This window comes from Hemiscyllium ocellatum, chromosome 1 (genome assembly GCF_020745735.1).
Source record: "Hemiscyllium ocellatum isolate sHemOce1 chromosome 1, sHemOce1.pat.X.cur, whole genome shotgun sequence".
Taxonomy (NCBI): Eukaryota; Metazoa; Chordata; class Chondrichthyes; order Orectolobiformes; family Hemiscylliidae; genus Hemiscyllium; species Hemiscyllium ocellatum.
In genome coordinates, this window is record NC_083401.1 from 154,411,639 (window position 1) to 155,565,071 (window position 1,153,433).

General features: G+C 43.4%; 3 protein-coding genes and 1 non-coding gene across 5 annotated transcripts; all 4 read right to left on the reverse strand.

Moving 5' to 3' along the window:
- Positions 1–20,710: 20,710 nt before the first annotated feature.
- Positions 20,711–60,567, reverse strand: LOC132816931 (serine protease HTRA3-like). The gene is made up of 9 exons (XM_060826959.1): positions 59,844–60,567; positions 51,946–52,045; positions 50,169–50,394; positions 47,153–47,347; positions 42,883–42,915; positions 42,419–42,533; positions 35,976–36,033; positions 34,917–35,012; positions 20,711–23,820 (listed from the first exon to the last, which is right to left on the reverse strand). Exons 1-9 carry the CDS (start codon positions 60,283–60,285, stop codon positions 23,652–23,654), a joined length of 1,434 nt encoding a protein of 477 aa, XP_060682942.1. The 5' UTR covers positions 60,286–60,567; the 3' UTR covers positions 20,711–23,651.
- A 53,456-nt stretch (positions 60,568–114,023) lies between these two features.
- On the reverse strand, positions 114,024–114,384 carry LOC132818890 (translocator protein-like). Its single transcript, XM_060830053.1, has 2 exons — positions 114,197–114,384; positions 114,024–114,165 (listed from the first exon to the last, which is right to left on the reverse strand). Exons 1-2 carry the CDS (start codon positions 114,382–114,384, stop codon positions 114,024–114,026), a joined length of 330 nt encoding a protein of 109 aa, XP_060686036.1.
- A 108,550-nt stretch (positions 114,385–222,934) lies between these two features.
- Positions 222,935–755,103, reverse strand: fstl5 (follistatin-like 5). Of its 2 annotated transcripts, none has more exons than XM_060832827.1 (14): positions 754,975–755,103; positions 719,424–719,457; positions 662,573–662,821; positions 522,935–523,131; positions 493,918–494,038; positions 441,520–441,686; positions 399,715–399,835; positions 382,757–382,918; positions 356,339–356,473; positions 322,955–323,073; positions 305,076–305,225; positions 294,378–294,485; positions 289,716–289,840; positions 222,935–223,139 (listed from the first exon to the last, which is right to left on the reverse strand). In XM_060832827.1, exons 1-14 carry the CDS (start codon positions 755,101–755,103, stop codon positions 223,100–223,102), a joined length of 1,857 nt encoding a protein of 618 aa, XP_060688810.1. In that variant the 3' UTR covers positions 222,935–223,099. The 2 variants fall into 2 exon arrangements, with proteins under 2 accessions (XP_060688810.1, XP_060688805.1); XM_060832822.1 differs by lacking the exon at positions 222,935–223,139 and adding an exon at positions 275,390–277,221.
- A 147,717-nt stretch (positions 755,104–902,820) lies between these two features.
- On the reverse strand, positions 902,821–902,893 carry trnar-ccu (transfer RNA arginine (anticodon CCU)). Its single transcript has one exon. It is a non-coding gene; the product is annotated as a tRNA-Arg (tRNA).
- Positions 902,894–1,153,433: the final 250,540 nt, after the last annotated feature.

Sequence of the window (1,153,433 nt, forward strand, 5' to 3'; positions counted from 1 at the left end):
TTATTCAATTGAAGAAGATGCATAAAATATTTACAAGGATGCTACTGGGGCTGGAGGGTGTGATGTAAAAGGAGAGGCTGGATAAGCAGGGACCTTTTTCATTGGAGTGTAGGAAGTTGAGGGGTTACCTTATTAAGGTTTATAAAATCAGGAGAGGTATAGATAAGGTAAATAACAAAGGTCTTTGCTATCAGGAGTTCAAAACTAGTGGGCATAATTTTAAGGTGAGAAGAGAAAGATTTAAAAGTGACTGAAGGGCAATTTTTTTCTCACACAGTGGTTTGCGTGTGGAATGAACTGCCAGAGGAAGTGGTAGATGCAAGGACACATACGGTATTTGAAAGACATTTGGGCAGGTACATGAATAGGAAAGGTTTAGAGGGGTATGGGCCAAATGAAGGTAAATGGGACGAGTTTATTTTGTGAAACCAGGTTGGTATAGGCGAGTTGGACTGCAGGGTCTGTTTTCGTCCTATATGACTCTATGACCTTCTGTGTGAGGCATTATCAAACGCACTCAGAAAATCCAAATACCCACATCCACTTATTCACCTTTACCTATGGTACTCAAAAACTCCCAACAATTTCGTCAAATATTACTTTCCATTTTTATATAGCATTATTTTCTAAGTTCTAAATATCGTACATTTTTAATAGATTCTAACAATTTCCCTACTACTGATATCAAAATAAGAGGTCTATAGTTTTCCATTTTCTCTCATCTCTTTTTAAATTGTGTGGTAACATTTGACAGAATCATCACCAGAAACTTTAGAATCTTGAAAGATACCTATAAATGCATGCACTATATTGACAGCTAATTTCTACAACATTGTAGGAAAATATCCACCTTGTCCAGGAGATTTAACAATCCTCATTCCAGTTAAGTTTTCACATATTACCTATTCACTATTTCTTTAAGCTCTTCACTTGCAAGAGTCCATTGGTTCTTAGTATTTCGGAAAATTTTCCATGTCTTTTGTGAAGACATATGGAAAATAACTGTCTAATTTCTCCATTATTTTTTGTTCTCCATTATAAGTTTTCATGTCTCCTCCTGTAGTGGAAACATATTTGTCGTTGCTAATCTTTTCCTTTGCTCATATCTTTTACAGTCTACCTTTATGTTTCTCACTAGCTTATATTCATTGAGTCTTATCCTTCTATTTATTAGTTGTTTGATCATCACTTGCTGGATTTTAAATTGCTTGCAATCCTAGGGTTGCCACTTTTTTTCTGGCAGCTTTAAAAGTTACTTCCTTTGATCTAGTGCACTATTTAACTTCTTTAGTCAGTCATGGTTAATTCATTTCTGTTATTGGATTTTTGAGTTTTAGAACAATGTATATTTGCTTTAGACCAGGCATCCCCAAATTCATGTCTTGAGATGAAATGTTAAGAGTTTCAAGATCTAAAGCAACATAGTTACCATAGAATTCCCTGCTTCAACTCCCCCATCCCAGGCTCCCATTAATCCTCATCCACTTAACCCAACCCAAAGCTACCTGCTGTCACAGCTCACATTGAGGGGTCATGACAAATTTGATCTCTGAAGAGGAAGTCATAGTGAAAAAATCTTTGAGAAATACTGCTATAGACCATGTAATATTTCTTTAAATACTAGCCATTGTCTGTCTACCATGAAATGTTTTAATGTATTTTTCTCATCTGTCATAGGCATAGTCATACCATCACTGTTTCCCTGTTCATATTTTTGACCCTTGTTTCAGGTTAAACTGTATCACTTTCAAAATGAATGTAACATCATATAATATTATGGTCACTATTTCCTAATGGCTCCTTTACAGCATGTTTATTAGTTAGCCCTTTGTAATTACATATGATAAATCTAAAAAAGTTCAATCCCTAGTTAGTTCTTAAATGTACAGTTCTAAAACCCCATCTTGTACACATTGGCAGAATTCACGCTTCACAGCATTAGCAGTGCTTAGGTTTAGCCAGTCTATATGTAAATTAAAGTCACCCATTATTGATGTAATATATATGTTACATTCACATCTAATTCTCTTATTTATGCCATGTCCAACATTTCTACTAATGTTTGGTGGCCTATAAACAGCTTCCACCAACATTTGCTACCCTTTTCTGTGTCTTAGCTCCACCCAGGCTAATTCTACATCATGATACTTCAGTCTAAGATCCTTTTTCATTAGTGGTATTCCATATTCTTTCTGTTTTTCCTGTCCTTCATAAATGGTGAATATCCTTGAATATTCAGTTCCCAGTATTGGTCATCTAGGAGCTATGTCACTAAAAGAGCAATTAAATCATACACATTTTCCTTTCTCTTTCTACCATCTCATCATCAATATTTTTGCAGATGCTGTGTGTCACCAGGTCGAGTGCCTTTAAAATTTGTCTTTTGAATATTTTCAACATTCTGATCCAATTTGATTGTTGCCTTAACTTCATCTGTCTTCTGATTTAACTTACTGCTTCCTCCTAATCTGAGCTCCTGAAGAACAACTTAATTGTGCGTCTCCTGCCCTCATTTTAAGATTCCAATAGATATCCCATGTCCAGAAAACTGTTTACTCTGGTACTACCTCCATTACATTTGAATGTAGTCAAGTTGAAGGTGAGTTGTTATCAGGTTTGAGATTTAAGTTCCAAAATCTAACTCCACTCTAATTTCTTCGTTTTATGGGTTATGAGACTGATAAAAGAGCCCCTGTGTTGATGCATTTTGGATGATGTAGACTTGATCAGGTAGAAGTTGAGAGCAGTTGTCACCGTGACAGCCACTGACAAAGCTGTCTTTTCTCAGCTGTGTGACTGGATCCTTTCGAAGGTGATGTCTAGTTTATTGATCACCTCTTTGAAGAATTGCAAATGCCTTAGATCTAGCTTTTAACTAAGGCAGTAGAAAGAAAATTTTCCCTGAAATCAGTAGATAGGATCTTCAATAGCCTCTTTGCAGTCTCTGATCTATCTCTGTTGTGTTCAGGCCAAGAACAAAGTAGCTACGGTCCCACTGCAGTCTTTCTGTGGGAAGATCACAAAGCTCCTCTAACCTCCCTGTGAAGATACAGCAATGCACTCTCCTAAAGATCAGCCAGTTTGCAAAACTCCTCCAAAAGCACAACACACAATACATCTAAACTCTTTCCATGAACAAAAGTAAAGAGACACAGCATGTCATCTGCAAGTTGGATTGCTGACCTTCTACACAGCCAATTTTTTCAGCCTTAAGTGACAATCCAGATTGCATTTCTCGTATTCCATTATCCTTTACGTGATGTTATGTTCCAAGTATCTGGAAAAATGTGTAAACAATTAAAAAGTGCTGAACTATGACAGGGTCCTGCAAGAAGAGGTGTACAGCTACATTTGTAATAGACATTCCATGACAAGATACTCAATGGTTAATGCTGCACTACATACTTGTGTATAAGTACACAATTAATGAGTAAGGAGATCAGGTAAGAACAAAGAAAGACAGTACTATCTGAAAAGTTCTTTCCTCACTCTGTAGTTCTGAATTAGTTAATCCCCATTCTCCAATCTGCATGTATCACCATTATTTTTAACTTGTGGCTTCACCTACAAGCAGATGGGCAATTGTTAGCAAAACAGACTTGGACCACCTAAGTGGCAGTAGCATCAGCCATCTTATGAAAGTCAATGAATTTGTGTCACATAATGTTGGCAGCATGCTTGTTGTTTATTGCATGCCACCCATTACTGATGCTGCCTGGCCTGCTGTGCTTTGACCAGAAACACATTTGCAGCACCCATTACTGATCCTCCAGTTAAATGCATTTCCATATGACAGCAAAATACAGGATCCTGCTGAAATATGGTCATGTTTTTCATTGTGTCACAAAACTCAAAATTGACTAGTTTTAGGGCTTCAGCAAGGACCTCATTTCTTGGTAGGTTCTGGGAGTCCTGATGCATGCATAAAACAGCAGCATGCCAGCCTGCACATGCTCAGTGCCATTTTTAAAAGCAAACATTTAAAGGGCTCAGCCATCCAGAGTGAGATTGTGAAGCAAACAGAGGCCACAAACCTAAGACTGGTATGAAAACCTGAGAATATGTTGGAACTTGGGCTCAGCAAAAGCCCTGGGGATTCAAAGGAAGCCTGTGAACAATTAAGAATTCACCGTGAGGTAAAGAAAGCTCACAAGTAATATTTCCTCAGTGCAGCTGAGAAATAGTGGAGCACAGTAGAAGCCAAAGAGTAATATCAGAGTAAGGTTCCACATGGTAGGCTGCTCTGGAAGATTGGATTGCATGGAATGCACAATAAGCTGGGAAATTGGATACACAATTAGCTTAACGGTAGGAAGCAGATGCTAATAGTGGAAGGATGCTTGTCGGACTAGAGGCCTGTGATTAGTGGAGTGCCTCAGGGGTTGGTGCTGGACCCATTGCTGTTTGTTGTCGAAGTCAATGATTTGGATAAGAATGTCCAAGGCATGACGAGTAAGTTTGCAGATGACACTAAAATAGGTGGCCCCGTGGACAGTGAGGAATGTTCTCAGAAATTTCAGCAGAACTCGATCAGCTGGGAAGTGGGCCAAGAACTGACAAATGGCGTTTAATATGGATAAGTGTGAGGTCTTGCATTTTGTTAAATCAAACCAAGGTAGGAGTTTCATGGTGAATGGTAAGGCCTTAAGGAGTGTAGTGAAACAGAGGGACCTTGGAGTTCAGGTGCACGGTTCTCTGAAAGTAGAGTCACAATTACACAGGACAATGAAGAAGGCTTTTGGCATATTTACTCAATTTCCTGACTGATGAAGGTATCAAAGTTGAGGAGTTATGTTTGCAGTTATACAGGATATTGGTGAGGCCGCACTTGGAGTATTGTGTTCAGTTCTGGTCACCTTGCTATAGGAAGGATGTTATTAAATGGAAAGAATGCAAAACAAATTTGCAAGGATTTTGCCAGGACTCAACAGTCTGAGCTATAGAGAGAGCATAGAGACTAATGGGGGATCTTATAGAAGTGTATAAGATCATGAGAGGCATGGATAGGGTGAAAACACTCAGTCTTTTTTCCCAGGATTGGTGAACTGAGAACTAGAGGGCATCAGTTTAAGGTTAGAGGGGAAAGAATAAAAGGGGCAATGTTTTTTACACAGAGGGTGGTACGCTTAAGGAATGAGCTGCCAGCAGAAGTGGTTGAGGCGGATACAATTGCAAAATTTAAAAGATCTTTGGACAAATACATGGATAGGAAAGGTTTAGAAGGATATAGGACAAGTGCAGGGAAATGGGGTTAGTGTGGATCGACATTTTGGTCTGCATGAACCAGTTTGGGCCAAAGGACCTGTCCCCATGCTGTAGCACTCTATGACTCTGTGAAACAGTAAAAGCCAAATGATAATATCAGTTTGGTGAAGATAACTATCTACAAGTTTGAATTGTTCCCATTGTCATGGGTCAGACCAAACCCCCTTCAAAATATATGAAGAAGATAGCCTAGATCTTAACTTTTTCTTATTGTAAAGCAATGCGTTCCAGATGCAATTTGGATTGGTTAAATTACTCAATGTTAAGCAAAATACTCTATACTGCAGTGAAAATACAGACAAAATAGAAATAAAAGATAAGAATTGGCTAACTGTAACTGTTGAAATGTTAACAAAATGATACATGTACTAACTACTATTAATGAACTTTTCCAATATAGTAACATCTCAAGAACACCTGGGCAAAAAAATTCAGTAAAATAGATTGTCTCACAAGAAATTCTAGCAGCAAGAAGAGAACCCCAGTTATTAGCTGTAACAGGAAGAGGAATAAGAGCTTTCACATCCAGCTTCTAGAGCCCAGCAACTCCAGAAAGTTAAAATTAAAAATCTTGGTTCTGTCAGCGCTTGACCCCACCCATTCAGCATGCTTCTATTGTTCCAACTTTTTAAAAAAATACCTAAGGCCTCACTGTCCACATTACAGAGGAGGAAGTGCTAGATGTCTTGAAACGCATAAAAGTGGATAAATCCTCATGGCCTGATCAGGTGTTCCCTAGAACTCTGTGGGAAGCTAGGGAAGTGATTGCTGGGCCTCTTGGTATGATATTTGTACCATTGATAGTCACAGATGAGGTGCCAGAAGACTGGAGGTTGCTTAATATGGTGCCACTGTTTAAGAAAAGTGGTAAGGTTAAGTCTGGGAACTATAGGCCAGTGAGCCTGACGTCAGTAGTGGGCATGTTGTGGAGGGAATGCTGAGGGATGGGATTTATATGTATTTGGAAAGGTAAGGACTGATTAGTGATAATCAACATGGCTTTGTGCGTGGGAAATTGTGTCTCACAAACTTGATTGAGTTTTTTGAAGAAGTAACAAAGAAGGTTAATGAGGGCAGAGCAGTAGATGTGAGCTATATGGACTTCAGTAAGGCATTCAACAAGGTTCCCCCTGGGAGACTGGTTAATAAGGTTAGATCACATGAAATATAGGGAGAACTAGCCACTTGGATAGAGAACTGGCTCAAAGGTGGAAGACAGAGAGTGGTGGTGGAGGGTTGTTTTTCAAACTGGAGGCCTGTGACCAGTGGAGTACCACAAGGATCAGTGCTGGGTCCCCTATTTTTCGTCATTTATATAAATGATTCGGATGTGAGAATAAGAGGTATAGTTAGGAAGTTTGCTGATGACACCAAAATTGGAGGTGTATTGGACAGCGAAGAAGGTTACCTTAGATTACAACGGGATCTTGATCAGATGGGAAATGGGCTGAGAAGTGGCAGAGGGAGTTTAATCAAATAAATGTGAGGTGCTGCATTTTGGGAAAACAACTCTTACTAGGACTTGTACACTTAATGGTAAGGCCCAGGGGAGTATTGCTGAGTAAAGAAACCTTGGAGTGCAGGTGCATAGCTTCTTGAAAGTGGAAACACAGGTAGTTAGGATAGTGAAGAAGGTGTAGGATATGCTTTCCTTTATTGGTCAGAGTAGTGAGTACAGGAATTGAGAAGTCATGTTGTGGCTGTACAGCACATTGTTTAGGCCACTGTTGGAATATTGCGTGCAATTCTGGTTTCATTCCTATCGGAAAAATGTTGTGAAACTTGAAAGGGTTCAGAAAAGATTTCAAGGATGTTGCCAGGGTTGGAGGATTTGAGATATAGGGAGAGGCTGAACAGGCTGGGTCTTTTTTCCCTGGAGCGTCGGAGGCTGAGAGGTGACCTTATATAGGTTTACAAAATCATGAGGGTCATGGATTGGGTAAATTGACAAAGTCTTTTCCCTGGGGTGGGGGAGTCCAGAACTAGATGGCAAAGATTTTAGGGTGAGAGGGGAAAGATATAAAATAGAGCTAAAAGGCAACATTTTCATGTAGAGGGTGGTGCCTGTATGGAATGAGCTGCCACAGGAAGTGGTGGAGGCGAGTACAATTGCAACATTTAAAAGGCATCTGGATGGGTGTATGAATAAGAAAGGTTTGAAGGGATGTGGGGTGGGTGCTGGCAGATGGGCATGGAAGGGTTGGACTGAAGGGTCTGTTTCCGTGCTGTATATTTCTATGACTCTAAGCTGTTTATTGACTTTGAGCAGACTGCTTGAACCCTCTGACTCAACTTTTCTTCTTAATTAAAAGGACAAAATACATCTCTTAAAGCCATTGTATCATCATGATGTGAGTAGGAGCTGATGTGCTGTTTTCCAGAATTCAGTGGAGCACAATCCCAGAAAAGGAATGTGCCAGGACATGAGCAGCTATTGAGCAACCCATGATGAAATAGCTTTTAAGGGAGTTGCAAAGTTATGTCTTTGAAAATAAAGAATGGGAATCTCTTGTGAAGTTTTGATAAGATTTGCTAACCCATCGTATTACTGTGGACATTGTTGAGAAGTCCATGTTATGACCGCATTTTATAATTGATATTTTCTGAGGATGTTCAATCACAGTTTATCTGATACCTCCTTAATGAGAACATAAATTTAATTTATATTTATTATAGATTGTATTACTGTTCTAACTTCATTTGGTTTATTTTTGATTGTTTAAAAAACATGATCTTGTGGCTTTATTTTCTTATTAAGTGTCTGGGTATTTTGTCTGTTTTGTCTATTTGCGTGATTTTGTCTATTTTTAAAAAAACATTTACTGGTCCCTTGCCAGACTATAACATAAATTTGGCAGTCCAGTGTAGTGTCATTACAACTGGAAAAATACATGAACTGTTATGCAGATAATATTTATTCTTACTTTGTAATATTGCTCCAAAATTGAACGATGTGTTTAAAATGTTTTGAACATACATTTGAAGAACACAAGGCCAACAAATTTCTCCTTCACCCATTCTTAGGTGTGACACACCAGTGCACCTTCCATTTCAGGTTCTCCGGCCTTTAGCTTGAAAAGGAATCCTCCTCTGACAGGCCTCTTGTGGAAGCGTGTGCAAAGTTATTTCCTAGAATGAAGCTCGATTTTGTTATCTTGCTACACCCATCTCTCCCCGTTTTGTGGGACGAGAACAGCATTAAGAATGAACGTCAGTAATTTAACTCGGAGAAAGTGAGGACTGCTGATGCTGGAGATCAGAGTCAAGAGTGTGGTGCTGGAAAAGCACAGCAAGTCAGGCAGCATCCGAGGAGCAGGAGAATCGATGTTTCGTGCATAAGTCCTTTGTCAGGAATGAGGTTTGTGGGTCGGGGCTGAGAGATAAATGGGAGGGGGGGTGGGATTGGGGGAAAGATAGCTGGGAAAGCGATAGGTGGATGAAGGTGAGGGAGAAGGTGATAGGTCAGAAGGGGCAGGGATGGACGAGTCCAGAGGACGGTGTCAAATTGGAGGCTTGCGACTGAGCTATCCTGCTCCCTTGATCCTCATATATTTCCAGTGCATGACCCCACAATGTCACAACATGCCAGGAGAAATTACATTAAGGGCAGAATTTTCCCAATCCCACCATGATTGGCTTAGAAGTGGAAAGGGAGTGGGAAACTAATGGGGTGCAGTTTCATTGTGCCCACCCCCCCACCCCACCAATGCATTCTCTTTGACAGGGAATTTCTGCAGAGGCAAGCTGGAATATGGATTGTCTGCACACACAATTGAGATGGGCAACCAACTTAAATAATTAAGGGTCTAGTTAAGGGCAACTCAGAAGGCCCACTGATAGTTTATTGCTAGTGAGGTGGCCTTTGCAACATTAAGATGTTGTCAGCCCAGTGGAGGAGGCCTCTATGTGACAGGCTGTGAGGTTGCAAGGAGAACCTCAGGGCTGAAAATGTGTTGCTGGTTAAAGCACAGCAGCATCCAAGGAACAGGAAATTCGACGTTTCGGGCCAGAGCCCTTCATCAGGAATGAGGAGAATGTGCCAGGCAGGCTAAGATAAAAGGTAGGGAGGAGGGACTTGGGGGAGGAGCGATGGAGATGTGATAGGTGGAAGGAGGTCAAGGTGAGGGTGATGGGTTGGAGTGGGGTGGGGGTGGAGAGGTCAGGAAGAAGATTGCAGGTTAGGAGGGCAGTGCTGAGTTGAGGGAACCGACTGAGACAAGGTGGGGGGAGGGGAAATGAGGAAACTGGAGAAATCGGAGTTCATTCCTTGTGGTTGGAGGGTTCTCAGGCGGAAGATGAGGCGCTCCTCCTCCAGCCGTCGTGTTGTCATGTTGTGCCGATGGAGGAGTCCAAGGACCTGCATGTCCTCGGTGGAGTGGGAGGGAGAGTTAAAGTGTTGAGCCACGGGGTGGTTGGGTTGGTTGGTCCGGGCGTCCCAGAGGTGTTCTTTGAAGCGTTCCGCAAGTAGGCGGCCCGTCTCCCCAATGTAGAGGAGGCCACATCGGGTGCAGCGGATGCAATAGATGATGTGTGTGGAGGTGCAGGTGAACTTGTGGCGGATATGGAAGGATCCCATGGGGCCTTGGAGGGAAGTGAGGGAGGAGGTGTGGGCGCAAGTTTAACATTTCCTGTGGATGCAGGGGAAGGTCCCGGGAGTGGAGGTTGGGTTGGTGGGGGGTGTGGACCTGACGAGGGAGTCACGAAGGGAGTGGTCTTTGCGGAACGCTGATAGGGGAGGGGAGGGAAATATATCCCTGGGTGGTGGGGTCCGTTTGGAGGTGGCGGAATTGACGGCGGATGATACGCTGTATGCGGAGGTTGGTGGGGTGGTAGGTGAGAACCAGTGGGGTTCTGTCTTGGTGGCGGTTGGAGGAGCGGGGCTCAAGGGCGGAGGAGCGGGAAGTGGAGGAGATGCGGTGGAGGGCATCGTCGAACACGTCTGGGGGGAATCTGCGGTCCTTGAAGAAGGAGGCCATCTGGGCTGTACGGTATTGGAATTGGTCCTCCTGGGAGCAGATGCGGCGGAGACGAAGGAATTGGGAATATGGGATGGAGTTTTTACAGGGGGCAGGATGGGAGGAGGTGTAGTCCAGGTAGCTGTGGGAGTCAGTCGGTTTATAGTAGATGTCTGTATTGAGTCGGTCGCCCGAGATAGAAATGGAAAGGTCTAGGAAGGGGAGGGAGGAGTCTGAGACAGTCCAAGTGAATTTGAGGTCGGGATGGAAGGTGTTGGTAAAGTTGATGAACTGTTCAACCTCCTCGTGGGAGCATGAGGCAGCACCAATACAGTCATCGATGTAGCGGAGGAAAAGGTAGGGGGTGGTGCGAGTGTAGTTGCGGAAGATGGACTGTTCCACATATCCTATGAAGAGACAGGCATAGCTGGGGCCCATGCGGGTGCCCATGGCAACTCCTTTAGTTTGGAGGAAGTGAGAGGATTGAAAAGAGAAGTTATTCAGGGTGAGGACCAGTTCAGTCAGTCGAAGGAGGGTGTCAGTGGAAGGGTACTGGTTGGTGTTACATTTCCTGCAGTTGGAGGGAAAGGTGCCGGGAATGGAGGTTGGGTTGGTGGGGGTTACATTTCCTGCGGTTGCAGGGGAAGGTGCCGGGAGTGGAGGTTGGGTTGGTGGGGGTTACATTTCCTGCGGTTGCAGGGGAAGGTGCCGGGAGTGGAGGTTGGGATGGTGGGGGTTACATTTCCTGCGGTTGCACACCTCCTCCCTCACTTCCCTCCAAGGCCCACACCTCCTCCCTCACTTCCCTCCAAGGCCCCACACCTCCTCCCTCACTTCCCTCCAAGGCTCCACACCTCCTCCCTCACTTCCCTCCAAGGCCCCAAGGGATCCTTCCATATCCGCCACAAATTCACCTGCACCTCCACACACATCATCTATTGCATCCGCTGCGCCCGATGTGGCCTCCTCTACATTGGGGAGACGGGCCGCCTACTTGCGGAACGCTTCAGAGAACACCTCTGGGACGCCCGGACCAACCAACCCAACCACCCCGTGGCTCAACACTTTAACTCTCCCTCCCACTCCACCAAGGACATGCAGGTCCTTGGACTCCTCCATCGGCAGAACATAACAACACGACGGCTGGAGGAGGAGCGCCTCATCTTCCGCCTGGGAACCCTCCAACCACAAGGAATGAACTCAGATTTCTCCAGTTTCCTCATTTCCCCTCCCCCACCTTGTCTCAGTCGGTTCCCTCAACTCAGCACCGCCCTCCTAATCTGCAATCTTCTTCCTGACCTCTCCGCCCCCACCCCACTCCAACCTATCACCCTCACCTTGACCTCCTTCCACCTATCACATCTCCATCGCCCCTCCCCCAAGTCCCTCCCCCCTACCTTTTATCTTAGCCTGCCTGGCACACTCTCCTCATTCCTGATGAAGGGCTCTGGCCCGAAATGTCGAATTTCCTGTTCCTTGGATGCTGCCTAACCTGCTGTGCTTTAACCAGCAACACATTGTCAGCTCTGATCTCCAGCATCTGCAGACCTCACTTTTTACTCAAAGAGAACCTCAGGTTCCATTTTCTAAGAAGGGGCTGGTGACATGTACAAAAGCACCACCAAAGATTTTCTTCACCCGCTCCAAGGAGATTGTGTGCTTACACACTTGTGAATTTATATTTTAAATGTATGTCTCAGGGGGCACGTCCACTTCAAGTCACAAGCTGTATTACCTATCTGTTCAGCAGCGCTAAAAGCTGCTCAAGAATCACAGGGCTGGCAATAAAGGAGCCTGTCAGCTGAACAGGATTAGATAGCAGGGGCAGACTTGCTTAATTAGATTCCTTGCTCTGAAACAGCGACATCCCTGGTATGGCTCCCAACAAGTGCACACACTCAATTTTGGTCCTTACAATAGCCTATGAGAAAATAAACCCTAATTGACTGTTAGTGATTTTCACCCTTGTGAAATATCTTGTGAACTTGTCTGGAAGGGATGAAGTCAGAAAATTGTGCTGCTGAGCCCTATAATCCATGCCCTTGTGGACCAGTCTAGAACGAGAGGTCATAGTTTTTGGCTAAGGGGCGACAGAGATGAGGAGAAACTCCATTTTGATATGATTTGTCACACGTGCTAAGATACAGTGCAAAGTATTGTTTTGCATGCTATCCAGACGGACCATACCTTAAATCAGTACATCAGGGTAATAGAACAGAATGCAGAATATAGTGTTACAGCTACAGAGCATGTGCAGAGAAAGAAAAACACTAAGATATGAGAGGTCTGTTCATAAATCTGATAAAGACAGGGAAGAAGCTGTTCTTGAATCTGTGGTGGATAATTGGACACTGAATAAGTTTAAGAAAGAGATTAACAGGCTTTTAATTAGTAATGGGTTAAAGGGTTATGTGGAGCAGGCAGGAAAGTGGAGTTGAGGGTGAGATGAGATCAGCCATAATCGTATTGAATGTCACAGCAGACTTGAGGAGCCTACTTTAACTGCCTACTCCTGTTCCTAGTTCTTATGTTCTAATCAACCAACAACATTTTCTGCTCATGACTGGCCCACCTTGAAGCATGGAGTGAGTGTAATAATGTTCAAAATTGTTGATGTGAAAATGTCACTGGAGTTACAGGATCGAACTGTTGGTAGTTAACACTGCAAACGCACAGCAAGTAACAATGTTGGTTACAATCCTCAACACTGGTGCCCCACAAGCCTGTGTACTCCCTTACACTCATGATGTGTGGCCAAATTTCAGCCGAACTCCAAATTCGCTGACGACATCACCATAGTAGTCTGGATATCAAACAATGACAAGGCAGAATACAGGAAAGAGATGGAGTGCTTGGTGGCGTGATGTAAAGATAACAATTTCTCCCTCAACATCAGCAAATTTAAAGACCTGATGATCTTCTGGAAGCAAGGAGGGCACACGGCTATCTACCTCAATGGGGCTAAGGTGGAGATGGTCAAGAATGTCAAGTTCCTAGGAATGATGATCACTAACAATCTGTCCTTGACCACCCACATTAATGCAAGGGAAGAAGACACAACAATGTCGTCTCTTCCTCTGGAAGTTAAGAAAATTCAGCATGCTCATAAGGACTCTCACCAACTTTTATAGATGCACCATAGAAAGCATTCTATCTGGTTGCATCATTGCTTGGTACAGCAACTGCTCAGAACAGGACCATAAGAAACTACAACAAGTTGTAAACACAGCCCAATCCATTATGGAAGCCAATCTCCTATTCATTGCCTCAAAAAGGCAGCCAACATCATCGAAGACCCCTCCCACCCTGGTTATAATCTCTTTCAGCCTCTTCCATCAGGCAGAAGATACAGAAGCTTGAACACATTTACCAACAGGTTCAAGAACAGCTTCTTCCTGGCTACTTTTAGACTACTGAATGGATCTCTCAGATTTCTAATCTAATGTTGATCTTGCTTTTTGTATGACTTCTTTGTAGCCATAACTTTGTATCTCTCGATCTGTTCAATCACCCTATGATCTTTGTATGTTATGATCTGTCTGCATTACACGTAAAACTAAACTTTTTACAGTAACTAGGTACATGTGACAATATTAAATCAAATTTAAAAAATACACAAAGTATACATTAAGAACATGAAAGTGTCTTTTGTTAGTATCAGCCTAAGCAGGAAGATTTAATCTCATGAGATTGAAATGAATTATTAAACTGATTGGGATCAGTTGTCACTGGGTGTACCACACATTTCCATAGAAAAAGCTAAACAATCCTACAATTACCCATGAAGGAAATATCTTTAACAGCAACAGAGATCAGAGAGCATCATTAAATATTGACCTATTATTGACCCCAAGCATGGACATTACCAATATTACAGACATTGATTCTCAGCACCACGGACGTCATTATTTTGAGCAAACTCAGTGTTATCATTATAAAGAAATATTGCCACAAGCTTCATTTTTACCACATTTAAAATTTGTTCGTTAGTGAATTGCAGTAAGGAATTGCACAAAGCTTGCTGAAATATTATGGTAATCTGAAGAAACAAGAAGGGGAAAAGGTTCAATAGCTCATCTTTACTGAAAGGTCTAAGGTTCTTCCCCGCCATTTTAAAAATGCTCAATGTTCATAAAAAGGATATACTGGAGCTGGATCACTAACGACATTATATTGTACTCCCTGGCCAAACTGATTTTGAAGCCCAAAAACTTCAATTCAACCACATTTTAGCAAAAACAATATTTTTTCATGATAATTTGAATTAGTTCCTAGATAAGATCACAAAAAGTTCAAATTTAATATCATTGATGCAAAATATTTGCTGTGCATTATCTTTGGGAAAATAAGAGCTTTGAGACGCTATTAAGTTGAGACATGATATCAACTAACAATCGGAAAATGTGTATTGAAGTTCCATGCACTTTCTACTTTCCATCAGATAGCATTTGACATTCACAAATATTGTATAACAGGTGCCTGTTTTGGAATTTCAAGAAGGTTCAAACTGCTGTTATGAAGTACTGATGCATTCCATAAACAAATTCCTTACTGATGATAAGCCTTCATTTGTCATATTAGGAAGAAAATTGAGGAAATGGAATTTTCTGTTTGCTGCAGTTTTCGTGCTGCCGAAATGAAGCCAGGAGTTTATGTACAATGAGCCAGAACAATTGGCTCAGAGTAGGTAACGATATTAGTACTGTTTCTAATTTACACTAAGATTTGGAACAAAGTTGAATGTTTTTATGCAAATTAATCATTTTGGGCAGACCAAAGGCTGTGTTTTACCAAGCTGATGGCAGGACCAGTTGGTAGTCATAGAGGCATACAGCATAGAAACAGACCTTTCTGTCCAACTCGTCCATGCCAGCTAAGTTTCCCAAACTAAACTAGTCCCATTTGCCTGCATTTGGCTCATATCCCTTTAAACCTTTCCTGTTCTTGTGCTATTCAAAATATCTTTTAAATTTGCGACTGTACCTACATCTACCTCTGGCAATTCGTTCCACATACAAACCATCATCTGTGTGAAAAATTTGTACCTCAGGTCCCTTCTAAATCTATGTACTCTCACCTTAAAATCATGCCCTCTAGTTTTAAACTCCCCTACCCTGGGGAGAATACATTTTCTATTCACCTTATTTATGCCCCTTATGATTTTATAAACCTCTTTAAGGACCCCCCCGAACCTCCTACACTCCAGTGAATTAGTGCTAGTCTATCTAGTGTCTCCTTATAACTCAAACCCTTCAGTCCTGGTAACATCCTGGTAAATCTTTTCTGTACCGTCTTGAATTATATCCTTCCTATAGCCGGGCACCCAGAATCATTCCAAAAATAATTTCACCAACGTCCTGTACAGCTGCAACATAACATTCCAACACCTATATTAATGGTCTGTCCAATGAAGGCAAGCATGCCAAATGCCTTCTTCACCCCTCTGGCTTCCTGCGATGCAACTTTCAAAGAAATTTTCACCTGTTTATCTCAATGTCCATCAATAGGAATAGTCCATAGCGCAGAGATCTCTGCATCACATAGCTTCTCAGCATGAATATCCTTTGCACCCCTGTATTCCAAGGTGCACTCCAGAAGGAGTTTCGCAATGATATGTTCACCACCACAGCCACCTCAAAGGTGGGGTTTGGAGATGTTGAGTCTCTGGGTATGCAGAAAGGATCTCACAAACAGTTCAAGCTACATTTCGGTGCTTGTTTGGAAGATCAGCCAACATTGCATTCTACCAACTGACTTTGACAGTCTTTTCAAGGCATCATCCGACAGCATCTATCATCTTCTTTCCCTGTGGGAGCTAGAAGATAGTGCATGCAGAGTGCACTCTAATGAACGTGTGGTCAGAGCAGGTATTTTTCTGCATAATCGGTTTGTCACTACTTCCACAATTTCCTGTGTGCAAGTGGCATTGTTCTTTGGCTAGACCTTTAAAACCAAGCCAACCTCACTTTCCTTGTGTCTGTTGGCTGTCCAACTTGCACTTTCTGTAGAAGGTTACCCGTAGTTAAAAGCCATATGCTCATATTTGCTTGTGTATTTCCAGCTCTTTTCTGGACTTTGCTAAATACCCTTTATTTCTTCTGATAACAAAGCTGAAGGGAGAGTTTTGGAAGATTAACACCAATACATCCTTTAAGCCACCTCTTTTAAGGCCCTGGAATGAAGTTTATCTTGACTCAAAGACTTGTCAGTGCTGTTTGCTCAGTACCTGCTTCCCTCATGATTGTAATTTCATGAATTTCCTCTCCTCCTTCCACCCAATGTAATTTTTTCTTGTATACCCAATAGTGAAGACAGAATCAAAATATTTGTTTGTTTATTTCACCATTTCCTTTTATCTACAACTTGCCTCCCCATTCTCTCTCTAAAATGACTAACACTCAACTTTATTTACTCTTTTACTTTTCAAATACCTGTTCAAACTCTTGCTATCCATTTTCACATTTCTAACTAACTTCCCCTCACTCTAATATCTTTCTCCTGATTAAACTTTTACTCATTCTGTCATTCTTTATGCACTGACCAGACATTTGGCCTACCATTCACCTTTGTACAGTTATATGCTTTTTCTGCAAGTTTGATGTTTTCCTTAACTTAATCTTTAGTTAACCGCAGATGGTGGATCCTCTCTTTATAAGTTTTCCTTATAGTGGGAATGTTACTCTGAGAATTCTGAAATCTCTGCTTAGAAGTCTGGCACTGTCTCTATTGATCTATCCTTTAGCCTAATAAGCCAGTTCACTTTCAATAGCTCAATACCATGCCTACATACTTACCCTTATTTAAAATACTGGACTTAGCCCCAGGCTTCTCCCTTTCAAACTGGATGTAAAATTCATTCATCCTGTGGTCGAATGTACCTCAACTTTGAGGTAATTAATCAATCGTTGCACATACACTACATCATAGTATTGTATAATGTGACAAGATCAAAGTGTAATAAAACTTGTTTCTGGTTAGTTTAAAAATATGACACACTAAGAAACTAACTCAAAAACATTCATGAACTCCTCATACTCGACTATTACTGCCAACTCCACCTTACAAGGGAGATCGGTTCATGTAGTAATGAAGGGGCTTTCCCATTAATAGAGAAGTGGGAAGACAAGCATTCCACCCTACTGTAGTTTTGGAATTTCAGAACCTTATTTTAAAAGAGACTTTTTAGAGCAACAACTTTAATGTCTTTCATTACAAAAGTTTTAGTTGTCAAAGTTTATGATGGATCTTCCTCAACAGTAAAGAAAAGAAAAACAACTGAAGCCATCAACTTGATGAAGCCTCTTGTGTTAATGTTATAGTTGGCAAAAGATGAACCTGTGTGCAGTTTTCTTGCTCACCTCCCTGTCAGCAGAGAAAACAGTTCACATATTTAAAGATGTGTGCCAGAGCTATTGGGAAAACTAAACTGCCAACAGAACAAAAGAACTGTCTGAATAAATAATGAAAGCTAACCCTTAAATTCACCAACCCTCTGTGCTTTCAAAATGGAGTCCTATTTAATAAAGACTGCCACTATCATAACCCTCTCTTCAACTTATAGTCCTTTCAAGCATGGCTTCCCACTTGGAAACAGTGAATTTATCAATCCATCTGGTGTGACAGATTCAAAATGTTTAATGATAGGATTAAGTATCTTTTGCTGGTGAGCTGCAAATCTCAGTCATTTTCATATAAATAGAGGTTAAACACCCAGCAGAAGAGATGCCCTCTGTCACTCACCTATCTTCAAAGTCAGAGTCTACCTGGGAGCCAATCATATAGCTGTTCATCAACAAAAGGCCTTTGTCATCATTAACTGGTCACTCATCTACTGACCAATTAGCTACTTGTCACTAACCAAAGGTCCATTTGTACACAACTCTTTGGCTCCAAATCATTTGCAAACAACACTTCAACCTGTGTTTACAACAAATGTCTAGTGACTTGCTTTCAAAACATGCAGCAATGTGCCAGTAATCCATGGTTTTAAAAATAGGCCCTTTCACATTTTATTTCACAATTAAAAATACTGCAAAAAAAAGACACTCTTTACAGATACTTCGAGGTGGGGAGGATTCAATAGTCTTAAATTACATCCAGGCCAGTTAAAGCCTAACTTCGAGGGTGCAGTTCTGACCTTAATGTTCAGAAATGAACCCCTACAGGTGGAAGGCACATCAATAGGAGAGCATATTGGAGATAGTGATCATAACTCAGATTTAGAAGTTATGGAAAAGGACAATGACAGAGAAGCTTGTGGCAGATGGCAAGAGCTCAATCTGGCAGATTCCCTAGAGGCGTCTAAAAAGATTAGCTGCAAAAATGCCTATCACCTTCCCTCAGTAATGAAACCCTTGTCATTATTGTCCTTCCACACCCCTCCCTGAGCAGGTAGAGCTCCCAAATGCCACGCCCTTGGCTCTGACTGGCCTCCATAGAGGAACCATTGCTCTCAATCTTCCAAGGCTGAAAATGATTTGCAAGTGAGATGCACCGGAGGGATTCCCTCGCTACATGCCTGGACCCTTCTGTCTGACATTCACCCCGCCCCTTTCTTCCTGCACTTCCTTGCAGGGTGACCATGTCATGAAACATATCAAGCATGAACCACAGCCTTGTGAATGTACCATTGTGCCACCAGCTACCATTTAAGTTCCAAACTCTGGAGCCTTTCAGGTGCTTCAGCCGGAAGCACCTCTTGGACACATGTTTGTCCTAACTGCCAGGAACATCTAGGATTTCTCACAGTGCAGATCACGGGCATGAGGTCCCCAGGCGTACCTGAAGTGAATCAAATATTGAGATTTGCTTTTCTTTTATCCTTAATCCTAGAAATCGTTTGTGTATGTTCCGAGTCCTCGACCCTGTACAATCTATATGAATAAATTGAATGAAGGGACTAACTATTGTTGCCAATTTTTCTGATGATACAAGGATAGCTGGAAAAGCAAGCTGCGAGGAGACTAAATCTGCAAAGATTACAGATAGCTTACTTGAGTGGAAAGCGGATTTGTAGATGATGTGTTCCTATTTTCACGTCCTTACCTTCAGTGCATCTTGCTTGCGATCAGTCTTCAGGTCAGATTTGGATACAGCTCCACCTCACCCATCTGAAGGACAAGATGAGCACCAACACGAGCAGCACGAGGAAAAGGATTAGCACCATCTGCAGCAGCCACTTCCTTCCTCTCAGGGCTGGGCACCAAAGATCACATCTAAGCTGTGACCCTGACACAGGCCCTGCAGAGGTCAGCTCTCTCCACAGTTTTCCTTCCTTACCCACTAGTGCAGTACCTGGAGGTGTTTTATATTTACACACCAGCTTCAACAGAATAAGTTATTATTGTTGTTGATGTGAGAGCACCAGGGCCTCTGAGGCTCCAGTTTTCACAGTAGCTTGTTCTGCTGATAACTGCGGCCTCCTGAAACCAAGAGCTTTTTCCCCAGTACAATAGATTGTCAGACAGTGCTCTTTTTACTGGAAAGCCACCCCCAAACCCCAATGTTGAAATGAACTATGTGGACGAGGAACCAACACCAATGCTCTGATGAGAACAGGATAGGAGAATAGAGGGTTAAGGAAACTGATATTTGGAATGTCTTCTGAAGTGCACCTTTCTCACCTCGAGGATGTGGATCCTTTTTCATTCACATGCATAACTAAGCAGCATGCTCAAGACTGCATTTCAATCCAAACACTCAGGGTACTATCTCCAGGTTGAAGGTCACTGCAGACCTGCTGCTCACTTCCTCAGTGTCTTTCATCGACTCATGCTTGACTTGAGGTTTTCAACTTTGTCCTCACCTTAGGAAACCTCACTTCAGTCACCCAAACAGGCCCTTGAAGAGTCTAAGTCCCAGGAGCATAGCCTTCACAGGTCACTTCTCCATTTTCATGGTTGCTGTAGTGTTAAAAGTCCATGCACAGTTCATTTTTCTAATCACTGCCAGGGTCTCTTTAATTGTAATTTTTTTCTTTGAGAGGGCAAGTAGCATGACATACTGAACCTGTCAGAGTGGTGTAGTAATGTGGAAATGAGATGCTGATATTGTGGCTCAGTTAGAATGTCCCAGTAAGTCTGTTTCTTTGGTAAATGAGTTTCTCCAAATCAGCGAGGAGCCTTCCTGCTACCTGTGGATCAGGTTATGTTGAATTCCAGCTTACAGCTTTAGTTTTCTCACTATTTAATTGGTGGAATGTTTTGTTCATTCAGCACTGGATATAGTTGCAGTAGAGAAGGTAAGGAAGTAGTTATGTGGTCAAGTTAAACAGTTCTAGTGCTGAAGCTACAGGCACTACAAAGCCAAGTTTTGGTCAGTAGGTATAACAAAGAAAATAACAAACGAGGGGGAAAAAAAGGTCACGGGTGATTTGGGTAGCAGAAAGATGGCATTGTGTGAGATAACACTTCTGAATCAAAAGAAAAAAGGAAAAAAAAGGCATGTTTTGGTCTTAATGATATCATAACACTGTTTTAGTCATGTGGCAGTTTAATGGCCCAAAGTAAATTACTCCAGGGCAAAGTAAACCTGTCATGTTATCTGTTTACAACATGTCACTTCAGAAAATATACCTGCACTATTCATTGTATTTCTATTATTATTCAAAAACAGACACATTCATTCATGAACGATTACCAATTCTTCACTCTTTTAAATGGCATTTTGTGCATAAAATTGTTAATAACTCTGTTGGCACAATTGGTATAAAATGCTGCATATTCATAAGGAACATTTAATAAAATGTATTTTTCAAATGTACGATTTGCCTGAGGAAGTACAGTTTTAACCCTTTGCAGCCTGCATGAGTTTAGTGCATGACTATTATTCCAAAATTGCCCAGATTTTTTGGCAGCATAACTGCACACAAAAAAAAATTCAACTTCTAATTATTCTTCCTGAGGAATTGTTGATATAGAGTAAAATTTCAAAGCGATAGCAGGTAGAGTATGTGGGAGTCCTAAAGTGGATAGCATACCCAAATTGTCAGGGCTTTTTACTTCCATAAAATGTCCCAGAGCCCAAACTAAACGGAGTCAGTTCCATAATCTGACCAGTGGGCAAGGGTGGCATTTTGGCAGCAGGAATCCAGTAGGCAACAGATTAGCATGGAAAATGGTCCTGGCTGTTGGTGGATTAGACAATTGGTTTGGGTGCTTTGTTTATAGGTCAATTGGGAGCCACATTCTCTCAAAGCTGCGAGACTGTTGCTGAGAGGTTCCACACAGGCCACTCAGCACCAACCACTTGCAGAAGCCACCGCCAGTCACAGACCACAGAGGTCTGCGCAGTGGGAGAAAAGAAAATTACAGGGAATGTTGGTCTCGATTAGGGTGACTGGAGGGGGGAATCGGCTCGGGAAAATTATGAGTAGGGTCCTTCACGATTGGAGTGAAGATGGAAAATTCGGAGACAAAGGAAAATAAGGCTTCATTGTGAAGGTTAGAGAAGCCTTCTCTTGGTCCACAAGAAAATGTAAAGTAATATTTTCAAACTGGGGCATCCTCTGATCTACAATCCATCTCCTGGCAAGATTGCTGGGGGCGGTGGGGTCACCCTCACTACACTCCTCTATGTCTTCAACTAAACCTGTTGAACAGATCCTGATGGTGTTATTGGGCTTGAATTGTGTTGGCATTGAAAGACCTCAGTTCAATTCTGTGGATATACTGCTTAAAGGAGCAGATTATAAGAGGGCACAAAATAGAGACAGGGTGACCTGAAAGAGGGCTGATGACTGCTCTTGTTTCAAGTTCCCTCCATCCCAATTTCAGCAATAAATATTGAACAAGCCTGATGCAGTTCTACAGAAAAAAAATCTGATATGCAAAAGCAGGACTACTGCACTAAATAACAAAAAAAACTTGTCCTGAACATTTAACCTAAAAAGTGTTCATTGTTCCTCCAAAAAGTGAGGAGTGAGTAGGGGAATTGAGACTGGAAAACTTGGAAAGAAGAGCTTTCCCTCAGGCACTGCCAAATTTGACCAAAGGATCTTATTAACTTTTTTCCTTGACATTTCCTGACTGCAGCTTGATGGGTTAAGAGGCTCTAAGGATGCTAGGAACTAGAAATTTTTCAAAGTAGTAAAAATGCTGGAAATACTTAGCAAATCAGCTGCATCTGAAGCGAGAACCAGAGTTATTGTCTCATATCAACAGCCTTTAACCTCTCACGAAAGCTCTCAATCTGAAACATTAGCTGGGTTTAACTCCACACACACAGCTCCTGAATATTTCCAGATTTTAAGAGCCGGTAGGACCTTAAGCACCAGGCTATAGGATAGAATAGAGACAGGACAGTCTGGGAGAAATGGGTATCATGGTGGGTCAGTGGTTAGCACTGCTGCCTCACAGCACCAGGGACTCAAGTTCAATTCCAGCTTTGGACGGCTAAATGTATGGAGTTTGTACATTCTCCCCATGTCTGCGTAGGTATACATCCCTGGACACTATGGGCTAAATTGCCCATAGTGTCCAGGGATGTATAGGTTAGGTGCATTAGTCAGGGGTAAATATAGAGTAATAGGGGAATGGGTCTGGATGGGATATTCTTCAGAGCGTTGGTGGGGATTTGCTTGGCCAAAGGGGCTTGTTTCCACACTGTAGGGATTCTATGAGAAGTGGTACAGGCTGGCTGAAGGGATCAGAAATCTATGAAAGTGCAGGCTGGAGTGGGATCAGAGTTGTCAGATTTCAAATCTCAGGGAATGGGGTAGGCTGAGTCAAAAGCTTTTTTGGAGGTGGTCTGGGGGAGACATCAGAAGGGTCAGAGGAGCAAAATGTTAGATTACAGTGAGTTGATAAGGCAGGAATGCAGGATCTAGTAGCTAAGCAGCAAGATACTGACCTCCTGGAACCCCTTTCTTGAGTTGCTGGATTTCTCAACACTGGAAATTCCAGCCTGTCAGAGAATTGTGGATTGGTATGAAGCTGCCAGCTTCATTATGGTTAAATTGTAAACCTTCCTCCTGAGAGTTGGGCCCTCCCTCATCTCACCTCTGTCAAAACTAGAAGGGGACAGGATGACATGAAATTATACTTTAATTCCTCAACCTCCCACCCAATCCAAATCAGCCCTTTTAACCTCTGGGATTAAAAAGTTCCCATGTCTCAATTCAAATAAGTGTGAAATAAAATTACATCCTCCAAAGGCAGAGATCAATAGCATTTATCAGTTGTAAGTGCTAAAGATTTCAACATGGGATGGGCAGTGGGGCAAAGGGAAGAAAAAAGGCTTTTAACAGGGGCTCACAAGTGGGATGTAATGTGGGAAGGGGGGGGTATCACCTAAAAGGTGACCAGCAACATTACAAACAACTACCTTACTCCACTGTGCCATCTGTTCCAGCAGCTTGATTGGTCCTTAAAAGGGGAAAACAGCAATGGGGAATATCCCAGGCTGGAAAGGGTTAATTATGATGGCTACATTTCAGTTGTTAACTAAATCAGGTTCAATGTTAAAAAGTATGTCATCGTTTCCCCGGCGGACTTCAAGCAGCAGAGGGAACTCCTTCTTCACAGCTTCTTGCAAATCATTGGTTGTCTTTAAGGGAACTCCATTTACTTTGACAATAACATCTCCATCCTGGATTCCGCCCCTGCAGGTAAAAAAAAGTGGATAAATGTCAAAATATGATAAAGCTAATGTGAAAATTTCTTCAGTAGGTATAAGATGTTTTATTGTAAAATATATTCACTGTACATGAAGTTTATTCTGGATGGCAGCATCTCTCTAATCATTATATGCAGGTTTTGCTGCATTACTCCATTGCTGGGTAGAGTTTGTTCTCTGCTTGAACATTATTGTTGTTTCAGTTTGGTCAGTGGGTACCTGGATTCTGGTGTATGTTACTGATTTAATCCTGTACAACCTGGAGGCTCCCAGAATCAACACTGCACCCAAAAAGAACAGACTCCAGGACCTTGATTTTAACACCCAACCACCAAGCCCAATTGTGAAGGAAAGTTTGATGGGTTAAAAGTTAAAATTAGGATTGAGCAACTTAAGCCAGTCACTATCTCTTTACAATTTAAAGAGACACAAATCAGCCTGAAAATAAGGCAGAGGCCTAGCTAATATTCCACAGTAAAATGAACAGAAAATTAAAAGGCATCTGAATGGGTATATGTATAGGAAGGGTTTAGGTGGATACAGACCAAGTACTGGCAAATGGGACTAAATTAATTTAGGATACCTGGTCGGCATGGACAAATTGGGCCAAAGAGTCTGATTTTCATACTATACAGTTCTATGACTCTAAAACCCATCTGCTGAGATTCCTGGCAGCACATCTGGAATCGATACGATGGGCCAAGTGATCTCTTGCTGCCCTCCAATTAGCTGACTTCCCTAGTTCCCTTCTCATTGGTGGCCCTGGCTATATTCGCTCACTGCACTCACACACCAACTCGAATCACGTGCAGGCCGGAGCCTTTGTCCTGTACTACATGCTCCGGGCCATTACCTTTCCTCCTGCTGCCCACCAGCTATCATCAAGCAGGAGCCCAAAACAAAAACTCCACCAATCAAAACCTCCCTATCGCACAGGTTTTCTTCTGACTACTACAGTTCCTTCCTGCGACCTCATTAATATCAAGACCCATATTTTGGGTAAGCCTTATGGTCAGATGTCCTGTCACTATCTTTAAAACATATAACATTGCTTATAATGTTTCAAATCTTTCATGCAGATTCAACAACATTGTGGAGGTTTGGAATGTTGACAGCTTGATTGTTGCACTGTGGTCTTCTTATGACTTCAACATTTAAATTTTGCAATGTTTCTCCTTAAATTATTAATATAATTGGACACTGAAAATAGTTAACATCATTGGTCTGTTGGATAATCTGATTAACTATAGGGTACAAACACTCCTAAATATGCATACATACATAAAACAATAGTTTCAGTCACCTTGTTATAGGAAGCAGGTTATTATACTGGAAAAAGAGTGCAGAAGAAATTTACAAGGATGTTGCCAGGACTCAATGGTCTGAGTTAAATGGAGAGGTTGGACAGGCCAGGACTCTTCTCTTTAGAGTGTAGGAGACTGAAGGGGAATCTTAGAAGTGTATAAAACAATGAGAGGTATGGATAGGGTGAACGCACTCCCAGGGTTGGGGAAATTGAGGACATCAATTTAGAAGGGAAAGAATAAAAGGGAGCTTGAGGGGCAACTTTTATATAAAAAAAAAAGAGGGTGGTATGCATATGGAATGATCTGCTAGTGGACGTGGTTGAGGTATATTAACAACATTCAAAAGGTATTTGGACAAATACACCGAAAGGAAAGGTTTAGAAGGATGTGGGCCAAGTGCAGGGAAATGAGGTTAACATGGTGGACATTTTGGTCAGCGTGGACCAGCTTGGGTTTAAAGGCCTGTCTTCATGCTGTAGGACTCTAATGAATAGAAGCAAACTATTCAGTCCATCAAGCCCACTCCCTAATAACCCTAGATGCCACTGCCCATCAAGAATCTATCCGTCTTGGTCTTAAACTTTCAATAAGCCCACCACTGCCTTCTTGAGATACAGAGATCCAATGATCCACAACCCTTTGAAAAGGAAAAAAAGGGTCTCCTCTATCTTGAAAAGGTGATGTCTAATTTTAAAAGACAGTGTCCCCTGGTCCTGGACTGATCTACAAGGGAAACATTCCTTGTCAGTGTTAGAAATGTGGGTCTTTTTAACGGGTGAAACTGAACAGTTCCAGAGTCGATTGTGAGCAAACGATGCTTGTTGAACTTTGTATTTAAGAGTTGGATGCCTGGGCCATTGTGGTAATGTCCCTTCACCAGACTAGGAAGCCAAGGGTCAAGTCCCACCTACTCTGGAGGTGGGTAATTACATCTCGGAACCGGGTGATTAGAAAAATAGATTAAATTTTAAAAGTATCACTGGACTAGAAACCCAGACGCCCAGGCTAAAGTTCTGAAGGCATGGGTTTGAAGACCACTTGGTAGATGGTGAAATTTGAATTTAATTTAGGCTTCTTGTAGTGTACAGGTAGTGTCCCTATCTGTGGATCAAGAGGCCAAGGTGCAAGTCCCACCTACTTCAGAGGAGTGTAATAATAACTCTGAACAAGTTGATTAGAAAAATAGGTTAAAATATTTTTTAAAAGTTGGCTGCCTGAATGATCTTTCAGTCTGTGTTAAATCCTAGCCACGTTAGGCTTTTAAAAACACAGCTGGCCTCTTCCGCAGTAGGGAGTTGGCTTCTGGACAGGGACAAGGTCCAGAATAGAAAGTTGGAAATTGGCATTTATACTAAAGAGATTGACAGTAAATCTCTTAAGGTCTTTTGCTGCCTAATTCAACATAAGGAGATCAGATTGTTAAATGCTTTCCAAGTCCACCTTGTCAAGATCATTTAGGATCTGATACACTTCAATCAAGTCACCCCTCACTCTAACCTCAATGGAAACAAACCTAACCTGTCCAAACTTTCCTTATAAGACAACCCAGTCATTTCAAGTATCAATCTAGTAAAGTTACTCTGAGTTGCCTTCAATCCTTACATCCTTCCTTAAACAAGGAGACCAATACTACACACAGTATTTGAGATGTGATCTCACCAATGACTGTATGCTATGTTTCATACTAAAAGATATTATCCCATCAGCTTTCTCTGATTATGTGCTGTACCTGCACACTAACTTGTTCTAATTAATGAGTTACATCTCTATTTCAGATTTCTGCAGTCATCCTCCACTTCAATAATAGCAATTTTTAATTCTTCCTGTCAAACTTTTACTACATTAAACTCCATCTGCCAGACTTTTGTTTATTTCTTTACAATAATGCTTTTCTACCCATCTTGATGTTGTCTGTAAATTTAGCTGCCATGTCTCCATTCCCTTTCTCTAACCATCAACTTTAGTGAACAAATTAATCAGCTTCAATATATGTCTCTCCTCGTACACTGAAGTAGTTTAAATCTCATTTATATGTGAGAGCTTCGTGTAAGATTTGGAAAATACTGATACCTAGTGAAAGGCTGAAAGCAATGCAGAAGCAACTTAATCTCAGTGGTAACAGGAATGGTAAAATGTAGATATTAACAATCCCTTGATTCAGGGGAACACGTGGTCAGAAATTACATGATATTCCAGTTTGTTTCTTCTCCCAAATAAGTTATGCATGAAAGTTACAGACCTTGCTCTCCTGGTTACTTCAATGCCCTTGACCTGTTCAGTTTCACGTGTAGCCTTTCAGGCATTTGGCACATTTTTGAAATTCCGCATGCAGATGCACATTGACTATCAGTTATTTGCCACTAACAATTTCCTGTTGCTAAATACTTTTCTCTCCCCTATGTACTATCAAGCCAGACAACTCCTTAGTTGCTGCGCAAAAGCTGATTTTTCATTGGTCAATGTAATTCTGGCAGAACCCCTGTCCCTAACCTCTCCTAAATTTGTTCCTTTTGAAATATTGAGCTCAAATGTTTGGAATTGCACCTCCTCACAGACCAAGAGCAAGCATGTGTTTGTGTTTTTCAAACAAAAAGACAAATTTTGGGTGTTGATGATGGGGGAGACATTAAAAATGTCAAAGTGAAAATCATGCAGATGTGAAATTCCAGTCTCTTGGCTGGAAATCTTCCCCAGTGTCTGGGGCTACCCAAGCCTTCGAGGGGGAAAACAGAGAAATGAGATTAGAAATCCCAATTCTTGTCTTTAAATTGGAGGGAAGTTTTGCTCATGCGATACTGGAGATCAGATAATCAGTCTCGCAGTTTACAGATAGCCGAAGAATCAAGAACAATTGTGGTGACATAGAGCTGCATGTCAGTATTGTTGTGAAATTGACACTATTTGGATATATTACTGAGTAGCATTTCAATAAGAAGTTGGAGGACCCAAGGTGAGTGACCCATGGCAGTCACCAAGGGTAAATGTGAGGGAATGGGATTGATGGTGCCACTCCGGCCAAGGATAGACAGAAAAATGAAATCAGTGAGAGCAGTCCCATAATGATATCAACTATGTCAAAGGCTGCAAGGAAACTGATGAGGACAAGGGGTTGGAGTGAAGTAGTGTTGAGTGAGCAGTCGGTGGGTCTCAGTCAAGAGTAGATTAGATTCTGCAGTGTGGACACAGGCCCTTCAGCCCAACAAGTCCATACCGACCCTCCAAAGAGCAACCCACCCCTCCACATTTTTACTGCTGACTAATCCACCTAACACTATGGGCAATTCAGCATGGCCAATTCACCTGACCTGCACATCTTTGGACTGTGGGAGGAAACCGGAGTACCCGCAGGAAACCCACGCAGACACGGGGAGAATGTACAAACTCCACACAGACAGTTGCCCGAGGCGGGTCTCTGGCACCGAGAGGCAGCAGTGCTAACCACTGTGCCACCCACAAGAGCAGAGTAGCTCAGACAAGACATGAATGGAGGTAGGAGAAATACAAGAGAAGGAAACCAGTCCAGGGTTTGAAATGGGACAAGCTTTAGGAGGAGACTGACCCATTGGTCTAAATGAAGGGATGAACATAAAGGACGTAGGTGGTCAGTTGTTTTCAAACTAAGTGACAGAGAACTCCTCACAGTTCTCATTGGATTTGCAGATAGGTGAGAGAGGTTTAAGAATGGATTGCATTGGAGAAAAGAAGCATTGGCTTACTTTTCCAATTCAAGATCAGATGCAACAGATGAAAGCAGGGGCTGGTATTGTTTTGTGTAAATCACTGCCAGACCTGGCCGGGAGAGTGAAATTAGCCATTACCCATATTCATTCAAGCCTGTGTCTTAGATCTAACAAGCAGAACTTTTTAAAAAAGTATACATTCAAGGGTGTGAGCTTTACAGCTGGGCCAGCATTTACTACCCATCCCTAATTGCCCCTGGAGATGGTGATGGAAGCTGCAAGTTTGAATCACTGCAATCCACTTGATACAATTACATACAATGGCTGTTAAAGGAGGCAGTAGAGAGTTTTGACCCAGTGACAGTGATAGAATGGTAAATCCGAGGAACCTCAATTATCTGAATATCAATTATTCGAGTTTCGAATTATCCGAAGAATACCTCAAGAAACATTAACAGCAAAGAGATGTTACCAAAATTGATCACGCCTTTTGTTTACAATTATTAAAATTGAACTCAGCTTACTGAAATACTGCAGAGAACAGTCCTGGACATTGACGGGAGCCCAGGCACCGTCTCCAAATGACTGACCACCCGCCCTCCCTCTCTCTTTACCCCCCACACACACACTTTCCCTGGAGTTCTACACAAGGGTGTATCTTAAACCCCCTTCCCCAGATAATCTCTCCAACATTGCCCTGAACAGGGCAAAGGTGGAACCTGTCAAAAGGTTGTGTGGGGGGCTGCGGGTGTTTGTGCTATTTTGAGATTCATCCCCCAAAAGGCAGCACCAGTCTTACTGTTGGTGTCCACTCCTCCTGCTCCTGGCAGGGGAGGGGAGTGAGGTTGGGGTGGACGGGGGGGCTGATGGGGGCGGGGCCTCAAGGGGGAGCAGAGTGGCAGGGTTGGACAGGGGGCTGGGGTGCGGTTGGTGGGGAAGTGAACAGTGGGGTGGGGGCACACATGTGCTGCTGCCTAGTCTCCTGAATGGGGAGCAGACTTAGCAAGTGCTCGCTGTATTAATCCCATTGAACTAATGGGAGTGGGCCGGGGGGCGGGGCGGCGGCGGTTGCAGGAGGCTTCAGCAATGCTGCAGGTCCCTTACACACAAGCATGTGTCCGCTCAGCAACAAACCCTGAGGCAGAGAGGGGGAGCAAGGCAGGCAGAGCAAGGAAAAAAAGGAAACTTCAGAAAACTCCCAGCCCCAGAGGAAGGGCATTGAATCAGTCATCCGAATAATCAGTTATCTGAAAGAAGTAGTGTCTGCCCATCTCGTTCGGATAATCGAGGTTCCTCTGTATATTTCTAAGTCACGATGACAACTGATTTGGAGGGGAACTTTCAAAGAGTGGTGTTCTCACACATTTTATTATGTCACCCTTAGCTTTCAAATGCAAGTAGTCATGAGTTTAGTAGCTGCTGTCTAAGAAGCCTTGATGCAGATTTGTAGCGTAATTTATAGGAGCAGCAATACGTGTCATCTGTGTGTCAGTGGTGGAGGAAGTGAATGTTTTTGGATATGGTATAATCAAGTGGACTGTTTGAACTGGATGATGCCAACTTTACGTTTCAAGAGAGTTGCACTCATTGATTTAAGTGAGAAATATTCCATCACACTCTTGACTTGTAGGTGGTGGATAGGCTTTGGGGATTCACGTAGTGAGACACAGGTCCACAATCCTTTATCTGAAACACTCAGGGCCAGCTGGTTTTCTGAATTGTTCGGATTTCAGAATAAGTTACAGTTTACCAGTGAAATGGTTTAAAAATCTTACTGAGCCCGAAGACAGAACTGATGCCTGCCAGTGCTGGGCCATGCCATCAAGTCACATCTGAGTGACCTGGGTCAAGTGGGTGTGGAGTTGGGTTAACTGTTTGCATGCCAAACAACTTTGTTACAGAGAAAAAAAACTTCACAAGAAAAACTTCTGATTTCAGAGCTTTTCGAAATTCCAGATGAAGGATTGTGTACCTGTACTTGCTTTTGTATTCTGAACAGTTCTTGTAGCCATCTGCACTTATACGTCTAGTCCAGATAAGCTTCTGGTCAGTGAATGTTGATACTGGGATGGGGGTTCAGTAATGGTAATACCATTGAGCGTGAAGGACAAAGGTTAGATTGCCTCTTACTGAAGATCATCAATGCCTCGCATTTCTATGGCTGTTACTAGCCACTTATCAGTCCAAGGAGAAAGTGAGGTCTGCAGATGCTGGAGATCAGAGCTGAAAATGTGTTGCTGGAAAAGCGCAGCAGGTCAGGCAGCATCCAAGGAACAGGAGATTCGACGTTTCAGGCATAAGTCCTTCTTCAGGAAGAAGGGCTTATCTGAAACGTCGCATCTCCTGTTCCTTGGATGCTGCCTGACCTGCTGCGCTTTTCCAGCAACACATTTTCAGCACTTATCAGTCCAAACCTAGATAATGACCTGGCCCTGCTGGATATGGACTACTTCAGTATCTAACGAGTTATGAATGGTACTGAACATTTGACAGCCATTCTGGGGGAATGTCAGTGAGAGAGACAGCATGGGATTTAAATGGGAACTAGGACATGGAGGGTGGATGTTATGTTGTGGTTGTACTGCAAAAAAAAACATGCTGAATGGTGGGTCAAAGGCTAGACAATTAGAAACTTAACGTAAGTGCAAATAAAAAGTACAAATGTTTCACATCAATACTCCAATTGCATTACTAACAAATGGGCCTTTGATAGATAAGAACGGGCCTTATCTATCAAAAATATATTTAGTGATTCAAATATTAATATATTTCTTCAAGGATTTGGATTGCTAAGAATCATCCCCTTATGAATCTGGATTTTATTTGTACTGATGGGATAGATATGAACATAGTGATCAAACTATTTATTTTTAACAGATTAACAAGTTGAGACAGATTTACAAACTTTTACAGTATATTAACAGTATATTACCAGAGAGAGAACCAAGCCCTTACAAATGTTCAGATATCATCTTTCTTTCAAGTATTTTAGAAAGCTGTTTCTGTCAATATTTCATAGATCAGGGAGTCTGTCTAAATGATTTTCAAGTCAAACCACTGTATAAAATCTTCAGTGCTGGATGATGACACCAAGTCCTCTCCATCACAGTCCCGGAGGTAGCTGTGAGTAGTTCACGGTATAGGGGCAACATATTTGCACTGATAGACAATTCACTAGCTAATATGGAACAGGAAGTAGGTTTAAATTGGTAATTTTCAGATAGGCAAGATGTAATGATTGCAGGATCAGGGCTGGGCCTCAACTTTTTACAGTTTATATTAATGATTTAGATGACAGAGGTGAAGATCTCAATGCTAAATTTGCAGATGACACTAAGATATGTAGGAAAGTTAGTTGTGAAGATGACATAAGGTAGCTGCAAAGGAATAGAGATTGGTTAAGTGAATGGGCAAAGATCTGACAAATGGAGTATAATGTGGGAAAACTGTCTACTTTGGTAGAAAGAATAAACTAAAAAGCATTGTCTAAATGGTGAGATATTGCAGAACTCTAGCACATGAATTACAAAACATTGGTATGTAGGTTGAGCAAGTAATCCGGACTATTAATAAAATGTTATCATTTATTGTGAGGGTAATCAAACAAAACAAGGGAGGTTATGCTTCATTTGTACAGCGCACGGGTGAGATTACATCCTGGTATCCTTACTTAAAAAGGAAGAATGCAAATACAGTGGAAGCATTTCAGAGAAGGTTTTACTGGACTCATTCCTAGAATGGGTGGGTTGTCTTGTGAGGAAAGGTTGGAGTGGTCACTTTATCTGCTGCCATTTGGAAGAGCTGACTAGATTGAAACACACAAGAACTGGAGGAGTCTTGGCAGGATGTTTCCCCTTGTGCGATAATGTAGATCGAGGGGCTCACTATTTAAAATAAGGGATCAACCATTTAAGACAGACAAGGAGAAATGACTTTCTTCTAAAGTGTTGGGAGTCTTTGGAACTTCATTCCTCAAAATGATGATGGAAGACATTCTTTGTACATTTTTAAGGCAGAGGGAGATGGATTTTTGGAGAAAAAGTGAGGATGCTTGAGATCAGAGTCAAAAGGTGTGGCGCTGGAAAAGCACAGCCAGGCAGCATCTGAAGAGCAGGAGATTTGATGTTTCAGGCATAACATCTTCATCAGGGTAGAATCTTGACAAGCTTGGGGTTAAAAGTTATCAGGGGTAGGCAGAAATGTCAAGTCATCAGATTAGGATTTTATTGTATGGTGGAGAAGATCTGAGGGGGTTGAATGATCTGCTGCTACTCCCAATTTGCATACTGACACATTTAAATAGGAACCCTGGTCTGTCCATCATCAAATCTTTTAGTGACTTTGCCAAATCCACCACAGCCAACTTGCCCCTCATACCTGGATAGTTTTCCTGGTTTTGATTTAAGATAATCTCAGCACATCCAAACTTCAAATTAAGTTCAGATTCATACTATCATATTATTATGGTCGTTATTTCCCAAAGGCTTCTTTATGGAGTTATTAATTAGTCCTTCAAATCATCACATAATACTGAATCTAAAATAGCCTGATCCCTAGTTGGTCTTCAACATTTGTTCCCGAAACCAACCTGTGCATACTCCAGGAATTTGTTCTCCACTATATTGGTGCTGGTTAGGTTTGCCCAGAATACACGCAAACTGAAGGTGACCATTATCACTGTATTACCCACATTAGTAGTATCTCTATTTTATTAACTTGTACTATGCCCAACGTTGCAACTATTGTTTGGTGGCCCACAAAATATTTGTACAAGTGTTTGCATCCCTGATTATTTCTCATCTCCACCTAAACGGATCCTAAATCCAGCTTTCTCTATCTGAAATCTCTCTCACTACTGTACTGATCTTCATGATTAAGATTACTAACCCACACTTGCTTATTCTTTTTTGCATATCAATCCTACATGACAAATATCCTTGGATATAGCCACATCTCTGTAATGTTAATGAAATCATATCCAGTTACCTCAACCTTGTTGCGAATGCAGTGTGCATTTGAAAGCAAGGAAGTAATGCTAAACTTCTATAAGACAATGGTTTGGCCTCAATGGGTGAAAAGTGCCCAGTTCTGAGTAACAGCAAAGGTCAAAAATGCATAAGGGAGGGTGCAGAGAAGCCTCAAGAACAGTTTCCTCCGTTATGTAGATAGATTGGAGAAGCTAGGACTATTCTTCTTGGAGAAGGTTGAGGTGATATTTGATAGAACTATTTCAGATCAGCAGGGCAGTAGATTGGGAAAATATATTCCCACTTGGAGAAGGATCGAGAACCAAAAGGAGACAAATTTAACGTGATTAGCAATAGAAGCAACAGCAAAATGAGGAAAAGAAATGCAGAAAATAATTAGGACTGGATGTACTCTTGAGGGTCTTCAACAGGCCAATTCGATTATGGCTTTCAAAGAGAATTGGTTAATTAGCTGAACAGGAAAAAAGGCACATGAATTAAACTGCTCTTGCAGAGAGCCAGGAGATACAGTGGACCAAATGGGCTTCTTCTGTGCTCAATTCATTCTATGATTCTCTAGTTCCACAAAAGAATGTACAACAAGCTTATCAATGATACAAGATTAGGCCTTGACAACATTAGAAATAATACATAACTGAGCAGTCAAATGTTAACTCCCTCAAATAACTAATCTGCAGGCAGGAAATAAGCTTTGCAATAAACTGTCAACATGAAGAGGATGATACTCCTGATTTGGAAAACAAAATGACAATGAACAGACGTCACTCTCAATTAGTGTCCAAGGTAATCTCTAGACTAGTTGTACTGAACACTGCTAATATCAAGATGGATATTCTGGTTATCTATGAGGAAGGATGTTTTTGATGGAGGTGTTAATTTGTGTTTAACACACAGCAGGAGACTATGACCAAGAATATTCAGATTATTCTGTCAAATGGTCACAAACATCCCACATATCACTGAAACCCAAGTCAAAGAACATAATCAGCGACATTCCCTTTGTTTCTGTGCATTGCTCAACAAATCTGAACCTCTCTAGCACTCATTTACTTTATAGACCATTATTGAAGGTTACCTGTGCATAGTTCTGAAAAGGATGGAGCTTACCTGAACGCTGGTGAATCCGGAATCACTTCGTGTACATAAATGCCAGCATTTATATCAGGAAAATCAGGGTTTTGTTGTTTCAGTTCTTCGATTAGGCTGGGGAAGAACAGAAAAGCAGGCCTTTAACAAGAAATTGGTTAAACACTAAACCATTTACAATCAAAATAATTTAACAGAATAGATGCTGTCAGCATAAATATTCAAAATTGCTGATGAAATTATTTTAAATTAATCATCGTACCACGAGTGTGAACAATATACAAACGTGAAAATAATTTGCACCATATTACCACCATCTGACGGGAGTCACAACATGACAGATTCCTGGTGATAGTTTGCACTGATCCTCCGGGCTATGATTTTAAGGACAAGTGGATATAAACAGTTTGGAAAGCTAATGTTGCTTCCCAATCAGGTCAGTGAAATAGGAAGAGGAGTGAGGACGAGAAGAGGCCAAAAATGGTAAATCTTTTAACATCTTTTTGATTTCTACTGTGGGGCTAAGATAAATAGCACTTGGCACTGTGACAAAACATTTAAAGGACACCAACCCACAATGTAGGTTGCAACTCACATCCTCCACCAAAACAGCCAACTGCTAGGTATTTTTGAAATCTCCTCCCTGCCATTTCCTGGTAATCCCTGCGAGTTGCCACTTCCTCCTTTATTCCACTGGGAAACTGACCAGGGACTTGCAGATGATGCCGGGAGTTTGAATTTCCCAGGCCGAATACTGCCATGTTGTAGCACTTCCCTTGCCTGATGATTTCTCACCTATCTGGGACCAAAACTGGGTGTGAAGTAGAACTGCTGTGATACAAACTGCTGTGACAACAATGCTCACAGCCAAGCAGGAAGGGAGCTGCTGGAGGGATGCACGTCGGGGTCAGATGATGTAGAAAGAGTGCTGGATGCCATTCTGATCTCTGCCTGCACGTGGTGTGCTAGCTTCTCATTCTGCACTGTAAGCTCGGAGGTGGTTGTTTAAAAATGAATCATGAACCGCTCTCAGATCCAGACTGAAGTGTTTTGAAAAGCAGCATTAAAAAACAAACTTACGCAGGAGTTATGGTCAGCATCCTCACTCCAATGAAACGCTTTTTCATACCTGTAACATCTTTATTAAGCACAAAACAAAATCACAATTGTAATCTCTCTAGACTAATAATATGGCAATCAATTTATATTTTAAATAACTATCTTTATGGTAATCATCATCTACATTATTCATACATTAGTTCTGTTTGGAGGATTCCAGCCTGGTGCTGGCATTAGCTTTCCAAATGTTTTTTCTCTTTTTGCTGCTTCCTTTTCTTCTTAATGTACTGAGCTCAGTACCAACAGGGGTGGCATTCCTCCAATACGGATTCTAGCTCCTGAACACACTGATACCATCACTGGGGTTGAAAAGCATCCTGTTAATCAGTATCAGGACACACAAAGGCAGGCTGCAACGCTAAAAGTAACCTTCTGTCCACGTTTCCAATTTATCTCCCATCTCTCTTGTCAAATTTCATGATTCGTGACAAGTGCCATATAATGATCACATCTGGCAAAAGTGAATCTAACCAGTTCCCTCCACTGGCATCACCCGTGAATCACCCACTATCGACACCCTGTTGGTCAATGCTCCTTCTAAACGGTGTGGCCCTGCAGCTGCTTGGGAAGTTCCACGTATGACAATTGGAACGCTGACTCACTGATGTCCAAATGTGGAGGTCACTGCTGCATATGGACCTTGGGAAGTTTGTGCAGTGATAAAGGAATTGGGGGAACACTGCTGCTGTTCCCACTTAGCAGAAACGGAGCTGGATCAGCCATGTAATGCAACTAAAGAAGTAGGTTAGAGATGGAGTGTTCTGTGGAGAGTAACTTAATTTCTTGCCTCCTCAAAGGCTGACCACCGCCACCTACAAGGCACAAATCAGGCATCTGATGGAACAATCTTCATCTGCCTCAATTGGTAAAGCTCTGACACTTGTCATTTATTCTATCATATTCCTGGCAGTGGTCAGTACACACCTTTGGTAACATATTCGAGCCTCCAACACCATCACTACAGCCGCCTATTTCCATCTCTGTAGAATCATCCTACTTCACTCTAGAATTCCAATGCACTTCTGCCTAGTATCCTATGTTCTATCCTCAATAAACTTGACTTCATTCAATTTCTGCTGCCAAAGTAGTAGCTAGCACCACCACCACCTTATCAGCAGTCAGTGCAGGTCAGCAAGTTTAAGTATCGCTTCACAGGAACATCAGTAAGTCATTCAGCCCATCGAATCTGCTCCACCATTCAATACAGTCATGGCTGTTCAAACCTTTTATTCAACCCCTCCTGATAACCTTGTTTAAGAAATCTATCAATTTCTACTTATAACAAAGACTGAGTCTCCACAGCCCACTGTGACAAAGAATTCCAATGTTCCCAAGCCTCGGAGTAGAAGAGGCATTCTCCCAATCTCTGACCCAAGTTCTAGACTCCCAAATATGGGAAACACTTTACCTGCATCAAACTTGAAATTCTCCTTATTGTTTACATATTTCTGTGGCATTATCTCTGCCTATTTCTGTAACTTCCTCAGTCCCTACAATTCAGGGCCTCTGTATTCTCGAATTCTGAATGTTGAACTTTCCCAACTGCTAAACCATTGGTGCCAAAGCCATCTCCACCTCCCGCCTCCATTAAGAAATTCCTTAACACTTACCTCTTCAAATCGGAAGAGGGGGCATGGGGGAGGGGGTGGCAAAAGAGGGTCACAAAAACTAGAAATATTTGGATGCTATTAACATCACAGAGTCAAGACTGCAGACTATGATCACTGGATGTTCAGGAAAATGTCAACTGCCTCAATGAGTAGTTGAGACATATAGTAAGGCCATTGGAGTAGACTTCGGTGAGCAGTATCTATCACATTAAAGTAGACACACACACACTTGGTAGAATATAGAAGTATGAATTGAAATTGAGCTTCAAGGCCTTAGTATCAGTTGCATGACAAACCCCTTCATTTCCCAGAAATTAAAATGCCACAAACAAGGAAATATCATGGGTCCCTGCTGTGGTGGGAACATTTAGGCAGTCAATTCTATGTAGGCACAATGCTGGGATGCAGAGGGGACAATAATTGTGAAGTGGGGGGTGGGGGGTGCAGAGAAGAGAGATACTCAACATGTGTGCAAGGTGGGGCAGGAGATTATACTCTATTGAAATCCATGGGTTACTGATGGTCACGACCACCTGGACTTGAGAGGGACTGCACAGTTCGCTTGCAGGAACGACTAAGCTGTAGGACCAGAGCTCAGGGTAACCTAGAGACAGGAGATCATAACTCAAAGCAGTACATGGGAACATGTAGAAGCTCAGTACTGATGGGTTGAATGGAGACAGCAGGAAGGAACGTGGAGACTCTCAGATATCCCGATCCTACAACTTATTCTCTCAAGGATAACCTATGTCAGCTTCCACATACATAGTGCGCACGAAATGGGAAAATGACTGACCACACATAAAATGGACAGAGTGATTGTTATTCTTCTGTTGGAGCAGGGGATGGGTTTTGGGTTTTGGGTTTTGGGTTGGGGTAGGGGGGTGGGGGGGGGGGGGGGGGGGGGGGGGGGGGGGTAGGAGAGAGGGTCCGTGTGTGAATCATGTGAGGACCTCAACAGCACTGATCAGTCACTTTTGCAGCACTGGTCTTCTGTTAATCATCTGAAAGGCAGGCAGTGTCCAGCTGTATGGGATATAAATCCTGATCACTAACAATCTTGATCATTACAAATTGATCAAAGGCATCTTTGTGAAGGAGAAGTCATTACAATGATCTTAAACATGGTAGTTGCTGGCCACAATTCATAAAGACAATCCAAGATCCCATAGACTGCACAACAGCTTGGAGATGCCTTCCTCTCACCTTGACCTGGAAGGATTCACCTACGTGCTCTTGAATGCAGTTATCTTTCTTGAGGGGTGGGATGACAAGGTATCCCATGTTCAATCCCCTCCTATATTTGCTGCGCACATTGGAACAAAGTCTGAAAGTCCATGGAGAATCATTCCATGACGTTCCTTGACAGAGTACTCCCATGTTCCATTAGACAGAGGATTATGTTAAACCATCATGGGACAGTAAGGTAAATGCTGATTGCTTACATTACGAAGGCAGCCTTCTGTTTCGGATATTCCCCACAATGGAACCCTGACCAATGGATCCAGCTGTGGCAGAGATTGTGGTCATTGGGTCAGAGGTGCAATGAAGGTGCAGGGAAATCAAGGTGAACAGATATTCTAGCAAGGGGAGGACCAGCAGCAATGTCCAGCAGCATCTGAACAGCTTCTACATCAAGTATTGCAGCTAAAAAGGTCCTTTCAGGATGTATAGAAGACACAGGAGATCCCAGATCCACTGCTCTTAAAACCATTACCACTGAGTAAGGTGCAGTGTCGGTGCAGACGGAGGATGTCCTGGGAGACTGTTACTGAACTACGCCAACTGCTGAAACTGGAACAGAGACTGGAACAAAGTGGGTGGCCATTCGGTTCCATTGGCAGTCAAGGTGACAGCAGCAAGAACTTTTTATACACATGGCACCTTCCAATGATCCATTGTCAATCTGTGTAGGATCTTAAACATTGACTCCACAACTGTATCATGGCTGTTCCTACCGCAGTCCACACCACCTTATTTTGTTACCCGTTGGTAAGGTCAGTGCTGTAGCCGGGCAGATGGATTTGCCAAATCGCTGGCTTCCCTCAGGCACAGCGTGCATCATACTGAGGGCCACATCAGAAGGAAAAAGATTCCACTCCATCAACGTACAAGCCATCTCTGATCATCACCCCAGAGTGGGCTGTGTAATCTTTCCATACTTCACTTTGAACAACTGGGCCAGGCAGAGAGGGGGATGGAATGGATGCTGAACAGCTGGCAGAGAGGCAGCAGCAGTCTTTTGAGGGGGTAGATGAGGACATTCAGTAGGGGAAGAATATTATCTTCACTGTGGTAGGAAGGCTTCAACATTGGGCACAACAAACCAAATAGAACTTAATCTGCACCTGGTTCCAACAGATCTGGGCTGGCACAGTTATCTCATTGACTGTAAATTGGTTTCTCACCAGAAATATATGTTTGTTCCCAGCCATTTGAAGCTTTTGTTTGCTTTTCCTTTACTTTTGCTGTTGCTGTGACTGTTTACACACTGTATCTATTGAAAACAATGGTTCGGTGTTGGGCAATGCCAGATACGGGGAAAGAATGGCACTCCCCTAGACTGGTGTTTTAAGATGAGATGATACTAAGGAAAGATAACTTGTGTAGCTTGGTCCTTAAATTGCACTTCAATAACAAAGGTGTATTTCTGTATTTCTCCATGAAATGTCAACCATAGCAACTGTGTGACTGGACAGGCATTTCTTTTTTGCCCCCCTCCCACAAGGCCACAGTGAGGGAGCAGATCCTTGCTGGCAGGACATGGTCGAGTGTGCAGCTGGCCTTTAAAAATGCTGCCAAAGCCAGAAATCCTGAGAGGTCCCAACAGCAGCAAGCAGTTCTGTCTTTGATGTCAGAAAATTCACCGTGGATCACTGAGACAAACTATCCATCAAACTAAACATAAAATTCAGCCCAATGATGTTTTTTTATATATGCGAGTCACACTGCAATCCACTTTTGGTCTGTGAATATTTTCTTTGGCTAAAATACCATTATTATTACAAGGATGATAAAGGATCTTGGGTATTTTTATGATATAAAGGTGCTATATAAACAGAAAAAATCCTCCTGTTCTGCCATTTAGCTTCAATTGTCCACATTCTTTTCAGATTTTATCTATACAATTTCCCCTTCCAACCTTACTGTGATACTACCATCTCTTCATATCTACACCTGAAATAATTTAGATGTGGCCCCAAGTGGAGCACTGTTATTGCATTGTAACTTTGACAAAGTGTCCAATTCTTAACCAGTTAAAATAAATTTAAACCAGAACATGATAATCTTCCAGAAGAAAATTCACCAAAGACCTCCCAAATAAACCACAATCTCTGTGAAGAGAGAGTGTTTTTGTGGTCAGGTTACTGTCCCTACGAATTATCTAATACTGCAAGAGAAGGATACCAGATACCACTTTCACTTTTCAAGAGCAGATACATTTGTACCAGAACTTGTAACAGAAAGCTAGCACACAACTTAATCAGGAAGCCTAGTGGAATGATGGCCCTTAATTCAAGGGGGTTGGAGTATCAGACTAAGGAAGTCTTAGTACAACTGTACAAGGTGCGAAGACGATATCTGGAGCTCTAAGAGCTGTTTGGGCCCCCCTTTTTTGAAGGGAAGATATCATTTCATTGGAGGCAATGCAGAAAAGGTTCAATAGGATGATCCCTCTAGTGCAGTAATACACATATGAGCAAAGATTAAACAGATAGGGACTCTACTCACTGGAGTTTAGAAGAATGAAAGGTGATCTCATTGAAACATATCGGATTCTTAAGGGTCTTGACAGCGTAAATACAGAGAGGATGTTTCCCCTCGTGGGAGAGTCTATGATCAGAGGGCATAGTCTCACAATAAAGGAGTGCCAATTTAAGACTGAGATGAGGAAGGATTGCTTCTTTCAGAAGGTTGAACTCCTTGCCACAGAAAGCTGTGGGGACAGAGTCCTTGTGAATATTGAAGGCTGAGGTAAATAGATTCTTGATCTCATAAGGAAATTGAGGTTTACGAGGGAAAATGCAGGAAAGTGGACATGAGGAATGTCTGATCAGCCACGACCCTAGTGAATGGCACAGCAGATTCGAGGGGCCGAACAGGCGTATGTCTGTCCCTATTTCTTATGGTCTGACTAATTTTTTGAAACAAGGACTGAATACTTTTACTTCAGGGCAAGTCTAAATCAAAACTACAAATATCTGCTATTAATGGGACGTGAATGCATGGATCTTCCCACAACTGATCAGGATTTTAAAAATGCCACCTCAGTATATTCCTTAAAATACAGCGTATTGAATATGATCTATACATAGATGATTTGAAGGGTGTGTGCACGTGCGTAATTTGTTTCATGTTGCCTTTCAAATATCTGAGGCAGGAAATCAATTTTCTGCCCATTTCTTAAATTCATTTCCTTTTCCCTTTCACATTCCTACTTTGTTTGTAGGAATGTGTGTCAGCTTGTGGGTGATGTTACAAAACAAAAATCAGTCCTACTTCAGACCACACCAGCTCTAAAAAAATGCATACTTATGCTTTTGCATATTTAACCCGTACTTCCAAATTTATATCCAATCTTTTAATTGCAGAATATCCTATGCCTTTTCCTGTATTATCATTCAAAACAATTGCTTCCTGCTATAGCCTGGGGTGTCACGTTTCATACTTTTATAGCAGATTTTGCAGCTGTTGGTTTAATTTTCTTGTGGTGATCAAGATTATGCTTTCTTACTGTTATATCTGCCACTTTAGAAAATAAACCAGCTTAGTTGATGCACTTAACATTCTTACCTTTGGTGTGTTTATCGCGAGAGTCAGTAAGAAATATTGCAATGCGATCTGATGGAATTGCAAAGGAAATGCCTGCGGTGACTTTCAGTGTATTTATTCCTATAACCTCCCCGTCCTGTAGAATGATAAATGTTTTAAAAGAAGCTTAAAAATACAAACTCCAGGGTGTATTCCAAATATCATTGATAGTATTTGCTGCTGTTCAATTCAGAGGTTGATATATGCTTTGAAGTTCTGCATAGAACAATTATTTTTTTCAACAGATAAAAACCAAATTCTTAACTCTTTAACAACGTCCAGATGTTAGTATCTAATCTGCTCCGAAGAGCTAACAAAAAAAAAATGGCAAATACACATAAAGCAGATACAATAAAGTTTCATCATGGATGCATTTCTCAAGTACGTTTTAAACAAATATTTTAGTTAAATCATGGAAGAAGTTGAAATGGCATAATTGAGCTTACCAAGTTCACCAAAGGTCCTCCAGAGTTTCCATACTTCAGTAATATGTAGAAAGAAAGCAGATATTGAGTACACATATTGAATGGCTAACGACATTCAATTATACAGATTATTGCACAACATCACTAGAAAGCTACCAATTTAACAGTCTGTGAACTATGACTAAGTGTACTATTATATAGATTACAAACAAGGCAGGTAGTGTACCACTAGGACACTTACATGACATCAGAAACTGGTCTCACTTTCAGTTATCTCCATTGTACTGCCTTAAGTGTAGTTTGTTCACTCATTCATTTCTGTGCATTGAATGTGCAGTAAAAATCAGTAAGCTAGAATCCCAGATTATGTATAACTGTGATATTACAGCAGTGTAAGTAGTCAACGTTGTGAACAAACTTTAAGATATGTCTCAACAAAAATCGAATTGGTGTAATATACTGTATTTAATACAGGAGCTAACATATAGGGTAGCAGCAATCAGACTACATCATACTGGCAGCAGTATTTCACCAAGAAACCACATCACGGTGGCACATCAGGAAGTTGCATTCCACTAAAAATGTGATAATATCTTCACCCTCTTTCAATTATGATTGATCCCCCCATTTTTCTCTTTTTACTACTTCTTCCCAAAGGTAGTGACTCATGGTGGTGTACGAATCTATAAGAGATTACTCTGATGTTTGATTCTACTGGTTATTAGGCATTTACAAATCCTGACAGTTCATTGCACAGACTAACTTTAGGTCAGCACATTTAACATCAATCATCACCTCATTTGATCTTCATAACTAGGCAGCAGATTCCTTATGCAAGACCATTTACTATCATCATAGTTATTAACTTGCCAGAGGACTAATTCCTTTCCCACCCTGCTTTTTTCCAGAACCAATGAAAATTATTCAAAACTATTCCATATTTGAACTAAAATCAAGGAAATTATTCTTAGTCAATCATTGACTTTCATGTCCACAAAGTTTAATCCCCAAAGCTGTTGACCTAAAAAAAACTATCAAAAGACAATGAAAATATTAGTCACCTTTTTGAGCTTATTGGGTATGAATTTTATTGAAAACTACACGCATCTTTTGTGAATCACTAACATGGCCTACATAAATATTTGATGATAACATGCTGTATTAAATATGTAAATTAAAAAAGTGTGTTGACATTTTAGGCACAAGCTTAGACTCCCTACAGTGTGGAAACAGGTCCTTCAGTCCAACCAGTCCACACTGACACTCCAAAGAGTAATCCACCCAGAACTATTTCCCTCTGACTAATGAACCTAACACTATGGGCAATTTAGCATGGCCAATTCACTTGACGGGTCTCTGGCGCTGTGAGACAGCAGTGCTAACCACTGAGCCACCATGCCACCCATTCGTATATCTTGGCATAGCAAAGGTGCCACTGGTGTTTAAGTTAGAACACTGAGCATGAGGAATACACTGTCTTCTTACTGTAATGCTGCTAGCTCTTGTAACAGAGCCTGCTCCACCATTCAACATGATCACAGCTGATCATCCAAACTCAGTACCCTGTTTCTACTTTTCACACATCCACATAAATATAGTTCTTAGGGCTAAATGGATCAAACTACTTCTTGAAAACAATGTTTTGGCCTCAACCAAATTTCTATGATGAATTTCACAGGCTGATTACATAAAGAAATTTCTCCTCATCTCGATCCTAAATGCTACCCTGAAATAACTATAATCCCGTAACCAAGTCAGTGTTTTTTTTTAAAAACGTGTGGAGAGTCCTTGACACTGATCCAGTTTCCTCAGAGCCAGCTCTCAGTGAACAGAACCTCGGACACTCCTTTTTCTATCTGTCAGCCAGGGCTCCCTGACTGGATCAGATTAACAGGCCCAATCAGGGACTTCATTCTATGAGGTCCACCTAGCTCACCTCATTGCAATCACTACATTCCCTGTATCTCGGTCAGCAGCAACATCCTTCCTATGTTTACCTTGTTTAGTCTGGTTAGAGTTTTATAGATTTCGGAGATCACTCTCATTCTTCTAAACTCTACTGATCCAGTAGAGTACTGATCCAGTCATACCTGATCCAGTCCAAACGTTAGAGCCCCCATTCCAGGAATCAGTCTGGTAAAACCTTTGTTACACTCCCTCTGTAGCCAGTACATCCTTCCTCAGAGGAGAGCAAAACCGCACACAGTACTTCACATGTGGTCTCACAAACGCCCTTTAAAATTGCAGTAAGACATCCCTACTCTTGCACTCGAATAGTCTCATTATGAAGGTCTACATACCATTTGCCTTCTTCACCACCTGCTGCTCCTGTGTGCCTACTTTTAGTGACTGGTATCCAAGGACAGCCAGGTCTCTGTGCACCTCCATCTAATCACCATTCAGATAATGATCTGCCTTCCTGACTTTGCCACAAAAATGGTTAACCTCACATTTAGCTACATTATACTTCATCTGCCATGCATTTGCCCACTCAACTTGTGAATTGAATTTATTGTCACATGTACCGAGGCACAGTGAAAAGCTTTGTCTTGCGAGCAATACAGGCAGATCACAGAGTTAAGTAGCACGGATAAGGTGAACAGCAGCAAAACCAAAAAACACAGGTACAGGCAAATGTTAAGAGTTTGTTGGTCCATTCAACATTCTAATAATCATAGGTTAGAAATGGTTTCGAACAGCTGGTGTGCGTGTTCAGGCTTCTGTACCTTCTCACAGTGAAGCATCTCTACGTCCTTCTCACAGCACACCCTCCCACACAGTTGTGTTGTCTGGAAACATTACACGTCTAAATCATTAATATATATTTTGATTAGCAGGAGCCCATGCACTGATCCTTGCAGTACCACACTAGTCCACTGCCTGCCACTTGGGGGAAAAAAGCAGCCATTTAATACTGCTGTTTCCAGTCTGCCAACCAATTCCCTATCCACGTCAGTACATTAGCCACAATCCTACGTGCTTTAATTTTACATTGTAATCTCTTAACTAAGCCTTCTGAAAGTCCAAGTAAACACCATCAGTTAGCTCCCTCTGATCAGCTCAACCTGACATATCCTCAAAAAACTCCAGTAGATTTGTCAAGCACGACTTCCCTTTCGTAGATGCTGATCCTGTTTGACCCTTTCACTGTTTTCAAGTGCTCAGCTGTTAAATCTTTTGTCATAGATTCGAACATCTTCCTCATATCTGATTTCAGGCTACCCACTCTAGTAGGTTTTCTCTTTTCATAAATCGAGATGATACAGTAGCTACCCTTTAATCCACAGGAACTGTTTTAGAGTCTGTAAACTCTTGAAAGATGACCATCATTACATCCAATTTCTAGGACCAGACGTTGACAAATCCTCAAAGCCTGATTAGTCTGTCTTTAATTCTATCAATTTCCCCGACACCCCATCTCTGCACTAACTACGATCTACTTTGGGTCCTCCCTCTCACTGCACCACGTGTTCCCCAGCATTTATAGTCTCCTTTGTGAAGGAAGAACCAAAATACATATTTAAATTTGTCTGCCATCTGTTTGTGACCCATGAAAACCTCTCCAATTTCTGACTTTAAAAGGACCTACATTTGTCTTTTTCTCTTCACACACCTTTGGAAGCTTTCAGAATCAGTTTGTCTGTTCTGCCCAACCTCACACTCAGACTTGATTTTCTTCCTCCTAATCAATACTTTTGTCCTCTTCGAGTGAAATCTAAACTGTTCTCAAAATTTCAGATCTGTTGGGGTTTTTTAAGCCAAATTTGTCTGCCTTTTCCTTGGATCTTACACTATCCCTATTTTCCCTTGCTAGCCATAGTCAGGCCATCTTTCCCATTTTTGTTTTGTGTCAGACAGGAACGAATAATTATTACAGTTGCTCCAACGCACATTTTTACTATTGACTGTCCACCGCTATCCTTCTGAAGTAACGTTCCTCAATTGATCATAGCCAAGGATAATTGAATTTTAAAGCAAACCAATTAATGGATATGTGGAATGGGATAACCTTTCTGGAACTTGGTTACTATTGAGAACCAGGAAGCATTTATAACTTGTCCTGGAGATTAAATAAGCAGCATAAAAGCTCATGTCAGAGTGCACAAAACATGCTACATGAACTGGCCCATTATCACTTTATTTCTTATGTTCTCAGTTTTCGCTAACAAACACAGCAACTGTTTTAGTGTGCGTGGCGTAAGTGACCTGCCACAACAACTTGAACTAGACTAATGTCACTCCATCCCAATGTATTTCACACAGTGAAAAGATCTCGATACAATGTACTTACATTGATGATGGCATCTGTCTGAATGTAGTCCATATCTGAATCTCTGAGACCCAGCTCTCGTCCATCCCGTTGAGCAGAGCTGACAATTCCAGTTGTTACAGTATTTTGCAACGCAAAAGGGCTCCCAATAGCAACTACAAATTCTCCTGGCCTGAGGTCGACAGACTGACCTAGTGATAGTACTGGTAGCTTTTTCTGCAAAATATTAAATTAAAGCTCAGAATGCAATCTTACCAAATAGCGTCTGGTTTGTCAATGTGACACAGAAGTAGCTTTTTCTATGCAAAGTTGTACTAACAGTCTGGATATCATAATGGCATTTCACTCCTTATGCCAGAGACAATTACATTTTAACCTTACTACATTGGTTTTGAAGCAGTCCGGGAGGTCAAGAAAGTGAAACTTGCTGAAACACAAGGTCTTTCCTTTTTGTAACATCACAAAATATTTTGCAGCTTTAAATATGCACAGCATATTTATAGGTTTAAATATCTAACTGCGCTACAACCTAAACAAAGTAATATGACCGGGTACTTGATTCCAGTTGTGAGGAATGCATTTGTAATTTACACAGACCAGATCATTGTAAACTCACTTTCTCACTTGTGGAATAATGTTGAAATTCTAACAACATTTATCTATATCCTTAGCTGCATTTTGGTCGTGCACAACTACTAAGATTTATTTCAGCTTGTAAAATAAGACTTGATTTTGTTTGCCATTATCTATCCTAGTTACAGAAGGAAACACCTTACTGAATTGGCTGGCTGAATTTAAGACTCCATAAAAAACTTTCTCCAAGTTTGCACATGTTGTAATGTTTTGCAGTTAAAGTTTCCCAATATTGGACTAATGAAAATACGGACATGTGGACATTGAGGGCACCAATACTGGTGTTAATTGATCTCATGAAATAATTCAAGGCCAGCTTATTCACACGGTATCACTGAACTTCTGGCGATCATCTTGAAGCTAAATGTGGCAGCAACAGAACCATGTTATCGAATGGTAGCCTTGCTTTGTAGGTCCCACTGCTATGTGTGCTGCAGTAATTAGCCTCTCCCTTTTGAAATATCCTTCAAGTACAGCTGCAGTAGAGCTAACAAAAAGAGTGCTGCCTTGCCTATAAAAATGTTCCTGTGATCAACTGACTAAGAAATGTTTCAAGTCTAAGAAGGTATTTCAAGATATATACATTTACACATTGTTACACCCTGAATAGCTCTAGCACTAAGTTTCATGCAGCAGTGTGTCATGTAACTTTTCATTGAACGCACAACAGGTCTCAGCTATTTGTGTTTAGATCACCATATACGATAAATGTGCTAAGCAAAGCAATACTCGCTCCTTAGACGTCAATATTTTCTAAACCGGAAGAGGCTTCAGAAATCTGAAGCTCAAAGGGAGTTGGGAGTCCTAGTTCAGGATTCTCTTAACTGAAAGTGTGTTGCTGGTTAAAGCACAGCAGGTTAGGCAGCATCCAAGGAATAGGAAATTCGATGTTTCGGGCATAAGCCCTTTTTTACCCAGGATTCTCTTAAGGCTAACATGCTGGTCCAGGTGGCAGTTAAGGAGGCAAATGCAATGTTAGCATTCATTTCAAGAGGGCTAGAATACAAGAGCTGTTCTGCTGAAATTGCATAATTCTCTGGTTTAGATTGCATTTGGAATATTGTGAGCGGTTCTGGGCCCCATATCTAAAGGAGGATGTGTCGGATTTGGAGGAGTTCCACAGGAGTGCTATAAGAATGATCCTTTTAATGAAGAGCTTGACATATGAGAAGTGATTGAAGATTCAGGGTCTGCACTCGATAGAGTTTAGAAGAATGAGAGAGGATCTCATTGTAAATTTACAGAATATCGAGAGGCCTGGATAGAGTGGATGTGGAGGAGATTTTCTCATTAGGATAGACAAGGAGATGAGGGCACAACCTCCGCGTTAAGGGATGATCCTTTAGAACAGAGAACAGGAGGAATTCCTTCAGCCAGAGGAAGCTGAATCTGTAGAATTCATTGTTGGGGGCTGTGGGGCAAAGTCTGAGTGCATTTAAGTCAGAGACAGATAGGTTCTTGATTAGTAAGGGGATTTCAGGTTATGGGAAGAGGACAGGAGAATAAGGCTGAGAAACATTTCAGCCATGATCAAATAGTAGAATAGACTTGATGGGCCAAATGGCCTAATTCTATTATAGTGTACTCAGAACTGAAATTTGGCAATCGACACCTTTCTATAATGGTAGATTTTACTTTGGAATTGGATGTCTTGCTGTTTAGGTAATGGACCCGAGATTAGTCTTACAAGCCAGGGCAAAGCAAGGCACAACAATTCAGCAATCGGTTTTACATCCCACTCTATTCATTTTGACACAGTAGTCATTAGAAAACCAAAAAATAAAATCAGGAGGGGTTTGCCTAAAACATCTGGATGCTGCTTGACCTGCTGTGCTTTTCCAGCACCACACTCAGCTCTAATCTCCAGCGTCTGCAGTCCTCACTTTCCCCTGGAAAAACTAACTGTTGATTTGTTACTACTTATTTCATGCGACCACCAGAAAGCAATTTCATCCCTACTGGTTTTATTCTTTATGTGTTCTGACCGAATACAACATATCAGAACAAAGACCCTTTCTCACAGGTAACTGTGTCAGTCTTATCTTCTGTAAGTTTATCAGTACTCATTAGCAAAGAAATTCAGAATAGGAAGATGGTTGGCATGGGAAATGAACAAATCATGCTGAAGCAATGGGAATTTGTTGAGGAGAGTGATTTTCTCAAGTGCCTGGTTAATATATTTCAAGGATCAGACTCTGTACTGGCCTGGTTTTGGATCTGACTTGCAAGGAATTGACAGTGTCATTTAGTGCACACTAATGTATTTTTAAATGTAATTCTTCAATATGGGCACTTTGTTAATAAGAACAATGTATGTCAAAGAAAATTGTAAAAAAGTTAAATGGTAGAAAATGTAATTTTTGGCTTTTTACATTAACCAAAAAGAGTATGAGATTTCACTTACCTTAGGATTAATCTTTATTGTTGCTATGTCTGATTTCTTGTCAATATCTTTTATTGTTGCTTCATAGTTTTTCCCATCATGAACTTGCACCTTTAACTGTTGCTGACCTGACATTATAGTGTTGCTGGACACTACAACATGAGCATTCGTCACAATTAGCCCGCTATCTGATATTATAAAGCCAGAGCCACTAGACAATGGGACATTTCTTCTCAATAGAGGATGCCTGTATTGGAGGAATAAAATTGAAAAAAGGATGACAGATTCTCTGCAAACTTCAGAGTGCAAAATAAACTTTCTTCATTGCCAATGATGTCTATGTTCTTAGGAACATTTTAACTGATTAGATTAGATTCCCTACAGTGTGGAAACAGGCCCTTCGGCCCAACAAGTCCACACCGACCCTCCGAAGAGTAACCCATCCAGACCCATTTCCCTCTGACTAATGCACCTAACACATTCCTGATGAAGGGCTTATGCTCGAAACGTCGAATTCTCTATTCCTGAGATGCTGCCTGGCCTGCTGTGCTTTGACCAGCAACACATTTGCAGCGACAATTTAGCATGGCCAAGTCACCTGACATGCATATCATTGGACTGTGGGAGGAAGCTGGAGCACCTGGAAAAAACTCATGCAGACACGGGGAGAATGTGCAAACTCCACATAGACAGACAGACAGACAGTCACCCGAGGCTGGAATTGAACCTGGGACCCTTGTGCTGTGAGGCAGCAGTGCTAACCACTAACCACGGTGCCACCCCAACTGATTAGAAGAATAAAACTAAAGAAGAATACAATTAGGATACATTCAATTTCCACTGTGACCATCTATTTTATTATTTAAAAATTGTATATTACCACAATTATAATCTCAAAGAAGATAGGTATTATCACTGACACTTCTATACTGCTATGGTGGTCTTGCATAACCTTTCACTCACTGTGACAGCCAAAATGACAATAGTTAAAGAGTAAAATTAAAATTCATGTTGGGAACAGAATAAACAAACTGTATTAAACAGCTGATTGGTGGAGTTCACAGAAACAAAACAAAAATCCTTAAGAGTGAAACCTAGCTGAGAGTAAATCCATGTGCACAGCTTACTTCAAAAGGCTCTGGGAATAAACTATTAACTCATCGGTTACAGCGCAAAGTGAACTGTCAATGTTTTTTAAACAATTATTCCCTGTTAGTCAGTCATCGCCCACCGTCACTATAGAGCTATTGCAGAAATAACAGAGCCATTTGTAAAGATTGGTACAAAACAGTATCGTTGAGCTTCAAGAAACTGGAAATAAATGGTTTCGGGAGTCAATAATTTCTCGCACTTTATAATGAAGGGAAACCCTAAACCCACTCAAAACAAGGTCAGTTGTCCAGTTAAATTTTTGAGGAAATGATCCAGAAAATGAAAGCTCAAATTCCAAAACAATTGTTCAAGAATCTTAATTCAGTTTTAAAGCTCTGAAATAAAGTGATGGCATTCAGAGAGATAAGTATGAAGCTACTGGATGGTTATTGTAAAAAGCCAATTGACTCAATGAAGTTCTTTAAGCCAGAAAGGCCATGTTTATTCCTGACTCTTGTACCACATCAACAGGGTACACTGGTAGTTCAAGGTGATCATTATCACATTCTCAGAACAACTAGCAAAGAATATTTGTGGGCAGTGTCCATGTTTCAAGTAAGAGGTTTTAAAATTAAGTGAATCCATGCATGCTGTATAGTATCTTACATTTGTAGTACTCCACCTGCATCATTATGGTCAGACTTACCTCAAAAATAGCTCTATGTGAACAACTGCAGGAGCAATTTTCTCCACCACATCAGCTATAAAATTAAATTTATATCGCGGGCTGTTTGGATGTGAATGACCTATACTACGCAGAAGAAATTATGCATATTATTTATAAAATTTGAAACATTTAAAATTTGATACAATCATATAAACAAAGTCAGAGAAATGAATTCAATAATTTTAAAGTGTTCTCAAATATACATTTCAAACTTTCAGAAAATATCACCATAATAGAGTGTAAAATACCAACATTAACTATTGATATAGTAACAAATCATCTGAGTTACTGTCTATTTATATTATACCAGAATAGTTTGTTAGATATCATTGACAAAAATATGTCAAGGGGCATAAAACAGTTCATGGTAACAGTGATCCAAGTGTAATTCTGGATAACCACCATGATTAAAGGACATAAGTACATTGGTAAACCTCAAGAATGATCAAAATCTAGAGAAAAAAAAAGATTTTTTTCCATGGACTAGTGGGTGTGTGGAACATACTATAGGAGTAATGGTTAAAATGGCAATTATCTTATTTTTAAAAATCCCAACAAAGCTCTGGTTTAGAATTAGGATTGGAGGTTTAAAGGATAAGTACAGCCACAGATAATCAGATATGTTACAGTGCCATGTCTCCAAAATGACTGGTGGCACGGAAACTTCGTCCTTGTACTAGAAATAGTTGGCATTGATTACAGGTCGGAATGTTAAATGGAGGTCTTCAAATTTCACTTGGTTCACCTTCAGAGAGTAGTCAAACATTGCAGAGAACCGTTATCTGTTAAGTTTACTTAGCAGAGGTAATGCTAATTAATGTATGTGCATAAATTGTTTTTGTGTACTTTTTATAAATGCTCCATAAATAAAATTTATGAAAATTCAGCTTTTATATTAAGTTAAACCATTTTTGCCAAGTTTATTAAACCAGGTTTGTCTGTCCTTTGTCATATCCCTCAAGAGATCTTTTACAGATGTCATCATGTCAATATAACACAGGAGGCCTTTCAGTTCAAAGTCTATGCCAACTATGTAATGCATTTGAAGCAGTCCCATTCATTCTTCTATTCTTATAGTCCGCAGGTTTAAGTTTCCATCCAACTTTTGAAACCACTGATCATCTCTATTTCTATTACTTTCCAAGGTAGCAGATTCCAAAGGTCATTACCATTCACCTCATAGATAAGTTTTTTTTTCCTTCATATCCCCACTATATTTATCATCCAGAAGTTTGCATACGTCCCCTTAGCGCTTGTACCATAAGCTAAATGAACAGCTTGTCTTTCTCTACATATCTAAGCCTTTCACAATCTGGTGCTCCTCTACCAATCTCCCCTTTGCTCTAAGGAAAACAACTAGGTTCTCCCAACGAGCACAGGGAAGGTCCCTCGATCCTTGAAACACCCTCCAAAGGGCCATCACACAACAGGATCAGTCACAGCTGAAATTCGCATCGTTTTTGAAGAAAACTAGAAGTCAGAACTGTAACTCCTGGATGATTCACACCTTTCTGAAAGTTAACACATTGAAATGGGTTTTCCCAAGTCAAATACTCCATAGACAATGAGCTGATTGAGAGATATACAGATGCGACCTTTCTCTATGGCTGCTTCTGAGTAGCAAAACCATGGCACAGAACAAAAAGGGATTTGGAAGGAAAAACTTGAAAACACCCTCTGCCTGCCTGAAAAAGATCAATGCTTAGATTTTTTTTAAAAAGCACTTGAAATCAATGACCCTTCACTGAGAGATCCAAGATCTCTGCAAATGTCACTCATCAAGAAAAAAAACAGGCTGACTAAACCACTGGGACTCCGTTTTCCCACAACTCAAAAAGACTCTTTAAAAAACACATTAGCCATGACTGCCTACCTGTTCTTGCCCAAATGGACACCCTCCCTCCCACCATTTTTTATTGTTATGTGCGTATGTTGGATTTTGTATCTTCCTTATTTTTGAAATAAAGTAATAAAAAATCCACTCTCACGCAAGAAAACCTTGGAATCAGCTTTGCCTCATTTGGTTAAACTTGATCAACAAGAGGTAGAAAAGAAGAGATAGCTATGTGCTATAAAGGAAGTTAAAATATTTGTTGTGACTGACTTGGGCGGGGGGGGGGGAGAGGGGCTTTTAAAAAGAGAGAAGAACCAATCACCCCTCCTCAATTCCTACATTGAACCACTAGTCACAGCACATGAACACCATTTCCTACCATCCTCTAACCTAAAGGACCATTTACCATCATTCTTTTATTTCTGTCCTGAAGCTCTTTTTTCCCTACATTGACACTGACCCTCCTACTCCATGAGCTTCAATTTTGGTCTTCTCCCTAAAAATCACCCAATGTTCTGTTACAGTTGCTCTTATCAATTCTTGGTTCCACTTTCTCCTGACTCAACCCTCTAACCTAGTGCTAAGCCGCTTTCCAATTTTCAAGTTCTACTTTAGACCACCCTTTGTTCTGCTCCAATAACTGAACTAAATCTTATGACTTATATTGGATTTTATTCAAAACATTCCCCAAAAGAGACTTGGTCCGCATGGCACACCTCATTCTCAGCAGCAGATTCAGCAGTCCTTCCTCTTTCATTGGACCAAGAACATACTGGTAAAGGTAGTTATGAACACTCCATTATCCCAAACTAGTTTGTTAAAGACCCAAAATCTTCAGTTTTTTTTTTACATAGCCCTAAATTTGTTGCAGATTTGCTCTTTTAATTCTTCAATACTATAGAATAATCTCAGTAACATGATCATATTTTTCCTGTTTCTCAACTGTAGCCAAATAAATGTTGTCTTTGACCTAGAAGACATGCTCTTTCTAATACTACAATATGTCAAAGGCCTTTTCCTTTATAATATTTTAAAGATTTTATGTATTGGTATAGACCCCTCCTTTGACCATTGGTGTTATCTGTAGAAGCCACAGAGAAGTGTGTATTTGGGCATTTCAGTTTTTAAAGAGATAAAAACAGAAAGTGCTGGAAAAACTCAACAGATCTGGCAGCATCTGCAGAGAAACAGAGTTAATCAAGCTCACTGTGACTCTTCTTTAAAAGTCCAGAGTTTTTAAAGAGTTTCGAGTCAGATTTCAAACTAGTGGCATATGGGTGTTGTGATATTTTTGCAAAGGGGTTAAATATTAAGTCAGCCTTTCCAGAAGCATGACTTTGAGGCCAGTGTGTAATAGAGAGCAGGTGGCTGTAGGACCCTCAGGAGTATCAATGAATGTTTATTTATATAGTGGGAGTTTATGACAGGAGAGAGAAAATCTAAGTTTTAGAGTGAGCAGAATTTAACATTTGTAGTTTAAAAGAAAAACAGATTAATAAACCGTTGGGTTCAGTTAAAGTGAAACCTGACTGGGTTTAGGAGATTGTTCAGAGTAATTAGGAAATAAGTTACTTTAGTTAACAGTTTGGGTTGTGAAGCATTCGGAGGAGGAGTGATTGGTTAGAACTCTGCAGTTAAAAACCTGAGAAAGTCTAAGCTCTCAGTTGTGAATAGTCAAGGTAAAGGCCTCACGGCTCGCAGGACAGGTACTGAAAAGCAGCAGTAGAGTCAAATCTACGGATCAGACAGGCGAGGAAAAGTACTCTGGATTTTGGTTAGCTGTAATGCGATAGTGTTAGGGCGTTCATAAGACTACTTACTTTACAGTAGGTTTGAGATCTTTCAAACTGTAATTGTATCTAGATAGCACGAGTTTAATTGATGTTATTCTGTGTAATACATGTGTATTAATGTTAAAATCGAATCTGCAGCCTAATGTGCTTACATTTCTGTGAAAAACATTGTTAACTTTTTCCAAAAAGTAAACAATCCAGCCAAACTTCATTCTGGGTTCTGACATGACCCACAGTAACATCAGCTGGGATCATGACAACATACTATCTAAAACCATAGAGTAGTAGATCAGATTGCTAACGCATTTGAAAAGGACTTGTCAGTAAGTCCAGGTATCTCCTCCTTAAAAAAGGATTTATTTGCACAAAGCATAGAAGGTGTAAAGTTAATTCAAGAAAATGAATGTTTTTTCCAAACAGATACTGAATGGAGATGATAACCCAAAAAAAATTTATTAAAATTTAAAATTAATACAATGATGCCAGCCCAGCAAAAGTTAAAAACCACATTTTACATTTTACTGGTCAGCATAAGGGCAGGACCAAAAGACATAACTGCATCATGGCATAACTACAGCAAATGTTTTAGTAGCACATTTTAAAAGCTGTCATTTGTTCAAAAAGTCAAACAGAAAACTGCTGTCTCAAGATGCTTTCTATACTGAAATATTGAACTCCAAAGCAGCAATACCTCCATTTAATGGTTACGGAGACATTTCACACAGCTACTCTAGTATATGCAAATTCTCCTTGGTCTTCGGTATCCAAATATTTTTATATCTACTACTTAAAAAGTGGACTACAAAATTATGATAGAATTTAATAGCTTTGCACATCATGATGTTAAATATAAAAAGCAAGAAAATAACACTGGATGTGTGTTTTAGTTAGGCTACAATTACATATAGATTAGATTACTTAGTGTGGAAACAGCCCTTCAGCCCAACAAGTTCACATCGATCCTCCGAACAGCAACCACCCAGACCCATTCCCCTACATTTACCCCTTCACCTAAAACTACAGGTAATTTAGCAAGGCCAATTCACCTAACATGCAAATTTTTGGGCTGTGGGAGGAAACCGGAGCACCCGGAGGAAACCCACGCAGACACGGGGAGAATGTGCAAACTCCACACAGATAGTTGCCTGAGGCGGGGATTGAACCCGGGTCTCTGGCACTGTGAGGCAGCACGGTGCCACCCCAATGTACCCCTAAAGTATAGTATAGTAATGTATCCCTAAATTCCAATCACCTCTGCACAGAAGACAATGATGGCAACACAAAGGATATAGTGAAAATTAATGAGAATAAATATCAGAAAAACAAACCGTACATAAGAAAGATTTGACTTTTTTTACTTGCACTAAACGAGCGGACAATACCCGGCTATCGTTAGGGAAGGTAAAAGGCAGAGCCTAGTGGGACCCTCATTTGCTGGCACACACAGGTATGTTTTTCAGTAGAGATTATTGACCACTCTCCAACTTAGTGATCCTAAATTCAACTGTTACACCTCAATCAGCTCCCCATATAGAGCAAGATGCATTAGCCACTAGGTCATCAGAGGAATATTATTTACTAAAAGTAACAATTAAAACTTGACTGTTCCAGGCCTCAAGTTCATTTTAAAAAATACTATTTTTGATGTTTCTATGATTTTTTTTTAAAAAAAGATGGCTTGGCCAACTTGAAGAATTTGATTCTATCATTCCAAGAAGATTACTCAAACATTACTGCACTTATTTAAAACTCAATCTGATAGATGTTTTTCATCTTTGTATAGATTATGTTATGACTTCTTGAAGTCATTTTCTAGTTAGTGTATATGATTTTAAGGTTTTTATGAGCAAAAGTCTTAAGGTGTATGAATAATTTAGTTATAAGTCATAATAAAAATATTTTATGTATGAATTTTTTTTTCTCAAGTCATTTGTTCATAAGATATTTGTGTTTCATTCTATTGACAGATATAAACGATTCTTGTGAATTGTTGGAGTTTGTTCAAGACTGGTCATTTTACATTGGCTTCTTGAAAGGGAATTGTTGTGTCCCTCCAAACTATGCACCATCCTGATTCGGATGGATGTCACCATTCCTTCATAGTCAGGAGGTAAAACTTTGAAATTGCTTTCTTTACAGCACTCTGGGTACAGATACATTTTATGGACTGTAGTAGCTCAAGATGGCAGCTCTGTCAATCCTTGAAGGGCATTTAAGATACGTAATAAGTAATTGCCGTGACACCAATTCTTCCGTTGTCATAAGTAGATGAAACAAAAGGAAATGTTACGATTTCATTACAGTGGGAATAGTCAGCAGGGTACTTTTTGATTGTAGTGCCAGGGTTCCAAAATGAGGAATATAATCAGCATTAATAAGTGAAGGCCTTATTTAATATAAACTCTAGGCCATGATACAAATACTTCATTTTTTTTTAAAAAAAAGGTGTATTGTAATAATCTGCAAAACAAAAATTGAGGTCAATTCAGAAATATTACACTCTTAGAGCCCACCAATTTTAAGAAATGTAATGACTTTGATAAAATTTTATTTTAATTCCTTCCTGGGATATCAGCATCAGTGGAAACACCAAATATTTTTTGCACATTCTAATTGCTTTTGAGAAGGTGCTGCTGAGCTGCCCTCTTGAACTACTGTGATGCACACAGTATAGATTCACCTATAGATTCACACAGTATAGATTCACCTATTCCACATTTTCGACCCAGCTACTGTGAAGCATCATTGATGGAGGTCCAAGTCAGAATATTGTGTGAGCAGTGCCTGAATTGCTGACTGGATAATTACAGTCAACCCTGAGATTAATAGATATATTAAGTGTCATATCCAGCAGGAAAAACTTCTTAAAGCAAGAATTAATAATTGGAAATAAGTGTAATGGAGCTCCATTTGAAGGATCGAAGACAGATTGGACCTTTACTTGTCATCTGTGATGTTTTACCTGCTTTTCCTTCTGGTTAATTTAACCCACTTACATTCAGGTAGCTGTTTCCAACCCCAATCTGACAACTTTGCTCTTTGAAAGTGCAGTGAGCAAAACTTTAACAATTTCCCTACAGAAGATTTTCCTGATGAGGAGTGATAATCTTGATCCTATTCCCTTACTTCTCCAACCTTCTCCAGCCCTACAACCTTCTGAGATAGTCACACACCTCGAACTCCAACCTGGAGAACTTAATTGGTGGCCATACCTTCAGTTGCCTAGATTCCAAGCTCTGGAATTCTTCTCCTAATCAGAGTCATAGTCACAGAGTCAGAGATGTACAGCATGGAAACAGACCCTTCGGTCCAACCCATCCATGCCAACCAGATGCCCCAATTCAATCTAGACCCACCTGCCAGAACCCAGCCCATACTCCTCCAAACCCTTCCTATTCATATACCCATCCAGATGTCTTTTAAATGTTGCAATTATACCAGCCTCCACCACTTCCTCTGGCAGCTCATTCCATACACGTACCACCCTCTGTGTGAAAGTTGCCCCTTCAGTCTCTTTATATCTTTTCCCTTTCACCCTAAACCTACGTTCTCTAGTTCTTGACTCCCCCCAACCCTTTACTATTTATCCTATTCATGCCCCTCATGGTTTTATAAACCTCTAAAAAGGTCACTCCTCAGCCTCCAACGCTCCAAGGAAAACAGCCCCAGCCTATTCAACCCCTCCTTATAGCTCAAATCCTCCAACCCTGGCAACATCCTTGCAAATCTTTTCTGAACCCTTTTGAGTTTCACAACACTCTTCCGATAGGAAGGAGACCAGAATTGCACACAATATTCCAACAGTGGCCTAACCCATGTCCTGTACTGCTGCAACACGAGGAAACCCTGGAAGCCAGTCTTCAGAAATACTTCATTTGTTGTAAATAACTGAAACATCTAGTGGCTGTGAAAGATGCTACATAAATTCAGGCCTTTAATTTTAAATTTTCCAATATACTTTGCTCCAAAATCTCACTAAAACCACCACACTGGCCAAGTTTGTGCTGCAGAGGATGTGGTGGAGGCTGACACAATTAAAGCATTTGAAAAGCATCTGGATGGGTATATGAATAGGAAGGGTTTGGAGGGATATGGGTCGGGTGCTGGGCAGGTGGGTCTAGATTAGCTTGGGCTATCAATTGGTGGCCACACCGATTAGAAAACTCAAGCTGGTCGCTGCAAAATAAAGTTTTCAGGTGAAAGTTGCAATAAAGGCCAAGCGTTGCACATTATTAAAAGGACTTGTTTACCTGGTTTACAGGCGCCCTTGTGAACTTGAACGACGGGCGGCAGCCTGAGCTGCAGGGCTCTCCTGCTGACCAACTTGAGCTTGCACACGTTGTCATGAGTGGTGGCGTCGCTGCCGCACACTTTGTTGCTGGATTTGCAGCGGCAGATGCCCGGTCCCCTGGCCAGGCGCTTGCCGAGGACAGACTTGCATTGCATGCCGTCCCCGCAGCCGACATCTCCCGGGAGCCCGCAGCTCTGTCCCTCCCCGGCCGCGCACACCAGGCAGCAGTGACAGGCGTCGTGCACATAGCCATTCAGACAGCTGGGGCTGGGACACTTGGACACATCGCAGCGCTGGGAGCACTGGGGCTGGGGCTGCGGGGAGACTTCAGCATCGGTCAGTCCACCACTGACTGACTGCAGCCAGCAGCTCAATACAAGGGCAGCAGCTAAACTCGCCATCGCTGCAGCACAGGGACTCAACTCAGGTCATACACAATGCAAACTGACCAATTCCAAACAAGCCAATATTGTTAAGCTCCGAGAGGAAAGGGATTGTTATTCCAACTTAACTTTCCAGCCCTTGTATATTGCGACCGCCTCAAAATGTGTTAAAAGTTTACGGCGTGAAAACTCAACATAAAAATAATTGAATGAAAAGCAAAAACACGGTAACTTGAGAATTAAGAAACCGAGTGCCCCGAAATTTCCCCACTTGGAAATTTGAGCTCAGCAAAAGCAAAGCGGAAAAACACTTCTGCAAAGGGACTGAGTGAGAATGATGAACGAGACTGGAAAGCCAAACTAATGAAGAAAGCTCGTTGAGTCCCCCCTCCGTGACTCATGACTCTCCAGCCAATGTAGAGGTCCCAGCAGCTGTTGTGACCCAACCCACACAGAGAGGGTCCACTTGTTGGAGGAGGGTGGGAAAGCTCTTTCTAAACGCTTGAACCTTCCATAATCACAATCCCCACTACAGAAGTCAATTTCAAATGATCAGTGCTTTCAAATAAACACTCTGGCAATTGGAAGCTTATACATACCTGAAGGTAATATGTAATAAGGCACAACACAAAAAAAAATTAGTGTTGGAAACTGATTACATTTTAACAAGCAAATTGACCGGCTTTTGTAGAAATGTGGCTCTAAGCTGTAAAGTTGGTTTGAGGAGGATAGGGATGTTTAATGCTTGGTTGAATATAAAAACAACTGAACTTCTTCGATTTGGAGATGCCAGTGTTGGACTGGGGTGTACAAAGTTAAAAATCACACAACACCGGGTTATAGTCCAACAGGTTTAATTGGAAGCACTAGCTTTCGGAGCGACGATCCTTCACCTGATGAAGGAATGTCCCTCCGAAAGCTAGTGTGCTCCCAATTAAACCTGTTGGACTATAATCTGGTGTTGTATGATTTTTAACTTTGAACTTCTTCGAGTTCTCTGTCTGAAGGCCAGTGCTTGGTTAAAGTTCACAGAAGGTTGTGAACCCAGGTGCAAATGCAAAACTTGCGCCCACACCTCCTCCCTTACTTCCCTCCAAGGCCCCAAGGGATCCTTCCATATCCGCCACAAATTCACCTGCACCTCCACACACATCATTTACTGCATCCGCTGTACCCAATGTGGCCTCCTCTATATTGGGGAGACAGGCTGCCTACTTGCGGAACGTTTCAGAGAACACCTCTGGGACACCCAGACCAACCAACCCAACCACCCCGTGGCTCAACACTTCAACTCCCCCTCCCACTCCACCAAGGACACGCAGGTCCTTGGACTCCTCCATCGCCAGACCATAGCAACACGATGGTTGGAGGAAGAGCGCCTCATCTTCCGTCTAGGAACCCTCCAACCACAAGGGATGAACTCTGATTTCTCCAGTCTCCTCATTTCCCCTCCCCCCACATTGTCTCAGTCAAATCCCTCGAACTCAGCACCGCCTTCCTAACCTGCAATTTTCTTCCTGACCTCTCCGCCCCCATCCCCACTCCGGCCTATCACCCTCACCTTGACCTCCTTCCACCTATCACATCTCCATCGTCCCTCCCCCAAGTCCCTCCTCCCTACCTTTTATCTTAGCCTGCTTGACACATTCTCCTCATTCCTGAAGAAGGGCTTATGCCCGAAACGTCGAATCTCCTGCTCCTTGGATGCTGCCTGACCTGCTGCACTTTTCCAGCAACACATTTTCAGCTCTGATCTCCAGCATCTGCAGTCCTCACTTTCTCCTGTGAACCCAGGTGAAAGGCTGAGCTTTCAACACATCTGGACAAAGTTAAAAATCACACAACACCAGGTTATAGTCCAACAGGTTTATGCAACATAGAAAAGTACAGCACAGAACAGGCCCTTCGGCCCACGATGTTGTACCGAGATTTAATCCCAATGTAAAATATAGTAACAACATATGCACCCCTCAACTCACTACTATCTATGTGCATGTCCAGCAGTCACTTAAATTTCCCCAATGACTTCACTTCCACCACCTTAACTGGCAACATATTCTTTGAGAAGGTGACCAAGGAAGTGGACGAGGGTAAAGCAGTAGATGTGGTGTATATGGATTTTAGTAAGGCGTTCGATAAGGTTCCCCATGGTAGGTTACTGCAAAAATTATGGAGGTATGGCATTGAGGGTGCATTAGAGGTTTGGATTAGGAATTGGCTGGCTGGAAGGAGACAGAGGGTAGTAGTTGATGGTATAGGTTCATCTTGGAGTGCAGTTACTAGCGGTGTTCCACAAGGATCTGTTTTGGGACCATTGCTGTTTGTCATTTTTATAAATGACCTGGAGGAGGGGCCTGAAGGCTGGATGAGCAAGTTTGCGGATGATACGAAAGTCGGTGGAGTGGTGGACAGTGAAGAAGGATGTGGCAGGTTACAGCGGGATATAGATAAGTTGCAGAGCTGGGCAGAAAGGTGGCAAATGGAGTTCAATGTAGCTAAGTGTGAAGTCATTCACTTTGGTAGGAGTAACAAGAAGATGGATTACTGGGCTAATGGTAGGCTACTTGGTAGTGTGGATGAGCAGAGGGATCTTGGTGTCCATGTACACAGATCTCTGAAAGTTGCCACCCAGGTAAATAGTGCTGTGAAGAAGGCATATGGCGTACTGGGCTTTTATTGGTAGAGGAATTGAGTTCCGGAGTCCTGAGGTCATGTTGCAGTTGTATAAGACTCTGGTGCGGCCTCATCTGGAGTATTGTGTGCAGTTTTGGTCGCCATACTATAGGAAGGATGTGGAGGCATTGGAACGAGTGCAGAGGAGGTTTACCAGGATGTTGCCTGGCATGGTAGGAAGATTGTATGAGGAAAGGCTGAGGCACTTGGGGCTGTTCTCATTGGAGAAAAGAAGGTTTATGGGAGATTTGATAGAGGTGTATAGGATGATTAGGGGTTTAGATAGGGTTGACGGTGAGAACCTTTTTCCACATATAGAGTCAGCTGTTACTAGGGGACACAGCTTTAAATTAAGGGGGGGTTGGTATAGGACAGATGTTAGAGGTAGATTCTTTACTGAGCGGGTTGTGAGTTCATGGAATGCCCTGCCAGTATCAGTGGTGGACTCTGCCTCTTTATGGTCATTTAAGCAGGCATTGGATAAGCATATGGAGGTTATTGGGCTAGTGTAGGTTAGGTAGGCTTCGGTTGGCGCATCATCGAGGCCGAAGGGCCTCTACTGCGCTGTATTTTTCTATGTTCTATGTTCTATATTCCATGCATTCACAATTCTTTGCATAAAGAACCTACCTCTGATGTCTTCTTTATACCTTCCTCCTAATATACTTCTTGTATCAGTCAATCCTGCTCTGGGGAAAAGTCTCTGGCTATTGACTCTACCTATTTCTCGCATTATTTTGTACACCTTTATATGGAAGCACTAGCTTTTGGAGCGCTGCTCCTTCGTCAGATAACTAGTGGAGATCCTGTCCACTTTGACCTGGCAGTTGATGATGTCGATGGTAGGCATGATGTGGTGGTGCCAGTGTTGGACGGGTGGACTGGGTTGGACTAGTTACCTGACAAAGGGGCAGCGCTCCAAAGGTTTCTACAGGCCGACTGCCATATCCAGGGAATCGTTTTCCATGGTTTCAGTTCCCTGCAGTTTACAGCAGCCCAAACCTATTGTAGTGAATGTTCCAGCACCAGGGAGTGGGGGTGGCTGGGACGGTAAATTTCCCATTTAAATAAATGGGTTCACTTCTATCTATGGTTTCAGGTTTCCGTGGTAGGTCTTGGATATAGCCCTCACGAGGCCAGGGGTGAGGGAGGGGAGTTGGTATGGCAGACTACTGTACTTCCAAACAAAGCTGTTGGACTATAACTTGGTGCTGTGTGATGTTTAACTTTGTCCCTCCCAGTCCAACAATAGCACCTCCACTTCATCACTTCAATACATATGATGAAGCACCAGTGTATCTGAAGATGCACCAGTCCAGCCCAAGTACATCGATAATTAGGGAAGGCCTCAGGTCAGATAGAGATGGCGAAGGCCATTGCCTTTGTCTGTGAATGTGGCCCTGATATTTAAGATTCAGGTCTCAGGGTCACTCCAGGGATCCTCTGGAAACCTTTGTGGGATTTTCCAATCATTAGCCAATCATAGCACTGAGCAATTCATAGGGTAATAGAGATGTACAGCACGGAAACAGACCCTTCAGTCCAACTCGTCCATGCCGACCAGATATCCCAATCTTACCTAGTCCCACCTGCCAGCACCTGGTCCATATCCCTTCAAACCCTTCCTACTCATATACCCAACCAGATGCCTTCGGGCGGCACGGTGGCACAGTGGTTAGCACTGCTGCCTCACAGCGCCAGAGACCTGGGTTCAATTCCCACCTCAGGTGACTGACTGTGTGGAGTTTGCACATTCTCCCCGTGTCTGCGTGGGTTTCCTCCGGGTGCTCCGGTTTCCTCCCACAGTCCAAAGATGTGCGAGTCAGGTGAATTGGCCATGCTAAATTGCCCGTGGTATGGGTGGGTTGCGCTTCGGTGGGTCGGTGTGGACTTGTTGGGCCGAAGGGCCTGTTTCCACACTGTAAGTAATCTAAAAAAAAAGTGTGTAATTGTACCAACCCCCACCACTTCTGGCAGTTCATTTTGTAAAGGCACCACCCTCTGCATGAAACATTTGCCCCTTATGTCCCTTTTATATCTTTCCCCTCTCACCTGGCACGCACTGCTGCCTCACAGCGCCAGAGACTCGGGTTCAGTTCCCGACTCAGGCGACTGATTGTGTGGAGTTTGCACATTCTCCCCGTGTCTGTGTGGGTCCCCTCCGGGTGCTCCGGTTTCCTCCCACAGTCCAAAGATGAGCAGGTCAGGTGAATTGGCCATGCTAAATTGCCCGTAGTGTTAGGTAAAGGGGTAATGTAGGAGAATGGGTGGGTTGCGCTTTGATGAGTTGGTGTGGACTTGTTGGGCCGAAGGGCCTGTTTCCACACTGTAAGTAATCTAATCTAATCACCCTGAACTGTGCCACTCTACTTCTGGGCTCCCCCACCCCAGGGAAAAGGCTTTGTCTATTTAGCCTATCCATGTCCATCATGATTTTATAAACCTCTGTAAGGTCACCCCACAGCCTCTGATGCTCTAGGGAAAACAGCTGCAGCCTATTCAGCTTCTCCCTATAGTTCAAACCCTCCAATTCTAGCGACATCCTGATAACTGAACCCTTGTACAGTTGCAGCCTGATATTGTGGTTCTGCAAAGCAATCCCTCTACCAGTAAAACCTAACTCACCGTAAGCCTTCTTAACAGCACTATCAACCTGGGTGGCAATTTTCAGGAATCTATGTACATGGACACCAAGATCCCTCTGCACATCCACACTCCCAAGAATCTTTCCAATTGAACCAGTATTTTGCCTTCCTGATATTCTTCCTAAAGTGAATCACCTCACATTTATTTGCATTGAACTCCATTTGTCACCTCTCAGCCCAATTCTGTAGTTTATCCAAGTCCCCCTCATGTCCCCAAATACCTCATGTGTTCATATTGTTGTAAGATGCATCATAATCAAAATGCATCTACTGTGTTGGAGTCAGTTCATCAGGATTTTTTAAATAGAATTTGCTATCTAATTAGAAATACATGGCTTCAACTTCCTCACCTGTTGGCAAAGGTTTGTTATCTTCTATGTGATCATGTCCAAAGAGTTAAGCTGCTTATCATGTTGAACCACTAGCATTTTTTTCACATTGTTTCATGGAGTGTGAGCATCATTGGCTACGCCAGTATGTGTTGTCCATCCCTAATTACCAGGGGAAGGTGACAATGAGCTTCTATCTTGATCTTCTGCAGTCCTTGGGGTGTATGGACACCCACAATGATTTAGAGAGGAAATTCCTGAACTTTGACCCAGCAACTATAATGGAAAAGCTATTTAGTTCCAAGTCAGGGCGGTGTGGGGTTTTAAGTGGAATATTTACCGCTTTGTCCTTCTGGGTGATAGAGTTCGCAGGTTTGGAGGGTGCTGTCTGAGGAGTCTTGTTGAATTACTGCACTTGTATGCTGCCACAGGGCACTGCTGGTGAAGGAGTGAATGTTAAAGGTGTTAGGTGTGATGCCAGTCAAACAGGATGCATTGTCTTGGATAGTATCAAACTTCTGGGGAGTTTTTAGAGCTGCACCCATCCAGTCAAATAAAGAGCTTTCTATTTCACTCCTGACTTGTGCCTTATAGATGGGGAACAGGCAAAGGGGAGATTGGAGGTGAATCCCTAGCCTACTATATATCATCTCAGTCCCCCAGGATATCAGTTTCGTGATGACCCCATCAGTCTCTAGCTCAGACTAAGAGGAGTCAATGGTTGAGAGCTTGCAATCTCAGTATTGTCCCTGGGGATCACAGCCGTACTGTTGTGTCTACTGTCATCCATAGCTAAATGTGTGGAGTCTTTCGGGGCTTACATTGCTCTAGTGTGCACATGGATAGCCTTCTTCTGGTCTAATGAGAAGTGATTTGTTCAGTAAGAAAAATATATCATATTGTATCTCTGAAACTTCTAGGTTATGAGAGCATTGCTACAAAGACTGAGGATCTAGTTTTCAGATGTGTCTCTCACACATTCCTATTTATTCTCCCGCTGTGTTCTCAAAACATGGTCACAGTGCATAGTGTTTATTGTACCAAGCAAGTGTTCAATTCTTTCAGAGTCTTCTGGGTACAGAACTCCCTCCCCCCCAACCCCCTTCATTATGCACCACACATCAGAACCCTGAAATGCAGCATGAGGACAGGGGTAACAACATCACTGTTCCTGCCCTCCCACTCAGGATCACCTGCATGCCACTCCTCTCCCTGCCTAACTGAGTGAAGCCTCACTTTCCTCTGTGAGGTGTGGCTCAGAGTCTTCACTATGCCTCATCTTGACATCATCAGTGTCATACTGCTGACTCACTGTCACTTCTAGCTGCTGTGTCCAAAGCAGTCAGAAGAAAGCATTTACTATGATGGCCCATATTCACGCTGTGGTCAGGTGGCCAGCAGCAGGAATGATGACAAGACTGTTTAAAGAGCTACAATCAAGCATGCTGGGAATTTTGGTCAAGGTAATTTCAATTCTGACCTCAGTGAAAACTGCAGCCAGGACTTATCCTGTAAGGCTGTGATCCAGTTTCCTGAGTCAACCAAATAAGGGAGGTATCATGATCGTCTGCTAGGCATACTGCACCACTATTACCTTATATGGTGTAGATGTTGTAATAGTTTACGACCGTACAAACATTTGGGAGTTGTTCACCAGTAAACCCCATTGACTGAGATCGAACGTTGTGATCAGGGGCCAATTCATTGGCCAAATACCAGGGAAGTTTCTGGAAAGTGAGGTAAAAGTTACCAGCATAAGGAACTTTGCAGGATTAAGCCTTTGAGATCAACATTTGAGAAGCACATGTCCTGAAATTATCTTCAGTGAAGACAATGAACAAAAAGGCAAGATTTAAACCGAGAGCAAGGTTGGGAGTTTCACTCAAATCAGAATAGTATTTGTTTCAAGCCAAACTTATAAAGTTAGAATTAGAGATAAATGTGAATTGAGTTAAAACTAAAGTAAAGTAAATCAAATGAAGTGAGTTAAATTTGAAATTAGATGAATTAAGAAGTGTTACAACAAATATATGTTTATATTGAGTACTGGTATCTAAAGAGTTAAATAAGGAAGAGTTTGTTTAATTAAAATATGAGTTGACTCCATGCCTTTTATCTGTCACACAAAGGAAGAATACCTGGGTAAAAGGTTTGAGTCCTTTTGGCTAACAACATCACAAGACGGCACATCACATGCATGCTCATACTTGCTTTGAACACTCATCTGGTGACTCTGACCTTTTCTCCCCTCAGTCTCTGCTTGACCTCCACACTGTGAAATGTTACTAATTCATACCAGCTGCCTGATCCACTCATCATAAAGATCCTTCATAAGCATCAACCCCCCAACTCTGGTCAGCAGACAGACCTAGACATTATGAGATATCATACTCTAAGCAGACATGGAATTAAAATCACTTTGTGCCTCATTGTTAACTAGAGGTTAACTGGTTGTGAGACAGTTGTCATTCACTTAAACTCAACTCCACTCAGGTAAGGGATATTCATAAGCACTTAGTCAGCCTGTCTCCCAGGTAACAATGTTTTTTGATTGGGGAATGAGTGCTGCCATCAAGATCAGCATTTATTTTCACCCGATACTTGCCATTGAGAAAGTAAACTGACTTCTCGAACTGTTGCTGTCCGTGTGATGTAGGTATACCCACAGTGTTCTCTGATGGAGGGCTTATGCCCAAAACGTCAATTGTCCTGCTCCTCGGATGCTGCCTGAGCTGCTGTGCTTTTCGAGCACCACTCTCTCGACTCTGATCTCCAGCATCTGCAGTCCTCACTTATACCCACAGTGTTGTCATGAAGGGAATTTCAATATTTTGACTCAGTAACTGTGAAGGCGCAGTGATATATCTCTAAGTCAGGATGCTGTGTGGATTGTTGAGGAACTTGCAAGTGGTGAACCCACACAACTGCTAAATTTGTTTTTCAAAATGGTAGAGGTCACAGGATTGGAAGGTGCTGTCAGAGAAACCTCGGCAAGTTGCTGATAGATGGTAAACCCTCAGCCAATGTGTTTCAGTGATGAAAAGAGCAAATGTTGAAGGTGATGGATAAGGTGCTAATCATACTTTTTTCTGCATGATGTCAAGCATCTTGAGTGTTGTTAGAGCAGTACTCATCCAGGCAAGTGGGGAATATTCCATCATACCCCTGACTTAGAGTCATAGAGTCATAGAGATGTACAGCATAGAAACAGACCCTTCGGTCCAACTCGTCCGTGCCGACCAGATATCCCAACCCAATCTAGTCTCACCTGCCAGCACCCGGTCCATATCCCTCCAAACCTTTCCTATTCACATACCCATCCAGATGCCTTTTAAATACTGCAATTGCACTAGCCTCCACCACTTCCTCTGGCAGCACATTCCATGGACGCACCATCTTCTGAGTGCAAAAGCTGCCCCTGAGATCTCTTTTCTATCTTTCCCCTCTCAACCTAAACCTGTGTCCTCTATTTCTGAACTCCCCCACCCCAGGGAAAAACTTCATCTATTTCTCCTATCCATGCCTCTCATAATTTTGTAAACCTCTATAAGGTCACCCCTCAGCCTCCGACACTCCAGAGGAAACAGCCCCAGCCTATTCAACCTCTCCCTATAGCTCAAATCCTCCAACCCTAACAACATCCTTGTAAATCTTTTCTGAACCCTTTCAAGTTTCAAAACATATTTCCGATAGGAAGGAGACCAGAATTAATTGGGACTTGTAAATGATGGACAAGCTTTGGAGGGCTAAAAGGTGAGTTACACACTGCAAACCTTCTAGTATCTGACCTGCTCTTGTATCGGGATATTTATATGGCTGGTCCTGATCATTTTCTGCTCATGGTAATTTTGTTGGGGATTCAGCAACGGTAAGATCACCAGGAGCATATTTATCACAACTCCATTGGAATGGGGGGGCCATATTTTAACACGATGGCTTAGATTTTATTTTCTTTGTATTCCTACAACAAAATATTTATTCTGTGGTTCATAAAGCAAAGTTTCAGTTGTTTGTCCACTGAAGACTTTTTCACTGTAGGACTTAGTTTATCATGGCACCCGCACATTTCAAATCTGTTTCTCCTATTGAAGTAAAATCCCAGCAGGAGGAAACTCTTAAGTTAATATCACTTCTCTATTTAGGGACATCAATTCAAACCTCAAGTATGCTCATACCTCACCTTGCCAGTGGTAAAATTGGCATGAGATGGGGGGGGCAGGCATTAGGAATAGCATTGTGGCTAATTTTACTATCCACCCTTGTGCCAACTGAATTTCAACTCATTAGCCTCATTAAGTTATTCAGTCACACAACAAAACTTCGTACTTCTACTTATGATGCTTTTTAATTGAGTGTTTGCAAAGATCTATCAATTTGTTTTAGAAACTAAAGATACAAGCACACTGTTAAAGTCTGCTTGGCAAGAGCCTTAAGCCTTTGAGGAATATACAACTACACACAAGATATAGTCAATCTTCACAGTTTGCTCATGTATTGGTTTGTGAGTTCAGTTTATTGTATCTCAGCCAAATAGAATTGATGTCATGGAATACGGTTGTATGGCATATTCTGCTCTTCCAGTTAATCTCATTGCTTCACTCTTCAATCACTCCTGCATTCTTCCAGGAATTTTAAAGTGTATTTGTTGTAAAGTAACACTTTTCTCAAAGTTACATATTTCCATATCTCACAAGTCGACATTTCAAACCAGTTGAGCACAAATGAGTAATTCTGTTGCATTTCTAGCACAGTGGAGCTATGGTCAGTATAATGTTTGAACTTAAAAATAATTTACAAAGTGTCTACAAATTGTATTTAACAAAGGCACGTTCCAAGAAGTTTCATTCCAAGACAGACAACCAGAAAAACATTGACACCAAGTCAAAGAAAGAGATGTTTAGAAGAGTGAAACATAATTTTGTAGAAGGTCTCAATTGAGCAGCAGGTAGCTCAGAGATGCAATAAGGAAACTCCACAGCTTACAGTTTAAATTATTAAGTTCATAGAGTGTGGAGAATGCAGAACAGCCAAAGTTGAAGAAGTGCAGAATTGTTGGAGATTGTATCACAAGTGTAGATTTACAGGGAATAAGGGGAGAATTCTTGGAAAGATTGATACATGAAAAACAGCTTCCTTTGAGACAGTAGTTCCATTGAAAGCACAGAGCGATTTTACTATCCTCCCACAACACAATCAAAACATATCACTTGTTACATTAGTTTTTTTTTATGTGCATTTCATTTATATTTCTGACGAAATGTCAAAATGACAAAATGATGAAATTTTTGCTCAACGTCTTTGGTCCCAATCGAGAAACTAACTTAAATAGTTATGAAGGTGAGTTTTGATCCCCCCCCAAATCTGATGAATGTTGTAGTAGTTTATATTTAAATAGTGACTTTAACACAACTAAATATTCCAAGGCACTTACGCTGTGTCTTTAACAAAATTAAATATTCCAAGGCACTTTTTGACAGCACCATTACAAAACATAGCATTGCATTTAACCATATATAACATATTTGAATGGGCTGCAGATTGTTTAACACATAGAAAATGGAGAGTCAGGATTAAGGTGTCTTTTTCAAGTTGAAAGGCCATCTTACAGAGTGCCACAAGATCAGTCCTATAGCCTCAATTATGTACCATCTTTATTAATGATTTGGAGGAGAGGGCAGAGTATAATGTGTCCAATTTTGCTGGTGATCCACAAATAAGTGAGAGGACATGTCGTAATGAAGACATAAGAAATCTGCTAGGGAATAGATACAGGTTGTGTTACTGGAAATAATATTGGCAGATGGAATTTAATGTCAGAAATTGTGAGGTAATGCACTTTGGTAGGAAGAATCAAAGGCAGACTGTTATTTAACTGACAGAAATTACAAAAAAAAAGCAGCTCAGAGGGACCTCTGGTTGATTTTATGCATGGAACAGAAGAAGTTGGTGTTCAGGTGAGTCATTAAATAGGTAAGTGAGACTCGGTTTCATTGTTAGGGGTTTGGAGTTTAAAAACCAGCAGTGTGTTGGTAACGCTACACCTGGAGTATTGATGAGTGTTATACTTTATATTTAAATAGTGACTTTAACACAGCTAAATATTCCAAGGCACTTACACAGTGTCTTTAACAAAATTAAATATTCCAAAGCACTTTTTGACAGCACCATTGCAAAACATAGCATTGCATTTAACCATATATAACATATTTGAATAGGCTGCAGATTGGTTAACACATAGAAAATGGAGAGTCGGGATTAAGGTGTCTTTTTCAAGTTGGAAGGCCATCCTTGTAATTAACAAAGGATCTATTGGGATTGCTTGCTGTTCAAAAGACATTCACTACGCTGATTTCTGAAATGAAAGGGTTAATTTATCAAGACAGTCTCAACAGGTTTGGACTTTATTCATAAGAGTTTAGTAGAATGAAGGAGAATCTTATTGAAACATACAGTGAGCCTGACGTCGGTGATGGGCAAGTTGTTGGAGGGAATCCTGAGGGACAGGGTGTACATGTATTTGGAAAGGCAAGGACTGATTAGGGATAGTCAACATGGCTTTGTGCGTGGGAAATCATGTCTCACAAATTTGATTGAGTTTTTTGAAGAAGGAACAAAGAAGATTGATGAGGGCAGAGTGGGAGATATGACATATATGGACATCAGTAAGGCGTTCGACAAGGTTCCCCATGGTAGACTGGTTAGCAAGGTTAGATCTCATGGAATACAGGAAGAATTAGCCATTTGGATACAGAACTGGCTCAAAGGTAGATATCAGAGAGTGGTGGTGCAGGGTTGTTTTTCAGATTGGAGGCTTGTGACCAGTGGAGTGCCACAAGGATCAGTGCTGGGTCCTCTACTTTCCATCATTTACATAAATGAGTTGGATGTGAGCATAAGAGGTATAGTTAGTAAGTTTGCAGATGACATCAAAATTGGAGGTGTGGTGGACAGCAAAAAAGGTTACCTCAGATTACAACAGGATCTTGATCAGATGGGCCAATGCGCTGAGAAGTTGCAGATGGAGTTTAATTCAGATAAATGTGCGGTGCTGCATTTTGGGAAAACAAATCTTAGCAGGACTTATACACTTAATGGTAAGGTCCTAGGGAGTGTTGCTGAACAAAGAGACCTTGGAGTGCAGGTTCATAGCTCCTTGAAACTGGAATCGCAGGTAGATAGGATAGTGAAGAAGACATTTGGTATGTTTTCCTTTATTGGTCAGAGTATTGAGTGCAGGAGTTGGGAGGTCATGTTGCAGCTGTACAGGACATTGGTTAGACCACTGTTGGAATATTGTGTGCAATTCTGGTCTCCTTCGTATCAGAAAGATGTTGTGAAACTTGAAAGGGTTCAGAAAAAATTTACAAGGATGTTGCCTGGGTTGGAGGATCTGAGCTATAGGGAGAGACTGAACAGGCTAGGGCTGTTTTCCCTGGAGCATCGGAGGCTGAGGGGTGACCTTATAGAGGTTTGCAAAATTATGAGGGGCATGGACAGGATAAATATACAAAGTCTTTTCCCTGAGGTGGGGGGAGTCCAAAACTAGAGAGCATAAGTTTAGGTGAGAGGGGAAAGATATAAAAAAGACCTAAGGGGCAATATTTTCATGCCGAGGGTGGTAAATGTCTGGAATGAGCTGCCAGAGGAAGTGGTGGAGGCTGGTACAATTACAACATTTGAAAGGCATTTGGATGGGTATATGAATAAGAAGGGTTTGGAGGGATATGGGCCGGGTGCTGGCAGCTGGGACTAGATTGGGTTGGGATATCTGGTCAGCATGGACGGGATGGACCGAAGGGTCTGTCTCTATGCTGTACATCTCTATGACTGTATATAAGATTCTGTGGGTTTTAGATATTGAGACTAGTGGGAGAATTTTGAACTAAGCAAAAAAGAGAATAAGAGGACATTTTTTAAAAATTGAGATGCAAAGCAGAATGCCTGGAATTCTCTGCCCCAGAAAGGTGTGGAAACTAGCTCACTGAAAGTACTTAAAGAAGGTGTAGGTCAATTATTGAAACGTCAAGGAGTTGAGGGCTATTAGCAGCTGGCATAAAAGAGGAGCTGAGGCATGAGGTAGATATCCTTACAGAATGGTAGGGCTGTCTTAAGGGGCTGAAGGGTCTACTCCTGCTCCTCTTTCTTACATTCTTTTTAAGAATGATGGTCAACAGCTTATGCAACAACCAAGTCAACTCATTAAGTTTTAAAGGATTTCTTAAAGTAGGATGCAAGGTGGAGATGTTTACGGTGGAATTCCATGGCTTAGAACCTCGACAGTGATGGTTGAATTATTAAAACTGGGGATGTTGAAGAGACCAGCTATCCTACAGTGATTACGGAGCATGACAAAACCTGGACATGAGGCAAGGGTGTGGGAGTGAGACCGGGGTGGGGGGGGGGTCAAAGCCATTGGAGCCATCGAACAGATATGGGAGATTTAAAGCTGAAAAACGGGAGCCAGTATAGGTTAGCAAGCACAGGGGTGAAGGATGAATAGGATTTAATGTGGATTAGGACATGGGCAGGGAAATTTTGGATACTTTGCATTGATAAATATCAGTCTGGCATTGAAATAGTTGATGCCAGAGACGGGGAAAATATGGATGAAAACATGTGAACTGCAGCAGGAGTGGTGTTGGACGATGTTTTAAAGGTGGGTCTTTGTCGTGCCACAAAATGTGGTTGGAAGCTCAAGTCGGGGTCAAATAAGACACCTAAGTTGCAAACAGTCTGGTTCAGCCTCAGACAGTTGCCATGGAAAGAGATAGAGTCGGTAGTGAAGGAGCACAGTTTGCGGCAGGAATTGTAGACAATGGCTTCAGTCTTCCTAATGTTTATCGAGTTGGAGGAAATTTCTGCTCATCCAGCAATGGGTGTCAGACAAGCAGTCTGGCAATTTAGACATGGGTAAGGGTTAAGAGCACTAGTGTTAAAGGAGATATGGGTGTTGCCAGCTTACATGTGGAAACTGAAATGCTTTTGGATGATGTCATTGAGAGGTGACATCTACACAAGGACTAGGAAGATGCCAAGCTTAGATCCATCAGCAACATCCGAGGTAACTGTGTGGGAATAGGGAGTGAATTGAATGTAGTCGACGGTTAGGTAAGAATGAAATAAAAACACAGAGTGCTGGAAAAACCTTTCAAGTCTGGCAGCCTCTGAGACGAGAGAAGCAGAGTTAATGTTCTGTGTACAGTATTACTCATTTGTAGAGGTTCTGACAAAGAGTCATATTAGAGTTGAAATCTTAATTCTGTTTTATCTCTTTGCACAGCTTGCTAGATCAGAAAGATTTCTCCAGCCCTTTCTGTTTTTATTTCAGATCTCCAGCATCTGCAGTATGTTGCTTTTATTTAGATGAGAATGGAACCTTGTGTGGTTTTAAACAATGTTGTGAGTTTGTTGAGAAAGAGTTAGAGTCCATTTCTGTTTTGCCACCTTTTCACCTTGTAGAATTTGGTTCCTACTCTAGTATGGGGGAAGAAGCTAGCTATTTGGAACTGGTAAGTGGTTAAGATCTGTTCTATTAAAAAAGTTTTAAACAAACCAGAAACTATTGATAAGTTTGATCATTTCTTTTTCTTAAACTGAAAATAAACAATTGAATAAAACAATTAAGTAATTACTTGAAATACATTAAGGATGGCAGGACAGGTGATGTGTTACGATCACAGACTGTGAGAGCTCATGGATGTCAGTGTTCTCCAGGGTAAACATAACTTCAGTAAGTGTTTGCAGTTCAAGAAGCTTCATCTAAGAATTTATGAGCTGGAAGCTGAAATTCAGACCCTGTAACACATTAGGGAGGGGAGAATTAGCTGATTTGATTGAAGCTATGTAATGTATACATGTTACGTTGTGAGATTTGGATTTTAAAATAGGGCCGAATGGATGTAGGTCTATTCTGTGAAGGCTTTTTTTATGTAAACAGGTCAGAAAGTCATTTTAAAGTGTTCTAATTGCATCAATTCTATGAAAACGCACAACTGCAATCAAGTGCCCAATGGAATGTTTCTGCTGGTGGGTTTATAATTGACCAGAAATCCATCAGTTTCAGCTTTTGTGTAAAGTTTGGAAGAATAAGGTGTGTAGTTCAGAAGGGAGAACAGTTGCTCCCAGGCGGAAGATCAAATGTTTAGTTCAGAGGAATTTGTTACCCAGCCAAAGTGTTTCAGTTTGTATCGCTTTTTAGCCAGGACGGCTTGGATAGAAGCCTTCACATTGTCAGAACTGAAAACATTTAGGCCATCTGAATTGTGATAGGTCCATTGCCAATGGGTTCAGAAATGAATCATAAATTGTCTCCACAATCCAAGGAATGGAAACTGAGGTTGTTGTGGATAAACTCACCACAGATTATCTTTAATTCAGACACTTATTAAGAAATCTCACAGACAACCTTTTACTGAAACTTTATTACACGTAGCAGTCAAAGTAAGACCTCTCAGGTAAGCAAGCGAAGCCTCACAACTCAACCTGGCTATAACCTGATTAATGATGGAATCTGACTGGTATTTCACCAAGCAATGGTCTGTCTCTGGAAGTGTCCAGACTTACCCTAATGCAGTGTTGTTTCTTGAAGTTCTGCTACTGACTTGTGTGGATTCTGTGTTGTGTTGGATTCTTATATAATTTTTCTTCCAAGTTTGTAATGTAACATTATTGATGATTCAATAGATTCTTTCATCCCATACATTAATTATATTTCCTGCAGACCTCAAGTTTATAGCTTGCCTTATCAGAAGCAGCTCCTCTGCTCCTTTTACATGCAGGGTTACCTATCTGTTTAAATCACAGTTTTTCTTGCAATCAACTCCTTAGATTCTTCCACAGGGCAATCAGTTGGCCTCGTAGCAATAAAACATCCAGTTGAACAAGTTGGTATCAAAGCAGTTGTTATCTCCTTTCTTCCAAGAAACAGGTTGTTTATGTTGCTTCTTCTGAGAGGTGGTTAAATTGCATAACAGTCTCTCCTTGTCTCTTTCATTTCAAGAAGGTGTTTATACAAGAAAGAGTTATTGTTGATCTTTCAAATATAACAGTTATTAAAGTTGTGAAATATACATTGTCACGGTATTTCGTGAAGTAAAAGAAGTGGCATGGTGGCTCAGTGGTTAGCACTGCTCCCTCGCAGCGTCAAGGACCTGGGTTCGATTCCAGACTCAGGCGACCGTCTGTGTGGAGTTTGCACATTTTCCCCGTGTCTGCATGAGCTTCCTCCGGGTGCTCCGGTTTCCTCCCACACCCCAATATGTGCAGGTCAGGTGAATTGGTCATGCTAGAATGCCCATAGTGATAGGTGCATGAGCAGGGAAATGGGTCTGGGTGGGTTACTCTTTGGAAGGTCGGTGTGGACTTGTTGGGTTGAAGAGTCTATTTCAGCACTGTAGGGAATCTAATCTAAGCATTGAGACAGGAATGAAATTTCTTGGGAATTAAAGATCTGTTGGACAACAAGTTGAAACACTGTTTGCTGCTGGAAGAACCTTTCAGCTGGCCTCTTGAAACTTTGTTAGTTTGTTTCTTTCCCCTCTACTTTGTGTAATAAGCTGATGTTTGGTTAGTAAAAGAACATTTGCAACTTCTCCTGAACATGTTTTGGTGAGCAACCACAACTCTATCCAACTGCAAACAATGAACGTATGATCAGTCAAGGTCGGTTTCTTTCTGGGATCTGTCGTGACCAGCATTACCATCAGCTGGGATCATACCACCTTGGCACTTTATTCTAGGAGGTGGTCCCATCCCTTTGGACTAGAGTTTTTGATTAGTCACTGGAGCAGAGAATGTGGCAGTAAATGGATCAGGCAAGAGGAGCCAGAAGGCAAGAGTGCAGGGTCCTCAGACTCTGCAAATATCCAATGGGTTTGAGGATCATTAAAGCTTGCTTGGATGAGAGGGAGGACTGCAGGATGGCTGAGCTCATTGAGGGATGGCAGCGTGGAATAGGAATTTTTAAAGTTCAGGGAGTGAAAATGAATAAGGTGGTACCGAGGGTTAACACTACTCTCAACAGCAAAAAGAAGGGTACATGGTTCCAGGGTTCAGGACTCAGGGCTGGAGAAGGGTTTACATTGGAAGAGGGAGGGTCCAGTCATCATGGTTCATGTAGGTACCAATGACAATGCAAAACCAGAAAAGAGGTTTCATATTGCCAGCATAGGAGGTAGGCATGAATTAAGAAGCAGCACCTCAAAGGTAATAACAACTGAATTGTCACCCGAGCCATGAGAAAATTTCCTTTGGGAAAATCAGGTTAAGAAATAAATGCATTGTATGTGGCAGAAGTTGGTTCTGATTCACTGGGCACTGGCATTAGTACTGGGGAAAGTGTGGGCTGTACCATTGGGAAGGTCTACACATGAACCTTCTAATCCAGTTTTCCGATACTTGGCCGAGTATGGGGAAAATAAGATTAAAATACATGGATGTTTCAAGGCTGGTGCAGACATGATGGACTGAGGTGTCTCTTTCTGAGGTGTAAAATCTCTAAAACTCTTAAGAAAAAAGAACTCTAGGATCTTAGGTCTTTGGAATACTTCTTCAAATAGTGGTGAGAGGAGAATCTTTCAATATTGTTAAGGCAATGATTAAGCAAAGGGGTGAAAGGTTATTGGGGGTTAATGGGAATATGAATGATGATGTTAGGCATGATCTTATTAAATGGTGAAGCAGGTTTGAGCAGCCAAATGACCTGAACCTGCCACTAAGTCATGCATCATCGGTACCTCCATTAAGATGAGTGCAGTTCCCTCCAGCTGGACAACAGTGAACAGTTGTTTGAGGCGTATGGCGTTCTGAGCTGTGACAAAGACTGCAGAAAAGTCAAGAATGAGAAGAAACGGTTTACCTTCATCAGGAGGACAATTGTGGCTTTGATATCAAAGAACTGTGGATGCTGTAAATCAGAATCAGAAAACAGCAGTTACTGAAAAGACTCAGCAGGTCTGGCAGAATCTGTGAAGAGTAATCAAGGTGAATGTTTCGGATCCAGTGACCCTTCCTCAGACTGATTGTAAGGAAGGATCACCAGACCCGAAACCTTAACATTGATTTCTCTTCACAGATGCTGCCATATCTGATGACTTCGATACCAGTCATTTTGTTACTGGACCCATGATGGAAACCTGACTGGGTGGATTTAGCTTCGGAAAAGATTGGCATAGATTTGAGATCAGTTCGTAGTTTGTAAGCACAAAGGGATCAAAAGTTGTTATTTTGAGGAGGGGATGATGACAGTACATTTGAAGGTGAGGACAATATTTGATGAGAGTCAGCATTAACAATACCAGTGACTATGCGTGCCAGAAAAAGAAGTTAGTTGGTGAATAGTTTAATGAGAATTTTACACAGTGAAATGTGATCACTGTGGTTTCCATAAGCTTGCATTTCCATGAACTAATCCAATGTTTCAAAACCAGCATAAGCCTATCAGCGTTTATTCTACTTTAATTCAATTTTAGAAGCAGAGAAAAAAATGACATAGCTGCAGCTGTATAATATTTCCAAAGGAACTCTTTAGTTGCTGAGTAACAGTTTGGCCTCCTTCAGGATTTCTAAATCACCGAGACATCAATTTAAAGAGGAATTGAAGAATTCCAGCAAGGTTAAAAAATGTAAAGGACAAAAAAAAATTCAAGAAACATGAATCTGAAAATCTAAAGGCTGTGGGAAGGAGGAAAGATGGGGTGGTTGCCAGGGTTTTCAGAAGCTGTAGGAATGAATTGGGATTGAGAAAATGAAATGAATCTTCAGTATAATGTTCCTGGCAAACCTGCGACCTAGGCAGCTTAACTAAGTACGACTCACTGACGGAGGTGGGGGGGGTGGGGGAGTGGGGGTGGGTATTGTACTAGAAATCAAGGCCCATCATTCCCAGAACTTTGTAAACATTAAAGATTGTATAGATGAATGTAAAATTCTCTAATTTACTTGGTTTTTAGACCCAGGTTGACTGAAGCACAGTGAAGGTTCCTGTACTTAACAAAGATCACCATTTCTCAGAAGCAATAAGACTCTAGCTTCAGGACACACACACACACACACACACACACACACACACACACTCCCAATGTTCCTTCTCTGGATGCCTTCGCTGATTTAATAGGAGACATAAATTGGCTGGTTCACAATTATTAATTCAGAGTCACATCTCACACCAACACCTGAAGGGAAAATAAACTGCTTTTCTTCAGACTTGAAGTTGTGTTTATTACAGAGAACAGAGAGAACGCCTGAGCTGGTGGAGATCTGAGGGCTTCTCACTATCTGGTTCACAATCCTAAATGTTCCAATTATCCGAGAATTAATCACAAAGGTTGCTGACAAGGCAAAAGGCCTTTGTCATTGATGGCTGATCCACCAAAAAAAATCATCTATTTGTTGGCAGCTGTATCTCCATTTGTGCACAACCCATCCAGTTCCCCTGCAAACTACACTCAACTGATGCTGGAACCAATCTTTCCTCACTTAAAAGGACATCTTCTTGGTTATGTCCTTGTTCCTTTCAAGTCTTTGGCAAAAAGCTATCAGATGTTGTCTGACCTACCATCAATGAAATTACTGCTTGTACTTTACAGTACATTGAAATCACTTAAAAAAGTGGAAATGGTAGTCCATGAATGGAAATTTTTGGATCCACCCCAAACGTTTAGATGTGGGGAACTAAATTTGGAAGGAGACAAAGTATAAGTTTCAAGATGGCAGATTAAACCTTTACCAGAAAATTCTCAGGTGGGTTGGATTTGCTAATCATTGTGGTTGGGAATCTGTTTTGCGTTCTTCAGCATTTCATAAATACTCACTAACACTCCAGGCTACAGGAATTATGTTCACATGCACAATTTTGTTAGTCAAAAATAGTTGGCACATCTGTTCACAAATTTAACTAAATATATGAGGCATGAACCTGACAGGGCTGGCATTTTCTTCCAAACTCTGATGGGTACAAGCATCGTCTGTTATCTGGCTCATTCACAACCAAGCTGTTTCTTTGTGCAAAAGTTTTAGAAGTGAGTCCCTTAATGTTGACCAGTTGATGAGAAACCTCAGGCATACACTTTGGCATTGCTATTAACAGTAATGGTGAGGCCAGACCAGGCTAACAAGTCTGCAAGGCAATAAGACAGGCAAGTGCCGCTGAATTCAAAAGGTGCTCAACTCCAAAGGCTATCTTTTTATGTTTGTGTCATACCATCAAAGAGTCATAGAGATGTACAGCACAGAAACAGACCCTTCCGTCCAACTCGTCTATGCCAACCAGATATCCCAACCTAATCTAGTCCCATTTGCCAGCACTTGGCCCATATCCTTCTAAATCCTTCCTACTTATATAACCATCCATGATGCCTTTTTAATGCTGTAAGTGTACCAGCCTAAACCACTTCCTCTGACAGCTCACACACCATCCTCTACTTGAAAAAGTTGCCCCTTAGGTCTCTTTTACATCTTTCCCTTCTCACCCTATGCCATCTAGTTCTGGACTCCCCCACCCCAGGGAAAATACTTTGTCCCTTACCCAATTCAAATCTTTGGTGAAAAGGTACCAGACATCTCTGGTCCTCCTCATTGTGATGAAAGGTCAATGACTTAAGGGTACATGAGCAGTTGAGTGTTGTGGCTCAGTTTATGATTTAAGTGTGAATCCTGGGAGGTACTGTGGTACATGCAGTGCTACACTGGTAGTTCTCATGAAATGACAGGCATGGATTGCATGTGATGGTCTGACAGTGATGCCTGACTCCCAAACTGCAGAGGGGTAAAATTGAACAAAGCTTGGAATTATTTAATTCTAAGAAGTGCTATTCTTTATCTTTAAAAATTGGTACTTTACAAAACATTATGTTCAATTTGATGTATCAGCAGGCAGCTAATTGCTTATTTAATTATAAATTAAAATGAAGTTCTATTTTACCTTGCATGTAGATATTCAAACTTTTCTCCTCTGTTGCAGTCCTGTGCAGTGACAAAGTTGTAATGCAAACTCTACACTCCCGGGACCCTGGATCATTGACCCTGGCAGAATGCAGTGAACCCCAGTCATCACTTTGTGATACTGGAGCATGGGCCTTCTAAGCTGCGCATGGGTACTAACCTCCTCAGGTATCTGGGTCCACTCAGCCTTCACCAGCTGGCTGGCCTCTTGTCAATCTTGTCAAAGACGGATCTTCTCTTCTTTTCATGAGAACCTTGAAGAAGCCATGCACTAAAATATGATTCCCCTTTTGCCTGGTCTTGAGCCCATGCGGCCTGGGAGAGACTGATCAGCGGAGATTCAGTGATGCTCCTGGGTTGCAGAGTGAAGTAGTGTTCGGATGCCTATTAAACATGTTGGAGCCTGGAAGCATCTGGCAGGTTTCAGAATGTCCTACCTGTAAAGTTTGATATTTTACATTCTCCTGCATATGTCAGAAGCTTATAAGAATGCAATTGACTGGGAAAACTGTACTAGCGCCAGGGCAGATGTCCATTGCACTTTTTGAACTTACATTGACATTTAGCCTCAAGAGAAAATCCTGCCCAATATTTCCACCGTGCACTAGCTCCTCTTCTCCATACTCATGAGAGAATGGGGGTATCAGAACAAGGGCAATCTCTAATTGGGCATATTTCAAACCTGGAAGAAGTAGGACCCCAATTATTCCCAATATATGTTAATGACTTAGATGAAGGAACTAAATGCAATATCTCCAAATTTGCAGATGACACAAAACTGGGTGGAAGGGTGATCTGTGAGGAGGATGCAGAGGTGTGATTTTGACAGATTCACTGAGTGGGAAAATACATAATAGATGTTTATAATGAAGATAAATGTGAGATTGTCCATTTTCACAGCAAAAACAGGAACACAGATTATTATTTCAATGGCAATAAACTGAAAGAGGGGAATATTGAGTGAGACCTGGGTGTCCTTATGCACCAGTTACTGATGGTAAGCATGCTGGTACAGCAGACAGTAAAGAAGGCAGACTATAATTTGGCCTTCATAGCGAGAGGATTAGAGTAAAGGAGCAAGGATGTCTTATTGCAATTATATAGGCCATTGGTGAGGCCACACCAAGCTTTGTGGTGCAGTAGCAGTGTCTCTATCTCTGAGCTGGGAGGCCTGGGTTCAAATCCCACTTGGATCAGAGATGTTTAATATATGGGACAACAGAAATAAGGCTATGAATTTAGAGAGGTGTATTAGTAGAAGATCACCAAATTTGGGGTGGCACGGTGGCTCAGTGGCTAGCACTGCTGCCTCACAACTCCAGGGTCCCAGGTTTCATTCCAACCTCAGGCGACTGTCTGCGTGGAGTTTGCAAATTCTCTCTGTGCTTCCTCCAGATGCTCCGGTTTCCTCCCATAGTCTAAAAGATGTGCAGGTCAGATGAGTTGGCCATGTTAAATTGCCCGTAGTGTTAGATGCATTAGTCAGAGGGAAGTGGATCTGGGTGGGTTACTCTTAATGAGGGTTGGTGTGGACTGGTTGGGCTGAAGAGCCTATTTACACCCTGTAGGGAATCTAATCTAAACTGCAGCCTCATAAAACCAGGGACCCGGGTTTGATTCACACATCAGGTGACTGTCTATCTGAGTTTTGTCTGGGTGCTCTGGTTTCCTCCCTCAATCCAAAGATGTAAAGATGAGGTGAATTGGCCATGCTAAATTGCACAAAGCATGAGGTGCATTAATCAGGGGTAAATATAAGAGAATGGGTCTGGGTAGGTTACTCTTCGGAGGGTTGGTGTGGACTTGTTGGGCCAAAGGGCCTGTTTCTATACTGTAGGGAATCTATCTTATCACACTTGGAATAGTGTGTACAGTTTTAGTCTCCTTATCTCAGGAAGGATGCTCTTACAATAGTAGGAGGGCATCAAAGATTTAGCAAATTGATTCCTGGGTTGACAAAAACATGGAGCCAATTAGGATTATATTTAGAAGTTTAGAGAGATGATGGGGGACTAGGCAGGCTGGATGCAGGAAGGATGTTCCTGTTGGAGGGAAAGTCCAGAACCAGGGGTCATAGTTTGAGGGTAAGGGTAAACCTTTTAGGACTGAGATGAAGAGAAATTTCTTCTCCCAGAGAGTGGTGATCATGTAGAATTCACGACCACAGACAATAGTTGAGGCCAAAACATTGTGTATTTTCAAGAAGGAGGTAGATATAGTTCTTCTGGATAAAGGGATCATAGGAAAGTAGGATTAGAGTATTGAGCTCAATGTCCTGCCTTGATCATGTTGAATGGTGGAACAGGGTTTGAAGAGTTGAACTGCCTACTTGTGCTCCAATTTTCTATGTTTCTATTTTTAAACATTAGACTACCTAAGAAAAGCATTGACGATATCAATGTTGTTAAAAATAAAGGTTGTAGTAAAGAGGATAGTCGATGTTCAGGGAGAGTTTGGTTTTCTGGAAATAAGCTTCTATAAGACTGAGTGGGAGCAGAATTAGGCCATTGAACCCATCAAGTCTGCTGCGCCATTTAATCAGATGGTGGGTGATGATAATCCTTATATCCACTTTACTACAGTTTCCTCTTAACCCTTGATTTACTTACTGATTAAAAATCTATCGACCTTAGCCTTGAGTAAACTTAACAATCCAATCTCCACAGCTCTGTGCATTAGAGAATTGTGCAGGTTCCCTACTCTCTGATGGAAGACACTTCTCCTCGTTCCTCCTAACTGGGTGACTCATTCTGAGATTATGACCTATGCTCCTAGATTCTCCTACATTTCAGAATTTATTCTGTGAAGTCCCCTAAGAATCATATCTGTTTCAATTAAATCTCCTCCTAATCTTCTAAATTCTAATGAGTATAGACTTAACCTATTCAGCTTTTCCTTGTAAGGAAATCACTCCGTACTGAGGAACAACTTTCTGAACCTTCTCTGGACTCCCACCAATGTCAGTGTATCTTTCTTTAGACAAGGGGCCTGAAGCAACTTATAATATTCTGATTATGGTTTAACAAGAGCCTTACAGAGTTTTAGCAAGACTCCTTTGGTTTAAAACTCTCTTCCTTTTAAATAAAGACCAGCAATCCATTTGCCTTCCCTTTCACCTCTTGAACCTATTTGCTAGCATTTTGTTATTTATGCATGAGAATCCCCAAGTCCTTCTTTGCTGAAGCATTCTGCGGTCTTTCTCCATGTAAATAATATTCAGCTCCACCATTCCTCCTACCAAAGTGCATAACTTCACATTTTCCCACATTATCCACTCAGTTAACCTGTCCGTATCCCTCTGCAGACTGTTTATATAATCCTCACTACTTGCTTTTCCATCTTTTTTGTCATCCACAAATTTGGCAATTCGTACATTTGATTCCCTCATCCGAATCGTTAATATAGTTTGTAAATAATTAGGGCAACAACACTGATGGTAATCCACTAGCTAAAGGTTGCCATCCTGAAAATGCACTCTTTATCCCCATTCTCTGTGTTGTATTAATTAGCCAATTCTCTAACCATGTTAATACACTAACACCAATAGTTGAGAGTGTGGTGCTGGAAAAGCACAGCAGGTCAGGCAGCATCCAAGAAACAGGAGAATCGACATTTCGGGCATAAGCCCTGATTATTCCTGATAAGGGCTTATGCCCGAAAAAATCAATTCTCCTGTTCCTGGACGCAACCTGACCAGCTGTGCTTTTCCAGCACCACACTCTTGACTCTGATCTCCAGCATCTGCAGTCCTCATGTTCTCATGAACACCAGAACCATGGGTGTGCAGTTGATTATGTTTTTTGAAGAAGTAACGAAGAGGATTGATGAGGGAAGATCAGTGGATGTAATTGAAATGGACTTCAACAAGGCATTTGACAAGGTTCCTCATGGTAGCCTGGTTAGTAAGATTTGATTATATAGAACGCAGGAAGAAGTAACCACTTGGATCCAGATCTGTCCTCAAGGTAGTAAATGGAGGGTAGTGGTGGAGGGTTGCTTTTCAGACTGGAGGCTGTGACCAGCAGTGTGCCACAAGGATTGGTGCTGGGTCAACTGCTTTTTGTCATTTACATAAAGGTTTGGATGTGAACATAGGAGGTTGGTTAATAAGTTTGCAAATGACACCAAAATTGGAGATGTAGTGTACAGCAAAGGTGGTTATGTCAGGGTACAATGGGACATTGATCAAATGGGCCAATGGGCCGAGGAGTGGTAGGGGGAGTTTAATTTGGATAAATGTGAGGTGCTGCATTTTGGAAAGGCAAATCAGAGCAGAACTTATATGATTAATGGTAAGGTCATAGGGTGTGTTGCTGAACAAAGAGACTTTGGAGTGCATGTTCATAGTTCCTTGAAAATTGAGCCACTTGTAAACAAGATAGTCAAGAAAGCATTTGGTATGCTCGCCTTTATTGGTCAGACCATTGAGTGTAGGAGTTGGGAGATCATGTTGTGGCTGTACAGGGCATTAGCCCAAGTGACTATTGGAATACTGCATCCAATTCTGGTCTCCTTCCTATCAGAACGATGTTGTGAAACTTGAAAGGGTTCAGAAAAGATTTACAAGGACATTGCTAGGTTTGTAGGATTCAGACTATAGGGAGAGGCTGAATAAGCTGGGACTGTTTTCCCTGGAGTGTCAGAGGCTGAGGGGTGACCTTATAGAAGTTTATAAAATCATGAGGGGCATGGATAGGCTAAATAGGCAAAGTCTTTTCCCTGTGGTAGGGGAGTCGAGAACTAGAGGGCATAGCTTTAAGGAGAGATGGGAGAAATTTTAAAGGGACCTAAGGGGCAACCTTTTCATGCAGAGGGTGCTGTGTGTGTATGAAATGAGTTGCCAGAGGGTGGAGGCTGGTAAAATTACAACATTTAAAACACATCTGGATGGGTATATGAATAGGAAGAGTTTAGAGGGATTTGAGCTTAACAGCTTGGTAAATCTAATCAGACATCTCTTTTTGGCTCTTTAGCCTGGTTTCTAATGATGCAAAATATCTTCTACATAGTGAGGAGAGAGAATTAGTTATGTATGTGGAATTTTCTCTTGTTTATAATGCAGGGGACCTGAAATTCTGCTCTGTAACTTCCAGTCAGTACCAGGTCAGGATGTTGTGGTTAGCACCAATATAGACAGTTACTGGTGAACCACATGATATACCAGTAATAGAAAAAAGTGGTTTCAATGAATGGAGGGCATTCATTGCCTCCTCTCATTGAGGATTACTTCTAGTTTATTTTGGTCAATTTGACCATATTTACTGTGGATAACACATTCAAACCTGTTTCTCATGGTTATTTGCGCTATGAAAAGAGTATTGATCAGGCCTTCTTTTTTGTCAAAAACACTGCTTACAAGGAAGAAGGAAATTTCCCCTCTGTACTCCATGCAGCTAAAAATGGTTATAAAAATGTTTATGACTTTTTTGTGCATAATTCACAGGAAATTTGTCCTAAGGTGTTTTGAAGTGCAATTTATAAAGCAAATGATGGGCATAAATTCAAAATGTCATGGTTTTGATTTTCCACGCTCTTTTTTCATCGCTGTCCCCTCTTTCCATTTTGAGCTCACATTGTGCTAGGCCCTGGGATAACCAAGTGATTTTCACACAAACATCTGCCAATAATATTATGGCTATGAAGAAGTGTGAGAGGAAAATTGAAAGGCAGCATAGCTTTCACTTAACACTTCTGCTTGGTCACAGGAAAAGCATTGAACACAAATGCAGTGATCCCATATCAGTTCTGGGTACAGTGTGTTGGGACTGCAAATTGTCGGGGTGTCATGTTATATCAAACATATGGTTTTGCTGGGGAGTTTTATAGCTTCCTTTTGTATCACACTTAGGAAGCAGAATGTAATCTATATAGAAGTTAAAAGCAATAAATGTCAATTGAGATGTTCTGAACTCAGTTACAAGGGTAAGAAGCATGTATTTCAGATGTTTCAGCTTTTAACACATAATTCAGGGATATATTGCTGCAGCTTTTATTGCTTCTCCCATTGCTGTTCAAAAGGATCCATCCATAAAACCCATTCAAAACATGCCTACACACAAAACAAAATTTTATTAGTAAAAATATGTGACTTATTATCTGGATGAGTTGGAGCGAAGGGTCAACTCAAGGGAGTTGCCGTACAACTCTATGATCTAATCTACCTAAATTCAAGCTGGATCAGTTTAATTTACAGATGGATTAGGAAAATACAAGGCAACCTAGAAATAAAAATGATTGCAATATTGGACACTTTCAAGCAGGAAGTTGTTATGGAATTCTACGATACATCACCTCTTGTACTTTTTCTTATCATTACTGATCAGTTCCTAAAAGATTTCTGTTAAGGGTTGAAAGCGCTGAAATTTCCCATTCCGACCCCTAAATTAAATGCGTTGAAATGCGTGAGATGTTAAAACCTCTGAATTCTCAAATGCAAACCTAACTCACCTCTAACTTGCCTGTGTTTAACAGAGACATGAAAGGGGAAGCCTTGCGTAGATGGAGATGGGGAGGCGGGGGGTGGCAAGGACTAGAGGATGTTGGGCAGAAACTGAACGCTTTTTGAAGGAAAGAACTCCGAAGTGACCTTGCAAGACTTTGCTTCTTGTGTTCCCCCATCTGGCAAGTTCCTTGCCTGTCACTGAGTTAATAGTCGTTAAATTGGCATTAATTGCCTACACCATCAATTGGTGATGATGATGATGGGAAAACTCCTACTGCCCAACTTGATTAAATACCCTCACCACGCAATTTGCCATGGAGTCGACATTAAATTCTGCCCTGACTTCAAACTTGGGACAAAGGGGAAAAAAAGGCAGATATAGTTCCCGATCTGACCTTTCCCAACCTCCCACCTCCAGTAAAGCCAGGCCATCTTGACAACAGGATTAGGGTGGTACAATACACTGGATCCCTTTCCTATTAAATTAGTCCCAAAGATATTAATAATTCCACTCTAAATTACTCACCTAATCAAAGCTTGTTTTCATTCTCTTAATGAAACATGGAGAGTGGAAAATTCTGTGGGAATCAGTTTAATCGGGTTTACACTAACTTGTTGGGGTTTGAGGCAGGTCAGAGCATCATTATGTGTAAATTATGGGATAGGGGTGTATTGGTACCATTTTCCAATGTCGATCTGGTGAGGAGCTCTTGGGAATTGTTACAGATGGGAGAGTCTTTAAGGTATCTATTGCTATCTACAAGATGGCACGACTGCTCAGTGGTTAGCACTGCTGTCTCACAGTGCCAGGGACCCAGGTTTGATTTCACTTGTGGGTGACTGTCTGTGTGGAGTTCGCATATTCTCCCTGTGTCAGTGTGGGTTTCCTCCGGGTGCTTCAGTTTCCTCCCACAGTCCAAAGATGTGCAGGTTAGGTGGATTGGCCATGCTAACCATGGGAAATGCAGGGATAGGAATGAGATAGAATGGTTTTCAGAGATCAGTGCGGACTCAATGAGCCAACTAGCTTGCTTCTACACTTAGGGCATCTGTGACGATTGACATTACAGGTTAAATCCTTCTTGTATTTCCTTCCCCACATGGCATTTAGACTTTCATTGGCGTGTTGTGAGCTGGTATTCTGTGTTTTTTTTAAACCACAGGTTCATATGGTTGGCACAATGAGATGAACCAACAGAGATCCTCCGAACTGAGATGTTGGAAGGAAGAGGAACAAAAAGTGGAGGGAGACCAGGAAAATCAGCTCTGTGACCATCACCATAACTCTGATAAAAGGGGTAACACACAGGAGAGGCAGGAGGGATGAGGACAGGGAAACAGTGGGAAGGGGGCATGTGAGGTGGTGGCTGTGCTGGTAGCAGATGCCTATCTGAAAGATGGCCGCACTGTCGGACCCTCTCCCAGCTTCCCAGGAAATCATTACGAGGTGCAAATGTCTGACCAACTGTAAGACTTTTCAAAAGCACCTGAATAACATTGAGCATGCCAAGCTGTATGCTGTATTCTGCAAAGTGATGATGAAGAACGGGCATTGCCTCTTTGGCTGCCAAGGTAGCATCGATAATTCCTTCCCAAGTTGTGAGACACTGTGTTCTCAGAGTCAGTAGACAGGAATCAGTCTGGCTGTGCATCCTGTTATAAGACCGCCTACAAATGCTCTAAAGCATAGAGTTGTTCCTTGGGCAGGGACTATTAGTCAGCTGTGGACTGAAACTTGGCTGCAGCCTCTTGCTCTGACATAGACATGCCTTACTTAACAGTCCCCTTAGCGATGTAGGGAATGGCTTGATCAGCATGGAGTTACTCACAGTCTCCAATTTCTGGTGTTCATCCTGGTTCAGTATTTCATCAGGACTGAGGCAAAAGATTCATAGTCATTCAACATTAGATGTAGGGTAACCATCTCAAGCAACGCAATACACCCTCGACAGCAGAACATTCTGCTACTCTCGAGCTGTTTAGATGTAAGAGTATAGAAAGAAAATGCATGTGAAATTGTGAGTTTTTTTAATGAAATGAAGGAAAATCAAGACCTTGGCAGATATTGAAGATGGTAAAATAAATAAATTAAGGGATTAACATGACGTATGAATCCTTCTTGTTTTCATATAGTGACATAGAATATAAAATTGAGGAAGTCACGTTGAACTTAGAAGATTGTAAAATTCTAGGTAATGAACGTTGAATTATTTAAAGACTATGCAAAAAAAAGTGGAAAGTACACTATGAAGTCACTAGGATATTGCCAGAGGTAAGTTGTTAAGAGAGACATGAGAAATTGTTTCTTTTTTCCTGGAGTTGAAAAGGGTATGAAGGTGTCCTGTCAGAGATTTTCAAGATTTTGACTGGAATTTTGATAACAGAAGTTTTCTTGGCTTTTTTTCTGCTTGTTAGTGAGATGGAAGTAAGATTGTTATGAAAAGAGATGTTTCTTCACCCAGAAATTCTCTGATACAAATGTGTGTTAGGTGCATATATTCCTTTAAAGGGGATTTCTATGTTTCAAAGAGGCAGAGGAAGAAAGCAGAAGACTGGGATCAGCTGAGGTAGCTCGTATGAGGAAAGAACGCTGCACAGACTTGCCAAAGGAAACTATTAATGTGCTGTAACATTCCACGATCCAGTACCTGGATTGAAAAACTACTTGTTTCACATGAATCCATGGCTAAGGCAAAATATCCTTCGCTGACCACAGGAATGACCAAAGCCTTTTGATTGTTTGCTGCCAAGCTCCAATGTTTCGCATCTAATTTCCTTCCCACCTGTTCCCGAAATTCAGACTAGATCGTTCAATTCTGCATTTTACCCAATGCTAAATGAAATCTAAAATTTCCCATCTCTGAATATTATCAACAACAGCCTTGCCTGTGGACTACACACATAAGCAAATACCCTCCGCATTCCATTGTCTATACATTCCAACATCTTTAAGAATGAGCTGCCAGCATTGTGCCCGACATAGGTCCCATCAATCCCCTCCTTACATCCTCCAATGCAACAAATCCAAAATCCTTGTCTTTAATTACACTTTCTTCTGTGCCCTGTCCCAAACCCCTCAATTCTTTTATCCCAAACAAACACTCTCACCCTCAGAATCTGTTCTCTTTTGCAGTTCTCTCTCCACATTGAATCTATTTCAGCCACCAAACTTTGGAATGACCCCTCTTACATGCACTTGCCTTGCAGTTCTTTCCCTTTCCTTCATGTATTCTGATATCTTCAACTATTGCTTAATAGCCTCTGCCTTCTGAGGAGAACTTTGGAAGGTCTTTGACATTTAAAGGTACAATATAAAATCAAGTTGTTAAGACAAAATTTCCATCTCAGCGCTTATGTTAGGATTGTGTCACTGAATGTTCTTCTGCTTGTTTCCTGCAGCTCAGGAGAGGATACACAGAGTCAGCAGCCAACAGGCACCTGTGTCACTACATCTCAGGTACCTAGCTGCCACAAGCTGACAGGAATGCTAGCTTCTATCTCCCACTCGCAATCTTTCTTCACGTATCCTGTGAAGTTCCCTGATTGTTTAAGATACTGAATTCCCTATGATGACTTCCTGATGGTTGTGATGGATCCATTTGATTGTGGCATTGGAAAAGCACAGCCGGTCAGGCATCATCCGAGGATCAGACGAGTCGGCGTTTTGGGCATAAACTCTTCAAAATGACCTGCTGCGCTTTTCCAGCACCACACTCTTCACCTCTGATCTCCAGTATCTGCAGTCCTCGCTTTCTCCTAGCCCATGTGATTTGTCGGGGAGAGTAGATTCTGGGGATGTTGGGAGATTGGAACTGAACTCTCACCAGTGAATAGTTATCTCACTGACCTCTTCCTTTCCACAGCATCTCATGTGGAAGTGACTACATCTTCATGGAACAACTGCTGCCTATTCTCACTGTATGCTGTGCTGTACAAGACAATATATCTGAAAGGGTTAATGTTCATCTTACATTAACACCATTCGACTGACACCACACAGTCTCTGGGTGGACATGAAGTGTTCTACTTTAGTTTGGAGAGGGACCAGATGAGTTCATACCAGCTCCACTAAGGTCCAGTAATTATGTAGTTGTGCCAATTGCGGTTCTACTGTATACCTTCTTGTTATCCATGAACAATTTCTCTTTTGTAGATATTGATAGGCGCTACACTCCCTACAACTAACCCTCTATTCCTGACAAAGGGCTTTTGCCTGAAACGTCGATTTTCCTGCTCCTCAGATGCTGCCTGAACTGCTGTGCTTTTCCAGCACCACTCTAATCTAGACTCTGGTTTCCAGCATCTGTAGTCCTTGTTTTTACCTAATCACTAGATAGGCCTATGCAAAGCAAAGGAGTATTGGTGGAGGTGATGTGCACCAAATAGCCCTTACCCAGTACACATTCCGGTAAACATGGCAAATACCACAAGGTGCCAAGAGCGTTCATCTCGTAAAACACCACATGGTGGTCGACCATAAGTTCGGTACAACTTGCATTCTTGTCAAATCGCTTACTCTGCAGTCTCAAACTCAGTGATGAAGAGATTGCGCTGCAGATCTGACACACACGTGCAGATTGCGTGACAACTCAGAATACTGACTTTGTGCTGACCTTTACTACAGACACAGGATTTGATGGAGACTGCAGTAAATCTTTGGGATTCTCTTCAGCACAGATCACTGGAGGCTGGAATATATTCAAGGTTAAGTTAGACACGGGAGTCAGGGATTATGACTTGGAGCAAAAACAGTGGAGTTCATGCCACAGTCAGATCAGCTGTGACCCTATTGAAGGGCAAAGCTTGCTCAATGAGGTGAATTCCTACATTTTTCTTAAGTTCTTAGCAGGTTTATGAAGGATGTCAGGGCTTGCATCCAGAAACAGAAATTCACTCTTCATTCTTTATGTAAAGGAGCTACTGTTATCATGTTTAAACATGGAACTTATGACCTTTATTTGAATAGCCAAGGAAATTTGACTCCATTTTACCCAACATTTTTTCCAGTTACACAACGTTCGATGAAATGCAGATATACTCAAGTAAAGGTACTCACTGTAAGCATGATATTTTAAATATTTTAAAACTTCAGTAAATAAAAACAGAAAATGCTGGAGAAAGCAGCCTGCCAGCAACTGTGTGGAGAGAAAATTAGAGAAAACAAACTTTTCTTTGAAACGGGAGTCAGACTGGGCTCGAAGTAGTGACTCGTGTCTCTTTCTCCAGGCCTGCTGACTTCCTCTGGCACATTTTAATTTCATTTCCAGGTTTCCAGCATCCGCAATATTTGCTTTTATTTAAAACTTTAGTGTCGGGTTGTCTTGTCTGTTGACCTAAGTGAAGGATTGTGTTGGTATTGGCATCATTAACACAATGTTCATTTAAGGAAATATCAACCTTCATGATTAGATATCTTTTCAAGTTTCTTTCAGATAAATCCCCAGTACTTGGTCTAGATAGTATGTTGAAGGAACATTTAAGCAAAGGAAATGCCAGAACAAAAGTTATTTCAAGTTCTCAGCAAATCAGGTAAAACTTGTCAAACTTTGAATTGAAGCAGTAGTTACATCTAAGGATACAATAGAGGATGCAATGCAATGGTTATTATACATCTTCTTCCTTATGGTCTAATTCCAGTGAGGAGGTTGGTTAGCGTGGATGGCTGGTTTGTATTGAAGAGTGATATCTAACGCTGTGGGTTTGATTCCCATTCTTGCTGAGGTTACCATAAAGGGGTGTCCTTTTTAACATCTCTCTTCCCTGGGGTGTGGATGAACCTCAGTTTAAACTACCACAGGCTATGTCTCTCTAATGAGAGAGCAGCCTTACAGGACAATGGTGACTTTGCCTTTTAATTGCAATGACAGCATTTGCATATGTATTCGATTTGAAAATGTTCCACATATGAAGTTGTTGTCAGCAGCCACTCACGAATGAGAATGATTGTCCACTGAGGAAATTCCCTGTCACTGCTCATGGATTCTATAGGTCCTTATGTGGCTGATAAGCCTGATCCTGGAGCCATGTCTCTGACCACAAATTTAGGTGTTTCCAGGTAATGGAATTGATACTCAGCCTCGAGGTCACTGTCATCCCTTTCTCTGGTTCCTTTTTCTGTCCTGCCTCTGGCTGACAGGTGTTCTCAAAGAATGACGTCCTTTTTACTGAAGATTCATTGAAATTCACTTCTTTTGAGTGGTAGTATCCCATGTATTGACACTGATGTTGCATTTCGTGAGAGAAGCCTTCCTCCTCTCCTTTGTGTACACTCCTTGGGGTAAAGAAGATTTGCTTTGGTGGCCGGAATCCAGCCCAGTGGAAACGGTTTCAGGTGCCTTGACGCTGGCACTCCTTGGATCCTTCAAGGACGCTGATGCTACTTTTTCTGTCTTCCCAGCTGATGTGGAGGATCCTTCTCAATCAACTTTGATGGATAATTTGTAATGTCTTGAGGAGGCATCTATACAGAGTCCCAAGCTTTGGAGCCACATAGAAGAGTCAGAAGGATGATTGCCTTATACATAGGGTCTAGGTATTAGCACAGATGTCACGGTTGTCAAAGACTCTCGCCCATGAGGTTTCCACCCATTTTGTAGATAATATCCACACCACTGCAAAACTTGTTGTTGAAAAATGAAGAATGATGGCCATAAAGATAGAAAAAAGGTTGGGGGTGATGACACTTCCCTGCTTGAACCCTGTCTTGACTTCAAAGCATTTGCCATACTACTGACGGAGAGAACCATCACTGACATCTGATCATGAAGGAGACGGAGGATGTTGATGAATTTCAGTGGATAGCCAGCCTTTGACTGTATCTTCCATGGAACTTCCTGACTGACAGGTAGGCCATGTAGAGTGAGTTGTGCTGTTTGTGGTATTTTACTGAGAGTTACAGAACAGTGAAAATCATGCCTATTGTTCCATGGTGTGGTCAGAAGCCACACTACCTTTCAGGAAGGGCTTCCTCAGAAACTGGGAGAAAATGTCTTGCGAGGATTTGGCTAATGGTCTTCCCAGTGATGGTGAGTATTCCTCCCTGTCATTCCCACAGCCCACTTTGTCTCCTTTCTTGAAGACGGTGTGATGGCAACATCCCAGAGATCAGGAATTTCTTCTCTGTCCCGGAGTTTCAGGAACATTCCACATTACAATGGCCCATGAACTCTGTGAAAGCATTTGCTCATGTTGTGCATTTACTCATGTTGTGCTCATGTTGCTCAGTTTAAAATAGTTCAGCAAAGTAGTTAAAATTAGGCTGTATTCATTGCACACATTGACTGTTTCCTCATCTGGTATATAACATTCGCTGAATGATAATGTGAAATACACCAGCCTATTTCCCAGGAACAGGTTGAAACAGAAAAAAAAAAGCTTTCTTTGTACAACATCAGGCTTCCTCAAAGCAGTTCATAAGTTGACAATGAAGTACCGAAGACAGGTTTGAGAACCAGATGACACTGTTTTAGGATGATTGGCAAAAGAAGCTAAGGTGACATAAGAACAAACTTTTAATGCAATGAACAGTTTGAAGGTTAGAGTGTAGTGGAGATAGATTGAACTGTGGTTGTCAGAAAATAACTGGATAAAATGACAGAAATTGGAGAGCAATTACAGGGAAGGAGGGAGTGGCAGTATGTGAATTGTTCTTGCAGAGAGCTAGCATAGACACAATGGGCTGCAAGGCCTCCTCTATGCTGCAAACATTCTACAATTCTGTAACACAGCCAATTACAAACGTCAATTTGCACACAGCCAGGTCTCATATACAGCAATAAGATAAAGTAACTTCCGTGATGTTAGTTGACAGTTCAATTCCTTACCCTTCTTCAAATAAAGATGTGGAGGTGCTGGTGTTGGACTGGGGTGTACAAAATTAAAAATCACAGAACGGCAGGTTATAGTCCAACAGGTTTATTTGGAAGTGCAAGCTTTTGGAGCACTGCTCCTTTGTCAGGGAACTAGTGGGACAGGATACATATTTCAAAGAATTTATTGTAAAACATGAAAATGTCATATAACTGCTGCGGTGTATTAAACAAACCTAGATTGCTATTAAGTCTTTACTCATTTAGAATGGGGATGTAGGTTTCAATTGATTAATATGTAAAGCTCAGAATTTCTTTCCAGTCACTTCCCTGAGCTAACTTCAGGTTTTATCAGAATATGAAAAAAGGTGACATCTCAGCTCAGACAACGCATTAAAGGTGTGAGGTAAGAGTCTGTTTGTATTCCAACCTGGATTTTTCCCAAAGTAGGAATTAATAAAGAGTCACATTGACTGCCTGCCTACAGATTGTGTGCTTTTTGAACAAAATAGAATATATCTGCAAACACAAATCTGCAAATGCAAATTCACTCCATAGGCTTTTTTGTGAGTTTATGCATGCATAGAATCATAGGGATGTACAGCACAGAAACAGACCCTTCGGTCCAACTCATCCATGCCAACCAGATATCCCAACCCAATCTAGTCCCACCTGCCAGCACCCGCCCCATATCCCTCCAAACCCTTCCTTTTCATATACCCATCCAGATGCCTTTCAAATGTAACAATTATACTAGCCTCCACCACTTTCTCTGGCAGCTCATTCCATACATGCACCACCACCCTCTGTGTGAAAACATTGACCTTTAGGTCTCTTTTATATCTTTCCCCTCTCACCCTAAACCTATGTCCTCTAGTTTTGGACTCCCCCACTCCAGGGAAAAAAAACTTTAGTCTATTTATCCTATTCATGCCCCTCATGATTTTATAAACCTCGATAAGGTCACCCCTCAGCCTCCGATGCTCCAGGGAAAACAGCCCTAGCCTATTCAACCTCTCCCTGTAGCTCAAATCCTCTAATCCTGGCAACATCCTTGCAAATCATTTCTGAACCCTTTCAAGTTTCACAACATCTTTCCGATAGGAAGGAGACCAGAATTGCACACAGTATTCCAACAGTGGCCTAACTAATGTCCTGTACAGCTGCAACATGACCTCCCAACTCCTGTACTCAATACTCTGACCAATAAAGGAAAGCATACCAAATGCCTTCTTCACCATCTTATCTATCTACAACTCCACTTTCAAGGAGCTATGAATCTGCACTCCAAGGTCTCTTTGTTCAGCAACACTCCCTAGGACCTTACCATTAAGTGTATAAGTCCTGCTAAGATTTGCTTACCCAAAATGCAGCACCTTACATTTATCCGATTTAAACTCCATCTGCCACTCCTCAGCCCATTGGCCCATCTGGTCCAGATCCTGGTGTAATCTGAGGTAACCCTCTTCATTGTCCACTATGCCTCCAATTTTGGTGTCATCTGCAAACTTACTAACTGTACCTCATGCTCACATCCAAAACATTTATATAAATGATGAAAAGTAGTGGACCCAGCACCGATCCTTGTGGCACTCCACTGGTCACAGGCCTCCAGTCTGAAAAACAATCTTCTGTCTTCTACCTTTGAGCCAGTTCTGTATCCAAATGGCTAGTTCTCCCTGTATTCCAGGAGATCTAACCTTGCTAATCAATCTCCCATGGGGAACCTTGTCAAATGCCTTATTGATCACATCTACCGCTCTGCCCTCATCAATCCTCTTTGTCATGTTTATGTGTGTGTGAGACCGTGTGTATGAGAGAGGGTCTGTGTTAGTGTGTTTGTGTGTGAGAGTGCGTTTGTATGTGTGCTTGTGTGTGAATGTGAGCGTGAGACCGTATAGTGTGGTGGGGTCACTTGTAGTGTGACATGAATCCAAGGTCTTGGTGAGGCCATTCCCCATGGGTACCGAATTTGGCTATTAGCCTCTGCTCGACCACTCTGTGTTGTTGCGTATCCTGAAGTCTGCCTTCTTCAAATAATGCAGCAGGATCTTTGGCATTGAGGTGCGTGAACACAGGCTGGATGGGTATGGTTGTGTCCAGGTATATGAAGTGGTGACCATATAGAGTTGGTTCTAACAGCTTATTACACTGAGATAACCAACAATGCTGCCCCACGGATTATTGATTGTGCATCTCTTTTGGGAGATGAAGCGGAAAATTGTAGCTTAAAGGCTGTCAGCAGCCCTTAAATGGAAGGTACGTTGTGCCGAAAAGCAGCAGGCAAAGCTGGAGACTGGCAGATGTCTCAGAACAAGCTAAATACATCTATAAAGGACAACCTGATTCTCTGATGCACATTTGGAGAATCTTCTACAGGAAGACAGAAATCCCACCATCATCTGCAAACACTGGGGGAAGAGATAACTGAAGAGTTGAATACCAATAGTTTCGATCTCAGGACAGGGCTATAATATCAAAATACAGTTAAATGACTTCACTGCCACTAGAAAGTTAAGGATGCCAGCTCCACTGTTCACTGCTCATGCATGCAATCCAACCCCTAGCAACATTTCCCTTCTGTACTTACCAAAACTCTCCTACAATCATTGTGTCACACGTCACTGCAATTATTCACACACCTTCACCTCAAAATTACTCACATTCATTAAAACTGCAGAGTTATTCACCCAAGTGACTCACTCACTCACTCATTCTATTTCACAGCTTATTGTGGAATGGTCAGGTTTGCCTGCATCATTTCTCACCATCCCTCTAGGAGCAGCATTTTAGGATCCCACCCCTTTTACCCAAATCTTTTGCCCCTAAATGTTTGCACTGATTTCCATTTCTTTACATCAAATCTTACGCTCATGCAGGAGTTATGACATTACCAGAAAATTTAGAAGTAAATTGGCTTGAGCACATATGAGAACAAATAGATGTGATAGATGTAACCTCTCCCCATTATGTCCCTGCAAGACATTCTGCCACCATATGCAATAGTAGAGGTCATAAATAGTAACTATGAAAACTATGCTTTAACGAAGTTATTGTCAATCTTGTGTTCAAACTAGGGCCAAGAATATTAGATTAGATTACTTACAGTGTGGAAACAGGCCCTTCAGCCCAACAAGTCCACACCGACCCGCCGAAGCGCAACCCACCCATACCCCTACATTTACCCCTTACGTAACACTACGGGCAATTTAGCATGGCCAATTCACCTGACCCGCACATCTTTGGACTGTGGGAGGAAACTGGAGCACCCGGAGGAAACCCACGCAGACACGGGGAGAATGTGCAAACTCCACACAGTCAGTTGCCTGAGTCGTGAATTGAACCCGGGTCTCAGGCACTGTGAGGCAGCAGTGCTAACCACTGTGCCACCCACAAAACGGAGCACCCGGAGGAAACCCACGCAGACACTGGGAGAATGTGCAAACTCCACAGTTGCCCAAGGCTGGGATCGAACCTGGGACCCTGGTGCTGTGAGGCAGCAGTGGTAGCCACTGAGCTACCGTACCGCCCAAATATATCTGATATGAATAAACAAAATAACTTAAAAATTGAGAAACTAAATGAACTGCCAGACTGTTATTGGTTTGTTGATTTTTCTCATTTTTATTTGGTATTTTGAATCCAAATTCTGACATCAATTTAACTTTTTCCATTCTTTATCAGATTTGAATCTTTGACCAATGCTAAACTTCACATACTGCTAATTGTTGCAAACAAGTATTCCTTTCCAATAGTGAAATCACATTACAACACCAACAGCAAACACATTTGTTTTGATAAGACAGTGTGTGTCCCATCTTCCCAACCTCGCCCCTTCCCCTGAGGTATGGTGACCCTCAGGTTAAACCACCATCCACCATCCCTCTCTTTCTCTCTTTCTGTAATGACAGAGTAGCCCTATGTTGCTCTGGGGCTATGGTGACTTTACATTTTTATCATATTAGTGTCTCAAACCATAATGGTAGTGGTGCCACACACATACAGAGTCATAGAGGACAGAAACAGATCCCTCAGTCCAACTCATCCATGCCAGCCAGACATCCCAATCTGACCTCATCCCTTTTGCCAGCATTGGGACCATATCCCTCTAACCCCGTTCTATTCATTTTAGATTAGATTACTTACAGTGTGGAAACAGGCCCTTCGGCCCAACAAGTCCACACCAACTCATCAAAGCGCAACCCACCCAATTCCCCTATATTTACCCCTTTACCTAACACTAGGGGCAATTTAGCATGGCCAATTCACCTGGCCTGCACATCTTTGGACTATGGGAGGAAACCGGAGCACCCGGAGGGGACCCACGCAGACACGGGGAGAATGTGCAAACTCCACATAGTCAGTCGTCTGAGTCGGGAATTGAACCTGGGTCTCTGGCGCTCACAGCAGTGCTAACCACTGTGTCACCGTGCCGCCCACGCCCATATATCCATCCAGATGCCTTTTAAGTGTTGTAATTGTACTCACCTCCACCAATTCCTCTGGCAGCTCATTCCATACATGCACCACCCTCTGTGTGAAAATGTTCCTCCTTAGGCCCCTTTTAATTATTTCCCCACTCAGTTTAAACCTATTCCTTCTAGTTTAGGACTTCCCCCACTCTAGGGAAAAGACATTGTCTATTCATCCTATCCATGATCCTCATGACTTTATAAACCTCTATAAGGTCATCCCTCAAACTCCGACTCGCTAGGGAACTTAAGATCATATAAACGCTTTTTCCTTACTTTGGGGTTTGGCTTTCATGAACACTGCCTTCATTTTGTATATAGTTCCAAACACTGACTGAAGAATCAGTATTTGTGCAAAACAAAATATGAAAAATGTTCAGTTTCTGATTGTTAAATGAACATGTCCATTTCTCAAGGGCTTAATTAGTCGCACTAGTTTAAAGAGAAGACAGCAAATGAAAAAGTAACAGATTAATTCCAGACTACCTGAATGAAACCAATTGAAGCATTGTATCCATGGTATAAGTCGAAAGACTGTTCTCTATTGTAAAAAACCATCCTGTATTTCATGCTATACAGAGTAACAATACACCACCTAGTGGATGAAGTTACAAACTTCATTCAGAAATCAGTGTAATCCTGAACTACACTGGACTGAAACTGACTTTATAGATTAAGTCGAAGTTGCATTGCGCTTTTTGGAGGGATTTTATGTCGTATCTTATCAAACTTGACTCATTAACTACTCACTGCACCAGTATGACTTGCTCAAGTGCTGTTTTCAGAACAACTCACCATTCATTAGCTATCCACCAATAGACTGGCACATCTTGCACTGGTGCCATCTTTAAGAAGCTGCTGTACACGCTGGCATCACCGGCAGCATAACGACACAACAACCACAAAGTCACGGCACATACCCGAAACGCCGATTCTCCTACTTCATGGTTGCTGACTGAGCAGCTGTGCTTTTCCAATGCCACACTCTCAACACGGCTGACACTTCCTCCCATATGTGACTCCCATCCTCTCACCCTTGTTGCCATTTAACGATCAGGGCACACACTTTACCTGTCCTTTTGATACATCCCATCTGAAGACCTTCTCTGGGTCACCACTACTCTGTCCTCAATTCCCATTGGCTCCCTGTGCCTTATCATTATGCAGTAGGAGAACATCACATAGATCTCCAGCGTCTGTAGTCCTCACTTTCTCTGAACATCACCTGGAGGCAAGCAGTCAGACCGGTCTAAACGTGAACTTTTACTCACAGCCAGCAGAGTGAACACAAAAGGAATGAATATGGGCTGCAGTTCATCCCAACAATGAGAACAAAATATTGACACAACAGCCTTGACAGTCCATGATGGTCTTCTGCATACAGCTCATATTTACTGGAACTGGGTGACAATCAGGTCCTATCCACCTTCTGGGGCAAATGTCACCGATCCCCATCAAACTAAACGACTCAATGTCACCTACAACTCAACGTCCTCATCCATCAGCTCCCAGACCGTACACAACCTCATCACCTCAGGGGATCTCCCACCCACAGCTTCCAACCTCATAGTTCAGGAACCCCACACCACCCATTCTACCTCCTACCCAAGATCCACAAGCCTGACCACCCTGGCCGACCCATTGTCTCAGCCTGCTCCTACCCCACCGAACTCATCTTCAGATACCTCGACACTGTCCTATTCCCCCTAGTCCAGGAACTCCGCGCATACATTCAAGACACCACCCACATCCTCCACCTCCTCCAAGACTTCCGTTTCCCCGGCCCCCAACGCCTCATCTTCACCATGGACATCCAATCCCTCTACACCTCCATCCGCCATGACTAGAGCCTCCAAGCCCTCTGTTTCTTCCTCTCCCAATGTCCCCAACAGTACCCTTCCACCGACACTCTCATTCGTTTGACTGAACTGGTCCTCATCCTCAACAATTTCTCCTTCGAATCCTCCCACTTTCTCCAGACCAAAGGGGTAGCCATGGGCACCCATATGGGCCACAGCTATATAGAATGGTCTATCTTCTGAAGTTACACTGGCACCATTCCCCACCTCTTCCTCCTCTACATTGATGACTGCATCGGCGCCACCTCGTGTTCACACAAGGTTGAACAGTTCATCAATTTCACCAACACATTCCATCACGACCTTAAATGCACCTGGACCATCTCTGACACCTCCCTCCTCTTCCCAGACCTCTCCATCTCCATAACGGTGACCGACTCAACACCAACATTTTCTACAAACTCACTGACTCCCACAGCTACCTGGATTATATCTCCATCCACTCTGCCTCCTGCAAAAATGTTATCCCGTATTCCCAATTCCTCCGCCTGCTGCATCTGCTCCCAGGAGGACCAGTTCCACCACAGAACATACCTGATGGCTTCTTTCTTTAAAGACCGCAATTTCCCCTCCCACGTGGTGATGATGCCCTCCAGCACATCTCATCCACATCCTGCACCTCCGCTCTCGAAACCCACCCCTCCAACCACAACAAGGACAGGATGCCCCTGGTCCTCATCTTCCACCCACCAGCCATTTCAGCCAATTACGAATGGACTCCACCACCAGGGATATATTTCTCTCCCCACTCTTATCCACTTTCTGTAAAGACCATTCCCTCCGCGACTACCTTGTCAGGTCCACGCACCCCAACAACCCACCCTCCCGTCCTGGCACCTTCTCCTGCCACCGCAGGAATTGCAAAACCTGCGCCCACACCTCCTCCCTCACCTCCATCCAAGGCCCCAAAGGAGCCTTCCATATCCATCAAAGTTTCACCTGCACATCCACCAATATCAATTATTGTATCTGTTGCTCCCGATGCGGTCTTCTCTACGTTGGGGAGACTGGTCGCTTCCTAGCACACCGCTTCAGAGACCATCTCTGGACACCCGCTCCAACCAAACCCACCGCCCTGTGGCTGAACACTTCAACTCCCCCTCCCACTCTGCCGAGGTCATGCAGATCCTGGGCCTCCTCCATCGCCACTCCCTCACCACCCGACGTCTGGAGGAAGAATGCCTCATCTACCGCCTCGGGACCCTTCAACCCCATGGCACCAATGTGGACTTCACCAGTTTCCTCATTTCCCCTCCCCCCACCTTACCCCAGTTCAAACCTTCCTGCTCAGCACTATCCTCATGACCTGTCCTACCGGCTTATCTTCCTTTCCACCTATCCGCTCCACCCTCCTGTCCGACCTGTCACCTTTACCTTCACCTCCATCCACCTATTGCATGCTCAGCTACCTTCCCCCAGCACCCCCCCCTCCCATTTATCTCTCCACCCTGAAGGCTCCCAGCCTCATTCCTGATGAAGGGCTTTTGCCCGCACAGTCAAATTTCCTGCTTGTTGGATGCTGCCTGACCTGCTGTGGTTTTCCAGCACCACACTCTCGACTCTAATCTCCACCATCTGCAGTCCTCACTTTCAACCTCGTCCTTTTCCTCAGCTGACTGCTCTCCCAGTCCCCGAGTTTCTCAGCGTCAAATGCATCACCTTATGGCCTGCTCCAGTTGTGCAGAGAACACCACACCAGGATAATGTGGCACATACTGTCTGGTCTGTGCTGGAGGACTCCCACTTCCACCCCCTTCCCCTGCTGACCCCTCACAGGGAACTGCACCTTCAGCAGCCCCTACTGTCTGCTCCATCACGGCCCTGCTCACTGCATTAGTGAGATGCGTTTGTGCTGCTAAGAAAGAGTTTCACGTGAAATATCCCACTTAAACTGGAAAACATCCCACTGTCAAGTGAGCACTTCATCTCACTGCATAACAAAGCACAAAATATGCAGAGAAATGTCCCAACATTGAGACAGACCCTCCTGGACTTCTCATCTGATTCAGACACACATCGCACCTTAGTTAGACCCTTATAAGATTCCGCCTACTGTTACTCCAGAGTTTCAGCTCTTCTGTATATCCATTCTGGTTATATAGAATCCTTACAGTAAAGCAGCAGGTCATTCTGCCCAGCGGGTCACACTGACCCTTTGAAGAGTATCCCACCAGGACCCAACCCCCTATCCAATTCCTGTTATGGCTAATCCACCTAACCTACACAATGGAATTCAATGTAGCTAAGTGCGAAGTCGTTCACTTTGGTAGGAATAACAAGATGATGGATTACTGGGCTAATGGTAGGCTACTTGGTAGTGTGGATGAGCAGAGGGATCTTGGTGTCTATGTACACAGATCTCTGAAAGTTGCCACCCAGGTAAATAGTGCTGTGAGGAAGGCATATGGTGTACTGGGCTTTATTGGCAGAGGAATTGAGTTCCGGAGTCCTGAGGTCATGTTGCAGTTGTATAAGACTCTGGTGAGGCCTCATCTGGAGTATTGTGTGCAGTTTTGGTCGCCATACTATAGGAAGGATGTGGAAGCTTTAGAACGAGTGCAGAGGAGGTTTACCAGGATGTTGCCTGGAATGGTAGGAAAATCTTATGAGGAAAGGCTGAGGCACTTGGGGCTGTTCTCATTGGAGAAGAGAAGGTTTAGGGGAGATCTGATAGAAGTGTATAAGATGATTAGGGGTTTAGATAGGGTAGATACTAAGAACCTTTTACCGCTAATGGAGTCAGGTGTTACTAGGGGACATAGCTTTAAATTAAGGGGTGGTAGGTATAGGACAGATGTTAGGGGTAGATTCTTCACACAGCGGGTTGTGAGTTCATGGAATGCCCTGCCCGTATCAGTGGTGAACTCTCCTTCTTTATGTTCATTTAAGCGGGCATTGGATAAGCATTTGGAAGTTATTGGGCTAGTATAGGTTAGGTAGGACTCGGTCGGCGCAACATCGAGGGCCGAAGGGCCTGTACTGCGCTGTATCCTTCTATGTTCTATGTTCTATGTTCTATCCCTGAACGCCATGGACAATAAAGCATGGCAGATCCACCTAACCTGCACATCCTTGGACTGTGGGAGGAAACCCATGCAGACACAGGAAGAATATGCAAACCCCACACAGACAGTCGCCCGAGGCTGGAATTGAACCCAGGTCCCTGCTGCTTGAGCTTAAAAATGTGTTGCTGGAAAAACGCAGCGGGTCAGGCAGCATCAAAGGAACAGGAGAATCGACACTTCGGGCATAAGCCCTTCTTCAGGAATGAGGAGGGTGTGCCAAGCAGGCTAAGATAAAAGGTAGGGAGGAGGGACTTGGGGGAGGGACGTTGGGAATGCGACAGGTGGAAGGAGATTAAGGTGAGGTTGATAGGCCAGAGTGGGGGTGGGGGCAGAGAGGTTGGGAACAAAGAGGATTTATGCGGGCAGAGCAGTGGACGTGATCTATACGGGCTTCAGTAAGGCATTCAACAAGGTTCCCCCCTCAGATCACAGAATACAGGGAGAACTAGCCACTTGGATACAGAACTGGCTCAAAGGTAGAAGACAGAGGGTGGTGTGGAGGGATCTTGATCAGATGGGCCAATGGGTTAAGGAGTGGCAGGTGGAGTTTAATTGAGATAAATGTGAGGTGCTGCATTTGGAAAGGCAAATCAGGGCTGAACTTATACACTTGATGGAAAGGTCCTGGGGACCTTTGCTGAACACAAAGACCTTCGGGTGCCAGCTCCTTAAAAGTGGAATCGTAGTTAGATAGAAAAGTGAAGAAGACGTTTGGTATGCTTTCCTTTATTGTTCAGAGCATTGAGTACTGAAGTTGAGAGCTCATGTTGCAGCTGTACAGAACATTGGTTAGGCCACTGTTGGAATATTGCGTGCAATTCTGGTCTCCTTCCTATAAGAAGGATGTTGTGAAACTTGAACGGGTTCAGAAAAGATTTACAAGAAAGTTGCCAGGGTTGGAGGATTTGAGCTGTAAAGTGAGGCTGTATAAATTGGTGTTGTTTTCCCTGGAGCATTGAGCAGTGGGCAGCCAACATAGTTGCTCCAATAAATGGAGTGGGCATTTCAAAGGGAGAAGCTGTTGAGGTGGTTACCCTAACACTGGTATTAAGATGCCATTGAGTGTCTGCAGGTTGGGGGCAGGCTGTTCAGTACAGGAGAGTCATCACTGTCTGGGCATTGGTATGGTTGGGAGAGGGATGGCAGGGGTGGAGGGGTGGCAGTGAGGGATTATGGACAGTAGAGAAGGTGGTGCCAACTTACCGAAGACTCATCTATTTCTAATAGAGAAGAGAGAACAAAACTGTTCTGTTCCATCAAGTTTTATATTTCAGACTATTCAGTATTGAAGTGTTGTTCATAAAATATGTTTTAACTGCTCTTGATAGGTTTGACACTTCCTGACAGGTTTGATACTTTGTTGACAGCTTCAGCATTCCAAAGGGATGGCACCTTTTGGGAACAGTCTTCTCCCAACCCCAATGGCACTTGTTCTCCCCAACAGTCCCAGGATTGTATTCAGAGGGTGACCACACCATTTAAAAGGGGTACAGAAACAAACCAACACAGTTCAGACTTGCTCTTAGCAGGTTTTATAAACCCACTTCAGGTTCCACATTACAGGGCAGCCAACTTCAGTGGAGGCAGCTGGTGACTTAACTTGCTAGTTTCCTCTCTGAAACACACGTGTGCAAAATCTGGTCTGACTCCACTCCTGAAGTGGAGTCCAGGATCTGGGGATAGGACTTGCAAAATTAAGCCCGTTTTTGTTAGGTTTGGTTTGCTATGGTAGAGAACCTCTTCCCCACAGTGAAATTTTGGGCCTATGGTTTTGAACCTCTTTACCTTGGGATCTTTCCAAAGATCAGCCGTGGACTTTGTCGGTGTCTCATAATCAAAGTATTGCGCCTTGCACCTCTCTGAAGCCTACTTTGCAGAGGTTGGAGAGTTTATCCAAATCACAACTGGCACAAAGGGTAGCAGGATTCAACTCCATTGCTGGATTCTATTAGGTGCAGGGGATCTTTGACTTCAGTCATTATCACACTCAATCACTGACCAAGTAGGTTCATCAACAGGAAAGATTTCCACTCCCTCAACATCTGGCTGGTGTGTAGCCATAACAGGAGCTTCCTGCATGTCTGCATTTCACTCCCCTGGCGTTAATATTACCCAGGGAGGTGTAGATGAGTGGCACATGTTGGATGGACACAGGTTTCCTGAGAAAGATGTAGGACGGAGGAGCCCTGCTACACAGGTAGGACCCAGTGCTGGCTGGGAGGGTCTGTCAGAATGCCAGTGACACTACAGATCATCTCATTCCAAGACGTGTCATCCCTGAGCACCTCCAACCAGAGAAGAACAACATGATCTGAAATGACTTTCCAATACCTGTGAGAGCATTTCAACAAAGGCACAGCCTGCTCCAGCTCATCTCTTCCCTATGACCAGAGAGGCAGTGGAATCTCGAGGCTTAACTGGTACTGTTCAGTGACTCTTGGTCTGCTTTGTCCATTTTTTATATACCATTATTTTTAAAAATCAAGATCACGTTGTCTCTTTTCATGTGTTTATATGTACACGTGCCTCCAAAAGACAAATATGGACCCTCACAGGGAGTTGATGCCCCAGTGATACACTCAGTACACTTCCTGATCCAGGGATCTCTGAGCTCAGCTACTTCAGTCAGACCGTTCCCCTTGTGGCCCCAGATGAGGTTCAGGAGGTCTGTCCACTTGACCTGGCTTGCAGCCAACGTGGCAATTGTCCTCGGCATGGGGACAATATTCCAGCATCATTGCAGATATACCGGGCCTTATTGCTCAGGGAACAAAGCTATCAAATTATTATGACCATGCCCCATGGGAGTTGGTATCCTCATCCTCCTCAGTGACTGCCTCCACACTTGGATGGTCCATCAGTTGGCTAGAAGAGACTAGCAGTTGGGTGTATCACTGAGATATCCCCTCCAGACATCCAGGCGCCACCAGAGACATTGAATGCCACAGTCTACGGCGTGGCATCCCTCCTGTAAATATCATGGACAGTTCTTGCACTCTGAGTGTTGCTACTTATCCAGGAGGGTGGCTTGTCTCTAAATGGAGGAGCTTACGCACTCTGAACCATTGTGATAAGCCATGACTAGATGGTGTCCTGTGTGCATGAGGACTCATTGAGGTGACTATCAGTGCTGGTGGAAGATGCACTTTTAAGGTGTGTCAGTGAGCTCTGCTCTGGTTGCCCACGACTGGAAATGGTGACAGTGATAGTCTCAGTGATATCTGAACCTGTGGGAGACACAAGAAGTAGCCTTGGAGATTAGAAACCTCTGCTGTGCTTAGGCTTCCCAATGCAGTTCTGTCTTCAGCATGTGCTGAATAGACTGGGAGTGTAATGTAACCCACAATTCACACAGTTAGAAAGCAGCGATCTATGTTCATGTTGAGAAATGATGCTAACTGTTGGGACAAACCATGTGACTGATGGTGAACTAACTGGATCTTTGAAAGGCATTTGCTGGCAGAGAACTGTCAAAGGACTGCAATTCTCGAAGCTGCAAATTTGGTCTGTCCAGATAACAATAAACGTTTGTAAATACCCAGTCTGCAACAAAACTTTTGTTGAGAGAATCAATTGTCTCCATGTTAACCCCACTTCTCCAAGAAAGGTGAGTGAGGATCACACACTCACCAAACTGTTTTAATGTTGTTGATTGATACCTTAGAGTCCAATGGTGCAACTGGGGTGAGCTGGGTCACTTCATAAACATGTTCATTACAAACTCTCACCATGCATTTGGGAATCCAGATCTACAACTGACTGTTCAGCACGGGTCTCCCTGATGTCAGGAATTCAAAATTGAAAGGGAGGTGAAAAGCCTTGGGTCCAGAACACGTGCCCACCTACCACTCCTTACAGACCCCTGCTGTCATTCCACAGCTGCAATTACCTGGGTTTCTCTCCAGCTCACAGTGGCCCACTTTCCCCAGACCCTTGGTCCTATTTGCTGGGCCTTTCCCAAAGGAGAGAGAGAGAGACAGAGAGAGAGAGACAGACAGAGAGAGAGAGACAGAGAGAGAGATAGAGAGACAGAGAGAGAGATAGAGAGACAGACACAGCTGCCCAGCTCACTCTCAGATTTTCTCTCCTGCTACTGTCGCGGGCCTGTCCAACTGGGGAAACAAGACAAACAGCCAACTGTAATGGGGCACTGTCATTGTGTTCACCAGGACTTCCAGGTTCCAGACTTTGCTACGTTAGCAGCTGTTCCAACCTTTCCACAGTATTCCCGTAAATATTTGGACCAGCTGAGAATGTGAATGGCTGCTCCAAGCACTTTGCATCTTTATTTCAAATCCAGTGGATGAATGATTTGGAGATGCCGGTGTTGGACTGGGGTGTACAAAATTAAAAATCACACAACACCAGATTATAGTCCAACAGGTTTAATTGGAATCCCTGGCTTTCGGAGTGCTGCACTTGATGAAGGAGCGTCGCTCCGAAAGCTAGTGCTTCCAATTAAACCTGTTGGACCATAACCTGGTGTTGTATGATTTTTAACTCAGTGGGTGAAAGCAGTGATGTTACTAATGCTACCACATCTATTCAGTGAGCTGAAGAGAATCTTTTCAGGCCAGAGGGGCGTGTAGAATTGGTGGTGACCTCTTGGATAGCTCAGCGAGTGGTTTGAAAGTATCCGATATCAACCAGAAAAAAGCTGCTTATCTGACCAAAAAGAATACACACTCAGTAGTGAGTATGAAAACAGTACTCTGGCAAAATTGAAACTAAAATTACAAACTCTCACTCCAAATCTGTATTTAAGTTATTTGTAACAGCTATTTTTTTACATCAGAAACATCTGTGTAACAAAGATTGGAAAATGTTGTGAATATTTTTATTAAAGTGATATGTTTCTGTTGAAATAGTGGCCTCAAACACCAGCTGTGTTACAAGAATGTGAAGATTGAGGAGCAGTTTTAGAATTTTTTTTTGAATTGCTTGCTGAAAGGGAAACATATTGATGCTCTTGTTTGCAAACAATATTGTAGAACACCTAAACTTAACAGAAGCGTAATAAACAAGTAGCAGAATACAAGATAGTACCCTTACCTCCTAGCTAGGAGGCCCAGGATTAAGGCCCAGGTGCTCCACCAGGTCATCCCATCATATCAGGCAATGGCACCTTGTTTGAAAACATCTCTGGCTATGTTGAAGGCATCTTGAAACCCATTGTACAGGGGATCCCTAGCTTCTGTCGCTACACTACAGATTTCTTATAGAAATTCAGCACCCATGGACCAGTCGAACCGGGAACATTCCTCGTCACAATGGACGTTTCCGCACTCTACACTAGCATCCTCCACAATGATGGCATCGTGGCAACAGCCTCAGTACTCAACACCAACAACCGCCAATCTCCGAGTACTGTCCTATAACTCATTCGCTTTATCCTTGATCACAACTTCACCTTTGACAACCAGTTCTTCACCCAGACACATGGAACGGCCATGGGGACCAAATATGCACCCCAATATGCCAACATTTTCATGCACAGGTTCAAACAAGACTTCTTCTCTATGCAGGACCTCCAACCAACACTATACACCAGGTACATTGACAACATTGTCTTCCTCTGGACCCATGGAGAGGAGTCACTGAAAAAACTACACACTGATATCAAATTTGCCACGGACTACTCTCTACTATCTGTCTCATTCTTGGACATTTGCATCTCCATCAAGGATGTGCACCTCATCACCACACTCTACCACAAACCCATGGATAACTTCACGATGCCACACTTCTCCAGCTTCCACCCGAAACATATTAAAACAGCCATCCCCTATGGATAAGCCCTACGCATACATAGGATCTGTTCAGATGAGGCGGAACATGACAGGCACCTGGAAGAACTCAGGAATGCCCTAATAAGAACAGGGTACGATGCTCAACTCATCGACTGCCAGTTTCGATGTGCGAGAAACCATAATGGCCTCCTCAGGAGATAAACACGTGCTGCAACCGACAGGGTACCCTTCGTTGTCCAGTACTTCTCAGGAGCTTAAAAGCTACACCATGTTCTTTGCGGCCTGCAATACATTATCAATGAGGATGAGTAACTATACCTTCCCCACACCTCCACTCCTCGCCTTTAAACAACTGCCAAATCACAAACAGATCATTGTGCGTAGCAAACTGCCCAGCCTTCAGGACAACACCATACAACTCTGTCACAGCAGGCGCTGCAAGACATGTCAGAGTGTGGACATGAGTACCACCATTACACGTGGGGACACCACCCACCGTGTACGCAGCAGGTACTCATGTGATTCGGCCAACATTGTTTATCTCATACACTGCAGGCAAGGATGCCCTGAGGCATGGTACATTGGTGAGACCGAACAGAGAATATGGCAATGGATGAATGGACACTGCACAAAATAACCAGGCAGGAGTGTTCCCTCCCAGTCAGGGAGCACTTCAGCAGTCCGGGACATTCAACCTCGGACCTTCGGGTGACCGTTCTCCAAGGCAGAGCTTGGGACAGGAAACAATGCAAAGTGGCCGAGCAAAGACTGATAGCCAAGTTTGGTACCCATGGGGATGGCCTCAACCGGGACCTACATGTCACACTACAGGTGATCCCACTGCACTATACACACAGACAGACACACACAGACAGACAGATACAGGCAAACAAACACTACAACTGGATACATCTACTACACACTCACATTCTCCTACAAATACACGCTCACGCAGACTGTCTCTCATATGCTGACACACACACTCCCACACACATCCTCTCACAGACTTATATCTCTTTACACTCACACTCGCACACATACATACGCTCTTTCACACACACTCATAAACTCCCCCACCAACCCCCTCCCCCTCCCCAGCACACACACACCCACATACCCACATGTACACATACACATATAAGTTTGTGGGGTGAATTTGTACTTGCTGAATTACATTTTACTTTGCTCAAAAACTGCATGAATCCATGTAAGATTCTCTCAATCTGTTTTTAGGTTAGAATCAGTCTGACCATTGTGACACAGACAGCCTCACACAGAGCAGCTCACACCTTCAATACATTATCTGGGCCAACATGACACCAATTGTTAAAATTCACTTGAGAATGTAACTTTTAAAAAAGGTTTTGCCATTTACATATGAAAGAACTGAAGCCAACATGGTTATTCAAGTAGATGAGAGACTTAACAAACAATCCAGGTCTTGTTCAATATATAATTTCAGTTACATCCCACTGTCAACATTTGCTATAAAATCTGTGTCCTGCAATCTTATTCTCCAAAACCATCTGATGAAGGAGCGCCGTTCCAAAAGCTAGTGTGCTTCCAATTAAACCTGTTGGACTATGACCTGGTGTTGTGTGATTTTTAACTTTGTACACCCCAGTCCAACACCGGCGTCTCCAAATCACAGCTACGGGTCTCTAACAGGCTGATTAGAAAATACCTACAAGAGAAAATGTGGACCTTTGAATTGAAGCTTTAATCTATGGGAGAAGATGTGTCCCAGACTAACTGCCTTGAACTCATTGCGTGGCACTTTTGGAAATCAAGGTCTTGGCACTGCAAGTGGTCAAGGCCAAAAATGATGAACTGTAAAAGGAATTTGAAGAACCATGAAAGAAACTTGGAATCTTCATTACAAAATTATCTGTCAATCCTTAGGATGTACAAGTTGAACTCCAAACAGAATTGCTGTTTTTTTCAAAGGACAGGTTTTGCAAACATCTGGCACTAAATTATTTCAAACTGAAGTCTTATGCAACTAAAATTCTTTCCCTGCTTGGCAGTACGCATATGTCTGAACAAATATTTTCAGGCATAAATTTTTTCAAGTCTAACCCACATCCTCAACTTCACAAAACCAGTCATAAACAGAACCCAATATTTAAGACAACTTCAGGCCAGTTGTTTACTCTAAATACTGATGTTTCAAAATATGCAATACCACATATTAAGAGTAATGACACAATAAATAAGTAGATCTAAATATTTGTAAATATATGTAAGTTATGTTTATTTAAGATTATTTGAATAACGTTTTCTGAAGATGGACATAACCAGGACGTTAGATCTGTCTCAGTCATTTCTTACAGCATAGAAACAGGCCATTTGGCCCAACAAGTCTATATTGATCCTCTGAAGAGTAACCCTCCCAACTTATTCCCCTACCCCATATTTACCCCTGACTAATGCACCTAACACTATGGGTAATTTAGCACGGCCAATTCACCTGACCTGCACATCTTTGGATTGTAGGAGAAACTGGAGCAGCCGGAGGAAACCCACACAGACACGGGGAGAATGAGCAAACTCCACACAGGCAGTCACCAAGGCGGGAATTGAACCCGTGTCCGTAGCGCTGTGAGGCACCATGCCACCCCTTTCTTTTTATTTTTATTTCTTTTTAATCGGTATAAACCAAAGGTTTAATTGTAATCTTGAATTCTTTAGACACAATCAACAGAAGAACAACATCTTATTCTTGGATTTGCCAGTATAGTTTGACAGGCTGAATTCTAGATTTTCCACAGTAATTAATCATTTGAATCATCCTTATCCTTGCTGTCCCTCCAGACACAGCAGTTAAGAGCAGAAGCCAAACTTAACCAGGCCAAATAAGGAACCATTAGATAAGCAGCTGTTTTGATGATGGGGTACCAGTCACAGGTGTAGCTGCTGTTGTAGCATAAATGGAGACTAGGTCAACAAAAGCCCCCAACTTGTGTATACCGTTGTCCATATGGGACTAAAAACCCAATTAGGGGGGCACCAAGATGGTTTTTTTGAGAGTTGCATACCAACCAGCAATCTCTTTCCGTGTAACTGAGACCCAAAAATTACTCCCACATTTGGCAATAAAGTGAAACCAAAAGCATCGACCCAAGTTGATAGCATGTTGTTAATCGGAGATGTGAAGCCCAATTTCTCTTCACCTTCTCACTCCACACCCGAGTGCTGTGATCTACCTTCTAAATCTGGAACTCAAATTCTGGGCAGTTATCCTGCCTTTTGCATGCTTAAGAACTAAGTCAACCTCACCAGCCATTCCCCATGACATTTCACTAATCTGATTGCCAAACCAAGTAATTCCGTACTACGCCAGCATGCCCATTCCAAACGGAGATATCCAAATGGACCACCACAACATGCAAATCTATGAAATCCCAAAATGCAGTGCATGAATGAAAACTAATGGAGGAGATAGACAGATTTTTAATTAGTAACGAGGTAAAAGGTTGTGGAGATTGTGCGCAAAAATGGAGTTGAAACCACACGAGATCAGCCATCATCAAATTGGGGTGGCACGGTGGCTCAATGGTTAGCACTGCTGTCTGACAGCACCAGGGTCCCAGGTTTGATTCCCACCTTGGGCGACTGTCTGTGTGGAGTTTGCACATTCTCCCCGTGTCTGTGTGGGTTTCCTCCGGGTGCTTCGGTTTCCTCCCACAGTCCAAAGATGTGCAGGCCAGGTGAATTGGCCATGTTTAATTGCCCATAGTGTCCAGAGAGAAAAAAGGGTCTGGGTGGGTTACTCTTCGGAGGGACAGTGTGGACTGGTTGGGCGGAAGGGCCTGTTTCCACACTGTATGGAATCTAATCGAATCAAAACTTAAATGGTGGAGAAGACTCATGGGGCTGGATTGTCAGGCTTAGGGCCGGTTATAAAGACAGGGAGAAGTGTGAGGTTTAGGACACGTTATACACATAGGGAGAGGTGTCAGGGTTAGGACAGGTTATATAGATAGGGAGAGGAGTCAAGGTTAGGACAGGTTATATAGAACGGGAGAGGTATCAGACTAGGACAGGTTACATAGATAGGGAGAGGGGTCAGACTAGGAAAGGTTATATAGACAGGGAGAGTTGTCAGATTAGGACAGGCCGTACAGAAAGGGAGAGGGGTCAGACGAGGACAGGTTTTATAGATAGGGAAAGAGTCAGGTATAGGACAGGTGATATAGATAGGGAGAGTGCCAGGGCTAATGGAGGTTATATAGATAGGGAGAGGGTTATGGCTGATGGAGGTTATATAGATAGGGAGAGTGTCAGGATTAGGTCAGATTATATGGATATAGAGAGGTGACAGGGTTAGGACAGTGTATATAGATAGGAAGAGGTGTCAGGGTTAGGAGAGTTTATATAGATAGGGAGAGGGTCAGGGTTGGGAGAGGTTATATAGATAGTCAGAGTGTCAGGGTTAGGACAGGTTATATAGATAGGGAGAGGTGTCAGGGCTAATGGATGTTATATTGATAGGGAGAGTGTCAGGGTTTATGGAGGTTATATAGATAAGGAGATTGTCAGGGCTAACGGAGATTATATACATAGGGAGAGTGTCAGGGCCAATGCAGGTTATATAGATTGGGAGAGTGTTAGGGCTAATGGAGGTTATATCGATATGGAGAGTGCCAGACTAATAGAGGTTATATAGATAGGGAGAGTGCCAGTTGTAATGGAGGTTATATAGATAGGGAGAGTGTCAGGACTAATGGAGGTTATATAGAAAGGGAGAGTGCCAGGGATAATAGAGGTTATATAGATTGGGAGAGTGTCAGGGCTAATAGAGGTTATATCGAGAGGGAGAGTGTCAGGGCTAATGCATTATATATAGATAAGGAGAGTATCATGGCTAATAGAAGTTTTATAGATAGGGAGAGTGTCAGGGCTAATGCAGTTTATATAGATAAGGAGAGTATCATGGCTAATAGAGGTTATATTGGGAGGGAGAGTGTCAGGGCTAATAGAGGTGATATAGATAAGGAGATTGGCAGCGCAAACAGAGGTTATGTAGATAGAGAGCGTGTCAGGTCCAACAGAGGTTATATAGATAAAGAGAGTGCCAGGGCTATTGGAGGTTAGATAGATGGGGAGCGTGTAAGCACTAATAGAGGTTATTTAGCTAGGGAGAGTGTCAGTGCTAATGGAGGTTATATAGATAGGGAGTGGGGTCAGAGTTTTGACAGTTTATATAAATATGGAGAAGTGTCAGCATTATGACAGTTATACAGATAAGGAAAGTGTCAAGATTAATAGAGGTTAAATGGATAAGGAGAGGCATCAGGGTTAGGACAGTTTACATAGATGAGGAGGTGTGTCAGGTTTAGGGCAGCGTACATAGTTGGGGAGATGTGTCAGGATTAGGACAGGTTACCTAGACAGGTGTAAGTGTAAGTGTTAGGAGAGTTTATGTAGATATGGTGAGTTTTGTCACAGTTGGGAGAGGTTAAGTAAATAGAGAGACATATCGACCTAGATCAATAAGGACAACTGTCAGGGTACGAGAAGCAATTTTGATAGGGAGAGGTGTCTGGGCTAGATTGGGAATAGAGTCAGGATGAGGAGAGAGTATACAGATGGGTGTAGTGCCGGCGCCAGGAGAGGTGATGCAGATATTGAGGAGTGTCAGTGTAGAAGTGGTTATATAGTTAAGGAGAGGTGTCAGGGCTAGGAGAGGTTATGTAGTCAGGGAGACGTGTCAGGGTTAGGACTGTTTAGGTAGATAGGGAGACGTGTCAGGGATAAGAGATGTTGTACAGGAAGGGAAAAATGTCAGCATTGGGAGAGGTTATATAGTTAGGGAGAGGTGCCAGGTTTAGGACAGGTTGTATAGATAGGGGGAGGCGTCAGGGTTAGGACAGGTTATATGGATAGGGAGAGGCGTCAGGGTTAGGAAAGGTTGTATAGATAGGGAGAGGTATTAGGTTTAGGATAGGTTATATAGATAGGGAGAGAGGGGTCAGGATTAGGACTGGTTATATGGATAGGGAGAGGTGTCAGGGTTAGGGCAGGTTACATAGATAGGGAGAAGAGTCAGGGTTAAGACAGGTTATATGTAAAGGAAGAAGTGTCAGGGCTAGGCCAAGTTATATAGAAAGAGAGTGTTGTCAGTGTTAGGACAGGTTATATAGATCGAAAGAGGAGTCAGGGTTAGGACAGGTTGTTTAGATCGAAAGGGAAGTGAGGGTTAGGATAGGTTATATAGATAGGGAGAGATGTCAGGGTTAGGACAGATTATATATATATAGGGAGAAGTGTCAGGTTTAGGACAGGTTATATAGATCGAAAGAGGAGTCAGGGTTAGGGCAGGTTATATAGAGAGGGAGAGGTGTTTTAGGACAGTTTATATAGAAAGAGAGAGGTGTCAAGGTTAGGACAGTTTATATAGATAGGGAGAGATGTCTTGATTGGAGCAGGTTATATAGATCGGGAGAGATGTGAGGGTTAAGAGAGGTTGCATAGATTGGGAGAGGTGTCCGGGTTAGGACAGGTTATATAGATAGGGAGAAATGTCATGGTTAGGACAGGTTATATAGATAGGGAGAGGAGTCAAATTAGGACAGGTTATATAGATAGTTAGAGGTGTCAGGGTTAGGATAGGTTATATAGAAAGAGAGAGGCATCAGGGTTAGGACAGTTTATATAGTTAGAGAGAAGTGTCAGGGTTAGGACAGGTTATATAAGTAGGGAGAGGTGTCAGGATTAAGACAGGTTATATGTATAGGAAGAAGTGTCAGGGCTAGGACAAGTTATATAGAAAGGGAGTGTTGTCAGGGTTAGGACAGGTTATATAGAGAGGGAGAGGTGTCAGGGTTAGGGCAGGTTATATAGGTAGGGAGAGGTGTCAGGATTGGGACAGGTGATATGATCGGGAGAGGTGTCAGGATTGGGACAGGTGATATGGATGGGGAGAGGTGTGAGGGTTAAGACAGGTTGCATAGATAGGGAAAGGTGTCAGGGTTTAGGACAGATTATATAGATAGGGGGAGTGTCAGGGCTAAAGGTGGTTATATAGTTAGGTAGAGTGTCAGGGCTAGGACAGACTATGTAGATTGGGAGAGGTGTCAAGGTTAGGACAGTTTATGTCAATAGGGAGAAATGTAATGGTTACGACAGGTTATTTAGATCGGGAGAGGCATCAAATTAGGACAGATTATAAAGATAGGAGTCAGTGTTAGGACAGGTTATATAGATAAGGGGAGGTTTCGGGGCTAATGAAGGTTACATAGATAGGGAGTGGTGTCAGGGCTAGGACAGGTTATATTGATAGGGAGAGGTGTCAGGACTAATGGAGGTTAAATAGATAGGGAGAGTGTCAGGGATAATGGAGGTTATATAGATAGGGAGTGTGTCAGGGCTAAGGAAGGTTATATCAATAGGGAGAGCTGTCAGGATTAGGACAGGTTATATAGATAGGGTGCGGTGTCAGGGTTAGGACCAGTTATATAGATAGGGAGAGGTGTCAACGTTAGGACTGGTTATATAGATAAGGGGAGGTCTAAGGGCTAATGAAGGTTACATAGATAGGGAGTGGTGTCAGGGCTAGGACAGGTTATGTTGATAGGGAGAGGTGGCAGGGCTAATGGAGGTTAAATAGATAGGGAGAGTGTCACGGATAATGGAGGTTATATAGATAGGGAGTGTGTCAGGGCTAATGGAGGTTATGTAGATAGGGAGAGTGTCAGGGCTAAGGAAGGTTATATCAATAGGGAGAGCTGTCAGGATTATGACAGGTTATATAGATCAAAAGAGGAGTCAGGGTTAGGGCAGGTTATATAGAGAGGGAGAGGTGTTAGTGTTAGGGCAGTTTATATAGATAGGGGGAGGTGTCAGGGTTAGTACAGTTTATATGGATCGGAAGAGGAGTGAGGGCTAGGACAGGGGATATAGATAGGGAGAGGTGTCAGGGTTAGGACAGCTTATACAGATAGTAAGAGGAGTGAGGATTTGGACAGGTTATATAGATCGGGAGAGGGGTCAGAGTTAGGACAGGTTATATAAATCAGAAGCAGAGTGAGGGTTAGGACAGGTTATATACATCGAAAAAGGAGTCAGAGTTAGGACATTTTATGTAGATAGGGAGAGGTGTTAAGGTTGGAACAGGTTATATAGATCGGGAGATGTGTCAGGGTTAGGACAGGTTGCATAGATAGGGAGAGTTGTCATGGTTAGGACAGGTTATACAGACAGGAAAAGGTGTCAGAGTTAGGACAGGTTATAAAGACATGGAGAGTTGTTATGTTTAGGACATGTTATATAGATAGGGAGAGGTGTCAGTGTTAGGACAGTTCATATAGATAGGGAGAGGTTCCAGGATTAGGACAGGTTATACAGCTAGGGAGAGGTGTCAAGGTTGGGACAGGTTATATAGACCGGGAGAGGTGTCAGGGTTACGACACGTTATATAGATAGGGTGAGGTTTCAGGGTTGGGACAGGTTATACATATGGGAAAAGGTGTCAGGGTTAGGACAGGTTATATCGATAGGGAGAGTTGCTAGGTTTAGGACAGGTTATATAGATAGGGAGAGTTGTCAGGTTTACGATAGATTATATAGATAGGGAGAGGTGTCAGTGTTAGGACAGTTCATATAGATAGGGAGAGGAGTCAGGGTTTGAAAAGTTTATATAGATTGGGATAGGTGTCAGGGTTAGGATAGGTTATATAGATAGGGAGAAGTGTCAGGGTTAGGACAGATTATATAGATAGGGAGAGGGGTCAGGGTTAGGACAGGTTATGTAGATAGAAAGAGGAGACAGGGTAAGGACAGATTATATAGATAGAAATAGTTGTCAGGTTTAGGGCAGGTTATGTAGATAGGGAGTAATGTCAGGGTTAGGACAGGTTACATTGATAGGAAGAGGTGTCAGGGTTGGGGGAGGTTATGTAGAAAGGAAGAGTTGTCAGGATTAGGACAGACTATGTAGATTGGGAGAGGTATCAAGGTTAGGACGGTTTATGTCAATAGGGAGAAATGTCATGGTTAGGACAGGTTATATAGATAGGGAAATAGGAAGAGGTGTCAGGGTTAGGACAGCTTATACAGATAGGAAGAGGTGTCAGGGTAAGGACAGGTTATATAGAGAGGGCAAGGTGTTAGGGTTAGGACAGTTTATATAGATAGGGAGAGGTGTCAGGGTTGGGTCAGGTTATATAGATAGGGAGAGGTGTCAGGGTTGGGTCAGGTTATACAAATAGGGAGAGGCGTCAGTGTTAGGACAGGTTATACAGATAGGAAAAGGTGTCAGGGTTACGACAGGTTATATAGATAGGGAGAGTTGTCAGGTTTAGGACAGGTTATATAGACCGAAAGAGGAGTCATGGTTTGGACAGTTTATGTCAATAGGAAGAGGTGTCAGGGCTAGGACAGGTTATATGGATAGGGAGAGGAGTCAGGTTTAGGACAGTTTATATAGATACGGAGATGTATCAGTGTTAGGACAGTTCATATAGGTAGGGAGATGAGTTAGGGTATATAGATAGGGAGAGGTGTCAGGGTTGGGTCAGGTTATATAGATAGGGAGAAGGGTCAGGATTAGAACAGGCTTTCCAGATAGGAAGAGGTGTCAGTGTTAGGACAGTTCATAGAGATAGGGAGAGGAGTCAGGATATATAGATATAGAGAGGTGTCAGGGTTTGGACAGTTCATACAGATAGGGAGAGGAGTCAGGTTATATAGATAGAAAGAGGAGTCAGGGTTAGGAGGGGTTATATAGATAGGGAGAGGTGTCAGGATTAGGACAGGTTATATAGATAGGGAGAGTTGTCAGGTTTAGGACAGGTTATATGGATAGAAAGAGGAGTCAGGGATAGGAAAGGTTATTTGGATGGGGAGAGATGTCAGGGTTAGGACAGGTCATATAGTTAGAAAGAGGAGTCAGAGTTCGGACAGATTATATAGATAGGAAGAGATGTCAGGATTAGTACAGGTTATATCGATAGGGAGAGTTCTCAGGGTTAGGACAGGTTATGTAGATAGAAAGAAGTTTCAGAGTTGGGACAGATTATATATCCAGGAAGTGTAGTCAGGGTTTGGAGAGGTTTCATAGATAGGGAGAGGTGTCTGGGTTAGGACAGGTTATATAGATTGGGAGAGTTATCAGGGTTAGGACAGGTTATATAGATGGAGAGAGGAGTCCGAGTTAGGACAGTGTAAATAGATAGAGAGAGGAGTCAGGTTTAGGACATTTTTTTTTACATAGGGAAGGAGTCAGGTTTCAGACAGGTTACATAGATGGAGAGAGGAGTCAGTGTTATGACAGGTTTTACAGATAGGGAGAGGTGTCAGGGTTAGGACAGATTATATAGATAGGGAGGGGTGTCAGAGTCAGGACAGGTTACATAGATAGGGAGAGTTGTCAGTGTAAGGACAGTTTATATAGATAGGGAGACGTGTCAGGGTCAGGACAGGTTTTATATATATATATTGGGAGAAATGACAGGGTTAGGACAGGTTATATAGATAGGAAGAGGTGTCAGGTTTAGGTCAGGTTATATAGAGAGGAAGTGGTTTCAGGGTTAGGACAGGTTATATAGATAGGGAGAGGTGTCAGGGTTAGGACACTTTGTATGGATAGGAAGAGGATTCAGGGGTAGGACAGGTTACATAGATAGGGAGAGGAGTCTGCATTTGGAGAGGTTATATAGACAGGGTTCGGACAGATTATATAGATAGGGAGAGGTGTCAGTATTAGGATGGGTTATATAGATAGGGAGAGGAGGCAGGGTTAGGATAGTTTATATTGATAGAGAGAGGTGTCAGTTTTATGACAGGTTATACCTATAGGAAGAGTTGTGAGGGTTAGGACTTGTTATAGATATGAAGAAGTGTCAGGGTTAGGACAGGTCTTGTAAATAGGGAGAGGAGTCAGGGTTAGGACACGTTATATAGAAAGGGAGAGGTGTTAGGGTTATGACGTGGTATAAAGATAGGGAGAGTTGTTAGGGTTAGGACAGGTTATATAGTTAGGAATAGTTTTTAGGGCTAGGACAAGTTATATAGATAGGGAATAATGCCAGGGTTAGGACAGATTATATCGCTAGGTAAGGGAGTCAGGTTTAGGACAGGTTATATAGATAGGTAGAGGAGTCAGGGTCAGGACAGGTTATATACATAGGGAGAAATGTCAGGGTTAGGACAGGTTTTATAGATCGGAAGAGGTGTCAGGTTTAGGACAGGCCATATAGATAAGGAGAAATGTCAGGGTTAGGACAGTTTGTATAGATAGAGAGAGGTGTCAGGGTTAGGACAGATTATGTAGTTAGGGAGAAATGTCAGCGTTTTGAGAGATTGTATAGATAGGGAGAGGACTCAGGGTTAGGTCAGGTTATATAGATGGGGAGAAATGTCAGGGTTAGGACAGGTTATATAGATAGGGAGAGGAGTCAGAGTTCGGACAGTTTATATAGATAGGGAGAGGTGGTAGGATTAGGACAGGTAATATGGATAGGGAGATATGTCAGGGTTAGGACAGGTTATACAGACAGGGAGAGGTGTCAGGATTAGGAAATGTTATATAGGTAGGGCGAGGTGTCAGGTTTAGGACAGGTTATATAGATAGAAAGAGGAGTCAAGATTAGGACAGATTATATAGATAGGAAGAGATGTCAGGAATAGTGCAGGTTATATCGATAGGGAGAATTCTCAGGGTTAGGACAGGTTAAATAGATAGAAAGAAGTTTCAGGCTTGGGACAGATTATATAGACATGAAGTGTAGTCAGGGTTTGGAGAGGTTACATAGATTGGAAGAGATGTCAGGGTTAGGGCAGGTTATATAGATTGGGAGAGTTATCAGGCTTAGGACAGGTTATATAGATAGGGAGAGGAGTATGGGTTAGGACAGTGTATATAGATAGAGAGAGAGGAGTCAGGTTTAGGACAGTTTTTTTTAGAAAGGGGAGGTGTCAAGTTTAGGACAGGTTACGTGGATAGAGAGAGGAGTCAGTGCTATGATAGGTTTTACAGATAGGGAGAAGTGTCAGGGTTAGGACAGGTTCTATAGATAGGAAGAGGTGTCAGGTTTAGGACAGGTTATATAGATATAAAGAGGTGTCAGCGTTAGGACTGGTTATATAGATAGGAAGTGGTTTCAGGGTTAGGACAGATGATATAGATCGGAAGAGGTGTCAGGTTGAGGACAGATTATATAGATAAGAAGTGGTGTCAGGGTTGGGTGAGTTTATATCGATAGGGAAAGGTGTCATGCTTAGGACAGGTTACATAGATAGAGAGAGGTGTCAGGGTTAGGACACTTTGTATAGATAGGGAGAGGATTTAGGGATAGGACAGTTTATATAGATAGGGAGAGGATTCAGGTTTAGGACAGGTTACATTGATAGGGAGAGGAGTCCACGTTTGGACAGGTTATATAGATAGGGAGAGGCGTCAGGGTTCGGACAGATTATATAGATAGGGAGAGGTGTCAGTGTTAGAATAGGTTATATTGATAGGAAGAGTTGTCAGGGTTGGGAGAGGTTATGTAGACAGGAAGAGGTGTCAGGGTTAGGACAGGTTATCTAGATTGGGAGGTGCCAGGGTTAGGACAAGTTATGAAGCTAGGGAGTAATATCATAGTTCGGACAGGTTATATCGATAGGGAGAAGGGTCAAGGTTAGGTCAGGTTATATAGATAGGGAGAGGCGTCAGGGTTAGGACAGGCTATATAGATAGGGAGAGGTGACAGGATTAGGAGAGGTTATATAGATAGAAAGAAGTTTCAGGGTTGGGACAGGTTATATAGACAGGAAGTGTAGTCAGGGTTTGGAGAGGTTACATAGATAGGGAGAGGAGTCAGGGTTAGGACAGTGTATATAGATAGAGAGAGGAATCAGGTTTAGGACATTTTCTTTAGATAGGGGAGGAGTCAGGTTTCGTACAGGTTACATGAATAGAGAGAGGAGTCAATGTTATGACAGGTTTTACAGATAGGGAGAGGTGTCAGGGTCAGGACAGGCTGTATATATATAGGGAGAAATGACAGGGTTAGGACAGGTTATGTAGATAGGGAGAGGATTCCGGTTTAGGACAGGTTACATAGATAGGGAGAGGAGTCTGCGTTTGGAGAGGTTATACAGATAGGAGGAGGTGTCAGCGTTAGGACAGGTTATATAGATAGGGAAAGGTGTCAGGGTTCGGACAGATTATATAGATAGGGAGAGGAGTCAGGGTTAGGATAGGTTATATTGATAGAGAGAGTTGTCAGTGTTATGACAGGTTATACCGATAGGAAGAGTTGTGAGGGTTAGGACTTGTTATATAGATAGGAAGAAGGGTCAGGGTTAGGACAGGTTATATAGATTGGAAGAGGTGTTAGGTTTAGGACAGGCTATGTAAATAGGGAGAGGAGTCCGGGTTAGGACAGGTTATATAGAAAGGGAGAGGTTTCAGGGTTATGACAGGTTATAAAGATAGGGCGAGTTGTTAGGGTTAGGACAGGTTATATTGATAGGAATAGTTTTTAGGGCTAGGACAGGTTATATAGATAGGGAATAATGTCAGGGTTAGACAGGTTATATAGATAGGTAAAGGAGTCAAATTTAGGACAGGTTATATAGATAGGTAGAGGAGTCAGGGTCAGGACAGGTTATATATATAGGGAGAAATGTCAGGGTTAGGACAGGTTATATAGATCGGAAGAGATGGCAGGGTTGTGAGAGGTTATGTAGATAGGAAAAGGTGTCAGGTTTAGGATAGGTTATATAGATAAGGAGAAATGTCAGGATTAGGACAGTTTGTATAGATAGACAGAGGTGTCAGGCTTAGGACAGGTTATGTAGTTAGGGAGAAATGTCAGCGTTTTGAGAGATTATATAGATAGGGAGAGGACTCTGGGTTAGGACAGGTTATATAGATGGGGAGAGGTGTCAGGGTTAGGACAGGTTATATAGATAGGGAGAAATGTCAGGGTTAGGACAGGTTATATAAATAAGGAGAAAGGTCAGGGTTAGGGCAGGTTATATGGATAGGGAGAGGAGTCAGGATTAGGACAGGTTATATAGATGGGGAGAGGTGTTAGTGTTAGGACAGTTTATATAGATAGGTAGAGGTGTCAGGGTTAGCACAGTTTATATAGATAGGGAGAGGTGACAGGTTTGGGACAGGTTATATAGATCGGGAGAGGTGTCAGGGTTAGGACAGGTTGCATAGATAGGGAGAGCTGTCAGTGTTAGGACAGGTTATACAGATAGGAAAAGGTGTCAGGGTTACGACAGGTTATATACATAGGGAGAGCTGTTAGGTTTAGGACAGGTTATATAGATAGGGAGAGGTGTCAATGTTCGGACAGTTCATCTAGATAGGGAGAGGAATCAGGGTTAGGACAGCTTATACCGATAGTTTGAGGTGTAAGGGTTATGACAGGTCATGCAGATAGGGAGAGTTGCCAGGGTTAGGACAGGTTATATAGATAGGGAGAGGTGTCAGGGTTAGGACAGCTTATACCGATAGTTTGAGGTGTAAGGGTTATGACAGGTCATACAGATAGGGACAGTTGCCAGGGTTAGGACAGGTTATGTAGATAGGGAGAGGTGTCAGGGTTAGGACAGGTAATGCAGATAGGGATAGTTGTTCGGGTTGGGACAGGTTATATAGATTGGGAGAGGTGTCAGGGTTAGGATAGTTTATATAGATAGGAAAAGGTGTCAGGGTTTGGACAGGTTATATAGATAGGGAGAGTTGTTAGGTTTAGGACAGGTTATATAGATAGGGAGAGGTGTCAGAGTTAGGACAGGTTCATAGATAGGGAGAGGAATCAGGGTATATAGATAAGGAAAGGTGTCAGTGTTAGGACACCTTATACAGATAGGAAGAGGTGTCAGGGTTAGGACCGGTTATAGAGAGAGGGAGAGGTGTCAGGGTTTGAAAAGTTTATATAGTTTGTGATAGGTGTCAGGGTTAGGATAGGTTATATTGATAGGGAGAGTGTCAGGGCTAATGAAGGTTATATAGATAGGGAGAGTTTTCAGGGATAGTATAGGTTATATAAATAGGGAGAGTGTCAGGGCTAATGGAGTTTGTATAGATAGGGATAGTGTCAGGGCTAATGTAGGTTATATAGATAAGGAGAGTGTAGGGCATGGAGATTATATAGATAGGGAGAGGTGTCAGGGCTAGGACAGGTTATATCAATAGGGAGAGTGTCAGGTCTAATGGAGGTTATATAGATAGGGAGAGTGTCAGGGCTAATAGAGGTTATATAGATATAGGGAGTGTCAGGGCTAATGGAGGTTATATAGATAGGGAGAGGTGACAGGTTTGGGACAGGTTATATAGATAGGGAGAGGTGTCAGGGTTAGGACAGGTTGCTTAGATAGGGAGAGTTGTTAGGTTTAGGACAGGTTATATAGATAGGGAGAGGTGTCAGAGTTAGGACAGGTTCATAGATAGGGAGAGGAATCAGGGTATATAGATAAGGAAAGGTGTCAGTGTTAGGACACCTTATACAGATAGGAAGAGGTGTCAGGGTTAGGACCGGTTATAGAGAGAGGGAGAGGTGTCAGGGATTGAAAAGTTTATATAGTTTGTGATAGGTGCAGGATTAGGATAGGTTATATTGATAGGGAGAGTGTCAGGCTAATGAAGGTTATATAGATAGGGAGAGTTTTCAGGGATAGTATAGGTTATATAAATAGGGAGATTGTCAGGGCTAATGGAGTTTGTATAGATAGGGATAGTGTCAGGGCTAATGTAGGTTATATAGATAGGGAGAGTGTAGGGCATGGAGATTATATAGATAGGGAGAGGTGTCAGGGCTAGGACAGGTTATATCAATAGGGAGAGTGTCAGGTCTAATGGAGGTTATATAGATAGGGAGAGTGTCAGGGCTAATAGAGGTTATATAGATATGGGGAGTGTCAGGGCTAATGGAGGTTATATAGATAGGGAGAGGTGTCAGGATTAGGACAGGTTATATAGATAGGGAGAGGTGTTAGGTTTAGGATAGATTATATAGATAGGGAAAGGGGTCAGGATTAGGACAGGTTATATGGATAGGGAGAAATGTCAGGGTTAGGACAGGTCATACAGATAGGAGAGGTGTCAGGATTACAACAGGGAATATAGATAGGGAGAGATGTCAGGGATAGGAGAGGTTATATCAGTAGGGAGAAATGCCAGGATCTTGAGAGGTTATATGGATAGGGGGAAGTGTCAGTGTTAGGACAGTTTATATAGGAAGGGAAGGTGTCAGGGTTAGGACAGTGTATATAGATAGGTCGTGGTGTCAGGGTTAGGACAGGGAATGTAGATAGGGAGAAATGCCAGGATCTTGAGAGGTTATATGGATAGGGAGGAGACTCAGGGTTAGGACAGGTTATATAGAGAGGGGGAGGTGTCAGGGTTAGGACAGTTTATATAGATAGGTAGTGGTGTCAGGGTTAGGACAGGTGATAGAGATCAAAAGAGGAGTCAGGGTGAGGGCAGGTCATATAGAGAAGGAGAGGTGTTAGGGTTAGGACAGTTTATATAAAAAGGGAGAGGTGTCAGGGTTAGGACAGTTTATATAGATAGGGAGAGGTGTCAGGGTTAGGACAGGTTAAACAGATAGGAAGAGTAGTCAGGGTTAGGACAGGTTATATCAATAGGGAGAGTTGTCAGGGATAGGACTCATTATATAGATAGGAAGTGGTGTCAGGGCTAGGACAGGTTATATGGATAGGGAGAGGAGTCAGGTTTAGGACAGTTTATATAGATAGGGAGAGGAGTCAGGGTTCGGACAGTTCCTATAGATAGGGAGAGGAGTCAGGGTATATAGATAGGGAGAGTTGTCAGGGTTAGGACAGGTTATATAGATAGGGAGAGGGGTCAGGGTTAGGACAGGCTATACAGATAGGGAGAGGTGTCAGGGTTAGGACAGGTTATTTGGTTGGGAGAGGTGTCAGGGTAAGGACAGGTTATACAGATAGGAAAAGGTGTCAGGGTTAGGACAGGTCATGTAGTTAGGAGGAGGTGTCAGGAAGTAGGGCAAGTCAGAAAGATAGAGAGAGGTGTCAGGGTTAGGACAGGTTATATAGATAGAGAGAGGAGTCAGGTTTAGGACAGTTTATATAGATAGGGAGAGGAGTCAAGGTTAGGACAGTTCATATAGATCGGGGGAGGTGTCAGGGTTAGGACAGTTCATATCGATATGGAGAGGTGTCAGAGTTAGGACAGGTTATATAGATAGAGAGAGGTATCAGGATTATTCTGGCTATTCTGGACCTAGTGCTTTGCAATGAACCAGACTCTATAAAAGATCTTAAAGTAAGGGAACCCTTAGGAAGTAGCAATCATAATATGGTAGAGTTCAGTCTGGAGTTTGAAAGAGAGAAGGCAAAATCGGATGTAATGGTGTTACAGTTAAATAAAGGTAATTATGAGGGCATGAGAGAGGAACTGATAAAAATAGACTGGAAGCAGAGGCTAACCGGAAAGACAGTAGAGCAAAAATGGCAGGAGTTTGTTGGTATAATTGAGGACACTGTACAGAGGTTCATCCCCAAGAAGAGAAAGATTATCCGGGGAGGGATTAGACAACCATGGCTGACAAAGGAAGTCAGGAAATGTATTAAAGAAAAAGAGAGATCCTATAAAGTGGCCAAGAACAGTGGGAAATCAGAAGATTGGGAAGGATACAAAAACAAACAGAGGATAACAAAGAGTGTAATAAGAAATGAGAAGATCAAATATGAAGGTAGGCTAGCCAGTAATATTAGAAATGATAGTAAAAGTTTCTTTCAGTACATAAGAAACAAACGACAGGCAAAAGTAGACATTGGGCCACTTTGCCTAATGGATAAAGCACTGGCCTCCTAAGCCAGGGGTTGTGGGTTCAAGTCCCATCTGGGGTGTCTAACTCTTCCTTGTGTGTCCTTAATCTGCTTTGCAAACAACTGCTTATCGGCATTCAGTTGATGGGATGGGGTGTTCCCTGTCGCCTTACGCAGCACTTTTGGGCGGCACAGTGGTTAGCACTGCTATCTCACAGCGCCTGAGACCCGGGTTCAATTCCCGACTCAGGCGACTGACTGTGTGGAGTTTGCACGTTCTCCCCGTGTCTGCGTGGGTTTCCTCTGGGTGCTCCGGTTTCCTCCCACTGTCCAAAGATGTGCGGGTCAGGTGAATTGGCCATGCTAAATTGCCCGTAGTGTTAGGTAAGAGGTAAATGTAGGGGTATGGGTGGGTTGCGCTTCGGCGGGTCGGTGTGGACTTGTTGGGCCGAAGGGCCTGTTTCCACACTGTAAGTAATCTAATCTAATCTTCAAACTGATGCAGGAAGCCTAGTGATGGGAGATAAGGAAATAGCAGGAGAACTTAACAAGTACTTTGCGTCAGTTTTTACAGTGGAAGACATGAGTAATATCCCAAAAATTAAAGGGAGTCACGGGGCTGAGTTGAGTATGGTTGCCGTTACAAAAGAGATAGTGCTAGAAAAATTAAAAAGTCTTAAAATTGATAAATCTCCTGGCCCCGATGGGATACACCCTAGAGTTCTGAGAGAGGTGGCTGAAGAAATAGCAGAGGCATTGGTTGAGATCTTTCAAGAGTCACTGGAGTCAGGAAAGGTCCCGGATGATTGGAAGATGGCTGTTGTAACCCCCTTGTTCAAGAAAGGATCAAGACAAAAGATGGAATATTATAGGCCAATCAGCTTAACCTCGGTTGTTGGTAAAATTCTAGAATCCATCATTAAGGATGAGGTTTCTAAATTCTTGGAAGAGCAGAGTCTGATTAGAACAAGTCAACATGGTTTTAGTAGGGGGAGGTCATGCCTGACAAACCTGTTGGAATTTTTTGAAGAGGTAACAAGTAGGTTAGACCAGGGAAACCCAGTGGATGTGGTCTATCTAGACTTTCAAAAGGCCTTTGATAAGGTGCCACACGGGAGGCTGCTGAGCAAGGTGAGGGCCCATTGGGTTCGAGGTGAGCTGCTGGGATGGATTGAGGATTGGCTGTTTAACAGAAGGCAGAGAGTTGGGATAAAAGGTTCTTTTTCAGAATGGCAGCTGGTGACGAGCGGTGTCCCGCAGGGTTCAGTGTTGGGGCCACAGCTATTCGCATTATATGTTAATGATTTGGATGAGGGGACTGGGGGCATTCTAGCGAAGTTTGCCGATGATATGAAGTTAGGTGGACAGGCAGGTAGTACTGAGGAAGTGGGGAGGCTACAGAAGGATCTAGACAGGTTGGGAGAGTGGTCCAGGAAATGGCTGATGGAATTTAACGTGAGCAAGTGCTTTTTGCACTTTGGCAAAAAGAATAAAAGCATAGACTACTTTCTAAATGGTGAGAAAATTAGTAAAGCCAAAGTACAAAGGGATCTGGGAGTGCTAGTCGAGGATTCTCTAAAGGTAAACATGCAGGTTGAGTCCGTGATTAAGAAAGCGAATGCAATGTTGTCTCTTATCTCAAGAGGGTTGGAATATAAAAACAGAGATGTGCTATTGAGACTTTATAAAGCTCTGGTTAGGCCCCATTTGGAGTACTGTGTCCAGTTTTGGTCCCCACACCTCAGGAAGGACATACTGGCACTGGAACGTGTCCAGCGGAGATTCACACGGATGATCCCTGGAATGGCAGGTCTAACGTATGAGGAACGGCTGAGGATCCTGGGATTGTATTCATTGGAGTTTAGAAGATTGAGGGGAGACTTAATAGAGACGTACAAGATAATACATGGCTTGGAAAGGGTGGACGCTAGGAAATTGTTTCCGTTAGGCGAGGAGACTAGGATCCGTGGACACAGCCTTAGAATTAGAGGGGGTCAATTCAGAACAGAAATGCGGAGACATTTCTTCAGCCAGAGAGTGGTGGGCCTGTGGAATTCATTGCCACAGAGTGCAGTGGAGGCCGGGACACTAAATGTCTTCAAGGCCGAGATTGATAGATTCTTGTTGTCTCGAGGAATTAAGGGCTACGGGGAGAACGCTGGCAAGTGGAGTTGAAATGCCCATCAGCCATGATTGAATGGCGAAATGGACTCGATGGGCCGAATGGCCTTACTTCCACTCCTATGTCTTATGGTCTTATGGTTAGGACAGGTTAAATGGATACAAAGAAATTTCAGGGTTGGGACAGGTTATATAGACAGGGAGAGGTGTCAGGGTTGGGACAGGTGATATAGATTAGATTACTTACAGTGTGAAAACAGGCCCTTCGGCCCAAGAAGTCCACACCTACCCACCGAAGCTCAACCCACCCATACCCCTACATTTACCCCTTACCTAACACTACGGGCAATTTAGCATGGCCAATTCACCTGACCCGCACATCTTTGGACAGTAGGAGGGAACTGGAGCACCAGGCCGAAACCCAAGCAGACACGTGGAGAATGTGCAAACTCCCACAGTCAGTCGCCTGAGTTGGGAATTGGTAAAGGAGTCAGGTTTAGGACAGGTTATTTAGATAGATAGAGGAGTCAGGGTCAGGACAGGTTTTATATATATAGGGAGAAATGTCAGGGTTAGGACAGGGTATATAGGGTATATAGATTGGTAGAGGAGTCAGGGATAGGAGAGGTTATATAGATAGGGAGAGTTTTCAGGGTTAGGGCAGGTTATATAGTTGGGCAGAAATGTCAGCGTTTTGTGAGGTTATATAGATAGGGAGAAGAGTCAGGATTAGAACAGATTATATAGATAGGAAGAGGTGTCAGGGTCCGGACAGGTTATATAGATTGGGAGAAATGTATGGGTTAGGAAAGGTTACATAGATAGGGAGAGGTGTCAGATTTAGGACAGGCTATATAGATAGGGAGAGGTGTCAGGGTTAGGACAGGTTATATAGATAGGGAGAGGTGTCAGGGTTAGGACAGTTTATATAGATTGGAAGAGGTGTCAGGGTTAGGACCGGCTATACAAATAGGGAGAGGAGTCAGTGTTAGGACAGGTTAAATGGATAGGAAGAGGTGTCAGGTTTAGGACAGGCTGTATAGATAGGGTGAAGTGTCAGCGTTAGGAGAGACTACACAGATAGGGAGATATGTCAGAGAAGGGAGAGGTTATATAGATAGGGAGGGGTGTCAGGATTAGAACAGGTTGCATCAATAGGGAGCAGAGTCAGGGTTAGGACAGATTAGAGAAATATGGAGAAGTGTCGGGGTATGGGAGGTTATATAGATAGGAAGAGGTGTCATGGTTCAGAGAGTTTATATGGGTAGGGAGAAGTAACAGTGTTAGGTGAGATTATATCGATCGAGAGAAAGGTCAGGGTCAGCACAGGTTATGTACATAGGGAAAGTGATTGGGTTAGGACAGGTTATCAATGTAGGGAGAGAAACCAGGATGAGAACCTCAGGGTCCATGGTTTTTTAATATCTTTTTTAATCATGTTTCTGTTAGCTTATCAGCATGTCCAACTAAATTAATCAAAGTACCTCACACTAGCTTCACAATAAACCAGTGATGTTCATTCCCATGATCTCTTTCGTTGTACATTCTGCTTAATGTTATTCTAATGTCACGGTTAGATATTTATTATCACCTCTGCTACAGTGATCTTCCATTCCAGACTAATCTGCCATGAATAGATATTTAGCTATTCCATCTATTATAATAATCTCCTGTCTCAAGCCAACTATACTAACTACTAATTAGGTATTTAATGCCATGTCCCAAATATTTATTGTCCCAATCTTGTCATAATGATACTGAACACGGAGACTAACTTTACTGACTGTGTTATCTCATCTCACCATAGTGACCTTTCAGCCTCTATCTTACTCTGCTAATTGGTGTAAGAATATTCCACTATTCTCATCCCATCTTGCGTTACACAGACCCTTTGCAATGGATTGCCAGTGAACTTCATGCTTTAACCCTTCCCATGCTCTCGTGCTTTTTATTCTCCATACTTCACTCTTTACCACTGAGAGTGGCCCTTTCAGTGTTTACTAGTCAACACCATACTGCTGACAGTGTCTCACTACGGGTTTACCAGACCAGACTATACCACCGAGAGTATCCCCCTCTCCACATTTGTCAACCTCACAGTATACACTTGAGAGGGTCCACCTCTGTGTGAGTATAAGCCCAATACTGTACCGCAGAGAGTATCCCACACTCCAGATAATTCACACCAAACTAGACCGTAGGGAGTGTACCATTCCGGATTTATCAGCCCCAAACTCTCCTGCTGAGTGTGTTTCAATCCCGGTTTATTAACTCCACACGGCATGACTGCGATTTCATATTTTGGGTTTATCAGATCCACATTATATCTCTCAGAGTGTCTCCGACACTGGTTTTATCTGCTCCACACTATACCGCTGAGAGTGTCCCCCACTCCAGGTTTATCAGTCCCACTCTATACCGCTGAGAGTGTCCCACTCTGGGTTTATCAGCCCCACACTGTACCACTGCGGGTGTCCCCCACTCCGGGTTTATCAGCTCCACCCTATTCAGCTGAGAGTGTCCCACTCCGGATTTATCAGCCCCACACTATACCACTGAGAGAATCCCACTCCGGGTTTATCACCTTCAAACTATACTACTGAGAGTGTCCCATTCTGGGTTTATCAGCCCCACACTATACCACTGAGAGTGAACCTCACTCCGGGTTTATCAGCCCCACACTATACCGCTGAGAGTGTCCCCCACTCCGGGTTTATCAGCCCCACACTATACCACTGAGCGTGTACCCCCACTCCGGGTTTATCAGCCCCACACTATACCGCTGAGAGTGTCCCCCACTCCAGGGTTTATCAGTCCCACTCTATACCGCTGACAGTCTCCCATTCCGGGTTTATCAGCCCTACACTATACCGCTGAGAGTGTCCACCACTCCGGGTTTATCAGTCCCATTCTATACCGCTGACAGTCTCCCACTCTGGGTATATCAGCCCCACACTATACCGCTGAGAGTGTCCCCCACTCCGGGCTTATCAGCCCCACACTATACCACTGAGAGTGTCCCCCACTCCGGGCTTATCAGCCCCACACTATACCACTGAGAGTGTCCCCCACTCCAGCTTTATAAGTCCCACTCTATACCACTGAGAGTGTCCCCCACTCCGGGCTTATCAGCCCCACACTATACCACTGAGAGTGTCCCCCACTCCGGGCTTATCAGCCCCAGACTACACCACTGAGAGTGTTCCCCGGTCCGGGTTTATCAGCCCCACAATATACCACTGATAGTGTCCCCCACTCCGAGTATATCAGCCCCACACTATACCGCTGAGAGTGTCCCCCACTCTGGGTTTATCAGTCCCACTCTATACCGCTGACAGTGTCCCGCCACTACGGGTTTATCAGCCCTACACTATACCGCTGAGTGTCCCCCACTCTGGGTTTATCAGCCCCACACTATACCACTGAGAGTGTCCCACTCCGGGTTTATCAGCCCCACACTATACCGCTGAGAGTGTCCCCCACTCTGGGTTTATCAGCCCCAAACTATAGTGCATTTATTTGTAATATGCACACGGACTGCCATTCTCAGTTATATAAACAAGAACCGTGGTTCTCTGTAGTGTGGACAGGCACTGCTATTATCTGTAATACAGACAGGGACTGCTGTTATCTCTAATATTGACAGGGACTGCAGTTCTCAGTTATATAGACGGCGGCGGTGTCCACCACTCCGGGTTTATCAGTCCCATTCTATACCGCTGAGAGTGTCCCCAACTCCAGGTTTATCAGTCCCACTCGATACCACTGAGAGTGTCCCCCCACTCCGGGTTTATCAGTCCCACACTGTACCACTGAGAGTGTCCCACTCCAGGTTTATCAGCCCCACACTATACCGCTGAGAGTGTCCCTCCACTCCAGGTTTATCAGCCCCACACTATACCGCTGAGAGTGTCCCTCCACTCCAGGTTTATCAGCTCCACACTATACCACTGAGAGTGTCCCCCGACTCTGGGTTTATCAGTCCCATTCTATACCGCTAAGAGTGTCCCCCACTCCAGGGTTTATCAGTCCCACTCTATACCACTGACAGTGTCCCTCCACTACGGGTTTATCAGCCCTACACTATACCGCTGACAGTGTCCCTCCACTACGGGTTTATCAGTCCCACTCTATACCGCTGAGAGTGTCCACCACTCCGAGTTTATCAGTCCCATTCTATACCGCTGACAGTCTCCAACTCTGGGCATTTCAACCCCACACTATACCGCTGAGAGTGTCCCCCACTCCGAGCTTATCAGCCCCACACTTTACTGCTGGAGTGTCCCCCACTCCGGGCTTATCAGCCCCACACTATACCACTGAGAGTGTCCCCCACTCCGGGCTTATCAGCCCCACACTATACCGCTGAGAGTGTCCCCCACCCTGCGTTTACCAGCTCCACACTATACCACTGAGAGTGTCCCACTCCGGGTTTATCAGTCCCACTCTATACCACTGAGAGTGTCCCCCACTCCGGGTTTATCTGCCCCACTCTATACCGCTGAGAGTGTCCCCCACTCCAGGTTTATCAGTCCCACTCTATACCGCTGAGAGTGTCCCCCCACTCCGGGTTTATCAGCCCCACACTATACCGCTGAGAGTGTCCCACTCCGGGTTTATCAGCCCCACACTATACCACTGAGAGTGTCCCACTCCGGTTTTATCAGTCCCACTCTATACCGCTGAGAGTGTCCCAATCTGAGTATATCAGCCCCACACTATACCCCTGAGAGTGTCCCACTCCAGGTTTATCAGTCCCACTCTATACCACTGAGAGTGTCCCACTCCGGGTTTATCAGCCCCACACTATACCGCTGAGAGTGTCCCCCACTCCGGGTTTATCAGCCCCACACTATACCCCTGAGAGTGTCCCCCACTCCAGGTTTATCAGTCCCCCTCTATACCGCTGACAGTGTCCCCCCACTCCGGGTTTATCAGCCCCACTCTATACCGCTGAGAGTGTCCCCCACTCCGGTTTTATCAGTCCCACTCTACACCGCTGAGAGTGTCCCCACTCCAGGTTTATCAGTCCCACTCTATACCGCTGAGAGTGTCCCCCACTCTGGGTTTATCAGCCCCACACTATACCGCTGAGAGGGTCCCACTCCGGGTTTATCAGTCCAACACTATTCCCCTGTATGTGTCCCCCACTGCGAGTTTATCAGTCCCACACTATACCACTGAGAGTGTCCCCCACTCTGTGTTTATCAGCCCCACACTATACCACTGAGTGTGTCCCACTCCGGGTTTATCAGCCCCATTCTATACCGCTGAGAGTGTACCCCACTCTGGGTTTATCAGCCCCATTCTATGCCGCTGAGAGTGTCCCACTCCGGGTATATCAGCCCCACACTATACCCCTGAGAGTGTCCCACTCCGAGTAGATCAGCCCCACACTATACCATTGAGTGTCCCCCACTCTGGGTTTATCAGCCCCACTCTATACCGCTGAGAGTGTCCCACTCCGGGTTTATCAGCCCCACACTATACCGCTGACAGTGTCCCCACTCCAGGTTTATCAGCCCCACACTATACCGCTGAGAGTGTCACACTCCAGGTTTATCAGCCCCACACTATACCACTGAGAGTGTCCCCCACTCCAGGTTTATCAGTCCCACTCTATACCGCTGAGAGTGTCCCCCACTCCGGGCTTATCAGCCCCACTCTATACCGCTGAGAGTGTCCCCCACTCCGGGCTTATCAGCCCCACACTATACCACTGAGAGTGTTCCCCACACCTGGTTTATCAGTGCCACACTATACCACTGAGAGTGTCCCACTCCGGGTTTATCAGTCCCACTTTATAACGCTGAGAGTGTCCCCCGACTCTGGGTTTATCAGCTCCACACTATATCGCTGAGAGTGTCCCCCACTCTGGGTTTATCAGCTCCACAATATACCACTGAGAGTGTCCCCCACTCCGAGTATATCAGCCCCACACTATACCGCTGAGAGTGTCCCCCACTCCAGGGTTTATCAGCCCCACACTATACCGCTGAGAGTGTCCCACTCCGGGTTTATCAGCCCCACACTATACCGCTGACAGTGTCCCCACTCCAGGTTTATCAGCCCCACACTATACCGCTGAGAGTGTCACACTCCAGGTTTATCAGCCCCACACTATACCACTGAGAGTGTCCCCCACTCCAGGTTTATCAGTCCCACTCTATACCGCTGAGAGTGTCCCCCACTCCGGGCTTATCAGCCCCACTCTATACCGCTGAGAGTGTCCCCCACTCCGGGCTTATCAGCCCCACACTATACCACTGAGAGTGTTCCCCACACCTGGTTTATCAGTGCCACACTATACCACTGAGAGTGTCCCACTCCGGGTTTATCAGTCCCACTTTATAACGCTGAGAGTGTCCCCCGACTCTGGGTTTATCAGCTCCACACTATATCGCTGAGAGTGTCCCCCACTCTGGGTTTATCAGCTCCACAATATACCACTGAGAGTGTCCCCCACTCCGAGTATATCAGCCCCACACTATACCGCTGAGAGTGTCCCCCACTCCAGGGTTTATCAGCCCCACACTATACCGCTGAGAGTGTCCCCCACTCCAGGGTTTATCAGTCCCATTCTATACCGCTGACAGTCTCCCTTTCTGGGTTTATCAGCTCCACACTATACCGCTGAGAGTGTCCCCCACTCCGGGCTTATCAGCCCCACACTATACCGCTGAGAGTGTCACACTCCAGGTTTATCAGCCCCGCACTATACCACTGAGAGTGTCCCCCACTCCAGGTTTATCAGTCCCACTCTATACCGCTGAGAGTGTCCCCCACTCCGGGCTTATCAGCCCAACACTATACCGCTGAGAGTGTCCCACTCCGGGTTTATCAGACCCACACTATACCACTGAGAGTGACCCCCACTCTGGTTTCATCAGCCCCACACTATACCACTGAGAGTGTCCCCCACTTTGGGTTTATCAGCTCCACACTATACCACTGAGAGTGTCCCCCACTCTGGGTTTATCAGCCCCACTCTATACCGCTGAGAGTGTCCCACTCCGGGTTTATCAGCCCCACACTATACCGCTGAGAGTGTCCCCCACTCTGGGTTTATCAGCCCCACTCTATACCGCTGAGAGTGTCCCACTCCGGGTTTATCAGCCCCACACTATACCGCTGACAGTGTCCCCACTCCAGGTTTATCAGTCCCACTCTATACCGCTGAGAGTGTCCCCCACTCCGGGCTTATCAGCCCCACACTATACCGCTGAGAGTGTCCCACTCCGGGTTTATCAGCCCCAGACTACACCACTGAGATTGTTCCCCACTCTGGGTTTATCAGCCCCACAATATACCACTGAGAGTGTCCCCCACTCCGAGTATATCAGCCCCACACTATACCGCTGAGAGTGTCCACCACTCCGGGTTTATCAGTCCCACACTATACCGCTGAGAGTGTCCCCAACTCTGGGCATTTCAACCCCACACTATACCGCTGAGAGTGTCCCCCACTCCGGGCTTATCAGCCCCACACTATACCACTGAGAGTGTCCCCCACTCTGCGTGTACCAGCTCCACACTATACCACTGAGAGTGTCCCACTCTGGGTTTATCAGTCCCACTCTATACCACTGAGAGTGTCCCCCACTCCGGGTTTATCTGTTCCACTCTATACCACTGAGAGTGTCCCCCACTCCGGGTTTATTAGTCCCACTCTATACCGCTGAGAGTGTCCCCCCACTCCGGGTTTATCAGCCCCAGACTATACCACTGAGAGTGTCCCACTCCGGGTTTATCAGTCCCATTCTATACCACTGAGAGTGTCCCACTCCAGGTTTATCAGCCCCACACTACACCGCAGAGAGTGACCCCCACTCCAGGTTTATCATCTCCACCCTATTCAGCTGAGGGTGTCCCACTCCGGGATTATCAACCCCACACTATTCCCCTGTATGTGTCCCCCACTGTGGGTTTATCAGTCCCACACTATACCACTGAGAGTGTCCCATACGGTTTTGATCAGACGCACATCATACTGCTAGCAGTGTCACACTGCGGGTTTATCAGTTCGGCTGAGAATGTCTCCCACTCTGAGTTATAGAGAACAGCAATTTCTGTTTACCTCATTGGAAAAAAACAGGTCTTGTATATATTACACAGCTCAACAGTTCCAGTGCAGATTCACTGCAATATACACAGGAAGTGCATTTATTTGTAATATGCACACGGACTGCCATTCTCAGTTATATAAACAAGAACCGTGGTTCTCTGTAGTGTGGACAGGCACTGCTATTATGTGTAATACAGACAGGGACTGCTGTTATCTCTAATATTGACAGGGACTGCAGTTCTCAGTTATATAGACGGCGGCGGTGTCCACCACTCTGGGTTTATCAGTCCCACACTGTACCACTGAGAGTGTCCCACTCCAGGTTTATCAGCCCCACACTATACCACTGAGAGTGTCCCCCGACTCTGGGTTTATCAGTCCCATTCTATACCGCTGAGAATGTCCCCCACTCCAGGGTTTATCAGTCCCACTCTATACCGCTGACAGTGTCCCTCCACTACGGGTTTATCAGTCCCACTCTATACCGCTGAGAGTGTCCACCACTCCGGGTTTATCAGCTCCACACTATACCGCTGAGAGTGTCCCCGACTCCGGGATTATCAGCTCCACTCAATACCGCTGGGAGTGTCCCCCACTCTGGGCATTTCAACCCCACTCTATACCGCTGAGAGTGTCCCCCACTCCGAGCATATCAGCCCCACACTATACCGCTGAGAGTGTCCCCCACTCCGAGCTTATCAGTCCCACACTATACCACTGAGAGTGTACCCCACTCCGGGCTTATCAGCCCCACACTATACCACTGAGAGTGTCCCCCACTCCGGGCTTTTCAGCCCCACACTATACCGCTGAGAGTGTCCCCCACCCTGCGTTTACCAGCTCCACACTATACCACTGAGAGTGTCCCACTCCGGGTTTATCAGTCCCACTCTATACCACTGAGAGTGTCCCCCACTCCGGGTTTATCTGTTCCACTCTATACCACTGAGAGTGTCCCCCACTCCAGGTTTATCAGTCCCACTCTATACCGCTGAGAGTGTCCCCCCACTCCGGGTTTATCAGCCCCAGACTATACCACTGAGAGTGTCCCACTCCGGGTTTATCAGTCCCACTCTATACCACTGAGAGTGTCCCACTCCGGGTTTATCAGCCCCACACTATACCACTGAGACTGTCCCACTCTGGTTTTATCAGCCCCACACGAAACCACTGAGAGTGTCCCCCACTCCGGGTTTATCAGCTCCACACTATACCACTGAGAGTATCCCACTCCGGGTTTATCAGCCCCACACTATACCACTGAAAGTGTCCCACTCCGGGTTTATCAGCCCCATACTATACCGCTGAGAGTGTCCCCCACTCTGGGTTTATCAGCCCCACTCTATACCACTGAGAGTGTACCCCACTCCGGGTTTATCAGCCCCACACTATACCACTGAGAGTGTCCCCCCACTCTGGGTTTATCAGTCCCACACTATACCGCTGAGATAGTCTCCCCACTCTGGGTTTATCAGTCCCATTCTATACCGCTGAGAGTGTCCCCCACTCCAGGGTTTATCAGTCCCACTCTATACCGCTGACAGTGTCCCTCCACTACGGGTTTATCAGCCCTACACTATACCGCTGAGAGTGTCCCCCACTCCAGGGTTTATCAGTCCCACTCTATACCGCTGAGAGTGTCCACCACTCCGGGTTTATCAGTCCCATTCTATACCGCTGACAATCTCCCATTCTGGGTTTATCAGCTCCACACTATACCGCTGAGAATGTCCCCAACTCTTGGCATTTCAACCCCACACTATACCGCTGAGAGTATCCCCCACTCCGAGCTTATCAGCCCCACACTATACCGCTGAGAGTGTCCCCCACTCCAGGGTTTATCAGTCCCACTCTATACCGCTGAGAGTGTCCACCACTCCGGGTTTATCAGTCCCATTCTATACCGCTGACAATCTCCCATTCTGGGTTTATCAGCTCCACACTATACCGCTGAGAATGTCCCCAACTCTGGGCATTTCAACCCCACACTATACCGCTGAGAGTATCCCCCACTCCGAGCTTATCAGCCCCACGCTATACCGCTGAGAGTGTCCCCCACTCTGAGCTTATCAGCCCCACACTATACCACTGAGAGTGTCACACTCCAGGTTTATCAGTCCCACTCTATACCACTGAGAGTGTCCCCCCACTCCGGGTTTATCAGCCCCACACTATACCACTGAGAGTGTCCCACTCCGGGTTTATCAGTCCCACTCTATACCACTGAGAGTGTCCCACTCCGGGTTTATCAGCCCCACACTATACCACTGAGACTGTCCCACTCCGGGTTTATCAGCCCCACACGAAACCACTGAGAGTGTCCCCCACTCCGGGTTTATCAGCTCCACACTATACCACTGAGAGTATCCCACTCCGGGTTTATCAGCCCCACACTATACCACTGAAAGTGTCCCACTCCGGGTTTATCAGCCCCATACTATACCGCTGAGAGTGTCCCTCCACTCCAGGTTTATCAGCTCCACACTATACCACTGAGAGTGTCCCCCCACTCTGGGTTTATCAGTCCCACACTATACCGCTGAGATAGTCTCCCCACTCTGGGTTTATCAGTCCCATTCTATACCGCTGAGAATGTCCCCCACTCCAGGGTTTATCAGTCCCACTCTATACCGCTGACAGTGTCCCTCCACTACGGGTTTATCAGCCCCACACTATACCGCTGAGAGTGTCCCCCACTCCAGGGTTTATCAGTCCCACTCTATACCGCTGAGAGTGTCCACCACTCCGGGTTTATCAGTCCCATTCTATACCGCTGACAATCTCCCATTCTGGGTTTATCAGCTCCACACTATACCGCTGAGAATGTCCCCAACTCTGGGCATTTCAACCCCACACTATACCGCTGAGAGTGTCCCCCACTCCGAGCTTATCAGCCCCACACTATACCGCTGAGAGTGTCCCCCACTCCGAGCTTATCAGCCCCACACTATACCACTGAGAGTGTCCCCCACTCCGGGCTTATCAGCCCCACACTATACCGCTGAGAGTGTCCCCCACCCTGCGTTTACCAGCTCCACACTATACCACTGAGAGTATCCCACTCCGGGTTTATCAGTCCCACTCTATACCACTGAGAGTGTCCCCCACTCCGGGTTTATCTGTTCCACTCTATACCGCTGAGAGTGTCCCCCACTCCAGGTTTATCAGTCCCACTCTATACCGCTGCGAGTGTCCCCCCACTCCGGGCTTATCAGCCCCACACTATACCACTGAGAGTGTCCCACCCCGGGTTTATCAGCCTCACACTATACCGCTGAGAGTGTCCCCCACTCCAGGTTTATCAGCCCCACACTATACCGCTGAGAGTGTCCCACTCCGGGTTTATCAGTCCCACTCTATACCGCTGAGAGTGTCCCAATCTGAGTATATCAGCCCCACACTATACCCCTGAGAGTGTCCCACTCCGGGTTTATCAGCCCCACACTATACCGCTGAGAGTGTCCCCCACTCCAGGTTTATCAGTCCCCCTCTATACCGCTGACAGTGTCCCCCCACTCCGGGTTTATCAGCCCCACTCTATACCGCTGAGAGTGTCCCCACTCCAGGTTTATCAGTCCCACTCTATACCGCTGAGAGGGTCCCACTCCGGGTTTATCAGTCCAACACTATTCCCCTGTATGTGTCCCCCACTGCGAGTTTATCAGTTCCACACTATACCGCTGAGAGTGTCCCCCACTCCAGGTTTATCAGCCCCACACTATACCGCTGAGAGTGTCCCACTCCAGGTTTATCAGCCCCACACTATACCGCTGAGAGTGTCCCACTCCGGGTTTATCAGCCCCACACTATACCCCTGAGAGTGTCCCCCACTCCAGGTTTATCAGTCCCCCTCTATACCGCTGAGAGTGTCCCCCACTCCGGTTTTATCAGTCCCACTCTATACCGCTGAGAGTGTCCCCCACTCTGGGTTTATCAGCCCCACACTATACCGCTGAGAGGGTCCCACTCCGGGTTTATCAGTCCAACACTATTCCCCTGTATGTGTCCCCCACTGCGAGTTTATCAGTCCCACACTATACCACTGAGAGTGTCCCCCACTCTGTGTTTATCAGCCCCACACTATACCACTAAGTGTGTCCCACTCCGGGTTTATCAGCCCCATTCTATACCGCTGGGAGTGTACCCCACTCTGGGTTTATCAGCCCCATTCTATGCCGCTGAGAGTGTCCCACTCCGGGTATATCAGCGCCACACTATACCCCTGAGAGTGTCCCACTCCGAGTAGATCAGCCCCACACTATACCATTGAGAGTGTCCCACTCTGGGTTTATCAGTCCCATTCCATACCGCTGAGAGTGTCCCCCGACTCCGGAATTATCAGCCCCAGACTGTACCACTGAGAGTGTCCCACTCCGGGTTTATCAGCCCCAGACTACACCATTGAGAGTGTCCCACTCTGGGTTTATCAGTCCCATTCCATACCGCTGAGAGTGTCCCCCACACCAGGTTTATCAGTGCCACTCTATACCACTGAGAGTGTCCCCCACTCCAGGTTTATCAGTCCCACACTATACCGCTGACAGTGTCCCGCCACTACGGGTTTATCAGCCCTACACTATACCACTGAGAGTGTTCCCCACACCAGGTTTATCAGCTCCACACTATATCGCTGAGAGTGTCCCCCACTCCGAGTATATCAGCCCCACACTATACCGCTGAGAGTGTCCCCCACTCCAGGGTTTATCAGTCCAACTCTATACCGCTGACAGTGTCCCGCCACTACGGGTTTATCAGCCCTACACTATACCACTGAGAGTGTCCACCACTCCGGGTTTATCAGTCCCATTCTATACCGCTGACAGTCTCCCATTCTGGGTTTATCAGCTCCACACTATACCGCTGAGAGTGTCCCCCACTCCGGGTTTATCAGTCCCACACTATACCGCTGAGAGTGTCCCCAACTCTGGGCATTTCAACCCCACACTATACCGCTGAGAGTGTCCCCCACTCCGGGCTTATCAGCCCCACACTATACCACTGAGAGTGTCCCCCACTCTGCGTGTACCAGCTCCACACTATACCACTGAGAGTGTCCCACTCTGGGTTTATCAGTCCCACTCTATACCACTGAGAGTGTCCCCCACTCCGGGTTTATCTGTTCCACTCTATACCACTGAGAGTGTCCCCCACTCCGGGTTTATCAGTCCCACTCTATACTGCTGAGAGTGTCCCACTCCGGGTTTATCAGCCCCAGACTATACCACTGAGAGTGTCCCACTCCGGGTTTATCAGCCCCAGACTATACCACTGAGAGTGTCCCACTCTGGGTTTATCAGCCCCACACTATACCCCTGAGAGTGTTCCCCACTCCGAGTAGATCAGCCCCACACTATACCATTGAGAGTGTCCCACTCTGGGTTTATCAGTCCCATTCCATACCGCTGAGAGTGTTCCCCACTCTGGGTTTATCAGCCCCAAAATATACCACTGAGAGTGTCCCCCACTCCGAGTATATCAGCCCCACACTATACCGCTGAGAGTGTCCCCCACTCCGGGTTTATCAGTCCCATTCTATACCGCTGACAGTCTCCCACTCTGGGTTTATCAGCTCCACACTATACCGCTGAGAGTGTCCCCCGACTCTGGGTCTATCAGCCCCACACTATACCGCTGACAGTGTCCCGCCACTCCAGGTTTATCAGTCCCACTCTATACCGCTGAGAGTGTCCCCCACTCCGGGCTTATCAGCCCCACACTATACCGCTGAGAGTGTCCCACTCCGGGTTTATCAGTCCCACTTTATAACGCTGAGAGTGTCCCCCGACTCTGGGTTTATCAGCTCCACACTATATCGCTGAGAGTGTCCCCCACTCTGGGTTTATCAGCCCCACAATATACCACTGAGAGTGTCCCCCACTCCGAGTATATCAGCCCCACACTATACCGCTGAGAGTGTCCCGCCACTGCGGGTTTATCAGCCCTACACTATACCGCTGAGAGTGTCCCATTCCGGGTATATCAGCCCCACTCTATACCGCTGAGAGTGTCCCCCACTCCGGGTTTATCAGTCCCATTCTATACCGCTGACAGTCTCCCATTCTGGGTTTATCAGCTCCACACTATACCGCTGAGAGTGTCCCCCACTCTGGGTTTATCAGCTCCACACTATACCGCTGAGAGTGTCCCCCACTCCGGGTTTATCAGTCCCACACTATACCGCTGAGAGTGTCCCCCACTCCGGGTTTATCAGTCCCATTCTATACCGCTGACAGTCTCCCACTCTGGGTTTATCAGCTCCACACTATACCGCTGAGAGTGTCCCCCGACTCTGGGTCTATCAGCCCCACACTATACCGCTGACAGTGTCCCGCCACTCCAGGTTTATCAGTCCCACTCTATACCGCTGAGAGTGTCCCCCACTCCGGGCTTATCAGCCCCACACTATACCGCTGAGAGTGTCCCACTCCGGGTTTATCAGTCCCACTTTATAACGCTGAGAGTGTCCCCCGACTCTGGGTTTATCAGCTCCACACTATATCGCTGAGAGTGTCCCCCACTCTGGGTTTATCAGCCCCACAATATACCACTGAGAGTGTCCCCCACTCCGAGTATATCAGCCCCACACTATACCGCTGAGAGTGTCCCGCCACTGCGGGTTTATCAGCCCTACACTATACCGCTGAGAGTGTCCCATTCCGGGTATATCAGCCCCACTCTATACCGCTGAGAGTGTCCCCCACTCCGGGTTTATCAGTCCCATTCTATACCGCTGACAGTCTCCCATTCTGGGTTTATCAGCTCCACACTATACCGCTGAGAGTGTCCCCCACTCTGGGTTTATCAGCTCCACACTATACCGCTGAGAGTGTCCCCCACTCCGGGTTTATCAGTCCCACACTATACCGCTGAGAGTGTCCCCAACTCTGGGCATTTCAACCCCACACTATACCACTGAGAGTGTCCCCCACTCCGGGCTTATCAGCCCCACACTATACCGCTGAGAGTGTCACACTCCAGGTTTATCAGCCCCGCACTATACCACTGAGAGTGTCCCCCACTCCAGGTTTATCAGTCCCACTCTATACCGCTGAGAGTGTCCCCCACTCCGGGCTTATCAGCCCAACACTATACCGCTGAGAGTGTCCCACTCCGGGTTTATCAGACCCACACTATACCACTGAGAGTGACCCCCACTCTGGTTTCATCAGCCCCACACTATACCACTGAGAGTGTCCCCCACTTTGGGTTTATCAGCTCCACACTATACCACTGAGAGTGTCCCCCACTCTGGGTTTATCAGCCCCACTCTATACCGCTGAGAGTGTCCCACTCCGGGTTTATCAGCCCCACACTATACCGCTGAGAGTGTCCCCCACTCTGGGTTTATCAGCCCCACTCTATACCGCTGAGAGTGTCCCACTCCGGGTTTATCAGCCCCACACTATACCGCTGACAGTGTCCCCACTCCAGGTTTATCAGTCCCACTCTATACCGCTGAGAGTGTCCCCCACTCCGGGCTTATCAGCCCCACACTATACCGCTGAGAGTGTCCCACTCCGGGTTTATCAGCCCCAGACTACACCACTGAGATTGTTCCCCACTCTGGGTTTATCAGCCCCACAATATACCACTGAGAGTGTCCCCCACTCCGAGTATATCAGCCCCACACTATACCGCTGAGAGTGTCCACCACTCCGGGTTTATCAGTCCCACACTATACCGCTGAGAGTGTCCCCAACTCTGGGCATTTCAACCCCACACTATACCGCTGAGAGTGTCCCCCACTCCGGGCTTATCAGCCCCACACTATACCACTGAGAGTGTCCCCCACTCTGCGTGTACCAGCTCCACACTATACCACTGAGAGTGTCCCACTCTGGGTTTATCAGTCCCACTCTATACCACTGAGAGTGTCCCCCACTCCGGGTTTATCTGTTCCACTCTATACCACTGAGAGTGTCCCCCACTCCGGGTTTATTAGTCCCACTCTATACCGCTGAGAGTGTCCCCCCACTCCGGGTTTATCAGCCCCAGACTATACCACTGAGAGTGTCCCACTCCGGGTTTATCAGTCCCATTCTATACCACTGAGAGTGTCCCACTCCAGGTTTATCAGCCCCACACTACACCGCAGAGAGTGACCCCCACTCCAGGTTTATCATCTCCACCCTATTCAGCTGAGGGTGTCCCACTCCGGGATTATCAACCCCACACTATTCCCCTGTATGTGTCCCCCACTGTGGGTTTATCAGTCCCACACTATACCACTGAGAGTGTCCCATACGGTTTTGATCAGACGCACATCATACTGCTAGCAGTGTCACACTGCGGGTTTATCAGTTCGGCTGAGAATGTCTCCCACTCTGAGTTATAGAGAACAGCAATTTCTGTTTACCTCATTGGAAAAAAACAGGTCTTGTATATATTACACAGCTCAACAGTTCCAGTGCAGATTCACTGCAATATACACAGGAAGTGCATTTATTTGTAATATGCACACGGACTGCCATTCTCAGTTATATAAACAAGAACCGTGGTTCTCTGTAGTGTGGACAGGCACTGCTATTATGTGTAATACAGACAGGGACTGCTGTTATCTCTAATATTGACAGGGACTGCAGTTCTCAGTTATATAGACGGCGGCGGTGTCCACCACTCTGGGTTTATCAGTCCCACACTGTACCACTGAGAGTGTCCCACTCCAGGTTTATCAGCCCCACACTATACCACTGAGAGTGTCCCCCGACTCTGGGTTTATCAGTCCCATTCTATACCGCTGAGAGTGTCCCCCACTCCAGGGTTTATCAGTCCCACTCTATACCGCTGACAGTGTCCCTCCACTACGGGTTTATCAGTCCCACTCTATACCGCTGAGAGTGTCCACCACTCCGGGTTTATCAGCTCCACACTATACCGCTGAGAGTGTCCCCGACTCCGGGATTATCAGCTCCACTCAATACCGCTGGGAGTGTCCCCCACTCTGGGCATTTCAACCCCACTCTATACCGCTGAGAGTGTCCCCCACTCCGAGCATATCAGCCCCACACTATACCGCTGAGAGTGTCCCCCACTCCGAGCTTATCAGTCCCACACTATACCACTGAGAGTGTACCCCACTCCGGGCTTATCAGCCCCACACTATACCACTGAGAGTGTCCCCCACTCCGGGCTTTTCAGCCCCACACTATACCGCTGAGAGTGTCCCCCACCCTGCGTTTACCAGCTCCACACTATACCACTGAGAGTGTCCCACTCCGGGTTTATCAGTCCCACTCTATACCACTGAGAGTGTCCCCCACTCCGGGTTTATCTGTTCCACTCTATACCACTGAGAGTGTCCCCCACTCCAGGTTTATCAGTCCCACTCTATACCGCTGAGAGTGTCCCCCCACTCCGGGTTTATCAGCCCCAGACTATACCACTGAGAGTGTCCCACTCCGGGTTTATCAGTCCCACTCTATACCACTGAGAGTGTCCCACTCCGGGTTTATCAGCCCCACACTATACCACTGAGACTGTCCCACTCTGGTTTTATCAGCCCCACACGAAACCACTGAGAGTGTCCCCCACTCCGGGTTTATCAGCTCCACACTATACCACTGAGAGTATCCCACTCCGGGTTTATCAGCCCCACACTATACCACTGAAAGTGTCCCACTCCGGGTTTATCAGCCCCATACTATACCGCTGAGAGTGTCCCCCACTCTGGGTTTATCAGCCCCACTCTATACCACTGAGAGTGTACCCCACTCCGGGTTTATCAGCCCCACACTATACCACTGAGAGTGTCCCCCCACTCTGGGTTTATCAGTCCCACACTATACCGCTGAGATAGTCTCCCCACTCTGGGTTTATCAGTCCCATTCTATACCGCTGAGAGTGTCCCCCACTCCAGGGTTTATCAGTCCCACTCTATACCGCTGACAGTGTCCCTCCACTACGGGTTTATCAGCCCTACACTATACCGCTGAGAGTGTCCCCCACTCCAGGGTTTATCAGTCCCACTCTATACCGCTGAGAGTGTCCACCACTCCGGGTTTATCAGTCCCATTCTATACCGCTGACAATCTCCCATTCTGGGTTTATCAGCTCCACACTATACCGCTGAGAATGTCCCCAACTCTTGGCATTTCAACCCCACACTATACCGCTGAGAGTATCCCCCACTCCGAGCTTATCAGCCCCACACTATACCGCTGAGAGTGTCCCCCACTCCAGGGTTTATCAGTCCCACTCTATACCGCTGAGAGTGTCCACCACTCCGGGTTTATCAGTCCCATTCTATACCGCTGACAATCTCCCATTCTGGGTTTATCAGCTCCACACTATACCGCTGAGAATGTCCCCAACTCTGGGCATTTCAACCCCACACTATACCGCTGAGAGTATCCCCCACTCCGAGCTTATCAGCCCCACGCTATACCGCTGAGAGTGTCCCCCACTCTGAGCTTATCAGCCCCACACTATACCACTGAGAGTGTCACACTCCAGGTTTATCAGTCCCACTCTATACCACTGAGAGTGTCCCCCCACTCCGGGTTTATCAGCCCCACACTATACCACTGAGAGTGTCCCACTCCGGGTTTATCAGTCCCACTCTATACCACTGAGAGTGTCCCACTCCGGGTTTATCAGCCCCACACTATACCACTGAGACTGTCCCACTCCGGGTTTATCAGCCCCACACGAAACCACTGAGAGTGTCCCCCACTCCGGGTTTATCAGCTCCACACTATACCACTGAGAGTATCCCACTCCGGGTTTATCAGCCCCACACTATACCACTGAAAGTGTCCCACTCCGGGTTTATCAGCCCCATACTATACCGCTGAGAGTGTCCCTCCACTCCAGGTTTATCAGCTCCACACTATACCACTGAGAGTGTCCCCCCACTCTGGGTTTATCAGTCCCACACTATACCGCTGAGATAGTCTCCCCACTCTGGGTTTATCAGTCCCATTCTATACCGCTGAGAATGTCCCCCACTCCAGGGTTTATCAGTCCCACTCTATACCGCTGACAGTGTCCCTCCACTACGGGTTTATCAGCCCCACACTATACCGCTGAGAGTGTCCCCCACTCCAGGGTTTATCAGTCCCACTCTATACCGCTGAGAGTGTCCACCACTCCGGGTTTATCAGTCCCATTCTATACCGCTGACAATCTCCCATTCTGGGTTTATCAGCTCCACACTATACCGCTGAGAATGTCCCCAACTCTGGGCATTTCAACCCCACACTATACCGCTGAGAGTGTCCCCCACTCCGAGCTTATCAGCCCCACACTATACCGCTGAGAGTGTCCCCCACTCCGAGCTTATCAGCCCCACACTATACCACTGAGAGTGTCCCCCACTCCGGGCTTATCAGCCCCACACTATACCGCTGAGAGTGTCCCCCACCCTGCGTTTACCAGCTCCACACTATACCACTGAGAGTATCCCACTCCGGGTTTATCAGTCCCACTCTATACCACTGAGAGTGTCCCCCACTCCGGGTTTATCTGTTCCACTCTATACCGCTGAGAGTGTCCCCCACTCCAGGTTTATCAGTCCCACTCTATACCGCTGCGAGTGTCCCCCCACTCCGGGCTTATCAGCCCCACACTATACCACTGAGAGTGTCCCACCCCGGGTTTATCAGCCTCACACTATACCGCTGAGAGTGTCCCCCACTCCAGGTTTATCAGCCCCACACTATACCGCTGAGAGTGTCCCACTCCGGGTTTATCAGTCCCACTCTATACCGCTGAGAGTGTCCCAATCTGAGTATATCAGCCCCACACTATACCCCTGAGAGTGTCCCACTCCGGGTTTATCAGCCCCACACTATACCGCTGAGAGTGTCCCCCACTCCAGGTTTATCAGTCCCCCTCTATACCGCTGACAGTGTCCCCCCACTCCGGGTTTATCAGCCCCACTCTATACCGCTGAGAGTGTCCCCACTCCAGGTTTATCAGTCCCACTCTATACCGCTGAGAGGGTCCCACTCCGGGTTTATCAGTCCAACACTATTCCCCTGTATGTGTCCCCCACTGCGAGTTTATCAGTTCCACACTATACCGCTGAGAGTGTCCCCCACTCCAGGTTTATCAGCCCCACACTATACCGCTGAGAGTGTCCCACTCCAGGTTTATCAGCCCCACACTATACCGCTGAGAGTGTCCCACTCCGGGTTTATCAGCCCCACACTATACCCCTGAGAGTGTCCCCCACTCCAGGTTTATCAGTCCCCCTCTATACCGCTGAGAGTGTCCCCCACTCCGGTTTTATCAGTCCCACTCTATACCGCTGAGAGTGTCCCCCACTCTGGGTTTATCAGCCCCACACTATACCGCTGAGAGGGTCCCACTCCGGGTTTATCAGTCCAACACTATTCCCCTGTATGTGTCCCCCACTGCGAGTTTATCAGTCCCACACTATACCACTGAGAGTGTCCCCCACTCTGTGTTTATCAGCCCCACACTATACCACTAAGTGTGTCCCACTCCGGGTTTATCAGCCCCATTCTATACCGCTGGGAGTGTACCCCACTCTGGGTTTATCAGCCCCATTCTATGCCGCTGAGAGTGTCCCACTCCGGGTATATCAGCGCCACACTATACCCCTGAGAGTGTCCCACTCCGAGTAGATCAGCCCCACACTATACCATTGAGAGTGTCCCACTCTGGGTTTATCAGTCCCATTCCATACCGCTGAGAGTGTCCCCCGACTCCGGAATTATCAGCCCCAGACTGTACCACTGAGAGTGTCCCACTCCGGGTTTATCAGCCCCAGACTACACCATTGAGAGTGTCCCACTCTGGGTTTATCAGTCCCATTCCATACCGCTGAGAGTGTCCCCCACACCAGGTTTATCAGTGCCACTCTATACCACTGAGAGTGTCCCCCACTCCAGGTTTATCAGTCCCACACTATACCGCTGACAGTGTCCCGCCACTACGGGTTTATCAGCCCTACACTATACCACTGAGAGTGTTCCCCACACCAGGTTTATCAGCTCCACACTATATCGCTGAGAGTGTCCCCCACTCCGAGTATATCAGCCCCACACTATACCGCTGAGAGTGTCCCCCACTCCAGGGTTTATCAGTCCCACTCTATACCGCTGACAGTGTCCCGCCACTACGGGTTTATCAGCCCTACACTATACCACTGAGAGTGTCCACCACTCCGGGTTTATCAGTCCCATTCTATACCGCTGACAGTCTCCCATTCTGGGTTTATCAGCTCCACACTATACCGCTGAGAGTGTCCCCCACTCCGGGTTTATCAGTCCCACACTATACCGCTGAGAGTGTCCCCAACTCTGGGCATTTCAACCCCACACTATACCGCTGAGAGTGTCCCCCACTCCGGGCTTATCAGCCCCATACTATACCACTGAGAGTGTCCCCCACTCTGCGTGTACCAGCTCCACACTATACCACTGAGAGTGTCCCACTCTGGGTTTATCAGTCCCACTCTATACCACTGAGAGTGTCCCCCACTCCGGGTTTATCTGTTCCACTCTATACCACTGAGAGTGTCCCCCACTCCGGGTTTATCAGTCCCACTCTATACTGCTGAGAGTGTCCCACTCCGGGTTTATCAGCCCCAGACTATACCACTGAGAGTGTCCCACTCCGGGTTTATCAGCCCCAGACTATACCACTGAGAGTGTCCCACTCTGGGTTTATCAGCCCCACACTATACCCCTGAGAGTGTTCCCCACTCCGAGTAGATCAGCCCCACACTATACCATTGAGAGTGTCCCACTCTGGGTTTATCAGTCCCATTCCATACCGCTGAGAGTGTTCCCCACTCTGGGTTTATCAGCCCCAAAATATACCACTGAGAGTGTCCCCCACTCCGAGTATATCAGCCCCACACTATACCGCTGAGAGTGTCCCCCACTCCGGGTTTATCAGTCCCATTCTATACCGCTGACAGTCTCCCACTCTGGGTTTATCAGCTCCACACTATACCGCTGAGAGTGTCCCCCGACTCTGGGTCTATCAGCCCCACACTATACCGCTGACAGTGTCCCGCCACTCCAGGTTTATCAGTCCCACTCTATACCGCTGAGAGTGTCCCCCACTCCGGGCTTATCAGCCCCACACTATACCGCTGAGAGTGTCCCACTCCGGGTTTATCAGTCCCACTTTATAACGCTGAGAGTGTCCCCCGACTCTGGGTTTATCAGCTCCACACTATATCGCTGAGAGTGTCCCCCACTCTGGGTTTATCAGCCCCACAATATACCACTGAGAGTGTCCCCCACTCCGAGTATATCAGCCCCACACTATACCGCTGAGAGTGTCCCGCCACTGCGGGTTTATCAGCCCTACACTATACCGCTGAGAGTGTCCCATTCCGGGTATATCAGCCCCACTCTATACCGCTGAGAGTGTCCCCCACTCCGGGTTTATCAGTCCCATTCTATACCGCTGACAGTCTCCCATTCTGGGTTTATCAGCTCCACACTATACCGCTGAGAGTGTCCCCCACTCTGGGTTTATCAGCTCCACACTATACCGCTGAGAGTGTCCCCCACTCCGGGTTTATCAGTCCCACACTATACCGCTGAGAGTGTCCCCAACTCTGGGCATTTCAACCCCACACTATACCGCTGAGAGTGTCCCCCACTCCGGGCTTATCAGCCCCACACTATACCACTGAGAGTGTCCCACTCTGGGTTTATCAGTCCCACTCTATACCACTGAGAGTGTCCCCCACTCCGGGTTTATCTGTTCCACTCTATACCACTGAGAGTGTCCCCCACTCCGGGTTTATCAGTCCCACTCTATACCACTGAGAGTGTCCCCCACTCCGGGTTTATCAGCCCCACACTATACCGCTGAGAGTGTCCCACTCCGGGTTTATCAGTCCCACTTTATAACGCTGAGAGTGTCCCCCCACTCTGGGTTTATCAGCTCCACACTATACCGCTGAGAGTGTCCCCCACTCTGGGTTTATCAGCCCCACAATATACCACTGAGAGTGTCCCCCACTCCGAGTATATCAGCCCCACACTATACCGCTGAGAGTGTCACACTCCAGGTTTATCAGCCCCACACTATACCACTGAGAGTGTCCCCCACTCCAGGTTTATCAGTCCCACTCTATATCGCTGAGAGTGTCCCCCACTCCGAGTATATCAGCCCCACTCTATACCGCTGAGAGTGTCCACCACTCCAGGGTTTATCAGTCCCATTCTATACCGCTGACAGTCTCCCATTCTGGGTTTATCAGCTCCGCACTATGCCGCTGAGAGTGTTCCCCACTCTGGGTATATCAGCCCCACACTATACCACTGAGAGTGTCCCCCACTCCGGGTTTATCAGCTCCACACTATACCGCTGAGAGTGTCCCCCACTCCGGGTTTATCAGTCCCACACTATACCGCTGAGAGTGTCCCCAACTCTGGGCATTTCAACCCCACACTATACCGCTGAGAGTGTCCCCCACTCCGGGTTTATCAACCCCACACTATTCCCCTGTATGTGTCCCCCACTGCGGGTTTATCAGTCCCACATTATAACACTGAGTGACCCCCACTCTGGGTTTATCAGTCCCACACTATACCACTGAGAGTGTCCCCCACTGCGGGTTTATCAGTCCCACACTATAACACTGAGAGTATCCCCGACTCCGGGTTTATCAGCTCCACACTATACCACTGAGAGTGTCCCACTCCAGTTTTATCAGCCCCATTCTATTCCGCTGAGAGTGTCCCCCATCCGGGTTTATCAGCCCCATTCTATACCGCTGAGAGTGTCCCACTCCGAGTATATCAGCCCCACACTATACCATTGAGAGTGTCCCACTCTGGGTTTATCAGTCCCACTCCATACCGCTGAGAGTGTCCCCCACTCCGGGTTTATCAGCCCCACGCTATACCGCTGAGAGTGTCCCCCACTCTGGATTTATCAGTCCCACACTATACCACTGAGAGTGACCCCCACTCCGGGTTTATCAGCCCCACACTATACCGCTGAGAGTGTCCCCGACTCTGGGTTTATCAGTCCCACTCTATACCGCTGAGAGTGTCCCCGACTCTGGGTTTATCAGCCCCACACTATTCCCCTGTATGTGTCCCCCACTGCGAGTTCATCAGTCCTACACTATAGCACTGAGAGTGTCCCCCACTCTTTGTTTATCAGCCCCACACTATACCACTAAGTGTGTCCCACTCCGGGTTTATCAGCCCCATTCTATACCGCTGGGAGTGTACCCCACTCTGGGTTTATCAGCCCCATTCTATGCCGCTGAGAGTGTCCCACTCTGGGTTTATCAGTCCCATTCCATACCGCTGAGAGTGTCCCCCACTCTGGGTTTATCAGCCCCAAAATATACCACTGAGAGTGTCCCCCACTCCGAGTATATCAGCCCCACACTATACCGCTGAGAGTGTCCCCCACTCCGGGTTTATCAGTCCCATTCTATACCGCTGACAGTCTCCCACTCCGGGTTTATCAGCTCCACACTATACCGCTGAGAGTGTCCCCCGACTCTGGGTTTATCAGCCCCACACTATACCACTGAGAGTGTCCCCCACTCTGGGTTTATCAGCCCCACTCTATACCGCTGAGAGTGTCCCCACTCCAGGTTTATCAGTCCCACTCTATACCGCTGAGAGTGCACCCCAACTCCGGGTTTATCAGTGCCACTCTATACCGCTGAGAGTGTCCCACTCCAGGTTTATCAGCACCACACTATGCCGCTGAGAGTGTCCCACTCCAGGTTTATCAGCACCACTCTATACCCCTGACAGTGTCCCGCCACTGCGGGTTTATCAGCCCTACACTATACCGCTGAGAGTGTCCCCCACTCCGGGTTTATCAGTCCCATTCTATACCGCTGACAGTCTCCCACTCCGGGTTTATCAGCCCCACACTATACCGCTGAGAGTGTCCCCCACTCCAGGGTTTATCAGTCCCACTCTATACCGCTGACAGTGTCCCGCCACTGCGTGTTTATCAGCCCCACACTATACCACTGAGAGTGTCCCCCACTCTGGGTTTATCAGCTCCACACTATACCGCTGAGAGTGTCCCCCACTCCGGGTTTATCAGTCCCACACTATACCACTGAGAGTGTCCCCCACTCCGGGTTTATCAGCTCCACACTATACCGCTGAGAGTGTCCCCCACTCCGGGTTTATCAGTCCCACACTATACCACTGAGAGTGTCCCCCACTCCGGGTTTATCAGCTCCACACTATACCGCTGAGAGTGTCCCCCACTCCGGGTTTATCAGCTCCACACTATACCGCTGAGAGTGTCCCCCACTCTGGGTTTATCAGCCCCACAATATACCGCTGAGAGTGTCCCCCACTTCAGGGTTTATCAGTCCCACTCTATACCGCTGAGAGTGTCCACCACTCCGGGTTTATCAGTCCCATTCTATACCGCTGAGAGTCTCCCATTCTGGGTATATCAGCCCCACACTATACCGCTGAGAGTGTCCCCCACTCCGGGTTTATCAGTCCCACACTATACCACTGAGAGTGTCCCACTCTGGGTTTATCAGTCCCACTCTATACCACTGAGAGTGTCCCCCACTCCGGGTTTATCTGTTCCACTCTATACCACTGAGAGTGTCCCCCACTCTGGGTTTATCAGTCCCACTCTATACCACTGAGAGTGTCCCCCACTCCGGGTTTATCAGCCCCACACTACACCGCTGAGAGTGTCCCCCACTCCGGGTTTATCAGCCCCAGACTATACCACTGAGAGTGTCCCACTCCGGGTTTATCAGTCCCACTCTATACCGCTGAGAGTGTCCCACTCCAGGTTTATCAGCCCCACACTACACCGCAGAGAGTGACCCCCACTCCAGGTTTATCATCTCCACCCTATTCAGCTGAGGTTGTCCCACTCCGGGTTTATCAACCCCACACTATTCCCCTGTATGTGTCCCCCACTGCGGATTTATCACTCCCACACTATACCACTGAGAGTGTCCCCCACTGCGGGTTTATCAGTCCCACACTATAACACTGAGTGACCCCCACTCTGGGTTTATCAGCCCCACACTGTACCACTGAGAGTATCCCCGACTCCGGGTTTATCAGCTCCACACTATACCACTGAGAGTGTCCCACTCCGGGTTTATCAGCTCCACACTATACCACTGAGAGTGTCCCCCATTGCGGGTTTATCAGTCCCACACTATAACACTGAGAGTAACCCCACTCCGGGTTTATCAGCTCCACACTATACCACTGAGAGTGTCCCACTCTGGGTTTATCAGCCCCACACTATACTGCTGAGAGTGTCCCACTCTGGGTTTATCAGCCCCATTCTATACCGCTGAGAGTGTCCCCCATCCGGGTTTATCAGCCCCATTCTATACCGCTGAGAGTGTCCCACTCCGAGTATATCAGCCCCACACTATACCCCTGAGAGTGTCCCACTCCGAGTATATCAGCCCCACACTATACCATTGAGAGTGTCCCACTCTGGGTTTATCAGTCCCACTCCATACCGCTGAGAGTGTCCCCCACTCCGGATTTATCAGTCCCACACTATACCACTGAGAGTGACCCCCATCCGGGTTTATCAGCCCCACACTATACCACTGAATGTGTCCCACTCCGTGTTTATCAGTCCCACACAATACCACTGAGAGTGTCCCCCACTGCGGGTTTATCAGTCCCACACTATAACACTGAGTGACCCCCACTCTGGGTTTATCAGTCCCACACTATACCACTGAATGTGTCCCACTCCGTGTTTATCAGTCCCACACAATACCACTGAGAGTGTCCCCCACTGCGGGTTTATCAGTCCCACACTATAACACTGAGTGACCCCCACTCCAGGTTTATCAGCCCCACACTATACCACTGAGAGTATCCCCCACTCCGGGTTTATCAGCTCCACACTATACCACTGAGAGTGTCCCACTCCGGGTTTATCAGTTCCACACTATACCACTGAGAGTGTCCCCCACTGCGGGTTTATCAGTCCCACACTATAACGCTGAGTTACCCCCACTCTGGGTTTATTAGCCCCACACTATACCACTGAGAGTATCCCCCACTCCGGGTTTATCAGCCCCTCACTATACCACTGAGAGTGTCCCCCACTCCGGGTTTATCAGTCCCACACTATACCCCTGAGAGTGTCCCACTCCAGTTTTATCAGACTCACACTATAATGCTGAGAGTGTCCCATACTGTTTTGATCAGACGCACATCATACTGCTAGCAGTGTCACACTGCGGGTTTATCAGTTCGGCTGAGAATGTCTCCCACTCTGAGTTATAGAGAACAGCAATTTCTGTTTACCTCATTGGAATAAAACAGGTCTTGTATATATTAGACAGCTCAACAGTTCCAGTGCAGATTCACTGCAATATACACAGGAAGTGCATTTATTTGTAATATGCACACGGACTGCCATTCTCAGTTATATAAACAAGAACCGTGGTTCTCTGTAGTGTGGACAGGCACTGCTATTATCTGTAATACAGACAGGGACTGCTGTTATCTCTAATATTGACAGGGACTGCAGTTCTCAGTTATATAGACGGCGGCGGTGTCCACCACTCCGGGTTTATCAGTCCCATTCTATACCGCTGAGAGTGTCCCCAACTCCAGGTTTATCAGTCCCGCTCTATACCACTGAGAGTGTCCCACTCCAGGTTTATCAGCCCCACACTATACCACTGAGAGTGTCCCCCACTCCGGGGTTATCAGCTCCACACTATACCACTGAGAGTGTCCCACTCTGGGTTTATCAGCTCCACACTATACCACTGAGAGTGTCCCCCACTGCGGGTTTATCAGTCCCACACTATAACACTGTGTGACCCCCACTCTGGGGTTATCAGCTCCACACTATACCACTGAGAGTGTACCACTCCGGGTTTATCAGTCCCACTCTATACCGCTGAGAGTGTCCCCCATCCGGGTTTATCAGCCCCATTCTATACCGCTGAGAGTGTCCCACTCCGAGTATATCAGCCCCACACTATACCACTGAGAGTGTCCCCCACTCCAGGTTTATCAGCCCCACACTATACCGCTGAGAGTGTCCCCCACTTCAGGTTTATCAGTCCCACACTATACCACTGAGAGTGTCCCCTACTGCGGGTTTATCCGTCCCACACTATAACACTGAGTGACCCCCACTCTGCGTTTATCAGCCCCACACTATACCACTGAGAGTGTCCCACTCTGGGTTTATCAGCCCCACACTATACCGCTGAGAGTGTCCCCCACTCCAGGTTTATCAGTCCCACACTATACCGCTGAGAGTGTCCCCCACTTCAGGTTTATCAGTCCCACACTATACCACTGAGAGTGTCCCCTACTGCGGGTTTATCCGTCCCACACTATAACACTGAGTGACCCCCACTCTGCGTTTATCAGCCCCACACTATACCACTGAGAGTGTCCCACTCTGGGTTTATCAGCCCCACACTATACCGCTGAGAGTGTTCCCCACTCCAGGTTTATCAGTCCCACACTATACCGCTGAGAGTGTCCCCCACTTCAGGTTTATCAGTCCCACACTATACCACTGAGAGTGTCCCCTACTGCGGGTTTATCAGTCCCACACTATAACACTGAGTGACCCCCACTCCGGGTTTATCAGCCCCACACTATACCACTGAGAGTGTCCCCCCACTCTGGGTTTATCAGCCCCACACTATACCGCTGAGAGCGACCCCCACTCCAGGCTTATCAGCTCCACCCTATTCAGCTGAGAGTGTCCCCCCACTCCGGGTTTATCAGTCTCACACTATACCACTGAGAGTGACCCCCACTCCAGGCTTATCAGCTCCACCCTATTCAGCTGAGAGTGTCCCCCACTCCGGGTTTATCAGTCCCACACTATACCACTGAGAGTGTCCCCCACTCCGCGTTTATCAGTCCCACACTATACCACTGAGAGTGTCCCCCACTCCGGGTTTATCAGTCCCACACTATACCCCTGAGAGTGTCCCACTCCAGTTTTATCAGACTCACACTATAATGCTGAGAGTGTCCCATACTGTTTTGATCAGACCCACATCATACTGCTAGCAGTGTCACACTGCGGGTTTATCAGTTCGGCTGAGAATGTCTCCCACTCTGAGTTATAGAGAACAGCAATTTCTGTTTACCTCATTGGAATAAAACAGGTCTTGTATATATTAGACAGCTCAACAGTTCCAGTGCAGATTCACTGCAATATACACAGGAAGTGCATTTATTTGTAATATGCACACGGACTGCCATTCTCAGTTATATAAACAAGAACCGTGGTTCTCTGTAGTGTGGACAGGCACTGCTATTATCTGTAATACAGACAGGGACTGCTGTTATCTCTTTTATTGACAGGGACTGCAGTTCTCAGTTATATAGACGGCGACTGCACTTTTCTGTAATACAGACAGGGACTGCTGTTATCTCTAATATAAACAGGGAGTGCTGCTCTCAGTTATATTGACAGCGACTGCGCTTTTCTGTAATACATACAGGGACTGCTGTTATCTCTAATATAGACAGGGACTGCTGTTCTCAGTTATATAGACAGTGACTGCGCTTTTCTGTAATACATACAGGGACTGCTGTTATCAGAAGGAAGTCAGGGCCTGCTGTTCTCCATGACATTCCCTGGGACTGATGTTCTTTACAGTATGCAGAGGAACACAATATTCTCCATAATGTAAAAAATGGTTTGCTCCTCTTTTCAGAATGCACAAGGACTACAGATCTCTGTAATATACACAGGTCCTGCTTTTCTCTGTTATGTGGACAGTAAATGCTTCTCTCTATAATAAACAATGGGACTCCTGTTCTGCTTCATATCCAGAGACTGAAATTCACTACAATATGGACAGGAATTTGTTGTCTATGATGTACACAGAGACTTCTGTATTCCGCAATTTAAGTTGGAAGTCCTGTTGTCTGTTATATAAAAAGGAACTGCTATTCTCTGTGATGTACAAATCATCTGCTTTCTATGCAATATATACAGGAACTGCTGTTCTCTATAATATACACAGGAACTGTTCTTCATTACAACATAGACAGCAACTGCTGTTGTCAATGATATAGTCAGGAAATATTGTATCTCTATAATAAAGATGGGGAATGTTGTTCTCGACAAAACCTAAAAGAACTGCTGTTCTCTATAACATTCGCAGGGACTGCTACTCTTCACCATATACACAGGGAGTGCTGCACTCTCAATGTACACCGGGACTGCAGTTTTCCATAATATACACTGGAACTGATGCCCTCTTTAATATAGACAGGACTAATGTTCTCTATAATATACACAGGAACCGATGTTTTCAACAAGAATATCGATGGGGAACTGCATGTCACAAAAATATCAACAGGTACTGCTTTTCTCTACAATATATGCAGGAGATGCTGTTCTCTGCAAGAGACATGGGAACTGCTCTTCTCTAAAATATCCACAGGGGCTGTTATTCTCAGTAATACACACAGGGTCTGCTGATCTCTATAATATACATAATGACTGCTGTTCTGATTCATATACAGAGACTGCTGTGCAATATAATATAAACAGGGACTACTGTTCTCTATCATATGCATGGGGACTGCTGTTTTCTATAATATACAAAAAATACTGCTGTTCTTTGTAATATAAACACGGACTGCTCTTCTCCACAATATACATATGGACTGCTGTTCCCTTCAATAGAAATAGGAACTGCCCTTCTCGTTAATACAAAGAGAGAATGTTTTTCCTTGTAATGCACACAGAGTCTGCTGTTCTCTATTTTCCACATGGCAATTGCAGTTCTCATTCATATGCATAGAGACTGCGGTTCAACATAATATAAACATGGACTATTGCTCTCTGCAATGTGCACAGGGACTGCTGATTTCTCTAGTACAGGCAGTGACTGCTGTTCTCTGAAATATGGACAGGGACTGCTGATCTCTGTAATAGTCAGGGACGGCTCTCTCCAACATTACCTGGGACTGCTGTTCTCTAGGATATTAACAGTGATAGCTCTCCTCCACAATATGCACAGGGTCTGCTGTTCTCCCCAAAATACACAGAGACTGTTATTCCATTTAAAATGCACAGGAACTGCAATTATCTATAATCTACACAGGGACTGCTGTTCTGGTTCAAATGCACAGACACTGCTGTTCTCTGTAACTTAAACAGTGACTGCTTTTCTCCATAATATATACGTGATCTGCTGCCTTCTATATGGACAGGAACTGGTATTCTCTGTAAGATACACAGAGATTGCTTTTCTCCATAAAGTGTGCAGGGATGCTGTTTTCTGTAATATAGGCATGGCCTGTTCTTCTCTACAACATTCCCTGGGACTGCTCATCTCTGCAACATACAAAGGAACAATTATTCTCCTCAATATGCAACAGGTCTGCCATTCTCACCCTCTCCCTTCAGGACCCCAAAGATACGATCCAAGACATCACAGACCCTGGCACCTGGGAGGCAACACACCAACCGTGAGTCTCGTTCGTTCCCTACAAACCTTCTATCTGAGCCTCTAACTATTGAGTCCCCAATGACTAACACTCTCCTCCTTTCCCTCCTTCCCTTCTGTGCAACAGGGACAGACTCTGTGCCAGAGACCTGGGCCCCACTGCTTGCCCCTGGTAAGACATCCCCCTCAACAGTATCCAAAATGGTATATATGTTTTTCAGGGGAACGACCACAGGGGATCCCTCCACTGACTGACTTTTCCCCCTTCGTACAATCCCTCAGCTTTCTTCGTGCATTGGAGTAACTACTTCCCTGTAACTCTTACCTATCACAGTTATCCAAAGTTCATCCAGCTCCCGCTCCAGTTCCCTAACACGGTCTTGGAGGAGCGAGAGTGGAGTGCACTTCCTGCAGATGTACTTGGATGGGACACTAATGGCGTCCCTGACCTCAAACATCATGCAGGAGGAACATTGCTCTCCCTGCACTGCCACCCCTGCTAGTCCCCTTATCACAAAGTAAAAACAAAGAGACGCTTACTTGATATGTCCCTGGTCTTTAAGGTTAGAGGAGGTGGCCGGGTGGGAGGCCCTTACAAAGGTAGGGTCTCGGGTTGAGAAAACACTGACTTATATAGCAGGATGGAAACAAAAATAAGAAGTCACTCCTTTCCCAGAAACCTCAGCTCTCTGACTTCAAATATAAAAGCACAAATCAGTGACTCACCCCTCCCAGCAGGCCCCTGGTCCAGCTCCCACCCTTCGAGTTGCTGCTGCCACTGAAAAACAGAAAGACAGTGACCAGCCTCCAGTCATTGTCCATGTAGGTACCAAGGACATAGGTAGAAAGAGGGATAGGGATGTAAGGCAGGACTTCAGGGAGCTAGGGTGGAAGCTGAGAGCTAGAACAAACAGAGTTGTTATCTCTGGTTTGTTGCCCGTGCCACGTGATAGCGAGGCAAGGAATAGGGGGAGATATCAGCTGAACACGTGGCTGCAAGGATGGTGCAGGACGGAGGGTTTCAGGTACTTGGATAATTGGGTCTTATTCTGGGGAAGGTGGGACCTGTACAAACAGGACGGTCTTCACTTGAACCCGAGGGGTACTAATCTCTTGGGTAGGAAATTTGCTGGTGATATTCAGGTGGGTTTAAACTAGCTCAGCAGGAGGATGGGAACTGAAGGTGTAGCTGCAGTGCACAGGAGGATGAGAGTAGGAAGGACAGGATTTCAGGGTCACAGGAATGTGCTGGCAGACAGCGAAGTGGTTTGAAGAGTATCTACTTCAACACCAGGAGTAACCGATAGGTGAGCTTGCAGCATGGATAGGTACCTGGGACTTTAATGTTGTGGCCATTTCGGAGACATGGATAGAGCAGGGTGAGGAATGGATATTGCAGCTTCCAGGATTTAGATCTTTCATTAAAAAGGCAAGGTGGTAAAAGAGAGGGAGGTGTGGCCTTGTTAGTCAAGGATAGTATAATGGTGGCTGAGAGAACGTTTGATGAGGACTCGTCTACTGAGGTAGTGTGGGCTAAGGTTAGAAACAGGTGAGGAGAGGTCACACTGCTTGGAGTTTTTTTAAAGGCCTCCACAGTGTTCCAGGGAGGTGGAAGAGAGGATTAGCAACATTATTCTGGGTAGGAGTGAAAGGAACAGGGTGGTCATTATGGGGGACTTTAACTTCCCCAACATTGACTGGAAATGCTATAACCCTAGTATGTCGGATGGATCAGTTTTTGTCCAATGTGTGCAGGAGGGTTTCCTGACACAGTATGCCAAAGGGCTGACAGGAGGGGAGGCAACATTGGATCTGGTGCTTGGTAATGAACCAGGCCTGGTGTTTGATTTAGTTGTAGGTGAGCACTTTGGAGAGAGTGACCATAATTCAGTTATGTTTAGTTTAGCAATGGAAAGGGATAGGTACATGCCACAGGTCAAGAGTTATCAATGGGGAAAGGGCAATTATAATGCGATTAGGCAAGAATTAGGATGCATAGAATGGGGTAGCAAAATGCATGGGATGCAAACAATGGAAATGTGGAGCTGGTTTAAGGAACAGATATTGCGTGTCCTTGATAGGTATGTCAAGGAGGAAGTGATAAGGTAAGGGAACTGTGGTTTACTACGGAAATTGCATCTCTTGTTAAGCAGAAGAAGGAGGCTTATGTGTTGAAGAGGCAAGATGGTTCAGATGAGGTGATGGAGAGTCACAGATCAGCTAGGAAGGATTTAAAGAGAGAGTTAAGAAGAGTAAAGAGAGGACACGAGCAGTCATTAGCAAATAGAATAAAGGAGAACCCTAAAGCTTTCTATAGTATGTGAGAAATAAAAGGATGATTAGGGTAGGAATAAGGCCAGTCAAAGACAGAAGTGGGAAGTTGAGTGTGGATCCTGTGGAGATCGTAGAGGTGCTAAACGAACATTTCTCATCGGTTGTTACTCAGGAAAAGGAGAGTATTGTAGAGGAGAAGAATGAGGTACGAGATATCAGATTAGAAAGGATCGAGGTTAGTTACGCACAGGTGTTATCAATTCTAGGAGTGAAAGTAGACATGTCTCCTTGGCCGGATGGGATTTATCCGAGGATTCTCTGGGAATCTAGGAAGGAGATAGCAAAGCCTTTGGCTTTGTGATTTGAGTCGTCATTGTCTACAGGTTTGGTACCAGAAGACGGGAGGTTTGCAAATGTTGTGCCCTTGTTCAAGAAAGGCAGTAGAGATGACCCAGATAATTATAGACCAGTGAGCCTTACTTCTGTTGTAGGAAAAGTTTTGGAAAGGATTATAAAAGATAAGATTTATAATCATCATGCAAACAACAACTTGATTTCAGATAGTCAACATGGTTTTGTCAAGGGCAGGTCTTGTCTTACAAGCCTCATTGAGTTTTTTGAGAAGGTGTCCAAGCATGTAGATGAGGGTAGGGAAGTTGACGTGGTATATATGGACTTCAGTAAAGCCTTTGATAAGGTTCCACATCATAGGCTGTTGGAGAAAATGCAGAGGCATGGGATTGAGTGTGATTTAGCAGTTTGGATTAGAAACTAGTTTTCTGAAAGAAGGCAGCGAGTGATGGTTGATGGAAAATATTCAGCCTTGAGTCTGGTTACTAGTGGTGTGCCACAAGGATCTGTTTTGGGACCACTGCTGTTTGTAATTTTCATAAATGACTTAGGCGCAGGCATTGGTGGATGGTTTAGTAAATTTGCAGACGACACTATAGTCGATGGAGTAGTGGACAGTGTGGAAGAATGTTACAGGTTGCAGGGGGATTTGGATAAACTGCAGAATTGGGCTGAGAGGTGGCAAATGGAGTTCAGTGCAGCTAAATGTGAGGTGCTGTACTTTGGGAAGAATAACAGGATGGCAGAGTACTGGGTCAATGGAAAGATTGTTAGTAGTGTGGATATGCAGAGGGATCTTGGAGTCCATGTATGTAGATCCCTGAAAGTTGCCACCCAGGTGAATAGAGCTGTTAAGAAGGCATACGGTGTGTTAGGTTTCATTCATAGAGGGATTGAGTTCCAGAACCGCAATGTCATGCTGCAACTATACAAAACACTGGTGCGGTCACACTTGGAATATTGTGTACAGTTCTGGTCCCCATATTTCGGGAAGGATATGGAAGCATTGGAAAAGGTGCGGAGGAGATTTACCAGGATGTTGCCTGGTCTGGAGGGAAGGTCTTATGAGGAAAGGCTGAGAGACTTAAACCTGCTCTCATTGGCAAGAAGAAGGCTAAGGGGGGATTTGACAGAGACATACAAGATGATCAGAGGATTAGATAGGGTAGACAGTGAGAGTCTTTTTCCTAGGATGATGATGTCAGTATGTACAAGGGGGCATAACTACAAATTGAGGGGGTGATAGATTTAAGACAGATGTCAGAGGCAGATTCTTTACGCAGAGAGTGGTAAGGGCATGGAATGCCCTACCTGCTAATGTAGTTAACTCAGCCACATTAGGGAGATTTAAACAATCCTTAGATAAGCACATGGATGATTTTGGGGTAGTGTAGGGGGACAAGCTGAGAATAGTTCACAGGTCGGTGCAATATCAAGGGCTGAAGGGCCTGTTCTGTGCTGTATTGTTCTATGTTCTATGTTCTATGTACAAGGACTGCCATTGTCTGAAATATACTCAGGGACTGCTTTTATCTGTAATATGGACAGTCACTACTACTCTCTATAATATTATTGCTTCATATCCACGGAGAATGCTTTTCAGTATAATACACACAGGAAATGCTATACACAGAGTCTGCTATTTGCTGTAACATACATTAGGACTCCTGTTCTCTGTCTTAAACAAAAACAAACTGCTGTTCTCTGCAATTCACACAGGAACTGCTGTTCTCTATAATATACACAGGGACTTCTCTTCACTACAATATGGGCAGGGACTGTTGTCCTCTGTAATATAGAAAGGAACTATTGTCCTCTTTAGTATAGATAGGGACTGCTGACCTGTATAAAACAGAAAAGGACTGCTATTCTCTATAATATTCCCATTGACTGCAATTCTCTACAACATCAACCGGGCCAAATCTTCTCTGACTGCATGGATCACTGTACTCCTCAATATTCACAGGGACTGCAGTTCTCCATAATATATGCTGAAATGGCTGTCTCTGTGTATATTAAACAGGAACTTATGCTGCCTATACTTATCATACACAAGGACTTTTCTCAATGAGAAAGACAAGGACTCCTGTTCCTTCTAACATAAACAGGACCAGTTGTTCTGCATGACGTATGCAGGGCCTGCTGTTCTCTATAATATATAAAGAAACTGCCGGTCTATGTAATGTACACAGGGACTGTTGTTTTCTGTAATACACACATGGGCTGCTGTTCTCTACAATATACAGAGGGACTGCTGTTTTGTACAATGTATACAGAGACTGCAGTTCTCCCCAAAACATACATGAACAGCTGTTCTCTACAAGACACACAAGAACTGATTTTCTCTGCAATGAGGACAGGAACTGTCATTTTCTATAATACCCACGTTGACTGCTGTTCGGATTCATATACACTGAGACTGCTGTTCGCTGTAATACAGCCACTGACTGCTCTTCCCTGTAATATAGACAGGGACTGCTCTTCTCTGCAATACATGCTGAGTGAGTGCTGTTCTCTTCAAAATACATAGGAATTGTTGTTCTCGCTAATGTGCATAGAGACTGCTATTCTCAGTAATACACACAGAGTTTGCTGTATTATAGAGTTCAGCATAATACAGCAATATACACGGCAACTATTCTTCTGATTCATATACACAGAGACTGCTGTTCAATATAAAATAAACTGGGGTTACTGTTATCTGTAATATGCACAGGCACAGCTGTTCTCTGTAAGAAAGACACTAGCTGCTGTTCTTTGTAATATAGACAGGGACCACTGATCTCTGTAATTTGGTTAGGGACTGAACTTCTCTACAACATTACCTGGGGCTGCTGTTCCCTATGCTATAATCAGCGACAGCTGTCCTCCACAATGTGCACAGGGTCTGCTGTTCTCCTCAATATACACAGGGACTGCTGTTCTCTTTAATATTCGCAGGAACTGCCATTTTCTATAATCTGTTCTGTCTCATATGCATAGAGCCTGTTGTCCCCTATAATATAAACACTGACTGCTTTCCTCTATATTATACACATTGACTTCTGTTCTCTGTAGTAGTCAAGGATGGCTGTTCTCTAAACCATAGGTAGAGCGTGCTGTCTCCATACTATACACATGGACTGCATTCTTCCATACTGTTGAAGGGGCTACTGTTCACTGTACAAAACACAGGGACTGCTATTGTCTAAACGATAGACATGGACTGCAGTTCGACAAACTATAATCAGTGCTGTGCTCTGTAATATAGGCAGGGACAGCTGTTGTGTTTAAGAACGACAGGGACTACTCCCTTCTGCAATTCTCAAAGGAGCAGCTGTTCTCCACAATATACAAACAGTCTGTGCTTCTCAATATACACAAGGACTGCTGTTCTCTGAAATATACACAGGGACTGCTTTCCTCTGTGTTATGGAATGTAACTGCCACTCTCTATAATATATACAAGAGTGTACTGCTGTACTGCTTCATATCTACAAAGATTGCTTTTCAGTGTAATATACACAGGAATAGCTGTTCTCTATGATATACGCAGGGACTGCTGTACTTTGCAATATACCTCACAACTTGTACTCTGTGTCACATACAAAGGAATAATATACAAAGCATCTGCTGTTTACGCAATATACACAGGAACTGATCTCAATAAGAAATATAGGGACTGCTCTTCACTATATTGTAGACAGGGACTGGTGTTTTCTGTAATATAGTGAGGATCTGCAATTTTCTATAATATAGATAGAGACAGTGGTTCTCTATAAGCAGAAGAGAACAGCTATTCTCTTTAATATCTCTGGAGATAGCTGTTCTTTACACCATTCCCAGGCACTATTATTCTTTACAATATAAACTGGGACAGTTCTTCTCAACAATTCACAGAGACGGCTGTTCTCCTCAGTATTCACAGGAACTGTTCTCTATAACCTGCACAGAGACTACTATTCTCTGTCATACGTACAGGGTCTGCTGAACTCTACAATATACATAGCGACTGCTGTTCTGATTCATAGACACAGATACTGCAAATCAATCTATTATAAATAGGAACGACTGTTTTCTGTAATATGCACAGGGACTGCTGCTCTCTGCAATAAAGCCATGGACCGGTCTTCAATGACAACATTATCTGGGACTGCTGTTCTCGACAACATACATTCAAACTGCTGTAATCGTCAATATACACAGGGTCTGCAGTTCTTTGTAACGTCTCTCTAATCTAATCAGAACCTGATCTTCTTTGAAAAATAAACAGGAACCGCTGTTCCCTACAAGAAAGAAAGTGACGGCTGTTCTATTTCATATAATCAGGAAAAGCTGTTCTGCATGACATATGAAGGGATTGCTTTTAAGAAAATAGACCAGCACAGTATAGGTCCCTGGGCTCTCAATGTTGTGCTGACCATTTATCCCACTCTAAGATCAAACTAACCTACATACCCCACATTGTACTATCACCCATGGGCTTTCCAAGCATCGCTTAAATATCCCGAATGTATGTAACTTTACTAACACTGCTGGCAATGCATTCCACGCATCCACCAATCACTGTGTGAAGAACCTACCTCTGACATCTCCCCTAAACCTTCCTTCAATCATCTTCAGGTTATTCCCCCTCGTGATAGCCTTTTCCATCCTGGGAAAAAAACTCTCTGGCTATCCACTCTATGTGCCTCTCATTGTCTTGTACACCTCAATCTACATGAGAGGTAGCCAGGAAGGAACTGAAGAATGGACACAGGAGAATGAGCAGGGAGGCTTAAGAAGCTGCAAAAGCCTTGGCTGGTAAGATTAAGATGTTCTAGACTTATGCGAGGAACAAGGGGATGGCCAGGGTGAGAGTAGGGCCAATCAGGGATAATGGAAGGAACTGGTTCATCAGGATGTTGCCTGGTATGGAGGGCACTGGCTATGAAGCAAGGTTGAGTAGATAAGGATTATTTTCATGAGAAACACAGAGGTTGAAGGGGACCTAATTGATGTCTACAAAATCATGAGTTGTATAGACAGGGTGGATAGCAAGAAGCTTTTTCCCAGAATGGGGGACTCAATTACTAGGGGTCACGAGTTCAAAGTGGGAGGGGAAAAGTTTAAGGGAGATATGCGTGGAAAGTTCTTTACGCAGAGGGTGGTGGGTGCCTGGAACACGTTGCCAGCGGAGTTGGTAGAGGCGGGCACGATAGCATTATTTAAGATGTATCTAGACAGTTACATGAATGGGCAGGGAGCAAAGGGACACAGACTCTTAAAAAATAGGCGACAGGTTTAGATAGAGGATTTGGGTTGGTGGAGACTTGGAGGGCTGAAGGGCCTTCTCCTGTGCCGTAATTCTCTTTGTTCTTTGTCATTGTTGTGCCTGGAGCCAGAGGAGATAGTGAAGAGACTGACAGTTCCAATGTACATACTTTATGCAATATACAGAGGGACTGTTGTTCTCTACAATCTCACAGTGACTGATGTTCTCTACAGGAATGGCAGTTCACTACAATACAGAAGGTTCAAAGTTTGGGAGAAGATTTGTAGCTCAAGTGCTCGTTGTTGTGGTTCTGTTCGTTCTGTGGTTCCGGACAACCAGAAGCGGCAGAGACAAACCACAATAAATGCCGGAGGAAACATCACAGAAGCGCGTTACAGGAGGCTCCCAAGCACTGAGGATGTCACCTAGACAGGGGACGAAACGTTTGAAACACAAATTCCCAGCTCGGCAAACAGAACCACAACAATACAGAGGGTGACAGTTGTTCCCTGTATTACAGACAAAGACTGTTGTTCTGTATAATATTCCCAGGGACTGCTGCTTTCTACATATACAGGGACTGCTGATCTCTGCGATGTAAACAGGCACTATTCTTCTCTTCAATTTATACAGGAATTGCTGTTCTCTGCAAGAGACACAGGAACTGCTCTTCTCTGTAATATGCACAGGGACTGCTATTCTGTGTAATACAAACAGGGTCTGCTGTTCTCTATAATATATTCAGCGACTGCTGTTCCATATTGTTTAAGCAGGAACTACTGCTCTCTGTAATGTCGACTGTTGATATCTGTGATATAGTCAGGGATTGATCTTCAACATCTCCTGGGACTGCCATCCTCTGCAATATGTACAATGAGATGGAATCAGTTTAGCTCAGTTTGACTGGATTGTTGGTTTGCAGAGCAGTTGATGCCAACATCGTGGGTTCAATTCCCGTCACTAGTTTGAAGTTCCCATGAAGGGCTCTTCTTCTCAACCTCTTCCCTTGCCTGTGGTCTGGTGGCCCTCAGGTTAAATCACCACCATATTTTCATTAACACCAAATCAGACATATGTGATATGTTGAGATTTCAATAGCTTATTTGAATGCAAACTGATAAATAAACTGGCAATGTTGAAAGAGCACATGCTCTCAATATGGAGCTCTTATATTGTCTTAGTGAACATGAAAGAATCCATCACTGCTGATTAGATTCCCTACAGTATGGAAACAGTCCCTTTGGCCCAACTAGTCCACACTAACCCTCTGAAGAGTAACCCATACCCCTAAACTATATTTACCCCGACTAATGCACCTAACAATAGGGGCAATTTAATATGGCCAATTCACCTGGTCTGTGAATTTTTGGATTGTGGGAGGAAACTAGAGCACCTGAAGGAGACCGACACAGACATGGGGAGAATGTGCAAATTCCACACAGATAATCCCCAAGGCAGGAATCGAACCCAGGTCCCTGGCCCTGTGAGCCACCGTAGCCGCCCACTAATGTTCTCTGTGTATGTTGAAAACTCATTTAGACATGATTAAAACAGTTTCATACAACTATTTGCTCAAAAACTGCATGAATGTATGTAAGATTCTGTAAATCCCTTTTTTTGATTAGAATCAGTCTGAACATTAGGCACAGGCAGCCTCACACAGGGCACCTCACACCTTCAATGCATTATCTGGGCCGACATGGCACCTATTGTTAAAGTTCACTTGAGAATGTAACTTTAAGGAAGTTCTTGGATTTACATATGAAAGAACTAAAACCAACATGGCCATTCTAAAAGATGAGAGACTTATGGAATGCGTTGCCAGCAGCAGTTGTGGAGGCAGGGTCATTGGGGACATTTAAGAGACTCCTGGACATGCATATGGTCACAGGAATGTGAGGGTGCATTCATGAGGATCAGTGATCGGCACAACATCATGGGCTGAAGGGCCTGTTCTGTGCTGTACTGTTCTATGTTTAACAAACAATCCATGCCTTTTTCAATGTATAATTTCAGTTACATCACACTGTAAACTTTTGCTATAAATTCTGTGTCCTACAATCTTATACTCCACAAATACCTGATGAAGGAGCAGCGCTCCGAAAGCTAGTGCTTCCAAATAAATCTGTTGGACTATAACCTGGTGCTGTATGATTTTTAGCTGGTATTATAGTTTACGATACTGTCGATCACCTTTGTTGCAACATGAAGGGTGGGGGTAAGGTGAATAGCCAAGGTATGTCATCCACAGTAGGGGAGCCCAAAACTATAGGGCATAGGTTTAAGGTGATGGGGAAAAATTTAAAAGGGACCTGAGGGCAACTCTTTCAGAAAGAAGGTGGCGTGTGTATGGAAAAAGCTGCCGGAGTAAGTAGTGGAGGAGGGTATGATTACAACATTTAAAAGGCATCTATTTAGGTACACGAATAGAAAGGACTTAGAAAGATATGAAACAAATGCTGGCCAATGGGATTAGATCAGTTTAGGTTATCTGGTCAGCATGGATGAGTTCGACTGAAGGATGTGCTTCCATGCTGGATAACTGTAAGAGTCTAAACTCCTCAATTGTATCTGCCTCTACCACATTCTAGGAAGTGCATTCCATACCCTAACTGCTGATGAACTGAAGAGGTTTTTCTTTGCTTCACCCTTGTTTCATTAACTGAATGCTTTAAATCTATGCCTTCTTGTGGTTGTTCCTTTTATGAGCCACCAATTGTATGGGCTTTCCGTGGATGCTTGAAAGTGTCCCCAGCTACTCCTCCAGCTCACAAACACCAGGTTCCTGGAGAGACACCATCCACATGCCCTGATACTGGGCACACCGAGCAGAAAGAGCAGACTACAGCCTTGGGATCTCTTGGGTCCCCCCTTAAATCAAACCCTTAGATTGCTCTTAAAATCATGTTACTTCCCAATTTATCATTGCCAGCTCGTACCTTAGAACATTGTAGTTTTACAGTATTTTAGGGCAATAGAGCAGATATCTTAAAATCATGTTACTTCCCAATTTATCATTGCCAGCTCGTACCTTAGAACATTGTAGTTTTACAGTATTTTAGGGCAATAGAGCAGAGAAGAAGAGCACTTGAGTAATAAATATTATTTGCTTTTGTGGACAGCTGAAGGATTTGAGTTAAAAGGGGGAAAAATATGGGTCGTGGGTTTGGAAGGTGCTGTCTGAAGAACTTTGGGCAATTTCTGCAGTGAATCTGGTAGATAGTACACACCGCTGCTACTGACAGTCATTGCTAGAGAAAATGGATGCTTGTGGATGCAGTGCCAATCAAGCCGGCTGCTTTGTCATGGATAGTGTTAAGCTTCTTGAATGCTGTAGTTTTAAAGATCAGAAGGAGGTATTTTGACGCATCATGTCAACTCCAAGTTGTCAAACGTTACCTTGTGCCAATCTCCTGTTTTTGCTACTTGCACATTGTTGCCTGGGGACAAGGAGAATTAGGAGTGCAGATTGCTATGGACCAGACCAGACTCCCCTCAAAACATTTTCAGGAATGTAACTCCGACCCTAAACATTTCTGGTTGTTTTAAGCAGGTGCAGAGTGGATATGCCTGGAGTGGACCAACCACTCAGTGTTAACCGAATCAGAATTTATTTACAGATAACTGAATGAAACACAAGCAAAAGAGAACCAAATTTCCAAGAACTTAACCTATTTGAAAACCCCTAATTGACTCTATCGCAAATTAATGATGCTGTTCCAAATACTCGCAACATGCCCATAAGCGTCCCTTTGGCAACAAGGTAAAATCCAGCACATGTTCTTATAAGAGATATGTTACAGAGAGAGAGAGGATCAGCTTGGAACTGCTGCTTTGTGACTCTCTGGGTTCACAGCTAAGATTTGGCCAGTAACTACAAACAAAACAGCTTGCGAAAACCCTCGTCTGGGAAAACCAGCCACTCCTGTTCCATTGCACAAATGTTTTTAAAGGCTTTCTGAAATAGATATTTCCAGACATATCAGAAACTTTGCCTTTACAAAAAAGCCGGCAGAACAGAATAACCTTGTTAAAGAAGTAACTTTCTCATACTTACCCCACCCTTGAAAAAAATAAAACATCAATATCCAAGGATGGCTTCATTTTAAATCCCCTTAATCTTAAATTGTTAGTATACTACATCACACATATACATTGAGTAAAAACATATAAGCATGCATAACTAGAGTAAGTTTCAATCTTTTTCCTCTTGTATTTCTCATCCAAGTCTCAACAATGCATCGGAAATCATGTTTTCTTGTCCTGCCACACGCACAATTTTCAAACTGAGGGCTGTAACGATAAGCTCCACCTAAATTGTTTGGAACTTTTATCCTTAAATTTCTCCACAAACTTCAATGGATTATGACTGTGTATATGACTGTCTCAGATATATATTACTGGTAGCATAGAACATAGACCATTACAGCGCAGTACAGACCCTTCGGCCCTCGATGTTGTGCTGACGTGTGGAACCAATCTGAAGCCTATCTAACCTACACTGTTCCATTTTCATCCGTATGTTTATCCAATGACCATTTAAATGCCTCAAAGTTGGCCACACTACTACAGTTGCAGGTAGGGTGTTCCATGCTGTTACTACTCTCTGAGAAAAGAAACTACGTCTGGCATCTATCCTATATCTATCACCCCTCAATTTAAAGTAATGTCCCCTCGTGCTAGCCATCATCATCTGAGGAAAAAGGCTCTCACTGTCCACCCTGTACATGGACACTGAGATCTCTCTGCACATCTACACTACCAAGAATCTTACCATTAGCCCAGTACTCTGCATTCCTATTGCTCCTTCTGAAGGGAATCACCTCACACTTTTCCACATTAAACTCCATTTGCCACCTCTCAGCCCAGCTCTGCAGCTTATCTATGTTCCTCTGTAACCTGCAACAGCCTTCAGTACTGTCCACAACTCCACCTGCCTTAGTTTCATCCGCAAACTTACTAACCCATCCTTCTATACCCACATCTAGGTCATTTATAAGAATGACAAACAGCAGTGGCCCCAAAACAGATCCTTGCAGTATATCACTAGTAACTGAACTCCAGGTCGAGTATTTCCCATTAACCACCAGCCGTCTTCTTCCAGCTAGCCAATTTTGGATTCAAACTGCTAAAATACCCTCAATCCCACGCTTCCGTATTTTGAGCAATAGCCTACCATGGGGAACCTTATCAAACGCCTTACTGAAATCCATATACACCACATCAACCACTTTACCCTCATCCACCTGTTTGGTCACCATCTCAAAGAACTCAATAAGGTTTGTGAGGCATGACCTACCCTTTACAAAACCATGTTGACTATCCCCAATCAATTTATTCCTCTCTAGATGATTATAAATCCTATTTCTTACAATCTTTTCTAACACTTTACCCACAATCGAAGTAAGGGCTCACTGGTCTATAATTACCAGAGTTGTCTCTCCTCCCCTCCTTGAACTAGGAAACAATGTTTGCTATCCTCCAGTCTTCTGGCACTATTCCTGTGGACAATGACGACATAAAGATCAAAACCAAAGGCTCTGCAATCTTCTCTCTGGCTTCCCAGAGAATCTTAAGATAAATCTCATCTAGCCCAGGGGACTTATCCATTTTCACACTTTTCAGAATTGCTAACACCTCCTCCTTGTGAACCTCAATCCCATCTAATCTAGTAACCTGTATTTCAGTATTCTCTTCGATAACATTGTCTTTTTCCAGTGTGAACACCGATGAAGAATATTCATTTAGCACTTTTCCTATCTCCTTGGAATTCATGCACAACTTCCCACTACTGCCCTTGATTGATCCTAATCTTACTCTAACATTCTTTTATTCCTGATATACCGATAAAAAGGCTTTAGGGTTATCCTTGATCCTACCTACTAATGACTTCTCATGTCCCCTCCTAGCTCTTCTTAGCTCTCCCTTTAGGTCCGTCCTGGCTAGCTTGTAACACTTAAGCACCTGAACTGAGCCTTCACATCTCATCCTAACATAAGCCTTCTTCTTCCTCTTGACATAATTGTTGAAATGTTGTAACGCCAACACCAAGCTCAAAGTCACCTTCTCAAATGTCAAATATTTCTGTTGATGAATGTTTAATTTCCTGGAGAAGTACCCAATAGGTCTTTCTATCTTCTTGTAATCTTCCTGTAAGAGCACAGCACCAACGCTCACATCACTCGCATTGATAGCCATCTTGAATGGCTTTATGTAATTAGGTGTGGTCAACACGTGGGGCAGTGGTTAGCACAGCTTTCAGACTGTCAAATGCCTTCTGACAGTCTGCTGTCTGTTGAAACTTCTTACCTTTCTTTAGTAACTCATTGAGTGGAGCAGCCACACAGCTAAAATTTGATTTGAATTTCCAATAAAACTCATTCAACCCCAGGAGTTGAAATACTGCTCTTTTTGTCAATGGTGTGGGAAACTCTCCAATTACCTTCGTTTTTTTTGCAGTCTATGGGGCCATTTGACCATGCCCAATAACATGGTCCACGAAGTTGACTTGGGCTTTGGCAAATTCACTTTTAATCAGCTTTACAACTAAGCCTGCCTTCCGAAGTTGATCAAACAATTCTGATAAATGTTAGAAATGTTCCTTCCACGTGTGACTAAATATTACCAGGTCATCAATATAAACTACACAATTGGGTAATCCAGAAATGACCTTATTGGTTATTCTCTGAATTGTGTGCTAGTTCAATTTTCATACCAAATGGCATGACTTTAAACTGATACAGTCCATTTGGCAATGCAAAAGTTGAAATTGTCTTCACTCTTTTGGAAAAAGGTACCTGTTGGTACCCTCTGATCAAGTCCAACTTAGAAAAGTAAGTTGCTTGTTCCACCTTTACAATACAGTCTTCCATACGTGGAATCGGATATGCATCAGTCTTTATAACTGCTTTGGCTTTGCAATAGCCCACACATAACCATTGGGTACCATCTGGTTTTGACACCATTACTATGGGTGAGCTCCAGTCACTGTAACTCACTTCAATTATGTTGACTTGGAGCATGCGTTCAATCCCCTTTGGAACCTGTGCTAACTTTAGACAGTTGTGCCTATAAGGATGCTGCTTATAGGCAGAACAACATTTCCAATATATCTACATCATGCATAATTAGGTTTGCACTTCCCACCTTATTTCCACATATCTCCCCATGGGATAGCAAAATGCTTTCAGGTCATTTTGTTCTTCCTCTGGAAGGTAACTCAAAAATTTATCCCAATTTTTGATAACTTTCTCATTGTCCAATTTAATTTGAGGAATGTCCAATTCAGAAGGCTCTGAACTTGGTTCTTCACTCTGCGTTGTAACCAATAACACAGTCTCCTTTTGCTTTCCTTCCCTGTCAAAGTAGCTTCTGAGCATATTCACATGACACACTCTGTGAGATTTCCTTCTGTCTAGAATCCTTATCAAATAATTCGCCTCACTCAATCTCCTTTCGACTTGATAAGGTCCACTAAACCTTGCTTTTAAAGGATCATTATCACTTGGAAGGAACACTAACATCGTAACTCCAACAGCAAAATTGCAAGCTTTTGATTTCTTTTCTGCTTCCTGTTTCATTGTATGCTGAGATATTTATAAATGCGGTCTAGCCAACTTCCTTGCTTTATTTAACCATTTCCGACAACTTGACACATAATCCAAATATGTGGTCTTTGAATCCTGACTTATCAATTTGTCCTTAATCAATTTTATTGCCCCCTCATTTCATGCCCCAAAACTAATTCACATGGACTGAATTTGGTCAAGTCATTTGGTGCATCTCTGATGGCAAAACGTACAAATGGAACTCCCTTATCCCAGTCATCTGGATAGCAATGTGGTCTTTAACATCTGCTACTACCCTTCTAGTGCTCCCTGCGATTCTGGATGGTATGCAGTAGATTTGAATTGTTTTATTCCTAAACTGCCCATAACTTCCTTGAATAATTTTGATGTAAGGTCTGATCCTTGACCTCCGTGGGTAGTCCATATCTTGTGAATGATTTGAGCAACTCGTCTAGAATCCTTTTAGCTGTGATATTGCATAATGGAATGGCCTCTGGAAATCTAGTGGACACATTCATTATTGTTAACAAAAAACTGATTCCCACTTTTTGTTTTAGGTAAGGATCCTAGACAATCCATTAAGGCTCTTGAAAAAGATTCCTCAAATGCAGGAATAGGTATTAAAGGTGCAAGTGTTTTTTTGTGTTTGTGGTTTTCCAATTACCTGACAGGTATGACATGTCTGGTAAAATTCAACAATATCCTTGTGCATTCCAAGCCAAAAAATGACATTTTTGTGTTTTAGCTTGAGTTTTCCTTACCCCTAAATGACCTCCTACTAGTGGACCTTAAATAAAAAACCCTAAATGACATCCTACTGGTAGTTTATGTGCTACCCACAACACTTCCTTTCTATAACCCATTGGCAATGCAACTTGATGAACTTCTGCCCATTTCTCATCTGCCTGAAAAAATGATGGTCTCCATTTCCCCATCATTTTTAAGATAATAGATGATCAGGATACATTCAGATAATTTTTCTGTTTATGCCTTTGTCACAATTGCTTTCATTTCTCACCTATCTGCTGTAACTGAAGGTGTTTGCTTTGTCATCTATTTGCTCTTGTTTGGTCTCAACCATCTGATCAAGCAGGGTCTCTGATAATTCCACTTCGACTTTCTTCTCTGTGCCTTATGATCTCTCCTGTTTCAACTGTTGACTTTGTTACCACACAATCAGGAACAATCCCAGGATATGCTTCCTGCAATAGTTCAGTTGCCTAAATTTCCATTGGCTTTTCAACCACAGTAGGCAGCACTCCAACTGTGAAGTTGTTTTGCCAATAATGAACCAATGAGACAATCTGATGTTGGGAATATAAGAATACAGACATTTTGAAAATTGTCAGAGTGCAACTGCTGGAGAGTTAATTGCCCATCTAACATCTTGCTTTCAAATAAATGAGAAAACACTCTATCAAAGGTACCCTTTTATGTGAAACATACTCACTGGAAAAAGAAAGAAGACGGCCCAGGGAGATCAGCAGCAGGAAAATTGAAGACAGCGGAGAAGACAAAGACTGTGTCATTTGATATTAAGCTGATATAATTTTAATGAGTGGTTTATTGGAACACATATTGTTCTAGACCTGGAGTCAGATAGTAAGCAATTAAGATGTGTGAATAGTTTTTTGTTGAATGTTCACTTTTTCAGTTTGAAAATAAATTGATGCAATTTTCCATAAATAGCGTAGTTTAGGAGTTCTCTGTCACACATATTTTAACAGATTATGAAGTGACAGTGAGTTTTTGTGGGTGTTTCTTTTAATTAACAGAAAAGGTTTGCCTCCATATCATAACAGTTTGGGGACTCATTGTCTGAAATTTGGACAGATTTGGATGGGTTGAGATAGATCCAGCATTAAACTTGGACAGAGTTGGACAGATTCAGACAGATTTGGGAAATGAAAGATCTCAACAGATTTAAACACTTGCCGATTAGTGTCCTAGATCTTTAACTAAAACCTAGGTAAGAAAATGTATTTCGTTTTGGTTACTTATGGTTGGTTAAGTTAAAAATGAGGGAAATTGATCTGAAGATTGCTAAAGAGGTTCTGGGGTTTGAAGATGCTTCCCAAATTTACCAAGAACATTTGGAAAGACAGAGGAAGGATATACTTTTGCAATCAGCAAGCAGGTTTAACCAGCGACTAGAAAAGTTGAAATTTTAATACAGTTGGTCAATAGAGTTTGGTGTATCAGAGAAACAGACAAGTGTAGTAGAGTTATAACATCTTAAATTGCAAAAGAAAGAAGTGGAGTTAAAAGATTTTTAAAAACGGGAGATAAGGTTGTTAGCTGAGAAAAAAAGTCAGAACTTGAACTCCAGAAGTTGCAAAGTAGTCAGGAAAGTCAAGTTAACAGGTTGGAGATGAAGAGAGAAGGTAGTGATGTACACAAATATGTTAAAACATTGCCAATTTCTAGATGTTCTCCTTTTCAAAAAAGAAATGGAGTCAGGATTTTTTTCCAAGATTGATGTTGAGCTGACTCATCTATAATTCTCTGGACATATTCTGTCACCTTTCACAAAAATGGGAATTGCTTCCCTCTTTGACACCCATCTGGCTCTACAACTTCATCAGACCAGTTAATATATCTTTATAAAAGTTTACAAATTCATGAGGACCATAAATAAGGTGACTCTCCAAAGTCTTTTTTTCTCTCCCAGAGTGAAGGAGTTAAAAACTGGAGAGCACAAATTTAAGCTAAGAAGGGAAAGGCTGAAAAGAGTTCCGAGAAGCAACCTTTTCATCCAGAAGGTGATAAGTGTAGGGAATGAGCTGCCAGAGGATGTGGTAAATGTTGGTACAAAAGACATTTGGACATGTACATGGACAGGAAAGGTTTCGCAAGTCTGTGGGCCAAACACAGGCAAATAGGATAAAAACTCAGTCCCTGTGTCTATTGTAGAGGACAGCAGACCATGGGAATATTATAGAGAACAACAGTCCCTGTCTATAGTATGTAGAACAGCAGTCTCATTGATAATATATAGAACAGTCCCTGTGTATATTAAATAGAGAACACAAGTCCTTGCGATATTGTAGAGAGCATCGTTCTTGTGCATATTACAGAGAACAGCAAATCCTGCATATATCATATGGAATAGCCATCCTTAGCATAAAAGGGAGCACGTATCCCTGCCTACCTTGCAGAGAACAGCAGTTTCTGTTTATATTACAGAGAACACCAGCTCCTTTATATATTAGAGAGATCAGTTTTTTTGGAAGATATTCCCTCAACTCATTAAACTTGCAACCCCTCTGTTTTAGCTGAGTTTCTAATACAAAAAAGGTGATCAAATGTACCTCAATAATCTGAGCATTTCCATGAAAACTGCATCAGCAATATTGCTCACACATAGATAGAAACTTATCCCAATATTTTTGAGAACATTGCAAAAGGTGTTGAAGTTTTGGATATGCAATGGGAAGAGAGTGCTGATTGGCTGGGCCATCATTATATAGAGCTGCAGCAAAACAGTTAGCTGTCAATCTTAATTCTCAGACCAGACAGGTAGACTCTAATTAGTCAAGGTGACGCCATGGGGATTCAGCAGAATTTGGTTGTCTCTATGATACCTTTCTTATTAAAGAAGTGGAATGTGTATACAAATTCCTTTTGTCCACCAAAGCCGCAGCCCAGTGTAGATATTTGTGTAGCTTCTACCTCATGAACAAATGCACCACACTGTGATCCCAGCTGATGATCTTTAATTGGTTTCCAGTTTAATTCCTTGCACAGTCAGATTATTTAATAAATCATTTCCAAAGCAGAATCACTTCTAATGGTGGATATGCTTTTCTGAGGTTGGGGCTGGTTGAGCACAGGCAGCCTGCTGCCAGAGGAGAATGTTCAATTGGACATGCTATGTGGCATGAGTTCACCAGTGGTCAGGCTGTAGGGCCTACCTATCTGGCACCTCACCAGCACCAAATTACCTCACCCCCTGCCCAGATGTTTCACGAGTTATCCTTTGCTGAGATTTTGAATAACGGTACTGGAGCACACTGGCTGTCCTCCAGTCCTCTGGGATTGTTATTGCACTGTGTTTACATTGGTAGGAATTATTATTGACCACAGAGATCGTTAATGCTGTGTGCTAAATTGTAGATTGTAGATCTTTATACTTACTATGGAGAACAGCAGTCCATGTGAATAGTATGGAAAACAACCAACCCTGCGTGTATTAAAGTGAAGTGTAGTCTCTATGCATCTGAAACTGAACTGCACCCCATGTGTGTATGTGAGAAACCAACAGGAGCTGTGCATATTGTAGAAAAGCTCATTTCCTGTGTGTATTACAGAGAACAGGAGTCCCTGGCAGATTATAGAGGAGAGCAGCTATTGTATATACTGCACAGAGCCGCAGTTCCTGTGTACATCATAGAGAACAGGAGGCCCTGTGAATCTGAGAGAGGAAAATAGTCCCTCAGTATATTACAGAGATTAGCAGTTTGTGTGTACATGATTGAGAACAATAGGCCCTGTGTACATCAAAGAGAACCGCAGTCCCTATGTAAATTATAGACAACCACAGTCGTTACTGTGTATTATAAAGAACAGCAGTCCTTGTTTGCATTATAGAGAACAGCAGTTCCTTTTTATAATATGGAGGACACCAGTTGCTGTATATAATAGAGAGATCAACAGTTCCACTACATCTAACAGAGCACAACAGTGCCAGTGTATATTGTGGAAAACAGCTGTCTCTCTGTATATTGTTGAAAACACTCGTCCCTGTGTATATTACAGAGAACAACAGTTGCTACACTGATCAGCAGTCTCTGTGTATTTGAAACAGAGCAGTTGTCTATTCTAAATAACAGCAGTTCATGCACACGTTACAGAGTACAGCAATTCCTGTGTATTTTACAGAGAACAGCACTCCATGGGAATATTTTGGAGGACAATGGTCCCTGTGTATTTCATACTGAACAGCAGTTTCTGTGTGTATGAAACAGAACAGCAGTCCCTGTGCATATTAGAGAGATGACCAGTTCCTGGGCATATTGTAGAGAACAGTTCCTGTGTACATTTAGAAGAATAGCAGTATGTGCATATCTTATTGAGAATAGCTGTCCAAGTGTATCCTGTAGATAAAAGCAGTCCCTGAGAATTTTATGAAGAGCAGCAGTCTTTGTGTTCTTTTTATCAAAAACAGCAGTCCCTTTCATCCTATGGAGAAGACCAATTCCTGTCTATATTGCAGTGATTAACACTCTCTGTGTATGTCACATAGGACTGCAATCCCTGTGTATATTGTACTGAATGGAAGTCTCTGTGAATGAAACAGAACAGTGATGTGTCTGTCAATTATAGATAACAGCAGTTCTTATACATATTTCAGAGAATGGTAATATTTTAGAGACTTTTCCCCAGGTCAGAAATGGTTCTCAACGTGGGGTCGTAATTTTGAGGTGATTGGAGAAAGGTTTAGGGGAGATTCCAGAGCTAGGTTCTTTATGCAGAGAGTGGTGGGTGTGTGGAATGCACTGCCAGCGGTGGTTGTAGAGTCGGAGACATTAGGGACATTTAAGTGATTGTTGGACAAGCACATGGATGGCAGTAAATTGAGGGTGTGTGTAGGTTAGGTTGATTTTAGATGAAGATAAACACTCAGCACAACATCATGGGCTGAAGGGCCTGTACTGTGCTGTTCTATGTAGTCCCTATTGTTGTGAAGTTGAATGTGTGTACTGTATCTTTAAGAGAGAATGAATGCTATTCTGAACTGAGAGATTACTGTGTATATGACTAAATGGCATAGAGTAGATATGGAAAATTGAAAACATGTAACGTTTGTCTATGAAATAGATAGGTAAAAACAATGACTGCAGATGCTGGAAACCAGATTCTAGATTAGAGTGGTGCTGGAAAAGTACAGCAGTTCAGGTGATTTCAGGTATTCCTGATGAAGGGCTTTTGCCCGAAATGTCGATTTTACTGTTCCTCGGATGCTACCTGACCTGCTGTACTTTCCCAGCACTACCCTAATCCATGAAATAGATATCTGAGTTCTGGTTGCTGTTTTGACAACAATTCAAATTTAACCAATTTGAATTTGAATTATTGAATCCGTTTAAATTATGCCTCATGATACTAAATGCTAATCGAGTTTGAATTGATTATTTTGCCAACATCAAACCAACAAGCAATCTGATGTTGAGGAGTATAAGTATGCAGACATTTTGAAAATTGGTCTGTAGAGCCAAAGAGCTAATTGCCAATTTAACATCCTGCTCTCAAAGAAATTAGAAAACAGTTATCAAACCTACCCTTTCAAGTGAAACATACTTACAGTGAAAAGAAAGAATTCGACCCAGGGAGATCAATAGCTGGAAAAGTGAAGACACAGAAGAAGACAGAGACTGTGTGGTTTTGAAATGCAGCTGATGTAAATTTAATAAGTAATTTATTGGAACAGCGTATTGTTATAGACTTGGAGGCAGATAGTAAGCAGTTACGAGAAAGCGTGGCTTTGATTTGTGAATAGATTTTGTTTAACGTTCCCCTTTAGAGTTAGAATATAAACTGATGATATTTTCTTTAAATAGTGGAATTTGGGAGTTTTCTGTCACTAATATTTTGACAGATTATGAAGTAAGATGAGCTTTTCTGGGTGTTTGGTTTAGTTAACAGAGAGGTTCATCTCAGTGTGTAACCCTGTGTATATTAAAGAGAACATCTGTCCCTGTGTACATTGTAGTGTACAGCATTGCCAGGGAATGTTGTTAAGAAGATGAATCCCTGAGTATATTACAGAGAACACCAGCCACTATCTTTATTAAAAAGAACAGTAGGCTCTGTTCATATTATATTGAACAGCAGTCTCTGAGGATATGTGTCAAAACAGCAGTTACTGTGTATATTATAGACAACAGAAGACACTGTCTGCATTAGAAAGAATTGCAATCTTTCTGCATATTACAGAGAAGAGCAGTTCCTGTATCTGTTACAGAGACCAACAACTGCATATAATGAGGAAATCAGCAGTTCCTCTATATATTGCCAAGAACAGTAGTTTTTGAGAATATTGTACAGAACTGCACTCTCTGTCTATATATTAGAGAACAGCACTGTCTGCTTATAATATAGAGAACAGCAGTCCATCTTTGGTACAGAGAATAGCAATCCCTGTCTTTGGTACAGGGAACAGCAGTCCCTGCCTACGTTGTGGAGAACAGCAATCACTGGGATATTTTAGAAAACAGTAATCCCTCTATATATTGAAGTGAACAGCAGACCATATGTATGTCATGCAGAACATCTGTCCCTGTTTATATTATAGGGAATAGCAGTACTTGTGTTTGTCATTGAGAACTGCAGTTCCTGTATAAATTACAGAGAACATCAGTTTAAGTTCATTTATGACAGCAGTTCCAGTGTATATTACAGAGAACTGCAAGCCCTGTATATATTGGGGAGCAGAGCAGTCTTCGTCTATATTGTCGAGAAGAGCTATTCCTGTGCCTATTATAGGGAATAGCAGTTCCTGAGAACGATGTAGACAACAACAGTCCCTACCTGTATTATAGACAACAGCAGTTCCTTTCCATATTACAGAGAACAGCAGTCCTTCCATATATTGTGGTGAACACCACTCTTTGGGAATATTATAGAGAACAGAAGTCTAAGTCTATGGTATGGAGAACAACAGTCCTAGTGATAGAGTGGAGAACAGCTCCCACTGTCTTTTGTCTGGAGAACAGCAATCCCTTTTTTCAATCCAAAGAGAAAATGCTGAAAAGTCTCAACAGGTTTGGCAGCATCTGTAAGGCGAGAAAAGAACTGACGTTTTGAGTCTAACTGACCCTGTGTCAAATCACTCGAAACGTCAGCTCTTTTCTCTCCTTACAGATGCTGCCAGACCTGCTGAGATTTTCCAGCATTTTCTCTTTTGGCTTCATATTCCAGCATCCACAGTAATTTGCTTTTATCACTTTTTTTTATACAGAGAACAGCAGTCCCTGTGATATTGTAGAGAACAACAGTCACTATATATTGTACAGACCACCTGTCCCTTTGATGTTGGAGAGATCAGCAGTCTCTTTATATTACAGATACGGTTCTTGTGTATATTACAGAGAACAGCAGGTTCTGCATATATCATATAGAATGGCTGTCCCTGCTTGTATTATGGGGAGCAGCATGCCCTGAGTATCTTGGAGAGAACAGCAGTTTCTGTTTATCGTGGAGAGTCCAGCAGTATCTGTGCATATTGTGGATAACAGCTGTCTCTGTGTATGTTGCAGTGGTCAGCAATCCTTGTGTATATTACAGAAAATAGCAGTCCCTGTCTATTTCATGCTGAATGGCAGCCTCTGTGTCCATTACAGGAAAGGACAGTCCCTGTGAATCTGATGGGGAACAGCAGTTCCTATCTGAGTATAGAGAACAGCAGAGAACTGACCATAATACAGAGAATGGTGGTCCATGTGCATATTATAGGGAAGAGCACTCACTATTCATACTATAGGAACAGCAATCTCTGCATATATGAAACAGAACAGCAGTCCCTGTGTAGATTAAAGATATTAGCAGATCCTGTGCATATTAAAGAGAACAGCAGCCCTTGTGGAGGACAGCTGTCGGTGTGTATATTGGAGAGAACAGCAGCCACAGGAAATATTGTAAAGAAGACCAGTTCCTGACTATATTGCATAGAACTGCAGTCTCTGTGTATATGAATCAGAACAGCAGTCGCTATGTATATTACAGAGATGAGCAGACCCTGCATGGATTACAGCAAATAACAGTCCCTCTGTGTATTGCAGAGAGAAACAGTTCCTGTGTACATTGAGGAAATCAGCGATGCCTGTATATGTTGTAGAGAACAGCAGTCCCTGCGATTATTGTAGAGAACAGCAGTCCCAAGGAGTATTATACAGAACAGCAGTGTCTAGGAATATTATACAGAACAGCAGTCGCTGTCTTTGGTATAAAGAACCGTAGTCCCCATCTATATTGTAGAGTGGTGGGTCTAGATTGGGTTGGGATATCTGGTTGGCATGGACGGGTTGGTCCGAAGGGTCTGTTTCCGCGCTATACATCTCTATGATTCTATAACTGCTGTCCCTGCCTTACTGCACAGAGCAGTAGTTACTGTGATATTGCAGAGAGCAACTGTCTCTCTGTATATTGTACAGAAGAGCAGTCCATGTGTATATACAAAGGATAGCAGTTCTATTGCATATTAGAGAGACCAACAGTTCCAGTATATATTACAGAGTATATTGAGGAGTACAGCAGTCCCTGTGTATATTGTCGAGAAGAGCTGTCCTGGTTTACATTGCTGAGACAGCTGTCCTTGGGAGTGATGTAGAGAACAGGAGTCACTGGGAATATTATAAAGAGCAGCAGTTCTTTTCTGTGTTATCGAGAACAGCAGTCCCTAGGTATATTTCACAGAACAACTGCTCCTGTCTATATTGTAGTGATGAGCAGTCTCTGTATATATTATAGAGAACAGCAATTCCTTTGTATATTGCATTGAACAGCACTTCCTTTGTATTTGACAGAGAACAGGAGTCCCAATGTATATTGCAACATACAGCAGTGATTAGAAATTCCTGTGTATATTATACTGAACTGCAGTCTCTGTGGATATTAAATAGAATAGGAGTCACTTCATGTATTACAGTACAGAGAGTAGTAGGTTCTGTTCACTTTACAGAGAACAGCAGTTCTTGTGTGTCTTTCAGAGAACAGCAATCCCTGTTTATATAATACTGAACAGCAGTCTCTGTGCATAAATAGAGAACTACAGTCCGTGTTAATATTATAGTGAAGTTCAGTCCATGTGTATATGAAACAGAATAGCAGCCCCTTTGTATATGAGAGAGAGCAACTGTCTTTGTGTATGTTATGGAGAGTAGTCAGTCCTATACACATTGCAGAGAACAGGTGTTCCTGTATATATTTTAGCAAATAACAGTGCTTGTGTATATTGAGGAGAAAAGTAGGCCATTTGTTGCTTGTGGAGAACAGCTGTCTCTGAAGGGCTTTTGCCTGAAACGTTGATTTTCCTGCTCCTCGGATGCTGCCTGACCTGCTGTGCTTTTCCAGCACCACACTAATCTAGACTCTGGTTTCCAGCATCTGCAGTCCTTGTTTTTACCTTTTTCTTACAGGTAACATGAGTCCCTGTCTATATTACAGAGAACCACAGTTCCTGTCAGTATTACAGAGAATGGTAGTCCCTGTGCATATTGCAGAGAAGATCAGTTCCTGTGTATCTTCCAGTGAGCATTAGTTCTGTGTGCATTATGTAAAACAGGAACTTTTGACTTTATTATATTGAACAGTACTCCAAAATTATTTTAAAGAAAACAGCAGTTCCTCCTTACATTGTATGAAACTGCACTCTCTGGATATGTGACACTAAACAATAATCTCTGTTTTTTATTACAAAGACCCTGTTTCTCTGACAGAGATCAGCACTCCCGCTTTATATTATACTGAACAACAGCCTGTCTGCATATGATGCAGAACTACAGTCCCTGTTAATATTAAAATGAAGTGTAGTCTGCGTGTGTATAGTATATAGGTAAAAACAAGGACTGCAGATGCTGGAAACCAGAGTCTAGATTAGAGTGGTGCTGGAAAAGCACAGCAGGTCAGGCAGCATCTGAGGAGCAGGAAAATCGATGTTTCGGGCAAAAGCCCTTCACCAGGAATAGAGGCAGAGTGCCTTTCAGGGTGGAGAGATAAATGAGAGGCGGGTGGGAGTAGGGAGAAAGTAGCATAGAGTACAATAGGGTGAATGGGGTGGGGATGAAGGTGATAGGTCAGGGAGGAGGGTGGAGTGGATAGGTGGAAAAGAAGATAGGCAGGTAGGACAAGTCATGGGGACAGTGCTGAGCTGGAAGTTTGGAACTAGGGTGAGGTGGGGGAAGGGGAAATGAGGAAACTGGTGAAGTCCACATTGATGCCCTGGGGTTGAAGTGTTCTGAGGTGTTCTTTCTCCAGGCATTGGGTGGTGAGGGAACTGCGGCAAAGGAGGCCCAGGACCTCCATGTCCTCAGCAGAGTGGGATGGAAAGTTGAAATGTTGGGCCACAGGGCAGTGTGATTGATTGGTGCAGGTGTCCCAGAGATGAGCTCTGCTAGGAGGCGTCCAGTCTCCCCATTGTAGAGGAAAGCGCATCAGGAGCAACGGATACAACAAATGATATTGGTGGATGTGCAGATAAAACTTTGATGGATGTGGAAGGCTCCTTTAGGGCCTTGGATGGAGGTGAGGGAGGAGGTGTGGGTGCAGGGAAGGTGCCAGGATGAGAGGGTGGGTTGTTGGGGGGTGTGGACCTGACCAGGTAGTCACAGAGGGAATGGTCTTTGCGGAAGGTGGAAAGGGGTGGGGTGGGAAATATATCCTTGGTGGTGGGGTCCATTTGGAGGTGGTAGAAAAGTCGTTGGATGATTTGGTTTATGCAAAGGTTTGTAGGGTGGAAGGTGAGCACTGGGGGGGTTCTGTCCTTGTTATGGCTGGAGGTGTAGGGTCTGAGGGCAAAGGTGCGGGATGTGGATGAGATGCGTTGGAGGGCATTTTTAACCACGTGGGAAGGGAAATTGCGGTCTCTAAAGAAGGAGGCCATCTGGTGTGTTCTGTGGTGGAACTGGTCCTCTTGGGAGCAGATACGGCAGAGTCAGAGGAATTGAAAATTCGGGATGGCATTTTTGCAGGAGGTGGGGTGGGAAGAGATGTAATCTAGGTAGCTGTAGGAGTTGGTGGGTTTGTAAAAATTGTCAATATCAAGTCGGTCGTCATTAATGGAGATGGAGAGGTGCAGGAAGGGGAGGGAGGTGTGAGAGATGGTCCAGGTAAATGTAAGGTCAGGGTGGAATATGTTGGTGAAGTTGATGAATTGCTCAACCTCCTCGCGGGAGCACGAGGTGGTGCCGATGCAGTCATCAATGTAGCGGAGGAAGAGGTGGGGAGTGGTGCTGGTATAACTACGGAAGATGGACTATTCTACAAAGCCAACGAAGAGACAGGCATAGCTGGGGCCCATACCAGTGCCCATGGCTACCCCTTTGGTCTGGAGGAAGTGAGAGGGTTCGAAGGAGAAATTGTTAAGGGTGAGGACCAGTTTGGCCGAACAAATGAGAGTGTCGGTGGAAGGGCACTGTTGGGGATGTTGGGAGATGAAGAAACGGAGGGCTTGGAGGCCCTGGACATGGTGGATGAAGGTGTAGAGGGATTGGATATCCATGGTGAAGATGAGGAATTGTGGGCTGGGGAAATGGAAGTCTTGGAGGAGTTGGAAAGCATGGGTGGTGTCTTGAATGTATGTGGGGAGTTCCTGGACTAGGGGGGATAGGACAGTGTCAAGGTAGGTAGAAATGAATTCAGTGGGGCAGGAGCATGCTGAGACAATGAGTCGGCCAGGTTGGTCAGGCTTGTGGTTCTTGGGAAGAAGGTAGAACTGGGCAGTGAGGTTGGCAGCTTCCAACCTCATAGTCTGGGAACCCTGCACTTAAAAGAAATTCTGGGATCTGCATATTAATCAATAAAAAACCTGCACTTGCATTCTAACTCTTTAAAGATTTAAGAGCCATCTTCAATGTGTTCAATTCGTTCGCATAAGTTGAATGACCCTTTGATCTTTTCCTGATAAATTCTGTGTCTAACGTCTTCGTCTCTCTCCTGATGAAGGAGTAGCGCTCTGAAAGCCAGTGTTTTTAAATAAACCCACAGGACTATGATCTTTAACCTTTGCTTACAGATAACATCAGTCCCTGTTGATATTGCACAGAACCCCAGTCCCTACCTGTATTGCAAAGAACAGCAGTCCATGACCATGTTACAGAAAACATCAGTTCTGTGGACTTTGTTTTTATTACAGAGAACAGCAGTCCCTGTACACATGAGCCAGAACTACAGTCCCTACTAATATTAAAGTGAATTGCAGTTTGCGTGTACATGAAACAGAACAGCAGTCCCTTTGTTCATGAGAGAGGCTAGCATTCCCTGTCTATGTTACAGAGAATAGCAGTTCCTGTGCATATTACAGAGAACAGTAGTTCCAGTGTCCCTTGCAGAGAACAGCATTTCCTGTGTATATTACAGAGAACCGCAGACCTTGTGTACATCAAGGATTAAAGCATTCCCTGTGTATATGGTACAGAACAGCCATCCCTGTGAATGTTGTAAAGAATAGCAGTCTGTGTGTGTATTACAGAGAAGAGCAGCCCCTATCCATATTACAGAGATCAGAGAAGAGCAGTTCCCGTATACAATGCACAGTGCAGGGGTTTCTGTGTATATTGCAGACAGCAACAGTCCTTGCGAATTTTATGGAGAACACCAATCCCCACCAAGAGTACAGAGAACAGCAATCGCTATCTATACTATATGGAAAAACAGTCCCTGACCAAAATATAGACAACAGCAGACCCTGGATATAATTTTGCTCGCTGAGCTAGTAGGTTCGTTTTCAGACATTTCATTACCATGTTCGGTAACATCATCAGTATACCTACGGTGAAGCACTGGTGTTATGTCCCACTTTCTATTTATGGGTCTTGCTTTCTTAAAGTAAAAAATGAGGTCTGCAGATGCTGGAGATCACAGCTGCAAATGTGTTGCTGGTCAAAGCACAGCAGGTTAGGCAGCATCTCAGGAATAGAGAATTCGACGTTTCGAGCATAAGCCCTTCATCAGGAATAAGAGAGAGAGAGCCAAGCCGGCTGAGATAAAAGGTAGGGAGGAGGGACTAGGGGGAGGGGCGATGGAGGTGGGATAGGTGGAAGGAGGTCAAGGTGAGGGTGATAGGCCGGAGTGGGGTGGGGGCGGAGAGGTCAGGAAGAGGATTGCAGGTTAGGAGGGCGGTGCTGAGTTGAGGGAACCGACTGAGACAAGGTGGGGGGAGGGGAAATGAGGAAGCTGGAGAAATCTGAATTCATACCTTGTGGTTGGAGGGTTCCCAGGCGGAAGATGAGGCGCTCCTCCTCCAGCCGTCGTGTAGTTGTGTTCTGCCGGTGGAGGAGTCCAAGGACCTGCATGTCCTCGGTGGAGTGGGAGGGGGAGTTAAAGTGTTGAGCCACGGGGTGATTGGGTTGGTTGGTTCGGGCGGCCCAGAGGTGTTCTCTGAAGCGTTCCGCAAGTAAGCGGCCTGTCTCACCAATATAGAGGAGGCCACATCGGGTGCAGCGGATGCAATAGATGATGTGTGTGGAGGTACAGGTGAACTTGTGGCGGATATGGAAGGATCCCTTGGGGCCTTGGAAGGTGGGTGATTATCATTTCTCAGAGGGTGGTAGATGGGGTCCAAATTGATGTCTTTATTGATGGAATTCTGGTTGGAAAGCCAGGCCTGTAGGAATGCCTGTGTCTCTGTTTACCTTGTCCTAGGATGGATGTGTTATTATCGTCAAAGTGGTGTCCTTCTTCGTCTTTTTGCAAGGATACTAGTGATGGTGGGTCATGCCTTTTGGTGGTTAGATGGTGTTTATGTAGCTTGATGGGAAGTGGTGGAGACTGGTACAATTACAATATTTAAGAGACATCTGGATGGGTAGGAATAGGAAGGGTTTGGAGGGACATGGGCCGGGTGCTGGCAGGTGGGACTAGATTGGGTTGGGATATCTCATCAGCATGAACCAGTTGGACTGAAGGGTCTGTTTCTGTGCTGTACAACTCTATGACTCTAAAACCCAATCAAGCTGAATTTATTGTTTTGCCAATATTGAATCAATGAGACGAGCTGATGTTTGGGGTATGAAAAAAGCTGGCACTTTGAAAGTCAGGTAGAGTAACTGCCATCCGGAAAGACTGCCAATCAAAGACACTTTGTATCAAAGATGACTGTTTTTATCTGAAACATCTTCATCATAAAAAAGAAAGAAGACAACCAGGAAGATATTCAGCTGAAAGAAGAAAGATGCCGGATATGAAAGCTGCTATATGGTTTTGAAATTAAGTTGATGTAATTTTAATAATGGTTTTTTATTTGAACGGTATATTGTTAGAGTTGGAGGCAAATAATAAGCAGTTAAGAGAAAGGGGGTTTAGAGTTGTAAATAGTTATTATTTAACATTCACTTTTAGAGTTAAAGAATAAATTGATATTATTTTTCTTTAAACAGTGGAATTTGGGAGTTCTCTGTCACTCATGCTTTAAGAGATTACGACACAAGGTGAGCTTTTCTGGGTGTTTGGGTTAATTAACAGAAGGGTTCACCACTGTGTCATAACAATATTGATGTAGAACAGCAGTCCCTGGAATATTATACAGAACAGCAGGCACTATATATAATATAGAGAACATCAGTTCCTGTTGATAGTATCAATAACTGCAATCCCTGTCTCTTTGTAGAGAACAGCAGTCGCTGTGACATTATAGAGAACAGCAGTCCATATGTGTGTGATAGAGAACAGCAATCGCTCTGGACATTACATAGAACAGCAGTTGCTTTGTGTATTACAGACAACAACAGGCCCTACGCTTGTCATACAGAACAGCAGTTGTTGTTTATATTATAGGGAGCAGCAGGCCTTGTACCTGTCATTGAGAACAACAGTTTCTGCATATATTACAGGGGAGATTAGTTTCTGTCTATGTTAGAGAGACCAGCAGTTCCAGTGTATATTACAGAGAACTGCAGTCCCTGTGTTATTGTCGAGAAGATCTGCCTGGCTTGACATTGTAGAGAGCAGCACTCCCTGGAAATGTTGTCATGAAGAGCAATCCCTGCCCATGGAGGAAGATTTGCCATATGAGGTAGTTTGGGCTGAGGTTAGAAATAGGAAAGGTGAGGTCACCCTGTTAGGTGTTTTCTACAGGCCTCCCAATAGTCCGAGAGAAGTAGAAGATAGTATTGCGAGGATGATTCAGGAGAAGAGTGAAAGTAGCAGGGTTGTTGTTATGGGGGACTTTAACTTCCCAGATATTGACTGGGAAAGCTATAGCTCCAGTTTGTTAGATGGGTTGGTGTTTGTCCAATGAGCGCAGGAGGGTTTCCTGACACAATATGTAGACAGGCCAACAAGAGGTGAGGCTATACTGGATTTGGTTCTAGGTAATGAACCAGGCCAGGTGTTAGACTTGGAGGTAGGTGAGCACTTCGGGGACAGTGACCACAACTCGGTGACTTTTACTTTAGTGATGGAGAGGGATAAGTGTGCACTGCAGGGCAAGAGCTATAGCTGGGGGCAGGGAAATTACGATGCGGTGAGGCATGACTTAGGATGCGTGGATTGGAAAAACAGGCTTCAGGAGAAGAACACTAATGATATGTGGAGATTGTTCAAGGAACACCTATTGAGTGTCCTTGATAAGTATGTACCAGTCAGGCAGGGAGTAAAGGGTCTTGTGAGGGAGCCGTAGTTTAATAGGGAATTGGAATCCCTTGTGAAAGGGAAGAGGGCGGCCTATGTAAGGATGAGGCGTGAAGGTTCAGTTGGGGCGATTGAGAGTTATAAGGTAGCCAGGAAGGATCTGAAGAGAGAGCTAAGAGCAGCGAGAAGGGGACATGAAAAGTCCTTAGTTGGTAGGATTAGGGAAAACCCAAAGGCTTTCTATAGGTATGTCAGGAATAAAAGGATGACTAGGGTAGGTATCGGTCCAGTAAAGGATAGTAGTGGGAAGTTGTGCGTGGAGGCGGAGGAGATTGGTGAGATACTAAATCAATACTTTTCGTCAGTATTCACTCAGAAACGGGACTCTGTTGCTGGTGTGAATATTGAGTCACAAGTGATTAGAATGGATGGCCTTGAAGTATGTAGGGAGGAGGTTTTGGGAATACTGGAAAGGATGGAAATAGATAAGTCTCCTGGGCCTGATGGCATTTACCCTAGGATCCTCTGGGAAGCTAGGGAGGAGATAGCAGAGCCATTGGCCTTGATTTTTATGTCGTCATTGTCAACGGGAATAGTACCAGAAGACTGGAGGATAGCGAATGTGGTCCCCTTGTTCAAGAAGGGGAGTAGGGACAGCCCGAGTAACTATAGGCCAGTGAGTCTCACTTCTGTTGTGGGCAAAGTCTTAGAGAGAATTGTAAGGGATAAGATTTATGAACATCTGGATGTGAATGATGTGATCAAGGATAGTCAGCATGGTTTTGTGAAGGGCAGGTCGTGCCTCACAAACCTTATTGAGTTCTTTGAGAAGGTGACTAAGGAGGTGGATGAGGGTAAAGCAGTAGATGTGGTGTATATGGATTTTAGCAAGGCGTTCGATAAGGTACCTCATGGTAGGTTAATGCAAAAACTACGGAGGTATGGCATTGAGGGTGCATTAGAGGTTTGGATTAGGAATTGGCTGGCTGGAAGGAGATAGAGGGTAGTAGTTGATGGACTAGGTTCATCTTGGAGTGCAGTTACTAGCGGTGTACCACAGGGATCTGTTTTGGGACCGTTGCTGTTTGTCATCTTTATAAATGATCTAGAGGAGGGGCTTGAAAGCTGGGTGAGCAAGTTTGCGAATGACACAAACGTTGGTGGAGTTGTGGACAGTGAAGAAGGATGTGGCAGGTTACAGCGGGATATAGATAGGTTGCAGAGCTGGGCAGAAACGTGGCAGATGGAATTCAATGTAGCTAAGTGTGAAGTAATTCACTTTGGTAGGAGTAACAAGAAGATGGATTACTGGGCTAATGGTAGGCTACTTGGTAGTGTGGATGAGCAGAGGGATCTTGGTGTCCATGTACACAGATCTCTGAAAGTTGCCACGCAGGTAAATAGTGCTGTGAGGAAGGCATATGGTGTACTGGGCTTTATTGGTAGAGGAATTGAGTTCCGGAGTCCTGAGGTCATGTTGCAGTTGTATAAGACTCTGGTGCGGCCTCATCTGGAGTATTGTGTGCAGTTTTGGTCGCCATACTATAGGAAGGATGTGGAGGCATTGGAACGAGTGCAGAGGAGGTTTACCAGGATGTTGCCTGGCATGGTAGGAAGATCGTATGAGGAAAGGCTGAGGCACTTGGGGCTGTTCTCATTGGAGAAAAGAAGGTTTAGGGGAGATTTGATAGAGGTGTATAAGATGATTAGGGCTTTAGATAGGGTAGACACTGAGAACCTTTTACCGCTAATGGAGTCAGCTGTTACTAGGGGACACAGCTTTAAATTAAGGGGTGGTAGGTATAGGACAGATGTTAGGGGTAGATTCTTTATGCAGTGGGTTGTGAGTTCATGGAATGCCCTGCCAGTATCAGTGGTGAACTCTCCCTCTTTATGGTCATTTAAGCGGGCATTGGATAGGCATATGGAAGTTATTGGGCTAGTGTAGGTTAGGTAGGATTTGGTCGGCGCAACATCGAGGGCCGAAGGGCCTGTACTGCGCTGTATTTTTCTATGTTCTATGTTCTATGTTCTATGTTACAGAGAGTAGCAGTCTCTGTCTATATTACTTAGAACACCAAACCCAGTCTTACACACAGAGAAGAACAGTCCCTGTATATAATGCACCAAACAGGAGTTTCTGTGTATATTGAGGAGACTAGCACTCCTTGTTTATATTGAAGGTAGCAGTAGTCCCTTTGAATATGATAGAGAGCATCAGTCCCTGTCAATATTACAGAGAACAGCAGTCGATGTCCAATTCAGAGAACAGCAGTCCCTGGAATATTATACAGAACAGCAGGCACTATTTTCACATGCACAGAGACTGCTCTTCTCTGTAATATACATTGGGAATACTGTTCTCTATAATAAAAACAGAGATCACTGTTCTCCATAATATACAAAGGACTGATAATCTTTGTAATACTAATGGGAACATTTTGTCTCTGAAATATGCACATGGACTGCTGTTCTTTGAATTGGACATTGTTGGCTTTAGAGTCATAGAGTTGTACAGCACAGAAACAGACCCTTCAGTCCAACTGATTCATGCTGACGAGATATCCCAACCCAATCTAGTCCCACCTGCCAGCACCCGGCCCATGTCCCTCCAAACCCTTCCTATTCCTACCCATCCAGATGCCTCTTAAATATTGCAATTATACCAGCCTCCACCACTTCCCACCAAGCTACATAAACACCATCTAACCACCGAAAGGCATGACCCACCATCACTAGCATCCTTGCAAAAAGACGAAGAAGGACACCACTTTGATGGTAATAACACAGAATGCCTTCAAGGAGGAGGGTGAACAGTTAGAAGTCACTGTACACTTGGCACAAATGACATTGGTAGAAATAATAAAGAGGTTCTACAGACTGATTACAGAGAGCTAGGAAAAATTTCAAATATCAGCACTTTATTGATGATAATCTTCAGATTGCTTTCAGTGCCACGTGCTGATGAGCATAAGAACAGGACGACATGGCAGATGAAGTAATGGTTAAAGATTTGGTGCAAGGGACAGGGATTCAGAGTTTTAGATCTTTGGGATCTTTTTCCGGGGCAGAGGAGACGTGTTCAAGAAGGATGTGTGTTGCGCCTGAACTGGAGGGGGGCCATTATCGTAGTGGCCAGTTTGCTACTGCTGCAAGGGAGGGTTTAAAATAGATAGGTGTGGGGAGTGCTGGGGGGGAGGTGGAAGGGGGTGGGGTTGGGAATACTCAATAGCAGGGAGGCAAGTACAAGGCTCAAAGGAGATACAATAATCAGGAATAGTAAGTTGAACAGGCTGGAACACGACGGGTAGCAAGGAATGCCTGTTGGATTAAATCACATTTATTTCAAAGTAAAAGGACCGACAGGTAAGGCCAATGAACCCAGGGCATGGATAGTTATGTGGGACTGGGATATTATAGCCATTACAGACACATGGCTAGGGGAGGGACAGGACTGGCAGCTTAATGTGCCAGGGTATGGGTGTTTTAGACAGGACAGAGATGGTGGAAGGAGGGATGGGGAGGTGCATTTTTGATTAAGGTCAGTATCACAGCAGTGATCAGAGATGACATAACTGAAGGATCATCCAGTAAAGCTTTGTGGGTGGAGCTAAGAAATGAGAAGGGGATGGTGACATTATTGGGGTTGTATTATAGACCCCCAAATAGTCAATGGGAATTAGAGGAACAAATACGTAGGGAGACTGGGGGAGACTTGCGGTAGCTATAGATTTGTCATAATAGGAGATTTTAATTTTTCTAACATAGACTTGGACGGCCAGAGTGTTAAGGTTTAGACATTTGTTCAGTGCATTCTGGAAAGTTCCTCAACCAGCATATAGAGAGCCCTACTTAGGAAGGAGTGAAACTTGACCCATTCTTGGGAAATAGGGCAGGACATGTTGGAGATGACAGTAGGAGAATATTTTGAGACCATTGATCATAGTCCTATTAATTTTAAAATAGTTGTGGAGAGGGACAAAACTGGTTCACAGGTTTAAGCTCTAAATTGGGGCAAGGTGAACTTTGATGCAATTAGACAGGAGCTTGTAGGGGTTGATTGGAGTAGTTTGTTTGCAGGTAATAGGATTCTGAAAGTAGGAGGCCTTTAAAGGTGAGATAGCTGGAGTTCAACGTCTATATGTTCCTGTGAGGGTGAAGGACAAAGTTGGCAGGAATAGGGAACCCTGGATGACAAGAGATATTGAGACTTTGATCAGAAAAAAAGAAGGAGCTGTAGTTCAGGTACAGGCAGCTGGGAGCAAGGGAATCATTGGAAGTGTATTGGGGAAAGAAGGAAAGCTGGAGTGTGAAATGGGGGCATGAAATAGTCTTAGCTGAGAAGATTAAGCTGAATCCAAAGAGGTTCTTTAAGTATATCAAAGGAAAAATAATAACTATAGAGAGAGAATAGGGCCCCCTCAAGGACCAAAGTGGAAATGTATGTGCAGAACCGTAAGAGATGGGCAAGGTTCTCAATGAAGATTTCTCCTCTGTGTTTACCGTGGAGAAAGACATGAAGACTTGGGAACTTGGGGAAGTCAGTGGTCATATCTTGGGGGCAGTAGAGGAAGTGTTAGATGTATTATCATGTATGAAGGTGGATAAGTCTCCTGGTCTTGACTAGATATATCCAAGAACACTGCAAGAGGCTAGAGAAGCAATTGCGAGGGCCTGTAGTGATATTTTTGCATCATCGTTAGCCACAGGTGAGGTCTGTGGTAAAGGAGTGAATGTTGTGTCCTTATTCAAGAAAGGCTGAAGAGAAAAGCCTGGGAACTTAACATCTGTGGTGGGTAAGTTACTTGAGAAGATTCTGAGGGATAAGATATACTTGCATTCGGAAAGGCAGGGTTTGATTGGGAGCAGTCAGCATGACTTTCTGAGTGGGAGTTCACGACTCCTAAATTTGTTAGGCTTATTTGATGAAGTGACCGGGAAGGTTGATGAAGGCAGAGTGATAGACATAGTCTATGTGGTTTTTTAGTAAGGCCTTTGATAAGGTTCCACATGGTAGGTTGCTCTGGAAGGTTAGATTACATGGAATCCAGGGCGACCGGGCAAATTGGATCAAAATTGTCTTGATGGTAGGAAGCAGGAGGTAATAGTGGAAGGAAGCTTATTGGACTGCAGGCCTGTGACTAGTGGAGTGTATCAGGGATTGGTGCTGGGCCCTTACAGTTTGATATCTATATCAATGTTTTGGATGAGAATGCACAAAAGCATGATTATTAAATTGCTGGTGGCACGTAAGTAGGCAGTTACCAGAAATTGCAGCAGGAACCTGATGAACTGGGGAAGTGGGCCGAGAACCAGCAAATGAAGTTTAATAGGTAAGTGTGAGGCTTGCATTTTGAAAAGTCAAACCAAGGCAGTAGTTTCATCGTGGATGGTAGTGTCTTAAGAAATGTAGTGGAACAGAGGGATCTTGGAGTTCAGGTTTACAACCCTCTGAAAGTGGCATCACAGGTAGACAGGACAGTGAAGAAGACCTGCCTTTCTTACAAATAACAGCAGTCCTTGTCTATATTACAAAGCATAGATGTCCTTGTCTACATTTCAGAGAACGTTAGCTCTAGTCTATATTATACAGAACAAAGAAGAGCAGTTCCTGTATATATTGCACAGAAGAGGATTTTCTGTGTCTGTTGAGGAGAGCAGCAGTCCCTGGGAATATTGTTGAGAATAGCAATCCATATTATGATCCATGTCTATAGTATAGAGAACAACAGTTCTTGTGTCGAGCATGGAGAACAGCAGTCCCTGTCTATAATATAGAGAACTGCAGTCCCTGACCGTATTACATAAAACAGCATTCCATGTGTATATTAAAGTGAACATCTATTCCAGCTTGTATTCTAGACAACAACAGTCCCTGGGAATATTAGAGAGAACTGCAGTTCTTTTCTGTTTTACACAGAAGTCCCAATCTATATAATAGAGAATAACAGTTCCTGCATATATTACGGAGAACAGCAGTCCTGGCTTCTATTTTAGTGATGAGCAGTCCTTGTGTATATTACAGAGAAGAACAGTTCTCTAAATATCGTGTAGTCGAGCAGATCCTTCCTATTTTGCATGGAGTAGCAGTTCTTTTGTGCATGACAGAGAACATGAGTCCCAATGTATACTGCAGCATACATCTATCATAGAGAACAGCAATTCCTCTGTACATTAGACTGGACAGTTGTCTCTGTGGATTTGATATGTATGTTATCTCTGTATGTTATTGGGATTACCAGCTACTGTCCATATTATGGAGAAAATCAGTCCCTATGTATATTACAGAGGCCTTCAGCCCCTGAGAATATTAGAGAGAACAGTAGACATTTTGTATATGGTAGAGAACACCTGTCCCTTTATCCGTTGTGGAGTACAACAGTACTAGACACTGTTATCTAGAAGAACAGCCCCTGCCTTTCTTATTGATAACAGCAGTCCCTGTCTATATTACAGTGAACCACAACCCCTGTCTGTTTTTCAGAGAACAGAAGTCTGTGTGCATATTACAAAGAAGAGCATACCCTGTGTATATTACAGAAACCTCAGTCCTGTTTATATAAAGAAGAACAGCAATCTCTTTTTATTACAGAGAATAACATCCCCTCTTTACATTATAGAGAACAGCAGTCCTTGTTTACCTGGTACTGAATAGCAGTGTCTGTGTATGTGAAACAGAGCAGCAATCTCTGTTTTTATTACAGAGAACTGCATTCATGTTTATACAACAAAGTTGAGGAGAAATTACTTTTCCCAAAGGGTTGAGAATTTGTAGAATTCGCTACCTCAAAATGCTGTGGATGTTGGGAAAGTGAGTAAATTTAAGGAGGAGGTAGAGAACTGCAATTTCTGTCTTTATTGTAGAGAACAGCAGTCCCTTTTTATATTACAGAGAATAGCAGTTCTTTTGTGTAAGATGGAGAACAGCAGGCCTGCATATATCATGCAGAACAGTCGTCCCTGTTTATATTATTGGGAACAGTGGTCTCTGGGTTTCTAGTTGAGAAGATCTGTTCCTGCTTATATTATAGGGAGCAGCAGTTCCAATGTATTTTGTGGCAAACTGCAGTCCCTGTGTATATTGAGTCAGACAGTGGTCCTTGTGTATATTGAGGTGGACCTCAGTCCCTGTGTGTATAATAGAGAAGAGCGGTTCCTGTACATAATGCATAGAATAGCAGATCCTTGGTAGTTTGCAGAGAACAGCAGTTCTGGTAGATACGACAGAGAATAGGAGTCCCATTGTATATCATTTAGAACAGCAATTTTTGTGTATATCATACTGAACAGCAATCTCTGCGGATATGATACAGAACAGTAGTCCCTGTATATATTATACAGAGTAGCAAATTATAGAAAAAAAATCTGTGAATATCACAGAGAACAGCAGTCCTTGTGTATATTGAGGAGAACAGCAGACCCTTTATATATTGTGCAGAGCAGCTGTTCCTTTGTATACTGTAGAAACAGCATTCCCAGGAAATGCAGGTCCTGTATTTCTCCCAGATAAACGTTTTCCCTCTCTACAGTACAGAGAACAGCAGTCCTGTGTATACTACAGAAAACAGCAATTTCTCTTTTCATTACAGACAAAAGCTTTCCCCATGTATACTGCAGAGAACCACAGGCCCTGTGCATACTACAGGATGTTGACATTGTACTGAACAGCAGTCTCTGAGTATTTGAAACAGAATAGCAATCTTTAATTTTTTATTCCAAAGAACCACATTCCCTGTTTATATTACAGAGAACGGCAGTCTCTGTGTATATTGTACTTAATGGCAGTGTTTGTGCATATAAGATAAAACTATAGTCCCTGTAAATATTAAAGTGAAGTGCAGTCTGTGTGCATATGAAAAAAAAACTGCAGTTACTTTGTATGTGAATGAGAACAGCAGAGTATGTTATAGAGAATAGCAGTTTTGTGTTTATTACAGCGAACAGTGTAGCCCCTCTTTCGCAGTAAAAGTAGTTCCTTTATATATTACAGACAACCACAGTTCTTGTGTATTTTGAGATGAAAAGCAGTCCCTGTGTATAATATAGAGAACAACAGTCCCGAGGAATGTTGTAGAGATGAACAGCCTCTAACTATATTTCAGAGAACAGCAGTCCCAGTCTACATTATAGAGAACAGAGAAGAGCTGTTCTTGTATATAATGCACAGAGTAGGATTTTTACATATATTGTAGACAGCAAGAGTCACTGCCTATGGTATGGAGAGCAGAGTCCCTGCCTGTTGTGTAGAGAATACCTGTCTGTAACTTTAGTATTCAGAATTGCAGTCCCTGGCTATATTGTCGCTGTGATAGTTTAGAGAACAGCAGTCCCAGGTATTATTATAAAGACCAGTCACTGTTTATATTACAGAGATCAGCAGTCCCTGTCAATATTATGGAGAAGAGCAGTCAATGTCTCTATAATCATTGATGGCAGTCCCTGTGTATATTAGAGGGAATGGCAGTCCTTCATTATTATATCAAACAGCAGTCTCTGTGTATATGGATCCGACACCGGCATCTCCAAGTCAGGATTATAACCTGGTGTTGTGTGATTTTCAACCTTGTCCACTCCAGTCCAACACCAGCTCCCCCAAATCATGACTTATTTTGTATCGAGAACAGCAATCCCTGACTATAATACAGAGAGCAGCAGTCCATGTATATACAGGAGCGACACGGAGGCTCAGTGGTTAGTACTGCTGCCTCACAGCACCAGGGACCCGGGTTCGAGCCCAGCCTTGGCAGACTGTCTGTGTGGAGTTTGCGCATTCTCCTTCGGGTGCTCTGGTTTCCTCCCACAGTCCAAAGATGTGCAGGTCAGGTGAATTGGTCATGCTAAGTTGCTGTTCAGAGGTACGTAGGTTAGGTGCATTAGTCAGGAGGAAATGTAGAGCCATAGGGCAGGGGAGTGGGTCTGGGTGGGTTATTCTTTGGAAGGTCGGTGTGGGCTTGTTGAGCCAAATGGCCTGTTTCCACCCTGTAGGGATTCTAAGATTCTATAGAGAATAGCAGTCATCTGTGCAGATTGCTGACAATAGCAGTTCCTGTGCATATTAAAGAGAGCAGCAGTCCCTGTGTATATTGAGAAGAACAGCACATTCTATGCCCATTGTTGAAGACAGCTGTCACTGTTTATATTGTACAGCACAGCAGTCCCAGGTGATGTTGCAGTGAAGACCAGTCCCTGACTACATTATAGGGATCAGCAGACAGCAATCCCTGTGCATATTACAAAGAACAGTAGTCCCTGTTTATATTATAGTGAACAGCAGTCTCTGTGTATGGGAACCCGAATAGCAGTCAGTGTGCATGTCATAGAGAACAGGAGATCCTGCTTGTTTACAGAGAATAGCAGTACCTGTGCATACTGGAGAATAGCTGTTCCTGTGTATATTGAGGGGAACTACATTCCCTGAATAAATTGGAGGGAATAGCAGTCAAAATATTTTAGAATTAGAATTAGAATTCCTACAGTGTGGGAATAGGTCCTTCGGCCCAAGAAGTCCACACCAACCCTCCAAAGAGTAACTCATCCACACCCATTCCCTCTACCCTATATTTACCCCTGATTAATAAGCTAACTTTGGGCAATTTAGCATGGCCAATTCACCTGACCTGCATATATTTGGACTGTGGGAGGAAACCGGAGCACCTGAAGGAAACCCACGCAGACATGGGGAGATTGTACAAACTCCACACAGCTAGTCATGTGAGGCTGGAATCAAACTCAGGTCCCTGGCGCTGTGAGGCAGCAGAGCTAACCTCTGAGCCACCGTGCTGCCCATGTATATATTGCAGTACTTGTATATATTGTACTGATCAGCAGTGTATGGGAATATTTTGCAGAATATCAGTCCTTCTCTATAATACTGTATAGAGCACAGCAGTCCCTGATTACAGTAAAGTGAACTGCAGGCCCTGTCTATATTGTTGAGAACAGCAGCTCCTGAGATATTGTAGACAAAAACAGTTTCTTTTTATATTGTAGAGAACAGCAATCTATGTGCATATTGCAGTAGTGCCGGTGTCTATTACATAGAACAGCAGGTCCTTTGTATATTAAAGAGGACAGGGTAAAAACAATGACTGCAGATTCTGGAAGCCAGATTCTGGATTAGTGGTGCTGGAAGAGCACAGCAGTTCAGGCAGTATCCGAGGAGCAATAAAATCGATGTTTTAGGCAAAAGCTCTTCATCAGGAATAAAGAGAACAGCTCACCCAGCATATGTCATGCAGAACAGCTGTCCCTATTCATACTTTATGTGTTTAGAGTCATAGAGTCATAGAGATGTACAGCACAGAAATAGATCCTTCGGTCAACCCGTCCATGCCGACCAATATCCCACCTACCAGCACCTGGCCATACCCCTCCAAACCCTTCCTATTCATATACCCATCCAAATGCATATTAAATGTTGCAATTGTCCTAGCCTCCACCACTTCCTCTGGCAGCTCATTCCATACACGTATCACCTTCTGAGTGAAAGATTTGCCCCTAGGTCTCTTTTATATGTTTTCTTCTCACTCTAAACCTATGCCCTCTAGCTCTGGACTCCCCCACCTCTGGGAAAAGACTTTGTCTATTTAACCTATCCATGCCCCTCATGATTTTATAAACCTCTATAAGGTCACCCCTCAGCCTCCGACGCTCCAGAGAAAATAGCCCTAGCCTATTCAACCTCTCCCTATAGCTCAAATCCTCCAACCTTGGCAACATCCTTGTAAACCTTTTCTGAACCCTTTCAAGTTTCACAGCATCTTTCTGTTATGAAGGAGACCAGAATTGCACACAATATTCCAACAGTGGCCCAACCAATGTCCTGTACAGCCGCAACATAACCTCCCAACTCCTGTACTCAATACTCTGACCAATAAAGGATAGCATACCATACCAAACACCTTCTTCACTATCCTATCTACCTGCAACTCCACTTTCAAGGAGCTATGAACCTGCACCCTAAGGCCTCTCTGTTCAGCAGCACTCCCTAGGACCTTACCATTAAGTGTATACGCTAATATTTGCTTTCCCAAAATGCAGCACCTCTCATTTATCTAGATTAAGGTCCATCTGCCACTTCTCAGCCCATTGACCCATGTGATCAAGATCCCGTTGTAATCTAAAGTGACCCTCTTCGCTGTCCACTACACCTCCAATTTTGGTGTCATCTGCAAACTTACTATATGTACCTGTTATGCTCATCTTCAAATCATTTATATAAATGATGAAAAGTAGTGGACCCAGCTCTGATCCTTGTGGAACTCCACTGCTCACAGGCCTCCAGTCTGAAAAACAACCCTCCACCACCACCCTCTGTCTTCTCCCTTTGAGCAGGTTCTGTATCCAAATGGTTAGTTCTCCCTGTATTCCATGAGATCCAACCTGGCTCACCAGTCTCCCATAGGAACCTTATTGAACACCCTACTGAAGTCCATATAGATCACATCTACTTCTCTGCCCTCATCAATCCTCATTGTTACTTTTTCAAAAAACTCAATCAAGTTTGTGAGACATGATTTCCCACGCACAAAGCCATCCCTCATCAGTCCTTGCCTTTTCAAATGCATGCACATCCTGTCCCTCAGGATTCCCTCCAACAACTTGCCCACCACCGAGGTCAGGCTCACTGGTCTATAGTTCCCTGGCTTGTCCTTACCACCTTTCTTAAACAGTGGCATCACATTAGCCAATCTCCAGTCTTCCAGCACCTCACCTGCGACTATCGATGATACAATTATCTCAGTAAGAGGCCCACCAATCACTTCCCTAGCTTCCCACAGAGTTCTAGGGTACACCTGATCAGGCCCTGGGGATTTATCCACTTTTATGCATTTCACGATAGCTAGCACTTCCTACTCTGTTATATAGACATTTTTTCAAGATGTCACCATCTATTTCCATACATTCTATATCTTCCATGTCCTTTTCCACAGTAAATACCGATGCAAAATACTCGTTTAGTATCTCCTCCATCTCCTGCAGCTCCACACAAAGGTTGCCTTGCTGATCTTTGAGGGACCCTATTCCCTCCCTAGTTACCCTTTTGTCCTTAATATATTTGCAAAAACTCTTTGAATTCTCCTTAATTCTATTTGCCAAAGCTATCTCATGTCCCCTTTTTGCCCTCCTGATTTCCCTCTTAAGTATACTCCTACTGTCTTTATGCTCTTCTAAGGATTCACTCGATCTATCCTGTCTATACCTGACATATGCTTCCTTCTTTTTCTTAACCAAATCCTCAATTTCTTTAGTCATCCAGCATTCCCTACACCTACCAGTCTTTCCTTTCACCCTGACAGGAATATACTTTCTCTGAACACTCATTATCTCATTTCTGAAGTCTTCCCATTTTCCAGTCATCCCTGTACCAGCAAACATCTGCCCTAATCAACTTTTGAAAGTCCTTGCCTAATACCATCAAAATTGGCCTTCCTACAATTTAGAACTTCAACTTTTGATCTGGTCTATCCTTTTCCATCACTATTTCTTGTTGAGAACAGCATTTCCTATGTATATTACAGAGGACGTCAGTTCCGGTTTATATTAGAGAGACCATCAGTTCCATAGTAAATTACAGAGAACTGCAGTCCTTGTGTATACTGAGAAGTCTAGCAGTCCCTGAGTATATTGTCGGGAAGATCTGTCCTGGTTTACATTGTGGACAATAGCAGTTCGTGGAAATGACGTAGAGGGCAGCAGTCTCTGGGAATCTTATAGAGAATAGCTGTTCTTTTCTGTTTTACAGTAACAGCAGTCCCTCTGTATATTATAACGAATAACAATTCCTCTCTTTTTACAGAGAACAGCAGTCCCCATCTAGATTGTAGTGAAAAGCAGTCCTTGTGCATAATGTAATGAAGAGCAGTTCCTGTGTAAATTGCACAGAATAGCAAATACTTTGTATATTGCATGAAACAGGGATCCTGATATATATTGCAGACTACAGCAATCCCTGTGTATATAATAGAGAACAGCCATTCTTCTGTGTATTATACTCAACAGCATTCCCTGTGGATACTAAACAGAGCAGTCATCCCTGTCTATATTATAGAGAACAACAGTCCTTGAGTATATTTAAAACACCTGACCCTTTGTGTATTGTTTAGAACAGTTGTCCCGGGGAATGTTGTCAAGAAAAACAGGCCCTGTATAAGTTACTCAGAAAGGCAGTCCCTGCCTATGTTTCAGAGAAGAGCAGCCTGTGTACACATTACAGCAGAGAGCAGTTCCTGTGCATATTACAGAGAGCATCGGTCCTGTGTCTATAAGGAAAACAGCAATTTCTATTTTTACTGCAGAGAACAGCATTCCCTACATATATTACAGAGAACAGCAGTCCCTGTTTACATTGCACTGAGCAGCAGTTTCTGTGTGTGTGAAACCGAATGGCAATCTCTGCTTTTATTCCAGAGAATCACATTCCCTGCTTATATCACAGAGAACACCAGTCCCCGTCTATATTATGAAGAACAGAAAAGTGCAGTTACAGTACGCAATTCACACAACAGGGGCTTCTTGTATTGAATAGAACCGCAAGCCCTGTGTACATATAGTAGAGAGCAGCAGTCTCTGGGAATATTACAGAGGGCAGCAGACCCTGCATATATTAAAGAGAACAGCAACCATGTTGTTAGTATAGAGAACAACAGTTCCTGTATACAGTATGGAGAACAGCACTCCCTGTCTATAGTATAGCAAACAGCAGTCCCTGACTATACCATAGTCCATTCCTATAGTATAGAAAACGCCAGGAACCATTCATGTTATAGGGAACAGCAGTCTGTGTGCACATGAAACAGAATAGCAGTCCCTGTGTAGATTATAAATAATAACAGTTCCTGTGCATATTGAAGAGAACAGCAGTTCTCTGTATACTGAGAACAGCAAACCATGTGCATTGTCTGGAGCACAGCTCTCACTGTGTATATTGTCAAGGACATCAATCCCAGGTGATGTTGGAGAGAAGGCTAGTCCCTGTCTATGTTAGAGAAATTAGCAGTCCCTGTCTACTTTACAGAGAACAGCAGACACTGACTATATTACAGAGAACACCATTCCCTGTGCATATTACAGAGAACAGTAGTCCCTATTTACAATATGTTTAACAGCAGTGTCTGTGAATGTGAATCAAAACAGGAGTCGCTGTGGATATTATAACGAACAGCAGACCCTGATTATAATACAGAGAAAAGCAGTTCCCATAAATATTATAGAGAAGAGCTGCTCCTGTGGATCTTGTAGAGAACAGCAGTCCCTGGGAATATCATACAGAACAGCAGTCCCTGTCTATAGTATAGAGAACAGCTGTCCCTGTCTATAGTATAGAGAACAGCAGTCCCTGTCTATAGTATAGTGAACAGCAGTCCCTGTCTATAGTATAGAGAACAGCAGTCCCTGTCTATAGTATAGAGAACAGCTGTCCCTGTCTATAGTATAGAGAACAGCAGTCCCTGTCTATAGTATAGTGAACAGCAGTCCCTGTCTATAGTATAGAGAACAGCAGTCCCTGTCTATAATATTGAGAACAGCAGTCCCTGTCTATAGTATAGAGAACAGCAGTCCCTGTCTATAGTATAGTGAACAGCAGTCCCTGTCTATAGTATAGAGAACAGCAGTCCCTGTCTATAGTATAGTGAACAGCAGTCCCTGTCTATAGTATAGAGAACAGCAGTCCCTGTCTATAATATTGAGAACAGCAGTCCCTGTCTATAGTATAGAGAACAGCTGTCCCTGTTTGTAGTATAGTGAACAGCAGTCCCTGTCTATAGTATAGAGAACAGCTGTCCCTGTTTATAGTATAGAGAACAGCTGTCCCTGTCTATAGTATAGAGAACAGCTGTCCCTGTTTATAGTATAGGGAACTGCAGTCCTTGTCTAAACTGTAAAGAACACTACTTCTTCTGAAGAGGTTAAAGAACACAAGTCTCCTGTGTCCAACACACCAAACAGCAGTTCCTTTATATATTACAAAGAATATCAGGCCCTGTACATATCATGCAGAACAGTTGTTCTCATTTGTATTTTTTGAGAACAGCAGTTCATGTGTATATTACAGAAAATATCATTTCCTCTTTATATTGGAGAGACCAGCAGTTCCAGCATAAATTGCAGAGAAGTGCAGCCTCTGTGAATATTAAAGAGTTCGGCAGTTCCTGTGAAGACTGTTGAGACCTGGTTTATATTGCAGAGAACTGCAGTCCCTTGGAATGTATCCTGGAGCATTATAGAGAACAACAGTTCTTTTCTATTTTATAGAGATCTAAAATGTTTCCTGTATATAGTACAGAGAACAGCAGTCTATGTCTATATTTTAGTGAAGAGCAGTTCCTGTGTATATTGCATAGAACAACGCATCCTTTGTCTATTGCAGAGAACAGCAATTCATTTGTATATGACAGATATCAGGACTCGCAATAAATATAGCAGAGGATGGAAGTCCATGCGTCCATCATGGAGAACAGAAATTCCTGGGTATATTATACTGAACAGCAGTTTCTATGGTTATGAAACAGAACAGCAGTCCCTGTGTATATTATAGAGAGTAACAGTTACTGTCCATATTACAGAGAAATTCGATCCCTGTGTATATTACAGAGAACAGTATTCCTTGTTATATGGAGGAGAAAAGCAGGCCCTGCAGATTTTATAGAGTATAGCAGTCCCTGGGAATGTTGTTAGGAAGACCCATTCCTGACTACATTACAGAGAACTAACAATGTTCAGTCCAGTGAACAGAGAAGAACAGTTCGTGTATATAATGCACAGGACCACAGTCCTTGTGTATATTGAGGAGAAAATCAGTCCTTGTGTGTATTATATTGAATAGTAGTGTCTGGGAATGTTGGCGAGAAGAGCAGTCTCTGATCATATTACAGAGAATATCAGTCCTTGTCTATATTACAGGGAACACCAGTCTCAGTTTATATTACAGAGAACAGAGAATATAATGCAAAGAACAGGAATTTCTGTGGATATTGAGGAGAATAGCAGTTCCTGTTTATATTATAGAGCGCAGTAGTCCCTGGGAACATGAAAGCAAACAGCAGTCCCTATAGTCTTCACAGGGACTGCTGTTCTCTATACTATTGACAGGGACTGCTGAAACTCAGACCAGACATGGGCACTGCTGTGGTCCAGACAATGCACAGGGATTGGGAGAGGGACCGCTGTTCTCTGTTCTCTCGTTAGGAACTACTGTTTATGATACGATAGCCAACAATTGCTGTTCTCTATACTACAGACATGGAATGCTGTTCTCTATATTGCAGATGGGGAATGCTGTTCTTTATAAGAAAGGCAGTATATAGTATAGAGATTAGTAGTCTCTGCCTGTAGTGTAGAGATTAGCAGTCTCTGTCTTTGGGGTAGAGAACAGCTGTCCCTGTATATTGTATAGGGAACAGCAGTCCCTGCCGGTAGTATAGAGAACAGCAGTCACAATATATAGTATGGAGAACAGCACTCTCTGTGTATAGTGTAGAGAACAACATACCCTATAATCCCTGTCTATAATATAAAGAACAGCAGTGGCTGTAATATTACAGAGAACAACTGACCATGTGTGTATTATAGAGAGCAGCAGTCCCTGTATATATAACATAAAACAGCAGTTCATTTGTATATTGCAGCGAACAGCAGGCTCTGAGTATTTCATGCAGACCACTGTCCCTGTTTTAAATATAGGGAACAGCTGGCCCTCTGTTTCTCATTGAGAACATTAGCTCCTGTGTATATTATCCAGAAGAGGTCTCCCAGTTTATATTGTAGGGAACAGCAGTCCTTGGGAATGATGTAGGGAACAGCAGTCCCTGGGAATATTATATAGAACAATTTTTTTGTTTTAAAGGGAAAATGAGTCACTGTCAATATTATAGAGAACGACAGTTTCTGTTTATTTTACAAAGAACAGCAGTATATGTCTATATTATAGCGAAGAGCCATCCCTGTGTGTATGCAGATGTTTTGCATATTGCATAGAACAGCAGAAACTACAGAAAACAGCATTCTCTGTTTATATTACAGAAAACAGCATTCTTCGTTTTTATTACAGAGATCAGCTGTCCCTGTTTATATTGTAGAACGGCACTCTGTTTGCTGAAGGACAGGTTCCTGTTTTTTTTAGATTCTCTACAGTGTGGAAACAGGCCCTTCAGCCCAACAAGTCCTCACTGCCCCTCCGAAGAGAAACCCACCCAAACCCATTCCCCTACCCTCTATTTACCCCTGGCTAACGCACCTGTTTATTAAAGTGATGTGCAGACTGTGTATATATGAAACAGAATAGCATATATATGAGAGAGAACGACAGTCCCTGTGCATACTACAGGCAACATGAGTTCCTATGTCTCTTGCAGAGAACCATGGTCATAGTGCATACTGAGGAGAAAAGCAGTCCCTGTGTATATTGAAGAGAAGAGCTATCACTGGGAATGTGGCAGTGATCAGCAAACCCTGGGAATATTATAAAGAACAGCGGTCCCTGCCATTCCCTGTCTGTAATATAGAGAACAGCAATTGTTGTCTATTGTATCATAAACGGTAGTTCCTGACAAGAGAACAGAGAACAGCAGTCCCTCTCCCAATCCCTGTGCATTGTCTGGACCACAGCAGTGCCTATGTCTGGTATGAGTTTCAGCAGTCCCTGTCAATAGTATAGAGAACAGCAGTCCCTGTGAAGATTATAGATAATAGCAGTTCCTGTTCATATTAAGGACAAGAGCAGTCCCTGTGGAAATTGAGGCAAAAAGGAGACGCTGTGCGTATTGTAGAAGGCAGCTATCTCTCTGTGTATTGTACAGAGCAGTCTCAGGTCCATACAGCTGTGCCAGTGGGTGGGACGGTGGCACAGTGGTTAGCATTGCTGCATCACAGCGCTAGAGACGCGTGTTCAATTCCTGCCTCAGGCGACTGACTGTGTGGAGTTTGCACATTCTCCCCGTGTCTGTGTGGGTTTCCTCCGGGTGCTCTGGTTTCCTCCTACAATCCAAAAATGTGCAGGCTAGGTGAATTGGTCATGCTAGATTGCCCATAGTGTTAGGTGTAGGGGAATGGGTCTGGGTGGGTTGTGCTTCGGTGGGTCGGTGTGGACTTGTTGGGCCGAAGGGCCTGTTTCCACACTGTAACTAATCTAAAAGTGTTGAAGAGAAGACCAATCCCTTACTATTATACTGACATCAGCAGTCCATGTCAATATTACAGGGAACAGCACCAACTGTCTTTATTACAGAGTATAACAGTCCCTGTTTTTATTATGTTGAACAGTTGTCTCTCTGTATTTGAATCAAAGCAGCAGACACTGTATATACTATAGCAAACAGCAGATCCTGTGTGAATTACAGAGAATAGCAGTGCCCGTGCATATTCCAAAGAATAGCAGTTCCGTGTCTCTTGCAAAGAACAGCAGTTCCTGTGTAACTTGGGGAGAACAGCAGTCCCTGCATATATTGCAGAGAACAGCAGTCCCTACGAATATTATTCAGAACAGCAGACACTGTTGATGGCATAGACTGCAGCAGTCCCTATCTATAGGATAGAGAACTGCTGTCCCTCTTTATATTGTATAGAACAGCAGTCCATGTGTATGTTACATAGAACAGCAGTTGCTGAATATTTCATGTACAACAGCTGTCCCTGTTTATAGGTTACAGCAGTCCATGTATTTGTCGCTGAGAATAGCAGTTTCTATGTATATTATGGAGAACATCAGTTCCGGTTTATATTAGGGAGACCAGCAGTTCCCCTGTCTTATACAGACAACTGCAGCATCTGTGTCTGTGAAAGTACAGCAGTTGCTGTGTTCTTTGTCAAGAAGAGCGCTTCTGTTTTATATTGTGGAGGAAGGCAGTCCCTGGGAATATTATAGACAACAGCAGTTCTTTTCTGTTTTATAGAGAACAATAGATCCTATCTACAGTTCAGAAAACAATAGTCCCTATCTATAATAATGTAGTGAAGAGCTGTCCATTTGCATTTTCTGGAGAAGAACAGTCCTTGTGTATATTGAGGAGAACAGCTGTCCCTTTGTATACTGTAGAAAAGAGTAAGCCCTGTCTTTCTTACAGATAACAGCAATCCCTGACTATATTACAGAGAACAGCAGTCTGTGTGCATAATACTGAGAAGAGGATTTATTACATTCCTCGGTCTATTACAGAAAACTGCAATCTCTGTGTTTATTGCAGAGAACAGCATTCCCGGTTTAAATCGTACTGGACAGTTATTTCTATGTATGTAAGACAGAACTCCAGTCCCTGTTAATATCAAATTGAAATGCAGTCTGCTGTATATCAAACACAAAAGCAGTTCGTTCCTTTATGAGAGAGAACAGGAGTTCCTGTGTGTGTTATTGAGAATAAAAGCCACTGTGCATACTACAGAGAACAGTAGTTCCTGCGTATCATGCAGACTAAAGCAGTTCCAATATATGTTACAGAGAACCTCAGTCCTTGAGTGTGTTGAAGAGAAAAGAAGTCCCTGTGTATGTTGTAAGGAACAGCAGACTCTGAGAATGACCTAGAGAAGAGACGTCCCTGACCTCATTTCAGAGAACAGCCGTCCTGTCTATAATTCAGAGATCACCAGTCCCAGTCTGTATTACAGAGAACAGAGATGGGCAGGTCCTGTATATAATGCAGAGAACAGGGGTTTCTGTGAATATTGCGGGGAACAGCAGTCCCTGCTGTCATGACATGGGTTAAACCCCTCTGCTAAATTAAACCAGCCACACAGAAAAGATTCACCCCATGTGTAATCTGTTAGAATTCGAGAGGCAAAGAAGCATCCCATTTAAAGTAAAGATTAACAACTTTATTCTTTAAGTCCAACAGAGAATATTAAAACCAACAACTATTTACAATCCCTTTCTCTTAAACCTAGCTTTTACCTTCCACTCTACAATATTAATCCAATAAAAAAAATCCCGATTAAGATTTACAAAAAAAAATTAAGTTTCAAAAGTCACCTTTGTAGACTCTCCTTTGTGGAGTTTTCTCTGTAGATTGTCTCCAAGTCAGGCTCGATGTTCTGCTGCACAAACTCCCCACAGACAGGTACCTTTCAGAGAGCTCCTCAGCTAGCAGTCTACATTTGTTGGTCTTTTGGGAGTTCTCTCTCTAGCTGTTCAAAATGTCCAGCTTTATACCCCAAAACATCAGATTGTTTCATTGATTTTAACATTATCAAAATACTAAATTCAAACTTGATTGGCTTCTGGTATCTTGTGGTATAATCTAAACTGATTGGCCAAATTTGAGCTTTTCTTTTGTTTCATGGCAACCCAGGTGCTGCTAGCTGTTTCAACCAAATGTCACGTTGTAACCTTGTTCCAGATCCTCTGTGCTTTGTCAGTCCTTGCTAGCTTTTCAACTCTCTTAAAGGTACAGTAGTTCTACACCTTCATAACGCTGTGCATATTATAGAGAGACACACTCCATGTGAATGTTATAGAGAAACAATCACTGCTAATGATATAGGGTACAGCACTCTCTGTGTTTATGAAACAAAACAGTAGTCCCTGCATTGATTATAGATTGGGACCTGCTGTTCTGGATACCATAGACAAGGATTACTGTTCTCGATAATATTTCTAGAGACTGCTGTTCTCTGCAATACATACAGGGAGTCATGTTCTCCTCAACATACACAGAATCTCCAGAAAAACAAGTAGTGCTGTTTCCTGTAATACGCAGGGTCTGTTGTTCTCTGTAATAAAGAAAGGAACTGCTGTTATATATTATATACACAGGGACTGCTGTTCTCTACAATTTATACAGGGACTGCCCATCTCTGTAATATGCACAGGGACTGCTATTCTCTGTAATACACACAGGATCTGCTGTTCACACAGCATATACACATAGAGAATTATGTTCAATATAACATAATCAGGGACTACTGTTCTCTACAATATGCAGAGGGACTGCTGGTCATTGTAAGAGAGACAGTGGCTGCTGTTCTCTGCAATATAAACAGGGACTGCTGAGCTCTGTAATACAGTCAGGGTCTGGTCTTCCACACAGCATTTCTTAAGACTACTGTTCTCTAAAACATGCACAGTGATAGCAGTCCTCCATAATATGCAGAAGGTCTGCTGGCATCCTCTGTATATACAGTGACTGTGTAGAACATAGATAATATCAGCTCCTATGCATATTAAAGAGGACAGCAATCCCTGTGCATGTTGTGGAGGACAGCTGTAGCTGTGTATATTGCAGAGAACAATAGTCACAGGTAATGTTGTAGAGAAGACCAGTCCCTGACTGTACTCCAGAGATTAGATTAGATTACTTACAGTGTGGAAACAGGCCCGTTGGCCCAACATGTCCACATCGACCCGCCGAAGCGCAACCCACCCATACCCCTACATTTGCCCCTTACCTAACACTACAGGCAATGTAGCATGGCCAATTCACCTGACCCGCACATCTGTGGGAGGAAACCAGAGCACCCGGAGGAAACCCATGCAGACACGGGGAGAATGTGCAAACTCCACACAGTCAGTTGCCTGAGGCGGGAATTGAACCCGGGTCCCTGGCACTGTGAGGCAGCAGTGCTAACCACTGTGCCACCGTGCCGCCCAGTAAATTGCAGAGAACAGCAGTCAGTCTATACGACAATGATCAGCAGTTCTTCTGCATATTGTAGAGAACAGTAGTCCCTAATTATGTTATATTGAATAGCATTCTCTGTGTCATAGACTCATAGAGTCATAGAGATGTAGAGCACAGAAACAGACCCTTCGGTCCAACACGTCCATGCCGACCAGATATCCCAACTCAATCTAGTCCCACCTGCCAGCACCTGGCCATACCCCTCCAAACCCTTCCTATTCATATACCCATCCAGATGCCTCTTAAACGTTGCAATTGTCCTAGCCTCCACCACTTCCTCTGGCAGCTCATTCCATACATGCACCACCTTCTGCTTGAAAAAGTTGCCCCTCAGGTCTCTTTTATATCTTTCCCTCTCACCCTAAACCTATGCCCTCTAGTTCTGGACTTCCCGACCTCAGGGAAAAGACTTTGTCTATTTACCCTATCCATACCCCTCATGATTGTATAAACCTCTGTAAGGTGACCCCTCAGCCTCCGACGCTCCAGGGAAAACAGCCCTAGCCTATTCAACCTCTCTCTGCAGCTTGAACCCTTCGACCCTGGCAATATCTTTGTAAATCTTTTCTGAACCCTTTCAAGTTTCACAACATCCTTTCGATAGAAAGGACAGTATATGAATCAGAACAGCGGTTGCTGTGTATATTATGGAGAGCAGCAGATCCTGCATGAATGTCAGAGGATAGCAGTCCCTGTGCATATTACAGAAATTGTGGAGAACAGCAGTCCTGATATATATTGTAGAGAACAGCAGTTCCTGTGACTACTGTACAGAACAGCAGTCCATGTGTACATTACAGAGAACAGCATGTCCTGCCTATTATAGGGAACAGCGGGTCCTGCACTACACTAATCTACACTATTCCATTATCATCCATATGTTCATTCAATGACCATTTAAATGTTCTTAAAGTTGCAGGCAGTACATTCCATGCCCCTACTACTCTCTGAGTAAATAAACCACCTCTGACATCTGTCCTATATCTATCACCCCTCAATTTAAAACTATGCCCCTGAATGCTAACCATCACCATCTGAGGAAAAACGCTCTTGCTGTTCAATGTATCTAATTGTCTGATTATCTTATATGTCGCTATTAGTTAATTCTCAACCTTCTTCTCTCTAATGAAAACAGCTTCAAGTCCCTCAGCTTTTCCTCATAAGACCTTCCCTTTAAACCAGGCAACATCTTGGTAAATCTCCTCTGAACCCTTTCCAAAGCTTCCACATCCTTCCTATAATGTGGTCACCAGAACTGTACACAATACTCCAAGTGCGGCTGTACCAGGGTTTTATGCAGCTGCAGCATGATCTCATGGTTCCAAAACTCTATCCCTCTACCGATAAAAGCTAATGCACTGTATTCCTTCTTGGCAACCCTCTCAACCTGGGTGGCAACTTTCAGGGATCTATGTACATGGACACTGAGATCTCTCCGCTCATCTCCACTACCAAGAATCTTACCATTAGCGCGGTACTCTGTATTCCTGTTACTTCTTCCAAAGTGAATCACCTTACACTTTTCTGTATTAAACTCCATTTGTCACTTCTCAGCCCAGCTCTGTAGCTTATCTATGTCCCTCTGTAACCTACAACACCATTCAGCACTATTCACAACTCCACTGACCTTTGTGACATCTGCAAGTTTACTAACCCATCCTTCTACACCCTCATCCAGGTCATTTTTAAAAATGACAAACAGCAGTGGCCCCAAACAGATCCTTGTGGTACACCACTAGTAACTGAACTCCAGGATGAGCATTTCCCATCAACCACCTCTGCCTTCTTTCAGCTAGCCAATTTCTGATCCAAACCAGTAAATCACCCTCAATCCCATATCTCGTTATTTTCTGCAATAGTCTCCCATGGGGAACGTTATCAAACACCTTACTGTGATTCATATACACCACATCATCGGCTTTACCCTCATTCACCTGTTTGGTCACCTTCTCAAAGAAGTCAATAAGATTTGTGAGGTGCAACCTACCCTTCACAAAACCGTGTTGACTATCCCTAATCAAATCATTGATTATGAATCCTTTCTCTTATAATCCTTTCCAATACTTTACCCACAATCAATTATTATTACCAGAATTGTCTCTACTCCCCTTCTTGAACAAGGGGACAACATTTGCTATCCTCTAGTCTTCTGGCACTATTCCTATAGACAATTACCGACATAAAGATCAAAGCCCTGCAATTTCCTCCCTGGCTTACCAGAGGTTCCAAGGATAAATCCCATCCGGCCCAGGGGACTTACCTATTTTCACATTTTCCAGAATTGCTAACACCTCCTCCTTATGAACCTCAAACCTGTCTTGTCTAATATTCTGTACTTCAGTATTCTCCTCGATAACATTGTCGTTTTCCAGTGTGAATACTGATGAAAAATATCCATTTAGCACCTCGCTTATCTCCTCCAACTCCACGCACTACTGTCCTTGATTTGCCCTAATCTTATTCAAGTCATTCTTTTATTCCTGATATACCTATGTTGGGAAGGCAAATTAAGCATTTAAAACCTTCCCACAATTATCATAGGTGGGAAGAAAGTGAGGTCTGCAGATGCTGGAGTATCAGAGCTGAAAATGTGTTGTTGGAAAAGCGCAGCAGGTCAGGCAGCCCTGATGAAGGGCTTATGTCCGCAATGTCGAATTTCCTGTTCCTTGGATGCTGCCTGACCTGCTGCGCTTTTCCAGCAACACATTTTCAGCACAAATATCATAGGCCTCCATTTTTTGCAACGGGAGCAAGGACCAGAGGGCTGCCAGGAAGGTAAATTTACCTCAGATATAGGTGGAGCAGGAGTGGGCATGGGGCGGATGGGTAAGTGTGCAGTTTTGGTCTCTTTATCCAAGTTCTGGTTTGTCAGGCTGAGTCCGGGGATGGCAGGACTGACATACAAGCAGAGTTTGGATTAATTAGGACCTTATTCACTGGAGTTAAGAAGAATGAGGAGAGATCTCGTAGAAACGTATAAAATTCCAACCAGATGAGGAGGGTAAATGCTGGGAGGAAGTTCCTGATGATCAGGGAGTTCAGAACCAAGAGACATAATTTAAAGATATGAGGTAGGTCATTTAGGACTGAAATGAAGAGAAATTTCAGCAAAACGTGGGTGAAGGAAAATGTGTAAAATCTCGACAACTGTTGTTCCTAGTGGCAAGGTTAGTGACCAAAGGAGACATCTTTGATCATTGAAAAGAAATCCAGGGATGAAATGAGGAGATTATTTTAACAATGAACTTGAAATTTTGGTGGTCATTACTTAGACTAATCTCTATCCAATTTCCCAGAAATTTTCAGAGACATTAGGTCCTTGAACTATGTAAAGAAGCCTGAGGCCTCTCTTAAGTGGTAGCCATCCTATCACTTAGAAGAATCGGGTGACTTTTAATTGTATATCAGGCTCTGAAACTGACCATTTGACTCTGATCTCCAGTCCTCACTTTCCCCTAGCCATTTTAATTTTATAGATGTAAATGGGTCTCACGAATGGAATTGTGTCCCTGAAAATTAGAAAGGATATGGGAGGATAACTAGAGATGCCAATGGGAATATATTACAGCTTGTGTGTAGATTTATTTAAAATGAAAGGATAAGATGAAAGGCAAGATGAAAGTGGACCATAATAGCTAATGAGCTGTTGAAAAAAAAGTTGAGGTGCGGCACGTAGCAAAGTATTGCATAGAATAAACTGCATCAACTCCAAAAGCAATAATGAGTCTTACCTACCCAATGCAGGTTTATCAACATGATCAAGTCTGTTTAAGCTAGGATGCAGCCAAATAGCGCTTTGAGCACGTTTAATTGGTTAATTTCTGCATTTCAGCAGTTGAAGCATTGATAAAATTACCGGTGCCCCACCAGATGGCACTCTGCCATCACACACAGAGATCAAAGTTTGTCAGAAACAAACAAAACCAGAAGTTGCTGGAGAAACTCAGCAGATCTGACAGCATTTATGGAGAGAAAGCAGAATTAATGTTGAGTCTAATGACCCTTCTTCACAACTGAAGTCACTATTAAAATCCATTATTCCAAGTCTCAAATGTTTCCTTCAGGCTATTTTAAAAGATAAAACTCAGAAAGGGAACATCGTTTATACTGTGTCCCATTCTGGTCATACATCAAGGCTAGGGCAGCAGATGAAGAGGACCCTTGTTAGGTTCCATATCAGTTGCCTTCATGAGTAAGTACTGGCTTCCTCCCTACAATTAGACACTAATTGGCGAGTGACCACTGGTGTCCACTTAGCACTGGGAGCTTAACTGAGTATAGTATATGGCCCTGCCATAAAATAGCTTCAACTGCTGAAATGCAGAAACGATCCTATTGAATGTGCTTATAGCTCCACTTGGCTGTCTCTTAGTAAAACAGACTTTACAGTCTGAAAATGATAAAATTCATTGGATAAGACTGAACAACCCATTCATCCAGACTAAAATCAACAAATTCAGGGAAGAGCACATTAATGCTTCAAAGGTGGATGTATTACTCATCCAATCCCAGTCGTTGCACAGCAGAGCAACCTGGCCACACAGGAGCATGGGGCTTCATTTCAATGGTGCAGCTATAGTGGTATGCCAATTGTATCTGAGAGAATCACATGTCTGAGCTTTGGATCTGGGTTGCTTTAGATCTTTAAGAGAGGAATCATCTACATGCAAAGGACAATTAGCTTTCACAGAAACCTGGATAACATCCACACACAATGTGTCAGTTATAAAGCAACAATGACAAAATGAATGCTTACACCAAACACAAATACAACAGCAATATGCTATGGTGATACTTCTTGAATAATTTACCTATAAGATCAAAATGGCAAGGACAGCAACTACACCTGAACTCTGACTGGGTTAGAGCAACCATACAGAACATGAGACAGACAGATCTGTCTTCCATGGGTGATATTTGATCTTTGCTCAATGCTACTTGGTGACAGACCAGCAGAAATGGGAAACTATACCTTATCATGATGGTAACATGCATCAGTGCTTTAACATATTCTTCAGATTAATTTTTAAGCTGAGGATATGTTCCAGGAGATATTAAGAATGTTATAAGATTAGAGACAGACTTACAGCATGAAAACAGGCCCTTCGGCCCGTGTTGTTAATGTTGCCCAGTTTTCACAATTAAACTGGTCCCATTTGCCTGCATTTGGCCCCTATTCCTCCACACCTATCCCATCTACGCCCCTGTCCAAATCTTTCTTAAACTACAAAATTGTACTCACCTCCACCATTACTGCTGGCAGCCTGTTCCAGACACTCATTACACTCTGAGAAAAAATTACCCCTCTGGAGTCTTTTGGATTTCACCTCTCTCAAACCTATGCCCTCTTGTCTTCAACTCCCCTACCATGGGGAAAAGCTGCTGACTATCTACCTTATCTATGCCACTGATGACTTTAGAGACCTCAATAAGGTCACCCCTCAGTCTCCTACGCTCCAGGGGGAAAAAAGTCCCAGCCTACCCGGCTTCTCCTTATAACTGTCATAAAGGTTTACATTGTTTGATGAGAAGGTATGTCCTAGTCAAGGTTCCTCCTTCAATCAATTCTACCAATAAAAGACCAAGTGGTCATTTGTTGGATTACAGCTCAGGGGACCTTGCTGAACTATCAGCCCAGAGTTGCTGTAATTCACAGTAATTCACTACAAGGTGCCGAGAGACACCTAGTAAAGGACGAAGATAAAAAGGATGTTGTGAAACGTGAACGGATTCAGAAAAGATTTACAAGGATGTTGCCAGGATTGGAAGATTTGAACTATAGGGAGAGGTTAAATAGGCTGGGCTTGTTTTCCCTGGAGCGTGGACGCTGAGGGGCGACCTTATAGAGATTTATAAAACCATGAGAGGCAAGGATACAGTGGGGGGGTCCAGAACTAGAGGGCATAGGTTTAGGATGAGAGGGGGAAAATTTAAAAGGGGCCTAAGCAGCAACGTTTTCATGTAAAGTGTGGTGCGTGTATGGAATGAGCTGCCAGTGGAAGTGGTGGAGGCTGGTACAATTACAACGTGCAAGAGACACCTGGATGGGTATATGAATAGGAAGGGTTTGGAGTGATGTGAGCCAAATGTTGGCAAATGGGAGAAGATTAGATTGTGGGTGGCATGGTGGCACAGTGCTTAGCACTGCTGCCTCACAGCGCCACAGACCCGGGTTCAATTCCTGCCTCAGGCAACTGTCTGTGTGGAGTTTGCACATTCTCCCCGTGTCTGTGTGGGTGCTCCAGTTTCCTCCCACAGTCCAAAAATGTGCAGGTTAGGTGAATTGGCCATGCTAAATTGCCTGTAGTGTTAGGTGAAGGGATAAATGTAGGAGAATGGGTCTGGGTGTGTTGCTATTTGGAGGGTTGATGTGGACTTGTTGGGCCGAAGGGCCTGTTTCCACACTGCAAGTAATCTAATTTAATGTAACTAGCTTAGGATATCTGGATGAGTTGGACCAAAGAGTCTGTTTCCCTGCTGTACATCTCTATGACTATCGACAAACTTGCAATTTTCTTCTGCTGATCAGTTCTATTAGATATTTACAATCATCTCCATGACAACTGAAGGATTTCACAAAAATAGCTGGCTAAAAGTGGTTTCTTGCTGAGTGACCAGTGCTTGTGGTAGAGTACAAAAAAAATGCTTAAAAAGAACATTTGGTGAACATTTTAATTTGCCAGAGTTAGAAATGTCATCAGATACTTAAAAAAAGTTACAAATTTGCAGGCTGAATCCCAGCCAACTAAATTGATGTTAAGTAATAAGTCATTGCCAGAAAGCACTTGCACCCATCAAGGTACATTAATATATGGATTCTACAGATTTTCAATCACCAGAATAGTATGATACAAAGGCCAAGTTTTATCTTTTACAACGAGGAGATTAATAAAAAGCTGCAAATAAAGTATTCAGCTGTAGAATTAACTTCTACTGCATGTAATAACATGGAGATGGCATCTATCTCATGATAATAAAGCTAATCCCATCAATTTAATATTAGGAAAGACAAGAATACTATTTAAGCATTTCTGGCCATCTCAGTAGTAGTAAGCTGTGTGTGTGATCCAATTGGGTTTTTCCTCCCTTCAGCACTTAGCTGAGCTATGAGATGTGAAGATGGATTTATAAGCCTCCGATTTCTCTCCAGTTTCTGTAAAAGATCGTTTGGTGATGCCAGAAACAGGTTTACCAGGTTTCTCAGCTTTCTCACCTGTAGTGGATGTAGATGATGACGACTGTGCATTTGCTAGAAAGAAAACCAAAATCAAATCATTAATCATTTGCCTTGCATGTCACAACAGTAGTTTGTTTTTACCCTCCCAACAATACAGACTGAGAACTAGTGTACGTTGTGATAAGATTGCACTCCTGGACTGATGTACATAATTTTTACTGTAAATTTCTCCACAATATAGCCTGCATCTCTGCATCTTTGAACTATTCAGATGTTTAAGTTGAGCAAATCCCCCACACATCAAATCATGATCAGTTCTCAAATGATCACTGTTAAACTGTAGAAACATAGAATGAACAGCAGTAGGGCATTCGACCTCTAGAGCTTTCTTCGCCATTCGATATGGTGGCGGCTGATCATCAAGATCAATACTGTAAAACCCCTCCCCCACATCGCTTGATTCCTTCAGCCACAAGAGCTACATCTACCTCCTTTTTGTAAAGACAACATTTTGGCACCAATTATTTTGTGGTTGTGAATTCCACAGGCTCACCATCCACTGGATGAAGAATTTCTCCTCACCCCAGTCCTAAAATGTTTACCCCTTCGCCTTAAGCTATGATCCCTGGTTCTGAACTGCCCCACCACTGAGGTCATCCTTCCTGCATCTAACCCGTGTATTCATTTTACAGGTGCTTATGAGATTCCCTCATTCTTCTATACACCAGTGAACTCAATCTCTCCTCATATGTTAGTTCTGCCGTCCCAGGAATCAGTCTCGTAAATCTTCATTACACTCCCTTTATAGCAAGAGCATCCTTCCTCAGATCAATAGATCAAAACTGCTCACAATATTCCAAGTGTGGCCTTACCAATACTCTATATATCCGTGTTCCTGACCTTGAATTTTCTCTTGACTGCCTGCTACACCTGTGCACTTACTTTCAGCAACTGGTGCATAAATACACTCTCTGAGAATTCCCCTCTCAATTTACAGCCATTCAAATGAAGCTTTATCTCATATTTATCCATATTATACTGCATCAGTATTGGCCCATTCACTCAGCCTGTCCAAATTATATTGCAACATCTCTGTATCCTCCTCGCAGCTCACCCATACACAGAAAGAAAGCTCTAATCTCATATCAAACTCAACAAAGGGCATTGTCTTCTGAACATCCTGAACTAGTTTGACATCTATTGTTGTTTCCTGAAAAACAGCAGAGAACAGTCAAAACTATTCTGTTCTAATGATGTGTTGGTCTCTCATTAAATACAAACATACAAAAACCATTTTAAAAACCGGAAACGCTGGAAATCTCAAACAAGAACGGCAGCACGGTGGCACAGTGTTTTGCACTGCTGCTTCACAGCGCCAGAGACCCGGGTTCAATTAACGCCTCAAGCAATTGTCTGCGTGGGTTTCCTCCGGGTGCTCTGGTTTCCTCCCACAGTCCAAAAATGTGCTGGTTAGGTGAATTGGCCATGCTAAGTTGCCCCGTAGTGTTAGATGTAGGGGAATGGGTCTGGGTGGGTTGCTCTTCGGAGAGTCGGTGTGGACTTGTAGGGCCGAAGGGCCTGTTTCTACACTGTAAGTAATCTAAATCTAATCTAATCTAATCTAAGTAATCTAATCTAACTATAAAAGAACAGAAATACCTGAAGAAAGTCAGCAGGTCTGGCAACATCTGTGGACAGAAAGCAGAGAAAATATTTTGGGTACAGTGACTTTCCTTCAGAGCTTCATACGAAAACCATTCGAGACAAGAGCCAGGAGCAAGAATCAGCAATTCAACCCCTTGAGCCTGCTCTGCCATCTGATATGATCACAGGTGATTTCACCTCTTTTTGCCCACTTAATACTTAATTTCTTTATCTCTGAAAGTTGCCACCTAGGTAAATAGTGCTGTGAGGAAGGCCTATGGTGTACTGGCTTTTATTGGTAGAGGAATTGAGTTCCGGAGTCCTGAGGTCATGTTGCAGTTGTATAAGACTCTGGTGCGGCCGCATCTGGAGTATTGTGTGCAGTTTTGGTCGCCATACTATCAGAAGGATGTGGAGGCACTGGAACGGGTGCAGAGGAGGTTTACCAGGATGTTGCCTGGCATGGTAGGAAGATCGTATGAGGAAAGGCTGAGGTACTTGGGGCTGTTTTCATTGGAGAAAAGAAGGTTTAGGGGTGACTTGATAGAGGTGTACAAGATGATTAGGGGTTTAGATAGGGTTGACCATGAGAACCTTTTTCCAAGAATGGAGTCAGATATTACAAGGGGACACAGCTTTAAATTAAGGGGAGGTAGGTATAGGACAGATCTTAGGGGTAGATTCTTTACTCAGTGAGTCGTGAGTTCATGGAATGCCCTGCCAGTAGCAGTGGTGGACTCTCCCTCTTTATGGGCATTTAAACGGGCATTGGATAGGCATATGGAGGAAAGTGGGCTAGTGTAGGTTAGATGGGCTTGGATCAGTGCAACATCGAGGGCCGAAGGGCCTGTACTGCGCTGTAGTTTTCTATGTTCTATGTTCTATGTTCTTAAATAATCCTTCAACCCATTACTAACTAAAAATCAATCTTCTCCTTAAAACTACTCAACTTCCCAGCATCCACTCCTACTGAAATAGTGAATTCCACAGATTCATGACCCATTGACACAAGCAATTTCTTCACATCTGTTTTAAATCTGCTACCCCTTATGCTTAAACTATAACCCCTCATTCTAGATTGCCCAACCAAACATCCTTTCTGTAACTACTTTGTCAATCTCCTTTAGCATCTTACAAATTTGATGGACTGAATGTATCTAAATGGTACATGATTTCATGTGCTGAACACGTGTCCACTGAAAACAGCCAGAACTATTAGATAGGTATCGGTGGATGAAGAACTATTTTCTGGGAAAGGGACTGGTTAGTAACCACAGTTTGGATCAATTTACAGGTTTAACTAATGAGGGACATGAATTAGCAGTTATTGCCAGGTATGTTGGAGCTAACATTGACAAAGTACCAAAAGGGTGGCATGGTCGTTCCGTGCTTAGCACTGCTACCTCAAAGCGCGAGGGACCTGGATTCGATTCCAGCCTCGGGCAATTGTCTGTGTGGAGTTTGCACATTCTCCCAGTGTCTGTGTGGGTTTTCTCTGGATGCTCTGAGTTTCCTCCCACCATCCAAAGATGTGCAGGTTAAGTGAACTGGCCATGCTGAATTGTCCATAGTGCCCAGGAATGTATGTACAGGTGGGTTAGCTATGAGAAATGCAAAGGTACAGGGATAGGGTTGGGAATTGGGTTTGGGTGGGATACTCTTTAGAGGGTTGGTATGGACTTTATAGGCTAAATGGCCTGCTTCCACACTGTATGATTCTTCTGCCATCTCCCTGTAACCCTTGATCAAGAATCTACCTATCTCAGTATAAATAACCTGGCCTCCACAGCCTTCTGCAGCAATGGGTTTCATAGATTAACCACTCTCTGGCTGAAGAAATTCCTCATCTCAGTTTTAAGGGGTGATCCCTTCATTCTGAGGCTATGCTAGTCTTTTCTACCAGCAGAAACATCTCTCTCCACTCTGTCCAGGCCTCTAAGTTTCAATCAGAACACCTCTTCACCCTTCTAAACTCCAGCAAGTACAGATCCGGAGTCTTCAAACATTCCTCAAAGACAAGCCCTTCATTCTCTGGGAACATTCTTGGAAACCTCCTCTAGACCCTTCCAACACCAACACGTCCTTCCTTAGATTCGGGGCCTAAAACGGCTCACAATATTCCAAATGTGATTTGATCAGACCCTTTATACAGCCTTATGCAGACTGTATTCTAGCCCTCTTGAAATGAAACATTTCATTTGCCTTCCAAAATGCCACCTGAGCCTGCATATTAATCTTAAGAGAATCCTGAAGTAGGACTCCCCTTTGTGCTTCAGATTTCCAAAGCCTTTCCCCAGTTAGAAAATAATCTGCACCTCTATTCTTTCTACCAAAGAGCATAGCCTCATATTTTGCAACTTTGGATTCCACCTGCCATTTCTTTGTCAATTCCCCTAGCCAGTCCAAGTCCTGCATTCTCCCCACTTCCTCAACACCACCAGTCCCTCGACCTATCTTTGGATCATGTGCAAATTTACGTCCTCAGCTGTTCAGATTTTCAATGTATAATGTAAGTAGTTGCGACCCAACACGGACCCCTGCAGAACTCCACTAGCCATTGGCTGCCATCCTGAAAACACCCCTTTAGCCCCACTCTCTGCTTTCTCCCAGTCAGCCAATCCTCTATCCATGAGTACATTGCCCCTAACACCATGGGCTCTTATTTTATTAAGCAGCCTCCAGTGCAGTACCTTGTCAAAGGCCTTCTGGAAATTCAAATAGATTACATTCGCACACCAGCACTTCTTTGCCTAACTTCCTCGTTACCACCTCAAACAAATCGATTTGTCAGGCATGAACTCCCCTTGATGAGGTTATGCTGACTCAAAACTATTTTACTACGGACTTCCAAGTACTCCACAATCTCATCCTTAATCATAGACTTTCTCCTCCCTCCCTTCTCGAACAGGGGTTTTAGGGCAGCAGATACGTGCAAACACCACCACTTTCAAGATCTCCTCAAAACCACACACCATGCTGACTTGGAAATCAGGGTATAATTTCAGAATGTCACATGCTAGTGAGGCGAGGAACAGGGACAGAGTGCAGCTAAGTATGTGGCTACAGGGCTGGTGTAGGACGGAGGGCTTCAGATACTCATTTCATTGGGGTACCTTCTGGGGAAGATGGGACCTGTACATGAAGGATGGGTTGCACTTAAGCTTGAGGGGCACCAATATCTTGGGCAGGAGATTTGCTAGAGCATTTCAGGAGGGTTTAAACTAGTTTGGCAGTGGGCTAGGAACGAGCGCTACAGATTAGAGAGAGGGTAGTTGTTGAACAGGCAGAAATAGAATCCAAAGAGTCTGTTAAGAAGGATACACAGTTGATAGGGCAAAGGGATGGGTTAAAGTGGGTCAGTTTCAATGCAAGGAGTGTCAGGAATAAGAGTGATGAACTTAGAGCATGGATCAGTACTTGGAACTACAATGTTGTGACCATAACAGAGACATGGATTTCACAGGGGCAGGAATGGTTGCTGGATGCTCTAGGGTTTACATCTTTTAAAAAGAACGGGGTGGCGGGGGGGGTAAAAGAAGAGGGGCAGTAGCATTATTAATTAGAGAGTGCATTACAGCTGCAGAAAAGCAGGTTGTAGAAGAGGGTTTGTCCACTGAGTCAATATGGGTGCAAGTTAGTATCAGAAAGGAGCTGTTTGGGTACACTTTATTGGGTATTTTCTATAGACCCCCCAATAGCAGCAGACAGATGGATGAACAGGCTGGACAGCAAATCTTGGAAAGGTGCAGATGTAACAGAGTTGTCGTTATGGGCGACTTCAAATTACCCATTGTTGATTGGAACGTCCTTAGTGTAGATGGTCTGGATGGAGCCGATTTTGTCAGGTGTGTCCAGGAAGGATTCCTGACTCAATATGCAGGTAGGCTGACTCGGGGGAGGCCATATTGGATTTGGTGCTAGGCAACAAGCTAGGCAAGGTGTCAGATTTCTCAGTGGAAGAGCAATTCAGTGGTTGACCACAACTGCTTCACCTTTGCATTGCCATGGAGTGGGATAGAAATAGACAGGATGGGAAGGTATTTAATAACAAGTTATGCTGTTATTAGACAGGAGCTGTGGACTATAACAGACCCTTAGGTCCAACTTGTCCATGCCAACCAGATATCCTAACTTTCTCTAATGCCAGTTGCCAGCATTTGGTCCATGTCCTTCTAAACCCTTCCTATTCATATACCCATCCAAATGCGTTTTAAATGTTGTAACTATACCAGCCTCCTCTGGCAGCTCATTCCATACAAGCGCCACCCACTGTGTGAAAAAGTTGCCCCTTTGGTCCCTTTTAAATCTTTCCCCCCTCACCCTAAACCTATGCCCTTTAGTTCTGGACAAACCCACCCCAGGGAAAAGACCTTGTTGATTTATCCTATCCATACCCCTTATGATTTTATAAACCTCTATAAGGTCACCCTTCAACCTCCGACGCTCCAGGGAAAACAGCCCCAGCCTATTCAAACTCTTCCTGTAGATCAAATCCTCCAACCCTGGCAACTTCCTTGTAAATATTTTCTGAACCCTTCCAAGTTTCACAACATCCTTCCAATAGGAAGGAGACCAGAACTGTACACAATATTCCAAAAGTGGTCTAACCAATGTCCTGTACAGCCGCAACATGACATCCCAACTCCTGTACTCAATACTCTGACCAATAAAGGAAAGCATACCAAATGCCTTGTTCACTATCCTATCTACCTGTGACTTTACTTTCAACTCTTTTACTCAATGCTCTGGCCAATGAAGGTTAAGAGTGTTGGATAACTTTGTCCCACTGAGACAGGCAAGGAATGGTAAGGTGAAGGAGCTTTGGATGAGAAGACAAGAGGAGCTTCTCGTCAAGAGGAAAAAGGAAGCTTACTTAAGGTTGAGGAAGCATGAAACTGGTATAGCCTTAAAGGATTTCAGGGTAGCTAGGAAAGAAGTCAAAAATGGACTGAGGAGAGCAAGTCCATTGAAAAAGCCTTGGTGGGAAAGATTAGGAAAAACCCAAAGACATTCTACACTTACATGAGGAATAAGAGAATGATCAGAGAGAGAGAGTAGGGCCTATTAGGGACAGTGGAGTCTGAGGTGGTAAGGATGGCTCTAAATGACTTTTTGCTTCAGTACACACTAGAGAGAGGGACCTTGTTGACAGAACATCGTGGATCAGGTTAGCATACTTGAACAGATTGATATTAAGAAAGTCAATGTGCTGGAAATTCCTTGAAGCATCAAGATAGATAGGTCCCCAGAGCTAGACCAGACAGATCCAAGATTACTATGGGAAGCAAGGAATGAGATTGTTGCGACTCTAGCGATGAACTTTGCATCCTCACTCTCCATGGGAATAGTACCGGATAATTGGAGGGAGGAGAATGTTGTTCCTCTGTTCAAGAAGGCAATAGGAATATCCCTGGGAATTGCAGACTAATCAATCTTATGTCTGTGGTAAGCAAGGGACTGGAAAGGACTCAGAGATAGAATTTATGACTATTTGGAAGAACATAGTTTGACTAAAGATAGTCAGCATGGCTTTGTGAGGGACAGGCCATGCCTCATAAGCCTTGAGTTCTTTGAAGATGTAACAAGTTGATGAACGCTGAGCAATGGATGTGTTGTATATGGAATTCAGTAAGGCATTTGATAAGGTTCCCCGGTAGGCTCATTCAGACAGTTAGGAGGATTCAGAGAAATCTGGCTGGATACAGAATTGGCTGTCCGAATGATGACAGCAAGTGGTAATGGATGGAAAGTATTTCGTCTGGAGGTCAGTGTTGAGTGGTGTCCCGTATGGCTCAGTTCTTGGGCCTCTGCTCTTTGGAGTTTTTATAAGTGACTTGGATGAAGAAGTGGATGGGTGAGTTGGTAAATTACTATGTAAATAGTAAATGGAACAGCATTCCATATGTTTTTTAACACATAATAGCAGTTCCTTTCTTTATTTAGGTATGTGAGGACTAAAAGAATGACTAGGTTAGGAATAAGGCCAGTCAAAGAAGTTGTGTGTGGACCCTGTGGAGATTAGAGAGGTGCTAAATGAATATTTCTCATCTGATTTCACTCAGGAAAAGGAGCATATTGTAGAGGAGAAGACTGAGATATGGGCTATTAGACTAGAAAGGATTGAGGTTAGGAAGGAGAAGGTGTTATCAATTCTAGAGGAATGAAAGTAGGCAAACCACCTGGGCCAGTTGGGATTTATCTCAGGATTCTCTGGGAAGCTAGGAAGGAGATGGCGGAGCCTTTGGTCTTGATCTTTGAGTCGTCATTGTCTACAGGTTTGGGACCAGAGGACTGGAGGAATGTAAATGTTGTGCCCTAGTTTAAGAAGGGCAGTAGAGATGACCTAGGTAATTATAGACCAGTGAGCCTTACGTCTATCGTAGGAAAGATTTTGGAAAAGATTATAAGAGATGGGATTTATAATCATTTAGCAAGCAACGATTTGATTTCAGGTGGTCAACACGGTTTTGTCAAGGGCAGGTCATGTTTCACAAACCTCATTGAGATTTTTGAGATGGTGACCAAGCATGTGGATGAGGGTTGGGCAATTGATGTTGTGTACATAGACTTCAGTAAAGCATTTCATAAGGTTCCACATGGTAGGCTTTTGGAGAAAATGTAGAGGCATGTGTTTGAGGGTGATTTAGCAGTTTGGATTAGAAACTGACTTTCTGAAAGAAGGCAGCGAGTGGTGGTTGATGGAAAATATTCAGTCTGTAGTCCAGTTACTAGTGGTGTGCCACAAGGATCTGTTTTGGGACCACTGCTGTTTGTCATTTTTATAAATGACTTAAACGCAGGCATAGGTGGATGGATGAGTAAATTTGCAGACGACACTAAAGTCGGTGGAGTAGTTGACAGTTTGGAAGAATGTTACAGGTTGCAGGGGGACTTGAATAAACTGCAGAAGTGGGCTGGGAGGTGGCAAATGGAGTTCAATGCAGCTAAATGTGAGGTGATGCACTTTGGGAAGAATAACAGGAAGACAGAGTACTGGGTCAATGGAAAGATTCTTGGTAGTGTTAATGTGCAGAGGGATCTTGGAATCTATGTACATAGATCCCTGAAAGTTGCCACCCAGGTGGATAGTGCTGTTAAGAAGGCATACGGTGTGTTAGATTGTGTTGGTAGAGGGATTGAGTTCTGGAGCCATGATATCATGCTGCAAATGTACAAAATACTAGTGTGGCCTCACTTGGAATATTGTGTATGGTTCGGGTCACCCCATTACAGGAAGGATGTAAAAAGGAGCAGAGGAGATTTACCAGGATGTTGCCTGGTCTGGAGGGAAGGTCTTATGAGGAAAGGCTGGGGGACTTGGGTCTGTTCTCATTGGAGAGAATAAAGCTAAGAGGGGATTTGATAGAGGCATACAAGATTATCAGAGGATTAGGTAGGGTGGACAGTGAAAGTCTTTTTCCTAAGATGATGACATCAGTGTGTGGGTGTGTGTGGGTGTGTGTGTGGGGGCGGGGTGGGGGGGGGGGGGGGGGGGGGGGGGGGTGCACAGCTGAAAACTGAGGGGTGATAGATTGAAGACAGATGTCAGAGGAGGGTTCTTTACTCAGAGAGTGGTAAGGGCATGGAATGCCCTACCTGCTAATGTAGTTAACTCTGCCACATTAGGGAGATTTAAACATCTGGATTTATGAACATCTGGACAAGAATAATGTGATCAAGGATAGTCAACATGGTTTTGTGAAGGGCAGGTCGTGCCTCACAAACCTTATTGAGTTCTTTGAGAAGGTGACCGAGGAAGTAGATGTTGCCTGGCATGGTAGGAAGATCATATGAGGAAAGGCTGAGGCACTTGGGGCTGTTCTCATTGGAGAAAAGAAGGTTTAGGGGAGATTTGATAGAGGTGTACAAGATGATTAGGGTTTAGATAGGGTTGACAGTGAGAACCTCTTTCCGCGTATGGAGTCAGCTGTTACTAGGGGACACAGCTTTAAATTAAGGGGGAGTTGGTATAGGACAGATGTTAGGGGTAGATTCTTTATTCAGCGGGTTGTGAGTTCATGGAATGCACTGCCAGTATCAGTGGTGGACTCTCCCTCTTTATGGTCATTCAAGCGGGCATTGGATAAGCATATGGAGGTTATTGGGCTAGTGTAGGTTAGGTAGGCTTCGGTCGGCGCAACATCGAGGGCCGAAGGGCCTGTTCTGCGCTGTATTTTTCTATGTTCTATGTATGTTCTATGTAATCCTTAGATAAGCACATGGATGATGATAGAATAGTGTAGGGGGGATGGGCTTAGATTAGTTCACAGGTCGGCTCAACATTGAGGGCTGAAGGGCCTGTTCTGCGCTGTATTGTTCTATGTTCTATGTTCTATTACAGAGAACAGCAGCCCTATAAGGAACAGCACTACTTGTGTTTCAGGACTTTCTGTGTATGTTGAGGAAAACCTATGGCCCTGAGTGTATTGCAATGAGTAGCAGTCTCTGGGAATATTACAGAGCACAGAAGTCCTTGTCTATAGTATCGAGAACAGCAGTCCTTGTCTATAGTATTGAGAACAGCAGACCCTGCCTATCATATAGAGGACAGCACTCCCTGTCCATAGTATGGAGAACAGCAGGCCCTGGCTGTACTAGAGAGAGGAGCGGTCCCTATATATAGTATAGAGAGCAGTAGTCTTTGTCAAGGATGGAGAGAACAGCAGTCCCTCTGCACGGTTTGGAGAGCAGCAGGCCGTGTCTGTGGCATTGGGACTAGCAGTTCTTGACTACATTCTGGAGAGCAGCAGTGACTGTTTATATTATAGGCAACAGCAGTCTCTGTGTATATGAAACAGAACAACAGTCCCTGTGTAGAATATAGATAATAGCTGCTCCTGTGCATCTAAAGAGGACAGCAGTCTCTGTGCAAGTTGTGGAGGACAGCTGTCGCTATGTACAGTATATTGCAGAGAATAGTAGTCCCAGGTAATGGTGTAGAGAAGACTACATTACAGAGTTTGCCAGTCCCTGTCTATGTAGCTAAACAGCAGTTCCTGTGTATATAACAGAGAACAGTAGTCTCTATGTATATTGCATTGAATGATACTCTCTGTGTACATGAATCATAACAGCAGTCACTGTATACATTATAGACAGCAGCAGAGCTTGTGTGTATTGCGCAGAATCTTAGTCTTTGTGTATCTTATAGAGAAGAGCCATTCTTGTGTCTCTTGCAGCGAACAGCAGATCCTGTGTATCTGTACAGAGAACAGCAGTCCTAGGGAACTTTATGCAGAACAGCAGTCCCTGTCTATAGTACAGAGAATTGCAGTCTCTCAGGGCACAATTCTTAGCTGCAAACTGAACACCCCCTCCATGAACACTGGCATCGTCCATCTGCCAACCCAGCATGACTATCCAATCAATTCCACTGTGTACTGGAAATGGTCCCTGAAAGCACAGACTCACATTGCAGGGAGCACCAGTAACTGGCAGTGGAAGGCAGCAGAGGTGGCATTTTTTGCACAGGGGCAGGAAATCGTGGCACAGATTGGACGAGGTTGCATCTTGGGTTGGCTGGTGGTTCCACACTTCTGCAGTTCATGGAGTAGGCCCCAGTCAGTCCACTGGCTTCAGTGCAGCAAGACTGCAAAGGCAGGCCTAATGTAGTGAGGTAGATATATAGGCACCAGCCAAGTGTTAGGGCACCTTGAGACTGTGCAGTCATATTGGGTGAAGGGTCATTCCATTGATGTGTACAAAGAAATGCAAGGAGAGGAGAGAGGCAAGGGCAGCCATTGCTATGGTATTGAGCCTTAACAGTTTCTGGGAATTGTCTTATGCGGCACCTTGTCAAATCCCTTTTAGAAATCATGATACACCATAACTACTGGGACCCTTTGTCCATCCCGCTCATAGTTTCTTCTTCGAATACCAGTAAATTAAGTAAACATGATATACAGATTATAGATATTAGTAGTTCCTGTGCATATTAAAGAGAACAGTAATCCCTTGCATATTGAGGACTACTGTTGCTGTGTAGTCTGTAGAGAAGACCAGTCCCTGACTATATTACAGTGATCTGCATTTCCCCGTGTATGTTACAGATAACAGCAGACACCATCCATCTTCCATAGGACAGCAGTCCCAGGTAATGTTTGTGGAGAAGACCAGTCCCTGACTATTTAACAGAGAACAGTAGTCTTTGTTTATTGCATGTTGAATTGCAGTTTCTCTGTATATGAATCAGAACAGCAGTCGCTGTGTACGTTATAGAAAGCAGTAGACGCTGTATGATTTACAGAGAATAACAGTCTCTGTGCACATTAGGAAGAATAGCGGTCCCTGTGAATGTTGAGTAAGACAGCAGATCCTGTGCATATTGTGGAAGACAGCTGTCACTGTGTATATTGTAGAGAATAGCAGTAGCAGATAATATTGTTGCGAAGACCAGTCCCTGACTATATTAGGAAACAGTAGTCACTGTCTATATTATATAGAACAGCAGTCTCTGTCTATATTATATTGAATTGTGGTCTCTGTGTATATGAATCAGAACAGCAGTGTGTAGTTGACTTCAGTCCCAATTGCACCAGGTATGCCCAAATAGATAGTGTTACTATGGGATATTCTCTCGGTCAAACTTTTGCTAACATCTTTTTTGGTAACCATAGAAAACATATCTTCGATGGCATGATAACTAGCCTATATCCTCTTGCCTATTTCCAACATGCAGATAAGATGCTTGCAATATTTGAATTGCATTAAAGAATTTCTCTATGAATTTCTGTGATCTTTATTCTGAGCTCAAATTTACTACGGAAACAGAGTCCTCTTGATTTGATATATTCATTGTGAAATTGGCCAGATTGGTAATCAGCTTCTATTTACTGAAAGCCTACATTCATTAATCAGTTAGTATTTCTACAGTGCCGTGAGAGCAATCTTATTTGCAACAACAGTATTCCCAGGGATTGCTTCCCTACAATGTACACAGGGCTGTACAAGAACATGCTTGTGTATATTCTTGTACTCAGTATACACAAGAACAGATGTTTTCATAAGAGACTCTGGAACTGCTCTTCTCTGTAATATGCAATATGTAATATTCCCTGTAAAACACATCGAGCCTGCTGTTCTCTATAATATACACTGCAATTGCTATTGCGATTCACAAATAGAGAGCACTGGTCATTATAATGTAAACAGGGACTACCAATCTCTATAATATGCACAGGGACTGTTGTCCTCTATAACATTGACTGTTGATCTCTGCAATGTAACAGAGAGTGATCTTCTCTCCAACATTCCTTGGGACTGCTGTTCTCTCTAATATACACAGGGGACTGCGGTCCATGCAATGTTTACAGTGACTGCTTTCTCTGTAGTATGCACAGGAACTGCTATGATCTGTAATCTACATAGGAACTGCTGTTCTGTTTCAGACATACAGAGATTGCTATTCAGTATAATATACACAGGGATTGCTGTTTTTTTATGAAATACATATGGACTGTTGTTCACCACAATATAGGCAGGGACTGCTGTTTGATTTGATACAGACAGGAATTCCCCTGCTCTCATTATAAATATGGACTGCTGTGCATGTTTGATAGAGTGTGCACATGAATGTGACGGACTACAAGCTTGTAAGAGGGTGTGCACATGGGTGAGAGTGTGGGGGCAGGGTGTGTGTGTGTCTGAGAGGGTGTGTGTGTGTGTCTGAGAGGGAGTGTGTGTATAAGAGAGGGTCTGTGTGAGTGTGTGAGTATATAAGAGTGAGAGTGAATGTGTGTGTATCTGTGATTGTGTGTGAGAAAGTGCGTAGTGTTGTGTGACAACACCTGTTGTGTGACATGAACCCAAGGTCCCGTTTGAGGCCATCCCCATGAGTACGGAACTTGGCTATCAGCCTCAAATCGGCCACTTTGCATTGTTGAGTATCCTGAAGTCTGCCTTGGAGGATGGTCACCTGAAGATTCGAGGCCAAATGTCCCTGAGTGCTGAAGTGTTCCCGGACTGGGTGGGAACATCCCTACCTGGCGAATGTTGTGCAGTGTCCATTCATTCATTGCTGTAATGCCAATGTACCATTATTTGGGGCATCCTTGCCTGCAGCTTATGAGAGAGACAATGTTGGCTGAGTCACATGAGTACCTGCTGCCTACATGGTGGGTGATGTCCCCTTGTGTGATGAACTTACCATTACTGCAAGCAATGGTCTGTTTAAGGGTTGTTGGTGGTTTAAAGGTGAGAAGTGGAGGCATGAGGAAGGTATTGGTGAGGTGCTCATCCTCATTGATAATGTGTTGCTGCCTGTGAAGAACATGGCGTTGTTTCTCCATGCCCCGGAAGTGCTGGACAAGCAAGGGTATCCTAATGGTCGCATCCCGTGTTTGTCTCCTGAGGAGGTCATTACGGTTTCTCGCTGTGGTACATTGGAACTGGTGATCGATGAGTTGAACATCATATCCATGAGAGTGTCCTTCAACAGCTTGAGGTGTCTGTCATGTTCCTCCTCATCTAAACACACTTATACACAGTCACACATATACACACACACAACTCACACACACTCACACATAATCACATACACACTCATGCACACACACACTCACAGAAACACACTTGCACACTCACACGTACTCTTGCTTGCTCACACATTCTTGCTTACTCACACTCTCACATGGTCTCTCTCAGACATGCACACACACACCCTGACACTCACACACATGTGCACATTCTCTTACAAACATATATCCATCACACTCATGCACGTACTCTATCAAGCATGCACACACACTCTCACATACACACACACACTCTCTTTCTCACATGCAAGCACATATACACACAAGGACTGCTGTTCCGTTTCGTACGCACAGAGAATGCTGTTCAGTTGCCACTGTGCCTACCTCACTGAGCTCTGCATTTTAGTATGATATACACGTTAGGATGATTCACATACTATTTCATAAAGTTTGATTGAATGTTTTGATATTCAAAGTTGCTCTTCTCACTGTGATGTGCACATTAGTGTAACCCTCATTAAGTTTTAAAAAGTTTGCTCAATTTACAGATTTCAATATTCTAATGTGCTCTTCTCACTGTGATAAGCACTTTTGAATGAACTGTATCAAATTTTAAGAAGGTTGATGCCCTTAGGGATTTTGATGTGCCAATGTGCTGATCTCACTGAGTTATGCACTTTAGTATAATTAGATTAGATTAGATTACTTACAGTGTGGAAACAGGCCCTTTGGCCCAACAAGTCCACACCGACCCGCCGAAGCGACAACCCACCCATACCCCTACATATACCCCTTACCTAACACTACGGGCAATTTAGCATGGCCAATTCACCTGACCCGCACATCTTTGGACTGTGGGAGGAAACCGGAGCACCCAGAGGAAACCCATGCAGACACGGGGAGAACGTGCAAACTCCACACAGTCAGTCGCCTGAGGCGGGAATTGAACCCAGGTCCCTGGCGCTGTGAGGCAGCAGTGCTAACCACTGTGCCACCGTGCCGCAGTTGAACATCATATCCATGAGAGTGTCCTTCAACAGCTTGAGGTGTCTGTCATGTTCCTCCTCATCTAAACACACTTATACACAGTCACACATATACACACACACAACTCACACACACTCACACATAATCACATACACACTCATGCACACACACACTCACAGAAACACACTTGCACACTCACACGTACTCTTGCTCGCTCACACATTCTTGCTTACTCACACTCTCACATGGTCTCTCTCAGACATGCACACACACACCCTGACACTCACACGCATGTGCACATTCTCTTACAAACATATATCCATCACACTCATGCACGTACTCTATCAAGCATGCACACACACTCTCACATACACACACACACTCTCTTGCGGCATCTGCAACAGATTTTAAGAAGGTTGATCCCAATTGAAATTTTGACGTGCCAATGTGCTTATCCCACTGAGATATTTTTAACATCAGAATGTAAGAAACCTGATGTTAAGGATTTTGATGTTCAAAGTTGCTTATCAAACTGGGATATGCACCTTTGAATGATCTGCACCAAATTTCAAGAAGTTTGGTTCAGTTGAATGTTTTGATGTTCAAGGTTGCTCTTCTCACTGTGATATGTATTTTATTATGATTCTCATTAGATTTTTAAAAGATCGATCAATTTATGGATTTTGATTTTCAAATGTGTTTTGCTCACTGAGGTCTCCGCTTTTGTATGATCTTCATCAGATTTTAAGAAGGTAGAAGTCCTGAGGGATTTTGATGTGCCAATGTGCTGATCTCACTGCGTTGTGCACTTTAGTGTAATACCGGAAGAAACATCAAAGCAGCGCTTCTCACGAGGCTCCAACAGCACTGATGATGTTCCCTAGCCAGGGAACGAAATGTTTGCAGCAAAAGCTTCCAGCTCGGCGAGCAGAACCACAACAGCACTTTAGTATAATCTAAAACAGATTTTAAGATCGGAGTTTAAGAAGTTTAGTTGAATTGGATGTTTTGTTGTTCTAATTTGTTCATCTCATTGAGAAGCGATGATTTAAATCAGGCTCAAGGAGTTACACTGAAGTTGATGTTTATCTATTCAAAACTGCAAAACTCACTGAGCTTGATCCACACCAGTGTTTAAGATATTTGATGGACTTATGGATTGCGATGTGCAATGTATTTAACTCACTAAATTATGGTCTTTAGAATGATCTGCCTCAGATTTTAAGAAGATTGATGTGCCAATGTGCTTTTCCAACTGAGATATACATCTTAGTATGGCCTACACCACAGTTTGAGAGAGGGTTAATGGACTGAGGGAAGTTGATGTTTTCTCATGGAGATATGCACTTTAGTTTTTAAGAACTTTGATGGACTTCAGGATATTGATTTGTTAATGTACTTATCTCACTGAGATATGGAGCTTCGTATGATCCACATCATGGTTTAAGAGGTTTGTTGGACTCTGGAATTCTGATATGCTGATGTGCTTATCTCACTGAGACATGCGCTTTACTGTAATCTGCATCAGAGTTTAAGAAATTTGATGGGCTTTGGGATTTTGGTACGCCAATGTGCACAACTCCCTGGGATCAGTATGACCTGCATCAGATATTAATCAGTTTGATGGACTCAGGGACTTGAATATTTCAATGTGACTTCAGCCCTGAAATATGCACAGTTTGGCACACTGGCCTTCCATCAGTCAGGGCATGGATGTGTAGAAGTTGGGAAGTTATGTTACAGTTATACAGCACATTGGTGAGGCTGCACTTGGACTACTGTGTTCAGTTTTGGTCACATTGCTATCAGAAGGTTGTTACTAAACTGGAAAGGATGTAGAAAAAATTTACAAGGATGTTGCCAGGACTCAGTAATCCAAATTAAAGGGAGGGGTTGGACAAGCTAGGACTTTTTCTTCAGAGGTACGATTCTGGGAGGGATTTTATAGAAGTGTATACGATCATGAGAGGCATGGATAGGGTGAGTGTACTCAGTCTTTTTCCAGGGTTGGGGAATCAAGGACTGCAGGTCATCACTTACAGTAAGAGGGGAAAGAATGAAAAGGAATTGAGGGTCAACTCTTTTTACACAGAGGGTGGTATACATATGGAATGAAATGCCAGTGGAATAGTTGAGTCAGGTGCATTAACAACATTTAAAAGATATTTGACAGATACATGGATGGAAAAGGATTAGAAGGATATGGGCCAAGTGCAGGGAAATTAGGTTAAAATGGATGAACATTTTAGTCGGCATGGACCAGCTTGAACCAAAGGACCTGTCTCAGTGCTGTAGGGCTCTATGACTCTATGACTATGATCTACATCAGAGTTTAAAAAGTTTGATGGGCTTTGAGATTTTGATTTGCTAATATGCTTATCTCACTGAGACAAGCAATTCGTAATTATCTAAATTTTAATAAATTTGATTGAATTGAATGTGTAAAAATTAAGTTACTGATCACACTGAAATGTACTCTTTAGTATGACCTACATTCGATTTGAGAAAGTTTGATAAATTTACAAATTTTGATGTTCTAAAGTGCATTTCTCACTGAGATATGCATTTTACTATGATCAATATCACAGTTCAAGAAGTTTGATGTGCTTTGGAATTTTGATGTGCCAATCTGCTTCTCTCACTGAGGCATGCACTTTTGAATGATCTGTATCAAATTTTGACACGTTTGACAAGTTCAAGCTGGTCCATGCCGACTAAAATGTTCATCCATTTTAACCTAATTTCCCTGCACTTGGCCCATATCCTTCTAATCCTTTTCCATCCATGTATCTGTCAAATATCTTTTAAATGTTGTTAATGCACCTGACTCAACTACTTCCACTGGCATTTTATTCCATATGTGTACCACCCTCTGTGTAAAAAGAGTTGACCCTCAATTCCCTTTCATTCTTTCCCCTCCTACTGTAAGTGATGACCTGCAGTCCTTGATTCCCCAACCCTGGAAAAAGACTGAGTACACTCACCCTATCCATGCCTCTCATGATCGTATACACTTCTATAAAATCCCCCCCAGAATCGTAACTCTGAAGAAAAAGTCCTAGCTTGTCCAACCCCTCCCTTTAATTTGGATTACTGAGTCCTGGCAACATCCTTGTAAATTTCTTCTACATTCTTTTGACAAGTTTGATTCAGTTGGAAGTTTTGATGTTCAAAGTTGCTTATCTCACTGAGATATGCACATCAGTATGATCTTCATTAGATTTAAGAAGTTTGAGTAAATTGAATGTTTTGCTGTTCAACATTGTTTATGTTACTGTGATATCCATTTTAGTTTGATCAAATTCAGGTTTCAAAAAATAACACTGTAGTTGATATTTGTCTTTTCAAAGATGCTTTTCTCACGGAGATATGAGCTGTAATATGGTTAACCTCAGAGTTTAAAAAGTTTGATGGACTTAGGAATTTTGATATGCCAATGTACATATCTCCCTGGGATATGCACTTCAGTATGATCTATATCAGATTTTAAGCAGTTTGATGAACTTGCAGATTTGGATGTTCCAGTGTGCTTTACAAAGTGATGTATGCACTTTACTTTAATCTACAGAGTTTTAGAAATTTGATAGGTTTGGGGATTTTGATGTCCCAATATGGTTATCTCACTTTTGAACGATCTACATTAAATTTTCTGAAGTGTTATTGAAATGGATATTTTGGACGTTCAAGTTTGCTTATCTCATTGAGATGTACACTTTATTATGATCGTCATAATCAAGGCGTTTGATTAAGTTAGATGTTTTGATGCACAAACTTGCTTCTCTCATGGAGACGTGCACTTTAGTATAATTCTCATTAGATTTTAAGAAGATTAATAGATTTATGGATTTTGATGTTCCAATGTGCTTTTCTCACTGAACTATGCATTTTTGTATAATCTAAATCACAGTTTAAGATGTTTGATAGATTTAGGGTTTTATATGCCAATATGCTTATCTCACTGACTTGTATACTTTAGTATCATCTAAAACAGATTTTAAGAATGTTGATGCCATTCGAAATTTTGATGTGCCAATGTACTTACCTCACAATTATATGCATTCTAGTCAGATCTACATCATCGTTTAAGATATTTAATGGACTTAGGGGTTTTGATGTGCAGATGCGCTTACCTCACTGAGATATGCCTTTTTGAATAATCTAAATCAAATTTTATGAATCTTGATTGAATTGGATGTTTTGATGTTCAAAATTGCTTATCTCACTAAGCTATGTACTTTCGTATAATTCTCATTAAATTCTAGAAGTTAGATGAATTTATGGATTTTTATGTACCAATGTGCTTTTCTCACTGAGTAATGAAGCTAGTATGACCTTCATCAGATTTTAAGGAGGTTGATGCCCTTAGGGATTTTCCTGTGCCAATGCACTTATTTTACTGAGATATGCATTTTAGCATGATCAACATCACTGTTCAGAAGTTTTGATGGACTTTGGAATTTTGACATGCCAATGTGCTTATCTCACTGAGAAAGCACTTTAGTATGAAGTACATCAGAGTTTAAGAAGCTGCATGGAGTTAGTGATTTTGATGTGCCAATATGCTTATCTTATAGATGTATGCATTCTAGTCAGATCCACGTCACCATTTAAGAAGTTTGGCAGACTTTTGGGTTTTGAGGTGCCATTGTACTTTAGTATTATTACTATCAGAGTGTAAGGGGTCTGATGGGTTTAGTGATTTTGATGTGTAGATGTGCTTATCTCACTGAAATATGTGCTTTTGGATAATCTACATGAAATTATAAGAACCTTGATTGATTTAGATGTTTTGATGTGCAGAGTTCTTATCTCATTCAGACATACACTTGAGTATGCTCTTCATTAGGTTTTAACAAGTTAGATAGATTTACGGATTTCAAAGTTCTAAAGTGTTTTTCTCACTGAGATATGTACTCTCCACTTTGATCTACATCAGATTTTAAGAAGATTGATGGACATTGGAATGTTGATGTGCCAAGCTGCTTACCTTACTGAGTCATGAACTTTAGTACGATCTTCATCAGATTTTAAAGAGGTTGATGCCCTTAGAGATTTTGGTGTGTCAGTGTGTTTATCACACTGAGATATGCACATTAGTACGATATACATCGCAGTCTAAGCGGTTTGATGGACTTGGGAATTTTGATTTGCCAATTCTCACTGAGAATGTCCTGTAGCATGATCTACACCAGAGTTTAATAAACTGGATGGAGTTAGGAATTTTGATGTGCTAATGTGGTTAGCTCATTGAGATCTACATTAAATCGTGGGACATTTGCATGAATTCGATGTTTTGATATTCAAAGTTGCTTGTCTAGCTGAGATGTACACTTTCATATGATCCTCATTAGATTTCAAGAAGTTTGATTGAATTAGATGTTATGATGTTTCAATTTGCTTCTCTCAGTGTGGTATGCACTTGAATATAATCCTCATCAGATTTTAAGACGTTAAACAGGTGTACAGATTACGATGCTCCAACGAGCTTTTCTCATTAAGATATGTAATTTTGTATGATCTACATCAGAGTTTAAGAAGCTTGATGGCTTTAGGAGGGTTTTGATGTTCCAATGTGTGAATCTCAGTGAGATGTGCACTTTAGCATGACCTATACAAACCTTTAAGAGGTTTGATTGACTTTGGGCTTTAATGTGCCAATATGCTGATCTCACTGAGAATGCACTATTGTATGATTTCCATCAGAGCTTAAGAAGCTGGATGGAGTTAGGGATATTGATGTGCCACTTTGCTTAACTAACTGAGGTATACATTTTGCTATGGTCAGCATCAAAGTTTATGTAGTATCACGATCTTAGGGATTTTGATGTGCCACTGTGATATGCACATCTGAATGATGTACATCAAATTTTAAGAATTTTGATTCAATTGGATGCTTTTTCTGTTCAAGTTGCTTATAACTCATGTTAGTATGATCCTCATTGGATTTAAAAAGTTCAACTAAATGGAATGCTTCACTGTTCAACATTGCTTAACTCACTGAGATATGTACTTTGGGATAATATACATTACAGTTTAAGAGATTTGAGGAGTTCAGAATTTCTATGTGCCAATGCGCTTATGTCAGGATGAATGTGTGATTGGGCTTTTGAATGACTTAGAGATTTGATGTGCCAATGTGCTTATCTCATTGATAATACAATACAGTATGATCTGTATCAAAGTTTATTTCACTGAGATATGCACTTTTGATTGATCTACATACAAAATTAAAAATTTTGATTGGATGTTTTGATGTTCATATTTGCTTATCTCACTGGAATTTGGAATGGATGTTTTGATGTGCCAATGTGCTCATCTCAATGAGAATGTACTGTAGTATGGTCTACATCAGAGTTTAAACAGTTTGATGGGCTTCAAGAATTTGATATGGCAATGTGCTTTTCTCATTGAGACACACACTTTTGAATGATCTACATCAAATTTTAAGATGATTGATTGAATTGGATGTGTTGAAGTTCAAAGCTGCTTATAACACTGTGATATGCACTTTGGTATGATCTACATCACAGTTTAAGAGGTTTGATGGACCATGGATTTTTGCTCTGCCAATGTAATTTTTTCACTCAGATATACATTTTACTGTGATCCATATTACAGTTTTGGAAGTTTGATGGACGAAGTGATTTTGATATGCCAATGTCCTGATCTCACTGAGATATGCACTTTTGAATGAGCTATAACAAGTTTAAGAATTTTGATTCAATTGAATGCCTCACTGTTCAACATTGATTATCGCACTGAGATGCACTTCAGTATGATCTAAATCTGGTTTCAAGAAATAACACTGAAATTTGTGTTTCTCTCTTCAAAGCTGCTTATCTTACTCAGTTATGTACTTTGATATGATTGACATCAGACTTTAAAAGGTTGATTCCCTGAGGGATATTGATGTGCCTAATGCATTTATCTCACTGAGTTATGCATTTATTATGATCTACTTTACAGTTTACGAGGTTTGATGGACTATGGAATTTCAATGCACCAATGTGCTTATCTCACTATGAACGCACGATAGGACATTTGATGAACTTAGGGATTTTGTTGTGCCACAGTGTTTATCTCACTCATATATGCACTTTAGTATTGTTAACATCGAGCTTTAGAAATTTAATGGGCTTAGGAATTTTGACCTGTCAATGCTCATATCTTACTTAGATTTGCTTTTTAGTATGATGTATATCACAGTTTAAGACTATGGCTGCAACTGAATCCTCAGCTTCAGACGCACTGACCACAATCAGTGAAGATAGATAACTGCACCTGCTACACAATAACACTCAACACTGGAGACCATGACCCCCTCCCCCAAGCATGTGTCCTCCGCCCCCTACTGTATTCCCTGTAGATTCACGGACTGTGTTGCCAAATTCCAATCAAATGCCACCTACATGGTGGCTGATGATACCACCACAGTTGGGCAGATATCGAACAATGACGAATCAAATTACAGAGGAAGATAAAGGGCTTGGTGACATGGGTGCGGTGAGAACAACCTCTCGCTCAACCTCAGAAAAACTAAAGAACTGATCATTGACTTCGGAAAGAAAGGAGAACACATCCCCTTCTACATTAATGGAACTGAGGTTCAGAGGATGAAAGGCATCGGGTTCCCTGGAGTGATGATAACTGACAATCTGTCCTGGACCTCCCATGTAGATGTGATGGTCAAGAAAGCATAACAATGCCTCTTCTTCCTCGGGTGGTTCACAAAATTTAGCATGTCCATAAGGACCCTCACCAATTTCTACAGGTGATCCATTGAAGCCATACTGTGCAGGTGTATAATGGCCTGGTACAGTAACTGCTCGGCCCAGGATGATAAGAAACTACAGAAAATGGTGTCATAGCCCAGATTATCATAGGTGCCAACTACGGACTCTATTTACACACCCACTGTTGTAGAAATGCTACCAACTTCACCAAGGACCCATCGCACCCTGATAATAATCTCCTATAACTTCTTTTGTCAGGCAGAAGATACAAAAGCCTAATCACATGCACCAGCAGGTTCAAGAACAGCTTTTTCCTGGCCACTATTAGACTGATGAATGGACTCTCCAGCCTCAAATAATTTTGACCTTTCTAACATTGCCCTGTGCTGAAAATGTGTTGCTGGAAAAGCACAGCAGGTCAGGCAGCATCCAAGGAGCAGGAGATCCGACGTTTCAGGCATGAGCCCTTCTTCAGGAATTGCTGAGGAAGGAGATGTGGCTGTGGTAGTGAGTTTGTTTGAGAACGTGGCTGAAGAGCTTCTGGGCAGAGGAGCTGACTGGGGTGTGCAGTGAGAGAGGAACTCACTGAAATCCTTGTAGATGGCGGAAGAGAGCTTCTTCAAGGAAGACATCCTTGCAAAAGGATTCACAGTAGGTTAAAATCTTTGAGGAGAAAGTGACGACTGCAGATGCTGGAGATCAGAGCTGAAAATGTGTTACTGAAAAAGCGCAGCAGGTCAGGCAGCATCCAAGGAGCAGGAGAATTGACGTTTCAGACATGAGCCCTTCTTCAGGAATGCTGCCCTGTGTAATACCTGGTGCAATGCAACCTGTATGCTTCTGTCTAAGTCTTCTGATCTGTGCATCTTTGCTTACTATGATCTAGTTGTGCTGCTCATAAATAAAGCTTTTCACTGTAGTTCAATACATGTCACAATAAAGAAATTAAATCAAATCAAGTTTGATGGATGCAGGGATTTTGATGTGCCAATGTGCTTATCTCACTAAAATATGCATTTTAGGTTGATCTACATCACAGTTTTCCAAGTTTTACTGACTTAGAAACTTTGATGTGTCAATGTGCTTAACTCACTGAGATATGCACTTCTAAATGACCTACATCATTTTTAAGAAGTTTGATTAAATTGAATGTTTCGCTATTCACAATTGCTTATCTCACCAAGATATGCACTTTATGATGATCTAAATCAGGTTTCAAAATGTAACATTGAAGTTGATGTTTGTCTTCTCAAAGCTGCTAGTCTCACTGAGATATGCATTGTAGTATGATCCACACCAGACTTTAAGATGTTTGATGTGTTTAGGGATTTTGATGTGCCAATCTGCTTATCTGATTGAGATATACTCTTTACTATGATCTACGGAGGTAAAGAAGTTTGATAGGCTTAGAGATTTTGATGTTCTAATATGCTTATCTCACTGCAATATGCACTTTTTAATGATTTACATTAAATTTAAAAAGTTTGAATTGGATGTTTTGATGTTCAAAGCTGCTCATCTTACTGAGATGTACATTTTAGTTCCAACCTTATTAGATTGCAAGAAGGTTGGCTGAATTGGATGTTTTATGTTCAAAGTCACTCATCTTGTTGAGATGTACACTTTTGTATGAGCTTCATTAGATTCCAAGAAGTTTGATTGAATTGGATGTTAATATGTTCAAAGTTGCATCTCTCACTTCAATATGCACTTTAATGTAAACCTCATTAGTTTTAAAAAGTTTGATATATTTGCAGATTTCAATGTTTCAATATGTTTAAGAAATCTGATGGGCTTAGCAATTTGGATGTGACAGTGTGCTTATTTCACTGAGATATACACTTTGGAACGGTTCACAGCAAATTTCAAGAAATTTGATTGTATTGGATATTTGATGTTCAAAGTTGCTTATCTCACTGAAAGATGCACTTTAAGAAGATCCTCAATATAATTTAAGAAGTTTAATTGAATTGAATACTTCACTGTTTTATTATCTCACTGAGATATACACTTGAGTATGATCTAAATTGGTTTCAAGAAGTAACACTGAATTTGATGTTTATCTATTCAAAGCTCCTTATCTGACTGAGATATGCACTGTAGTATGAGGTTCTGTTCGCCGAGCTGGGAGTTTTTCTTGCAAATGTTTTGTCCCCTTTCTAGGTGACATCTTCAGTGCTTGGGAGCCTCCTGTGAAGCGCTTCTGTGTTGATTCCTCCGGCATTTATACTGGTTTGAATCTGCCGCTTCCGGTTGTCCGTAGCTGTCCGCTGCAGTGGCCGGTATATAGGGTCTAGGTCGATGTGTCTGTTGATCGAATTCGTGGATGAGTGCCATGCTTCTAGGAATTCCCTGGCTGTTCTCTGTTTGGCCTGTCCTATAATGGTGGTGTTGTCCCAATTGAATTCAAGTTGTTTGTCATCTGAGTGTATGGCTACTAGGGATAGCTGGCCGTGTCGTTTCGTGGCCAGTTGGTGTTCATGGATGCGGGTTGTTAGCTGTCTTCCTGTTTGTCCTATGTAGTGTTTTGTGCAGTCCTTGCATGGGATTTTGTAAACCACGTTGGTTTTGCTCATGCTGGGTATCGGGTCCTTTGTCCTGGTGAGTTGTTGTCTGAGAGTCACTCTCAGACAACAACTCACCAGGACAAAGGACCCGATACCCAGCATGAGTAAAACCAACGTGGTTTACAAAATCCCATGCAAGGACTGCACAAAACACTACATAGGACAAAGAGGAAGACAGCTAACAACCCGCATCCATGAACACCAACTGGCCACGAAACGACACGACCAGCTATCCCTAGTAGCCATACACTCAGATGACAAACAATATGAATTCGATTGGGACAACACCACCATTATAGGACAGGCCAAACAGAGAATAGCCAGGGAATTCCTAGAAGCATGGCACTCATCCACGAATTCGATCAACAGACAGATCGACCTAGACTCTATATACCGGCCACTGCAGCGGACAGCTACGGACAACCGGAAGCGGCAGATTCAAACCAGTATAAATGCCGGAGGAATCAGCACAGAAGCGCTTCACAGGAGGCTCCCAAGCACTGAAGATGTTACCTAGAAAGGGGACAAAACATTTGCAAGAAAAACTCCCAGCTCGGCGAACAGAACTACAACAACGAGCACCCGAGCTACAAATCTTCTCACAAACTTTGAACTGTAGTATGATCTATATCAGGTTTCAAGAGTTTGATGAACTTAGGGATTTTGATTTGCCAATGTGCTTGTCTCATTGAGATATGCACTTTAGTGTTCACGTCAGAATTTAAGAAAATTGATGGGCTAAGTGATTTTGATGGGTAAAAACAATGACTGCAGATGCTGGAAACCAGATTCTGGATCAGTGGTGCTGGAGGAGCACAGCAGTTCAGGCAGCATCCAACGAGCAACGAGCAGTGATTTTGATGTGCCAATGTGCATATCTTATGGAGATATGCTCTATTAATATGATCTACATCATAGTTTAAGAGGTTTGATGGACTTTGGAAATTCAATTTTCCAATGTGCTTATCTCACTGGGAATGCACGAGAGTATGATCTACATGAGAGTTTAACAAACTAGATGGAGTTGGGAATTTTGATGTGCTAATATACTTATTGCACTGAGATATGCATTTTATTGTGATATACATCACAGTTTTATAAATTTGATGGACTTAGGGATTTTATTGTGCCAATATGTGTGTCTCACAGTGAAATTCACAGCTGACCTTGGAGGAACATGTATGAGAGAGCTCGAATCACAGGAGCAGATATGTGCATGGTTTTTAAGTATAATCTTGCTGTCTTTTATAATTAGTGAACCAAGTGGGGTTTTGTGGTTATATGTTTTATTGATATCTATCTGTTCATTAAAATTAAAAAAATACAAAGCATAGGTACTCAGTTAGCCTGGAGCAGAGTTTCTTAGAGCAGTAAGACTGTATTCTAGATTGTTATGATGCAAAGATGGTCTTTAGCAGAGTGATGTGCTCTTCCTGTGAGATGTGGAAGATACGGGAGGCTTTCCATGTTATTGGCTGCAGTAAGTGTGATTGGTTGCAAATCAGATCAGATTGCATGGATCAGTTGGAGTGGCAGTTAGAGGCAATGAGGAAATCACAGGAGCTAACAGATAAGATGGATGGCAGATAGGATAGGAGAAAAAACACAGATACAGTCAGGTAAATGGGTTACCATCAGGAAAGATAGGAGAGGGAGGCAGGTAGTGCAGGAATCTCCTGTTGCTATCCTCATCTCAAACAAGTATGGTGTTAGGGGGCGATGACCTCTCAGGAATATAGCATGAACAGCCACGCTTCTAGTACCGAGGCTGGCTCTAATATAATGAGGGGTACGTCAGGTTCCAAGTGATTGACTGCGATTGGGAACTCTGTAGTTAGAGTCACAGACAGCCGTTTCTGCAGCCAACAGTGAGAAATCAGAATGATATGTTGTCAGGATCAAGGATATCTTGGAGACAGCTCAGGATATTGTCAAAGGGGAGTGGGACCCACAGGAGGTTGTTGTACACATTGGAACTAACGACTTAGGAAGCAAAAAGGATGAAATTCTAAAGGGCGACTTCGGGAAGTTAGGCAGGAATTTAAAAAGCAAGTCTTTGAGGGTAGTAATACCAGGATTACTCCCAGTGCTATGAGCTAGTGAGGATAGGAATAGGAGGATAAAGCAGATGAATGTGTGGCTGAGGAGCTGGTGCAGGGGAGGAAGGTTCACATTTCTGGATCATTAGAATCTCTTCTGAGGTAGAAGTGACCCATACGAGAAGGATGGATTGCACCTGGATTGGAAGGCGACTGATGTACAGGCAGGAAGATTTGCTAGAGCTGCTTGGGACGATTTAAACGAGGAAAGATGCGAGAGGAAAGATAATAGGGGGGCAAGAGAGGAGGGGACGTTGCATTTTTGATAAGGGATAAAATTACGGATGTACTTAGGGAGGATATTCCTGTGAATATGCACAGGGGAAGTTATTTGGGTGGAACTGAAAATAAGAAAGGAATAATTACCTTATTTAGATTGTTCTATAGACCACCCAATAGTCAGCAAGAAATTGAGAAACAAATTTGTTAGGATATCTCATTATCTGTCAGAATAACAGAGTGGTAATGATAGGGGATTTTAACTTTCCAAGCATAGACTGGGACTTCCATAGTGTTAAGGGTTCAGATGGAGAGGAATTATTTATGTGTGTACATGAAAATTTTCTGATTCATTATGTGGATGTACCTAGTGGGGGTGTCAAAACTTGACCAATTCTAGGGAAGTAAGGCAGGGCAGGTGACTGAGGTGTTAGTGTACTATCACTTTGGGGCCAGTAACCATAATTCTATTAGTTTTAATATAGAGATGGAAAAGGGTAGACAGGATCTAGAAGTTAAAGTTCTAAAATGGAGGAAGGCCAATTTTGACAGCATTAAGCAAGAACTTTTAAAAGTTGATTGGGTGGAGATGTTCACAGGTAATGGGACAGCTGGAAAATGGGAAGCCTTCAAAAAATTAGATAACATGAGTCCAAAGACAGTATATTCCTGTTAATCTGAAAGTCAAGGCTGGTAGGTATAGGGAATGCTGGATGACTAGAGAAATTGAGGGTTTAGTTAAGAGAAAGAAGGAAGCATATGTCAGGTACAGACAGCAGAGATCGAGTGAATCCTTGGAAAATATAAAGAGGGTGGGAATATACTTAAGAGGGAAATCAGGAGGGCAAAAAGGGCACATGAGATAGCTTTGGCAAATAGGATTAAGGAGAATCCAAAGGTTTTTATAAATATATTAAGGAGAAAAGAGTAATTAGAGAGAGAACAGAGCCCCTCTAAGATCAGCAAGGCAGCCTATGCGTGGAACCGCAGGAGATGGGGTAGATACCAAAGTATTTTGTATCAGTATTTACTGTGGAAAAGGACATGGAAGATATAGACTGTAGGGAAATAGATGGTGACATCTTGAAAAATGTCCATGCTACTGAGTAGTAAGTGTTGGATGTCTTGAAATGCATAAAAGTGTATAAGTCCCCAGGACCTGATCAGGTATATGCTCGAGCTCTGTGGGAAGCTAGGGAAGTGATTGTTGGGCCTCTTACTGAGATATTTGTATCATTAATAGTCATAGGTGAGGTGCTGGAAGACTGGTGGTTGGCTAACATGGTGCCACTGTTTAAGAAATGTGGTAAGGACAAGCCAAGTAACTATACACCGGTGAGCCTGACGTCGGTGATGGGCAAGTTGTTGGAGGGAATCCTGAGGGACAGGTTGTTCATGTATTTGAAAAGTCAAGGACTGATTAGGGATAATCAACATGGCTTTGTGCGTGCGAAATCATGTCTCACAAACTTGATTGAGTTGTTTGAGGAAGTTACAAAGAGGATTGATGAGGGCAGAACGGTGGACATGATCTATATGGACTTCAGTCAGGTATTCGACAAGGTTCCCCATGGTAGACTGGTTAGCAAGGTTAGATCTCATGGAATACAGGGAGAACTAGCCATTTGGATACAGAACTGGCTCAAAGGTAAAAGACAGAGAGTGGTGGTAGAGGGTTGTTTTTCAGACTGGAGGCCTTTGCCCACTAGAGTTCCACAAGGATCCGTGCTGGGTCCACTGCTTTTTGTCATTTATATAAATGATTTTGATGTGAACATCAGAGATATAGTTAGAATTAGAACCCATACAGTGTGGAAACAGGCCCTTCGGCCCAAGAAGTCCACACCGACCCTCAGAGGTATATAACCCAACCAGACCCATTCCCTGAACCTATTACTCTCCATTTACCACTAACTAATGCACATAACCTCTGCCTCCCTGAACAGGATGGATACTTTAGCATGATCATTTCACCTGATCTGCACATGTTTGGATTATGGGAGGAAACCGGAGCACTCGGAGGAAACCCACGCAGACACGGGGAGAATGTGCAAACTCCATACAGATAGTCACCCGAGGCTAAACTAGGAACCCAGGTCCCTAGTGCTGTGAGGCAGCAGTGCTAACCACTGAGCCACCGTGGCACTCCTCTTAGTAAGTTAGTAAGTTGCAGATGACACCTAAATTGGAAGTGTAGTGGATAGTAAAGAAGGTCCCCTCAGAGTACTTAAAGATTTTGATCAGATGGACCAATGAGGTGAGGAGTAGCAGATGATGTTTAATTTCGATAAATGCATTTTGGAAAGGCAAATCAGGATAGGACTTATACAGTTAATGGTCAGGTCCTGGGAAGTGTTACTGAACAAAGAAACCTTGGAGTGCAGGATCATAGTTCCTTGAAAATAGATAGGATAATGAAGAAGTCATTTAGTAAGATTTCCTTTATTGGTCACAGAATTTAATATAGACATTAGGAGATAATGCTGTGGCTGTACAGGATACTAGTTAGGCCACTTTTGGAATATTGCGTGCAATTCTGGTCTCCCTCCCATAGGAAGGATGTTGTGAAACTTGAAAGAGTTCAGAAAAGATTTACAAGGATGTTGCCAGGGTTGGAGGATTTGAGCTATCGGGAGAGGATGAACAGGCTGGGGCTGTTTTCCCTGGAGCGTCAGACGCTGAGGGGTGACCTTATAGAGGTTTATAAAATCATGAAGGGCATGGATAGCGTAAATCAACAAGGTCTTTTCCCTGGGGTGAGGGTGTCCAGAAATAGAGGGCATAGGTCTAGATTGAGAGGGGAAAGATATAAAAGAGACCTGAGGGGCAACCTTTTCATGCAAAGGGTGATGTATGCATGGAATGAGCTTCCAGAAGAAATGGTGGAGGCTGGTACAATTGCAGCATTTAAAAGACATTTGGATGGTACATGAATAGGAAGAGTTTAGAGGTATATGGGCCGAGTACTGGCAAATGAGACCAGATTAATTTAGGGTATGTGGTGGTATGGACGAGTTGGACCGAAGGGTCTGTTTTGGTGTTGTATATCTCTATGGCTCTATGACTTGCTGAGAATTGCATTTTAGTATCACCTACATCAGAGTTTAAGACGTCTGGTGTACTTCGGGAATTTGATGTGCTTAAATTAGTGAGGTATGTGCTTTAGTATTACTAACATCAGAGTTTAAGAAATTTGATGGGCCTAGGGATTTTGATGTGCCAATGTGCTTATCTCACTGAGATGTAGACTTTCATACGATCTACATCAAATATTAAGAAGTATGATGAGTTGTATGTTTTGATGTTGCAAGTTTGTTATCTCACTGTGATATACATTTTGGTATTGTCTAAAAGTAACATTGAAATTGATGTTGTCTTTTCAATGCTGCTTTTTTCACTGAGATATACACTGCAGTACATCAGAGTTTAAGATGTTTGATGGTCTTAAGGGATTCGATGTGCCAATGTGCCTATCTAACTGCCTTAAGCACTTTAATATGATCTATATCAGAGTTTAAGAATTTTTGTGGGTTTGGGATTTTAATGTGCCAACATTCTTATCTTACTGAGATATGCACTTTTGAATGATCTACTGTAAATCTTGAAAAGTGCAAATTGTATGTTTTGATGTTCAAAGTTACTGATCTCATTGTGACCTACGCCCCTCACTAGATTTCAAGAAGTTTCATTGAATTGTATAGTTTGATGTTCTATGTTGCTTCTCTCATTGTCATATGCATCTTTGCAAAATTCTCATTAGGTTTGAAGAAGTTTGATGAATTTACAGATTTTAATATTCTAAAGTACTTTTGCTTGGGATATGCATTTTTATGATCAATGTGAGAGTTTAAGACACTGATAGACTTTGGAATTTTAATGTGCCAATGTGCTTATCTGACAAATATGCACTGTAGTATGATCAGAGTTTAAAAGCCAAACTGAATTGGAGATTTTGATGTGCCAATGATGTAACCTCCTTGTAAGTTTGCTCGCTGAGCTGGTAAGTTTGCTCTCAGACATTTCATCATTATACTTGGTGACATCATTAGTGAGCCTCTGGTGAAGAAACGCTGGTGTTCTGTCCCACTTGCTATTTGTGTCTCTTGGTTGGTTGTGGTGGGCGATATCATTTCTGGTTCTTTTTCTCAGAGGTTGGAGAATGGGATCTACATCGATGTATTTACTGATGGAGTTCCAGTTTGAATGCCAGGCCTCTAGGAATTCCCGTGCGTGTCTCTGTTTAGTATGTCCTACGATGGATGTGCTGTCCCAGTCGAAGTGATGTCCTTCTTCATCTGTGTGTAAGGATACTAGTGATAGTGAGTCATGTCTTTTGGTGGTTAGTTGATGCTCGTGTCTCCTGGTAGCTAGGTTCCTGTCTGTCTGTCTGATGTAATGTTTGTTGCAGTTCTTGCAGGATAATTTGTAAATGACATTCGTTTTGCCAGTTGTTAGTACAGGGTCCTTTAGATTCATCAGTAGCTATTTCGGTGTGTTGGTAGGTGTATGGACTACCATGATGCCATGGGGTCAGAGTAGTCTGGTAGTCATCTCTGAGATGTCTTTGATATATGGTAATGTTGCTAGAGTCTCTGGGTGTGGTGTGTCTTCTTGTTTGGGTTTGTTGTTTAAGAATCTCCAGACTATGTTTATCGGGTACACATTGTTCTTGAATACGCTGTACAGGTATTTTAATTCTGCTGCTCCAAGTACCTGGGAGCTGCAATGTGTTGTGGCCCATTTAAATAATGTCCTGATGCAGCTCCATTTGTGGGTGTTGGGATAATTGCTCCTGTAGAATAAAGTGAGGACTGCAGATGCTGGAGATCAGAGCTGAAAATGTGTTGCTAGAAAGGCGCAGCAGGTCAGGCAGCATCCAAGGAGCAGGAGAATTGACATTTCGGGCATGAGTCCTTCTTCAGGAGTGAGGAGAGTGTGCCAATCAGGCTAAGATAAAAGGTAGGGAGGAGGGACTTGGGGGAGGGGTGTTGGAAATGCGATAGGTGGAAGGAGGTCAAGGTGAGGGTGATAGGCTGGCGTGGGGGTGGGGGCAGAGAGATCAGGAAGAAGATTGCAGGTTAGGAGGGCGGTGCTGAGTTCGAGGGTTGGGACTGAGGCAAGGTGGGGGGAGGGGAAATGACGAAATTGGAGAAATCTGAGTTCATCCCTTGTGGTTGGAGGGTTCCTAGGTGGAAGATGAGGCGTTCTTCCTCCAGCCGTCATGTTGCTATGGTCTGGCAATGGAGGAGTCCAAGGATCTGCATGTCCTTGGTGGAGTGGGAGGGGGAGTTGAAGTGTTGAGCCATGTAGTTAAGTTGCTCCTGTAGTTAAGTGTTTGGTCTGTGTTTGTCATTTTCCTGTAGACACTGGTCTGCAGTTCTCCATTAACTGTTTGTTCAATGTGACATCTAGGAAGGAGAGTCAGTTGTTGTTCTCTTCCTCTTTGGTGAAATTTATGCCAGTAATGATGTTGTTAATGATATTGTAGGTTTCCTCTAATTTGTCCTGTTTTGTGATGAAATCGGTGTCATCCACATAGTGGACCCAAAGCTTGGGTTGAATAATTGCAAGGGCTGTTCATTCTAGTCTCTGCATCACTGCTTCTGCTAAGAATCCTGATATTGGTGATCCCATGGGTATCCTGTTGATTTGTTTGTGGGTCTTGTTGTTGAAAATGAAGTGGCTTGTGAGGCACAGGTCTACTCGTTTGAGGATTCTGTCCTTGCTAATGGAGTTGGAACTGTCTGGTATTGTATCCTTGGTTCGTCTAGCAGTGAGCCCAGTGTTTCTTTGGGCAAGTTGATTTTAATTGATGTGAATACGGCCGTTACATCAAAGGAGACCATGACTTTGTCCTCTTCTATCTTGCTTTCTTTGATAATGTTCAGGAATTCTTGAGCGGAGTGGATGGAGTAGCATGAGTCTTCTACAAGGTATTTCAGTTTACGGTGAAGTTCCTTGCGAGTCTATTTGTTGGTGTGCCAGGGAGGAGACTATGGGTCTGAGGGGGGCTCCTGGTTTGTGTACCTTCAGTAATCCACAGAGATGGGGTGTGTTGGATCCATCAGGTTTTGTTTTTGGAGATCTGTCTTGCTAATTTTGCCTGTTTTATGGAGTTTCTTCAGAGATGCTGTTATACGGTTTTCTAGTAGAGTTAGGTCTACAGCCAACTATTGGTAGGTGTCAGTACCTGTGAGTAGTGAGTTCACCTTTTCAATGTACCGTGCTCTGTTTAGCATGATGGTCATGCACCCTTTGTCTGCTGGCAGGATTACAATACTTCTGTCTTTTCTGAGTCCTTCTACAACTTTCCTTTCCTGGGTGTTGATGGTGTTCAAAAACCACAATCACTGAGGTATATACTGTAGCATGACCGACATCAGATATTGAGAATGTTGATGCCCTTTGGGATTTTGATGTGCCATGTGCTTATCTCATGGAGATATGTACTTTAATATAATCTAAATCAGGTTTCAAGACGTAACACTGAAGTTGATGTTTGTCTTTTCAAAGCTGCTTATATGACTGATGTGTGCACTGTAGTCTGATCTACATCAAACTTTAAGCATTTTGATGGAATTAGGTGTTTGCATGTTCCAGTGTGCTTTTTGTACTGAGATATGCAACTTAATATGATCTACCTCGGAGTTTAAGATGTTTCATGAACTTAGAAATTTTGAAGTGATCTAAGATATGCATTTTTGAACAGTCCACATTAAATTTTAAGAAGATTGATTGAATTGAACGTTTTGATGTTCAAAGTTGCTTTCTCACTGAGATATACACTTTATTATGATCCTCATTATTTCAAGAAGTTTGATTGAATTGGATGTTTTAATGTTCAATGGTGCTTCTCTCACTGATATTCACTTTAGTATAATCTTCAACAGATTTTAAAAGGTTTGATAGGTTAATGGATTTTGATGTTCTCATGTACTTTTCTCAATGAGATATCTTCTTTGCTATGGTCTACCTGAAATTTTTAAGAAGCTTAATGGGTTTTGGAATTTTGATGTGTCAATTTGTTTATCTCACTGCACAATATGGGTTTCCATATGATCTACATCAGAGTTCTAGAAGCTTGATGGACTTAGGCAAGGGCGGCATGGTGGCTCAGTGGTTAGCACTGCTGCCTCATGGCACCGGGGTCCCAGGTTCGATTCCAGTCTTGGGTGACTGTCTGTGTCACGTTTGCATGTTCTGCTTGCACGTTCTCCCTGTGTCTGCGTGGGTTTCCACCCACAGTCCAAAGATGTTCAGGTCAGGTGAATTGGCCACACTAAATTGCACATAGTGTTAGGTGCATCAGTCAGAGGGGAATGTGTCTGGCTGGGTTACTCTTCGGAGGGTCAGTGTGGACTGATTGAGCCGAAGGGCTTGTTTCCACACTATAGGGAATCTAATCTAAATGTTATAATCTGACTGGGTTATCCACTTTAATACGATTTACATTGGAGTTTGAGAAGTTGGATCAACTTAGGAATTTTGATGTGCCAACCTGCTTATGTCAATGAGATATCCACTTTAGTATGATCTACATCAGAGCTTAAAAAGCCCGATAGAATTAGGAATCTTGATATGTCAGTGTGCATGTCTCACTGAGACAATCATTTTAGTATGGCCTACATCAGATTTTAAGTAGTCTGAAGGATTTAGGGACTTAGATGTGGTGATATTTGCAAGGGGACTATAATAAAAGAATAAGCAGGTATTGTGAGAGATTTGCAGGTCTGTGATGAAGCTACACCTGGAGTATTGTGTTCAATTTGGGTTTTGTTTTTAAGGAACAATATAACTATTATAGAGGCAGTACATTAACATTCACAGGGTTAGTTCCTGAAATGAAAAGGCTGTGTGTATATGAAAATAAGCTGATTAAGTTGTGTCTATGTTCTTAGGGCATGAAGATTTAGGAGCGATTAAGATTATGATTGGGACTTGACAGAACAGAAACCGAAATACTTCCCATGGGTCGAAACCCAGATCAAGTGGACACAACTTGAGGATTGGGGCTGATGAGTTTGGACTGAAATGAGAAATTGCTTCTCTAAAATGGTTGTGAATACTTTACCCTGGAGTCCTGTGGATGCACCAACATGGGATATGTTTGAAGCCAATTTGCGGTATCTCATAAATCTGGGGATGGGGAGCAGAGTGGAATGGATTGAAATACAAGATCAGCCATGATCTTTCTGCAAGGTAGTGCAGGATTGATTGGCCGCGTATGGTCTGTTCACGTCCCTGTTTCTTATGTTGCGATGCCCATTAATATCCTTTTCAGCCCCCTGTGATGGCTGACATTATAATGGTTAATTGCTCTTAGACACTACCTATCCTTCTTTCAGCTGATATCCCATCCTTAGCCTTTGCAGCTATTATTCCATCTCCAACATTTCTTTCCCCTCTCCTAGGTCTTTGAACATGTTAATGACTGTGATGAGTGTCTTGCCAACGGTGACCTTGGTGCTCAGGTTTTTTGTCTTGCTTTGAACGTCTGTGCTTCGTATGTATTTCGTTTTCCTATTCCCAAATAACAAGCTTTGTTTCCACACACTTCACAATTTTTGTTTAAAAGTATTATTCTTCTAACAATTAGCTGACATAGTGTCAAAGAAGACTAATAAAAGGCCTAAATCACAGCTACCATGTTATCATCTATCAAACAGACTTACATAGAGCATAGCAGTGAAATCAAAATAGGATAATTGAGGTTGAAAAGTGTTGGTAAATTGCATGATAAATAAACTACCCTGTATATATCTGCTTTCTGGAAAATCTTTGTATTCCATTAGCAAAATAGATTAAGATTAATTGTGAAATCAAATCACATTCCAGTACAAAAGACCTATTTGCTGACTTACTTATTTTGCTTCTGTGTACACATAGGGATAGTTATCCTCATCGCAAAGATGGGGAAGATATTGAAATGAAAGCTGCAGATGTACCAGCAAAGAATTTGGAACATAATGAGGAAACAATGGTAATTGTGCTTTCTTCTGGTTTGTGTCATAAAACTCTGCTACACCAGTAATAAACCCTATCACCCTACACTCTGACACAATGCAATACGGCACCGTTACTTCAGCAATAGCTATGAAGCTAGATGAGTGGGAAAGGTGACATTATCGTCAAAATGACAAATTCAGTATCCATATTCTTGTTCAAAGTATATCCCCTTTTAAGCTATGTAAGTTGCTTAAATGAGTAGAATTGGGTCAGTGATATCACAGCATCAGTAATGGAAAATATTACACTAGAAATGGTTTCCCATCTTCAACCCATCCCGCTCCACCATCTCTTATCCCTGCTGTCTCCCTTCCTGTCACCCCCACTGACTCTCTTGGGCCCAGCATTACATCCCCCATCCCGCTTCCCACCCTACCATCTCTCTTGATCCATCCTGCCGTCTCTCCACCTTACGCCCCGTCTCTTCTCCCCAATCCTGCAGTCTCTCTAACCCCTCGTCATCTCTCTCCTCCCCACTGCCACCTTTGCTTCTGCCCTCCAGTTGCCTCTCCTTCACCCTGCCATCTCTCCTCCCCTCCACAATCTCTCCTCCCCTTTCTGTCAATGGGAATATTTACTTCTCATCTACTATCGTTAGACATCGACTAATTTTCTACACTTCGATCAATCTCCTTTCAATCTTCTCAATGGAGATTGACCTCAGCTTCTCCAACCTACCCTGAAAACATTCTCAATTACTTCTTAAACATCTCTAATGCCTTAACATCCTTCCTGGACTATGGTAACCACAGCTGGATGTAACTCTCCAGTTAAGGCCGAACCATCACTTTACAATATCCCACTTTAACTTCCACATCTCAATGAAGAAGTTTTACCCTTGTGTGCTTATGGCACTTTCAGTGTTTACAATCATATCTTTATAATTGTTGCTTCATTTACCTTCCTGCCACTGTGATAATATGGGAATAAAAGTTGTTGGTGGTGATTGGTCATTACTAGTTGCTCTTCTCTTGGTGAGCTAGCTTCTCATTAATGATGTTTGCAATGGCCAGCTCCTGGAAAACATTTGTCAGTACACAGTTGTTGTGCTTTCTACCTATTTGTTTGGATTCCAAATTCAGTGTGTCATTACTCTGTCTCTCTCCATTCCTGGTTCTGAATAACAACACACTGAGCTGGGAACAGAGAGACACAGAGTGACAACACACTGAACTGGGAATAGCCAATGCCAGTGAGACAACACACTGAATTGGGAATTGGGAATAACAGAGTGAGAACACACTGAACTGTGGAGCAGTTTCAGGGCAATCCCCAGTTTCAAAAGGAAAGACTGAAAGAAAATAGCATTTTGTGAAAAAAACTGGTCAACCTGGCATCAGTGTGGGCAGGATTTCCCAGCAGGCCTGCCAGAATATGGACACACCTTCTTCTGGGGACATAGCTCCTCAGAGATATGAGACAACTCAACCAACAAAATGGCACCCGCCAGACATCGTTCCAAGGGACAGGTGTAGAAATGGTAATGAACTCCAAAAACTGTGAACAATGGAGCCTATCTAGTTAATGGGACAATGATTTACTCCAATCTGAAAACAAGTTTGGGAAGCTCCATGAAGTCATCTACACTTCAGTTAAGTAAATTTGGGATGGATGATGAGATTAAACGGGCCCCAGCAATCTCTGGAGATGCTTTTTGAAATGGAATGACCTGAGGGGGGGAGCTGGCTGGCCCTTTGGAATCACAAAGGTAAAGGGGGCAGCAGGGCCAGCTATCGGGGGTTCTGTTCCTTTCTCACTCTCCTCGCTCTGAGCTCACTGCGTCTCTGGATGCCAACCCTTTGGGGCTGATGACATTGACCCTGTCTGCATCCTCAGACTTTGGAAGTTCACAATAACACCCAAGGCAGAGAGGGCGCCTCACTGCTGAGACTATAAGGACCCTTTTCAGGCCTGGGACACTCATACTCTGGAGTGGTTGGTTAGGCATAGGGGGGAGGGTAGTTGTGTAATTCTTAAACCAGGAGTACCCTGTAAACCGTGTAAGGTTAAAGATTTACATTGTGTCCGCTCCAGTTTTCTTATATTTTCTATCATTGTATAGAGTTTCATCGAAGTATTGTACGGATTGGGCAAGTTGAATTTTTTTTCTGTAATAAAGTTCACTGGTAATTTTGAACTCATAGTTGAGTCCATCTGTGCTCCTTCTGGATATGCCAATTCGGTCTGAGTTCACAGCAGGTCCCAGACTGGAATTCCAGTGTCAAGGACCAAAGGGTGGTCTGGGTGATTCGAACCACCCACTCAACGGGGATTGCTGGCTAAGGTGAGCAGTTTGATCTCTCTCTTTCTCTCTCTTGGGGATACTGCCCAAGTGCGGAGGTACCAGGTGGCCGTCGTTCCACCAACAAGAGAGGGAGCCACCCAGTCATTAGTGGTGGTCGCGATTACCGTGTGGAGATAAGTTCCAACTCGCTGGTCAGGCTATAAACAGTGAGTTCGGTTCAGCCCTCTCTCTCCAGTGGAGTTGCTCTAGTGCAGCATTCTAGGTCTTTGACGTTTCAGAGCTTGCTGGAGAGAGACCACCACAGTAATCGGCGAACCCCAGACACCGGCCTGAGTGCGGAGTAAAGGAAAGAGGCCCTTCCACAACTGGGAATAGAGTGACAACCCACTGAACCTTAAATGATAGAGTTGAAGAGACAACATTGCACTGGGAACAGGGAGAGACCTGTGGGAGGAGAGAGGAATGGGGATGGTTCGGGGGAGAGGGAGGGAGAGAGATCGAAAGAGGGAGAGATGGGTCGAGAGAATTACTAATCTTCCACTACTCCAAATCTGTAAGAAACAAAAGGCTAACTGGGAATGGTCAAATGCCCAGTACTCACCAATCCAGAGCCGTTCCATCATTTTGATGTTATGTGCACTTCCCTGCAGTTCACCTGTTCCTGTGTCCATCCTTCCCAAGAGGCAACTGCTGCTACAAGAACCCTGTAAAATCTAGGCCTGCATCTGCACCGACCTAGATGTATAGTCTTGCCAGCTACTGTATCCCCTCTCCAGACATTACCAATAAGTGTCTGGCATATAGTCCAACAGGTTTATTTGACATCACAATTTGAATTTTCACTTGAGGAAGGAGCAGCATTCAGAAAGCTTGTCATTTCAGATAAACATACTGGTCTGTAACCAGTTGTCGTGTGACTTATGATTTTATCCTGTCCAGTGCCGTTCAACACCAGCATCTCCATATCATGTAAGGTAAAGACCACACAAAATTTATAGGGCTACCAGTTATGGTGTTCCTCCCCGCCTCATAGTGCTCGAGGGAGGGAGAGGGATAGATGGGAGGGATACAGGGCGTGGGGATGGAAGGGGAGAGGAATTGAGAAGGAAGGACAGGAGGTGTGGTGGGGGCGTAAGGGGAGGGAAAGAGAGGATGGGGCAGGTGAACCATCTCTCTCTATACCCTTGTCCCCGGCCCAACCCCCTCCCTTCCTCCCTCTCTCATCTGACCTGTATCTCCCTATTCCCACTTCAGTGTGGTGTCTCTTCATCTCTGTTCAAAGTTCACAATGTTCTCACTCAATTCCTCTCTATTCCCACTTCACTGTGAGTTCTCACTCTTGGTTTCACTTTTCCCATTTCAGTGTAATGTCTTACTGGCATTCTCTATTCCCAGTTGAGTGTGTTGTCACTCTCTCTCTCTGTCTATTGCCAGTTCAGTCTGTTCTGTCTCTCTCTGTTCCCAGTTCAGTGCATTGTCACTCTGTTTTTCCCAATTCCCCGTTCACTGTTTTTTCTCTTTGTCTCTATCCCCAATTCAGTGCGTTGTCACTTGGTCCACACCTATTCTCAGTTCGGTGTGTTGTCACTCCCTCTTATTTTGCTGTTCGTGGTGCAGCATCTTGTTTAACTGTGTTTCATCCCAATAACTATGTTGTCTCTCTCTCTCTTTCCAGTTCTTCATTCCCAGTTTAATGTGCTGTCATTCTTTCCTTCTCTATTCCCAGTTCAGTGTATTGTTACTCTGTCTCTCCCTCTTCCTAGTTTGTGTGTTTTCACTGTATTTGTTTGTATTCCCAGTTGAGTGTGTTGTCCCTCTGTCTCATTCTATTCCCAGTTCAGTGTTGTCACACTACATGCTTCCCTCTTCCCAGTTCAGTATGTTGTCACTCTACCACTCCATTCCCAGTTAACTATGTTGTCTCTCTGTATTGCAAGTTCAGTCTTTCCCTTTATTTTCATTTCTGCATATTGTCACTTGGTCCCTCTCTATTCCCAGTTCAGTGTGATCTCTCACTGTGTCTACTCCCAGTTCAGTGTGCTGTTACTCTCCCTCTCCCTCTTCCCAGTTCAGTGTGTTGTCACTCACCCTCTCCCTCTTCCCAGTTCAGTGTATTGTCACTCTCCCTCTCCCTCTTCCCAGTTCAGCGTGTTGTCACTCTCTCTGCATTCCCTGTTCAGTGTCTCATCAACCTGTCTCTCTCTGTTTGCAGTTCCATGGTGGATCTCCATCTCTCTGTCTATATTCCTAGTTCAATACGTTGCCACTCTGTCTGCTTCCCTCTTTCCAGTTCAGCGTGTTGTCTCTTTCACTGTCTTTATTTCCATTTTAGTGTGTTGTCATTTTGCTCTCTCTATTCCCAGTTCAGTTGTTACTCTAAGCTGGGAATAGAGAGACAATGTAACAACACAGTGAACTGAGAATAGAGAGAAACAGTCTCTCTCTCTCTTCTTCAGTTATCATCCACCTTTAGCCCTTCTGTCTTTGCAACTATCATTCCATCTCCAACAGTTTTTCCCCTTTGCATGAATCTTGAGCACGTTAACGTCTGCGATGAGGAGAACAAATAATATCTGAGCAATGGTAACCTTAGTGCTAAGGCTTTTTGCCCTGCTTGAATTTCTGTGCTTCAGAGATATTTTAGATTCCTATTCCCAAACAATAAGCTTTGTTTTCACACATTTCACAATTTCTGTTTAAAAGAATTATTCTTCTAACCATTAGCCCACATGGTGTCAAAAAAGTCCAATAAAGTCTAATCAATGAAGGCCTAAATCACAACTACCCATCTTGTCACCTGTCAAACAGAGTTACATAGAGCATAGTCAGTATAGAAATCAAAGTTGGACAAGTTTAAGAGATTTGTTTGCCATGGTAGGGTTGGGCTGACAGAGTCGGTTTTAGTTGCAAATGTGTTGCTGGTCAAAGCACAGCAGGTTAGGCAGCATCTCAGGAATAGAGAATTCTCTGCAGATGCTGGAGATCACAGCTGCAAATGTGTTGCTGGTCAAAGCACAGCAGGTTAGGCAGCATCTCAGGAATAGAGAATTCTCTGCAGATGCTGGAGATCACAGCTGCAAATGTGTTGCTGGTCAAAGCACAGCAGGTTAGGCAGCATCTCCTGCAGATGCTGGAGATCACAGCTGCAAATGTGTTGCTGGTCAAAGCACAGCAGGTTTTAGTGTTGGATATCCACCTGGGTGTTATCGACTTTGTCCAGTTTGTTCAATGGATTTGTTTTAAACTTTATGCAATATCTTCCAGCTCGTCTTATCAACAAACGTCATGTCTATCTATCCTGTCCACTTGGTAACTACAAAACAAAAATACTTACTCAAAATTCTAACTAGACCTGTCATTACCTATGGTTTACTGAGTCCATAATTGTTTTAGTTCCATCACCATCTTCTATTTTATACTAATCTACCTGTAAAATATTTCACATTCCTTGATAGTTTCATAGTTTCTCTTTGTCGACTTAATTATTTGATTTCTCGTCTAATTTCATCTCAATATCTTACCCTGTGTTCTTCTGATGTCTATGTTATAGAGTCATAGAGATGTACAGCATGGAAATATCAGTCCAACTTATTCATGCCGACCAGATATCCCAACCCAATCTAGTCCCACCTGCCAGCACCCGACCCATATCCCTCCAAACCCTTCCTATTCATTTACCTATCCAGATATCTCTTAAATGTTGCAATTGTACCAGCCTCCACCACTTCCTCTGGCAGCTCATTCCATACACGTACCACCCTCTGCATGAAAACTTTGCCCCTTAGATCTCTATTATATCTTTCCCTCTCAACCTAAACCTATGCCCTCTAGTTCTGGACTCCCCTACCTCAGGGAAAAGACATTGTCTATTTATCCTATCCATGCCCCTCATGATTTTATAAACCTCTATAAGGTCACCCCTCCACCTCCAATGCTCCAGAGAAAAGAGCCCTAGCCTATTCAACCTCTCCCTATAGGTCAAATCCTCCAACGCTAGCAACATCCTTGTAAATCTTTTCTGAACCCTTTCAAGTTTCACAACATCTTTGTAATAGGAAGGAGACCAGAATTGCACACAATATTCCAATAGTGGCCTAACAAATGTCCTGTACAGCCGCAACATGACCTCCCAACCCCTGTACTCAATACTCTGACCAAAAAAGGATAGCATACCAAACCAAATACCTTCATCACCAGCCTATCTACCTGCAACTCCACTTTCAAGGAGTTATGAACCTGCACTCCACAGTGTCTTTGTTCAGCAACACTCCCTAGGACCTTACCATTAAGCATATAAGATTTACTAAGATTTGCTTTCCCAAAATGCAGCCCATCACAGTTATCAAAGTTAAAATCTGTCTTCTCAGCCTATTGACCCATTTGATCAAGATCCTGTTGTAATCTGAGGTAACCTTCTTCGCTGTCCACTACACCTCCAATTTTGGTGCTCTTAATGTACATCTGTTTTCTTCCTAATGTTCAGTTGTAACCCTTGTATGTTCATTCCTTTTCGCAAAATACATTTTTTCCTGCACTCTGAACACCATTTAAATATTCTTCTAAGCAATTGTTTGCCAAAATAGCTGCCCATTTGATTTCCCAAGTTCTATTGTCAACCCCTTAAAATCAGTCTATATCCAAGCTTCTAATTTGATTTTTGTCACACTTCTCTCACTCTAGTATCAACCTAAGAATGTTCTATTACCATTGCTGGTTCCTAGATGCTCTTCACTTTCTCTTATTTGGATTAGTTTGTTCCCCATTAATGAATATTCTCATGTTAAAAGTTTTTGCATATTTGATGAACAAGGAGACAAGTACACATTGTAGTTTCTCCATTGTCTTATCCACTTAACCCCTTCTTCTGTCTAGTTATTAATGGAGCAGTTAAAATTCCTCATGATTATTTTGGAGTGCTTTTCACTCCTTTGCATATTCCTTCCTTCTATGAATAAGTAATCTGTAAGAGACATCTATTAGCCTAGTGGACCCTTTATTATCTTTTCTCAATCTATAATAACCCTATTATCATTCTTTTTTTCTACATCTATAATGTGATTCTACGAAGCATCACTATTCCAGCTCTCAATCCCTTGTCTCAGCCTTTTCTAAAGATGTTTTAGTCTGGAATATTTAACTCCACCCTAATTATTTATTCATTTCTCAGTGATTCCCACCATATTTGGTTCCTTCCAGTAGACAATTGCCTCCTGACCTGCTGTTTAATTATGTATATTGTCTTGCTGTAATGAATTTTAACTAATTGAACTTGTTTTTACAGACTTTAACCACATTATTGAACTCTGTTCTATAATTGTATTTCCTTGTAATCGATGTCTTCCCTACGTGTATCTACTCTGTTCCATTTACATTTCGTTTGCTTGCATTTCTCACAGGTTCCTTTTTGGCACCTCTTTCTTTATCCCTTCTGTTTAGAGAGTATTTTTCTTTTTTGGGGACTTCTCTAAATATTATTGCTCTGATACAATGACATGAAGTGGATTTTTCTCTCTCTTTGAGTTCCTCTCTAGCTGCTGAGATACGCCATACTCTGGTACAAGGTGGACAACACAGCCTTTGGCATTCTTGTGCATTGCTTTGGAGGATTTATCTATCCTCTTGATCATCAAGTCCCCTTTACAACTATGTTCCTATTCTGATCTTCCCCCACCCTGGGCGGCTGTGGTGCCCCTTTCTGCAGTTTGGCTATCTTCTCCTTGGCTCTTTTTTTGTCTTCAGATATTGACCTTAGTATACCTGTTGGAGAAAACCAATGTTGGTAGGATTTCCACCTCAATCTCTTTATCATTCCCACAGGAAGTAGTTGTTGCCAAAACATTGAATGTATTCAAGAGATGCCTAGACATAGCACTTGGGATGACTGGGATCAAAGGTTATGGGGACAAAGCAGGATTAGGCTCTTGAGTTGGATGATCAGCCATGACTGAAGATGAACGAAGAGCTCAATGTTCTCCTCCTGCTCCTACCTTCTATGTTTCTATGTTTATCATCCCATGATACGTGGCTCCTGATTATTTATATCTCTATTCCTGAACATGTGTTTTCCCTGGGGTGTATTACCTAAGTGGAAATTCTTCCCCCACTCTGATATGTTGAAGTTTGTCCATTTCTTACTCCAGAGTAAATTGGAGACTTCTAACATTTTACTTCGGGAGGTACTCTGTCGATAGATTTGCGTGTTCATGTTTTATTTAATTAAAGCCTTGTTTTAATGTTTTGTGGGGAGGGTGTTGCTGTCAGTATTTACTGCCCACTCTCAACTTTCTGAGTCAACTGAGTCCGGTCGGAGTGCATCTGGGAAAATTAACAAACAGTGATATTCACAACTAATCTTGGAGGAACTGTTGGGCGAAGTTCACAACACAGAATCAGCTAAGTTAATCGTTTCAAGTCTGTCCAAGAGAAAGGCTGCAGCATTGAGTATAGTGGATTCTTTCTTGATTATATGTTTTTGGAAATAAGTCTCTTGATTAAACTTAAAATATAAGCCGTAACTATTAACTTAACCAGGGGCAGTGTTTGTAAAGGAATAGGGTGGTGTTTTTTCTGGGTCTGTAGATTGTGAAGGAGCAAAAATGGCCTTTGCCGTGATATGCACTTCTTGTTAGATGTGAGAGTTTAAAGAGAGTTTAAGGGTTACTGCGGATTATATCTGCCATAAATGCTGTTGGATGCGAATCTTATCAGATCGAGTGGATCGGTTGGAGAGACAGATAGAAGCGATGAGGAATTTGCAACAGCAACAGTATGTGATGGATGGCAGTTATAGGAAGGGGGGAAAGTCTCACATCCAGTCACATAGACGGGTTAAATCCAGGAAGGGTAAGAGAGGTAGGCAGCTAGTGCAGGAGTCTTTTGTGGATATGGAAAAGCGCAACAGGTCAGGCAACATCCAAAGAGCAGGAGAATTGACGTTTCGGGCATGAGCCCTTCTTCAGGAAGAGCTCATACCCGAAAGGTCGATTCTCCTGCTGTTTGGATGCTGCCTGACCTGCTGCGCTTTTCCAGCAACACATTTTCAGCTCTGATCTCCAGCATCTGCAGTCCTCACTTTCTCCTCTTTTGTGGATATACCCATTTCAAACAGGTAGGCAGTTTTGGAAAATGTAGAGGATGATGGATTCTCAGGGGAACGTAGCACGAACAGCCAAGTTTCTGGTATCGAGATTGGCTCTAATGCAATGAGGGGTACGTCGGCTTCCAAGAGATCAATTGTGTTAGGAGATTCTGTAGTCAGAAGAACAGACAGACATTTCTGTGGCCAGCAGAGAAAAAGCAGAATGGTGTGTTGTTTCCCTGGTGCCAGGATCAAGGATGTCTCAGAGAGGGTGCAGAATGTTCTCACGGGGGAGAGGGGCCAGCAGGAGGTCATTGTCCACATTGGAACCAACAACATTGGAAGGGAAAAGATTGAGATTCTGAAGGGAGATTACAGAGAGTTAGGCAGACATTTAAAAAGGAGGTCCTCGAGAGTAATAATATCTGGATTACTCCCAGTGCTACGAGCTAGTGAGGGCAGGAAGAGAAGGATAGAGCAGATGAATGCATGGCTGAGGAGCTGGTATATGGGAGAAGGATTTACATTTTTGGATCATTGGAATCTCTTTTGGGGTAGAGGTGACCTGTACAAGAAGGACGGATTGTACCTAAATTGGAAGGGGACTAATATACTGACAGAGAAATTTGCTAGAACTGCTTGGGAGGATTTAAACTAGTAGGAGGGAGGGTGGGGGTGGGACCCAGGGAGATAGTGAGGAAAGAGATTAATCTGAGACGGGTACAGCTGAGAACAGAAGTGAGTCAAACAGTCAGGGCAGGCAGGGACAAGGTAGGACTAATAAATTAAACTGCATTCATTTCAATGAAAAGGGCCTAACAGGGAAGGCAGATAAACTCAGGGCATGGTTAGGAACATGGGACTGGGATATCAGCAATTACAGAAACATGGCTCAGGATGGGCAGGACTGGCAGCTTAATGTTCCAGGATACAAATGCTACAGGAAGGATAGAAAGGGAGGCAAGAGATGAGGGGGAGTGGCATTTTTGAAAAGGGATAGCATTACAGCTGTGCTGAGGGAGGATATTCCCAGAAATACATCCAGGGAAGTTATTTGGGTGGAACGGAGAAATAAGAAAGGGATGATCACCTTATTGGGACTGTATTAATTGAAAACAAACTTGTAAGGAGATCTCAGCTATCTGTAAGAATAATAGGGTAGTTACGGTAGGGGATTTTAACTTTCCAAACATCAACTGGGACTGCCATAGTGTTAAAGGTTTAGATGGAGAGGAATTTCTTAATTGCGTACAAGACAATTTTCTGATTCAGTATGTGGATGTACCTACTAGAGAAGGCAGCAAAGCTTGACCTACTCTTTGGGAAATAAGGCAGGGCAGGTGACTGAGGTGTCAGTGGGGGAGCACTTTGGGGCCAGCTACCATAATTCTATTTGTTTTAAAATAGTGATGGAAAAGGATAGACTAGATCTAAAAGTTGAAGTTCTAATTTGAAGAAAGGCCAGTTTTGATAATATTAGGCAAGAACTTTCAAAAGCTGATTGGAGTCAGATGTTCGCAGGTAAAGGGACGGCTGGAAAATGGGAAGCCTTCAGAAATGAGATAAAAAGAATCCAGAGAAAGTATGGTGAAAGGGAAGGCTAGTAAGTCTTGGGAATGCTGGATGACTAAAGAAATTGAGGATTTGGTTAAGAAAAAGAAGGAAGCATATGTCAGGTATAGACAGGATAGATCGAGTGAATCCTTAGAAGAGTACAAAGGAAGTAGGAATATACTTAAGAGGGAAATCAGGAGGGCAAAACGGGGACATGAGATAGCTTTGGCAAATAGAATTAAGGAGAATCCAAAGGGTTTTTACAAATATATTAAGGACAAAAGGGTAACTAGGGAGAGAATAGGGCCCCTCAAAGATCAGCAAGGCAGCCTTTGTGTGGAGCCACAAAAAATGGGGGAGATACTAAATGAATATTTTGCATCAGTATTTACTGTGGAAAAGGATATGGAAGATATCGTCTGTAGGGAAATAGATGGTGACATCTTGCAAAATGTCCAGATTACAGAGGAGGAAGTACTGGATGCTTTGAAATGATTAAAGGTGGATAAATCCCCAAGACCTGATCAAGTGTATCCGCGAACTATGTGGGAAGCCAGAGAAGTGATTGCTGGGCCTCTTGCTGAGATATTTATATCATCGATAGTCACAGGTGAGGTGTCGGAAGACTGGAGGTTGGCAAACGTGGTGCCACTGTTTAAGAAGGGTGGTAAAGACAAGCCAAGGAACTATAGACTGGTGAGTCTTACCTTAGTGGTGGGCAAGTTGTTGGAGGGAATCCTGAGGGACAGGATGTATATGTATTTGGAAAGGCAAGGACTAATTCTGGATCGTTAACATGGCTTTGTGCGTGGGAAATCATGCCTCACAAACTTGATTGAGCTTTTTGAAGAAGTAAAAAAGAGGATTGATGAGGGCAGGGCAGTAGATGTGAACTATATGGACTTCAGTAAGGCATTTGACAAGGTTCCACATGGGAGACTAATTAGCAAGGTTAGATCTCATGGAATACAGGGATAACTAGCCATGCAACATTTAAGAGCCATTTGGATGGTATATGATTACAAAGGTTTGGAGGGATATGGGCCGGGTGCTGGCAGGTGGGACTAGATTGGGTTCGGATATCTGGTCAGCCTGGACAAGTTGGACTGAAGGGTCTGTTTCCATGCTGTACATATCTATGACTCTATAAGAAGCATGTGAACATCAGCAACAGGGGTAGGCCATCTGGCTCATCGAGCCTGATCTGACATTCAATAAGTTCATGGCTAATCATTTCATTGGCTATAGAGAGTGGCTGAACAGGCTGGGGCTGTTTTCCCTGGAACGTTGAAGGCTGAGGAGTGACCTTATAGCTCCCACTCACCCTAAACCTTAGTTTAGATTAGACTTTAGATTAGACTTACAGTGTGGAAACAGGCCCTTCGGCCCAACAAGTCCACACCGACCCGCCGAAGCGCAACCCACCCATACCCCTACATTTACCCCTTACCTAACACTACGGGCAATTTAGCTTGGCCAATTCACCTGACCCGCACATCTTTGTGACTGTGGGAGGAAATCGGAGCACCCGGAGGAAACCCACGCAGACACGGGGAGAACGTGCAAACTCCACACAGTCAGTCGCCTGAGTCGGGAATTGAACCCGGGTCTACAGGCGCTGTGAGGCAGCAGTGCTAACCACTGTGCCACCGTGCCGCCCACAGTTCTTTTACTGTTCAAAACACTACCTTTGCCTTAAAAACAATCAATCAATGAGGTAGCCTCAACTGCTTCTCTGGGCAGGAAATTCCACAGATTCACAACTCTTTGGGTGAAGAAGTTCCTCCTCAACTCAGTCTTAAATCTGCTTCTCCTTATTTTGAGGCTGTGCCCCTTAGTTCTAGCTTCACCTGCTTCTATCTTATCTATTCCCTTCATAATTCTGTGCCTCTAAGATTCGACCCCCAGTTTTATAAATACCAATAAATATAGTCCCTGTCTACACAACCTCTCCTCATAAGCTAACTCTCTCAGCTCTGGCATCAATCCAGTGAATCTCCTCTGCACCCACTTCAGTGCCAGGCTATCCTTTCTAAGTAAGGAGACTAAAACTGTACACAGTGCTTCAGTTGCAGCCTCACTAGTACCCTATGCAACTTCAGCATAACCTCCATATTTTTAAACTCCATCCCTCTCACAATCTGCCTTCTTAATCTCCTGCTGCACCTGCAAACCAATTTTCTGTGATTCATGCACAAGGGCATCGTCTGCACAGAGGCACGCTGCAATCCTTTATCATTTACATAATAAACCACCTTGCTGTTATTCCTATCTCACATTTGCCAACATTGTACTCCATCTGCCAGACTCCTTCCCACCCACTTACTTTGTATCTCTGCATGTTTTGTTCTACTCCTTATCCTACTCTCATCTGACATGCTATACTAGATCCCTAACTCTTAATCATCCATATAAATTGTAAACAATTGTGGTTCCATGACTGATTTCTGAGGCACAGCTCTGGCCAGTGATAACCAACAAGAAAAAACACTTATTTATCCCCACTCTTTGCTTTCTGTTAGTTCACCAATCTTCTATTCATGGTAATTTATCCCAATTTTTGAGAACTTCTCCAATGCCCAATTTAGTTTGAGGAATGTACAACGCAGAATGTTGTGAATTTGTTTCTTCACTCTCTTTGTAACCAGTAACATAGTCTCCTTTTGCTTTCCTTTTGTAGCTTTTCTTTTCTCCCCCGCCCCCCTCCCTCACCACCCACCCTACCTGGAGAGTGCTGTTGAGGAGTGGAATGAACAGGCTGTGTTCTGTGGTGGAACGGAGCGATGGGTTCGTGTCCTGCGGCTGAGTGGAGTGAGCGGGCCATGGGCTTGCAGTGGAATGGAGCGAGCAGGCTGAGCACCAACAGCAGAACGCAGTGAGCACAGGCCAGGTCCCACTGTGGAACAAAGCAAGCACGGGCAATTCCTGGTGTGGCAGTGGACTGAGTGCTGGATGGATGCCAGCACGTGAAGGTAGCATGGTTCCTGCTCTGGCGCTTGCAAGCACGGACTGGAACTTAAGTATTTTTGCTCACTTATTATCATTCTGGAATTTTTCGCTGTTTCATGCTAATCTACATTCATTTTTATTTTGTAACAACACTTTTTTTTTACTCTCTAAGATTTGTACCTAGGTACTTGTGCCTGAGATGGTGCCATTAAAGGCAGCCATTGTAAAAACTTTTCACTCCCACATTTTGTTTTAGGTAGAGGTTCTATCCAATCAATTGTAACAGGTTCCTCAAGTGTAGGAATAGGTATTAAGGATGCTGGTTTTATCACTGTCTAAGGTTTTGAGTTTCCCCTCATGCTGTCCAGGCCAATAAAAATATTTTTGTATTTTGGTTTGAATTTTCCTTACTCCCAAATGACTGCCTACTTGCTTATTCATACACGACCCTCAACACCTCTTTCAATAATTCACTGGTATTGCAACTTGATGAAATTGTAGCCAATTCTCGTCCACCTGAATGCATGATAGTCTCCATATTCTCAGAAAGACATCATTTTTAAGATAGTAACATTCTGGGATACACTCAGATTCTTTGTCTATGTATGGTTTTTGCTTTAGTTTTTCATCTTCCTGTTGTAACATAGCCAATTTCTCTGAACTAAAAATTTAACTTCCACATTTTCTTGTTTTTTTTCTCAAACCTTTGATCAAACATAGTCTCTAATAATTTACCTTCAACTTCCTTATTTATTCTTTGATTTCTCTTCCTGTCAATTGGAATCAAGGGAAAACAACCTACATTTTGGAGTCATATCTTGTACCAAAGCTGTTGTTGTTGAAGAATAACAGAAAAGGATAGGGAAGATTTAACTTAGGTGCGTAAAATTATTGGGTAGGAAAGATTCATCTCATAACAGAGAGCCCAATAACCAGGTGGCATTATTCAATGTGATTGTTAGATTTATCCGATAGTTGAGTTGAAATTTTTCAACTGGAGATGAAGTAGTTCTGGAACTGTTTGATACAGTGGAAGACCATTATCCTGACATTGAGATGATAATGTCTAACATGACTATGCTAATTTCTGAAAGCTAGTCCTTAAATTTTCAATTCTGGAAATAGTGACTGGGAATGTCCTTGGAGCTCTCCCTGGAATTTCTATGCACTCAGGTGCTACACTCGCTGGAAATTATGTGGATAAATTTGTTTTCTGCTGCAAAGTCTCACTGATAAAACAAGAGATTCCATGGAATCTCTACAGTGTGAAACAGGCCATTTGGCCCAACAAGTCCACATATATCCTCCAAACAGTATCTCACCCTGACACAGCCCTTGACTCTCTCCCTGTAACTCTACATCTCCCATGGCTAAAACACCTAACCTACACATCCCTGAACATCATGGGTAATTTAGCATGGCCAATCCATCTAACTGACACATCTTTGGGCTGGTGAAAACTGGACCACCAGCTGGAAAACCCATGCAGACACAGGGAGAATGTGCAAACCCCACCCAGACAGTCACCCAAGAGTGGAATTGAACCTGGGTCTCTGGCGCTGTGATGTAACTATGCCCAATATGGAGATCCTCCAATAACAACATGGACAGTCTATGTTTGGGCTTGAGAGTTACTGTGGATCAATATCAATAATTTGAGTCCTTAAAATGCATACAAAAATATTTTCAGAAACATTTCCAATATTCCCTTACATTTTCAGAGATTCATACTGAGATGGCAAAATGTAAAATCTTTATTTGCCTCCAATGTCAAGTAGATTTCTACATATACAACATTCAGAAATTATTACACAGAACAATCTATGTTTGACAGACAGGTGTGTGCCAAAGAGATATGCCACGTTGTTGATGACCACAACATTACTGTTAAAACAAGAGAAAATTTTAGTCACTACAAAATAAATATCCATTAGCTGTCAAGGAGCAGAGATTCTTCCTACACACCATATTTTCCCAACTAAATGCTGACATTCACAGAGCCTAGCAACTGCTATATCCCATAATCATGGGTCTAAAGTCCTGTTCACAAAACATAACTTATTGAATAGGAAGACAATCCAGAGTAACTCAGGAAATCTAAAAATATTAATGGACTTTACTGGAGCACTGCATAACTTGCCATATTTATCTACAGTTGATTGACTGAGTCCTATAATATTGTGCAACAGGAGTTAATAATTTGACGTAGGCTGGTTTAGTATCAGTACTTCTGCTGAGGAAGAGATTGGTTGCTTCTTTCTATGCATAATAAACTAATATTGAAGGCTCATTACTTTTACAACTATTATTATTATTATGAATTACTTGGACCCACTTATGACATGAATTTTGGCATTGTAGATGCTTAGTTCTGAGCAGCTTTTCCTCATGTGACTAACAATTATGCAACCAAAATGGGTTAAACCACAATGGTTAACAATTAACCCTCTTCCTGGGAATTAATCTGTTCAAGGCACAAATAATTCTGGGAATTTGAAAGGTTAATGAGGAAAACTTTTGATTTTGGAACCCATAAGCAAAAGTCAGTCATAAAAGCAAAAACAGAAATGGACAAGTGGGTTTTATTATAATTCCTTGCAGCTTTTAGATTCTATGTCGCTAAACCCTTTTGTAGCTATAAAGAAAAAAATACCTTCTTGTACAAGTTAAGGTAACATTTGCAACCTCTTGGGTAACAGCACTAAGAAATTAGGAAATTCCAATTAATGTCATTAGCGTGCTATATCAGTTGAAAGTTCCTGGTCTTCATAATTGCAAATTTGTTTTACATTTAATTGTGAATGTTATAGAGTGGATAAAACTGAGTTGTTTCCACCCAAGTTGCAGCTTAAGAGCAATGGAAAACTCTGTATCAGGAATCTTTAAAAAAGTAATCTTTATGCTTCACCAACCCAAATTATTGTGTTCCCTTTCTCCACCTCAGTGATCTCACAGTTTAATTTACTAAGCCTTCCATCCAGAATAAACAAAGATTCTTTTGAAGGTGTCATGAGATACTGGCCAAACAAGTCACTGGCCATAATCACTCGGTTTTTACTGTTCCACGGCCACTCTTCTGTCTTCATGGGTTCTTTTAGGTTCTTCACCATCTTTACTTTCCCTGTGGAGAGCTCCACAACGAGCACATTGGTTTGCACACTGGAGCTGGCGAAGATATTGTACTGATTGGCTTCAGTGAAAGAAGGCTGAAATGTGGTATCCGAAATATGCAGGTTGGTGCGTATCTCAAAGGATTCTCGGATTTCCCCTTGGATGGTGATGTACTGAACTCTCATGAGACCCCTTTGACCATCTACACTGACCAAGTAATGTCCGTCTGGAGAAATATAAGGAACACCTGATATATCACCATTGTAGCCTATCACAGAATCAGTGACACTGTCAACTATGATTTGTGGTTCAGTTGCTCCTCTAATGCCTGCACTGCAATGAACAAAATAATATCCACCAAGATGAGTGTAAGCGAGTGACTGTGGGACACAATTATAGTCTTTCAAACTGATGGTCTTCACATATGTCATTGTTTCAAGATCAATTTTGTGAAGGGCTGGTTCACCTTTGTGAAGAATAAATCCAAACCTATAAATAAAGGTACAGAGAGTAGCATTGATTATGTGCCATTCTTCCAAAGTTGAATAAATATTAGATATAACTACTTAAAATAGAAAAATAACAAAGGCATAGACTAGCACATCAGGAAAGTGTCATCCACATGTGCATAATGATTGAAACATGTAAAGCATTACCTCGCTAGCCACAGATGTTGTACATGGTAAAAGGTCAATGATGAACCATGTTAAAATAATTAAGAAATAAAATCCTCAGATTGTGGTTTGCAATTGATGGCATCCTTAAATTTCAAACACCACAGTCCACAATGTCCAGGTCTCGCTAACAGAAAACTAACTTCCTGGTGATGAGACTAAAAAAGCTTCGCTTTGCAACCTATTGTAAATCTAGCTCTTTGAGGGGATACTGCAACAATTCTGAAGTATGATCAGGTGGCCTCTGGTTCCATCCAGGATACACTTAAGGAGTGAAAAACCTCTTCTTCCCCAGGCCTGCTTCATTTATCTTTAGACAAGCCAATCATGTCAATTATGAATTATTCTTTTGTCAATAACTTGCACGGTTCTCTCTAACTGTGTTTACATTATATGTGTGAGATAGAATGACAGAGGCAGTGATGTTGTATTCGACTTTTGGGGTGAACATGCAAATCCTTTTTATCTAAACTTGTGAAAAGCATGCTGCTGATCATTCAAATTGTCCATTAATTCAGGGGTTAAGAAACAGATGCTACTTCATTTTCAAAAACACACAAATCCTGGGAAGGGAATGTGACTTTGTTGTTTTTTCTGAGTTGCAATAACAATGGAAATAAGAAAAATAAATTATGTTCTATTATTCAGCCTGATATGCTTTATTAAGAAATACTCACTAGGGTGAAAGGATGATTACAAGGCAGGACGAGGCAAATTAGCTTGTCCTATCTCTCCTTCCTGTAACGCTGCAATTGTTATTTCTTTGTAATTATCTAATTACCTTTTCAAAGTGACTCCTGAATTTGCCTTCATCAGATTCTCAACAACAAATTGTGAGCTGCAACACTCAGATTTCTGCTGACAGATATGTGGCCTGTAAGCTGTGGAGCTCCAAGCAAGTCCTAATATTTGCAAGGCTCCCTGAAATCACACGACTTGTTAAACAGCAGACGTGGCCTAAATCTTGAAGGCCTGAATCCTTACGGAGATCTAGATAAAACTATACAAGACAGACCACAGCTGGAAAACTGTGAACAGTTTTGGTCCATTGATCTAAGGAAAGATATTCCGGCTCTGGACGCAGTCCAGAGAAGGTTCACTAGCTTTCCCCTATCACAGGTTGGTTCCAGGTACAAGGGAGTTTCGTATGCAGTGAGGTTGATTAGGTCAGGCCTGTACTCATTGGAGTTTAGAAGAATGAGAGGACAACGTATTGAAACATATAACGTTCTTTGAGGACTTGACATGGTTGATGAGGCAAGAGTCTGGGACGAGGGAAGTATCCTTAATCACTAAGTCAGATGAAAGGACCCTCTGATTATCTTATATGTCTGAATTAAGTCACCTCTCGACCTTCTTCTCTCTAATGAAAACAGCCTCAACCCCTCAGCCTTTCCTCGTAAGACCTTCCCTCTATACCAGGCAACATCCTGGTACCACAGAGACCTGTAGAGTTTACTAACGTTGTCAGGACTGAGACAGGCACATTTCCCATCATGAAGGGAATCAAGGATTGTAAGTCTATCAAATCTTAAAGGATGACCACCTGGCCACTTCCTTAAGTATTTTTGAGCCCTGGGGATTTATCAGCCTTTAATCCTATCTCATGAGGTTTATGTCTGTGTTCCTCAACATTTTGGAGATTTTATTTGTGTCCTCATTTGTGAAGACAGAACAAATGTATGTATTGAATTGGTCTTCCATCTCCTTGTTCCTCATAGTAACTTGCCATTTCTGACTGGAAGGGACCTACATTTGACTTAATTAACCTCTTCTGCTTTTACAATCAATGTGTTTGGTCCCTGCAAGCTGACTCTACTTACTGCTTAGATAATCCTGTGTTGCAGAAATCCAAATGCCCCTGCTGCTTTCTTTTTGCCTATTTGTATGCCCTTTTGGCAGGAAGAACAGAGGAACTGAATACTATTCAAATAGAGAAAGAAAGCTACATTTCAGGGATTTAGGAGTGCAAAACGTAGCATCCAACAGTCATCATGGCTGTCTCAAGGGCACATCATATCTGACAAGTTTAGCTGAGCTCTTTGATGATGTGGCACAGTCAATAGATGAGAGCACTGCTGTGGATGTTCTCTATTTGGACTTTCACAGAGTATTTGATACATAGAGTCATAGAGATGGACAGCACGGAAACAGACCCTTTGGTCCAACTCGTCCATGTTCACCAGTTATCCTACTTTATCTAGTCCCATTTGTCAACAGTTGACCCATATCCCTCTAAACCCTTCTGATTCATATACCCATCCAGATACCTTTTAAATGTTGCAATTGTACCAGCCTCCACCACTTCCTCTGGCAGTTCATTCCATACACGTACCATCCTCAGTGTGAAAAAGTTGCCTCTTAGATCCCTTTTATATCTTTCCTCTCTCACTCTGAACCTATTCCCTCTAGTTCTGGACTCCCCCACCCCAGGGAATAAAAAATCTTGTCCGTTTATCCTATCATAGAACATAGATCATTACAGTGCAGTACAAGCCCTTCAGCCCTGTGGAACCAATCTGAAGATCATCTAACTTACATTATTCCACTTTCATCCATATGTTTATCCAATGACCAATTAAATGCCCTTAAAGTTGGTGAGTCTATTATTGTTGTAAGCAGTGCGTTCCACGCCCCTACTACTCTAAGTAAAGAAACTACCTCTAACATCTGTCTTATATCTATCACCCCTCAATTTAAAGCTATGTCCCCTCGTGCTAGCCATCACCATTGGAGAAAAAGGTTCTCACTGTTCACCCTATCCAACCCTCTGATTATCCTGTATGTCTGAATTAAGTCACCTCTCAATCTTCGTCTCTCTAATGAAAACAGCCTCAATCCCTCGGTCTTTCCTTGTAAGACCTTCCCTACATATCAGACAACAGTGGTTAGCACTGCTGCCTCACAGCGCCTGTAGACCCAGGTTCAATTCCCGACTTAGGCGACTGACTGTGTGGAGTTTGCACGTTCTCCCCGTGTCTGCGTGGGTTTCCTCCGGGTGCTCCGGTTTCCTCCCACAGTCCAAAGATGTGCAGGTCAGGTGAATTGGCCAAGCTAAATTGCCCGTAGTGTTAGGTAAGGGGTAAATGTAGGGGTATGGGTGGGTTGCGCTTCGGCGGGTCGGTGTGGACTTGTTGGGCCGAAGGGCCTGTTTCCACACTGTAAGTCTAATCTAATCCTGCTGAATCTCCTCTGTACTTTTTCCAAAGCTTCCACATCCTTTCTATAATGCAGTGACCAGAACTGAATGCAATACAGTTCTCTTCCACCCACTCCTGAACCATCCTTCTTCCCACTAGTCCTGTGTGGGTGTTGTCTGTGGAAACAGACTTTTCGAAGGTTTTCCTCATTAGCTCAGTGGGATGCAAGACTAGCATTCAGGTCCAATTTGCCCTGTTTTGTGGTGTCAGCACAATCAAATCTAAGTTACCGAAGACTCCTTTGGAAGACTCATGTGAAAGTTTCCTGTGTACTCTATCCCTAGGCACCTGGCAAATGCAATTGGGTGTTCTCTCTTTCCCTGCTTCCAGTTATTTAATGCTCCCAGGGGGTCTCTCTTACCATATCCTACAGCAGCTAGGACTGCCATCTCTATGGCCTGTAACTCCCCCTTCCCATTTTCTAAAGATTGGGTAAGGCAGAATCGATCACAGGACTCAGGAACATCGATATTAATGTTACCTCCTCAACATTGTTGAGTCTGCGGAGGACATTCTAGTGTTTGGTGCTGTGGAAAAACATACTGGGGTGAATTGGACACCCATGAATCTTTTTTGCTATCACTGCTAATTGCAATGAGGGTTGGGTTATTGTTCTGGTCGTCCTGATAGGTTGTGGTCAGTAGGTTGATGGGGGGCACAGTAACATCCTGGGAGGGGCACCAAAGGTTCAACTGTCTCCAGAAAAGGAGGTGGCAATCCTCAATCATTGCCACTCACAGCATGTCAATGGGCTCGTATTTCCACTTCCTCCCAGCCTATCCCATAATCGCTGTCCCCATCTAATTCGATTGTCCCATTCACATATTCCCCTTTAAGCAGAAAGTTGGGACTTTAATTTTTCAGGTTTGTGCTGGCATTTCAAATGGTCCATAGCACAGGCTCTGTTTCCTTGCCTGCTTGGTGTAGGGCTCTGAGCACAACTTGGAGGGCTTTGCTTTCCTCGATCAGCTTGTCCACAGCTTTTTGGGTTGCATTCCAGTCACTGACAGTGAACTGCACCTCCTGGTACACTCTATCACTCAGAGTCTGAAACTGTCCCGAATGTACAATATTCACTTAGTTCTTGATATTCTCACCTTCAGCATTTCAGGGCAGCCTACTCACCTTCCAGCTCTCAGCGTGGCCTAGATTAGATTAGATTGCCGGCAATGTGGAAACAGGACCTTCGGCCCAATAAGTCCACACCGACCCTCCAAAGAGTAGCCCAACCAGACGCATTTCCTTCTGACTTAAGCACTATGGGCAATTTAGCATGGCCAGTTCACCTGACCTACACATCTTTATATTGTGGGAGGAAACCCACGCAGATGCGGGGAGAATGCGCAAACTCCACACAGTCGCCCGAGGCTGGAATTGAAACCGGGTCGCTGCCGCTGTGAGGCAGCAGTGCTAACTACTGAATCATCATGCCGGCCTACTCACCAACCAACTCTCGGGATGGCCTACTCACCTTCCAGCTCTTGGGATGGCCCACTCACCTTCCAGCTCTCGAGACGGCCTACCCACCTTCCAGCACTCGGGATGACATACTAACCTTCCAGCATTCGGGATGGCCTACTCACCTTCCAGCATTCGGGATGGCCTATTCACCTTCCAGCACTCGGGATGGCCTACCCACCTTCCAGCATTTGGGACAGCCTACCCATCTTCCAGCACTCAGGACGTTCTACCCAACTTCCAGCATTCGGGACAGCCTACCCATCTTCCAGCACTCGGGATGGCCTACTCACCTTCCAGCATTCGGATGACCTACCCATCTTCCAGCATTCGGGATGGCCTACTCACCTTCCAGCACTCGGGATGGCCTACCCACCTTCCAGCATTCGGGACGGTCTATCCACCTTCTAGCACTTGGGACGGCCTACCCACCTTCCAGCACTCGGAATGGCCTACCCATCTTCCAGCATTCGGGATGGTCTATCCACCTTCCAGCATTCAGGACGGTCTATCCACCTTCCAGCATTCGGGATGGCTTACCCACCTTCCAGCTCTCGAAATGGTCAACTCACCTTCCAGCTCTTAGGACGGCCTACTCACCTTCCAGCACTCGGGGCGGCCTACTCACCTTCGAGATCTCAGGATGGCCTACTCACCTTCCAGCTTGTGGGACAGCCTACCCACCTTCCAGCTCTCAGGACGGCCTATTCACCTTCCAGCTCTCGGGATGGCCTATTCACCTTCCAGCTTGTGGGACAGCCTACCCACCTTCTGGTTTTTGGAGTGATGGTTTTTGGGATGACCTATGAATCATCTGGCTTTTGGAACAACCTACTCACTTTCTGGCTCCTGATAAGGCCTCCCGGACTCCAGGATACGCATGAGAAAATGCAAGTGAAGCAACCAACCATCAAAAAGGCGGAGTCCATTTCCAATACAGGTCTACTCCCAAAGGCAGTGCCTGCACCCAAAGGCAGAGTCCACTTCTGAAGGTAGCAAGTACACACCTACAGCATACATATAGGTGTTCAGTCTCCACAGAGGTCTGGTTCACCCACAGAAACCCAGGCCCGCCCAGAGAGACACAGCCCATTTGCAAAAATGCAACTGACTCACAGGGGCTCAGTCCAAACAAAATAGGTGAAAACTCATGCAAACATAAAGTGAAACACTAAAGACTGTGGTGCAAGGACCGAACCCTGCCACAAAATCATCATTGTCCTTGTTTCAAAAAATAAAAGAGTAACACACAGGCTGCAATTCACCAGTTAAATAAAAAAAGCAACTCATTCATGAGAACTAAAATCCATCAGTATCCGTTGGCTGTGTGGCCAGTCAGCTCAGAAATCAGTTCTCAAAAATAGCAGTAACGCACTGGCTGTGTCACCAGCCAACATCCTCCACACACAACTCCTTACCTTGTCACCACAAGAGGTGTAAAACCTCCCACCTCGCCTCCATCCAAGGCCCCAAAAGATCTTTTCACATCAGGCAGACATCTTTCTGCACATGCACCCACCTCACCTGCTGTGCCCATTGCTCTCGATGTGGTCTCCTCTGCATCAGGGAGACAGGGCACCAACTCACAGAGCTTTTCAGGGAACATCTCTGGGACACACGCATCAGACAACCCCACCATCCTTTGGCTGGCCATTTCAACTTCCCCTCCCATTCCTGCAAGGACGTGCAAATCCTGGGCCACCTTCACCGCCAAATCAAATCCACTTGCCAATTGGAGGACGAACGCCTCATCTTCTCCCTTGGGACCCTTCAAGCACAGGGCATCAACATCAACTTCACTCGTTTCCAAATCTCCCCTCCCCCCACCTCATCCCAGATTCAAACCTCCAACACGGCACCGCCCTCTTGATTTGTCCTAATCATCCATCTTCCTACTCACCTATCAGCTCCACCCTCTGCACCGACCTATCACAATTACCCTACCTGCATCCACCTATCACCTTCCCAGCTACCTTCACCCAGCCCTACCCTCCACCCCTCCATTTATCTCTTCTCCCCCTTCCTGCTCCACATTCCTGATGATGGACTGATGCCTGTAATGTCGACTCTGGGACGCCAACACCACCCTTTTCAACTCTGACTTGCCAGCATCTGCAGTCCTCACTTTCTCTTCAGCGAACACTGAGCAAGGAAGGTAAAGGAAAAGTAAGATTCTTCCATCTTTAAAGGGATGGACTTGGTAGTTGGGTCAGTAGTTGCTCCTCCTGCCAGGTGTGGGAGAAATGGGGTTAATCGAGCATTCCCGATGATAGCGTTTGCAGGAAATGTGACTAGCTGCAGCTCCTCACAGACCACGTTGTTCAGTTGGAGTGGCAGTTGGGCACACTGGGGAGCATATGGGGACGGAGGATGTGATAGACTCTAGTTACAGGAAGGTGGTCACACCATAGATTCAGTCAGGTAGATGAGCGACCACCAAGAGAGGATACTGCAGGAGTCTTCCAGGGTTATTTCCTTGTCTAACAAGTGTGCCGTTTTAGGTACTGTTGAGGGTCCCTAACCTCTCAGGGGAGTATAACAGCAGCAGCCAGGCCTGTGGTAGCACAACCGGCTCTGCTGTAGGGCAGGGTTGGGCAAGATCCAAGCAAGCGATGGTGGTCACAGGCTCGCTAGTTAGGGGCACCGACATTTCTGTGGCCGTGTTTGAGACTCGAGGATGGTGTGTTGCCCCCCCGGTGTCAGGGTCTAGGAAGTCTCTGAGGGGTTGCAAGAAATTCAGAAGGCAGAGGGTGAGCAGCCAGAGGTGTTGGTGCACATGGACACCAAGAGGGATGAGGTCCTGTGGAATGAGTACAGGGAGCGAGAAAAGAGGCTGAGGAGTAAGGACTCAAGGATAGTAATCTCAGGGTGACCGCCAGTGCCATGTGCTAGCCAGGCAAGGAATAGAAAGATAGAACAGATGAACGCAGGGATGACCTGTACAAGAGGACGGGTTGCGGCTAAACCGGAAGGGAACCAATATCTTTGCAGGGCGGTTCACTAGTGCTACTGGGGAAGGTTTAAACTAGAGAGGCAGGGGTCTTAGAACTAGAGCAGGTCAGCAATAGGGGGATTGAGGGGAACATAGATGCTAGGACCAGTAAATCAGAAAGAAAAGATAGGCAGAGACAGGTAAATGAACATGATGGTATCAATGAACTGAAGTGTGTTTACTGCAAGGTAAGGCAGATGAGCTTAGAACCTGGATCAGTCCATGGGACTATGATGTTGCGGCCATGACAGAGATTTGATGAGAGAGGCGCAAGACTGGCTGCTCAATGTTCCTAGGTTTCATTGTTTCAAATGAGATAGATAGGAAAGTAAAAGAGATGGTGGAGCTGCACTACAAATCAGGGAGAATGTTCCATCTGCATTCAGAGAGGACATACTGGAGGAGTCATCCATTGAGACAAGATGGGCAGAACTCAAAAGTAAGATGGGTGCAGTCACTCTGATAGGTCCCCCAGCAGCCACCGAGAGGCTGAAGACCAGATATGTCAGCAGATTATGGAAAAGTGCAATATAAAGAATGACATAGTGGTGACTTTAACTTCCCCAATATTGACTGGGATTCCTTGACAGCAAAAGGCTTACGGGGGCAGAATTTGTCATGTGCATCCAAGGGGATTTCTTGAAACAGTTAACTGGCTAGTCCAGTTAAAGGAGGGACAATAGTGAACCTTATATTGGCTGATGAGCCTGGACAGTTGAGTGACATTTCAGTGGGCCATCATTTTGGAAAGAGTGATCACAATTCCTTACATTTTAAGCTAGCTATGAATAAGGATATTTCAGAACTTTGTGGGAAGGTACTAAATTGGGGGAGGGCAAATTGTGTCAGTATTAGGCAGGAGCTAGGGAATGTTAATTGGGAGGAGCTGTATTCAGGCAAGTCCACATTTGGCATGTGGGAGTAGTTTAAAGACCAGCTGATGAGAGTTCAGGACTGGCAAGGAGGAAGGACAAGGATGGCAAGATAAGGGACCCTTGGATAATGAGGGAGGTTGTGAATTTAGCCAAAAGGGAAAAAGAAGCATATTACAGTATAATGTTTAGGAAGCTAAAATTGGACAGGGTCCATGAAGAATATAAGGAAAGTAATCAAGCAAGAATTTATGAGGGCAAGAAATGAGTCATGAAATGACCTTTGGCAATTGGGTTAAAGAGAATTGCAAGGTATTCTACAGGTAAATTAAAAACAAGAGGATAATGAGGGAGAAGGTAGGACCACTCAAGGATAAAGGCGGGAACTTGTGCTTAGGGACAGAGGATATGGGTGAAAGCCTTTGAATCAGTATTCACCCAGGAGAAGGGTGTGGAGGATAATGAGATTTGTGTAGAGCAAGCTAATACGCTACAGCATGTTGACATCAACAAAAAAGAGGTGCTGGGTTTCTTGAAGAGCCAAGTGGAAAATCCCCAGAGCCTGATAGTATCTAACGCAGGTTATTGAGACAGGCAAGAGAGGAGATTGCTTGGCCCTTGACCAAAACATTTGCATACTCGCTAGCCACTGAACAGGTCCCAGAGGACTGGCAATTAGCTAATGTTGATCCTCCGTTCAAGAAGGGAAGTAGGGATAATCCAGGAAACTCTAGACTAGTGAATCTCACACTGTGTTTGGAAAGCTATTGGGAGAATTCTTGGCATGACCTAATGAGGGACAGTCAGTATGGCTTTGTGCAGGGCAGATCATGTCTTCCTAACTTGATTGAATTTTTCGAGTAGGTGACGAAGATGATTGATGATGCGTAGAGCAGTGGACGTTATTTACACAGATTTTAGAAAGGCTTTCAACAAGCTCCCAGAAGATTAGGATGTATGGGATCCACTGTGACTTGACTGTGTGGATTCAGAATTGGCTTGCCCATCGAAGACAATGGAGGAGTGGTGGATGAGTGTTTTTCAGGCTGTATGATAGTGACTACTGGTATTCTAAAGGTATCCATTCTGGACCCCTGCTGTTTGTGGTATACGTAAATACCTTAAATGAAAATATGTATGGATAGGGTAGTAAGCTTGCAGATAATACAAAGATCAGCGGAGTTATGGATAGTGTAGAAGGTTGTCAAAAACTACAACAGGATATGGATCAGTTGCAGATATGGGCAGAGAAATGGCAGGTGGAGTTTAATCCAGGCAAATGTGAGGTGCTGACCTTTGGAAGATCAAATGTTAAGGAAAGGTATACAGTTAATGGCAGGGCTCTGAACAGCACTAGTGTGCAGAAGAAGCTTGGGGTTCAAGATCATAGCTTCCCCTGAAGGTGGCCACACCAAGTAGATCATTGAGAGTGTGGTGCTGGAAAAGCACAGCAGGTCAGGCAGCATCCGAGGAGTAGGAGAATCATCTTTCAGGTATAAGTCCTTCATCAGCACGATTCCTGGCGAAGGGCTTATGCCCGAAACGTCAATTCTCCTGCTCCTCGGATGCTGCTTGACCTGCTGTGCTTTTCCAGCACCACACTCAACTTTGATCTCCAGCATCTGCAGTCCTCACTTACACCAAGTAGATAGGATGGAGAAGAAGGTACAGAGGAACCTTGATTATCCGGCATTCAATTATCCGAATTTCAGATTATCCGGACAAGATCACAAGGTCCTGATACTTGGCTAAACTCTGTTATCTGGCATTCAATTATCCAAACAAAATACTCGCCACCTGTGTCTTTTGGATAATTGAGGTTCCTCTGTATATAAAATGCATGCCTTTATTGGTCAGGGAATTGAGTACAAAAGTCAGGATGTCATGTTGCAGCTTTATAAGACTTTGGTTAGCCCACATTTAGAGTATTGTGTTCAATTCTGGTCGCCACATTACAGGAAAGATGTGGAGGCTTTGGAGAGGGTCCAGAAGAGGTTTACTAGGGTGCTACATGGATTAGAGGGCATGAGCTGTAAGGAGATGCTGGAAAAACTCAAGTCATTTTCTCTTGATTGGCAGAGGCTGAGGGGAGACTTGGTAGAAGACTATGAAATTATCAGATAGAGTTGATGGTCAGAATTTTTTTCCCACAGTTGAAATGCCTAATACTAGAGGACATGCATTTCAGATAAGAAGGTGAAAATTGAAAGGTGTGAGGGGCAAAGTTTTTACAAGGCAGTGGTAGGAGTCTGGAATGCACTGCCAAGTGTGATGGAGGAGGCAGATACGATAATGGCATTAAAAAAACTTCTAGATAAGTACACAAATATGTAAGGAATGGAAGGAAAGGGACCAAATAGTTACATTTGCCACTATGTTTGTCACAACATTGTGGACAGAAGGGCCTATTCCTGTGCTTAGAGTTCTATATTCTGTGTTCTATGATCTTTTTTGGAGAGTCTTCTATTGCTGGCTTGAAAGACTCTCCTGGAGGCAATTGAAGAACTCCACGCTCTAAATATGTTTGAGAAGTTGAAATCCTCTACTATGACCAGCCTATTATTTTTCTACTTGTCTAAAATTTGCCTACATATCTGCTTTCTCTTGTTGTCAGACCAATGGGGGAGCTTGCATGCACTTCTCTTAACCCTTTTGTTGGAGGTGGTCATTGTGTGGCCCAATTGAATGTTCTTAGTCACTGAACAGCCTCTGTGAACAACTTCTCAGGCATGAACTAGTTCAGTATATGAGGAGTCATGGATCGCACTAAACATTGAGCTGTCATCAGCAAACATCCCCAAATTTGAGCTTATGATGCAGGGGAGGTTATTCATGAGGTAGCTGAAAAAGGTTGGACTTGCTTCATTACCTGAGAAGCCTGTCCAGACATGCTCTGAAACTAAGATGTTAGATACTTTCATGTTTTTGCTCAATATAACCCCTAACATTGGGGATGCCTACTGATTCGAGTAGGTTCGGGGCTCATTGATGCCCATGCTCAGTGAAATGATCCAATGCTGCTCACTGTCACCTTCGCTCTTGAGTTCACACTTTTGTCCGTATATGGACCAAGGTTATATTGAGACCTGGAGCTAAGTGGGCCTGGTGGAAGCAGAACTGAGCATCAGTCAGCAGTGTATTGCTATCACTTTACTGAAGCTGAGATGTGACTATAAAATTGTTATAAAGCTATTTTTCATGGCTGGTACCTCAAGGCAACATTATACTAATTGCAATTGATATGTAAAATTAAACATTGCCATGGTAACGAGATACCAGGGTTAATTGAATGATCTCACACCACCCGGCTCACTCAAAAGTAGTCCCTGTCAAAGAATCACTGCTACAATACTGTCACTTCAAATGTGATCTACTTCAGCAAGAATAACCGCTGGGACAAAGCATCACTGAAGTTTTCCTGTCACCACCTATCTTAACTTGTAAAGGAACTTCTTGACAAATTTTGGTAATTACATTTGCAAAGATCTGCAGACTTTTCTTCACTATACTTGGTTATACTAAATATTAATACACAAGGTGGGAATATACCAATACAACGGGCAGGAGATTCAATGCGGATGTGAGATTTTATTTCACTTGGATGGTGGTGGGAATCCAGATCTCACTGCCTGTAAGTGTGATAGAAGCAGAAACACTCATAACATTTAAGAAATACTTAGATGTGTGGACTTGAGGCTTAAAACAGACAAGGCTATGGTTCAAGTGCGAGAAAATAGGATAGTTATTTGGGTTTTTTTGACTGACACAGACTCGATGACACACCTACCTGATGTGATTAATGATGAGCGTAGTAGATGGAATGAAAAAATCATCTACCCTGTCAAATTGTTTTCCAACTGGTTGGGTATGAACAGTGTGATGGGCTGCACTCTCACTGGCTTGATTAATTACCTGCAGAGAAAAAAAAGTATTGAATGACACAGAAAATTTGACCAGTACAGGTTTTTGAAGAGACCAATGGTAAAGTAAAGCTGAGGCTTTTAATAACTTTTGTGGTTCAAAAGGCCACAAAATTCTTTGCCCTGATGAATGACTTTATACTTGCTCTTCAACTGAAAAAAGCAATTTGTTGCTGATTGTAAGAGGTCATGTATATTTTCCCCTATTTGATTTGCTGATCATTAGAAAGTTGTAGATTACTAGTTCAATTTCACTGCTTGATCCTTGAGATAAATTTAAAGTTATGAACTGTCAGTCATTTGAAAAGGACTTCATTTGGCATCACATAGATTATGAAAAACATAATATTGCTCTGACAAAATTTTCAATACCTTACATTATTGGCCTAAATACTTATAATGTACGATTACTTGGAAACTATTTGCGCTTAACCTTGTGTGTGTGGAGATGCTGGTGCAGTACTGGATTAGCCAAAGTCACATGGCACCAGGTTATAGTCCAACTGGTTTATTTAAATCACAAACATTCAGAGCACTCCTTCATCGGGTGAAGGGGAGGGAAGTGCACAGGCTCAGGATTTATATGGAGAGAGATAATGGCGAGGTAATTCCAGGTAATTAAGAGTGTCAAAAGATAAGACAGGCTGAATAACAGTCTTTGCAGGCAATCAAAAGTGTCAGACGGTGTGAGTAAAGTGTCAACAGTTGAATATCAAGTGACGGGATGACCTATAACCCGATTTCTTAAGGCAGAGAGATAGTTACAAAAAAACACAAAAATAAGGTTGTGCGAGAGACAAACCAAATAAGCATAAGGTATAGGATTCGCATGACGAGGGGCTAACCAAAGTAACAAGTAATCCAACCTGCACAAACTGACTAAATTAAAAATCACACAACACCAGGTTATAGTCCAACAGGTTTATTTGGAAGCACTAGCTTTTGGATCGCTGCTCCTTCATCAGGTGATTGTGGAGCATAAGATTGTAGGGCACAGCATTTATGGCAAAGGATTACAGTGTCTTGCAACTGAAATGATATATTGAACAAACCTGGATTGTTGTTCAGTCTTTCATCTTTTCGAATGGGTTGCAGGTTTTGGTTCATTAACATGTAATCCCAGAATTTATTTTAAAAGAACTTCTTTTCAATTCTGTATCTTACAATCTTATACTCCACAACCATCTGATGAAGGAGTGATGCTCTGAAAGCTAGTGCTTCCAAATAAACCTGTTGGACTATAACCTGGTGTTGTGTGATTTTTAACTTTGTCCACGCCAGTCCAATACCGGCTCTTCCACATAAAACTAACTAAGGTAGAGAGATAATAACAAGTTACCAAGGTGATTATGTCAAAACAACAGTAAGGAAGATTTTATGTGACATGAACCCAAGATCATGGTTCAGGCCATCCTCATGGATATGCAATTTGGCTCTCAGTTTCTGTTTGGCGATTGTGCTTTGTTGTGTATCTTGAAGGCTGCCTGGAGAATGCTTACTCAAAGACTGGAGGCTGAATATCCTTGACTGCTGAAGTGTTCCCCACCTGGGAGGGAACATTCCTGCCTATTGAATAGGTCAGTTCACCTATTGTCATAGTGTCTGCATGGTTTCACCGATATGTGCCTTCGGAGATTCCTTTCCTGTAAGGTATGAGGTAGACAGCATTGACCTAGCCAAATGAATACGTACCACGTGTGATGGTGGTATCTATGTTGATAATCTAACATGCCTTGCAGAGGTTGCCATGGCAATGTTGTGTGATGCTATGGTTGATGCTCTCTTGAAGGCTTGGTAGGTTGCTGTGAATGATGGTCCACGGATAACCTCATGATAATTCACTTCTTCAGCTTCAACCTTAAACATGCTAAAGCAGCCATCCCCTATGGACAAGCCCTGCATACACACAGGATCTGCTGAGATGAGGAGGAACATGATGGATACCTCCTCATGTGCTCAAAGGAATGGGATACAATGATCAACTCATGAATTGCCAGTTCTGACATGCCACAGCGAAAACTGCTGTGACCTCCTCATAAGACAGATGTGGGACGCGGCTGTTAGATTCCCCTTCACCATCCAGTACTTCCCTGGAGTGGAGGCCTTGTTCTTTGCAATCTTCAATATGTCAACAATGATGCTGAACATCCCACCAAGGCCATCCCTACGTCTTCATTTCTTGCCTTCAAACAACTGCCTAATCTGAGACAGACTATCATTCACAGCTATGTAAACACTGTCAAGTGTAAAATTGTTTACTCGGGGGATTCCTGGGCTCTTGGAAGCAATCCAGATATTTAAATATGTTTCTAAGCACTTGACAATAAACAGAGGTTCTCGAATTTTTAGGAAAACATTAAAAGTTAGATTGCTTCAAAGGTCCATAAGTCTCTCGAACAAACCTTAGGCCTGTTAATCCTAACAAGTCTGAACTAATAACATAAGGACTGCGTCATAGAGCCAGAGAGTCCTACAGCATACAGACAGGCCCTTTGACCCAAACTGGTCCACGCTGACCAAAATGTCCATCCACGCTGACCTCATTTCCCTGCAGTTGGCCCACATCCTTCTAATCCTTTCCTATCCATATATTTGTCCAAATCCCTTTTAAATGCTGTTAATGTACCAGCCTCAATCACTTCTGCTGACAGCTCATTCTGTATGCATAACACCCGCTGGGTAAAAAAAAGTTGCCCCTCAGGTTCCCTTTTATTCTTTCCCCTCTAACACTAAACTGATGTCCCCTAGTCAATGATTCCCCAATCCTGGGGAAAAGGCGGAGTGCATTCACCCTATCCATGCCTTTCATGGTCTTATACACTTTTATAAGGTCCCTCCTCAGTCTCCTCTGCTCTAAAGAAAAAGTCTTAGCTTCTCCAAACTCTCCCTATAACTCAGACCCTTGAGTCCTGGCAACATCCTTGTAAATCTTTTCTGCACTTTTCCAGTTTAATAACATCCTTCCTATAGCACGGTGACCAAAACTGAACACAATACTCCAAGTGTGGCCTCACCAATGTGTTGTACAACTGCACCATGACTTCCAAACTTCTATACCCATGGCCCTGATTGATGACAGCCAGTGTGCCGAAAGCTGCCTTCACTGCTCTCTCTATCTGTGGTGCCACTTACAGAGAACTGTTAACCTGAACTACAAGGTCCCTCTGTTCCCCTACACTCCTTAAGGCCTTACAGTTCACCATGAAACACTTACATTGATTTGATTTTCACACTTAATCTATATTGAACTCCATTTTCCATTACGCAGCCCACTTTCCCAGCTAATCAAGGTCCTGTTTCCGTTTTCTGATAACTGTCCTCACTGTCCATGATACTGCCTATTTTAGTGTCATCTGCAAACTTACTAATCATGTCTTGATTATACTCATCCAAATCATTGGTAGAGATAACAAACAGCAATGAGCCCAGGACCAACTCCCGAGGCACTCCACTGATCAAGGCCTCTAGTCCGACAAGCATTCTTCCACTATTACCATCTGTTCCCTACCATCAAGCAAACTGTTTGTGCAATTTGCCACCTCCTCCTGGATTCCATGTGATCTAACCTTCCAGAGTAACTACCATGTGGAACCTTATCAGAGGCCTTACTGAAATACATATAGACTACGTTTACCACCCTGCCCTCATCAACCTTCCTGGTCAATTTATCAAAGGATTCTGACATTTTTGTGAGGCATGATCTCCCACACGTAAAGCCATGCTGACTACTCCTAATCAAAACCTGTCTTTCCAAATGCATGTATATCATATCTCAGAACTTTCTCAAGTACCTTACTTACCACAGATGTTAGGCTTACTGGTCTAAAGATCACAGGTGTTTCTTTGCAGTCCTTCTCAAATAATGGCACAATATAAGCTACCCTCCTTCCTTCCTGGACCTCACCCGCGGCTAATGAAGATGCAAAAATATCAGCCAGGGCCCCTGCAATTTCTTTCCTTGCCTCTTACAGTGTTCTTAGGTATTCTCTGGTCCAGATGTTAAAAGGTATTTCACTTTTAAAATGTTTCCTGTCTCTATATGGCTGGCATAAAGCTTGACAGTTGCTGAACCCTTATCAGCTTACAAAAGATCCAAAAAGGTTTCCCAAGATGGGAGCCCGTAGTGTTAATTAACTTCTGAAAAGAAGATGGTCTGCTTGCCCTCCATTTTCTCCCTTGATCACAGGAAAATGGAGGCAACTGGAAACATTGGCAGGAATTTTAGTCACTCTGCTGATTGGCCTTTCTCTTTGCTGTTCTATCTCCCTGCCAACCTGATTTAGGGAAGTAAAATTTCCAGTCAAGCTGTGAATGCTACTGAATAAGCCTGGTTAAATATTTCGGGGAGTTTGATCTTTGTTCAGTCGTCAATAGCCAGTGTTAACAGTAAACTCAATAAGTCTGCTCACCTTCACAAATCAAGAGCACTAATTACACACAATTAGAAAATATTACTATCATGTATTTGTGTAACTTGCAATTTTTAATGGATTTCCACCACTTCTTCTGCTGGAACTAAAAATACTTACTTGCAATGTCGGCGAGCTTTTTTCATCATCACCCCAGCTAAGAAGCCAGACTTGATCATGTGATTTATCATAGTGAAGTTTCACTGGAATGGGATCAGTCATTACAATCTGTAATGGAGAATGGAATCAATGTGATGTACAAACTGAATTAATAACAAATTAAAGATCCACATTATTTTAAGAGTCAATAAAGGTTTATTAGAGAACATAATTATCTAGTCAGTGGTGGAGCACAATCACTGTCTGTGATTTCAACTACCCGCTTAATTCTTTATGTAGAAACCTGGAGTGAAAGAGGTGGGGCAAAGTTAGTGTTTGCTCTAGTTTAAGTCCAATAAAGGATAGACTTTCATTGGTGAAGGACACCTGCAGTGAAGAAAGACATTTTTGAGACATCATTGAAGATGCATTCAATCTCTTTGAAGGATTTTAAGGACTGTATTCAGTTCATCGAGTTGCAGTGTTTTGAGTTGGACTTGTTACCCCTGGACAACGTAAATTCTTTTCCTATACCTTCACATCCCTTCTTTACCACTCTATCTACTTTGTGTAGCCCTTTCACAGAGCTATGGAATTGAACCCAAAGATTCCCCTGCACATCAATGCCGTTTAGAGTCCTGCCAGTAACTGTATCCTTTTCCTTGCCATTTGATCTCCCAAAGTATAACACGTCAAACTTGCCCAGATGAAACTCCTTCCACCATTTCTCTGCTCTTTTCTGAAACTGGTCTAAATCCCGCTATAACCTTTGACAATCTCCTACACTGTCCACAACTTTACTGATCTTTGTGTCATCTGCAAATTTACTAACCACCCAACTACATTTCTAATCAAAGTCATTTTTATATATCCCAAACAGCAAAGGTCCCAATATGGATTCCTGCAGAACACTATTCATTGGAAAAACCCTTCCACTGCTACCCACTGTTTTCAATGGGCAAGCCAATTCTGAATATAAGTAGCCAAGTCACCCAGGGCCCATGCATCATCTGGATGAATCTATCATGAGGGACCTTGTTTAAACCTTACTGAAACGCATGTAAAAAACATCCACTGCTGTACCCAAACTGATCATCCTCATCATCTCTTGAAAAATACAATCAAGTTACTGTGGCAATGCTGTCACTTTAACAAGGTGATTTTGTCCTTGGGATTTGTTGAGAGGTCATAAAGGCAGAGGGGTCTACAAAGAGCTGAGTTTAACAATGGCAGTGGACTGGTTAGTTCCCCCAGTTCAGGTTTTTTCTTGTTTGGTTTAACTGTGGCAGTCACAAGATGTTGGAGTCCAGGAAAGATTGCAGCTTCAGCAAATGATTCCTGACTGACTCTTTCTCTGAAAACTATTTGGATGTTGTTCCCTCCTGCATGTAAGAATTTGTGTTTCAATTTACCTTTTTGCCAAGGGGTATGTTTACGGGATGTTCCTGGATTGGAACATTTCCTTAGTTAAGTTGTTGTATCGGGTTGGTTAAGTTTTTCAATAGTTATGTTACCTTAAATTCCATTTTCCTTTGCTCATGTTACAACTGTAATGTTTACATAATTCTGTTTTGCTTAAAGTCGAGTGGTTTGACCAGCTGCATTATACCTGGAATATCCCCTTCACAACTGCCTTTAAAGTAAGAAAACAATTAGGGTCCAGGCCACCTTCTGAAAATATTTTGAGGGGTTTGACATGATCCGTAACAGCTAGTAAGACGTGATCTGGCCTGCATAGGTGGCACAGTGGTTAGCACTGCTGCCTCACAGCACCAGAGACCCGGGTTCAATTCCCGACTCAGGCAACTGACTGTGTGGAGTTTGCACGTTCTCCCCGTGTCAGCGTGGGTTTCTTCCGGGTGCTCCGGTTTCCTCCCACAGTCCAAAGATGTGCGGGTCAGGTGAATTGGCCATGCTAAATTGCCCGTAGTGTTAGGTAAGGGGTAAATGTAGGGGTATGGGTGGGTTGCGCTTCGGCGGGTCGCTGTGGACTTGTTGGGCCGAAGGGCCTGTTTCCACACTGTAAGTCTAATCTAATTACTAATTAGGTCACGCATTTCCAAATGTGCACAAATCCTATCCCTACAAATTCTCTCCAATAGCTTTCCAACCACCAATATCAAACGCACCAGTTTATAGTTTCCTGGATTATTCCTATTTCCCTTCTTGAACAGAGGAATAATATGAGCTACTCATCAGTCCTTTGGGACCTCCCTAATGGCTCATGAGGATACAAAGAACTTACAGCAATATGCTCTCTTGCTTCTCTCAATGATCTTGGGTAGATACCATTAGGCGGTGGGGACTAATACCCCCAATTCTCTTCACGAGATCCAGCACCATGTATTTATTGATCTCAAAATGCCATAGTATATTAGCATGCTCCACATTGATCTTACTGTCCTCCATGCCCTTCACCCAGGTGTACACCAATGCAAAGTATTGATTTCGGATCTCACCCATATTCTCTGCTTCCAACCACAAGATCCTTTACTTATCCTTGAGTGGATCCTATCATCTCTCTTGTTGTATTCTTGTTTATAAGCTATGCATAGAATGCCTTGGGATTCTTGTTAATGCTACTTGCCAAGGTCATTTTACGGCACCTCCTTGCTCACCTAATTCCCTGCTTGGGATTTTTCCTACATTCTTCATATTCCTCATGGGACCTGTCCAATTACAGCATCCTAAACCTTACATGATGCTCCTTTTTCCCTTTTGACTAAATGCATAATCTCTCTCAATAAGCAAGGGCCCCTTACATTGCTATTCTTGTCTTTCCTTCTTAAATGCTTTACCTGAATTCTGATCAGTAGGTTTCTAACCAACTCCCACATGTTAAATGTGGATTTGCCTGGTAATAGCTGCTGCTGCTTAACTCTCCCAGGGTCTTGCCTAATACTATCAGAATTTGTTTCCTCAAATTGCAAGGTTGTGACTTATCCTTATTTGTAGCTATCTTAAAACTTCAGGAATTGTGATCACTATTTCTAAAATGCTCTCATATTAAAAGATCAGTCACCTGGTCAGATGCATTTGTCAAGATAAGGTCCAGCATGGCTCATATTTGGACTATCCACACACTGTTTCAAGAAACCCTCTTGGATGCATGTCACAAATTCTGCCTTGTCTCAGCCTCTTGCTCTAAGGAATTCCTAGCCAATACTGGGGAAGTTAAAGTCACCCATTGTGACAACCCTGTTGTTAATACACCCTTCCATAATCTGCCTACATACTTGTCCTTCAATACCTCAGTGGTGGTTGGGTGCCTGTAGTATAATCCCATCAGATTGCACCCTTCTTATTTTTGAGCTCCACCCATATTGTCTGTACTTGCACTTTCCAATTGCATTCCTAGTGCTCAGTCTACGTTCTCCATTCAAGGAGAAAAATATTCTTCCTGTGAAGTTATGTGAATTTTCAAAATATGTTGGCTCAATTTTTCATAGGTGGCAGATGTTTTGCCACTGGGGCTGAACATATTTGGCAGGTAAGGGACAAGGATTAGATTAGAATTTTTAGCGTAGAATCTTTACAGTATAGAAACAGGCCCTTCGGCCCAAAAAGTCCACACTGACCCTCCGAAGAGTAACCCACCCAGACCCATTCCCCTGCCCTATCTGTACCCCTGAATAATGCACCTAACACTATGGGGCAATTTAGCATGGCCAATCCACCTGATGTGCACATCTATGGATTGTGGGAGGAAGCCCACGCAGACACGGGGAACACGTGCAAACTCTACATAGACAGTCGCCCAAGGCTAGAATTGAACCTGGGTCCCAGGCGCTGTGAGGCAGCAGTGCTGACCACTGAACCACCGTGCCAGGAGAATAGAAATTGTGGGCAGGCAACATTATTGACTGCAGACCAAAGAATTTCCCAAAAAGAAATACCTCCACCAGTCCAGTGGAGGCTCACCAGGTTTTACAAGACAGATTGTTTTGATACATGGTGCCAAATGTACACAGAGGTTGGAACTGGTGTTCCATTATCTAATTGACTCAATTGAACTTTGTGTGGATGGCTGTCCTGCTGTTGACAAAATTACATGGTTGTGGGAAATCATGCCTCTCAGGACGCTATGCTCCAATTTGCCAGCCTTCCTGTTCCTTTGACCATACCTAAATGACGGGCAATATTCAGCCCAATGTTTTGTTCTGTCATCAATTTTTAATCTTATATTAAATATTTTACTAAGCTTTTAAAAACAAAACACAGCAACTTATGAGATGGCTTCCAGAAGTCACATGACTGCCACTGTCAATTCATTTTTATCCAAAAATCAATCACAAATGAAGCCACGCAGATTTTGATTTCTCCTTTGACCACATAATGGATTTTTTAAAAAGGCATTGGAATTTTAAGCTGGGAAGGACCCACAAAGACAGATTTTTGACTTTATTTCCACACAACGATTTGTGAAAGCAGCCACTTTCAGTTTGATTTGTACATGAAACTGTTATACACCATTTCAAAGCAGATCTCCCCAAGAGGTCTCTGAATCAGAGATAGAGCTCTCAGTTCAAAAGAGAAATCACCCATAATTTTGCTGAAAGACTCCTAGCAATCTGTAAATGCCATAACCACAGAACCAGCAAGGAAATGGAAACCTTTTCTCCCTCGCCCCCTGTCTAAATTTGTTATACATTCTGGGACTACCGGCGCAAGAATTCTCCAACTATTCAATTACAAAAACAACCGCAGCTGCTGATTTCTGATTTAAAGATTTTAAATCCTTTAGAAAGAATCTACAAACAATCAATAAGTCAGAACTGGCAATGGACTTACTTTCACCTTTATAAATATATTTCATCAATATTTTCTCTTAGTTGTTGTATCTGTAATTCATCTGATAACTAAACTTTGACAGTATTTAAAACCAAAGCTCTGCGGGCTATTTTTAGTTTGAAGTGCATGGATAAATTAAATCAGTGTTAAATGAGTTAGTTCACTGTTCACTGACCATGCTGCAGTATAACACCTGATGGTCATGAAAGAACAAAGATCAATTATTACTTACCCCACCAACCTTACTTCTTTCAAATGACTACACAAGATCTTTACTGTTTTAGAAATTTAACTCAATCTCTCATAAGTGGAAGGAAGGAATCAATATCCTTGAAAGATAAATAGCAGAAAATGCTCTAATATCAAAGTCAGACTGCAATTTATGTTATGTGAATGGGCCGGTGGTGGACTGGGGTGGACAAAGTCAGAGGTCATACAACACCAGGTTATAGTCCGACAGGTTTATTTGAAATCAAAAGGATTTGGAGCATAGCCCCATTGTCAGGTGGAGTGAGAGAGAGACACACAGATACAGAAGTTCAGGGCAGGGAGAGATGGAGGACAGAGAAATGAAAAGACCACACAAATGGTGTGAGTGGAGTGCTGAATAATAAGTCCCTGCAAGCAATCCAAAGTGTTAGACGGTGTGAGGAAAGTGTCATCGGCTGAATGGGATGACATACGATCCAACTAAATGAAACAGAGAAATAATTACAAAAAAATAAAAATAAGGTGGTGCTGGAGATAAACTAAATGACTGGAATAATATGACAGGTATGCTGAAGGTCTAACCAAATTCATAAGTAATCCAAACTGCACAAAATAATCAAGATAGAGATATCATGAAATTTATCCAGGAGATGTTGTCAAAATAGGACAGTAAGGAAGATTGTACAGATATAGAAGTGTGATACGGTCACACTTATCGTGAAATGAACCCAAGATCACAGTTGAGGCTATCTTCATTGGCTATCAGTTTCTGCTCGACAATTCTGCGTTGTGTATTGTGAAGGCTGCCTTGGAGGACACTTGCCTTGAAGGTTGAATGGAAGGTTGAATGTCCATGACCACTGAAGTGTTCCCTGACTGGGAGGGAACATTCTTGTCTGGTGATTAATGCGCGGAGTCCATTCATCTGTTGCCGTAGCGAATGCATGGCCTCGCCAGCATGCCAAGCCTCAGGCATCCTTGCCTGCAGTGTATGGGATAGACATTGGATGAGTGACATGAATATCAGTTGTGTATGTGGTGGGTGGTGTTTCCATGTGTGACATTAGTCTCCATGTCAATGATCTGACATCTTGCAGAGGCTGCCATGTCAGGGGTGTGTGGTGTTGTAGTCGATATTCTCCTGAAGGCTGGGTAGTTTGCTGCAAGCAATGGTCTGTTTAAGTTTTGGCAATTGTTTGAAGGTGAGAAGTGGAGGAGTAGGGATGATCTTGGAGAGATACTCCGCATCATTAACAACATGTTGAAGGCTGCAAAGAACATGGCACAGTCTCTCCGCTCTGGGGACATATTAGATGACAAAGGGCACTGTATCAGACATATCCTGTGTCTGCCTTCAGAGGAGGTAGTTGCAGTTTTTCACTGTCGCATGTTGGAACCCGCATTCGATGAGTTGAGCATCATATCCCATTCTTATGAGGTTCCTTCAAAATTTTTAGGTGTCCATCGAGTTCTTCAGGTAAGCATCCTACAAGGCAACCTTCAAGTTACATACCAATGCAGAATCGCAAAGCAGAAACTGATTGCCAAGTTCTGCACACATGAGGACTGTGATCTTGGGTTCATGTCACACTACATAAATAATGGAGTAATACAAGTTTTGGCGTAGATTATTCAAAGATTCCGTCGTTGCAAAACATTCTGGAACTTACTGTGCTATTACAATGAAGTTAATAACTTTTTTAACATAAATGGCTTAACAACTTTATTAGAATAGCAAACAAGGGTATTTGACCTGAATGTGTTATCAGAATTATAGAATCGTTACAATGCAGATATGGCCACTTGGTCGCATCATGTCTGCATATTGAGTTTCTGAACACTTTGATTTATGTTGTGGTTCTGTTCGCCGAGCTGGGAATTTGTGTTGCGGACGTTTCGTCCCCTGTCTAGGTGACATCCTCAGTGCTTGGGAGTCTCCTGTGAAGCGCTTCTGTGATGTTTCCTCCGGCATTTATAGTGGTTTGTCCCTGCCGCTTCCGGTTGTCATTTCCAGCTGTTCATTGCAGTTCTGGCATTCATGCAGGAACCGGAGTTGTTCGTATGTGGTGCACAGCTGGCGTACTGCAACGGACAGCTGGAACTGACAACCGGAAGCGGCAGAGACAAACCACTACAAATGCCGGAGGAAACATCACAGAAGCGCTTCACAGGAGGCTCCCAAGCACTGAGGATGTCACCTAGACAGGGGACGAAATGTCTGCAACACAAATTCCCAGCTCGGCGAACAGAACCACAACAACGAGCACAAATCTTCTTACAAACTTTGAACATTTTGATTTATTGCTAAATTCTGCCTTTTCCCCATAGTACATTGTCTCCATTTTTTAAAAAAATCTAATGCCGGCCTGAATAACTTAATTGAATTTACCTCCACCGCACATCCTGGCAACACATTCCTAACACAGATCACTTCCTGTGTAAAGGAAGCTTTTTCACCTTTTTTTACTTTTGCAAACTTTTTCAAAAGAACGCCCTGTGGATCTCAATTTAGAAAAACATAGAAGCAGTTTTTCGCTATTGTTATGATGCAGGGGTTGACCCCTCCCTCTGATAAAACCGAACCACCCAGACAAGGGTAGTTTGCCTCATAAATGTGACAAAGGGGTATTACCTACCTGTCACCGTCCAATCTGTTGTAAAGGAGTAGTTAAATAAAAGGAATCCCTTTATCAGCAACAAGTAACAATTTATTTATTTAACCCTAACAGTGAAAAAAATTAACAGAATTACTAACATACTGAACAATCCTCCCTAATCACTAACTATTCCTTAACCAAACTACATTCTACTGCTATGCTGTTCCAATAAACACAAGTAATAAGAAAATCAAACTAAAACTTAGACTCTCAAAGTCCACATAGGATGTGTCTTCTGGAATGTACCACTGCCTCTCCAGTCAGAAACACCTTTCTTCTGCTGATCCTTCTTTCACATTGTTCTCTGTGGGAATTCTTCTACCCTGAACACCTCTCTCTGTTAAATCCTGGTGTTAGGAACATTACCTAAGACTGCTGTGTACATTTATGGACAGATGATGCTTGTTTAAAGATCATGGATATTTCTGTGAGAACAAGGTGTTTGTCTCAGATGGCAGTTTGCTTTCCCTTTTGATAGCAGGTTGCTCCCACTTCAACTGGCTGTTGGCTCTCATCCTGATTTTGTAAAGGTCCCCTTTTTGTATCTTTGATGACCTATTAATTTCGTTATAATCCAATTGATTCTTAGTTGTCAAAATCACCAAACTGAAAAGCTTTGTGGTAGCTAAGGGCCTGGTTCAAATTGATTGGCTGATTTCAAGCTTAAGGTTTCTAATCACACAATGATTCAATTTTAGAATTGCATGTAATCTGCAGCTGATTATAGATACAGTCTCTATGTAAAGCTCTACGCTTATAAAAGGACTTTATCCATTAAAGGGACCACACACTCTTTCCTCCTTCATCTCTCCGAGGAAAACAGTCCCACTTATACCAATTAGTCCTCAAAACCGCTGTGTGCCATCCTTGGCAACATTCTTGTAAATCTCCAATTATCTCCAATATCCACTCATATCCTTCCTACCGTGTGGCATCCAGAACTGTTTGCAATACTTTAGCTGAGGTGCTTTTTTTAAAAACAACTCTCACTACTGTTCTGCCTCCTGCAATGACCTATGCACAGATACATCCAGGACTCATTACTCTTGCATATCTTTCAGAACATCCATGATACCAATTTGTATCATCTCACACTTGTCCACATTGAACACAATTTTAGATAGATCCACAGTGACATTATGCAGGGATTTTCACTGATATGCCGCAGATCCACCCACTCTATCAACATGTCAATTTAGGTTCTACACAGTATTCCCTACAGTTCACAATTCTTCCACTTTTTTTGCAATTCACAAACTTTGAATGGTCCCATGCACACCAATGTTAGGAAAAGCAAGTGTCCCAGTATCAACAATTCCTGAAGAGCTTATATTCGAAATGTTGACTTTCCTGTTCCTCAGATGCTGCCTGACCAGCTGCACTTTTCCAGCACTACACTTTTTGATTCCCAGTATCAACCTCTGAGGAATTCCACTACAAACATTCCTGCAGTCCAAAAAGTACCCATTACTTTCTGTTTCCTATCACTTAGCCAATTTTACATGTATATTGTTAATGTCCTTGTGGTACTTAAAGGCATTTGGATGGGTATATGAATAGAAAGGGTTTGGAGGGATATGGGCCGGATGGTGTCAGGTGGGGCTAGATTGGGTTGAGATATCTGGTCGGCATGGACGGGTTGGACCGAAAAGTCTGTTTCCGTGCTGTACATCTCTATGACTATAATTATTGGAAGCCCGTGTGCACCATAGAATCTCTACAGTACAGAAACAGGCCATTTGGCTCAACCAGTCCACACCAAATCTCCGAATACCATCTTACCCCCCTGACCCAAACCTGTAACTCTACATTTCCCATGGTTAACCCACAAAACTGACACATCCCTGAACACTATGCACAATTTTGGCATGGCCAACCCATTCAACGTGCGCACCTTTGGACTGTGGGAGAAAACTAGATCACCTGGCATAAAGTCATGCAGACACGGGGAGAATGTGCAAACCCCACACAAACAGTCACCCGAGGCTGGGATTAAACCTGGGTTCCAGGTATTGTGAGGGAGCAGTGCTAACCACTGAGCCACCCTGCACCACGTTAACGTCCTTTGCCTCATCAAACCTCTTTTTACCTCTTCAAAACCTCGAGAAAGTTAGTTGTTCATGGTTATTCCTTCACAATTCAATGCTGACTCTTCAAATTAGTCCACAGTTTTCCATATGACTATTAATTGTATCTCAAATAATGGTTTATAGAAGTTTCTCAAACTGAACTATAATTGCTGGGTGTATCTTTACAAACTTTATTTAAACAGTGGTATAATCCTTGCAATTATCCAGTCCTTTGGCATCAATTGGAATCCATGGAAGATTATCACCTTCGCCTTTGGAATTTCCACTCTCATCTCTTTATTATCTCTGGGTGCATCTCATTCAGACATGCCACCATATCAACTTCAAGCACTGACAGCTTATCCAATAGCTCTCCTTATCAATTTTAAGCCTTTCTACTGACTGAGCTTCCTCAAGAGTAATTATGTCTTGGGCAGCATCTGTCTCATAGGGTAAACACAGATGCAAAGTATTCATTTAATACCTCATTTAATACCTAATTCCACTTTTGGTCCCTATTTGGCCTCACACCTCCTTTTACACGCTTTGTATTAACTATTACACTAAATGTATGCATGGGGGATTGTCAAACTCTCAGATTCGATATTTAGACTAAATTTTCCTCTAAAGGAATTAAGAAAACAGGAAACAATAAAGATCATGATAACACTGTTATAAACTTGTCACAACACATCAATCAGCAGAATACTGAATAAACACAAACATATTAAGTAATTATTATTAGAAACTAAGCATTTCAATGTTTTTGTTCAAATGCTTCACGTGCACATACTTAGTAAGTTAAAAAATATTTTTACATGACTTCTTGAGTTGTTCTCGACCATTCATTTCATAAAGCTGTTTTTAATGCAAAACTTAATATTTAATATTGTAACATTTGACACTGTCAACCATGTTTACCTTTTAAAGTACAAAACTATATTCTTATTCACTTAGACTATGTAACTGAGAAACGTAAAACTAATAAAAACCTGAACTGCTTTCTGAGATTGAATATCAACAATCAGCACTCTGTTCAGCTTCGGTTGTGTCACATAGATGTACTTGTCTTTAACGTTCACTGCAGTCGCCCACACACATCGCTGGATTGCTTCATCATCAGCTTTGGGACAGACTTCACCCTAAGAAATAATACGGGAAAATCTTCAGTAACCAATTAAGATTAGATTACTTACAGTGTGGAAACAGGCCCTTCGGCCCAACAAGTCCACACTGACCTGCAACCCACCCAAACCTATTCCCCTACATTTACCCCTGCCCCTCACACTACGGGCAATTTAGCATGGCCAATTCACCTGACCTGCACATTTTTGGACTGTGGGAGGAAACCGGAGCACCCGGAGGAAACCCACGCAAACACGGGGAGAATGTGCAAACTCCACACAGACAGTCGCCTGAGGCAGGAATTGAACCCGGGTCTCTGGCGCTGTGAGGCAGCAGTGCTAACCACTGTGCCACCGTGCCGCCCACTAAAACTAATAGCAGATGAAATTTCAGTGTGAATATCAAAATAAAGTTATTAAGTTATAAAAATTCAAAAATGCTTGGGCAGCAGAAAATTTGTGGTAGTTATATGTTTTTGCAGTTCTAAAATTTCACACCTTATGAATGTATTTTACATTCCTTATTGAGTATTAAGCTGATTAACTGGGCAAAAGTAGCCTAGGGGATGAGTGATTTAATGATAACTGATGCTGGTGAAAGCAACTTGTCACCTCTTTTTAGGCAGGTCTGCCAAGTTCAATGCCAATCAAATACTTAACAGGCAGCAATGATCCTTCCCTGGGATCAAGGATCCAAGGGAGTAAGTCCAACCTGACAAGAACTGCCAGTCAGTCAGAGCTTCCAATTGGTGGGCCATATCCTTGGGACAAAAGGGTGGCTGCCAGTGTTCACTTGAAGCAGTGGAGGACTGCCAGGGGAATTTGCCCAGTACAGCGGAGACCACACAAACCAGGTCGGGTGAAATTGACATGTTGTTCATTACAAGCGATGTCGCTGGACAAGAAACTGACTAGGCTGACACAGAACTGACAGTCTGTACAGGTAGATCAGAATTTCTCTTCCACGAGTTGAGAAAGAAGACAGTTTTTACAATAATCCTGTACAATGAGGCTAATTAGAAATGGGGAAAATACAATGTATCTGGAAATGGAGTGATCTAGTTACAATGATGCTAATCGGAAAACAGTTATCGGAGGAATGTTCTAATTCTCTACACAAAGCAACATCCTGACAGTATCGATGGGTTCAGAGCTTCCATTCCTCTTTGCGGGTAGGTGCTAATGTCTCCTCTGAAGCGGTGAGGTGCTCCCAGATCCTGCCCTGGGAGTATTGCCCTTGCTGGTGCTTCTCTGTCTGACCTGTTCTTTGTGTGGCTTTGGTATTGCTGGATTGTGAAGCAGCCATTGGGACTTTGGGTTAGCTGTGGTGCTCTGTCATTGTTAGTGGGTGCTTGAAGTGTATTCTCTTGTCTGCGAGTGCTGCCTAGTTTCACTTGTCAGCCTGCTCGATCCTTGCTGAGGCATTCTGGGTGTTTTTGGTACAGTTTGGCCATGTTTGCTTTTGTGCGTGTATTATGGGTTGGCAGGGTGGCAGATCTTTTCCCACAAAGACACACCAATTACTGGTAAAATATCATCAATGGAAGCCCCAATTAGGTACACAAGATATGGGCTATTTCCAGAGGGAGCAAAGTTGAACAACCTATCTCCATTCTTGACTGTTCCGAATTACATTGGCCCAGATGTTTGACAAGACTACAAAATCTAATTGAAGGTATTTTTAAAATACTTCAATATCCTGATTGCCCTCAACCACCATACAACCAGCTCCTTTAACCAGAACCTGATTGCTTTCTTTATATTGCCATTGGTCTTTGATGCTGTCTCTATTCTCTGATAACAACAACGCAGCGAATAAATAATGGTTTGGAAACGCCAGTGTTGGACTGGGGTGTATAAAGTTAAAAATCACACAACACCAGGTTATAGTCCAACAGGTTTAATTGGAAGCACTAGCTTTAGGAGCGACGCTCCTTCCATCAGGTGGTTGTGCACCTAATGAAGGAGCAGTGCTCTGAAAGCTAGTGTGCTTCCAATTAAACCTGTTGGACTATGACCTGGTGTTGGGTGATTTTTAACAGCGAATAGATAAGCTCACATGAATGCTCGATGAGATTATGAAAATTGCATTACCCTTTTCTAATTAAACAACTGGTGGTGCATTACTCAATAATGTGGCACACTTCTACTTCAAGCCACTATGTGAATCCAGTATTTAACCATGGCTTCTTCTGCCATGGTTAAACATCACACAACGCCAGGTTATAGTCCAACAGGTTTATCTGGAAGCACTAGCTTGCTTCTGCCATGGGAATACGAAAAAGATAAATGCTTCAAAAGCATGGTTTGCAATTGTGCTTCTGAGCACTGCATATATCCCAGCAGAGAAATATTACGTTACAACAATATAGTCGAAAAATAAATTCATATTAAGAATGTTGTGGTTCTGTTCGCCGAGCTGGGAATTTGTGTTGCAGATGTTTCGTCCCCTGTCTAGGTGACGTCCTCAGTGCTTGCGAGCCTCCTGTGAAGCGCTTCTGTGATGTTTCCTCCGGCATTTATAGTGATTTGTATCTGCCGCTTCCAGTTGTCAGTTCCAGTGACTGGTATATTGGGTCTAGGTCGATGTGTTTGTTGATAGAATCTGTGGATGAGTGCAATTCTCTAGGAATTCCCTGGCTGTCCTCTGTTTGGTTTGTCCTATAATAGTAGTGTTGTCCCAGTCAAACCCATGCTGTTTGTCATCTGTGTCTGTGGCTACTAAAGATAGCTGATCGTGTCGTTTCGTGGCTAGTTGGTGTTCATGGATACGAATCGTTAGCTGTCTTCCTGTTTGTCCTATCTAGTGTTTTGTGCAGTCCTTGCGTGGGATTTTGTACACTACATTGGTTTTGCTCCTGCTGGGTATCGGGTCCTTTGTCCTGGTGAGTAGTTGTCTGACAGTGGCTGTTGGTTTGTGTGCTGTTATGAGTCCTAGGGGTCACAGCAGTCTGGCTGTCAGTTCAGAAATGCTCTTGATGTATGGTAGTGTGGCTAGTCCTTTGGGTTGTGGCATGTTCTCATTCCGTTTTCTTTCCCTTAGGCATCTGTTGATGAAATTGCGTGGGTATCCGTTTTTGGCGAATACATTGTATAGGTGTTCTTCCTCTTTTTGCAGTTCTGGTGTGCTGCAGTGTGGTGTGGCCCTTTTGAACAGTGTCTTGATGCAACTTCTTTTGTATGTATTGAGGTGGTTGCTTTCGTAGTTCAGAACTTGGTCTGTGTGTGTGGCTTTCCTGTATACCTTTGTGGTGAAATCTCCAAACCAACAGCCACTCTCAGACAACAACTAACCAGGACAAAGGACCCGATACCCAGCATGAGCAAAACCAACGTAGTGTACAAAATCCCATGCAAGGACTGCACAAAATACTACATAGGACAAACAGGAAGACAGCTAACAATCCGTATCCATGAACACCAACTATCCATGAAACGACACGACCAGCTATCCTTAGTAGCCACACACACAGATGTCAAGCAACATGAATTCGACTGGGACAACGCTACTATTATAGGACAAACCAAACAGAGAACAGCCAGGGAATTCCTAGAGACATGGCACTCATCCACAGAATCTATCAACAAATACATCGACCCTGGACTCAATATAATGCAGCGGACAGCTGAAACTGACAACCGACAGCGGCAAAGACAAACCACTATAAATGCCGGAGGAAACATCACAGAAGCGCTTCACAGGAGGCTCCCAAGCACTGAGGATGTCACCTAGACAGGGGACGAAACGTCTGCAACATAAATTCCCAGCTCGGCGAACAGAACCACAACGCTGGAATACAAGCACTGTGAAGAGTTTTGGGCGGCACGGTGGCACAGTGGTTAGCACTGCTGCCTCACAGCGCCAGGGACCTGGGTTCGATTCCTGCCTCAGGCGACTGACTGTGTGGAGTTTGCACGTTCTCCCCGTGTCTGCGTGGGTTTCCTCCGGGTGCTCCGGTTTCCTCCCACAGTCCAAAGATGTGCGGATCAGGTGGATTGGCCATGCTAAATTGCCCGTAGTGTTAGGTAAGGGGTATATGTAGGGGTATGGGTGGGTTGCGCTTCGGCGGGTCGGTGTGGACTTGTTGGGCCGAAGGGCCTGTTTCCACACTGTAAGTAATCTAAACAACAACGAGCACCCGAGCTACAAATCTTCTCACAAACTTTGATCATATTAAGAATCAATGGTTTAATGGAATGTAAAATTAATAAATGGAGGACTCTAACTACATAGAATTTACAGCGCAGAAACAGGCCATTTCCCAACAGATCTATGCCAATGGTTATGTTTCTCATTGGCCTCCTTGCACTCTTCTTCATCGAACCTAACTGAAAACATAACTGGAGAATAAAATGCAAGTATAAGATTAAAGTTGCAATGATCTATTTCATATATCAAAACTAACACAATTCAAAATATGAAGGCAATGAATGTTAAAATGAATCATAGACACCTGACAGTGCGGAAGCAGTCCATTCGGCCCTTTCAGTCCACACCGGCCCTTCGAAGAGCATCCCACACCCTCCCGCCGTGTCTCCATAACTCTGCATTTTCCATGGCCACTCTGCCCAGCCTGAAGATAGTTTACACTTTAATTTACAATGTAATCTACTATTAATGCAAACAGTGTGTAAAATTTAATATCGCTTCCCATGATGTGTTTGGAGGCAAGATCAACAGGGAGGCTGTTGAGGTGGGAAGGCTGATGGATGGTCTCCCTGCCTTCTCACCATTAATTAATTAAGTGAATACACTCGTAGGGATCTTACCCACCACTTCTATTACAGTAAGTCAGACTGCCTGCTCTTGGCATAAAGGCAGCATTTAACCAGGTACGGTGTGCAAAAGCCCTGGAAAAATTGAAGCCAACAGGAATCAGGAAGTCATAGCTGGTTGAAGTCAGAGCTAGCACAATGGTAAATTATGGGGTTGCTGGGCATTAATCACTTTGGTCCCAGTGCATCACTGCAAGATTCTCCCAGGCACAACCATCATTACCTGTTCCATCAGTGACCATTCTTCTATCATGGAGTCAGAAGTGGGGTTCAAAGAGAGTGAATATACAAGTTCTGCTAAAATTATTGAAGCCATTAATCAGACCATAGCTGGAATACAAGCACTGTGAAGAGTTTCCGGCCCCGAAGGAAAGATATACTGATGTTTTTTGAGGCAGTCCACAGATTTGATGCTGCGTGGAGAAGGATTGTATATAATTTATATAAATTATAAGGATTATATAAATAATAAGCATTTATATAAATGATTTGGATGTGAGCATAAGAGGTATAGTTAGTAAGTTTGCTGATAGCGCCAAAATTGGAGGTGTGGTGGACAGCGAAGAAGGTTACCTTAGATTACAACGGCATCTTGATCAAATGGGCCAATGGGCCAATGGGCTGAGGAATGGAAGATGGGAGTTCAATTTAGATAAATGTGAGGTGCTGCATTTTGGGAAAGCAAATCTTAGCAGGACATATACACTTAATGGTAAGGTCCTAGGGAGTGTTGCTGAACAAAGAAACCTTGGAGTGCAGGTTCATAGTTCCTTGAAAGTGGAGTTGCAGGTAGATAGGATAGTGAAGAAGGTGTTTGGTATGCTTTCCTTTATTGATCAGAGTATTGAGTATAGGAGTTGGGAGGTCATGTTGTAGCTATACAGGACATTGGTTAGGCCACTGTTGGAATATTGTGTGCAATTCTGGTCTCCTTCCTATCGGAAAGATGTTGTGAAACTTGAAAGGGTTCAGGAAAGATTTACAAGGATGTTGCCAGGGTTGGAGGATTTGAGCTATAGGGAGAGGTTGAATAGGCTGGGGCTGTTTTTCCTCGAGTGTCGGAAGTTGAGGGATGACCTTTTATAGGTTTATAAAATCATGAGGGGCAAGGATAGGATAAATAGACAAAGTCTTTTCCCTGGGGTGGGGGAGTCCAGAACTAGAGGGCATAGGTTTAGGGTGAGAAGGGAAAGATATAAAAGAGACCTAAGGGGCAACTTTTTCACGCAGAAGGTGATATGTGTATGGAATGAGCTGCCAAAGGAAGTGGTGGAGGCTGGTACAATTGCAACATTTAAAAGGCATCTGGATGGGGGTATGAATTGGAAGGGTTTGGAGGGACATGAGCCAGGTGCTGGCAGGAGAGAGTAGATTGGGTTGGGATATTTGATTGGCATGGACGGGTTGGACCAAACGGTTTGTTTCTATGATTCTATGACTCTATTGTCTTACAAGGAGAGATTGAGTAGCTTTGACCATTACTCATTGGAATATTGTAGAATGAGAGCTGATTTGACTGAAACGTACAACATTCTTAGAGGACTTGACACAGGAGGTTATTATCCCTTGTAGGAGAGTCCACGAAGAAAGGACTCTGAGAATAAGTTAAACGTCACACCATACCAGGTTATAGTCCAGCGGGTTTATGTGGAAGTACAAGCTCTCAGAGCAATGCTCCTTCATCAGGCAGCTAGTGGGGCAGGATCATAGGACACAGAATTTATGGTAAAAGGTCAATGTGTCATACAACTGATACAATGTATTGAACAAACCTAAATTGCTGTTAATTGTTTAATCACTTAAAATGGGGTTGCAGGTTTTGATTGGTTAATGCGTAAATCCCAGAACTTCTTTCAAGTCACCATCCCAAGACAACTTAAGGTTTTATCAGTATAAAACAAAGGTGACATCTCAGCTCAGGCAATGCATTAAAGGTGTGAGGTTAGAGATTGACTGTATCCTAATGTTGAATCAGACTAGTTCTACTTCCAAGTAAGAATTGATAAAATATCGTATGGACTGACTGCAGATTGTGTGCTTTTTGAACTAAATAGAATATATCTGCAAATACAAATCTGCAGATGCAAATTCACCCCATTGACTTATATATGTGTGTGCGTGGGGGTGGGAGGGTAAGGAGGGGTGGTGGAGGGGAGTATGTGTGAGTGCATGTGATAGTGTTTGTGTGTGTACGTGCTCAATAGAGTCTACACGCGAGTGTGACAGAGTACATGCCTGTGAGAGGGTGTGTGCCTGAGTGTGAGTGTGTGAGACAGCGTGTGCATGGGAGAGGGTCTGTGTGAATGCGTGAGTCTGATCATGTATATGAGTGTGAGTCTGTATGTGTGTATGTATGTATGTGAGCTTGTGTGGGGTGTATAGTGTAGTGGGGCCTCTTGTAGTGCGACATGAACCCAATATCCCATTTGGGTACCGAACTTTGCTATCAGTCACTGCTCAGCAACTCTGCAATGTTGTATATTACAAAGTCCACCTTGGATCTTCAGGTGACTATCCTCCAAAACAGTCCATATGACATTTAATAAATTCCTACTTTGGAAATAGAACCAGTCTGACTCAAGTTTGGGAGACAGACAGACTCTAACCTCACACCTTTAATGCATTGTCTGAGCTGAGATGACAAACATCAAGTTATCTTGAGATTGACTTGAAAGAGGTTTTACATATTCATCAATCACACCAGAATCCCCATTCTAAGTGGCTAAAGACTTAACAGCAATCTAGTTTTGTTAAGTGCATTGTATCTCTTCTATGACACTTTGATCCTTTACTATAAATTCTGTGTCCTATGATCTTGCTCCAACAGTTACCTGATGAAGGAGCAGCTTTCCGAAAGCTAGTGCTTCCAAATAAATCTGTTGGACTACAGTCATAGAGTCATAGAGATGTACAGTATGGAAACAGACCCTTCGGTCTAACCCGTCCATGCCGACCAGATATCCCAACCCAATCTAGTCCCATCTGCCAGTACCCAGCCCATATCCCTCCAAACCCTTCCTATTCATTTACCCAACCAAATGCCTTTTAAATGTTGCAATTATACCAGCCTCCACCACTTCCTCTGGCAGCTCATTCCATACACGTACCACCCTCTGTGTGAAAAAGTTGCCCCTGAAGTCTCTTTTATATCTTTCCTCTCTCACCCTAAACCTATGCAGTCTAGTTCCGGACTCCGCCACCCCAGGGAAAAAACTTTGCCTATTTACCCTATCCATGCCCCTCATGATTTTGTAAACCTCTATAAGGTCACCCTTCAGACTCCGACGCTCCTGGGAAAACAGCCTTAGCCTGTTCAGCCTCTCCCTGTAGCTCAAATCCTCCAACCCTGGCAACATCCTTTTCTGAACCCTTTCAAGTTTCACAACATCTTTCCGATAGGAAGGAGACCAGAATTGCATGCAATATTCCAACAGTGGCCTAACCAATGTCCTGTACAGCTGCAACATGACCTCCCAACTCCTGTACTCAATACTCTGACCAATAAAGGAAAGCATACCAAACGCCGCCTTCACTATCCTATCTACCTGCGACTCTACTTTCAAGGAACTATGAAGCTGCACTCCAAGGTATCTTTGTTCAACAACACTCCCTAGGACCTTACCATTAAGTGTATAAGTTCTGCTAAGATTTGCTTTCCCAAAATGCAGCACCTCACATTTATGTGAATTAAACTCCATCTGCCACTTCTCAACCCATTGGCCCATCTGGTCCAGATCCTGTTGTAATCTGTGGTAGCCCTCTTCGCTGTCCACTACGCCTCCAATTTTGGTGTTATCAGCAAACTTACTAACTGTATCTCTTATGCTCGCATCCAAATCATTTATGTAAATGACAAAAAGTAGAGGACCCAGCACCGATCCTTGTGGCACTCTGCTGGTCACAGGTGTCCAGTCTGAAAAACCCTCTACCACCACCCTCCGTCTTCTACCTTTGAGCCAGTTCTGTATCCAAATGGCTAGAGCTCCCTGCATTCCATGAGATCTAACCTTGCTAATCAGTCTCCCATGGGGAACCTTATCGAACGCCTTACTGAAGTCCATATAGATCACATCTACTGCTCTGCCCTCATCAATCCTCTTTGTTACTTCTTCAAAAAAACTCAATCAAGTTTGTGAGACATGGTTTCCCACGCACAAAGCCATGTTGACTATCCCTAATCAGTCCTTGCCTTTCCAAATATATAGACATCCTGTCACTCAGGATTCCCTCCAACAATTTGCCCACCACCGAGGTCAGGCTCACTGGTCTATAGTTCCATGACTTGTCCTTACTACCCTTCTTAAACAGTGGCACCACGTTTGCCAACCTCCAGTCTTCCGGCACCTCACCTGTGACTATCGATGATGCAGATATCTCAGCCAGAGGCCCAGCAATCACTTCTCTAGCTACCCACAGAGTTCTCGGGTACACCTGATCAGATCCTGGGGATTTATCCACCTTTACCTGTTTCAAGACATCCAGCACTTCCTCCTCTGTAATCTGGACATTTTGCAAAATGTCACCATCAATTTCCCTCCAGTCTGTATCTTCCATATCCTTTTCCATGGTAAATACTGATGCAAAATACTCATTTAGTATCTCCCCCATTTTCTGTGGCTCCACACAAAGACTGCCTTGTTGATCTTTAAGGGGCCCTATTCTCTCCCTAGTTACCCGTTTGTCCTTAATGTATTTGTAAAAATACTTTGGATTCTCCTTAATTCTATTTGCCAAAGCTATCTCCTGTCCCCATTTTGTCCTCCTGATTTCCCTATTAAGTATACTCCTACTTTCTTTATACTCTTCTAAGGATTCACTCGATCTATCCTGTCTATACCTTAAATATGCTTCCTTCTTTTTCCTAATCAAACCCTCAATTTCTTTAGTCATCCGGCATCCCCTATACCTACCAGCCTTCCCTTTCACCATGACAGGAATATACTGTCTCTGGATTCTCATTATCTCATTTCTGAAGGCTTCCCATTTTCCAGCTGTCCCTTTACCTGGAACCTCTGTCCCCAATCAGCTTTTGGAAGTTCTTGTCAAATACTGTCAAAATTGGCCTTTCTCCAATTTAGGACTTCTACTTTTAGATCTGGTCTATCCTTTTCCATCACTATTTTAAAACTAATAGAATGATGGTCGCTGGTCCCAAAGTGCTCCCTCCACTGACACCTCAGTCACCTGTCCGGCCTTGTTTCCCGAGAGTAGGTCAAGTTTTGCACCTTCTCTAGTAGGTACATCCACATACTGAATCTATAACCTGGTGTTGTGTGATTGTTGATGTTGTCCACCCCAGTCCAACACCAGCTGCTGCACATCATTACAGATTTAAGACAGTCATGATTAGGAGTTTCTTCTCTCAGATGGTAATGATTCTGTGGAATTCTTTATCGCAGAGAACCGTCCATACTGGGTTGTTTGGCATATTCAAGGCTGAGACAGAGCTTTAATCAGTGAGAGAAACGCAGAACAATTGGGAAAATGCACCTAAGTGTTGCTGAGGACTAGCAGATCAGTCATGTTCCCATTGAATGGTGGATTCGACTTGATGGGATGAATGGCCTACGTCTGCTCCTACAATCTATGTCCTTACAGCTACGGAAAGGACAAGACGCAATCCTGACTGAAGATACTTGACTTGAAGGGAGTCAATTTTAGTCGTCCAAATCAATCAGAACTAGAACTTGGCACAAAAATGTTACTGAACAATTGACATCCTTAAAGGAAGGATAATTCAAGTCGAATGAAGATACATCACCAAGGGAAGAAAATGTAGGGCAACCACATCATGTTAGATGTTGAAAGCGTTGAACAATAATACAAACCAGAACAAAAGGGGCATAAAACAGATGCCAGCATGCTCATACAAACCTGGGTGAAAACCAGTCTCAGTGGAGTCAGCTCAGAATTGACCAGTTCGATCTACTCCTGGTGAATACTTTGCATCAGTTTTTACCCTGGAGAAGGGTATAGAGGATAGTAAGATTTGGATGGAATGGACTGATATGCGATGGCACTTTGAGATCAAGAAAGGAGTGGTGCATATGTCTCCAGGGCCTGATGGTATCCACCCTGGTTATTGAGAGTGTCGAGAGGGAATATTGCTGGAGCCTTATATCTTCATTAGCCAGTGGAGTTGTCTTGGAGAACTGGCATGTAGCCATTGTTGTTCTCCCATTCAAGAAGGGAATTAGGGATAATCCAGAATACTATAGGCTGGTGACTCTCACATCGGTGGTTGGGAAAATTTTGGAGACAATTCTTAGGCGTAGGATTTTCACAAATTTGGAAAGGCATGCCCTAAAATCTGATTGAAGATTTGTAGCTCGGCTATCCGTTGTTGTGGTTCTGCTCGCCGAGCTGGAAGTTTTTGCTGCAAACGTTTCGTTCCCTGGCTAGGGAACATCATCAGTGCTGTTGGAGCCTCGTGTGAAGCGCTGCTTTGATGTTTCTTACGGTATTTATATTGGTTTGTTCTTGCCGCTTCCGGGTGTCAGTTTCAGCTGCAGTGATTTGTATGTGGGGTCCAGGTCGATGTGTCTGTTGATGGACGTTCTTGCCGTTTCCGGGTGTCAGTTTCAGCTGTAGTGGTTTGTATATGGTGTCCAGGTCAATGTGTCTGTTGATGGAGTTTGGGGATGAATGCCATGCTTCTAGGAATTCTCTGGCTGTTCTCTGTCTGGCTTGTCCTATGATAGTGGTGTTTTCCCAGATAGACTGAGGAACGAGGACATGCCACAACCAAAAGGACTAGCCACTCTACCATATGTCAGGAGCGTCTCAGAACTGACAGCCAGACTACTGCGACCCTTAGGACTCATAACAGCACACAAGCCAACATCCACGCTCAGACAACAACTCACTAGAACAAAGGACCCAATACCCAGCATGAGCCAAACTAACGTAGTTTACAAAATACCATGCAAGGACTGAACAAAACACTATATAGGACAAACAGGAAGACAGCTAACAATCCGCATCCATGAACATCAGCTAGCCACAAAACGACACGACCAGCTATCTCTAGTAGCCATACACTCAGACAACCAGCAACATGAATTTGACTGGGAAAACACCACTATCATAGGACAAGCCAGACAGAGAACAGCCAGAGAATTCCTAGAAGCATGGCATTCATCCCCAAACTCCATCAACAAACACATTGACCTGGATACCATATACAAACCACTACAGCTGAAACTGACACCCGGAAATGGCAAGAACGTCCATCAACAGACACATCGACCTGGACCCCACATACAAATCACTGCAGCTGAAACTGACACCCGGAAGCGGCAAGAACAAACCAATATAAATACCATAAGAAACATCAAAGCAGCGCTTCACATGAGGCTCCAACAGCACTGATGATGTTCCCTAGCCAGGGAACGAAACGTTTGCAGCAAAAACTTCCAGCTGGGCGAGCAGAACCACAACAAGGCATGCCCTAATTAGGGACAGTCAGCATGGCATTGTGCAGAGTAGGTCATGTCTTACTAACTGGATTACAGTTTTCATGGAGATGACAAAGGTGATTGATGAGTGTTGAGCAGTGGATGTTGTCTACATGGACTTTAGTAAGGCTTTTGACAAGGTCCCTCATGTTACGTTTATCCAGAAGATTAAGATGCATGAGATCCACGGTGACCTGGCTGCGTGAATTCAGAATTGGCTGGCCAATAATGGCACAGGGTAGGGTAGTGATAGCAGGTTGTTTTTCAGGCTGAGGGTCCATGACTAGGAGGTATTCTACAGGGATCTGTACTGGAACCTCTGCTGTTTATAAATTACTTGATGAAAATGTAGATTAATTAGGTTAGTAAGTTTGCAGACAACATAAAAATCGGTGGAGTTGTGAATAGTGTAGAAGATTGTCAAAACACACAGAGGGATATACATCAATTGCAGATATGAGTGGAGAAATACCAGACGGCGTTGAACCTGGGTAAGTGTGAGGTGTTGTACTTTAGGAGATCAAATGTTAAGGAGAAGTATACAGCTAATGGACCCTGAACAGCACTGATGTGGAGAGAGACATTGGGGTTCAAGTCCATAGCCTACTACAAGCAGACAGGGTTGTAAAGTAGTCTTGTGGCATGCTTGCCTTTATTGGTCAGGGGATTGAGTACAAGAGTCAGGAGGTCATATTGCAATGCTATAAGACTTTGGCTACACTTAAGAGTATTATGGTTGCCACTTTACAGTGAGGACGTGAAGGCTTTGGACAGGGTGCAGAAGAGACTTACCAGGATACTTCCTGGATTAGATGGTGTGAGCGATAAGGAGAGTCTAGTAAAACTCAAGTTGTTTTCTTTGGAGTGGTGGAGGCTGAGGGGAGTATTGACAGAAGTCTAAAAAATTATGAGATACATAGACAGTACTGATGGTCAGAATATTTTTCCCAGAGTTGAAATGTCTAATACTAGGGGGCATAAGGTGAGGGGGGTGGGGGGGGAAATGGGGGAGATGTGAAGGGCAAGGTTTTTAACACAAACATCAGTGTGGATTGTGCTGTCAGAGATGATGGTGGAGGCAGATATGATAAGGGTGGTTAAAAGACTTTTAGATAAACACATGAGTATGCAAGGAGTGAAGGGATATGGGCCAAGGGCAGGCAGAACAGAACGTTTATTTTGGCATCACGTTCAGCACAACACCATGCCCTGAAGTGCCTGTTCCTGTGCTGTACAGTTTGATGTTCTATGGTACACAAATGACCTGACTCAGTAAAATGCAATGCAAATGATGCAATGGATTCAGGCACGGTGGAATACAGTTCTCTGCTTAGATGGGAGAAGTTGGAGCTGTTCTTTTTACAGCAGAGTAGGTTGAGAGGAGATGTGGTGTAGAGACTCAAAATCAAGGGACATCTAGATTTTTTCTATTAGTTCTGCAAGAGACATGGGTGTTGCTAGATAAATTGGCCTGTGTTGTCTGTCCCTAGAAGCCCTTGAACTGAGCATCTATTTCAAAAGATAGATTTGCTTTGGATCTGGTGTCACATGTTGGTGAGACTGGATAAAACTAGCAAACTTCTTCCCCTAAACAAGCTGGACTTTTACTACAATTGACAATAGCTACATGGTTGTGATTAGGCTAACATTTACTCCAGACCATTATTGATCTCAAATTTCAACTGGTGTTCCCAGAACCAATGTCCCCAGAACGTTATGCTGGGACCTCTGGAAAGGGCTTATGCTCGAAACGTCGAATTCTCTATTCCTGAGATGCTGCCTGGCCTGCTGTGCTTTGACCAGCAACACATTTTCAGCAATGATATTATCACAACTAGCACTTCCTCATGTAGAGAAAAACTGTTCCCAATGGAGAAAAGATCCAAGACCAAAAAGGACATTGGCTATTTGTCATTCAATTTAAATCAGAATTGATATGAGGAAAATGCAACGTCAGATCAAATTACTGCAGTTGCCGAAAGAAAGTTCTGGAGACCATAGCAGCTCAGGCAGCATCCATGGACAGAAAGCAAGCTAATATTTCGAGTTGTAATGACTCTTCATCAGAGCTGAAGTGAAGTGTGGAGGGGATAGCATTTATGCAATAGTTGGGGGTGGGGGTGGGGGTGGTTAGAGAGTGGTGAGAAAGAGAATAGTCATTGGTATGTGCAGATGGCAGAACAATGTGTCTTACTGTAAAACCAGAAAGAACAGACCATCCCATTGTGGCGAGGGGAGGGATGACAGAAGGTGCTCGAGAATGTAACAAGCAAAGCGAAAGGAAAGGGAAGGAATAGATTCACAGTTTGAAGCTGTTGAACTCAATATTGAGTCCAAAAGTTTGCAAACCGCCCAGTTTGAAGATGAGGTGTTGTTTCTCCATTTCAGCTGTGATTTGCCGAAGCATTGCAGCATGCCAAGGACAACACGTTGGATGACTTCACGTGGTGCCCTATACGTTTCAGCAAACAATGTATTGGCAACATATATCAATAATGACAAAAAAAAACCCCACAATTGACAACCATTGTGTGAAATTCAAAACAACCCAATGCCTGTTTGAAACAGTGGCAAAACGAATTGTCTCTGTATTATAAGATATGCAATTTATTAACATTTCTCAGTGGTTATGTTACTGGATTAGTAAGTTAGGAAAACTCACTTCAAATGCTACAATGGCAGCTTGAGAACTTGAAACCAGTTTAAAGACTATCTGGAAATCAAAAGGCTTGAGTCAATAATAGAAGCCATAAGGTGGATTTTCCTCTTTAGCACATACCTGGAATTCTGCTGGGATTGGGTGAAGTAAGAATTTGGGCAACAGAGTTTCAAACACACCTCACCATTTCAGAACATGGCATCTTTCCCCGAGTCAGGAACTGTGTCTGAAAACACTTTGCATAAATGTTCTGTGGTGACTCTGAAGGGCTGAGAGAAATTTGATTTCATATCCCAAACTAATCGCAACAAAACGGGAGGGATATGGAAATTTGCAATTTTTGAGAAGATTTGTAGCTCAAGTTGCGGTTCAAGCTGTAAGTTTGCTCGCTGAGCTGGTAGGTTTGGTTTCAGACATTTCATCACCATGCTAGGTAACATCAGCAGTGAGCCTCTGGTGAAGTGCTGGTATTCTGTCCCGCTTCTATTTATGTGTCATGGTCTGTGGGAGGTGATATTATGAGTTGGTTGTGGGCTTCATTAATCATTTCTTGCAACATTCTGCGGCTGTTCTGTTCTGCCATTCTCTGATTTATGAGGTGTTTGATTAAGAACCTGTCGGACCGACCACTAACAGACACGGAGAAAGCTGTGCTAATATGAGGGATGAACTACAATGACAGAGATGTGGAAAAAATGGCCTTACTAGCAGCACTGGAATCAACCCTGAATCGTCACAGTGGAACGAACAGTCAATGCAGTACTGCAGACCAGTGTCTCAAGGAAAGCAACGCACACGGACCAGACACTTAACTATGGGAGCAATCATCCCAACACCCACAAATGGAGCTGCATCAAGACATTATTCAAATGGGCCACAACACACTGCAGCTCCCAAGTACTTGGAGCAAAAGAAGAAAAATACCTGTACAGTGTATTTATTGACAATTTGTACCCGATAAACACAGTCCACAACCCAAACAAATAGACACAACGAGCCCAGAAACTCTAGCCACACTACCATACATCAAAGACATTGCGGAGATGATGAGCAGACTGCTCCGACCCTTTGGCATTATCGTAGCCCACAAACCTACCAACACAATGAAGCAGCTCCTGATGAACCTAAAGGACCCTGCAAGGACTATAGCAAACACTACATTGGACAGACAGGCAGGAAACTAGCCACCAGGATACTTGAACACCAACTAGCCACCAAAGGCCATGACCATCACTAGTATCCTCACATACAGATGAGGAAGGACACCACTTTGACAGGGACAACACATCCAACCCAGGCCAGGTTAAACAGAGACACACAAGGGAATTCCTAGAGGCCTGGCATTCAAACTGGAACTCCACCAATAAACACATCGATTTGGACCCCATTTATCAACCTCTCAGAAAATGAATCGGCAATGATATCACCCACCACAACAGACCAAGACACACAAATAGGAAGCGGGGACAGAACAGTGCTTCACCGGAGGTGCACTGTTGATGTTACCTAACATGATGACGAAATGTCTGTGAGCAAACCTACCAGCTCAGTGAGCAAACTTGCAACCTGGCTATGGAAATCTGTAAAACCCCATCAGGTAAGTTTGGAAATTCTGAGAGAAGCATACTGAGGAGTCAGGTACATTTGGACAAGAAAGTTTAAAAGGCTTTGCCAATGCCCTCTCAGAAACGTCACAACTGCTGAATGCTCGCACATATCCCATTCATATCCTTACACCCCATCAATATCCCTTCAATACTGCAATGCACCTTGAGTGCCAACCGTGACAGCACCCGCTATGTGTAGAATCAATGGGTTATAATAGTGGCATGTCATTGTCAACATTTCCTTCATCATGAAAATCATAAATAAGTGTTGGAGCTTGGCCATAATGCGCAGTGTAGCTATCTGGTAACTAGATCAACAGGTATCTGTTTTCCAAAATTTCTTCATTATGAATATTTGGCTGATCTTCAAGAATGGCTAATGGAGTCATTTCAGTCGGGATCTGTTTACATGGTTTGAATGTAAAGCCATTCTTTACATCCAAGCTTGAAAGGCAGCACTTGATGAACAGATACAAGAGATCAGAATAAGTTATGACACCTTTGAAGTAGTTTATCAATTCCTACTTGTTTACTTGGATGAAATTTAAAAAAACAGGGTTAAAGATTTATCTATGGACACTATGAATGGTTGTAGTAGATTGACACTTTTATAGAGTACCAGGATGAGCAGTTATCATTTTTCAAAGTCTCTTCACTTATTATTTTTAGGTGCATTTTAGACTCGTTAATGACTCAATGCTTCTGCACATGGTGTACACTTTGTGAGTAGGTATGGAGGAGACATGGACCTAATTAAAGAGGTGTGAAAGTGACGTGGGGGTCATGAAAGGAAAATGGAGGGATTTGAAATTGGAGAGTATGACAGAATACAAAAGGGGCAAGGGAGGATATGAATAAGGATGGAGATGACTGAGAACTGATACAGGATGTGGATTGAGGGCGAGGAATGCCTAAAAATTAAGAACTGGAAAATTATAATGCTGAAACCAGTTTTATGCTTTACAACTACCGGATCGTGCTAGCAAAGCCATCCTCAAAACAAGATGTGATTAACTTTATAAAGTGGTTATGTTGATATTTACTGCAGTTCTGAGGTGAGTTTTTGAAGACATAAAGGTGAAATTTTAGCTCATCTGACATCATAGAAGAAAATTAATTTGCAGTATACCTGGAGTCAGGGATAGGACTAACCAAAGGGAATTATGAAATGTTTTAATTTTGACAATGATCTATATTTCTGTATAGATTAACCAATTCAAATGACTGCATTTGCATAAATGTGCTCACCTGATTTCCTAGGATTTTCTCTGAAGGTTTAATGTGTCGTTGAATCTCACATTCTGTTGGTTGAATTACCTTGATTCCATCCTCATAAAAAATATAGAACATGTTTCCAACTCCCAATCCTAGCAAAAGAAATATGACAAGTTTGAAGAAAGAAAAGAAAACATTGGAAGGGCAGAAAGTCAAAATGAGAACAAATAATATAAATGCATAGATGTCAAACAGCATATAAGAGAGAAAGGTAGGTAACATTTCAGATGGTACCTCTATGGAAAGGATTCTGATAAAGGATCTGCAAGACTTTTGGCACATTTGTCTTCATTGCTCAGTCCTTTTGAGTATTGGAGTTAGGAAGTCATAGTGATGTTGTATAGGACATTGGTGAGGCCTCTTGTAGAATATTGTGTGCAGTTGCTCAGTTATAGGAAGGATAGTATTAAGTTGGAAAGGGCTCAGAAGAGATTCACCTAGATGTTGCCAGTTTTGGAAGGTTTGAGTTATAAAAGAAGGCTGGGTAGGCTGGGACTTTTCCACTAGAGCTTAGGAGGTTGAGAGGTGATCTTATAGAAGGTTATAAAATAATGAGAGAGTACAGATTGAGTTAATGGCAGTTTGCTTTTCCCTAGACAGGGAAATTTCAGGGCTAGGGGCATGTTTTTAAAGTGACGGGAGGGGCAAATGTTTTACATTTGCCCGCGTAGTCCGTGTGTGGTGGATTTGGGTAAAACTACAATGTTTAAAAGACATTTGGATAAGTACATGAGTAGGAAATATTTGGTGGGATGTGGGTCAGGAGCAGATAGGTGGGACTAGTTTAGTTTAGGATTATGTTCGGCCTGGACTTCTCCCTTATCAGCCTTCTGCAGGTCTGTTACCTCTGGAACAACCTGGTCTATTCCCCCTTCACTCCCAACACCACCCCACTTGGCACCTTTCCTTGTAATTGCAGAAGGTGTAGCACCTGCCTGTTTATCTCCTCCTTCCTCACTATCCAAGGCCCCAGACACAGCTTCCAGGTGAAGCAGTGATTTACCTGTACTTAAAGAACAAAGATCAAAACAGCACAGCAAAAGGCCCTTCGGCCCTCCAAGCCCGCGCTGATACAGATCCTCTATCTGCTGTCTGTTTTGTAAGGATCTGTATCCCTTTTGCTCTCTGCCCATTCATGTACCTGTCTAGTTCATTCAGTTTAATCTCCTGTATTTGCTGCTCACAATGTAGTCTCCTGTACATTGGGGAGACGAAACACACACTGGGTGACTGAAATTCCTGTTGCCTGCCACACCACCTTGTTCCCTAGATCGGATCTCTCTCTCAGGCTTGCTGCAGTGCTCTTGCGAAGGTCGGCGCAAGCTTTCTTATCAGAATTGCATTTTTCTCCTTGGGAACCCCGCAACCTTTAGGTCTCGATAAAGTTAGGGCCGAAGCACCTTCGCCCATGTCTTTACCCCAGTGCCCCATACATCAGGCTTTGTCATCACATAGCCTGCTGCCCCAATTGTTCTATTGTCAGCTACTAATTGTCTAAATTAGTAGCTATTGATTCTCCCAGGTTGACTTTTATCCATTCCTTTGTTTGTCCAGAGATTGTTCTCTTTCTCTGGCTTCATCTCCACCCATCTCCCCTCCTCCTCCCTTCTCTCCCCATCCCACCTTCAGCATGTATATTAATGATTTCCTAGCTTCAATAAGTTCTGGAGAAGGGTCACTGAAAACAAAATGTCAACTCTGTTTTGTCTCCAAACATGCTGCCAGACCTGCTGAGTTTTCCGTGCAATCTCTGTTTGTGCTTCTGATTTCCAGTGTCGGTAGTCCTGTGATTCTTTCCTGGGCCAATCAGAGGCCTTAAAGTTTGACAGGAACAGAATGTGAAGTGAAAGGTAAATCTCAGAGAGGTGTATTAACATGAAGGTGTCCTCACTACGACAACATTTAAATCTTTAGTTAAGGAATATTTTGAGCAGTCAGTCCATCATAGAGTTTGGAGATTGGAGAGTCAGGAATCTGTATAGAGGATGCTTCGAGGTTGTCCCAAGCAGGCAAGGAGGATGTCTGGCCCTATCAGGATATCTGGCACCTTGAGCTGCTGCCAGAGCCATGTCCAGACACCAAACCTGGCACCCAGCTCATGCAAGAGACTGGAGATTTTCAAGGTGATCTGAATTAATTGTACTCTAAACTCTCCTGCTTAATTTAAACCAGCAATGCAGACAAGATTCATCCTGTGGTGCAATCTGATAATTCGAGACGTCAAGACCTATTTAAAGTAAAAATTAACAACATCATTTCTTAAAGTATAACACAGAATAATTAACTAACAGCTATTCACAACTCCTTCCTCTAACCTATTTTTTACTTTCCCTTCTATAATACTAGTCCAATAAAACCCCCGAGTAAGATTTACCAAAAAAATTCAAATTTCAAATCCAGCCAATGGTCGTATATTCCTTGGTAGATTTGCTCTCCAGGTTGGCATTGATGTTTTTTTTTCTCTGTATAAACTCCTTCTCTAGACAGGTACCTCTCTAACAGGTCTGACTAGCAGCCTTCATCTATTGGTCTTTTGACAGTTCTCCCCCAACTGTTCGATTTCCCCCAAGTCTTATACCCCCAAAGCATTGGATTGTGTCATTGGCTTTTAATGTTGTCAATATACTCAATTCAAACTTGATTGGAGTTTGTTTTTTTTTGGAGGACATATAATTTAAACTGATTGGGCTAATTCGAATTTGTTTTTGTCTCCAGGCAACCAGCTCCCCTTGCTGCTGGACCACATGTTACATTGTAGCTTGTTCAGAACACTTGGTGATGTCAGGTAGTTCTGCTAGCTTTTAACTCTTAAAGACACAGTAACCCCACATCTTCATAACACACTTGCTCTTAAAAATATCAAGATCATTACTTATTGATGGTATTTTATTCAGCAGTTTGAATGTAGAGAATGTTAATAATGATAGTTTTACAAGTATATAAATACAAGACAAAAACTTGCTTCAATACCTTCCTCCTGCCACAGTACATTTGCAACTGCAGCATCAAGAAAAGAGAGAGCCAGAATATAATTAAACGGTTGTGAACATATTAGTTTCAAGAATAAGACAAATGCTACAATAGACACGGCACCATATCAAATATAACTTTTAAAAAGACAAAATGAGACCATGCAATAAGTTTTCCTAAAAACCATTTTGGACAGTGGGGAAGATCCCAAAAGAATATAAAGGATACTGAAATACAACAGTTGAGTCACTATACTTACCTGCTGTCTGATTATTTTTTGTTTTAGATGTCTGATCTTAAAAAAAAGTTTAGCAATTTATGAAGACCACTTTACGAACCATCTTTAATCTTTGTTCAAAATATTACAAGGTTAATACTTTGAGCATTTGCAAACACGTCATCTAATTTCTGGCAGCAAGTTGAATCACCTGCGGTCTTAAATTATAACAGCCAACATTCAAACCAAATTACAACAGATTAGTTGCAACTTTAACTTAAAATGTCTAAATTACAGTCAGTTTAATAATACATGTACAGCGTCATTGAGCAACAGAGCACTGAACTACCATCAAGTTCTTCCATGTCCTTATATATGAATCTCTGTTGATTGATATGCTGAATAGCACTTCTGCACTGGAGAGTAATAATCACGTTTATGACTGACGGCAGTAAGTTGACTTCCATAGAAAAATAGCACATGGGGCCTCTCATAATTTTATTTACTTCAATCAGATCTCCGCTCAATCTCTTGTGCTCTGGGGAAAACAAACCCAGTCGATCGAGTCTCTCCAAATAGCTGAGATTTTCCATCCAGGCAACATCCTGGTGAATCTCCTCTGCAATCCCATCTTTCCGATAATGTGACAACCAGATCTGCACAGATTATTTGATTTGTGTCCAAACCAATGCTCTATAAAGAAGCAACAACACTTCCCTGCTACTATGTTCGACATCCGGCTAACAAAGGCAATTATTGCATTTGTCTTCTTCACTGCCCTATTTACCTATGTCGACACTTTCTATGGTCATCTATGGACTTGCTTACCAAGATCCCTTTGTTTCTCAGCATTCTCTAGGGACCATTGTTTAAATTCTTTCCTTATTAGACCTTAAAATGCATCAACTATATCTGTCCTATTTTAGGCTACTTTCCTCCCAGAATGTGAGAGAGGCTGGTACCATGAGAAATGAAAATGGATAGTGTAGCTGCAAATTTTGATGCAGGTGTCCTGGGCCAGTGTGAATTGGAGAAGATGTTTCAGACAACAGTAGATCATGAATCTTGTAGGGGCTTGGTACAGTAGTAGAGAAAGAGAGAGTGTGAAGTATTGGAGAGAAGGTGATGGCACGTTTGCAACAGGGTGGAGAAGGACATTGGAAGTCTTCCTGTAGACCTGAGCTTTCTTCAGATTGTTGAGACTGCACTAGCCTGGGTGACAACCTCAGGTCAGGCTGCAAAGGTCTGGTATCGTGACCTTCATTGTTGATCCTGGTGGAAGAGCAAGTCCCATCACTTCTTCATTCTGTTCAGCAAGAGTCACAGTTCCCTGCTGCACAAAGGTACTAATTTCTCCCTGTCTGCCATGCCTGGGACAAACACGAGGAACTCTTCAGGACAGACTGGGACTGACACTGCTTTATCAGTTGCCCAACGACATTTTAAATATGGTGCAGGTGATGCAAATCTATCAGCAGATATTCAGTGGACATGACAACCAAGAGAAGGAATAGGCAATTCAGCCCCTCAGGTCAGCTATGCTATTTCATACAATCATGGTTGTCTCATCTCGGCTTTAAATCTGCCTTCCTGCTTGGTCCCTATAATCCTTTAATACATTAAGAATAAAAAAAAATCTGTCTATCTCCTCCTTAAATTTACTCAAGCTCCCAGATTCCACTGTGCTCGGGATAATGAATTCCTCCTTATCTCTGTTTAGCCTAAAATGATGACCTCTTGTTCTAGATTGCTCTACAAGGGGAAACATTCATTCTACATCTATTTTGTTAATCTCCTTTAGCATTTTATATGCTTAAATTAGATCTTCTCTCACCTTTCTAAGCTCTAGCCTGAATTGTTCAACCTCTCCTTGTAAGACAAGTCTTGCATCTCTGGAGTTAATCTCACAAACCTTCTCTCTCCTTAAGTAAGGGCATCAAAACTGTATGTAGTGCAGGTGTGTGCTGAAAGGAGTTGGGAACAGTAGCAAGGGCTTCGCGAGGCACAGAGAGTCAGAAACAAGGTAAGAATGTAATGCTTGCTCAGAAGTTACTGGGTTACTAGGAGACAAAAACAAATTCAAATTCAGCCAATTAGTTTCAATTATGCACCAAAATACCAAACTCCAATCAAGTTTGAATTTGGTATTTTTTACAATATTAAGACCAATGAAATGATCCGATGCTTTGGCGTATAAGACAGAGGAAAATTAATCAGTTGGAGGAGAACTGCCAAGCTACCAGCAAGTACAGATTGCCCATAGAATATCTCTCTTAAAGGTACCTTCATCTATCAATGATCTGATTAGATTAGATTAGATTAGATTCCCTACTGTGTGGATCTGTGAAACAGAAATCCCTAAGAAGAAGAAAAGAAGACAGAGGAAGATACAAAGAGAAGCTTAGACAGCTGTCTGGTTTTGAAATTTGAATTTTTTGTTAATTCTTAATCAGGGGTTTTATCGGACTAGTATTGTAGAGGGGGAGGTAAAAGTTAGGTTAGAGAAAGCAGTTGTAAATAATTGTTAATTATTTATTCTCTGTTAGACTTTTAAAAATAAAGTTGTTAATTTTTACTTTAAATAGTGGCTTTTGGGAATAGTTCCTTGCCTCTCGAATTTCATAGATTACACACAGGGTAAATCCTTTCTGTGTGTCGGGTTTAAATTAGCAGGGGAGGTTTACCCCGTGTCATAACAATGCTAAAACTTTATCTCCTACCTCAAGTGCTTTACTTCTGCTAACCAACCTCCAATATAGAACCTTGTCAAAAGCTTTTCGAAAATCTAGTTATACTACATCCATTCACTTCTCTTTGTCAATTTTGTTTGCAACATTCTCAAGAAACCCCAACAAGTTTGTCAAAGATAATTCTCCAATGCATTGACTCTCTTTATCACCACCACTTCCAACTCTCTGAGATGTAGGCTATTAGGGGCAGGGTAGTTAATGACTTTCAGCCTCATGAATTTCTCCAGTACAACCATTTTACTAACATAATTTCCTTCAACTCTTTATTCTCCTGCTTCACTTGGATGTTTAATTCTGGGAGATTTCTTCTATCTTCTTCAGTGAAATGATTTAGCTTCTCTGACATTTCTCGACAGCCCATTATAAATTCTCCTGATTCTCTTTCAATGTTTTCTTATAATGGATTGTATTTGTATCCTGTTCTTCCTTTCTGTATCAGTTATTAGATTCTCATTTGTTTTTTCTTTCTAAAAACTTCCCAATTCTCAGATTTCTTACAATTTCTGGTCACTTTAAAAGCCTTTTCTTTTAAGCTTATATAATCCTTATCTTCCTCTGTCAATCACAACTGGCTGATACTTTTTGACTTTTTGCCCCTTGCAGAATGCAGAGTCGATGTGGCCATTTAATACTCCTTTAAGGATAATCCATTGCCTAGGTATGGTCATGCCTCTTAATGTATTTTCTGAACCCAGCTCATTCATAATGTGCCTCATGCTTTCATAATTGTTATTAAAATTTAACACTTGCTTCTGCTAGAACAACTTTACTTTTAAATATATTGTAAAATCTATGAGATCATGCTCACTTATACTTAAAGGTTATTTTATAGTAACTTATTAATTAGTCTGCAGAAACATAGAATCCCTACAATGTGAAAACAGGCTATTCTGCCCATCAAGTCTACACTGATCCAACAATGTGCACCCTACTCGGATCCAACCCCTACACTATTCCTCTAAACCTGCAATTCCCACAGCTATTTCACCTAACCTACATATCCCAATTCAGAGTGGCCAACCCACCCAGCCTGCATATGTTTGGAATGTGGGATGTTGCAAAGTTTGGTAAACGAATTATAGATTGGGGGCAGCATGTTAGAATTTGGTGTTTGTAAAACATTAGTGTTTGCAAAATGCTAGGTGTGGAAGCTTTGTGTGGTCGCTTTAAAAGATTGTGCTTTTTCACTGCTTAGAGATTTAAAATGCATGTCTGTGAGCAGCATTTTGAAAGTTTGCAGGTATACAGAGAGCATCTGAATTGAAACATTTATAATGAAAAGCTGTACAGTTAACAGACCAAGCAGCATTTTTACCAAGACAATAGGCTCTTGAATTTAGCTAATCAATTTGAATCAGACCCTTAGATACCAAAAACCCATCAAATTCAAATCTGATGGTTTTGACAATCTGATTGTAAAACTAATGATATGTCATCAAGGATATAAAAGAAGGGGGCAATTGGAAAATTGGCAGAGCTAACTGCTATTTGCTAGAGATTTCAGCTCTGGCTCTTAGAGGAAGCACTATCTATTTACAATGGTACCAACAACAGAAGGAAGAAGGAAAGACAGAATGAATAACATAGAAGGCACAGAACATTCCGGAAGATATGTAACCTGGCTGTAATCTCAAGAGACTAAATTCTATTGAATTTCATATATGTGGGACTTATATTTATTAGAACAGCATACCATTAGAATCTTGCTCTATTTGAGAATGGTTAGTAGTTAGAAAGGATTTATTCTGTTTGTTAAAAGTTAATTAATTTGTTCGCTGTCAAGAGTTAGATAAATAAGTGTCAAGGATTTATTTTATTTAACCACTGGAAGTTGCAGAAAGGCAGGTTACACCACTTTTACAGATTATAAAGTGAGGTGCTCCTACTTGAGTAGTTTGGTTTTAGTTCTCGGAGTGAGGGTGATCAACCTCTACTTTATAACACGCAGACACAGGGAGAACATGCAAACTCCACACACACACACACACACACACACACACTCACCTGAGGGTGGAATCAAACCCGGTTCCTAGAGCTGCAAGGTAGCAGTGCTAATAACTGAGCCAGTATATCACCTTTCTTCTTCTCTGTACAACTGAGATGTGCTTGTTGCTTTGATCTTGTGCCTGCCTGCACTCCCCTGAGGAACCATGGCCTTGAGTAGTTTCCAAAATGAAATATCGATTGGCAAGAATGATTAACTCAGGCGACTCTTGCCCTACCTGCCTGGCGTGTTGGACTGCCTGGACTCACCTTTTCCCTCTCTGCCTACACACGTCTATTCTGGAGTATGACCACCTCCTTATATGTGCCTACCATGTAGTTCTCTGCAATGTGGATGATCAACAGTAGCTCCAGCTGCTACTCAAGTTCGGAAAACCAAAGGTCAATCTTGTGTAACTGATGGCAATTAATTTAGTGTGTTTGGCTGTGAAACCGCCACAGGATACCCCATTGCCTTGCCATGCCATAACTCCTTAAACTATTTGTTACTCTTAAAATCAATATAAATTTACAATAAAAAACATACTAGTAACTTTATTTTCCTTTGTTTTGACATTTGGATAAGATCATGAATGGAGAGGGTTAGAGGGATATGTGCCAAATGCAGGTTAATGGGACTAATTTAGTTTTGGAAAGCTAGCCAGCATGATGAATCGGTCTGTTTCCATGCTGTATCTCACCATATGGCTCCTTTTGAGTTTTTAATGTATTTTGTGTATAAAATTGCATTGAATCGCAACTTGATACTGACCCTTTTGTTCATTTCACATGTATCATACCCAAACGATTTTACATTGAAATTGGATGGACTGACCAAAGCATGGACAACATTGGCATCCCTGGATGGCCCACTGATAAGAAGTGGCCAATGGTTAGTCTGAAGTTGAACCCAACTAGTCTTGCATTCCTGAACATCCAGTTTGAGCTTGATTTGAGAACATCTGCACCCTGTGAAGGCCAGTGACGTATGACAATAGAAGTGACTAACCAGTAACTGGATTATATGCTGGGTCTGTGCAAGTTGACAAATAAAACAGCATGATCTTCACGGAGGAAGGGCAAACTCTCCACCTTTATGTGGCATGCAGGGCTGCTTACCTTTTGGACATTGGACTCAGATGGACTTAGCATAAGCTGGTCACCTACCCCAATTTCTGCCCTCTCCCTTATAAGAACACAGGAGAGCAAAAGTATGGCAATCTGCTCAGAGTGGGAGAAAACTTCAAATATTGGAGTAGGAAATGACCCAAATAGGCTGAACACTGTGTAAAAAATGAGGTCCTGATGAAGGGCTTATGCCCGAAACGTCGAATTTCCTATTCCTTGGATGCTGCCTAACCTGCTGTGCTTTAACCAGCAACACATTTTCAACTGAACACTGTGTAAACTGAGTCTCGGGTCTGGGATGCAAAAAGTAAAATTGTTGGGTGGGGGCACATAAAAAGTTAAGTCAATGAGCTCCCATGTTAAGGCTATTAATGATTTCCAGCTATATGAAACAAGTATAAGGGAGAGAAGCTGAAAAATGTAAAGCTTTAAAAAGAGCTACGGAATGGAAAGAAAAGTGAGCAAATGCAATTCGAAATGACTTGAGAACAGGAACAGAGGAATCAAGTGAATTTGTTGCACATGGGATCATTTCAGGCCCAAGGAGGGAATCCCTACCAAAGGGAACAGTGTACAATCTGGGACTGTGATGTACCCCACAAAAGCTGTGATTAATCTAGCCAAGAAATATCGTAATTTATAGGCAGTGGTCATGGCTCTATTCCAAGTAAAACAAAAACATAAAACCTACACTGTAGGTCACTCGAAGTGCCAGCATGAGATCGAGGGATTAAAGTCCCAATTTGAAGTTCAGAAAGAGATAATGTGCTCATTCTGGACAACAGGGACAGAAGAGGAGAACAGCAATGAGGTGGACTGGGGGGATTTGGGGAGGAAACACATTGGTATGCTGAGATCCCCATCCCCTTTCCTGAAGGAACCCAAGCCCCCAATATCCACATCATCCTCAGTAACCCCAGCCTCGTTTCCCCTCCCCAAAGAATGTAAATCCCAAATAACCACAGAGCCCTTTCCTGCCCCGATGAACCCTGCAACCAGAGATAGGGAAGGATGTGCTATTCACGAAGGCACAACTGACACAGATAGCTAAAAAATTGCCAGGCTTTGCACCTACCTCAAATCCCTATGCATTCTTTGACAATTTAGAGAATTTTGCATGGGCTCAGGAACCCCGGGAATATCAAGCCAGCATTGATGTGCTTAAGTCCTCCAGCTCACTCTGCTTTGCCCTATCTTCCTATGGGCCAGGTATAACTCCAACCAGCAGCAAGCTTGTCCCCAATACCCATTGATTCCAGTTTTCCTGGAGTTTGTGCAAGTCACACTTGATCGAATGCAGCCTTGAGATCAAGGGCTTAACTCTCACCTCACCTCTGGAATTCGGTTCTCTAGTCCATATTTGAACCAAGGCTGTAGTGAGGTGGGGAGCTAAGTGATCCTTTGAGGAACCCAAACTGGGCATCACTGAGCTCGTTATTACTGAGCAAGTGCTGCTCAATAGCACTATTGATGACATCTATCACTTTACTGATGATCAGGAGTAGACCGATGGGGTGGTAGTTGGCTAGGTTGGATTTGTCCTGCTTTTTATGTCTAGGATGCACCTGGGCCATCTTCTGCATTGTTAGGTAGATGCCAGTATTGTAACTACACTGGAAGAGCTCAGATAGGGGAGTGGCAAATTCTGGAGCACAAACCTTCAGTACTATTACTAGAATGTTATGAGACTCCATAGTCTTTGTCTTATCTATTGATTCCAAACATTTCTTGATATTATGTGGGGTGTACCGAATTGTCTGAAGATGGTACTGGTAATGCTGAGACCCTCTGGAGGAGGCCGAGATGGATCATCCATTCACAATTCTGGCTGAATATTGCTGCACTGCTTCAGTCTTATCTTCTGCACTGAGGTGTTGGGCTCTCCCATCATTGAGGATCGGGATATTTTTGGAGCCTCCTCATCCAGTGAGTTTGTTAATTGTCCCCCACCATTCATGGCTAGATGTGACATGATTGCGAAGCTTAGGTCTGATCCAATGATTGTGGGATCCATCAGTTGCTGCTTATGCTGTTTAGTATGCAAGTAGTTTGGTTTGGTAGCTTCACCAGGTTGACACCTCATCTTCAGGTAAGCCCAGTGCTGCTCCTGGCATGCCCTCCTGCACTCTCCAAGGTTGATCCCATAACTTGATTGTAATAGTTGAGTGGGGGACTACGCTGGGCCATGAGGTACTGGGGTACAATTCTGCTCTTCTTCATGACCCACAATACTTCATGGATGCCCAGCTTTGAGTTGCTATGTCTATTCAAAGTCTGTCCCATTTCACATGATGATAATGCCACACAACATGATCAAGGTTATTCTCAATGTGAAGGCAATACTTCACAAGGACTATGTTATGATCACTCTTACCAATACTCTCATAGGCAATTACATCTGCAGCTGGAAGATTGGTAAAGATGAGTCAAGTATGTTTTTTTTCTCTTGTTGATTCCCTCACCACCTCAATCTGACTCAATCTAGCAGCTATGTCCTTTAGGATCTGACCAGCTCAATCACTAGTACTGCTGCCACGCCACTGTTGTTGGTTAACATTGAAATCCCCCACCCAGAGTACATTTTGTATCCTCGCCAGCCTCAGTGCTTCCTTCAAATATTGTTCAAAATAGAAGAGTACTGATTTCTCAACCAAGGGAGGATGGTATGTGGTACTTAGTAAGAGGTTTCTTGCCATGTTTAGCCTAAAGTCATGAAACTTCATGATGTCTGTGGTTAATGTTGAGAACTCCCAGGGCAACTCCTCCCTGACTGTATACCACTGTATCGTCATCTCTGCTGAGTTTGTTCGTGGATAGGACAGGACATATCCAGGGATGGTACTGGAGGCGCCTGGGACATTGACTGTAAATATGATTCAGTGAGCGTGATTGTGTCATATGGTTGCTTGACTAATCTATGAGACAACTCTGAAAATGTGTTGCTGGAAAAGCGCAGCAGGTCAGGCAGCATCCAAGGAGCAGGAGAATTGACATTTCGGGCACAAGCCCTTCATCAGGAATGAGGATAAAAGGTAGGGAGGAGGGACTTGGGGGAGGGGCGTTGGAAATGCGATAGGTGGAAGGAGGTCAAGGTGAGGGTGATAGGCCGGAGTGGGGTGGGGGCGGAGAGGTCAGGAAGAAGATTACAGGTTAGGAAGGCGGTGCTGAGTTCGAGGGATTTGACTGAAACAAGGTGGGGGGAGGAGAAATGAGGAAACTGGAGAAATCTCACACTGTCCTATGAGACAGCTCTCCCAATTTTGGCATGAGCCCCGAGATTTTAGTAAGGGGGACTTTGCACTGTCAACAGACCAGTTTCTGCCATTGTCTTTTCCAGTGCCTAGGTAAATGTCAGGTGATCTGTCCCATTCCATTGCTAGGCCATTTCAAAGGGCAATTGACAGTCAACCACATTGCTGTGGCTCTGGAATCAAATGTAGGCTAGACTGGGTGAGGAGGTCAGATTCCTTTCCCTGAAGGATATCAGTAAACTGGATGGGTTTTCCTTCAGTAATTGACAATTATTTCATCATCAGTAGCTTCTTAATTCCACATTTTCTTTCTATTATTGAATTTAAATTCCACCATCTGCCGTGGTGGGATTCGAACCCAGGACCCCAGGATAATACCACTAAGCCTCCCCATAAAGGAATTATGTTTGCTGTTTTCAAATCTAATGTGACCATTCCTTAAATCTCAGGAATAATGGAAAATTAAAATCAATACATCAAAAATTTCACTGAACTTTTTTTACAACTTTAGGATGAAATACGTCTGGACCTAGGCATTTGTTAGCCAACCGCTCCAACAGTTTACTTAATAGCAGTTCTCTGGTGATTGCAACTTTCCTGACTTCCTCCATCCATTCCATATGCTAATTCATATGTGCCCATGTTAATGTCTCTTAATGTTTCTCTCATGCTATGAGATATTTTCCCTACAGTGTGGAAACAGGCCCATTGGCCCAACCAGTCCCCACCGATCCTCTGAAGAGTAACCCACCCAGACCCATTTCCCTCTGACTAACTGACCTAACACTATGTGGCAATTTAGCCTGGCCAATTCACCTAACCGTCACATCTTTGGATTGTGGGATGAAACTGGAGCACCTGGAGGAAACCCACGCAGACACGGGGAGAATGTGCAAACTCCACACAGACAGTTGCCCAAGGCTGGAATTGAACCTGGGACCCTGGTGCTGTGAGGCAGCAGTGCAAAGGGAACATTTCTATGCTGAAGGGGAGGTTAGCTACCTGAAAGTATTTAGTGGGAAAGCCTCAAATCGGCTACTCAGACCTTCACATTTTGGAGCAACATTCACTGAAACCTTGGATAAGGATGGTGGCTTGTAATGCTAACAAATCTTTATTTGTTTCTATGTAATATTTGAAATCTACTCTCAAGTCAGGTCCAGAAAGAGACCCAGCACAAAGCCCCATCTCTATCAGTCCCTTGAACCTCTGAAGAGGAACTTGCGTGAGCCTCAGAGGATGGGTCATCACGGTTTTTCTCTCTATCCACTCCCCACCTCCCCCCAACCACCACCACCGAGCCATTTATTCAGAGGCTAATCTACCCAGAGTAGGGTGGACGTCATCCCCATTCTGGTAAGCACAGCACTGACATGGGTCCATAGCTAGAGGAGGAGGAAACAGCTGTGGAGTCTGTGACACTCATATCTGCTGGAGCAGTGGCCCCTGCTCAGCCCAATACTGATATAGATTTGATGGAAATGCAGGAGAGACATGGGCACAGATGCCAGATATTGTACGCAAACTGAAGTAAAATTTGATGTCTGCTGTTTGGCTTTGCTGTGCAAGTGCTCGGCTGTCTCCATGGAATGGATGGCTGCTATCAAAGAGAATGAGGTATGGCAGAAAAAATCAGCATTTGCGAGGGACATGTTAGGCCTTCACTCCATTGCTTCAACCATAGATGCATTCATTCAATACTTACACAAGAGGCAGCACGATGGCTCACTGGCTAACATTGCTGCCTCACAGAACTGGGAAATGGGTTCAGTTCCAGTCTTGGGTGACTTGTCTGTGGGGAATTTGCACATTTTCCCCTGTGTGGGTTCACTGCAGGTGCTCCGATTTCTTCACACCACCCAAAGATTAGAGTAGATTCCCTACAGTGCCAAAGCAGGTGCTTCGGTCCAACCAGTCCACACCAGCCCTCTGAAAGGTAAGCCACCCAGACCCATTTCCCTCTGACTAATGCACCTAACACTATGGCAACATAGCATGGCCAATTCACCTGACCTGCACATCTTTGTGACTGTGGGAGGAAACCGGAGCACCCGGAGGAAACCCACACAGACACGGGGAGAATGTGCAAACTCCACGCAGACAGTTGCCCAAGGCTGGGATCGAACCTGGGTCCCTGGTGCTTTGAGGCAGCAGTGCTCACCACTGAGCCACTATACCGCCCTTAAAGATGTGCAGGTTAGGTAGACTGGCCATGCTAAATTGCTCCACACAGTATCCAGCAATGTGTAGGCTAGGTGGATTAACTATGAGAATACGGGGACAGAGTCAGGATGTGTCTGGTGTCATGCTCTTCGGAGGGTCAGTGTGGACTCGATGGGCCAAATGGCCTGTTTCCACACTGTAGGGATTCTATGACTTCTCAGAAATGAGTAGAACCAGGTCTGGGGCCACAGTACACCTGTCAATGCCAGTGAAGGCAAGTTGGCAAAGCAATAAGCAGGCTTCCTCAAGGTCAGCTGGAGTTGCCAAGATAGCTCCAAAAGGTAGTCTTCTTAAAAGAAAGATTAAACAACATTGTACAGAAGGTGCAACCAAAGTGAGTTCAATCTGACATTTAACACAGACACAACACTTGGGATGACAGTCTTGTGGTCTCTTTCAATTCTGTTAAGGATCTAAAAAATTATGTTTCCATTATAGGCTATCTTGATGGGCGCTGAAATGCCCGCTCAAATGTGCGGTATGTGGCTGATGCTATCATTCTCCGCTATTCTCTAGAAGGAACATAACCCCTGGAAAGTAGGAACTTAAGCTGGACGCTTGTGTTTTGGAGTCAATCAGCAGGGTTTAGGCTCTCTGAAACTCTGCAATAGATGAACACCCCTTGCAAACAGACAAGATTCTTTGGGGGCGGGACAGGGTAAATGGCGAGAGGTTGTTTCCCATTGTGGGAAATTTTAGGCCCAGAGGGCATAATTTCAGACTAAGCGGTCACCGATTTAAGTCAGGTGACAATTTTTTCTTTTGGAGGTTGGCCAATCTATAACATTCTATCACGTTTGAGTCACATACACACAGTTCTCATGGAATTCTGCATAACTCAATGAAGAGTGCAGAGCAGCACCAGGCATATCTAAATATGAAGTGTCAACCTGACAAAGCTATAAAACAAGACCACATATATGCCAATCAAAATAAGCAGCAACTGATAGACAGTGCTAAGTGATTCAACAACCAATGGATCAGCTCTAAGCTTCGCAGTCATAAAGTCAGAGAGTCACACAGATTGCCCAGTCCTACAGTCGATGCTGAATGTAATCTCAAACCAAACCAGTCCCATCTGCCTGCGCTTGATCCATATGCATTCACAAATTTCTTATCCATGTACTTATCTTCTGTCTCTTAAATGTTGTAACTATACCTGCATCCATCACTTGGTCTGGAAGTTTATTCCACATACAAACCACTCTGTATTAAAAAAAAGTCCCTCACGTTTTTTTTAAATCTTTCTCCTTTCACCTTAAAAATATGAACTACAGAACACCAAGTTCTAGTCCAACCGTTTTATTTGGAAGTACAAGATTTTGGAGCGCTGCTGCTGCTTTGTCAGGTAGCTAATGGGGCAGGATGATCAGACACAGGGTATATAGTCAAAGATCAAAGTGTCATACAATTGATGCAATGTTTTTTTGGAGCAAGGTGGCGCTAGACATGGTCAACTCCTTGCGAGCTCCTGTGTGCAGATCTAAGTTTCCTATTTCCTACAATCATTCTACACTCTTTAAATTTAACAGACTGTACCTGGGTTTTTGCTTTTACCACTGTTCACCTTATCCATGCTCCTTAACTCTGTGATCTGCCTGTATTGCTTGCAAGACAAAGCTTTTCACTGTGCCTCGGTAGATGTGACAATAAATTCAATTCAATACAATGCAATGCATCGAACAAACCTAGGTTACTGTTATGTCTTTAATCACTTAGAATACCTTCAATGCATTGTCTGAACTGAGATGCCACCTTTATTTAAATAAAACCTTAAGTTATCTCAGAAATGTAACTTGAAAGCAGTGTTGGGATTTATATATTAACGAATCAAAGTCTGCATTCCCATTCTAAGTGATTAAAGAGTTAACAACCAACTAATTTTGTTCATTACATCACGTCTGTTCTATGACACCTGTGATTTTTGCCATAAATTCTGTATCCAAGATCCTGCCCCACTAGTTACCTAATGAAGGAGCTGTAATCTGAAAGCTTGTACTTCCAAACAAACCTGTTGGTCTATAACCTGGTGCTGTGTGATTTTTAACTTTGTCCACCCCAGCCCAACAACGGCATCTCCAAATCTTAAAAATACGTCCATAGTCCTGAAATCTGCCACTCTACAGAAAAGACACCTACCATTATCTGTACGCCTTATGATTTTATAAACCTCAATGCTCCAGTGAAAAAAACTCCCAGTTTACTTAACTTCTCCCCATAACTCAAACCCAACATACCCAGCAAAATCTTGGTAAATCCTTTCTGAACCTTTCATTTCATTTTAATAATATCCATCCAATAACAGGATGATCAGAACTGAACAAAGTACTTCAGGTGAGGTCTCATCAATGCTTTGCACAACATCAACATCATGTCCCAACTCCTATACTCAAAAGTCTGAACAATGAAGGCAAGAATGCTAAATGCCTTCTTATTTATCGTATCACTGATGCAATTATGTTCCTGAATCCTGAGTATCTCGGTTCTACAACACCATCCAAGGTCCTACTTTTAACTGTATAAGTTCTGTCCTTCTTTGTTTTATCACAGTGCAGTACCTCATACTTATCCAAATTAAACTCCATCTGCCACTTTTCAGTCTATTGACCCACCTGATCAAGATCTCTTTGTAATCTTAGAAATCCTTCTTCATTGCCCAGACTACCCACCAATCATGGTGTCATCATCAAACTTCCTATCCATGCCTTCTATGTTCTCAACTAAATCATTTTATATAAATGATGACCAAACATGGGCCTAGTACCTGTGGAACACTGGTAGTCTCAGGTCTCCAATCTGAAAACCCCCCACCATCACCTCCTGTCTCTTGCCGTTAAGCCAATTTTCTATCCAATTGGCCAGCTCACCCTGAATCCCATCTGATCTAACTATGGCCTGCGCATCGAGTCATGAACAGAGGTGGACAATTAAAAACTCACACAAGCAACCCTTTTCTCTATAATAAAGGAGTCCAGCATACTCATGCAAAATAACAGATCTGATAACCCTCAACTCCACTTCACTACTTTATCTATATAAACCTGGATTCCCATACACATTAGAAATCTATCTCTCAGCCTTGAATATAATTAGTAATGCAGCCTCAACAATTTTCTGGGTTACGAATGCTATAGATTTATAATCCTCAAAGAGAAAAAAACAACCCTCATCTGACTCTCCCCTTACTTTGAGATTACGGCCTCTGGTCCTAGACTTCCCTGCATAATGAAACAGCCTCTCCACATCTATCCTGTCAAGTCAAGCATTGTGTATTTCAACAAGGTTTCACACATTCTTCTCAACTCCAATGAGTACAAGCCTAACCAGCTAATTCTCACCCTTACAAATATTTCCCTCCACACCTGGAATCTACTTCATGAACCTCCTGGTCTACAATGCCACTATATCTTTCTTTAGATAGGCACCTAAAATTGTTCTCAGTATTTCTTCAGGTGGTGTCTGGTTCGTGACTTCTATAATTTTAGCAAGGTGTCCTAATTACTGTCTTATTCATGGCTGATTTGTCTATTTCAGATTCCCACCAACACCTGATAGACAAATTGACCAAACGTTATCAAGAATCTAATGATATTTGTCTTAAAAGTTATTCAAATACTAATGTTCAACATTTTTTGAAGAAGTGAGTCTCAAAGACTTGCCACCTTTTTGAAGTAAAATATTTAATCTCTTTCTTAAATGGAGAGTCCTTTACTTTTAAAGGGAATGTTTAGTTCCAGAGATACTCAAATATAAGTTTATGTAAATGCCCATTTTAATCAGGTTCAGCATGTTATTCAGTGAAGTTTGAAATGCCTGGGGCACAGCGTTGTCAGGAGTCTTGGAAAGTCTCTCTATGAAATAGGAGATAATTTTAGATTAACAATATGAAAAAGCTGACAAGACTTCAGTGAAATTGTGTGTAAGTACAATTTGGCAAATCAGTGAGTAGTTTTAAAATGGAGAAAAAAGTGGGTTGGATCAGTCACTGCATATTCGAGGCCGACAGCACAGAAAAAGTCCCTTTACCCATCGCATCTGTGTGAGTCAAAAACCACCATCTAAATATTCCAATCCCACATTCCAGCATTATCAATTGTGATAGGGATTCCTGTGTTATCCCACTAGTCACTGGCTGCCACTTACGAAATGACACGTTTATTCCTAATCTCTGTTACCTGCCTGCCAGCCAGTTCCATAGCCATTTCATTTGAAAAGTATGGTGCTGGAAAAGCACAGCAGATCAGGCACCATCTGAGGAGCAGGAGAATCGACGCTTTGAGCATTCCTGATGAAGAGGTCATGTTTGAAACATCGATTCTCCTGCTCCTCGGATGCTGCCTGACTGGCTGTGCTTTTCCAGCGCCACACTTTTCGACTCTGATCTCCAGCATCAGCAGTCCTTTCTTTCTCCTATAACCACTTCAGTTGACTACCTCAATCTCATGTGCTTTAATTTGACATGCTGATCCCTGAGGGAACCTTAATGAAAGCGTTTAGAAGGTAGAAGTAAATCTCATTGATTGGCTGCCCCTTATCAACTCAGTTATTAACGCAGCCAGTGAAACAGTGTCACCTACCCCAATAGCCTCGGGTGTACCGGTTTCTTCAGTCACTGTTACAGATGCGCAGAGGCCATGTCCCGCAGCGGCAGCACAGTGAGCATGGGCCGGGCCGAATTCCAGACCAGGGGAATCCCGAGTCCCGGAGTGGCATGTGGGATATCCCAAGTCTTGAAGCAGTGCAAGGGAAATCCCGGTACAGCACGACTTACTTTATTGCTGCTGAGTGCCGGTGAGCAGCAGTCTGAAGGCTGGATCAATGCAGGACAATTGTTGGGCTTGGGTCTGGCACCATATGCTGAGTTAATGCTATTTGGAATTTTTACCAGACGGTAATGTAAATCCTTTTGCACAATGCCATAACTAAATCACATCTAATTCATTCTCAGACTCTGTAAGTAATGCTACTGCTTTCTTTTTAATCCACTTTTGTTTAAAATTACGATATGTTTCTATTCTAAGATTTGCACCTTGGTACTTGTACCTAAGATGGCGCCAAAGAAGGCAGTCAGTGTAAAAGCTTTTCAGTGTACAGGCCATTCTGCTACAGTACGCGTTTTGTTAACACAAATTTGCTATAACACGGCTGGTGAATTGGAGACACTGTTTCTAAAGCATGAAGTTTTGCAGCGTATATTAACCATAATGTGATTCTGGCCTCATTAGTTTCAACAGCCCTGCTATTATGTGATTTTCTTAAAACAGGGGATTGAACAGGATAGAACTACCACCTTACGGCAGAAAACTAACTGTAATTCTGTCCTGGAATAAAAGTGACAATATTGGTCACCCCCAAGAAAACCCATACAGCATGCCTCAATGACCACTTACATCAGGTTCCTACTTATTCACTGCAGCTCCACCATCAACATTATAATTCCAAACAAGCTAACTATCAAACTCTAAGACCTCTGCTCCACCCCCTGCAACTGGATCCTCGACTTCCTTACTCAGACAGCAATCAGTGAGAATAGACAACAGCCACATCAGCTCTTTACTATACTCCTTGTACACTCATGACTGTGTGGCCAAATTTTGCTCTTATTCTACCAACGAGTTCACTGATGATACCACCATTGTAGGGTTGATCTCAAACAATGATGATACAGAATACAGGAAAGAGATAGAGTACTTGCTGGCCTGATGTAAAGATACCAATCATTCCCTCAATGTCAATAAAAGGGAATGATTTGGAGATGCCGGTGTTGGACTGGGGTGTACAAAATTAAAAATCACACACCAGGCTATGGTCCAACAGGTTTAATTGGAAGCACACTAGCTTTCGGAGCGATGGTCCTTCACTATCACCTGATGAAGGAGCGTCACTCCGAAAGCTAGTGTGCTTCCAATTAAACCTGTTGGACTATAACCTGGTGTTGTGTGATTTTTAACTTAGTAAAAGGGAAGACCTGGTCATTGACGTCAGGAAGCAAGGTGGAGGTCATGCCCCTATCTTCATCAATGGAGTTGAGGCCGAGGTGGTTAACAGCGTAGAGTTCCTTGGAGGTACAATATTTAGCAATTTGTGCTGGTTTACCCAAATTGACACGACAGCCAAGAAAGCACAACACCATCTCTACTTCCTCAGGAGGCTTAGAAATTTCAGCACACCTGTAAAGACTCTCTTCAAGTTTCAAGATGCACCAGGCAAAGTATTCTATCCGGATGTATCATGGCTTGATATGCAACAGCTCTGCTTAGGACTGTAAGAAACTACAGAGAGTTGTGAACACAGCCCAGTCCACCATGCAAGCCAACCTTCCATCCATTGACTCCATTTATACTTCTCGCTGCCTTGGAAAGGCATCTAATATAATTAAAGACCTCTCCCACCCCACTTAAAATCTCTTCCAAGCCCTTCCATCAGGCAGAAGATACAAAAGTGTAAACACTTGAACCAACAGATTGAAGAACAGCTTCTTCCCTGTTGTTATTAGAGTTCTGAACGGACCTCCCAGACTTTACATTTAATGTTGATTTCACTGTTTGTGCATGTTCTCAACAGCTGTAACACTTCACTCTGTTCTATTACCCCTATGTATTTTGTATGATGTAATCTGCCTGGACTGCATGCAAAACAAAAAATTTTCTCGTACCTAGATACATGACCGTAATGAATTAAATCAAATCAATCAATCAATCTTTACTTGTTAATGTTTTCCACATAGAAATTAAATTGACAGAAAGGGACAAAAAAATGGATTAAATCCAAAAACATAAAACAGAACTCTGGCTGCTGGAGATCTCAAACAAAAACTGGAATTGATGGAGAAACCCAAAAGGAGTGGCAGCTTCTGTGGAGAGGGAAAGTGTTAATGTTTGCCCTTGTGTGAAGAGGATGAGAACTCCTTGATAGTTTCTACTGTGTTTTCTAAAAGCAGCAACATATACTACCAGAAACAAATTAGGTAACCAGGTACATAAAATATGAGATTAGACAGATTGATTCCATTATAGGTACTTGAAGCAGTCAGAAGAATTATTGGCAATAAATCAGATTCTGAACGCTTCCAGTTATATTTCAAGCTCCAAACAAGAGGTGACTATTCACTCCTGATAAGCATAAATCTGTCAGGCCATAGATCAGATTACACTCCTGCTTGTTGTATGAACAATCTCTGACAGCAAACACAGGTACTACACTAGAAATACATCCACTTAATAGCAAGGAAAATGCATATAATACTTTAAACCCAACCCCAAAACACAGAATACTCTTGGTGAATGGTCGCACAGTATGGATTATTTAGTTTCAGACAGCAGACTGCTGATAGATAATTTGAAAAATTAACTTCCTGGAGTAAGCCCCATGGGAAGCTAGTACATTTCCAATTTTACATTTCTAATAGGAGAACAAAACAATGAAGAGAATAAATGTGAGATGACAACATTTATTTCTCAACCCAGGTCTCACAATCTTGCATTCGCCTACATTAAATGTAATTTTCAACATTCACTGTTCCACACTATATAGATTTCTTTCAGTTCGTCTGTCTACTTATTTGTTGCTTCTAATCTTCCTCCAATTTAGTGTCAAGTACAACCTGCTTTGTTTCTATACTTAGCTCTTCAAAACAACAATACATGATAATTTATCCTTATGTGGTGCCTACCTAATGTCAACAGATATCTACTCACAGCCACCCTTTGCAACTTACATGCAAGCACAATTCCCCCAAATGTCATTCTCTTAAGTCATAACAATTGATCTTTATCTCACAAAGGAAACAATTCTGTAGCAGACATGTTACAGGTCTAATATTCCAAGGCAGGTGATAGCCAAGTAGTATTATTGCTACCCTATTAATCCAGAAATTCAGTTAATGTTAAGGGGGCTAGTGTTCAAATCCTGCCATGGCAGATGGTGGAATTTCTCTGTAGCAGTCCTGTTACAGGCCTCATACACCAGGGGAGGTGATGGACAAGTGATATTATGGCTACACTATTAATCCAGAAATTCAGTTAATGTTCTGGGGACTCGGTTTTGAATCTCACCATAACAGATGGTGGAATTTAAATTCAATTCAGAATATCTGGAAATAAGAGCCTGCTCCTGACTGTGAAATCATTCCCAATTGCTGCAAAAGCCCATCTGGCTTACTAACGTCCTTCAGAGACTCACTTGCTATCCTCATCTGCTCTAGCCGACATGTCAATCTAGACCCATAGCAATGAGGTTAATTCCAAACTGTACTCTGAAATAGCTAGAGAGCTCCTCAGTTGTATCAATCACTATAAAGTCTCAACAAAGACATTAAACCAGATAGACAAGCTGATGTCGACCTAGGCATCGGAAAAGACAACAGCAGATTCGCCCCATCCATTTAGCCAAGTCATCCGTGGGACAGCTGTCTTATAGATTAGTCAAGCAATAAACTTTCACAGAAATACTCATGACTACGTCCCAGAGACTAGGATGATCATTCCTGGAAAAGTCCTGCCAGGACAAATCTGGAAGAGGTAGCAGCATAATGGTATTCAGTCGATTGCCCTCAAACCCCTCATCAGTGATTCCAGACCCCATGAAGTCTCTACGCTTCAGATCAAACTCGGACAAGGAAACCCATTCTGGTTACCGTATACTGTCCCTCTCTCAGATGATGAAAGAGTACTCCTCCACTTGGTTGCAGATATTGAAATCTATAAGTATCTTCAATATCTACAACCAAGAGTGGCTTGGCAGCACTACTGATCAAACTAATCGGGTACGAAAGGACATCACTGCTAGATTAGATCTGTAACAGGTGATGAGGGAACCAACAAGAGGGAAAGATATAATTTCTCTCATCCTTACTAATCTGCTGCTACAGATGCATTTGCCCATGGTAGTATCGGGAAGTGAGACCACCCCACAGTCAGTGTAGAGACAAAGGCTTTTCAAATTGAAAATACCCTCTGAAGTGTTGTGTGGCACTGGAATATCCTCCACTCAATCATCATCATGAAACCAGGGGATCAAACCTGGTTCCATGGAGATTACAGGAGGTCATGCCAGGAGCAGAATAAGCAGCAAGACAGGAGAAGAGCTAAGTGAGTCCTCAGCCAACAGATCAAATTAAAGTGATGCAGTCTGTTATATCCAGTCATGAATGGTAACAGGCAATTAGACAACTCACAGGAGGAGGAGGAGGCTACAGAAAATCCTCAGCCTCTGATGAAAGAGCCCAACAACGTCAGTGCAACAGATAAGTCTGAAGGACACGAAGCAATCTTCAGCCAGAAGTGCTGAGTCGATGGCCCATTCTTGGCCTCCTCCAGTGGTTCCCTGCATCACAGTTACCAGTCTTCAGCCAATTCAGTTCACTCCATATAACATCAAGAAAGGCTCTGGGCTCTTACAACATTCCAGCAATTGTCCTGAAGACCTCTGCTCCAGAATGTGCTGCTGGTATTGCCAAGCTCTTCCAGTATAGGTACAACACTGGCAATGTGGAAAATTGTTCAGGGAATATCCTGTACATAAACAGTCAGACAAATCCAACCCAGCCAATTATCACCTGGTCAGTTTACTCTTTAACATCAGTAAAGTGATGGAAGGTATCAACAGCAGTACTATCAAGCAGCACCTGCTCAGCAATAACTTGATCAGTGTCGCCAGTTTGCCTTCTGCCGAAGACACTCAGCTTCTGAGCTCACTATCCCCTTGTTTTAAAGGGCTGACAACCAGAGGTGAGATGACAGTGACAGCCTTTGACATAAAGATTGCATTCAACTGAGTGTGGCATCAATGAGTCCTGGCAAAAGTGGAACTAATGTATAATGGGAGAGAACTCTCTGCTGGTTGGAGTCATACCTGGCACACAGGAATATGGTTGTGGTTGTAGGACGTCAATCGACTCAGCTCCAGAACATCTCTGCTAGAGTTCCTCATGCTAGTGTCCTAGGCCTAACCATCTTCAGCTGCTTCATCAATGACCTGCCCACCACCATAAGGTCAGAAGTGGGGATATTCACTGATGATTACACAATGTTCTGCACGACTTGCAACTTCTCTGATGCTGAACCAGTCCATGTTCAAATGCAATAAAATCTGGACAATATTCAGGCTTGGGCTGACAAGTGCGACAACACAGGCTAAACTCTCCTGCTTAATTTGAAACCAGCAACACAGAAAATCTGTAATCTGTGAAGACTTGAGTGGCCAAGAACTATGTAAAGTAAAACTTAACAATTTTATTTCTTAAAGTATAACAAAGAATAATTAACTAACCACTATTTACCATTTCTTTCTTTAATCTATCTTTTACCTTCCCTTTTATAATACTAGTCTGATAAAACTCTCAATTAAGATTTACAAAACAACACTTCTTATCCCAAACCAGGCAGCAGTAGGTTTTTGGCTTTGGATCTTCCTGGGACTCCTTGTTAGGAATTTCTGTGTCACAAGTTACTGATCAAAAAGGTACTTTTGAGAGAGATATTTTTTCAAGCAATTTGTTACATGCTAGGACTTGCAGTTCTCCTCTCAACTGTTTAATATTTCCCCAGTCTTATACCCCAGAGCATTGGATTGCGTCATTGGCTTTTAAGATTGCCAATATACTCAATTCAAATTTGATTGGAAATTGATACTTTCTTGGGGTTTAATTTGAACTGACTGGCCAAATTCAATTTGTTTTTGTTTCCAGGCATTGAACTAATCAAGTTGTTCGACTCTGTTACATTGTTGCACTGTTGAGAATACTTATTGCTGTGTCCAGTAGTTCTGCTGTTTTTAACTCTCTTAAAAGTACACTCACATCTTCATAACACAATTGGCAAGTAACATTTACACCACACAAATGCAGACAATAACCATCTCCAATAAGAAACAATATAATTACCACCCCTTAACATTCAATAGTGTTACAAATATTCTTGGGATTACTATTGACCAGAAACTCATGGACCCACCACATAAATACAATGGCCACAGAACTTGGAATACTGAAAGTGTAACTCACCTTTTGACTCCTAGAGCCTATCATCTACAAGTCACATGTCAAGAGTGTGATGAAATACTGTCCCCTTGTTGGAGGGTACAGCTCCAATGACACTCAAGAAGTTTGCCAACATTCAGGACTAAACAGCCCACTTGACAGCCATGACATCCACAATATCCACTTCCTCTACCACCAACACACTGGACCAGCAGCATGTACAATCTACAAGACATGCTACAGAAATCAATTGAAAATTCTTAGACAGCACCTTTGAAACTCAAGATAACTTCTATCTAGAAGGTCTTGGGCAGCAAATAAATGAGAACATCACCACCTGCAACTTCCCTTCCAGGCTACGTAACTTCCTGACTTGGAAATATATCATCATTCCTTCACTGGCACTGAGTCAAAATCCTAGAATTACATCTCTTACCTTTATTGTGGGTCAGCCTACACAATGTGGACTGAAGCAGTTCAAGAAGGTAGCTGGCCACCATGTTCTCAAGAGCAACTAGGGACAAACAATAAGTGCTGGCTGACTTGCAACGTTCACATCCCGCGAATGAATATAAAACAACGGGTTGAAATATTATGGTGGTGATTTAAGAATTGAACTCTTTTATGAAAATCAGGCAATAAAATACTGATGTCAGTAAAGTAATTGGTTGGGTTGTTGTCAAAACTCAATCACCATACTCATTTCCCTTTGGGGGAAAAAGTTTCTTCCTTCAGTTTGAACTTGAACTGGCTTTTATATCCAGGTTATCCACTGTCCCTTTTACACCATAACCTGTGAGTCTCCTCACATGCTTGTTGTGAGACATTGTATCGTATGCCTTCCAGAAATCCAGTAATAGCATGGTCATAAATATTACCTTCATCCATCTTGTCTGTTTCCATTTCAAAAGTTCCAAAACATTAACCACAATTTTCTCTTTAGAAATCTATACTCTTCTTCCTCATCAACTTAGCTTTTATCCTTTGCCTGTGGGTTCCATCCCAAATAATTGGTCCCCCATTACTTAAGTTCAATAGGTCTGTAATTGCAGGCATTAGTTTACTATATTTTTGAACAAGGCCATACTGTTGGCAATCTTCCAATCTTCTGACACCTCAATGGAGTCCAGGGAAGACTGAAATATTACCGCTAATACCTCCATACTTTCTACCTCCACTTGCTTTAAAATCTTTGGGTGCATCTCATCCAGTCCCGTGACTAATTGATTATAATTGCTGAGTGTTAGGAAACACAGAGTAATGATAAATGGATATGTTTTGGGCTGAAGGAAGGTTTGTACTGGAATTCCCCCCTGATCAATATTCGGACTCTCACTTTTCCTGATATCATAATCTAAATTTCGATGTGAAGGAAACAATTTGTTGTGGTTCTGTTCGCCGAGCTGGGAGATTTTCTTGCAAACGTTTCGTCCCCTTTCTATGTGACATCTTCAGTGCTTGGGAGTCTCCTGTGAAGCGCTTCTGTGCTGATTCCTCCGGCATTTATACTGGTTTGAATCTGCTGCTTCCGGTTGTCAGTAGCTGTCCGCTGCAGTGGCCGGTATATAGGGTCTAGGTCGATGTGTCTTTTGATAGAATTCTTGGATGAGTGCCATGCTTCTAGGAATTCTCTGGCTGTTCTCTGTTTGGCCTGCCCTATAATGGTGGTGTTGTCCCAATCGAATTCATGTTGTTTGTCATCTGAGTGTATGGCTACTAGGGATAGCTGGTACCAACATCACCGTTATAGGCCAGGCCAAACAGAGAACAGCCAGGGAATTCCTAGAAGCATGGCACTCATCCACGAATTCGATCAACAGACACATTGACATAGACCCTATATACCGGCCACTGCAGCGGACAGCTACTGACAACCGGAAGCGGCAGATTCAAACCACTAAAATGCCAGAGGAATCAGCACAGAAGCACTTCACAGGAGGCTCCCAAGTACTGAGGATGTCACCTAGAAAGGGGACGAAACGTTTGCAAGAAAAACTCCCAGCTCGGCGAACAGAACCACAACAATGAGCACCCGAGCTACAAATCTTCTCACAAACTTTGGAAACAATTTCAAAGTTTGCAGATGCCACAAAACATGAACGAATTACAAAATATGATGAGTTCAGTGTGGAATTCTAAAAAGACAAGTTGGTGAAATGGATGGATTGGTGGCAGCAGAACTACAATGCAGAGAAAGTGATGCATTTTGATCAAAAAGCAGTAACCCAATATAAACTAAGGTGCTGCAACTCTAAAAGGGGCGCAGGAGCAGAGGCACCTGGCTGTACATGTACACATATCACTGAAGATGACAAACAGAAGGAGAAAGCTGTAAATAAAGCAAACGGCGTTTTGGGCTTTATTAATAGAGGCATAGCTTGCAAGAGCAAGGGGATGACATTGAATCTATATAAGACATGCATTATACCTCAGCTGCAGGATTGTATACAGTTGCACATGCCACATTGTTTGGTCCCAGAACCTCATCGGTGAGGGTGATGCAACATGAACTATGGTACAGCGTGGATGGATGTGGGATGGTGCCAGACAGTGATGACACTGTTCCAGCAGTGGTGGCATGGTGAAGTATGGTTGCAGTGGTCTAGTCGGTTTAGCAGCAGGGACTTATAGAATCAGGGTGAGGAATGTGGATTCAATTCCATGTTTGAGTGATAAGCAGGCGTTGTTCCAAAGACCACTTCACTTTATTGTGTTAAGACTCTAAGATGAACTTTACTGTTTTATTTTTCTGGCTCTATATTTTGTGTTTCACTTTATTTTCTGTGTTTTAAAATGGCAATGCTAAACAACACTTTTCACTGTATTTATAAAAGCAACATGGAACAATAAATTAAATCATATCAAATTATAGGCGTTCCAGTACCGCAAAGGATCCAAAATTGGAATGCAAAGCTGACCCATTGGCCATTTATTCATCAATGGAAAGAAAATTACTTTTGTCTTACTGTTACATTTACAGTGCAGGTTTCTGACAAAAGCAAGACTAAAGAATTTACAGATGTTGGAAATCCGAAATAAAGACAAAAATTGCTGGAAAAACATAGCAGGTCTGGCAATATCTATGGAAAGAATGCAGAGTGAACACTTCCATTCCGGAGACACTCCTTCAGAATAGCTGCGAGTTTCTGGCCATCATTTGACTCTTGATGCCTGTGTCCAGAATGTTTCAAACTTTCTTCCAGTGACAAAAAGCTTCGCTCCTTGGGACTCGGACTAACAGGAACATTTTTTGTGTTGTTATCAGGAAGCGGAATTAGGGACAATTTTCTCGCTTCATGCTGCTACAGACACATCTATCACGACTGCTCCTTGTGATGTTGATGCACGGTGAACTGATTTCCTGAACTATTCTTTTTCATTTGGGGAAAGTCATATGGAGAGCTCACGTGTGCAGTTCAGGCTCCCCAATAGTACTGTGGGAAAGTTGTCAAAATTGCCCTTAATATTTGAAGTAATTGTTTTTTATATTTCACTAGCAAGACAGCATTTACTACTCATTCTTGATTGTTCAGAGGGCATCAACTGTCAGCTACACAATGCAGGGTCAGAGATGCAAACAGAGCAAACTAGTCAGGAATAATAGACCATTCCTATAATACATTATTGAAAAAATGGGTACTTCCCAGCAATTAGGCAATTCATGGTCATTTTCTGGTATCATCCATAATTATTGTGTTTATTGAATTCAATTTCTTCAACTTGGCAGAATTTATCTATCAGAAATCTATTATTGTAACTAACAGTTTAGATCAATACAGCGAAATGTTATATTATTTTAATTCAACAACTGAAGTCCACAGCACAGGAGGTTGTGTTTCTGCTGGCTGTTTATTAGGCCAAGTCAAATCTACTCCCACTGCCCCGTACTTTCCTCACAAACTTGTATCTTCCTTTGCCTTCAATGTTTTTCTTTCAACCAAATGCCTCAATCATTTTTTTCAGTCATTTTACAAAGGGGTTTGTCATGATTGCCAGCAGACCTCAGAGAAAGCCTTTTCCAGAGCCAGATTTAGACTCTGATACCAGTACAGGGGCTTGGAAAGGGTCAGATCGACACTCAGGGTGATCAGAGTCAGGGTATTCTCCACATAACAGGTGAGGAGTTGAAAGATGGCTGTCTAACACTGTCTTTATTCTTTTTGCCCTACTGGGGGCTACTTTCCTCCTGAAATGAGAGAGAGAGAGAAAGAGAGACAGGTTTTTAGGAAAGATGAAAGTGGGTGCACAGCCATTTCTTTTCACGTAGGTGGGAAGTGTCTTGAATGAGCGATGAGGCAGCACAAAGGGCATGTAGGGTTAGTGTGGTCAAGTTGGAGTGAGCATGTGGGGGAGATGTTGCAGGCATTGGTGACAGTGGTAGAGATTGAAGCTTGGTGGGAGGTGAGTACAAAAGGAGAGATGGAGTGAGTTTGAGATAGTAGAGAGAAGCTGGTGGCACGGTGGCTCAGTGGTTAGCACTGCTGCCTCATAGTACCTGGGTCCCAGGTTTGATTCCAGCCTCAGGTGACTGTGTGGAGTTTGCATGTTCTCCCCGTGTCTGTGTGGGTTTCCTCCCACAGTCCAAAGATGTGCAGGTTAGGTGAATTGGCCATGCTAAATTGCCCATAGTGTTAGGTACATCATTCAGAGGGGAATGGGACTGGGTGGGTTACTTTTCGGAGGGTCAGAGTGGACTTGTTGGGCCGAAGGGCCTGTTTCCGCACTGTAGGGAATCTAATCACTTACACTGAGGGAGAAAGTCATTAAAATAAAACAAAAGAACTGCAGAAGTTGAAGATTTGAAACAAACACCCTGAAAGGTCACTGGACTTGAAACATTAACTTGGTTTTCTCATCACAGATTCTTTAGAAATTTCGATTTTTGTGTGTTGGAGAAGGTTATTGATCTGTGCTGGACAATGCTCTGCATTTCTCTGTGAGACTTCATCTCCAAGAAGCAACCTTGGACCAGGACGGCATGAACTGGTATCCATTAGACCACGATTTGTAGAAGCAGAATTAGCCCATTCAGACCATCGTGTCAGCTCCATTGTTCCATCATGGCTGGTTGGTTTCTAAACCTCATTCTCCTGCATTATCCCTATAACCCTTGACCCTCTTAGTAATCCTATTGCCTAGCCATCCATGTCTTAAAGACACTCAAAGACTTGGCCTTTACAGCCCTCGGTGGCAATGAGCTCCACAGATGCATTACCTTCTGGCTGAAGAAACTCTTCCTCATCTCAGCTCTGAATGCTCCTCCCTTCGTTCTGAGACTACGTCCTTAGGTCCTAGTCTCTCCTACGAGTGGAAACATCTTCTCCATAATCATTTAACCGAGGCTTTTCAGTAATTTGTTTCAATGAGATACTGCCTTGATCCTTTTAAACTCTGAATTCAAAACTAGAGTCCTGAACTGCTCCTCTTGTGACAAGTCCAACACTATGGCCTCCAATGCTCGTTCAGTGAAAAGACAAAGTCTTGCCTCTATTACTACATCCACCAGCACCCCCAGATGCCTGTCTGCAGAGCTGTGTGTTGAATTCACCAGTCTCGGGCAGATGGAAGGAACAGACAGGGCAGCTCCAGACCTGACAGGTGCACAACAAGATTTAAAGATGGCATTGTAGAATGGATGCCACCGAAATCTGGGATGCTCTCTGATTGGCAAGTTGTTCTGGAAATGACATGTAGGAAGATGGGACTAGAATCAGGTGTGAGGGAAACCAGAGAGAGCAGGGTAAGTGATTTATGAGGAGACAGTGAGATCTGCAGATGCTGGAGGTCAGAGTTGAGAGTGTGTTGCTGGACAAGCACAGCAGGCCAGGCAGCATCCGAGGAGCAGGAGATTCAGTGTTTCAGGCCAGAGCCCATACGTAGTTCATGAATCAGGTTTGGTAAGATGCAGCATAAAAACTTGGCCTGGCAACTGAAATCCCTCCAAAAAACTCATTCAACTTTAACCTAGCCAAATAAAATGCAGGATGCAACCCCTAATCTCTGATTTGCTGATGTAGTCACAAGATTCATACAATGAATCCAGTTCAGTTTGTGGTCATCTTGGAAATGCTCAAGATGTTAATAGTGGGGTTTCAGTGATAGTATGACCATTGAACATCAATGAGTTAGATGGTAGCTTTTTTCCACCAACATCCAAACACATATTGCTATAGTTTTGTGTCATTAAATCCAAATCATTGATACAGATTGTGAAGTGACAATGGCTAACTTAGTCTTATTGACCTCACAAAGTCCAGCTAAGCAACATTTGTGGGCTAGTGCCATAATTGGGAGAGCAACAGGCAAACAACAGCCTGACAGATATACCCAAGACATCATATCCCAGAAAGCACTATCACCAGCTATGGGGATTTCCTGTTCCAGTGGCAAGGAAGACCCACAAAGGTCCATGGATTACAATTGAGAGGGAGTTGCCCTAAGAGCCCTCAGCAATGGCCCTGACTCCATGATATCTCACTGCATCATGTCAACATGGGCCATGAAAACTTCCTGCTGATAACTACATTCTGCACTGCTTTACCAAGCCCCTCCTTCACCACTTGTAGGCAACACTGAGTGAGGATGGCAAAGGTGTAGAATAAATTCTTTATGGGGGACTTCATGTCCACCGTCAAGAGTGGTTCATCAGTACCACTGTCTACCGTGCTGATCAAGTCCATGGGTTTGCAAAAGGGCTGAGCAAACCGACTACACAGAAAAATGCACTTGACCTTACTCTCACCAATCTGCTTGTCAGGTGACAGTAATCAGAAGAAGAAATAGGAAGAGGTGTGGCTCTCATGTGGGAAACCTGAACACATTTGAATGCAGAAGCCAGGAGTGTTGCAGCTTGTAAGTCCCCAAAGGCCTGTCCATTATCTATAACAGACGAATCAGAGGGGTTATGGAACAATCTCCACTTGTGCGGGTGACAGCACCTTCAACAACAGTCAAGAAGCTTCAGGATAAAGCAGTTGGCTCGATTAGCACCACATCCACAAACATCCACTCCCTTCCCTTGGACAACGCCTTCCAATATCACAACCACTTTCATCCAGAAGGACAGCAGACACGTAGGAACATCACCTTCTGCAAATTCCCCTCCAAGCTACTCACCATTCCTGACTTGAGAAAATATCATTGTTCCTTCACTATCACTAGGTCAAAATCCTGGCATTCTCTCCCTAACAGCCCTGTGGATCTACAGACAGCAGACAGACAGCAGCAGCTCAAGAAGGCAGCTCACCACCACCTTCGCAAGAGCAACAAAGGATGGGCAACAAATGCTGGCCAGCCGGAGACACCCAAGTCCTGCGAGTGAATAAAAAAAATTGTGCCCTTTGTGTGAACAAATAAAAATTTTCCAAGGATTCAATTCACTTTAGTTGAATGTTATATCATCTCAGAAATAACTGCATGAAAATTCCCATAAAGTGAACTGTTTTGAGGTAGGGTTATTTTCATGTAATTTATTGTGATACTTTCAATGCAAATAATTGCAGCAGCTAGTTTTCACAATCAAAGATTCCCACAATAAATTCATATGTTCCTTCTTTTGTCTACTTGACAAAGAAAACTCTCTCCTCCTCAATTCTGCTGTCAGACTTTTAATGACATTCTGACAGACAAAAGTTTTGCTTTGATGACTTATTCATTAATGTTTCATAGCACTTCACACAACAGAAGACTGGCATGAAGTTCAGGTTAGCTGCTCCATTGCCACTGTTAGTGAGACTCAGAGTTTTTTCACTTTGAATGAAAACTTCATGCATTTCAGCATCCTTTCACATTCTTTGAAGCACTCAAAATCCGTGCTGATAAGGCCAATAATAAAATGTTTCCAAAAGTTTTACATACGTGTCTTTCTGGCTGAATCTTCCACGAAAAGTGATGAAATATCTTCATCCACTCCCGCATCATTTTTGGCAATGCAGGTGTAGGCACCAGTATCTTCATAGCGCACGTTACTAATGTGCACTCCACTCCCATTTGCTGCAAAATACAAATCAATATTTTATATGCTCCTTTTACTTAATTTTCAAACAAAATCAACATTTAGATTGAAAAGGAATACCAATATTTATATATTATATATTTCAGAAATATTCTACAATAATTCAGATGGAATGAATTGTTTTGAGATAAAAATTATTGTGTTAATGTAACTAATTATAGCAGCTAGTTTGAATAATCCAATTTCCCACAGCCCAGAAGATAAACTGCCAATTCATTTGTTCAGTTTTTCTGATAATTTTAGTGCTGGAACATTTATTGCCAATAACTCCAGGAGAAATTTCTGCTCTTCTCTCAACCCTGCCAGAGATTTTAGATGATCTTCTGTCACTCGGGACATTGGTTTAATGACTTTGTTATTCGTATCTCCCAGCATTTCATAAGATATCACATTAGCATAAAGTGTCAGTAATATGCTCGAGTCCTTGAGCTGGTTTGGACAAATACGTGGCAAACATTTGAATAAGTAATATCAAATGATCTAAGCTGACATTCTGGCACATTAAATGAACAAAAAGGATCCAACCAACCTGAACGATTAAAATCACTCATGACATGTTCACTCCTATTATAATTTTAAGAAGGACTATCACAGAATCACTGAAGTGTTACAGCACAAAGGGAGGCCTTTCAGTCTATCATGTCAGCACCAGCGATCCAATGAGCATTGTAAATTTGTTCCACTCTCCGGCTCACCTCCACAATACTTCTAGGCAGCGCATTCCATTCAAGTGAAACGTTTTTTTAAAATCACATTGTTTTTGCTACTTTTGCAAACCACTTTAAATCAGTGTACTCTCACTCTCGAGCGCTTTACAAGTGGCAACAATTTCTCCCTACCTATTCAGTCCAGACCTCTCATGATTATGAAAACTTCCGTTAGATCTCACTTCTTATCTTCAGGGTGAATCTCTGCAGTCTAGCCTCACAACTGATAATTTCCATCACTAGAACTATTTTATTCAATCTCTTCTACATTCTTTGAAATGTGTTCATATCCATTCTATACAGTGGCACCAGGATGGTACACTTCTCAAGCTTTTGCAGGAGCAGCAGCGGCAGCATTAATACAGTCATCAATATAATAAAGAGGTGAGGGGTGGTGTATCAAATGCCTTTTGAAAGTTTGCATTAACCACATCAACAACATTATCCTCTTTGATCTTTCCCATTACCTCTTCCGAATATTCAAGCAAGTGGGTGGCATGGTGTCTCAGTGGTAAGCACTGTTACCTAACACTGCCAGGGACCTGGGTTTGACCCTAGCTTTGGATGATAGTCTGTATGGAGTTTGCATGTTCTCCCAGTGTCTGTGTGGGTTTGCTCCCACAATCCAAAAAGATGTGCAGGACAGGTGAATTGGCCATGCTAAATTATCAAGTCAGGGGTAAATATAGGGTAGGGGGGTGGGTTGCTCTTCAGAGGGTCAGTGTGGACTTGTTGGGCCAAAGGTCGTTTCCATACTGTAGGGAATCTAATCTAATTTACTTTTTAAAAAAGTTAGTTAAACAAGATTTTTCATTCAGAGACTGTGCTTTTTTTCTTAGACAATCCATTTTTCTTCATATTTTGACTAATTCTGTCCTGAATAAATGTTCCTTGGAGATTTTTTGCAAGTGACATTAAGCTGACTGATTGATAACTACTGGGCTTAAGATTAGAATGGTGCTGGAAAAGCATAGAAGGTCAGGCAGCATTCAAGGAGCAGGAAAATCGACATTTCGGGCAAAAGCCCTTCATCAGGAATCTTGATGAGCATTCCTGATGAAGGGCTTTTGCCTGAAACATCGATTTTCCTGCTCCTGAGATGCTGCCTGACCTTCTATGCTTTTCCAGCACCACTCTAATCTTGACGCTAATCTCCAGCATCTGCAATACCTACTTCTGCCTAACTACTGGCTTATCCTAACAATCTTTTGTGAACAAGAATGTGCAGTTGCAATTCTCCAGTCCTCTACTACCTCCCTTAAGTCTGAAGAAGGACTGACACATTATGGCCAGTCCCCTCTATAAATTTCACTTTTATTTCCTTCAGATCCTTGGATGCTTTTCATTCGTACAGTGTCTGGCAAATGTAAACGTCGATAGCCTACTTAACACTTCCTCTTAGCGATTTTGAGCTATGTTAGTGACAGAGCTTTTTGATTCCTACTCATCCTTTTTTTGCTACAGATGTGCCTGTCAAAGACCTTGGGTTTCCCCTTTACCTTGGTTGCCAATCGTTTCTCATAATCTCTCTTTGCTTCTCTGATATACAGGTTTACCTCCTCTGAATAATCCGCATTTCTCTTGTTTCCCAATTGTATTTTCTACCTGACACTTGTAATCTTTTTAAATTTATTTATCTTAATTTCCAACTTCTTCTCCATCCAGGGAGTTTTAGTTCGGTTTGACTACCTGTTCCCATTTGTGACAATATACCTTTACTTGATCGAGCCCCTCTTTCAAAGTCACCCACTGACTAATGAAAGTATTTAAACATTTTTAAGGGACAAGCTACTGTAATAGAAATATTTAAACATCTTGAAGGAATAGGGTATGGGAATAGTGGACAAAATGCCAGGAAATGTTGTGTGTGAAGTTAAAACAATTTTCTGCCAATTATTATAAACTCAAACATTAAGCATAATAATTTTCCTTTTTAGCAGCATAAACAGAAGAATACATAATCCAAAATATGTCACTCTTCTCTTTCAGTTCCATTCTACCTCTATTTAGAAGTCAATTGGGTGGTCCAGTAAGTAAGCAGGGAATTGGGTGTGTTTGCTCTGAACATTCATGATTGGTTTCAAAGGCTCCTACCTGAGAGGGATCTAGAGCATGTGGTCCCTTGCATGTCTCCAACAAGAGATCCAGACTCAGAAATTGGCCTCACTTTTCAAAATAGTATCAATGCTGAACTAATTATTTTGTTGAAGTATCAATAGCAAGGGGACACATTTTTAAAGGGAAAGGCATCAGGTTAGAGTGGTTTTGAGTAAGATGTTTTTCACCCAGAGGTAGTGATCTGGGATAGAGGCATAGAGTCATGCAACATGGAAACAGATCCTACGGTGCAACCAATCCACACCAACCATGTTCTCAAACTAAACTAACTCCACCTGCCTCCGATTCGTCCATATTCCTCCAAATCTTTCCTATTCATGAACTTGTTCAAATGCCTTATAAATGTCTATTTTTTATATCTCTAACCCTGCGTTACTGGTGTTAGAGCTGTCCATATTTGAGAGACACAAAATGAATGACAAAGTGATTAAAACAGAATTAAAAGCCTTCTCCAGCATTTAGACACAAAATGGCAGATAAGTGATTCAAGCAGAATTAAAAGTCTGCTCCATTTTTTAACTATCTTTCAGAAGGGATTATTCTGAGGCAAATGCAGTATTGCATGAACTACAGGTGTAAGGAGTGTTGGTAGAGACAGTCCTGATAAGAAATGTTCAAGAACAGACAGTCTGAAGATTTGTTACAAACATTGAAATAAAGAGGTAAACTTCTGCTATAACAAACACAGATGAACTAGTGGCTCCATAAAAAAACTGAGAGATCAAACAAGTTCATGAAACTATGACAGGTGATCAATTCCAGCCTCATTAATCAAAGGATGCTGTCCCATTAAGTAAAAAAACATCAGTCAGAGCAAGGACAATAAATCTCAATCCCAAAGTCAGTCAGCCGAACTCATCATGCAGCTGTGAAAATGGCAATAAAGTTATTTTGCAGTAGTTAGGTTATTTATTTATTTACTTTTTAAAAACATTATTCTCAATATTAAGAAATAGGTAAAGATTCTTCAGATAATCACAGGGATAGATTCCAATTTAATTACAGATACTTATATTCCACGACCACACTTTGAAAGCTAGTGCTTTAAAATAAATTGATAGGATTCTTAGAAAGATCTCAAGGCCTGGAGTGTATAATATCTGTTAAATACCACGTGATCATGGGAACGTATGGCTGTCCAAAGGAATTTATGCCATTGATTAGATGGAGTTGGATGCACGGAATAAGAGGAAGGGCAGAGTAACAATATTGTGTTTGGTTACAGTAATGTAATCAATGTACTTCACACAGCGGGTTGTGAGTTCATGGAATGCCCTGCCCGTATCAGTGGTGAACTCTCCTTCTTTATGGTCATTTAAGCGGGCATTGGATAGGCATTTGGAAGTTATTGGGCTAATATAGGTTAGGTAGGATTCGGTCGGCGCAACATCGAGGGCCGAAGGGCCTGTACTGCGCTGTATCCTTCTATGTTCTATGTTCTATGTATAAAATGTATAAAATATTGCATCTCACATAAAATCCAGAGTGTCATTGATTTGTCTTCTAATGTGAGCTAAAGGTTAATGGAACAACTGTGTTTTCATATTGAGACCAGACTTGTAGGGGGTATGGGAGGGGGAGGGACAGGGGTCTTTGGCCCTCTCCCTGCACAAACCGGTGACTGTTTGAATATAAATAGAAACTGCCAAAGTGCCTAAATTCTGTCTGCCACCTGAATCTTTGTCCTTGGATGAAGTTGGGGGAGGGGGGGGGTGGGTTTGGTCCTACAACTTATCATATCCTGATAGATCTTTTCTGAATCCTCCCCAACATAATAATGTCCGTTGTATAACTGGGCAACCAAAACTGCATACAATACTCCAGACAAGGCCTCATTAATGTCCTTTACAATCTCAACATGAGATTTCAACTCTTAGACTCAATGTTTCAGCAATGAAGGCAAGCATGCTAAACGTCTTAACCATCCTGTTTTCATGTGATGCAAATTTCAAAGAATTATGCACCTGAAACCCTAGGTCTCCCTGTTCTCCAACCCTATCATTAATTATATAAACCCTGTCCTTTTTTGTATTACCAAACTGCAATCCAAATTAAACACCATCTACCACTCCTCAACCTATTGACCCAGTTGATCAAGAGTCTGGGGTGGTTGTTGATGTGGGCAATCTTATAACTCTTAAAAAGTGCCTAGATGAGCATTGAAATATCATAACACTTAAGGTCACAGGCTCAGTGCTGGAAAGTCAGACTAATGTAGCTTTAGTATTTTTTGTGATATAGACTTCAAGCGCCTTTCATGATTCTAGACGAGACATATGATTAGATTACAGTGTGGAAACAGGCCCTTCGGCCCAACAAGTCCACACCGACCCGCCACCCACACAGACAGACCCATTCCCCTACACCTAATACCATGGGCAATTTAGCATGGCCAATTCATCTAACCTGCACATGTTTGGACTGTGGGAGGACACCAGAGCACCCGGAGGAAACCCACGCAGACAACGTGCAAACTCCACACAGACAGTTGCCTGAGGCAGGAATTGAACCTGGGTCTCTAGCACTGTGGGCAGCAGTGCTAACCACTGTGCTACCGTGCCGCCCAAATGCGAGTTTTGTATCTCCAAGCAATTTCAGATCTCATATTCTTTCAGTATATTTTTCTCTTAGATTTTTATTGAAGTAAATATATTCAGTCAACTAACACTGATGAATAACTGACTAGATTTTAGCTGCGCTGATGACTTTGACATATTGCAACTTTTCAAAATTGTGCATACTTTAAACATCGCTGGATATATCATTAAATTTTCATGTGTTCTGCAACAGTATTTTTATTTCCGCAAAATATTTGCTCTTTCAATTTAATAATTTATGATCTGAATTTCATATAAATGATTGTTTGGATGCAATGCAGCTTAATGTCATTAACAGCCTTTTTCTGGCACTCATTAAAATCCGGATGTGTACTTAGATTACACCAAATATTCTAGCACTTGTAATTGCAAACCTAACAACACTTTTTTTTTATGCTGAGAAGATGTTCCCCTCATGGTAGACTTTAAGTTGAGAAAGCATTGTCACAGAATTAAGGAGAGCCAACTTAAGACTGAGATGAAGAGGAAGAATTTTTCCTCTCAGAAGACTGACAATCTTTGGAACTCCTTGTCACAGACGGTTAGATTAGATTACTTACAGTGTGGAAACAGGCCCTTTGGCCTAACAAGTCCACACCGACCCGTCGAAGTGCAACCCACCCATACGTTTATCCCTTACCTAACACTACAGGCAATTTAGCATGGCCAATTCACCTGACCCACACATCTTTGGACTGTGGGAGGAAACCAGAGCACCCGGAGGAAACCCACGCAGACACGGGGAGAATGTGCAAACTCCACACAATCGCCTGAGGCGGGAATTGAACCCGGGTCTCTGGCGCTGTGAGGCAGCAGTGCTATCCACTGTGCCACCGTGCCACCCACAAGGTGTGCATTTAAGTCTGAGATAGACAAATTCTTGATCAGTCAGGGATCAAGCATTATAGGAAAGGACAGGAAAGTGCAATGATGTGGAGGTGCTCATGTTGGACTGGAGTTGGCAAAAATCACATGACACTAGGTTATAATCTGACAGGTTATGTGGAAGTTGAAGTTTTGGAGCCCTGCTCCTTTGTCAGATAACTAGTGGGGCAGGATCATAGGACTCAGACTTTATAGTAAAAGATCACAGTGTCATGCAACTGATGCAAAGTATTGAACAAACCTAGACTTGCTGTTAAGTCTTTAATCACTTAGAATGGGGACGCAGGTTTTGATTGATTAATATATAAATTTTTCTCTCAAGTCACAGTTCCAAGATAACATAAGGTTTTATTAAAAAAAAGGGACCACTCAGCTCAGACAATGCATTGAAGTGTGAGGTTAGAAACTGTCTGTATCCTAACCTTGAATCAGACTGGTTCTATTTCCAATGGACTGACTGCCTGTAGGTTGTGTGCTTTTGGAACAAATAGAATGTATCTGCAAATACACATTCACCCCATTGTGTGTGTGTGTGTGTGGTGTGATGAAATATATGCCTGTGAGTGGTTTCTGCATGAGTCTGAGTGTGGGTGTGTGTTTGTCTGAGAGAGAGAGCATTGGGAAGCTAGGGAGGAGATAGCAGAGCCATTGGCCTGGATTTTTATGTCGTCATTGTCAACGGGAATAGTACCAGAGGACTGGAGGATAGCGAATGTGGTCCCATTGTTCAAGAAAGGGAGTAGGGATAGCCCTAGTAACTATAGGCCAGTGAGTCTGACTTCAGTGGTGGGCAAAGTCTTAGAGAGAATGGTAAGGGATAAGATTTATGAACATCTGGGTAGGAATAACGTGATCAGGGATAGCCAGCATGGTTTTGTGAAGGGCAGGTCGTGCCTCACAAACCTTATTGAGTTCTTTGAGAAGGTGACTAAGGAAGTGGACGAGGGTAAAGCAGTAGATGTTGTGTATATGGATTTTAGTAAGGCGTTCGATAAGGTTCCCCATGGTAGGCTAATGCTAAAACTACGGAGGTATGGCATTGAGGATACATTAGAGGTTTGGATTAGGAATTGGCTGGCTGGAAGGAGACAGAGGGTAGTAGTTGATGGATTATGTTCATCTTGGAGCGCAGTTACTAGCGGTGTACCACAAGGATCTGTTTTGGGACCATTGCTTTTTGTTATCTTTATAAATGATCTAGAGGAAGGACTTGAAAGCTGGGTAAGCAAGTTTGCGGATGACACAAAAGTCGGTGGAGTTGTGGATAGTGAGGAAGGAAGTGGTAGGTTACAGCGGGATATAGATAAGTTGCAGAGCTGGGCGGAAATGTGGCAAATGGAATTCAATGTAGCTAAGTGCGAAGTCGTTCACTTTGGTAGGAATAACAAGATGATGGATTACTGGGCTAATGGTAGGCTACTTGGTAGTGTGGATGAGCAGAGGGATCTTGGTGTCCATGTACACAGATCTCTGAAAGTTGCCACCCAGGTAAATAGTGCTGTGAGGAAGGCATATGGTGTACTGGGCTTTATTGGCAGAGGAATTGAGTTCCGGAGTCCTGAGGTCATGTTGCAGTTGTATAAGACTCTGGTGAGGCCTCATCTGGAGTATTGTGTGCAGTTTTGGTCGCCATACTATAGGAAGGATGTGGAAGCTTTAGAACGAGTGCAGAGGACGTTTACCAGGATGTTGCCTGGAATGGTAGGAAAATCTTATGAGGAAAGGCTGAGGCACTTGGGGCTGTTCTCATTGGAGAAGAGAAGGTTTAGGGGAGATCTGATAGAAGTGTATAAGATGATTAGGGGTTTAGATAGGGTAGATACTAAGAACCTTTTACCGCTAATGGAGTCAGGTGTTACTAGGGGACATAGCTTTAAATTAAGGGGTGGTAGGTATAGGACAGATGTTAGGGGTAGATTCTTCACACAGCGGGTTGTGAGTTCATGGAATGCCCTGCCCGTATCAGTGGTGAACTCTCCTTCTTTATGGTCATTTAAGCGGGCATTGGATAGGCATTTGGAAGTTATTGGGCTAGTATAGGTTAGGTAGGATTCGGTCGGCGCAACATCGAGGGCCGAAGGGCCTGTACTGCGCTGTATCCTTCTATGTTCTATGTATATGGAGGTGGTCTGTGTGAGTATGTGAGTGTGATCATGTGTAAGTGTGTGTGTATGTATATGTGTGTACATGTGCTTGTGTGTGAGGTCTGAGGTGTTTGTTTAAAGGCGAGCAGTGGAGGCATAGGGAAAATCTTGACAATGTGCTCACCCTCATCGATAATGTGTTACAGGCGGCAAAGAACATGGTTTCTCTGTTCCTGGGAAGTATTGGACGATGAAGGGTCGTATCCTGTATCTGTCGCCCGATGTGGTCATTATGGTAGCTCACTGTGACACGTCAAAACTGGCGATCAAAGAGTTCGTCATAAAGTCCCTACAGTGTGGAAACGGGCCCTTCAGCCCAAAGAGTTCACACCGACCCTCTGAGCAGTAACCCACCCAGACCTGCTCCTGACCTTATTACCCTATATTTACCCCTGACTAATGCACCTAACCTACACATCCCTGAACACTATGGGCAATTTAGCATGGCCAATTCACCTAAGCTGCACACCTTAGGATTGTGGAAGGGGACCAGAGCAAACCCCACACAGACCGTCACCTGAGGCAGGAATTGAATCTAGGTCCCTGGTGCTGTGAGGCAACAGTGCTAATCATTGTGTCACCCCACAGAGTTGAGCATCATACACTGTTCTAACAAGGGTGTCCCTCAACACCTTCAGTGGTCCATCACATTCCTCCTCATCTGAACAGATGCTGCGTATGCATAGGGCATGTCTGTAGGGGACAGCTGTTTTAAAATGTTTGGAGTGGAAACTAGAGAAGAGCAGGCTATCGTGGGCCTGCGGAAGAGTGAGGTACTGAAGTGCCACCCTTGATGGAGATGCATGTTTCCAAGAATGAGACTGATTCTAAAGAGCAGTCCATGGTAAGTCTGGTAGTGAGATGAAACTTGTTGATACCACTATGTAGTTGTTTCAGCACATCTCACCATGGGTCCAGAGGAAGAAAATGTTATCAATATACCTGGTGGATAGTGTTGGTCGGAGGTCCTGTGCAGCAAAGAAGTTTTGTTCGAACCTGTGCATGAAAATATTGACATATTGGGGTGCAAATTTGATCCCCATGGCTGTTCCGTGTGTCTGGATGAAGAACTGGTTGTCAAAGGTGAAGAGATGGCCGAGGATGAAATAAATGAGTTGAATGGTGCTTGGTGATTGGCAGTTATTGGTACTGAGTATTGAGGCTGTCATAGCAATGCCATTGTCATGGGGAATGCTGGGGTAGAGTGCTGAAATATCCATTGCAATGAGAAATGTTCCTAGTTTGACTTGTCTGTGGGTGCTGAGATTGTGTAAGGAATCTGTGGTGTCACGACAGATGTTGGTGGTCCCCTATTCAATGGGTTTCAAGATACCCTTGACATAGCCAGAGAGGTTCTCATACAGGATCCCAATGCCTGATATGATGGGACATCCATGTGTGTTGGCTTTTGTGTATCTTTTAAAGGCAGTACAAGTGCCCCATGCAAGAAGTAAGTGCGGTAAGAGTGCATAAGGTACTCTGAAGGACTGGATCAAAAGTCTTAATCAATCTGTTTAGTTGATAGTTGCGTTTTTTGGTCAGATTGGTAGGTAACTGAAATAGTATTTCTGGTTGTTCAATTGTCAATATACTTCCTTGTAGTTGTTCATTCTATTCTGAATGACAATGGCTGCTGTTTTGATGGCAATGTTGGAATTGGATGGCATTGTGTTATGATTGGGTGATGTTCTGGTCTACCTTGTGGATGTGGCTGATGAATCTGGCATTCACTTATTTCCTGACAGTTTCAGCGCATACATGTCAACAAAAATGAAAGTGAGGAATGTCAGATCAGCCATATGATCCTACTGAATGGTCAAGCAGGTGTGAGGAACCGAATGCCCGATGCCTGTTCCTAATTCTTCCGGTCTTCGAAGCATTTTCTCACCTTTTAAGTCTATGTGTGCCCCACACATTTTTGGTTAACACTGCAAATTGGTACTAGACCTTGTACAATAATATGCTTCAACAAACTGCAAGAAGTTAGTGAAGTAGCAGCAAGGACTAGAACTCACTGACTGACTTTGCTCTAAGTTTATTTACTCTAAAAGCATTTCACTCTTAACACGTGACGTTACTGGAATCAAGTGGTCATAATATCAGGAAATCAAAATTTTCTATAAGTTGATTCATTATAATTTCCAAAAGGACTACACAATTCCAGATTTCAATTCAACCTGGTTTAAATAACGTCAAAAGATAAATTTCAGGAATGAATGAGGAATGACTGTCCTTGTCTTCAGAAGAGCACTTGACTGAGTGTGGGATCAAGAAGGCCTGGGAAAACTGAAGTAAAGGGGAATTGCAGAAACAGGTAGGAGTCATACCCGGTGTAAATGAAGTTGGGTGTGGTTGTTGAAGGTTAGACCATAAGACATAGGAGTGGAAGTAAGGCCATTCGGCCCATCGAGTCCACTCCACCATTCAATCATGGCTGATGGGCAATTCAACTCCACTTACCAGCATTCTCCCTGTAGCCCTTAATTCCTCGTGACATCAAGAATTTATCAATCTCTGCCTTGAAGACATTAAGCGTCTCGCCCTCCACTGCACTCTGCGGCAATGAATTCCACAGGCCCACCACTCTCTGGCTGAAGAAATGTTTCCGCATTTCTGTCCTGAATTGACCCCCTCTAATTCTAAGGCTGTGTCTCCTCGCCTAACAGAAACAATTTCCTAGCGTCCACCCTTTCCAAGCCATGTATTACCTTGTAAGTTTCTATTAAATCTCCCCTTAATCTTCTGAACTCCAATGAATACAATCCCAGGATCCTCAGCCGTTCCTCGTATGTTAGACCAACCATTCCAGGGATCATCCGTGTGAATCTCCGCTGGACACGCTCCAGTGCCAGTATGTCCTTCCTGAGGTGTGGGGACCAAAACTGAACACAGTACTCCAAATGGGGCCTAACCAGAGCTTTATAAAGTCTCAGTAGCACAACGGTGCTTTTATATTCCAACCCTCTTGTGATAAATGACAACATTGAATTCGCTTTCTTAATCACGGACTCAACCTGCATGTTTACCTTTAGAGAATCCTCGACTAGCACTCCTAGATCCCTTTGTACTTTGGCTTTACGAATTTTCTCACCGTTTAGAAAGTAGTCTATGCTTTTAGTCTTTTTTCCAAAGTGCAAGACCTCGCATTTGCTCACATTGAATTCCATCAGCCATTTCCTGGACCACTCTCCCAAACTGTCTAGATCCTTCTGCAGCCTCCCCACTTCCTCAGTACTACCTGCCTGTCCACCTAACTTCGTATCATCGGCAAACTTTGCTAGAATGTCTCCAGTCCCTTCATCCAGATCATTAATATATAATGTGAACAGTTGCGACCCCAACACTGAACCCTGCGGGATACCGCTTGTCACCGGCTGCCATTCCGAAAAAGAACCTTTTATCCCAACTCTCTGCCTTCTGTCAGACAGCCAATCCTCAATCCATACCAGTAGCTCACCTTGAACACCATGGGCCCTCACCTTGCTCAGCAGCCTCCCGTGTGGCACCTTGTCAAAGGCCTTTTGGAAGTCTAGATAGACCACATCCACTGGGTTTCCCTGGTCTAACCTACTTGTCACCTCTTCAAAGAATTCCAACAGGTTTGTCAGACATGACCTCCCCTTACTAAATCCATGTTGACTTGTTCTAATCAGACTCTGCTCTTCCAAGAATTTAGAAACCTCATCCTTAATGATGGATTCTACAATTTTGCCAACAACCGAGGTTAGGCTAATTGGCCTATAATTTTCCACCTTTTGTCTTGATCCTTTCTTGAACAAGGGGGTTACAACAGTGATCTTCCAATCATCCAGTGACTTTTGAAAGGTTAATCATGTCCCTGGCTCAACACCTTCAAATGCTTCAACAATAATCTTTCCTCCCATCACAAGGTCAGTGGAAGAGATAAAACATTTGTGACAAAACATGTTTCATTTCTATTTGTAACTCCTTCAAGAATAATAGCAACTAATGCCTACTGCAATGTCCAGGCTTGGGCTGAAAAGTGGCAAACATTTGTGCAAGGCACTGCTGCTCTATCAAGGGAGAAGCAATGGTTTAGGATTATGTCAGTGGGCTAGTCATCCAGAAGTCAAGATTAGAGTGGTGCTGTAAAAGCACAGCAGGTCAGACAGCATCCAAGGAGCAGGAAAATCGATGTTTCAGGCAAAAGCCCTTCATTATTTTTGCTCGAAACGTCGATCTTCCTGCTCCTCGGATGCTGCCTGACCTGCTGTGCTTCTCCGGTACCACTCTAACCTTGACTCTGATCTCCAGCATCTGCAGTCCTCACTTTTGCCTAGTCATCCAGAAGTCCAGGCAAATTATCAGGGAAGGTAGGTTCAAATCTCACCATGACAGTATAATTTTTATTAATTTTATAAATCTAGATTGGAAAGGTAGTCTCAAAATTGTAGAAACTCATTTGATTTATGAATGCCATTTAGAGACAGAAGCCTTGCCAACCTCACCCAGTCTGATCTACCTGTGCCTCCGCAGTAATGTATTGACTCTTAACTGCCCTCTAAAGGAACTGAAACCACTGAACAAGACACTTGGCGCAAGATCAATTAGGGATAAACAACATAAGACAGCAATGTCCACTTCTCATGAAAAATAAAGAAAACAAACTTCCTTTTGACATTTTATGTGGAGGCTTCAGTGATGGCAATACACACCATCAACATCCTGAGGCGATAACATTGATAAAAAACCTGACTAAATTAGTCCTGTAAATACTGTGACAAATAGCATCAGAGAGGAAAGGGATTCTGCAGTGAGTAGCTAACCTCCTGGGTTCAGTAAGAGGTCCAAAAATTATTCAAGATGATTGTAAGCAAAACAGGAATCCACAGAAAGGGAATTACAGTACAATTAGACAAGATTTTGGATGTATAGGATGGGGAAGGAAACTGCAGGGGATGGGCACAATTGAAATGTGGAGCTTATTCAAGGAACAGCTAGTGCAGTCCTTGATAAGTATGCTCCTGTCAGGGAGCCATGGTTCATTAAGAAAGTTGAATCCCTTGTCAAGAGGAAGAAGAAGGCTTATGTTAGGATGAGATGTGAAGGCTCAGTTAGGGCACTTGAGAGTTACAAGTTAGTCAGGAAAGATCGAAAGAGAGAACTAAGAAGAGCCAAGAGGGGACATGAGATGTCGTTGGCAGACAGTATGAAGGAAAATCCTAAAGCTCTCTGTAGCTATATCAGGAATAAAAGAATGATGAGAGTAAGATTAGGACCAATTAAGGATAGCAGTGGGAACTTGTGCATGGTGTCCGAGGAAATAGGGAAATCACGAAATGAATGTTTTTCATCAGTATTCACACTAGAAAAAGACAATGTTGTTGAGGAGAATACTGAAATACAGGCTCTGAGACTAGATGGGATTGAGGTTCACAAAGAGGAGGTGTGAGCAATTCTGGAAAGTGTAAAAATAGATAAGTTCCCTGGGCCAGATGGGATTTATCCTAGGATTCTCTGGAACGTTAAGGAGGAGATTGTAGAGTCTTTGGCTTTGATCTTTATGTCATCATTGTCTACAGAAATAGTGCCAGAAGACTGGAGGAGAGCAAATGATTTCCCCTTGTTCAAGAAGGGGAGTAGAGACAACCCTGGTAATTATAGACCAGTGCGCCTTATTTTGGTTGTGGGGAAAGTGTTGGAAAAGTTTATAAGAGGTAGGATTTATAATCATCCAGAAAGGAATAAGTTGATTAGAGATAGTCAACATGGTTTTTTTTTAAGGGTAGGTCATGCCTCACAACCCTTACTGGGTTCTTTGAGAAGGTGACCAAACAGGTGGATGAGGGTAAAGCTGTGGATGTGGTGTATATGGATTTCAGTAAAGCATTTGATAAGATTCTCCACAATGGAGGCATGGGATTGAGGGTGATTTTATCTGTTTGGAGAAATTGGATAGCTGAAAGACAGAGGGTGGTGCTTAATGGGAAATGTTCATCCTGGAGTTCAGTTATTAATGGTATACCACAAGGATCTGTTTTGGGTCCACTGCTGTTTGTCATTTTTATAATCAAACTGGATGAGGGTGTGGAAGGATAGGTTAGTAAATTTACAGATGACACAAAGGTTGGTAGAGTTGTGAATAGTGCAGATGGACATTGTAGGTTACAGAGGGACATAGATAAGCTGCAGAGCTGGGCTGAGAGGGGGAAAATAGAGTTTAATGTGGAAAAGTGTGAGGTGATTCCCTTTGGAAGCAGCAACAGGAATGCAGAGTACTGGGCTAATGGTAAGATTCTTGGTAATGTAGATGAGCAGAAAGACCTCAGTGACCATGTCCATAGATCCCTGAAAGTTGCCACCCAGGTTGACAGAGTTGTTAAGAAGGCATAAGGTGTGTGAGCTTTTATTAGTAGAAGGATTGAATTTCGGAACCATGAGGTCACGCTGCAGCTGTACAAAACTCTGGTGCAGCCGCACTTGGGAGTATTGCATACAGTTCTGGTTACCGGATTATAGGAAGGATGTGGAAGCTTTGGAAAGGGTTCAGAGGAGATTTACTAGGATGTTGCCTCGTATGGAGGGAAGATATTCCAAGGAAAGGCTGAGGGACTTGAAGCTGTTTTCATTGGAGAGAAGGAGGTTGAGAGGTGACTTAATTCAGACATAAAAGATAATCAGAGGGTTAGATAGGGTGGACAGTGATAGCCTTTTTCCTCTGATGGTGATGGCTAGCACAGGGGAACATAGTTTTAAATTGAAGGGTGATCGATATAAGACAGATGTCAGAGGTAGTTTCTTTACTCAAAGAGTAGTCGGAGCATGGAACGCACTGCCTGTAACAGTAGTAGACTCACTAACTTTAAGGGCATTTAAATGGTCATTGGATAAACATATGGATGAAAATGGAATAATGTAGAATAGGTAGGCTTCAGATTGGTTCCACAGGTCGGCGCAATATTGAGGCCGAAAGGCCTGTACTGCCGGTAAAGTTCTATGTTCTATATTCTTGGTATCTAGTTATGTTTTTTTCTACGTGAGGAAACATTGTCTCGTGAGACAGTGTTTCAATCAAAATCTTAAATAACTTAAATAACTTCAACCTTCTGTTCTCTTTTTCCAAGATTAAAAGAAGACCAATCTGTTAATCTTTATTTGACATGATACAATGCAGTCCTGATAACATACTTGTCAATTCTCTTTGCGTGCTCTTTGATGTTTTCATATCATGTTCAATATAGATTTAGCATCAGCCCTTGGTCTAAATGGAATGGAAACATTAGTGGAGAGGCATCAGATTTAACTTCCCTAGTGGTCTACTGGTTAGGATTTGGCACTCTCACTGCTATGGCCTGGGTTCGATTCCCAGTCAGGGGATGTGAATTTTGGGGTGGCATTGTGGCTCAGTGGCCTCACAGCGCCAGGGACCCAGGTTCAGTTCCTGCCTCAGGCAACTGTCTGTGTGGAGTTTGCACGTTCTCCCTGTGTCTGCATAGGTTTCCTTCGGGTGCTCTGGTTTCCTCCCATAATCCAAAGATGTGCAGGTCAGGTGAATTGGCCATGCTAAATTGCCCATAGTGTTAGGTGCATTAGTCAGGGGTAAGTATAGGGTAGGGATATGAATCTAGGTGGGTTACTCTTCGGATGGTCGGTGTGGACTTGTTGGGCTGAAGGGCCTGTTTCCATACTGTAGAGAATCTAATCTAATCTAATCATTTCCCAGGTTGCACCTTTATGAAATTGAACAAAAAGGGCTATCTTGGGAGTCACATGTGTAGTCAGCTTAGTCTCCCAAATACTGATACACTGGTAGGGAAGTTGTAACATCTCCTCAACCAACTGCTTGCACAGGCTTTGATGAGTGGTGCCACATACCGATACTGCTCATCAAAGCCTTAGAGTCAAAGACAATCATAGAGACCTACAGTACCGTGACGGGTCCTTCAGTCCAAACTGGGCCACGCCAACCAAAATGTCCATCCATGCTAACTCCATTCCCTGCCTTTGGCTGATATTCTTAAACCTTTCCTATCCATGTATTTGTCCAAATTCCTTTTAAATATTGTTAATGTAACTGTGTCAACTACTTCCACTGACTGCTCATTCCATATGCGTACCCCCCTCTGTGAAAAAAAGTTGCCCCTCAGGTTCCCTTTTATTCTTTCTCTTCTAATCTTAAACTGATGCCCTCTAGTCCTCGATTCCCCAAACCTGGGGAAAAGACTGAGTGTATAAGATCACTCTATCAATGCCTATCGTGATCTTATACACTTCCGTAAGATCCCCCCCTCAGTCTCCTATGCTCTAAAGAAAAAATAGATTTTCCAACTTCTCCCGATAACTCAGACCATTTAGTACAGGCAACATCCTTGTAAATTCTTTCTGCACTCTTTCCAGTTTAATAACATCCTTTCTATAGCATGGTGACCAAAACTGAACACAATACTCCAAGTGCGGCCTCACCAACATCCTGTACAACTGCATCATAACTTCCCAACTTCTATACTCAATGCCCTGACTGATGAAGGCCAGTGTGCCAAAAGCCGCCTTCACTGTCCTGTCAATCTGTGACTCCACTTTCAGAGAACTGTGAACCTGAACTCCAAGGTCCTTTTTGTTCCACTACACTCCTTAAGGCTCAACCATTCACCATGAAACTCCTGCCTTAATTTGACTTTCCAAAATGCAACTCCTCACACTATCTATATTAAACTCCATTTGCCATTTCTTGGCTCACTTCCCAGCTGATCAAGGTCTTGCTGCAATTTCTGATAAGTGTTCTCTATGTCCACGATACCATTCATTTGAGTGCTATCGGCAAACCTACTCATCATGCCTTGTACATTCTCATCCAAATCATTGATCTAGATGACTAACAGCAATGGGCCCAGCATCGACCATAAGGCACACCTATCATCATAGGCCTTCAATCCAACAATCATCCATCTACTATTACCCTCTGCTTGCTACCAGCAAACTAATGTTTGTATCCAATTTGCTAGCTTCCCCTGGATTCCATGTGCTCTAACCTTCCAGGGCAGCCTACCATGTGGAACCTTATTAAAGGTATTACTGACATCCACATGGACTACGTCTTCCGCCCTGCCTTCGTCAACCTTCCTGGCCACTTTGTCAAAGAAGTCTAACAAATTGCTGATCACTTCAGCAGGGTCAGGGTCAAACATAATCTGGTGCAATTGCTGGCATTACAACTATAAACATTTTATAGTTACTAAAATTACATAGTTTCACTGGTAACTATTTGTAACAAAATAGTATTCACAATGAGATCCACAAATAGCACTTCAGGTGGTAAGCTTTTATGCAAAACACGTTGCAAGCTAGTGACTTTGATATAAATCGTACTGAGATCACAGAAGAGTATACTACACACAATAACTTAGGGCATAAGTTTCTCCTCCCAGATATTGCAGAGAAGGGGAAATAATTGAGTGAGTTGGCACTAGAGAGTTACTTCATCCCTTCTTGGCAACTCTCTAGGCTTTGGGTGAAAGATCTATGAATAACCTTCTTTACCTGTCACCAATTTATTCTGTTAAGTGGTTAACTAATGGTACTGAAGGGCCTCAAATTGGCACAACCTCAATTGTGTAGCAATTGATCCTTTCAATAAATTATCCTTGAGAGGAGCATATGACCTGCTGGTCCAATCAGGTATGGAGTGCGAATTCTACATAAGACATTAGTGGACTTGCCCAGCAATTGAATCAGGGAGTTAGGCATGTAAGGACTGTGCAATGTACACTGTAAATGAGTTGTAATAAATCATTGTTTTATGTTAATCAACCAACTCAGATTTTAAGAAAATAAGTCAGATTACAGAGTCCAGATATGTCCGGCCTGCAAAGCAAATGAAAATTAGAGTTGTTCAATTTGGCACCAGAAGGTTGGGTACATTTATGGAATGCCTAAAACTCTTTCTCCCTGCAAATGAAATAGCATGAGAGGAAAAACAGAGAGTGATTGTGTTAAACTACATGTGCAGCACAAACACACAAATCACATTCAAGTTCAATGTTCTTAAATGCCCTGATACCAAAATATTCATAAAGATCATAGAGTTACTCAAAGGGCACTACTCCTCCAAGGCCCCTGTTAATTTTACAGTTGTACCAGTGGATGATCCACCTCAACCTATACAGTGAAGCTCAGGGAAGTGACACAACTTTGCGATATTGGAATCACATTAAATGAGATGCTAAGACGTTCTGGATGTAGGTTTGCTTGCTGAGTTGGAAAGTTCATTTTCAGATGTTTCATCACCATACTAGGTAATATCATCAGTGAGCCTTCAGTGAGGCACTGGTGTTATGTCCCACTTTCTATTTATGGGTTTAGGTTACCTTGGGTTGGTGATGTCATTCCCTGTGATGGTGATGTCATTTCCTGTTCTTTTTCTCAGAGGGTGGTAGATGCGGGTCCAAATCAATGTGTTTGTTGATAGAGTTCCTGTTGGAATGCCAAGCTTCTAGGAATTCTTATGCATATCTCTGTTTGGCTTGTCCTACAATGGATATGTTATCCCAGTCCTTCCTAAAATGTATGTCAGGATACTAGTGATAGTGGGTCATGCCTTTTTTTGTGGCTAGCTGATGTTTATGTATCCTGGTGGCTAGTTTTCTGCCTGTTTGTCCAATGTAGTGTTTGTTATAGTTCTTGCAAGGTATTTTCTAAATGACGTTTGCTTTGCTCATTGTCTATATTGGGTCTTTGGAGTTCATTAGCTGCTGTTTTAGTGTGTTGGTGGGTTTGTGGGCTACCATGATGCCCAGGGGTCTGAGTTGTCTGGCAGCCATTTCCGAGACGTCTTTGATGTAGGGGAGAGAGGCTAGGGTTTCTGGACGTGTTTTGTCTGCTTGTTGGGGTTTGTTGCTGAGAAATCAGCGGACTGAGTTAATTGGGTACCCGTACTTTTTGAATACACTGTATAGGTGATTTTCCTCTACTTTGCGTGGTTCATCTGTGCTGCAGTGTGTGGTGGCTGGTTGAAATAATGTTCTGATGCAGCTTCATTTGTGGGTGTTGGGATGATTGCTTCTGTCGTTCAGTATTTGATCCGTATGTGTTGTTTTCCTGGAGACCCTGGTTTGAAGTTCCCAATTGGCTGTTTGCTCTACTGTGACATCTAGGAATGATGGTTTGTTGTTGTTTTCCTCCTCTTTAGTGAATTTATGCCAGTAAGGGTATTATTGATGGTCTTGAAGGTTTCCTATAATTTTTTCGTTTAGTGATGACAAAAGTGTCATCCACGTAGCGGACCCAACATTTGGGTTGGATGGTTGGCAGAGCTGTCTGTTCGAGTTTCTGCATTGCCTCTGCTAAGAACCCTGATATCGGAGATCCCATGAGTGTTCTGTTGGTTTGTCTGTAGGTTTTGTTGTTGAAGTGGATGGGAAGGACTTGTCTAGCAGTTAAATTGAGTAGCTTGGTATGTAAGGGCTGCATTATATACTCTGCAATTAAGGAGTAATAAATTGCTGTGCTATATTAATCAATCTATTGAGCCAAGCTTAAAGTTGCCACACATACCTTCCTGGCAGGTAAGAAAGGGGCTGGCATTCTGGACAGGAAACCAGAACAATCTGCAAAATGGTTTGGGGGTCTCTCTCATTTCTTCATTTCGGGGGTAATTTGATGAACATTTTGGTGGGGGAGCAAGGTAAAGGAACCTACAAAAACCATTTATCTACCCTTGTCTCTAACCGCTCCCCATCTCCTCTCCCCACACCCCTCACCCCCAGAAGAGTATCAAGATGACTTATCCTGTCACTACTGGATCCCCTGAGGAAAAGGCCTCTGAAATAACTCCACAGAGACTGTTATTCCATCACCCTGTCATCTTTTATTTACCCATGGAATATCGTTGAGACTAATCCAGGTTCTTCAGAGCCAGCTGTCAGAGTGAGCAGAACCTCTGACACTTCTGTTTCTATCTGCCTATGTCTATTTCCATCCATTCTACTGCCCCCACCCTTACCCTGCAAATCTGGGACAATCAGATTTAATTTAGTGTGGAGCCCTCTCTCCATTAGCAACTTTGGTGGAGCTATCACTGTAGTCAGAGAACATCTCCGGACACCCAAACCAACCAACCCCACCACCCCGTGGCTGAACACTTCAACTTTCCCTCCCACTCTGCTGAGGACATGCAGGTCCTAGGCCTCCTCCACCGCCACTCCCTCACCACCCAATGTCTGGAGGAAGAATGCCTCATCTTCTGCCTCAGGACTCTCCAACCCCATGGCATCAATGTGGATTTCACCAGTTTCCTCATTTCCCCTCCCCCAACCTTACCGCAGTTCCAACCTTCCAGCTCAGCACTACCCTCCTGACCTGTCCACCTGTCAATCTTCCTTCCCAGTAAAAAGTGAGGTCTGCAGATGCTGGAGATCAGAGCTGAAAATGTGTTGCTGGTTAAAGCACAGCAGGTCAGGCAGCATCCAAGGAACAGGAAATTCGACGTTTCGGGCCAGAGCCCTTCATCATCATACCTGATGAAGGGCTCTGGCCCGAAACGTTGAATTTCCTGTTCCCTGGATGCTGCCTGACCTGCAATCTTCCGTCCCACCCATCCGCTCCACTCTCCTCTCTGACTTATCGCCTTCACCCCACCTCCATCCACCTACTGCACTCTCAGCGACCTTCTCCTCAGCCCCATCCCACTCCCATTTATCTCTCCACCCTGAGGCTCTCAGCCTCACTCCTGATGGAAGGCTTTTGCCCAAAGTGTCAATTCTCCTGCTCCTCGGATGTTGCCTGACCTGCTGTGCTTTTCCAGTACCACAGTCTTGACCATCACAGTAATTGCATGAGGGATGGTCGTACAGTCACATACGAACCAGAACTTTTTGGTTTCTGGTGAAGCTGTCGGCGGTCTCTTTAAGCCTGCTTTCAAAGTTTGGACTGCTCTTTCTGCCAGACCATTGGGTGACGGATAGTAGGGAGCTGTCCTTGTACGTCCAAAACCATTTCACTACAGGAAATACTCGCAATCCCTACTGGTAAAAAATGGCAATATCTTCTGGGAGTTCATGTATCACAAAAAATGTGTGCAGTTTTTCTATCGTAGTCCCAATGTTTGGCGAATGAACGCTATGCATGTCCAGCCATTTTGAGTGGGGGTCCACAATGACTAAGAACTTTGACCCTGCGGAAGGACCTGTGTAGTCAGTGTGTGACCAAATACAGGGTTTACCTGCTCGTTCCCACGAATTTGGGAGAGCTGCTGGCAGTAGTTTTTTATCCTTGGTGGCACTCTGGGCACTGCCCACCAATGCAGCTATGTCTCCATCCAATCCTGGCCACTAGACATAACGTTTTGCCAACATCTTGATTTTGGAAACCTCTGGATAACCTGATGAAGTTCAGCCAGTATCTGGCAGTGACCTTTGCTCAGGACAATCACTCCTGCTTCCCATAGTAACATGCCATCCTCTACTGTGACCTAGTCTCTTCAAAACATGTTAATTCTTGCTGTGATTGCCCTTTGGTTTTCCACAACACCATTAGCTGTTTCAGTTTTGCCAGTTCCGGATCTTTCTGTATGAAAAGTCTGATATTATCAGCAAGTGTCTCCAGAAAATTAAAAACCAGTGTGGAGTATCTCTCACCAGGAGGTGGCTCAATGTATCTGCATTTGCTATTTGGCTTCCTGGAAGTTGTTCCAACTTGTAATTAAATGCACTTGGTACTAGAACCTAGTGGTGAATTCTGCCTGAAGCGATGTGCAGCACTGCCTTATCCGCTTGAAGTAGAACTAGCAGGAGTTTGTGGTCCATTAATATTTTAAAGTAACATCCATAAAGTATTGACAGAACTTCCTTACTCCAAATATGATCACCAAACCCCCCCTTCTCTATCTGGACATATTTACACGTTGCATTAGCCAAAGTCCTGGATGCATACGCTATTGGGTGTTCCTCTCCATTGAGTCACCTATGAGATAAATCCACCTCGATGGGGTGGGGTGGGACATCACATATCAATACCAGATCTCACTTGGGAACATAGTGTACAAACACTTTACAGCATGATAGCAGTTTCTTCACTCGCCTGAAAGCTATGGCTTCACTAGGTGACCGTTTCTAAGGCTGACGTTTTTTAAGAAGTTGATATAAAAGTGCCAAGATGGAGGCCAAGTTATGTATGAACTTTCCAGAATAATTTGCCAGCCCAAGGAAAGACCAAGCTCCAGAACTGACATGGCAGCTGGGGCACTTCTGATCATCTTTCGATAGGCGTAACCCAGTCTTGCTGACTCTGTAGCCCAAATAGGTCACTTAGGGTGCCTGGAACACCCATTTTCCCTTCAGGCTACTTTGGAGAAATGCCGAAGGAACTATGTCCAAGTTCTTTATGTGCTCTTTATTGGTCTTCTCTGTTAATAGCAAGTCAAGTAAGTAAGCAGTGACCTTCTAAAATGTTTTCCATTGTTCACTGATAAGTTGAACAGGCTGATGAGATTCCAAATGGCAGTTTCAAATATTGGCACAACCTTTTTGCTTATTCAATGTATACTTCAGTGAATCCTCATCTAACCATAGTTACAAGTACACATAGCTCATGTCCAGCTTAGTGAAGTACAGCTCCCCTGACAGCTTTGTGTATAAATATTCTATGCAAGGGTTTGGGTATTTATCCAGCTGCAAAAAGTGGTTTACAGTTTGTTTAAAATCCCCACAAAGGCGAACCATCCATTGGATTCCATAATCAGTCTGACCAGCGCTGCCCATTCCGCGAACTGGACTTGTGAGATGATTCATTCACTTTCCAACCTTCTGATTTCTGTTTCTACTTTTATATTTAAGGCAGGCAGTGCGAGATGAGCCTTGCAGAATCATGGAATTGCTTCCTGGTCAACATTCAAGCATAAGAGGTACAGTGAGTAAGTTTGCAGATGACACCAAAATTGGAGGTGTTGTGGACAGCGAAGAGGGTTAACTCAGATTACAAAAGGATCTGGACCAGATGGGCCAATGGGCTGGGAAGTGGCAGATGGAGTTTAATTCAGATAAATGCGAGGTGCTGCATTTTGGGAAAGCAAATCTTAGCAGGACTTATACACTTAATGGTAAGGTCCTAGGGAGTGTTGCTGAACAAAGAGACCTTGGAATGCAGGTTCATAGCTCCTTGAAAGTGGAGTTGCAGTGGATAGGATAGTGAAGAAGGCGTTTGGTACGCTTTCCTTAATTGGTCAGAGTACTGAGTACACGAGTTGGGAGGTCATGTTGCGGCACTGTTGGAATATTGCCTGCAATTCTGGTCTCCTTCCTGTCGAAAAGATGTTGTGAAACTTGAAAGGGTTCAGAAAAGATTTACAAGGACGTTGGCAGGGTTGGAGGATTTGAGCTATAGGGAGAGGCTAACAGGCTGGGGCTGTTTTCCCTGGAGCGTCGGAGGTTGAGGGGTGATCTTATAGAGGTTTACAAAATTATGAGGGGCATGGATAGGATAAATAGGCAAAGTCTTTTCCCTGGGGTTGGGGAGTCCAGAACTAGAGGGCATAGGTTTAGGGTGAGAGAGGAAAGATATAAAAGAGACCTAAGGGTCAACTTTTTCACACAGAGGGTGATACGTGTATGGAATGAGCCGCCAGAGGAAGTGGTGGAGGCTGGTACAATTGCAACATTTAAAAGGCATTTGGATGGGTATATGAATAGGAAGGGTTTGGAGGGATATGGGCCGGGTGCTGGCCGGTGGGACTAGATTGGGTTGGGATATCTGGCCGGCATGGACTGGTTGGACCGAAGGGTCTGTTTCCATGCTGTATATCTCTATGACTCTATGCAAGTTGGCCTCGGTCCTTCCATTTTCTCTAGATCTTCCTGAAAAGCTTCCAGGTATTTCATCAGAATTTCACTCAGGTAGCCATTTTCTAATCGAAACATGTAGAGACAATCTAAATGAATCTTTCTCAACCAATTTCACCCCATCAAGCCTTTTACTACAATCAGTGGTAACTGAATCAGTTGCTTCTCATAAGAGATCAGAATTAAAGTTGCATCCCTAATCTGTACAGATTCCCTGGTATAAGTTCTCAGTCTTACTGAGATCTTGCACAGACTTAAGGGTTGGAGTCCAGTGTGAAATTTGTTAAAGACTAGTTCTGCGATCACTGAAATGACTGCGCCAGTACTGATTTGGATGTTGTTCAGCATTTTAACTGTTTCGAACCAGATACAGATGAACTTTCCAAGTGTACACTGTCGTGTACGAGTTCTCTTACTCAGTTTAAGTCTAGTGGGACTGTTGCTATCTTCAGTCCACATACTGGCAGTATGCAGGCCGGATTCTGAGGAAAGTTTTAAACATTTGGTTGAGACTTGACTTTGTTTTGGGGTTTTGCTGTGGGCTGACCTAGAGTCCCTGTGTTCAGGATATTTCCTATGTGAAGCTATGCAATTGTCTGCATTAAAGTGGTGTTCCCCATCTCAGCCTGGAGAGGGTGACTACTTCCAACAGCATACTCTGTAACCTATGAGCTCCACTTGCCACATTTTCTAATGACAAAGCCAATTGTAATGTCTGTTTGAAGTACGGTTGGACTTAAGCTACCAGGCGCTTTTGCATGGTTACTTGTTAATCCCACATACCAAACAAGGTCTCAGCATCTAATTAAAGTCACATTCCTCTGCCTGCCATCCTAACCAGCCAAAAATCCTGATCCAATTTCCTTGGTTCTCGAATTGCTGAGTAGAACTGTCTCACAATTAGAGAGGGTTGCGGTCATAACATTCATAAACCGAACCCATCAATTCTTGAAAGGTTTTAGTAAGGCTCCCAATAACTGAAAACGTTGCGGGTCCACAAGCTGTCGGGAGAAGTACTTGTTACTTTTCATTCTGGCTCAATGTCCTTTTCCCAGAGAAAATAACATTCTACCCACATACCGGGCCCAGTCTTTGATGGCGGGATCGAATGAGTCAAGCTTCCCAAATAACTGCCAGAAATACTTTATCCAATTCAAAGACAAGGGCGAGGGAATTTTTTCAGGAACATGTTTTTCTCTTGTCACCACTGAAATAACACCACAACTTCAACTGGCGGTCCTTAGGACCCAGAGGCTGCTGGCATGTTCTGGTGACCCAGGATATTTGTCTTGAAACCAGTGATTTGCCAGGAAGCTTGCAATTCTCACCTGTCAGCCCTTAATGAGCTGATTGTCACGTGAAAGATGTGGTTTTTCACAGCAGTGGGATGGCAGATTAGTCATTACCTAACAAGGCCCACCCTAACACTTCAAGCTATATTGGAAAATCTCGCAACAACACATTTTGTTTCATTAAGCAGTTAATTCTCTTTGTTCTACAAGGTGTTCATCTGGAGACCTGCAGAAGACACAGACATAAACTTGGCTAAGACATAGATACTAGATCCTGGCAGTAGGTATTTTGTTGTTAAAGTACTTCTATTGGAGTGGAGGCCCTGCTCACTTCTTTTTGCAAGGCCTTCAAGATAACTGGCCAAGCCAAGCCTAAAGCTATTACAGTATTATACCTGTCTTACCGGTGGGCAAGAACGGTTGCTAGGATCCCAACTAGAAAACCAAAACAGCCTACCAGATGGCTTTGGGATTTTTCTAATTGGTTTGTCCAAAAATAATAAAAAAGCAGCAACAGATGGCATCTAAAACTGTGTCATGTTGTCTTCCGTCAACACACAAAGTGCAAACCTGTATATTTTCTTGACGAGCATTAAATTGTGCAGTTAGATTTTAATTAGAAGCACTAGACAAACAATGGTTTGTTCAATGAATCAAGCTGTGCGATATTTTGCACATTGGCTGATGTTGAAGCGCCTGTGCAGTTTAGTCACAAATAACATGTTACCTTGCAAGGTTAGCTGCTTTGATAGTTTTGTCATGATGTCAATGCCATTTTTCAACCAACTGATGGAAGGATTTGGAATGCCTTCAGCATGACACCTGAGACTGGCGGTCACCCCTGGTTCACGAGCTTGACTTTGTGGGTACACCCGAATAACTGGAGGAACTGCACGTGAAGCAGAAAAATAACAAATCAGGATGTGGCTAAGATTCTATAGCAATAATAAAATATGATAGATTTATTACATAAAAATGTTGTCCATGGGACAATCAAAATAGACCTCGAGAACCCATCTCTTGATATTGATTGAATGCACAGGAGATGTCTTAAAGAGGTTTCGTGCTTCATTCAGATCTATGTTCTACTGTGCTTGAATCTTTAAAATGTCTTGTGAAAGTGAATCAGTCACAAAGCATACAACTATAACATTCATTCATAGAATCACAGGACTAAATTTTCCCAGCCACTGAATGACACGGGTTCTGGTGAAAAAGCTTGGAAAATTGCATGAGATTGGCAGGAAGAAACATTTTTGTTGAGAGCATGTAGTCTAGTGTTGAATAGTGAGACAGCATTCTGCCTTGAATGGTGAACAGCCTATTTGCACGGATTAACATATCATTATTAGTTAATCTCATCACAGATATTGTGGAGGCCCTCACCATTGCTCATCAATTTTGTACTGCCTAGATATTGGAGAGAAACACAGTGAGAAACACATGAAATATGACATACGTGAATCAGAAGGTTCAGGTGCCAATAAACAGGTAGCTCACTTGGTCAAAACTGCATAAAGATGTAGTGCAGTTTAAATATTACACCATACTGGACAAATTGTAGTTATACCCCAGTGTGCGATGAAAGCAGCATCTCTGATTCCCATATCAGTTCTTGAGGAACCATTCGGTCATAAATTAGTGCACTGTGAGGACCAGTATCTAAATCAAAAGTTGGAAATTAATATATTCCTACAGTTCTGGATATGCACACTCTACTTCCAGGAGCCATTCCTCTGAGGAGAATCAGAGGTAAGGCAGTAGTGGAAAAATGAACATAGTTTTTCATTTGTTCTTGTCTACCAATGTCCACTCTGATCGAGGATAAAAAATTACGTCAGAAGTTTTTAAGCATTTAGATTAGATTCGTTACAGTATGGAAACAAGTCCACACCGACCCTGTCGGCCCAACAAGTCCACACTGACCCGCCAAAGAGTAACCGTCCCAGACCCATTCCCCTACCCTGATGAATGCATCTAAACACTCCGGGCAATTTAGCATGGCCAATTCACCTGGCCTGCATATCTTTGGATTGTGAGAGGAAGTACACACAGACACAGGGGGAATGTGCAAACTCCACACAGAGAGTCGCCCAAGGCAGGAATCAAACCTGGGTCCCTGGATCTGTGAGGCAGCAGTAAAAAGAAAAATACCCTGGAAATTTTCCCACAACCATACATCATAGCAGGAAGCAAAAACGAAAGAGAAAGACAAAGGAGTTGAGGTTCATTTAGCAGACACCCTGTTTGTTGGAATGGTATAGGAAAACCCTGAACAGGCAGAGTCAGACAGAAGTGTTTAGCCCTAAAAGGCTAATGGATTTACAACAGAAAGACGAGACATAAAAGATATTTCTGTTGAGGCATACTTAGAAGAGGACTCAAAATGTATTCCTGAGGACTATTATCTTAAAGATGGAATCCTAAGATGGAAATGGAGACCATGGAATGTTAGTGGAGAGGAGTAAAGGGCAGAGGTGCACCAGATTGTGTTGCCAGTAGCATACAGACAGGAAATGTTGGGGTAGCACATGAACTACCTGTAGGAGGTCACTGAGGTGTAAGGAAGACTCAGGCTAAAGTACAAAAGCATTTCTATTGGCCTGGAATGTACAAGGATGTGGTTAACTTTTGCTGTATGTGTCATACATGCCAATTGGCAGGTAAACCACAGGCGGTAGTAAAACCAGCCCCTTTGTTGCCAATTCCCACATTTGAAGAACCTTTCACATGGGTTCTGATTGATTGTGTAGGTCCCCTCCCTAAAACTAAAAGATGGACTGGTACATGTGAACCATAATGGATATGTCTACCAGATTTCCAGAGGCAATTCCATTATGGAGTATCAAGGCAAAAAAAGGGTGATAAAGGAGTTAGTAGCTTTCTTCACATGGTATGGGCTAGCCAGAGAGATTCAGTCAGACCAAGGGTCTAATTTCACTGCTAGGCTGTTTCAGGAAGTCTCGAATAGCTTAGGCAAAAAGCACTTTAAATCTAGTGCTTATCATTTTGAGTCCTAGGGAGCTTCAGAATGGTAGCATCAGACCCTGAGGACCTTGTTGAAAGCATACTGTCAGGATTACCTGAATGACTGGGATAAAGGTATCCCATTCATATTGTTTGCCATTAGAGATGCCCCAAATGAATCTACTCAGTTTACTCCTTTTGAGTTAATATTCAACATGATATGAGAGGGCCTTTGAAATTAACTAAAGAGAAATTGACTGGACCGAAGTCAGAGATATCACACTTGGATTATGTATTGGAGGTGAGTGCGAGATTAAACCAGGTAGGTGAGTTAACTCAGCAGCACCTGAAGAGGGCACAGAATGAAGCAGGTGGCAGATAAAAACACTAAAATTTGGATGTTTTCCTTTGGGGATAGCATATTTGTATTGGTATCAGTGGTAGGAGATCCCTTCAAAGCCAGGTTTAGTGGTCCCTATCAAATTGAGAAAAGGTTGAGTCAGATAAACGATCTGTTAAAGATGCCAGATAGGAAAAAACTGTATCGGGTAAATCATGTGAATACGTTGAAACCCTTTGATAACAGAGACAGGGAACTGGAGAAACGGGTGTTAGTTACTTCCCCATAGAATGAAGAATCATAGCCAAATGTTGTGGAATTTGACGTGCCTCAAAATACATTAAACAATGAGGAAGTCCTTAGGGGGTGGGATATGTTAGTGAATGATCTGTCTCAGGAGCAAAGAATGCAGTTGAAACGTCTGTTGCAGCGGAATGAGGACATATGCAGGAATAAGATGTGAAGGTCTAATGTTCTTGTGCATGAGGTAGAAGTAGGGAATGCTGTACCAATAAAACAACATCCCTATAGGCTTAATTCTTTCAAAACCACAGAGGTCTAGAAGGAAGTGGATGCAATGCTGAACAAAGATATCTTCGAAGTAAGTCAGAGTGAGTGGAATTCACCAAATGTGTTAGTTTCCAAACCTAATGGGACTCAACGATTTTGTGTGGACAATCGGAAGGTCAACACTGTAACAAAATCACTCATACCCAATACTGATATTGGAGGACAGTATAGAAAGAGTCAGACAAGCCAGTTGCATCACAAAGTTGGACTTATTGCATGGTTATTGGCAGGCACCTATATCAGAGAAAGCAAAAGCACTTTCTGCATTTGTAACCCCAAATGGGCTATATCAATTTAAAGTGATGTATTTTGGGATGGAGAACAGATGAGCCACATTCCAAAGACTCATGAAGAGAGTTGTGGCTGGGTTGACAAACTGTGCAATTTATCTGGATGATGTAATGATCTTTAGCGAGTCATGGAAAGATCACTTGGTACAGTTGGCAGAGCTTTTTGAATGATTATTTGAAGCAAAACTGGTAATAACCTAAATAAAAAAAAACAGAATTCATTAGAGCAGAGGTGACATTCTTGGGACATAACATCGGTCATGGCAGGTTGACAAGGAACGCAAAGACGAAGGCCATTGAGGGATTTCCATGACCGACCTCGAAGAAAGAGGTGCATGGATTTTTGGGACTAAGCATATTCTACTGGAAGTTTGTTCCAAACATCAGCAGCGTCATGGCCCCATTAATGGATTTACTGAAGAAGAACACAAAGTTTCAGTGGACAGAAAAATGCCAGGAGGCATTTGACAATTTAAAAGCAGCGTTAATCACTGCACCAGTTTTAACTACACTAATTTTTTTGCAGTCCTTCAAGGTTGCAATCGATGCTAATGATATAGGAGTTGGAGCTGGACTGCTACAGGAAGGTGATGACGGAAGTGAATGGCCTATTGGCTATTTTTCAAAGAAACTCAACACCCACCAGAGAAAATACTCTACCATTAAAAAGGAATTGTTGAGTTTGGTATTGGTCTTACAACATTTTAATGTTTACGTGACAAACAATTTGTCAGAGATAGTAGTGAACACAGACCACAATCCTCTTACATTCCTGAAATGATTAAAAGACAGGAATATGTGACTATTTCATTGAAGTCTTATGTTACAGACTTCTGATTTACAAATTGTACATGTTGCGGATCGTAAAAATGTGATAGCAGGTGTGTTATCACGGATTTAACAAATAAAGTATAGATAATATTGAACAGGTACCAATGTTATATAATTTGTGTGTGTGTGTGTGTGTGTGTGTGCAGAAATTAATATGAACTTAGATTAAAGTCTTTTATATTTCATTGTAATGGGGTTAAGACTTAAAAAAATGAAGCCAACTTTTCATTATGATAGTTCATTTTTTCTTAAGGGGAGAAGTGTAATGAATTTGAAGGCATGTACTGTACTTTGATGAGAGAGTGAATGCTGTTTTGCACTGAGAGTTTACAAGCACCTGTCATATGACTAATTAGCAGTCCCAGAGTCTACTAGAAAATTGCAAATATGTAACATTTGGCTGTGAAACCGATACCCGAGTTGCTTGCTGTTTTGACAACAATTCAAATTTAACCATTCAGTTTAAATTATGCCCAGGATACTAAAACCCAATCGAGTTTGATTTATTGTTCTGTCAACATTGAACCAATGAGATGATCCGATGTTTGGGGTACAAAAAGTCAGCCAGAGAGAGACTGCCATTTAGTGAGACTGTTATTCAAAACTCTCTCTATCAAAGGTATGTATTTCTTTTTCATATGAAACATCCTTTCAGTGCAAGACAGAAGATGACCCAGGAAGATCGTCAGCAGAAAGAAGAAGGTCAACAGAGATGATAGCTGCTGTGTGGTTTTGAAATTAATATGCTTTGATCCAATAAAAAATATTGATGTAGAGTTGGAGGCAAACAACATGCAGTTAAGAGAAAGGGGGACTTAGAGTTATAAATAATTTTTGTTTCATGTTCACTTTTAGAGTTAAAAAATAAATTGATATTATTTTCTTTAAATAATGGGATTTGGGAGTTCTCTGTCATTCATATTTTAACAGATTAAGAGGAAAGGTGAGCTTTTCTGGGTGTTTGATTTAATTAACACTGCTGTGTTGTAACAAGCCCCTCCAAGGCGAATACATCCATGCCCATATGTTGCCTCTCTGGTGCGAGGGTAAGGGATGTCACAGAATAGCTGCAGACCATTCAGAAGGGGGAATGCAAATAGACAGAGATCATGGTATAGAATGGCACCAATGACATGGGTAGAAAAGGGGATGAGGTCCTGAAAGCAGAATTTAGGGAGGTAGGAGGTAGATTATCATTTAAAGCTGGATTTGGAACATGACCGAAAGATAGTAATCGATGAATTACATCTGGTGCCATGTGCAAGTGAGTACAGATTTCCAGTTAGATCATATTAAATGAGCTAATCAGATCTAGTTCAGATGAATGGGTGGCTGGGTAGCTGGTACAGGAAGAGATCTTTAGAATTCTGTGACATTCTGAATGACAGACAACTCCCAAATTCCACTAATGTGATCGTTTTTAGGAGCAGTGGGATCTGTAGAGGTTGCGTCTGAACCTGAATGGGACAGCATCTTTGCAGGGACTTTCATGAGTGCTGTTGGGGAGATTTGAAATTAACCTGGTGGGGATAGGATCAAGGTAAGGATCAGCAAAAGGAGATGAATAGCCAGTATTAGAAGGGACAGCAAGTGAGTCGGGGAGGTATTGAGATTAGAGACCAGTTGAGGCACAACGGAACTTGATGAAGTTGGATGGTATTTATTTTAACTCAAGGAGACTGATGGATAAGGTAGATGAGCTGAGGACATAAATTAAAACATGGGAATATGATGCCATTGCTATCACAGAGACATGGTTGAGAGATAGGTTGGCAGCTCAGTATTCCAGGATATAAGGTATTCAGGTGAGACAGGGAAGGTGTTGAAAGAGGATGAGTTGTTTCAGTTTTGATCAGGAAATCTATGACAACTATAAGGAAAAAGGCCATTCATGTTGCTGTGAGTATATCATGGGGGCCATGGCAATCTGAGAGACAGAGAAGAGCGGATATACAGACAAATTTTGGAGATGTAAAAGGAATAGAGTGATGATAGGGGATTTCAACTTTCCCAAAGTAACTGAAGCAGTAATAATATGAAAGATTTAGAGGGAGAGAAATTCTTAAAATGTATATGGGAGAGATTTTTAAGCCACAATGTAGAAGGCTATACAAAAGTGGTGTTTGTTGATTCCTGATTCCTGGCTTGATTGTATGGTATAAAGACGGCAAGTAGCTCAAGTATCAGTGGAGATAATTCAGACAATGATCACAACTGTTAGATTCAAGATTATTGAACAGGTCAAAGATTGGCCTGAAATCAAATCTCTAAATCGGGGAAGGGTGCTTCTAATAAGGTCTGGTACGATTTGGTCAGTGTGGACTTGGAGCAAAACCTTATATCTGTTTCAGAGCAGTGGAACACACTCAAGAAGAAAATAGGGAGAGTATAGTGCTAACATGTTCCAATAAGGATAAAGAAGTGACCAACAAATCCACTGAATCCTGGACATCGAGGGATACATCGGACTGGATAAAGAGAAAATGGGAGGTTGATATCCTTTTTACAGCAGAGAGTGGCGGGAGCTGGACGGAAGTGAAGTCGGAGCACAGAGCTGGTCGGGAAGGTAAGTGATTGTTATTTGAGTGGAGAAGGAACCCGAGACACTACACATGTAGTGTCTCCCACCCTCCCTCCTCCTCTAACCAAAAAAAAGGACTCAGTTGGCTGAACAGGTAAGCTACTTGGTGTTCTTGTTTTGGAGACGAAGTGTAGTGTTATGGCAGCGCAGGCAGTGGAATGTTCCTCCTGCAGGATGTTTGAGGTAGGAGTGACCACCGATGATCCTGCCGACTTCATCTGCAGGAAGTGCAGCCAGCTCCAGCTCCTCACAGACTGCGTTAGGGAACTGGAGCTGGAGTTGGATGAACTGAGAATTATTCGAGCGGCTGAAAGGGTGATAGATAGAAGTTACAGGGACATAGTTACGCCAGAGAACAGAGGTAGCTGGGTAACAGTTAGAGGTGGAAAGGGGAGGAAGCAGGCAGTGCAGGGATCCCCTGTAGTGATTCCCCTCAACAAAAGTATACCGCGTTGGATACTGTTGGGGGGGACGGCCTAGCAGGGGTACGCTGCAGTGACCGGGTCTCTGGCACGAGGTTCGGCTCTGAGGCTCAGAAGGGAAAGGGGGAGAGGAGGAGAGCGCTGGTTAAAAGAGACTCTATGGTTAGAGGGACAGACAGGCAGTTCTGTGGACATGGGCAAGACTCTCGGATGGTTTGTTGCCTCCTGGGTGCCAGGGTCCGAGAAGTCTTGGACCGTGTCTTCAGAATCCTCAAGGGGGAGGGTGTGCAGCCAGAAGCCATGGTGCACATTGGCACCAACGACATAGGTAGGGAGAGGGGTGGGGAGGTCATTCAGGAGCTCAGGGAGTTAGGCTGGAAGCTAAAAGCTAGGACGGACAAAGTCGTCATCTCTGGGTTGTTGTCGGTGCCACGTGACAGTGAGACAAGGAATAGGGAGAGAGTGCAGTTGAACACGTGGCTGCAAGGATGGTGTAGGAGGGAGGGCTTCAGGTATTTGGACAATTGGACTGCATTCTGGGGAAGGTGGGACCTGTACAAACAGGACGGGTTGCACCTGAACCTGAAGGGCACCAATTTCCTGGGAGGTAGGTTTGCTAGGACTCTTCAGGTGGGTTTAAACTAATTTGGCAGGGGGATGGGATCCGGACTTGTAGTCCAGCAAGTAAGCTAGCTGTTTGCCAGTATGTCCAAGAATGTAGGGAGGCTGTGGAGAAGGTAGCACTGACAGGGAATACTTGCGGACACAGAGATGGGTTCAAGTGTGTATACTTCAACACAAGGAGTATCAGAAATAAGGTGGCTGAACTTAAGGCATGGATCGGTACTTGGGACTACAATGTTGTGGCCATCACGGAAACGTGGATAGATGAGGGACAGGAATGGTTGTTGGAGGTTCCTGGTTACAGATGTTTCAGTAAGATTAGGGAGGGTGGTAAAAAAGGAGGGGGGGGGGGTTTGGCATTGCTAATTAGAAATGGTATAACGGCTGCAGAATGGCAGTTTGAGGGGGATCTGCCTTTGGAGGTAGTATGGTCTGAAGGCAGAAATAGGAAAGGAGCAGTCACCTTATTGGGTGTTTACTATAGGCCCCCCAATAGCAGCAGAGATGTGGAGAAACAGATTGGGAAACAGATTTTGGAAAGGTGCAGAAGCCACAGGGTAATAGTCACGGGCGATTTCAACTTCCCAAATATTGACTGGAAGCTCTTTAGATCAAGTAGATTGGACAGGGCGGTGTTTGTGCAGTGTGTCCAGGAAGCTTTTCTAACTCAGTATGTAGATTGTCCGACCAGAGGGGAGGCCATATTGGATTTGGTACTTGGTAACGAACCGGGACAAGTGATGGGCTTGTTAGTGGGTGAGCATTTTGGTGATGGTGACCACAATTCTGTGACTTTCACCTTGGTTATGGAGAGAGATAGGTGCATGCAACAGGGTCGGTTTTACAATTGGGGAAGGGTAAATACGATGCTGTAAGACAGGATCTGAGGAGCATAAGTTGGGAGCATAGGCTGTCAGGGAAGGATGTGGTGGAAATGTGGAACTTTTTCAAAGAACAGATACGACGTGTCCTTGATATGTATGTACCTGTCAGGCAGGAAAGAGATGGTCGTGTGAGGGAACCTTGGTTAATGAGGGAGGTTGAATGTCTAGTAAAGAGGAAGAAGGAGGCTTACATAAGGTTGAGGAAACAGGGTTCAGAAAGAGCAGTGGAGGGATACAGGATAGCCAGAAGGGACCTGAAGAGTGGTGGTAGATGGTAAATATTCAGCCTGGAGCCCAGTTACAAGTGGAGTTCCGTAGGGATCAGGGTCCTCTGCTGTTTGTAATTTTTATTAATGACTTGGAAGTGGGAGTCGAAGGGTGGGTCAGTAAATGTGCAGACGATACGAAGATTGGTGGAGTTGTGGATAGTGAGGAGGGCTGTTGTCGGCTGCAAAGGGACTTAGGTATGATGCATAGCTGGGCTGAGGAGTGGCAGATGGAGTTCAACCCTGTCAAGTGTGAGGTTGTCCATTTTGGAAGGATAAATAAAAATGCGGAATACCGGTAGGGTTCTTCGAAAGGTGGAGCAGCAGAGGGATCTTGGTGTCTATGTTCATAGCTCTTTGAAAGTTGCCACTCAGGTGGATAAAGCTTGTAAGAAGGCCTATGGTGTATTAGCATTCATTTACAGAGGGATTGAATTCAAGAGTCGTGAGGTGATGTTGCAGCTGTACAGGACCTTGGTAAGGCCACATTTGGAGTACTGTGTGCAGTTCTGGTCGCCTCATTTTAGGAAAGATGTGGAAGCTTTGGAGAGGGTGCAGAGGAGATTTACCAGGATGTTGCCTGGAATGGAGAATAGGTCGTACGAGGATAGGTTGAGAGTGCTAGGCCTTTTCTCATTGGAATGGCGAAGGATGAGGGGTGACTTGATAGAGGTTTATAAGATGATCAGGGGAATAGATAGAGTAGTCAGTCAGAGACTTTTTCCCCGGGTACAACAGAGTGTTACAAGGGGACATAAATTTAAGGTGAAGGGTGGAAGGTATAGGGGGAATGTCAGGGGTAGGTTCTTTACCCAGAGAGTAGTGGGGGCATGGAATGGGAGTGGCAAAGTCAGAATCATTAGTAGCCTTTAAGTGGCAATTGGATAGGTACATGGATAGGTGCTTAAGCTAGGACAAATGTTCGGCACAACATCGGGGCTGAAGGGCCTGTTCTGTGCTGTATTGTTCTATGTTCAGATCCTGAGGACTTAAATTAGCAGAAGCCTTACAACAGTGCAGATGTGCAAAAGGAGACATGAAAAGGAAATCAGGAGACCAAAAGGAATATCAGAAAATAATGGCTGGGAAGTTATTTTACAACGGGACAAAAGGATAAGTAGGAAAAGAGTAGAGCTCATTAAGGACCATAGTGGTAATTTGTGTGTGGAGTCAGAGAACATAGACAGGGATCTGCATGAATATTTTGCTTGTGTTCAGTCGTGAAAGTAACACTGAGAATTTAGAAATCAGGAATAAGTACAGTAATATGATTAAATAAATAACATAGACAGGGAGGAGGTTCTGATTGGTCTGGCAGACTTAAATAGGTAAATCTCTATGGCTGGATGAAATATTTCCAGGCTGTTGAGTGAGATAAGGAAGGAAAGAGCAGGATGTTTGCAACAGAATTCAATTCCCCTCTGGCCACAGGAGAGATTCCAGAGGACTGCACAGCAGCCAATGTGATACTACTATTCAAAAAAAGGAGCGAGAAATAAACTAGGAACCCTCAGGTCATTCAGTCTAACCTCAATAGTGGGGAATCTATTGGAAGCAATTCTGAGGGACAACATTTGGAAAGGAAAGGATTAATAAAGGACAGTCAGTATGGCTTTGTTAATGCGAGGTCATGTCTGACAAACTTGACTGAAATTTTCAAACAGGTAAACAGTTAATATATTCTTTGTTGTCCATTTGGGCTTCAGCAAGGCTTTTGATAAGGGGGACTGAGAGCAAAGGTAAGAGCCATGGGAAGAAAACTGGATCCAGAATTGGCTAAGTGTGGCAGAAAGCAGAGGGGAATGGTGTAAGGGTGTTTTTGTGACAGGAAGCCTTTTCTCAGTGGGATTCTGCGGGGATCAGTGCTGGAGCACTAGTTGTCTGTGGCACAGAGAAATGGTTTTAGACTTGATTGTAGGAAGGATCATCAGGTGATACAAAAATTGGTGGGGTGGCTAATGTGAGGGGTTAGCCTTAAATTACAGGAGGATATAGATGGACTTGCTAGATGGGTTTTCAGTAGCAAATGGAATTCAATTCAAATATGTGTGAGGTGACACATTTGGGCAGGCCAAGGGAATACATGATGATTGGTAGGACCCAGTGGAGCACTGAAGGTCAGTGGGACCCTTGTCCACTGGTCCCTTAAAGTAGCAGAGCAGGCAAATGAAATGGTTAAGAAAGCGTGTGGGATACCTGCTTTTATTAGCTGACGCATAAAGTTTAAGATGAGTATGATTCCGCTGGAACTGTAGAAAACATAAATTTGGCCACAGTTAAGAGTATTGTGTGCAGTTCTGGAATTCACATTACAGGAGAGAAATAACTGCACTGAGGAGGGCGCAGAGGAGATTTGACCAGAATATGGCTTGGGCTTGCAGAGATCTTATTCCGAAGAGTGAGTGGATGGATTGCTTTCCTAGGAGCAGAAGAAACTGAGGTGGGACATGATTGAGGTATGAAATTGTGAGGGGTATAGACAGGGGTAGAAGCAAAGAATCCTTTCTCCCTCTTTGAGGGATCAATGACAGGGAGTACAGGTTTGGGTTGTGAGGCAGCAAATTTAAAAGATATGTGAGGTTTTATTTTAAATCCAGAGGCTGGTGGGAATCTGGAACTCACTTTGTTTAGGGTTGAAAGAAACAGAAACACATGTAACATTTCGGAAGTACATACATGTACATTTGTGGTCCCAAGGTATACTAGGCTGGAAAATGGGAATAAAATAGTTAGGTGGTTATTTTGGACAGGTACAAATTTGGTGGCTGAAGAATGTTTCTATGATTCCATATCGACCTTGATGTTGCAATGACTATGACTCTAACTCATCAGGTGCACCCTCACAATGAAATTCTCCCTCCAGGAATAATTATCTTTTGCAACATTATCCATGACTTCTCACCACTAGAAACCCCAACATGTAGACCGTTCCAAAAAAAACACACATACGGCCACAATATTTGATCTGAACACAACATTGGTGAATAGAAAGCCTTCAGGAGAAAGTTAAAGCCGTTTTGATCGAGAAAAATAAGAGCCAGGACTGAGTTAAGAAAGAACCAAATTATGACAGTCTGCCTAATGTATGGACCAATTGGAAAATCATGCCAAGACTATCGATAAACTCATCAGCCTCTATTGAGGCTGCCTGAAAAGATGCATGTGCCTCCAGGTTGCTGGAATAAGTCCCTGAAAACAGGAGACAAATTTATGAAGAGTAAGTGTCTTCTTTGATGTAAAGTAGCCTTTTTGAAAGAATTGACAGGAAATGTGAAAACAACATTAAAATGCATCAGCTCACACGTTTGATATGAGTAGGGACTGTTCTGATAGACTGTAAAAGGAAAAATCTTAAAGTGATAGATTTTTTTTAAAAGACGAGATTCCCTACAATATGGAAACAGGCCCTTCGACCCAACAAATCCACACCAACCCTCTGATGGTTAACCTACTCCCCCTATATTTAACACTGATAAATGCAACTAACACTATGGGCAATTTAGCACAGCCAATTCACTGACCTGCTGATCTTTGGGTTGTGGGAGGAAACCAGAACACCCAGACAGTCATCCAAAGTAGGAATTGAATCCACGTCCCTATCAGTGGGAAGCAGCAGTGCTAACCACTGAGCCACCATGCCATCCAGGATTGGGCAATTATTTTTCAGAAATACCACATGAGGTAACATTACTTCAAGATGCAGGGTTGAGAAAATCATGGTTTTAAAGGGGGACAGCCATTTGCAGTATTATGATAACCTCTGATGTGTAGTAAACTTTAGCGATTATTTAATGTGGAGAGGTGCAATATTTAAGGGGACTTTGATTTTTAGTAGTTTTGCAAAGTACTACCACATTTAGTTGAACAACACTGAAGTTGTGTGCCACTGATAACTGGGCCATAACCTTTAGACCAGGGAAGGGATCACAAGATAGTTTGCTCCAAATTTCAGTCACACCTGTTGGAGGAACATTTGTGCAGACTAAAATTGGTATTATCAACAAGGCACAGTCTAACGGTGTTCTGGGTGAGATAAAAAACAAAGCTTATTCAAAACGCACTTGGTCCCTGTGAGGAACAAAAAGTATAAAGATTGTGGCAAGTAGCAAGAATGTGGACCATGGCAACTTGGAGCAGGAAGTTATCAAAACAAGGGAAGGAAAATAAGGGAGCGAAGAGTAATGTGATGGGAGTCAGGAATTCACTAATTCCATATGTTGCAGAGGGAATGGGTAGATCTAGACATTATAACCCACACTGAGACCAAGGAAGCCACAAAGGAAGATGGTTGTGGTTGTTGGGAGTCAGTCATTGACATGTAAAGCACGGAAACAGACCCTTCCGTCCAACCTGTCCATGCCGACCAGATATCCCAACCCAATCTAGTCCCACCTGTGAGCACCCGGGCCATATTCCAAACCCTCCAAACCCTTCCTATTCATATACCCATCCAAATGCCCTTTAAATGTTGCAATTGTACCAGCCTCCACCACTTCCTCTGGCAGCTCATTCCATACAAGTACCACCCGCTGTGTGAAAATGTTGCCCCTTAGGTCTCTTTTATATTTTTCCTCTCTCACTCTAAACCTATGTCCTCTAGTTCCGGACTCCCCAATCCCAGGGAAAAGACTTGCCTATTTACCCTATCCATGCCCCTCATAATTTTGTTAACCTCTATAAGGTCACCCTGAAAATGTGTTGCTGGTTAAAGCGCAGCAGGTCAGGCAGCATCCAAGGAACAGGAAATTCGACGTTTCGGGCAAAAGCCCTTCATCAGGAATGAGGAAAGTGTGTCCAGCAGGCTAAGATAAAAGGTAGGGAGGAGGAACTTGGGGGAGGGGCGATGGAGATGTGATAGGTGGAAGGAGGTCAAGGTGAGGGTGATAGGCCGGAGTGGGGTGGGGGCGGAGAGGTCAGGAAGAAAATTGCAGGTTAGGAGGGCGGTGCTGAGTTCAAGGTTATCGACTGAGACAAGGTGGGGGGAGGGGAAATGAGGAAACTGGAGAAATCTGAGTTCATCCCTTGTGGTTGGAGGCTTCCCAGGCTGAAGATGAGGTGCTCTTCCTCCAACCGTCGTGTTGTTATGTTCTGGCGATGGAGGAGTCCAAGGTACTGCATGTCGAATTTCCTGTTCCTTGGATGCTGCCTGACCTGCTGCGCTTTAACCAGCAACACATTTTCAGCTCTGATCTCCAGCATCTGCAGTTCTCACTTTTTACCTATAAGGTCACCCCTCAGCCTCTGACACTCCAGGGAAAACAGCCCCAGTCTGTTCAGCCTCTCCCTATAGCTCAAGTCCTCCAACCCTGGAAACATCCTTGAAAATCTTTTCTGACCCCTTTCAAGTTTCATAACATCTTCCCAATAGGAAGGAGACCAGAATTGCACGGAAACAGACCCGTCTGGTCTAACCCGTCCATGCCGACCAGATATCCCAATCCAATCTAGTCCCACCTGCCAGCACCAGCCCATATCCCTCCAAACCCTTCCTATTCATATACCCATCCAAATGCCTTTAAGATTTTGCAATTGTACCAGCCTCTATCACTTCCTCTGGCAGCTCATTCCATATACGTACCACCCTCTGTGTGAAAAGGTTGCCCCTTACATCTCTTTTATATTTTTCCTCTCTCACCCGAAACCTATGCCCTCTAGTTCTGGACTCCCCCACACCGAGGAAAAGACTTTGCTATTTATCCTATCCATACCCCTCATAATTTTGAAAACCTCTATAAGGTCACCCCTCAACCTCTGACACTCCAGGGAAAACAGCCCGAGCCTGGTCAGCCTCTCCCTATAGTTCAAAACCTCCAACCCTGGCAACATCCTTGCACATCTTTTCTGAACCCTTTCAAGTTTCACAACATCTTTCCCATAGGAAGGAGACCAGAATTGCACACAATATTCCAATAGTGGCCTGCCTAACCAATGTCCTGTACAGCTGCCACATGACTTCCCAACTCCTGTACTCAGTACTCTGACCAATAAAGGAAAGCATACCAAACGCCTTCTTCACTATACTATCTACCTGCAACTCCACTTTCAAGGAGCTATGAACCTGCACTCCAAGGTCTCTTTGTTCAGCAACACCCCTTAGGACCTTACCAAGACGTGTATAAATCCTGCTAAGATTTGCTTTCCAAAATGTAGCACACTTTGCATTTATTTAAATTAAACTCTATCTCCCACTCCTCAGCCCATTGGCCCATCTGATCAACATCCCATTGTAATCTGAGGTAACCTCCTTTGCTGGAAAAGCATAGCAGGTCAGGCAGCAACTGAGAAGCAGGAGAATTGAAGTTTCTGGCATAAGTCCTTCATCAGGAATGAGGCATCCAGGGCATTTCATACCCTTACTACTCTCTGGGTAAAGAACCTACCTCTGACATCTGTCCTCCATCTATCACCCCTTAATTTAAAGTTACATCTCCTCATGCTAGCTGTCACCATCCGAGGGAAAGGGCTCTGTCTAATCCTCTGATCATCTTGTATGTCTCTATTTAATTACCTCTCAACCTTCTTCTCTCTAATGAAACCAGCCTCAAATTCCTCAGCCATTCCTCATAAGACCTGCCTTCCATACTAGGCAACATCCTGGTAAATCTCCTCTGAACCCTTTCCAATGCTTCCACATCCTTCCTATAATGCAGCAATCAGAACAGTATGCTATACTTTAAGTGCAGCCGCACTAGTTTTGTACATCTGCAACATGACCCCATAGCTCCGAAACTCAATCCCTCTACCAATAAAAGCAAATACATCATAAGGCTTCTTAACAACGTTATCAACTTGGGTGGTAACTTTCAGGGATCTATGCATAGGGACACCGACACCTCTCTGTTCATCCACATTACCAAGAATCTTAACAGTAGCCCATTACTCTGTATTCCTTTTACTTTTTCCAAAGTGAATTACCTCACACTTTTCCGCGTTAAACTCCATTTGCCATCTCTCAGCCCAACTTGGCAATTTATCTATGGCCTTCTGTAACCCGCAACATCCTTCTACACTGCCCATAACTCCACTGACTTCAGAGTCATCTGCAAATTTACTAACCCATCCTTCTATGCTCTCATCCAGGTCATTTATAAAACGGCAAACAGCAGTGGCCCCAATACAGATCCTTGTGATACATCAATAGTAACTGAACTCCAGGATGAACATTTCCTATCAACCAACCTCTGTCTTCTTTCAGCATACCATTTCTGATCCAAACTGTTAACTTACCCTCAATCCCATGCTTCTGTATTTTGTGCAACAGCCTGTCATGGGGAACCTTACCAAACACCTTACTGAAATACATTTACAACACATCAACCACTTTACCCTCATCCACCTGTTTGGTCACCCTCTCAAAGAACTCAATAAGGTTTGTGAGGCATGACCTACACTTCATAAAACCTTGCTGACTATCCCTAATCAAATTATTTCTTTCTAGATATTTATAAATCCTATCTCTTACAATCCTTTCCAACACTTTATCCACAATCGAAGTAAGGCTCACTGGTCTATAATTACCAGGGTTGTCTCCACTTCCTTTCTTGAACAAGGGGACATTTGCTATCCTCCAGTCTTCTGGCCCTATTCCTGTAGACAATGATGACATAAAGATCAAAGTCAAAGGCTCCACAGTCTCCTCCCTAGCTTCCCAGAGAATTCTGGGATAAATCTCATCCAGTCCAGGGGACTTATTTGTTTACAAACTTTCTAGAATGGCTAACACCTCCTTATGAATCTCAATCCCATCCTATTTAACTTTCAAATATTGAAAATATCATGGTTGCTATAGGTTGCATAATGTAAGCCAGCCACATTTTCATGGCTCACTATCCTTTGATTGAACTCCTACATGGAACAAGATACCATGGGTTATGATATTATATGCAATCATACTGACAGATCATATTTACCAATTACTTGCAGGATATGAGTCTGATGGAGCTTTTCATAGCCATCGGCATAACAACTATAGTTTCCCATGTGAGTTGTTGTAACCTTGGTTATATATAGAGAACCATCATCTCCAAAATCCTGTGGAACAGAATCAATAGTTTAGTGGAAATTATTTAATTAAAATAAGCATCACAGTTTTACACTTATTGCAGTACATGTATTTGCAAAACAGATAAATCATGTAAAAACATTCCTGATATAAATGAAAGTGATATTACTTAAAAATACAATATTTTGTTCACCTCAAAAATGACATTTAGATAAATCTGGGCAACTATTCTACCAACAATAAAAAAATGGCAAATGTACAATCCAAAGTGTTGAAAAAGGTTCAACAAAGCTCTCCATTTATAGCTGTCATTAATCACAGTGGTTACGAATCCACTAATTGTTTTAATGTTAAGAGTTAAAGCAATGATTTTTAAATAGCCACTTTGGTGACTGTATATCAATGGAAAGGACTTGCAGAAAAGAACAAGGTGCTGTAATAGCTGATGGCAAACCTTTCACAAACAGAGAGAACATATTTTTTCTGACAGTATTGGATTGTTTTCAACAAAATTATTTTTTGAGTCAAGCATGTCAGCAGAAAGATATAACACTAATATATAGATCAAAGAAAATAAAGAAAAATGTAACCATTTTGTTTTCCATTTATTCAAATGAAATGTTTAAATAAAATCTTTTCTGTCTCCATTTCCTTTTCCGTACATTTCTGAAACATACAAACAAAATAACTAATTACTGAACTTACATGCAAAATTTAGAATACAGAAATGGGATGGGAAGCAATTTTTTAGATGTGTCCAGGAAGATTTAATGAAACAGTATGTGGATAGTCCAATGAGGGAGGGGGCCATATTGAACCTGGTATTGGTACCGAAGTTACAGTGGTCGAGGACTTAGGGAATAGTGACCATAATTCCATGAGTTTTCAGATACTTTTGACAAGGACACGAGTGGACCTCAGACAAATGTTTTAAACCGGGGGAAGGCCAACTACAACTGAATTAGGCAAGGATTGGAGCATGTACCTTGGAAGCAACTGAGGGACAATCGACATTAACATGTGGGAGTCTTTTAAGGAACACTTGATTAGAATCCAGAACATGCAGGATTCCTTTGAAAATACCTATAAGGACAGGAAAGGCAGGATTGGAGAATCTTGAATAACAGAGGAAATAATTAGCATAGTCAAAAAAAAAAGCATACCTAATATCTTGGCAACTAAAAACTGATGAATCAATGGAGAATATAGAGAAAGTAGAAAGGAGGTCAAACAGTGAGTTAGGAGGAGGGCTAAAAGGGGCTATGATATCTCCTTGACCAGCAGTGTTAAGGAGAATCCCAAGTATTTTAAGCATATATTATGAGGAAGAGTGAAGTTAGGTAAACAGTAGGCCTTCTAAATGATAAAGTAGGGAGGTTATGTGTGGAGCCAGAGGAAATGGATAAGATCCTTAATGAATGCCTTACATCGAATACATAACTGGTTTCAACACAGAAGACAGACAGTAGTAGTAGAAGTAGCAGACACGAGTGGTGTTCCGCAAGGATCAGTGTTGGGACCTTTGTTGTTCATAAAGAAATGTAGGTGGTCTGTTTAATAAGTTAGCGGATGACACTGAAATTGGTGGAATTCATCAATCTTGATCAGTCAAGGTACTGAGTATCAAAGTTAGCGAGTTATGTTGCAGTTTTACAGGACATTGGTGAGGCAGCACTTAGAGTATTGTGTTCAACTTTGGTCACCTTGTTAATGGGAGGATGCTATTGAAGTGGAAAAAGTACAGAAGGAATTTACAAGGATGTTGCCAATATTCAACGTGTGAGTTATAGGGAGAGGTTAGACAAGCTAGGACGTTTTTCTTTATAATGTAGGAGACTGAGGGGGACCTTAGAGAGGTGTATAAGATCATGAGAGGCATGGATAGGGTGAATGCACTCAGTCTTTTTTCCCAAGGTAGGGGAATAGAGGACTAGAGGTCATCAGGTTAAGGTTAGAGGGGAAAGAATAAAAGAGAACCTGAGGGGTAATGTTTTTACATAGGGGGTGCCATGCATATGGAATCGGCTGTTGGTGGAAGTACTTTAAAGACATTTAAAAGGGATTTTGGGCAAATCATGGATAGGAAAGGTTCAGAATGATATGGGCCTACAGCAAAATGGTGTTAGTGTCAGTGAACATTTTGGTCAACATGGACCAATTTGGGCTGAAAGGGCTTCTCCATTCTGTAGGCTCTATGACTCTGTAGATAGTGAGGAGGTTTGTCAAATGATACAGCAGTATATATATATATATATATTATATTATATATATATTGCAGACTTGGGCAGAGAAATGGTAGATGGAGTTTAATTCAGACAAATGCAAGACTATAAGTTTTGGAAGATCAAATTCAGGTCCAAATTATCCAATAATGGCAGAAACCTTTGGAGCATTGATGTTCAAAGGGATCTGGGTGTTCAGGTTCACAGATGCCTGAAAGTGGGAATACAGATGGATCAGGTGATCAAGACAGCATTCAGCATGCTTGCCTTCATTGGCTGGGTCATCAATCATAAAAGTTGGCAAGTCATCTTACAGCTGAACTAAACTTTAGTTAGACCACATTTGGAAAATTGCATGCAGTTCTGGTTGCCACACTACCAGAAGGATGTGGATGCTTTGGAGTGGATGCAAAGAAGGTTTACGAGGATGTTGTCTGGTCTGGAGGATTTTAGTTATGAGGAGATGTTGGATAAACTTGGATTGTTTACACTGGAAAGATGGAGGTTGAGGGGCGACCTGATAGAGGTTTGCAAAATTATGGTTCCAAGGACAGGGTAAAGCTATTATCCCCTGACACCACTGGCATTTAACATAGTGGGGAAGGTGAAAAATTATCTACTTGAGGGGCTGTTTCCACCAATACTAGTAGCAGCAACTGAGTATGTCAATAGATTGGCAGAATGCTAGGTACATCCTGGCTGTCTCCTTGTGGATTTGGAGACTTACCTGACTAGGAACTCTGTGGACCATGAATGGCCCCAAAAGCAGCAAGAACTGCATGGCTGAAAGAACCTAATGATGAATCCCACCCATTTCCATGGAGTCTGGCAAAACCTGTTCTAGTGATCCTCACAAAACGAATTCCTCCATTTAGCTAGAAGTGGCCACCAGTTTCAGCATTAATATTGGGATTGAAGAGCTGTTGGACTTCTTATTGATTGGCAGTTCTTCATTTCTTCAACCTGCATTGTCGAGGTCAAAACTCCCCACTGGCTAATGGGAGTTTTTGGCTTGTGACTGATCAAAATGGAGAACTGCGGATGCTGGAGGTCTGAAATAAAACCAGGATGTGCCAGAGAAACTCAGTAGGTCTAGCAACATTTGTGCAGAAAGAAATAAAGCTAACTTTCTGTGTTTGATCTGACTCTTCTCTGGAATTGAAGCGGGCTGGAAAATGGTGGTTTTACACTGTTGACCAATGGAGAGGAGGCTGCAAATGTGTTGCTGGTCAAAGCACAGCAGGTTAGGCAGCATCTCAGGAATAGAGAATTCGACGTTTCGAGCATAAGCCCTTCATCAGGAATAAGAGAGAGAGAGCCAAGCAGGCTGAGATAAAAGGTAGGGAGGAGGGACTAGGGGGAGGGGCGATGGAGGTGGGATAGGTGGAAGGAGGTTAAGGTGAGGGTGATAGGCTGGAGTGGGGTGGGGGCGGAGAGGTCAGGAAGAGGATTGCAGGTTAGGAGGGTGGTGCTGAGTTGAGGGAACCGACTGAGACAAGGTGGGGGGGAGGGGAAATGAGGAAGCTGGAGAAATCTGAATTCATACCTTGTGGTTGGAGGGTTCCCAGGCGGAAGATGAGGCTCTCCTCCTCCAGCCGTCGTGTAGTTGTGTTCTGCCGGTGGAGGAGTCCAAGGACCTGCATGTCCTCGGTGGAGTGGGAGGGGGAGTTAGAGTGTTGAGCCACGGGGTGATTGGGTTGGTTGGTTCGGGCGGCCCAGAGGTGTTCTCTGAAGCGTTCCGCAAGTAAGCGGCCTGTCTCACCAATATAGAGGAGGCCACATCGGGTGCAGCGGATGCAATAGATGATGTGTGTGGAGGTACAGGTGAACTTGTGGCGGATATGGAAGGAGCCCTTGGGGCCTTGGAGGGAAGTGAGTGTGGAGGTGTGGGCGCAAGTTTTACATTTCCTGCGGTTGCAGGGGAAGGTGCCGGGGGTGGAGGTTGGGTTGGTGGGGGGGGTGGATCTGACAAGGGAGTCACGAAGGGAGTGGTCCTTGCGGAACGCTGATAGGGGAGGGGAGGGAAATATATCCTTGGTGGTGGGGTCCGTTTGGAGGTGGCGGAAATGGCGGCGGATAATACGTTGTATGCGCAGGTTGGTGGGGTGGTAGGTGAGAACCAGTGGGGTTCTGTCTTGGTGGCGGTTGGAGGAGCGGGGCTCAAGGGCGGAGGAGCGGGAAGTGGAGGAGATGCGGTGGAGGGCATCGTCGATCACGTCTGGGGGGAATCTGCGGTCCTTGAAGAAGGAGGCCATCTGGGTTGTGCGGTGTTGGAATTGGTCCTCCTGGGAGCAGATGCGGCGGAGACGAAGGAATTGGGAATATGGGATGGCGTTTTTACAGGGGGCAGGGTGGGAGGAGGTGTAGTCCAGGTAGCTGTGGGAGTCAGTCGGTTTATAATAGATGTCTGTGTTGAGTCGGTCGCCCGAGATAGAAATGGAAAGGTCTAGGAAGGGGAGGGAGGAGTCTGAGACAGTCCAGGTGAATTTCAGGTCGGGATGGAAGGTGTTAGTAAAGTTGATGAACTGTTCAACCTCCTCGTGGGAGCACGAGGCAGCGCCGATACAGTCATCGATGTAGCGGAGGAAAAGGTGGGGGGTGGTGCCAGTGTAGTTGCGGAGCACGTGGGACAGATGCTGAGAGTGTCCAGAGCAAAAGAGAAAGGGAAATAGAGGATGGCATGGAAATAAAGGATATAGGTGCATAATAAGTATTAATGGTCAGCATCAATAGTCAAAAATAGTTTAGCTTTCCACAGGGCAAGCCAATGCAAAGAAGGTGTATGTGTGCATGTGTGTGTGTCTGTGTATGTGTGTGTGTGTGTATGCGTGTGTGGATGTGTGTGTGTGGATGCGTGTGTGTGTGTGTGTATGTGTCTGTACCTGTGTGTGTGGATGCGTGTGTGTGTGTGTGTGTATATACCTGTGTGTTTGTGTGTGTGTGTGTGTGTGTGTGTGTGTGCACGTGTGTGTGTGTGTGTGTGTGTGTGTGTGTGTGTACCTGTGTGTTGTTGGTTGGAGGAGGGAGGGGAATGGTGATGATGTAATCAAAATGGAGGGAAATATCCTTGCTCTGAAGACAGTGAAATAGAAAAGGTTTCTTTGGGAACACGGAGAAGCAACCTTGAGGGATAGAAGAGAGTGCTCAAGCTGGTATATAGTGGCATTCAGAATACGGTACTACAAATCATTGGTCAGATCACATTTGGCCTACAGAGGGACCTCGATTATATGACATTAGATTATCCGAATATTGGATTATCCGGCAAGATCGAAAGTCCCAATGCTTGGCTAATCTATGTTATCCAGCATTTGATTATCTGGAATTCAATTAACCAAATTAAATACTCCCTGCCCGAGTCCTTCCGATAATCAAGGTTCCTCTGTATTGTGTTTTCAGGAAGGACATTAAAGGCGTGGAGAGATTTCAAAGGAGATTTCCTAGAATGAAGAGTTTTGGACATTAAAAAGAATTAGAGCAAGTAGAAAATTAAGAGGTGACCTTATTGAGGTGTTCAAAAATATGGACAATTTTGACAGATGAGTGATGGATATTCTGTTTCCACTAGCTGGTATGTCAGTAACTGGAGGTAACAATTTCAAGATTGTTAGCAAGAGAGCTAAGACTGAAATGAGAGCATCTTTACTCATAGAGCTGTTAGGATTTGGAATGTGCTGCCTGGAAGACTGGTGGAGGCTTCAAAACAGAACTGGATATATATTTGAAAGTGATTAATTTAAACAGCTACCTAGATGGGCTGGAGAGTGGGACTAACTGGTGGCTTTTTGGAAGCCAGTACACAGACACAACAGGTCAAATGGCCTCTTTCTGTATTTTAAAACTCTATGATTCAATCTTCCCAATTACTCATCTACACGATCCTCCAATCACCACTGGCCCTGCATATGGTAGAGTCTCCACATTCTGCACAGGACTATCAGTCAACTCAGAACCCATCAAATCAGAAAGGAAGTAAATTACCCTTCATGCCAAGGTATTCCCAAAGATTGAAAAATAGGAAGTCTTGAGTACAAGCAATTAAGGAATGACTGAGGAGCATAAAACCCAGTTGGGATTCCATGATGAACCAAAGTTTACGAGATCTTCTTGGTCTCAACTGAACCAATTAAATCTTGCCCTTTCGTCCTTTTATTCCATGATCACTTGTTCTAGATTCTATCCTACCAAATTTTATAAGCAACACCTTTCAATCATCTAAACTCAAGAGCATTTTAATTCAAACCATATTTATTGAATTGATCATTTTATATAATCCTTCAAGTCTCAATGCTATTACGATCATTCTGCACTCTACATCTTACTAAGGTCACTCTGCTTTGACAAGCATGCTCTGTCAAAGTAGCACTCAGTTATTTTGTGAACACAACTGTCATTCTGATTCTAAGCATGTTCACATTATCTCCATTTATCTATCCACCAGTCTTTCCCAGGAAATAAAGTACACAGTGTTGTTCTGAGGCAAGGGAATGGCTTCTCTGGGACTACTTAGGGTCAAAGGACTGGGCCATGTTCAAGAACTCAGTGGCCAACCATAAATAAGTACTCCACTACTGTCACAGTTTTCATAAGTAAGTGCCGAAGAAATAAATCTGAATGTTTCCCAACCAGACATGATGGATCCACTCCCTACTACTCAGCCTGGAGCTCGGTGACCACTGGTACTCTGCAGGGATCGGTTCTGGAACCTCTGCTCTTTGTGATTTTAATAAATGAGTTGATGAGGAAATGGAAGGATTGGTTAGTACGTTTGCCGATGACAGGAAGGTTGGTGGAGTTGTGGTTAGTGTGGAAGGCTGTTGTAGGTTGCAACAGGATGCAGAGCTGGGCTGAGAAGTGGCAGATGGGAGTTCAACCTGGAAAAGTGTGAAGTGATTCATTTTGGAAGGTTGAATTTGAATGCAGAATACGGGGTTAAAGACAGGTTTCTTGGTAGTGTGGAGGAACAGAGGGATCTTGTGGTCCAGGTCCATAAATCCCACAAAGTTGCCACCCAAGTTAATGGGGTTGTTAAGAAGGGGTATGGTGTGTTGGTTTTCATTCATGGGGGGATTGAGTTTAAGAGCTGTGAGGCTATGCTGCAGCTCTATAAAGCCCTGGGTACATCATGCTTAGAATATTGTGTTCATTTCTGGTTGCCTCATTATAGGAAAAATGTGGAAGCTTCAGGAGGGTAAAAAAAGTGATTTACCAGGATGCTGCCAGGACTGGAGGGCATGTCTTCTGAAGAAAGCTTGAGGGAGCTAAGACTTTTCTCATTGCAGCGAAGGAGGATGAGAGGTGACTTGATAGAGGTATACAAGATGATAAGAGGCATAGATAGAGTGGATAGTCAGAGACATTTTTCCAGGACGAAAATGGCTATTACGAGGGGGGCATAATTTTAAGGTGCTTGGAGGAGAGGTTTAGGGGGGATGTCAGAGGCAGGTTCTTTACACAGAGAATGGTGGGTGCATGGAATGCACTGCCAGCGGTGGTAGTAGAGTCACATACATTAAAGACATTGAAATGACTCTTGGATAGGCACATGGATGATAGTAAAATGAAGGGTATGTAGGTTAGTTTGATCTGAGAGTAGGACGAAAGGTCGGCACAACTTCGGGAGCCGAAGGGCCTGTACTGTGCTGTACTGTTCTCTGTTCTACTGAAGTCCAAGTCTGAGGCAACCATATTGGGTAACTCTGACCTATACAGGAAATGCAGATACGACCTTCGTATGGCCATCAGAGACACCAAAAAGCAATACCAAACTAAGCTTGAAACCCAGACCAACCATACGGACACTGATCATCCGTGCCCAGGGTTATGTGACTTAATGGGCTCCAAAGTGAAGTTGAACAGAATTGTAGTCAATAGTACATCCCTACCTGATGCGCTCAATGCATTCTACACTGGCTCTGAACAGAAGGTCAGTGAAATGTCACCTATCCCATCACCCTCAGATGCACCTGTATCCATGGTCACTGCCACAGATGTTAGATTGGCCTTCTTGCGAAAGAAAGAAAGTGACCCAGACAGAGTCCCCAGCCATGCACTCAGATCCTGTGTGGAAGCATTCACAGACATGTTTAACCTCTTCTTATTACTGTGACGATACTTTGGCTTTAAGAGGCGCATTTTGAAGATTCATTTGAAGAGCCATTTTAAGATAGTTATTGAGCAGTCTACCAAAGCTACTAAACAGGCTTGTGCGGCCCTGGCTCTTCTTTTCAAAGTTAGAGCAATAGAAGTAGACTGAGTGGGTGTGGTCGAGCTCCCACACAATCAGGAATTTTAGTTTTAATTTTCAGCAGTTGTTGCTGGGGACTCAGTAGGGTTGGAAGCAGTAGTAAATCTCTCTAGGCCAATACTCTCTCTCAGAGTTTTCTCTTGATTTTTTTTGTCTCCTGGATTGCCGGACTTGCATATGAGACAATCTGTTTTCTGAATTTGCCTTTTGCAAGGATGTGTTTATGGGACATTACTATGTTGGAACAGTAACTTAGTAATAGCTACAATATCAAGTATTCCCCTAAGATATCTAACAGCATTGTCATTCTAGTTCCTTCTTTCTTTTGTTGTATTTTAATTATAGTGAATGAATAATTTTTTTAAATTTTGCTTTAAATCAAGTAGTTTGACCAATCGAATTAAATCTGGAATGCAGTATCTTACACTTTCCTTTTGAAATAAGAAAATGTTAGGTTCTAATAAATAGTTACAGTGTCTATTATTCTGTTAAATTTTCCAGTTGTTATTCCAATTTCATCTTTATTTTGTTGTATTTTAACACAGATTTCAGCAAAATAAGCATTTCCAATGTTTAGGATGGCACAGTGGCTCAGTAGTTAGCATTGATGACTCACAACACCAAGAACCCAGTTTGATTCCAGCTTCGGGCAACTGTCTGTATAGAGTTTTCGTATTCTCCCTGTGTCTGTGCAGGTTTCCTCTAGAGAGAGGTGCTCCGGTTTCCTCACACAAACCAAAAGATGTGTGGGTTAGGGTGAATTGACCCTAAGTCACCCCACAATGTCCAGGGTTGGAAGGATTAGCCATGGGTAATGTAGGTTCACAGGTGTAGTGCAGGTCTGGGTGGGTTTGTTGTTTGGAGGGTAAGTGTAGACTTGATGGGCTGAATAGTCTCTAACTGCACTAGGGATTCTATGATCCTCTGATCAACCCTAGTGGATGAATGAAGTGATTTTTGCTTTAATGGTTTCACCAATCAAATTATACCTGGAATGCAACATTTTATATTTACCTTAAAAATAAGACAACATAGGGTCCAGACTATTTTGTGAGCATTTGGAGGGGATTTGGTGTGGTCCATAACAAATTGGGTGCTCTTGTTGGGGTCAAAATTTCTAATTCCGAGTTGAATTTTGGATTATTGGACACAGAGGCAATGGTCAGTGTTCGGGTCTATGATTTCGGGTGCGGAACCCGTTTGGTTTAAATAGGATGTGCCTCGTGTAGTAATGGCTCTTTCATTCAGAGTTTCCTGGAGGTGGAAGAGGTCACTTCGAGAGTTTTACAGAAAGTGAGAAGGCAAGGCTTTCAGAATCAGCAAACAAGCTAGAGTCGGAGTTGTCTGTGTCAGAAAGGAACGGGGCTGGTTGTGGCAACCATGCAACATTTATAATTGCCAGGACTGCCAGCAGAGTCTGCGGAAATGGCTGACATTCGACTGAAAATGAGGCAGCTTGAATTGTGATTAAAAACAGAGGAAGAGCAGAAAGAGATTATGCTTGAACTTCAGAAGCTGGCAATTCGAGAGGAAGGTCGAATTAAAAGTGCAGTGGTGAAGGTAGAAGGTCGGCTTAGTGTAGAGGGTAGTGTAACCATTGGCCAAGTGGGGATCTGTCTAAATATGTCTATGCTGGATGAGAAGGATGTAGAAGCTTTCTTCATTTCATTTGAGAAAGTGATTAAATGAATGAAATGGCCGGTGACCATGTTGGTATTGTTAATCCAAACAAAGTTGGCAGATCGAGTGAGGTATTTACATAACCATCAGAGAGGATATCTGCGGAGTATAATGAGATGAAAAATGCCATCTTAAGTGCACATGAGCTAGTACCAGAAGCCTACGGACAACATATCAGGAGGGAACCTGGTCAGATGAACACTGAGTTTGAAAAGATCAGAGCTGAAAATGTGTTGCTGGAAAAGCGCAGCAGGTCAGGCAGCATCCAAGGAACAGGAAATTCGACGTTTCGGGCATAAGCCCTTCTTTTCTGCAGACCTCACTTTCTCCTTTGAAAAGATCAAACAAAGTAATTTTGATAGCTAGATCAAGGCATTGAAAATAGGTCAAAAGACATAATGCGTTTAGAGAGAGATCATTTTGTATGAGTTCAAATATTCACTTCTTGAAGTAGTGAGAACTCATGTGGAAGAGCAGAGAGTTAAAGCTGCAAGATTAACAGTGGAAATGGCAGATGATTGTTGGTTGGTTCACAAATCAAAGTTTGACTTCTACATCAATTACAGTCTGTGAGAGATAGTAACTGGGAAAAATAAAAATTCTCAGGTGATCAGGGAACACGCGATCTCATTGAAGATAAGAAAGATAGATTACCACAGGGTGAAAAGGAAACCCATGAGGGGGAATGAGAAGTAAAAATGCTCAGGTGTTTTCAGTGCAACAAAGTCGGCCACATAAAGTTGCAGTGCTGGTAGTTTATAAAATACACTGGGAAGATGGATATGGCAAAACAGGAAAAGCCAGTGAGCTTTGTTGAAGTGGTAAAGGAAAGTATAGTGGAAGCTAAAAAGCTGTAAGACATGAGCAAGGGTTGGTTGAGAAGTAAGTGCCAGATTTCTTCAAATAATTTACTTGAGGGGGGACAAGGTTTACTCATATATGCCAGAAGGAGCAGGTAAAGAAGTTAAAATTTTAAGAGATATGGCAGTGAATGGCCAGGTTGATCTCATTGACTATGAGATTCTTGACTGGGGTCATTAACCTGGACTAATTAGGGAGGCCTGGCTGACAGACATAAACAAGGGGATTCAAAAGGTCTCCCCAGTCTAGGGACTGGCTCTGAGCTGGCTGGTCACAGCCCATGTACAGTGCACATGTAAAGAAAGGGTGACTTGGTGACAGGATACTGGACCATGTGCAGTTATGTCAGGGAACAAGTCATTCTTTGATGTCAAGTGGTGAGGAGATGTGTAATTCAGAATTATTATTGTCAGAAAAGCTGGCAATGCATGGAATTCATGGTCAAATGAGTTGTGTTCTCATTATATGGAGTGAGGTTGGAGAGTCTGGTGAAAACTCCTGAAATGGTGATAGGAGTAATGGGGAAATTCCCAGTTCCGGGAACACCAGTTTATCCTTAGCAATGATACAATTGAATCACAAGTGAGAGTGGTTCCTACTGTGATAGAAGCCCAGTGAAAAATCAAGCAACTGAGGTGTAACATGAAAAATGTCCTGGGATGGTGAAAAATGCATGATAACAACGTAACAAAGCCACATGTTGAAGCAGGATGTGAAGTCAGAGAAATAAAGATAATTAAGTTGAAGTTTAATTATCAGAGACAATGTTTGATCAAATGATTCAGGAAAAAAACAAACAAGAACAGATGGAAGACAAAGTGGATATTTTTAGTTTAGATAAATTAATTAAATTACAACGGTAAGATGAAAAACTAAAGCAGTTGTATCAAAAATCGCACACAGACCAAGAATCTGAGTATATCTTAGAATGATACTATCTTAAAATCAAATGTTTGATGAGGAAATGGAGACCATCAGATATTCAGATAGATACAAATTGCCAGAAGTTCATCAGGTTGTATGACCAGTGGATTATAGAAAGGAGGCGCTGCAGGTAGCACATGAATTTAAACATAGGAGATCATTTGTGAGTAAGGAAAACTCAAGCTAAAATACAAAAATGTTTTTATTGGTCTGGTCTGCATGAGAACGTGGTTGAATTTTGCTGGACATGTCATGCATATCAAGTAATTGGAAATCCTCAGGTGTGATAAAACCACCACCCTTAATACCTATTCTCACAATTTACAAGGGATTAATTGCGGAGTATCCCTACCTAAAACAAAAAGTGGGAATCAGTATTTGTTGACCAGAGTGATGTGTCTACTAGATTTCCAGAGGCCAGTCTATTACACAATATCCTTGCTGAAAGGATTGGAGAAGAGTTACTCTTTTTTTTACTGGATACAGACTGTCCACAGAAATACTATCAGATCTAGGGTCACAGTCTGCATCAATGTTATTCAAGGAAGTCATGGATCGCTTAGGAATAAAACAATTCAAATCCACTGCGTACCATCAAGAATCATAGGGAGCATTAGAACAGTGGCATTGAACTTTAAAAACTATGTTGAGAGCTTACAGTCAAGACGAACCAAAGGATTGGGATATAGAAATTCCATTTGTACGTTTTGCAATTGGGGATGCACCAAATTAATCTATCAAGTACAATCGATTTGAGTCAGCTTTTTTGGGTCCGGCGGGGAGAGGACCATTGAAGCTAATTAAGAAGAAATTGCTGAGTCACAGTTCAAAGGTCACACATTTAAATGATGTGTCAAATTTTAGGGTAAGATTAAACAGAGTGGGTGAGTTGGTGAGACAGCATTTAAAAGTATTCCAGCATGTAATGAAACAGGAAGTAGACAAGAAATCAAAAATTTGCAATTTGGGTAGTGGAAATAAAGTCTTAGTGTTACTTGAGGTGGTAGTTGAACCTTTAAAAGCAAAGATTAGTGGGCCTTATCAAGTCAAAAGGAGATTGAGTGAGGTGAACTATTTGATAAGAATGCTAGGTAGAAATAAATCTCACAGAGTATGTTATGTGAATCTGCTCAAAAGGTATTTTGACAGGGAAGGAAAGCAAAAGGAGACTGTGCTATTGGTTACAACGCAGAGTGAAGGACCAAGTTCAGAGCCTTCTGAATTGGACATTCCTCAAATTAAATTGTGTTATAAAGATGTGGATGTACTGTACCTTTAAGAGATTTAAAAGCTGGTACAGCTACCTGACAGCACCGAGTGTTCTCAGTAAAATAACAATGTAACACTTGGTCGAAAGTTAAGTTAGTTGATTGCCTGGAAATGACAAAACAGATTTGAATTTGGCCAATCAGTTTGAATTATACTCTGAAAAATGCCAAATTCTGATCGAGTTTGAATTGAGTATATTGACAATCTTAAAAGCCAATGACACAATCCGATACTGGGAGTATAAGACTGGGGAAAATTGAATAGTTGCGAGGAGAACTGCCAAGCTACGAGCATATAAAAAGATTGGCTGAAAAATAGCTCTCTTAAATTTTCATTTATTGATTACCTTTATTAAATTACCTTTATTGATTAGTAACCTGTAAAGCAGAATCCCAAATACAGGGGATAGCCGAACGCTGCCTGGTTTTGAGATAAGAAGTTTTGTTTCGTAAATCGTAATTGGAAGTTTTATCGGACTAGTATTGTAGAAGGGATGGTAAAAGATAGGTTAGAGTTTGGAATTGTAAATAGCTGTTAGTTAATTATTCTCTGTTATACTTTAAGAACTAAACTTGTTAATTTTTACTTTTAAAATAGTTCTTGGCCTATCGAATTTTCACGGATTACTGCACGGGATAAATCTTTTCTGTGTTGCTGGTTTTAAGTCGGAGAGTTTGCCCCATATCGTAACAATTGAACAATGAGGAAGTTCTCAAAAATTGGAATAAGTGACTGAGTTAACTTGTAGAGGGAAATTGAAATGACCTGAAAGAGGTATTAGAATCATATGGGGAAATATGTGGGAAGAAGGCTGGGAAGTATTAACCTAATTACACATAATGTAGATAGAGGAAATGCGGTTCAATTAAGTGACGTGCTTCTAAACTTGATCCTCTGAAGTTGGCACAGGTTGAAAAGGAGATTGAACACATGCTCAAAAACAACATAATTGAAGTCGATTGCAGCAAATGGAGCTCACCCATAGTAATGGTGCCAAAACCAGGTGGTACCCAATGACTGTGTGTGGACTATCGCAAAGTCAAGGAATCAGTTACAAAATCTGATTCCTATCCTATTCCATATTTGGAAGGCTGTTTTGAGAAGGTGGGACAAACAACTTATATTTCTAAGTTGGACTCACCGGCAGGGTACTGACAGGTACCTTTATCCAAAAGAGCGAGGATAGTTTTAGCTTTCGTTACTCTGAATGGTTGGTTGCCACTTTGATGAAGGAACAGGGAGGCATTCAAAGGCAGGATAAGAATGAACTGAAAACGACATTAGTAGTGAATGTTTGAATGCTTAGACTCAATGTAATTCTGAGAGAAGTTGAAGATTTGCCAGGGTGTCAGTGGTAGAGGGTGTGAATCTTTATAATAATGGATATAATGCCAATCAAGTAGCTGCTTTGTAATGTATGATGCAAGGTTTCTTTATTGCTGTACTTATCCAGCCAGACGGAGAGCGCTCCAACAGACACCTGACTTGTGCTTTGCAGATGGTGGAGTAACTTTGGAGTCAAAAGATGTATTACTTTCTGAATACCCAACTGCTAACCTTCTCTTGTCATGTTTATGTGGCTGGTCTAGATAGATATCAGGCATTCTAGATTAACAGAAACCTCAGCTTATTGATGGTGGGGGATACAGCAATAGTAATGCAGGTATACATCAAAAGAAGGTTGAGTTTGTACATTCACGTTGTGTCTGCACAGGTTTCCTCCTGGTGCTCTGGTTTCCTCCCACAGTCTAAAGATGGGAAGGTTAGGTGCACTGGCAATACTAAATTGCCCATATCGTTCAGGGATGTGCAGTTACATTGGGTGTGGGTCTGGATGGGATGGCCTTCAGAGGGTCAATGTGGACTACATGGGCCGAATGGCCTTCTTCCACACTGAAGGGATTCTGTAAAAAGAAAGGTGACTAGCCTCTTTTTTGTTGGACTTGTATTGCACAAGTATTTTTACCACAAACTACATGTCTAGATCAAATTACATGTGAGAAAGGACTAATTTGTTGTCTTAAGAATCATAAATGGAAGAGAGCACCACGCATTAGCAGTAAAATTTGGTCTCATGGAAATGAGATAAAGCAGATGGACATGATTGGGCCTCGGATACTGCCTTAAAAAAACTCCAGTAGCACTGTTCTTGTGTTGACATGATTGAAGTTCAGCAAACACCATCATATTACCCAGTGTTTGATTCCCATTGACTTCAATTTTATAAGAGCTGTTAATGACGCACTTGATCAAATGCAACCGTGAATGTGAAGAGCAATCACTCTTTTCTTTCTCTAAGGAGTCAAATCAATGAATATAAAGATAGGATTAGGAAGAAGCCACTCAGCCTTTCGAGCCTGCTCTGCTATTCATCACGATCATGACTGATCATCCAGTTCAATAACCTGATCCTATTTTCTCCCCTTAACCTTTGAACCCATTTGCCCCAAATGCTGTATCTAACTGCCTCTTGAATACATTAAATGTTTTGACATTGTTTTAGGGACAGCATGGTGGTTCAGTGGTTAGCACTGCTGCCTCACAGCACTGGGGACCAGGGTATGATTCCAGTGTTGGGCGACTGTCTGTGGAGAGTTTGCACATTCTCCCCGTATCAGCGTGGATTTTTCTCCAGGTGCTCAGATTTCCTCCCACAATGCTAAGATGTACAGGTTGGGTGAATTGGCCATACTAAATTGCCCATAGTGTTCAGGGACATGTAGGTTAAGTGCATTAGTCAGGGGAAATGTGGAGGAATAGTGTTGGGGAATAGGTCTGGGTTGGGATACTCTTCGGACGGTCGCTGTGGATTTGTTGGGCCATTCCTGATGAAGAGCTTATGCTCGACACATCGACTCTCCTGTTCCTTGGATGCTGCATGACTGTGCTTTTCTAGCACCACAATCTTCGATTCTGAACTCCAGCACCTGCAGTCCTCACTTTCTCCATGTTGGGCCAATGACCTGTTTCCACACTGTAGGGATTCAACTCCTTCCTGTGGTAATGAATTCCACAGGCTCACTACTGTTTGGGTGAAGCATGTGTCCGAAGTGGTCCTCAGACTGTGATGCCTGGTTCTGGACATACCCACCATTGGGAACATCCTCCCAGCATCTACCCTTTCTCTTCCTGAATGTGGCCCTTTATAACATTGCCAATGTCACCTGGTAAAGTCACCACAGTCCCAGAGGCACAGTGCACAGTTCTCTTTCCTCAGAGATATCGCGATTCTTCAGGTTGGCGGGAGTGGGGATCGGTGGGGTTGAGAAAGAGGGACTTTAATTAAAATTGGGAAGGTACCTGGGAGCCACTGAGGGCCTAAAGGACTTTGGTGCACATGTACACCAATCCCTTAAGGTAGCTCTTAAGAAGGCATATGCTATTTGCCTTTATGAGCTTTATTTATGTTTAAGGTCAAGGAGATTGCACTGGAATTATCTAAAATATTGATCAACTATTACATGAAGTCTGGAATTCACATATGGGAGGGATTTGATAGCTTTGGAAACTGTTCAGAGAAGGTTTACAAAGATGTACCCTGGGGTATGAAGATAGATTGGACAGACTGGGTTGCTTTCCTTAGAGCAGAAGAAATTTTAAAAAGGTGCAGAAGTAACAGGATTGTTGTCATGGGTGACTTCAACTTCCTTAATATTGATTGGAACCACGTTAGTGCAAATAGATTGGATGGAGCAGATTTTGTCAGGTGTGTCCAGGAAGGATTCCTGACTCAATGTGTAAATAGGCTGATTAGAGGGGAGGCCATATTGGATTTGGTGCTTGGTGACGAACCTGGTCAGGTGTCAGATCTCTCAGTGGGAGAGCATTTCGATGATAATGATTACAACTCCCTGACCTTTACTATAGTCATGGAAAGGGATAAGAGCAGATGGCATGGGAAAGTTTTTAAATTGGGAGAGGGGAAATTACAATGCTATTAGGCAGGAATTGTGGAGCATATATTAGGAACAGATATTTTCAGGGAAATGCACGACAGAAATGTGGACGTTGTTCAGGGAGCACTTGCTGTGAGTGCTGGATAGGTTGGTCCGACTGTGGCAAGGAAGGGATTGTAGGGTGAAAGAATCTTGGATGACAAGAGATGTGGAACATCTCATTGAGAGGAAGAAGGAAGCTTATTTAAGATTGAGGAAGCTAGGATCAGACAGGCCTTTAGAGGGTTACAAGGTAGCCAGGAAGGAACTGAAGAATGGACTTGGGAGAGGTAGATGGGGGAATGACAAAGTCATGGCAGGTCAGATAAAGGAAAACCCCAAGGCATTCTACATTTTTGTGAGGAACAAGAGGATGGCCAGAGTGAGGCTAGGGCCACTCAGGGATAGCGGAAGGAACTTGCGACCGGAGTCAGAGGAGGTTGTTCCTGAGTACGTTGCTTCAGTGTTCAAGAGTGAGAAGGACAGCGTCATTTGTGAGGACAGTGTGTAATAGGCTGATATGCTTGAACAGGTTGATGTTAAGGAGGAGGATGAGCTGGAAATTTTGAAAAACACGGGAATAGATAAGACCACTGAGCCAGATGGGATATACCCAAAGTTACTTTTGGAAACAAGGGAAGAGACTGTTGCGCCTTTGGCGATGATCTTTGGGTCCTCACTGCCCACTGGAGTAGTACCAGGTGTTTGGAGGGTGGCAAATATTATTCTGTTGTTCATGAAAAGGCATAGGGATAACCCTGGGAATCTCTCCATCCCGCAGAGTCCTTGCCTTCAATCCTGATGAAGGGCTTTTTCTGAAATGTCCATTTTTCCTGCTCCTTGGATGCTGCCTGGCCTGCTGTGCTTTTCCAGCACCACTCTAATCTAGACTCTGATCTCCAGCAGCTGCAATCCTCACTTTTGCCTGGGAATCACAGAGCAGTCAGTCTTATGTCAGTGCTAGACAAATTATTGGAGAGGATTCTGAGAGACAGGATTTATGATTACTTGGAAGAGAATTGTTTGATTAGAGATAGTCAGCATGGCTTTGTGAAGGTCAGGTCATGCCTCACAAGCCTTACTGAATTCTTTGAGGATGTGACAAAACACATTGATCAAGGTAGAGCAGTGGATGTGGTGTACATGAATTTTAGCAAGGCATTTGATAAGGTTACCAATGATAGGTTCATTCAGAAAGTAAGGAGGCATGGGACACAGGGAAATTTGGCTTTCTGGATACAGACTTAGCTTGCATATGGAAGACAGAGGGTGATAGTAGATGGAAAGCATTCAGCCTGGAGCTCAGTGAACAGTGATGTTCTACAGGGATCTGTCCTGGGGCCTCTACTCTTTGTGATTTTTATAAATGACTTTAAAGAGCAAGTGGAAGGCTGGGTTAGTAAGTTTGCTGATGACATGAAGGTGGTGGAGTTATGGAAAGTGTGGAGAACTGTTGTTGATTGCAACTAGACATGGGCAGTGCAGACGAAAAGAGGGATCTTAGGGTCCATGCCCATAGATCCCTCAAATTTGCCACCCAAGTTGATAGCGTTGTTAAGAAGGTGTATGGTGTGTTGACTTTCATTAGCAGAGGAATTGAGTTTAAGAGCCACAAGTTTATGCTGCAGATGACACTAAGGTCAGTGGAGATGTGGATAGTTCAGAAGGATGTTGTAGGTTACAGAGTGACATAGACAAGCTGCACAGCTGGGCTGAGAGGAGGCAAATAGAGTTCAATGTGCAAAAGTGTGAGGTGATTCACTTTGGAAGGAGTAACAGGAACGCAGAGTACTGGGCAAAGGGTAAGATTCTTGGTAGTGTAGATGAGCAGATGGAGCAGAGTGTCCATGTACATACATCCCTGAAAGTTGCCACCCAGGTTGACAGGGTTGTTAAGAAGGCATATGGTGTGTTAGCTTTTATTGGTAGAAGGATTGAGTTTTAGAGCCATTATATCATGCCACAGCTGTACAAAACTCTGGTGCAGCCACGCTTGGAGTATGCGTACAGTTCTGGGCACTGCATTATGGGAAGGATGTGGAAGCTTTGGAGAGGGTTCAGAGGAGATTTTATAGGATGTTGCCTGGTATGGAGGGAAGGTCATACAAGAAAAGGCTAAGGGACTTGAGGCCGTTTTTGTTGGAGAGAAGAAGGTTGAGAGGTGACTTAATTGAGACACATAAAGTAATTAACAGGGTGGACAGTGAGAGCTTTTTTCCTCAGATTGGTGATTTGCTTTAAATTGCGGAGTGATAGATATAGGACAGATGTCAGAGGTAGTTTCTTTACTCAGGGAATAGTAGGGGCGTGGAATGGGTTATTTCCAACAGTAGTAAACTCGCCAACTTTAAGGGTATTTAAATGGTCATTGGGTAGATGTATGCATAAAAATGGAATAGTGTATGTTAGATGGGCTTCAGATTGATTTCACAGGTCGGTGCAGCATCAAGGACCGAAGGGCCTGTACTGCACTGTTGTGTTCAATGTTCTATAAAGCCCTGGTTAGACCACACTTGGAATATTGTGTTCAATTCTGGTTGCTTCATTATAGTAAGGATGTGGAAGCTTTAGAGAGGGTGCAGAAGAGACTTACCAGGATGCTGCCTGAACTGGAGGGCATGTCATGTGAAGAAAGTTGGAGGGAGCTCAGGCTTTTGTCACTGGAGTGAAGAAGGATGAGAGGTGATTTGATGGAGGTGTACAAGATGATGAGAGGTATAGATAGAGTGGATAGCCAGAGATTTTTTTCCCAGGGTGGAAATGGCTACCACAAAGGGGCATAATTTTAAGGTGATTCGTGGAAGGTTTAGGGGAGATGTCAGAGGAAGGTTCTTTACTCAAGAGAGTGGTGGGTGCAAGTAAAGTGAAGGTTAGTTTGGTCTTATAGTAGGATAAAAGGTCAGCACAATGTCGAGCACTGTACTGTGCTGTGCTGTTCTATGTTCTATGAGACTGAGAAGGGACATAATCAACATGTATAAAGTTAGAGGATCAGAGATATAATAGAACTTTGCCACTAGATGGGGTGGGGGGGGGGGGATCAATGACTGAGGGGATCCTTTTGGGGTAAGGGGCAAAACACTTTGAGGAAATCCTTTTCAAGGGACCCAGGATGTGGGCCAACTGTTTGAAAATTAGATTAGAATAGCTAGATGGCTGTTTTTGACCAGCACAGATGCGATGAGCTGAAGGGTCTTTTTTCTGTGTTGTAGATCTCGGTGCCTTGTTGACTAATCTCAGCCAGCAGGGCAATAAAATCTATATTGTTGGTATCACTCTCCTTTGCAAACCTGCAAAGTGAACAACCAAAACTGGTATCGCTGATATCACAATACAGGTTATTAAGAGTAAATAAATTGGCCAGTAATTTCCCAGATAAGATTTATTATTTTTTTAATGTGCCCAACATAATTAAGAAATTATCTAGATTCCAGTGTTTTTGCTGCACTGGAACTGTTCAGCTCGACTACTTGTTGGGTTGCATTAATTTTCATATAAAATTGAAACAGAACAAGGGATGACCTTTGAAGTAATGTTTCAAGGCAGGGCCTTGTGGCCACTTCGGCACCTCTGCCTTTACAACCTCTCTTCAAAAACACCCAGGAAAAGGTCACCTTTTTAAAGTGACAGCATTGTCACAAAGTACCTCACGCTCATCCCCAAATGAGTTCCACTTGCCACTGATCAGCTCGACTGACCGGCTCAATATCCTCCTGCAAGCTAAAGTTATCCTCCTCACTACCAAGACAATTTTCATGTCATCCCCCAACTTACAAGATCAACCCTCCCAAAACTAAGCCCAGTCCTCTGGCATTGCCCCTGTTGCCAGAGTGGAATTGAAAATTATTGTCATCCACCCCTGCCATTTTTTTTTCCCTTGTCTCACTCAACAGCCTGGGATATGATTCATCCGGCCCTGGATATTTTAAGGTTGCCAGACTGCTGAGAAGGTGTGCTCTCATTCTTTTTTAAACCTCGCACAGTACTTTTCCTTGATTTCTACGCTCACATCATTTCCCCCATTAGCCGGAGATTCATGTCCTCTGGTTGCATGCACAAATTACCTCAGTGTTTCTTCACGAACACAGAATGTAGAAAAGTACAGTGCAGGAACAGGCCCTTCAGCCTATCATGTCTGGACTGACCATGATGCCATTCTAAACTAATCCCATCTGTCTGCACATGGCCCATATCCCTCTATTCCTTGTCTGTTCACCTGTCTGTCTAAGTCCCTGTCTAAACCATGGATGACAAGAGATATTGAGGCTTTGACCAGAAAAAAAAGGAGGCATGCCTAAGGTACAGGCAGCTGGGATCAAGGGAATCCCTGGAGGTGTATAGGGAATATAGGAGTTTACTGCAAAAGGAAATCTGGAGGGCAGAATGGGGGCACGAGATAGCTTTGGCTGAGAAGATTAGCCCGAATCTCAAGAGATGTTTTGTTGAGCAAAGGAAAAAGAATAATTAGATAGAAATAGTCAAGAACCAAAGTGGGCATGTATGTATGGAGCTGCAAGAGACAGGCGTGGTTCACCATGAATATTTCTCCTCTGTGCTTAATTTGAAGAATGATATGAAGACATTGGAACTCAGCAAAGTTAGTGGTAATATCTTGGGGACTGTCCATATTACAGTAGAGGAGGAGTTGGACATATTAGAAGGTATGAAGATAGATAAATCTCCAGGTCCTGACCAGATATAATGAAGAACCCTGCAAAAGGCTGGAGAAGAAATTGAAGGGACCCCGGTTGATATTTTTGCAGCATCATTAGCCATAGGTGAGTTCCTGGAAGACTGAAGGGTAACAAATGTTGTGCCCTTATTCAAGAAGGGCTGCAAGGAAAAGCCTGGGAACTATGGAGCCGTAAGCCTAACATCTATGATGGGTAAGTTACTTGAGAAGATTCTGAGGGATAACATAAACATGCATTTGGAAAGACAGGGTTTGATGAGAAAGAGTCAGCATGGCTTTGTGCGTGGGAAATCATGTCTCATAATTCTGTCGGAGTTCTTTGATGAAATCACCAGGAAGGTTGACGGGGGCAGACAGAGTATAGATGGATTTCAGAAAGGCCTTTGATAAGGTTCCACATGGTAAGGCTGCTCTGGAAGGTTAGATTGCACAGAATCCAGGGACAGCTGGCAAATTGGATACACAATGAGCTTGACGGCAGGAAGCAGAGGGCAATAGCGGAATGATGCTTGTTGGATTAGAAACCTGTGACTAATGGTGTCCCTCAGGGGTTGGTGTTGGGCCTATTGCCATTTGTTATCTATATCAATGATTTGGATGAGAATGTACATGGCATGATTATTAAGCTTACAGATGACGCTAAAATAGGCGATATCGTGGACAATGAGGAAGGTTGTCAGAAATTACAGCATAGAGTCAGAGAGTAATACAGCATGGAAACAGCCCTTCAGCCCAACCTGGTCCATGCTGACCATGGTGTCCACTCAGCTAGTTCCAATTGCCCAATTTTGGTCCATATCCCTCTAAACTCTTCCCATCCATGTACTTACACTTTTTAAATGTTGCTCTTGTACCTGCTTCAACCACTTTCACCCATAACTTCCACCCCGCTCTCAAATTCACTTGATCCATCTTAGACATTTCCCTCCCCTTTCTTGACCTCACCATTTCCATCTCTGGTGACATTTTCCATCTGGACGTCTACTACAAACCAACTGTTATGACACGGGATAAACCCTTCTGTTAACTTAAACCAGACACACAGAAAAGCTCACTTCGCCTCGTAATCTGTAAAAGTATGAGTGACAAGGAACTATTCAAAATTCCACTATTTAAAGAAAACATTAACAATGTATTCATTAACTCCAAAAAAAAACATTAAACAACAACTATCTACACTGCAAAACTCCTTTGTCCAAGTGATTTATATACCACCCACTCTACAACAATCTACTGATTTGATAAACCCCCAGTAATATTTACAAAAACATCAAGTTTCAAAACCTGTCGATCTTCCCTTTCTAGATTTTCTGGTTTCTTCTAGTGGGGTGACATGGTGGCTCAGTGGTTAGCAATGCAAACTCACAGCGCCACAGACCTGAGTTTGCATCCAGCCTCTGGCGACTCTCTGTGTGGAGTTTGTGCATTCCCCCCCGTGTCTGCGTGAGTTTCCTCCGGGTGCTCCGGTTTCCTCCCACAATTCAAAGATGTGTAGGTTAGGTGAATTGGTCATGCTAAATTGCCTATAGTGTTTGGGGGTGTGTAGATTAGGTCCATTTGTCAGGGATAGTAGAGTAATGGGGAATGATTGGGTGGGCTATTCTTCAGAGGGTCAGGTCGGACTTGTTGGGCTGAAGGGCCTGTTTTCACACCATAGGCATTCTACGATTCCTTCCTTCAGCCTTCAGCTGCTCAGGTCTTTCATAGATACAGGTACCTTTCAGAGAGTGGGCCTGTGGGCAGTCTGTATTGGTGCTCTTTGCTACTCTGGCTAACTGTTCTAAATGCCTGATTTTTGAACCTCAAAATGTCGGACCGTCTCATTGGTTTGATGCCGTCAAAATAGTAAAATTCAGATTTGATTTGATGTTAGTATCCTGGGGCATAATTTAAACTGATGGGCTCAATTCGAATTTTTGTGGGACATAGCAACCCAGCTCAGCTATTTGTTTCACAGCTATATGTTACATTTTTAAAGTTGTTAGCACACTCTGCACTTGCAGTCAGTCATATGACAGGCTTACCAGGTTTCCAACTTTCTTAAAGATACAGCACACACCTCCGACACGCCACTCTCACCACCGAACCCCCAGCTTACCCTTCCCCTGCAACCGGAAAAAATGGAAAACGTTTTGGCACACCACTCCCCTCACCTCCAGCCAGAGCCCCTAACAGTCCTTCCAAGTGAGACAGAGGATCACCTGCCTCTCTTCCAACCTGGTTTTCTGCAGCAGTATGGTCCCAGTATGGTCTTCTCTACATCAGGGAGACTGAATGTTAACTTAGGCAATGGCTCACTGAGCATTGCAGCCGGGCCCACAGGGGTCGACCAGACCTCCCAGTCACCATCCATTTCAATTCCTCCAATCACTCCCTTTCTGACATGACCATCGTTGGCCTCCTCCATTGCCAAAACTAACCTCAGCTCTAATTGGAGAACAGCAACTTATCTCCCACGTGGGCACCCTACAGCCCAGAGGATTCAAAATTAAGTTCTCCAATTCTAAATAACCTCCCGCCCCAATCCCCAACTCCCTTCCTCTCTCCCCGCCTTCCACTGCTCCCGGGCCACCAAGCCGATTCATCCCTCCCACTGACCAAATAAGTCGTACCTTCTGCCTGTCTTCACCTATCCCCACTTCACCAACCTGTCCCTGCCTCCTCCTGTTTCCGCAGCTTACCAAACACCCACCCCCAGTCCTGAAGAAGGGTGACACCCGAAACGCTGACATCTCCACCTCCTGATGCTGCCTGGCTTGCTGTGTTCTTCCAGCCTCCTCTCCTGCCTGTCTACTGCGGATTCCAGCATCTGGGCTTGTTTTGGTCTCTAACCACTTTTCCTGGCAGCCCTTTCCATACACAGGGTACAAACCATGCTCTGCGTGGGAAGTTGCCTCTCGGGTCCTTCTTAAATCTTTCCCCTCTCACCATAAACCTATGTCTTCTTGTTTTCAATTCTCCATCCCTGGGAAAAAGATATATACTCATTCCTTCTTTGGTCCACATGATTTTATACCACTCAATAAAGTCACACTCATTCCCTACATTTCAAGGAATAAAGTCCTACTCTGGCCAACCTCTCCCCTTACCTGGCAACGTCCTCTAAATTTTCTTTGCAGTTTAACTATGTCTTTCCTATAACAGGGTGACCAAAACTGTACACGATCGTCCACGTGAGGTCTCAGCGATGACTTATACAACTGTAACATTACATCCCAACTCCTGTACTCAACGTCTCGACCGATGAAAGCCAGCATGGTAAATGCCTTCTTCACCACCCGGTCTACCTGCGACGCTGCTTTCAACAGACCATATGCTTTTACTCTTCAGTCTCTCTGGATCTTGATCAGCTGGGGAAGTGGGCTGAGAAATGGTAAATGGAGTTTAATTTGGATAAGTGTGAGTTGTTGCATTTTGGCACGGTAGGAGTTTCATGGTGAATGGTAAGGAGTGTAGTGGAAGAGGGGGGCCTCGGTGTTGAGGTTCACACTTCTCTGAAAGTGGAGTCACAGGTAGACAGGACAGTGAAGAAGGCTTTTGGCACACTGGCCTTCAGCAGTCAGGGCACTAAGTATAGAAGTTGGGAAGTTATGATGCAGTTGTATAGGATGTTGATGAGGCAGCACTTGGAGCATTGTATTCAGTTTTGGTCACCTTGTGATAGGAAGGTTGTTATTAAACTGGAAAGAGTGTGGAAGAAATTTGCAAGGATGTTGCTAGCGCTGAAGGGATTGAGTTATAGGGAGAGGTTGGACAAGCTAGAATTTCTTCTTTAGAGCATAGGAGACTGAGGGGGGGATCTTATACATAAGTATAGATCATAAGAGGCATTGAAAAGGTGAATGCACTTAGTCTTTTTCCCAGGGTTGGAGAATTGAGGACTAGAGGGCATCAGTTTGAGGTTACAGGAGAAAGAATAACTGGGAACCTGAGCAGTTACTTCTTCACACAGAAGGTGGTGTACAAATGGAATGAGCTGCCAGAAGAAGTGGCCGAGGCAGGTACACTGACAACATTTAACATTAGCGTGGATGGACATTTTGGTCTGCCCCAAGGGCCTATATCTGTGCTGTAGGACTCTGACTCGATGGCTCCACAACTGTACCCTTCAACATCGAGCCAAATTTGCATTTGACCAATTACACACTGAATCATGACTCACAAATTGTCATGCCCAAGGTACCGATTCCTTCATTATCACTTCCCTCTACTGCGACATCATTTCCCCCAAGTAGCCCATCCCTTCTTTTTCACCAACTTTGTTTTCTGCTTTCCTGAAACTCAAGGCTTTGCCTCACTCTTAAAATGAACACAATCAATACTCAATTATCCCTGAGCTAGTTAAACTTGATTCTCTCACTTCAACACAACTAATTATTCCTGAATTTAATCAATAGTTTGATGTGACGAGATGCACTGCACTTTGAAGATCAGTAATGTGTCCTTGATAAATGCCACCACCCCATGGTATTTGGATAATTAAATATTCACCAATAAATAGCATTAGAAACCACCAGCAGACTGCTTCCCACAGTAATTACATCTCGAGCTCTCTCTAACTTAGTACTCTGTCAATATTTGCAAATCCATTGTGGACAACTGAATGATAATTTGGGTGTATATATGCAAATAGATGTCCAGCCCATGGTTCATGCACAAGTCAGTGCACTATCACACTAAACAGATGGAAAGATGCCAACTAAGTTTATTTTTCCCAGAAATACAGTAATATTAATTATCACTGTAAGATTACAATTTACACATGCATGTATTTTAAATTAGATTCCTTACAGTGTAGAAACAGGCCCTTTGGCCCAACAAGTCCACACCGACCCTCTGAAGAGTAACCCACCCAGTCCCATCTTCCCTCTGACAAATGCATCTGACTCTATGGGCAATTTAGTGTGGCCAATTCACCTGACCTGCACATCTTTGGACTGTGGGTGGAAACCAGAGCACCCAGAGGAAACCCATGCAGACACAGGGAGAACATGGAAATGCCACACAGACTGTTGCCCGAAGCTGGAATCAAACCTGGGACCCTGGAGCTGTGAGGCAGCAGTGCTAACCACTCAGCCAGCATGCCACCTGAGGTGCATGCATTTATATCATACCAACAGATTTGAATTCTATTTCCTTCCTTTGCTTTCTGTTTATCTTCATAGTTGTGATAAATCTGTGGCTTGTTCAAAAACTCATCAAAATTAAAACATCACTGTTAAATTTGTTCAAAATCCTTGTGCTGACTGCATTCATCATGAGTTGGAATGAAAAGTCCAATGCACCAAGAGTTTGCATTGTTTAGCTATTATAGTTATACATGTGCTGCTCCGTATGATTGAGACATTCAAAATCCTCAATCTGAAACTTTCTACATTTTGTGACCTAAATTCACATAAACTGAACTATTTTAACAATGGCATATATCTACTCGGTCTCATCTGTTATCTCATTCTCTAATAAATGGGGATACAGTACATTACAGTAGTTTGCAGTTGCATTTCTCTGATACAACTGTGTTAATAGTAAGCTTATTGAATAATCCCCACAGCATTGTAAACCCTCACTCCAACCTCCCCATCTATGCATCCCAATTTCCCTGTCCCTGCCACCATTCTGTGATGGGTTAGAAGGCAACCAAAGACCTCTTGAAAGCTCAGTTTGGTAACGTAAAGGACAGGTGATATGAAGCACAGGCTACCTATTAAAGGGTCACTGACATGCAAAATGTTGTGATGCGGAAGTGCTGGTGTTGGACTGAGCTGGACAAGGCCAGAAGTCACATGATATCATGTTATAGTCTAACAAGCTTTTTGAGCACTACTCCTTTGTCAGGTGACTTCACGAAGGAGCAGCGCTCCAAAAGCTTCCAATTTCAAATAAAGCCAGTGGACTATTTTGATTAGGGTCAGGTCAGATTAAGAATTATCCAGTTGCTTTTAAACAACTTCTGTGCAGGAGCTTCCCGTTACAAACCTTTCCAGGAATCCATGAATTGGCAGTGAAGAAAATTATAGAAACCATGCCTTTTTTAAACAGCAGTCAGTTGGCATTTTCTGAGACTTAACTGTGTAGTAGCACAGTCTGTGAAAAGCAAAGTATGTTAGTTAAGTGTGTGTTAGTTATGGTGCCTAGTAGACAGGGTGCAAAGTGAATATGTTACTGCAATTAACAAATATATTGCCACATTAGACAAAATTTCCAATTGGAAGCAAAGTCATAGCAGCTATGACCATCCTTAGAAAAAAGATTCTGACATAGAGTCATAGAGATGTATAGCATGGAAACAGACCCTTCGGTCCAACCCGTCCATGCCGACCAGATATCCCAATCCAATCTAGTCCCAGCACCCAGCACCCAGCCCATATCCCTCCAAACCCTTCCTATTCATGTACCCATCCAAATGCCTCTTAAATGTTGCAATTGTACCAGCCTCCACCACTTCCTTTGGCAGCTCATTCCATACACATACCACCCTCTACGTGAAGAAGTTGCCCCGTAGGTCTCTTTTATATCTTTCCCCTCTCACACTAAACCTATACCCTCTAGTTCTGGACTCCCCAACCCCAGGGAAAAGACTTTGTCTATTTATCTTCTCCATGCTCCTCATGATTTTATAAACCTCTATAAGGTCACCCCTCAGCCTCACTTGTTCCAGGGAAAACAGCCACAGCCTGTTCAGCCTTTCCCTGTAGCTCAAATCCTCCAACCCTGGTAACATTCTTGTAAATCTTTTCTGAACCCTTTCAAGTTTCATAACATCTTTCTGATAGGAAGGAGACTGGAATTGCACGCAATATTCCTTTACAGCAGATATTTGGAAAACAAAATGAAGACCAGCTGGACAACAGAGAATTTGGACAGACAATAGCATCACTTTCTCAGAGAATAGACAGTGATACAGGTCTGTGGATAAGGCAATGACCACCAACAAGATAAGTCATTTTAAGATATAGCAAGTGTGCATCAATTTGTTGAAGAAAAATCTTATGCCTATCATCTTGTACCCATTTAAATACTGTACTCTGTATGAAGTTAATGTTTTCTTTGTGTGTCATACCTTTACGTTTAATGGAGATTTGGGGCATCAATTTAGTTCAGTTGGCTGTTTTGTTGGTTTATAGACTAGTGCGATACCAACAGTGTGGGCTCAACTCCCATCACTGGTTTGGGATTACCATGAAGGACTTTCCTTCTCAACCTCTTCCCTTACTGAGTTCTGGAGACCCTCAGGTTAAATCACCACTTGTTGCTTCTCTCTAATGAGACAGCAGCCCCTATGGTCTAGTAAGACTATGGTGACATAACAATAAATAGAAAATTGATAATAATTGAGGGTGCTGATGAATTATCTTAATTCAGCTTGTTAACAAGTCCAAATGTCCTACATGTCAATACAATTACTTTTGATATTAATAACACTAAATATTAAAAGTGACAGCATAATTTAGGGAAAGGGCTAGAAATCACAAATCCTGGTGCTGCTGCTGGTCCATGGTGACCACAAAGCCCTCCTACCTAACTCAGACACAGTGACCATACCCTACCCTTTCATCTCAGCACACAGGGTCACTGCCTCCAGCCCAGGTAGAGGCTTCCCTTTATTGCCTTGAGCTACAGATGTCGAGCCCTGATGTAGCCTGTACCCGGTATCGCCTAATAAAAAGTCAGCAAGAGCTGAAGATATGGCTTTCAAATACAAAAACATAGCCTTTGAAAATCAGGGAGTATCCCTCAATAAAATCCCATGAAGAGCTCTTGTGAAAAAAAATTATTGTCTTGTACTCTGTTTCAACCAGTGGCCTGTAAATTGAGAACTCAACTCAAAAATGTCACTTTTTATAACATTTATAGACTTTTTAAAGATGTGGAATAAAGTAAAATTAAAGATTAAATTTAGCATTTGATTGGCATTTTGAAGCAAATGATCATACAGAAGAGAAAGATTATACATCAAAGCCAGCAGTAAATTGATTTAATTGGAAGCACACTAGCTTTCAGAGCGATGCTCCTTCATCAGGTGATAGTGGAGGGATCAATCGTAACACAGAATTTATATCAAAAATTTACAGTGTGATGTAACTGAAATTATACATTGAAAAATTGATTGTCTGTTAAGCCTTTTATCTGTTAGAATACAATGATAGTTCCACTTCTTTCATATGTAAATCACAAAACCTTTTTTCTTAAAGTTGCATTCTCGGGTTAGCTGTCAGGTTAACTATCACCGTATTCTAACAGATGAAAGGCTTAACAGACAATCAATTTTTCAATGTATAATTTCAGTTACATCACACTGTAAATTTTTGTTATAAATTCTGTGTGTTAGGATTGAGCCCTCCACTATCACCTGATGAAGGAGCGTCGGTCTGAAAGCTAGTGTGCTTCCAATTAAACCTGTTGGACTATAACCTGGTGTTGTGTGATTTTTAACTTTGTACACCCCAGTCCAACACCAGCATCTCCAAATCACAGCAGTAAATTGTATAGTCTTCCAGGCCAGCTCAGGTGTTTGCCTTAGAATGAAACCATTGTGCCTGATTCCTGGAAAATGTTTTTGCATGATATTTTTGATTTCAATGACTAACAACACATAGATCCAGTGTAATAATTCTGAGCTACTTGAGATAATGGAAAACTATTGCTGATCAATAACAATCTTCAATAAAATAACCACATACATATCGACTCTAGGAAACTGATAAAATTGGTAACTATCATATGATCTTTCCTGTTCAGTCAGGCATTGTACCACAGTGAACTGTTCAACATATTCAAGAATTCTACCATGCTAACATTATAAATGTCTCCTAGAATGTCCTGGGTGTAGAGAGAAGATAAATGTTGAAGGTAATTGAAATAGTGCCATAGAGGCCAGTATCCCATCACCAAGTCACCCTTTACTTGGACTTGAAGAGTCCTTAACACTGATGCAGCTTCGTCGGAGCCAGACCTCAGAGTGAACCGAACCTCTGACACTCCTGTTTATATCTGTTAGCCAGGGCTTCCTGGTTGGACTAGATTAACATCCCCAATGCATATCGTACGAGGTCCACTTGGCTTACCATATTACAATCACCACATCCCTCGCTCTCTGAGTCCAAAGGTTCCTCTAACTCAGCCTCTGATTATGGGTGTCAAGTAACACATAGTAGATTACTTCTTACGCCTCCGAAGAAAATCATTATCCCCTTCGGCCGGAAAGGCATCGAGGTGGCAACATTCACTGTGTCCACCTCAGATTCTGAGGTCATCTTCAATGCTTGACAGAGTGGGTTTCAGAACAGAAAAATGTGTTGCTGGAAAAGCACAGCAGATCAGGCAGCATCAACGGAGCAGGAGAATCAATGTTTCGGGCACAAGCCCTTCTTCAGGAATGGATGGCCTTATGCCTGAAACGTCGATTCTCCTGCTGCTTGGATGCTTCCTAACCTGCTGCGCTTTTCCAGCAACACATTTTTCAGCTCTGATCTCCAGCATCTGCAGTCCTCACTTTCTCCTGGGTTTCAGAACAGCCAGAAAGGCAGTCGAGGAGCCAGGCACATTCTGCTCCTGCAACTATTTGCAAGTTTACAGCTTTCCTTTTGGTCCACTTTTTCAGAACTATCACACCTCCCTCAACTTTGTAAGTCACTTGACCTCACATCAACCATGGCACTTAACCCTGCAACGCCATTCCTGTTGTTCCTACACCAAATTCTGTTTCCTGAAATAAACTATCTGTCTCGTCTCGAGGAGTCTTGTGTCTGGCATTGATATTCCTGATGCTGTTCCACTCTATCGCGCACACACACACACACACACACACACACACACACACACACACACACACACACACACACACACACACAAGATGTGTGGAGTCTTCACCCCCATTAGAAATTCTGCTGGAGCTAATGAGGGTTGGTCCTATAACCAAATAGGATCTGGGACAATTCAGTGAATCTGTAGGCTATTTCTTTAAACTTGGCTTTAAAGTTGGGATTGCTGTTTCTGCCAGACCATTGATGATGGATCGTTTGGAGATGTCCTTGTGTGACGAATACCATCTGACTTTAGGAAATACTCAAATTTCCTGCTGGTAAATGATGGCCCATTGTCTGTGACCAACACTTCCAGGAGTCTGTGTATTGCAAAGGATGTGTGTGGTTTTTCTATTGTCACCCATATGTCTGATGAATTAACTCTATGCCTGTTCAACAAAACTGAACGGGTGCCCACAACGAGTTAGTTCTTTGAACCCATGAAAGGACCTGCATAACTGACGTGTAACTGAGTGCAGGATTTGCCCGTCCATTCGCATGATGGTGGGGGAGCAGCTGGTAGTATGTTCTGTCGTTGTTGGCATTATGGGCACTGCCCACTAACTCAGCTATGTCTGTATCCAATCCCAACCACCAGATCTATCTTCTCACCAACATTTTCATTTTGGAAACTCCTGGATGACCCTAGTGGACATCAGCCAGTATCTGGGGAGGGGGTCCTTTGCTTGGGACAATCTCTCTTGCTCCCCATAACAATATGCTGTCCTCTACTGTGATCTGGACTTTCTGGGTTCAAAAACATTTCAGATCTGGTTGTGACAGCCCTTTGGCATCTCCCATCACCACCAGTTCTTTCAGCTTTGCCAGGATTGGATATTTTTGTGTCCCAAGTCTGATATGATCAGCTCTGATTGGCAGTGCATCCAGAAAATTAAAACCATTACAGACTCTTCCATTGATAGTACACTTGATGGTGTATCTGCCAGTGGGAGGCAACTCAACGGATCTGCATTTGCTACTTAGCCTTCTGGACGATGTTCCAACTTGAAATTATCCACCCTTAGTATTCGAGCCCACTGCTGAATTCAGCCTGAAGCCATGGGTGGCACTGTTTTGTCCTCTTAATGTAGACTTAGCAGGGGTTTGTGGTCCATTATTATCACAAATTTACTTTCAGAAAGTTACTAGTAGAACTTCCTGACTCTGAATACGACTGTTAAACCTTCCTTCTATATTTGGGGGTATTTACACTCAGCATTAGCCAAAGTCCTGGGTGCACAAGCTATTAGATGTTCCTCTCTATTGGGGGACCTATGTCCTAATACTACCCCGGTGCTGTAATGGGAAGGCATCGCATGTCAATACCAGATCTCACTTGGGATCATAATGTGTCAACACCTTAGAGATAGTAGCTGTTGCTTCATTTCCCTGAAGACTATGGCTTGGCTATGCCACCATTTCCAAGGTGGACTCTTTTTTAAAAGTGGATGCTAAAGTGCTGGGATGGAGGCCAGGTTATTTTTAAATTTTCCTTAGTAATTCATCAGCCCAAGGATAGACCTAGGCTCTGGTACACATGTGGGAGCCAGGGCACTTTTGATCACCCCCACTTTATCTTCCAACAGGTGTCACCCAATCTGGTTAACTCTGTAAGCCAAGTAGGTCATTTAGGGTGCCTGAAACACATATTTCTCCATTCTAAGGCACACGTCCTCCTGGGAGAAACATCTAAGGAATATGTCCAAGTTCTCTAAGCGCTGCTTTTTGGTCTTCCTGTCATCTAGACAAATGGTGACCTGGAGTAGACCTTGTAAAATGTTCTCCATCATCTGCTGAAAACTTACACAATATCCTAAATGGTATCTCATATATTGGTACAAGCCCTGAGGGTATTAATTATCGTATGCATCTGAGAATCCTCATCTAACCACAGATATAAGTAGACAATAGACGATAGACAATAGGTGCAGGAGTAGGCCATTCTGCCCTTCAAGCCTGCACCACCATTCATTATGATCATGGCTGATCATCCTTAATCAGTATCCTGTTCCTGCCTTATCTCCATAACCCTTGATTCCACTATCCTTGAGAGCTCTATCCAGCTCTTTCTCAAATGAATCCAGAGACGGGGGCAGAACATTCCACACAGCCACCACTCTCTGGGTGAAGAGGTTTCTCCTCATCTCTGTCCTAAATGGTCTACCCCGTATTTTTAAGCTGTGTCCTCTGGTTTGGCACTCACCCATCAGCGGAAACATGTTTCCTGCCTCCAGAGTGTCCAATCCTTTTTTAATTTATATGACTCAATCAGATCCCTCTCAGTCTTCTAAACTTAAGGGTATACAAGCCCAGTCGCTCCAGTCTTTCAGCGTAAGGTAGTCCCACCATTCCAGGAATTGACCTCGTGAACCTACGCTACACTCCCTCAATAGCCAGCATGTCTTTCCTCAAATTTGGAGACCAGAACTACACACAATATTCCAAGTGTGGTCTCACCAGGCCCTGTACAGCTGCAGAAGAACCTCTTTGCTTCTATATTCAATTCCTCTTGTTATGAAGGCCAGCATGCTATTAGCCTTCTTCACTATCTGCTGTACCTGCATGCTTGCCTTCATTGACTGGTGTACAAGAACACCCAGATCTCTTTGTATTGCCCCTTGACCTAAATTGATTCCATTTAGGTAGTAATCTGCCTTGCTGTTCTTGCCACCAAAGTGGATAACCATACATTTATCCACATTAAACTGCATCTGCCATGCATCTGACCACTCACCTAACCTGTCGAGGTCACCCTGTAATCTCCTAACATCCTCCTCACATTTCACCCTACCACCCAGCTTAGTATCATCAGCAAATTTGCTAATGTTATTACTAATACCATCTTCTATATCATTAACATATATTGTAAAAAGCTGTGGTCCCAGCACTGATCCCTGCGGTACCCCACTGGTCACTGTCTGACATTCCAAAATGGAGCCGTTTATCAGTACTCTTTGTTTCCTGTCAGCCAACCAACTTTCAATCCAAGTTAGTACTTTGCCCCCAATACCATGCACCCTAATTTTGCTCACTAAAGTATGTGTGGCTTGTGCTCAGCTTCAAGAAGGACAGCCCCCTTGCCAACATTGCAAATAAATCTTCCATGCGAGGGACTGGGTGTTTATCCAACCATTAAAAGTGATTTACCATTTGTTTAAAATGCCCACAAAGGTGAAATGACCACATCTGGCTTCACAGTTGCAACAACTGGTGCTGCCCATTCTGCAAACTGAGATAGTGTAATGATTCATTCACTTTCCAGTGTTCTGATTTCTGCCTCTACTTAGAACACAGAACATTGAATAGTGCAGCACAGAACAGTCCCTTCGGCCCTTGATGTTGGGCCGGCCTTTTATCCTACTCCAAGATCAGACTAACCTACATACCCTTCATTGTACTATCTTCAATGTGCCTACCAAGAGTTGCATAAATATCCCTAATGTCTTTGACTCTACTACCACTGCTGGCAGTGCATTCCACGCACCCACCACTCTCTGTGACATCTCCCCTAAACCTTCCTCCAATTACCTTAAAATTATACCCCTCACGATAGACATTTCTACCCTGGGAAAAATTCTCCGGCTATCTACTCTATTTATGCCTGTCAACATCTTGTACACACCTATCAAGTCACCTCTCATCCTTTTTCACTCCAGTGAGAAAAGCCCTAACTCCCTCAACCTTTCTTCATAAGACATGCCCTCCAGTCCAGGCAGCATCCTGGTAAACCACCTATGCACCCTCTCTAAAGCTTCCACATCTTTCCTATCATGAGGCGACCAGAATTGAACACAATATTCCAAGTGTGGTCTAACCAGGGTTCTATAGAGCTGTAACATAACCTCGTGGCTCTTAAACTCAACCCTCCGTTAATGAAAGCCAACACATGATATACCTTAACAACCCTATCAACCTGGGTGGCTACTTTGAGGGATCTATGGACATGGACCCCAAAATCCCTCTGTTCCTCCACACTGCCAAGAATCCTGCCTTTAATCCTTTATTCTGCATTCAAATTTGACCTTCCAAAGTGAACGACTTCACACCTTTCCAGGTCAAACTCCATCTGCTGCTTATCAGTTCAGTTCTGCATCCCGTCAATGTCCCATTGTGACCTGCAACAGCCCTCCACACTATCCACAACTCCACCAACCTTCATCTCATCAGCAAACTTACTAACCAACTCTTCCAATTCCTCAACCAAGTCACTTACAAAAATCACAAAGTGCAGAGATCCCAGAATCTATCCCTGTGGACCATCAATGCTCACTGAACTCCAGGCTGAATACCTTCCATCTACCACCACCCACTGTCTTCTATGGACCAGCCAATTCTGTGTCCAGACAGACAGATTTCCCTATATCCCATGCCTTTTTATTTTCTGAATGAGGAAACCATGGAGAATCTTATCAAACGCCTTCTAAGATCCATGCACACCACATCCACTGCTTTGTCACATCCTCAAAGAATTCAATAAGGTCTATGAGGCATGACCTGCCCCTCACAAAACCATGCTGACTATCTCGAATCAAACTATGGCTTTCCAAGTAATCATAAATCCTGTCTCTCAGAATCCTCTCCAATAAATTGTGCACCACTGACTTGTGCACATAAGGCAAATAGCACTGACCGGGTCTTGCAGAATTGTGAAATTGCGCCCTCGTCAACATGTAAGTTGGCCTTCGCTCCTTGATAGTGCCTCAACCTTCCTGAAAAACCTCCAGGTATTTAATTAGGACCTCAATCAGGCACCCATTTTCTAATTAAAAAATGTTGAACCAATCTGAGTGAATCTTTCTCAACCAATTTTGCTCCATTAAGCTTGGTCCTGAGTCTTTTATTACACTCAGTGGTGACTGACCCAATTGTTTATTAGAAATCAGAATACAAATTGCACACTCAACCTTTGGGAAGTCATGGTGGCTCAGTGGTTAGCACTGCTGCCTCACAGTACCAGGGATCCCAGTTCAATTCCAATCTTGGGCAACAGTCTGTGTGGAGTTTGCATATTCTCCCTGTGTCTGCAAAGTTTCCTCTCACAGTCTAAAGATGTGCAAGTTTGGTGATTGGCCATTGCAAGTTGCCCACAGTTTCCAGAAATGTGTGGGTTAGCCATGGGGAATTCTGGGTAGGATGTTCTTTAGAGAGTCGGTTGGACTTATTGGGCCAAATGGCCTGCTTCCACACTATAGGGATTTTATTTTTAAAAAACTGTAAAGTTCCCTGGTGTAAGTGCTCAGGTTACCTGAGGTCTTTCGCAAACCTAAGGGTTGGAGTCCAGAGTGAATTTTGTGAAAAACTGGCTCTGCAATCACTGAAATGACCATGCTGGTATCGACCTCCATTATATACCAGGTGACTCTATAAAATCAGATGTTTATTTTGATTGGTTCTGATTTGGATGTTGCTAATCAATTTAATTGTTCCAAATCAGACGTAGGTAGACTTTCTAGGGCATGCATTCCCTTGGATACCAGTGTATGAGTTCTCATATCAATTTAGGTCTTGTTGCACTCTTTTGCTGTCTCAAATCCACAAACTAGCATTACCTACAAGCAGTCCAGTTCCTGAAGGAAGTCTTAACCATTTGGTCAAGGTTTGGCTTTATTTTGGGGTTTTACTCTAGGCTGACCTAGAGTCCCTCTGTTCAGGATATTCCTGAGTGAGGCAATGCAATTTCCTGCTCTCAAGTGATGTTTCCCAAGCTCAGTTAGACAGGGTGTTCACCTCCATCAGAATACCCTTCAATTCATGTGCTCTCACTTTTTCCAGCTATCCTGCCAGTTTGAAGAACAGTTGAGCTTCAGCTAGTAGGTGCTTTTGCAATGGTTACATCATAAATCCCATGTACCAAAGAGTCTCTCAGCATACCATTAAGGGTTAAACCAAAGTCACCTGCTTCTGCCAGTCATCCTAACCTAATCAAAAATCCTGAGACAGATTACTCTGGTTCTACAATTGCCGAATAAAACCGATAGCATCTCAGGATTAGAGGAGGCTTGAGGTCGTAATGTTCCTTAACTATGTCTTTCAACTCTTGATAGACTCCCGTGTCTGGTGCCTCAAAGAAAGTTAGACTCCTTATAACCAAAAATGCTGCAGAACCACGGGCTGCCAGCAGAATTACTTGCTGTTTTTCATCCGCCCCAATGTCATTCCCTCAGAAAAAGTAACACATTTTTTTCATATGCTGAGCTCAGTCTTCATTGACAGGAATGAACGGCATGATGCCAGAAATCCTTGTTCCAACTCAAAGATGACAGTTGTGAGTGAATTTCTTCAGTTGCGTACTTTTCTCTCATCGCCACTGACATAACTCCGCAGTGGCCTATATCCAGTCACCCTTTATTTACATGTGGAGAGTCCTTGACACTGATCCAGCTCCCTCAGAGCTAGCTTTCAGAGTGAGCAGAACCTCGGACACTCCTGTTTATATCTGTCAGCCAGGACTCCTTGATTGCACTGGATTAACAATCCCAATCAAAGAACTAATTTTCTGTGATGTCCACCTTGCTGACCTCGTTACAATCACTACTGACATGATACCATTTTCTATAATGTCCAAACAATTCAAGATGGCTTCTCTGCAGTTTGCAAAAACTGTCTGCCTGGCTAGAGACCAGAAACTCTGATTCTGTCAGGTGTGAATACTTGGGTTATAGAGATTGCTGGCAGTGTCTGTGGGAAATATTCTCTCCTAACATCTCTTCTTTCTTTTAGAATCATACAGCACCTTGGTATATCATTTGATACATAGTGCTTGTCCCAGTTCATTGAAAGTGTGATACAATTATATCTGATGGCTAGCACTCTTTCTCTAGTGTTGTAAGTGTGCCTTTTTCAAATAATTATCTACTTCCCTTTTGAAGGTTATGACAATCTTTTTCCACTACCCTGAGGCAATTCTGCTGTTCCAATTTTCTCAGGCTGTTAGAGGCCCTGTTGTTCACTGACATCAATGTAATTGCTCCTTTTTGGCTTGTACGTTCTCAATATATGGCTTCATTTATTTCTAAAATACCATTTCTCATTTCTGCTGTAAGTAATTCAGAAGTTATTAAAATCACATGTTCAAAATATTTTCTACCTTGGCAATGCAGACCAGCACCTCCTCTTAGCTATGTAGCAGCCCAAATCCCCATACAGATAAAATGCACAATGTTGCAACACCTTCCTCTTTTACCTCCTTTCCCATCTTCCTTGATCCTATATCCTGGAATATTGAACCGCTGATCCTGTCCCTCTCCTCTCCTTGTCTCAGTGACAGCAATGACACCATACCCCAATGTTTTAATATCTGCCCTCAACTCATCTCTCTTGTTTGTCAGATTATTCATATTAAAATAAATACCATTCAGCCTTGCCAACTGTGCCTTAAAAGCCTATAATTTTCATGGTTTCCTGACTCATTTGCTGTCTCTTTTCATTTTGTCCATTCATCTCCCCTTGCTGGCCCTTATCTCAGGATCCCATGCCACCTGCCAAGTTAGTTCAAACCCTCCCCAACTGCATTAATGAACCTCCCCACAGAGCTGCTGGTCTCATTCCAGTCAGGTGCAACCCAATTGTCCACTGTGCACAGAAATGGTCCCTGTGTCCCAGAAATCTAAAGTTATCCCTCCCTCCTGCACCATCGCCCATTCATATGCACTAAACTTGTATTTGTACACTCACTGGCATGTGACATCGGAGTAGTACAGAGATTACTAGCTTTAGGGTGGTGTTTTTTAATCTACTTCTGAGCTCCATAAATTCTGCTTGCAGTACCCTATTCCTCTTTCTAACTGTATTGTTGGTACCAATGTGTACCACTGCGATCTCCATAGGTCTTTCCTCAGAGATAAAATACAATGTGTGAGTATGCATCTTCTACTCACATAGAACAGAAGCCCAAATTTGAATAAGTGCAACTTCTAGAACATACTGATTACGTTAAATTGGTTTCAGTATTATTTACTAACTATTGCTCATTAGTACTGTTACATCTAATGTTGGCCACTATGTGCTGAGGATGATCAATGATGGGCTGGTTCAGCATTGTTCGCACACTGACCACCATAGACATTCAAGGTCATGTGCTGTTCAGTATAATCTGCCAGTCATTGGGACATACAACTTGGCATCACACTGGCACAGCACTTATATGTGAGCTGTGTAAAATTTTCATTTGGCTTGGCAACACTGTTAATGGGGTAAACACTCCACTGATGTGTTTACTACAAACTAGCAGTGTGAGGCGACCAGTCTTTGGGGCACCCTTCTCTTCCAGGACAATCAGGGGTAGACAGGACACTTTTGAGAGGCAAAAATTGTTGCTTTAGGCTCTTCCAGAAGTTTGCATGATATACAGTAAACAATGATTTCATCAAAGTAGCTGCTATTGTGCGAAATAGTTCTGTATGTATGCGATCTTAGCATTCAGCTTAGACAGTGAACAGATGGGTGGGGTTCTAGTTGCAAGTTTGCTGATAAGGCTGATCAGAGTGTGACACTGTCAGAATACTAACACATATACTGACCATTCAACATAAACTTATAGTATATCATAGCAGAAAGAAGCAGATTTTTTAACTGGCTGATTGAGGAAAAGGAGCTTCATTGACTGCTGTATTTTACAGGTCTATTTAAGTTCAAGATGGAGGTCATAAAGGTACACAGTGAAATATACCTTCAATATATCTATGGATTCGAATTTGGAAAATACGTCATTTAGTATGCAAGGGATATGAAGGGGCCTACCCATTTTGGCATACATGATTTGATGAATTGGAATCCAAGTGCATGCATTGTTAAGTTCACATTTTTGATGATACAGATTCAGAAAGTAGATGATTCTATGGTACAATGATCGAGTGCATGTAAGTGGTATATTAGTGAACAGCAATGTTGAAAGAGAACACAGACAAAGTATTGATACTGATACTTAGGTCTTACACTATCTTTGCAATAGAAGTGAAACTCCTTGATTAAACTGGTAGCAGCAGCTTGCTCAACCATTTGGCCAAATCATGTTGTGCAAAACTAGTTACAGATAAAATAGGGCTTTGTGACTTGGGCAGCCCGTACATGGGTGGCTGCAGTGAACCGTGAAGAAGCTTCTTACCATGTACACCTCAAGCAGGCCAGCACCTCCAAAAATATCACTGCAAAATGCTCTGAGTTTGGATATGTGTAGTGGTTAGTCCTTTCAATATGAGCTTGGACTATTCAATGATGACAGTGTGCACAATGCTGATGTAGATTTGTTTGCCGGTATGACTACTTCGCTTTATTTGTCAGGCTTGCAGATACGTATGACAGAGTTGGCCTGAATTTCATGCAGTGCTACTAGACATTTGTGTTGCATATGTAAACCTGCCAGATTCCACGATATGCATGCATTGCATTTGCTTTCAGGGCTTCAGCATCCTTGTTAAACTGTGAAGTATCTGGTAGCAAAGGAATTTGCACACAGCAGTTACTTATTCTCATTTAATGGAGAATGTGAACACGCAAAGATAGAAACCATGTGCAAGAATAGAATCGCTTTCAGGCATTGTATGTGAGAGTAACAAACAATCATGATTTGAGATAGAAAGAGCACCCAGTGACATATTAGGACACAAAATGCTGAATGTCATTCACATGAGTAAAATTATTTTACCTTAGTATTTTTTTGATAAATATTTTACATCAGATAAAATAATTACTTGTGTAAAACAGGAAAACAGAAGAAACTTTCACAAGTTCAAAGTCTTTTTCCCAATTTCTATTGTAATAGAAAATATCTGCTCTGTAATGAAATTGCTAAACATAGATACAAAGAGAAATTTTATATATTATTTTATGTAACTTTCATTTTTAAAGAACAGTATTCACAGCTAGAGGCCTGACTTGCCAGTAACCCAGGTCAGAAAATCATCCTGCATTGGATGTAAACCTATGGGGCATGTGCCAGAAACATACATTTTTAAAACTGACCCAACATCATGCTAAACAAATTTCTTTCATGAGGTGATTGAAAGGACATTATAAATTTCAATGGGAACTCAGTGTTTGCAAAGCAGAGAGGCATTATCTTAGGCAAATTTATTACTTACGCTTATATCTTCCAGATCCAAATGGTTGAGAATAATGTTGTTGCGTTTCCAAATGATTGGAGGCCTTAGGATCCCCTGAATGGAACATGTTAGGACTGCACTTTGTCCTGCTGTTGCTGAGGTGATGCTCACTTTCTGTCCTTCTGCCAGTTTCAGTTGAATCACCTCTGGAAGAGTGACAATGTTTTTTAGGGTAAGTAATATCGCCTGGCCAAATCATCAAAACTTTCTATCGTTTTTGGCTAGGTTATATTGCTAGCACAATATACTGGTATTTGCTGCACTCTGAATGATTAAACTGTACTGGAAATACATGTTGAAGTTAATGTCTTTACTCCTGCACAACTCTCCATCTGAAGTAATATGTTTTCACAAATGATGTTAATTAAGCAACACAAAAATTTTAAACTGACCACGGCTTCAAGCTTTTGGAAGTTTTCTGCTGTCCTTTGGGTATAATACAGAATCGTAGTCTCCCTACACTGCGGAAGCAGGCTTTTTCACTATCACACCAATCCTCAAAAGAGCATCTCACCCATACTATGGGCAAGTTAGCATAACCAGTCCATGAAACCAGCCATTTTTAAACTGTGGGAGGAAACCAGAGCACCCGGAGAGAACACCGTCACTGGGAAATTGTGCAAATTTCACACAGTTACCCAAGGTGGCACTGAAATGGGATCCCTGACACTGTGAGGTGGCATTGCTAACCACTATGCCACCCCTCTCTACCTGAAGCAAAACGTTTTCAAATATTATACTGGTTTGGCAAAACAGAAACAACATGTGGGGGTTAGGAGGATGAGCCCTCAGAAATGTAGGGTTACAGTGAAGGGGGTAGGTGTGGGTGAGATTCTCTTTGGAGAGTTAGTGTGAACTTCATGAGCAGAAAGGCTTGCTTCCACTCTGTAGGGATACCATGATGCCAAACCACATCTAGAAAACTTTCAAAAGCTTGAAGCAGTGATCAGTTTAGAACTTTTGTTTTGTTAAATAAATATCACTTCTGAAAGCATATTGCTCAGATGTAGAATTGCGGAGGAGAGAGGAAATTAATTCCAACACATAATTCTAGTACAGTTTAATCATTTAGAGTTGCAGCAAATTCCACTAGCAATGTAAATTAACAAAATTCTGACTTGCGAAAAAAACAGGGAAAGCAAGCAAAACCAAATCAGCGTCACAATCACTGGATCAGTAACACAGTGAAATTAAAACATTTAATGACCTTCAAAATTGCTTCAACAATAACAGCTCTTTGACACCAAGTTTATAACTTTTTAAAAAATTACAATTTATTATTAAGAATGTAACTTTATCAGAACAAATTGCTAGTTTGAGGATGGTTTTAGCGATGAGTATCAGGTCTTCTTGAAATACTTTGATGACGGGTTGTATTCAATAGGGAGGACCGTATCCTGCTGGAATTTTGAAATCGCCAGTTAATGAAAATAACTTCAGCTTCCAGATACTTTTGCTTATTTCTGATAGAGTCATAGAGTCATGGAGATGTACAGCATGGAAACAGACCCTTCGGTCCACCTCGTCCATGCCGACCAGATATCCTGACCTAATCTAGTTGCATTTGCCAGCAGTTGGCCCATATACTTCTAAACACTTCCTATTCATATACCCATCTAGATGCCTTTTAAATTTTGCAAATGTACCAGCCTCCATCACTTCCTCTGGCAGCTCATTTCATACATGTACCACCCTCTGTGTGAAAAAGTTGTCCCTTTTACACCATTTCCCCTCCCATCCTGAACCAATGACCTCTAGTTTTGGACTCCCCCAATCCAGGGAAAAGACCTTGTCTATTTATCCTATCCATGCCTCTCATGATTTTATAAACCTCTACAAGGTCACCCATCAGCCTCCGATGCTCCAGGGAAAACAGCCCCACTCTGTTCAGCCTCCCCCTATAGCTCAAATCCTCCAACCCTGGCAACATCCTTGTAAATATTTTCAGAACCCTTTCAAGTTTCACAACATTCTTCCGATAGGAAGTAGACCAGAACTGCACGCAATATTCCAAATGTGGACTAAACAATATCCTGTACAGCCGCAACATGACTTACCAACCCATCTACTCAATACTCTGACCAATAAAGGAAAGCATACCAAATGCCTTCTTCACTATCCTATCTATCTGCAGCTCTAGTTTCAAGGAGCTGTGAACCTGCACTCCAAGGTCTCTTTGTTCAGCAATACTCCCCAGGACCTTACCATTAAGTGTATAAGTCCTGCTGTGATTTGCATTTCCAAAATGTAGCACCTCACATTTATCTAAAATAAACTCCATCTGCCACTTCTCAGCCCATTGGCCCATCTGATCAAGATCCCATTGTAATCTGAGGTAACCTTCTTCACTGGGCCCTGCACGTCCAATGTTGGTGTCATCTGCAAACTTACTAACTATACCTCCTATGTTAACATCCAAATCATTTATATAAATGATGAAAAGTAGAGGACCCAGCACCGATCCTGTGGTACTCCACTAGTCACAGGCCTCCAGTCTGAAAAGCAATCCTCCACCACCACCCTCTGTCTTTTCCATTTGAGCCAGTTCTGTATCCAAATGGCTAGTTCGCTTTGTAATTCTTGAGATCTAACCTTGCTAAAACAGTCTCCCATGGGGAATCTTGTTGAATGCCTTAATGAAGTCCATATAGATCATGACCACCTCTCTGCCCTCATCAATTGTCTGTCGTTTCTTTATAAAACTCAATCAAGTCCATGAGACATGATTTTCCATGTACACAGCCATGCTGACTATTCTGAATCAGTCCTTGTGTTTCCAAATACATGTGCATTCTGCCTCTCGTGATTCCCTCCAACTTACCCACCACTGATGTTAGGCTCATCGGTGTATAGTTCCCTGGCTTTCCATTATCATCTTTCTTAAATAGCCAACCTCCAGTTTTCTGGCACCTCACCTGTGACTATCAATGATTCAATTATCTCAGCAAGGGGACAAGTAATCACTTCCCCAGCTTCCCACAGAATTCTAGGGGACACCTGATTAGCTCCTGGGGATTTATCCACTTTTATGTGTTTGAAGATATCCAGCAGCTCCTTCTCTGTAGTATAGACATTTTCCAAGATGTCACCATCTATTTCCCTACATTCTATACCTTCCATGTCCTTCTCCATAGTAAACACTGATGCAAAAATACTCATTCAGTATCTCCCCCATCTCCTGCGACTCCACACAAAGGTTGCCTTGCTGATCTTTGAGGGGCCCTAATCTCTCCCTCATTACCCTTTTGTCCTTAACGTATTTGTAAAAACCCTTTGGTTCTCCTTAATTCTATTTGCCAAAGCTATCTCATGTCCCTGTTTTGTTCTGCTGATTTCCCTCTTAAGTATACTCCTACTGCCTTTATGCTCTTCTCAGGATTCACTCGATCTATCCTGTCTATACCTGACATATGTGTCCTTCTTTTTCTTAACCAAAACCTCAATTTTTCTAATCATCCAGCATTTCCTATACCTACCAGCCTTTCCTTTCACGCTAACAGAAATATACCATCTCTCGTTATCTCATTTTCCAGCCGTACCTTTACCTGCGAACATCTGCCCCCATCAGCTTTTGTAAGTTCTTGCCTAATACCTTCAATTTCTCCAATTTAGAATTTCAACTTTTAGATCCAGTCTATCCTTTTCCACACTATTTTAAAACAGAATTATGGTCGCTGACCCTAAAGTGCTCCCCCACTGACATCTCAGTCACCTGCCCTGCCTTATTTCCCAAGAGTTGGTCAAGTTTTGCACCTTCTCTAGTAGGTACATCCAAATACTGAATCACAAAGTTTTCTTGTACACACTTAAATTCTTCGCCATCTAAACCCTTAACACTATGACAGTTAAAATCCCCTACCATAACTACCCTATTATTCTTAATAATAATGGAATTCTCCTTAGAAGTTTGTTTCTCAATTTCCCTCTGACTATTAGGGGGTCTATAAAACAATCCCAATAAAGTGATCATCCCTTTCTTGTTTCTCAGTTCCATCCAAATAACTTCCCTGGATGTATTCCCAGAAATATCCTCCCTAAGTACAGCTGTAATGGTATTCTTTATCAAAAACACCACACTCGCTCCTCTGTTGCCTCCCTTTCTGTCCTTCCTGTAGCATTTGTATCCTGGAACATTAAGCTGCCAGTCCTGTCCATCCCTGAGCCATGTTTCTATAATTGCTATGATATCCCAGTCTCATGTTCCTAAACATGCCCTGAGTTCATCTGCCTTTTCTGTTAAGTCCCTTGCATTGAAGTAAATGTAATTTAAGTGATCAGTCCTATCTTGTTCTCTGCTTTATTCCTGACTGCCCCAATTGTTTGACTCACACCTTTTTCCAACCGCGCCTGTCTCAGATTAAACTCTTTCCTCACTATCTCCCTGGGTCCCACACAACTCCGCCACCTCCCTCCCAATGTTACTAGCTTAAATCCTCCCAAGCAGCTCTAGCAAGTCTCCCTGCCGGTATATTAATTCCCTTCTAATTCAGGTGCAATCCATCCTTCTTATACAGGTCACTTCTACTCCAGAAGCAATTTCAATGATCCAAAAATGTGAACCTCTCTCCCATGCACCAGCTCCTCAGCCACACATTCAACTACTCTATCCTCCTGTTCCTACCCTCACTAGCTCGTAGTACAGAGAGTAAGCCAGATATTACTACCTTCGATGACCTTTTTAAATTCCTGCCTAACTTTTAATATTCTACCTTTAGAATCTCAACCTTTCCCCTTCCTATGTCCGTGGTTCCAATGTGCACAATGACCTTCTCCCTTTGAGAATATTCTGCACCCTCTCTTTGGGGTTCTTTTCTCAGAACCTTCAACAAGTTCATAACTGGAGAATAATAGCTTCCCAGTTCAACAGCTTCTAAAGCAAAACTGCCTCCTTCCTAAACCCAGTCAGGGCCATTGTTTTCTCTCTTCTTTTCAATAGTCTCTGTGGTTGGCTGGTCAGTACTTGTCTACTTTGACCGACCATTTCAACATCCAAAAGACTGCCAGTCTATGTGCATAATAACATTCTGATATTAAATCATCTACAGTGTCCATAACTCGGCAATCAATCTGCAATATCTTTCCAGGCTAGTTCCAAACAGGGAATAACAATCTCCAGCATCAGGGCAGTGAGAGATCCCCTGTTCAAATGATTTGAATTTATGGATCCTTAAAAAGTTCATTAGAGCATTATATTGATCAAACCACTTCCCTCTTGCTGTGATTACAAATCCAAAGTAATTTTCAGTCATCTTGTGAATTCCTTGATTTGTCGAACGCGATGTCTATAGTTTGATACCTTCTATGAAAAGCTGACTCCAGAGACTTACTATTATCTTCCAAATTGGTGGTCACATGGACAACAGCAATCTGTTGTTTCTTTTTGAAGTTCAAATCTGGTTTCCAAAAATGACCTTCATCATCCTTTGACTGTGACTCAATCCACCCAATTCTCCCAATATATTGGTTTAATTCAGCAACAATCGTACTGTGTCTCTTAATCCTTACATTCTTGGTGGATCAGCAAAGATGTGAAATGTGTAAAATATTTTCAAAGGGGAACTTGCATCATCTACAATCTTTCTGGATATGTGGCCTACCTCTGGACACTGTCATTCTAGTAAGGTATAAATTACAACGTAGCAATAATCCATTGATATGTTTGGATAACTTCATACAATAGATAGACTGTATCCAAGAATAGGAGACTATATCATTCTTAAAATAACTGACCCTAAATCCTTGACTTGTTAACTTAATCCATGTTGCCATCTGCCGTAGCCAAAGGCTGATTCATCTTTGTATATTAGTTGTTCCACACTAGGCTGTGCCAGCAGATTGACTATCACTCTTGGAGAATTTATATTCTGTTAAAGATTAAAAGTTTTCACCTTTTTCAAGATTTTAAGCTCTCTTTATTTTTAATAGCTTCTATGTTACTTAGCTTTGAGAACTGAAAAGAGGCTTCAACTACCAAATCCTTAATGATTCCCTTTTCCTAATAATGCAATTGGGATTTGCACTTCTAACTTTAGTGAACCCAGTCCTTCATCTCCATTTCAGGTGTACAGAGTTCTGTCTGATGTATGAGGTGGAAGATGGAGGTCTTTTGTATTCTCCACTGTGTTTTTTTTTCAAAAATGCTGTGGTTCAAATGCTTAACTGCAACTTACAGTTTCAAATTTTAAAAAATGAGAAAAATAAAAGAAAAATAATAATGGTCTCAACATGCATCCACCCTCAAGAGAATGAAACACTATTTCAATAATGTATTTCATGACATGGTTAATACTACTTGATTGACACAGAAGACGCAAATCACATAGCCATCTAATTTTTGCTCCCATCAGATTCTTAACTGCTATAGCACTTTTCTAGTTACATTCTTAAATTTTCAGCAGTTTGCATTCAGAACAAAGCATCAGCAATTACATTTTCTTTCCCTGAAATACTTATCATTTTTATGTTAAAAGGCTGCAATAACAAATTCCAATGGAACAATCTTAGAGTTTTAGTTTTAAATCTCTCAATAAAAGTTAACAGATTACGATCTGTAAAATTTGAAGTGTCATGGCTTCCATGTTAAATACAACTTCAAATTATTGAAGAGCGGCCAATACTGCCAATGTATCCATTTCCACCATGGAATACCTTTTCTATTGTTGGTGCAAGTTCTTTGTCATCATGTTGGAGAACTGTTCCAATCCTCAAATCACTAGCATTTACTATTAGCTTAAACATCTTGTTAAATTGTGGTTAATTCAGGTTCATTCGTTAAGACTGCTTTCAGGTTTTCATAGGCTGCCTAGCATTTTGTTGGCCATACCATTTTTGTCTGTTATACAGTCATAGAGTCATAGAGTCTGACAGCATGGAGACAGGCCCTTCCGCCAAACTGGTCCACCTGAGCTCACCCCATCTGCCTGTATTTTGCCCATATCCTTCTAAACCATCCTTATCCATGTATTTGTCCAAATACCTTTTAAATGGTGGAACTGTACCTGCCTCAGCCCCTTCCGTTAACAGCTCACTCTCTGTGCATATCATACACTGTGTAAAAATGTTGCCCCTCGGGTTCCCATTTATTTTTTCCCCTTGAACCATAAACTGATGCTCTCTTGACCCTTGATTCCCTAACACGGGTCAAAAAGACTGAGTGCATTCACCCTATCCATCCCGATAATGACCTTATACATTTCTACAAGAGCTCCCTTCAGTCTCCTACACTGGAAAGAATGAAGTCCTAGCTTGCCCAAGCTCTCCCTATAACTCAGTCTCCATCTTAAGAACACGGCTACTGTACTAAAATCAGGCACAAAATTCCAATAAAATACGCATACTTCCAAAATATCTCATTATTTCATTTTAGGAGTCAAGAAGTCAATCAAAATTCTCAATGTTGCTGTTTTGGATGATATTTGTCCTTTCACTACAAGATGTCACAAATTTAGCACTTTTGCTTCTGAAAATTTATCTTTGTGTTGGATTTAATACCAACCCAGCCAACTATTACTGTTTCAACAAGTTTTCTAACTGTTCTACATGCTCCTTCTAAATATAATTGTACACAATATCAAGTAAACTATACTTTAGTTATAAGGCGAAAATGAGGACTGCAGATGCTGGAGATTAGGTCCAGACAACGGTCTATGGAGAGGGTCATTATGGCCAATAGCCTGCCCTTTTCTGTGGTTATGTCCTGGTCCAGGTATCTCTGGAGAAGGACCATGCAGTGTCTACCAATACCTTTGATGTTTTCAGGGAACGGAGGGCACTGCGGTGAGGAGAGTGTTTAATTTGCCCTTCTGATTCTACTTTGATTTAATCTCTGCCCTTCCCTTCACTTTTTCAATCACTTAGGCATTGCCCTCTGGTGAGAAGGGCACTGCTTGTCACGGGCCACCCTGGTGTTTCTTTTCTTCCTGGTGCTAGAATATGAATAAAGTTTCTGACACTCGTTGTCTCTTCACTAGGGTCCTACCCCTACACGTACACGACATGGGTGTTGGGGAGAAAACATCACTACTGCTATTGGTGGTAGTGTGGGAGTTTACAACAAATTTACATATATAACCAGGAGATTAGAGTCTCCTCAGTTCAGGAGACTGATTCTGAACTGGCTGGCACAGGCAGTGTGTACTGCTGTTGGTTCCTGTTCTTTGGGGGAAACCTGATTCCTGAACTGGCTGATTTACATATCCAGTTTGTTAACTGCTATTTCTTTATTACGGACTGATTTCTGAACTGGCTGATTTTCAGAGACAACATGTTACAGGTGTATTTCAGTTCCCATTAGGAACTGGCTGGATAAGGCCTGTGTGTTACTCTTTTTGTGTTTTATTTTGAGAAAAGGACAACTCTGACTTTGTGGTAGGGGTTAACCCTTGCAGTCTGGTTTTTAGTTCTTGCACTTTCCTTTTTGCATGTTTTTTTCTCTATCTGGTGTTTGGACTGAGCCCCTGTGAGTCAACTGTACCTTTCCAGATGAACTGGCCCTCTGTGAGTAGGCCTGGCCCTTTGTGGGTGGCCTATGCCTTTGTGAAGACTGTGTGGATGCTAGGAGGTGAGCATTTGCTGCATCCAGGAGTGAACTCTGCCTTTGGGAGCCCCTGTGAGTAAACTGCATCTTTGCAATGAACTATATTCCTGTGAGTGGGCCTGGGCCTCTGTGGATGGACCAGGCCTCAAAGGACACTGAACACCCAGGTGCGTGTGCTGTGGGGTATGCATTTGCTGCCTTCAGGAGTGAAGTCTGCACACGGAGTGGACACTGCCTTCAGTTGTAGACTCTGTTTCTGATAATGGACTCTGCATACTGAAGCGAACTCTGTCCCTGGTAATGGACTCTTGTGTCCCAGAGGGGACTCTATTTGGTAATTGTTCTCTGCATTTTTGCTTGTTGGGCTAATCACCTGCACTGTCTTGTGTGTCCCTGGGTCTGGCAAGCCTTACTGTGAGCCAGGCAGCTCATAGGTTGTCCCGAAAGCTGTCACCCTGAGAGCTGGAGGATGAGTAGGCTGTCCTGTGAACCGGATGGTGAGTACGCTGCCCCGAAAGCTGGAAGGTGGGTGTGCCATCCCGATGACAGTAGCCCCAAGAGTCAGAAGGTCAGTAGGCCTTCCTGAGCACTGTCGCCCCAATGAAAGGATGGGATGGGCTGTCCTAAAGGTGGTCAGAAGGTGCGTTGGGCTGGCGGATAGCCAGAAGATGTGTAGAGTCAGGCCGCGGGGCTGGAAGGCGTGTGGGCTGCCCCGTGCGCAGTTGTCCCAGGGAGGGGGATGGGCTGTCCTAGAGGTGGCCGGAAGGTGTGTTGAGGTAGTTCATAGGTTGGATGATGCTTTGGGGTGGATGAGAGACAGTGCATGGGGGTGAACTGAGAATCCGGAAGTGGCTTGGGGCAGACACATGGGGGCGGGCTGCCTTTGAGTGGCCAGAAAGTGGGAGGATTGGGTGGCTTGCTTTGTTGTGGGGGGGCGGGGGTCTGTTATTTGCTTGGACTGTCTTGTCTGTGTTTGTTACTGTTACCTCTTTGACAGAAAATAGCATTTGAGTTTGAGCTCTTGGGGTTTGGAGTTTAGCCTTGCAGCCCCTTCCCCTGTAAATAGTGTTTTTTTTTGTGTGAACTGCTGCATTGTGTTTATTGTTAACTGTTTGCAATTTGCACCATATCAAAAAGTTTTGAAAAAATCTAACCAAGAGACACCCCACGCGGTGAAGCGAGAGGAGGTCAGAGGCTCTCCTCGTGGGTTTGCTCCTGGACCTGGCCAAACTGGCCATAAACAGGTCCAGGCAGCGGGCCGTGGAGGGGGTCATTAGGGCCGACTGCCTGCCCCTCTTCCGCGGTTACGTTAGAGCCCGGGTGTCTCTGGAGAAGGAGCACGCGGTCTCCACCAACACCCTTGAGCTGTTCAGGGAGTGGAGTGTCTCATTTCCCCCTCCAACTCTATTTTAATTTAATCCCTGCCCTCCCCCTCCTTTTTTTGATCACTTAGGCATTGTCCTTTGATAAGAAGGACCCTGCCTGTCACCGGCCACTCAATTGTTTGTTCCTTTTCCTGGTGGTAAAATATGAATAAAGTTTTTGACACTCGTGGTTTCTTCCCAGTGTCCCACACCTACACGACATAAGTGCTGGGGAGAAATCATCACGACTGCTGTTTGGCAGTACTGTTGGGTTTACAAAAAAAAATACACTGAGGTGTATAAAACACTACTAAACTAATATTAGGATATTTCTATTACCCAGCATTATTTGAGATAATCATAGTATACAAAGTTTAGGAGAGACAGATTTCTTGAAATGTATTCAGGAGATCTCCTTATATGAACAGCGAGATGCGTTTACAAGGGATGGTATTGTGCGCAACCTAATTCTGGCGAATGAAGCTAAACAGATGTTTGAGTGATCATAGGGGAGCATATCAGTGATCCAACCACAACGAACAGTGTGTTTTCCGTCTGTTAGAGGAAAGGAAAAAGGTGGACTGCAAAAAAGGGTTTAGGTTAGGGGAAGGCAGATTTTATTCAAACAAGGGAGGATCTAGCCAAAATAAGCTGGAACAGCTACTTCAGGGCAAATCAACAGCAAAACAATTATACAATACGATACAGACAGTCCGGCAGAGGAACAGGCTCTTTGGCACTCCAAGACTGTGCTGATTCTTAATCCTTTAATTTAGAACTGCTCCTTATTGCCCATATGCAGCTTCTATCCCTCTATTTGTTTATTGCTTATGCGACTATCGAGATATGTTTCGAATGCTGCTAACGTGCCTGCCTAAATCACATTCCGGCACTCACTAGCCTCCCCTAAACCTTGGTCCTTTTCACCTTGAACTGGTGCCTTCTTGTGGTGGACTTTTCCAGCCTGGGAAAAAGCCTCTGACTGTCCACCCTCTCAATGCCTCTCATAATTTTGTAGATCTCTATCAGATCAGTCTCGGTCTTTCCAATGAAAACAATCAACATTTATCTAACTTCTCCTCATAACTAAAGCCCTCCAGACCAGGCAACAGGCTGGTAAATCTCTGCACTCTCTCAATGCTCTCCTACAACCTCTTCTGTCAGGCAGAAGATATAGAAGCTTAAACACATGCATCAGAAGGTTCAGGAACAGCTTCTTTCTGGTTGTTATTAGAGATGAGTGGACTCTCTCACTTCAATAAGCAATGTAACCTGTGTGTCTTTATCTAAGTCTTTTTGATCTGTACATCCTTGCTTACAATGATCTGCCTGTACTACTTGTGAACAAAGCTTTCCATTGTACTTGGTACACATGACAATAAGTAAATAAATCATTTGAAGTATCCATGTTATTTTTCTGGTGGTGTGGTGACCAGAACTGCGTGCGCTACTCCAAATGTATGCGAACTGAAGTTTGATACAGCTGTAACATAACTTGCCAAACTTTGGAGTTGATGCCCTGGCTGATGAAGGCCAGCATGTTGTATGCATTATTGATCGCTTTAGAATATAGAGCATAGAACAGTACAGCACAGTACAGGCCCTTCAGCCCACGATGTTGTGTTGAGCATTTATCTTAATCTAAGACCAACCTAAACTACACACCCCTCGATTTACTGCTGTCCATGTGCTTGTCCAGCAGTTGCTTAAATGTCCCTAATATCTCTGACTCTACCACTACTGCTGGCAGTGCATTCTACACACCCAACACTGTCTGCGTAAAGAACCTACCTCTGACATCTCCCTTAAACCTTCCTCCAATCACCTTAATATTATGACCCCTCATGACAGTCATTTCTGCCCTGGGGAAAAGTCTCTGGATATCTAATCTATTTAAGCCTCTTATTACCTTGTACACCTCTATTAAGTCACCTATCTTCCTCTTTCTCTCCAGTGTAAAAAGCTCTAGCTCACTCAACCTCTCTTCATAAGACCACCCTCCAATCCAGGCAGCATTCTGGTAAATCTCCTCTGATCCCTCTCTGAAGCATCTACATCCTTCCTCTAATGAGGCGACCAGAACTGGACACAATATTCCAAGTGTGGTCCAACCTCAATCCTCCTGTTAATGTAAGTCAAAACACATACACCTTCTTGACAACCCTATCAATGTGGACTCCAAGATCCTGCTGTTCCTTCACATTGCCAAGAATCCTGTCCTTAACCCTGTATGCAGCATTCAAATTCAACCTTCCAAGATGAATCCCTTCTCATTTATCCAGGTTGAACACCATCTGCCACTTCTCAGCCCAGCTCTGCATCCTGTCAATGTCTTGTTGTAGCCTGCAACAGCCCTTGACATTATCTACAACACCACTGATCTTTGTGTCACTGGCAAACTTACTAACCCACCCTTCCATTTCTTCATCCAAGTCATTTACAAAGAGCAGAGGCCCAAGAACAGATCCTTACAGGACACCACTGGTTACTGACCTCCAGACAGAGTACTTTCCATCCACTACCACTTGCTGTCTTCTTTCAGCCAGCTAATTTGAGATCCATCCAGCCAAATTTCCCTGTATCCCATTCCTCTTAACTTGCTGAATGAGCCTACCCTGGGGAACCTTATCAAACGCCTTAATGAAATCCAAGTACACCACTTCTTGACTTGTCATGTCACATCCTTAAAGAACTCAATAGGGCTTGTGAGGCATGATCTGCCCCTCACAAAGCCATGCTGGCTATCTTTAATCAAACTTTGTTTTGGCAAATAATCATAAATCCCACTTTCCCTATAACCTACAAGGATATGGTCTGTTTTTAGTTGCCTAGAGCTTAGCTAGGCTTCCTTTTTTTTTGACTAAGCTGATAATTTCCCCTGTTATCCATGGTCCTAAGGTTCCCAAGATGGAGATGTTCAACAAGGAATTGAGTAGTGTAAACACCTAACACTTTCCCTTTGGAGTGAAATGTAGGAGTAATAAACTCAGAGAAGCTTAATGCCTTGGAATATTGAGAACTGGATAAACAGGAAAAGGGAGACTTATAAAAGGGAACAAATCAATGGAGGCCTGAATGGAGTACAGAATAGTACATTGTACCACCATAGTCTTACCAGATCATAGGAAATGCTCTCTTATTAGAGAGAAGTGACTTGTGATGACTTAACCTGAGGGCCACCAGACCTCTGGCGAGGGAAGAGGTTGAGAAGGAGAGTCTTTCATGGTCACCTCAAACCAGTGATGGGAATTGAACCCTCACTGTTGGCTCTGTAAACCAAAGATCCAGCCAACTGAGCGAAATCAATTCCCTAGAATAGTATTTAGGCCGTTATGAAAGCAAACAAAGATCCTGAAAAAAACACTGACACGGAAAATTAGGGACATTCCCAAGATATTCTACAAGTACATCAGGGAGAAGAAACTAGCGAGGGAAAAAAAGTGAAGCTGGAGGACATTGGTAGAGTGTTAAACAAGTACTTTATATCTGTTTTCACTTGGAAAGAGAAAGATGTAGGTACAGAATTCAGGAAGATGGATAAAAATGTTTTTGAGTAGATTGATATCAGGAGTGAAGAGGGATTAAAGGTTTTGATGGGCTTGAAAGAAGCCAGATTCCCAGGACCGGATGAGTTGTATCATTGGATGCTGTGGGAGACGAGACAGGAAATGACAGGAGCTCTGACCCAAATTTTAATTCCTCCCTGGCCACAGAAGACTGGGGGACAGCTAATATGGTTCCACTTTTTGAGAAGGACAGTGGAGATAAACCAGCGAATTACAGACCCAGGTCTCAAATCAGAGGTAGGCAAACTACTGGAGAAAATTTGGAAGGAGAGAATTAGGTGCCACTTAGAGGTAAGATTTTATCACGGTTAGTTAGCATAGCTTTGTCAGAGGTGGGTGATAGTTAACAAAGCAAGTAATCCAAAATGGAGGAGGGAAAAAATTGTGGATGTAAGGGCTGTTCCTTTTTTAAGGTATTTTAGGTGTTGGCGGTGATTTCCTTGAATTCCAGGAGTGGTAAGGACTGCTTTATAAGCTGTTGCTTTGTTTTGGAACTTTGAGGAAAAAAAGATCAAAACAACAGCACTTTTAAAAAGGTGGAAGACAGACAAAAGTAGACCACATGGTCAGAGAAAGCAAACTACACAGCAGTGAATCTGCACAGTTACTGGTCTTTTGCTGTTTGAGTTCAAGCATCTCTGGACATTGTAATACATCTTGGAAATATTAACAAACAGCAAAATTCATAACTGACCTTGCAGTGGGAAAGGTCACAGCGCAGGAGAAGTTAAGTGGATAGTTTTTAAGAGTAATCATGCTATAAATTGACAGTGGAGAGTAAAGTGGGTTCTTTTTTGATTATACATTTTATTGAAATTTGTCTCTTGATTAAATTTTAAAAATATAAAACAGAGGCACTAAATTAGCCTGAAGCAATAAGATGGTGCTTTTTTCTGTGTCTACAGATTGTTAAAGTGCAAAGATGGCCGTTAACAGAGTGATGTGGGAGGTTTGTGAGAGTTTCCATCTTACTGATGATTATGTCTGCAGGAAGTGTCTTTAGTTGCGAATAATATCAGATCACATGGATCTGTTGGAGCAGCAGTTAGACGTAATGAGGAATTTACTGGAGTTAGGGATGTGATGGATGGCAGTTAGAGGAAGGGAAAAAATCCACAGATACAGTCAGGTAGAAAGGTTACCTCCAGGAAAGGTAGGAGATGGAGGCACGTAGTGCAGGAATGTCCTGTGGCTATCCTGTGGGGTGGGTCGGTTACTGTTTGTTATCTATATCATTGATTCGGATGAGAATGTTACAAGGCATGATTAATATGTTTGTTGATGACACAAAAATCGATGGTATTGTGGACAGTGAGGAAGGTTACCAGGAATTGTGACAGGACCTTGATCAGCTGGAGAAGTGGACTGAGAAATGGTAAATGGAGTTTAATATAGATCAGTGTTACGTCATGCATTTTGGAAAGTCCAATCAAGGTAGAAGTTTCATGGTGAATGGCAGGGCCTTAAGGAGCGTCGTGGAACAGAGGGACCTTGGAGTTCAGGTTCATAGTTCTATGAAAGTGGACTCACAGGTAGACAGAGCAGTGAAGAAGGCTTTTTGGAGACTGGCCTTCATCAGTCAGGGCATTGATAATAAAAGTTGGGTTATGTTGCAGTTAGAGCTGAAAATGTGTTGCTGGAAAAGCGCAGCAGGTCAGGCAGCATCCAAGGAACAGGAAATTCGATGTTTCGGGCATAAGCCCTTCATGCAGTTATACAGGATGTTGGTGAGGCCGTACTTGGAGTATTATGTTCAGTTTTGGTCACCTTGTTACAGGAAGGAAGTTATTAAACTGGAAAGAGTGCAGAAGAAATTTACAAGAATGTTGCAAGGACCCAATTGTTTGACTTACATGGAGAGGTTTGACAAGTCAGGACATTTTTCTTTCCAATGTAGGAGACTGAGGGTGGACCTTACAGAGATGTATAAGATCATGAGAGGCACGGATAGGATGAATGCATTCATTCTTTTTCTCAGGATTGGGGAATGGAAGAGGACAGACCATCAGTTTAAGAGTTAGAGGGGAAACAATAAAAGAGCACCTGAGGGGCAACGTTTTCACAAAGAGTGGTACACATGTGGAATGAGCTGCCATGGGAAGTGGTTGTGGTGGGTACATTAACAACATTTAAAACACATTTCGACAAACACATGGATAAGAAAGGATTAGAAGGATATGGCCAAGTGTAGGGAAATGGGGTTAGCGTTGATGGATATTTTGGTCGGTATGGACTAGTTTGGGTCAAAGGGCATGTCTCCGTGCTGTAGGACCCTCTGACTCTATTTCCATCTCAAACAAGTATGTTGTTCTAGAAAACATAGGGAGTGATGGACTCTCAGGGGAATGTAGCATGAACAGCCATGTTTTAGGTACTGAGACGGGCTCTAACATAACGAGGGGTACGCCATTGCCAAGCCATCGATTATGATGGGGGCTCTCGAGTCCGAGGCACAGAGAGACGTTTCTGCTGCCAGTAGTGAGAAATCAGAATGGCATGTTGCCTCCCTGGTGCCAGGATCAAAGATATCGCAGAGAGGGTGCAGAATGTTCTCAAAGGGGAGAGGGACACACATTAAGGACTAAAAGGTAACTAGGCAGAGAATATGGCTACTCAAAGATCAGCAAGGCAGCCTTTGTGTGGAGCTACAGGAGGTGGAGGAGATGCTAAATGAGTATTTTGCATCAGTGTTTACTGTGGAGAAGGACATTGAAGATAAAGAATGTGTGGAAATAGATCTTGAAAAATGTCCATATTATAAAGGAGGTGGCGCTGGATGTCTTGAAATGGGTAAAAGTAGATAAATCCCCAGGATCTGATCTGATGTGTCTAAGAAGCTAGGGAAGTGATTGCTGGGCCTCTTGCTGAGATATTTGCATCATCAATAGTCACAGGTGAGGTGCCGGAAGACTAGGGGTTGGCTAAGTTAATGTCACAATCTAAGAAAGGTGTTAAGGGAAAGCCAAGGTACTATAGACCAGTGAGCCTGACATCGGTGGTGGGCAATTTGTTGGAGGGAATCCTGAGGGACAGGGTTTACATGTATTTAGAAAGGCATGGATTGAACAGAAAAGATTTGCAAGGATGTTGTCAGGGTTAGAGGATTTGAACTATAGGGAGAGGCTGGGGCTGTTTTCCCTGGAGTGTCGGAGGCTAAGAGGTGACCTTATAGAGATTTATAAACTCATAAGAGGCATGGATAGGGTAAATAGACAAAGTATTTTCCCTGGGGTAGGGGAGACCAGAACTAGATGGCATTGAGTTAGGGTGAGAGGGGAAAGATATAAAAGGGACCTAGATTAGATTGCTACAATACGGAAACAGGCCCTTCGACACAAAAAGTCCACACTGACCCCTCAAAGAGTAACCCACCCAGACCCATTCCCTCTGAATGATGCACCTAACACTACAGGCAATTTAGCATGGCCAATTCACCTGACCAGCGCATCTTCGGATTGTGGGAGGAAACTCACACAGACATAGGGGGAATGTGCAAACTCCACACAAGCAGTTGCAGGAGGCAGAAATCGAACCCGGGTCCCTGGTGCTGTGAGGTAGCCGTGTTAACCACTGAGCCACTGGGCTCCCACCTAAGGCGCACCTTTTCACACAGAGGGTGGTGCATGTATGGAACAAACTACCAGAGGAAGTGTTGGAGGCTGGTGCAATTACAGCATTAAAAGACATCTGGATAGGTCCATGAATGGGAAAAGTTTAGAGAGATATGGACCAAGTGCTGGCAAATGGGAATAGATTAGGTTGGGATATCTGGTCAGCATGGGCATGTTGGACCAAAGGGTCTGTTTCAGTTCTGTACATCTCAATGACTCTATGATTCTATGGCTATCAGGAGGTCATTGTGCGATTTGGAACTAATGATTACGGAAGGGAAAAGGATAAGATTCTGAAGGGACAATACAGAAACTTAGGCAGGAATTTAAAAAAGGAGGTCCTCGAGAGTTGTAATATTTGGATTACTCCCAGTGCTGCAAGTGAGAGTAGGAACAGGAGCAAAGACCAGATGAATATATGGTTGAGGAACTGGTGCATGGGGCAAGGGGCTCACAGTTTTGGATAATTGGAATCTCTTCTAGGGTAGAAATGACCTGTTGTGGGTGTGTTCACTGAGCCAGGATGTTGATTTACAAACATTTTGTCTCCTGCCTAGGTGACATCTTCAGTGCTTTGGAGTCTCCTGTGAAGCCCTGCATTACTGTGTCTTCTGGAATTGATTTGGCTCTGTTCCTGGTGCTTCCAGTTGCTGGTTCCAATGGTTTCTTGTAGTGGCCGGCATTTTGGGTCTAGGTCTATGTGTACGTTGATGGAGTCTGTGGATGAGTACCATGCTTCTACACACTCTCTGGCCATCTGCCTTTTGGTTTGTCCTACAATTGTTGTGTTGTTCTAGTTGAATTTGTGGTCCTTGTCATCTGTGTGAGTGGCTACCAGGGACAGCTGGTCAAGGCATTTATTGGCTAGTTGGTGTTCGTGGATGTGGATTGCTAGTTGTCTGCCTGTTTGTCCTATGTAGTGTTCCATGCAGTCTTTGTTTGGAATTTTATCAATTATATTTATCTTGCACATCACAGGTATCAGGTCTTTTGTTCTTTTGAGATGTCATCATGGCTGTCAGTTGAGTGTGGCTGTTGGTTGATGTGCTGTCATCAATCCCAGTGATCTAAGAAATCTGGCCATGTGTTGTAGCCCTTTTTTGAGCAGGGTCTTCATGCAGCTTCTCTCCTGTGTGTTTTGGTGATTGCTGTTGTAATTCAGGATCTGGTCGGTTTGTGTGTGTGGCTTTCCTGAACACTTTTGTGGTGCATCCACTTTTCTGTGTTCTTTCTGCCATCACACCCAGGAATGGGAATTGATTGTTGGTTTCTTCCTCTCATGTAAATCTGATCCCTGTGAGGATGATGTTGATAAACCTGTGTGTGTTCTCGATTTCTGTTCTCTTAATGATAACAGAAGTGTCGTCCACATATCTGAATCATAGTTTGGGTTGAATCTGTGAGAGGGCTCTTTGTTCCAGTCTTTGCATCACTGCTTCTGCTATGAGTCCAAAGGTGGGTGAGCCCATAGTGTTCCTTTGATCTGTTCATATATTTGGTTATTGAATGTGAAGTGTGTCGTCAAGCACAGGTCTAGTAGTTCAAGTATGCAGTCCTTGCTGAAAGGATCCCCATCATGTTCTCTATTCTGCCTGTTCAGGGGGCTGCCCACAGTCCCTCTGGCTAGAGTTTTGTCAATCAAAGTGAGCAATGCTGTGAACATCGAATGAAGCCATTGCTTCTTCCTTGTCTATATTTATGTTCTCGATGGTGTCTTGGAATTCCTGTGACGATTGTACGGAGTGTTTGATTTGGCTAAAGGGATGCTCTTTACTCAGCGAGTCGTGAGTTCATGGAATGCCCTGCCAGTAGCTGTGGTGGACTCTCCCTCTTTATGGGCATTTAAACGGGCATTGGATAGGCATATGGAGGGTAGTGGGCTAGTGTAGGTTAGGTGGGCTTGGATCGGCGCAACATCGAGGGCCAAAGGGCCTGTACTGCGCTGTATTTTTCTATGTTCTATGCTTCAGTGTTTGTTGGAGTTCTTTTGCCAGTTTATGCGATGGCATTCCAGGGAGTTCCACAGTGAGCCGAAGTGGTACATGAGGTTTGTGTGCTTTGGGTAATCCGTAAAATCTTCAGGTGTTGTTGCTTGCTGGTTTCATCCTTTGTAGGTCAATCCTGGTTATTTTTCTGTTTTGTTTTGTAGGTTCTATAGTGTGTTGTTTATTCTATTGGTTCGCTGTGGCATGGGGTCACACTCCCTTTGTAGGTAGGTGTCAGTACCTGCAAGTGGTTTCTCTGCTTTCTGAATATATTCAGTCTTCTCCATGGTAACTGTCATTCTGCCCTTGTCCACGGGTCCTATGATTATGCTCTCGTCAGTTTTGAGTGTTTTTAAGAGTGTCTCTCTCTTTGGTGTTGAGGTTGTTCATTTGCCTTTTCTTTATTAGTATAGGGACAATGGTTTGTCTGACTGCTTCCTGTGTCTCTTTGGTTAGTCTGTTAGTTCTGCGAGTACATTCTAGTGCAGCTAGGAAGTCTGTTGTTTTATTGTCCCTGTGGTTGCAGTTGAGTCCCTTGGCTAATATGGCTTTCTTTCTGTGACTGTAAGCTGTCTGCTAGAAAGGTTTCTTCCCCAGGTGTCTGTTATGTTGTCTTCCCTGCTATTGGTAAGCTTAGTCATTTTGTCTTCTAGTGCCATTCTTCTTCTGTTCTGTTCTGTCCTACAGTGATGGCCTGTTTAAGTGTCATGGTCCACTTCTGGTTGGTTGCTTTTTTACTCACAGGGAGATTTACAAGAGAGGAAGAAACCAACAATCAACTCCCATTCCTAGATGTGATGGGAGAAAGTACACAGAGTGGTGAATGCGCCACAAGAGTGTACAGGAAAGTCACACATACTGACCAGGTCCTGAACTACTACAGCAATCACCTGAACACACACAAGAAAAGTTATATCAGGACCCTGTTTAAAAGGGCTACAACACACTGCAGCACTCCCAACCTAAGAAGGAAAGGAGAAGAACACTTCTACAGAGTCTTCACCAAGAAGGGCTATCCCTGCAACTTCATCTACGGATGCCTAACAGACAAACAACGTGATGAGGACATGCCACGACCTAACTCCCTAGCCACGCTACCTTACATAAAAAAAATCTCAAAACTGACAGCCAGACCTCTCCACCCACTGGGATACATGACAGCTCATAAACTGACAGGTACACTCAGACGACACCTCACCAGGACAAAAGACCCCATACTCATCATGTGCAAGATAAACATAATTGACAAGATTCCATGCAAAGACTGCATGAAACACTATATAGGACATACAGACAGACAACTAGCAATCCATATCCATGAACACCAAACAGCTACTAAACGCAATGACCAGCTGTACCTAGTAGCCACCCACACAGAAGACAGGGCCACAAATTTGACTGGGACAACACAATGATCATAGGACAAGTCAAAGAGAGAACAGCCAGAGAATTTCTGGAAGCATGGCACTCAGTTAACAAGCACATAGGCCTGGACGCTATATACCAGCCACGACAATGAGTTACTGGAACCGGCCATCGGAAGCAACAGGAACGGAACCAAATAAATTCCAGAAGATGCAGTAATGCAGTGCTTCACAGGAGACTCCAAAACACTGAAAATGTCAACTATCATGGGGGCAAAACTCCTGCAAATCAACTTGCCAGCTCAACGAATGAGTTGGACCATAGGATCTGTTTCTGTGTTGTACATCACTATGACACTATGATTCTCAGTTGAACTTTTTGAGGTGACCATGTGTGTGGATGAGGGTCATGCAGTCGATGTAGTTCATGTGGATTTCAGCAAGGCCTTTGACAAGATCCCTCATGGGAGACTAACAAGAAGAATAAAAACACACGGGATGCAGGGTTGCTTAGCAAGTTGGATCCAAAATTGGCTCAGTGATAGGACACTGTTGGTGTGAGTGGAGGTTGTTACTCAGTGGTATATCAGAAGAAAGAGGTATTAGCTCTGGACTGCTTAATGTTCTTGATATAAATAAACAATGTAAATTAGAATGTGGGTGGTAAAGGGGGTGTGGAATGATACATAAGTTTGTGGATTACACAAAGATTGGCCTGATGGTTGACAGTGAGGAAGAATGTCCTAGGTTATAGGAGGATATCATCGGATTGGTTAGATGGGATGAGCAGTGGCAGATGGAATTTAGAACTGTTAAGTGTGAGGTGATGCACTTTGAAAGAAGTAACAAGACAACAGAGTACCCTATGAAAGACAAGACATTAGGAAGCTCAGAGGACCAGAGGGATGCTTGCCCACAAATTACTGAAAGTGGCACAGCAACTTAACAGGGTAATTAAGGTATACTGGACACGTGTGTGTATCAGTGAAGGCTGAGATTATATCGGCAATGAGATTATGTTGGAGCTGCACAGAATTTTGGTTAGGTCAAAGCTGGAGAATTGTGTGCAATTCTGACCATTGCACTGTAGGATGGATGTGACTGGCTAGCCGGGTGCAGAGGAGATTCACCAAGATGTTGCCTGGAATGGAACATGTCAGCTATACAGAGAGGGTGGATAAACTTGAGTTTCTTCCTTTTGAGCAGAGAAGGTTGAAGTGGGGTGATCAAATACAGCTAGCCTCCCTAGTTAAAAGGTTAGTATTGAGGGGGAACACTTTTAAGGTGGAAGGAAGAAGGTTTTAAGGGTGTGTTCACCTAGATAAAAACAATGACTGCAGATGCTGGAAACCAGATTCTGGAATAGTGGTGCTGGAAAAGCACAGCAGTTCAGGCAGCATCCGAGGAGCAGTAAAATCGACGTTTCGGGCAAAAGACCTTCATCAGGAATACAGGCACAGTGCCTGAAGGGTGTTCACCTAGAGGCTGGCGAGGGTCTGGAATCTGCTGGAATAGTTGAGGCAGGTAACTTCACAATGTTTATACAGTAATTGATGAGCACTTGAAATGCCATAACCTTCAAGGCTACAGGCCAATGGCTTGAAAGTGGTACTGTTGTAAATTTAATATAGTACGATTCAATGTGCCGAAGGGTCTCTTCTATACTGTATTGAGACCTTTCATTTTCTTTTTATAATCTTTGGTTTGGAGTTGTGAACTATGAGCCAAAGGTGACTTTGAACTGCAACTTTACCTCAAACAACATAGGTAGTAAGTTGGAGAGTGGACAGTGACAAAGGTTATCTCAAATTACAGTGGGATCTTGATCAATCAGGTCAATGGGCTGAGGAGTTGCAGATGGAGCTTTATTTTAATAAATACGAGGTATTGAATTTTGGTACAGCAGACAAGGGCAGGACTTATGCGGTTAAAGAAGTAGGACCTTGGATAGTGTTGTAGAACAGGGGCTCTAGGACCTAGGTGTTCAGGTTGATATCACATGTAGGCAGGGTGGTTAAGATGGGAGAAAGTGACGACTGCAAATGCTGGAGATCAGAGCTGAAAAATGTGTTGCTGGAAAAGTGCAGCAGGCCAGGCAGCATCCAAGGAGCAGGAGAATCGACGTTTTGGACATAAGCCCTTTTTCAGGGTGGTTAAGATGGCATTTAACGTGCTTGCCTTTATTACTCAGACCTTTAAGTATAGAATTGGGACATAATGTTGAGGTTGCAGGATGTTGGTGATGCCTCTTCTGGAATACAGTATCCAGTTCTGGTTGTCCTGTTATAGGAAGGATATGATTAAGCTCGAGAGACTTCTTGAAGGATTTGCCAGGGTGTTGCCAGGGTTGGAAGGTTTGAGTTATAAGGAGAGGCTGGACAGGCCAGGGCTTTTTCCACTCAAGTGTAAGAGGTTGGAGGGTGACCTTATACAGGTTTATAAAATCATGAGGAGAATAGATAAGGTGAATAGCAGGTGGCATTTCCCTAGGGTGGGGGATTTTCAAGTTGGGGGCATATGTTTAAGGTGAGAGGAGAAAGATTTAAAGAGGACATGAGGGACAACATTTTGTTTTTTTTACAGAGTGGATCGTGTGTGGAATGCATTTTCAGAGGAAGTGGTGGATAACAGGTCGAGTTACAATGTTTAACATACAGAAGATAATTAGACGAGTAAGAAATGTTTGTAGGGATATGGGCCAAGCATAGGCAGATGGGACTAGTGTAGTTTGCAAACATGGTTGGCATGGACTGGTTGATCTGAAGGATCTGTTTCTGTGCTGTATGATCCAATGATTCTGACTATGCTATTCATTTAAGAAGCCAGGCCTGGACATTAATCACCTGTGGAATTTTGTTCAAATTACCTCCTTGATATTTTGATACCTGTGAGGCATTATGCTCAAATTGATGGCAGACCTTTTGATGTTAACAGGGCTCTAAAGCAAGGTTAGCCCCAAGAATGTTGAAATAAAAATGAAAAAAACAGGAAAAGAAACTCAATCTTGCATTGGTTTCAATCTACCTGTTTCTGGTCAAAGCTTTGTGGCTAGCAAAAGGAGGTTTAGTTGCTTCCTAGTTGTCCTCCCATTATCAACTTATTATGAAAAGATTATTTACAAGAATGAAAAGATTATTCCTCTGAGCCTAGTGGAAACTATTTGCATTCACTGCTGTCAAAAACCAAGCAAGAAAAAATCCTGTCTACTGATATTATATGGCATGGTGACTCAGTGGTTAGCACTGCTGCCTCACAGCGCCAGGGACTCAGTCGCTCGAGCGACTGTCAGTGTGGAGTTTGCACGTTCTCCCTGTAACTGCGTGGGTTTCCTCCGGTTTCCTCCCACAATCCAAAGCTGTGCAGGTTAGGCTAGGGGAATTAGCCATGTTAAATTACCCCTTGGTCAGGGGTAAATATAGGGTAGGGGGAATGGGTCTGGGTGGGTTACTGTCTGGAGGGTCAGTGCGGATTTGTTGAGCTGAAGGGCCTGTTTCTACACTGTAGGGATTCTGTGGTTCCATTACAGATTGTGGAAACTGCTTAGGTGAAGTTGCACATCTCTCATTTGGTTTGGATATTCCCTTAATTGCATCTGTTTGGCTGTCTTTGTGTGATGGACGCTAGAATCAAAGGAAATTGGATTGAAATCACAGACATTAATTAGATTACCTTGTTGTCTAATTTTGCTTTGTTAAAGCCACTGTATTAATTTCAAATTGGTGAAGCTTAAAATGTCTTATTTGTAACTGCCAAACCAATGGAGACCACAGTGTACTGATTTTAAGAACAATAAGCCGGACTACTTTCACAGGTAATCGATCAGTCACAAGTTATCAGGACCCAAATCAATAGCCCATAGATAAAACGTGTCAAAAACTATAACTGTGACAGTTACAGCAGCTGTGCACTGTGGGTTTATGTCTCCATCATCCTCTTTTGCCAAAATAACATGCACTGTTGGAAGCTAAACAAATGTGTAAAACAGGCTTTTGAGTGCATTGCTGCTGATCATCTTTAGGTTAGACTAGATTCTCTACAGTGTGGAAACAGGCCCTTCAGCCCAACAAGTCCACACCGCCCCTCCAAAGAGAAATCCACCCAAACCCATTCCCTTACTCTATACATTCCTGTCCATTAGAACATAGAACATAGACCAATACAGCGCAGAACAGGCTCTTCGGCCTTCGATGTTGTGCCGACCTGTGAACTATTCTCAGCTCGTCCCCCTACACTACCCCAAAATCATCCATGTGCTTATCTAAGGATTGTTTAAATCTCCCTAATGTGGCTGAGTTAACTACATTAGCAGGTAGGGCATTCCACGCCCTTACCACTCTCTGCATAAAGAACCTGCCTCTGACATCTGTCTTAAATCTATCACACCTCAATTTGTAGTTATGCCCCCTCGTACACACTGACATCATCATCCTAGGAAAAAGACTTCCACTGTCAACTCTATCTAATCCTCTGACCATCTTGTATGTCTCTATCAAATCCCCCTTAGCCTTCTTCTTGCCCACGAGAACAGGTTCACGTCTCTCAGCCTTTCTTCATAAGACCTTCCCTCCAGACCAGGCAACATCCTGGTAAATCTCCTCTGCACCTTTTCCAATGCTTCCACATCCTTCCCGAAATATGGGGACCAGAAATGTGCACAATATTCCAAGTGTGGCTGCACCAGCGTTTTGTATAGTTGCAGCATGATATTGCGGCTCCAGAACTCAATCCCTCTACAAATGAAACCTAACACACCATATGCCTTCTTAATAGTACTATCCACCTGGGTGCAACTTTCAGGGATCTATGTACATGGACTCCAAGATCCCTCTGCACATCCACACTACCCAGAATCTTTCCATTGACCCAGTACTCTGCCATCCTGTTATTCTTCCCAAAGTGCATCACCTCACATTTAGCTGCATCGAACTCCATTTGCCACCTCTCAGCCCAATTCTGCAGTTTATCCAAGCCCCCCTGCAACCTGTAACATTCTTCCACACTGTCCACTACTCCACTGACTTTAGTTCATCTGCAAATTTACTAATCCATCCACCTATGCCTGCTTTTAAGTAATTTATAAAAATGACAAACAGCATCCTTGTGGCACACCACTAGTAACTGGACTCCAGGCTGAATATTTTCCATCAACCACCACTCGCTGCCTTCTCTCAGAAAGCCAGTTTCTAATCCAAACAGCTAAATCACCCTCAATTCCATGCCTCTGCATTTTAGATGATTATAAATCTTATCTTTTATAATCCTTTCCAAAATCTTTCCTACAACAGAAGTCAGGCTCACTGGTCTATAATTATCTGGGTCATCTCTACTGCCCTTCTTGAACAAGGGCACAACATTTGCAATTCTCCCATCCTCTGGTACTAAACCTGTAGACAATGACGACTCAAATATCAAAGCCAAAGGCTCTGCTATCTCCTCCCTTGCTTCCCAGAGAATACTTAGATAACTCCCATCAGGCCAAAGGGACTTGTCTACTTTCACGCCTTGTAGAATTGATGACACCTGTTCGTAACTAACCTCGATCCTTTCTAATCTAATATCTCGTACCTCATTCTTCTCCTCTACAATACTCTCCTTTTCCTGAGTGAAAACCGATGAGAAATGTTCATTTAGCACCTCTCCAATCTCCACAGGGTCCACACTCAACTTCCCACTTCTGTCTTTGACTGGCCCTATTCCTACCCTAATCACATTATTTCTCACATACTATAGAAAGCTTTAGAGTTCTCCTTTATTCTGTTTGCTAATGACTGCTCGTGTCCTCTCTTTGCTCTTCTTAACTCTCTCTTTAAATCCTTCCTAGCTGATTTGTAACTCTCCATCGCCTCATCAACACATAAGCCTCCTTCTTTTTCATAACAAGAGATGCAATTTCTATTTTAAACCATGGTTCCCTTACCTTATCACTTCCTCCCTACCTGACAGGGACATACCTATCAAGGACACGCAATATCTGTTCCTTAAACAGCTCCACATTTCCATTGTCTGCATCCCCTGCATTTTGCTACCCCATTCTATGCATCCTAATTCTTGCCTAATCGCATTATAATTGCCCTTACCCCATCGATAATTCTTGACTTGTGGCATGTACCTATCCCTTTCCATCGCTAAACTAAACGTAACTGAATTATGGTCACTTTCTCCAAAGTGCTCACCCACAACTGAATCAAACACCTGGCCTGGTTCATTACCACACACCATATCCAGTGTGGCGTCCCCTCTTGTCGGCCCTTCGACATACTGTGTCAGGAAACCCTCCTGTACATACTGGACAAAAACTGATCCATCCGACGTACTAGAGTTATAGAATTTCCAGTCAATGTTGGGGAAGTTAAAGTGCCCCATAATGACCACTCTGTTCCTTTCACTCCTACCCAGAATAATGTTGCTAATCCTCTCTTCCACCTCCCTGGAACTCTGTGGAGGCCTATAAAAAACTCCAAAGACTTACCTCTCCTCTCCTGTTTCTAACCTCAGCCCATACCACCTCAGTGGACAAGTTCTCGTCAAAAGTTTTCTCAGCCACCGTTATACTATCCTTGCCTAACATGACCATACCTCCCCCTCTTTTACCACCTGGCCTGCTCCTAATGAAAGATCTAAACCCTGGAACCTGCAACATCCATTCCTCACCTTGCTCTATCCATGTCTCCGAAATGACCCCAACATTGAAGTCCCAGGTACCTATCCATGCTGCAAGCTCACCTACCTTATTCCGGTTACTCCTGGCGTTGAAGTAGATACACTTTAAACCACTTCGCTGTCTGCCAGCACATTCCAGTGACCCTGAAATCCTGTCCCTGTCCTTCCTACTCTCATCCTCCTGTGCACTGCAACTGCACCTTCGGTTTCCATCCCCCTGCTGAGCTAGCTTAAACCCACCCGAATAGCACCAGTAAATTTCCCACCGTGGATATTAGTACCTCTCGGGTTCAAGTGAAGACCGTCCTGTTTGTACAAGTCCCACCTTCCCCAGTATGAGACCCAATTATCCAAGTACCTGAAACCCTCCATCCTGCACTATCCTTGCTGCCACGTGTTCAGTTGATATCTCTCCCTATTCCTTGCCTCGCTATCACGTGGCGCGAGTAACAATCCAGAGATAACAACTCTGTTTGTTCTAGCTCTCAGCTTCCACCCTAGCTCCCTGAAATCCTGCCTTACATCCCTATCCCTCTTTCTACCTATGTCCTTGGTACCTACATGGACAACAACTTGAGGCTGGTCACCCTCTCCCTTCAGGACCCCAAAGATACGATCCGATACATCACGGACCCTGGCACCTGGGAGGCAACACACCAACCATGAGTCTTGTTCGTTCCCAACAACCCTTCTACCTGAGTCTCCAACTATCGAGTCCCCAATGACTAACACTCTCCTCCTTTCCCTCCTTCCCATTAGCTTTTGGAAAGCTCTTGGTTCAGCTTACAAATGGAGAATGCAGTTGGTGCTATTCACAATGAGATGGCATGTTGTGTGTGAGAAAATATCAATGTAATATGAATAGTTTAATATATTTTCAAAATGTAAATAACATTGCAAAGTACTCAGTTACCATTAAAAGTCATTGCTTTGAAACAGCACTTGGCTCACTGTAACCCCGTAACTTATAGCATACTTTTGAAAGTGCAACTGACAAAGGCTGATTGGCTTGTAAGAGAAAAAGCGATAATTGTTTTTCACTCTTTAAATTTTATCAATACTTTTCAGCTAACCTTAGCTAATGAATGGAAGAGCTGTAATATTGAAGTAACGTTGCCAAAGTAAATTTTCATTTATATCACTGACAAAAAGTAACAAACTTATCAGTTGCAAATTTACAAAAGTTAATTAAACTAATTCAATGTGTTTGACAAGAAACAGAACCTGAAATGACAGATCATCTTCATATTTTACTTCACCATTAATTGTTCCACAGGTATACAGACCACAATCAGTGTAACAGCACATCCTACATGAAAATCCTCAACACTGATGCCCCACTGTGCTTTCAATCCCCTGCTGTACTCCCTGTATAGACACAACTGTGTTGCCAAACTCCAGATATTTGCTGACAACATTGTGGTAGGATGGATATCAAACGACAATGAATCTGAATACATACAGGAGGTAAAGTGCTTCGTCAAGATTAGAGTGGTGCTGGAAAGGCACAACAAATCAGGCAGCATCTGAGGAGCAGGAATCAGTGCTGATGAAGGGCTTTTGCTCGAAACATCAATTTTCCTGCTCCTGGGATGCTGCCTGACCTGCTGTGCTTTTCCAGCACCACTTTAATCTTGACTCTGATCTCCTGCATCTGCAGTACCCACTTTCGCTTGGTGTCATGGTGCAATGATAATAACCTTTCAATGTCAGCAAAACAGAAGAACTGATTATTGACTTCAGGAGAAAAAGGAGAAGGACATATCCCGAGCTACATAAATGGAGCTGAGTTGGAGAAGCTGAGTCTGTCATGTTCCGAGCAGTTATGATAACTGACAACGTAGACGCAACTGTCAAGAAGGACAACAATGCCTCTTCTTCCTCAGGAAATTCAGTATGTCCCATAAGGACCCTCACCAGCTTTTACAGATGGACCATAAAAAGTATAATGGCCTGGTGCAGCAACTGCTCTGCCCTGGACCATAAGTAACTACAGAAGATGATCAGACCATCATGAAAACTAACCTTCCACCCATGGACTTCTCGATGCTGCCATCAACTACAACAACCCTTCCCACCCCTGTACTGCTCACTTCCAACCTCTTCCATCAGGCAGACGATACAGGAGTTTGAATACATGCACCAACAGGTGCACGAACAGTTTCCTCCCTGCTGTTATTAGACTGCTGACTGGACCTCTCTAACTTCAAATAACGTCGATCTTGGTAATGAGGATCTTGCTGTTGTGCACCTCCTGTGCAGCTGTAACTTTGTATGCCTTATTCTGTCTCAGAACCCTATGATCTGCCTGAATTGCTCGCAAAACAAAGCTTTTAATTGTACTTAGGTACACGTGACTACAATAAATAAATCAAATAATTTTATGAAATCCCTACAGATCCCAGCAAACAAAATTTCATATATAAAGATCTTGCCATTCACCGATTGGAAAGTACAGTATCCAAGTTAACTCTGCAGTGACTTCAGCTAAAACTCTGGACAGGAGAAATTGTTTCCCTTTATGACAGTACACTGAAACAGCAATACTCCAGACTCTGACCTACCCACACATGCAGATTGGTCAGATACCAGTCAAAGGTGGAATCTTTCATCTCAGAAGAGGTGGGAATGACTTTACAAAAGGTAGGATGAAGGTGTATCTGAAGTCTGCTGCCTTCCTGTCTCAACCTGAAGTAAGATTCATCGTGAACTTTCCAACCGCTCCTGTAAATGAGGACACTTGGTGGCTAGTGAAGGTGTCAGCCTATTGCCATGGGAATTAACCAAGCTGCAAGTGGCCCTGCCGACAAGTGGCTTTTTAGGAAGTAAGAGAGGACTGGGCCTGTCAGCTGTGCAGTCTTGATCAAAGGCAAGTCGACTCAATCTTGATTCCCAACCTTCCCCCCTTCTCCTCACAACTCCTGGAAATCCCTCTCCCTCCATACATTACTTGCTTCAGGATCTTTGGATTTTGAGTTGCTCTCTTAGCATCAGCCGTAGCATTAAGCACTTCAGCATAAGAGCTGCCATTCATTGATAGATTGTCAACCAACTCCTCTTAGCAGGATTTATGCCTCTTGGGTCCTTGTTCCAGTCACAAAGGCCCATAGCTGTCTTTGAACTGACTGATTGGTAGGAGATGTGTTGCTGGAAAAGCGCAGCAGGTCAGGCAGCATCCAAGGAACAGGAGATTTGACGTTTCAGGCATAAGCCCTTCTTCAACACATTTTCAGCTCTGATCTCCAGCATCTGCAGACCTCACTTTCTCCTGATTGGTAGGAGATCCAATTGACCTTCCTCAGAACATTCAACACGGGTTTCTGGTTGATTCTGGTTGTGACCCATGCTGCCGAGGGGAGATTCTGCTTCAAGAGTGGGAACTGTTCTAATTCTCAGCTATTTTTTCTAACCAACCTGCTCAGCAATGTTAGTACATACTTCTGGAGCAGTTGGGACTTGAACCTAGGCTTCCAAGTCCAAGGATAGGGACACTACCACTGCACCATAAGAGCGCCCCTTCTACTTCTCAGCTGGGTACTGCATCCAAATGAAATAACTAACAGCATTTTAATCTAAGCAATCATACTGAACAATTAAAGTCAGAGGTTTGCTCATCTATATTGCTCAGCTTGATAGCTGGAACAGCATTGAATATGTGAACCATTAGGGAGTTAATTTTAAAAGCACAATATGGGGGCAGCATGGTGGTTGGGTGTTTGAGTGGTTAGCACTGTTGCCTCACAGCATCAGGGACCCATGTTCAATTGCAGCCTCAAGCAACTGCCTGTGTGGAGTTTGCACATTCTCCTTGTGTCTGTGTGGGTTTCCTCTGGGTGCTCTGGTTGCCCTCCACAATTGAAAGATATGCAGGTCAGGTGGATTAGCCATGCTGAATTACCTATTTGGCTTGGATTAGCCATGGGAAATGCAGGGTTACAGGGATGGGGTTGGTCATGGATTTGGGTGGGAAGCTCTTTGGAAAGTCAGTGTGGAGTCAGAGAGCTGAATGGGCTACTTCCATACTATATGGACTCAATGAATATTATCAACTGCTCTCACCTTCACTGTGGATAATAAAATGTGATTTTCTAGCTCAGCACCGTCCCCATGACCTGTCCTACCTGCTTATCTTCTTTTCCACCTATCCACTCCACCCTCCTCTCTGACCTATCACCTGCATCCCCACCCCATTCACCTATTGTACTCTATGCTACTTTCTCCCCACCCCCACCCCCCTCTCATTTATCTCTCCACTCTGCAGGCACCCTGCTTCTATTCCTAACGAAGGGCTTTTGCCCAAAACGTTGATTTTCCTGCTCCTCAAATGCTGCCTGACCTGCTGTGCTTTACCAGCATCACTCTAATCCAGACTCGGGTTTCCAGCATCTGCAGTCCTTGTTTTTACCTAATAAAATGTGATTGTTTAAAAAGTAGCCTTTTGTTCACATCTGTGATCATCACAACCTACTTCTCCACATGAGTCTAAATCAACAATAAAAACAGAAATTGTTGAGAGAAACTCAGCAGGTCTGGAGCATCCATGGGGAGAAAGTGTTAACATATTGAGTCTGGTGACTCTTCATTAAAACACCAGCAAGGGAAGGCAGAGAAAGAGTGAAATGATTCATAAATATGAAGGAAGACAATTATAATAATAGCTGGCTTAATATAAATATATTAAGCAGCATCATGGTTCTATGGCTAGTACTGCTACCTCACAGTGCCAGGAACCCCAGTTCGATTCCAGCCTCAGGCGCCTGTCTGTGTGGTGTTTGCACATTCTCCCCATGTCTGCGTGGATTTCCTCCAGTTTCCTCCCACAGTCCAAAGATGTTTCCTCCCACAATCCAAAGGTGTGCAGGTTCGGTGAATTAGCCACATTAAATTGTCTATAGTGTTCAGGGATGTTTGGTTAGGTGCATTAGTTAGGGGTAAATGCGGGAGGAAATGGGTCTGGGTCAGTGTGTACTTGTTGGGCCAAAGGGCCTGGTTCCACACTGTAGGGATTCTTCAATGAAATATAGAAACTATTGGTGCCTGCTCCTTCCTTGCCCATTCTAGTGAAATCATCAAATTTCTTGTGGTACTGCAGGGTTATTGACAGGTGTGCAGTCACATGTGTCTTGAGTATGCTCACTGCTCCAGTCTCACTGATCTTTCTGAAAATATGTGGCATTTTGCCCATTGCAATTCTTGCATTGTTAGTTTGATTGTCCCATTGTAAAATGAGGACCATTCTGCCTTATTTGACCCACTCAACAGCCAACCAGCTGCCAGTCTGTGAGCAACACATCTCAGTGCTGAAAAGTCTGTCATATTCTGTCAAGCAGAAATCACACTGTAATCATCTCTCCAGGCCAGTCCCATAAAGAAACATGAGATTGTGTGTTCCATTGTGTCTGCTCAACTTCTCCTTGAGGTGGCAGAGGTCACAGATTTGGCAATTAATGTTCAGGAAACTGTAGCAAATTGCTAAAGTGCATCTTTGTATGTGGTATTGGTGCTACCATCGTGCATTGGTGGTGGAGGGGATGAATGATGAAGGAGGTGGATGGGATGCGAGTCAAATTAGTTGCCTTGTTCTGGATGGTGATGAGTTTCTTTTAAGTGTGTTGGGGCTGCACTTGTCCACTCAGCACTTCTAGCTGGAGATGGTTTCAAACACTTTGAGAAGATGGCGGTGAGTCATCTTCTTGTATTACTGAGTCCTTGTGTTGTCAGATTACCCACAGTCCTGTGGAAAGGGCCAGCAACAGTGAAGGAATGGCATTGTTGTTCCAAGCCAGCATAGTCTGGAAGGAAAACATGCAGATTGTGGGTGGCACATTGGCTCAGTGGTTAGTACTGCTGCCTCACAACGCTAGGTACCTAGATTCCATTCCAACCTCTGGTGACTGTCTGTGTGGAGTTTGCACGTTCTCCCCGTGTCTACATGGGTTTCTATCTGGTGCTCCAGTTTCCTCCCACAGTCCAAAGATGTGTGAGCTAGGTGAATTGGCCATGCCAAATTGCCATAGTATCCAGGGATGTATAGATTAGGTGCATCGTTCAGGGGAAATGTGGAAATGAAATAGGGTAGGGGGCATGGGTCTGGGTGGGACACCCTTTGGAGGGATGATGTGGACTTGTTGGGCCTAATAGCCTGTTTCCACACTGTAGGGATTCTATGATTCTCTCTTTCTTTCCACAACCAGCTGCTGGTCGAAGGTCAAAGTTCAACTTCAACTCAGTTCCAAACCAAAAATGAAAATGAAAGTTATAAAAAGATCTCAATTGCTTTTCACCAAGTGATCCATTAAATTAAACTTCAAATTCCCTCCTAAAACCCCTGCAATCTTCCACCTCTCAAAATTTTCCTTGGTGGAATTTTCTCTTCTTTGCAATGACAAGGAAGGAAAATAATGAGTAAAAAATGAGGTCTGCAGATGCTGGAGATCACAGCTGCAAATGTGTTGCTGGTCAAAGCACAGCAGGTTAGGCAGCATCTCAGGAATAGAGAATTCGACGTTTCGAGCATAAGCCCAAAATAATTGGGCAAGTTTGCCTTGGAGAGAAAACTCAGCCACTCTAAACTTCAGTTAGGAGCAAGAAGGTCCATGAGTTAATTTATTAACTCACTAACAATGAACAAGGTGGGTAGTTCCTGATTGGAAAACTGTGATGAACTGTCTGCCAAGTTTTGGACTCCAACTGGCCCAATCTGGGTCAATTAGAGTCAGAAGTGAGGACAACAATGTAACCTATGTAAGCCAACCCTCTGCCCTTGACTAAGGTCCCCTGATCTCCCTCTCTGTGTCCCCCTCCCTACATCCTGTGAGGAGAAGACAGGAAGACTTGCCATTTTGCAATCAGATCCTCTCCAGAGTAGGCATCGACTGGCAGTCTTTTGGGTCCAGAGACTGTCCAACATGCCAGCTTTGAGACACCTGATTGTGCAAGAAACTCATCTGCGTGCTGAATTTTAATGTCACGTTTTATGAGAAGTTAGCTTGGCAGTGGATGCACAATGTTAGAGCAAAATGGGTAAATAAGTCATTTGACACCCAGGTCCACCACACAATGTGTATTGTTTTACACTGGTGAGGATAAAGCCCCAGGAATTTCTCTAAGGAACAAACAGAAAAATACATTGTGTTCCTTTTTTAAGCCTGCCTTTGACTGTTATGAATCAGTTATATCTTTAATTGATTAAATGTACATCCAAATAGGTTAGTCATGTGACTGCCTGATCAATCCATGCATAGCCATGCACAGAATTAGGCCATCCCTGGATCTCATGATGTTTACCAGACTCACTTATCATTGGGACTTCACAACATATCTTATTCAATCATATTCCAGGCTTTAATCCTACATAGCAATTCCTTAATGACAGGATGGTGTGGTGGCTCAGTGATTAGTATTACCAGGGACCCAGATTCGATTCTACTCTTGGGTGACTGTGTAGAGTTTGCACATTTTCCCTGTGTCACTGTGGGTCTTCTCTGAATGCTCTGGTTTCTTCCCATAGTCCAAAGATGTCAAGTTTAGATTGATTGACCATGCTTCAACTGTCTTCAGTATCCAGGGATGTGTAGCCATAAAATATGCAGGCTTATAGGGTGGGTCTAGGTAGGGTGCTCTTTGGAGGATTGGTGTGAACTCAATAGGTTGAATGGTCTGCTTCCAAACTGTAGTGATTCTATTCTTTTATCTGCCTGAGACTGAACATCCACAGGAATCCTTTGATTCCTAAATACTGACAAGTCCATTTTGATGGACAGCCAGAATCAAATGAATCCCTTGAGGAGAACAGTGTATTCCTACACCCTCTAAAGAGCCAAATCAGGAGGCCAAATAGGGCACATGTAATAGCTTCAGCAGGTAAGTTTGACAATCCAAAGAGATTCTACAAGGATATCAAACGCAAAAGAGTATAGTACACAGTGAAGAAGGTTAACTGAGAGTACAACGGGATCTTGATCAACTGAACCAGTGGACTAAAGGCAGATAAAGTTTAACACAGATAAACGTGAGTTGTTGTATTTTGGTAAGATAAACCAGGGTAGGACCTAAAAATGTGTTGCTGGAAAAGCGCAGCAGGTCAGGCAGCATCCAAGGAACAGGAAATTCGACGTTTCGTGCATAAGCCCTTCATCAGGAATCAGGAATTGGGAAGTCATGTTCCAATTGGAATGCCCGAAACGTCGAATTTCCTGTTCCTTGGATGCTGCCTGACCTGCTGCGCTTTTCCAGCAACACATTTTCAGCTCTGATCTCTAGCATATACAGACCTCACTTTCTCCTCCAGGGTAGGACCTACACAGTTAATGGTAAGGCCTTGGGGAGTGTTATCAAACAGAGACCAAAGGGTGCAGGTACATAGTTCCTTGGAAGTGGTATCAGAGGTGGACAGGAGAGTGAAGACGCCATTTGGCACACTTGCCTTCATCAGTCAAAGCACTGAGTACAGGAATTGGGAAGTCATGTTCCAGTTGTACAAGACATCAGTAAGTCAATACAGTCACAGACCTTTGGTCCAACTTGTCCGTGTTAAACAGATATCCTAAATTAATCTAGTCCTATTTGCTACCATTTGGCCCATATTATTCTGAACCCTTCCTATTCATGTACCCACCAAAATGCCTTTTAAATGTTGCAATTGTACCAACTTCCGCAACTTCTTTCATACATGCACCACCCTCCTTAGGTCCCTTTTAAGTTTTTCCTCTTTCACTTTAAACCTATGCCCTCAGTTTTGGAATATCCTACTGTGAGGAAAAGATCTTTGCCATTCATCCTATCTGTACCCCTCATGATTTCATAAACTTGTATAAAGGTCACCCCTCAGCTTCCAATGCTCTGGGGAAAATAGACATAGCCTGATCCAGCCTCTCCCTATAGCTCAAACCCTCCAACCCCAAGTGATATTACACAAAACTCTCCAGTATTAGAAATATATGGACTGAGCTCTGAACCTTTTAAAATATTTCTTAAGAAGTATTGGGTCTGCAGATGATGAAAGGAAACTACAAGCAGGTGGTTCGATTGACCTGTGAATCGGGTCTGGGTACACAAAGAAATGACTGTCTAATGGGCAACAATGACTCAAGAATCTTGCATTTATAATTAAAACTGTGCATCCGAGATAATTAACTCGAAACCAAAAGCATCCAGCCCAGAGATGGCCTTCACGTGACTGGCCACACAGCCCATAGAAGATATTGACTCACGGAGAAAGTGTGGGGTCAAAAGGGCTATTTTAAGAATCGCCTGGTATCCAACATCAATCAAAATCATTAACACGTCTTCAAAGCATCGGAAGTCCAACTAAAGCCAATCAAGCCTACAAGGCAGGGATCAAAAGGACAAGAGGTCTAGAGGCTGCCACAGAGATTCGGGAGGCGCTGCAACTATAGACCCCAATCTCACGGCCAGGAAGTTCAGAAACAGAAGACAGAAACACCAATGGTGAACCTCAACAAACATCGTGACTGACTACACCAAGAAAAAAGGTAAGCCTAACAGCATTCAAAGTACCAACTAACCTGACTGGTACTACTGAAGTGAAGACTAAACAAAGTGAAGACTAAACAAACACTCACCTGATGGATCCAATACATACCTAACCATATAAACAGACTCAATCTTGACTGAGTGGTTGCCCAGCAAGACGTCCCCTACCACATTCAAGGTACACTGAGCTAGGAAAACCCAATCAGTGAATTTTGGAGTGGTGAGATAATCCCAGAGGTTCAACTTCATAGTGGGAGCTGGGTGGTATCAACATATCATAAGTTTGCAATATTGGGTATTCTGCACAACAGTGTAAAATTGTTACCTTTCTTGGACTGTTTATATCAACATACAATATGTTTGCCCTCAAACATCTGTCTGTGCCTTTTCATTGCAACCTGATTAATAAGTCTAGTGTCTAAAACCAAGAGCTTGAAGCAATTTGAATCACCTGGAAGTAGAGATAAAGCTGACTGGAAACCAAAACCAACAACTTTATAAAACTTCTCTGAATCCTTTCAAGTTTTGCAACATCTTTCCTATGGCACAGATACAAGAACTGAACACAGTATTCCAAAAGTGGCTCAACCAATGTCCCGTGCAGCTGCAAAATGGCATCACAACTCCTATAGTCAGTGACACTGACTGATAAAGGAAAGTGTACCAAAAGCCTTTTTCACTACCCTATTTAGCTGCGACTCCACTTTCAAGGAACTCTGGACTTGTACCACCAAGGTCTCTTTGTTCATCTGCATTCCCTGGAAGCTTACCAATAAGAACATAAGTCCTGTCCTGATTTGTCGTACCAAAATACAGCACTTCACATTTATCTAAAATAAACTCCATCTGCCACTCCCCGGTCCATCAGCTCATCTGATCAACATCCTATTTCATGCCGAGCTGTTTTAGTCAAACAAGTTAAGGATGAAGAGAACCTGGGGGTGGGGGACACAGAGGCTACAATCACTTATATGCAGGAACAACTGGGCCCTACCCTGACTATTGTTTCAGAGGGTCCTGTGGTCACCATCACCCCTCCCCCAGGAAACTGCAAGAGTCTAATTAGCCTCAATTGGCAGTCCAGTTGCCTCTCTGCTGTGCTTTTCCAGCACCACTGTAATCCAGAATCCGGTTTCCAGCATCTGCAGTCATTGTTTTTACCTCGTTGATTTTATCCCTACTGCGAATCCTCTTGCAAGGATGCCTGCCTTGAAGAAGTTTTTCTCCTCTCTGTACAAGAATCTCAGGGAGTCCCTCTCCCACTGCAACTCCCAAGTCATTTCCTCCACCTATCCACTCCACCCTCCTCTCCGACCTATCACCTTCATCCCACCCCCATTCACCCATTGTACTCTTTGCTACCTTCCCCCACCCTCCTCCCTGACCTATCACCTTCTTCCCCACCCCCACTCACCTATTGTACTCTGTGCTACTTTCTCCCCACCCCCACCCTCCTCTCATTTATCTCTCCACCCTTCAGGCTCTCTGCCTGTATTCCTGATGAAGGGCTTTTGCCCGAAACATCGATTTTCCTGCTCCTCAGATGCTGCCTGAACTGCTGTGCTTTTCCAGCACCACTCTAATCTAGAGTCCAGTTGCCTCAGGCAGCCATGTCCTAACCTGCTGCATAACGCACAGATTCCAAACAATTTTATCCCAATGCCCAAAGGCAGTAGTTACTGGCAGCAGGTAGGCCACGGTTAGAAAGGAGTAATAAGGAAAGGGTTTAGATTCCAAACAGTTCCAGGCCCCAGACTGTAAATTACAGTCACTCACTCGTTGTGTTCCGTCCCCGAGTTGTTAGTGTCCAGGCTTGAATGCCCCAACTGAAGAAGTTGGGACGTGGGGGCACGGCAGCACAGGAGATCAGTGGTTAGCACTGCTGCCTCATAGCACCAGGGATCTGGGTTCAATTCCCGCCTCAGGCGACTGTCTATGTGGAATTTGCACGTTCTCCGTGTCTGCATGGGTTTCCTCCGGGTGCTCCGGTTTCCTCCCACAATGATGTGCAGGTCAGGTGAATTGGCCATGCTAAATTGCCCATAGTGTTAGGTGCATTAGTCAGAGGGAAATAGTTCTGGGTGGGTTACTCTTTGGAGGGTCGGTGTGGACTGGTTGGACTGAAGGACCTGGTTCCACACTGTAGGGAATCTAATCTTATCTAATCAAGTCCACGTTCCTCGGCCGTGACTAAAAAAAAATAAAAGCGATCAGACTTCTCAGGGCAACAGCAGCAGCATCAAGTCCCAGGCTTGAGTCCCTCTTGGCAGGCTGAAGTATCCAATCAGCAGCAGTAGCAGCTTCTCTTGGTGCAGCAGATGTTATTGCAGCAGTCTTCAATACATTAAGGCAAAATACAGGCCACCGAGCTTCCAAATGCAAAAGCAGCAGAGAAACCAGGTTTGATTTCCTCCAGGTAGGCGGACTGCAATATCCGAAGTTCCAGGTTCTAGGACTCAATCAGCTCTGTTACTGAAGTACAAGGTGTTGTCACTTCAGCCTGTAAGTTCCTTGACAGCACCAGCAGAGTGTATACTGCTGATACACTGCTTTCAACAGGGAAAGCAACCCTCTACCATCACCCTTGGTCTCCTACCTTCCAGCCACCTCTGTAGCTCTCCCTGTATTCCATGTGATCTAAACTTGCTAACCAGTGTACTGTGCAGAACCCTGTCGAATGCCGCAATCCTGGTCACCTTGCAATAGGAGGAATGTTTGAAACTAGAAAGGCCGGTGCATATATAGAACAACTGACCAGAGGAAGCGGTCGAAACGGATACAGTTACAACATTTATGAGACTTTTGAACAGATCCATGGATACGAAAGATTTAGATCGATATGGGGCCAAGATTAGAGTGATGCCGGAAAAGCACAGCAGGAATAAGGGCTTTTGCCTGAAACGTCGATTCTCCTGCTCCTCGGATGCTGCCTGACCTGCTGCGCTTTTCCAGCAACACATTCTCGACTCTAATGTCCAGCATCTGCAGTACCCACTTCCACCTGAGGGGGAGATGGGCCAAACGGGACTAGTTCACTTCCGGAAACCTGATTTGAAATCGATAAGTTAGGCTGAAGGATTTGTTTCCATGTTGTGTGATTCTATGATATATCTCAAGAGGTTTAGCTGATATGAGTCAGACTGTCCCCTTCTATCCCATGATAAGTACCAGATTTTGGATTAGTACTGAGCGTTTATATTTGAACATTCTATAAGCATTTTTCAAGGACACACCTTATCAAAGTGTTTTTTTTTAAAAGATTAGACTTACAGTGTGGAAACAGGCCCTTCGGCCCAACAAGTCCACACCGACCCGCCGAAGCGAAACCCACCCATACCCCTACATTTACCCCTTACCTAACACTATGGGCAATTTAGCATGGCCAATTCACCTGACCCACACATCTTTGGACTGTGGGAGGAAACCGGAGCACCCGGAGGAAACCCACGCAGACACGGGGAGAATGTGCAAACTCCACACAGACAGTCGCCTGAGTCGGGAATTGAACCCGGGTCTCAGGTGCTGTGAGGCAGCAGTGCTACCACTGTGCCACCGTGAAACTGCAACTCCTTCTGTTTCCCAGGTGTCTTCTGTTAAGGTGTTACCCTGAGTATACTCCTCCTTTGAAGACAGCTATTTAGTCTAATTTATAGTTTAACTTCAAACATTAAACTGTGGAAGCTGCTTTTTTTTTTAGCTAAAAACGTTTCTCAGTCATTTTATGCTATCTTCCCCAGTTATTTTATGTCAACTGAGAACCACTTTCAGCAAGTTTATACTTCTTCAAACATGGGCAGTTGCCACCAAACACGCTCAACCCTGCACTTTGAAAAAAATCCGAAAATCTTGGCCCTTGCTTCACTTTCCCACTCTTTCACTATCGCTGAGAGTTCATTCTTTATTGTCCTTTGGTTATGTTGGTCATATTTTACTGGAATGTACTCCTTTTGATGAACTTGTGTTAGGTTTTTAAACTGTTCTGCTCATAGGGTGCTGGAGTTGGTGTTGGTGGTGAATCTGCTGCCCTTGTCTTTCTAGGTGAACGTGGTCATGGGTTTGGAAGGTACTGTCTAAGGAGCCTTGGTGAATTTCTGCAGCAGACATTTTAGAGATAGTTCATACTTCGATTACAGAGCAGTGGTGCTGGAGGAAGAGAATGTTTGAGGATGTGCTGGACTGAATTGAATTGAATTTATTGTCACATGTACCGAAGCACATTGAAAAGCTTTGTCTTGAGAGCAATACAGGCAGATCACAGAGTTAAACAGCATAGATAAGTAAATAATAGGTAAACAGCAGCAAAAACAAAAACACAGGGTACAGGTGAATGTTAAGAGATTGCTGCCACATCAAGTTTCTGAATGCTGTTGGAGCTGCACTCATCCAGGCAAGTAAGGAATATTCCATCACACTCCTAATTAAAGCCTCGATAGTGGACAGGCTTTGGGAGGTCAGGAGATAAATTACTTGCTGTAGGATTCCATGCCTCTGCTCTTGAAACCACAGTATTTATATGGCTGGTCCAATTCGGTTTCTGGTCAGATTGTTCACAGTATTAACATATCCACTCTAACCCCACAGCCTTTTGAAAATGTCCACGTTCTTGAGCCTTATACCCTCTTCCTGTGGAGGCTAGAGTGACTGTGACCTCTGAGAAAACCACCTTTAAGAACTCTGTAATGTGGCGCCACCCTTCTATCTAGAACGTCTTCCTTTCACTGAAACAATTTCCTCAGTGATCCAATGCAATGAATTCCACACACAGAAGTAAATTGCCTGGTTTCCCCAATGGATTGCTCCCTGACCAGCCCCCTGACTATTATTGAGCAACCCCCCCATTACCGACCGGAGCCCAGCCCTGGACTGACTTGTGAGGACAGCCTGGCAAAGTCAACCTATCCTATGGGCTGATATTTTCACAGCATTCTGATTGGCCTATGTGTAACATCCACACTGATTCGACTTGACTTGGGGAACAGACCAAGTGCCTGACTGAGTATGGCCAACACCCTGTACTAGAACTGAATCAGCCCTTTGACTGACTGTGGTGGCACATTCTGAATGACTGCATTTCACTCGTTTCAGCTCATAGGCTCTCATAGATGGCCATTTGTTTAAAGCACATGTGATGTGTTCACCATGAAAACTGGTGACACATGTTGCAGGTGTGACGTTGACATACAAACAGAGATACAGCATGGTGCTGCACGGTGACATGTCCAACCTGTCGACTGTTCATTTCTCCCCATCATTATAAGTTGCCTGCCTCTCTTTCTACACAAATTAACAATGCAAGAACAGAGACTGACAGCCTGTAACTGAATACCTTGTGCACCAAACAGCAATGCAAGGCACAGAGAGGCTGGAAGTCGAGGAATCAGTGCTGAAATCAGTGAGTGGGTGCAACGAAGAAACGTGTAGTAGACATAAGCTGACATTCTCGGGCTTTTGCCGGAAACATCGATTCTCCTGCTCCTCGGATGCTGCCTGACCTGCTGTGCTTTTCCAGCACCACTCTAATCCTGACTCTGATCTCCAACATCTGCAGTCTTCACTTTCTCCTCGTTGACTTTACCTTCAAGGAGAGGCAAAGTGAATCAGCGCTAAGAAAGTGAGCCGAGAGCCAGAAGATGTGTGTGTCCGTCCATGTGCTCAATGCAGCTTGGCAGAATCATGCACGCTATTGGTGTCCCTGAGCTCCAAAGTAAACTTTTGAAGGCCTGAAGTAGTGTATGAATGTTTCTTAAGAGGAGACATGATGAAGTTGCAAAGCTTGTGCTTTGTCAATGTCAACCCATATAAGGAAGGGGTTTGGGATGATGGTATACTTGGAAGACAGTTGATTCATGGCCAGTACAAGCAATGGGTAGGCAGCACCCTCTATATTCATCAAGGAATTCACCTTATCCTCCCTTTTGTGTCTCTTTCTTCATCTTCAAGAATTTCATGCAACTGTTCAGAGACATCCTTGACCCTGCACAAGCGAAGCAACACACCAGCCTGGAGTCTCGCTTGTGGCCATGGCAACACCTGTCTGTGCCCTTAACTAACAAGCCCTGTACTATTAATACTTGCTTGGACTTTGCTTGACCCTGGTCTAAGGCAGAACCAGTCTGGTGCCAGCGATCTGGCTGTTGTTGTTGTACTCCCCTGATAGGCTGTTCCCCCAACATTATCCAAACCTGTATACCTGTTGGAGACGGGAATAGCCCAAGGAGACACTTGCACTGCCTGCCAGCGTCTCCTGGAGGTCACCCATCTACCCTACTGAACCTGTGGTGTGACCACATCACTGTAACTAGTGGCTATCACATTTTTTGCCGCCTGTATACTCCTCAGTGTGTCTTTCCAATCAAACAATGCATTCTGTGAGGCAATACAGCCGGTCCCACTTTCTGTAGATACAGTCATCAGGGACGCTAGACTATTCCCTGATCTCCCACAACGGGCATAAGGAGTACAACACTGCCCTTAACTGTCCCTTTACAATAAGACAAATACCATAATCTTACCTTACCCACACCAAGTTGCTCATCACCCTCCTCACCGAAGCCCAGTATTCACCAAAGGCCACATTTAAACCTCCATTGGCACTTCAACCACAAAGCAGCCCTTCTCAAAATGGCCACTCCGCTATAGTTCGCTTCCCCTTTATTCACCTCTGGGCTATTGCTGCTTACTGAACCGGCTCCTCCTCAGCCATTTCTCAGCAGGGTCCTCTGTGGTCCACGCTGAGGCTGGGAATCGAGTGCACAGCGAGACCGGGAGTTTGAGTCGACCCTGTGGCCAAGAGTTTGAGTCCACACTGGCTTTTACTCTGGACATCATGAATGCCACCCATGGAGGGGAGGTAGAAAGATGAAGAAAGAGACACAAAAGGGAGGAAAAGGAAAAAGAAACAGATTGACCAGACAAGCTACTACTTACCAATTTAAAAGTCATTCAGTCAATCAGCATTTGAGTGCTCCTGCAAGACTTAGATAATCTACTCCTTACTTTTCTTGGTCTTAGCCGTTCTTGAGCATAATGATTCATATGCAATGCTTTACATGCATTTTGGAGTGGCTTTGCGGCAACTCAATTTTGGGTGGGCTCTTGACTATCCCATGTGCAGAGGTTGGGCAAAAGGGTAGTTGGACAGAGTTAAAGGAAACAGACAATAAATAGCTTTGTGAAAGTGGGTACTGCCGATGCTGGAGATCAGAGTCAAGATTAGAGTGTTGCTGGAAAAGCGCAGCAGGTCAGGCAGCATCCAAGGAGCAGGAAAATCGACGTTTCGGGCAGGAGCCCTTCATCAGCAAACTATGATGGGCTGCTGTCCGAAACGTCGATTTTCCCACTCCTCAGATGCTGCCTGACCTGCTGTGCTTTTGAATCTAATCTTGAATAGATAGCTTTGTGCTTACTACATCGCTTGAAAAGATTTAAAAAGAAGTGTTTTACTTTTTTGAACACCTGCAATCATTTTCTAATTGGATTTGAGACCAAATTACATTTCACAAGGCCTCAGGTATTAAGTGTTCAAGTTGTTTTTTTGTTTTCCTTTGTTTCAAGGTTGAACTCTTATGAACCTTGCAAAAATGGGTTTTGGTGAGGAAAATGCACATTGCGCATGGACGAAGACCGAGAGTTGTTAAAATGCCTGCACAAAGGCCAATGTCCCATCATCAATTCACCCTTTATTTAATTCGAACACACTACACTGACTGTGGCCAGCTAGCTTGGAGTCAGCTGGTTGGGAGATGTGAGCTATAGGGAGACGCTGAAGGCACTGGAATTATTTTCCTTGAAGTTTCAGAGGCTGAGGGGTGATGTTATAGAGGTTAATACATTCATGAGGGGCAAGGATAGGGCGGACAGCCAAGATCTTTTCCCCAGGGCAGGGGAGTCCAAAACTAAAGGACATAGGTTGAAAGTGAGAGGGGAAAGATTGAAAAGGGATCTAAGGGGTAACTCTTTCATGTGAAGGGTGGTCCATGTATGGAACGAGCTGCAAGAAGGAGTGGTGGTGGTTAGTACAAATACAACAGCTAACTGGATACATGATTAGGAAGGATTTAGAGGGATATGGGTCAAAAGCTGGCAGAAAGGATTTGATTAAGTTCTGATATCTGGTCAGTGTGGATAAGTTGGATGGAAGAGTCTGTTTCCTTACTCTACAGTTCTATGTCTCTACAGCTCTAATGTAGCAAATGATGTAAGTGATTGTCTTTACTACATGGTAAATTCATTTTAAAAGTGATTTCTTTTATTCATATTGAATGTACGCTCATACGGAGCATCAATAGCAACAGAGGTATATTGGCTGATTTGCCTGTTTCTGTCCTGTATAATTCGATGTAATTCTATGTTGACGGGAGTTTAGACTCAAGAGTGTGGTGCTGGAAAAGCACAGCACGTCAGGCAGCATCCGAGCAGTAGGAAAATCAATACTTTGGGACTCGTCAACTTCATTTGCAACAAGGATCATCAGAAGGTATTTGACAAGTAAAAATTGCTGCTTATTTATTCAAAAATTTCCTGCATGTTTTTCAAATTGAAATTAAGGATCACATTGTCAATGTTATAACAGAACAGATGAACTGTTCACTGCTCACCTGTCCACTTACAAATTATTGACGGGTTCAAACATATTTATCAGTTATGTGTTTATAAATCTTTGTTATAGGATTAGTTTTTCACTTGTGGAAATGCAGAAAGACACGTCAAGAGAGATTTGAATATCTGCGTTGGACAGCATTTGGAAATGCCTAGGCAATGACCCTATCAGCAGATGTGTGCCGAAAATTGTGTGCGTTTTTGCACTTCCATGTGATAATTGAAGTAAAGCACTGCAATCCAAGGCTGTAGGTGAAGATAAGACTAGAGAAGGCATGGAGGACCTCTAGTGCCAAGTGATTTGTAGGTGATCAGAATTTCACACCAGTAAAACAATGGGTTTAATTTTAAGTACTCATTATAAGTTTTCTTTTATTGAATGGGTTCGTGTATTCATTTCACAGGTTAATAGTGAGAGAGGAGAACTCAGAACTTCCTGCAACTACATGGAATGGTGTCAGACATAACCTTCCATGACAAGTTACTCTATTGGTCAAACATGAGAATTATGAAGAATAATGAGACAACACTCAACGTCCAACTTAAATATGATTGGCAACGCATCCATCAACAACGCATCTGTTAGTCAAAAGGAGTTAGACAAACTTGTACAATAAACAGATAACATCCTGTTACTCATGTTATTTTAGTAACTAAACAAATTGCCTGACTAAAGTTCCAAATTACAATATTTTAATATATTCCTTTCCAAGATGGGAGGGATGTTTTGTTGACAGCTTCATGCTATCCTATCAAGATCTATCTTAAGCTACTGTTGCCCCATGAGGATTTTAATTATTTGTTCAAATATGACATTAGAGAGGTCTTGATATTGTACATTGGTTTTAAAACTCTTTGCTATATAGCAGAGGTTGACCACCCTCTGAGAACTAAAACCAAAACACCCCAAGAGGTGCATCTCATCTTATGATCTGTAAAAAGAGTATGGAAAATGGTGTGACCTGCTTTTCAGTAACTTCTAGGGGTTAAATAAATCAAACCCTTGACACTCACTTTAAAATCAACAAGTAACAATTTATTTATCTAACTCTAACAGTGAACAAATTAACTAAACTATTGTCAAACAGAATAAATCATTTCGAACTACTAACTATTCCCAAATAAAGCAAGATTCTAATGGTATGCTGTTTCAATAAATACACGTCCCACTTATATTTAAACAAAAATAGAATTTAGTCTCTTAAAATTACAACCAGACTACGTGTCTTCTGGAATGTTCTGTGCCTTCTCCGTTGATTCTTTGGTTAGGAATACCTTCTTCTTCAATTCTTTTGTCAGGAATGCTTTCTGTGTTAATTCTTCTGTCAGGAATATTAACCAGTTGTGCCATTGGTATCATTTTTATTTAGATGGTGCTTTCTCTCAGACATAGAGGCTCTTGCAGATGGCAGCTAGCACTGGGGCTTTATCTAACTGCCCCTTTCTGCTAGACTCTGGATGATGTATCAACATTTCTACAATTGGATTGATCCTATGTTGTCAAAACCATCAGATTTAAACTTATAGACAATAGACAATAGGTGCAGGAGTAGCCCATTCGGCCCTTCGAGCCAGCACCACCATTCATTATGATCCTGGCTGATCAACCATAATCAGTATCCTGTTCCTGCCTTATCTCCATAACCCTTGATTCCACTATCCTTAAGAGCTCTATCCAACTCTTTCTTGGAAGTATCCAGAGACTTGGCCTCAACTGCCTTCTGGGGCACAGCATTCCATATACCCACCACTCTCTGGGTGAAGAAGTTTCTCCTCAACTCTGTTCTAAATGGCCTACCCCTTATTTTTAAACTATGTCCTCTGACTCTAGACTCACCCATCAGCGGAAACATGCTTCCTGTCTTCAGAGTGTCCAATCCTTTAATAATCTTATACATCTCAATCAGATCCCCTGTCATCCTTCTAAAGTCACATGTATACAAGCCCAGTCGCTCCAATCTTTCAACATATGATAGTCCCGCCATTCCGGGAATTGACCTCATGAACCTACGCTGCACTCCCTCAATAGCTAGAATGTCCTTCCTAAAATTTGGAGACCAAAACAGCACACAATACTCTAGGTGTGGTCTCACCAGGGCCCAGTACAACTACAGAAGGACCTCTTTGCTCCTATACTCAATTCCTCTTGTTATGAAGGCCAGCATGCTATTAGCTTTTTTCACTGCCTGCTTGCTTTCATTGACTGATGTACAAGAACACTTAGATCTCGTTGCCCCCCAATACCATGTGCCCTAATTTAACAGGCGTTTGGTATCTAAGTTAAAATTGATTGGCTAAATTCAAAGACTTGTTATCGTGGTACAAAGTGTGGCTTGGTCCGCTAACTACACAGCCTTCTGGTACAAGTTTCAATTCGGGTGCTGTCTGCACTTGCAAACTTTCAGGCTGCTCACAGACATCTATTTTAAATCTTTAAGCACAGACAATGCCCCTGATCTTTTGAAATGGACCACACAATGCCTTCCCCCCAGCATTTTACAAATACCAAATGCTAACTTCCTGCATCCCAATCCACAAGTATTCATCCTAACTTCACAACAGTAATTCACTTATTCCTTCAATCATTGATGCTCCTGAGCTTTAAGATCATACAGCAGTAATTTTCTGGTCCCTCTCATCACATAATTTCAAAATTAAACAGAGTCCTTCAAATGACTAAATTCTTGCAAGTTATTAATTAATGAATTAAAGACAGAACTTATCTGATCAAACACACCGAAACATGGCTTTTAATGACATCAGTGTCAAAAGAAGTCAAACTATGATATCATCAATCATCACGAGTAGTTTCTACTATTTTCAAAACATTCTCTGGAGTATGTGAGACAGCTGAATTAGCATATTTGAAAACCTACAACTTCAGGGTCATGCAGCATTGAAACAGGCCATTCAATCCATCATGTCCATGCTAACTGAGAAACACCAAACTACACTAATCCCATCTACCGGCACCTGCTCCATTGCTGACTTTGCCCTTGCATTTTAAACATTCATTCTGATGCTTCGAGTCACGGAGTCATACAGCATGGAAACAGACCCTTCGGTTTAACCAGTCCATGTTAAGCACAATCCCAAACTAAACTAATCCTGCTCCGGACCCATACCCCTCCAAACCTTTCCAATTCATGTACTTATTGAAATGTCTTTTACACATTGTAATTGTACCAACAGCTATCACTTGCTCTGCACGTTCATCCTGTGTGTCAAAAATGTGCCCCCTCATTACTTTTTAAAACCTCTCTTCTCTCAACTTAAAAATGTGTCCCCTAGTCAGCACGGTGGCACAGTGGTTAGCACTGCTGCCTCACAGCGCCAGGGACCTGGGTTCAAGCCCCACCTCAGGCGACTGACTGTGTGGAGTTTGCACATTCTCCCCGTGTCTGCGTGGGTTTGCTCCGGTTTCCTCCCACAGTCACAAAGATGTGTGGGTCAGGTGAATTGGCCATGCTAAAGTGCCTGTAGTGTTAGGTAAGGGGTATGGGTGGGTTGCGCGTCGGTGTGGACTTGTTGGGCCGAAGGGCCTGTTTCCACACTATAAGTAATCTAATCTAGTCTTGAAATTCCCCATCCTAGGGTAAAGACAACTACCATTAACTCTATCTGTACTCGTTATTTTAGTGCAAGAGTATTTGCTTCCATCATCCTTTCATGCAGCACATTCCATATACAGGGGAACCTCAATTATCTGAACAAGAAGGGCTGACACTATTTCGTTCGGATAATTGATTATTCGGTTAATTGATTCAATGTCTCTCCTCTGGGGCTGGGAGTTTTCTGAAGTTTCCTTTCTCCTCGCTCTGCCTGCCTTGCTCCCTCTCTCTGTCTCAGGGTTTGTTTCTGAGTGGACACACTTGTGTGTAAGGGACCTGCAGCATTGCTGAAGTCTCCCCGCTCCCCCCCCCATCAATTCAATGGGATTGACACAGTGTGCACTTGGTAAGTCCGCTCCTCGTTCAAGAGATTAGGTAGGAACATACTGCGTGTGAGACCCCGGCTCCACCCATCTGCCCCCACCCTTGATCCGCCCCCATTCTCCCCCAACCCTGCCCACAGTCTGTTCCCCCCAAACACCCCACACGCCCCTGCCACTACCCCATAACTCCTTGTGCCCTCAACTCCACCCCCGGCCAGCTGGACTGGAAACCAACAGTAAGATTGCTGCTGCCTTTAGGGAGTGAGTCTCAAACACAAACACACACACACAAACACACACAGCCACATATATAAATTTTTCTTGCAACATTTTGACAGGTTCCACCTTTGTCCTGTACAGGACAATGTTGGAGAGATTATTTCGGGAAAGGGGGAGGGTTAGGGTACACCCCTGTGTAGAATTCCAGGGAAAGTGTGGGGAGGGAGAGGGAGAGAGAGAGAGAGTGAGTGAGTGCGGGTGGTCAGTCATTTGGAGATGGTGCCTGGGCTCCCATCGATACCCAGGACTGTTCTCAGCAGCATTTCAATAAGCCGAGTTAATTTTTAATCATTGTAGACAAAAGACGTGATCAGTATTGGAAGCACCTCTTTGATGTAATGTTTCGATTGGATAATCTTCAGGTAATCCCAAATTCGGATAATTGATATTTGGATAATTGAGGTTCCTCTGTATCTACCATCCGTGGTGCAAACATTTTCCTCAGATCTCCTCTGAACCACTTCATCATCAGTTTGAAATTACGTTCCCTGTTCCATTATATCAATATTTATACAAGCATTACATCTTCATGTTCTTTGTATATGCATTGCTATTTATTAGTTTTAACCTGATTTTATGACTTTTGAACCCCTTTGTCCATTGCCTCAAAAGTGTTATTTTCTGTCATAAGGTCATGTCTACAAGTGATGAAAAGCAACTTTTAATTGTTACTTCAGTTTGAAAAATCTATGGCTTTTGTAATACCACGGATGATATTCTGTCAGTCTTTGGGCATTTACGCACAAAAAGCAAGATTCTCCCATTCAGTTAACTTACTTTTGCTCCCCTGAGTTGGATAGTTTTTCCTAATTTCAGTTACAAATGTTGCTGTTACAATAGAGTGGTCAGCATACAGCGTGTGCAAGGAATCCACTCAGTCCTTCCTCAGTAACTTAGAAGTAGGAAATTTGGATGCAGCCTCTTACGGGATTAGACTTAGACATTTCACGGTACTCAGGGCCATTTATTGCAGACCCATCAAATCACCCAGTAGACCATAAGAAGTAGGAACAGGAGAAAGACATTCCGCCCCTTGAGCCTTCTCTGCCATTTGGTAGGATCATTGGTGATCTGCCATTCTTAACAACCCCTTTCCTGCCCATTACCCATAACCCTCGATACCCCTACTGATCAAGAATTCATCCACGGCAGCCTTAAATGGGCATAAAACATTTCCCCCTTCGGCTCTCTATGACAGGGAGTTCCAAAGACTTATAACCCACTGAGAGATGAAACTTCTCCTCATTTCATTTTTAAATTAGTGCCCTATATTCTGAGCCTATGCCCTGGACTTCCCCGTGAGGGAAATCATCTTCTCATCATTTACCTTGTCAAGCCATTTAAGAATCCTCTATGTTTCAATGAGATCATCACTCATTCTTTTAAACCCCAATCAGTAGAATTCTAATCTGTTTATCCTTTGCTCGTATGATATTCCCTCCATAGAGGGGCTAATCTGTGTGAACCTTCCTGATCTGTCTCCAAGGAAATAATATATTTCCTTAAATAAGGAAATGTGATCCCATTGCGTAATGTCCAGGGTTCATTGTCACAAACATTTTGAACTCTGAAGTACTTGGGTAGGTGTGGCTGAAGTAGATTCTGACTCTGTCATGATGTAAAATTAATACAGTGAATCAATAGCTCATTTTCACTTCTGTAGCATGACAGCCTCTGAGTTAGAAAATTGTTGGTTCAAGTCCAAACCCAAGGATGAGCATAAACATTCTTGCTGATTGACAGCACCCTTCGCACTGCACTGAGATGTTGGCTTTCAGGTGAGATGTTAATTCAAAGTTCTACTCAGCCTCTCAGGTGGGTACAAAAGATTCATTAATTCTGTTTTCACAAGAGCAAACAAGTTCTCTGAATGGGGAGAGGCTCCTTGTGTTGAAATAGACAACACTTCAGCTTATCAGTACCACCTTGTTCATTTACCTGTCTCTGTGCTTCCTTTCTGACTGAAGATATATTTCATATTTTCCAAAGTTTGTTTCCAACAGGGTTGTGGAAGCTCAGGTGTTGAATATTTTAAAGACTTATTTTCTACATGTTAAAAACATCAGGGTCAGAGGATAGTGCAAGAAAGCAGTGCTTATGTGGATGATCGGTCATTATATCAGTAAGTGTTGGAGGAATGAATGCCTACTCCTTTGCTTATTTCACATGATCTGACACTGTCCTGGTATCAGTGAATGGCCAGCTGTGTGTTTTAATGATTTGCTGTATGAAATCCATGGAAGATGTATATTGTGTTCATTGTTGGATGGGTATGCCTGAGGCAAATAGCAGGACTGGAGATGGTTATGATAGCTCGATGGGCAGTAGATTGGAATAAGTTGATCAGCAATACATTGTGGAATTAAATCATCTGCAAACCATCTGCACAAAATACTATTGATTGGTGTAATCATACCAGATTCTTTAACGTGTACACGTGCATCTACAAGCATTTTCACATACTTCAGATGCTGTGAGGAGTTTTTAGGACTGGGCTGCTACTACTTGTTTGTCACGGTGTACTGTTGTCCTCCAGGGAGAATATTTGCAACTTCCAAATAGAACAACTCTCTTTACACCGACCTCATACAACTCCATGTCACCACATTAATACAGGAGGCTGTGGCTGGGGAAGGGAGGGGGGGGGGGGGTGCAGTTGGTGCTGGTGGTGGAGGAAAGCACCATTCCAGACAACACACTCTTCAGATTTCCACTCTGAATTTTCTGTTATGTTCTCACTCACCATTTTCCCCCTTTAGATTGCTTTCATAATTGTTTTTGAGCCTTTAAAAAGTCTTCAGATCTTTAATCGTAATATGAGATACTAACGTTTAAGAGAGTGCATCTTATATGTGAATTACAGCCATTGAAGGGCTAGAAGCTTGCTAATATTTGCATTGTAAACATATATTAATTCATCCCGAGTAATTAGCTTTCAGTTTCACTCTTCTGACCATATAATGTAACTGATGATTTTAGACTTACGAAATGCTCTGTAGAACTCCTCCTGTGTTAGGTGTTTGTCGCTATTATAATCATCATATTTCAGTAGATCAAATAATGAGCACTGAGAGAGATCCTTTCCAAGTCTATCCTGTTTAATTACCTGTTAAAATAAAAGCTTTTATCAGTCATCATCAATTAGTAGAGGTTCAAGCTGATTACTGTATTTCTCTGAAATGCACAATTACAATACAGGAAGGATCAAGCTTTGTTAAACAGAGTTCAAAATCTACTGTAATATCGTGACATAGCTGATGTAATTTCTAGAAAAAGTGGATGAGAGATTGAAAATACTGACAGGACACCATTTGTAGTAGTGTCAACATTGTAAATGTCAACTTGCTCATCAGCTTTCCCAACTTTCTGTACAGCTGACTGTGTGACTTCGTAACAGATAGTCATTAACCTCTGGGTCTAGCCATAGCATCCACGTTTTTAAATTAGTTCTACTATACATCAAATCTAATTACTTTTGTGGCCCAGATGGGCCGCTCAAATTGATAACGTTTATGATGGATTTGATGAAGAACGGACAATGACTAAAGCATGCTGGGAAATGCAGACCAGCCTTGACCAAAGTGACTGTGCTGGTCAACGTGCTGCAGAATCCAGACAGGTTGCTGCTACCCACAGACAGTTTGCAACAAACCTCATAGCTGCAGGCTCGACAATACATACCTGAATATGGGTTTGAATTGAGTCAACGGAATGTCATCCTAAGGGCACTAAGAAACATAGAAGTGTGCATCAGACATAGGACACAACACACCCTTATTTGGAGGAGGAAATGTGTGCCCAGCACCCTGCCATCAACAGGTTAACACCTTGTTGGGTCCGATCGATCAGGGTGGTTGGGCAAAGACTTTGGAGTCTGAGAATTGCTCCAACACTACATTCAGTGCTGCAACTCGAGAGTGGTAACTTGAGACCAACCACTGAGAAGAGAAGGCATCCCAGAGATCATCAGGAGAAGACCACAGGACAGCACCATATGGAGCATGGTGGTCATCCAGAGTTATGTTAAAGCAAAAGATAGCATTTGTAGTGTAAGCTGTTGGTTTATAGTGTATTTTGTTGTGACAGTATTAATTGTGCTAAATAAATAAATATTATTGTTTTGTTATCAAGAATCAACTCACAGTTCTTTTGCTAGATATAAGAGTTAAAACAGTGTTCAGGCGCAGCACTGTTGGCTGTAGTCCTCTCATTGTACATACATTTTTCATCCAAACACATACACCTTTTTGAAAATTTGCTGTCACCATCAGATTTTATCACATTAATATTACTCCCCCCTCATTACATGATTTTTCTGAAATGAAATCTGTCCAATGTTATCCTTCATAAGTGCAAGGACAAGTATAATATAATGCTTTAATATTATATTTCAATATAATATATATATTTGTAATATAATAAAATATAATGATTTATTTCTGATTTACTGTTAAGTTACTAAACCACTGTTTTAATATATAACCTTGTCACATTGTTTAAAACTTTGGTCAAGATTTTCTATTTTACAGCCTAGGAGTGATGGGGGGTGGGGTGGGGTGCTGTGTCCTGTAGTGGATAGATTAATTGTGTCCATCAACAAGAAAGCTTGCCAAATTGAGCACCAATCAGCCTGTTAAAAGCTGATTGATGTTCCTCTCAGAAAATTTCAAGCCTTGACATTGAAGTCCAACCTTGTCAGAGGCTATCAGCCAACAGATTGTTGGTGGAGGCCCAGTCTTCAGTGAATCCGACAGCAAGTGGTATGGCTGATTTCTTTTCAGGTCTCAGACAGTGGGAAACATGGGTCAAAGGATATCAATATGAGAAAGGATATCAGTGGGGTTGGAAGCAAAGCAGAGAGTGGTTTTCAGCAGCAACCCCTTTCCGCCCTCTTTTCTCTCGATTAGTCCCACAATGGGACAAATATTGTGACCCTCAAACATCGACAGCAGATCGCAACCATTTATTATGCCTGTGGCCTGTGGCAAGTTGATTTTAATTGTTAAAGTAGTAAGTATCTTTCCAGGGCCAATCTTTCCAATTACTTGCCCTCCTCGCCACCTCCAAGGAACAGTTTGTACTGCACCCTCATTTTGAACATAGACAACTTCATAAAATGGCATCTTACAAAATACATCCCATAATTAATACTGCTACTTCCTCCTGGATAATTTTGACCCTTCCCGCTTGCATGTTTGTTTAGACCAGTCATAGACATGAGTGGAGAAATGGCAGATGGAGTTCAATCTGGGCACGTATGAGGCATTGCACTTTGGGAAGTCAAATGTTAAGGGGGCAACTTTTTCACACAAAGGGTGGTCCATATATGGTACGCACTACCAGAGGAAGTGGTAGACGCTGGTACAATTGCAACATTTAAAAGGCATCTGGATGGGTATATGAATAGGAAGGGTTTGAAGGGATATGGGCTGGGTGCTGGCAGGTGGGACTAGATTGGGTTGGGATATCTGGGTCAACATGGATGAGTTGGGCCGAAGGGTCTGTTTCCATCTCTATGACTATATGATTGTATAAAAAGTCCACAGTTAATGGCAGGACTCTAAACAGTACTATGTAAAGGATCCTAGGGTTCAAGTTCATGGCTCCCCGAAAGTGGCCACACAAGTAGACAAGCTGGTAAAGGAGCCATATAGCATGCTTGCCTCTATTGGTTGGGGAACTGAGTACAAGAGTTGGGATATCATGACGCAGCTTTATAAGACTCTGATTAGGCCACACGAAGTATATTGTGTTCAGTTCTGGTCGCTACATTACAGGAAGGATGTGGAGACTTTGGAGTGGGTTCAGAAGAAGTTTGCCGGGACACTGCCTGGATTAGAGGGTGTGAGCTATAAGGAGAGGCCAGAAAAACTTGGGTTATTTTCTCTTGAGCAGTGAAGGCTAATGGGAGACTTGATAGAAGTCTATAAAATTATGAGATGCATGGGTAGGGCTGACGGTCAGAACTGTTTTCCCAGAGGTGAGATGTTTAATACTAGGGGGCATACATTTAAGGTTAGAGAGGGAAAGTTCAAAGGAGAGGTAAGGGGCAAGTTTTTTGCACAGGGTATGGTAGGAATCTGGAACATGCTGCCAGGGCTGGTGCTGGTCCTGGATACGATAAGGGTGTTTTAGATAAGCACATAAATATGCAAGAAGTGGAGGGATATGGACTAAGGAAAGGTTTAGTTTAATTTGGCGTCCGGTTCAGCACAACATTGTAGCCAGCTCATCTCTTTCTGAGAAGGCTTGGAGCAATCCTCATCTCATGTTTATTTTTACACCTTGATGAGAATGTTCTCATGCTGGGACTGAAAATATTATCTACAATTTACCAGCTTGGAGAAACTAACTCACAGAGGTACATTCATAAATGTTTTATTTCAAGGAGCTGCCTTTGGTAGAGAAAAGGATGCTATGAAAGACGCAGAACTGAAAGGTGGTGGGGGCAAAGCTGACACTCTGCCCAACAAACAGAAAAAAAAATCAGGGTGATGATGTGGATTAAAAAGGAACATCAGAAGACTGAGAACTAAAAAGGTTCAAACACCCCAAAAGACTGAACTGAATGTTGTTTCAAGTTCCTTTTGGTTTGAACCTGTATGTGCATCCACATAATCTCACATGGTCCGTATACTCAATGCTCAATCTAAGAACAAAGAGAATTACAGCACAGGAACAGGCCCGTCAGCCCTCCAAGCCTGCACCGATCCAGATCCTCTATCTAAACCTTTCACCTATTTTCTAAGGGTCTGTATCCCTCTGCTCCCTGTCCATTCATGTATCTGTCCAGATACACCTTAAATGACGCTATCATTCCCCATTCTACCACCTCCACTGGCAACGCACTCCAGCACCCCCAGCACCCTCCGTGTAAAGAATTCCCTAAATTTTTCCCCTCTCACTTTGAACTCGTGACCCCTAGTAATTGAGTGCCCCACTCTGGGAAAAAAAAACTTCTTGTTATTCAACCTGTCTATACCTCTCATGATTTTGCAGACCTGAATCAGGTCCCCCTGTCAACTTCTGTCTTTCTCATGAAAATAGTCCTAATCTACTCAACCTCACTGCATACCTAGCGCCCGCCATACCAGGCAATATCCTGGTGAACCTCCTCTGCATCCTTTCTGTAGCATCCACATCCTTTGGGTGATGTGGCAACCAGAACTATACGCAGTGTTCCAAATGTGGCCAAACCAAAGTCTTATGCAACTATAACTTGACCTGCCAACTCTTGTACTCAATATCCGTCTGATGAAGGAAAACATGCCACATGCCTTCTTGACCACTCTATTGCCCTGCATTGCCATCTTCAGGGAACAATGGACTGGAATACCCAGATCTCTCTGTACATCAATTTTCACCAGGACTTTTCCATTTATTGTACAGTTCGCTCTTGAATTGGCTATTCCAAAATATATCACCTCACATTTGCCTGGATTGAACTCCATCTGCCATTTCTCCATCCAACTCTCCAATCTATTTTTATTCTGCTGTATTCTCTGACAGACCCCTTCAGTATCTGCTACTCCATCAATCTTAGTGTCATCTGCAAACTCGCTAATCAGACTACCTATACCTTCCTTCAGATCATTTATGTATATTACAAACAATAGTGGTCCCAACACGGATCCCTGTGGAACACCAGTGATCACAGATCTCCATTTTGAGAAACTCCTTTCCACTACTACTGTCTCCTGTTGCCCAGCCAATTCTCTGTCCATCAAGCTAGAACACTCAGGACCTCATGCAACTTCACCTTCTCCATCAACCTACCATAGGGAACCTAATCAAATGCCTTACTAAAGCCCATGTATATGCCATCTACAACCCTTCACTCATCAATCAAATTTGTCACTTCCTTAAAGAATTCTATTAGGTTTGTGAGACATCACCTTCCCTGCATAAAACCATGTTGCCTATCACTGATCAGCCCATTTTATTCCAAATGGGAATAGATCTTATCCCTCCAGCAGCTTCCTATCACTGACATCAGGCTCACCAGTCTGTAATTACCTGGATTATCCCTCCTATCCTTTTTAAACAAAGCAACAACATTAACAATTTTCCAGTTCTCTGGGACCTCACCCATGTTCAAGCATACTGCAAAGATATCGCTTAACGCCCCAGCTATTTCCCTTCTCGCTTCCCTCAGTAACTTGGGATAGATCCCATCTGGACCTGGGGACTTGTCCACGTTAATGCCTTTTAAAATACCCAACACTTCCTCCCTCCTTACACCAATTTGACCTAGAGTAATCAAACGTCTATCCCTAACATCAACATCTCTCATCTCACTCTTGTCTCAGTGAATACCAATGCAAAGTACTCATTAAGAATCTCACCCATTTTCTCTGACTCCATACATAACTTTCCTCCTTTGTCCTTGAGTGGGACAACTCTTTCTCTATTTACCCTCTTGTCCCTTCTATATGAATAAAAGGCTTTGGGATTTTCCTTAACCCTGTTTGCTAAAGATATCTCATGACCTTTCAGCCCTCTTAATTCCTTGTTTTAGATTGGTCCTACGTTTCTGATATTCTTCCAAAGCTTCATCTGTCTTCCGTCGCCTAGATGTTATGTATGCTTCCTTTTCCCTCTTAGCTAGTCTCACAATTTCACTTGTCAACCATGGCTCCTTAATCTTGCCATTTCTATTCCTCATTTTCACAGGAACATATCTCTCCTGAACTCTAATCAACCTGTCTTTAAAAGTCTCTCAAATATCAAATGTGGATTTACCCTTAAACAGCCACTCCCAATCTCCATTCCCCAGCTCCTGTTAAATTTTGGTATAGTTGGCCTTCCCCCAATTTAACACTCTTCCTTTAGACTACTCTTGTTTTTGTCCTTGAGTATTCTAAAACTTACCGAATTGTGATCACTATGCCCAAAGTAATCCCCTCCTGAAACTTCAACCATCTGGCTCGGCTCATCTCCAAACACCAGGTCCAGTATGGCCTCTTCCCAAGTTAGACCATCCAGCCCCTCAAGCCTGCTCAATAGGATCATGGCTGAGCTGAAATTCCTCACATCCAGTTTCCTGCAATTTCCCCATTATCACTGATTGGTCAAGGGTTTATCTACCTCAGCCTTAAATACACTCTTTTCCCACAGGTCTCTGAGGCAATGAGTTCCAAAGACTTCTTCTGAAGTCTTCTGAATGAAGAAATTCCTTCTCATCTCAGTTTTAAATTTATTCTGAGACGATGCTCCCTAATCCATGAGTGGAAACACCCTCTCAGCATTTACCCTATCAAGCCCATTAGGAATCCTAAATGTTTCAGTGAGATTGATCTCCTCTCATTCTTCTAAACTCTATTGAATAGAATCCCAACCTGTTTAGTCTTTGCTTGTAAGACAACCATATTTTTTTAACTTTCTCTGAACTGCCTCCAATGAAACAACATATTTCCGTAAATAAGGGTACAAAACTGCTCCCAATCCTCCTGACGTGGTCTCACCTGCACTTTGTAAATTGTATTAAGACTTCCTTGCTGTTATTATAGACTAGATCAGACCCCCTCAAAATGTTTTAAGAAGGTAGTCTAGATCCTAACTTTTTGTTATTTTAAAGGTAGATGTGCAGTCCATAATCCAGAAGTGATGCGACTGGTCAAACTACTTGACATTAAGCAAAATACAATTTATTTAAACACTATAGTTAAAATACAAACAGGAGAAGGAGCAATTTAGAGCAAGAATCCCTACAGTGTGGAAACAGGCCCATTGGCCCAACAAGTCCACACCAACCCTCTGAACAGTAACCCACGCAGGCTCATTCCCCTACCATATATTTACTCCTGACCTACACATCCCGGAACACCACGGCCAATTTAGCATTGCTAACTCACCTAACTCGCACATCTTTGGATTTTAGGAGGAAACCCATGCAGACACAGGGAGAATGTCCACACAGACAGTTGCCCAAGGCTGGAATCGAACCCGGGTCCCTGGTGCTGTAAGGCAGCAGTGCTAACCACCGCCAAATAATTGATCTATTACCTATTAATAATTAACTGCTCCAATATAGTAACTTCCCACAATCACACCCTTTTGGCAAAAAGGTAAATTCTAACATGGATTCTTATATATATTTATCCAGTCCAGGAGGAAAGAACATCAAGAGTGATTTCAGAGAAGGTAGCAGCTTGGAGTCATTCACTGAAGTTTCTATCACTTCTGGATTAGACTGATTCTAATCTAAAACTTTGCTCAAGAACTTCATGAATCCATGTCAGACTCTGTTAACTCATTTTTAGATTAGAATTAGTCGAAACATCGTGGCACAGAAAGTAGCACACAGGGGGCTAACACCTTCAAAAAAGTATGTGGTTGACACCAATTGTTAGTTAACCTGAGAATGTAACATTTTTAAAAAAGTTTTGTGATTTACATGTGAAAGAAGTGAAACTATCATGGTCATTCTAACAGATGAAAGACTCAACAATCAAGGTACTTTTCAATGTATAATTTCAGTTATATCACACTGTAAACTTTTGCTATAAATTCTGTGTCTTACAATTGTGTACTCCACAACCACCTGAAGGAGCACTGCTCCGAAAGCTAGTGATTCCAATTAAATCTGTTTAACTATAAACTGATGTTGTGTGATTTTTAACTTTGTAGACCCCAGTCCAACACTGGCATCTCCAAATCAGATCAGCTATGATTTCATTAAATGGTGTAGCACACTAAAAAGGCTGAATGGTCTGCTTCTGCTTCTACATCTTATCGTCTTGTGGGCCTAATCTTGCAGATGCAGCCTTAGCAAATGTCAAGCAGACTGCTGAATGTTTGATTGGACCAGTAGCTTTTGATGGCAGGCCACTATCCTCAATGACTGCTGCCTACTGCAGCCATTATAATTGCTGTCTCCAACAAACTGCAACAGGTCCCACCATCTGCTCAGGTAGGATTAACTTCTGACAAGCCTAACAACTCTTCAGAGTGAGTGGTCAACCTTATTTGTGCTTCAGCTCCATAACATTTTGCCTATTTTTGAGAAAACTATTGTCAAAAAATACCGATGAAATTCGCAATCCTTTTCACCAATACTCACATGCTTGACCAAATCCATATGAAAGTTTAAATTCTTCATGAGAAAAAAGGCACAGCCTTTGCAACACATTGTTGAATCCTTGCACTTAAGCAATTTCTATTTCAAAGTTGTTTCACAAACAGCCTGTATACTATGTCAATACAAAACAATACAACAAGTACACATAGAATATTTCTCCTGTCTGCTCTCTCTCATAATATCCTCCTCTATCACTGAAGTGATCATATAAATCTTTAAGGTTTCTCTTGCCTCAACCATTTTTTTGATTTATTTGCTTACTGTGGGTCCTGTTGATCCAAAGCAAGTTAGTAGACAGGGCTAGTGAGGTATTTGCATCACTATCTGAGGAGGTTTCTTGGGAAATGTGAAGAGGTGAAAAAGCTATTTTAAGTGCAGAGGAACTAGTGCTAGAAGCCCATGGACGATGATTTAGGAATCTCAGGAGGGAACCTCGTTAGATTTGCATAGAGTTTGAAAGGTTCAAACAAAGTAACATTGATAAGTGAATAAAAGCATTGAAAATAGATCAGATATATGATAATGTTACAAAGACCATTACAATCATAGAGTCAAAGAGATGTACAGTACAGAAACAGACCCTTCAATCCAACTCATCCATACCGACCAGATTCCTAATCTAATGTAGTCCCATTTGCCACCACTTGACCTACATCCCTCCAAACCCTTCCTATTCATATACCCATCCAGATGCCTTTTAAATGTTGCAATTATTCCAGTGGAGTTAAAACAAATCACTTCCTGAAGTCTTAAGGACTCATGTGGAAGGGCACGGAGTTATGGCTGTACCTAAGTACAGTGAAAAGCTTTTGTTTGCGAGCAGTACAAGCAGATCATAGTAAGCAAGGACAGACAGAGTGTAGGGTGCTTAGACAGAGTGAGGCACACAGGTTACACTGCATAGGAGGTGCTCTGGATAAGATCAACATTAACAAGGTCAACATTATTCAGTTACAGAATCCATTGATCAGTCTAATAACGTCAGGGAAGAAGCTATTCTTGAACTTGTTGGTGCATCTGTTCAAGATTCTGTATCGTCTGCCTGACAGAAGAGGTCACAAAATTTCCTGAAAATCTTAAAAAACTTGGTATATATAGTTTCCAATCCTGAACATCTTGCACCCGCACCTCCATAATGCTCACCATATTAGACCATCCAGAATAAGTCTGCATCTGCACTTATTCCTTATACTCTGTCAAAATGCTTAATTGAGTCACAGATCCTAACCTGTCCTTCAACTTGTTAATGGACCAGACAAATCTCCTCAAAATACATAAGCCTAGGCAATTCAATTCTGCTCTCTCCACAGTAGGAAAGATGTTGTTCAATTTGAACGGATTCAGAAAAGATTTATAAGGATGTTGCCAGGGTTGGAGGGTTTAGCTATAGGGTTAATAGGCTGGAGCTATTTTCCCGAGAGTGTCGCAGGCTGTGTGGTGACTTTTAGAGGTTTGTAAAATCATGAGGTGCAGGGATAGGGTAGAATAGTCAAGATGTTTTTTTCCCAAGGCAAGTAAATCCAAAAACTAGAGGGCATGGATTTAAGGTGAGTGGGGAAACATTTAAAAGGGGCCTTAGGGACAAGTTTTCATGCCAAAAGTGATATGTGTATGGAATGAACTGCTAGAGGTAATCACAGAATCAGAGAGTCATAGAGCTGTACAGCACGGAAACAGACCATTCGGTCCAACCTGTTCCTGCCGACCAGACATCCTAAATTAATCTAGTCCCATTTTCCAGTATTTGGCCCATATCCCTCTAAACCCCTCCTATTCATGATCCATCCAGATGGTTTTTAAATGTACAATTGTACCAGCCTCCACCACTCCTTCTGGCCGCTCATTCCATAAACCCCTATACCCAATAAAGGCAGGCAACAATATTTCTGTTGAATAAAGGAAACTATGGAGCAATGAGGGAGGAGCTGGCCAAAGTTAGGTGAGTGGTCAGATGCATGGCAGATGCAGTTTAATGTGGATAAATGTATGGTTATCCACTTTGATGGCAAGAACAGGAAGGCAGATTACTACCTAAATGGAATCAATTTAGGTAAAGGGGCAGTACAAAGAGATCTGGGTGTTCTTGTACATCAGTCAATGAAGGTAAGCATGCAGGGTACAGCAGGTAGTGAAGAAGGCTAATAGCATGCTGGCCTTCATAACAAGAGTATAGAAGCAAAGAGGTTCTTCTGCAGTTGTACAGGGCCCTGGTGAGACCACACTTGGAGTATTGTGTGCAGTTCTGGTCTCCAAATTTGGGGAAAGACATTCTGGCTATTAAGGGAGTGCAGCATAGGTTCAATTCCTGGAATGGCGGGATTACCTTACACTGAAAGACTGGAGTGACTGGGCTTGTATAGCCTTGAGTTTAGAAGACTGAGAGGGGATCTGATTGAGACATATAAGATTATTAAAGGATTGGACACTCTGGAGGCAGGAAACATGTTTCCGCTGGTGGGTAAGTGCCGAACCAGACAACACAGCTTACAAATACGGCGTAGACCATTTAGGACAGAGATGAGGAGAAACTTCTTCACCCAGAGAGTGGTGGCTGTGTGGAATGCTCTTCCCCAGAGGGCAATGGAGACCCAGTCTCTGGATTCATTTAAGAAAGAGTTGGATAGAGCTCTCAAGGATTGTGGAATCAAGGGTTATGGAGATAAGGCAGGAATAGGATACTGAGTAAGGATGATCAGCCATGATCATATTGAATGGTGTTGCAGGCTTGAAGGGCAGAATGGCCTACTCCTGAACCTATTGTCTACCATATGTCATCTTTACTATCCTGTCTATCTGGGATTCTACTCTCAACCTGCACACCAAAACTCTCCAGCACCCTACCATTAAATCTATAAATCTTCCCTAATTTGCCTGCAGAACCTCACATGTATCTAAATTAAACTCCATTTGCCACTCCTCAGTCCACTGGCCCATCTGATCAATATCCCGTTGTAATCTGAAGTAATCTTCTTCGCTAGCCACTAAACCCCAATTTTGGTGTCATCTGCAAACCTACTAACCATACCTCCAATGTTCACATCAAAATCATTTATGGAGTGATGGAGGCTGAAAAAACTGCAACAGTTAGAAGGCATCTGGATGGGTGCATGAACATGAAGGGTTTAGAGGGATTTGGGGCAAATGTTGGCAAATGGGATTGGATTAATATATATTCTCTGGTCTGCATGGGCCAGTTGGGTCAAATGGTTTGGTTCCATGCTGTACATCTCTATGACTCTCTAGGACTCTAAATTTTTCCTATATTTAAAGGCAAGTTTAGGGCACTTTGTTCTGGATTCAATCCCATTGGTCAAACTACCAGGCGTGAAGCAAAACAAGATGTTATTCTTATGCTAAAGTTAAAATACAAACAAAAGAAAGAAGAATTAACTCTATTGGAAAACTGAACAGAATAATAGGTTATATAATTACTAAATAGCAACTGTTCCAATATAATAACATCCCATAAACACACACATAAATACAAGCAATAGATTGTCTCACATGAAAATCTGGCAGGAGGAAGAGAATCCCAAGCAGTAGCAGAGAGATGAATAACAGCTTCCACATCCATCTTCAAGACCTCAACAACTGCTAAAAGTTAAGCTGAACTCCAGGTTCTGTGAGAGCTTGACCTTACCCCTTCATGCTTCAGGTTTCATCTTTTTAAAAAAAAGGCTTCACAATTTGTTTATTGGCTTAAAACAGACCACGCTGTCTCAACCTCTCTCCATAAAAAAAAGGACAAAATACATATCTTAGATCCAAGGTATTGTCACACCTGCCCCCTTATAAAAGAACCTTCAATATGCAAGTATGTCCACATTTTTAACAACCTTTAGTTTTACTCCATTAGTACACTTCAATACATTTACCTTGCGTTGACTCTAAGCATGCAAACATTCAATACTACAATCTACTTCAGTCTGTTTCTTCCCACCACCAAATGGCTCCATCTTCACTCATCAAAGTTGAGCAATAAATAGGTGATTACATTCTCTTGTCTTGCCACCTTTACAGTTTTCAAATTGAATAGCTGCACTAATAAATTCCATCTAAATAGTCTGAAATTGTTGACCTTAAATTTTTTGAAAAACTTTAAGGGGTCGTTATTTAGTATATACAAATATATTAGCCACATTATTGGCCACATAATTATTGAAATTTTGCCAAATTGATAGATTGATTGGATGATTTATTGTGCTAAAATACAATCAGTTCTGATATAACGCAGCAGTTCCGTTCACATACGATCGTGCATTTTAAGAAAATAGCACAATAGCTACGCCATTTAAACTAACGAGACTGAAAATGCATTATAGCCACTACAGGTAAGGAAAGTTAGTGTTCTACAAATAACGGCCTAATTTCTTCAATCATGTTAAAGCTAATTTGCATTGAATAATCATTGTTGTGCCCTCTTGACTGTTGCATTGGTGGTGTCCTTCTCACTTTGCAGGAGTACAACACCAACAACCACATCATTTGCATCGATGGCCAACTTGAATGGCTTTGTATATTTAGGTATGGCTAGCACTGGGGCAGTGGTTAACACAACTTTCAAGTTATGAAGTGCCTTCTGACACTCTTCCATCCACTGAAAGTTTTTGCACTGCTGCAATAGCACTACAGCAGAACTGAGTGAAAGGCTTTGTTTATGAGCAGTAGAGGCAGACCATTGTAAGCAAGGATGCACAGATCAAAAGGCTTAGACAAAGGAATACAGGTTACATTGCTTATTGAGGCTAGATCGTCCATTCATCAGTCTAATAACAGCCAGGAAGAAGCTTTTCCCGAACCTGCTGGTGCATGTGTTCAAGCTTCTATATCTTCTGCCTGACGGAAGAGGTTGTAGGAGATTATTGGGTGGGATGGTCTTTGATGATGTTGGCAGCCCTTACACAGCAGCAAGCCATGTAGATGGCAGTCATGGAGGGAAAGTTGGCTTCCACGATAGTCTGGGCTCTGTACACCACTTTCTGTAGTTTCCTACAGTGCAAGGTAGAGCAGTTGCCATACAGACTGTTACGAACCCAGACATTATGCTCTCAACGATACATCTGTAGAAGTTGGTGAGGATCTTTATGGCTTGCCAAGTTTCCCAAGCTGCCTGAGAAAGAAGAATCATTGTTGTGCCCTCTTGACAGTTGCATCGGTGGTGTCCTTCTCACCTTGCAGGAGTACAACACCAACAACCACATCATTTGCATCGATGGCCAACTTGAATGGCTTTGTATATTTAGGTATGGCTAGCACTGGGGCAGTGGTTAACACAACTTTCAAGTTATGAAGTACCTTCTGACACTCTTCCATCCACTGAAAGGTTTTGCACTGCTTCAATAGGTCAGTCAATGGATCAACCACACTGTTAAAATTCAGTGCAAACTTTCAATAACAACCACTCAGTGCTAGGAATCATAGAAATTCCCTTTGTCAGTGATATGGGAAACTCCCCAATGACCTTTGTTTTCACGTCATATGGGGCTGTTCATCCATGTCCAATTAAATTATCCAGAAACATGAATTGAGCGGCTGCAAACTTACTCTTCGACAGGTTGATCTTCGAGCCTGCCTCCTGAGGTCAGTCGAACAATGTGGACAGACATTTCAAACGTTCCTTCCGTGTATGACTAAACATCACCAGGTTGTCGATCTACATCTCTTATTCCTGATGAAGGGCTTATGCTCGAAACGTCGAATTCTCTATTCCTGAGATGCTGCCTGACCTGCTGTGCTTTGACCAGCAACACATTTGCAGCTGTCGATCTACACCACACAATTAGATAATCATGAAATGATTTCATCGATTAATCTTTGAAGTATGGCTGGCACATTCTTCATACCAACTTTGTTCGGATCAACAATACTCATAAGATCACCAGCCATTTCATTTGTTAGCCACTTTGTCAAATGAAATGAAAAAGACTTCTTTGTCCTTCTTGTTGAATGTAGGCAGCACTTGGACATATTTAAACAGATCCCCATCAGGCCTTTAGCTATGAGGTGATTGCTATCCATCACTGCAATATTCCTTCTGAATTATATTTTTCACCATTAAAGTTTGCCTTGCACCTACATCTTTTAAATTTTTTATCTGCTCCTCTTGGCATACATGAGTAAATCTGGCCCACACATGTAAATTCTTTAAACAGATCTGACATTTTCATTTCAACTAACCTCTGACCAGGCTACAGATTCTTAGCTTCCACTGGGATCTCCTTTACCACATTAATAAGTGTCATTGACTTATCTTATATACCATTTCTGTTTTCCCAGTACTATTCTTAAACTACCAATGCTGCAACTTCATGTGTCTTACTGTATTACAGTGAAAACACCTGAGCTTTTTTACTTCTCTTTTCCCCTCATGGGCAATTTTTTTAAACCTGTGGTAAAACTGTCTTTTCTATCTTCATTAAGATCGTCTTTTGCCTTACCACCTGAGGATTTCTCTTTTCTCCAATTTCTATCTCTCATGGATTGAAATTGACATCACAAGCCAAACGTTGATTTAAGAGCTATCTGTATTTCTGCTCCTATTCTTGCAACCTTAACTCTCTGCCCTTCCACATTAGTCCTTAAGACTTCAGGAAGTGAATGTTTTATCTCCTCCAAATTAATCATATCTATAACAGCATCATATGTCTGATTTATTTTTTATGCTTTTATCCACTTATCAAAGTCACTTTACTCGAACCTTTCAAACTCTGTATCTGCCACTAGTTCCCATGCACTTAATATTGTTTTATTTTTACCTCATCATACCCGCCTTAAAAAAAACCTCCTCTGATAGTGATGCAAATACCTCACTAGCTCTATCTACCAGCTTTGTTTGCATCAACAGTACCCACATGATCAAAAGGACATTTCATTTGTTTAGCCACTTTCTCAAATGAAATGAAAAAGACTTTGATGTCCTTCTTGTTGAATTTAGGCAGCAGTTGGACACATTTAAACATATCCCCACTAGGCCTTTGGCTACAGCACGATTGCTCTCTATCACTGTCCTCATCACTATTCTTACATTTTACCTCAACTTCTGCCATTTGAAATCAACTTTGAATTCCAACCTCCAAAGTTCAAAAATTCGATCTTTCACCCTTTCTTCTGACCTGTCCTTTGTTTCCTTTACTATTTCCTCTGCTTGAGCTATTTCCTCATTCTGATTTTCTTCAGTTTTCAATTGTAATTCAAACAGTTTTATTTTCTTTTCATGGCTATCTGGCAGAGTTAGCAGTTACTGCCTTTTGCTGTTGAATTCATGTTGCGCTGGACATCGGGAGTGCATCTGGGAAAGTTAAAAAACAGTGAACTTCACAAATGATCTTGGAGGAACCTGCCTGGGAGCAGTCTCAGCACAGAAGCAGATAAGTGGATTTTAAGCGCGGCCTTAAAATAAGTCTGCATTAGTGAATAGAGTGGGTTCTTTCCTGATTATATGTTTTATTGAGCTACGTCTCTTGGTTACACCTGAAATATAAGCCATAAGTATTAATTTAACCTGGAGCAGTGTTTTTCAGAGGAATAAGACAGTGCCATTTTCTGGGTCTGCAGATTGAAAGAAGCAAAAATGGCCCTTAGTAGAGTGTTATGCTCTTCTTATCGGATGTGGGAATTTAGGGAGAGTTTATGGGTAACAGGATTATGTCTGCAATAAATGCCATTGGTTGCGAATCCTACTGGATCGAATGGATCGGTTGGACAGACAGTTAGAGGCAATGAGGAATTCACAAGAGCAAGGCGATGTGATGGATGGCAATTATAGAAAGGGGGACAAGTCTCAGATATAGTCACATAGATGGGTTAACTTCAGGCAACGTAACAGAGGTAGGCAGGTAGTGCAGGAGTCTTCTGTGTCTATCCCCATTTCAAACAAGTATGCTGTTTTGGAAAATGTAGAGTGTGATGGATTCTGAGGGAAATGTAGCACGAACAGCTAAGTTTCTGGTATTGAGCTTGGCTCTAATGCAATGAAGGGTACATCAGGTTCAAAGCAATCGATTGTCTTAGGGGACTCTCTAGTCTGTGGTTCAGATGGACGTTTCTGTGGCCAGCAATGAAACATCAGAATGGTGTGTTGTTTCCCTGGTGCCAGAATCAAGGATGTCTCAGAGAGGGTGCAGAATGTTCTCACGGGGGAGAGGGGCCAGCAGGAGGTCATTGTCCACATTGTTGTACAATGACATTAGAAGGGAAAAGGTTGAGATTCTGAAGGGAGATTACGCAGAGTTAGGCAGGAATTTAAAAAGGAAGTCCTTAAGGGTAGTAATATCTGGATTACTCCCAGTGCTATGAACTAGTGAGGGCAGGAATAGGAGGATAGAGCAAATGAATGCATGGCTGAGGAGCTGGTGAACTGGAAAAAGATTCACATTTTCGGATCATTGGAAACTGTTTTGGGTAGAATTGAGCTGTACAAGCAGGATGGATTGCACCTAATTGGAAGGGGACTAATATACTGGCAGGGAGATTTGCTGGAACTGCTTGGGAGGATTTAAACTAGTAAGGTGGGGGGGGGGGGGGGCGGGGAGAGGGGGGGACCCAGGGAGATTTAAATCTTAGACTGATACAGTTAAGAACAAAGGTGTGTCAAACAGCCAGGGCAGGCAGGGACAAAGCAGAGAACAAGTTAGGACTGATAAATTAAACTGCATTTATCTAAATGCAAGAGGTCTAACAGGGAAGGCAGATGAACTCAGGGCATGATTAGGAACATGCGACTGGGATATCATAGCAATTATGGAAACATAGCTCAGGGATGGGCAGGACTGGCAGCTGAATGTTCCAGGATACAAATGCTAAAGGAAGGATAGAAAGGGAGGCAAAAAGAGGAGAGGGAGTGGCATTTTTGATAAGGGATAGCATCACAGCTGTGCTGAGGGAGGATATTCCCAGAAATACATCCAGGGATGTTATTTGGGTGGAATTGAGAAATAAGAAAGGGATGATCATCTTATTGGGATTGTATTATTGAACCCCCCAATAGTCAATAGGAAATTGAGAAACAAATTTGTAAGGAGAACTCAGTTGCCTGTAAGAATAATAGGGTAGTTATGGTAGGGGATTTTACCTTTCCAAATATAGACTGGGACTGCCATAGTGTTAAGGGTTTAGATGGAGAGGAATTTGTTAAGTATGTATCAGAATATTTTCTGATTCAGCATGAAGATGCACCTACTAAAGAAGGTGCAAAACTTGACCTACTCTTGGGAAATAAGGCAGGACAGATGACTGAGATATCAGTGGGGGAGCACTTTGGGGCCAGTGATCATAATACTATTAGTTTTAAAATAGTGATGGAAAAGGATAGACCAGATCTAAAAGTTGAAGTTCTAAACTGGAGAAAGGCCAATTTTGACAGTATTAGGTAAGAACTTTCGAAAGCTGATTGGAGGCAGATGTTCGCAGGTAAAGGGACGGCTGGAAAATGGGAAGCCTTCAGAAATGAGATAACAAGAATCCAGAGAAAGTATATTCCTGTCAGGGTGAAATGGAAGGCTGGTAGGTCTAGGGAATGCTGGATGACTAAAGGAATTAAGGGTTTGGTTAAAAAAAGAAGGAAGCATATTCAAGGTATAGACATGATAGCTCGAGTGAATCCTTAGAAGAGTATAAAGGCAGTAAGGGTACGCTTAAGAGGGAAATCAGGAGGGCAAAACGGGGACATGAGATAGCTTTGGCAAATAGAGTTAAAGAGAATCCAAAGGGTTTTCCAAATACTTTAAAGACAAAAGGGTAATTAGGGAGAGAATAGGGCCCCTCAAAGATATCCTTTGTGTGGAGCCACCAGAGAGGGGGGAGATACTAAACAAGTATTTTGCATCAGTATTTACTGTGGAAAAGGACATGGATTATATAGAATGTAGGGAAATAAATGGGGACATCTTGAAAAATGTCCATATTAAAGAGGAGGAAGTGCTGGATGTCTTGAAACACATAAAATTGGATAAATCCCCTGGAATTGATCAGGTGTACACTAGAACTCTGTGGGAAGTTAGGGAAGTGATTGCTGGGCCTCTTACTCAGATAATTATATCATCGATAGTCACAAGTGAGGTGCCAGAAGACTGGGCGTTGGCTAATGTGTTGCCACTATTTAAGAAAGGTGGTAAGGACAAGCCAAGGAACTATACATCAGGGAGCCTGATGTCGGTGATGGGCAAGTTGTTGGAGGGAATCCTGAGGGACAGGATGTACATGTATTTGGAAAGGCAAGGGCTGATTAGGAATAGTCAACATGTCTTTGTGCGTGGGAAATTATGTCTCACAAACTTGATTGAGTTTTTTGTTGAAGTAACAAAGAGGAGTGATATGGGAAGAGCAGTACATGTGATCCATATGGCCTTCAGTAAGGCATTCAACAAGGTTCCCCATGGGAGACTGGTGAGCAACTTTAGATTTCATGGAATATGGGGAGAACTCTGTTGGAATATTGCGTGCAATTCTGGTCTCCTTCCTATTGGAAAGATGTTGTGAAACTTGAAAAGGTCCAGAAAAGATTTACATGTTACCAGGGTTGGAGGATTTGAGCTATCGGGAGAGGTTGATCAGGCTGGGGCTGTTTTCCCTGGAACGTCAGAGGCTGAGGGGTGACCTTATTGAGGCTTATAAAATCATGAGGGGCGTAGATTGAATAAATAGACAAAGTCTTTTTTCTGGGGTAGGGGAGTCCAGAACTAAAGCGGATAGATTTAGGGTGAGAGGAGAAAGACATAAAAGAGCCCTACGGGGCAACCTTTTCACTCAGAGTGTGGTGTGTGTATGGAATGAACTGCCAGAGGAAGTGGTGGAGGCTAGCACAATTGCAACATTTAAAAGGTATTTGGATGGGTATATGAATAGGAAGGGTTTGGAAGAATATGGGCCGGGTGCTGACAGGTGGGACTAGATTGGGTTGGGATATCTGGTCAGCATGGATGAGTTGGACCAATGGGTCTGTTTCCATGCTGTACGTCTCTATGACTCTATGTGCAAGCTGTTTTAGTTCTTTTGCTCGTTTTCTCTGCTGCAATTATCTCTCTTTCTTTTGCATATGCTTCCCTTTTTCCCTTGCTATGGCCTCCAATTCAAGCTGCTTCATTTGTAATTGAATTGTAGCCATTTGCCATCACTCCGATGACGTTTATTGTAATTATATATGTTGAATTATTGATGCAATTGTTGCTTATTGCACAGACAAAGGCAACACCAATTCCAGCTGGTCTGCCAGTTTTAAAAGCTAAGCCTTATGTACATCTGTGAACTGCCCCAAATGACCTCGTCCAAACAGAGTAAACTCTTAGCCTCTGAAAGAGCCATTATTATACATAGCACACTTCATTTCAACCAACTGCATTCAACACATAGAAAGAGAACACCAGCACTCACCGTCTTTAAGTCCAATAGCCCTAAACCCAGCCAGGAATTAGAAATTTTAATCCCGACAAAAGCCCCTGTTTCTTATTGATCATACCGAACCTCGTCAATATAGTCTCAATCCCAACTTTTTCTCATTTTTAAAAGTAAGTGTCTTGCACTGTATGACACAGATGGAATTCAATTATTCAAACTATTGGGCTTGAAGCAAAACACACTTTGTTCTAACATAATCACTAAAATACAAACAAAAGAAAGAAGAATTGGAATAACGTAAATCTAAGGAATACTAAAAGACAAATAGAGTATTTATTTACTAAACAGTGACTGTTCCAACGTAGTAACATCCTGTAAATGCATTCAAGGCAAAAGTAAATGCAGTAAATAGTCTCACATGCAATTCTAACAGCAGGACAAGAACCCAAGGTGCTAGCTGTAGCAGAGAGAGGAATAGGAGCTTCCATGTCAAACTTCAAGACCCCAGACACTGCTGAATGTTTCACTAAAATCCTTGTTCTGTGGGATTCTTGACACCACCCCTTCATGCTGCTACTATTGTTCCAACTTAAAAAGAAATGTTGAAGTTTAAAATTGTAGGAAGGCTAATTTTGATGGTATTAGACAAGAACTTTCAAAAACTGATTGGGGGCAGATGTTCGCAGGTAAAGGATGATTGGAAAATGGGAAACCTTCAGAAATAATATAACTAGAGTCCAAAGACAGTATATTCCTGGCAGGGTGAAAGGAAAGGTGGATAAGGTATAGGGAATGCTGGATGATGAGAGAAATTGAGGGTTTGGTGAAGAAAAAGAAGGAAGCATATGACAGACATAGACAGTAGAAATCGAGTGAATCCTTAGAAGAGTTTAAAGGCAGTAGGAGTATACTTAAGAGGGAAATCAGGAGGGCAAAAAGGGGACATGAAATAGCATTGGCAAATATGGTTAAGGAGAATTCAAAGGATGTTTACAAACACATTAAGGACAAAAAGGAAACTAGGGAGAGAATAGGGCCCTTCAAAGATCAGCAAGGCGGCCTTTGTGTGGAGCCGCAGGATAAGGGGGACATACTAAACGAGTATTTCGCATCAGTGTTCACTTTGGAGAAGGACATGGATGATATAGATTGTTGGGAAATAGATGGTGACATCTTGAAAAATGACCATATTACAGAGGAGGAAGTGCTGGATGTCTTGAAACGCATAAAAGTGGATAAATCCCCAGGAGCTGATCAGGTGTACCTGAGAACTCTGTGGGAAGCTAGGGAAGTGATTGCTGGGTCTCTTGCTGAGATATTTGTATCATTGATAGTCACTGGTGAGGTGCCAAAGACTAGAGGTTGGCTAACGTGGTACCACTATTGAAGAAAGGTGGTAAGGAAAAGTCAGGGAATTATAGACTGCTGAGCCTGACGTCGGTGGTGGGCAAGTTGTTGGAGGGAATCCTGAGGGACAGGATTTACACGTATTTGGAAAGGCAAGGACTGATTAGGGATAGTCAACATGGCTTTGTGCGTGGGAAATCATGTCTTACAAACATGATTGAGTTTTTTTAAAGAAGTAACAAAGAGGATTGATGAGGGCAGAGCGGTGGATGTGATCTATATGGAACTCAGTAAGGCGTTCGACAAGGTTTCCTATGGGAGACTAGTGAGCAAGGTTAGATCTCATGGAATACAAGGAGAACTAGCCATTTGGATACAGAACTGGCTCAAAGGTAGAAGATAGAGGGTGATGGTGGAGGGTTGCTTTTCTGACTGGAGGCTGGTGACCAGTGGGGTGCCACAAGGATTGTTGCTGGGTCCACTACTTTTTGTCACTTATATAAGTGATTTGGATTTGGACAATAGGAAGTATAGTTAGTAAGTTTGCAGATGACACCAATATTGGAGGTGCAGTGGACATTGAAGAAGGTTACCTCAAGATTACAATGGGATCTTGATCAGATGGGCCAATGGGCTGAGGGGAGGCAGACATTTAGATAAATATGAGGTGCTGCAGTTTCAAAAAGTAAATCAGAGCAGGATTTATACACTTAATGGTAAAGTCCTAGGGAGTGTTGCTGAACAAAGAGACCTTGGAGTGTAGGTTCATAGCTCCTTGAATATGCAGTCGCAGGTAGACAGGATAGTGAAGAAGGCATTTGGTATGCTTTCCTTTATTGGTCAGAGTATTGAGTGCAGGAGTTGGGAGGTCATGTCACAGCTGTCCAGGACATTGGTTAGGCCACTGTTGGAATATTGCAATTCTGGTTTCCTTCCTATCGGAAAGATGTTGTGAAATTTGAAAGGGTTTAGAAAAGATTTACAAGAATGTTGCCAGGGTTGGAGGATTTGAGCTATAGGAAGAGGCTGAACAGGCTGGGGCTGTTTTCCCTGGAGTTCGGAGACTGGGGAATGACCTTATAGAAATGTATAAAATCATGAGGGACGTGGACAGGGTAAATGGACAAAGTCTTTTCCCTGGGGTTAGGGAGTCCAGAACTAGAGGGCATAGGTTTAGGGCGAGAGGGGAAAGATATAAAAGGGACCTAAGGAGCAATGTTTTCACGCAGAGGGTGGTACGTGTATGGAATGAGCTGCCAGAGGAAGTGGTGGAGGCTGGTACAATTACAACATTTAAAAGGCATCTGGATGGGTATATGAATAGGAACGGTTTGGAGGGATATGGGCCGGGTGCTGCTAGGTGGGACTAGATTGGGTTGGGATATCTGGTCAGCATGGACGGGTTGGACCAAAGGGTCTGTTTCCGTGCTGTACATCGCTTAGACTCTAAAAGACTGCTCAACATCTATGTCTCAAGCTTTCTTCATCAAAAAAAAGTACACCGCTTAATGCCAATAGTATTGTCACAAGCTTGCATGATTTGCTCTTCTGTTTTTATTCCTCTTTCTTGGTTTAACTATTTTGCATCTTTGAATTATCCTTTCACCTCTAACACCTAAAAGGTGAATTTCTAACTCTGAAATAGAACAGTTGGGTGGGTAGAAGATGATGTCTTGCTGACAGGAAACCCAAGTTGAGATGAAGATCTGGGGAAACCTAAATCTCACAGGTGATTGTGTTGAAGAAAATATTCAGGCTGATCAAGATCATTAGGTCAGCAGTGATTAACTTCTCTCATGATGCAGTTAATCTGAACATCCATGAAATCCCTGACTTGGACAATGATGTCATCAAGCAGATGTTAATTTCCAAAGTGAGGGTGCTGCCATAGGGTCTTGTATTTGTCCCTCTGATAGAATAGGGCAGTTCTGAGGAATGGTCACGCGATCCAAAACATTAACTCCTTTTCTCTCCCAAGATGCTTTTCCAGTAATTTCTATGTCTCTGATTTACCTCATCTATAAGCTTTTCCAGCAACACATTTTCAGCTCTGATCTCCAGCATCTGCAGACCTCACTTTCTCCTCGAAGATTTTAGCCTACTGCGAATCCTCTTGCAAGGATGCCTTCCTTGAAGAAGCTCTCTTCCTCCCTCTACAAGGATTTCAGTGAGTCCCTCTCTCACTGCACCCCCCAGGTCATCTCCTCTGACCTATCACATCTCCATCGCCCCTCCCCCAAGTCCCTCCTCCCCACCTTTTATCTTAGCCTGCTGAACACACTTTCCTCATTCCTGATAAAGGGCTTATGCCCGAAACGTCGAATTTCCTGTTCCTTGGATGCTGCCTGACCTGCTGCACTTTTCCAGCAACACATTTTCAGCTCTTACCTCATCTATAGTTCTTTTAGCGTTTTTTTTAACAATAGGGCGTTTGTTATGATTAGGCCATGCTCCAAGCATTTTTTTGGGGTGACTAACTGTTGACAGGTAATGATTCTTTTAAGACCCTGGGATAATCTCAGATCATTTCAATTGATTGTTTTAATTTCCTCTTTCCTTTTCACCTCGTGACTTTCAGGCATTTTTCAAAGTATGCCACAATGAAGATATTCACCCTTTCTCTGTGCTCCATTATCAATTTGTTAGTCTCACTCACTTGGCAACAAACATTCACTTTAGTTAACAAACGCAGAAAATGATGGAGAAACTCAACTGGTTTGGCAGCATCTGTGGAGAGAAAACAGAGTTAACATTTCCAGCCCAGTGACCTTTCTTCAGAACTGATAGCAGCTAGGAATGGGTAGATATGTGGTATTTATGCCCTCCTAGGGTGGGGGGATTAAATGGATAGGCGCAAATGGAGCCCAGAGAGATACAGGAACAAAGGCTCGGAAGATAAAGGAATTTTTTTGATAGCAAACTAGAAGAGAAGATAGATGATAATAGGGGCTATGAGTAGTTGAAAATGGGCTGGGTGTGTTGAAAGTGAGGGCTGGGGGACCTTACCATTGTTGTGTGAGGAAAGGGAAGGGGTGAAGGCAGAACTGGAACAAGCTGAGTGGACAGGTGGAGCTGGAGCCCAGACAGAGGGATATATGAAAGGGGCAGACAGAAAAGAGAACTATTTGGACTAAATCAGGACAGAAGAGAAGCAACCCATGTTATGGCAGGGCCAGGATGAGGGGGTAAGTAAGAAAAAAAATGGAAGAACATGATCGGGTTCAATGTTGAACCCTCAACACAGCAGGGACCCCAAGCAAAAGACGAGATGCTGTTCACAGAATCCCCAATGGGCAGGAAGGAGCCAGTCAGGTCATTGAGATCCAATGATCCTCCCCTCCAGAACCACTACATCCCTGTAACTCCACGTTTACCACGGCTAATCCTCTTAACCTGCACATCCCTGGATACTATATGACTCTTTAGCATGGTCATTCTGCATTAACTTCATACTTTTAGACTACGGAAGGAAACTGGAGCACCCAGAGGAAATTTGAAGTTACCCAAGGTTGGAATTGAACTCGGGTCCCCTGTGTTGGGAGGCAGCAATGCTGACCATTGCACCTTCATGCTGATTGACTGGAAATTTTACTGTTTGTCTCTTTATAGATTTGCTCGACCCACTGAGCATTTCCAGCAGCATTTATTGATTATTACAGATTTTTCTGTGGTTTTCTTTTGTATATGGTATTTAGCATTTTGTTGGGAATTATCCTTCAGGTCACCAGATTTATTTGTAACTATTCTTCTCCAAGGAGCCATGTTTGTCCTAGAATCAGCGTTAGTTGCTGTGGTTTAGTATAAAACTCGGGACTGTGGTGTGGTATCACAGTGTCAATCTGCTTTTGGTTGCATGGACAACTTATCCCTGTTCACAGTCAACTGCAAGTACTGGTACATGAGAGACTCACATGCCCAATTAACAGAAAATAACATCTTTGTACCCATTTCTCATGAACCACCAGTATGGGACAATGATTCTGCTTGGCTGCTGACTTGTCATGAACAGAACTAATATCATATGAAAAGCACATTAGATTTTGATCTGCAGGTTCCTGAATTATTCTAAATGCTGAGTTCAATAAGTAAAACAATGAAAGGATGGTTCTATGCTCCAGAACTCTAAGCCAGCCAGGACTCTATGAAAGACAGATGTGAGTTAAGTGCAGACTAACCATAGAGAATGGGTAGTCAGGGGGCACATGCAGTTTATGCTGGGACAGATGTGTTTTTCAAGAGTGACAGTCCAAAAAAACTGTGTGGCCTGCCAAGTGCCATGGTTCAGCACATTTTCATCGCAGCTAGTCACGACATCCAGAGTGTGGCAGGAAGCAATGAAGTTTACAAACAGAAGATTGCACCAGTTGATAAAGGAACGACAGTGGAACAGCAATGGCTGGAGTTTCTGGGAGTAATTCAGGAGACACAACAGAGATTCATCCCGAAGAAAAAGAAGCATGGTACGGGGAGGATGAGGCAACCATGGCTGACCAGGGAAGTTAGGGAGAGTATAAAAGCAAAAGGGAAAGCATATAATGTGGTAAAGGGCAGTGGGAAATCAGAGGATTGGGAAGCTTACAAAGAGCAACAGGGGGCAACAAAGAAAGACATAAGGAAGGAGAAGATTAAGTTAGAGGGTAAGCTAGCCAGTATTATAAAGGAGGACTGTATGAGCTTTGTTCGATATATTAAGGGCAAACGACAGGTAAAACTAGACTTTGGGCGATTGGAAAAGGATGCTGGAGAGATTATAGTAGGGAACAAGGAAATGGCTGATGAATGATTACTTTGCATCAGTCTTCATGATGGAAGACATGAGTAATTTCCTAAAAACTCAAGGGAATAAGGGGGCAGAGCTGAGTATGGTGGCCATCACCAAGGAAATGGTGCTAGAAAAACTGAATGGCCTGGGGGTGGATAAATCACCTGGAGCAGAGGGACGACACCTCAGAGGTCTAAGGGAGATAGGTGAAGAGATAATGGAGGTGTTACTGGCGATTGTTCAGGCAATGCTAGAGTCAGGGAGGGTCCCAGAGGATTGGGAGATCGCTAATCTGAGATCCCTGTTTAAACAGGGAGTAAGGCAAAAGATGGAAAATTACAGATCAATTAGCCTAATCCTGGTCGTGGGTAAGATCCTGGAACCCATTATGAAGAATGAGATTTCTGAATACTTGGAAGTGCCTGTAAACTAGGGCAATATCAACATGGTTTCATCAAGGGAAGGTCATGTCTGACAAATCTGCTAAAATTCTTAGAGGAAGTAAAGAGCAGGTTAGACGAAGGGGAGCCAATGGATGTTATCTACCTGGACTTCAAGAAAGCCTTTGTCAGGGTGCCCCACAGGAGACTACTGAGTAAGATAAGGGCTCATGGTGTCAGAGGCAATGTATTAGTATGGATAGAGGCCTGGCTGTCTGGCAGAAAGCACAGGATAGGGGAAAAAGGGTCTTTCTCAGGATGGCAGCCAGTGACAAGTGGTGTTCCGCAAGGCTCAGTGTTGGGACCACAACTTTTCATTTTATATATTAACAATCTAGATGAAGGAACTGAGGGCATTCTGGCTAGGTTTGCAGCTGATACAAAGATACATAGAGGGACAGGTAGCACTGAGGAGGCAGGGAGGCTGCAGAAGGATTTGGACGCGTTAGGACAGTGGGCAAAGAAGGGGCAGATAGAAGGCAACATGGGAAAGTGTGAGGTCATGCACTTTGTCAGGAAGAACAGAGCATTGGACTCTTTTCTAAATGGGAAGAAAATTCGAAAGTCTGAAGTGCAAAGAGATTAGGAGTTCCCGTCCAGGAGTCTCTCAAGGTTAACTTGCAAGTTGAGTCAGTAGTTAGGAAGTCAAATGGATGGCATTAATTTTGAGAGGACTTGAATATAAAAGCAGGGGTGCAGCTTTAAGACTCAATAAGGCTCTGGTCAGACCACATTTGGAGTGTTGTGTGCAGTTTTGGACCCCATATCTCAGGAAGGATTTACTGGCCCTGGAGCATGTTCAGAGGAGGTTCATGAGAATGGTCCTAGGAATGAAAAGCTTAACATATGAGGAACATTTGAGGACTCTGGGTCTATCCTCGATGGAGTTTAGAAGGATGAGGTGGGGGGAATCTAACTGAATCTTACAGAAAACTGAAAGGCCTAGACAGAATGGATATTGTGCAGATGTTTCCATTGGTAGGAGAGACTAGGACCCGGAGGAATTGCCTAAGAGCAAAAGGAAGACATTTTAGAACAGAGATAAGGAGAAACATCTTCAGCCAGACAGTGGTGAATCTATGGAATTCATTGCCACAGAAGGCTGTGGAGGCCAGGTCATTGAGTGTATTTAAGACTAAGATAGATAGGTTCTTGAATATCAAAGGGATCAAGGGTTATGGGGAGAAATGAGGAGAATGGGGTTGAGAAACTGATCAGCCATGATTGAATGGCGGAGCAGACTCGAAGGGCTGTATGGCCTAATTTCTGTTCCTAACTCTTTTGCTCTTGTGGTCTTATGCCTTCACAAAAGATTGCAACCATAACTAGGACCCAATGCATCTCAATCCCAGAAACACTTGAACTGTTGCCATATTGTACTGGACAGCAAAGGAGATTACATTCCATCATTGTCCAAACTTTCCAAAAGTGGCAATCTTGGGAGGAAGGAGGAGAAAGTGAACTAAGATCAAATTCTAGGGCCAGGGACACATGTTGTGTGCGCGTGTCTTGAGATAAGTGTAGGGTCAAGGGTTATATTATGTTTTTCACAGGCTAACATTCCTTATGATTTGGAGATGCCGGTGTTGGACTGGGATGTAAAAAGTGAGGTCTGCAGATGCTGGAGATCAGAGCTGAAAAATGTGTTGCTGGTTAAAGCACAGCAGGTCAGGCAGCATCCAAGGAACAGGAAATTCCTGTTCCTTGGATGCTGCCTGACCTGCTGTGCTTTAACCAGCAACACATTTTTCAGCTTGGACTGGGGTGTACAAAGTTAAAAATCACACAATACCAGGTTATAGTCCAACAGGTTTAATTGGAAGCACGAGCTTTTGGAGCGATGCTCCTTTAACAGCTGATGAAGGAGTGACGCTCTGAAAGCTAGTGCTTCCAATTAAACCTGTTGGACTATAACCTGGTGTTGTGTGATTTTTAATATTCCTCAGTAATTATTTACCTCAGTTTATCAGACCTCTCTGAATCCTCTAGATTAAATGGAGACCTTCAGATAGTTCTGAAAGGGGAACTGAACAGCAGAATCTTCAGCTTTGCAGGAAATTCCTTTGCAAGGTCTCCTTGAACAATCCCACTGGAATAGTAACTGGCGGGTCATTGAAAAATCCAAGGCCATTTTGTGTAACACCAACAAAATCTCAGCATTATCTGTACCAACATGACAGAAGCTATGAAAGTAGATCCTTTCACTTTCAATAATTCCCATTTGCAATCTTATTAATGAACGTTCAGAATGGTTTAGATAGTGCCCAGGGCAGCCAGCTTTGGCTGCTAGCTGAGTTTTGTGGAGTATAATATTGATCTATAGTGACCAAAATAAATGGCAGGTGGCAGTTGCATGTTAATGTGATGAGCCCCTACAAACATTAAATAGTGTATCATCACTTACAGGCACTGAAAGGCAACAGGGTCAAAGGGGAAGCAATAGCCTCTTGCTCTTGCTAATAAGAGTTAACATGGAACAAGACCGATCAATGGTTTGTCAGGATTTAACCCAAAGAACTTCCATAATTTCCAAATTATTGATTAAGAATTGGGAGAGGGGTAAGTTGTTTGAAATGCAAGAAGGACAGAATTTGCAGCAGTGACTGACAAATAAATCTCTGACTGGAATTCTAGTTCACAATCAGTGATCGTTAACAGTAAAAGGAGAATAGCTCAAAACAGACATAGAAAGATCTACTGCACAATTAAAATGCATATGGTGCAAAGACCTAACTGAGCTCCCAAATTTTTTTTTTAAGTGTCATCCTTAAAATCAAATCTTTTGTTACTGGAAATTAGTGTTATTTTCCCAGTGTATATGTCAAACTATAGTGGGACCATTCCAATGGTGGAGATTGTAGCATTTTATTGCTGAGATTCACCATTACTTTGTGATTCAGATTGAATTCTCGAGGAATAGTAAATTTATAACAGATCTAAATTGACAATGACATCTACTGCCTGCCATATGCCTTTAAATTCACACTTGTGAATTCTTACAATATTGATTAAGGATTTTATTCTCTTTGACACTCCACCTACCTGAGCCAATTCATTGCTGTCAACAAACCCATCTTCGTTTGAATCAAAATATTTAAACATGTTATCTACCAACATCTTTTTGAGAGACATTTTGTCTTCATTCTCTTTGTTATTTCGTTGTCGGATGTATTTTTGATTCTGGAGATCTAGAAGCATGTTTTTCAGTTTGCTGTATTCAATCAATTTGCATTTGTCCCCTGGAATAAAAATAAACACTGGAGTTCAGGAAATGTTCACTTCCAAAGAATGCCATAAAGTCAAAATAAAAATGCAGCTAGAGGTTATGCTTTCTTTAATGACATAAAAATGGTCCGTACGTTTCGCATTAACTATTACTGTAACCCCCTAAAATAATGAATTTGACAGAAAAGCAGATAAAACAAAACATGGTGGGAATACTCAGCTGATCAGGTGGCATGTGTGGGCAGAAACAGTTAATGTTTCAGATCAAGATTATTTTTCATCAGGTTAGATGGGCTTCAGATTGCTTTCACAGGTCGGTGCAACATTGAGGGCTGAAGGCTCTATACTGCGCTGTAATGTTCTGTGCTCTTAAAAGTAAATTTAATGCAAGTATGCTAACCAATTGGCTCAGTGGTTAGCCCAGCTGTCTCACAGTGCCAGAGACCTGTAGGGAATGCTGGATGACCAGAGAAATTGAGATTCTGGTCAAGAAAAAGAAAGAAACATATGTCAGGTATAGACAGTAGAGATCGAGTGAATTCCCAGAAGAGCATAAAGGCACTTAAGAGAAAAATCAGGAGGGCAAAAAGGGAACATGAAATAGCTTTGGCAAATAGGGTAAGGTGAATCCAGAAGTGGTTATACAAATGTATTCAGAACCAAAGGGTAACTGGGGACAGAATAGTGCCCCTCAAATATCAGCAAGGCAGCCTACATGTGCAACTGCAGGAGTTGGGGGAGATACTAAATGAATATTTTGCATCAGTGTTTAGTATGGAGGAGGATATGGAAGATAGAGAACTTGGGGAAATAAATAGTGGCATCTTGAAAAATCTTCATATTACAGAGGAGGTGGTGCTGGACGTCCTAAAATGCATAAAGGTGGATAAATACCGGGGACCTGATCAGGTGTGCCCTAGAACTCTGTGGGAAGCGAGGGAAGTAATTGCTGGGCCCATTGCTGAGATATTTGTATTGTCGATAGTCACAGGTGAGGTGCCGGAAGACTGGAGGTTGGCAAACGTGGTGCCACTGTTTAAGAAAAGTGGTAAAGAAACGTCAGGAACTATAGACCAGTGAGCCTGACATTGGTAGTGGGCAAGTTATTGGAGGGAATCCTGAGGGACATGATGTACGTGTATTTGGAAAGGCAAGGACTGATTAGGGATCGTCAACATGGCTTTGTGCGTGGGAAATCATGTCTCATTAACTTGATTTAGTTTTTAAAGAAGTAACAAAGAGGACTGATGAGAGCAAAGCAGTTGACGTGGTCCATGTGGACTTCAGTAAGACGTTCAGCAAGATTCCCCATGGGATACTGGCTAGCAAGGCTAGATCACACGGAATACAGGGAGAACTAACTATTTGGATACAGAACTGGCTCTGAGGTAGAAGACAGAGGATGGCGGTGGAGGGTTGGTTTTCAGACTGGAGGCCTCTGACCAGTGGAGTGCCACAAGGATCGGTGCTGCGTCCACTGCATTTTGTCATTTACATAAATGATTTGAATATGAATATAGGAGGTATAGTTAGTACGTTTGCAGATCACACCAAAATTGGAGGTGTAGTGGACAGTGAAGAAAGTTACCTCAGAATACAACGAGATCTTGATCAGATGGGCCAATGGGCTGAGAACTTTAATTTAAATAAATGTGAGGTGCTCTAGTTTGGAAAGGCAAATTAATGGAGGACTTATGCACTTAATGGTAAGATTTTGGGAGTGTTGCTGAATAAAGGGACTTTGGACTACAGGTTCATAGTTCCTTGAAAGTGGAGTTGCAGATAGGTAGGATAATGGTATGGTTGTCTTTATTGGTCAGTGCATTGAGTACAGGAGTTGGGAGGTCATGTTGTAACTGTACAGGACATTGGTTTGGCCACTTCTGGAGTATTGCATGCAATTCTGGCCTCCCTTCTACAGAAAGGATGTTGTAAAACTTGAAAGAGTTCAGAAAAGATTTACAAGGATGTTGCTAAGGTTGGATAGCTTGAGCTTCAGGGAAAGAGTGAATAGTCTGGGGCTATTGTCGCTGGAGCATCTGGGTTTAAGGGGTGACCTTATAAAGCCTTATAAAATCATGGGGCATGGTTAGGCTAAATAGGCGAGGCCTTTTTCCTGGGGTGGGGGAGTTCAAAACTAGACCACATAGGATTCAGATAAGAGGGAAAAGAGTTAACGGTCAACATATCCATGCAGAGGGTGGGACATGAATGGAATGAGCTGCCAGATGAAGTGGTAGAGGCTGGTACAATTACAACACTTAAAAGGCATCTGGATGGATATATGAATAGGAAGCGTTTGGAGGTATATTTCAAGGGGTAATGCTGGCAAATGGGACTAGATTTATGTAGGAAATCTGGTCAGCATGGACGAGTTGGACTGAAGGGTCTGTTACCCTGCTGTATATCTCTATGACTCCATGAGTCTGTGCTGCCGTTCAGAGAGCTGGTGGTTAAGTAAAGTTGGTTGCCTTTACTGCTCATAAAACAACTAATGCTGTGATTTCTGGTGATGTTGATAAATAGGATGGGGTCTGAGAGACTAGACGTAGGGGCGCAAGTGTAGAGAGAGAAGCTATTTCGAGTGAATCTCTGGCTACACTTAGGCAGGTATGAATGGTACCAGTTGAGAGCACTCCCATGCAGCTAGATGACAATGGAGAAATGTTGACAGAGGAATGTTTGCTCTACTGTGTCAGAAGCAAAAATGAAAATATTAGATGAAGAATGAGGGAGTACAAAGTTGACTCCTTCCATTGTGATGGTGGATGTTTTTGTGACGTGCGTAAGACTGACTTTGTTGTTGTGGCAAAAGCAAAAACCAGATTGGAAGTATTCAAACATGACTGTTCTCAGAAAGACAGAGACAGGTTTGGGAAGCGGCAATACATTCCAGGGCTATAGAAAGGGAAGGAAGATTTCAAAGCGGTTTGTAAAAACAGGCAAGGGTTGGCTTTTTGAGGAGAGGTTGATAACAACAGGTTTAAAGCACAGGGACAGAGCGGTCTACAAAATCCTTGGTATCAGGAGCAGTCTTTGGTCAAACAGCAGTTTAAACAGATGTAAAGGGGGTTTCTGCAACAGCATTAGTTCATTATAACATATGAAGTAATTTGAAACAGGTTTATGAGGCAAATGTCAGGAAATTGTACATCACAGAAATCAAGAGCACAGAAACAGCACTTTGGCCCACCATGTTTGGGCCACTCAGAAATAACCAGCTAACTACTCTAATCCCATTTTCTAGCATTTGGCCAATAGCCTCAAATGCATCTGAAATAATGTCCGAGTTACCACATCTATCATCCTTAAATGCAGTGAGTTCCAAATTTCCACCGCACTCTGGGTTAAAAAAACCTTTCCCTCACATCTTCATGAAACCTTCTGCCCGTAAATCCATACACCCTGGTTGTGGATGTTTCCATCGTGGAGAAAGGTTTCTTCTTATTTACCCTATTGATGCCCCTCATAATCACGTATCCTCTTTATCTCCTCCGCTATAAGAAAAACAGCCCCAGTTTGTCCAACCCCTCTTCATAACTGAAACTCTCTAGCCCAGCCAACATCATAGTTAGTCTCCTCTGCACCCTCTCCTGTGCTAATATATTCCTCCTATAATGTGGGTTCCAGAACTGCACACTGTGGAGGCCTAACCAATATTTCAAACTGTTCCAGCACAAGTTCTCTGCTCTTAAACTCTATTCCTCGACCAATAAATTCAAGTACATCATATATTTTCTTCACCACGTTATCTCCTTGTCTTGATACCTTCAGGAATCAGTGTACATGAACACCAAGCTCCCATTGATCCTTGCTGTTTCCCAGGGTTCTACGTTCAATCTCTTTCCTTGTTAGCCTATCAAACTGTGTCACCTCATATTTATGTGGCTTGAATTCTATTTGCTACTGATTACCCCAGCTGACCAACCCATCCATTTCCTTTTGGGGACTGAGGCTATCCTCCTCACTATTTAGCCCCCACCATTTTTTTTTATCATCTGCAAACTTACTTATCGATTCCCCCTATATTCAAGTCTAAATCATTTGTACATATCTCAACCAGCAAGGGCTCCAATACTGACACCTGTGGGACCCCACTGGACACAGATGTCCAGTCAGGAAAACACCCCCTTACCTATCACCCTTCACTTCCTGCCACTCAGTGAATTCTGGCTCCAATTGGCAAAACCTCCTTGGATCCCATGGGCTATTTATCTTTGCTACCAGTTTCACATGTGGGATGTGAACAGCTCACTGAAGTCCAAATATATCTGAAGCACTGCCCTCACCTATACACTTCGTCATCTTTTTGAGAAATTCAATCAAGTCTGTCAGATATGACCTCACCCGAACAGAACTAGGCTGAGTGTTCTTGATTAAACTCTATCTCTGCAATGCAGATTAATTCTATCCATCAGAATTGCTTTCAATAGTTACTCCAACACTGAGGTCAGACCAAGAGGCCTGTAGTTTCCTTGTTTATCCCTTTCTCCCTTTTGAATAACAAATTTGGTTGACCTCCAGTCTTCTGGCATCCCTCCCATCGCCAGAGACAAATTGAATATATTTGCAATCACTCCTGTAGTCTCTTCCTTTGCCTCATGAATGAATGAATGAATTTAGTTTATTGTCACGTGTACCGAGGCACATCATTGAGTAGCAAAAACACAGGTACAGGCAAATGTGAAGGGTTTGTGAGCCCATTCAGTGTTCTAACAACACTAGGGTAGAAACTGTTATGAAACCAGTTGGGCGTGTGTTCAGGCTTCTGTACCTCCTCCCCGATGGTAGATATTGTAGAAAAACATTGCCAGGGTGGGATGGATCTTTGAGAATGCTGGTGGCCTTTCCTTGACAGTGGGCCTGGTGGATGGATTCTATAGAAGGGAGGTTGGCCTTTGTGATTGTCCGGGCTAAGTTCACCACTCTATGTAATTGCCTCTGATCTTGAATGGTACAGTTGCCATACCAAGTAGTGATACATCCAGACAGAATGCTCTCTATGGCACACCTATAAAAGTTGGTAAGGGTATTCGCCGTCATGCCCAATTTCCTCAGCTGCCTGAGGAAGCAAAGATGTTATTGGGCCTTTGTAACCAGTGCATCCACATGAAGAGTCCAAGAAAGCCTATTGTGGATGGCCACTCCCAGGAACTTGACACTTTCCACTTGTTCCACCTCTGTGCTGTTAATGTGTAGGGGAGCATGAGTAACATGCTGCCGAAAGTCAATAGTGAGTTCCTTGATTTTGCTGGCATTGAGAGCTAGGTTGATCTCAGTGCATCATTTTTCCAGGTCTTTCACCTCCCGTCTGTAGTCTGTTTCGTCGCCATCTGAGACTCAACTGACTATGGTGGTGTCTTCAGTGAACTTGTAAATAGCATTAGTCTGGTGTTTGGCGACACAGTCATGGGTATACAGTGAGTACAGCAGGGAGTTGAGTACGCACCCTTGGGGAGCTCCAGTGTTGAGTGCTAGTGAGGATGAAATACTGTTCCCAATTTTCACTGATTGTGGCCTGTGGGTCAGGAAACTGAGGATCCAGTTGCAGAAAGTTGGACTTAGTCTGAGACCACTATGTTTAGTAATCAATCAGTCTCGAGGGGACAATAATGTTGAAGGCTGAACTGTAGTCAATGAGTAGGATTCTTACGTAGCTGTTCTTGGTGTCAAGAGCCTGGGATACATTATATCTGGCTATCCACTTTTAAGCCTGCCAGATTACTCACAACCTTCTCTCAGTCTGTGCCAATTCCTTTAATTGTATAAGAGATTTTCAATGCGTTCTACACCCATATCGTCCCTTTCACTAGTGGTTTATTCCCCCCGGGCATCTGCTGTTTTGAGTCCTAATGCTATATATTCCTTTATGTCCAGGATTCACAGGATTTGATGGTTCAACCTTTTCCTTTATCAGAATATGTTAGCCCCGTATTTCAGAGAAACATAAAAAATAGGAACAGCCCATTTACTCCTTCAAGTCTGCATCACCATTCAATATGATCATGGCTGATCATGAAATTTCGCTATCCCATTCCCATCCTCTTCCCATACCTCTTGGTCTTTCCCATACTCTTGATCTTTCCCATACCTCTTGACCTTTCCCATACCTCTTGACCTTTCCCATACCTCTTGATCTCTCCCATACCTCTTGACCTCTTTCGCTGTAAGGGCCTTGCCCAGTTCTCCCTTTTTGAATGTGTCTAATGAACTGGCCCCAATAGCTTTGTGTAGGAGACAATTCCACAGGTTCACAACTCTCTGAGTGAAGAAATTCTTCCTCACCGCAGTCCTGAATAGCTTATCCCTTATTCGTAATAATGTGGAGGAGCTGATGTTGGACTGGTGTCGACAAAGCTAAAAATTCCACAAAACCTGGTTTTAACCAACAGGTTTATTTGGAAGCACTAGCTTTTGGAGCATTGCTCCTTCATCAGGTAGTTGTGGAGCAGGATAATAAGACACAGAATTTCTTGCAAAAGATGACAGTGGCATGCAACTGAAATGGTATATTGAACTGATCTAGATCTGCTGGAGAAACCAGAATGGACTGAAGTTGGGGCAGTGTTAGGAGCAGATGATGTTTGGAGAAAGGAAGGTAAGGGGATAGTTACCACATTCTGTCAACAGACCCTATGCAATGTTTACCATGGATTAGCAAACGTCGGGAAGAGTGAAATGATACAACTGATATCCAATTGCTGGTGGTGGAAAGGAAAGCGAAATTTTTGTCATCGATGTACTGCATGTGCACAGAGAGAATCAGGACAAGGAATTAAAATTAAAATGAGTCACCAACCCAGTCCATGGGGACTATGGGAACACATACAAATGGATTTTACAGGATCACTCCCACAGTTCACTAGATGGATTGAAGCCTTTCCCACAAGGGATTGTACAACAACCACAGTAGAAAAATACTTGCCACAGAAATACTACCTGCATGAGGAGTTCCCCTACAATTAGACTCAGACCGAGAAATTCATTTTTCAGGCAGATGCCTGAAGCATGCAAACTCTTGAGAATAAGACAGAACTATCATATCCCCTACCACCCACAAAGCCCAGGTTTGGCAGAGAGAATGACTAAAATTCTGAAAAATGCCATGACTAAGGCAATGGTCAAGGGAGTTAAATTGGATCCCACCCCATCAGCCATTTTAATGGCCCATAGAGTAACGCTCTCAAGGGCTACTGGGCAAACACCCTTTGAGGTCATGACAGGACGGGCAATGACACTCCCCCAGGACCTGATCACTGAGGGAGCATAATTCACCAACAGCAAGGGACAAATCTGGGATTATATGAATTCCCTTGGTAGGTATTTACACATACTTTATGGACAAGCACAAGATCACCAGCTTGTGAAAGACGAGGAGTCGGAGGGTTGCCCAGGACAAACAGGAAGGTGAGCCCCAGGATCCTGGTGAAAAGAATCTCGGGCAAGGGAGCCCCATCACCGTAATGGGATGGACCTCATGAGGTAATATTAACAGGTAATAGGAATCAGCCTGTTTATTAAAAAAAATGGAATAAATAAATGGAGACGTTCTACAAAATTAAAGTGTATAGAAACTAACAGCTGCCAGCAAGCATGTTCTCTTTCTCTCACTTCTCAGATCACAGAAAGACTCCAAACAACATCATCTCAGAACTTCACCAACAATGAACATAACACTGAGGACCTTGAAAAAAAAGTTTGTGATGTGGCTGTGCTGAAGTAACTACAATTAAGAATAATCCTGATAGTATAAGCATGAAAATGCTACTGCTCTCTGGGCTTCTCTCGGCTATGATCCCACTGAGAAGAGGTAGGCAAGTGGTAAAATAGGAACTTAATTTAACACGTTTATATATATATGTCCTATACTTATGTCAAACATATTAATGTCTCCAGTTGCTTGGTTTGTTCACACATCCCAATACATTCAAAGGGCAGAATCCCTCTGAGATCAATTCCTTTCCTCACATCTGAAGAGGCAGAATGGATCACTCTCCAGAATGAATCCCGAATGCTGGGGTTCACATGGCTGACCAACATTGTGTTGGGACTAGGTTGAAAAATGTGGTGCTGGAAATGCGCAGCAGGTCAGGCAGCATCCAAAAAGCAGGAGAATCGACGTTTCGGGCATAAGCCCTTCTTCAGGAATGAAGGCTCTTGCCTCCTGAAGAAGGGCTCATGCCTGAAACATTGATTCTTCTGCTCTTTGGATACTGCCTGACCTGCTGCACTTTTCCAGCAACACATTTTTCAGCTCTGATCTCCAGCATCTGCAGTCCTCACTTTCCCCTTGGGACTAGGTTGTACTGGATGGACATTACTGGTATCCAAGTTAAGTGAGAATCTTTTGAAGGCTGTTACCAACCACAATTTAACACCTTCCACATACCATCATTTGTTACTGTTAACCATTACATCAAGGTTAGAAAGACCAAATTCTTTGATTTGCCTTATTAAATCCAAGCCAGGGGGTTGGGCTGCGGGTGAGAGTAGTTGCATTCAATATTTTAAGTACAAGCTGTGTCTTTCTTAGACTGGAGATGAGTTGAAAGTGGTATCCCACAGGGATCAATGTTTGGACCTTTCCTTTTTCTGATTCAAATGATTTAGAGATGGGTGTTGAGGGCAAAATCTCTAAATTTGCAGATGACATGCAGCTAGGCAGAATAGTGAATTCTAAGGATGATGCTGAGTAACTTCAGAGACACATTGACAAGTTGGCCAGTTGGACAGACACCTCGCAGATGAATTTCGATGCAGACAAATTTCAGGAGAGGCAACATGGAAAAACAATACAGGTTTAATGGTACAATATTGAACTGAGTACTGGAATTGAGGGATTTCGGGGTTCATGTGCATAAGTCTCTGAATGTGGCCAGGCAAATTGAAACAGTTGTTAAGAAGGCTTACATGATCCTTGGATTTATAAATAGACGCACACAGTATAAAAGCAAGGAAGTGATGTTAACATCGACAAATCATTGAACAGAGCACATATGGAGTATTGTGTTCAGTTCTGGACACAGTATTTAAGGAATGATGTTAAAGTCCAGGAGAGATTTCAAAGGGGATTTATTAGAATTACATCAGGAATAAAGAATTTTTGATACATGGAATGATTAGAGAGATTGGGGTAGGCTCCATGGAGCAGAGAAGATTAACAAGTGATTTTATTCAAGTGTTCAAAATTATGAACGGTTTTATCAGGGTAAAGAATGATGTTCTGCTTCCATTAGTTGGTATGTCAGTAACTAGGGATCACAATTTCAAGATTGTCAGCAAGAGAGCTAGGAGTGAGAATAGGAGAAACTTCTTCATTCTTTACTCTTTACTGACTGAGGATCTGGAATGCACTGGGAGTGTGATGGAGACTAATTCCATTTGGGGTTTCAGACGAGAGCTGTATATATATTTGCAAATGATGAATTTTGAAGGCCACTATGATAGGGTTGGAGAATGGGCCAGTTTGGTAGCTGCTTTGGAGGCCAGTAGAGATGTGGAGCAAATGGCCTCCTTCAGTGGTATAAAATTCTCTGACTCTGTAATTCATGTGTTGGAGTAACTATAGATACTCTACCCATATCCCAACTGTCCAATTCATCAGCCTCATTTGACTCTTCTCAACTCGCTTCTTCCTGGACGTTTGATGAACAAGATCTGCATATACAAACATTGTCCAGCTTCTGAATCAATTATATTTCTTCCAGCTTGTATCTAACATTTGTTTAGCAAGAGGACACTTAACAATTTATACTGTGCACACTCCTGGTCCATTCAAGGCAAGACAATACATTGAAACTCTGGAGTATCTTCTCCCATTCATTCTCAATAAACTGGGTGTGTTGTCAGGGGACAATTCCTTCTGGGAATCCAAAAGCAGGGACAAAACTATGCAAATTTTAAGAAGTTTTGCATGTTGTTTATTCGTCGGGAACACCTAAACTCACTTTGAATGACTATCTATTACAAAGAACTCTGCAAAGTAAATGCTAAGTCTCAACCAATCTTGAGTTGGCCATCTCCATGGTTGCAAAAGTATTTGTAGTGGCTTCTTTCTCCATTAACCTTTTCAAACACAGAAAGTTTTTGGGTGGAAGGATTTAGATTAGATTACTTACTTACAGTGTGGAAGCAGGCCCTTCGGCCCAACAAGTCCACACCGACCCTCCGAAAAGCAACCCACCCAGACCCATTCCCCTACATTTACCCCTTCACCTAACACTACGGGCAATTTAACACGGCCAATTCACCTAACCTGCACATCTTTGGACTGTGGGAGGAAACCAGAGCACCCGGAAGAAACCCACACAGACACGGGGAGAATGTGCAAACTCCACACAGACAGTTGCGTGAAGCAGGGAATGAACCTGGGTCTCTGGTGCTGTGAGGCAGCAGTGCTAACCACTGAGCCACTGAGATCTAGGCTAATGGGAGAGTAGAAAAGTACTGGGAGTCTGTTGTTTATGGAATTGTGTATTAGGTACTTTTTTTTGTGAGAATCTAACACTCAAGCGCAATCTAGTTGGTTGTAAAGTAATTTAATGGAAATGTATTTTTCATTAAATAGTTGCTAGAGGGTAGAAATGGCAGTCAGAGAAGCTTCATGTTTCTCCTGGTGAACGTGGCAGGAGGCAGACAGATGGGTGCCTGCTGGATGTGGCAGGCAGACAGTGAAGAAATCCCCTTTGGCAAGCCTCCTCTCCAACAAGTGTACCATTCTGGACACTGTTGAGCGGGGATTGTTTATCAGGGGATGGCCCTGTTGTACAACAATGAACGGTCGAAGTGCCATAGAGCAGTAGTAATAGGAGAATCCATAGTCTGGAATGCAGGCAGTCTGTGGCCACAAGGCAGACTCCAGGATGGCACGTTGTCTCACTGCTGTCAGGACCAAGGATCTCTCTGAACATGAGTGGCATAATCTTAAAAAGGAGGTTGACCAACCAGAGGTCTTGGTACATGTTAGTACGAAAAACATGGGCAGGAAATGTGACACATTGCCACAAAGGTTCTTCAGGGAGTTAGGTAGTAAATTGAAATGCAGGACTGTCAGGTTTGTAATCTTGGGATTAATTCCTGTGGCATGTGTCAATGAGGCTAAGATAGGAAGATACTAAAGTTAAACATGGGGTTAAGGAGCTGGTGTAGGCGGGAAGATTTCAGATATGTGGACCGTGAGCATTACTTCTAGCATAGGTGGGATCTGTACAAGAAAGATGGATTGCACTTAAACTTGTTTTATTTATTCATTTGTGGAATATGGGCGTTGCTGACTGGCCAGCATTTATTGCTCGTCCGTAATTGCCCTCAAGAAGATGGTGGTGAGCTGCCGTCTTAAATAGCTGCAGTCCCTGTGCTATGGGTTGACCCACAATGCCATTAGGGAGGCAATTTCAGCATTTTGACCCAATGACAGTGAAGGAACGGTGATATATTTTCAAGTTATAATGGTGAGGGGCTTGGAGGGGAACATGAAGGTACAGGTATTCCCATATATCTGCTGCCCAAGTCCTTCTAGATGGAACTGATTGTGGTGTAGAAGATGGTGTCAAAGACCTCTGATGAATTTCTGCAGTGCATCTTGTAGGCAGCACACAATGTTGCTACTAAACATTGTGTACCATCCACAATGTGGTGGATGCTTGTGGATGTAGTGCCAATCAAACGGGCTGCTTTGTCCTGCATGGTGTCAAGCTTCTTGAGTGTTTTTGGGGCTGCACACAGGATTCTCAGCCTCTGACCTGCTCTTATAGACATTATGCTGACATGGTGAGATCACTTGAGTTTTTGGTCAACGATAAGCCCTAGGATGTTGATACTGGGGGATTCAATGATGGTAACACCATTGAATGTTCAGGGACGCTGGTTAGATTGTCTCTTATTGGTAATGATCAGAGCCTGCCATTTGTGTGGCATGAAGGTTAGCTGCCACTTTTCAGCCCAAGCCTGGATATTGTCCAGATCTTGTTGCATTTGGACATGGACTGCTTCAGTATTTGAGGAGTTGCAAATGGTGCTGCACATTGTGCAGTCATTGGCAGACATCCCACTTCTGACCTTATGATGCAAAGAAAGTAACTGATGAAGCAGATGAAGGTGGTTGGACCGAGGACATGACCCTGAGAAATGTCCCGGAGTGGAGACGATGGACTTCCAACAACCATGTCCACAGCGGTCTTCCTATGTGTTGGATATGACGTTAACCACCAGAGAGTTTGTCCCCGGCATCCATTGATTCCAGTTTTGCCTGCAGTCCTTGATGCCACATTCGGCCAAATGTAACCTTGAGGACAACGGCTGTCACTCTCTGCTCCCCTCTGGAATTTAGCTCTTTTGTCCATGTTTGAACCAAGGTTGTAATGAGGTCAGGAGCTAGTGGCCCTGGTGGAATCCAAACGGAGTGTCAGTGAGCATGTTATTGCTGAGCAGGTGCTGCTTGATCGCACTGTTGGTGACACCTTCCATCACTTTACTGACGATCAAGAGTAAACTAAAGGGGTGCGAATTAGTTGGGTTTGATTTGTCCTGCTTTTTCTGTACATGATCGGGTCGATGCCAGTGTTGTAACTGTATTGGAACAGCTTGGCTAGGGGAGCAGTAGGTTCTGTTTCACAAGTCTTCAGGACTATTGCCAGAATATTGTCAGGGCTCATAGCCTCTGCAGTATCCAGGGTCTCCAACTGATTCCCGATATCATGTGGAGTGAATCAAATTGTCTGAGGACAGATTGATGTGTTGTCAGGGACCATTGGAGGAGGCCAAGATGGATCATCACTTAGTGCTTCCGGCTGATGATTGCTGTGGATGCTTCAGCCTTGTCCTTTGCCCTGATGTGCTGAGCACCTCCATCATTAAGGATGGGAATATCCAGGGAGTTGCTGGATCATCCACAAGCATTCGTGGCTGGATGTGGTAGGACTGCGGAGCTTAGATCTGATCCGTTAGCTGTGGGATCGCTCACAGCTTATGCTATTTGGCATGAAAATAGTCTTGTGTTGTGGCTTCAATGGGGTTGACACCTCATCTTCAGGTATACCTGATGCTGCTCCTGGCACGAGTGGGGGATATGCCAGGCAATGAGGTTGCAGTTTGTGCTGGAGTACAGTTCTGCTGCTGTTGATGACCCACACTGCCTCATGGATGCCCGTTCTTGAGTTGCGAGATCCGTTTGAAGTCTGTCCCATTTAGCATGGTGATACTGTCACGCAACATAACTGTGGTTATTCTCAACATGAAGACAGGATTTTGTCTCCACCAGGGCTGTGAGGTGTCACTCTTACTGATACTGTCAAGGATAGATCCATCTGCAACTGGCAGATTGGTAAGGATGAGGTCAAGTATATTTTTCCCATTTGTTGGTTCCCTTACACACCTGCTGCAGAACAGTTCTGCCTGCTATGTCTTTTAGGACCCGACCAGCTCGATCAGTAGCACTGCTGCCGAGCTACTCTAGGTGGTGGACATTTAAATCCTCCACCCAGGGTTCTTTTTGTGCCTTCAGCATCCTCAGAGCTTCCTTGAAGTTTTGTTCAACATGGACAAGCATGAAGTCATCAGCTGAGGGAGGACAGTACATGGTAATCATAACTGAAACCATGAGACTTCATGGGACACAGAGACAATGTTGAGGACTCCCAGAGCAAATCCCTCCTGACAGTATACAATAGTTCTGCCACCTATACTATGTCTGTCCTGGTGGGACCAGTCATATCCAGAGGTGTCTGTGAGGTATGATTCCATGAGTATGACTATGTCAGGCTAAGGCTTAGCTAGTCACTGAGACAGCTCTCCCAATTTTGGCACGATGTTAGTAAAGAGAACTTTACAGTGTCAAGAGGGCTGTTTTTGCCATTGTTTTTTCTCGAGCCTAGATTGATGCCAACTGATCTGTCCAGTTTGATTTCTTTAAGATTTCGTATAACTTGTACAACTGATAGTTTAGGGTGAGAGGGGAAAGATATAAATGAGACCAAAGGGGCAACTTTTTCACGCAGAGGGTGGTACGTGTATGGAATGAGCTGCCAGAGGAAGTGGTAGAGGGTGGTACAATTGCAACATTTAAAAGGCATTTGGATGGGTATATGAATAGGAAGGGTTTGGAGGGATATGGGTCATGTGCTGGCAGGTGGGACTTGATTCGGTTGAGATATCTGGTCAGCAGAGACGAGTTGGACCAAAGGGTCTGTTTCCATGCTGTACATCTCTATGAAGGGTGTGCTAGGCCATTTAGAGGACACTCGAGAGTTAACCACATTGCTGTAGGTCTGGAGTTACATGTAGGCTAGACCAGGTATGGATGGCAGATTTCCTTTCCTGAAGTGAACCAGATGGGTTTTCCAACAATCGACAATGGTTTTATGGTTCCCGGTAGATTCTTAATTCCAGATTTTTTAAAAATTGAATTAAAAATCTACCATCTGATGTGGCAGGATTTGAACCCAGGTCCCCAGTACATTACTGAGGTCTCCACATTAATACTCTAGTGAGCCCTGAAGGAGGAGCATCAAAGGAACGGGGATGTTTGCTAATGTCACTCAGGAAGGTATAAACCAGTGTGGAACAACATATCAGCAGTGAAATAACTGAGGAGGACTTAGAAACCAGGGCAAGTAAGGCCAAGAGGCAGAATAGAGGTGTGGTTACTGATCATGACAGTACTGGCAATCTGAAGTGTACTTGTTTTAACATGAACAGTAGGACAGGTATAGCCAATGAATTTGGAGCATGGATTCATACATATAACTATGATGTTGTAGCTACTACTGAGTCTTGGTTGAGACAGGGACAAGACTGGCAGTATAACCTTCTGGGCTTTGGATCTTTCAGGCAAGATAGCGAGGGATAGAGAATCTCACAAATTTGATTGAGAGTTTTGAGGAAGTGACAAAGAGGACTGATGAGGATAAGGTATTATTGTTTACATGGACTTTACTAAAGGATTTGACAAGTTCCCTGATGGTTGGCTGCTCCGGAAAATCAAATCACATGGAATCTATGGTGAGTTGGTCAGTTGGAGTACAAAATTGGCTTGGCCATAGAAAGCAGAGGATAAGGGTGGAGGGTTTTTTTTTGACTAGAGATCTGTGACTGGATGAAAATGTTGGTGATCTGATTAGTAAGTTTGCAAATGACATGAGAATTGGTGGAGCTGTGGATCGAGAAGAAGGATATTAAAGAATGCAGCAGGATATAGATCAGCTGGAAAGTTGAGTGAACAATGGCAGAGACCCGGGTTTAATCCCCACCTCAGGCGACTCTCTGGGTGGAGTTTGCACATTCTCCCTGTGTCTGCGTGAGTTTCCTCTGGGTGCTCCGGTTTCCTCCCACAATCCAAAAATGTGCAGGTTAAGGTGAATTGGCCATGCTAAATTGCCCGTAGTGTTTGGTGAAGAGGTAAATGTAGGGGAATGGGTCTGGGTGGGTTACGGATGGGTGTGGACTTGTTGGGCCGAAGGCTGTAAGTAATCTAAAAAAAAATCTAAAATTGTGAGGTCAATTTTGGGAGGTCAAATGCAAGAGGGAAGCAGTTCTGGTCACCACACCAGAAGGGGGATGGGGAAACTTTGGAGAGGCAGCAGAAGAGGCTAACACAATGTTGCCTGGATTAGAGGGTAGAGGTATAAGGAGAGGTTGAACAAATTTGGATTGTTTTCACTAGAGCATCAGAGGCTGAGAGACGACCTGAAGTACAACATTAAATTATGATTACCACCTTATCTGTGCCTATCAGAGTCTCTTTGTCATGGTAGAAATGTTAAATACTAAGGGTCATAGGTTTAAGGTGAGAGGAGGAAACTGCTGTCAAAGCAAATAATAGAAGTGGATATGACAGCAATGTTTAAGAGACATTTAGACAGAGACACAGGCAGATGGAGAGCACAGGGATATGATCCACATGCAGGCTGGTTAGGTTAGAATAGCATCATATTTTGCACAAACATGTTGAGTCGAAGGGTGGGTTTCTGTGCTGTTCTGTATTCTGTAGATGTGGCGGAATTGCTTTACTGGTTACAGAGAATATCGCAGATGTACCAACAGAGGACACCTTGGAGAGTGCTCACACTACCAGAAGGATATGGCTTTAGAAAGGGTACAGAAGAGCTTTACCAGAATGCTGCCTGGTTTGGAGGTTATTAACGGTGAATTTGATTGAGGGTCATAGGATCATAGGATGTACAGCACTCATATAGACCCTTCGGTGCGACTCGTCCATGCCGAGCAGATATCCTAAATTATTCCAGTCCCATTTGGCAGCACTTGGCCCATATCCCTCCAAACCCTTCCTATTTATATAACCATCCATATACCTTTTAAATGTTATAATTGTATCAGCCTCCATCACTTCCACTGGCAGCTCATTCCATACACGTAACACCTTCTGCATGAAAAAGTTGACCCTTAGGTCCCTTATTAATTTTTCCCCTCTCATCCTAAACCTATGCCCTCTAGTTTTGGACTCCCCCACCCCATGGAAAATACCTTGTTTATTAACCTTTTCCATGACCCTCATGATTTTATAACCTCTATAAGGTCACCCCTCAGCCTCCGACGCTCCAGGGAAAACAGCCCCAGCCTGTTCAGCTTCTCCCTGTAGCTCAAATCCTCCAACTCTGGCAACATCCTTGTAAATCTTTTCTGAACCCTTTCAAGTTTCACAACATCCTTCCAATAGGAGGGAGACCAGAATTGCACACAATATTCCAAAAGTGGCCTAACCAATGTCCTGGACAGCCACAACATGACCTCCCAACTCCTATACTCTATGCTCTGTCTGTTAAAGAAAAGCATACCAAATGCCTTCATCACTATCCTATCTAACTGCGACTCCACTTTCAAGAAACATGCACTGATTTAGTTTGAGTTTGAATTATTGCTATCACATGTACCAAGATACAGTGAAAAGTTTTGGTTTGCATGTCAGGTTGTACCATGCAAAGCGCATCAGGTTAGCAGAATTGAGGGCAGAATACAGTGTTACAATGCAGAGAAGATGCAGACAGAAGAGATCAAGATTAACATTTGTAAGAGGAGAGATTGAACAAACTTGGTTTGTTTTCACTTGAATGTCAGAAGCTGACTGGTGACTTGATTGAAGTTTACAAACTTATGATAGGCATGGATAGAATGAATATGCAAAGTCTTTTTTTTCCCCAGGCTCAAAACAAGGGGAGTTGGTTTAAGGTGAAAAGGTAATGTTTAAAGGAGATGTGAGAGGCACGTTTTTCACACAGAGTGTGGTGTGTGCCTGGAATGCGCTGCCAGAGGAGGTGGTAGAAGCAGACACAATAGCAACATTTAGAAGATATCTTGACATATGCAGGAAGAGACAGGCAATGTGGACTGGCAGAGGCAAAAGGTTTTGTTTTTGAAAAGCAGCATGTGTTGGTGCAGGCCTGAGGGATGACCTTATAGAGGTTTATAAAATCATGAGGGGCATGCTGTACTTGTTTATTTTCTTCAGAAGGAGTCATATCAGGTTTGAAACATTGCTTCTGTTCCTTCTCCACAAAATGCTGAGTTTGTCCAGCATTTCTCTTTGTTTCACATTACCAGCACTTGCAGAATTTTGCCTCTATCCTTTCAATCAAGCTTGGTTTTTGATCCTTCACTACGATATTGTGCTATTTCGTCTATTTCTCTTGTTGGTGGCTGGAATGTCAAAGCTTCACATTTTGAGGATAGTCTCTCCTTTACAATTTCTTAATTCATAGATTCACAGATTCATGCAGAAAAGGCCTATTGGCCCATTGACTCTGCACCAACATAACGACCATCCCAAATTCCTGCACTTGTCCCATATCCTTGAATATTTGAAGTGCTTGTCCAAATATTGTTTAGAGGTTGTCAGCTTTCCGGCCAACACTACCTTCCCAGGTAGTGCATTCCAGATTCCCACCACCCACAGGACGAAAATGTTTTTTTTCCCAAATCCCCACTGAATCTCCTACCCTTATCCAAAAATTCTCTGTAATTGACCCCTCAATCAAGGGGAACTGCTGCTCTCTTATAACCCTGCCCACACCCCATATAATCTGAAATGCCTCAATCCATACCCCACATAATCTTATATGCTTCAATCAGATTCTCCCACTTCCCCCCCCCCCCTCCCCTGACCTGTGTACACACGACATAGGTGCTGGGGGAAAATAAGCACTACCGCTGTTTGACGGTCGTGTGGGGGTTTAAGAAGAATTTTTTTAAAAAATAACCAGATTAGAATCTCCACAGTTGAGAACTGACTCTGAGCTGACTGGCCCCGCAGCCAATGTACAGAGGGGAGAAGTTCTCTTGATCTGAGACATTGCTTTCCTTTTTTGTTTTGTTTCTCAAGAGATAAAATAAAACAAAAAAAAGCCAGATGATTAGAATCTCTGCAGTTGATGGCCGACTCTGAGCTGGCTAATGTGACTTGGTTGAAACTGTGTTGCTGGAAAAGCGCAGCAGGTCAGGCAGCATCCAAGGAACAGGAAATCACCCATACCCCTACATTTACCCCTTACCTAACACTACGGGCAATTTAGCATGGCCAATTCACCTGACCTGCACATCTTTGGACTGTGGGAGGAAACTGGAGCGCCCGGAGGAAACCCACGCAGACACTGGGAGAACGTGCAAACTCCACACAGTCAGTCGCCTGAGTCGGGAATTGAACCCAGGTCTCAGGCGCTGTGAGGCAGTAGTGCTAACCACTGTGCCACCGTGCCACCCACAACAGGAGCTGGCCTCTGAGCAGTTATATCAGCAGTGACAGGACAAAACAGGAAGTGTCTGAAGAATATTCACGTGCAACAGCTATCACGGAGTTGGAGTAAGCATTTCTGGCATCACGCCTCTCTTTGGGAAATTTGACTCATTTGACCCAGTATGATGAAAGAATATGACTTTTTTCAGACAAATGACATCGGCGCAGATGAAAAGCAATGAGTAATCCTTCTAAGTGTGTGGACTCACAGTATTTTTTATTATAAGAGGCTTTACCTTTCCAGAGGCAACAGACACTGAAACCTTCTAAGAGTTGACAGAGTTGGCTAAGGAATATTATGAACCCAAGTCTCCTTTAATCCTGAGATGCTTATCGGTTCTTGTCGGCCTTTAAGGAATCCAAGGAATCCATATCTGGATTTTTGGCAATGTTACAAAGACTGCTGGAAGCAAGTGAGTTTGGGTTAACCTTGAATGAATGCTGAGAGACCATTTGGTATGTGGGATTAATGACATAACCACACAGAAACACAATGGGACTTCAAACAGATGGCGTTGTCATGAGAAGTTGTGGGAAGTCAAGCATGGGTCATCTCAATGGAAATGGGCACTCTCACCATTTCAACTGAGCTTGGGGTATGCCATGCGAGTGTAGGCAATCGCAGAGCCTCACACAGAGCATATTCTGAGCAGAGGGACCCTAGGCCGACCCACAGCAGAACCCCATAACAAAGCTGAGCCTCAACCAAGTGGCTAAACGGCTCTTCAGGATCTGGGCCGGCAAGGTGGTATGCAGACTCAAGACAGCAAAGGAATCCTGCAAGGCCGGACTTCTGTTGAAAAACTAGGAGGCTGGTACCCAGGAGATTACACACTCTGGAAAGTTCGCCTACATACGCATTGGAACAATTAAATTGTTTAGTGACACCCAAATCTGAGGCAATTAAAATTAACGTTAAATGGTCACCCAGTTCCCTTGGAGTCTGATATCGGTGCAGCTGTACCTGTGGTTGCAGAAGCTGTCTTTAACAAGATTTCTCAGGGCCTCCAACCTTTAGAGCTTGTCCAAGACCTCAGCCAGACTGAGAACATACACCGGGGAACCATTGAAAATTAAAGGTACAACGTCAGTTCTGGTTTCCAATGAGAACCAGTTGGTGTAGTTACCACTGATGGTAGTAAAAGGCTTGGGCTCAAGCCCATTGGGGCAGAACTGGTCAGAAGAAGTCACGTTGATTGGCTCAACATTTTTTGATTGGAAAAGAGATGTCTTAATGATGTCCTAGTGAAAACATCATTATAGAATGAAATACCCAGGGGCTTTTCAAGAAGAGCGTGGGATTATCAAAGTCACTTCACATGTTGAACAGGACGCAACTTCAAGCTTTTGCAAGGCCCACCTGGTGCCATTTGCCTTGCAGGTAAAAGTAGAGGTGGAGATACTGAAGCGGGAAAGTGAAGGAACCATCAAACCAGTGCAGTTTGCAGAATGGGCAACACCGGTCATCTGGAATGTGAAGCTGGCAGCTTGGTTATTGTGGGGATTTCGAGTAAACAGTTGAATTGAATTGAATTTATTATCACGTGTATCAAGGCACAGTGAAAAACTTTGTCTTGCGAACAATACAGGCAGATCGCAAAGTAGCCTAGATAAGTAAATAATAGGTAAACAGCAGCAAAAACAAAAACACAGGTACAGACAAATGTGAAGAGTTTGTGAGTCCATTCAGTATTCTAACAACAGTAGGTTAGAAATGGTTCGAAACCGGCTGGTGCGTGTGTTCAGGCTTCTGTACCTTCTCCCCGATGGTAGAGGAAGTAGAAAAACATTGCCAGGGTGGGATGGATCTTTGAGAATGCTTGACAGCGGGCCTGGTAGATGGATTCTATAGATGGAAGGTTGGCCTTTGTGATTGTCCGAGCCAAGTACCACTCTCTGTAACCGTCTCCGATCTTGAATGGTACAGTTGCCATACCAGGTAGTGATACATCCAGATAGTATGCTCTCAATGGTGCATCTATAAGTAAACCATTTCTTGAAGCTGGATAAATACCCAATCCTTCGCATTCAGGACTTGTACTAATGTTGGCTGGGCTGCTGTTCTTTATGAAGCTACGCATGGGCCACGCCTACCTGCAGTTGTGACTGGATGAGGAATCCCAGAAGTCTGCTATAATTAATACCATTTGTTTTTTATCAATATACAAGGCTGCCATTTTGGGGTATCTTTGGCCTGCACGCTTTTCCAGTGGGCTACCCCAGATTGCCATTTATCCAACTGACATTCTATTAACAAGGAAGCACTTGGGAGAACTTGGAACTAGTGCTTAAACATTTCTCCCAGGCAGGCGGATGCCTTAGTTGGAAAAGATGTGCATTCCAAGCGCCTCCCCCTCCCCCCCCCACCCCCCGCCAAGTGACCTACTTGGGTTACAGAGGCGACAAAATCAGGGTACGCCTTTTAGAAAAGAAAGGGAGAGCAACTAAAGGAGCCCTGGCTCCTCTGTCTGTACTGGAGTTAGGCCTTTCCTTGGGTTGGTGAATTATTACGGAAAATTCACACGTAACCTGGCGTCCATCTTTACAACCTTACACTCACTATTGAAAGAGAATCAGATGAAAGTGAGGACTGCAGATGCTGGAGATCAGAGTCGAGAGTGTGGTGCTGGAAAAGCACAGCCAGTCAGAAAGCATCCGAGGAGCAGGAAGACATCAAGTTTTGGGTATAAGCCTTCATCAGGAATGAGGCTTGTGGGCTGGAGGCCAGTGAGATAAATGGGGTTGGGGGAGGGGTGCTAGGGGAAGGTAGCTGGGATGCAATAGGTAGGTGAGGGTGGGGGCTGAAAGTAATAGGTTGGAGAGGAGGGTAGAGCAGATAAATGGGCTGAAGAGCTTCAGGGCAGAGGAGATGACCTGGGAGCTGCAATAAGAAAGAGACACGGAGATCCTTGTAGAGGGAAGAGAACTTCTTCAAGATAGGTATCCTTGGAAGAGGCTTCGCAGTAAGGTTTATTACAAACTCACCGACTCTAACAGCTACCTGCACTACACCTGCTCCCATCCTGCCTCGTGTAAAACACCATCCCTTGTTCCCAATTCCTCTGCCTCTGCCGCATCTCCTCCCAGGAAGACCAATTCCACCATAGAACATCCGAGATGGCCTCCTTTTTCAAAGATCTCAATTTCAGTAATAACCTGAATGTACACAGGCAGTAACAACCTGAATGTACACGGGCAGTAACAACCTGAATATACACAGGTCATAATAACCTGAATATACACGGGCAGTAATAACCTGAATCTACACAGGCAGTAATAATCTGAATGTACACGGGTAGTAATATTCTGAATGTACACGGGCAGTAACAAACTGAATGTACACAGGCAGTAATAATCTGAATGTACACGGGCAGCAATAATCTGAATGTACACGGGTAGTAATAACCTGACTGTACATGGGCAGTAACAACCTGAATGTACACGGGCAGTAATAACCTGACTGTACATGGGCAGTAACAACCTGAATGTACACAGGCAGTAATAATCTGAATGTACACAGGCAGTAATAATCTGAATGTACACGGGTAGTAATAATCTGAATGTACACGGGCGGTAATAATCTGAATGTACACGGGCAGTAACAACATGAATGTACATGGGCAGTAATAATCTGAATGTACACGGGTAGTAATAATCTGAATGTACACGGGCAGTAACAACCTGAATGTACACGGGCAGTAATAATCTGAAAGTACACGGGCAGTAATAATCTGAATGTACACGGGCAGTAACAACCTGAATGTACATGGGCAGTAATAACCTGAATGTACAGGGGTAGTAATAACCTGACTGTACACGGGCAGTAATAATCTAAATGTACACAGGCAGTAATAATCTGAATATGCACGGGTAGTAATAACCTGACTGTACACGGGCAGTAACAACCTGAATGTACAGGGGTAGTAATAATCTGAATGTACACGGGTAGTAATAACCTGACTGTACATGGGCAGTAATAATCTGACTGTACATGGGCAGTAATAATCTGACTGTACACGGGCAGTAACAACCTGAATGTACACAGGCAGTAATAACCTGAATGTACAGGGGTAGTAATAACCTGAATGTACAGGGGTAGTAATAACCTGAATGTACACGGGCAGTAATAATCTGAAAGTACACGGGCAGTAATAATCTGAATGTACACGGGCAGTAACAACCTGAATGTACATGGGCAGTAATAACCTGAATGTACAGGGGTAGTAATAACCTGACTGTACACGGGCAGTGATAATCTAAATGTACACAGGCAGTAATAATCTGAATATGCACGGGTAGTAATAACCTGACTGTACACGGGCAGTAACAACCTGAATGTACAGGGGTAGTAATAATCTGAATGTACACGGGTAGTAATAACCTGACTGTACATGGGCAGTAATAATCTGACTGTACATGGGCAGTAATAATCTGACTGTACACGGGCAGTAACAACCTGAATGTACACAGGCAGTAATAACCTGAATGTACAGGGGTAGTAATAACCTGAATGTACAGGGGCAGTAACAACCTGAATGTACACAGGCAGTAACAACCTGAATGTACGCGGGCAGTAATAACCTGAATGTACAGGGGTAGTAACAACCTGAATGTACACGGGCAGTAGTAATCTGAATGTACACGGGTAGTGATAACCTGAATGTACACGGGTAGTGATAACCTGAATGTACACGGGCAGTAACAACCTGAATGTACACAGGCAGTAATAATCTGAATGTACACGGGCAGTAACAACCTGAATGTACACGGGCAGTAACAACCTGAATGTACACAGGCAGTAATAACCTGAATGTACACAGGCAGTAGTAATCTGAATGTACACGGGTCGTAATAACCTGAATGTACATGGGCAGTAATAACCTGAATGTACACGGGCAGTAACAACCTGAATGTACACGGGCAGTAATAATCTGAATGTACATGGGCAGTAATAATCTGACTGTACACGGGCAGTAACAACCTGAATGTACACAGGCAGTAATAACCTGAATGTACAGGGGTAGTAATAACCTGAATGTACAGGGGTAGTAATAACCTGAATGTACAGGGGCAGTAACAACCTGAATGTACACAGGCAGTAACAACCTGAATGTACGCGGGCAGTAATAACCTGAATGTACACGGGTAGTAATAACCTGAATGTACTCGGGCAGTAATAACCTGAATGTACACGGGCAGTAATAACCTGAATGTACACAGGCAGTAGTAATCTGAATGTACACGGGTAGTGATAACCTGAATGTACACGGGCAGTAATAACCTGAATGTACACGGGCAGTAACAACCTGAATGTACACGGGCAGTAATAATCTGAATGTACACGGGCAGTAATAACCTGAATGTACAGGGGTAGTAACAACCTGAATGTACACGGGCAGTAGTAATCTGAATGTACACGGGTAGTGATAACCTGAATGTACACGGGTAGTGATAACCTGAATGTACACGGGCAGTAACAACCTGAATGTACACAGGCAGTAATAATCTGAATGTACACGGGCAGTAACAACCTGAATGTACACGGGCAGTAACAACCTGAATGTACACAGGCAGTAATAACCTGAATGTACACAGGCAGTAGTAATCTGAATGTACACGGGTCGTAATAACCTGAATGTACATGGGCAGTAATAACCTGAATGTACACGGGCAGTAACAACCTGAATGTACACGGGCAGTAATAATCTGAATGTACATGGGCAGTAATAATCTGACTGTACACGGGCAGTAACAACCTGAATGTACACAGGCAGTAATAACCTGAATGTACAGGGGTAGTAATAACCTGAATGTACAGGGGTAGTAATAACCTGAACGTACAGGGGCAGTAACAACCTGAATGTACACAGGCAGTAACAACCTGAATGTACGCGGGCAGTAATAACCTGAATGTACACGGGCAGTAATAACCTGAATGTACTCGGGCAGTAATAACCTGAATGTACACGGGCAGTAATAACCTGAATGTACACAGGCAGTAGTAATCTGAATGTACACGGGTAGTGATAACCTGAATGTACACGGGCAGTAATAACCTGAATGTACACGGGCAGTAACAACCTGAATGTACACGGGCAGTAATAATCTGAATGTACACGGGCAGTAATAACCTGAATGTACACGGGTAGTAACAACCTGAATGTACACGGGCAGTAGTAATCTGAATGTACACGGGTAGTGATAACCTGAATGTACACGGGCAGTAACAACCTGAATGTACACAGGCAGTAATAATCTGAATGTACACGGGCAGTAACAACCTGAATGTACACAGGCAGTAATAACCTGAATGTACACAGGCAGTAGTAATCTGAATGTACACGGGTCGTAATAACCTGAATGTACATGGGCAGTAATAACCTGAATGTACACGGGCAGTAACAACCTGAATGTACACGGGCAGTAATAATCTGAATGTACACGGGCAGTAATAACCTGAATGTACACGGGCAGTAACAACCTGAATGTACACGGGCAGTAATAATCTGAATGTACACGGGCAGTAATAACCTGAATGTACAGGGGTAGTAACAACCTGAATGTACACGGGCAGTAACAACCTGAATGTACACAGGCAGTAATAACCTGAATGTACACAGGCAGTAATAACCTGAATGTACAGGGGTAGTAATAACCTGAATGTAAACAGGCAGTAATGGCCTGGATGTACACAGGCAGTAATAACCTGAATGTACAGGGTTAGTAATAACCTGAATGTACACGGGCAGTAATAACGTGAATGTACACGGGTAGTAATAACCTGAATGTAAACAGGCAGTAATGGCTGGATGTACACGGGCAGTAATAACCTGAATGTACAGGGGCAGTAATGGCCTGAATGTACACAGGCAGTAATAATCTGAATGTACACGGGCAGTAATAACCTGAATGTACAGGGGTAGTAATAAGCTGAATGTACACGGGCAGTAACAACCTGAATGTACAGGGGTAGTAATAACCTAAATGTAAACAGGCAGTAATGGCCTGGATGTACACAGGCAGTAATAACCTGAATGTACAGGGTTAGTAATAACCTGAATGTACACGGGTAGTAATAACCTGAATGTACAGGGGCAGTAATGGCTGGATGTACACGGGCAGTAATAACCTGAATGTACACAGGCAGTAATAACCTGAATGTACACGGGCAGTAATAACCTGAATGTATACGGGTAGTAATAACCTGAATGTATACGGGTAGTAATAACCTGAATGTACAGGGGCAGTAATGGCCTGGATGTACACGGGCAGTAACAACCTTGAAACAGGCATTAGCCACTACTCCCACCCTAAAAAAAACCAAATAGTGAGGGACCATTCTCATTAGAAGTAGCGGGAACAGACTCTACATCCATTGCTGTGCTATTACAGGGCATACATGGAAAATTAAGGGCATTGGCATACGCTTTCTCGCACAGTGACCCCAGTGGAACAAGGGTGTGATAAACCGTCTTCTGAGCAGTACAGCACTTCACTAACAGAGTGTCGCTAAACCCCCTCACTATTCTGATGGAATACGCACCTCGTCAGTTGTTATTAGATGGAAGGATAAAAATTGGATCAGTGAGCCAATATGGATTTGCCAGATGGATCTTACTATTACAGGGCAGGAATGTAATAGCATCCAAGGAGCAGGAGAAGCGACGTTTCGGGCATGAGCCCTTATTCAGGAATTCCTGAAGAAAGGCTCATGCCCGAAACATCAGTTCTCCTGCTCCTTAGATGCTGCCTGACCTGCTGCGCTTTTTCAGCAATGCATTTTCAGCTCTGATCTCCAGCATCTGCAGTCTTCACTTTCTCCAGGAATATTACTACTGAAAGGAATACAAACCAGCACAACGTTAGCCGATAACCTGATCTTTCTAGGGAACAAACATGTGTGTGCAATAATGGTAACAAATGACTCCTAGGGGCCACTTGTGTCAAAACAAAGAGGAGGGAGGAATGGGAGGCAAAATAATAAAGATGTGCAGAGAAAAGGGAAAATGGAGGCATAACAAAATCCTACACAATGTTTTTTATGCATGGATTCTTGCTGGTGAGTGAACTGAAGAGGGTGTGCTATCTATAGAGAAGATGAACAGGGACAAAGAATATTAAGCATGGCCTGAAAATTACCAAAGACAATGAGCACTGAGGTGGCAGTATTGGCAGTAGTGGCATGTGCGGTTATATATCCAGATGTTTTTTTCTCCCTGGAGCAGACATATATCTGACAGTACATACGTGTGCAACAGTCTCACAAAGAATATACCCCAATGGGAGGCTAGAGCATTCGTCTTGGTTGATGGAAGACCCCGACTATCTGCACTATTGCTAAGATATATCCTTGATAAAGCAAAGGGAAAGGAACATGGGGTAGTTAAGATAGCTCCGCACACAAAACTATCACCTGAAAGGAACAAAAAGGCAGACTATTTGAATTGAATTGGTACTTCAGATCTGTGTTCACTGGGGAAGACACAAGCAATCTCCCTGAGTTAACAGTGGCTAAAGGACCTGAACTGAAGGGAATTTATATTTGCCAGGAATTGGTGTTGGAGAGACTGTTAGGTCTGATAAGTCCCCGGGGCCTGATGGTCTACATCCCAGGGTACTGAAGGAGGTGGCTCGAGAAATCGTGGATGTGTTGATGATTATTTTTCAGAGTTCGATAGGTTCGGGATTAGTTCCTGCGGATTGGAGAGTGGCTAATGTTGTACCACTTTTTAAGAAAGGTGGGAGAGAGAAAGCAGGAAATTATAGACCAGTTAGTCTGACCTCAGTGGTGGGAAAGATGCTGGACTCTACTTTAAAGGATGAAATTACGACACATCTGGATAGTAGTAACAGAATAGGTCAGAGTCAGCATGGATTTATGAAGGGGAAATCATGCTTGACTAATCTTCTGGAATTTTTTGAGGATGGAACTCTGAAGATGGACGAGGAAGATCCAGTAGATGTGGCGTACCTGGACATTCAGAAAGCTTTTGGTAAAGTCCCACATAGGAGGTTAGTGAGCAAAATTAGGGCGCATGGTATTGGGGGCAAAGTACTAACTTGGATTGAAAGTTGGTTGGCTGACAGGAAACAAAGAGTACTGATAAACGGCTCCATTTTGAAATGGCAGGCAGTGACCAATGGGGGTACTGCAGGGATCAGTGCTGGGACCGCAGCTTTTTACAATATATATTAATGATATAGAAGATGGTATGAGTCATAACATTACCAAATTTGCTGAAGATACAAAGCTGGGTGGCAGGGTGAAATGTGAGGAGGACGTTAGGAGATTACAGGGTGACCTCGACAGGTTAGGTGAGTGGTCAGATGCATGGCAGGTGCAGTTTAATGTGGATAAATGTATGGTTATCCACTTTGGTGGCAAGAACAGGAAGGCAGGTTATTACCTAAATGGAATCAATTTAGGTAAAGGGGCAGTACAAAGAGATCTGGGTGTTCTTGTACACCAGTCAATGAAGGTAAGCATGCAGGCACAGCAGGTAGTGAAGAAGGCTAATAGCATGCTGGCCTTCATAACAAGAGGGATTGAGTATAGAAGCAAAGAGGTTCTTTTGCAGCTATACAGGGCCCTAGTGAGACCACACCTGGAGTATTGTGTGCAGTTCTGGTCTCCAAATTTGAGGAAAGACATTCTGGCTATTGAGGGAGTGCAGCGTAGGTTCACGAGGTCAATTCATGGAATGGCGGGACTACCTTACGCTGAAAGATTGGAGCGACTGGGCTTGTATACCTTTGAGTTTAGAAGACTGAGAGGGGATCTGATTGAGACATATAAGATTATTACAGGATTGGATACTCTGGAGGCAGGAAACATGTTTCCGCTGATGGGTGAGTGCCGAACCAGAGGACACAAATTAAAAATACAGGGTAGACCATTTAGGACAGAGATGAGGAGAAACTTCTTCACCTAGAGAGTGGTGGCTGTGTGGAATGCTCTTCCCCAGAGGACAGTGGAGGCCCAGTCTCTGGATTCATTTAAGAAAGAGTGGATAGAGCTCTCAAGGATAGTGGAATCAAGGGTTATGGAGATAAGGCAGGAACACGATACTGATTAAGGATGATCAGCCATGGTCATTTTGAATGGCGGTGCAGGCTCGAAGGGCAGAATGGCCTACTCCTGCACCTATTGTCTATTTGGCCAAACAAGGACAAGAATGGAAAGCCACAATAGTTGGTGCAGGTGCACATAAAGAAAAACCCATAAAGGTACTGGATTTGGGTGAAGAACAAACAATGAGGAACTGAAGGAATTTATTGACATCAGAGATATGGATGGGGTGAAAGGGATTAATGTCCAGGACGGAATTGTGCTGTGTGAAGGGAAGATTGTGGTACCTGAGCGGGAAAGGAATCAAATGACTCACTGGTACCATGTCTTGTGTGGATACCAAGGAATGGGCAACACCTAAAGAAATATAAAGGATGTAGATGGCCAAAAATGAAAGAGGATATGGAACATATGTGAAAATGGTCTAATTTATGCCCAATATAACCTTGATCAAATGCATGAAAAGGGACTAGACATCAAGGGGCCTGATCAAATCTGCAGATTGATTATGTAGAGCCTCTACCCTCCCCCCTCCCCACCTCAAGTGGCTATAAATACATATTAATAAAAGTGGATAGGTTTACTAAGCGAGGGGAAATGTTTCCAACCCAAATCAACACTGCCAAAGCAACTGCCAAGGTGCTGTTGGAGCAAGTATTTACTTGGCAGGGATTACCACGCAGCATTAAGTCCAACAAGGAAACCCATTTCACCATCCAAATAACGCAGAATGTTATGGCCCCATTGAGAATAAGATTGAGATTCCTTATTGACTTCAGTCCAGTGGGATACGAGAGCAAATGAATAGAACATTGAAAACCATGATGGCAAAAATTGACAACTAACACAAAACCTTTGTTGTGATAGTGTGAAACACAGAATCAGCCCTGACAGGGTACACCCTGATAAGCTGATGATTGAAAAAGGTATGAGAGGGATGGCCAAGTTGACATATCAGAACCTGAGGGTGATGGGAGTGTATCTGAGAACTGGGTACAATCAAAACCATCAGAGGCAAATTGTACAGTCGCAGATCAAAAGGGAAGAGAGAACAACAAAATCAAGCTTACTTTGACGCTAAAACAAACCCAACTGGACATAAAATAGGAGATAAAGTACTCATTAGACTCATTTTGAGTCCAGAATTTGCAGGTTCCAATGAGATAATAGATAAGGCCACCTCATGGCACCCGGAAAAATGGGATGGTATCACATTAATCAGTTAAAATTAATAGAAGGGAAACAGGCAGATCGCCCTCACTATCTTACGACTGATGCCTTGGAATCTGAACCCAGACCACTGCCACCTCAACAATAGCAGCAGCTACCATAACATATTGTGGAGACTACAGGGGGTATTCCAAACCAAACAATAGGTAGGGTTCCCACTTCAGAAACTAGGAAGCAGGGAAAATCGCCTCGACAAACGAGTAGGGAAAGGAAATAAACGAAGGCAAAATGGAGATGATTGGAAGGTTGGCTGACTTCTGATAATTCGAGAGATTATTTAAAAGGGGCATTGGACAGGTTGAAAGTATCACAAAATTGACAAGAGAAATGTAAATAAGAGCATAGGTTACATTTGCTTTGTAGGAAGAAGATTCATCATGTGAGGATGGACAGTCATTATCATTGTCTTCAATGGAATTGTAATGAGTGTAGCCACGGGATCTCAGGATAGGCAGTTCATGGACATGTATCATGGGAAGAGGATAGCAACAGTTGATTTTAAGCATGAAACTTTAAGTATAGGAACAAATGTCATGATAACATTCACATGTTGGGTCACGATTGGAGACTGGTTATCAGCCCATAAGGGAAGAAACCAACCCTTCCTATACTGTGCAAGGTTGGCTGGAAGAGAAAATACTTTTTACACGGTCTATGTCTTGAGGAATTTTGTAATGAGTTCCCTATAGCCTTTCATGGTCCAGTTGAGTGGGCTAGAATAGAGTGTTAAGTCCAAACTCACCACAAACCCTAATGTACCCAGGAAAGGTAGGAACAATTTGGCTAGATGTTGTGGGCTGGGACCTTTCACATTGTACAGAGACAGCCCACCAACTTCCACTGTCATGACCCCTGGAACCACCCAAGAGCCACAATCTCAGAGAGATGTAGGAAGATTGGGGCTAGTTTAGAAGAAACGGAAGAGATAGTTACTCTGGTACTGGAATATAGACATGTACAGGTTGTGTTTAATCGAACAGACATACAGATATATCCTGGTGTGATAACAAGATCTGACATCTCTTTAATCACTTGCTCCAAATGCAAATTAGCCATAATGACTTTACATCAGAATGGAAAAGGAAGAAAAGAGAATTGATAGAATTTGCAGGCACAGGTAATGTGTCAGGAGTAGCTACTGTTAACACCCTTGACATGGCAGAACAAGATAAATTCCCTACCGGAGAAGGTGAGGATTTTAATGGGACAAGAATACCAGTCCCAGTAGAAAGCAAGTGGAATAGGACGACATGCAGTACAAGTAGTCGTGAGCACCACAAAATTCCTGGGGCCCTTTCAAGATATTTCCAATGAGATTATTGATAAGGTAGCTCAGGGCAAGTCACGCAACAATAAGGCAGCATTCGGCTCAATCTATACAAGCTGGCTTTGATCTAGGATCAGCGCAAACATGCAGCAACTACAGAACCATAGGGTAGCAAATTGGGTGTCCGATGGACAACTGAGAACATGGGTAGGGGAGAAATCGTCTTTATGTCTCAGAAGCCTAACATCCACTAATCAGGTTCTGGGTACCTGGGACAACAACAAAGGTTGGTTTTACATTGCTGTGGTGCCGTAAATATCTAAACATGGAGACAACATAACACATCTCCCTAATGCGAGTTCAAAATGGGCAAATACCATGAAGGAAACTTGGATATTGTTAAGTAACCTACCAACTCATGCTATACGTAGAAGGATGAAAACAATTGGGGGGGATGGGATTTGTCCCAATTCCATCAAAGAGGAAACCATTGGACATGTCCAGAAGAAATAATTAAGGAAGTGCTAACTCAGTGTGGTTTTGCCACCTTTGATAACTGTTCATTATCTATCATGCCAGTAAAGTTTTATATGTCCCATAGGAGGTGACACCTATTAAGTCACCAGAGCAGCCTCTGAATACAGAAAAGGGACAGACTTGGTGTACCCTACATAGACAGAAAGTGGCCTTTAGTAATATCTCTTCTGACTTAACCATTCATCACTGAATTTTGCCCAACCCAGAATCCATTGGAAAACTGAACATAATCTTATCTGTCCACCCAAATGATACCCAAGAGGACAGAACTTCCTCCATTCCATCATTTCACCGCAGACCAAGCAGACATCATTCTACAGGAAGGGAAAATCATCCATAAATGGACAAAACATAATAAATAGATTAAAATTCATGTGGAAGAGGCAGATGGAAACTGGCAGGCTTTGAGGCTTTGGAGTAACATCTGGAATTGGGGACTGAACACTCAGGTCCACCCAAATTACACCTCATATCTTATTTATAGTTATATTCAAAATCCATCCAGGGTGGATGCAGACCTATCAAGATTGTTGTACTGCAACTGATTGTACTTATTGCAGTGATAATCTCATTCTGTTGGTTCAAACAATAAGTTGAAAATGGAAAGGGGTAACTATCAGTCTTGAATACCAGAAGGCAGCCATAGAGAGGGTTTAATGATGTTTTGCTTATCACAGTGATGATGAATGCATAAGCTGACTTTGCTATGCTGTCTACTGTAATACTTGTTATCTGATGATTATATTAACTTTAATCCAATGTTGTTTTAGTTACTGAATTGCACAGAACAATTCAAAGTGTAATTCACATGCATAAAATTGTAATACAGGATGCATAAATGCTTTTTTAAAAAAACATATTCCTTTCCACTTTGTATTATGAATTTATACTCACGTAAACTTAACAGATTGAAATTAGTATCATGAGGGGAATTATGTTGGACCATTCATGTGGTCGTGCAACAACAGCAGGACCAGAGAAGAAGGGCTCCCAAGAAATACTGACATGAGGAAGGGGTAAACAAAACTCCACAAAGACTGTTGGCACAGGCCTGCTCATACAGGCAGGAGACAAAACTGACATCAGATCTTCACTCGTATGTCCACAGTAAAGATAGGTAATGGATGGAGGTCAGCCCAGCACATCAACGCCAGGTCGCTGCAGTAAAATTCAGCCAATTATGAACAGACGCAGATTTAGATGCTACGGTTAGGCATGTTAAAGATCATATAAATATCAATGAAGTTTGGAACTTTGGTGGTGTAAACTCCGGAGACCAACCTATAAGTCAAGAGGTGTGCCCTTCGAACGAGATAAAGTGAAGGAGCCATGCAAGATTGATCAGACTGTGACTGGCCAGCACGGGCCCTCCTCAGTAACAGGTAGCATATCTCTACGCAAAATATGAGCAGATTTGGGAAGTGCTAAATAAAGTTGTAAACTCACAGTCGAGTAGTGTTAGTGTTATTACTGTTATCTATGGACCCTTCAGGGTACAGGTCTAACAAACTCCACCATTCTCCCATCACGGGATCTTTCTTTTCCATCACTATTGTTCTTCAGATAACAAGGTCCAATTCTTGAGCCAGCAAAAATGAAGAGAGAGAGTCCTACCGTTAACTGCGTAAGTTTTGCCTTGGTTGGTCTAACCAAAACGCAACACCTCACATTTATCTAAATTCAACTTCACCTGCCATTCCTTGACTCATTGACCAAATTGATCAAGATCCTCTCCTCTTGTACTCTGAGATATCCCTCTTCACTGTCCAGTGTACCACCAATTTTGGCGTCATCCACAAACTCATTAATCACGGCTCCTATGTTGTCATCCAAATCATTGAAAGAATGACAAAGAACAGTGGACCCAGCACTGATCCTTGCGACAAAGTGCTGGTCACAGAGTTTTTAAGTCTTACAGGAGGTGGGAGAGATATTAAATGAATATTCATTTTACTCTGGAGAAAGAAATGGAGTCTATAAAATGCAGAGAAATAAATTTTGGCATTTTAAAAATGGCTCACATTACAGAAGAGGAAGTTTGGGACGAATCACAGAATATAAAGGTGGGTATCTCTGGGACCTGATCTAATATATCCCAGAATGGTGTGAGAAGTAAGGGAGAAAACTGCAAGACCTCTTGCAGAAATATTTGCATCACCTCTAACTATGGGTGAGGTGCTTGATTACTGGAGGGTGGCTAATGTTGTGTGTTTGTTTTAAAAAAGTTATAAGGTGAAACCAGGGAACTACAGACCTCCGAGTCTGACTTCAGTTGTGGGTAAATTGTTGGAGGTGATTACAAAGGATAGGATTTATGGACACATAGAGAGGCAAAAATTGATTAAGGATGGTTTTGTGTGAGGAAAATTGCATCTCATAAACTTAACTGAGTTTTTGAGGAATTTACCAAAATATTGATGATGGCAGAACAGGAGATATTGTTTATTTGGATTTTAGAATAGCCTTCGCCTGATTAGTAGGCTAAATAGTAAAGTTAGGTCACATGGGATTCAGAGTGAGCTTGCCAATTGGATGCATGATTATATTATTGGTAGGAGACAGAGTGCAGTAGTGGAAGGTTACTTTCTCTGTAGGGGGCAGTGCATTGGGAGCCTACATTCTGCTGTCATTGGAACTTGAAGGCTGGAGTGGAAACCCCTGTTGTGACTGAGAGCATTTGAAGCTGGTTGAGCCAGGAGTCTCAGGTGCTTTAGCCTGCCTGCATGGAGCCACTTAAACCTGTGATTCTCTGTTCTTGTGGCCTGTATTTTTCCTCGGTGCGTTGAAAACCGCTGTAATCACAGCTGCTGGGCCATGCAGAAGCTGATCTGGGCCCAGAGCTTGGGACCTTGGGTGTTGCAGGCTGTTTGGAAGGACTCAAGCTTGGGACTTCATCATAGAATCCCTACAGTGTGGAAACAGGGATTTGGCCCAACAAGTCCACACCGATCCTCCCAAGAGTAACCCACCCAGGCATATTCCCCTACCCTACATTTTACTCTACATTTTACCCCTGACTAATGCACCTAACCTGCACCTTCCTGAACACTGGCAATTTAGCCTGGCTGATTCAGCTGACCTGCATATTTTTGGATTGTGGGAGGAAACCAACGCAGATACGGCGAGAACGTGCAAACTCCACGCAGGCAGTTGCGATTCAGCTTGCAGTTAGCCCAGGTACCGGTGAGAAACTAGATGATGCCAATTGCTGAATTAGAAGCCTGGGTGGTTATCTCAGGGACCAATGGCTTCACTGGGCCTCTATGTTGAGCATCATTCCCCATAACCTCATGGCACACTCCATGGACAGCATGGAGTGCAATCACTTTCAACCTATATGGACTGAAGTCAACAGTGGCAAAGGCTTAGCTTTACTACATCATCGTGATGGACCTTGGAATGATATATAATACACTTCAGCAATTCACCACTAAAGACTACAGCTCACAGATACATTATGTCATTTGCTAATGTCACGAAGGCTGGAGGAGTTGTGGATAGCGCTGAAGGATGTTGCAGGTTACAAAGGGACATAGATAAGCTGCAGAGCTGGGCTGAGAGGTGGAAAATTAAGTTTAATGTGGAAAAGTGTGAGGTGATTCACTTTGGAAGGGGCAACAGGAATGCAGAGTACTGGGCTAATGGTAAGATTCCTGGGAGTGTAGATGAGCAGAGAGACCTCGGTGTCCATGTACATAGATCCCTGAAAGTTGCCACCCAGGTTGATAGGGTTGTTAAGAAGGCATTCGGTGTGTTTGCTTTTATTGAGAGAGGGATTGAGTTTCTCAGATAGAGGGGAGGACAAACACTCATTTCATGAGGGGAAATGTTACCTGGATACTTTACTCCAGGAGGCAATCAGAACATTTAAATGAGGCAATTCAAACTTGTTCTGAGATCAAAGAGAGGAGGATGTTATTGTAGGTGAAGCAATTATGGGCATCAAGAGGGCAGCTCTCGAGAAGCCTTAGTCCCTGCAATTGTACAACAGCAGTGAACCCCTTGCAAGTGGAATGGATGAGAGTGAGACTGTGCAGAGGGTGAGTGAGTGGGCCACAACACTGTTGTTCAATGAGTCATTCAGCTGGTGGGAGGAAATAGGAACATACCAGTAGTGGTAAAGGTCTGCATGATTCGGGGTCTGCACAGACAGTGTCATCTGAAGCAGTCAGCGTGAGTTCTGAAGGGTGTGTTTGCTGCTTGGTGCATGGTTAAGGACATTTCGCCAGGGTTAGAGAAGAACTTGGAGCCAAACGGGACAGATCCAGTTACTGGCATCCATATAGGACTGGAAAGGAGGCTCTTCTGAAAGATTTGGAGCAATTAGAAGCTAAGTTAATATGCAGAGCCTTCAAGGTGATAATCCTCCCCCACCGGTGCTCAGTAACAGCAGTGTAGACTATCTACAGGAAGCACTGCAGAAATTCAAAGTTCCTCAGATAGTAGCTTCCAAATGCATGACCACCTCTATCTGGAAAGACAAAGGCAGCAGATATATGGGAACACCACTTACCTTCAAGTTCTCCTCCAAACTATTCACCGTTCTAACTTACAACATAGAACATTACAGTGCAGTACAGGCCCTTCAGCCCTCGATGTTGCGCTGACCTGTGGAACCAATGTGAAGCCCATCTATCCTACCCTATTCCATTATCATCCATACATTAATCAAATGACCATTTAAATGGTCTTAAAGTTGGCGAGTCTAATACAGTTGCAGGCAGGGCATTCGACACCCTTACTAGTCACTGAGTAAAGAGCCTACCTCTGACACCTGTCCAAATCTATCACCCCTCAATTTTAAGCTATGTCTCCTTGTGCAAGCCATCACCATCGGAGGAAAAAAGGCTCTCAGTATCCACCCTATCTAATCCTCTGATCATCTTATATGTCTCAATTAAGTCACCTCTAAACCTTCTTCTCTCCAACAAAAACAGCTTCAAGTTAGTCAACCTTTCCTCATAAGACCTTCCCTCAATACCAGGCAAAATCCTGGTAAATCTCCTCTGCACGTTGTCTTAGGCTTCCATAATGCGGCGGCCAGAACTATATGCAATACTCCAATTGCGACTGCACCAGAATTTCATATAAATGTAACATGACCTCATGGCTCCAAAACTCAATCCATTTATCAATAAAACCTAACACACCGAATGTCTTTACAACAACCCTCTCAACATGAGTGGCAACTTTCAGGGATCTATGTACATGGACACAGAGATCTCTCTGCTCATCTACACTCCCAAAAATCTTACCATTAGCCCAGTACTTTGTATTCCTGTTACTCCTTTAAAAGTGAAACACCTCACAGTTTTTCATATTAAACTTCATTTTCCACCTCTCAGCCCAGCTCTGCAGCTTATCTATGTCCCTCTGCGACCTGCAACATCCTTTGGCATTGTCCACAACTCCACCGACCTTCGTGACATTCACAAATTTACTAACCCATCCTTCCACGCTCTCATCCAGGTTATTTAAAAAAGTGACAAGCAGCAGTGGCCCCAAAACTGATCCATACAGTATATCACTCATAACTGAACTCCAGGATGAACACTACCCATCAGCCACAACCCTCTGTCTTCTTTCAGCTAGCCAATTTCTGATCTAAACTGCTAAATCACCCTCAATCCCACGCCTCTATTTTCTGCAATAGCCTACCATGGGGCACCTTATCAAATTCTTTACTGAAATCCACACACACTATGTCAACCATTTTACCCTCATCCACCTGTTTGGTCCCCTTCTCAAAAGGTTTGTGAGGCACGACCTACCCTTCATAAAACTATGTTGACTATCCATAACCAACTTATTCCTTTCTAGATAACTATAAATCCTTTCTCTTATAAAATCCTTTACAACAATTTACCCACAACTGAAGTAAGGCTCAGTGGTCTATAATTACCAGGATTGTCTCTACTCCCCTTCTTGAACAAGGAAACAAGCTATCCTCCAGTCTTCTGTCACTAATCCTTAGACAATGGTGACATAAAGATCAAAGCCAAAGGCTCTGCAATCTCCTCCGTAGCTTCCCAGAGAATCCTACTATAAATGCCATCTGACCCAGGGGACTTACATATTTCCACACTTTCCAGATTGCTAACATCTCCTCCTTATGAATCTCAATCCTGTCTCGTATAATAGCCCGTATCTCAATATTCTCATTGACAACTTTGTATTTTTGCAGTGTGAATACTGATGAAAAATATTCATTTAGCACCTTTCCTATCTCCCCTGACATACCTATAGAAAGCTTTAGGGTGTTCCTTGATCTTACCTGCCAATGACTTCTCATGTCCCTTCCTGGCTCTTCTTAGCTCTCTCTCTAGGTCATTCTGAGCTAATTTGTCACTCTCAAGTGCCTTTAATTGAGCCTTAGTGTCTTACCTTTACAAAAGCCTCCTTCTTTCTCTTCACAAGAGATTCAACTTCTTTAGTAAACCACGGCTCCCACGTTCAACCATTTCCTCCCTGCCTGATAGGTACATACTTATCAAGGATACTCAATAGCTGGTCCTTGAATAAGCTCCACATTTCAATTGTGCCCATCCCCCGGAGTTTCCTTCCCCATCCTATGTATCCTAAATCTTGCCTAATCGCATCATAATTGCCTTTCCCGCAGCCATGCCTCTTTCCCTGCAGTATATACCTATCCCTTTCCATCGCTAAAGTAAACGTACCTTGGAAATATAGAACATAGAACAATACAGCGCAAAACAGGCCCTTTGGCCCCCGATGTTGCGCTGACCTGTAAACTAATCTGAGCCCATCCCCCCACTCTATCCCATCATCATCCATGTGCTTCTCCAAGGATTGTTTAAATCTCCCTAATGTGGCTGCGTTAACTACATTAGCAGGTAGGGCATTCTACGCCCTTACCACTCTCTGTGTAAAGAACCTGCCTCTGACATCTGTCTTCAATCTATCACCCCTCAATTTGTAGCTATGCCCCCTTGTGAAAGCTGATGTTATCATCCTAGGAAAAAGACTTTCACTGTCCACCCTATCTAATCCTCTGATCATCTTGTGTGTCTCTATTAAATCCCCTCTGAGCCTTCTTCTTTCCAATGAGAAAAGACTCAAGTCTCTCAGCCTTTCCTCATAAGACCTTCCCTCCAGACCAGGCAACATCCTGGTAAAAATATATTTCCCTTCCTTCACTGTCACAGAGTCAAAATCCAGAAACTCCCTCTACAATGGTGTCATGAGTCAACCCACAGCAGATGGATTACAACAGTTCAAGACGGCAGCTCACCACCACCTTCTCAAGGGTAACTAGGAATGGGAAATAAATGTTGCCCAGCCAGCGACGTCCCCATCCCACAAATACATTTTGAAAAAAAAATCACAGGATTACTATGTGAGCTACAGGCAAACTGGTATAGATTAAATAAAGTGAAGGGGTCAAATGTGTAACTTAAAGATTGGAGTCTGAGGAATGAGTTTCAGTTTATGGGTTATTGCCATCACAACTGGATAAAAGGAAGCTGTTCTGGTTGAATAGACATCACTTGAACCGTGCTGGGACCAATGACCTGAAGCATCAAATGACTAGTGCCATGGACAAGCATTTAAACTAATTAGAGGTTTGCAAAGTCAAAAGTCTATGGAAACATTACCCAGCAACTCTTTTGACAATCAAACCCAGAGTGGGACTGGAAGGGGTAGAGCATGTAAGTTAATAAAGAGGCAGCAGACAGGAAGAAAGGGGAAAATAAAGGGTAGCAAAGCAAAATTAGTAGCTTTTGAATGCACATAATGTTAAAAAAAACATAGATTAATGGCATAAATAGAAGAGACATTGGATAGACCGTGATTTGGAGATGCCAGTGATGGACTGGGGTGTACAAAGTTAAAAATCACACAACACCAGGTTATAGTCCAACAGGTTTAATTGGAAGCACTAGTTTTCGGAGCGCTCCAATAGCGACTGCTTCTAATTCAAACTGTTGGACTATAACCTGGTGTTGCGTGATTTTTAACTGGATAGACAGTGGTTATTCTTCTTTGAGAAGGAGGCGGGAGTGGGAGTACATCTTTGAGGAGCCTGTGGTGAAGATGTGGGTGCACTGTACCTTTAAGAGAGTTAAAAGCTTACAGAACTACCTGGTTGCCTGGAAACGACAAAACAGATTCAAATTAGGCCAATCGGTTCAAATTATACCCCTAAAAAACGAAACTCTCATTATGTTTGAATTGAGTATATTGACAATCTTAAATGCCAATCTGAAGCTTTAGGGGTATAAGGAAACAAGGGAATGGACAATCAAAGAGAAACAGGCAGATTGGAGAGGAGTCCCCTAGAGTCCCACTCACTTGAATTTGGGGTTTTCTGTTCTGAAAGCTGAGAAGGGCACTGGTACTTTAAGGGAGTGCCAACACAGCCAAGCTTTGGCACCATAAACAACTTAACTTTACAGAAGGGGAGAAAGAAGAAATCACGGGCAAAATTGAGAGGGGCTTCATTAGTTAGGGGAACATACAGGCATTTCTGTTTTGCCTTCCTGGGATCAAACATTTCACTGAGTGGTTGTAGGCATCTGAAGGGGGAAGATGATAAAACCGATGTCATAGTACACATAAGTACCTGTGGAAGCCATTTTCTTGGTCATGGCTTCCCTCCCTGTTAAGGAACCATTTTGTTGAAGTGCCCCTCACTCTGCAGAACAATAGTACTTGGCATGTAGCTATGCAAGGCTGTCTTGCAGCCTCCCATACATAATTTAGTTCCTCTCTCACAAGGATGTGGTATATTGCTGGTGTGTGTAGCTTAATTGCTCAAAGATGCCTCCTCTTGTCAATTCGCTTCTCTCTCTCTATGATGTATTGCTAATGTGTGTTGTCCCTTTACTTAAGGTCATTTGTCCTACATTTGTTATGGATCTCTGTCAACAGCATGTTAGGTAATAACTTTCAATCCTGTCCACTTGTGGAATATGTAGCATCAATTAGGGCTGATCCTGAGAGTTGACCCCTGTTTTGGTACCCCCTCAGACCACCCTGACACCTCGTGATTAATGGTCAGTCTGTGTCTCAGCCCGGGTCTTGATTTCTGTATAATCCTGTGACCTTTTGCTGTACTTTGGAGTCTCACCAAGCCACTGTGTGGGACAATGGCTCCCCCAATGATGCATCATGCAATAAACTGGTTTATACTCGAGGTCTACCTCACGAGATTTTCTTCAGCAGTACCAATGACAGAGTTTGAGGCATGAGGTCTTGCAACAACAATTCAGTGAACTACACAGTAGATTAGAAAGCACGGCCTCAAAGGTTGTAGTTGCAAGATTATTCCTCCTGGCATGGGCTAGGCAGCAGAGAAATAGAGCAGATGAATGCATGGATCAAGCGTTGGTGCAGGATGGAACGTTCTAGATTCCTGGATTACTGTTTCTGAGAAAGATGGGACACCTACAAGCAGGATCATCTGCAACTGAGCCAGAATGGGACCAACATCCTTGTGGGAGGGTTTACTAGCACTTTCAGGAGGACCTTAAGCTAGTTCAGCAGGGGATAGGGTCACAGTGCATTCATTCAATGTCAACACTGCACAACTTAGAAAAGGACACAGGGACAGCAGGTTTGGCCATGTGGTCCCTCAAAGGAGTAAGGCGAGACTGAATGGCCTCTGCTTTAATGCCAGGAGTATTAGAGGCAAAATAGGGCATGGAACTGCAATGTTGTTGCCATCACAGAGATGTGGTTGAGGGAAAGACAAGACTGGCAACTTAACATTAAGCATTATGGGATCTTCAGGCAAGACAGGAAAAGGTGTAAAAGTGGAGCTGGTTTCGCATTTTTATTTAGGGACTCAATTACAGCAGTAAGAAGGGAGGTATCTCGGAAGGATAGTCAAATAAGAGTAGAATTTAGCAATAAAGAGGGGTCTTTCATACACTGTTGGGAGCTTATTATAGACTCGCAAACAGCAGGCAGTTGAGGAGTAAGTATATAGTTAATTCATTCAGGGCATGTAAAAACAATAATCAGGTAATTATATTTGGGGATTTTAACCATCCCACTACTGTGGGCTGTATGGTGCTCAGTGCTTAGCACTGCTACCTCACAGAGCCAGGTATCCAAGTTTGATTCCGGCCTCAGGTGACCTGTGGAGTTTGCATGTTATCCCTGTGTCTGCGTAGATTCCCTCCCACAGTCCAAGGATGTGCTTATTGATTGGCCATGCTAAATTGTTCATAATATCCAGGAATGTGCAGGCTAGGTGGATTAGCCATGGGGAAATGCAGGGTTATAGGAGTGGTGGATCTGGGTGGGATGCTCTTCAGAAAATCAGTGTGGATGAGATCAGCCGGATGGTCCAAAGAGAGTAAACAATGGCAGACCTCTGGGAAGTGCAATTAGGAGAGCAAAGGAGGAGCATGAGAAAATATTGCCAGGCCAAAATTAGGAAGAATCATAAGATATTCTCCAAGAATCTCAAAGGGAAGCCAATAACCAGGGAAACAGCACGGCTGTTAAGGACCATTAGGACAATGCATAAAATCAAACAAATTTGGTAGAGTGTTAAATAGGTATTTCACATCTTTCTTTATCTGGGAGAAGGAGGAAGTAAATATAGAATTTGAAAAAATGGACTATGAAATTCTTGAGCAGATTGATATAAAAAGCAAAGATATATTGGAGGTTTAGACAGGTTTAAAAGTGGACAAATATCCAGGTCCAGATGAGCTGTATCCTAGGCTGCTATGGGAGAAAAGAAAAGAAATTACAGAGGGTCTGACTCAAATTTTTAAATTATCTTAGGGCACAGGGCAAGTGTCAGAGGACTGGAGGATAACTAATGTGGTTTGACCTCACAAGAAGAGTGATAGAGATAGACCAAGGAACTATAGAGCAGTGAGTCTATTATCAATGATAGGGAAATAACTGAAGTATAAAATTAATCTCCATTTAGAGAGCTGAGGCTTCTCAGAAGGAAGTCATGCTTAACAAATCTGGTGCAATGTTTTGGGGGAGATGACCAACTGCTTGGATGGGGGTTGAGCAGTGGATAGAGTTCATCCATTTTTCAGCAAGACGTTTGACAAGGTTCCATATGGGAAACTGATAAAGAGGGTAAAATCCCATGGGTCCAGGGTGACATGGCAAAGTGGATCCAAGGTGTCCAGACAGTGGGTAGTGGTAGAAGACTGTTTATGAGATTTGAGCCCAGTGTGCAGTGGCGTACCTCAGGGATCAGTGCTAGGCGCCTTATTGTTTGTGATAAATGACGTAGATGATAATGGAAGAGAATGCTAAGTAAGTTTAAGGATGACACACAGCTGAGCCAGGGGGAGGGAGGGGGTGTTAAATTACATGAAGTTATAAATGATTGGTCAGATGGGTAGGTCAATAGCAGATGGAATTTAATCCTGATAAATGTAGGGTGATGCATATTGGAAGAAGAAACAAGGCAAGGGATGGGCAAGATATGAGGATGCTCAGGGGGACAGAGGGATCTTGGGGTGCTTGTCCACAGATGCCTGAAGATGGCAGGTTAATGGGGTAGTTAAGAAGGCATAAAGGACAACTGCCTTTATCTCTGATAGCACAGATATAAGAGCTAGGAGATTATGTTGGAGTTGTACAGAACTTTGGGGGTTGGGCCACAGGTGAAGGACTGGAGGGGTTACAAAGGAGATTGGCGAGGATGTTGCCTGGGAAGAAGAATTTAGCTATAAAGAGAGGCTGGATAAGTCCAGGTTGTTTGCTGCAACCTGTTATTTGTAAGCACTGGTGATTCGTTTGCTTGACAGCATGAATAGGTATTTCCACAGAGATGCTAATTTGCAATGACAAAAACTAAATACTGAGGAGTAACAGTACGTAATTCAATTTGTTAGTCATCTTATTCAATTTGTTTATCATTTTGTTACTTTAATCAAGTTTCCCAGATCATTATATACAATTTTCAAGGCCAGCTGTGCAGAAGTAGACTTGATCCCACGACACTAAAATAGCTAAAGATTTTTACTCTGATGGATTATGAGATCCAAGGTGAATGTTGAAAATAAGAAACAATCACTGCTAAACACCATTGGAATATTTTGTCTTGCAAGATAATTAGAAGTTTTCTGAACAGTGGGTTTCTAAATTACCAACATCTGTTTTTGGATCGAACCGTGTACAAATCTCTCATAGCTTTGACCGATTTCTTCCATGTACACTTCTGAAGTCCTTCAGTGGGTAGAAAATGTTTAGCAATGTCACATGGTTGAGAAACACACTGTAACATAAAATGTGATAGGGTTTATAATGTGGCACCTTGCTCTAACAAAGAGCAACCTCGGAAATTGCAGGCCTACCAGCCTTATGTCAGGAGTGGGAAACCTGACGGAAGCTTCTATATAGCCACACATCACAGAAAAGACCCTTCAGCCCATCAAGTCTGCACTGACACAGCTACCACCAAAGGCACACTAATCCCAATTTCCTGCACTTGACCCACATCCTTGAATGATATGATATTTCAAGTGCTCATCTAAATATTCTTTAAAGGTTGGAAGATTTCCAGCCTCCATTTTCTTCCCAAGCAGTGCATTCCAGATTCCCACCACCCACTGATTCTGTATATTTACTCGTCAAATTTACTCTGAATCTTATTCCCCTTACTCTAAAACAATGCCCCCTCATGATTGTCCCCTCAACCAAGGGAACAGCTGCTCTCTATCCATCCTCTTCATTACCCCTCATAATGTTATACATCTCAATCATGTCCCCCCTCAGTTATCTCTGCTGTACAGAAAACAATCCAAGCCTAGTTAGCCTCTCCTTACGGATCTATTACTCCATCCCAGGCAATATGCTAGTGAACCTTGTCTGTATACCCAGTAGTGCTATCATATCCTTCCTACAGTAAGCTGATCACAAATCCACGCAGAACTCCAGTTCTACCCCAACCAACACTCTGTGAAACTCTAACATTACCTCCTTGCTCTATGCCAAAACTGATGAAAGCAAGTGTCCCATACCTCTTCCCATTATCCAATTCACATGCCCTGCCCAACTTCACTCCATTCGACATGCAATAGAAAGTGGCTGAGAGACTTTGCTGAAGAGCATTCTGGGAGAAGTTGGCTCAGTCACCACAACTGAACAGCAGATCGCACAAGGACCCGGTCTCAAGAAATATTAAGCCCCAAACATTGCAATATTGTTGTGTTTTCATCCTCCCCTCCTCCCCTAATCAAAACAAAGACAAAGAAGTTGACAGAAAGATTGTTACTGCCTAGAAGGTATTAGGTCTGTTTGAAAAAATTGCATTCGTATATAAGTAATTAGTTAATTAGTAATTACCAACAAAACAGTTTGAGAGGGGCTACTGCGTGATGGAAGTGTTGCTGGTTGGTATGAGTGCGGGTTTAGGTGGAATCTGGGCTTCATTGAGAAAGACAAGCAAGGTAAAAGCAAGGTCAGATTCTTTTGTTTTTTAGCGTAAAGGGGCAGAGATGGCAGTGCTGTGTTCCTCCGGCTAGATACCTGATGAAAATGTTTGCAGGAGGTATGACCAGCTGCAACTGCTCAGTTGTTTGATTAGAGTGGCACTTGGATGCACTGAGGAGCATTCAGGAGGGAGAGAGTGTGATAGACACTAGTTATGGGGAGGTGGTCACATCACAGGCTCCGTTAGGTAGAGGGTTGACTGGCAGGAGAGCTAGGCAGGTAGTGCAGGAGTCTTCTATGGCCATTCCCCTCTCGAACAGGTATACTGGTTTGCATGCTGCTGGGATTGACAGCCATTCAAGGGAGTATAACAGCACCGGCCAGGTCTATGGCACCATAACTAGCTCGTCTGTACAGCAGAGTTGGGAAAAGTTCAAGTGAATAATAGTGGCAGGGGTCTTGCAAGTTAGGGGCACAGACAGGTATTTCTGTGGCTGCTTTCAAGACTCCAGGATGCTGTGTTCCCAACTTGGAGCCAGGGTCAAGGACATCTCGGGGCAGTTGCATGAAATTCTTAAGTTAAAAATCACACAACACCAGGTTATAGTCCAACAGGTTTAATTGGAAGCACACTAGCTTTCGGAGCAACGCTCCTTCATCAGGTGATTGTGGAGTGCTCGATCGTAACACAGAATTTATAGCAAACATTTACAGTGTGATGTAACTGAAATTATACATTGAAAAATTGATTGTCTGTTAAGCCTTTCATCTGTTAGAATACAGTGATAGTTTCACTTCTTTCATGTGTAAATCACAAAACCTTTTTTTTAAGTTGCATTCTTGGGTTAGCTGTTAACGATGATGATAGCTAGACAATATGTTGAAGGTGTTGCCCCCCTGTGTTCTCTGTCTATGCCATGATGTTTAGATTGATTCTAATGTAAAAAGTGAGATAACAGAGTTTTACATAAATTCATGCAGTTTTTGAGCTCAGAGCTCTACATGAATGCATGCAGTTTTTGAGCAAAGTACAATGTAACCTTGCAAGTACAAATTCACCTCACAAAGTATATGTGCGCATGTGGGTGTGCATCTGTCTGGGATGGGGATTGTGAGTGTGAGAAAGTGTGTGTGTGTGTGTGTGTGTGTGTGTGTGTGTGTGTGTGTGTCTTAAGTCTGCGAGGAGGTGCATGTCTGAGTGTGGGAGTGTCTGTGTCTATAAGGGTGTGTGTGGGTGTCTGTGTGTACACCTCTGTCCGTGTGTGTGTGAGAGTGTGTGTGTGTAGGAATATCTGTGTGTGTGTGTGTAGTGCAATGGTGATCACCTGTAATGTGACATGAACCCAAGGTCCTGGTTGAGGCCTTCCCTAAGGGTACTGAACTTAGCTATCAGCCTCTGCTCGGCCACTTTTCTCTGCTGCCTGTCAGAAATTCTTAAAGGGGAGGATGAGCAGCCAGAGGTTGTGCTCATTAATACCAATAGCATAGTTAGAAAGATGGATGAGGTCCTGCTCAGCAAACATAGGGAATTGAGAAAGAGGCTGAAAGCAGAACCTCGAGAATAGTAATCTCTGGGTTACTAACAGTGCTAAGTACTCGTGAGGCAAGGGATAGAAAGACAGGACAGATGAATGCGTAGCTAAATAGCTGGTGCAGGGAGCAGGGTTTCAGGTTCTTGGATCATTGGGACCTCGTCTGGGGCAAGGGTGACCTGCACCTAAAGTGGAGGGGAACCATTACCCTTCTAGGGAGGTTTGTGAGTGCTACTCAGGATATTTTAAACTAGAGTGGCAGGGGGTGGGAAACCAGAGCAGCAGCACAGCAAGTACAGAGATTATGGGGTAAATAGATGTTAGGACCAATAAGTCAGAAAGGAAGGACGGGCAGAGATGGGTAACTAAACACAATGGTACTAAGAGCCTGAAATGAGTTTATTTCAATGCAAGGAGTATCAGAGGTAAGACAGATGAGTTTAGAACCTGAATCTGTATATGGTACTATGATGTTGTGGCCATCACACAGATTTGGTTCATACAGTCATAGAGTTTGACAACATGGAGACAGGCCCTTCAGCCCAAACTGGTCCATACCGACCAAAATGTCCATCCACGCCAATCCCTGCACTTGGCTCATATCTTTCTGAACATTTCTTATCCATGTATTTGTCCAAATGCCTTTTAAATGTTGCTAATGTACCTGCCTCAGCCACTTCTACTGGCAGCTTATTCCATATGCGTACCACCCTGTGTGTAAAAAGGTTGCTCCTCAGGTTCCCTTTTATTATCTAGTCCTCAATTCCCCGACACTGGGAAACAGACTGAGTACATTCACCCTATTCATGCCTTTCATGATCTTATACACTTCTGTAGCATCCCCTTTAGTCTCCTACACTCCAAAGAATATAGTCCTAGCTTGTCCAACCTCTCCCTACAACAAGGGGACAATGTGAGGAATTCTCCAGTCCTCCAGGACCTCACCTGTGTTCAAGGATGCTGCAGAGATATCTGTTGAAATCCCAGCTATTTCCTCTCTCGCTTCCCTCACAAACTTGGGATTGATCCCATCCGGATCTGGGGACTTGTCCACCTTAATGCCTTTTAGAATGCCCAACACTTCCTCTCTCCTTATGCGACTTGACCCAGAGTAATCAAACATCTATCCCTAACCTCAAATCCATCATATCCCTCTCTCAGTATAAAGTACGTGTTAAAAATCTCACTCATTTTCTCTGACTCCACGCATAACTTTCCTCCTTTGTCCTTGAGTGGGCCAACCCTTTCTCTAGTTAACTTCTTGCTCCTTATACATGAATAAAAAGGCTTTGGGATTTTCCTTAACCTTGTCTGCTAAAGATATCTCTTGACCCCTTTTAGCCCTCTTACTTCCTCATTTCAGATTGGTCCTGCATTCCTAATATTTTTCCAAAGCTTCATCTGTGTTCAGTTGCGTAGACCATATGTACGCTTCCTTTTACCTCTTTGCTAGTCTCACAATTTCACCTGTCATCGTAATCTTGCTACTTCGATCCCTCATTTTCACAGGGACATGTCTGCCCTGCACACTAAACAACCTCTCTTTAAAAGCCTTCCACATATCAAATGTGAATTTACCTTCAAACAGCTGCTCCCAATCCATAGTCCCCAGCTCCTGCCAAATTTTGGTATAGTTGGCCTTCCCCCAATTTAGCGCACTTCCTTTAGGAACACGCTCGTCTTTGTCCATGAGTATTCTAAAACTTACAGAATTGTGATAATTATTTCCTACTGAAAGTTCAATCGTCTGGCCCGGCTCATTCCCCAACACCAGGTCCTGTATGGCCCCTTCCCAAGTTGGAGTATTTACATACTGCTCGAGAATACCCTCCTGGATGCTCCTTACAAATTCTGCTCCATCTAGACCTCTAACACTAAGTGAATCCCAGTCAATACTGGGAAAATTAAAACCTCCTATCACCACCACTGTGTTGCTTCTACTGTGGAATTGTGGGAAACAGTTAAGATTGCCTGATTGAAAAACTGGCCAACTCCTGGGTTATAACAGAATAAGTTAAAGATCTATGGTAAAAGGTCAGAAACAGTGCTGAACTTAGCAAACATGACACTGGCTGAATTCACTAACCTTGGCAAGCCTTTTTTTAAACAGCTCCTCACATGTTTTGAAATACTACTTTTAATCTAAAGTAAACATTTATGTATAAAAACAAAGTTATAGATGACTTGTGTAACTCTGTTTTGGAAAGTCAATAGGACAATACATATCAATGTTCAACTGGCCTTGCGAAAGATGAACATCGAATGATAAAATATATCAATATCTGACAGAAATTTATTATAAAAAATCTTGTCTTCCTCTTTGTAAAGCACAAAACTTATAAAATAAGTTGAGAACTATTGGTATCTCCCTCCTTTACAAGTTTTAGCCAAACTGCTGCATTACTATTGTCAATAAAGTTTGATTGTTGTCAGATCACGCCGTCATAATTCTTTTTGTCAAGTTTGTCATTTCAGCTCTCGCGGATCCCTGCTAATTTTAATCCAATTCGACATTTAGCGCTGCGAGCAAAAACTAGACATCCTACAGTAGATTCTTTGAGGGACTGAGACAAAACGATTCAGCCAGAACCAAGGGACTAGAGACCGAAAGGTGCCACAAGGTGACCTTCCAACCTGGGTCTATCTCTCTCCCTCGGCTGCCTGCTGCGACCCCTTGTCTCTGGTAAAGGACACTAACAGGTGATGGTTTCCGAATCTAAATTCTAAATTTTTACAGTGCACTGTGATTTAAGGAGAGTGGATCAGGAAGTGCGTGGAGTTTTTTTGAGATTCTTTTTATTAGAAACCAGAGGCACCTTTAGCTTTCAAATTGGGCTCAGATCTCTGGTTGTTTTTTTTGTTACCAGAAATAATGAAGCACTGTAGACTATCCTATGGGGCAGGCCTTAGATAAGACTGAAGGCAATTCGCACTCGTTGTATATGTGTTCGAAGTTTCCAGAAAATCAAAAAAACTTGGGTCGACTGTCAATAACATTACACAATAGATTGGGTAAAGACATTTGGCCACTAGGAGGCACCTAGGACCTAGAAAATTGCAAATATGCCAGGCGTCTGTTCAAAGGATACCAATTCTAAATGGAAAAATATGTCTTCACATTGGACACAAGAATCTATTTGGTGCCACAAGAACTTGCGATTAGCGAGTTGAAGAGATAATGCTCATAAATGGGGAATTGACGAGTACACAAACAGTCAAATGAAAGATTAGGAGACTGTCAAATTTGAATATGCACTATGGAATTTGAAAAATCCGAACTAAAAAACAACAAAACAATCAGTTAAAACTACGAAGCAGGCAGGGCCAGATAGGAAGGTTGCAATACAGGAAGATTCCCTTGGTTGTTATGGCATGTCAATCTTCCCTGATTCATGTGATACAGGTGAGGACCCCCATTCACCTTCCCCCAGAGCCTTGTCCTTACCTCCTTCTTCTGCTTCGGCTGCTGTAGCTCACCACATTAGATCCCATCTTGACCTCTCATCGGAACAACAACCCTACATCTCCCTAGTTCACTCCCTTTCTAATATTTCTCTTCAGCCTGCAGACGAAGGGCCCCTCCCTTCGTAGCCACCACCTGACAGTTATCCACTTTGGTCTGTTGTTAATCCCCGAGCTGCTGCTGAGAACCAAGCAGAGCAATTTATTTAGATCTGGCAAGCCTTTAACCTCAGGACCTGTTTAATAATGGCCCACTCTCCATCCTACAAGGATGGCCCTGAAGGGTTTCTTAATTATTTCAGATGCACCATAACCATGTATGGTGCTAGTACTCGGGATCAATATTCCCTTACTTACAGCTCTACTGATATGGGAGAAAGATGGAAGGCTGAATTGGGTACAAATGGGGACACATGAGATATGTTTAGAAACGCACACCAAAATGAGGATGATCAACGCACGCTGATGTTCACCTCACTACAACACGCACTCTGTAAACCTATGGACATCTCCAAGCTCCTTGACTGTACACCCATCCCAAAGGAGGAAGGTACTTCACTTTTTGGCCACTTCTGTGGGGTTTACGCCCTCTATTCTGGGGATATTGCTTTTACCGAAGGGGGACAATCTTCTCAGTTCAGTGCAATGCTCATGCAGGTCTTGCCTGACAAGGTGCCATCCTGGATAAAAACTAATAACATGGACTAGTCAGATCATTCAAAGGCCCAGATGTGATGTGTGGTGTCCTACTACTGGAACATTGCGCTTACCTGGACTTGACATTGACACAGGGTGCAAACATGAGTTTATGCAAAGATCTGCTCACCACCATTCTTCTAGGCCCACGATGGAACAGGGACACCAGGCTGACTGACACAGGTACAGATCATTTCCGACTGACCCCTGCACCCACCACCAAGTTGCCCTTTCCATAATGATTATTTTAGCTGTGGGAAGGTGGGCCACTATGCCAGAGCTTGTCCATTACCCTGCAAACAGGGCCAGGGCTCTCACTGTAAGCAGACATCCTTCACAACCTCTAACTCTCTCTGAGTTAGCATGTGCTAACGACCCAGTCCATTCACATGCTAGGACTTTTTGTACGTTGCCCTACATTGCTGGAGGGTGACATTGGCTATTCTGTATTGTTCCTGTAGTACAAAGAGAGCAGGCTCGGTAACTTTCTCACTCCGTGGTATTGATATTGCCGGTGAAAATTTGTTAATAGCAGAGTAAGGAGTCATAAGGTATAATAGGACTATCCCTATATGTGGTTAGGAAGGTGGACTATATGTGAGAAAATATCTGATCAGGAAAATGGTTATAAGGGTTGCAGGCCCCTTTGAGAGATTGAATGTTTTGTTAAATTCTTTGTGTGAATTGGATAATTCAATAAATTGTTATATGCAAATTAAAAGATGTCCAGTTTAAATTGTTGAACAGTTGTAACGGTGGGTGTGTGGTGTAAGCTTTCAATAGAATGGGGAATTGTTTCCAAAAGTATGACTTTGTCAGCAAATGGGTGACATGGAGACAGAAATCTGACAAGCCATTTCTACCTGATAGCCCTTTTAATTCGGATTGCGTAGAACAATTGGCAGAGATTTGTAAAGAGAACTTTAAATAGGAGAAAGGAACAGAGAGAGACATGGAGAGAAACAGAAAGAGAGAGGGAGACAGGCTGTTGGTTCTTGTATTCACTGGTCTGACTGTTAACTCTTTGTCCACGTATGGAGTCAGCTATTACGAGGGGGCATAGCTTTAAATTAAGGGGTGGTAGGTATAGGACAGATGTTAGGGGTAGATTCTTTACTCAGCGAGTCGTGAGTTCATGGAATGCCCTGCCAGTAACAGTGGTGGACTCTCCCTCTTTATGGGCATTTAAGCGGGCATTGGATAGGCATATGGAGGATAGTGGGCTAGTGTAGGTTAGGTGGGCTTGGATCGGCGCAACATCGAGGGCCGAAGGGCCTGTACTGCGCTGTATTTTTCTATGTTCTATGTGATCTGTTATGAATATACCTTTGTTCATTGGTGGTTACATGTAGTCTTATGTAATCTTTGTTTTCTTTATATCCTAGAACTCAAGGTCCAGGAGTATTTTTATTTGGTGATTTTAAACTGTTGTCTGTGCCTTTTATTACTTTAGATCATGCATAGTTAATGTTATTTCCCTTTGAGGGACTTTATGTACTGATTTACACAGGGATCTCAATTATCCGAAGAACACGGGCAGGGAATATTTCGTTTGGATAATCGAATGCCAGATAATTGAATGCTAATCAGTCCTTGCCTTTCCAAATACATGTACATTCTGTCCCTCAGGATTCCCTCCAACAACTTGCCCACCACCAATGTCAGGCTCACTGGGCTATAAATTGCTGGCTTTTCTTTATTATCTTTCTTGAATTGTGTTACCACGTAAGCCAATTTCCAGTCTTCTGACACCTCACCTGCAACTATCGATGATAAAAATGTCTCAGTAAGGGGCCCAGCAATCACTCTCCAAGCTTCCCACAGAGGTCTAAGGTAAACCTGAACAGGTCCTGGGGATTTATCCACTTTTATGCATTTTTAAGACATCCAGCACATCCTCCTCTGCAATATGGAAATCTTTCAAGATGGTTACCATCTATTTCCCGACATAGGGCGGCACGGTGGCACAGTGGTTAGCACTGCTGCCTCACAGCGCCAGGGACCTGGGTTCAATTCCCACCTCAGGCGACTGACTGTGTGGAGTTTGCACGTTCTCCCTGTGTCTGCGTGGGTTTCCTCCGGGTGCTCCGGTTTCCTCCCACAGTCCAAAGATGTACGGGTCAGGTGAATTGGCCATGCTAAATTGCCCGTAGTGTTAGGTAAGGGGTATATGTATGGGTGGGTTGCGCTTCGGCGGGTCGGTGTGGACTTGTTGGGCCGAAGGGCCTGTTTCCACACTGTAAGTAATCTAATACTATATCTTCCATGTCCTTCTCCACAGTCATCAGTTAAGTATTGTGCCTTTGGTGATTGCATGAGAAGGTGCTAGGGAGTTGTTAGGAAATGGAGGAAGAGTGGACCAGGGTATCCTGGAGGTCACTGTAGAACACTGACAAGACAAAGAAAGGATATATAACTCTGTGGTAGTAGCAGCCCGCTGAGGGAAATGGAAATAGTGGCTTATGTTCTTGTGGATGCAGATTCTGACAGGGTGTAAAGTGAGGCTCAGGAGGACCTTATCTGGGTTGTGGGAGGGAAGAGAATGGATGAGTGGAGAGGTACAGGAAATAGGCAGAAGTGGCATAGAGCACTATCAACCATGGTGATGAGTACTCCTCATTTGAGGAAAAAAATTGGACATTTCTGAGCTTGCAGCTGAAAATGTATTGCTGGAAAAGTGCAGCAGGTCAGGCTGAAGAAGGGCTCATGCCCGAAACGTTGATTCTCCTGCTCTTTGGGTGCTGCCTGACCTGCTGCGCTTTTCCAGCAACACATTTTCAGCTCTGATCTCCAGCATCTACAGTCCTCACTTTCTCCTCCATTTCTGAGCTCACCCCCACTAACACTGAGGAAAGTGGCATCATCGGAACAAATGTAGCTGAGACACAGAAACTGGGGAAATGGAATGGGTTCTTCCAGAACGTAGTGTGTGAGGATGTATAGTCAAGATAATTGTGGGATTGATAGATTTGTAATGGATATTGGAAACAGATGTTGAGGAATGAAAGAGGAGCCAGAGATGGAACAGATGAAGTGGACAGCGGTGGAGATTAGAAACAAGAAATTGTTTTTCTAATTCCAAACAAGAGAAGAAAGCAACACCAATGATGTCGTCAATGTACCAGAGAAAGAGTTGTGGGGAAGGACTCAAGTAGAACTGAAATAAGAAATGTTCCATATAGCCCACAAAGAAATATGCATAGCCAAGGCCCACACAGGTACCTGAAATGCCTCCACAGAGACTGGTATCCCAACAGCAAGTCAGCCTTTATTTACACAAGAACAGTCCTTGACTTTAGTACTTCTTCTTCAGAGTCAGCTATCAGAATGGCAGCACCAGACACTCCCCTTTTTATATGTCAGCTAGGGCACCCTGATTAGACCAGATTAACAGCCCTAATCAGGGAGTTTATATTCTATGATGTCCAGAGTGTTGACAGTCACTACATCCTTCCCCCTCTCAGTCTGAGAATATAGGCTGGTCCCTTTTCCTGAACAGCATCCCAGGTATTTTAGCACCATGTCAGATTCTCCGAATGCAGCATCGGACATGGTGAAGTGTAATGCATGGGAGCTCACCACTTGTACAGGGAGTGCCTCGGTAGAATTTCATTCTGTTTCAATGGCAAAGGCATTGAAGCCATTCTATCCATCCTGTCCACCTCAGATTCAGAGGACTCATCACTGCTTGACAGAGAAGGTGAATGCCCAGGTTCTGGCAGCTTCTCTAACTGTTGAGGGGCAGGGCACATGTTCACACAGAGTTTGTGAATTTTCAGCTTTCATATCGCCCACATGATTTAATATATAATGACAGCCTCATACGACACGTCATCCAATGGGCTGGCAGAAAAAGCAATCCAAACTTGGAAGGCAGGCTTGAAGAAACTGCCTGCAGCCTTGCTAGATACCAAGTTGTCACATTTCTTATTTGATTAGAGGTTTGCTGCAGTGGTCCAGCGAAGCTCTGCGCAAACCGGAAGAACAGCACTTCATTTTCCACTTGGGAACTCTACAGCTTTCTGGACTCAACATAAAGTTCAACAGTTTTTGGGCTTGAGCTCAAACCACACAGACCAGGCCTTGTTATCACACGGCCTGCTATTACACACAACCAACTGTTAGTCCCATTAACCGTTATTCACCCTCGTCACCTGATTGTTATCCATTCTTTTGTCTGTCTAAGTGCTCTTATCTCTCTTTGGGTTTTATCTCAACCTTTCATTTACTCCTTTTCCTCTCCATCTCCTTCATTAAAAAAAAAATTCCCAGCTGCCATCAGTTCTGAGCAAGGGCCACTGTACCGGAAATGTTAACTCTGATTTATCTCCACAGATGCTGGAGACGTGCTGAGCTATTCCAGCAATTTGTTTTTGTTGTTATCGTAGTTAGTCACCATTCCTGTCCCACTGGAGGCCGTGGCAAAGTGGTTTACATTCAGGCAGTTCTCACATTTACTCTGGAACCTGTGGTTTCACATAGTATTTGATCAAAGAAAGGCAAGGAAGCTGATTTCTACCGACTTGACCATTACTGATAAATGATGAATACCAGATAGAAGAAACATTGAGCAGGGCAAAGACACAGAATATAACCTACGCAGTGAACTTCAAAGTGCTACAACAGGGCAGTGAACCCTTCCGTAATCAAACCAAATGCTCAAAAAAGCTCACCTCGCCTCGTAATCTGTTAAAATATGAGTGACAGAGAATTCCCAAATTACACTCTTTAAAGAAAATAATACCAATTTATTCTTTAACTCTAAAAGTTAACCTTAAACACAACTATTTACAACTCAATGCTCCCCTTTCTCTTAACTGCTTGTTATCGGCCTCCAACTCTATAACAATGCACTGTTCCAATAAAAACACACATTAAAATTACAGCAACTTAATTTCAAAATCACACAGCAGCTGTTGTCGTCAGTGTCTGTCTTCTTTCAGCTAAAAATCTCCCTGGGTAGTCTTCGGTCTTCTACTACAAAGGTGCTTCCTATGAAAAAGGTACTTTTGATAGTATTTTTGAATGGCAGTTCTTCTTGATGGCAGTAACCCTGACTTTCAAAATGCCTGCTTTTTCATACTTCAAACATTGGATTGTCTCATTGGTTTGGGGTTGGCAAAAACCTAGACTCTGGTTTCCAGCATCTGCAGTCCTTGTTTTTAACCTGTGCACATACCAGTCTGGCATCTGATACATGGTAAAGGAACAAGCAAAAAGGTTGACCACTCCTTCTACTTGTTAAAGACACATCTTCCCATGACAATACTGATCAGAGTGCCCATTGCACAGTCTCATTGGACATGTAATATTCCAGCATCACAATGAGGAACTATCTCAGGTGCTATGTAAAATCACTGCCATGTTAAATAGCATTGATTTAACAGTTCAAGCCAGAGCACCAATGAGGTGCTGTGGGTCATCAGCAGAAGTGTAATCAGCAATGATCTGTAACCTTTTGGCCCAACATAACTCTCACTACCATGACTATCAAGCTTCAGGCATTCAATGCTCGCTCAATGAGGATTACAGCATTCTTAACAATGAGGGAATTACTAGCATACTGAACAGAGAAAATTGTTTATGTTCCCCAGAATAAAGCAATCCCACAGCTAATGGATCAGTTCAAAGCTTCAGTGTATCTACACCTAGCGATTTGTGCTGATTAAAAATTAAACGAGTCAGGAAAGGAGCTTCTGTGAATATCCCCATACTCAACAATGGCGCAGCGTACTGTAGCAATGCAAAAGACAATGATGGAATAGATGCAACCAGAGTCAGTCAGAAGTAGTGAGTGGATGATTAATTTCGGTCTCCTTTTGAGGGGACTCAAATCATGTGCCCGTCTTCAGCCAATTCCATTCACCCCATGAGCTACCAGGACATGTTTAAACTAGTTAAAATTAGAAAGTCTTTGGATTCAGACAATACCATAGCAATAGTATTAAAGCTGTGGAACCAGCCATTCCCTACCTTAACTGTTCCAATTCTGTTTTTTTTTAAATGCATCATTGACCTGACAATGTGGAAAATGAAGGGTGCCTGTGCTCTGTGAACATAAGCTATGGCCTTTCACCACAATTACTCTATCACATTTTCGGACAGAATACAAATGGTTTCAATTTTGTATCTTATATTGACTAATTAAATAATTGGCTAGCAATTATATACATGAAATACCCTGATCAACACACAAGTAATCCTGTATATAAGATTCTATGAAAAAACAACCACAATGTAGGATCTATCCTTGTCCTTTTCCTATTTCTCATCTATGTGCTGTAACATTAGCAATATCATCACAAGGACACAGAACTAATTTTTATGTCTATATTGATGACACCAGATCTATTTCACCACCATCTTTCTCATCTCTGCCACTGTTGCTAAATCTTATCGGACATTCTGTATAGTATGAGCAGAAATATCCTCCAGCTGGATTCTGGAAAGACTGAAGCCATTGTTTTTATTTCACAGTCAAAACTCCACTTTCCAAGTGGTTACACTATCCCTCACCTTGGCAACAATCCAAGATCAAAGTAGTCTGTCTGCAACATTGAATTCTAGCTTCCCACCTCAAATTTGTGCCATTAGCAAGGCTACCTCTCTATCTGCTTCCCTTCTTTCATAGACTTAACACCTATTTCTCTGAACAAGCTTTAGATGTGCTGACCCAACATTTCCTTTTGTGGGTTGGATCATTCTTGTTTTATAAAGCTTCAGTGAAGGGCCTTGGAACATTTCATTACATTACAATGACATCCTATATTTGTAAAGTATCTTCACTGTTCCCTACGGTAATAAGTTAGCTGCAGAATAATTTTACTTATGGAACTGCAATGTTGTTTTTTTAAATTGTTCATGGGATGTGAGTATTACTGGCACAACCATCATTTATTCCCATCCTTATCTGCTCTGGAAAAGGTGATGGTATGCTGACATCTTGAACTCTTGCAGTTTTGGGGGTGTAGGGACGTCCATTGTGCTGTTAGAGTGGGGTTTCCAGCAATTTGACCCGGTGAATATTATATTTCAAAGCTTCAAGCACCGGCTCAGGAAAAATTGAGAGAAAACTAATCAAAAACAAAACACCAAGTAAACGTTTTACATAAAAAGGTTAAGACTTGTTTTTAAAACGACGGACAGATTAATAAATTTGGTGGAATATACAAATAACGCAACTTATACATAAATTAAATTCATTCCTGATTGTTTGCTTTCCAAAACACTTATACATTATTTAGTCATTATTTGTTGAAAGGAGTTAATTCTAGTTCCTCTGCCAAGGAAATTATTTTAGAATGGCTTTAACAGATGGAACTGCTGCCTTACTATTTATTTATAGTTTGATATCATTCACAGCAGTAGGAACATAGGAAACAGGTATGAACGACTACTGAAATAAAACCAGAAGGTGCTGCAAATATCACCTCCCAGAAAAGTCATGGCATGAACTGTTCATTCTGTTTTTCTCTCGACTGTTGATGCAATATCCAACAATTTTCAGCAATTTTTTAAAAAAGTAACATTCCCAGTATTGCAGTGTTTTGCTACTTGGTGAAAAATTCATTGTCTGGTTTGTTAATGTTGGTTATAGAGTCATAGAGTCATAGAGATGTACAGCACGGTAACAGACCCTTCGGTCCAACCCGTCCATGCTGACCAGATATCCCAACCCAATCTAGTCCCACCTGCCAGCACCCAGCCCATATCCCTCCAAACCCTTCCTATTCATATACCCATCCAAACGCCTCTTAAATGTTGCATTTGTACCAGCCTCCACCACTTCCTCTGGCAGCTCATTCCATACACGTACCACCCTCTGTGTGATAAAGTTGCCCTTTAGGTCTCTCTTATATCTTTCCCCTCTCACCCTAAACCTATGCGCTCTAGTTCTGGACTCCAGGATCCCAGAGAAAAGACTTTGTCTATTTATCCTAACTATGCCCCTCATAATTTTGTAAACCTCTATAAGGTCAACTCTCAGCCTCCGACGCTCCAGGGAAATCAGCCCCAGCCTGTTCAGCCTCTCCCTGTAGCTCAGATCCTCCAACCCTGGCAACATCCTTGCAAATCTTTTCTGAACCCGTTCAAGTTTCACAACATCTTTCCGATAGGAAGGAGGCCAGAATTGCATGCAATATTCCAACAGTGGCCTAACCAATGTGTTCTGCAAGAAACAATGGACAACATGAAGACCTGCAAAATTTCACAATTCGATCATTTGTGAAAACTTAAATATTAAAAAAACAAATTATACTGCTTCGAAGTTTTTAATTGAATTGAATTCGCTTTTCTACCACATGCTCAAATGAGTACAGTTAAAAAGTGTACAAGTCACTGCTTACGGTGCCATCTTAGTTACAACTTCTTCAGTTACAGTTCTTGCACAAATAGAAAAGTGAAAAGTCTAGCATTGCAGATTTTAGGAATACATTATAAATTGGAGAAAAAAAAAGGGTTCAGAACAGTGGTCTTCGAACCCAGTCTTTGCTGGCACCCAGCTTTCAGTCGACACCAGGCCTTGCTTCCAGTCAGTACTGGGCTCCACCTCAGAGTTCATGAGGCCGGGAGATCACTCTGGGATCATCTCAAGACCAGAATTTTAAGAATGTCATTTGTTATACAAAAGCCTACTACATCTTCAACATTATACCTGTATATGAGCAAACCAGGTACAAATTGATTATGCATTGAGATCAAGATGAGTGAGGCAGCTGCGGATTTCTCGTAAGTAAAAGGGTACACTACATTATGCTGAATTTTAATACATGACCTAATTGCAACATGGAATCCAAGCAACCACAGAATCACTAAGTGATTCCACAATAATATTAAAATATCATCACTTTTATGTACTTAAACTTTGTCCTGTACTAATTAGTAGCTATGAATCATGTTGATGGCCACTTCTTGCTGCTTTAAGTGGTGATCAAATTCACGCTTTATTTTTGAGATCGTGTTGAAACTTCCAGATACAAATTAATCCCTATGTTCTTACTGATTCTTTAGCTACTATTATTAATGATATGAACATTTAAAGAAACATGGAAATCCTCTGAACTATCCAAATCTTACACCTTAAAAAGGCGTAAAATATCCACAACATTGTCAAAAGAGGAAGAACAGAACTTTTCTACTCAATATTTATCCCTCAACGAATAGTTAAAATAGATAACTCAATAAGGCAAGCGATTGTTGTTTCTGGTAGTTAGCTGTGCACATATTGTCCACAGGATTTTCTGATCACAGATGACGTGAATATCGACTTGCAAAAGTGATTGCTGAAATACCACATTAGGTTTGCCTGCACAATTAAGTCTACGGATAAATCTCACAGCACCAGGGTCCCAGGTTCAATTCCAGCCTCTGGCGACTGTCTGTGTGGAGTTTGCACATTCTCCCGGTGTCTGCGTGGGTTTCCTCCGGGTACTCTGGTTTCCTCCCACAGTCCAAAGATATGCAGGTCAGGTGAATTGGCCATGCTAAATTGCCCATAGTGTTAGGCGCATTAGTCAGAGGGAAATGGGTCTGGGCGGGTTACTCTTCGGAGGGTCGGTGTGGACTGGTTGGGCTGAAGGGCTGTTTCCACACTGTAGGGAATCTAATCTAATCTAAAATATGGAAAACAAGAGAGTTATGCTGAACAGTAAATTAAAGCCAGCAAATGTGCAGGCCACTGCCTTCCTCTGCAGAAAATGCAACAGGAGTACCATCCAAATAGGGCTACAATAAGCAATGCCACAGTGATTGAAGAAATTGTGAACACCAGAATTCTGCAATTGAAGTTTCAGAGCTGGAAATATGCAGCAGGTCTGAGAGCATTAATGACGACACGACACCCTGAAGTGTTAATCTATCTTTCCAGTTTTGATGCACCTGGCATGTATTACCTCAAACCAAATGAAGAGAAAAAGCATCAAAAACATTGCATAGCTTTAAAAAAAAACTTACAAATAGTTGCTTCTGCTTCTCACGTGATTAATGCACATACTTAGCAGAGACTGAAAGAAGTGAAGTAATCTGTTTTGAGTCTTGGATACACAAGTCCTGATTAACATTAATAAAGAAGCAGACGTTCTACAAGAGATCCCAGTAAGTTATTCATTCCACTGCCATTCTAGTGCTGGCCTAAAAGTATTTTTTAAGATATTTAAATATGATTAGATCATAAAATGATAAGATGTAGGTGTACAACTAGGCCATTTGCCCTACTGAATCTGGTGCACTATTTAACAATGGCTGTTATGCTTCTCAACCTCATTCTCTTGCTTTCTCCCTGAAGCGCTTGGTCTGACTAATCAGGAACAACTCTCTGTATTAAAGACACTATAACCTAGCTACCACAGCGCTCTACAGCAATGGATTCTATAGAGTTATCACCGTCTGGTTGAAGAAATTCCTTGTCAACTCAGTTCTAATGGGTCGCCTCTTCATACTAAGGTGGGGCCCTTGGGTCTAATCTCTCTCACACTTGGAAACATCTTTTCCATATCCACTTTATCCAGACCTCTCAGTATTCTGTAAGTTTCAATGAACCCTCCCCCCTGCCATATCCTTCCAGACTCCACTGAGCACAGACTCACCATAAAATCATTTGTGTAATCCTCCTCTGGATACCCTCTAGCACATCTTCCTTTAGATCCCAAAAATGCTCACGATATTTCAAATGCGGTCTGACTCCTGCCTTACAAAGCCTCAGTCATATATTGAATCACAAAATCATAGAATCCCCACAAAATGGAAGCAGCCTTACGTGAACAGCATCCTTCCCAGACCCATCCCAATTGCTATGACCCTGTATTTCCCATGGTTAATCCACCTAGCCTGCATAACCCTGGACACTATGGGCAACTCAGCATGGCCAATCGATCTAACCTGCACATTTTTGGACTGTGGTGGAAATATGGGGAAAATGAGCAAACCCCACACAGACAAGTCTGGTCTTGTGTTACAGTTCACTTGAAATGAACACTAACATTGCATTGGCCTTTCTAACTGCCAAATGCAAATATACGGTAATCTTAAGAGAATCCTAAACTAGGGTTCCCGAGTCTCTTTGTGCTTCAGATTTCTGAAATCTTTTCCATTTAGAAAATAGTCTACGTCACTCGTGTTCCCACCGAAGTGCATAACATCACACATTTTCATATTACATTCCATCTGCCACTTCTTCGTCTATCCTCTTATGCATGTCCAACTCTGTCTGCAGCCTTCCCACATCCTCAATACTACCTATCCCTCCACATATCCTTTTGTTGCTAAATTTGCAGATGACGCAATGTCCTCAGAAACTTTTTCCAGATCGTTAATGTGTCATGTGAATAGTTGTGGTCCTAACATCGATCCCTGCAAACTTCCACTCGTCACCAGCTGTCAATCTGAAAAAGATACCTTTCTCCCCCACTGTCTGCCTTCTGCTAGCCAGTCAATCCTCTGCCCATGCAAGTTCCTTGCGCCTTACACCAAGGACTCTCATCTCATTCAGCAACCTCTTGTTGAAGGCCTTTTTGAAAGTTAAATGGATCATGCCTTCTGGGTCCCCTTTGTCCAGCTTGCTCATCTGTTCCTCAAACAATTCTAAAACACTTGTCAAGCACGACCTCCCCGTGACAAAGGTGTGCTCACTCAGTCTTTTTCTACCATGCATTTTCAAGTACTCCACAATGTCATCTTTAATAGTGAACACTAAAATTTTATCAATGGGCTGTTTGTAATTTTGCATCTTCTGCCTCCCTCCCTTCTTTAACAGGGATTAGCCTTTTCCCAGTCCTTTTGGATCGTCCCTGACTCCGATGATTCCTGGAAGATCACCACCAATGGTTCCACATTCTTCTCCAGAAAGGTAAGGTTGAGTGAATCAGTTTGGGTGATTTATCCACCGTTAGACCTTTCAGCTTCCCCAGCACCTTTTACTTAAAGAACATAAAACAGTACAGTGTGTTACAGGCCCTTCGGCCCTTGATGTTGCGCCAATCTATGGAACTAACCTACACTATTTCATCTTCATCCAAATGTTTATCCAATTATCATTTAAATGCCCTTAAAGTTTGTGTGTCCACTACTGTTGCAGGCAGAGTGTTCCATGCCCCTACTACTCTGAATAAAGAAATTACCTCTGACACCTGTCCTATATCTATCGCCCTTCAATTTAAAGCTATGTCCTCTCATGCTAGCCATCACCATCCAAGGAAAAAGGCTCTCACTCTCCACCCTATCTAATCCTCTGATTATCTTATATGTCTCAATTAAGTCACCTCTCAACCTTCTTCTCTCTAAAGAAAATAGCCTCAAGTCCCTCAGCCTTTCCTCGTAAGACCTTCCCTCCATACCAGGCAACATCCTAGTAAATCTTCTGAACCCTTTCCAAAGCTTCCACATCCTTCCTATAATGCGGTGCCCAGAATTGTATGCAATACGCCAAATGTGGCCACACCATGTACAGCTGTAACATGACCTCATGGCTCTGAAACTCAATCCCTCTACCAATAAAAGCTAACACACCATAAGCCTTCTTAACAACCCTTTCAACCTGGGTGGCAAATTTCAGGGATCTATGTACATGGACACAGAGATCTCTCCAGTCATCTACATTCCCAAGGATCTTACCATTAGCCCAGTACTCTGCATTCCTGTTGCTCCTTCCAAAGTGAATCACCTCACACTTTTCCGCATTCAACTCCAGTTTCCACCTCTTAGCTCAGCTCTGCAGCTTATCTATGTCCCTCTGTAACCTGCAACATCCTTCCGCACTGTTCATAATTCCACCAACCTTAGTGTTATCCGCAAATTTACTAACCCATCCTTCTACACCCTCATCCAGGTCATTTATAAAAATGACAAACAGCAGTGGCCCCAAAACAGATCCTTGTGGCACACCACTAGTAACTGAACTCCAGGATGAACATTTCCCATCAACCATACACCATCTGTCTTCTTTCAGCTAGCCAATGTCAGATCCAAACTGCTAAATCACCCTCAATCCATGACTCTATATTTTATGCAATTGCCTACCATGGGGAACCTTATTAAAAGCCTTTCTGAAATCCATATACACCACATCAACTGTTTTACCCTCATCTCCTGTTTGATCACCTTCTCAGAGAGCTGAGTAAGGTTTGTGAGGCACAACCTACCCTTCACAAAACCATGTTGATTATCCGTAATCAACTTATTATTTTCTGGATGATTATAAATCCTATCTCTTATAACCTTTTCCAACACTTTACTCACAACCAAAGTAGTGCTCACTGGTCTGTAATTACCAGGGTTGTATCTACACCCCTTCTTGAACAAGTGGACAACATTTGCTATCCTCCAGTCTTCTGGCACTATTCCTGCAGACAACGACTGATATAAAGATCAAAGCCAAAGACTCTGCAATCTCCCCCTGGCTTTGCTGAGAATGCTGGAATAAATCCCATCCAGGCTAGGAGACTTAGCAATTCTGGAAAAAGTGTGAAAATAGATAATACCTCCTCCTTGTGAACCTCTATCTCATCATTCTGGTAGCCTGTCTCTCAGTATTTTCCTCAACAGCATTGTCTTTCTTCAGTGTGAATACTTACAAAAAATATTTATTTAGCACTTTTCCTATCTCCTTGGACTCCACGCACAACTTCCTACTACTGTCCTTGATTCGCCCCAATCTTTCTCTAGTCATTCTTTTATTCCTGATCTACCGACAGAAAGCTTTAGGGTTTTCCTTGATCCTGTCTGCCAATGACTTCTCATGTCCCCTCCTGGATCTTCTTAGCTCTCTCTTTAGGTCTTTCCTGACTAACTTGTAACTCTCAAGTGCCCTTACTGAGCCTTCACAGTTCATCCTAACATAAGCCTTCTTCTTCCCCTTGACAAGAGATTCAACTTCCTTAGTAAACCATGGATGCCTCCCTCAACCACTTCCTTCCTGCCTGACAGGTACATACTTATCAAGAACACACAGTAGCTGTTCCTTGAATGAGCTCTACATTTCAATTGTGCCCATCCCCTGCAGTTTCCATCCTCACCCTATGCATCCTAAATCCTGCCTAAGCACATCATAATTGCCTTTCCCTCAGCTATAACTCTTGCCCTGTGTTATATACCTATCCCGAGTTGTGGTCACTATCATCAAAGTGCTCACCTACCTCCAAATCTAACACCTGGCCAGTTTCTTATCCAGTACAAATCCAATGTGGCCTCGCCCCTTGTTGGTCTGTCTGTGTCAGGAAACCCTTCTGCATACTTGGACAAAAACTGACCCATGTAAAGTACTCGAACTATTGTATTTCCAGTCAATATTTGGAAAGTTAAAGTCCCCCATAACAACTACCTTATCTCTCTCATTCCTATCGCGAATCATCTTTGCTATCCTTCCCTCTACATCTCTGGAACTATTTGGAGGCCTATAGAAAACTCCCAACAGGGTGACCTCTCCTTTCCTGTTTCTAACCTCAGCCCATACAACCTCAGTAGACGAATCCTCAAATGACTGTAATACTGTCCTTGACTAACAATGCCACACCTCCCCTCTTCTACCATCTTCCCTGCTCTTACTGAAACATCTGAAGTCTGGAACCTGCAACAACCATTCCTGTCCCTGCTCTGTCCATGTCTCCAGAATGGCCACAACATCGAAGTCCCAGGTGCCAACTCATGCTGCAAGTTCACCCACCTCATTCCAGATGTGCCTGGCATTGAAGTAGACACACTTCATACTACTTTTCTTCCTCACTTAGTGATGACCATGACACTCACTCTGCCCTTTGACATTCTTGAAGTTCTGGTGTGCTACTGGTGTCTCCCACCACAAAGACTGATGCAAATTACCTATTCAACTCTTCTGTCATTTCCTCGGTTTCCATTACTGCTTCATTCCCCAGCAATACAACGTCCACTCTTGACTCTCTCTGATAGAATGATGGAGTCATACAGCATGGAAATGGACCCTTCATTCCAACCAGTCCATGCCAAACATAATCTCAAACTAAATTAGTTCCACCTGCCTGTTCCTCACTCATATACCATCAGGTCTTTCCCACTCATGCACTTATCCAAGTGTATTTTAAATGTTGTTATTGTACCTGTGTCCACTTCCTCAGGAAGTTCATTCCACATGTGATCCACCCTCAGTGTAAAAAGATTTGCTCACTTTTTTTTTAAATCTCTGTACTCTCACCTTTAAAATGTCTTGAAATCCCCTAATCTTGAAAGGAAAAATGCCATTAACTCTATCTATACCCTTCATTATTTTATAAACTTTTAATAGGTCACCTCTCAATCTCCCACGCTCAAATGAAAAATTCTCAGCCTATCCAGCCTTACTTTATAACTCAAACCTTCCATGCTCAGCAATATCCTGGTTAATCTTATCTCAACCCTCTCCAACTTAATAATATCCTTCCGAAAACTGCGTGACCAGAACTGGAATTCTGGAAGAGACCTCATCAATGTCCTGAGAAAGTAAACAGATGTTGGAGATCAGAGTCGAAGAGTGCGGTGCTGGAAAAGGACACCCGGTCAGGCAGCATCCGAGGAGCAGGAGAATTGACGTTTCGGGCATAAGCCCTTCATCGTTCCTGAATCTTGTCTAATTGCATCATAAGTGCCTTTCCCTCAGCTGTTCCTTTTGCCCTGTGGGATATACCTATTCCTTTCTAATCACTAAAGCAAACATAAACTGAATTGTGTTCACTACCACCAAAGTCTTCACCTACCTCCAGATCTGACTGGGTTCATTACCTAGTACCAAATCCAATGTGCTTTTCCAGCATCACACTCTATGACTTCCCAACTCCTATATTCAAAGGGCTGAGCAATGAAGGCAAGTGTACCCAATATCTTTTTAACCATCCTGTCTGTATGTGATGGAAGAATTACGTACCAGCACACCTAGGCTCCTCTGTTCTACAACATTACCCAAGACCCAACCATTAATAGTATAAGCCCTACCCTTGTTTATTGTACCAAAATGCAAGAGCTTGCATTTATCCAGATTAAACTTGATCTGTCATTTTTCAGCCCATTGACCCATTTGGTCAAGTTCTCTTTGTAATCTTAGAAAACATTTGTCACTGTCTACTATTCCACCAATTTTGGTGTCATCCTCAAACTTACTAACCATGCCTACTGTATTGTCATCCAAATCATTCATATAAATGACAAAGAAGAGAGGACCCAGAACCGATCTTATGGAACCCTGCTATGGATCAGCTTCTAGTCAAAAAAGCAACCTTCCACCACCACCCTCTGCCTCCTGCAGCTAAGACAATTATGTACCTAATTCATGTATCACTGGACATCAGAGTGCGTCTGGGAAAATTAGCAAATAAATTACAGAGATTACAGAGTTAGGCAGGAATTTAAAAAGGAGTTCCTCGAGAGTAGTAATATCTAGATTGCTCACAGTGCTACGAGCTAGTGAGGGCAGGAATAGGAGGATGGAGCAGATGAATGCATGTCTGAGGAGCTGGTGTACAGGAGAAGGATTCACATTTTGGATCATAGACGTGACCTGTACAAGAAGGATGGTTTGCACCTAAATTGGAAGGGGACTAACTTACTGGCAGGGAGATTTGTGAGAGCTGCTCGGGAGGATTTAAACTAGTAAAGTGGGGGGGGGGGGGGAATGGACCCAGGGAGATAGTGAGGAAAGAGATCAATCTGAGACTGGTACAGTTGAGAACAGAAGTGAGTCAAACAGTCAGGGCCGGCAGGGACAAGGTAGAACTAATAAACTAAACTGCATTTATTTCAATGCAAGGGGCCTAACAGGGAAGGCAGGTGAACTCAGGGCACGGCAAGGAACATAGGACTGGGATATCATAGCAATTACAGAAACATGCCTCAGGGATGGAGAGGACTGGCAGCTCAATGTTCCAGGATAAAAATGCTACTGGAAGGATAGAAAGGGAGGCAAGAGAGGAGGGGGAGTGGCACTGTTGATAAGGCAAAGCATTACAGCTGTACTGAGGGAGGATATTCCCAGAAATACATCCAGTTAAGTTATTGGGTGGAACTGAGAAATAAGAAAGGGATTGATCACCTTATTGGGATTGTATTATAGACCCCATAATAGTCAGAGGGAAATTGAGAAACAAACTTGTAAGGAGATCTCAGCTATCTGTAAGAATAATAGGGTGGTTATGGTAGGGGATTTTAACTTTCCAAATATAGACTGGGACTGCCATAGTGTTAAGGGTTTAGATGGAGAAGAATTTGTTAAGTGTGTACAAGACAATTTTCTGATTCAGTATGTGGATGTACCTACTAGAGAAGGTGCAAAACCTGACCTACTCTTGGGAAATAAGGCAGGGCAAGTGACTGAGGGGGAGCACTTTGGGGCCAGCGACCATAATTCTATTTGTTTTAAAATAGTGATGGAAAAGAATAGACCAGATCTAAAAGTTGAAGTTCGAAATTGGAGAAAGGCTATTTTTGACAGGATTAGGCAAGAACTTTCAAAAGCTGAATGGGGGCAGAGAAAGTATATTCCTGTCAGGATGAAAGGGAAGACTGGTAGGTATAGGGAATGCTGAATGACTAAAGAAATTGAGGGTTTGGTTGAGAAAAAGAAGGAAACATATGTAAGGTATAGACAGGATAGATCGAGTGAAACTTTAGAGTATAAAGAAAGTAGGAGTATACTTAAGAGGGAAATCAGGAGGGCATAAAAGGGGACATGAGATAGCTTTGGCAAATAGAATTAAGGAGAATCCAAAGGGATTTTACAAATACATTAAGGACAAAAGGATACCTAGGGAGAAAATAGGGCCCTTCAAAGATCAGCAAGGCGGCCTTTGTGTGGAGCTACAGAAAATGGGGAAGATACTAAATGAATATTTTGCATCAGTATTTACTGTGGAAAAGGATATGGAAGATATAGAATGAAACAAAATAGATGGTGACATCTTGCAAAATGTCCAGCGCTTCCTCCTCTGCAATGTCTTGAAACGGATAAAGGTGGATAAATCCCCAGGACCTGATCAGGTGTACCCGCAAACTCTGTGGGAAGCTATGGAAGTGATTGCTGGGCCTCTTGCTGAGATATTTGTATCATTGATACTCACAGGTGAGGTGCTAGAAGACTGAAGGTTGGCTAACTGTTTTAGAAGGGTGGTAAGGACAAGCCAGGGAACTATAGACCAGTGAGCCTGACGCCGGTGGTGGGCAAGTTGTTGGAGAGAATCCTGAGGGACAGGATGTACATGTATTTGGAAAGGCAAGGACTGATTAGGGATGGTCAACATGGCTTTGTGCGTGAGAAATCATGTCTCACAAACTTGATTGAGTTTCTTGAGCAAGTAATAAAGAGGAATAGATATGATCTATATGGTCTTCAGTAAGGCGTTCGACAAGGCTCCCCACGGGAGACTGATTAGCAAGGTTAGATCTCACGGAATACAGGGAGAACTAGCCATTTGGATACAGAATTGGCTCAAAGGTAGAAGACAGAGGGTGGTGGTAGAGGGTTGTTTTTCAGACTGGAGGCCTGTGACCACTGGAGTGCTACAAGGATCGGTGCTGGGTCCTCTGCTTTTTGTCATTTACATAAATGATTTGGAAGAGAACATAAGAGGTACAGTTAGTAAGTTTGCAGATGACACCAAAATTGGAGGTGTAGTGGACAGCGAAGAAAGTTACCTCAGATTACAACAGGATCTGGACCATATGGGCCAATGAGCCGAGAGTGGCAGCTGAAGTTTAATTCAGATAAATGCAAGGTGCTGCATTTTGAGAAAGCAAATCTTAGCAGGACTTATACACTTAATGGTAAGGTCTTAGAGAGTGTTGCTGAACAAAAAGACCTTGGAGTGCAGGTAGATAGGATAGTGAAGGCGGCGTTTGGTATGCTTTTCTTTACTGGTCAGAGTATTGAGTACAGGAGGTGGGATCGCATGTTGTAGCTGTACAGGCCATTGGTTAGGCCACTGTTGGAATATTACATGCAATTCTGGTCTCCTTCCTATCGGAAAGATGTTGTGAAACTTGAAAGAGTTCAGAAAAGATTTACAAGGATGTTGCCAGGGTTGGAGGATTTGAGCTATAAGGAGAGGATGAACAGACTGGGGCTGTTTTCCTTAGAGCGGAGGCTGAGGGGTGACCTTATAGAAGTTTACAAAATTATTGAGGTGCATAGATAGGATAAATAGACAAAGTCTTTTCCCAGGGGTGGGGGAGTCTAGAACTAGAGGGCATAGGTTTAGGGTGAGGGGGAAAGATAAAAAAGGGACCTCGGGCAACTTTTTCACGCAGAGGGTGGTACGCGTATGGAATGAGCTACCAGGGGATGTAGTGGAGGCTGGTACAATTGCAACATTTAAAAGGCATCTGGATGGGTATATGAATAGGAAGAGTTTGGAGGGATATGGGCCTGGTGCTGGCAGGTTGGACTAGATTGGGTTGGGTATCAGTCGGCATGGATGGGTTGGACCGAAGGGTCTGTTTCCATGCTATACATCTCTATGACTCTAAGTCATATTAACATCAGGAGAGCAAAGTATTACTTAATGAAATATAGAAGACCATCTAGAAACAAGAAAATAGAGTGAAAGTCATCAAGTATTTCAAAAAGGAACATTGCTTGAGCAGCTGAGAATGGTATTGAAGTAAATGTCATTTAATTGGATTTTCAAAAGGCCTTGTTTGCAGCTTTCCATCGTACAGATTAATATATCCGGTCGCGAAGTCAATGAGCAAGTGACAGAACAAATTGCCAATTGATGTCAAGGCAGATGCTGTGAAATGGTTTTCAACAAAGATCAGTACTGAAGCCACTTCTGTTGACAGTTTACAGTATGAATAAGAGATAATCGAATCACCGCCCCTTGAAATTCAATTGTGTTAACATCACTGAATCCACCACTATCAACGTGTTGAGGATTACCACTGACCAGAAACTCAACTGGACTCACCACATAAACACAGCGGCCAAAAGAGGCTGGGAGCTCCAAACACAGCAACGAGTAACTCATCTCTTGATTCCCTAAAACCCGTCCACCATCCACAAGGCACAAGTCAGAGTGCGATGGAATACAGGGCGACCCCTTGTATTCCGTGGAATTGTTTCCCACGGTTTCAGTTACCCATGGTTTCCAGCAGGCTGAACATATTATCGGGAATCTTCCGGAACTAGGGACTAGGACGCTGCTGGGAAGGTAAATTTCCCATTGAAATGAATGAGTTCATTCCTATCTGCGGTTTTGGGTTTCTGCGATAGGTCATGGAACATATCCTCCGCAGGTACGGGGGGAACTACAGTACTCCCCACTTGCCTGGATGAATGTAGCTCTAACAACACTCAAGAAGCCTGACACCATGCAGGATAAAGTAGCATGTTTGGCACTACACCCATAAATATTCACTTCCTCCACCACTGGCCCCCAGTCGCAGCAGTGTATACTGTCTACAAGATGCACTGCAGGAACTCACCAAAGATCATCATACAAGCACCTTCCAAACCGACGACTATTTCTATCTAGAAGGACAAAGCTAGCAGATGCAGGGGCTCACCACCAATTTCAAGTTCCCCTCCAATCCATTCACCATGTAGACTTGGAAATACATGAACATTGCTTCACTGTCTCTGGGTCAATAACCAGGAATTCCCTCACTAATAGCATTGTAGGTCAACCCACAACAGGTGGACTGCAATGGTTCAAGAAGGCAGCTCACCCTCACCTTCTCAAGGGGCAACTAGGGACAGGCAATAAATACTCATCAGCCACTGACGGCCATATCTCACAAATGAAATTATAAACTTGAGAATGCATAAATATCATTTATAGGTTTGTGATTAACATCAAATTGGAGAGTCAATCAATCTTGAGAAGGTGAATGTTATGAAACGATCAAAACGGGCAAATATTTCACAAAAGATATTTAACATAAATGTGATTCTGGCAGAAATGTAAATTTTGATCAGAAGAATGAGGAAGTCACCACTGACTCAGAAGCTGCAAGTTTAGATGTGATAAAGACACCTTCGTTTTTCTGAGTGCAAGTCTGTCAAACATACAGGTGAGCAGGGCCATAAATAGAGAAAATCAAACACCTTGTTTTATTTGATTAGGGTTGTTGGAAAGTAGGGAACTTATATTAACATTTTGTCAAACCTTAATAAGACCTCGTCTACGAAGCTATGTGCAGTTCTGGTCATAATGTTATATAAAAACTAAAGCTGATTTACAAGAATCAGATCAGGATTGTGTAGGTATAGAAACATGAAAAGATTGACAGGCAGGGTTCCTGTTCCCTTGAAAACTGGAAACTGAGGCACTCTGCCTTTGAAGCCCAACCCTCCAACCGCAACAAGGATAGAAACCCCCTGGTACTCATCTTCCATCAACTAATCTCCAGATACAAGGCATTATCCTCTGCCATTTCTGCCACCTACAATCAGACCACACCACCAGAGATATATTTCTCTCTCCAGCCCTATCAGTGTTCCATGAGACTATTCCCTCCATGACTCCCTCATTAGGTCCACACTCCTCACCAATCCACCTTCCACACCTGGCACCTTCCCTTGCCATTGCAAGAGGTGTAAACCCTGTGCCCACAACTCCTCACTCAACTCTGTCCAAGACACCAAAGGATAATTTTTCATCTGGCAGAGATTTTCCTGCACATCCAAACACCTCATCTACGGTGTCCATTGCTCTCCATATGGTGTCCTCTACATTGGAGAGACAGGATGCCAACTTGTAAAACGTTTTAGGGAACATCTTTGGGACACACGCACATCAAACAACCTTACTGCCCTGTTGCTGACCACTTCAACTCCCCCTCCCACTCTGCCAAGGACATTCAAGCCTTGGAGCTCCTCCACCGTTAAATCCAAGCCATCCGATGCCTGGAGGAAAAATCACTCATCTTCCGCCTTGGGACCCTTCAGCCACATGGCATCAATGTTGACTTCACTAGTTTTCAAATCTCCATCTTATCCTAGATCCAACCCTCCAACTTGGCGTCACCCTCTTGACCTGTCCTACTTCCTTCCCACCTAACCACACCACCCCTCCCCACTGACCCATCCCAATCACCACCCACCTGCATTGACATATTGCCTTCCTAGCTACCTTCCCCACACATCCACCTTCCTATGTATTGCTCAGCCGCCTTCTCTCCTCTGACATTCCTGATGAAGGGCTTATATCTGAAAAGACGACTCTCCTCGTCCTCGGATGCTGCCTGACCTGCTGTGCTTTTCCAGAGCCACACTTTTTGACCCATGTCCTTCTAAACCTTTCCTATCCATTTATTAATTTCAAAATGTCTCTTAAATGTTGTTAATGTATCCACCTCAAAGACTACAGCTGGCAGCTCATTCCATATGTGTACCACCCTCTGTGTAAAACAGTTGCCCCTCAAGTTTCCTTTCAGTCTTTCCCCTCTAACCTTAAACTGATGCCCTGTAGTCTTCGATTCGCCAACCCTGGGAAAAAGACCATTCACCTTATCCATGCCTCTCATGATGTTATATACTTCTATAAGATCCACACGCACACCCCAACTCAGTTTCCTATGCTTCAAAAGGGTTTTTAGCCTTTCCAACCTCTCCCTATAACTCAAACCCTTGAGTCCTGGCAACATCCTTGTAAATTTCTTCTCCACTCTTTCCAATTTAATAACATCCTTCTGACAGCAAGGTGGCCAAAACTGAGCACAATATTCCACGTCTCACCAATGTCCTGTACAACTGCAACATAACTTCCCAACTTCTGTGCTCAATGCCCTGACTGACGAAGGTCAGGATACCAAAAGCCTTCATCATTGCCCTGTCTACCTCTGATTCTGGATGAGTGGTGTTGGAAGAGCACAGCAGTTCAGGCAGCATCCAAAGTGCAGCGAAATCGACATTTCGGGCAAAAGCCCTTCATCAGGAATAAAGGCAGTGAGCCTGAAGCATAGAGAGATAAGCTAGAGGAGGGTGGGGGTGGGGAGAAAGTAGCATAGAGTACAATGGGTGAGTGGAAGAGGGGATGAAGGTGATAGGTCAGGGAGGAGAGGGTGGAGTGGATAGGTGGAAAAGAAGATACGCAGGTAGGACAAGTCCGGACAAGTCATGGGGACAGTGCTGAGCTGGAAGTTTGGAACTAGGGTGAGGTGGGGGGAAGGGGAAATGAGGAAACTGTTAAGTCCACATTGATGCCCTGGGGTTGAAGTGTTCCGAGGCGGAAGATGAGGCATTCTTCCTCCAGGCGTCTGGTGGTGAGAAAGCAGCGGTGAAGGAGGCCCAGGACCGCCATGTCCTCGGCAGAGTGGGAGGGGGAGTTGAAATGTTGGGCCACGGGGCGGTGTGGTTGATTGGTGCGGGTGTCCCGGAGATGTTCCCTAAAGCTCTCTGCTAGGAGGCGCCCAGTCTCCCCAATGTAGAGGAGACCGCATCGGGAGCAACGGATACAATAAATGATATTAGTGGATGTGCAGGTAAAACTTTGATGGATGTGGAAGGCTCCTTTAGGGCCTTGGATAGAGGTGAGGGAGGAGGTGTGGGCACAGGTTTTACAGTTCCTGCGGTGGCAGGGGAAAGTGCCAGGATGGGAGGGTGGGTTGTCGGGGGGCGTGGACCTGACCAGGTAGTCACGGAGGGAACGGTCTTTGCGGAAAGGGGTGGGGAGGGAAATATATCCTTGGTGCACCTCCAAAAAGACCCCACCACCAGGGATATATTTCCCTCCCCACCCCTTTCCGCCTTCCGCAAAGACTGTAAAACTAAACTCCTTACAATGGGGTAATCTATTTCTTAACAGTTCTCAATTATCACCTTCCTTCAGGAGAAACTAGCTTATACAGTCAGCTTTAGGAAGGGCATTGGCAAAACTGCCAAACACAAACACAAAACTTTTCTTCAAACTACAAGTGTTTCCCCTAATTGAAAGAAAAAGAAACTCAAAATGCACAACATTTATCTTGTTTGTTTGTAAAAGCTTTTGCGATGAAAACAGATTCTCGTTTTCCTTCAAGAACTCACACAAATGTTTTTAAAAGAAATACTGCTGCAGAAATACTTACAAGTTAATCATTAGATCCCATCATACACACAGAGCAAAACCCACTGGTTGAAATCCAAATACTGAAGTAAATGATATTAAAACATAGATACATTACATACCCTACATCACAAGTCACTTGTACCTCACAAAAAACCAAACACAGTCTGTGCAGAAAGCTCGCAGCGACCCTCCTCATCATCACTGGAACTCAGTATCATGGAGAAAAGGAGCATTTGTAAGGTTTAAGAAGCTAATATCAGACAGGAGCCATGACAAATATAAAGAAAACAAGAACAAACTCAAACAGGGAGTTAGGAGAGCAACAAGGAGCTATGAAATAACCTTGGCAAAAAGGGATAAAGAGAATCCCAAGGCATTCCGTACATACATTAAAAACAAGAGGATAATTAGGGAGAAGGTAGGACCATTCAAGGATAAAGGAGGGAACTTGTGCTTGGAGGCAGATGGTGAGCTCCTAAATGAGTATTTTGTGTCAATCTTCACTCAGGAGAAAAATATACAAAAACAGTCCAACACAGGAACAGGTCCTTCAGACCTCCAAGTCTGCACTGACACACTTTACCCTTCCAGACTAAAACTGTCTTCATTTACAGGATTTGTATCCTTCTATTCTATCCCTATTCATGTACATGTCCAGGTGTTTCTTGAACAGTGATGTTGTGTCTGCTTTCACCACCTCCTCTGGCAATGTGTTCCAGTCACCCCTCACCACCCTTTGTGTGGAAATCTACCTTGCCCAACTTTTTTGAACTCTCCGCCCTCAATGCACCTTTAACCTGTGCCCCCTAGTAATAGGCCCCGCTACCTTGGGAAAATGCTTCATATTTTCAACTCGATCCATGCCATTCACAAATGTATGAACTTTGATCAGTTTGTCCCTCAACCTCCTGTGTTTTAATGAAAATATATCCAGTCTATCCAACCTAAAATGCCCCATATTAGACAACATCCTGGTAAACCTTGGGTATGGGGGAGAGCAGAATAAGTTTGGGGCATGCTAATATGCTAGGACATTTTGAGATCAAGAAAGACACGGTTTTGGGTCTCTTAAAAAGCATTAAGACGGATGAATCCCCAGGGCCCGATGATATCTACCCCGGATTATTGAGAGGCATGAGAGGAGATTGCTGGGGTCTTGGATATCATAAAGTGCACTAAGGTAAACATGTCCCCAGGTCCAGATGGGATCTATGCCAGGTTACTATAACAGGCAGAGGAAGAAATTGCTGGGGCATTAGCAGATATCTTCACAGCCTCTTTAACCACAGGTGAGGATCCAGAGGACTGGAGATTAGTCAATGTTGTTCCCTTGTTTAACAAAGGAAGCAGTGGTAATCCAGGAAATTATAGGCCAGTGAGCCCGATGTCTGTGGTGGGGAACTCTTGGAGAAGATACTGAGGGACAATTGAAGAAATTGGACTAATTAGTGACAGGCAGCATGGTTTTGTACGGGAAAAGTCATGTCTCACCTACCTGATTGAATGTTTTGAAGAGGTAACAAATATTATTGATGATGGAAGGACTGTCGATGCTGTTTATATAGACTTTGACAAGGCATTTGATAAGGTCCCACATGGCAGATTGGTACAAAAACTGAAATCATGTGGGATTCGGGATCGGCTGGCTAGATGGATATAAAACTGGCTACACAGAGAATATTGGTGGAAGGGTGTTTTTCAGAATGGAGACTGGTAACTAGACATGTTCCACATGGATCAGTCTTAGGTCCTCTGTTGTTTATAGTATATAAAAATGATCTGGATGAAAATGTGAGTGGTCTGATTAGTAAGTTTGAGAATGTCACGAAGACTGCTGATAATGCTGATGATTGTGAAAGGATACAACAGGATATAGATAGATTTGTGACGAGGGCACAGAAATGGCAGATGGTGTTTAATTCAGACAAATGCAAGGTGAAGCATTTTGGAGGATCAAATTTATACTGTAAATGACAGAATAACGTTAGGAACGTTAACATACAAACGGATCTGGGTGTACAGGACCACTTTTACCTAAAAGTAGCAACAGAGGTGGGCCAAGGTGATTAAGAAAGCATATGGCACGCTTGCCTTCATCGGTCAGGGCATGGAGTACAAGAGTTGGCAAACCATGTTGCAGCTATATAAAACCCTTGTTAGGTCACATTTGGAGTATTGTGTGCGGTTTTGGTTGCCACACTATATGAAGCCCTTGTTAGGCCGCATTTGGATTGTTGTGGACATTTTTGGTTGCCACACTACCAGAAGGACTTTGGAAGCTTTGGAGAGAGCGTGCAGAGAAGGTTCACCAGGATGTTGCCTGGTCTTGAGGGCACTGGCTATGGGGAAAGGTTAAAAAGACTGGGATTGATTTGACTGGAGCACAGCGGCTGAGAGGAGACCTGACAGAGATCCACAAAATTATGAGAGGCGTAGATAGGGTGGTTAGTCAGATACTTTTCCCCAGGGTTGAAGTTTCAATTACAAGGGGGCACAGGTTCAAGGTACGGGGGTTTGGGGGGGGAGGTTTAAGGGATATGCGTGAGGGAGGTTTTTCACACACAGAGTGGTAGGAACACACTGCCAGAGGTGATGGTAGAAGCAGATATGTTGGTGACATTTAAGAGGCAACTGGATGGTTGCATGAATAGGGAGGGATTAGAGGGATACAGACTGAATAAGAGCAGAGGGTTAGTTTTTTTGTTTAGTTCGGACGTGAGGATCTGCACAAGGTTGAAAGACCAAGGGGCACATTCCTGTTCTGCACTTCTCTTTGTTCTTTGACCAGTATCTTTGATCCCTCATTAGCCACTGGAGAGGTCCCGGAGAACTGGGAAGTAGCTAATATTGTTTTCCGTTAATAACGGATACAGGGGTAATCCAGGAAACTGTAGACTGATTAGTCTCAACTGTAGAGCATCTGAAATCATCCTTCAGTCACGATGGTATTCCAAATACTTTGAGCAACAATGGCTGTCTGGTCATGAGTGATAAATTCAGACGTTTCATAAGTGAATGAAAAGTTCAAAACTTAACACCACCACCACACAAATGGAATGTTGGAATCCACAGTGGAAATTGAGAAGGGGTTCATCAAAAACTAAAGGAGATCCAGCACAAACGAGCACAAGGTCATACTAGAGGGGAGGAATGCACCTGCTAAAAACATGGGACGCTAAGTAACGTGCCTGAGCCAAACTATTCCTTTTATACATTTTTTTTAAGGCCGTTATGACAGGAGCGAGAGAAAGCCAAATTTCATATTGACAAAGCTGCCAAATTATGGCCATAGTTGACTACTGGAGTGTAGTCAGATTTAAGTATTCAATCTTCTCAGGAAGTCAGTCTCCTTGATATGTTGGAACCTGTGTAGAGAAGTTGTCATCTTAGCTCTACATTCTGAAAGTGAACAAATGATCTATCACCATAAACACAGAAATATACTTTCAATAGGAAAGCTTTCTCCTTCAATGCAGACAACTGATGAGGATATGATTTTACCAACTACATAAGGAACTGAATGGCCATCAGTCCCCAGTGGCCAATTGCTCCCCAACAGAGGCAATGAATCAAAGGCAACAATTATCACAGGAGCAACTCACAACAGCAGTATTTTCTGAAGAGGTAACATAGCTGCAGGAACAAAGGGACACAACAATCAGCCAACACAAACCTGTACTGTATGTTTTAAAGATTACACCCAAAATACACACGGATGGGCACTTAAGGTTGAACAAGACACAAAAAAACTGAAAGAATTGTGGATGCTGGAAGTTTGAAACAAAAACAGAAATTGCTGGAGAATCCCCGCAATGTCTGTGGAGAGAAATCAGAGTTTATGTTTCACATCCAGTGACCCTGCCTCAGAATTGATGGTAGCTGGGAAAAATTATATGTTTTCTACAGAAGACAGAGTTGGGGAGGGGAAGGAGTAAACTATAAGTGGGCATAGAAACCAAACAGAGAAAAATGGTTGGACAGACAAAAGTGTTGATGAAGACCATTCTAGGAGAATGAATAGCTGCTGATGGGATCAATTCGTAGATAACGGCTTGTGTATGATACAGCATAGTATCCCTGCAGCCTGGAAGCAGGCCATTCAGCCCCTCAAGTCCGCACCAACCCTCCAAAGGCATCCCATCCAGATCTACCCTCCTACCCCATCCCTGTAACCCCACACTTCCCATGGCAAATCCATCTAACTTGCATGTCCCTGGACACTGTGGGTGATTTAGCATTGCCAATCCACCTAACCTGCACACCAGTGGGAGGATACCAGAGCACTGGGAGAAAACCCATATCAAGAATGTGAAATCTCCACAGAGATAGACACCAGAGGCTGGATCGAATCAGAGCCCCTGGCATTGTGAGGAGTTAAAAACAGAAGGACAAACCCAGCCAGGCAGAGAAGGATAGTAGTTGTTGGGGACGGTTCAGAAAGAAGCTGAAAGCCTTGAGACCATCCTGATGGGCGAATGGGTGAGTAAAGGGATTGCACGTCTGTGGTAAAGAGGGGGCAGCTGAGCCTTTGTACTGGAAATTCCGAAACTGACAAAGTGTCGAAGGACTGGACAAGTGGAGAAAACATCGAGCTGAGATAAGGAGAGATGGATTCTGTGGGACAGGAGCAAGCAGAAACAATCTGTCCACTACCGCAGTTAGCTTTGTGGTCTTAGGGAAAGAGGTCAAAGCAGCCAGTGGGTTGGGAGACTATGAGCTTGGAGGCAGTGGAGGGGAGATCACCAGATGAAATAAGGATAGTGACCACTGTAGACGCAATGGCCCAATGCTCCACAGTGGGGTCATGCTCCAGAGTGAGACAGGAGGAGGTTATCTGAACAAATTCTGCCTCACCTCAGTCTTAAGTGGGTGAGGAGGTGCTCACAGGTCACTTTGAGGCTCTTAAGCAACAACAAAGTGACCTCATTCCATCGCTGCGAGGACTCTTCATTGCAGGTTTGGTCCTGAGTCCCTTTTGATCGTGCAGCCTGTGGCCTAGTAAGCTCACGAGAAGGTTTCCACGATCCAACAAGCCCATCCTGCTCCAATCCTTGAAGCCGAGTTGAATAGCCACAGTAAACTTGAACCCACTTCCCTTGGTGTCAGGTGGGATCCATGATCAACTGGATAGCTGCCAGCCCTGGAAATAGAATCCATCCAAGGAAAAAGGCTCTTCCTGTCCACCCTATCGAGCCTCTGATTATCTTGTACATCTCAAATGAAAACAGCCACAAGTCCCTCAGCCTTTCCTCATAAAACCTTCCCTCCATACCAGGCAACATCTTAGTAACTCTCCTCTGAACCCTTTCCAAAGCTTCCACATCCTTCCTATAATGTAGTGACCAGAACTGTACGCAATACTCCAAGTGCAGCTCCACCAGAGTTTTGTACAGCTGCAGCATGGCCTCATGGTTCCAGAACTCAATCCCTCTACTAATAAAAGCTAACACACCGTATGCCTTCTTAACAACCCTATCAATCTGGGTGGAAACTTTCTGGGATCTATGTAAATGGACACAGAGATCTCTCTGCTCATCTCCACTATCAAGAATCTTACCATTAGCCCAGTACTCTGCATTCCTGTTGCTCCTTTCAAAGTGAATCACCTTACACTTTTCTGCATTAAACTCCATTTCCCACTGCTCAGCCCAGCTCTGCGGCTTATCTATGTCCCTCTGTAACCTACAGCATCCTTCAGCACTGCTCACAACTCGACCAACCTTAGTGTCATCCGCAAGTTTACTAACCCATTCTTCTACACCCTCATCCAGGTTATTTATAAAAATGACAAACAGCAGTGGCCCCAAAACAGATCCTTGTAGTACACCACTAATAAGTGAACTCCAGGATGAACATTTCCTATTAATCCTTTGTCTTCTTACAGCTAGCTAATTTCTGATCCAAACTGTAAAATCACCCTCAACCCCTTGCCTCTGCATTTTCTGCAATAGTCTCCCGTGGGAACCTTATCAAACACCTTACTGAAATCCATATACACCACATCAACCACATTACCCTCATCCACCTTTTGGTCACCATCTGAAAGAACTCAATAAGGTTTGTGAGGCATGATCTACCCTCCACAAAACCATGTTGACTATCCTTAATCAACTTATTCCTGTCGAGATGATTACAAATCCTCTCGCTTATAACCTTTTCCAAAAAATTACTCACATCCAAAGTAAGGCTCACTGGTCTATAATTGCCAGGGTTGTCTCTACTCCCCTTCTTGAACAAGGGAACAACATTTGCTATCCTCCAGTCTTCTGGCATTATTCCTGTAGACAATGACGACATGAAGATCAAAGTCAAAGGCTCTGCAATCTCCTCCCTGGATTCCCAGAGAATTTGAGGATAAATCCCAATTGGTCTATTTTCACACTTTCCAGAATTGGTCACGCCTCCCCCTTGTGAACCTCAATCCCATCTAGTCTAGTAGCCTTTATCTCAGTATTCTATGCGACAACATTGTCTTTTTCCAGTCAGAATATTGATGAAAAACGTCCATTTAGCGTTTTCCCCATCTCCTCGGACTCCATGCACATCTTCCTGCTACCATCCTTGACTGGCCCTTTTCTTTATTCATTCTTTTATTCCTGCTATACCTATAGAAAGCTTTAGGGTTTTTCTTGATCCTACCTGCCAATGGCTTCTCATGTCCCCTCCTAGCTCTTCTTAGCTCTCTCTTTAGGTCTTTCCTGGCTAACGTGTAACTCTCAAGCACCCTAACTGAGCCTTCATGTCTCATCCTAACATCAGCCTTCTTCTTCCTCTTCACAAAAGATTCAACTTCTTTCGTAAACCACAGCTCCCTCACTCGACCGTTTCCTCCCTGCCTGACAGGTACATACTTATCAAGCACACACAGTAGCTGGTCCTTGAATAAGCTCCACATTTAAAATGTGCTCATCCCCTGTAGTTTCCTTCCCCATCCTATGCTTCCTAAATCTTGCCTAATCTTATCATAATTGCCCATTCCCCAGCTATAACTCTTGCCCTGCCTGTCCCTTTCTATTACTAAAGTAAACATAACCGAATTGTGGTCACTATCACCAAAGTGCTCACCTACCTCAAATCTAATACCCGGCCAGGTTTATTACCCAGTACCAAATCCAATGTGGCCTTGCCCCTTGTTGGCCTGTCTACATACTATGTCAGGAAACCCTTCTGCACACATAGGTCAGTTTTTGTCCAATCTAATATACTCAGATGTTTGCATTTCCAGTCAATATTTGGAAAGTTAAAGTTCTCCATGACAACTACCCTGTTACTCTTACTCCTATCCAGAACTATCTTTGCTATCCTTTCATCTACATCTCTGGAACTATTCAGAGGCCTAGAGAAAGCTCCGAACAGGATGACCTCTCCTTTCCTGTTACTAACTTCAGCCCATACTACCTCAGTAGACGAGTCCTCAAACATCCTTTCTGCCACCGTAATACTGTCCTTGACTAACAATATCACACCTCCCCCTCTTGTACCACCTTCTCTGTTCTTACTGAAACATCTCAATTCTGGAACCTGCGTCAACCATTCATGTTCCTGCTCTATCCATGTCTCCGAAATGGCCACAACATGAAATCCCAGGTACTAACCCATACTGCAAGTTTACCCACTTTATTCCGAATTAAACACACTTCAAACCACCTTCCTGTTTGCCAGTGAACTCTTGTGACCTTGAAACCTTATTTCTGACCACACTACTCTCAACCTCTTGGATACTGGAACTATAATTTAGGTTCCCACCCCTTGCTGAATTAGTTTAAACTCTCCCGAAGAGCATTAGCAAATATTCCCCCAGGATATTGTTACCTCTCTGGTTCAGGTGAAGACCATACTATTTGTAGAGGTCCCACCTACCCCAGAATAAGGCCCAATTATCCAGGTATCCAAAAGTCTCCCTCCTGCACCATCTCTGTAACCATGTGTTCAAATCCTTTGTCTTCCTATTCTTCACCTCGCTAGCACATAGCATGGGTAACAAACCAGCGATAACAACTCTGTTTGTTCTGGCACTAAGCTTCCAACCTGGCTCCCTGAATTTTTGCCTTAAATCCCCATCCCTTTTCCTACCTATGTCGTTCATACCTATACGGACCACAAATTTGAGTTGCTCCCCCACTCCCTCCCCATCCAGGATCCCAAAAACACAATCCGAGACATCATGAACCCTGGTATTTGGGAGGCAATATACCAGCCATGAGTCTCTTTCATTCCCACAGAACCTCCTATCTGTCTCCCTAACTATGGAGTCCCTAATGACTAAAGCTCTATTGCTCTTACTCCTTCCCTTCAGAGCAACAGGGACAGACTTTGTGCCAGAGACCCGTACCCCATGGTTTACGCCGGTAAGTCGTTCCCCCCAACATTATCCAAAACAGTGTACTTGTCATTGAGGAGAACAGCCACCAGTTTCCCTTCACTGCCTGCCTGCCGGTTCCCTTTCCTGTAACCTATCTGCCTTTTTCTTGTACCTGAGTTGTGACTACCTCCCTGTAACTCTTCTCAATAACCCCCTCCACCTCCCGAATGATCCGAAGTTCATCCAGCTCCAGCTCCAGTTCCCTAACGCAGTTTTCGAGGAGTTGGGTGCACTTCCCGCAGATGTGGTCAGCAGGGACGTTGGTGGTGACCCTTACCTCCCACATTCTGCAGGAGGAACATTCACCTGCCCTAACCACCATTCCCACTGTTCTAAATTCCCAAAAAAAGACTGTAGAAAAATAAAAGAGTAAAATAAAAACTAGTTACCGTACCAATCCGGCGCACAGAACATGTTTTTTTTGGTTAGAGGAAGAGGATTGGTGGGAGACACTACCTAAGTAGTGTAGAGCGTACGACACAAAGCATAGTATGCCCATAAATCATGAAATTTATTCCAAGTATGGACCCGAGCTTCAAGGGAATAGAGAAATCTACTCAACTTCTCTAATAAAGAGATACCTCTGTAATCCATATGTTTGCATTGAATGATAAAGATTAGACAGCACTGACCCTTTACTTTTCTCCCATTGTTTATCTCAGCCTTTTAGGTCGAAATCATAGTCACAAATGATGGGAGCAAAGGAGGAAGCCATTTGACCTGCCATAATGTGTGTCTGCTCTCTGAAAAAGTAATTGACCTTTATTCCACGGCATTGCATACCTTTTCTCTTTAGGTAAATTGCTATTTACCTCAGTTCCAAAATTTCACCATTATCATCATGGAGAATTATTTTGAATTTCCCGTTTGATTTCTTTGTGACTATCTTATATGGATGGCCTTTAGGTCCACTCTTCAGATTTAGACCAATTCACAGAGGCTTTCTAACCGAGAAAAAAATAGCAGTGCCACCCTCAATCACAGCATTTCCTATTTTTGCTGAACCTGACAGGGGAGCAGGCCAAGTTTCACTTGCATGACGTTTGCAGAGGAAGCTGGCTATTTCAATCACCAGCTACCTCCACTCAAATCAGACTCTGGCAATCCTTTAGCGTCAAACATCAGACATCTGTGAGGGGCAGGGCCAGTGTGAAAGCAAAGTGCTTTTCGGGGAAGGTCAAGTATCTATTGGGATTGTAGGTACAAATCTGCATAAATGCATTATATGCAAGATCATTGGAACTATCAAATGACTCATCAAAACCATCAGTCAAAAATATCAGAAATATCTGTCAAAAGTGTCAAAAGGAGCTTTCAAGGAACCTCTCAAACAGACCTATCAAGAGACACTGATCAAAGGGAGCTATGAAAAGTATGAAACCATTTGGAAATAGTGCAGCCCTTAAAATCTTAGGTAAAAATGTGAAATGTTAAAAAAACTTACTGTTTTGCACTGAGTTCATACAATCCAGTAAGCGAAAGTGAGTACTGTAGATGCTAGAGATCAGAGTTGAAGAGTGTGGTGCTGGAAAAGCACAGCACATCAGACAGAATCGAGGAGCAGGAAAATCAATGTTTCAGGCAAAAGCCCCTCATCAGGAATCTTACTGAATTACTGCTACATGATTGATTCCACAATCAGCCATTATCAAAGTGGGATATCTGCCATTTCACAGTTTGACTGAAAGCCACAAAAGGTTTCTCACTCTTTGTGACATTATGAATTCAATATTTGTTGCACTTGTGGCAACCATGATTAGTACTGCTGCTTCATAGCACCAGGGACCCGGTGTTATGAAGACGTGGGTGTACTGTATCTTTAAGAGAGTTAAAAGCTGGAAGAGCTACCTGACAGCAACAAGTGTTCTCAATAAGATAACAATGTAACACTTGGTCGAACAACTCAATTAGCTGGGTTGCCACGAAACGACAACAGATTTGAATCAGACCAATCAGTTTAAATTATCCCCTGAAAAATACTAAACTCCAATCTAGTTTGAATTGAGTATATTGACAATCTTAAAAGCTAATGACACAATTTGATGCTTTGGGGTATAAGACTGGGGGAAATTGAACAGTTGAGGGGAGAACTGCCAAGTCAATGACATCTGCATACTGTCCAGAAAATAGCTCTCTTAAAGGTACCTTTATCAATCAGTAACCTCTGAAGCAGAATCCGCAAGAAGAAACAACAAAGACAGGAATACAGAGAAAACTGAAGGCTGCCTGGTTTTGAGATAAGAAGTGTTGTTTTGTAAATCTCAATCAGGGGGTTTTATCAGACAAGTATTGTAGAAGGGAAGGTAAAAGGCAGCTCTGTGGAGAGAAACCAGAGTTAATGTTTCGGATTGAGAGACCCTCCCTCAGAACTGAAGAGAAGAGAAAATCTACTTACTAGTCATGAGCCAATCATTTATCTGATGGCTGTGATGTCCTAGCTCAATTACTTCTCATTTGCATGCAGCAGCTACGATGGTTCATTGCTCCTCCAATTGCCTTACCTTGTTGCTGATCATCCTCTTCATCAAAGTGCAGTATTCATTCACCAAAGCCTGCACTTAAACCTCCAGGGGCACTCCAACTGCCAAGCAGCCCTTCTCAAAATGGATGCTCAATCACTTGCCTCCCTTTCATTCAGTTCTGGATGGCTGCAGGTGTCTGTGTCCAATCTTCCCAGAATCCATCTCAGTCCCTTCTCGGAGCGTCCTCTGTTGGATGCTCTTGCATCATCTGCTGACCGCGGCTCTCCTCCTCCGTTGCTGTCACTTAGCCGACTCGTCCCAGAATCCTCCTCAGTAGCACCCTCTGTCGGACGCTCTTGCCCCATTTACTGAAAGTGGCTCTTCTGCTATCCCCTCCTCGGAATCCACCTCCATTGCTTCTCAGTATCGCCTTCTGTCGGTACTCAAACACCAGCCTATCATCATATCAGGAGTTTTATTTTAACTGCACTCAATGAGTCTGACCATACACGTCTCAGGAGGAATGCACAAATTTCCAAACATTTTTAAGCAGATCAGAGGGTGCCTACTACTCAGCTATTATGTTATGTTCAACATATAATAACAGTTTTCCAGTCTGCTCTTACTGTTACAACAGAGCAGTGAGCCATTCTGCTAATTAAACTAAATGCCCAGAAAAGCTCACCTCGCCTCCTAATCTGTTAAAGTATGAGTGATAGAGAACTCCAAATTCCAGTATTTAAAAAAAATAAATTTATTCCCTAACTCTAAAAGTGAAGATTAAACAAAGACTAATTCACAACTCTAAGGCCCCCTTTCTCTTAACTGCTTGTTATCTGCCTCCCACTCTATAACATTATACTGTTCCAATACAAAGCTGTATTACAATTACATCAACTAAATTTCAAAACCACACAGCAGCTGTCATCTGTGATACCTTCTCCTCTCGGCTGAAGATCTCCTTTTGTTCACTTTCTGTCTTTTATTGCAACATGTTTCATGTGAAATAGGTACCTTTGATGGAGAGTGTCTTGAATGGTAATCTTTCTCGATGTCAGTTACTCTCTGTCTAACTTTCAAAATGCTTACTTTTATTTTTAATCCTCCCAAACATTGGATTGTCTCATTGGTTCAAGATTGGCAAAAAAAATTCAAACTCAACTAGGTCTTGTTGTCCTGGGACATAATTTAAATTAATAGGTTAAATTTGATTTGTTGTCAAAACAGCAATCAAGGAGGAGAAAGTGAGGACTGCAGATGCTGGAGAGCAGAGTAGAAGAGTGTACGCAGTAAAAGCACAGCCGGTCAGGCAGCATCCGAGGAGCAGGAAAGTGATGAAGACGCTTATGTTCAAAACGTCGACTCTCCTGATCCTTGGATGCGGCCTGACCAACTGTGCTTTTCCGGCACTACACTCTTCAAAACAGCAACCAACTCAGGTATCCATTTTACAGCCAAATGTTTCATATTTTCAATTTTCCAGTCCCCTCTAAGACTGCTAGCAAGTCAAATGCCAGGTGCTTGTAAGCTGTCAGTGCAGAACAGCATTCACTCTCTCTTAAAGATACAGTACATGCCTTCAACTTCATAACATTATCACAAATTTTCAGCAGAGTTTAAGGAGCCAATTTCTGCATTGATCAGAACTTTGAATGAAACTTGTTGTCAGGTGGAAGTCTTGTCGTGTTGGACAGCCACAATAATTGGCCATTTTAAGTTCTACTTTAAATAACAACATGTTATTAAAATTTAGTCTTTCTTCTCACGAAACATTCAAAGGATTTAAGGACTTCAAATATTCCCTTTTCCCAACATCCTTGCACTATTCTGTGCAGCTCGTTTTAACAAAGATTCTACAGATTTTTAGTAAGCTATTAAATTAATTTCAGTGAGCAAATGTTTAGTAAATCTCTATTATAGTAAAAACGAGAGGTCTTCACTTCACCTAATGAAAGGGCAGCGCTCTGAAAGCTTGTGATTTTAAATAAACTTGTTGGACTATAACCCAAACTAGTAAAACCAAAAGTGAGGCATAACTTTCTAATCAATTCACTCATTGTTAAAGTTGACTGAAAAGCTAAATTTTAATCAGTCAGTCTTTATCCATTGTGAAATGGAGCCATACAGATCCAGAATGATTCAGGTTAAATCCCAGATTATGTGGTCCATTAGCTGTTATAGTAACAGCAGGGAGTAGCATAATCAAGCAAATCTGCATTTCCTTTACACACAGAAACAAACCCAACAATTACAGACTCTCAGATATGCTTATGCACATGATTATAGAAGCACGTGCACATGACAAGTGCGTACATGCCCAGACAGGAGGTTCTTTGAAATACTGACACCGATTTAGGCATGGAGAATATCCAGATGAACAAGGCACTATTACGTGGTTGAGAATACCTCGACGGTTATTCATCAAGAGACAGTGATTTTAAGAATAATGTTCCATTGAAGTTTTATCCTTTGGTCATAGTTTATTCATTGCACTGCATGGTACATTTCCAATTGATGTTCAACTATGAGCCCAGGTACCCAGATATCCTAAAGGGAACGTTGGATATACATGACCTTTCCATTATGTTGTCTGGTACGATGCTAACTGGACAAAAAAAAAGGAATATTATAAAGGAGCAGATGAAAAATCATTAAAGCAGTTAAAACAAATGCAGCATGATCACAATCTTCATGTGAAAGCTTTGATATTGATTAAATTCTGCACATTATTAGTTTGTTTTCTTTACAGCAGGGAGCTTCATTGTGGGAACAATAACAATCCACATCTAGAATCCAATTAGGCAGAAAAATCACAGCACACAGCTGGCAGCTGCATAGCAGACAGGTTGAGGAAAAAGTCTTATCACTGATTATTAAAACCCTGAATCACAAAACATTCCGTTTAGATTAGATTAGATTAGATTAGATTCCCTACAATGTGGAAACAGGCTCTTTGGCCCAATAAGTCCACACCAACCCTCCGAACAGTAACCCACGCAGAGTCATTCCCCTACCCTACATTTAATTCAGTTCGGAGGAAGGATCACTTGACCCAAAAAGATAATTCTAATTTCTCTGCACAGATGCTGCCAGACCTACTAAGCTTATCCAGCAATTTCTGTTTTTGCTTCTGATTTACAGTATCTGCATTTCATTCAGTTTTTATTCACTTTAATGTGCCTGGAGTCAGGAAATCAGCACTGATGCATTAACGTCTTCCTGTCATAATGCCCAAGACATTTACAGAAGAAACTTAAAAGGAAGAGTGATTTCAGAATTTCTTTTTTGTTTCTGGTTTGCAAGCACCATACTAAAAATGAAAACAGATAAAAGATTAGGTCGGACAGCATCTGTTGACAAACTGAAATCGATCCACTGACATTTAGGTCAAATTTCAGAGGAGTTAGAAGGATTTGAAAATCGGTGCAAACTGATTCCATATCCTTGATACCCATTGGCGTCAGATAAAGGTGTGGATGGTGAGCCCATATTTTGCACACTTGACACAGCTGGCTCCATTCATAGGGTTGGCACCTAATAATTCTGAATAATGTTTACAGAGTAATGGCCTACTTGTGGTGCTGGTTTTCTTAGCGAAATCATGTACCATGATCTGGATTCAGTAACCTTTGGAAAGGTCCGGTCTAAATTCATCCTCCGCTATGCCAAATCATGTCCTCACATCATACCTTCCATGTCAACTCGCATCTCCCATCTAACCCCAATGGTCCTCAGCATACCATACCTGTTGTACACTCACTACAGAGCCAGTGAACCGCATAACCATGGTATGGAATTACTTTTAAAATACTATTGTTTCTTTTAAACAAACTGCTCTTGCCATAAGTGTGCATAATGAATCTTGACTCAGAGTCCAGGTTCCCATAAAAGGGGCATTTTTAAACAGGTGCAGAGAACTGAAAACTACCTTCTTGGTTTAAAGCTTTGTAATGTTAGAGAAAGCTGGGTTTTCTGTGATGTCTTTTGTCAATGTCAGTCTTACAGGGGTTTACTTCAGAGACGGGAGCAGTGGGAGTGGGGAGATCTGGGAACTGGTAAGGGGCATCAATCAAGCGCAGTGTAGATTTCAGGCCTAGTCTGAGAGGGACTTTGGAGCTAGGGGCAGTTGGAAGGTGGAGACTTGGCAACTAGTAAGGGGAGGGGGAGGCAATTTAGAAGGTAGTAGGAATCTGATTGGTTGGTAAGGAATTGACGTTTAAACAGCTGAAGGTATTGTTCCAGTCTCAGGGTTAATTATAAATTTAAGAGATGTCAGGAGAGGCCAGGTGAGTGGAATGTGTGGCTTGCCACATGGGGAAACATGGATGCTGCCAGTGTCCGAGATGACCACACATGCAGGAAGTGCTCCCCGTGCAGAAACTGGAGCTCAGCGCCTTGAGGCTTGAGGAGTAACTGGAGACATAGCTGCGAAGCTGAGAGTTATGTGAACAGCACATTTACAGAGTTGGTCCACGGAGGTGGTCACACCACAGCTCATGGGGCAAGGGGAAAGAAGGGGATAGGTGATCACCAAACAGTCCAGAAAGAACAGGCAGGTAGTGTAGAAGTCGCCTGGGATCCCATTCTCTGATTTGTACTCCATTTTGGAAGCTGATGAGGGTGCTGGTACCTCAGAGGAATGCAGTCAGAGCCAAGCTTCTCGCATCACAAGGAACTTGACTGCAAATGGAGGGAGAAAAAGAGGAAAAGGAGTGTAACAGTGACAGGGGATTCTTTAGCTGGGGAGCAGATTGGGGTTTCTGCAGCCGAAGGTGCAACTCGAGGTTGGTGTACTGCCTCCCTGGTCAGAGATGTCACTGAACAGCTGCAGAAGTCAGGAGGGTGATGAGTTAGAGGCAGTTCTACATGTTGGTACCAATGATATGGGCAAAGTGACAAACGAGGTCTTCACCAAGTATTCAGGGAGCTAGGCAGGAGGTCAAAGAGCAAGACCTTAAAGTTTGTAATCCCTGGATTTCTCTTGGTGCCACATGCTAGTGAGTATAGAGATAGGAAAACAGAACAGATGAAAGCATGGCTAAGGAGCTGGTGTAGGGGACAGGATTTCAGGTTCTTGGATTATTGGGATGTCTTCTCCGGGCAGAAGAGACCTGTACAGGAGGGATGTTTTGCAACTAAACTGGAGGGGAAACCAATATCCTCACAATGAGGTTTGTGAGTGCAACTCGGGCGCGGCTGAAACAAGAGTGGCAGAGGGGTGGGAATCGGAACAGCAGGTCAACAAGTGAATGGATTGATGGGAAGGTAGATGACCTGAACGCCTGAAAGGAAGGTAACACTGGGACAAGGTTAATGAATACAATGGGGCTAATGGGCTGAAGTGTGTTCATTTCAATGCAAAGAGTATCATGGGTTAGGCAGATGAGCTTAGAGCGTGGATCAGTACTTGGGACTATGATGTTGTGGCCATTACACAGATGTGGTTGAATAGCAGACAGGACCAGTTGCTAAGCACTCCAGGGTTTTGAAGTTTTAGATGAGATAGAAAGGGAGGTAAAAGGAGGTTGAGGAGTTATTTTACTAATCACAGAGAATGTCACTGCTGCACTAGGATAGAGGACATACTGGAGGGCTCATCCACTGAGGCACCACAAATGGCAGACAGACAATGACCATCGAAGAGAAAGTGAGGTCTGCAGATGCTGGAGATCAGAGCTGAAAATGTGTTGCTGGAAAAGCGCAGCAGGTCAGGCAGCATCCAAGGAATAGGAAATTCGACGTTTCGGACATAAGCCCTTCATCAAGGGCTTATGCCCAAAGCGTTGAATTTCCTATTCCTTGGATCCTGCCTGACCTGCTGCGCTTTTCCAGCAACACATTTTCAGACAATGACCATCACCAATAAGAGACAGTCTAACCACTGCCCTTTGACATTCAACAGTATTACCATCACTGAATCCCCCACTGTCAACATCCTTGGGGTTACCATTGACTAGAAACTAAACTGGACTCACCATATAAACATAGTGACAAGACCAGGTCAGAGACTAGGGATACTGCAGCATGTAACTCGCCTCCAAAGTCTCTCCACTATCTGCAAGGCACAAGTCAGGAGTGTGATGGAATACTCTCCACTTGCTTGGATAGGTGCAACTCCGACAACACTAAAGAAGCTTGACACCATCCAAGACAAAGCAACCCGCTTGGTTGGCACCACATCTACAAATATTCAATCCGTCCACCACCGGCACTCAGTGGCAGCAGTGTGCACTATTTACAAGATGCAGTGCAGAAATTTACCAAAGGTTATTAGATGGCAGCTTCCAAACCCATGACCACTTCCATCCAGAAGGACAAGGACAGCAGGTACTTGGGAACATCACCACTGCAAGTCCCCCTCCAAGCCACTCACCAATCCGACTTGAAAATGCACCACTGTTCCTTCAGAGTTGGGTCAAAATCTTGGAATTCCCTCCCTGCCGGCATTGAGGGTCAACCCATAGCAAGTGGACTGCAACGGTTCAAGAAGGCAGCTCAGCACCACCTTCTCAGGGGCAAATAGGAATGGGCTATTAATGCTGGCCAGCCAGTGGCACCCAAGTCCCACAAATGAGTCAAAAAACAGAGTAGTGCTCAAAAATAGGAAAGGTGCAACGACTCTGATGAGATTATGCAATAGGCCTCCCAACAGGACATTGAGGAACAGATTTGGAGGCAAATTATGGAAAGATGCCAAAACAACAGGTTTATCACTGTGGATGACTTTATCGCCCACAGTGTTGACTGGATTGTCCTTAGAGCAAGAAGCTGAGATGGAGCAGAATTTGTTAGGTGCACCCAAGATGATTAAGAATATAGAACACAGAACATAGAACAACGCTGCACAGGAACGGGCTCTTTCGCCCATGATGTCGTGCTGAACATGACACCAAATTAAATGGATCCCTCCTGCCTGCCCTTAGTTCATATCCCTCCATTCCTTGCATACTCACGTACTTCCCTAAAGGTCTCCTAAATGCCCCTATCGTATCTGCTTCCATCACCATCCCTGGCAGCGTGTTCCACATTCCTACCAATCTCTGAAAAAAAGCTGTCTCTCGCATCTGCTTTGAACGACTCTCCTTTCAGCTTAAACATATTCCTGCAGTCCTGACTCTCTCCTAGAAGATAGGACCACCCATGGATAAAGGAGGGAACTTGTGCTTGGAACAAGATCCGAAATGGGTTTTTCGTGTCGGTATCCACCAATGAGGAGGTCATGGAGGATAGTAAGATTAGTGTGGGGCATGTTAATATGTTAGTGCATTTTAAGATCAAGAAAGAAGAGGTGTTAGTTCTCTTGAAGAGTGCATCTGACTACTGGCACCACTGGCAGTGCATTCCACACACCCACCACTCTCTGTGTAAAGAACCTACCTCTGAATCTCCCCTATACCTTCCACCAATCACCTTAATATTGTGCCCGCTTGTGATAGAAAGTTCTATCCTAGGAAAAAGTCCCTGGCTATTCACTCTGTGTCTCTCATCATCTTGTACACCTCTACCAAGTCACCTCTCATCCTTCTTTGCTCCAACGACAAAAGTCCATCTCCCTCAGCCTTTCTTTGTAAGACGTGCCCTCCAATCCAGGCAGCATCCTTGTAACTCTCCTCTGCACTCTCTCTAAAGCTTTCACATCCTTTCTATAATGAAGCGACCAGAACTGAATACAATACAGGTATCCCCTGCTTTTCGAATGTTCGCTTTATGCCACTTCGTTTTTTATGAAAGACCTACATTAGTATCTGTTTTTGTGAATCCGAAACCATTTTCGCTTTTATGTGAAACGGCGAAGCCTTTCCCATATAAATCATGCATTTTCGCTTTACGCCATTTTGGGCTAATGAAAGCTTTCCTGGAAATGCGGACAGTGGGGGATACTTGTATTCCAAGTGTGGTCTAACCAGAGCTTTATGGAGCTGTAGCATAACCTCACAGCTCTTAAACTCAGTTCCCCTGCTAATGAAAGCCAACACGCCTTCTTAATAATCCTATCAACTTGGGTGGCAACTTTGAGCAATTTATGGAGATGGACTCTGGGATCCCTCTGTTCCTCCACACTGCCAAGATTCCTTCCTTCAATCCTGTAATCTGCATTCAAATTCGATCTTCCAAAATGAATCATTTCACACTTTTCCACGTTGAACTCCATCTGCCACTTCTCAGCCTAGCTCTGCATACCATTACCTTACTCAGGAAACTCGATGCTGCCTATGGGGAGTTAATCCTCCATGTTGACATGAGGTAGTTAATTTGAGGGAGAATCCAGCAAAGATTCTTAGATCTGATGTTTGAAATTGTCACTTTTCTTAAATTAAGCAAAGAAATGTGTATGGACCTGTCACACAATGTATGGTTGCATGACTTCTAGTTCGGTTTACACAGTATCAAAACTGAACAAGCTGAACGATGAACTACCGGGGAAGGACAAAAACTGGTCACATACAGTCAGTGTGGATAATGCAATTAATTCTAAGCTGAGTCTGTCATCCACCCAAATTGAATCTAAAATGCTGTAATACTTCAAATGTTTGGACAAACTACTCAAAAAAAAATCAAAAACAAAAAAAATTGTTCCACACAAAAACTTCTGTGCATAACCATGGAAGGTTCGCAGAGGAATCGAACAGGCAAATTCTGAAATTAGATGTGAGGGAACAAATTGTCATGTTTGTCTTAAGTGCAGACCATCAAGTAGACATTGATGGATTGGCTACCAAATTCCTCAAATGTTCAATATGTAAAATAGTTCGATATGGAGATAATTACTGTGCAAAATAACCGTGAGGTGAAAGAACAAAAGACAGTGATTTTTTTTTGTTAGCCCAGAAAAATACCCACTTCTATCATCTTGTGCTGTTAAAGTGAAAACTTGTTTTCCTCAATGAAGATACTGTATACAACTCAAGAGTCGCAAAATACAAGACACTCACAGATGATGTGAAATGGCAGGCAAGCCATAAGTGGACAGAGGAAACACTTCAGTGATACCTTCAAGGCCTTGTTGGCAACACGTGGCATTTTGACAGACACCTGGGAATCACGAGCCCAAGACCATCCAAAGTGAAGGAGGAGCATCCAGGAAGGTGTCAGGCACCTTGAGACTTGCTGTCGGGACAAAGCGAAAGCCAGGCGAAAACGGCACACTACCATACCAACATCCCACTGAGCTCTTCCCACAACCACCTTCTGTTCCAAATGTAACTGAGTCTGTGGATGCCACATTGGTCAGTATAAACAAATAAGAGGCTGGGAGACCACAGCAAGCCTGACGGCAACAGGAGTTGGGGAACTCAACGTTTTTGGTATAACCCTTCTTCAGAACCAATGTGGCTTCCCCAGGCTCTGGTACATTTGGAACAGAAGGTGGTTGGGGGAAAGCGTGGGTGATGTGTTGCTGTGGCAGTGCACTCCTTATGCTGTTTTTTTCCTGACTTCTGCTTTTTCCTGACAGCAAACCTCAAGTTGTCTGATGCCTTCAGGACCTGAAGAAGGCTTATCGCCAAAATGTTGACTTCTCCACCTCTTATTGCTGTCTGGCTTGCTGTGTCCTTCCAGCCTCTGTCTGTCTACTTTGGATTCCAGCATCTGCACTCTTTTTGTCTCTACGTTAATCAGTATAAGCCACCTACTAATTCGCCCTGAAGGAAGAGAGTCATCCTCATCTGCTAGGGACTGCCAATAATAATAATGATGATGACTGAGACTTGGGTCAGTATAAGACAAAACAAATAAGTACGTGTGTTTTAAAGTACTAAAAGCAAGCTGTTTATATATTCTCATCATGCATTCAAAGTCAAAAAGTGATCATGATCTCAAAAATGTAGGAGACCAGTAGGCAAAATGGTTAGCAAATAACTTGGTTGAAATGCCAACAAGCACATGATAACTTCTAATCTGTATGTCGGGGTAGGAGACCCAACTCTATCCAACCTGTCTTCCACGAGCAAACACTGGGTTTGACTTAAGCTACCAAACACATCAGTAAACATTTAGTTCTGAAATCCCTTATGGAAGATGATTATTAGATTGGTTAGATCAACAAACAGATCATGGAGTAAGGTTTTATAGCAGACAAGATACCTAAAAGAATTCCAGAAATAGCATCATTTTAACTTGTATGAGTATAAATGCTAGTAGAAAGTGAGGACTGCAGATGCTGGAGATTAGAGTCGAGACTGTGGCGCTGGAAAAGCACAGCAGGTCAGGCAGCATCCGAGGAGCAGGAAAATCTACGTTTCGGGCATAAGCCCTTCGTCCTGAAACATCTATTCTCCTGCCCCTGGCATGTTGCCTGACCTGCTGTGCTTTTCCAGCGCCATTCTCGACTCTCAAGGGAAGGTGTCTGAGAATGCGATAGGTAGATGAGGGAGAAGGTGATAGGTTGGAAACGAGAGTAAAGTGGGTAAATGGGAAAGGTGATGGACAGGTCAGGAGGGCAGTGCCAAGTTGGAGGCTTGGGGCTGGGATAATGAGTTGGGGAGAAAATGAGGAAACTGTTGAAATCCACATTTATCCTGTGTGGTTGCAGGGTGCTAAGGTAGAAGATGAGGCGTTCTTCCTCCAGGCATCAGGTGGTAACTGTTTGGCGATGGAGGAGGCCCAGGACCTGCATGTCCTTGGCAGAGTGGGAGGGGGAGTTGAAGTGTTCAGCCACGGGGTGATGGGGTTGGTGGGTGAGGGTGTCCCAGGGATGTCCTCTGAAATGATCTGCAAGTAGACGTCCTGTCTCCCCAATTTAAAGGAGACCACATTGGGTGCAACAGATACAGTAGATGACATTGTGGAGGTACATTTAAAGTTCTGTCAGATGGGGCCTTGGACGGAAGTGAGGGGGGAGATGTGGGCGCAGATTTTGCATTTCCTGCGGTGGCAAAGGAAGGTGGGGGTGGGTGGACTTGACGAGCGAGTCGTGGATGAAATGGTCTCTCCAGAACGCTGAGTATAAATGCTATCAAACTTGCATTTAATGTTTTGAAAAATTATATTAAATTGGTACGCTGTTGGAGTTTAGGGATGAAGCCAGGTCATTTTCTCTGAAAAACTTCACCTGTCAGTCAGAGACTCATAAATAATGCTCTATGCACATTACACGACGGGATATATATTTGGATCTTCTCCAGTTCACGCGCCACAGTGACATTAGCAAACACAGTAGCGATACCTTAGCACTTGCATCATTTCATAAATGCTATTGATATTTGTTTCAGCAGGTGCAGTGCAGAGACAATATCAAAGGTTGATATTAGTATAAGGACCACGCCATCACAGTTTATAAATAAAACCAGTATTTTACTTCTAAGGCCCCAAACCCCACCCCACCCCGGACAGCTCTTGCACAAACAGTTGAGTGTTGTAGTATAAAATAGATTAATGTGGTGTTGACATCTAGAGTAGCTGCTTCACAGTGTCATCATTCGAGGATGCCATCTGGATCACAGCAAAATAAAATTAGAGCGTGGGCAGAGATTGTCCTGCTCAGCAGACCTGACATCCAGGCATGCAGCCTACACTTTAAAATAAGTGCAGTTTTATCATGGAATAATACATATGAATGAATTGTTTCAACATGTTAGCAGAGATAGTAAACTTTTATTTAAATAAGAATTTCAGAAGAAAGGTATCTACAATACTGTGTTCAATCACTTTTGGAATACGACATTCAGTTCTGGTCTCCCTGCTATAGGAAGGTGTATTGAAATTTGAAATGGTTCAGAAAAGATGTGCAAGGATGTTGCCAGGGTTGGAGGGTTTGAGCTTTAGGGAGAGGTTGATTTGGCTGAGATTATTTCCCTGGAGCGTAGGAGGCTGAGCAGTGACCTAATGGACGTTCATAAAATCATGAGGGGCATGTACCATGGGGTAGCATTTGTGGCTCAGTTGCTAGCACTGCTGCCTCACAGCACCAGAGACCTGGGTTCGATTCCAGCCTTGGGTGGCTATCTATGTGGAGTTTGCACATTATCCCCGTGTCTGTGCGAATTTCCTTTGGATGTGTAGGTTAGGTGGATTGGCCTTTGGAAATTGCTCATAGTGCTCAGGGATGTGTAGGTTAGATGCATTAGTCAGGTGCAAATGAAGCGTCATAGGGTAGGGAAACAGGTTTGGGTGAGAAACTCTTTTGAGCGTCGGTGTGGACTTGTGCCAAAGGACCTCTTTCCACACTGTAGGGATTCTATGATTCGACCCTTCAAAGGGAATACAAGAGGATTAACTTCAGGGAACACTTATTGTCTAGAACAATACAAGACTGGATGAGTTGGGTGGCATGGTGGCTCAGTGGTTAGCACTGCTGCCTCACAGCGCCAGGGACCTGGGTTCAATTCCACCCTCAGGTGACTGTCTGCGTGGAGTTTGCACATTCTCCCATTTAACAAAGATGTGCAGGTTAGGTGGATTGACCATGCTAAATTGCCTATAGTGTTCAGGGATGTGTAAGTTAGGTGCATTAGTCAGGGGTAAATATGGAAGAGGGGTATTGGGTTTGGGTGTGTTGCACTTCAGAAGGTCAGTGTGGACTTGTTGGGCTGAGTGGCCTGTTTCCACAATGTAGAGATTCTATGATAAGAAGAAAAAAAGCAAGATTTTAGCACATCCAAGAGGAATATAGGGAGTACAAGAGGAAACTTGAGAGCAAAAAGTGGGTATGTAATAGAAATAGGGATATTTATTTATAAATACATTTGTAATTAATTACATTTATAAATAAATACATTTTCCCTGTGAACCAGGGAAAGAGTAGGGTCCATTGGGGACCAAGTGAGTATTGTGTGTGAGAAGCTGCAGGATATTGGAAGTGTTAAATGAATACTTCTGTTTGGTCTTTACAGAAGAAAAGGGACAGTGATTTTAGTTTATTAATGTCACCTGTTCTAAGATATAGTACAAATCACACCATACCTAAGTACATCAGGGTAATAGAACAGAATGCAGAATACAGTGTTAAAGCTGCAGAGAACTTTGATATGAGAGGTCCATTCAAAAGTCTGATACCAGTGGGGAAAAAGCTGTTCTTGAATCTGTTGGTACATGCTTTCAAACCTTTTGTGACTTTTGCCTGATGGAGGAGGGTGAAAGAGAGTATAACTGGGGTGGGAGGGATCTGTGATTACATTGGCTGCTTTCCCAAGGCAGCAGAAAGTCAAGACAGACTCTGTGGCTGTGGCAATGCACTCTAGATTCCTAACTCCCTCTGGGTGAAAAAAGTTTTTTCTCAAAGCATCTCTGCACCACTTATCTTAAAACTATGGTCTTTCATGACTGACCAAGGGAACCACTGCTCTGTACTCACCCTGTCCATTATCCTCACAATCTTATGCACCTCAATCATGTGCTCCCCTACGTTTTCTCTTCTCTAAAGAAAACAATCCAAGCCTAACTAGTCTCTCCGTGTAGCTCAATTGCTCCATCCCAGGCAATATCCTGGTGAACTCTCTCTGTACCTGTAGTGAGGCGACCAGAACTGTACACAGTACTCCAGTTGTGGCCTAACCAACACTCTTTACAATTCCAATATTACCTCCTTGCTATGCCATGACTGATAAAAACAAATGTCCCACATCCTTCTCAACTATCCTATTCATGTGTCCTACCAATTTCAGCATCTGTGAATAATTAGCCAAAGATCCCTTTGTTTCTCAAGCTTCCCAGAGACATGCCATTCATTAAATACTCCCTCATGTTATTTCTTCTTCCAAAGTGCATCGCCTCACACTTGTTAGATTAAACAACATCCGCCACTGCTCTGCCTATTTGACCAACATATCTACAGCTTCCTGCAATCTATAACCATCCTTTTCACTATTAACCACTAATAACCTTGGCAAGGCCTTACTCAGTCTACGTAAACGACATCTATTGGATAACCTCATCAAGATATGCCACTTTTCAAAAAGGTCTCAATTAAATTAGCGAAGATCTCTCTCTCTAGCAAATTCATGCTGACCATGCCAATCCAAGTGTTAATTATTCCTGTCTCTCTTTTCCAAATAATGTCCTGACCACTGACATCAGACTAACTGGTCTGTAATTATCTGGCGCATGGGTGCTGCATTTGAACAAAAGAACTACATCAGCAATCATCCCATCCCTAGCAGTTCAATTCTGGTCAACGAAGTATTCAATATCTTCACTAGGGCCCTAGCCATCTTCAGCCTTACCTTCCATTGCACTCTGGGATACATCTCATCAGCGCCTGAGGATTTGTGCACCTTTATATCTGCTAAACACCTAATACCTCCTCATTGTTAATTGTAACATGCTCTGGACAATTTAACAACTCACTGGAGGAGGCAGCTCCACAAATATCCCCATCCTGATTGATGGAAGAGCTTAACACATCACTGAAAAAGATAAAACTGAAGCAGTCGCATCGATCTTCAGTCAGGAAGCATCACAGATACCAATCCTCAGACAATTAGGTTCACTTCACATAAGATTAAGAAACAATTGGAGGTTCTGGAGGTTATGGGTCCTGACAACATTCCAGCAACAACACTGAAGACTTTGTGCTTCTGAACTTGCCACTCCCTGAGCCAAGCTCTTCCAGTACAGTTACAACATTGGCATTTACCCAACAATGTAGAAAATTGCCTAGGTAAGCCCTGTACACAAAAGCAAATTCAAATTAGCCAATTGATAAGTTGGAAATAGATATAGTGACCATATAGAAAGTGGAGCTCAGAAATGTTAACTAAAATGGCCCCGGCATATTGGCTGTATTTCCCGGCATCCTAAGCGACAGGCTAAGTGAAACTAATTGCTAACATAGCAATTTGTAAGAAGCCAGCCTAGCTGTATAAACAATCCTCCCCAACAGATTCGAGAATGATATAGTACATAGCACCAGGTCAAAGGGCAGCCATCAGAGGAGTACTGGTGCCTCATGGTCTAGCTGTAACACAGTAATAAGGTTTGAATGTTTACATTTAAGAGCATCTCTGAGATCTGACTGCTACCTTGAAGAGCAGGAGAAGAATAATGGGGGCTAATGTCTGACTTTAAAGATAGTGTTAATATCTTAACCAGATGGCTGCTGGTGTCTGTGTGTTAGATTTAGAGCATTTTTTGATGTGTAAGCTTACAATTAAGTATACTTTGATTAATATACTTTTCGATAGCCTAATGACACGGGACTCTGTATTGCGTGAGAAGTTATGTATAAATGTAACAACTTTCCCTATCGAGAGTGAGAGAATCCACTCTTTAGTACCCGACGTGGTCTAAGGTGGCTTTTCTCCCAAGCCTTGTTTGTATATTCGTATACTGACAGTCTTGAATAAAAACAGTGCTGTTGAAAGGTATTAATTAAGTGGTGGTTCTCTGTTCTTGGACAGGCATTCACAAGAAGCCCAGGAGCTCAAGGCTGAGCTTCCACACAATTACCGTTCCATCAGTCGACTCTCTATCATCAGTAAAATGATGGAAGGTGTCATCAATAGTACTCTCAAGCAGCACTTATTCAGCAATAACCTGCTCTCTGATGCCTAGTTGGGCTCCACCAGGGCCACTCAGCTCCTGAACTTTTTACGACCTTGGTTCAAACAAGGACAAAAGTCCTGAATTCCAAAGGTGAGGTGAGAGTGAAAACCCTTGACACAAGATCTCATTCGAATGAGTGTGGCATCAAGGAGCCTGAACAAAACAGAATCTATGGGCACTAGGGAGCAAACACTTTGCTGGTTGGAGTCATACATGGCACATAGAAAGGGGTTGTTAGAGGTTAATTACTTCAACTCCAGGAAATCTCTGCAGGAGTTCCTCAGGGTGGTGTCTAGACCCAACCATCTTCAGCTGCTTCATCAGTAACCCTCTTCTGCACCATTCATGACTCCTCAGATACTGAAGCACTCCATGTTCAAATGTCACAGGACCTGGACAATATCCGGACTTGGGCTGACAAGTGGCAAGTGGGTGGAAGGGTCAGTTAGAGTCATAGAGAAACATGCCCTTTACTCCATCAAGTCCATGCTGACCATAATCCCAAAATAACCTAGTCACACTTGACTGTGCTTGGCCCACATCCCTCCAAACATTGCTTATTCATTTACTTCGCCAAATGTCTTTGAAATGTTGTAACTGTACCCACATCCACTACTTCCCCTGAAAATTCATTCCACACAGCAATCACTTACTGTGTTAAAACAGTTGCCCCTCATGTCTTTTTTTAAATCGTCCTCCTCTCATCTTAAAAATACCCCCTAGTCTTGAAAATTTCCACCCTCGGGGAAAAAACACCTGCCATTTATCATATCCATACCCTTCATTATTTTATAAACCTCTATAAGGTTACCCCCAACTTCCTGTGCTCCAGTAAGAAAAGTCCCAGCCTATTCAGCCTCTCCTCATAACTCAATCCCTCCACTCTCGGCAACATCCTTGTATATCTTTTCTGAACCCTCTCCAACGCAATAATATAGAATCATAGAGATGTACAGCACAGAAACAGACCCTTAGATCCATCTTTCCAATAACAGGGCAATCAGAACTGCACACAGTATTCCAGAACAGGCCTCACCATGTTCTGTACAACATCAACAGGACATCCCAATCTTTATACTAAAAGATCTGAACAATGAAGGCAAGCATACTAAATGGCTTCCTAACCACCTTGTCAATATGAGCTGCAAACTTCGAACACTAATGTTCCTGAACCCCTCGGCTCCTCTGTGCTACAACACTACCCAAGGCCCTACTTTTAACAGTACAGGTTGTGCCCTTGTTGTCTCACCAAAATGCAAAACCTCACAATTTTCCAAATTAACCTCCATCTACCATCCCGAGCCCATTAACTCATGATCTCTTTGCGATTTTAGATAACCTTCATTGTCCACTATCCCACCTATTTTGGCACCATTTGCAAATGTACTAACCATGCCTTTCATATAGTTATCCAAATCATTTATATAAATGACTAACAAAAGTGGACCTAGGACTGATTCCTGTGGAACACCGCTGGTAACAGGCTTCCAGTCCATGGAAGACGACTCCACCATTACTGTCTCCTGTCGTTCAGCCAATTTTGTATCCAAATGGCAAGCTCAACGTGAATCCTATGTGATCTAACTTTAGTAATTAGTCTACCCTGCATAACCTTGAAAAGCTTTACTGAAGTCCAAGTGATATCTGTAATAAGAAAAACACACATCTAAATCTTAAACAAGACGAACCACTTAAATGAACAATCAAACTAAAAATGCCTCCAGCAGACAGTTTTCAATCCTCTGATTTTAAAAAAAATCTCACTCCACGGCTTCTCCAAAAGGTCTGCAAAAACTACTGCTTAAATCCCCACGATTAAAAAAAATCTCTTCAGTTATATTACAACAAAACTCTCCTATGTATATAATTTATTTTCAGTGTATAAATTGAGAGAAAAAAATAACTTGAGTCATCCATATGTAGGCCTCTCCAAAAGCTTTGCTAACACAACTGTTTGGAAACAAAACATGCTTTTTTTCCCTTTTTAAGGATAAAGGAACCAAAAATGAATCAAAATAAACATCCAATACTACTGAAATGTAATCATTCTAAGATACTTAGAAGTAAGTTTGCAATCTCAGGAGTAGTTGCAAAATCCATGTTACATTCAGTCCCTCATTTTGTCTGTTCCTGTGCTGTTCACTAATACTTATGCCACACAAATGACAGGCAATGATCAGAAAACCATAAGACTATAAATAATAGGAGTAGAAACTAGGCCATTCAGCCCATTGAGTCTGCTCCACCATTCAGTCATGGCTGATAAGTTTCTCAATGCAACTCTCCTGCTTTCTCCCCGAAACCCTTGATCCCCTTTACAATCAGAACCTATCTATGTCTTAAATATGTCTTCAATGACCTGGCCTCAACAGCCTTCTGTAACAACAACTTCCATAGATTTACCATTCTCTAGCTGAGGAAGTTTCTCCTCATCTCCATTCTAAAAGGTATTCCCTTTACCCTAACAATGTGCCCTTGGGACCTGACAAAGGGCTTATGCCTGAAACATCAATTTTTCTGCTCCTTGGATGCTGCCTGGTCAGCTGTGCTTTTCCAGCACTACACTCTTGACTCTGATCTGAAGTCTTCACTTTCTCTCTTGGGACCTAGTCTCTCCTACCAATGGAAACATCTTCCCAACATCTACTGTGTCCAGGCCATTCACTATTCTTATGTTTCAATTAGACTTCCCCAAAACCTTCTAAACTCCATCAAGTATAAACCCAGAGTTGTCAAATGTTCCTCATATGTTAAGCTTTTCAATGGTGGGACCATTCTTGTGAACCTCCTCTGAACCCGTTCCAGGGTCAGTCCATCCTTCCTGAGATATGGGGCCCAAAACTGCACACAATACTCCAAATGTGGTCTGACCAGAGCCTTATGGAGCCTCAGAAATACATCCCTGCATTCATAGATGGAGTTTAATTTTGATAAATGTGAGGTCCTGCATTTTGAAAAGGCAAATCAAAGTAAGACTTATAAGCTTAATGATAAGGTCCTGGGGAGTGTTGCTGAACAAAGAGAACTTGGAGTGCAGGTTCATAGCTCCTTTAAAGTAGAGTTGCAGGTAGATAGGATAGTGAACGTGGTGTATGGAATGCTTTCCTCTATTGGCCAGTGCATTGAGTAGAAGTTAGGAGGTCATGTTGCGTCCGAACAGGACATTAGTTAGGCCACTTCTGGAATATTGTGTGCAGTTCCCTCCTATCAGAACGATGTTGTGAAACTTGAAAGGGTTCATAAAAGATTTACAAGGATGATGCCAGTGTTGCAGGATTTGAGCTATAGGGAGAAGCTCAATAGGCTGGGGCTGTTTTCCTTGGAGTGTTGGAGGCCGAGGGGTGACCTTATAGAGGTTTATAAAATCATGAAGGGCATGGATAGGGTAAATAGACAAGGTCTTTTCCCTGTGGTGGGGGTGTCCAGAACTAGAGGTTTAAGGTGAGAGGTGTAAAATTTAAAAGAGATCTAAGGGGCAATGTTTCACACAGAGGGTGGTACGTGTATGGAATAAGTTGCCAGTGGAAATGGTACAACTACAACATTTAAAAGGCACCTGGATGGGTATATGAATAGAAAGGGTTTGGAGGGATATGGGCTGGGTACTGGCAAATGGGATTAGATTAGGTTGGGATATCTGGTCGGCATGGATGAGTCGGACCAAAGGGTCTGTTTCCACGCTGTACATCTCTGTGACTTCATGATATATTCAAGTCCTTTCAAAATAAATGTCATCATTGCATTTGCCTTCCTAACTATTCACTCAACCTGCAAGTTTACCTTGAGAGAATCCTACACAAGTCTCTTTGCACTTCAGACTTCTGAATTTTCTTCCCATTTAGAAAATAGTCCTTGCCTCTATTTATCCTACTGAAGAGCATGACCTCACACTTTCCCACTTTGTACTCTATCTGACACTTCTTTGCCCACTCTCCTAACCTGTCCAAGTCATTCTGCAGCCTCCCACCTCCTCAATGGTACCTGCCCCTCCACCTATCTTTGGATCCACTGCAAACTTAGCCAGAATGCCCTCAGTTCAGTCATCCAGATCATTAATGTATACAGTAAAAAGTTGTGGTCCCAACACTGAGCCTTGCAGAACACGGTTTGTCACCAGCTGCCATCCTGAGAAGGACCCTTTCATCCGCACTCATTGCTTTCTGCCAGGCCTCTATCTGTCCTAGCACCTTGCTTTTGACACTATGGGCCCTTATCTTACTCAGTAATCTCCTGTGCGACACTTTGTCAAAGGGCTTCTTGAAGTCCAGGTCAATAACATCCATTGGTTCTCCTTGGTCTAACCTGCTTGTTACTTCTTCGAAGAATTCTAACAGATTTGTCAGGCATGACAAATGCTGAGATTTCTCTATATTGCCATACATTTCCAACTATTCAGGAAGCTTATCCTTCATAATGGATTCCAGGATCTTACCCTTGGCTGAGGTTGGGCTAATTGGTCTGTAATTTTCTGATTTTTGGCTTACTCCCTTTTTAAACAGTGGGGCTATGTAAGCGATTTTGCAGTTGTTTGTAACCCTCCCTGATTCTAGTGATTCCTGCAAGAGCACCACTAATACTTCCACTATGTCTTCGACTATCTCCCTTAGAAATCTGGGGTGTATTCCATTTGGTCCAGGTGATTTATCCACCTTCAGCCCAGTCTGTTTGTCTAGCACCTTCTCCTTTGTGAAGGCCACCATACTCAGTTCTGCCTCTCACTCTCTTGAACTTTTGAAATATTACTCATGTCTTCCACCATGAAGACTATGCAAAGTAATTATTCGGTTCCTCAGCCATTTCTTAGTTTCCCACTACTATCGCTCCTATGTCATTTTCCAATGCCAATGTCCATTTTTACCCTTTATATATCTAAAGAAACTCTTACAGTCTTTATGTTACTGGCTAGCTTACCCTCATATTTAATCTTCACTTTCCTGATTTATTTCTTTGTTGCCCCCTGTTGGTCTTGTAAGCTTCCCAATCCTCTGGTTTCCCACTGCCCTTTACCACATTATATGCTTTCCCTTTTGCTTTTATACTATCCCTGACTTCCATCGTTAGCCATAGTTGCCTCAGCCTCCCTGTACCATGCTTCTTTTTCCTCTGAATGAATCTCTGCTGCATCTCCTGAATTACTCCCAGAAACTACTGCCGTTGCTGTTCCACTGGCTTTCCTGCTCGGCTCCTCTCTCAGTCAATTCTACTCAGTTCCTCCCTCATGCCTCTGTAGTTGCCTTTATTCAGCTGTAATAACGTTACCTCTAATTTTATCTTCTCTCTCTCAATTTGCACAGTAAGTTCAATCATATTATGATCAGTGCCTACTAAGGGTGCCTTCACCTTAAGCTCCCTCATGTCACAACACTAAATCCAGTATTGCCTTTTCCCTAGTGGGCTCTACCATAAGATGCTCCTAAAAGCCATCTCGTAGACATTTCACAAATTCCTTTTCTTGTAATCCATTAACAACCTGAATTTCCAGTCTGCCTGCATATGAAATCCCCATGATCACTGTAACTTTGCCTTTCCTACACATCTTTTCTATTTCCTGATGTATCTTGTGTCCCTAGTCCTGACCCCTGTTTTGAGGCCTGTACATAACCCCAACAATGTTTTTTTTTTACCTTTGCAGTTCTACATCATCTCTAACAAAAGATAATCTAAGTAATGCTCTATGACATTCAGTTGTATTACCATCACTGAAGTTGCAACCATCAACATCCTTGGGGTTACAACTGAATGAGAAGCTCAACTGGATTTGCTACATGAACACAGTGACTACAAAACCAAGTCAGAGGCTAGAATACCACGGCGAGTAACCCATCTCTTGACTCCCCAAAGCCTGCTCAGCATCTACAAGGCACAAGGTAGGAGTGTGATAGAATACTTCCCACTCACATGAACAAGTAACCACTCTCTTCCACCCATACCTAGTTACTGCAATGTGTACTATCTATAAGATGCAATGCAGAAATTCACCAAAGATCCTTGGACAGCACCTTCCAATTCCCTAACCACTTCCATCTAGAAGGTCAAGGGCAGCAGGTACCTCCACCAGCAAGTTCCCCTCCAAGTTCCCTCACCATTCTGACTTGGAAATAGATCATTTCTTCTTGACTGTCACTGAGCCAAAATCCTGGAATTTTTTTTTCCCAAAGGAGGGATTATAGATCAACCTACAGAACATGGACTGCAGCGATCAAGAAGGCAGCTCAACACCACCTTCTCGATGACAACTACAAAGGGGCAATAAACGCTGACCAGCCAGTGGCATCCTCATTTGAGTGAGTATATCAGAAAAATAGGGCAAATGGAGGATGGATATTCCTGATGACTGGGAGGGTGAACCAGGGCATCACAATCTAAGGATACTGAGTGGGCTACTTAGGATTGAGATGAGGAGAATTCTTCCCTTCCGGAAAGTGGTCAGACTGTGGAACTCTCTATCACCGATAGTGGATGAGGCCAAAACATCAAATGGTTTCAAGAAAGAGTTGGATATAGTTATTTGGCATAAAGAGGTCAAAGGGTATGAGGAGAAAGAGGAAAACGTGTACTGGGTTAGATGATCAGCCATGATGGTATTGAATGGTGGAGTTGGCTTGAGGGGCCGAATGGTCTATTCTTGCTCACATTTACTCTGTATTTACTCAGGAGCTTCTTTTGTGCAAAATAGCTGCTGTATTTCTTGTAATCACTGCAGTTAAAAATAATTTACTACACACAACCAACAGAAACAGCAAGGCCTCATGTTAATATAAATCTTTCTTTGTACAAGCACTCTCCTTCATTGTTCGAACATTCTAACAGTTCTCAATGCAGTGTGGGAGCTTTCAAAAGTTTCCATTTCACTGGAATAGGCCATCATGTTTTCATTACTGCAGTGTCAACATAAAGTCCCCAGGGATGAAATCTCATTTTTGTGTGTCAGAAATTATGTGCACAATACATTAAAAGCTGTCACAGGTCAAATTCAACTCTTTACTCATTGTATTTTCGCAATCGCCGCTTTTGTGATAAGGCAGCTCAGCTTTTCCTCCTATGCAGTAATCTGCAGTTTGAAATGAATTATGCAAGCCTTTTCCAAGGTATTGACCTTAAACATCACACTGATGCATGTAGAAATGGGATATATAATAATAGACAAATATCTTAACCATGTCTACATCTGACATTCCTGTAATTTACTGACAGAGTTCAATTTGAAATCATCAAGGACTGGAGAATACACTACAACTGCAATATACAACACAGAACAGAGAACATAGAATAATGCAGCACAAGAACGGTCACTTCAGCCCATGATGTTGTGCCAACCATCATGCCGAATTTAGCTAATCCCTTCTTCATGCCATTGGTCCATATCCCTCCATCCCTTGCACATTAAGTGCTTATCTAAAAGTCTCTTAAACACCCCTATCATACCTGACTCCTTCCACTTTCTGTGTAAAAAAGACCGGGCCCTCACCTCTCCTTTGATCTTTTCCCCCTCACCTTAAAGGCATGCCCCCTAGTTTTAGACACTTCAACTCCGAGAAAAAGATTCTGACTGTCAATCCTATCTGTGCATCTCAAACTTTAATAGACTTATCATGTTTCCCCATAGCCACTCCAAAGGTAACAACCTGAGATTTTCTAGCCTCTCCTCATAGTTCATATCCTCCAGGCAGCATCCTCTTCTGCACCCTGTCCAAAGCCTCCACACCCTTCCTGTAATGTGACAACCAGAATTGAACACAATACTCTGAATATGGCCTAACCAAAGTCTCATAAAGCTACAGGTTGTGTTGCCTGCCTGGCGCTCGGGTTCGGGATATCTCATCTGGGCTGCAGAGGAACTTGGAGTGCGAGGGTAAAGATCCAGCAGTCGTGGTCCACATAGGTACCAACAACATAGTTAAAACTAGGGTAGAGGTACTGCTGAGGGAATATGAACAGACAGGAGCCAAATTAAAAAGCAGAACCAAAAAAGGTAATAATCTCTGGATTACTACCTACACCATGGGCTCAGGGTCAATAAGATTAAACAGCTAAATGGCTCTAAGATTGATGTGGGGAAAATGGGTTCCCATTTCTGGGACATTGGCACCAGTACTGGGAAAGAAGGGACCTGTTCTGATGGGACGGTCTTCATCTTAACATCAGGAAAATTTGAAAGCCCCAAATAAAAGAGAAGACAAGAGTGCAGAACTCAGGAGAGCTTATTAAAATCTTCAACACAGCCACAAATAGGGCAGAGTAAGTGAGAAGGGTTAGCAAGCAAACTTCACATACACTGGACAAACAAATGACATTGAGAAGTGGGACAGTTAATACAGGACGCAAAGTGTTATATTCAAATGGTGGGCATCACTGAGACATGGCTGCAAGGGGATCAGGACTGGGAGCTGAATATTCAAGGATATATATCCAATTGAAAAGGTAGGCAGGAGGGCAGAGGGGCTGGCATTGCCCTGTTAATAAGACATTACATCAATTTTTAAGAAAAGAAGTGGGCGGCATGGTGGCACAGTGGTTAGCACTGCTGTCTCACAGCGCCGGAGACCCGGGTTCAATTCCCGACTCAGGTGACTGACTGTGTGGAGTTTGCATGTTCTCCCCGTGTCTGCATGGGTTTCCTCCGGGTGCTCCGGTTTCCTCCCACAGTCCAAAGATGTGCGGGTCAGGTGAATTGGCCATGCTAAATTGCCCGTAGTGTTAGGTAAGGGGTAAATGTAGGGGTATGGGTGGGTTGTGCTTCGGCGGGTCGGTGTGGACTTGTTGGGCCGAAGGGCCTGTTTCCACACTGTAAGTAATCCAATCTAAGTAGGGTGAGATGGTTAGGATCTGTGTGCATAAAATAGAGAAACCGCAGAGTTTAAACAAAACATCGTAGTCGGAGTTACGTACAGACCTCCAAACAGGGGGCGCTAGATACATCAGGAGATAGAAAAGATGTGTGGGAAAGGCAAACTTACAGTGATCATGCGGGATTTCAATATGCAGGTGGACTGGGAAAGTCAGGTTGGTAGTGGATTGGAAGAAAAGGAATTTGTGGAATGTCTATAAGATGACTTTTTGGAGCAGCTTGTGGAGAAGCCCACTAGGGAACAGGCAATAGTGGATTGCAAATGTGCAATGAGGCAAACTTGATAATGGAGCCTACGGTAAAGGAGCCCTTAGGAAGCACTGATCATAATATGATTGAGTTTACTCTGCAGTTTGAGAGAGAGTAGAAATAGAAGTAACGGTATTACACCTACAAAGGCATGAGGGAGGAGCTGGGTAGAATTGACTGGGAAAGGAGACTAGCAGGAAAGATACTGGAATAGCAATGGCAGGAGTTTCTAGGAGTAATTCAGGAGACACAACATAGATTCATCTCGAGGAAAAAGAAGCATAGTACAGGGAGGATGAGGCAGCCATGGCTGACTAAAGAGCAAAGAACACAGAAAACTACAGCACAGGAACAGGCCCTTCGGCCTTCCAAGCTTGTGCTGATCCAGATCCTCTATCTAAACCTGTTACCTATTTTTGAAGGGTTTGTATTCCTTTGCTCCCTGCCCATTCATGTGTCTAGGTGTGGTGCTGGAAAAGCACAACAGGTCAGACAGCATCCGAGGAGCAGACGAATTGACGTTTCAGGCATAAGAACTTCATCATGGCTATTCCTGAGCATTGTCAGAGCATTGAGTATAGGTGTTGGGAGGATGTGTTGTAGTTATACAAGACATTGGTTAGGCCACTTCTGGAATATTGTGTGGAATTATGTTCTTCCTCCTATCGGAAGGATGTTATAAAACTTGAAATGGCTCAGAAAAGATTTGCAGTGATGTTGCCACAATTGGAGGGGTTGAGTTAGAGACAGGCTGAATAGGTTAGGGCTGTTTTTCCTGAGCAGCAGAGGCTGAGGGGTGACCTTATAGAGATTTATAAAATCATGAGGGGCATGGATAGGGTAAATCGACAAGGTTTTTTTTTCCCCTGGGGTGGGTGAGTCCAGAACTAGAGTGCATATGTTTAGGGTGAGGGGCGAAAGATTTAAAAGGGACCTAAGTGGCAACTTTTCATACGAACGGTGGGTTGTGTATGGAATGAGCTGCCAGAGGAAGTGGTGGAGGCTGGTACAATTCTTTAAAAGACATCTCAACGGGTACATGAATAGGAAGGGTTTAAAGGGATATGGGCCAAATGCTGGCAAATGGGACTAGATTAGAATAGGATATCTGGTCGGCATGGACGAGTTGGATCGAAGAATCTGTGACTGTTTGACTCTATGTTGTCTGAGATAAAAAGTCTTGATAGGCTGGGTTTGTTTTCTCTGGAGCATAGGAGAGGCAATGGTCTCATGGTATTATTATTGGACTTTTAATCTAGAGACCCAGGTAAATGTTTTGGGGAGCTGGGTTTGAATGCTGCCATGGTAGATGGTTGAATTTGAATTCAATAAAAATCTGGAATTAAGAATCTAATGAATCCACTGTTGATTGTCAGGGAAAATCCATCTGGTTCACTAATGTCCTTGAGGGAAAGAAGCTGTCATTCCTACCTGATCTAGCCTGATGTGACTCCAGACCCACAGCAATGTGGTTGACTCTGAACTGCACTTTGGGTAATTAGGGATGGGCAATAAATTCGGCCCAGCCAGCCACACCCTCATGCGAGTGCTTTAAAAAAGGAAGCATCATAGAACCCCTACAGTGTGGAAGGAGGCCATTTGGCCACACCGAACCTCCAAAGACTGTCCCAACCAATCCCTCTAACCCCACATTTCCCCTGTCTAACCCACACATCCCTGAACACTATGGGCAATTTAGCATTCCCAATCCACCTAACCTGCCCAGAATTGGACAACAGGAGGAAACCAGAGCATGTGGAGAAACCCATGCAGTCACAGGGAGAACATGCAAACTCCACACAGCCAGTCACCAGAGGGTAGAATCAAACCTGGGGCCCTGGCGCTGTGAGGCACCATTGTTAACCGCTGAGCTACCATGCCACCCACTGAGCAGATGAGACTGAGATGGATGGAGGGTAGGGGAGTTGAGGAAATCTGATTGAGATTTCTAAACTACATTGATAATGAAAATCTTTTCCCCATGGAAGACATGTCTAAGACCAGACGGGACAAATTTAACGTGAGGAGCAAATAGTTTGAAGTGGATCTGATAAAAGCCTGAGATGTACGGAACATGCTGGAGAGGGTGCTGGAGGTACTCTGGCAACATTTCAGAAGCAGCGGGACGAGAATCTAAAATGCCACCGCACAGTCAGCTGTGGAACAAGTGCAGGTAAATGGATTCGCGTGTTATGGCATTTGTTTGTTAGCATAGACGCGGTGGACTGAAGGGCATGTTTTTATGCGGTATGCCTCTATTACATTCCTAGATTTGTAATACTGTTTTCCAGCCACACTTGAACAATTACCTTAATTTTAATGATCGTCCAAAACTTTATACCACTTAGATTTAATTTTTTTCATCAGTGGTTGGTCACTTATTGATGAAAAGTAAATCATGAGCACTAACTCAGTAGCTGTAAGGTTAGACTCTGACCTTCCCTACTGACTGATATTCATATTTGTGTTTTCATCACAGACTGAATTTTAGCAAGAATGCTCAGGATTTTAGCAGGAAAAGGTGAGCCATCTGAAGTTGGATAAGTCTAGTTGACGGAGCCGACATTTTCTGAGCTAGTGTCTTCATTAACTACCATAACATAAGGCGAGATACAGATCATGCAGTAATAAGGAAACTGGATGAGTAATTCAAGACGCAGGCTAATTCTCTGGGGTCAGGGTTTGTATCACAATAGCAGTAGGTGGAATTGAAATCATCAACATCTGGGATTAAAAACTAAAATGTTGGCAACCATTTAACTACTGCTGAATGTAATTTTTAAAAACCCATTTGGTTCGCTTTTGACACTGAGAGAAAAAAATTTTGTAGTCTATACCTGGTCGGGCCTACACATAACTCCAGACCCACAGCAACATGGTGACTTTTAATTTAACTTGCAACCAACTCAGTTCCGGGGGCTATTAGGGACAGGCAATAAACGTCGACACAGTCAGTCAGTGATACCCCCCACACCTCAAAAGCCAACATATATGGCTACAGATCATTATTTCAATGCCTATATAGAAGTTAACCAAGCAACTAAGTGAAGATTTTCACTTTCATTTGGCAATCCCAAGTCCTCACACCTCCCATTCGGCAGACAAACTGTAAGGCCTTATGTAAAGAAGCTGGTACACATCTACAAACATTAAAAAAAACAGTATTTTTGAACACTTAACCAATCTTAAACTTTTAATGCTCAAATTAATCAAAACTATGTTTACAGAATTTAATGGAAATAAAATGCAAACTGCATCGATCACAAACAAGTGATACGAAAACCTCTGAGGGAATTATTTCACTCCACCTCCCCCAAGGTGCCAACAGAAGGGAAAATAATCAGGCACGTTGGCCTTGAGCAAGAAGATCTATTGGGAAAGTTCTCAACCTACCACCAGTTAAGGCCTTAAGATAACAATTAACAGCTACTGAATTACAGGAAAAAACATGATTGCAGTGTAGACAGGCAGAGGCAAGGATTGGAGAAGGGGGGAGGGGGGTGTGGTGGGGTAATGGGGGAGACTTCTAGAGGCTAACACTTTGTCTTCAATCTGTGGTTCCAATTGTTCCAAGAATTGGGAAATTGGAAGTCACCCCAATTGGGTAGGAAGGTTGTCCGTGTTGTCCAGTCAGGAAGCTAGCTACTCTTCCCACCTGCTGGAAAGGCAAGGAATCATTCTCTTAGCCCTGTGACCCACCAGCCGCAGTCCTGATGAAGGGCTTTTGCCCGAAATGTCGACTATCCTGCTCCTCTGATGCTGTGCCTGACCTCTCCTCTGCCTGACCTGCTGTGCTTTTCTAGCACCATACTCCTGACTCCGAGCTACGTACGTACTTCAATTTTCCACCTCCCTGATTCCTTGTCAGGTCAGGCAGAGACAAAGCAGCGAACAAGGTAGGGACTGATAAATTAAACTGCATTTACTTTGATGCAAGGAGCCTAACAGGGAAGGCAGATGAACTCAGGGCATGGTTAGGAACATGGGACTGGGCTATCATAGCAATTACAGAGACATGGCTCTGGGATGGGCAGCTCTGGCAGCTTAATGTTCCAGGATACAAATGCTACAGAAAGGATAGAAAAGGAGTCTGGCCAAGGATAAGGGATTTTTGATAAGGGATAGCGTTACAGCTGTACTGAGGGAGGATATTCCCAGAAATACATCCAGGGAATACATTTGGGTGGAACTGAGAAATAAGAAAGGGATGATCACCTTATTGGGATTGTATTATAGACCCCTTATAGTCAGCAGGAAATTGAGAAACAAACTTGTAAGGAGATCTCAGTTATCTGTAAGAGTAATAGGGTAGTTATGGTAGGGGATTTTAACTTTCCAAACATTGACTGGGACTGCCATACTGTGAACAGTTTAGATGGAGAGGAATTTGTTAAGTGTGTGCAAGAACATTTTCTGATTCAGTATGTGGACGTACCGACCAGAGACAATGCAAAACTTGACCTACTCTTGGGAAATAAGGCAGGGCAGGTGACTGAGGTGTGAGTGGGGGAGCACTTTGGGGCCAGCGACCATAATTCTATCAGATTTAAAATAGTGATAGAAAAGGATAGACCAGATCTAAAAGTTAAAGTTCTAAATTGGAGGAAAGATAATTTTGACGGTATTAGGCAAGAACTTTCAAAAGCTGTTTGGGGGCAGATGTTCGCAGATAAAGGGACGGTTGGAAAAAGGGAAGCCTTCAGAAATGAGATAATGAGAGTCCAGAGACAATATGTTCCTGTCAGGGTGAAAGGGAAGGCTGGTAGGTATAGGGAATGCTGGATGATGAGAGAAATTGAGGCTTTGGTCAAGAAAAATAAAGAAGCATATGTCAGGTATAGACAGGAGAGATGCAATAAATCCTTAGAAGTGTATAAAGGCAGTAAGAGTATACTTAAGAAGGAAATCAAGAGGGCAAAAAGGGGATATAAGATAGCTTTGGCAAATTGCGTTAAGGAGAATCCAAAGGATTTTTACAAATACATTAAGGACAAAAGGGTAACGAGGGAGATCAGCAACACAGCCTTTGTGTGGAGCCGCAGGCGATGGGGGCATACTAAACGAGTATTTTGCAACAGTGTTTACTGTGGACATGGAAAATATACAATTTAGGGAAATAGATGGTGACATCTTGAAAAATGTCCATATTGCAGACAAGATGGTTCTGGACGTCTTGAAATGCGTAAAGGTGGGTAAATCCCCAGGACCTGATCAGGTGTACCCTAGAACTCTGTGTAAAACCAGGGAAGTGATTGCTGGGCCCTTTGCTGAGATATTTGTATCATCAATAGTCACAGGGGAGATGCTGGAAGACTGGAGATTGGCTAACGTGGTGCCACAATTTAAGCAGGGTGGTAAGGACAAGCCAGGGAACTACAGACCAGTGAGCTTGACATTGGTAGTGGGCAAGTTGTTGGAGGGAATCCTGAGGGACAGGATTTACATGTATTTGGAAAGGCGAGGACTGATTAGGGATAGTCAACATGGTCTTGTGGGTGGGAAACGCATTTTTGAAGAGGTAGCAAAGACAATTGAGGGCAGAGTGGTGCAATGGTCTATATCGACATCAGTAAGGCGTTCGACAAGGTTCCCCATGGGAGATTGGTTAGCAAAGTTAGATCTCATGGAATGCTAGGAGAACTAACCATTTGGATACAGAACTGGCTCAAAACTAGAAGACAGAGGATGGTGGTAAAGGGTTGCTTTTCAGACTAGAGGCCTGTGACCAGTGGAGTGCCACAAGGATTGGTGCTAGGTTCATTACATTTCATCATTTATATGAATGATTTGGATATGAACATAAGAGTTATAGTCAGTACGTTTGCAGACGACACCAAAATTGGAGGTGTAATGGTCAGCAAAGGAGGTTACCTCAGATTACAATGGAATCTCGATCAGATGGGCCAATGGGCTGAGAAGTGGCAGATGGAGTTTAATTTAGATAAATGTGTGGTGCTGCCTTTTGGGAAAGCAAATCAGAGCAGGTTTTATACACTTAATGGTAAGGTCCTAGGGAGTGTTGCTGAACAAAGAGACCTTGGAGTGCAGGTTCATTGCTCCTTGAGAGTAGATTCACAGGTATATAGGATAGTGAAGGTGGTGTTTGATATGCTTTCCTTTATTGGTCAGAGTATTGAGTACATGAGTTGGGAGGTCATGTTGCTGCTGTATAGGACATTGGTTAGGCCACTTCTGGAATATTGCGTGAAATTCTGGTCTCATTCCAATCGAAAGGATGTTGTGAAACTTGAAAGTGTTCAGATTTACAAGGATGTTGCTGGGGTTGGAAGACTTGAGCTATGGGGAGAGGCTGAATTGGCTGGAGCTGTTTTCCCTGGAGTGTCAGAGGCTGAGGGGTGACCTTATTGAGGTGCATAAAGTCATGAGGGGAATAGATAGGATAAAATGACAAAGTCATTTCCCTGGTTTGGGGGAGTACAGAACTAGAGGGCATAAGGTTAGGGTGAGAGGGGAAAGATATAAAAGGGACCTGAGGCAACCTTTTCACACAGAGGGTGGTGCGTGTCTGGAATGAGTTGCCAGAGGAAGTAGTGGAGGCTGGTACAATTGCAACATTTGAAAGGCATTTGGATGGGATGCGTCCTATATAAATAAGAAGGGTTTAGAAGTATGTGGGCCAAGTGCTAGCAAATGGGACTAGGTTGGGATATCTGCTTGGCATGGATGGGTTGGACTGAAGAGTCTGTTTCCCTGCTGTACATCTCTATGGCTCCATGACTCAAACTGCATTAAACAAATGAAAAAGCAAAAAAAAGACAAAAAAGAAATTGTCACAACTGCTCAGTCTAGAACAGTTAAAAAGACAACATCCTTAGCATATGAAAAAAAAATCCCATTTTCTTGTAAATTTGTCAGAGACGCCAGATAAGGATTATAATTTTTTTTCTAATTCAAGAAACTATAACCCTTCTCTAACCCAATGTGTATGAGAAGGCGGAGTTAGGGATTTCCATTTTAACAATATCAGTCTTCTGGCCAATAGGATTGTGAATACCATCATGTCTTTTTTTACAGGAAGAAGGATGGTGACACTCCAAACAAAGCAGTAATAGCTTAGAAGTAAGATTTTCAGTCGATACCTTAGATAAGCTGTCAAAGATATCAGTCCAATATCTACTTAAAGAAGGACAAAGCCAGAATGTGTGCATAGAATTTGCTGGGATTTGTTGACAGGGACCACAAGACGGGGAAAACATCCTCATATATTTTTGCAAGCTGCGTTTTGGTGTAGTGGGCGCAGTGTAGGATCTTGCATTGAATAAAACAATGTTTTACACAGATCTGTGCACCCTTTGTAAAATCTCATCCCACACATCACCCTGAATCACCTCTTCCAGATTTGCCTCCCAGTTAGCTTTAACAGAATTAGGAGAATTTGAGCATACCTTATGAATGTTTGAAGATAGCCCCCTTTAATGAAGAAAGCAGTTCTGGAAAGATGTCAAAATCAGAATCATTAGGAGGGGCGGAGGAAACCTGAAATGAACTATGGACAAAACTGCAAACTTGGAGATATCTAACAAAGTGGCTTTTTGGAAGTGAAAACTTATTAACTGATTGTTGAAAAGATGCAAAAATGCTATCAACATATACATCTTTCACGGTTTTTATTCCTAACTAGAAAGGGCACTGTCCATTAAAGACGGGGGGAAAATATGATTTGCCACCATCAATGCCTTAGTGAAAAATGACTGAAAGCCAAAGTAACGTCTAGATTGAAACCAAATTTCAAGACAAGATAAAACAAGGTTTGTGAAGGTTTGTAGTTTAGGTTGAGGTTTAGGGTGTAGGTTTGCTCGCTGAGCTGTAGGTTTGATATCCAGACGTTTCGTTACCTGGCTAGGTAACATCATCACTGGCGATCTTCAAGTGAAGCGAAACTGTTGTCTCCTGCTTTCTATTTATATCTTTCTCCTGGATGGGGGTTCCTGAGGTTTGTGGTGATGTCATTTCCTGTTCGTTTTCTGAGGGGTTGATAGATGGCATCTAGATCTATGTGTTTGTTTATGGTGTTGTGGTTGGAGTGCCAGGCCTCTAGTAATTCTCTGGCATGTCTTTGCTTAGCCTGTTCCAGGATAGATGTGTTGTCACCGTCGAAATGGTGTTTTTTTTCCTCCGTGTGTAGGGCTACGAGGGAGAGAGGGTTGTATCTTTTTGTGGCTAGCTGGTGTCCGTGCATCCTGGTGGCTAACTTTCTTCCTGTTTGTCCTACATAGTGTTTGTGGCAGTCCTTGCATGGAATTTTGTGGATGACCCATGGTTTTGTCCATGGGTTGTACTGGGTCTTTTAAGTTTGTTAGTTTTTGTTTGAAAGTATTGGTGGGTTTGTGTGCTACTAGGATTCTGAGGGGTCTGAGTAGCCTGGCTGTCATTTCTGAAACTTCTTTGATGTATGGTAAGGTGGTTAGGGTTTCTGGCTGTGTTTGGTCTGCTTGTCGTGGTTTGAATTTTTGGAGTCTCCGTTCTTCTTGAAAACGTTGTCACTTGGAGGTCACCACTGATGATGTGACCTCGCCAGGTAATGAAACGTCTGGATATCAAACCCACAGCTCAGCGAGCAAACCTACACCCTAAACAAGATAAAACCTTTACATTATTCATGTAAATTGAAGCTGAAGAAAGGACAGGTGAATGTAATAAAGCCTTCAACGTTACCAGATGGATAGAATTTGCCTCAATAGTCAACCAATTTGAGACAGAATCAAGGTTCTCATATTGGAACCAACAGTTCAAATTTCTAATGTTTGCTGCCCAACAATAAAACAAAATATTCAGCAGTGCCATTCCACCTAGTATGTTGGGCCTCTGCAACAACTGTTTTCGTAACCTTGGGGATTTTTTTATTCCAAATAAATTCAAGAATAAATTCAAGTTTGCAGATGACACCAAAATTGGAGGGGCAATAGACAGCAAGGAAGGTTACCTCAGATTACAACGGGATCTTGATCAGATGAGCCAATTAGCTAAGGAGTGGTAGATGGAGTTTAATATGGATAAATGTGAGGTGCTGCATTTTGGGAAAGTAAATCTGAGCAGGACTTACACACTTAATGATAAGGTCCTAGGGAGTGTTGCTGAACGAAGAGACTTTGGAGTGCAGGTTCATAGCTTCTTGAAAGTAGAGTTGCAGGTAAATAGGATAGTGAAGAAGGCATTTTGTATGCCTTCTTTTATTGGTCAGAGTATTGAGTACAGGAGTTGGCAGGTCATGTTGTGGCTATACAGGACGTTGGTTAGGCCACTTTTGGAATATTGCTTGCAATTCCGGTCTCCTTCCGATCGGAAGGATGCTGTGAAACTTGAAAGGGTTCAGAGAAGAGTTACAAGGATGTTGCCAGGGTTGGAGGATTTGAGCGATAGGGAGAGGCTGAATAGGCTGGGGCTGTTTTCCCTGGAGAATTGGAGGTTGAGGGGTGACCTTAGAGAGGTTTATAAAATCATGAGGAGCATGGATAGGATAAATAGAGAAAGTCTTTTCCCTGGGGTCGGGGAGTCCAGAACTAGAGGGCATAGGTTTAGGGTGAGAGGGGAAAGATTTAAAAGGGACTGAAGTGCAACTTTTTCACACAGAGGGTAGTGTGTGTTTGGAATGAGCTGCCAAAGGAAATGGTGGAGGCTAGTACATTGCAACATTTAAAAGGTATCTGGATGGGTATATGAATAGGAAGGGTTTGGAGGGATATGGGCCAGGCGCTGGCAAATGGGACTAGATTGGATTGGGAAGTCTGGTTGGCTTGGACGATTTGGACCAAAGGGTCTGTTTCTGTGCTGTACGACTCTATGACACTAAGAATGATACTATCAACTTTACACCAAAAGGAAAGAGGGAGAGAAATTGGAATGCCTTGAAATAAATAAGGAAGTTGTGCAAAAATATTCATTTTAATGGAATTAATTCTAGCAACAACAGACAAATTAAGGAGGGACCATCACTCCAAGTCTCGTTTAATTTGTACCAGTAATGGTTCAAACATTTTCCTGTACAAATTACCTAGTATATCTGCCACGTGTACACCAAGATAAACAAAACCAGAGTTGGCAATTTTAAATGGTAAATTATCCAATGGGTATTTCCTGACAGGCTTATTGATAGCAAATATCTCACTTTTCCTTATACCCAGAGAGATCTTACTGAAAGATTCTAAAATTAAAAGTGCAGAGGGAATGGAGAGAGAAACTTAACTTCACTATCAACATCACTAACACTCTTCATCCCGACCTCAAATTCACCTGGACCATCTCAGACACCTCCCTCCTCTTCCTGGACCTCTCCATCACCGTCTCCGGTGACCAACTCACCATGGGCATCGACTCCCACAAATTACTAGGCTACACTTCCTCCCACTCTGCCTCCTGTAAAAACACCATCCCTTATTCCCACTTTCTCTTCCTCTGCTGCATGTGTTCTCAGAATGACCAATTCCACGTCAGAAAGTCCCAGATGGCCTCCTTCTTCCAAGATCGTAATTTCCCTTCACACATGATCGATGATGCCCTCCAGCACATCTCTTCCTCTTCCTGCACCTCCACCCTTGAACTCCACCCCTCCCAACACAATAAGGACGGAACCCACCCCCCCCCCACCCCCACAACCTCACCTTTCACCCCATCAACCTCCGAATACATCACATCATCCTCTCCCACTTCTGCCACCTACATAAAGGTCCCACCACCAGAAACATATTCCTCTCCCACCCCTATTAGCATTCTGGAGAGACCATTCCCTCCGCAACTCCCTCGTCAGATCCATAACCCCCACCAGCCTACACCCCACTCCTGGCACCTTCCCTTGCCACCCACTGCACCCACAACACTCCCCTCACCTCCATCCAAGGCTCCAAAGGATCCTTTCACATCCAACAGAAATTTATCTGAACCTCTACTCACGTCACCCATTGTATCTGTTGCCCCCAATGCGGTCTCCTCTACATTGGAAAGACAGGATGGCTATTTGCAGATCATTTCAGAGAACATCTCTGGGACACCTGCACCAACCAACCCCACTGCCCCCTGGCTGAACACTTCAACTCCCCCTCCCACTCCCATTAAGGACATACAAGTTCTTATGTAATGCCTCCTCCATTGTCAAACCCTAACCACCCAATGTCTGGAGGAAGAACACCTCATATTCCACCTTGGGACTCAGCAACCACACGGGATCAATATGGATTTCACTAGTTTGCTCATTTCCCCTCCCCGCACATTATCTGAGTCCCAAGACTCCAACTCGGCATCACCCTCCTGACATGTCCATCACCTTCCCCATCAATCCACTCCAACTTCCTCTCTGACCTATCACCTTCTCCCTCACCTTCATCTACTTATCCCATTCACAGCTACCTTCACAGCCCCCCAGCCTCATCCCCCCTCCCATTTATCTCTCAGCCCCAAGCCCACAAGCCTCATTCCTGGTGAAGGGCTTACGCCCAAACGTCGACTCTCCTGCTTCTCAGATGGTGCCTGAATTCATATTATTGGTACTAACAGAGGCCTGTGGTGATGCACAGGGTAGTTTGACCCAAGAATTTTTTTCCCCCAAAGACAAATTTCTCCAAATTAAAAAAAGATAATTCCATTCCATGCTATCAAAGGCTTTTTCTGCATCTAAAGTCATCAAAGCCTCAGAGAGAGTGGATGAAGAAGAATTGTAAACAACATTAAATACCAACTTAAGATTTAAAAAAGGGTGCCTGTTGCAATTAAACCCCGTTTGATTCAAGGATATGATAGATGGAAGGATGGTTTCCAAATGTCAGGCTTTGTCAATAATTTAAAAAGTCAACATTTAGCATACTTATAGGACGATATGAACCACACATTAAAGGATTATTAAAAGCAAAGAAATTGACGCCTGAGTCAAAGTTTGAGGAAGAGAGCCAGAATTAAACGCTTCAATAAACACAATTACCAAAAGCAGAGCCAGCTTTTTCCAAAACGTTTTATAAAACTCGGGTCCAGGACTTTTACCACTTTGTAGTGATCTAGCTGCAGCCTCAAGTCCTATTGCTGTAATTGGTTGTTCCAATTACTTCGCCACATTTTGATCAATAGCCCGAACATTAATCTTACCAAAAAAGGTCCCAAAACCTGCTGGAGCAGAAGAACATTCAGGTGAACAAAGTGAAATGTAAAATTCCTTGAAATCCTGGTTGATTTCTAATGGCTCTGGCATGACACCTGGAGTAGCCTTAATTTGTGGGATTAATTGTGAGGACGACATTTGGCACAACTGACGTGCCAACAGTTTACTAGTTCTATCTCCTTATTTGTAAAATTTAGACCTAGAATGAAGTAAAAGCTCAGTGGGGTATTGTGACATTATGACATTACAACATCATACTCGGCCTGTAGGGATATGCGTTCTTTATATACTTCTGGAGACTTAGAGGTTACATAACAAGAGTCTAATTGAGACAGACATTGTGTTAACCCTGTCAATTTCTCTTCCCTAAGTATATTCTGATGTGCTACATAAGGCATTATTTCCACCTCTGATGAATGCCTTCAGGGTTTCCCACAGCAAGGAAGCTGAAAAATTTTGAATAAATTCTATCGACTGAGAGACAAAATGAACAAATCTTCCTCTAAGAATAAGCATGTATTGAGATGCCAAGGTGGGTATGTTTTAAGAAACTTCTGAAAGCAAACATTCATAGAGATAGATGCATGGTCTGATAAAACAATTGCGTCATATTTGCAATCAGAAATGGATGTGAGCAGAGTGTCATTCACCAAAAAGTGTTAAAGTGTGGTGGACATGCAAAAAAAAAAGTCCTTTTTAGAGGGATTAAAGAACCACTAGGGATCCATAAAGGTCTTAATTATTTTAGCAGATTTGGACTGGGCACTTGGAACAGAGAAAGAACGGTCTAAGTGAGGATTCAACCAATAGTTAAAATCTCTGCCAAAGATTGACTGGTGTGAAGTTGAATCCCGTAACATTGAAAAAAGCCTCATCATCCTAGTCAAGCATAAACATCAGCCAAGATTACATCAATGTCAGAAATCTGCTCAGTAATAATAATAAATCTGCCAGTTCAGTCAGAGATAGTTTTAGTGTGGGCAAAAGGAATAGACTTATGTAAAAGCATCACAACTCCTCTAGATCTGCTGGAAAAGGAGGAAGAGTGCACTCGTCCAATCCAATCTCATTTCAACTTAGGACTGTGCATATTTTTCAAGTGCGTATCTTGTAAATAAATTATATGGGCATTAAGATGGCGTAAATAATGTAAACCTTACTGTGTTTAATTGGATTGTTCAGGCCTTAGCAATTCAGACTGGCAAACTTAATGTCCGCGCCAACCAGAGGTGGTGAAGCATTAACCTGTGTCGTACGTAATAATCACATGTAAAGTCCCAAATGGGCGGTATTAGATTAACAAATGAAAACCGTGTAAACGTGAGGCATGTGCCACACCACCCTCCCGATCCCCATCGGAACAAAACAAACAACACCACCCCCCATAGCAGTACTCCCCCCCCCCCCCCACAAATGGAATACCTGCCCACCAACCCCTCCCCTCCCAACAGATGGGTGCATACTCTCTTCCCCTATAGTAGAAAAAAAAACTGTTGTCTTGTGTAGCTCAAGCAAACTACACAGGGAATGTAAACATTAACTGTACAAAAACTGCAAAGCAGAAAGGAGTAAAAATCCAAGTAGAATAAAAATATATACTATATACAGTTAAATGATTAAACTCTACATTCTTGAGTACCAATAGTGCAACCTTCAATAAAACAAAGTCTTGACTAAGAAAACATGTACTTCTTGACAAATATAAGAAGAATACCAAATTCAAGTCTGTAAACACAGCATACCGTCCACCTTCATCTCTACAGTGGGAAATGTAGTCTTTGTCTGTGGTAGCATAAAGCTAATCTCTAAATGGCCTAGTTAGGCTCAACCATCCACCTGGCTCTGTAACAGTGATTTTTTTAAGGTTTTTATTTACAAAGTCCATAGCCGGACCCGGGTCATCAAACCTAAGTTAGGCCACTTGACAAGGTAATATGCAGTATCGCTGGATAACAGAGGCCAAATTTAATGTTAGGACATGAGTGTAGCTCCTTCTTTAGCTTGGCAAAAGCCACATGCTGCTTAGCCACAGTCGGGGTGAAACCCAGAAAACTGTATACTCTCTTTCCATTATATACAAGGGAAGAAGCATCTCCAACACAGCATAGAATGTGATTTCTCACTTGAAACTGGTTCACCCTGACAACTATCGGGCAAGAAAATATGCCTTCTTTCCATTTAACACTCAGCATGTGATGGGCCTTATCCATCACAGGTTCAGTCTCAAGTCCTGTAGAAGTTGGGCCATAAATTCTGCGCGACGAAGACCCTCCAATCCTACAGGTAAATCCACAAGTCGAATATAATTTCACCTGGAGTGGGCCTCCAAATCTTCACATTTCTTAGTCAGAGACTCAACCGTAGCAGATAACACGCTAACATTAGCTGGAGGCTAGCTACCTGGCTATCCTGCTCATTAGCTGAATGTTTCAGGTCCAAAATAGTCCCACATTGTGGAGGAACGTTCTCCTCCAACGGCTACAGAGCAGTTGCTACCTCTTTATTAACTGTCTCTGAAATTATAGATTCAACCTTGGTGATTATTTCAGCCTGCATATCGTCTATTAATGCTACGTAGCTTGGCTTCATAAGTATCTGGCTTCTCCGGAGATTTGGCCTCAGGTAAACGACGCGGCATAGCAGGACAGGACTCGACTGACTCGGTTTTCATTCGAGAAGTCGCCATTAATAGGATGCAGGTAAAAATAGGTTGCGTTTTTCTTTTAAACGGAGTATAGCGGGTGTGTAACGACCAAATTTAAGAAATTAAAATTATATAAATTTACTATAGTCCTGAGGAACGACTCCAAACTACATTACCCATCCTAACTATTGTTTAGATTACTTACTGTGTGGAAGCAGACCCTTCGGCCCAACAAGTCCACACTGACCCGCTGAAGCACAACCCACCCATATACCTAACGCTACCATGGCCAATTCACCTGACCTGCACATCTTTGGACTGTGGGAGGAAACCCATGCAGACACGGGGAGAATGTGCAAACTCCACACAGGTAGTCGTCAAAGGCAGGAATTGAACCCAGGTCTCTGGCGTTGTGAGGCAGCAGTGCTAACCACTGTGCCACCGTGCCACCATACCCTTAAATCTCAGCTCCCCAAGACAGATGTGAAGCAGGTTTGTTTAAGGAATGGGAGGTGATTGCGGGTCCAGGCTAATGGCGAGCAGCCTTGGCCCCAGGATCCCTCTCAGCCCTGGCCAGCTCAGTCCGGTACCTGGTAGGTTGAAACTTCGGGCTGCTCCAGGCACAAGGTATAGCCCAGTACTGAGTACAGCCTCTCCACCAGCTTGTGCTCTGCACTGGCCCTTGGCCATCGCCCACCCACCGCCTGTGGCTGCTGAACCCGAGCCCGTACCAGAGCCAGCCACCAATCCGGCCTCCAGCCACGGACCCATTTTTTTGGAGCTCAGACCTCCTTTCAGCTCCGCTGGTTGTTGAGCTCCTAACCTAACACACCCACCAACACATTTAATCCCAAAAAGGGAAAATCATGTAGTAAATAATTGTTTCTGAAGTTATCCCATAATCTCATTTCCACTGCACCACCTTCAGTTGCTCCTTCAACCATGTCGGTTCTCATGTCTGAAATTTCCACAGGATCCCAACCATGTCACCAATTATTAGCTTTTAATTGTGCTGGAATACAAATTATTTCAAGTTTTCTTTGAGGAAGAAAATGAAACTGAGGTTTAAACTACTCACCTGGTGATATTACCAAATCAGATCCTGCCAACATGATAGTGTCTCCCATTTATTAGATTACTTACAGTGTGGAAACCGGCCCTTCGGCCTAACAAGCCCACACCAACCCACCAAAGCGCAACCCACCCATACCTCTACATTTACCCCATACCTAACCCTATGGGCTACTTAGCCCAGCCAATTCACCTGACCCGCACATCTTTGGACTGTGGGAGGAAACCCACACAGACACAGGGAGAATGTGCAAACTCCACACAGTCAGTCGCCTAAGGCAGGAATTGAACCCGGGTCTCTGGCGCTGTGAGGCAGCAGTGCTAACCACTGTGCCACCGTGTCGCTCACTAAGCTTCTTTGATATGAACTTGATTGTCCTTAGCCATTTGAGAGGATTCATTTACTATTGTTCTCAGGAACAATATTTTGCTTCAACATTTACACATACAAGGTACAAGCTCCTGTATTATTGCAAAAGTGATGACATCATCACAACAATCCGTTCAATAATTAAGAAATGATTGAGTTTGTCTTAATGTGTAGCTTGAATTTCCAATTTATCACACATAACCAAACAGCTTTTCCTGTCAGCTGTGGCAATTTTCATCTATTAAGCACAGATTGACCTTCCAAGATGTGCCATTGTTATTAATGAAAAGAAGCTATTTAAGGCCTCCGTGTGTATTTGAAGTGTTGCAACTAAATTAGATGTCAAGCAGCACATGGAACAAAATTTTACATCTTGATCTGAAGCTGCGTATCACAATCTCTAAGCATCATTACCATGGGAAGTAGTTGATGCTAAAACATTGAATGTATTCAAGGGGTGCTAGATATAGGACTTGGGGTGAATGGGATCAAAGATTACAGGGTGAAAGCAGGATTAAGCTACTGAGTTGGCTGATCAGCCATGATTGTGAGGAAGGGTGGAGCAGGCTTGAAGGGTCGATCATGTTCCTATGTTTCTATGTAAACCATGTGGGTACAAGAAAAGGTATTTTTCACAGATAAGTAGTAAATTTTCAGTCACCTCACTGTTTGCAATGCTATACCGTAGATACTGTATTCCAAATGCACTTGAACAACTGGACACAAATTGTGATGAAAATTGAGCTTGTTTTTAGATTTCCATTTCTACTTAGGATGTGTTTTTCTGTTCAAATTCATTTGCAGTTTGTCAAAGGCAAAATTTGTCATCAACAAGCATGATAGGGCGATGGTTTTGAAGGTAATAGGAGTTGCAACTTGGTGCAATTCGCAAAGCAGCTGAAAACTTGTTTATCACAAAAAGCGTTTGTAATTGGTATTTGCCTGTGAGTAAATGTTCTGTTTTACTGTGGAAGAAAATTTGACAAGTTTTTATTCCCTGATACAAATACGCGTCAAAGCTATTTTGTCACAAAACAATCTTTGCAGTAAAATGCAGACTGCTAATAATGTGTTTTTACAAACTAAGCTGAGGAATGTGTTTTGCCAGGATGACCTTGCAGCTGCAAGCTGCCTCAGTTACTCTGGCCCTGAGACACAGTTCTGCTTCATAGATGATGTACTGTCCATTATGCCGCTTATCTGTTTCTGTCTAGCTTAAACCTGCAGGACAAGATAACATTCAGTTGTGTAGACCTTGAGAAATGTAGGTCTGTGCAATGTATGTAGTAGATGTACAAACTGACCGTTCACCTTATGACTGCCCCTAACTTGCATCATTAATGGTCAGTGGGCTTATGAAATCATACATATCTTGTAAAACTTCATTTGTCTTCACTGGACTTCTCTGACGGAAGATGTGCTCCCCATTGCCATGAATAAAGCTTGTTAATACTCAAGGTCTCGACTCCCAATGATTTTGTATAAATAATCTGGCACAAGATTTATTTGCTAATAGTTTATGTATATAGCATACTTTCTACAAACCAGCATCTGTGTGACTAGGAGGGTGCAGATTGATGAAACAATTCCAGATAATCAACAGCTACACATCATCAATGTAAAAACACACGAATTAATAGAAATATAATGCAGGGGTATACACATCACTGTTAGAATTTAGCTACAGCATTACTCACCTAAATAATATTACAACTTTGCTTTAAATAGAACTTACCAGTAAAAAGACTGCTCACTTGCACCCTCAACTAACTACTCAGACATTGTGGTAGATTGTGATATCGGACTTGAAATTGAGTCAACTGTTGATTTTGTATGGCCATTCAATTGAACAACAAGCATATTTACATGAACATAAATATATTAAAACCTATAATAATTGATCAGAATAATATAGTAAACTTCATGGCATCTGAGGCATATAGCTTTTGCTAGTACAGTGAGCGTGTCACTTCATAATGTGCCAGTTTAAAGATGTGTTTGTCAGGTTGATGTGTGAGGCATTTGGGGGGTGGGGGAGAGAGAGAGAGTAGCAGACAATTCCTCTGTACATAGGAGAGGGTCAGGATTGGAAGACAGCCAACGTGGTACCACTTTTCATGAAGGGAGCAAGTGACAATTCAGGAAACTGCAGGCCAGTCACTCTAATCTCGGTGGTACAGCAACTATTGGAAACAATTCTAAAGGACAGAATTACTCTGTATTCGGAGTGGCAGGGGTTAATCAGGAACAGTCAGCATGGTTTTGTTAAAGGCAGACCATGCCTGACTGACTTGATTGAACTTTGTGAAGAGGTGACCAATGATTTCAATGATTTTGATGTAGTCAATTTGGACTTCATGAGACATTTGATAGGGTCCTGTGTGGGAGACAGGTAGCAAAAGATAAGAGCCCATGGGATCCAGAGAAATTTGGGAAATTGGATCCATGATTGCCTGAGTGGCAGGAAGCAGAGGGTGATGGTTAAGGGGTGTTTTTCTGACTAAACGTTTATGTCCAGAGGATCCACAGGGGTTGCATTGGGGCCCTTGCTGTATGTGGTTTCTATGCTGTAGACTTGAATGTAGAAGAATTGGTCAATAAAGTTACAGACAATACAAAAATTAGGGTGGTAAATAATGAGGATGATAGTCTTAGAGGACATATACAGGCTGATTAGTGGCAAAAGGAATTCAATCTGGATAAATGCGAGTTGATATACTGGTTAGGACAAACAAGGCAAGGGGAATGCATGACAATTGGGAGGACCCTGGCAAGCACCAGAGATCGCAGGACCTTAGTGTGCATATACACCGGTCCTTTAAGGTACTGGATACAGGTAAATCAAGTGGTTCAGAGATGTTATTACACATTGCTAGAGCAGGTTGGACTGGCTTGGCATTGAGTTTAAGAGCATGGGGATTATTTTAGAAGTATTGTCACAGACACTGAATTAATCGCAGGGGCAAACAGTGGAGAACAGCACGCCTGTAACATGTGACAAAAGTTTTGTGAAGTTATTGCAATAACTCCTGCCAACGTTCTACAAAGACTTCTGACGTAGTTATTCCTGTTTTACTTAAAATAAACAATTACTACGAAAAGAATATTTCAAAATTCTAGGAAGGGCACTGACACAAACTTTTAAAAATAAAAGGTAGCCTGAAGTCATTGTGCTTGAGCTGAAGACAACTTCTATTAGTTTTCATCTCCTCTCGTCACTGTCACAGGCTAAAATACATTGTGCAGAACTTTTTTATTCTACTTAATCCTAAAGTGAATTTGTCGAGTTTGCAATCCCTCCACCACCTACTTTTGCAACATTCCTTCCTTACGTTATATTTGCTGAAACACTCATCCATCTTTCTGATTTCTCCAAATTCAATTGTTCTAATATTTCATGGTCAATTTCCATCTTCTACCCTCCACAGACCGGAACTAATTCTCTTCCCTATATTCTAGCCCACAGACAGGTTCATTTAATCAACACTTCTGCACTCATTGATCTACATTTAGACTTAGACCATTAATACCTTAATGTTAAAATTCTCTGAACTATCTACATGACTTTGTGTAGCGCAACATCCTTTACCTTCTTGTGGGGAGCTCAGATAGCATCAGTTGCACTCAGGTGCAGGAAATAGAGGAGATGTGGTTAGGTCACTGTTGATCACGGGGGGAGGGGAAATTGCAGACCTTGAAGTAGGACGGCACCTGTGATGTCTTGCAGTGGGATCCCTCATCATGGGAGCAGAGGCGGAGGAATTAGGAGTATGGGATCCCATTTTTGCAGGGGTAGAAGGAGGTGTAATTGAGGTAGCTGTGGGAGCCGGTGGGTTTGTAATAAATGTCAGTGCTGAGTCGGTTGCTGGATGGATATAGAGGTCCAGGAAAGGCAGGGAGGTGGCAGAGATGGTCCAGGTGAACTTGAGGTCAGAGTGGAAGGTGTGAGTGAAGTTGGTGAACTTTTCAATTTCCTCGTGGGAGCACAAGGCAGCACCGATAGAGACATCAATGTTGCAGAGGAAAACGTGGGGGTTGATGCTGGTGTACCTGTGGAACAGGGACTGTTCCACATCCCTTCAGATGATGCAGACATAGTTCAGATCCAAACGGGTATCAATGGTCACCCCTCTGGTTTGTAGGAAGTGGGAAGACTGAAAGGAAAAGTTGTGAGGCTGAGGATCAATTCCGCCAAGTGGGTGTGTGTGTGTCAGTGGAGGGCTACTAGAGGGAAAGGAAGAGACAGAGAGCCTTGAGGTGTAGAGAGATCATTATTTAAGAAAAAGCCTTACCTCTTTTAATGATTTGGATGAGAATATACAAGGCTTGATTGCAGTAAGTTTGCAGGCAATATCATGGACAGTGAGGAAGGTTATCATAAATTGCAACAGGACCTTGATCAGCTGGGGAAGTGGGTCGAGAAAATGGCAAACGGAGTTTAATATGAATGTGAGGTTTTGCATTTTGGAAAGTCCAGTCAAGTTAGGAGTTTCATGGTGAATGGTAGGGCCTTAAGGAGTGTTGTGGAACAGAGGGATCTTGGAGTTCAGATGTACGGTTCTCTGAAAGTTGAGTCATAGAGAGACAGGGCAGTGAAGGCGGCCTTTGGTATACTGACCTTCATCAGTCAGGGCACCGAGTATTGAAGTTGGGAAGTTATGTTGCTGTTATACAGGACATTGGTGAGGTCGCACTTGGATTTTGTGTTCAGTTTTGATCACCTTGTGATAGGAAGGATGTTATTAAACTGGAAAGAGTGCAGAAGACATTCACAGGGATGTTGCCTGGTCTAAACAGTCTCAGTTATAGGGAGAGGTTGGACAACCTAGGATTGTTTACTTTAGAGCATAGGAGAGTGAGGGGGGACCTTATAGAAGCATATAAGATCATGAGAGACACGGATAGGGTGAATGCACTTTGTTTTCTTTTCCCAGGGTTGGGGAATCGAGAACTAGAGGGCATCACTTTAAGGTCAGAGAGGAAAGAATAAAAGGGAACCTGAGGGGTAACATTTTTTACACAGAGGGTGGTACGCATATGGAATGAGCTGCCAGCGGAAGTGGTTGAGGTGAGTGCATTATCAATAATTGAAAGACATTTGGACAAACACATGAATAGGAAAGAATTAGAAGGAAAAGGGCCAAGTGTAGGGAAATGGGGTCAGCGTGGATGGACATTTTGGTTGACATGGACCAGTTTGGGCCAAAGGGCCTGTCTCCATGCTGTAGCACTCTATGACTCGATAATGACTGACTGGTGAGCCTAATGTTGCCAATTAATGTGGTTAAGTTGTTGCAGGAGATTCTGAGAGACAGAATCTACATGCATTTGGAAAGGCGAAGATTGATTATGAATAGTCAGCATGGCTTTATGTGCGGGAGATCCTTTTTCACAAATTTTTTGAAGAAGTGAACAGAAAGCTAGATGAAAACAGAGTGGTAGAACGTGTCGACATGGACTTTAGCAAGGACTTCGACAAAGTTCCGCATGGTAACCTGGTCAGTAAGATTAGATCTTATGGGATCCAGAAAGAGCTAGCTCGTCAGAGGCTAATGGTAGAGGGTTGTTGTTCAGACTAGAGGCCTGTGACCAGCAGTATGCTCCAAGAATCGGTGCTGGGTCTACTCTTTGTCATTTATATAAATGACTTGGATGAGAACATGGGAGATAAGGCCAGTAAGATGGGCCAGTGGGCAGAGGAATGGCAGATGGTGTTTAGTTCAGATAAATGTGAGGTATTGCATTCTGGAAAGATAAACCGCGGCAGGACTTTCACAGTTAATGGTAGGGCCCTGAGAGGTGTTGCTGAACAGAGACCTAGGGTGCAGGAACATGGCTCCTTGAAAGTGGCTCACAGGTAGACAGGAAGATGATGTTTGGCATGCTTGCCTTCATCGATCAAAGCATGTCACATTGCAGCTGCACAAGACATTGGTACGGCCACATTTGGAGTACTGAGTACCATTCTGGCTGCCCTGCTATAGGAAGAATGTTATTAAATTGGAAGGTGTGTAAAGAAAGATTTACAAGAACGTTACCGAGTCTGGAAAGTCGGAGAGTATAAAGTGAGGTCTGCAGATGCTGGCGATCAGAGCTGAAAAGGTGCTGCTGGTTAAAGCACAGCAGGTTAGGCAGCATCCAAGGAACAGGAAATTCGACGTTTCGGGCCATCCTGATGAAGGGCTCTGGCCCGAAACGTCGAATTTCCTGTTCCTTGGATGCTGCCTGCCCTGCTGTGCTTTAACCAGCAACACATTGTCAGCTGGAAAGTCGGAGAGACAAGAGAGGTTGGATAGGTTGGGGCTTTCCTCCCTGGAGCAGAGGAGGCTGAGGTGTGACCTTACAGACATTTCTAAAATCATGAGGGGCATAGATAAGATGAATATTCAAGGTCTTTTCCCCAGGGTAGGGGAGTCCAAAACTAGAGGGCATAGAGTTAAGGTGAGGGGAAAGCAGACACGGAGGCTTGTGGGTGTATGGAACAAGCTGCTAAATGAAGTGGTAGAGGCAGGTACAATTATAACATATACCTGTCCAAATGTCTTTTACTTAGATAGGAGTGGTTGAGAAGGATATAGGCCAAATGAAGGAAAATGGTTCGGTGTAGGAAACCTGGTCGGCACGGACTAGTTGGGCCGAAGGTCCTGTTTCCTTGCTGCTGGCTCTGCGATTGTGATATTTGAAGCATACCTCCCAATGAGATGCACTGGTGTCAAGCAAAACAATCACATTAATTACTTAATTACCTTTCTCTTTCCTCTCTGAAGGGAAATCTAGTTCACTTGATAAATTACTGAACAATTGCTCCAGATGACCATGTAGAGTTTGTCATTTCCATGTCTAATGGCATGCAAAACAGAGAAAGCGTGTTCTTAAGACCGTTTTTGTGGCCATTTCATCCTGGAACAGGATAATAGCCTGTCACAAAAGGGTGTAGTTTGCAGGTTGTCATTCCACATCAAGTGTGCCTAACCTAGACACACAGCCATTCTTTTTGTCTGCCATTGGTGTGCTGGAAGGATGCACAGGTTGATAATCAACCAGTTTTGACACATTACCAGTGCAACTTTCATAGCCATGAGATTCTGGATTAGTCCTTAAACCCATAGCTTCAGCTTAGGGTTGCAACAAGAGCTCTTCATATTTATATTATTGATTTAAATTGATATTGAAATAATTGAGCTTTTGATTGTGGCATATACTGTACTGTGTGCGAGTTTTATGTTATCTGTGATATAACTTACCTTATCATTCCAGATGAAACCACTAAATTTATATTATAACATGGTTAGGGACCAGTAACTTATTATTGATTAAAAATAGAAAAAAGTTTGAGATTCCATGTGCTTTCTAAGATGTTAAAACCAAGCACTGACATATTTTGAACAAATAAAATGAACAGACAAATTCATGAATGTAAAACAACTTACACACATATTTTAACATCCAGAATTAGCACCAAAAGTTAACTGTGTATTAAAATATATATTGGGGTTCAATACCCTACAGAGCGTAATGAAATAGCTCAGGCATCCAGGACAAATCCCACAACTTTCTCAGGTACTTGTGACATTATGGGTCACCACATCATATTTAAATTTTTACTCTATTTCAATTCAGACTTTCTCAAAGGCTGTTCAACTCCAAGTGTTTCATTTCTCACCTTAAAGCGGTGGCCCACTGGATTCCTGAGACTGAACTCCAAAGTCTTCACGGAAAACTCCTCCTCCTTCAATGACAGCTAGCTTCCCTTTGCTGGCACTATCCTCTTCAATCTCCAAATAACAGTCTTCCAAGCTACACTAAGCAAATACTGCTCACGGTAGTTCCAACTGGACTTATACAGTTACTGGTAGGGCCTTGGGTAGTGTTGTAGAACAGATGTTCTGGTACAGAAATCTTTGAAATTTCTGTCACATAGAGACAGAGTGGTTAAAAAGGCATTTAGCACGCTTGCTTTCATTGCTCAGTCCTTCAGGTATAGGAGTTGGGACTTCGTGTTGAGATTATACTGGACATTGGTGAGACCGCTGCTGGGGTACTGTGTCCAGTTCAGATCACCCAGTTATCAAGAGAATATTATTTAGCTGCAGGCAGTTCAGAGGAGATTTACCAGGATGTTGCATGGAATGAAGATTTGCGTTATAAATAAAGGCTGGATAGGCTGGCACTTTTTCCCTGGAATGGAGGTGATTGAGAGGTGACATTATAAAAATTATGAGGGGTATAGTTAGCATTAATGATAGGTGTACGTTCCTTAGGATGGGGGATTTCAAGATGAGGAGGCATATTTTTAAGGTGATAGGAGGCATATTTTTAAGGTGATTTAAAGAGATTTTTTAAAACATACATAAAGGGCATTTTTTGTACACCAATTGGAAGTGGTGAATGTGAATAATAAGTGTACATTATCGATTGCAGTTTGCTTTTCATACAAAGTTGGGTACTGTATATGGATCATAAGAAAGGAAGGCGTTGCTAAGAGATCTGGTTATGTTAATTGCCTGTGAGGGGCAGCAAGATGGCAGATGAGGTATGATGGGGGAATTAACATTAGTGTCTTTGGCAGGAAGGGTAGGAAAGTGGAATATGCCTTCGATGATGTAAAGGTGCTGCATTCATTCATGGAACACAAAGTTATTCCATAGGTTCAAACAGCAATGGTGAAAGTAAATGGCATGATGGCCTTTATTGCAAGGGGATTTGAGGGAAATACGGTGGTTCAGTGGTCAGCACTACTGCCTCACAGTCCCAGGCACCCGGGCAACTATCTGTGTGCAATTTGCATATTCTTCCCATGTCTGCCTAGGTTTTCTTCGGGTGCTCCGGTGTCCTCCCATATTTCAAAGATGTGGATTAGCCATGCTAAATGCAGGATTGCAGGGATAGGGTCGGGGGGGGTGTCGGGGTGGTGGGGTGCTCTTCTCAGGGTCAGTGTGGACATATTGGGCTGAATGGTCTGCTCCCACTCTGTAGGGATGCTATGATTCTGCCACAACCTATTTTAAAAATTCTGAGCCAGTTGGAAAGATTGAAAGAAAAACGAATATCTTTTCTTTTGAGAAGTGGGATTATTGACTTCCTCAGTCTTACCACTCTCATTCTACACCCAATGCTATGGGTGCTTTCTATATATTGTACGTCAATTAAAACCCTCTGCTTTTCCCCTCAGACTTAAAGACATGGTCAAACCATCAAACATGTTTAACTTGACTTTAACACAACACTCAGCTGCACAAAATGGCCTGGAGAACCTGAACCCAAACAGCAACAAACAGAACTTTGCCTGATAACCAACTGAGAACAGCTACCAAATGGATTCTGGGAGTTCAACAAACCCACTTCATCACAGCCAATGGCAGCACTTCAAGATATATATTCTCTGGCTCCATCTCTGAATGACTAAAACTAACCGATCCTTAAACTGTTGTTGGAGACTGTAAGGACTGCAGATGCCAGACATCAGAGTCAATAGAGTGGAGCTGGAGATGCACAGAAGGGCAGACAGGATCGGTGGAGCAGGAAAGTTGACATTTCAGGCTAAAACCCTTCATCCTGTGCTTCTCCAGCTCCATATCTATTGGCCTAAACTGTTGTTATTTGCTGACTCTTGACCTAATTTGAGTGACTATTAAACATCCCACAGAAGTTCCACCCTTGGTCTTCACTAGGGACAAATAAACAGCATTGGAACACTTTTTGCTTTCAATTTTTTAAAATTTTCATCTAAAGTAATTCTTCACAGTGGTCAGCTTTGGAAGACGGACACACACAGAGGGACACAAAAATGGATTATCACACAAAAGTGAAAGTTGATCATCAAGGTTGTGTGTTTTAATGACTTTAAAATGTGAGCAGCCCATCTAACACAGAACAACTATAAGAATGGTAATCCTACACTCTTTTATCAAGCTTTTCATCAACTATTGCCATCTACTTGAATAGTTCAATATCAAACTTATTTCACCTCCTGACTCATGGTTAATCTGGTGGACTGGAGCACCCATTCCACATTGGACCTTTTAAACAACGAAATGAAAATCAAGCAGGTTCTATACAAGGTGAGTTGCAAATATTAAAATTTGTCTCAATAGTCCACGAATGCAAATTTAAAATTAGAAAAAAAATGCACACCAATCCAAATATTGTTTGTCCATTTGATAAATACATTAAGGTTTAAAATGACAAAAAACAAAGATGGAGTACATCAGCAAATTCTCTCATATTTTGGCAAACAGTTTATCTCATAATCTGCTGATTTTACTAATTCCCAAATGTGCTTTGTTAGAGTTGAAGACAAAAGGGGATTGATAAACTATATCCAACATTAAGCATGTGCAGCTGCTTGCCACCGCAGGCACCAAGGTGTGTGTGGCTTTGCAGCATCGAGATAGTAATCCAGAAGAGTTAGCTTACAAGGCCTCGACTAGCTTTGTCTTTGAATCAGTAACACTAAATGAGACTTCAATAAAAAGGAAAGGGCAGAAAATGACAGATTACGCAGGCTCCAGCATCGTCAAGAATTCTCTTTCTTCAGGCTCACGGGGACCCAGAACCTTTTGGGTCACTGACTAAAGTGAGGCAGATTGGCCTTTACAAAGGAACACATTAATTCCAAGTGAAATGCCAAAATGTCTTTTTTAAATCTAGTGAGAGTCAGTCATTGATGTACAGTGGGCGACACCTGAGATTACAGGCAATGCAAGAATATTCAGTTTTACATTTAGCTACTTTTTATTGTTAAAGAGAAGTACAAGAACTTACTTTGATAATATGGTCTTCACCTTGGAACCATATGATATCCACAGAGATGTTATAAAACTGTGGACATCTAAATACAAGAGCAGCAATGTAGATTAGATTACCTACAGTGTGGAAACAGGCCATTTGGCCCAGCAAGTCCATATAGACCCTCTGAAGAGTAACTAACCAGACCCATTCCCCTATCCTATATTTACCCCTGACTAATGCACCTAACACAATGGACAATTTAGCACGGCCAATTCACCAAACCTGCACATCTTTGGATGGTGGGAGGAAACCGGAGCACCCAGAGGAAACCCACGCAGAAACGGGGAGAATGTGCAAACTCCACACAGACAGTCGCCCGAGGCAGTATTCAAACCCAGACCTTGGCGCTGCGAGGAAACAGTGCTAATCACTGAGCCTCCGTGCTGCCCTCTGGATTCAAAAGCACATCAAGGTACTTTCAAAAATTCTTAAGAAAGTGAGAGATATGAGGAGTTGGATTAATTTAAGAAAATAATTCCAAAGCATGGAGCTCTCTGGCAAAATGTAGTGCCACCTTTGGAGAGGATGTTGGGAGCTGCGCAAGAAGGATGAGGAGCTCCAAGTGTTTTGGTGGAAGTGGTAAGTGGAGGAGAGCCCTGCACTAATGAGAATGTTAGACTTGAGGTTTTGAGGAACGGAGAACCATTGGTAAGTGTACATGGGATTGATGGGTGATACATATTTGATGATGAATGATATACCAAAAGCAGGTAGGTAAGTCATTGGCAAACAGAACATCCAGGGATTAAGGGAGAGAGAGAGAGAGACAGATGATGAGGACAATAAAGGTAGTATTCATGAATTATTTAATTCATTGGACATTTCAGTATGACAATACTTAAAGTTTAAGTACCTTATCTGTTTTGTTAAGGTTAGCCATGGGCAAAATAATTCTGAATTTACCTGTCCTTTTGCATTTTCTGTATCGGAGACAGAATCAGTTAACAGATTCAAGAAACAAATAGATATCCCTGATGAAGTGCTGGGTAAAGAGCTATGGGAAGCAGGCAGGAAAGTGGCATTGAGACCAGAATAAGACCAGCCATGATCATGACAGAAGAGGTTTAAAGGGCTGATTTGCTTTCACCTACCCCCACTAATTCTTATGTTCCTATTTTTTCCCAATGAATTGACAACAAAAACTGATTCAAAGATCCTTACAAAAAATTCATGAATTTTTCAATTTTGTTCTCTTGAACTTCTGATTTTTCATACTGAACAGATTTCAATCAGTAAAGGGATCAAGGGCTATAGAGAAAAGATGGCAGAGTATTGATGGTAATCAGATCAGACGTGACCTCCTGGAACAGCGACTCATACCCAGTGGCTGAATTATGCTCTATGGTCTGACATGGGGAGTTGTGCCTTCAAATGCCAAGGCCCAAATCTCTTGAATTTCCCTGCTGAACCTCCCCATCTTTCTTCCCCTTAAAATTTTAAACTTTCTTTTTCGTAAAACCTCTCTTTTTGACCAACCTTTGGGTCTGTTCTCAAATCTCTTTCTGTTGTTCTGCATTAAAGTTTATTTGACAACAGTCCTGCAAAATAACAGAAACGCTGGGAAAACTCAGCAGATCAACTAGACGTAGAAGAAAGCCAAGTTAACATTTCAGGTTGATGATATTTCATTAGAACGTTCTGAAATGTTAATGGTTTCTCTCCATAGCGGAGATTTTCCATTAACTTTTGCTCTGACGTCAGAAATCTGGCAGCTGCAATATTTTGTTCTCAAAGTACTTCAGAGCATTTTATTAAATTACAGGTGTTTTCGTCAAGCAAGTTGGTGGAACCATTGCTCTATAAAATGAGCTCATACCCAACTCCAATCACAGACGAGAAAATTAGAATGTTGTTTATGCTCGCTGTGGTCTTATAAACAGTACATTTATCTCAAATAACCAAAAAATAATCCTTCAATTCACTTATGGATCCTGTAATCCATTTCCTTAGAAACAGTCTTAAGAAATACAATCTTCTCAAAGCTCTTATTCAGAACCACGAAACAGAAAATGTTCACAAATAAAAAAACAGCTACTCTTTCTGTACTGCACATCACGTGTGTTCTTCCTCCCTCATAGCTCATTTCCGACATCCAGTTAAGTCACAGGCAAAATAATACATTTTGACTTATTTAAATTCAGAAACATAACTTTGCAACTTATTGATTTTTATAGGTTCCTACCTTTGAAAAAGCAGTCTTCATTGTGGACAACTGAATTCTTTTGTTTCTTCAAGCAAGCAGCACGATGAAGCTCACAGTGGTTTTCGTAAAGTTCCCCATCGGACCCACACACAGGTTTGTAATTGGGTTTACATCGTTCCAAGCATGCACAGTCTGCCTGGCCTGTCTCCTTGTTCACAACACAGTGCCGGCCAAGCCCACAGTACTTGTTTTCACAGGGTCCAAAATGACCATCCTGCCCATAGTACACTGAAAAGTAACAAGAACCAGATTTACCATTATTTTCCAGTAAGTATCATGTGAAAGACAACTAAACATCACATCACCTTCAACCATTAGGAGTAAGCAGTTAATGACTCATACGCTTTTTAACAGATTTGCAACATAACTGCAAAACAAAGATTTTATTTAATTTGTAGCTTGGTAATCATGATAAAAAGGCAAAATATTTTGACATATTGCAGCTGATTGATCAAAATATTTCATATGAAGCAAAAAAAATCCAAAAATCATTTGTATAAGCATGTTTGTTTTCTTAATTTTTCCTCAGTCTTAATTAGTAGAATTGTTCAGACTTTACCTCCTTTTCTTTGCACAATTTGTGAGGTATTCCTTGTAGCTATTGTACGACAGTTTGTACAACACCTACTTTTATGCAGGATTACAACTTCAGGGTATAGAGAAAACCATAATACCTTTTGCCTGCAATGTTATCATCACATTCACACAAATGCCAGGTGCAGGGTACAGTGTCTCTTGTTTTATAATTGGTGGCACATATTTATTTTTTAAAAAAAGAAGAATCTCCTACAGCATCTATGCAAATGTTCAGCTCTTACAGCAACCATTATCATACTTATTCTGAACAAATTTGGCAATTTTGTGTCATTCAGTTTTGGACCAAAGGTAATTTGTTGATGTAGATCCTCAACTACAAGGAAGTATCTCGAACCAGCTTAATGTAACACCGACAATCTGCCTGCTACATTTATCCTGATATAGAATCTTGAAAGTGATGGGGTAATTTTGATTCATAAAATGAAAAAAAAAGTGATAATAATTTAGCTGCTTGCTATACATCACTCCCAATTTTCATTTTTACTATCAACCATTTTACATACCATTTAAAATCAAAATGAACCCTTGGATGTTGATCCTATTCTGATTGAGAATCTGGAGATTAGCAGATTAGATTCTAACCCACAGTTCCACACACACACCTCGACTGCCAATACAGCATTAAATAAGAACAGCCTTTATCATACATCAAACACCAATCTTTTGTGATTTTTCTTGACACAACTTCACAATACAATTCATTGCGTTTTTGGATGTTAATGCCACTGTGTATATTTATTCATTTTATGTCTGCCTTGTCGTATAACTGCATATTCTTTAATATAATTGCAATATGAGGTAACCTTCGCTGACCACTACATCTCCAACTTTGGTGAATTCTGCAAACTTACTAACTATACCTCCTATGTTTATATCCAAATCATTTATGTAAATGACAAAAAGCAGTGGGCCCAACACCAATCCTTGTGGTACACCAATGGTCACAGGCCTCCAGTCTGAAAAGCAAACATCCACCACCACCCTCTGTCTTCTACCTTTGAGCCAGTCCTGTATCCAAATGGACAGTTCTCCCTGTATTCCATGATATTGCTAACCATGATATTCCATGAGAGATTGCTAACCAATCTCCCACGGGGACCCTTGTCGAACGCCTTACTGAAGTCCATATGGATAACGTCTACTGCTCTGCCCTCATCAATCCTCTTTGTTACTTCTTCAAAAAACTCAATCAAGTTCTCGAGACATGACATCCCTTGCACAATGCCAAGTTGACTATCCCTAATCAGTCCATGTCCATCCTGTCCCTCAGGAGTCCCACCAACAATTTGCACACCACTGACATCAGGCTCATCAGTCTACAGCTCCCTGGCTTGTCCTTACCACCTTTCTTAAACAGTGGCAGCATGTTAGCCAACCTCCAGTCTTCCGGCACCTCCCCTGTGACTATCAATTATACAACTATCTCAACAAGGAGCCCAGAAATCACTTCCCTGGCAGGGGTAACCTTATAAAGTTTAATGAAATCATGAGGGGCATGGAAAGGATAAACAGACAAGCTCTTTTCCCTGGGGTGGGTGAGTTCAGAACAAGAGGGCATAGGTTCAGGGTGAGAGGGGAAAGACATAAAAAGGTCCTAAGGGGCAATGTTTTCATGCAGAGGGCGATGGGTGTATGGAATGAGCTGCTGGCTGGTGGAGGGTGATATAATTACCACATTTAAAAGGCATCTGGATGGGTATACGAATAGGAAGGGTTTAAAGGGAGGAAGTGCTGACAAATGGGACTGAATTGGGTTGGGATATCTGGGCAGCATAGATGAGTTGGATCAAAGGGTCTGTTTCTGTGCTGTACATCTCTATGATTCTATGACTCTAATTGCTCGTTATGCTAATACTAATCTGATCAATGCTAAGCACCAACTACATTTAAGAAACAAAGAAAATTGTTTGTCCTTAAACCAGCATTACAATATGCTCCACATTAATAAGCAGGGCAGATTTTAATTTCACCACACTTCACTTGTCACTGGCTCATTATCATTCAAATGAGGGCTGAATGAGCTTGAAATCTAGCCTTTGTTCATACAACCAATAAAGTGCATTGCTGATAAATCAGTGAGTTTCTGATTTCAGTGATTCACTATAAACGCAGGTGACAAAAGTAATCGTCCTTCTTACTTGTTAGTAACAGTTATCAATCTGCACTGATAGTCCCACTGTTACTTTTACAACAACATCTGAGCCAATGTTGTATCTTTACTTTCTGATGAAACTGTCCAGTAGATGTTATTTCCTTGGGTGACTGTATGTGGAGGTTGAACATTATCCCCATATTTGCATGGACATGCTCAGGTTCTCTCTCACAGTACAAAGATGTGCAGGTTAGCTGGATTGGATGTAGTAAATTGCCCGTGATTTGCAGGCTTGGTGGGTTAGCCTTGGTAACTGTGGGGTTACAGGAATGGGGAAAGAGAGCTCCTTCGTTTTCCACCTCTGGTCACCTAACAGCCACGCCTCTGTAATCTTCACTACATCAAAACAGTTTGTATCCACTTAGATGATAAATTCATCAACTTAATTGCAAATGCTCTGTATAAGCTTGTCTCATGCTCATTAAGATTTCATTTTAGCCTTGATTTCACGACCTATCACTTATTATTCTTCTGTCTTTTGTTCTGGATTTTGTTTCTCCTTCACCGTCTCCTTGCATTGGTGCCCATCCCATTCCATCCCCCCCTGCCATTTTAGTTTAAGGTCTCTCAACCACTCAAGCAAAAACTCGACCCAGAACATCCGTCCCAGTCCGACCCTGGCAGAACCAGTCCAGTTTGTAATGGCCCAACCTTCCCAGAACTGCTCCCAATGCCTCAGGAATCTGAAGCCCTCCTCCAATCACCATCTCTTCGGCCATGTGTTCAGATGATACATTCTGCTATTTCTACTGACTCCCACAAGCACTGGCAATGATCCCGAGACTACTATTGTTGAGGTCCTGCTTTTCAATTTCTCCTAATGCCCTATCTTCTGCTTTTGATACTACATCGGGTTTTTTTTTTGTAAAAAGTTCTGTTGTTTATACAAATGTGTACCATGACCACCAGTTGTTTACCCTTCCCCCTCTCAGACGTTCTTGACCATAGCATTAGGGAGGCAACATACTATCCGAGAATCCTGTTTGCAGTGAAAGAAATGACTACCCTTACAACTGAATCCTCTATACCTACTGCATTCACACACTTTCTTATTCCTCCCCTGTGCAACAGCTAGAGACTCCTGCACTCCCTATCCTTCATGCTTGTGGAGACATAGTCTAGATGAACATCGATTAAAAAAAGGATACAAAGACAATGACAGTGGTTTGAAGCAGATCTCAGAAAAAAAAGTGAAATAACTTGAGAGTTTCTGAAACAAGTGAAAAGATTCACACGTCTGAGGTAAATTATCACACATGACAGAGGGTACAATTGTCAGATATGAAGGAATAGTAAGGTAGCCAAAACCAACTTCGTCAGAATAAAGGACATGTAATTAGTAAAGAAACTGAACATGAATCACGGTTCCATGCCATGGTTACCGGAAGATACAGATGAGTGGGTCAGACAGGAGAACAGTGGCAGATAGTTAACCCTTTTAGCTAACCCTTAACCCTATTAAGTATAAGGTGCTGCACTTCGGAAAGGGCAAGAAGACAAGGAAGAATAGAAGAAGTAGCAACACTCTAGGAAACTGAACGGAACAAGGTGTTCCAACAGTGCTTATTCACAGATCCCTGAGGGCAGCAAGGCAGATTGATAGTGTGGTTAAGGCAGCACATGGAACACTTAGCTTTATCAGCCATGGCATAGATTAAGGACAGAGAGGTTAAGATGAAGCTGTGCAAAGCTTTGGTTAGGCCACAACCAGAATGGTGTGTGCAGTTCTAGTCAGCGCATTACAGGAAGGATGTGATTACACTAGGGGATGTGCAAATGAGATTCACCAGGCTTTATCTGGGATGGTGGAACTCAAAATGAAGAAGGTTAGATAGGCTCATGTGGTTTCTGTTCACAGCAGAGAAGACTGAGGGGGTACCTGATTGAGGTGTATAAAATTATGAGAGCATGGACAGGAAGCGACTATTCCACTCGGTTGAAGGGGCAATAACAAAGGGGCAAAATGTTAAGATGAAGGGCAGGAGGTTCAGTGGAGATTTGAGGAAACATTTTCATCAGAGAGTGATGAGAATTTGGACTGCACCACCTGGAAGGCTAGTAGAGGTGGGAAATCTCAACCTTAAAAACATAGGTGGGCGGGCACTTGAAATGTTATAATGTCCAAGGCCATGAGTCAAGTGTTGCAAAGTGGCATTAGTGGAGAAAGAATTCATGGAGACGCGATGGGTTGAAGGGGTTGTTCTGTGTTATGTCACTCGATGATATGTCAGCTGCATGATGGACATTGTCTAACGTGACATCATTTTTGGAACTTAACTTGTTTATTTTAAGAAAGATAAAGAAGAGGCAAATAATTATGGTTATGGCTATGACGATTTGTTTAAATGCCAGCAAATCATTCTGGAAAAGTGAACTAAAATCAGCACTGCTCAGAAAACATATGACCACAGACTTTAATGGTGTTAAAGGCTTGAAATGCCTCTTCTCTACTCATCATAAATCCAAAAGTAAACAGTACAAACCATCTGATTCCATTTTAACTTTACTTTCAACTCAGAATCATCAGACTGAATTCAAAAACAATCTTTACAGTCCAGTTCAGAAAACAAAACATTTTGGAGGTCATAGCAGGTCAGACAGCATCCATGGGGAGGGAGAGAGAGACAGACAGAGACAGACAGACAGACAGAGAGAGAGAGAGTGAGAGAAAGAGAGACACACAGAGACAGAAAGAGACGGGGGTGGAGAGAGAGAGAGAGAGAGAGAGAGAGAGAGAAAGAGACAGAGACAGAGACAGAGAGAAACAGAAGGGGCTGGAGAGAGAGAGAGCGAGCGAGAGAGAGCGAGAGCGAGAGAGAGAGAGAGAGAGAGAGACACACAGAGACAGAAAGAGACGGGGGTGGAGAGAGAGACAGAGACAGAAACAGAGAGAAACAGAGGGGGCTGGAGAGAGAGAGAGAGAGAGAGAGAGAAAAAGAGAGATGGGGAACAAGCTGACGTTTTAAGTTCACGGAAGCAAAATGTGGAGGTGGCAGCATTTATGCTATTGTTAGACTTCTACATATTTGTAGCAATGGTGGAGGTGTAGAGTCCAGGTGAAGATAAGATGTTGATAGTTCAAATGAAGTAATCATTGTGAGAATGACAGAGCAGTCACAAAAGAGAAGACAGTCCCATTGGGGTGGGAATGATGGAGAAAGGACATGGTGACAAAGAACGTAACAAGTAAAGATAAAAGGAATGGGAAAAATGGGAGTCGGTTCACAATTTTAAGGTGTTGAACTCAATATTATGCTCAGAAGGTTGTGAAGTGCCTCGTTGTTCCTCCAGTTTGTGCTGTGATTCACTAGAGCATTGCAGCATGCAGGGGACAGCTAAATAGGCATGTGGCAGAACGGTCCGTTGAAATGACCGACAATGGGAAGGTCAGCGTCATGCTTGCGCACACACCAGTGGTGTTCTGCAAAGTGGTCACCCAGTCTGCATTTGGTTTCTCCAGCGCACGTAGACCACACGTGTATTGGGAGAAAGTGAGGACTGCAGATGCTGGAGACCAGAGCTGAAAAATGTGGTGCTGGAAAAGCGCAGCAGGTCAGGCAGCATCCGAGGAGCAGGAGAATCGATGTTTCGGGCATAAGCCCTTCTTCAGGAATGAGGCTGGTGTGCCAAGCGGGCTGAGATAAAAGGTGGGGGGGGAATTTGGGGGAGGGGCGCTGGGAATACGATAGGTGGAAGGAGGTGAGGGTGAGGGTGTTAGGTCGGAGAGGGGATGGGGGCGCGGAGAGGTCGGGAAGAAGATTCCAGGTCAAGAGGGCGGGGTTGGGACTGAGATAAGGTGGGGGGAGGGGAAATGAGGAAGCTGGAGAAATCTGCATTCATCCCGTGTGGTTGGAGGGTTCCTAGGCGGAAGACGAGGCGCTCTTCCTCCAGGCGTCATGTGGCCAGGGTCTGGCGATGGAGGAGGCCAAGGACCTGCATGTCCTTGGCGGAGTGGGAGGGGGAGTTAAAGTGTTCAGCCACGGGGCATTTGGGTTGGTTGGTGCAGGTGTCCCAGAGGTGTTCCCTGAAACGTTCCGCAAGTAGGCGGCCTGTCTCCCTAATGTAGAGGAGGCCACATCGGGTGCAGCAGATGCAGTAAATGATGTGTGTGGAGGTGCAGGTGAATTTGCGATGGATATGGAAGGATCCATTGGAGGGAAGTGAGGGGGGAGGTGTGGGTGCAAGTTGTGAACTTCTTGGGTTGCAGGGGAAGGTGCCAGGAGTGGAGGTTGGGTTGGTGGGGCTGTGGACCTGATGAGGGAACCGCAGAGGGAGTGGTCTTTCCAGAACGCTGTTAGGGGTGGGGAGGGAAATATATCCCTGGTGGTGGGGTCTGTTTGGAGATGGCGGAAATGACGGAGGATGATACGATGTATCTGGCGGTTGGTGGGGTGAAGGTGAGGACCAATGGTGTTCTGGCCTGGTGGCGATTGGAGGGGCGGGGTTCAAGGGCGGAGGTGCAGGAAGTGGAGGAGATGCGGTGGAGAGCATCGTCGGAGGGGAAATTGCGGTCTTTGAAGAAGGAGGCCATTTGGGTTGTTCAGTAGTGGAATTGGTCCTCCTGGGAGCAGATGAGGCGGAGGCGAAGGAATTGGGAATATGGAATGGCGTTTGGAATGCTGCCTGGCCTGGTGTGTTTTTCCAGCATCACATTTTTCAACACGTGTATTGGGTATAGTGAATACCAAGATTGGAGAGAATCACCTAGAAATACCACTTCACCGAGAAATACTGTTTAGGCCCTTAGAGGGTGAGCAGGGATGAGGTGAACGGGCAAGTATTTCACCTTGTGTGGTTATGTGGGAAGGTGTCGTGCGAATGGGGGTGTGTGGTGCTTGTAGATGAGGAATGGACTAGGGGGTCTTGGAGGGAACAATACTTGCAAAATTCAGATGGGGAAGTGAGGGCAAGATGTGTTTGCTAGTGCCATTCTGCTTGGAGTTGTCTGAAATAGCAGTGAATAATCCTTCGAATATGGAAGCTGGGCGGATGAAAAGTGAGAAAGGGGACCCAATCACACTGTTGTGAGTGATGCGAAGGGGCAAGGGCAGAAGCATGGGTGAGACGTCAAATATGGTTGAGGGCCCTATCAACTGCAGTGGGTGGGAAACCCCGGTTATGGAAGAAGTAGGCCATGTCAGCAGCACCATTTCGAAAGTTGGCATCATCTGAGCAGATGTGATGTAGGCAATCTATGGGCAGCACGGTGGCACAATGGTTAGCACTGTTGCCTCACAGCGCCAGAGACCTGGGTTCAATTCCCGCCTCAGGTAACTGTCTGTGTGGAGTTTACATGTTCTCCCCGTGACTGCGTAGGTTTCCTCCGGGTCCTCTGTTTCCTCCCACAATCCAAAAATGTGTAGGTCAGGTGAATTGGCCATGCTAAATTGTTAGGTAGTGTTAGGTGAATGGGTCTGGGTGGGTTTGCTCTTCGGAGGGTTGGTGTGGACTTGTTGGGCCGAAGGGCCTGTTTCTACACTAACTAATCGAATCTAATCTAACTGGGAGAATGTGATGGAGTCTTTGCAGGACTTGGGTTGTGAAGAGCTGTAGTGAAGGTAGCTGTGACAGTCAGTAGCTTGTAGTGGATGGCAATGGACTGTTTATTCCCTGAAATGGACCTTGAAACATTTGGTCATTTTGCCGTCAATTTCCACCTCTCCATAACTTGCACAATGTCCGTTTCTGACACTTCCTTTCCTTGACATTTCTGTCTCTATTTCCAGGAATAACCTGCCCACTGTCACCCACTGCAAAGCCACTGACTCCCATAATTATTTTCACTAAGCTCTTCACATTTGAAGTCCTTTGTGGAAAAATAATTATATAACTACAATAGATTCTATAGATGTGTGAAGAGAAAAAGACTGGTAAAGACAAATGTCTTGCAGTTAGAATCAGGTGAATGCATAATGGTCAGCCAAGAGATGGCAGATCAGTTGAACAAATACTTTGGATCTGCCTTCATAAACAGTGGGCACAAATAATCTTCAGGAAACGTCAGGGGACAGAGGGTCAAGCATGAAGAAGGAACTGAAGGAAATCATTAGTCAGGAAATGGTATTGGGAAAACTGAGAGATTAAAACCCAATAATTCCCCAGGGCCTGATGCTCTGCATCCCAGAATACTTAAGGAAGTGGCCCTAGCAATAGCGGATGCAGAGGTGATCATTTTCTAGCATTTTGTAGTCTCTGGAACAGTTCCAACGGAGTGGAGGGCAGCTAATGTAACTCCACTCTTCAAAACAAAGAGGGAGAGATTAAATGGGGAAATATAAGACCATAAGACAGTGAAGCAGAAATTAAGCCATTCAGCCGATCGAGTCTGCTCTGCCATTCAATCACGGCTGATAAGTTTCTCAACCCCATTCTCCCTCTTTCTCCCTGTGACCTTTGATCCCTTTAACAATCAAGAACCTATCTATCTCGGTCTTAAATATACCCACTGACCTGGCCTCCACAGTCTTCTGTGGCTATGAATTCCACTGATTCACCACTCACAGGCTGAAGAAGTTTCTACTTTTCGTCATTCTCAAGGATCTTCCCTTTATTCTAAGGCTGGACTCTCAGGTGCTAGCCTCTCCTACCAATGGAGGCATCTTCCCAACATCCACTCTGTCCAGACTCTTCAGTATTCTAAGTTTCAATTAGAACTCCCCCCTCCTTCTAAACTTCATTGAGTATAGACCTAGAGTGCTCAAAACATTCCTCATATCTTAAGGCTTACATTCTTGGGATCATTCTAGTGAACCGCCTCTGGACCCACTCCAGGGCTGATATATCCTTCCTGAGGTGTGGGGCCCACAGTTGCTCACAATACTCTAAATGTGGTCTGTCCAAAGTTTTATAAAGCCTTAGAAGTACATCCCTGCTTTTATATTCTAGTCCTCTCGGAATAAATGCCAACTTTATATTTGCGTTCCTAGCTACTGATTCAACCAGTAAATTTATCTTAAGAGAATTGTGGACTAGAACCCCCAAGTCCATTTGTACTTCAGATTTCTGACCTATCTCCCCATTTAGAAAATAGTCCATGCCTCTATTCCTCCTCACAAAGTGCATGACCTCATACTTTCCCACATTGTATTCCATCTGCCATTTCTTCACTCACCATCCTAATCGGTGGAAATCCTTCTGCAGCCTCTCTGCCTCCTCAATACTACCTGCCCCTCCACCTATCTTTGTATCATTTGCAAACTTAGCCAGAATGCCCTTAGCTCCTTCATTCAGATCATTAATGCGAAAAGTTATGGCCCCAACGCTGGCCCTTGTGGAACATCACCAGTCACCGGCTGCCACTCTGAAAAGGATCCATTTATTCCAGCTGTCTGCTTCCTCCTATCTGCCAAACAATTCGTTATATATTAGATTTTCTTTTTGTTAAGTTTCTCTAAATTCTGCTTACTTTTGTTCGTGTTTCAGTGGTAATGTTTGAATAAATTCTGTTTTGCTTAAAGCCAAGTGGTTGAGCAGTTGCATAAATCTGGAACACTCACTTCACACCTACTTCTAAAATAAGGAAAAGTTACGGCCTTGTCTACCTTCTTAAAATATTTTGAGGGGATCTGGCCTGGTCCATATCACATTGGAAGACAGAATGGATCAACTGGGCTTGTATTTGATTGAGTTTTAGAAGAATGAGGGAGGTTCTTACTGAAACATATAAAATCCTGATAGGACTGGACAGCCCAGATGCGGGAAGAATGTTCCCGATGTTGGGGAAGTCCAGAACAAGGGGTCACTTCTAAGAATAAGGGGTAAGCCATTCAAGACAGAGATGAGGAAGTATTTCTTCACTCAGTAAGTTGTGAATCTGTGGAATTCTCTCTCACAGGAAGCTGTCGGAGCCAATTCATTAGATACATTCAAGAGGGAGCTGGACGTGGTGCCTTGGAGCTAAAGGGATCAAGGGGTATGGGGAGAGGGTGGGAATGGAATACTGAGAATGCATGATCAGCCATGATCGTATTGAATGGTGGTGCAGGCTCGAAGGGCTGAATGGTCTACTCCTATTTTCTATGTTTCTTCCCTTCCTTTTATCTTTACTTGTTACATTCTTTGTCACCATGTCCTCTCTCCCCATCAGTGGGACAGTCTTCTCTTTCAAGTCTGAAGTAGACAGGCAGGAGGCTGAAAGAACACTGCAGGCCCGGCAGCTTCAGGAGGTGGAGAAGTCGACGTTTCGGGTGTAACCCTTTTTCAGGATGTGGCCTGCAGTGTTCTTCCAGCCTCCTGCCTGTCTATTTTGGATTCCAGCATCTGCAGTTTTCTTGTCTCTTCTCTTTCAAGTCTGGCAGTTGTTCTGCCATTCTCACATTCTGATCACTTAATCTGAATGCTCTACATCTTTTCTCCATCAGAGCTCTACACGGCTATCGTCACAACCACGCACCCACCCACACCCCCCTTTCCCCAACTTTAGCATACTTGCTGTCCCCTCTGCACTTCAGCTCTGATGAAGAGTCATGTGGACTCGAAACGTTAGCTTGTTCTCTCTGTCCGTGGGTGCTGTCTGACCTACTGTGATCTCCAGCATTTCTGGTTTTCACCATATATTCCACTATCTGCAGTAATTTGCTCCTACCAGAGTTAAGGTCAGGAGGTTTCCCCCAAGTATTTCAGTTCAGTTCAGCAAAAGCCAGTCACCCCAGCAAAAGTCTGTTGTGCAGTTACCGAGCCAGTAGAGTTTGGATAGAAATCTGAAAGTTAGTGGAATTGAGAAAGTCTAGATCCTCAGATTTGTGAACTGCTCATATCAGCTAGCTTAGAAACGAACCGTGAAATCGTACTCACGGTCAACAGGAAAGAATCTGGAAGGAGTCAGTTAAGTAGAAACTTCGAGTGGAGATGGAATGTAATTTCTCTAACCTTGAATATCTTACAGACAGCGTTAAGAAACAAGTTAAAACTTAATTTTAACGTTCCTATTAAGATTTTTCTTGGTTTGTTTTCTGACTTTAGTGCACTAAGCTTATATTCTCTTCTTAAAAAGTTAAAAATCACACAACACCAGGTTATAGTCCAACAGGTTTATTTGGAAGTACAAGCTTTCAGAGCGCTGCTCCTTCATCAGGTAGTTAGTGGGGCAGGATCATAGGACACAGAATTTATCGCAAAAGATCATAGTTCATGCCACTGCTGCGATATATTGAACAAACCCTCCTGCAAGTTGTTTAACTCCCAATATATCGCACCAGTTGTATGATACCATGATATTTTGCTATAAAGTCTGTGTCCTATGGTCCTGCTCCACTAGCTAACTGACGAAGGCTTCAAAAGCTACTGCTTCCCAATAAAGCTGTTGACCTGGTGTTGTGCGATTTTTAACTTTGGCCACCCCAACCCAACAGTGGCTCCTCTGCATCATGGCTTCTTAAAAAGGGCCCCTGCAGTGTTGTGACCTGTTTCATTAAAGGCCATGACAAACAAAAAATAATTTTAAAATTAAATGACCATGACAAACAAAAAATAATTTCAAAATTAAATCAATTATTTAATTAAATATGAACTAGCAAGCAAGATTCCACTCTAAGCTGTCTAGTAGTACATTAGTTCAGATCGTAATAGCTATTGATTATTAATCTAAATCATTCCTCAATTATTTTAAAAATATGAAAAACATTAATACACAAACAGTGCTGAAATAAAGTGCATTTAAGAGGTATCTTCAGGAAACCCATTATCGAAAATCACAATGAGTATGCTCAGACGCTCATAAAGTATTACGTATCCTTTACAGTGCAAGACACCACATCAGCAACATGCATTCATCTATTTAGTATTTAAGGTCATAAGAAATTGGAACAAGGGTAAGGGATTTGGCTGGTTAAGCAGAAAGTGCAATTGAATAAGGTCATGGCTGATTTACAAGTCATTTAACTCCCATATAGATCCAAAACCTGTCTTAACTCAGCCTTGCATACATCTAATGACCCAGCATTTAATGCCCTTTGTGGAACTCTCTGCTACTAGCCACCCTCAAAAACAAATGTCATCAACATCTGATATGGGGAATGCATGATTTTAAACTGTCCCTTTTTTCTACATTTCCTCAAGAGGTAAACCCGTTTCAGTATCCACTGTCTAGCCTCCCTCAAAATCTTATATGCTTCCATAAAACCATAGGAAATAAAAATAGAAGCAGGCCATTCAGCCCTTCTAGTCTGCTTCACCATTCAATAGGAACATGGCTGACATTCTCCATGTCCACTTTCCTGCCCTTTCTCCATAACATTGGATTCCTGATCAATAAGGGAATCAGTCTCAGCCTCATTTGCACATAAAATGTACCCCTCCCCACCCACCACTCTTTCTCTGTTGAGAATTTTCAAAGACTCAACTTTCTGAAGAAGATGTTCCTCATCATCTGTCTTTAATACGCACTCTTTTGAGGGGAAACATCTACACAGCATTTACTCTGTCAAGCTCCTGAAGAATCCTTATACATTTCAACAGATCACCTTCCAATCTTCTAGATTCCAATTTGTGATTAGCCATTGTTCATAAGCCAATCCCTCTGTACTAGGAATTATCCCCATGAACTGTCTTCAAACTGCCTACAATAAAATGGGGTCCTTCCTTCGGGGACCAAGACTGCTCACAAGTACTCTAGATATGGTCCCACCTTCATTGCAGTAAGACTCTGTTACTTTTATATTTCAATTCTCTTAAATAAGGCCCCTTAGGGCATGTGGTATAACTCTATATATTCCACTTGCCTTCCTGATTATTTGCTGTACCTGTGTGGGAGCTTTGGGTGTTTCTTACACCGGTACCGCAAATTCATTTCTATTGCCGTTCTCTGCAGTTTTTCATCATTTGAGATACTGTTATTTTGTTTTCAGAGGCAGACAGCATGCAAACAGACCCTTTGGTCCAACTAGTCCATGCCAACCACATTCCAAAACTGAAGTAGTCCTACTTGCCTGCATTTACCCACTATCCCTCCAAAACATCCCTATTCATGTACATATCTTAGAAATTCAACATTTCCTTTGGCAGTTCATTCCAGACATAAACCACAGTTGAAAACAATTGTTCCTCGTGTCTTTAAAATCTTTCTCCTCACATTAAAAATATGATCCCTAATCTTGAACTCCCTTACCCAAGGGGATAGGCTGTTGCAATTTACTTTATCTATGTGTTTTATGAATTTATAAAACTCTATCAGGTCACCCCTCACCCTCCTATGCTTTAGTGAAGGTGGTTCAAGCCTCTCCATATAACTCAATCCCTCCATCCCAGCAACATCCAGGTAAGTCTTCCCTCTCCAATTTAATATTATCCTTCCTATAGCAAGGCAAGCAGAAGTGCACACAGCACTCCAGAAGAGGCCTCGCCAACCTCCTCTGCAATCTTAACATGATTCCCAAATCCTATATTCAAATGTGCGAGCAATTAAGGCAAGCATGTCAAATGCCTTCTTAAGATTACCATATACCTGTAATGCAAATTTCAAAGAATTATGTACCTGAACCTTAGATCTCTGCTCTCGAACACTACCATTAATCGCGTAAGTCCTGCCCTTCCTTCCAAAAATGAACAACTTCACATTTTCCAAATTATGCTCCATTTGTCAACTTTTTGTCCACTTACTCAACCTATCAATATCTCTCTAAACTGCTTCTCCCCCTTCACAACTTGCCTTCCACTGATTTTTGCATCACCTGCAAATTTGGCAACAGTACGATCACTTCCTTTTTCCCAGTCATTAATAAACCATGGTGGATTCTTGCCCATTTGCCACTTTTCTATCCACACCACTATACTACCTTCAACACATTGAAAGCTTTCTGCAAGTCAACAAGATATCTGACAAAAGGTGAAGTCAGCAGGACCAAAGTTCAACCCATCTACTGCTTCTACTCTGTCCACTCTGGTGGAGATGTCTTCACACTAACTTGAACCAATTAGTCAGACATGATTTCCCTTTTGTGAAACCATACTGACTTTTTTGATTATATTATGAGTTTCCAGATATGATATTACTTCCTTACTGATTCCAACAATAGATGTTAGGCCAATTGGTTCAGTAAGATCACTTCTCTTTCTAAGATGTTTAGGACCAATCTGCTGTTGTCAGTAAATCACCATAACTTATCTTTAATTTGGCTCCTTAAGCAACCTCACTGATAATCAAGTACTGAATCAATGATTCTAACTTTATTGCTTGGAACCACCAAATAAGACCCCTCAAGTAAGCAAGTGAAGCCTCAACTCAGTTTGGCTATTGCACACTTAATGGTGGAATTTAGCAATATATCCAAATCATCAATGTCTCCAAAAGTGTCCAGGATCTGACCCTTGTGAAGCACCGTTCTAAGTTTTACGGCTGAATTATTCTGGTGTTGGATTCTTATCCAATGTTTGCATCTCTCAGGTCCATGACATGATATTATTGACAGTTCTTTAGATTTTTTTATCCAAGGTATTGACTGCTTCTCCAAAACCATGTCTGCAGAGTGTCTTCTGAGAAGAAGTAGCTTCCTTGTTCTATTTGGCATTGACTACCTGTTTGAAGACACAGTTTCCTGTGATTACCTCCTTAAATGCTTCTACAAGGTTATCAGTTGTCCTGGTGGCATAAAGCAGCCAGTTCTCAAGCAGACGTCAAAACAGTTTTGTTCCTGGTGTTTTGACTTTTTTCAGATGCGGCTAATTACTTTCAATTCCTGCATAAAAAACAGTCTGATCTTGCCTTTAATAGTTTATTACCAAAAGAATTATTTCTGTTTTTTTTTGAGCAACAGTTTATCTTTGTTGATTCCTTCAGTCCATGAACAGTTATTAAAGTACTGAAGCCTATAGTATCACACTGCCCAAAGATTCCTCATAAGAAAGCCACTTTCTCGTAGGAATCAGCCAAGTGAACCTCTTTGTGAGGGCTTTAAATGTAAGTATATCCCACTTTAAGTCAGGAGACCAATATTGTTCATCATTAACTAGGTGTGGGCTCACCAATGCCCTGCACAGTTGTGATGAGATTTTCCTCATTTTATACTCCATCTTCCTTGTAACAAAAACCTTTGTTAGCTTTCCTTAACAGAAAACCTTCACTCACATTGTGAGGGCAAGGATGAACTCTTTAGCAATGAGATAACAAAATTAGTTACTAGAAGCTGCAAAATTAAATACTTTATTATCATGATTCAGTTTTTTAAGACTTTGCCTCTTCTCTGAAGTGTTTTTGCAAGTAACAAGTCTTATTAATTGCTTCTTTTAAAAAATATTTTGGGTCACATTCATGCTAAAATCACAACCTATGGTCTCGTTTTTTTTTGACAAACAGAATTCAATCTGGTGCAACTTATTAAATATGGTGTCAAGTTTAACTAATGCATATTTGTTTCAATATATGATTGTTAATGGAAAGGCCAGTCTTGGAAAATCTAAAAAAAATAAGGTTGGGCGCAGTGGAAGGTTTTAAAAAACACAGTTAACAGGTTAGACAGATTTTATTTATTTCACTGAATTTACACAGGCAAACTGAACATAGACTAAAAGCTGTATTGGATTGTGGTCACGGTACATCAGCTTCAGGGATCACCTTTTACATGAAAGATAGATGGGTGAACTATACTTCCAACCTGCAGTTCTACTTCTAACCCAAATAGTATTAACTTTGAAAAATCTAACCTCATTTTCAGATATCCCTGAGTCAACCAGCTCTGCTCATTCCAGAGAAATCTAAGATTTACAATAGATGGGACAAGATCTCCAACAGACAGGGATCAGCCACCCATCATACTGTTGGTAATGTGCTTGAACCACAAACATTCCCTGTGAACAGAAGTGGAGATGTTGGGAAGATACAAAATAGCTTAATTGCATATAGCCACTGATTAGATAAAATAGAATTCCCAACAGTGCGGAAACAGGCCCTTCGGCCCAACCAGTCCACACCGACCCTCTGAAGAGTAACCCACCCAGACCAATTTCCCTCTGACTAATGCACCTAACACAATGGGCAATATAGCGTGGCCAATTCACCTGACCGGCACATCTTTGGATGATGGGAGGAAACCGGAGCACCCGGAGGAAACCCACGCAGACACGGGGAGAATGTGCAAACTCCACACAGACAGTTACCCAAGGCTGATAACTTTCTAAACATGGCAATTTAGTTTGCAGGGCTTTTATGCAGAATGCTGTTTATGATGCAAAAATAATGCAATTAATTTTGTGCTAATCGGCTCTATGTACTCCTGTAACTCTACTTGGATTTTAAGTGCTGTAATGAAGAAATTCTGAAACTACTTAAAGAAGAATGACACAGAAACATTGCAGAAACTTCCTGGTCTTTTTCAGTGTGAGATCAGCAAAATCCTACAAAAATGGAGAATGCTGTAGAACTTCCAGGATAATGAACAAAATGTTATTGCTGAATACGTGGTTCATTTTGGAGTACATATTGGAATGTTTCACTTGAGGAATTGAAGATATAACGTAAATTGAAATTTCAGTGTGATAGAGTAGAAACACTGCCCATCCTTTAGATGAGACAAAGAGGGTCATTTCAGAACCCTTAAATCTAAAAAGTGCAGATTAGAGATAGATATTGGAGTTCTTGGCGGACTTAAATTTGGACAAATTCCTAGGTCTAGATGAGTTGTATCCCAGGCTGCTGTGGGAGATGAAGGAGGAAATTATATGGGCTCTGACCCAAACGTTTAATTGCTGTCTGGCCACAAGGGAGGTGCCAGAGGATTGGAGGACAGTTAATGTGGCTCCACTTTTAAAACGAAAACATGGCTGAGATAAACTAAGGAATGACAGATCAATGAGTCTAACATAAGTGGAAGAGAAACGATTGAGAAAGTTCTGAAGTACACAATTAATTGCCACCTGAAGAGGCAAGGTTCAGCATAGTAGTCTGGCTTTGTCCATGGTAAGAGTCCATAAAAGGTGGAGTGGGGGAAAACACATCAGGTCAAGCACTGTCAGGGCAGCAGGAGCGTCTATGTTTCGAGCAGGACCCTTCATCAGTGAGTGGCATGTCAGAGCTAATAAATTTGATTGAATTTTTCGATGAGTGACCAGGTGTGCCAATGATGTTGTACAGTTGACTTGTATCAATGGATTTCAGTGAAGCCTTTTACAACGATCCTCTTGGGAGACTCATAAAGAAGGTAAAAGTACATATGATCCAGGGTAACTTGAAATGTTGAAACCAAAATTGGCTTAGTGATAGGAGGCATAGGCTGGTGGTGGAAAACTGTTTGTATGGCTGGAGACCACACAATCACATACTACAAAGATCAGTGCCAGGTCCTTTCTTATTTGTGATTTATATCAGAAAACGTAATGAGGATGATAAGTAAGTTTGCGGACGACACAAAGATTGGCTGGGTGGTTGACAGTGAGGGAATAGGTCTTAGAAGGACATGGGTGGATTGGTCAAATAGGCAGATCAGTGGCAGATGGAATTTAATCCTGATACATGTGAGGTGTGCAAGAATGAACAAGACAAGGAAGGACTTTATGGGTGGCTCAGTGGTTAGCACTGCTGGCTCACAGCACCATGGTCCCAGGTTCGATTCCAGCCTTGGGCGACTGACTGTGTGGAGTTTGCACATTCTCCTTGTGTCTGCGTGGGTTTCCTCCAGGTGCTCTGGTTTCCTCCCACAGTCCAAAGATGTGCAGATCAGGTGAACTGGCCATGTTAAATTGCCCAGTGTTTGGTGAGCGCTAGGTGCATTAGTTAGAAATGGGTCGGGTGGGTTAATCTTCAGAGGGTCGGTGTGGACTGGTTGGGTTGAAGGGCCTGTTAGATGGGGCCTTTAATTGTCACTGGCAAGTGGGACTAGTGTAAATATAAAGCAGCTTTCTGTTAATGTTGACCTGATGGGTCAAAGGACCTCTTCTTTAATGTATCATTCTATGGATTCTCTGTTTTGTACTTCCACAAATGCATGGAATATTAGATTTGAGATGTTTCTAGGAGATGGAGGAAGTGAGGACTGCAGATGCTGGAGATCAGAGTCAAGAGAGTGTGGTGCTGGAAGAGCACAGCAGGTCAGGCAGCATCCGAGGAGCAGGAGAATTAACGTTTCGGGCATAAGCCTTTCATTAGGAATTTGTATTTTGGATGCTGCCTGACTGGCTGTGCTTTTCCAGCACCACACTCTTGATTTCTGGGAGATGTAATGTAATGCTACAAAACACAACTTCTGTCTTTCATAAAAAAAACTCCCCTGATAAGTTGCAAGATAGTCATATGTTCTACCAAACGTTATGATTTCACGAGAAAAATGAAACTACAAAAACTTGCTGTTTTACTGTCAAAAACATTTGAAACTAAAGTCAACATTATCTTCATTATAACTACTAGTTTCAATAATTCAACAAATTCAACAATTATGTTCAGTTAAATTCAGAGTAAAGAGGTAACAGAATTAGGATGGCAAATGCAAAGAAACATTGCATTGAAGGAGCTGGAAATGCAGTCAGATAGGAAGGGAAAAGATTTCAGATCTGTGGAGATCTGAGCTTATGAAATATCATCTAACTGAGAAGGTGACCAAACAAGTGGATGAGGGTAAAGTGGTTGATGTAGTGTGTATGGATTTCAGTAAGGTGTTTGATAAGGTTCCCACGGTAGGCAATTGCAGAAAATACGGAGGCATGGGATTGAGGGCGATTTAGCGGTTTGGACCAGAAATTGGCTAGCTGAAAGAAGACAGAGGGTGGTGGTTGATGGGAAATGTTCATTCTGGAGGCCAGTTACTAATGGTGTACCATAGGGATCTGTTTTGGGGCCACTGCTGTTTGTCATTTTTATAAATGACCTGAAGGGGGGCGTAGAAGGATGGGTTAGTAAATCTGTGGATGACACGAAGGTCGGTGGAGTTGTGGACAGTGCCGAAGGATGTTGCAGGTTACAGAGGGTCATGGATAAGCTGCAGAGCTGGGCTGAGAGGTGGTAAATGGAGTTAATGTGGAAAAGGTGAGTCATTTTAAAAGAATAACAGGAATACAGAGTACAGGGCTAATGGTAAGTTCTTGGTAGTGTGGATGAGCAGAGGGATCTCAGTGTCCATGAGCACAGATCCCTGAAAGTTGCCACCCAGGTTGATAGGGTCGTTAAGAAGGCATACGGTGTTTTAATTTTATTGGTAATGGGATTGAGTTTTGAAGCCACGAGATCATGCTGCAGCTGTATAAAACTCTGGTGCAGCTGCACTTGGAGTATTGTGTAAAGTTCAGGTTGCTGCATTGTAGGAAGGATGTGGAAGCTTTGGAAAGGGTTCAGATGAGATTTACTAGGATATTGCCTGGTATGGAGGGAAGGTCTCATAAGGAAAGGCCAAGGGACTTGAGGCTGTTTTCATTAGAGAGAAGATGGTTGAGAGGTGACTTAATAGAGACATACAAGATGATTAGAGGATTAGGTAGGGTGGACAGTGAGAGCCTTTTTTCCTCGGATGGTGATGGCTAGCACAAGGGAACATTGCTTTAAATTGAGGGGTGATAGATATAGGACAGATGTCAGAGGTAGTTTCGTTACTCAGAGTAGTAGGGGCATGGAATGCACTACCCGCAATAGTAGTAGACTCATCAACCTTAAGGGCATTCAAATAGTCATTAGATAAACATATGGATCATAATGGAACAGTGAAGGTTAGATGGGCTTCAGATTGGTTCCACAAGTCGGCGCAACAGCGGGAACTGCACAATACTGTAATGTTCTATATTTCAAATAATATGAAGAGCATGAAAATATCTCAGATTCTGAAACAAATGATATTAATTTCATGTGAAAAGAGGGGGAGGGACAATTGTTGTGGGACTCTACTGATATTTAGTTCCTTAGGCAACAGAGAAAAGAAAGTGTTACTATATTTGAGTTATGTCAAGAATGTATTTAACATTCTTGTCTTTGGGCTGAATTTTACAATTCCCTGGGCAGGTTGGCAGGCAGCTGGGGAGGACGTAAAATGTGGCGTGATACCACAGACACTATTCCCAACGGTTACACATCATGAGTGGCATGGTAGCTCAGTGGTTAGCACTGCTGCCTCATAGCATTATGGATCTGGGTTCAATTCCACCTCAGGCAACTATCTGAGGAGTTTACAAAGTCACCTAGTGTCTGTGTGGGTTTCCTCCAGGTGCTCCGATTTCTTCCCACCGTCCAAAGATGTGCAGGTTAGATGGATTGGCTGTAGTGAATTGCCCACAGTACCCAGGGTTGTGTAGATGAGGTGGATCAGCCGTGGGGAATGCAGAGTTACAAGGAGAGGCTGGATCTGGGTGGGATGCTCTTCGGAGGGTCAGTGCGGGCTTGATGGGTTGAATGGCCTGCTTCAATACTGTAGGAATCCTATGATCTTTACCCCAACTACAATTTAGCAAGTTGTTGTGGTTCTGTTCGCCGAGCTGGAAGTTTTTGCTGCAAACATTTCGTTCCCTGGCTAGGGAACATCATCAGTGCTATTGGAGCCTCCTGTGAAGCGCTGCTTTGATGTTTCTTCCGGTATTTATAGTGGTTTGTTCTTGCCGCTTCCGGGTGTCAGTTTCAGCTGTAGTAGTTTGTATGTGGGGTCCAGGTCGATGTGTCTGTTGATGGATGTTCTTGCCGCTTCCGGGTGTCAGTTTCAGCTGTAGTGGTTTGTATATGGGGTCCAGGTCCATGTGTCTGTTAATGGAGTTTGTGGATGAATGCCATGCCTCTAGGAATTCCCTGGCTGTTCTCTGTCTGGCTTGTCCTATGATGGTAGTGTTTTCCCAGTCAAATTCATGTTCCTGGTTGTCTGAGTGTATGGCTACTAGGGATAGCTGGTCGTGTCGTTTTGTGGCTAGCTGATGTTCATGGATGCGGATTGTTAGCTGTCTTCCTGTTTGTCCTATATAGTGTTTTGTGCAGTCCTTGCATGGTATTTTGTAAACTACGTTAGTTTGGCTCGTGCTGGCTATTGGGTCCTTTGTTCTAGTGAGTTGTTGTCTGAGTGTGGAAGTTGGCTTGTGTGCTGTTATGAGTCCTAAGGGTCGCAGTAGTCTGGCTGTCAGTTCTGAGACGCTCCTGACGTATGGTAATGTGGCTAGTCCTTTTGGTTGTGGCATGTCCTCGTTCCATGGTCTATCTCTTAGGCATCTGGTGATAAAGTTGCGTGGGTATCCGTTTTTGGCGAATACCTTGTATAGGTGTTCCTCTTCCTCTTTTCGCCGTTCTGGTGTACTGCAGTGTGTTGTGGCTCTTTTGAATAGTGTCCTGATGCAGCTTCGTTTGTGTGTGTTGGGGTGGTTACTTTCATAGTTTAGGACTTGGTCTGTGTGTGTTGGTTTCCTGTGTATCCTTGTGGTGAATTCTCCGTTGGGTGTTCTCTCTACTAACACGTCTCGGAATGGGAGTTGGCTATCCTTTTCCTCTTCTCTCGTGAATCGTATTCCTGTGAGTGTGGCGTTGATGATTCGGTGTGTTGTTTCTATTTCTGTGTTTTTGATGATTACAAAGGTGTCATCGACGTATCTGATCCAGAGCTTGGGTTGGATTTGTGGTAGGGCTGTATGTTCTAACCTTTGCATAACTGCCTCTGCTATGAGTCCCGAGATTGGTGATCCCATGGGTGTTCCGTTGATTTGTTCGTATATCTGATTGTTGAATGTAAAGTGTGTGGTGAGGCACAGGTCTAGTAGTTTAAGTATGCCGTCCTTGTTGATAGGTTCCTGGTTGAATTCCTGGTTGAATTCTTGGACATCATCAGGAATACACACATAGACAAAGAAGAAACCATGGTATCATTCGACGTGACGGCACTGTTCACATCGATTGACAAAACCCTAGCCAGAGAAACAATAGCCAACCTACTGGACATACATAACAGAACACAGGAGGCCGAACCTATACACCCGGAAGCGGCAAGAACAAACCACTATAAATACCGGAAGAAACATCAAAGCAGCGCTTCACAGGAGGCTCCAATAGCACTGATGATGTTCCCTAGCCAGGGAACGAAACGTTTGCAGCAAAAACTTCCAGCTCGGCGAACAGAACCACAACAACGGACACCCGAGCTACAAATCTTCAACCAGACTTTAATTTAGCAAGTATGAAAGCAAATTACTGCGGATGCTGGAATCTGAAACCAAAAGAGCTGACGTTTCGAGTCTAACTGACCCTTTGTCAAAGCTCGTCAGCTCTTTTCTCTCCTTACAGATGCTGCTAGACCTGCTGAGATTTTCCACAATTTAGCAAGTGACAGTTGAGACAACGGGAAGCTCATCTGTCCGTTAAGTGCCATCAAAGATCTCTTCCTATTTCTGTCACAGTATTTCCCTTCCTGGTCACAGGACAGCACCAAATGTGAAGCTTTCATGGTGTGGAGATGTTGGGTGTACTTACTTTATAGGTACATGGATTGTTCTGGAAATAGCCTTGATCCTAACTTTGATGTATTTTTTTTTAAAGGCATGTGTAAGCTTCTGTGTTTCAGAACACACTTTATTCTAACAACACAATTATAATACAGGTAAAAGGAAGAACTGACTTAGGTTTATGGAAATACTTAAAAAGATAATCCATTATTCAAGCATTCATTATCAACCATTGCAAAAAAGACACATTCCATAAACACGCCCTTTGGCAAAAATGCAATTCAGCAAAACAATGATGATTGTCACGTGCAGTCTCTCTCTCCAATCAAGAAGAAAGAAACAAATGATAATGCTGATTTCGAAGTTTGAAAAGAAGCCTCTCTGTCTAAGGCTTCACTCTGGCAACCGAGAACTCGAGGTTTTAGCTCCAGCTCAACCAACTGAGTAACACCTTTCCTGAATAAAAACCAAACATCTGCGGCGGCTATAAATCAGAAACAAAAATAGAAATTACTGGAAAAGCTGAGCAGGTTTGGCAGCACCTGTGGAGGGAAATCAGAGTTAATATTTCAGGTCGAGTGACTCTTCCTCAAATTGTTCCTTGTCCAGGTTTTCTAAGGAAGGGTCACTTGACCCAAGTTGTTAAGATGGATGGCTCTCCACAGATGCTGCTGCCAGACCAGCTGAGGTTTTCCAGCAATATCTGTTTTTCTAAAAGTCTTCCTGGATCTGTTTGACCCCTGACCTCACACACTCATAATTCTTTTGTCTTATTACCACCCAGGGATAACTCAAAGATGTTTACCAACTGTGTATCTGAAGGATGGGAGCGTGATGAAGGAGCATCGCTCCAAAAGCTAGTGCTTCCAAATAAACCTGTTGGATTATAACCTGGTGTTGTGTGATTTTTAACTTTATCTGAAGGTGACATTTTGACACCACTGTGATAACAGTGCTTGCAAGAGAAACAGGACAGAACACATCTCTCTCTTAAAGGCACAGTCTCATCACAACATCAACTATATTCATTCATTTGTGGGATGTGGGTGTTTCTGGAAGGCCAGCATTTATTGCCTATCCCTAGTTGTTCTTGAAAAGGTAGAAGTAAGCTGCCTTCCTCAACTGCTGCAGTCCACCCGCTGTGCGTTGACCCACAATGCCAATAGGGAGGGAATTGCAGGATTTTGACCCAGCAACAGTGAAGGAATGGTGATATACCCTGCATTTCCAAGTCAGGATATTGAGCAGCTTGGAGGGGAACTTGGAGGTGGTGGTGTTCCCATATATCTGCTGCCCTTGTCCTTCTAGATGGAAGTGGTCATGAGTTTGGAAGCTGCTGTCTGAGGATTAGATTAGACTTACAGTGTGGAAACAGGCCCTTCGGCCCAACAAGTCCACACCGACGAGCAACCCTCCCATACCCCTACCTAACACTACAGGCAATTTAGCATGGCCAATTCACCTGACCCGCACATCTTTGGACTGTGGGAGGAAACCGGAGCACCCGGAGGAAACCCACGCAGACACGGGGAGAACGTGCAAACTCCACACAGTCAGTCGCCTGAGTCAGGAATTGAACCCGGGTCTCTGGCGCTGTGAGGCAGCAGTGCTAACCACTGTGCCACCGTGCCGCCCCAAATCTTTGGTGAATTTCTGCAATGCATTTTGTAGCTAGTACACACTGCTGCTACTGAGCACCGGTGGGTGGAAGGAGTGGACGCTTGTGGATGCAGAGCCAATCAAGAGGGCTGCTTTCTCCTCGATAGTGCCAAGCGTCTGGAGTGTTGTTGGGCCTGCACTCATCCAGATGAGTGGGGAGCATTCCACCACACTCCTGACTTGTGCCATGTGGATGGTGGACAGACTTTCAGGAGTCAGGAGGTGAGTTACTCACCGCAGTATCCCGAGTCACTGGCCTGCTCTTGTAACCACTGTGTTTATGTGGTGAGTCCAGTTAAGCTTCCATTCAGTGATAACCCCCAGGATGTTGATGGTAGGGCTCTCAGTGATAGTAACATCATTGAATGCTGGGGGGGCAGTGGTTAGACTGTTTCTTATTGGTGATGGTCATAGCCTGGCATTTGGGTGATGCTAATGTTACTTGCCACTTGTCAGCTCAAGCCTGGATTGTCCAGATCCTGCTGCATTTGAACTCAGACTACTTCAGTATCTGAGGAGTTGCGAATGTTGCTGAACATTGCACAATCAGCAGCAAACATCGCCACGTCTGACCTTTTGATGGAGAGAAGGTCGTTATGAAGCAGCTGAAGATGGTTGGGCCTAGGACACTACCCTGAGGAACTCCTGCAGAGACGTCCTGGAGCTGAGATGACTGACCCCCAGCAACCACAACCATCTTCCTGAGTCAGGTATGACTGAAACCACCAGAGAGTTTGCTCCGAGACCCATTGATTCCAGTTTTGCCAGGGCTCCTTGATGCCACACTCAGTCAAGTGCAACCTTGATGACAAGAGCTGTCACTCTCACCTCACCTCAGGAAACCATGATGTGGAGGAGCCGGTGTTGGACTAGAGTGGACAAAGTTAAAAATCACACAACACCAGGTTATAGTCCTACAAGTCTATTTGGAAGTAGAAGCCTTCAGAGTGCTGCCCCTTTGTCAGGTTGCTGACTCATGGCACATAGTATTTATAGGAAAGATTTTCTGCTAATTTATCTTGTCCACTTCCATCCAACTCCATTGATGATCACTGTTGGGGACTGGATGCTATGTCAGCAGTGCACTATGACATCAAAGCACTTCAGTAACTCCTCACCATCGTAGTACTGTCCCCCAAGGACTGGTACTGGGGCTTCAACTACGCATGATATTTGTGTATGATGAAGATGATACAGAAGGGAAAGAGACTTGCCCAAATTTTCCAACAATGTAAATGCAGGTGACATTTTAAGCTTTACAGATGGACATTATAGACATTAATCGATATCAAATGAATAGTCAAGGCTGTGTCAAATGGACTTCAAAAGCATTAATGGGGCATCATTTACCTCGGACCTTTAAAAAAATGTACTTTTAAAACAAAAGCTAGGAACAGTGGGGGTCAAAAGTGTATGATGGTCTAGGCATTAATATAGTCAGAAACAAAATCAACAAGTTATCAAATGCTCTCATGTAACCTGGTCCTTTATATCCAGACAATCAGTTTGCATGTGGGTAGGAGTTATCACTCCATTAGCTAGGCCCAGAGAGAGTGCAAAATTAAGCTCAGAGGTGAGAAATCTACATAATTCAAATACTGTATCACTTTTGTTCAGTGTTTTAGTTAATAAATTTAGTTAATAAATATTACCAGAATATTGCATGCAATAAACTATGACATGTTCAATACAGGAGCCTTTTCCAGATCGATAAGGAAGTGGCATTCCTCCACGACATTAGACCAACCAAGCTCTGCAGGTCTCTGCACTTAAATCAATTAGTGATGACAGACCTATCGGGTGGCGAAGCGCAGATTTGGTTTCACTGCACATATAATAAAAATCATATCTTACAAATGATACACTGATCTTGGAGGCAGTATAACAGATTTACTGGAATTACTTCAGAACTCAAAAGCATTAAATCGCAAAGGAAAGATTACACAAATTAGTTGGGACTTAAAGGATCAGTTTGAAGGTATTAAGGACAACAGGCAGACAGCACAAATACTGAAAACAATCAATTGTTGAAATCAAGGCAGGAGTGTTGCCTAAAACCTAGAGTCACAATTTGCAGGAATGAAATTCAGAAACACTTCCACAAATGACCAATAATAGTAGATCAATTGTTAGTTTCAAAAGGGAGTTTGACTGACTTTTGTCGAATTAAGGTATTTAGGAATCGCTACCTAATGTTTCTTCACAAAGATGGTCTTGCTGTATTATCCCAGCACTTCCTTCTCTTCCAGCACTGTCTGGCTATTTCACAGGTGGGTGAAAGGAGAATAGGGTTGTTTTCTTTTTCAGGAAGTATTGGGGGGGGGGGGGGGGATGAGGGGGTGCACTGGAAATGAAGGGTGTATTCTTGCACTATTTATAGCCTACATACAGAGTCATAGAGATAGACAGCACAGAAACTGACCCTTTGGTCCAACTCATCCATGCCGACCAGATATCCCAAATTAATCCAGTCCTACCTGCCAGCACTAGGCCCATATCCCTCTAAACCCTGCCTATTCATATACCTATCCAGGAGCCTTTTAACTGGTGTAATTGTTCCGGCCTGTACCACTTCCTGTGGCAGCTCATTCCATATACGTACCACCCCCTGCATGAAAAGGTTGCCTTGTGAGTCCCTATTAAATCTTTGATGACAAGAGATATTGGGGTAAGGAAGGTATGGGATGTATCGAGGCGAATTAAGCGCAAGCATATTGTCACATTCGTTCTTTTAAACCTTGCCATTGGCCAAGGGCTTATTCACAGTTGTCCCATTGATGGAGAGAGCCAGTTCCTCCAACAAGGTTAAAATATTTATCTGCAATCATTTTCACTGGTTAGCGCCTGCTGCCCAGTTTTATGTCATTTGTCCTGTAGGTAAAAGGAAGGTTTATCCATTGATGTGATGCAGTCTAGATAGGTGGCATGGCTGACATGTTTGAGTAGCTGGTAGTGTAAGCAGTTTAGACAGGTAGGTATAGGATTTGTCGTAGTGCTAAGTAGGTGAAGATGACATGAGGCAGTGAATGTGAACCATGAGCCCTAATTAATGGAAATATTTAGTAGGTGAGTGATGGCATTGAGCAGCTTGTGAGGTTAAGTGTCCAGTTGATGGAATGTGACTTTTGATGGTTCAATAATCACCGTGATGACTCACGTCACTCACATTGAACCACATCAACTGACACATCTCCCTTTTACCTGCAGGACAAATGGCATAATACTGGGCAGCAGGAGCCAGTTGCAAGTAAGTATCTTCGCCCTGATGGAGGAGTTGTCATTGCACCGCACCTCGTTCAGCACAGTGTGTAGGTCTTTACGGTGACAAGGCGAAAGTGAGGACTGCAGATGCTGGAGATCAGAGTCGAGAGTGTGGTGCTGAAAAGCACAGCAGGTCGTGCAGCATCCGAGGAGCAGGAGAATCAATGTTTTGGGTAAAGACCCTTCATCATGAAAAATGAAGCAGCCTTCCTGATGAAGGGCATTTGTCCAAAACGTCGATTCTCCTGCTCCTCGGATGCTGCCTGACCTGCTGTGCTTTTCCAGGGACACACTCTTGACTTAACGGTGACAATGTCTGCTAGTAGTCCAGGTATCTGTGGACAGATTGCTCTCTCTTCCTGAGCTTCCAAACCAAGATGTCAAAAAAATCCTGGAAGCTGCTCTTGCCCCTGTTGCGCTACTTCATATTATGTGCAGGTTAGATACTTCTTCAACTGCTCCCAGCAGATGCTCCAGTCAAAATCCATCTGTCCTTTAACTTGAAATCATGCCAGCCTCTCTCAATTCTGATCCCTTGCTAAGACGTGCAACCACTCAGCAGGATGCTTACCATTGGCTGCACACAGTAACCTTGGGAACAACTAGAGAGGCTGAGGTTTGCCTGCTGCATGGAAGCAAAGGTCACAAATTAATGGTATCAATCTATGTGTGTAATTGTGAACTTAGGTCTGTTTTCAGAACTCATTGAATTCTGATTAGTAAAGCAATGAGGGCTGACTTCACCGATGTTTCACGCTGGATTATGCCCTCAGGTTGCTGGAGTGGAGCTTCAAACCATATGTTGTTGCTCAGTGATGAAAATGCGACCCAATTTGAAACAGAGTGAGTCGCTGAATCATTCTTGGATCATCAGCGATAAACAATGGCCTTTGTGTTCAAATAGAGTATGTATGGGAAAATCTTCTAGGAGAAAGGGAGGACTGCAGATGCTGGAGATCAGAGCTGAAAATGTGTTGCTGGAAAAGCGCAGCAGGTCCGGCACCATCCAAGGAGCAGGAGAATCGACATTTCGGGCATGAGCCCTTCTTCAGGAATGAGGACAGTGTGCCAAGCAGGCTAAGATAAAAGGTAGGGAGGAGGGACTTGGGGGAGGGGCGTTGGAAATGCGATGGGTGGAAGGAGGTCAAGGTGAGGGTGATAGACCGGAGTGGAGGTGGGGGCGGAGAGGTCAGAAAGAAGATTGCAGGTTAGGAAGGTGGTGCTGAGTTCGAGGGTTGGGACTGAGACAAGGTGGGGGGAGGGGAAATGAGGAAACTGGAGAAATCTGAGTTCATCCCTTGTGGTTGGAGGGTTCCTAGGCGGAAGATGAGGCGCTCTTCCTCCAGCCGTCGTGTTGCTATAGTCTGGCAATGGAGGAGTCCAAGGACCTGCATGTCCTTGGTGGAGTGGGAGGGGGAGTTGAAGTGTTGAGCCACAGGGTGGTTGGGTTGGTTGGTCCGGGTGTCCCAGAGGTGTTCTCTGAAACGTTCCGCAAGTAGGCAGCCTGTCTCCCCAATATAGAGGGGGCCACATCGGGTGCAGCAGATGCAGTAAATGATGTGTGTGGAGGTGCAGGTGAATTTGTGGTGGATATGGGGTGCAGAGAAAAATGGGAGGCGGGTGAAGTTGGGTAGAAGGTAGCTGAGAGTGCAATAGGTCAATGGAAGTGGGGTAAAGGTCATAGGTCGGAGAGGACAGTGGAACGGATAGGTGGGAAGGAAGACTGACAGGTGGGACAGGTCATGAGGATGGTGCTGAGCTGAAGGATTGGAACTGGGATAAAGTGGGGGGGAGGGGAAATGAGGAAACTGGTAAAGTCCATATTGATGCCCTGGGGTTGAAGTGTTCCAAGGCGGAAGGTGAGGCGTTCTTCCTCTAGGCGTCGGGTGGTGAGGGTGCGGCGGTGGAGGAGGCCCAGGACCTGCATGTGCTCAGCAGAGTGGGAGCGGGAGTTGAAATGTTCAGCTACGGGGCAGTGGGATTGATTGGTGTGGGTGTCCCAGAAATCTTCACCCTACTCAGAGGCATAACTGCTGAAGTACAGAACTGGGAGAAAGTGAGGACTGCAGATGCTGGAGATTGGAGTCAAAATGTGTGGTGCTGGAAAAGCACAGCAGGTCAGGCAGCATCCGAGGAGCAGAAGAGTCAACGTTTCGGAATGATGATGACGAGTCCATTACTGATGAAGGGCTGTGCTTTTCTAGCAGCACACTCTTCGACTGAGTACAGAACAGGACGTAGTCACCTGCCTCAGTGACCTAGACCAAGAGAAGGCCTTTGTCAGAGTGGCACATCTATATGATGGGTGTATTCTTCAAAATGAACTTTGGCAGGAAATTCGTAATTGGATACAACTGCTCCACACAAACATTGGTAGTTCAGTTACAATCAATGGGTGGGAAACAAAAGCTTTCTGGTAAATCACAGGTAAGGCAGAGCTGCCCTCCCTCCCATGTCCTGTTAGTGTGTTGTACAGTAAAAAGCATACACAGTGCAGTGTAGCCAGGTTCTGCACATGGGATGCTAAAATGCTAGGGCATTTTGAGATCCGGAAAGAAGTAATGTCGGGTCTCTTGAAAAGCACTAAGGTGGATAAGTCCCCAGGGTCCAATGGAATCTACCCCAGATTATTGAGAGAGACCTTAACCAAGATGTCTGTATTCTCATTAGACACCGGAGAGGTCCTGGAGAATTGGTGGGTAGCTAAAAGTTGGTTCTCTGTTCAAGAAGGGAAATAGGGATAATCCAAGCAACTATAGATTGATGAGGCTCACATTGGTGGTTAGGACGCTTTTGGAAAGAATTCTTAGGGATAGCATTTACATGCATTTAGAAAAGCGTAGCTTAATTAGCATGGCATTGCACAGGACAGGTCATGTCTTACTAACGTGATTGAATTTTTTGAAGAGGTGACAAAGGTGATTAATGATGGTAGTCGATGTGGATTTTAGTACGGCTGTCAACATGGCAGGCTCATCCAGAAGCTTTAGTTGCATTGGATCAATGATGGCCTTGGCCACTTGGATTCAGAATTGGGTTGACCATGGAAGGCAAAGGGTAGTGGTGAAGCAGTGTCTTTTTTTCTGGCTGTAAGTCTGTGACTAGTGATGTTCCACAGGGACCCATACTGGGACCTTTGCTGTTTGTGTTATATATATAAAGGACTTGGATGAAAATGTAGATGGGATGGGCTAGAAAGTTTGCAGATGACACAAAGATCGATAGAGAACTGTGAAATGTGTAGAAAGCTGTCAAAGAATAAACAGGATTTAGATTGGTTGCAGATATGGGCATACAAATGGCAGATAGAGTTTAATCCAGGTAAGTGTGAGGTACAGCACTTTAGGAGATCAAATGTTAAGGAGAAGTATACAGTTAATGGCAGGACCTTAAATAGCATTGATGCACATGGGGATCTTGGAGTTCGAGTCCATAGCTCCCTGAAAGTGGACACACAAGTAAATAGGATGGGAAAGAAAGAAAGTATGCCTACTTTTACTAGTTGGGAATAAAGTACAAGAATGAGGATTTCATGGTGCTGTTTTATAAGACTTTGGTTAGGCCACACTTAGAGTGCTGTGTTCATTTCTGGTCACCATATTACAGAAAGGATCTGGAGGCTGTGAAGAGGGTACAGAAGAGGTTTCCAGGATGCTGCCTGGATTAGAGAATATAAGATATAAGGAGAGACTAGAAAAGCTCAGGTTGCTTTCTCTGGAGCGGCGGAGGCTAAGCGGGGGGCTTGATAGAAGACTATGAAATGATGTGATGCATAGATAGGGCTAATGGTCAAAATCTTTGTTCCCCAAGAGTTAAAATGTCTAAGACTAGGGAGCATGCATCTAAGGTGAGAGGGGTAAATTTTAAAAGAGATGTGAGAGGCAATTTTTTTTTTACACAGAGAGTGTTGGGAGTCAGGGACACACTGCCAGGGTAGCGATAGAGACAGATACGATAGGGGCATTCAAGGGACTTTTAGGTAAGCCCATGAATATGCACAGAATGGGGAATTTGGATCAAGGACAGGTAGAAGTAAAAATTGGCATCATGCTTGGCACAACATCGCTCCTGTGCTGTATTTTTATATGTTCTATGGTATTAACATAAAAGGAGTTACTATCTCCAGTAGTGGAGACATTCATGTAAAGGTATCCCTGTACATAGATGACATCACCATTTCCTACTTGGATCTACTGTCACTACACAAACTGGATAGCATCTGCAGTGTGAACTGTTACATGTTGAGTGTTGCTAGTGGTGAACTCACCCAGCCAACTGGGGAGTATTCCATCACATTCTCGACATGTGTGTTATAGATGTTCGAGAGGCTTTGAAGTTACGGGCATGACAGGTTTCCGAGCTTCTGACTTGCTCTTGTAAACAAAGTATTTACATGGTCAGACCAGCTCAGTTTCTGGTCAATGGTAACTCCAGGATGTTGAGAATGGGGATACAACATTGGTAATGGCATTGAATATTCTCGGACCTGCTCTTGTAGATATAGTATGTTTTCTGGCTAATCCAGTTCAGCTTCTGGTCAATAGTAATTCCAAGGATAATTGGGGATTCAGTGATGGTGGTATTGTTGAAATCCAGGGGGCAATGGTTAGATTTTATCTGTGGAACATAAGAACAGGAGTTGGCCGTTCAACTCCTAAAGCATATTCCACCATTCAGTGAGATCATAGTTAATTTGTGGCCAAACTCTATATCTACCTTTGGCCCATTGTTCTTAATGTATTTACAAAACAAAGAATTATTCAGCTCAGATTTAAAATTAACAAATCATCGGCTTCCACTGTCAGTTGTAGAAGAGAGTTCCAAACATCTATCACCCTTGTGCATGGAAGTCATTCTTAACATGGCTCCTAAATAGTCTGACCCGAATTTTCAGAGTATGCACTCTCGTTCTAGAATCTCCAAAAAGTGGAAATAGTTTATCTTTATCCACCCTGTCTTTTCATGTTAGCATCTTGCAGACTTCGATCACATCAACCCCCACTTCACCTTCCAAGTTCTGAGAAAACAGGCCTAATTTACATCTTCATACCTAGACTTCAGGTGTAAATCTAGCATTCTTGTAAATACATGTTGTACACGCTCCAATATATTCTCCCTGATGTGTGGTAGCCAGATCTACTCACAGGTTTCCAAGTGGGATCTAATCAGGAGTTTGAATAACTGCAGCACTCCATAGTTTCTTAATTAGTTTTAAAGGTCTCTGCACCAGAGCCCCAAAGCTGTGTTGGATATCCACCACATTTAACTTCATACCATCTAGAAAGTATTCTGATCTATCCTTTATCAATCCAAAATGGATAACCGCGCATTTGCTTACATTAAAAGTCATCCATTGCAGTTTTACCCATTTTATTAAGTTTATTAATTTCTGTAACTGATACAGATTGTGTCATTATACAATTACAAGCTGTAATTCTATGCTGTCATTTACACTGCTTCATTCCCACCTAACTTTGGATATATCATTTCCGGCACTATTATCAAAGTCATTAATAAATAACGTGAGTATTTGAGGCCCTAACACAGATCCTTGTGGGACACCACTGCTCACATCCTGCCAATTTGAGTACTCATTATCCATACTTCCTGTCATCTGCCACTCAACTAAATTTCTTAGCCATGTCAGTAGTTCTAGCTGTGATAATAGTCAGGGTTTATCAAATGCCTTCTGAAAGTCCATATAAACAACATTCATTGACATTTACTTGTCCGCTACCTTAGTCATATCTTCAAAACACTTGATGAGACTTGTCAGACATGACCCACCTGTCATGAATCCATGTTGGCCCTTCCTGATTAAATGAAATCTTATAAAATGTTCTGTTACCCCATTCTTGATTACAGACTCCAACAATATCCCCATCAGAGACAGTCACCTAACTGTTCCCTGGTTTTCGACTTTTGCCCTTCTTAAAAGGTGAAGTAACAAATGCGATTTTCCAATCTAGAAAGACGACTCTTGTAACAAGGGAGCTCAGAAAGGTTACAGTTCCCTCCCCTCCTTCCTTTAACACCCTTGGATAGAAACCATCGGGGCCCCGAGGACTTGTTGGAATTGCCTGGCACTTACTTGCAGGGCATGATTGTCACTTGTCCCTTGTCAGCCAAAGTCTACATTTTGTCCTGCTCTGGATACATTTTGACAAAGATATCTTCAGTGTTTAAGGAATCATGAACTGTCCAGAACTTTTTGCAATTATCAACAAATATCTCCACTTCTCATGGCTGGGAATGTCAATGATGAAGTAGCTGAAGATGGATGGGTATAACTGCCCTGAGGAACACCTACAGCAATGTCCTAGGCGTAGATGACTGATATTCATTAACCACAACCATCTTCCTTTGCATTTTAGTTAAGTTGGAAGTGCAAGGGAAAAAGCCTGATGAAGTTCTGATGAAGAAGGGATGGAGTGGGCATGTTTGACCTTGCTGACCTAAGATCAATTAAGGATCAAATTGCAGCTCCACATTCTACAGGGTGGAAGTTAGGAGTGGGAAGCATCACATCAGCCGGCCACAGTGATACCCTTTGATAAGATTGAATCACACTGGAGATCCTGGAAATTGGCAGGTGGGATTGTGTCAGAGCATTGGCTCTAAGATTCAGCTTCATGTTTTGTCTTTCCTTCTGAAAAACAAGTTGGAATTTATTCTTGCAATGGAAAACATTGCGTGCTGGCAATGACTCGATGGAAAATTGCAAGTGCACATCTTTAATTTTCTAATAATGCAATCAGTAGATAATGATGCTCAGCACCAGAACAGATTTAGGAATATAAGTCAGTAATGTCATCCTTACTCGCTGCAGTTAGCACTGCTAATAAATCCATTTTTCTTATGTCACAGGTGACGCCTTGCCTGCTTTGTTCTACGTCAATGAGGTGGCGAAAGTTAGTTTGGAGCGTGAGACTTCATCCAGGTTATCAAACATGCATTATTGCTCCAGCTGAATCCTGAATTTCTATCATGAGAGAGTCAATAAATATTAAGATAGAGCAATATTTGAACTAACTTGCACCTTTCACGCTTTACAAAATATCTCTGCAACGTTAAACTATTAAGTTTTTTTTGTACTCGAGAATCTTTCTGAAATGTTCAATGGTGCTTCAAAAGTTTTGCATTTCACATTACTAGGCAGGGGCTGAACATTGCTGAACATTTCTTGCTCCAATGATTCACTAAGATTTACACTTGCTTTACTTCTGCTCTGAAAGTCAAGAGTCAGCAGCACATTGAAGGTGAGAAACTGGTAGCTCTCCCATGTGCTGACAAGTAGCTCACATTACTATTTGGAAAAGAACAAACAGAATTCAAATCATGCGATTAATTTTCTTCCACCAATCAGTGAACTAATTTGGCAACCAACTGCCACCAATCCTGAACTGGCGCAGGCAACATTTAGGGATGTGTACTAAGGGAAGGATGCACAGTTCACTCCGAGGGAGTACTGAGGAACAAAGGGACCTAGGTGTACAAGTACACTGGTCCCAAAAAGTGTCAGTACAGGTAGACAGGGTGGTGAAGGCATATGGAATGCTTACCTTTTTTAGCTAGGGCATAGAAAAAGGAGCAGGGAAGTCTTGCTGCAACTTTACAGAGCATGCATTTGGCCACAGACGGAACACTGTGTGCAGATCTGGTTGCCATATACTGGAAAGACATGATTGCACTGGAGAGGGTGCAGAGGAGACTCACCAGGGTGTAATCAAGGATGGTTTACAGTCTCAGTTATGAGAAGAGACTAGATAAACTGGGTTTATTTTCTCTGGAACAGAGGAAGGCATTTGATCAAGATATTACGAGATGCACATATAGGATAGATCATGAGAACCGTTTCCCTATGGCAGACGCGTTGAAGAACAGAGACCATAAGTTGAAGTTGAGGAGTAAGTGATTTACAGAGATTCTGAGAAAGAATTGTTTCATTCAAGAGGGTAGTAGAAATATCGACTGTGCTGCCTGAGAGGGTGATGGAGGCAGGTATTGTTACAATATTTAAGAAGCTCCTGGCTGAGCACTTGTTGTAGGCTATGGACCAAGTGCAGGAACATGGGACTAGTATGGTTAATATTTCTTAAAAATCACAACACCAGGTTTTAATCTAAAAGGTTTATTTGGAAGTACAAGCTTTAGAAGTACAGCTCCTTCATCATGAAGCTAGTGGTGTTTGGAAGTACAAGTGACTTCACTTGAGGAAGGAGCAGCTACCTGAAAGATTGTGATTTCAAATAAACATGGTGGACGATAGCCTGGTGTAGTGTGACTTCTGACTTTGTCCACCCCACCACCAGTTCCTCTTTATCAAGATTGGATAAGGAAAAAAAAAGGGAAGCAGCTGTCAAGAGCCCAAAATTGCAGAATCCCTGGAGGCATTTGGAAAATGCAGGGGATGCTTAAAAGGAAATTATGAAAATGTAGAGGGGGAAAGAAAAAAAACATTTATTGATAAAATAAAAGATAATCTGAAGACCATGCAATAGCATTTTAGCACAAGACGATGACCATGAAAATAGTTAAGTTGCAAACTGTGAGTGGAAACAGAAGATAATAATAAGCAAATGATTACTTTACAGTTGTACTCACAATAGAGATGAACAATCTAGGCATAGAAATAAGGAAAAGATAATTGTGGTATACTCAAATAAATTATAATTGAGAGAGGGAGGAGGTATTTGCATATTTAGCTGTTTTAATATTGGATAAATACCTAATGAGATGTATCCCAGACTGCTGTGAGAGGTAATGTCAGAGAGGGCAAGGTCCCTGACATTAACTTTCAAAACCTCTCTGGTCACAGGAGAGGTAACAGAGGAGTGGAAGTCAAGACAGGCACAGGAACAAGCCAGGGGAGTATAGGCCTGAGTTTTGGGGTATTAGGGAGCAGTTGTAATGTCTCTATCTCTGAGCTAGGAGGGCACGGTTCAAGTCCCGTCTGCTCCAGAGCGTGTCATAACATTTCTGATCAGGTCGATTAGGAAATATCAAGGCCGGTGAGTCGAACAAAAAGGTAGGGAAACTATTACAAAAAAAAAATTGAGAGTCAGAATTAATCTCCACTTGGAGGAGGGAAGGATGAATCAACGATAGTCAGCGTGGATGTATCAGGGGGTGATCATGCCTGACAGGTTTGATTGAATTTTTGGAACAGATGACTTAATCTGTGGATAAGCATAGCAGTAGTATATTTGGACTTCAGAAAGGCTCTTGACAAAGTCTTGCATGGAAGGCTAGTCAAGAAAGTAAGGCACAGTGGGTTCCATGGCATTTTAATAAATTGGATCCATACAGAGTTAAGTGGCAGGAGGGTTGAAGTTTGTTCTTGATACTGAAAACCTGAGTCCAGTGATATACCACAGGCTTTGGTGCAGGGTTCCTTGCTGTTTATTGTGTCCATGTATGATCTAGACATGAATATAGGTGTAATTTCAGTAAGTTAACAGATTACAAAATTTGAACGCGTAGTAAATAGTGAGGAGGAAATCTGTAGACTTCATAATAATATATATATACGGGCTGGTCAGATGGGCAGAATAATGGCAACTGGGAATTACTCCTGAAAAGTGTGAAGTGATATATCTTTGGAGGACTAACAATGCATGGGAGCACAAGTAGACCTCAGACGTACACAAGATCAAAGGGACCACTTTGGCCCCTTCAACAGATCCTGAAGGCACAGGGCAAGTGAATAATGGGCAGCACGGTGGCTCAGTGGTTAGCACTGCTGCCTCACAGTGCCAGGGACCTGGGTTCGATTCTGGCCTCAGGCTGTGTGGAGTTTGCGCATTCTCCCCATGTTCCAAGTGGGTTTCCTCTGGGTGCTCCAGTTTCCTCACACAATCCAAAGATGTACAGGTTAGGTGAATTGGCCGTGCTAAACTGCCCATAGTGTTCAGGGATGTGTTGATTAGGTACATTAGTCAGGGTATATGTAGAGTGATAGGGAATGGGATGGTTACTCTTCGGAGGGTCAGTGTGGACTTGTTGGGTTGAATGGCCTGTTTCCATACTGTACGGATTCTATAATTCCTCTACTATAAAGTGGTTAAGGCATATGGATATTTGGTTTTATTAGTTGTCGCACTAAATACAAGGCAAAAATGAGGACTGCAGATGCTGGAGATCAGAGCCTAGATTAGTGGTGTGCTGGAAAAGCACAGCAGGTCAAGCAGCATCCGAGGAGCAGGAAAATCAGGAGCAAGGGTGTAATGATGGAGCTATATAAGATTTTAAGCCACAACTTAAGGATAGTGCGCAGCACACTCCAGGAGGTATTTGATTGCACTAGGGAAGGTACAGAGGAGAGTCATCAGGGTGTTGCCTGGGCTGGAGCTTTGAGAAGAGTCTAGATAGGCTTGTGGCTGCTTTCCTTCAAGCAGAAAAGGTTGAGGGGGGTACATAAGTACAAAATTATGCGGGCATACATTGGCTTGAAAGGAAGAAACCATTCATTTTAGTCAATGGATTCATCACCGGGGTGCGGGGTAACGTAGATTTAAAACAAAAGGCAGAAGATGTAGAGAAAATGTAAGGAAGAGCTAAAAGAAGGCAGGAACCAAGAAGTATTTAAATGACCCAGGACTAGAGTAGATAGGTGCTTGATAACTGACACAGAGACAGTAAGTCAAAGGGCCTCTTTCTGGGCTGTGAAACTCTACGAAAACTAAGCAGAAGAAACGAATTGACACAAAAATAAAACCATTTCATTTGCTAACTCTGTCCCTTTATATGTCATTGCTGTGTACGATTGTAAGCTGCCTCAGAGCCCGTTAAACTATGGCAGGAAGAATAATATACCATTGTCGATGTCATGAACGCAGAGACAAGTCCATCTGTGTGAAGGCAAAAGACACACTACTTGCATGAAGAGTGAGGAAAGATTTCTTTGTTCACAGGTATGTAGGATTAATTTGAACAGTGAACTGTATGGCTGGAAAAATAGAGCAATGTCAAAAGGCACATTGCAACAGTGCACAAACATCTTGAGGAATTTTCCAACAGTTAGCAGTCATGGCTCACAAACAAAGTAAGTTAATGAATAAACTGTGTTGAAGAGACAGCAATCTTTTTTAACAAATCACCCAATAAAGCTGATGCTGCAACAGAGGCATCTTTCAAACCTTCTCATTATTTGACCAAGAATAAGGAAACATTTGCAAACAATAACTACCAACAGTGCCTCAAAGACTACTGCCCAATGGCTCTGACCTCAATAATCATAAAGTATTTCAAAAGGCTGGTCATGGTCCACATCAACTCCAGTCTCCCAGCCTGCCTTGATCCCCTACAATCTGCCTAATGATGTGACAAGTCCACTAGCAGATGCCATATTCCTAGGCCTACACTGATCCCTGGAATATCTGTAAAAGGACACCTACGTCTGCTATTTGAAGGTGGGGCCGTAGTCAATACCATTGTCCTCTCCAGACTGGTGTCAAAACTCCATGACTTTGGTCTCAGCTCCACCCTCTGCAATGGGACACTTAGCTTTCTAACCCATAGACCACTCAACAAAGGAGACCCCAATGATGCGTCCTCAGCCCCCTCCTGTACTCCTTGTACACCCACGACTCTGTTGCCAAATTCCAAATTAACACCATCTACAAGTTCGCTGACAACAACACCATAGTTGGACGGATATCTAATAACAACGAGTCATAACAAGGAAGGGAGACAGAAGATTTGGTGATGTGGTACAATGAGAACAAACTCTCTCTCAACATCAGCAAAATTAAAGAACTGATCATTGACTTCAGAAAGAAAGGAGGAGGACACATTTCCATCCACATCAATGGAATTGAAATTGAGAGGATGCAGAGTATTAGGTTCCCCAGAGTGAAAACCAACAACCTGTCCTGGACTTCCCACGTAGATGCGATAGTCGGGAAGGCAGGAAGGCACAACAACGCCTCTTCTTCATCAGGCGGCTCAGGAAATTTGGCATGTCCATAGGAAACTCACCAATGTCTACAGATGCACCATTGAAAGTAGACTGTCTGGTGCGTAATGGTCTGGTATGGCAACTGCAGAAGACAGTGTACACAGCCCAGACCGTCACAGAAGGCAATCTTCCATCCATTTACACTGCTTGCTGCCATGGAAAGGCTGCCAACATCAAAGACCTATTGCACCCAGTAATAGTCATCTACAATTTCTTCCGTCAGGCAGAAGGCACAGAAGCCTGAACGCATACATCAGCAGGTTCAGGAACAGCTTCTTCTGGCCATTATTAGACTGATAAATGGACCCTCTATGTTCAGATAATGATAATCTTGCGAACATTGATCTTGCCTCTTGCACATCCTGCGTAATGTAACATACATACAATGTAACCTATGTGCCTCTAAGTCTTTTTGATCTGTACGTCCATGTTTACTATGATGTACCTTTACTGCTCATAAACAACATTAAGCTGCTCCTTCATTAGGGAGCTGTGGAGCAGGATCGTAAGACACAGAATTTATAGCAAAAGATTACAGTGTCATGCAACTGAAATGATGTATTGAACAAACCGAGATTGCTGTTAAGTCTTTTAGAATGGGTTGCAGGTTTCAGTTCATTAATATGTAAATCCCAGAATGTCTTTTAAGTCACATTCTCGAGATGACTGAAGGTTTTATATTTAAAAGAAGTGACATCTCAGCGCTCCGAAAGCTAGTGCTTCCAAATAAATCTGTTGGACTATAACCTGGTGTTGTGAGATTTTTAACCTTGTCCATCCCAGTCCCACACCGGCACCTCCACATCTCTGAACACAGAGGCAGAGCTCCTGAGGTAAACATCAGGATTCAAACAGTGACGCAGGGCATGGGGAAGGAGCTGATCAGGTAATTAAGGTTAATTAATTAAGGTTGGTTGAGTAGTTCTCTTACTTCTATAACTTATAAGATTGTAAGTTTAATTTTGTTTTATAATTTTTAAGGACAATCGTCCAAAGATGCAGAGAAGAAGGGCCCTACAATAATTAATACCACTTGATTTTAAGCGCAATCTAAGGATTTAATTTAAAGGAGTAAGACATGTAGGGAGAGCTCAAGGCTGTGGGTGTGCTCTTCAAGATCTGTGTGCAAGGTTGGGCACAGTATCAGTGCCCGAGGTCAGAACATGTGCAGAGCTTGTATCCTCAAGAATTTGATTTTTGGAAGTACAGTAGTAACTGAGGACACTGTGGACCATTCACGTGACTGAGAGTATCATGTGCACAAAAGTAATCACTCTGCAGGCTAAGACACCACAGGTAGAGAGGGAATGGATAACCACCAGGCAGAATAAGAGGACAAGTCAGGTAATAGCAAAACAGTTATGATGCTTTGGATATCATTGTTGGGGGTGAATGTCCTGTCAGAAGAAAATAGCAACAGCCAAATTTGCTGTATGCGACTGGAGGTATAAATGTGGGAATGCCACAGTAATTGGTGGAATGGTCGATTGTAAAGGAAATAGATTGACATTTATGTAACTCCAAAGAAGACTCCAGAATGATATGTTACCTCCTGGGTGCGAGGGCCAAGGATGGTTCAGGGCCATAACACAGCATTCCAGATTGGCAGAATGACCAGCCAGTCATCGGGATACACATCAGTAACAATGACATAGGTAATAAAAAGAGATGAGGATATTAGGGAGCTAGAAAGCAAATTTAAACGTACACTTCAAACGTAGTCGGAGTACCAAAATTTATCAAATCAGGACATGGTTGGAGAGATGTTGCAAGGGGTAGGCTTTCAGATTCCTGGGACACAGAGACTGGTTCTGGTGAAGGTGGGACCAATACAAACTGGATGGACTGCACTTGGACAACACCAGAACTGATATCCTAAGGGAAGTATTCGCCAGTGTAATCAGAGAGGGTTTAAAATGGCAGAGGGAATGGGAAATAAGGAAATTGATGGGCAATTCGAGAGCAAGAATCACAGTGCGAAACAATGCAACAAGATTAACAATGTTATAAAGAAAAGCCTTCAGATTTTATGTCTTAATGTGTCGAGTGTTCACAATAAATTGAATGAATTAGTTGAGCAAATAAACATAAATGGATATGACATGGTTGGCATTACGGAGATATGATGGCATGGATGAAAGCTGAATTTCCAGGTACATTCAGTGTTTAGGAAGGAGGGACAAAATGAAAAGCGAGGTGGGATATCATTGCAAGTTACAGAGAAAATTAAAGCAATAGTGAAGATGGACATTAATGAATTAGAGTGGTGCTGGAAAAATACAGCAGTTCAGGCAGCATCTGAGGAGTAGGAAAATCGACGTGTCGGGCAAAAGCCCTTCATCAGGAATACAGGGACATTAACTTTGTTGAAGTGGAATCTGTATGGCTAGATCTTAGAAACGCCAGGGGATAGATAACAATAGTGGGCTGTATACTGACTCCTAAACTGCAGTTGTAATGTTGGGAAAGGGATTAAACAGGAAATTTGAAATACAAGCAGTAAAGATGACTTTAACCTGCATATAGATTGGACAAATCAAATCAGGAGAAATCCTAGATTGTGCTTAGGATGGTTTTCAGAATTAATACATTGAGAATCAATTAGAGAACAAACCATTATAGACAGGGTATTATGCAACAAACAAGCAGTAATTGACATTCTCGCTTATCTAGCCTCTGGGGTAAGAGTGACCGGAATATGATGGAATTCTGAATGAAGATGGAGAGTGACATAATTGATTCAGGGTTTCTGAATATAAAGGAAACTATAATGGTATAAGGTGCAAGCTGGCTATGAAGAAATGAGAAAGATTACTTAAAGGGACGAATAGGATGATAGATTGGCAATGATAGATATTTAAACAGTGCATGGATAAATTGCAAAAATTGTTTATTCAGGTCTGGCACAAAATAAAACCGGAAAAGTGGCTAGTGAATGGAAGGAACTGAAGAACATCAGACCATTAGCAAATACGTGCTGGGGAAACTGCTGGGATTAAACTGCTGATGAACCCTCAGAGCCCTATTATCACCATCCCAAGGTACAGAATGTGGAGGTGCCGGTGTTGGACTGGGGTGGACCAAGTTAAAAATCACACAACACCAAATAAACCTGTTGGTCTATAAGCTGGTGTTGTGTGATTTTTAACAGGGTGCACAAGGAAGTGGCCAGAGGAATAGTGAATGCATTGGTGGGTATCTTTCAAGATTCTAGAGTGTCTGGAAAAATTCCGATGGACTGGAGGGTTGCTAATGTAACCCATTATTTTAAACAGGAGAGAGAGAGAGAGAGAACAGGGAGTGCAATACTGGTTAGTAGTGGAGAAATGAGAGAGTCCACTATGGAAGACTTAATAGTAACAGTGAAAATGTGACAAAATTGGAAAAGGATAGAATAAAAACTAAAAGGGGACTAATATACTGGCAAGGAAATTTGCTAGAACTGCTTGGGAGGATTTAAACTAGTAAGGTGGGGGGAGGGGGGGGGACCCAGGGAGATAGTGAGGAAAGAGATCAATCTGAGATGGGTACAGCTGAGAACAGAAGTGAGTCAAACAAACAAACAGTCAGGGCAGGCAGGAACAAGGTAGGACTAATAAGTTAAACTGCATTTATTTCAATGCATGGGGCCTAACAGGGAAGGCAGATGAACTCAGGGCATGATTAGGAACATGGGACTGGGATATCATAGCAATTACAGAAACGTAGCTCAGGGATGGGCAGGACTGGCAGATTAATGTTCCAGGATACAGGATACAAATGCTACAGGAAGGATAGAAAGGGAGGCAAGAGAGGAGGGGGAGTGGCATTTTTGATAAGGGATAGCATTACAGCTGTGCTGAGGGAGGATATTCCCAGAAATACATCCAGGGATGTTATTTGGGTGGAAATAAGAAAGGGATGATCACTTTATTGGGATTGTATTATCGACCTCCAAATAGTCAGAGGGAAATTGAGAAACAAACTTGTAAGGAGATCTCAGCTATCTATAAGAATAATAGGGTAGTTATGGTAGGGGATTTTAACTTTACAAACATCGACTGGGACTGCCATAGTGTTAAAGGTTTAGATGGAGAGGAATTTCTTAAGTGTGTACAAGACAATTTTCTGATTCAGTATGTGGATGGACCTACTAGAGAAGGTGCAAAACTTGACCTACTCTTTGGAAACAAGGCAGGGCAGGTGACTGAGGTGTCAGTGGGAGAGCACTTCAGGGCCAGCGATCATAATTCTATTTGTTTTAAAACAGTGATGGAAAAGAATAGACCAGATTTAAAAGTTGAAGTTCTAAATTGAAGAAAGGCCATTTTGATTGTATTAGGCAAGAACTTTCAAAAGCTGATTGGAGGCAGAGGTTCGCAGGTAAGGGACGGCTGGAAAATGGGAAGCCTTCAGAAATGAGATAACAAGAATCCAGAGAAAGTATATTCCTGTCAGGGTGAAAGGGAAGGCTGGTAGGTATAGGGAATGCTGGATGATGAGAGAAATTGAGGGTTTGGTTAAGAAAAAGAAGGAAGCATATGTCAGGTATAGACAGGATAGATCGAGTGAATCCTTAGAAAATTATAAAGGAAGTAGGAGTATACTTAAGAGGGAAATCAGGAGGGCAAAATGGGGACATGAGATAGCTTTGGTAAATAGAATTAAGGAGAATCCAAAGGGTTTTTACAAATACATTCAGGACAAAAGGGTAACTAGGGAGAGAATAGGGTCCCTCAAAGATCAGCAAGGCGGCCTTTGTGTGGAGCCAAAGAAAATGGGGGAAATATTAAATGAATATTTTGCATCAATATTTACTGTGGAAAAGGATATGGAAGATATAGACTGTAGGGTAATAGATGGTGACATTTTGCAAAATGTTCAGATTACAGAGGAGGAAGTGCGGGATGTCTTGAAACGAATAAAAGTGGATAAATCCCCAGGACCTAATCAGGTGTACCCGAGAACTCTGTGGGAAGCTAGAAAAGTGATTGCTGGGCCTCTTGCTGAGATATTTGTATCATTGATAGTCACAGGTGAGGTGCCGGAAGACTGGAGATTGGCAAACGTGGTGCCACTGTTTAAGAAGGGCGGTAAAGACAAGCCAGGGAACTATAGACCAATGAGCCTGACGTCAGTGGTTGGCAAGTTGTTGGAGGGAATCCTGAGGGATAGGATGTACATGTATTTAGAAAGGCAAGGACTGATTAGGGATAATCAACATGGCTTTGTGTGTGGGAAATCATGTCTCACAAACTTGATTGAGTTTTTTGAAGGAGCAACAAAGCAGATTGATGAGGGCAGAGCAGTAGATGTGATCTATATGAACTTCAGTAAGGCATTCGACAAGGTTCCCCATGGGAGACTGAGTAGCAAGGTTAGATCTCATGGAATACAGGGAGAGCTAGCCATTTGAATACAGAACTGGCTCAAAAGGTAGAAGAGGGTGTAGTGGAGGGTTATTTTTCAGACTGGAGGCCTGTGACCAGTGGAGTGCCACAAGTTCAGTGCTGAGTCCTCTACTTTTTGTCATTTACATAAATGATTTGGATGTGAGCATATGAGGTACAGTTAGTAAGTTTGCAGATGACACCAGAATTGGAGGTGTAGTGGTCAGCAAAGAGGGTTACCTCAGATTACAACAGGATCTGGACCAAATGGGCCAATGGGCTGAGAAGTGGCAGATGGAGTTTACTTCACATAAATGTGAGGTGTTGCATTTTGGGAAAGCAAATCTTAGCAGGACTTATATACTTAATGGTAAGGTCCTAGGGAGTGTTGCTGAACAAAGAGATCTTGGAGTGCAGGTTCATAGCTCCTTGAAAGTGGAGTTGCAGGTAGATAGGATAGTGAAGGCAGCTTTTGGTATGCTTTCCTTTATTGGTCAGAGTATTGAGTACAGGAGTTGTGAGGTCATGTTATGGCTATTCAGGATATTGGTTAGGCCACTGTTGGAATGTTCCATGCAATTCAGGTCGCCTTCCTACCGAAAAGATGTTGTGAAACCTGAAAGGGCTCAGAAAAGATTTCCAAGGATGTTGCCAGGGTTGGAGATTTTGAGCTATAGGGAGAGGCTGAACAGGCTGGGGCTGTTTTCCCTGGAGCGTTGGAGGCTCAGGGTTGACCTTATAGAGGTTTACAAAATTATGAGGGGAATGAATAGGATAAATAGACAAAGTCTTTTCCCTGGGGTCGAGGAGCAGAACTAGAGGGCATAGGTTTAGGGTGAGAGGGGAAAGATATAAAAGAGACCCAAGGGGCAACTTTTTCACGCAGAGGGTGGTTTGTGTATGGAATGAGCTACCAGGGGATGTGGTAGAGGCTGGTACAATTGCAACATTTAAGAGGCATTTGGATGGGTATCTGAATAGGAAGGGTTTGGAGGGATATGGGCTGGGTGCTGGCAGGTGGGATTAGATTGGGTTGGGATATCTGGTCAGCATGGATGGGTTGGACCGAAGGGTGTGTTTCCATGCTGTACGTCTCTATGACTAACTACAGATGCTGTAAATCAGAAACAGAGTTCTAAGGACGGATCACTGAACCCAAAATGTTAACCCTGATTTCTCTTCACAGATGTCAGCCCCACCGAGCTCTACCAGCAACTCATGTTTGTGTTTGTTGGAGAAAGTCAGCATGGATTTACAGAAGGGAAATCATGTGCAGCAATTCTATTGTAATTTTATGATGATATAACTAATAGAGTTGATAAGAGAGGGCCAGTGAAGGTGATTTACTTGGACTTTTAACCACCTCAACTACTCTCCGAGGATGTGCATTCCAGACCAAACCACACTCCTGGTGAAAATCACTGTCCTCAAATAGCATCAAAACTTCCTACTTTTCATTTTAAAATTATGCCACCTTGTTCTTGATCCTTGGATTCAGGAGAACAGCAGCTTTCCATCTCGTCCGTCCATGCCCTACAGAACCTTACAAGAATCTCCACAAACGTCCATTTCAACAAAAAGAACCCAGGCTTATCCAACCTCTCTTCATCGGTGAAACGCCCATTCCAGGCAATGTACTGATGAATCTCCCCCTCTTTGCATTCCTACTAGCACATTCATCCAGAACATAGACCATTAGCTTAAAAATATGGGGTAGACCATTTAGGACAGAGATGAGGAGAAACTTCTTCACCCAGAGAGTGGTGGCTGTGTGGAATGCTCTGCCCCAGAGGGCAGTGGAGGCCCAGTCTCTGGATTCATTTAAGAAAGAGTTGGGTAGAGCTCTCAAAGATAGTGGAATCAAGGGTTATGGAGATAAGGCAGGAACAGGATACTGATTAAGGATGATCAGCCATGATCATATTGAATGGCCTACTCCTGCACCTATTGTCTATTGTCTATTACAATGCAGTACTGGCTCTTCGGCCTTCAATGTTGTGGTGACCTATGGAACCAATCTGAAGCCCATCTAACCTATACTATTCCATTTGAATCCATGTTTATCCAATGACCATTTAAATGCCCTAAAAGTTGGCGAGTCTACTTCTGTTGAAGGTCAGGCGTTCCACCCCCGACAACTCTCTAAGTAAAGAAACTACCTCTGACATCTGTCCTATGTCAATCACCCCTCAATTTAAACCCCTCATGCTAGCCATCACCATCTGAGGAAAAAGACTCTCACTGTCCACCCTATCTAACCCTCTGATTATATGTCTCAATTAAGTCATCCCTCAACCTTCTTCTCTCTAACGAAAGCAGCCTCAGTCCCTCAGCCTTTCCTCATAAGACCATCCCTCCATACCAGGTAACATCCTGGCAAATCTCCTTTGAACCCTTTCCAAAGTTTCCACACCCTTCCCATAATGTGGTGACCAGAACTGTACACAATGCTCCAACTGCAGCCGCACCAGAGTTTGTACAGCTGCAGCATGACCTCATTGCTCTGAAACTCAATCCCTCTACCAATAAAAGCTGACACACCGTATGCCTTCTTAACAACCCTATCAATCTGGGCGTCAACTTTCAGGGATCTATGTACATGGGCACTGAGATCTCTCTGCTCATCTACACAACCAAGAATCTTACCATTAGTCCAGTATGCTGCATTCCTGTTGCTTCTTCCAAAGTGAATTACTTCACACTTTTCCACATTAAACTCCATGTGCTACCTCTCAGTCCAGTTCTGCAGCTTATCTATGTCCATCTGTAACCTACATCATCTTTCGGCACTGTCCACAACTCCACCGACCTTCGTGTCATCTGCAAATCCATCCGTCTACACCCTCATCCAGATCATTTATAAAAATGACAAATAGTAGTGGACCCAAAACGGATCCTTGTGGTACACCACTGGTAACTGAACTCCATGATGAACATTTCGCACCAACCAATACCCTTTGTCTTCTTTCAGCTAGCCAATGCTGATCCAAACCATTAAATCACCCTTAATCTCAGGCCTCTGTATTTTGTGCAATAGTTTATCATGGGGAACCTTATCAAGCACCTTACCGAAACCCATATACACCACATCAACCACTTTACCCTCATCCACCTGTTTGGTCACCTTCTCAAAGAACTCAATAAGGTTTGTGGGGCATGGCCTACCCTTCACAAAACTGTGCTGACTATCCCTAATCAACATTCTGGATGATTATAAATCATATCTCTTCCAATCTTTTCCAATACTTTACCTATAACTGAATTAATGCTCATTAATCTATCATTACCAGGGTTGTCTCTACTCCCCTTCTTGAACATTTGCTCTCCTCTAGTTTTCTGCCACTGTTCCTACAGACAATGATGACATAAAGATTAAAGCCAAAGGCTCTGCAATCTCCTCCCTGGCTTCCCAGAGAATCCTAGGATAAATCCTATCCGGTCTAGGGGATCTATCTATTTTCACACTTTCCCAAATTGCTGACACTTCCTCCTTGTGAACCTCTAGTAGCCTGTATCTCAGCGTTCTCCTTGACTACATTGTGTTTTTCCAGTATGTATACTGACAAAAAATACTTATTTAGCACTTCTCTTATCTCTTCGAACTCCACACACAACTTCCCACTACTGTCCTTGACTGGCTCTAATCTTACTGTAGTCATCCTTTTTTTCCTGATATACCTACAGAAAGCTTTGGGGTTTTCCTTGATCCTATCAGCCCACGACTTCTCATGTCCCCTCCTGGCTCCTCTTCACACTCTCTTTAGGTCTTTCCTGGCCAACTTGTAACTCTCAAGCGTCCTAACTGAGCCTTCACATCTCATCCCAACATAAGCCTTCTTCTTCCTCTTGACAAGAGACTTACCTTCTTTAGTAAACCATGGCTCCCTCACTCGATCACTTCCTCCCTGTCTGACAGGTACATACTTATCAAGTACATACACGCAGTAGCTGTTCCTTGACAAAGGTCCACATTTCAATTGTGTCCATCCCATGCAGTTTCCTTCCCCACCCTATGCATCCTAAATCTTATCTAATTGCATCATAATTGACTTGCTATAACTCTTGCCCTGAAGTATGCAACTATCCCTTTCTATCACTAAAGTAAACATAACCAAATTGTGGTCACTATCACCAAAGTGCTCACCTACCTCAAATCTAACACCTGGCCAGTTTCATTACCCAGTACCAAATCCAATGTGGCCTCGCCTCTTGTTGACCTGTCTATATACTATATACCCAGGAATCCAAAACCTTCCCTCCTGCACCATCCCTGTAGCCATGTGTTCAACTCCTCTCTCTCCCTATTCCTCGTCTCGCTGGCATTTAGCACGGGCAATAAACCAGAAATAACAACTCTGTTTGCTCTAGCACTAAGCTTCCATCCTAGCGCCCTGAATTTCCGCCTTAAATCCCCATCCCTTTTCTTACCTATGTGGGCCATGACTTGGGGCTGCTCCTCCTTCCCATCCAGGATCCCGAAAACATGATCCGAGACATCACAAACCCTGGCACCTGGGAGGAAACACACCAACCGTGCATCTCTCTCATTCCCACAAAACCTCCTGTCTGTTCCACTAACTATGGAGTCCCCAATGCTCATCTCTCCCTTTCCCTTCTGAGCAACAGGGACAGGTACTGTTCCAGAGACCTGTACCCCATGGCTTACCCCGATAAGTCATCCCCCCAACAGTATCCAAAATGGTATACTTCTTATTGAGGGGAGCAGCCACATGGGATCCCTGCACTGCCTATCGGTTCCCTTTCCATCTTCTTGTATCCTTCCCATAGCTTGGTAAGTAGACTTGAAAAATCCTAAGTTGTTTCACAACAGTGAAACTCATAAAGAGTAAGTGACATGGTGGCTCAGTGGTTAGCACTGCTGCCTCACAGCACCAGGGACCCAGGTTCGATTCGTGTCCTGGGCGACTGTCTGTGTGGAGTTTGCATATTCTTCCTGTGTCTGTGTGGGCGTGCTCTGGTTTCCTCCCACAATCCAAAAGATGTGCAGACCAGGTGAATTGGCCATAGGGGAATGGGTCTGAGTGGGTTACTCTTTGGAGGGTCAGCATGGACTTGTTGGGCTGAAGGGCCTGTTTCCACACTGTCGTGAATCTAATCTAACTTCTAAAGAGTAAAGGATAATAAGGCCCATTAATGACCACAATGATAGTTTGGGTGTAGGTAGGGATTTAAATGAATACTTTGTGTTGATGTTCATTCGTGGGATGAAAAATATAGATTATAGGAATCATGGAGAAGGTCTGTGATACAATTAAATAATTAGCACTGACAGACAGGAGATGCTGAGTGGTCTAGCTGGCTTAAAAGTAGATAAATCTCCAGGGCTGGATGAAATGTGTTCCAGGTTGTACAGTGAGGCAAGGTAGGAATAGCAGGAGTGTTTGCAAAATGTTTGAATTCTTCTCTGGCCACAGGAAAGATGCCAGAGAGCAAGAGGACAGCCAATATGGTACCTTTATTCAAGGAGGGAGCAAGGGATAAAATCAGGAAACTACAGACCAGTCACTCAGCTTCAACGGTGGGGAAAGTACTGGATAAAATTCTGAGGGACAGAATTAACTGCAAATGGAGAGGCAGGGATTCACCAAGAACCAAGGTTTTGTTAAGGGGTGGTCATGTCTGACCAACATGATTAAATTTTTTTGAAGAGCTGGCCCAGTATGCAGATGAGGGCAACGCTTTTGAGATAGTTTTCTTGGACTTCAGCAAGACTTTTGATAAAGTCCTGCATGGTAGGCTAATAGCAAGGGTGGCACAGTGGTTAGCACTGCTGCCTCATAGTGCCAGAGACCCAGGTTCAATACCCACCTCAGGTGACTGACTGTGTGGAGTTTGCACATTCTCCCCGTGTCTGTGTTTCCGCAAAAATATGCAGTGTTGGGGTCCTTGTTGTTTGTGGTTTTTATATATGATTTAGACTTGAATGTTGGAGGAATGATCACTAAGTTTACAGATGATACAAGAAGTGGTGAGATTGTAAATAGTGAAGAGGACAGCCTTACACTACACACAGGTTGGCCAGATGGGTTAATAAGTGGAAAATGGAATTCAATCTGGAAGAACGTGAGGTGATGCACTTGAGCAGAACAAACATAATGAACAACAGGACTTTGGGAAGCAACGAGGGGGAACCTTGGTGTGTATGTGCATCAATTTCTTAAGTATCAGGACAGATGGATGACGAGGGTAAGAAACCAAATAGTAAACGTGCCTTTAGTTTGAGAGCAGAGAGGTTATGATGGAACTGTATGAAACATAGTACCCTAGCCATGCTCAGACCAGTGTGCATTTCTCGAAACCACGTCATAGGATAGTGAGCTGCCTGTCTCAGGAGCAAAGAGCACAGGTGAGAGATTTGTTGCAGTAGGAATATATGTAGGAATAGAATAGGGAGGACTAATATTATTGTGCATGAGGTGAAAGTAGGGAACAGGGGGCTGATTGGTTCATAAGTCATGATAATATTGAATTGCTCAAATAGCTTACTCCTGCTCCTATTTTCTCTGTTACAAAGTCTCTATGCAGGAAAGATGTTTCCCCTAGTGAGGAGCACAATATAAGGGGCACAATTTAAAAATAAGGGGGATGCCATGTAGGACTAAGATGAAGAGAAATCGTTTTATTCCTCAAGGGTAGTGATTCTGTGAGTTCTATGACCTTAAGGGATGTAGAAGCTCAGTCTTGGAGCAGTTTTAAAGTAGATCTTCATAAATATTTGATGATCAATTGTGTACAGGGAAGGTAATGGCTTAGTGGTATTATCACTGGACTGTTAACCTTTTGACTCAGATAGTGTTCTGGAGACCAGGGTTCGAATCCCATCATATCAGATGGTGGAATTTGAATTCAATAAATTACCAGAATTAAAAGTCTAATGATGACCAATTTATTTCTTCCACTCTGTGCTGCTCACTCTCAGGTTCTCTGCCTTTGTGACTCTCAGGTAAGAGATTATAAAAACTTACCTCGTGGATTTGGGGCCTGCACTTCAGAACTGGAGCTGAATGGGAGAGTGAACGGAGAGCAGCCTGGGAAGATAAGTAATTATAAAAACTTACCTCATGGAGTTGGGGTCTGCATTTTGGAACATTGTGATCATTGCATCTGTGATCCACATAAAAGACCCTGAGCTTTCAGTTGCCTGCCACTTCAACACACCACCCCATTCCCTGGCCTACATACACACCACCCCATTCCCTGGCCTACATCTGTCTCAGGCTTGCTGCAGTGCTCCAGAGAAGCTCAGCACAAGTTGGAAGAACAGCATCTCATTTTCCACTTGAGGATCCTGCAGCCTTCCGGACTCAATATCAAATTCAACAGCTTCCAGGCTTGGAGTTCTTCCACGTCCTTATCCTAACCTCCACACACCAGGCCTCATTATCTCACACAGTCTGTTATTACACACGACCGATCGTTAGCCACTAACAGACCCTATTTATAGCCAGATCATTATCTACTTTGTCTGTCCAACTGTTCTTCTCTGTCTTTGGGCTCTATCCCCATCTATTGTTTACTCCTTACCCACTCTCTCCCCCACCCCACCTTACCTTCTGTATATAAACCAACATTTTCCTCACTACTATCAGTTCTGAGGAAGAATCACTCTGAATTCTCTCCAGTGATCCTACCAGACATGCTGAGCTTTTCCAGCAAATTGTGTTTTTGTTTCTGATTTAAAGCATCTGTAGTGCTTTCGGTTTTTATTATGGACTGTCAGGAAAAAGCCATCTGGCTCATGAAGGCCTTTCAGGGAAGGAACTGCCATTATTACCTGGTCTGGCCTACTGGTCACTCCAGACCCACAGCAATGTGATTGATTCTTAACTGCCCTCTGGGCAATTAGGGATAGGCAATAAGTGCTCGTCTAGCCAGTGACACCCTCCCTCTGTGAATGTTAAAAACAAAAGATTAACAGAATAGGACGGATTAGAAGGCATTGAGGCAATCAGTCAGTCATGATAGTGGAAATGGCAGGATAGGCTCAACAGGTTGAATGGCCTACTCCTGTTCTTCTGTTCCTTCATTTCCTGCAAAGGCCAAGCAACACCAACGTTTCAAGTCATTTCTTGATTAACTGTCATCCAAGTATGGTAATATTTTGTTGCATGCAGGCTTAGAAGGGGAAAAATAGTACACTGATTTCTTTTCTATCAAAGTTTTCATTGGTAAATTCATGCTGGCACCAATACCCCACAATTCTTTGTAAACTCCCTACTGCAGATCTAATTATAACATTACTTATAACCATTCTACACTTCAACTTAAATTCTAAATGTGTAAAAAATTACTCAATCAGCAATGCCTCTGTCAAAGTCTTTTTGATCTGCACATCCTTACTTACTATGACCTGCCTGCACTGCTCGTAAACAAAGCTTTTCACTGTACTTCGGTACATGAGACAATAAATCAATTACTTTTGTCATAAATCATAGCTTTAATGGCTTCAAGAAACAAAGACGACAGAGAACTTGAATGTCCTGACTGTAAATTGCAAGTGAAACAGAAGACAATTGCTGACATGATTAGTGCAGTGAGAGCCTTAAAGCTGAAACTTAAGTCTTCCGCTAGAGCAAGTCTAGGTACCGGAAATGCAGGCAGAAAATGAAACTACTAATGGAATCCTGGACACTGACAAGTACAAAGATTCCTTGACCAGACTTGGCCAAGACTTCAGCAGCAGAATTAATCTGAAGCCCTGTAGAACGTTGACTTCAAACCCTTTCATGAAAGTGGTCATGAGTGACAGTCCAGAAGAAATTAATGTGCTGTATAGCCTTGGTTGTTAGTTGGGAAATGGAGATTGTCAGTCTTCAAAATGACACTCAGTTGAAATCAAAGCAAATTTCTGCAGTCTCATGGATACTGAAAAGTACAGTAACATCTGCAAATAAACAAGGGAATTGCTCTCAGGTATTAGCATTTTAAATACTGTGTTAAGTGGATATTTAACTTCTATAATGTCCTGTTTTCCTGAAATGCTGCTTTCTGGTGAATGTAGCCTTTTTTGTGGAGAGAATGGAGCTAACCAATTACTGGTGAGTTCACGTTTTGCTTTTCCCTACCTTTGTGAATTTTATGAAATGAACTTCATCAAAATCCAAACGTTGAACCTGCCTGATCAACAAACATCTATTTGGCTCGATCAGAGTTGCCCTCCCAGTGAGTCTCACATCAGTGGTGGGGAAAATATTGGAGAAAATTTTGAAGGAGGGCATCTGTCTCCACTTGGAAAGGCTTGATCGGGGATAGCCAGAGGGAGGAGAACGTGAGGACTGCGAATGCTGGAGATCAGAGTCGAAAAGTGGGGCGTTGGAAAAGCACAGCAGGTCAGGCAGCATCTGAGAGCAGGGGACTAGGAGAAAGTGAGGACTGCAAATACTCATGAAGGGTTTATGCCTGAAATGATGATTCTCCTGCTCCTCGGATGCTGCCTGATCTGCTGTGCTTTTCCAGCGCCACACGTTTCGATTTTGTCAGAGGGAGGTCTTCCAAATTAGATTGCATCTTTTGAGAAGGTAACCAGGCATGTAGATGAGGAAATCACAAGTGATGTTGTATTCAGCTAAGCCTTTGATAAGATCCAACATAGGAGATTTATCAAGAATGCAAATGCACATGGGATACAGGATAATTTGATAAAGTGGATTCAAAATTGGCTCAGTTGTAGAAAGCCAGTGTCCAGTGTGTACTCCAGAGGCCTGTGCTGGGTTCTCTATTAGTCATCAATTGTATAAATGTCATAGATTACTGTTTTGGGGGTTAAATTAGTAAGTTTGCAGATAATAAAAAGATTGTTTGGATGTTTAACAGTGAAGTTGAGTGTTTTGAGTGACAAGATGATATAAAAAGGATGGCCAAATTGGTAAATAAATGGCAGATGGAATTCAACTCTGAAAAGTGAGAGGTGTTAACGCTTTAGTAGAAGTAATTTGACAAGAAAGTATTCAATGAATGGCATAACACTAGGAAGTTCTGTGGATCAAAGGAATCTTGGCATGTTTGTTTACAGAAGGCAGAAGGGCAAGTCAGTAGGGTGGTGAAAAAGGGATGTGGGACCTTCATCAGGTGAGACATGGAAGTCATGATGGAATTGCATAGAACTTTGGTGAAACCGCAGGTGGAGTACTGTGTGCAGTTCTGATTGCCACATTACAGGAAACAATTGCAATGGAGGGGATGCAGAGGAGATTCACCAGGATGTTGGTGTGATAAAAAATTAAGTTATAGGAAAGGTTTAATAGGCTTGGGTTGCTTTTGTTGGAGCAGAGAAGCCTAAGGGGCAATCTGTTTGAGGTACACAAGATTGTGAGGGACACGGATAGAAGCAGCTATTCCCCTTAGTCAGTCATGAGGGGACACGGGTTCAAGGTGATTTAGGGGGAGGATGGGATGGAAAATCTTTTTACCCAGATGTGGTGACAGGCTAGAATGTACCACAAGGGAGGGTGGTAGAGGCAGATTGTTTCACATTGTTTGAAAAGTACCTAAATGAGCACTTGACACATTGTAACATTCAAGACTATGGGCCAAATGCTGGTAAATGGGATGAGGTTGAGATCAGCTATTACTCATGTGTCAGTGCAGACCTGGTGGACTGATAGGCCCCTTCTACTCCGTATGATTCTATGATGAACAACAGATACCCAATACTACTAGGCAGCCTGCACTGTCAAGTTTCACAGCGAAATAAAGGTTTATAGCAATTTTCCTTTCATATATAATTCAATTGTAATAGCAAAATATATTTCCCATATGTACTTTAGATTTTAATTAATCAGAAGCAGCTTTCTGTAAGATACAGGTTGACAACCCTTAGTGTAAAATAGCCTATGTAAAAACGATGGTGAGTATAAAGCAAACAGCCATAGCTCTGGCCAGCTGGACTCACTGTTGTGGGAACCACAAAGTAATCTGGCAGGGTAAATCCACCAGTTGGAAATTTAACCTTCTTGTGCAAATTCAGGGATATGCGCATGTCCAGATTTCCTCAGGGTCCCAACGCGCATCAGGTACAAAGCTACCTCTGAGACACTGCACTGAATTGGGACATTTGAACCACATGATTTGTTGTGGCGTCTATATACCAGCCAGGAATTGGTTGGCTCCATTCCCACCACAAAAAAGGCTACATTCACCATAAAGCAGCATTTCAGGAAAACAAGACATTGCACAAGTTAAATATTCATTTGACGTAGTATTTAAAATGGTAGTTCCTGAGATCTAACATCTTTCATTTTGTCTACAGCAACATCTTTCATCCGAAGTGACAAACTAACAGAGAAAACTGTTTGCCTATTATAAAACACACTTGATTTTCATTTCCATTAATTTGCAGATGAACTGAAGAGATTCCATTCTCAATACATCTTGATAAACTAAAATTAATTGCTCCAGAAGTACAAAAAGCAAAGATACAAAGACAATGGCTACTAATACATTTTGGTTTTCTTATCAGGACAACATTAACAGAAATCTATGAATAAAATGAAAACTCACCTTTTAGTCTTACGCTGTCTGGACTTCCATCTTGCTACAATAAACAGGAAATAAAATATTACTTTCAGTAAAAGAGCACAGGGCTCACATGTTCTAAATCTGCTTTAGTTGGACATGAGAAATACACATTTAAATCTCACAAGATTCATTGGCTAACACCCCCTGCCTGATTCACTGCATGAAAAACATCAAACATTTACCTGTTTATACCAATAACACGATGATATCAATATGGAAATTTTTGGCATATTTTAGAAGTAAAACTCTTAGTCACATTTGAAATGACATTTAATTCAAAGTTGCTTCTTCTTCCAAAACAGATGATGATAGCTGATAAGTGCATGATTTCAGGTTTTGGAAGAAAAAAATTAGAATTGAAAACAATTGGTGAAAAAGATATGAAGCACTGTGTTATAAAAACAAGATTCAGTAAGATCAGGATCCGGGAAACACAGATCAGAACGATAACACTTTTAGTTTTTAATTTAAAAGTGTATTTGATGTTTATGATGTTACTGTAAAGCTGTGCCTGATTGTTTGGTAACTTTATTCTGATATTATTGTTGAGACAAGGAATTTCCTGAAACTGCCAAACTCTAAAATAACCCAGTTTCCCAGATCCCTTAATGGATTTTCCTTCCTCATTTGGAAGAACTGACCAAACTGAGTCACATGCTAATCCCATATGTTATAGAGTCATAGAGTCATAGAGATGTGATGTGAAAATTAACATTAAAAGGGTAATAGTCGAACGCACTGTACTGTTATCTCAGCAAAACTTTCTAATTTCATAGAACTCCTATTTGGCCCAACAAGCCCACACGGACCCTCCAAAGAGTAACCACCCAGACCCATTCCCCTACCCCTATTACTCTACACTTACCCATGACTAATGCACCTAACCAACACATCCCTGAACATTAGGCAATTTAGCATGGTCAATTCACCCTAACCTGCCATCTTTGGACTTTGGGAGGAAACCAGAGCATCCGGAGGAAACCCACACAGACATGGGGAGAACGTGCAAACCCCACACAGACTGTCCCGGGTGCCTGGCACTGTGAGGCAGCAGTGCTATCCACTGAGCCATCGTGCCACCCATTTGACCAATTAGAACAGAACTACTTTGAAGACTGGTCTATTGTTAGTTTTTGTTTTGCTAAGAGAAATCTTAATATTCTTTGACTAATTCCAGTCTTCGAATTAATTATTTGTTCAAGCCAGTTTGCTAACATCAGTGATAGAACCAGACTTAAGATTAGATTACTTACAGTGTGGAAACAGGCCCTTCGGCCCAACAAGTCCACACCGACCCGCCGAAGCGACCAGCCGCCATACCCCTACATTTACCCCTTACCAAACACTATGGGCAATTTAACATGGCCAATTCACCTGACCCGCACATCTTTGGACTGTGGGAGGAAACCGGAGCACCCGGAGGAAACCCACGCAGACACGGGGAGAACATGCAAACTCCACACAGTCAGTCGCCTGAGTCGGGAATTGAACCCGGGTCTCAGGCGCTGTGAGGCAGCAGTGCTAACCACTGTGCCACCGTGCAACACAAGAGAACTGCCCTAACATATACAATTTAACAACTAAAACCACTGAAGTGCTCATGTTTAATGTTTTCTAAGACAGGTGAACAGTGGATTCATTTCCATTGAGAAGATGATAAACATGGTGTCACTTGGTCAAATCTGTTGTGACCAACCTCTTTTCTGAGCAGAGTCAGTTAATTTCCTGGATTATGCTCTACACTGGGGATTTGTTACTACTTAGGAGAAAATTCGTACACTGATGTAGCATTACCTTTACAGAAATAGCTGAAAAGGGTTTTGCACCTACTACCTGGCCAGCAATAACATTAAAAATCCAAGTGAATACAACTTAAATGACAGAAAGAGGAAGCTTCTAAACTGAGGTGATGCATTTTGCTTGGAAAAACATTGAAAGAAAATCTATAAAAGGGAGTTCAATTCTAAGGGGGCTGTAAGGGCAGAGGGACCGCCGTGCATGTGTGCACAGATTCTTGCAAGTGGCAGGACAGGTAAAAGCAGTAACTAAAGCATTGGAGACAGCAAGGACTGCAGATGCTGGAAGTCAAAAGATGTGGAGCTGGGAAAAGATAGCAGGCCAGACAGCATCTGAGCAGCAGGAAAGTCAACGTTTCAGACCAAAACCTTTCATCAGGACTGGGGAGGGGGAGGGGAGCCCATAAATAAATAGTGGGGGGGGGCAGGGCTGGGGGAAGGGTAGATGGGATGTGACAGGTGGATGCAGGTCGGGGGTTATTGTGATTGGACACTGGGAAGGGTGGAGAGGGGAGATGAGTAGGAAGATAGACAGGTGAGGTCATGTCAGGAATGCGGGGAGGAGAGGGAAGGGCTGGATATGGGATGAGGCTGGAGGGATTTTGATGCTGGTGAATTCAATATAGAGGCCACTGGGCTGTAAATTCCCCAGGCGAAATAGGAGGTGTTGTTCCTTCAGCTTATGTCTGGCCTCACTTTGACAATGGAGGATGCCAAGGATGCAGATGTCACTGGGGGAGTGGGAGCAGGAATCAAAATGGATGGCAACCAGAAGGTCAGGGTGGTTGATGCTGAATAACTGAAGTATACAGTATCTTTGCTTTATTAATAGGAACATGGATTACAAGAGCAAGGAGGTTATATTGTTATGTTTATGATTCACTAGACCACAGTTGATAGACAGTAATACGGAATAGGGAATATTATATTATGTGTTCTCTCAGCTGCACAGTTGAGGTTTTAAGTGCCTCTCGTAGCTCCTTCCTCCGGGTTACCAGACTCTCTCTCAAAGGGATAGCACACATCCAACTACATTGATAACACCCTTCACTTCCCCTTTTATTTCAAATTCCCCTTAACAATATACTCAACAATGACAACTATTAAGCAGGCGTTGTAGCCAGTAGATGTACATTGTCAGCAATAGTTACAAAAAAAACATGGAAAATGAAATAACCCTTCCAAAGTCTATATTGACACGATCAGGCTCTCAGGGGATGGCAATTCCACTGAGTCTGTCTCCCCATTTCAGGAACCTTTTCTAGTGCAGTCTCCCGGACTTTGGAGGCTCCTATTGTTCAGCAGACATATCCCACTTTGATTGGCTGCTGCTGCCATTGTCTCCACCCTGGGAGCGGCCAACCTGACTTGGAGACAGATGATTCTGTCAACACCACTGATCCCACCTGGACCGGCTCATCTCTGGTTGGTGAGGTGCAGTGATCAGCCATATCTCCTCTAGCTGTGTTCATTCCGAGGCTGCACCACATATATGGTAACAGTCCTGACTGAGCCAGCACCACCACTGGGATCCATTTCTCCACAGATGTATTATTCCGGGCTAACATGCTCTCTCTTTTTTGGAACAGCCTTGACCTTGGGTTTCTTGCCCTTCTCACCAGCTGTGCTTCCTAACTTCACTCTCCCACCCCTCTGGTCTATTCAAATATGGTTTTCAGGTGGCATTTGAACATTAAAGGCTTCAGTGAGCACTGGATCATTGAAGTGTAGCAGGGCAACACGAAGATTATCTCACATGTCTGACTCTGGGATTTTCCAGATACTCTTTGAACTCTTGTGCCACAAGCCGTGGGGCATTGTCACTCTTGACTTGTTCTGGGATTCAGAACCTGGCAAATATTCCATCCCGTCAACTATTGTGTCCTCAAATGTAGACTTCATGACCATCATCTCAGGTCCCATGAAGTGGCCATCTATTTTTCCACTGGTTGTAACTGACGAGAATTTACCACATTGGTGATTGAGGCCATTCCCATGGATGAAGAGGTGGCAATGGCGATGCCTTCCTAACTAATGTGCATGATTCACATGATCCTGATTATTCCTCTATCTGGGAGTCCACCTTCAGCCACCAAAACTAGCTCCTGGCTGTTTCTTTCATTTGCTGGGGTGCCCTTGAAGCAATTAGTCCAGCAACGTTCCTCTTAACAGGGGAGGGAAGAACAATTCTCATTCCGCACATTAAACACCTGCCTGATATGGATAACGTCCACCTCCTGGACAGCTCAGGATGTAACTCTGGATGGTTTCTCTCAGGACCAAGTTCACCCCTTGGCTCAAGACCAGGTCATTCCAGGAGGTGTTCCACACCTGGCCTTCCTGGGAAAAGTACTAAGTTTCAGATTCCAATCAGGAACATCCTGATTTGCCACTAGTGGTAATCTTGACAAAACATCTGCATTGACAGAACCAGTGCCCATATTAGATGAGATCAGATTCCCTACAGTGTGGAAACAGGCCCTTCAGCCCAACATGTCCACGCCGACCCTCCGAAGAGTAACCCACCCAGACCAATTTCCCGCTGACTGATGCACCTAACACTATGGACAATTTAGCATGGCCAATTCACCTAACCTGCACATCTTTGACTGTGGGAGGAAACTGGAGCACCCGGAGGAAACCCACGCAAACGTGGGGAAAATGTGCAAACTCCACACAGATGGGAATTGAACCTGGGTCTCTGGCACTGTGAGGCAATAGTGCTAACCACTGTGCCACCCTTAGGTATGCTGCTGCCATTGACGGACTTCCCTTTTACAGGCCAAATATAGGGGTATGATGGGTTGCGCTTTTGCAGGTCGGTGTGGACTTGTTGGGCCGAAGGGCCCGTTTCCACATGGTAAGTAATCTAAATGCGAGGTGCTGCATTTTGGGAAAGCAAATCTTAGCAGGACTTATCTCTTAATGGTAAGGTCCTAGGGAGTGTTGCTGAACAAAGAGACCTTGGAGTGCAGATTCATAGCTCCTTGAAAGTGGTGTCGCAGCTAGATAGGATAGTGAAGATGTTTGGTATGCTTTCCTTTATTGGTCAGAGTATTGAGTACAGGAGTTGGGAGGTCATGTTGCGGCAGAACAGGACATTGGTTAGGCCACTGTTGGAATATTGCATGCAATTCTGGTCTCCTTCCTATCGGAATGATGTTGTGAAACTTGAAAGGGTTCGGAAAAGATTTACAAGGATGTTGCCAGGGTTGGAGGATTTGAGCTGTAGGGAGAGGCTGAACAGTCTGAGGCTGTTTTCCCTGGAGTGTCGGAGGCTGAGGGGTGACCTTATAGAAGTTTACAAAATTATGAGGGGCATGGATAGGATAAATAGGCAAAGTCTTTTCCCTGGCGTCAGGGAGTCCAGAACTAGAGGGCGTAGGTTTAGGGTGAGAGGGGAAAGATATAAAAAAGACCTACAGGGCAACTTTTTCCCACAGAGAGTGGTATGTGTATGGAATGAGCTGCCAGAGGAAGTGGGAGAGGCTGGTACAATTGTAACATTTAAAAGGCATCTGGATAGGTATATGATTAGGAAGGGTTTGGAGGGATATGGGCCAGGTGCTGGCAGGATGGACTAGATTCGGTTGGGATATCTGGTTGGCATGGACGGGTTGGACCAAAGGGTTTGTTTCCATGCTGTCCATCTCTATGACTCTAAATCAAGATAGGAGTTTCATGGTGAATGTTAGATCTTTAGGAAGTGTAGTGGAGCACAGGGACCATAGAGTTCACGTGTATGGTTCTCTAGAAGTGGAGTCATAGGTAGACAGAACAGTGAAGAAGGCTTTTGGCACACAGATCTTCATTAGCCAGGTCATTGAGTGTAGAAGTTGGGAAGTTATGTTGCAGTTGTACAGGATGTTGGTGAGGCCGCACTTGGAGTATTATGTTCAGTTTTGGTCACTTTGTTAAAAGAAGGATGGTCTTAAACTGGAAAGCATGCAGAAGAAATTTACAGGAGTGTTGCCTGGACTCAGTGGGCTGAGTTACAGGGAGAGATTGGACAAGCTAGGACATTTTTCTTTAGAGCATAGGGGACTGGGGTGGGGAGCTCTTATAGGGATATAGAAGATCGGGATCGGGTGAATGCACTCAGGTCGTTAATCCAGAGTTGGGGAATCGAGGATGAGAGGGCATGGACCAGTTTGGGCCAAATGGTCTGCCTCTGTGCTGTCGGACTGTGCGACTAGGACTCAAAGACATCTTGGAGGAACCCTCCGAATTTGCAATGTTCTGCTAACCTCTTGAAGTTAGTCATAAATTGGCCAAAGATTTTCCTTCAAGCTTGTACCCATTTATAAAAATGGAAATATGCCATGAGCAGTAGCAGCTTTGGTGTAAAAATACTTCCCAACACTTCACATAGTTCTTGATATGTCTTCTCCCTGGGCTTTTCTGATTGCACCAGACTCTTTAGAAGGTCTTGTTCCCAATGCTATTCAAGAAAACCAGTACCATTAATTTATATGCCTTTAATTATGCATTAAAATATTTTGTGCACAGAATCCAACTTTCTGTCTCATCAGCAAATTGTCCCATCACTCCAAATTGGCCTGCCATTTTGTTTTCCTGCTGGCAGGGATTTTTCTCATCATTCGAATCCAGTAGCCATTCACAGCCCAATCCCCTTGATGATCGGAGACCAGCCATGTCTATTGCTCCCTCACTGACTCTGTTAGCATACCGTTCTTCACTAGCATCAGCTGCAGCCCTTTCCGTGATGACTTCAGCGCACTCCCGGCTGAGCACTCCTCCTTTCAACTGCCCGCGACAGCCTAATTCCTCTGACGACCCGCCGTACCTGGCTCACTCCTCGGTGCACGCTGATCTTCCCTGGCAGAGACTGCAGCCCGAATCCCTCACAACTGCTTGCCTCAACTTTACTTCCACAATCCTGCTTCAGTCCTTCCTCCCAGCATAAAGAAGTGGCACCCGCACACAACTTATGAGCTGATCCGACTCTCGTCGCCAGTTTCTCTAGAACCATCTACAGAATGTGAGGTACACAGGGGGCAAACTTGAATAGGGAATATTTATTGTAGGTGTCTCAGGTCGACAGTCAGTTTTTAGGCTCCAGGTCACCTGACTCACTCAGTATACATAAATCCACCGACCTGTGGTAAATTTGTATTAGACACTTGTTAGGCCTCAGCTGAAGTATTGAGTACAGCTCTGAGCGCCACATTATCTGGAGATTGGAACACATTGGAGAGAGTGCATAAGAATGGTTTGCAAGAATGGCTCCAAGGATGAGGACTTCAGTTGTGAGGATAGATTTAAAAGTTTGGGAATGTTCCACTTGGAAAGGAGAAGGGTAAGAGAAGTTCTGATAGAGGTTTTCGAAATTGTGAGTGGGCTGGAGAGACTAGATAGGGAGAAGCTGTTCCTACTCTTAAAAGGTACATCAGGGCACAAATTTAAGGTAAGTAGCTGAGGTGAATTGAGGAAAAACATCTTTACTCAGTGAGTGGTTGGGGTACTGAACACACTGCCTGGACGTATGGTGAGGTAGATTCAATTGAGGCATTCATGAGGGGACTAAATGATTATTTCGATAAAAGTAATCTGCAACGGGATGGGAAAAAAAAAGAGGATGTTGACACGAGGTAATGATGGCTGAAAGGCCTCCTTCTGCGCCATAACACTTCTGTGATTCTGTCGTTGTATTCTGCGATAAAATAATTTATCCTGCTCTCCTCACCATTTGGTTCCTTGTGGTTATAGTTTCCCCGTTGTTTTTCCCTCCGTCTCTGTCATTCCCTTTGCGATGCACACACACACAAACAGAGAAAAGAAAATCACCAGAATCCTCAGTAATCAACTCCACTGTCCATTGTTATGTATGTAGGTTGAGACGGTGGGTGATGGAGAGTCAATTTTGGCTTGGGAGTCCTATTCGCCTTAATTCCCTACCCTGAGCCTGCAAGTTTGCAAGGTGAATGAATGAGGCAACTGGACAAATTGTGAGGTCCTACACCAGTCTCTTTCCATTCAGATGGTATGAAATGTTCATTCCTCAAAATTAATCTTTAATAACCACTTGTCAAACAACTTCAGAAGCCTGTTAATTACTAAGATTGCAGCTTGCAAAAGAAAACCACTTCTGACCATTTTTAGTCAATTACAAAGAGGAAATACCTTGGTGATATTTTCTGATTTCAGTGAAACACAAATTTCCTTCATTATTTGTGAGCAGGGAAGGTAATTAAATTAAAAAAAAAATAAGCCAGGCCTTGGTCATATAACTGCTAACATTAATAGGAATGAAAAGGCTCTGCCGGAATGCTCTTTATTCAGATTTTGATTTTTGAGACAAGTTGTTGGGACCACTGTAGAAAATATTGTGAAACTGCTTGGTTTTTCCTCAGGGGTGGATTAGATTAGATTCCCTACAGCGTGGAAACAGGTCCTTCGGCCCAACCAGTCCACACCGACCCACTGAAGAGTAACCCATCCAGACCCATTCCCTCTGACTAATGCACCTAACACTGTGGGCAATTGAGCATGGCCAATTCATCCTGAACTGCACATCTTTGTGACTGTGGGAGGAAACTAGAGTACCCAGAGGAAACCCACACAGACATGGGGAGAATGTGCAAACTCCACACAGACAGTCACCCTAGGCTGGAATCGATCCTGGGACCCTGGTGCCGTGAGGCAGCAGTGCTAACCACTGAGCCACTGTGCCACCCCAGTTAGATACAATTCAGCCTGCCAAAGCCAGAATTAGAGTGTAGGAATATGAACGATGTCTCCAATTGTAAGGGGCATAGATAGGGAAGACAGAAAGAAACCTTTCCCCTTCGTGCAGGGATCAATGACGAGGGGCCTAAATTTAAGGCAAGGGGCATGAGATGTAAGGAAATACTTTTTTATCTAGACGCTGCTGGGAATGTGGAACTCACTGTCTGTAAGGGTGGTAAACATAGAAACCCTCATAACAGTTAAGAACAGTTTTAGATGTGTACTTATGACACCAAGGTGTACAAGACAAAGTGCTGAAAAATAGGATTAGAATAGGTAGGTGGCTGTTTTTGACCAGCATGTAAGACCAAGTGCCATTTTGCTGTGGACCCTCTCAATGACTGTGACTTACTGGGATGGAGTAAGTGCTGAGGCAGGATCGTTTGTAGCCCCTCCTCAATTCCCTGGCCCACTATTCCAGTTGCTTTAGAAAACGTACAGCTTTCCAGACAACCACATCATCTCATCTCCCCACCTAGCCGATGGCCCCAAAATGTTCCATGCTAATTCAATGCCAACTTGTACCTCCAAGTCCCATAGCCCCTCACAGCACACATTTTGCCGATGTGGCCACTCATCAACATCCACTATGGGTCGAAAAGTGTGGCGCTGGAAAAGCACAGCAGGTCAGGCTGCATCCCAGGAGCAAGAAAGTCAACGTTCCGGGCATAAGCCCTTGATCCTGATGAAGGGCTTATGCCCGAAATGTCGACGCTCCTGCTCCTCGGATGCTGCCTGAGCTGTCGTGTTTTTCCAGCGCAGCACTTTCCAACTCGGACTCTCCAGAGTCTGCGATCCTCACTTTCTCCCAAGACCCACAACGAACAGACCTCAGGTGGTAAGGGGAGACGAGGGGAAATAAAATGCTAAATCGGGTAATACAACTCATACCTAACATAAAAAAAAAATAATTGAATTGTCGTGATTGTAACGAGGCTAGCTGGCTGGACCTGCTAAGCTTTGGATTAGAGTGGTGCTAAGTTTTGATCGGATTTCCCCTCATCTCCTGCTGACCAGTGGTCTCATGTCTCTCATGAAGCTTATGAAGCTTTTCTGAGGTTTCCTCCATCTGAGGTTTCATGGGGCTTTTCCAATACCAGTCAATGCTTTCAACGTTTTGCTGCATCTTTCCTGATTTCTTCATGTTTTGTTTTATATAAGCCATGATTCACATTTCACGAAGAGGAAGAGGCTTCTGTGGCTCCTGCTGTTCCTATTTCATCTACATGAATGACTAAATGGTCACTTAATTATGCTAAAATGTAGTGCCTACTGTTTTTTCTCCCCACTCTGCTGCTAAAATAATCAGCAAGCCAAGTTATTTGATGGCTGCACTTTAAATTTCCAATCATGCAAGTATTCTGATGTTGCACTGGAGTTGTTTCCAGTTGAGTTAAGTGGTTTACAAACAAGTGGAACCATTATGCAAGGTCAGTGTGAGACAGGATTGTTGTGAAGTCTAGGCTCAGCACATCAACCATGAGGCAAATGGCGATGTGGAATGTTGCAGCCCATCTTCCTGATGATTAAAGCTATTGTGTTAATATTGTTTTTCCTTCTGATACCAGACTCATCTTAAATCTTTATTCCGTTCCTCTTCTTGCGTTAAAATGTCAGTGCGAGCTTTTTTGAAAAATATTGCAGAAAATCAGAAGTCATTCTTGCTCAGCAACAAACTTGACAAATTGTATCAGAAAACGAGAAGTCATTCTTATTTTCTTTCCAATCTGTCAAATCTGTTGGTAAGCAACACAGGGATGAAGTACTTGCCTTTAGGAGACATTCCTGAATCTTAAGTTGTGTCTTTACATGACATAATTCTTCTAAAACCCTTGAACTTCACTCAGCGCTACAGAAATCCCATTAATAACAATTGTTATCAAAATTCAAACCTCAGAAAGCAACTGTACTACAACAAAATATTCTTTTCTTTGAAAATAAAAGGATTATCATGCTTTTGAAAAGTTTAATTGAATGTGCAGAATTCTAATATAATTTCTCATGATACTACCATTTCTTTCAATCTTTATTCTGTTCCATGTTTGCATTCTCTTGTTTGTCATCTTTTGCAAATCATGCTTTATTCAAGGTCCATATTTTTGATTTCTTTATTTGTTTCTTCTTTCACATGGAGAGAGAAACCACTGGAGGTAATTTCAGGGGCACAGTGTGTAGCATAACAACTGAGATATCAAGCCACAGGATATGAATCACTCAAGATCAGTTTGGCTGGGATAATAATGCAGAGATGATTCACAGAGGAGTACAGTACAGAAACAGACCCTTTGCTCCAACTCATCCATGCCGACTAAATATACTAACCTAATCTAGTCCCATCTGTCAGCACTTGGTCCACATCCCCTTCGTATACACATACCCATCCAGATGTTGTAATTGTACCAGCCTCTATCACATCCTCTGGCAGCGCACTCCTTACACGCACCACCCTCTACGTGAAAAAGTTGCCTCTTCAGTCCCTTTTAAATCTTTCCCCTCTCACTCTAAACCTAGTTCTACTTCTAGACTCCTCCACCCCAGGGAAAATACCTTGTCTATTTATCCTATCCATGCCCCTCATGGTTTTATAAACATATAAGGTCACCCCACAGTCTCCAATACTCCAGGGAAAACAGCCACTGCATCTTCAGCCTTTCCCTATAGCTCAAATCCTGAAACCCTTGTAAATCTTTTCTGAACGCTTTCAAGTTTCACAACATCCTTCCTTTAGGAGGAAGACCAGAACTGCACACAATACTCCAAAAGTGGCCTATACAGTGTCTCCTCCCCCAGACCCTCCCCATTTCCCCCCCCCCCCCCCCCCCGCCCAGTATTGAGTATAGAGAGCATCCAGACTCAATGCTCTCACCAATAAAGGAAAGCATACCAAATGCCTTCTTCATTATCCTATTTACTTGCAACTCCACTTTCAGGAACTATGATCCTGTACTCCAAGGTCTGCTTGTTGGTCTCCAGGATCTTACCATAAAGTGTATAATTCCTGCCCTGATTTGCTTTTCAAAATGCAGCACCTCACATTTATCTAAATTAAACTCCATCTGCCACATCTCAGCCCATTGGCCTAACTGAATAAAATCCCATTGTACTCTGAGGTAACCTTCTTCACTGTCCACTACACCTCTAATTTTGGTGTCATCTGCGAACTTACTAAGTATATCCCTTATGTTCACATCATAATCATTTATATAAGTGATGAAAAACAGTGGACTCTGCCCAAAAGTCTGAGTGCTGCCAAAGTATCACCCACACATCTTCTGTCCCATCAGATGACCGAACATTCTGGAACACTGCTACACAACCATCAAAGATGCCTACTGCTCCAATCCCACCCACACTTTGGAAAATCTGACCATGGTGATGTGTTCCTCCTCCCAGCTTATAAACTGAAGCAGAACAGGAGGATCCTTCACAAAAGGATGGTTCGAGGTCGAGGAAGATTGCTTGGAATTAGTGGATTTGACTGTATTCAAGTACTCAGCAAAAACGTAGACAGGTATGCCACCAACATCACAGACTTCATTAATAAATGTGTGGAAGACCGTACAACAAAGAAGTCAATCTGAGTGTTCCACGACTGTAAACCTTGGATGAACGTAGAGCATAGAACATAGAACAATTCAGCACAGAACAGGCCCTTCAGCCCTTGATGTTGCGTCGACCTGTGAGCTATTCTCAGCTCATCCCGCTACACTGTCCCAAAATCATCCATGTGCTTATCTAAGGATTGTTTAAATCTCCCTAATGTGGCTGAGTTAACTACATTAGCAGGTAGGACATTCCACGCCCTTACCACTCTCTGCGTAAAGAACCTGCCTCTGACATCTGTCTTAAATCTATCACCCCTCAATTTGTAGTTATGCCCCCTCGTACACACTGACGTCATCATCTTAGGAAAAAGTATTTCACTGTCTACCCTATCTAATCCTCTGATCATCTTGTATGTCTCTATAAAATCCCCTCTTAGACAGGTTCAAGTCTCTCAACCTTTCCTCATAAGACCTTCCCTCCAGGCCAGGCAACATCCTGGTAAATCTCCTCAGCTTCCACATTCTTCCCGAAATATGGGGACCAGAACTTACACAGTATTGCAAGTATGGCCGCACCAGCATTTTGTATAGTTGCAGCAGGAACCAGGAACTCCACTTTCTGCTAAAGACTAGGCGGGCAACATTTATGTCAGATGGCCCAGATAATTAAAGAATTCCAGGTATGACTTCCACAAAGCCATAAGGAATACCAAGAGGCAGTACCAGACCAAGTTAGAGGCCCAAACCTACCAGACTCCAGCCGCCTACGGCAAGGCCAGACAGCATTACAGGATACAAAACGAAGCAGTGCAGGATGGGACAATGCTGCTCCTTTAACATTGGTTGGGAAACCAGCCATCTTTCTCACCCATCAGGAAAGTGTGTCACTGGGGAGTTGGTGAATTAAGTAAGGACTGTAAGTGAGCGGTAATTGGCCACTTCGGGGCCTTAGTTGGTAATGAGTCATGGAAGTCCTCAATGGGACTTCTTCCCAGATCTCTCATCTAATTCCTCCTCCTCAATATAAATAAGTGTATATGTAGCAATTTGCAGCAAATAATCCACTTACAGCAGGCTGAGGACAACATTCAAACTGAACTGAATGGATTTGAACTCAAAATGTCATAACATTCAAGGCTGTAGGCCAAGGGCTAGAAGTTGAGACTCGTGTCGATTTACTGTAGCTTTGGCAGGACAGACTTCATAGAATCATAAAAGCATTCAGCCTATGAATAATTAGGATGATAAATAGGCATTAAACAAATAGGAAGGGAGGAAATGTTGAGATCAGAAGAAATTTGCAAGTCTGGAAAGAAAAGTCAAGTTTGTCAGATAACAACTTGAATAAAAGCAACTAGTATTTCTTTCTCTATCGTTTTGAGGATAGACAGAGGGGAAACATTGTTGGTGTAACATCATTTCAAGCTGTGAAATGAGCATCAGTCCCCATGATAAAATCCTAATTCTACAAGCTGCTACCCAATCGATTGGTTGGCAGCTCTCATCCCACAGCAGCACCACACCCTGAGTGCCATCCCACCCAGGGGATGGCAGAGGGAGTGTAACATTAACTGTCTTCATAAGCAAACAAGGGGGCTGGGAGCCGCCATGTGCTCAGCGGGATGAAGGAGAAAGCTGTCAGAAAATTGGGACTGCACTGCAAATTAAACACTGCAGGTTCTCACACATTTGTAAAAGAGAAAGAGGGAAAGTGGGAGGTAATGCCAAACTAATAGATTATAGACGTGTTGATTATGTGCAGGTGAGATGAGAACATAGCAAAGTAAAATGACACCCCTGGTTGTTCCCTGTCCTAACAGCACCAGATGGAGTACAGCATTTCAAGAAGGCAGGTCACTATTTTGCTCACAAGGTAAATTAGAGATGGGCGATAAATAGCAGCATGGTGACTCAATGGTGAACACTGCTGCCTCACAGCACCATGGTCCTGGGTTTGATTCCACCCACGAGCAGCTATGTCACGTTCTCCCTGCATCTGCATGGGTTTCCTTGCAGTGGACATTTTTTTTCCCACCATCCAAAGATACGGAGGTCAGTTAGATTGGCTGTGCTAAATTGCCCATAATAATGTCCAGGGATGTGCAGGCTGGGTGGATTAGTCATGGGAAACAGAGAGTCACAGGGATGAGGTAGGTATGGGTGGGATGCTCTTCAGAGGTTGGTGGGACTCAATGAGCTGAATGGCCTGCTTCCACGCTGCAGGGGTGCTATGAAATAACCACAGTGTGATAGAATGTGATCATAGCATGATAGCATTATCTTTGAAAATCAAGCAGTTCAATCTGACTTTGGGTATTAAATTTGAACAAAGGGAAGTATAAAGGCATGAGGAACAATTGGCTGATGTAAATTTGGAAAATACATTAAAACGCATGACTTTAAACAACTATTGTATGACTTAAGCAATGATACATTCCTTTAAGGTCTAAAAACTCAAAAACGATTTTAACCATGGCTAACAAATTTCATTTGGGATTGGATAAGATCAAAATACAATGCTTAAAAATCTGCTAGAAAAGTCTGTAAATCTCATTGGGAGCGATTTGGAATACTGCAAACTGGAAGCAAAAACACTGATAAGGAAAGTGAGACTAGAATATGAATGTAGTCTAGCAAAAAACATGAAAACAGACTGTAAAACTTTCCATAGATAGGTAAAAAGGAAATGTTTGGCTTCAACAAATACAGGCAGATTCAGGAGAATTTATAATAGGGAATAGAGAAATGTCACAGATGCTAAATGATTACTTTGAATCTGGTTTCACTGGGAAGGATACAAGAAATCCCCTCCAAATAGCGATCCAAGTGGCTGGGGAGAATAAAGAATTGAAGAAAATTAGTATAAGTAAGAAGATTCTATTAGAGAAGTTAATGGGAGTGAAACTTAGTAAGTATCGAAAGATTAATATTCTACATTCCAGAGTCTCGAAAGAGATGGGTATAAAGAGAATTGATGCAATCTTTCGAAATTCTACAGACTCCAGAATGATTCCAGTTTATTAGAAGGAGGCAAATGTTACATCACTATTTAAGGGAGCAACAGATATGCTAACCTTATATCAGTAACAAAGAAAATGCTAGAATCTAGAATTCTAGAAATGCTAGAAAATGCTAAGAAAATGACAGACACTAGGATAATAATGATCTGACTGCAGGGAGCAAGAATAGATAGATGAATGGAAAATAGTGTTTGATGCACTTGCAGTTTTTCAAGAGGTTACTAAAAAATTGATAAAAGAGAATTGATATATGTAATATATGTAGATTTTCAGAAGGCTTTTGATAGAATTCCCAACAGAAAGCTGGTTAGAAAAGTTTAAGCACATGAGATAGACGGTGATATATTGACATGGATTAAGAAATAGCTCACAGACAGAAAACATCAATCAGAAACAAATTTGTTAGCAAGCTGTGACTACCAGGGTACGTATGGATCAATACCTAGACCTCAGCTGTGAGCAATGTATATCAATGATTACATTATCAATAAAATAAATCCAGTCCACATTCCCTCTCTGAACAGGAAGGATTAATCCTGCATTACACTCAAAGTCAACCCAATGATTACATATTTAGTATGTAACTTAATTTACCAGAAATTGTCTGGCCAATTAACAACACTATTTTCCCAACCCAAAAATACCATTTTCATACATATCCTGTGGAAAAGTTGACTTCCCTTTTCAGCCATTACTGCTATACACTTAAATTTATATTGCCTCAAATGCATGTTTCACTCCCTAGTACTTGAAACTGAGCACAAACACATCCAACAGGACATTATGGGCTGTGTTGCAAAAGTATTCCCTCAGAATCCTAGTAGCACACAAACCCACTAACACTCTCAAACAAAAACTAACAAACTTAAAAGACCCAGTACCACCCATGGACAAAACCAATGTCATCTACAAAATTCCATGCAAGGACGGCCACAAACACTACGTAGGACAAACAGGAAGAAAGTTAGCCACCAGGATACACGAACACCAGGTAGCCACAAAAAGACATGACCCACTCTCCCTGGTAGCCCCACCATTTCAACTGGGACAACATATCTATCCTGGGAAGGCTAAGCAAAGACATGCCAGAGAATTCCTAGAGGCCTGGCACTCCAACCACAACGCCATAAACAAACACATAGATCTAGATACCATCTACCAACCCCTCAGAAAATGAACAGGAAATGACATCACCACAAACCCCAGGAACCCCATCCAGAACAAACATATAAATAGAAAGCAGGAGACTACAGCTTCGCTTCACTTGGAGGTCGCCACTGATGATGTTACCTAGCCAGGTAATGAAACATCTGGATATCAAATCTACAGCTCAGCGAGCAAACCTATACCCTAAAGGTATAGAAAAATTTAAGAGATTCCCACTCTTTATATCAGAATCAAATGGCAATGTATTGACATGGATAGAGAACTGATTGGCAGACTGGAAGCAGAGAGTTGGAATAAACAGGTCTCTTTCAGAGTGGCAGGCAGTGATGATTGGGGTGCCCCAGGGTTCAGTGCTGGGACATCAGCTTTTCACAATATGCATTAACGGTTTGGATGAAGGGATTAAATATAATATCTCCAAATTTGCAGACGACACTAAGCTGGATGGCAGTGTGTGCTGTGAGGAGGATGCTAAGAGGCTGCAGGGTGACTTGGACAGACTGGCTGAGTGGGCAAATACCTGGCAAATGCAATATAATGTGGATAACTGAGGTTATCTACTTTGGTCACATAAATATGAAACCAGATTATCATCAGAATGGTTGCAGTTTAGGAAAAGGTGAGGTACAACGAGACTTGGGTATCATGGTGGAACACTCGTTGAAATGCAGATGCAGTAGGCAGCGAGGAAAGCTAATGGCATGCTCTCCTTCATAGCCAGAGGATGAGAGTATCATCGTAAGGATGTCTTGCTGCAGTTATACAGGGCCTTGGTGAGGCCACACCTTGAGTGTTGAGTGCAGTTTTGGTCTCCTAGTCTGAGGAAGGACATTCCTGATACTGAGGAAGTTTAACGAAGATTCACCAGACTGATTCCTGGGATGGCAGGACTGACATTTAGAGTCTTAGAGCTGTACAACACGCAAACTATCCCTTCAGTCCAACTCGCCCAAGCCGACCAGATATCCTCAATTAATCTGTCCCATTTGTTGGCATTTGGCCCTTATCCATCTAGACATTTCTTGTTCCTATCTCCATCCAGCACAAGAATCATCTCAGCAGCCCTTGTGAACAGGAACCAGTGAGCTGCTTTCCCATTTTTTCCAATGTTTGTTTTCCTGTGTGCCTGAGTGCATGTTGCATGCACTGGGATATTTATAATAGGACTACAGTTTTAATTAGTAGTTATACATTAACGGTTTATTGCCTTTAACTGTAGATGGAGTCTATTTTTTGGTAATGAATAGTAATTTTTGTCAAGAACAGAAACCTGGCCCATGGTCAGTCAACTCTTATTTAAAAGGAAAGACTGAATTGACTGGGCTTGTGTTCTCTGGAACTTAGAAGAATGGGGGGGTGGGGGGTAGAATTTGTAGAAACATTTAAAATCTTGATGGGACTGAACAAGCTAGATGCGTTAAGAATGTGCCCAGAATTGGGGAAGTCCAGAACAAGGGGTCACAGTCTAAGAGTAAGGGGCAAGCCATTCAAAAGTTCATAAGATTCAGGAGCAGAATTAGACCATTCAGTCTGTTCCGTCATTCCGTCATGGATGACTTGCTCCTCATCCTCATTGTCCTGCTTTCTCCCCACATATCCCTTCAACCCATTACTAATTAAAAATGTCGAACTCCTTCTTAAATTTACTTACTGCCCCTACAATACCTGCACCGAGATAGCAAATTCCACAGATACACAACCCTTTGGGAGAAGTAGTTTCTCCTCAACTCTGTTTTGAATTTGCTACCCCTAACCTAAGACTATGACCTCTTGTCCCAGAATGCCCCACAACAGGCAGCATCTGCCCCATGTCTATTTTATCCACACCTTTTATCATCTTGAATACCTCAATTTGATCTTCCCTCATTCTTCTAAATTCCAGAGAGTATAGGCCTAAACTGTTCAATCCCTCTTCATACGACAAATCCCCCAATTTCTGGAACTGACCTAGTGAACCTCCCCTGAACTGCCTCCAATGCCAGGACATCTTTCCTCAAATAAGGGGATCAAAACTGTGCACCATACTCCAAGTCCAGTCTCACCAATAACTTGTATAGTTGCAACAATACGTCCTTACCTTTATATTCTATTCCTTTAGCTATAAGAGCCAGCATTTCATTCGCTTTCCTTATTACCTGCTGTACCTGCACGCTAGTTTTCTGTGACTCATGAATGAGGACACCCAGATCCCTCTGCACTGTAGCACCCCATTTATGGGTCACCTTCCCATTTTTCCAACCAAAATGCATGACCTGACACTTATCCACATTAAATTCCATCTCGCATACTTTGGTCCACTCTCCTAAACTATTTATATAGTAAGGTTCTTGTTTCCTTAACTCCTTTTTGTGTCATCTGCAAATTTGACTCTAGAGCCTTCTATCCCTGTATCCAAGTCATTAATGTACAATATAAATAGCTGGGGCCCAAGGACTGAACCCTGTGACATCCAAATACTTATTTCTTGCCATCTATGGAAAAATAAATTATCCTGACTCTCCATTTTCTGTCCATCAGACAGTCTCCTATGCAAGCTAATAAATTACCCCTAATCCCATATGATCCAACCTTGTAAATTAACATTATGTGCAGCACCTTATCAAACACCTTCCAGTAGTCCAGATACATTACATTGGCAGGATCCCTATTATCCACTTTGCTTGTTACACCTCCAAAGAATTCTAGCAAATTAGTCAAACATGATTTTCCCTTCATAAAACCATGCTGACTTTGCCAGAGAGCGTTTTGACTTTAAGTGACAGCACAGGAACAGACCCTTTGACTCTCCAAGCCTGTGCTGATCCAGATCCTCTATCTAAACCTGTTGCCTATTTCCTCAGGGTCTGTATCACTGTTCCCTGCTCATTCATGTATCTGTCCAGACAGATCTTAAATGATGCTATCGTGCCTGCCTCTACCATCTCCGCTGGCAACATGCCTCAGGCACCCACCAGCCTCTACATAAAGAACTTTCCACGCATATCTCCCTTGATCTTTTCCCCTCTCACCTTGAACACATGACCTCTAGTAATTGAGCCTCTGACTCTGGGGAAAAGCTTCTTGCTATCCACCCTGTCTAGATCGCTCATGATTTTGTAGACTTCAATCAGGTCCCTCCTCAACCTCCATCTTTCTAATGAAAATAATTCTAATCTACTCAACCTCTCTTCATAGCTAGCACCCTCCATACCAGGCAACGTCTTGCTGAACCTCTTCTGCATCATCTCCAAAGCATCCACATCCTTTTGAAAATGTGCTGACCAGAACTGTACACAGTATTTCAAATGTGGCTGAACTAAAGTCTTATACAACTGTAACATGACCTGCCAACTCTTGTACTCAATACCATGTCCGATGAAGGAAAGCATGCCGTATAGCTTCTTGACCACTCTATCAATCTGTGTTTCCACCTTCAGGGTACAATGGACTTGAACACCCAGATCGCTCTGTACATCAATTTCCCATTTAGCGTATAGTTCGCTCTTGAAATGGATCTTCAAAAACACATCACCTCACATTTACCCGGATTGAACTCCATCAGCTATTTCTCAGCCCAAATCTCCAAGCTATCTATATTCTGCTGCATTCTCTGACAGTCACCTTCACTGTCTGTTACTCCACAAATCTTAGTGTCATCTGTAAATTTGCTAATCAGGACACTTGTACCTTCCTCCAGGACACTTGTACCTTCCTCCAGATCATTTATATATATCACAGACAATAGTGATCCCTGCATGGATCACTAGTGAACATTACTGGTCACAGTTCTCCATTTTGAGAAACTCCCTTCCTCCACTACTCGGTCTCCTATTGCCCAGCCAGTTCTTTATCCATCTCGCTAGGACACCCTGTGCCCCATGCAACCTTACTTTCTCTATCAGCCCACCGTGGAGAACCTTCTCAAATGCCTTACAGATGACTTCCTTCATCCAGGATTGAGATGAGGGAGAATTTCTTCACTTAGAGTTCTTAACCTGTCAGGAAGCTGCTGGGGCCAGTTCATTCGATATGTTCGAAAGGAGCGGGACATAGCCCTTGTGGCTAACGGGATCAAAGGGAATGAGGAGAAGATGGGAATGGGATACTGAGATTGCATGATCAGCCACGATTGTGTTGCATGATGGAGGCTCGAAGGGCTAAATCGCCTTCTCCTGAACCTATTTTCTCTGTTCGTATGTTTCTATGTCAAGACAGTAATCACCAACACCTGGTTTTACATTTTCACATCAGTGTGTTCAGAGATGTTACTATATGGCTCTGGAGCGGATGAAACTTGAACCCAGGTCTCCTGGTTCAGAGGTAGTGACACTACCACTGCATTACGAAAACCTATACTATGATGATATACTGCCATTATAGCCAGAGGAACAAGACTCATCCTACATATTTTTAAATAACTGGTTCAAACGCAACATTACACACTTCTGGAGCAGGTGAGAATTGAATGTGGGTCTTTTGACTCAGAGACAGGGACACTACCATTGTGTCATGAGTCCCATTACCCACTGGTTTTATATTTGGACTGCAAGTCAACCCTTTTTTGGAAGAGGTTTTGAGACTGCAAAGTTCAATTTACATACCAACATTTATGCCATGCAATAGGGAAACAGATGCTCTGTGCATACTAATATAGAAATACAATGTTGGGATTTGACTTTTCAATATGTTCAAATTAATTGTGCACCTCCTCCTCCCCCCTTTCTAACGTTGTGCTTTGAACAGCATATTTAAAGTCTCGCTGTCAGATGGAAATCTTCATCTGACGTCGTCCTGGGAGACTTTTTTTTGGGCAGAGTGCTTATGAAGCAGAAGACAAAGAAAGCTGCTGCAATCGTGCAGAGTGATATAATGGGACCTGCAGCATGTGTGGCAGTTACTCATTGCTCCTCTGGGAGAGAGGCACTGCAGCACAGAGCCCCATCTGAGCTGATCAGTGCAGCTGACGAAAGAAGCTGACAAGCAGCGTGTATCTTAATCAGATCTCCAAATCCCAGGGACCTCATTTCACTGAATCATTTGCTTACAACGACCATTGCTAAGCACTCTCTGTGGCTATTTATTTATAATCTAGTTAGATCTCAGGAGATGATGACGCTCTCAGTAAGCCTCATAGATTATTTTCTATTTATTGGTCAGAATCCAGATTTGAATCCACTGGGACATTTCAGTGGAGCACCTGCTCAACTGAAAAAAAGAATCATTAAATAACGTACTTATCCTTCAACTTATGTAAGTGATATTATACCCCGTGTCACTTACCCAGCCAACATGCCCTAATATTTTCCTCCTCCTGTGGATTCTGCCACTTACAAAAATGCATTTTCATGGTTGCTTACAAGCCTGTTGCGTATGACCACCCTTCATGACCATGTCTAGCCAATGAATGCAGAGGTGTTGAGGTACCACTATTGGACTGGGGTGGACAAAGTTAGAGGTCACAGGTTATCATCTAATGGGTTTATTTAAAATCACAAGCTTTTAGAGGATAGCCCCTTCCTCAGGTGAAGTGAGAGAGAAACACACAGAATACAGAATTTAAGGACAGAGAGAGAGAGAGAGAGAGAGAGAGAGAGAGAGAGAGAGAGAGAGACAGAGAGAGAGAGAGAGAGACAGAGAGAGAGAGAACGCAAAGGCAGAAAGGTCAAATGACTATATAAATGGTGTGAGTGCAGAGCTGAATAATGAGTCCCTGCATGTGATCCAAAGTGTTAGACGGTATGAGGAAAGTGTCAACAGCTGAATAACAAGTGAATAGATGATGCATAATCCAATTAAATGAGACAAAGATAATTACAAAAAATTTTTTAAAAACTGGGGACAGACCAAATGACTGGAATAACATTGTCGGTGAAAAAGTTCCATGCCGAGGGTCTAACCAAAGTCGTAAGCCCAGAGCGGAGAGACCACACCATGTGCTTCGCAGCCTTCAACAGCTCATCGATGATGACCGGCATCTTGCCAAGGTCATTCCTATGCCTCCATTTCTCACTTTCAAATAACAGCCAAACCTTAAACAGACCATTGCTCACCGCAAACCACTCAGCCTTCAGGAGAAAATCGGCCACAACGCCTGACAACCTTGACATCCCAACCTCTGCATGACACATCAGATCATTGAAATGGAGACTACCACAAGTGGGAATACCACCCAGTACATACACGGCAGATACTCAAGTGACTCGGCCAATGTTATCTATCTCATATGCCCCAAGATATGGTATCCTGGCAAATGCATACGGTACAACAATGGATGACTAGACTTTGCCAGACAGGAATGTTCTCTCCTAGTCAAGGAACACTTCAGTGGTCAAAGACATTCAGCCTCTGATCTTTGGATAAGCAACCTCCAAGGTAGTTGTCAAGATACACAACAATGCAGAATCACTGAGCAGAAACTGATAGTCAAGTTCCGTACCCTTGAAGATGGCTTCAACAATGATCTTGAGTTCATGTCGCACCACATGTGACCTCAACACGCTCTTCTGTATCTGGAAAACCTTCCTTATTGTCCTGTTTTGTCATCATCACCTATAAATTGTTAGAATCTCTCTACTATTATAATGTGGGAATTGACACCCCTCTGAGAACAAAAACCAAATTACCCAGAGTGGAGCACCTTGCCCTATAATGTGTGAAAGGAGTGTGTAAAGGGGTGTAACTTGCTCTTCAGCAATTAAATAATTCCCTGACACTCACTTTAAAATAACAAGTAACAATTTATTTATCTAACCCTAACACTGAACTAATTAACTAAACTATTAACAAACAGAATAAATCCCTTCTGACTACTAACTATTCCTGAATAAAGCAAGATTCTAATGGTAGAAGATTCCAATAAATACAAGTGCCATTTATATTAAAAATAAAGTAGAATTCAGTCTTTCGAAATTACAGTCAGGTTACATGTCTTCTAGAATGTTCTGTGCCTTCTCAATTGATTCTTCTACCAGCAATACCTTCTCCAACACTTTTTCTGTCAGGAGCATGACATGGTCTCATTCTCCCGTCTCCAATACACCTCATCCTTCTGGGCACCCCGGGCTGGTCCATTACCCACCCTTGATCTCATTTCCAACTGTCTCAACTAGCCCACACACCTCCCCGCCTCCAACCTCTCACCCTTGCAACACTCAGCCCTCCACTCCCTCTGTTCCAACCCCACCCTCACCATCAAACCAACAGACAAGGGAGGGCACAGTGGTAGCTTGGCACACCAACATCTATACTGCTGAAACCAGGCACCAACTTGAAGACACCACCTCTTACTGCCCCCTCGACCACCAACCCACTTCCCATCACCAAACTATCATCTCTCAGACCATCCATAACCTCATCACCTCTGGAGATCTCCCACCCACTGCCTCCAACCTCAGAGACTGAGAACCCTGCAGCGCTTGGTTCTACCTCTTAACCAAGATCCACAAGCCTGACTGCCCCAGTTGACCCATTGTCTCAACCTACTCCTGTCCCACCGAACTCATCGCTGCATACCTTGACATTGTCGTGCCCTCTCTTAGTCCAGGAAGTCCCCACCTACATTCGTGACACCAACCATGCCCTTCAACAGCTCCACAACTTTAGTTTCCCTGCCCCCCCAATGCCATATCTTCACCATGGACATCCAGTCCCTGTACATATCAATCCACCATGATGAAGGTCTCCAAGCCCTCCGTTTCTTCCTCTCACACCATCCCAACCAGTACCCTTCCACCAACACCCTCATCCGCCTGGCTGAACTGGTCCTCACCCTCAACAACTTATCCTTCCAATCTACCCACTTCCTCCAAACCAAAAGGGTTGCCATGGGCACCTGCAAGTGCCCCAGCTATGCCTGCCTCTTTGTCGGGTACATGGAACAGTTCATCTTCCACAGCCTCACCATGACCATCCCTCACCTTTTCCTTTTCTACATCAATGAATGTGTCTGAGCTACATCGTGCTCCCACAAGGAGGTTGAACAGTTCATCAACTTCACAAAAATCTTCCACCCTGACCTCAGATTTACCTGGACCATCCCGGACATCTTTGTCCCCTTTCTGGACCTCTCCATCTCCATCTCTGATAACCGACCAGACACAGACATCTACCTGGACTATACCTACTCCCACCCTGCCTCCTGTAAAAATGCCATGCCTTACTCCCAATTCCTCCACCTCCATCGCATCTGCTCTCAAGATGACCAATTCCACCTCAAAGTCCGGACGACCTCCTCCTTCAAAGACCACAATTTCCCTTCCCACGCGGTCAACGGTGCCCTCCAGTGCATCTCCTCCACTTCCCTTACCTCCACCCTTGATCCCAAACCCTCCAATCGAAAGAAAGAGAGTCAGAAGCCCCTTGGTCCTCACCTTCACCAAACCAACCTCCGCATACATGGCATCATCCTGCCCCACTTCTACCACCTACAAACAGACACCATCAGTAGGGATATATTTCCCTTCCCACCCCTGTCAGCGTTCTGGAGAGACTATTCCCTTCGAGACTCCCTCGTCAGATCCACGCCTCCCCACCAGCCCACCCCTAACACACCCGGCATCTTCCCCTGCCACTGCAAGTAGTACAAAATCTGTGCCCATATCTCCCCCCTCACCTCCATCCAACGCCTCAAAGGATCCTTCCACATTCAACAGAAATTTAGCTGTATTCTCACACACATCATCTACTGTGTCCGTTACACCAGGTGTGGTCTCCTCTACATCAGGGAGGCAGGATGCCACCTTGTGGATTGTTTCAGAGAACATCTCTAGGACACCCGCACCAACCAATCCCACACCCCATGGCTGAACACCAACTCCCCCTCCCATTCCACCGAGGACAAGCAGGTCCTGGGCGTCCTCCATCACCAAACCATAACCACCCAACGCCTAGAGGAAGAATGCCTCATCTTCCACGTTGGGACCCTACAACCACAAGGGATCAATGAGGTTTTCACCAGTTACCTCACTTCCCCTCCCCCTACCTTATCCTAGTCCTAAGCCTCCAACTCGGCACCACTTTCTTGACCTGTCCATCATCTTTCCCACCTATCAGCTCCAGCCTCCTTTCTGAGCTATCACTTCCACCTCCACCTTCCTCTGCCTATCACATTCCCAGCTACCTTTTCCCCAGCCACACCACCTCCCGTCTATCTTTCAGCTTCCCCCCACCCCCAGCCCGAAAGCCTCATTCCTGATGGAAGGCTTAAGTCCGAAACATCAATTCTCCTGTTCCTCAGATGTTGCCTGACCTGCTGGGCTTTTCAAGCACCACACTCTTGACTCTGATCTCCAGTCCTCACTGTCTCCTAGTTTAAGTTATGCCCCAAGATACTAAAACGCAATCGAATTTGAATTTTACTGTCTTGACAACAGTAAACACGATCCGGTGTCTTGGGGTATAAAAATCAGGCATTTTGAACATCTAGCCAGACAGGCCAATAGTACCTACCACCATATAAACTGCCCACAGATTCGCTCTCTATAAGGTACCTTTTTCATATGAAAGGTCTGTACAGTAGACGACTAAAGAAAAGACCAGGAAGATACAGAGAAGAATCCACAGCAGGCTGGTTTTGAAAGTTGATTATCTTTTGTAAATTTATCGGATCAGTATATTTTTAGAGTGGCAGATAAATAAATCATTAAGATAAAGGAGGCTTACAGTGTAGATAGTTGTTGTTTAATTTTTTTGGGAGTTGAAGAATAAATTGTTAATTTTTCCGTTAGATAATGGAATTTAGGGAGCTCTCTGTCACTTGTACTTCAACGAATTACGAGGCGAGGTGAGCTTTTCTGTGTGTTTGGTTGAAATTAACAGAAGGGTTTACCCCATGTCATAACAGCTCTCTTTTGTCACCATGATTTGGCGCCATTTTGAATAATTTAAGAAGGAGGAGAGAAAACTGCAGCTTAAAGAGCGATCATCAGTCTGGAACCAGCTAACCATGATCAACCAGACCTGCACTGCCATTCCTCCTCCACTGTTTTGTTGTTTACTACACCAAACCCAACCAACATTGACCTCACTGATCCTCAGGCACTGTCTGTCACTGCTGGGTAGATGCCTCTCTGCCACCGTTGTACTGCCACCTGCACTGGACCAACCAACATCAGAGTCATGTCTCTCGCTGCTGGCCCATCTCATTAATGTCACTGTGATGCCCTTCCACTATCACTTTGCCACTGCCAGCACCAGGCCCAATCAATCAAAGGCGAAATCACTGATTGGCAGGCACCACATTTTGGTGCTTGGCCTATCTGCCTGATGTCACCCTTGTTTGTGAAGCAGCCTCCATTTCTGAGGCCAGGTCTGGTGCTCACCCTGGAGAAGCGAATAAGGGCGCAATGGAGGTCCAAGCTGGGCCCACTCTCCTTCAGGCTGGATTCTATTGAGAGGGTCGATCAGCCTCTATCAGAGAGGTTTTGTTTTTATCATTCGCTGTCTTCATTTGCAGCATGGTCTCGACCAGTCCAGGCCTGAGTGTGTCAAGTCCAAAGGGCTGCTTCTGGTGACTTTAGGCTGAATGGCCATTCTGACTATCTCGATCTCTGGATTCTCTGACTATCACACAAATGAAAAATGTGATACATGAATTTCAGTGCCAGCTTGACACTAGATATATAGACCCTCCATCTCAAAAACTGAAAAGGAGCTTCCATGGTTTTGGGGGGGGGAGGGGGGGTGGTTCCAGAGCTTAGAATGGAGAAACTAAAAGCATGGCCACCAAGGAAGAGAAACTAAAACAGGTTGTATGCAGGAGGTCAAAATAGTAAGAGTACAGGCCTCTCAGAATGTTTTAGGGCCGGAGGACATTATAGAAATAGCAATGGGCAAAACCAAGAAAAGATTTTAAAATAAAGGATCATATGTCCAAAACCAAGGCAAAACAGAGTTTAAGGTTAGATGGATGAAAGAGACATGGCACTCATCCACAGATTCCATCAACAAACACATCCACCTGGACCCAATATACCAGCCACTGCAGCGGACGGCAACTGACAACCGGGAGCAGCAGATACAAATCACTATAAATGCCGAAGGAAACATGACAGAAGCGCTTCACAGGAGGCTCCCAAGCACTGAGGATGTCACCTAGACAGGGGACGAAACGTTTGCAACAAAAACTCCCAGCTCGGCAAACAGAACCACAACAGTTTTGAATAAGTTTAAATTTGTGGATGAATTCATTTAGCTGGCTGGGAGAGAGTTAGAATAATCAAATCCAGAGGCACCATAGACTTGAATGTTTCTGCAAAAGATTATATGACAGGTGATATTGCAGCGATGCAGTTCGGCTTTTTTTTTTAAAATGGAGCTGGTGTGTGAAAGATCACTTCAGGGTCAAATAGGATGGCAAGGTTGTGAAAATAATTATTGAGTCTCAGACTGTGACCATGGAGAGCGATGAAGTTGGGTATTTAAGAACAATGTGTGCACTATGTGGGAGATAAAGCCCAGCTGCAACAGAACTGCTCCAGATTCCAGACATCCGGGAGGACTATTGTTCTGGGGATATAGGTTCACAATCTCAATATCCCACCAGAGGAATTTAAATTCAGTTCACAGAATCTGAAAACTAGTCTGTATAATGGCAACTGTGAAGCTATCATTAATTGTTAAAAGGAAAATTATCTCGATGACTGATGACCTTCGGAAAGGAAATTGTCATCCATTTCTTATCTGTCATGATGTGGAGGTGCCGGTGTTGGACTGGGGTGGACAAAGTTAAAAATCGCACAACACCAGTTTATAGCCCAACAGGTTTATTTGGAAGCACTAGTTTTCGGAGGACTGCTCCTTCATGAGGTGGTTGTGAACTTTAAGATCATAAGACAGAATTTACAGCAAAAGTTTACAGTGTGATGTGACTGAAATTATATATTGAAAGGACCTGGGTTGTTTGTGGCTGGAGCGTTTTTGTTATGAAGAGAGATTGAACAGACTAGTTTCTTTGAGAACGGAGAAGACTGAGGGGGGAGATAACTGAGACAAATAAAATGATGTGGGGAGTAAATATGATCAACATGAACAGATTTTTCCCTTTGGTGAAGGAATCAAAGTCAGTGGGCACGGATTTAAAAGGGACAGAATGTTTAGACAGAATATCAGGAAAACCATTTTCATCAAGAGTGTGGAATCTAGAACTCACTGCTTGACAGAATGATAAAAGCAGAAACCTCTGCAACTTTTAAGATGGATGTGGTTGCGCACTTACAGTGCCAGTGCATACAAGGCTATGGGCCATGTGCTGGAAAATGGAATTACAACAGTGAGGTGTTTGTTTTTAACTGGCGCAGACCTGCACAGGGCCATTTTCTGTGCTAGAGACCGCTCTGACTCAAGACCCACCGTAATGTGGCTGACCCTTAACTCCTTTTGAAATAGCTGACCAAGCCACTCGGTTCAAAGGCAACTATAGATGAGCAACAAACACTGGCACATCCCATGAAACAGGATTTTTTTTGTACAATTAAAAACCATCAGACAGTTCACCAATAGGTATTCAGTCTGCCCAACAAATATGAGAATCATGCCACACAATTCATTTCACATTCTGATCCTGTCATATAGATTCATACAGTTAGTCCAACAGATGTGAAGTTACTGTTAATTGAGTAAAGTGAAAGTATTCAATCTAATATTCTGTATGTAATTAACTGTCTCGAAGTCATGACATATTGGCTAAGTGCCAATGAGGTGAAATGCAAGGCCCTCTTGATATTGAACGTTGGGCTTTGCTATTTCTGAAGGACCCCATCAACAATGTTCAGAGGGAGGACAAAGAATTCAGGCCAATGCTGCAAATAACAACAGCCCACAGTTAGTAGATCCAAGGGTTATGTCCATGAGAGAATCAACACAATGCAAATTCAGCATCCTGGTTGGAGATCTTTCTGTAGTCATGGGGACAAGAGTAGAAGATTTGGGATCAAGGCAGGAAGAAAAGGGCTCAAGGGCATGAGATCACAAGGTAATCTGGTGCCTCGTGATCTGAAGCTGGACGATTTGATTATCTGATGAACATATGGAGTATGATTTTGTTCTCAAACTTCTCATTTTCTTGTTTGTTTTGTGATATTCACAGGCTACTTGAATGGAATTGGCTTGTTTCTTCTGTGGGCGAATTGTGTTTCTTAGGTACGTTGAATGCATGGTGGGAGACCAATGCTACAGAGGGAGCACAAGGGAGTGAAGAGTTCAACACTTCTGAACATTTTCAATCTTGAATTATATTCCTTAGTGCACTTATCTGCAAGTTGTGAACTTATACTTTACAAAGAATTCAAGTTGAAGGATTAACTGACAGCAATCATTGACTTTGATTAAGTAAGTTAGCTTCACAATTGATTATTTTCCATACTGCCACTCATTTGAATGGTGGTACATTATCGGTGTTTCATTATAGAGTCACAAAAGATGTACAGCACGGAAACAGACCCTTCGATCTAACTCGTCCATGCCAATCAGATATCCCAACCTAATCAAGGTTTGCCAACACTTTACCCATATCCCTCCAAACCCTTCCTATTCATGTACACATCCAGATGCCTTTTAAATGTTGCAATTGTACCAGGCTCCAACACTTCCTCTGGGAGCTTGTTCCATACACACACCACCCCCTGCATGAAAAAGTTATCCCTTAGGTCCCTTTTAAACCTTTCACCTCACACCCTGAAACTATGTCCTCTAGTTCTGGACTCCCCCACCCCAGGGAAGAGACTTTGTCTATTCATCTTATCTGAGCCCTCAAAATTTTATAAATCTCTATAAGGTCACTCCTCAGCCTCCAGCGCTCCAGGGAATATAGCCCCAGCCTGTTCAACCTCTCCCTGTAGCTCAAATCCTCAATCCACAACATCCCTGTAAATCTTTTCTGAACCCTTTCAAGTTTCACAACATCCTTCCGATAGGAGGGTGACCAGAATTGCACTCAATATTCCAACAGTGGCCTAACCAATGTCCTGTACAGCCACAACATGACCTCCCAACTCCTGTACTCAATACTCTGATCAATAAAGGAAAGCATACCAAACGCCGCCTTCACTATCCTATCTACCTATGACTCCACTTTCAAGGAGCTATGAACCTGCACTCCAAGGTCTCTTTGTTCAACAACACTCCCTAGGGCCTTACCATTAAATGTATACGTCCTGCTAAGATTTGCTTTTCCAAAAATGCAGCACCTCACATTTATCGGAATTAAACTCCATCTGCCACTTCTTAGCCCATTGGCCCATCTGGTCCAGATCCTGTTGTAATCTGAGGTAACCCTCTTCGCTGTCCACTACACTTCCAATTTTGGTGTCATCTGCAAACTTACTGGCTATACCTCCTATGTTCATGTTAAAATCATTTATATAAATGACAAAAAGTAGTGGACCCAGCACCACTCCTTGTGGCACTCCACTGGTCACAGGCCTCCAGTCTGAAAAACAACCCTCCACCACCACCATCTGTCTGCTACCTTTGAGCCAGTTCTGTATCCAAATGGCTAGTTCTCCTTGTATTCCATGAGATCTAACCAGTTTCCCCATGGGAAACCTGTCGAACGCCTTACTGAAGTCCATATAGATCACATCTACTGTTCTGCCCTCATCCATCCTTAAAGTCTGGTTGAAGATTTGTAGCTTGGGTGTCCGTTGTTGTGGTTCTGTTCGCCGAGCTGGAAGTTTTTGCTGCAAACGTTTCGTTCCCTGGCTAGGGAACATCATCACTGCTATTGGAGCCTCCTGTGAAGCGCTGCTTTGATGTTTCTTCCGGTATTTATAGTGGTATGTTCTTGCCGCTTCCGGGTGTCAGTTTCAGCTGTAGTAGTTTGTATGTGGGGTCCAGGTCGATGTGTCTGTTGATGGATGTTCTTGCCGCTTCCGGGTGTCAGTTTCAGCTGTAGTGGTTTGTATATGGGGTCCAGGTCCATGTGTCTGTTAATGGAGTTTGTGGATGAATGCCATGCCTCTAGGAATTCCTAGAGGTTGCAGCAAAAACTTCCAGCTCGGCGAGCAGAACCACATCATCCATCCTCTTTGTTACTTCTTCAAAAAACTCAATCAAGTTTGTGAGACATGATTTCCATTGCATAAAGCCATGTTGACTATCCCTAATCAGCCCTTGCCTTTCCAAATACGTGTACATACTGTCCCTCAGGATTCCCTCCAAACTTGTTGCCCACCACTGACGTCAGGCTCACTGGTCTACAGTTCCCTAGATTTTTCTTACCATCTTTCTTAAACAGTGGCACCACATTAGCCAAACTCCAGTCTCCCGGCACCTCACCTGTGACTATCGATGACACAAATATCTCAGCAAGGGGCCCAGCAATCACTTCCCAAGCTTCCCACAGAGTTCTGGGATGCACTTGATCAGGTCCTGGGGATTTATCCACTTTAGTGAGTTTTAAGACATCCAGCACCCCCTCCTTCTCTAATATGGACATTTTTCAAGATGCCACTCTCTTTTTCCCCCACATTCTATACCTTCTCCACAGTAAACACGGATGTAAAATACTCATTTATTATCTCCCCCATCTCCTGTCGTTCCATACATAGGCTGCCTTGCTGATCTTTAAAGGGTCCTATTCTCTCCCGAGTTACCCTTTTCTCCTTAATGTATTTATAGAATCCCATTAGATTCTCCTTAATCCTATTTGCCAAAGCTATCTCATGTCACCTTTCTGTTTTCCAGATTTCCCTCTTAAGTGTACTCCTACTGCCTTTATAGGCTTTTAAGGATTCACTCGATCTATCCTGTCTATACCTGACATATGCTTCCTTCTTTTTCTTAACCAAAACCTCAATTCCTCCAGTCATGCAGCACTCCCTATACCTGTTATGTACCTTGATGCAGTTTGTGATTTACTGTAAGGGTAAAAAATGAGGTCTGCAGATGCTGGAGATCACAGCTGAAAATGTGTTGCTGGTTAAAGCACAGCACATGGCTTCATTCCTGATGAAGGGCTTATGCCCGAAACGTCGAATTTCCTATTCCTTGGATGCTGCCTGACCTGCTGTGCTTTAACCAGCAACACATTTTCAGCTGTGATTTACTGTATATTGGTCTGCAAAGGTTATACTAACAACTGATAATCAAGATCAGTTGTGTTGGATAGTTTGAACTTTATTTGCAGCATTAACTACTTATAAGACCATGGTATCCCAAGTTGCACGTACATGGTCAGGATTCTCTGCTTAACCAACTGACTCCATTACACAGATAAAGTAAACGCAGGTGATGAGGTACCTTTGTATGATAATATCATCATATTATACAACAGTATCAAAGGTATATGCAACTGTTGTCTGAAGTGTATGCCACATGTCATAACACACCTGAGAAAGTATGCTGACACACAAGTCTGACTACTTCCAAAGTCATCACAAAGGTTTAAGGCTTATTTCAATTACTCAAAGTCCTCCATTTCCCTGTCTGATGACCTCAAGTTAATGAAAAACACTGACCAGGTTTTTGATCTTAACTTAGTTCCAACTACAGGCAAGCAAAACATGAGTTATCAACTTAACTCTGCCCCTTCTCAACATCAACAGGTATAAATATGGTAGGGTAGAACATAGAACAGTACAACCTAGAAATGGGCCCTTCAGGTCACCATGTCTGTGCTGACTACAATGCCATTTTCAAACATGACCATCTGCCTGCACATCATCCGTACCATGCTTTTGCCTGGCTGATCAGGTGTCTGTCTACATTCTTCTTAAACATTGTTATCCATCTTCCCTGGTAGTGCCTTGGACATCTTCTTGAAATACTTTTCCCCTTTCACTTTAAACCCTAGCATTTGAAATTTCCAATGTCAGAAGGCAGACGACGCCTGGTTTTAGTCCAACAGGCTTATCTGAAATCTCAAGTTTTCGGAGTGCTGCTGCTTCACCAGATGAAGTGGAAAGAAAAACACAAGCACAGGATATACACGTGGAGAGAGAATGGCAAAATAATTCCAGGTAATTAAAAAAGTGTCAACAGGTAAGTGCAAATAGTATGAGTGAACACTGGGGATAGGTATTCAGTAACACTTGGTGTTTGCTTACCGTGGGTCTATGCACAGTTTGGTGCATTCATACACAAAGGTGGCCATCAGGATGAGGTTGTGTTGGGTACACTCCTTCTGGAGTTTTATACCTGGCGCCCCTTTGGACCCACTTCATTTTTGACTTCCAGATGAAGTGGAAGATGGCTTGAGTAAGTGCAATGGCACAGGTTCGGGGAATAGGCCACACCTATGCGAATAACAACAAAGCCAAGAGTACCTCACACTCGATGACCTGGATTTTATCTGCAACTGAGAGGTAGCAGCTTTTCTATCTGCCTGTGCTGACCTGTCACTTTGATTTTCAACCCAGGGCAGCATGATGGCTCAGTGGTTAGCACTGCTGCCTCACAGTGCCAGGGTCCCAGGTTCAATTCCAGTCTTGGGCAAAATGGCTGTGTGGAGTTTGTACATTTTCCCCGTGTCTGTGTGGGTTTGCTCTGGGTGCTCTGGTTTCCCCCCAACTTCCAGGTTAGGTGAATTGGCCATGCTAAATTGTCCATAGTGTTAGGTACATTAGTCAGAGGGGGGTGGGTTACTGTTCAGAGGGTCGGTGTGGACTTGTTGGGCCAAAGGGCCTGTTTCCACACTGTAGGGAATCTAATCTAATCTCCTGCTATTACGACATGGGGCAAACTCTCCAGCTTAATTTAAAACCAGCAACACAGAAAAGATTTATCCCGTGCAGTAATCTGTGAAAATCTGATAGGCGAAGAACTAGTTAAAATAAAAATTAACAACTTTACTTCTTAAAGTATAACAGGGAATTATTAACTAACAACTATTTACAACTCCTTCCTCTAATCCATCTTTTACCTTCCCTTCTATAATATTAGTCCGATAAAACTCCCAAATAAGATTTACCAAACACTTTTTATCTCTAAACCAGGCAGCTATCAGTTTTCTCAGAATTCCTGTCTTCTTCTTCTTGGGAACTCTGATTCCTAGGTTAGTGATCGAAGCTATTAAGAAAGCTATTTTCTGGGCAGTGTGCAGATGTCATTGGCTTGGCAGTGCTCCACCCAGCTGTTCAATTTTTTCCAGTCCTTATACCCCAAAGTATCAGATTGTGTCATTGGCTTTTAAGTTTGTCAATAAAACAGGATTGGAATTGGGCATTTTTTGAGGGATAATTTAAACTGATTGGCCCAATTCAAATCAGTTTTGTCATTTCCAGCCAACCGGCTACATGGCAAAATAACTTTTTCCCATAGACGCTGCGTGATGTGCTTAGAGTTTGCAGCATTTCATGATCTTATTTTTAATAACCAACATCTGCAATTTTTTATTTTTGGGTTTGCTCCCGGGATTTATATCTTATTTTGCAACCACTCTTGGATTCATATAATAAATCAGAAACTAGTTTTATCACACTTTCAAGCAAGTGACCCACTGAACCAAGACTGCATTCTCAGAACTCAGCAGGTTGATTAAACAATTCATTTTGTGTATTCAACTCGTATTTGATTTTAATGTTTTTTGGGGGGAAAACGACAGCATCATTTGGTGTGATCTTTTCCTGCTGTAATTGTGAGCACCAGACGTAATGGATTGTGCATTTTACTAAGAATTTGGCTCAGCACTTTATGGACTTTGGGCCATACTGGTTTCTTCTCTAAGTATTTTGTTGCGTACCAACTGGTTTCCATTCTTTTATAGTTTGCAAGAATTTGTACATCAGTCTTTCCCAAATGCGTGCCACATGTGCATGGGCATGTTAAATACGTTTTCAATAACCTAAGGTAGTTACAAAGTCATTGTACATTGCATGACAAATCATGATGACAGCAGGTTTCATGTGATAAATAGCTTATTTGTAATGTCACAATGAGCTGTGTAGCAATGCAATTTGATTTCCCATTTCTGGCCCCAATACATTCCCTGAGATAAACATGAAAAAGTATTATTAGTTATCATATTATATTGAAAAATAAACTAGTAAATGAGGTTTTGTGCAGCACAATGGCCTTTCTTTCACACTGAAGGATAAAATGCTTATTTTAATGAATCAATACCACTTGAGGATATAATCGGAATGATGCCAATGCAGGATCTTATTGTACAACGGTGAAAGTTTCTGAACTGAACAGTTCAGAATAATATTCTATCTAATACAAAGAAGAATATTGTCAACTCAGGACGTTTTTAGTTCTTTCAGAACTAAAAATAATGCAAACCTTGGCACATAAAAAATACACTGAAATAGCAATAATTAAAACAGAATGCAACAAATACCTTATGTCGTAAACGCACCAACGGTGGATAATGTTTTGGACCATTTCCTTCTTTAGTCGGCCATCCCTCAACGTTCAGTAAGATATTGTTAAGCAATAAAAGTAATGACCATGCCTCTGGTGTCATCATTGATCTATTCCTTGAAGAGAAAAGATAATAAATATAAGTCAATAATTTATCACAAATACTTTTACAAGAGCCAGCGATGAAGTGAATACCTATCATAAATAAAAAAGGTATTGACTGTAAAAGCAGGGAAACAATACTTCTACCTTTAAGGAGGATATGACAGTTCTTAAGAGGATGCAGAGATTTCCAGACTGGATTGGGATTTCAGCTTAAGATTCAGTACTAGACCATCACCTTCCTTCCTTGCATCTCTGTGCCCAGAGTTTTGAAATCGTACACAAATGTAAAACCAGTTTTTAAATTGACAACAGCCTAACCAAGCCATTTCTGCCTCTGGGAACTCTCCCTCTCTCCTCCTTCCTCTACTGCACTTCTGCCCCCACCTACCAAGCTCCAGTCTTGCTCAGTTACATTAAGCAAATACTGCTTGTGAGTTTTCAAACATCACTCTCTCTGCTGCAGCAAAGCATTAATACTTGCAGGCTTATTCCTCATGTCTTACTTCAGCAAGCAGCCATTGACTTTCCCACTTTCTCAGCTTTGCGAGACATCTTCTGAGTCCTCAGAAGACAGTCTCCTTACCCCAGCAACCACTTTTAGTGGTCGCTTAGGCTTCCAGAAGCTTCTGTTATTCCACTGATATGTCCCTCTCTGGTTGGTTATTGATGCCCAGGGAAGCTGCTGTTGTAGCCTCCCTGGGTATGGTCAAGCCTAGCTTGGAAACTTGGTCGACACCACTTGCCCGATCTGGACTGGCTCATGGTCTGAAGATAATCTCTCCGTTGTGAGGTGTAGCAAACAACTGGTCAGCATGTCTCCTCCAGACCATTTCAATCCTAGGCCGCACTGTATATGATAATGGACCAGGTTGAGCCACCATCACCATTGGGATCCAATTTTCCACAGATGTATGATTCCAGGTGAACATGGTCTCTCATCTTTGGGATACTCTTGGCATTGGATTTCCTGACCTTCTGACTACACGTGCTTCTTAACTTTGCTCAACCAACTTTCCCATCTCATCCGGACACATTAGGTCAATCATGGCGCCAGTTGAGCTGCCAGTTAAACATTAAGGAGAGGAGTGAGTATTGGGTCATCTGGTTTGGCATGGTCCTGCACACGCTGAAGAATCTATTGAATGCCCATCCTAGTGAACCCTCCCCTAGTGAAGTCTTTAGGACCCACTTCAAGATTTGTACAATTATCTCTGAAGGCCATTTGTCACAGAGAGATAAGGAGCTATTCTCACATATCTGACTGTGATTTTCCAGGTACTCTTCAAACTCTTTCACCACATACTAGGGAAATGAGAGACTGCTGTCACTCATGACTAGATTGGGGTTCCTGAACCTAACAAATATTTCATTGGGTCAGTCCATTGTTGCTCCAGCTGATATTGACTTCATGACCGCCATGATGACTGAGGCCATTCCCATTGGTGCAGGGGCAACAACAGTGGCATAATCCCGCTCTCTCCTCAATCTGGAAGTCCACCTTCAGCCACCAAAAGTATTTCCTGGCTATTTCCTTGCACCACATCGTGTGCACACATTCCAGCATCTTTCCTCTTAATGGGGACGAATAACAAGTCTCATTAAACACTCATCTGATAAGGCCAACTTCCACCTTCTGAAAAGAGGACACAATTCGGAGTGGGTTCTGTAACAAGTGCACCATTAGGCACTTGTCATTCCAGGGAGCATTCCACACCTTACTCACTGACACCAATATATTGTCTTCCTGGGAAAACTACATAATTTTCAATTTCCAGTTGGGAACATCCTTATTTTCCGGCAGTGGTAACCTTAACCTGTCTGCATTGCCATGCTTCTCCAGCTGTTGCTGTTTGATTTCATACAACTTTTTAACACAGGTCATGATGCCCAACACTTCCTTTTCCACTGGGGCCTACTTGTCCTCGGTCTTTGTTCGTGACCTCAATGCAGCACCAACTCCATCGAACACCGACGGCAATGGGAACCTCAGGTTGAAATGATTCAACAGCCCTGACCTTTTCAGGGCAAGTTTCATCACCTGGTAAGTCTCCTCACAGTCCTGGGTCCATTTCTATGGGTGCACATTTCCCAGCAGCCAATGCAGGAGTTTTAGCACGGTTGCCAGAGCTTACATAGTAATTAACGTCCCAAGAACAACCTCAGCTGTCATAGATTTGCTGGTCTTGGGTCCTTCATGTCGGCCTCCATCTTTTTGGGTGCCTTATGTAGTCCTTCACCATTAAGTAGATGGCCCAGGTGCTCTATGGAGTATTTTAAAAGCTTACATTCTTCTCTTCTGTGGGCTATGCTCCTGCAATCCTTTTAGGGTTTCCGCTAGATTTTTCAAATTCTCCTCTTCAGAGGATCCAATAACCAAAATATCCAGACAACATTGGACACTTAAAATGTGGGTCTGGGTCCTCTGGAATACAGCCGGTGCTGATGTGATGCCAAAAGGAAGTCACTTGTAGAGGCACAGTACCCTGTGCGTCACTATAATCAGAAGGGGGGGCTGTGTCTCCATTGCAACCCCATCAGCGACACATCAATCCTTAAAGAGTTTGCTTCTCCCAGCCAGTGCACTGAAAAGGTCCAGTGACTGAAAGTTGGTCTTGATCCGCACACGGGACTGGGTTAACTATGACCTTAAAGTCACCACAAATCCTCACAATGCCATCTGTCTTTAAGACTGGGGTGATGAAGTTGGGTGTTACTGGTTCCAATGCTCCCAAGTCCGTTAGTTGTTCCAATGCTGTCTCTTCTTCAGTCCGATGGCATGCGGTCCTGGATGTGGCTTCAGACTCCTTGGACAGGTCTTCTACTTCAATCAAAGTTAAAAGTTCTACTCCTTTCATTTCCCCTCAGGTTCTCTCGAAGACACCTTTATACCTGTCCAAAGTCTCCTGCAAACTCATTTTAGAGTCCACCAGTCGACTAACCACACACCCCGATTTAACTTTAATACGAGGCCTAATAATGCAGGGCAGTCACTTTTTGGCACGTTGACCCCTTAGCTGCACTTTTACCTGTAAATAGCTTCTGCTAATGGTGACTTCATGACCACTTGCTCAGTGTATGTCCATAGTGTAATCCTGGCAGGTTTCAATGGCACTGCTTTTCACATTTCCCTATCTGTTGAATTGGGATTCAGAGACACCGCTGCATCTATACCCACTTCCATCTCTACTACCTTCTCGTCTAATTTGGGAAGGACCCAGAAATTAGTTTCAACTTATACGGACAGAATGTTTAACTGAAACTCTGATGACTTTGGGCCTTCTGCTTGTCCTGCAGACCCAAATGACTCCCAGTCTAGTCCCTGGCTGACACTTGTGACCTTATCCTCTACGTCTCCTTTAGATAGCCTTTCGCTTGCGTGTGATGTACCTGGCAAATCTGAGCAACATGGCCGACTGTGTACACCGGCAGCACTGCGTTTCTTTTGCCACAACGGCAACATTCTATGGTTAGTGCTGCACTTTGCTGAGTTTTGGCGACTTCTGCACCCCAGGCGTCATCAATCGTGCTGCTTCACTGGTGGTCAGCTCTATTTCGAAAGCTGCCTGAAATCCAGATCTCTCCTCATTAGCAGTTTGAATTCAATGGCTTTTTTTTTGGAGGCCCCAAAATAAACAGTCCTGAAAGGCTTCTTGGGAGTTCACAGCGTTCCACTGACCTCTTGAAGGTGGCCGTAAATTGTGTGAGGACTCTCCTTCGTGCTGTACCTTCTTATCAAAATGGAGATGTTCCACTATCATCAATGGTGCAAAATAATTCAACACTTCGAGTAGCTGTGCACAGGTTTCTCAGGATTCTGTTTCAGAATCACAAAGGTCTTGTTCCCAAAGTTATTCCAGGTAACCAGCATCATTATGTCTTTTTCCACCTTGTTCACCTTTAAATATGAATTAACGCACTCGGTCAACAGAATCTAATTTTCTGTCCCTTTGTTAAATGGTGCCATCCCTCCAGATTGGCCCGCCATTTTGTTTACCCACCTCTCAAGTCCAGCAGCCATTCAAGGCCTGAAGTCTCTCAGTGAATGCTCTCCATGTTAGCAGCAGCCTTACTGTGTTCGCCTACCATTCTTTCCACCAGAGTCCACTCACAACTGCTCTCCGCACTGAATTCGGGAACTCCCAGGTGAGTCCACTCCTCTTCAGCCATTGGCTGCAGCTGGAATTGCCTCATGACTGCTGCTTCTCTTGACCCACTGTCCAACTCAAACCATTCTTCCCTGGAGTCAAGCACAGCCTGAGACCCCTCTCGACCAACTCCCTTGGTCTTACCTCCTCAATTCTGTGTAATTTTCAAAATCCAGGTGACATTCTCCCTCCTGACAAAAACACAGCTGGACGGCTGATTCCTAGTCTCGTTGCAAGTTGGTGTGTTTATGGTTCACTGGAACCCTAAATAGAACAGGACAGTAAGCGTGAACAGGGAGTCCTTTATTGTGCATCCTCTCAGCTCCAGTCAGTCTTAGTCTGCCTCCCCTCGCTCCACCTCCAGGTCGCCTGACCTGGTCTCAAACAGGCAACACATGCCCAAAGACACAGAGGGTAGTTTATCTTTATCGACCCTGTCTTTTCCTGTCAATATCTTGAACACTTTGATTATACCATCCCTTCCACTTCCCTAATTCTATCGAAAATAGCCCTAATTTGTATGATCTCTTTGCAGAACCTCTGGAATTCAGATATCATTCTTCTGACCATAAGTTGTACTCCCTTAAAAGGACAATATATCCTTCCAAGTGGGGTCTAATTGGGGTTTTGTTAAACTATAACATGCTGTACTTCAGTCCCTTAGATATAAAGGCTCCCATTCAATGTGCTCTCTTGATTATTTTCTGCACCTCATTGTGATATTTTAATAATAACCTGAATCCACAAATCTGTTTGGACATCCATTGTATTAAACTTTATACCTTCTAAAAAGACCCCTGATCGTAGTAATTGAAACAAGGGTCACGTAGATCTCATTCACTATGTAAAGGCATTAAATTGGCATTATGGATCAACTATTCCTAATAGGAATTATTGAAATAAAATTTAAAAGCTGACAATTTTTGTAATGAACATTCAATCTGTGATTCCAGTTTAATGTCCAGGTAGTAAAATGGAAATTTATCACGCTGATTTCCCTTCTTGCTTTTGCTTTACAAGTTGTTCAGATTGAAGGAAAAGAGCTCAGTCTTCATCTTGACTCCTCAATGTGGTATTTAACAACCACAAAATTTCAGATGTGATGAGTCCAGGGGAGGACAAAATGTCCCAATTGAGCTAAAACTTCTCAAGGTTATCATGTTTCTGAAAGTACAATGCCAGATGTGGATAATGTTCACTGCTGACCTTAACAAACATTGATGTCAGGTCAATGTCAATTTTTGTCTGGCCAACTATTAGCTGCTGTGCCAAATTTATCTGAGGTAGGAGTGCAACGTGAGCAATAAATCTGACTGTGTATAAAATAAGCTGAATTGTTATGACAGCTGTCTTCCACTGTTGAAGCCAAATATCATCAGTTCTTTATTAACATGAATTTGTCGTCTACAATATCTGGCCTTTCTTTATCAACATTTCCCACTAAACGTTCACATCCATAGTTTTGTACCTAATTTCTGATAGTAAAATCATGATTTTTTGATATAATTCACTCAGAATACTTGACAAGATAACCTAGTATGCACCATTTTCTTAGTAATTGAAATTTCTAGATTTGCATTTTCCTCTTCTAAGTCTGTTTATGCTCAATAGTCTTAACAGCTACTAATTTGGTACTGGGAATGACCCATCATAGCTGGATATCTGGGAGAAAAGCAATCAGCGAGTTTTGAGAAGATTTGTAGCTCAGGTTGAGGTTCTGGATGTAGGTTTGCTCACTGAGCTGGAAGATTAATTTTCAGATGTCTCGTCACCCTACTGGTAACATCTTTAGTGGGCCTCAGGCAAAGCACTGCTGAAAATGCAGGATACATGAATGCCAACTAGTCACAAAACAACATGACCCTCTCTCACTAGTATCCTCACATATGGATGAGGAAGGACACCACTTCAACTGGGACAACACATCCATCCTAGGACAAGCCAAACAAAGGCATGCACAAGAATTCCTAGAAGTATGGCATTCCAACCGGAACTCTATCAACAACACTGAGTTAGACCCATCTGCCATCCCCTGAGAAAAAGAACAGGAAGTGACTTCACCACAGGAAATAACATCACCATAGGAAATGACATCACTGACCCAAAGAAACCCAAACATATAAGTAGAAAGCAGGAAATTTCAGCAGTGCTTTACCTGAAGCCCACTGAAGATGTTATCTAGTAGGGTGATGGAACGTCTGGAAATGAACCTTCCAGCTTAGTGAGCAAAGCTACATCCAGAAAAGCAATTGTGATAGTAAGGAGAAAAGAGGCTAGGTGTTAATAAGTAAATGAACAATGGAACTTATAGAAGGCTGGGGTTGGCAAACAGCTTGTAAGAACAAGCTAGAAGAGTCTGGGTACGGCTCATCAGATTTTGTTTCAGTATTGAATTATTTTCCAATGCCTTCATAGCCATCCATTATTTCCATAATGTTCACCTCACACAACTTTATCAGTATTCCTTTCACATCAAAGCGAGCACTTTCACATCTTCAACAACCCCATCCTGCAATTTTTGCGATGTAAGCAATAGCCAGAAATACTCATTTGCAAGGAATTGGACAGAGTCAGAAACCCTGGTATTCTGTGAGCACAGTGACGAGTGACAAATTGAGAACGAAGTAAGGAAAATGCCATTTTTCCAAGGAGAAGGAATTCTACCTCCAATTTCATTCACTGTCAAAGTGTAAAATGGAGCACAAAGTTGTCCACTCTAATTCTTCAGAACATTGAATTTTAACTATATACATTGGCATATATAGTTCTTTCATATTTAAATTCCACAACTTTTTTTTAGTATTGTCTTTAACACACTTTCCTTAAATGTTTATTTCTTTTTGACTGTTGTCTTAACTGGAAGCACAAAACAAAATCGCAAATGCAAATGAGCAAGGAAAATGACAGGATTGAATTGAATTGAATTTATTGTCACGTGTACCGAGGCACAGTGAAAAGCTTTGTCTTGTGAGCAATACAGACAGTTCAAAGTAGCATAAATAGTAAATAATAGGTAAACAGCAGCAAAAACAAAAACGCAGGTACAGGCGAATGTTAAGAGATGGTGCGTCCATTCAGTATTCTAACAACAGTAGGGTAGAAACTGTTTCAAAACCGGCTGGTGCATGTGTTCAGGCTTCTGTACCTTCTCCCCGATGGTAGAGGCTGTAGAAAAACTTTGATCAGAGGTAAAAATCTACAAAAATATTTTTATTAAGGTAAGTGGAGGACTTCAGAAAGAAGGTTCAATCTAAGTTGGATGTTGGATTGTAACAGACTGGTTACAGATGAGCTACCGTGGATGACAGCGGATGGCCTCATGGAAGTAGCACTAAGGCAGCAGATAATGCTTCGAGTAAAAACTGTCATTTCCAATGAAATCTCAGCCCTTTCAGAATTAGTTCGCAAAAAGTTTGTCACTCTTGGTCGGGCTCAGATTTGTCTGATATCGTACTGGTTGCTTCTACGACAGCCCTGCACTGCTTCCTGATTTGCCAGTCTAATGCTTCTTCAAACATTTTGCTGTTTCACTTGACCATTGGTGGCTGCCAAATTTTTTGACACCTCCTCTACCCTTGTTCTCTGTTCCTTCACTTTTATTCTGTCCTCTAATTTTCCCCACAGGCTCAAACCCTCATCTGCTTCCCTCTTCCACCAGCCTCCAAAACACACAGTTATCGTTCATGTCCAATTTTTTCCCACTCTCTCGGCCTGCTTGATTTGAAGACTTTGTTTTGTCAATGTACAGCATACTACCTTAGAAGACTAATTAGTTAATAAAGGAAACAAAAAAGCTTATTTTGGTTTCATGGATTACTGTTGAATTTTAAAAATGCAACATTTTCCAGAATGGCACTTTCTAGTTTTCCTAGAATATGGGATCGCTTCCTATTTTCAAAACGGAATTAGGCCCCGAGATTCCTATCAGGGGAGGGCATTGGCCTAGTAGTATTTTTGCTGGACTGATAATCCAGAGGCCCAGATAATGTTCTGGGGTTGCAGGTTCAAATCCTGCCATGGTAGTTGGTGGAATTTGACTTCAATAAAACAAAATCTGGAATTAAGAGTCTAATGATGACCATGAATCCATTGACGATTGTCAGAAAAACTCATTAATGAACCCAATGTCCTTTAGGGAAGGAAACTGCCATCCTTACCTGGTCTGGCCTACATGTGACTCCAGACCCACAGCAATGTAGTTGACTCCTAACTGCCCTCTGGGCAAATTGGGATGGGCAATTAATGCTCGGCCTAGCCAACGATGCCCTCATCCCATGAATGAATGTAGAAAAAAAGAAGATCCTGGAACCTTTTCCAAGGAACCAGTGCTGTGATAATAGAGGGCTGAAATTTCCCATTTTTCAGCCAAGTGTTTTTTTGAATGAGATTCATAGTCGGTAATCCACCATGTTCCTGTAATCTTTCCTCACCTCTTCTTCACAACACAAAGGTAAGTCTCACCATCTTCTCTCTGCTACCTCTCATTCACAAGGCCACGACTCTCTCTACCTCGGTTGCTGCACACCATACGGTTCACATACTACAACGTGCATTATTCTGTGTAACAGATTCCCTCAACTAGACTCACACACCTCATTCTCCCAAACTGTTCATTCTTCCCGTCTTCTGCAATTAATACTCAATCACTGGGGACATCATCCTGCTCTACCACTGACAACTCTGCCATCCACTTCCATCACACTCAATCCTTCCCTTTGTCTCAATGCAGGGCCATCTTCTATACTGGCATCTTTACAGCACCCTCACTGATGTACCTGTAATCCCTTGACTTACTGTGGCAGTAGCCCTTGGCCCTGTTCAGGGCTTTGACATTTACACATAGAAGTACATACACACAGTTTCCACATAAACTGCTGACACGTGCTGTACTTATAACATTGACCTAGCTCAGTGCCATCCAGCAATCTGTCCACCTCCTTGACTGCTCAGCACTCCAAACCACGGCAATCTGCCACCTCTCCCTATGTACTAAAAATAAAGCAATGCTTACCGCGGAGGCAGGTAGCCTCCATGTACGACTGCAGTGAGTGCTAGAAAGTAGGTTACGATGCACCCTTTGTGCATTAGATGCACATTGGGGATCCATGCATTGAAGGTGACCTGGGAGAATCATGAAAGTCATAAATGTCCCTGATTTTCAAAGAAACTTGCTGGAAGGCTCAAGTGGATGGGAGGTGGTCGGAGAGCATTCATGGTAATCTTTCTGTGGATTCTGGTTGGGAAATGCTCACTTACATGGATGAAGGGTAGAAAAGAATGGTACCCATTGAGTAAATGGGGTAATTATGGTGAAGGCAATTGTCTGAAGGCCCAAAATAGCAAGTGGTAAGCTGCTACCACCAGTTCCCCATTCTGATTTTCACACTGTGACTTGGTGCTGTCCTGTATCTCAGGGAAGGAGACAACAATTGGGAGCTCCATAGAAATGAGTCGAGCTTAGTTAATAATGAAATGCAAATGCCTAGAGGTAAGGTTGTTACTACTCATTAGGGAGCCACCAAATTCTGATTTTCCCATTTTTGCTGTATTTTCACCAACTTTCAACTCTGGCCATACCTCTCAAAGCAGTTGGGATTCTGCCTGGGGTCCTACTAATACACTTGGCAGAACAACTCAGTTCTTACAAAATTCCTGACCACCATATGATGATCCATTTAGTTCTAAGGTGCAATTTATTTTATTTATTCGTGGGATGTGCCTCTGATGAGATTAGATTACCCACAATATGGAAACAGGCCCTTCAGCCCAACAAGTCCACACCAACCCTCTGAAGGGTAACCCACCCAGACCCATTCCCCAATATTTACCCCCAACTAATGCACCTAACACTATGGGCAATTTAGTATCACCAATTCACTAACATGTGGGAGGAAACCCACGCAGACAAGGGGAGAATGTGCAAACTCCACACAGATGGAAGTGGGAATCGAACCCGGGTCCCTGGTGCTATGAGGCAGCAGTGCTAACACTGAGCCACCATACCGCCCCAATATGAGGTCAGCATTTATTGCCTATCTCAAATTTCCCTGGAGAATGTGGTGGTCAGCTGACCCTCTTAAAGCTCTGCACTCCATAGCATGAGTTTTTGGAAGGGAATTCTATCATTTTGACCCAGTAACACTGAAGGAACAGCAATATATTTCCAAGTCCTGACAGGTGGTGGAGGTTGTGGGTTGAGAAGGTGTTAGTGGAGGAGCTGTGGTGAGTTACTACAGGAGGACCTGCAGTTGTACACACTGCTGTTACTATATATTATGTTGAAGAAATTAATATCAAATGTGGTGAGTTGGCTGCTTTTTACTGAATGGTTTGAGGCACCTAGTTGGAGCTGCACTCATCCAAGCAAGTGGACAGTATTATATCACACTCCCAACTTGTGCATTGTTGATGGTGAACAAGGCTTGGCAAAACAGGAAGTGAGTTACTCTCTGCAAAATGTATAGCTACTTAACTCCTTTTGTGGTGACAGTATTTATATGATTGATCACCAGCAACTCCCAGGATGTTGACTGTCGGGGATTCGGGAATGGTAATGCAATGGACACCAAGGAGCAATGATCCAATTCTCTTTGATTGGAGATGGTCACTGCTTCACATGCCTGTGGTGTGTGAATGTTACTTTCCACTTCTCAGCCCAAGCCTTGGTGTTCTCCACATTCTGCTGCATATAGACACTAACTGCTTCAGTAACTGAGGTGCCATGAAAGATGCTCAACACTGTGCAATAATTAACCAACATTTCCATATGATGGAGGGAATGTCATTACTGAAGGAGCTGAAAATGTTGGGGCCAAGGACTCTAGTCTGAACTGCTGGAGTGATGTCCTAGGACTGAAATGATTGATCTCCAGCAACAACAACCATCTTTCCTTTGTGCAAGATCTGATTTTAACCATTTTGTCCCAGATTCCCAGTGACTACATTCTTGCTCAGACTCCTGATGCTCCACTTGTTCAATGCTTCCTTGATATCAAGAGCAGTCACTCTCATTTCACCAATAGAGTTATGTGTTTGTCTATGCTTGGCTGAAATGAGATTCTAGCCAACCCAAAGGAACAGTTTGCTCCTTTATATGACCATTTGATAGTATTGCTAATAATCCCTTCCATCACATTGTTGATGAAGAGCAGAGTGATAGGATGTTAATTGGTCAGTTTGTCCTGCTTTCTCAGCAGAGGAGATACCTAGGGTGGCACGGTGGCTCAGCAGTTAGCACTGCTGCCTCACAGCACCAGGCACCCGGGTTCGATTCCAGCCTTGGGTAACTGTCTGTGTGGAGTTTGCACATTCTCTCTGTCTGCGTGGGTTTCCTTTGCGTGATCGGGTTTCCTCCCGCAGTCCTAAGACATGGAGCTTGGGTGAACTGGCTGTACTATAGTGTTCAGGGATGTATAGGTTCGATGCATTAGTCATGGGTAAATATAAGATAATAGGGAAGAGGAGCAGGTGGATTATTCTCTGGAGGGTCAGTGAGGACTTGTTGGGCCGAAGGGTCTGTTTCCACACTGTAGGGATTCTATGAAAATTCTGCCAGTGCTGTAGGTATACTGGAACAGCTTGACCAGGAGCATAGGGACTAAAGTTCCAGTCTTCAATACTATTGCTGGGATGCTGTCAGAGTCATATGCCATATCCAGTCCCTTCAACCACTTCCTCACATCACATGGAGTGAACCGAATTGGCTAAAGACTGGAATCTGGGATGCGGGTGACCTCAGGGTGAGGCCAAGACAGATCATTCACTTGATACTTCTGACAGAAAATGAATGAAAATATTTTCTTTTGCACTGACGTATTGGGTAAGCCAATAGTTTATGATTGAGGTATGATAGGGTCTTCAGCTGTCATGAACAGGTCTGTTTCCCATTGTCATTTCCAATGCCCAGGTCATTAGTAGGCAATGAGTTGCATTTTATTCCTTTCTTGAAGGGTGGACAGTCTGGAGTTAAGTTTGCTGCAACAGTAGAGACAGAGCCAAGCCAATGTCAAATCATCCAGGTTCAAGGATTGGTCTCTGTTCTCCAAAACATCAGTCAGTCTTCAGTCACGAATAAAGCGTCTCTCACCCTCACTGCTTAACCCTCCAACCCCTTCAGCCCCCAACTCCCTCACCTTCCTATACACTCTCTCTCTACAGTCAGCATCCACTTTACAAACAAACCTCACAAACCACACATCTGCAGCCAATGAAAAACTCAAATTCGACAAAAAATGTACAAGCAGTTCAAAAGACCTTCTGCACAAATAAATGATGTATCAGCAGAAAGGATTGTGGAAGTGAACTTTTTCATGCTGTGGCAAAGTGAATGGAGTTATCTTGGCCCTCAGTATGAATCAGAACATATAGAACCTGCTAAAAACCACCAGTGAGGCCTTCAGATCAGGAGACCCACTCAAATATAAGGAATCCAAGAATGACCTTCACAGAGCCATTAAGACCACCAAGGACTAATACCGATCCAAAACTAGAGACCCAGACAGAGACCTGGCGACTATGGCAAGGACTGAATGAAATCACAGGTTCTAAAAAGAGACAGCAGACAATAATACATCCCTCCCAGATCGTCTCAGCGCCTTTTACGCTCTGTTTGAGCAAAATTTCAGTGGAGAGGTAACACCTATTCCAACAAGTCCTGATGAACCTATCCCAACAGTCATTGCATCAGAGGTCAGATCAGTTTTCCTTCGTGTGAATCCAAGGAAAGCTACGAGACCAGAGGGAGCACCAGGCCGTGCACTCGGAGCATGCGCAGATCAACTGACAGAGGTCTTCTCAGACATCTTCAACCTCTCCCTGCAGCAGGCCACTGTCCCTGCCTGTTTCAAGAGGGCCAACATCATCTCTGTGCCTAAGCAGGCTCATAGAGCACGTCTCAATCACTACCGCCCAGTGGCCTTACCTTCAATGGTCATGAAGTGCTTTGAAAGGCTGGTCATGGCATTAATCAACTCCAGCCTCCCCACTACTCTTGACCCACTCCAGTTTGCCTATCAGACCAACAGATCCATGTCAGATGCTATATTATTTGCCCTTCTCTCCTCCCTAGAACATCTTGACACTAAGAATAGCTACGCAAGAATCCTACTCATTGACTATAGTTCAGCCTTCAACATTATTATCTCATAACTACACGAAACCCCACTCTCTGCAACTGGATCCTTGGTTTCCTGACCCAAAGCCACAATCAGTTAAGGTTGGGGACAATGTTTCATCATCACCAACCCTCAACACTGGAGCCCCCCACCCCCACCCCCAGGGGTGTGTATTCAGTCCCCTATTGTACTCACTGTATACCCATTGACCATGTTGCCAAATACCAGACTAATGCTATTTACAAGTTCACTGATGACACCACCATAGTCAGTGGAATCTCAGATGGTGATGAAACAGACTACAGACGGGAGGTGGAAGGCCTGGAAAAATAGTGCACTGAGAACAACCTAGCTCTCAATGCCGGCAAAACCAAGGAACTCATTATTGACTTTCAGCAGGATGTTACTCATGCTCCCCTACACATTAACAGCACACAGAGGTGGAACGAGTGGAGAGTGTCAAGCTCCTGGGAGTGGTCATCCACAACAAGCTTTCTTGGACTCTTCATGTGGACGCACTGGTTACAAAGGCCCAACAATGTCTCCTCTTCCTCAGGCAGCTGAGGAAATTTGCCATGATGGCGAATACACTGACCAAATTTTATAGGTGTGCCATTGAGAGCATTCTGTCTGGATGTATCACTACCTGGTATGGCAACTGTACCGTTCAAGATCAGAGACAATTACAGGGAGGGGTGAACTCAGCCTGGACAATCACAAAGGCCAACCTCCCTTCTATAGAATCCATCTATCAGGCCCGCTGTCAAGGAAAGGCCACCAGCATTCTCAAAGATCCATCCCACCCTGGCAATGTTTTTCTACAACCTCTACCATCGGGGAGAAGGTACAGAAGCCTAAACACACGCACCAGCCGGTTTCGTAACAGTTTCCACCCTACTGTTGTTAGAATACTGAATGGGCTCACAAACTCTTAACACTTGCCTGTAACTGTGTTTGGTTTTTGCCACTGTTTACCTATTAACTTATTTATGCTACTTAACTCTGTGATCTGTCTGTACCGCTCGTAAGACAAAGCTTTTCCCTGTGCCTCAGTACACATGACAATAAATTCAATTCAATTCAAGCCACTTCAGTACACAGAGGATATCTATTATCTTTTTCAGAACTTATAAATCTGTAAATCAAAAGAACCAAAAATATTTAAACAGGCTCCCAGATACAGAATTCCAGAAGGTCTGAAATTCCTGCTTTTTGGGATAGCAGCAATATTTTAATTGTAGCGTGAGGAGATCTTGACACATTCCCCTTTCCTAGGCAGAGGTGGGTACTGCATATGCTGGAGATTAGAGTTTAGATTAGAGTGGCTCTGGAAAAGCACAGCAGGTCAGACAGCATCTGAGGAGCAGGAAAAATTGACATTTTGGGCAAAAGCCCTTCATCAGGATTTATCCCTTTCATCTCACATTCCCCTGGTTGACTGAGACTCGGATGTGGGATGCATATACCCATCACTTTGTGGCAAACGTATTTTTATTAAATACCCAACACCCACGCAATCCTGAAATCCTGGCTGACTACATCTGAATGCATTATCAGTAACATTTGTTGGTAGTGCTGTGATGTTATTTGAAGATAATTTGAAACTGGATACAAGTCAACAGAAAGCAATTCAAATACAGACGAACACAAAGAGCTTCTCTTTTGTCAAAAAAAATCAGTGATAAAAACCTATCGAGCGCAACTTACAACTAATAAAAAATGTTTAAAATGAATTACCCAAAAAATGTAGATATTGAAAAAAAGTGAAACTACTACATACAAATCTAAAGTTAGAAATACACAATATAGTAATGGACAAGGAGAACAATTCTCTGTCCATTTAAGTTCATCGGCTGAAAATCTACCAGGCTCCCTTCTCAGGGTCCTGCTCATTTAACTTCCCTTGTATGTGCTGAGCCTAAAATAGTCCATTTCATTTATCCTCATCCACAAGGATTTTGGATCGAAAACCTTTCTTGTTGACAAGTCGCACATGTATGCAAAAGGTGTTTTGTTTTTGCTGACATCTCTGTGGGACTCCAGAGTACATGCAAAAACATATGCCATGTGATAGCCAGATAAATGATTTTAAAAACAATCATGAAATACATGGAGGAAGAGGAAACCGGAAAAACATTTTTCAATATTTAATGTATTAAAACATTCAGTAAAAAGGTCTAAGTTAAAGGCATCCATTGAGATGAGATTTTTTTCTCTCATTGCAAATACAAATCCTGCTGAGCAAAGATATCTTTGTAATATATTGTGTTGTTGATTTTAGATACGGTGATTGCTGTTTTGTTAGACTAGACCATGGCCAATGGCAATCACTTCAAGGTGCCTGCCACTGGAGATTCAACAGTACGCATCTGGCTCGTTTTTTCTAACAGAGAAAAGTAGTATATTTTGAATCACGGGGAATACATGGGGAAATAAAATCCCTTTAGGTGTGCGGGAGATAAATGATAGATAAACAATTTGTATCTAAAGCAAATCCTGAATGTGGTGGGAATTTTAATGCCTCCCTGTAGTATCAAAACGATCAGAACTTTAGTTTAAGTCCTCATGTAAAAGGGGCACCAATGAGAAATATTTTGTCAATGCAATAAGAAGCCCACCTTAAGTCAGGAGATTTCGACAGTGAGGAACGAGCTCCCAAAGATGTATTACATCATCAGATTTTGCATTGAACTGCATTATACAAACACCAAAAGCATTGGTCTCACAAATTCTATCCTGGACGGAATGAGCGACAAAAATTCAACCAATCCGTTTACTGCTCTGTGGGTCTACTCTCGGTCGTCAGTAAAATGACGGAAGGTGTCATCAACAATGTTGACAAGCAGCATCATTCAGCAATCAGTAAAAACAAAGAGCGAGGGAAACTCAGCAGGTCTGGCAATACTTGTGAAGAGAAAAGCAGACTTAAAGTCCAGTAACTCCTTGTCGAAACAAACATAGAAACTTAGAAGGTGGGAGCAGAAGTAGTCATTTCACTCTCAAGCCTGCTCTGCTATTCAATATGATAATGGTTGATCATCAAGCTCAAAACTCTAATCCCACCATCCCAACATATCCCTTTAACCGTAACAGCTAGAAAGCACAATGTTTTGGCTTCAACTTTCTGGGCAGTAATATTCCACAGGCTCACAACTCTCTGGATCAAGAAGTTTCTCTTCATCTCAGCCCCAAGAATAAAAGGAAGAAGTTTGAGAATGGAGATAAGGAGAAACTTTTTCAGCCAGAGTGTAGTGAATCTGTGGAATTCAGTGCTACAGAAGGCTGTGCAGGCCAGTTCATTGAGTATACAGGGAGAATGGGGTTGACAAATTTATCAGCCATGATTTAATTCCGGAGCAGACCCGATGGGCTGAATGGCCTAATTTCTCCTCCTACTTCTTATGGTCTAAAAGTTTTATCTTTATCCTTAAGTTATGACCCCTAGTTCTGGGCTCTCCCACCTCCATTAGTCATTGCCTGCTATGCAGAAAGACAGGGAGATGGCAGTGGATGGGAACATATGCAAGGAGGCAAAAGAGAGGACTGCAGATGCTGGAGTCAAGTGCGGTGCTGGAAAAGCACAGCGGGTCAGGTAGCATCCGAGGAGCAGAAGAATCGATGTTTCGGGCAAAAGCCGTTTGAAAGGAGTCAAATGAAGGGGAGTCAGGGATAAGAACAGAAAACAGAAAGGGAAATAAGAGAAATGATAGGCAGAGGAATTAAAGGCCAGTGTCAAGGCCTCAGTTAAAAAGGTGGGAATGGGACAACTTAAGATTTTGTGCATGAACACATGGACCATTTGAAATAAAATTAACGAATTAATCATGCAAATTGGTGTAAAAAGCTACGATATAGTTGGGATTACAGAGACATGGCTGAAGAATGACCAGGGATGGGAACTGACTCTTCTGGGATATTCAGTATTCAGGAAGGACAGTCAAAAAAGGAGAAGGCAGTGACTTGGCACTGCTGGTGAAAGAGGATATAAAGGCAATGTCGATAAAAGAAATTAGCCCAGACAATGTAGAAGCTGTGTGGGTAGAATTGAGAAATACTGGGGGCAAAAAAAAACAGTGGTGTGCTGGTATATAGGCCGCGAAACTGCAGCGGTGACATTGGGAAAGGTATTAAACAGGAAATCAGAGATGCATGCAGTAAAGGAACATCTATAATTGCGGTGACTTTAATCTGCATATAGATTGAGTGAATCAAATTAGAACAATTAGGAGCTAAATAGAAAAGTAGAATCTTCAAGACACTAGTATTAATCCAGCGACCCAGACAATGTTGTGGGGACCCAGGTTCGAAGCCTGCCATGACAGATGGTGGAATCGGAATTCAATAAATGCCTGAAACTCACACTCTAAATTTTGTTTGTATCACTAATTGCCCAAAGAGCAGTGAGAGTCAACCACATTGTTGTGGGTCTGGAGTCACATGTAGACGAGATGAGGTAAGGGTGGCAGTCTCCTTCCCTAAAGGACATTAGTGAACTAGATGAGTTTTCCCACAAATTGTCAATTGATTCATGGTCACTGTTAGATTTTTAATTCCAAATATTGAACTCAAATTTCACCATCTGCCATGGCAGGATTCAAACCCAAGTCCCCAGAACATTATCTGAGTCTTTAAATTAATAGTCCAGCTACCACTAGTAATTGCCTCTCCTAATGATGACCAGGAAACAAGTTTCCAAGGTCAGATGGGATCTATCCCAGGTTTCTGCAAGTGGCAAGGAAAGAAATAGCTGGGGCATTAGCAGATACCCTCACATTATCTTTGGCCACAGGACCGGAGATTAGCCAATGTTATTCCTTTGTTTAAGAAAGGAAGCCAGGGATAAGTCAGGAAATTATAGGCAGTGAGCTTGGCATCTACGGTGGGGAAGCTCTTGGAGAAGATACTGAGGGACAAGAAATATGCACATTTGGAAGAAAATAGACTAGTTAGTAACAGGCAGCATGTTTTTTGTGTGGGGAAGATCATGTCTCATCAACCTGATTGAATTTTTTGAAGAGGCGACAAAGATGATTGGTGATGTGAAGGCTGTGGATGTAGGTTTTATGGACTTTAATAAGGCAATTGATAAAGCCCTACATGACAGATTGGTACAAATCGAAAATCACTTGGGATTCGGAATGGGCTGGCTTGATGAATACATAACTAGCTTGGTCAGAGAACAGCAGCGGTGGAGGGGTGTTTTTCAGAATGGAGATGGGTAACTAGTGGTGCCCACAGGGATCAGTCTTAGGTCCTCTGTTGTTTGTAATATATGTAAATGATCTGGAGGAAAATGTGAGTGGTCTGATTAGTAGGTTTGCAGATGACATAATGATTGGTGGAATTGCAGGTACAGCCGACGATTGTGAAAGGATACAACAGGATATAGAGAGATTGGAGATGTGGGCACAGAAATGGCAGATAGAGCTTAATCCAGACAAATGTGAGGTGATGCAGTTGAGGATTACATTTAGGTGTGAATTATACTGTAAATGGCAGAATCCTTTGGAATATTAACATAAAGATGGATCTGGGTGTGCAGGCCCACAGTTCCCTAAAAGTGGCCGCACAGTTGGCCGAGGTGATTAAGAAGGCATTTGGCATGCTTGCCTTCATCGGTCAGGGCATGGAGTACAAGAGTTGGCAACCCATGTTGCAGCTATACAAAGCCCTTGTTAGGCCACATTTGGAGTATTGTGCGCGGTTTTGGTTGCCACACTACCAGAAGGAAGCTTTGGAGAGAGTGCAGAGAAGGTTCACCAGGATGTTGCCTGGTCTTGAGGGCATTGGCTATGAGGAAAGGTTAAAAAGACTAGGATTAATTTCACTGGAAAGACAGCGGCTGAGAGGAAATCTGATAAAGGTCTATAAAGTTATGAGAGGCATAGATAGGGTATATAGTCAGAGGGTTTCTTTCCCCCCAGGGTTGATGTTTCAATTTCAAGGGGGCACAAGTTCAAGGTGAGAGGGGGAAAGTTTAAGGGAGATGTGTGAGGGAAAGTTTTCACACAGAGAGAGGTAGGAGCCTGGAATGCACTGTCAGAAGAGGTGGTGGAAGTGGGCATGATGGCGACATTTCAGAGGCATTGGGATGGTGACATGAATAGGGAGGGAATAGAGGGATACAGGCCAAATAAGGGCAAAAGGTTTCTTTTTTTAGTTTAGTGAGGGCATGATGATCAGCACAGACTTGGAGGGCCGAACGGCCTGTGTCCCTGTGCTGCACTTCTCTTGTGTTCTTCTGAAATGATTGTCGAGAAAAAAACTCATCTGGTTCAATCATGTCCTTTAGGGAAATAAACTGCTGTCCTTACTGGGAGAAAGTGAGGACTGCAGATGCTGGAGATCAGAGTTGAAAAGTGTGGTGCTGGGAAAGCACAGCCGGTCAGGCAGCATCTGAAGAGCAGACGAGTCGACAGTTCGAGCATTAACTCTGATGAAGTGCTTATGCCTGAAATGTGGATTCTCCTGATCCTCGGATGCCGCATGATTGGCTGTGCTTTTCCAGCGCCACACTTTTCAACTGCTGTCCTTACCTGGTCTGGCCTACATGTGACTACAGACCCACAGTAATATGCTTAACACTTAGCTGCCCTCTGGGTGATTAGGAATGGGTAATTAATGCTGGCTGGCCAGTGATGCCCACATCCTGTGAATGCATAATTTTAAAAATATAGTTTTTATAAAGATACTCAGAATGGGACAGAAGGGGACAGAGTATATAAACATAGAAAGCCAAGGGTAAATTAGGATAGGGCAAAAAGAATCTGAAGGTGTTAGATGCATGGCTCAAAGATTAGCATAGGTGAAAAGGATTTCAGTTTTTACTGTGTAGAAAGACATGGAAGATATAGAATGTGGAGAAATAGGTGGTGACAGGATGTGAACATAGGAGGTATAGTTATTAAGTTTGCAGATGATACCAAAATTGGAGGTGTAGTGGACAGCGAAGATGGGCCAATGGATTGAGAAGTGCCAGATGGAGTTTAATTCAGATAAATGTGAGGTGCTGCATTTTTGGAAAAGCAAATCTTAGCAGGACTTATACACTTAATGGTAAGGTCCTAGGGAGTGTTGCTGAATAAACAGACCTTGGAGTGCAGGTTCATAGCTCCTTGAAAATAGAGTTGCAGGTAGATAGGATAGTGAGGCGGCGTTTGGCATGTTTTCCTTTATTGGTCGGAGTATTGAGTACAGGAGTTGGGAGGTCATGTTATGGTTGTACAGGACATTGGTTAGGCCACTGTTAGCCTATCACATGTAATTCTGGTCTCCTTCCTAACGGAAAGATGTTGTGAAACTTGAAAGGGTTCAAAAAAGATTTACAAGGATGTTGCCAGGGTTGGAGGATTTGAGCTACAGGGAGAGGCTGAACAGGCTGGGGCTGTTTTCCCTGGAGCGTGGAGGCTGAGGAGTGACCTTATAGAGGTTTACAAAATTATGAGGGGCATAGATAGGGTAAATAGACAAAGTCTTTTTCCTGGGGTGGGGGAGTTCAGAACTAGAAGACGTAGGTTTAGAGTGAGAGGGAAAAGATATAAAAGAGACCTAAGGTGCAACATTTTCATGCAGAGAGTGGTACGTGTATGGACCAGGGGAAGTGGTGGAGGCTGGTACAATTGCAACATTTAAAAGGCATTTGGATGGGTATATGAATAGGAAGGGTTTGGAGGAATATGGGCCAGGTGCTGGCAGGTGGGACTAGATTGGGTTGGGATATCTGGTCAGCATGGACGGGTTGGACCGAAGGGTCTGTTTCCATGCTGTACATCTCTGAGCATGATGATCTTTGTACTCAAGAGGGTTGTGAAGTTTTGAAATTCTCCATCCAGAGGGCTGTGGAAGCTGAGTCATTGAATATATTTGAAGTAGAGATGATAGATTTCTAAATACTAAGACTTCATTGCATTTATTGTATAGCAGAAATGCCTATGTACCTTAAGCCTAACATTGGAAAAGCATTAATCTATTTAAAATAGATGGATTAATAACCCTTTTAAAATAGAAGCCAAAGAATTTAATATGATCAGGCGAAAGATTATTGGACAAAAGACACAAACATTCCATGAGCACATGTTAAGTATTTGATTCAATTTACAAGATTAGAAACACAATCCGTACAGAAACAAATACCATAAAAGAAACATTATTTCACTGAATTTCTTAATGGCACTGACAAACTTTACAGCACCTTTGCTAGCACAATAGTATGTCTATGATAAACATGTTCTTGCTCTAAAGAAAATGCCACGGCAGGAATTACAAAACCTTGATTCATTGGATCGATCAATATATAGGTTTTTTACACGTGGCTACACATTTTGTAACAATGCTATTCTACCTGACTCGTTAACCCATCTTGTTATGGCTGGTTTTTCTGTTCCCTTGGAGATCTCACACACACAAACTGTGTCAACTGTTGAATCTGAATATTAAAGATAAGCTATTCATCCTTTTAAATCAGCATGTTTTAACTTAAGCATGGAAAGCAAGCCACATCTCTTTATACTGTTTTTGTTCAAATTTGCATGTTTGTAACAAATCACATGACAGCTTTGTGGCCCAGGCAAAAAATATAAATACTAATATATTAGATTAACAAACTAGACTATTGCTCAATTACAGATCCATTTGTGTTGCATTTGTAGAACTGAAATCATCACTTTAAGACATTAGCTGTACTATATAAAACACATTAAACCTCTAACAACCTTAGTTAATGATTGAAATTTCTGAGTTTTATAATTGGCATCAGCAAATACTGGAGAAACAACTGTTTGTTCTCCCTTAGAAACAGCATGCTGACAATTAGATGGCACACCTTTAATTCTAGCACTTGATAATCAATCCTCTTGGGTAAACATTATCATGCACATGAAACTTAGCATACACTCTGAAGTAGATGCTCGCGCAAAAACTGAACAGAGAAAAACAAACTGAATTGTAAAGCCAATACCAAAAGCTAATACTTCCAAGCTAATTATCTTCAGATAAAGTGCTTGAACCTTCAACCTATCACATACAATGTCATTTGATCATTTCAAAAAGGTATAGTTTTGGGTATATTCACTAATACGCATTACTGATATAACACATAGCATTGAAATTTCCCATAAGCCATCCATTATTCCATGATATTGGATTTCCAAATGGCTTAACACTCTCCTATTCACTGACATTATTACTGAGCACAGTATGTAAAAAGTCAGCAGTTCTCAACATTTTTGGGTGGAATTTTCTCAGGCAAGTGGAGGCAGGATTAAGGGCAGAGCAGCAGGAAAAAAATATATATGAACGGTCTTCAAAAACCAATGTTTTCCCACTCATTAAGTAGACTTCAGATTATATTACTATTCCTTCACTGTCCCAGGTCAAAATCATGGAACATCTTCCCTAACAGCAGTATGAATATATCTACACCATTTTGACTCCAACAATTCAACAGAATAGCTTACTTCCTTAAGGGCAGTTAGGAATGGGGAATAAGTACTAACCTAACTAGCAACCGTCACACGCTGTGCACAAATAACACAAAAAAGGTTTCCACACTCTCTGACTCCTCTGTGGTGCCGTACTTGTGATTTCAGTAGAATTGGAGGTAGCCAGCTAAACTCCCTGGCTTTCAGGAAAGTTCCCGATTGGATCATCTCTGTCTAATCTTTCTGCACCTCGCTGTTAACCAAGTGTGTGAGGTCACTTGGTTGTTTTAAATGCAGTGTTCAACCATCAAGTATCTTTGATCAATGCTCTCAAGGGCTCGTTAAACTGTTCCCTCAACTGGATCTATCTCTTCTGCACAACATTCAAATTGTTCATCTCCTTTGTGACCTCCAGCCATACCTACTTGGTAAAATTGTCTGACAGCCAGCTGTCATCCTCTGAATAAATTGACTGTTTCCATTTCACTTTCTTGTCTGCTAACCTTCAGACTTGTGAAATATGACAAAAGTACATGATTCTAATTTCCAGTGATACCACAGAGAGGTGCAGCATTTCATTTCTTGAAAATTGACTCATGGAATTTTAATATACACACCAATATGAATGACTTATTTTAATATAATTCAGCTCAAGTAACAAGCCCTGTCTTCACCAGTGCTTTTCCAATAAAATAACACATGCACAGTACGGATATCTGAAACATTTTTAAAAATCATTTTCTAAAACTGGGCTTTCACATATTGACTCTAACCATTCATTTCATCCAAGGCATTTGCAAGCTGCTGCTTTACAAACAACAAAAAAATTAAAAATTAAAAACAAGGACACGATTTGTTTTGTGCCTGACACATATCTTTCCAATCTTCCTTCCAGCAGCAAACACAAAATGCTGCCACAATTTCACACATGGGCAAGTTTAATTTTGTTGCCCCTTTCCCACACCTCAACAGAAATCTGTGAGAACACCAAGCTCCCTCATCCCTAATTCATGCTCATTGAATACTACTCCAAATTAACAAGGATTTTCAGCTGTTGTGTGTCCCAATATCAATTCTAATTGGTTATGATCTATGCTACTTAACTCTGTGATCTGCCTGTATTCCTCGCAAGACAAAGCTTTTCACTGTGCCTTGGTACACATGACAAAAATTCAACTCAATTCAACTTATCATCATGTCAACAATTCATACTTTGTTGAAACCTTGGTGTACATCCTTAGACAGCCTATGATTCCTGATGTAGGTGATGTTAACAGTGGTATCAACAGGCATTAGAACATAAACTTATGCCCAATGTGTCGAAAGTCATAAACTTTAGTTGGTCTTTAACTACTGAGGTCATTCTGGGAGAGTGAGTAGAGGCAACTTGCAATGTTGTTCACTGATTGATATTCACTCTAAATAATAACTTAATTCTGGAGCTCAATTCATCCTCAAAATGTTACTGGATACCTGTACTATTTGTAATTTCTCCTCATGTTAGCCTTTGTACTCTGCTAGTTTTATTAAATTTTGAATTTAAATCCAACAGTATAACATCATTACATTACTGTTAGGTAAGCTATCATTTCACATGATTTGGAGGTGCCGGTGTTGGACTGGGGTGGACAAAGTTAAAAATCACACAACACCAGGTTTGTTTGGAAACACTAGCTTTCAGAGTGCCGTGCCTTACTCCACAACCACCTGGTGAAGGAGCAGCGCTCTGAACGCTAGTGCTTCCAAATAAACCTGTTGGACTATAATCTGGTGTTGTGTGATTTTTAACTTTATCATTTCACAAGTTACAAACGTGACCTTCAATGTGCATCAATGCCTTCAGCATCCTGCTCCTGGCACTTTAACGCTGTAAGCCACTTTGTGTAACCCTCAACTGACCAGGAGAGTGCTATCAGCCTTCACTCGGTATGTTTTACGCAATGCTCTGATCAGTGATTCTCTTCAAAGAGACAATGCAATCATTTTCAGAAAAGAATGGTATCTTCCTGTCACATAAAAGAGATCACACATTATATGTAAAGTTTCACCTTTTGTCCTATTTTACTTGGAAAACTCAGTCACCATAATCAGATTAGATTCCCTACAGTGTGGATACAGGCCATTTGGCCCAACAAGTCCACACCGACCCTCCAAAGAGTAACCCACCCAGACCCATTTCCCCTCTGACTAATGCACCTAACACTATGGGCAATTTAGCATGGACAATCCACCCTGACTTGCACATCTTTGGACTGTGGGAGGAAACTGGAGCACCCGGAGGAAACCCGCACAGACACGGGGAGAATGTGCAAACTCCACATAGACAGTCATATAACAGAAACATCAAGATGATTGTACCCAAAACATAAACGATGCCACAAAATACAAACTGAAATGGTGTGGGGTGGAGTGGTAAATGATCAGAATATCAAGCAAATTAAGATTTGTTTTCCTCTGGTAATGCACCTAAACCTCAAACCTTAACTTATTTTCCTCTCGTGATATGTTGATGAACCTTTTGAACTTTTTCTGTTTTGCTTCTGTTTTTTAATATTTATGAGCTAGTTTCTCTTTTCACGTCTATTATAGAGAGCTCAGGGTGAAAAAGGAGATAGAATGTAGTGCTGGGAAAAACACAGCAGGTCAGGTAGCATCTGAGGAGCAGTAGAGTCAACATTTCAGGCAGAACTCTTCATCAGGACTGGGGAGGGGGAAGGGGGCTGAGAAATAAATAGGAGAGGGAGGGTGGGGCTGGGAGAGAGCTACATGGGATGCACTTAGGAGGTGATTGTGATAGGTCGGTGAGAAGGGTGCAGCAGATAGGTGGGAAAGAGGGTGGGCAGGTAGGTCAGGTCAAGACGGCAGTGCCGAGTCAGAGGGTTAATTCTGGGGTGGGGTGGAGGGAGTGGAGATTTGGAAACTTGGTGCATTCAATGTTGAGGCCATGTGGTTGTTGGCTCCCTCAGCAGAAAATGAGGTGTTCCTCCTCCAGTTTGCGGATGGCTTTGTTCAGGTGGTGGAGCAGGCCCAGAATGGACACGTCATCAGAGGAGTGGGAGAGGTATTTGAAAGAGATGGCCACTAGAAGGTGGGGTTGGTCAGTGTGTAAGGACCAGAGATGTTCCTTGAGCCATTCTGCAAGTTTGCGCTCGGTTTCTCCAATATTGAGGAGACCACATTCACCTCAATAAAACAAGAAGCATTGCAGATAAGTAAGAAGTCCATGGAAAGTGATGATCATGTAAATAAAACCGAACAATGCTGTTACTACTATTTTTCAGCTTTTTAGAAAATACAGAGTCATAGAGTCCTATAGCACGGATTCAAAGCCTTTGGCCCAAACTGGTCCACGCTGAGAAAAACGTCTTTCCATTTTTGACTTTCCAAAATGCAAGACCTCACAGTTATCCATACTAAACTTTCTTTGCCATTTGTCGGCCCACTTCCCCAGCTGATCAAGGTCCTGCTGCAATAATTGATAACCTTCCTCACTGCCCATGGTACCGCCTTCCTTAGTGTCATCAACAAACATACTAATCATACCTTGTACATTCTCACCCAAATCGCTGATATAGATAACAAACAGTAATGGGCCCAGCACTGACCCCTGAGACACTCCACTAGTCACAGGCCTCCAGTCCGACAGGCATCCTTCCACTCTTACCCTCTGCTTCCTAACATCAAACCAATTGTGTATCCAATTTGCCAGCTGTCCCTGGATTCCACGCAATCTAACCTTCCAGAACATTCTACCATGTGGTACCTTATCAAAGGCCTTAACTAAAATCCATATAGACTACATCTCCTGCCTGCCCTGGTCACTTCATCAAAGAATTCTAACAAATTTGTCAGGCATGATCTCCCACTCACAAAGCCATGCTGACTACTCCTAATCAAATCTTTTCTTATCCATCAGAATCTTCTCAAGTAACTTACCCGCCACAGATGTTAAGCTCACTGGTCTATAGTTCCCAGACTTTTCTTTGCAGCCCTTTATTAGATTAGATTACTAGATTCCCTACAGTGTGGAAACAGGCCCTTCGGCCCAACAAGCCACACCGACCCTCCGAAGAGTAACCTACCCAGACCCATCTCCCTCTGACTAATGCACCTAACACTATGGGCAACTTAGCACAGGCAATTCACATCTTTGGATTGTGGGAGGAAACCCACACAGACACAGGGAGAATGTGCAAACTCTACACAGTCACCCGAGGCTGGAATCAAACCTGGGACCCTGGTGCTGTGAGGCAGCAGTGCTAACCACTGAGCCACCATGCTGCCTCCTCTTGAGTTATGACACAACACTCACTACCCTTCCATCTTCCAGGAGCACACCCATGGCTAATGATGATGCAAAATTATCAGCCAGAGGCCTCGCACATTTTTTTTAACACCTGCAGTTTTCTTAGATATATCTGGTCAGGACCAGGAAATTTATCCACCTTCATACATTCCATAATGTCCAACATCTCCTCTACTGTGATATGGACTGATATCACCACATACTTCCTAAAGTTCCTGTGTCTTCCTGTCTTTCTCCATGGTAAACACAGAGGAGAAATATTCAATGAGAACCTCACCCACCTCCTGCAGTTCTATACATACATGTCCACTTTAGCCCTTGAGGGGCTAGATTCTCTCCCTAGTTATTCTTTTTTTTCCTTTAATATACTTACAGAACCTCTTTGGATTCACCTTAATCTTCTCAGCCAAGGCTATCTCTTGCTCCTTTTTCACCCTACTGATTTCCTTCCTCAGTAAACTCCTGTATCCTTCATATACCTCCAGGGATTCCCTTGATCCCAGCTGCCTGGACCTGAGCCACGCCTCCCTTGTGCTGCTCAAAACCTCAATATCTCTTGTCATCCAGGGTTCCCTATTCCTGCCAACCTTACCCCTCACCCTCACTGGAACATTAGGACCTTGAACACTAGCTATTTCACTTTTAAAGGTGTCCTCCACTTGCCAGACGTCCTTTTACCTGTAAACAAACTTCTCCAATCAACCCCTGCAAGCTCCTGTCTAATTCCATCAAAATTTGCCTTCCCCTAATTTTGAGCTTAAACCTGTGAACCAGTTTTGTCCCTCTCCATAATACTCCCCCACTGTCACTTCCTTCATCTGTCCTGCTCTGTTTCCCAAGAGTAGGTCAGGTTTTGCCCCTTCCCAAATAGGACTCCCTATATACTGCTTGAGGAAACTTTCCTGAACAAACTTAAATTCCACCCCATCTAACCCCTTAATGTTCTGGCAGTTTATGTCCATGTTAGGAAAATTAAAATCTCCTACAATGACAACCCTATTGCTCCTGCAAGTCTCTCCAATCTCTGCATATTTGTTCCTCTAATTCTCATTGACTACTTGGGGGGGGGTCTATAATATGACCCCAAAAACGTCACCATCCCCTTCTTATTTCTTAGCTCCACCCACAAAGCCTCACTGGATGATATTTCAGTTATGTCATCTCTGATCACTGCTGTGATACTCCCCTTAATCAAAAATGCAACTCCCCCCTCCCCTCCTTCTGCTGCGTCTGTCCTGCCTAAACCAGCTGTACCCTGGCACATTAAGCTGCCAGTGCTGTCCCTCCCCTAGCCATGTGTCTGTAATGGCTATAGTGTCCCATTCCCACATACCTATCCACACCCTGAGTTCACTGCCCTTACCTGTCAGCCCTCTCGCATTGAAGTAAATGCAATTTAATCGAACAGGCATTCCTTGCCACCTATTGTATTCCAACCTGACCTGTCTCTTCAACTTAATGTTTCTGATTACTGTATCTCCGTCGAGCCCATTGTGTCAGCTTCCATCACCTCCTCTGGCAGTGCGTTCCAGGCATTTACCACCCTTTGTGTGAAAAACTTGCCTTACACATCTCTTTCAAAAACCCTATCTCTCCACAACCATCGCACCTTGAACTTGTGTCCCCTGGTAATTGACTCCTCCACCCTGGGAAAAAGCTTCATACTTTCCACTCTATCCATGCAATTCACAATCTAATAAGCTCAGTGATGCGCACTGCTGCCTCACAGCACCAGGGTCCCAGGTTCGATTCCAGCCTTGGGTGACTGTGTGGAGTTTGCACGTTCTCCCCGTGTCTGTGTGGGTATCCTCTGGGTGCTCCGGTTTCCTCCCACAGTCCAAAGATGTGCAGGTTAGGTGAATTGGCCATGCTAAATTGCCCATAGTGTTAGGTGCATTAGTCAGAGGGAAATGGGACTGGGTGGGTTACTCTTTGGAGGGTCGGTTTGGACTGGATGGGCCGAAGGGCCTGTTTCCACACTGTAGGGAAACTTAAAAAAAACATAACTTCCTTACAGTTCCGATCAATCTTCAAATCATTAGTTGGTAACCGGTAATATCAAAGGAAAATCACTCCAACTTCAAGGCTCAGTATGATCCTTCAAAACCCCACTAACACATCCACACGCCATTTAGTAGTAGATAGAGACAGCACTGCACGGACATTTGGAATTAAGACAGCTTTTGCAAAATCAGCGGCCCCAGCCAATTAACCGACGTGGAGGTTAATCATTTCGGGAACAGAAATCGATTCTGGCCAAAACAAAACTTGTTTCTGTCTGAAAAATGTATATATCCATGTCTCAAATCGTCTGGAAAGCAGTCTCGTCTTAAATGTTCACGCCCATAAATACTGAGCTCCACAATTATTTTTTTAGTTACAGCGTACATCTTCAGCACAACCTCGGAATGCATCTTTCAGCCTAACTTCGGAATTTCACTCGCCCTCTCCGACAATGGCTGTTAATTTTGTGTGGGTTTCTTCTTTAATGCTCTCTACATGGACTTGTACGCTCGGCAGGGGCTGGCTCTCAATGATTTGCCCGCAAGCATGTGTAATGTCGCTAGGCAACTGGCCCGAAGATGGAGTTAAGTAACCTACCAACTGGCGACAGTTGTGGCAAATCTCTTCACAGGAGATTTAAGAGCCTGACGCGGTGTGGATTTTCAACGTATTTCTCCCGAAAACTCGGTTCAATAAAGAAGGAGGGGGAAGAGCTCGGTTGATTCACATGGAAACTAAGGGCGAACTTCATCTCGTAGCACAACTCTCAATAACACAAGCCTGCTTTTCACAAATGGAGCTCTGTACCAACCCCACTGCATTTGCAATCGCTCAGAATGCTCGCAGGTTAAAGCCAGCTCCATTTAAAAATAAAGCAGAAGAGGGGATGGTGGCGGAGGGAACAATTGCAAATGCCTTGAAGTTTTATACGTCTCAGTGACTTACTAACTGCTGTTGGATGTTAGGCAGTGCGAAAGCGCTCGAAAACAGACCCACACACACAAAAAATAAATAGCCACCTTCCAAAATCCACAAGGTACAATCCCAGCCTTTCACCGAACCGCAAAATCTGTCATTTATTTTTATCGATGCACAAGTAGAAAGTGAGGTCTGCAGATGCTGGAGATCAGAGCTGAAAATGTGTTGCTGGTTAAAGCACAGCAGGTCAGGCAGCATCCAAGGAAGAGGAAATTCGACGTTTCGGGTCAGAGCCCTTAGCCAGCCTCGGGTGTCACTTTGGGCACTATCCCCAAATCAGTGTTAAGCCAATCGTTCAGATTTTAATGCTTTTGAATTGGTGTGTGAAGTACGTGCCGGACAGACCTCCCATCTCATCAGGGGGACCCATGCAATACACGGTAAGCGCCACTTGCTGTAACTGTTATTAAAAGTGTGTGTTTTTATTCCCCCTGTGGTGACAACACAGCGTTTGTTCACTTTAGACCGTCCACTCTGAATGTTCTCTCCTTCCTCCCACCACCCTGTCCCTTTGTTGCTCGCTTAATCAAGAAAATAAACTCTAGACGTGATTGCCTGGCAAACATCAGTTCACGGACAAAGAAATATTTCCATTTTCAGCTCATGCTTTATTCCTCCCCCACCCCTCCCCTAAAATAAATGCATCTTCTCACCTGTTCGACACCACTTCGTGAAGCAGTCTGCTGTAATCCGGGTTCGGTTCAAGCCCCTCAAGATAAACCGGGGGAGAGGGGGGGAGTGGGTAGGAGAGAAGAAATAGACGCGTCAACTGAATTTCTCCAACAAAATCAAACTGGCTCAGTGTGTGCAATGAAATGGAGAGAAATACACCAGCGGTTGCTGATGGGAACTGTGGTCCTGGCTGGGACAGACAGCCTTGCAACTGCCTGCTGTTTGGTCCAGTTTTGGGTGCAGTGAGAGCTCCGGAAGGATCTGCCAGAGTGAGAGAGTACCCAAGGAAGATGAACAGCTCGCAGCGCCCCGCCTGCACTCTGCCGCGCCCCGACTGCCAACCCCGCCCCGTTCCTGATCTTATCCCCAGAGCCTCCACCCAGATCCCTGGGCACAGTGTGCCTCCTCTGCCGCTTTGTATCTGCCCTCTCCTACAGTACCCCTCCCCCCTGGTTTAGATTAGATTAGATCACTTACAGTGTGGAAACAGGCCCTTCGGCCCAGCAAGTCCACACCGACCCTCCAAAGAGCAACCCACCCATACCCCTACTTTTACCCCTTCACCTAACACTACGGGCAATTTAGCATGGCCAATTCACCTGACCCGCACATCTTTGGACTGTGGGAGGAAACTGGAGCACCCAGAGGAAACCCACGCAGACATGGGGAGAACGTGTAAACTCCACACACACACACAGTTGCCTGAGGCAGGAAACCGAGCGTCATTCACTTACTCTTGGCCCTGCTCCTTCCAGTGCCCAGACCTTGCACTGAGTCAAGGTAAATAGACAAGGTCTCCCCCTCCCCCCATCCTCCCCGGGGTGAGGAGTCCAGAACACAAGGGCATAGGTTTAAATTTTAAAAAGAGAGATTTAAAAGGGGCATCCTTTTTGACACAGACGGTGTATGGAATGAGCTGCCAGAGGAGGTGGTGGAGGCTGGTACAATTGCAGCATTTAAAAGGCATCTGGATGAGGATATGAATAGGAAGGGTTTGGAGGGATATGGGCCGGGTGCTGGCAGATGGGACTAGATCGGGTTGGGATATCTGGTCGGCATGGACGGGTTGGACCGAAGGGTCAGCGTACAGCTCTATGACTCTCCTCTGACATGTCCGCCTCCTCAGAGGTGTCCCAGAGATGGTAACTCACTATGGTTAACCAGTGAAGCAGAACAGGAACATCCAAGGGAAATTATTGCGGATGCTGGAAACCGAAATTTGAAAACAGAAATGCTGAAAATGTTTGGCAGATCCAGTAGCATCTGGGAGGAAAAGAAGATGTAGCTAACCAGCAAGATGTTCTTCAAGTTGAGATTACTCTCATAAACATCTGTCCAATTCTCCCACTCCTCTCACTGAAACCCACATGGCTCATATCTTGGTAAGATCCCACCCTCTATTTCTGATGTGATGAATTCTTCATCTGTTTCTCTCTCCACAGATGCTCCCAGACCTGTCAGGTTTTTTTCCAGCATTTTCTGTTTCATATTGGACAAATCACATGTTTTTTTTCCCCCAAAAATCCAGAATTAGCTGTTGGCAGGTTAATGTCAATACATTGCCAGTTGCTGGAAAACTATCCTGCATACACACTGTGGGGCAGCACTGCTGCTGAGGGTTCTGGGTTCAATTCCTGCCTTGGGAGACTGTCTGTGTGGAGTTTGCACATTCTCCCCATGTCTGCGTGAGTTTCCTCCGGGTGCTCCGGTTTCCTCCCACAGTCCAAAGATGTACACATTAGGTGAATTGGCCATGCTAAATTGCCCGTAGTTTTCAGGATTGTGTACGTTAGGTGCATTAGTTTGGAGTAAAAATATAGCATAATAGGGTAGGGGAATGGGTCTGGGTGGGTTATTCTTCAGAGGGTCAGTTTGGACATGTTGGGCCAAAGGGCCTGTTTCCACACTGTCAGGAATCTATGAAATTCAATTCTATGAGTCAACTCCAAGAGTGAACAGAACCCATAAGCCATTGGAGCACAAATTGGGCCATTCAGCCCATCAAGTCTGCTCGGCCGTTCAATCATAGCTAATAAGTTTCTCAATTGCTTTCTCCCCATAATCCTTGGTCCTCTTGATATTCAAGAACGGAACTATCTCAGTCTTAAATATACTCAATGACCTGGCCTCCACAGCTTTATATAGCGATGAATTCCATAGATTCACCCCTCTGTGGCTGAAGGAGTCTCTCTTTATCTACGTTCTATATGGTCTTCCCTTTACTCTCAGGCTGTGACCCCAGGTCCTAGCCTCTCCTACCAATGCAAACCTCTTACAAACATTCACTCTGTCCAGGCCTTTTAGTATTCTGTATGTTTTAATTAGTTCCCTCCTCAACCTTCTGAACTTACCCTAACCTTTCCTCCCTCAGTATGAGCTCATGACCCCAAGTAATTGAATCCCCCATTCTGGGAAAAAGCTTCTTGCTATCTACCCTGTCTACACCTCTCATGATTTTGTAGACCTCAATCAGATCCCCCCTCAACCTCCATCTTTCTAATGCAAATAATCCTAATCTACTCAACCTCTCCTCATAGCTAGCACCCTCCATCCCAGGCAACACCCTAGTGAACCTCCACTGCACCCTCTCCAAAGCATCCATATCCTTTTGGTAATGTGGCGACCAGAACTGTACGCAGTATTCCAAATGTGGCCGAACCAAAGCCTTATACAACTGTAACATGACCTGCCAACCTTTGTACTCAATACCCCATCCGATGAAGAAAAGCTTGCCATATGCCTTCTTGACCAGTTTACTGCCCTGCGTTGCCATTAGATTACTTACAGTGTGGAAACAGGCCCTTCGGCCCAACAAGTCCACACCGACCCGCCGAAGCGAAACCCACCCATACCCCTACATTTACCCCTTAATCTAACACTACGGGCAATTTAGCATGGCCAATTCATCTGACCTACACATCTTTGGACTGTGGGAGGAAACCGGAGCACCCGGAGGAAACCCACGCAGACACGGGGAGAACAATGGACTTGAACACTCAGATCTCTCTGTACATCAATTTTCCCCAGGATTTTTCCATTTACTGTATAGTTCATTCTTGAATTGGATCTTCCAAAATGCATCATCTTGCATTTGCCCAGATTGAACGCCATCTGCCATTTCTCTGCCCAACTCTCCAAGCTATCTGTATTCTGCTGTAATCTCTGACAGCCCCCGTCACTATCTGCTACTCCACCAATCTTAGTGTCATCTGCAAACTTGCTAATCAGACCACCTATACCTTCCTCCAAATCATTTATGTATATCATAAACAACAGTGGTCCCAGCACGGATCCTTGTGGAACACCAGTGGTCACATGACTATATTTTGAGAAATTCCATTCCATTAATACTCTCTGTCTCCTGTTGCCTAGCCAGTTCTCTAGCCATCTTGCTAGGACATCCTGGACTCCATGCAACTTCACCTTCTCCATCAGCCTATCATGGGGAACCTTATCAAGCGCCTTACTAAAGTCCATGTAAATGATATCTACAGCCCTTCCCTCATCAATCAACTTGTCCCTTGCTCAAAAAGCTATTTTAGGCTTATTAGACATGGCCTTCCCTGCACAAAACCATGTTACCTATTACTGATAAGCCCATTTCCTATCCTTCAGAGTCTTGCCCAGCAGCTCACCATTCTATAACTACCGGGATGATCCCTGCTACCCTTCTTAAACAAGGGGACCACGTTAGCAATTTGCCAATCATTTGGGACCTCACCCCTGTTTAAGGATGCTGCAAAGATATCTGTTAAGATCCCAGCTATTTCCTCTCTTGCTTCCCTCAGTAACCTGGGATAGATCCCATTCGGACCTGGGGACTTGTCCACCTTAATGCCTTTTAGAATACCCAACACTTCCTCCCTCCTTATGCTGATTTGACCTAGAATAATCAAACATCTATCCCTAACCTCAACATACATCATATCCCCCTCCTCAGGGAATGTCGATGTAAAATACTCGTTAGGAATCTCACCCATTTCCTCGAACACCATGTCTAACTTCCCTCCTTTGTCCTTGAGTGGGCCAACCCTTTTTCTAGTTACCCTCTTGCTCCTGATATATGAATGAAAGGCTTTGGAATTTTCCTTAACCCGGTTTGCTAAAGATATGTCATGACCCCTCTTAATTCTTCATTTCAGATTGTTCCTACATTCCTATTATTCTTCCAAAGTTTTGTCTGTCTTCAGTTGCCTAGATGTTATGTATGCTTCCTTTTTCCTCTTAGCTAGTCTCATAATTTCATCCATGGTTGTCCAATCTTGCCATTCCATCCCTCATTTTCACAGGAACATATCTTTCCTGAACTCGAGTCAATCTCTTCAAAAGCCTCCCACATATCAAATATGGATGTACCTTCAAACAGCTGCTCCCAATCTACGTTTCCCAGTTCCTCCCAAGTTTTGGTATAGTTGGCTTTCCCCCAATTTAGGATCACTCTTGGCTTTGTCCATGAGTATTCTAAAACTTACGGAATTGTGATAATTATTCCCAAAGAAATCCCCAACTGAACCATCAACCACCTGGCCAGCTCATTCCCCAACATCAGGTCCAGTATGGCCCCTTCCTGAGTTGGACTATTTACATACTGCTCTAGAAAACCCTCTTGGATGCTCCTTACAAATTCTGTTCCATCCAGACCTGTAACACTAAGTTAATCCCAATCATGTTGGGAAAACCAACATCTCCCATCACCACCACCCTGTTGTTCCTATATCTTTCCATAATCTTTCATATAGTTGTACCTCTATCTCACGCTCACTATTGGGAGGCTTAACAGTGAGACCGCACCCTTCCTATTTCTGAGCTCTGCCCATATTGCCTCACTGCTCGAGTCCTCCATAGCGCCGTCCTTCAGCGTTGCTGTGATATTCTCTCTGACCAATAATGCAATTCCTCCACCCCTTTTACCTTCCTCTCTATCCCATCTGAAGCATTGATATCCTGGGATATTTAGCTGCCAATCATGCCCTTCCCTCAACCAAGTCTCAATAATAGCAATAACATCAAGCCCTAAGTTCATCTGCCTGACCTACTACATTTCTTGCCTTAAAACAAATGCACCTCAGACCACCAGTCCCTTTGCATTCATCATCTGCTCCCTGCCTACTCTTCCCCTTAGTCACACTGACTTTATTATCTAGTTCCTTACAGGCTTTAGTTACTACCTCCTGACTGTCCACTGACCTCCTCATTTGGTTCCCATCCCCCTGCCGCATTAGTTTAAACCTTCCCTAACAGCATTAGTAAAAACACCCCAAGGACATTGGTTCCAGTCCGGCCCAGGTGTAGATTGTCCAATTTGTAATAGTCCCATTTCCTCCAGAACTGTTCTCAATGTCCCAAAAATCTGAACTATTCCCTTCTGCACCATCTCTCAGGTCACACAATCATCTTGCCTATTCTTCCATTTCTACTCTGATTAATGCATGGCACTGTAGTAAGCCTGAGATCCTACTTTTTAACTTGGTTCCTAACTCCCTTCATTCTGCTTGTAGGACCTCATCCCATGTTGTACCTACATCCTTGGTGCCTATGCACACAATGACAACTGGCTGTTCACACACCCTCTTGAGAATTTTCTACAGCGGCTCCGAGATGTCCCTGACTCTTCTGCAACCTCACTACCTCCTCAATGTGACCTATCTTTATATGATCTGCAACCATAACCAAAATCCCCTCAGTTCCTTCATCTAGATCATTAATGTATAAATTGAAAAGTTATGGTCCCAACACTGAACCTTGCGGAACACCAATTGTTACCAACTGCCATCCTGAGAACGACCCTTTTATCCTCACTCTCTGCTTTCTGCCAGACACCTAAGCTTCTATCCACCTTGCCTCTAACACCATACACTCTTATCTTACTCAGTAGCCTCTTGTGCAGCACCTTGTTGAAGTCCAGGTATGTAACATTCATTGGCTCTCCTTGGTCTAACCTGCTTGTTACTTCCTCAAAGATTATAGCAGATTTGTCAGGCATGACTTCCCTTTGATGAAACCATGCTGACTTTGTCCTATTTTACCATACACTTCCAAGTATTCAGAAATCTCATCCTTCACAATGGATTCCAGGATCTTACCCACGATCGAGGTTAGGCGAATCAGTCAGTAATAGGGTGTCATATCAATGATGTCCCCATCCTCTGGCACCCTCTCTGATTCTAGCCATTCCTGAAAGATCACCAAAACACCTCCACTATCTCTTCAGCTATCTCCTTCGAACTCTGGGATGTAGTCCCTCTGGTCCAGGTGATTTATCCACCTCCAGGACATTCAATTTTTCGAGCACCATCTCCTTGTGATGGCCACCATACTCAGCTCTGCCCCCTCACTCATGTGGATTTTTGGGATATTACTCGTGTCTTCCACCATGAAGACTTACACGAAGTAATTATTCAGCTCCTCAGCCATTTCCTAGTTCCCCGCTACCATCTCTCCAGCATCATTTTACAATGTTCACGTTTGCCTCTCTTTTGCTTTTATACATCTAAAGAAACTCTTACAGTCATCCTTTATATTACTGGCTGGCTTAACTTCATGTTTAATTTTCTTCCTCCTTATTTCTTTTTTTGTTGCCCTCTGTTGGTCTTTGTAAGCTTCCCAAGCCTCTGGTTTCCCATTGCCTGTCACCATATTATATATTTTCTCTTTTGCCTTTGTGCTATCCCTGACTTCCCTAGTCAGCCAAGGTTGCCTCATCCTCCCTGTACCATGCTTCTTTTTCCTTTGGATGAATCTCTGTTTTGCCTCCAGAATTACTCCCAGAAACCCCAGCCATTGCTCTTCCACTGTCTTTCCCACTTGGCTCTGTCAATCCTACCATACCTCTGTTGGTATACATTCAGCTGTGGAATCATAGAGTCATAGAATCCCGATACTGTGTAAACAGGCCCTTTGGCCCAACAAGTTCACACTGACCCTCTGAACAGCAACCCACCCAGACCCATTCCCCTACCCTATTATTCTATGTTTACCCCTGACTAATGTACCTTTCATACACATCCCTGAATACTACGGGCAATTTAGCATGGGCAATGCACTTGACCTGCACATCTTTGGACTGTGGGAGGAAACCGGAGCACCCGGAGGAAACCCACACAGACACGGGGAGAATGTGCAAACTCCACATAGACAGTCGCCCGAGGCTGGAATTTAATCTGGGGTCCTGGTGCTGTGAGGAAGCAGTGCTAACCACTGAGCCTGTCTTCTTCCTCTCACTTTGCAGAGTAAATTCTATCATATTATGATCCCTGTTTCCTAAGGGTTCCTTCACCTTAAGCTCCCTTATCAAGTCTGCCTCATTGCACAACACTAAACCCAGTATTGCCTGTTCCCCAGTGGGCTCCTCCACAACCTGCTCCAAAACGCCATCTCATAGACATTCAACAAATTCCTTTTCTTGCAATCCACTACCAACCTAATTTTCCAAGTCCACCTGCAATTTGAAATCTCCCATGATTACCGTAACTTTGCCTTTCCTACACATAGAGTTATAGAACTCATAGAGATGTACAACACAAAAACACACCCTTCAGTCCAACTCGTCTATGCCAACCAGATATCCCAAACCAGTCTAGTCCCACCTGCCAGCACCCAGCCCATATCCTCTAAACCCCTCCCTGATGCCTTTTAAACGTTGCAATCGTACTAGTCTCCACCACTTCTTCTGGCAGCTCTTTCCATACATGTACCACCCTCTGCCCCTCAGTTCTCTTTTATATCTTTTCCCTCTCACCCTAAACCTATGCCCTCTCATTCTGGACTCCCCCACCTCAGGGAAGAGACTTTGTCTATCTATCCTATCCATGCCCCTCATGATTTTATAAACCTCAATAATATTTTCTATCTTCTGGTGTATCTTGCACCCTAGATCCTGACTACTGTTTGGAGGCCTGTACATAACTCCAACTATGTTTTATTCACCTTTGTGCTTCTACCCAAACAGATTCTACACCATCTGACCCTACTTTGTTTCTTACTATTGATTTAATTGCATTTCTTGTCATAAGGCCATTCCACCCCCTCTGACCACCTACTTGTCTTTTCGATGGAATGTATATCCTTGAATATTTGGCTCACAATCCTGATCCCCTTGCAGTCACCTTTCTGTGATACCCATCACGTCATACTTGGCAATTTCGATCTGAGCTGCAAGCTCACTTACCTTATTCCTTATAGTGCGTGCATTCAGATATAATACCTTCAGCCCTGTATTAAACCTTGACACTCATGTTTCTCCCCGTCATCCATGACTCCTTGATTGGACCAGGTTAACAGCCCCAATCAGGGAACTCATATTCTATGAGGTCCACTTGGCTGACCTCATTCCAATCATTACAGTTTTACGGTGAAGAATTTGTTCAATATATTTAAGAAAATATTCTTCATCAGGATGTAAATGTTCCCACTAGAGAAAGAGCAAGAATATTCTACAAATACGTTAACAGCAACTGGAGAGAGAAGAGGATGCCTTAAAGATAAATGAGGTTTGCTTTGCGTTAAACCTCAAGAGATGGGAGAGATATTGAATTAATACTTCATGTCAGTTTTCATTGTGCAGGAAGAATTGGAGGCTAGAGAATTCAGGGAAATAAATATTGATGTTTTGAAAGCATACATGGATAAATCTCTGAGATATGTTCAAGGGTATCCCAGGACATTGGTGGAAGTTAGGGAGGAAATTGTGGGCCCGCTAGCAAAAATATTTGTGTCGTCTATAATCAGAGGTGAGGCGCCAGAGGACTGGAGGGTAGCTAATATTGAGCCTTTATTTAAGAAAGGCTGGAAGGAGAAACCCAGGAACCAGAGACCTGAGTCTGGCATCAGTGGTGGGTAAGTTGCTGGAGGTGATTCTGAAGGATAGAATTTACATGCATTTAGAAAGGCAGGGAATAATAATGGATAGTCAGCATAGTTTTGTTCGAGACAAATCCTATCTCACAAACTTGATTGAGTTTTTTGAGGAAGTAAGCAAAAAAAAAATTGATTGAGAGCAGAGTTGTAGACGTTGTTTACCTGGACTTCAGTAAAGCCTTTGCCAAGGTTCCACATGGTAGACAAATTAGGTAAGTTAGACCACATGAGATTTGTAGGGAGCTTGCCAATTGGATACAAAATTGGCTTTAACATAGCAGACAGAGCGTGATGGTGGAGAGTTGTTTTTCGGACTGGAGACCTGTGACATGGTGTTGTCAGGAATCTGCACTGGATCCACTTTTGTTTGTCATTTATATAAATGATTTGGATGAGAAGATAATAGAAATGGTTAGCACTTTTGCGATGACACTGTAGTTAATGGTATAGTAGACAGTGAAGAAAATGAGACCTCAATCAGTTGGGTCAATGGACTGAGGAGAGACAGGTGGAGTTTAGTTTGGATAAATATTAGATATTGCATTTTGGTTAAACAAACAAGGGCAGAATTGTACAGCTAGAACATAGAACATAGACATAGAACAGTACAGCACAGTACAGGCCCTTCAGCCCACAATGTTGTGCCAGATTTTATCCTACTCTAAGATCAACTAACTTATATTCCATTGTTATGAAAGCATAAAGGTGTACTGCTCCCTTAAGGGAGTGAAGGACTGAGCAAGCACACAGAGTGCTGGAGAATTTACAATGTAACATTTGGTTCAGCAGCTAGTACTGCCTAGGTTGCCCTGAACAAAATCAAATTCAAATTCAGCCAATCAATTTAAATTATACCCCAAAATACCAACCTCCAAACAAGTTCGAATTTAGTGTCTTGACAATATTAACACCCAATGAAACAATCCAATTCTTTGGGGCATAAGTCCGGGAAAAAATGAACAGTTGGGAGGAGAACTGCTGAGCCACCAGCATGTACAGACTGCCCGGAGAATGGGTCTCTTAAAGGTATCTTTATCTATCAATGACCTGCCAAACAGAAATCCCTAAGAAGAAGAAAAGAAGACAGAGGAAGATACTAAGAGAAGATTCGACAGCTGGCTGGTTTTGAAATTTGAATTTTTGGGTAAATCTTAATTGGGGGGTTGAATGAACTAGTATTGTAGAGGGAAAGTAAAAGATGGGTTTGAGAAAGGAATTGTAAATAGTTGTTAGATAATTATTCTCTGTTAGACTTTTTTTTAAAAAGTTGTTAATTTTTACTTTAAATGGTGGCCTTTGGGATAGTTCTTGACTCTCAAATGTTAATGGATGACTGCACAAGATAAATGTTTTCTGTGTTGCTGGTTTAAATTAGCAGGTGGGTTTGCCCTGTGTCATAACACCATTAATTTTACTATCATCCATGTTCCAATCCAACAGTCACTTAAATGTCCGTAATGTATCTGAGTCTGCTACTACCACTAGCAGTCCAGAAAGAACCTATTTCTGACATCTCCCCTAAACCTTCCTCCAATCACCTTCAAATTATGCCCTGGGAAAAACAAATCTCTGACTATTTTATCTATGCCTCTCACCATTTTATGCACCTCTATTACATCACCATCATCCTTCTTCACTCCAATCAGAAAAGCTCTAGCTTCCTTTACCTTTTTTAATAAGACATGCCCTCCAGTCCAGGCAGCATCCTGGTGAATTTCCTCAGCTCCATCTCTAAAGCTTCCTCATCCTTCCTATAATGAGGTGACCAGAACTAAATACAATATTCCAAATGTGGTTTAACCAGGGCTCTATAGAGCTGCAGCATAACCTCACAGCTCTTAAACTCAATTCCCCCGCTAATGAAAGCCAACACACCATACACCTTCTTATCAACCATATAAACTTGGGTGCCAACTTTGAGGGATTTATAGACCTGGACCCCAAGATCCCTTTGTTCCTCCACACTGCCAAGAATCCTTCCTTTAATCCTGTATTCTGTATTTAAATTTGACCTTCCAAAATGAATCACTTCATACTTTTCCAGGGTGAACTCTATCTGCCACTTCTAAGCCCAGCTCTGCATCCTGTCAATGTCCTGTTGCAACCTACAACAACCCTCCACACTATCCACCATTTCACCAAACTTTGTGTCATCGGCAAACTTACTAACCCACCCTTCCACCTCCTCAACCAAGTCATTTATAAAAATCACAAAGAGCAGAAGTCCCAGAACAGATCTCTGCAGAATACGACTGATCAGTGAGCTCCAGGCTGAATACTTTCAATCTACTACCCGCTGTCTTCTATGGGTAAGCCAATTCTGTATCCAAACAGCCAAACTTCCCTGTATCCCATGCCTCCTTACTTTCGGAATGAGCTTACATTATCAAATGCCTTGCTAAAATCCATGTGCATCACATCCACTGCTCTGCCTTCATCAATGTGTTTTATCATGTCCTCAAAGAATTCAGCCAGGATTTTGAGGCATGACCTGCCCCTCACAAAGCCACGCTGACCATCTCTGATCAAACTACAGTTTTCCAAGTAATCATAAATCATATGTCTTAGAATCCTCTCTCATAATTTGCCCACCACCGATGTAAGACTGACTGGCCTGTAATTTCCAGGGTTATCTCTATTCCCTTTTTTGAACAAGGGAATAACTTTTGCCACCCTCCAATCATCTGGCACTACTCCAGTAGAAAGTGAAGACACAAAGATCATCGTCAAAGGTGCAACAATCTCTTTGCTCACTTCCTGTAGTAATCTGGGTATATCCCATCTGGTTGATGGGACTTATCATTCCTTACGTTTTTCAAAATTTCCAGTACATCTTCTATCTTAACATCAACCTATTCGACCATATCAGCTTCACACTGTTCCCACAAACGATAGGATCCTTCTCATGACTGAGTGCTGAAGCAAAGTATTCATTAAAGACCTCCCCTACCTCCTCTGACTCTAGTCACATGTTCCCCTCACTATCCTTAATCAGCACTACCCTCACTCTGGCCATCCTCTTGTTCTTCATGTTAGTGTAGAATGCCTTAGGGTTTTGGTTAACCCTACTCACTGAAGCTTTTTCATGCCTGCTTCTGGCTCTCCTAAGTTTATTCTTCAGTTCCTTCCTGGTTACCCTGTAACCCTCTAGAGCCTTGTCTAATCTTTGCTTCCTCAACCTTAGCAAGCTTCCTTCTTCATCTTGACTAAATGTTCCACATCTCTTATCACCCAAGGTTCCTTCACCCTACCATCCCTTCCTTGTCTCAACGGCACAAACCTGTCCATCATCAAATGCTCCCTGAAGAGCCTCCACATTTCTGTTGTGCATTTCCCTGAGAACACCTGTTCCCAGTTTAGGCACCCCAGTTCTTGCCTCATAGCATTGTAATTTTTGCCTGCCCCAATGAAATACTTTCCCTCTCCGTGACTACAGAAAAGATCAGGAAGTTCTGATCACTACCACTGAAATGCTCTCCCACCCAGAGATCTGATACCTGACCTGGTTTGTTGCCAAGCACCAAATCCAATATGGCCTCCCCTTTAGTCCACCTATCTACATATTGAGAGTGGGTGGCTGCTCCATCCAGTCATAGACTCATGCAGCACGGAAGCAAGCCATTTAGTTTACCGTGTCTATGGGAGGAATCCTTCCTGGACACACCTGACAAAAACTGTTCTGTCCAAACTATTTGAACCAAGAAGATTCCGATCAATATTAGGGAAGTTGAAGTCACCCATGACAACAACCCTGTTACTTCTGCACCTTTTTAAAATCTGCCTCCCAATCTGCTCTTCCGTGTCTCTGTTACTATTGAGGGGGTCTGTAGAACACTCCCAATAAAGTGACTGCACCTTTCCTGTTTCTGAATACAACCCATACTGACTCTTTAGATAAACCCTCCTCAATGACCTCGCTTTCTGCAGCTGTGATGCTGTCCTTAATTAGCAATGGCACTTCCCCACCTCTTATTACCACCCCTGCTATTCTTTTTGAAACCTCTAACCCTGGGTCATCCAACAATCATTCCCACCCCTGTGATATCCAAGCCTCCATAATGGCTACATCATAGCTCCGAGTACTGCTCCATGCTCTCAGTTCATTACCCTTATTCCTGATACTTTTTGTGTTAAAATAGACACACTTCAACTCATCACACTGACTGTAACTTTGCCCCTGTCACCTGTCTGTCCCTTCTCACAGACTCTCTCATGCTGTTTCTGACTGTTCACTAGCTCCTCCATTCTCTGGTTCCCACTCCCCTGCCAATCTGGTTTAAACCTCCCAAAGAGCTCTAATAAACCTCCCACCCAGGTTATTGGTGCCCCTCCAGGTCAGTGCAACTCGTCCTTTCTATACAGGTCCCACCTTCCCCCAATGATCGAGATATCTGAATCCCTCCCTCTTACACCAGCCCTGCAGCCACCTGTTCACCTGCAGTCACTCTGTCCCTTGCCTCACTAGCCCGGAGCAATCCTGAGATTGCTATTCTGCTTATCCTGCCTTTTAGCTTTCATCCTAACTCCCTATGTTCTCTTTTCAGGTCCTCATCCCTTTTCCTAGCTATGTCATTGGTACCAAAGTATACCATCACTTCTGGCTGCTCACCCTCCCCCTTAAGAATCCTGTTGACCCAATCAGAAACACCCCTAACCTTGGCACAATACCATCCGGGAGTCTCGTTTGTGAACACAAAATCTCCTGTCTGTTCCCCTCACAATTGATGGTAGGGCACTGAATGATAGAGCACTGGGTAGTGTGATAGAACAGAGAGACTTAGAGGTTCAGGTATACCATTCTTTGAAATTTTCAACACAGGTAGAGAGGGTGGTTTAGAAGACATTCCGCATGCTTGCCTTCATTGCTCAGACCTTTGCGTACAGCAGTTGGGACATCATGGTGAGGTTGTACAGGACTCGTCTGGAGTACTGTGTGCAGTTCTGGTCACCCAGCTATAAGAAGGATATTGTTATGATGGAGAGGGTTCAGAAAAGACGAATCAGGATGTTGCCAGGGACGAAGAGCTTGAGTACAAAAATGTATTGGAAAACTTGGGACTTCTTTTACTGGAACGTATAAGGTTGGGGTGACCATATAGCGGTTTATGAGGGGAATAGATAAGGTGAATTGCAAGTCTTTTTGCTCAGGTGGGGGCATTCAAAACCAGGGGGGCATATTTTTAAGATGAGTGGAGAAAGATTTACAAAGGACATAAAGGGCAACGTTTTTACAGAGAGACTGGTTAGCATGTGGAATGAACCATCAAAGGAAGTGGTGGATGCAGGTATAGTTACAACATGTAAAAGACATTTAGGGATAGTGGCCAAATACAGGAAAGGGGGACGAGTTTAGTTTGGGAATATGATCGGCACGGATTACTTGGACCAGAGGGTCTGGTTCCAAGCTGTCTGACTCTCTTACTCTGATCTGATTGAAACATCTAAAATTATGAGAGATACAGACAGAATAATTTGTGAGAATCTCTTCCCCTTCCACTGAGACGTGTACATACAGAGGTTTAGCTAAGGAGCAAGTGGGTTTGGGAGAGAATTTTAGAAAAATAATTTTTTCACTCTGTGATTGATATGTACATGGAACCTGCTGCCTGAGAGGGGGGTTGGAGGCAAATCCTCTTGCCATATTTAAGAAGCATCTGGATGAGTATGTAAAATGCCAGGGCTTGGGAGACTATGAAGCAAGTTCAGGTAAATGGGATTAGTGTTGTTTAGTGCAGGTTGGTCAGCATAAACATGGTAAACTAAATGACTTGTTTCTGTGCTCCATGAGTCTATGATTGGATGGAGCAGCCATCCATTCTCAAATTCCACTCCCTGTTAATGAGAATGGGCACTGACCTCAACTGTATGAAGTGAACGTGGAAGAGTTTCAGAGCTATAATGTCACAGCACACAAAGAAATGAGCTCCGGGATTCAGATGGTCAAATTGAGTGTGATCATCTTCATATTATGAGTGAAATGTACTGCATCATCAACTGCTCCCTTTAAACATAAGAAAACGTGAATTGGAGTAGGCCACTCTGTCCCTTGGATTCTTTTCCACTTTTCAATAAATCATGAATGATCTGATTACCATAGGGGTGTGATAGACAGTAATGTGGAGTAACTTTTGACATCCTTTCTAATCAAGAGGCAAGTTTGTAGATGACACCAAAATTGGAGGTATAGTGGACAGCAAGAAGGTTACCTCAGATTACAACCGGATCTTGATCAGATGGGCCAATGGGCCGAGGAATGGCAAATGGAGTGTAATTTAGATAAATGTGAGGAGCTGCATTTTGGAAAGGCAAATCAGGGCAGGGCTTATATGCTTTATGGTGAGGTCCTAGAACAAAGAACAAATAAAGTTGACAGTCCAGGGAGTGTTGCTGAACAAAGAGACCTTGGAGTGCAGATTCATAGCTCCTTGGAAGCAGAGTCACAGGTAGATAGGATAGTGAAGAAGGCATTTGGTATACTTTCCTTTATTGGTCAGAGTATTGAGTACAGGAGTTGTGAGGTGATGTCGCAGCCCAAGACATTGGTTAGGCCATTTTTGGAATATTGTGTGCAATTCTGGCCTCTCTCCTATAGGAAGGGTGTTGTGAAACTTGAAAGAAAAGATTTACAAGGATGTTGCCAGGGTTGGAGGGTTTGAGCTATAGGGAGAGATTGAATAGGCTGGAGCTGTTTTCTCTGGAGCATCAGATACTGAGGAGTGACTTTATAGAGGTTTATAAAATCATGAGGGGCATGGATAGGATAAATAGATAAGGTAATTTCCCTGGGCTTGGGGAGTTCAGTACGAGAGGGCATAGGTTTAGGGTGTGAGGGAAAAGATTTTAACAATAACCAAGGGGCACCTTTTTCACACAGAGGGTGGTGTGTGTATGGAATGAGCTGCCAGAGGAAGTGGTGGAGCTTGGTACAATTACAGCATTTAAAAGGAATCTGGATGGGTATATGAATAGGAAGGGTTTGGAGGGATATGAGCCAAGTGCTGGCAAATGGGATCTAGATTAGGTTCAGATATCTGGTTGGCATGGACAAGTTGGACCGAATGGTCTGTTTCCATGCTGTACATCTCTACGACTTTATGACTCTAGCTCTAGTTTACAAATATTCAAAGATTCTGCTTCCATCACCTATCGAGGCTTTGACTTCCAAAGACTACTGACCATCAGTGAAAAAAAAATTCTATTTAAAAGGTAGTGCATTCTTGATGAAGGGCTTATGCCCAAAACATCAACTCTCCTGCTCCTCAGATGCTGCCTGATCTGCTGAACATTTTCAAGCATCACTCATTCCAGGTATTAGTCTAGTAAAGCATCTTTGAACGGCTTCTGACATATTCACAGCCTTCCCTAAATAAGGAGAACAATACTGGACAGAATACTCCAGATATGGCTTCTTCAATGTCCCAAATAACTGAAGCATGACGTCTTTGCTTTAGTGCTGAATTCCCTCACAATTAACACAAGTATTGTATTAACTTGCACAATTACTTGCTGCGCTAACTGACCTTTTCTGATTCATGCGCTTGGACACTCAGACTCATTTATATCTCAGGACTCTGCTGTCTCTCACCATGTAGATACTTTGTTGCTTTTTCCATACTTCTTGGCAAAATGGACATTGTCCCACATTATACTCTGCCTCATCTTTGCCCACTCATTCAACAGACGGAATTCATGAGATCCATGTTTAAAGTGATGTCAGGTCAGATACTTCCAAGCTGCTCACAACCCAGGTATGTAAATAGATTGCCAATCCTTCCCGTTTCTTTGGGTCAAAATCCTGGAATTTCCTCACGAGCACATTGTTAGTTTGCCGACAGCAGCAGTGCAAGAGGGCGGCTCCCCACAGCCTCCTCAGGGATAGTTAGGGACAGGCAATGGCTGTCGGTCCAGGCAGTGGCACCCAAGTCCCACGAGTGAAGGACAAAACAAAGACAGCTCCAATCAGGATGCAGACCTTCGTGCTTAAAGGCACAGGCCTACCCTCACAATGTGCGCTCAACAGATTACTGGGATCAAAGCCAGAAATTACTGGAGAAAATCATCAGTCTGGAAACATCTGTGAGTCTGCTTTCTGTCGACAGAAGTGCTGAGCTTCTCCAGCAATTTGTTTCGGATTTCCAGCATCCACAGTTCTTCAGCTCTGATGAGGAGTCATCCAGACTTGCAACATTAGCTTGCTTTCTCTCTGTGGATGCTGCCTGACACGCATCTCCAGCATTTATTTTGTTTCCAGCACAGGTTCCGGCATCTGCAATAATTTGCTCCTGCACCCGCAGTTCCTTTTCTTTTTAAAGATGAGTAGGATTGTAGAGGTGCCGCCTACACATGGGAGGCAAACTCATCTGCCTTTTCTCATGCAGCGATGTGGAGGTGCGAGTGTTGGACTGTGGTGGGCAAAGTTTAAAAATCACATAACATCAGGTTATAGTCCAACAGGTTTGTCTCAAATAAACCTGTTGGGGCTATAACCTGGTGTGGCGTGATTTTTAATTTTCTCATTGTGAAAGCTCTTGTCCTCCAAGTATTGCGACTTGCTGTTGCTTCTTAGGCAGGTCAGCTCAGAGGGCTGTTGTACATGTCAAGTTGGCTTGGTTTGAATCTCGGCACTGCAAACCAGCCACAAAAGCTGCAATGTTCAGTGTTCTTTTTGCAACTGGATACAAAGATATTCTGTCATGATATTCTGTAAAGATATTCTCTGATAATGCTGGCTGAGAGCTTTTTTAACGCACATTAGCCAGGAGGAGGTTGTGATATGAATGGTAATGAAGGACACAGGTGAATTGTGTTTCTGTCGAAGACTAAGTAAACCCCTTCAATTTACCTTTTGGCAGGGCCCAAGGTGTTGCAAGCATCATTTTTGTGTGTTGGAGATAGTAAGGACTGCAGATGCTGGAAGTCAGAATCTATAAAATATGGAGCTGGAAAGGCTCAGCCACATTCAAAGGAGCAGGAGAGCCGGCATTTTGGGTCACGTCCCTCCACCAGGACTGAGAAAGGGGAAGGGAACTAAGAAGTAAATAGAGGGAGGGGTTGGGGCTGGGACAAAGGTAGGTGGGATTGTGATAGGTGGTGCAAGGGGGGATTATTGTGATTAGTCAGCGGGAACAAAGAACAAAGAATAAAGAAAATTATAGCACAGGAACAGGCCCTTCAGCCCTCCGAGCCTGTGCCAATCCAGATCCTCTACCTCCAGCCGTCACCTATTTTCTCAGGATCTGTGTCCCTCTGCTCCCTGCCCATTCATGTATCTGTCTAGATACTAGGCAAAAGTGAGGACTGCAGATGCTGGAGGTCAGAGTCAAGATTAGAGTGGCGCTGAAAAAGCACAGCAGGTCAGGCAGCATCCGAGAAGCAGGAACATCCTGTTCCTCAGATACTGCCTGACCTGCTGTGCTTTTCCAGCACCACTCTAATCTTGGCTCTTTCTAGATAGATCTTAAATGACGCTACCGTGCCCGCCTCTACCACCTCTGCTGGCAACACCTTCCAGGCACTCACTACCCTCTGCGTAACGAACTTTCCATACATATCTCCCTTAAACCTTTGCCCTCTCACCTTCAACACATGACCCCTAGTAACTGAGTCCCCCACTGTGGGAAAAAGCTTCTTGCTATCCACCCTGTCTATACCTCTCATGGTTTTGTAGACCTCAATCAGGTGGTCCTTGAACCTCCATCTTTCTGATGAAAATAATCTTAATCTATGAGGTCATGAGGTCTCCAGGGAGCAGCGGAGCCTGTCAGGCTATGTGAGTATGCGGTTTAAATGTCTTTTAGTTCTGTTTTTACTTCAGTTCCTGGACACAGTTGGAGGGGTCACGAGGTCACATATTTGAGAGGTTGCTTTACCCGAAACACTGGTCGGGTAGTGTCTCCCACCCATCCTCCTCCTCTAACCAAAAAAAAGTTCTGTGCATCTGTTGGTAAGGTGAGAAATGTTTTCTTTTTTGTTTCATTTGTTTTTGTTTCCGGCAGTCTCTTTGGGAACTTAGAATAGCAGGAATGGAGGTGAGGGCAGTTGAATGTTCCTCCTGCGGAATGTGGGAGGTAAGGGTCACCACCAGTGTCCCTGCTGACTACATCTGCGGGAAGTGCAGCCAACCCCAGCTCCTTGAAAACTGCGTTAGGGAACTGGAGCCGGAGCTGGATGAACTTCGGATCATTCGGGAGGTGGAGGGGGTTATTGAGAGGAGTTACAGGGTGGTAGTTACTCCACAGTCACGTGAAGAAGGTAGATGGGTTACCATCAGGGGTTGGTAAGAGAACCAGCAGGCAGTGCAGGGATCTCCTGTGGTGGCTCCCTCAACAACAAGTATACTGTTTTGGATACTGTTGGGGGTGGGGGTGGGTGGAATCTTACCAGGGGTAAGCAATGGGGCACAGGTCTGTGGCACAGCGTCTGTCCCTATTGCTCAGAACGGAAGATTGGAGAGGAAAAGAGCATTAGTCATTGGAGAATCCATTGTTAGGGGGACAGATAGGAGATTCTGTGGGAATGAGAGAGACTCATGGTTGATGCGTTGCCTCCCAGGTGCCAGGGTTCGTGATGTCTTGGATCATGTTTTCGGGATCCTTCAAGGGGTTGAGGAGCAGCCCAAGTCATGGCCCACATAGACACCAATGACATAGGTAGGAAGAAAGGTGGGGATTTAAGTCAGAAATTCAGGGCGCTGGGGTAGAAGCTTGGAGCTGGGACAAACAGAATTGTTATCTCTAGTTTGTTGCCCATGCCACGGGCTAGTGAAACGAGGAACAGGGAGAGAGTGGAGCCGAATACGTGGCTGCAGGGGATGGACACTCTTGAAATGTGGAGCTTATTCAAGGAACAGCTCTTGATAAGTATATACCTAAGAGGCAGGGAGGTAGTTGTCGAAAGAGGAAGCCATGGTTTACCAAAGAAGTTGAAGATCGTGTCAAAAGGAAGAGGAAGACTTATGTGAAGATGAGGTGTGAAGGCTCAGTTGGTGGGCTTGAGAGTTATAAGTTAGCCAGAAAAGATCTAAAGATAGGGCTAAGAAGAGCCAGGAGGGGACATGAGAACTTGGTGGTGGATAGATCAAGGAAAACCCTAAGGCCTTCAGTAGGTATATCAGGAATAAAGTAATGACTAGAATATGATTAGGACCAACCAAAGGTAGTAGTGGAAAGTTGTGTGTGGAATCTGAGGACATCAGGAAAGCGCTTAATGAATAATTTTTGTCATATTCACATTGGAAAAGGGCAATGTTAGTGAGAATACAGAGATGCAGGCTACAAGATTAGATGGGATTTTGAGGTTGACAAAGAGGAGGTTTTAGCAATTTTGGAAGATCTGAAAATAGATAAGACCCTGGTGCCAGATGGGAATTATCCTCAGATTCTCTGGGAAGCCAGGGAGGAGATTGTAGAATCTTTGGCTTTGATCTTTATGTCATCGTTGTCAACAGGAGTAGTACCAGAAGACTGGAGGATAACAAATGTTATTCCCTTGCTCAAGAAGTGGAGTCAGGACAACTCTGGTAATTATAGGTCTTTGAACTTTCTTCAGTTGTGGGTAAAGTGTTGGAAACGGTTATAAGTGATAGGAGTTATAATCATCTAGCAAGGAATAAGTTGATTAGGGATACTCAACATGGTTTTGTGAAGGACAGCTCATGCCTCACAAACCTTATTGAGTTCTTTGAGATGGTGACCATCGAGATAGCTGAGGGGGTCAGTGGGTTTGAAATGGATGTCGGTGCTGAGTCAATTACCGGAGATGGAGATGGAGAGGCCCAGGGAGGGAAGGGAGGTGTCAGAGATAGTCCAGGTGAATTTGGGTTCAGGGTGGAGGGTGTGGGTGAAGTTGATGAACTGTTCAAGCTCTTCATAGGAGCATGAGTCAGTGAAGATACAGTCATCATTGTAGTGGAGGAAAAGGTGAGGGGTGGTGATGATATAGCTGCGGAAGATGGACTCTTCCATGTAGCCTATGAAAAGGCAGGCATAGCTGGGACCCATGCGGGTGGCCAGAGCCACCCTTTTGTCTGTAAGAAGTGGAAATAGTCAAAGGGGAAATTTTTGAGGGTGAGGACCAGTTCCACCAAGCGAGGGTGAGGACTAGTTCCAGAGAGGGGAACAAGTTGGGCCTGTGGGAGAGGAAGAAATGGAAGGCTTTTAGACCCTCCTCAAGGGGGAGATATGTTTAGGGAGACTGAATGATCATGGTGAAGATGTGGTGTTGAGTGCAGGAAAATTGAAAGTCTTGAAGAAGGTGGAGGGCATGGAATATGTCCCAAATGTAGATAGGGAGTTCCTGGACCAAAGGGAAGAGGATGGAGTTGAGATCGGAGGATATGGGTTCAGTAGGGCAGGAGCAGGCAGAGACAATGGGTCGACCAGGGCAGTCAGATTTATGGATTTTGGGTAGGAGATAGAAACAGGCGGTGTGGGGTTGGGGAACTATTAGGTTGGCAGCTGTGGATGAAAGATTTCCTGAGGTGATGAGTTAGTTGATGATCTGGGCAATGATGGTTTGGTGATAATAGATGGGGACATGATTGAGATGATGGTAGGAGGAGGTCTCAGAGAGTTGATGTCACAACAGCAGTTGGAGATGAATATGCTGCAGGGTAGTATCCAGGAGGATGGAGTTTGTTGGAGGCGGGAGAAGGGAGGATGGGTTGGATTCTCATTGGAATAAGTCAGCATAGAGATGGGAGCAGCAGGAAAGGTGTTCAACATTGAGATGCGCATGAAATTTGTTGACCTGTGGTCACATGGGAATGAGGGTGAGTCCTTTGCTAAGGACTGACTGTTGTCCTCAGTGACAGGGAATTCTGGGAAGATGGTGAATACCCGACAGGGCTTGTGGTGGGGGCTGAGTATTAAGCTGGAGTTGGGAGTGGAGGTAGATACTGCTTCTGGTGGGGGTATGTGTGTGGAAATGGTCACATGGGCGGCAGTGGTCATCACATGGTCGCCTTTTTTTAAAATGATTAGATTAGATTCCTTACAGTGCGGAAACAGACCCTTCAGCTCAACCAGTCCACATCGAACCTCTGAAGAGTAACCCACCCAGACCCATTTCCCTCTGAATGCTGCACCTATTACTATAGGCAATTTAGCACGGCCAATTCACCGGACCTGCACATCTTTGGAATGTGGGAGGAAACCTGAGCAAACCCACACAGACATGGGGAGAATGTGCAAACTCCACACAAACAGTCATCGGAGTTTGGAATTGAACCTGGGACCCTAGTGTTATGAGGCAGCAGTGCTAACCACTGAGCCACTGTGCCAACCCATGTTGGGCTATACTCAGGTGTTGTGTGAATTTTATCTTTTTTTTACAGTTGGTGGCTGGGGACTTGAAAATATCTGATCTACTCGCTTACCTAGTGAGACTCGGTTTCCACTAATAATGTGATGTAGTTTACCACGAGACGTGGTTTATTATCATTGAAACACAGGATATATGTATACAGGCAATTAGAAAAAACCTGTTTTTCCCTTTAATTTCTCAAGTAACATTTCAGTTCTTAAAATACCTGTGTTGTCACACTGGTGTAAAATCTGCAAGATGGTAAAAAAGTTACATTATCCTGATTATAGCTGGTTGAACTGAAGTTGACACTGTTCTTCCTGGTCCTCAGATTCCTGTTTTTTTGGTGTTGATGCTCTCCCTGGAGTGTGTGAGAGACTCTTCCAATACAACAATACCCCCTTGGTCCTCACCTTCCACCCCACCAATCTCCATATACAACATATCATCCTCCACAATTTCCGCCATCTACAGTCAGACCCCACCACCAGAGATGGAGTTCCGTCCCCCACCCCTATTAGCATTCCGTAGAGACCATTCCCCCCCGAAATTCCCTCGTTAGGTCTATGCCCCCACTAATCTATCCTCCACTCCCAACACCTTCTTTTGCTGCCATAAGAGGTATAAAGCCTGCGATCACACCTCGCTCTCTCCTTCATCCAAGGCCCCAAAAGATCCTTCCACATCCTGCCCCTCCTAACACCTCATCTACTGTGTCCGTTGCTCTCAATGTGGTCTCCTCTACATTGGGGAGACAGGATGCCAACTTGCAGAATGGTACAGAGAACATCTCCGGACACATTCACCAAACAACTCCCATGGCCAACCACTTCAACTCCATTTTCCACTCCCTCAAGAACATGCAGATCCTGGGCCTCCTCCACCGCCAAACCCTAACCACCAGATGCCTGGAGGAAGAACACCTCATCTTCCGACTTGGGACCCTCCAACCACATGGCATCAATGTCGATTTCACTAGTTTCCTCATCTCTCCTCCTGCCTTATCCCAGATCCAACCTTTCAACTCGGCACTGCCCTCTTGAACTGTCCTACCTGTCTATCTTCCTTCCCACCTCCCCACTCCACCCTTCACTCTGATCTATCACCATCGCCCTCCACCTTTATCTACTTATTGCCTTCCAAGTTACCTTCCCCAAACCCCACCCCCACCCCCTCCCGTTTATTGTTCAGACGCCTAGGGGCCCCCAGATTCCTGAGGAAGAGTTTATGCCCGAAACATCAACTTTCCTCCTCCTCGGATGCCACCTGATGTGCTGTGCATTTCTAGTGCCACACTTACTCGTAGAGTCATACAGCATGGAAACAGACCCTGCAGTCCAACCCTTGCATGCCGATCAGATATCCTAATCTAATCTAGTACCACTTGCCAGCACTTGGCCCATATCCCTCCAAACCCTTCCTATTCATATACCCATCCAGATGCCTTTTAAATGTTGCAATTGTACCAGCCTCCACCACATCCTCTGGCAGTTCATTCCATACACGTACCACCCTCTGTGTGAAAAAGTTGCCCCGTATGTCTCTTTTATATCTTTCCCCTCTCACCCTAAACCTATGCCCTCTAGTTTTAGACTCCCTGACCCCAGTGAAAAGACTTTGCCTCTTTACCCTATCCATGCCCCTCATAATTTTGTAAACCTCTATAAGGTCACCCCTCAGCCTCTGATGCTCCAAGGAAAGCAGCCCCGCTCTATTCAATTTCACTATAGCTCAAATCCTCCAAACCTGGCAACATCCTTGTAAATCTTTTCTGAGCACTTTTAAGTTTCACACCATTCTTCCGATAGGGCGAAGACCAGAATTGCACGCAATATTTCAACAGTGGCCTAACCAATGTCCTGTACAGCCGCAACATGACCTCCCAACTCCTGTACTCAATACTCTGGCCAATAAAGGAAAGCATACCAAAAACTTTCTTCACGATCCTATCTATCTGTGACTCTACTTTCAAGGAACTAATAACCTGCACTCCAAGGTCTCTTTGTTGAGCAACACTCTCTAGGACCTTACCATTAAATGTATAAGACCTGCTAAGATTTGCTTTCCCAAAATGCAGTACCTCTCATTTATCTGAATTAAACTTCGTCTGCCACTTCTCAGCCCATTGACCCATCTGATCAAGATCCCGATGTACTCTAACATAACCGTTTTTGCTGTCCACTACACCTCCAGTTTTGGTGTCATCTGCAAACTCACTAACTATACTTCCTATGTTTGTATCCAAATCATTTATGTAAATGATGAAAAATAGTTGACCCAGCACCAATCCATGTGGCACTCCACTGGTCACAGGCCTCCAGTCTGAAAAGCAACCCTCCACCAGCACCCTCTGTCTTCTACCTTCGAGTCAGTTCCGTAACCAAATGGCTAGTTCTCCCTGTATTCCATGAGATCTAACCTTGCTAATCAGTCTGCCATGGGGAACCTTGTCAAACGCCTTACTAATGTCCATATAGATCACGTCCACTGATCTGCCCTCACCAATCATCTTTATTGCATAACATAGAAAATAGAAACATTACAGGGCAATACAGGACCTTCGGCCCTCACTATTGCACCAACCTGTTGAAATAATCTGATGCCCGTCTAACCTACACCATTCCATTATTATCCATATGTATGTCCAATGCCCATTTAAATGCCCTTAACGTTGGTGAGTCTACTACTCAGGCAGGCAGGCTGTTCCATGCCCCTACTACTCTCTGACTAAACAAACTACCCCTGATATCTGTCCTAAATCTATCACCCCTCAATTTAAAGCTATGCCCCCTCGTGCTAGCCATCACCATCTGAGGAAAAAGGCTCTCACTGACCACCCTATCTAACCTTCTGATTGTCTTATACATCTTGATTTAGTCACCTCTTAACCTTCTTCTTTCCAATGAAAACAGCTTCAGTTCCCTCAGCCTTTCCTCGTAAGACCTTCCTTCCATACCAGGCAACATCCTGGTAAATCTCCTCTGAACACTTTTCAAAGCTCCCACATCCTTCCTATGATGCAAGGGCCAGAACTGCATGCAATACCCCAGGTGCGGCCTTACCAGTGTCTTGTACAGCTGAATCATAACGTCGTAGCTGTGAAACTCAATCCCCCTACCTATAAATGCTAACACACCATTTACCTTCTTAACAGCCCTATCAACCTGGGTGGCAACTTTCAGGGATTTATGCACAATGACACTGAGATCTATCTGTTCATCTACACTGCAAGATTCTTTACCATTAGCCCAGTACTCTGTATTCCTAGCTCCTTCCAAAGTGAATCACCTCATACTTTTCCGAATTAAACTCCATTTGCCACTTTGCAGCACAGCTCTGCATCTTATCTATGTCCCTCTGCAACCCATAACGTCCTTTGGTACTATCCACAATTCTGCCTACCTTAGTGTCATTTGCAAATTTACTAACCCATCCTTCTACACCCAACTCTAGGTCATTTATAAAAATGACAAACAGCAGTGGCCCCAAAACAGATCCTTGTGGCACACCACTGGTAACTCAGCTCCAGGATGAACTTTTCCCATCAACCACCACCGTCTGTCTTCTCTCAGCTCGCCAATTTCTGATCCAAGCCACTAAATCACCTCGATGCTGAAACTCTGTATTTTGCGCAATAGCCTACCGTATGGAACCTTATGATATGCCTTACTGAAGTCCACATATACCACATCAACCGCCTTACCTTCATCCACCTGTTTTGCCACCTTCTCGAAGAAGTCAAATAAAATTTGTGAGACATGAACTACTCTTCACAAAACCATGCTGACTATTCCTAATCAAATGATTCCATTCCTTCCTCAAAAAACTCAATCAAGTTTGTGAGGCATGATTTCCCATACACAAAGCCATGCTGACTATCCCTAATCAGTCCTTGCTTTTCCAAATACATGTAAACCCTGTCCCTCAGGATTCCCTCCAACAATTTGCCCACCACCGATGTCAGGCTCACCACTGGCTCCCTGCCTTTTCCTTATCACCTTTCTTAAATAGTGATATCACGTTGGCCAATCTCCAGTCTTCCAGCACCTCACTTGTGACTATCGATGACACAAATATCTCACTCAGCAAGGGACCCAGGAATCACTTCCCTAGCTTCTCACAGAGTTCTAGGGTACACCTGATCAGCTCCTGGCAATTTACCCACTTTTTGACAGTGTGAGAGACCTCTGATTTATTGGTCTCTTTTAATTAGTTATCCAGGTCATTCCCAAGTTCGATGTAACAGTGTAATTAGATTAATTCAGTTATACCATATTAATTGAGTGTTTGTCATAGGCAGTGTATTACAAATGACAGTATTGGATATTGTAACTACATTTTGATAGAAACTGGTCTGTCTCAATACAACAGTTTCTACTGATAGTCAGGTCTTTTGCTGCACCCAAAACCTTGCAGCAGTTTCTCATTAACACCTATTGAATAGTCAATCAAGGTGAATGGCTTGCATTTCTGTCTGGATTATCCACTTTGTCAATGAATGTTGCATGCCTCCTGGCTTAATATGTCTGTTTAACACCTAATCATTATAATCTATCAAGATTAAATTCTTTGCATATTTATCTGTCTGGTCTGACTCAATTCCCAGCATGCTGCCCAATTGGTCAGTTTTCCCACATGCCATTTAGTTGGCCAATGTTGCTTTCGTATTGTAAAAGAGCTTTTATTCTATTTCGAAGAGACATTCCACTCCCTACTCTTAACTTCCCTCTCCGCCTTTGTAGGCTGGACACGTGTGATAAAAGTTCCAAAACCGTATGGAAACAGGCCCTTCAACTCAACAAGTCCACACCAACCCTCCGAAGAGTAACCCACTCAGACCCATTCCCCCTACCCTATATTTACCCCTGACTAATGCATCTAACACGATGGGTAATTCAGTATGGCCAATTCACCTGACCTGCACATGGATCGTGGAAGGAAACCGGAGGAAACCCAAGCAGACATGGGGAGAATGTGCAAACTCCACACAGACAGTCATCTGAGGCAGGAATCGAAGCCAGCTCCCTGGCACTGTGAGGCAGCAGTGCTAACCACTGAGCCACCATGCCACCTCAAGCATTTTCCTCAAGTTGCTACTATCTCCTCCAAAGTGTCCTCAAAGTAAGTTACTCATATCGCAGCGATACCACTTGGATGTGGCAATTGTACGTTGGGATTACTGTTCTTGAAAGTGCATTTGCGATGATTAGATTCCCGACAGTGTGGGAACAAACCCTTTGGTCCAACAAGTCCACACCAACCCACTGAAGAGTAACCCGCCCAGACCCCTTTCCCTCTGACTAATGCACCTAACTCTATGGGCAATTTAGCATGGCCAATTCATCTGACCTGCACATTTTTTTGGACTGTGGGAGGAAACCGGAGTACCCGGAGGAAACCCACGCAGACACAGGGAGAATGTGCAAACTCCACACAGACAGTCGGCCAAGGCTGGAATCGAACCTGGGTCCCTGGCGCTGTGAGGCAGCTGTGCTAACCACTGAGCCACCATGCCTCCCCGTCAGTGGCATAGCTCTTCCTCCAGGAAATGACAGTGAGTCTCCATCAAGAAAGGACATCACTGTCTCCACTTCCGCAGGAGGCTAAGGAAAGTCAGCATGTCCAAAACAGATGCACCACAGAAAGCATCTGATCTAGATGTAACAGCATGGAATGGCAACTGCTGTTCCCCAGACCACAGGCTTTATGAAGGTGTGGGTGTCTACTGTACCTTTAAGAGAGAAGGGAGTGACTGAAAGTACAGAGTGCTATGAACAAGGTAAAAATGTAACAATTGGCCGAAACAAATAACTGTGTTGCCATGGAACAAAAACAAATTCAAATTTGGTCAATTAGTTTAAATTATGCCCCAATATCAAAATCCAATCGGATTTGCATTTTACTGATTGGGAGGAGGTCAAACCAATGTAATGATGCAAAGCTATGGGGTATAAAAATATACATTTTGAACAGTTAGAGGGGGAACTACAAAGAGCTGCCAAAGAGCAACAGACTGCAAGCAGAATAACTCTGTGAAAGGTACCTGTCGATAAGAAATTTATGCAGCAGAACACCAAAGTCAATCTAGAGGAATCGACAGAGCAAGTTTGACATCCGAAGACTATATCTGGGTTTGAAATTGATTTTGCTGCAAATCTAAGAGGGAATTTATTGGACCAGTATTGTAGAGTGGGAGGTAAAAGATAGGTTTAAGAGAAAGGAGTTATAAATAGTTATTGGTTTTAGTAGTCTCTGTTGGACCTAAAGAATAGAATTGTTAATGTTTACTTTAAATAGTGAAATCTGGGATAGTTCTTTGCATCTTGAAATTTAACAGATTACAGCACGAGGTGAGCTTCTCTGTGTGTCGGGTTTAAATTAGCAGAGGGGTTTACTCCATGTCATAACACAAGAAATATGGAGTTGTGAACACAGCCCAGTCCATCATGTAAACCAGCCTCCCATTGACTGACTCAATATGCACTTCCCACCGCCTTAGAAAAGCAAAGAACATAATCAAATGCTGCTCCCACCCTGGTTATACTCACTCCCACCCTTTTCGGTCAGACAGAAGATATAAAAGTTTGAATGCACATACAAAACAGATTCAAGAACAGTTTCATCCCTGCTGTTATCAGACATTTGAAAGGACCTCTCAAAAGTCAATGTTGATCTGTCTCTCTGCACCTTCTCTGTGTTCTGCACTCTGTTTCCCTACCCTGATGCACTTCTTATGATATGATCTGCTTGTATAGCACTATTCATTGTACCTTGGACATATGACAACAATAAATCAAACACAAACTCTTAGCACCACTCTGGTTCTCAGTCAAGAATAATCCAGGAATTTAGAGGCTGGTAGCTTTCCATCATTGGTGGGGAAATCATTGGAGAAGATACTTAGGGGAAAAAAAATCACTTGCATTTGGGAAAGACTGGTCATATTAGGGGTAGTCAGCATGGTTTTATGCAGGCAAGGTCTTGTTTTATAAACTTGATTGAATTACCAGAAATGATTGATGAGGTTAAGGCAGTGGATGTTGTCGATATATACTTTTCTAGATAATTTGACAATGTCCTTCATGGTAGGCTGGTCCTGATGATTAAGTCACACTGGATCCAAAGTGAGCAAATTGGATACAAAATTGACGTGGTCTCAGAGGACAGGGGATAATTGTGGATGGGTGTTTTTCTGACTGGAGGCCTGTAACCAGCAGTGTTCCATAAAGATCAGTGCTGACAAGTCTTTTGTTTGTCATATTGTTATATAAATGATCGGGATGGAAATATAGGTGGTCTGATTAGTAAGTTTGCAGACATCATGAAAACTAGCAGATTTGTGCATAGTGAAGAAAGTTATAAAAGGATACAACAGGATATTGACCAATTGGAAAGTTGGGTGATAAATTGGCTGATAGAATTTACTTCAGATAAGGGTGAGGTGTTGCATTTTGGGAAGCCAGAAGTCAAATGTGAGAGGAAATGAAATAGCTGCACAAAGGCCGGTATCCCATCACCAAGTCATCTATTATTTACAATGCATAGTACATAATACAGACCCAGCTAGCTCAGAGCCAGCTGCTAGAGCGAACAGAACCACTGACACTCCTGTTTATACCTGTCAGCCAGGGGTCCCTCATTGGGCCAGGTTAACAGCCCCAATCAGGGAACTCTAATTTTATTGAGTTCATCTGGCTGACCTCATTAGAAACACTACAGGAAATGATGTAATAAATGGCATGACACTTTAGAGCATTGATGTACAGAGTGAATTTGAGGTGCAAGGCTGTAGAACATAGAACATAGAACATAGAACAATACAGCACAGAACAGGCCCTTCGGCCCACGATGTTGTGCCGAACATCTATCCTAGATTAAGCACCCATCCATGTACCTATCCAATTGCCGCTTAAAGGTCGCCAATGATTCTGACTCTACCACTCCCACGGGCAGCGCATTCCATGCCCCCACCACTCTCTGGGTAAAGAACCCACCCCTGACATCTCCCCTATACCTTCCACCCTTCACCTTAAATTTATGCCCCCTTGTAACATTCTGTTGTACCCGGGGAAAAAGTTTCTGACTGTCTACTCTATCTATTCCTCTGATCATCTTATAAACCTCTATCAAATCACCCCTCATCCTTCGCCGTTCCAACGAGAAAAGGCCGAGAACTCTCAACCTATCCTCGTACGACCTATTCTCCATTCCAGGCAACATCCTGGTAAATCTTCTCTGCACCCTCTCCAAAGCTTCCACATCTTTCCTAAAGTGAGGCGACCAGAACTGCACACAGTACTCCAAATGTGGCCTAACCAAAGTCCTGTACAGCTGAAACATCACCTCACGATTCTTGAATTCAATCCCTCTGCTAATGAACGCTAATACACCATAGGCCTTCTTACAAGCTCTATCCACCTGAGTGGCAACTTTCAAAGATCTATGTACATAGACCCCAAGATCCCTCTGTTCCTCCACCTGACTAAGAACCCTACCATTAACCCTGTATTCCGCATTCTTATTTGTTCTTCCAAAATGGACAACCTCACACTTGGCAGGGTTGAACTCCATCTGCCACTCCTCAGCCCAGCTCTACATCATATCTAAGTCCCTTTGCAGCCGACAACAGCCCTCCTCACTGTCCACAACTCCACCAATCTTCGTATCATCTGCAAATTTACTGACCCACCCTTCGACTCCCTCATCCAAATCATTAATAAAACTTACAAACAGCAGAGGACCCAGAACTGATCCCTGCGGAACTCCACTTGTAACTGGGCTTCAGGCTGAATATTTACCATCTACCACCACTCTCTGACTATCCAATTGGCCAAATTTCCCTCTATCCCATGCCTCCTGACTTTCCGCATAAGCCTACCATGGGGAACCTTATCAAATGCCTTACTAAAATCCATGTACACTACATCCACTGCTCTACCCTCATCCACATGCTTGGTCACCTCCTCAAAGAATTCAATAAGACTTGTAAGGCAAGACCTACCCTTCACAGATCCGTGCTGGCTGTCCCTAATCAAGCAGTGTCTTTCCAGATACTCATAAATCCTATCCCTCAGTACCCTTTCCATTACTTTGCCTACCACAGAAGTAAGACTAACTGGCCTGTAATTCCCGGGGTTATCCCTATTCCCTTTTTTGAACAGGGGCACAACATTCGCTACTCTCCAATCCCCTGGTACCACTCCCGTTGACAGTGAAGACGAAAAGATCAATGCCAACGGTACTGCAATTTCCTCTCTTGCTTCCCACATAATCCTAGGATATATCCCGTCAGGCCCGGGGGACTTGTCTATCCTCAAGTTGTTCAAAATGTCCAACACATCTTCCTTCCTAACAAGTATCTCTTATAGCTTACCAGTCCGTTTCACACTCTCTGTGTGTCCCTAAAAGTGGGAACGTAAGTTGTCAAGGAAGTATACAGAAAGCAGTTAGGGCACTGAGTATAAAAATTGGCAAGTCATGTTGCACCTGTATAAAAATTTATTTAGGCCATATTTGGAGTATTTAGTGCAGTTCTGGTCATACCACTATAGGAAGGACGTGGAGTCTTTAGAGAGGGTGCAACAGAGATTTACTGGGATGTTGCCTGAATTGGCTTATATCAGTTATAAGGAGAACTTGGACAAACTTGAGTTATTTTCACTAAAGCATCAGAGCCTGAAGGGTGATCTGATAGAAGTAAGTAAAATTATTAGAGGCGTGGATAATGTTAATAGTTGGAATCTGTTTTCCAAGGTGGAAATATCAAAGACTCAGGGGCATAGATTTAAGATGAGAGGGGAAAAGTTCAAAGGTGAAGTGCAAGGGAGTTTTCTTGGGCGGTAGGTGCCTGGAAAGCACTGCCAATGGAGCTGACAGAAGCAGAGGCAATAACAATGTTTAAAAGGATTAGCAGGGAATAGAGGGACATGGCCCACATGCAGAGGGTGGTGCATGTTTGGAACGAGCTGCCAGAGTAAGTGGTGGAGGTGGGTACAATTGCAACATTTAAAAAGCATCCGGATGGGTCTATGAATAGGAAGGGTTTAGATGGATATGGACCAAATGCTGGCAAATGAGACTAGATTGTGTTGGGATATCTGGTTGGCATGACTAATTGGACCAAGTGTCTGTTTCCATGCTGTACATCTCTATGACTCTAGGTTCAGGACAATGGGATTAGTTTAGGATGAGATCATGGTTCGCAAAGACTTAGTGGGTTAATGGGCCTGTTATTTTGCAATACACTTTGTTCCGTGTTTACCCAAGACAACCTAAAGTTTTATTTAAATCAACAATCATTTGGTAAGCCATTATGAAAATGGCTCCATTGCTTCCTATTTCAAAGTGCTTAAAATTTCCTGTAAATTGAGGATATGGAAGCTGAAGAATTTGGAAAAAATAAATAGTGATATCTTGAGAAGTGTCCGTATTACAGAGGAGGAAGTGCTGGACTTAAAATGCATAAAGGTGGATAAATGCTCGGGGCCTAATCAGGTGTATCCCAGAACTCTGTGGGAATCTAGGGAAGTGATTGCTGGGCACCTTGTTTAGATTAGATTAGATTAGATTACTTACAGGGTGGAAACAGGCCCTTCGGCCCAACAAGTCCACACCGACCCGCCGAAGCGACAACCCACCCATACCCCTACATATACCCCTTACCTAACACTACGGGCAATTTAGCATGGCCAATTCACCTGACCCGCATGTCTTTGGACTGTGGGAGGAAACCGGAGCACCCGGAGGAAACCCACGCAGACACTGGGAGAACGTGCAAACTCCACACAGTCAGTCGCCTGAGGCAGGAATTGAACCCAGGTCCCTGGCGCTGTGAGGCAGCAGTGCTAACCACTGTGCCACCGTGCCGCCCTCAAATGTTGAGACATTTGTCTCATCGATAGCCACGGTTGAGGTGCTGGGAGACTGGAGGGTAGTTAATGTGGTATTATTTAAGAAAGATGATAAGGAAAAGCCAGGGAACTATAGACCAATGAGCCTGACATCAGTGGTGGGTAAGTTAAGGGGACTCTGAGATACAGGATTTACATTTGGAAGGGCAAGTCAACATGGCTTTGTGAGTTGGAAAAAGTGTCTCACCAACTTCAGTTTTTTGAACAAGTGGCAAAGAAGGTAAAGTGGTAAATGTTGTCTATGTGGACTTCAGGAAGGCATTCAACAATCTTCCACATCTTAGACTGCTGAGTAAGGTTAGATCACATAGAATCCAGGAAGAACTAACTATGTAGTTACAAACAAGTTTTGAGAAGATTTGTAGCTCAGGTAGAGGTTCTGGATGTCATTTTTATCATTTACAAAATACCGTGCAAGGACTGTAACAAACATTACATCGGACAAATAGGCAGAAGACTAGCCACCAGGATACATGAACATCAACTAGCCACAAAACAACATGACCCTCTCTCACTCATATCCTTACATACAGATGAGGAAGGACACCACTTCGACTGGGACAACACATCATCCAAGGACAAGCCAAACAGAAACACACATGAGAATTCCTAGAAGTATGGCATTCCAACTGGAACTCTATCAACAAACACGTCAAGTTAGACCACCTCCTGAGAAAAGGAACCGGAAATGACATCACCACCGGAAATGGCATCACCACAGGAAATTACATCACCAGCACAACGAAACCCAAACATAGAAATAGAAAGCAGGAATCAGCAGCAGTGTTTCGCCTGGAGGCCCACTGAAGACGTTACCTAACAGGGTGACAAAAAGTCTGGAAATGAGCCTTGCAGCTCAGCGAGCAAACCTACATCCCCATGTGGTTACAAAATTGGCTTGATGGCTAGAGGCAGAGGGGAGTGGTGGCAAGGATCGGTACTGAATCCATTGCTTTTTGTCATTTATATAAACTGTTTGAATGTGAACATAGGAGGTATAATTAATTAGCTTGCGGATGGCGCCAAACTTAGTGATATAATGGACAGTATAGAAAATTATCTCAGACTGCAATGGGACCTTGATCAAATGGATGGATGGATGGACTGTGGAGTGGCCGATAGAGTTTAGCCTAGATAAATGTGAGATGTTGCATTTTGGTAAGGCAAATCAGGGCAGGATGGATACACTTAATGGTAAGCTCCTGAGGCATGTTGCCAATCAAAGACCTTAGAGTTGAGGTTCATAGCTCCTTGAAAGTGGAGTCGCACTTAGATAGTATAGTGAAAAAGGTGTTTTGGTATGCTTTCCTTTATTGGTCAGTGTATTGAGTATAAAAGTTGGGAGGTCATATTGCAGCTCTACAGAACATTGGTTAGGCCACTTTTGGAACATTGCATGCAATTCTGGTCTCCCTGCCATTGGAAGGATGTTGTGAAACTTAACAGGGGTCAGAAAAGATTTACAAGGATGTTGCCAGGGTTAGAGGGTTTGAGCTATAGGGAGATGCTGAATAGGCTGTTTTCCCTGGAGTATCGAAGGCTGAGGGGTGACCTTATAGAGGTTTATAAAATCATGAGGGGCATGGATAGGATAAATAGACAAGGTCTTTTCCACAGGATAGGGGATTCCAAAACTAGAGGACATAGATTTAAGGTGACATGGGAAAAATTTAAACAGGACCAAAAGACAGATTTTTGATGCAGAAGATGATGTATGTATGGAATGAACTGCCAGAGGAAGTGATGGGGGCTTGTACAATTATAACATATAAAAGGCATCTGGGTGGGCATATGAAAAGGAAGAGTTTAGAGGGATATGGACCAAATGCTGGCAAATGGGACTAGATTAATTTAGGATATCTGGTTGGCATAGATAGCATAAATAGACAAAGTTTTTTTCCCTGGGGTGGGGGAATCCAGAACTAGAGGGCATAGCTTCAGGGTGAGAGGGGAAACATATAAAAGGGACCTAAGGGGTAACATTTTCATGCAGAGAGTGGTGTGTGAGAGGAAGTGGTGGAGGCTGATACAATTACAACATTTAAAAGGCATTTGGATGGGTATATGAATAGGAAGGGTACAGAGGGCCAAACGCTGGCAACTGGGACCAGATTAATTTCGGATATCTGTTTGGCATGGACGAGATGGGCCGAAGGCACTGTTTCTACACTGTACAACTCTCTAAATTTTGTGGTTGCTGAACTTAACATGGTTAACAAACAAAACCTGCTGACATGTTCTATTTGTTGTGAAACTTCTGCAACTCACCCCAGAAACATCCCATTAAGTCTATCCATCCTGCACTGATTTGCCTTACCAAAATGCAACATCTCACATTTATCTAGGTTAAAGTGAAAGGCTCAACTGAAAGAGTGGTATGTGTACTATTCAATAAGGGCACTGTGGGACTGTGTGTTACAATTACTGTACATAGAAATTCTTTCTGAATTAAGCATAAAAGAAAGACTAAAAAAAATTGAAGTGATACATAATGGCCTTAATTACCACAGAGTATTAGAGACAGTACATTCATTATTTTAATGTTGTCTTTTCAATTGTGTAATTCCACATGTGCTATATTTCATTCTTGTTTCACAAAATGCTCCAGAGACCATTCAATAAATTCAACATATATTTAAAGTTCAGAATGTGCATTGAAGCATTTTGTTGGTGTAGTTTTTGATAACTCCCAATTAAAGTCTCATGTGTGCTTTTGCATATATGCTATTTCCATTTCATACATTGCCTATATTTTAACTGGTTTTTAAATCAGCTGAAGGTGCGATAAGAGATTGAGAAAGAAGCAGAAAAAAATAATGTTCACAAAATAAGCTCTATTGAGTCCTTCATGATGAAGGTTGAGGGCAGAATGGTAGATGTGATCTATATGGATTTGTCATGGTAGACTGGTTAGCAAGGTTAGATCACATGGAAGACAGGGAAAATTAGCCATTTGGGTACAGAACTGGCTTGAATGTAGAAGACATTGGACTTTCATTGGGAGTTATCACAAACTACACCAACAAAAGTCTTCAATGCACAATCTGAGCTTTAAATATATGTTGAATTTATTGGCAGAGGTATGTGGAGGGTTGCTTTTCAGATTGGAGGTCTGTGGCCAACAGTGTGGCACAAGGATCAGTGCTGGGTCCACTGCCATTTGGATGTGAACACAGGAGATCTGGTTTGTAAGTTTGCAGATGACACCAAAATTGAAGGTATAGTGGACAGCAAAGAAGGTTACCTCAAAGTACAATGGGATCTTGATCAGACGTGTCAATGGCCTGAGGAGTGGCAGATGGAGTTTAATTTGATAAATGTGAAGTGCAGCATTGTTGAAAGGCAAATCAGGGCAGGACTTAAACACTTAATGGTAAAATCCATTTAGGGAACGGTAAGGGAGTGTTGCTTAACAAAGAGACCTTGGAGTGCAGGTTCACAGTTTTTTGAAAGTGCAGTCGCAGGTAGGTAGGATAGTGACGAAGGTCTTTTGTAAGCTTACATTTATTCCTGAGTGCATTGAGTACAAGTTTATGCCACTTTTGGAATATTGTGTGCAGTTCTGGTCTCCCTGCTATAGGAAGGACCCTGTGAAACTGCAAAATGTTCTGAAAGGAGTTACATGCATATTGCCAGGGTTGAAGTGTTTGAGCTATAGGAAGAGGCTCAATAGGCTGAGGCTATTTTCCTTGGAGCATCGGAGGATAACGGATGTTCTTACAGAGGTTTGTAAAATCATGAGTGGCATGGATAGGGTAAATGGACCAGGTCTTTTCCCTGGGTTGGGTAAGTGCAAAACCAGAGGGCACAGGTTTGAGGTGAGATGAGAAAAACTTAAAGGAGACCTGGCGGCAACTTTTTGACATAGAGGGTGGTGTGTGAGTGGATTGAGCTGCCAGAGGAAGTGGTGGAGGCCGGTACAATTACAACATTTAAAAGGCATCTGGATGGTCATATGAATAGGAAGGGTTCAGATAGGCCACATACTGGAAAATAGGATTAGGTTAATTTAGGATATCAGGTTGGCATGGACCAAAGGGTATGTTTCCATGTCATACATCTTGCTAACTCTATGACATATTAGGTTCTATATCTTTTTGATTTTTTTTGTCATATCCCTCACAATGAGAGAGACCAAGGTCCACTCTCAGGCGTGTTTCATATCGGATATTAGGGTTGACTGGGCGCCATAATCACCCTGTAGTTCCTGGTGTCTGGAAGTTGGGATGATTGCATTCAGGTTTTCACTGGGATCCATTTTGGAGGGAATCCCTGAGCCATCAATGTAAATTTTCTTGTAGTATTGCTTCCATGGGATTGCTGTTTGGGGGCCAGATTTTCAGATGGTAGATTGGATGAAGTAGTAATTGATCTAGCAGCCACCAATATCTGTGATGACGCAGACATTTTCTTCAGCTCTATGGTTCTTTGCTCGAACAATGACATGGTCAAATAAATTGCAATGTTTGAATCACATTGTAGATGTCTAACAGAGGGAAGATCCCATTAGAGTTTGCCTTCCTCTGAGCTTTTTTACCCAACACATCCTCCCAGAGATTTGAGTACCTCCAGACACTTGCATTGAAATCTTTGTTGAGGATTCATTTATTTCCTGCGTGGATTCAGTCTAGTGACTGCTAAATGTTTGCAAAGTTAAAATCCACCCAACACCAGGTTATAGTCGAACAGGTTTATTTGGAAGGTCTAGCTTTCAGAGCGCTGCTCCTTCATCAGGTGGCTGTGGAGTATAAGATTGCATCCTTGAACTTGTCTGTTCCCTCAATTGTGGGAATGAAAGCACTGCTTCCTTGTTGCAGTCAGTCGGGCAGCCATGAGACACTTACTTATCCAGGTGAGAGAGTCACTGAGGCACCAGCCACCTTCATTTGTGATGGAAAACTCCAACCTTTTGAAGCTTATACCTCTTCTGGAGAGTCTTCCAGAAAAAGGGATAGCTGACACCTGGTTCCTCCATTTGGCCTTCTCCTGCATGTCATGTCTCACTTACAGAAGCAAGATGGAAGCTGAGGTGCCAGGATTCCTGAGCAACGATGGGGTGAACAGGTCCAGGTCTGTCACAGCTGGGATGTCCTTGAGCGTTCTGGTGTAACAAACCCGAAACTTTATTTTGGTAAGGTTAAAATGTAACTGTGTGATTTTCTTAAACACGGGTGGGTTTTGCACACTGATGACCACAATACCAGCACAGCAGGACCTTGGTTCATTTGCAACGGGCTTTGAGAATTGGAAGCCAGGCTATACTGTGAGATGCTAGCACATTAATCATAAGCAGTTATATGTAAAACATATGGCTAGATGTAGACTGAAGCTTAATAACAAATTAAATACCAATGACAGACAAAAACTTGGTAGTAAAGTTAAGCCTGCCAGTCATCGTGGAAGGACAATAAACAAACTTGAAATACATTTAAGTATCACAAAAGATCAATAAGAATAGAGACAGAATTTAGGTCTCATAGGTCAGTGAGATAAGTCTGATTGTAATAACTCAGAGGAGTTACTCTGTTATCACCCAAAGAGAAGATCTTTGCAAAAACTTTCAGTGGTCAAGGAAAACTTTCCTGAGTTACCGTGTGGTTTCCGGCTCTAGCGAGGGATCACAAAGTTTTTTTTTTATTCATCATTCATGGGACCTGGGTATTGCCAGCTGGCCAGCATGTATTGCCATCCCTGGTTGCTCTTGAGAAGGTGGTGGTGAGCTGCCTTCTTGAACTGCTGCTGTCCACCTGCTGTGGGTTGACCCACAATGTTGTTCAGGAGGGATTTACCGGATGTTGACCCAGCGACAGTGAAGACACGGCAATACATTTCCAAGTCAAGATGGTGAATGGCTTGGAGGGGAACTTGTGGGTGATGATGTTCCCTTGTTTCAGCTGCACTTGCCTTTCTGGATGGAAGTGGTCACGCATTTGGACGATGCTATCTGAGGTTCCTTGGCGAATTTCTGCAGTGTATCTTGTAGATAGTACACAAGGCTGCTACTGAGCATTGGTAATGAAGGAGCTGGATGTTTGTGGATGTGATGCCTCCTGGGTGGTGTCAAGCTTCCTGAATGTTATTGAAGCTATGCCCATCCAGGCTTGTGCCTTGTAGATGATGGACAAACTTCTAGGGAATCAGGAGGTGAGTTACTCTCCTCAGTATTCCTAGCCTTTGACCTGCTCTTGTAGCCACTGTGTTTATGATCTTCAGTAAATGAAAATATATGATAGCGCAAGAAGTAATGCCAACCACTGCATATGATTTTTTTGACCTTGTCAAAAGCAAAGGCTTATGGAGTATTGTCCTCAAATTTAACTATTTGCACAACTTTGTCACTTTACACCATTCACTCAAAATACTTACCAAACCTGATCTTTGCCAACAAACCAGCATCAACTCTTTCTCAGTCAAAACTGAGCTCAAACACAGCAGTGTTATTAAACCATCTTTTCTATTTGCTTTGCCACAATCTCACCCCCAGCAAATTATTCACAGGCATCAAAATGATCTCTGGAACAGATAGTAAATTGTTCTAGGAGAAAGTGAGGACTGCAGATGCTGGAGATCAGAGCTGAAAATGTGGTGCTGGAAAGGCGCAGCAGGCCAGGCAGCATCCAAGGAGCAGGACAATCGACGTTTCTGGCATGAGCCCTTCTTCAGGAATGAGGAAAGTGTGCCAAACAGGCTAAGATAAAAGGTAGGGAGGAGGGACTTGGGGGAGGGGCGTTGGAAATGCGATAGGTGGAAGGAGGTTAAGGTGAGGGTGATAGGTGGAAGATGAGGCGCTCTTCCTCCAGCTGTTGTGTTGCTATGGTCTGGCGATGGAGGAGTCCAAGGACCTGCATGTCCTTGGTGGAGTGGGAGGGGGAGTTGAAGTGTTGAGCCACGGGGTGGTTGGGTTGGTTGGTCCGGGTGTCCCAGAGGTGTTCTCTGAAACGTTCTGCAAGTAGGAGGCCTGTCTCCCCAATATAGAGGAGGCCACATCTGGTGCAGTGGATTCAGTAAATTATGTGTGTGGAGGTGCAGGTGAATTTGTGGCGGATATGGAAGGATCCCTTGGGGCCTTGGAGGGAAGTAAGGGAGGAGGTGTGGGCGCAAGTTTTGCATTTCTTGCGGTTGCAGGGGAAGGTGCCGGGAATGGAGGTTGGGTTGGTAGGGGGTGTGGACCTGACGAAGGAGTTACAGAGGGAGTGGTCTTTTCGGAATGCTGATAGGGGAGGGAAGGGAAATATATCCCTGGTGGTGGGGTCCGTTTGGAGGTGCCAGAAATGATGAAGGATGATACGATGCATATGGAGGTTGGTGGGGTGGTAGGTGAGGACCAGTGGGGTTCTGTCCTAGTGGTGATTGGAGGGGCGGGCTCAAGGATGGAGGAGTGAGAAGTGGAGGACATGCGGTGGAGAGCATCGTCGATCACGTCTGGGGGGAAATTGCGGTCTTTGATGAAGAAGGCCATCTGGGTTGTTCGGTATTGGAACTGGTCCTCCTGGGAGCAGATGCGGCGGAGACGAAGGAATTGGGAATATGGGATGATCAACCAACCCAACCACCCCATGGCTCAACACTTCAACTCCCCCTCCCACTCCACCGAAGACATGCAGGTCCTTGGACTCCTCCATCGCCAGAACATAACAACACGACGGTTGGAGGAAGAGCGCCTCATCTTCCTCCTAGGAACCCTCCAACCACAAGGGATGAACTCAGATTTCTCCAGTTTCCTCATTTCCCCTCCCCCCACCTTGTCTCAGTCCCAACCCTCGAACTCAGCACCACCTTCCTAACCTGCAATCTTCTTCCTGACCTCTGCGCTCCCACTCCCACTCCGGCCTATCACCCTCACCTTAACCTCCTTCCACCTATCGCATTTCCAACGCCCCTCCCCCAAGTCCCTTCTCCCTACCTTTTATCTTAGCCTGCTTGGCACACTCTCCTCATTCCTGAAGAAGGGCTCATGCCCGAAACGTCGATTCTCTTGCTCCTTGGATGCTGCCTGACCTGCTGCGCTTTTCCAGCAACACATTTTCAGCAGTAAATTGTTCTAGCCCGGTCACCTTCAATCCAAAACCATGCCAAAACCATTCCAACCTGACTCCAGAGCTTCAGAGTGTTGATGACACTTATCCATGCGCTCAGAAACTGAGCCCCAAGTCATTGTCAGCTCCGTCTCCAAATCATATGAGAAAAAGTGGTTTTAACTGAACACCTGGAAAGCTGAGGGAAAGTGAGGACTGCAGATGCTAGAGATTAGAGTCGAGAGAGCACAGCAGGTCAGGCAGCATCCGAGGAGCAGGAGAAACAACGTTTCGGGCAAAAACCATTTCTACACAACTACTACATCAAAATACTTCAGCAATGATGGACCTGGATCATTTTCCATACTTTGGAGCCTCCTCGTGAGAAAGACAGTTATAAACAATGACACTCGTCATGGCACCCAACCATTGAACAACAGAGAAGAGTATTTGATGACCAGAATAACCCATCCTATATTGAGGTCATAGATTAGCCATAATCCCTTGTGCCTATCTACTTCTGTGAAAGGGACAACCTACAGCACGCGCCTCAAAACACTAGAGAAGTGCCACCAGTGGTGCCAACACAGAACCATCAAATCCAGTGGCAAAAGAACAGTCCACTGACATCACCCACCTGAAGCCCACTTGCCCAGTATCATAAGACCATAAGAAATAGGAGTTGGAATAGGCCTTTCAGCACCTTGGTCCTGCCCCACCACTGAATAGGATCACAGCTGATCCAACCCACCTCACGTCCACTTCCCTGACCTTTCCCCTTCACCTTTGTTTCCCTGACTGATCAATAATCTATCTAACTCAGCTTTGAATATACGCAAGGACTCTCTGTGGCAAGGAGATCCAAAGATCCCTAACGCTCTGAGAGAAGGAAATTCTCCTCCACTCAGGCGAGATGTTAACTGCTCCAATCCAGCACCTCTAAGTAGGGCTCATATGCCTAACTCCAGACTCTCAAAGCAACTGCTTGACACAGAATGTAGTCAATTCAAGGGTATCATCAAAGCATCGCTAAAGAGATCATAAATACTTAGTGACCCACAGGAGATACTGACAGAAATAGATAAAGCCTATTTGGGAAAAGTTCCAGAAATACTTTGTCAGGAGAATGGAGAGACAAGGTGAAGGTGAAAACCTCCAAACAACTTATTAATCCACCTGTCAAAGTACCAACTGCTCCATATGTGTATGTATCGCACATTGAATTTATCAGCTATCACAGAACTGGAGTACAAGCAAGTGATACTTTTTTACAATGGACTGCTGAAAAGAGAAGATGATATTAGTTATGAGATACAGGTTATGTTTGAGATTCAGGACTGAGCTTACAACATTTCTGTGGGTGTGCTGATTCACTTATGCAATTTTTGTTTTTAGTAGGGCAGTGTGAGGTTAGATTAGAGTCCCTACAGTGTGAAAACAGGCCCTTCGGCCCAACAACTCCATACCATGCTGAAGAGCAACTCACCATTCCCCTACATTTATCCTGACTAATGCACCTAATACTATGGGCAATTTAGCATGGCCAATTCACCTAACCTGCACTTCTTTGGACTGTGGGAGGAAACCGGAGCACCTGGAGGAAACCCACGCAGACACGGGGAGAATGTGCAAACTCTACATGGACAGTTGCCTAAGGCTGGAATTGAACCTGGGTGCCTGGCACTGTGAGGCAGCAGTGCTAACCACTGAGCCACCACACTGCCCTCCTGAACTAGAGGAAAAAAGGAGTACAACCCAATGGCCACAAGAATCCTAGATGATTCAGACAAAATGGAAAATTGTAAGACGTTATGAAAGCTTTGTATTAAGAGGTTTATTTGAAATCACAAGCTTTCAAAGTGCTGGCCCTTCATCAGATAAAGTGGCTTCACCTGACAAAGGGCCAACACTGTGAAAGCTTGTGATCTTTGAACATATATAGAAAAGCACATTGTTGCATGAGAGTCTGCTTCTAAGAAATGAAGAGATGCATCAGTACAGAATAGCGACGTCAGAAGCTGGTTTTATTGTTATTATCAGCTGCCCTAGGTTGACCAGGCACTTATTGTGTGCACTTTCCTCCCTCCTCACTGACAGATTTTCATATCACAGTGCTCCAGGGCTGCTTCGATATTTACATCTCATTCCTTTTCCCTGGTCTTTCAGAAATGAGGTGAATATTTCCAATTTTCTGAAATGCACAACAATGGTATCTATTAAGAATTGTAACGTAACCACAATTTATTTTGCTTTTCACTTTTGAGATACAAAAAATAAGTCGCCTAAGCTGAAAACTGGACTGCGGCCTCTGACATGGAGGTAAGAAGAAATACTGCACAGCACACTGAGTCCATCAGTCCATTATGAAATGCAAATTCAAAGCTCAATTTAAACAATTAAAGCTATAGTCAAATGTGACCTTGAATGAATGTACCACTAAACGATTAGAAATGCAACCATAGCATTGTATTTATTTGAAGGAATTCAGACTCAGAATCAAGCGCAAATCCCCATGAACTTGAGCTACAGTTTGGTGGTCATTAATTTTAATGAATTAAATTGGGAGAAAGGTCATGAAAACTTTACTTCTGACCTTGCTCAGGAACTGGTTACATCATTTGCTTTTCTCTTGCTGATGAGAAGGTTATCGATTTTTGTTTGGATGGAACAAGCTTGGTCCGACAGCAGGTACGAAAATGAGTGAAATCTGAGATGGTTTAAAATGTACATTTGCCTGAACTGAACAGTTTTGAGTGTTTCTGCAGATATCCTTGGCACTGGCTGCCTTCCTGTCCCATTGACAACGCAATCCCTTGAGGGGAACAAGTACCACAAAAAAGCAAGTGCAGCAATAAATGTGGCTAGACCAATTTTAGCATTCTAAAGCACGGACTGAAAACCAACAAACCCACCTTTGTTTTGCAAGTTGTGATCAGTCAGATTGATTTCTCCATCTATTTAGATGCAAACTATTGTAAATAAAGCGCTTTCTAAGGCTAATCATGGTATCAGATTACTGAAGGCATTCCCACTTGTTTCTTTGGAAGGTCAGTCTTTTTGTATAAAGACTTCCAGTAAATGGAAACTGAAAACTTTTATTCCTTCCTAAAAAACTTAACATAACTCATTCTACATTATCATTATTCTATTTATTATTTGTAATAACTTATCTAGTTTAATATGGTTAAAGACTGAGGAACTCTATGACCAGATGCTCAAACATTACCATGTAATAGTCTATCAACTAGGTTACAGGAATTACTTTGCATTTATATAGTACCTCAGAACATCCCAAAATATTTTAGTTAACAAATATTTCTGAAGTATACTGTTCTTGTACCCATAGTGCAATAAATTAATTACAGTAAGGACACCCAGATAGCAATGAGATCAGTAATCTGATAATCTGACTAATTGAGTCAGAGCGTCATCCAGCATAGAAATAGGCCCCTTGGTTTACCATACCTTTGCCAAAAAAAACCCACCAAACTATACAATCTGTATTCGTTCCATGGCCTACACTGCCCTGGAATTTTAAGTGCTGGAGATGCTTCTTAACTATTGTGTGAGTACCTATCCATCATCCACTCAAGCAGCAGTCTCCACATTTCCACAACCCTCTGGGCGAAGGGGTTTTCCTCAGATCCCCTCTAAACCACTCAGTCTTCACCTTAAACTTGTGCCCTCTGACCTTAGACACATCTGCCATAAGATTCTTATGATCTACCCTGTCGATGCCTTTGTATAATTCAACCAGATTTCCCCTCAGTCTCCTCTGCTGCATGAAAAACAGACCTAGCTTATCCAATCTCTCCTCATAACTGAGACTGATAACCATCCCAGGCAACATCCTACTGAATCTCCTTTGCACCTCTCCAGTGACCAGAACTGCTTACTGTATTCCATCTGTGGTCAAACTAATGTTTTATAAGGTTGTAAGATGGCTTCATTGCTCCTATGTTCTACAGCACAGCTAATGACACAAGCACCCTTCACCCGTGCTGACATCTTCAGAGATGCATGGACTTGTAGACAAGGTCTCTTTGTTGTTCAGTACTTCCTAAGGACTGACCACCCATTGCCCATATCCCTCCCTTATTAGAACTCCCAAAATGCATCAGTTCACACTGATCAGGATTAAATTCCATCTGCCATTTCTCTGCCTGATTTACCAATTGATCAATATCAGACTACAACCTGAGACCGTCCTCCTCACTATCAACAACACCACCAATTTTCATGTCATCTGCAAACTTACTAATCATACCTTCTACATTTATATGCAAATTGTTAATGTATGTGACAAATAGCAACGGTCCCAGCAACAATCCCTCCGAGACACCCTCGCTGGCTATTGGCCTCCAAATACAAAAGCGGCCCTTCATCTGCCACTGTGCCCCCTGGTTGTAAGCCAGTTTCGGATCCAGGTTGTTTTGGATGCCATGGGCTCTTCTCTTTTGGACTTTGCAGAGAGAGCTTCTTGAAGACCTTACTGAATTCCATCTAAGTCACATCGATGTCATTGTCCTCATCAATATATTCAGTCATCATTTCAAAAACATAATTAATGGACAGGATGTCCCTCCAACAAATCCATGCTAACTATCCCTGATGAATCCCTGCTGTTCCAAGCACTGATCAATCCTATGCCTCAGATGTTTTCCAATAAGTCCCCCACTACTGACATCAGAGTACCTGGCCTAACCCTGCTGCTGCTCTTGAACAAAGGTACCACATTAGCTATCTTCCGATCAGCTGGCACTTTAGCTGTGGCTAGCAAATTATTAAATGACTCCATCGAGTCCTCAGCAATCTCTTGCTTGTCCTCTGAAGCGGCCTGGAATACATAGAACATAAAACTGTACAGCACAGGAACAGGCTCTTCTGCCCACAGTGTTGTGCTGAACATGATGCCAAATAAAACTAGTCCCTTCTGCCTGTCCTTGGTCCATATCCCTCCATTCCTTGAACATTCATGTGCTTATCTAAAAGTTCCTTAAATATCCTTATTGTATCTGACAGCGTGTTTCAGCGCCCCTCCTCCAAATTCCCCCCCGCCCCCCAACCTTTGATCTCAGCAGCTCTTCCTCTCTGCCCCCCACCCCCTCTCCGGCCTATCACCCTCAACGTCACCTCCTTCCACCTATCATATTTCCAGCGCCCTTCCCCCAAATTCCATCACCCCCTTCAACTTTTATCTCAGCCCGCTTGGCACACTAGCCTCATTCCTGAAGAAGGGCTTATGCCCGAAACGTCGATTCTCCTGCTCCTTGAATGCTGCCTGACCTGCTGAGTTTTTCCAGCACCACACTTTTCAAGTGTGTTTCAGACGCCTACCACTCTCTGTGCAAAAATCTTGCCCCTCACGTCTCCTTTGAACTTTTAGCCTCTAACCTTAAATGCATGCCCCCTAGTATTAGATGCTTCATCTCTGGGAAAAAGATTGCGACCATCAACGCTACCTATGCATCTCATAGTTTTATAGACTTCCACCAACTTTCCCCTCAGCCTCTGCTGTTCCAGAGAAAACAATGTGAGTTTTTCTAACCTCTCCTTATACTCATACCCCCAATTGAGACAGCTTCCTAGTAAACCTCTTCTACACCCTCTAAAAAGCATCCACATCTTTCCTGTAATGTGGTGACCAGAATTGAATGCAAATGAAGGGTCGCCAAACTAATGTCTTAAAGCTGCACACGACATCTTGACTCTTGTACTCAATTCCACGACCAATTAAGGCAAGCATGCCATACGCCTTCTTGACCACGCTATCTCCTTGTGAGGCCACTTTCAGGGAGCTATGGACTTGTACCCCAAGATCCTTCTGTAAATCAATGCTGTTCAGAGTCCTGCCATGAAGTGTATACCTTTCCTTAATGTTTGATCTCCCAAAGTGCAACACCTCACATTTACACAGATTAAACTCCATCTGCCATTTGTCTGTCCATATCTGCAATTGATCTATAATCTGCTATATCTTTTGACAAATTTCTATTCACGATTCCACCAATCTTTGTGTCATCCGCAAACTTACTAACCCACCCATCTGCATTTTCATCTACGTCATTTACATATATCACAAACAGCAGGGGTCCCAGTACAGATCATTGTAGAAGACCACTGGCCAGACACCTCCAACCTATTAAGTATCCTTCCACCATTCCCCTTACCTTCTATGGGCAAGCTAATTCTGAAAACAAATCTTCCAGGTCAGCAAGCTAACTTACATACTGGTCTTACCTTCTCCCTAGTTAGCTTCTTGTTTTAATTTATCTCGAATGCCTTGGGGTTCTCTTTAACCCAACTTACCAAGGTCATTTCATGACCCTTCCTGCTCTCCTGATTCCCTGCTTGAGAACCTTTTTGCATTCCTTCTATTCCTCGTGGGCTTCTTTCTGTTGTTAGCATCCTAAACCTTACATATGCTTCTTTTTCCCTTTTGACTAAATTCACAAACTCTGTCATTAACCAAGGGTCCCTTGGAACCTGTCCTTCCTCCTTACGGGAATATGCTGGGCTTGAATTCTCCCCACCAGGTCTTTAAACAATTCCCAAGTGCCAAATGTGGACTTACCTGATAACAAATTAACACTCCCTAGCTCTGCCTAATACAGACATAATTTTCACTCCCCTAATTTAGTACTTTGCCGCACAGTCCTGACTTATCCTTGTTTATCTTAAAACATAAGGAGTTGCAATCACTATTTCCAAAATGCTCTCCCACTGAAATGTCAGTCTCTTAGCCAAGCTCATTAACCAATACAAGGTCCAGTGTGACTCACCCTGCACTTGAACTATCCACTCACTGTTTCACTAAACTGTCTTGGACGCACTTAACAAATTCCACCCCATCTGAGCCTCTAGCTGTAAGGGAATCCCAGTCAATATTGGAGATGTTACTCACTTACTGTGAAAAATCTTGCTTTATTCCATCTTTCCATAATCTGTCTATATATTTGTTCTTCAATGTCTTGGTGCCTGTTGAATGGCCGAACGTACAATCCTATCAGAGTGATTGCATCCATTTTAGCTTTGAGCTCAACCCATGTTGCCTCAATGGATTAGCCCTCCAGCTTGTCCCTTCTGAGTGCAGATGTAACATTCTCCCTGATTAGTAATGCAACTCCTCCACCTCTTTTACCTTCCTCTCTATCTTGTCTAAAACAATGAAACCCTGGAATGTTGAGCAGTTGGTCCTGTCCCTCTCTCAACCAAGTCTCTGTAATAGCCACAACATCATCGACCCATATACTGATCCACGTTCTAAGTTCATCTGCCTTACCTATATTACTCCATCAATTGAATTAAACACACTTCAGCCCATTAGCACGATTGTGTTCATTTACCTGTCTCTGCCTGTCCTTACCTTCTGATTTACTGGTCTTAACATCTACCTTCCCCTCTTGCTGACCCACTGCTCTGGTTCCCAGCCCCCTGCCACTCTAGTTTAAACCCTCCTGAGCATCAGTAGTGAACCTCCCTGCAGGGATATTGGTTCTGGGATTTATGTGACGTTGTGCCTGCTAAAACATGGAGTATCTCCTAAATAAATTAACATGCTTTAGAACCTCACATCTGAACTGAAATCTCTTTCTCCTTTGTGAATACAAATGAGAAAGTTTCATTCAAGTCTTTATCCATGTCCTCTTTGGTTTCTAATATGTCTCTAGTATTCCCTGGTATACCCTTACTTTCAATGAGGTTACGTGGAAGTTTTCCCTTAATTCTTTCTGCCTTACTTCATGGTCGCTGTTTTCCCTCCTAATTTTGTTTCTAAGCATCTCTCATCACTGTCCCTTGACATCCAGGATTCCCTGGACTCTTCTCTCTGAGAGGAATATGTTGACCCTGAACTCTCAATACATTACTTTTAATGGACTCCTCCTACTTTCCAAATGTAGATCAACCTGTAAGTAGTCTCTCCTAGTCTATATGTACCAGATCCTGTCTAATGATATTGAAATGGGCCTTCCTCCAATTTAGACACGTAACTTCTGCACTATCATTGTCTCCATAACGGCTTTGATACTTACAGAGCTATAGTCACTATCCCCAAAATGTTCCTTAATTGAACCTTCAACCACTTGGCTGGCTTCATTCCCTCAGAGTAGATCCCACAATGCTTCATCTCTTTAGAACTATCCATGTATAGCACAAAAATTACTCTTGAGTGCGCTTTAAAAATTCTATCCCAACTACTCCTTTCATATAAGATGAGCCCAGTTAACGTAAGCAAATTTGAAAAACCTACAGCTATAACACCACATCTTTCTGTGATTTGGCTACATGTTTGCTTTTCTATCCCCTTCTGACTGTTGGGAGGCCTGTAGGTATAATCTCAGCAAAGTGACCATCCCTTTGGTATTTTTAAGCTCTATCCAGATGGCTTAATTTAAAGACACTTCTAAACTTCCCTCATTACATAGAAATATAGGATCCCTACAGTACAGATGGAGGCCATTTGGCCCATTGAGTTCTCATCGACGCTCCAAAGAGCATCCCACCTAGCCCACATCCCCACTCTATCCTTGTAATCTTTACTACAGTGATGGTTTCCTTTATCAATAATGCAGTGCCCCTACCTCTCTTACCTTGAGCCTCCATCACACCTAAAATTTCTATATGTAGGAATATCCAGCTGTCTGTCTTTTCCAGTCTTCAACCATTCCTTAGTGATTCCAGGAATATCATGTTACCACATGCTGGACAACACTCTTAGTTCATCTGCCTTACCAGACAAGGTCCTTGCATTAAAATGGATGAAGTGTAGCTTTCCATTCCTCTCATGTGCCTGATCATGACCATGTCTTCTCTGCCTGTCTTGGTACTCATTCTAGAGTCATAGAGTCACAGAGATGTACAGCACAGAAACAGACCCTTCAGTCCAACTTGTCCATGCCAACCAGATATCCGAACCCAATCTAGTCCCACCTGCCAGCACCCGGCCTATATCCCTCCCAACCCTTCCCATTCATATACTCATCCAGATGCCTTTTAAATGTACCAGCCTCCACCACTTCATCTGGCAACTCATTCCACACACATAATAGGTCTCTTTTATACCTTTCCCCTCTCACCCTAAACCTATGCCCTCTAATTCTGGTCTCCCCCACCCCAGGAAAAAGACTTTGTCTATCCATCCTATCCATGCCCCTCATGATTTTATAAACCTCTATAAGGTCACCTCTCAGCCTCTGATGCTCCAGGGAAAACAGCCCCCGCCTATTCAACCTGCTTTAAATCAGAAACAAAAACAGAAGTTGCTGGAAAAGCTCAGTAGGTCTTGCAGCAGCTGTGCAGAGAAATCAAAGTTAACATTTCGAGTCCTGTCCGAAGGAAGGGTCACTGGACCCTGAAACATTAACTTTCATTTCTCTTCACAGACCTGCTGAGCTTTTCCAGCAACTTCTGTTTTTGTTTCTGCCATATTGATTGTTTTTCTACCAGGCATAACATGTATTTAATATTAATGGTTCATGGGATATGAGCTACAGCAGCGCAAACCATTTTTTTCTCATTTATTTCTAACATTTCTAACATTTTTAAAGTAAAAGTAAAAATGAGCAGAACTAATCTCATTCAATTGACAGATTTGTCATCCATAATTTATAACTGAATAAACAAAAGTAAACAGAGATGTCTTGAACAAAAGAAAAATCTGAACTAAGTGGATAAACAATTTGAGTTGCTTAGAAAAGGTGGTGGTGTTGTGATAATATCACTGGATTAGAAAACCAGTCAATCTCATGCTCATGGCCTGGGGACAACTGGTTTGAATCTCACTGCGGCAGTTGGTGCAACCTGAATATAATTGTGAATCATATTGTAAAATTATACAGTACAGAAGGAAGCAATTCAACCATCATGTCTGTACCAGATCCTAAAAGGGATACCCAGCTCGTCCCACTTAGTAGCCCTGTAACTTCATCATTTTCAAATATATATCCAGCTCAATTTTGAAACCTCCTTTGAAATTCAACTCCACCACTCTCCTAGACATTTATTTCAAATCCTAAAAACTCTCTGAGGAGAGAAGTTTCTCCTCATCTCACTCCTAGCTCTTTTGCTGACAATCCTGAAATTGTGACCCCCAGTTACTGACATATCAATTGGAGAAACAGAAAACCCTACGTCACACTGTCACAATAGTTCATAATTTTGAACATCTCAATAATGTCACTTCTTAATCTTCTCTGCTTGAAGGAGAATATTTCCAATTTCTCTAATCTTCCCTTGTATCTAAAAGCCTTCAATCTTGGTGTCATATAGTAAATCTCCTGTGAACGTAGATTGGTTGGTGCGGCAGTCAGAGGCAATCAGCAGTTAACAAGAGCAGGAGTTGCGATTGTTGGCAGTTTCAGGAGGGTAGGGAAACCACAGATACATTCAAATGGTTAAGTGTTAGGGGTGGTTGGCGAGGTAGCCAGGTAGTACAGGAATCTCCTGTGGCTATCCCCATCTCAAACAGGTATGCCTTTTTGGATACTGTAGAAGGGAATGGCCTCTTAGGGGAGTACAGCATTGGCAGCCAGGTTTCTGGGACCATGACTTGGTACATCAGGTTCCAAGTAATCATTGTAATAGGGACTGTCTAGTATGGGACACAGACAGACATTTCTATGGCTGTCAGTGAAACATCAGGATGGTGTGTTACTTCCCTGGTGCCAGACGTCTCAGAAAGGTTGCAGAATATTTTAAAAGGGGAGAGTGATCAGCAGGCAGTCATTGTGCACGTTAGTACCAACAATGTAGTTAAGGAAAGAGATAACGTTCTGCAAAGAGAATACAGGAAACTAGGCAGGAGGTCAAAAAGTTGGCCTTTGAGGGTACTAATATCTAGACTGCTACTGGTGCCATGTCCTATGACAGTAGGAGTAGGAGAATAGAGCAGATGAATGTGTGAGTGAAGAGTTGGTACAGGGATGAAAATGTGTTGCTGGAAAAGCGCAGCAGGTCAGGCAGCATCCAAGGAACAGGAGATTCGACGTTTCGGGCATAAGCCCTTCTTCAGGAAACGTCGAATCTCCTGTTCCTTGGATGCTGCCTGACCTGCTGTGCTTTTCCAGCAACACATTTTCAGCTCTGATTTCCGGCATCTGCAGACCTCACTTTCTCCTCGAAGTTGGTACAGGGAGCAAGGATTCGCATTTTTGGAACATTGAGATCTTTTCAGGGGTAGAAATAACCTGTATAAGAGGGACAGGTTCCACCTAAATTGGAAGGGGACCAATAGCCATGCAGGGAGAATTGCTAGTGCTGGTCAGGACTGTTAAACAATTAGGGGATGAGGTGGAAATGGAAGTGATAGTGACAAAGAGAAAAGGTGAGGTTGGTACAGTGGATAAGGGGCGCAAGTCAAATAGTTAAGGTGACAAGAACTTGGCAGGTAAGACTGATCAATTAAACTGTAATTACTTTAATGCAAGAGGTCTAATAGGTAAGGCAGATGAAATTAGGGCATGGGACTAAAATATCATAGCTATTACAGAAACATGGCTCAGGGAGAGACAGGACTGACTACTTAATGTTCCTGAGTATCGATGCTACAGGAAGGATAGAAAGGGAGGCAAGAGGGGAGGGGGAGTGACATTTTTGGTTCGGGATAAGTTAAAGTTCCAAATTGCAGTTCCACATTTAGACAGTTTGACACAGGAATTTTCAAAAGTTGATTGGAGGAGGCTATTATTAGATAAAGGGACGGGTGGGAAGTGGGAGGCCTTAAAATGAGATAATGAGAGCTTCAAGACAGTACATTCCTGTTAGTATGAAGGGCAATGCTGGTAGATGTAGGGAATGTTGGATGATTAGAGGATTACAAGGGTAGTTAGAGAGTCATAGAGTCTTAGAGATGTACAGCACAGAAACAGATCCTTCAGTCCAACTCATCCATGCTGGCCAGATATCCTAGATAAATCTAGTCCCATTTGCTAGCATTTGGCACATATGCCTGCAAACCCTTCCTATTCATATACTCATCCAGACGCCTTCTAAACGTTGTAGTTCAACCAGCCTGCACCACTTCCTCTGGCAGCTCATTCTATATGTGTGCCACCCTCTGTGTGAAAAAGTTGCCCTTAGATCCCTTTTAAATCTTCCCCCTTTCACCTCAACCCTATTCCTTCTAGTTTTGTACTCCCCCACTTTGGGGAAAATAGCTTGTCTATTTACCTTTGATGATGTCCCACATGATTTTCTAAACCTCTATAAGGTAACCCCTCATCTTTCAGATCCCTAAAGCCTGCTCTTCTCCAGTCTGGGATCTTAATCATTGTTATGACATGGGGTAAACCCCTCTGCTAAGCTAAACCAGCTGCACAGAAAAGATTTACCTCGTGCTGGAATCTGTTAAAACTCAAGAAGCAAAGAACTATCCCAGAGGTCACTATTTAAAGTAAAAATTAACAACTTTATCCTCTAAGCCCAACAGAGAATAATTAAGCTAAAAACTATTCACAACTCCTTTCTCTTAAACCTACCTTTTACCTCCCACTCTACAATACTAGTCTGATAAAGAAATCATGTTTCAAAACCAGTCAGCTTTGCCAGTTCTCCTTTGTGGCTTTTCCTGTGTCGATTCTCTCCAGGTCAGCTTCACAACATGTACGATATGTAAATTAGAAGTCTGTAACACAAGACTCCAACGAAATAGTTGCATACTCTTGTCTTTAAAGTGTTCCAAGGAGGATTGTGATCCCTGTACATGGCCGCCTCTGACACATTGGTCATGACATACACGTTAAAATATTGTAAGGCCAGTACCAAAGTCAGTAGTACTTTTTTGATCGTGGAGTATTTCCTCCGCTAGATGTTGAGTCTCTTCAACGTGCAGTTTTCAATCCCATCATCATCTTCCAATAGCAGTACAGCTCCAACTCCTATGTCACTAGTGTCAATAGTAACTTCAAAAGATTTTCAAAAATTTGGCGTAGCTAAAACCAGTGCGGTGGTTAACATTGCTTTCAAATGGCCATTGTTCAGTTCACCAAAACTTTGTGTTATTCTTCAACAAATCCGTTAATGGTGCCACTACACTGCTAAAGTTTGGTACAAATTTAAGAAAGAATCTGCTTTGTTCCAAGAATTGAAACACCTCTTTATTCAAGGTTGGTCGTAGAAATCCTTCAATGGTGTTTGTCTTTGCGTTCCATGGAGTCAACCTTCCATGACCGATGTTACATCCCAAGAACGTCACCTCGGCTTTCGCAGATTCACTTTTGTTTAAGTTTATGACCAGTTTTGCTTCTCGTGGTCATTCAAAGAGCTCTGCCAACTGTACTATGTGATCTTTCCAGGACTTAGTAAAGATCATTACATCATCCAGATGGACTGCACAGTTTGTTAACCCAGCCACAACTCAGTTCATGAGTCTTTGGAATGTGGCGGGTGCATTCTTCATTCCAAAGGGCATCACTTTAAACTGATATCGCCCATTTGGGTTACAAACGCAGAGATTTCTTTCACCATCTCTGATAAAGGTATCTGCCAGTAACCACGCAGTAAGTCCAACTTGGTAATGTAATCGGTTTATCCAACTTTCTCGATACAGTCCTCCAATCTCGGAATTGGATACAAGTCTGATTTTGTAAGGGGGTGACCTTCTGATAATCCATGCAGAATCGTTGAGTCCCGTCCGGTTTGGGAACTAAGATGATCGGTGAACTCCACTCGCTCTGGCTTGGTTTGATGATGTCCTCGTCGAACATGGTCTCCACCTCCATCTGGACCTGTCTGGCTTTGAAAGGATGAAGCTGAGAGGGGTGTTGTTTTATTGGAGCAGTATTCCCTACGTCTACTTCATGTACAATAGCATTAGTCTTCTCCATCTGTTCTTACGGATATCCTTATGGTGAAGTAACAAACCTTTTAACTGTGTTCTATGCTCCTGAGACGGATAGCTGACTAACCTACCCCACTCCTTGAGGACTTTTTCATTGTTTAATCTATTTTGAGACACATCAAAATCCATATCATCTGGATTTGATTCCTCACTCTGCGGGACAGTAACTAACACCCGTTTCTCCAGTTCTTTCTCTCTAGTATAATACGGATTCAAAATGTTCACATGACATACCCGATTCTATTGATTCCTATCTGGCATCTTTACTAGAGAGTTCACCTGACAACTTTTTCTTAATTTCATAAGGACCACTAAACATAGCTTTGAAGGGATCTCCAATCACTGGTAACAGTTCTAACATGTCATCCCCTCAGGAAAACGTACAAATCTTAGAGCTTTTATCTGCCACCTGCTTCATTCTACACTGTGCCCTCTTTAGTGAACTGTGGAGACTTGGGACATCTCTACTGGCAAACAATACGAATGGGATACCTTAATCCCAATCATCCGGGTGATCCTGACACTATGCTCTCAACATGGTCTTCAAAATTTGATGCTACCTTTCCAAAGCCCCCTGGAATTCAGGATGATATGCACTAGACTTAAAGTGCAAACTTGATTGAGTTTTTGAAGAAGTAACAAAGAGGATTGATGAGGGCAGAGCGGTAGATGTGAGATCGATATGGACTTCAGTAAGACATTCGACAGGGTTCCCCATGGGAGACTGGTTAGATCTCAGGGAATACAGGGAGAAATAATCATTTGGATGCAGAACTGGCTCAAAGGTAGAGAACAAGGTTGGTGGTAGAGGGTTGTTTTTCAGATAGGAGGCCTGTGACCAGTGGAGTGCCATAAGGACCGGTGCTGGGTCCACTACCTGTCATCATTTATATAAATGATTTGGATGCAAGCATAAGAGGTACAGTGAGTAAGTTTGCAGATTACACCAAAATTGGAGGTACAGTGGACAGCGAAGAGGGTTACCTCAGATTACAACAGGATCTGGACCTGATGGGCCAATGGGCTGAGAAGTGGCGGATGGAGTTTAATTTAGATAAATGTGAGGTGCTGCATTTTGGGAAAGCAAATCAGAGCTTGACGTATACACTTTTGGATGTAGGCTTGCTCTTTGAGCTGAAAGGTTCTTTCCGGACATTTTGTTATCTTACTTGGTAACATCTTCAGTTGACCTCAGGCGAAGCAATGCTGAAAATTCATGCCTTCTATTTATATGTTTGGGTTTCTTTGGGTTGGTGACGTCATTTCCTGTGGTGATGTCATTTCCCGTTCCTTTTCTCAGGGGATGGTAGATGGGGGTCAAACTCGATGTGTTTGTTGATAAGAGTTCCGGTTGGAATGCCATGCTTCTAGGAACCCTCGTGAGTGTTTTGTTTGGCTTGGCTAAGTACGGATGTGTTGTCCCAGTTGAAGTGGTGTCCTTCCTCATCCGTATGTGAGGATACTAATGAGAGAGGGTCATGTCTTTTTGTGGCTAGTTGGTGTTCATGTATCCTGGTGGCTAGTTTTCTGCCTGTTTGTCCAATGTAGTGTTTGTTACAGTCCTTGCACGGTATTTTGTAAAATGATGTTAATTTTGCTCATTGTCTGTATAGGGTCTTTCAAGTTTACTAACCCCTTTCACCTCAACCCTATTCCTTCTAGTTTTGTACTCCCCCACTTTGGGGAAAATAGCTTGTCTATTTACCTTTGATGATGTCCCACATGATTTTCTAAACCTCTATAAGGTAACCCCTCATCTTTCAGATCCCTAAAGCCTGCTCTTCTCCAGTCTTGGATCTTAATCATTGTTATGACATGGGGTAAACCCCTCTGCTAAGCTAAACCAGCCGCACAGAAAAGATTTACCTCGTGCTGGAATCTGTTAAAACTCAAGAAGCAAAGAACTATCCCAGAGGTCACTATTTAAAGTAAAAATTAACAACTTTATCCTCTAAGCCCAACAGAGAATAATTAAACCAAAAACTATTCACAACTCCTTTCTCTTAAACCTACCTTTTATCTCCCACTCTACAATACTAGTCTGATAAAGAAATCATGTTTCAAAACCAGTCAGCTTTGCCAGTTCTCCTTTGTGGCTTTTCCTGTGTCGATTCTCTCCAGGTCAGCTTCACAACATGTACGATATGTAAATTAGAAGTCTGTAACACAAGACTCCAACGAAATAGTTGCATACTCTTGTCTTTAAAGTGTTCCAAGGAGGATTGTGATCCCTGTACACGGCCGCCTCTGACACATTGGTCATGACATACACGTTAAAATATTGTAAGGCCAGTACCAAAGTCAGTAGTACTTTTTTGATCGTGGAGTATTTCCTCCGATAGATGTTGAGTCTCTTCAACGGGCAGTTTTCAATCCCATCATCATCTTCCAGTAGCAGTACAGCTCCAACTCCTAAGTCACTAGTGTCAATAGTAACTTTAAAAGATTTTCAAAAATTTGGTGTAGCTAAAACCAGTGCGGTGGTTAATATTGCTTTCAAATAGCCATTGTTCAGTTCACAAAAACTTTGTGTTATTCTTCAACAAATCTGTTAATGGTGCCACTACACTGCTAAAGTTTGGTACAAATTTAAGATAGAATCTGCTTTGTTCCAAGAATTGAAACACCTCTTTATTCAAGGTTGGTCGTAGAAATCCTTCAATGGTGTTTGTCTTTGCGTTCCACGGGGTCAACCTTCCATGACCGATGTTACATCCCAAGAACGTCACCTCGGCTTTCGCAGATTCACTTTTGTTTAAGTTTATGACCAGTTTTGCTTCTCGTGGTCATTCAAAGAGCTCTGCCAACTGTACTATGTGATCTTTCCAGGACTTAGTAAAGATCATTACATCATCCAGATGGACTGCACAGTTTGTTAACCCAGCCGCAACTCAGTTCATGAGTCTTTGGAATGTGGCGGGTGCATTCTTCATTCCAAAGGGCATCACTTTAAACTGATATCGCCCATTTGGGTTACAAACGCAGAGATTTCTTTCACCATCTCTGATAAAGGTATCTGCCAGTAACCACGCAGTAAGTCCAACTTGGTAATGTAATCGGTTTATCCAACTTTCTCGATACAGTCGTCCAATCTCGGAATTGGATACAAGTCTGATTTTATAAGGGGGTGACCTTCTGATAATCCATGCAGAATCGTTGAGTCCTGTCCGGTTTGGGAACTAAGATGATCGGTGAACTCCACTCGCTCTGGCTTGGTTTGATGATGTCCTCGTCGAACATGGTCTCCACCTCCATCTGGACCTGTCTGGCTTTGAAAGGATGAAGCTGAGAGGGGTGTTGTTTTATTGGAGCAGTATTCCCTACGTCTACTTCATGTACAATAGCATTAGTCTTCTCCATCTGTTCTTACGGATATCCTTATGGTGCAGTAACAAACCTTTTAACTGTGTTCTATGCTCCTGAGACAGATAGCTGACTAACCTACCCCACTCCTTGAGGACTTCTTCATTTTTTAATCTATTTTGAGACACATCAAAATCCATATCATCTGGATTTGATTCCTCACTCTGCGGGACAGTAACTAACACCCGTTTCTCCAGTTCTTTCTCTCTAGTATAATACGGATTCAAAATGTTCACATGACATACCCGATTCTATTGATTCCTATCTGGCATCTTTACTAGAGAGTTCACCTGACAACTTTTTCTTAATTTCATAAGGACCACTAAACATAGCTTTGAAGGGATCTCCAATCACTGGTAACAGTTCTAACATGTCATCCCCTCAGGAAAACGTACAAATCTCAGAGCTTTTATCTGCCACCTGCTTCATTCTACACTGTGCCCTCTTTAGTGAACTGTGGAGACTTGGGACATCTCTACTGGCAAACAATATGAATGGGATACCTTTATCCCAATCATCCGGGTAATCCTGACAGTATGCTCTCAACATGGTCTTCAAAATTTGATGCCACCTTTCTAAAGCTCCCTGGGATTCAGGATGATATGCACTGGACTTAAAGTGCAAACTTGATTGAGTTTTTGAAGAAGTAACAAAGAGGATTGATGAGGGCAGAGCGGTAGATGTGAGATCGATATGGACTTCAGTAAGACATTCAACAGGGTTCCCCATGGGAGACTGGTTAGCAAGGTTAGATCTCAGGGAATACAGGGAGAAATAATCATTTGGATGCAGAACTGGCTCAAAGGTAGAGAACAAAGGTTGGTGGTAGAGGGTTGTTTTTCAGATAGGAGGCCTGTGACCAGTGGAGTGCCATAAGGACCGGTGCTGGGTCCACTACCTGTCATCATTTATATAAATGATTTGGATGCAAGCATAAGAGGTACAGTGAGTAAGTTTGCAGATTACACCAAAATTGGAGGTACAGTGGACAGCGAAGAGGGTTACCTCAGATTACAACAGGATCTGGACCAGATGGGCCAATGGGCTGAGAAGTGGCGGATGGAGTTTAATTTAGATAAATGTGAGGTGCTGCATTTTGGGAAAGCAAATCAGAGCTTGACGTATACACTTTTGGATGTAGGCTTGCTCTTTGAGCTGAAAGGTTCTTTCCGGACATTTTGTTATCTTACTCGGTAACATCTTCAGTTGACCTCATGCGAAGCAATGCTGAAAATTCATGCTTTCTATTTATATGTTTGGGTTTCTTTGGGTTGCTGACGTCATTTCCTGTGGTGATGTCATTTCCAGTTCCTTTTCTCATGGGAAGGTAGATGGGGTCAAACTCGCTGTGTTTGTTGATAAGAGTTCCGGTTGGAATGCCATGCTTCTAGGAATCCTCGTGAGTGTTTTGTTTGGCTTGGCTAAGGATGGATATGTTGTCCCAGTCAAAGTGGTGTCCTTCCTCATCCGTATGTGAGGATACTAATGAGAGAGGGTCATGTCTTTTTGTGCCTAGTTGGTGTTCATGTATCCTGGTGGCTAGTTTTCTGCCTGTTTGTCCAATGTAGTGTTTGTTACAGTCCTTGCATGGTATTTTGTAAATGATGTTAATTTTGCTCATTGTCTGTATAGGGTCTTTCAAGTTTACTAACTGCTGTTTTAGTGTGTTGGTGGGTTTGTGGGCTACCCTGATGCCAAGGGGTCTGAGTAGTCTGGCAGTCATTTCCGAGATGTCTTTGATGTAGAGGAGAGTGGCCAGGATTTCTGGATGTGTTTTGTCTGCTTATTTGGGTTTGTTGCTGAGAAATCGGTGGACTGTGTTCATTGGCTACCTGTTCTTTTTGAATACACTGTATCGGTAATTTTCCTCTGCTCTGCGTAGTTCCTCTGTGCTGCAGTGTGTAGTGGCTCGTTGAATTAATGTTCTGATGCAGCTTCATTTGTGAGTGTTGGGATGATTGCTTCTGTAGTTCAGTATTTGGTCAGTATGTGTTGTTTTCCTGTAGACACTGGTTTGAAGTTGCCCATTGGCTGTTCGCTCTACTGTGACATCTAGGAATGATGGTTTGTTGTTGTTTTCCTCCTCTTTAGTGAATTTATGCCAGTAAGGGTATTATTGATGGTCCACTGAGGATGTTACCGAGGAAGGTAACGAAATGTCTGGATATGAACCTTTCAGCTCAGCGAGCAAACCTACATCCAAAACCTCAACCTGAGGTATGATTAGATTAGATTAGACTTACAGTGTGGAAACAGGCCCTTCGGCCCAACAAGTCCACACCGACCCGCCGAAGCGAAACCCACCCATACCCCTACATTTACCCCTTACCTAACACTACGGGCAATTTAGCATGGCCAATTCACCTGACCCGCACATCTTTGGACTGTGGGAGGAAACCGGAGCACCCGGAGGAAACCCACGCAGACACGGGGAGAACGTGCAAACTCCACACAGTCAGTCACCTGAGTCGGGAATTGAACCCGGGTCTCAGGCGCTGTGAGGCAGCAGTGCTAACCGCTGTGCCACCGTGCCGCCCACGGTGAGAATCTTCTCAAAACTCACTTATCCACTTAATGGTAAGGTCCTGGGGAGTGTTGCTGAACAGAGAGACCTTGGAGTGCAGATTCACAGCTCCTTGAAAGTAAAGTTTGTTAGATGGGTCCTGGACAGTTTATTTTTGAAACAACATACTAATGGTCAAACTGGGGAAAGGACCATACTAGACCTGGTATTCGAGAATGAGCCAAGCCAAGTGATTGAAGTTTCAGAGGGGGTGCATTTCAGGAACAGTGACCATAATTCTGTATGTTTTAAGTTACTTGTGGTAAAGGATAAGAGTAAACCTCGGGTGAAAGTACTGAATTGGGGGAAGGTCAGCTACCACAGTATCAGGTAGGAATATAGGCTGTGTGGAGCTGTTTGGGGGCAAATCCTCACTGGCATGTTAGAATCTTTTAAAGACCTGTTGATTGGCATTTAGGACCAGCATATTCCTGTGAAAATGAAGGATGAGGATGGCAAGATTCAGGAATCCTGGAGAACAAGAGAAATGGAGAGCTTCATCAAAAAGGTCCTGCCCGTCGATAGAAATGGAAATAAGGTACTCCCACAGAACTCTGCCAGCATCCTCATTGGATGGATCTGGAGAGAACAGAGCCGTGTAATAGGATTGAAATTGGGCCCTGATACCTCCGGATGCAAGATGAGGGACCCGTCGTCAGCAAGCAGCACAAGGAGCTGATGATGAGTGCTGCACCTTTTTTTCCAGTGAGTAGAAGAAAAGGAGCCGTGGTCCAGGTCCTGGAGGAACCAGATCCGCGACCTCACATATGCGCTCTAGAACTTAACTAGATGCAGGTCCCGGAGCACAGTCTTGTTCTCTTTGGGCATCTCCCAACAACACGCCACCTCCCCCACTCCTCAACTTCCCCACAGGGCTGGGTCCACATCGGGTTGACCAAGACGTCCTTCTCTAACTCCTCGATCCTAGATTTCCACCTCTTTACAAACCCCCTCGCGTACTCCAGACAGGACGCAGATCTGAGTATTGCCCACATCCCATCAGAGCCTCAAGTAGGAGAAGTCCCCCTGCTTCCATCTCCAGCCAGTCTGCAAGTGATGAAATGAGTCCCCGGACTGCTCGTCCTCTGGTATGCGGATGCGAGCCGGGCGCCAGATGGAAGGAGCTCTGCCCACGCCTGGGTGATGCTCCAAGGCTTATGCTCGTGAAATGTGCAAGCGTTCGATCCTCGATGCTCCAACCCCAAGCCTCATGAAGGTCAACGTGATGGAGTTAGGATGGCGATTTCGCCAGAAGGACTGGGTCGAAGGACTGGACTAAGTCACCCAACCTGCTCCCTGATGGCAATGCTGACCAGGCACTGCCATGATCCTGGTCCTTGAAGATGCAGGTAAAATCCTCACCCACCCCACCCCCTGTCAATGGATCTTGACCTCTCTATAGGAATGCGTTTGCCTCAGCCTGACCAAGGGGAGTGTAGACGTTCGCCAAGTGAAGCATTGCATTCCCCCGCCACACCGCCAGGTGAAGCAGCAGCCTGACACAGGTTCCTTGATCCCCAACACCTCTGCCTGAAAATGTATGGCCAACAGTCATAGCCAACCCACCGAATCTGTGGGTGAGATGACTTATCTAGACTCCTCCCTGCCACTCCAGGAGTCATGTGGCTTCATCCCCTGGGGCAGTATGGATTGATTGCAGGAGGTACACCACATACCTCCCATCCTGAAGGACTGAGAGGCTCGAGAATTTGAGTCCTTGCTCCTGTTGATGTTGAGACTTGCATCTTCCATATCAGTAGTAGCGTGGAACCACTGCCAGTGGAGCGTTAAAAACACTTACTGGGAGGATGGGGAAGGGGCACACAGGTTCCCTGCCCTCCTCTGGAATGCATCGAGGAATGTTGGAAACTGCCATCAGTCATTCCGGTCTAGCCCGGGTGTGTGATGAGCAGCCTGGGTGGGCCAGAAGACCAGTCCAAAATCTTCGCAGTCATCAAGAGCCGGCCAGACTCGATCATGGAGAGCAAAAGTACCTTTGATTTAAGTCCCAGGGTTCCACAGCTGGGATGAGGGGAACCTCGGTGGGGAAACCAAGGAGTATAAAGCCTTGTTGGAGACTGACACTGTGTCATCCTCAGCGCCCACCACTGAGCCCAAACCCTCTTCTGGAGGGGACTCAACCTCAGCCACTGGTCCCTCCCCTAGGGTGAGAGTGGGGGCTAGCCCAGCCCTGTCAGCTGCCTCTAATCCCCCAGTGACACCACCCCCAAGGTCACCAGCACTAGGGTCCTCAGTGCACCCCTTCCAGGGCTGTTCTGGATTTCAACATTGGGCAGCAGAGCCTGGGGGCCTTGCTCCTCTCCCAACACTGGGACACCCGGCTCCTCAGGGAAAAGGTCCTCCGCCAGAGCCAAGCCTCCCAGGAAAACAGCCTGGGAGGGGGAGATCAGGAAAACACCTTCCTCTTCTCCACCACTCGATGACCCAGTGGCATTTACATTTACATGGCCAGCTTGGGGCTCAGGCACATCCCTGGGGGCCGACGGAACTGCGGCTACTGTACCCCTGGGACTCCGGAGAGGACAGGCTGTGGTATGGGAGGGGCTCGAGGCACCGTGTGCTCACGGGTCTGAGAGAAAGAATTATGCTTTACCCTCAAGAGACAGAGAAGTTGTCTCCCTGCAGGGAGTAGCAGCTCTTCAATGTTGTGGTGGTCATGGTGGCAGTTGTAATGTCCGCTCCTCCCTCACCTGCGCTGGTGGTTATGGGGTTCAAAGGTTCCCCCTCCCTCCAGCCTCCCCAGGAGCACTATTGCCAGGGGAAGTCAATGGTGCGGCCAGTTGTATCACTTCCTGCATAGCCCCTTGGCTCTCAGGTGACTCTCAGGGTAGGGGCCAAGCTTCTAACCCAGATACTCAAGTCTGGGCCAACGCAGGACGTGGCGCAGCAGCACAGCTCCAGAGGTCAGGTGTCGAGGGAGAGGATTGGGCCTAGAGTCTTGGGGGGAGGAGTCTGGATTCCCAGAACAGGATGACACTGGTGCAACGATGGGACATTATCGCAGCTGGGCCCTGAGATTCCAACTTGTGAGGGGGATGATAGGGTAACCGCAACAGGAGGCCAGGGGCAGGGGGGTGTGCGTCCACGGGGGCAGCAACAAGCTTCTTAGTTTTCCCTGTGCCTTCTTTCTGTCTGGACGCCCCTACCCCTGCAAGCGGCCACAGTGACAATGGCCTCTGGCATAACCCCCGATTTAGCTTTGAGGGGTGGGGGAGGGCGAGGGGGAGTGGATGTGGTGGTGCTACCTGTGACCGCTGGTGTGGGCTGGGCAGCCTTCCTTCAGGGCAGGGCAATTCTTCCTCGTATCCTACCTCATGACAATGGTGGCACCATGCACCATCCACCGTCCAGGAGATGTGGTAGACCACACCCTCAGGGAGCTGAGTGAATGTTCTCTTGATCACCTCCTCCCGGGCTAAACAAATAAAAACCTGGCGCTCTAAGAAGTAATGTTTTCAGGCAGGGCCCTTTAGTCCAAGCAGGAGTAGGGTGACACATAACTGGATCTCCCCCAATGATTGGAGATAGAACATAGAACATTACAGCACAGTACGGGTCCTTTGGCCCTCGATGTTGCGCCAACCTGTGAAACCAATCTGAAGCCCATCTAACCTACACTATTCAATTATCATCCATATGTTTATCCAATGACCATTTAAATGCCCTTAAAGTTGGCGAGTCTACTACTGTTGCAGGCAGTGCGATCCATGCCCCTTCTACTCTCTGAGTAAAGAAACTACCTCTGACATTTGACGTGTATCTATCACCCCTCAATTTAAAGCTATGCCCCCTTGTGCTAGCCATCATCATCTGAGGAAAAAGGCTCTCACTGTCCAACCTATCAAACCCTCTGATTAAGTCTCAATTAAGTCACCTCTCAGCCTTACTCTCTCCAATAAAAACAGCCTCAAGTCCCTCAGCCTTTCCTCATACGACCTTCCCTCCATACCAGGCAACATCCTAGTAAATCGCCTCTGAACCCTTTCCAAAGTTTCCACATCCTTCCCATAATGCGGTGACCAGAACTGCATGCAAGCATGACTTCATGGTTCTTAAACTCAATCCCTCTACCAATAAAACTAACACATCATGTACCTTCTTAACAACCCTATCAACCTGGGTGGAAACTTTCAGGGATCTATGTACATGGACACTGAGATCTACCTGCTCTTCTACGCGACCAAGAACCTTACCATTAGCCCAATACTCTGCATTCCTGTTGCTCCTTTCAAAGATAATCACCTCACACTTTTCTGCATTAGATTCCATTTGCCCAGCTCTTCAGCTTATCTATATCTAGCTGTAACCTACAATGTCCTTCTGCACTGTCCACAACTCTCCTGACCTTAGTGTCACCCACAAATTTACTAACCCATCCTTTTACACCCTTATCCAGGTCGTTTATAAAAATGACAAATTGCACTGGCCACAAAACAGATCCTTGCGGTACACCACCAGTGACTGAACTCCAGGATGGACATTTCCCATCAACCACCACCCTCTGCCTTCTTTCAGCTGGCCAATTTCTGATCCAAACCACTAAATCACCATCAATCCCATGCCTCGGTATTTTGTGCAATAGCCTACCATGGGAAACCTTATCAAACACCTTACTGAAATCCATATACACCACATCAACCACTTTACCCTCATCCACCTGTTTGGTCAACTTCTCAAAGAACTCAATACGGTTTGTGAGGCACAACCAACCCTTCGCAAAGCCATGTTGACTATCCCTAATCAACTTATTCCTTTCTAGATGATTATAAATCCTACCTCCAATATCTTTTTCCAATACTTTACCCACAACTGAAGTAAGGCTCACTGGTCTATCATTACCAGGGTTGTCTCTACTCCCCTTCTTGAACAAGGGAACAACATTTGCTATCCTCCAGCCTTCTGGTACTATTCCTGTTGACAATGATGACATAAAAATCAAAGCCAAAGGCTCGACAATCTCTTCCCTGGCTTCCCAGAGAATCCCATGATAAATCCCATCCGGCCCATGGGACTTAGCTATTTTCACACTTTCCAGAATTGCTAACACCTCCTCCTCGTGATCCTCAATCCCATCGAGTCTAGTAGCCTATATCTCAGTATTCTCCTCGACAACATTGTCTTTTTCCAGTGTGAATACTGACGAAAAATATTCATTTAGCACTTCTCCTATCTCCTCAGACTCTACACACAACTTCCCACCACTATCCTTGATTGGCCCTAATCTTTCTCTTGTCATTCTTTTATTCCTGATATACCAATAGAAAACTTTAGGGTTTTGCTTGATCCTATCTGCCAACGACTTCTCATGCCCCCTCCTGGCTCTTCTTAACTCTTTCTTTAGGTATTTTCTGGCTAACCTGAAACTGTCAAGTGCCCTAACTGAGCCTTCATGTCTCATCCTCACATAAGATCTTCTTCCTCTTGACAAGAGATTTAACTTCTTTTGTAAACCACAGCTCCCTCTCTCAAGCACTTCCTCTGTACCAGACAGGTACATACTCATCAAGGACACACACTAGCCATTCCTTGAATAAGCTCCACATTTCAATTGTCCCCATTCCCTGCAGCTTTCTTCCCCATGCTATGCAGCCTCAATCTTACTTAATTGCATCATAATTGCCTTTCCCCCAGCTATAATTTTTGCCCTGCAGTATATATGTACCCCCTTCCATCGCTAAAGTAAACAAAACCGAATTGTGGTCACTATCACCAAAGTGCTCACCTACCTCCAAATCTAACACCTGGCCAGTTTCATTACCCAGTACCAAATCCAATGTGGCCTCGCCCCTTGTTGACCTGTCTACATACTGTGTCAGGAAAGCCTCCTGCACACATGGGCAAAAACTCACCCATCAAAAGTACTTGAATTATAGTATTTCCAGTCAATATTTGGAAAGTTGAAGTCCCCCATGACAACGACCATGTTACTCTCACTCCTATCCAGAATTATCTTTCCTATCCTTTCTTCTACATCTCTGGAACTATTCAGAGGCCTATCAAGAACTCCCAACAGGATGACCTCTCCTTTCCTGCTTCTAACCTCAGACAATACTACCTCAGTAGATGAGTCCTCAAACATCCTTTCTGCCACCATTATACTGTCCTTGACTAACAATGCCACACCACCCCCTCTTTTACCATCTTCTCTGTTGTAACCGAAACATCTAAATCCCAGAACCTGCAACAACCATTCCTGTCCCTGCTCTATCCATGTCTCCAAGGTGGCCACAACATTGAAATCCCTGGTACCAATCCATGCTGCAAGTTCACCCACCTTATTCTGGATGCTTCTGGTGTTGAAATAGACACACTTCAAACCACCTTCCTCCTTACTGGTGGCCTCTTGTGACTTTGAAACTTATTTCAGACGTCACTCTGAACCTCCTGTGTACTCGAAATACGGTTTGACTTCCCATCCCCCTGCTGAATTAATTTAAACTGGCAGTAAATGGTGGGATGTTGGAAAGTACATAGCCGCAACAGAACAAAAACAAAGAAAATTACAGCACAGGAACAGGCCCTTCGGCCCTCCAAGCCTGCGCCGATCCAGATCCTCGATCTAAACCTGTTGCCTATTTCCTCAGGGTCTATATCCTCAGACTCAGGAAAAAAGCTGCTTGCTATCCACCCTGTCTATACCTCTCATGATTTTGTAGGTCTCAATCAGGTCCCCCCTCAACCTCCATCTTTCCAACGAATATAATCCAATCTACTCAACCTCTCTCCATAGCTAACACCATCTGTACCAGGCAACCTCCTGGTGAACCTTCTCTGCACCCTCTCCAAAGTATCCACATCCTTTTGGTAATGTGGCGAACAGAACTGTACACAGTATTCCAAATGAGACCGAACCCAAGCCCTATACAACTGTAACATGACCTGCCAACCCTTGTACCTTTTACCCCGTCCGATGAAGGAATTCACGCCATATGCTGAACTGACCACTCTATTGACCTGCATCGCCACCTTCAAGGAACAATGGACCTGAACACATGGATCTCTCTGAAAGTAAATTTTCCCTAGTTTCCATTTCCTGTACAGTTCGCTCTTGAATTGGATCTTCCAAAGTGCATTATCTCACATTTGTCAGAATTGAACTCCATCTGCCATTTCTCTGCCCAACTCTCCAATCTATCTATATTCTGCTGTATTGTCTGACAGTCTCCTCACTTCCTGCTATTCCACCAATCTTAGTGTCATCTGCAAACTTGCTAATCAGACCATCTATACCTTCCTCCAGACCATTCTTGTATATTAGAAACAACAGTGGTCCTAGCACAGATCTTTGTGGAACACCCCTGGTCACAGTTCTCCATTTTGAGAAACTCCTTTTCACTAATACTCTCTGTCTCCTGTTCCCATATAGTTCTCTATCCATCTAGCTAGTACATCCTGGACCCCATGCGACTTCACCTTCTCCATCAGCCTACCATAGGAACCCTTATCAAATGCCTTACTGAAGTCCATAGACATGACATCTACAGCCCTTCCCTCTTCAATCAAATTTGTCACTTCCTCAAAAGAATTCTATTAAGTTGGTAAGACATGACCTTCCCTGCACAAAAGCATGTTGCCTATCACTGATAAGCCCATTTTCTTTCAAATGGGAATAGATCCTATCCCTCAGTATCTTCTCCAGCAGCTTCCCTACCACAGACGTCATTACTTGGATTATCTGAGCTATCCTTCTCAAACAAGAGGGTAACATGGACAATTCTCCAGTCCTCCAGGACTTCACCTGTCATCAACTGTGATGTGCAGTGGGTCAACCGACAAAGATGTCCCACCCGCAATGAGCCCCTTCTGTATGATCAGGTGCACAGCCTGCATGGAACGAAGGAAGAATATGGCCTTACGGTACATCTTGGCTGCAGCAACAATGGCTGGCAGGTTGACCTCAGTCACCAAGGCCTTACTGGAGGCTTCAATGGTCATATCCGGGTAGGCCTTGACCCCTAGGCCCTTTGTATGGGAGCAGTGTCGTTGCTATTCCAACATAGGTATGGCCAGGCCCTGCCACCTTAGGGCATGTCATTGGGGGAGAGAGTGGGTTGGAGGGGGAGGAGTAGTGCTGCCAGATACTGAAGGTACTCAACCCCTCAGTGGGACCTGGGCAGCAGCGGCAGTCCACAGGTAAGCGGGCCTTCATCAGCAGTGACAGGTCGTAGGCAGGTCCAGGCAGCAACAACAGGACTTGGGTGGCACCTGAGGTAGGAGGTCACAGCAGTGGCATAACTGGGTAGGCCTAGGCAGTGGCAGGTGTTACAGCAGCAACAGTATTAATAGAGTTTAACAGAACCAAAAAAAAAGCACAATCCAACAGGTGTCTATTCTACACAGTAACCCTGTGGTCAGCCAGCTCAGAGTCAGTCCTCAATTGAGAAGATTCTAATCTCCTGGTTATTTTCTTCCTCCCCAGCACCCATGTTGTGCGTGTGCAGGTGTAAGACGCAGTGAAGAACAGCAAGTGTGTAAATCTTTTATCTATATTCCACCATCCGGAAGAAAGGAAACACCCGAGTGGCCACTGACAACCATTGCCCTTCTCAACAAAGGGCTATGCTGCGTGATCAAAAAAAAAAGTAAAGGGGAGGGCAGGGATTAAATCAAAATAGAGTTGGAGGGGAAAATAAATCACTCCACTCGCTGGGGTGCCCACCTGTCCCTGAAAAGCTCAAAAATACGGCCTTCCAGTACATCCGGGCTACAGCGACACTGGCCAGTGGGCTGGCCACACTAGCCATGGCCTTACTGCAGGCCTCGATGGTCATGGTGTGATGGGGATAAGCCTTAACCCCCAGGTGTTTAGTCAGATGCCTGAAAGGGGTTAGGGTTATAACCGGGGTTGGAGCAGCCGAGCCTAAGGCAGCGGCTACTTTGGCGTAAATGCGTCTGGGGCCTGCAGTCTTGGGGTTCGCCATGTTGACCTGTTTCTCAGGTGGTCTTCCTCTTTACAGGCCTTGGGTGACGATGACAAATTGGATAGCCTGAGCAGAGCAGCAGCAACAGTACCCAGGTCTAGGCAGGCCCCAGGCAGCAGCAACAGTGTTCAGGTGTAGGCAAGGCCCAGGCTGCAGCAGTGGGAGCAGGCCCAGAGCAGCAGCAGCAGCAGCAGCAGCGGTGGTGGTGTTAGCTGCTTGTGCAGCTAAACACAGCTCAAATTAAAGGAAAAGAAACACAGAAAAACAACACAAAAAAAGTGATAAAAAAAATTAAAAGTTAAATGTCTACCTTTGACAGGGGGAAAGGGAAAGAAATTCTCCTCCTTAACAGCGACCCCACATTACCACTGAACAGCGGTAGTGCTTGTATTTTCCCGAGCAGCCGTGTCGTGTGTGTGCGGGTGTGAGACACAGTGAGAGACACAAGGTGCACAAACCTTTATTCATTTCCCACCACCAGGAAGAAAGGAAACACCCGAGTGCCTTCACATCAAAGGGCAATGCTGTGTGATCAAACAGTGAAGGGGAGGGCAGGGGTTAGATCAAAATGGAGTTGGAGGGGGAAATACAGCCCTCCACTCCCTGCGGCACCCACCTCTCCCTGAACAACTCCAGGGTGTTGGTGGAGACCGCGTGCTCTTTCTCCAAGGACACCCGGGCTCTCACGTAACCACGGAAGAGGGGCAGGCAGTCGGCCCTAACGACCCCTTCCACGGCCCGCTGCCTGGACCTGTTTATGGCCAGTTTGGCCAGGCCCAGGAGCAGACCCACGAGGAGGTCTTCAGACCTGCCCTCCCTCCTCCGCACCGGGTGCCCGAAGATCAGGAGCGTGGGACTGAAGTGCAACCAAAAGCCGAGGAGGAGGATTTTAAGAAAATTAAAAAGGGAGTGCAAACGCCCACACCCAATATATACACGGTCCACAGACTCCACAGCACCACAGAACAAACAGTTGGGCTGGGAGTCCGTGAACCACCGCAATCTGTGGTTGCAGGGAACCGCTGCGTGCAGCAGCCCCCACCCCAGATCCCCGAGAGAAAGGGGGAGGACTCCAGCATAGAGAACCCTCCACTGGGGATCCCCACCGCCCGGTGGCAAATGGACATGCCAGGGCGTGTCCGGATGGTGGATGAGGGAGAAGAGGTGGATGGTGTGCAGCAGCAGTCTATACAGGGCCTGCCTTTTTACGTCCTTAAAAGGGATAAAAATAACATTCCGGAGGCGGCTCAGGTTGTGGGGCACAGGTTCCTGGGTGAAGAGTGGGATCTTGGGGCCAATGTGAAATTCCCTCCGGGCTGGGGTGGGCGCAGACGGTATCCCACCGCACACCTGAGCATCCTCCAACTGGTGCACTACATCGGGTCCGAGCACAGCTGTTTTAAGGCGTCGGATGGCAGTGGCCACGTACCAGACGTCTACCGCTGCCCTGCTCGCTATGTCCTGCAGCAGCGCCCAGCCCAGGGCCCCGGCACCCAGCACGTCCCCGGCCCTGGTCACCCTCGCCGCCACAGCCCTCCCCTCTGACAGCCACTCAAACCTCCGAGTACAGAGGTGCGGATTCCTGAGCAACGACTCCCTGATGACAGCCGCTACTCCTGCCGGAGGGTAGACATGATGCGATTCGACCATGTTCCAGACAGTGATCAGGTCCTGGTAAAAGACAGGCAACATCTTGAGGGCGACCTCCAAACCGTCACAGTCGACGAACAGGAGCACTGGGAATACAGCTGGCCGGAGAGGGGGCAGCCTTGATGTACTCCTCTCCCAAAGCGAAGGGGCGCCATCAGGGACCCATTAACTTTAACCAGACACGATGAGCTGCAGGTCCTGGAGCGCGGCCTTCTTCTCTTTGTACATCCCACGCAAGGCCGGGTCCGCGTCGGGCTGACCGAGGCGTGACTCCAGGTCGAGCATCTCCCTCTCCAACTCCCCGAACCTGGATTTCCACCTCTTTGTCGACCCCCTCGCGTACTCCTGACAGAAGACGCGGACGTGAGCCTTGCCCACGTCCCACCATAGCCTCAGGGAGGGGAAGCTTCCCCACTTCCTTCTCCAGCCGGCCCAGAAACGACGAAACGAGTCCCGGAACCGCTCGTCCTCCAGCAGCAGGTTGTTAAAGTGCCAGTACGCGGAGCCCAGCCTGGCGCCGAATGGAAGGAGTTCCGCCCACACCAGGCGATGGTCCGTGCACGACACCTGCCGCGTGGAGGCCTTCGGAAAACAGGAGGCGTACGTCTGCGAAACGTACAGGCGGTCGATTCTGGACGCTCCGACCCCAGGCCTCACGAAGGCCTCCCCAATGCCCAACCTGTGCGGGCACCGCCATGGTCCCTGTCCACGAGGACGCAGTTAAAATCTCCCCCTCGGGCAGCGCACTGGCTCTCGTCGATGGAGGAGAGTTGAGCGGACACTTCTCCAAAGAAGCTCGCTTGCCTCGGCCTGGCCAGGGGAGCGTAGACGTTCACCAAGTGAAGCACCGCGCCCCCCAGCTGAACAGTCAGATGAAGCAAACAGCCTGGCACGGGCTCCCTGACCCCCAAGATCTCCGGCTGAAAATGCGGGGCCAACAAGATAGCCACCCTGCCATATCTGTGGGTGAGGTGACTCATGTAGACCCCACCTTGGCACTCCAGGAGCCAGGTGGTTTCATCTCCTGGGGTAGTGTGCAGGAAGCACACCGCATACCTCCCGTCCCGGAGGACTGAGAGGGTCTGGAATCTGCGCTGTGACTCCCTGCTGCCTTTGATGTTGAGGCTGACTATAGTTGTCTCCATGTCAGCAGTACTGTGCAACCACCACCAGTACAGTTACAAAACTCTGTACATTTACTGGGAGGATGAGACAGGGGCACAGAAATCCAAGTAAATTCCTGATGCTGGTTTGTAACCAGCCCAGGTGCCTGGTGAGCAGCGCGGACTGACCAGTACACCAGCTCGAAGGAGCTCCAGCAGTTGAGTGCCACTTCGGCTCTATCCCAGCAACCCCAAGTTTCCCGGGGAGGATGAGGGGATCTCACTTGGGGGCACCTGGGTCTCAAAACTTTCGTTGGAAACGGACTATGCGCCATCCCCAGTGCCCAGCACCGAACCCAAACCCTTCTCAGGGAAGTCGTCGTCAGTTGCCGGCCCCTCCCGCACCGTGAGAGTGGGGATTGATCCAGCCAACTGGCCTCAAATTCCCAGCGATCCCACCCCCAGGGTCACCGGAGGGAACTTCCTCAGCACATCCCTTCCCAGAATGCCCCAAGGTCAGGTCATCGGGCGGCAGATGCTCGGGGCCCCGCTCCTTTCCCGACACCGGGATGTCCGGCTCCTCGGGGAAAAGGTCCTCCCCCAGGGCCAAGGCCCCCGGAAAAACACTCTGGGAGGGAGGAGCGAGGATAACACCTTCCTCCCAACTACCACTTGATGACCTAGCCGTGATAAAAATATTACGACCCGCAAAGCAGCACACGTTGGTTTCTAGTTCATCCCCAGGGGCTGGTGGAACGATGGCAGAAGGACGGACTACAGCCTCTGCTACCTGATGACCCGACCCCGGGGCATTCTGGGAAGGGATCGATGCTGGGGGTCGGGGTTCAGTCAGGATAGGTCAGGGTGCGGGACAGGCGGGAGATGCCGTGGGCTGATCCCCTGGAGAGGGACAATGCCACCAGCATGCCACCGGGAGGTCCCTCCCCTCTTGGGGCGGGCGTCCCTTCCCCAGGCAGACAGAGGGTACTTTATCGGCCCTCCCTTCCCCTCCCCTCCCACCCGAGGCTCCTTCCCACCCCAGCCTCACAAAAACCAAAAAAGAAAACCAAAAACATAAATGTCTTCCCTGAACAAGGGGAAAGGGAAAAAAAAATCTCCTCCTCAATATCAGGGGCAGGCTGGCTGGGGCCCAGCCAGCACAGAATCAGTCCCCTAAACTGAGGAAATTCTAAATCTCCCGCTTATAATTTTTTTCTTATTTGAAAATGTATTCAGAAGATTCGAAATCTCCTGGGTATATTTTTCCTCCTCCTTTTCCCCACATTACTGTCTAATGGAGGTAGTGCTTATCTTTTTCTCCAGCACCCATGGGGTGTGTGTGTGTGTGTGTGTGTGTGTGTGTGTGTGTGTGTGTGTGTGTGTGTGTGTGTGTGTGTGTGTGTGTGTGTGTGTGTAAGACAACAGGTGTATAAATCTTTATTACTGAACAAGCTATTTGTCAGAAAAATCAGAGACAAAATGTCTACAGACAAACAAAAATTAAATATCCAACGTTCACTTTAACGATTGGAAATACTGAGCAACCCTACTCACCAATCATCAGCTTTCTCTGGTGTTGTGATGTCAAGTCGCTGTTCATCTCACTACATGTAGACACCTTGAAGTGGACCTTTTAACCGCTTCCACTCACCTCTCACTCCGGAGAATCTATTTCTTGGAATAAATTTTACTTCAAACACATTCCTTTCCCTCAGCCTGAATTCCCACGTTGACTCAAATTTCCAGTTTATTTTTGCAATAACAATTGATATCAGGCAAAAAATAAATTTTAAATGAAACCTCTTCATGGAATGTCACTAATAGTCAACAACATTGTGGGCGGCACGGTGGTTAGCACTGCTGCCTCACACCACCAGAGATCCAGGTTCAATTCCTGCCTCAGGCGACTGACTGTGTGGAGTTTGCACGTTCTTCCTGTGTCTGCGTGGGTTTCTCCTGGTGCTCCGGTTTCCTCCCACAGTCCAAAGATGTGCGGGTCAGGTGAATTGGCCATGCTAAATGGCCCGTAGTGTTAGGTAAGGGGTATGGGTGGGTTGCGCTTTGGCGTGGACTTGTTTCCATACTGTAAGTAATCTAACTCTTGTTAGTCTGAGGGTTGAGAACCACCTTTCATTTTTCAAGAAATTAAGGAAAATAATTCCTTTCTCTCCATGAAATTATATGCTTTGTAAACAATTCCTTTCTCCCTATAAATTTATATTCTTTCTTTTCTTATCCAGATTATTGCAAATCTTAAGAATGTGCTGTCAGAAATATGACTTGTCAATACAAGATCAGTAAGAAATACTGACTCTGATGTGAATTGTCAACCTTCCAAGTTGAATGGGAGCCTTCTGGATTGAAGTCTGTTTCAATTGTGTGAACAGCTTGGGGAAGTGGTTCGCAATGTCACCTCGTCTTTTCCAGCACCACTCTCATCTTGACTCTCAACCTCACCTTGTGTCTAGCACTTCTGAGCATTAAAGAGGCATAATGTACTTTCCAGGATGCCTCTTGAAGCAATACAGCTATTTCCACAGACAGAATGCACCTCCACTCTGCTCTTGAAGAGATTTTTGTGGCTTAAGGTATTACAAATTTTCCATTGCAGTCTTGCTGATTTTATAGGTATTACAAAGAACTTTTCGGACAATGTGGGTGTGGAAAGAAACAAAAAAAATTGGAAACCAGCCAGGCCAGCGTTCATTGTCTATCGGTAATTGCCCTGGAGATGATCATGATGGACTGCCTTCCTGAAGTGTCGTCCATTTAGTGTAGGGATACTGACAATGCTCTAATGGAGGGAGCTTCAAGATTTTGACTCAAGAATACTGAAGGAATGGTGATATAATTCCAAGTCAGGATGGAGAATGGCTTGGAATGGAGCTTGCTGGTAATGGTATACCCGTATATCTCCTGCCTTTGTCCTTCTAGATGCAAGTGGTTTTAAGTTTGGAAGATGATGTCTGAAGAGTCTTGGTAAATGTTTGCAGTCAATCTTATAGGTGCTGCAACCTGCTCCCACTGAGCCCTGATGGTGGAAGGAGTGAGTGCTTGTGGATGTGGTATTGATCAAATGGGCTGATTTATCCTTGAGCTTTGTTGCTGGCCATTCACAATTATGTCTATAACTACACACATTGTTAAAAGTTTGTGTTTTTCTTTTTCTTCCTGTATCTTTTGTCTCTCGCTCTTATTCTTTCTTCGAACCTGCCACTCCCTCATTCAGGAGAAGGATGCTTCCACAAATTTGAAGAATAGATGCACAGCTGCTTACAGTTACGACCCAAACCAGATCCCCTCAAAATATTGTAAGAAGGTAACCTAGATCTTAGCTGTTTATTTAAACGTTTTAGTTAAAATATAAACAAAGAAAGAGAAATTTAGAATAATGCAACTCTATTGGAAAACATAACATAATAATAGATACAGTAACTATTACTAATTAACTGTATATAATTAACTAATTAACTGTACTAATATATAGTAACATCTCATCAGCACACCTGTTGGCAAAAATGAAAATTCAGAAAAATAGATTTGCCTGACGGGAACCCAGCAGCAGAGAGAAATCCCGACTTCTAGCTGTAACTGGGAAAGGAAAAATTACCTTCTACTTCTTCAAGCCCACAAGAGCAACTGCTTAACGCTAAACCTAGAAACTAAAACAAAACTCGAAATCCTGGTGTGTGGGAACTGACCACACCCAGCCAGGCCCCCTCTATTGTTGCAACCTAAAAATAAAAAGTCTCACAAGCTGTTTACTTCCTTACAGATAGCTCAATATTTCATGTTCAACCTCTCTTTCAAAAAAAAGCAAAATATCTCCTTAAAGCCCTAGCTTAATCTTAAGCACCTCTGTCCTTAAAATAAACTATCAAAATGCAAGAATGGTTTCATTTTAAAATCCCTTAGTCTTACTCTGTTGGTACACTACATTATATATGCATTACATTGACTGGAATTGTGCAAACATTCACTTCTGGAGTCTATTTCAGTTCATTTATTCTTGCTACCGAACACCTCCATTTTCCTTCATCAAAGTCATGACAATGTGTCAGCAATTACATTCTCTCATCCTGCCACGTGTATCATTTACAAACTCAATGGATGAAATAATAAGCTCTAAAGAAACAGTCTGGAATTTTTGTCCTGAAATTTGTCCAAAAACACTTAATGGGCTTTGATCAATATATACAATCGTCTCAGAACACATTACTGGCAATATGAATGTTGAAATGTTGCCATGCCAACACCTAGCTGAACATTTCCTTCTTAATAGTGGAATATTTCTCTAGATGGATTTTTTTTTAAAACTATCAACATTGTGGCTTCATTGCAGTGAAAATACTTGAGCTTTTATATTTCTCTTTCCCTTTCATGGGTTTCCTTTTCACTTTGTGGTCAACTAACTTTCCCATCTTCAGTGAGATCTCCTTTTCCCTTACCACCTGAAGATTTCTCTTTTCCCCACTCTCTATCTCTTATCGATTGAGATTGATGTCAGAAGCCAAACTTTGATTTATGAACCAACTCATAATCCACTACCATTTCCGCTGCTAACCTTGCTGTTTGAACTCTTCCACATGAATTCTCACTACTTCAGGAATTTTTGAAGTCCAAAATAATTGTCTCACAAAGATTTTATTAATGTTTAATCTATTTTAAATGCCTGAAGCCACGTATCAAAATTACTGTTTCGATGCTAACCAGGGTCCACCTTATAATCCTTATACATTATCTGTAGGCTTCTGGTATGAGGCCATATGCTCTTAAGATGGCGTTCTTCACCTCGCTATACCCAATTTCCCCCCTCTGATGATGATGTAAACACCTTACTGGCTCCACCTCCCAACGTTGCTTGAATCAACAAAGCCCACGTGGTCACTTGTCACTTTATTTGTTCAGAGTCGAGAATGTGTGGTGCTGGAAAAACACATCAGGTCAGGTGCCATCCGTGGAGCAGGAGAATCGACATTTCGGGCATAAGCCCTTCAGCCGCTTTCTATTCAGCAGGGAGATGGGAACCTCAATAGTCGTTCCAGTGTGGAGGAAGTTGAGAGCAGTGAGGTTAGAAATAAGGTTTCAAGGTCACAAGAGTGCGCCAGCAAGCAGGAATGTGGTTTTAAATGTACCTACTTCAACATCAGGAGCATCAGGAATAAGGTGGGTGAACTTGCAGCATGGGCTCTTACCTGGGACTTCAATCTTGTGCCCATTTCAGAGACATGGATAGAGCAGGGACAGGAATGGTTGTTGCAAGTTCTGAGATTTAGATAAGAGGGGGAGGTGTGGCATTGATAGTCAAGGACAGTATTACTGTGGCTGGAAGGACATTTGTCGACTCTTCTACTGAGGTAATATGGGCTGAGGTTAGAAACAGGGAAGGAGAGGTCACCCTATTGGGAATTTTTTATAGCCTCCAAATAGCTCCAGAGACATACAGGAAAGGATAGCAAAGATGATTCTGGACAGGGTAATTGTTATGGGGGCTTTAACTTTCCAAATATTGACTGAAAATACTGTAGTTTAAGTACTTTAGATGAGTTAGTTTTTGTCCAATGTGTGCAGGAGGGTCTCCTAACACAGTATGTCAACAGGCCAACAAGGGGCGAGGCCACATTGGAGTTGGTACAGGTACGCAATCCTTTATCCAAAATGCTTGGGACCAGCTGGCATTCAGAATCTTTTGAATTTTGGAATAAGTGACGGTTCACTGGTGAAATTTTAAAAAGTCTTACTGAACAGCAGACTCACAGTGAGTACTAGGGGCCCTGAGGCAGAATTGAGGCCTGCCATTGCTGAGCCATGTCCACCCACATCATATCTGAGTGACACACATCGAGTGGGTGTGGGACTTCCTCCCACAGTCCAAAGATGTGCAGGTCAGGTGAATTGGCCATGTTAAATTGCCCATAGTGTTAGGTGCATTAGTGAGAGGGAAATGGAACTTGGTGGTTTACTCTTCGGAGGGTCGGTGTGACCTTGTTGGGACAAATGGCCTGTTTCCACACAATAGGGAATCTTATCTATCTGTACTAGGTAATGAACCCAGCCAGGTGTTAGATTTGGAGGTCAGTGAGCATTCTGGTAAGAGTGACCACAATTCAGTTATGTTTACTTCAGCATTGGAAAGGGACAGATATATATTGCTGGACAAGCGTTCTGACTGGGAGAAAGGTAATTATGATGTGATTAGGCAAGATTCAAGATGGATAGGATGGGGAAGGAAACTGCAGGGAATGGGCACATTCAGGGCTTATTCAGGGAACAGTTACTATGTGTCCTTCCTAAGTATTTACCTGTCAGGCAGGGAGGAAGTTGTCAAGCAAGCGGGCTGTGGTTTACTGAAGAAGTCGAATCTCTTGTCAAGAGGGAAAAGAAGGCTTATGTTAGGGTGAGATGTGAAGGCTCAGTTAGAGCACTTGAGAGTTACAGGTTAGCCAGGAAAGACCTAAAGAGAGAGCTAAGAAGACCCAGGAGGGGACATGAGAAGTCGTTAGAAGATAGGATCAAGGAAAACCTTAAAGCTTTTTACAGGTATATCAGGAATAAAAGAATGACTTGAGTAAGATCAGGGCCAATCTAGGATAGTAGTGGGATGTTGTGTGTGGAGTCTGAGGAGATAGGGAAGTACTAAATAAATATTTTTCATCAGTATTCACACTGGAAAAAGACAATGTTGTCGAGGAGAATACTGACGGAGTCTACTAGACTGGATGGGATTGAAGTTCACAAGGAGGAAGTGTCAGCAATTCTGGAAAGTGTGAAAATAGATAAGTCCTCTGGACACAATGTGTGTGTGTGTGTGTGTGTGTGTGTGAGTGAATGTGTGACAGTGTGAGTGAGTGTGAGTGTGTGAGTGTGAGTGCAAATGTATGCGAGTGTGTGTGACTGTGTGTGTGTGTGAGTGTGTATGTGTGAGTGAGTGTGTGTGAGAGTGTGAGTGTGTGTGATTGTGTGAATGTGTGAGAATGTGTGAGTATGTGAGTGAGTGTTATGCGTGTGTGTGTATGTGTGAGAGTGAGTGAGTGTGTGTGTGTGAGTGAGTGTGTGAGTGTGCGTGTGACTGTGAGTGTGAGTGTATGAGCGTGAGTGTGTGTGTGTGAGTGCGTGAGTGTGAGACTGAGTGTGTGTGTGAGAGTGTGTGATTGTGTGGTGTGTGTGAGTATGTGTGTGAGTGTGCATATGTGTGAGAGTGTGAGTGTGAGTGTGAGTGCGTGAATGTGTGAGTGTGAGTGAGTGTGCGAGTGTGAGCAGGAGTGAGTGAGTGTGTGTGTGTGAGTGTGTGTTTGAGCTGTTAGTGTGTGAGGGTGTGTGTGAGTGTGTGTGTTGGTGTATGTGTGTGTGAGTGTGAGTCTGTGAGTGTGTGAGTGTGCATGTGTGAGTGTGATTGTGTGAGTGTATGTGAGTGTGACTGTGTAAGTGTGTGTGAGTTTGAGTGTCTGAGTGTGTGTGCGTTTGTGTGTGAGTGTGAGAGTGTGTGTGTGAATATGAGTGTGTGTGTGAGTGTGAATGTGTGAATTTGAGTGAGTGTCAGTGTGAGTGTGAGTTTGTGAGTGTGTGTGTGAATCAGTGAGTGTGAATGTGAGTGTGCCTGCGTGTGTGTTGGTGTATGAGTATGTGAGTGTGTGTGTGTGATTGTGTGAGTGTGATGTGTTTGTGTGAGTGTGAGTGTGTGAGTGTGCGTTTGTGAGTGTGAGTGTGCATGTGAGTGTGGGTGAGAGTGTGTGAGTGTGTGTGTGTGAGTATGTGAGTGTCAGTGTGTGTGTGTGTGAGTGTGTGATTGTGTGAAGAAGAGAAAGTGAGGTCTGCAGATGCTGGAGATCAGAGCTGAAAATGTGTTGCTGGAAAAGCGCAGCAGGTCAGGCAGCATCCAAGGAACAGGAAATTCGATGTTTCAGCTGTGATTGTGTGATTGTGTGAATGTGTAAGTGTGTGAGTGTGTAAGTGTGAGTGTGTGTTTGAGTGTATGAGTGTGTGTGAGTGTGTGTGAGTGTATGTGAGTGTGTCTGTGTGTGTGAGTGTGTGATTGTGTGAATGTGAGAGTGTGATTGTATGTGAGTGTGTGTGATTGTGAATGTGTGAGTGTGAGTGTGTGGGGGGTTTGTGAGTGTGTGTGTGAGTATGTGAGTGTGAGTGTGTGAGTCTGAGAGTGTGCTTGTGTGTGTGAGTGTGTCTGAGTGTGAGTGTGACAGTGTGTTTTTGTGTGTGAGTGTGAGTGTTAGTGTGTCAGTGTGTTTTAGTGTGTGAGTGTGAGTGCAAGAGTGTGCGTGTGTGAATGTGAGTATGTGTGTGAGCGTGAGTGTTTGAGTGTGTGTTTGTGTGTGTCTGAGTGTGTGTGTGAGAGTGTGTGTGTGTGAGTGTGTGTGAGTGTGTGTGTGAGTATGTAAGTGTGAGTGTGTGAGTGAGTGTGTGAGTTTGTGAGTGTGTATGTGTAACTGTGAGTGTGATGTTGGTGTGAGTGTGTGAGTGTGCCTTTGTGAGTGTGTGAGTGTGGGTGTGCATGAGAGTGTGTGAGTGTGAGTTTGTGTGTGTGTAATTCTGAGTGTGTGATTGTGTGAATGTGAGAGTATGTGAGTGTGTGTGAGAGTGCATGATTGGGTGAGTGTGAGTATGTGTGAGTGTGAGTGTATGTGTGTGAGTGTCAGTGTGTGAGTGAGTGTGTGAGTTTGTGTGTGTGTGTGAGTATGTGAGTATGTGTGGGAGTATGTGAGTGTGAGAGTGTCAGTGTGTGAGTGTGTGTGTGTGAGTTTGAGTGTGTGAGTGTGAGTGCATGTGTGTGAGTGTGAGTGTGTGGGTGTATTAGTGTGTGAGTGTGAGTGTGATGTGTGTGAGAGTGTGAGTGTGCATTTGTGATTGTGTGTGTTAATGTGAGTGTCTGAGTGTGTGTGAGTGTGAGTGTATGTGAGTGTGTGTGTGTGAGTGTGTGAGAGTGTGTTTGTGTGTGAGTAGGTGCGTGTGTGAGTTTGTGTGTGTGTGAGTGTGTGAATGTGAGTATGTGTGTGAGTGTGTGTGTGAGTGTGATGTGTGTGTGAGTGTGAGAGTGTGAGTGTGCATTTGTGAGTGTGTGAGTTTGAGTGTGCATGTGAGTGTGTGTGTGTGAGTGGGTGTGTGAGTTTGTGAGTGTCAGTGTGTGAGTGTGTGTATGTGTGTTGAGTGTGTGTGTGTGTGAATATGTGAGTGTGAGTGTGTGTGTGTGAAAGTGTGTGTGCGTCTGTGGGGTGTGAGTGTGTGCATGTGATTATGTGAGAGTGTGTTTGTGTGTGAGTGTCTGCATGTGTGAGTGTGAGAGTGTGTGAGTGTGAGAGTGTGAATGTGCGAGTGTGTGTGTGAGAGAGTGTGTGAGTGTGTATGTTTAACTGTGAGTGTGATATGTGTGCGAGTGTGTGAGTGTGTGTTTGTGAGTGTGTGAGTGCGTGTGAATGTGAGTGTGCGTATGTGTGTAAGTGTGTGTGAGTGTGAGAGTGCGAGTGTGTGCGAGTGTGTGTGTGTGCAAGTGTAACTGTGGGTGTGATATGTGTGTGAGTGTGAGTGTGTCAGTGTGTGTTTGTGTGTCAGTGTGTGTTTGTGTGTGAGTGTGATTGTGTGTGAGTGTGTGTGTGTGTGAATGTGTGAGTGTGAATGTATGAGCGTGATTGTGTGTGTGTGAGTGTGTGTGTATGAGTGTGTGTTTGTGAATGAGTGTGTGAGTGTGTGTTTGTGTGTGAGTATGTGTGAGTGTCTGTGTGAATGTGAGTGTGAGTGTGTGATTGTGCGATTGTGTGAGTGTGTGTGAGAGTGTGAGTGTGTGTGAGAGAGTGAGTGTGTGTGTGAGAGTTTGTGAGTGTGAGTGTGTGTGTCTGAGTGTGTGAATGTGAGTGTGACTGTGAGTGAGTGTGTGAGTGCGTGAGTGTGTGAGAGTGTGTTTGTGTGTGAGTGTGTGAGTGTGGGTGTGAGAAAGTGTGTGAGTGTGAGTATGTATAACTGTGTGTGTTGTGAGTGTGTGTTTGTGAGTGTGAGTGTGTGCGTGAGTGTGTGAATGTGAGTGTGTGTGTGAGTGTGTGTGTGAGAGAGAGTGTGTATGAGTGTGAGTTTGTGAGTGTGAGTGTGCGCGTCTGAGTGTGTGAATGTGAATGTGAGTGTGACTGTGAGTGAGTGTGTGAGTGCGTGAGTGTGTGTGAGTGTGTGAGAGTGTGTTTGTGTGTGAGTGTGTGAGTGTGGGTGTGAGAAAGTGTGTGAGTGTGAGTATGTGTAACTGTGTGTGTTGTGAGTGTGTGTTTGTGAGTGAGTGTGTATGTGAGTGTGAGTTTGTGAGTGTGAGTGTGCGCGTCCGAGTGTGTGAATGTGAGTGTGACTGTGAGTGAGTGTGTGAGTGCATGAGTATGTGTGTGTGAGAGTGAGTGTGTGAGTTAATGTGAGTGTATGAGTGTGTGTGTGTGAGTGTGTGAGAGTGTGTTTGTGTGTGAGTAGGTGCGTGTGTGAGTTTGTGTGTGTGTGTGTGTGAGTGTGAGAGTGTGGGTGTGAGAAAGTGTGTGAGCATGTATGTGTAACTGTGTGTGTGTGATGTGAGTGAGTGTGTGAGTGTGTGTTTGTGAGTGTGTGAGTGTGAGTGTGCGTGTGAGTGTGTGAATGTGAGTCTGTGTGTGTGAGTCTGTGTGAGTGTGAGTTTGTGAGTGTGTGTGTGTCCGAGTGTGTGAATGTGAATATGAGTGTGACTGTGTGTGAGTGTGTGCGTGCGTGAGTGTTTGTGTGTGAGTATGTGTGTGATGTGAGTGTGTGCGTGTGTGTGTGTGAGTGTGAGTGTGAGTGTGTGTGAGAGTGTGAGTGAGTGCGAGCATGTGATTGTGAGTGTGTTTGTGAGTGTGCGAGTGTGAGTGTAAGTGTGGGTGGGTGTGTGATTGTGTGTGTAAGTGTGTGTGAGTGTTGGTATATGTGTGTGAGAGTGTGAGTCTGTGGTGTGTGAGTGTGAATGTGTGAGTGTCTGTAAGTGTGAGTGTGTGTTTGTGTGTATGAGAGAGTGTGTGTGTGAATATTTGTGATTGGGAGTGTGTGATTGTGTGTGTGAGTGTGTGTGTGGGTGTGTGAGTGTGTGTGTGAGTGTGTGTGTGAGAGAGTGTGTTTGTGTGTGAGTGTGTGCGTGTGAGAGAGTGTGTGAGTGTGTATGTGTAACTGTGAGTGTGATGTGTGCATGAGTGTGAATATGAGTGAGTGTTTGTGAGTGTGTGAGTGTGAGTGTGCATGTGAGTGTGTGAGTGTGCGTGTGTGTAAGTGTGTGTGAGTGTGTGTGAGTGTGAGTGTGTGTGTGAGAGTTTGTGAGTGTGGGTTTGTGAGTGTGAGTGTGTGTGCCTGAGTGTATGAATGTGACTGTGAGTGTGTGAGTGCATGAGTGTGTGTGAGTGTGTGTGGGAGTGAGTGTGTGAGTGTGTGTGTGAATGTGAGTGTATGTGAGTTTGTGTGTGTGAGTGTGAGTGTGTGAGTGTTGGTGTGAGAAAGTGTGTGAGTGTGAATATGTGTAACTGTGTGTGTTGTGAGTGTGTGTGAGTGTGTGTTTGTGAGTGTGAGTGTGCGTGTGAGTGTGTGAATGTTCGTGTGTGTGTTTGTGTGAGTGTGGGTGTGCGCGAGCGTGTGATTGTGTGTGTTTGTGCGTGTGTGAGTGTGAGTGTAAGTGTGGGTGGGTGTGTGATTGTGTGTGAGTGTGAGTGTGTGTGAGTGTTGTTATATGTGTGTGAGAGTGTGAGTCTGTGGTGTGTGAGTGTGATTGTGTGGATGTCTGTAAGTGTGAGTTTGTAAGTGTGAGTGTGTGTTTGAGTGTATGAGAGTGTGAGTGAGTGTGTGTGAGTGTGAGTGTGTGTGTGGGTGTGTGAGTGTGTGTGTGTGAGTGTGTGTGTGTGAGAGTGTGTTTGTGTGTGTGAGTTTGTGAGTGTGAGTTTGTGAGTGTAAGTGTGTGTGTCTGAGTGTGTGAATGTGAATGTGAGTGTGACTGTGAGTGAGTGTGTGAGTGTATGTGTGTGAGTGTGTGTGAGAGTGAGTGTGTGAGTGTGTGTGTGAATGTGAGTGTATGAGTGTGCATGTGAGTGTGAGTGTATGAGAGTGTGTTTGTGTGTGAGTAGGTGCATGTGTGAGTTTGTGTGTTTGAGTGTGATTGTGTGAGCGTGGGTGTGAGAAAGTGTGTGAGCATGTATGTGTAACTGTGTGTGATATGAGTGTGAGTGTGTGAGTGTGTGTTTGTGAGTGTGTGAGTGTGCGTGTGAGTGTGTGAATGTGAGTGTGTGTGTGTATGTGTGAGTGTGTGAGTGTGAGTTTGTGAGTGTGTGTGTGTCCGCGTGTGTGAATGTGAATGTGAGTGTGACTGTGAGTGAGTGTGTGAGTGCGTGTGTGTGTGTGACAGTGAGTGTGTTAGTGTGTGTGTTAATGTGAGTGTATGAGTGTGTGTGAGTGTATGTGAGTGTGTGAGTGTGTTTGTGTGTGAGTAAGTGCGTGTGTGAGTTTGTGTGTGTGTGTGTGAGCGTGAGAGTGTGGGTGTGAGAAAGTGTGTGAGCATGTATGTGTAACTGTGTGTGTGAGTGTGAGTTTGTGAGTGTGTGAGTGTGAGTGTGCATGTGAGTGTGTGAATGTGAGTGTGTGTGTGTGTGAGTGCGAGTTTGTGAGCGTGTGTGTCCGAGTGTGTGAATGGGAATGTGAGTGTGACTGTGTGTGAATGTGTGCGTGCGTGAGTGTTTGTGTCTGAGTGTGTGTGTGATGTGAGTGTGTGTGTGTGTGCGAGTGTGAGTGTGTGTGTGTGAGTGTGAGTGTGTGCGAGCGTGTGATTGTGAGTGTGTTTGTGAGTGTGTGAGTGTGAGTGTGGGTGGGTGTGTGATTGTGTGTGTGAGTGTTATATGTATGTGAGAGTGTGAGTCTGTGGTGTGTGAGTGTGATTGTGTGAGAGTCTGTAAGTGTGAGTGTGTAAATGTGAGTGTGTGTTTGAGTGTATGAGAGTGTGTGTGTGAGTGTGTGAATTTGTGAGTGAGTGTCAGTGTGAGTATGAGTTGTGAGTGTGTGTGTGAATGGGTGAGTGTGAATGTGAGTGTGCCTGCATGTGTGTTAGTGTGTGATGTGATTGTGTGTGGGTGTATTAGTGTGTGAGTGTGTGTGTGAGTGTGTGAGTGTGCTTTTGTGAGTGTGTGAGTGTAAGTGTGAGTGTGCATGTGAGTGGATGTGTGAGTATGTGAGTGTGTGAGTGTCAATGTGTGAGTGTGTGTATGTTTGTTGAGTGTGAGTGTGTGTGCGTGTGAGTATGAGAGTGTGAGTGTATGTGTGTGAGTCTGTGTGTGTGAGTGTGCGTGGGTGAGTGTGTGAGTGTGTGAATGTGAGACTGTGTGAGTGTGAGTGTGTTACTGTGAGTGTGTGTGTGAGTGTGTGAGAGTGTGAGAGTGTTTGAGTATGTGTGTGTGTGAGTTTGTGTGTGTGAGTGTGTGAATGTGGGTGTGAGAAAGTGTGTGACCGTGTATGTGTAACTGTGTGTGATGTATGAGTGAGTCAGTTTGTGTTTGTGAGTGTGTGTGTGTGTGTGTGTGTGTGAGTGTGTGTGAGTGTGAGTTTGTGAGTGTGAATGTGTGTGTCCGAGTGTGTGAACGTGAATGTGCGTGTGACTGTGTGTGTGTGTGAGTGCGTGAGTGTTTGTGTGCGTGTGTGTGTGTGTGATGTGAGTGTGTGAGTGTGTGTGTGAGTGTGTGTGTGAGGGTGAGTGTGTGTGAGCGTGTGATTGTGAGTGAGTGTGTGTATGTGAGTGTGTGAGTGTGAGTGTAAGTGTGGGTGGGTGTGTGATTGTGTGTGAGTGTGAGTGTGTGTGAGTGTTGGTATATGTGTGTGAGAGTGTGAATCTGTGGTGTGTGAGTGTGATTGTGTGAGTGTCTGTAAGTGTGAGTGTGTGTTTGTGTGTATGAGAGTGTGTGTGTGTGAATATTTGTGATTGGTAGTGTGTGATTGTGTGTGTGTGTGAGAGTGTGAGTGTGTGTGTGTGTGTGTGAGTGTGTGTGTCAGTGTGTGTGTGTGAGAGTGTGTTTGTGTGTGAGTGTGTGCGTGTGTGAGTGTTTGTGTGCGTTGGTGTGTGAGGGTGTGTGTGATTGTGTTGTAAGAGAGTGTGTGTGTATGTGTTACTGTGGGTGTGATATGTGTGTGAGTGTGCGTTTGTGAGTGTGTGTTTGTGAGTGTGTGAATGTGAGTGTGTATGTGAGTGTGAGTGTGTGAATTTGTGAGGGAGTGTGAGTGTGTGTGTGAGTTTGTGAGTGCGTGTGTGAATGGGTGAGTGTGAATGTGAGTGTGCCTGCATGTGTGCTAGAGTGTGAGTGTGAGTGATTGTGAGTTTGTGAGTGTGAGTGCATGTGTGTGAGTGTGAGTGTGTGTGTGGGTGTATTAGTGTGTGAGTGTGTGAGTGTGATGGTTGTGAGTGTGAGTGTGTGAGTGTGCATTTGTGAGTGTGAGTGTGCATGTGAGTGCGTATGTGTGTGAGTGGGTGTGTGAGTACGTGACTGTGTGTGTGAGTGTCAGTGTGTTAGTGAGTGTGTATGTGTGTTGAGTGTGAGTGTGTTTGAGTATGTGAGTGTGAGTGTGTGTGTGTGTGAGTGTGTTACTGTGAGTGTGTGTGTGTGTGAGTGTGAGTGTGTGTGAGTGTGATTGTGTGTGTGGGCATGTGAGTGTGTGAGCGAGTGTGTGAGTGTTGATGTATGTGTTTGTGCGTCTGTGGGGTGTGAGTGTGTGCGTGTGAGTATGTGAGAGTGTGTTTGTGTGTGAGTGTCTGCGTGCGTGAGTGCGAGAGTGTGTGAGTGCGAGAGTGTGAGGGTGTGAGTGTGAGTGTGTGAGAGATTGTGTGAGTGTATATGTGTAACAGTGAGTGTGATTTGTGTGTGTGTGAGTGTGCGTTTATGAGTGTGTAAGTTTGAATGTGTGTGTGAGTGTGTGAGTGTGCATGTGTTTAAGTGTGTGTGAGTGGGTGAGAGTGTGAGTGTGAGTGTGTGTGAGTATGTGAGTGTGAGTGTGTGAGTCTGAATGTGTGTGTAAGTGTGTGATAGTGCGAATGTGAGAGTGTGTGAGTGTGTCAGAGTGAGTGTGTGTGTGTGTGTGTGTGAGTGTATGTGTGCGTGTGAGTGTGTGTGTGTGAGTGTGTGTGTGTAAGTGTGTGTGTGTGAGTGTGACTGTGAGTGTGTGTGAGTATGTGAGTGTGAGTGTGTGAGTCTGAGTGTGTGTGTGATGTGCGAATGTGAGTGTGTGTGTGTGAGTGTGTGAGTGGGTGTGTGAGTGTGCGTGTGAGTGTGAGCGTGTGAGTGTGTGTGATTGTGTGAATGTGAGTCTGTGTGAGTGTGATTGTGTTACTGTGAGTGTGGGCATGTGAGTGTGTGTGTGCGAGTGTGTGAGTGTTGATGATTGTGTGTGTGCGTCTGTGGGGTGTGAGTGTGTGTGTGAGTATGTGAGAGTGTGTTTGTGTGTGAGTGTCTGTATGTGTGAGTGTGAGAGTGTGTGAGTGTGAGTGTGTGAGTGTGAGTGTGTGAGTATGTGTGTGTGAGTGTGTATGTGTAACTGTGAGTGTGATGTGTGTGTGAGTGTGAGTGAGCTTTTGTGAGTGTGTGAGTGTGAGTGTGTGAGTGTGTGTGTGTGAGAGTGTGTGTATGTGTAACTGTGGGTGTTATATGGGTGTGAGTGTGTGAGTGTGAGTGTGCATGTGAGTGTGTGAGTGCGTGTGAATGTGTGTTTGTGTGTGTGAGTGTGATTGTGTGTGAGTGTGTGTGTGTGTAAATGTGTGAGTGTGAATGTGTGAGTGTGATTGTGTGTGAGTGTGTGTATGAGTGTGTGTTTCTGAATGAGTGTGTGTGTGTGAGTGTGTGTGAGTGTCTGTGTGAATGTGTGAATGTGCGATTGTGTGAGTGTGTGTGAGAGTGTGAGTGTGTGCGAGCGTGTGATTGTGAGTGTGTGAGTGTGGGTGTACGTGTGGGTGGGTGTGTGATTGTGTGTGTGTGTGAGAGTGTTATGTGTGTGAGAGTGTGAGTCTGTGATGTGTGAGTGTGTTTGTGTGAGTGTGTATAAGTGTGAGTGTGTAAGAGTGAGTGTGTGTTTGAGTGTATGAGAATGTGCGTGTGAGTGTGTGTGAGAGTTTGAGTGTGTGAGTGAGAGTGTGCATTTGTGAGTGTGCGAGTGTGAGTGTGCATGTGAGTGTGTGAGTGTGTGAGTGCGCGCGTGTGTGTAAGTGTGTGTGTGAGCGTGACTGTGAGTGTGTGTGAGTATGTGAGTGAGAGTGTGTGAGTCTGAGTGTGTGTTAGTGTGTGATTGTATGAATGTGAGTGTGTGTGAGTATGTGTGAGTGTGTGTAAGTGTGAGTGTGTAAGTGTGAGTGTGTGTTTGAGTGTATGAGAATGTGCGGGTGAGTGTGAGTGTGTGAGTGTGTGTGTGAGTGAGAGTGTGTGTTTGTGTGTGAGTGTGAGCGTGTGAGTGTGCGTGTGTGTAAGTGTGTGTATGTGTGTTGAGTGTGAGTGTGTGTGTGAGTATGTGTGTGTGAGTGTGTGATTGTGCGAACGTGAGAGCGTGTGAAAGTGTGTCAGTGTGTGTGTGTGCATGTGAGTGTGAGTGTGTGTGTAAGTGTGTGTGTGAGTGTGTGTGAGTGTGTAAGAGTGTGAGTGTGTAAGTGTGAGTGTGTGTTTGAGTGAATGAGAGAGTGTGTGAGTATGAGTGTGTGAGTTTATGTGAGTGTGAGTGTGAGTGTGTGATTGTGTGAATGTGAGAGTGTGTGAGTGAGTGTGTTTGTGTGTGAGTGTGTGCATGTGTGAGTTTGCTTGTGAGTGTGTGTGAGAGAGAGTGTGAGCGTATATGTGTAACTGTGAGTGTGATGTAAGTGTGAGTGTGTGAGTGTGAGTGTGCATGTGAGTGTGTGAGTGTGTGTATGTTTGTGAGTGTGTGAATTTGAGTATGTGAGTGTGTGATTGTGTGAATGTGAGAGTGTGTGAATGTGTGAGTGTATGATTGTGTGTGAGTGTGTGTGATTGTGAATGTGTGACTGTGAGTGTGTGTAAGTGTGTGTGTGTGGGTGTTTGAGTGTGTGTGTGAGTATGTGTGTGAGTGTGTGAGAGTGTCTGTGTGTGTGATTATGTGTGAGTGTGTGTGTGTGAGCGTGATGTGAGTGTGAGTGTGCGTTTGTGTGCGTGTGAGTGAGTGTGCATGTGAGTGTGTGTGTGAGTGTGTGACTGTGCATTTGTGAGTGTGTGAGTGTGAGTGTGTGAGTTTGTGTGTGTGCGTCTGTGTAAGTGTGTGTGTGAGTGTGTGACAGTGTGAGTGTGTGTGAGTGTGTGAGTCTGAGTGTGTGGGTACGTGTGTGATTGTGCAAATATGAGTGTGTGTGAATGTGTGATTGTGTCAGTGTGAGTGTGTGTGCGTGTGAGTGTGTGTGTGAATGTGTGTGTAAGTGTGTGTGTGTATGAGTATGTGAGTGTGAGTGTGAGTCTGAACGTGTGTGTGTAAGTGTGTGATTGTGCGAATGTGAGAGCGTGTGAATGTGTGTGAGTGTGTTAGTGTGAGTGTGTGTGTGAGAGTGTGAGTTGGTGTGTGAGTGTGTGTGTGAGTGTTGGTGTGTGTTTGTGAGTGTGCATCTGTGGAGTGTGAGTGTGTGTGTGAGTGCGATTGTGTGAGTGTGTAATTGTGAGTGTGTTTAAGTGAATGAGTGTGTGTGTGTGAGTGTAAGTGTGTGTGATTGTATGTGAGTGTGAGTGTGTGATTGTGTGAATGTGAGAGTGTGTGATTGTGTGTGTGTGTGTGATTGTGAATGTGTGAGTGTGTGTGAGTGTGAGTGCGAGTGTGGGTGTGTGAGTGGGTGTGAGTGTGTTTGTGTGTGAGCGTGTGCATGTGTGAGTTTGTGTGTGTGTGAGTGTGTGTGTGGGTGTGAGAGAGTGTGTGAGCGTGTATGTGTAACTGTGAGTGTGATGTGAGTGTGAGTGTGCATGTGAGTGTGTGAGTGTTAGTGTGTGAGTGAGTGTGAATGTGCAAGTGTGAATGTGTGTGTGAGTATATGAGTGTGTTTGTGAGTGTGATTGTGTGTGACTGTGTGTGTATGAGTGTGTAAGTGTGAGTGTGTGTCAATGTATGAGTTTGAGTATGTGAATGTGAGTGTGTGTGTGAGTATGTGAGTGTGAGTCTGAGTGTTATGCGAGTGTGTGATTGTGTGTGTGAGTCTGAGTGTTTATGTGAGTGTGTGATTGTGTGAGATTGTGTGTGTGTGAGTGTGAGGGTGAGTGTGAGTGTATGAGTGTGAGTATGTGAGTGTGTTTGTGTGCTTGTGTGTGTGAGTATGAGTGTGAGTGTGTCAGTGTGTTTTTGTGTGAGTGTGAGTTCGAGTGTGTCAGTGTGTTTTTGTGTGTGAATGAGTGTGTGTTTGTGTGTGAGTGTCTGCGTGTGTGTGAGTGTGTGTGTGAGTTTGTGTGTGAGAGAGTGTGTGAGTATGTATGTGTAACTGTGTGTGATGTGTGTGTGTGAGTGTGTGAGTGTGTGTTTGTGAGTGTGTGATTGTGAGTGTGTGTGAGTGTGTGATTGTGTGAGTCTGAGTGTGTGTGAGAGTGTGTGATTGGGTGAGTGTGAGTGAGTGTGAATGTGAGTGTGTGTGAGAGTGTGAGTGTGTGTCTGTGCGATTGTGAGTGTGTGTGTGAGTGTGTTAGTATGTGAGTGTATGTGTGTGAGAGTGTGAGTGTGTGAATGTGAGTGTGAATGTGAGTGTGTGTGAGTGTGAGTGTATGTGTGTGAGTGTTTTTGTGTGAATGTGAGTGCGAGAGTGTGAGTGTGTGAATGTGAGTATGAGTGTGAGCATGTGTTTGAGTGTGAGTGTGTGTGTGTTTGTGAGTATGTGTGAGCGTGAGTGTGTGAGTGTGTGTGTGAGTGTGTGAGTGTGAGTGTTCGTGTTTGAGTGTATGAGTGTGTGAGTGCGTTTGTGAATGTGTGTTTCTGTTTGTGTGTGAGTGTGTGAGTGTGAGTTTGTGAGTGTGTGTTTGTGAGTGTGAGTACAAGTGTGAGTGTGTCTTGTGAGTGTGTGTGGGTGTGTGAGTGTGTGTGTGAGTCCTTGTGTGTGCATGTGCGAGTGTGTGTGAGAGTGCGAGTGTGTGAGGGTGTGTGTGTGAGTGTATGTGTGAGTGTGTGTGTGAGAGTGTGTGAGTGTGAGTTTGTGAGTATGAGTGTGTGTGTCTGAGTGTATGAATGTGAATGTGAGTGTGACTGTGTGTGAGTACGTGAGTGTGTGTGTGGGGGGCGAATGAGTGCGTGAGTGTGTGTGAATATGAGTGTGTGTGTGTGAGTGAGTGTGTGAGTGTTAGTGTGTGAGCGTGTGTTAATGTGTAAGTGAGTGTGTGAGTGTGAGTGCGTGTGATTGAGTGTTATTGTGAATGTGTGCGTGTGAGTGTGAGTATGTGTGAGTGTGTGATTGTGAGTGTGTGTGTGAGTGTGTGTGAGTGTATGTGTGATGTGTGTGAGAGTGTGTGAGTGTGAGTTTGTGAGTGTGAGTGTGTGTGTCTGAGTATGTGAATGTGAGTGTGACTGTGTGAGTGTGTGAGTGCGTGAGTGTCTGTGGGGGGAGTGAGTGTATGAGTGTGTGTGAATATGAGTGTGTGTGTGAGTGAGTGTGTGACTGTGTGTGAGTGTGTGTGAGTGTAAGAGCGTGAGTTAATGTGTGTGTTTGAGAGGTTTTGTGAGTGTGAGTGTGTGCGTGTGAGTGTGTGTGTGACTGTGTGATTGTGTGTGTGTAAGTGTGTGTGAGTGTACATGTGAGTGAGTGTTAGTGTGAGTGTTTTTGTGAGTGTGTGTGTGTGAGTGTGTGTTTGAATGTGCGTCTGTGAGTGAGTGTGTTTGAGTGTGTGTGCGAGTCTGAGTGTGAGTGTGTGCCTGTGTTTTTGTGTGTGTGAGTGTGAGAGTGTGAGTGTGTGAATGTGAGTGTGAGTGTGTGTGTGAGCATGTGTTTGAGTGTGAGTGTGTGTGTGTGTTTGTGAGTATGTGTGAGCGTGAGTGTGTGTGTGTGTGTGTGAGTGTGAGTGTGTGAGTGTGAGTGTTTGAGTGTGTGAGTGCATTTGTGACTGTGTTTCTGTTTGTGTGTGAGTGTGTGAGTGTGAGTTTGTGAGTGTGTGTTTGTGAGTGTGAGTACAAGTGTGAGTGTGTCTTGTGAGTGTGTGTGAGTGTGTGTGGGTGTGTGAGCGTGTGTGTGTCATCGTGTGTGAGTGTGCGTGTGCGAGTGTGTGTGTGAGTGTGTGAGGGTGTGTGTGTGAGTGTATGTGAGTGTGTGTGCGAGGGTGTGAGTGTGAGTTTGTGAGTAGGAGTGTGTGTGTCTTAGTGTATGAATGTGAATGTGAGTGTGACTGTGTGTGAGTGCGTGAGTGTGTGTGTGGGCGGCAAATGAGTGCGTGAGTGTGTGTGAATATGAGTGTGTATGTGTGAGTGAGTGTGTGAGTGTGTGTGTGTGAGTGTGAGTGTGTGAGCGTGTGTTAATGTATAAGTGAGTGTGTGAGTGTGAGTGCGTGTGATTGAGTGTTTTTGTGAATGTGCGCGTGTGAGTGTGAGTGTGTGTGAGTGTGTGATTGTGTGTGTGTGTGTATGAGTGTATGTGTGAGTGTGTGTGAGAGTGTGTGAGTGTGAGTTTGTGAGTGTGAGTGTGTGTGTGTCTGGGTGTGTGAATGTGAGTGTGACTGTGTGAGTGTGTGAGTGCGTGAGTGAGTGTATGAGTGTGTGTGAATATGAGTGTGTGGGTGAGAGTGAGTGTGTGAGTGTGTGTGTGAGAGTGTGTGTGAGTGTGTGAGCGTGAGTTAATGTGTGAGTGAGTGTGTGAGTGTGAGTGTGTGTGTTTGAGAGGTTTTGTGAGTGTGAGTGTGTGCGTGTGAGTGTGTGTGTGACTGTGTGATTGTGAGTGTGTGTGTAAGTGTGTGTGAGTGTACGTGTGAGTGAGTGAGTATTAGTGTGAGTGTTTTTGTGAGTGTGTGTGTGTGAGTGTGTGTTTGAATGTGTGTCTGTGAGTGAGTGTGTGTGAGTGTGTGTGTGAGTCTGAGTGTGAGTGTGTGCCTGTGTTTTTGTGTGAGTGCGAGAGTGTGAGTGTGTGAATGTGAGCGTGAGTGTGTGTGTGAGCATGTGTTTGAGTGTGAGTGTGTGTGTGTTTGTGAGTATGTGTGAGCGTGAGTGTGTGTGTGAGTGTGAGTGTGAGTGTGTGAGCGTGAGTGTTTGAGTGTGTGAGTGCATTTGTGAGTGTGTGTTTCTGTTTGTGTGCGAGTGTGAGTTTGTGAGTGTGTGTTTGTGAGTGTGAGTACAAGTGTGAGTGTGCCTTGTGAGTGTGTGTGTGTGAGAGTGTGTGAGTGTGAGTGTGAGTGTGTGTGTGAGCATGTGTTTGAGTGTGAGTGTGTGTGTGTGTTTGTGAGTATGTGTGAGCGTGAGTGTGTGTGTGAGTGTGAGTGTGTGAGCGTGAGTGTTTGAGTGTGTGAGTGCATTTGTGAGTGTGTGTTTCTGTTTGTGTGCGAGTGTGAGTTTGTGAGTGTGTGTTTGTGAGTGTGAGTACAAGTGTGAGTGTGTCTTGTGAGTGTGTGAGTGTGTGTGAGAGTGTGTGAGTGTGAGTTTGTGAGTGTGAGTGTGCGTGTCTGAGTGTGTGAATGTGAGTGTGTGAGTGCATGAGTGTGTGTGGGGGGAGTGAGTGTATGAGTGTGTGTGAATATGAGTGTGTGGGTGAGAGTGAGTGTGTGAGTGTGTGAGTGTGTGTGTGAGTGTGTGAGTGTGTGAGCGTGAGTTAATGTGTGAGTGAGTGTGTGAATGTGAGTGTGTGTGTTTGAGAGGTTTTGTGAGTGTGAGTGTGTGCGTGTGAGTGTGTGTGACTGTGTGATTGTGAGTGTGTGTGTAAGTGTGTGTGTGAGTGTACGTGTGAGTGAGTGAGTGTTAGTGTGAGTGTTTTTGTGAGTGTGTGTGAGTGTGTGTTTGAATGTGCATCTGTGAGTGAGTGTGTGTGAGTGTTTGTGTGAGTGTGAGTGTGTGTGTGTCTGTGGGTGTGTGAGTGTAATTGTCAGTGAGTGTGTGAGTGTGAGTGTGGGAGTGTGAGTGTGTGTTTATCTGTGTGTGTGCGTACGAGTGTGTCTTTGTGTGAGTGAGTGTGTGTTTGTGTGTGAGTGTCAGTGTCTGTGAGTGTGTATTTGTGTGTGTGTATGATTGTGCGAGTGTGTATGTGTGAGTGTGTGTGTTTGAGTGCGAGTGTGTATGTGACTGTGTGAGTGTGCGTTAGTGTGTGAGCGTGAGTGTGTGCGTGAGTTAGTGTGAGAGTGTGTGAGTGTGAGTGTGTCTGAGTGTGTGAATGTGAATGTGAGTGTGACTGTGTGTGAGTGTGTGATTGCGTGAGTGTGTGTGGGGGGAGTGAGGGTATGAGTATGTGTGAATATGAGTGTGTGAGCGTGAGTTAATGTGTGAGTGAGTGTGTGAGTGTGTGCGTTTGAGAGTTTTTGTGAGCGTGAGTGTGTGCTTGTGAGTGTAAGTGTGTGTGAGTGTGTGATTGTGAGTGTGTGTGTGCGTGTGAGAATGTGAGTGTGAGTGTGTGAGAGTCGGTGTGTGTGTGAGTGTGGGAGTGTGAGTGTTTGTTTATGTGTGTGTGTGCGTGCGAGTGTGTCTTTGTGTGAGTGAGTGTGTGTTTGTGTGTGAGTGTCGGTGTGTGTGAGTGTGCATTTGTGTGTGTGTATGATTGTGCGAGTGTGTATGTGTGAGTGTGTGTTTGAGTGCAAGTGTGTGTGTGACTGTATGAGTGTGTGTTTGTGTGTGAGCATGAGTGTGTGTGTGAGTGTGTGTGTGAGAGTGTGAGTGTGAGTTTGTGAGTGTGTGTGTCTGACTGTGTGAATGTGAGTGTGACTGTGTGTGCGTGTGTAAGTGCGTGAGTGTGTGTGGGGGGGAGTGAGTGTATGAGTATGTGTGAATATGAGTGTGTGTGTGTGAGAGTGAGTGTGTGAGTGTACGTGTGAGTGAGTGAGTGTTAGTGCGAGTGTTTTTGTGAGTGTGTGTGTTTGAATGTGCGTCTGTGAGTATGTGTGAACATGAGTGTGTGTGCGTGAGTGTGTGTGTGTGAGTGTATGTGTGAGTGAGTGAGTGTTAGTGTGTGTTTTTGTGAGTGTGTGTGTGTTTGAATGTGCGTCTGTGAGTGTGTGTGTGTGAGTGTGTGTGCGAGTCTGAGTGTGAGTGTGTGCCTGTGTTTTTGTGTGTGTGAGTGTGAGAGTGTGAGTGTGTGAATGTGACTGTGTGTGTGAGCATGTGTTTGAGTGTGAGTGTGTGTGTGTGTTTGTGAGTATGTGTGTGAGTGTGTGAGTGTGTGTTTGTGAGTGTGTGAGTATGTGAGTGTGTGTATGCGTGTGAGTGTGTGCGTGAGTGTGAATGTGCAAATGAGAGTGTGTGTGTGAGTGTATGAGTGTGTGTTTGTGAGTGTGATTGTGTGTTTGTGCATGGGTGTGCGTGTGTAAGTGTGAGTGAGTGTATGAGTGTGTGTGAGTGTGAGTGCATGTGAGTTTGTGTGTGTGAGTGCATGAGTGTGAGTGCATGAGTGTGAGTGTGTGAGTGTGTGTGTGTGAGTATGTGAGTGTGTGTGTGCACGCATGAGTGTGTGAGTGAGTGTGAATGTGCAAATGAGAGTGTGTCTGTGAGTGTATGAGTGTGTGTGAGTGTGTGTGTGTAAGTGTGTGAGAGTGTGTTTGTGTGTGAGTATGTGCGTGTGTGTGAGTGTGTGAGAGTATGAGTGTGAGTGTTGGTGTGAGAGAGTGTGTGAGCGTGTATGTGTAACTGTGAGTGTAATGTGAGTGTGAGTGTCTGTTTGTGAGTGTGTGAGTGTGAGTGTGTGTGTTTGTGAGTGTGTGAGTATATGAGTGTGTGTGAGTGTGCGTGCGTGAGCGTGTGAGTGAGTGTGAATGTGCAAGTGTGATTGTGTGTGTGAGTATGAGTATGAGAGTGTGCGAGTGTATGATTGTGAGTGTGTGTTTGTGAGTGAATTTGAGCATGTGAGTGAGTGAGAGTGAGTGTGAGTGTGTGTGGTTGTGAATGTGTGAGTGTGAGTGTGTGTGTGAGTGTGTTTGAGTTTGCGTTTGTGAGTGTGTGCGAGTGTGCATGTGAGTGTGTGTGTGTTTGTGAGTGTGTGAGTATGTGAGTATGTGAATTTGTGTGTGTGCGCGTGAGTGTGTGAGTGAGTGTGAATGTGCAAATGAGAGTGTGTGTGAGTGTATGAATGTATGTTTGTGAGTGCGATCGTGTGTTTGTGTGTGTGTGCATGTGTAAGTGTGAGTGAGTGTATGAGTGTGTGTGTGAGTGTGAGTGCATGTGTGTGTGAGTGTGTGAGAGTGTGTTTGTGTGTATGTGCGTGTGTGAGTTTGTGTGAGTGAGTGTGTGAGTGTGAGTGTGTGTCGGTGAGTGTGTGAGTGTGAGTGTGCATGTGAGTGCATGAATGTGAGTGTTTGTGAGTGTGTGTGAAAGTATGTGAGCTTGTGTGAGTGTGTGAGTGTGAGTGTGTATGTGTAACTGAGTGTGAGTGTGAGAGTGTGAATGCGCGTTTGTGAGTGTGTGAGCGTGAGTGTGCGTGTGAGTGTGTGTGTTTGTGAGTGTGTGAGTATGTGAATGTGCGTGCGTGAGAGTGTGTGAGTGTGAATGTGCAAGTGAGAGTGTGAGTGTATGTTTGTGAATGTGATTGTGTGTTTGTACGTGAGTGTGCGTGTGTATGTGTGAGTGAGTGTATGAGTGTGAGTGTGTGAGTGTGTGTGTGAGTATGTGAGTGTGAGTGTGTGAGTGTGTGTGTGAATGCGTGTTTGTGAGTGTGTGAACGCGAGTGTGCATGTGAGTGTGGGTGTTTGTGAGTGTGTGAGTATGTGAATGTGTGTGTGTGAGAGTGTGTTAGTGAGTGTGAATGTGCAAGTGAGAGTGTGAGTGTATGTTTGTGAATGTGATTGTGTGTTTGTGCGTGAGTGTGCTTGTGTATGTGTGAGTGAGTGTATGAGTGTGAGTGTGTGAGTGTGAGTGTGAGTGTGTGTGTGAGTATGTGAGTGTGAGTGTGTAAGTCTGAGTATTTGTGTGAGTGTGTGATGGTGTGAGATTGTGTGTGTGTGAGTGTGAGAGTGTGTGTGTGAATGTGAGTGTATGAGTGTGTGTGAGTGTGAGTGCATGTGAGAGTGTGTGTGTGTTTGTGTGTGAGTATGTGTGTGTGAGTTTGTATGTGTGAGTGTGTGAGTGTGTGAGTGTGAGTGTGGGTGTGAGAGAGTGTGTGAGCGTGCATGTGTAACTGTGAGTGTGATGTGAGTGTGTGAGTGTGCATTTGTGAGTGTGTGAGTGTGAGTGTGCGTGTCAATGTGCAAGTGTGAGTGAGTGTGTGAGTGTAAGTGTTTGAGCGTGTGTGAATGTGTGAATGAGTGTGTGATTGTGAGTGTGAGTGTTTGTGTGTGAATTTGAGCGTAAGTGTGAGTGTGTGAGTGCGTCAATGTGAGTGTGTATGTGTGAGTGTGTGTTTGTGAGTGTGTATGTGTGGGTGTGTGAGTGTGCATTTGTTAGTGTGAGTGTGTGACTGTGTGATTGTGTGTGTGTGAGAGTGTGAGTGTGTGTGTGAGAGAGTGTGAGTGTTTGTGTGAGAGTGTTTGAGTGTGAATTTCTGAGTGTGAGTGTGTGTCTGAGTGTGTGGATGTGAATGTGAGTGTGTGATTGTGTGTTTGAGTGTGAGTGTGTGCGTGTGATTGTGAGTGTGACTGTATTAGTGTGTGTGAGTGTGTGTGTGCAAGTGTGTGAGTGTGTGAGTGTGAGTGTGTAAGGGTGTGTGTGAGTGTGTGTGTGAGACAGTATGTGATTGTGTATGTGTAACTGTGAGTGTGATGTGTGTGTGAGTGTGTGAATGTGCGTTTGTGAGAGTGTGAGTGCGTGAGTGTGTGAGTGTGTGAGTGTGTGTCAGTGTGAGTGTGAGTGTGTGTTTGTGTGTGAGTGTGAGTGTGAGTGTGTGTGTGAATGTGTGAGTGGGATTGTGTGTGAGTGTGTGTGTGAGTGAGTGTGAGTGTGTGTGTGTCTGGGTGAGTGTTTGAGTGTGAGTGTGACTGTGTGAGTGCGTGAATGTGCTATTGTGTGAGTGTGCGTCTGAGAGTGTGTGTGTATTTGTGTGTGAGTGTGAGTGTGTGTGTGTGAATGTGTGAGTGTGATTGTGTGTGAGTGTGGGTGTGTGTGTGAGTGTCTGGGTAAGTGTCGGAGTGTGAGTGTGACTGTGTGACTGTGTGAATGTGCTATTGTGTGAGTGTGCATCTGAGAGTGTGAGTGTGGGTAAGTGTGTGTGGGTGTGAGTGAGTGTGAGTGTGTCAGTGTGTGTGCGAGTGAATGTGAGTGTGTGTTTGTGTGTGCGCGTGAGTGTGTAAGTGTGAGTGTGAATGGGTGTATGAGTGTGAGTGTGTGTGTGTGTGTGAGTCTGAATTTTGTGCGAGTGTGTGATTGCGTGAGATTGTGTGTGTGTGTGAGTGTGAAGGTGAGTGTGTGTGTGAGTGTGAGTGTGTTTGTGTGTTTGTGTGTGTGAGTCTGAGTGTGAGTTGGTGAGTGTGTTTTTGTGTGTGAGTGCGAGAGTGTGAGTGTATGAATGTGAGTGTGTGGGTGTGAGTGTGTGTGTGTGTGTTTGAGTGCGAGTGTGTGTGTGTGAATGTGTGAGAGTGTGTGTGAGTGTGAGAGTGTGAATGTGCGTGTGTGAGCATGTGTGAGCGTGTGTGTAAGTGTGTGATTGTGAGCGTTTGTGTCTGAGTGTATGAGTGTGTGAGTGTGTTTGTGAGTGTGTATTTCTGTTAGTGTGTGTCAGTGTGCAAGTGTTTGTGTGAGTGTGTGTGTGTGTTTGTGAGTGTGATTGGTTGTGAGTCTGAGTGTGTGTGTGAATGTGTGAGTGTGATTGTATGTGAGTGTGTGTGTGTTTGTGAGTGTGAGTGTGTGTGTGAATGTGTGAGTATGATTGTGTGTGAGTGCGTGTGTGTTTGTGAGTGTGAGTGTGAATGTGTGTGAGTGTGTGTGAGTGTGTGAGTGTGTGTGTGTCTGTGTGAGTGTGTGAGTGTGTGTGTGTGTGTGTGTGAGTGTGTGATTGTGAGTGTTAGTGTGTGAGTGTGGGTGTGAGAGAGTGTGTGAGCGTGTATGTGTAAATGTGAGTGTGATGTGAGTGTGAGTGTGCGTTTGTGAGTGTGTGAGTGTGAGTGAGTGTGTGAGTGTGTGAGTGTGAGTGTGTGTGTGGGTGCGTGAGTGTGTGAGTGAGTGAGAATGTGCAAGAGTGAGTGTGTGAGTGTGAGTGTATGTGTGTGTGTTTGTGAGTGTGGTTGTGTGTTTGTGCGTGAGTGTGTGCGCGTGAGTGTGTAAGTGTGAGTGTGAGTGAGTGTGTGAGTGTGAGTGTGTGTGAGTGTGGGATTCTGAGTGTTTGTGTGAGTGTGTGATTGCGTGAGATTGTGTATGTGTGAGTGTGAAGGTGAGTGTGTGTGTGTGAGTGTGAGTGTGTTTGTGTGTTTGTGTGTGAGTCTGAGTGTGAATGGGTAAGTGTGTTTTTGTGTGTGAGTGTGAGTGCGAAAGTGTGAGTGTATGAATGTGAGTGTGAGTGTGTGTTTGTGTGATTGTGTGTGAGTGTGAATGTGTGAGTGTGGTTATGTGTGAGTGTGTGTGTGTTTGTGAGTGTGAGTGTGTGAGTGTGTGTTTGTGAATGAGTGTGTGAGTGTGTGTTTGTGTGTGTGATTATGTGAGTATGTGTGTGAGTGTGATTGTGTGTGAGTGTGAGTGAGTGTACGAATGTGCGATTGTGTGAGTCTGTGTGAGAGTGTGTGAGTGTGAGTTTGTGAGTGTGAGTGTGTGTGTCCGAGTGTGTGAATGTGAATGTGAGTGTGACTGTGTGTGAGTGCATGAGTGTGTGAGTGTGTATGGGAATGAGTGTGTGAGTGTGTGTGAATGTGAGTGTGTGTGTGTGTGTGTGAGTGTGAGTGTATGAGCGTGTGTTGATGTGTGAGTGAGTGTGTGAGTGTGAGTGTTTTTGTGAGTGTGAGTGTGTGCATGTGAGTGTAAGTGTGTGTGAGTGTGTGATTGTGAGTGTGTGAGTGTGAGCATACGTGTGAGTGAGTGTTAGTGTGAGTGTGAGTGTGAGTGCGTGTGTGAGTGTGTGTGTGTGAGTGTGAGTGCGTGTGAGTGTGTGTCTGTGGGTGTGTGAGTGTGAGTGAGTGTGTGAGTGTGTGTGCGTGTGAGTGTGTTTTTGTGTGTGAGTGTGTAAGTTTGTGTGTGAGTGTGTGAGTGTCAGTGTGTGTGATTGTGTGAGTGTGTGTTTGTGTGTGAGAGTGAATGTGTGTGTGAGTGTGTGCGTCAGTGAGTGTATGAGTGTGTGTGAATGTGTGAGTGTGTTTGTGTTTGAGTGTATGAGTGTGTGAGTGTGTTTGTGAGTGTGTGTTTCTGTTAGCGTGAGCGTGTGTGAATGTGTGAGTGAGTGTATGATTGTGAGTGTGTGTCTTTGTGAGTGAAGCTGAGTGTAAGTGTGCATGAGTGAGTGTGAGTGTGTGAGAGTGTGTGAGTGTGAGTTTGAGTGTGAGTGTGTGTGGGTGTGTGAGTGCGTGAGTGTGTGTGTGTGTGTGTGTGAATGTGAGTGTGTGTAAGTGTGAGTGTGAGTGAGTGTGTGAGTGTGAGTGAGTGTGTGAGTCTGAATGTTTGTGTGAGTGTGTGATTGCGTGAGATTGTGTATGTGTGAGTGTGTTTGTGTGTTTGTGTGTGTGAGTCTGAGTGTGAGTGGGTGAGTGTGTTTTTGTGTGTGAGTGTGAGTGCGAAAGTGTGAGTGTATGAATGTGAGTGTGATTGTGTGTGAGTGTGAGTGTCTGAGTGTGTGTGTGTGTGTTTGAGTGCGAGTCTGTGTGTGTGAATGTGTGAGAGTGTGTGTGAGTGTGTGAAGGTGCATGTGTGAGCATGTGTGAGCGTGTGTGTGAGTGTGAGTGTGTGATTATGTGCGTTTGTGTCTGAGTGTATGAGTATATGAATGTGTTTGTGAGTGTGTATTTCGGTTAGTATGTGTCAGTGTGCGAGTGTTTGTGTGAGTGTGTGTTTGTGTGTGTGTGAGTGTGATTGTGTGTGAGTGTGAGTGTGTGGTGTGAATGTGTGAGTGTGATTGTGTGTGAGTGTGTGTGTGTTTGTGAGTGTGAGCGTGAGTGTGTGTGAGTGTGTGTGTGTGAATGTGTGAGTATGATTGTGTGTGAGTGTGTGTGTTTGTGAGTGTGTGTGTGAGTGTGTGTATGAGTGTGTGTTTGTGAGTGTGAGTGTGTGTGTGTGTGAGTGTGTGTATGAGTGCGTGTTTGTGAATGAGTGTGTGAGTGTGTGTGTGTCTGTGTGAATGTGTGTGTGTCTGTGAATGTGCGATTGTGTGAGTGTGTGTGAGAGTGTGAGAGTGTGTGAGTGTGAGTTTGTGAGTGTGAGTGTGTGTGTGAGTGTGTTAGTGTAATCGTACGTGTGAGTGAGTGTTTGCGTGAGTGTGTGTGTGTGTGTGAGTGTGTGTTTGTGAGTGTGTGTCTGTGGGTGTGAGAGTGTGAGTGAGTGTGTGAGTGTGAGTGTGGGTGTGTGTGTGCGAGTGTGAGTGTGTGTTTGTGTGTGAGTGTGTGTGTGCGTGCGAGTGTGTCTTTGTGTGTGTGAGTTTGTAAGTTTGTGTGAGTGTCTGTGTGAGAGTGTGCTTGTGTGTGTATGATTGTGTGTGTGTGCGTGAGATGTGTGTGTTTGAGAGTGAGTGTGTGTGTGACTGTGTGAGTGTGTGTTTGTGTGTGAGAGTGAATGTGTGTGAGTGTGTGTGTGTTGCAAGTGTGAGTGTGAGTGTTTGTATTTGAGTATATGAGTGTGTGAATGTGTTTATGAGTGTGTGTTTCTGTTAGTGTGTGTGAGTGTGAGTGTGTGTGAGTGTGTGTTTGACTGTGCATCTGTGAGTGTGTGTGTGAGTGTGTGTGAGAGAGTGTGTGAGTGTGAGTTTGTGAGTGTGAGTGTGTGTGTCCGAGTGTGAATGTGAGTGTGACTGTGTGTGAGTGTGTGTGTGAGTGTGTGTGGGAATGAGTGTGTGAGTGTGTGTGAGAGTGTGTGAGTGTGAGTTTGTGAGTGGGAGTGTGTGTGTCCGAGTGTGAATGTGAGTGTGACTGTGTGTGAGTGTGTGTGTGAGTGTGTGTGGGAATGAGTGTGTGAGTGTGAGTGTGAGTTTGTGAGTGGGAGTGTATGTGTCCGAGTGTGTGAATGTGAATGTGAGTGTGACTATGTGTGAATGTGTGAGTGTGTGTGTGTGTGTTTGTATGTGAGTGTGTGTGTGTGCATGCGAGTGTGTCTTTGTGTGTGCGAGTGTGTGTATTTGTGTGTGAGTGTGAGTTTGTGTGTGAGTGTGTGTTTGTGTGTGTGTATGATTGTGTGAGTGTGTGTGAGAGAGAGTGAATGTGTGTGTCTGAGTGTGTGTGTGTGAGTGTTAGTGTGAGTGTGTGTGTGTTTGAATGTGCGTCTGTGAGTGTGTGTGAGTGTGTTTGTGTGAGTGTGTTTGTGTGAGTGTGTGTCTGTGGGTGTGTGAATGTGAGTGTAAGTGTCAGTGTGAGTGTGAGTGTGAGTGTGTGAGAGTCTAGATTCCTGAGAGGTGGGATGTGGCTGGTGGTGAAATGGCAGCATCAAGGAGAATATCGCCTGTGGCTGGGGTCCGAAGCACCTATGCTGGGGTAGCTGCTACTGCTTCACCACCAATGGCTGCTGCCCCATCACCCTACAGTCTCTCGATGAAGGGCGAGGGAGTAAAAGGTTATGCCTAACTGGACATATCCATTGGGGCTTACATTAAAATGATGGTTGACGTCATCAGTTTGTCATTCACCTTCACAGTGTCTAAAATGTATGGTACGGCTGTGTTTTCCCTTTGGTCTAAGGGGAACGGTGCACCTGGCTGACTGTGAGTGGGGCCTACCTGTTGGTAGATCCTTGGAGAATACAGGACAGAGGCTGATGACCTCCATTGTCTCACCCTTTATTGCCCGTGAGATCCTTGCAGCAGCTGGGGGAAGGGAAGTCAGGTGTAGCACCCCTCCTGCTTGGGCTGAGGAATTGCAGCCTCCGATGCACCTCCTTCTAGTCCCAGGCCTTCATCAGCTTGGCACAGGAGAAGATGGTGGCACGGTGGCTCTGTGGTTAGCACTGCTGTCTCACAGCACCAGTGACCCGGGTTCGATTCTAGCCTCCGGCGACTGTCTGTGTGGAGGTTGTACATTCTGCCCGTGTCTGCGTGGGTTTCCTCCGGGTGCTCCGGTTTCGTTGATGTGCAGGTTAGGTTGACTGGCCTTGCTAAATTGCCCGTAGTGTTCAGGGATGTGTAGGTTAGGTGCATTAGTCAGGGAAAGGTAGAGTAACAGGGTAGGGGAATGGCCCAGAGGGTGGGATACTCTTCGGAGGGTCAGGGTGGACTTGTTGGGCCCCCTGCTTTCACCTGATAGGGATTCTATGAACCTTAGAGGATCTGACTAGTGCCCTTGCCTAGCTGTCATGGGGCAAGTCCCTGTGGCAGGACAGGCTGACCGTAGAGTTTTTCTGGGGAGTGACTGGGGGAATATTTTTGCTGCCAGAGAGCTGGCCCTTTCTTGGCACATGTGGCCAACGTCATGCTGCCGAAGAAAATCCACATCAAAATATTTCTTAAATGTAAGGAGGGTTTCTGCTTCATTAACCTGGTAAGGATACTTCAGGACTCCTGAGGTTATAGACCAGAGAGTTTATCTCTACCACCCTTCATGTCAAGTGGAACCGCATTAGCTGTCTTTCAGACCGCTGATATTTCTCCTGTGGTCGGAGATAAGTTGAAACTTTTGGTCAGGACTCTTGTAATGTTCTCCCTTATCTCCCACAGTAACCTGGGATACAACCCTTTCAGAGCTGGGGATTTGTCTATTATTAAATCCACCAGAACTTCCTCTTCACTATATTTTTGCTTCTTAGATCAATCTGATCAAGAACGTCACAGTCCACCTTCTTGAATTCTGTACTTGCAACCTCCTTCTTTCTCTCTCATACACTCTCTCACACACCCACTCTCTCACACACACATACACACATTCTCTCTCTCATACACACCCACTCTCTCACACACATTTACACACATTCTCTCTCTCTCACACACACTCTCTCTCAGACACACACTCTCTCAGACACACACACTCTCTCTGTCTCAGACACACTCTCACACACTCTCTCTCTCTCTCACACACAGTCTCACACACATACATTCTCGCTCTCTCTCTCGCTCTCTCTCTTGCACACACTCTCACACACACACTCTCTTTCACACACACACACACACACACACACACACACACACACACACACACACACACACACACACACACACTCTCTCTCACACACACACACACACACATTCTACTTGCATCCTCCTTCTCTCTCTAATGGTCTACAAATGTCCTCTGGCTTCACTCACCGATCATCCCCTTGATGCCGGTCAGGCCCTACCCATTCTCTGGTTATTCTCTTCCCCTTGATATTCTTGTAGGATAATTTGAGATTCTCTCTAGTCTTGCCTAGCTGACCTGGGGAGGATGTGTGAGTGCCAGGCAGTGTACTTGGCCATGTCTTTCATCAGGATCACTGGGCCAGATGTTCTGGATTCCTGGGGGGCCCATGTGGGTGGATTCTTTGCCAGACAGTTGTTGGGGTTCAGCTGGAGCACTACACCTCTCGTTTTTCTGGGCAGCTGAGGAATCTTGGCAAGTGATTTAGCAGGAGCTGGGGACCAAAGTGTGTGTTTGTGTGTGTGTATGTGTGTGTGTGTGTGTGTGAGAGAGAGAGTGTGTGTGTGCATGTGTGTGAGAGAGAGGGAGTGTGTGTGTGAGAGAGTGTATGTGTGAGAGTGTGCGTGTGTGAGAATGTGTGAGAGAGAGAATGTGTGTGTGTATGTGTGTGTGTGTGTGTGAGAGAGAGAATGTGTGTGTGTGTGTGTGAGAGAGTGTGTGTGTGAGAGGGAATGTATGTGTGAGAGAGTGTATGTGTGAGAATGTGCGTGTGTGAGAGAGAATGTGTGTGTGTGTGAGAGAGTGTGTGTGTGAGAGAGAGTGTATGTGTAAGAGAGAATGTATGTATGAGAGAGAGTGTGTGTGTGTGAGAGAGAGAGGGAGAGTGAGAGAGACAGAGAGAGAGGGAGAGTGAGTGTGTAGTGCAGTGGGATCATCTGTAGTGTGACATGAACCTAAGGTCCCTGTTGAGGCTATCCCCATGGGTACCGAACTTAGTTATCAGCCTCTGCTCGGCCACTTTGTGTTGTTGTCTGTCCCAAAGTTCACCTTGGAGGATGGTCACCTGAAGGTCTGAGGTCAAATGTCCCAGACCGCTGAAGTGTTCCCCAACTGGGAGGGAACCCTCCTGTCTGTTGATTGTTGTGCGGTGCCCATTCATCCGTTGTTTCATGTGGTATATTGATGACATTTTCTTCCTCTGGACCCAAGGTGAGGAGTTACTGATAAAACTACACAGTAATATCAATGAGTTTCATCCCATCATCCAACTAACTATGGACTACTCTTTAGAATCAGTCTCATTATTGGTCATGTGCATCTCTATCAAGGATGGGCACCTCAGCACCTCCCTCGACCGCAAACCCACAGATAACCAGAAGATTAGACAGGGTAGACAGTGAAAGTCTTTTTCCTAAGATGATGACGTCAACTTGTATGAGGCAGCATAACTACAAATTAGTGTTTAAGACAGATGTTAGAGGCAGGTTCTTTACACAGAGAGTGGTAAGGGCGTGGAATGCCCTGCCTGCCAATGTAGTTAATGCAGTCACATTAGGGGCATTTAAACAATCCTAGAATAAGCACATGGATGATAATGGGATAGGATAGGAGGATGAGCTTAGAATAATTCGCAGGTCAGTGCAACGTTGAGGGCCGAAGGGCCTGTTCTGCGCTGTTGTTCCATGTTCTATGTTCTATGTTCTAACCTCATGATACTATACTTCTCCAGCTTCAACCCGAAACATATTAAACAGCCATCCCCTATGGACAAGCCAGATGTATAAACATGATCTGTCCAGATGGGGAGAAATGTGAGGGAGACTTGGAAGTACTCAGGGATGCCCTCATAAGAATAGGGTACGATGCTCAACTCATCGACCACCAATGCCGACTGGCTCCAGCGAGACACTGTAATGACCTCCTCAGGAGACAGACAAGAGCTGCAACTGACAGGGTACCCTTCGTCGTTCAGTATTTCCCAGGAGCTGAAAAACTATGCCAAGTTCTTCGCGGCCTGCAACGCATCATCAATGAAAATGAACACCTCACCAAGAACTTCCCCACACCTCCACTACTTGATTTTAAACAACCACCAAACCTCAAACAGACCATTGTTCATAGCAAACTGCCCAACCTTCAGGACAACACCATACAACCCTGTCACGGTAGACATTGCAAGATATGTCAGAGTGTGGACTCAGATACCACCATTATGCGTAGGGACACCGCCCACCATCTACGCAGCAAGTACTCATGTGACTTGGCCAACGTTGTCTATCTCATACGCTACAGACAAGGATGCCCTGAACATGGTACATTGGTGAGACCGAGCAGAGGCTACGGCAATGGATGAATGGTCACTGCACAACAAACACCAGGCAGGAGTGTTCCCTCCCAGTCGGGGAACACTTCAGCGATCAGGGATATTTGATCTTGGACCTTCGGGTGACCATCCTCCGAGGTGGACTTCGGGACAGGGAACAACAAAAAGTGGCTGAGCAAAGGCTGATAGCCAACTTTGGTGCCTATGGGGAGGGCCTCAACCAGGGTTCATGTCACACTATAGGTAACCCCACTGTACTAAACACACATACACATGCGCACGTGCACATACAAACACACACACAAACTCCTACAGACCCATACAGGCCCACAGACCTTCTCTCATACACAAGCTCTCTCATATGCTCACACATACACACCCACACTCACACCCACACACGTACACTCTCACAGACGTATACCTCTTTACACTCACATACATACACATACGCACACACCCACATGTACGTAGACATAAATAAGTTTGTGGGGTGAATTTGTACTTGCAGAATTACATTTTATTTTACTCAAAAACTGCATGAATCCATGTAAGATTCTGAATATCCCTTTTCTTAGATTAGAATCAGTCTGAACATTGGGGCACAGACAGCCTCACACAGGGCACCTTACACTTTTAATGCATTATCTGAGCTGAAATGGCACCTATTGTTAAAGTTCACTTGAGAATCTAACTTTAAAAAGAAAGTTCTGGGATTTACATCTAAAAGAACTGACACCAACATGGTCATTCTAAAAATGAGAGAATTTACAAACAATCCAGATCTTTATCAATATATCATTTCAGTTGCATGACACTATAATATTTTGCTATAAATTCTGTGTCTTATTATCCTGCTCCACAACTACCTGATGAAGGAGCAGCGCTCCGAAAGCTAGTGCTTCTAAATAAATCTGTTGGACTATAACCTGGCATTGTGGGATTTTTAACTTTGTCCACCCCAGTCCAACACCAGCTCCTCCAAATTGTGTTCAGTTTTGGTTGCCATACTACAGGAAGAGTGTGGAGTCTTTAGAGAGGGTGCAGAAGGGGTATACTTGGATGCTGTCTGGATTAGAGGGTGTGAGCCGTAAGGAGGGAATAGTAAAACTTGGGTTGTTTTCCATGGAGCAGGGGAGACTGGTGGGGGGAGGTGGGGTGGGGGGGTTGGGGGGAAGGGGGGTGACTTGGTATAAATTAAAAATCGCGCAACACCAGGTTATAGTCTAATCGGAGCAACATTCCTTCATCAGGTGATAGTGGAGGACACAATCCTAACACACAGAATTTATAGCAAAAGCTTACAGTGTGATGTAACTGAAATTATACATTGAAAAATACATTGATTGTTTGTTGAGTCTTTCATCTGTTAGAATACCGTGATAGTTTCACTTCTTTCATGTGTAAATCACAAAACCTTTTTTTAAAAGTTGCTTTCTCGGGTTAGCTGTTAACAATGGTGATAGCAGGACAATATGTTGAAGGTGTTGGTCCCCTGTGTTCTCTGTCTATGCCATGATGTTTAGATTGATTCTAATCTAAAAGTGAGATAACGGAGTTTTACATGAATTCATGCAGCTTTTGAGCAAAGTACAATGGTACACAAAGGTATACAAAGCCAACACACCGGGACGTCCCATCATGTTGGGCAATGGGACCCTATGTGAGAATCTCTCCGGCTATGTGGAAGGCATCTTGAAACCCATTGTACAGGGGATCTCCAGCTTCTGTCGCGACACTACGGATTTCTTACAGAAACTCAGCACCCATGGACCAGTCGAACCGGGAACATTCCTCGTCACAATGGACGTTTCCGCACTCTACACCAGCATCCTCCACAATGATGGCATCGCGGCAACAGCCTCAGTACTCAACACCAACAACCGCCAATCTCCAAACACCATCCTATGATTCATCCACTTTATCCTCAATCAGAACATCTTCACCTTTGACAACCAGTTCTTCATCCAGACACACAGAACAGTCATGGGGATTAAATATGCACCCCAATATGCCAACATTTTTATGCACAGGTTCGAAGAAGACTTCTTCTCTGCAGGATCTCCAACCAACATTGTACACCAGGTACATTGACGACATTTTCTTCCTCTGGACCCATGGCGAGGAGTCACTGATAAAACTACACAGTGATATCAACAAGTTTCATCCCAGCATCAAACTCACCATGGACTACTCTCGACTACCTGTCTCATTCTTGGACACATGCGTCTCCATCAAGGATGGACACCTCAGCACCACACTCTACCGCAAACCCACAGACAACCTCACAATGCTACACTTCTCCAGCTTCCACCCAAAACATATTAAAACAGCCATTCCCTAGGGACAAGCCCTACACATACACCGGATCTGCTCAGATGAGGAGGAACGTGACAGACACCTGGAAGTACTCAAGGATGCCCTCACAAGAATGGGGTACGATGCCCAACTCATCGACCGCCAGTTCTGATGTGCCACAGCAAGTAACCATAATGATCTTCTCAGGAGACAGACACGAGCTGCAACCGACAGGGTACCCTTCATTGTTCAGTATTTCCCAGGGGCTGAAAAACTACGCCATGTTCTTCGTGACCTGCAACACATTATCAATGAGAATAAGCACCTCACCAAGACCTTCCCCACACCTCTACTACTTGCCTTTAAACAACCGCCAAACCTCAAACAGATCATTGTTCGCAGCAAGCTGGCCAGCTCTCAGGACAACTCCATACAACCCTGTCACGGTAGGCGCTGCAAGACATGTCAGAGTGTGGACATAGATACCACCATTACACATGGGGACACCTCCCACCTTGTACACGGCAGGTACTCATGTGACTCAGCCAACGTTGTCTATCTTATACGTTGCAGGCAAGGATGCCCGGAGGCATGGTACATTGGGGAAACCGAGCAAAGGCTACAACAACGGATGAATGGGCACTACACAACAATCAACAGACAGGAGGGTTCCCTCCCAGTTGGGGAACACTTCAATGGTCCAGGACATTCAGCCTCGGACCTTCGGGTGACCGTCCTCCAAGGCGGACTTCGGGACAGGCAGCAGAGGAAAGTGGTCGAGCAGAGGCTGATAACTAAGTTCGGTACCCATAGGGAGGAAGGAGGTCAAGGTGAGGGTGATAGGCCGGAGTGGGGGTGGGGGCGGAGAGGTCATGAAGAAGATTGCAGGTTAGGAAGGTGGTGCTGAGTTCGAGGGATTTGACTGAGACAAGGTGGGGGGAGGGGAAATGAGGAAACTGGAGAAATCTGAGGTAATCCCTTGTATTTGGAGGGTTCCTAGGCGGAAGATGAGCCGCTCTTCCTCCAGCCGTCGTGTTGCAATGGTCTGGTGATGGAGAAGTCCAAGGACCTGCATGTCCTTGGTGGAGTGGATGGGGGAGTTGAAAGATTGAGCCACGGGGTGGTTGGGTTGGTTGGTCCGGGTGTCCCAGAGGTGTTCCCTGAAGCGTTCCGCAAGTAGCTCCCAGCCTCAATCCTGATTAAGGGCTTTTTTTCCCGAAATGTTGATTTTCCTGCTCCTCGGATGCTGTCTGACCTGCTGTGCTTTTCCAGCACCACACTCTTGACTTTAATCTCCAGTACCTGCAGTCCTCACTTTCACCTATATACATTAAAATGACTTGGTACAGTGGTAGGATTAGCTGAAAGCCTGTTTTTAATGTAATGAAGTTTGGAGATGTCTGGGTCTAACTTGGTGCAGAGCTTCACACAGGACCTGGAACCTTCATTTCCAGTGTGAAGGTGCCAACTCTGTTCCAACACTTACAGATTCATAGAGATATACAGCATAGAGACAGACCCTTCGGTCCAACCTATCCATGCCAACCAGATATCCCAACCCAATCTAGTCCCACCTGCCAGCACCTGGCCCATATCCCTCCAAACCCTTTTTTTAGATTAGATTAGACTTACAGTGTGGAAACAGGCCCTTCGGCCCAACAAGTCCACACCGACCCGCCGAAGCGCAACCCACCCATACCCCTACATTTACCCCTTACCTAACACTACGGGCAATTTAGCTTGGCCAATTCACCTGACCCGCACATCTTTGGACTGTGGGAGGAAACCGGAGCACCCGGAGGAAACCCACGCAGACACGGGGAGAACGTGCAAACTCCACACAGTCAGTCGCCTGAGTCGGGAAATGAACCCGGGTCTACAGGCGCTGTGAGGCAGCAGTGCTAACCACTGTGCCACCGTGCCGCCTTCCTATTCATATACCCATCCAAATGCCTCTTAAATGTACCAGCCTCCACCATTTCCTCTGGCAGCTCATTCCATACACGTACCACCCTCTGTGTGAAAAAGTTGCCCCTTAGGTCTCTTTTATATCTTTCCCCTCTCACCCTAAACCTATGCCCTCTAGTTCTGGACTCCCCGACCCCAGGAAAAGACTCTGTCTATTTATCCTTTCCATGCCCCTCATAATTTTGTAAACCTCTATAAGGACACCTCTCAGCCTCTGACACTACAGGGAAAACAGCCCCAGCCTGTTCAGCCTCTCTCTGTAGTTCAAATCCTCCAACCCTGGCAACATCCTTGTACATCTTTTCTGAACCTTTTCAAGTTTCACAACATCTTTCCGATAGGAAGGAGACCAGAATTGCACGCAATATTCCAACAGTGACCTAACCAATATCCTGTACAGCCGCAACATGACCTCCCAACTCCTGTACTCAATATTCTGATCATTCAAGGAAAGCATACCAAACGCCTTCTTCACTATCCTATCTACCCGCGACTCCACTTTCAAGGAACAATGAACCTGCCCTTCAAGGTCTCTTTGTTCAGCAACACTCCCTAGGACCTTACCATTAAGTGTATAAGTCCTGCTAAGATTTGCTTTCCCAAAATGCAGCACCTCGCATTTATCTGAATTAAACTCCATCTGCCACTTCTCCCTGACCCTAGGGAAAATACTTTGTCTATTTATCCTGTCCATGCCCCTCATGATTGATGCTGTTTTTTGATGACTAACGTTTTGAGCTTTCTTTTCAATGCAGACAGAACCACCCATTGTCAGAATATTCCATGCGGATGTTCGGGGTGAGATCAGGAGGTCTCTGCTTGCCACCATGCTGTCAGCATGGCTTTGGATGCCAATGATCAAAGAGATGCATGAGCTCTTGGTCAAGTTTGATGTTCTGTCTTAATTGCCAGGGTTGCTGTGGCGACATTCTGGAGAGGCAGCTGTAGCTTGGTGCAATGTTGAGATACCACCCTCTCTCAGGATGTCAGCATTCATGCTCCCAGCATGCCATTCCCCAAAACACCTCTATTGTTGGCTGTCAGTCAATCAGCTCAAAGTGCTAATATCCATGATGCTGAAGCCAAGCTCTCAAGACCAGAACTTCTCAACATCATCCTGCAAAGTCTCCCAGTAAAAGGGCAGCAGTTTTACCCTCAGCATGCTGCACTCACTGGGGCAGTGCTGAGCAAAAGTACCAAGGTGGCCAAAGGAACTAGATAACAAGCATTAAAAAAAGATATAAGGTGAATAATTGAGTGCTGGAAGTTGCTGAATGAAGTTGGTGTGAAATTAATGTTTTGGGCTATTCCTCATTTCAGTCAAAGGCTGTGAACATCTGTGACAAAGGCATAGAAAGGTGAAGAAATTATGAAAAATTAGATTAGATTCCCTACAGTGTGAAAACAGGCCATTCAGCCCAACAAGCCCACACCGACCCTCCAAAGAGTAACCCACCCAGACCCATTTACCTCTGACTAATGCACCTAACACTATGGGCAATTTAGCATGGCCAATCCACCTGACCTGCACGTCTTTGGACTGTGGGAGGAAACCCAGGCTGACACAGGGAGAATGTGCAGACACTTGCCCAAGGCTGGAAGCGAACCCAGGTTCCTGCTACTGTGAAACAGCAGTGCTAACCACTGAGCCACTGTGCTGCCCCGAAAATGGTGATCTCAATGTTTTCAGGGGAACTAGAGACAGATGAACAGCCACTGACAGTTCTTCCTTTTCTTCCACCTTTCCTTCACACACTCCTCCTTCTCCTGGGTTAGTCACGGAAAATCTGGTGACAAAGTTCGTTAGGTTGGACCTCCTCAAGCTAGTAGCAGAGGGTTTCCCCTCTCCAACTCAGGCGATGTTTGATCATTAGTTCAGGATTCCAATAGTTTGCATCATGACATTCTTTGTTACTGCACATATCTTATTGATGGAGCCATGTTTTTGTGTCGTCGAGTGTGAGGAGGAGTAATTACTGGAGCGGTCAGGGTGGCAAGTGGTTAGCATTGATGCCTCATGGTGCTGGGCATCTGGGTTTGACTCCAGCTCTGGGTGAATGTTGGTGACCTTTGAAAGAATGTCTTCTTCCTGCTCTGTGGCTGCAGGTCTGGTTTGAAGAGATGGTACAACACAGTGGCAGTTTGCTTATTGAAGTGTACTGCTGCATTAACTGGTCAGGTTTAAAGGGGAGGTAATTGAAAATCTTAGCTGAGTAATAGCCTTCTATTTGAAACCTTTGTCTGCTATGAGTACTTTATAACTCCATATCATGCTGTAGTCCAAGAAGTGGGGCAATTATTATTTCTACAACTGGAGACAAGTTTTATCCTCACGGGCTTGTTGGTCAAGGACAGTATTACAGTTGCAGAAAGGATGTTTGGGGACTCATCAACTGAGGCACTATGGGCTGAGGTTAGAAACAGGAAAGGAGTGGTCACCCTGTTGGGAGTTTTCTATAGGCCTCTGAATAGTTCCAGAGATGTAGAGAAAAGGATAGCAAAGATGATTCGCGATAGGAGTGAGAGAGACAGGGTAGTTGTCATGGGGGACTTCAACTTTCCAAATATTGACTGGGAGCACTATAGTATGAATACTATAGATGGGTCAGTTTTTGTCCAGTGTGTGCAGGACGGTTTTCTGACACAGTATGTAGACAGGCCAATAAGGTTCGAAGCCACATTAGGTTTGGTACTGGGTAATGAGCCCGGCCAGGTGTTAGACTTGGAAGTAAGTGAGCACTTTGGTGATAGCGATCACAATTGTGTTATGTTTATTTAGTGATAGAAAGGGATAGGTGTATACCACTGGGCAAGAGTTACAGCTGAGGGAAAGGCAATTACAATGCGATTAGGCAAGATTTCGGAAGCATAAGATGGGGAAGGAAACTGCAGGAGATGGGCACATTAGAAATGTGGAGCTTATTCAAGGAAAAGCTCCTGAGTGTCCTAGATAAGTAAGTACCTGTCAGACAGGGAGGAAGCTATAGAGCGCGGGAGCTGTGGTTTACGAAGGAAGTGGAATCTCTGGTCAAGAGGATGAAGAAGGCTTAAGTTAGGATGAGCTGTGAAGGCTCAGTTAGGGTCCTTGGGGGTTACAAGGGAGCCAGGAAAGACCTAAAGAGAGAGCTCAGAAGAGCCAGGAGGAGACATAAGAAGTTGTTGGCGGTTACGATCAGGGTAAATCTTAAGGCTTTCTATAGGTATTTAAGGAATAAAAGAATGATGAGAGTAAGATTAGGGCCAATCAAGGATAGTAGTGGGAAGTTGTTTGTGGAGTCAGAGGAGACAGGAGAAGCACTAAATGAATATTTTTCGACAGTATTCACTCTAGATAACGACAATGTTGTCGAGGAGAATACTGAGATACAGGCTACTAGACTAGGTGGGATTGAGGTTCACAAGGAAGAGGTATTAGAAATCCTGCAAGTGTGAAAATAGATAAGTCCCTTGGGTCGGATGGGATTTATCCTAGGATCCTCTGGGAAGCCAGGGAGGAAATTGCCGAGCCTTTGGCATTGATCTTTAAATCATCATTGTCCACTAGAATAGTGCCAGAAGACTGGAGGACAGCAAACGTTGTTTCCTTGTTCAAGAAGGGGAGTAGAGACAACCCTGGTAATGATAGACCAGTGAGCCTGACTTCAGTTGTTGGTAAAGTGTTGGGAAAGGTTAGAAGAGATAGGATTTATAATCATCTAGAAAAGAGCAATTTGATTAGGGATAGTCAGTCGGGTTTTGTGAAGGGTAGGTCATGCCTCACAAACCTTATTGAGTTCTTTGAGAAGGTGACCAAACAGATGGATGAGAGTAAACTGGTTGATGTGGTGTATATGGATTTCAGCAAGGCGTTCGATAAGGTTCCCCACAGTAGGCTATTGTACAAAATGCGGAGGAATGGGATTGTGGGAGATATAGCAGGTTGGATCAGTAATTGGCTTGCTGAAAGAAGACAGAGGATGGTGGTTGATGGAAAATGTTTATGCTGGAGTCCAGTTACCAGTGGTGTACCACAGGAGTCGGTGTTGGGTCCACTGCTGTTTGTCATTTTTATAAACAACCTGGATGAGGGCGTAGAAGGGTGGGTTAGTAAATTTGCAGATGACACTAAGGTCGGAGCTGTGGATAGTGACGAAGGATATTGTAGGTTACAGAGAGACATAGCTAAGCTGCAGTGCTGGGCTGAGAGGTGGCAAATGGAGTTTAATGCAGGCAAGTGTGAGGTGATTCACTTTGGTCGGAGTAACCGGAATGCAAAGTACTGGGCTAATGGTAAGGTTCTTGGTAGTGTAGATGAGCAGAGAGATCTTGGTGTTCATCTACACAGATCCTTGAAAGTTGCCACCCAGGCTGACAGAGTTGTTAAGAAGGCATACAGTGTTTTAGCTTTTATTAATAGAGGAATCAAGTTCTGGATCCATGAGGTTATGCTGCAGCTGTACAAAACTCTGGTGCGGCCGCACTTGGAGTATTGTGTACAGTTCTGGTCAGCGCAGTATACGAAGGATGTGGAAGCTTCGGAAAGGGTGCAGAGGAGATTTACCATGATGTTGCCTGGTATGGAGGGAAGGTCTTACAAGGAAAGGCTGAGGGACTTGAGACTGTTTTTGTAAGAGAGAAGAATGTTGAGAGGTGACTTAATAGAGACATACAAGATAATCAGAGGGTTAGATAGGGTGGACAGGGAGAGCCTTTTTCCAAGTATGGTGATGGCGAGCACGAGGGGGCATAGTTTTAAATTGAGGGGTGATAGATATAGGACAGATGTCAGAGGTAGTTTATTTACTCAGAGAGTAGTAAGGGTATGGAATGCTTTGCCTGCAACGGTAGTAGATTCACCAACTTTAAGTACATTTAAGTCATCATTGGACAAGCATATGGACATACATGGAGTAGTGTAGGTTAGATGGGCTTCAGATTGGTATGACAGATCAGTGCAATATTGAGGGCTGAAGGGCCTGTACTGTGCTGTAATGTTCAATGTTCTATGTAAATCAATAGCATTTCTTCTGACGGTCCAATAATTATTCTGATTCTCAATAACTTCTTTTAACCAGGTGAAGGAATGTCAAAAACTCTTCACCAGAAAATTGAATGGCAATCTCTTTATGCCTGCATCTTCATAGTTAGTGTAAATTCAAGCAAATTATCCAATATTTTCTCCTCAAATTCACTTGTACAATTACAAACGCAAAATTTCACACACATCAGGACAATCTAGCAGGACTCTGGAAAATAAATGTTTATTTATTGCAAGAAGGGGAAGGGGGTCCCACACGCTGTTGGACACACGTTCAGCCCCTTGGGCTTTAACAGATTAGATTAGACTTACAGTGTGGAAACAGGCCCTTCGGCCCAACAAGTCCACACCGACCCGCCGAAGCGCAACCCACCCACCCCCTACATTCACCCCCTACCTAACACTACGGGCAATTTAGCTTGGCCAATTCACCTAACCCGCACATCTTTGTGACTGTGGGAGGAAACCGGAGCACCCGGAGGAAACCCACGCAGACACGGGGAGAACGTGCAAACTCCACACAGTCAGTCGCCTGAGTCGGGAATTGAACCCGGGTCTACAGGCGCTGTGAGGCAGCAGTGCTAACCACTGTGCCACCGTGCCGCCCACTAAAGTGCTGCATAAGGCGACAGGGAACACCACACCCCATCAACTGAATGCAGATAAGCGGTTGTTGGCAAAGCAGATTAAGGACACACCAGGAAGAGTCAGACACCCCAGATGGGACTTGAACCCACAACCCCTGGCTTAGGAGGCCAGTGCCTTATCCATTAGGCCACTGGAGCTGCACAGGATGTGAAAGATTCAAAATGGCAGGTAGTGCCTCAACGTGTTGGTCGTTGCTGACTGACATCACAATCTGCACACTTCCTGTATGGGCATTCTCATTGGACACTTTCAAATATGCCAATTGGAACATGGCCACTGTTTTGTCTGCTAGTTCCTCCAGTGTAGGAATACTGTCAGGGCTTTAGGCTGCTCAAGATGTTTGAAGAGATGAGATAAGTTGAATGTGAATCACTAACATTATTGCTTCTGAACTGTCCACACAAATGTGATAGAGTAGGAGTGAGCTAGTGCCTCCTCCATCAGGCTTCAGTCCCATTTCATCTGACATCATAACATATGAACTGATTAAAGTCTGGTTGAAGATTTGTAGCTCGGGTGTCCGTTGTTGTGGTTCTGTTCGCCGAGCTGGAAGTTTTTGCTGCAAACGTTTCGTTCCCTGGCTAGGGAACATCGTCAGTGCTATTGGAGCCTCCTGTGAAGCGCTGCTTTGATGTTTCTTCCGGTATTTATAGTGGTTGAATACCGTTTGCAGCAAAAACTTCCAGCTCGGCGAACAGAACCACAACATATGAACTGATGCATATACTGAGTATTTGTTTTGAGTGTATGGCTAGGCCTAATGCTTTATGTGACACATACCACGAACAATGCTGCAGAAACCTCAGAACAAGGGGCTGTAACCACACAGTTAGTTCAGCCGATGTATTGAGATGACGTTTTCACAAAAAAAAGGAATGAGAAATCTAGAATCCTCTTTGTGGATGTTGAGTCAATTGAAATATTGAAGACAGAGAAAAGTAGAGCTTTGTTAGGTAAAGGTGTCAAGGTTGGAGAGAAATGAAACTCATCTGATTGCTTCATGTTCTGTTTTTCTATTGAACCATTGGAAATCACTGGCCCTGATCAGTATTATATTGCATGAAGTATCTGACTCCCAATGAAAAACTTCACAGATGTGTTCGAGTCTTGATCCAAGTTGAAGCTTGATGATGAACTAAATACCAAATTTACTGCAAAAATGTTTAAGCTTCTTTTCAGCTGCACCAGTGTCCTGCTCCAAAATATAGCAATGATTTTTCTTGCAATAAATAAACATTTATTTTCCAGAGTCCTGCTAGATTGTCCTGATGTATGTGAAATTTTGCGTTTGTAATTATACAAGTGAATTTGAGGGGAAAATATTGGATAATTAGCATTAATTTACACTGACTTGAAGATGCAGGCATAATTAATGCTCTTTTTATTTATTAAAAGTCTAAAGGTGCAATCAGATAGAGATATTTCTCCCCTACATCAGGTATGTGAAAAGCAGTTAAATAAGGTTCCAGATTTAGGAAGAACACGGGACAATAAAGGAGGTCAGAGCAACTTCTAGTTGCATAATTTTCCCTGTTCCTCGGATGCTGCCTGAACTGCTGTGCTCTTCCAGCACCACTAATTCAGAATCTGTCCAGTGGTCCTCTAATATGACAATCTTCAAAGCTGAATGTCTTGAAGAACAGTTATTGACACATTTATTTATTATTTATTATTATTTATTATTCTGTCATTTGTCTTTCAGGTGTCTAAGATTGAACTAGAGGTGTAATGGGCTCAGATAATGAACTATTGAGGTGAACGTTATATATGGAAGTGGGGATGGGATAACATAGTGATAGAGTAATACTGATTTTTCATTTGCACTAAATGCTGCCAGAAATAATGAAATTCAGTGAGTGGCTCATAGTTATTTGAAATTTGAATTGTTTCTTGCTTTGCAAAATCTGAAGAGAGCAGCTGCAAAGGAAACGCTAGAACAATTGCACACTTGTTAAATTCCAGATGGTTTGTGAAATGAGATGGTGATAGTTTTATTCGTTTTGAAACCCTTTCGTTTCTCATCACTTGTTAACCATTTTTTTTCATATTATCCTGTTTCGGTATTTACAATGCCAATTCTTGCCAATTGATGGCATTTTGAAGGAGCGTTCATTCAGCATTATTTCCTCCTTCCTTTCAGTATCATCACAGATCTATCAACACTGATTTGTAACTCAGAAGGGATGTTGGCCATGTTACGGACTAAGACCAGACACTCAAAACATTGTTAAGCAGGCAGCCCCAGACCATAACTTTGCAATTTGTTTTGGTAAGTGTACAGTGAAAATTACCCGGAGTAAGATAGTGAGGTTGACTACTAGATTTTAAAACAGACAAAAAATGTATTCACAAAATTACACAATGAAACACAAAGGACAGAATAAAGAACCCGTACAGAAATCAACCTATCCAGCTCGACTTGATTATGCTGTTCCGAATACACATAACAGTCCCAATAAGCAAACTTCCTTAAAAACCCAGTGTAAATGGAACACATGCTTACAGGTTAAATTTGAAGGGAGAAAGAGAGAGAGTTTCCACACAGTTCCCTGTTGAACTTCCCAGTTCAAGACTGAACTACAACTGCTCAGCTCAGCCCAGCTAGAGAGCTGACCACTCCCGTCTCTTTATACAGATCTCTTCTAAAACATGACCACTTTGGTCTGAAGTCTCATCTGTTTACATATAAACAAAAGACCTCTCGAAATCCTTTTCATCTCTGCACCAAACCAGACTGATCGGAGCCCGGCCTGGTTTGTTACCCATCTGAGAAGAATCGAAGGCAGCGTCTCCTTGAGCCAAGGAACAGCTTTTAGGGAGAACAAAAGGACTAGCTTTGTGACAGCCAAAGATGGAAAAGATTATACAAGTGAATCTGTAGTTCAAAGACTAGTGTGGCAGAAAGGGAAATTGGTTTGTAGGACAATAGCAGCAGGAGAGAGGATCTATTGTGGGATGGACTATACCTGACCCTTTCTGGGATTGGTCATAGACTCAGAGATCCATAGCACAGAAAAAGGCAATTTGACTCAACACATCTGCTCCTGTTGAAAACCATCAGCTAACTATTCTAATCCTATTTCCCAGCACTTGTATGCCTCGGCATTGTAAGTGCACATCTAAATACTTCTTAAATTATACAAAGGTTTCTGCCTCTTTCATCCTTACAGGCAGTGAGTTCCCGATTCCCACAGCTCTAAGTGAAAAACCACTTCCTCACATCTCCTGTAAACCTTCAGCCCCTTACCTTAAATCTATGCCCCAGATCATTTCTTCCTGTCTCCCCTGTCTATGCTCCACAATTTTATACATTCAACCTGTCCCCTCTTAATTTCCTCTGCTCCAAGGAAATTAATGCCAGTCTGTCCAATCTCTCTTTCACAACTGAAACTCTGCAGCCAATATCCCAGATCACTTCAGCTAGTTCAACTCCATGGCCATACAATTGTCCGTTTTTAAGCTTAAAATGCTCGCGTTAGACTATTCTTCCTCATTTCAAGCTGAATGTAAAATTCAATCTCAGTATGATTGCTATTACATAGAGGTGCATTTACTCTGAGGTCATCAATTAATCCTGTCAAATCACACAATACCATGTCTAATTTCTCCTGCTCTCTAGTTTGTTTTCATGCTAAATGTCTGGAATGGCTATCAAAGCATATTTATTTACCTCAACATGTGCTTTCAATTCATTAATATGTTATGAATGCTGTGTATGTTCAGATAGAAAACCTTTTGTTCTTTTTAACTTTGCAGCATCTAGTCTTCACACTGGTGTATTCTTAAGCTTTCATCTCTGACCTTTTCTGTCATTCTCTGATCTTAATCTTCCACATCCATATTTTATGCATCTGTCTCAACTCTATTCCATGACTTTCATACAAAACTTGCTCCCTTATCGCCCACCACCCTTTGTTTATCTTAAAGCCCTCTCTACTTCCCTAGTTATGCAGCTTGCCAGAAGATGAAGCATCCCAAGTTATTGATTGAGGAAATAGCTCCTGCAAAAATGTTCAATTACTACTGGCCACAGGCAAGGAGCCAGAGGACTGGAGGACAGCCATTGCTCAAGAAGGGACCAAAAGATAAGCCAAGAGATGAAAGGCCAGTCAGTCTAACCTTGGTAGTAAGGAAGCTACTGGAAACGAGTCTGAGGAATAGTATTAATCTGTATTTGGAGAGGTAGAGATTAATCAAGAATGGTCAGCATCATTTTGTTAAGGAAAGGCCATGTCTGACCAACTTGATAGGACTTTGCAAAGAAGTGATTAGTGTGTAGATGTGGACAGTTCTTTTGATGTGTAGTCGACATGCACTTCAGCAAGTCTTTTGATGAGGATCTGCATGAGAGACTGCTGGCAAAGGGAAGAGCCCGTGGGATTCAAGGAAATTTGGCAAATTAGATGGACAACTGGCTGAGTGACAAGAAGCAGGAGGTGATGGTTGAAGGGTGTTTATCTAACTGGAAATCTGGGTCCAGTGGGGTCCAACAGAGATCAATATTGGGGCTCTTCCTATTATGTTTTACCTAAATGATTTAGACTTGAATGGAGGAGAGTTGATCAGTATGCTTACCGATGATACTAAAATTGGCGGGATAGTAAATAATGAAGAGGATAACCTTAGAATGCAAGAAGATGCAGTTGGGCTGATCATTGGCAAATGGAATTCAATTGGAATCTATGTGAAGTGATGCTCTTGGACAGGACAGACAAAACTGGAGAATACATGATGGGAATTAACTGGAATCAGAAGGACCTTGATGTCTCGGTACCTCTGAGATGGCACATGGGATATTCACCTTTATTAGTCATGGCATAGAGTTGAAAAGTAGGGAGGAGGTTCTTTTGGAACCTTATAAAATGTTGATTAGGCCACAGCTAGAGAATTGTGTGCAGTCTGGAATCCACATGATAGGAGGGAAGTGATAGCACAGGAGAGGGTGGAAAAGAAAATTATTAGCATATTGCTTTGGCTACAGAGTTTCAGAAGGAATAGAGGATAAAAGTCAGGACATGTTGCTGCAACTGCATTAATGAGACCGAACTTGATGTATTGCATACAATTTTGGTACCCGTTCTTGAGGAGGGTCGTACTTCAGAGGAGATTCACTAAACTGATTCCAGAGGCCGATGTTCTAAGGAGTGGTAGATGGAGTTTAAGTTAGGTAAATGTGAGGTGCTGCATTTTGGAAAGGCAAATCAGGGGAGGACTTTTACACCTAATGGTACGATCCTGGAAAATGTTGCTAAACAAAAAGACCTTGGAGTGCAGGTTCAGAGTTCTTTGAAAGTAAAATTGCAGGTCAACAGGTTAGTAAAGAAGGCATTTGGTATGCTTGTCTTTAATGGTCAGTGCATTGAGTAAAGGAGTTGGGAGGTCATTTTACAGCTGTACAGGACATTAGTTAAGCTACTTTTGGAAGATTGCATTCAATTCTGGTCTCTCTCCTTTAGGAAGGATGTTGTGAAACTTGAAAGGGTGCAGGAAAGATTTACAAGGGTTGCCAGGGTTGGAGGGTTTGAGCTATTGGGAGAGGCTGGATAGGCTGGGGCTGTTTTCCCTGGAGCGCCGTAGGCTGAGAGGTGACTTTATAAAAGCTTATAAAATCATGTGGGCCATAGATAGGGTGAATAGCCAAGATCTTTTCTCCAGGGTGGATGTGTCTGAAACAAGAAGGCATAGGTTTAAGGTGAGAAGGGGAAGATTTAATAGGGACCTGAGGGATGATGTTTTCATTGGCAAAAGTGAGGACTGCAGATGCTAGAGACCAGAGTTTAGATCAGAGTGGTGCTGGAAAAGCACAGCAGGTCAGGCAGCATCCAAAGAGCAGGAAGTTTTCATGCAGAGGGTGGTGTGTGTATGGAAGTGTTAGAGACTGATACAATCACAACATTTAAAATGCATTAAATGAGTACATGAATAGGAAGGGTTTATGGATCAAATGCTGGCAAATGGGACTAGGTAAATTTAGGACATCTGGTCAGCATGGACAAGTTGGACCAACGAGTCTGTTTCCATGCTGGACATCTCTGTGACTCTATAAAGGGCTATCTTATGAAGCAAGAATGAGTAGTTCACTCCTATGCTCTCTAGAGTTTAGAAGAATGAGAGAAGATCTAATTGAGGTGTATAAGGTGCTGAAGAGGCTTGACAATGAAGATATAGGAAGGATGCTTCCTCATGTAGGGCAATCAAGGACAAGAAGTCATTGTCTTAGAATAAAGGGTAGCAGATTTAAAACAGATGAGGAAAAAGTGCTTCCATGATACTGTGGAATTCACTACCCAACAGTATTGTGAATGCTGGTACATTGAGTAAATTTAGGGGATAGATATTTTTAAATTAGTAATGGGTTATGGAGAGTGGGCATGAAAGTGGATTTGAAGCCGTGATAAGGTGAGCCAAGATTACATTATCTAGTGAAGCAGGCTTGAGTGTCTGAATTGCTTCCTCCTGTCCCTGGTTCCTATGTCACCAGCTTTGAATGATCAATCATACATGTACCTTGATACAGTTGTCAATCATTGGGTCGACATACCCGACATCATATTGGCACTGGAACAGATATGTCACATTACGTATTTATATGGTAAGCAAATTTTGTTTTTGTCTTGATGGCAGCATTCAACTTTAAATGGAGAAAATCACTAATGGATTTATTGCACAATAGCAGCATGAGACTGCACCTATTATTCAAATTTGAGATATCTTCCCCTTGACATTGAGATAGGAAATATCAAAATGAGCCTGCGTGATAACAGATATTCTGAACAAGTCAGTGATCATTAAATATCATGAAAACTCATTGAAGTGCCTACATCTACCACTTTTGGCTTCAAGCAGGACCTGTCTATTTCATGTTACCCTAGAAGGGAATAGTGTCCCAAAAAGATTTTCAACAATGTGTGAACTTAGCTGTCCCACAGTCCTACGATGCAATAAATCCAGAAGTGGTTTCCCCATGACAATGCTGTGACCAATCAGAATCCAGCTGTCTGTGAGAGAATTACGAATGATTTCCCCCTCCAACTCCATTTTGATCTAACCCCTGCCCTCCCCTTCACTGTTTGATCACACAGCATTGCCCTTTGTGAAGGGCACTGCTTGTCACTGGCTACTCGGTGTTTTCCTATCTTCCTGGTGGTGGAAATTGAATAAAGATTTGTGCATTTTGTGTCTCTCACTGTGTCTCACACCTGCACACACACAACATGGGTGCTGGGGGGAAAAAAAAGCACTACCGCAGTTCGGCGGTAGTGTGGGGGGGAAAAAAAGAAAGAAAAGAAGAAAAAAAGAATTACGAATGATAGATAACTGCTCTTGCTGTATCGCTATGCCACTGGTGGTTCAACTAATCAATTCCCTCTTTTCATCCTGGCTAAAATAACGTCTCTTTTACGAGCCTGTTTCTTGCCTCCTAGCTGTGATGAGTGCAAGACAAAGAGCTACAATTTATTAACTTCCTTTAGCAATGTTTAAGATCTGTCCTACCAAGCATTTATATATACACCTGAGACAAAAGTACATCAAAGACCAAATTAAGGACATCAATAATACACAATAAAAGTAAGAACTAGCAAATTAACTATTTAATTTCTCCAAAAGTGCATTGGATTCAAGGTCTTGTAGAGTCCAAGATTTATTTCCAAGTGTATTGATAAAGCTGAAGTAAGACACAGTCTCATAACTATGTGGGATTTTATGCTAGGTATATTAGATTAGTAACCATGCTACCAATCCATTCTATGTCATGGTCTGCACCACACTTGGTCTGAAGTGTACAGGCTTTATCAACTCTTTGAGTTAATCCACATCTACAGCTATATTGCCTCTTTAGTTAGCACCATAAACAATACCTGCTGGAACACATGCACACTCTCAATTAAACAGAAACAGTTTGATAGCACAATTAAGGATCATGCTAAACATGTGATAAATACGTCTGGACACATTCTTTCTGTAAACAAGGAGATTGTTGTTGCTCATGTGTTTAATTTTGGCATGGCCTCATCCCAGAATAAACACACACCTGCCACATGCATACTCTGAAACAGACAGATCTGTAGTGGAAAGCGAGGATTGCAGATGCGGGAGATCAGAGTTGAGAGTGTGGTGCTGGAAAAGCACAGCAGGTCAGGCAGCATCCGTGGAGCAGGAGAATCGACGTTTCGGGCATAAGCCCTTCATCAGGAATAGAGGCAAGAAGCTTCCAGGATGGAGAGATAAATTGGGGACGGGGGGGGGGGCGGGTGTAGCTGGGAGAAAGTAGCAAAGAGTACAATAGGTGAATGGCTGACTGACCTGCTGTGCTTTTCTAGCACCGCCTCAATGTTCTTAGTTATTGTGGCCACCCCACTCAAAGTGGCTGGACGTGCATGGAGTTCATTTATCAAACACTGGGACGATGATAGAAAAATTGCACACATCTTTTGCAATAATGGACTCTTGGAAGTGTTGGCCACAGATAAAAGGCCTTTTTTTTGACCAGGGAATTTGAGTAGTTCCTAAAGTGAAATGGTATTCAACGTATAAGGACAGCTCCATACATTCAATCATCATACGGTCTGGCAGAAAGAGGAATCCAAGCTTTGGAGGCAGGCTTAAAGAAACAGCATCCAGCTTCACTAGATACCAAATTGTCCTAGTTCCTATAGGATCACCCCTCATGTAACTGCAGCAGTGTTGCTAATGGGGAGAAGATTCTGCACCAGATTCAATGTGACCTTCCCAGACCTGGGTGGGCCAGCAGGTGAAACGCCAACAGTGGATGCAAAACTCCACTAAGCATGAGACAGTTGACTTCAGGGGGTGAACTTTGGTATTGGAACCACTGGAATGGACCTGCATGGGTAAGAGGTATGATTGACTTGAGGTCAGGTTGAGTGACATAATGTTCGGGGAGGTGTGATGATCCCGTACAAGCATGTGGAACATATGAAAACTGTAAACAAGCAAACGGTACTGGAGCAAACCCCTTCAACAGTCCTTCTGACTATTCTAGAACCCATGGGTTCTCCCTCTCTATCAAGCATTGACCATACCTCCGAACCTGAAATGGGCAGATTGGATGTCTCTGCCTTGATGCCTTTGCTGCCTGAAGAGATGAATATCTCCCAAGATACTCTGGGTACATGAGGTGAGCTACTATGGATTATCCACCACCCATATCAGAGGCAGAGTTGGAAGAGCCTGAGCCACTGCTAAAACACTCAAGGTGGAGCTATGAGAGAATGAATTGACCTAGGCCCTCATATCAGTGCGGGAGAGATATAGTGATTGTAATGAGGTCAGCCAGGTGGACCTCCGAATGAGTTCCCAGACTGGACCAGACTAACTGCCCCAATCAGGGAGCCCTGGCTGTCAGAATGAAGAAGAGTGCCAGACTCCCTGTTCACTATGTGAGCTGGCTCTGAGGGAACTGGATCAGTGTCAAGGTCTCTCCATGTGTAAAGAAAGGCTGACGTGGTGACAGGATACTGGTCCCTGTGGACTTATTTCATAATTATTTTGCCACTTTGCTGTCAGAAGTTGGGTATCATTTTGTTGACACTTTTTTACCATCCGGAATCTCCTGGGTTTAATTTATGTATGTCTCTGTACAGAACCCTCTATATTGCTTAATAATGCCTTGTTTTGCCTTTGGATCTGCTTTCCTCATTTTCTTTGAGTGCTTTATTTTCCTTTCTCTTTCCCTGTTGTCAAACAACTCATGATCTATTTGTTCATTGCTCGAAGTTTTCTTTCGCTTACGTTTGATATTATCTGTTGATTCATCAATAGTGCTTCATTGCTGGCTGGTTTTTTCCAGTTCTTTTTACTCAAATGTATTTATTCGGGATTCTCTTGATTAACTTGTAATTCCTTTTCCATTACTGTCCTTTTTCTTTCACATTAGTTGTCCTTGGTTCTATTCTCAACTCTTCAAAATTTACATTTTTCCAATTAATTACTTATATCTTTGACCTTATCTAAGTCTTTTTCAGTCATTATCTTGAATAATATTATGATGTGATTGTAATTATTTGGATTTTACCCCAAGTCTGAATTTTCCTATCTGCTTTGATTCATCCCCCATTACTAGATTCAGCAGGGATCAGTGAATAGCTGGCTTGCTGACACGCAGAGGGGCTGCTGATTCATGACCAACGTCGGTAATTACATTCGCAAGACATCCCTGAGCACACACACACAATGAATTTCAAAGATTGTATAGGAGTACATGTCAACCCTCTCTATACAAATGCTGGAAACACTTTTGCAGCTCAAGTACAGTGTGGAATGGTTGGGGCTAACGTGAACTACCAGGGCAATAATTTTATCCTTTGGTCATGTGTGGAAGTAAGGAATGAAACTGAAATGATTAGGACAGGGATCCCCAGCATAGTGTTTCCCTGCCCCCTTATGAATCAATTTTAGTTTTGTATGCTCCCTATTGTCCCTTGGATGATATCCTTGACAGCTAACAATGAACTTATTTATCATTTAACATGCCCAAATAACACCATCTCACAGGCAAGTACATAATTGCTTTTTTTTTCCCATATCAAATTTACAGGTTGTTAAGAGTATACAAAGGGCTAAAGATGAACTAATATGCACTAATAATTAGATTAGATTCCCTACAGTGTGGAAACAGACTCTTCAGCCCAACAAGTCCACACTGACCCTCCGAAGAGCAACCACCCAGACCCATTTACCCCTGACCAATGTACCTAACACTACGGGCAATTTAGTATGGTCAATTCACCTAACCTGCACATCTTTGGACTGTGGGAGGAAACCGGAGCACTTGGAGGAAACCCACGCAGACGTAGGGAGAATGTGCAAACTCCACACAGATGGTAACCCAAGCTGGGAATTGAACCTGGGTCCCTGGTGCTGTGAGGCAGCAGTGCTAACCACTGAGCCACTGTGTGGGATCTAAATATCAATTTATGCCTGGCTAGCCCAGAAGGTTTCGTCACCACAGTAACATGAATGAAGCATTTACTGTACTGGTCCTGGAGCGTGTTCAGAAGAGGTTCAAAAGAATGGTCTCAGGGAAGAAAAGCTGAACACATGAGCAACGTTTGAGGACTCTTGGTCTATACTCAATGGAGTTTAGAAGGATGAGGGGAGACTAATTGAAACATACAGAATACTGAATGGCCTGGACAGAGTAAATGTTGGGAAAATGTTTGCATTGGTAGGAGAAACTAGGACTCATGGGTTTAGCCTTAGAATAGAACATAGAACATCGAAGAATACAATGTCGAACAGGCCCTTCGGCCCTCGATGTTGCACAGACCTATTAACTAATCTAAGCTCATTCCCCTACACTATCCCATCATTATCCATGTGCTTCTCCAAGGATTGTTTAAATCTCCCTAATGTGGCTGTGTTAACTACATTAGCAGGTAGGGCATTCCACGCCCTTACCACTCTCTGTGTAAAGAACCTGCCTCTGACATCTGTCTTCAATCTATCACCCCTCAATTTGTAGTTATGCCCTCTCGTACATGCTGACATCATCATCCTATGAAAAAGACTCTCACTGTCTACCCTATCTAATCCTCTGATCATATGTCTCTATCAAATCCTCGCTTAGCCTTTGTCTTTCCAATGAGAACAGACTCAAGTCTCTCAGGCTTTCCTCACAAAAGCTTCCCGCCAGACAGGAAACATCCTGGTAAATTTCCTCCGCACCTTTTCCAATGCTTCCACATCCTTCCAGTAATGGGACGACCAGAACTGTACACAATATTCCAAATGCGGCCGCAACTAGAATTTTGTACAGTTGCAGCATGACATTACGGCTCCGGGACTCAATTCCTCTACCACTAAAACCTAACACACAGTGTGCCTTCTTAAAAGGGAATAAAGGGAAGACTTTTTTGAACAGAGTTAAGGAGAAATTTCTTCAGCCAGAGACTGGTGAATCTATAGAATTCTTTGCCACAGAAGGCTGTGGAGGCCAGATCATTGAGTATATTTATGACTGAGATAGATAGGTTCTTGAATATCAAGGGGATCAAGGGTAATGGGGAGAAATCGGGAGAATGGGATTGAATGCCATGATTGAATGGCGAAACAGACTTGATTGGCTGAGTGGCCTAGTTTCTGCTGATAGTCATTTTCTGCACCCAATTCCCAATTATGTATTACCCTCTTATTAAGCATTGCTGTGACTGTTCAGAACACCCATAGTCAGTTCAGAGAGTCAGATGGTGTCACTTATCTTGGCACATTACTTTTTTGAACACTAATGACCAATTTATCATGGAGACGTTATTTTTTTTTCCCCAGCTCAGCATCTCAGTCTTCTTTTGCTGGGTGATACGGGAGAACATAATAGAATATATTAAAGGGGTGAGATGAGGAAGGGTGAGCAGAGTTTGGTGGAGAACATCAATATTGGCATGGGCATGTTGAGTGGACTGTTCAGTTTCAGCATTGTCAATTCTGAATAAATCAGAAACTAATTAACTATTTCGAAAACTTTATTTTCCAAAAGAGTGCACTAAACATCAATAATAGTTAAGGATGACATTGCTTCTCATTCAGATGAGTAAATTCCTCACTTTCAATCAGTAACACGCCATTAAATGGATTAGAGGTGTCATTCTTTTGAATCAGACTATATGAAATATGGTGTTTTGTGAGAAAATCTGAGTAAATGCTCATAGTTTATCATCACACAGAGCTTGGTCTCAGTTAGCAATTACAGTTTGATAGATAAAACTCTAAATGTAACTGGGGGGTGGGGGTGTGGGGGTTGGGGGTGGAGGGCATGAAATTGGCCAACATCTCAAAGGCAGGACGATTGCTGTACATAACTCAGGCAGCGCGGTGGCTCAGTAGTTAGCACTGCTGCCTCACAGCACCAGGAACCCAGGTTCGATTCCAGCCTCGGGTGACTGTCTGTGTGGAGTTTGTACATTCTCCCCGTGTCTGCGTGGGTTTCCTCCGGGTGCTCTAGTTTCCTCCCACAGTCCGAAGATGTGCAGGTCAGGTGAATTGGCCATGCTAAATTGCCCATAGTGTTAGGTGCATTAGTCAGAGGGAAATGGGTCTGGGTGAGTTACTCTTCGGAGGGTTGGTGTGGACTTGTTGGGCTGAAGGGCCTGTTTCCACACTGTAGAGAATCTAATCTAATCTAACTGATACATGCTAAGTAATTGTGAAATAAGCAGCGCTTTTAAACACAAACAGCATAAATGTAATGCTGCAGCATATTGTCACTGCCACCAACATAGATCAGTGACTGCATGCTCTAACAGGAAACCAATATCATGCATGGCTAGCATTACTTAATGGTGGTCTAAACCTCAAAAAGGGAGATGGATTGTAGTTTCAAGAGGAGATGGAAGTTCTTTTTGGAAAGGTGATCTATTCTGTGATATTTTAAGGTATGACTCAACATTCAAGATACTGTGCACCGTTGACTTCTGACAATGCACTTGTCAGAACACACGGGGCGAAGGATGCAAGGGTTCGGAGGGTCACTTGATGTTTGTTCAGGAATTAATGATAGATTCAGTGGTGGAATTGTTGCTGAAGATGGCAGCATAGATAGATAAGGTGGTTAAAAAAAAGGCCTATGGTACGCTTCCCATCATTGGAAAAGGCGTTGAGTATAAGGACAAACAAGTTATGCTGCAGCTTTGTAGAATATTAGGCAGGCCACACTTGGAATATTGTGGACAGTTCTGGTCACCACTCTCCCAGAAAGATGTGGATGCTTTGGAGAGGGAACAGAAAAGGTTTGCCAGGATGTGGCCTGGTATGGGGGATTTTAGCTATGAAGAAAAGTTGGGATAGACTGATTTGCTTTCACTGCAACGCAAGATGTTGATTGGCGCCCTAATAGGGGTTTATAAAATCATGAATGGCATGGATAGAGTGGAAAGTATGAGGTTTGTTCCCAGGTTAGAGGGGTCAATTACTGGGGGACACAGTTCATGAATGGAAGAGCCTTGGGAAAAGTTGATGGGCAGAGAGATGTGGGAGTTCAGGTCCTATGTACCCTGAAGGTTGCTGCACAGGTGGATAGAGTGGTCAAGAAGGCATATGGTATGTTTGCCTTCCTTGGACGGGGTATTGAGTATAAGAGCTGGCAGGTCATGTTAAAATTGTACAAGACATTGGTTTGGCCGCATTTAGAATACTGTGTACAGCTCTGGTCATCACATTACCAAAAGGATGTGGACACTTTGGAGAGGGTGCAGAGAAGGTTTACGAGGATGTTGCCTGGTATGGAAGGTGCCAACTATAAAGAGAGGTTGAGTAGGTTAGGTTTATTTTCACTAGAAAAAAGGAGATTGAGAGGGGAACTTATTGAGATTTACAAAATCATGAAGGGTATAGACAGGGTGGATAGATTAGATTACTTACAGTGTGGAAACAGGCCCTTCGGCCCAACAAGTCCACACTGACCCGCCGAAGCGCACCCACCCAGATCCATTCCCCTACATTTACCCCTGCACCTAACACTATGGGCAATTTAGCATGGCCAATTCACCTAACCTGCACATCTTTGGACTGTGGGAGGAAACCGGAGCACCCGGAGGAAACCCACGCAGACACGGGGAGAATGTGCAAACTCCACACAGTCAGTTGCCTGAGGTGGGAATTGAACCCAGGTTTACTGGCGCTGTGAGGCAGCAGTGATAGAGATAAGCTTTTTCTCAGGGTGAAGGATTCAATAACAAGAGGTCACGCTTTCAAGGTGAGAGGTGAAAAGTTTAAGGGGGATACACACGGCAAGTGCCTCACACAGAGAGTGGTGGGCATTTGGAATGCGTTGCAAGCAGAGATAGTAGAGGCAGGCATGGTAGATTCAGTTAAGATGCGTCTGGACAGATGCATGAGTAGGTGGGGAGCAGTGGGATACAGATGCTTAGGAATTGGGCGACAGGTTTAGGCAGTAGATTTGGATCGGCTCAGGCTCGGAGGGCCGAAGGGCCTGTTACTGGGCTGTAAATTTCCTTTGTTCTTTCTTCTATGCATAGAGGGGAAAAGGTTAAGCGAGGCAAGTTTTTCACACAAACTGGTGAGTGACTGGAACACGCTGCTAGAGGATGTGTGGAAACAGACACAAAAGCAGCATTCAAGAAGCACTTAGGCAAATACATGAACAGGAAGGGAATAGAGAGATATGGATCCTATATGTGCAGACAGTTTTAATATGGGAGGGAAAAATGTGACAGCACAGGCTTGGAGGGCAGAAGAGCTTGTTCCTGTGCTGTATTGGTCTTTGTTCTTCTTTGTTCTTAACACTTGTCTGTTTTTCTTTTCCAATAGCTAAGAACTGGAACCCTCCATGTCAGTAAGGAAAAGGATGATTGTGTAGACGATGAGATACTGTGAATTAACTCTGCATTCATATCCACTAGCTCAGAGATTAAAATTGCATCTATTTTACAGGATGTGATAGAGGGTGAATTTTTCAGGAGGTGAGACATTGGGCAAACTGCTATTGGTTTGGGGTGAAGCGAATGCATTTGATATCTATCACTGCAACAGTAGATAAGATTGGATACTAATTATGCTACAGAGGGTCAGGTGAAGAGTTTGGTAGACCAAGGGGGAACAGTCCAGGTCCATTATGATCCCTTAAGCATGAACTAGAGGAACAAAGAGCGCAGAGAACTGTGGATGTCTATGAATATTCGAGGCTAGATTTAAAAAAGACATGTACAACTGCTAGAAGGGAACAAATAATCTCCTAGTGGAGTATAGAAAATGCTGGAGGATATTAAAGAAGCAATTTTGAGCACCATGACAGAGCATGAAGAAACATTGGCGGGCAAGATAAGGGAAAATCTTTATATCAAAGGGAAGAGGAGAAATTGGGAAGGAAAATTTTCAGTTTCAGTTTAAACAGGATCTCACGAACAAACTGGGTGTAGCCATTTGCAGGTAAGTCTACATTTGGATTGTGGGATTCTTTTTAAAAGTAGCATAATGAGAGTTCAGGTCTCATATGTTCCTCTAAGATTGAAGGGCATGGTCTGAACTTACAGGGGCCCCCTGATGCCAAGAGCTCTAGACTATTTTGTCAAGGAAATGGAGAAAGCAAGTGTTCATATAGAGCATTAAAAACAGGGGGAGCCCTTCAGGAAGTGACTGTGAGTGTGCATTTTTAGGGAGGGAATTAGATGGGCAAAGAGGGATCACAAAATATATTTGGCAGATAGGATTAAGAAAAAACAAGCCATTTTATAATATATCAAGAGCAAAAGGATTTCGATGGAGAGATTGTGGTCTTATTAGAGACTGAAAAGGCATTCTGTGCATGGAACCAGAGAGGATGGGGGAGTTCTTGAATAAATATTCATCATTTGTGTTCACAAAGAAGAAAGGCATTGTAGCTGGAGATTTCAATTTGGTTGAAGAGTATGTTGAGAATAATAAAGAAGCAGTATTAAATGTTTTAGCAGGCATAAAGGTGCATAAATCTCCAGGGCCTGGTGAGATGTATTCTGAAATGCTATGGAAGGGTAGGGAGGAGATTGCTGATGCCTTAGCAGGGATATTTAATAGGTGAAAGTGAGAACTGCAGATGCTAGAGATTAGAGTCAAGATTAGAGTGGTGCTGGAAAAGCACAGCAGGTCAGGCAGCATCCGAGGAGCAGGAAAATCGACATTTCGGCAGGAGCACTTCATCAGGAATCAATTTAATACGTTGCTGGCAGCAGAAGAAATGCTAGATGACTACAGGATACTTAATGTGGCTGTTGTTTTCAAAAAAGGCAGCAGTGATAGGCCAGTAATTACAGATCAGTTAGTCTGATAGTACTGGCGGTTGGCTAATGTGATACCACTATTTAAGAAAGGTGGTAGGGAAAAGCCAGGAATGAGAGACTGGTGAGCCTGACATTGGTAGTGGGCAAGTTGTTGGAGGGAATCCTGCTGGTTAGGATTTACATGTATTTGGAAAGGCAAGGACTGATTAGGGAGAGTCAACATAGGTGTGTGCGTGGGAAATCATGCCTTATGAAATTGGTTAAGTATTTTGAAGAAGTAACGTAGAGGATTAATGATGGCAGAGCGGGGGGACATGATCTATATGAACCTCAGTAAGGCGTTCGACAAGGTTTCTCCTGGGAGACTGGTTAGCAAGGTTAGATCACATGGAATATGTGGAGAATTAGCAATTTGGAAACAGAACTGGCTTGAGGGTAGGGTGGTGATGGAGGGTTGCTTTTCAGACTGGAGGCCTGAGATCACTGGAGTGCCACAAGGATCAGTGCTGGGTCCAGTGCTTTTTGTCATTTACATAAATGATTTGGATGTGAGCATAAGAGATATAGTTGCTAAGTTTGCAGTTGACACCAAAATTGGAAGTGTAGTGGACAGCAAAGAAGGTTACCTCAGAATAGAATAGCACCTTGATCAAATAGCTCAATGGAGATGGAGGTTAATTTAGATAAATGTGAGGTGCTGCATTTTGAGAAAGCAAATCAGAGTAATTCTCATAGACATAATGATAAGGTCCTCCAGAGTGTTGATGAACAAAGAGACCTTGGAGTGCAGGTTCCTAGCTCCTTGAAAGTGGAGTCGCAGGTAGATAGGATAGTGAGGAAGGTGTTTGGTTTGCTGTCCTTTATTGATCAGAGGATTGAGTACAGGAGTTGGTAGGCCATGTTGCATTGGTTAGGCCACTGTTGAAATATTGCGTCTCCTTCCGATCAGAAAGGTGTAGTGAAACTTGAAAAGATTCAGAAAAGATTTACAAGGATGTAGCCAGGGTTGGAGGATTTGAACTATAGGGAGAGGCTGAACAGGCTGGGGCTGTTTTCCCTGGAGCGTCGGAGGCTGAGGGGTGACCTTATAGATGTTTATAAAATCATGAAGGGTATGGATAGGGTAAATAGACAAAGTATTTTCCCTGGGGTGAGTGGGTACAGATTTAGAGGACATAGGTTTAGTGTGAGCAGAAAAAAATTTAAAAGGGACCTGAGAGGCAACTTTTCTCATGAAGATTGTGGTGCCATAGGCTGGTACAATTACAACATTTAAAAGACAGCTGGATGGGTACATGAAGAGGAAGAGTTTAGAGGGATATGGGCCAAGAGCTGTCAAATGGGATTAGATCATGTTAGGACGTCTTGTCAGCGTGGACGAGTTGGTCTGTTTCTGTGCTGTACATCTCTATGACTGTATGGTGGGGAAATTATTGGAAAACATTCTGGGGCAAAGGATCAATCTACACTTGGAAAGGTGGGTATTGATCAGGGATAGTCAGTGCAAATTTGTTGGAGGGAGATCATATCTGACTAATTTATCTGAGCCTTTTGAAAAAGTGACTAAATATATTCATGAGTGAAGTGCAGTTGAAGTGGTCCACATGGACGTCAGTAAGGCCTTTGACAAGGTCTTATGTGGAAGACTGGACATAAGGGAAGAGCTTATAGGATCCAAGGCAAGTTAGCAAGCTGGATCCAAACCTGGCTTGCAAATAAGAGGCAAAAGGTAATGGTGGAGGGTTGCTTTTGTGTTTGTTAACCTTTGACCAAAGGCTGGAACCTTTGATGTTTGCAGGTAAATTATGAAAATCATTGCCTCAAAGCAAATGTATCTAAGACCAGATAGCATCAGTTACAGGTGAGGAGAAAGTGATTTTGAGGGGATTTGAGGAAACCTTTTTCACCCAGAGGGTGGTGGAAGTGTTGAGTATGCTGCCTAAGGGTGGTCAAAGCAGGTACTCTTGCAACTGTTATGAAACATCTAGATGAGCAATTAAAATGCCAGGGTATAGTAGTCTACGGAACAAGAGCAGGTAAATGAGATTAATGTAGATTGTGTTTTTGTTGGTTGGCATAGGCATGGTGGGCAAAAAAGACTGTCTGATGAAGGAAAGATACCAAGAGCCTATTCCTGTATTGTTCTGTTCCTTGCACCTCATTTTGAACATTCTCGAAATATGGGTGAAACAATTACCTTTGGTCGTAGCAAAACATTCGCCAGAAGTAACTCTATTCCCTCAGAAGATGGTAATGTCATTCCTACTTCAACAATTAAGTCTCCTGATAACAAATCAGATTTTACTTGTATTTTATATAATGGAACTGTAATGTAATATATTCTCCACTAATCCCACCTTAGTTCCCATCAAGCTCTTGGAGAGAAAGTCAAGTTCAGTTCACCCTTGTATCGCATAGTATCATTATAGGTTTAACTACCTCACATGAAAAGAAAGGAGTAATCTTCCCTTTTGACAAAAATCCTACGTATCTCTTATCTAACTTGAATATTTCTTTATTAATGGCAGATTTTACCTCCAGCCTTTTTGTTATTATTATAGCTACACCTTGGTCCATGTTGTTGTCTTTTTGTGTTGTCTTCTCATTTTTACTAACTTCTGGAAGCCCAGTGGTTCTACTTCTCAACTTCTAACATTCTGATTTAACATGGCCAACTTACAATAATAGAAATATTTAAGCTGATGAACTTCACCTCCACCTTCAGCAATTCCCTTCTTAATCTGAGGAGCTATTTTTGGGACATCACCTACTGTCCATTCTCTACCCTGGCTTCTTGCCTTCCTTTCTCTCTCATGCTTTTTATTTTCTTCTCAAGTGTCTGGAGATGATATAAAACAGTTTATTGACCAGTTCATAATCAGGTGCTTGTATTACCATTACTTCCATTTTGATTTTCCACATGAGACCTGATTAGAGGTGAGGATGTTTTAAATTCTGCCAAAGTAATAATTTCCCTGATACCACACAAGTATTCTTCGATGCTTTTAAAGCCTTTAATGCTTTTATCCACCTAACAAAATTGTTTGTTTAAACCCTCTCAAACTCAATACAAGCTTGTCCAGGTGGTTTCCATAAGTTATGAAGCTTGTGCCTGTATGCTTCTGGGGCCAACTCATATGTGACTAGAATAGCTGTTTTTACCTCACATAATTCCGAGAACATTCTTCCAATGAGTATGCATTAACCCCTTGGGCTTTACAAGTTAATTTACTTTGCATGAGCAAGGACCAATCTGCTTTTGGTCACCTCGTTTGTGCTGCTATCTTCTCAAATGGCATGAGAAATGCTTCCACATCCTTCTCTTCAAATTTTGGCAAAGTACAATCTTAAATATCTCTAGACTGAACTGTGGATTTTGATTAGAAGCTTCCTCTTTCAAGTCTTCCCCATCAGCTGGTTCGACTTGCCTGAGCTGTTTTTAAATTAAATTCCCATTCTTTCTCTTTGTAATCCATGTTTTTTCTGCCCTTTCTTTATCTTTTTTTCCTCCCTTTCTTTCTGATTGTCTGCACTTCAAAATTCCAGCTTTTGTTTTAAGTCTTACCTCTCTTTGGAATGCTGTCTCCAATTTTATCATTTCCATTCTCCTGAACTGCTGCTAAAGATTCACTGATGCATCCAATGCACTGCTTGTACCATCTGGCCTCTCTACGTCCACTAAACTGAACTGTTTCATCACCAAATCTATGATATCTGCCTTCTTAGTTTGCTGTGGCAACTATATCTCCAGTCTGTAGGTGAACTCTACCAGCTTAGTTCTACCCCACAACCATAGCAGCGAAACATTTGACACTTTCAAAAACTCATCAACAATTTCCACTGCCATCTAAAATCTGAGCAAAATCCTGGTATTTTGTTACCCAATGTACATCTCAAAGTCCAATTTCAAATCTATATTTTCTGCATTTCCAAGATCCAAGACTTGAGTTCCCAAATTTGTTACAAAAGCCAAGCCAAGTTGGCTCTTCTACCTCGGAATTTGCAGGGCAGTAAAATTAAAAACTTCAAAGACTCTGAAAATCGACCTGAAGTGTTGTGAACCAGACTTTTGAATAAGCAGTTCAAGATGCTATGAATTCTCAAATTCAGACATTGGTTTGAGTTAGCAATGTTTGAGAAGAGCGAGCTCACTGACATCCATGTTGATTTGAATCTTAAACAAAAGCTGTTGCAAAAGCTATTATGTTTTTAGTATACTGCTGAGTAAAATTAAACAATTATATAATCTAATGGTCAATACTTTCAACCCAAAAACCTTTGTTATCGTCCCCATTCACCCAAGAAGACAGACAAACAAAGATAAATCAGGGATAAATAAAGAATATAACAAAATTGGCCTGATTACTTCAGTAGATTTCATGATGTATTGTTTCACAGACATAGACGATGGTTTCTTGTTTGATTTTCTGAAGATGTTGTTCAGGGAGCTATTTTCAGGTCACTCAGATAAAGGCAGTATTACTTATAAATTACCATTCTATTTTCTGACCTACCACACACTGGTAATGGAAGGTTAGGCTGGGAGCTTTCAAACCACAAAAAAGGCATGCTGCTAGTCCACACGGGCGAAGACACCTGCTTCAGACAGAACATTACTAAGAACTGTAGCTGGGGGGTTGGCTACAATGGGATGCAAAGTGTCTACAATCTGATTGATACGGGGGAGGTCTTGGACTAAGTGCCATTCAGATGGTCGTCCGATTTTCGGAACCAGGAGGATTGGCGTGTTGCAAGTGAGCGACGTGGAATGAAAATTCCCTGTGTAAGGAAAGACTGTATCATGTCAGAGACTCCTTGCTCAGCCTCGATTCTGCAGTATCCCTTGCGTCCAGGCTGAGCGAGGAGTCTCTGACACGATCCAGAATGACACTTGGTCTAAGACCTCCACCGTATCAATCAGATTGTAGAACCTTTGCATGTCATTGTACCCAACCGGCTACCGTTCTTCGTAGCATCCCTGTCTTCACCCTTGTTGATTTGCAGCATGCCTCTTTTGCGATTCCCCTCGCCTCTGACTCACAGTATTTGTTTTCCTTCCCCTTTAAAGGCAACCAGTACACTTGGGCTCGACTCCCACAGGGCTTCGTTCATTCTCCTACTCTCATTTCGCAAGTACTACACTCCCAATTGGCAAGCCTGACACCTCCGGGAGGATCCACTATCATACAGTACGTGGGTAGCTTACTCCTTGCTAGCCATGATTTGGTTAATAACCAGAAGGACTCTGTTTACCTCCTTACACATCCCCTTTCGTAGGGATATGTGGTCCTGCCCACTAAGGTTCATGAAGGTCAATCACAAGTTAAATTCTTGGGTGCTTTAATTAGTGCTACTGACCGTTCCCTCACACAGGAGCTGATTACTCCCATCTTGCGAACCCTACTCCATACCTTACCCAAGCAGATGAGAGCCTTTTTGGGCCTGGTCAATTATTGCAGGCAGTGGCTTCCAAATGTTACAACTAACACTAAAGACCTTACTCCTTATTCCTCTTTGAATGTTCCCGTCTGATCGGTCATGCAGTTATTTTTACCCTCAAAGACACCTTCATTACAACTCCAACACGAGGCCACCCGCTGTATGACAGACCCTTTCAGGTGTATGTTAGTGTGAGAGGTGAACATGCCACTGGTGTCCCAATGCAATAACATTCCGACTGTTGTCATCTGGTGGCCTATTACTCCACCAAATCGATCCTGTTGCTTGTGGCCTCCCTCCCCGCACCCAAATCCCTACTGCTATCCACCTGTTAGTACAGGCAGCTTCTAATCTGACCCTTCACTAGCCCGTACTGGTGTACACCTCGCACTCTACCTTGGCCCTCCTTATGTCTCAGCAGACCCAACACCTAACACAAGCTTGACTGAGCCACTCTGAGATTTGGCTATTACAGAACCCTCACCTCTCGTTTCACTATTGTTCCTCTTTGAATCCTGCTATGTTCCTTGAGCAAACCCCTGATGATGTCCCTGACCCCACCCCCACCCCAACCCTGCATGACTGTTTGTTTTGGAATCATTTCCTGACTGCCCCTCGCCTGGATTTGACTGAAATCCCAATTGAAAAATCTGACCGCCATTTTTATGTTGATGGTACTTCCTCTGTTTCCCAGAACGGTATCCGGTCAGTCAGGCTATGTTGTTGTAAGACACTGCTGTTCAGGAGTCTGCTGCCTTTCAGACCTCTGTCTCGGCACAGAAAGCTCAGCTTTTTGCCCTCAACAAAGCTTGGATTGTAGCCACTGATTAAACTGCCAGTGTTTATACCGATTCCAGAGATGCATTCGGTGTTGCCCAGGATTTTGGCCTCTTCAGGCAGCAACGAGGCTTCCTTACTTCTATAGGGACTCCCATTGAACATGCTCTTTGGGTTAAAAATCTCCTCAATGCCACTCTGCATTCTCAACATTGGGCTGTTATTAAATGCACTGCACACACAGGGAAGGACAGTCAGGTACAATGAGGAAATGTCCATGCTGATTTGGCTGCAAGAAAAATAACAAAGGTAAAGATATTAAATGCCCTTCCGGGACCATCCCCCTGCCAGATGGTCCTTTTGCCTGTATACAGCTTGATTTTATTGAATTACCTCAGGTGCAATGTTATAAATACTGTTTAGTGATGGTCGATGTATTTAGCAAATGGATTGAAGCCTCCCCCCACCACTACTTGTACATACGGTGGTGAAAATATTGTAGACTGAAGTTATCCCCCACTTTGGGTTACCTAAAATAATAAGGTCAGACAATGGACTACATTTCGTGGTTCGAATCAACACTGAATTATGTGAATCCCTCTCAATAAAACAGCAGCAGCACAGCGCGTATCACCCGCAGGCAATGGGTATTGTGGAACGGGCGAACGGAACTTTAAAAGAGAGATTATCTAAATTAGTTAAAGAAACAGGGTTAAATTGGCTCAAAGTATTGCCCTTGGCACTATTTCACATGCGAGTGACTCCTCATTTGCCGACTGGACTGTCAGCTGCAGGGATAGTTTATGGTCGGTCAATGAGGACTCTGAGGGAGTCCCATGCTGAACCCCCAAGAGGGCATGGAACTCCATGTGATGGGTGAGCAAATGCAGAACTACTTAGGACAGTTAACTCTTTCTCTGACGTTTCTTCATTCGCAGGTCTGACAGTTGCATTGCCGACCTGAGGAAGAGACAATTCCATATATCCATGAGTAAACCCAAGGGATTGTGTATTGGTCAAGAATTGGGAAAGAATCAAACTGGGACAACGTTGGAGTGGCCCCTTTCAAGTCCTACGAACGACACCAAATTGAAAATTGAAGGATGCTTGAACTGGATCCATCTATCTAATTGTAGAACAATTACTCCTCAATCAAGAGAGGATACAGCATGAACATCTTTTTGATACTCTTTGGACTTTCTGAATTCTTTGACAAAGGTGAATATTTGACATTAACAAACCGGCCTACTCAGGAAATGAATGCTAGCACCTATCTACATATGTCATATATGAATGCTGAGAAATGGAATATAAGTAATTGTTGGGTTTGAACCCATGTCCCCATCCATTCAAAGGAAGGAATACCTTTGCAACCCCTCCCTTTCTATGTATCAGAAACAGTGGAGTGGATGTTATGTTGGAATCACACCGGGATTGATGGGGAAATGAGAATATGGGAATCAGCAGGGGATGAAATGACTCAATTCTCGACATGGTATCAGCCCACATTTAATCACGACTCAGTTCTGCCTTCCCTTCCAGTCCTTTCAAATAACACTACAGGTTCCCTAGGTTTTAGAAAATCATGAAAGGGAAAGTAAATGGGGCAAAGCAAGTGTAACCTTATATTCGATTGACAAGGTCCAGGAGTGGACATTTCTGACGGCGCAATGTTTTACTGTAATTGGTCCAGAGTATGGAATATAACTTCTAATAGTTCATGGGCCTAATCCACCTTGCAGCCTTGGATGACATTGGCTTATGATTTCACAGCTTATAATGGCACATACTTTATATATGGCACCAAGCAACCAATGGCTTCCTACCAATTGGATAGGATCCTGATATCTGGGTTATGTTGTACCCTACATGCATCACCTGACCTCCCCTAAGCACCACCATCCATGGGCCAAAAGAGCCATTTCTAAAACAGACCAGTTCCTCATGATGTCCTTTCCACTGTATGGCAACCGTCGAATTGGTTCACATGGCTGCAGCACAGAACACCTAGGCAATGAGACAGCTTTACAAGTCAAGGCAACTGGACAAGCACTGACTGAGGTCTCAGCTGAGCTAGTGACTGTCCAGACTGTGGCATTGTAGAAGTGACTCACAAGGAGGAACGTGTACTGTCACAAGTCATGAATGCTGCACTTACATTCCAAATGCCTCTGAAAATATCACCAACCTGGCTGAACATGTTAAGCGACATGCTGATCACATAAAGAAACATTGGCAGAGAATTCCATGATTACAGCCCACTGAGTTGGTGGGTTTAAACGAATCCAGCAGGTGGATGGAAACCTAAATTGTAGTTCAATTACACTGGAGGTTGAGAATAGTGAGGTCCGAAATGAGGTTTCAAGGTCACAAGAGTTCACCGGCAAGCAAGACGTTGGTTTGAAGTGTGTCTACTTCAATACCAGGAGCATCCGGAATAAGGTGGGTGAACTTGCAGCATGGGTTGGTACCTGGGATTTCGATGTTGTGTCATTTCGGAGACATGGATGGAGCAGGGACAGGAATGGATGGTGTAGGTCTTGGCTTTAAATGTTTTAGTAAGAACAGAGAAGATGGTAAAAGAGGGAGAGGTGTAACATTGTTCATCAAGGACAGTATTACTGAGGCAGAAACGACATTTGAGGACTCGTCTACTGAGGTAGTATGGGCTGAAGTTAGAAACAGGAAAGGCGAGGAGAGGTCACCCTGTTGGGAGTTTCCTATTGGCTTCTGAATAGCTCCAGAGATGTAGTGGAAAGGATAGCAAAGATAGTTCTGGATAGGAGTGAGAACAACAGGGGAGTTGTTATGGGGTCTTTAACTTTCCAAAAATTGACTGGAAATGTTTGAGTACTTTAGATGGGTCAGTTTTTGTCCAGTGTGTGCAGAATGGTTTCCTGACACAGTAAAAAGACAGGCCAACAAGGGGTGAGGCCGTATTGAATTTGTTACTGGGTAATGAACCCAGCCAGGTGTTAGACTTGGAGGTAGGTGAGCACTTTGGTGATTGTGACCACATTTCGGTTATGTTTACTTTAATGATGGAAAGGGATAGGTATACACTGCAGGGCAAGAGTTATACCTGGGGGAAAAGGCAATTACAATGCAATTAGGCAAGATTTAGGATGCATAGGATGGGGATGGAAACTGCAGGGGATGGATACAATTGAAATGTGGAGCTTATTCAAGAACCAGCTACTATGCGTGTGTTGGGGAGAATACATCATCAGAGGGCCTAGAGTGGGGCTAGGGAGGGTAGCACTATTGCTACAGCAGACATTACCAGTTCCAGTCCCCAAACAGTTAACCACAGCCATGGGGGAGAACCTAGCAACTGCAGGGCTACCTGTCTGAAGTAACATTCCTCGCTGATTAGATCATGTCAGCCAGTATCAGACTACCCCATTGAGAACTCATGACTAATAAAGGAACCGGTAACTGTCGAACGGTGTGAATTGCGCTATCGGAGTACATGATTGTTAAAGCATCTGTTAATGTACCTACTAGAACGAATTCCCATCGAAACCCATGATAAATAATAATGATTGTTAATTCGCTTGCGGAAAATCATTGACTCTGTTACAGAAAACACCTAGCCTGTCAGACACATAGTAATGAGATCGATACTCTGAACAATGGACTATTGATTGCAGGGTCGGAACTGCCGACCCCAGGATGGCTGTACCATTGTCCGGCGCAGCGGGAGCTGGACAGGCACCTCGATGCAGCCAATAGAGGCACAGACCCCCTCGCTCTCAGGTGTACTGACCAATGAGGGGAACGAACGAGGGAGAACTGACCGGGAACTCCTGGCGGCGCGAAGTATAATTGAGCCAAGTCCGAAGGAGAGGACAGAACGCCTTCTCCAACGAATTGCATGCTGTAGAATTCGTTGTATAGTTTGCCAGTTTTGATTCTGTAAAATAAACGGTGCTCTGCTCCAAACTAAAGAAGCTGGTGCAGTCTCTCCTTCCAAAGAACTCGCGAAGACTGGAACCCCGAGGTTCCGGCCTAACACGTGCTTGATAAGTATGTACCAGTCAGGCAGGGAGGAAGTGATCAAGCGAGGGAGCCGTTGTTTACTAAGTAAATTGAAACTCTTGTCAAAAGGAAGAAAGTTTATGTTAGGATGTGATGTGAAGGCTCAGTTCGAGCACTTGAGAGTTAGACTTTAGCCAGGAAAGACCGAAAGAAAGAGCTAAGAAGAGCCAAGAGGGGACATGAGGTGTCGTTGGCAGATAGGATCAAGGAATACTGTAAGGCCTTCTGTAGGCATAACACAAATAAAAGAATGACTTGAGAAAAATTAGGGCCAATCAAGGAGAGTGGTGGAAAGTTGTGCTTGGAGTCTGTGGAGATAGGGGAAGCATTAAGTGAATATTTTCGTCAGTAATTACACAGGAAAAAGACAATGTTGTCAAGGAGAATGCTGAGACCGGCTTCTAGACTAGATGAGATTGAGGTTCATAAGGAGGAGGTATTAGCAACTCTGGGAAGTGTGAAAATAGGTAAGGACCGTGGGCCAGATGGGATATATCCTAGGATTCTCTGCGGAAGCCAGGGAGGAGATTGTAGAGCCTTTGGCTTTGATCTTTATGTCATCATTGTCTACAGGAATAGTGCCAGAAGATTGGAGGATAGTAAATGTTATCCCCTTGTTCAAAAAGATGAATAGAATCAACCCTGGTAATTATAGACCAGTGAGTCTTACTTCAGTTATGGATAGAGTGTTGGAAAAAATTATCAGAGATAGGAATTATAATCATCTGGAAAGGAATAAGTTGATTTGGGATAGTCAACACGATTTTGTGAAGAGTAGGTCATGCCTCACAAACCTTATTGAGTTCTTTGAGATGGTGACCAAACAGGTAGAAGAGGGTAAAGCAGATGATGTGGTGTAAATGGATTTCAGTAAGGTGTTTGATAAGGTTCCCCATGGTAGGCTATTGCACAAAAATTGAGGCCTGGGATTGAGGGTGATTGGTTAGCTGAAAGAAGACAGAGAGTGGTGTTGATGGGAACTGTTCATCCTGGAGTTCAGTTACTAATGGTGTACCACAAGGATCTGTTTTGCAGCCATTGCTGTTTGTTATTTTTAGAAATGACCTGGTTGAGGGTGTAGAAGGATGGGTTAGTAAATTTGCAGATGACACTGAAGTCAGTAGAGTTGTGGACAGGACTGAAGTATGCTGCAGTTACAGAGAGACATAGATAAGCCACAGAGCTGGGCTGAAGGCGGCAAATAGAGGTTAATGCAGAAAAGTGTGAGGTGATGCACTTTGGAAGGAGCAACAGAAATGCAGTGCACTGGGCTAATGGTAAGATTCTTGGTAATGTAGATGAGCAGAGAGATCTTGGTATCCATGTGCATATATCCCTGAAAGTTGCCACCCAGGTTGATAGGGTTGTTAAGAAGGCATATGGTGTGTTTGCATTTATTAGTAGAGGGATTGAGTTTCAGAACCATGAGGTCATGCTTCAATTTTACAAAACTCTGGTGCGGCCGCGCTTGGAATATTGTGTGCAGTTCTGGCCATCGCATTTCGGAAGGATGTGGAAACTTTGAAAAGGGTGCAGAGGAGATTTACTAGGATATTGCCTGGTATGGAGGGAAGGTCTTATGAGGAAAGACTGAGGGACTTGAAGCTGTTTTCATTGGAGAGAAGAAGATTGAGAGATGACTTAATTGAGATGTAAGATAATCAGAGGGTGAGATCAGCAGGAGAGTGAGAGCCTTTTTCCTCAGATGGTGATGGCAAGCACAGGGGGACATAGCTTTAAATTGCGGGGTGATAGATATAGGACAGATGTCAGAGGTAGTTTCTTTACTCAGAGAGTAGTAGAGGCATGGAACACACTGCCTGCAATGGTAATAGACTCACTATTTTTAAGATATTTACATGGTTATTGGATAAACATATAGATGAGAATGGAATAGTGTAAGGTAGGCTTCAGATTGGTTTCACAGGTCGGCGCAACATTGAGGGCTGAAGGGCCTGTACTGCACTGTAATGGTCTATGTTCTATGAGTTGCTTGAGTTGTTTGGATCATGGAATGTTTGATTGGATCTTAAAGGCCTTTTTACTGATATCTAATTGCTCCTAGGAATCGGATTGCTTGTGCCAATATATTTACAATCGAATTATCAATATACCTGTGTAACTGATTGATATAACAAAAGAGGGAATGTGGAATTGTGGGAAACAGTTAGGATTGCCTGATGGGAAAGTTAGCAAACTCCCAGGTTATAATCCAATCAGTTAAAAAGGACTGTGGTGAAAGGTCAGAAATAGTAAACATGGCACAGGCTCAATATGCACAAATTCTCTAACTTTCTCTAAGCTTCGCTGATGGCCCCTTGTATATTCTGAAATGCAGATTTCAGCCAAAACAAAATGTTCATCTGCACAAACAAGATTATGGAGTGGTATGCGTTACTCAATGTTTTGGAAAGTCAGTAAGGCAACACAGATCAAAGGTCAGGGTTACTAGTATAATGAATGTCAAACATCTAATGATGTAATATTTGATAACTGACAGAAATTGAGTTTAGAAGTCCTATCCTTTTCTCTGTAAAGGCACAAAAACTTAGAGAAATAGAGAATGCCTTGTATCTCTCTCTCTCTCTCTCTCTCGTATTTGGCCAAACTGCTGCAGTACTATTGTCAATAAAAGTCAGATAGTTGTCAGATCACGCTGTTGTAATTTTTTTGATTTCAGCTCTCACAGATCCCTGCTAATTTTAAACCAATTTGACAGGATCAACAAAGAAAACACAGTTCAAAAACCAATTCCGATCCCTCTTTGACTGTCTCCTTCATAAGTCCAAGTTCCTCTGCAGGGGCATGGGAACCTAGACTGTAGCTTTAGGGTGCAGGACCTGGAGTGTAGGGAGGTTAGGAACATGGCATCAATCTCAAAGGAGGGTGCCTGTAAACAGGAAGGTGGCTTGAAGTGTGATTACTTCAATGAGAGAAGTATACGAAATAAGATAGGTGAACTTGCAGCGTGGGTTGGTACCTGGGAGTTCAATGTTGTGGCTATTACGGACACATGGGTAGAACAGGGACAGCATTGGTTGTTGCAGGTTCCAGGGTTTAAATGTTTTAGTAGGGTCAGAGGTGGGGGTAAAAGAGGGGGAGGTGTGGCATTGCTTGTCGAAGATAGTATTACAGCAGTGGAAAGGACGATGGATGAAGACTCGCCATCTGAGGTAGTTTGGGCTGAGCTTAGAAATAAGAAAGGTGAGGTCACCCTGTTAGGAGTTTTCTACAGGCCTCCTAATAGTCCTAGAGATGTAGAAGAAAGGATTGTGCGGATGATTCAGGAGAAGAGTGAAAGTAATAGGGTGGTTGTTATGGGGGACTTTAACTTTCCAGATATTGACTGGGAAAGCTATAGCTTGAGTACGTTAGATGGGTCAGTGTTTGTCCAATGTGTGCAGGAGGGTTTCCTGACAAAATATGTAGACAGGCCAACAAGAGGTGAGGCCATACTGGATTTGGTTCTGGGTAACAAACCAGGCCAGGTATTAGAATTGGACGTAGGTGAGCACTTTGGGGACGGTGACTACAATTCGGTGACTTTTACTTTAGTGATGGAGAGGGATAAGTGTGCACTACAGGGCAAGAGCTATAGCTGGGGGCAGGGAAATTATGATGCAGTGAGGCATGACTTAGGATGTGTGGCTTGGAAAAGTAGGCTTTAAGGGAAGGGTGCAATCGATATGTGGAGCTTATTCAAGGAGCAACTATTGAGTGTCCTTGATAAGTATGTACCTGTCAGGCAGGGAGGAAAGGGTCGTGTGAGGGAGCTGTGGTTTAATAAGGAATTGGAATCCCTTGTTAAAGGGAAGAGGGCGGCCTATGTAAAGATGAGGCGTGAAGGTTCAATTGGGGCGATTAAGAGTTATAAGGTAGCCACGAAGGAACTAAAGAGAAAGCTAAGAGCAGCAACGAGGGGATATGAAAAGTCTTTGGTTGGTAGGATTAGGGAAAACCCAAAGGCTTTCTATAGGTATGTCAGGAATAAAAGAATGACGAGGGTAGGAATCGGTCCAGTCAAGGATAGTAGTGAGAAGTTGCGTGTGGAGGCTGAAGAAATTGGGGAGACACTGAATGAATACTTTTCGTCAGTATTCACTCAGGAACAGGACATTGTTGCCGATGTGAATATTGAGTCACAATTAATTAGAATGGATGGCTTTGCGATATGTAGGGAAGAGGTGTTGGAAATTCTGGAAATGGTGAAAATAGATAAGTCCCCTTCGCCTGATGGCATTTATCCTAGGATTCTCTGGGAAGCAGGGGAGGAGATTGCAGAGCCATTGGCCTTAATTTTTATGTCCTCGTTGTCTACAGGAATAGTGCCAGAAGACTGGAGGATAGCAAATATGGTTCCCTTGTTCAAGAAGGGGAGTAGGGAAAACCCTAATAACTATAGGCTGGTGAGTCTTACCTCTGTTGTGGGCAAAGTCTTAGAGAGAATTATAAGGGATAGGATTTATGAACATCTGGATAGGAATAATGTGATCAAGGATAGTCAGCATGGTTTTGTGAAGGGCAGGTCGTGCCTCACAAACCTTATTGAATTCTTTGAGAAGGTGACTAAGGAGGTGGACCAGGGTAAAGCGGTAGATGTGGTGTATATGGATTTTAGTAAGGCGTTCGATAAGGTTCCCCATGGTAGGCTAATGCAAAAAATACGGAGGTATGGCATTGAGGGTGAGTTGGAGGTTTGGATTAGGAATTGGCTGGCTGGAAGAGGACAGAGGGTAGTAGTTGATGGTAAAGGTTCATCTTGGAGTGCAGTTACCAGCGGTGTTCCGCAAGGATCTGTTTTGGGACCAAGGATCTGTTTGTCATTTTTATAAATGACCTGGAGGAGGGGCTAGAAGGTTGGGTGAGCAAGTTTGCGGATGATACGAAAGTCGGTGAAGTTGTTGACAGCGAGGAAGGATGTGGCAGATTACAGCGGGATATAGATAAGCTGCAGAGCTGGGCAGAAAGGTGGCAAATGGAGTTCAATGTAGGTAAGTGTGAAGTGATTTACTTTGGTAAGAGTAACAAGAAGATGGAGTACTGGGCTAGTGGTCGGATACTTGGTAGTGTGGATGAGCAGAGGGATCTTGGTGTCCATGTACGCAGATCTCTGAAAGTTGCCACCCAGGTAAATAGTGCTGTGAAGAAGGCATATGGCGTACTGGCTTTTATTGGTAGAGGGATTGAGTTCCGGAGTCCTGAGGTCATGTTACAGTTGTATAAGACTCTGGTGCGGCCGCATCTGGAGTATTGTGTGCAGTTTTGGTCGCCATCCTGTAGGAAGGATATGGAGGCACTGGAACAGGTGCAGAGGCGGTTTACCAGGATGTTGCCTGGTATGGTAGGAAGATCGTATGAGGAAAGGCTGAGGCACTTGGGGCTATTCTCATTGGAGAAAAGAAGGTTTAGGGGTGACTTGAAAGAGGTGTACAAGATGATTAGGGGTTTAGATAGGGTTGACCATGAGAACCTTTTTCCACGTATGGAGTCAGCTATTACGAGGGGGCACAGCTTTAAATTAAGGGGTGGTAGGTATAGGACTAATGTTAGGAGTAGATTCTTTACTCAGCGAGTCGTGAGTTCATGGAATGCCCTGCCAGTAGCAGTGGTGGACTCTCCCTCTTTATGGGCATTTAAACGGGCATTGGATAGGCATATGGAGGAAAGTGGGCTAGTGTAGGTTAGGTGGGCTTGGATCGGCGCAACATCGAGGGCTGTATTTTTCTATGTCCTATGTTCTATGTTCCCATTCAACAACTGCCATATGCTGGAGTATATGGTGTCTCCCAGACTTGCTGGAATCAACTTGCTACTGCCTGAGCCAACCCAGTCCTGCTATTGATGCTGCCTGGACCTCCCCAGATCTGCTGCTGCCACCTGGATCTCCCTGAGCTTGCTGCTAAACTGGGCCTCCCTGGACCTGTTACTACTAACATGGGCCTCCCCAGATCTCCTGCTACTGAACTGGGCCTCCCCGGATCTGTTACTGCTAAACTGGGCTTCCCTGGACCTGTTACTGCTAAACTGGGTCTCCCTGGACCTGTTACTGCTAAACTGAGCCTCCCCAGATCTGCTACTACTAAACTGGGCCTCTCTGGATTTGCTGCTGTTGCCTGAGCCTCCCAGGATGTGGTGTTGCTAAACTGGGCCTCCCCGGATCACCTGCTGCTAAACTGGGCCTCCCAGATCTCCTGCTGCTACACTGGGCCTTGTTGGGTCTGCTGTTGTTGCCTTAGCTTCCCCGGATGTGCTGCTGCTAAACTGGGCCTCCCCAGATCTCCTGGTGCTAAACTGGATCTATCCGGATCTGCTGCTACTTTTGGCTGGGGGCCACTCAAGAACTGGTGTTGTTGCCTAGGCCCTGCCCTGGGCTGTCCTCCCTGTGGACTGTCACAGACTTTACTACTTCCTGAGGCCTGTTGACAAAAAGCCCTGTGGACCTACTGCTGCGTGAAACTGTTGTTGCCTGGGCTCCTCTACCAGAGCATCTGGCAGCACTATTCTAACCCCCTGCCCCTTTTGTTTATTCCCCCTTTTCTGTTTTCATCCATCCCAATATGGCAAGCCCTAAAGTTGTAGGGCCAAGCCACACCAATGCTGCTGCCTCAGGCCCAGCTGCTTCAGCCCTGTCATCTTTTAGGCTCCTTACTAAGGGCCTAGGGGTCGAGGCCTATCCCCAGTGGGACATGATCATCGAAGACTGCAGAAAGGCCGTGGCTAGCATGGCCAACCCGTCAGTCATTGTCGCTGTGACCAAGATGTATGGCAAGGCCGTGTTATTCCTACCCTGAGTGGGTGGTGCACCTTGGAGAGGGGACTCACTGAGGGTGGGGCATCTGTGTCAATCCTCTGAAGGTCACAGACAAGACAGTCGTGATTTCCAACATTCTGTCATAAAGTCATAGAGTCATAGCGATGTGCAGTATGGAAACAGTCCCTTCGGTCCATCTCGTCCATGCTGACCAGATATCCCAACCCAATCTCGTCTCACCTGCCAGCACGCGACCCATATCCCTCCAAACCCTTCCTATTCATGTACCCATCCAAATGCCTCTTAAATGTTGCAATTGTACCAGCCTCCACCACTTCCTCTGGCAGCTCATTCCACACACGTCCCACCCTCTGTGTGAAAAAGTAGGTCTCTTTTAAATCTTTCCCCTCTAACCCTAAACCCATGCCTTATAATTCTGGACTCTCCCACCCAGGGAAAAGACTTTGTCTATTTATCCTCTCCATGCGTCTCATGATTTTATAAACCTCAGCCTCCGATGCTCCAGGGAAAACAGCATTAGCCTATTAAACCCCTCCCTGTAGCTGAAATCCTCCAACTCTGGCAACATCCTTGTAAATCTTTCCTGAATCTTTTCAAGTTTAACACTCAAAAGGGTTTGTACCAATATACAAGACTGCCGTTTGGAGTATCATCAGCCCCTGCCTTTTTCCAATGGAGAACTTGGACATCGTGCATAAACATTTCTCCCAGGCGGGCATATGCCTTAGTCAGGAAAGATGTGTGTTCCAGGCACCCCAAAGGTCACAGAGTCAAAAAAACACAGATTACACCCATTTGAAGATAAAGTGAGGGCAATAAAAGTTGACAGACTCCCATGCTTGTAGTGGAGCTCAGCACTTTACTTGGATTGGTGTTTCCTCCGGATGCTCCAGTTTCCTCCCACAGTCCAAAGACGAGCAGGTTTAGTGAATTGGCCGTGCTAAATTGCCCACAGTGTTAGGTGCATTAGTCAGAGGGAAATGGGTCTGGGTGGGTTACTCTTCGGAGGGTCGGTGTGGGCTGGTTGGGCCGAAGGGTCTGTGTCCACATTGTAGGGAATCGAATCTAATCTAATACCATGACCTCCATCTTGGCACCCTTACACCTCCTATTGAAAAAAAGGTCAACCTTGGAAATGGTCACATAGCCAAGAAGTAGCCTTTAGGGAAATGAAGAGAGCAGGTATCATGATTTAAGGTGTAGGCCCATCATGATCTGAAGTGAGAGGTGAGGCTGACGTGCAATGCCTCCCTGTATGGTATTGGGAAGTGTTGGTTCACTGGTAAGGAATGCCCAATAACGCATGCTTCCTAACCTTTGGCTGATGCCAGACACAAATACACTCAGACAAAGAAGGAAGGTTTAGCAATCATCTTTGGTGTGAGAAGATTCCACCAATACCTTTATGGATGTGAATTTGTCATTGTAACAGACCCTGCTAGCACTAATTAAAGAGGACAGGATGGTGCTTCCCATAGCTTCTGGTCAAATTCAGCAGTATGCCCTTCTACGCACGACCAAGTGACTAATGTGGATCTTGAGCTGCCTCTAACTAGCATATACCTCACAGGCGATGCCTTCCCTGGAACAGTCCATTCTGGCTTTTAACTTTCTGGACACCCGGAATTATAGCAATGACCCTGCATGGGTCTGCAGCAAAGGCACTGTGAGGCCAGGTCCCGAGACGTATAAGGTTTGAGTCAGTGAGGTAGTCCTGAACAAACATGTGGATCACCTGAAAGCTGCTACTTCACAAACTGCGCTGGAGCAAAATATACCTGGCCCCTCAGAACACCTAGAAAGCCTGTCAGAAACTGTGTGTTCTCCTCCTCCACCTAGCTTCGAGGAAACCTCTGAGATAGATGCAACCTCGATACTGTTGCTCCGGGAAGAAGAGGAGGAAACTCTCCTGAGACACTCTGGACGCAAAAGACAGGATATGGTCCAGTACATGGCACCTGCATCCACGTTTTAGATCAGAGTGGTGCTGGAAAAGCACAGCAGGTCAGGCAGCATCTGAGGAGCAGGAAAATCGACGTTTCAGGCAAAAGCCCTTCATCAGGAACTCTGGTTTCCTGCATCTGCAATCCACACTTTTGCCTACCTGTATCCACGCCTGAGTCAGAGGAACTGGGCACGGGTGAAAACATCCCAGGAGAAGCTACCAGAGAAAGACTAAGCCTAAATCTCTGAATTTGGGGTGGGGAGACGTACTGATTGGAACCACATAGACCTTACTGACAATGAAATCCTTGATTGGGGTTGTTCACCTGGACAAGTGAGCCCTCGCTGACAGATGTAAATAAGGGATTGGGGGTTGAGTGCTTTATATCCCCCCCATTTCTATTTTAATTTAATCTTTACCCTCCCCCTCACCTTTTCTTTCATGGAGGTATTGCCCCTACCAGGACTCCACTTGTACCTGGTCCCTTGGCCACTTGGGTGCTTTTCCTGGTGGTGGAATATTAATAGTTATTTACACAACTGCTGTTTTTATACAACTCAGGTGCTGGGGAAATTGAGGCAGTCCTGCTATATGGCAGCAGTGTAGTGGTATATTAGAAAGAATTTTCAAAAAATAAAATAAATAAATAAATAAACAGGGGAGTCAGACTTCGAGCTGGATGGTCACAGCTAATGCACTGTGCACATATAAATAAAGGGTGACTTGATGACAGATACCAGGCACTGTGCGATCATTTCATCAAGTTACAGTTAACGTCCTGGGTTCAGGTAGAACATAGAACATAGAACATAGAACATAGAAAAATACAGCGCAGTACAGGCCCTTCGGCCCTCGATGTTGCGCCGACCGAATCCTACCTAACCTACACTAGCCCAATAACTTCCATATGCCTATCCAATGCCCGCTTAAATGCCCATAAAGAGGGAGAGTTCACCACTGCTACTGGCAGGGCATTCCATGAACTCACAACCCGCTGCGTAAAGAATCTACCCCTAACATCTGTCCTATACCTACCACCCCTTAATTTAAAGCTGTGTCCCCTAGTAACAGCTGACTCCATCAGCGGTAAAAGGTTCTCAGTGTCTACCCTATCTAAACCCCTAATCATCTTATACACCTCTATCAAATCTCCCCTAAACCTTCTTTTCTCCAATGAGAACAGGCCCAAGTGCCTCAGCCTTTCCTCATACGATCTTCCTACCATGCCAGGCAACATCCTGGTAAACCTCCTCTGCACTCGTTCCAATGCCTCCACATCCTTCCTATAGTATGGCGACCAAAACTGCACACAATACTCCAGATGAGGCCGCACCAGAGTCTTATACAACTGCAACATGACCTCAGGACTCCGGAACTCAATTCCTCTACCAATAAATCCCAGTACACCATATGCCTTCCTCACAGCACTATTTACCTGGGTGGCAACTTTCAGAGATCTGTGTACATGGACACCAAGATCCCTCTGCTCATCCACACTACCAAGTAGCTGACCATTAGCCCAGTAATCCATCTTCTTGTTACTCCTACCAAAGTGAATGACTTCACACTTAGCTACATTGAATTCCATCTGCCACCTTTCTGTCCAGCTCTGCAACCTATCTATATCCCGCTGTAACCTGCCACAAATGCAAAGGTAGATGCAAAGTTCATTTGCATTGTTTTACTTTGGTCAACACTGTTAACCACAGTTAGAAAATCCTCACACTTCCCAATTCACAACTTCAAGCCAAAGCTTATAAATGGATAAATTATAAGTCATGAAAGATCAGTGAGGTTTCACATAAAACATTACAGTTCCACTTTGAGAAGCAAGGCTTGATCAGTGATAGTCAGCATTGCTTTGTCAGAGAGAGGTCATACCGAATAAATCTGATTGATTTTTTTTCCCAAAGAGCTGACCAAGTGTGCAGATGAGGCAAATGCCATTGATATAGTCTAAGGGCAATCCGACTAGTTGAAAGTGAGGACTGCAGATCTGGAGATCAGAGTCAAGATTAGAGTGGCAGCTTTATTTTCGGTTCTAAAGGAGAGGGGTGTGTTTGTTCTGTGTTTCATCCAGTGCTGTCCCTATCCCAGGAGTGTCTGATGGGGGCGGTGTTGGGGGAGTCTTAAGCTTTTTTCTGTTTACACCTTTTGCTTAAAGAAAATGGAGGGGTGCTTTTCCCTGGGAAAAGGGCTGTTTTATTTTTCCATTTGTTCTGATGTTGGACCCTTTGGAAGAGTCAAGGGGTGTTTATTTTAGCTCTATACTGTCCCTGTCCCAGATATGCTTGGTCGGGATTAGTGCAAGGAGAATTTTGTTTTTAGTTCAAATGAGCAGGGGAACTTCCTCTGGATATTAAACTAATATTGTCCCTGTCTCAGGAATGTTTGATACACATGGTGCAGAGGCGATTCATTTATTTAGTGGTTTGTTTCTTTATTTATTGGACGCCAATTCTTTAACAAACGCACATCCACCTTCTGAGGCAATTTAGTGATGACAGCCCTGCACCAAGAAAGGGGCATCTCTCCAGTTGTGATACACTCCTCCAGGATTCACATGTGGTTGGCCCCCCAGATGTCCCAGAATGCCCTGAAGAACTCCATGGTCAGCCCATCCAGCCCCAGAGTCTTGCCCCTGGAAAGACAGTAGACTGGTCAGCTCCTCTCAGCTCGGAGGAGCGTTGAGCCCGTGACACCCGCTGGGGCTGAGCTGTGGCCAAACCTCCCACAAAAAATTGCAAGCTTCCTCGCTGGATGGATTCAGACAGAGGAAAGTCCTACAATAAGTCCCTCATCTGGGCCCTGATTCCCTATGGATGCAATGCGAGAGATCTGTCAGCGGCCAGCAGCACAAAGAGCCTTTTGCCCATTGAGTAGAAAAAACAGGAGCCATGGTTGAGATCCCAAAGGAATTGGAAACCCTATCTCAGGTATGCACCGCAGGATCCAATGAGACGCAAATCCCAGAGGGCGGCCCTCTTTTCTTTGTACACCTCCCGCAGGGTCCGGTCCTCATCAGGCTGACCGAAACATGACCTCAGGTCCAGCACCTGGTTCTCCAAATCCTTGATTCTGGATTTCCGCCTCTTCATTGACACTCAAGTGAATTGTTGACAGAAGACACGGATGTGAATCTTGCCCACATCCCACCATATCCTCAAGGAAGGGAAGACTGCACCCCCCCCCCCTTCCTTATCCAGCCAGTCCAGAACTGATGAAACAAGTCCCAGAACTGTTTGTGCAGTAGGAGCACGTCGTTAAAGTGCCAATACATCAACCTTGCCCAGGCACTGAACAGAACAGGCACCACCCCTACCAAGTTGTGATCGGAAAATGGCACCTGCCCAATGAAGGCCTTTGGAACACAGGAGGAGTACACCCTGCAAATGTAGAGGGAGTCAATTCTGGACACTCTGACACCCCTGCATCATAAAGGTGAAGGCAATGGAATTGGGATGGAGATTTTGCCAGTCTACCAAGTTAAGGACCTTAACCAATCCCTCAGCCTCTCCACCAATGCTGAGTATCACCAAGGTCCGGCTTCTCAAGGGTACAACTGAAATTTCCCCAGGAAGGATGAGTTCTCCCTCTCTGATGGAGTTAAGAGTAATCAATTCCTCGAAGAAGCACATCAGCTCAGATCCCATCCAAGGTACGCACATGTTCACAAAGTGCAGCACCCAGACTCCGAAATGAACCATGAGTTAGAGCAGATGGCCTGGCACATGCTCCTTTACCCTCAAGATCTCCAATCGAGGATAAGGGTCAACAGGATAGCCACACCTCCAGAACTAGAGGCCAGGTGATCCACGAAGACCCTTCCCCGCCACTCCAGGAGCCAAGTAGTTTTGTATCCTGAAACAGTAAGAGTTTCTTGCAGGAGGCTTACTGTATACTTATGGAAGAGTTGGGTTGGGCCTTCCTGCTGCCATTGACATTGAAGCTAGTGATGGATGTCTTCATGGTTGCAGTATGTCTTACCACCACTAGTTCAAACAATGAAACCCAACCTAATGAGCAGACGGAGGGGTTCTTTGTCCCTTACACTCCCTGAGGATGATGCAAAGGAATCCCTGGCTCCGCTGAATCATGTTCCTGTCCATTCCCAGGGCCGTCAATAGCTGCCAGGCAGACATGACAAGAGGCAATGGAGGATTCCACCGATCCATAGCCAACCTGACTCTGTCATGGTGACCAAGCACTGCTTGCAGAATTCCTGAAGTTCCCCAATGGTGACGATGGACCCTTTTCTGCGAACACCATGCCACTATTAGCCTCATTTGCTTCCAAATGATACCCTGTCCTCCTCCAGGTCATTGCCTCCGGCCTCTGACCCCATCCCCCACGTCGAGTGCAGGGGCTGGTCCGGGCTCACCAGTCAGATACACCCCTGCCTCGACCCCCACCCCCCCGGGGCAACAGCAGGAGGATTCTTCGCAGGAGCCTCCAACATCAGATTCGGCCAGACTCAACTCAAACCCGAGGGGAAAGTGAGCACTGCAGGTGTTGGAGATCAGAGTTGAAGAGTGTGGTGCTGGAAAAGCACAGCCGGTCAGGCAGCATCCCAGGAGCAGAAGACTCGATGTTTCTCAAACACTGACTAAAATGTCAAACTCCGGTTCAGAAACCTGCTCCACTCCTGGCCCCGGGTCATCTTCCATATCTGGGAAAAGATCCCCAGTAAGGGCAGAAGTGCTCAACATAGGGAGTGAGGATGACTGCTCCCTCATCGGTGCTACCCAGGGTGCCCTCAGGATAACTATGCCCACCAGGGTCCCTGGCCAGCACAGGCAGCACCTCAAGGCCTTTCAATTTGTATAACAAAGGCAAGACCTGAGTACCATACCCACCTCAGCCTCTGAGTTGCCCTGCTCCAGTTGCGATGGATTGCATGGGCAGGTTTGCGTCCCCCTCCCTTAACGAGGAGCAGCAGAGATTCCAGGCTCTAGCCCTCAACCAGCTCCAACTGCTCTCAGTTGCAAAGGTGATGCCACTTCAGCCTCCAATTTCCAATCACAGCAGCAGCAGAGTCCAGACTCTCAGCACACTGCCCCCTTGAGGGAAAGTGACCCTCCTCCACCACCAGCACACTCTGTCTCCAACCTTCAAGGCAATTTTGTAGCCAGATAGCTAACTCTCCCTGTGATCTAACCTTGCTAACTAGTCTAACATGCGGAGCCATCTCAAACACCTTGCTGAAATCCATGCATGATGTGGAGGAGCCGGTCTTGGACTGGTGTGGACAAAGTTAAAAATCTGATGAAGGAGCATCGCTCTGAAAGCTAGTACTTCCAAATAAACCTGTTGGACTATAACCTGGTGTTGTGTGAAATCTACATAGACAGCGTCCACCCAGGTCTGCCTTCATCAATCTTCATTGGCACTTCTCCGAAAAACTTAATCAAGTAAGGGGTGGGGGGGGGGGGCAATCTGAAATAGGCTGCTTGGGAGGGTAATTGAGGCCGGTAATGTTCATGTTTAAATGTGCTTAGATGAGTACTTAAATTGTCATAACATTCAATGCTATGGGCCTATACACTTATACTGTCATAAGACAGAGCAGCATTCAATTGACACAGGCTTTGACATCAACCTTGGACACCATATCTCCTATTTCTATTGGCATACCCATGATGCAGCAACTAATTAATAACTTCCATTGCACCACAAACAGTAACCACTGTATACCTGAGTGCTGGAGTGGATGTTCATTAATGGTCCCATTACTGTTCTGGATATCAGAATTGAAACAGGCTGCCAGCATGTCCCAGCAGTGCAGCAGAACCTTCCAGAAGATTACTGAGGTGTTCTTCAGCCTACCAGCCGGCTTGGACTGCTGCAGAGTTGAAGATTGTGAAAAAAACACAGCAGGTCAGTCAGCATCTGAGGAGCAGGAGAGTCGATGTTTTGAGCATAAACTCTTCTTTGGGAATGAGGATAAGAGCCAAATTGTCCTGGGGAAATCCAAACATGTTAGTGAGCAAGTTACTCCTTCTCAAAATGAGAGCACTTTTTGATGGCCCCTTTCATCATTTTACTGATAGCATAACTCGAAGGGCATTAATTGACTAGATTGTTTTGTCCTGTTTTCTGAGCCTCTTGACGTTGCATGGAGTTATGATAGCTGAATCCCCCATTATCAGTATCCTGGGGATTACCATTGTCTGAAAACTGAACTACCTCCGCCTTATAAATATTGTTGCTCCCACACTACATCGGAGGATAGGAATTCAGTCATGAGTAACCCACCTCCTGTTTTCTGTCCATCTTCAGGAATGTGGTGAACTGCACCCCATTTGCTTAGATGAATGCATTTCCAACAACACCCAAGAAACTTGACACTATCCAGTATAAAGCAGCTTACTTGATTTACACCATCTCCTAATTGTATTCCATTCACCACCAACAGCAGTGCAAATCTTCTGCAAAACACATTCAGTAATTCACCAATATTCCTCTGACAGTACTTTCCAAATCTGCAACCTCTACCACACAGAAAGACAGAGGCAAAGAGTGCATGGGAACACAATTACTAGCAAAGAAAGAACAAAGAACAAAGAATCCTTACAGCACAGGAACAGGCCCTTCGGCCCTCCAAGCCTACGCCGATCCAGATCCTCGATCTAAACCTGTCTCCTATTTTCTAAGGGTCTGTATCCCTCTGCTCCCTGCCCAATCATGTATCTGTCTATACACATCTTAAATGGCGCTATCGTGCCCTCCTCTACCACTGGCAATGCATTCCAGGCATCCACCACCGTCTTCCACGCATATCTCCCTAAACTTTTCCTCTCTCACTTTGAACTCGTGAACCTCAGTAATGGATTCCTCCCCCTGGGAAAAAGCTTCTTGCTATTCACCCTGTCTATACCTCTCATGATTTTGTAGAACTCAATCAGGTCATCCCTCAACCTCCATCTTTCAAATAAAAATAATCCGAATCTACTGAACATCCCTTTATAGCTAGTGCCCTCCATAACGGGCAACATCCTGGTGAACCTCCTCCGCATCCTCTGCAAAGCATCCACATCCTTTTGGTAATTTGGCAACCAGAACTTACGCAGTATTCCACATGTGACCGAACCAAAGTCAGATACAACTGTAACATGACTTGTCAAGTCTTGTAGTCAATACCCATCCAATGAAGGAAAGCATGTCATATGCCTTCTTGACCACTCTACTGACTTGCCACCTTCAGGGAACAATGGACCTGAACCAGATCTCTCCATACATCAGTTTCCCCCAGGTCTGTTCTATTTACTGTACAGTTTGCTCTTCAATTGGATCTTCTAAGATGCATTGCCACGCATTTGCCCAGATGAAACTCTATCTGCCATTTCTCTGCCCAACTCTCCATCTATCAAATTCCACCCAAACTCTGGGTCAGATATGTGGATGATACCTTTGTAATCATTAAACACACACCAGATCATCAATGCCACACTCACAGGAATCTGATTCACTAGAGAGGAAGAAAAGGGCAACCAGCTCCCATTCCTGGACGTGATGGCACAGAGAACTCCGAACGGAGAATTCACCACAAAGGTATACAGGAAAGCCACACACACAGACCAAGTCCTGAACTATGAAAGCAACCACCCCAACACACACAAAAGAAGTTGCATCAAGACACTGTTCAAAAGAGCCACACCACACTGCAGTACACCAGAACTGCAAAAAGAGGAAGAAGAACACCTCTACAATGTATTCACCAAAAACAGATACCCGTGCAATTTCATCAACAGATGCCTAAGGGAAATACAATGGAATGAGGACATGCCACAACCCAAAGGACTAGCCACTTTACCATACATCAAGAACATTTCTAAATTGATAGCCAGGCTACTACGACTACTAGGACTCATAACAGCACACAAACCAACAGCCACTCTCAGACAACAACTCACCAGGACAAAAGACCTGATACCCAGCATGAGCAAAACCAATGTAGTATACAAAATCCCATTTAAGGACTGCACAAAACACTACATAGGACAAACAGGAAGACAGCTAATGATCCATACCCATGAACACCAACTAGCCACGAAACGACACAACCAGCTATCCTTAGTAGCCACATACGCAGATGACAAGCACCATGAGTTCGACTGGGACAACACTACTATTATAGGGCAAGCCAAACAGAGAATAGCCAGGGAATTCCTAGTGGCATGGCACTAATCCACAGATTCTATCAACAAACAGATCGACCTGGACCCAATATACCGGCCACAGCAGTGGACAACTGGAACTGACAACTGGAAGCGGCAGGTACAAACCACTCTAAATGCCGGAGGAAACAACACAGAAGCGCTTCACAGGAGGCTCCCAAGCACTGAGGATGTCACCTAGACAGGGGACGAAACGTCTGCAACAAATACCCAGCTCAGCGAACAGAACCACAACAAGGAGCACCCGAGCTACAAATCTTCTCCCAACCTTTGAATGTCCATCTATCTATATTCTGCTGTATTCTCTGACAGCCCGCTTCACTATTTACTACTCCACCAATCTTAATGTCATCTGCAAACCTGCTAACCAGGCCACTTATACCTTCCTCCAAATCATTTATAAATATCACAACAACAGTGGTCCCGCATGGATCCCTATGGAACACCTGGCCACAGGTCTCTATGTTGAGAAGCTCCATTCCACTATTACTCTCTGTCTCCTGTTTCTCAACCAGTTCTTTATTCATCTTGCTAGTACACTCTGGACCCCACGTGACTTCACTTCCTCCATCAGCCTACCATGAGGAACCTTATCAAATGCTTTACTGAAGTCCATGTATATGACATCTACAGCCCTTCCCTCATTAATCAACTTTGTCGCTTTCTCAAATAATTCTTTTAGGTTTGTAAGACATGACCTTCCCTGCACAAAACCATGTTGCCTATCACTGATAAGACCATTTTCTTCGAAATGGGAATAGATCCTATCCCTCAGTATCTTCTCCAGCAGCTTCCCTACCATTGACATCAGGCTCGCAGGTCAATAATTGCCTGGATTATCCCTGCTACCCTTCTTAATCAAGGAGACAACATTAGCAATTCACTAGTCCTCCAGGATCTCACCCATGTTCAAGGTTGCTGCAAAGGTATCTGTTAAAAAACCCCAGCTATTTCCTCCCTTGCTCCCCTCAGTAATCTGGGATAGATCCCATCTGGACCTGAGGACTTGTCTACCTTAATGCCTTTTAGAATACCCTACACTTATTCCTTCCTTATGCTGACTTGACCTGGAGTAATCAAACCTCTACCCCAAACCTCAGCATCCACCATGTCCCTCTCCTCCGTGAATACCGATGTAAAGTACTCGTTAAGAATCTCACACATTTTCTCTGACTTCAGGCATAACTTTCCTCCTTTGTCCTTGAGTGGGCCAACTTTTTCTCTAGTTACCCTCTTGCTCCTCATATATGAATAAAAGGCTTTGGGATTTTCCTGAACTCTGTTTTCTAAAGATATCTAATGACCCCTTGTAGCCCTCTTAATTCCTTGTTTCAGATTGGTCCTACATGCCCAATATTCTTCCAAAGCTTCGTCTGTCTTCAGTCACCCAGACCTTATGTACGCTTCCTTTTTCCTCTTTGCTAGTCTCACAATTTCACCTGTCATCCATGGTTCCCTAATCTTGTCATTTCTATCCCTTATTTTCATATTAACACATCTCTACTGAACTCTAATCAGCTTCTCTTTAACAGCCTCCCACATATCAACTGTGGATCGACCTTCAAACAGCTGCTCCCAATCTAGATTGCCCAGCTCCTGCTGAATTTTGCTATAGTTGGTCTTTCCCCAATTTAGCACTCTTCCTTTAGAACCACTCTCGTCTTTGTCCATGAGTATTCTAAACCTTACGGAATTGTGATCGCTATTCCCAAGTAAGCCCCTGCTGAAATTTCAACCACCTGGCCGGGCTCATTCCCCAACACCAGGTCCAGTATGGCCTCTTCCCATGTTGGACTATTTACATACTGCTCTAGAATACCCTCCTGGATGCTCCTTACATATTCAGCTCCATCTAGATCTCTAATACTAATTGTTGGGAAAATCAAAACCTCCTGTCACCACCACACTGTTGCTCTGATATCTTTCCATGATCTGTCTCCATATCTGTCTCTATCTCACGCTCACTGTTGGGAGGTCTGTAGTACAGCCCCAACATTGAGACCGCACCCTTCCTATTTCTGAGCTCTGCCCATATTGCCTCACTGCTCGAGACCTCCATAGTGCCCTCCTTCAGCACAGCTGTGATATCCCCTCTGACCAATAATGCAACTCCTCCACCCCTTTTACCTCCCTCTCTATCCCGCCTGAAGCATTGATATCCTGGGATGTTTAGTTTGACAATCATGCCTTTTCCTCACCCAAGTCTCAGTAATACCAATAACATTATGCTCCCAGGTACTAATCCAAGCCCTAAGTTTATCTGCCTGACCTACTACACTTCTTGCCTTAAACCAAATGCACCTCAGACCACTTATCCCTCTGCTCCCTGCCTATTCTTCCCCTTAGTTGCGCTGACTTCATTATCTAGTTCCTTCCAGGCTTTAGTTACTACCTCTATTACTGTCCATTGACGTCCTCATTTCATTCCCACCCCCCTGCCACATTAGTTTAAACCCTCCTCAACAGCATTAGCAAAACCACCCCATAGGACATTGGTTCCAGTCTGGCCCAGGTGTAGACTGTCCCATTTTTAATACTCTCACCTCCCCCAGAACTTGTCCCAATGACCCAAATATCTGAACCGCTCCCTCCTGCACCATCCCTCAAGCCACACATTCATTCGCCTATTCATCAGCCCCTCCCCAAATATATCAGTTCATGCACCTTCCCAGGGTGCAATTCGTCCGCTCCCACTCAGCTCCTCACTCTCACTGCTGCTGCAAATGGAGGTCTGTCACTTGAGGTAAGTCCCTTGTAAGTGGCAAATTTACCTTTCTGGCAGTCCCCTGGTCCTCTCTCTCTCTCCTCGCTGCTCCAGGGAAATGAAGGTAAGTCCCTTTTAAGTAGAGCAAGGTCCCCTTCAAGCCAACACCATCCAGACTTGAAGTGTATCACATTTTCTTCATTGTCACTGGGTCAAAATCTTAGATCTCCCTCTCTGTGACAATACCATCAATTTCCCTGTGACCCAAAGACTGCAGCAGCTCAAGAACCCAGCTCAACAGTCGTTTCTCCAGTTCGATTTACAGACAGCGTTACGACACAGGGTAAGCCCCTCCACTAATTTAAACACAACACACAGAGAAACTCACCTTGCGCCGTAATCTGTTAAATTTTGAGAGGCAAAGAACTATCCCAGATTTCAGTATTAAAAGTAAAAATTAACAATTTTATTCTTTAAGTCCAACTGAGGACATGCAAACACCAGCTATGTACAACTCCTTTCTCTTAAACCTATCTTTTACCTCCCACTCTAAAATAAAAAAAACACCCTGATTAAGATTAACACAAAAAATACCACGTTTCAAAACCAGCCAGCTTTCTCGACTCTCCTTTGTAGATTTTCCTCTGGATTTTCTTGGGTTGTCTCTTCTTTGGTGTTCTCCTGCACAACTTTTCTAATGGACAGGTGCCTTTCAGAGAGCTATTTGGCTGGCAGTTTGTTTTGTTGGTGCTCATCACAATTTTTCCCCTAACTGTTCAAAATGTCCGGTTTTATACCCCAAAACATTGGATCATTTTTTTGGTTTGATGTCATGCCAAACAGTAAAATTCAAATTCGATTGGATTTTGGTACCTGAGGTATTATCTAAGCTGATTGGCTGAGTTTAAATTTGTTTTTGTTGCATGGCAACACAGCACCAGTTATTTGTGTCAACCAAATGTTATGTTTTTAAATTGTTCAGCATACTCTGTGCCTTCAGTCAGTCCTTGCTACCTTCCTCTCTCTCTTAAAGGAATAGTACACACCTACACTTTCATAATAACAGGCAATAAATGCTGGTTTAACCAATGACAGCTACATCCTATGAATGAAATGAAAAATGTCCTCTATACTAACACGTGTCAGCAATTCTAGCAGAATTGGTATTTTGACATTTAAAGCTTCACCTTTTAGCTAGTTTTGAGGACTCTATCAACAAACACATCGGGTTAGATCCCATCTACCACCCCTTGAGAAAAAGAACCGGAAATGACATCACCACAGGAAATGACATCACCAACCCAAAGAAACCAAAACATATAAATAGAAAGCAGGAATTATGTACACTGTTTCACCTGAGGCCCACTGAAGATGTTACTTAGTAGGGTGATGAAACATCTGGAAATGAACCTTGCAGCTCACCAAACAAACCTACATCCAGAGTTTCAACTTTTCATTCTTGTTTAGTCAGTCACAATGCATGTCTGGGCTTGAATTTTCTCTCTAAAACCGGAAGTGCAGGTTGGGGACAATTCCATGCTCCACAAGATCTGATCTGGGAGAAGTACACAGGAAGTTAAGATTTTTATTTAGTGTAAAAGTTTTCTGAGAGCCATACTGCCTGACCTGCTGTACTTTTCCAGCACCAGACTCTCGGCTCTGATCTCCAGCATCTGTAGCCCTCACTTTTTCCTTGTTGGTTTCATCAGTTGTGGTATAGAGTATAAGAGTGCGGAGATAATGTTGGAGTTGTACAGAGTGTTGGTCAGGCCACAACTGGACCAGTGTGTGCAGTTTTGGTCACCTCACTAAAGGAAGGGTGTGATAGCATCAAAGAGGGTACAGGGGAGGTTCATCAGGATATTGCCTGGGATGGAGCAATTAAGCTACAAGGAGAGACTACATTGGCTTGGATTGTTTTCTTTAGAGCAGACAAGACTGAGAGAGGACATGATTGAAGTGTCTAAGATTATGATGGGTATGGACTGAGTGAATTGAAAGCAACTGTTGCTCTTGGTTGAGAGGTCAAACACGAGAGGTCAGAGTTTTAGGGGAAGGGGCAGGACATTTAGAGGGGATTTGGGAAAAAAATAATTTTCCCTCAGTGGGTGGTGGGAATCGAGAGTGAACTGACTGGAAAGGTTGTGGAGGTGAGAAACCTTACAACTTCTAAAAACCTGCTTGGGTAAGTACTTCAAATATCATAATATTCAAGGACAAGGAATAAGTGCAGGAAATTGGGATTGGTGCACTTTTAGTGATAGTTGTGTTGATGCAGGCGAGATGGGTAGAAAGGCCTTTTCTGTGCTGTATGAATTTACCATTAGGCCATAATTCCCATTTGCAATGGAGGCAGAATACTCTGACCAAACAGTTTTGGATACCTTGATTTTCTTTCAGTTGTGTGGTGCCATTTACGCAGTTTAATTACTTTAGTTGTTTGATTAGTACAGAAAGGTCATGAAATAAAGACAGAAAAAGTTTCATATTGATGTTTTAAAATGTATCGCAATACATAGGAGGTCATAACAATGCATCCCACTTATTCATAATCATTGAATATGTTTCCTTTTAAGACAAAAGTAAATACACAAAATACACATTCATTATAAATTCAACATGTGGTGGAATAGTCTTTCACTGAACCATGATACAGAACATGATGTTGCTGCTAATTTTATTTGAGTCACATCACACCAGGAACAAAAAGTGATTAATTGAGTCCTCTTTCAAAAGAATTTTAACAGCCTATGTTGCTTATGAGTGCACTCACTGACGCAAGTCATTGGCTTTGTTTTGTTAATCGACAGTCACCATTTCAGTTACGTTACATATGGTTCATAAATTCACGACTGAAAAGAACGTTTATGCTGCCAGCATTGTCTGGTCTCTGTGGGGTGATTATGCAGTTATCTCACGCGCAAATGAGTTGAATTGGCAGTGCAAGATTACTGATGCATAGCTAATGGGTTATTTCTCAAGTACTGCATTTTTTAAAAAAAATGGACGTGGCAGGAAGCCAATTAACAAAGTAGAGTAGCATAGTCAGTTTTCTAAGAGTGCCCTTGAATGTCTTGTTGAGTGCCTGCAGTGTTTCTCCAGAAACTCTCAATAGAATTGTCCATTAAAGAAAAGATCTCAAGGGTCACAATATCAAGCATGTGTCCTTGCCAGTTCATAATATCTTTTATTGTTCTATTCAGTGTCTGTTGCATGTACTATTGGAAGAAAATGTTAATAGCTACTGGAATAATTACTCCAATGGCAGCAAGTCACAGATGATACACACTGTCTCTTTGCCAAATCTTACAGGATACTCTGAACAAAAATCTACAAATCTGCATATTTTTGTGATTGAATGTTTGAGATATTGGAAGTGGTCTACTATTGCGTGGACAGTCTGGGCTTTCTTCAGCGTGTCCCACATGGTTCGGAATATGGTTTCCGCCCAAAATAAATCTTCTGATCAGTACAACTTTGTCAGAGTAGCTTTGTGAGATGGCGATAAATGTAGTCACGCAGGTGAAGCAAATACTGTGACAGAGGAATGAGGGGATTAAATGCTATTAGAAACTTTTTTTAATAAGTTCCTGTAAAGGTATGAGGAGAATTGCCATAATCTTACCAGATAATAGAGCGTAGGAGACTGAGGAGGGATCTTATAGATGTGTATGAGATCATGAGAGGTATGATAGGGTGAATGCACCCAATCTTTTTCTCAGGGTTGGGGAATCAAAGACTAAAGGGCATCAGTTTAAAGTTAGAGAGGAAAGGATAAAAGGGAACCTGAGGGACAACTCTTTGACACAGAGGGTGGTATACATATGGAGTGAGCTGCCAGTGGAAGTGGTTGAGCTGGGTTCATTAACAACATTGAAAAGGCATTTGGACAAATACATGGATAAGAAAGGGTTGGAAGGATATGGGCCAAGTGCAGGGAAATGGGGTTAGCGTTGATGGACATTTTGGTCGGCATGGACCAGTTTGGGCCAAAGGACCTGTCTCCATGCTGTAGGACTCTATGGCTCTTTTAATTGGACTGCTCTCTCATTAGACAGAAATGACTGGCTGTGGGTCACCCAGAAGGTCAGCACACTTCAGATGAGGGAAGAGATTGAGAAGGAGAGTCCTTCATTTTAACCTCAGTTGTGGCAGGAATGAAACCACACTGTCGGTGTCACTCTGTGTTGTAAATCCCTCATCCAGGCAACTGAACTAACTGACCTTCAGGCTCTAACACATGCTGCCATTGGAGGAATGAGATGGTTCTGGCATCACTCACCTTGTGACTGACCCAAACCAAATTCCTGGTGCACGAATACCACCACAGCTGGGAGATCAAGACACTTGCAAAAAAAAAAGTCTCTTTAAGGTAGCAACAGAAAGAAGCGTAATGGCAATTTCCTGTGCAGCAGAAAACTAGCATTACACAATGTTTGGATCCCACTTTCTGTTCCTTCAAAACACAGTACATCTGGTTGCTCAGCAGGATAATGTGTAAGACTTACCCACTGAAAGCTTTTTTTTTAGATTAGATTAGATTACTTACAGTGTGGAAACAGGCCCTTCGGCCCAACAAGTCCACACCGACCCGCCGAAGCGCAACCCACTTCAGTGTCCAATTGGTGTCCAATTTAGATGATGGCATTGTGATCCACAGACAATTTTTACACTGGCAAGATTAGAGTGGTGCTGGAAAAGCACAGGTCAGGCAGCATCAGAGGAGCAGGAAAATTGACGTTTCGGGCAAAAGTCCTTCATCAGGCTTCTTGATGAAGGGCTTTTGCCCGAAATGTTGATTTTCCTGCTCCTCGGGTGCTGCTGGACCTGCTGTGCTTTTCCAGCACCACTCTAATCTTGACTTTGATCTCCAGCATCTGCAGTACCCACTTTTGCCTAATTTTTACCCTGCTCCAAGCTTGCTACAATCAATCCAAATGCCACCTCCAGCCCCTCATATATCTTCCACTCCCTTTGACTGTATGCATTCTGCATGGACGTTTGTTCTCCGGTACTCTGGTCGATTCCTCCATTATAGCTAACTCTTTGTTACTCTCCCGTGACATCTTCTTGTGCCATTTCAGAAGGTGTAACTCTTGCCTATTCAGTTTCTTCATTCTCACTGTCTAACCTGAAACATACTTAACAAATGAAACAATGTTTTAATTGTACTGCCTTCAGTCTGGTCTGCTGCATTTGCTCCACAGAATGTGATAGGTGACTGCTTTCTGGAAGACCTCTGCTCTGTCTGTAGGAATGACCATGGCCTCCAAATTGTTTGACATTTCAACAAACCATCTTTCTCTCGTGCTAATATTTCTATCCAAGGCCTTCTGCAAGGTTCCAACAAAGGACAATGCAAGCTTGAGGAACACTTAGTTTTCCATTTAAGCCTGTCACACCCTCAAGGACTCAATACTGAATTCCGTAAATGCAGAAACTGACCTCACTACGTCTGTTCTCCATTTTCCTAACATTATTTCCCTGCTCCTCCCCCACCAGACCATTATCTTGTTTGTCCCTTGTTCACCTTGCAATGAGTAGAGAGGACCAATTCTCTCTCTTCAGTGTCCATTTTAAATCTCTTTTTCTCTTTCACCATGATTAACAACCCCTTTTCCTTTTGTACTGAGCCTCTCCATCATTTACACCTTGTTTTTCCTCTACCTCTGTCAAACTATGTGCAAATATTTTAACACCTTAGAGCCTGAAGGAGAGATAGACTTATCTTAAGAAGTTAACTTTTTCTCTGTAGCCAGACCAGCTGAATTTCTCCTACATTCTCATGGGTTGGACAATGTCCTACAATGTCCCACAATGCTCTATTCTGAGGCAGCCATTAATTTCTTGGAAATTGGGTTCATGTGTCAAGGAGATCTGAAACTCAGAAAGAGGAACTTCAGTCCATTAAGTCTCCAATAGTCAAAAACAACCAGCCAACTATGTTCATCCCATTTCTAGCACTTTGCCTATAGCCTTATAAGACTTGGCATCGCAAGTGCACAGCTAAATACATCGAAACATAGGATCAGGAGTTCATCATTCAGACTCTTGAGTTTCTTCTCCCATCTCATGAGAACATGGCTGTTTTTTTTTGCCAAACTCCGTATACGTGCCTTTGATCCATATCCCTCAATATCTTGGCTTAACAAAAAAAAATCTCAGATTTAAAACTAATAACTAATCTAGCATTAACTACCCTTTGTGGAAGAGAGTCCCAAATCTGCCATTTCTTCCTAACATCGCTCCTGAATGGTCTGCCCTGAATTTTTAGACTATGCTCCTTGTTCTAGAATCTCCAAATAGTGGAAATATCTTTATACAAAGAGAAGAAGAACAAAGAAAATTTACAGCCCAGGAACAGGTCCTTCGGCCTTCCACGCCTGAGCCGAGCCAAATGTACTGTCTAAACCTGTCAGGCAATTCTGTACTCATGCATCTGTCCAGACGCATCTTAAATGAATCTACCATGCCTGTCTCTACCACCTCTGCTGGCAATGTATTCCAGGCGCCCACCATCCTCTGTGTGAAGTACTTGCCGCATGTATCCCCCTTAAACTTTCCACCTCTCACCTTTATCTACCCTGAATTTTTTTTTTCTGTTTATATCTTTTATGATCAGGTCACCAATAAACTTCTAAATTCCAGAGAAAGAAGCCTAATTTGTATAATTTCACCCCATGAATTAACCCCTGAAGTCAAGGTATCATTCTTATACTATATCCAAAGCCTATACCCACATATCCTTCCTCAGGCATGGTGTCCTGACTTGCTCACGGTACTCCAAGTGGAATATAACCAAGGTTTTGTATAGCTACAGCACAACATCTGTGTCATTATGCTCCATTCCTCTAGCTATACAGACCAACATTCTGTAAGCCTTCTTGATTATTTTCTGCACCTGTTTGTGGCATATTAAAGATCTATGCCCCAAAACCCAAGTCTCTTTGAATGTTCATTAGAGTCATAGAATCATAGAGATGTACAGCATGGAAACAGACCCTTTGGTCCAACCCGTCCATGCCGACTGGATATCCCAACCCAATCTAGTCCCACCGGCCAGCACCCGGCCCATATCCCTCCAAACCCTTCCTATTCATATACCCATCCAAATGCCTCTTAAATGTTGAAATTGTACCAGCCTCCACCACTTCCTCTGGCAGCTCATTCCATGCACGTACCACCCTCTTCGTGAAAAAGTTGCCCCTTAGGTCTCTTTTATATCTTTCCCCTCTCACCCTAAACCTATGCCCTCTAGTTCTGGACACCCTGATCCCAGGGAAAAGACTTTGCCTATTTATCCTATCCATGCCCCTCATAATTTTGTAAACATCTATAAGGTCACCCCTCAGCCTCCGACGCTACAGGTAAAACAGCCCCAGCCTGTTCAGCCTCTCCCTGTAGCTCAGATCCTCCAACCCTGGCAACATCCTTGTAAATCTTTTCTGAACCCTTTCACGTTTCACATCTTTCCGATAGGAAGGAGACCATAATTGCACACAAAATTCCAACAGTCGCCTGACCAATGTCCTGTACAGCCACAACATGACCTCCCAAATCATATACTCAATACTCTGACCAATAAAGGAAAGCATACCAAACGCCGCCTTCACTATCCTATCTACCTGTGACTCCACTTTCAAGGAGCTATGAACCTGCACTCCAAGGTCTCTTTGTTCAGCAACACTCCCTAGGGCCTTACCATTAAGTATATAAGTCCTGCTAAGATTTGCTTTCCCAAAATGCAGCACCTCACATTTATCTGAATCAAACTCCATCTGCCACTTCTCAGCCCATTGGCCCATCTGGTCCAGATCCTGTTGTAATCTGAGGAACCCTCTTCGCTGTCCACTACACCTCCAATTTTGGTGTCATCTGCAAACTTACTAACTGTACCTCTTATGCTTGCATTCAAATCATTTATGTAAATGACAAAAAGTAGAGGGCCCAGCACCGATCCTTGTGGCACTCCACTGGTCACAGGCCTCCAGTCTGAAAAACAACCCTCCACCACCACCCTCTGTCTTCTACCTTTGAACCAGTTCTGTATCCAAATGGCTAGTTCTCCCTGTATTCCGTGAGATCTACTCTTGCTAATCAGTCTCCCATGGGGAACCTTGTCGAGCGCCTTACTGAAGTCTATATAGTTCACATCTACTACTCTACTCTCATCAATCTTCTTTGTTACTTCTTCAAAAAACTCAATCAAGTTTGTGAGACATGATTTCCCACGCACAAAGCCATGTTGACTAGCCCTAATCAGTCCTTGCCTTTCCAAATACATGTACATCCTGTCCCTCAGGATTCCCTCCAATAACTTGCCCACCACTGAGGTCAGGCTCACAGGTCTTTAGTTCCCTGGTTTGTCTTTACTGCACTTCTTAAACAGTGGTACCATGTTTGCCAACCTCCAGTCTTCAGGCACCTCACTTGTGACTATCGATGATGCAAATATCTCAGCCAGAGGCCCAGCAATCACTTCTCTAGCTTCCCATAGAATTCTTGGGTACACCTGATTAGGTCCTGGGGATTTATCCACTTTTAACCATTTCAAGACATCCAGCACTTCCTCCTCTCTAATCTGGACATTTTGCAAGATGTCATCATCTATTTCCCAACAGTCTATATCTTCCATATCCTTTTCCACAGTAAATACTGATGCAAAATATTCATTTAGTATCTCCCCCATTTTCTGTGGCTCCACACAAAGGCTGCCTTGTTGATCTTTGAGGGGCCTTATCCTCTCCCTAGTTATCCTTTTGTCCTTAACATATTTGTAAAAACCCTTTGCATTCTACTTTTTAGACAATGAATTCCAGATTCCTACCACTCTCTGGGTGAAAAAATGTTTTCTTATATCCTCTTTAACTGACCCTCTTTTTTCTCATACCTATGCTCCTGGTCATTGGTCCCTTAATTAAGCAGGAAAAATTATTCCTGTTTACCTTATGTCCCTCATAGTATAATACGTCTCAATCATACCCTTTGCAGTCTCCATTGTTCCAAGGTAAACAAGATACAATCTTAATGGCTCAGTAGTTAGCACTGCTGCCTCACAGTGCCAGGGACATGGGGTTCGATTCCAACCTCAGGTGACCGCGTGTGTGTGTGGAGTTTGCACATTCTCCTCACGTCTGGACTGGTTTCCTCCCACAATCCAAAGATGTACAGCTTAGGTGAATTGACCATGCTAAATTGCCTAAAGGGATGTGTTGGTTAGTTGCATTGAGGTCCTTAATGAACATTTCATATTGTTCTTCACCAAGGAGAAAGACATGGATGACGGCAAGATTAGGGAGAGGAATGTTGGTATTCTAAGGCATGTTGAAATTAAGAAGGAGGCAGTGTAGGCTTCTTTAAATTCATAAAGGTAGATAAGTCCTCAGGGCCTGTTAGGACCTATCCTAGGATATTGAGGGAGGTAAGGGAGGTAACTTGATAGTAGTTTTTGCATCTCCTTTAGCTACAGGCAAGGTCCCAGAAGACTGGAGAGTAGCCAATGTTGTTCTTTTATTTAAGAATGGCAACAGGGGTAACCCACAAAATTATAGGCCGGTGAGCCTTACATCAGTGGTAGGAAAAGTATTGGAGAAGATTCTTGGAGAAAGGATTTGCTTGCATTTGGAAAATAATGGACTTATTAGACAAAACCAGCATGGCTTTATGCAGGATGTCTCGTCACACAAATTTGGTTGAGTTTTTAGAGAAAGTGAAGAAGATGATTGATGAGGGAAGGGCAGTGGATGTTGTTGACATGGACTGTACTGACGTATTTGATAAGGTCCCTTATGGTAGGTTGGACCAGAAGATGACACCAAATTGAATCCACAGTGAGTTGGCAAATTGAATGCCGAATTGATTTGGTCATAGAAGATTGTTTTGGAGGTGTGTTTTTCTGACTCAAGACCTGTGATCGATGGCATCACTGAAGGACAAGTGCAGGGATGTCCATATACAAGTGATATAGATGACAGTGTTGGTGCGCTGATCGGTAAGTTTGCAGACAACATGAAATTGGTGGAGTTTTGGCTAGTGAGGAAGGTTGGCTGGGGATACAACAGGATATAGATCAATTGGAAAGTTGGACAGCGAAATGGCAGGTGGAGTTTAATCTGGATAAGTATGAGGTGTTGGATTTTGTGAATCAAATGCAAGAGGAATTTATACCATCAATGGCAGGACCATTCGGACCATTGATATAGAGAGGGAACTCTGTATAGCTCCCCGAAAATGGCAAAACAAGTGGATACGATGATAAAGAAGGTCAATGGCAATGCTTGTCTTCATCACTGAGTATAAAAGTTGGCAAATCATGTTGCAGCTGCATAAAACTAATTAGGCCACATTGGAAGTATTGTGTACTGTTCTGGTCACTATACTGATAAGAAGATGTGGAGGCTTTGAAGAAGGTGCACAAGATGTTTATAGGGATGTTGCCTGGATTGGAGCGTAAGCAGAGGTTGGACAAACCTGGATTCTTTTCATCAGAGCATCAGAAGCTGAGGGACGACCTAATGGAAGTATATAAATTATGAGGGGCATGGAGAGGGTGGACGGTCAGAGCCTTGTTCCCAGGAAGGTACTGTCACCTATTCAGGGGCATAGATTTAACGTGAGAGGGGACAAGTTGAAAGTAGATGTGCAAGGCAAGTTTTCTTTTACACTGTATGTTCTCAGAGAAGGTGGATGAGACTGATGTTTATTTGCAGAATGTGGGCATTGTAGGATATGACAGCATATATTCCCCATCCCAGAGGGCAGTTAAGAGTCAACCACATTGCTGCAGGTCTGGAGTCACACATAGGCCATGGTAAGGATGGCAGTTTCCCTCCCGAAAGGACATTAATGACCATTCCAGATTCTTTTATTGAATTCAATTTCCATCATCTGCCATGGTGGGATTTGAAACCAGGTCCCCAGAACATTACCAGGTTTTCTGTATTAACATTACCTCAGCCATCACCTCCCCTCAGATATAATCACACTGTTTAAGAGGCAGCTTGACAAATTTATGAACAGACAAGAAATAGAGTGATATGGATAGCATAGAGGCAAGAGTTTTTTTTAGTTCAGAAAGGTATCATGTCTTTGCACAGTATTGGTGGGCCAAAGGGTCTATTCCTGTGCTGTACTGTTGTTTGTTCATGCCTACACATATTGAGTCACTCCACCAACAACACTCAATAGCAACTTGTACCATCGACAAGATACACTGCAGAAATGTACCAAAAACTCATGACCACATCTATCTAGATGGAGAAAGGCAGCAGACACATGGGAACACCATCAGCTGAAAGTTCCTCTCCAAGCCACTCACAATTCCGACTTTTTAAAAATTCATTTGTGGGACTTGGGTGTTGCTGGCTGGCCAGCATTGATAGCCCATCCCTAGTTGCCCCTGAGAAGGTGGTGGTGAGCTGACATCTTGAACCGCTGCAGTCCACTTGCTGTGGATCAGCTCACAATGCCGGTAAGGAGGGAATTCCAGGATTTTGACCCAAGGACTGAGAAGGAACTTGGAAATATGCCATTGTTCCTTTACTGTCACTGGGCCAAAATCCTGGAAATTTCTCGCTAAGGAGGGATTGTGGGTGAACCTAGTGATCATGAACGGAATTGATCGAGAAGGCAGCTCACCACTGCCTTCTCAAGTATAAATAAGGATGGGCTATAAGTAGTGATCGACTAGCAATGCCTGCACCTGAGTGAATAAAGAAAAGTCATTTTAAATGATTTACTATCTATCTTTGTTAAACAATCAGCCAGAAAACATCTCACATGCATTGTGTTCTTAAGGACAGTTTTGTTTCAAGGATTTATATTTTTAAAAATTTTCTACTTAATGCCAACAAGGACGGTAATGTATAACTTTTAACCTTGTTTCTTTTTATTTTAACTTTGTACCGAGGTATCTTTGTACCCAAGGTAGCACCGGGAATGGTGACATTATATACGTTTCACCGTACTCCCTTACTTCCAAACTTCAGGGTACGTGACAATAAAATTTAATTCTAAAATTTCTGAACAAGAGATTATGTATAAGTTCAGTTTATAAAGCAATCAAGACCTTAGGAAGACAGAAGACTGGAAAGGACTGCACTCCATCTGGCCTGTTCCTAGTCCATTAATTCTTGAGTTCATGCTGCAATCTGAAGCATTCTGCTCAACACGTGAGTTGTTAACATGTTCTGTGCTGTGCTGAGGACGTGACATTATTTCTGAGACTGCTTTGACTATGAGAAAAATGGCTGGGAGGCTATATGTTCTAAATGCTACTTGTTTTATAGTGCAAGTGTAATTCATTTCATTTTATACTCTATAGAGGTAATTTTGTCTTTTACATAGAATTTGGAACATAGAACATAGAACAGTACAGAGTTGAAAAATGTGCTGGAAAAACACAGCAGGCTGTGATTTTCCAGCACCACATTTTTCAACTCTGATCTCCAGCATCTGCAGTTCTCAGTTTCTCATAGAACAGTACAGCTCAGGCCAATGTTCTGCCGGCCTTGTATCCTATTCTAAGATGAGACTAACCGACATACCTTTCAATGTACTAACTTCCATGTGCCTATCCAAAATTTGCTTAAATGTTCTGAATGTGTCTGACTCTACTGCCACTGCTGGCAGTGCGTTCCATGCACCCACCATTGAGCACAGAACATTACAGCGCAGTACAGGCCCTTCGGCCCTCAATGTTGGGCTGATCTGTGGAACCAATCTGAAGCCTACCTCACTTACACTAGTCCACTTTCATCCATATGTTTATCCAATGACAATTTAAATGCCCTTAAAGTTGGTGAGTCTACTACTGTTGCAGGCAGTGTGAACCATGACCCTACTACTTTCTGAATAAAGAAACTACCTCTGACATCTGTCCTATATTTATCACCTCTCAATTTATAGCTATGTCCCCTCATGCCAAACATCACCATCTGAGGAAAAAGGCTCTCACTGTCCACCCTATCTAACCCTCTGATTATCTTATATGTCTTAATTAAGTCATCTCTCAACCCTCTCTCTAATGAAAACAGCCTCAGGTCCCTCAGCCTTACCTCATAAGACCTTCCCTTCATACCAGCCAACATCCTAGTAAATCTCCTCTGAACCCTTTCCAGCGCTTCCACATCCTTCCTATAATGCGTTGATCAGAACTGTATGCAATACTCTAAGTACAGCCACACCAGAGTTTTGCACAGCTGCAGCATGACCTTATGGCTCAAAAACTCAATCCCTCTACCAATAAAAACTAACACACCATATGCCTTCTTAACAATCATATCAACCTGGGTGGCAACTTTCAGGGATCTATGCACATGGACACTGAGATCTCTCTGCTCATCTCCACTATCAAGAATCTTACCATTAGCCCAGTACTCTGCATTCCTGTTACTCCTTCCAAAGTGAATCACCTCACACTTTTCACATTAAACTCCATTTGCCACCTCTCAGCCCAGCTCTGCAGCTTATCTATGTCCCTCTGTAACTGCAACATCCTTCGGCACTGTTCACAACTCAACTGACATTAGTGTAATTTGCAAATTTACTAATCCTATCCTTCGACACACTCATCTAGATCATTTATAAAAATGACAAAACAGATCCATGCAGTACCCCACTAGTAACTGAACTCCAGGATGAACACCTCCCATCAACCACCTCTTTCAGCAAGCTAATTTCTGATCCAAGCTGTTAAATCACCCTCAATTCCATGCCTCAATATTTTCTGCAATAGCCTACCATGGGGAACCTTACCAAACACCTTACTGAAATCTATATACGCCACATCAATCGCTTTACCCTCTTCCACCTGTTTGGTCACCATCTCAAATAACTCAACAAGGTTTGTGAGCATGACCTACCCTTCATAAAACTGTGTTGACTATCCCTAATCAACTTTTTCTGCTCTAGATGATTATAAATCCTATCTCTTATAATCCTTTCACACACTTTAGTCACAACCAAAGTAAGGGCTCACTGGTTTATAAATACCAGGGTTGTCTCTACTCCCCTTCTTGAACAAGGGAACAACATTTGTTCTCCTCCAGCCTTCAGGCACTATTCCTGTAGATAATGATGACATAAAGATCAAAGCCAAAGGGACTGTAGCCTGGCTTCCCAGAGAATCCTAGGATAAATCCCATCTGGCCCAGGGGAGCTGTCTATTTTCACACTTTCCAGAATTGCTGACACCTCCTCCTTGTGAACCTCAATCTTATCTAGTCTAGTAGCCTGTGTCTCAGTATTCTCCTCGATAACATTGTCTTTTTCCAGTGTGAATATTGAGGAAAAATATTCATTTAACGCTTCTGCTATCACCTCGGACTCCACACAAAACTTCCTACTGCTATCCTTGATTGGCCCTAATCTTACTCTTGTCATTGTTTTATTCCTGATATACCTCCAGAAAGCTTTAGGGTTTTCCTTGATCCTATTTGCCAACAACTTCTCATCCAGAGGCTCACTGATGACGTTACCTAGTATGGTGACAAAACGACTGAAAATGAACCTTCCAGCTCAATGAGCAAACTTACATCCACAACCTCAAACTGAGCTACAAATATTCTCCAAACGTGCTGATATTATATTCTGTCTTTCACGACTGCAGATTCTCCCACAGCACTTTAAACTGACGAAAGTCTTTCAAAGTATAGCTACTACTGTAATGAAAGACACGGGGCAACTGTTTACACACAATGAACCCACGCAAACAGCAATGTAGTAAGAACCAGATCATCTGGTTTTCAGATGTTGATTCAGTGCTGCATACTGGCCTGAGCACTGGGGGTAACTCTCCCAGTCTTCTTCCATTTAATATTATGAGATCTTTGATGGAAAGGACAGCTATAGCCTCAGTTTAAAATCTCATCCAACAATACAGTATTCTCTCAGTCCTGGAAGCAAGGCCCAGCATTTGCATTCAAGTCTTGAAATGAAACTTGTAGCCATGACCCTCTGATTCTAAGGTGAGATTGCCATCAACAAGTTGCTAATAACAGCTGATATCCAGACAGATCTTCAATGTAAATTAGTCCTACTAATCAGATCCTTGCAATCTTACTCCAAGTTAAATCAGTTCAATTTTAGCTGGTCAATAAATGCTCTCGAGTCAGTGACACACACATCCCATGACTTAATTAAAAACCCTTCAGTGTGTAGTTAAATACAATTTCCACTTTAGAAATCCATGTGGGCTCTTCTTAACTGGCCCAACATTTTCCATCAGACTATTACTAAATCTCTGAAAGTTGTTCCTAGATTCCCTTACAGTTGAGTACACTGACTGATCTACAATTATTGGGCTTTTCCTTTCAAGATTGTTTGAACAAGGACATAAGACGTGCAATTCTTCAGGTCCCTATACAGCCACAGAGGCTGAATGGTAATGACCAGGACCCCCTCAAATTCCACTCTCACTTTCTTCAATATCTTTGGATAGGTCTCAACCAGCCCAGGTGCCTTGTCAATTTTTAACACTTCCTTCCTTATCAATTTTGAACCCTTCTAGTAACCAAGTTTCCTTCTCTGTCACCATGGCCTGAGTGGCATCCACCTCTTTGACAAGAACAAATGAAAATTTAATGTTTCATAGCTCAGCAATGCCCTCACCTTTTACTCATCCGTCAGCTACACCCCTTCTTTTAGCACCCTTTTACAAGTTATAAATCTATAGAAGAATCGCTTCTTTAGTATGCTTTTTTTTAGGCCACTCCTCTGAATGTTCCCTTTATTCTCTTCCATGTTAATTATATTTCCTACTTGACACCAGTCATAAGCATACCTCTCCTTCTTTATCTTAATTTTCATCTCCATTGTCATCCAGGGGGCTCTGGATTAGTTTGTCATATCTTTCCCTCAAAAAGAATTCCATTATTCAGCTACAGTTATTCTCATCAGCCTTTTGTTCCAATCGATCTGGCCCAGCCTCGCTCATGCCCATTAAAGTTAGCTCTACCCCAATTCGTTATTCGGCCTCTGGATTGCCTACTGTCCTTTTCTATCGTGATCCAATGATCACTGTCACCCAAATGCTCCTCATTCTCACTTGATTAGTTGGCTCACCTCATTTCCATAAACATAAATAAGCAAGTCCATTCTTGTTAGAATGGATACATAGTGCTGTCGAAAAATTTTCTAAACATAATCAAAGAAAATTGCTCCTCCTTACCATTTACGAACCATAATCCCAGTATTCCTGTAGTTAACGTTCTCCATTTTAAATACTCTATACTGCGTGTGTCTCTCTGTAGTATCTATTTATATTTGTCCTCTACATCCTTCTCGCTAGTTGGCATGCTAAAGACTACACCAAGCATTGTAATTGCACTCTTTTTGTTCCTTCACTCGAGGTAAATTAATTTTGTCCTTGAATCCTCTGGGACATTTTCTTTCTCCAGTAATACAACACTCTCCTCAATCTACACCACCACCCCTTCTTCTTTCCTATCTTTTCTGAACAACTCAGCACCCTGCTCCAAATTTCTTTCCTCTCCAATATCCTTGAACGTGCTGTTACCTCCCAAAATCTTTTCCATTTTCCTAGAAATTAATGTTTGAATCCTACACAAAGATTTCCACCCCTTTGATAGCATTATACAACTCTTATCAAAGTCACAATTGATATTTTAAATGGTGGCGACTTTGATAATTCTATTACTACGCACCTAACATAGCCAGAGATTTACTTGCAACAACTTTTCTTTCTGCTCTCACTGTCTCACAAATATCTATCCTTGGTCCCCTCTGATTTCCCATCTGCATGCTACCCCTCAGCAACATCATAGGCAGGCACTACATTAAGAATGTAAGAACATAAGAACCAAGAGCTGGAATAGGGCATCTACCCCTTTGAGCCCACTTGGCCATTCATTAAGATGATGGTTGATCTTTTTGTGTCTCAGCTCCACTTAACTACCCGCTCACCATAACCCTTTAATTCCATTACTTTTCAATAACTATCTAACTTAGCTTTAAAAACATTCAATGAGGTAGCCTTAACTACTTCCCTGGGCAGGGAATTCCACAGATTCACAACCCTTTCCATAATAAATTCCTTCTCAATTCAATTCTAAATCTGCTCCCAGATTTTGATTCTATGCCCTCTTTTTCTAGTTTTACTTACCATGGAAACAACCTCCTTGCGTCTATCTTATCGATTCCCTTCATAATTTTATTTGTTTCATAAGATTCCCCCCTCATTCTTCTAAATTCTAGTGAATATAACCCCAGTCTACTCAGCCTCTCCTCATAAGCCAACCCCCCTCAACTCCAAAATCAGCCTAATGTACCTCCTCTGTACCCCCTCCAATGCCATTATATCCTTTCTCAAGTAAGGAGATCAAAACTGCACACAGTACTCCAAATGTGGCCTCACCAGCATAACGTAGAGCTGCAACATAACCTCCCTGCTTTTAAAACGTTGGGTGGCACGGTGGTATTGTGGTTAGCACTGCTGTCTCACAGTACCAGAGACCTGGGTTCAATTCCTGACTCAGGCGACTGACTGTGTGGAGTTTGCACATTCTCCCAGTGTCTGCGTGGGTTTAATCCGGGTGCTCTGGTTTCCTCCCACAGTCCAAAGATGTTGCAGGTCAGGTGGATTGGCCACGCTAAATTGCCCGTAGTGTTAGGTAAAGGGGGGAATGGGTGGGGTGCTCTTCAGAGGGTCGTTGTGGACTTGTTAGGCCGAAGGGCCTGTTTCCACACTGTAAGTAATCTAATCTAATTAAACTCAATCCCTTTAGTAATGAAGGACAAAATTCCATTTGCCTTCTTAATTACCTGTTGCACCTGCAAACCAACCCAGTTCCCTCTGCACAGCAGCATGCTGCATTTTTTATTATTCAAATGATAATCCTTTTTAATGTTATTCCAATCAAAATGGATGACTTCACATTTACTGCCATTATATGCTCTATCTGCCAGACCTTCACCCACTCACTTAAAGTATCTATAAGAACAAGATCTTTCTGACATCGAGGAAGACACAGCCAGAGTTCTTTGCTGATTCTGCCACAGATTTTGCCATAGCTCATGTTCCTGAGACTCCTATAGGATTTTACTTACCATGTTTTCCAATAATATTACCAAGATACGCACACAGATGAAAAATAGACATGGACCATAGATCACTACTTGACAACAGTGGTAATGCTGCAGCAGGAAAAAAAAATGACCATTACAGATGATTCACTGGCTGCACTAGAATAGAATGGAAGCAGGTGAGTATAGAGCATAGAGCATAGAACATTTCAGCGCAGTCTAGGGCCCTCAGCCCTTGATGTTGCGCCGATCTGTGAAAATAATCTGATGCTCATCTAACCTACATCGTTCCATTATTATCCAGGTGTACATGCAATGCCCATTTAAATGCCCTTAATGTCAGCGAATCTACGACTGTTGCAGGCAGGCCGTTCCATGCCTCTACTACCCTCAGAGTGAAGAAGCTACCCCTGATATCTGTCCTAAATCTGTCACCCCACAATTTAAAGCTATGCCCCCTGTGCTAGCCATCACCATCCGAGGAAAAAGGCTCTCACTGTCCACCCTATCTAACCCTCTGATTATCTTATTTGCCTCAATTAAGTCACCTCTCAACCTTCTTCTCTCCAATGAAAGTTCCCTCAGCCTTTCCTCATAAGTCCTTCCCTCCATACCAGGCAACATCCGAGTAAATCTCTTCTGAATTTTCTAAAGTGTCCACATCCTTACTATAATGCGGTGACCAGAACTCCACGCTATACTCCAGGTGTGGCCTTACCAGTGACTTTTCCAGCTGAAGCATGGCCTCATGGCTCTGAAACTCAATCCTCCTAACAATAAACGCTAACACACCAAATGCCTTCTTAACAACCCTATCAACCTGGGAGGCATCTTTCAGGGATTTATGCACCTGGACACCGAGATCTCTCTGTTCATCTACACTGCCAAGAATTTTACCACTAGCCCAGTACTCTGCATTCCTGTTACTTCTTCCAAAGCTAACTACCACATTCATTCCCGTCCAGCTGGAGAGCGGTGGAGATGCATCAAAGGAAATTACAGTGATCAGCCATGTCAAAGGTCAAAAAGGAGGAAAAGGGGTGATTCGTCTTTGTCACATTCACATTGGGATACAGGGTTTAGCATGACTTTCAAATGCTTGAACATCACCCCAGAACATTTTAACTTCCTCACTGAATAATTTTAGAAATTTGTAATCTGCCTCTAGACCTTTAATTTCAGTTGGTGAAATTTTTGTGGCACATTAACAACACAGTAATTTGTAGAGTTATCCTTGACTGGCTTTGGAAGGATAAAGAATGAGTGAAGTTTAATATCTACCATACCTGTGAGTCTTTAGAGCAATTGTGACAGTTGTGCACATGGTTATTCGAAGAGTTGGGAATAAATTCCGATATGTTTTACATCAAAAAAAGCATGAAAACAAGACAGTGACAACAAAGGGGAAGAGATTAAATGTTAAACAGAACACCATGTCCCCAGAAACAAACGCCTCTGTTCCAAATTATCATGATTGGGAGGTGCAGGTGATGGACTGGGGTGTATAAAGTTAAAAACCACACAACACCAGGTTATAGCCCAACAGGTTTAATTGGAAGCACTAGCTTTCGGAGCGTCACTCCTTCATCGGGTGGTTGTGTGATGAAGGAAAACCACCTGATGAAGGAGCGTCGCTCCGAAAGCTAGTGCTTCCAATTAAACCTGTTGGACTATAACCTGGTGTTGTGTGATCTTTAACTTCAATTATCATGCATTTACTATCTTGTTTACAAAGGAAATGAGGGATATATATCTAGATATAGCTTAGTCATAGATGTTATGATACAACTGTAAGTCTAATCTAATTCAATGGAAGCTAGGTTATTGTCATGAATTATTTCTAATAAGAAAAATTGCCAAATTTTAGTTTAGGCTTTTCATGCTTGCAACATAATAGTAGAACAAAGAGTGTGACAGATAGTGAACCCTTTCAGACAACATGGCAAATGATGATTCTGTTAATAGGGAGGAACATGACCTTGATGAATTTGGATGGTCAGAAAATTCAACTGGGATGATATAATAAACACACCATATTTTGCACTGTATGCCACGTGAACATCTCCATACATAACACTACGAAAATAATTCAATTGATGACAATGCATTAACCGAATGAGTAAGTGTGATGACCTCTGCCCTGTTTTCCACCTGCTCTCCTTACAGAACAAAGAAAATCTCCAGCTGCGGGGGGATCAGTTAGCAGCACACCCACCATCATTCAACGCAAGAAAAATTAACATTATTGATAGGTGGTGATCAACATAATATTCCTGAGTGATACTGAAGAGCAAGCAGCAATTAGAGTTAATGAAGGGTGTTTGGACCGGAGACAAGACTGTATATAGGAGCAGATATTTAACTCTGAATTTAAAATGAGCACCTTCTGTTCTTTCCTGTCCAGAAAGCAGTCACTGTGCAGACAGCCGCAGTAATTGACTGTGCTTAGCTAGTTTCAAGTGTTAATGAGCTTCAGCACAGTAGGTGTTCCTGAGAATACACAAGCGAAGCTATAATAACAAATTGTTCCTTTTGGTGTGGTCTTAGGTTTGTTGAAACATGTTGATAGGATTTCGAGTATTATAAATGCAGATCTTTTTCTGATCATCAACGATATAGAAGGTTTTATTACATGGTGAGAAGTTAATTTTTTCCCTAATCGCTGTAATATACAGGGGAACCTCGATTATCCGAACATGATGGCGGGCACTATTTCGTTCGGATAATCAATTATTTGGTTCATTGATTAAATGCCTTTCCTCGGGCTCTGAGTTTTTAAAGTCTGCTCCTTGTTCAGGAGACTGCAGCAGGACACAGCGCACGAGGCCCCACCCCCAACACCATGCAACACCGCCCCCCGCCCCAACGCTGCCTCCCTCTCCGGTGCAGCTGGATTGGACACCAACAACAAGATTATTGCAGCTGCCTTTGTGGAGGAAGTCTCCAAATAGCATGTGCGTGCACACACACACACTCACAGCCGCACACACACTCACAGCCACACACACACACACTCACAGCCGCATACACACACACACACACACAGCCACACACACACACATACACACACACACATACACTCCCCCCCCCACACACACAGACATACACACACATAGATATACACACACACACTCACACACACACAAACATAGACACTCACAGCCACACACAAATACACATCCCCCCACACACAGAAACAGCCACAGCCACACACACACACACACACGTTTTAGATAGGTTCCACCTTTGCCCTGTACAGGACAATGTTGGAGAGATTATCTGGGGAAAGGGGGGTGGGGGGGGTTGCTGCAGGTGGGAGTGTTACGGTGCATCCCTCTGTAGAACTCCAGAGAAAGTGTGTGGAGTGAGAGAGAGAGCGCGGGAGGTCAGTGATTTGGAGACGGTACCTGTTTAATCACTGTAAACAAAATCCCTGTTGGAAACACCTCCTGGATGTAATGTTTCTATCGGGACCTTGAGATTTCCTTCGGATAATCCGATTTTCGGATAATTGGTATTCGGACAATCAAAGTTCTCCTGCATTTGACATTACATCAACTCTGAGGACTGCATAATGAGAAGGTGACTATTTAGGATAAACATGAGACATATAGGAGGCTTGAGTTGGCATGGATGATCTGAGGAGCTATGGGGAATACTTGAGGCAGTGAGGTGGAATGAAGTGGCAAGTTTGTTTTAAAAAGTCATGGACTGGTTGGGGATGGGTGAGGAATGAGGTTTATGGACTCTTTAAGCAATGGAATACAGTGTTGATAAACGAAGGCAGAATTTCTAACCAGATAACCTCCCAAGCCCCACACTTACATCATACACCCCAGGACGGCTTACATCACACACTCCAAGATAGTTTACAAATTGTACTGCAATCTGACCCCAGTGTTAAAAGGCAGAAATGCTAAATGTAGTTGCACAGGGACTGTGTGTGCAGTTTGCACATCACGCAAGTGAACAGGAAAAAAGCTACCAGTTGCTTGGTTCTGAAGTTGGCTATAGCCTTTTAGACATAAGACCACAAGGTAGTAGATCATTCATTCATTTCAGACTCCTGCCTGCTGCTGGTGCAAAGAGAGAAGCTGGAAGCTTATTGCTACTTCTAATACAGACTGCTTACAGCAGATCCGTAAGAAAAACTTCATACTGTTATTGGCAACATCATAACTTGGCAACGGGGGATGTTGCCAGGATTGGAGGGTTTGAGTTACAGGGAGAGACTGAATAGGTTGGGGCAGTTTTCCCTGGAGTGTTGGAGGCTGAAAGGTGACCTTTTGAGGTTTACAAAAAAGTGAGGGGCATGGATGGGGTAAATAGACAAGGTCTTTTTCCCTGGGGTGGAGGAGTCCAGAACTAGAGGGCATACATTTAGGGTGAGAGGGGAAAGATTTAAAAGGCATCAAAGAGGCAACTTTTTCACGCAGAGGAAGGTGTGTGTATGGAACGAGCTGCCAGAGGAAGTGGTGGAGGCTGGTACAATTACAACATTTAAAAGTCATCTGGATTGGTACATAAACAGGAAGTGTTTGGAGGGATAGGGGCTAAGTGCTGGCAAACAGGACTACATTAATTTAGGATATCTGGTCAGCATGGACGAGTTGGACTGAATGGTCTGTTTCCATGCTGTACATCTCTACAACTCGATGACAACAATTGATTTGATAGCGTGTATCTCCTGCAATTTCTCAATATTTAGTATGAATGATAGCTGAACAAGGAGAATGGTGAATTCTTGATTGGATGTTTTTATTTTGTTGGAAATATAGGAGCATAAGATATAGGAGCAAAAGTATTTCATTCAGTCCATTGAGCCTGATCAATCATTCAATGAGAACATGGCAGATCTGATCTGTAAACTGAACTTTCTTGCCTTATTGGATTACCATTGATGCCCACACTAATTAAAAATCTGTCTATCTCAAACTTACTTACACTTAATGACCTGGCTTCAATAGTATTTGTGGTTATGAATTTGACAAATTCAAACTCCTCTGAGAGATGAAATTGCTCCTCATCTCTGATGAGAATTCCCGATAAAGAGCTTTTGCCCGACACATCGATTCTCCTGCTCCTTGGATGCTACCTGGCCTGTCGAGTTTTTCCAGCACCGCACTCTCATCATTTCTGTCTTAAATGTGTGATATCTTATTCTGAGGTTATGCCCATTGAACCTAGCAAAACCTTTCTACTTTATACAATACTTTTCGTGAAATAAAGACCAATATTCCATTGCTTTCTTTTTTACCTGCTGAACTTGGATGATAGCTTTTTTTGTGATTCATGCATGAGGACTTCCAAATCTCTCTGTCCTGTGGATTTCTGCTATCCCTCTACATTTATAATAATATTCAGTTATTTTATCCTCCCTGCCAAAGTTCATAACCTCACATTTTCCCACATTATAATCCCTCTGTAAAGTACTGCCCACTTATTTACTGTCTCTATCCCTCTGCAAACTCATTGTGTCATCCTCACCATTTAATTTTCCGCCCACTTTTGTGTCATCTGCTAACCTGGCTATAGAACATTAACTATCCTCCTCCAAGTCATTAATATGTATTGTAAATAATTGTGGTCCCAGTACAGGTCCCTGTGACACTCTAATAGTTACAGGTTGTCAGCATGAAAATGCCCACCTTAGCCCAACTCTCAGCCTTCTATCCATTAGCCAATCCCCTAGCTATTCTAATATGCTACCTTCAACATCTTATCTTATCTTATAAAGTACCCTAATGTGTGGTACCTTATCAAATGCTTCCGAGTGCATTGCATCTACTACCTCTCCTTTATCTTTCTTGCTGTTACCTCCTCAAAGAATTCAAATTAACTTTGACGACTATGATCTCCCCTTCAGGAAGCCATGCTGACTCTGTCCGGAACCTGTATTTTCAAATATTCTGCAATTACATCTTTTATGACAGACACGAACATTTTCCCATCAGCAAATGTGAAGTGAATTGCCCATATTGGTCTCTTTCCCTTTTTAACTTAAGGTACTACACTGGTAGATTGCCAATCCTCTGGGACTTTTCCAGAATCTAAGGACTCTTGTACATTTACCAACAGTGCGCCCACAATCCCTGAAGCCAGTTGCTTTAATATCCCGGGATGCATTCCACCAGCTCTAGGGGCATTATTGGTCTCTAGCCCCATTAGTTTCCCTCGCACTTTTACTCTAGTGATAGATATTGTGTTCATTTCCTCACCTCCTTAGAATTAACAATATTGAGATAATTTAGTCATTTTGGAATGCTATTAATTTCTTCTATTGTGAAGACTGATGTAAAGTACTTATTCAACTCCTCTGCCATTTCCTCGTTCCTCAGTATGATTTACCCAACCTCATTCTCAAAGGGGCTTATGTTCAATTTGTTTTCTTCTTCTCTTTTTAAATGTAGAAGAAGCTCTCACAGTCTTGATATCTTGAATTACTTGCTTTAAATATAATCACATCCCCTTTATTTTGGTCATCTTTTGTAAATTTTTAAGAAGTTTTCCAATTCTTTGGCACACTTTAAGTTTTTCCATCATTTATGTTTTATTTTCTTTTAATTCCATGCTATCCTTAAATTCCTTGGTTTAGCGTGGTTGGCTTATTTCATTCTGGAAAAACTTTTTCCTCACTGGGATGTATCTGTATGATTCATGGGAAATCTGAAGCAATGATAAAAGTTCTGTTCCCTGAGCGAAAGGATTACTCTTGTGACCTTCTCTGTATGACGATCAGAACATGGATATCTTCAGGGCCAGAACTGTGTACTTTATTCAATGAAGAATAAAGAAGTGTTAAGCACAGGGACAGGTCCTTCGGCCCACCAACACATAATGCCTTTCTAAACTGGAAACCCTTTTACTTGTACGCAGTCCATAGTCCTCTATTGATCAGGATGTCTCAAATATTGCTATTGTATTGTGCTGGATGTAGGTTTGCTCACTGAGATGGAAGATTCAGTTTCAGACGTTTCGTCACCATACTAGGTAATATCATCAGTGAGCCTCTGGAGGGTCACCGATGATGTTACCAAACCTTCCAGCTCAGCGAGCAAACCTACATCCAGCACCTCACCCTGAGCTACAAATCTGCTCAACACTCGCTAATTGTATTGTGCCTTCAAATGTGTGGCAGCACATTTGAAGCACCCACCACCCTCTGCGTAAAAAAACTTTGTCTCTCACATCTCCTTTAAACATTTCCACTTTTACCTTAAACCTATGCGCCCTAGTTACTGACATTTCTACCCTGGGAAAAATACTCTATCTGTTCTATCTATGCCTTTCACAATTCTGGAAGCTGCTGTCAGGTGACCACCCTCATTCAATGTCCAACCTCTCCTCATAGCTGTTACCCTCCAAACCATCTTGATGTACCATTTCTGTACCTTTTCCAAAGCATCCCCACATCCTTCTTGTACTGTGGCTACAAAAACTGTGCGCAATATTCCAAATGTGGCCTAACTAAAGTTCCATAGAGTGGCAAATTGATTGCTATTTTTTATACTCAATGCCGCAACTGAGTAATGCAAGTGTGCTATATGCCATCCTGACCATTTTATCCACTGGTATTGCCATTTTCAATGCAATGAGGACCTGTACGCTTAGATCTCTCTGTATGCTGTTGCAACTAAGAATTCTCTATTTATTGGGTACATCGTGGGCGGCACGGTGGCACAGTGGTTAGCACTGCTGCCTCACAGCGCCTGTAGACCCGGGTTCAATTCCCGACTCAGGCGACTGACTGTGTGGAGTTTGCACGTTCTCCCCGTGTCTGCGTGGGTTTCCTCCGGGTGCTCCGGTTTCCTCCCACAGTCCAAAGATGTGCGGGTCAGGTGAATTGGCCAAGCTAAAATTGCCCGTAGTGTTCGGTAAGGGGTAAATGTAGGGGTATGGGTGGGTTGCGCTTCGGCGGGTCGGTGTAGACTTGTTGGGCCGAAGGGCCTGTTTCCACACTGTAAGTCTAATCTAAAAAATCCGTCCTCCATTAGATTTTCCAAAATACATTACCTCACATTTGTCTGGATTAGGCTCGATCTGCTATTTCTCCCTTTAACTTATCTATTTCCTGCTGTATCCTCTGACAATCTACAGAGTCCCAGTACTGATCTCTGCAGAACTCCACTAGTCACAGATCTCCAGACAGAATAACATCCTTCCACTTCTACTCTCTGTCTTGTATGACAAAGCCAGTTCTGTATCCATCTTACCAGCTCATTGTGGATCCCATTTGACTTCACTTTTTATATCAGCCTGCCAGGAAGGACCTTGTCAAAGGCCTTGCTAAGTCCAATTGGACAACATTTACTGCCCTGCTCTCATCATCTTTGTCACTTCCTCAAAAAATGCAATCAAGTTTGTCAGAGACAGACTTCCCTGCACAAAGCCATGCTGTCTATCACTAATAAATCCATGTTTTTCCAAATGTGACAAAACCCTATCCCTACAGATCTTCTCCAATAATTTCCTTACCACTGCTGTAAGACCCACAGCTATGTAATGTCCCAGATTAGCCATATTGCCCTTCTTAAATAAAGGAGCAATGTTGGCTGTTCTCCTGTCCTTTGGGACTTCCATGACTAAAGAGGATCCAAAGATTTCATACAAGGCCCCAGCAATATCCTCATTTGCCTGCCTCAGCATTCAGGGATGGATCCCATCAGGTCCTGTTGACTTGTTTACCTTAATGTTTTTTTCAAACAGCTAACACTGTCTCCTTTTTAATATTGACACACTGCAGAGAATAATCATACTCCTCATGAGACTTACCATCCACCATGTCTTTCTCCTTTATGAATACAGATGCAAAGTATTTGTTAAGGATCTCACCCACTTGCACCAGCAATATGTATAAATGTGTCCTTTGTCCTTGAGTGGACCTATCCTTTCCCTAGCTATGCTCTTGCTGCTTATATGGGCATAAAACACCTTGGGATTTTCCTCAATATTGTTAACAAAGATATTTCATGATTTCTTTCAGCCCTCCTAATGCCTTGTCTGTTTCCTGCTATCTTTGTATTCCTCAACAGCTCTGTCTGTCTTCAGGCTCCGATGTCTCATGTAGGCCTCCTTTTACTTTTTGACTGAGAACTCAACTTCTCCTGTCATCGAAGCATCCCGAACCTTTCCAACCTTATCCTTCATTTCCACAGGAACATGCAGATTATTAACTCCAATCAACTGGCCTTGAAAATATTCCCACATGCTCGTCGTGAATTTATCTTCGAACGACTGCCTCCAATATACATTCCCCAGTTCTTGCCTAACACTTCCCTTGCATCAGTGCTTTCACTCAAGTACTACTCTTATCCTTATCCATAAGCAACTTAAAATTACAGAATTATGGCAATTGTTCCAGGAATGCTCCCTCATTGAAACTTTGATAATGGTCAGACTCATTCCCAATTCCAGGTCGAACGTGCTCCCTTCAATAAACCATCCTGACTCAAACTAACAAATTCTCCTCCATCCAAGCCCCTGGCTCTAAGTGAGTCCCAGTCGATGTGGGAGAAGTTAAATTCAACTACAACAACCCTCTTGTTTTCAAACTTTTCCTTAATCTGTCCACATATCTGTCTGCTATCACCTGCTGGCTGTTGGGAGACCTGTAGTACAATCCCATCAAATGATTGCACGTTTCCTGTTCCTGAGCTGTACCCATAAGTCTTTGCTGGATGAGCTCTTCAAGGTGTCCTCCCTCAATGTACCTATGATTATTTCTCCATAATCAGTAATACAATTCACCCACCTCTTTTACATCCCTATTACATACCATGCCTGAAACATCTACATTCTAAAGCTGCCAGTTTTGTGCCTCTCTCAATCATATCTTTATAAGAGTCACAACATCAGAGTTATGTGTATTAATCCAATTTATCTGCCTTGGATGTCACTCTCCTCCCATTAAAACAAATACACTTCATGCCTTGTTCAGTCACTCCCTTGTTCAGTAACCCCCCGCCCCTGTCTGTATTTCCTCAGTCTTTCTGGCTATAGGCACAGAGTCCTCCTTGGTCGTTTCACTTGCTGGCTCCCATACCCCTGCCACACTAAGTTAAACAGACTCAAAATGCATTAGCAAACCTCCCTCCTGGGATATTGGTGCCCCTCCATCAGGTGCAACTCATCCTTCTTGTCCACCTGGCCTGGAAGACATCCAATGCCCTGGAAGGTCCACGTGAAGTCCTCCCTTCTACACCAGCTCTTTAGCCATATATTTAACTGTCTAAGCTTCCTATTCTAAGGTGCAAATTTAATCATTGCGTGCTAAACAATACCAGGATGAGATTTGATTTGTATCTCACTAAAAACATTCTGGAGCAACTCTACAGATCAGGGAGCATTTCCAGAGAGAGAAACAGAGTCAACATTTCAAGGCCTGTAGATGCTTTTTACCTGAGGCAGCCAGACCTGCTGAGTCTTTCCAGTGTTCTCTGTGTTTCCTTCAGATTTCCAGCAGCCACAGTATTCTGCCTATGGATTTCACTAATTTATCAAAAGGATTTATCATTTCTGGGGTTGAATTCCTTTTTATCCAGAATTTGTATGTCTCCACTGCTGGTCTTATAATCAAATCCAGTTTGGAAATCGTATGTGCAAGAGCTCATCCTACTGGTCAGAAGGCAAAGTGAGGAAGACAGCTTAAAACACGAGTGCAGTTCATTCTTGAGAAGAGATAGTGGTGAGGAAACATAGGCATAAATAAAATATGCCTTGGAACTGTAAGGCTTTATCAAGGTAAACTGTTATTCCAAAACAAAAAAATTAAACGCAAAATATATCGTCAGCAAATACATGACTGATGTGGATGAGCATTTTCTCATGGAAAATGTGAATAAATGAATGTTTTTTCCAATTAAAAATTTGGAGGCAACATTTCTAAAAAGCTGGATACTGTGGAAGAGTTTCTTGAATGAATGAAAACCCGACAGCCAAAATAGCCCCCTTTGTTTGCACTTTGGTGATGGAGGAAAAATAATCGTATAATTAATTTCCATTTGGACACCTTTGAAGAATTAAATATTTTGTGATTGTGCGCCCTCCCTCCCTGAATTACTGCAGATCGAACACAGAAAATAATTCGCAAAGAGTTGCCAACCGAGATGACAAACAAGAGAAAAGTGAGCAGATCCCACATATCATTTGAAGCTGTTAAGAATATGACTGGATCTAATTAGGATCATAGAAGAAGAAACCCCGAGCATGAAAAATTACAGGAACAGATACCATCAAATCCCTCACTTCAGTCATCGTTGTTGGCAGCAGCTGCTGCTTTCCTATACCCATTCTGTCCCAGGAGAGTAATTGTGATCTTTTGTGGAATGAGTGAACCAATTAGGAAAACATGATCAAATGCTTGTTATGTTAGTTAATATTCGATGATGTTACAAGTGACATTTACGGTTAGTTCATTGTGGCTGTTACACTGAGCATTTTCCAAGAGTAAAAGGATCCAGCAGACTGGGGTTTATCTGCCCCTGAGGTAATATAATTAACAAACATTAACAGCTGTCAGGAAATGCATAACGGAAAAACAAAACAATAATCATAGGTATAATTGTTAAAATGTGTTTTAAAATCATTATTAGGATAACTATTGCATTATGTTTTTATTATGCACCAAATGCAATTGTAAAATTAGCCTCACAACTCTGGAAGTAACTAAAATACAACAAAATATTTTGGATGGTGGAACAAAACCAGCAATTGCTGGAGGAACTCAGCAGGTCTAATAACATTTGTGGAGATGAAACAGAGCTCATGTTTGGCTTCTGGAGAAGAGTCACAGTTGGGGTAGCACAGTGGGTCACAGTACCAGGAACCCAGATTCCAGCCTTGGGCGATTATCTGAGAGGAGTTTGCACATTCTCCCCATGTCTGCGTGGGTTTCCTCCGGGTGCTCCAGTTTCCTCCCACAGTCCAAAGATGTGCAGGTCCAGTGAATTGGCCATGCTGTTGTGGGATGTGTAGGTAAGGTGTATTAGTCAAGGGCAAACGTAGAGGGATGGATTTGGGTGGGATAATCTTTGGAGGGTCGGTGTGGATTTGTTGTGTCAAAGGGATTGTTTCCATACTGTAGTGATTCGATACAAACTTCATTCATGGACATCAACTTTACTTTCTCTCCACCAATGCTGCTAGACCTGCTGTGTTTCTCCAGCAATTTCTGGCTTTGTTGTGAGAGTAACAATGTATTGTTGGTTGATACTGAAACATTTCACTCAACTCAAGGCCATGAATATAGATTAAAGAGTATAGATTAAAAAGTAAGTCCAGTGGGCCTGTGCTTCTAACTGAAGCTGTCGCTAAAGGAAGCATGGATCAAGTAAATGTCCAACATATTCTTCAAAACATGAATGTGGTTTTACCATTGTGAATTTAGGATTATTGAATTTAGTTTTCCACTCAATATGAGACCATAAAATGATGCACAATGACTGGAGTGATCCCACTTTTAGTTAAAATATTTTATTGAGTCAGATTCTTGGTGTCCATTTTATCATGGGGCAGACTAATGTTTTCTCTTCCATTCTTCCATGCGTGTAACGGAACTGCTTGGCATATTCCTTAGCCAATCGCAAAGACAAAGAGATGGAAGTGTCTTGACACAGCTGGAATCTTCTGGCATTGACAGCACTGGCACCACATTTAAAGTTCAGCTACACAACATAGAGGTTAAAACAATGACTGCAGAAGCTGGAAACCAGATTCTGGATCAGTGGTGCTGGAAAAGCACAGCAGTTCAGGCAGCATCCAACGAGCAACGAAATCGACGTTTCGGGCAAAAGCCCTTCATCAGGAATAAAGGCAGTGACCCTGAAGCGTGGAGAGATAAGCTAGAGGAGGGTGGGGGTGGGGAGGAAGTAGCATCGAGTACAATGGGTGAGTGGGGGAGGGGATGAAGGTGATAGGTCAGGGAGGAGAGGGTGGAGTGGATAGGTGGAAAAGGAGATAGGCAGGTAGGACAAGTCTGGACAAGTCATGGGGACAGTGCTGAGCTGGAAGTTTGGAACTAGGGTGAGGTGGGGGAAGGGGAAATGGGGAAACTGTTGAAGTCCACATTGATGCCCTGGGGTTGAAGTGTTCCAAGGCGGAAGATGAAGTGTTCTTCATCCAGGCGTCTGGTGGTGAGGGAGTGGCAGTGAAGGAGGCCCAGGACCTCCATGTCCTCGGCAGAGTGGGAGGGGGAGTTGAAATGTTGGGCCATGGGGCGGTGTGGTTGATTGGTGTAGGTGTCCCGGAGATGTTCCCTAAAGCGCTCTGCTAGGAGGCGCCCAGTCTCCCCAATGTAGAGGAGACTGCATCGGGAGCAACGGATACAATAAATGATATTAGTGGATGTGCAGGTAAAACGTTGATGGATGTGGAAGGCTCTTTTAGGGCCTTGGATGGAGGTGAGGGAGGAGGTGTGGGCACAGGTTTTACAGTTCCTGTGGTGGCAGGGGAAGGTGCCAGGAAGGGAGGGTGGGTTGTAGGGGGGCATGGACCTGTCCAGGTAGTCACGGAGGGAACGGTCTTTGCGGAAGGCGGAAAGGGGTGGGGAGGGAATTATATCTCTTGTGGTGGGGTCCGTTTGGAGGTGGCGGAAATGCCGGTGGATGATTTGGTTTATGTGAAGGTTGGTAGGGTGGAAGGTGAGCACCAGGGGCGTTCCGTCCTTGTTACGGTTGGAGGGGTGGGGTCTGAGGGCGGAGGTGCGGGATGTGGACGAGATGCGTTGGAGGGGATCTTTAACCATGTGGGAAGGGAAATTGTGGTCTCTAAAGAAGGAGGCCATCTGGTGTGTTCTGTGGTGGAACTGGTCCTCCTGGGAGCAGAGGAATTGGGAATAAGGGATGGCATTTTTGCAAGAGGTAGGGTGGGAAGAGGTGTAATCCAGGTAGCTGTAGGACTTAGTGGGTTTGTAAAAAATGTCAGTGTCAAGTCAGTTGTCATTAATGAAGATGGAGAGGTCCAGGAAGGGGAGGGATGTGTCAGAGATGATCCAGGTAAATGTAAGGTCAGGGTGGAATGTGTTGGTGAAGTTGATGAATTGCTCAACATCCTCGTGGGAGCATGAGGTGGTGCCAATGCAGTCATCAATGTAGCGGAGGAAGAGGTGGGGAGTGGTGCCAGTATAATTACGGAAGATCAACTGTTCTACGTAGCCAACAAAGAGACAGGAATAGCTGGAGCCCATACGTGTGCCCATGGCTATCCCTTTGCTCTAGAGCAAGTGGGAGGATTTGAAGGAGAAATTGTTAAGGGTGAGGACCAGTTCGGTCAAACAAATGAGAGTGTCAGTGGAAGGGTACTGTTGGGGACAGCTGGAGAGGAAAAAACAGAGGGCTTGGAGGCCTGGTCATGACAGATGGAGGTGTAGAGGGATTGGATATCCATGGTGAAGATGAGGCATTGGGGACCGGGGAAACGGAAGTCTTGGATGAGGTGGAGGCCTGGGTGGTGTCTCGAACGTATATGGGAGTTCCTGGACTAGGGGGGATAGGACAGTGTTGAGGTAGGTAGAGATGAGTTCCATGGGGCAGGAGCATGCTGAGACAATGGGTCGGCCAAGGTGGTCAACTTGTGGATCTTGGGAAGGAGGTAGAACCAGGCAGTGCAGGGTTTCCGGACTATGAGGTTGGAAGCTGTGGGTTGGAGATCTCCTGAGGTTCTGTATGGTCTGGGAGATGATGGTTTGGTGATGCGGGGGTGGCGTCATGGTCAAGGGGGCAGTAGGAAGAGGTGTCCTCGAGTTGGCGTTTGGCTTCAGCGGTGTAGAGGTCAGTGCACCAGACTACCACTGCACCCTCTTTATCTGCTGGCTTGATGGCGAGGTCAGGATTGGAGCAGAGGGAGTGGAGGGCTGCGCGTTGTGAGGGTGAGAGTTTGGAGTGGGGGAGGGGGGTAGACAGGTTGAGGCGGTTAATGTCTCGGCGGCAGTTGGAAATGAAGACGTCGAGGCAGGTAATAGGCCAGCGCGGGGTGCCCAGGTGGATGTAGTGTGTTGGAGGTGGGCGAAGGGGTCCTCGGAAGGTGGGCGGGAATCCTGATTGTGAAAGTAAGCTCGAAGGTAGAGGCGACGGAAGAAGTGTTCGATGTCACGGCGTGTATTAAATTCATTGATGCGTGGATGGAGGGGGATGAAGGTGAGTCCTTTGCTGAGGACTGATCGTTCGTCTTCAGTGAAGGGGAGATCTGGACGGATCATGAAAACTCGGCAGGGCTGGGAGCTGGGATCTGGTGTGAGTGTGGAGTTGGGAGTGGGGGCGGAACCTATAACTGGACTGGGTGTGGTGGTGGGGGAAATGGCAGTGGAGTCATGAGCAGGGCTGGTGTTCCCCTCAGGGTTCTGGGGGGTGGGGATAGTGACAGTGGGGTCTGTGGGGGAGGCGTGTCAGCAGAATGCAAGTGAGTGGCGCTGGTGGGGGCGGAAATGGTGGTGACCACGGCAGTAGGGGTGGCGGAAGTCACTGAGCATGTAGCATCAGCGATGATGTAAGTGCAGAAGTGATGTCACGTGTGATGCATGAGGAATTGTGAGGGGCAGAAGTGGTTGTGGGAGTGGCCATGATGGGGGCAGAAGTGACTTCATCAATCAGCGTGGGGATGGTGGCTGCATCAGCCTCATGGCTAATGGAGTCCAAGTAGTTGCAGAGGCCAGGGGAATCTTCTGGAATTTTTGAGGAGCGTTGGTTATGGAGGTGGGTAGATAAAAGTTTGTTGTACTTACAGTTTTTGATGTTTGAGATGGAATTGAAATACTGTTTGTTGAGAGTATGAATTCTCCTGAGAACATAGTAAAGGAGGGGTCCTTTGCAATTCTGAGAGAGTGTGGCCCTCAGCTGAGGCAGGGCTGACTGTAGAGAGGTTAGGTGCCGGCGCATTGCTGCAAGTGTGGAGCGGAGGATCTTGAAGGAGAATCATTGCTGGGGTTTTTGGATCTGTAGTCTGTACTGTTTGTCCTGTTCGGGTCCGAACTCTGCTGGTTTAAAGGTGTTTCGGAGTCCGTGTGGGATGAGTTGGTTACGGAGGCAGGCACTGAGGAAGCAAATGTGGCAGTGGTAGCGAGTCTGTTTCAGGACATGGTTGAAGAGCTTCAGGGCAGAGGAAATGACCTGGGAGTTGCAGTGGGAGAGGGACTCCCTGAGATTCTTGTAGAGAGAGGAGGAAAACGTCTTCAAGGCAGGCATCCTTGCAAGAGGATTCGTAGTAGGGTTAAAATCAATGAGGTAAAAACAATGACTGCGGATGCTGGAAACCAGATTCTGGATTCCCAATTCCTCCGCCTCCGCCGTATCTGCTCCCAGGAGGACCAGTTCCACCACAGAACACACCTAGATGGCCTCCTTCTTTAGAGACCGCAATTTCCCTTCCCACGTGGTTAAAGATGCCCTCCAACGCATCTCGTCCACATCCCACACCTCCGCCCTCAGACCCCACCCCTCCAACCATAACAAGGACAGAATGCCCCTGGTGCTCATCTTCCACCCTACCAACCTTCGCATAAACCAAATCATCTGCCGACATTTCCGCCACCTCCAAAAAGACCCCACCACCAGGGATATATTTCCCTCCCCACCCCTTTCCACCTTCCGCAATGACCGTTCCCTCCGTGACTACCTGGTCAGGTCCACGCCTCCCGACAACCCACCCTCTCATCCTGGCACCTTCCCCTGCCACCGCAGGAACTGTAAAACCTGCCCCCACACCTCTCTCACCTCCATCCAAGGCCCTAAAGGAGCCTTCCACATCCATCAAAGTTTTACCTGCACATCCACTAATATCATTTATTTTATCCGATGCTCCCGATGCGGTCTCCTCTACATTGGGGAGACTGGGCGCCTCCTAGCAGAGCACTTTAGAGAACATCTCCGGGACACCCGCACCAATCAACCACACCGCCCCTTGGCCCAACATTTCAACTCCCCCTCCCACTCTGCCGAGGACATGGAGGTCCTGGGCCTCCTTCACCGCCGCTCCCTCACCACCAGATGTCTGGAGGTAGAACGCCTCATCTTCCGCCTCGGAACACTTCAACCCCAGGGCATCAATGTAGACTTCAACAGTTTCCTCATTTCCCCTTCCCCCACCTCACCCTAGTTCCAAACTTCCAGCTCAGCACTGTCCCCATGACTTGTCCGGACTTGTCCTACCTGCCTATCTCCTTTTCCACCTATCCACTCCACCCTCTCCTCCCTGACCTATCACCTTCATCCCCTCCCCCACTCACCTATTGTACTCGATGCTACTTTCTCCCCACCCCCACCCTCCTCTAGCTTATCTCTCCACGCTTCAGTCTCACTGCCTTTATTCCTGATGAAGGGCTTTTGCCCGAAACATCGATTTTGCTGCTCCTTGGATGTTGCCTGGACTGCTGTGCTCTTCCAGCACCACTGATGCACAACATAGAGTATTCATAAAGAGTTAACCATTTAAGCCTTCCACAAATGTAAAGAGAAAACTGGCTGGCTTTTCACATACTTAACAGCTCATTGTTGATATATTCATTTCATGTAAGGTGCAAGAGGCCCAGTAAAGACAGAAACTGTTGCCTAGACTTAGAATATTGGGTTCCAATTCAGAATCCCTCCAGCACCTTCTTTACTCTGTATTCTTCCAACTTCAACCTCTTGCTAATCTCTGACTTGAATGACCCAGCATTCTCTTAGAGCAAAAGGCTTTAATGGAGCAGAATTTGTTAAGTGCATCCAAGAGGGTTCAATACGCGGATAGTCCAACCAGAGGAGGGACCATGCTCTATCTTATATTGGCTAATGAGCCTGGCCAAGTGACTGACCTTACAATGAGAGAGCATTTTGGAAACAATGATCACAACTTAGACTCATAGAGATATATAACCCAGAAACAGACCCTTTGGTCCAACTTTGAAGAGTGTGGTGCTGGAAAAACATAGCCGGTCAAACAGCATCTGAGGAGCAGGAGAATCAATGTTTTGAGTATAGACCCTTCATTAAGAATGAGGCACTTGGCCCAAGGGCGCTGAGAGATAATTGGAAGGGGAGGGTGGGGCTGGTGGGAAAGTAGCTGGGAATGCGATAGGTAGGTGAAGGTGGGGTTGATGGTGATAGGTCGGTGAGGAGGGTGGAGTGGACACATGGGGCAGGTCAAGGGGGCGGTGATGAGTTGAAACGTGGGATCTGGGATCCGGTGAGTGGAGGGGAAATTAGAAAACTGGTGAAATTCACATTAATTCCATGTGGCTGGAGGGTCCCAAGGTGGAAGATGAGGCATTCTCCCTTCGGTCCAACTTGTCCATGGCGACCAGATATCCTAAATTAATCTAGTCCCATTCGCCAGCACTTGGCCCATACCCCTCCAAACACTTCCTGTTCATTTACTGTTTCAGATGACTCAATATCTTGTATTTGTACCAGCCTCCATCACCTCCACTGGCAGATCATTCCATTCAAGCATCACCCACTGTGTGAAAACATCCCTTAGGTCCTTCTAAATCTTTCCCCTCTCACTCTAAACCTATGCCCTCTAGCTTTGGACTCCTTCACCCCAGGGAAAACACCTTGTCTATTTATCCTATCCATGCCCCTCATGATTTTATAAACCTCTATAAGGTCACCCCTCAGTCTCCAACGCTCCAGGGAAAACAGCCCCAGCCTGTTCAGCCTCTCCCTATAGCTCAAACCCTCCAACACCGGCAACATCCTTGTAAATCTTTTCTGAATCCTTTCAAGTTTCACAACATCTTTCCTACAGCAGGGAGACCAGAACTGCATGCAGTATTCCAGTAGTGGCCGAACCAATGTCCTGTACAGCCGCAACATGGCCTCCCAACTCCTGTACTCAATACTCTGACCAATAAAGGCAAGCATATCAGATGCCTTCTTCACTAACCTTTCCACCTGCGAATCCATTTTCAATGAATTATGAACCTGCACTCCAAGGTCTCTTTGTTCAGCCACACTCCTCAGGACTTTACCATTAAGTGTATAAGTCCTGCCCTGATTTGCCTTTCCAAAATGCAGCACCTCGCATTTATCTAAATTAAACTCTCCAAGATGGAAGGCTGGAAAAATTGTGGCTGTCAGAGCCGTACCTTTTTTTTGAGGTATTTTTATCTTGGGGCTGATTTCTTTGAATTCCAGGACCAGTAATTACTGTTTTACAAGTTGTTGCATTGTTTTGGAAATTTGATAAATAAAAAGTCCAAACAACAGGGCTTTAAAAAGGTGAAAGGGAGACAAAGGAAGTGACCCCCATGGGAAGTGATTCAAGCAGAGAAAGCAATCTACACTGCTGTCTGACCCAGCAGTGAACCTGCACAGCTCCTGTCTTTGCTCTTTGGCTTCAAGTATCTCTGCACATCGGATTTCGTTCTAAGAAGTAATCTTCTTAGTTTTAAGATAAGCCAGATAAATTGAGAGAGGGCAACGTTAATTGGGAAGAGCTGTTACGGGAGAAAGTGAGGAAAGTGTGGAAACAGGCCCTTCAGCCCAACAAGTCCACACCGACCCTCCGAAGAGCAATCCACCCAGACCCATTCTCCTACATTTACCTCATCACCTAACCTAACACTGTGGACAATTTAGCATGGCCAATTCACCTGACCTGCATATTTTTGGACTGTGGGAGGAAACCGGAGCACTCGGAGGAAACCCACGCAGACACAGGGAGAACGTGCAAACTCCACACAGACAGTACCTGAGGCGGGAATTGAACCCAGGTCTCTGGCGCTCTGAGGCAGCAGCGCTAACCACCGTGCCACTCACTAAGAAATAATCTTGTTAGTTTTAGTGATAATTTGTGGCACTGGAAAAAGCACAGCAGGTCAGGCAGCATCTGAGGAGCAGGAGGGTTGATGTTTCGGGCATCAGCCCTTCATCAGGAATGTGGACAGGGAAGGGGGCGGAGCGATAAATAAGGGGTTGGAGGGGAAGGTAATTGGGAAGGCAATAGGTAGGTGCAGATGGGAGGCAACTGTGATAGGTCAGTGGGGAAGTTGGAACGGATGGGTGGGAAGGAAAATAGCTGAAACGTGTTGCTGGAAAAGCGCAGCAGGTCAGGCAGCATCCAAGGAGCAGGAGAATCGACGTTTCGGGCATGAGTCCTTCTTCAGGAATGAGGAAAGTGTGCCAAACAGACTAAGATAAAAGGTAGGGAGGAGGGACTTGAGGGAGGGGCATTGGAAATGCGATAGGTGGAATGAGGTCAAGGTGAGGGTGATCGGCCGGAGTGGTCAGGAAGAAGATCGCAGGTTAGGAAGGTGGTGCTGAGTTCGAGGGTTGGGACTGAGACAAGGTGGGGGGAGGGGAAATGAGGAAACTGGAGAAATCGGAGTTCATCCCTTGCGGTTGGAGGGTTCCTAGGTGGAAGATGAGGCGCTCTTCCTCCAGCCATCGTGTTGCTATGGTCTGGCGATGGAGGAGTCCAAGGACCTGCATGTCCTTGGTGGAGTGGGAGGGGGTGTTGAAGTGTTGAGCCACAGGGTGGTTGGGTTTGTTGGTCCGGGTGTCCCAGAGGTGTTCTCTGAAAGGTTCCACAAGTAGGCAGCCTGTCTCCCCAGTGTAGAGGAGACCACGTCGAGTGCAGCGGATATAGTAAATGAAGTGTTTCAAGGTGCAGGTGAATTTGTGGCGGATATGGAAGGATCCCATGGGGCCTTGGAGGGAAGTAAGGGAGGAGGTGTGGGCGCAAGTTTAGCATTTCTTGCGGTTGCAGGGGAAGGTGCCGGGAGTGGAGGTTGGGTTAGTGGGGGGTGTGGACCTGACGAGGGAGTTGCGGAGGGAGTGGTCTTTTCGGAACGCAGATAGGAGAGGGTTGGGAAATATATCCCTGGTGGTGGGGTCCGTTTGGAGGTGGCGGAAATTACGATGGATGATACGATGTATATGATACGATAAGATGATACGATATCGCCAGACCATAGCAACGTGACGGCTGGAGGAAGAACGCCTCATCTTCCCCCTAGGAACCCTCCAACTACAAGGGAAGAACTCAGATTTCTCCAGTTTCCTAATTTCCCCTCCCCCCACCTTGTTTCAGTCCCAACCCATCGAACTCAGCACCACCTTCCTAACCTGCAATCTTCTTCCTGACCTCTCCGCCCCCACCTCCACTCCGGCTTAACACCCTCACCTTAACCTCCTTCCACCCATCGCATTTCCAACGCCCCTCCCCCAAGTCCCTCCTCCCTACCTTTTATCTTAGCCTGCTTGGCACACTTTCCTCATTCCTGAAGAAGGGCTCATGCCCGAAACGTCGATTCTCCTGTTCCTTGGATGCTGCCTGACCTGCTGTGCTTTTCCAGCAACACATTTTCAGCTCTGAGCTCCAGCATCTGCAGTCCTCACTTTCTCCTGGGAAGGAAAATAGCCAGGTCAGGCAGTTTAAAAGGGTGGTGCTGAGCTGAGCTGGAAGGTTGGATCTTTGATGAGGTGGGGGGTAGGGGAGATTTGGAAACCGATGAAGTCAATATTAATGTCTTCTGGTTGTAGGGTCCCAAGGCGTAAGATGAGACGTTCTTCCTCCAGTCGGTGAGTGATTTTGATTTGATGGTGGAGGGGTGCATGCCCTTGGGGAAGTGGGAGGGGGAGTTGAAGTGGTTGACCACAGGACAGTGAGGTTGTCTGGTGAGTGCATCCAAGAGATGTTCTCTGAACTGCTCTGTGAGTTGGTGTTCTGTCTCCAGATGTAAAGGAGACCACTTCGAGAGCAACAGCCACAGTAGATGAGCTGGGTGGATGTGCAGGAAAATCTGTGCCAGATTTTGAAATTATCCTTTAGGGCCTTAGATGGAAGTTAGGGGGGGAGATGTGGGCACAGGTTTTACCCCTGGATTGGAAGGTGCCAGGTCTTGAGGGTGGGTCGGTGGGGGGTGTGGACCTAACGAGGGAATCGCAGAGGGAATGGTCTCTGCAGAATGCAGATAGGGGTGGGGAGGGAAATATATCATTAGTGTGGGGTATGATAATAGGTGGCAGAAATGGTGGAGGATAAAATGCTGTTTCTGGTGACATGTAGGGTGGAAGGTGAGGACCTGGAGAGTTCTATCCTTGTTGCAGTTGGAGGGGTGGGGGTTCGAGGGCAGACGTGCGGGAAGTGGAGGAGATATGCTGGAGGGTATTGTTGACCATGTGTGAGGGGAAATTGCAGTCCTTGAATTAGGAAGCCACCTGCGATGTCCTGAGGTGAATTTGCTCCTCCTGAGGGCAGATACAGCAGAGGCGGAAGAATTGGGAGTAAGGGACAGTGTTTTTTAGAGGAGAGAGGTTGGGAGAAGGTGTAGTCAAGGTAGCTGTGGGAGCTGGTGGGTTTGAAATAGAATATTGTGTTATGTTGGTCACTGGAGTCAGAGGTGGAGAGGTCCAGGAACGGGAGGGAGGTGTTGAGATGGTGCATGTGAACTTGAGAGCAGCATGGAAGGAGTTGGGCAAGTCCACACTTGATATAGAGTTTTAGAGACAGACGCCACAGAAACAGACCTTTCAGTTCAATATCCACGTCGATCAGGTATCCAGGTAAGGTGGCTCAGTAGTTAGCACTGTTGTCTCACAGTGCCAGGGACCTGGGTTCAATTCCGGCCTTGGGTGGATGTCTGTGTGAAGTTTGCATATTCTCCCCATTGGTTTTCTCCCACAATCCAAAGAGATGCAGGTTAGGTCAATTGGCCACTTTGAATTGCCCATAGTATTAGGAATCCTAGTCCGGGGTAAATATAGAGTAGGGGAATGGGTCTGGGTCTGTTCAGAGGGTTGATGTGGATTTGAAGGGCCTGTTTCGATGTTGAAACATCGACTCTCCTGCTCCTCAGATGCTGCCTGCCTGGCTGTGCTTTTCCAGCACCACACACTTTTTGACCCCGATTAGATTTTGTCAGTTCTGGTTCTGCATATCACCTCAGCATAATTTCTAAGTGATGGATCATTGGTTGCAGCATTGGTGGTGCCCAGAGGAGGTAGGTGGCAGGCCCTGAGCATGGACTCAGGGCCTCAGTGGGTCTCTGGTTACAGCAGTGACGGTGGCTGTAATGCGGACTCCTGGCTGCAGTAGGCCTGAGGCCTAGACTTCTGATGGGGCTGTCATTGTTGTATCCAGACCGGGAATTCCTTGAAGCCCAGGTAACTTTGCAGAGACATTGCGGAAGTCCCGTGTCTGTATTTGAAGACCTCTCATGCAGAGGATGAACTCTGTTACTGTAATTCTTTTTATTCTTTTTGTAACTCAAAATGGAACTAGATTGTGGCAACAAAACACTTTCCATTGTACCTTTCTCAATATATGTGGCAATAATTCTATACGTATGTCAGGAATAAAAGAATGTCTATAGGTATATCAGGAATAAAAGGATGACTAGGGTAGGAATAGGTCCAGTCAAGGATAGTAGTGGGAAGTTGCGTGTGGAGGCTGAAGAGATTGGGGAGACACTGAATGAATACTTTTCGTCAGTATTCACTCAGGAACAGGACATTGTTGCCGATGTGAATATTGAGTCACAATTAATTAGAATAGATGGCTTTGAGGTATGTAGGGAAGAGGTGTTGGAAATTCTGGAAAGGGTGAAAATAGATAAGTCCCCTGGGCCTGATGGCATTTATCCTAGGATTCTCTGGGAAGCAAGGGAGGAGGTTGCAGAGCCATTGGCCTTGATTTTTATGTCCTCATTGTCTACGGGAATAGTGCCAGAAGACTGGAGGATAGCAAATGTGGTTCCCTTGTTCAAGAAGGGGAGTAGGGATAACCCTAGTAACTATAGGCCGGTGAGTCTCACTTCTGTTGTGGGCAAAGTCTTAGAGAGAATTGTAAGGGATAGGATTTATGAGCATCTGGATAGGAATAATGTGATCAAGGATAGTCAGCATAGTTTTGTGAAGGGCAGGTCATGCCTCACAAACCTTATTGAATTCTTTGAGAAGGTGACTAAGGAGGTGGACGAGGGTAAAGCGGTAGATGTGGTGTATATGGATTTTAGTAAGGCATTTGATAAGGTTCCCCATGGTAGGCTACTGCAAAAAATACGGAGGTATGGCATTGAGGGTGAGTTGGAGGTTTGGATTAGTAATTGGCTGGCTGGAAGAAGACAGAGGGTAGTAGTTGATGGTAAAGGTTCATCTTGGAGTGCAGTTACTAGCGGTGTTCCGCAAGGATCTGTTTTGGGACCATTGCTGTTTGTCATTTTTATAAATGAACTGGAGGAGGGGCTAGAAGATTGGGTGAACAAGTTTGCGGGTGATACGAAAGTCGGTGGAGTTGTTGACAGTGAGGAAGGATGTGGCGGGTTACAGCAGGATATAGATAAGCTGCAGAGCTGGGCAGAAAGGTGGCAAATGGAGTTCAATGTCGCTAAGTGTGAAGTGATTCACTTTGGTAAGAGTAACAAGAAGTTGCAGTACTGGGCTAATGGTCGGATACTTGGTAGTGTGGATGAGCAGAGGGATCTTGGTGTCCATCTCTGAAAGTTGCCACCCAGGTAAATAGTGCTGTGAAGAAGGCATATGGTGTACTGGCTTTTATTGGTAGAGGAATTGTGTTCCGGAGTCCTGAGGTCATGTTGCAGTTGTATAAGACTCTGGTGCGGCTGCATCTGTAGTATTGTGTGCAGTTTTGGTCGCCGTACTATAGGAATGATGTGGAGGCACTGGAATGGGTGCAGAGGAGGTTTACCAGGATGTTGCCTGGTATGGTAGAAAGATCGTATGAGGAAAGGCTGAGGCACTTGGGGCTGTTTTCATTGGAGAAAAGAAGGTTTAGGGGTGACTTGATAGAGGTGTACAAGATGATTAGGGGTTTAGATAGGGTTGACCATGAGAACCTTTTTCCACGTATGGAGTCAGGTATTGCGAGGGGGCATAGCTTGAAATTAAGGGGTGGTAGGTATAGGACTGATGTTAGGGGTAGATTCTTTACTCAGCGAGTCGTGAGTTCATGGAATGCCCTGCCAGTAGCAGTGGTGGACTCTCCCTCTTTATGGGCATTTAAACGGGCATTGGATAGGCATATGGAGGATAGTGGGCTAGTGTAGGTTAGGTGGGCTAGGATCGGCGCAACATCGAGGGCCAAAGGGCCTGTACTGCGCTGTATTTTTCTATGTTCTATGTTTCTATGTTCTAATTAACTCATTCACTCACCCAAATGAAACTTGAGCATTGAAATGGCTCATGCTTTGCTTGGATATTGTTAGATGCCCCTTGAAGTCCCTTGTATATCTAATTAAGTTAGATACATGGTGATATGGCCCATAAAACGTGCCAACCAAATTTAATGAAAAATGCACATCATTCTCTTCTTTATGTAATTGAGAAAATATCTCATAAAAAATAACCACAGAATATAACTACATCAAACAATACGGGTATGGTCTCATACATTTTCCAGTAAATAAAAAGTTCTGTAGGCCAGTGAAAACATATTGCAAATTGAAAGAAAATAACTGTTTTTTTAAATTTACGATTAGCCTCCAAAATTAAATTCCCCATGTGGAAGAACATAGCGCAAAGATATATTGGCAAAGTCTGACATGGTTATATTTTGTGAAGCACATTGAATGTTTTTCCTAATTAATTGTCAAGAAGTAATCAATAGTGTGAATTCTCATATAATTGTTTGCAGTCTAATATTCTGGGTGGCTCTGCATCATTGATAACATCAGCAACAAAACGGTGGTGTCTGCAGAGATAATGAAAATGCCTTGTATTTTAAAATGTAACAGATTAACACCTGAAGGGCAGAGATAATTTGGGATTCAGATTGATTCACAAACACCTAATCTGCACCATTTACACAGTTAATAGCAAGTGAAGGAAACCTAGCTAAGTGTGCTGAATTAACATTTATTCACAGTACATTCTTATACTTCAGTGACATGCATCTAGCAAATATATATCAATTTGACCACACGATGTTTGCTTTTCAGGCACCTATTAGTTTACTAAGCCTTCGTAATGTCAGGTATGAAGCATGCTAATATTTTCAGCACAACTGGTGCCTATCCCTGAAAGAGAAATAGGCCCATTTCACATGCTAAAAAGATCCTGACAGTGTTTAGAGTTTTCCACATGAAGTTCAGTTTGCCCTGATGCACTAGTAATTGGATCCAAAAGTTAATCTCTTATCTTGTATTTTCTAGAACATGAAATAATCAACAAAACAACTCTGGCCAATTTTCAACCAAACTAACTCCATTTTTCTGTTCTCAGCTGTTTAATGTTGAATAAAATGCTTGATTTGGAGATGCTGGTTGGACTGTGAAAGTTAGGATTGATGCTGCCTGACCTGCTGTGCTTTTCCAGCAACACATTTTTTCAGCTAAAAATCATACAACACCAGGTTATAGTCCAACAGGTTTAATTGGAAGCACACTAGCTTTCAGAGCGACGCTCCTTCATCAGGTGATAGTGGAGGGCTCAATCCTAACACACAGAATTTATAGCAAAAATTTACAGTGTGATGTAACTGAAATTATGCATTGAAAAATTGATTGTCTGTTAAGCCTTTCATCTGTTAGAATACAGTGATAGTTTCTCTTCTTTCAGGCCTTCCTGAAGAAGGGCTCATGCCTGAAACGTCGATTCTCCTGCTCCTTGGATGCTGCCTGACCTGCTGCGCTTTTCCAGCAACACATAGAAAAGACTGTTCCAGGGAGGACCTGAGCAGTTGTTCTAAATCGCAAAACCTGCCCTCGTGCTAAATCCATGCAGCTAACAGTGATGTGTATTTAACCTTAAACCGAGACTGATGTCTCACAGGAGATTATCACGTATCTCACGTGTTCTGTATTGAGTACTATGCAATCAATTTATCTCAAGATCAGAGTGGTGCTTGAAAAGCACAGCATGTCAGGCAGCATTCGAGGAGCAGGAAAATCAACGTTTGGGTAAAAGCCCTTCATCAATTTACTCTGTCGGGTCTATCCTCATGTGGCACAGTGATACCCCAGAACCGAGAGACCTGGGGTTAAGTCCTATCTGTTCCAGAGGTGTGTAATGACATCTTTGAAAAGGCCGATTTTAAAAAAAGGCCATCGTCCTCTGTTTATCAAGATTGAGCCTTCTTTTGTATACTTCCTACTAAGTAGCAGTAATTTGGACTAATACTAATAAGAATAATCAGTGGCAGTGAACCCAGCCAAAGCATCTCAGAAGGCTCCAGTGAAAATGACCACAATAGATACTATGCTGACAGAGAGACGGATTTCTCCATATACACCATGGTAGCAGATGGGCACATAAAATTATCTCATAAAGAAGCAGTGGTGATATTTCAGTTCCATAAAAGTCACAGACATCAGTGAGAAGAAAGAAGGAAAAAAAAACTATCAGAAACCTTTGAATTTATCTTTAAACGTTAGCAGCTTAAATACATACAGAGTCAGCATGCTTTTGTGAATGCAGCAAATACCTGTAGAAACTGTGCAGTATTAATGACATGTAGAAGTGACATGCCGGCTCAGTGGTTAGCACTGCTGCCTCACAGTGCCAGGGACCTGGGTTCGATTCCAGCCTTGGGTAACTGTTTGTGTGGAGTTTGCACGTCCTCCCTGTCTCTGTGTGGGTTTCCTCTAAAGATGTGTAGATTAGGTGAATTGGCCATGCTAAATTGCCCTTAATGTTCAGGGATGTGTGGGTTAGGTGCGTTGTTCAGGGGTAAATGTAAGGGAATGGATCTAGTGAGTTACTCTTTGGAGGGTCGGTATGGACTTGTTAGGCTGAAAGGCCTGTTTCCACACTGTAGGGATTCTATAGCCAGAAATTGTGAAAATTACAGCAAAAACCCATGCAGACTGCAGAGAAAGAAACCCTTGGGAAAGATTTCAAATTATAAATGCCAGATGAAGTGGTCAATATCAAACATAAAATAGTTTAAGACCCTTAGAGTGAACATTCTTAGATTTAATGAAAAAATCCTCAGATGAGAAGCCAAAAGAAGGTTTAACTCGCTATATTTAGTAGATAAGCATTGTTCTAATCACTTCAAATTGTTGGGAACAGCTGTGCCAAAACCTTTTAAGTAAACTCATTAGAAAAATGCTTAACAGCAGTGTAATTTGATTAATTAAAGTAAAATTGTCAGAAACAGAACAAGAGTTATCAAAAGCAGGTTTTGAAGCAAAAGTTTATTTTTGTTGAACAATTGAAAGGGTGGCTCCGTGGCCTCACAGCCCCAGGGACCTGAGTTTGATTCCTCCATTGGGTGACTGTCTGTGTGGAGTTTGCACATTCTCCTTGTGTCTGCGTGGGTTTCCTCTGAGTGTTCTGGCTTTCTCCCACAGTGTAGGTCAGGTGGGTTAGCTATGCTCAATTGTCCAGAGATGTATATGCCAGGTGGATTAACCATGGGAAATCCAGGGATAGGGTATGGGTGGGATGCTCTTCAGAGGGTCAGGAAAGGGAATATAACATTAAAATGCTCATTACGACTGAATTTCTTAATTAGGAAGTTTTTTCAGCAAGCCATCTTCAAAATGCAGCATTTAAAGCAACTGCTGTTCAGGAATGTGCATTGATTAATTAGTGGAGTAACATTTATCGATAGCTGATAGGTTTATTAATTTAAGGCCAAATAAAATAAAGTTAATACAAGTAAATCACAGAAAAACACATCTACAGTTAACAGAAGGGAAGAAAACCTAAGACATGGCAAGTCAGTTTGATCATGAGAGATGTGACTCTTGTCAGGGGTTGTAAGTCGTGGATGTTACTGGTAACCTGGATAGCCACATGTTCAGGAAATGCCGCAAGCTTCAGAAACTCAAGCTCTATGTTTCAGAGCTCGAGTTGTAGTGGGAGTCTCTGTGGTGCATTCCTAAGCCCAAGAACTAAGTGGATGGTATGATCAAAGATGTTGGTCTACTGCAATAGAGGGGAGTATGGAGGCAAAAAGATAACTGGCCAAGAGAATCAGTTTGATAGTCACGAATCACCGGTCACCAGTTTTCCATTTTGGGTATTGGGGAGGTTATTGTTACCATAAGATAGAGGAGCAAACATTAGGCCATTTCACCCAGAAAATCTGCTCTGCCATTCACTCCACCCCATTCTCCCACTTTCTTCCAATAACCTTTGACTCCCCTTGATACTCACGAACCTATCTATCTCCATCTCAAATATATTCACTGACCTGGCCTCCGCAGCTAACTGTGCCAATGAATTCCATAGACTCCCCACTCTCTGGCTGAAGAAGTTTCTCCTTATCTCCATTCTAAAAGGTTTCCCCTTTACTCTAAGGCTGTGTCCTTGGGTCCTACCAATGGGAAACATCTTCCCAACATCTACTCTGTCCCGGTCATTTGGTATTCTGTAAGTTTCAATTAGATCCCCCTCATCCTTCTAAAGTTACCTCTGTGGTTTACTGGAAACATAATGAGAACACGAGGTAGATGGAGAGTAAACTTGCACGGAGAATACTTTATTGTAGGTCTCTCAGCTCCACAGTTATTTTATTTTCAGCCTGCCTCCCCTAGCTCCTGCCTCTAGACCATCTGACATGTTCTCTTAAAGGCAGCGCTCACCCAACTCCATACACACATTAATTCCTTGGAGGAGTGCAGTCAGCTGTGACACCATGGGCAGTTCAGCCATACAGGAGGGGAGATAGAAGAGGGAAAAAGCAAAAACTATGTGGGATATATTATTCAGGGAATCAAAAAGGTATTCCTGTGGCTGTGACTCCAGGATTGTATGTTACTTCTCTGTTGCCCTCAAGGGTAAGGAATATCATGGAATGGCTACAGGACATTCTTCTGTAGAGGACAAATGGCCAGAGGTTATGATTCATGTTGCTCCCAATGAGCTAGGTAGGAATGAGCTACTGAACGCGATTAAGAAACTAATAAGAAGAATGAAAAGCTGAATCTCTAAAGCACAAATTTCAGAATTAGTCCCAATCCCTTTTGTGCTTTTGAGTGCAGAAATAAGAGAAGTTAACAACAGAACATATCGTTGGAGACGAAAATAGAAATTGCTGGACAAACTCAGCAAGTCTGGCAGCAACCATGTAGGGAAATCAGAGTTAACGTTTTGGGTTGAGCGTTCCTTCCTCAGACCCTTCCTTGACCTGAAACATTAACTCTGGTTTCTCTCCACAAATCAGTATTTACTGAGGAAAAGGAAATGGAAGATATAGACTGCAGGGAAATAAATGGTGACATCTTGCAATATGTCCAGATTACAGAGGAGGAAGTGAAACAGGTAAAGGTGGATAAATCCCCAGGACCTGATCAGGTATACCCGAGAACTCTGTGGGAAGCTAGGAAAGTGATTGCTGGGCCTCTTCTTGAGATATTTGTGTCATTGATAGTCACAGGTGTGGTGCCGGAAGACTGGAGGTTGGCAAACGTGGTGCTACTATTTAAGAAGGGCGGTAAAGACAAGCCAGGGAACTATAGACCGGTGAGTCTGACCTTGGTAGTGGGCAAGTTGTTGGAGGGAATCCTGAGGGACAGGATGTACATTTATTTGGAAAGGCAAGGACTGATTAGGGATAGTCAACATGGCTTTGTGTGTGGGAAATCATGTCTCACAAACTTGATTGAGTTTTTTGAAGAAGCAACAAAGAGGATTGATGAGGGCAGAGCAGTAGATGTGATCTATATAGACTTCAGTAAGGCGTTTGACAAGGTTCCCCATGGGAGACTGATTACCAAGGTTAGATCTCATGGAATACATGGAGAACTAGCCGTTTGGATACAGAACTGGCTCAAAAGTAGAAGACAGAGGGAGATGGTGGGGGGTTGTTTTTCAGTCTGGAGGCCTGTGACCAGTGGAGTGCCACAAGGATCGGTGCTGGGTCCTCTACTTTTTGTCATTTACATAAATGATTTGGATGTGAGCATAAGAGGTACAGTTAGTAGGTTTGCAGAGTGACACCAAAATTGGAGGTGTAGTGGACAGCGAAGAGGGTTACCTCAGATTACAACAGGATCTTGACCAGATGGGCCACTGGGCTGAGAAGTGGGAGATGGCGTTTAATTCGCATAAATGCGAGGTGCTGCATTTTGGTAAAGCAAATCTTAGCAGGAGTTAATGGTATGGTCCTAGGGAGTGTTGCTGATCAAAGAGACATTGGAGTGCAGGTTCATAGCTCCTTGAAAATAGGATAGTGAAGAAGACATTTGCTATGCTTTCCTTTATTGGTCAGAGCATTGAATACAGGAGCTGGGAGGTCATGTTGCGTCTGTACAGGACATTGGTTAGGCCACTGTTGGAATATTGCGTGCAGTTCTGGTCTCCTTCCTATTGGAAAGATGTTGTGAAACGTGAAAGGGTTCAGAAAAGATTTACAAGGATGTTGCCAGGGTTGGATGATTTGAGTTATAGAGAGAGGCTGAACAGGCTGGGGCTGTTTTCCCTGGAGCGTCGGAGGCTGAGGGGTGACCTTATAGAAGTTTACAAAATTATGAGGGGCATGGATAGGATAAATAGGCAAAGTATTTTCCCTGGGATCAGGGTGTCCAGAACTAGTGGGGATAGGTTTAGGGTGAGAGGGGAAAGATATAGAAGAGACCTAAGGGGCAACTTTTTCATGCAGAGGGTGATGCATGTATGGAATGAGCTGCCAGAGGATGTGGTGGAGGCTGGTCCAGTTGTAACATTTAAAAGGCTTTTGGATGGGTATATGAAAAGGAAAGGTTTGGAGGGATATGAGCCGGCATGGACGGGTTGGACTGAAGGGTCTGTTTCCATGCTGTACATCTCTATGACTCTACAGCATCCGCAGTTCTTTCAGATTTTACATGGCTGGAGTACTGGTGTAGGTGGGAGGGGTTGGGTCTCTGAAGTACTGGGGATGAATTCTGGGACTTTAACAGCCAGATGGTCTATAACTGAACAGGACTAGGATGAACGTCCTCATAGAGACATTTGCTATGACCTGTTGGAGAGGGCTTAAACTAGATTGGCAGGTAATGGAAACCTGGGGACAGATTTATTTTGGACAAATTCAGAGTGGAGAACAGGAGACAGAAAATTAGTGATTATCTCTGAAATACAGAAGCAAACATTAAAATGTTTACAATACGGCAATTCTGCAATCGTAGAAGTTAAATATGCAAATACAAGTAGTAGAGCAAAGGAAACCAATAAATTGAGGACACAGCTGGACAAGTAGAATCCTGATATCCTTGCTATACCAGAAACTTGATTGAAGGAGGGGTAAAAATTTCACCTCAACATATAGAATTCAGGGTAAAGAGGGGAATAAGAAGATGGTGGTGTCGCATTATTAATTAAGGAAACAATGATAGCTACAAGGAGGGATGTGAAAAATCAAATGACACCATATGGGATCAGTTCAGAAACAAAAATATGGACAATCACATTGCTAGGAGCATTCCATTTACCCCCAAATAGTAAGAGAGAGATAGAAGAGCAAATATTTGACAAATTTCCAAGTGCCAAACCATAGCCAGTAATTCAAATACTCTCATATCAATTGGGATACAAACAGAAACTACAAAGTTCTTGAACTACATTGAGGATAAATGTTTTAGCCAGCACATAATAAGGCCAAAAAGAGGGAGCGCAATTCTAGGTTAAGTCTCGGGGAAAAAATGCTGGGCAAGTGAGCAGCTCTCCCTTTCCCCTGCCTCCTCCGTCCTCACCTCTGGCAACAAATATGAAGAGATTGTGGAGCGACAGTGTCACGAAAGATTGAGACAATCCGATCAGCTGCTTCTATCGCTGCCTCCCTTTTATTGGGTGACCCTTGACCCCACTATCCTTGCAACCACATGGAGGGAGAAGCATCTCACTTTCTGGCAGCTGATTGGAGGCCTCTGAATCCGACCCTTTTATCCCCTCTCAGTTTGTGTTAAAATGTTACTTTGAACCAATCCGAAAGCAGTTGCTGAGAAGTTTTTAGCTTCAACCCAAAGACAGCTGGTGCTAGCACGCCTCAAAAGAGAACATCAGACTCCAGCTTTTAAAGCAATTAGTTGCCATGATGTAACTCCAATAAGGGTCCAATTCTGCTTTTTCTTTGAGTTGTAGTGAAACAAAACTGGTCCATCCTCTGCAAGTAATGAGAGACTATTTAAATGCCCAGACTTTGGGAAGTGCTATGTGAGTTTTGGGGACTCATCGGCGTGTTCTCACTGGGAGACTATTCATTGCTGTTGGTGTTGCTGTACGACTAGGTTTAAGCAATCATCAGACCTCACTGTACATTAGCACACTCACACTGGAAAGAGTCAGTTTCCTTCTCTGTGTTTGGGAAGAGATTCAATTAGATAGTGCAGGTTCGGTGACTTGGCTATACCATAGTGTTCACCCGGAGGATACCCACACAGACACGGGCAGAATGTGCAAACTCCACACAGACAGTCGCCCGACGCGGGAATCAAACCAGGGTTCCCTGGCACTGTGAGACAACAGTGATAACCGCTGAGCCACTGTGCCACCCCCATAGTCTTCTGGGGCATGATGATCAGACAGTGGCCATGATCCATGCACCAATGTCTTAAGTAGGAAAGAGAATGTGGTCCAGCAAACAGAGCTTAGGGAGTTAAGCAGAAGGTTAGCAGCAAGTAAAACCAAAAAGATACCAATCTCCAGATTACATTAAAGTAAAATGTAAGTGAGTACTGAAATGAGAAGATAAGACTGACGAAGGTGCATTTAGAAAGGTGGTCAGAGGGAGTTCTTTAAATTCCTGGGACACTGGAACTGGCTCTGGGTAAGGTGATACCAGGACAAGCTTGACAGTTTGCATCTGAACTGAACTGGGACTGAGATCCTTGCAGGAGAAAGTGAGGACTGCAGGTGTTGGAGATCAGAGTCGAAAAGTGTTGTGCTGGAAAAGCACAGCAGGTCAGGCAGCATCCGAGGAGCAGGAGAATCAATGTTTTGGGCATAAGCCCTTCAACAGGAATGAGGGGGTGGCCCAAGGGGGCTGAGGGATAAATGGGAGGGGGTGGGGCTGAGCAGAAAGTAGCTGGGAATGCGAGAGGTAAATGTGGATGGGGACGAAGGTGATAGGTCAGAGAGGAGTGTGGAGTGGATAGATGGGAAGGAAGATGGACAGGTAGGACAGGTCATGAGGGCGGTGCCGAGTTGGAAGGTTAGAAATGGGATAAGGTGGGAGGAGGGGAAATGAAGAAACTAATGAAATCCACAGTGATGCCATGCGGTTGGAGGGTCCCAAGTTGGAAGATGAGGCGTTCTTCTTCCAGGCGTCAAGTGGTTAGAGTTTGGCGATGGAGGAGGCCCAAGACTTGTATGTCATTGGTGGTGTGGGAGAGGGAGTTAAAGTGTTCAGCCACGGGGCAGTGGGGTTGGTTAGTGCGGGTGTCCCAGAGATGTTCTCTGAACCAACCACAAGTTGGTGTCCTGTCTCCCCAATGTAGAAGAGACCACATCAGGTGCAACGGTTACAGTAGATGACATGTGTGGGAGTAATGGAAAATTTCTGTCAGATGTGGAAGGATCCTTTAGAGCCTTGGATGGAGGTGAGGGGGGAGGTGTGGGCACAGATTTTGCACTTCTTGCGGTGACAGGGGAAAGTTCCGGAAGTGGAGGGTGGTTTGGTGGGGTGCGTGGACCTGACAAGGGAATCATGGAGGGAATGGTCTCTCTGAAATGCAAATAGAAGGAAATATACCTCTGTTGATGTAGGCTGTTTGTAGGTGGCAGAAATGATGCAAGTTGATGCGATGTGTTCAGAGGTTGGTGGGATGGAAGATGAGGACTGGGGAGGGGGGTGGGGGTCTGTTATTGTGGCTATTGAAGGGAAGGAGTTCAAGGGCAGGGGTGTGGGAAATGGATGAGATATGCTGGAGGGCATGGTCAACCATGTGGATGGGGAAATTGCAGTCTTTGAAGAAGGGGGCCATCTGGGATGGTCTATGGCAGAATCCAAGGAGGAGCCATTGTCATTCAGAATAGAACAGATTACTGCAAGGAAGTGTACCGACAACTGAACAACCAGGAACACTACAGGCAACTACCAGCTGATCCAACCAAAGAACACACCCGAGAATTAAACACACTGATCAGAACTTGGGCGGCACGGTGGCACAGTGGTTAGCACTGCTGCTTCACAGCACCAGGGACCTGGGTTCAATTCCCGACTCAGGCGACTGACTGTGTGGAGTTTGCACGTTCTCCCCGTGTCTGCGTGGGTTTCCTCCGGGTGCTCCGGTTTCCTCCCACGGTCCAAAGATGTGCGGGTTCAGGTGAATTGGCCATGCTAAATTGCCCATAGTGTTAGGTAAGGGGTAAATGTAGGGGTATGGGTGGGTTGCGCTTCGGCGGGTCGGTGTGGACTTGTTGGGCCGAAGGGCCTGTTTCCACACTGTAAGTCTAAACTAAACTTTGGATCCAGTCCTTCAGAGTTCTGTACGCGCCCTCATCCCACGTACTTCTCGTGTAGGCGACTTCTACTGCCTTCCAAAGGTACACAAAGCCAACACACCGGGATGTCTCATCGTGTCGGGCAATGGGACCTTATGTGAGAATCTCTCCGACTATGTGGAAGGCATTTTGAAACCAATTGTACAGGGGATCTCCAGCTTCTGACGTGACACTACGGATTTCTTACAGAAACTCAGCACCCATGGACCACTTGAACTGGGAGCATTCCTCGTCACAATGGATGTTTCCGCACTCTACACCAGCATCCCCCACAATGATGGCATCACGGCAACAGCCTCAGTACTCAACACTGACAACTGCCAATCTCCAAACACTGTTGTTGGAGGCAGCAGGTGGGAGATCTCCAGAGGTGATGAGGTTGTGGATTGTCTGGAAAATTATGGTTTGGTGATGGGGGGGTGAGGTCATGGTTGAGGAGGCAGTAGGAGGAGGTGTCCGTGAGTTGGCGCATGGCTTCAGCAGTGTAGATGTTGGTGCGCCAAACTACTACTAAACCCCCCCTTTGTCCGCAGGTTTGATGGTGAGGTTGGGGTTGGAGCAGAGGGAGTGGAGGGTTGCACGTTGTGGGGGTGAGAGGTTGGAGTGGGGGAGGGGGGTGGACAGGTTGAGGCAGTCAATGTCTCGGTGGCAGTTGGAAATAAAGAGATCGTGCAGTAGGCCAGCACAGGATGTTCAGGTGGATGGAGTGCATTGGAGACAGGAGAAGGGGTTGTTGGAGGGTGGGCGGGAGTCCTGGTGGAAAAAGTAAACTTGGAGGTGGAGGTGGTGAAAGAAGTATTCGATGTCGCAGTGTGTGTTGAATTCATTGATCCAGGAGGGTGTTCCTTGCAGGGTGTTTTGGTAGTAACATTGGGGAGGCTTCAAAATAATTTGGCAGTAGTATGGGAATCAAGGGAGAATAGTGGAGCAGACCAGCATTTCCAAAATACTTAACGATGCATTTGGCAGGAGTATTCACATCAGCAACTCAGCAGATGAAGTCAGAGTAATGGAGAAAAGAGAAAAGAGGAGTCTAACTCAGGGTTAGCATACACGTATGCATGGAGCATATTCAATAAAGTTGGGAAATTACAGACAGAAATTGCGATGTGGAATTTTGATTTTGTGACGTTATACTGATAACAGAGAGCTGACACAAGGAAGAGTGAGACTGGGTGTTAAATATTCCTGGGGACAAGGTATTCAGAAAAAATTTGAAAAAAATTGTGTTTAAGCTTTCTTTTTTTTCTCTTTTCTTTCCGTCTCTCTCCTCAATATCTTCGTCCAATATACGGTGCTGAATGTTATTTGATCACCATTCCTGTGAATGCACCGTTTGAAAATGGAAGGTCTCCCAAAACTAACCCGAGGAGAAAGTGAGGACCGCAGACGCTGGAGAGGCAGAGTCAGGAAGTGCTGCTCTGGAAAAGCACAGCAGCTCAGGCAGCATCCGAGGAGCAGGAGAGTCAACATCTCGGGCATAAGCCCTTGTTCATTCCGAAACATTGACCCTCCTGTTCCTCGGGTGCTGCCCGATCCGCTGCTCATCCCCAGCGCGACACCCCTCCACTCCAAAACTAATGGAAGGAAACTTTTGTTTTCTCTCTGAGTGTTTCGTCAGTCTGTGGAATTCTCTTCCTTATTAAGTACTGGGTGAAATAACTCCCGCCACCAAATCACCCTTCATTCACTCGAAGAGAGTCCTTGACACTGATTCAGCTCCTTCAGGGCCAGCTCTCAGGGTGAACAGAACATCTAATATTCCTGTTTATTTATTTTTTATAAAATCCCCACACTATTGCACCGTGGGCGGCACGGTGGCACAGTGGTTAGCACTGCTGCCTCACAGTGCCAGAGACCCGGGTTCAATTCCCAACTCAGGCGACTGACTGTGTGGAGTTTGCACGTTCTCCCCGTGTCTGCGTGGGTTTCCTCCGAGTGCTCTGGTTTCCTCCCACAGTCCAAAGATGTGCAGGTCAGGTAAATTGGCCGTGCTACATTGCCTGTAGCAGGTCGGTGTGAACTTGTTGGGCTGAAGGGCCTGTTTCCACACTGCAAGTAATCTAATCTGCTGCCTAACAGCGGTAGTGCTTATATTTTCCCCAGCACCCATGGTGTGTGTGTGTCAGTGTGAGACACAATGAAAGACAACAGCTGTACAAATCTTTAGTCAATTCCCACCATCAGGAAGAAAGGAAACACCTAAGTGACCAGGGACAAGCAATGGCCTTCTCATCAAAGGGCTGTTTAAGCTTTTCTATCTACCCAATGGAAGAGGTTATAACCGGGGTGGGACAGGTCTTTGATCATGCTGGCTGCTTTCCCGAGAAAGTGAGAAATATAGTTAGGGTCAATGGTTAGCTTGCATGATGGACTGTACTGAGTTCACAGCTCTGCAGTTCTTTTACAGTCCTGGGTAAAGCAGTTGCCATATCAACTCGTGATGCATCCGGGAGGAGGTGGTTTGGGTACAGTAAAGGCATAGTCTAGAATCCCTACCGTGTGAAAACAGGCCATTCAGCCCGACACATCCTCATAGAGGCTTCAAAGAGTAACCCACACAGACCCATTTGCCCCTGACTAATGCACCTAACACTGCAGGCAATTCACCTGACCTGCACATCTTTGAAATATGGGAGGAAACCAGAGCACCCAGAGGAAACCCACACAGACAAGGGGAGAATGTGCAAACTCCCCACAGACAGTCACCTGAGGCAGGAATCGAGCCCAGGTTCCTGGCACTGTGAGGCAACAGCGCTAACCACTGAGCCACCGTGCCACCCCAAATGGGGAAGGTAGAACAAACAAATCCAGAGTTCTCTCAGTGACAAAGAAGATAGCATTTTAGATGTAGAAAAATGTCTGCTCAAATAATGTCAGGTAGAAAATAAAATTGACAAGCAAGAGGAATACAGAAAGTTTGAAGGGAAGGAGAAGCAAATAAGAGAAACAAAGAGGGATTTTGAGTAAAGGCTGGTGGCCAACGTAGAGAGGTATCTCAACGTCTTCAATGGCCACATCAATTATAAAAGGGTGATAGAAGGAGGAGTAGGGCTGATTAGGGATCAAAAACAGATTTATCCCTGGAAGATGGGTCATGGCTGAGGTGTTAAGTGAATACTTTGCATCTGTCTTTAGCAAAGAGAGATTCTACACAGGCCATGGTGGCAGAGGAGGGGACTCAGATATTAAGAACGGTTCAGACTTGAGAGTGTTGCGTGGGCCAAATAGTTATAGATTGGTCAGCCTGACTTCCATGGTGGGCAAATTATTAGATTCAATTCCAATTGAATAGTGAAGATAAGATTAGATTAGATTACTTACAGTGTGGAAACAGGCCCTTCAGCCCAACAAGTCCACACCGACCCGCCGAAGCGCAACCCACCCATACCCCTACATTTACCCCTTACCGAACACTACGGGCAATTTAGCATGGCCAATTCACCTGACCCGCACATCTTTGGACTGTGGGAGGAAACCGGAGCACCCGGAGGAAACCCACGTAGACAACGTGCAAACTCCACACAGTAAGTCACCTGAGGCGGGAATTGAACCCAGGTCCCTGGCGCTGTGAGGCAGCAGTGCTAACCACTGTGCCACCGTGCACTTGGAAAGGCATGGGTTAATCAAGAGTGGTCAGCTGGTTTAGTGAAGGGAAGCTGGGTGTATCACTAGTCTAGTTGATGTTTTTGAGGAAGTAACAAGAAGATTGAGGAGGGTAGGTCAATGGACGTTATCCATCTGGATTTGAGTAAGACATTTGACACGGGTTGCATCTGGCACATTGGTTTAATAGGTAGAAGTGCATGGGAAACAAAGGAATGTGTTGAATTGGAACCAAAACTGGCTCAGTTACAGGAGACAAAGGGTAATGGCCAATGGATGCTTTTGCAAGTAGTAAACAGCTTCCTGTGTTGTTCCACAGGGATCAGTGCTGGGTTGCTCTTTGTTTGTTCTGCATACTAATGACTTGTACTTAAATGTGGGAGGCATGATAAGGCAAATGCCACAAAAGCTGGTTGTATCATTAATAATGAAGAGGATGGCTGTTGACTCCAGAATGATAATAATAGTTTGTTTGAGGGGGTGGAAAATTAGCAAATGGAATTCAATCCAGAAAAGTGTGTAGCAATGCATTTGACAAACTCACTAAGGGAATACACAGTGAATGAGGGGATATGGAGAGAGGCGGGGAGAATGAGAGACGTTGGATTGCATTTCCACAGATCCTTGAAGGTGACAGGACAGATAGATAAGTGGTAACGGCAACCTTTGGATTTTATTCCTTTTTTTGATTATGTATAGAATGCATAATGTTGGAACTGTGTAAAATGCTGGGTAGACCAGAGGTGGAAGTTTGTCTAAATTTCTCATCTCCACCTTGCAGGAAGAGTGAAGTTGCTCTGGAAAGATTACAGATGGGATTCAGAAGGAAGTTACCAGGGCTTGCAGCTGTGAGGAACTATTTGTTAGACTAAGATTTAATTTTCCTTAGAACAGGAAGCTGATGATGAGTTAATTGAAATGTACAAACTTATGAGATAGAGTGAACAAAAATGGCATATTTCTCATAGCAGAGAGATCAATGACCAAGGTTAACTACAGAATTAAGATAATTGGGGGAAGACTCAGAGTGAACTTAAGGAAAACATTTTCACCCACAGAGTGGAGGGTATCAGGGTGTGAGGAACTAAGTGCCCAGCTTGGTGGTGCAGACAGAAACTCTCAGCTTGTTTAAAAAGATCCTGGACCTGGACCTGAAATGTTGTAATCTGCAAGGGTACAGATGCTGGAAAGTGAGATTAAAATGGGTGTCTTACTTTTATATTTGCAACTGGTAAAGACAGGGATGGCATAGTGGTTCAGTGGTTAGCACTGCTGCCTCACAGAGCCCAGACCCAGATGTGATTCCATCCCTGGGTGAGTGTGTGTGTGTGTGGTTGTGCGCAGTAGGGTGGGGAGTGGTGGTTTCCTCAGGGTGCTCCAGTTTCCTCCCACAGTCCAAAGAACATAGATGTGGACAATATAGGAACAGGCCCATTGGGCCATGAAGTTGTGCCAAACATGACATCAAATAAAGCTACTCTCTTCTGCCTGCCTGGGGTCCATATCCCTTCATTCCTTGAATATTCATGTGTTTATCTGAAAGCCCTGAAACGTTCTTATCGGATTTGCCTTCACCACCACCACTGGCAGGATGTGCCAGACTCCTGTGTAAGAAAGATCAGCCCCTTATATCTCCTTTTGAACTTTCTATGTCTCACCTTAAATGCATACCATTAAATGTGCAAGTTAGGTGACTCGATAAGCTAAATTGCCCATTGTGTCCAAGGATATGCAGGCTAGGTGGATTAGACATGGGAAAAGCAGGGTTATGGGGATAGAGTAAGGGGTATGTCTGGGTGGGATGCCCTTTAGAGGGTTGATGTTGACTCGCTGGGGCAAACAGCGTTTCCACACTGTGGGGATTCTGTGATAGAGAAACCATACGACTGTAAGGTATTGGAGGAGAATGAGATTAGTCGAACCATCAAGTCAGCTCAAGCACTTAATTGAAGGCCCCTTTGGTCCCTTTTAAATCTTTGCTCTCTCACCTTAAACCTATGCCCTCCCTCACCACACAGGGAAACGACCTTGTCTATCCACCATGTGCTGCTCATAATTTTATAAACATCTATAATGTCATGCTTCCGCCTCCGACATTCCAGGGAAAACAGCCCCAGCTTATTCAATATCTCCCTATACAGCTCAAACCCTCCAACCCTGGTAACATCCATGTAAATCTTTTCTGAACCCTTTGAAGTTTCACAGCATCTTTCCTATAGCAGGGAGGCCAGAATTGCACACAGCACTCCAAAAGTGGCCTAACCAATGTCCTGTACAGCCACAACATGACTTCTTATACTCAATGCACTGACCATTAAAGGCAAGCACACCAAACACTTTCCTCAACATCCTATCTACTTGCGACTCCATTTTCAAGAAACCTGCACTCTAATTTTAAGGGTTGCAGCGCAAAGTGACTTAGCTGCTTGGTGGCTCAGTGGTTAGTACTGTAGCCTCCCAGCGCCAGGGACCCAGGTTCAAGTCCAGCCTCAGGTGACTGTCTGTGTAGAGTTTGCACATTCTCCCCGTGTCTGTGTGGGTTTCCTTCAGGTGCTCCAGTTTCCTCCCACAATCCAAAGATGTGCAGGTTAGGTGAATTGGCCATGCTAAATTGTCCATAGCTTTCAAGGATGTGTAGGTTAGATACATTAGCCAGGGGTAAAAATAGGGTGATGGATTACTCTTCTGAGGGTTAGTGTGGACTTGTTGGGCCCAAGGGCCTATTTGCACACTGCAAGGGTTTATACACACTTTCAGGTATCAATGAAACCACTACCCACCTCCCGGTTTGCTGTTCAGCAATGGCCAGTATATTTAAATACAGCTCCTCTTCGAACTGAGTCTAGGCTTATCTAATGCTTATGTATGAATCCGTGCCCTTTTTGTATTATGTATATTTTCTTCTTGTCATTTAGGTTTCCGGACTTCTGCAGTGTGTTGTTCATTTTTCTTCCTCAAACACACTTATTCAATACACCTGAGGCAGGCAGACAGCATGCCTAAGGGAAACTGAGGCAAGCTGTCAATATCTCCATACAGAGTCTGAGACAGGCTGTCAATGATGCCTAGAGGAGGCCGAGACTGGCAGTCAGCAACATGCAGATGACCCCAAGCTGGCATCTAAATGATCCTGTGATAGACTGTCAGCAAAAACTAGAGGAGACTGAGGGAGGCAATCATAGTGACTAGAGAAGCTCATAATGGACAGTCAGCATCACCCACAAGAACCATAGACTATCAGCAGCACCCTGGAGTGGGCGAGGCAGGCAGTCAGCAGCACCCAGAGAAGGGCAGGACAGACAGGCAGAGCCTTGAAGAGCCCAGGACAGATAGACAGTGTAACCTAGAGGAGGATAAAACAGGAGGTCAGCATCACTTAAAGGGACCCGAGATACGCAGCCCCATAGAGGTGTCTGAAACATGCACTGTCCTCCATGTTGTGAAGAATGGTACTGGCCTTGCTGCAGTAGAATGCTCCAAGTAATTGGACCGTTCTGCATCACCTGTCCTTCAGGGAGAATTTTGCAAAGAAGAACACCTTTGACCACAAGTCCATTGGGAAGTGGTCAGCACGTAGGGTCCCTGAGACCCTGTGAGAACGGGGAGATGGTGAATCCCATGTGTTGCTCCCTGAGCTGACTGTAGAAGCCGTTCAGCAGAATGCCTCATCCCCAGAATGTTCCAACAAGCTCCAAGACATTGCTTAGCTGGTAGTGAGAAGAGCACTCCCTCCGAGATCCTATTTGTACGTCCGATCGGTAAGCACCGCTGCAAGGTGACCTCGAAGCAGCTGTGTGGGGATGTTGAGACTGTCGCACATCTCCTTCTGGAATGTGCCTTTGCAAAGGAAGTCTGGAAAAAGATGCAGTGATTTTTGTCGAAGCTCATCCCAAACAGCTCTGTGACGCTGGGCTCTGTGCTCTAAAGTCGGTTCCCCTGGACGCACACTGAAACAAACATCAGCTGCGCTTGGAGGACAATCGATTTGGCGAAAGACTTGCTCTTTGGTATTCCAGAACAAGGAGTTGACCTCGACCGAGTGTTGCAGACTGGCACACTCCAAGTTCCCGGACTATGTACTGAAGGACATGAAGCTTGGGGCAAATGCCAGAAAGGTGCAATGGGCAAAGACCAGTGTCTGATGTCTTCCCGATTAAGTTAAATGGGGGACTGTTCAGTTATTGGACCCTGCTGGAGCCTCAAATGCATGTCAGTACAGTCTGGTTCAAGTAAGAGATGCCATTGGTTTGTTTGGATGAAGTCAAACTCCAATATCCGTTAGTTCCCTTGATGTGCTACCATACAGAACTGAACTGCACTCACGACTCCTTATAAAAAGATCTTTTAATGAATAAAGCACGTTTTGAAATAAAACTAAGTCAGCAGAACCTATATCACCCTGTTGCTCCAGACATTAGTCAGTTATCAGCCCAGAGTTGAATATTGCTCAAGTCTTGTTGCTTGCAGACATGGATGGCTTCAGTACCTCGTGGATTGCAAATGGTACTTAACATTGCAATCATTAGTATAAACTCACGGAACAGTTCAGGGGAACATCTCTGGTCCATATGCAACAAACGATCCCACCTTCCGGTGGCCATCCATTTAAACTCCACCCCACCCCACCCCCCATCCCAACACCACTTCCCCGATGTCCATTCTGGGCTTCCTCCACTGCCAAAACTTGCCACCCACAAACTCATCTTCCACGTTGGGAGCCAGCAACCACATGGCCACCAGTTTCCAAATCACCCCAACCCCCCACCCCATCCCAGATCCAACCTTCCGACTCGGCACCAACCTCTTGACCTGACCTACCTGTCCATCTTCCTTCCCACCTATCACTCCATACTTCCCACCGACCAATCACAATCACCTGCTACCTGCACCCCCCCATTGCCATCCCATCTACCTTTCCCCAGCCCCAACCCCCCATTATTTCTCAGCACCCTTCCCCGTCCGCAGTCCTGAAGGATTATGTTCAAAATGTCCACTTTCTTGCTCTTCGGATGCTGCCTGACCTGCTGTGCCTTATCTCATACCACACCTTATAACCTCTGACTCTCTAGTACCTGCAATCCTCATTATCATCAGTGAACCTCCCCACTTCTGACTTCATGATAGAAGGAAGGTCATTGATGAAGCAACTGAAAATGGTTTGATTTAGGATAGGATCCTGAGGAAATCCTGTCACATTTCGAGAAGGCAAAAGTGGGTACAGCAGATGCTGGAATTAGAGTCAAGATTAGAGTGGTGCTGGAAAAGCACAGCAGGTCAGGTAGCATCCGAGGAGCAGGAAAATCAATGTTTCGGGCAGAAGCCCTTCATCAGCCCTTCATCTGGCCTGGTTGCTATTTATGTGTCCTGGTTTGCTGAGGCATGTGATATCAATTCTGACTTTGTTTCTTAGTGGCTGCCATATGGGTTTCAACTCTATGTGTTTGTTAATGGAGTTCTGGGCTGAGTGCCAAGCCTCCAGGAATTCCCGTGCAGGTGACTAACAGAACTGATGTTATATATAAAATACCATGTAAAAACTGCCGCAAGCATTGCATAGGGCATACCAGACGAAAACTAGGTGACATGAACCCCAACTAGCTACCAAGAGACATGATCAACTATCACTTGCGTCCATGCACACAGACAAAGATGGACACTAATTCAGCTGGGACTATGTATCCATCCTAGGCCAAGCCAAAACAAAGACATGCACGGGAATTCCTGGAGGCCTGACATTCAACCTGGAACTCCATTAACAACCATGACCTCTTACAGCAACCACTAAGAAACAAAACCGGAAACGATACCACCCACCTCAGCAAACCGGGACACATTGATAGCAAGTAGGACAGATCACCAACTCTTCACCAGAGGCCCACTGATGATATTACCTTGCATGGTGATAAAACGCCTGTGAACAGATTTACCAGCTCAGTGAGCAAAATGGCAACCTCATCCACAACCCGAGCTGCAAATCTTCTCAAGAACTTCAAACTTCCTGCTTCTTTTCCTTTACCTTGTGTTTTCCCTTGCATTTCCTGGACACAGTGTAGCTATTGAGGAATTTCCTCATGACATTGACTGAAAGATAAATGCGGAAAATGTTCATTAAGGCATTGTTTCAGCGTGTCTTCTTTTGTTACTTTTACCCTGTGTTCCTCAGAAGTGGATATATTTACTCTTGATCTTCACCTGTTCCACAATAAGGAACCAAACCACGTTACACTGTCTGGTGAAGTGCAGAGAACCTGAGATAAGCTTCAGGTAACTGGAAGGAAGCAGCAAAAAGGGTAAGGAAACCTGATTGGGAGAGCTGTGGAATCAAACAAACTCATTTGTTCTTCCTAGTCGCACTGAAGTTTTAGAAATAACTTTTATGACAGTAGTCATTCCTTACATTCCATGCACCTGTCCCTCACTGTGAAGTCCAGTTTGATGGAGCAGATTGAAATTGGTCTTTCGGATCTTCATTTATATGCGAACAATCTGACCAATCAAAAGTAGTAGAGGAATCAACACAGGAGTAATGACACAGGAGAGGGTGAATATTTGGAGAAATATAATGGGAGAGATTGTATTAAGGACTTGAGAGATCTGGAACCGGATGTAAAGGTATTGTGCAATAAAATTAAAGTCACAGAGAAAGACAAGTGCGATTTTGATCTTGATTGTTTCCGATTCTATTCGGGGACAGGGACAGAAACTTAACTGGAAATTTTTAAACAGTGACATAGAGGAAAAACAGCACAGGTCTGAGGAGAATTAAATGATTTCTGCATGCATCCAATCTGAGTTAGTGGCAGGCTGAGTGCAATTCATTTAGAGTTTAGTCCTAAAGAATAGATTTGTTTGTGTGGCTATGGATATTCACAGGCAAAACATTAGAATTTTTCTTCTTTGCAGGATTACAAATTGGAGAAAACAAAATAATGCTGGAAATCACAGTCGGTTACAGAGAGTGGTGAACTCGGCCTGGACAATCACAAAGGCCAACCTCCCATCTATGGAATCCATCTACCAGGCCCACTGTCAAGGAAAGGCCGCCAGCATTCTCAAAGATCCATCCCACCCTGGCAATGTTTTTCTACAACCTCAACCATCGGGGAGAAGGTACTGGAGCCTGAACACACGTACCAGTTGGTTTCGTAACAGTTTCTACCCTAGTGTTGTTAGAATACTGAATGGACTCACAAACTCTTAACATTCGCCTGTCCCTGTGTTTTTGTTTTTGCCGCTGTTTACCTATTATTTACTTATCTATGCTACTTCACTCTGTGATCTGCCTGTATTGCTCACAAGACAAAGCTTTTCACTGTGCCTCAGTACACGTGACAATAAATTCAATTCAATTCAATTCATGTCAGGCAGCGACCGTAGGCAGAGTACAAACATGTTTTGAATCTGGATAACTCTTCATCAGAGTACCTAGGCTTGAAAGGTTAACTAGCCCTCTCTCTACAGATGCCGCCTGATTGGCTGTGATTTCCAGCAATTTTTGTTTTCAATACACATTTCCGCATCTGCGATAATTTGCCCCTGCATTGTAAATTGGAAATATACCTATGCAAACATTATAGTCTAGAGAGACAACAAAAGGACATTTTACTGGAATGTGTTTGAGAAAGCGATTACAGTCAGAGATAACAGAATGCTGCAATTTTGAGATCCTTTGTAAATGCAAAAGATTCTTGTCCACAGTTTAGAAAGGTTTATCATTGACAAGTTGGAGACAATTCTTGTCTCTCAGAAGTGGAAAGAGACTCGGGAAAGGTTAAACATAACAAGATTAGCAGTAAAGCATACTCTATGTGAGTTAAAACTATATTGTTGAAAAAAACCTAAAAAAAAATCAGGAAGAGATAAAAATTACCTCACGATACAAATCAAGAGAAATTGCAGGTGCATGAGGAAAGACTGGGACTAATTGGATAGCTCTTAGACGAGCACAACAGGCTAAATGGCATCCTTCTGTGTTAGAACTCAGCCACGTACACCACAGGGGCAGGTAACCTTTGATATGAATCATTTCTATGCCAACCATGATGTCATTGTTGTATGATTCTCTGATTCTATGAACAATAGGGGTAGTTAATACTACATCAAATTCATTTCGCGTGCAATAATCGGGTTAGAAAATAATAAGCTACTTAGCAAAGAACGAATGCGATTTTGTGATTCTGTGATTTGACTCTGTTATTCATTAAAGTTTCGCGTGAATTTAATTGTCGCAGTGGCGAGTTAGAAATATGAATTATTATGACATTCTTGACCTAAAGCTTATGCTATTACAAAAGAAAGCCCACATTAGACCCAATATCAAGCACAGGGTCATGGCTGTAACCTAAATCCTACACTCTACATACTTTCCTGTTGAAACAAGAGCAGGGAAATGTTTGAGTGCTTTTTTAACTCCAAGTTTACAGCCTCCAGCCCACTGACGTGCTACAAATTAAGCAGGGGTCCTGCGGATGGTGTGAATAGCATGATATACATACTGCTGATCCTTTGCCAGAAGAAGCTGCATTCATTACACAGCACCTGCCAGAAGTCTTTGGTGCCATGTTCAGAAAAATAAATTAAGCAAAATTGCAAAAAAAAACAGGACTCATGCTTTCTTGGATGTTGTATAGCACAGATTGGAGAAAGAGGCCGAAAGGTGGAGAACTGTCCTGTTTATCTAGTGAGCCAGGTAATCCTCAAGATGCACCTTGATAAGAGAATGACAGCAGAGGGTAACAGAGACTAATTTTTAGATTATGGACCAAGGATCTGATTGCAGTTATAGGTGAGGCTCAGTGACATCAAATAGATATGACTTGCAGGAGCCGGTATTGGACTGGGGTGGACAAAGCTAAAACTCACACAACACCAGGTGAGATCAGGCAGATACTATGACAACGGATGAATGGACAGTGCACAACAATCACCAGGCAGGGGCATTCCTTCCCAGTCGAGGACCACTTCAGCAGACAGGGACATTCAGCCTCGAACCTTCGGGTGACCATCCTCCAAGGCGGACTGTGGGATAGGCAACAACGCAAAGTGGCTGAGCAGAGGCTGATAGCCAAGTTCAGTACCCATGGGGCTGGCCTCAACCAGGACCTGGGGTTCACATCACACTACAGGTGACCCCACTGCACTACACACACACACACAAACACACACACACACTCATGCAGACCCTCTCTCATACACAAGCTCTCTCATGCGTATGCACATATACCCCCCCCACTCACTCCCACACATGAACCCACTCACAGGCTTATACCCCATCACACTCACACATGCACTTTACCAAACTTGCACACACACAAACACATACTCTATCGCGTGCATCCTACTCACAATCACACACACACACACTCTATCTCTCTCCTGCACGTGTGCACATATATACATCAATGGGGCGAATTTATATTTGCAGAATTTTATTTGCGGAGACGTTCTATTTTGCTCAAAAAATGCAGAACTTGCAAGCTGTCAATGCAGGCTGTCAATCCATGTAATATTTTGTAAATTCAATTTTGGAAAAAGAGCCAGTCTGACTCAAGATTGGGATACAGACAGACTCTAGCCTCATACCTTTAAGGCATTGTCTGAGCCAAAATGTCACCTTTTGTTAAGAGACCTTAAGTTACCTCGAGAGTGTGACTTAAAAGAAGTTCTGGGATTTAAATATTAAAGATCCGAAACCAACAAACCCATTCTAAAAGATGAAAAACTTAACTATCTAGGTTTGTTCAATGTATCAATGTGGAACAGTGGCTCAGTCGTTAGCACTGGTTTGTCAGGGTTTGATTCCAGCCTCAGGCAACAGTCCGTGTGGAGTTTGCACATTCTCCGTGTGTTTGTGTGGGGTTCCTCCCACAGTCCAAAGATGTACAGGTTAGGTGAATTGGCCATGCTAAATTGCCGATAGTGTTCAGGGATGAGTAAGTTAGCGGCATTAGTCATGGATAAGGAGAGAGTAGGAGAATGGGTCTGGGTGGGTTGCTCTTCAGAGGGTTGGTGTGGGCTCATTGGAGCTGAAAGGCCTGTTTCTACGCTGTAGAGGAATCCAACTCCAGTCATTGTAATTTTTTGCTCTAAATTCTGTGTCTTATGGTCCTGCGACACAACCATCTAAGGAAGGAACAGTGCCCCGAAAGCTCGTGCTTCCAAATAAACCTGTTGGATTATAACCTGTTGTGCAATCAAATAGAGAAGCATTGTCGCTGAAAGACTTTCAATTGACATCTCTCAACCACATCAGCAGCTTTCAGCCGGCTCAATGCATCATAGTCCTGACATCCCCTCATTAGCAAAAAGAACCCTCATGCCTGATATTTGGGTCTGATTCCACCTGATTCTCACACACTTACCACTGCTGCCAACCCTGTGCTCTTTGCTTTCCCATCTCCAGTTATTCAACCAGATACAAAGTGATTGTCTCTTGTTGAGCACTCAGCACTTGGTTCTTCACAGTCCACCAAAGATGATGAAAACATCTAACCATCAAAGAATGAACGTGCTGTTGCTGCTTTGAATAGAGCAAGAAATGTGATCTTCCAACATGGCAATAAATACACCTTTAGGGGGGGTGCAGCCTTTCACACTGTTATGAATTGGAAGAATGGAGTTGCTTTTCATGCGTTTACGTTTTCACTAAGCTACGAATCACACAATAATCTCCATGATGTAAGATTGAGCAAAAATCCCCAAATATCAAAACTTACAGACAAAACACTGAATATTTGGGCAGTGCACAAAACTTTTAAAAGAGAAGGGACAGCTGGATTGAGTCCGTGGTAAACACACAACACAAACATCAGGCCTGGGAATGAAGATTGCTGTTTGGGACTATCGTTCAGCCCCGAATCCTGATCTATATCTCCTCTCTGAACAAGCAACTGAAACCATCAGATCCTAGCCTGTGTCAACTTTAACACCTGGGGCAAGACAGTGCAGAAAGTAGGGGGACTATAGAAACACTTGACGTTCGCACATACTCTAATAACCCGAAAGCCAATTATCCTCAGAGGAGAACAGCCTCGAAACCAAGAACCATGCATCCTGAACCAAGATCAGGGAAGCAGAACCAAGGGCCTCATTGGAACATTTAAGAGCTGGAAAGCCAACCAAGAGATCCAAAACTGACCTGGCCGAACACCCGTCTACTCTCACTTGAGAACATCGACAGCAAGAACTTCAACAATCGGCCATGACCATCTGAGCCAGACACCGACAAATCCAATCAATCACCAACCCCACCGAAGCCGCAAGTCCTCAGTCACAAACTGAGGTGGAAACCCGTTCACAAAACACATCAAGTGGGAAGGAAATCGGGGACTCACCAGATAAGTCCAAAATCCGCCTTACCACATCAGCAAACTCAACCCAAATTGCGAAAAATCCTATGCAGTCTGGAGTCTTCATCCAGTACAGCAAACCAGAATGGCCATTGGGACTTCAAAACCGAGTTCTGGATGGTAAGACCCAAGACCCTGAAATTTAGACCGAGCTAGCGGAGAAGGGAAGGTGGGTGGTGCCAGTACATTGGGACTCTATTGGGAGGAATTCTGGTAAAAAGTATAAATTTAAACGCTGTTTGTTTTTCTCTGTGTCAGTAAATCATGTCTAATAGTGGTAATATCTTTTCATTGTGTATTTTGAAGTACTAGTATGTTACTGTGTATTCATTGCATTGACTTCTTAGATTTTACTGAGTTATCCGTTTCTTGCATTATAATTACTTTTTTGTACCTAAATAAAAACAGAGATTCTTTTACCCTTAGACACTTATCTACCGTCTCTTCATTCACATTCCCATAGATAAGTAGAGTACCAGAGATCTGGCAGTGATTTGAACGGCTTAAAGATCAGGAGAATAACCAATTGTAAACCAGAACCCTATACTGACCAAGCTCCTGATATTCAGACACATCTGAACATTACTGACAAAATATATCTCTACATCTTTATCCTGGCCTTTAATTGCTAATGGATTTGAGAGAAGAAAATTGAAATTAAGGATTGAAGTTAATGAAGGGCTTGGTGTAAGAAAGTAGCGAATGTTGAACATGATAGAAGATATTCATATAAGAACATAAGGACGAGGAGCAGGAGTAGGCCGTTTGGCCCTTTGAGCCTGCTCCATTCATTTCATGGACTCAGCTCCACTTACCCGCACCCTCACCATATCCTTTAATTACTTTACTGTTCAAAAAGAAATCTATCTTAGCTTTAAAAATTTTACAGAAGTAGCATCAACCACTTCCCTGGTCAAGGAATTCCATAGATTCCCAACCCTCTGGGTGAAGAAGTTCCTTCTCAGTTCAATTCTAAACCAGCTTCCTCTAATCTTGAAACCATCCCCTCTTGTCCTAGTCTCACCTGCCAGTGGAACCATCCAGTCTATTTCTATCTTATCGATTCCCTTCATAATTTTAGAGATTCTTCTGAATTCCAATGAGTATAATCCCAATCTACTCAGTCTCTCCTCATAAACCAACCTTCTCAACTCCAGAATCAACCTAATGAAACTCCTCTGCTCCCTCGTCAATATATCCTTTCTCAAGTAAGGAGACCAAATCTGCACACAACTCTTCAGGTGTGGCCTCACCAGCACCCTATACAGCTCCAACATAACATGCCTACTTTTAAACTTAATCCCTTTAGTAATGAAGGACAAAATTCCATTGCCTTCCTAATTACTTGTTGTACATGCAGACCAACCTTCTTGTGCATCAGGCACAAGGACACCCAGGTCCCTCTGCATAGCAGCATTAAAGGCCAGGGTAAAGATGCAGGGATATATTTTGTCAGTAGTATTGTGGACCATTATGATTACGGACCATATCCATCACAAGTTCACCTGCACCTCCACACACATCATTTACTGCATCTGCTGCACCCGATGTGGCCTCCTCTATATTGGAGAGACAGGCCGCCTACTTGCGGAACGTTTCAGAGAACACCTCTGGGACACCCGGACCAACCAACCCAACTGCCCCGTGGCTCAACACTTTAACTCCCCCTCCCACTCCACCAAGGGCATGCAAGTCCTTGGCCTCCTCCATCGCCAGACGCCTGGAGGAAGAGCGACTCATCTTCCACCTAGGAACCCTCCAACCAAAAGGGATGAATGCAGATTTCTCCAGATTTCTCATTTCCCCTCCCCCCCACCTTATCTCAGTCCCAGCCCTCGGACTCAGCACTGCCTTCTTGACCTGCAATCTTCTTCCTGACCTCTCCGCCCCCACCCCCTCTCCGGCCTATCACCTTCACCTTAACCTCCTTCCACCTATCGCATTCCCAATGTCCCTCCTCCCTACCTTTTATCTTAGCCTGCTTGGCACACCCTCCTCATTCCTGAAGAAGGGCTTATGCCCGAAATGTCAATTCTCCCGCTCCTTGGATGCTGCCTGACCTGCTGCACTTTTCCAGCAACACATTTTTCAGCTCTGATCTCCAGCATCTGCAGTTCTACAGTTACAAATAAATTCACCATAATCCTACTGGACCATCATACTGCTCTCTCACTCGTGAGAGGCGACTGAAGGTGGTTTAGCCTGAGGGTCACCACACCTCAGGCAAAGACAGAGTTTTTCATGATAATTTCACATGGTGCAATACCCTGATTCCTGAAGAAGGGCTCATGCCCGAAATGTCGAATCTCCTGTTCCTTGGATGCTGCCTGACCTGCTGCGCTTTTCCAGCAACACATTTTCAGCTCTGATCTCCAGCATCTGCAGACCTCACTTTCTCCCTGTATCACAAACCAGTTATCCAGCCAATTAGGTTAACAGACACCCACAATGCTTAACATTGGACATTGCTCTTGTCTCTGCTAAAAGCCTTGCACAGACGGTGCCTGAAGAATTATATAGGGCAATTATCTCATGACCACTTTATGCACCAATGCATCCATGACAGCAGCTATGAGAGAGGTGATTGGTTGTTGTGCTATTCTATAACTTAACGGGTTGGCTCTGCTATAACTTTACATTGGCCATTTCTTCCTATGCTTGAACTGCCATTGCCTTCTGCATAAACTTGGCACTGTCTAACAATATTCAGTTTTAAGGAAGGCTATAACCATTTTACTGCACTTGCTTTTGTTAAGTTCCAAGAAGGATCAGAAAGCTGAAGTGGTCAACAACAAATGTGTCAGTTTACAAAGCATCAAAGTTAGACTAAGCCATTTCCTGGTCAAAATTGCTGATGATGTTAGCATTACATAACGTGGTAAGACTCTTAAAGTGACAGTCCATCATAGTTGCACAAACACAGCATCTCTCCTCCTTTACATCATGCGTTCCTGTAATGGAAACATTCACAATATTTATAATCAGTTTTGTAGCCAGACAGAATATAAGACATTCGAGAGGACATTGATTCCTGTGTGGTTGTCAACTGTATCTGTTTATTTTTCTCATTGGCTTTTATCCTTTGATGTTTTATGCATACTAGGAACGTCATCTGTTGTTATCTTTTCCGGGGATGACTGAATATTCTGAGGTTTTCAAAATGTCGCAGAATTCTCCACTAAGATACTGACTCCCTCAGATGTTTCAGTTACTCTTCTGTCCTCAGATATATGCAGGTGTTTATTTGGCATTTACTTGTGGGTCTTGAGTTAATATTGTCTCTGGCACATTTGTTCTGGTGGTCAAGAGTTGCTCTGATGTCTTCTCCATAGCACATCACATCTGTGAACAGTGTAGGAAACTGGTCCAGTCTGTGTTAAAATGATGGCTGATACCTACTCCTCAACAATATTGTAATTCCTCGCCTATACTTCTTTACATTTATAGTTGACACAATAATCGGACATGTTTTTCATTGGAAAACCTGATTTTGTTGTTACTTTTTTTTCCTATAGGACACATCCTGCTTGTACAGTTAGTTGTGGTTTCCATGTGATATATGGTTTCAGTTCTGGGGTCACTCCTGTGATCTTGATGTGAAGTTGCAAGTTCATCACATTTCATAGCAGAAGTTTTAATATATTTCTTCACTTGTCCTGCTGTTACTGCTTGTGTGAAGGAGAAAATGTCTACTTAAGGACTGTTTGTAGTTGACCCTTTGGCAAAGGAAATCTAGAGAGCTCTTCAGTATTCCCACGTAATCTACAGAGATGTACAGCGTGGAAACAGACCCTTCAGTCCAACGCGTGAATGCTGACCAGATATCCAAAAATAATATAGTCCCATTTGCCAGCACCTGGCCGATGTCCCTCTCAACCCTTCCTATGCATATACCCATCCAAATGCCATTTAAACGTTGCAATTGTACCAGCCTCCACCACTTCCTCTGGCAGCTCATTCCATACATGCACCACACTCTGCATGTAAAAGTTGCCCCTTAGGTCCCATTTAAATCTTTCCCCTGTCACCTTAAACATATGGTCTCTAGTTTTGGACTCACTCACCCCAGGAAAATGACCCTGTCTATTTATCCTATCCATCTATTCATGTTGTGCGTGGAGTCTGAGAAGATAGGAGAGGTGCTAAATGAATGTTTTTTGAAAGTATTCACACTGGAAGAAGACAATGCTCTCAAGGAGAATGCTGAAATAAAGGCTATTAGACTAAACAGGATTGAGGTTCACAAGGGGGAGGTGTTAGCAATTCTGGAAAATCTGAAAATAGGTAAGTCCCCTGGACCGAATGGGATTTATCCCAGGATTCTCTGGGAAGCAAGGGAGGATATTGTGGAGCCTTTGGTTTTGATCATTACGTTGTCATTGTCAACAGGAATAGTGCCAGAAGACTGGAGGATAGCAAATGTTGTCCCCTGTTCACAAAGGGGAGTAGAGTTAACCCTGGTAATTATAGACCAGTGAGCCTTACTTCGGTTGTGGGTAAAGTGTTGGAAAGGATTGTAAGCGGTGGGATTTATAATCATCTAGAAAGGAATAAGTTGATTCGTGATAGTCAACATGGTTTTGTGAAGGGTCGGTCATGCCTCACAAACTTTGTTGAATTCTTTGAGATGGTGACCAAACAGATGGATGAGGGTAAAGCGATTGGTGTGGTGAATATGGATTTTAATAAGGTTCCCCATGGTGGGCTATTCTACAAAATGTGGAGGCATGGGATTAAGGGTGATTTTGTGGTTTGTGTCAGAAATTGGCTAGCTGAAAGAAGCATTGGAAAGGGTGCAGAGGAGATTTACTAGGATGTCGCCTGGTCTGGAGGGAAGGTCTTTTGAGGAAAGGCTGAGAGACTTGAGGCTGTTTTCATTCGAGAGAAGAAGGTTGAGAGGTGACTTAATTGAGACTTATAAGATAATCACAGGGTTAGATAGGGTGGGCAGTGAGACCCTTTTTCATCAGGCGGTGATGACCAGCATGAGGGGGCATAGCTTTAAATTGAGGGGTGATAGATATAGGACAGATGTCAGAGGTAGTTTCTTTACTGAGAGAGTAGTAGGGACGTGGAATGCACTGCCTGCAACAGTAGTAAACACGCCAGCTTTAAGGGCGTTTAAATGGTCATTAGATAAACATATGGATGCAAATTGAATATGTAGGATAGTTGGCTTCAGATTGGTTCCACAGGTTGGTGCAACATCGAGGGCCGAAGGGCCTGTACTGTGCTGTAATGTTCTGTGTTCTATTCGCCTCATGATTTTATAAACTTCTATAAAGTCACCCCTCAGTCTCCAACACTGCAGGGAAAATAGCCCCAAACTATTCAGCCTCTCCCTGTAGCTCAAATCCTCCAACCCTGACAACGTCCTTGCAAATCTTTTCTGAACCCTTTCAAGTTTCACAACATCTTTCTGATAGGAAGGAGTCCAGAATCGCACGCAATATTCCATCAGTGGCCTAACCAATGTCCTGTACAGCCGCAACATGACCTCCTAACTCCTGTACTCAATATCCTGACCAATAAAGGAAATCATACCAAACGCCTTCTTCACCATCCTATCTACCTGTGACTCCACTTTGAAGGAGCTATGAACCTGCACTCCAAGGTCTCTTTGTTCAGTAACACTCCCCAGCACCTTACCATCAAGTGTATAAGTCCTGCTCTGACTTGCCTTTGCAAAATGCAGCACCTCGCATTTATTTAAATTAAACTCCATCTGGCTCTCCTCAGCCCATTGGCCCATCTGATCAAGACCCCATTGTCCTCTGAGGTAACCTACTTTGCTCTCTTAAATTGTTGAAAGCTATATAATCATTGCTGATTCCCATTTTTGAAGTTGACTTTTATCATCCCTTAGCATCAATGACAGGACCTAAATATTCGATGAAAGATTTTTACAAATCCCATCTATCTTGCCTCATGCTTTGGCCATGCTCTTCAAGTCAGAGTTGGATTGAATCACGTTTATGGTTCCATGCACTCATTGAATGCAGTGAGAAGCGTGAAATGTCAACTCTTGGCACCATCTTTGGGGCAGTTTACCTCGGTATAGATACTTTCAGCATTGTTGCAGATTAGTAAAATAATATAGGATAACATGGAATAGATATTAACGGTGCAGAATGATAAATAAAACTCACTGTTCAGGTCCAGGCAGCCGGCTATGGAGGGGGTCGTTAGGGGCGATTGCCTGCCCCTCCATCTCCAGCCCATCATCACCCTGTCACCATTCCTACATCTCCACTCCATCCTCACCCTGCCACCATCCCTCCATCCTCACCCTGCCACCATCCCTCCATCTCCTCTCCATCCTCACCCTGCCACCATTCCTCCATCCTCAGCCTGCCACCATCCCTCCATCTCCACTCTATCCTCACCCTGCCACCACCACCCCGTCTCCACTCCATCCTCACCCTGCCACCATCCCTCCATCCTCACCCTGCCACCATCCCTCCATCCTCACCCTGTCACCATCCCTCCATCTCCAGCCCATCCTCACCCTGCTACCATCCCTCCATCCTCACCCTGCCACCATCCCTCCATCTCCACTCCATCCTCACCCTGCCACCATCCTTCTATCTCCACTCCATCATCACCCTGCTACCATCCCTCCATCCTCACCCTGCCACCATCCCTCCATCTCCACTCCATTCTCACCCTGCCACCATCCCTCCATCTCCAGCCCATCCTCACCCTGCCACCACCCCCCATCTCCACTCCATCCTCACCCTGCCACCATCCCTCCATCCTCACCCTACCATCATCCCTCCATCTCCACTCCATCCTCACCGTGCCACCATCCCTCCATCTCCACTCCATCCTCACCCTGCCACTATCCCTCCATCTCCAGCCCATCCTCACCCTGCCACCACCCCCCATCTCCACTCCATCCTCACCCTGCCACCATCCCTCCATCCTCACCCTACCATCATCCCTCCATCTCCACTCCATCCTCACCGTGCCACCATACCTCCATCTCCACTCCATCCTCACCCTGCCATCATCCCTCCATTGCCGCTCCATCCTCACCCTACCACCATCCCTCCATCTCCAGCCCATCCTCACCCTGCCACCATCCAGAATCTAAACCGTGGAGACCGCTGCCCGTCTCAGGGCCCTCCATGTCCTGCCACCTGCCTATGCTGGCCTCCTCTATAATGCTGATTGTGGCCTTTCTTGTGGTCACCTAGTTGCTGCTGACCTTCTATTTCAGGTTCCTGTAGATGCTGTCGATGGCCTGACTCTTGGTGAGGCTGTCTGCCTGACTTGGGCTCCTCCAGGCTCTGCTGACTTCCTGTCTAGGGGGTCATCTCAATTTTTTTTGTTCAGAATCTCTGCAGTGTGGAAACAGGCCATTTGGCCCAATAAGTCCACACCGACCCTTTGAAGAGTAACCCATTATCCAACCCTATTACTCTACATTTACCCCTGACTAATGCACCTAACTTACACATCCTAGAATACTATGGGCGATTTAGTATGGCCAATTCACCTAACCTGCACATCTTTGTATTGTGGGAGCAAACCGGAGCACCCAGAGGAAACTCACACAAACATGCGGAGAATGTGCAAACTCCACACAGACAGTCACCCCAAGGTAGGAATCGAACCCAAGTCCCTGGCGCTGTGAGGCAGCAGTGCTAACCACTGAGCCACCGTGCCACCAAGTCATTCTGCTGACTGCCAGTCTCAGGCTCCTCCAGCTGCTGCTCATTGCCTGTCTCAGGATCCCCTGGGTACTACTAACAGCCTGTCTTGTGCTCCTCTAAGCGTCATTCACTGCCTGTCTCAGGGTCCTCTGTAGAGCCACTGACTGCCAATATCAGGCTCCTCTAGATGGCGTGAACTTTATATCTCAGTTTTTTCCAATTGTTGCTGACTGCTCATCCCAGGGTCCCCTTGTTATTGTTCCCTACTTGTCCTGATATCCTCAAGGTTCTGTTGCCTGTCTGTATTAGGCACCTGAAGGCATTGCTCAATGCCTTTGTCAGGGTCCTTTCAGTGCTGCTGATTTTATTTCGTGCACTTTTCCAGGTTCCGTTGACTGTGTGTCTCAGGGTTGACAAGATGCTGTCGGGTGCTCACCAGGATCCTGGAGATGCTGCTGACTGAAGGTTCTCTTGGCACTGCTGAACTCCCATCGCAGGTTCCTACTGCGGATGCTGACTACCTATCTCGGGCTCCTCTTGGTGCTGCTGACTGCCTGACTTACGTTTGCTTATGTGTCCCTGACCGCCTGTCTTGGGCACCTTTATCTGTTGCTGACGTCCTGTCCTGGGCACCTCACAGTGCTTCTCCCTGCCTGTCTCAGCACCTCTGGTTGTTGCTGACTGCTTGTCACAGGATCCTCAAGGTACTGTTGACTGTCAGTCTCAGTCTCCTGTAGGCACTGCCCACTGCCTTGGCGGTGATGCTTACATCCATAAAAAGTGACTTGTATTAATATTTGAAGGTAGTTTAAAGCAGCGTGAAACACATGCTATCCAAAATGCACATGCTTAGCACCCACCAATAACAGAAAATAGTAGCATGTTGTCCTGCATTTGTTAAGGTTAATTGACCTTTGACACTGTTCCAAAATGTACTGTTTGAAGAAGCTAATAATTGTCAATCTATGTTCATGTCTATGGTCTACAGGTTCAGTGCCACTGACACCTTAACCTGTCTCACTTGGTCTGAGGAAATTTAAGAAGGTAGCCATTGATTAGCTTCATGTCCTTCACTTGTATACTATTATCTTGATAGAGAACCGATTGGAAGATCAAATATAAAGGGTTATGTACCCATAACAGATGCTTATGTTAGCTTCCATAGCATAAGAAATAGACCTGGGTGATGTGGCACTGAAAGTTTCAGGAGACATTTTATCCAGCTCTCGATAAATACATATGTCATCATCACAATCACTTCAGTCCAGGCCAAAATTAAGCCATTCAGTTACAAACGGTAATTTGTAATTGCAGAGGCCCTGGCTGATATTTTTGCGCCACTGTTAGACACAGGTGAGGTCCCAGAAGACTGGAGGGTAATGAATGTTGTGTCAATATTCAAGAAGGATTGCAAACAAAAACTTGGGAACGATGGATCAGTAAAAGCCTAACATCTGTGGTGGGTAAGTTACTTGAGAAGATTCTGAATGATGAGATATACATGCATTTGGAAAGACAAGGTTTGATTGGGAGTCGTCATCATGGCTTTGTGTGTGGGAGATTATGCCTCACGAATTTGTTAGACCTCTTTGCTGAAGTGATCAGGAAAGTTGATGAGCTCAGGGCTGTAGACGTAGTCTATATGGATTTCAGTAAGGCCTTTGATAAGGTTCCACATGGTAGGCTGCTCTGGAAGGTTAAATCACATGGAATCCAGGGGGAGCTGGCAAATTGGATACAAAATTGGCTTGATAGTGGGAATCAGAGGGTAACAGTGGAAGGATGCTTGGCGGACTGGAGGCCTGTGACTACTGGAGTGCCTCAGGGGTCAGTGCTGTGTCCATTGATGTTTGTTACCTATATTAATGATTTTGGATGAGAATATACGAGGCATGATTAGTAAGTTTGCAGATAACACTAAAATGGGAAGTATCATGGTCAGTGAGGAAGGTTTTCAGAAATTGCAGCAGGACCTTGATCAGCTGGGGAAGTCGACCAAGAAATGGCAAATTTCTGTTTAATATAGATAAGTGAGAGGTTTGGCATTTTGCAAAGCCAAATCAAGGTAGAAGTTTTATGGTGAATGTTAGGGCCTTAACGAAAGTCATGGAATAGAGAGATTCTGAAGTTCAGGTTCACAGTTCTCCGAAAGTGGAGTCCCAGGTAGACAGGGCAGTGAAGAAGGCTTTTGGCACACTGGCCTTCAGCAGTCAGGGCACTGAGTATAGAAGTTGGGAAGTTATGTCGCAGTTATACAGGTCATTGGTGAGGCCGCACTTGGAATATTGTGTTCAGTTTTGGTCACCGTGCTATAGGAAGGATGTTAATAAATTTGAAAAAGTGCAAAAGAAATTTTACAACGATGTTTCCGGGACTCAATGGTCAGAGTTATAGAGAGAGGATGGACAAGCTAGGACATTTTTCTTTAGAGCGTAGGAGATTGAGGGGGCACTTCATAGAGATGTATAAGATCATGAGAGGCATGGATAGGTAAATGCACTCAGTCTTTTTCCCAAGGTTGGAGAATCAAGGATTAAGGTAAGAGATGAAAAAATAGAAGGGAACCTGATGGGGCAACTTTTTTACACAGAGGGTGGTGCGCACGTGGAATGAGCTGCCAGAGGAAGTGGTTGAGGTGGGCACATTAACAGTATTCACAAGCTATTTAGACAAATAAATGGACAGGTAAGGCTTAGAAGGATATAGGTCAAGTGCAGGGAAATGGGGTGAGCATGGATGGACATCTTGGTCGGCATAGAACAATTTGGGTTTGTCTCTGTGTTGAAGGTCTCTATGACTCGAAAAGGAAAGTTATCTTTGAGAAATGTATTAGAATCTTTTACAGATATAACTCATTGTATAGATAAAGGAACACCAGTAATTCTAGTCCATCTGGATTTCACATAAAAATGATATGATAAGGGATCGCGGAGTTGAGTATCATTTTAGTATGGATATGTTTCCCGCGGTCTCTTTCATACTAATCTTTCTATATTCAAAGAGATATATTACCCTTAATACCGAGAGCTCTTAGCTTGCCAATTAAAACTTTGAGAAGTTAGACCTGAATAGGGAATTTCAAATTGGCAGATGTGATGAGAGGAATATCTAAGGATCAATGCTGGGGGCTGAACTATTTATTATAAATAAATGAATTACTTTGACAAAGGGGTGAAGGGTAATGTAGCATGAATTGCTGACAGTCCATAGTTGTGTGGGAATGTATGTTATGAGGAGGGTACATGGAGACTGTGAAACTGATACAGACAGGTTAAAGGTGTAGATGACAAGGCTTTCCTAATCTGGAAAACTGATGTTATCCATTGTGATCATCCAATTAGAAAAGGTGTGAAGCTTTGAATCGTTAATATTTGGAGAAATGTACGTAATACTTTACCTCTTGGATTTATACCAAATATCTCTGGTTTTGCACGGTGGTGTATTTTATGTCACAATGCTACTGTGATGTGCGTCAGGACGATTTATTATGTAAATGCAGGCTGGCTGCGTACAGAGAAACTCAGAGATGGCAACACCACTTCTGCGTGTTCCCTTGCCAAATGGACTCGGCGACAATTGTAATCCTCATACCCAAACATGGGTATATGTGAATTTTAATCACCTTGTGATTTCCACGTCTTAGACATTGTTTCAAATAAAATCTAAAATAAAGAGTACTGTAGATTGCAGCGTGTGGATTTGAGCTGGTATATAAGGCGACCTCGTTTCAGTTTTGCCAAAAAAAGCTGAACGTTTATGCCTGTGTTCAGCATGTAAGTCAACATCAATTTTTTCAGTAGTCTCCCGAAACCTTGGGGGAAATGTTCCAGGATCTATCGTGGAAGCCTGAAACCGCAGATAGGAGTGAACCCATTCACTTAAATGGGAAACGTACCTTCCCAGCAGTCTCCTGGTCCCTAGTTCCGGAACGTTCCCATTTATTTGTCCGTGCCACAGTAGACCACGGGTAAGTGAAACCATGGTAACCACACCAACAGACACGTGGGTTACCCTGTATTTTGGTCTCGGCTTACATTAGTGGTAGACCATTCAGCACAGAAATACATGTTTAAAATTATGTTATGGGCCAGGCCAGACCCCCCTCAAAATATCTGAAGAAGGTAGCCTGGACCTTAACTTTTCTTATTTAAAAGGCAGAAGTGGATATTCCAGCTGGTCAAACCACTCGGCTTTAAGCAAAACAGAATTTATTTAAACACGTCAGTTGAAACACAAACAGAAGAAAGCTGAATTTAGAGTAACTTAACTATTGGTAAACCTAACCGGCCCGATCAAGCAACTTAATGAAGGGACTGTTCCACTCTAGTAACATCCCATAAACATAGCCCTTGTGAAAAAGTTTATTGAAACACATATTGTTATAAGCAGGAGGTATCAACATCCATACAGATTTCAGAGAGAGAGAGAGAGAGAGAGACAAGAATTATTTACTGAAGCTTGGAACCTTTCTGGACTGCAGCATCTTGTGACTGCCACAGCTAAACCAAACTAGAAAATTCCCTGGACTGTGAGAACTGACCATTCCCCTGTCATTGTTAAACCAGGCGCTTTCTAGACCCCTTGGCACCCCTGCCTTTACGACCCCTCTTTAAAATAAATCCCAAGGACAAAATCACCTTGTTAAATTGATAGCATTGTCACAAATAAACTCACATTATTCATTCGGGCATGGGACCAAGCAAGTGACATGGACTGTGTTATCAAAAGGACATGTCGATATTACACAGATGTGGTTAGAGATAACAAACTGCAGATGTTGGGAATCCTATTGCAGAGATGAGATATGCTGACTGATGAACAGAGCTGGATCTATCGATACCAACACGGTGCAAAAATGCACCCCCATTTTTCAAAGAATTTTAAAGCTACAAAGGCATGTTCTGTGATCTATATTGAATCAAAATTTTGGAAATGGGGTAGGATGTAAACTAATCAAAACATAAATACAGGGTGACGGTCCTTTATCCGAAGTTGCAAATTCCGAAAAGCTCCAAAATCTGAGGGTTTTTCGTGATTTTTTTTCTCATTAACAAGATTGTTTGGCATGTAAACAGTTAACCCAAGTCGACACCCACTTGATGTGTGTCAGTCAGATGCGAGGTGGATGTGACCCAGCACTGGCAGGACTGGATTCTCTGTCAAAGCCCGTTTTACTCAGTGATTCTGCTCCTCCCGCAAGATTTTAAAAAAAACTTTCGCCATCAAATTGTCACTTGTTCTGAAATTTGAAAAAGTCCGAGTTCCAAAAAAACAGCTGGTCCCAACGATCTTGGACAAATGTGTAATATGAAAATGATCATGATTTGAAGATGCCAATGTTAGACTGGGGTGTACTAAGTTAAAAATCACTCAACACCAGGTAATAGTCCAACAGGTTTATTTGGAAGCACACTAGTTTTCAGAGCGCTGCTCCTTCATCAAGTGGTAGCGGTGTATACCACCTGATGAAGGAGCGTCGCTCCGAAAGCTAGTGCTTCCAAATAAACCTGTTGGACTATAACCTGGTGTTGTGTGATTTTTAACTTTGAAAATAATCAAGCTGTCTGGAACAGAGCTCTATTCTCTATGTTAGAAGTGCAAACACACTAGAAAGTGTAAATTTATGAAAAAACAATCCATTTCAATCAGTGGAGTTTTACCAGGATTTGGGTGATGTTAGCTGAGGTGAGATGTGTAGTAGAATCAAGCAAGACGTTCAGTGTTGCTCACCTGAACATCAAGCCCACCTCGTCGCATCTTGTTCACTTTTGTCAAGCAGTTTGGCAAGTTTCTTCCCAGCAAATTCCCAATTGACATTCATCATCGCTTGCCAAAAACCTTATTAATCAGCCAACTCACCACAGGTCGCAATCTTACCCAATAAACCATGCAAACTAGCCACTGGGGAAATCCGACATGGAAACCAATACGGGGTTTTAGGCTCTTCAACTTGTTGCTTACTCCAAAAGACCTCCATGTGGAGGCTGATCATCAACATCTCTGCCATTGTCCATGGCCACACCCACGCCACATGCACAGACATTGGCATCCAACATTTGCCATCCTCCACAAACCCACATGGCATATCTTCAATTCACTTGCAAAATGCTTCCACACTTCAGTTTTTCACCTCAGTCTGCACTGGTAACTATGATGATGATACCACAGCCAAGATACTTTGTGCTCAGCTCATGGACTGAACCAGGCTGTGCCTTCAACCTCTTTGCTCACTATCATTGTGCACACTGCCTGTGAGTCTAGTTGGATGCTCACAGCATACGTACCTTGCCTTTTCTAGATTTCTTATATTTTGCCCCTTCAGACATAGAAACTAGGTTCAGCTCAGTACTGTCCTGCCACACCATTTCATGCTTGTCACACTTGTGAGCTGGTTTCAGCCCAGTCAAGGGGGGTAGCCTTCACTCAGGGGTTCTTGGTACTGTAAATTGAGGACAACTTCTGAAATCAGTCATTGTCCAGTTTAGCATAGTCAAAGTCAAGATCCTTTCCTCATAAGGAGTGAGGAGTCAAACGATGGACTGCACTCCACCCATCTTGACTTTTTCTGACTATTGTGGCCTGTTACCATAGAATCTCTACAGTATAGAAAGAGGCCATTTGGCCTATCAAGTCTGCACTGATCCATCAAAGAGCATCCCACCCAACCCCAGACTATTAAATGGCCAACCCACCTAACCTGCATATGTTTATCCTCAGAGAATGATAGAGAGGTAGGCATCATGGAAGGTGAAAGAGGGTCAAACAGCTATTCATGTTGGTACAGATGGGAAGGTAACTTGAGCTTTTGACTGGGCCACACATAAAGCATGCAGGATTAATGGGTGAGGGTGAGTGGGGCATATGTTACAGGTAAGAGAGGTGAAGCATGAGGCTTGGTGGGAGGTGAGCAGAGATAGAGCAAATTTGAGGTATCAGAGACAACATGGTGACACTTCAGCTGGTGGAGGCGAGAAGGATATTGGTCTTTCTCCCACACTGCTGGGTGTGCCTGCAGGTAGTTGCGACTGCTTTAATCTGGGTATTTACTGTAAGTGAGGCTGGTGTGGGTCTGGTATTGGGGCCTCTGCTGTTGGTGTGAGTCTGGTATTGTGGCGTCTCCTGCTGGTGTGAGTCTGGCACTGTGGCCTCTGCTGTTGGTGTGGGTCTGGTATTGTGGCCTCTCCTGCTGGTGTGGGTCTGGCACTGTGGCCTCTGCTGTTGATGTGGGCCTGGTATTGTGGCCTCTCCTGCTGGTGTGGGTCTGGCACTGTGGCCTCTGCTGTTGATGTGGGCCTGGTATTGTGGCCTCTCCTGCTGGTGTGGGTCTGGCACTGTGGCCTCTCCTGCTGGTGTGGGTCTGGCACTGTGGCCTCTCCTGCTGGTGTGGGTCTGGTATTGTTGCCTCTGCCATTGGTGTGGGTCTGGTACTGTGGCCTCTGCTACTGGTGTGGATCTGGCACTGTGGCCTCTGCTGTTGGTGTGGGTCTGGTATTGTGGCCTCTCCTGCTGGTGTGGGTCTGGTATTGTTGCCTCTCCTGCTGGTGTGGGTCTGGTATTGTTGCCTCTGCCGTTGGTGTGGGTCTGGTATTGTGGCCTCTCCTGCTGGTGTGGGTCTGGTATTGTTGCCTCTGCCGTTGGTGTGGGTCTGGTATTGTGGCGTCTCCTGTTGGTGTGGGTCTGGTATTGTTGTCTCTGCCGTTGGTGTGGGTCTGGCACTGTTGCCTCTGCTGTTGGTGTGGGTCTGGTACTGTGGCGTCTCCTGCTGGTGTGGGTCTGACACTGTGGCCTCTGCTGTTGGTGTGGGTCTGGCACTGTGGCCTCTCCTGTTGGTGTGGGTCTGGTATTGTTGCCTGTGCCGTTGGTGTGGGTCTGGCACTGTGGCCTCTGCTGTTGGTGTGGGTTTGGTATTGTGGCCTCTCCTGCTGGTGTGGGTCTGGTATTGTGGCCTCTCCTGCTGGTCCTAATGTAAGAGGAAGATGTAAGATCTGTGCATCCCTTGGTCCAGCAGGATCTCCAGCACCATGCCCGTATCGTGGAGTGCCAGTTACCCCTTGTCTGCCATTTCCAGGGCTTGTGCCCAGAGTTGTACAGGGCAGTTCCAGGCTGACAGTACTTGTTGAGATACATAACAGCCTTTTACATATGACACTAAAGCCAGGGATACCAGTCAATTTCAGGACCTCCACTGAGTGGTGAGTTTGTCTGGGAATGGTGATTGATAAGGTGCATGGAAATAGAACATAGAACATGGTATAATACAGCGCAGAACAGGGTCTTCGGCCCTTGATGTTGCGCCGACCTGTGAACTATTCTCAGCTTGTCCCCCTACACTATCCCAAAATCATCCATGTACTTATCTAAGGATTGTTTAAATCTCCCTAATGTGGCTGAGTTGACTACATTAGCAGGTAGGGCATTCCACGCCCTTACCACTCTCTGCATAAAGAACCTGCCTCTGACATCTGTCTTAAATCTATCACCCCTCCATTTGTAGTTATGCCCCCTCATACACACTGACATCATCATCCTAGGTGATATCAGCATGATATTCACCCTGAGGGCTGAAATGTAAATTAATGCAGCAAGTTTGGTAATACATAGAGAGAAAACTCTTCACACTCATAATGAGAATCATTCCACAAAACTCGGTGTGTACGTCGCTTAGGGACAAAACTAGGATTCTGCCAGTAAATCAGATTCCACCTGTTAGGACGGAGCTACCGTCCCCGGTGTTCGTTTGAAGGAGAGAGACACTGGATCTGATTCAAAATATAAGCTTTTACTGAGAGAGAGAGACGTACGCAATACAGTGAGATATTTACTGCTCACTGGAGAAAGCGCCTTCTGAAATCTTTCCAAAAACCCCTGCTTGATATATTGTTTGCTAAGCTAATGCTACGTAATCACTCACACACGTGATCTCTCACAGACAAAGGCTTCCTGTGAACAGGCCTCGGCCTTGGCAGGTATCCACGAGATGGTCTGTCTTGTAAACAAGGTCTCCGATTAAAGGCTGCCATTGTATTGGTCTGACCTTGGTAGTCCAGCTGCACAGGCAGTTTCGGTAAACAGTCCAAACAGCAGCTCCGCAGCGCCCCCCGATTTCCCAAGCAGCAACTACAGGTCTACCCTCCCTAGGCGTATAGATATATTACATAAATAGGAGAGCTGCAATTAGGAGATGTGGAAGGTAAGAATTCAAACAATCATCATTTTTATGTCTGAGTAGAAGTAATCTTCCTCACAAAGTAATCCACATGTATTTTACCAGCTGTCTGCAGGAAGAAAGAATACTGCATGATGCTGTACTCACAGCTGCTCTCTAACCTTCTGGCTGCAGCATTCTCCGTTTTTGTCATGAAATTACAACAGATAATGATTTTGATGCGATTCTTTTTCTCTCTTGTTGTTATGAGATTGACTAGATAGAGTTAAAAATCACACAACACCACGTTATAGTCCAACAGGTTTATTAGGAAGCAGTAGCTCTTGAAGCACTGCCATTTCATCAGGTGGTTGTGGAGAATAAGACCATAAGACACAGAATTTATAGCCACAGTACAGTGTCATGGAGATGTAATGATACGTTAGGCAATTTTAGATTCAGTCTTTCATCTTTTAGAATGGGATGTGCTGCTTTCTGTTCTGTGGTATCTCTTATATGGCTTAGCTTTTTAACAATAGGTACCATCTCAGCTCAGACAGTGCATTAAGGTGTGAGGTCTGTCTGTGTCTCAGTGTTGAGTCAAACTGGTTTTGTTTCTAAAGTGAGATTTACAGAGTCTTACATGGATTCATTCAGTTTTTGAGCAAAATAAAATGTAATTCTGCGTAAACAAATTCACCCCATAATGTGTGTAATAATTATATGTGTGCACATGTAGGAGAGACAGAGTGTGCGCGTGTAGGTGTGAGTGCATGTGGTAGAGTGTGTGTATGTGTCAGTATGAGAGACCTTGTGTGTGAGAGAGAGTGTGTAGTGCAATGGGTTCACCAATAATGTGACATGAACCAAAGGTCCTGGTTGAGGCCATCCTCATCGGTACCAAACTTGGCTATCAGCCTCTGCTCGGCCACTTTTCTTTGTTGCCTGTTCCGAAGTCTGCCTTGGAGGATGGTCACCCGAAGGTCCGAGGCTGAAAGTTTCTGACTGTCAAAGTTTGCCCCAACAGTGACGGAACATCCCTATCCAGTGATTGTTGTGCGGTGCCCATTCATCCGTTGTCATAGCCTTTGCTTGGTTTCCCCAATGTACTATGCTTCTGGGCATCCTTGCCTGCAACATATAGGATAGACTACATTGGCTGAGTCACATGAGTACCTGCCATGTACAGGGTGGGAGGTGTCCCCACGTGTAATGGTGGTACTCATGTCCACACTCTGACATGTCTTGCAGCGTCTGCTGTGACAGAGTTGTATGGTGTTGTCCTGAAGGCCTGGCAGTTTGCTGCGAACAATGATCTGTTTATGGTTTGGTGGTTGTTTAAAGGTGAGAAGTGGAGGCATAGGGAAGGCCTTGGCGAGGTGTTCATCCTCATTGATAATATGTTGCAGGCCGTGAAGAACATGGTGTAGTTTTTCTGCTCCTGGGAAGTACTGGACAATGAAGGGTGGCCTGTCAGTTGCAGCTCGTGTCTGTCTCCTGAGGAGGTCATTACAGTTCCTTGCTGTGGCACGTCGGAACTGACAGTCAATGGGTTGAGCATTGTACCCCGTTCTTATGAGGGCATCCCTGAGTACTTCCAGGTGCTTGTCACATTCCTTCTCATCTGAACAGATCCTGTGTATGCACAGGGCTTGTCCTTCGGGAATGTCTGTTTTAATATGTTGATGGAAGCTGGAGGTGTGTAGCATCATGAGGTTATTCATGGGTTTGTGGTAAAGTGAGGTGGAGAGGTGCCTGTCCTTGATGGAGATGCATTTGTCTAAGAATGAGACAGATAGTCGAGAGTAGTCCATGGTGAGTTTGATGCTGGGATGAAGCTTGTTGATGTCACTGTATAGTTTTATCAGTGACTCCTCGCCATGGGTCCAGAGGAACAAAATGTCATCAATGTACCTGGTGTACAATGTTGGTTGGAGATCCTGCATAGAGAAGAAGTCTTGTTCAAGCCTGTGCATAAAAATGTTGGCATATTGGGGCACACATTTGGTCTGCATGGCCGTTCAAAGTGTATAGATGAAGAAAAGGTTGTCAATGTGTGGTCAGGGATGAAGCAGATGAGTTGTCACACGGTGCTTGGAGATTGGCAGTAGTTGGTTTGAGTACTGAGGCTGTTTCCCTGATGGTGTAGAGTGCTGACATGTCCATTGTGATGAGGAATGCTCCCGGTTCAACTGGTCCGTGGGTGCTGAGTTTCTGTAAGAAATCTGCAGTGTCGCGACAGAAATCTCGACTAGATAGGCGTGTCAGTTGTAACAGTAAACAATTTGTTCTCTCTTCACTGTTCAGAACAAAATCAAGAGCATTGTCACCTTCCATTAAAGCAGAGCAGTATCAGTTTGGTTTAACAGGTTACCTTCACTGATGGGATCAGAGGTTTGTGGGTCAAACAATCCTCCCTGACTGATTGAACAAAGCAACATTGTAAATACAATTCACAATGAGATCCAAAAATGTGTTTTAATTGCAACATCTTATTCCATAGTTCCCTTAGTTCAAAGCAGTATCACTTTCCCACTGGTCCACAGTCCAAAAATGAGGAAAAATAAAATGATATGGTCTTTTCAACTAAATGATTGCTAATGATTAGGACTCATCTTTGAAACTGCCACTACTGTAAGCACCTTTTAGTACAAACTAGCTCCCACCATAATTGACTTCTGGGCAAAATGCCACTGCCACAATAAAATGGCCTGCGTACTCCTGAGATATTAGTCCTTGTAACATATAGAACACTGACTGAGGTTGTGTTGGGTGAGAGGTCTTGATCTTCATGATACATACTAATTACTTACACTGCTATGAGATCTCTGACTTATGCATAGTCAGGTCTTTGCTTACTGATTACACAGAGCAGAAGTGCAGTGAACCTAAGCAGGTTACTACTACAGGCTGTTGAAGGCGAGGTTGAGGCCTTTATATTGGAAGGTCACACTTTTTGATGTCATCTAATTATCATAAAGATTGACTTCGCATCTGGTCCAGGACCTATGCAATAACACAACAAAGTCCATGTTTTATATTGTGTCAGTGAAATGCAGCATGCAGCGTTTCACCAATAGTTATAAATCATTGTGAGAGAAGATGATAAGAACATCATCCTTCGTTTTGAGACCTTTAATGTTAACTTGAACTACCAGAGTAAGCAGAGTATCAGTGCAATTTCCATTCTAGTGATGGCACGTCAAACAACACAGAAGTAGAACATCAAGTACAAAGTCTCAAAGTAATGAAAGCAGACATATCGACCTTGCTGGAAAAGACAATAGCAGAAACAGCCTCGTTGACCCCACAAAGTCCTCCTTGTGAAAATCTGGAAATCAGTGCCAAAGTTGGGTGGCTGTCTCACAGACCAGTTATGCAACAACCTGACATGGTTATGGAATCATATCTTACAGGCAATGTCCCGGACACCACCACCACCACCATCCTATACATTGTCTTGTATCACACCATTACCGTGCTAAATGGGACTGACTTTGAAAAGATCTAGCCGTCAAGACTGGGCATCCGTGAGGTGACAAGGCCATCAACTGCGGCAGATGTCGATGTACTCTGTAACCTCATGGCCCAATATATTCCCCATTCCACCGTTACCATCAAGCCAGGGGATCAACCCTGGTTCAGTGGAGAGTGCAGGAGGGCATGCCAAGGGGAGCACTCGGCATACCGCAAAATGAGGTGTCAATCTGGTGCCTACTTGCAATGTAAAACAGAATAAGCAGCGAATGATAGACAGAGCTAAGCAATCCCACAGCCAATGGATCAGATTTAAGCTCTGCAATCCTGCTGCATCCAGTCATGAATTGTCATACAGTCATAGAGTTATAGAGATGTACAGCACCGAAACAAACCCTTTGGTCCAACTCATCCATGCCGACCAGACTTCCCAATCCAATCTCATCCCACCTGCCAGCACCTCTTCTCTATCCTATCTATCTGCAACTCTACTTGTGTTGGACAATTAAACAACTCAGTGGAGGAGGGGCTCAGTGATGGCAAAGCCCAGCATATCATCGCAAAAGGTAAAGCTGAAGTATTCATAGCAAACTTCTAGGAAGGTCAAGGATACTACGGCTCACCTCCTAACATCCCAAAGAGTGTCTATCATCTACAAGGCACAAGTCAGGAGTGGAGTGGAATACTCCCCACTTGCCCGGATGGATGCAGCTCCAATCAAACTCAAGAGGCTTGACACCATCCAGGACAAAGCAGCCTGCTAGATTGACATGACATCCACAAGCATCTACTCCCTTTACCACTGACGCTCAGTTAGCAGAAGTGTGTACTATCTACAAGATGCAATGCATAAATTCACCAAAGCTCCTCGCACAACACCTTCCAAAATCTCAACCACTTCCATTTAGAAGGACAAGGGCAGCTGACACATGGGAACACCATCGTCTTTCCCCTCCAAGCCTCTCCCCATCCCGACTTGGAAATAATCTCCATTCCTTCACTATCACGGAGTCAAGCTCCTGAAAACTACTTCCCTAATAGCATTGTGGGTCAACCCAGAGCAGGTGGACTGCAGCAGTTGGAGAAGGCAGCTCACCCCATCTTCTCAACAGACGGTGGCCAACTAGTGACACCCAGATCCCACAAATGAATTTTAAAAAAGGAAGAAGCAAAAGAACACCTCATTGAATTCAAATCACTCAAAGTCCTCAATTTTTCTGTCTGATAAATTCAGGTTAACAAAAAGCCCTGAGTTTCTATGTTTAACAATACTATTTAGACTCATAGAGTCATAGAGATCTACAGCACGGAAACAGATCCTTCGGTCCAATCCGTCCATGCCGACCAGATATTCCAACCCAATCCAGTCCCACCTACCAGCACCCGGCCCATATCCCTCCAAACCCTTCCTATTCATATACCCATCCAGATGTCTCTTAAATGTTGCAATTGTACCAGCCTTCACCACATCCTCTGGCAGCTCATTCCATATACGTGCCACCCTCTGCGTGAAAAAGTTGCCCCTTAGGTCTCCTTTATATCTTTCCCCCCTCACCCTAAACCTATGCCCTCTGGTTCTGAACTCCCCGACCCCAAGGAAAAGACTTTTTTTACTTATCCAATCCATGCCCCTCATAATTTTGTAAACCTCTATGAGGTCACCCCTCAGCCTCCGACGCTTCAGGGAAAACAGCCCCAGCCTGTTCAGCCTCTCCCTGTAGCTCAAATTCTCCAACCCTGGCAACATCCTTGTAAATCTTTTCTGAACCCTTTCAAGTTACACAACATCTTTCCAATAGGAAGGAAACCAGAATTGCATGCAATATTCCAACATTGGCCTAACCAATGTCCTGAACAGCCGCAACATGACCTCCCAACTCCTGTACTCAATACTCTGACCAATAAAAGAAAGCATACCAAATGCCTTCTTCACTATCCTGTCTACCTGCGACTCCACTTTCAAGGAGCTATGAACCTGCACTCCAAGGTCTCTTTGTTCAGCCAAAAGTCTTTCAGACTGATATCATACCTACATCTTGCGCCATTTCTCACAAAACCAAAATAGGAAAAACAGGGCGACACTCCCTAGGACCTTACCATTAAGTGTATAAGTCCTGTTAAGATTTGCTTTCCCAAAATGCAGCACCTCGCATTTATCTGAATTAAACTCCATCTGCCACTTCTCAGCCCATTGGCCCATTTGATCCAGATCCTGTTGTAATCGGAGGTAACCCTCTTTGCTGTCCACTACACCTCCAATTTTGGTGTCATCTGCAAACTTACTAACCGTACCTCTTATGCCTGCATCCAAATAATTTATGTAAATGACAAAATAAATAAATCCATTCTAATGACAAAGAAACGAAATATGAATAATCAATTCATGATACTACCCTACACACATGTAGGCAGACATCTATCAAAAGACTTTCAAGTTGAAGGAAATGATATTAGGAAAACACAGTTCAATAGCACCAGTCCACAGGATTCAATGAGCTATTCTTTGGCTTCTTCCTTTTCTTTCAAAATTTATTTGTGGGATGTGGTGTCACTAGTTGGCCAATGCCCATTGTTTCTCTTGTGAAGATTGTGGAGAGCTTCAGCCCACCCGCTGTGTGTTTGCCCACAATGCTCTTAGGGAAGGAGTTCCAGGTGATTGACCCAGTGACAGTGAAGGAATGGAGATTATTTCCAAGTCAGGATGGTGAGAGGAATTATAGATTCCCTACAGTAGAGTAGGGAATCTATGATACAGCAGAGTTATTCCTAAAGGATAACTCACCCAGACCCATTCCTCTACCCTATATTTACCGCTGACTAGAGCATCTAACCTACACATCCCTGAACTCTGGGCAATTTAACAGCACTTACTTGGATTGTGGTAGGAAACTGAAGCATCTGGAGGGGACCCACACAGACATGATGAGAATGCGTAAACTCCACATAGACAGTGGTCTGAGGTTGGAATCGAACCCGGGTACCCGGTCCTGTGAGGCTGCAGTGCTAACCACTGAGCCACCGTGCCGCCCTGTTTTTCCTATTTTGGTTTTGTGAGAAATGGCGCAAGATGTATGTATGATATCAGTTTGAAATACTTTTGGCATCAATCCACACCTAGGCACAACATTCTGACTTTTATGCAGCAATAAAATATGAAACTAATAAAAATAAAAACCCAACAACAACCCTTGGACCATTCCCTCATTCCAGATGAAGGACTTAATCCCGAAATGTCGATTCTCCTGTTCCTTGGATGCTGCCTGACCTGCTGTGCTTTTCCAGCACCACACTTTCAACTCTGATCTCCAGCATCTGCAGTTCCTCACTTTTTCCTAGTTGATAGTTTTGCATCATCGTTAGCCACGGTTGAGGTCCCAGAAGACAGGAGGTTAAGGAATGCTGTGCTATTATTCAAGAAGTGCTGCAAAGAGAAGCCTAGGAACTATAGACCAGTAAGCTGAACATCTGTGGTTGTTATTCAAGATGATTCTTAGGGATAAGATATACATGCATTTGGAAGGACAGGGTTTGATTTGGAGTAGTCAGCATGGCTTTGAGAGTTGGAGATCATGCCTCACAAATTTGTTAGAGTTCTTTAATGAAGTGACCAGGAAGGTTGACAAGGGCATGGTGGGAGATGGAGTCTACATGGATTTGAGTAAGGCCTTTGAAAAGGTTCCATGTGGTAGGCTGTTCTGGAAGGTTAGATCACAAGGAATCCAGGGCGAGCTGGCAAATTGGATATAAAAGTGACTTGATGGTAGGAAGCAGAGGGCAATAGTGGAAAGATGCTTGTTGGACTAGAGGCCTGTGACTAGTGGAGTGCCTCAGGAGTCAGTGCTGGGCCCATTTACTGTTTGTTATCCAAATCAATTATTTGATTTAGAAAGTACAAGGCCTGATAAGTAAGTTTGCTGATGACACTAAAATAAGCAGTGTCATGAGCACTGAGGAAGATTATCAATTATTGCAGCAGGACCTTGGTCAGCTGGGGAAGTGGGCCAAGAAATGGCAAATTGAGTTTAATATTGAGCGTGAGGTTTTGTCTTTTGGAAAGTCAAATTGAGGTAGGAGTTTCATGGTGAATGGTCAGGCCTTAATAATTTAGCGGAACAGAGGGACCTTCGAGTTCAGGTGCACGGTTCTCTGAAAGTGGAGTCACAGGAAGACAGGGCAGTGAAGAAGGCTTTTGGCACACTGGCCCTCATCAGTCAGGGTGCTGAGTGCAGAAGTTGGAAAGTTATGTTGCAGTTACACAGACGTTGGTGGGGCCACACTTGGAGTATTGTGTTCAGTTTTGGTCACTTTGCTATAGGAAGAAATTTACAAGGATGTTGCCCACACTCAGTGGTCTGAGTTATAGGGAGAGGTTGAACAAGCTAGCATTGTTTTCTTTCGAGCATAGGAGAAAGGATCTAGATGTGTCTAAGATCATGAGAGGCATGGATGGGATGAATTCACGCATTCTGATTCCCAGGGTTAGGGAATCGAGGACTAGAGGGCATCGGTTATAGTGGAAAGAATAAAAGGGAACCTGAGGGGCAGTTTTTTTACACAGGAGTTGGTACACATATGGAATGAGCTGCCAGCAGAAGTGGTTGAGGCAGGTACATTAATAACATTTAAAAGGCATTTGAACAAATGCATGTATAGGAGAGAATTAGAAGGATATGGGGCAAGTGCAGGGAAATGGAATTGGTGTGGACGGACATTTTGGTTGGCATGGACCAGTTTGGGGTAAAGAGCCTGTCTCTGTGCTGTAGGACTCTATGACTCTATTAAATTGTTTTTGCCTATGTAAAACAGGGTCCTGTGTATTAATATATATGGCTTTTTGGCTTAATGGAAGCATTCATTAGTTCAAGGAGAAAATTATTTGTGCATTTACTGCAGAATAGTATTGTGAGACAGTGAGATCCACCTACTGTTCAAGTTTGTGAGAAGCCATTCCTTTCCAGGCTAATGATCTAAGCTAGACCAGGCACAGCCAAAGATTGATTTTCACAACATGTAAGGCATGATGATATTCTTCAGGATAGCCATTATAATGCAGAATTGTCTTGAAATGCCCTATTTCAGCTTCAAGCTTACACATTGAGCAGATGTCTTGCACCCTATTCATGTGGCTGGCGGTAAGATAGATCTTGTTGCATATGGAATTGGAGGAGTCCCAAAATGTATATTGACCAACAAATGTAGGCTTTTGGTAAACAGTAATGGGAAACCCACTGGCAAATAATTCAAACACATCAAGAAAAGGGTAAATTTACCATTTCACTGGTAAATTTTAATGCAGAATGGAATTCGTTAAGCTGCATAAAGAAATTATTTCCAATTCACATATCATACCTGTCTCACCTACATGTTGAAAATATGTAAAGGTAGAAGGTTAGTGTTAATGTTATCAAAGTCCTGCTTCTTATGGTAACCATCAATTATTTTAAAGGAGATCCTTTGGCAATGCCATCTTCTTTAGTTCACCTTATGCTGTTAAAACTGAACTCAACAATGGCAAAAACGCTAACTTCATAACTTTAATGGACAAATTGAGATACCAGTGACGCATATGGATTGCCATGATATAGCAACTTAGTACAAATGTCAATGGCTTCCTCAAGTAGTATGTTGGTTGACAAGTGATTTATGTTGAAGGAGCACATAGAGATGCTATGTTCTCAATATGCATATCATGTATGGTTTTCAAGGTATCTGACTTTGATACCAGAATCACAATCATGGCATATATTATCATAGATCATAGAATCTTAGATTCCCAACAGTGTGGAAACAGGGACTTGGCCAAACAAGTCCACACTGACCCTCGAAAGAGTAACCTATCCTACCCTATTACTCTACATTCATGCCTGACTAATGCACCTAACCTACACATTCCTGAACACCATGGGCAATTTAGCATGGCCAAATCACCTAACCGGCACATCCTTGGATTGTTGGAGGAAACCGGAGCACCCGGAGGAAACCCATACAGACACGGGGAGAATGTGCAAACTCCACACAGACAGTTGCCTGAGGCTGGTTTTAGAAAGTATGACAGTGAAAAACATGTTAAGGAATGCATACCACCTTTTTAAAAATCTATTAAGGACAGAAAATGGATCAGAAGACAAATGCTCATGCAGGACATGTGCAAACTTACCAACAAATGGTGAATTATTTTTTCAGGCAGCTGAAGTTTTCCATTATCTTCCAGAGGCCCTCTTGGCTGCCTGTGCAAAAGGCCTCGGTCAGGTTAATAACGTAGTGAAGATGCTCACCTTCTGTTACTGGTGTTACCACACGGGGTAAACCCTCCTGCTTAATTTAAAACCAGTAACACAGAAAAACGTTATCCTGTGGCCAAGAACTATTTCAAGTAAAAATTAATAACTTTATTTTTTAAAGTATATCAGAGAATAATTAATTAACAATTATTCACAAGTCCTTACTCTAACCTATCTTTTACCTTCCCTTCTATACTACTAGTCCGATAAAGCTCCCAATTAAGATTTACAAAACAACACTTCTTATCTCAAAACCAGGCAGCTTTCGATTCTTCTGTTTGGATCTTCTTGTGTCTTCTTTTCTTCTTCTTAGGGATTCTGCTTCACAGATCACGGATCAATAAAAGTACTTTTAAAAGAGGTATTTTTCAGGCAGTGTATTTACATGCATGGGGCTTGGAAGTTCTCCTCTCAACTGTTCAATTTTCCACTGGACTTATACCCTACAGCATCGGATTGTGTCATTGGCTTTTAAGATTGTCAATAGACTCAATTCAAACTCAATCAGAATTTTGCATTTTTTGGGGTATAATTTAAACTGATTGACCTAATTCAAATCTGTTTTTAGTCATTTGCAGGCAACCAGCTACCCCAGTAGCTGGAGCACATGTTACACTGTGTCTTATTGAGAACACTTGGTGCTGTCACTGCTAGCTTTTACTCTCTTAAAAGGTACAGTTCATCCACATCTTCATGACACTGGACTTTCTTCTGAAGCTGTCTAACTACAAACACCATTTTTTTGAAACTGCAATTAAACTCTGGTAGCATTTGTTGTTCACCACATTGGACCAAATGGTTCCAAAATATTCTGATGAAGCCCATGCCAGCAATGGAGACGAATGAGATTCCTCCATGATTGTTTCTTGATTGATGAGGTTTTTTTGTTTGTACAGGTGATACAATCTTTGTATTCTTACAGAATTTCTTATACCAGCGTAGACTGAAAATATTCACTGATTTTCTTGACTCACATTGATGTCCAGGCTTATTCGTCCCAGTTGGTATGGCATCAGCACTGTGTATTACCATTCACTATGGATTGCTCCCTCACTTGAACAAGCTGGTCTCCTGTTAAGTCACATTGCACACACACTGGGAGGGGCGGGGGGTGGGGGCGGGGGTTAACCCTCCAGACAATGTGGGTGAGCTTCAATTTTGTGTTTCTCAAACCCTAGTAGCGTCAATCACACCTTTTGTCTCCACTGGCACTGTGTGCTGTAAAGGCAAAATTCTCCCCACTGGTCCTGACATGATGGAGATTTTGTTAACAACAATGAAAGATAATGAAGTAAGCTGGCACCTTTTCTGAAATTTTGCCTTTTTGATCAAAACAAATTGATCAATGAAACTCAGATTTGCTGTGATGGTTGTAATTGTCCTGTGTAAAATGGCAACACCTTTGAGCAAATCTCAGGACGGATTCTACTGTCCATTGACTTCCAATCGAAAAGCACCATGAATCATCAGAGATTGTCGATCTCATTATTATCAGGATGCTGATGTGAAAAAGAGGAATAATTGTTAAGTGCGGTGAGACATCTGTTCCATCTGCCATGGCTTAATTCAAATGCAGATCCCTGGAGTAACAAAGCAGTGTGTTAATCCATTGTGTCATCGTTTTCATTTGACTAACAAATTTATAGAGATGATAATCCTCTTTTAAATAATTAAAACACTTGAACATGCATTATCATAATAAATGAAATCATGTATATTTTAACTTGAATTTATTTAACTTGAAAGCTCTGAAGATTAAATATAAGAAAACATTAATACAAAATTGTCATATTGTTATATTTGTAAAAATTTTGAAAACAAGTCTATTTTTCAAGTAGTGCAAACATTTTCACCAATTAAATATCTGCATAAGCTAAAAAAATAGTTACTGTTAGCATGTTGAGTGCATGCATTTCATTGAGAGTGGAGTTAATTACATTAACTTCTAAATTTGCAAATCAAAATAGAGCTCTTGCTAAACTACAGTAATGTGGTAGATGATCTTCCGTGGTCTATTTTTCAAGTGAGCTGTGTTTATCAGTGTTTCTGAACCATATGGATTGTTTTGCTAATGGATAAGTCTGAGGTGAACCTGGCTTATATTTTAATCATGGAAGTATTTACCACAGTTTTTAAAATTCACACATTTTATGAAGCAATTGTTATAGTATTGATTTTCTATCAATCTTTGATGAAGGTGATTCTTGAAACTGAGAACAAAACCAGAACAATTTGTGTGGAATGCATTTTCATTTGCATTGAATACTTAATGCCAGTAAACATGTAACAGATTGTAATTTTTTTTATGATTCCTGCAGGGGAGGAAACCAAACCACAAGCCAAACAAACAAATTTACTGAATGTTCTCCTAATAAAGAAATTACTAACAAGTTTACATATTTTTGGCTTTTACTGGATCATGAATCAGTACCCTTGCAAATTACACATGAATTAGCCTAGAAATTCTACTTCAAATAAAACCAATTTTGCAGAATCTCAGATTCTTCATATCTGCACCAAGTCTCCAAATGAGCAGAAAGAGTCAGAGTGATGTACAGCGCAGAAACAGACCATTTGGTCCAACGCATTCATGCTGACCAGATATTCTAAATTAATCTAGACCCATTTGCCAGCACTTAGCCCATATCCCCCTAAAACCTACCTATTTATATACCCATCCAGATGCCTTTTAAATGTTGCCTCCACCACTTCCTCTAGCAGCTCATTCCATACACGCACCACCCTCTGCGTGAAAAGGTTGACCCTTAGGTCCCTTTTAAATCATTTCCTTCTCACATTAAACCTGTGCCCTTTGGTTCTGGACTCCCCCAACCCAAGGAAAGGACCTTGTCTATTTACCCTATCCATGCCCCTCATGATTTTGTAAACCTCTATAAGGTCACCCCTCAGCCTCTGACACTCCAGGGAAAACAGCCCCAGCCTATTCTGCCTCTCCCTATAGCTCAAACCCTCCAACCCTAGCAACATCATTGTAAATGTTTTGTGAACCCTTTCAAGTTTCACAACATCTTTCTGCTACGAAGGAGACCAGAATTGCATGCAATATTCCAAAGATGGCATAACCAATGTCCTGTACAGCTGCAACTTGACCTCCCAACTCCTGTACTCAGTGCACTGACCAATAAAGGCAAGCATCCCAAACACCTTTTTCAGTATAAAGGTAAAAAATGTTCCACTGACACCCTCCTTCGACTGACTGAACACCTCCATCCCCCGTCACGAAGGACTCAAAGCCCTCCGCTTCTTCCTTTCCCGCCGCACCAACCAGTACCCTTCCGCTGACACCCTCCTTCGACTGACTGAACTGGTCCTCACCCTGAATAACTTCTCTTTTCAATCCTCCCACTTCCTCGAAACTAAAGGAGTTGCCATGGGCACCCTCATGGGCCCCAGCTATGCCTGCCTCTTCGTAGGATATGTGGAACAGTCCATCTTCCGCAATTACACTGGCACCACTCCCCACCTTTTCCTCCGCTACATCGATGACTGTATCGGCGCTGCCTCGTGCTCCCACGAGGAGGTCAAACAGTTCATCAACTTTACTAACACCTTCCATCCCGACCTGAAATTCACCTGGACTGTCTCAGACTCCTCCCTCCCCTTCCTAGACCTTTCCATTTCTATCTCGGGCGACCGACTCAACACAGACATCTACTATAAACCGACTGACTCCCACAGCTACCTGGACTACACCTCCTCCCACCCTGCCCCCTGTAAAAACTCCATCCCATATTCCCAATTCCTTCGTCTCCGCCGCATCTGCTCCCAGCAGGACCAGTTCCAACACCGCACAGCCCAGATGGCCTCCTTCTTCAAGGACCGCAGATTCCCCCCAGACGTGATCGACGATGCCCTCCACCGCATCTCCTCCACTTCCCGCTCCTCCACCCTTGAGCCCCGCTCCTCCAACCGCCACCAAGACAGAACCCCACTGGTTCTCACCTACCACCCCACCAACCTCCGTATACAACGTATCATCCGCCGTCATTTCCGCCACCTCCAAACGGACCCTACCACCAAGGATATATTTCCCTCCCCTCCCCTATCAGCGTTCCGCAAAGACCACTCCCTTCGTGACTCCCTCGTCAGGTCCACACCCTCCACCAACCCAACCTCCACTCCCGGTACCTTCCCCTGCAACCGCAGGAAATATAAAACTTGCGCCCACACCTCCTCCCTTACTTCCTTCCAAGGCCCCAAGGGATCCTTCCATATCCGCCACAAGTTCACCTGTACCTCCACACACATCATCTATTGCATCTGCTGCACCCGATGTGGCCTCCTCTACATTGGGAAGACGGGCCGCTTACTTGCAGAACACTTCAGAGAACACCTCAGGGACGCCCAGACCAACCAACCCAACCACCCCGTGGCTCAACACTTTAACTCTCCCTCCCACTCCACCGAGAACATGCAGGTCCTTGGACTCCTCCACCGGCAGAACATAACAACACGACGGCTGGAGGAGGAGCACCTCATCTTCCGCCTGGGAACCCTCCAACCACAAGGGATGAATGCAGATTTCTCCAGTTTCCTCATTTCCCCTCCCCCCACCTTGTCTCAGTCAAATCCCTCGAACTCAGCACCGCCTTCCTAACCTGCAATCTTCTTCCTGACCTCTCCGCCCCCACCCCACTCCGGCCTATCACCCTCACCTTGACCTCCTTCCACCTATCGCATCTCCATCGCCCCTCTCCCAAGTCCCTCCTCCCTACCTTTTATCTTAGCCTGCTTGGCACACTCTCCTCATTCCCGATGAAGGGCTTATGCCCGAAACGTCGAATTTCCTATTCCTTGGATGCTGCCTAACCTGCTGTGCTTTAACCAGCAGCACATTTTCACCTTTTTCAGTATCCTGTCTACCTGGGACTCCACTTTCAAGGAACAATGAACCTGGACTCCAAGGTCTCTTTGTTCATGAATTCTCTCCAGGACCTTACCATTAAGTGTGTAAGACCTTGCTTAATTTGCCTTTCCAAAATGCAGCATCTCACATTTAACTAAATTAAACTCCATCTGCCACTACTCAGCCCATTGGCCGAACTGATTAAGATCCCGTTGCACTCTGAGGAGACCATTTTCACAGTCCGCTGCACCTCTTGTTAGCTCCTCAGTGCATCCAATTGTTTCTTCAACCGATCCATGTAATCTGTGAGGAGCTGCAGCCAGACACACTTTCAGTTGCCTGCTTTCTGATCTCCTACATCTGACAGGAAGTTCATACCACTCCACTGACCGCCATGTCTGCCCCTTTAACAACAGTATCAGTTGGAGAGCACTTTGGGTCCAGTGATCATAACTCTCTTAGTTTTGACAAAGTTATGAATACAGTTCGGACAGGTCCACACATCAAGGTGCTAAACTGGACCAGGACCAATTTTGGGGTCATTAGACAGGATCTAGCAAAGGTTGATTAGGTGAGTCTGTTTGAAGGGAAAGGAACAACGAGCAAATGAGAGGTTTTTAAATGTGTAATATCAAATATGTCCCTGTTAGGGTAAAGGGAGAAGCTATCAGGTTTATGGATCCCTGGCTGACTAGGGATACTGAGGCTCTGTTCAGGAAAAAGAAGGTGGTGCACGTTGGGTTCAAGCTGTCGGGCTCAAGTGAATCCTTAGATGACTATAAAAAATGTAAGAGCACACTGTAGGGGGAAATCAGAAGAGCAAAAAGAGTGTATGAGATGGATCTGCCAAATAAGGTTAAAGATAATCCCAAGAGGTTCTATAGCTATATTAAGGGTACAAGGATGGCGAGGGAGAGAATAGGTTCCCTTAAAGATCAGCTTGGCAGTCTATGTGTGGAGCCACAGGAGATGGAGATTTTTAATGAACATTTCTCATTTGTGTTTACTGAGGAGACAATCATGGATGCTATGGAAATAAAGGAAACAAGTGGGCATGTTTTGCACCGCATACATATAACTAGAGAGAAGGTGTTCGTAGCTTTAAAATGCATTAAGGTGAATAAATCCCCTGGGCCTGATCACGTCCATCGTCGGACATTGTGGGAGAAAATGTAGGAAATTGCAGAGGCCCTTGCAGAGATTTTTGCTTCATCTTTAGCCACTGGTGAAGTGGAAGGGTTTAGAGGAATATGGACCAAATGTGGACATTGAAACGAGCTGAGTGGACACCATGGTCAGCATGAAACAGTTTGGGCCGAACGGCCTGTTCCCATGCTGTATTACTTTGTGACTCTATAAGTATCGACATCATTAAGACATAAAAAAAAAGCAAGGGTCCCAAAATTCCCTGAACTAGCCCTTCAAGCTATCCACTAACCATTACTCTCTGTTCCCTATCAATTCGACAATTTCTATTCCTATTGCTATTGTTCCTTTTAATCCATCAGCTTTAACGTTCCTCAGAGGCCTGTTGTACAAAACCAAATAGCTTTTGGATGTCCATATGTGCTGCATCAATTATCCTCATCAATCTTTTCTGTCACGCCTTTTGAAAGGTCAGTTAGTTAAACCTGATATGCCCTTAATAAATCCATTTTTGCCCTTCCTAAGTGATCCGCATTTGTCCATGTGAATATTAATTTTAGACTGAATTATTTTTTCAGGAACTAAACCATGCATCACTTTTTAACAGGACCACAATATCTCCTATCCCCAACACCACCCTTGAGTCTAAGGAAAATGAAATATTATGGGAAATATTGCACAAATTTCCATTCTCACTTCCATTGGATGCATCTCACCTGGTCCCTGTGACTTATCAGGTTAAATTATCCCCAATATATTCGATAGATCCTCTCTAGTTATGTTGAACCCCGTTAGTGGCCATAGGAATCATCATAAATATTCCACTCTTTATATTTTTTACCATAATATATATCATAAGTAAAACAAATTACACATGAATTATTGTGAAAATAATATTTCAGATAAAATAGCATTGCGGGTCTGCCACACAGCAGATGGACTGCAGTGGTTTAAGAAGGCAATTCACCACCATCTTCTCAAGGGCAACTAGGGATGCGTGATAAATACTGGCCAGCCAGTGATGCCCACATCCCACAGCTCCGTAAAAAGTATTTACATTTCACTTTGAATAGTTGATACAACATTGATATACCCTATGCATCCACAAGCCCCGCATCCCTCCTTGGATAAATGTGATTGATTTATAATTTCACCTTGTTTCCAACCTCAGCCTCTGGTAAAAAGATCTCTCACTGTTCCTGTCAATCAATTCAGCCCTCCCGTTGTAATCGCTGCCACTGCATTGCATCCTGGATGTGATCACCACAGTGCCTGCCTTTGAGCCTTCTTTCTTTTGGGTCAGGTCAGACTTGATGTTGCTTTTCAACTGACCATTCCACAGTTTATTCCTGCTGGACAATAAGGCTGCTCTTCATTGGAGAAAGACACCTGGTGGTGGTTTAGCCTGTGGGTTACCTCACCTGAGGTGAGAGAAGACGTTGAGAGGAAGAGTCCTACCAATTTGATGAAATGGATGTAATGGTGACGATGGGTGTGAGCATAATTTGAAAGTCACGAACCCCAGAGGGTAACACTAGATCTGATTGCATCTGGACAGTGTTTGAATTTTCAAACGAAGAGAGAGAAAAGGGAGGGGTGGTTGGTGTTTGAAAGCTGCCAGGCCAGCAAATTAAATGCATGTAAATTGGTTGTAGCATCAATTTAAAAGGCCTGACTCAAACAATTCCAAAGTTACAAATAGCTAGCACAGGGAGCATGCAGGGTGAACCAGGTGTCCATGTACAGGGGAGCCATCAGAATTCATGGAGACATTGGGCAACTGATATAAAAGATGAGCAATCATCCTCAGCTACCCAACCAGTGTAGACCTGGCTAGTACGTCACAGTCATAACACTATAGGCCAGGGCACAGGTCCCCTATTCCTGGAGCTAGGGGACTATTGTCATTTGGATAGAAAGGGGTCAGTACAGGCATGAGAGATTTTAGTCTTTGCTATCATCAATGCAGTCCCCCAGGTTCAGCAGTCATTGTTTGTACCTACAGAAGACCATAAGACATTAGAGCAGAATTAGGCCATTCAGTCCATTGATTCCATTCTATAATTTGATCGTGGCTGATATGTTCCTCAATTTTTATCTTAAATCTACTCAATGACTTGGCCACCACAGCTTATGCTCAAAACACTGATTCTCCTGCACCTCAGATGCTGCCTGACCAGCTGTGCTTTTCCAGCGCCACACTTTTTGACTTTATTCCTCTATTAATGCCAATATCTTGCCCCTAACATCATGGCTCTTATTTAGTAACCCTTTGTGCATCACCTTGTCAAAAGCCTTCTGGAAATCCAAATGGATCATGTCCACTGGCTCTCCCTTGTTACACCATCAAACAATTCTAATAGATTTGTCAGGCACAACCAAGTTTCATGTCTTCTGCCTTCCTCTCTTCTTAAACCGAGGTGTTACTTTGGTCATTTTCCAGTCCGCTGGGATTCTCCCTGACTCCAGTGTTTCCTGCAAGATCACTACCAATGCCTCTACAATCCCCTCAGCTATCTTCTTCAGAACTCTGGTGTAGTCCATCAAGGAGTCTGGGTGACCTATCTACCTTCAGATCTTTCTGCTTCTGCAGCACCATCCCCTTTGCGATTACCACTGCACTACATCTCTGCCCTGATTCTCTCAAGGTTCTGGTGTGCTGCTGGTGTCATCCACCATGAAGACTGATGCTAAGTATCTATTCCTCAACCATTTCTTTGTTATAGGTGACTATTTCTCCAGCCTCGTTTTCCAGTGGTCCAATGTCCACTCTTGCCTTTCTCCTACCTTGTAGATATCTAAAAAACACCTCAGCAATTTTATTCTATGTTACTAGCTAGCTTACTTTCATCTTTCCTTCCCACCCCATGCTTTTTTAGTTTGTTAGGTTTTTAAAAGCTTCCCAATCCTCTGGCTTCCCACCAATCTTCACCTCATTGTACGCTTTTGCATTTGCTTTTATTGTGTCCCTGACTTTCCTTGTCAGCCATTGTTGCCTCATCCTATCCTTAAGGTATTATTTCTTCCTTGGGATGAATTTCTGCTATGAAATAGGAAAGAAAAGAGCCTCTAACCAAAGGTGTTTATAAAAGCAAGGATGTACTTCTGAGGCACTATAAGACTCTGGTCAGACCACATTTGGAGTATTGTGTGCAGGTTTGGGCCCCATATTTTAGGAAGGGTGTACTGGCCCTGGAGCATGTTCAGAGGAAGTTCACAGGATAGAAATACTTAAGTTATGATGAATGTTTGAGGACTCTGGGTCTATCCTCGATAGAGTTGAGAAGGATGAGGGGGGGATCTAACTGAATACTGAATGGCTGGGACAAAGTGGATATTGGGAAGATGCTTCCATTGGACGAAAAGACTAGGACCCAAGGGTACAGCCGAAGAGTAAAGGCAAGACCTTTCAGAACAGATTAGATTACTTTTTTATTAGATTAGATTACTTACAGTGTGGAAACAGGCCCTTCGGCCCAACAAGTCCACACCGACCCGCCGAAGCGCAACCCACCCATACCCCTACATTATCCCTTACCACTATGGGCAATTTAGAATGGCCAATTCACCTGACCCGCACATCTTTGGACTGTGGGAGGAAACTGGAGCACCCGGAGGAAACCCACGCAGACACGGGGAGAACGTGCAAACTCCACACAGTCAGTCGCCTGAGTCGGGAATTGAACCCGGGTCTCCAGGCGCTGTGAGGCAGCAGTGCTAACCACTGTGCCACCGTGCCGCCCACACTGTGCCACCGTGCCGCCCACAGAAGTAAGCAGAAACTTCTTCAGCCAGAGAGAAGTGAATCTATGGAATTCATTGCCACAGAAGGCTGTGGAGGCCAGGTCAGTGAGTATATTTAAGACTGAAATGGATAGGTTCTTGATTGTAAAGGAGATCAGAGAGAAAGTAGGAGAACGGGGTTGAGAAACGTGGCAGCCATGATTGAACGGTGGAATAGACTTGATGGGCTGAATGGCCTACTTTCTGCTCCTATGTCATGGAGTCATAGAGATGTACAGCATGGAAACAGAACCTTCGGTCCAACCTGTCCATGCACCCAGATTCCTAACCTAATCTAGTCCCATTGGCCAGCACCCGGCCCATATCTCTCTAAACCCTTCCTATTCATATACCCATCCAGATGCCTTTTAAATGCTGCAATTGTACCAGCCTCCACCACTTCCTCTGGCAGCTCATTCCATACACATACCACCCATGAAAATGTTGCCTCTTAGGTCCCCTTTAAATCTTTCCCCTCTCACCCTAAACCTATGCCTTCTAGTTCTAGACTCCCCTACCATAAGAAAAAGACCTTGTCTCTTTATTCTATTCATGCCTCTCATGATTTTATAAACCTTTATAAGGTCATCCCATAGCCTCCGATGCTCCAGGGAAAACATGCCTTGTCTTTTCAGCCCCTCTGTGTAGCTCAAATCCTCCAACCCTGGCAACATCCTTGTAAATCTTTTCTGAACCCTTTCAAGTTTCACAACATCTAGACTGTAGCTTTAGGGTGCAGGACCTGGAGTGTAGGGAGGTTAGGAACATGGCATCAATCTCGAAGGAGGGTGCCTGTAAACAGGAAGGTGGCTTGAAGTGTGTATACTTCAATGCGAGAAGTATACGAAATAAGGTAGGTGAACTTGCAGCGTGGGTTGGTACCTGGGAGTTCGATGTTGTGGCTGTTACGGACACATGGGTAGAACAGGGACAGGATTGGTTGTTGCATGTTCCAGGGTTTAAATGTTTTAGTAGGGTCAGAGATGGGGGTAAAAGAGGGGGAGGTGTGGCATTCCTTGTCAAAGATAGTATTACAGCGATGGAAAGGACGAGGGTTGAAGACTCGCCTTCTGATGTAGTTTGGGCTGAGCTTAGAAATAAGAAAGGTGAGGTCACCCTGTTAGGAGTTTTCTACAGGCCTCCTAATAGTCCTAGAGACTTAGAAGAAAGGATTGCGAGGATGATTCAGGAGAGGAGTGAAAGTATTAGGGTGGTTGTTATGGGGGACTTTAACTTCCCAGATATTGACTGGGAAAGCTATAGCTCAAGTACATTAGATGGGTCAGTGTTTGTCCAATGTGTGCAGGAGGGTTTCCTGACACAATATGTAAACAGGCCAACAAGAGGTGAGGCCATACTGGATTTGGTTCTGGGTAACAAACCAGGCCAGGTGTTAGAATTGGAGGTAGGTGAGCACTTTGGGGACAGTGACCACAATTCGGTGACTTTTACACTAGTGATGGAGAGGGATAAGTGTGCACTACAGGGCAAGAGTTATAGCTGGGGGCAGGGAAATTATGATGCGGTGAGGCATGACTTAGGATGCATGGCTTGGAAAAGTAGGCTTCAAGGGAAGGGTGCAATCGATATGTGGAGCTTGTTTAAGGAGCAACTATTGAGTGTCCTTGATAAGTATGTACCTGTCAGGCAGGGAGGAAAGATTCATGTGAGGGAGCTGTGGTTTAATAAGGAATTGGAATCCCTTGTTAAAGGGAAGAGGGCGGCCTATGTAAAGATGAGGCGTGAAGGTTCAATTGGGGCGATTGAGAGTTATAAGGTAGCCAGGAAGGATCTAAAGAGAGAGCTAAGAGCAGCAAGGAGGGGACATGAAAAGTCCTTGGTTGATAGGATTAGGGAAAACCCAAAGGCTTTCTATAATATGTCAGGAATAAAAGAATGACTAGAGTGGGAATAGGTCCAGTCAAGGATAGTAGTGGGAAGTTGCAGGTGGAGGCTGAAGAAATTGGGGAGACACTGAATGAATACTTTTCGTCAGTATTCACTCAGGAACAGGACATTGTTGCTGAAGTGAATATTGAGTCACAATTAATTAGAATGGATGGCTTTGAGGTATGCAGGGAAGAGGTGTTGGCAATTCTGGAAAGGGTGAAAATAGATAAGTCCCCTGGGCCTGATGGCATTTATCCTAGGATTCTCTGGGAAGCAGTGGAGGAGATTGCAGAGCCATTGGCCTTGATTTTTATGTCCTCGTTGTCTACGGGAATAGTGCCAGAAGACTGGAGGATAGCAAATGTGGTTCCCTTGTACAAGAAGAGGAGTAGGGAGAACCCTAGTAACTATAGGCCGGTGAGTCTTACTTCTGTTGTGGGCAAAGTCTTAGAGAGAATTATAAGGGATAGGATTTATGAACATCTGGATAGGAATAATGTGATCAAGGATAGTCAGCATGGTTTTGTGAAGGGCAGGTCGTGCCTCACAAACCTTATTGAATTCTTTGAGAAGGTGACTAAGGAGGTGGACCAGGGTAAAGTGGTAGATGTGGTGTATATGGATTTTAGTAAGGCGTTTGATAAGGTTCCCCATGGTAGGCTACTGCAAAAAATACGGAGGTATGGCATTGAGGGTGCGTTGGAGGTTTGGATTAGGAATTGGCTGGCTGGAAGAAGACAGAGGGTAGTAGTTGATAGTAAAGGTTCATCTTGGAGTGCAGTTACCAGCGGTGTTCCGCAAGAATCTGTTTTGGGACCATTGCTGTTTGTTATTTTTATAAATGACCTGGAGGAGGGGCTAGAAGGTTGGATGAGCAAGTTTGCGGATGATACGAAAGTCAGTGGAGTTGTTGACAGTGAGGAAGGATGTGGCAGGTTACAGCGGGATATAGATAAGCTGCAGAGCTGGGCAGAAAGGTGGCAAATGGAGTTCAATGTCGCTAAGTGTGAAGTGATTCACTTTGGTAAGAGTAACAAGAAGATGGAGTACTGGGCTAATGGTCGGATACTTGGTAGTGTGGATGAGCAGAGTGATCTTGGTGTCCATGTACACAGATCTCTGAAAGTTGCCACCCAGGTAAATAGTGCTAGATTAAGATTACTTACAGTGTGGAAACAGGCCCTTCGGCCCAACAAGTCCACACCGACCCGCCGAAGCGCAACCCACCCATACCCCTACCCCTACAGAAGAAGGCATATGGCGTACTGGCTTTTATTGGTAGAGGAATTGTGTTCCAGAGCCCTGAGGTCATGTTGCAGTTATGTAAGACTCTGGTGCGGCTGCATCTGGAGTATTGTGTGCAGTTTTGGTCGCCATACTATAGGAAGGATGTGGAGGCACTGGAACGGGTGCAGAGGAGGTTTACCAGGATGTTGACTGGTATTGCAGGAAGATCGTATGAGGAAAGGCTGAGGCACTTGGGGCTGTTTTCATTGGCGAAAAGAAGGTTTAGGGGTGACTTGATAGATGTGTTCAAGATGATTAGGGGTTTAGATAGGGTTGACCATGAGAACCTTTTTCCACGTATGGAGTCAGATATTACAAGGGGGCATAGCTTGAAATTAAGGGGTGGTAGGTATAGGACTGATATTAGGGGTAGATTCTTTACTCAGCGAGTCGTGAGTTCATGGAATGCCCTGCCAGTAACAGTGGTGGACTCTCCCTCTTTATGAGCATTTAAACGGGCATTGGATAGGCATATGGAGGAAAGTGGGCTAGTGTAGGTTAGGTGGGCTTGGATCGGCACAACATCGAGGGCCGAAGGGCCTGTACTGCACTGTATTTTTCTATGTTCTATGTGCTATCTTTCCGATAGGAAGGAGACCAGAATTGCACACAATATTCCAACAGTGGTCTAACCAATGTCCTATACAACTGCAACATGACCTCCCAACTCTGATACTCAGTGCTTTGATCAATAAAGGAAAGCATACCAAACACCTTCTTCACTATCCTATCTACCTGTGACTCCACTTTCAAGGAACTATGAACCTGCACTCCAAGGTCTCTTTGTTCAGCAACACTCCCTAGGACTTTATCGTTAAGTGTATAAATCCTGCTAAGATTTGCTTTGCAGCACCTCACATTTATCTAAATTAAACTCCATCTGCCACTTCTCAGCCCATTGACACATCTGATCAAGATCCCGTTATACTCTAAGGTAACCTTCGTCTCAGTCCACTACACCCTCAATTTTGGTGTCATCTGCAAACTTAGTAACAATACCTCCTATGTTCAGATCCAAATCATTTATATAAATCACAAAAGATTTATCACAAAAGATTTATCACAAAAGTGGACCCAGCACCGATCCTTGTGGAACTCCACTGGTCATAAGCCTCCAGTCTGAAAAACAACCCTCCACCACCACCCTCTGTCTTATACCTTTGAGCCAGTTCTGTATCCAAATGGCTAGTTTTCCCTGTATTCCATGAGATCTAATCAGTCTCCCATGGGGAACCTTTTCAAACGTCTTACAGAAGACCATATAGATCATGTCCACCACTCTGCCCTCATCAATCCTCTTTGTTACTTCTTCAAAAAACTCAATCAATTTTGTTAGACATGATTTCCCACGCACAAAGCCAGGTTGACTATCCCTAATCAGTCTTTGCTTTTACAAATACATGTACATCCTATCCCTCAGGATTCCCTCCAACAACTTGCCCACCACCGACGTCAGGCTCACTGGGCTATAGCTCCCTGGCTTGTCCTTATCATCTTTCTTAAACAGTGACACCACGTTAGCCAATCTCCAGTCTTCCGGCACTTCACCTGTGACTATCGATGATACAAATATGACAGCAAGGGGCCCAGCAATCACTTCCCTAGTTTCCCACTGAGTTCTATGGTACACCTGATCAGATGCTGGGAATTTATCCACTTTTAACCATTTCAAGACACCCAGGACTTCCTCCTATGCAATATGAACATTTTTCAAGATGTCACCATCTATTTCCCTGCATTCTATATCTCCCATGTCCTTCTCCCCAGTAAACACTGATGCAAACTACTCGTATAGCATCTTCCCCATCTCCTGCAGCTCTACCTATAGGACGCCTTGCTGATCTTTGAGGAGCCCTATTCTCACCCTAGTTACCCTTCTATGCTTAACATATTTATAAAAACCCTTTGGATTTTCCTGAACCTATTTGCCAAAGCTACCTCATGTCTTATGGTCTTATGCTGCAGAAAAGATCCTGCACTCAGGGACACACAAGGATGTCCACATCATTCCAGCCTTGGCTTCCCTTTTTTCACCTTTGTCCTTCTGCTGCAGATGCCTGACATTCCAATACAGCTTCATTGGCTTGCAGTTTAGCACAAACACAAACCTGGGAAGTTTGTCATGGTTGTTAGCAATCTTCAGTTAAATGAAGGCTTTACTCAATGCATTCCAGCACAGTAAACCAAGGACAGCCTCTGAGACCAGTCCAGGGGCTTGAACACATCAGCTGTTCAGGGTAGTCAGACCAGGATCTTTTCCTCATTATGGGTGAATAATCCAATGTCAAGGCACGCCAAAACCCAGCTTGACTCTTTCTGCCCTATCGTGGGCTGCTTTCCTCCTGGAATGAGAGAAAGGCAAGTCATAGGAGAAATAAGAATGAGTGACATGCTTGTTACTTTGGTGCAGGTCAGAATGTGACCTCATCGAGTGGGTAGCTACTGCAGAGGGCATGTAAGTTTACAAGAGTTAGGGTTTGGGTTGAATGACAGAGAGTGAAATGCTCCATCCGAAGCAACATCCCCTCTGGTGCATTCATATCCTTGATATGGTATGGTAACCAGAATGGCACACAGTATTCCAGCTGTGGCCTAACCAAAGTTCTCTACAGCTCCAACATGACTTCCCTGAAATTATAATCTATGTGACAACTGATAAAGGCAATTGTCTCATGTACCTTCTTAGCAACCTTATTAATCTGTCTTGCCACCTCCAGCCATCCATGGACAAGCATCCCAAAGTCTTTCTGCTCCTCTGAGCTTCCTAGTGTCCTCACATTCATTGAACACTCAATTGATTGGTTACTTATTTCAAAGTGTATTATCTCACATTTCTCAGGGTTAAATTCCACGTGACATTGATCTGCCAATTTAACAAATCCATTTAGATTCTCCTGTATCCTTATGTTATGCTACTGTACACCAGGCTCCCATCATACAAATAGCCTTCGCTCACTACCCTCTGTCTGCAATCACTAAGACAATTTTGGATCCATCTTACCATCTTGTCTTGGATGTCATGACCTTTTACCTCTTTATCAGTTTCCTGTGTGGGACGTTGTCATAAGCCTTACCCAAATCCATGGCAACCATATCAACTGCTCCACCCTCATCTAAACATTTGCCTTCCTGATTGCTTGCTATATCTGTATTCTATCCGTATCTATATTCCTTGTGCAAGTACAGACAAATCCCTCCGACCACCAGCACTTGCAGGTTTAATGCTTTTCTATTTTTACAAACTTGGTGAATAGCTTTTCCAGATTATGTTCCAATGAAGTGCTGTTGTCCGCCCACTTAACTTGTTTGATATCTTTACAACCTCCTCATAACTTATATTTCCATTATTCAATTCTTTGGATTGTCAGCAAATTTAGGTACATTACTTTCTGTACCTTTATCAAGGTTATTCATATAAATTATAAATACCAGTGATATATGTAAATATGTTGTAAATATAATAGTAAATATAAATATATTATGTATAAATGATATATAAATAGCACTGATCCATTCCACTAGTCACAGCCTGCCAACCTGAAATCCCCTATAATAAAATAAAGCAAAGAATTATGAATGCTGGAGAACTGAAACTGATGAAGAATCTCCATGTAAAAAGACTGGACTTGAAACATTAATTGTGCTTTCTCCCCATAGATGCTGCCAGATCTGCTGAATTTTCCCAGGAACTTCTAGTTTGGTTTCAGATCCTCCATTTCATCTGCATTTTGCTACCTGTCCATTAACAATCCTCACAAAAGCTTAACAGGCAAGATGAGAACTCACAGATTTGTGGGTAATATTCATATTCATAATCATCATGATTATGGCAAGATTAATGCTAATGGAACTGAGGGAAATATATCCATACACCCCTAATATATCAACTACTTATCCAGTGCATTTTTTGCAATCCAGATATACCACACTACTGGTTCCTATTTATCTCCTCTACATTTTGCATCCAAAAGAAATTATAATACATTTGTCAAATACAGTTTTCCTTTTGGAAAACCATGTTGACCTTGCCTGATCATATTATGAATTTTCTAATTGCATTATCATAGAATCCTGACAGTGTGGAAACAGGCCATTTGGCCAAACAAGTCCCTTTGAAGAGTAACCCACCCAGACCCATTCCCCTACCTTATTACTCTCCATTTCCCATGACTAATGCACCTACACATCCCTGAATTCTATGGGCAATTTAACATGGCCAATTCACCTGACCTGTACATCTTTGGATTGTGGGAGGAAACTAGAACACCCAGAGGAAACCCACGCAGACACTGATAGTTGCCCGAGGCTGGAATCAAACCCAGGTCTGTGGCGCTGTGAGGCAGCAGTACTAAGCACTGAGCTACCATGCTGCCCCAAAAACAGTTTTACAGTTTTTAAAATTCTGGTGTGAACAAACCACTCATTAAAGCTATTGTATCCAAATAATCTAGAAAACCTTTCCCAATTTATCCTTGCTATGTAGCCATCTGTGCTTTCAAATGTTTTACCCTAGAGAATAATAAGAAACTTGGCCATGAAATCATGCTAAAAGCTTAATCTGTCCCCCAGTATTTCTCTTCACTATATTAAGGGAGACAATGGCATAGTGTTATTACTGCTATACTATTAATACAAAGATGTTTGTAATGTTCTGGGGACCTGAGTTTAAATCATGCCATTACAGATGATTGAATTGAATTCAATAAAAATCTGGAATTACGAGTCTAATGATGACTGAAACCATTGTAGAATGTCAGGGGTAAAAGAACCCATCTGGCTCACTAACATCCTTTAACAAAGGAAGATGCTAGTCTACACCTAACTCCAAACCCACAACACTGTGGTTGACATTTAACTGCATTCTGGACAATTAATAATGGGGAAAAAGTGCTGACCCAGTCAGTGATATCCACATCCAATGAATAAAAAAAAATGACAATGCTAACCTGTTTTAAATGAGTCTGGTGATGCTTATGTGCATGTAGCATTTAAAGGAATTTTAAACAAATACATTAACATTGACAACAATTGAACAGCTGAATGATTTCAAAGGCCTTATTGTCACATCATAATCAATGATTTTGTAGAAAATCACATTATGCGAAAGTACAATGAATTTATCTGTGGAAATGACTGAGAAAATCATTTTGAAAGCAAATTAAATTGACAATCAGAAATTAGTTGTGAGGGATGAGTCAAGGCTAATGCTTGACATGATGGACTTGCTTTGATCACTTTCAAACAAAATTATGCTTATAGTATTTGTATTCTTCCCATATTCAATGACACATATAGAGTTACACGGGATGTATAGTACAAGAAACAGCCCACTTGGCCCAACCAGTCCAACCTGGTGCATTCTAGCTAGATTCCATGTTTCTACATATAGATCTATCTTTATAATTCTCTGTATTATTCTCACTCATACGCTTTCTAACTTCTCTTTAAATACATCTATAACATTCACTTGGATCTCTTTTTGAAGTAAGAGAGTTCCACATTCTCACTACTCTTTAGGCAGAGAAGATTCTTGGGAATTCCCTGTTGGATTTCTTGATGACTATCGATAAAGGCGGCCCATGTTTAAAGGACACAAAATGGCCGAAAAGGGATAAATAGAATTGAACAGCCTGCTCCAGCATTTCAGCTAAACAGAATGAACAGGGCTGCTCCAAGGTGAACAGGCGCCCCGACAAGTAATCATCCGAGACATTTTTATAAGAGGATATCTAAGGATTGACACAAGTTCATTCAGAAATAACAAGTGATTGATTCCAGCCTTCTTAATGAAAGCATGTTGTCACATCAGGTGAACAGCATCAGTTAGAACAAGGGGTATAAATCTCAGCCTGTGAACCAGTCAGCCTAACTCATTGAGCTGCTGTGAAACTACAGCTGAAGTTATCTTGCAGTAATCAGTTGTTTCTTTGAAGTTATTTGCAATATTGAAAAAAGGTTTAGTTTAAAATTCTTCAAATAGTCATAGAGATAGATTTCAACATAATTAGAGATACCCATATAACCAAAGTATAACAGAAGCATTAGGGGGGAAAAAACATTTAAACCTAGATGTGAAAGTTAATTAGTGTTGGGAAATGCTTTCCTTATCTCTACAGGAATGTCTGGCAAATCCTGAACCAAATGGATTGCTCCCAATTTATTATTTAAAAAGTACAAGTAACTTTATAATAGGAAATTAATGCTACAAATCTTATAGTAGTTAAGTAAAACCGACTGTCTTATATATATAATTGGGACAGTGGAAAATGTAAGAGGAACAACAGAATTTGATTGAGATAGCATATGAATACAATAAATAACAGAATTCAAGCAGTCCTTAGAGATAAGCGAGTCTGGGCAGACTCGAAGGAATATAACCAAATAGTTTGGAATGTGATTTAATGTGAAGCATAAAAGATACCAACGCCTGGAGTTTAAAATATCTGTTAAACACCATGAGGTCATGGGAACCTGGGGCAGCCCATAGGAATGCCCATCATTGCTTTCACGGGATTGAGAGAATGGAATAAGGGGGAAGGACACAGTGATCATACTCTATGTGACTATTGAAACACAAAATGTATAAAAATGCTGCATTTCATGGCAAACATCAGAGTGTGTCATTGATCTCTCTTCTGATCTGAGCTGTAGGTTAAGGGAACGATTTGGGTTCTCACGTTGAGGCCAGACTCAGGGACGATCTTTGTCCTCCCCCTGCATTAACTGGTTGTTTCTTGAATAAAGGTCTACTACTGCCTGAATCCGGCCTGCCTCCTGAGTCTTTGTCCCGGGTCGTGTTTGGTGGGGGGATAGGTTATGATGTAGGTCCTACATTATGATGGCCTCTTGCTTTATCCTTTCACACAAGTGGAAACGTTCTCTCTGAATCCACTCTTGTCAAAACCTTTAAAGCACTGTTGAAAGCCCAGCCCTCAAGTTTTTTTTTAAGAGACAAGGAGACCAAATTGTCCGTCCTTTTCTTAAATATTTGACCATTATTTCTGATACCATTCTTGCAAATCTTCACCATCTCCAGTGCTTCCAGATAATTTTTATATTATAGTGATCTGAACTGCGTACAGTATTCTTAAATTGATCTCACCAATGTTCATGACAGATTTAGCACGCCATTTCAAATCTATCCCTCTAGATATAAAACCTGAGAAGCTGAAGTTTATTTTTTGCAAGCTTTACTTTCACCAGATAGTTTACACCTGAATGAAATTGGTGGCAGGGAGAGTGGGTAGATGGAGAGGGACAGTATTGAATTGAATTGAATTAGCTTTATTGTTACATGTACTCAGATGAGTGCAGTAAAATGTTTACCTTTGCTGCATTACAACATCGTGTTAGGTCCAAAGATATTTAGGTACAAATACTTCAGATTAAATTCTTAGGAAACAAAAAAAGAAAGGAAACAAATAGTCCAGCATTATAGGTCAGAGAAATAAATTAGAAAAATAAGAAATATAAAAATTCATAATATCACTCTTTTCCACCCAGTTCATGTGAGCACCTAACCTCAAGGGAGACCTCTACTGCCTCACCACCACCAGTACCGGGCTGGCCAACGTGGAACATAGAACATAGAACATCACAGCGCAGTACAGGCTCTTCGGCCCTCGATGTTGCGCCGCCCTGTGGAACCAATCTGAAGCCCATCTAACCTACACTATTCCATTATCATCCATATGTTTATCTAATGACTATTTAAATGCCCTTAAATATGGCGAGTCTACTACTGCTGCAAGGCCAGGCTGCTGCCGGGCTGCAATCACGGTAGACATTGCTTTGACGGCACTGTCATCTTGAAGACTCCGCTGCTGCTGGTTCCCTGATACCAGGAGAATCACCCTCCTCCTGCTGCCACAGGCCTCATACAGGAGGAGAACAACCTCCCTCCCACTTGCCACTGGCCTCGAACGGTGGCAGAATGCACTCGCTGCCTCCGGCATCCCATCACCGGGAGAACATCCTGGCTGCTGTCGCTGCCTCCTCCGATTCCCAGGGGAACATCCTTTCTGCAATCCCCTCCTAATGCAGGGAAGATCCAGGCCTGTCACTCCACATGCGGCCTGCTCTCACTGCTGTGCCGCGTTGTCGACCAACCCGCCACAGAAAAGAGAGGAAAAGAAGTCAGAAGGAAAGGAAAATAAAGAGAAAGAAGAGGGCAGGAGCAAAAGTAAAACAAAGAAGGGAGGCAGATGGGAGTAGATAGGCCCCAGGCGAGAGCCTGCGTGCAGCTCTGTTAGTTTGCTGCTGTCTTGGCCCCTAAATGTTACACTGGAGTGCATCCAGTCCTTACACTTGAATATTACCTGACACTAAATAACAACACCTTATTGGAAAATGTTGGTGTTAGGCGAAAGTGAGGACTGCAGATGCTGAAAATCAGAGCTGAAAAATGTGTTGCTGGAAAAGCGCAGCAGGTCAGACAGCATCCAAGGAGCAGGAGAGTCAACGTTTTGGGCATGAGCCCTTCTTCAGGAATCTCTGTGATTCCTTTCCTGAAGAAGGGCTCATGCCCGAAACGTCGATTCTCCTGCTCCTTGGATGCTGCCTGACCTGCTGCGCTTTTCCAGCAACACATTTTTCAGCTCAAATGTTGGTGTTAATGTGGTGAACTTGGTAAACCACAATATTATTGATTAGGTGATGCACTTCATGTACTTTAAAGATGAACTTTTCATATTTTATACAGCTGCTTCCAGAAATAAGTCAAAAAGACTATTTTTATTTTTAAATTCTTTGCTAACTTTCTTCTTATATAAGTAGAACAGATGTGTCTTTTAAATTATAACGGTTTGTTTTCTGTGCTAACATCCTACAATAGATTGAAATATGTGTATTGAGAGAGTCTTCTCATTTCGAAAATCCCTGATGGCTCAGATTGAAAGATTGCTTTTGGATGAGAGACTTCTTATCTCTTAAATATCATGTAGCTTGTAATTGTTACAATTAAACAATAATTAATGTCTGGGTGTACTTTACCATGAAATTGAAAGCTGAATGGGGAATGGAAAGTCAATTCACTTGATAACGGGCGACAGGAACTGGTGTCCAGAATATAAATCAATTTCAGTCAGATTAAATATATCGAACGCATTTAATGAAAACACCCGACATAATCCCCTGATACTGATATTTATTAAAGCAATTTTAGCCCACAGACTCAGGCAGGCACAGAGTGAAATGATGTCTGTAGTGGAACATTTTCTGACTAACCACCTCCATCAGAAAGCTGCAGTTAGCAAACAGCAATAATCAATCAGCTATAATCCAGAGAGGTGAAGGTGAGGACTGCAGATGCTGGAGATTAGAGTCAAGATTAGAGTGATGCTGGAAAAGCACAGCAGGTCAGGCAGCATCCGAGGAGCAGGAAAATCGATGTTTCAGGCAAAAGCCCTTCATCAGGCTCATTCCTGACGAAGGGCTCCTGCCTGAAATGTTGATTTTCCTGCCCCTCGGATGCTGCCTGACCTGCTGTGTTTTTCCAGCACCACTCTAATCTAGGCTAAAATCCAGAGAGGTTGAGTGTAGTGGACAAGAGCTGGTTACAAAATAATTGATCAAAAGATGGGAGACACTTCAACTGAAGAACAGTATGTGGGTGTGGGGGCAAGATGGAATTGGGCAATGTCACGGACATAAAATACTTCGAACACCTTCAAATACAAAACAAAATGTCGGGTGTGATTTAGGCTGTAACTTAAATGTTTTGCATTACTATCACACAACAGTTAAATCCCCATCGACTCCAGCAAACCATGTGATCCTTCAGTTCATCAGTATATAGAGATGAATTAATAATGATGTGGATTTTGCAGAAAGAAGGACTACGTTATTAGTATTCAATGTTAAGTAAGTTGGACAGCAACTTCTTGCATTTACATGTGCTGTTGGACACATAGATCAGTAAGTTACTGGTTGACTTACCTTGCTTTAGCTTTCTTATAACCAGTATCTCCCTGAAGGGTTCAGCGTTCATTTACAGACAGGATTTGGTTCTTACCCACTGAAAAGCCAGAAGACGTTATTCTTCATTCAAGTGGAAAATAATTTTTATTTGCAAGTTAAGTACAAATTCCTTCCAGGCAATCGGTCTAGAACTGAAGATTTGCTTCTATAAAATGTTAGTCTGATTCCTGCAGATTCCCTTTGCTATATTTTCCAGCTCAATTACTTGCAAACCTTTGCTCAGAACAATTGTCCTTGTCAAATGAGTCACCTTTTGGAACTGAGAGACTCGAAAGATTGCAACTGATGACTGAACTACTTTTTAAAAGTTTTCCGAATAGAAAATAAGTTCCTATTTGATGGTAAACCACATCTGAATTGGTACTGATTTTGTTGGACATGAATCAAGCAGAAGCTACGATATTTGGAAATATTTTGTGAATGGTAACTACTTTATATCCGTCATTAAGCAAAGTTGGTAAAAGCATTTTGTGATGTTTCTTTGGCAGCTGCTTGTGTATGTGTTGCAATACAATGGTAAATGAGCCAAGGCTTAAATGGCTGCTTTTTTGAGGAAATTAAATCCAGGAAATGTTAGTGCACTGTGAATTATATATTTTACATGGGTGTATAGTGGCTGGAATTACTTTTTTTTTAACGAAAATATATAGAACATAGAACAGTGCAGCACAGCACAGGCCCTTCGGCCCTCGATGTTGTGCTGACCTTTTATCTTACTCTAAGATCAAACTGAGCATGGATACTGGATGTGTTTTTTTTAAAAAAGAGGCAAACAAAGAAGAGGGGTCTTTCTTAGATGCTTTGCTTTTTGATGGAAACGGAACTTTTCAGGCTACCTGCTGTTCACTACAAATTAACCAGTGTCTTCCTCTTCTCTCAACCTCTATCTGTCACTTTGCCACACTGCCTAATCTAAGGCATGGTGTCAGTTGCCCTGCTGAAGTTTCATCAGCCTGCTGCAATGCATTATCACAGATGTGCCAATGTTTCCACACATTATGGTTTCCCAGTTGATTCATTTTGAGGTATTGCCATGATGGAAATGAAAGCAGATGCTGCAGTTGTATGTGAAAGCTGATGTAAACAGAGACTTTATTCCTTCTCTTTGTTGAATTTAAGGTATCCACATTAAAGGTATGATTAGGATTGAAAATATTGATAAGTCTCGCATTTAAAAACCATAGACAAATTCTTGGATGCACATAACAGTGCTAACAATACGTGAAGCCATTAATATGCAGACCCACCAGCAAGTCACAGGGAATGAGAATAAAGTTAGAAATCCCACAACACCAGGTTATAGGCCAACAGGTTTACTGAAACTGAATTGATATATTGAACAAACCTAGATTGCTGTTAAGTCTTTAATCTTTTAGAATGGGTTGCAGGTTTCGGTTCATTAATATGTAAATCCCAGAACTTCTTGTAAGTCACATTCTTGAGATAACTTCAGGTTTGAATAAAAAACGGTGACATCTCAGCTCAGACAATGCATTAAACTTGTGAGATTCGAGTCTGTCTGTATCCCAATCTTGAGTCAGACTGGTTCGATTTCCAAAGTAGGGAATCAAAGTGGGAGACCTATGAGCTGTAAGTTTTTTTCTTCTACTTGTGTTTTCCAGGTCGTTGACTTGCTCCTGAAGGACCTGGTCTTCCAGTGTTCAGATCCTTCCTCCCAAGATTTCCATCACAGTCTCCGATGCCACGGTTTTCTGCTCCACCGCCTCTAGTCTTTGGTCCAGTGTTTAAATCTCCAGCTCATGCTTTTTCATCATGGCAGATATCGGCTCCATCGTTTAGATTAGATTAGATTACTTACAGTGTGGAAACAGGCCCTTCGGCCTAACAAGTCCACACCGACCCGCCGAAGCGCAACCCACCCATACCCCTACATTACCCCTTACCTAAAACTACGGGCAATTTAGCATGGCCAATTCACCTGACCCGCACATCTTTGGATTGTGGGAGGAAACCGGAGCACCCGGAGGAAACCCACGCAGACACGGCGAGAACGTGCAAACTCCACACAGTCAGTCGCCTGAGTCGGGAATTGAACCCGGGTCTCAGGCGCTGTGAGACAGCAGTGCTAACCACTGTGCCGCCGTGCCGCCCAATCGTTGCTTCAATCTTTTCTCGGAGTGTGTCAAATCCCGAGAGTAACTGCTGCTGCCCCATTAAATCCAAAGGGGCTACCCTGGAAGTTTTAGCAATAGCTACAGGGGCACCTCCAACACAGTAGGAGAGTCCTCTGCTTGCTATATTCCTTTCACCCCTTTCCCTTTATTCACCTTCATCCTGATCTTAGAGCTGTCAAACTACAATTTTGGCAGCTCCAGGTGTTCAGTAACTTTAAATTATCGATTTTTCTCAAGGGGTGGTTTCTGAGGTAGGGGGAGTAAAGGTCCTCCTTGCCAAGGGGTATGGCACAGAGCCCAGCACAGCAGACCACTCAGAACACCGCCATCTTTGATCTTCCTCAGAACATTAAATTTAGGCTGTGAATTATACTGTAAATAGCATAACCCTTAGGAAAATTAACATACAGATGGATCTGGGTGTGCAGGTCCACAATTCCCTAAAGATTGCAACACAGTTGGCCAAGGTGATTAAGAAGGCATATGGCATGCTTGCTTTCATTAGCCAGGGTATGGAGTACAAGAGTTGGCAAACCATGTTACAGCTATATAAAGCCCTTGTTAGGCCACATTTAGAGTACTGTGTGTGGTTTTGGTCACCACACCACCAGAAGGATGTGGAAGTTTTGGACAGAGTGCAGAAAAGGTTCACCAGGATGTTGCCTGGTCTTGATGGCATTGGCTATGAGGAAAAGTTAAAAAGACAAGGATTGTTTTCACTGGAAATATGGTGGCTGAGAGGAGACCTGATAGAGGTCTACACAATTACATGAGGCATAGATTGGACGGATAGTCAGAGGCTTTTTCCCAGGGTTGAAGTTTCAATTACAAGGGGGAACAGGTTCAAGGTAAGGTGGGGAAAGTTTAAGAAAGATGTGCAAGGGAAGTTTTTCATCGAGGAATGCACTGACAGAGAGGTGGTGGAAGTTGGCATGTTGATGACATTAAAGAGGCATCTGGATAGTTACATGATCAGGGAGGGAATAGAGTGAAATGGACCGAATAAGGGAAGAAGGTTTGTTTTTTATTTTAGTTAGGGCACGATGATCAGCACAGGCTTGGAGGGCCGAAGGGTCTTTTCATGTGCTGTATTTCTCTTTTGTTCTTTGTTTTTGATCTTGTTCTAAAGTGAGAATAACAAAATGTAATAAAGAGGATGGACCCCGTCAAGCGACAGTGGGAGGTGTAATCAGTCCGAGTCAATCAACCTCCAGACCCAATTAGAGATTAATCCTGTTTTCCCTTAAACAATTTGCAATAAATCTTGCCTAGACAAGGTCAATTAGAATATAATGATCTAATTGATCATGCTCTGGACTGCTAATTGGAAAGAATTAATTTGCAGCAACTTTGATTGATCAAGACTCAAATGGCAAGTATGAGGTTATCCTGCTTCCAATTGGGAATGGAAGGGCCTCAATGCATTGGAGGGGGAGTAAGAAATGCAGCGTTGAGTTGCATTTTACGCTGAACTGAAAGCAAGAATGGTAGGATGTCTGAAAATTCATGTCCTGCTTTAAAAAATAAGCAAAGTTTCCTGAGTTACTGTACTAAGTCTGTCTCCTGTTGCCTTTTTGGTTAAAGTCTTAAATTAATAAATTAATTTTTGCCTTCGAATATAAGAACTCCAAATATATGGGTGAGCAAGTAGTTAGAAATGTTAATTATGAACATCTGGGAAGGCCGTTTATACTCTTCAGAAACATGGTGTGACATCAAGTGAGTACCTGTTGCTATGAGCCTGGCTGATGTTGCTACTGGACAATTCAGATCACAAAATGAAATAAGTTTGTTTTTTTATTAACTCATTGAGATGGCTTTTCGCTGAAACATCAACACACAAAGGTGACAAATGTGATTTTAACAATAAACAGAGGTTTACTACACAAAAAAAAATCAAACTGAGCTATCCAAATACAGCATTATTGAAATATTCTAAAATTCACAGCAAAACCAAATCCCATCTGCGCACTTAGATCATCACTTCACTGTTACTGAAAATCTGGAGAATTCCTTCCCTATCAAACCTATGGGTTTGAAATAACTTTTCAGTTTGGTGCTGCGAAGGTGAGACCTTTTTCCTCAAGTATTCCCACATCTGACATTTCCATTTTTAAAAATAATCTGCACAGATCTAGCCAAATGCTCCTGGTCTGGAAAATTCACAACATAAACTATTTTTATTCCTTTAATTGTTCTGACCAATCTCTTTTCTTTGACAAACCATTTTTACATTTGACCAGGGTACCAGGTTAAACTGCTTCAAACTGCCCAAAAAACTTTTCATCACTTTAAACTTTCTAATTGCTTGACTAAATCAATCCTTAATTACTCTAAACCAAAAGCAAGCTGAGAGTCATAGTCATAGAATCATACAATACGGAAACAAACCCTTTGGTCTAACCAGTGCATGCCGAACATAATCCCAAACTAAACTAGTCCCCACCTGCATGCTCCTGGTTCATATCCCTCCAAACTTTCCTATTCATGTACCCTTCTAAAGATTTTTTAAGCATTGTAATTATTTATGTTGCATCCACTACTTCCTCATTCCACATGTGAATTACTCTCTGTGTAAAAATTTGCCTCATGTCTTGTTTTAAATCTCTCTTATCTCACCTTAAAAATGTGCCACCTTGTTTTGAAATTCCCAACCTTAGGGAAAAGACCAACTACCATCAACTCTATCTATATTTATTATTAGGTCACCTCTCATCCTTCTACACTCCAGTGAAATAACTCCCAGCCTACCCAGCCTTTCTTTATAACTCAAGCCTTCCATAGCCAGCAACATCCGGGTAAATCCCTTGTGAACCCTCTCCAGCTTGATAATAGACAGGGGACGAAACGTCTGCAACACAAATTCCTAGCTCCGCGAACACAACCACAACAACGAGCACCCGAGCTACAAAACTTCTCACAAACTTTGAATATCTTTCCTATAGCTGAGAGACCAGAACTGAACACAGTATTCCAGAAGAGGTCTCACCAATGTCCTGTACAACCTCAACTTCAAATCCCAACTCTCCAGTTGTCAACTTTCCACAATATAAACAAACTTCCATTAATGAACATGCAATAAAACTTCAGTTCATAAACAAGAGCAAAAGTTACTTTATTATAGTTGTTGCTGCAAATTACAATGTCAAAAATATGTAATTATTAGCTAAAATATAGATATGGAAAGTCAAAAGTAAATTCAGAGAAAATGTTCCTAAAAATCTGAGTAAGATTGGTCTGCAGGTTTATTATTTTCATGATTCTTTTTCATTAAATGAAGTCGACAATTATGACGTCTTCTATAGTTGAATAGTGAATGTTTGTTTGTAAATGGGGAACCAGTAGATAAAGCAAGCTTTAAGACAGAGAAAGATGATTTCTTATTCGTGTTCTTATGATATTTATGGATTTCCTGGAATCTTTCAGCAAACTCTGGTTGATTTCTGAGAGCCCTCATGGAATGAACTGCCAGAGGAAGTGGTGGAGACTGATACAATTAGATTAGATTAGACTTACAGTGTGGAAACAGGCCCTTCGGCCCAACAAGTCCACACCGACCCGCTGAAGCGCAACCCACCCATACCCCTACATTTACCCCTTACCTAACACTACGGGCAATTTAGCATGGCCAATTCACCTGACCCGCACATCTTTGGACTGTGGGAGGAAACCGGAGCACCCGGAGGAAACCCACGCAGACACGGGGAGAACGTGCAAACTCCACAGTCAGTCACCTGAGTCAGGAATTGAACCCGGGTCTCTGGTGCTGTGAGACAGCAGTGCTAACCACTGTGCCACCGCGCCGCCCACTAATTAAAAGGCTTCAAAATAGGTATATGAATAGGAAGGGTTTAGAGGGATATGAGTTAAATGCTGGCAAATTGGACTAGATTAATTTATGATATCTGATCAGCATAGACTGGTTGAACTGAAGGATCTGTTTCCGTGAAATACAACTCTCTGACTGCATGGCTCTATTACCCCGGGCTCAAGGAGCAGGCACCAGGCATATCTGAAGATAAGGTGTCAACCTGGTGAAGCCACCAAGCAGGACAACTTACGTGCCAAACACCATAAGCAGCAAGTAACAGACAGAGCTTAAGCGATCACACAATCAATGGATCAAATCTAAGCTCTGCAGTCCTGCCCCGTCCAGTTGTGAATGGTGATGGACAATTTAAAAAACTCACAAGAGGAGCCCAGCACATCAGTGCAAAAGACAAGGCTGAAGCTTTCGCAGCAATCTTCAGCCAGAGGCGCTGAACGAATGATCCATTTTTGCCTCCTCCAGTGGTCTCCAGCACTACAGATGCCAGTCTTCACCCAGTCCACATGGCATCAAAAAATGGTTAGGGTGGTACGGTGGCACAGTGGCGAGCACTGCTGCCTCACACGCATCAGGGTCCCAGGTTCAATTCCAGCCTCGGGCGACTGTCTGTGTGGAGTTTGCACATTCTCCCTGTGTCTGCGTGGGTTTCCTCCAGGTGCTCCGGTTTCCTCCCACAGTCCGAAGATGTGCAGGTTAGGTGAATTGGCCACGCTAAATTGCCCATAGTGTTAGGTGGATTAGTAAGAGGGAAATGGGTCTGGGTGGGTTACTCTTCAGAGGGTCGGTGTGGATTGGTTGGGCTGAAGGGTCTGTTTCCACACTGTAGGGAATCTAGTCTAATCTAATCTTTAAGACACTAGATACTGCAAACGCAACATTCTAGCAATAGTACTGAAGACGTGTTCTCCAGAACTTGCTGCTCCCCTAGACAATCTGTTCCAGTGCAGTTCCAACACTGCCAGCTCCCAGACAATGTGGTAAATTGCCCAGGGGTGTCCTGTACATACAAAGCAGGACAAATCCAACCCGGCCAATTACCATCCCATCAGTGTACTCTGCATGATCAGAGGTGCTATCAAGCAGCACCTCCTCAGCAATAACCTGCTCAGTGACGGTCAGTTTGGGTTCCCCCAAGGCCACTCAGCTCCAAAACTCATTGGTTCAAACATGGACAAAAGAGGAGATAAGAGTGACAACCTTTGACAACAAGGCTGTTTGATTGAGTGTGGTGTCCAGGCGCCCAAGAAAAACCAAACTCAATGGGTATCTGGGAGCAAACTCTCTGGTGGTTGGAGGAATCCCTGGCACATTAAAAAGTGGTCATAGTTGTTGGCGGTCAGTCATCTAAGCTCCAGGACATCTCCGTGGGAGTTCCTCAGGGTAGTGTCCTAGGCCCAACATCTTTAGCTACTTGGCCAATGACCTTCTCTCCATTGTTAGGTCAGAAGTGGGGATGTTCACCAATGACTGGTGTTGAACATTGCGCATTCCCAACTTCTCAGATATTGAAGCAGTCCATGATCAAATGCAACAAGATCTGAACAATATCCAGTCTTGTGCTAATTAGTGGCAAGTAATAGTTGTGCCATCCCAGACTACCAAAATCACCAACAAGAGACAATTTAACCACTGTCCCTTGATATTCAACAGTGTTACCATCACTGACTCCCCCACTCTCAACATCCCAGGGGTTATCATTGACCAGAAACTCGACTGGACTCACCACATAGACACCATGACTACAAAAGTAGGTCAGAGGTTAGGAATACTGCAGCGAGTAACTCAAATCCTGATTCCCTATGCATGTACACCATCTCCAAGGCACAAGTTAGGAGTGTGATGGAATATTCTCCACTTGCCTGGATGAGTGCAGTTCCAAAAACACTCAAGAAGCTTGACACTATCCAGGACAAAGCAGCCGCTTGATTGGCACCACATCCATAAGGATTCATTCCCTCTCCCACTGATGCTCAATAGTAGCAGTGTGACTATTTTGAACTCAGATTTCTCCAGTTTCCTCATTTCCCCTCCCCCCACCTTGTCTCAGTCGATTCCCTCAAACTCAGCACCGCCCTCCTAACCTGCAATCTTCTTCCTGACCTCTCCGCCCCCCACCCCACTCCGGCCTATCACTCTCACCTTGACCTCCTTCCACCTATCACATCTCCATCGCCCCTCCCCCAAGTCCCTCCTCCCTACCTTTTATCTTAGCCTGCTGGGCACACTTTCCTCATTCCTGATGAAGGGCTTATGCCCGAAACGTCGAATCTCCTGTTCCTTGGATGCTGCCTGACCTGCTGTGCTTTAACCAGCAACACATTTTCAGCTCTGATCTCCAGCATCTGCAGACCTCACTTTTTCCTCCTGCATTATTTAATAGGATGGCACTGCAGATATTCACCAGAAATCCTCATGCAACACCGTCCAAACCCATGATGCCTTCCATCTAGAAGGAAAAGAGCAGTGCGTGTGTATGGAAACAACACCATCTTGAAGTTCCCCTACAAGCCACTTGAAAATATATTGTCGCTCTTTCGCTGTCACTGAGTCAAAATCCTGGAACTGCCTCCTTAATGGCATTGTAGATCAACCCACAACAGGTGGAATACAACGGTTCAAGAAGGCAGCTCACCACCATCTTTTCAAGGGCAACTAGGGATGGACAATAGGTACTGGCGATGGCCACATCCCACAGATGAGTAAAGAAAAAGGTACAGACACATGGGTATGTTTGGACAGGGAGGATGCAAAGCCGATGGGTTAAAAGGAAACACAACCAGAAGGGAGGTTTGGATATTTGGTGGTTCATTGACATGTACAGGCAAACACATCAAGCCACTGGCAAAGCACACTCATGGTCACTGTCCATCAAATGGAAAGTGCACATTGAATGTCCTGAGAGGAGATTGCTGAGGGGCTGAGTTTGTTTTGCTCCTGGCACCATCCCTGTTCCCTTATAGGGATAGGGCACTAGCTGTATGCTGCAGACTCCCCATACTCCAGCTGCCATGTTTTCGGTCATCAGGGCCAACGGATGGGATAGGGGAGTGTAGGTGAGTGAATCTCTCCAGAAGCCATTTCGCATGCTGGACCTGGTTCTCCATGGAAGCCACTCACCTGCAGGTGGAAGCAGAGAAACGGTAGCCTATTCTGCTGCACTGCAGCAACTTCTGGACAATGAAAGCCATTGCCTCTCACATACCTGTCTGCTTCTCTCTGATCCTCTTTGTGCATGTGGATGAAGTCTAACACGACAGGAGGCTGTCAAGGCTGTCATGCATGGGACTGACAAAGCACCAGGTATCAGGCAACCATCCATGTGCTAGCTGCAGAGCCGTTATTGTGAGGTGCTTAGCAGATTGTACTTGCATACTCTCTGGGCCTATCATTTCCACCAAGGTATCAATATGGCTTGTGAGGGATCAGAAGGCAGCTTTCTTGATGCTCCCCCTGAGGCCTTTGTGCTCACATCCTCAGGTGTCCAGAAAATGCCTTATAGAAGAGATAGTGAAATCACTTGTTGTGTTTGCAAGGTATAAGAGAGAGACATTGCTGTGGCCGGTTGTTAGAAGAGGTGTGCAAATATCTGAGTCCCATCGCAGAACTGCAGTGTAATGAAGAATGGTACTTCCTGGGCCGTTGGCTCATGGATGTCTTGGCATCCCTGTGGAAGAGATTCCAGTCTTCTTTTGTGTGGGTGTCAACACTTCTCATAGGAGTGAGGAGCCTAATGTCAGGTACCCACACGTGTGTGGGCTTGCTGTACATTGTAAGGTGCTTGCCTTCCAGTAAGAGAGGAATTGAGTAAGGTGAAACTGGGTGGCACACCTGGTGTAACCCTTCAAAGGCAGTTAAGGAAATGAGTAGTCAGCACACAGGCCGTGCAGAGTTAGTGCTTTTTCAGGTTTATTGGGAGTGCTGGCGCTAGTGTTGGGATGGATGCTGAGAGCAGGTGAGGCTTAGTGTTACTGGCAATAGTGAGATGGCAAAGCATTGAACCTTGGAGGGAAACATTAACAGCAGAGACAGAATGAGAGTGAGGCATTAGAGTGAAGAGTGTATCCTGGCGCAGAAGAAAATATCGTTGACCTTCTTTCAGCATGGCCAGCCATTCCTCTGCCCTGTTTGTACAGTACTGACTTGGATTGTGATCTTAGATTAGATTACTGAGTCTGTCTATGTAACGTCCACTGTCAAAACTCAAGTACACATATTCAGGATAAATAACTAATCACTAAGGATTGAGATGGGAAGACTTTTTTCTATGAGAGTATTGCAGATTATGGAATTCTCTTTTTCAGAGAGTTATAAAATCTCTTATGTTGAGTACATTTAGTACTAGAGTTGACAGATTTTTGGTCTCTCAAGAAATGTCGAGTGTGATGGTACTACAGCTTTAAGAAGTGTATTTTGTAAACAGCTTGTGAAGCCTTAGGATTTGTAAAATTTGGAACAATAGAAGCACAATAAAAAATATTGGGTTCTCTTCCAGAGGAAGATCAAAATAACCTGAAAGAGTTACTACAATCACATGGGGAGCTATGTGGGGAAAAAAACTGGGAAGTACTAATTTGATTATGCATGAGTTAGATATGGGAAATGCAGTTCCAACCAAGCAACGTCTTATAAACTTAACACTCTAAAACTGACACAGGTTCAAAAAGAGATCGAGCGCATGCTCAAAGTCCATATAATTGAAGTGAGTTGCAGCGAAAGGAGCTCACCCATAGAAATGGTGCCAAAACCAGATGGTATCCAACAATTGTATGGACTGTCACAAAGACAATGGAGTTACAAAATCTGATCCATATCTTATTCCATTTTTGGAAGACCATATTGAGGAGGATGGACTTACTCAGGATTCTGCTTAGATGAGGGGACACTCCATTCCCAAACATCCCAGACTCCACTTTTTTCAAGCAACCTGCTTTTCCTCCCTCTGTCATCCAGACAGTCCTCCACCACACCTCCTCCATTCCCTGTTCCACTGCTCTAACCCCTCCTGCAAACGCAATAAAGACAGAGTCCCCTTGTCCTCACCTACCACCCTACCAGTCACTGCATCCAATGCATCATTCTTAAACACTTCCACCAACTACAACTGGACCCCACCACCAAGAAGATCGTCCCCTTCTGACTACTGATTATTCCGCAAAGACTGTTCCCTTTGCCAGTTCCTTGGTTTGCGCAACTCTCTCCACCAACCATTACACTCCCCCACCCAAATCCCCAGGTACCTCCCACTACAACTGTAAAAGGTGCAAAACCTGTTAGTGCACTGCTCCCCTCACGTCATCCAGGGTCCCAAACACTCCTTCCAGGTGAGACAGAGGGTTCACCTACCTCTCCTCCAATCTAGTTTACTGCATCAGGTGCTCACGGTGTGGTCTTCCCTACACTGGAGAGACCGAGTATAAACTTACCGAACGGTTCACCCAGCATCTCAGCCAGGCCTGCAGGGGGCAACCAGACTTCCCAGTCACCATCCATTTCAATTCCCATTACCACTCCCTTTCTGACATGACCATCTTTGGTGTCCTCCATTGCCACAATGAACCGCACCACAAATTGGAGGAACAACACCTCATCTTCTGCCTGGGCAGCCTACAGCCCAGAGGACTCAACATTAACGTCTCCAATTTCAAACAACCTCCCTTCCCATCCCCTGACTCCCTTCTCAGATCCTCCCCATCCCTTCCAATCCTCCTAGTTACCTACTGGATTCATTCCTCCCGTTGACCAACCAAGCCATACCCTCTATCTGTCTTCACCGATTCCCACTTCACCACCCTGCCCCACCATCTCCTTTATCTGCAGCTCCCCCTATACCCACCCCCAGTCCTGAACATAGAAAATAGAACATTACAGCGCAGTACAGGCCCTTCAGCCCCCTGTTTTGCGCCGACCTGTGTAACAAATCTGAAGCCTATCTAACCTACACTATTCCATTGTCCTCCGTATGTTTATCCAATGACCATTTAAATGCCCATAAAGTTGATAAGTCTATTACAGTTGCAGATAGTGCGTTCCATGACCCTACTACTCTGAGTAAAGGATCTAGCTCTGACATCCGTCCTATATCTATCACACCTCAATTTAAGATTACATTACATTACATTACTTACAGTGTGGAAAAGGCCTTTCGGCCCAACAAGTCCACACCGACCTGCCGAAGCACACCCATCCAGACCCATTCCCCTACATTTACCCCTGCACCTAACACTATGGGCAATTTAGCATGGCCAATTCACCTAACCTGCACATTTTTGGACTGTGGGAGGAAACCGGAGCACCTGGAGGAAACTTAAAGCTATGTACCCTCATGCTAGCCATCACAATCTATGGAAAAAGGCTTTCACTGTCCACCCTACACCCTATCTAACCCTCTGATCATCTTGTAGGTCTCTGTTAAGTCACCTCTCAACCTTCTTCTCTCAAATGAAAACAGCCTCAAATCCCTCAGCCTTTCCTCATCAAACCTTCCTACCACACCAGGCAACATTCTGGTAAATTTCCTCTGTACCCTTTCCAACGCTTCCTCATCCTTCCTATAATGCACCAGAATTTTGTACAGCTGCAACATGACTCAATCCCTCTAACAATAAAAGCTAACACACTATATGCCTTCTTAGCAACCCAATCAATCTGGGTGGCAACTTTCAGGGATCTATGAACATGGACACCGAGATCTATCTGCACATCCACACCACCAAAAATCTTACCATTAGCCCAGTACTCTGTATTCCTGATTATTTTTCCAAAGTGTATCATCTCACACTTTCCTACACTAAACTCCATTTGCCATCCCTCAGCCCAGCTCTGCAGCTTATCACTACAATGTGCAACATCCTTCCGCACTTCCACAATTCCACTGACTTTAGTGTCATCCACAAATTTACAAACCTATCCTTGTACATCCTCATCCAGATCATTTATAAAAATGACAAGCAGCAGTGACCCCAAAACAGATCCTTGCAGTACCCCACTCGTAACTGAACTCCAGGATAAGCATTTCCCATCAACCACTACCCTCTGTCTTCTTTCAGCTAGCCAATTTCTGATCCACACACTAAATCAGCCTCAATCCCATGCCTCTGTATTTTCTGCAATAGCCTACCAGGGGGAACCTTATCAAAAGATTTATTGAAGTGCATATATAGCACATCAACTGCTTTACCCTCTTCAACCTGTTTGGGCACCTCTTAAAGAACTCAATAAGGATTGTGATGCATGACCTGCCCTTCACAAAACTATGTTGACTATCCTTAATCAACTTATTCCTTTCTGGATGATTATCAATCCTTTATCTTCCAATCCTTTACAACATTTTATCCAGATCTGAAGTAAGGGCTCACTGGTCTGTAATTACTAGGGTTGTCTCTACACCCCTTCTTGAACAAGGGGACAACATTCGCTATCCTCCAATCTTCGGACATTATACTGTTGACAATGACAACATAAAAATCAAAGCCAAAGGCTCTGCAATCTCCTCCCTGGCTTCCCAGAGAACCCAAGGATAAATCCCATCTGGTCCAGGAAACTTATCTATTTTCCAAAAATAGTAACACCTCCTCCTTATGAACCTCAATCTCATTGAGTCTCATAACCTATATCTCAGCATTCTCCTCCACAACATTGTCTTTTTCCTGTGTGATTACTTATGAAAATATTCATTTAGTGCTTCCACTATCTCCTCGGACTCCACGCACAACTTCCCATGACTATCCTTGATTGGCCCTAATTCTTTCTTTAGTCATTCTTTTATTCCTGATATACCTATACAAAGCTTTAGGGTTTTCCTTGATCCTATCTGCCAATGACTTCTCATGTCCCCTCCTGGCTTTCTCCTTAGATCCTTCCTGGCTAACTTGTAACTTTCAAGTGCCCTAACTGAGACTTCACGTCTCATCCTAACACAAACCTGCTTCTTCCTCTTGACAAGAGATTTAACTTCGTTAGTAAATCACGATTCCCTCCCTACACCACTTCCTCCTTGTCTGACAGGTACATGCTCATCAAGGACATGCAGTAGCTGTTCCTTGAATAAGCTCCACATTTCAATTGTACCCATCCCCTGCAGTTTCCTTTCCCACCCTATGCATTTTAATTCTTGCCGAATCGCTTCATAATTGCCTTTCCCCAGCTATAACTCTTGCCCTGTGGTATATGCTTATCCCTTTCCATCGCTAAATTAAACATAACCAAGTTGTGGTCATTAACATCAAAGTGCTCATCTACCTCCAAATCTAACACTTGGCCAGGTTCATTACCCAGTACCAAATCCAATGTGGCCTTTCCCCTTGTTGGCCTGTCTACATACTGTGTCAGGAAACCGTCCTGCACACATTGGACAAAAACTGACCCATCTAAAGTACTCGAACTATGGTGTTTCCAGTCAATATTTGGAAAGTTAAAGCGCCCATAACAACTACCCTGTTACTTTCGCTCCTATACAGAATTATCTTTGCTATCTTTTCTCTCCATCTCTGGAACTGTTCGGAGGCCTATAGAAAACTCCCAATAGGGTGACATCTCCTCTCCTGTTTCTAACCTCAACCCAAACTACCTCAGTAGATAAGTCCTCAGCTGTCACACTGTCCTTGACTAACAATGCCGCATCTCTCAGTCTTTTACCATCTTCTCTGTTCTTACTGAAACATTTAAATCCTGGAACCTGCAACAACCATTCCTGTCCCTGCTCTATCCATGATTCAGAAATGGCCACAACATTGAGGTTCCAAATACCAACCCAAGCTGTAGGTACACCCATCTTATTCCGGATGCTCCTGGCATTGAAGTAGACACACTTCAAACATTCTCCCTGCTTGTTGGTATACTCCTGCACCTTGAAACCTTATTTCTGACCTCACTACTCTCAACCTCCTGGACACTGGAGCTACAATTCAGGTTCCCATCCCCCAGCTGAATTAGGGTGATGGCTGCTCGGGAATGTAGCACTGACAGCCAGGTTTCTGGTACCAAGACTGGCTCTAATGTAAGGAGGGGTACATAAGGTTCCAAGCAATCGATTATGATAGGGGACTCTCAAATCAGAGGAACAGACAGATGTTTCTGCAGCTGACAGCAAGAAGTCAGAATGGTGTGTTGCCTCACTTGTGCTAGGATCAAGGATATCTCAGGAAGGTACAGAATATTGTCAAAGAGGAGAGAGACCAGCAGGTCGTTGTACACATTGGAACAAATGATATGGGAAGAGAGAAGGATGAGATTCTGAGAGAATATAGGAAGTTAGACAGGTTGTGAGATGAGTAATATTTGGATTAAACCCAATGCCACGAGTTAGTGAGGGCAGGAATGGGAGGATAGACCAGATGAATGCGTGGCTGAGGAGCTGGTGTATGGGAGAAGGATTCACATTTTGGATAATTAGAATTTCTTCTGGGGTAGAAGTGGTAGAAGTGACCTGTATATGAAGGCTGGATTACACCTGAATTGAAAAGGGACTAATATATTGGCGGAGAGATTTGCTAGAGCTGTTCAGGAGTATTTAAACTAGTAAGAGATGTGGGATCCAGGGGGATAGTAAGGAAAGAGACCAGTCTGAGACTGATAGAGTTGTAAAAAGGAGCAAGTCAACCAGTCAGGATGGGCAGGAACACAACAGCGAATGAGGTCAGACTGATAAATTAAATTGCATGTATTTCAATTTAAAGTCTGGTTGAAGATTTGTAGCTCGGGTGTCCGTTGTTGTGGTTCTGTTCGCCGAGCTGGAAGTTTTTGCTGCAAATGTTTCGTTCCCTGGCTAGGGAACATCATCAGTGCTATTGGAGCCTCCTGTGAAGCGCTGCTATGATGTTTCTTCCGGTATTTATAGTGGTTTGTTCTTGCCGCTTCCGGGTGTCAGTTTCAGCTATAGTAGTTTGTATGTGGGGTCCAGGTTGGTGTGTCTGTTGATGGACAGACATCAACAGACACATCGACCTGGACCCTACATACAAACTACTATAGCTGAAACTGACACCCAGAAGCGGCAAGAACAAACCACTATAAATACCGGAAGAAACATCAAAGCAGCGTTTCACAGGAGGCTCCAATAGCACTGATAATGTTCCCTAGCCAGGGAACGAAACATTTGCAGCAAAAACTTCCAGCTCGGCGAACAGAACCACAACAATGTATTTCAATGCAAGGGGCCTAACAGGGAAGGTAGATGAACTCAGGGCATGATTAGGAACATGGGACTGGGATATCATAGCAATTACAGAAACATTGGCTCAGGGATGGACAGGACTGGCAGCTTAATGTTCCAGGGTAAACATGCTACAGGAGGGATAGAAACGGGGAGCAAGAAAGGAGGTAGAATGGTATTTTAGATTAGGGATAACATTACAGCTATACTTAGGGAGGATATTCCTGGGAATATGTGCAGGGAAGCTATTTGGATGAAACTGAGAAATAAGAAAGGGATGATCACTTATTGGGTGATACTTTACACCCCTTAGTAGTCAGCAGAAACAAATTTATAAGGAGATCCCAGCTATCTGAGAGAATAATAGGATGATTATGATAGGGGATTTTAACTTTCCAAGCATAGACTAGAACTGCCATAGTGTCAAAGGTTTGCATAGAGAGGAATTTAAGTATGAGTAAGAAATTTTCAGTATGTAGATGTACCTAATAGAGAAGGTGCAAAACTCAACTCACTTTTGGGAAATAAGGCAGGGTAGGTGACTAAGGTGTCAGTGGATGTGCAGTTTGGGACCAGTGACCATAATTATATTAATTTTAATGTAGTTTTAACATAGTGATTGATAAGACATTGGTTAGGCCACTGTTGGAATATGGCATGCAATTCTGGTCCCCTTCCCATCGGAAAGATGTTGTGAAACTTGATAGGGTTCAGAAAAGATTTACATGGAAGTTGCCAGAGTTGGAGGATTTGAGCTATAGGGAGAGACTGAACAGGCTGAGGCTGTTTTCCTTGGAGTGTCGGAGGTTGAGGGGTGACCTTATAGAGGTTTACAAAATTATGAGTGTCATGGATAGGATAAATAGACAAAGTCTTTTCCCTGGGGTGGGGGAGTCCAGAACTAAAGGGCATAGGTTTAGGGTGAAAGGGGAAAGATATAAAAGATACCTAAGAGGCAATTTTTTCACGCAGAGGGTGGTATGTGTATGGAATGAGCTGCCAGAGGAAGTGGTGGAGGCTGGTACAATTGCAACATTTAAGAGTCATTTGGATGGGTATATGAATAGGAAGGGTTTGGAGGAATATGGGCCGTGTGCTGGCAGGTGGGACTAGATTGTGTTGGGATATCTGGTCGGCATGGATGGGTTGGACTGAAGGGTCTGTTTCCATGCTGTACATCTCCATGACTATGACTCTATCTAAGAGTTAAAATTCTAAATTGGAGAAAGGCCACTTTTGATGGTATTAGGGAGGAACTTTCAAAAGTTGATTGGGGGGGCGGATGTTTGCAGAAAAAGGGATGACTGGAGCATGGCAAGTTTTCAAAAGTGAGATAATGAGAATACAGAGACAACATGTTCCTGTCAGAGTGAAGAGCAAGGCTGGTAGGTGTAGGGAATGCTGGATGGCGAGAGAAATGGAGGTTTTGGTCAAGGGAAAGAAGGGAGTATATGTCAGCTAGAGACAGCAGAGATCGAGTGAATCCCCAGAAGAGTATAAAGGCAGAGTATACATAAGAGGGAAATCAGGCAGTCAAAAAGATGCTTAATAGGATAAAGGTGGATAAATCCCCAGTGATCTGATCAGGTATCCCCTAGAACTCTGTGGATCCCTTGTTGAGATATTTGTTCATCAATAGCTACAGGTGAATTGCTGGAAGACCTGAGGTTGGCGAATGTGGTGCCACTATTTAAGAAAGATGGTAAGGAAAAGCCAAGGAACTATAAAGTGGTAAGCCTGACATTGGTGGTGGGCAAGTTGTTCGAGGAAATCCTGAGGGAGCGGATTTATATGTACTGGAAAGGCAAGGACTGATGAGGGATAGCCAACATGGATTTGTGCATGGGAAATTATGTCTCACCAACTTGATATTGTTTTTTGAACAAATAACGAATAGTATTGATGAGGGCAGAGTGGTAGGCATGATCTATATGGACTTCAGTAAGACATTCAACAAGGGTCCTGTTGATATGTTGGTTAGCAAGGGATTAGATCACATGGAATACAGGGAGACATAGCTTCTTGGATATAGAACTGATTCGAAGGTAGGAGACAGAGGTGGGTGGTGCAGAGTTGCTTTTCAGACTGGAGGCCTGTGGCCAGTGGGGTGCCATAAGGATCAGTGCTTTTGATCATTTCTATAAATGATTCAGATGTGAACATATAATTAGTAAGTTTGCAGATGACGCCAAAATGGGGGGCGTAGTTGAAGAAGGTTACCTCAGAGTACAATGAGATCATGATCAGATGGCTTAAAGGGCTGAGGAGAGGTTGGTGGACTTTAATTTAGATAAATGTGAGGTGCCGCATATTGGAAAAGCAAATCAGGGCAGGACTTCTACACTTAATGATAAAGTTCTGTGGAGTATTGTTGAACAAAGAGCCCTTGGAGTGCAGGTTCATAGCTCCTTGAAAGTAGAGTCACAGGTAGATAGATTAGTGAAGAAAGCATTTGGTATGCTTTCCTTTATTGGTCAGAATATTGTGTACTGGTGTTGGGAGGTCATGATGCAGCTGTGCAGGATGTTAGTTAGGCCACTTTTGGAATATTTTGTGCAATTCTGGTCTCCTTCCTATTGGAAAGATTTGTGAAACTTGGAATGATTTAGCAAAAGATTTACACGCATGTTGCCAGGGTTCAAGGATTTGAGGTACAAAGAGAGGCTGAAGAGGCTGGGGCTATTTTCCCTGCAACATCGGAGGCTGAGGGGTGACCTTAGAGAGGTTTATAAAATTATGAGGGGCATGGATAGGATAAATAGACAAAGTCTTTTCATTGGGTGGGGGAGTCTAGAACTTGAGGGCATAGGTTTAAGGTGAGAGGGAAAAGATTTAAAAAGGACCTAAGGGGCAACGTTTTCACACAGAGGGTGGTGCATGTATGGAATGAACTGTCAGAGGGAGTGGTGGAGGCTGGTACAATTACAGCATTTAAAAGGCATCGGGATGAGTATACGATGAGGAAGGATTTAGAGGGATATGGGACAAGTGCTAGACTAGTCAGACCAAAGAATCTCTTTCTGTTCTGTACACCTCTCAGACTTTATTACTTTAATAAGGCTAAAAAGAAAATATGATCCCTTTGATTAAATGATGAGCCACAACAGACAAGTATAGGCATGATGATTCATGTTCTATTAGGTTATTGGCAATGGTCATGTTTTTAAGCCAATAATCAATATCTATAATGAAAGAGACTGTAGTATTTGTGACTATCTTGATAGTAATTTTAATCTCAAGCTTGAAACATTACTCAGCTGGGGTGACACATAAGTAGCTTTCTGTATTGAATTTAAACTATGTCTTATGTAGGTTGTAAAAGCTACAAGATTGTTTCACTCTGACTGATTTCATTGGCAATAAACAATAATATTTAAAAAACACAATTAAAAAAAAATCTATGTTCCATATAGCGCAGGGACAGACCTCTCGGTCCAACCAGTGTGTGCTGACCACAATCCCAAACTAATTGAGTTCCATCTGCTTGTACTTGGCCCATATGCCTCCAAACCTTTCCTATTCATTGATTTATCCAAATTTCTTTTAAACGCTGTAACTGTACCTGCACCATCACTTCCTCTGGAAGCACTCTCTGTGTGAAAAGAATGCCCCTTGTGTCTATTTAAAATCTTCCTCCCCTCACCTTAAAAAGTATGCCCCCTAGCCTTGAAATCTCCCACCTGAGGGAAAAGACGCCTGCCAATCATCTACAGAAGACCGAGAGCTATTGTGGACAGTATTTATTGTATGTAACAGGGACCTTAGCTAGCAGCTGGAGAGCAGATCTGGGTTGTCTTTTCTGGAATGCAGGATGAAATCAGACATGTTGGAGGGCAGCAGTGGGCCATCCCTGGATCAGGGGCCTCCAGGCTGAAGGTAGCCAGCCAATCAGAAGTTTGAAAAAAATATCCAATCACAGAAGTAGTAAAGTGCAGAAGGAGTCTGTTCAGGGCATTATGTTTACAAAGGCTCGTCAAACACGCATTATGATTTTGTGCCATTTTCCTCTTCCACATATATTGTTTATATTCAAATAATTATCAAATGCCTTCTTGAATGCCACAGTTAAACCTCCTTTTGGGCACCTATACTGTAGGGTTGTCATTGATAGGACAGCACAGATAGAATAGTACCAACATTGGTGTAAAAGGATACATCATTGCTCAGCTGAGAAGTCAGGTCAGCTGTTACAGGGCGTAAACAACAGAGTGGTTAATCATTTGTTGGGTGTCATAGAATCATAAACTCAGAGTTCTAGAGCACAGGAAAAGACCCTTTAGCTCATCAAGACCGCACCATTCAAAAACAACCACCTATATGTTTTCATCCTATTTTTGAACAATTTCCCCATAATCCTGTGTGTCTTGGTATTGTAAGTGGTAGTTCCTGAAGGAGCCCTGGTTCTGTGTCTGCAAGTGAAGCATCAACAGCGATGCTGGTTGGAAAGGATGGATTGTGGTGAACACTAACGGAAGTCCTTGGTCTTTTGGGAAATGTCTTTGCATTTTCTTTGAGTTGAAAATGTGTTGCTGGAAAAGCGCAGCAGGTCAGGCAGCATCCAAGGAACAGGAAATTTGACGTTTCAGGCATAAGCCCTTCATCAGGCTTATGCCCGAAACGTCGAATCTCCTGCTCCTTGGATGCTGCCTGACCTGCTGCGCTTTTCCAGCAACACATTTTCAGCTCTGATCTCCAGCATCTGCAGACCTCACTTTCTCCTCGAAGATTTTCTTTGAGTTGTCAATGATTCTGTCATCATTGTCAAGTGAGGCAAGAACTTCACTGACTAGTTTGCCATGCCTGGAAACCTTTGCAGGTCTTGAACTGGTTTTTTCAATTTTGAAACTCCTTAACGGTCTTCATTTTCTGTGGGCGTGGTGTTATTCCATGACCGTTGATAATATGTTCCCAGCAAACAGATTCCTTGGAAAATTCACATCTTTTGTGCAGTTAGGCACATCAGCTGTGGGCATTTAAAACTGTATTTCATCCTCTCTTTATATACCTTGAATGTCTGCCATGTATTATTCATTTATGACACCATGTAACTCTTGTCAGATAATGTTGAAAAATCTCTGCGAACATGATAATCCCAAATATGTTGAAGCAAAATGGGTGGCACAGTGGTCAGCACTGCTGCCTCACAGTATCAGGGTCCCAGGTTCAAATCCATCCTTGGGTGACTGTCTGTGTGGAGCCTGCACATTCTCCCTTTGCCTGCGTGGGTTTCTGCTTGATACTATAGCCAAAAGATGTGTGTGTTAGGTGGATTGTCCACGCTAAAAATTGGCTCATAGTTATCCAGACTAAAACCCCATGCATGGTTACAAGGGTGGGAGTAGATCTGAGTGGGATGCTCTTTGGACAGTCAGTACAGACTCAATGGGCTGAATGGTCTCTTTCTGCATTGTAGGGATTCCATGAAAATCTCCAAAATGGGGTAATAAGTGTAGTACACAGTGTCAATTATTTATCTCATACTATCTGCTCGAACCTACAGTTGATATCAAGATCAGTAAAACTCTACTTTTAGGTAAGTTGGCTAACGTTGAAGAGTTGAGGGCTAAGAGAATTTGGCACAAAAAATACAGTTGATGTCAAGGGGAAATTTTGTTAAGTTCAGTTATGTAATTGTCTATTCTGATGGACTCATTGTGATTGGTTATTATTTTCTTCTCTTTTTTAATAGGACATCTGATACTCCTGTTCTTTTTTTAAGTTACCTCCACACTACCACCTACCTGCAGTAGTGCTTATTTTTCCCCGTGCACCCATGTTGTGTGTGCGCAGGTGTGAGACACAGTGAGAGACACAAGGTGTACAAATCTTTATTCAATTTCCACCACCAGGAAGAAAGGAAACACCCGAGTGGCCAGTGACAAGCAGTGCCCTTCACATCAATGCTGTGTGATCAAACAGTGAAGGGGAGAGCAGGGGTTAAATCAAAATAGAGTTGGAGGGGGAAATAATGCACTCCACTCCCTGCGGCGCCCACCTCTCCCTGAACAAATCCAGGGTGTTGGTGGCCACCATGTGCTCCTTCTCCAGAGACACCTGGGCTCTAACATAACCGTGGAAGAGGGGAAGGCAGTCGGCCCTAACAGCCCACTGCCTGGACCTTTTTATGGCTGGTTTGGCTAGGCCCAGGAGCAGACCCATCAGGAGGTCTTCTGACCTTCCCTCCTCCCTCAGTACTGGGTGCCCGAAGATCAGGAGCGTAGGAATGATGTACAACCAAAAACAGAGAAGGTTTTTGAGGAAATCAAAAAGGGTGATTGGTTATTATAATTGCATCTAAACACCTTTCAGATGGTTTCACCATCAGGGAAATGATACCCAATCTGTTCATGTCCTCACATTGCTTCTGAACTTGATTCATTAAGAGATGTAGAATATCATACCAATTAATATTCTTCTTTAATGTAATGCTGTAATCGGCATTGAGTTTCCATACCCTGTGAACATTTCAGGGTAGCCCATCTCAAATGAACTTTAATTCCCATTCTGTTATGTTCTTCAACTTGTTGATGAATGTTGAGGCCAAGGACACAAAGATACAGAAGAGCTATGTCACTTGATTAAAAATAAGTATACATTCTTTACTATCTTTAAACCCTTTGAATTGCTTGGTTGTTGGCAGCACAGTCTTGATGTCACCCATAGTTTTACAGGTACAGCATTATTTTTAATAGCTGGGCACCATCTATTATCAGTGAGACTCCCTTAATCCACAGCTCTGATACTGAATGTCAGTATGTGCTGCCTGGCCTATTCTTTGAACTCTTCTGTAAACATTACACTTTCAAGAGCAATTTTACACTTTGATTTTACATTAAAGTAATTCTCAAAAACTGCTAGAGCATCATCAAAATAATCAGTATCTTTGTTTATGTCTTGACAATCTATATAAGTGATCAACTTTATTTCTTACTGAATATTATAACATATCCACTTGATCAGCTTTAGTTTCAATCTTAGCTTTGAAACAACTGTGCACTTGAAATGTTTTCTCGAATATGTCATATAGGCAGTGTTCTATTTGGCCCATCTATGAAATTAAATTGGTCAGGGTATATAATTCATCCAGCCGTGTTTTAGAGTCATAGAAATGTACAACAGGGAAGCAGACCCTTTGGTCCAACTCATCCATGATTACCAGATTGCCAACATTTGGCACTTTTCTTCCTATTCATATACCCATCCAGATGCCTTGTAAATGTTGCAATTGTACCAGCCTCCACCACTTCTTCTGGCAGCTCATTCCATACACGCATCACCCTTTGCATGAAAAAGTTGCCCCTTAAGTCTCTTTTAAATCTTTCCCCTCTCACCCTAAAACTATGACCTCTAAATCTGGACTCCCTCACCCCAGGGAAAAGACCTTGTCTATTTACTCTATCCATGCCACTCATGATTTTTATAAACCTCTATGGAGGTCACCCCTCAGCCTCCAACCCTCCAGGGAAAACAACCCCAGCCTATTCAGCCTCTCCCTACAGCTCAAACCCTTCAACCTGGCAACATCCTTGAAATCTTTTCTGAAACCTTCCAAGTTTCACAACATCCTTCCGATAGGAAGAAGACCAGAATTGCACACAATTTTCCAAAAGTGGCTGAACCAATGTCCTGTATATCTGCAACATGACCTCCCAACTCCTCGTCTCAATGCTCTGACTAATAAAAGAAAGCATGCCAAATACCTTCTTCACTATGCTATTGCCCCGAGACTCCACTTTGGAACAATGAACCTGCAATCCAAGACCTCTTTGTTCAGCAACTCTTCCAGGACTTTAGCATGAAGTGTATATGTGCTACCCAGTTTTGTCTTTCTAAAATGCAGCACCTCACATTTATCTAAATTAAACTGCATCTGCCACTTCTCAGCCCATTGGCCCATCTGATCAAGATTCCATTGTACTCTGAGGTAACTTTCTTTGCTGTCCATAGCACCTTCAATTTTGGTGTCATCTGCAAACTTACTAACTATATCTCTTATGCTTCCATCCAAATCATTTATATAAATGATGAAAAGTAATGGACCCAGCACCGATCCTTGTGGTTCAACAGTGATCACACATCTCCAGTGTGAAAAATAACCTTCCAACACCACCCTCTATCTTCTACCTTGTTGAACACCTTACATATATATCATGCCTACCACTCTTCCCTCATCAGTACTCTTTGTTATTTTTCAAAAAACTCAATCATTTAAGTGAGACGTGATTTCCCACATGCAAATCCATGTTGACTATACCTAATCAGTCCTTGCCTTTCCAAATACACGTACCTCCTGTCCCTCCGGCTTCTCTCCAACAACTTGCCCACCACCGATGACAGGCTCACTGGTCTATAGTTCCCTGGCTTGTCTTTACCACCTTTCTTAAACAGTGGCACCACATTAGCCAACCTCAAGTCTTCCAGCATTTCACCTGTGAGTATCAATGATCCAACTATCTTAGCAATGGCCCAGCAATCACTTCCCTAGCTTCCCACAGAGTTCTAGGGTACACCTGATCAGGTCCTTAGGATTTATCCACCTTTGTGCATTTTAAGACATCCAGCACCACCTCCTCTATAATATGGGCATTTTTCAAGATGTCACCATCTATTTCCCCACATTCTATATCTTTCATGTCCTTTTCCGCAGTAAACACTGATGCAAAACACTCGTTTAGTATCTGCTATGATATCCCAGTCCCATGTTCCTAAACACGTCCTGAGTTCATCTGCCTTCCATGCCTCTTGCATTGAAATAAATGCAGTTTAATTTTTTAGTCCTACCTGTCCAGACTGTTTTGGTTTGCGACTTTTCCCAAGTGTACCAGTCTCAGAAAGTCCCTTAGTCTTTCCTCACTATCTCCAGAGTCCAGCGCCAACCCACCCCCTGCACCGACCTTACCAGATTAAATCCTCTTGAGCACCTCTAGCAAATCTCCCTGCCAGTATATTGCATCCCTTCCAATTCAGATGCAATCTATCTTTCTTATACATGGCACTGCTACCCCAGAAGAGATTCCAAAGATCCAAAAATGTGAACCCTTCTCCTCTGCACCAGCTCCTCATCTGCTCTATCCTCTTACATCTACCCTCACTAACTCATGGCACTGGGAGTATTCCAGATATTACTACCCTTGAGGACCTCCTTTTTAAATACCTGCCTAACTTTCTAAATTTTTCCTTCACACTCTCATCTTTTCCTTCCTGTCTCATTAGTTCCATTGTGTACAATGACCTCCTGCTGGTTCCTCTCCCCTTGGAGAATATTCTGCACTCTGTCTGAGATATCCTTGATCCTGGCACCAGAGAGGCAACACACCATTCTGATTTCTCATTGTCAGCTGCAGAAGTATCTGTCTGTGCCTTTGACTAGGAAGTCCCTTATCACAATTGATCACTTGGAACCTGATGTATCCCTTGTTACATGAGAGCCAGCCTTGGTACCCGAAACTTGGCTGTGCTACGTTCCCCTTAGAGTCCATCTTCCCTTCATTTTCCAAAACAGCATACCTTTTGAGTTGAGGATAGCAACAGGAGACTCCTGCACTATCTGCCGCCCTCTCCTACCTTTCCTGTTGATAACCCATCTACCTGACTGTATCTGCAGTTTATCTCCCTTCCTGTAACTGCCATGCATCTTTCCCCCAGCTCCTGTAAATTCCTCATTACCTCTAACTGCCACTCCAACTGATCCATGCGATCTTTTAGAATCACAACCAAATACACTTCCTGTAGACATGATCATGAGTAACACGGAAAATCTCCCTAATCTCCCATGTCTAACAGGAACAGCACATCACTATACTAAAGGCCATCTTTGCACTTTAACAGTCTACAGACTCAGAAAAACAGCACTGTCTTATTGCTTTCAAAACTACTGCTCCAGACTAACTTATTACCAATGTTTTATATCTTAAAATTTTAATCGAAAGACAGATCTCAATAAAACATATAACCAATAAGAACCCACTCTACTCACTGTTTTTAAAAAAGACAGCAAGGTCACACTTAAAAACCATGCACTTATCTGCTTTTGTGCTGTGAACTCTACTAACACAGTTTCCTCCAAGATCTACTGTGAATTTTGCAGTTTGTTAATTTTTCTTAGACTTATCCGATGTCGAGAAATACTTGAACTCAAACAGCAAAGGCAGTGGCTATGCAGATTCATTGCTGTGTCAGATAGCAGAATAGGTTTCTTTCTCTCTCTCTATTCATGTGGTCCTTACCTTTGTCTCTCCTTTTCAAAGTGCCATCGTTTTGGTCTTTTATTTATCTTCTAAATTTAAGGCATTTAAAAAAAAAAATTGAAATATTTTAATGCTGCTTTAATCCCTTTATTAAGTAAATTCTTATTTCTTCATTGTAGCCATGGTATTCTATTTTCCTTATCTGAAAGGTTTCTCGACTGTAATATGGCAAAGTCAAAACGTGTGGCACTGCAAAAGCACAGCCAGTCAGGCAGCATCCGAGGAGCAGGAGAGTCGACATAAGTCCTTCATCAGGAAAATGGGCAGGATGGAACGGAGCCTAAGGGATAAATGGGAAGGGGTGGGATAGGGCAAGGTAGCTTGGAAGGTGATGGGTAGATGAAGGTGGGGGTGATGGTGATAGGTTGGAGAGGAGGGTGGAGCGGGTAGGTGGGAAGGAAGATGGACAGGTAGGACAGGACAAGAGGGCAGTGCTGAGTTGGATGGTTGGATCTGGAATAAGATGAGTGGATTGGAGATGAGGAATCTGGTGAAATTGACATTGACGCTGTGTGGTTGAAGAATCCCTACAGTGTGGAAACAGGCCCTTCGGCCCAACAACACCTACACTCTGAAGAGTATCCCACCCAAACCCAATCCTCTACATTTACCCCTGACTAATGCGGCTAACCTACGCATCCCTGAATACTATGGGCAATTTAGCATGGCCAATTCACCTCATCTGCACACCTTTGGATTGTAGGAGGAAAACGGAGCACACGTAGAAAACCCAATCAGACGTGTAAACTCCACACAGACAGTCGCCCGAGGCTGGAATTGAACCTGGGTCCCTGGTGCTGTGAGGCAGCAATGCTAACCAATGAGCCATCATGCTGCCTTTTGGCAATGGAGGAGGCCCAGTCCTCATCTCCCCACCCCCATCTTATCCCAGATCTAACCCTCCAAATCAGCACCGCCCTCTTGAACTGTCCTACGTGTCCATTTTCCTACCCACCTATCTGCTCCACCCTCCACTCTGACCTACCACCATCAGCGCCCACCTTCATCTACCTACCACCCCTTCCTATTTGTCTCTCAGCCCCCTTGGCGTGTCCACCCCACCACATTCCTGATGAAGAGCTAATGCCCGAAATGCCGATTCTCCCGCTCCTCGGATGCTGCCTGACCTGCTGTACTTTTCAGGCACCACTCCTTTTGACTCTGACTCCCCAGCATCTGCAATCCTCACTTTTTTCTAAAGCTCTATCCTTGTACTGACCTGGGGTTTTTCAATATTTTTATAATCATGTTGGAGATTTCCCAACTCCTGCCTGCAAAGTGGTGATTTCTTGCCCTTTCCTCAGCGAACTGGACAGTTTACCAACGAGCACAGCCTTATTCTCCTTGACTGTCCCCAATACAGCATGGTGCCTGAATAAAGTCTTCCTGCCTGAACTGCTGTTTAAACTCTGAATCTCCTGTTCTATCACAAACCTAGTTGTCTTTTTATTATATTCTTCTGTTTGTTTAGATTTTTCAATTACCCTAATTCTAGCTTTGTATTATTATTCATGCGACAATATCAATTTAAATTACTTCTATGACCCTTGATTACCGTACTACTCTTGTCCTTTTTAGCCTCCTATCCTTCTCAACACATTCTGTGCCATTAATTTAAATCTTTCTCCTTGACCAACAGTGAGTTTAATTTTTCTTGGAGCTCTGATGCTTATTCGCCTCCTCTTTGAGCTTCTAACTGAGATTGCTTTTATAGAATCTTACTCCTTGAATGAATCTGTACCTACCACGTGTGACCAGTTTTTAATTGGCACTTGCTTCTGAACTAAAAGGCTTCACCATTAAATGCTGATTCACCCTTGTTGTTTGTTTGCCAATGGTCATTATATCTGCAAAGACTTTAATACTGTAAAAGCACATTTCTTCTGTATTCACTGGAATTTATTTTGTACAGCTAAAACACAAGCCAGCCTGGACACACTGATCACAATGTTGTATGCAATGTGATGTTAACCAATACAATTTATGTTTGGGTTGGTTGGTTGCCCTCAACCCTTTACGTGATTCGATCTAACGACCGACTTAGTCCAGTAACAGTCTAGTCAAGAGCTGCCTTTGCCCTCCTTAGTCTCATGACATGATCAGATTGAGTGCAACTTAATGCATTAACCATATCAGGGTCACGACCATTCTAGGCAGTCACATTCTGTAAGTTTGTGATCTATGTCATCCTGCTTCAAAGTATCAGCTTTTGTTTAGTTGGAACACTCTTAGCTTTGAGTCATAGGTTATTAGATTTGAATTTTACTGCATAGCCCTAAGTACAGACATTCAAGTACAGTGACAGTGGAGTGATATATACAAATATTCCATGACATGACTCTAAAAAGACGAGGTAGGTTCATTTATTGCCTGTGCAATATTTAAAAGCATACAGAGTGATGGGGGAGAGGCAGGAAGTTGGCACTAAGTCAAAGTGCTCAGGTTGATAATGCACATTCCCTCCTCACACCCCACATCCAGACATTACCATTGACCCGAAACTGAACTGGACTAGCCATATTGTCCAAAGATGTGCAGGTGAGGTGGAATGGTTATGCTAAATTACCCAGGTGTCCAGGGATGTGCAAGCTAGGTGGATTAACCATGGGATATGCAGGGGTACAGTTGGGAATGAATTGGATGTTTTCCCGATAGTTGGTGTGAACTCAATGAACCAAAAGGCTTGTTTCTGTAATGGAGGGATTCCATATGGTACTGTGATGCAATAAACGATCAGAGGCTAGGAAATCTTGCAATGGGTAACTCACCTTCTGACTATGCAAAGCTAGTCCACCATCTACAAGGAATAAGTTAGGAATGTAATGGTGTATTTCTCACTTTCCAGCTCCAACAACACTCAAGAAACTTCATGCCATCCAGAACAAAGCAACCTGCTTGATGTTCACCACATCCACAAAGGTTCAATTCTTCTGATGAAGTGCAGCAATTCACCAAGGCTCCTTGGCATCTTCCATACCTGTGACCACGATGATGTGGAAGGATAAAGTCATATATAATGGGGAACAGCACCACCTGCAAGTTCCCCTCTCAGCCGCACAACATCCAGAGTCAGAAATCCATCGCCCATTTCTTCATTGTCAAAACCCTGGCACACCATTCTGAACAGCATTAAGGATCTAAATCTAAACATTGGCTAACTCAGCTCCACCTTCTCAAGACAAGTAGGAATGGGCAAATAATGTTCACTAGGCAAGAGTGGGTACTGCAGATGCTGGAGATTAGAGTCAAGATTGGAGTGGTGCTGGAAAAGCACAGCAGATCAGGCAGCATCCGAGATTCCTGACGAAAGGTTTTGGCTCAAGACATTGATTTTCCTGCTCCTCGGATGCTGCCTGACCTGCTGTGCTTTTCCAGCACTACTCAAATCATGCCCACTAGCCAGTCATGCCAAAACACACCATGAATTAATTTTTTTGAGAAACCTATTATAAAGAAAAACAGAGTGCTGGAGAAACTCAACTCGTCTGGCAACATCTGTGGAGATAAAAATGGAGCTAACAGTTCGGGTTCAATGACTTTTCTCCTCCACCCGCTGTACCTTGGTTATGTTAAACTGCCCAAAGTCTGGTTGTAGGCAGACAACTGTATCTGTGGACCCTGGGCATGGCCTCCTGACTCTGGGACTGGTCCTTCTTTCAGCAACATTGCACCTGAGAAGATCTGGGTGGTGAAACAACAGAAGTCTACTCTGCAGATATTGCCCGGGAGGGGATGCGTCACGTCATCTGCTCCAGACTTCCACCTCTGCCTTGTCTCCGGCCTCTTCAATCCCCTCAGTCTTAACCTAAAATCATAGAATCCTTGCAGTTTGGAAGTAGGCCATTCAGCCCACTGAGTCCACACCGACTCTCTGAAGAGTATCCCACCCAGACCCATCCCCTACCCTAAGCCTATAACCCTGCATCCCCCATGGCTAATCCACCTGGCCCCCACATCCTTGGAGACTATGGGCAATTTAGCACAACAAATCCACCTAGCCTGCATGTCCTTCTACTGTGGGAGGAAAGCAGAGCCACCCAGAGGGAAGCCCACACAAACATGGGAAGAAGGTGCAAACTCTGCACTCTGAGGGTAGAATCAAAACCAGGTTCCTGATCCTGTGAGACAGCGGTGCTAACAACTCTGTCACCCCTGTATTTCTCCCTTGTACAGAATATAGAGACGTCAGTAATACATGGATCATTGCGGCAGCCATGATGGGGCATTGTCTGCACATTCACTGAAGCTGACATCACTACTGACAGAACACTGATGGATCCTGGCATGTTGACATTAGTAGTGCACACACAAATGCCTCCTATTGCCTGTAATAGCCTGCTGACAACATCTGAGCGTGTATGATGGGGCATTTTTGCAACAGAGGTAATGACTCCATTAATAAATATTAATGAAGTGCTCTTGTGCTGAAGTGGTATTGTCCCTACATGTGACCCTGGACATTTGGAGTCAGGTCATCCTCTTCCAAATGTAGATAAGAACATCTCTGAACAAGTTGATTAGAAAATACTTATAAATAGTGCAGATTCAATTAATCAGTTTAAAAAAAACGATATGAGAGATAGAACAGAAGAAGGAAATAAACCTTTGAAAAGATAAATGTATGCAAATAGAGGAGAATAAGTTTTAAATATCATTTCGGCAGAGAGAAAAAGGGAAGCAAAAAGATTAGAAGTTAGACAAAAATGCAGAAGGATAAATTTTCACAGGCCTTGTTTTCTGGCAACTGTGTTGAAAAATGTCAATATTAATGGATATGGGAGAGAGGAGGAGGTATGAGAATCTGTGGCAAAGTTGACCAAAAAAAAACTGACCAAGAAACAATGAAGCACAATTATTCTTGAACAAGATTATCACATGAGCCTGATGGTATTACTTTTAAAAATTCAAAGGTTTATTTCTAAGGCAAGTATGCCATCTACAGGCAATGAGTTAATGAGTACAGTTATATATAAAAAAATGTAATTTCTGTATTTATACACAATGTCAGGCAGCTTTTGATTACAAACTCTTCAATCAAAATTGACCTCAAAATGTTTCTGGGTCCACTTTTCCCTCAGAAATCTGTTTGCAGCACTTACCATGTGTAAAATGTGCAGGTCAGGTGAATTGGCCACATTAAATTGCCCATAGTTCAAAGTTTGTGCGAAGATTTGTAGCTCGGGTGCTCGTTGTTGTGGTTCTGTTCACCGAGCTGGAAGTTTTTGTTGCAAACGTTTCGTCCCCTGGCTAGGCGACATCATCACTGCTTTGGAGCCTCCTGCGAAGCGCTTCTTTGATGTTTCTTCCGGTATTTTTGTGGTCTGTCCTTGCCGCTTCCGGGTGTCAGTTTCAGCTGTCCGCTGTAGTGGTTGGTATATTGGGTCCAGGTCGATGTGTTTGTTGATGGAGTTTGTGGATGAATGCCATGCCTCTAGGAATTCCCTGGCTGTTTTCTGTCTGGCTTGCCCTATGATAGTAGTGTTGTCCCAGTCGAATTCATGTTGCTTGTTGTGTGCGTGTGTGGCTACTAGGGATAGCTGGTCGTGTCGTTTCGTGGCTAGTTGATGTTCATGTATGCGATTGTTAGCTGTCTTCCTGTTTGTCCTATATAGTGTTTTGTGCAGTCCTTGCATGGTATTTTGTACACTACATTAGTTTTGCTCATGTTGGGTATCGGGTCCTTCGTTCTAGTAAGTTGTTGTCTGAGCATGGCTGTTGGTTTGTGTGCCGTTATGAGTCCAAAGGGTCGCAGTAGTCTGGCTGTCATCTCAGAAACGCTCCTGATGTATGGTAGTGTGGCTAGTCCTTTGGGTTGTGGCATGTCCTCGTTCCGTGGTCTTTCTCTTAGGCATCTGTTGATGAAGTTGTGCGGGTATCTGTTTTTGGCGAATACCTTGTATAGGTGTTCTCTGTACAGAGAACACCGAATGGAGAATTCACCACAAGGGTATACAGGAAAGCAACACACACAGACCAAGTCCTAAACTATGAAAGTAACCACCCCAACACACACAAACAAAGCTGCATCAGGACACTATTCAAAAGGGCCACAACACACTGCAGTACACCAGAACAGCGAAAAGAGGAAGAGGAACACCTATACAAGGTATTCGCCAAAAACGGATACCCGCGCAACTTTATCAACAGATGCCTAAGAGAAAGACCACGGAACGAGGACATGCCACAACCCAAAGGACTAGCCACACTACCATACATCAGGAGCGTTTCTGAACTGACAGCCAGACTACTGCGTCCCTTAGGACACATAACGGCACACAAACCAACAGCCACGCTCAGACAACAACTCACTAGAACAAAGGACCCGATACCCAACATGAGCAAAACTAATGTAGTGTACAAAATACCATGCAAGGACTGCACAAAACACTATATAGGACAAACAGGAAGACAGCTAACAATCGCATACATGAACATCAACTAGCCACGAAACGACACGACCAGCTATCCCTAGTAGCCACACATGCACACAACAAACAACATGAATTCGACTGGGACAACACTACTATCATAGGGCAAGCCAGACAGAAAACAGCCAGGGAATTCCTAGAGGCATGGCATTCATCCACAAACTCCATCAACAAACACATCGACCTGGACCCAATATACCAACCACTACAGCGGACAGCTGAAACTGACAACCGGAAGCGGTAAGGACAGACCACTATAAATACCGGAAGAAACATCAAAGAAGTGCTTCGCAGGAGGCTCCAAAGCACTGATGATGTCGCCTAGCCAGGGGACGAAACGTTTGCAACAAAAACTTCCAGCTCGGCGAACAGAACCACAACATTGCCCATAGTGTTAGGTGTATTGGTCATGGGTAAATATAGGGTAGGGGAATGGGTCTGGGTGGCTTTCGCTTTGAAGGGTTGGTGTGGACATGTTGGGCCGAAGGGCCTATTTCCATACCGTAGGGAAACTAATCTAAACCAGAGTTGCAGTGTAAAAATCCAAAATGACTGTTTCTTGGGATATAAATCTGTCATGCAGGCCTTAATCCTTCTCACTTATTTTCAGAGTAAATCTGCAAGCAAAAGTCTAACCCAAATATATTGTAAGGGGGGGGTTTGTAACTGAGGTAGCTTGGTGGAAATGGACCGACCCTACCTGAGCTAACACCAACACATCTATTCCCACCTCCATGCCACCAGAATTGCAGATGCTTCCAGCTCTACCTTACCTGCTGGTGCTGGTAACCCTGCCAGGAATCAACACCTCTGTACCGCTAGTCCTGCAGGAGTCAACACCCCAACGCTTTTCTACTTTATTGAAGTTGATACCCATATCCTGCTTTATGCTGCTTGAGTTGATACGCTCACTCTTTCCAGCCTTGCAGGGTTTGATACCCCCACCCAGCCCTTTTGGTGTCAACACCCTACTCTACCCCACTTTGCTAAAGTTGTCACCTCGACTTGGCCTGCTGGAGTCACTACGCTACCCTAAATGGCCTTGCTGGAGTCAACATTCTTGTCCTACTGACCTTGTAGGAGCTTCAACCCTTGCCTACCCGACCTTGCTCGAGTCAAGACGCTTACCCTACGCTACCCAGGCCTAGTGTCACATCCCTAATGTACCTGATCTTAATGGACCCAATGTCTCTATCCAGCCATAATGGAGTCGACACTCCAATCACACCCCCCTCCCCTGAGATACTCCAAGCACTTGCCATTCTATCAAAATCCAGCTGAAATTCTACCTCATCACGCATCTTGCACATCACTCACTTACCTATCTACTTGACACGGACCATACTCACTCACCTGATATCCTGCACCTGGCAAACTCTACCCCTCCTTACATGCCCACAGCCCACCCTAGACTCTTCACCTATCTGGAACCTTACCAATTTGCCACACTAACTCCTTACCTATGTGACTGACACCCTACTGCCCCTTATGCACTAAAATTACCTCGGTTGCTGTTAAAGTGTCTTAAGCACCTTTAACTCCTGAGATCAGGCAGCTTCCAAACAGGGGTGTGTCTGGGCCTATAACACTCTGCTAAATGGGCACATTTGGGCAGATCAATCTCAGAATCATGGCTGGAGAGTCGCTAACAGGTCAGTTGGTAATAATCGAGGATTACTATTGGTTGAATCTGTTTTGATGATAATCGGAACAGTTTGAACTGTTCCTGTTGCTCCTTCTATGAACAGATTGTGGGTTCTATAACAGATTTCCATTCTGATTCTCACCATGTTTCATAAAGCTGATTGTTAGCTATTTTTTCCCCTTTTTAAATTGTGGAAGTGTATTTATCCCACTCCTTCTGTTTGTGAGCTCAGACTTTGCAAGGACTGCAACAACACTGTAATAAATCCAGGACAGGGTTAGTCCTTGCTTTTCATGGTGGAGTTATTGGAATAGACAGGGTGGATCACATTCTTGAGGGTGGATTGATTGGCTAGTCGGTAGTCCTTCTCTTTAAAAATTAAGCCCTTTGAATGTCTGCTCTGGAAGATTTGCTGAAACATAGTTTCTGCTTCACTGTTTTGGGGAAGGTAGAGTTGTACTTGTAGAGTGCACAAAATACAGGTTGGCAACTTGCTTTATTATAGGTGGAGTTTTTTGCTTTGTAGCATAGAACTGAAGGTGCTAATTTTGTGAATATTGGGTAGCATTGACTCCTTACCTGTTTACTGCTTCAAAATTGTACAGTTAAATAGGCAGCTGGGTTCAATACTATGCCCTTTGGTCCTAACGCTGTCCCACGAGGGCAAACAACCTCTCATCGTTTACCCTGTCAAGCCCTTAAGAATCCTATGTGTTTTAATTAGATCACCTCTCGTTCAACGATTAGAGTCCCAACTTGCTTAACCGTTGCTCATAAGACAATTTCTCCATGTCTTGGATCATCCCTAGTGAACTTTCTTTGAACTATCTCCAATGAAATAATATTTTACCTTAACCAAGGGTCTGAAACTGCTCGCATTACTCCAAGTCTAGTTGCACCAGCATCTTGTATAGTTGCAGTACGATGTCCCTATTCTCGTACTCCAACCCTTTGAAATAAAGGCCAGCATACCATTCGCCTTCCTGATGACCTTTTCACACCCGCACGCTAGTTCTCTGTGTTTTGTGCACGAATACCTCAAAGTCATTTCATGTTGTGGCTTTCTTCCATTTGTCTCCATTTAAATAATAGAGTCAAGATGAGAGTGCTGCTGGATCCATCAAAGTTTCACCTGCTCTTCCACCAATGTAATTTATTGTATTCGTTGCTCCCGATGCGGTCTCCTCTACATTGGGGAGACTGGATGCCTCCTTGCAGAGCGCTTCAGGGAACATCTCTGGGACTACCGCACCAATCAACCATACCGCCCCGTGGCCGAATATTTCAACTCCCCCTCCCATTCTGCCAAGGACATGGAGGTCCTGGGCCTCCTCCACTGCCGCTCCCTCCCCACCCGACACCTGGAGGAAGAACACCTCGTCTTCTGCCTTGGAACCCTTCAAACCCACAGCATCAATGTGGACTTCACCAGTTTCCTCATTTCCTCTCCCCCCACCTCACCCCAGTTCCAAACTTCCAGCTCAGCATCATCCTCATGACCTGTCCTACCTGTCAATTTTCCTTCACACCTATCCGCTCTACCCTCCTCTCCGACCTATCATCTTTATCCCTTCCCTCCATCCACCTATTGCATTCTCAACTGCCTTCTCCCCAGCCCCAACCCTTCCCATTTATCTTTCCACCCCCGAGGCTCCCAGCCTCATTCCTGATGAAGGGCTCCTGCCTGAAACGTCGATTTTCTTGCTCCTCAGATGCTGCCTGACCTGCTGTGCTTTTCCAGCACCACTCTAATCTTCACTCTAATCTCCAGCATCTGCAGTTCTCACTTTCATCCATTTAAATAGTACCCTATTCTTTTGTTCTCCCTTTCAAAATGAACAGCTTTACATTTTCACATGTTATACCCCCTTGGCAATTTATTTGCCCATTTATCCTATCACTATCTCTCTGTTAAATGTTTGTATTCTTCTCTCAACTAGTCAGTCCACCTACTTTTGTGCATTCTGCAAATATGGCTACAGTAATTTGCTCCCTTTCTCCAAGTCAGTAATATATTTTGTAAGTAGTTGCCATCCCAGCACTATTCCCTGGAGAATCTCATCGGTTACTGGTTGCCAACCTGAAAAAGAATCCTTATTCCACTTGGTTTCCTGCCCATGAGCCAATTCTCTATTCATGCCAATATAGTGCCCCCAACACGATGGGCTCGTAGCTTATGACTTAACCTTTTGTGAGATATTTTGTCAAACACCTTCTGAAAGTCTAAGTACAATAATGATCTGTGTAGCAGTTTGTAGCACAATAGATTCATATTCAAGTCTCATCAGGAGGTGCATGGAGCATCAAGACCTTGGCTGATATTGACTTTGAGAAGCTTCTGAAAGGTTGCTGCTAAAACAGCTCAGACGACATAACGGCCATCTTTGTTTGACCACTTAATAAATTGTATTAATGGTTGGTTTTTACTCTGTTTGTGACACTCCTGTGCAGCAGTGAATGTTGATCACACAGAATTCCGGATGAAATGGAGTAAACTCCAATGTAGGTAAAGGTAGTCTAAAATATTATAAATGTCAGATCACTGAATTTAGACTCTCAGAACAAATGCTGCAAGCGTAGGCCGTTCATTGAAATTGATCACAAGTTATGTGATTTAATGAGCCAGAATTTTCAGTCAGCTACTAGGGAGTCCATGTTTATGAAGAGTACTGTTAACTGCTGAGCATACCTGTAAGATGTACATCTACTGTTTGTTGTCTGTTGTAGGAGTTTTAACCGCTAGCTGCATACAGGCCTGCCGACATGTAGGAGAGTGAGGGACGGTTCCATCATGGAAGAGTGACACCCATCAAGAGCAGAGGTCACACCCATTACTGCCAGTTTTCAGCTGAAAAGTCTATGAATGTTTACCAATGATACCTGAAACAAAAGAGGATAAGATCTGGGGCCCTCTTGTGGCGCAATGGTGGTAACCTTACTCCCAAACTGAGGGGGTTCAAATCCCACCTGCTCCAGAGTTATGTAATAACATCCTGAACAGGGTTGATGAGGAAAATAGGTTAAATTAAATAAAGAGGACGAGACATTGGAGCAAAAACAGGCCACTTAGCTGATCTTACTATGGCTTTAACACAATTGTCTCTTCATAAACGTGGACTCCCTAGTAGATAAACAAGCTAACTCAGTCTTGAAAATATTTATGGGCAGACCTTCCACTGATAATTGTCTGATGAATTCCAAAGATTATCAATAGCTGAGAGAAAAAAAATATACATCTCAACTCTCTCATAAATAGAAAGATTTTTACATTGGCCCTGAATTTGAGATATCACCATGATAAGACACATAAAACTCGATCTCGCATTTTTTTTAGTTAAGTGTGAGTTGGATTGAATTTTTTGGAGGGATTCTCACCACAAAGACCCAGAGAGATTTCTCACTGCCTGACCAAAAATTCTTGATTAATTACTGACCCTGCACTTATTGAATCCCTCACACCTAATTCAATCCTCAACTTACCATGTGCCATTTCTGGATCAGCTCACCACTCACCTGATATCCTATAAAAATCTGGCATTGAAGTGTCATGCTTAAGAGGTTGCTGTGCACCCAAATGAACAATGTCGCTCTAAAGTCCTGCTCAATAGCAGAATCTGAACATGTCAGAGAAGTAAAAGGTTGTACCTCAGGTCTCCAACAGGGACGTGGAGTTCCCAGTCAAGGGAGATGGCAAGCAGAGGAGGCAGCACTACCAGACACCAGGGTCAATGCCATCTTAATGGCGCAGAGGAATGGCCTCCTGTACAGTGAGACTTTTTCTGCTCTGACAGGGTGCGTAACAGTTATCCTGCACCCACTGTTACTGCACTCACCTCCTAACAAGGCTACCACTCTACAGCTCTCACTACTGCCTGCAAACTCTCTCCTCACTCACCCTCATTCCCCCCCAATCTCCTGCTCTGCTAACCCTGCATGGCCTCTGCATTGGTGCCTCACTCACTCAGGACATCTCAACACGTCTCTACTAACTGCACCAGCATTAAAAATCACGGCACCCATTGTCACCTCACTCAATCCTTCCACTTCTCTCATTACAGTTAAAAAAAGCCTATAATAGGCATAGAGAGCCTGGACAGGTTGAGAGGTAGCCAACATTTGACTCCTCAGTCCCTACAAGGAGAAGTCACAGGAGAAGACTAGGACTGTTAGTACAGGGATGTAGCGACATCCATGTCCCTTCACCTAACCAGTCACCACTCTTAATTTCACCACAGCTCCCACTGTCAATATCATTCACTGCATACCACTTCTAACTACTGGCTGTGATGCCTTCTTACTCTTTAGGCTTCAGGTACTCTTCAGGTACCACCACCCTGTCCACCACCAGCATATAGAAATGGCTGGTTCCTGTAGAAAGCCCTCTTTGACATTTACAAATGAGAGTATTGAGGTCTTAGAGGATGCATTGGCAGGGCTGCCTCCTGCAACTACGGCCAGCTCAGGTACTGACATCTTAGCGGGAACATCGAGCATCATAACTGTGGGAGCAAAACCTGGTGAGGATATTACTGCAACAACTCTGCAGCTGGCTGAGAAAGAAATGACTGAGACCATTCACACTCGGAGGACTGTCAGAGATTAGGCACCCGATTAGCCCCAGACGTACAGGATCTTCTACTACTGGCCAGGAGGGACTTTGTCAGCATGCACAAGAGTAGCGTAAAGGTACATTGGATGCAATGGCCTTCATTGCCCAGAAGTTATTATCACTATCAATCATGGTTGTCCCATGAAGGTCCAGGCCTAGCACACTCAGGGCCTGCTGGATAGGAGCACACATCTGCACTCCATTGCCCCAGGCATTGACTCTCAAGACCGAAGGCATGGTAATGTTTGGGGGGTGGGGGAGATTCTGGCACACATTCTAGGTTATCCTTCCTCACAGATAGGCAGAATGGTGATAAGAATGGGACTGAAATCAAAGTTCTAAAATGGTGGAAGGCCAATTTTAATAAAGTCAGGTATGATTTGGCTAGAGTGGACTACGAACCAATATTTTAAAATAAATTTACAGAGGAATATCTGAATATCGGATTATCAGAAGAAGTGTTCAAGGTCCCACAAAAGCCTTACATCAAAGAGGTAAGTGTATCAACTTTTTTTATATTTCAAAAATATACTTTATTCATAAAATAATCATAAAATAATTTGATGGACTGTACATTAGGTAATGCCATACATATGTCAACATTTACATACACAGCTCAGAATTATTATTATATATGGGTCTGTGCATTTCTCGCTCCTACGCCCAGATATTGAGCTGAGGCGTCAGCAGAGCCCAAATGACTGCATGGGCCCCCTGTTCTTCTTTAGACAGGCAGATGTTACACGGTGGTCTTTCCCCACCACGCCTTGTTGGCAGCTGCCCCAAGCTTCAGCGCGCCCCTCAACACGTAGTCCTGGGCCTTGGAATGTGCCAGTCTGCAACACTCAGTCAGGGTCAACTCCTTCAGCTGGAAGATTAACCGGTTTCAGACGAGCCAGAGAGTGTCCTTCACCGAGTTGATGATCCTCCAGGCGCAGTTGATGTTCGTCTCGGTGTGCGTCCCGGGGAACAGGCCGTAGAGCACGGAGTCCTGCGTCACAGCGCTGCTCGGGACAAACCTCGACAAACACCACTGCATTCCTCTCCAGACTTCCTCTGCATAGGCACATTCCAGAAGGAGGTGTGTGACAGTCTCTTCCCCCCCGCAGCCGCTTCGAGGGCAGCGTGTGGTGCGGCTGAGAGTCCGGGCATGCATAAATGATATCACAGGCAGAGCCCTTCTCACCACCAGCCAAGCCATGTCTTGGTGCTTGTTGGAAAGTTCTGGCGATGAGGCATTCTGCCAAATGGCTTTGACAGTCTGCTCAGGGAACCGCTCGATAGGATCCGCCCTCTCCTCTTCCCGAAGGGTCTTGAGGACACTACGTGCTGACGGACTGCCACTTCCTGATGGACTTGTGGTCAAAGGTGTTTTTCTTCAAAAATTTCTCCACGAAGGACAGGTGGTACGGAACAGTCCAACTACTCGGACCATTCTGCGGCAGCGAGGCCAGGCCCATCCTTTGCAACACCGGGGACAGGTAGAACCTCAGTACGTAGTGACACTTGGTGTTTGCGTACCGGGGATCCACGCACAGCTTGATGCAGCCACACACAAAGGTGGCTATCAGGGTGAGGGTGGCATTGGGAGTGTTTTGTCCCCCATTGCACCGGTCTTTGTACATGGTGTCCCTTCGGACCCGGTCCATCTTTGATCTCCACATGAAGTGGAAGATGGCCCAGGTGACTGCGGCAGCACAGGTTCTGGGGATAGGCCAGACCTGTGCCACATATAACAATACTGAGGGTACCTCACACCTGATGACCAGGTTTTTTCCCGCAATGGAGAGCGACCGTTGCTCCCATCTGCCTAGTTTCTGTCTCATCTTCCTGATCCACTCCTCCCAGGTCTTGGTGCATGCCCCAGTCCCCCTGAACCAAATACCCAGCACCTTCAGGTGGTCAGTCCTGACGGTGAAGGGGATATAGGATTGGTCGGCCCAGTTCCAGAAGAGCATGGCCTCGCTCTTGCCTCGGTTTACCTTGACCCCCGAGGCCCGATCGAACTGGTCACAGATGCACATGAGTCTGTGCACGGACAGCGGATCCGAGCAGAAAACAGCGACATCATCCATGTACAGGGAGGCCTTAACCTACAGGCCCCCGCTGCCAGGAATAGTCACCCCTCTCAGGCTCGCATCCTTCCTGATGGATTCGGCAAATGGCTCTATGCAACACACAAACAAGGCAGGAGAGAGTGGGCAGCCCTGCCTGGCTCCAGATCTTACAGGGAAGCTATCTGATTCACAACCATTGACTGAGACTGCCCTGACAATGTTGGTGTAGAGCAGTCTGATCCAATTTCCGATTCCCTCTCCAACACCCATTTTGGAGAGGACATCCCTCATATATGTATGCGATATCCTGTTGAAGGCTTTCTCCTGGTCCAGGCTGATGAGGCAGGTGTCCACCCCCCCTGTCCTGCACGTAGGCGATTGTATCCCTGAGGAGGGCGAGACTCTCAGAGATCTTCCTGCCTGGTACAGCACAGGTTTGGCCAGGGTGGATCACCGATCCCAGAGCAGACGTGACTCGGTTGGCGATGACCTTTGACAAGATTTTGTAGTCTGTGTTTAACAGTGAGATCGGTCTCCAATTTCTAATTTCCTCCCTCTCCCCCTTCTGCTTGTAGATGAGGGTGATGATGCCTTTCCTCGTGGATTCACTCATGGTACCTGCCCGAAGCATACTGACATGCACCTCCAGCAGTTCCCGGCCAATCAAGTCCCAAAGAGCGGAATAGAGCTCGACCGGTAAGCCGTCGCTTCCAGGAGTTTTATTCTTTTCGAAGGACTCCGGGGCCCTGGTCAGCTCATCCAGAGATAGCGGCTGGTCCAGCCTCTCTCATGTTCCGTCATCTAGGACCTCTGTGATAGAGGACAGGAACGACTGGGAGGCCGCGCTGTCGGTTGGCTTCGCGTCATACAGGCCGGCATAGAAGGATTTACTGATCCCCATGACGTCAGCCTGAGATGACGTTACCGAGCCGTCTTCTTCCTTCAGGCTGCTGAGCACGGAGCTCTCCTTGTGCACCTTCTGGAAAAAGAAACGTGAGCACGTCTCGTCCTGCTCCACTGAGCGGACCCTGGACCGGAAGATTATCTTGGAGGCCTCCAAGGCAAAGAGCGAGGTTTGCTGGCCCTTCACCTCCTTGAGGTCCCCCGTGACATCGACCCCCAATGTCTGCAGCAGGAGCAGGTTCTGCATACATTCCTGGAGCTGGGACAGTTTTCCCCGCCTCTCTCTCACCTCCTGAACACCTTTGAGGATGAAGAACCTCTTGATGTTCCCTTTTACTGTTTCCCACCAGTCCGCTGGGGACTCAAAGAGGGGTTCGCGGTTCTCCAACCTGCGTAATCCCTCTTGAGCTCCTCGATGTTTCCCGGGGTCAACAGCTTAGTGTTCAGTTTCCACATTCCCTTGCCCGCCCGCTGCTCGTCCTGTAGGTGACAGTCGGCCAGCAGGAGGCAGTGGTCAGAGAAGAACACCGGCTTGACGTCAGTGGTTCTGACCGAGAACGTTCGGGACACAAACAGGTAATCCCGTCTGCCTGTGACCAGGTGTATCTACGCTGCGCTTCATCTGCAGGGGTGCTGAAGACGTCGTGCAGTATCTTTGACATCTTTTTCCCTCTCGTGGGGCTCCATTTCATGCTGCAGAAAACCATCTAAAATGAGGTCTCCTTTTCCCTCAACACCTGAGGATTCCTCTTTTCCCCAACTTCTATCCCTTAACGTCTGAAATTGATGTTAGAAGCCAAATGCTAATTTATGAACAAACTCACAATCGTTGACATTTCCTAGTCTTACAATTTTAATTCGCTGCTCTTCCATAGGAATTCTCACTATTTCACAAAATACATTTTTGAATTCCTCCAAAGTAATCGTCTAAGGGTGTCATATGTTTAATCTACATTCAATGTCCTTATCCATGTATTGAAATTACCTTGTTTGATCCTTTCAAACTCAATGCACCTTCTTATATTCCAGAAACAATATCTGCAGGCTTCTGGTACTAGCTCATATGCACTTAAAATAGCACTTTTCACCTCATTGTACTCCCCAGATTTCCTCTCTGACAGTGATGCAAATACCTCACTAGCTCTCCCTACCAACTTTGTTTGGATTAACAATACACACATAGTCACCAACCATTTCATTCATTTAGCCACTTTCTTAAATGAAATGAGAAAAACTTTTGTATCCCCCTCTCATCGAGCCAAGGTGACGTTTGGACATATTTAAACAAATTCCCACCAAGCCTTTGGCTACAATGGGATTGTTCTCCATCACTTTCCTCTTCTCTAAGCCTCACCCTCTGCCCTTTTAAATAGATTTTGCAGCAGAGGGTGTGTACTGCCTGCAGGATTTCCCTGGGGCAGGCTACTTCGACATGACCTTCAGGAGTGTGAAGCATTGTGAGCAGCTCCTGAAGGTCTTCAAGGAGAAGGAAGGGGAACCTCTGTTCTCCATCTTGTCGGCTGGATGTCTGGATACAAACCTACACTCTAAACCTCAACCTGAGGTACAAACCTTCACAAACCTTGCGAAAACCTACAGTGATCTGTGGACCTGCTTACGCAGATGCCTCTGCATATCAATACTCCTAAGGGTTCTGCCATTCACTGTGTAATTTCCAGCTGTACATGACCTTCCAAGATGCATCACTTCACATTTGTCCAGATTAAGCTCCATCTGTTGTTTTTCTGCCCATGCCTCCAATTGATCTATAACTTGCTGTATCCTCTGACAATCCTCCTCATTCTTCACAATTCCACCAATCTTTGTATCATCCACAAACTTACCAATTAGACTAGCCACATCTTCCTCCAAATCATTTATGTAGAGCAGCAGAGGTCCCCGCAATGATCCCTATGGAACATCACTAGTCACAATCCTCCGTTCCAAAAAGCTTCCTTTCATCACTACCTCCTATCTCCTATGACTAAGTCAGTTCTGTATCCATCTTGCCAGCTCACCCTGATACCATGTGACCTTTTGTACCAGTCTTCCATGAGGGACCTCATGAAAGACTTTACTGAAGTCCATATAGACAACATCAACCACTTTTCCCTCACCAATAACCTTTGTCACCTCTTCAAAAAGCTCAATCAAGTTAGGGTGGCACGCCCTCCCACACACAAAATCATGCTGTCTATCGCTAACCACATCCAATTGCTTCAAAATGCTTATAGATCTTGTCCCTCAGAACCTTTTCCAGTAGTTTCCCTACCACCCAAGTAAGGCTCACAGACCTGTAATTTCCTGGATTATCTCTTCTGATCCTTCTTAAACAATGGGTTAACACTGGCTATTCTCCAATCCTCTGGGACCTCATCTGTGGCCAAAGAGGTTACAAAGATGTCTGTTAATGCTCGAGCAGTACTTTCTCTTGCCTCCTTCAATATTTTGGGATAGGTCCCATCAGGATCCAGGGAGTTATTTTTTAAGACACAAAAACAATTCTCCCCTTTTAATAGCAACTTGGTTTATAAATTCAACATTCCCTTCCCTGAGACCATCCCCCACCAATTCCTTCTCTTTGGTGAATACCAGCATAAATTATTCCTTCAGAACCTCACCTGCCTGTTTAGGCTGCACATATAGATTCCCTTCTTTGGCCTTGAGTGGGTCAACTCTTTCCATGGCTCTTCTGTAACAATCCTTCTCCTTGATTTCCAGACCCACATTGTTCGTCTCACTCACGGACACATAATCCTTTTATCCTTAATGGTCTTGTAAAATAACTTAGGATTTTCCTTCATTTTACCTGCCATTATTCTTTGACACCCTCTGTTGCTCTCCTCATTTCCTTGTTAAAGCTGCCCTTGAGCAGACTTCTGCTGTTTGGAGCCCTCAATACCTCCCATAAACCTCTGTTTTCCTTTTTGATCCAATCCTGTATATACTTTGATGTGCAGGTTTCACCATCCTAAATCTTCACTGGAACATGTTGGCCCTGTGCTCTCTCTGTTTCCTTTCTGAATGTGTCCCTCTGCTCAAGATATACTGAGGAACCTCGACTATCCAAGTGAGATGGGAGGGGAACTATTTCGCTTGGATAATTGATTATTCGGACATTCGATTTCACCTTAAACAAGGGAAGCCATGCTGATCTAATGCTGTGCTGTACCGGAGAATTTACTAAAAATTATCATTTTAATGTATTCAGCGCAAGAGGACACAGATTTCACATGATGAACAAAGTTAAGCAATGATAACACAAAAAAACTTTTTAAAAATGCAGCATTAGCTCGCATTTGGCAAGGCAGGGTGAAGACAGTGTTAAACAAGGTCCCAAACAGCTTCTACGGTCGCACGGGCATTGGTCAGTTTCTGGGAACTCAGTCTCATGATAAAAAGACAGAAGCACCACTTCGCACATGCATTTACATTCCTGGCCATTTTTTTTAAATGAGCGTCCAGGTAAAGTGAAGGGATTAACTGTACAGTAATGTGGAACACTTACTTTCGCAAATGGCTGTGTAACAACCCTTACTGGTGTTTTCACCGCAATAAAGTAGGTCACATGAAGTTGCAGTGTTTGAGATTTAGAAGAAGTATGGGGAAGATGGATGTGGGAAACAAGATAGGCCAGTGAGTTTTATTGAAGTGATGTTTTGTTGAAAGCATAGTGGAAAATGAAGAGCTGCAACAAAATTCACAACCTGATCCAGGATTGATGGAGAAGAAAGTGCCACGTACTGAGTGCATTCACCCTATCCATGCCTCATGATGTTACACATCTCCATACGGTCACCCTCAGTCTCCTATGCTCTAAAGAAAAAAGTCTTAGCTTGTCCAATCTCTCCCTATAACTCAGACCATTGAGTCCAGGCAACACCCTTGTAAATTTTTTCTGCATACTTTTCAGTTTAATAACATCCTTCCTATAGCAAGGTGACCAAAACTGAACATAATATTCCTAAGTATGACCTTCCTATCATCCTATATAGCTGCAACATAACTTCCCAACTTCTATGCTCAATGCTCTGACTGATGAAGGCCAGTGTGCCAAAACCCTCCTTCACTGCCCTGTCTACCTGTGACTCCACTTTCAGAGAACTGTAGACCTGAACCCCAAGATCCGTCTGTTCCACTTCACACCTTCAGGTCCTACCATTTGCCATGAAACTCCTACCTTGATTTCACTTTCCAAAATGCAAGACCTCACACTTAGCTATATTAAATTTGATTTGTTATTTCTTGGCCCACTTCACCAGCTGATCAAGGTCCTGCTGCAATTTCTGATAATCTTACTCACTGTCCATGATACCACTTATTTCAGTGTCATCTGCAAACTTACTAATCATACTTTGTACGTTCTCATTGAAATCATTGATGTGGATAACTAACAGTAAATGGACCCAGCACTGACTCCTGAGGTACTCCACTGATCACAGGCCTCTAGAACAATAAGCATCCTTCCAAAATGACGCTCTGCTTCCTGCAATCAAGTCAATTGTGTATCCAATTTGCCAGCTCGCCCTGGATTTCATGTGATTTAATTTTCCATGTAGAACCTTAACTTACCATGTAGAACCTTATCAAAGACCTGACTAATATCCATATAGATTACGGCTACTGTCCTGCCCTCGTCAACATTTCTGGTCACTTCGTCAAAGAATTCTAACAAATTTGTGAGGCATGATCTCCCACTCACAAAGCCATGCTGAATACTTCTAATCAAACCTTGTCTTTCCAAATACAGAACAACCTTGGTTATCAGAATGTCAGTTACCTGAATTTCAGATTATCCGAACAAGATCTTAAGGTCCCATAAAAACGTTATCCGTTATCCGAACAATCAGTTATCTGAACAAAATACTCACTGCCCGTCTCGTTCGGATAACTGAGCTTGTTCTGCGTAGTGTTTGAACAAATTGTGTTTTGGTTAATGTTGAGTCGTTTGACTAATCAAATTGCGTGTGGAACGCAGCACGTTACATTTGGCTTTAAAATACGAAAAAGTTAGGGGACAAGCTACCTTGTTAAAATATTTTGAGTGGGTTTAGCCTGGTCCATAACAGGTGAGGGGGGGGGAAGTTTTAAAAGGACTCCTAGGGACAGTCTTTTAAAATCAGTGGTGCTGCATGTATGGAACGATCTGCCAAAGGAAGTGGCAGAAGCAAGTATAATTACAGCATTTAAAAGACATTTGGACAGTTATGTGAATAGAAAAGGCTTGGAGGGATTCTGGCCAAAATCATGCAAATGGAACTGTTCAGTTTAGGAAATTGGTTGGTGTGGGCAAGCGAGACTGAATGGTCTGTTTTCATACTTTTTGACTCTTGACTGTCTTTTGGACATTATATGGGTATAAACAGATTAAGCGAGTTGATAAAACTTGGCAGATGGATGTAATGTGATTGAAAATGAGGTTTTGCACTTTAGCTGAAAGAATAAAGGAGCTGAATATTATTTAACTGGAGAAAGACTGCAGAATGTTGTGGTGTAGACATCCGAGAGTCTTTGTGCATGAATCACAAACACTAGCGACCAAGTTCAGTGGGTACTAGGAAAGGCAAAGGGAATAAATGATGAAAGTAGGGAGGTTTAGCTAAAACTGTAAGGCACTGGAATACTTGTGAACAGTTTTGGTCCCCTTATCTAAGGAAAGGTAGACTGGCATTGGAGACAGCCAAGGAAGGTTCATTTATGCTAACACCAGGTATGGAGGGACTGTCATGAGAAGAGGTTGAATAGTTTAAGCCTGTACTATTTGGAAATTAGAAGAATGAGAGATTACCTTAATGAAACATACAAGATTCTTAGGAGACTTGACAGGGTCGACTTGTAGAAAGGTTGCTTCCATGTGGGAGAGACTAGCACTCGAGGGCACAATCTCAGAATAAAAGGTTCCATTTTATAATAATTGAGGAATTTTTTTCTTTCACAGAGTTGTGAATCTGTAGAATTCTTTACTGCAGAGGGCTATCAAGGTTGGGTCTAAGTGCTTTCAGTCTGACATAAGCAGCTTTTTTTTAAATCAGGAAAAAGGCAATAAAATAGATTTGAGGATTAATTGATGAGTTGGGACCCCATGGCAGAGCTAACTCCAAGGGCTGAATGGCCTGCCTTTGCTCCTATGCCTTATGGACTTACAACCAGAAAATGTTACTATGTTGGAATATTAGTTCTGCAGCTGTTTTAATGATCTCTATTACAATTCATTATAATGCAAAAATATAATTTCTGGCTTATGGTGCTTGAGCTGAAAGCATAAAATAAGTGACGTAATTATCTAACTGTAGTGTGAACTTTAATATTTAATTGTAAAGTCTTTATTATTTTTCCCTTCTAACTCCAATCAATTTAAGGTGAATAATTTGTCAGGCTGTGTTAGGTCTCCACTAAATCTGCAAAATAGTGTTGTCTGTAAGGGACCCTTGATGCACAATAGCTGTTGTGAACAAAAGATGTACTTGTTTGTTCTAATTTCCTAACAAATCATAGTGGCAAAAGGCATTTTATTGCATTTTATAAGTTATGTGTGGAAAACAATGATCTTGTTGAAATAACTTTAAGGGCAGATACAATGCTTTAACATTTACACAGTATTTAAAATTGGAAGGAAATGTCATTTGATTTTGCTAGATTGTTATGAGTGAACATGGTTGTATAAAGTCTAATCACTCAGTTACTCAGATGGATACTTTATGTAGCAAATTTACATTTGTACTTCAGCATATTGAATTTTTGCATTTTCCTATTTGCTCATTACTTTCTGTTAATATTAAAGGTCTGCTTTTTACAAAGCTAGCATTATATATAATACTACAAAACAGAGGAACCTCTATTATCCGAAGGACACTGAAAAGGAGTGTTTCGTGAGGTTAATTGAATTCTGATAATCGAATGCTGGATAACTGAGGTTCCTCTGTATGTAGTTTAAGCAACCTACCTGCTATTTACTGGATTTTTCCTGTTGTGAAAGTGTTTACCTGTGATTGGGAAGAGGTTTTCCCCTGGATGCAGTCACCAAGCCACATGTGCAGTTGCATTCCTTTCCAAAATGCAATATTTTGCCGAAACCTACTTAAACCTGTTTGCGCATGACTGAATGTTAAATACTCCATGACCCAGAGCTAATTTTTTTCCCTTGAAGAATGATAAGGTCATGCAGTTGACCTAACAGTTTAAAATGGGATTATTGCAGAAAAGGATCCACAGACTATGTGACCTGAATGTAAACAACTGAAAAAGACTGGGAGAAACTGATGATTATCTTGGTTAGGATATGATCTGTTTTGTGAGCTGTGCTGATTTAACAAAAGCAATATCCTTTTGCAAGAGGAGTGTGGAAACTGGAGTTGTGTTGAACCTGCAATTGAATTTTTTTGTGCTACTTTGATTTCTGGATGAGGAGGAGCCAGCATTGGACTGCGGTGGACAAAGTAAAAAAATCACACAACACCAGGTTATAGTCCAACAGGTTTACTTGGAAGCACTAGCTTTCAAAGCGCTGCTCCTTCTTTATGTAGCACTAGGAACAGGACTCGGAAAGCTGTTACTTCCATATAAACCTGGTGTTGTGTGATTTTTAACTTTGATTTCTGGATGAATTGTTCTGGAAAACAAAATTGCAAATTCGGGGAAATTCTACCCTTTGTTTATGAAAGATCAGGTACTTGAGTTTTGAGCTTCTGTTCACAGATTGATCAAAGCTCTTATTCAGTCAATATTATTTAAGTATACTATTAAAAGATTAATACTTACAATACACCTGATGATTGAAATCAACTGAGCTTGGAACTCAATCAAAGCCTTTAAGCCCAGTTACAGTTTATGATTCACGTGATTTTATCCTATCCTGAATATGTGATTTAGTTGCAATCAAGATTTTAAAAAACTGATTAGACAACATATTATCAGAAAAGTTGGATTATTAAGCTGGTTTCCTTACTAACCCACATTATTAGGAGAATATTATTGGTGTAAATTCTCACTTAATTGTTCAACAAAGATTAATTTAATAAATATTTGTTATTCCACCATGTGAATTTTTCTGTATTCATTCATGGGATGTGAGCATCACTGGCTAAGCCAGCATTTATTATCATTCCATAGTTGCCCTTGAGAAGATTATAGAATGTAGATATGTCTAGCACAGAAACGGGCCCTTTGGCCCACAACGTTGTGCTGAACATGACGCCAAATTAAACTAATCCCTTCTGCCTGCCCTTTGTCCATATCCTGCAATGCCTTGCATATTCATGTTCTTATCTAAAAGTCCCTTAAATGCCCTTATCATATCTAGGGTGTAGGTTTGCTCGCTGAGCTGTAGGTTTGATATCCAGACGTTTCATTACCTGGCTAGGTAACATCATCAGTGGTGACCTCCAAGTGAAGCGAAGCTGTTGTCTCCTGCTTTCTATTTATATCTTTCTCCTGGATGGGGTTCCTGGGGTTTGTGGTGATGTCATTTCCTGTTCATTTTCTGAGGGGTTGATAGATGGTATCTAGATCTATGTGATTATTTATGGTGTTGTGGTTGGAGTGCCAGGCCTCTAGGAATTCTCTGGCATGTCTTTGCTTAGCCTGTCCCAGGATAGATGTGTTGTCCCAGTCGAAATGGTGTTTTTTTTCATCCCTGTGTAGGGCTACGAGGGAGAGAGGGTCGTGTCTTTTTGTGGCTAGCTGGTGTTCGTGTATCCTGGTAGCTAACTTTCATCCTGTTTATCCTACGTAGTGTTTGTGGCTGTCATTGCATGGAATTTTGTAGATGACGTTGGTTCTGTCCATGGGTTGTACTGGGTTTTTTAAGTTTGTTAGTTTTTGTTTGAGAGTGTTGGTGGGTTTGTGTGCTACTAGGATTCCGAGGGGTCTCAGTAGTCTGGCTGTCATTTCTGAATTGTCTTTGATGTACGGTAAGGTGGTTAGGGTTTCTGGCTGTGTTTGGTCTGCTTGTCATGGTTTGTTCTTGAGGAATCTGCACACTGTGCTTTTTGAGTATCCGTTCTTCTTGAATACATCGTATAAGTGGTTCTCCTCTGTTTTTCGAAGTTCGTCTGTGCTGCAGTGTGTGGTGGCTCATTGGAATAGTGTTCTGATACAGCTTAGTTTGTGTGTGTTGGGATGGTTGCTGGTGTAGTTGAGTGTTTTGTCAGTGTTTGTCGGTTTTCTGTATACGCAGGTTTGTAATTCTCCCTTGTCCTTTCTTTCTACTGTGACATCCAGAAATGAGAGTTTGTTTTCAGTTTCTTCCTCCTCGGTGAACTTTATGCCTGTGAGGGTGTTGTTGATGATGGTAAATGTCTCTTCTATCTTGTTTCGTTTTGTGATGACAAAGGTGTCATCTACGTAGCGGTCCCAGATTTTTGGTTTGATGATTGTTAGGGCTGTTTGTTCTTGCCTTTGCATTACTGCTTCTGCTATGAATCCTGATAGCGGAGATCCCATGGGTGTGCCATTGGTTTGTTTGTAGACTATGTTGTTGAAAGTGAAGTGGGTGGTGAGGCACAGGTCCACTAGCTTCATGATGTTTTCGTTGGTAATGTGATTGATGGTGGTTGGGGTGTGTGTGATGGTCTCTTCTAAAAGTGTGGTAAGTGTTTCCTTTGCCAGGTCGATATTGATGGAGGTGAACAGTGCTGTTATGTCAAATGAGACCATTGTTTCATCTTCCTCTATTTTGGTGTTTTTGATGATTTTTAGGAATTCCTGGGTGGAGTGGATGGCGTGCTGTGACTCTTCTACTAGGTATTTTAGTTTTGCGTGTAGTTCTTTGGCCAGTCTGTAAGTTGATGTTCCAGGTAGTGAGACTATGGGTCTGAGGGGGTTCCTGGTTTATGGATTTTTGGTAGTCCATAGAATCGTGGGGTGTTGGTCCCATCTGGTTTCATTTTCTGGAATTCCGTCTTGTTTAATTGTCCAGAATTGTGTAATTTTCTCCGGAGATATGTAATTTTGTTTCCTAATTGTGGGGTCGGGTCTAGCGCCACCTGTGGGTAGGTATTGGTGTCTGCGAGTAGTGCATTGGCTTTCTCTATGTAGTCCCTTCTGTTCAGGATGACTGTGAGCCGACCTGTGTCTGCAGGTAATATAACGATGTTTTACACAGACCCTGTAAGGGAAGAGTTTCAGCATGGAAGGGCAAAACGTGCCAGTGCAGGCTTGGCAGGCTGAAGGGCCTGCTCCTGTGCTATATTTCTATGTTTAACAAAGTCAGCATCGGCAGAATGGTTTGGAGTGGTCTGGCTGGTTTAAAAATATGTAAATCTCCAGGAGAGATGAGATGTCTGAAAATGAAATGAAATGCCTGAAAGTGAAAACTCTGTTGAATGAGGCAAGGGAAAAATAGCAAGGACGCTGGCAATAATTTTTCAATTCCTCTCTTGCCACAGGAGAGGTGCCAGGTGGCTGGACAAAGACAGGCAACACTATATTGTTATTCAAGATGTCAGCAAGGGATACACCAGGAAACTGCAGGCCAGTTAGTCTAACCCCAGTGGTACGGAATCTTTTGGAAGTAATTTTGAGGGGTAGAATTAATCTGCACTGAGGATTAGTCAAGAATGGATGGCATTGTTCTGTTAAGGGGAGGTCATGTCTGATCAACTTGACTGAAATTTCGAAGAGGTAACCAAATATGTATTTGAAGGCAGTGTATTCAATGGTGTCTACTCGGGCTTCAGCAAGGTTTTTGATAAGGTCCTGCATGCGAGACTGATATTGAAGGTAAGAACTTACGGGATCCAAGGAAATTTGCAAATTGGATCCAGAGTGGCAGGAAGCAAAGGGTGATTGTCGAGGGCTATTTTTATGACTGAAAGCTTGTGTGGGGGGTATCAATGACCAGGGGCATAGATTGAGGGTAAAGAGTAGGACATTTAGAGAGGATGTGAGGAAAAGCATTTTTGTGCAGGGCATCCTGGGAATCTAAAACTCACTGCCTATAAGAGTAGTGTTGTGAAATAGGGTAAACTCTCCTACTTAATTTAAAGCCAGCAACACAGAAAAGATTTATCCTGTGCAGTAATCTGTAAAGACTTGCGTGGCCAAGAACTATGTAAAGTAAAAATTAAAATCTTTATTTCTTGAAGTATAACAGGTCCTGGGCCTCCTCCATCGCCAAACAGTACCAATCAATGCCTGCAGGAAGAACGCCTCATATTCCACCTAGGAACTCTGCACCCACATAGGATAAAATGTGGATTTCAGCACCTTCCTCATTTCCTGTCCCCTCACATTATCCCAGTCCCAAGCCTCCAACTTGGCACCACCCTCCGAACCTGTCCATCATTCCCCACTCTGACCTATCACTTTCTCCCTCACCTTCATCCACCTATCGATTTCTCAGTTACCCACCCCACCCCACCCCTCCCAGTTATCTCTCAGCCACGACTCCTAACCTCATTCCTGATGAATAGCTTTTGCCTGAAATGCTGATTCTCCTGCTCCTCAGATGCTGCCTGACCTGCTGTGCTTTCCCAGCAACACACTCTCGACTCTGATCTCCAGCATCTGCAGTCCTCACTTTTTCCTAAATGTATGATGTTGGGGTAGGGGAATGGGACTGGTTGGGTTACTGGTCGGAGGGTGGGTGTGGACTTGTTGGGCCGAAGGGCCTGTTTGCACACTGTAGGGATTCTTTCTTTCTTAACTATTCTATTCACATGCTCTGTTGACTTCAGGGATCTGTGAATAATTACCCCAAGATCTCGCTGTTCTTCCAAGCCACTCACGTCCTGTTATTCATTAAATACTCCCTAATCTGGTTTCCTCTTCCAAAGTGCATCACTTTGCTCTTATCAAGGCTCAGGATACCATCTGCCATTGTTCCGCCCATCTAACCGACCCACCTATCTCTTCCTGTAACCTACAACCATCTTCTTCACTGTTAATCATTCTATCAATCTTGTTGTTATCTGCAAATTTGCTTATCATTTCCTCACATTTTCATCTCTCGCACCTATGTACATAACAAGCAATAAGAGTGCCAGTACTGATCTTTGTGGTACACTGTTGGACATCAGCATCCAGAAACTTGAACAGTCTTCCACCACCACTCTTTGTGTCCTATTACTGAACCAGTTTCTGATCCATCTCACCAAATTTCCCAGAATTCCTTGTGCTTTGACCTTCTCATTCAGTTTCCCATGTGGAACCTTGTCAAAAGCTTTGCTGAAATCTATATAAACTACATCAACTGAACTTCCCTCGTCAGCACTCTTGATCACGTTTTCAAAAAATTCGAACAAATTTGTTAGGCATGACCTCTCTCTGACAAAGCCATGCTGACTATCCCTAAATAACCCATGTTTTTCCAAGTGGATATTAATTTGCTCCTTCAGAATTTTCCCCACAGTTCCCCTACCACCGACGTGAGACTGGTTTATAATTTCCTCGTTCATCTTAACTACTCTTCCTGAAAAGTGGAAGCACATTAGCTGTTCTCCAGTCCCCTGTCACTTTCCCCGTGGCCAGAGAGGAATTTCAAATTGATGGAACTCAAAAGTGTGCAACTGGTAGAAAATTGTCATGACCGCACTCAGACTGGTGGGTAAGACCTGAGAGGGAAGGGCTGGAGCAATAGGACCGCAAATAGGACTTTAAAGGGAAATTATATAGGTCACAGACCCATAAAGGAATAGCACATGGGTTGACTGGTGATCCTAAAGTAATGACTCTGTCCTTACATAGCACCTCCCTGGCACAGCCAGTGCTGGACAAATCTTTAACAAATTTTTCCTCTTTATCTTTAACCGTTGCCCTCAGAGGGAGTCACACTTTAAGGATGTTGAACCAAGAGTGCCAAAGGAGTCAGCAGCACCTAGTGCCATGTGTACACACTGTTCCCATTGCTTGCAGATGTTATAATACAGGTAGGCAACCCTTTATCCAAAATCCCAAAATCCGAAAAGCTCCAAATTCCGAAGGTTTTTTTTGTGAAGTTTTTTTCTCATTAACAAGATTGTTCGGCGTGCAAACAGTTAAAGCAACTCCACACCCACTGGATGCATGTCACTCAGATGTGACATGGGAGGGTGTGGCTCAGCACTGGGGGTAGGCCTCAATTTTGTCTCAGGGCCGGTTTTACTCAGTGAGTCTGCTCCTCCAGTAAGATTTTTAAAAATTTCACCATCAAATCTGAAATTTGAAGAATTCCAAAAACCAGCTGGTGGCGAGCATTTCGGATGAAGGATTGTGCATCTGTAGTCTGTCAGCACACACCTCCATCCATGGATCCTCGTAGGGGTAATGATCATGAAGAGATGCCAGAGAGTGTAAAAATCAATTGAGTGCCAAGACAGGGATTCAAAAACAGACAAATGAACATTAACGTCATCAACATTTATGTATATATTATGTCACATGATTGACTGCATTGCTGCAGTTTATGAGCTAAAAGGCAAGTGCAACCCATAGTTTATCTGCTGCTGCTCTTCCAATGCATGTGGTGAAGTCCCTGATATCTGACACTACAAAATCCCCTGCTAATGGGGATGAGCAGGAGCTGATCTCGCAGTTTTCCAAGTGCCAGCAGCCTGAGTAATTTCTCCTTTAGCCAGCCATGCAGTGTACCAGATTGTGTGCCCACACCCTCTAATGCCTGCAGTCCTCCCTGAGACGTTGGTATCTGGGCTGATGGAAGTGCCAGAGGCTGTCTTGCTGATGTATCCTCTGGGCCAGTACTCATCCTCAGATATTCAGGAGGGCGCGTCTTTCACTGCCAACCATTTCTCTACAGACATCATAAGATTAGACTTGATTCCCTACAGTGTGAAAACAGGCCCTTTGGCCCAACAAGTCCACCCCGACCCTCCAAAGAGTCCCGCCCAGACCCATTCCTCTCTGACTAACGCACCTAACCTGTGGGCAATTTAGCATGACCAATTCACCTGACCTGCACATCTTTGGATTGTGGGCAGAAACTGGAGCACCCGGAAGCCACGGGGAGAATGTGCAAACTCCATACAGCCTGGAATTGAACCTGGGACGCTGGTGTTGTGAGGCAGCAGTGCTAACCACTGAGCCACCATGCTGCCGTAACAAGGCTAGTGGAACCTGCAAGACAAACAGCACCTTGGCCATTATCTAGAAGTGGTGCTCATTGATTGATCTCCACAGGAACCATTCCAGTTTTCTCCTACATGTAACAGGAGTCTTTCCTTATTGTGGAGATGAGGATATAGAGTTGCACAAAAGCCCCTCCACTGCCTGACCCTTTATGGCCCTGTTGTGGGCAGTCTTCTCTCATATTGTGAAGCGGAGGGGTACTGAATGAGATGACAAAGGCTTGTTACTGATATACATGTTGTATCATAAAACAGTAGAAGTATTACATAGGATATATGCAGGGTCAGTAACATGGGAAGGTCCCAGGGAAGAGTGGGTGTGTGAGGGTGCGTTGCCGGCAACAGCAATAACATCCCACCAGTTCAGGGAGCAATACTCTTACTAGAAAGGATCTATGTTGGGAACATAAGGATTGAAAAAGGATCTTTGGTCTCTGAAGAGTTCTCGGGGCGTACCCTGCAGATTAACACTGAGTATATTCCTCCACACAGTGAGACATTCTGAACTCCCGATAACAATGTCATTGTTTATTTATCGTGCCTCAGCATGTCCACCTACTTGGGAAGGTGCCACACTAGCTGAGTGACCAGCATATTACAGCAAAGGGGAATGTGTCTACTGCAGTCCAACCCCCTTCCCATCCCAGGCACACATCAGTTGTTCAACTTTGAACACACAGCACATTCACTCTGCGTACTTTGTAAATGGGCAATGAATGGTTCTAAGTTAGAGGTAGAAGGGGATTGCAATAGCTTGTCTCATGTAATTTGAGTCTATATTAGAGTGGTACATGGAAAAGCACAGCAGGTCATGCAGCATCTGAGGAGCAGGAAAATTAATGTTTCAGGCAAAAGGTCTTCATCAGGAATTTCCTGTTCCCATGTCTCATGTATTTGCCCTCTCAGTGCTCCAGCGCCCAGCTTGGAAGCCACATTTTCACTAATCAAATTGACACTAACCCCTGCTCCAGCTGCATTTAACACATAGCAAATGACACTTGATACCAGGGAATTCAGCTCATGCAGATGCCAGCAGCAGCAGCTTCCACCTGGTTAAAAGGTGCGTCCAGAGTTCCTTTGTGCCTCACACTACCCAACAACCCATTTTCACCCATCCCATCATATTGAATAAGCCTCCAAGTGTCTTCCCTCTCTTCTGAGCCCTGACACTATGCCTTAATAATATTCATTCTATTTCTTTACAACCACCCCATAGAGTTGGTCACTGTGAGTAACCCCAAACTCCACAGCCTGCGATGGCTGTTCTCCCTATTCCCATGCACTTTAAACTTCATCCCATCATCATCTTTGTTCCTACCTCTAGAAATGACTCTGCTTTCTCCCATCACATTTGACTTCCCCACACTTTTGGCAATGACTTCCCCACTGCCCCTTCAAGCCCACTCTTGCACTGTCGTGAATGATCAACAGATTAACTCCTGGGGTGGTATTCACCCCAGATCTCTGACCAGCATCAATGAATAGTGCCTAGATATGATGGGCAAGATTCTTGACCACTGTGTTTGCAGCTCTCTGACTGACCCTACATGATTCCCCTATTACTTGTACTCGCGCTGCTGAACTGACAGATGCCCATTCCCCAGATTATGGTTGGACATATCTTTTGACCCTCAGTGGCCAAGGTAAACAAATGACAATGGCCATGCTCTTGGATTGTGTGTGAACCGTGCCAGCGACTGATGTTACTGTGACCCCTGACTGACAATGCTGCACACCACATGCCCATTTGGACCAATGAACATGCAATGTGTTTGCCAGGCAGGCAGTTGGCACATGTAGTTGATGTTTAGTTGATTTCTCAATGGGCTGTATAACAAAACATTTTCACTGCCTGAATCTCTACTCTCAAGCAGCTCCTCTGAGTGCAAAACAACATGCCAACAGGGCAGTACTGATAACTTTTGGTTCTGGCTGAAATGCCAATGTGCTAATATGCGTGGCACAGAGAGCCAAGGCAAGGAAGGGCATTACAAGCATGCAGGTTAGCACTAACTGAGTGAGCACTAAGAGAGCAAACAAGCACTCCTGAGATGTAGTCTAGTCCAATCCATGACCGTTCCATGTTCATTCATGGGCACCTCAGTTCAATCAGGATATTGTGGACCTTGAACGTAATGTGGTCATAATTCAGCACAGTAACATTGGGGCTTAAAGGGTTAAATTATGAGGAAAGGTTACCTGATGAAAGGGATAGTCACCACAGCACAGAAGAAGGCCATTCAACCCATTAAGTTCATGGCAGCTCTTTCTAGAGCAATCAGTGCCAGTCCTCTTCTCTATCCCCATTGCACTGTCAATGACAACCTTCAAGCGCTCACTCAGTCAACTGATCGGAAAGATGTTATGAAATTTGAAAGAGTTCAGAAAAAAACTTACAAGGATGTTACTGGGGATGAAGGGTCTGAGCTACAGGGAGAGGCTGAATAGACTTGGGCTATTTTCGCTGGAACATCAGATGTTGAAGGGTGACCCTACAAATATTTATACAATCCTGAGGGGCATGCATAGGATAAATAGTCAAGGTCTTTTCCTTGGGGTAAGGAAGTCAAAAACTAGAGGGCATAGGATTAAGGTGAGAGGGGAAAGATATAAAAAGGTTCTAAGGGGCAACATTTTCATGCAGATAGTGGTGCGTGTATGGAAGGACATGATGGGGGTTGGTACAATAACATTTCAAAGGCATTTGGATTGGTATATGGATAGGAAGGATATTTGGGATTTGAGCCGAGTGCTGGACTAGATTAAATTAGGATATCTGATTGGCATGGACAAGTTGGACTGAAGGGTGTGTTTCCGTGCTGTACATCGCTACGACTCTGTGAGCTTGGTGCCTGTCCCAGTACATAAAGTGTCCTTGCAGCATTGATCCAGTTCGCATTGAAAATGCTTTTCCAAAGCAGCCTGCAGGTGGATCTGAGAGGTGCTATGATGGTGATGAAGGTTTTTTGCTTTATTTGCTCAAGGGGTGTGGGTGCTACTGACTCAGCCAGCATGTATTGCTCAGCTCTAGTTGCCCTTGACAAGGTGATGGCGAGCTGCCTTGTTAAAACATTGTACTCTACGTGCTCTAAGTAGACCAACAATGTGGTTGAGGGAGGGGATTCCAGCAAATGCTGGATGCCAGTACCCACAGATGAGAAGGTCTGTGGCTGATGCCTGTGATTCCGAGATGTTGAGCAATATTGATGCTCTCCACATCCAGCAGCGAACAAAATTGTAAATATCAGCTCTAACGTCCACATTGAGAATTCTTAACATCTAGTTTGTTCTAAGCGCTTAATAAAATAGGAGGCTGAATATTTATGAGAAAAATTGTGGCGTTAATAATATGTTCAACAAATGATAATCCCTCTTAATTGACATTTCATCTATGCCACGCAAGAAATTTGTCTCATTGCTCGTTAAATGCACAAAGGATGCAATGAGCAGCTCCTGATGTAAAGAGGCCTTGTTGGACTGGTGTCAGTTCTGCCACAAACCTCACTGTAGTTCATGTCACTCAGGCCCCTAAAAGATTCCACCCACTGAATACTTCTAAGGCACCGATTTGCCACTGAACGATGGGTTGTAAGTTGTTTGGTTCAGGTGAATGTGGATTTGATGTTGCAATTAGATCAGCCATGATCCTATTGAATGATGGAGCAGGGTAAAAAATGAGGTCTGCAGATGCTGGAGATCAGAGCTGAAAATGTGTTGCTGGTTAAAGCACAGCAGGTTAGGCAGCATCCAAGGAATAGGAAATTCGACGTTTCGGGCATAAGCCCTTCCTGATGAAGGGCTAATGATGGAGCAGGCCCAAGAGTCTGAATGGCCTTGTCTTTCTTCATATGTTTGTCGGTTCATAGAACTTATTATTACTGTTAGCTAATGTGTAAAAGCAGCAGCAAACAGAACACAGACAGTAAGCTGTAATTTTAAAATGTAGGTATATGTTCTGGATGATGTCCAGTTTCTTATATATCATTGGGTTTCATGAATGGGATTTTTTTTCAATGTGGCGTGTTAAATTATTAGAAGTTTAATTTCTTTCATCTCTAATTTAGAAATATTGTTTCTGAGGTCTGCCCATAGTGAATAATTGATGACAGAGTATGGATAACACAGGGGGATGCATGTAATTATTTTTGTCAAATGCCCTGCTTTGTCTGCATAGACAAAAGACCATGATTCATTTGGTGGCATAGTTATAGTAAATGGATAAGGTGCTGTTACAACATGGCAATAAACCCTTTTGTGAATTAAACCAAACGCCCTGAAAGGCACACCTCACTTTACCTCATAATCAGTTAACATATGAGTGACAGCAAACTCCCAAATCCCACTAATTAAAGAAAAATTATCAACTTTTTCTTTAACTCTAAATATGAACATCGAACAACAACTATGTTGTTTACCCTTTCTCCTAACTGTTTCTTACCTGCTTCAAATTCTATAGCAATATAATGTTTGAATAGCCACCTGTATTAAAATTACATCAACTTAATTTCAAAACTGGACCACGGAGGTTGTCTCCGGTGTTGTCCGTACTCTGGCCGTAGATCTCCCTAGGTCGTCTTCGGTCTCTTGCTGCAAAGATGTTTCATATGAAGAAGGTACCTTTGATAGAGAGTGTTTAGCTGACAGTTACTCTGGCGATGGTAGTTGGTCGCACTCTCTCGCCAACTCTCACAATGTCTGCTTCTTTATACCCAAACCTGAGATCGTCTCATTGATTCGAGGTTGGAAAAAAACAATAAATTCAAATTCGATTGGGTTTTAGTATCCTGGGGCATAATTTAAACTGGCTGGTTAAATTCAAACTGTTGTGAAAACATAGCAACCAAATTTGTTTCACAGCCAAATGTTACATATTTTCAATTTTCCAGTCACATAACTGGTGCCTGCAAGCTATCCGTGTAAAACAGCCTTCACTCTCTCGTAAAGGTACAGCACATGCTTTCAACTTCATAACAATGCACATGCTAATCATGCTGCTTATAGGTATCTCATTTATTTCAGGATGTATGCTGTCATACATGCCTGAAAATGCCCAATATTTTCTGCTCATGGAGGCTAAATGGACTCAGGTAAGTTTAGAACTTGGATGAGTGACCACAATGGAATACAAGGTTCAGTTGGCTTTGAGGTCTTGCGAAACATTTGTTGTCACCCTGTCGGTGGGCCAGCAGAATTAGGTTCAACTCCCATCTGTTTCAGAAGTGTGTCATAACATCTCTGAGTCAGTTGCTTAAAATAGCTACTTATTTAACCAATGTGAAATGTGATGGGAAAGAGAGAAAAATCACAAGGTCAGTGGAGTAGCTAGTTTTAATGTCAACAATATTTAAAGAGTGCAGATTCACTAATGTCCTTTACGGAAGGAAAACTCAAGTTTTCTGACCTACATATGACTCTATACCAACACAATATGATTGACTCATAACTGCACTCCGAAGTGGGGCCATTCAGTTAGATCATAGAATGCCTCCAGTGTGAAAACAGGCCATTCAGCCCAGCAAGTTCACACCAACTTTCTGAAGATCTGGGTAGACTCATCCCCTGTCCTATCCCTGTGTTTCCATGGCTAATCCACCTAACCTGCACATCCCTGGACACTGTGAGCAATTTAGCACGTCCAGTCCAACTAACCTGCATATCTTTGGACTATGGGAGAAAAATGGAGCACTCAGAGGAAATCCATTCAGATATGGGGAGAACATGCAAACTCCACACAGACAGTTGCCCAGGGCTGGAATTGAACCCAGGTCGTTGGGGCTGTGAGTTAGCAGGGCTAACCACCATGCTACCTTGCAACAATCATGAGAAAGCCTTTACAAAGAATGAAACCAGAAGCACCAGCTGGCATCGATCTAAGACGAATACAGATATTATCCTATTGACAGTGCAACGTCATCCTCCCTGATAACTCAAGGCTGGAGCTAAAAACCTGAAACTCCATTGCTAATGATGCTGTGAGTCGACCTATAACATATGGTGTGCTTCAATTCTAGAAGACAGTTCAACACCACTTTAAGAATGGCCAGCAATAAATGATGACCCAGACAACAATATGCGCATGACATGAATTTTGTTTTTTTTAAAAAAAGGAAACAGCTAAGACATCCCTAAATTCACACAATGTTGTGGGATGGCAGCTTAATGATTCACACTGCTGCTTCTCAGTGCGCGGGACTGAGGTTCAGTTCCAGCCTAGAACAACTAACTCTGTGGGGTTTGCACGTTCTCCCAGTGTCTACGTCAGGTTCCTGTGGCCACTCTGGTTTCCTCCCACAGTCCAGACGTGTGCAGGTCAGTTGAATTGGCCATGCTAATGTGCACATAGTGTCCAGGGATGCTTAGGTTAGGTGGATTAGCCATGGAAAATGCAGGATTACACGGATTGAGGGGGATTAAGTCTGGGTGGGATGCTCTTTGGAGAGTTGGTATGGATTTGTTGGGCTGAATAGCCTGTTTTCATACAGTAGAGATTCTATGTAATTTTATAATATAGAACGAAAACAGAAAATACTCGGAAGGAAGACCGGGATTAGCTTCTCAAGTCATTATATTTTAATTTATAATTGTTTTTAATTGCTACTATTTAGATTACCAGCAGCTGCTTGAGAGAAAATGAATGTCAGATCTGTCCTTACTGCAGCTGCTGACTTCTTTAGGTATGCTGCAACTAGCTACCTGCTGATGGTCACTGGTTGGGTTGAAGAATTAGTGGTGATTGTGTTGAGCTTTAATTTTGAACAACATCTGATCGTGTACCTGGGGTGTGTAATAACATCTCATCTGATCCTGTACAAGGGGTGTGTAATAGCATCCCATCTGATCGTGAACCTGGGGTGTGTAATAACATCTCACCTGATTGTGTACCCGGGGTGTGTAATAGCATCTCATCTGATTGTGTACCCGGGGTGTGTAATAACATCTCATCTGATCGTGTACTTGGGATGTTTAATAACATCTCATCTGATCGTGTACCTGGGGTGTGTAATAACATCTCATCTGATCGTGTACCAGGGGTGTGTAATAACATCTCATCTGATCGTGTATTGGGATATGTAATAACATCTCATCTGATCATGTATCCGGGGTGTGTAATAACATCTCATCTGATTGTGTACCGGGGTATGTAATAACATCTCATCTGATCGTGTACCTGAGATGTTTAATAACATCTCATCTGATCGTGTACCTGGGGTGTTTAATAACATCTCATCTGATCATGTACCTGGGGTGTGTAATAACATCTCATCTGATCGTGTACCCGGGGTGTGTAATAACATCTCATCTGATCATGTACCTGGGGTGTGTAATAACATCTCATCTGATCATGTACCTGGGATGTTTAATAACATCTGATCTGATCGTGTACCTGGGGTGTTTAATAACATCTCATCTGATCGTGTACTGGGATATGTAATAACATCTCATCTGATCATGTACCCGGGGTGTGTAATAACATCTCATCTGATCATGTACCTGGGGTGTGTAATAACATCTCATCTGATCGTGTACCCGGGATGTGTAATAACATCTCATCTGATCGTGTACTGGGATATGTAATAACATCTCATCTGATTGTGTACCCGGGATGTGTAATAACATCTCATCTGATCGTGTACCCGGGATGTGTAATAACATCTCATCTGATCGTGTACTGGGATATGTAATAACATCTCATCTGATCGTGTACCAAGGGTGTGTAATAACATCTCATCTGATTGTGTACCCGGGGTGTGTAATAACATCCCACCTGATTGTGTACCCGGGGTGTGTAGTAATATCTCTCACCAGATTGATGAAAAATATCTGGAACCCTGCCTGTGTCCAGTCAGAATTCCAGCTGTAAAAATTAAAAGTCATCCTAAAAATTGGAAACAATGAATTCCAGCATTAAATCAATATTTTTGTTGCTATTTTTGTCCCTTTATTTCTGTATTTACAGAGGTGAATTCAAGGTTATAAACTATAAAATTCCAAGTGCTCCCTTTGAAGTGTTACGTGGATAAAGAAGGTTTTGATACCAATCGAATGAGATATCTTCCCAAGGGGATGTTTCGGTTCTTTTATATTATGACAAGCAAAAAATATTTGAAGTACTCTACAATAGTGAAAGGCTTTAATTCACCAAGGAGACCACAGTAACTCTTTATCTGTGCTTTACTGGTTTTCAGATATGCCACAATTCAGTTATCAGCCAAAACATCTTTTGTTTCCCTCGATTTATTGGGTATCTGTATAGTTGATGGTGGTTGCGCTAAAGTTGTTGATTATTGGTTACTACAGTGATAATCTTCCTCCAATGCAGTACAACGTGATGTATGCTGTCACAAGATCCAGTATTAAAAATTTTAAAACATGAAGAATCAGTGATTACAATATATTACTCAGCTAATGTTTTCCCTTCTACTGAGGTCTCCTGTATTTCCTACAACATAAAAACTCAGTGAGGACCTATTCAGAGCAGTGAGAGAAAACAATATCTGAAAAGCAGAAAGAGGACATCACTGTCAAACTGGAGGAGGAGACAACAATATCACACCTTTGCTGAATGGGCTGTTTTGTGAGATTATAATTCAAGACGAGATTCATACAGTGGTACAGCACAAAAAGAAATCTTTTGGCCCAACCTGTTTCTGCCAGCCAGCTTTGCAAAACTGAAACTACAGGTCGCTGTGGTGTAAGGTGCATTTCATCAGCATGAATTGACTATAATACCATTGCCGAATTGTGCACACTATTTGGATAACGCAAACTTTCTACTGAATGAGTACAGTGATTTTCAGTAGCGATCTTCTACGGCGTGATTTTCAGAAGCGAGAAGTTACACAACAGTCACATTGATGCAGAACGACCTGTAGACCCATTTGTCCACGTTTGGCCCATATCCATATAAACATTTCCGATCCATGCATCTGTCTGAATGTCTTTTAAAAGTTGCAACACATTCCATATGCACACCACACTCTGTGTGGAAAAATTGCCCCTCGGGTCCATTTGAATCTTTCCCTTTTCACCTTAGAACATTGCTTTTCACTATGCCTCAGTACCCGTGACAATCAATTCAATTCAATTCATAGCACATAGTCCAGCACAGTCCAGAAACAGGCCCTTTGGCCCACGATGTTGTGCTAACATGACACCAAATTCAAGTAATCCCTTCTGCCTGCCCATGGTCCATATCCCTTCATTCCTTGCTTATTCATGTGGTTATCTAAAAGTCCCTTAAATACCCCAATCGTGTCTGCCTCCATCACTTCCCCTACCAGTGCTTTCCAGTGATTTACACTCTCTGTGTAACTAGACTTGCCCTTACGTTTCTTTTAGATTTCCCCCCCCTCATCTTAAATGCATGCCACCTCCCCACCCCAGTATTAGACATTTCATCTCTGGGGGAAATGATTCTGACTGTCAACCCTATCTGTGCAACTCAATTTCATAAACTTCTGTTGGGTCTTCCCTCAACCGCTCCAGAGACAACAACCCTAGTTTGTCCAGCCTCTTCTTATAGCTCATACTCTCTAATCTAGGTAGCATCCTAGTAAACCTCTTCTGCACCATGTCTAAAGCCTTCACATCTGTCCTGTAATGTGGCGACCAGAATAGAATGCTATCCTAAATGTGTGGCCTAATCAAAATTTTATAAAGCTGCCACATCACTTTATGTCTCCTGTATTCAATGCCCTGACCAATAAAGGCAAGCATGCCATATGCCCTTTTTACTATGCTATTTACTTGTGTGGACATGTTCAGCTACAGACTAGGACTCCAGAATCCCTCTGTATATCATTGTTATTAAGGATCCTGTCATTAACTGTGTATTTTCCCGAAACATTTGATCTCCAAAAGTGCAATACCCCACACTCACCTGGATTAAACTCAATCTGCCTTTTCTCCACAGTATCTGCAACTGATCTATATCCCAGTGTGTCCTTTGACAAACTTGTCCACTATCCACAACTCCCCTGATCTTTGTGTTGTCTGCAAATGTACAACCTACCCATCTATGTTTTCATCCAAGTCATTCATCTGAATCACAAACAGCAGAGGTCGCAGTATGGATTCCTGCAGAACACACTTGTCATTCGCCTCCAGCCAGCAAAACACCCTTCTACCATTACTCTCTGTCTTCAATGGGCAAACCAATTCTGAATCCAAGTGGCCAAGTTACTCTGGATTCCATGCATATTAATCTTCTCGATGAGCCTACCATGTTGAAAGCCTTACTAAAATCCACATAAACAATATCCACTGCTCTCCTCTCACCATCATCCTCGACACCTCCACAAAAGAAATCAATCAAGTTAGTTAGATATGACCTGCCCTGCACAAAGCCACACTGACTGTATTTAATTAGGCCATGCTTTTCCATATGTATGTAAACCCTATCCCAAAGAATCATCTCCAAAAGCTTCCCAACCAACCATGTGAGACTCACCTATCTATAATTTCCTGTTTTACCCCTGTTTTTCTTGAACAGAGAAACAACATTAGCTACTCGTCAGTTCTCTGGGACCTCTCCAATGTCCTTCTCCTCACTGTGACTTGGAAGTTAGCACAGCTGCCTCACAGCACCAGGGACATGGGTTTAATTCCATCCTCAGACAACTGTTTGTGTGGACATTCTTCCCATACCTGCGTTCAAAGATGTGCATGCCAAATTACCCATGGTGTCCAGGGATGTGCAGGTTAGGATGGACTGGCCATGCCAAATTGCCCATAGTGTCCAGGGATATGCAGGTTAGGGTGGACTGGCCATGCTAAATTGCCCATAGTGTCCAGGGATATGCAGGTTAGGGTGGACTGGCCATGCCAAATTGCCCATAGTGTCCAGGGATGTGCAGGTTAGGGTGGACCGGCCATACCAAATTCCCATAGTGTCCAGGGATGTGCAGGTTAGGGTGGACCAGCCATGCCAAATTGTCCATAGTGTCCAGGGATGTGCAGGTTAGGGTGGACCGGCCATGCCAAATTGCCCATAGTGTCCAGGGGTGTGCAGGTTAGGGTACCGGCCATGCCAAATTGCCCATAGTGTCCAGGGATGTGCAGGTTAGGTGGATCAGCTATTGGAAATGCATGGATAGGGTAGGATGTTCTTCAGAATGCTAGTCTCGACTCGATGAGCCAAATGGCCTGCTTCCACACTGTAGCGATTCTATGATTTGAAGCACTCATTTAGGATCTCGCCCATATCATCTAATTCCAAGCACAAGTTCCCTCCTTTATCCCTGAGTGGTCATACCCTCAGCCTAGTTACCCTCTTGCTTTCAATGTATGTTTAAACATTAAGCATTATTGAACATGTGCCCTTTTGTTTCTGACTCCCCTACCCTGGGGAAAATAACCTTTCAATGCCCCTTATGATTTTATAAACCTCTAAGGTACAAGACCTGGCTGAAAAATCTCCATATTTTCAGGTATATACCAAATATTTGTAGTGCACTGGAACAACTTGGCTGGGGAGCAGCAAGTTTTGAACTGTAAGTCTTCAGTATTGTTGCTAGAATGTGGTCAGGGCCCATAGTCTTTGCAGTATCCAACGCGTGCAACTGTTCCTGATATCACATGGTGTGAATTGAATAGGCTGGACACTGGCATCTGTAATTATGGGGACTACTGGAAGAGGGTGAGATGGACCATCAAATTGGCACATCTGGCTGAAGATTACTGCAAATGCTTTTTTTTTTGGACTTGTGTTTTGGGTTCTTCCATCATTGAGGATGGGGATATTCATATCACCGCCTCCTCCAGTAAATTGTTTCATGTCCACCACCATTGACAACAAGATGTGACAAGACTGTTTAGCTGAGATCTTCTCCGTTGGTTTGTGGGATCAGTTGACTCTGTCAATCACTTGCTGCTTATTCTGTATGGTATGTAAGTAGCCCTGTGGTTAGTAGCTTCACCAGGTTGACTCCTCATTTTCTGGTATACCTTGTGTTGCCTGCCAGCATCCCCATCTGCACGCTCCGTTGAACCAGGGTTGATCCTCTGACTTGATAGTAATGCTTGTGTGGGGGATATGCTGGGCCATGAGGTTGCAGATTGTGCTGGGGTACAATTTTGCTGCTGTTGATGGCCCACAGCGCCTCATGGGTGCCCAGTCTTGAGTTGTTAGATCTGTTTGAAGTCTGTCCCACTTAGTACAGTGATAGTGCCACATAACCCGATGGAGGCTGTTCTCAATGTGAAGGCAGGACTTAATCTCCACAAAGACTTAACGCTGGTCACTCTTACCAATACCATCATGGACGGATGCAAATATATTTACAGATTGGTGAGAATGAGGTCAAGTATGTTTGTCCTTCTTCCTGGTTCCTTCATCATCGCTGCAGCATCAGTCTAGGGCGTGCCGAGCTCAATCCTAGTGCTTCTGTCAAGCTGCTCTTGGTTGGGGACATTGAAATCCCTCACCCAGCGTATACTTTGCACCTTTACCGTCCTTAGTGCTTCCTCCAAGTGTTGTTCAATATGAAGGAGTACCGATTCATCAGCCAAGGGAGGGCAGGATTTGGAAGCTTTCCTGACCCATGTTTCACCTGAAGCCATGAGACTTTGTGGGGCCCAAAGTCAATGCTAAGGACTCCAAGGACCATTCTGTCCTGACTATATATCACTGTGCCACCATTTCTGCTGGCTCTTTCCTGCTGGTGGGACAGAACGTATCCATGGGTGTTAATGATAGCGTCTGGGATCTTGTCTGTCAGATATGATTCCACTTTCAGGCTGTGGCATGACCCATCTGTGAGGCAGCTATCCAATTTTGGAACTAGCCCCCACATTTAATGAGGAGGACTTTGTATGGTTGACAGTGCTGTAATTGCGGCTGTCTTTTCTGGTACCTGTTGATCTAGATCCTGTTGTACTCTTGGATAGCATTCTTCACTGACTAGACCATGAATTTTGGTGTCATTTGTAAACTTACTAACCATGCTTCTAATATTCTCATCTGCATCGTTTATGAAACAGTGGAGCCAGCACCAATCCTTTCCACAGGTCGCGTGCCTCCAGTCTGAACAATTATCATATACCACCACCCTCTTTCTGTAACAAATTGGCTCGCTTTCCCTGGATCCCATCTGATCTAATCTTACAAGTCTACCATGCGGAACCTTGTCAAAGGCCTTGCTAAAGTCCATGTTGAAAATGTCTGCCACTCTGCCTTCATCTATCTTCATGGACACCTCTTTAAAAAAACTCAATCAAGACATGGTTACCCACGCATATGGCTACCCCTAATCAGTCCTTGCCTCCAAATGCTTGGAGATCCTGTCTGTCAGAATCCTCTCCAACAAATTACCTCCCCTGATGTCAGGCTCACAGGCCTGTGGTTCCCTGGCTTTTACTAATGCCACATTATTAGCCATCCTTCAGTCTTCCAGCACTTCACCGGCTGTCAACTATAAAAATATCTCTACCAGGCCCCTTGCAATTTCTTCCCTAGTTTCCCACAATGTCCTGGGATGCACTTGTCATGTCTGGGGAATTTATCTACCTTTATGCATTTTCAGACCTCCAGCACCACCTCCTCTGTAATGTGGACTCTTTTCAAGGCATCACTATTTATTTCCACGGGTTCGCTAGCTTCCATGTCTTCTTCCATAGCAAATGCTGATGTTTAAAATCTCACCCATCTTCTGTGATTCCACACAGAGATGGCCTTATTGATCTTTAAGGGACCTTATTGTCTCCCTAGATACTTTTTTGCCCTTAATGTATTTGTAGAATCTTTTTGGGTTCTCCTCAACCTTATCTGGCAAAGCTAGTTCATGTCCCGATTTTGTCTTTCTAATTTCCTTCTGACATGTACTGCTACACCCCCATACTCCGAAAGGAATTCACTTGATCCCAGCTCTCTATACCTGACAAATGCCTCAATACCTTTAGTCATCCAGTGTTTCCTAATCCTTCCAGCCTTGCCCTTTGCACTGGCAGAAAAATGCTGGCCCTGAACTCTTGTTATCTCACTTTTGAAACCCTCACACTTGCCAGATGTCCCTTTTCCTGCGAACAATCTCGTCCAATCAACTTATGAAAATTCCTAACTAATACCATCAAAGTTGGCCTTGACCCATTGTAGAGCTTTAAACTTGTGGACCAGGTCTATTGTTTTCCACAACAGTTTTAAAGCTAATAGAATTATGATCACTGATCCTGCAGTGCTCCCCCAGTAACACATCAGTCACCTGTCCTGATTTATTTCCCAAGAGAAGGTTGAGTTTTGCCCTTTCTCTAGTCAGGCCATCTACGTACTGAATTTCAATTTTGAATCTTGAATGTTAACCCTCTCTATATATAAAAAAGCAGAGACCTTTGCATTCTCTCTTTCTAGTCCCTGTTATAAAGACAATTCTGCAACATTTGAATATTTTTGTCACTTATCTATTAACTCAGCTATTTCCTTAAATCTTGCATGTTAAGTAAGGGTGTGTGTGTGTATATATATATATATATATATATATATGAAATGAATAATGCTGAAGATGCTATAAATCTCCACCTTTTATGATAATGCAGCTGCTTTTCATTTGATGACCGAGTACATTTTATCTATCACAATAGACCAAGCAGACCCTGTAGATCCCTGTAGATCCCTGTCAGGAAAGAGGATGGAGTCAGCAAATCTATCACATATACCAAAAGAAGGTGACTTGTTAGAGGATTAATCTTACAATAGCACGGTAACTTTCCTGGTCCGAATATATTATACTGCATTGATTGCTGCAAGTCCTGCATTGATCGTTGACCAACATGTTGAGATAGTCTTGAACAATTGTCCATTTCTTGTGTGTGTGTGTATATATATGTGTGTGTGTGTGTGTGTGTGTGTGTGTGTGTGTGTGTGTATATATATGTGTGTGTGTGTGTGTGTATATATATGTGTGTGTGTGTGTGTGTGTGTATATGTGTGTGTGTGTGTGTGTGTGTATATAGGTGTGTGTGTGTGTGTGTGTGTGTGTGTATATATGTGTGTGTGTGTGTGTGTATATATGTGTGTGTGTGTGTGTGTGTATATATATGTGTGTGTGTGTATATATATATATATGTATATGTATATATGTAAGAAAGTATACAAATTCAATAAAGCATATCGGGTAATAGTCATGGGAGATTTTCACACTGTGAGTAAACTGACATGGAACAATAACGATGGAGTAGATGGAATGGAGAATTTGCACTGTGTACAGATGTCTGTTTATCCAGTCTGTACAAAATTCAAAATGAGAAGGAAAGCCATTGAATTTAGTGATGTTAAATAAAATAGAGCAGATAATAGAAATAAATATGATGTCATAGCAATCACATCATAGTACGTCTTAAGATAAAAACTGAGGAGAACATGGAAGACAAAGATCAAGTAACAGACAGAAGCCAAGTTGACTGAAGGGAGATTGAAGTCAGAAGTAGGTAAAATAAACTGAAAATAATAAAATAAAACAGCAGCGAGTAACATTTGGAGAATGGTGTTCAGGAGACAATGAACAAAAATAAACCAGATCAGAATGGTAAAAATCACACAACACCAGGTTACAGTCCAAGAAATCTCTTTGGAAATACAAATTTCTGGAGCGCTGCTCCCTCGTCAGGTAGCTCGGAATGATTCAACATGTATGAATAATGAAATTAGGGCAAAATTGAAACTGGTAATTATGTCGTGTTCTATGTTGATAGGCAACAACAACAACAATGAAGTGCAAAGCTTGGCACCTTACAGGGAAAAGCAGCCCTATTGATTGGCATGACGTTAACAAGCATTCACTCCTTCTACACATGACACTCATGGCAACAGTATGTACCAATCAACAAAATGCGCTGTAGAAATTCACCAAGGGATCTTAGACAGAACCTTGGCAAACCCACAAAATACCACCATCTAGAAGACAGGGGTAGCAGATACAGAGGAACACCACCCCCTGGAAGTTCCCCTCCAAGAACCTGGTCACCACATTGTCAAAAGGATGTGGACACTTTGGAGAGGATGCAGAAGAGGTTCACCAGGACGTTGCCTGGTATGGAGGATGCTAGCTATGAAGAGATGTTGAGTAGATTAGGATAATTTTCAGTAGGAAGATGGAGGTTGACAAAATCATGAGAGGTATAGACAGGGTGGATAGCAGGAAGTTTTTTTTCCCAGAGTTGGGGCTCAATCACTAGGGGTCATGAGTTGAGAGGGGATAGGTTTTGGGGAGATATGCGTGGAAAGTTCTCTACCAGAGGTTGGTGGGTGTTTGGAAGGCGTTGCTAGCGGAGGTGGTAGAGCAGACAGGATAGTGTCATTTAAGATTTATCTAAACAAATAAATGAATGGGCAGACGGATACAGACCCTTCGAAAATAGGCGACAGGTTTAGATAGAGGATTTTGATTGGTACAGGCTTGGAGGGCTGAAGGGCCTGTGCTGTAATTTTCTTTGTACTTTGTTCTTTGTTCAAGACCCTCCCTATCCTGACTTGGAAATTATTGCAGTTCTTTCAGTCAAAATCCTGGAACTCCCTCCTCAGCAGCATTGTGGGTATACCTACACCAAATCGTCTGCAACATTTCAAGAACGCTGTTCAACACAAACTCCTGAAGAGCAATAAAGGGATGGCTGAGCCAGGGAAGCCTAATTTCATGAATGAAAGATGGCAGAAAGCAATCATGAAGGCTAAAATAAACTATAAAAATTAATTACAACAAACAGTAAAATGTTAACAGTAAGTATTCTTAAAAACAAGAGAAGTCAGGAGAGGGATAGGGCCTTGTTTTAGTTATGTCATTACAATGCAAGATTGTGAACTCAACCATATTGACAATATGCACATTGAACTGTTTTGGACTAGGCCAGACACTCAAAACATTCTTCAGCAGGCAGCCCCACACCATAACTTTGCAATTTGTAAGTGTACAATGAAAATTACCCAGAAAAAGTTAGTGAGGTTGACTGCCAGGTTAAAACAGACAAAAAATTATTCACAAAATTACACAATGAAATGCAAAGAACAGAACTCAATCTATCCAAACTACACTTGATTATGCTGTTCTGAATACACACAGCAGTCCCAATAAGCAAACCCCCTTAGAAACCAGTATAAATGAATGGAACAGATGCTTACAGGTTGAAGGTAGAAGGGCAGAAAGAAAGAGAGAGAGAGAGACAGATTGTTTCCAATAGCTCACTGTTGAAATTCCAACCAGTTCTGGACTGAACTAAACTGCTCAGCTAGAGAGCTGACCACTCCCCTTTCATTATACAGGTAACTTTTAAAACATGACCACTTTGGCCTGAAGTCTCATCTGTTTACATATAAACAAAAAGGCCTCTCAAAATCCTTTAATCTCTGTACCAAACCAGTCTAATCAGCACTGAGAGCAGTTTATGACCCCTCTGTAAAAAAATTAAGGACATAGTATCCTTGAGGAAAGGAACAGCTTTTAGAAAAAAAAGAAACCAGCTTTGAGACAGAACACACACTACACTCAAAGTAATTTTGTTATTCTTTAGCAGTGATCTTCACAATAACCTAATACCAGATCAATAGGAATATCTTCAAGGCAGAATATGCTTGACAATAACTTAATATTTCATGTGCAGTGTCTAGGGCAAGAATTTGTGGAGGGCCCAGCTGCTGCTTGATTGGATGTGGTGTAATGGATCAAACTGAACTTTGTTTACGGGTGAGTTTGCTTCATCTTACTGTTGCCTCACACTGAGAGAGGGAAAGTGAAAGATTGTTTGTTTTTGGCTGGTTTCTGACATCTCTAAATTTATCAGAGCTGAAGTGTCAAAGTTGTGTTGTCACCAAGGGAGCTAGCAATATCATTTATAGCAAGCTTTCCTGTCTGCTCTGGGCTCTGTGTCTACTGCTGTATGGGTGAGAATTTAGATAATATTAAAGGCATTAATTAAGTGTTTTTCAGTTGTTCTCTTCATTGAATAATATTCTTGGCCAAAGGTTTAAGGCGACAAGATAAGTATAAGAAAAAAAACAGAAAGCAGAACACTTGTGGATGTGAGAATTCTGAAATTAAAACTGAAAATTCCAGGGCAAAAGGAAAACAACAGGTTAGGCAGCAACTGTATCGAAAGAGAAACAGTTTTAACGTTTCAGGTCCCAACCTTTCATCTGAACCTGGAGAAGTTCGAGACATAAAAAAGTTTTGAACAAGGCCTGATGGGGATAAGAACAAAATGAATGTCTGTGAAAGTGTGAAAGACTGATAGGGCAGAGTGAACCTGGATTTATGAAAGGGAAATTATGTTTTACAAATGTGTTAGTGTTTTGGCAATGTAGCGAGTAGGACAGATAAGGGGAACCAATGGATGTGGAGTGGTTAGATTGTGTAAAGGCTTTTAATAATACCATTAGAACAGGAGGACAAGTAGACCATTCAGCCCGTTGTGTCTCCTCCTCCATTTGTGGCTGCCTTTCCTTTCATTCCCCCATAATCCTTGAATCTCTTTTTGATTTTAAATTGATCCATCTCAGCCATGGATATATTAAATAGCCCAACTTTGACAACTGTCTGAAATAAAGAATTCCACAGATTCACTACCCTCTGTGAGAAGAAATTCTCCTTATACTGGTCTTAAATGTGCAACTCCTTTGATTAGATTCCCTACAATGTGGAAACAGTCCCTTTAGCCCAACCAATCCACACCAACCTCCAAAGAGTAGCCCACCCAGACCCATTTCCCTCTGACTAGTGCAGCTAACACTGTGGGCAATTTAGCATGGCCAATTCACCTGACCTGCACATTTTTGGATTATGGGAGGAAACCGGAGCACCCGGAAGAAACCCACGCAGACACGGGGAGAACGTGCAAACTCCACACAGACAGTCACCCGAGGCTGGAATTGAACCTGGGATCCTGGTGCTGTGAGGCTACAGTGCTAACCACTGTGCCACCATGCCAACCTTGTTCAAACACTATGCTGTGGTCCTAGATTCCAAAGTCTAACTGTCAAGTTTCCGATGAATCTTGTAATCTTCAATATGGCTGCCGCTTATCCTTCTAACCTCATCCACCACCCACCACCGCCCCCACCCACCCCCGCCATGAGTACAGCCTATTCAGCCCCTCTTTGCAAGACAGCCTCTCTGTATTTGATACCAGCCTAGTGATCTTTAAACAAAACCCCAGTATTCATATTCCATTCCCTTTCTTAAAAAAAATGCCAGTATTCCATTTGTTTTAATACAAACTTAAAGAACGGTGGAAGCTGTAAATCAGAGACAAAAATAGGAATTACTGGAAAAGCTCTCCCCAAGTGTGCCAGCATCTGTGGAGAGAAGCTGAGTTAATGCTTTTGGTCAAATAACCCTTCCCCAAAAACTGAAGAAAGGCCGTGAAACATTCACTCTGATTTTCTTCACAGATGCTGCTCAATCTGCTGAGCTTTTCCAGCAATTTCTATTCCAAGTGCCTTCCCTGCTGAACTTGGATGTCATCTTTTTTGTAATTCAGGAAGATTTCTAAATCCATCTGTTCCATAGCTTTCTGCAGGTTTTTTTTCCCATTGAAGTTATATTCAGCTTCTATATTATTCCTGCCAAAAGGGAATAATCTCACATTTACCCATGTTATACACCAAAGGTTTCACACAGGATGTAAAATGTAAGCATAGAGGATTGGAAGTAATATGGTAGCACACAATGTGAACTAGTTACAGGATTGCAGTTTAGTGGGAATAAACTGATGGTCTGCTTCACTAGTCTGTTAGTAGTGGATCACCATCAGGATTGGTCCTCAAATAATCACAATTGCTATGTGTGGTTTAGATGTGGAGACCCAATGTAATATTTCCAAATTTATTGATACCACAAAATTAAATGGGGGTGAGAGGTATAGCGATGATGTAAAGTGGGTCAGGAAAATAGTGATGGACTAAAGAACTGGAAAAGAACATATCAGACTGAATATTGTTTTGAAAAAAATGTGATATCATTGGTTTTGGCAGGGAAAACAGAAATGCAGATTATTTCTTAAATCATTAGAGATATTAATGTCTAAAAGGACCTAGGAGTCATAGAGATGTACAGCATGGAAGCAGACCCTTCAGTCCAACTCATCCATGCCGACCAGATATCCTAAACTAATCTAGTCCCATTTGCCAGCACTTGGCCTATATCCCTCTAAACGCTTCCTATTCATATACCATCCACATGTCTTTTAAATGTTGTAATTGTACCAGCCTTTAGCACTCCTCATTCCATACGCCCCTTGTTCATAAGTCACTGAATGTTAACATAAAGGTAGAGCAAGCAAATGGTTTTGTTTTTAATAGCAAGAGGGCTTGACTTGTTATAACCCTATCTATTCTTTCTAACATTTTTGTCTATAGCTAAATTCTAATGTTAATTTTAAAAGTTTATCCGGAAAGTTTATTCTGTGAAAGGTTCACAACTCAGTCCAGTTAAACTCCCAACCCAACCGCTCTCCCCCTGACCTCCACCTTCTGCTACTTGGAAATTGACCTTGGGTACAGCAGGAGTCGGCACAGATCAGGATTGGTTTCAGATCATTGACCCCACATTGCTGATAGCCAACAAAAGCTAAGAGGGATTTTAAGCTCGAAATATGTGCAAAATAAATCCAATAAAATAAATTATGATCTGGGGGGAAGCACGGGATTGGAGTTGTAAAGCAGAATCCTATGAAAATATTGTTTGAAGCAAAGGACAGATAACTGTGACTTTGTTTTCAAAAAGTATTCATTTTCTGGGATGTGGGTGCTGCTGGCTGGGCCAGCATTTATTGCCTGTCCCTGCTCGCTCTTGAGAGGGTGGTCATGAGCTGCCTTCTTGAACCGCAGCAGTCCATCTGCTGTGGGTTGGCCCACAATTTAGATTTAGATTCCCTACAGTGTGGAAACAGGCTCTTCGGCCCAATAAGTCCACACTGACCCTCCGAAGAGCAACCCACCCAGACCCATTCCCCTACATTTACCCCTTCACCTAATATTACGGACAATTTAGCGTGGCTAATTCACCTAACTTGCACATCTTTGGACTGTGGGAGGAAACCCACGCAAACACAGGGAGAAGGTGCAAATCTCACACAGACAGTTGCCTGAGGCGGGAATTGAACCCGGGTCTCTGGCGCTGTGAGACAGCAGTGCTAAGTAGGGAATTCCAGGGGTTTGACCAGAAACAGTGAGGGAATGGTGATTTATTTCCAAGTGAGGATGGCAAGTGACTTGGAGGGAAACTTGAAGGTGATGGTGTTCCCATGCATCTGCTGCCTTGTCCTTCTACATAGAAGTGGTCATGGGTTTGGAAGGTGCTATCTAAGGATTTTTGGTGAATTTCTGGAGTGCATCTTGTAGGTAATACACACTGCTACTACTGAGTATCGCTAGAGGAGGAAGTGGATGCTAGCGGATGCAACACAGTCTGTTTTGTCCTGGAGGGTGTCAAGCTTCTTGAGTGTTGTTGGAGCTGCACTCATCCAGACAAGTGGGGAGTATTCCATCCCACTCCTGACTTGTGCCTTGTAGATGGTGGACAGGCTTTAACGAATCAGGAGATGAGTATTCTTAGCCTCTGACCTACTCTTGCAGCTACTGTGTTTATGTGGTGGGTCCAGTTGAGTTTCTGGTCAATGATAGCCTCCAGGATATTGACAATGGGGGCTTCAGTGATGGTAACATCATTAAATGTCAAGGGGTGGTTGTTAGCTTGGCCATAGCCTAGCATGAATATTACTCACCATTTGTCAGCTCAAGCCTAGACATTGTCCAGACCTTGCTGCATTTGGACATGGACTGCTTCCATATCTGAAGAGTCGTGAATGGTGCTCACCGTTTTGCAATCATCAGCAAACATCCCCACTTCTGACCTTATGGTGGAGGCAAGGTCATTTAGGAAGCAGCTGAAGATGGTTGAGCTGAGGAAACTATCATGAGGAACTCTGACAGAAATGTCCTGGAACTGAGGTGTCTGACCTCCAACAATGTGTCAGGTATGACTCTAACCACTGTAAGGCTTGTCCCCAGACTCCATTGATTCCAGTTTTGCGAGGGTTCCTTGATGCCACACTCAGTTGAATGCAACTTTGACATTATGGGCTGTCACTCTCACCGCCCCTCTGGAATTCAGTTCTCTAGTTCATGTTTGAACCAAGGCTGTAATGGGGTCAGGAGTTGAGTGGCCCTGGCAGAACCCAAAGTAGGCGTCACTGAGCAGGTTATAACTGAGCAGTGCTGCTTGTTAGCAATGTTGATGACCTTCCGCCACTTTACTGAGGATTGAGAGTAGGCTGATAGGGTGATAATTGACTGGGTTGGATTTGTTCTGCTTTTTATATACAGGACATGCTTGGGGAATCTTCCACATTATCAGGTAAATGTCAGTGTTGTAACTGTACTGGAACAGCTTGGCCATGGGAGCAGAAACTTCTGGAGCACAAGTCTTCAGTGCTATTACTGGAATATTGTTCGGGCCCATGGCCTTTGCGGTGTCCAGTGTCTCCAACATCACCTTCTTGACAGCACATGGAGTGAATTGAATTGACTGAGTACTGGTGTCTGTAACGCTGGGAACCGCTGGAGGAGGTTGAGGTAGATCATCCACTTGGCCCTTCTGGGTGAACATTGCTGTGCAAACATCATCCTTATCTTTTGAACTGATGCGCTAAACTCTTCCATCATTGAGGATGGGGAACTTTATGGAGCCTCCTTCTCCAGTGAGTTGCTTAATTGTCCACCATCAGTCACAACTGGATGTGCCAGGACTGCCGAGCTGAGATTTGTCAATTGTGGGATCGCTAATCTCAATCTATCACTTGCTGCTTATGCTGTTTGGCATCCAAGTAGTCCTTTTTGTTGGCTTCGCCAGGCTGCCACCTCATCTTCAGGTATGCCTGCTCTGCTCCTGGCATGCTCTCCTGAATTCTCCATTGAATCAGTGTCGATCCCTTGACTTGATGGTTGAGTGGGGGATATGCCTGGCCATGAGGTTATAAATTGTGCTGGAATGCAATTCTGTTGCTGTTGATGACCTTCAGTGCCACATGGATGCCTATTCTTCCGTTCATAGATCTGTTTGAAGTCTGTCCCAGTTAGTCATCATTTGGAAGTGCCAGTGTTGGATTGGGGTGGACAAAGTTAAAAATCACACAACATCAGGTTATAGTCTAACAGGTTTACTTAGAGGCACTAGCTTTCAAAGTGTTGCTTTTTCATCAGGTGGTTGTGGAGCAGAATCATATGACCCAGAATTTTATAGCAATACGATTGCAGTGTCATAAATGTAATATTAAACAAATTTAAATTTGATAAATGTGGTTAATATTACATTCCATGTCACTGCAATCTTGTTGCCATAAATTCTGGGTCACATGATTCTGCTCCACAATCACCTGATGAAGAAACAGCACTTTGAAAGTCAGTGCCTCTAAATAAACCTGTTGAACTATAACCTGGTGTTGTGTGATTTTTAGCTTTGTCCCATTTAGCATGGTGATTGTGTCACACAACACAATGGAAGTTATTCGCACTGAGAAGCTGGGTCTTTGTCTCCACAAGGAGTTTGCAGTGGTTGCTCTAACCTGTCCTGTCATGGACTGATGTTTTTGCAGCTGGCAGATTGGTAAGGATGAGGTGAAGTATGTTTTTGCCTCTTGTTGGTTCAATCACCACCTACCACAGACCCAATCTCACAGAAATGTCCTTTAGGACCTGATCAGCTCAATCAGTAGTATTGCTGCTGAGCTACTCATTTTTTGACCTTGCCATCCTCTGTGGTTCCTCCAAGTGTTGTTCAACTTGGAGGAGTACCGATCCATCAGCTGAGGTTGGACGGTATGTAGTTATCAGTAGGAGGTTTCCTTGCCTCTATTTAATCTAAAGCCATGAGACTTCATGGGATCCAAAGTCAGTGTTGAGGACTCCCAGGGCAACTCCACCCCAACTGTATATTACTGTGCCACCACCTCTGCTGGGCCTATCCTGCTGGTGGGACAGGACCTATCTAGGGATGGTGATGGTGGAGACTGGAACCTTGTCTGTAAGGTGTGATTCCATGAGTTTGACTATGTCAGGCTGTTGCTTGACCATTCTTTGAGACAGCTCTCTCAATTTTGGCACCAGCCCCCAGATGTCAGTAAGGAGGACTTTGCAGAGTCGAAGGGGCTGTTTCTGCTGTTGTTTTTTCCAGTGCCTAGGTTGATGCCAGGTAAATCATCTGATTTCATTTCTATGAGTAGAGACTGTGTAGCGATGCATACAACTGAATGGCTTGCTAGGCCATTTCAGAGGGCAATTGAGAGTCAATCACATTGCTGTGTGTCCGAGTCACATGTCAGCCAGACCGGGGGAGGATGGCAGATTTCCTTCCCTGAAGGACATTAGTGAAACAGATGAGTGTTTTTTCCAACAATCAACAATGATTTCATGGTCGTCAGTAGATTAAAAATCCCAGCTTTTCTTTAAATTGAATTCAAATTCCACCATCTGCCATGGTAGATCTTGAGCCTGGGTCAAACATTCTGAGACCATCCACATGGTTTATCACTTTTCTCTCTTTCTATCTTTAACCTATTATCTAACCTCCGCTCCTCACCTTCTGTTTTGTCCGTCAGGTTTAAGTGCCAGTTTGGGAATCCAGGCAGTCAGTTAGTGGCTTTAAGGGTTTGTATCATTGTCATCCCTGGAATTTTCTAAAGTATTTCATGTTCTTGATAAATAGTTATTCCTGTTCAACTTAAAACAACTGATGTCAGAAGTCTTCATAATGAGCATTGCTCTGGGCAGGAAATTGGGATAGGTCACTTGAGAGGAGTTATTGCAAAAACTTTACAAAACACTCATCACGTGTTATGGATCTGTGGAACACTACGTTGTGTTTGTTCATGTGGTTAATTATGTGATATAACAGGGGGAATGTCTGGGTGAGTAAAACAGGAATTTCAGTATGAAAAGCAAAAGCTTCTCACATTGAATTTTTGAGGTATAAAATGGCAACAGAAATAGAAATTGTCCAAGCTACCATGGACTAACAGAACTGTTAATGAGTACACCGAAGGGAGAAAATAGAAAAGACCTGTTCAAAGTTGCAGGAGAGCTAGGATTAGCAAACCCACCCAAAACAAGGTGCAGTTGGCAGAGCAGATAGCATCATGATTAAACCTACTCGAGGAATAGAATGAGTTAAATGGAAGAAAGCAGTTATGGAATGAAAGTTATAGTGTAGGGAACAGGTAGAGTTGAGTAGCTGTGATGAGGAAATTAAGAAGTTAGAATGGGAAGCTCAAGAAGGAAGAGATGAGAGGGGACAACAGTTAGCACAAAGTGAAATGAAGCCAGAGAGAATGAGAAAGATAGGTTTCTGAACTTAAAGATGGGTCAGATTAACTCAGTAGTTGTGGGAAGAACACATACATAGGAATCCTGGTCAAAATTCAGGTCTGAGCCAGAAAATGTTCAAGCTAGTACAAGATCCTGCTGAGGCTGAAGGGAGAAGGTGTCGAAGCATTCTTCCTAGCCTTTGAGAAAACAACAGTCCGGGTCTTGAGACCTCTGGACTTAGCTCAACGAAGCAAAGTTGCTGGAAAAGTATAGAGGAGGACCCGAGTGTTGAAGAGACTGTGAAAGCAGCAAATGTGACTTGTCCTGGAGGCCCGAAGGTTTAGGAATCTAAAATAACAATCAGGACAGGCAGACTTAAAATTTTGAGAGCAATAAATGAAGATCTAGAACCCCAGGCGGGACCCCTCAGTCTCAAGATTGGTCGAAAGAATCACCAGGAGTACTGTTTGTTCAAAGCAAACAGTATTATCCCTTTAATAAATTAAGGCAGCCTGGTGCAGATTTGTCTAGCAACACAGAGGTTAAAAGCTTCTGTGTTCCAGAGAGAAATGGCACAATTCATTAAAAAATTACATGTTATTTATATGTTTTTTAAGAGACAGCACAGCCTTAATTACAAAAGACCAATCAAATGTAATAAGGTGACATGATTGACAGCAGGCTAATCATAGAGTCATAGAGATGTACAGCATGGAAACAGACCCTTCAATCCAACCTGTCCATGCTGACCAGATATCCTAACCCAATCTAGTCCCACCTGCCAGCACCCGGCCCATATCCCTCCAATCCTTTCCTTTTCATATACCCATCCAAATGCCTTTTAAATGTTGCAATTTACTAGCCTCCACCACTTCCTCTGGTAGCTCATTCCATATACGTACCACCCTCTGGGTGAAAAAGCTGCCCCTTAGGTCTCTTTTAAATCTTTCCCCTCTCACCCTAAACCTATGCTCTCCAGTTCTGGACTCCCCGACCCCAGGAAAAAGACTTCGCCTATTTACCCTATCCATGCTGCTCATAATTTTATAAACCTCTATGAGGTCACCCCTCAGCCTCCGACGCTCCAGGGAAAACAGCCCCAGCCTGTTCAGCCTCTCCCTGTAGCTCAAATCCTCCAACCCCTGGTAACATCCTTGTAAATCTTTTCTGAACCCTTTCAAGTTTCACATCTTTCCGATAGGAAGGAGACTAGAATTGCACGCAATATTCCAACAGTGGCCTTACCAATGTCCTGTACAGCTGCAACATGACCTCCCAACTCCTGCACACAATACTCTGACCAATAAAGGAAAGCATACCAAATGCCTTCTTCACTATCCTATCTACCTGCGACTCCACTTTCAAGGAGCTATGAACCTGCACTCCAAGGTCTCTTTGTTCAGCAACACTCCCTAGGATCTTACCATTAAGTGTATAAGTCCTGCTGACAGTTGATTTCCCAAAATGCAGCACCTTGCATTTATCTGAATTAAACTCCATCTGCCACTTCTCAGCCCATTGGCCCATTTGATCAAGATCCTGTTGTAATCTCAGGTAACCTTCTTCACTGTCCACTACACCTCCAATTTTGGTGTCATCTGCAAATTTACTAACTATACCTCTTATGCTCGTGTCCAAATCATTTATTTAAATGATGAAAAGTAGAGGACCCAGCACCTATCCTTGTGGCACTCCACTGGTCACAGGCCTCCTGTCTGAAAAACAGCCCTCCACCACCGCCCTCTGCCTTTGAGCCAGTTCTGTATCCAAATGGCTAGTTCTCCCTGTATTCCGTGAGATCCAACCTTGCCAACCAGTCTACCATGGGGAATCTTGTTGAACTCTTTACTGAAGTCCATATAGATCATATCTACCGCTCTGCCCTCATCAATCCTCTGTGTTACTTGTTTCAAAAGCTCAATCAAGTTTGTGAGACGTGATTTCCCACGCACAAAGCCATGTTGATTATCCCCAATCAACCCTTGCCTTTCCAAATACATGTAGATCCTGTCCCTCAGGATTCCCTCCAACAACTTGCCCACCACTGACATCAGGCTCACTGGTCTGATATTTCCTGAGAAACAGATTGTTTTATGCACAAAATCATCCCATGCTTGCTAGTTCAAGGCTAGTTTAAATGCCAACTCACTGTCTTATGATTCATATTATAAAAACTCTATTGTTTTCTCATATCTCTAAACACAACCAACTCAGCAAAGCATCCATTCAAGTTCATAGTGTCAAAGAAAAATCTAAAGCCATTTTGTTACATTATTTCAAATTGAAAAGCCGTTTTGTGGTTAATAAGTGTCTACGTATACTTGTTACTTCTGACAACAGCCTAAATTCAAATTTTAGATCCTCATCAGCAGGCCAGGTTTGACAGACGGTTGAGGGCGTCCAGAGTAGAAACCATTTATGAAAGGTTAAAAGAGCTTGTTTGTTGCAGGAGTGTAAAAACCCTTTAACGCCCACAGTTTGAATGCATGCAGAGGAATAGAAAGCTGGTAAGGCCCAGAATTAAATACAGCTTTCCAAAAGTGGCCTAACTGTCCTGTACAGCTGCAACATGATGCCCCAACTCGTATTCTCAATGCAGTGACCAAGAATGCCAAACAAGTTTTTTCACTATCCCGTTTCCCTGCAACTCCACTTTCAAGGAACTATCCAGATTATTACCCCATGCTAGGCAGGTAGCTCGGCTGGCTGATGACATTGAGCTGTTCCATAAACCCTCATTCTATCAATGCCTCAGGCTAAAGAGGTATTGGTCAAGAGAGGAGGGAAAAAAAACAGGGTTAAATACTAGCTTGGGAGAAAAGGAGATTATGGGATAAAAGTCCAGGTAGTTCCTTGAAAGTGGAGTCACTGGGAAATGGGAGAGTGAAGAAGGCGTTTGATATTCTTGGTCAGTGCATTGAGCACAGAAATTGGGGCATCATATTTCAGCTGTACAGGACATTGATAGGCCACTTTTCGAATGCTGCATTTATTTCTGTTCTCCCTGCTATGGGAAATATGTTGGGAAACTTGAAAGGGTTCAGTAAAGACTTAGATTAGATTCCCTACAGTGTGGAAACAGGCCCTCTGGCCCAATGTGTCCACACCAACCCTCCGAAGTGTAACCCACCCAGATCTATTTCCCTCTGACTAATGCACCTAAAACTATGGGCAATTTAGCATGGCCAATTCACCTGACCTGCACATCTTTAGACTGTGGGAGAAAACCGGAGCACCAGGAGAAACCCACGCAGACATGGGGAGAATGTGCAAACTCCACACAGAGTCACCCAATGCTGAAATTGAACCTGGGACCCTGCTGCTGTGAGGCAGCAGTGCTAACCACTGAGCCACTGTGCCACCCCAAAAGGATGCTGGCAGGGTTGGAGGGTTTGTGCTTATAGGGTGAGGCTGAATAGGCTGGGGCTGTTTTCCCTGGAGTGTTAGAGGCTTAGGGCTGACGTGTAGTAGTTTGTAAAACCAAGAGGGACACGGATAAGGTGGATAACCACAGTTTTGGCCCCAGGCTGGGGAGTTCAAAACTAGGCTTCAAGTGAGAGGGGAATGAGTTAAAAGGGACCTAAGGCACAATTTTTTCTGCAGACGGACTGTGTGTATGGAATGAACTGCCGGAGAAAGTGATGGAGGCTGGGCCATTTACAACATTTAACAGACATCTGGGTGGGTTCATGAATAGGAAGGGTTAAGAGAGATGTGGGCAAAATGCTGGCAAATGGGATTAGATTATTTTAGGATATCTGGTCGGCATGGACAAGTTGGACCAAAGAATCTGTTTTAATGCTGTAATCTTTGTGACTCGATGACGAGTTAAGAGTTTTAAGAGGTGATTTTAAGAGTTGCCATTCCTAGAATTTTGTAAAGTACCTTTCATGCAAATAAATAGTTATTCATTTATATAATACATTGTCAGAAATCTTTGTCATATGTATATCTTTGGGGGGATAGGTAGTAACATGAGGGTTAGGTTAGTTTGGCAGAGCTATTGCAACACTGTTGCACAGTGGTTAGTACTGGTGCCTCACAGCGCCAGAGACCTAGGTTCAATTCCTGCCTCAGGAGCCTTACTGTGTGGAGTTTGCACATTCTCCCTGTTTCCTCCCGCAGTCCAAAAATGTGCAGGTTAGGTGAATTGGCCATGCTAAATTGTCCATTGTGTTAGGTGTTGGGGAATGGCGCTGTGTGGGTTGCGTTTCGGCGGGTTGGTGAGGACTTGTTGGGCCGAAGGGCCGGTTTCCACACTGTAAGTAATCTAAACTTTGCAAAGCTTCCATCACATTTCACTGTCCCACAGTTCTCTAATTTGTGTTTGGCCATATGGTTAATTCATTGTGGCAGACTTCAGGAATTTTTATAAAATGTATTCATGGAAAGTGTGTATTGATATGACACGGGGTAAACCCTCCTGCTTAAATTAAAGCAGCAACACTGAAAAGATTTATCCCATGCAGTAATCTGTGAAAATTTGAGTGGCCAAGAACTATTTAAAGTAAAAATTAACAACTTTATTTCTTAAAGTATGACAGAGAATAATTAACTAACAGGTATTTATAACTTCTTTCTCTAACCTACCTTTTACCATCCCCTGTATAATACTAGTCCGATAAAACCCCTGATTGAGATTTACAAAACAAAACTTCTTATCTCAAAACCAGGCAGCTTTCTGTTCTTCTCTGTATTCCTGTCTTCATTTCTTCTTCTTAGGAATTCTGCTTCATAGGTTACTGATCAATAAAGATACCTTTACGAGAGCTATTCTCTGGGCAGTCTTCAGATGCTGGTGGCTTGGCAGTTCTCCTCCCAACTGTTCAATTTTCCCCAGTCTTATACCCCCCCCCCCAAAGCATCAGATTGTGTCATTGGCTTTTAAGGTTGTCAATATACTCAATTCAAACTGGATTGGAGTTTTTTTTGGGGG

Bases quoted from the DNA above. Each gene is read 5' to 3' on its own strand.
- LOC132816931 (XM_060826959.1), bottom strand. From the start codon at position 60,285: ATGGCGAGTTTAGCTGCTGCCCTTGTATTGAGCTGCTGGCTGCAGTCA. The intron at 47,348-50,168 runs GTAAGTGAAATC...AATATTTTGCAG, and splicing joins CAATAAAGATTAATCCTAAG to AAAAAGCTACCAGTACTATC. The intron at 35,013-35,975 runs GTAAGTTTGTTT...GTTCTTCCCCAG, and splicing joins ATGCTGACCATAACTCCTGC to CCTAATCGAAGAACTGAAAC.
- LOC132818890 (XM_060830053.1), bottom strand. From the start codon at position 114,384: ATGCTATCAACTTGGGTCGATGCTTTTGGTTTCACTTTATTGCCAAAT. The intron at 114,166-114,196 runs GTTGACCTAGTC...ATGCTACAACAG, and splicing joins TACACAAGTTGGGGGCTTTT to CAGCTACACCTGTGACTGGT.
- fstl5 (XM_060832822.1), bottom strand. From the start codon at position 755,103: ATGATGACACCAGAGGCATGGTCATTACTTTTATTGCTTAACAATATC. The intron at 494,039-522,934 runs GTAGGTGGAGTG...TTATTTTAACAG, and splicing joins ACAGCAATGAATTGGCTCAG to GTAATTAAACAGGATAGACT. The intron at 356,474-382,756 runs GTAACATGTTAT...TGTATTTTGCAG, and splicing joins AAAGCAGCTAACCTTGCAAG to CAAATGGGAGTGGAGTGCAC.